Source organism: Engystomops pustulosus, chromosome 1 (assembly GCF_040894005.1).
Source record: "Engystomops pustulosus chromosome 1, aEngPut4.maternal, whole genome shotgun sequence".
In the NCBI taxonomy this organism is placed as follows: Eukaryota; Metazoa; Chordata; class Amphibia; order Anura; family Leptodactylidae; genus Engystomops; species Engystomops pustulosus.
In genome coordinates, this window is record NC_092411.1 from 197,382,492 (window position 1) to 198,535,924 (window position 1,153,433).

Sequence of the window (1,153,433 nt, forward strand, 5' to 3'; positions counted from 1 at the left end):
ATTCTAGTTCCTTACATTGGGAAAGTTTTATCCTGCTCTGTCTTTTGTAGATTGGAATTTATGCAAAGCTATCCTTGTAAAAGCCGAGTGAAGGGAGTTCACGTCTACATGCTTTATCATCAGGGGGATGGTTTGCATAGGATATGCCACACTGTCCCCCACCCCCCTAGCCACACTGTCACCTCCGTAGCCACACTACCCCCCCTTCATAGCCACACTGTTCCCCCTGTAGCCACACTGTCCCCCCCATAAGGCACACTGCCCCCTCCCCCCATAAACCACAGTGTTCCCCAACCCATAAGCCACACTGCCTCCCTCCCATAAGGCACACTGCTCCGCTCCCATAAGGCACACTGCCCCCCCATAAGACAGCACACTGTCCCCCCATAAGACAGCACACTGTCCTCCCTTCCCCCTAAGACACAATTGCCCCCTTCTCCATAAGGCACACTTCCCCCCAACACTGGGGAAAAAAACCCCTCAACTTTCCTTGTTCACCTGAACTACTAGCGCCTGCAGGCAACATCTACTTATGTGCGGTATGCGTCGCATACAGTGCAAAGCGCCACTTCGGGGGAACGAGGAAAGGTGAGTTTTTGGATTCTGCCTCTATGCTGGGCTCCCGACAAGCTCCCGACCGGAAGGTGATGATTTGTACTGGTGTCTTAAAGCGACACTGGTACAATTGATCCAGGGGCCGAATTTTTTTTTTGGCGCCCCAGTGGGCCCCTCCAGAACTCTAGGGCCCCAGCACTTGCCCGGCTAAGCCGGGTGCTGGTGCCGGGCCTGACTACTGCCAATCTATCTGCCAATATTTTTGACAGCTTTTTTAAATCAACATTTATTAAGGATATGCGCCTGTAAGAGGTGGTATATTCATTGAATATTTGCACAAGGGTTGGAGAGATTTGGTCTCGCATAATTTAAAAAAAATCCCTGGTGTAGCCATCAGGACCTAGCATGTTTGATGATATTAAACCCTTTACAGTTGATGTGAGCTCCCCTAATGATATTGATGCATTTAATTTTTGAAGATCTTCCTCAGAAATTTTCCGTATATCTAATCCCTCCAACCCACATTCTGGGGGATATCTGTCCCGCTGGCACCAAGTATAATGTTTCATAGTAGGTTTTAAATATGTTTTCTATATCTAGTGGGTGGTGTCTGAGCACTCCCTCTTTATCCTTCAAGGCCGTAATTGGTGATGAAGCCGGTGGGCCCTTTGCAAATCACGTCAATAATCGTTCAGCCTTATTCAATAAACCAACCTGGTTCAATAAAGTATCTCCTTCTTTTCTAGCCATTGCTCATATTCTTGTTTAGATTTTACCCATTCTGCTTTGCCAGCTGTAGAGGGTGCTGCTTGATAATTAGTGTAAGAAGATCTTAGTTTTTTACTATACTTTTCAATTTTAGCATTTGTGTGATTTTTCATTCCTATAGTATAGGACATAATATGCCCCCTCATAGCTACCTTTGCCCCATCAAAAAACAATTGAAGGTTATCACTATGTACCCCATTGGAGGGAATATATCCTAACCACCAACCTCGCATTGGATTTAAAAATCCTCAATCTGTGCCAAGGTAGACGGGAACCTCCACAGATAGTCTGACCCTATAGGCATAGAGCCTTCAAGGCATATGAAAAGGGGAGAATGATTAGAAATCACCACTTCTAATATTTCCACCTCTAACACCCTATATACCATTTCTCTAGTGCCAGGCCATAGTCCAAACGGGACCAAGAGTTATGTACATGTGAAAAAATGTGTGTACTCCCTGCCTTCAGGATTTCTATTTCGCCATACATCTATTAATTCTATATCTGACATGAAATCAGCAAGAATATCATCATTTCTTGTATTCTGTGGTGGGAAATTGCATGCCACTACAGTTAAATCTCCTCCTATTAGTTTAGGTAGGTTTCGGGATCGCAATACCCTATCACGTAAAGAATCATAGAAGGCCCTTTGGACCATATATATTGTATAATAGGAATTCTTCAGTCATAGATTTAAAGTGAAGTACAATAATCCTACCACATGTGTCGGCCTTCACAACTCCCTGACTGTATATGTAAAGTACTTCCTAATCAAAACTAATACTTCTGCTTTATTGTTACTGACGAGGACCCATATACCGAGTCCACCCACAAACTATGGAAATCTTCTTTTGGCAGGTAAGTCTCCTGTAGTAGGGCGACATCTACCTGGGACCATTTTAGATGTCTCAAAATCATAAGGCATTTGGGAGGGGAGCGGAGGCCCTTGACATTCCGTGAAACAATACGCATTAAACAAAAGCTTACTTGTATGGTAAGTATATGACACATCTGATTATAGGCGACACCTGTGAGATGATCCTTTCCCCAAAAATACCATTTTTAACCGAAACATTGAATACCCTAAACCTAGAAATCAATAAAAGAACTCCGAATGATTTTCCCCTCCTCCCATTCACCCCTAAGTTCTGTCATTTTGGGACTTCCTTCTTCCTTCTTGTGAGAGGAAACAGTGGATAATTCAGAAGACCCTTTCACTCCTGCGGGTGTCTATTTCTAGACCAGGCAGAGTCTCGATCTGTACCTAGAGTCCATTCTATGGTGGCTGAGCTTTCAAACTTATGTTAAGCCATGATAGATTAATGAAATGAAGGAACCAAAAACAGACTATTATGAACTTAATGTCCATCCGGAGTTTCCAAACAAAGGCATTATACTATTGTGAGTAATGCATACTCACGAAATCCGTCTTGGGATCATATTACGCTGCCACCTGCAGGAATTGGAACTGCTCACGGTTCATCTGTTGACTACAAGGCTCTTCGGGGTCTCCTTTCTTTAGGTGACAGTCCTCCTTTGGATCGTCGTGATGTTGAAGCATTCCATTGTGGAGATGGTGATTTGCAGTGTTCTTCTCTTTGTGTTGATGGTTGGTTCAGAAGTTGTTGAAGACCCTCTCTAGCATCTTCTACTGTATTGTAGGTTTAAATTGATCCATCAGGGTGAAAATTGCATAATAATGCTGGGTATATCAGAGCGAAACGTATTTGTTTGTGATAGAGAGTAGTGCACAAAGGGGCAAATGTTTTTCTTCTCCTTGTAATTTTTACTGAGTAATCACCAAAAATCAGCATTTTATGTCCCTTATATTCAAGCTTTTGTTTATGCTTTTTAAATATACGCAATATTTCCAACTTGTCTGAATAATCAAGATACTTGACAATTGTCTGGCGGGGTGAGATTTATGGGCGCAACCCTTCATCTTTGTAGGCCTTAGGTTCAGGACCTATACGACGGTCTCTTTTCACCTTTCACCATTTGTGATGGATGCCAAGTAAATCTGGATTCAGTTCCTTGCGCTCAAGTCCCTCTGGGGTACTGACTCAGGGATGCCCACTATCCTCAGATGGTTCCATCTGGAATGATTCTCAAAGTCTTCAATTTTGTCCCACAGCTTTTTATTCTCACTAGCCTGAGCTTTTGAGAAGTTTGTTAATTGCTCTATGTATGCCACTCTCATCTCCAATTCTTCTAAATGTTTAGTATGTGAAGGAACATCTTGCTGTAAGGCTTTAAGAGCAATATCTAGGGTAGGGGTCAGCATATCATGTATCTGAGGATCTAGGTGTTTTGCCACTTCCAAGGCTAGGGCTTCATAATCCACCTGACTGCAGTTTAGGCTCTCCCCTGTACCTGATTCTTCAGTGCATGTGCCGGGTGGCTCCGTTGATGCTGCCGCAGCCGCCACCTTTGATTCTTCTCTCCCACATGTGCCTCTGCTCAGCGTGTCTGCTCTGTGGAGTTGCGGAGCTCTCTCCGTACTGTCGCTCATGAAGGCACCAGAAGTCAAAATTTGGTGATTGTAAACACAACAGTGCAGATTTCCCTAGCAGACATACAAACATATATACACACACATCCACTAAGCCTTATTCATTAGATGTGAAGTATTTTCACTGGAGGGACATTGTCAGTATTTGGGATCAGTGGATCCTCTAGACCACCGCGGGATGTGGTACTAGATGATACCTGGGACTGGAATCTAAGTGGCACCTGGTCTTCACCAGAGCCTGCCGCAAAGCAAGATGGACTTGCTGCGGTGGGATGCCACCAGGTCGTTCCAAGGGTGCGACTAGCCAAGTGGCAGCCAAGATCGAGGTACCTTTGCAGGAGACAGTCTCATGGTAAGGTTCAGGCACAGGGTTAGGGTAGGCGGCAGAGATGCAAAGTCAAGTCCAATACGGGGTAAGCAACAGGAGATCCAGGCAGAAGGGAACAGGAACAGACTGGAACACACAGGAGCACAGGAACACAGGAAAACAAAGGAGTAGCAGGAACAGGAACGCAGGAACATGGGAATACTGGAACCGGAACATGGAGCACAGGAGAAACGCTGGGAGACTTTTGCAATGGCTAGGTACCGCAAAGATCCAGCTGGGTGTGTAGGAAGAGGCAGGCTTAAATAGTTTTCTAAAAATGGCTAGCACCAATTAGTGGTGCGCTTGCCCTTTAAATTTACTGAAACCGACGTGCGGTCAGAAACGCATGCAGGCGGCCGAGACAGGAACCGGGACAGTTAGGAGTTAGGAAGCACAGGCGACACGGTATGGGTCGGGGGAGCACCCGTGACAAACATATTTTTGTATTTGTGCTATATTTACTGATTGTAGACCTTAGTGTAGATAACTCTGTGGCAGTTGGCCTCTTAGATTTCATTATTATGATTTTTAATTTTTTAATTTTTGGGGCACAATTTTTGGACATGGGGGGCCCAATTTTGTTTGTCCAAAATGTCTCATCCCGGCCCTTCTTTATATATTCATATTTCAGGTTTTTTCAGTAAATGGGAACACTTTTGTTCAAATCTAGAGATAGTCGAGCTTTGCATAGCAAGTCCTGCTTTTAGCAGAAGGGAAGGAACAATTGTATAAATTGAGGCAATGCTCTATGATCCAAATACATCAGCAGCTGCACAAATCCCTCTGAATAGTTCTGAGTGAAAGATTAAGTAGGTCACTCACATGTTCCTATCTTGAAAAAGGTGAGAAATGGAAACAGTCTAAAAGAAGTGCCTTCTCAGTCCATACATATGATTGATTAGGATACCGCAAATGACCTGACAGAAAAAAAACTTAAATACATGTGTGGTATTACAGTATAGTATTTAACTAAAGGCCAATATATTATTAAACTCACAGTAAAAACCTAAAGTGGAAGCAAATCTATTTTACGTGCTAGCTCCCAACGCTCCCCGTATCCAAATTCTCAAAAATATAGCTAATAGTTGATCAACTTTTTTGTAGTAAAACAAACTTAATATTGATGTATATAGTCAGGGACTAGATCTTACCACATCCGAGATAAAGATGAGAAATGGTAACTTTGTGACTGACAATATGTCCCTTCCAAGTTCACTACCTGAACACAATCCACATTGGGGTCCTCCTACGAAACTGGATTGCAGAATGTGTACGTGGACTAAAAAGAAGGATGTATGTATGTCATACAGATAGTCCAATAAAAATAAAATTTTTATTCATATAAACCAAATATAAGCTGACCCTGAGTATAAGCCTAAATTTACCACAAATAACTGGGAAAACGTAGAGACTCAAGTACAAGCCTAGGGTGGGAAATGCATTGGTCATAGCCTCCATGAGTAATGTAATGCACAGCAGCCTCTCTCAGTAATTAAATGCCCAGCAGCCATCCTTCACTAATGAAATTCCCAAGCAGTCTCCCCCAGTAATAATATATCCCATGCAGCCTCCCCCAGTAATGAAAACACCCCATGCCGCCTCCTTGAGCAATTAAGTACCCCATGCAGCCTCCCCCAGTAATGAAATACCCTATGCAGCCCCCAGAAATGAAATACCCCATGCAGCCTCCCCTAGTAATGAAATGCTCCATGCAGGACCCATAGTAATGAATGCCATGCAGCAGACCTCCCTAGCAGTGAAATGCCCTGCAACATCCCCCCCTCAGTAATGTAATGCCTGATGCAGCCCCCCTAGTAATGAAATGCCTTTAAGCAACAGAACTGCCCCTACTCCGTTGTGAAATGCCCTGCAACCCCTCTGTGTATAAAAAATATAAACTTACATATTTACCTTTTAATGCTTTCAGTTGCTCTGCGGGGATCCTCTTCCTTCTCCTCTTCACTCATAACAGAGCGGACAGAGAAGCTTCAATGCGTGTCGCCACTGCTGACACTATAGTGTGCGTCGTGGGCAGAGCGCCTGGAAGCGTCTCTGCCCACTATATTACGAGCGAAGAGGAGAAGTAAGAGGGGCCATGCAGAGCATCAGAAAGCATCGAAAGGTATGTAAGTTTAGTTTTTTATAACCCCGTGTACAGTCATGGCCAAAAGCTTTGAGAATTATTCAAATGTTAATTTTTACAAAGTCTACTGTATAAGGTTTTATAGTGGCAATCTGCATATACTCCAGAATGTTATAGAGTGATCAGCAATTAATTGCAAAGTCAATATTTGCCTACAAAATTAACTTTTTTTTTCCCCAAAACACATTTCAACCTCATTGCAGGCCTGCCTTAAAAGGAGCAGCTAACATCGCTTCAGTGATTGCTCCATTAACACAGGTGTGGGTGTTGATGAGGATAGGGCAGGAGATCAATCTGTCATGATTAAGTAAGAATCACACCACTGGACACTTTAAATAGAGGCTGGTGCTTTGCATCATTGTTTCTCTTCTTTTAACCATGGTTATCTCTAAAGAAACATGTGCAGTCATCATAGCACTGCACAAAACTGGCCTAACAGGGAAGAGTATCACAGCTAGAAAGATTGCACATCAGTCAACAATCTATCGTATCATCAAGGAATTCAAGGAAAGAGGTTCCATTGTTGCCTAAAAGGCTCCAGGGTGCCCAAGAAGGACCAGCAAGCGCCAGGACCGTCTCTTAAAAGTGATTCAGCTTCGGGATCGGGCTACCAGCAGTGCAGAGCTTGCTCAGAAATGGGAGCAGGTAGGTATGAGTGCATCTGCATGCACTGTGAGGCAGAGACTCTTGGAGCAAGGCCTTGTGTCAAGGAGGGCAACAAAGAAGCCACTTCTCTCCAGAAAAAACATCAGGGACAGACTGATATTCTGCAAAAGGTACAAGCAGTGGACTGCTGAGGACTGGGGTAAAGTCATTTTCTCTGATGAATTCCTTTTCCAATTGTTTGGATCATCTGGGAAACCACTTGTTCGGAGAAGACAAGCTGGGCGATACCACCAGTCTTGTCTCATGCCAACTGTAAAGCATCCTGCAACCATTCATGTGTGGGGTTGCTTCTCAGCCAAGGGAATCGGCTCTCTCACAGTCTTGCCTAAAAACACATCAATGAATAAATAATGGTACCAGAATGTCCTCCAAGAGCAACTTCTCCCAACCGTCCAAGAGCAGTTTGGTGATCAACAATGCCTTTTCTAGCATGATGGAGCACCTTGCCATAAAGCAAAGGTGATAACTAAATGGCTCAGGGAACACAACAGAGAGATTTTGGGTCCATGGCCTGGAAACTCCCCAGACCTTAATCCCATTGAGAACTTGTGGTCAATTATCAAGAGACGGGTGGACAAACAAAAACCAACAAATTATGACAAAATGCAAGCATTGATTGTGCAAGAATGGACTGCTATCAGTCAGGATTTGGTCCAGAAGTTGATCGAGAGCTGCCAGAGAGAATTGCAGAGGTCCTGAAGAAGAAGGGTCAACATTGAAAATATTGACTTGCTGCGTTAACTCGTTCTAACTGTCAATAAAAGCTTTTTGTAACTCATAATATGATTGCACTTGTATTTCTGCATGTGATAAAAACATCTGACAAACCCCCATAAAAACCAGAGGGCATCAGATCATGTGAAAATATAATATTTGTGTCATTTGCAAAACTTCTGGCCATGACTGTATAAGCAGAGTTGGGTTTTTCAAGCACATTTTTTGTGCTGAAAAACTGCATATTCACAAGTATATGGTACCCACAAAAAGAGCTTTAAACACTGCATATCAATATCCATAAAAACAAATGCCAGTAACATGTTGCCCAACCCAAGTTTTGCCTATTCAAGCTTCTTCTGTAGCATGGGGCTGGCATCACACATTCAAGTTTAAATACTTTTTAATACTACTATTAAGGTAGATCCGGTGCTAGGTTCAGCAAATAAATGCCATCGTAGCCCTTTTTAGGGCTAATCCTGTAGTGGTCGCTGCGTGATATGCAAATTAGTGAAAGAGGCTACTGGGGTGTGGAGTAGCCAGTGTTAACCCTTTGCCAGCAGCGATCAAAGGGTTAACACCCGCGATCAGCATAAGCACTGATCGCGGGTGTTAGCGACCGGCGTGAGCCCGCTTCATACTCCTCCACGCGCAACAAGACGCAAGGGTACATCTTATTGTGCTAAGGGGTTCAAGGGCCAAAGCCAATTTATTGAGTCTTATGGGAACTGTTCCAAGGAGCTGGTCTAATGATAAATAACCCCCAATTTCTCTAACAGTATTGCTAGTCACAAAGTTACCATTTCTCATCTTCATTTTGGATGTGGTGTGATCCAGTCTCTGACTATACACATAAATATTAGGTTTGTTGTACTAAAAAAGGGTTGAACAACTATTTACTATATTTTTGAGATATTACCTGACTAAAATCCACTTGTCCCTGCAGAAAAGTTGATGCATGTGACAACAGATTGCCTGAAAGATACACATTAGTGATGCCACCGCAGCTGTCAGCAGTTAACCTGTCAATCCCAAGGTCAATCTACCATGCAAATACAGGTTTTATTATTTTTACGGTATATATTTTTACATTTTCTTATTTTTAAGGCATGTTTAAGGAATGTCTTCATAACTAATTTGTATATGCCTTACATTTTTTTTTTTCATGAACTGAGCTAGTGTTTTATGTGGGAAGGACTGAACATTTCTTTGGTAATTGTAATGAATAGAGATGAGCAAGCACTAAAATGCTCGGGAGCTCGTTATTCGAGACAAACTTTTCCCGATGCTCGAGTGCTCACCTCGAATAACGAACCCCATTGAAGTCAATGGGAGACTCGAGCATTTTTCAAGGGGACCAAGGGTCTGCACAGGGAAGCTTGGCCAAACACCTGGAAACCTCAGAAAATGATGGAAACACCACTGAAATGGACAGGAAAAAGCAGGGGCAGCATGCATGGATGCCTCTGAGGCTGCTTAATCGCACCATTATGCCAAAATTATGGGCAACAGCATGGCCATGATAGAGTGACCGAATGAGGCTAGATAGCATCTAAAACATCCAATAATTGAGAGTGGCATGGCGACATACCCCAAATGGACTCAGGTTTCAAACCAATTAAAAAAATTCCTTTTGGCAAGGATAACGTGTAGCACTGTATGTATCAGTATTTTGCCTGGTTAAGGCGGCAGAGAGGAACCAAAGGAGGTGAGCAATAAGCGCTGAAATGATTTCCTATGTGAACAAAAGGTTGACGGTATATTTAGTCGATAACACAGCATGGTGGCGACATAGTGACCAAGTTCCATAACGTATCTGGTGAAACACCCGAAAAATGAGCCTGACACAGCTCGTTTGATAAGGGGACGACATGTGGAGGCAGCCATGGAGACGACTTCCATGATTAAAGGAAACCTACCACTTGAAGTGGCAGGTTTCAGATGGAAATACCGAGCACCAGCTCAGGGTGAGCTGGTGCCGGAGCTTATTTTTGTTAGTATTTTAAACTGCTGTATTGCGGTTTAAAACACTTTTTAAACTTTATAGCCGGCGCAGGGAGGTACGTGCTCGGCGCTTACCATGCGCACGACCGTGCGCGCTGCTACATAGGAAGTGAAGGAGAGCCGCACGCATGGTAAGTACCTCCCTGCGCCGGCTATAAAGTTTAAAAAGTGTTTTAAACCGAAATGCAGCGGTTTAAAACACTAACAAAAATAAGCTCCAGCATCAGCTCACCCTGAGCTGGTGCTCGGTATTTTCTTCTGAAACCTGCCACTTCAAGTGGTAGGTTTCCTTTAAGAGCGACAGTATGGGGCATCCATATTGCGCTGCTATGATTGAAACTTCAGGTCTCTAGCATGGCAGCGACAGATGGGCCAAGTTCCATTATGTATCTGGTGAAACACCCGAAAATTCTGCCTGACACAGCTCGTTTGATAAAGGGACGATGTATGGAGGCAGTAAGGTAGTAGTAGATTAAAGGTGCTGCAGTTAAAACTATGTTAGTTGGATCTTGTGATGGAGCTGGCTGTCCGCTGCCAGGGAGCTTTCTCCTGTCCAAGCCCCTGCCTCTCGACTCCTCCCCACCCAAAATGGGCCTGGGGGCCAGAAGCGTTTACTTTGAAAAAATTATAATTTTCAAAGCAGGCGGGGGCTACAAACAGCACTTCTAAGAACCTTTTGTATAAGATCAAGTGTAGTACTGTTCTTATAAGTAATTGGCTTGGTTATGGCGGGTGAGGGGAATGTAAACAGATGCGCAAGAAGCGCTGAAATAATATCGGTAAATGATAAAAATTTGGCAGTATATTTTGTGGATAACACAGCAGGGTGGCGACAAAGTTAACAAGTTTCATGTGGAAGCCATGAAAACAACCCAAAATTCTGCCTGACACAGCTCGTTTGCTAAGGGGACGATGTATGGAGGCAGTAAGGTTGTAGTAGATTAAAGGTGCTGCAGTTAAAACTATGTTGGTTGGATCTTGGGATGGAGCTGGCTGTCCGCTGCCAGGCGAGCTTTCTCCTGTCCAAGCCCCTGCCTCTCGGCTTCTCCCCACCCAAAATGGGCCTGGGGGCCAGAAGCGTTTACTTTGAAAAAATTATAATTTTCAAAGCAGGCGGGGGCTACAAACAGCACTTCTAAGAACCTTTTGTATACGCAGGGCCACATCTGCCATGAGGCGAGATGAAAATCTCGCTTCAGGCGGCAGAATGCGGGTCCCTGTAAAGGGCGGCAAAATTTGCCGCTCTAAAGTGGGGGCGATTCGGGTGTCCATTAACACCCGAATCGCCCATCAGCTAAATAAGTCTTGCTTGTCTCTTTAAGAAACAGGCGCGATTTAGATGCGGAACGACGCAGTGCCCTTCCGGCTGCTGCGTCGCTCCGTTCTAAGCAGTGACACAGGCGTCATGACGTCGCGCGCCTGTGTCACTGTGCGGAGCCGTGACTCACAGAAGAGCCGTGTGAAGACGGGAACCGCACGCCGAGGTAGCAGCTGCCTGCAGGTGAGTATTATTTTATTATTTTTCATGTATTTTAATTAATTAAATGTGGCTAATAATTAATACTGGGGGGGGGGTGCTATATATATTATATGGGGCCAGAATTATTTTATACTGGGGGTGGGTGGGGGGATGATGGAATGCTATGTATTTTATTTGGGGCTATAATTATTTTATACTGGGGGGGGGATGCTATATATATTTAGATTATTTGGGGCTATACCGTAATTATTTTATACTGGGGGGGATGCTATATATATTATTTGGGGCTATGATTGTTTTATACTGGGGGGGATGCTATATATATTATTTGGGGCTATGATTGTTTTATACTAGGGGGGATGCTATATATATTATTTGGGGCTATGATTGTTTTATACTGGGGGGATGCTATATATATTATTTGGGGCTATGATTGTTTTATACTGGGGGGGATGCTAAATATATTATTTGGGGCTATGATTGTTTTATACTGGGGGATGCTATAGATATTATTTGGGGCTATAATTATTTTATCTTAGGGGGGTTCTGTATATTTTATATGGGGCCATAATTATTTTATACTGGGGGGGGGGGTTCTGTATATTTTATTTGGGGATTTGGGGCTATAATTATTTTATACTGGGGGGGGGGACGCTATATATATTATTTGGGGCTATAATTATTTTATACTGGGGGGATGCTATAGATATTATTTGGGGCTGTAATTATTTTATACTGGGGGGGGATGCTATAGATATTATTTGGGACTATAATTATTTTATACTGGGGGGGATGCTAAATATATTATATGGGGCCAGAATCATTTTATACTGGTGGGTGCTGTATATATTATATATCACTATATCACTAAGCTGGGGGGATGTATATGGGATACAGTATATTACTAAGCTGGGGGGGCTGTATATCGGGTACAGTATATTACTTAGCTGCAGGGGCTGTATAAGGGATACAGTATATTACTAAGCTGGGGGGCTGTATATGGGATACAGTATATTACTAAGCTGGGAGGGGACTGTATATGTGGGGCAAGATTTTATCCCTATATAATGAAGGGATGTTTTGTATGTGGGGAGAGTGTGGTCAGTTGTGTTGTGAGGGGTATATATCATTTAGGAGCACAGTATTGTTTTCAAGGAGACTTTATACTGTAAGTGACTGTGGTATTTTTAGGGACGCCGGGTGGAGATATCCTGCACGGAGCTGAAGATATCTGGCCGTGAATTCAGCCGTGATACGTCATGGATTGGAGAAGTCCTCCTGATGGAAGAGATTGTCATCTATAAGGTAGATGCCACTAATGCCTCTCAGATCCTGTAGTCAGTCACACAGTGTCAGGGAGCTGTCTGTAGGGTTGTTAATTGTTAGTAAAGTCTAAGGATTTACTTAACAGGAAGCGGGGGGGGGAGCATTTTAATATTCGCCTCAGGCAGCAAATATGCTAGAATCAGCCCTGTGTATAAGATCAAGTGTAGTACAAGTAATTGGCTTGGCTATGGCCTGTGAGGGTAATGTAAACAGATGTGCAAGAAGTGCTTAAATAATATCGGTAAATGATAAAAGTTTGGCAGTATATTTTGTGGATAACACAGCAGGGTGGCGACAAAGTTAACAAGTTTGATGTGAAAGCCATGAAAACAACCCAAAATTCTGCCTGACACAGCTCGTTTGCTGAGGGGACGATGTATGGAGGCAGCTATATGGACGACTTTTGGAGGCAGCTATGGAGATGATGTGTGGAAGTAGCAATGGAGACAACGTGTGGAGGCAGCTATCAAGACGACGTGTGGAGGCTGCTATGGAGACAATTAAATTTGGATAGTGCCTGTATGTGGCAGTCCAAAAAAGTTTTCAAACCAGAGGAGCAGATAGGTGGTCCTCCAGAAAAATTAAATAGATTGAGTGCCTGTATGTGGCAGTTCAAAAAAGTTTTCAAACCAGAGGAGCAGGTAGGTGGTCCTCCAGAAAAATTAAATAGATTGAGTGCCTGTATGTGGCAGTTCAAAAAAGTTTTCAAACCAGAGGACCGGGTAGGTGGCCCTCCAGAAATATTAAATACAGTACTATAGCTAGAGCCAGTTGGCCCTGGCAAAAAATAGCCAGTTTCCTCTGCTTTAGTGTACAAAGAAGAGGAGAAGGAGGAAAATGAGGAGGAGGAGTGCATACAATATTCAGGTTGAGCTTCTTTCACCTGGTGGAGATTGGAAATCCTGAGAAATCCAGGCTTTATTCATCTTGATAACCGTCAGCCTGTCAGCGCTGTCAGTCGACAGGCGTGTACGCTTATTGGTGATGATGCCACCAGCTGCACTGAAAACCCGCTCAGACAACACGCTAGCGGCAGGGCAATCAAGAACCTCCAAGGCCTACAGTGCCAGTTCGTGCCACATGTCCAGCTTTGAAACCCAGTAGTTGTAGGGAGTTGTGTGATCATTTAGGACGATGGTATGGTCAGCTACGTACTCTCTCACCATCTTTTTGTAAAGATCAGTCCTACTCTGCCGAGACTGGGGAAAGGAGACAGTGTCTTGCTGGGGTGACATAAAACTGGCAAAGGCCTTGTAAAGTGTACCCCTGCCAGTGCTGGAAAAGCTGCCTGCTCGCCTACTCTCCCTTGCTACTTGTCCCGCAGGAGTACGCCTTCTGCCGCTAGCGCTGTCAGAAGGGAAATACTGTTTCAGCTTGTGCACCAGGGCCTGCTGGTATTCATGCATTTTCACACTCCTTTACTCTCCAGGGATGAGAGTGGAAAGATTTTGCTTGTACCGTGGGTCCAGGAGAGTGAATACCCAGTAATCGGTGCTGGAATAAATTCTTTGAACGCGAGGGTCACCGGATACGCAGCCTAGCATTAAATCTGCCATATGTGCCAGAGTCCCAACGCGCAAGAATTCACTCCCCTCACTGGCCTGACTGTCCATTTCCTCCTCTTCCAACTCCACCAACTCCTCTTTTTCTGCCCATACATGCTGAACAGTGAAGGACTGAGCAATGCTCCCCTCTTCTGTCTCGCCAACATTCTCCTGCTCTTCCTCCTCATCCTCCTCCACCTCCTCCGATATGCGCTGAGAAACAGACCTGAGGGTGCTTTGGCTATCAGCAAGGGAAGCTTCTTCCCCCGTCTCTTGTGACAAGTGCAAAGCTTCCGACTTCATGCTGACCAGAGAGTTTTTCAACAGGCCAAGCAGCGGGATGGTGAGGCTGATGATGGCGGCATCGCCACTGACCATCTGTGTTGACTCCTCAAAGTTACTCAGCACCTGACAGATATCAGGCATCCACGTCCACTCCTCATTGTAGACTTGAGGAAGCTGACTGACCTGACTACCAGTTCTGGTGGAAGTTGACATCTGGCAGTCTACAATCGCTCTGCGCTGCTGGTAAACTCTGGATAACATGGTTAATGTTGAATTCCACCTCGTGAGCACGTCGCACAACAGTCGGTGAGCGGTCAGTTGGAGGCGGCGCTGGGCTGCCCTGAGAGTGGCAGCATCTATGCTGGACTTCCTGAAATGCGCACAGATGCGGCGCACCTTCGTCAGCAAATCAGACAGATTGGGGTATGTCTTGAGGAACTGCTGAACTATGAGATTTAACACATGGGCCAGGCATGGCACATGTGTCAGTCTGCCGAGTTGCAGAGCCGCCACCAGGTTACGGCCGTTGTCACACACAACCATGCCTGGCTTTAGGTTCAGCGGTGCCAGCCACAGATCAGTCTGCACCGTGATGCCCTGTAATAGCTCTTGGGCGGTGTGCCTTTTATCGCCTAGGCTCAGCAGTTTGAGCACCGCCTGCTGTCGCTTAGCGATGGCACTGCTGCTGTCCCTAGAGCTACCGACTGATGGCGCCATGCCCACGGATGGTAATTCGGAAGAGGAGGTGGAGAAGGGATGGGAGGAGGAGGAGGCATAGTAGGCCTGAGAGACCTGGACCGAGGTAGGCGCCGCAATCCTTGGCGTCGGCAGTATATGACCAGGCCCAGGGTCAGACTCGGTCCTAGCCTCCACTAAGTTAACCCAATGTCAGCGATATAGTGGTCCTGCCAGGGAGCACTCGTCCACGTGTCCGACGTTGGTCAGGGCACGGATGATGTTGTCTGACGTGCTGGTTCAAGGCTGGGACGGCACATTGGGAAAAGTAGTGGCGGCTGGGGACCAAATACCGAGGGGCGGCCGCCACAATGAGGTTGCGAAAGGCCTTGGTCTCTACCAGCCTATAGGGCAGCATCTCCAGGCTGAGTAATTTGGAGATGTGGACGTTGAGGGCTTGGGCGTGTGGGTGGGTTGCACTGTATTTCCTCTTTCCAGGGTCTGGGGTATAAAGAGCTGGACGCTGCGCATGGAGACATTGGTGGATGCTGTGGAGGATCGTGGAGGCGAAGGTGTGGTTTTCGCACGGGAGGTGTTTGGGCCGGGGTCCTGGGCAGGGGGCTGACTAGCAGAGGCAGCAGGTGACACAGGGGAAGGAGCAGTGGTGTGCCCGGCCGGAGGTGAACGGCCTTGGTTCCATTGAGTTGGGTGTTTAGCCTTCATATGCCTGCGCATACTGGTGGTGGTTAAGCTAGTAGTGGAGGAATCCCTGCTGATCCTGGTGTGGCACAGGTTGCACACTACAGTCCGTCGGTCATCCAGTGTTTCTTTAATGAACCTCCAGACTTCTGAAAATCTAGCCCTCGCCACAGGAGCTTCACTACGTGAAACATTTGGCGCTGATGCACCAGCTCTGGCCCTGCCTCTCCATCTGGCCCCACCACTGCCTCTTCCAACCTGTTCTCATCGAGGACTCGCCTACGTCTCAGAAGCACTGTGTTCACCCGGCCTATCAACCCAGCTTGGGTCTGTCACCTCATCATCCTCCGATCCCTCAGACTGCACCCCCTCGGACTTCCTGCCCTTACAACAACTTCACCACTGTCTGACAACCGTGTCTCCTCATTGTCCGACACCTTTTTACACACTTCTTCCACTACGTCAACAATGTCATCATCACCCACAGACTGCGACCGGTGGAAAACCTGGGCATCGGAAAAGAGCTCAGCAGCAACCGGACAAGTGGTTTGTGACTGTGGGAAGGGTCCAGAAAACAGTTCCTCAGAGTATGCCGGTTCAAATGCCAAATTTTCCTGGGAGGGGGCAGACTGGGGGGAAGGAGGCTGAGGTGGAGGAGCTGGAGGAGTGCTGATTTCGGTGACATGGGTGGACTGCATGGAAGACTAACTGGTGGACAAATGGCTAGAAGCATTGTCCGAAATCCACGGCATCACCTGTTCGCACTGTTCTGGCCTCAACAGTGCTCTACCACGAGTCCCAGTAACTTGAGTCATGAACCTAGGGAGTGTAGCTCTGCGGCGTTCCCCTGCTCCCTCATCAGCAGGTGGTGTCTCACCCCGCCCAGGACCAAGGCCTCTGACCCCTGCAGTAGTTGGACGCCCACGCCCTCGTCCTATACCCCTAGCCCTCGGGTTCAACATTTTCAAAATCAAAGTGTAAACTGTAAATTTTTGTTTGTGTTTTTTTGTTTGTTTTTTTGTGTTTTTTTTTTTTTTAACAAAACGATCAGAAGAAATCACACAGCAACCACAGAAGATGATGATGATTGCTATGGCTAGTTTCTAACCTACACTGACAGCACACAACAGGATTTTGTGCTGTGCCTGTGATGACTTTCAGTTTTGAAAAAAAAAGTGCCAGACTGTGCCTAATTCAATCAAACCCCTAATAAATTGTCCCACTTAGGTGTTTGAGATAGATATGTGTGTCACTAAGAGCTAAATAGAATGTTCGCAAGTCTCCCTGCAAATTTGTCACAATATGGTACTAGCTGCACTGCTAGTGCCAGCAAGGCCAGCCACAAGCAAATAAAAAAAAATATACATACACTCACCAGCCACTTTATTAGGTACACCTGTCCAACTGCTCATTAACACTTAATTTCTAATCAGCCAATCATATGGCGGCAACTCAGTGCATTTAGGCATGTAGACATGGTCAAGACAATCTCCTGCAGTTGAAACCGAGCATCAGTATGGGGAAGAAAGGTGATTTGAGTGCCTTTGAACATGGTATGGTTGTTGGTGCCAGAAGGGCTGGTCATAGTATTTCAGAAACTGCTGATCTACTGGGATTTTCACGCACAACCATCTCTAGGGTTTACAGAGAATGGTCCGAAAAAGAAAAAACATCCAGTGAGCGGCAGTTCTGTGGGCGGAAATGCCTTGTTGATGCCAGAGGTCAGAGGAGAATGGGCAGACTGGTTTGAGCTGATAGAAAGGCAACAGTGACTCAAATCACCACCCGTTACAACCAAGGTAGGCAGAAGAGCATCTCTGAACGCACAGTATGTCGAACTTTGAGGCAGATGGGCTACAGCAGCAGAAGACCACACCGGGTGCCACTCCTTTCAGCTAAGAACAGGAAACTGAGGCTACAATTTGTACAAGCTCATCGAAATTGAACAGTAGAAGATTGGAAAAACGTTGCCTGGTCTGATGAGTCTCGATTTCTGCTGCGACATTCGGATGGTAGTGTCAGAATTTGGCGTCAACAACATGAAAGCATGGATCCATCCTGCCTTGTATCAACGGTTCAGGCTGGTGGTGGTGGTGTCATGGTGTGGGGAATATTTTCTTGGCACTCTTTGGGCCCCTTGGTACCAATTGAGCATCGTTGCAATGCCACAGCCTACCTGAGTATTGTTGCTGACCATGTCCATCCCTTTATGACCACAATGTACCCAACATCTGATGGCTACTTTCAGCAGGATAATGCACCATGTCATAAGGCTGGAATCATCTCAGACTGGTTTCTTGAACACGACAATGAGTTCACTGTACTCAAATGGCCTCCACAGTCACCAGATCTCAATCCAATAGAGCATCTTTGGGATGTGGTGGAACGGGAGATTCGCATCATGGATGTGCAGCCGACAAATCTGCGGCAACTGTGTGATGCCATCATGTCAATATGGACCAAAAGATGATGATGATTGCTATGGCTAGTTTCTAACCTACATTGACAGCACTCACTGACAGACTCACTCCTGCCTAACAGTAAGCTAATATAACACCCTAACACTATCCCTGCAGAAGCAACAGTTCTCTCCTTAATGGCATCCAGACAGAGAATGATCCGAGCAGCGCGGACAGGGGCTAGTCTATTCTAGGGTCACCTGATCAGGCAAGCCAACCACTGCTATCGACGTGTAAGTGTACCACGTTATGCTGGGTGGAGTGCAGAGTCTCCTGGCTTGTGATTGGCTCTGTTTCTGGCCGCCAAAAATCAAAACGGTGGGAGATGCCATTTTCTCGAGCTGGCGAAATATTCATCTGAGCCACAAGCAGTTTCGAGTACGCTTATGCTCGAACGAGCATCAAGCTCGGACGAGTGTGTTCGCTCATCTCTAGTAATGAACCTTTCCATCAACAGCGCGACCACAACCAGACTTTGTGCTAGCTGCCAGTCTGGGTAAGTGGTGGCAAACTCAACCTATCCCTGCGGCCTATGGCCCTGCTTGCAGGAGTCGTACTGCCCTGACTCTCAGGAACCTAACTAACGGTCCCTGAGTGACCCTACAAGGTGACAGGGAAGAATTACTTTGTCTGGTAGTTGCTGGATGGTGGAGTGGACAGGTAACAGGACTACTTAGATGGACCAATGTTCACACTAGTCCACAGAAAAGTGTATAGCCAGAACAAAACAATCCTGGGACAGGGGAATGATCAGTAAGCGTAGCAGAGATAAAATACACAGGATAGCAAAGACTAAGATAGCAAAAGCACTAGATAGCAAATCGGTATAACCAGCACCCTCTGAAGGAACTGGGCAGAATATAAAGGGAGCAATGGACACTGCCTCCAGCACTGACTGCTTCAGTTACCCATCACTCGAGCCACAACTGCATACAAAACAAGCTCAAACTCACACCCAGTTTTCTCAAATAAAGATCCTGAAAAGGAGCTGTCAATCAAAGGCAGCTTTGGGTGTGGTAAGTAGAGAAGCCTGAAAACTGATCTCATTCAGAGCAATTTACGAGTTCTAACAGAAACTATTCTGGTGTACATGTGATTTTTGATCAATTTTTAATTAATAGTTTTGGAAGCTATCTGACCAATATATGGTAATAGTTTCATTTATATTCAATATTCACTAAGGGGGATGCAGAATTTTCTATACAGATCATACAAAATATCTTAAAATATTAGAAGAACAATGTATGATCACTTTTTTTCAGAAATAATATAATCTCCATTGATCAATATTTGATGTCTTTTTTTTGTAACGGGGTACATCATGCCACAAGTGTACAGGCCTTTGCTCTGGATGTCTTCAAAACATCTGCCACATTGCATATCGTTACATGTCTGTCACAGGACATCACTATGTTCGGAAGCATCCAGTTCGGGTGAGTTTATCCTCTCCTACAATTTTGGGATGTAAAAAAGGTGCTGGCTTGCTCGAGATGTTTTTTTTACTTTTTTTACTTAAGCCAGCGCCTTTTTTACATCCCAAAATTGGAGGAGAGGATAAACCCACCCAAACTGTATGCTTTCGAACATTGCATACTGTCTACAGGAGAGCGAACAGTGGGTCTCTGTCTCTCCTTGTCTCTCCACTCTATCTCTATACACAGAACATCACTAGTCTCTCACACTGCTATTGTGTGATTTTGGTCATTTTTTCTTCCAGTCCTTTCCACAGTTCTGTGATTGTTGTGGGTTTCTTGGCCAAAACTTTTTCACCAAGGATTTTTCAGAGGTTTACTGTTGGTTTTAGATTAGGTCTATGGTCTGGCTAATGTTTTAAAGGGCACCTACCAGCAGGATCAGAGAGGAGGAGCTGCAGCACGGGTGGAAGGGTGTGATTATGCTAATATCCCCGGACACCATCCAATCGGTGGCAGAAGGTGGCAGAGAAGAGATTGCTTTCTTGCTGTGTATGATCATAGGTGTGGCTGCTGCACACTCCTGGCATCATGGCTCTCTCTAGATCACACGGACGGGATTACACTGTGTTCCATATGCTGTGCACATATATATATATTTTTTAAAATGGCAAAAAAGTGGCATTCTCGACTTTGGGTGCTATTTTCCATACTATATACACATACATATTACCATACTACACATTGCACATTGTAATGAAATGGTTAAAATCAGACAGTCTTGGGTCTTCGTATGACCCGAGGCTGTCATGTGACCAGATCGCCACTCCCCGCTGGGGACAAGGGGAGCAACGATCTTCACCAAGATGGCGGTGCCCATCCTCCCCCATCTTTTTGAAGCAATGGACCAGTTAACACCTAGCAGCCCGTGAGCCATCCCCATTCACCTTCACCCGATGCATGACGTACTAGTATGTCTTGTATTGGTAAGGGTTTAAAGAAAGATTCTGAAAGGGAGCTGTCAATCAAGGCAGTCCTGGGTGTGGTTCTGAATCAAGAAGCCTGAAACCTCACCCCATACAGTGCAATTCAGGGAGTTATGACAATGCATTTTTGACTTTTGCTTACAAATACTGTTGCTAAATACTCAGCAGAGTAAAAATGGCCTTAAGGGAAATCAACCACTTAAAAAAACAAAAATAAGGCTAGAAATACTCACTTTCTCTCATTTTCATCTTAATCCTGGTGCTGTCTGGTGCTAGCCTTGACACGCTGAGATGACCTAGAAAAGAAAGTAATAATTAACAGCATGTAGCTTAGGGACAAGATATCCGGCACTCTGGGCTGCTAATTATGCACCTCCCTTTCCTATACTGGCAGCATATGAGAGGGAGGTGATGTCATGCGAGAGGGACATCTTATGACTGCGCTCCAGCCTGCTAATTATGAGTTTCTTTTCTGGGTGATCCCGCCGTTTCAGGGCTAGCGACGGACTGTCTCGGGATCTAGATGAAGAGGAGTGGAGTATTTCTAGCTTTTTTTTTTTAAGTGGTTGATCTCCTTTAATCTTAGTCCATCTCTGCTAGAGGTTACAAATTGAGGTAAAAATAGTCTGAGCATCAGGTACTTTTGAATGAAAATGCATATAAAGTTGAATGCTGCATCATCACCTACATTTCTGGGGATTAATCTATTTTAATTTGTTATGTAAAACAACCTTTGCATCACCCGAACAGTAATACATAATTAAATATAACAATTCATGGTCCTCTTTACTATGTGTATAATTTAAATTCATTATTTATATGTAAAGAAAATATATTGTGCCACGGAGACAGTTCTGCTGGTTTTCCTCATCCACCAGATTGTTTGTGGCTCCAGTTCAGAATGGCTTGTAACTTTTTAATCAGTACTAAGTGCTGCATGCTGTTTAGCTGCAAGATTAAATTGACTCTGAAAATAGGTTTTACAGCTCTTTCCTAATCTGTGGTAGATATATTCATGATAAAAATGAAACACTCAAACATGTTTAAATAGGTTATGTTATATTCACAATGTCACATGCCTGGGAGCCTCATCTGTTAACCTGTGAATGGTCATTTATGAAATGTCATTTTTTATGCTCTAAATAGGACTACTTTTTTTCTACTGGGCTTCAGGCTAATGGTTACTATATTTAGTTTGTGAACTAGAAGCATTGTTGTACATTATTCATTGTAGTATATTTAATTTGATATATGAAACATTGTTTCAAACCCATGGGTTCTTATTTATCAAACTGTCTGAGGCTGTGTCAAATGTGACGTTTGAAACACAATTCAAACACAATGGGGAGGAGTCACTCCTGTTTAGACCTAAACTCATGCGATTAGGAACAAGAATCACATTTTTTTTTAAGGGCGCGGTCCCACGTTGCGTTTGCAAACGCAGACGCAGACCAAACCGCGCCCACCGGGCGTTCCGCGGTCCAATCGCATCGGCGTTTTCAATAGAAACATAGAGAAACGCCGATGCGATTGGACCGCGGACCGCCCGGTGGGCGCGGTTTGGTCTGCGTCTGCGTTTGCAAACGCAACGTGGGACCGCGCCCTCAACCATTTAAAACACATGCTCTTTCCCGATCACATGCGTCTATGTCTAAACACACATGTGATTTGGAGTAACCTCCCTCTGTGAGTTTGAATGGTCCCTGGCTACCTACGCACAAATGTGTACTTTATGAGATACAAGCAACAGATCCATTGTTCATTTTTGCGGACTGATTTTTTGGTGCATCGTAAGAAGAACAAATGAGTGAAATGCCACACCACATTCATGAGGGGGCTCAGAAGTCAATACATCTGCTTTTTGTTATGTACCTTAAAAGTGTCAAGAAAATAAAAGTGCCTTGGAGATAGGCCGTACGTATGTCAGATCTTTTTTCTGGTGGCAACACGGGATGGTGACACACATATGTGATCATAGTCCCGTGTACAATGCACTTGCATCGCGACTCTATGCTTGCTGCAGTTACAATCATGTGAAAGGGGCCTAAGAAACCACCCCACTCATGGACTTAAAATCACAATTGTAAGCAGTATTACTCAGTGGTTCTGCCAGTTGCCATATTTTCACATGAGAATGATTACCACTCATGTGGATTGCAAGATTATGGGGCACATTTACTTACCCGGTCCAGTCGCGATCCAGCGGCGGGTTCTCCGACTGATTCGGGTCTGCCGGGATTCACTAAGGTCCGTGCGCCGATATTCACCAGGTGTCGCTGCTGCGCCGAGGTCCGCTGGAGTTCACCTGCTTTTTTCTGGTGTATGTGAGTGCTTGATCTTGCGACACAAATGGCTTTTTAAATTCTGCGGTTTTTCCGAATCCTTCGGGTTGTCCGGTGGCCACGCCCCCCGATTTCTGTCGCGCGAAAGTCGGCGCGATTGCGCCAAAAATCGATCGCGTGCGCCACAATCCCGTGAACTACAGCGCAAAGAGGAAATATTCGGGAAAAACCCGACGGATTCGCGGCTGCGGACCCTTAGTAAATGTGCCCCTATGAGTTTATATTTCCCATTTTTTGTTTTAAATAATAAAAAAGTACAAAATAAATACAAAGGCATACATTTTACTGAACGCCTCGTTAAACACAAACAATTTGAAGAAAAAAAGTAGTAGTGTGATTAGGAGTATTCATCTGAACATTTTAATTTTTTGTTGTTTCATTTTTTTTTATTCCCTTAACACCATTTGACAGATCTATACATATATGGCATCATTAAAGGGGGGGATTCATTTAATGTGTATAAAGTACAGTTTTTATGACAAGGCCACCATATCCATAATAATGAAGGCATTTCCCTCAAAGAAATATAAATCAAACATAACAGCAATTAAATAACATACAACAACCCAAAAATACAGGGGTATGGCCCACTAAGATAATGGGCTGAGGGGGTCCAAGTTCCCACTCATGGGATTGTCCCCGGCCAGTACTAGTACAGCTTGGGATGGACAAGTTCTTACTCCATTGGATCCACTCCCATGACTTTAACATTTTGATATTTCTCTTGTGATGCTGATAGTTCCAGTGCCTCCTTTTGTTGTGACACTTCCTCTCCCAACTCTGGATTATTCTGTATTCTGCCATTAGCTCTGTAAATTTAAGGGGAAACAATATTAGTGAATAAATAAAATATATTTGTATATATTGGGTTCTGTGCTGCATGTAAGTAGTAATCTTTCTTACTGTGCTGTTTTTATATAGAAGGCTTGGTTATGGTAATCTAATATATAAAGCTGGATGTATGTATGTGTATATGTCTGCTAAAGGTATCTATACCCTCTCCAAATTTTGCACAATTGTTACCTGTGACTTAAGGAACGTCTTAGACCAGGTTTTGAGCCGACATTTTTATCCCGCTCTTTCCAAAACCCAGTTTTTGACCACCATATACAGAAGCCATTGCCTGCTGCCGTGGCAGTTGGAAGCTGAGCTGTGATTGGTTGCTGTTATTCCACAGGTCATTAATATGAGCTCAGAGTTTTTATTGGTTACTACAGACAGAGATGGGGGCAGATTTATCAGAAATATCTGAGGTAAAACTGTTCCAGTTGCCCATGGAAACCAATGAGAGATCAGCTGTATAGCTGTGGGAAAATGAAACTGGAGTTCTGAATGAGAGCATCAGAGACGGACAGTAGCTGAAATGAGAGTGTACGAGACAGACAGTCGCTGGAATAAGAGCATCAGGGATAGACAGTCGCTGGAATGAGAGCATCAGAGACAGACAGTCGCTGGAATGAGAGCGTCAGAGACAGACAGTGGCTGGAATGAGAGCGCCAGAGACAGATATTCACTGGAATGAGAGCATCAGAGACGAACAGTCGCTAGAATGAGAGCATCAGGGACAGACAATTGCTGGAATGAGAGCATCAGGGATGGACAGTAGCTGGAATGAGAGCATCAGGGACAGACAGTCACTGGAATGAGAGCATCAGAGACGAACAGTCGCTAGAATGAGAGCATCAGGGACAGACAATTGCTGGAATGAGAGCATCAGGGATGGACAGTAGCTGGAATGAGAGCATCAGGGACAGACAGTCACTGGAATGAGAGCATCAGAGACGGACAGTCGCTAGAATGAGAGCGTCAGAGACGGACAGTCGCTAGAATGAGAGCATCAGGGACAGACAGTTGCTGGAATAAGAGCGCCAGGGATGGACAGTCGCTGGAATGAGATCATCAGAGACGGACAGTGACTGGAACGAAAGCATCAGAGATGGACAGTCAGTGGAATGAGAGTGTCAAAAAAGTTTATAAAAAGGGATTTATAACCCACAATCTCTTTACAGCCCAAAACCTGTGATATACTTAAACTTCTGAATGTGATGTGGTGAAGTAGTATAAGATGAGAAAATAATTTACAGGGAGGAGGGCTACAGTATGGTGTGGCACAAAATTTGTTATTTGGAGGATCCCGCTTACAGCCACTGTACACTGGTAGAGAGAGAAGGCGAAAGGTATTATGATGACTTGAGTTCTCTCTCAAATTCATTTAGCATTAAACCATTTAGTTTAATCCACTGAACACTGTACAGTGTACATACAGGATGTAATGATGACTATCCTGGCAACTTCTATCACATGGAGGAGCATAGAACATGTAATGAGTGGAGGAAATCATAAGAAAAAAAGTTACATTAAGTGTATAGCCTGTGCTGTGTGAGCACTAAGGATTGATAGCTTTGCCGCACAGTGCACAAGGTGCTGAGTAAAAGGTGGGGGCAGGGTGCAGTATGAGGTGCAGAGAGAGACAAAGAATTTTTTGTACAGTCACAGGAATGGAAGAACTGATAGGGAACAGGGGAGATCTTGTACATCACTTTTCTTTGTAGGAGACATCTGTATCCTCAGTCCTGAACACATCCAACACTGCTGCATACACAGACAGATCTTTGTCACATGACCTCCTCCTCTGTGAGCAGGTAGCAGCAGCCCCTCTACTTTTGTGATATTGTAGATTTGCTAATCAGATCAGACTCCAGGGCATAATAGGCAATAGGATGTTGTTCTACATCCCAAGAGCTTTTGATTTGTGGGGAGAAAAAAACCTTTACAGTTGTTCTTTAAGAAAAAAAGAAAAACGTGCTTGTAGCCAGTTTTAATAATAATATTATTATTAATAATGATAATGTTATGTTTAAACTTTTGTAAATCACAGAAAATAAAATACCCTAAAGTTAGGTTTTACTTAGGCTCCCTGCACCCAAACATTGTTTGTCTATGTGCTATTTCTATTTCCTCATGCACACAAAAAATCTTTTCTGTTGTCATCAGTACATACACCAACCTCACATGCCAATGACACATGTTCCACAAACAACGGACTACAAATACATTGTTTGCATGCCCTGGAAGAAGTCAGAAAGGCGAAAACCTGGGTTGGGTTGGGTACCCCATAGCTTCATGGATTTTATGTAATATGCATAACTAATGAACTAATGTTCATGTTATAAACATGAAAAATATGCACACATTCCTGAATAAAGTTTTTATTTCACACCATGTCCTTTTGAAGGTGGCGCGCGAGCGCCCTAGGAGTCGGGAGCACGCGTGCACGGCCGAGGAAGTCAGAGCAGGAGCCGGGACATGTAAGAAGCGCGGGAGCTGCTGGAAGGAATTCGGGATGTGCATATTGGGAGGAAGACGGAGCTTATATGCCACTGGATTAATGCGCTGTAATACCTCAAAAGGTCCCAGGAAATGTGGACCCAGTTTGTAACTTTATTCCCTGGAGAGAATATGGGAGGAGACCTGCGTTTCTTATCGGTCTGGGTTTGGTGCGGGCAGATGCCTGAAGCAGGGACCAACAAGTCTATTCCTGGATAGTTTTAAGGTTTGCTACCAACTCTTCCACAGCAGGAACATCAGCATACATGGAGAGAGGTAGGGGTGGACGTGGATGTCTTCCATACACATCAAAGAAAGAAGAGGCACCGGCAGACTCCAGGGAATTATATGAGAACTCTGCCCATGGCAGCAAAGTGAACCAGTCGTCCTGACGGGCAGAGACAAAATGACACAGGTAACTGCCCAGAGTTTGGTTAACTCTCATGACTTGTCCATTAGACTGCGGATGGTACACAGAAGAGAAGTCCAATTTCACCTGCAGCTGATTACACAGGGATCGTAAGAGGCAGGAAACAAACTGGAACCCTCAGTCCGAGATGATGTGCAACGGAAGTCCATGTAGGTGAAAGATGTGGGTGAAGAACTGGCTGGCAAGGCTTGGAGCAGACCGCAGACATGGCAGAGGAACAAAATGAGACGGTTACCACCCAGATGATGGTGTTGCCTGACGGAGGCGGCAAGTCCGTGATAAAGCCCATAGCCACATGAGTCCACTTTCAGCTGGGTATCGGCAATGGTAGAAGAAGATCAGCAGGTTTGAGACGTGACGGTTTGTTCCGGGCACAGGAAGCACAGGAACCCACAAAGTCCCGAACATCCTTGGCCACCATTAGAATTGGGAAATGAGGGCGAGAGATCGCTGCACCCCAGGATGCTCAGCTGCACGCAAGCAATGTCCCCAAGTCAGAATTTTCCTCCGGAGAGCAGGTCGTACGTAGGTCTTGCCAGGAGGCAGTTGTCAAAGATCCACAGACGCAGCCAGTACCAGTCATTCAGGTGGGATGACATACCGAGGAACCAATTCTTCCCCAATGACAACCAAGGCACCAGTGAGGACATCAGCCTTGGCCAGGCGGAAATGTATAAGGAAATCAAAACGGGAAAAGAAAAGTGACCATCGAACTTGGCATGGATTGAGTCGCTGTGCAGTCTGGAAGATTTTTATGATCAGTATAGACACTGACTGGATGACGTGCACCATCCAGAAGATGACGCCATTCTTCCAAAGCGAGTTTAATAGCCAGAAGCTCCCGATCACCAATAGAGTAGTTCCGTTCTGTGGCTGAAAAGGTCTCGGAGAAAAAAAACACAGGTGTGAGTAAGACCCTTAGGACCCTTCCGTGTGAAAACATCTCCAGCACGGATGAGGTGTCAACCTCTAGCAGGAATGGTTTCTCAGTGTCAGGCCGGGTGAGAACGGGAGCAGATGAAAAGGCAGATTTTAGCTTTGTGAAAGCGTCTTCATCCGACGGAGGCCAGAGCTTAGGGTTGGCGTTCTTCTTGGTCAGCACCACAATGGGAGATACCAGGAAGGAAAAGTGTGGGATAAACTGCAGGTAGTAATTGGCGAAGCCCAGGATGAAGACTCATGAATAAAGCCCTTATGCCGGCTCTCCTTTATGTAGGCCGACATGGCCGCAGTTTCAGGAACAGATAGGGGGTACACTCGACCCCGTGGAGGGGATACCCCCGGCATCAAGTCTATTGGACAGTCATAGGGTCAGTGTGACTCTGCTTGCTTTTAAGAAACATCTGTATAGTCCGCATATGGAGCAGGGAGTCCCACCAGAGGCTTGGAGGACTCCGGAAGTGAAACGGCGGAGATGGGACAAGGCAGTTCCAGACAACGTGACTGGCATTCCTGTCCTCAGCGGAGAACTTCACCCATCTGCCAGTCGAGCACCGGTGCGTGGCGCTGCAACCATGGAAGGCCCAGAAGAACTGAAGACGTGCACCAATTAGCACATAAAAGGAAAGTCTCTCCTAGTGCAGGACCCCCACTTGTAGGCATAGGGGCTCAGTACCATACCGGATTGGATCCTGGAGAAAATGCCCACTGACTGATGCGAGAACCAGCGGCTTCTCGAGATGGACCACAGGAAGATGGTACTGAGAGACCAAGGCAAGATTCACAAAGTTTCCTGCCGAACCGGAATCCAGGAAGGCAGAGGCTGGAAACGGATACCTGCTTAGTAGGACAGGTATGTTCAGACGTGGAGAAGCTTTGTTCTCTCCTAGAGACCCTTCTCCCAAGAACCCTAGGTGCATGCATTTCCTGGACGCTGAGAACGGAGTCCGAGACAGGTCCAAAGGAAGTGTTCAGGGCTGGCACAGTAGAAACAGAGGATTTACTGAAGTTACCTGGCTCTTTTCTAGGGAAGACAGCCGAGCTCTGTCCGCCGGCATAGGCTCCTCTCTAAACAGCACATCAATCCGAGTGGCCAAGGAAATGAGACCACTCAGGGTAGGCATCAGGTCACGAGCTGCCAATGAGTCCTTGACTTGAGGAGTATGACCTTTCCTGCAGATTCTTCGAACATGGGCCGTAATTCCGGCAGAACTGCCGTGAGAGTAGCCGTGACCAGGTCGTCTCTGTCCCAGAAAGGGGTAGCCCAGGCCAGTGCCTTCCCATAGTGGAGGCTGAGGATAAATGCCAAATTGAGACGGCATGCGTTCTATGTGCAGGGAGCACTTGTTTTGGGATCTCCATCATATTTGTCGGGCATAGACAGCCGTAGCCTGGGTGCAGTGGCTGGAAGACAAGCCCTGGTAGCAGAAGGTGCGGGAGCGGTCTCAGGAACCTGTTGCTGATGCTGAGTGGCTAGCAGCTGTTGAAGCAAGGCGGTGACTTGTCCCAGATGTTCGCGTTGCACTGCAATCTTCTGGGATTGCTGGACCACGATGGAGGCAACATCTGGTCGACCGGGAAACGGAACCTCGGTGGGTTCCATTGCTGGATCTTACTGTCAGGATTTGGGATAACTGGATCCTCTGGACCACTGTGGGAGGTGGTACTAGCCGACACCAGGGACCCAAATCTAAGTGGCACCTGGTCTTCACCAGAGCCTGCCGCAAAACGGGATGGTCTTTCTGCGGTGGGGTACCACCAGGTCTTTCCACGGGTGCGAATAGCCCGCGGTGACAGCCGTGGTCGAGGTACCTTAGCAGAAGACAGTCTCGTGGTCGGGTTCAGGCACAGGGTCAGGGCAGGTGGCAGAGATGCAAGGTCAAGTCCAATCCGGGGTCAGCAACGGGAGGTCCAGGCAGATGGGAACGGGAAAATAGGAGCAGGAACACAGGAACACAGGAGCAGGAACACACAGGAACACAGAAATAAAGGAGCAGAAACACACAGGAATGCAGTAATATCGCTGGGGAACTTTCTCTAAGGCGTAAGCACAAAAACCCCGTTGGGCTTGCCGGAAAAAGTAGGCTTACGTAGAATTTCCGAAAATGGGCAGCACCAATTAGTGGTACGCTGGCCCTTTAAATATTTTGAAGCCGGCGCATGTGTACCCTAGGAGTTGGGAACGCGCGCACAGTCGAGAAAGTCGGAGCAGGAGCCGGGACATGTAAGTGGCACGGCGCCGGCGGAGGTACAGAAGCACGGGTGAGCCCGGGACCCGCGATTTGGGTCGTGGGATCACCCATGACAAGGCAGGGTCCAGATTCTTAAGGCACACTCATGATCAAGGACAGGCAAGAGGTCGAGACAGGCAGCACAGGATCAGAGTTGGGGTTGTAGCAGTAGGTCAGGACAGGCAGCATGGGATCAGAATCAATAATGTAACCAGGGTCACAACGGGAATTCGGAAACACAGCAAAACGCATGGAATAGCTTTCTTAGAGGCACTAGGCACAAAGATTCGGCAGGGGATGCTGGGAGAGGCCAGCTTTTATACGTATCCAGGAAATGGCCAGCGCCAATCAGCGGTGTGCTAGCCCTTTAAATCTACGAGTGATGGTGCATGGTCCCCAATGAGGCGGGGACCCGTGTGTTGGAAATCCGGGACCAGAGCAGAAGCATGGAGTGAACCCGGGGGGAGCAGGCGGCACAGAGAGAGGCTACCCGTGATGTGGATCGCTGGAGCACCCATGACAACATGTTACAGAGTGGATCCTGACACATTTAACAGTAAAGGGTAACATTGCTGAAAAGGAACATTACTAGAGATGAGCGAACACACTCGTCCGAGCTTGATGCTCGTTCGAGCATTAGCGTACTCGTAACTGCTCGTTGCTCGGACGAATACTTTGCCAGTTCGAGAAAATGGCATCTCCCGCCGTTTTGATTTTTAGCGGCCAAAAACAGAGCCAATCACATGACAGGGGACTCTGCACTCCACCCAGCATGACGTGGTACCCTTACACGTCGATAGCAGTGGTTGGCTGGCCTGATCAGGTGACCCTGGAATAGACTAGCCCCTGCCCGCACTGCTCGCATCATTCTCTGTCTGGATGCCGTTAGGGAGAGAGCTGCTGCTGCTTCTGCGGGAATAGTGAGTCTACAAGAACCCAACAGTTCTTGTTAGGGCTAGAATAGCGTTATATTTTATTTTTTTTTTGTTTGCTTGTGGCTGGCCTTGCTGGCACTAGTGCCATATTGTGAGGAATTTGCAGGGAGACTTGGGAACGTTCTATTTAGCTCTTAGTGACACACATATCCATCTCAAACACCTAAGTGGGACAATTTATTAGGGGTTTGATTGAATTAGGCACAGTCTGCTTTTTCTTTTCATTTTTTTTTTTTCAAAACTAAAAGTCATCAGGCACAGCAAAGAATCCTGTTGTGTGCTGTCAGTGTAGGTTAGAAACTAGCCATAGCAATAGGATAGCATCGTTTTGTTAAAAAAACAAAAACACAAAAAAACACAAAAAAAACACAAAAAAAATTTACAGCTTACACTTTAATTTTGAAAATGTTGAACCCGAGGACTAGGGGTAGAGGACGAGGGTGTGGGTGTCCAACTACTGCAGGGGTCAGAGGCCGTGGTCCTGGGCGGGGTGAGACACCACCTGCTGATGAGGGAGCAGGGGGACGCCGCAGAGCTACACTCCCTAGGTTCATGTCTCAAGTTACTGGGACTCGTAGTAGAGCACTGTTGGGGCCAGAACAGTGCGAACAGGTGATGTCGTGGATTGCGGACAATGCTTCTAGCCATTTGTCCACCAGTCAGTCTTCCACGCAGTCCACCCATGTCACCGAAATCAGCACTCCTCCAGCTCCTCCACCTCAGCCTCCTTCCCCCCAGTCTGCCCCCTCCCAGGAAAATTTGGCATTTGAACCAGCATACTCTGAGGAACTGTTTTCTGGACCCTTCCCAGAGTCACAAACCACTTGTCCGGTTGCTGCTGAGCTCTTTTACGATGCCCAGGTTTTCCACCGGTTGCAGTCTGTGGGTGATGATGACATTGTTGACGTAGTGGAAGAAGTGTGTAAAGAGGTGTCGGACGATGAGGAGACACGGTTGTCAGACAGTGGTGAAGTTGTTGTAAGGGCAGGAAGTCCGAGGGGGGAGCAGACTGAGGGATCGGAGGATGATGTGACAGACCCAAGCTCGGTTGTTAGGCCGGGTGAACACAGTGCTTCTGAGATGGAGGCGAGTCCTCAACGAGAATAGGTTGGAAGAGGAAGTGATGGGGCCAGACAGAGAGGCAGGGCCAGAGCTGGTGCATCAGCACCAAATGTTTCACGTAGTGAAGCTCCCGTGACGAGGGCTAGATTTTCGGAAGTCTGGAGGTTCTTTAAAGAAACACCGGATGACCGACGGACTGTGGTGTGAAACCTGTGCCACACCAGGATCAGCAGGGGTTCCACCACTACCAGCTTAACCACCACCAGTATGTGCAGGCGTATGAATGCTACACACCCCACTCAATGGAACCAAGGCCGTTCACCTCCGGCCGGGCACACCACTTCTCCTTCCCCTGTGTCACCTGTTGCCTCTGCTAGTCAGCCCCCTGCCCAGGACCCCGGCCCAAACACCTCCCATGTGAAAACCACACCTTCGCCTCCACGATCCTCCACAGCATCCACCAATGTCTCCATGCGCAGCGTTCAGCTCTCCATACCCCAGATGCTGGAGCGCAAGAGGAAATACAGTGCAACCCACCCACATGCCCAAGCCCTCAACGTCCACATCTACAAACTACTTAGCCTGGAGATGCTGCCCTATAGGCTGGTAGAGACTGAGGCCTTTCACAACCTCATGGCGGCGCCGCCCCTCGGTATTTGGTCCCCAGCCGCCACTACTTTTCCCGATGTGCCGTCCCAGCCCTGCACCAGCACGTGTCAGACAACATCATCCTTGCCCTGACCAACGCAGTTTCTGACAAGGCCACCTGACCACGGACACGTGGACGAGTGCTGCCGGGTAGGGCCACTATATATCGCTGACGGCACATTGGGTTAACTTGGTGGAGGGTGGGACCGAGTCTGACCCTGGGGCTGGTCATATACTGCCGACGCCGAGGATTGCGGGGCCTACCTCGGTCCAGGTCTCTCAGGCCTACTATGCCTCCTCCTCCTCCCACCCCTCCGCCACCTCCTGCTCCGAATTACCATCCGTGGGCATGGCGCCATCAGTTGGTAGCTCTAGGCACAGCAGCAGTGCCATCGCTAAGCGACAGCAGGCGGTGCTCAAACTGCTGAGCCTAGGCGATAAAAGGCACACCGCCCAAGAGATATTACAGGGCATCACGGCGCAGACTGATCTGTGGCTGGCACCGTTGAACCTGAAACAAGGCATGGTTGTGTGTGACAATGGCCGTAACCTGGTGGCGGCTCTGCAACTCGGCAGACTGACACATGTGCCATGCCTGGCCCATGTGTTAAATCTCATAGTTCAGCGGTTCCTCAAGACATACCCCAATCTGTCTGATTTGCTCTCGAAGGCTGCCTCCAACTGCCCGCTCACCTACTGTTGTGCGACGTGCCCACGAGGTGGAATTCAACATTAACCACGTTATCCAGAGTTTACCAGCAGCGCAGAGCGATTGTAGAGTGCCAGATGTGAACTTCCACCAGAACTGGTAGTCAGGTCAGTCAGCTTCCTCAAGTCTACAATGAGGAGTGGACGTGGATGTCTGATATGTGTCAGGTGCTGAGTAACTTTGAGGAGTCAACACAGATGGTCAGCGGCGATGCCGCCATTATCAGCCTCACCATCCCGCTGCTTGGCCTGTTGAAAAACTCTCTGGTCAGCATGAAGTCGGAAGCTTTGCGCTCGTCACAAGAGACGGGGGAAGAAGATTCCCTTGTTGATAGCCAAAGCACCCTCAGGTCTGTTTCTCAGCGCATATCGGAGGAGGTGGAGAAGGATGAGGAGGAAGAGGAGGAGAATGTTGGCGAGACAGAAGAGGGGAGCATTGCTCAGTCCTTCACTGTTCAGCGTGTATGGGCAGAAGAAGAGGAGTTGGAGGAGGAGGAAATGGACAGTCAGTCCAGTGAGGGTAGTGAATTCTTGCGCGTTGGGACTCTGGCACATATGGCAGATTTCATGCTAGGCTGCCTATCCCGTGACCCTCGCGTTCAAAGAATTTATTCCAGCACCGATTACTGGGTATTCACTCTCCTGGACCCAGGGTACAAGCAAAATCTTTCCACTCTCATCCCTGGAGAGGAAAGGAGTATGAGAATGCATGAATACCAGCAGGCCCTGGTGCACAAGCTGAAACAGTATTTCCCTTCTGACAGCGCTAGCGGGGGTGTACTGGTGCTGGCATGTGGCACGAACTGGCGCTATACGCCTTGGAGGTTCTTGCCTGCCCTGCCGCTAGCGTGTTTTCTGAGCGGGTTTTCAGTGCAGCTGGTGGCATCCGATAAGCGTATACGCCTGTCGACTGACAGCGCTGACAGGCTGACGCTTATCCAGATGAATAAAGCCTGGATTTCTCAGGATTTCCATTCTCCACCAGGTGAAAGAAGCTCAACCTGAATAATGTATGCACTCCTCCTCCTCATTTTCCTCCTTCTCCTCCTCTTTGTACACTATAGCAGAGGAAACTGTCTATTTTTTGCCAGGGCCAACTGGCTCTAGGTATATACAAAAAAATAACAAAAGAAGCACAGTGTAACAGTTGTAGAATCTAGTGACAGTGATATCGACCAATGTAGCCAAAGGAAGGCCTCTTACTGATAAACTACAAAATTCCAAATAAATAAAAACAAGAGGAAAGGACAAGGCTTCAATGCAACAACATAAAAGGGAAAATCTTTATTTAGTAAACAACAATGGGAATGTTCTCAGAAAAGACACAAAAAAGCACGCCAGGTAATATGTCCTAAAATACATGAACAAATGTAAAATGTACAATGTAAGGGACCCAAACATGTAATGAACAGTAATGAACGGCAATGGGTGTAAAGTGGTAATGAGGTAGAGCCCTTATATAGCTGGCAGGTATACTGTAATAATAACAGAGGTCACAGACGCCAAATGATAAGCATGGATAAACACATACAAATAGTGCAAAATGAGTGGAAGTTAGTGTGACCAAGAAGAGGACATGATATTACCTGGCGTGCACCCCGACGCGCGTTTCAATCGCAGCAGGTCTTTGTCAAAGGATACAGCCACCCCAGCATGAAAAAAAAAAAAAAATAAACTTATATACTCACCCTCTGGTGGCCCCGATGTGCAGCACTGCTCCCCCGATGTCCCCGCCGCTTGTCTTCAGGCTTCTGCGCCCGTCTTCATTCTTCTGCGGGGCACCGCCATTGCTCTCTCCCGGGCCGGCGCTTAGCATGACGTGCCGGGGGAAAAACAATGGCGGCGCCCTGCAGAAGACAGAAGACGGGCGCGGATGCCTGAAGACTAGCCGCGTGGACATCGGGGGAGCAGCGCTGCGCATCGGGGCCACCGGAGGGAGTATATAAGTTTTTTTTTAAGTAAGTTTTACTGACTGACTGACTCGTGTATAAACCGAGGGGAGGTTTTTCAGCACATTTTTTGTGCTGAAAAACTCGGCTTATACACGGGTATATACGGTACATAATGGAACTCGGCCCATCTGTCGCCGCCATGCTGGAGACCTGAAGTTTCAATCATAGCAGCGCAATATGGATGGCCCATACTGTCGCTCTTAATCATGGAAGTCGTCTCCATGGCTGCCTCCACATGTCGTCCCCTTATCAAACAAGCTGTGTCAGGTTCATTTTTCGGGTGTTTCACCAGATACCTTATGGAACTTGGTCACTATGTCGCCACCATGCTGTGTTATTGACTAAATATACCGTCAACCTTTTGTTTATATAGGAAATCATTTCAGCGCTTCTTGCTCACCTCCTTTGGTTCCTCTCTGCCACCCATTGGTTTGAAGTCTGAGTCCATTTGGGGTCCTCCCTGCCGCCTTAACCAGGCAAAATACTGATACATACAGTGCTACACGTTATCCACGCCAAAAGGAATTTTTTAAATTGGTTTGAAGCCTGAGTCCATTTGGGGTATGTCGCCATGCCACTCTCTAGCCTGCCACTGCTGCCTCTGCATGCCATCTTCTATAGTGTCAGGGTCAATTATTGGATGTTTTAGATGCTATCTAGTCTCATTCGGTCACTCTGTCATGGCCATGCTGTTGCCCATAATTTTGGCATAATGGTGCAATTAAGCAGCCTCAGAGGCATCCGGCATGCTGCCCCTGCTGTTTCCTGTCCATTTCCATGGTGTTTCCATCATTTTCTGAGGTTTCCAGGTGCTTGGCCAAGCTTCCCTGTGGAGACCCCTTAAAAAATGTTTGAGTCTCCCGTTGTCTTCAATGGGGTTCGTTATTCGAGACGAGCACTCGAGCATCGGGAAAAGTTTGTCTCGAATAACGAGCACTCGAGCATTTTAGTGCTCGCTCATCTCTAAACATTACCCTTTTCAAGATCTGGCACTTCTATGCAGTTATATTGATTTCAAAGATGAGAGGAAATAAGACCTTTCTATTGGCTTTATTTTATATCTAATTTTGAGATGCACTTTTTCATATTTCCTTTTATTACCTCTGTGTTGATAAATAACGTAACCATAACTAATGTGGTTGAACATAAATCATTCATAATAATAATGATAAATTCCTACAATATTTCACCACTAATGTTGCACATCTTAAAAGTCTGGGGCAAATTCGCCATCAGGGTCAAACTTATTAATGTCCCCGGTCCTCTGTCTCCGGTCATGGGTCTTCCCGGAATGCCGGAAACCCTATTTTACTAAATGACAATGGTCGTCATAAGACTCTGGGAGAGATTTTATCCACAACAGGGATACGCTCTCTAAACGACATCTTGGGAGATAGGAGACCTTATCCTGGGGTATGGCTACATTATCTTCAATTACGTAGTGCTGTTCAAGCTCTGACTCCCGGGGGAACCTTGACCTCCACACCTACGGCATTTGAGTCCATCTGCAGCTCGGCCAAACTGACGCCTCATGGAGTGTCTCTAGTCTATGGGATGTTGTTGGGTTGCGGGGGGGAGGACTTACCACTGCCATATATGAGGGCATGGGAAACGGAACTGGGTAAAACCTTCACCAAAGAACAATGGGAAAGGTCCCTCCTTCTAACCCATAAGATGTCGGTGTCCAACAAAATCCAGGAGACTAATTTTAAAATCCTTACCAGATGGTATAGAACCCCCACTCGCCTACACAGCATGTTCCCTTCGGTTTCTCCTATTTGCTGGCGATGTCACAAGGAAAGGGGCACCATGCTTCACGTGTGGTGGGACTGTGGAGTGGTGGCATCAGTGTGGAACGCCATTTGGGATCTTTACAAGCAGTTATACGGCTCCACAGGGAGCATTTCTCCTGATATTGCTCTGTTATCAATGCTCCCAGGGCGGCTTAGAGACATCAAAAAAGGCCTCCTGCGACACTGTATAGTGGCAATGAGGCAGGTAATCCCTAGATTGTGGAAATCCACTTCTCCACCTACCAGACTATTGTGGGTGGAGGAGATGGACAGACTGAGACGAATGGAGGAACTGAGAGCATTAGATAACAAGCTATATGATGTTTTTCATAAAACCTGGTATAGATGGGACACTTTCAGGAACTCACCTGCTCTAACCTCCTGGATATAGATGTTGTATTTGTGGGCTCCGCCGTTTCAGCAACTTGGGATACTCCCCAACCTTGATGTGTAGTGATTGATTCCTTGTCTCCCCCTTCCTCTTTTCCCTCCCCCCCCCCCTTTTTTTCTCCCTATCCCCCTTATTTTTTTTTTTTTCCACTTCTAGATGTTTAGTTAATGTTAGATACGTTTATATTTGCTTGGTTGAGCTTGAGTCCTACTTGATTATGATTCCTTGTCATAACTAAATATGGGGCTGCGACCCGAACATGTGCCTGACTTGTAGGCTTCTCGCTCGCTAGCAATAAAGTTTATTGAACCATAATAATAATGATAATAATAAAGCTATTGCTACATGTAATTAAATGAATTTATTATTAAATACAATTGTATGCAAAAAATTTTAATATATTTTTTTACTACATAAATATCACAGCTATCTGTATTATAATGCCTTCATTATTATTTTGTACCTAGAAACATTGTTTGTTTCACATCCTGGAGTGTATTTCATGTTTAAATGTGTCATAGCACTGCCACACAGTGGTGCAGCCAGAGAACAGGCATGAAAATGTCGGTTGCAATTACTTCATTTTCCTGATAATGTAGAATAGTGGTTTTATGTTTTTTGTACCCAACATCATCTGTGTAATTGTATATTGTTAGAAAAGATAAAATGTAAGATAAATAACATTAAATCTTACCTTTCATAGAATAGAATACTATTCAAATTCCAGATGTACATAAAGTTGTATAATTTTATGATAAAAGTCACTTGAAATATGTCATTTTTATAAAAATTGTAAGCTAAAAGGAACCTGTCATTGAGTTTTATTATTTAAACATAATGACAAGTTCCTGTAGCAATAATCACACTTCTACCAAACTGATTTTTATTCAAAGGAAAACCACACCATAGATTAACAGGCTGTTACAGTGTGTAAGGAGCACTCCCCCCTCCCAAGGGAAGGGGAGACATGCTGTAAGAGGCTGTGAAGCTAAAACACAGAGGGGATCTGGTAATTCCCCCAGAGCTGACCATGGATAACAAATATAAAAAGATGATCACAGTTATGGGGCCTGGATCTATGAGTGGACGTCTCTGGTTGATCATGCTTGATTTAGATTTCATTGTAGATGGTAGATTTCCTTTAAAATCAATTTCTTAGATCACCTTGTCAGAACAGAACCCCATGTCTTAATTTTATCCAAGTCATTAAGTAACTGAGAGAACATTTAGCACAGCTCCTACTTCCCTCTCCCTTCTGGTCATGTGATTAAATTTAAATCAACAAACCTCACATATGCACAGTCTGCTCCTGACAAGCGCAGTGGGTAGTAGAAAGGAGTCACGTTTTCACTGTCGCACTGGGGATTGGCTCAATTGTTCATGTCCCGCTCTGGGACAAAATAAGACAGTAAAAAATTTTTTTTAAAAAGGTGCAATAAAAAAAGGTATTAAAAAAGAATAAAAGTCCCCTGAAGTACATTGAACGCCATAAACAAAAATGCAAAAAAACTTTTCTCATCTGACCCCATAAAAAGTACATAAAAAGTGATCAAAAAGTAATATTTACCCCGACAAGATACCAAAAAAAATACAGTTTGTCCTGCAAAGAATAAGCTCTAAAACAGCTCTGTTAACAAAAAATATAAATGGTCTGTCCATTGTTACATGGCGATGGAAAAATAAGCACATTTTGCACATACTGGGGGTCATTTACTAAGGACCCGAATCGCTATTTTTCGTTGGGTTTGCGGCAAATTGGCCCAGGTTTTTGGCGCACTCAATCGGATTGTGGCGCATCGGCGCCGGCATGCACTGTGGAATTTTTTTTAAAAAATGTGTCACTTGACACGCACTTACCTGCACCCAGCAACGGATGGTGAACTCCGGCGAACTTCAGCGCAGCAGCGACACCTGGTGGACATCGGGCGCACAACCTTACTGAATCACTGGAAGACCCGAATCCTCGACTGAGAACGTGCCGCTGGATCGCGACAGGACCGGGTAAGTAAATCTGCCCCAATGAGTTCTATATTCTGCCAAACAAAAATTAACAATAAAAAAGCTATATAAATGGGGTATCGCCGTAATTGTGATGACCCATAGAATAAAGATAACACATTGGGGCTCATTTACTAAGGCACCAGGAAGAAGATGGTGAACTCCGGCGGACCTGAGCGGGAAAGCGGCACATGCAGGAAATTGGTCGCACAATCTTAGTGAATCGTGACAGTTCCAAATCCTTGTTGGACAACGCACTTCGGGGGTTATTATTTTTATGGTACGGTGAACGTCCAGGAAAAAAAAATGCTAAAAACTATAAACAAGAATTAATTAACGTTTTGAATCCTGTAAAATGTGACAATGCAGATCTGGTCTGAATGGCGCCTCTTTCCGTTCTATGCCCCGCCTTGTGCCCGTACAGCAGTCACCACCACATATGGAACATCCTCATACTCGGGAGAAATTGGGTATCAAACTTTGTGGAGTTTTTCGTCATTTAATACTTTGTGATGGTTTATTTTTGGCCAAAATTACTATATTGTCTAAAAAAGCTTGTAAATTACATCTCCATTTTGATTTAACCCATGAGAAGCATCTAAAGGGTTAACACACTTCTAAGGAAGGACAGAGGATGCATAAAAAGCCACGATATAAAACATACATTCAGGAAATGTTAGTTATAAAGTTAGTTGGGTGCTATGACTATCTGCTTGAAAAGCAAAAAATCTTCAACTTTGAAAATGAATCATTTTTGTCACAATCTCAGGGAATAGTCCCTTGGGACTAAAGTCTTGTGGACTCTCTGGACCACCGCAGGAGATAAAGATGCCAGCCGCAACCCAGGAGCAGAGTCTAAGTGGAATCCTGGTCTTCGCCAGAGCCCGCTGCAAAGCGGGATGGACTTGCTGCGGCGGGGAGCCACTAGCTCGCTCCACGGGTGCGACTAGGCCCGCGGTGGCAGCCAACATAGGGACACGGGGCTGGCAGGACCATGGGAAGGCAGGACCTCAGGAAGGCAGGACCTCGGGAAGGCAGTACCTTGGTAAGGCAGGACCTCCGGATGGCAGGACCTCGGGATGACAGGATCTCGGAAGGACGGCTGGCAGGATCTCGGAAGGACTGCTGGCAGGACCTCGGAAGGATGGCTGGCAGGACCTTGGAAGACCACTAGGATACTGGACCGCCACAGAATAATCGGACCGCCACAGGATCACAGGACTGCCACAGGATTGCAGGAACGCCACAGGATTGCATGACCGCCACTGGATTACAGGACCGCCACAGGAATACGGGACCGCCACAGGAATACGGAAACACCACAGGAACACGGGAAAACCACAGGAACACGGGAACACCACAGGAACATGGGAACACCACAGGAACAAGGAGGCGTATGGAAACGCTCAGGAATCACGAAGGCATCTGGAAATGCTCAGGAAGGCTTCAACTCCAGTAGAATGACCTGAAGATCCGGCAGGGGATGCTGGGAGTCGCCAGGGTTTATAGCCTAGCCGGGAATGCCAGAGCCAATAAGGAGGACGCTGGCCCTTTAAGGCTGGGAGAAGTCAGCCTCAAAATCCCCTGGATATGTTAAAGCATTACAGAGGTAAAACCTCTGTAATGTTTCATTGCAGCCAATTGGCAAGATCAAAATAGTTCTTTTTGGCTCATTACTGTACACTCTTGACAAAAACAGAAATGTAGATATTTTTGATAATTTATTAAACAAGAAAAACTGAATATCATATGGTCTTAAGAATTCAGAGCTTTGCTGTGACACTCATACTTAAAAGGGTTTTCCCATTTCAGAAAATGAATGTCAATGATTTTATGATAAAAAGTTATACCATTTTCCAATATACTTTGTATATTAATTCCTCACAGTTTTCTATATCTGCTTTCTGTCATTCTATAGAAAGCTTCTATATTTACTTCCAGTGTACAGAAATGTGTCCATTGTCATGTGATGGTCACACAGGTGCACATGTCATTATCTTCACAAAGAGTAATCAGCACTGTGTGATATATAACGAGCTATACACCTGTGTCACCATGGTCAGAGTTTCTGTCCACTAGCAGTAAACATAGAAGCTTTCAATGGAATGACAGCAAGCAGAGATTGAGAAAACCATGAGGAATTTATACAGAAATTATATTGGAAAATGTAAGAACGTTTTAAAATACAAACAATAATATTAATTTGCTGAAATGTGAATACCCCTTTAACTCACATGCTGTCCATTTCCCTCTGACCATCCTTGAGATGGTTCTACTCTTTCATTTGAGCCCAGCTGTGTTTAATTAAACCTAACACAAGTCCTGATAAATATCACCCCAAATGTCCCCCAATTATTTGGTCTACATTTGCACAGCTTCTTCCACTATCAAAAAATAGGAATGACCAATCTTGTTTTGCAGAATCTCAACCCCTCTGGAGTCTAGAGTATAATGGAAAAAAAGGTTTAGGATTGTACTGATTCCAGTGATTCCTTAGGCTTCTGTTCACTCTTTTCAACCTTGTGAATCTCTATTCAGATCTGTCTAATTAAAATAAGTTGTAAATGATCCATTTTCACTTTTTGATCAAAAAATAAAGATTACCTTAGCTAAATCTAAAAGATAACAGAAAAGCAAATCCAGTACCTACCACAAGATGATAGCAGAGCATCACAAGCGTAGAATGAGACAGGCTTGTTATGAGATACCGCAATAGGTGATGATGTAAAATAGAAAAAATAGAATGACTTACTTTAACAAGCAAAGAACCACGAGGTCAGATAAATTGCTAGAGAAAGGTTTCAGGTTCTGAACAGACATATTATAAATGATTTTATTATTTCTGGTCACAAGGTATAGTTATAATGGCCTGTTTTTGTGCTATATGTAAAATGTCAATCTCAATTATCTAACATGTCTAGTGTTTTTAGGACAGCTTGGTTTAGCATAAGAAATACTTTGCACAACATCATAGATGATTATACGGCCATTGATATAATAAAACATTAAATTATTACAAAGTGCCCACACTCCTCCAGGCTTTCTTATTGCTTTACTTCATTAACATTGATAGTCTGTATGTTATGTGTCAGACAGTTTCAGAATTGTGTAGTGTTGTACCATATTAGTAATAGAGAGCAGAAGAGTGAAGGCCATATCTTTTTAAAGGTATATATGTGAGTATATGTGAGCTTTCAAGAAAACTACCGTATATTCCGGCGTATAAGACGACTTTTGAAGACAGAAAAATCTTCTGTCTGGTCTGGGGTCGTCTTATACGCAGGTAATTGACCGCCCGCCGTGTATTCACGGCGGCGGTCGGGTCGCGCTGCATGGAGAGGGCTCACGGGCTGAGCCCTCTCCATAGCCGGTAAGTCTTTGCTGCATATTGCAGCAAAGGCTTACCGGTAACACCTGCGATCGGTGCTAGCACCGATCGCGGGTGTTTTCACAGCGATGGCTACCGGCAAAGCTGCCAGCAGCCTCAAAAAGATAGCGGCGCACGGGCGCCGCCATCTTACCTGGGATCGCCGCTCCCCGTGACATCATCGGGGGCGGCGATCCGTCTCCATGGTAGCCTCGGGTCTTCTGAAGACCCGAGGCTATTTCGTTTTAACCCCTTCATTACAATGTGCTGCATAAATATAAATAAACAGTACAAATCATAAACACATCATGCCCGATCTATCAAAATATGATAACGGTTTTTCAATGCGTTTAATCCCGTAACAGAAAATAGCGCCCAAAGTCGAAAATAGCACTTTTTTGCCATATTGAAAAATATAAAAAAAATCTATAAAAAGTGATCAAAAGGTCGTACAGTCCTAAAAATGATATCATTGAAAATATTATCAAATTTCACAAGAAATGACACCACCCACAGCTCCGTACACCAAAGTATAAAAAAGTTATTAACGCCAGAAGTTGGCAAAATCAAAAAAATAATTTTTGTACAGGAGGTTTTCATTTTTGTAAATGTATGAAAACATTATAAAACCTATACAAATTTGGTATCCCCTTAATCGTACCGACCCAAAGAATAAAGTAGACATGTCATTTGGTGCGCTCAGTGAAAGACGTAATATCCAAACTCACAAAAAAATGGCGCAAATGCATTTTTTCACCATTTTCATTGCATTTGGAATTTTTTTCCCGCTTCTGAGTACATGACATGGAATATTTAATAAAATAAAAATTTAAGGTACAGTATGGTAACATTTACAGTAAAATGGACGACGGTAATGTTGTTGTTGTATGCCTTATGTTTATGAGCGACAGTTTTCCTGCTATATACCTGCATGTCATAAGAATTTAAATTAAAAAAAGGACCATGTTAAATTCAAATCTGTTTTTTTTTAAATTTTTACCGGTGTTTTGTATGCGTTGGAAAAGGGGTAGTCTTATACGGCGAATATATCTTAAACTCTATATTTTAACAGGAAAGTAGGGGTGTCGTCTTATACACCAGGTCGTCTTATACGCCGGAATATACGGTAGTTCTTTTATTCAAAAATGATGCTATGTATGAAACTGAAAAATCACTGTTTTTTCATACACACAAGGCAGCCAGTATTATATTCAGTGAGCAGTTGGGTTAAAGAAGTAAGGCTCCTTTAACACAAATGGATTCTACGCCTGGCTGTAGAGCTGGAGCGATGGGTGCTCCTCACCCCTCCCTATACGTACGGCAAAAGATAGACGATGCCCTTTTTTTTTTTTGCGATAGCATGCATGGTGACAGTCTATGGCAGTCTTATGCTAGCTACCATTCATACAGCTAGCATACGGCTGCCATATTTTTGTGTGCAAGGGACCTAAGGGTAGATCTTCCTATCCTGTAGACTTGATCAACCTAATCTGTTGTGTCTAGCCCCCTCTTTGAGAGAAAACTTAGAAGGCCTTCAAATTAGATAAATATCATTGAGATGAAAAACAATGTGGAACACATTAAACTGTATCATTATTTATTTAACAAAAATTAAGCCAAAATGTGGAATCAGTCCATGAAAAAGTTTATCATCATTAAGTGTGACCACTTCTATAAAAGAAAAGATTTTGTCAGTTTGTTGGTCTGCACCATTGAGCCATTGAGACCTACGTTCACACAATACAGCAAGCAGAAAAATGCCAGTGTCACAGGTGTCCATGGGTGCAGGAGCAACCGTGTGCCCATTTGCCTGTTCCAATGGCATCTCCCGCAGCTCAGCACGTGTGTCCTCACCTCCTAGGGCACATGCATGTAGGCTCTGTAAAATTTAAAGGGCCAGTGCGCTGCTAATTGGCGCTGGCCAATTCTGTTAAATAGTCAGACCCTTCCTGTGTTCCCTGTCGGATCTTTGTGTTTCTATACCTAAGAGAAAACTATGTTCCATGCCCTGATTTCCCGTTGTGAGCTCGATTCCATTCCTGACTCCGATCCCGTGCTGCCTGTCCTGACCTACCGCTATGTTCCCGACCACGAGTTTGCCTTACGGTTCTGTACTCCGCCTTGGCTTGACACAGCAGACAAAGTCGCCCTGTGAAACGACCTGGTGGTAGCATGCCATAACAAGTCCAACCTGCTTTGTGGCAGGCTCTGGTAAAAACCGGGTACCACTTAGATACCGGTCCCAGGTGTCGGCTTACGCCATCGTCCGCGGTGGTCCAGTGGGTCCACTACCCCTGGTGCCTGACAGCCAGCACACCTAAAAGAAAACAATACAATGAGAAAAGAGGTGTGTCACAGGGGCATCTCCAAAAATACAATTGACTTTATTCACAAAAAAACACAAGTCTATCAATCAAAATGGACATATAAAAACAGTAAAAATAATGTACATCAGTACATCCATACAACAACTGCAGCACTTTACCCCTGGTAAAGTCTCCAGCAGGAGAACTAAGGCGTGGGGAGCCCTCCACCTCCTTGACATGTAAGTTTTCTCATCAATGTTGTTCTATATACAAGTTGCATCATTGAAAAGTATGAAATATCAATGTTTCAAGTTAAAATTAAAAACACGGTGGTCTTTGCACTTTATTGTGTTAATATTAATTCTATTTTATGAACTGTTTGTTCCGTTGGTATATAGTTTTTTAGGGTGCAATATAGTTTTTTAGGATGCAATTCTGTGCAATATTTTAGATTACTGACATCATATGCTAAGGTTGTAATAGTATTGTGATACCTGGTGGATTCATTCGATGCATCATAAACATTTTTGTTGCTTCAATACTCTTTATTTATGTACATGCGTAGTATCTATTTCATCCATAGCTCTCTTTGGATAGAACTCTGTGAAACCTTAGGTTCTCGTGCATGCAATGCTAACAGCTTCTAGCTTTGACTTTTATGGCTTATCGCGTCACTTTGAGATTCCGTGCATGCGCGATTGATCATCCTTCAGCCATAATATATGCAGCGTGATCAAGCTGCGTTGTGTGCATCATCATGTGATCAGGTACAGGTAATTCTTTTTGTTCTGTTATCGGTCAGGAATCAACAGAGGCGTAACTAGAGAGGCATGGCCCCATAGCATATTTCTGAATGGGGCCCCCATCCCATTTACAAATATACATATTACACTCATATATACACAGACATTTCTATACCTAGATACATAAACATACAGTTCTTTACTCATAGACACACATATGCACACATATACAGCATATACATCTTACATACATATGCCATATACAGACGTACAGTATGCATATATACATCACAGATACACACACATATACAGTATATATATATATATATATATATATATATATATATATATATATATATATCACATATATGTGTATAAACATATCGGGGGTCATTTATCTTATATCTTATGGTGGCCCTGTAATCCTGTGGCGGTCCTGTAATCCTGTGGCGGGCCTGTAATCATGTGGCAGTCCGGTTATCCTGTGGCGGTCCGGTATCCTAGTGGTCTTCCGAGGTCCTGCCAGCCATCCTTCCGAAGTCCTGCCAGCCATCCTTCCGAGGTCCTGCCAGCCATCCTTCCGAGGTCCTGCCAACCATCCTTCCGAGGTCCTGCCATCCCAAGGTCCTGCCATCCCGAAGTCCTGCCATCCCGAGGTCTTGCCTTCCCGAGGTCCTGCCTTCCCGTGGTCCTGCTTGCCCCATGTCCCTACCTTGGTTGCCACCGCGGGCCTAGTTGCATCCGTGGAGCGACCTGGTGGCTCCCCACCGCAGCAAGTCCATCTCGCTTTGCGGCAGGCTCTGGCGAAGACCAGGAGTCCACTTAGACTCTGCTCCCGGACTGCGGCTGGCATCGTTATCTCCCGCGGTGGTCCAGGGTGTCCACAGACTTTAGTCCCAAGGGACTATTTCCCATAGACTGTGACAGTAAGATCCGGCCATGGACTCCACCAAGGTCATGATCTCTGCAAAAGCCATGGACAGTGTCAAGGATCTGTACCAGCTTCTGGGTGACCTTCCCAGCACTATTGCCCAACAGTCCCAAGAGATTGCTGCGCAAAAAGAACTCTTGGACAAACTCGCTGCCACCCTGCGGATTGTTTCCTCCCAGCAGCATGCTCCTGCGACTTCTCCTGTTGCTTCTGTCTCCCAGCCATGTTTTTCGGCAGCAGACTCTGGACCAGATTTTTTGATGCCTAACAAATTTGATGGCAACCCAATTTTTGCAGGAGTTTTGTTGTCCAATGCTCGTTGTACATCAAACTGACATCCTCCTAGTCCACCCACGAACACACTAAGTTGGCATGTGTTTTTTCTTTGCTCACTGGAGAGGTGCTGGACTGGGCTACTCCTCTATGGGATAGTGGTGACCCTGACATGGTCCAGGTCCAGGTTTGAACCACCACAAGTTCGGCTACCTCACCTGTCCTGCTTGGTCCCAATGTTCCCAGTGTCTCCTCCGTAGCTTCTCAGAGCTGCTCCAGTGGCACCTAAGCTTCCGTAGCTGCCAAGAGCTGCTCCAGCGGCGCCCAAGCCTCCGCAGCTTCCCAGAGCTGCTTCAGAGTCTCCACCGGCCTCCTCTGAGGCCGCTCCAGAGTCTCCACCGGCCTCCCCTCAGGCCGCTCCAGGGTCTCCACCGGCCTCCCCTGAGGCCGCTCCAGGATCTCCACCAGACCCCCCATATGGTCCCATCCCGAGATATGTATGTCTCTGGACTCTGGGAATTCCGAAATGGATCCTAACTCCATAACCAACAGTGATTCAACAAATGAAGTGTCCCGTAACACATCCTAGGTAAAATTCAAATTCCTTTATTCTTCATTCTTTAAAATGTACAGAGGTGTACATGTAGATACAAACACCTACATATTTCGGCTGTATGGTAATCCTTACTCATGGTATGTTGAAACAAAAGTGGAACAAGCTTAATATACCTACATCCACCTGGCTAATTGGATATGTCGTATGCGGTCTATATGAGACACAAAAACATGGGCTAACGGAGACACGGCTAATGGGAAAGATATTGCACACAAAACAAAATACTAAATAATGAAAAGTACATAATAATAACATGGAATGAGAGAATCATAGACACATATTGCAAATCAGAAGAGCTATTTCAGTAAATACATGACAGGTCGTCCTTGGAGTTCATACCATTAGGATATCTCAATACCAGCGCTAAGATCCAGTATGCCTGTCTTCCTAGGAGCGTTTTTCTCCAAGCCCCTCCACGGGTTGGGTAATTAACCCGCTCCAGACCAATGAAAGGCAAAGGAGAAAGATCTTTATTATAAAGTTCTACAAAATGTTTTGCCGCTTCAGAAGCACTGGAGTTGCCATTTTTTATACTCATTTTTTTTTATACAGGCAGTCCCCTACTTAAGGAAACCCAACTTACAGACAACCCTTAGTTACAGACAGACCCCTGTTCACCCTGTGACCTCTGGTGAAGCTCTCTGGAAGCAATGATCAGCTGTAAGGTGTCTGTAATGAAGGTTTGATAATCCTTGGTACAAATGCAGCAAAAATATTGGAGACTCAAATTGTCACGGGGCAAAAAAAATAATTTGTCTAGATCTACAATTATAAAGTATACTGTTCGATTTTATATAAAAATGTCTTTTAATTAATATTGCAGACTTAATCTAATCCTAAATAGTCAAGACTACATCCAAACCTTTTAATTAAAATTTTTACTAATTGCCATTAATGTTATTATTCTTATAATGTATTTTTACAATATTTAATAACCTGATGAAGAGGAGCGGTTCGCTCCCGAAACACGTACCGTATGTACTCGTGTATAAGCCGCGTTTTTCAGCACAAAAAATGTGCTGAAAAACATCCCCTCAGCTAATACATAATACATGAGTCAATACATACTTAAAAAATTGTTAAAAAATAATAAACTTATATACTCACCCTTCGGTTGCCCCGATGTGCAGCGCTGCTCCCCTGATGTCCGCGCGGGTCCTCTTCTGGCTTCCGCGCCCGTCTTCTGTCTTCTGTAATATCGTGCTGGGCGCCGGCAGGTTTTTCTCCCGGGCGGCGTCTAGTATGACGTCAGCAGCGCGCGTCATAAGCAGCAGCAGCGCGCGTCATGAGCCGGCCGGGAGAGAGCAATGGCGGTGCCCAGCAGATCTTACAGAAGACGGTCGTGGAAGCCAGAAGAGGACCCGCACGGACATCGGGGGAGCAGCGCTGCACATCGGGGCCACCGAAGGGTGAGTATATAATTTTATTTTATTTTTTTTAATGATGGCAGGCTGTATACTACTGGGGGCATGCTGAGGTGGCTGTATACTACTGGGGGCAGGCTGTATACTACTTGAAGCAGGCTGTATACTACCGGGGGCAGGCTGAGGTGGCTGTATACTACTGGGGGGCAGGCTGTATACTACTGGGGTGGCTGTACACTACAGGGGGCAGGCTGGGGTGGCTGTATACTACTTGAGGCAGGCTCTATACTACAGGAGGCAGGCTGTATACTCCTGAGGCAAGCTGGGCTGGCTGTATACTACTGGGGGCAGGCTGGGGTGGCTGTATACTACTGGGGGCAGGCTGTATACTACAGGTGGCAGGCTGTATACTACTTGGGGCAAGCTGGGCAGGCTGTATACTACTGGGGGCAAGCTTTACTGGCTGTATACTACTGGGAGCAGGCTGTATACTACTGGGGGCAGGCTGGGCTGGCTGTATACTACTGGGGGCAGGCTGTATACTACTGGGGGCAGGCTGGCAATATACTGGGGGGGTCTGTGACCAATGCATTTCCCACCCTCGGCTTATACTCGAGTCAATAGGTTTTCCCAGTTTTTGGTGGTAAAATTAAGGGTCTCGGCTTATACTCGGGTCGGCTTATACTCGAGTATATACAGTAGTTCATCTAAAACTTTGTTAATAAAGTGAATTTGTGATCAAACATTGGTCGAGACTGAACTCGATGTAGCAGCACACTGAGGAAGGTCCACTTTTCCCCTTTTGATCTACTGCCATTTGAAATACAGTACTGCAGCACTACATTATCCCTTGAAACATTTTGAGTGGTTATGCACACTGAGCATAACTACCCCAGGTGAGAGCACATATAATCTGACCTAAGTCAATAGAAGTAGGATTTCCTTGAACCAACGGGTGTTTTCCCTATAAGTGCCTTTGTGTCCTTTGATTTTTTGTTCTAGTCTAAAATGATTTTACATGGTCCTATGTTCACTGCACAAAAACAACGGCAGACAAAGACAAAAAGCAAGCAGCCCTATGACTTTTTCAAAAGTTACAAGTCATGAATCTTGCTTTGCATGATTTTTAGCAGTGTTTTTATATTTATGCCAGAATATTGAAGTGTCAGAAAAAGTCATGTGTGACTTTTTAGCAGTGAAAAGAACTTATTTGAGTATTTTTTTTACTCCAAAAAGCCCATCAAAACCAATGATAAATAACCCCCAATATGTTTATCTTTAATTTGTGTGGTCTGCAACAAGTTATACAAAAGCAACTAATGTATATTTTATCAGTATAACTTGCCATTTATTCATTTAAATATGCTCATTCTGGGTTTAGGAAGAGGGTCAGCCATCTCTGTATGAACATTATATGGGAAAGCTGACTGCCCACTAGACTCCTATATCAAAAATGAGCACATAATGAAATCTCCCTACATTCTATTTTGATTATTGCTTAGTTAATGCATGACACTTCAGGTAACTGGCTCAAGTAATAGAAACGTAGAAAACAATAGCATGATAAATTGCCAATTTTAAAATGTTTAGGAAGTAAAGTTTATGTGCCAAAGGTGGGAAGAATGACAGCAGATAGGAAACTTGTATTTATCCAGGATGTCAGATATTTTGTAAGAAAAATAGTATAAAAATGGCATGAAGTAAGCAATGGCCATGTATAGTATTTATTTAAGGTCAGTTAACCTAACCATACTTAATTTCCAGAGCATACAACATGGAACATTTGTATTGTCTAAAGCTGTAGGAGAGGAAACCTTAATATAAACTGTGCCCTTTCATCCTCTCCAATCATCTTTTACTATCCCCCCTGCCAGGACTTACCTCTCTGGGCTCCTGGCTCTGCGTCGGTCCCGAGTAAGCAATGATCCTCCTGTCTGACTGGGCCACGTGTGTTCCCACCCGCTAGGGCACGGGCGCTGGCTCTTTAGGATTTAAAGTGCCAGCATCCTCCTAATTGGCGCTGGCTAATCTGGCGTGCCCCTATAATCCGACACCTCCCTTCACCCTCTGCCGGATGTTCAAGTCATTCAACTGAAGTGAAAGCCTCCTGTGTTCCTCCTGTGCGTTCCCAGACGCCTCCGTGTGTCCTGTGCATTTCCAGATGCCTCCTTGTTTCCCATGTTCCTGTGGTATTCCCGTGTTCCTGTGGCATTCATCCTGATGTCCGGCCATCCTGAGGTCCTGCCTTCCAGAGGTCCTGCCATCCAGAGGTCCTGCCTTCCCGAGGTCCTGCCTTCCCTGTGTCTGGTTTCCTGCTTCCCTACCTTGGCTGCCACCGCGGGCCTAGTCGCACACGTGGAATGACCTGGTGGCACTCTGCTGCAGCAAGACCATCCCACTTTGTGGCGGGCTCCGGCGAAGACCAAGGGCCATCTAGATTCCGGTCCCGGGTTGCGGCTAGTACCATCATCCCCCCCGGTGGTCCAGGGAGTCCACAGACTCTATTCCCCAAGAGACTCTCCCACACCCCCATGTGTGACATAGATCTTGTGAACTGGAAGAGGTTGAGGGCTTGGTTTGTGAGTTGGCTTTCCAGAACCATGCTATCTCATACTATTAGAAACATAAGTAAAAGATGTTACTCTCAGATCATTACTCAGGTAACCAAATTAAATTTGAAACATTCAGGGTGTCATGTTTAGTGTATTTTTGGATAAGCCTGCTCGTATCCGAAACCCAGATGATAGGAATAGTTATCTCAATTTTCCCGGGTCCTTTGACTTATTTCTGAAGCACAGAAATGGTTGTCCCTGGATAGATTTTTTCGGGATCCATTTATGCTGAGCTAGATCACATTGCGCTTGCAGTCTCAAACCCTCTCCCTCCATTAAGGCAAAAGCTCTACTGAGGAGTATTGCATAGACATTGACAAGCACTGTCTGAATCTGGTAAGGATGCCTGGGTTGGTTTTCCTGATGCTAGTTTGTTAGTGCTATCTATGGCCCTGGTAGTCCATATTGACAGCAGACTAAGTGATAGATGCACGGCCACAATAGACACAAATTATCCCTCAATGCTACCTCCTTTGTCTTCAAAGAAATCTGTATCTCCTACTGCTGCCTCAAAGAAAAAATCTATGCTACTGGGTTAAATGGATGTTGTCAGAAGACTTCAGTGCTGGAGATCAATTCAGTAGAGCAGGGAGGGTACTTGTCTCAGTTCGGCGCACACAGATAGGTGACATACACAAGATGAATCCAAAAACGGGGGTATTTTATTTCGTATCTCTGGAACACAACGCGTTTCGGAGTCTACAATGACTCCTTTATCAAGTGGATAGATAATGCAGCGCGGGTGAAGGGCCGATTCAGACAATCCTCTGCATCATTTTCCAAGGTTCTGAAGCCAATTATTTGTGTGTTGTCGATAAGTCTGTCAGTCTGTGGGATTCTGGGACTGTCACTAACTTAATTGATTTTGAATTTGTGTCAGTTCCTGGCCTGGAATTGGTTAAACTTGATTCTCAATTCTTGGTTACCATAGAGAATTCTACTACTTTGAGTTTCATTGAGCTTTTACAGTTTTTTGTCAGTACTGGAGACTTAGATGGGGCCAAAAGTGTTGATCAAATTGCACATCATTACTTGTGTCTGTGGAGTGTCAGATGGAGGAGGTTAACCTGTCTGAGTTAATTTGGGATTTTGCTGAGGTGTTTAATAAAAGATCTGCTGAGTTTCTACTGACAGAAAGGCCTTACGAATGTGGGATTGATCTCCCATCACAGTCTTAGTATCCAATTTCCTGAAAAGGGCAGCACCAAGCAGCGGTGCGCTGGCCCTTTTAAACCTTCTGAAGCATGTGCGTGCGTCCTAGGAGACGGGGATGGGTGTGCATGGCCGCCAGATGGGAATCATGAACAGGGGCAGGTAAGCGACTGCTGCAGGGCACTGGGGCACACAGAGGATCACAGGAGCACCCGTAACAGTACCTTCCCCTTTGGCCTCCCCCTCTTCTTGGGCTGTAGGATTTTCTGTAGGAGACTGTAGTCTAGAATATTATCCGAACCCCTTCCAGTGAACTAAGAAGAACTGCTTACCTCTCACCGTCTTTATATCTAGTGCAACGTCCCTGCCAATGCGCATGGCAGAGGAATTGCGAATAAGCCCTTTTTCTATGCAATACATATAGAGGTAATTGAGCAGCGGTAGATTCTTCCTGGATAGGCAAGGGTTAAAAGCATGTTAATGTCATCATCCAATGATTTTCCACCGTTTGTAACTGGAGTGTGATTGGAAGAGGAGACCACCTGACTAGAGAGTAACTAAACCCTTAGTCAGGGGAGGAGTTAGCTGTCTTCAGGTTGAGCTCTCAACACAGGAGGAGCTCTGAGCACAAGCTCTGACTACAGGCCTGCTAGGCCTCATCTCAATAACAACTTCAGACAGAGTGATACAGGACAAACAGGACAAAGCTGCAGCTTCCAGGATTGGACACAGCTACATCCCAGCCTGCCTCTGCATCCAGGCTGGTGAGACAACTCCTGAGGTTCCTCTCTAAAATCACTCCTGTACTGCATTTGTACAGAATCGTTTGGCGTGTTGTTACCATTGGTTGAATAAAGAACTGTAAGTTACTTTTATGCACAACATTGCCTACGTCTGGTCCCTGCTACAGCTGTATCACCATCAAGGGCACCCCATCTATGTACCAGGGACACACACTACAGACTCTAAGGGCTGCCCCAGGGAGAACCAGCACCACAGCCTCTCCCTCCATATAATTTCTTGCCAACACCACCTGCTGGAGACCTCCCAGGCTGTAAGACAGCCCTCAGGTCCCCATACAAAGCACCGTGACACTAGCGTGCCTAGGCCGCAACCGCCAGCCACGCCGGTATTCCGGGCCCCGGCTGTCTCCAGGCCCCAAGAAAAGGCTAGGCCCCGGTGGGGAATGTTGCACTAGCATCTTCTTCAACTCGGTGGAGTCAGCCTCAGGAGCAGGAGGAGGTACAGGAGAAGCGGTTCAGGATGACAGGATAGAGTAATGAGACATGGAAGGAGTTCGGGATACGCATGGTGGGGAGAGGCATAGCTTGTAGGCCACTGAATTGATGGGCCTCAGTACCTTGCAGGGTCCCAGGAAACGAGGACCAAGTTGATAGCCAGGGATCTTTAACCGGACTTACTTGGCGACAGACAGACTTTGTCACCAGGAGAGAAGATAGGAGGATGAAAGGAGCTGAGCCGGTAGATGCAGAATCCAGAGAGTTATAGGAAAACTCCACCCATGGCAACAGAGTGGACCAGTCATCCTGATGGGCCGACACAAAATGGCAGAGATAGTAGCCCAGAGTCTGTTAACTCTTTCCACCTGACCATTAGACTATGGGTGATAAGTGGAAGAGAAGTCCAACTTTACTTGAAGCTGCTTACACAGGGATCTTTATAATTTAGAGACAACCCCCTGATCCAAAATTATGTGCTTAGGAAGTCCATGGAGCCAGAAGATGTGATGGAAGAACAGACTGGAAAGACGCGGAGCAGACGGAAGACCTGGCAGGGGAGTAAAATGGGACATTTTGTTAAAATGGTCAATTACCACCCAGATGATGGGATTGATGAGGAAGGCGGAAGGTCCATGAGAAAGTCTTAGAGAAAAAGCCTCAAGTGAGAGTTCGGCCTTTGGGCCCTTTTTGGGTCAGCATCGCCCCTGCTCCTACTGAGGAGGTATCAGCGTCTAGATGAAAAGGCAGATTTTAATCTTGAGAAGGCTTCTTCAGCCGCAGACGATGAACACCATGGACGATGACGTAAGCCGACACCCTGGGCCGGCTTTCATTACAGCTCGCCGCAAATTGGGCTGGACTTGCTGCAGTGTGGTACCAACAGGTCATTCCACATGTGCGGCTTTGTCCACGGTAGCAGCCAAGGCAAGGTACAGAATCGTCAGGCAAACTTGTGCTCGGGGACAGACAGGAGGTTGAGACAGGCAGCACAGGATCAATGTCAGGAACAAAGCAGGAGGTCAGGGTAGGCAGAACAGGATCAGAGTCAAATGCAGAACCGGGGTCACAACGATAGTTCGAAAACACAGCAAAACACATAGGACAGCTTTTTCAAAGGCTCTAGGCACTAAGATCCGGCATGGAATTCTGGGAGAGGCCGGCTTTTAACAATTTCCTGAAAAGGGCCAGCACCAATCAGCAGTATGCTGGGCCTTTAAATCTTCTGAAGCCGGCGTGCACGGCCGCCAGACTGGAGTCAGGAACGGGGACATGTAAGCACCTGCAGCGGGTCGCGGGAGCACCCGTTACAACAGTCAATTCATTTGCATAGCACAACCATGTTTAAGCTATGACCTACTTGTCAAGATTGTAGATAAAACTTTAAAATATGCAATAAAAATGCTTGATAGCCAAGTTTTATTTGGATTGTCATAGATCACTTGGCAAACCAAGCATAATAAACTTTTATGATGTGACTAACATTTATTAAGACTATGGGCAGTAAATACAAATTATTCAGTCCATTTTACTTCAAAAATCATCTGAATAAATCAAATCCTTATTGGGCAATCCTATTTATGTCAGTCATGTACTCCAGTAGTCTCATGCAATGTAATTTGACAGTGGCCTTCACAATCAACAAATCTGCTTTAGTAGAGATGATAACCAGGCTTTTGAAATCTTTTGCTTGTCTTCACAGCAGAAAGAAAGTGGAACATAAAAGAAAAGATTACTCACTATGACAGGTAAGTAGTAATAATAAACAAATTACAGGTGATTATGCAGCAGGGGTCTCCCTGAAAATACTTTTCCAGCTTAAAGAAACACTTCAGTAATATCTAATTAATTAAATAATGTATGGTGCAGGGCCTGAAGGGAGGAGCATGGCCTATTTTCATTGTATGCCTAGAACCTTGCTAGAATCTAGAGTCATGTTCCTTTGTTCAGACCCTGCACAATGTATAATTCAATGAATCAGCTGTAACTGGAGTGTTGCTGCTTATGACAACTGATACATATTTTTACTTTGGAGAGGTAATGTACTTAAGTGTAATCTGTTTGATGATGGATATGCCTGCAATCAGTGAGAAACATTTGCGTTACTTTTATGTGCCCTTCCAGAGCATTAACGGCAGAGCCCAATTACAGGTAATATAGTGAAATTTCCTTTAATAATTTTTTTTTTTTTTTTTATACTGCATTGATCGTTGTCCAATGATTGCATTTTTGTGGAAGGCTTTTATCCACAGGGTTTTTATCTTATGTATCTAAATTGCTGCAGAAACATAAAACAAGAATCTGAATTTTTGATCTCGTATCCTTATAGCTTTTGATTTTTATCTATTTTTTTATATTCATATGGGCCAAGTTACAGTTACGTGTTTTATATTACCATACTGGGATTATCATTGTTTTAAGGCACAAAACACAAGCTACATGATGCTTATTAAAACAAGAAAATAACATTAGAGTTGGTGTAGGAAAAGGTCAGAATAACACTAAACAAAAGCATCTGCAAGCAGCACCTCAACAGGTAACTTCAACACACAAAAAAAATAAAGTAATATAATACAAATGTATTGGCGGTGTGAAGTCACCTTTTCAAAGAAGGAGGGCAAATTCAGATTATCATTGTAGCTTCTCTCCAGGGTCTCTCTGTAAAGGAAGAATGGTCGGGTCCAGAATGATGACCTCCAAAGATAATGCAGTTCTGTCAAAACCTTCTCGCTTTTCCCGCAGTTCCAAACAGCCAACAAAGTGTCAAATAGCACTGAGAGCAGCATTTCTTAATTTGCCTGGGACTGCAGGATTCAGTGTTTGGTGAACTCTGTTCCGGGGTGATGGCCTGAGTGCCCACAGAGAGGGCTCTGAGTGGCACGTCTGGCACCCGTGCCATAGGTTCGCACCCACTGTACTATCATATTACTATGATTTAATGGTTAATTTAATAAATTTTGGATTTTCACCAAAATAAGTGAAAATGGAATAAACCTGATGAAAAGGGAAGTGCTTTTGGGTAAGCAAGACAGGAGAATCCACAGTATGGCGCAACTTCACTTTGGAAATGTCTTTATTTCAAATGAACTGCGCGTTTCGGCGCTGGACCAGCGCCTTCTTCAGGTTCAGAAAACAAGATGAAAAGGGAATAAATCGGCTGACTTGCTGGAGGGTAGGGCATACTTTAAACATTTATATATTTACAGAACCAGAGACATCCAATGTTAAAGTTACATTCTGGAGTAGGAGATGTAAATAAAAATTGCATTCCTGAATGCAAAATTTAAGGGGAAATTCTCAGACACCAGAACTGTGGTTGTAGTTGCCAATGACATCTTGTCATGACATCTATACACTGTAGAAGCCATGATAGGGTTAAAGAACAAAAGTTACTGCAATGATACATCCCAAAATGCTGTTTATTATTAATGTTTTTCAGTGTGAACTATGTAAAATGTAAAGAATGGTCTCAAAAGGCATTGGATATAGATGCCTTTAAAAATAATGGCCCACATTTATTAAAGTCCCTGCACCTGTTTTTCTGTCTGACTTTGCATGTTCTTTTCAGTGCAAACTGCTTATACTTGTATTTATAAAGTGCCTGCAACACATTTGTGTCCCAGCTGAAGTATACTCAACGCAACACAAAATTCTGCACTGCAAAGGGCGTTATGGTGATGCAAAAACAAGCAAATTGCTCACAAAATGAGTTATATATTCTGCAAAATAAGTTACCGTATATACTTGAGTATAAGCCAACCCAAGTATAGGCCGAGGCCCCTAATTTTTCCACAAAAACCTGGGAAAACCTATTGACTCGAGTATAAGCCGAGGGTGGGAAATGCATTGGTCACAGCCTCCCCAGTATATAGCCTGCCAGACCCTGCCCCATAGTAAGTAGCCAGCACTGGCCCCCCAGTATATAGCCTGCCAGGACATATCCCCCAGTGTATAGCCAGCCCCCTTCCCCAGTATATAGCCAGCCCCCTGCCCCAGTATATAGCTAGCAGCGGGGGAAGCTGCAAAGGTGAGCTTTGATATATTTTTTTACTCAAGTATAGGCTGAGTTTGGGTTTTTAGCACATTTTTTTGTGCTGAAAAACTAGGCTTTTACTCGAGTATATATGGTAATTATGAAAAAGCTATATAAATGAGGTATCTCTGTAATCGTGATGACCCATAGAATAAAGACAACATATTATTTTTATGGAACGGTGAACTTCTGGGGAAAATAATGCTAAAAACCATAAACAAGAATTAATGAATTTTTTAACCACCATAAAGAAAGAGTTAATAAAATCTGATTATTAGCTATTGAACCCCTCGGTAAATGATGTGCCTGAAAAGTGGATCTCATCCACAAAAAAATAATCCCTCATATGTCCAAATTAAAAAACAATAAACATTTTATAGCCTGTAAAATGTAACAATGCAGATCTTCTCTAAATGGCGCCTCCTTCCCTTCTATGCCCGGCCTGGTGCCGGGCATAGTTACCAACACATGTGGGGCATCCTCATACTCAGGAGAAATTGGTTATCAAACTTTGTGGAGCTTTTTATCATTTACTACTTTATGATGGTTTAATTTTTGGCCAAAATTAATGTTTTGTCTAAAATAAATTACATCTTGTAATTTTGTTTTAACCCCTGTGAAACATCTAAAGGGTTAACACACTTCTTAAAGTTGATTTTTCACATATTGAAGGGTGTAGTTTCTAAAATGGCATGATTTATGGGAGATTTAGATCTCTCAAAGTCACCTGCAACTGAGCAGGTGCCTCTACCTAAGTTTTGGCAATTTTCATAAAAATGAGAAACATTGCATCCAAAATTCTGAACCTCCTAACAACCTAGAAAAGAGAGAGGATGCATAAATCCATGCCAATATAAAGCAGACATTCAGGAAATGTTAGTTATAAACAGTGTCAGGCTCGGTTTCTGTATGCCCACCAGAGAAAATCAATTTGGGGGCCCACTCTTCATTATCCCCCAGGAAATATACTCCTGCAACCTCCAAATTGTGGTGTTTTCTGTTGGACCTCTGGGTTTGAGAATTGGGTTGAGCCGGGGGCCCACCGGTGGATCCTCTGGTACTCTGGTGGGCCAGTCCGACACTGGTTATAAAGTTATTTGGGTGTTACGACTATCTGCATGAAAAGCAGAAAATTTTGAACTTTGAAAATTAATAATTTTTAGAAATTTTTGCCAAATTTCCATTTTTTCATAACTAAACACAAAATATATCATCAAAATATTCCTGGATATGGTAAAGCGTTACAAAGGTGTAACCTCCTATAATGACACAGGGCAAATTTAAAAAAATCAGGCTTGGTTCCAAAGCCCTAAAATATATACATGGTCAGCACGGTGGCTTAGTAGTTAGCATTACAGCCTTGCAGTGCTGGGGACCTGGGTTAGGGTCCCAGGGTCAACGTCTGCAAAGAGTTTTGTATGTTATCTCCATGTTTGTGTGGGTTTCCTCTGGGTCCTCCTGTTTCCTCCAACACTCCAAAGCATACTGGTAGGTTGATTAGATTGTGAGCCCCATTGAGGACTGGGACCTATTTGGCAAACTCTGTGTACCGCTGCGTAATCTGTGTGGTATATAAATATTAATATTAATTATTGATATGTATATATATATATATATATATATATATATATATATATATTTATTTATGTATACTGATTTGTTGTAAATGTAAAAACTAGAGCAAATGTAAACTAGGCGTACAGAATCAAGAAAAGTAAAACCCAATAGCAGATACCGCTGCTTAGATGTATTATATTATTTAATTTATATTTTATATTTTTATTTATTTATATAGCGCACACAGATTACGCAGCGCTGCACAAAGCATGTCAAAATAGAGAATTATTATTATTATTTTATTTATTCATGATATGATATTATGTTATTATGTTAATTATAAGAATTGTTTTCTGACACATATTTTAATAAAGATTTGTCATTAACTTTAATGGAATTGTTGTTTTTCTTCACATGATTTTTGTTTTTTAGTATTCATGCAAGCAACAGGGTTAAGAATTATCTGTTTCCCTACAGAATTTACATACCAATGAGCTGCTTATGATGCTTCCTACACATTAATTAATCTTAGTCACTGCCATCTGATTCGGTGCATTCATAAGCCTTCTGAGCCCAGCATCATTAGCACAGTATATCAAGCTACATATACTGTAATGTAAAAGAAGGAGAATATATACTGTACAGAATATATAGGCTCCACACAGTCCAATTTCTTCTTAAGAATATTAACATTAACCCCTTAAGGACGCAGCCTGTTTGCAGGTTAAGGCTCGCAACTTTTTTTTGAAATTTGACCTGCGTCTCTTTATATGGTTATAACTTTTGAACGCTGTTACTTATCAAAGCGATTCTGAGATTGTTTTTTCCCCACATGTTGTACTTCATTTTAGTGGTAAATTTTGGCTGATAAGTTTTGCGTATATTTACAAAAAAAAGAAAAAAATGATGAATTTTTAGAAAAATTTGCCATTTTCGAAATTCTAAATCACCGCGTTTTCAGGCAGATAGATTTACCACCTAAATAACTTGCAGAATAACATTTCCCATTTGTCTACTTTACATTTTCATAATTTTTGAAATGTTTGGATAATTTATTTTGACGTCACGCGGCCTACAAATCGAATAGCGATTTTCCGTATTTTCGGAATTGACTATTTTGGGGATAAATACTGTTTGAAATCAAATTTTACATATTTAGCAACAAAACCCCCTATATAACCAACCCATTTTCAAATCTGCACCCCTCAAACTATCAGAAACAGCTTTTACAAAGATTGTTAACCCCTTGAGATCTTCATAGTAATTGAATCAAAATGGCGGTGAAATTTAGAAATTTCAAATTTATCAAATTTTGTCGGTTATACGTTCATTTAGCCCTAAAATTTACACATTTCCAAAAGATAAAAAGAGAAAACTCACCATAAAATTTGTTCTACAATTTCTCCTGAATGCAGCGACCCCCCACACGTGGCCGTTACTTGTGTTATGGGGGCACAGCGAGGCGCAGAAGGGAAGGAGCACCCTGCAGCTGCCAGGATTTTAGTTTTCTGGTTGCCCCCTTTTGAAGGCTATAAAATTTTCGCTATTCTGTTATTTGGGCCATGTGACGGCATTTTTTTTGCGGGACGAGATGCTTTTTCCAGTGTTACCATTTTGGGGTTGGTATCACCTATTGTTGAAAATTTTGGAACTTTTTTTGAGGTCATGAGTAGAAAAGCATCAATTCTGTACTGGATTTTTTACTTTTTTTTTTTTCCGTGTTCACCGTATATCCTAATAATCCTGTTATCTTTATTCTATGGGTCGATACGATTACGGGGATACCAGACATTAATATTTTTTCTTATGTTTTACTAAATTTGCCAAATAAAACCCTAATGTGGGGAAAAATCTATCATTTTTGCATCGCCGTCTTCCAAGTGGCATAACATTGTTACGTTTTTGGCTACAGAGCTGGTTGATGGCTTGTTTTTTGCGGGACATGTTGTTCTTTGCAACAATATCATTCTGGAGTACATATGTTTTGTTGATCACTTTTTATTGCATTTTTAGTGGGATATAATAGGTAAAAATCATAATTTTTGGCGGGTTTTTGACGTTTTTTTTTTACGGCGTTCATCATATGGGTTCAATAGTTATTTAGTTTTATTCTATGGATTGTTACGGACGCGGTGATACTATATATGTGGGGTTTGTGTTATGATTTAGACTTTTTTGAGCGTTATATGTCTCTTTATATGTTTTCTGGCTTATGGGCATTTTTAGTGATTTATAAAGTAATTTTTTATTGAAAAACCTTTTTTTTTACATTTTTTTACTTGATCCACCATGGGATATGAACAAGCAATCATCTGATTGCTTGTTCTTGATAATACTCTGCAATACTAATGTATTGCAGGGTATTATCAGTGCCAGCCTTTGCAGATGCATAGGCTGACACTTTGCCTTTAAGATGACGTCACAGACGCCATCTTAAAGGTAAACCCTCCAAGGCTTCTCTGGGGTCCCGATCGGACCCCAGAGGAGCCAAAACAGCGATCGGCCCCCCCGAAAACGGTGCGGGGGGGCCGATCGTGGGGTAAAGACCCCCAGAAGGCATGTTAAATGCCGCGGTCGCGTTGACCGCGGCATTTAACGGGTTAAACACCCGCGATCGGAGCCCACTCCGACCGCGGGTGTTAGCCGGGGATGTCAGCGGTAGATTACCGCTGAAATCCCGCGGCTAACGATGCCGGTTCGGCTGCTATACAGCGCTGAACCGGCATCGTCTCTGCGCCGTAGCTGTACTGCGCTGAGCGCTAATCGCGGGACTCAGCGCAGTACAGCTACGGCGCAGAGCGCTAAGGTGTTAATCTTCTGTTTGCCAATATTACAGATTGAAGGGTTAACAGAGATTCATATGTAGCAAATTTGTTGCTGTCCAGTTCATCTCAAATATAAACATACTATTTTCCTATCTGATCCTTATTGTTCCCTATTGATCCATATCTGTTCCCTCCTGCATCCTGTGCGTTCCCTCTGTGATCACCTTGCATGATCACACTTGTCTTCCATTTTTTTCCCATCTCCTGTCTGTCCCTTCTGAACCCAAATGCACTTTTCAGCGTTGTTCTGCACTGGACGCACTTTTCAGAGCGCCACATGAATAGCGCTGCACAGTATCTTTAGCTGTAGTTAGGTTGTCTTAGAGCAAGCTAGGTGTATTTGTGCAGTGCACATACTGTAGGTTTTTTTTGTGCCTGGTATTATTTTCTTCCAGGATGCTCTAGGTGTACCCGTAGTTGGGTGCACTTATCTATTTTTTGTGTGTGCCATCTGTGTGGCTTGTCCATGTGGTTTGGTGGCGATTATTTTTTTTGTGTGCCAGTAGTGCGGCTTGTCCGTGTAGTTTGGTGCACATTATCTTTTTTTTTGTGTGTGTGCCATCTGTGCGGCTTGTCCGTGTGGTTTAATGCGCATTGCCTTTTTTTTTGTGTGTGTGTGTGCCATCTGTGTGGCTTGTCCGTGGGGTTTAATGCGCATTGTCTTTTTTTTGTGTGTGTGTGCCATCTGTGTGGCTTGTCCGTGTGGTTTGGCGGCGAACTTCTGCTATTGAAGTGTCTGGGCCTTCTGCTATTAAAGTGTCTGGGGCTTCCCCACATGGGTAGCCCCAGATAATTATAAACCTTAGGTCCCCGACTTTGTGGGACAACCTGGAATTAAACCTGACACAGCAGGGCTCAGAGCTGTGGACTTTTTAATTTTTTTTTTTTGATGAGGAGCTGTTGAATTTAACTGTAGTCCAGACCAATCTCTACGGTGCACAGCATATTGCCCAAAACCTTACTTCATTTTATCCACAACCCTACAGGTGGACCCCAGTCACTGCAGCAGACATAGAGAAGTATTGGGGCATAATACTTCTTATGGGGATTGTAAAGAAGACTGCAATCAGGGACTACCATAGCACAGACATTCTGTACCACACCACGATATTCCACATAGTGATGAGCAGGATCCGCTTTGAAGCCATCCATAAGTTTTTGCACTGCACCGACAACACACAGTGCCCACCCAGAGATGACCCCAGTTATGATCGTTTATTTAAGGTCAGGCCCATATTAGATCATTTTATTGTCAAGTTTGCCCAGGCATATACCCCCACCAAACATGTGAGCATAGACGAGTCCCTGGTACAATTTAAAGGGAGACTTCAATTCCTCCAGTACCTGCCCAATAAGAGGGCAAGGTATGGCGTGAAGATGTATAAGCTGTGCGAAAGTTCATCAGGGTATACCTACAAGTTCAGGGTATATGAAGGAAGGGACTCCACTATAGTGCCCCCAGAATGCCCCCCTTCCTGGGTGTTACAGGGAAGATAGTGTGGGATTTGGTGCACCCACTGTTGGATCAGGGCTTCCACCTCTACCTTGAAAATTTCTACACCAGCACTACCCTGTTCAAGTGCCTTGCTTCCAGAAATACTGTGGCATACTGTGACTGTATGCAGAAATCACAGAGGTCTCCCTAAGTTGCTGCTTGGACAAAAACTTAAAAGGCATGATAGCAAAGTACTATGAAATGACTCTGTATTGTGAGTTTAGTACAAGGACAAGAGGGAGGTCCTTGTATTAACCACAATACATGGGCACACCACCACCCCTGTCCCAGTACACCGTACCAGTACAGAAACCCCCAAGTTGGACTGTATTTTATATTATAACAAGTACATAGGTGGGGTGGACTTGTCGGAACAGGTTCTTCAGCCACACAATGTCATGCGGAAGTCGAGGGTGTGGTACAAGAAGCTGTCCGTGCACATCATGCAGATAGCACTATATAATGCCTATGTGCTACATTGATGTGCAGGCCAGAGGGGAACTCTCCTGGAATTTCAAAAGGTGGTAATAAAGAACTTTATTTTTGGAGACCAGGAAGGGGGGAGTGCCAGCACCTCTGGAAGCGAGGTGACATCAGGCATTGTACCAGGGCAGCACTTTCCAGGAGAAGTCCCCCAAACTGCCAAGAAGGAAAGGGCACAGAAGAGTTGCAGGGAGTGCTCCAAAAAGGCATTCGGAAGGACACCATTCATCACTGTGAGACATGCCCAGAAAAACCAGGACTATGTATGAAAGATTGCTTCTGAATTTATCATACATCCCTGGATTTTTAGATTACCATGTTGTTACCCTGATGTACTATGCACAGCTTTTGCATCATGCCACATGCCGCACCTTCCCTGCTGAGCTGTGCCATGTGCCAAACCTGTAGATTATTGCCCCATATGGTGTATTTCTGTACCTGGGAAAACATGCATTATGATTTTTGGGGTTTTGGTTTGTCTCCCTTGGCAGGAGCTGGGCACAACATGACATAATGGATATTTTTTACTATGCACTATCCATTATGCATTTTTAGGGGTCCACCTGTTGGGTTAAAATTCTAACTATACCCCTAGATTAATTTATGGAGGGGAGTAGTTTACAAAATAGGGTCAGTTCTTAGGGGTTTGTATTGTACTGGCCCCTATTGGCATCTACAAATGCTTCATGATGCCAAAAAGAAAAAAAAAGTAAAATTCCTGTGATCCAAATGCAAGTTATTCCCTTTTGAGCCCTTTTGTCTTCACCCTGCAGATGATTGCTGCCTATGGCCTTGAACGGTGTAACCTGCTGAATTATTTTTGATGTGTTTTTCCCCAGTGGCATGAGTTGGGTAAAATGCTTTTGTCACTACATTGGCATATTTGATAAATTGCAATACAATTTTTACTCTGCACTACTCACTTTGCATTATATTTGATTATCTTAGAGGTTAAAATGCTCATACAATCTTATATGCATTCTTTGAGGAATGCCCTTTCCAAAAAAGGGGTCACTTATTGGGGGTTTCTGTTGTACTTGTACCTCAGGGGCACCCCCAACACTAATCTAGTGAAAACGGAGCTCCAAAACCTAAATTTTTCTCCTTTCCTCCTGAGCCCTGCCGTGTCTATACCCTGCAGATTATTGCTGCCTATGGGGTATTGCCCTAAACGAGGTAACCTGCAGAAGTTGCTAATAAAACTTGAAACCTTCTCACATCCTTAAACAAAGAAATGGAATGTAAAATTATGGAAATAAAAAGAAGTTCAATGGAAAAAGGTTTCTACAAAAAATAAAATTGTGATTTGCATTTTGGTCCAAAATGTAAAACATTTGAATCTTTGAAATATGTCATTTTTGAAATTTTTCCTAAATTATTGAAATTTTGCTCCCCAAAAAAGAAACTGATCACCGAAATGAAACTACTAACATAAATTACAGTGTCTCATGAGAAAACACTCTCAAAATCACAGGGATATCTTAAAGCATTGAAAAGTTATTACCAGGGGAAGAGACACTGGTCAAATTTTAAAAAAGGAGCCTTAACTTACAAACAGGCTGGGTCCTTAACCCCTAGGCGCACTAGGACGTTATACAACGTCCCTGTGGCTAGATGCTAAGCGCACCAGGAAGGAGTATAACGTCCAGCTTCTGGGACCAGCTCACAAGAGGAGCCAGCACCAGAAGCTGCGGCTGTCATCTGTGTATCACAGCTGACACTGCGCTGTAACACCCAAGATCGGAGCCGACTCCTTAGCATGACCGCGGCGTGTAAGGGTGTTCCAGCTATGGATCGGATCCCCCGTGCCGCTTACCGAGGGATCCGATCCACTTTGGGCAGCCCCAAAGACTGCCTAGTGCTCCGGGGCTGCCCGATGTCCCTGGCAGTCAGATCCCTTCCGGGTCTGACTGTAAACTGTCTGCGCATGCTCTGCATGCTCAGACAGTTTACACTACTCTACAAATGAAGTCTTTTCGTAATCGTGGAGACCCATAGAATAAAAATAATATACTATTTTTAAGGTATGGTAAAAGGCCAAAAAAAAAACCACAAAAAAAGCTCCTAAAAACTGATGAGTTTCATTTCCTCCACCAACAAAGAGTTAATAAAATCTCACCAATTAGCTATAGATGCCCCAAAATTATGTACCAGAAAAGTGCATCTCATGTGGCAAAAAAATAAGCCCCTATAGGTCCACAATAAAAAAACAAAAAAAATTATAGCCTGAACAATGTGACATAGTAAATCTGATCTGCATGGTGACTCCTTCCCTTCTATGCCCGGCTGTGCACCCATACAGCAGGTTACCACCACATGTAGGCTATCGGTGTACTCGGGAGAAATTGGGTATCAAACTTTGTGGAGCCTTTTTTCATTTAATCCATTACAAATGTTTAATTTTCAACACAAAATGAATGTATTGTCAAAAAATATTACAATTTGTAGACCACACCTCCATTTTGTTTTAACCCCTATAAAACACCTAAAGGGTTAACAAACTTCTTAAAAGTGGTTTTTCATACGTTGAGGTGTGTAGTTTCCATAATGGGGTCATTCACAATTCTAGCTATTATTTAGGCCTCAGTCAATTAAAAGTTGAGCAGGTCCATCTAAATATTAGTTTTGGTGATTTTCCCAAAAATTTTAAAAATGGCACCTAAATTCTGAGCCTCATAGCATTCTAGTAAAATATGTGGAATCTTAAAAAAACATCCAACATAAAGCAGACATTTGGGAAATGTAAGTTATGAATTCACAAAATAGAGAAAAATATTTTCACTTTGACCGGAGCTCCAAGGATTCTAAAACTTCGATGAACAGCACCAATCTTCAATTTCTCCTGCTGAAAGTATGTCACCATTCAGACTAGCACCATCGCACTCTCATTCTCCTCCTTTATTATATTGTAACTGGAAGACAATATGCAGGCAGATGGTGTGGTACGTTCCAACAAGGTTAAAATTTATTCCAATTCATTATACTCACAAAAATCCAATAAAAATGCGCATATCACAAATTCACATAACGGGACGCTAGCTTTCTATCCGCCCGACCCAGGGTTTCGCCGGCAAGGCTTCTTCCGGAATTTTAACCTTGTTGGAACGTACCACACCATCTGCCTGCATATTGTCTTCCAGTTACAATATAATAAAGGAGGAGAATGAGAGTGCGATGGTGCTAGTCTGAATGGTGACATACTTTCAGCAGGAGAAATTGAAGATTGGTGCTGTTCATCGAAGTTTTAGAATCCTTGGAGCTCCGGTCAAAGTGAAAATATTTTTCTCTATTTTGTGGACTTTTTAAAAGACTGTGTGGACCGGTCTTATACCGTGAGTAGCTCCTTAAGGGGCAAACTGTGCACCACAAACAACTGTGTTTTTAAGTTATGAATTCATTTGGGTGCTATGACTGCATCAAAAGTAGAGAATTTAGAACTTTGAAAATAAAGAATTTTTCCAAATTTTTGCCAAATGTAGTTTTTTTTCATAACTAAATACAAAAGATTTCATCCAAATTTTTAAACTAATTTTATGTACAATGTGTCTCGAGAAAACAATCTCAAAATCCCCTGGATATCTTATATCGTTCCAAATCTTTAACCATAGTGACACAGGGCAGATTTGAAAAATGGGACCGCCTCCTAAAAGCCAAAAGAGGCTGAGTCCCGTAGGGGTTAAAGCCCCTGCACCAGTGTTTTGTCTGACTTTGCATGTTCTTTTTAGTGCAAACTGCTTGTACAAAAATGTATAAAGTGCTGCACTACACCTGACGCAACACAAATTTCTTAGACTATTGTTCAGCTTAGTAATAGCTACGGTTCAGCATTCATGGTTGTAAACATTATTCTTATTTCTTCCCATTTCGTAGCTTTATATCTGGGTGATTGAACAGTTGTACTACCCAGGCCAGGCTGCCCTTACTCTATATGGCTGCCGTGACTCCAACCTTCTATAGTACACATAAACCACTGATGTATTTCCGGTGATGCTGTGATACATGCGGTGATATCTTTTGGTATGTGCACCAACACTAGTAAACACAGATGCCAGGTGCCGATTACAAGGCTGTTAAAGACATTTCATGTGATGTACATCTTCTTCCTAGAGAGCACACAATCCTTCTGATTTTATGGTTGATTTAGGGCCATGGATGATAAGTTTCTCATACTTCAGTATTGCTGCATTCACACCTCATTTTTGCCTTACATTGAATGGGCGGATTCTCAATGTGTCCTTACAACAAAGTGCAAAGATATAACCTACTGCATACTCACACAGTGGCATATGTCATCCTTTTCCTACAGTACCTTTTGAAAGTGGGAGGAGGAGGGAACAATATTCAGGGTGTTTCCCAGTGACATAATTATTCTTTTTTTGGACATTACTGGGGACCTCCCTTCTGCTGTGGAATATATATGCTCAGCAGAAGCTGGGGGAGGGATGCAATACATTGCATCAGTCCCCCATTGCCTCCAATAACCTCCACTCACAGTAGGGAGCAGGATGGGAAGATACAGCTTGCTATGTCTTTACATCCTGTGTTTTATACAGTATACAACAAATACTGTTCAGAAGGATGCAAAAAGATGCCTCTGCTTACCAGTATACATCTATGAATACAGTCAGCGTATACGCCGGGAGCATTCCTTGCATATATGCTCAGCATATCACATAAACATGATATGAACCTACCCCAAGCTGTCTGACTCATCAACATTTATGGCAGTCATTGGTTTTCATGACAATCCTTGTTTATATAAGTTGTCTATAACCATTAAGTTCCATGAATACATTAGAGATGCATTTCATATTGTATTATACATGTGTATAGAAGATCTTACATACCTCTACAGTAATTTCAAATTTAATGCAATGAATGTTACAGCTAAAATGGTTTTCAACTAAAGAACAACATTACCATCCTATTTTTTTCTCGACTCTATCAAATATACATAGAATTGTCATACTGTCACTGCTCATGGTAATGATGATATATGCAGTAAGCTGCAGATCTTCAAAGTTTCCACCGAACAAATCTTTTCTATCTTTTGTATAATGTAGTCTGAATTAAAGAAGTTTTTGATATGCAAAATGGATATGAAAATACAAATAGTTGTGCAGAAAACGATCATTTAAAGTAAATTGCTTCAGTTCAATGTCATCATAACCTCATCCGTACGACTGTATTACCAGTCAATTCTCACTAGTGTCATATTGTATAATGTGGAGAAAAGGATGCAGATACATTATAAAAGGTGACAAAGACAGACTTAGCTATAGAAACATATTCAAAAAAGAATGAAGCTGCTGAGTGCAGATAATAAAATTTCTTTGTGAATTAAGATTAAGATGAGACATACGCCTATTAAGTGTCTTGCATAATACAGTTTTAAAGGCACTCGAGACACGTAACATTCTTCTTTCCACAGAAGATACGTGTTGTTAACTTCTCATCTTTAAGCTCCTATCTTGTATTGTCAGTGATTTCTCAAGAGGCTCTCATCAAATGGAATGTTTACAAGGGAAGCAGACAAAGACAGTCACAGAATGAGCCATAAACAACGAAAATTTACTTTACCCTTCATTTATGTGTTCTCAGATTTAAGGAGGCGAAAAGAGAAATTACTTTGGAGGTAAGGGAGTGTCATTAGGAAAGATTCAATTGGACTTATTTTTTATTTCATGCTATTACACTTTTGCAGCACTGGTTTACCTTGTTTACTATTTACTGCAGATTATTTAATAAGCAATTGTATGATGAAGTATTGATTCTTTTTCTAAATGTCGTCTAGAAATGGGTTAAATGTGACTCTCCTTTCACAATAAATTAATAATATTTTTCTTTTTAATCTTTCCACTGAATTTCTTCTAATCTCGTGTCCATTCTACAGCACTATATATTCCATTAGTCTTAGACTGTCACAGAATATGACCTTTATGTGTATGGTCTCATGCTCGAAATTGTAAATTGTGCACAGCTTATTGTTTGACATGTCTAATTCCTGACAGTATTCACACTTGGTCATTTTCAATGGACATTGGCAGGGTGAATGCAAGCAGCAGCACATGGATCATTGCTTGCTGCCCAGAGATTGCACACAGTCGTTCGAATGAAGCATAATGGCGGCTTTAGATGACTAGGCTTGGACTGGCCCCAAGTCAATTCCAGAATGGGCCTCTAAGCTAGGTGGGCTAAAAACTCTACATGATTTTTTCATAGCACAGCATACTCACTGTATTGTGTACAATTATTTAGCTTGCAACATGCATTTGTAAAACAATATTTTTATATTCTGAAGATTGGGATTTTGCATTGGGTGTCCCATCAGAACTATCATGCCTTTGGGCCTCAAATCCCAATTCTTTTCAGAATCTTTCTGCTGCCTATCATCTTCTGCTGTGTGGGCAAGTATTACTGAATCCGTTTTCTAGCTAAAGACTGGTGGAACCTGAGAAACATTGGTAAATCTACCCCTTCGTTTTAATGTCATGAACAATTAGTTTTTTACTAAAAATCTGAGAATCATATGTAAAACGTCAATAATTATGTTACCCAGGATTTGAAAAAATGGTCTGTTAACCAAAAAAGTTAAGTTTGTACTGTAAGTTTGTACTTTTATTGTACTTCACCTCTACATATCTGCTAATACAATAATTTACAACAAAACATTTAGATCGCACTGGTGACATTTATTTGTTGTTAAATTACAATGATTGCACAGTATGATAACATTTTTGATGTGTATTTTTCATAAGGTTCAAAGATCTTCAATTATATTTAATTCTAGTTTAATATGGATTTGCAGCATTATTTCCATTTTTTTAAAGACCAAAAATAAACACTTCCCCCACAAATTTCAAGAAAATTCTAAATGCTTTTTTATGGAAGCTATAAAAAGGGATAGTTAACATCAACAGTAGAATAGCAATTTTGATAAATTCACAAATGAACCTACATTCAGAGTTTTCAGGTGAATACCCTTCATGTGTTTACATTCAGATCTGTGTTCAACATAATGGCCCACATTTATCAAAACGGGTGCAGTCTGTACTAGTGCTCCAGATTCATCATAACTGATACACGGTCTTCATGAATCGGGTGCACCCTGCACTGCACCATATTTTTTTCCCTATATGCTGCAAAATTGTGGTACAGACAGAATTGTGGCACACATCAGTAATAAGTGCGGCGCTAACTTTTACTAGACACTAACACGCCCCTTTAGGTGCACATTGGGGCTCATTTACTAAGGGCTCCGTGGCCGCACTTTCGTCAGGTTTTCCGACTTTTTGCAGCGAATTCTGCCGGATTTTGGCGCATGTGATCGGATTTCGGCACAATTGCGCCAGCTTTCACGCGACAGAGCTCTTGCGACAATCCTCGTCGGAGAACGCGCCGTTGGACCGGGTAACTAAATCTGCCCCATTGTTTCTGTCTTGTCGGACACAGTGCAGCCACAACACAAAATTGGTGAAGACTTTATAAATACATGTGCAAGCAGTTTGCATGTTCTTTTCAAATATGGGCCAATGTGTTATTGTTAACTATGGGATCTATTGCATTATCTAACATTATTGTTATGTTGTCTGATCCATAATTCTAGCTAACAGGAGGGGCATGATTTCCATTTTCAGAATATATATATTTTTTTTTGGAATATCATACCCTGAATAATGCCTACTTACCTATTGGTAGTAAGTTTATATAGGTATTTAGGCAGTGTTTCCCTGAATGCAGTACATCCTCAAAAAGGATTCTATTTAAAAATATTATGCTGTTTTGTATATAAAGCTCATCTTCCTGTGTGTCTCCATGATAAGAGACTACAAAGAAGTAAGTAGTCTTATCTTAGATTCTTTCATCTAACCCTTTATTTTCATAACAGAAATGAAGGGTATAGGAAGTAGAGAGTAATACCTTCTAGGATTACACCACAAACATTATTTCTTTTGTTTTAATTTATAGTCTGTAATATATGAGGTGCATAGATAGACATTGCTTCTGTAGACATAAAAGATTTGTACATTTCCCTTTATATACATTTAAACAATGGTGGCTAAATTATAGATTTACCCTATAATACAGTATCTGTAGATAAATAGAGGTGGGATAAGTAATTTTTGGATATTTTACTACAAGAGGCTGATGTGCTTTATCTATAAAGTGTTAAGAAAGTGTTTAACTGTAAATCCTATTCCCAACAAAACAGCTTGACAACAGCAGGATTCATTCTCGATCTGTTACTTTTCTCTGCATATCAGGGAAATAAGTTTAAGGATCAGTTTACATCTGTGTTGGGGGTTCTGTTACCCTCTATATTTAAAGAGAGTGTAGCGGTAACTGAGAAAGAAAGGTCAACGGAAAGTCTCCATTCACCTTCCATTCTCCATTGACTTCAATATATGAAAGTTTGTCTTCCTTAAAATTGTGTTATAATAGTAGTAAAAAAGACTGTAGCTGCTGCACTAATTTTTCACTCTTTGGACTCAAATAGGTTCATCTGAAAATTATGGAGCATATTTTAGGTATAATTTTATAGAAATATAATGAGTATTGTGCTTTGTCTTTTGAACTATAGAATACGAGTACACTAAACATATTCAACCAAATCCAGTAAGTATACATATCTAAAATGTTAAGCAACATTATTGATGCATAAAAAATATATTATTCACATACTGTAAAATATAGCATTTCCAGTCATGCATGCCCACAAATGGACCATTTTGCTAAGTCCACCAATTTAAGAGGGAATTAAAACAGGTTAATAAAAACCCATTGTTTGTAAATGCCACTAGGCCAGGATTACTAACTTTTGAAGAAACATAAACCAGTAAAATACATGTTGGGTTTGTAAAACAGTTTGGTGCATAGATCATGCTTACAGTCAAAAATACTTAGAAGTACTTGGTAACAGATCCCACAATTGTGTGTTACAGAAGACAATTTTAACATAGAAAACATACAAAAGTTTATAAACACTACAAAACCACTGGAAAACAATCAATATTACAAGTAGAAAGTCAGACATTCATAGACACTTAGGTGTTTTGTTTCATTTGTTTCATTATTTGAAGCCACAACATCCATAGCACAAAATAGCCACTCATTGTTGACCCCTAGAGTGAAATTATTTAACCCTAAAGGAAATCAAGGTTAGTAATACTTTTGCTAATGGAAGACTTCCATATACAGTTAAAAATGAAATAAAAATAAAATCTGAGGACTCGGTACATTGGAATGTATCATGATCTGTTGAATATGTGACACTTGCAATATTCATGCTTCGGGATCGTAGTCTTGATATTCCTCCTACACAAATCAAAATAACAGAGTATTAGTAGAGTGCCAACAATAGACCTCTTGTGCCTGCAAAGAACTGTTCACAGTGTGCAGCAGAAAACAGCATTGTGACTACTTGTCTATTTACTGGCAAACAATGTGTCATTCATGTACCAGACAGTACAGTTGGATAGGAGAAAGCATTTGAGCATTTGTAAAGAGGAGAAGGTCAGAACATACTGTACAATAAATTATACTTAGCCAAACATCAGGTAAACATGAACCACCAACTATGACTGCATTTTTATGGAGAGTGGCTGGAAGACAATTGTGGCAACTCCTTTTTTCTTTTCTTCTCTCTAAATTTAAAGGGAAATGTCAGTAACTGGGTCACATAGCTAAGTACATGGCCTGCTAGGTGGAGAACTAATGCAGAGAAGTTTTTATCCCCATTTACCTGAGCAAGGCTGTAAGGTTGGGTGTATTCTCTTTCCCGGTTTCACCATTCAGTAACCTGTCTAAGCCTTGAAAGACACCTAGCTGTCATGGCAATGGATTGCGCTTTCCCACTTATGCAATTTTTGAAGAGGGCTCAGCCCTTGAGCCCTGTTCATGCTTCCTTAACAATACCATGATGTATAAATCAGTCATGTGTTGTTAAAGTGTTGAGCTTACTGTCCAGTAATTGTTTTGACATATTTGTCAGAATTTAGAATTTACTGATATTTCTGAAACTAAAATAGATACAATACATCATACTAATGAGTGCTTTCTTTTTATTGCACATACAGCAATGACATCTCAGCTATCTTCAGAATGTGTAGATATAGATATGTTATAAAAAAATATGTATATTATATGAATACATAAAGTAAACAGTGACATTAAGTGGCATTACATTTGCACACAGGTTTCTAAACCTTCGTCTAATGAGATATAGTAGAAGACAAACATACAGAACTTTATAAAATCTTAATCAAAGAGAGATTACTTTAACAAAAAAAAATGATAAGACACAATGAATTTTGCAGGAAACCTTTTTATATGGGTTTATTGTGTCAGTATGTTACACAAATTGGCAATAAATTGTTGGAGCTGTGGAAATAATTTAATTTAATGTCTGATTGCTCAATGCTGAAGAATTTATTTTGCTTAAATGATGTTTGTACATTTTCGTGTTTTTATGAGTTTCCTTTTATTAACAAAATAATGGGACTAAAGGGGATGTACTGCCATGAAAATGAATCAAATCCTCATCCTTAGTTTACCTTTCTAGCTATGTTAAAATTTCATCAAGTTTTTAAAAGATCCACCATGTTACTACATTATCATTGTATTAGGACCCGAATAAAAGCCAGTAAAAATCATGTTCTATGAATAACTCAATATTTGTAGCCTTCAAATTATTATTATGACTGGTCAATAAATTTGACCAATCCATTTGAATATTATTTGTTAAACCATGATAAAGTTTTTGTCAAATGTTCCTTTTTCAGGGGGTAAAATATTGCAATAGATGCAATTCTGCTTAATGGAACACACATATGCATATACAGTCTGTTCATTATTTATGATATTTAAAATGTTTACTTTAATACTAGTATAAATGTACTTTTTTCTAAGGCTTGCGTGAGGCTTGCATTATGAGTTGACTTTCATTTGTAATAGCAACAGACACATATCTCTGTATCTGCTAATTAAATTCTTTGCTATCTGATGTCCTTTTCACTATGGACAAGAACACACGATGCAGATGAATATCATTGCTTTATGTACCAAAGCATAAAAAGGCCTTATAACAATACATTTGTAGAGATTAGAGGGCGTAGGTACATTATGTAATTATGTACAGTTGGTAATGTTTTTGGTTTTAAAGATTAAACACATTTAACCCCTTACCGACATGTGACGTAATAGTACATTCGCAGGTGTTTTCCTGCAGTTTTCCTGCACCTTTGCCGGCGGCTTCAAAAAGGTGGCTGAGGATCGTCGCTCCCCGTGACGTAATCGGGGAGCGGCGATCCATCGCCATGGTGGCTTCGGATCTCACGAAGACCTGAAACTACTTCGGGTTAACCTATTCATTACAATGTGCTATCAGCACAATGTGATTTATGAGTAGTAAAATCCCCATATACTGCCATACTGTAGAATGGCAGGATATGATAGGATCGTACAGACACCCTGAGGTTAAAGTACCCTAGAGAGTCTGAAAAATAGTAAAAAAAATAAATTAAAAAAAGTTTTAAAAAAAATTATAATAAAAAAAAAAAAACCTAAAAATTCACCCCCCTTTCCCTAGAACTGATATAAATATAAATAAACAGTAAAAATCATAAACACATTAGCTATTGCCCCGTAAAAGAAAATCGCGCCATTTAAAAAAAAAAATTAAAATTCTATAAAACGTCATCAAAAGGTCGTACAGTCCTAAAAATGATAACATTGTAAACGTCATGAAAATCCGCAAAAAACTGCACCACCCACAGCTCCATACACTAGTATGAAAAAGTTATTAGCAACAGAAGATGGCAAAATCCCCCCCAAAAATTTTGTACAGGAGGTTTTTTTAAATGTATGAAAACATTATTAAAAACCTATACAAATTTGGTATCCCCGTAATCGTACCAACCCAAAGAATAAAGTAGACATGTCATTTGGGGCGCACAGTGAAATCCGTAAAATCCAAGCCCACAAGAATACGGCACAAATGCGTTTTTTTACCGATTTCACGGCATTTGGAATTTTTTTTCCCGCTTCCCAGTACACGGCATGGAATATTAAATACCACCATTTTGAAGTGTAATTTGTTACGCAGAAAATAAGCTGTCACACAGCTCTGTACATGGAAAAATAAAAAAGTTACAGATTTTTGAATGTGGGGAGTGAAAAATTAAAATGCAAAAACGAAAAAGGGCTGTGGCGGGAAGCGGTTAATATTTAGAATGTTTAGAATGTATCTATCTATTTATCTTGACAAACGCTTCGGTTAGAAGCTGAAATAAAGTGGCATGGGAATAAAGCCCATTTGATTTTTCTCACATTTTTGGTCTGCTGCTAATTCTTTTGGGTATATTTATTTATTAAATACAAATGATGTGGACAGAAAAATTTACACAAAAAGGTGCTAATAAAATTCATACAGTGAATTTTTCTCCAGAAAATTATTATTTGCTTTTTCTTCTATCTAATGAACACATTGATAGCTTTAATTGGCCCTGCATACTTTTATCATAAATGTGGATATTATGTGTCAGGATTCCATTCTTTAATTATATTAAAAAGTAGGCATAGCTGAAAAGCTTTTACAAAGGAGATAATAGAGGTGATACACTTTTTTTGCAGAGACCATCATATGAAGATATACACAATACATTGCCATGTTTTTGGTGTTTGCACTTCCAGTAGGTATTGTAAAAATTAAGGTACGCCTTAGATCCTAAAAATTAACATGTAAATGTTGGGCACTTGAGTTAACTAGATCTTCTTTTTTCTTTATCTGCAATTACAACAAATTAAAAAAAATCCTTTAACATTTTTAACTTTTAAGTAGCCCTTATAATGCAAAAAATGCTGCAATAATAAGGTACAGCACCAAAAACAGTATGGCCCTTAAACCACTAGATCCACAAATTTGCTAAAAATGTCTGGTGATTAAAGCATTTTCAGGCCTCGTTATTTAAGAGTTAAGCAAAGTGACTGGTAAACAAACATCTAAAGATCCTTGCAGCTTATTAGATGTTCAAGTTTAGATGATGATTTTGTAGGAAAAATGAGAATCTACTCAAAATAAGTCCATCAGATGTTTCAATCATCTCCTGAATAAATCTCAGTGTCTAAGGTTCTCTGTGCTTGATGTACAGCCAAATCAGAGGACTTCTGAAAAAATGCAACATCAAAAATCCCATATGTCACACCGTTTAGACTTTCTTACTTGTAGTTTGCATAATTTCTCTAATGTCTATATCACTATGGTAACAGACACAGTAAAATATATGGTAATATTTATCTGGATGCATTTGTTACTAGGCATTTAGGTTGATTTGCAAATGAACATATTCAGCAAGCTAAATTTGCAAATTACAAGCTAGGACAACAAATATACAACATCACACATAATCTGAAATACTACCAAACAAGGGGTTAAACACACCATGTATAAAATTTGATTCATAACAGTACTAGTGTGGTATGATGGGAGGTATGCATTGTTGCTTAAAGGAAATCTACCACCAGGATCAAGAATTGTAAACCAATAACACTTATGTGTTGGTATGTGCCCCTTCTGGCAGGATCTTATTTTTTAGCTCCTTATGCCCTTGTTTGTACAAATGATGCAAAGGATCAGAGGATAAGAGAGGATCCTGCCATAAGGGGAACCCACCAGTATGTCAGTGTGCCTGGTAGATCTATCTATCTATCTATCTATCTATCTATCTATCTATCTATCTATCTATCTATCTCACATCTATCTGTGTATATCCTATCTCTCATATCTATCATTTATGTATCTATCTCATATCTATCTATCTATCTATCTAACACTCCAGCACAGCACATGAGGGGACAGCACATGAGGGCGCAGCACATGGAGGGCGCAGCACATGGAGGGCGCAGCACATGGAGGGCGCAGCACATGGAGGGCGCAGCACATGGAGGGCGCAGCACATGGAGGGCGCAGCACATAAGGGCACAGTACATGAGGTGACAGCTTGAAGACTTGGAGATTGTCTTCTGCCACTTCCTTGTGTGAGGTGATGGGTGCGGGGGGGGGGGGGCTGCAGTTTCTGTCTGTGTGGATTATTAGTTTATACAGTATACAGGTGTAGGGAAAGCTGAGGAGAGATAAGTGTAGGTGTTTGGTCACTACATTAGTTTGGGCTTCTCCCTGACTGAGTGCTGGGGCAGTGACACATGAGGTGATCAACTGATTGGAGGGAGAGAAATGGGGGCGTGTCTCTCCCTCTGTAGTCTCAGCTTCTTTCTGAAGACGGGATGAGCTTAGTAACAGACATATGTAAGATTACTGACATCTAGGGGAAGTCTGCAGAATACAAGAGAAAGGAGCAAAATTTCGGTAACTAATCCAATTGCAAAAATGCTTAAAATTACCTGCCCTACAACATATCAAAAGTTTTTTGAAATGACGGTTACACTTTAAGACACAACACTTGTGATTGTACAGACCCAAAGAATAAAGGAGAGGTATAATATGGAGAGCATAGGGAAAGCCATGTAAAAACCATCTTCCTGGTACTTTGCATGGAATATTAAAAATCCATATACACATCAGAGTAGGGACTGACCTACACGTTTTGACTCTCTGGAGTCTTAATCTTGGTCCAAGTAGAGAGGTCCTTCTCAATTGAGTCCAATAAGTATATAAAGTTAATTGAGTATAATGTGTAGAGGTCTAGGGAATTTGTACTTTCAGATATTTAATGGCTTATTCGACCCACCTGAAAGGAAAGTTATCCTTCAGCCTAGTAACTTTGGCCTCAGACTGGTTTACATTTGGCAATTTTGAGTATTACCTTTACAATGTGTTCTCAAAAATTAGCCATCTTATTATGGCGTTCACCCAAAGTAATGACCTTAAAGGGGTTGGCCACTTTTCAAAAAATCAGTTTCATTAGACATGTCTCTGCCTTTATATTTATCTGTGTCTTTGGCTCCTTTGATAGCTTCAGTCTTTCCCTGTTCTCACCATGCTGCTATCTGTATATATACACAACTTCCTCTCTCTCTCTCTGCTCTAGGCTCTTCTTATGGCATCTCCCACTGTATCTTTCTTCTCATTGTTCAATCTCACTAACAGAGACAGAAAGAGTGGAAGGGGGGGGGGGGGAGCAGGCTGAGTCAAACTCTCTTGCTATAGCTCTTCCTTTCAGCACAGCTCAGACATGTAAACATAGAAGCTTAGAGAGTCTGCACACAGTACAAAAGAAAGTAGCAACAATGCTTATCACCTGACCTCCACATTTTACTGAATCATTAGCCCTGATCACATTGGCTAAGAATTCCATAATAAGGACATAAAGGAGGGAAAAAGGGGACATTCTTGACTAGTGCCTTTGCAGATAAGACAGGAAGACGCATAAGACCCTCACCACAGCCGCATGGGTAGAAAATAGGGCCCCAGTTTACCATCCGTGGGCATAACCTTATGTTTTCAAGTGTTGCCTCTGAGAAGCCCAAACTTACTCAAAAGCTTTTTCCGCATCAATGTCAAGGTTCTGATGGCGATGTCATGTGCCTCCCTTCCTGGCACAAATTCAACCTGTACTTGGTGATCTTAAGATCCACAATACTTAAGGAAATGGGCCTAAGGGTGGTTTCACATTGGCATTTTTCCCATCAGTGATTTCTCACTGAAGCCATTTTAGCTTATAGACACATACAGATTGGTTTTCTCTTCCTGGCTTCAGTGATTTTTCACTGATGCCTTACAGAACCATTCTTTTCAGTGGGCTTTTTCACACTTCAGTTTTTTTCACTGATTAAATGCTGTCAGTGAACACAGAAAAAACAGGTTCTAAACTGATGAGTGAAAAAAACCTGAAGTGTGAAAAAGCCCATTGAAAACAATGGTTCAGTAAGGCATCAATGAAAAATCACTGAAGCCAGGTAGAGAAAACCAGTCTGTTGGTTTAGCTAAAATGGGTTCAGTGAAAAATCACTCATGTGAAATAAAACGTCAAAATGAAACCACCATACAGTTAACGCAATGGGTAGAATCTTTCAAGTTTTGGATTTTTAAAGAGGGATCCAAACAAATTAAACACAAAAATAAAATAGGGCTTCAGTGTAAAGGGGTAAAAGCCACATAAAAACAAAAGCTTAAAGTCATACTGTAACTCTTTCTCATTTATGTAGACAAAGCTAATCGACATTTCATACCTGAGGGGGCATTTCATACGTCTCATTTGGGTTCATATTATCTGTATTTTCCAAAATTCCCTCTTGGCCAAATCCTTCTTCATTCTGAAATCCAAACATAAATGATAAAATACAGGACCATATAAAGAAGTGCTAAATAGCATACACAATGGCGATAACATCTGAACCAAAGAGCTAGAATTATTCATTAGGAAATACCATTTCTTTAAAAAAGAGGGTTTTTTTCCAATTGTGAAAGTAACAAAAATAGAACATGGGAAATCTTTGATGTATTTAAGATCCTAACACAGCAGTCAGGCAGATGGGATGGAATGCATTAAGAGCTCAATAGGTGCAGTGTATATTCTTTGGGATGAATTTGATGGTAAAATATACTTTTTTTCTATTAAAAAAAAGGAATATTGTTAATTCTATTACATCATGTAACTTTTCTCCTGAAAATGGTATATAATGGGGAAGACTAAAGAAACAGCCTAAAAATAAAAACTGTTCTTATTTCCTATAGCAACCGATCAAAGTACATATTGAGTTGTTAATAGATCTTATAGACATGAAATATCTTCTGCAATTGGTTGCTATGGAAGTAAAGAAGTTTTTTCAAATCATTTGACATAAAATTCTTATCACAATAAAGAACCAATAAACAACAATATGAGATGCTAAGAAATATTTTCAGCATTAGTGCTAACACTCCCATCATAAATCTCTCTTCTCCATAAACTTTGTTATTCTACTACTTTATCTTATGAGATAATGTCCATGTAAATATGAATACTCAGTTTATTATTCAACTACTGTCACAAAAAATTGAAAGTATGCCCTCTATGAACTTAAAACTGGTTTTATATGAAGTACTTAGTTAGTGTTCCCTTAGGAATTAAGGAAGTAAGTACGAACTTTATTGTGTTAATCAAATGTCCTCCATTAATTCATCATCAGTAAGTCTGTTTGTTGGTCTTGGATGAAATAAATAAGCAATGATCTTAGAAAATTGCTATGGAAAGGGTTATAAGTAGAGATATTTTCCCCTAGCCAATCATAACTACGGCTAGTATCTAGAGACGTCAATTTGACAGATTGGTGATTCAGCCGCCAATTTGGTGGTGTGTCCAGGTTATACAGCCTAACCTAAACCTCAAACCAGAACGCAAAGGTTGTGTCCACACCTTTCTTCTCCCTATGCAGCATGGTCGCTGCACATCGACCACCCTAATGAACTATCCAGTACATAATTTAAAATTACACACAAAAGACAGCCCCTCCCCATGCTACGTAACTGTGAAAAACATAGTGTAAGTACAGTAATAATAAGGGAAAAGAAAAGTACTGAGTAGGACTATTCGATGAGTAAACAAGAGATAGGGAGACAGAGTGTTATAATAACCCCTTATTTAGGGTAATAATTCTCAGGAGTTGTGGTAATTTACCTGGCTGTTATCCCACCCCGGTGTCTTTTTTGATGTTTACAAACCTGCACCCTACGTCTTCTCTGCATCACCCTATAATAAATATAATGATCCTTATTTGGTACTGTCCTGAAAAACTAATAAAAGAAAAACAGAAAAACATATTGGATCACATTTACTAAAAACAGTGCAAACTGCACTTTTTTCACCTGTGTAGTGTGAAGAGGGCGCCAGATTCATGAGCAGTGACGGCCGTTCTTTATGAATCTGCACTGCCCCAACCTTTATGTCTCAACAACTTTTGGGAAAGGCCCTGTTGTTATGTTGGCTACTGTGGGGGAATTTTTGACTGTTGTGGATAGCTATATTGGTTACTGAGGGAGTCATGTTACCATATCCACTAGTGTGGGACACTGTGACTATATTGGCTCCTGTGCCATTACTTAATTGGCTGCTGTGGGGGCCCTGTTACTATGTTGTCCTCTGGATCTATGCAGTTAATTAAAATGTGCATTTATTACATGTGAAAGGGGCTGTATTTGTCTATAAATGTGTGTACAAAAGATAATTTAAATAGTAGTGTAAATATCATTTTAAATATTATAATATATAACTTTGGGGTAAACTAGCTTACATTTGAAAGAAAACAATAGCTGTAATTTTAGGAGCACTGTGGCAGTTAAGTGTTGCCTGTCCAAAAAAAGGATTATCAGAATTAAAAACAGTTCCCAGTCTGGTTGGGTTCTGTCCATAATTAGCAGGTGTCAGCTGTATATCAAAGCTGACACCTGCAACTAACGGCTAATCTAGTGGCACCAATCACAGAAGTTAACCACTGCTGTCAAACCTCAACATGCAACCTAACAGCGCTTGCAATGGCAGCCTACAGTCTCATAGAGAAAGCAAGCAAATTATTAAAAGCAAGCAAAGTATAGAATGATATTACACAATGTAAAAATGTATGTTTAAAAAAATCTATTACATAGTCCTCTTATTAGGCATGTACTTCTGTTCCACTAATTGGGGCCAGACCTATCTAAAACACAGTGCTATCAAAGCTATTTACTAAAGATCACAGTGACAATATGGTCCTCAACTGAGATATAACTACAGATAACTGGGGCTTAAGAGTTACAACATAAAGGACTACTAGTGAGAGTACCCTGCCTATGGCATCCATGTACTGTAGAAACAGGGTCCCCATTTCACATAGGTCAGGTTTGGGTCCTGTCTACTATCAGACAATTCAGGTTGTATCCTGTATATAATCCATAAATGTCTAAATTCTGTTTCAAAGATAATGCATTTTAGTTTTATAAACCTGCCTCACTGTGTCCATTAATACATACCTTGCAACAAGTACCGTGAACTTGAATGATTTTATTAAACTGGGGATTTTAGGTTTAGACAGAACTAAAATAAAACACATGAACCAAAGAGATATTTTAAGTGCATTCTATTCTGCTCTTTATGTCCCTAATCTGTTATTATATTGAAAGCCGTTCAAGTGAATTACATATTACATCTGCTCTCTGGCCAAGATAGTCCCTCGTGGACTACAGAGGGAAATGCTTCTGTGGCTGTATTCCAACTAATTAGAATCCATCAATACCACAACCTTTACTCATGTCCTACATTCAGCATTTACCTTTAACATTTCCCACAGTAAGAAGATAGTGATTTAATTTCGCTCCTGTTAATAAACAAGGTTATTTGCTGCTGTGTACTGTATACTATTTATAGTACTTGTGGCAATGTTCATAAAGTACACTTGGGCAATTAAATATGCCTTGTCTGCTCATTTTCTGAAGGACACTGCAGGTAAAAGTTTACTTCCCTGCATTTTTACCTGTTTCCACCTGCATACCACTTTTTCAAAAAGTGCGAGTGACAGGGAGTGGTGTGAGCAGGACCATAAATGCCTTGGCCTGCCCTATAATAGCATACACCAGAAAACTGGTGGAGAGCATAGCTGAAATTTCTGCCAAGTCTAAAATGGCAGGGATTGCTGGGTACACACGGTGGAGTCTCTTAGAAAATCAGCATTCAGTGTGCCGATGGGGGAGCAAAGCGACAATCTCATTATATTCCCCAACAGTACCCATTCCCCTCTTTTCCATTATATTTTCCCTAAAAATATAATAGGAGAATTGGAACATTGACTTACAATTCATATATTTATTTTGTATTTGACTATTTTCATTTTTATGATCATCATAGAAAATGAAACTGTGAGTGATCATAGACTCATTTGCTGTGACTGCTACATTTTTTGTTTTACTTACTTTAAAGTATACCTACCACCAGATTACTGTGGTGTCCTTACAAGCCTGCTTGTTACCTTTAGGGGATGATGGCACTGTTTTTGACTACTTCCAGGACAGGACATCAGTAATCCAGAGAAAAGAAATGTATAAAATATGTAAATGAGCCTGAGGCTCACGTCACCTGAATGCCTCATGGCTCCATCGTTGACTAATTGTTTATGCCCATGGCCACTCAATATTCACCCCTCCTTCCCATCCCGCTCTTCTCAGACAGCCGGTGACAGCAGTCAGCTGTCTGCATATCTTGAGCATGCTCACTAGTAAACTTTGGGCTACACAAGGAAGGAGTTCTTGCGAATGCGTACTAAGTTAAAAAGTATAAAGTTCTTTTCTCCAGATAACTGATGCCCTGGAAGTAGTCAAAAAAGTGCCATCACCCCCTAGAGGTAATGGGCATGCTTGTAAGGACAGACTACCATCAGCAATCTGATTGTAGATATCCTTTCATGAAAAACAATGTACCATGAAGAAAACACTGTTAAATTGCTAGAATGTCCAATAGACTTCTAAATTTATTCCAATAGGTAACAAGTAGACGGGCTACATTACATCCCGCATGGCTTACAGCTATAATTAAAAGGGCAATTAATGATAAAAAGAGGGCATTCAAAAAATATAAATCTGACGGGTCACCTGCACCTTTCAATAGTTACAAAAAACTTACCAAAATCTGCAAAAAGGAAATCAAATCAGCCAAAATACAAAATGAAAGACAGGTGGCTAAAGATAGCAAAACAAATCCCAAGACATTTTTTGAGTATATCAATGCAAAAAAAATGGGTCAGAGCAGGTTGGACCCCTTTATTCTGAAAATGGGGCAACGGTGACTGGACACCAAGAGAAGGCTAAATGTTTTTTTTAGCTCCGTTTATACGATAGAAGAAAGAACTTCTGACGTGGGTGGTGCCAGTGCGGGCCGTGCATCCTGTAATACTCTAGACTGGCTGAATGTAGACATGATCCAATCTAAGCTCAATAAAATCAATGTGTACAAGTTCTTAAAGAACTCAGTTCTGTTATTGCTGTACCGCTGTCTAAAATCTTCAGGGATTCCGGTGATGTCTGTTGTGGTGCCAAGCGACTGGCACAGGGCAAATGTGGTGTCAATATATAAAAAGGACTCTAGAACTTCACCAGGCAATTACAGGCTTGTGAAAGACTATATACTGGAGTATGTGACATCAAATAGTATAATAAGTGACAGCCAGCATTGGTTTACTAAGAATAGAAGTTGTCAGACTAACCTGATCTGCTTCTATAAAAAGGTGAGCAGATGCCTGGATGGAGGAGCTGCTGTGGAAATTGTGTTCTTGGACTTTGCAAAGGCATTTGACACTGTCCCTCATAGACGCCTGATGGGTAAAAATGTCTATTGGTTTGGCAGGAATAATTTGCAATTGGATTGAAAACTGGCTGAAGAATCGTATCCAGAGAGTTGTGGTCAATGATTCCTACTCGGAATGGTCACCAGTTATGAGTGGTGTACCCCAGGGTTCTGTGCTTGGCCCACTACTATTTAATATATTTATTAATGATATAGAGGTAGGAATTAATAGCACTGTGTCTATTTTTGCAGATGACACCAAGCTGTGTATTGTAATACAGTCTATGAAGGATGTTCATAGGCTGCAGTGTGACTTGGACAAACTGAGGGTTTGGTCATCCACTTGGCAAATGTGGTTCAATGTGGATAAATGTAAGGTTATGCACCTGGGGGCTAATAATCCAAAGGCAAAATATGTCCTTGGGGTAGTAAATCTGGGAGAGTCCCTTGTTGAGAAGCGCATGGGGGTACTAGTAAATCATAAATTCAATATCAGCATCTAATGTCAATCAGCTGCCTCTAAAGCCAGTAGGATCTTGTCATGTATCAAAAGTGGTATGGACTCTTGGGATAGGGATGCAATATTACCACTGTACAAGGCATTGGTTCGGCATCATCTGGAATATGCTTTCCAGTTCCTGGCTCCGATCCATAAAAAGGATGCCCTGGAGCTGGAGAGGGTTCAAAGTAGAGCCACAAAAATGATAAGGGAAGATGAGGGAAGATTAAAACAACTAGATTTAGTCTGGAAAAGAGACTACTTCGAGGGGACAATGTATATAAATATATGAATGGTCCATTCAAAAAATATGGTGGTAAGTTGTTTCAGATTAAATCAAATCAAAAGATGAGAGGGCAGTGTCTCCGTTTGGAGAAATCAAGGTTTAACTACCAGAGGGGACAGGGCTTTTTTACTATGAGAACCGTTAATCTTTGGCATAGCCTGCCTCAAGTGCTGGTCAAAGCAGGGACAGCAGAGAGCTTCAAGAAGGGTCTAGATGCCTTTTTAAACCTAAATAACATTGATGGTTATGTTATATATAATTGTTTCCCCTAGATCCCTTCCTCATCCAAACCCTACCCTTCTCTTCCCGTGTCTTTTTTCAACCGTATAAACCAGTGATCCCCAACCTTTTTCTGCCCAGCTGTAAACATACATTTTCTTCAGGGACCAATTCGGTGGGGGGTTGCGGTCTGGTGTCATAGTTTCATAGCTAAAAATGTATATTTGAATGCTCCACCATAACTCCCTGTGTGCTTAGCTTACATCGTTCCATTTCCTGAAGAAGCATTGTATTGTCTTTTTTCCTGTAGCATGCTCCCCTCCCATGTCCCCTTTACTGCATTATGTCTTCCCTTCATGTTTCCTTTCCTTTGCTTCCCTCACCATATGCTTCCAATGTCCCCTTTCCCAGCCGAACTCTGTCAAAAACAAAAATACTTACCTTCCTCATTCCCCTGCAACAGTCTTCTCTTCCTTCCCTTCACTAATAGCATGATGTTATGACATCATGACGCTTGTCGTCAATAGAGCAGTGCATTATTTGGTAGGCTTTTTTTGTTTTACAGAGGTCAGGCGCGTCCCACTACCAGGTGTTCCAAGGCCCGGTCTTGGGCCGCGGACCGGTGGTTGGGGAACACTAGTATAAACTAAACAATACTATGATACTTACCACTAACCTTCCTACATTTTGACCGACTTGTTCAATATACTGCATTTATAAATGGTATAGGAAGAGAAGCTGTCCTTATAATTATATGTACCTGGATGTAGCCATGGTAACTAAAATCAGAACATTTATCACGTATGTATTGTGTCTGGCTACATTCAGGAGACATGAAAATTAAGCACAATATGATTTGTATTACATTTAGATTTCTTTTTCCAATTTATTATGAAACAGAATTGCTTGTATAGTATAGTAGAGTATAGTATAGTAGAAATCAATTATTAGCAAAAAGTAATTATGTAATTACAGGGGCATTTACATGTTAAAAACTAATGACATACAGGATGGATATTCACTTCATGGGCAGTAGAATATTTGATTGCACTTCTAGATTCTCCTTTATGGCTTTTGACTACACAGGGGTGTCTTGGTCACCATTCAGACCCCACGGTTGACTGACTTCTTTGTGTTACCTGAGGCAAAAATTTAAAAGCTGCTACCCATATCCCGGCTGTATACCCTGATCCCCTCCTATATTCAGTGCACTCACTTTTCAGACATAAATGCAGCTACACCCCGATTAGAAAATCCTGACAATATTTCCACACAGTGCCACAGGCCCTCTAATCCTCATTCTGTGACTGACACTACTGACACCACATACCCCATTTCCCCGAAAATAAGACAGTGTCTTAAATACATTTTTGCTCCTAAAGTTGTGCCAGGTCTTATTTTCAGGTCTTATTTGCATTTACTTTGAACGAAAAAAAAATCAACATTTATTAATATACTGTATTGATGCCATCACATATATCAGCATAACCAGTTCAATTTGGATTTCTATCAAGAATTTATATTTCCATGTACAACAATCTATGGTGCATTTGCCAATCCCAGTATTTTGGCAATGGACTATGGACTATCAGGCATCCTACTTTTTTTCTTTTTTTTTTTAAACTTTCTTTTTTTTTAATCATTTTTAAATATAAATACATCCATTCATGAGAAAAAGCTGAAAAAGAAAATAACTATTCATACACAAAAAAAATACAAATCCGGTATTCCCTTAAGGAAAGGGGCTGCATTTACTGCTGAGATGTTACTAAATCATTTTCCAGGCTTTCCATCCTTCTGGTCAAAGAATTAAAACTTTGTTCGGCATCTAAGGACTGTGAAGTTAAATGGTCAACATCTTGCCTAATCAAGTTTAAGGCTTTTTATTGGGACTGTTCCAGCCATACGATGACTTAATCTAAGTCTTTCTTATTAGAAGGGCCTTGTTAATCTGCAGTAGGATCTATAAGTCCAATGGCTGAGATACCTGACCACCTAGTATGGCAATACTAGAGTAACCTCTAGAGACAGGAACAGGCACTTCATTTAGCTGTGGCCCCATACCTGCCTGGTGGTCCGTGGCACCCCCATTGTGATATAGTGGAGAACTAATACTAGCATCCCAATCTGCCTCATTATTACTCTGTGGTGGCCTCTTCTGGGTGGTCACCCTCTGGTTCTCCCTACTAAATTGTGAATAAAGTCTATTGGGGTTCAACTCTTCTCCCACCCCTCTGGGGCACAGATGCCAAATGCAAGCTTTCCAACCCGGTACCTGCTGTCCTGTTCCAGGACTGTTGTATTTATGGGAGAGCTGCAGCAATTACTGCAGCTAGGTCTGCTGCATCAGAAAGAGGATCCTGATCATGACTTATCACTGTTGAATTTGCCACAAGATGTCATAAGCTCCACACAGCACATCTCCACACTATGCCTGTAAAAATACCACAGTCGCTTACAGTATATTGTGACCTGGATAGCAACGGCCCACACTCTGCTCCTAAATAATATTTACTCACAACACAACTGACCACTTTGTACTCTACATATAAAATATCCTATATATAGCCCCCTGAACAAATAATAGTACATACAGCACTCCTAGTTTTTTATATGTACCGGACCCCCTGAACCAATAGCACCCCCTAATTAAATATTATAGAGTTTCCCTATGGCTGAGTCCACATGATAATTTTATATTGTGTTTTGAAACCCAGTGCAAATACTCCGCAAAACATCACCAAATGCACATGCATAAATTTTATATACAGACCCCCCTCTTATTTATATACACCACCTCTAACCATAATTTAACAGCCTTAATATACCCCCATAAAATCATATTCAATACCCCATATATAACTGCTCCTTACTTTAACTGGTTTGAGATGGCACCTTAAATAAATGTCTGCTCTTTCTGGACTCTATGCAACACTAACTTTTGTATACACTGGCCAAATTTTAGGGGATTGTGACCACTGAGTTGCTAGAAGCTCTAGGATTGTGTTGTTATAAGCACATTCAGGTTCCAACCATGTGTTGGCCATGATAACCAATAATGGTCATCACACAGAAAATTTTACCAGGTAGCACTGTGAATATCATACTTTTTTCCTCCGTCAGTCTGTCAGAGAGCAATGAAAGAGACAGTGTAGATATTGAGGTGCCAATTGCCACTGTGTAAATCAATTCTCCAACATATCAATTTGTTAATGAATCAATGGTTAGAGTAGAGTGCTTGGTATAGAATTAGCACAGTTTCACCTTTCATTCCAAGAAATAATTATTTTTAAAATTATTTTATATACCTAAATTAATTATTATTTAATAATACTATTTTTTTTATACAAAACCAGTTCCTAAAGTGATTAAAAATCTTATTTTTATACATGTTGGCCCATCTCATCCCCTGCAATCAGAATATGTCAGAAGACTTAGAGTGACACTTTACTGCACTATTTCCTCTAACACAGGCAAGAAGGAACCCCTAGAGAAGATGTTGTGTATGTAACAAGAGAGAAAATAGATGTGATAACTTAATACCTTAATATTTTTTTTTTTGGGGGGGGGGGGATTGGGACACATAGAACTTGTTGAAAAGGTAATAAAAGTTTATACATTTAAAAAAAAAAGGCTTTTTTTCATTTATAGTAATTATTTTAAATTATCAAATTAACTCAAAATCTACATTATTAACTCCCTATTTTGTTTCAGTTGTTTTGTTATATAATATCTATAGTCTTGGGCATTTTTATTAATATTTATCAAATTTTTTTTGTGTTTGTGCTTTTACTTCATATGTCCCCCATGAAGTCATAAAAGCCCCTGGAGGACATTTTCACTTTTTTTTTCTAGAAAAAAAAATAAAAATTGAAATCACCCTCCTTTTCCTAGAACTGATATAATTATAAATAAACAGTAAAAATCCTAAAAATTTTAGGTATCCGCATCCTAAAATGTCAAGGATTATTCCTGACGTTTAACTCTGTTATGGAAAATAGCTCTTAAAGTCAAAAATGCCACTTTTTTGCCATTTTGAAAAATATTAAAAATTGTAGACACTAAAGGCGATCAAAAGACTACAGTCCTCTAAAAGATAACAATCAAAACATCATCAAAGGTCAGAAAATGACACCACCCACAGCTCCATACACTAAAGTGTGAAAAAGTTATTAGCACGAGAAGATGAAAAAACTAGGAATTTTATTTTGTACGGGACATTTTAATTTTGTAAATGTATGAAAACATTATAAAACCAATATAAGTTTCGTATCATCGTGATCGCACCAATCCAAAGAATAAAGGAGACATGTCATATGGGGCGCACAGTGAAAACCATAAAATCCAAGCCCAAACATACTTGTAAGATTCATTATATAGTAGGAAGGACAGGTTGCTTCTAACTTCAGGAACTGACAGATGCACCTAAAAAAGATCTTATAAAAATATGCTAATTGGCTGGAGTCATGCCCGCACTCTCTGAAGTAGTGCTTGGGCCAACGAGCTGATCCAGAGACAGCTGGTGACATCACAAACTCAACAAAGAGTGGTTGCATGCATATACAATTAGTCTCCGGAGCCAAGAGGCGCTCCAACGGCATATTTTTCCTTTTAGGCCCATCCTGCAGTTCCTGAAATGATGAAAAACCTGTTCCTCATACTATAAAATGCATCTGCCAAATAAGTTTGGAAAAAAAAAAATCAGGTAAAATATTTTCATTTTTTGGCTAAATGAATGTTTTTGTTTTTTTTTTTAATTAAGACATTATCAGTGGATAAAATACCAAAATGCTCCACAAAGTTTGATACCTAATTTCTCTGGAGAACACCAATGGTGGTGGTGAACTGCTTCATGGGCACACACCAAGGCAATGAAGGGAAGGTGCTCCATTCAGTACAGATTTGCATTGTCACTTTTTAAAGGCTATACAATCTTTATGTTTATTTTTGGAAATTTGGACATATACCAGTAAGTACTGCGAGATTAGATTCACTTTAAACATACTTAATTTTACTGGGTCTTTAGCTTATTGATAAGCTTTTTATTAACTCTTGAGGAAAAGAAAATCACCTATGGATCACTACGATTATAGTGATACTTCATTTATATAGTTTTTTTATATGATGTTTTTACTGAAAAAAACTAATATAGAGAAAATCACATTTGTTTTAGTATCGCTATCTTTGCGAGGCATAACTTTTTCACTTAACCGAGCTTGTTAAGGGCTTATTTTTTGCATGATGAGTTGATCTCTTCAGTGGTACTATTTTGGCACACAACTTTATTGATCGCTTTTTAGTGAGGGAATTGGTTGAGAAATGAACAGTTTTGGCGGTTTTTCATTTTTGAAACGTCAGTAGCCAAGCGGGTGCAAATAATGTTACCAATTTAGTGTTAAGATTAAAAATTTTGTACCGTGTTAGGCAGTTGAAGAAATTCCTGTTGCTTTTGATACGTCAAATATAGTCACCTTCTTGGGATTGTGATACCTTTAATGGCTAACTGAAATATAAGCTGTTACAAGCAAGCTTTAGGGACAGCTACGGTCCCTTCATCAGGCATGGTATAAAAGGCTTTCTGAATCGACACAGATCTTATACACCATGGACAGAGAAGTAATGCAAAAACATTTTTAAAAAAAGACAATAACAATGACAAAGTGGAGAGAAGTCCTTAATTAGATGACTTGGGCAGTGTGATGGTTTATTTGCCTCTTATTTAAAGACTCTGGGGTCTCTGATGACCACTATCTCAAGATAACATCTGTTAGAGGTTGTAGTGGGCCATGAATCCCTTTGATAGATTGAATCCTGTGTGAAGGGTGTCAAAGAGGGTAATAAACTTGTATTCCCAAATTCATCTCTCATTTTCTGACCGGAAAACTGCCCTTTAATATTAAAACTTTCATATCCAGGGTATCATGGCCAGGGCATACAAATATATCAAACAAGCTCAGTTTTTTCAACTTAGTGTGTACACTCGTCTAGTTACACGGGCTCTCACTTCCCATTTTGTCCATAACGATTCTTGAGCAATATTTAGACCCAACATATAACCAAAACTCTTTTATATATTCCAATCACATGACAAAATAGCATAAATGCATCAACAAACTTCGGTAAGATAGGCCATAGTCCATATAAAAGTCCACACTAAACATCCATGGCTTCCACTGAGACGCTGAACGCCCGGTGTGTCCTGTGACATTTTGGAGGAGGTTGCTCCTTCCTGAGACATCATGTTTGGTTTAAATATTGCTCAAGTATCATGGCCTGGACTGCAGAACTCTTTGGTCACAGGTAGATGTTTTTGCTCATCTTTTATTGTGTGGCGTTAAGACCCCATCTGGGCTCTAAGTTTTTGTCCCATTTCTCCAACATAAAGACCCCCCACAGGACATTTTGTGCACACAATAAGGTAGACCAAATTAGAAGTGGAAAATGAAAATTTCCCCGTGATGTTATATTCCTGCTATGTGTTGGGGATCTGTATCTTTCTTTGATCAAAATCAGAAAAGCGGTTTTGCAGCTCTTAACATTACAGGGGAAAGTTCCATGTTGTATGTTAGGTGGTAGGGAGCCCCTCAGGTTGTTTTTAGGCGGTCATCTTTGTGGAGTTTTCTTCTGGTGGCTTTACTGATTTGATTGTCAATCAGCATAGGATGGTATCGCTGATATAGGAATGTCTTCCTAAGATTGTTTAGATGTGTGCCTCTGTCTGTTGTACTGGAGCACATCTGATTATATTGGATGGCCTGGCTGTAGATGATGTTTTTTTTTTAATGTTTAGGATGAAAGCTGTCCCATCTTAGGTATGAAGGCTGATCAATTGGTTTCTGAAATAGAGATGTGTGGATGCGGTTATTTTGGATTTTTATGGTTGTGTCCAAGAAGTTTATTTCACTGTGTAAAAAGTTTAATGTTACGGTTATTGTGGGATGGAATTTGTTGAAATGTTCATGAAATGTAATTAGCTGTTGTTTTGAACCTGTCCAGATGATCAAAATATCAAGTGGTAGTAGGCCAAGGCTTGATGTGGCAGGATTCCAGGAAGTCATTTTCTAGTCAGGCCATGAAGAGGTTGGCGTATTGTGGTGCCATCTTTGTTACCATGACAGTTCCTGTCTTCTGTAGGTAGATTTGCTCCCCTAAGAGAAAATAATTCTGCTTCAGGATAAATTTGGTCAGCTGTATTACTGGGCCTGAGGCAATTCCATGAGCGTTTAGATAAATTTGGCAAGCTTTTAGTCCAGCTTTCTGAGGGATGTTAGAATATAGATTTGTGTGTAACAAATGTCCACATAGTATGCAAAATGTGGACTGTAAAAAACTTTAAAGTTAAAGTTTTTAAGTGTTTTTAACGGTGTTTGTCTCAATAAAATTGACTATTCTTTGCAAAATTTTTCATACTATGTGGACATTTGTTACACACCACTCTGGTCTTTTGTAAATCTATAAGTGTTTATGGTGTGGGTTCCATTTATTTTGGACCTAATTGTAGCTCTTGCCATCACTTGACATATTTGGATGTTAGAATATAGGAATTCCACATCCAGGGTAGCCAGGATATTACCCTTGGGGAGAGGACCTATGGAAGAAATTTGTTTCAGTAGGTCTGTGGTGTCCTGGAGGAAGCTGGTGGTATTTCTCACTAGTGGCTTGAGGATACCCATCCTGAAATTTTTTTAGCGATGGTTGCCATACCTGATTGGTCTCCCTGGGTACCCTGGTTTGTGAATTTTGGTAAACATATAGAATACTCCTGTTTGGGGATTTTCAGAGTTTAAGTCCAAAAGGTTTGCAGAATCTGTAGACAACACTCGAATGACTTTCCACAGTTTTCTTGTGTATTTTTGAGTTGGGTCCTTATTAAATTTGGTTTAAATGGCCAACTTCAAACTCTAACTGATGTTATCTTGAGATATTGGTCATCAGAGACTTCAGAGTATTTAAATTAGAGGCAAATAAACCATCACACTGCCCAAGTTATCCACTTTGTTATTGCTATTGTCCTTTTGTTTACATTTTGTTTGCATGTCTTCTCTGTCCATGGTGTATAAGATTTGTGTCACTTCAAAAAGACTGTCATACCGTGCCTGATGAAGGGACCATAGACACTCCAAAAGCTTGCTTGTAACATCTTATATTTCAGTTAGCCATTAAAGGTATCACAATCTCAAGAAGGTGACTTTATTTGACCTATCAAAAGCAACAGGAATTATTAAGATAGTTATGGATGCAGCCATACCAAATATGTGGGAGGTTTTTTTGACTTTGTGTTTCTTGTACTTTATGTGGGATGTGGGACTTTCACTTTACTTATTTATTTTCATTAAAAAACTTTATTATTTGTTAAAAACATTTTTTACAGGTTGGCTCACACTGATATAACACAGTGCAATAAAATACAATACAACTGTATTGCACTGTGTTATATAACCAACTGAGCATGTTGTGCTTAATCAGTAGATTACAAGCTTCCATTGGGCATTATGCAGCAGTGGGGCACTCGTGGGACCCTGGTGATGCCATCGAAAGATTAGACCCCTCCCCCCCGGTAAGCAGTGCAGGGGGGTGTAATCCTTACACACCGTAGTCACAGGTGAGGAAGTTGCCTCAGCCACTCCATTACGCCCACCATTAGGAAGGGTGATTTTTGAAGGAAGGAGGCCATGGATAAAAAAATAAAGACCAGGGGAGGCTGCTGGACATTTCGTCCGTCAAAGGAGACTACTGGTATTTCATTAGTGAGGGAAAGCTGCTGGACACTTCATTAGTGAGGGGAGGCTGCTCAGTATATCCTCAAAGACATTCAATATTGGCATAATGTTTATCTTGTTAGCTTGGCCAAGAGGCCCTTATTAATATAGTTGAGCTGAGAAAGGTAAAGAGGTCAAAATGCCATTTATTTGCCTTTGCTCTTTTGTTTACCAAGCTTTCCTCAACAGAAAATATAAGTCCCTGCTGATGGTAACTTATACTGTTGCTGAATATCAAAAATAGTTAAAGAAATAGCTTTTTTTTCCACCAAATAGTCAGCTCTACCAAGTAGACCTACCAAAGAGAAATCCTTTTACATGTAGGCGGATTGTTAAAATGCTCACTTCTGGAACTCCCACTAAGGACAAGAATAGGGGATCTGTAGCAACAGTGCAGATTATGTAGTACTTCTACACTTTTTTGGCACTTTATAAAAACCAGCACAGATATAGAATAAAATAGGCAGCTTACATAAAATCTAATTATTATTTTTATAACTGTAAATTTATATATGTATACTGAGTAAAATCACATTCTCTGTGTTCAGTTCTGCAGGATCATGAAATATTGAACAGGTTGGTCTAAAGCTATGCCAATAATAGGTATATTTCCATCCTCTCATCTAAGTATTATAATTAAAGCAGCAATGGGAATTCCAAGCTGATGAATTCAATCCAAAAAGCATCCTCAAATGCCAAGATCCATCATCACTGCCATAGTACAGGTAAAGCAAGAGCCCTTAATGCTCCCTACACTTGTCTGTTGAAATGAGAAGCTTGGGGGATTAGATTTCACCATTCTAATTAGTGTTGCAATAAAGCAAGGTAGGACGGGGAAAGGAGCCAAACATTTGTCAGCTATAATCTAATTACATTTTCCTCTTGAATTGGTCTTCTGCCAAGATTTTCTATCATTTAATTGACCATGTGTGCAAAGTAATTAGGTTCCATTTGTATAATAAAATGTATGTAAAATAAAAATAACATGCTTGGTAGGTTTAATATGTAACCATCATTCTGAGCAAAAAAACACCCCAAAAACCATAATTCAGCTCCAGGTGCCCCTGGGAATCATTCCTCAAAGTATTTTAACAAGTATCTTATTTGTCCCTAGCAACCATCAGCATATGGAGGGACAGAACCTGCCTCCTGTGACATTATCGCAAACACATGCTGGTGACCAATGAAATCATATCTTGTGAATGTATAACATAGCTTAGACACACCCACACAGGCAAGTGTGAAACTTCTAAGTGGCTAAATCATATACAAAAAAATAAGTGAAAATGTGAAGGTTTATTCAATGACAAGCTTTAATATTCTAACTTTTGTGACTAGAGAAGAGTATAGTACTGAAACATTCCACCCCTCCACTTCATCCATCATACATTCTATCTTCCGTATCTATTTCAAGTACCCATCTATTTATCTAATAGCAAAAAAAAAAAAAGGCTTAATTTGTCACTCCAAAATATGTGAAAAATTATGGTGGACTTTATTCTTCTTATTATTTTTCTGTGTACAGAGCTGTATGAGGGCTTGTATTTTTGGGAGTTGATTTGATCACAAGAATGCCAAATTTATGTAGGTTGTATTTTGATTTAGATTGTAGAAATGAAAACCTTTCGTATAGAAAAAAAAATTCTTAATTTTGCCATATTTTGACAATAATGGGCCAGATTTACCAAACAATGGAGAGTTTGCTTTTCGAGCGTGCAGGGTGAGTCAGAATATTAAAAACTAGCACACGGTCTTCAATTCTCTGGAGCACCCTGCACTGCTTGGAAAGTGTGCACTATCTTTTTTAGGTGCACCATTAACATACAGCATGTTGCAAATTCTGGCTAATCACAAACACGTACCATTAAGTGCACATTTTTTTCTGTCTTGACGGCACAGTGAAGTCTTGACACAAAACTGGCACAGACACTTTATAGATATATGTGCAAGCTCCAAAGATGTTCAAAGTACAAAGTCATCCAGTTTAATAGATCTGGGACAATACCTTTTTCATACTTCACTGTAGGAACCTGTCTAATGTGTAATTTTTTTCAGGAAAGAGTTGCCGTTTCATTGCTACCATTTTGGAGATGGTATAACCTTTTGGTAAATTTTTATTCAATTTTTTTGCAAAATCCAGCAAAAATGTGACATTTGGGTGTTTATTTCGTAACAGGGTTCTCTGCTGTGAATAATCATTTTGATAGATTGAAACTTGTGGGATGCTGTGATACCTAATATGCTGATGATATTCTTTATTTTTATTCCTGACCTAGAGAAAGGGGGGATTTGGACTAATTTTGGACTCAAGTAATTCATTGACATATGGCGCTGTATGGCAAAATGGGTAAAAATAAAGTGTTCAAAAATGGGGATATCTAATGAAATGCACATTAGATTGAAAAATAAAAAATATTTGACAAATATTTCTTAAAAATCTATCCAGTGATACTAAAGTTGACCCTGTCTTTCCACCCGAGGTTGAAGTGGGAGAATCTTTTTTTTATGTAGAAACTATATTCAGCATAGCCCAGTAACAAAAATGTCAGCTATTAGTTTTCTGTTCTCTTTGGGGTGCTGGTTTAATGTGAGTCCCCTTGTCTCTCACACATTAGAGAGCTTTATTCATTTACATCTCCTCCACCTCTGAACATGGGTATTTTTTATTCTCTACATTAAGTACTCTAGGTAACATTGGATAACTTTAAACAAATATATATTGATGAAAATATTTAAACATTGAAAATATTTTGAAAAAAATAAAAACAGAGAACATATATTTTCAGATTTTTTATCTTATGTGTATTTATCAAAATTTCCCCTTTTTTGATGTTTATGCACACATTTTTATTTTGGCCTTTAAACGTTACTTTTAAAAAACTGAATAGCTGCTTTATTGCAAAAAATTCAAATGTCCCATTTATCAACATAATTACAATTATTATTTTATTCTATAGTTCTGTGATTGTTTTTGTGGATGTGTTATTTATTTTGCATATGTGCTGATCTCAGATAGTTGTGGCTATGAACAAACTCTCTCTGTTTTCACTCACTCCAATAATTTATAACCATGAATTAGATTTCAATATTTTTCAATGAAATGAACTTTATTCCACTTCTAGAAAAAAAAGCAATTGACACACAAGAGTACAACAAGATACCGACTCCAGCAGAGATTGCTTTGGTCATTTGTACTTTAGTTAATTGTATTGAAATCAGTGGTAAGGTTGAAAGCACAGATGGTAACTTCTAGCTACAATTGTAAAGCACAGATTAAAATACTACTTAAGAACACATCTATTAAATTGCCATCTCATTTGCTTGTACTTAAGCTACAACAAATGCTTTGTTTATCCACCATAATGTTAAAATGTTATAGAATCCTAGCAGCTAATTTTCCGCAGTTCTTTATAATTGCTATACACTGCACAACGGGTCAACATGATAGCAGCAGGTGAACATCAGCAGCTATTGCTACAGCCTTGGTTGCTGAAGGTTATTACATCAGCTCTAGGCTATAACAAATGCATTTGTCAGGGCTGACTCATATCCAGCACACACTTTCTTTGGACTGATGGAAGCAAAACCAAATTCCAGATTGTAGTCTTCAATAAATTAAGAGCCAATAAGGATTTATTAGAACCCTTTCCTTTAACACATTCAAATAATGTGCATAAAATTAATGAATCTGTTCCGTTCAGTCCCACCACAACTGCCATTAGTATAACCCTGTGATATTTTCCAAGGCCAAATGGCAAATTCCTGTTGTCTCTCTGGCTTATGACAGGGTCACCGATGCTTCAGAGCTATTCATCTGCTCCCTACAGTACATCATGGAACATGAAGCTGAATGGCTTGCCATTGTTGTGCCAGCCATTGGAACTTGCCATGTCTCAGACCAGACGCCTCATCTGAATCATAAGCAATTGTGCCAACATTTTCAATGTGCTTTTGTCGTTTGATGCACTGAAAATTCAGCCTTGAAGCCTTTTCAACTATTTCTTATTCATCACTAGGGATATTTTTTTACATTAATGTATGAAGGCATTAATCATATATCTACAGAAAAAAATTACATTTCCCTAAACAAATACTTCTTTTTCTAGCTTCCATGTCAACAAGTCACATGTTGTTTTTTGAAATGCATCCCAACCAAAGTCCAGCCCCTGTGACTACCCCAGGATTTTGTCATGGAGCAAGAGCAAGTTATAACACACAATTATATTGTAATGCAAATGCTTAGAAAAGGCATTTTTGCAGTGCAGGTGTAATGGGCTTCTGCAACTTGTCTTTAGTGAAAATGAGGTCCCTGGTGACAGATTCCCTTTAACCTCCTGAAAGGGGCAATGGTAGAAAATGCCAATGTGCTAGCAGCATGATTCAGGGAGTAATGGGTTTTATATAATTAACACTTGGCACTTATATAAATTGATTTCAATTGATGCAATCTAGTGATCACAAGTATTGTGAATATGTGTGTAAACTCAGATAGCTGAAGACAATATTGGATCACAACACACAAAACGGAATATTTCAGTGGATACACAAAGCATTTTGGCATTCATAGTAGATTACAAAACCACAGAAATTATGATTCCATTTAAAGCTAGCTATTAAGAGAGATATATGCCAAATTTTGTTGGCAGATTTAAAAGGGTTTGTCAGTTCATTAACTTAGGGGTTTTGTGGCAGCTTTTCTCCCATGTTCAGGAACATCCTCTACGCTGAATAAATAACTTTATAAAAATATGTAAATGAGCCAGAGGTGCTCAGGCCAACGTCAACTGAGCGCTTCCTGGCTCCATCCGAAAATATGCATGCCCACGGAGATGTAGTACTCCCACGCATGCGCCAAATTTGTAGACAGCTGGGTGACGTCAGCACTGCTGCTGGCCATAAAAATTAATTGTAATAATGGGGGCATGCATATTTTATTATTGGACGGAGACAGGAGGCGCACAGTGATACGACAGCAGAGCGCCTCCTGGCTGATTTGCATATTTTTATAAAGTTATTTATTCAGTCTAAAGGATGCTCCTTAACATGGGAAAAACACTGCACATAACCCCTAAGGTAAGGAGCATTGCATTGGTGACAATCTACTACTAGTAAATCTGGTAGTAGATGACCTTTATGTATACGGGTTCTTTGTGCGGAAATAAAATAATAAAATGTTATTTATGGTCTGCAGACCCTCCATCTCCATTAGCGCTGCTTCGCTCCCCACTGCACATTATTTCCTACCAACTTTTACAGACACAACACAAACGACTAGGAGAGGTCAATAAGAGCACTTTTTTATTCTTTCAATAAAGGTGCTAAGAGGGATAACCTGGCCTAAACTGTTTCCTGACTAATAAAGGAGGGCTCTATTGTGGGAAAACAGAATTTTTATGCTCATATGTTTTTATGATACATATCTACAAGGGTTTACAACAACCTGTTTAAAAGCTGCAACATATGCCATTGTTTAAATATCCAAAAATATATATAAAGTAAAACATTTTATTGGCAATACTTTATGCAGACAATCCTACATGTGCAAAAGTCCCAATCCAGACTATGCAGATTGCATCTATACTACAAAATCTTCAAAACCTCAAAGACAATACAAAAGTGTAAAGAAATTTTGTAATTTCCAATGGACATAATCACAGAGCCCTGCACCATAGGTGCTGGTAATATATTTGCTTTCTAGTAATCATTTAGTAACATATATTGAGTATGTCACTCAAATATTGCATGGTTAAAAACATGGTCATGCAGCTTATGATTTTTATCCCCTTTAAAGGTAACCTACCACCACAAATCTACCTATAAAGGTAGAACGGGTGGCAGGTGCATGAATTGGAAGTGAGGATAGCCCTTTTTAGAGCTAATCCTCACATCCCCGCTATCTTTTTAAAATCTTTATTGCCCTAATATAAAAATTTTCTAAAGAGGCTACTGGGGCGTGGAGTAGCCGTACATGAGGCTACACGTTGCGGCTACTCCACTCCCCTGTAGCCTCTTTGTTCCTCCTACCATGACATCTTCGGCGTGCAGCTCCTCATAGCTGCGCCATCATCCGAGAAGCCGTCCTCATCCGAGAAGTTCTGCGCATGCGCAGAACGCTGGCTTCTTGGACGAGGGCCGCAGCTACGAGGAACTGCGCCAAAGATGTCAGGGTAGGAGGAACAAAGAGGCTAATGGGGGGTGGAATAGCCACAATGTGTAGCCTCTTTAGAAAATTTACATATTAGGGCAAAAAAGATAGCAGGGACATGAGGATTAGCTCTAAAAAGGGCTATCCTCATGTCCAATACATGCACCAACCACATGTTCTACCTTTATAGGTAGATTCGTGGTGGTAGGTTCCCTTTAATAAAGAATTGAAAAAAATGTATGCCAATGCATATTGCCTCAGCGGTTAAGATATGCACTCTATGGAATCAGTCTGTAAAATCACATCTCATTGATATGCGCTGGAATCCTTCCAGGAGCATATTCTAAATGTACAGTAGTTTGAAAGCCAAAGGTAAACAGAGCCTAAAAATCATCTTCCAAGTGATTCCCCAAGTGTTCTCTTTATAGTACCTCATGCCCAGAGAGGACAATGTTGTATTTCATGTTATTCCTTTTATGTTGGTAGAATATGGTTTTGTAACAGGAGATTTACTTTTAACATGTTTCTTGAACTTTAGATTTTATGTTTGAAACAGAACATATCAAGATTGATGGAAAACAAGTGCACATTCCATGTATTTTTTATAATGATCTGCCTGTTGCCTTTAACTACTGTAAAGAAATTGATTGATGGTATAGAAATGTTCATTCTACTCTCTATATCACATTTGTATCCCATCAGACAGTGTCCTCATTTGCAGTATAACATCTACTAGCTTTGAAAGGTTTGTGAGTAGATAAAAGCAGTTTTGTGCACCATATAGATAATTCAGTGATATAGTTATTTCTTTGTGGATCAGCTAAATGACATTTTTCATATGCTGTGTTCATTTATAAAGATTGTAATAACGAAGAGTACTGCTGAGAATTCATTTCCATGTACAAAAGACGTACAGGCAGTATATTATTATACAGTAGGGGAATAAGGGTTTGATACACTGCTGATTTATCCTACCAATAAAGAATGCCGAGGTCTGTCATTTTTATCGTAGTTACACTTCAACTCCGAGAGACACTCTAAAAAAATCCAAAATGTGACACTGTATGGTTTTGAAATAATTAAAATTCTATTGAAATAAGAATTTGATACAGAATTTCATGTTATCTACAGAAACCTTTTTTTTGCTATTACAGAGGTCAGATATTTCCTGTAGTTCCAAACCAAGTTTGGACACAATGGGGGTCATTAAGTAAGGGCCTGAATCGCTATTTTTCGTTGGGTTTTCCGATTTGCGTCTTTCCCTGAATTGCCCCGGGTTTTTGGTGCACGCGATCGGATTGTGGCGCATCGGCGCCAGCATGCATGCAACGGAAATCGAGGAGCGTGGCCGTCGGAAAACCCGACGGATTCGGAAAAACCACAGATTTTTTTTAAAAAAATGTGTCGCTTGACATGCGCTTACCTGCACCAGGAATAGGATAGTGAACTCCAGCGAACTCCGGGGCGGACTTCAGCGCAGCAGCAACACCTGGTGGACATTGGGCGCACTACCTTAGTGAATCGCCAGAAGACCCGAATCCTCGACTGAGAATGCGCCGTTGGATCTCAACAGCACCGGGTAAGTAAATGTGCCCCACTGCGGTAGAGATTTTGGCCCACTCCTTAATATAGGTCTTCTCCAGATTTTTTCCTTTTTGGGAATGTCACTGGGCAACATTGAGTTTCACCTCTTAAAGCCAGGATAACTAAAGAGTACCGTATATGCCGGCGTATAAGACGACTGGGCGTATAAGACGACCCCCAACTTCTGCCCTAAAAATATAGAATTTGGTATATACTCACTGTATAAGACTACCCCTCTCCCAAATAAAAAAAAGTCTGCTTAAAACTTTGCAAAACAAACAAGAGAGCAAGTGCCTGGTGATCATAACTGTAAGCTGCGATATTAATGAAGATCCGACATGCTTCTGTAAGTGCCGCCTGTGACCCCCAGCTCTGTGACGCCGACCGCTGTGACAGGGCGGCTGCATTAGCATACAGCGCGCCGCCCCGTCAGCGCGTACTAAGCCTCTTCTAATGACTGTGAGAGGCGGACTGCCGCGCATGCGCGGCGGTCCCAGGAAGCGGCTCTCTGCGCGCTGACGGGGAAAAAAAACACCTTACACAGTGCGGCCCCCGTATATCCGGCGTATAAGACGACCCCCCACTGTAGCCATTATTTTAAGGGTTTAAAAAGTAGTCTTATACGCCAGTATATACAGTATGTCTTTGTGTTTTTAATCATTGTCATGCTGGGAGACCCAGCCATGACCCATATTCAGTGTTCTTATTGAAGGAAGGTGGTTGATGGGCAATATATTGCAATACATGGACCCTTCCATCCTCCCTACAATACAGTGCAGTCATATTTTCCCTTTGCAGAGAAGCACCCCCAAAGTATGATGTTTCCACAGTCATGCCTCAAGGTTGGGGCAGTGTTCTTGGGGTTATACTGGAGGAAGAAGAATAATGAGCGAGTAAAGATGATACCAAAAAGTTCTATGTTGGTCTTATTCTTCCTCTGGAATGTCTAGGTCATCATTGGCAAAAGGTAAATGGACTAAATTCACAATGGCATAGTGTGTAGCTAATGGTAATCTTTGAGATTGTGGTCCCTGCTTATATCAGATCAATAAGCAGGTCCTCCTTTGTAGTCCAAAAAAGGAAAAAATCCGGCACTCACCAATAAGGGGAACGAAGAAACCTTTATTGCATGGAGGAACACAGGACAGGGGTGATGCACGCCATGAATAGGCGATGGGCCATTATGCGCTTTCTCAAGCCGAGGTCCGAGGCTTCAGAAAGCACATACTACGTGTAACGACCCGTCATCCAGTTGTGGCGTGCATCACCCCTTTCCTGTGTTCCTATATGCAATAAATATTTCTTCTTTCCCCTTATTGGTGAGTGCCAGATTTTTCCTCTTTTGGACTCCTCGATGCCTGTTGAATTCTATGTAAACCTCCTTGTAGGAACAACTTGAGTTCAGTTCACACGTGCAGTTGCCACTGTTTTTGGACCTGTGTTGTTTCTATTGGTCTTGGAAGAGGGTAGTGCCGGTCACTCTGCTTCTACTTCTACCATAATTTTTACCTCCTTTGTAGTGCTGGGCTTCTTCCTGTCCTTTCTCAGAAATCAAGCTCACCCAACAAGGTGTGAACTTAAATGGAGCCCAAGACCAAGGAAGATTAACAGTCATCTTGTGTTTCTTCCATTTTCTAATTCCCTTAACAGTTGTTGTCTTCTCACCAAGTTGCATGACTATTGTCCTGTAGCCCCTCCCAGCCGTGTGTAGGTTCTTAAAATATAACCAAAAAAAGTGCCACAAGGCCAGTTTAACCCTGGAGGGTAAGGGAGAAAGGATGGAGGGCCAGGATAGCATGGAGAGATGGGGTGGGGACTTCTGGGAATCCAGTATAATATCAATAGGATATTCACTAATCAGAGCACTATCTGTAAGGATATCTTAGTTTTTGCATCCTTATGAGCAGACACCATTTCCTTTCTCCCTTACCCTCCATCTAAGAAGTCATTAGAAGGAAGGGATAACGAATACAATATACCTGTGATAAGCAAAATCACCAACAATCAGCACATATAAAAATATGTAAACAGATTTGCGATCTGAACACAATCTTTAACCCTATGAAGGGCTACACACATGCAAAGGGTAAATATGCAAAAACAAAGAGGCATGTGTCAGGTAGCAAAAAGGCAAAATTTATTAGATTAACAACATGGACATAACAAACATCAATAGGACAAGATAAAAACATTTAAAAAGGATGCAAAGAAATGCATCCATGAGTGAAAAAGTCACCTGGAGCCCGACCCCTGATACTGTCAGGTCATCCAGACCTGAACCACCCACAGACCAGTCCCACAAACCTACTTGCAAATGCAGATATGCGGATATGTGACGGCTGGGTGCATGTATGGGAACTGAAGCATAGGGGGGGGGGACTGGGGCTGGGCATAGGGACCATGTGAAAATCTATGCACAACTTGCCCTCTCCTGAGCCCTCATCCCCATCCCAAATCCTTCCGGTAATCTACAGGCATGGGTGCACTTGGTTGGTATGTTATATAAGGGCTCCATCATCTTGTCCAGGCATAGTAGGATACCCGGCACAAGTTGTGCATAGATTTTCACATGGTCCCTATGGCCAGCCCGCTGATTGTGGATACCCCACTTCAGTTCCCATACATGCACCCAGCCGTCACATATCCGCATATCTGCATTTGCAAGTAGGTTTGTGGGACTGGTCTGTGGGTGGTTCAGGTCTGGATGACCTGACAGTATCAGGGGTCGGGCTCCGGGTGACTTTTTCACTCATGGATGCATTTCTTTGCATCCTTTTTAAATGTTTTTATCTTGTCCTATTGAAGTTTGTTATATGTCCATGATGTTAATCTAATAAATTTTGCCTTTTTGCTACCTGACACATGCCTCTTTGTTTTTGCACATATAAAAATATATCCTCAGGAGCTAATTCTAACCTCCTGATAATTTTAAACTTCCTTATTGAGTGATATACACAAGTGTTCTCTGTGATATGTTCTCTTTTAAACAGTAATTTGAAATAAAAGTTAAATTTTATTAGCAAACAAAAGGGTTAAGCTTGCCTTGTGGCACTTTTTTTTGGTTGTATTTAATGGAATTAACCCAGCTGAAAGAGGTCCTTTAAAATAAAAATTTCTTGGATGTCTAGGTTCTTAGAAAGCTCTTTGGTCTTGGCTATGGGGAAGAGGTTGAAAAGTGATTGATTGAGTGTGTGGACAGGTGTCTTTTATAAGGGTAACAAGTTAAAACACATGCAATTAATACATGTAATGAGTGCAATGTAGGTGGAGAATCTTAAAACAGACAGGTCTGAGAGAGCCAGAATTCTTGCTGACAATTGTAGGTGATCAAATACTTATTTAAAACAATAAAATGCTAATTAATTATGTAAAAATTATATTATATGTTATTTATTTTATTTTTTTTTTATTCTGTCTCTCACAGTTGAAGTGTACCTATAATAAAAATTACAGACCTCTCGATCTTTGGAGGAGGAAAAAAATTGCAATATTAGCAGTGTATCAAATACAGAATGCATATATATGTGCATATATGACCAAAAAGCAGTCACATCCAATATGGTTGTCATTCCTCTATGAACCCAATTATTGCTGTAAAGGTGGATTATAAAAGAAAACTTGAATTAATAAATTAACAGTACAACTTTGCATAAAATACTAACAAAGCTATTTACCCTATTGTTAAGGATTTTAATCTCTTACTTTCTCTATTTAGTCAGTTAAAAAAAACAAAAATTAAAAAATTGGCAAAGGTGTACATATCCTATAGGGCTTAAAATATTATTAAGTTTAAATTCACCAGAAAAGAAAGTCTTCTTAAAGTTTATCTGTGGAAGGGAATATTTCACCAGTTTTGGTTAATTTTTTTTAACTTTCTTTTTGTTAAAAACATACCTGTTTACCCATTTGATCTTTTTTCACCAGACCTGTGGCAGCAGCAATATTACCAGCACCCTCTACAGTCTTATGTGCAACGGCAGTTACTCCTGTTACTACTGCTCCACCCACTTGAGAAACTTGTTCTTTGGTTTTTTCAGCCACTAGTTCGAAAACATAAAATCAGAAAATTTACATATGTGACAGTAGATATACAGTAACACTATTTATACATATGTTTACTTAAAGTGGAAAGAAATCTGTCCATGGTCATGTGATGGACACGCAGGTGCTCAAGTGGTTAAAGCATAACTCTGATGTTATAATCTCACATGTTGTCATATACGATTCCCGCTTTTAAAGCAAACAGAACAATGGCCATATTGTGCACCTTGGCATTTTCTTGCAAGAGTGGTGGCAAGTTATTCAGTAGTAGTGAAGTGGTGGAGATTACCCTCTACTTTTATCTGTCCTGAGTCAAAGGCTAGAGATGTAGCACCCACCCAATGTTAGAACCTAGTTGAAACTCTTAAAGAAGGATCAAAGTTCAAGTGTGGGCGGAGGCTTTCTGTAATGCCTGACAAGGCACATATAAAAACAAACCCACAAAAACTAGACGCTAACTGTAATCAGTTTATAGACAAGAGAAAAATACACTGTGGTTGACTACATCTCCAGGACATGTGCCAGATTTCAGGAGAGTAAGTTTGTGTGGGATGTTTTTAGCCATGATGATGCAGCTATAAAGCAGGTTGTCAACCATTATAGTAGGGCACAGAACAAAGGAGAATTTACATATGCCTGATTCACTATACTGCTACACAGCCCAGACTTTCTGCAGATCATTTCTACTTTTGGCAGAAAAATTGTACTCTATTGCCACATTAACTAGATACAGTTCTTTTAATTATTTAACATGTGAATGGCTTCCTTTCCTTATTATTATATGTTGATGGCAACCATTTACACATGCATATGGGCCTGACATATCTACTTTAAGGAAGTGTATTTAAAAAAAAACCTACTGATAGGAAGTGTCGCTTTGAACCAGAATCCACAGATTTTCGTTCATGAATCCAGCTCATTGTCGGACTCAAGATATGTGAAACCTGTATAGCTCCATAGAACTATGAGTGTGTAAATGTACCCACTGCCCACCAAAGCAGTCTCACATTGTCTATTAGATTTTAAGTTAATGACTTACATTTGAATAATATAGCCTACAATATTAAAAGATGTTAGAGAGACATGTGATTTATTTATTTGTTGGTTTGTGGATTTGGTATGAATCCGGCATTTTTCAGGCAACAAATCAAATCTGAATTTTTGAAAATGGTGGCTAGCTGCCTTTTTCATTACTCCCAGAGTTTAGGTATACAAGAGTGTTAAGAGAAAACTAAAATGTTTGTGAAAAGATGAGCAAAAAGACATAGGAGCTTTACATAAAAAATAGTCCCAGAACACATCTTTTGAAGAAGTCAACAAAGCTTCTATGAATCTATCAAATCTCTGATGATTTGCTCATCTCTAATAGGTGCCCTCATGAGCTGTTATATATCTGGGGTTTTTGCAGTGGTGCCCTTGGCTGTCTGTCCAGTAAAATAGCAAATATTACAATTTTGGACAGTAAAAATTAAAAAACAAAACAAAAAAAAACCTGTGTTTGAACAATGAGGCTTGGAGTTGTAAGTTTTCTTGTTTCTAGCTTTTGCTACAAAACTATAAGAGAAGATAGCAATATGAGCAGTATGAGGAAGAGGATGTTATGAATATATTGTATTGGATTTATGAAGAATTGTTTTTTGTTTTAAATATGTAAGGAGAAATTTTTGTATTTAAACACCTGAACACAAGTCAAACACCAAGTCCCGAAAATATTACAATTTTAGATTAGCTTGTTTTACATAAAAACAACTCCCATACCTGTTGTTACTCCATGCACAACACCTTCTTTTGTTTTGGAGCCTGTAAACCATGAAAGAAAGAAGCTTTTAACTTATTTTTCTTAATAAAGTTGGGCACACAAAATAATTCACAATCTTTCATAAGTGTTTTCATTAATGATAAATGTAATGGAAATAGAGATAAGCAGTTGCTCCTCATAGTAAAGTCCTGTAATCTTTGTGAAAATGATGTCTTTACCATTCTATCACTTCTCAGCTTGATGCCTGGGATTCAGTATTAGCTCTCAGTATCACACTTCACATCTCATTTCATGACTCATTTGTCACTTTTTGTATGGAATCAGATTAACAAGCACAAGCTCTGTCCATCTGTGCTGCTAGTATTGCATGTTTTTGGATCCCTTTTTCTGGCACTCTTACACTGCAAAATAAATCAGCAATCTCAAACTTAAAGAGTATTCCAGGAATCTTTACAATTCATATACAAATGGGTCATTAAAATATAAGCTAATATGTAATTAGTTGTTATTTAAAAGTTTGCTCCCCTTAGGAGAAAAATGCTGTTGACATAGACTGTAATGAAGAATTAAAATGGTACTGGCCCTTCAATCAATCCGTTAATTTCCTCTGCGTGGAGAAGACACAGGACAGAAGATGGCCACTGGTCACATGTCCACATATCATGTCCTGTACATCATGTGATCACTACTAAGTTTGGCTGCAGTCGGTTGGTTGCAGTGCTTCCAGTGTGACTAGTGTTTTGGTGATGTGCAGCGATGGCAGTTGCACATCATTACTATGGTAACAGAGGAGGACAGTCTGTTACATCATCAGTGGGGGCAGAGTATAAGAGAGAGGAGGAGTTACTGATAACTGAAGGATCATGGGACTTGTAGTTTCCAGTGGTGGCCATCTTAGTGATAACTGTGCCTACTTTAGAGAGGCCATAACATTTTGTGAATCATAAAATCAAACTATTTAAGCTCCATTTTGTGAATAATGACATTGAGTTTTGTTATATTCATTTATTTATAGAATTATGGGTTTTTGTATCAGACGTTCATATTACCGTAATACCCCTTTAAATACTGCTAAACAGTGAGTAGTGAATTTTTTTAAAGATTTTATTACAATACTGCTTATGAAGACTAACATCTTAAGCATTTCACTGCATCAGGGCCAACTCCAGGTCACTGGAGGTAAATAGATAAAAAATAAATTGTGGTATCCTACATCTACTCTCCCTAAAGAAGTAAAGATTTACAATATACATGACTACTAAAGCTACTGTAGTTAGCGATGTATCCATGACAATAGAGCTGTAGCCTTTGAAATAATTTATTATATTGTATATGGGAGTATGTAGTGAACATTTTTCTAATACACTTTATTAAAAAAAAAACTACACCCTCCCATAAAGATGCGTATACGTGTATGGTGGCTGCATGAGCTCACATCTACTTTCCCTGTTTCGTTAAACAACTCTGGTAGTGAGGCTGAGCATCGAAAATTATGCTCAACGCATACTGCAGCCAGGGAAAGTGCAGAAAGGGTTAACACTCACAGGTGTGTAGAAAAGAGGAGAGAAGAGGGAAATCTGTCTTCGATCCTGTAGACAGATTTTCCCTAGCAACGTAGAAGTAACATTATAACTAGGGGGCACTTTACAGTCTGCTATTTGACAGTTACAATTTGAAGGAGAAAAGAACTACTTGGAACAGCTTGGGTGCTCCCTATTTGCATAATAGGCCTCTCGCAGCTCCAGTAAACTTTTTCCTTCCTTCTCCCTTCCATTCCCATGTAGGAGGAAGAGCTTGACCTGCGAGAGGTGTGCATAATAATGCATATGGGGAGCACCCAAGATGTTCTCCACCTCCCTCAGGTGGTCCAGGGCTGCCTGGAGTCCAAGGATTCTAAAAGTTTTTTCTCCACAAACAGATCATTGCTGGCCTTCACCCTTGACCCCTTAACCACCAGGCCTTTTATCGTTTTTGCATTTCTATTTTTCACTCCTCACCTTCAAAAATCTGTAACTTTTTGATTTTTCCATGTAAAGAGCTGTGTGAGGGCTTGTTTTCTTCGTAACATATTGCACTTTATTGTGACTGTATTTAAAATTCCATGTTGTGTACTGGGAAGCAGGAAAAAAAATTCCAAATGCAGTATAATTGGTGGGAAAACGCATTTTGCTGCATTTTCTTGTGGGCTTGCATTTTACGGCTATCACTGTGCACCCCAAATGACAAGTCTACTTTATTCTTTGGGTCAGTACAATCATGGAGATACTAAATTTCTATAGGTTTTATTGTGTTTTAATACATTTGGAAAATGAAAACATTTTGTACAAAAAAAGTGTATGGAGCTTTGTGAGGCGTCATTTTTGGCGAGATGACATTTTCATTGCTACCATTTTGAGGACTGTACAACCTTTTAATCACTTTTAATTAATTGTTTACATGTTGCAAAATTGCGAAAAAGTTGCATTTTGGACATTTGGGCGCTATGGGTTAAACGCTTGGAATTACCATTATTATATTTTGATAGATCGGCCATTTTAACTTTTAGGTTTCTTTATTTTTTTACTTTTTAAAAAAAAATTAAAAATTTTTTTTCAGACTTCCAAGGGTACATTCACCCTTGAGTGCCTGATCACTTCTACCATATACTGCAGTATTGCAGTATATGGAAGCTTTGCTAGTGATCTCTAAGCGTCTGCCAGCAGCTGAATGACATGCCTGGGAGTCTACTATAGACTCCTGGCTGTCATAGTAACTGATAGCCACCTCCTGATGACCTCACTGGGGGCGGAGATTGAATCCAATATGGCGACGTGCATGCAGGATTTAAATGCCTCCCGCCACCGGTGTTTGCTGCATTTTGCAGCAAACACGCTCCTGGTACGGAGAGGGCTCAGCCTGTGAGTTTTCTACATCCAGCCACTCCCAACACACCGTAATAGCATGCCATGTGTCAGTAAGGGGTTAAAGTTCCTTCACCTGCAGCACACAGCGGTGTTTAAGTGACCAGTGCTCATAACCACTGTTTCGCAGTGGTCGATTTCCTTTAAAGGGAACCTGTCACCACATTTGCACATATACAGCCAGTGACAGGTTCCTATAGAGCCCTAATAATTGACACCCTTCTTTTAGCTAAAAATTGTTTCTCTTACATCCAGAGAAATCACCTTTTATCTTATATTACCATGCATCAGAGGGGGCAGTGTCCTGCTCGGCCAGCCCCTCCATCTAATCCTCCCCGATGCCTTATGCCTCCTTACTGGTCACAGCTCATGTCATGTGACCTGAGTGACATTATCTCAGGTCCTTTAGTCTCTTAATAATAGTAAACTGTACCCCATGCATATATCAGACCACATGAAGTAACAGCTGCCTCCATTTCCTGTAATCATATACATGGTGTACAGTTTGCTATTCTTAGAAGGCTAAAAGATCTGCAATGATATCACTGGTCACATGTCATGAATGTAACACAAGGCACCGTGTAAAAAGATTGACACAATATTTCCCATCTGTACAAAGAGCTTTATATGTCTGTAGTTGAATAGTACAAGGAGTCAGAGCAGTGATATCAAGAGACACAGAGCTGTCAGTTACAATAATGGGGTGTGGTTCACCGGTATCTCTGACTCTTCTGCTCTCTCAGGCTGCCAGAGATGAGTCAGAAGAGCAAATTAGCATATCAGAAAAATGGCTGAAATTAAGTTACACTGACAGCTTATTTTAGGGATATAGGGAGGACATCTTTAAAGGACATCTACCATTAGTTGGACTGATGGTAGATGTCCAGCATTACATGCTCCTTTATTTATGCACTAATCGAAACAGTTTTTAGTGCATAAAGAAACAGCATATTTGCTGCTAAAAATATGTAAATGACCCTAACGCCATGTGAGCCCCTCTTGGCTTTGCCAGATTTTAAGGTATGGACGCACCCCTTCCTGCCGTGACAGTACCGCATGCTGCCAGGCTGGGAGCTCCATGGCTCTCTTCACAACCAGGCACTCTGACGTCACATGCCTCATACATGCCTTGGGATCATTTACATATTTATAAGAAATTTTAGCAGCAAATATGCTGTTTTTTTAATGCACTGAAAGAGCACCTGTCACCCCACTTTTAACATTGATAAACTGCTAGCTTTATGGGAACCCTCCAATAAAGCTAGCAGACACTGCTGCACTGTACCATAGGAACGCTGATAAAATATATATATATATATATATATATATATATATATATATATACATATATACATGTACACTCACCGGCCAGTTTATTAGGTACACTTGTCCAACTGCTCGTTAACACTTAATTTCTAATCAACCAAACACATGGCGGCAACTCAGTGCATTTAGGCATGTAGACATGGTCAAGACAATCTCCTGCAGTTCAAACCGAGCATCAGTATGGGGAAGAAAGGTGATTTGAGTGCCTTTGAACGTGGCATGGTTGTTGGTGCCAGAAGGGCTGGTCTGAGTATTTCAGAAACTGCTGATCTACTGGGATTTTCACGCACAACCATCTCTAGGGTTTACAGAGAATGGTCCGAAAAAGAAAAAACATCCAGTGAGCGGCAGTTCTGTGGGCGGAAATGCCTTGTTGATGCCAGAGGTCAGAGGAGAATGGGCAAACTGGTTCGAGCTGATAGAAAGGCAACAGTGACTCAAATTGCCACCCGTTACAACCAAGGTAGGCAGAAGAGCATCTCTGAACGCACAGTACGTCGAACTTTGAGGCAGATGGGCTACAGAAGCAGAAGACCACACCGGGTGCCACTCCTTTCAGCTAAGAACAGGAAACTGAGGCTACAATTTGCACAAGCTCATCGAAATTGGACAGTAGAAGATTGGAAAAACGTTGCCTGGTCTGATGAGTCCCGATTTCTGCTGCGACATTTGGATGGCAGGGTCAGAATTTGGCGTCAACAACATGAAAGCATGGATCCATCCTGCCTTGTATCAACGGTTCAGGCTGGTGGTGGTGGTGTCATGGTGTGGGGAATATTTTCTTGGCACTCTTTGGGCCCCTTGGTACCAATTGGGCATCGTTGCAACGCCACAGCCTACCTGAGTATTGTTGCTGACCATGTCCATCCCTTTATGACCACAATGTACCCAACATCTGATGGCTACTTTCAGCAGGATAATGCGCCATGTGATAAAGCTGGAATCATCTCAGACTGGTTTCTTGAACATGACAATTAGTTCACTGTACTCAAATGGCCTCCACAGTCACCAGATCTCAATCCAATAGAGCATCTTTGGGATGTGGTGGAACGGGAGATTCGCATCATGAATGTGCAGCCGACAAATCTGCGGTCCAACCCGTTACTAGCATGGTGTACCTAATAAAGTGGCCGGTGAGTGTATATAACACTTTCAAATGTTCCTAATAAGATATCAAATATCAAACATTTTCACTGGGGATTGGCAAACTTTATAAATTTAAGAAGATAATTTCATACTGATTTTCTCAAGAATACTCCTGACTTAAATTAACAGCTATGGAATGGCAATAAATGTCTACTTAAGAAACAACATGTCCTTATGGACTGGTTGTTTTGTGTCCCAAATAACGATATGTTATTTCACTCTGTGTCTGCAATAAGGTTTTTTTTTTTTATAGTGGCCACATGATAACAATGCTAACATATAGGGAGATTTGGGACATAAACCACAGGTCCATAAGTTTCTTTGGTGTCCCTGACAGGTTTTTTTTAGGCTATGTTCTTTGTAATAGCAAAACTCTCAAATTTTTGCTGACTTATTTATAATATTCAGTCTGGTAAAATATACTCCACAACAGATTTCATGTTTTATAGAAGAAAGGTCTACAAGCTGAGCTTCCCAGGGGACATACTCCAAAAGGCTAATTGATTGTTTTTTGGCTGCACATCGCTTAAGGCAAGTATAACATTTGAATCAATTAAATGTATAAAAAGGAGAAGATGGGCTAAAACTATAATAGGTACATAACTAGTGAGTACATACAGGCCCTGGTGCCTTAAATAGCCCCAAAACCCCATTGGCATATTAGACAACGATACTAAGCAAGGCACATCGTATGTGGGAGTCGTGTTAAAGAGCTTTGGAATTGAGCCCATAAGCTTTAAGAGATTAAAGAGGAGAGATATAAAAAAATTAGAAAAGTTCAGCAAATGAGATGGAGAGCAAGGAAGGAAGGAAAACCAAAAGAGAGTAGAATTGGTAGATGTAGAAAGTTAAGAAGAAAGAGCAGGAGTGGACACAGATAGTGGAAGGGATAGAAAGAAAGATTGGACATAAGTTATTTATTACAGAATCTCATGTATAATACAACCTGCATTTCTTCAAATACTTAGGGCCACATTTATCAGGGCTTCTACGCCTGCCCAAGAAACATCGACAAGTAAATTAAAAGAACTCAATAAGACTGAAACAAACCAAAATCTTCTACGGCAGGGGCGTTGCTATGTCATAACATCTGGGGCCCGGATCTTTTCGTCTGAACCCTGGATGTCCCCAGTTCAGCAGGACTTTAGTCCCGCTGTCCGGGCAGCTCTTGAAAACTCTCACCTCTGTGTCCTCCAGAACTGTGAACATTGTGATCAACTACAGTGAGCTGGAGACACGGTGATGTCATTAGACTGCGCCTCCTGCTCCTAGCAGCTGACTTCAGTGTCGGTAGCAGGAGAGGCGTATGATGAGGTCCCTGCATGCTATCCTATACACTGAGAAAAAGAGATGAGAGAGGAAGAAAGGTGACTATTACTGTTATTATTTTTTAAATTATACATTGTGAGGAAGAAGCACTTTACTGGGTGGGGGGGGCGGTTTGTGGAGCACATTTCTAGGGGGGTTGTGGAAAAGTAGGGGACATTACTGGAGAGTGCTGTGGTGGACATTAGCGGGTGTGCTGTGGCTAAATTAGTGTATAGCTGTGGGTGACATTACTGGGGGTCTGTAGGCAGCGTGGGTGACATTACTGGGGGTAGTGGGGAATATGACTGGGGGGCTGTTGGAGAAATTAGTAGGGAGGCTGTGGGGGACATCACTTACTGGGGATATCACTAATTGGGGATGTGGGGACATTATTTACTGGGGGCTGTGGGCAACATTACTTAGCAGGCTGTTGGGACATCATATTACTTATTTAGTGCAGGAGTGCTATTCAGTATGGGGTTACTTTTTAGTGGGGGGCATTAATTAATGTGGGTATTACTAGGTGGGTTCTTCCTTCTGTGGACATGAATAGAAAGGAGCAATAATAGGGGGAATTAAGTGTAGGGGCATAGGTGGGGCATTATTTAGTGCAGGTCCCATTAAGGAGGAATTAGTAGAGGCCACAGTTATTAAGTGTAGGTTGCATTATTACATGTTAGGCCACATTTGGGGAACATTATTTCTCCTGTTTTCTGTAGCTGAAAATGATAAATATTTGTTGCAAGCACATGTGAGGGGTTACGTACAGGAGATCTTTTACAACCCTAGCAACACCTCTCTGTAACGGTATTTGGTTTTAGTGGGTTTAATGTCAGTGTTTTAACTTCAAGTACTGTATTTAATTTAATAACTGTATTGTATTAAACGTGTATGTAACTAACTTTTCATTATCGATTTACCAACAACTAACATATTTCTGAACTGAAAAACTTCCTGTAGTGCTAAAGTAGGAGGTGTATTAAAGTTCTGTTATTATTTACAAAGAACGTTCAGCCCATTTATGTTGTCCACTAAAATGAATTGTTTTGTAGTCACTACCAATAATATATAAGAATCTGTAATAATCTTATCTGTGCAGACACAAAAAATGGAACCTTACAAAAAGACCAAAGTGCACCCTGTACTCTAAAATCTTTCCCTTTTCAGGAAAATAAGAATTCTAATTTCATGGCTGGTAGTTTATTGATCCATTTTTTACCTACCCACGTAAAGGACGCCCTCTTTTGTCTTTCCTGCTGCTTCCGCCACACCCTGTTTGGTTTTTTCAGCAGCTGCCACGACTCCCTCTTTAGCTTTGGAAAGCCCTTTCATGAATACATCCATAGCTAACAATTGTGGCTGACAAGTGCTGGAAAACATATGCCATTCATTGGAAATAGTTCACAATTTGACCTCTAATAAGCAATAGTGCTTTATTCAACCAGTCAACCAACAAAGTATCAAATGGGCAACTTGTATATAGATTCAGGTCATATCATATAAAGTTTGTGATTACTGTATATGTGATGTGTAAGATATCCATAACTTTCAGCATCATAAATATGATATATAATGTTATGTAATAATGTTACTAATAAAATAAGTTCTTAATTAACTAACATACAGATTGAGATGATGATAGAAAGAAAATACATTTAGAAAGACATTGATTAGATATAGAGATGGACACAGATCAATACATAGATGTGGAATGGATAGATGTGAAATGGGGAGATAATACCTATGAAATAGATAAATAGATAGACAGATAGACAGATAGACAGATAGATAGATAGATAGATAGATAGATAGATAGACAGACAGACAGACAGACAGACGAAAAATAATATGTATCTTAGTTGTAATAGATTTACCTACCTATGGTATTGTTCAATAGGAGGCAGCACATGTACAGAAGGTATCCACTTTAAAATATATAGCAAAATCTTGTGTAGCCATGTATTATTAATCCTAACAGAATCACCTAGAAATGCCTGGATTCCTAATGTGTGATATGTATATATATCTATCTATAAAGGCAGTAATACTTACATAAACCTTTGGTTCTTGAGGGCTGACTGCGAAGGATGATATCTGATCTTCTGTAACAAGTTAAATGAATTTCAGTACATTCTAGTTAAATAAATCCCATATGTAGTCAAATGCCAAGCCCTGGTGGAATGTAAATCATTCAGATGGAGTATCAGGCACTCAGTGAGAAATTAATCTAAAGCACTGTAAATAAAAAGTGGATAAAAAAAGAAAAATGGTAAAGAGATCACTTTTACTCTACAGGAGCAGCTCCTTCGTGTGACTCGTCCTCCCTTCTTCTCCAACACCCTCTTCATCTCCCTCCTCCTCTTTCCTCTCCACATTCGTGATTTGTCAGTGTGAAAACTGAAAAATCGCAGGCAACCTCCCAAGCTGGACCACTTGTAAGCTTGCTGCTTCTCTGGCAAACAATGAAAGCCATTATCAGCAGGATTCCTTCAGATTCAGGTCACATTGGAAAATGATGGCATGCATCATGATAATTAGCCATGCAGATGTGGAATAGCAGCAACCACATCTGTCCAAAAGCAGGAGCTAAGTAAGGTGCATTTGTCATGCACACACATTTCTTATGAACTGCATCTCCGGCAGCTGGGGTAGTCATTGTGCTGAATTATTCATTGCTAAATTAATATGACTGCATTATAAACATCTACCAACCACACTTGGAGAGCCTGCAGCTAAACATCAGGTAACATTGGAAGACAATTCTTCATTATATCTACAACCAAATAGGAATCATTAATAAGGTAGTTATTAGCAGTTGACACCAGGCTATGGAGGACAATTCATGTCACAACCTTGGGAGCATTTATCAAGGCTCCTGTTTAATGGGTATTCTGAAGTGTGCCTAAATTATTAACCATTTGTGCCTTTTAAGAAGGCGTCACTCATCATTTTTTCATTTTGTGAAAAAAATGAGTTTATTTAAATTCACTATACCAGGCACATGTATAATGTGCATCTTATACATCTTATGCAAAAAGTGCAAACATACATCACCAGCAATAAATGTCCCCCGCTAAGTATGTGATATAATGGGTATATATGATGATGGAAAGAATGATGTAAAATATTGTGCATGATAAATCTCCCCCGCTAAGTATGTGACAAAATGGGTATATATATAATGATGGAAAGAATGGTGTAAAATATTGTGCATGATAAATGTCCCCCGCTAAGTATGTGATATAATGGGTATATATGATATATGAATCTGAGAAAACTGTGAGGAAATTTGGCAATTGGAATGTACCTTAAATATAGTCGTGTATCAGTACCATACAGTGCATGTCATATCATACTGTAACTTATTCTTTGTGGCGAATGGCACTGGAATCTGTGAGCTTGCTGACTTTGAGACACATTTTCCTTATATGAGGGGCTTATGTATAGTAAAGGACATACAGATGTGACACAGCAGGTTGGTCAATGCAGCAGGGCTGACCTTGTCAGGATGTAATGTCATAGTTTGTTCAACAGACAGGACCTGCTGAGTTATATAAAAATAGATTATAGGTCCTGGAAAGCCAAATGTTTCCAAAGTTATGTACATGAAATCCCAATATAAACTTGTCAATGGTGTCTCTGTATCCAGAGGATCCTACTCTTTGGATTATTTGAATAAGATTTACAATCTATATATATCTATAACTCATCTGGCAACATAGACTCACCAAGATGCTAAATTGTTTTTTTTTATCTCTGTTTAAACATCAAGAAGAAAGAACATCTGGTGTAGGTGGTGCCAGTGCGGTTCATGCACCCTGTAATATACTACATTGGCTGAATGTAGATATGATCCAATCTAAGCTTAAAGGGGTATTCTCATCTGGGCATTTACATTTAATTAAATTCATTTTCCATATGTAAACATTTCTTCAATTAGATGTTATTAATAAAAAATGTTCCTGTGTGAAGATAATTTCTCGTAAATGTAGTCATTCTGTCCCTTAGAAACGAGATAGCTTCCTTGGATACGACCACGTCACACTCTGGAAGCGGTGGCCAGACATGCGCTATATTGTCCTGCCTGACCACCTGGATTCAGCAATCATTACCACAGGGTGGCTGTGAGACATGTAGTAACTCCCGGACATTTCATATACCAAAGCCTTTTGTTTATTTGTGCAATCCCTCCAGTATAGGTGGCCGTATCTGAGGAATCCATCTCGTTTCTAAGGGACCACATGGCTACATTTATAAGAAATTATCTTCACACAGGAACATTTTTTTAATAACATCTAATTGAAGAAATGTTTACATATGGCAGATTAATGAAACTGAATGTGAGTGCCCAGACAAGAATACCCCTTTAATAATATAAATGTGTACAAGGCACCTGGACCAGATGGGTTCTTAAAGAACTCTGTTATTGCTGTACCACTGTCTAGAATCTTCAATGATTCCCTAATGACCGGTACAATACCAATTGACTTGCCCAATGTAAGCTTAACTTCCATTGTGGGGAAAATATTGGAAGGGCTACATACAGGAGTATGTGACGTGACATCACATAGTATAATAAGTGACAGCCAGCATGGTTTTACTAAGGATAGAAATTGTCAAACTAACCTGATCTGCTTTATGAAGACGTGTGCAGATGCCTGGACAGAGGAGCTGCTGTGGATATTGTGTTCTTAGACTTTGCAAAGGCATCTGACAGTTATGAGGAAAGATTAAAACAACTAGATTTATTTAGTCTTGAAAAGAGACTACTAAGAGGGGACCTGATTAATTTATATAAATATATAAATGGTCCATACAAAAAATACAGTGGAAAGGTGACTGGGTTTTCTTACTATGAAGAACTGTCAATCTGTGGAATAGCCTGCCTCAGCGCTGGTCACAGTGGGGACAGCAGAGAGCTTCAAGAAGGGTCTAGATTAGAGATGAGCGAGCACTAAAATGCTCGGGTACTCGTTATTCGAGACGAACTTTTCCCGATGCTCGAGTGCTCGTCTCGAATAACGAGCCCCATTGAAGTCAATGGGAGACTCGAGCATTTTTCAAGGGGACCAAGGCTCTGCACAGGGAAGCTTGGCCAAACACCTGGGAACCTCAGAAAAGGATGGAAACACCACGGAAATGGACAGGAAACAGCAGGGGCAGCATGCATGGATGCCTCTGAGGCTGCTTAATCGCACCATTATGCCAAAATTATGGGCAACAGCATGGCCATGACAGAGTGACCGAATGAGGCTAGATAGCATCTAAAACATGCAATAATTGACCCTGACACTATAGGGGACGGCATGCAGAGGCAGCGGCAGCAGTGGCAGGCTAGAGAGTCTCATGGCGACATACCCTAAATGGACTCAGGTTTCACCAAAGGAGGTGAAATGATTTCCTATGTGAACAAAAGGTTGACGGTATATTTAGTCGATAACACAGCATGGTGGCGACATAGTGACCAAGTTCCATAACGTATCTGGTGAAACACCCTAAAAATGAGCCTGACACAGCTCTTTTGATAAGGGGACAACATGTGGAGGCAGCCATGGAGACGACTTCCATGATTAAGAGCGACAGTTTGGGGCATTCATATTGCGCTGCTATGATTGCAACTTCAGGTCTCCAGCATGGCGGCGACAGATGGGCCGAGTTCCACTATGTATCTGGTGAAACACCTGAAAATTCTGCCTGACACAGCTCGTTTGATAAGGGGATGATGTGCTGCGTATCCTCTCGTGCTCCAGCGTCTGGGGTATAGAGAGTTGAAATGAGACATTGGTGGACGCTGTGGAGGATCGTGGAGGCAAAATGGACAGAAAACAGCAGGGGCAGCATGCATGGATGCCTCTGAGGCTGCCTAATCTTGGGATGGAGCTGGCGGTCCACTGCCAGGCGAGATTTCGCCTGTCCAAGCCCCTGTCTCTCGGCTCCTCCCCACCCAAAATGGGCCTGGGGGCCAGAAGCGTTTACTTTGAAAAAATTATAATTTTCAAAGCAGGCCGGGTCGTTTGAATATTTCACCTAGGAATAATGGAATAGCATAGTGGTTCTATTTTTAATTGTTTTTACGGAAATGGTTCCATGATTAAGAGCGACAGTATGGGGCATCCATATTGCGCTGCTATGATTGCAACTTCAGGTCTCCAGCATGGCGGCGACAGATGGGCCGCGTTCCACTATGTATCTGGTGAAACACCTGAAAATTCTGCCTGACACAGCTCGTTTGATAAGGGGACGATGTATGGAGGCAGTGAACTAGTAGTAGATTAAAGGTGCTGCAGTTAAAACTATGTTAGTTGGATCTTGAGATGGAGCTGGCGCTCCGCTGCCAGGCGAGCTTTCGCCAATCCAAGCCCCTGTCTCTAGGCTACTCCCCAAACAGCACTTCTAAGAACCTTTTGTATAAGATCAAGTGTAGTAGCGTTCTTATAAGTTTAGGATATGGCGGGTGAGGGGAATGTAAACAGATGCGCAAGAAGCGCTGAAATAATATTGGTAAATGATAAAAGTTTGCCAGTATATTTTGTGGATTACACAGCAGGGTGGCGACAAAGTTAACAAGTTTGATGTGGAATGCCCTGTAATAGCTCTTGGGCGGTGTGCCTTTTATCGCCTAGGCTCAGCAGTTTGAGCACCGCCTGCTGTCGCTTAGCAATGGCACTGCTGCTGTGCCTAGAGCTACCGACTGATGGCGCCATGCCCACGGATGGTAATTCGGAGGAGGAGGAGGTGGAGGAGGGGTGGGAGGAGGAGGAGGTATAGTAGGCCTTTGAGACCTGGACCGAGGTCGGCCCCGCAATCCTCGGCGTCGGCAGTATATGACCAGCCCCAGGGTCAGACTCGGTCCCAGCCTCCACCAAGTTAAGTGTAGTAGCGTTCTTATAAGTTTGGGATATGGCGGGTGAGGGGAATGTAAACAGATGCGCAAGAAGCGCTGAAATAATATCCGTAAATGGTAAAAGTTTGGCAGTATATTTTGTGGATTACACAGCAGTGTAATCAACAGATGCGCAAGAAGCGCTGAAATAATATCGGTTAATCATTAAAGTTTGCCAGTATATTTTGTGGATAACACAGCAGGGTGGCGACAAAGTTAACAACTTTGATGTGGAATCCATGAAAACAACCCAAATTTCTGCCTGACATACCTTGTTTGATAAGGGGACGATGTATGGAGGCAGCTATATGGACGACTTTTGGAGGTAGCAATGGAGACAACGTGTGGAGGCTGCTATGGAGACAATTTAATTTGGATAGTGCCTGTATGTGGCAGTCCAAAAAAGTTTTCAAACCAGAGGAGCAGGTAGGTGGCCCTCCAGAAAAATGAAATAGATTGAGTGCCTGTATGTGGCAGTCCAAAAAAGTTTTCAAACCAGAGGAGCAGGTAGGTGGCCCTCCAGAAAAATTGAATAGATTGAGTGCCTGTATGTGGCAGTCCCAAAAATTGTTTAAAACAGAGGACCGGGTAGGTGGCCCTCCAGAAAAATTAAATGCATAAAGTACTATAGCATAAATTATTCAGGTTGAGCTCTTTGAAACCCAGTAGTTGTAGGGAGCTGTGAGATCATTTAGGACGATGGTATGGTCAGCTACGTACTCCCTCACCATCTTTCTGTAAAGATCAGCCCTACTGTGCCGAGACTGGGGACAGGTGACAGTGTCTTGCTGGGGTGACATAAAGCTGGCAAAAGCCTTGTAAAGCGTACCCTTGCCAGTGCTGGACAAGCTGCCTGCTCGTCTACTCTCCCTCGCTACTTGTCCCGCAGAACTACGCACTCTGCCGCTAGCACTGTCAGAAGGGAAATACTGTTTCAGCTTGTGCACCAGGGCCTGCTGGTATTCATGCATTCTCACACTCCTTTCCTCTCCAGGGATGAGAGTGGAAAGATTTTGCTTGTACCGTGGGTCCAGGAGAGTGAATACCCAGTAATCGGTGCTGGAATAAATTCTTTGAACGCGAGGGTCACGGGATAGGCAGCCTAGCATGAAATCTGCCATATGCGCCAGAGTCCCAACGCGCAAGAATTCACTCCCCTCATTGGCCTGACTGCCCATTTCCTCCTCGTCCAACTCCTCCAACTCCTCTTCTTCTGCCCATACACGCTGAACAGTGAAGGACTGAACAATGGTCCCCTCTTGTGTCTCGCCAACATTCTCCTCCTCTTCCTCCTCATCCTCCTCCGATATGCGCTGAGAAACAGACCTGAGGGTGCTTTGGCTATCAACAAGGGAATCTTCTTCCCCCGTCTCTTGTGACGAGCGCAAATCTTCCGACTTCATGCTGATCAGAGAGTTTTTCAACAGGACAAGCAGCGGGATGGTGAGGCTGATGATGGCGGCATCGCCACTGACCATCTGTGTTGACTCCTCAAAGTTACTCAGCACCTGACAGATATCAGACATCCACGTCCACTCCTCATTGTAGACTTGAGGAAGCTGACTGACCTGACTACCAGTTCTGGTGGAAGTTGACATCTGGCAGTCTACAATCGCTCTGCGCTGCTGGTAAACTCTGGATAACATGGTTAATGTTGAATTCCACCTCGTGGGCATGTCGCACAACAGTCGGTGAGCGGGCAGTTGGAGGCGGCGCTGCGCTACCCTGAGAGTGGCAGCATCTGTGCTGGACTTCCTGAAATGCGCACAGATGCGGCGCACCTTCATGAGCAAATCAGACAGATTGGGGTATGTCTTGAGGAAACGCTGAACTATCAGATTTAACACATGGGCCAGGCATGGCACATGTGTCAGTCTGCCGAGTTGCAGAGCCGCCACCAGGTTACGGCCGTTGTCACACACAACCATGCCTGGCTTCAGGTTCAGCGGTGCCAGCCACAGATCAGTCTGCACCATGCCCACGGATGGTAGTTCGGAGGAGGTGGAGGAGGGGTGGGAGGAGGATGAGGCATAGTAGGCCTGAAACACCTGGACCGAGGTAGGCCCCGCAATCCTCGGCGTCGGCAGTATATGACCAGCCGCAGGGTCAGACTCGGTCCCAGCCTCCACCAAGTTAACCCAATGTGCCGTCAGCGATACATAGTGGCCCTGCCCGGCAGCACTCGTCCACGTGTCCGTGGTCAGGTGGACCTTGTCAGAAACGGCGTTGGTCAGGGCACGGATGATGTTGTCTGACACGTGCTGGTGCAGGGCTGGGACGGCACATCGGGAAAACTAGTGGCGGCTGGGGACCGAATACCGAGGGGCGGCTGCCGCCATGAGGTTGCGAAAGGCCTCGGTCCCTACTAGCCTATAGGGCAGCATCTCCAGGCTAAGCAATCTGGAGATGTGGACATTAAGGGCTTGGGCGTGCGGGTGGGTTGCACTATATTTCCGTTTCCGCTCCAGCGTCTGGGGTATGGAGAGCTGAACGCTGGTGGATGCTGTGGAGGATCGTGGAGGCGACGATGGGGTTTTTGTGCCAGGGTCCTGGGCAGGGGGCTGACTATCAGCTGACACAGGGGAAGGAGCAGTGGTGTGCACGGCCGGACGTGAACGGGCTTGGTGCCACTGAGTGGGGTGTTTAGCATTCATATGCCTGCGCATACTGGTGGTAGTTAAGCTAGTAGTGGTGGAACCCCTGCTGATCCTGGTTTGGCAAAGGTTGCACACCACAGTCCGTAGGTCATCCGGTGTTTCCTTAAAGAACCTCCAGACTTCTGAAAATCTAGCCCTCGCCGCGGGAGCCCTCGCCACGGGAGCTTCACTACGTGACACATTTGGCGCTGATGCACCAGCTCTGGCCCTGCCTCTCCGTCTGGCCCCACCACTGCCTCTTCCAACCTGTTCTGGTCGAGGACTCTCCTCCGTCTCAGAAGCACTGTGTTCACCCGGCCTCTCAACCCAGCTTGGGTCTGTCACCTCATCATCCTTCGATCCCTCAGTCTGCTCCCCCCTCGGACTTCCTGCCCTGACAACAACTTCACCACTGTCTGACAACCGTGTCTCCTCATCGTCCGACACCTCTTTACACACTTCTTCCACTACGTCAAGAAGGTCATCATCACCCACAGACTGCGACTGGTTGAAAACCTGGGCATCGGAAAATTGCTCAGCAGCAACCGGACAAGTGGTTTGTGACTGTGGGAAGGGTCCAGAAAACAGTTCCTCAGAGTATGCCGGTTCAAATGCCAAATTTTCCTGGGAGGGGGCAGACTGGGGGGGAGGAGGCTGAGGTGCAGGAGCTGGAGGAGTGCCGATTTCGGTGACATGCGTGGAAGACTGACTGGTGGACAAATTGCTCGAAGCATTGTCGGCAATCCACGACATCACCTGTTCGCACTGTTCTGGCCTCAACAGTGCTCTACCACGAGTCCCAGTAACTTCAGACATGAACCTAGGGAGTGTAGCTCTGCGGCGTTCCCCTGCTCCCTCATCAGCAGGTGATGTCTCACCCCGCCCAGGACCACGGCCTCTGACCCCTGGAGTAGTTGGACGCCCACATCCCCGCCCTCGTCCTCTACCCCTAGCCCTCGGGTTAAACATTTTGAAAATAAAAGTTATAACTTTAATTTTTTTTTTACTTTTTTTTTGTGTTTTTTTTTTTTGTGTTTTTTAGTTTTTAGAACCAAACGATGCTATCCTATTGCTATGGCTATTTTCTAGCCAAGTATGAAAGCACACTGCTATGCCAGATGAGATGACGCTGAGTTATGAAAAAATAAATGTAAAATAAAAAGTAAATGGCAGACTGTGCCTAATTTCAAGCGCTAAACACAACGGTCGCAAGTCTCCCTGCAAATTCCTCACAATATGGTAGTAGATGCACTACAGCAAGGCCAGCCACCAGCAGCTCAACCAGAAATAAAATATATAACGCTATTGTAGGCCTAAGTAAGCCGTTTGGATTCTCCTATGGCTATTTTCTAGCCAAGTATGAAAGCACACTGCTATGCCAGATGAGATGACGCTGAGTTATGAAAAAATAAACGTAAAATAAAAAGTAAATGGCAGACTGTGCCTAATTGAAATCCAACCCCTAATAAATTGTCCCACTTCGGTCTTTGCGATGGATATGTGCGTCACTAAGCGCTAAACACAACGGTCGCAAGTCTCACTGCAAATTCCTCACAATATGGTACTAGCTGCAAATAAAAAAAAAAAATGTATAACGTTATTGTAGCCCTAAGAAGGGCTGTTGGGTTCTTGTAGAATCACTCCTGCCTAACACTATTCTAATAGAACAGCCTAATGCTTTCCCTGACCAGCAGCAGCTCTCTCCCTAGCGGCATCCAGACACAGAATGATCCGAGCACTGGCCAGCCAACCACTGCTATCGACGTGTAAGGGTACCACGTCATGCTGGGTGGAGTGCAGAGTCTCCTGGCTTGTGATTGGCTCTGTTTCTGGCCGCCAAAAAGCAAAACGGCGGGAGATGCCATTTTCTCGAGCGGGCGAAGTATTCGTCCGAGCAACGAGCAGTTTCGAGTACGCTAATGCTCGAACGTGCATCAAGCTCGGACGAGTATGTTCGCTCATCTCTAGTCTAGATGCCTTTTTACACTTAAATAACATTGACAGTTATGTTATATGGAATTGTTCCTCTAAATCCCTTCTTCATCTAATCCCTTCCCTTCATTGGTTGAACTTGATGGAAATGTGTCTTTTTTCAACCGTATGAACTATGAAAAATCAACGCTATGACTAGTCACATGTCACTGAAGAAGGGGAAAAGGTTTGTATGTGTTGTCCATGCTGGGTTTAGGCATGATCTTTGGGATAAACATTACCTTCAATACAATTACAGATTCTTAATAAATACAGTGTTTTTTTAACGATATGGTAGAGCAGTACTGTGCTCATATCTACAGGATACAGTACTAGGAGTATGCAATGCCCATATGAATAGAGTAGTAATACTATGCTGTGCCTATTTATGCAGGGCAGGGGAAGCAGTTCTCTTCCTTGTCCATACATGCAACATTTGAGTTACAATACTGTATAGCGCTCACATATACATCACTGGAGGTATTGTGCTGTGGCCATACGCAGGATAGGAGAAGAAGAACTATGTTGGGGCCTGAGTATAGAACTAAAGTTGTGACTACAAGGGGGTCCTCTTGTACCATAGGGTCAGAACCAGTTAGACCCTTTGCCCTGTGGTTAACACAGCTCAGAATAAATAGGATGCTAGTATATCACTATATGTTATCAAATAATTATTTATAAGGTCACCAGGAACAGGGGACCATGCTTTATTTATGACCTGGAGGGAATATTCATAGAATGTTCAGAATATTAATCTGCTGTATATTGCCTTTTATACTTGGGTAACAGCAGCAAATTAATTATGGTTCAGGATCTGACTAAATGCTAAAGGAGATATCACTGATAGTTTTAATTATAAGCCAGTAAAACTGCTCCGTTCCACAGACCAAGGGTTATAATTTTAGCTACAGCCATTAAGTGTCTGTGTAGCAACTGTCATAGCAGAAAAACATTGGTTCTGTCATTCCATTGCACATCAAGTATGGCACCTGACAAGGAGACATTATAACACCCTATTAAAGGTAAGCATTTTCTAACCTATCCAACATTAGAAGAAACCATACAGGCTTTTACATCAATGTATGGAATCCAACAAAGATGAATATGTTAACAGCTCCATTGTGCTCAACATTAATCATTCTGTCAGCCATAAATCACATATTGATTTCTTCTTTTATAGTATAGACATTTGTTTCTATTCTTTACACCTCTAGAAATTCAGTGATCCTTTATCATATGACTAATACATGTTTTAATGATTTATAGGATAATACCAATGTGTGGCCACCTATTGTAAAATTTCATTTGCCATAGAAAGGCCTCAAAGTGATAATAATAATAAATCTATTTATACAGCATTGTAAACATCCTGACCAATAGGAATGAGGACCTTTCTTGATAGAATTTACAATCCATAAAAATCATATTTTGTTTTATAAACCAAGATACAAGTTATGAAAATTACATGTGACCCTTTTCATCAGTCATATTAAAGGGTGCCTCTAGTATTTTTTGTGCTTTAACCTCATCAATAATTCATGTAAATGGGAGAAAACACATATTGAGAAATAACAAATATTGTGTCATTGGATCTTCTGCATGGAAGATTAACCTCAGCAACCTTGCTACCACTTTCTTTATTGCTATAATTCTTTTAAAATAAAAATAGCAGCTTTAAATGAAAAAAAAGAGACTGTGCACCAGTATTCAATAATCTGACGCACCCTGCACATTTGAGAGGCAAACTGTCCCACTGAATGTGAATTAGTAGTAGTAGATGCATCCCTCATCAGATCTAGATGTCTCCCGGTCATCATTTTTTGCTGACGAACTTGGTGCCCAGATGTCTTCACCTCCTTCCAATTGAGCATCTATATGACCAGTTGGGATGCTGACTTTGACAACCTATGAGTATGCAGGATCTATAATAATCTAAAGAAGAGATAAAGATGTGGGTACGACCCTCCAGTACCAACGAAGTGCTGCATATATTTTCCGTAAGTAAAGCAATAAGGAAAAAAACAGTGCACAACAGATATTGTCGATATCACTTAATGCTATGACCCACAATTAAAAGTAACAGAAATATAAAAACACTAATCTAGAACACGAATGGCAAAACGAAATGTCCCTAAAGCCTACAATTCCTGCTGTATGAGCCATATGTCTAGATTAATTGTACCTAAAAAGAATAACAATTCATAAAAAAAAAATATCTTAGACAAGAGTGAATAATTATCAATAGTAAAATGATATGTAACACAATTGGCAAGATTAATTAAAACTGGTGCAATCTGACTATGTTCAGTTTGCCTCACTAATGTGCCTCATTATTTAAAAGTGAGACATGCTCTTAGTTAATCTGGTCTATTTTCAGGATGTGCTCACACTTACACCTAATTTTTTGGTGCACCATACTTCAATCTGTTGCTATACACTTGTGTCAAATCACAGTAATAAATGTTGCCTAAACTAGGGACACACCAACATGCCGCTTTAGGTGAACAGTTTTGGTAAGTGGCACAACTACTTAATAAAAACATGTGCAAGCTCCAAAGACACTTTGAATGTACAAACTGACACACACAGGATAATAAATTTGGGCCAATGGTTGTATAAACACACCAGAAAGGTTATCGTTCCCCATACATAGGATATTGAAAGATTGACAAGAATTTTTTTCTTATAAAGGGTATCACAATCTGAAGAAGGTTATTTTATTTGGCCTTTTAAAAGCAATATGAATATTGTCAGGATTCGAGATCAGTGGAGCCTCTGGACCACCGTGGGAGGTGGTACCAGCCGACACCTGGGACCAGAATGTAAGTTGCACCTGGACTTCACCAGAGCCTGCCGCAAAGCGGGAAGGTCGTGCTGCAGCGGGGTGCCAGCAGGTCGTTCCACAGGTGTGACTAGTCCGTGGTGGCAGTCAAGGTCGAGGTACCTTAGCAAGAGACAGTCATGTGGTCAGATCCAGGCTCAGGGTCAGGCCAGGCAGCAGAGATGCAAGGTCAAGTCCAATCCGGGTTCATCAACGGGAGGTCCAGGCAGATGGGAATGGGAACACAGGAACGGGACACAGGAACACAAAACTCACAGGAACTCACAGAAATATCGCAGGGGAACTTTCTCAGAGGCATGCCGCACAAAGATCTGGCGGGGGATGCAGGAAGTGGCCGGCATTTATAAAATTCCTGGAAATTCCCAGCTCCAATTAGCGGGGTGCTGGCCCTTTAAATCTTCAAGCACTGCCCCGCACTGCCGAATCCTGAGAAGGAGCATGAAAAGGTTGGACCGTACGGGGGGATGATGGGGCCGCGGAGGTGCTGGGTACTGGAGCAAGGCACAGGTGTACCTGCGACCCGAGACGTGGGTCGCGGCGACACCTGTGACAAATATATTAAAGTCACTTTGTAATCACTTATAAATTACATTAAAATTTTCATTCAATTTTGACAACTGCTTCTTGGTGCATTATTTTTTTTTTTCAAATTAAGTTCACAATAATGCATTAACTGACATAGGAGCAGAATTTTTTAATAAAATTGAAGCGCAAATGTTTAAAATAATTACAAATATATATCAAATTTTATTTTCTGAAGCAAGTCCACTCTGAGGTAAAAATCCCCAGGAGTAACTCTTCATTAAGTTCAACAGAGAAAAATTCTCTGTCATATAGACTCTCTCAACGCCATATGTTTTCACCTCTCAAAAGCTCTGCTCACAGTAACCTGCTACATAATGTTTGCTCTATAAGGGATATTAAATACACAGTGTATCCTGTAAAATATATTAAAAAGATTTTTCGATTATTTGATCTACTTTGTTAACATGGATAAAGGCAATCAGAATTTCTCATAAAACGTGAGCAGTACCCCAGACCAATTTCACAGACCCAGGATTTTGCCTTCTCACAGCTTCTTCTGGGCACATGCCCATAGAAGGCCAAACCTTGGGTCAGGCTAATTGGTCTGACACACTGCATGCATTTAATGAGAAATTCTGAATGCTTATATGTATGTACAGAAGATCAAATACACAGCTTTTCTAATATATAACAGGCTATGCTATGTGCATTTAATATTCCTTAAAAATCAATCTCAAGGTGGCAAATTACACTGAACGGAGCTTTGGGAAGCAGACAAACGCATGGTCATTATCCATTCTGAGTTGCATCCAGTGTTTCTTTGGTGCCTTTGATGAAGAATTGCTCCCAGAGAATGTGACCTCATAGAAAGAGATTTTAGGATTTTGATAGTTCTGGGTCCAGCAACACAAATTTATATAGTGCCTGTAAATGAAAAAAAAAAGGTTTTACAATAAAAAAATGGTAAACTTCAATAATAGAATTTGGACAAACTCACCAACCAACCACAGTTTAATAATTACTAATAATTCACATGCTACAAATATAGATGCAAACTAGACAAAACATATTCAAAGATATTAATAAAGAATAATTAAATACTTATACTAGTAGTACTATACTATTTACAAAGATTCTTTAAATGATCATCACCTCCGACAGCATGATTAGGGTGCCAGCAGGAAATGCAGGGGTTACAGGGCCACCTTTGGTAAATCAGTGACCTCCAGAACGCTGCAGAGGCCTCTGAAAGACGAAGGCAGATCCTGTGGTCAGGCCAAAAGTGCTGACGACCAGGAGTCTGACATGACACTGGAACCATGAGCCCAAACAGAGTAATATATTTGCTTTTATTTTTTTGTTTCTTCTGCCATGGCTCGCAAAGTTTACGTAAAAAAGTCTCAAATCGACTCTAAACCTATGCCAGTGGAAAACCACATTTTTCAAGCTGTTTATGTCACCATAATAAATCTGAGATACAAAAGGCATCTGAACAGTACCTAATCCACTCAAATAAACTGGACTAAGATGCTTGCCCCATTGTTTCTGTCCAAGTTGTCATGGTGAGTAACACAGAAGAAACAAAGAAGTTTTTGTTTTCATACAATACAGTATTTTGCTAAAATGAATTGTTTGATAAATGACTATTCCCCCAATGTTATTCACATCTCAGCACATTGTTTCATTTACACAGTGTTGAGTTTAAAGAAAACACAGATCAATTAAATGCTAATGAGGATTCATAATCAGCTCCACATACTGGGTTAATTTCTAGCTTTTGCTTCTACTGATAAACCAATTCTGTCTTCAATACAAAAAAGAGAAGACATTGCAGGCAGCTTGGAAACATGTATTTAATCTGGATGAGAGAGAAAAAGAACAACATTCCAGCTCACACAGAATAATGTTATTTGGAAAGGACAAATACAGTTACTTCCCATAAAAAGCCATTGGTGCAGTCTCATTAAGTGCAATCAGCTGCCATGTCATTTTATATTTGATGAGTATAATTCCTAAGGACACGGATGTAGATTGGCTAATTAAAAGGATGGTTTTGCGGTTGCCAAAATGATTATCACAGTATCTGCAAGCCATGACATCTTGTATCTTGAACCATCACTGTGTTCACTATACTATATGAGACTAGCCTGTCATTACTATTCAATTGCAAAAAGTTCCACAAGGAAAATAAAATTCAGTAATAGAACTATTACATACTAAAACACTAACCTGTGGAAAATAATTTGTGATTATTTCCTATATGTTTTACTGAAAAATGAAAATTTAAAAATTAAATTAATGCTTAATTTTAGGTAAAATAGAGAACTATAATGATTTACTACCCCTGACATCACCACCAGAAAAGAATTATTACACTGTTATCGTTAAAAGCACATCTTTTAATTTTGCACATACAGCTGCAGACAGTGCTACATAGCAGCTCGGAGATATCTGTCACCACACATTTGTGCATGTTGTAAGTACACCTGCATTGTGAAGAATGCATTTATTTTTCAGGATTGTAGATGGAGCACTAGGGAGTCTCCTCAAACTGCTGTGTTCTGTGTTCTCTGTATTAAAACTGCCCCCAGCCTTGTTTGCAATTTTATCAGGGATTTGCTGTAAGATCTCACACATCATTGCAACACAGCTACAATCCTAGAATATTAATGTATTTCTTCCAGTCCTGCTGCTTATAAGAATACACACAAATGTATGGTTACACAAATCTGTACACAGAGCTGTATCCTAACAATGTATTTACAAATCAGCTAAAAAAATCAAAGCGTGATCTCCCATGGTCCCTATCAGTTTCTCCATCCCAGTCTGTGATTCTACAGAACTTTTTCTGTCTGTCTCTGCACCTCATGTTGTTCCCCTCCCCCACCTTGTACTGTGCACTGTGCAGATAAGCTATTAACCCTTAGTGTTCACACAGCACAGACTATAGACTGCATGTAACTGCTTGTCTTATGATTTCTTTCACTTATTATATGCTCCCTGCTCTTCCATGTGATGGAAGCTGCCAGGCTGTCACCATATGCATCTTGAATGTGCACTGTGCAGTGTCCAGTGGATTTACTTGTGGGAAACTAAATGGATTGATTGCTAAATTAATTTGAGAAAGAACAGAAGGCATCATGGGATCTGTGGGCAAGCTAAATGGCCGCAGCTTCAGGGCATAGACAGACAGACATTAGTCTCCGCCCACTTCAGCTCTAGTTAGAAAGATTTTTGGCAAACACTTTCAGAACAAGCAAAAAATCCCATAATTTCAATAGAAAAGGAATGACCAGCAAAAAGTGAGCTTTGTTCAGCTTTTAAAGGGGGAATCACATATAATAATTTGGTAAAATCATTATAACTTTACAGTTACGCTTTAAAACTAGGGCATAGGAAGGTTAAAGAAGACCAGATCCTGCCAGAGGGGACACACACCAGTATATCAGTGTGCTTGGTTTACAATCCTTGATCTTGGTGGTAGATGTGGAAGAATGCCAGTTGAAAAAAACACATGTAAAAATTTCTTTAATAAAGAATAATACAAATTTACTATTATCATCTACACTAATGATAAATTTTGTTAAAAGTTTAGTTACGCTTTAACTTTAGAAGTGCAAAAATATAGCATTGCCCTGTGTAGGAAAGTATGAACCGGAAAAATATGGGGGAAATTTATCAGACTAATCTATTAAATTGTTAGATTGAAATAAACGAACCCATCTTGTTAGTGCTAAGGATGTCTAGAGAATTTTTTTTCCCTGCAGAACAATGGATCTTTATTTGCATGTATTACTGAATACTTATTTGGTATCAACTGATTCTGCATCAGTTTAGAAAATTTAAGATAGAACTAAAAGAAAATAGAATTAGGAAGTGTAAAAGAGCACCAGTAAAAAAAGTAAATGCAAGTCCATAACCTTTGAGTGAATATTAAAAATGTTATGGTGCCTTTATTTTAGTTGCGATATCCTGAATCTCTTTCGGATTATGTACTGGACAATTAGTTTTGCCTATTGCTCTGTATAATGCAATTTCTTCTACAGTTTCAAAGGGAAAAGGTAACAGCATCACTTAGCTTGCTGCTCACATACCTGCCTCTTCAGAAGATATCACAAAACACATATTAAAAGCAGCATGACATTGCCATTGCAACAGCACTCAATATAATGGTAAAATAGATTTCCTCCATGAAAAGCATGTTAAAGCTTTATTGAAAAGAATATTATGTTGTGATAGAAATCTTTAGAATTCTGAAATCCTAAAAAAAAAATACAAAATCAGTTACAAGGATCTGATCAAGATTCGCTGTGAGGCCATGGACAAACTTTGAAGAACCAACTACAATTTCTTCAAATCTCATCCCCATGCCACAAAAAAATAACATGCCATATATACTCGAGTATAAGCCGAGACCCCTAATTTTACCACCAAAAACTGGGAAAAACTATTGACTCAAGTATAACCCGAGGGTGGGAAATGCATTGGTCACAGCCCCCCCAGTATATAGCCAGCAAGCCCCAAGTAGTATATATTCAGCCAGCTCCTAGTAGTATGCAGCCTGCCAGCCCCTAGTAGTATACAGCCACCAGCCCCCAGCAGCATACAGCCTACCAGCCCCCAGTAGTATACAACCAGCCTGTCCCCAGTAGTATACAGCCAGCCTGCCCCCAGTAGTATACAGCCAGCCTGCCCCATGTAGCATACAGCCAGACTGCCCCCATGTAGTATACAGCATGCCTGCCCCCAGCAGTATACAGCCAGCCCCCATGTAGTATACAGCAAGCCTGCCCCCATGTAGTATACAGCCAGCCCCCAGTAGTATACAGCCAGCCCCAGTAGTATACAGCCAGCGCCCATGTAGTATACAGCCAGCGCCCATGTAGTATACAGCCAGCGCCCATGTAGTATACAGCCAGCGCCCATGTAGTATACAGCCAGACCCTAGTAGTATACAGCTAGACCCTAGTAGTATACATCCTGCCAGCCCCCAGTAGTATCCAGCCAGCCCCTAGTAGTATACAGCCTGCCCCCCCCATAGAACTGTTGTTAAGAGCCAGTTTAATAATAAATTATCCCTATTGAATTCTGCAATCCACAGTAGTGATGGCAATACTGTGGATTCTTAACTTACTGCTAAAATAATTTTACGCTGTAGTACCGCATATACTTGTGTGTAAGCCGAGTTTTTCAGCACACAAAATCCACTTGAAAAAAAACACTTAAAAAAAAATAAACTTACATACCCACCTTCCGATGTCGGCGCGGCTCTCCGATGTCAGCGCGTGCTGTCTTCTTTCTTCTCCGCGGCTCCTCTTCTTTCTTCTCTCATGGACTCATATGACGCGGCCGCTGCTGACGTCATAGAATGCGCCGGCCAGGAAGTAAACAAGATGAGAAAGAAAGAAGAAGAGCCGCGGAGAGGAAACAAGATGGGACGCGGGGACATCGGGGAGACACGCCGACATCAGAGGGTGAGTATATAAGTTTATTAAATAAGTGGTTATTTTCAAGTGGATTTTGTGTGCTGAAAAACTCGGCTTATACACGAGTATATGCGGTACTACAGCGTAAAATTATTTTAGCAGTAAGTTAGGAATCCACAGTATTTCCATCACTACTGTGGATTCCAGAATTCAATAGGGGTAATTTATTATTAAACTGGCTCTTAACAACAGTTCTATGGGGGGGACATTTATCATAATTTTTTGGGTCATTTTAGGCACTGTTTTTGCATAATTTTTTGGCGCAGTTAATAGATTTGTCTCTAATTTTTACCACTTTTTTTGTGGTACTTATCTAGAGAATGGGTGCACTACTGATGTTTGTATGGCATCTATCTTTATTTTGCGCCTAAAACGACACAAAAAAACCCCCGCAAAAACTGACCTGCTCTGAGCACTTGAAAAAAACCACTCTTTTCATTACCAGATAAAAATGTCTTTACTTCCCAAATTAAAAATTATACATAGCCATCTATGTATATCCTATCTATATCATATCTATCCATCTATGTATATCCTATATCTATCTATCTATCTATCTATCTATCTAATACTCCAGTAGAGCACATGACAGGACAGCTTGGAGACCTGGAGATTGTCTCCTGCCACTTCCTTGTGTGAGGTGATGGGGGAGGGGGTGCTGCAGTTTCTGTCTGTGTGGATTATTTGCTTATACACAAGTGTAGGGAAAGCTGAGGAGAGATAAGAGTGAAGGTGTTTGGTTACTACATTAGTGCTGGGGCAGTGAGAGTAATCAGCTGTGAGCAGGGAGACATGAGGTGATCAGCTGTCTGCAGGGAGTGGGAGGGGGGAGTGTCTCTTCTTCCATAGTCTCAGCTTCTTTATGAAGACGGGATGAGCTTAGCAACAGACATATGAGAGTACACTGACATCTAGAGGAAGTCTGCAGAACACAAAAGAAAGGAGCAAGATTCGGGTAACTAATCCAATTGCAAAAGTGCTTAAAATTGCCTGCCCTACAACATATCAAAAGGTTTTTGAAATGACGGTTACACTTTAAGTCTATGCACTGACAACAGGCGCAAAAAAAGGCGAAACTGAGACACTGTATGATTATTGTCCCCCTATGTCTGACTCTTGAGTTCTGCTCCCCATCAGATTCATTTAAGTGACTTTGGACCTTGATAAATCTACTGGAAGTGTTTTTTGCTCTGTGGGTTCTTTACCTAATAGACCAGGGTAGGGTCTGGCATAAATAAATACCTATTAAATCCTATTAATATAATTTTGTAACCGTTGTGGATGGAGAAGCATGTGTTTGGTTTGTGAGAAAAACCCTTCATACGTTTACTGTTGCAAGCAAGATTGTACAACTAATCATGATTTTTTTCTGTTACTTTTGACTTAATATAATGGAAGCCTGAAGATCTACATGGGCATCGGACTTTAAATCTGAATCGCATCACTATCTGACCACAGTTGCGACTTCCATGGCTCCTCTTCTATGCATAGCGGCATTGGGACAGTGACATACCCATAGGATTGACGTCCATACTTAACACTGTGAGGACCGCAAAGGAGCAGGCAGTCTGCTAAACGATGGTATTTGCAAGTAGAATTATTTCATCAATATCCCTTCTACTATGCCTTCATTACCCTGAGGAATTTTCCAAGGACTGTACTGCACAAATATAAGGTTGGATTAATATCATGGAGTAACAGCAAACTTTTTATATGATAAATTGAGCTCAGAGCGTCTCTATAAAAGGGTTTGCTCATGGAACATATATAACATTTTTACAACGGCCCTTGTTTATTGTAAAAAAAAAGTTATTTTGTATTTGATACATGGATTTATTCAATGGCATTCATTTTTCTATGTTTTATGGTACCTTTACATCTTTTTAATAAATTAGCATGAACTTTGCAGACATAAATGTGGTGCTGTGTGATTTATACATTTAATTGCCTTTTTTTCCTTATTCCCTCGATACTGAAGAAAACACAGTGCACACACGTATAATCTGATAATTATAGTATATGTGCCTCCTTATCATATAAATAAAAAGAATATCTAAAATTCACACTAAATGTGGTGTACAATATATTGGCCACAAATCAAACCAAAATATAGAGAGAGCCAAAGGAGAATAGTGTTTTATTGTTATAGTATTTACATAGTTTTGATCACTTTGTCATTAAATTCTTAGTTTAAATACCCATTGTAACAGAAAAATACTTCATGCTGTGACGAAAAGTGTAGAGGTGCTTGAAATGCACAGCACTCTGCAAACATTTTTAATGATATATTGCAGTGGAATAATAATTTGTATGAATTACTAACTTTTTTTTGCATGTCTGCACATTTTGGATTATATGTGTCAGGATCACTAATTCCACTCTTGCCTCCCTGCCTGTGATGACATGAGGAATGCCAGGTCTATGTTAATGTTCGTTTACAACCAAGTGTTTTACAACACCTTTATGCCTCAAAATCTTTATATGATGATATCTTGCCATTTAAGCGTCCTATGAACTAAGTGTAACGATCTGGGTCTGGTTTTGGAGTCTAAGTGTTGCAACTTACTTGGGTTATTGCAGTCAGGAATTGTAGTCAGCACAGAGGTCAGCACACAGAAGAGGCTTAGCAGTACAGAGGAGCAGGCAGGTAGCGTATTCAGGAGGAAGGTGGGGGTCATAGAACAGAAGATCATCATCAGTTTTGAGGAAGCAGGCAGGTATCATAGTCAGGAGGAAGCCGGTGCTCAATCGCAGGAGAAAAGGAGATAAGCTAGACTACAGGCTGGAAGCACAATAATCTTGCAAGGAAGTATAAGCAAGGCTGGGTTCAAATAGGAAGTCCAATCAAGGAAGGGGTGGAGCAAAGCCAGGGAAACAGGAACTAGGAACTGGAAGATCAAGAACTAGGCCAAGGATCAGCACTGGAACCAGGGTTGGAATGAAGTACCTTGGCCCCACTGGAGGAAATCATATTTAGGGCCCACCCTACCTTTTTGCTAGAAAAAATACCCGACTACTAATGGAAGTGTAAAACATGCAGATAACATTTTACAGTTTTAGGCTCACACAACGATGTGTCCGCCTTATCGTAGCACGCTGGGCACACGGCGACGCTTGGGAGAGGAGGAGGGGGTAAGCGCAGCTCACCCCGCCCCTCTCCATAGCGATATATGGCGCACGGCGCCCATTGCCGTCTATGGGGTACGTATATATGACATATATACGTCGGACGTATATATATCCCCCATACGGCCAAGTGAATGTAGCCTTAAACATGAGGGGGTAGATTTATATGAGAGCAGAACTGTTCTAGTTACTCATGCAACCAATCAGAAATCATCTTCCATTTTCCCACAGCAGTTTATGAAATCTGAGCTCTGATTGGTTGTCATGAGTCATATTGAAAGACAAAGCACATGTTACTACCTGCAGAACACAGATGCGTTTGGAGCATTTTGCCCAAAGCATTTGAATTGCAACGTATCATCAGAATGCGGCCTCTGACTGCGTTCACACTCTGCACTTGAATTACGTTTAGGAATGCAATTCCAGCGCAATGCAGAGGAGATTCTCCCGATCAAATCTGCATTTACAGAGAAATACTTGCAATCAGGAATGTGCATTGTACACATGCGATCAGGAGACTCCTCCCCAAACTTTGTTCCTAAATGTAATTTAAATAAACCTAAATGTGGTCACTAACCCTAAGCCAATTATACCGAGCCCCACTTACCCTAAGCTACTGACCCACTAACACATACTGTGCCTTACATAATTCAAGGGGCTTGGGGGTGAACAAGAAAGCAATTGTACTTACCCTCCAGGTCACCCTGCACCCCACATTACATACACATCACATTGCACCTCCACATTATATTCATGTCATGCTGTACCCCACATTACATCCCTGTCACACTGCACCTCTACATTACGTCCATGTCACCCTACACCCCACATTACATGCAGGTCAACCCTGCACCTCACATTACATCCATGTCACAGTGCACCCCACAAAACATACATGTTACACTGCACCCCCACACATTCCCCCTTGCACTGGCTCAGCATTTCTTCACATACCTCAGCAACACATGACAGCTCTACCAGAGGACATCCTTTGCAGCTCCTTCCCGCACAGGAGTAATGATCAAAGGTCCTTTACCACTGCACAGGGTTGTGCAGGAGCCATCGGGCAAAGGGCAGATGCGCCCCGCACCAGGCCCTGACCCCAGTCCCCAGGTCGTTGGCAAATTTTTATTATTATTTTTTTAAAATAAAAAAAGTTTCTTTCCCCTTACCAGAGGGGCTCCCACCAGTGTCGGGGCCCACTGGAGCATTCTCCCGTCTGCCTCTGGGCCAGTCCAATCCTGACTGGAGCTGTCCAGAGAGTTTCTTAGCTCAGTTGGTAGAGCTGACGCTTGGGACAGCAGAGTCTGCTGATTCAAGTCCTGACACTAAGTCTTATGTCTATGTTTTCCCTCATTATTTTCCACGCACATACATACCAAACATGATGCTAACCATAGTAAGCATGGCATTTTGATGACCTCAGTAATGGGTGTGAGTAGAATACCCCTCTCATTAGCATCCTGGCCTGGGTTAGGGTCAAGTAGAGGAATTTCAAGGGAGGGGGTGGCCTACCTCTATTCATAATTATTATATTTCCCTTTCATTATTATATGTTTCTATTGTGACTAGTGAGTTGGCTCCTGTGCAAGTCATATGGTGGACTATGGAGTAGGTGAAATTCTAGGAGTCTTTGGTAAGAATTCCATGTGCAAAACTTTTCAGAGAAGATCTGCCAATGGAAAAAGAGTTCAGGGCCTACGTCTGGCCAAGAAGAAGAGCTGGAATCAAAAACTACATCTACATTCTGTGAGTTACAGGATATAAATGTTATTTTTTCCTGGAACTGTATTTGATAATGGAACACAATGTAGTAAAAAGTGATCAAAAGGTCATACAGTCAGATAGATTGTAAAACATCATTGTGTCCTGCAAAAAAAATGATGCCTTACATAGCTCCATATACCCAAAGTGTGAAAAAGTTATTAGGCTCAAAATATTGTGAAACAAAGACATTTTTTGTGAGACTATAGAAGAAACATTAATCAGAGAGCACAATGAAAGCCGTAAGAATAGAACACACAAGAAAGTGGCGCAAATGTTTTTTGTCATCTTCGCTGCATTTGGAATTGTTTTCCTTCTTCCCGAAACATGGCATGGAATATTCAATACTGCCAGTAAGAAGTGCAATTTGTTACAAAAACAAGTCCCATACAGCTCAATACACAGACAAAGTAAAAAGTTAAGGCTTTGTAAAGAAGGGGAGCAAAAAAATTAAAATGCAAATCCAATAAAGGGAATCAGCGACAAGAGGTTAAAAACTGTGAAATTTAAGTTGGCAAACTTGCCAAACTTTGCCAAAGTTTTTCTCAGGTTCTTTTACCGTTACTAAAATTGCCATAGTTAAAGAGTTAACAAACATTACTGTATTTTGTAATTTATGGAGTTGCTCCTGAAAATTGAAATTAGGCAAAGTGCTTGGCCCCACCCCACAATATAATTTACTATATAAGTTACTACATCTGGTAAATTGGTTAAGCCAGTCATGTTAACCCGTAATACATATGTACATTACTATAAACTTGACTATAATGGGTTAATCAGCCATTTTATGTTACACTGTTTGTATGTCCACTAAATTTACCAGGCAAATTGAAGGAACTTTTACATTTTTCACAACAACAGCTAGTGACAAGTACCCATAGAGCCCTAAAAGCCACCCTTCTTTTAGCAAAAATTTCCCTCACATTCGCATAAAATCAACTTTGTTCTCTTACCTGGCACACAGCTGCGAGTCATAAGGGGTCATCTAAAGTCCTCTACTCCCAAATATTTGCAAAATCTGGTCACATGAAATCACAACATGTCTCCATTGACTCCTTATTCTCCTCATGCCTCCACATGATCAGATACAGGCGGTCCCCTACTTAAGGACACCCGACTTACAGACAACCCATAGTTACAGACAGACCCCTCTGAATTCTGGGGAAGCTTTCTGAATGCTTTACTATATTTCCAGACTACAATAATCAGCTGTAAGGTGTCTGTAATGAAGCTTTATTGATAATCCTTGGTCCTATTGGAGCAAAAAATGTTTAAACTCCAATTGTCACTGGGTCCAAAAACTTTTTTGTCTGGATCTACAATTATAAAGTATACAGTTTCGACTTACATACAAATTCAACTTAAGAACAAACCTCCAGACCCTATCTTGTACGTAACCCGGGGACTGCCTGTACATATATGGGGTAGATTTTGCAATTCTTAGGGGGTAAAGGACCTTAGATGACATCACTCCGGATCACAAACATGAAGTGCTGAATGATGTATCAGCACTCTCTCTTAATGCTCTAGCAAGGCACTGTTTAAAACATTAGACACATTTGACACTAGACAGTTCTCTGCTGCGCCAGATTTGTCACTGTGTCTGATGCTGGATGATTGATTTAGTGCAGTATAAGACTGGCAAGTTGCACTTTGCACCTCCTATTAGTTGGTCTTGTTTTCTTTCTGGCACACAGACTGAATTTATTGGTGCATGGGGGCTGCAAAAAAAAAATAACCATTGTCCTTAAAAGGTTGTTGGAGACTAGAAAAATAGTGAGGGGGCCTGTTCTGCATAAAAAAATAAACATGTACTTACCTCCTCGGTCCCTCCAGGTGTCCCACGCCATGGTCTCTCCATGCCATGCCCCTGTTTGCTTACAGGGGCACAGAAGCTTTGCTCTTGCAGCTTCCGGCTGGGCACGCCCACCTGACAACATACCCAGAGCTGTATCAAGTGCTGGAACATGGTGACAGATAGGTGTGCTCAGGTGCAAGAGCGGAGCCTCTGTGCCTCTGTAAACAAACAAGGGCATGGAATGGAAATGCCGCAGAACGGGAAACCGGTAAGGACCAAGGAGTTAAGTACATGTTTATTTTTTTATGCAGGCCACCTCACTATTTTTCTCCAACAACCTTTTAAGGACAATGGTACCAAATACTAATTAAATCAATTAAAACTTTTGGTGTGCAGAAAGTAATAAAAATTCTGTCTAATTTTTCTGAAATTTTGCAAATATAAATAATTTTGGTAATCTTACTTGACCTAAAGCAGGAAAGGCTGTATATCAGATGAGAAAAATATGCATAGGTCTCTTTATATAGTATATGTAAACTTCTGGTTTCAACTGTATATATGCATTATCCAATATGTATTGTCAAACATTTACAGAAGTCTTTTATTTAGAGATGAACCCTCAGTATTCCCATTTCATATTTACTATTACAAAATATTTACCTGAGTTGTTTACATGCAATATTCTACTTAAAGGGAACCTGTCACCAGGGACCTCATTTTCACTAAAGACAGGTTGCAGAATTGTGTGTTATAACTTACACTTGCATGCTGACAAAATCCTGGGGTAGTCACAGGGGCTGAACTTTGGTTTTTGGGCTTTTACAATCTGTCTTTAGTGAAAATGAGGTCCCTGGTGACAGATTCCCTTTAACATTGTCCACATGTGTTAAAGTGGACTAATAAGATCAATGTTATCCCCAAGCTCTCCACCATAATATATATGAAATAAACTGTAGATTAATGGAACTTTGGAAAGGAAAGCTTAGTAGATGATAGATTACTTTACTAGACTTTCTGATGGAAGGCCTAGATGACCTTGTATTCCCATGGTGGTATACTGGTTTTACCTGTCTCAGTTGATGTTTCTATTAAGGGTCAAACTTGACTGAATCCTGAACGATATTGAAAGGTTGTGGTTCATCTGTCTTGACACATATGATTCTGTTACATGATTGTGAAGATATCTCAGTAATAAAGGTTGGCTGTTGATATGGTTACTACTTGTTTCATTATAGGTACATAATTCTGTTTGTGAATATGATACAGTCAATAAGTTTGTTAAAATTCGTCACTGCATATTTCTTTAGAACAATTATATTTATACAGTGGATGTGATTATACTGAGCATTTCCCTTCAGGTTACATTTGTCTAATTAATTTCATAATTTAATAAAAAAATACATTTGATACAGCTGGCATTCTGGCACAGCTTTATTTTATACCTTCTGCATTTCTTTTCCCTTTGAAAACTAATATTATCCAAAAAAAAATTCATTTTTCAATATTTCAATTTGTATCAATTTTCAAATAGAAATATATTACCTTTGCAGATGCAAATATTAAAATAGTTTAAAAATGTTCTCAAAACATCTTAGTAGTGACAAGAATCATTTCTGGGTTTCAAGTGTTTTGAAAGTTCCTGCATTGTGGTCATATTCTTTGGTTAATTTGACGCTAATGAAACTAATTTAAATTGGTAATAATAGCTAAGTTTATCCATACTTTGGTTTTAAGTCTAGGAGAGAGAGTCTGACTTGATGTTAACTTTTCTGACAGATATTTTTGGGTCTAGTGATGACATTTTAAACTACAAGTTTTAACATTTCTGCTGAAATAACAGCAGAGCATCACTTCATCTGCCAACAAATCCAGCAATATTGAGCCATCCAATATCTGACACATTTCAAACCGAATGGATCTGTCTTCACATCGCTGCTTCTCATTATTTAAACCTCAAATAGATAAGGCTGTGATAGTAATATCTAATAACAGACAAGAAAATTTAAGAAAGTTATAAAATGTACAAGTGAGAAAATTATGCAATGATCTTGTATATACAGGCGGTCCCCTACTTAAGGACACCCGACTTACAGACAACCCATAGTTACAGACAGACCCCTCTGCCCACTGTGATCTCTGGTGAAGCTCTCTGGATGCTTTAAAATAGTCCCAGACTGCAATAATCAACTTAAAATTGTCTGCAATGAAGCTTTATTGATAATTCTTGGTCCTATTACAGCAAAAAAATTTGAAACTCCAATTGACACTGGGGCAAAAAAAAAAAATTGTCGGGAACTACAATGATAAAATATACAGTTTCGACTTGCATACAAATTCAACTTAAGAACAAACCTACAGTCCCTATCTTGTATGTAACCCGGGGACTGCCTGTAGGCAGATTTTTTTTTTTAATTTAAATGGGCTTTACGGGATGAGCACTGTACTAACTACTGATCATAAAATGAAAAACATGGCACTCTTTAGAGATGCTAATTATTATTCTTGTTATTATAATATAGATGCAGCAATCCAAACAGCATATAACTTGCAATAAAAGAATGATAATTAAGTCATATCAGTAAGTAGTGCTAGGTTCTCTATGATGATTAAACGGGTTGGTTCACTACTATTATGTTGTGCAGCCTATTGATTGAACAGAGTTACATGTATGTTGATCTCAAAATAGGTCCTGACTGAATATCAGATCAGTGTAGGTCTGGCTACCAAAACCCTTACTAAGCTGTTCCAGCAGCCTCTAATATCTATTGTATATTTTTAATGCACAAAAAAATTATGAAAAAAAATAATACATACCTGCAGCTCACTGGCTGCAGTGGTGGCCTCATTAGTTTTGACAGGTGAATGTAAGAGCCAGGGGCATCGCTAGATCAAAAGTCAACAATACAGTTTTACCTCTGCTCAAGTAGATTTCCCTAAACTCAACCCGAACCCCAGACATAGACAGGGTTGAATACAAAGATGGAATAAAGAGCTGTCTGCTCCCTGTTTCACCATTTAGCCTCTGTTGCTATATATAAAAGCCCCAAGGCTTACTTGGTGTAAAAGGAGCAGAGTAGCAACTTCACTATCCTGCACGTCTACAGCAAGACGCTTAGGGCATATGACAGGAAGAAGCCTGATAAATACTCATTTTGTTGTGGTATTTTTATATTATACAAAGTGGGGTTATTATTAAGACTGGGGCAGCATTAAGAGTGGGGGCTTTAGACGGGAGCAGTGTGAGGGGAGTAATAAAAACTAGAGCATAATATAGACTGGGGCAGAGTGAGGACCGTATAAAGACTGGGGCAGAGTGGGGACATAATAAAGACTGGGGCAGAGTGAGGACAGTATAAAGACTGGGGCAGAGTGGGGACATAATAAAGACTGGAGCACAGTGGGGACATTATAAAGACTGGATCAGTGTGGGGGTATTATAAAGACTGTGATACTGTGGGGACATTATAAAGACTGGGGCGGAGTGTAGGCATTACACAGACTGTAGCGGTGTGGCAGCATTATAAAGACTCGGGCAGACTGGGGACATTTTAAAGACTCAAGCAGAGTGGGGACATTATAAAGACTGGGGCAGGGTTGGGACATTATTGAAGGAGTCGTGAAAAAAATTGGCCCCAGGAGAAAGAATCAATAGGAAATTTTTGGAAAAAAAGATGAAGCATACCTTATATTTTGAGAGGAAATTTGCTGAAACCCGAAAACATATTTTGAAGTCAGATTCCATTGTGTGAGCAAAATTATAAAGGTTTTTTATTTCAAGTAAAAAGTCAACTAAAGTGGTTAATTATATTAATTGGTGCTATATAAAACTTGTCAAAGGTCACTATGTCCATTTTGCTACCAGTATTTGTATTTTTTGAATATGAAAATGAGGAAGTCTTCAGGTAGCCCAATGTTATTTAGTTGTTGAATGTCTGATACCCCACCATGATCATCTTCAGGGGAACCTCAAGAGAATACAAAAGTATCTTCAATGCTTTTATCGTTTTGGTATAATAGTTTCATAGTATATAAGGCCAGAAAAAGACGCAAGTCCATCAAGTCCAACCTTTAAGAATTAAATAATGTTTTATCCCCATAACCCGTGATATTATTGCTCTCCGGAAAGGCATCAAGGTCTCTCTTGAACAAGTACATAGAGTCCGCCATAACAACCTCCTGCGGCAGAGTTCAAAAGTGCTGAGTATCAAATAGAAGCAACACAGCATACACCCAAAGAGTTACACCAGATAACTGTTAAACTGTGAGGGTGACCTCTGTAGTTGGGGCTGTGCTATTATTATGTAAACAAAATTAAAAATGAAAGCCCCTCATTGCATTTTTGGGAAATTCTGAGGGACATACAATTAAAATAAAAAATAAACAAAATTTTTTTACAGTAATAAGAAAACAGTAAAAGCCACTGTACAAAATCTGTTGTCCCTGCTAGCCAATGACGTTGTTTTAACTATTTTATCATTGACTGAATTGGCAAGCTTTGTGTAGCGCTGCGTTATCTGTGTGCGCTATATAAATAAAGGAATTATTATTATTATCATTGTTGGACATGTTGCAGGATCAGATTGCATAACTTGTTACCATGGAGACTAAAAGGTCTGACTAAAATAAGAAAAAATCTTTATCTGTACAAAGATAGAATAGCCACAAAGTTGAGAACAGAAAAGTGGTTGAAAAAGGAGGATAAAGCCTATAAGGTTATGTCTGGATAAAAGTTAACTTTATAAATATTTTTTCACAGAAACTGGGTATCTGCATGCTTCCTTTGATGTTAGGAACATAGTGCACGTTTCAACTGCATGGTCTCCAACTCTGTCAGGAAATTGTACGGAACAAAGAATAACATGTAAAATGTATCTAGAAAATAAATAATGTAATAAGTAGCAAGGTCGTCCTTTCAAAGCCCTGATGGGGGGAGAGGAAAGTGCAGAGAGAAATGTAGAACAACTGTCCTGCTGTAAACGGAAAAGTTTATTTTTATCATGTGAAAATATATTTTTTTCTGAATTGTTCTGACAATGGAGCTATAGAAACCATTTGTCACTGAGAAATTCAGATATTACTAGATACAGAAATACTACAACAGTGGCACTTGTTATAAATGAGCATAACCAGAAGTGCGTACATAAACACGAATTAATTTCAGAAAAGAAATTGCTGCTGAACTGAAATTAGTATGTTTACTGCACATAACATGTCCAGAAAACTCTCATTGGGGCACATTTACTAAGGGCCGGGGCGCCAGTTTTCTGTCCTACTTTGCACAAATGAATTTCTGAAAAGAAATTGCTGCTGATCTGAAATTAAGTACTGCACATAACATGTCTAGAACATATTCTTTGTAGTGCACCAATATGGCAAGCTTTGTGCAGTGCTGCATAATCTGTAGGCGCTATATAAACAAAGAATTATTATTATTAGTGCAAACTGCTTGCACAAGTATTTAAGAAGTGTCTGCACTAAATTTGTATCAACCATGACCCTTTTGTGGCACAGCTGCACTAGTCATCATGCAACACAAATTTCTGCACTGTAGGGGGCACATTTAACATGCAAAGTCCGACAGAAATATTTCGCAAGGTCCATTTTAAAGTGCACCAAAAAAAGTGTTTGGGCAGTGCAGAGGGCGCCAGATATCCTGAATCTGGCGCACTCTGCACTATACACAGACACATATACCAACACTTGAGAAAACAGTTTTTTAAATTATATTCTAATTGTCTGCCCCATATATATTTGGTCAAGACAATCTCCTGCAGTTCAAACCGAGCATCAGTATGGGGAAGAAAGGTGATTTGAGTGCCTTTGAACGTGGCATGGTTGTTGGTGCCAGAAGGGCTGGTCTGAGTATTTCAGAAACTGCTGATCTACTGGGATTTTCATGCACGACCATCACTAGGGTTTACAGTGAATGGTCCGAAAAAGAAAAAACATCCAGTGAGCGGCAGTTCTGTGGGCGGAAATGCCTTGTTGATGCCAGAGGTCAGAGGAGAATGGGCAGACTGGTTCGAGCTGATAGAAGGCAACAGTGACTCAAATCGCCACCCGTTACAACCAAGGTAGGCAGAAGAGCATCTCTGAACGCACAGTACGTCGAACTTTGAGGCAGATGGGCTACAGCAGCAGAAGACCACACCGGGTGCCACTCCTTTCAGCTAAGAACAGGAAACTGAGGCTACAATTTGCACAAGCTCATCGAAATTGGACAGTAGAAGATTGGAAAAACGTTGCCTGGTCTGATGAGTCTCGATTTCTGCTGCGACATTCGGATGGTAGGGTCAGAATTTGGCGTCAACAACATGAAAGCATGGATCCATCCTGCCTTATATCAACGGTTCAGGCTGGTGGTGGTGGTGTCATGGTGTGGGGAATATTTTCTTGGCACTCTTTGGGCCCCTTGGTACCAATTGAGCATCGTTGCAACGCCACAGCCTACCTGAGTATTGTTGCTGACCATGTCCATCCCTTTATGACCACAATGTACCCAACATCTGATGGCTACTTTCAGCAGGATAATTCGCCATGTCATAAAGCTGGAATCATCTCAGACTGGTTTCTTGAACATGACAATGAGTTCACTGTACTCAATTGGCCTCCACAGTCACCAGATCTCAATCCAATAGAGCATCTTTGGGATGTGGTGGAACGGAAGATTCGCATCATGGATGTGCAGCCGACAAATCTGCGGCAACTGTGTGATGCCATCATGTCAATATGGACCAAAATCTCTGAGGAATGCTTCCAGCACCTTGTTGAATCTATGCCACGAAGAATTGAGGCAGTTCTGAACGGGTCCAACCCGTTACTAGCATGGTGTACCTAATAAAGTGGCCGGTGAGTGTATATATACATATATATATATATATATATATATATATATATATATATATACTCATTAAAAGCTCACTTAAAATTACAGACATAATTGCTAATCAAATATAGTAAAAACCTAAAAAAAACAAAGCCCTAAAAAACTCCCCTCGACCCATATGGATAGTGCAGGATTTTCATCAAACAAAACTAAAAAACTAAAGCATATGTTTAAATGGAAAGCCATCACAATAAAAGCTTTACCATACAGAGACATTAGAACCTTATGTAAATCAGTTATATGCATCAACCATTTGGAAACATTATGGAAACTCATTTAGTCTTAGTGGTGACATACCAACCTATCAAAGATCTTTAACAACTACGATTCGGAGGCCAATGATTATCATTTCTGGTGGCCTTGTCCCTATTTCAAAGATCTATGAGAACATATCTTATAATTATAATTATTATTAATTATTATAATTATTAATAATTAATAAAATAAGCAGTAGCCAAATAGACACAAACCCAGAAACAGGGCCAGTTTTAGACAAAGTGGGGCCCTGGGCAAAACTAAAACCTGCACAATAATAACACTTTGTAGTTACACCCAGTAGTATGGTAAGGCAATGTGTAATATGGGACTATAGGAGAATTATAGGAGATGATAGATGATCGGTAGATTGATGATAGAAGATAAATATGATAAAGATTTATAGATATATGATAGATTTACAGATGTATAAATATAAAGTAGGTTATATATACATAGCTAGATAGATGATAATAGATGGATATGAGAGATAGATATAATAGAAGTGAGATAGAAGATTGATTGATTGATTAATTGTTTGACAGATAGATAGATAGGAGATAGATACATAGATATATAGAAGATTTAAGAAAAATAGATGTATGTTCACATTAAGTATATGTTCAGCCCTGTCACCTGATAGGGTGGGACGGACAGTACTCCACATGATCTAGTGTGGGCTATTTTAAATTCTGTTAGCTTGGGTTATGTTTTAGACGTTTTGTTTTAGATGTTTTGAATAAGGCTTGAAAGCCAAAACCTGTAGGTCATTTGTTGCACTTTACAGATACATGTACAATTTTATGTGTTCAATAAAGAAGATTTTGCAGCTAAGTCTTTGTCTGCTGGTTTGTGCCGGGATCGTTGGAAACATTGGTTTGACATGCCAACAGCACCTGAGGTTCATTAAGACAGAAATGTTTGGAAGGGTGACCTAGCTTCACACTCGATGTGAAAATCTTTCACCACAGGAAAGAGTTAACTAATATTTAGCATTATGTTTATATCTGCTACATTAAAAAAAGCAGAACAGGTATTGGGAAAAACAGTGTTCTAGTGTAAAAGTTAAGCGTCCTGGGAATTGTGTTGACGCTATTATGATGATGATTCAATAATGTTCCACTTTCTCTTCTGTCATTGTAATAGGGGTGAGAAGTACAGAAGGTTTAAAAGAAACAGGAAGCAGTGTTTCCTCAGCTCATGAGTGACAAGTTACAACCTGTTTCCTCTTTATACAAAATGAAAACTGGCATGCAAACCTTGAGTTTAGTCAGAACAAGAACAGATGTCCTAAGTACAGTGGCAAAAGAGGGCTAAGAATCATATTTCTTGAAGATGTGGTTAATTTGGTTATTGACCTATCTTACTCTGCATATTGATAGTGGAAGTTCGAGAGGGGATTCATTGGATGTTACTGAGGTTACTGAGTACCCATGGGCAGAGTCTGAGGATACAAATGTGAAGAGGCTACTCTCTGAGATTGATGATAGAATGCCTAGGACTACTACCCAAGGCCACAACCTTGAGTATACTACTTTGTCTGGAGATGAATTTACAACTACGCCATATTCAACACCAACTCCTCCCATGCTATCTAATGCAAAGAGAAGAGAGTACAAACTATTTGACACAATTGTTAGGATGCCAATTAAAACTCAAACAACCAAGAAAATTGAACCTAAGAAATTTGATGAGGAACGCATTGGTACCACAGGAAAGACGACTACAAAAATTGAGGAAGTCCAAAAAGGACCAGAACCTTCTTCCAGAATCAATTACATCAATAAGAACAGCCAGAAGCCAGGATTCGAAACAGCTCGAGGAAAGTAAGAAACTTTATGCTAAATTTGATAAACACTTGACCAAATGAGATTTTTTTTTTCTTAAGAATTACGCAGCTATATTTCACAGAGAACTACATATACAATTCAACATATTTTTTCCAAATCCTTAGTAGGATTAAGCAGTAGGGTAGTAACTGTAAAGTGTAAACTACACAGTATTATTACTCTGAATAATAGTAACGTCACTGTTCACACATTAAGTGTTTTTCTCCTTGCATCTGTAAATGGGATATATCAGCCTGTAGTCTATTTCTAAGGAGCAATTGTAAATAACAGAGTAGGTTGTTCATTTGACAGTAATTGTATTTTGTTACGGTTATTAGACTCTTGCTGTTCTAGAAGCCTCTGTAAATATCACAGTGCCTTGTACATGTTACTTGGTAAATGGCAGCTTGTAGAAAGGCAGACATCACCTTTCTAAATACAGCGTTTGTAATGGCTCATCATTGGAATTAACATATTGCATTTCAAATATCATTGAACTGATATATCATTGGATGTTACCTGACAAATTTGAAATTAAGATTGGGGAAGATTTGTTAAGATTGTTGTAAGGTGAATGCATTTATAATGGGGGAGGATTGTTAACATTATTGCATTTACAAAGTGATGTTAAATGTGCTTGATTCATTATTGTTTTTCACACGTGAAATTGTGCATTGTTATAACTCTCAAAGCATGTTAAAATAGTATACTCCACATGTAGTAAGAACAGATTTCTCTTTCTTAGAGTGGTTTCACATTGGTGTTTTTTTCACATCACAGATTTTTCACTGAACCCATTTTGGCTTTTGAACACATACAGATTGGTTTTCTCTTCCTGGCTTCAGTGATTTTTCACTGATGCCTTAATGACCCATTCTTTTCAATGTGCTATTTCACACTTGAGTCTTTTTTCACTGATTTGTCTTCAGCCATTGGCCATATGCTGTGCACCCACTTAAGAGGTCTGTACTATTGAGATTATAATGAAGCCATTAATAATATGGATGCCGTAGCAACTTTTGTTGCAGTAGACATAATTAATTTTCTCCTCTGTCCAGGTCAGTATTTTCATACATGTTCCATGTGAGGTCTATGTTTACGACTGTGCATGCATCATAGGTTCTTTAACCCCTTAAGGACGGAGGGTTTTCCGGCTCATTTCTCGCTCTCCAACTTCAAAAATCCATAACTTTTTCATTTTTCCGTGTACAGACCTGTGTGAGGGCTTATTTTGTGCGTAACAAATTTTACTTTCCCGTAATGTTATTTATTTTAACATGCCGTGTACTGCGAAGCTGAAAAAAAATTCCAAATGTGGAAAAATTGAAAAAAAACCGCACGTGCGTCACGTTCTTGTGGGCTCAGTTTTTACGACTTTCACTCTTCGCTCCAAATAATACGCCTACTTTATTCTTTGGTTCGGTGCGATCGCGGTGATACCAAATTTATATAGGTTTTATTGTGTTTTAATACATTTTAAAAAATTAAACGAATGTGTACAAAAAAGAAAAAACATTTTTTGCCATCTTCTGACGCTAATAACTTTTTCATACTTTGGCGCACGGAGCTGGGGGAGGGGTCATTTTTTGCGAAATGAGGCGACGTTTTCATTGCTACCATTTTGAGGTCTGTGCGACATTTTGATCATTTTTTATTTCATTTTTTATGTTATGTAAAAAGGTGTAAAAGTCGCATTTCGGACATTTGGGCGCCATTTCCCGCCTCGGAGGTCACCGCCGGCCGTAACCGTTTTTATATTTTGATAGATCGGGCATTTTGGGACGCGGTGATACCTAATATGTTTGTGATTTTTACTGTTTATTATGTTTTATATCCGTTCTAGGGAAAGGGGGGTGATTTGAACTTTTAATATTTTATTAATTTTTTTTATTTTTTAAACTTTTTTTTTTATTTTTTTTTTCACTATCTTTTAGACCATCTAGGGTACATTAACCCTAGATAGTCAGATCGCTCCTACCATATACTGCAATACTTCTGTATTGCAATATATGGCATTTTTGCAGCACATTCATTACAATGAGCCACTGGCTCATTGTAACGAATCTGCAGCTGCCAGATAGCCTCGTGTCAAAAGAAGACACGAGGCTACCATAGCAACCGATCGCCGCCCCCCGATGACGTTCGGGGGCGTGGCGATCGAAAAAAAGATGGCGGCGCCCACGCGCCGCCGTCTTTTAAACGCCGCCCGCGACTTTGCGGGCGGCGTTTAGAGGGTTAATAGCCGCGATCGGTGCAAGCACCGACCGCGGTTATTAGCGGTGGGGGTTTTGTGCAATATGCAAAAACCCCCACCTCTGTATGAAGAGGACTCAGCCCGTGAGCCCTCTTCATACAGCCCTTATACCTCTGCGCCGTAGAGCTACGGCGCAGAGCGTTAAGGGGTTAACCTATAGTATAAGGTGGTCAATCCTTTTGTTTGTTTTTAATATCAGGGTGGTACATCATGTCCATATGAACAATTAGGCAAGGTTGATGCTTGCTGGGACCTGTGGTCCTCCCACTTTTGATTTTAATTACTTACCTGTTTGCATGTGATTGTGTTTATCTTTTCTCACTTTGTATCGTCATAGCTTGCATCTATTGTTACGATGCTGATATATTGCAAAACAGAGTATACATTGTATTCAGTCTTGTATTCAGTCACTGGTGGTCACATGAGTATATATATGTTATGTCATCAGTGGGCGACGCCATTGGCTTGAGAAAGCGCCACTGAGCGCGAAATGGTCCCGTTGCCAAGGCTTGCTTCTCCCTGCATGTGATTTTACGCTTCTTCACCTGAATAAAGGACATTACACTTTTCTAACAAGTGGGTGAGTGCCGTTACTTTCTTCTACGTGTTGCTTTTTTCACTGAACAGTGAACTCAAAAAGCACAGGTTCTAAACTAATCACTGAAAAAACTTAAGTGTGAAAAAGCCCATTGAAAAGAATGGTTTTCTCCTCTTGGCATCAGTGATTTTTCACTGATGCCTTACTGAGCCAATCTGTATGTGTCCATAAGCCAGGACCTGAGCAGGGAAGCGACACATGCGGGATATCGGGCGCATGATCTTAGTGAATCATGGCAGAGTGCATTATCGTTGGATAATGCACTTTCAGGGGAACTTTGTCAGACAGGTAAGTAAATGTGTCCCATTAACTTTAAAAAAAGAATATTTTTATCTGCCAAAAGGTTTAGTTTAAAAGTGGAGATGAGCGAGCACTAAAATGCTCGGGTGCTCGTTATTCGAGACAAACTTTTCCCGATGCTCGAGTGCTCGTCTCGAATAACGAACCTCATTGAAGTCAATGGGAGACTCGAGCATTTTGCAAGGGAACCAAGGGTCTGCACAGGGAAGCTTGGCCAAACACCTGGAAACCTCAGAAAATGATGGAAACACCACGGAAATGGACAGGAAACAGCAGGGGCAGCATGCATGGATGCCTCTGAGGCTGCTTAATCGCACCATTACGCCAAAATTATGGGCAACAGCATGGTGATGACCGAGTGACCGAATGAGGCTAGATAGCATCTAAAACATCCAATAATTGACCCTGACACTATAGAAGATGGCATGCAGAGGCAGCAGCAGCAGCGGCAGGCTAGAGAGTGGCATGGCAACATACCCCAAATGGACTCAGGCTTCAAACCAATGGGTGGCAGAGAGGAACCAAAGGAGGTGAGCATGAAGCGCTGAAATGATTTCCTATGTGAACAAAAGGTTGACGGTATATTTAGTCGATAACACAGCATGGTGTGGCGACATAGTGACCAAGTTCCATAACGTATCTGGTGAAACACCCGAAAAATGAGCCTGACACAGCTTGTTTGATAAGGGGACGACATGTGGAGGCAGCAATGGAGACGACTTCCATGATTAAGAGTGACAGTATAGGGCATCCATATTGCGCTGCTATGATTGAAACTTCAGGTCTCCAGCAAGGTGGCGACAGATGCGCCGAGTTCCATTATGTATCTGGTGAAACACCAGAAAATTCTATCTGACACAGCTCGTTTGATAAGGGGATGATGTGCTGTTTATCCTCTCGCGCTCCAGCGTCTGGAGTATAGAGAGTTGAAAGTTGCGCATGGAGACATTGGTGGACACTGTGGAGGATCGTGGAGGCGAAATGGACAGGAAACAGCAGGGGAAGTATGCATGGATGCCTCTGAGGCTACTTAATCTTGGGATGGAGCTGGCGGTCCGCTGCCCGGCGAACTTTCGCCTGTCCAAGCCCCTGTCTCTCGGCTCCTCCCCACCCAAAATGGGCCTGGGGGCCAGAAGCGTTTACTGTGAAAAAATTATAATTTTCAAAGCAGGCGGGGTCGTTTGAATATTTCATCTAGGAATAATGGAATAGCATAGTGGTTCTATTTTTAATTGTTTTTTCGGAAATGGTTCCATGATTAAGAGCGACAGTATGGGGCATCCATATTGCGCTGCTATGATTGCAACTTCAGGTCTCCAGCATGGCGGCGACAGATGGGCCGAGTTCCATTATGTATCTGGTGAAACACCTGAAAATTCTGCCTGACACAGCTCGTTTGATAAGGGGATGATGTGCTGTATATCCTCTCGCACTCCAGAGTCTGGGGTATAGAGAGTTGAAAGTTGCGCATGGAGACATTGGTGGACGCTGTGGAGGATCGTGGAGGTGAAATGGACAGGAAACAGCAGGGGCAGTATGCATGGATGCCTCTGAGGCTGCCTAATCTTGGGATGGAGCTGGCGGTCCGCTGCCAGGCGAGCTTTCGCCTGTCCAAGCCCCTGTCTCTCGACTCCTCCCTACCCAAAATGGGCCTGGGGGCCAGAAGCGTTTACTTTGAAAAAATTATAATTTTCAAAGCAGGCGGGGGATACAACCAGCACTTCTAAGAACCTTTTGTATAAGATCAAGTGTAGTACTGTTCTTATAAGTATTGGCTTGGTTATGGCGGGTGAGGGGGGTGTAAACAGATGCGCAAGAAGCACTGAAATAATATCGTTAAATGATAAAAGTTTGCCAGTATATTTTGTGGATAACACAGCAGGGTGGCGACAAAGTTAACAAGTTTGATGTGGAAGCCATGAAAACAACCCAAAATTCTGCCTGCCACAGCTCGTTTGCTAAAGGGACGATGTATGGAGGCAGCTATATGGACGACGTGTGGAGACTGCTATAAAGACAATTAAATTTGCATAGTGCCTGTATGTGGCAGTCCAAAAAAGTTTTCAAACCAGAGTAGCAGGTAGATGGTCCTCCAGAAAAATTAAATAGATTGAGTTCCTGTATGTGGCACTCCCAAAAATTGTATAAAACAGTGGACTGGGTAGGTGGCCCTCCAGAAAAATTAAATACATAGAGTACTATAGCTAGAGCCAGTTGGCCCTGGCAAAAAATAGCCAGTTTCCTCTGCTATAGTGTACAAAGAGGAGGAAAAGGAGGAAAATGAGGAGGAGGAGTGTATACATTATTCAGGTTGAGCTTCCTTCAACTGGTGGAGAATGGAAATCCTGAGAAATCCAGGCTTTATTCATCTTGATATGCATCAGCCTGTCAGCGCTGTCAGTCGACAGGCGTGTACGCTTATCGGTGATGATGCCACCAGTTGCACTGAAAACCCGCTCAGACAACACGCCAGCGGCAGGGCAGGCAAGAACCTCCAAGGCGTACAGCGCCAGTTCGTGCCACATGCCCAGCTTTGAAACCCAGTAGTTGTAGGGAGCTGTGTGATCATTTAGGACGATGGTATGGTCAGCTACGTACTCCCTCACCATCTTTCTGTAAAGATCAGCCCTACTCTGCCGAGACTGGGGACAGGTGACAGTGTCTTGTTGGAGTGACATAAAACTGGCAAAGGCCTTGTAAAGCGTGCCCCTGCCAGTGCTGGACAGGCTGCCTGCTCGCCTACTCTCCCTCGCTACTTGTCCCGCAGAAGTACGCCCTCTTCCGCTAGCACTGTCAGAAGGGAAATACTGTTTCAGCTTGTGCACCAGGGCCTGCTGGTATTCATGCATTCTCACACTCCTTTCCACTCCAGGGATGAGAGTGGAAAGATTTTGCTTGTACCGTGGGTCCCGGAGAGTGAGTACCCAGTAATCAGTGCTGGAATAAATTCTTTGTACGCGAGGGTCATGGGATAGGCAGTCCCAACTCGCAAGAATTCACTCCCCTCACTGGCCTGACTGTCCATTTCCTCCTCCTCCAACTCCGCTTCTTCTGCCCATACACTCTGAACAGTGAAGGACTGAGCAATGCTCCCTTCTTCTGTCTCACCAACATTCTCCTCCTCTTCCTCCTCATCCTCCTCCACCTCCTCCAATATATGCGCTGAGAAACAGACCTGAGGGTGCTTTGGCTATCAACAAGGGAATCTTCTTCCCCCGTCTCTTGTGACGAGCGCAAAGCTTCTGACTTCATGCTGACTAGAGAGTTTTTCGACAGGCCAAGCAGCGGGGTGGTGAGGCTGATGATGGCGGCATCGCCACTGACCATCTGTGTTGACTCCTCAAAGTTACTAAGCACCTGACAGATATCAGACATCCACGTCCACTCCTCATTGTAGACTTGAGGAAGCTGACTGACCTGACTACCAGTTCTGGTGGAAGTTAACATCTGGCAGTCTACAATCGCTCTGCGCTGCTGGTAAACTCTGGATAACATGGTTAAAGTTGAATTCCACCTCATGGGCACATCTGTGCTGGACTTCCTGAAATGCGCACAGATGCGGCGCACCTTCGTGAGCAAATCAGACAGATTGGGGTATGTCTTGAGGAACCGCTGAACTATGAGATTTAACACATGGGCCAGACATGGCACATGTGTCAGAAAACCAAAGAAAAAGAAGCCCAATTTGGTACAGCAGTATATCACCGCAACTTCCAACCAATACACAAACTACAACCCAAAAGAGAGCCGGAAAAAAGCCATCAAAAATGAATAAAATTCACAATATATTTTATTAGAATGACAATACACAAATTACAAAGAACCACGTAGTAGGGACAGAAATGGGGGAAACAATTAGCCCCTGATGGAAATTGGGGCAACCATCGAAAACATAAGCTCCCTAAAGGAACCCCAGAACCTAGAGGTGAATAAAAAGTACTACAGACTACACAGTCTGATAAATAGTGGTAAATGATGCGAACGGGAGTATAACCAAGAAAATATATCCTCAATACAATCCTATTTGAGGTGGGGACCGGAGGTACCTTCCGGTCCCCACTATGCACATAATCAGTTAGTGCTTACCCGTAAGCATGGTGGTAGGTTCATCCACGGCGTCCAGTTGACGCGCCTGTGCGCGTGCGCCACGCTCTTGTGTGTGGAGGTGCGCGCTTCGGGCGTGTCTCCATGACATCGCCCCTCCGATCATGTGATATGGGTGGGCGTGTCGTGGTGACGTGCGATGCGGTGAACGCGCGACGTGGTGGGCGAGTCTAGAAGCTGGACGGCCGGTGGTGAGTATAAGACAGGGGATACGATACACACACTTCAACTCCTGACGAAGCATTAGCGAAACGCGCGTCGGGGTGTATGTTTATTGGCCTCCTAGGATCCCCCATTGAAACTACCACCATGCTTACGGGTAAGCACTAACTGATTATGTGCATACTGGGAGCCGGAAGTTATGTCCGGTCCCCACCTCACATAGGATTGCATTGAGGATATATTTTCTTGGTTATACTCCCGTTCACATCATTTACCACTATTTATCAGACTGTGTAGTCTGTAGTACTTTTTATTCACCTCTAGGTTCTGGGGTTCCTTTAGGGCGCTTATGTTTTCGATGGTTGCCCCAATTTCCATCAGGGGCTAATTGTCTCCCCCATTTCTGTCCCTACTACGCGGTTATTTGTAATTTTTGTATTGTCATTCTAATAAAATATATTGCGAATTTTATTCATTTTTTGATGGCTTATTTCCGGCTCTCTTTTGGGTTGTAGTTTATGGCACATGTGTCAGTCTGCCAAGAAGCAGAGCCGCCACCAGGTTACGACCGTTGTCACACACAACCATGCCTGGCTTCAGGTTCAGCGGTGCCAGCCACAGATCAGTCTGCGCCGTGATGCCCTGTAATAGCTCTTGGGCGTTGTGCCTTTTATCGCCTAGGCTCAGCAGTTTGAGCACCGCCTGCTGTGCCTAGAGCTACCGACTGATGGTGCCATGCCCACAGATGGTAATTCGGAGGAGGAGGTGGAGGAGGGGTGGGAGGAGGCATAGTAGGCCTGAGAGACCTGGACCAAGGTAGGCCCGGCAATCCTCGGCGTTGGGAGTATATGAGCAGCGCCAGGGTCAGACTCGGTCACAGCCTCCACCAAGTTAACCCAATGTGCCGTCAGCGATATATAGTGGCCCTGCCTGGCAGCACTCGTCCACGTGTCCGTGGTCAGGTGGACCTTGTCAGAAATGGCGTTGGTCAGGGCATGGATGATGTTGTCTGACACGTGCTGGTGCAGGGCTGGGACGGCACATCGGGAAAAGTAGTGGCGGCTGGGGACCGAATACCGAGGGGCGGCCGCTGCCATGAGGTTGCAAAAGGCCTCGGTCTCTACCAGCCTATAGGGCAGCATCTCCAGGCTAAGTAGTTTGGAGATGTGGACGTTGAGGGCTTGGACGTGTGGGTGGGTTGCACTGTACTTCCTCTTGCGCTCCAGTGTCTGGGGTATGGAGAGCTTAACGCTGCGCATGGAGACATTGGTGGATGCTGTGGAGGATCGTGGAGGCGAAGGTGTGGTTTTCGCACGGGAGGTGTTTGGGCTGGGGTCCTGAGCAGGGGGCTGACTAGCAGAGGCAGCAGATGACACAGGGGAAGGAGCAGTGGTATGCCCGGCCGGAGGTGAATGGTCTTGGTTCCATTGAGTGGGGTGTTTAGCATTCATATGCCTGCGCATACTGGTGGTGGTTAAGCTGGTAGTGGTGGAACCCCTGCTGATCCTGGTGTGGCACAGGTTGCACACCACAGTCCATCGGTCATCCGGTGTTTCTTTAAAGAACCTCCAGACTTCTGAAAATCTAGCCCTCGCCATGGGAGCTTCACTACGTGAAACATTTGGCACTGATGCACCAGCTCTGGCCCTGCCTCTCCGTCTGGCCCCACCACTGCCTCTTCCAACCTGTTCTCGTCGAGGACTCGCCTCCGTCTCAGAAGCACTGTGTTCACCCGGCCTATCAACACAGCTTGGGGCTGTCACCTCATCATCCTCCGATCCCTCAGTCTGCTCCCCCCTCGGACTTCCTGCCCTGACAACAACTTCACCACTGTCTGACAACCGTGTCTCCTCATCGTCCGACACCCCTGTACACACTTCTTCCACTACGTCAACAATGTCATCATCACCCACAGACTGCGACCGGTGGAAAACCTGGGCATCGGAAAAGAGCTCAGCAGCAACCGGACAAGTGGTTTGTGACTCTGGGAAGGCTTCAGAAAACAGTTCCTCAGAGTATGCCGGTTCAAATGCCAAATTTTCCTGGGAGGGGGCAGACTGGGGGGAAGGAGGCTGAGGTGGAGGAGCTGGAGGAGTGCCGATTTCGGTGACATGGGTGGACTGCATGGAAGACTGACTGGTGGACAAATGGCTAGAAGCAATGTCCGCAATCCACGACATCACCTGTTCGCACTTTTCTGGCCTCAGCAGTGCTCTACCACGAGTCCCAGTGACTTGAGACATGAACCTAGGGAGTGTAGCTCTGCGGCGTTCCCCTGCTCCCTTATAAGCAGGTGGTGTCTCACCCCGGTCAGGATCATGGCCTCTGACACCTGCAGTAGTTGGACGCCCATTGTCCCACTTAGGTGTTTGAGATGGATATGTGTGTCACTAAGAGCTAAACAGAACGTTCGCAAGTCTCCCTGCAAATTCGTCACAATATGGTACTAGCTGCGCTACTAGTGCCAGCAAGGCCAGCCACAAGCAAATCAACAAAATATATATATAACGCTATTGTAGCCCTAAGAAAGCCGGTTGCGTTCTTGTATGCCTAGTTTCTAACCTACACTGACAGCACACAACTGGATTTTAAGTCACTTTAAGTTTTGAAAATAAAAAAAAAATCGTCAGACTGTGCCTAATTCAATCAAACCCCTAATAAATTGTCCCACTTAGGTGTTTGAGATGGATATGTGTGTCACTAAGAGCTAAATAGAACGTTCCCAAGTCTCCCTGCAAATTCCTCACAATATGGTACTATCTGCACTACTAGTGCCAGCAAGCCCAGCCACAAGCAAACAAAAAAAATATATATAACGCTATTCTAACAGTAAGCTAATATAACACCCTAACGCTATCCCTGCAGCAGTAGCAGCTCTCTCCCTAACGGCATCCAGACAGAGAATAATGCGGAAGCGCAGGCAGGGGCTAGTCTATTCCAGGGTCACCTGATCAGGCCAGCCAACCACTGCTATCGACGTGTAAGGGTACCACGTCATGCTGGGTGGAGTGCAGAGTCTCCTGGCTTGTGATTGGCTCTGTTTCTGGCCGCCAAAAAGCAAAACGGCGGGAGATGCCATTTTCTCGAGCTGGCAAAGTATTCATCCGAGCAACGAGCAGTTACGAGTACGCTAATGCTCGAACGAGCATCAAGCTCGGACGAGTGTGTTCGCTCATCTCTATTTAAAAGCATTAGGTCATTTTGGTGGTCAGAAATATATATAGAACTGTGAGAATGTTTTTGTGTGGAGAATTTTCACTACTCACATCCAAGGAAGCCTTTCTAATTTAAAGTATCATTCCTGTTATAGTCTTGAAAGCTTTCTGTTGGTCTGTTGGTTTTATTTTAGCTAGCCTTTTAAAGTAATCACACAAGTTAGACTGTCGTTGTATCTGTTATAGAGATCTATATGTTCCGAAGTACAAGTGCATCATTTCAGCATGACTTACCTATAACCGCAAAAGCTGCACTTTCGCTTTTTCACCTTGATGAGGCATCTGTGTATGGAATATAAATTGCCATATCAATGGAGTTATCTCTGCAAGTAGCAGCAAAATTGCAATTGTATTGTATTTCTGTATGTGTACCTAGCTTTTAGGCTAATCATCTTTTCATGAAAAATGTCCCTTGTGTGTACAGTGCCTGTAATAAAAAGTGTGCAATTATCTTATGTTGTCATGTTTACAGATCTGATAAGGTTCTTCTTGATTGGCTGTCTGGAAGACATAGTAATGGTACATTAACATTTTCTAAGGGAAAAAGATGCTTTTAAGATTCAGCCCACGGTGTGTACAAAGCAGGTGGAAAGCCCCTTTTTGGGAACAGTTTGCATAAAACTTGCTATGTTTTTAGGTCAGGGGAAGACAAATTATTCTAAATTTGCTGTGAGAGACACTCTCAGCAAATTTGTAACTGTGGCTAAACATGACTGCATTTCTTTAAAGGCGTTTGGGAAAAACTGTCCATAAAAATTAAGGTTTTGCTCTCATCTGCAGACAGATGGTTACATTTGTCCCCTTCTTTAAGGCCCTTCAGTAATTAGGAATCAAAGTTTTGCCATTGGAATGCAGGTAAGCTTATTTTGCTAGTTTTCTTTCTCTTAAAGCAAAAGTTCTGCTTCCTATGCGGTCAGTGTGCCGCAATAAATAAGACGCTTATCTATTTTATTTCCATCTCGACCCACCAGCAATCCTGTCTCCAAAGAAGGTCTAATTTAGACCGAAACGTAAAAAAAAATAGATGTGGATTGACAATTGGTGATGCTATAGTAAAGAATATTCGCAATTGAACTTCTACTAAGTGCTGAGTTAGGCTGTGTAAGGGCTATTTGACCAAGAAGAAGAGTGATGGGGTGCTATGTCAGATGACCTGGCCTCCACAGTCACCGGACCTGAACCCAATCGAGATGGTTTGGGGTGAGTTAAACTGCAGAGCGAAGGAAAAAGGGCCAACAAGTGCTAAGCATCTCTGGGAACTCCTCCAAGACTGTTGGAAGACCATTTCAGGTGACTACCTCTTGAAGCTCATCAAGAGAATGCCAAGAGTGTGCAAAGCAGTAATCAAAGCAAAAGGTGGCTACTTTGAAGAACCTAGAATATAAGACATATTTTCTGTTGTTTCACACAGGTGTGTCTGACAACGCTGATGGGCTTTATTCTTCAGCAGGAACCGCTGTGGGAAGCGAGGTGTAGAAACCTTTGAAGTTCCTTGTAGCATGCTGAAACAAAGCTGCAACAATGCTGAAGATCCGGCGAGAAGTGAAGCGAAGGGAGGTGCCGGATTATAAGGACTGAGATGGATTAGCCAGCATCAATCAGGAGGACGCTGGCCCTTTAAGGCTGGGAGAGAGGGTGCGCGCGGCCTCGGCAGCAGGAGCGGGGATGCGGCCTAGTCGGAAAGCAGGCTCGTGGAGAGGTAAGTCCGGACCAGGGAGCGCAGCGCCATGCTGGGGGGGCACGGGTGTGCCCGCATTCCGCAAAAAGACAAAATTTCTTTTGTCCCTGTGAAAATTGGTTTTCAAAAATTTTTGCTGTCATGGGAACAAGGGTTATCAATAAAGCTTTATTACAGACACCTTAAAGCCGATCATTGCAGCCTGGGGTTAAAGTAAAACATTGAGAGAACTTCACCAGAGGTCACAGTGGGCAGTGAGGTCCATCTTTAGCTAGAGGTCATCCGTAAGTCGGGTGTCGTTAAGTTGGGGACCGCCTGTATTTAAATGTGTAGTATTTAGCTGGGGGACATATTTTTCCATTTATGCTTTATTTGTTGCATCTACTAATTGTAGATGATCCCATAGACATTGGCCTCTTATATTTCTTTCTTATTAATTTCAATGGAATGTCGTTAAAATACATAAAGGGCTCTGGTGTCTAGTGTCTGGAGTCTAGTTGTACTGTGCACTAACTAATTGTTGGCTTAGTTTATACCAGAAAGCTTCACCAAACTTCAGCATAATTGACATGAAGCCATGCAAAGTACCTGAAAACTATCTAAAATTCTTGACAAACATGGCGCAGACAGATAAATCTTTCTCCAACAAATAAGGACTTCTGCTTAAATGCCAAAACTATTTTCTCCATGATGGTCTTCTTTGTAAAGTGGTTTTCCTGGAATTTGGGAAAACCTTTGGATGGTCAGGGCAGTGGTAGCAAAAACAAGAAATGAGCTTAACAATGCTTCAGCTTCTGGTTGTAGGGTTGCAGCTGTGTTCTGTCACTGGTGGTTTGTTGGTGGTCACAACACTAGCTTTAGGCAAACAGTGGCCTTCTTGGTCCAAGGCTGGAATTGGGAGCCAACAAGTAAGTAAATAATAAGTGAGTACAGTACACTTTCTTTTTTGTTAACCCTAACCCAGCACGATTCTTGCAAAACCCCTTTCATTTCTACTCAGGTGGCATTTCAGGGGAATTGTACACTTGCTGCTAGATTCCCACACAAATTAAAGCTGAGTCTTGGGTGGCCCAGTTATAGAATAAAATTTAATTAGCTTTTATTGTCCAAAGCAAATTGTTAAAATATACAAGATTGAAAATTTTGATTACAAAGCAAAGTGTCAGGTTTTTTTCAGAGGTAAATAAAGGAACTAATGAATTTAACATGTTACAAAGTTTTAGGGGAATCTTGCTTAAAGGGGAGTTTCTCAGAAATGGTGCTCACTGTGTCCTATGTGAGCTTTATATGGGTAGTATTTTTCCTGAAATTATTTTGTATTCTGTTGGACTTTCTTATATTTGAAACAGCTCTTTTGAAATGTTCTGTTCTGCTGAGCAATCTTTTATATTTTAGATGTGTATTATTCAAGGTTTTTGTGGAATTGTCAAAAAACTGAATATAGCTAGGAGCTCTCCCCAAAGCGTGTTTCTTCCTGGCTGATCATGTTATCGAAATAATTGTCATGCTACAGTAATTTTGTAAATCACTTATCAGTTCACTCACAGCTGCTTTTAACTACTAATAGAAATGAAAATAAAAATGTAGATAATGCAATTTTTTCAATATATTTTAAAATTCCATTTAATGTATTACATGCGTACAAGGTATTAATGGTATGGAATATCAATAAAGATAGATGGGTTTTTTTTTATAATAATGCTGTATTCCCCAGCATTATCTATACAGAATATAGGTAATATGGGGGGAAGGGAGTGTAGCATGATGTGCCAGCATATGATGACAACCATACCCCCAGGACCCAAAGGATATTTTAGAAGGTTCTGACCTCCTAATATATCTATGACGGTGTGAGCACAATTATGCGTTGAGCTTAGCTCGGGCGTACAAGGCATGATAAGACCCCCACTTATGTCAGCTATAGAAAAAATTGCACAAAATGCAAAAATAAGGATAATTATTCATTGTTCTTTGTGTCAGCTTTCAAATGTATTTCTTAAACATAAACATATATAAAAACATTATGGGGGTCATTTATTAAGGGCCCGATTCGCGTTTTCTCGACGTGTTACCCGAATATTTCCGTTTTGCGCCGCTTGTACTTAAATTGCCCCGGGATTTTGGCGCACGCGATCGGATTGTGGCGCATCGGCGCTGGCATGCGCGCGACGGAAATCGGGGGGCGTGGCCGAACGAAAACCCGACGTATTCGGAAAAACCGCCGCATTTAAAACCCGAAAATGTGTCGCATAAGGACCGCTTACCTTCACCTGGTCCAGCTCGGTGCATTCCGGCGCGATGAGTTTACTTTCAGCGCAGCAGCGCCACCTGGTGGACGGCGGAAGAACTACCTTATTAAATCCCGGCCGGACCCGAATCCAGAGCGGAGAAGCCGCCGCTGGAACGCGAATGGACCGGGTAAGTAAATTTGCCCCTATGTATTGGATTTATTCATATATACTGCGGATTACATACACTGCTGAGTAGTCAATGTGAGTTCCCCTGGTTGGTGAAATTCTATAGGAGATATATGCTACTCTGGTATTTGTTGTGAAAAACTGGGTTCTGCTATTGATTGATTCTAGATAAAGAAAGCCATCCATGAGTTATCCTGATATTAATAGTTGCTGTTTATTCAATCTGAGAAGGCCACATGTTACTCTCTCTGACAACACACTATAATTTGTCTCTATTCACTAGGATAACCAGATGGCATCTCAGATGTCAGCAGCGAAAACCAAAAGTACAGACAGAAACTTATTTATGATAAGCTCCAAAGAGAATGTAATTTCTAAAGTCACTTTAATAGCCCTGGTTATTAACAAACCATGTACATCATCAAAATGGGGAAATGCTCATTGTGGAGGCTTGTTTCTTACTGGATTTCCCCTTATAAATCCAGTAAAGGAAGCTAAGATTTTGAAGACTGTTGCTTATTTCTAAATTTAATGACAGGGAATGGAGTTCCTTCTTCTCTTTCAATAATTTGGAGATTATAGTTTATTTTAGTATTTTTGTATATCTTAGTATATTGTAATCCTGATTTTAGTTTTGTAGTATGAGACATATATGCTCTATTTAAAATTAAAATACAATCAAAATTGTTTGTTACCCAACATGTTAGACTTACAGTAGTGCCTTTTTTCTGTAAGAACATGTTCCTATGTGTGTCACATAAGTATTTTTTATGAAAATTATGATTTTATGATATCTGTTATATGTGTCTATATTTGCACACCAAGTGTTACATTGTGATATTGTAGTCTGTCAGGGGTTTTGCTTGAATTGTACAATATTGTATAGGATTTTCATGAAAAATTCAAGTTAAGAGAACAAGGGTTTAGGACTGAACTATGAAAGATTATAATACTGTCAATAACTGTAAAATGATTAATCTCGGTAAGGTACAGGCATATGTTGGTTTTCTAAATATTATAATTTAACAATATCAGCTGCATTATAATGATCAATATATACATTTTGCTCAATAGGTAAGATGCATGGGTATAAAAATGACTTACAAGCCCTGACAGCGGTAGAAAATCCTCCCCAAAGCATTTAGCCAATCTAGTGAATGATTTTATATTAACATTAACAACAATAAGGCTGACACTGATTATTATTTGCCTTGTGCATTGAGGATGTAAAGGCGTGCAGTGCTGGCATGTGAATTTTTATTGTTACAATACAATGATAGTTAATTCTGTTTCCATGGTAACAAAGCAGTAAGGCGGCTTATGGCTGTGGTCTGCTGCTGACAGTTGTTTAAGATATAGATGTGGCCTACTGGGAATGCATCCTGCTCGGTTCCACCACCTATCTATGAATTAAAGCTCATAGTGTTCTCCAGCATGGATGGCGCTACGCTGCACATGCTCTTATTTAAAACTTGCCATGCTGCAAGCAATTTTCACTGAAATAAAACCAGATGCATACAGTAGACAAATACTGTACTTTGAGGACCACGTCCTGTAAGTACACATTTCACCTATGCTGGCCGTTGCTGGAGCAATTACATAAGAAAAATGAGGGAATTCCAGTGTCCTTAAAAACTTCCATATTCTTTATTGAAAATCCATTAAAAATCCATAAGATGGTGTTGGAGCTATTATTAGTCCAATCCAATAATCTACCATCTAATAATGTGCATCATGCCATGAGGACAAAGGGTTAGTCTCAAGGGACAATTCAGAGGTAAAATAAGGGAGGGGGAGGCACAATCAATAGTATAAAACACACTATACATACAGTAAAAAGACATCATAACTTAAACATACCAGACTATTTATCTTTTCTTTTCTTTTTTTTTTATATTGTACTACATGTCAGTCTGCATAAGAAATATTCAATATTGGTGATTAGATGAAATCTTTAAAAAAAAACTATAGCTGACAAGACCAGATAATGGATGAGGGCATATAATGGAGCACCATTGAACTGAATTGACAACAGCTCCTTGGACCTCACTAGCACCAACCCAACAGTGGCATGACCAGAAAGGCCTGCCTAAATTATGAGACTCCAGACCAGACACAAATTATCAGAAACCAGATTAGTGCAATAATTTTGTAAAAGCCGACATGTTATTGGCTGCTTGCTGTATTTTTTCTACATATGTATAAGAAACATTATTGTGAAATAATCTGCATTCTGACACTTGTTTTGGGGAAGTAGCAGTCAATAAAAGATGATATCACAGTGATTACTTTGATTAGCACGACATTTTTGTCATGGTAACAATGACATTGTAACGGTACACAGACAACAGAACTAGAGTCTCTGTGGGAAGAGTCTGGAAGGAGGAGTTTGTGCACCAGTGGACCCTCCGGACGACCGCGGGAGACGGAGATAGTACTAGCCGACACCCGGGACTAGAGTCTAAGTGGCACCTGGTCTGCACCAGAGCCCGCCGCAAAGCGGGATGGTCTTGATGCGGCAGCTTGCCACCAGGTCGTTCCACGGGTGCGACTGGGCCCGCGGTGGCAGCCAGGGAAGCAGGGGGTGTAGGACACAGTCCAAGCCTGGGATGACAGCAGGCAGCTGGCACATGACCCAGGTGGACAGGAACGGACAGGTCCACGGAGGAGAGCTGGTGGCTTGGAGATGTCTGGGAATGCTGGGAACACAGTAGCCACCAGGAGCGTCTGGGAACACTGGAGACTGGAGCATCTGGAAACACTGGAGACACACAGGTAACATGGAGGCGTCTGGAAACGCTGGAAGATAGGAGCGTCTGGAAACACTGGAGACACTCAGGAAACACGGAGGCGCCTGGAAACACTGGAAATAAGACTGCATCTGGGAACGCTAATGGGCTTTCTCTTCCTAAGAAGCTGCTTTAGGAAGCTAGGTTTGGAAACCCTGGAAGATCCTAGAAGAAGATCGGGCCCGGCAGGAAGGGAGGTGCCGGAATACAATGGCGAGCCGGATTAGCCAGCACCAATCAGAAGGACGTTGACCCTTTAAGCCTAGGAGAGCCAGTGCGTGCACGCCCTAGTGAGCAGGGACGCGCGCAGCCTAGTAAGTAAGGATGCGGCCTAGTCAGGAAGCAGGAGCGTTGGAGAGGTGAGTCCAGGCCTGGGGTTGCCACGCCACATGGAAGGGCATGGATGTACCCACGATCTGTACTGAGGATCGCGGGTGCGGCTATGACAGTACCCCCCCCCCTTTAAGGCCCCTCTTCCTTTCTTCTTCAGCCTCTTCTTCCTCTTCTTCCATCTTCTCCACTTCTTCTTGGTGACAGGACACCTGAGGAGGAGGACACGAACTGGCAGATGTGGAACCTGGAATGGCACTTGGAAGGCCAGAGTCTGGAGTGGCTCTGAAAAGCCGGAGACTGGAGTGGCTCTGGAAAGCCAGAGGCTGGAGTAGCTTCTGGAAAAGCCGGAGGTTGGAGTGGCTCTGGAAAGCCGGAGGTTGGAGTGGCTTCTGAAAAAGCTGGAGGCTGAAGTGGCTCTGGAAAGCTGGAGGCTGGAGTGGCTTCTGGCAAACCGGAGGCTGGAATGGCTTCTGGAAAAGCCGGAGGCTGGAGTGACTTCTGGAAAAGCCTGAGGCTGGAGGGGCTTTGGAAAGCCAGAGGATGGAAAGGCTTATGGAAAGACAGAGACTGGAGTGGCTTCTGGAAAGCTGGAGCCAAGCGAGGCAGACAAGGAAACCGACCTCGTAGTTGCTGGGGTTTTAGCAAACGTTGAAGCACGGCGGCAACTAGTTGTTCTTCCCGATAAGTGAGCAGGCAGAACTGCCGGGTGACCACTCCAGAAAAAACAGCCAGCAACTGATGAGAATCTTTGGCAGAGTCCCTGATCCTGGCAGAGTCCATGGTCGGATTTTGCTGTAACTGTACACAGACAACAGAACTAGAGTTTCTGTGGGAAGAGTCCAGAAGGAGGAGTCTGTGGACCAGTGCACCCTCTGGACCACCACGGGAGATGGAGATGGTGCTAGTCTACACCTGGGACCGGAGTCTAAGTGGTACCTGTCTTCACCAGAGCCTGCCACAAAGAGGGTTGGTTTTGCTGTAATGGGGTGCCACCAGGTCATTCCACGGGTGCCACTAGGCCCATGGTGGCAGCCAGGGAAGCAGGGGGTGTAGGACACAGTCCGAGCCTGGGATGACAGCAGGAGTACGGCTTGGAAGGATGAGCTGGAACTCACGGCAGGCAACTGGCACATGACCCAGGTGGACAAGAACGGACAGGTCCACGGAGGAGAGCTGGTGGCTTGGAGACATCTGGGAATGCTGGGAACACGGTAGCCACCAGGAGCATGTGGGAATGCTGGAGACTCGAGCGCCTGGAAATGCTGGAGACACACAGGAGACATGGAGGCATCTGGAAACGCTGGAGACACACAGGAAACACGCAGGCATCTGGAAATGCTGGAAACAGGAAAGGGTCTGGGAACACTAATAGGCTTTCTCTTCCTTAGGAGCAGCTTTAGCAAGCTAGGTCTGGAAACTCTGGAAGATCCCAAGAAAATATCTGGCCCGGGAGGAAGGGAGGTGCCGGAATATAAGGGCGAGCCGGATTAGCCAGCACCAATCAGGAGGACGTTGGCCCTTTGAGGGTAGGAGAGCTGGCGCATGTGCGCCCTAGTGAGCGGGGACACGTGCAGCCTAGTAAGCAAGGATGTGGCCTAGTCGGGAAGCAGGAGTGTTGGAGAGATGAGTCCGGGCCAGGAGTTGCCACGCTACATGGGGCATGGGTGTACCCGCGATCCGAACCGAGGATTGCGGGTGTAGCCATGACAGACATAAAGGTTAGTTAAGCAAAAAATTATAATCATAATAGTTCACATGACAATGAGAACATTACAATGGGTGACATCATAAAGATTAATTTGTCAACAGTAAAAATGGTGACATCATAACATCCATAAAACAAACAACAGTATGTGGAGTCACTTTTTTGTATAACTTCTAGATTATGTAGAAATGGTCTAGGACAGGAGATTCTCCAGCTCTCCTCAATAAACGCATCCAAAGAATAGTGTCCAAATAATGACCACAAAAATTGCTTTGCAAAACGTACCAATTTTATTTCAAGGCTTTACTTCAATACATTATCCATTAGCAACTTCATTTGCCCAGTAAAAGTATACTACTTTGTAGCTGCACGTTACTGTTATATACAATAAAAACAAAATGTATAGTGTGGCACACTTTCAAACCACAAGAGCTACACCACGGTGGGAGACCGATCCAAACAATCCTGCCGCATGCCCAGAGCTCCAGTGATCTGTCCCACTATAGGCTGCATCTTACCTGCTCGGTTCTTACTAGTTATGCTGTTGTGAAGTAGCAGGTTAGTGCCCACCCTTCTACTCCTTTCCCCTGGTCCTTTGCAAAATGGGGAGAGTGAGGCACAATGGCTGGGAGCTTACTGCAGTGGGGTGCCCAGTGCCGATTTGGAATGCAGTCCCTCATTACGAGGGAGGAGGTCAGATAGGTAATGTGTGTGTTTTTCATAGGCAGCAGTTCAGTGTTAGAGCTGTGAATACTTTAAGAAGACCTATAAGGTGACTTTGGGACACTAAACCATCTACATGTACTTATGGTTTAGTATTCCAAATCAGCCCATATCACTGTATGCTGGAAAAATTATTCACTTTATGGTTGTAATATTCCTCACTGTACGGCAGTAATATTAATCACTGTGGTGGTAATATTTATCACTGTATGATGGTAATGTTTATCACTGTATGAGGGTAATATTAACCACTGTATTTGCTCCTGGTTACTAATATTATTGGTAATATTTTATAATGATATTTATGTTGTTGTAATGGTGGTGGTTGCATTATATGTCCCTTGTATAATGGTATTGTTAGTAATATTGGGTTAAATAGCCATGTTGGCACTTTGCGATAAATACAAGCACTCAGTCTCTGAAAGGTTCACCATCACTGTTCTAGCATCTCGACAGCATCTTTAACCCCATAACGATGCGTGCTGTAATAGTACGGCGCATATCGGGTGTGGGTGTATGGAGTGGGCTCACGGGCTGAGCCCCCTCAATAACAGTTCAGTCTTTGCTTTGCTATATTGTTAGCACTCGGGTGCCATCTTGATGAAGATCGTCGCTCCCTGACACGTCATCGGGGAGTGGCGATCGGTTGCCATGACAGCCTCAGGTCTTCCAGAAAACTGATTCATTACAATATGCGATTTGCACATTTTAATACATAAGGAGGAAAATTCCCATATACTAGCATACTGTAGTACGGCAGTATCAAACAATCTTGGGTTAAAGTAGTCTGATTGTCTGAAAAATAGTAAAAATAAAAAATGTTTGTTAAAATAACCTAAAAATACAAAACACCCCACTTTCCCTAGAAGTCATACAAATAAAAAATAGTAAAACAGAAAAATATAAACAGTAAAAATCATAATGGCAAAATCAAAAAGAAATTTTTGTACAGGAGATTTTAATTTTTGTAAATGACAAAATATACAAAAAAATCTATACAAATTTGTTATCCCCAGGATCTCACTGACCCAAAGAATATAGTAAACAGGTCATTGGGGCGCACAGTGAAAGCCGAAAAAATCCAAGCCCAGAAGTAAACAACGCAAATGCGGTTTTTCACCATTTTCACTGCATTTGGAATTTTTTTTACCACTTCCCAGTACACGCTATGGAATATTAAATACCGTCACTATGAAGTGAAAATTGTTACACAGAAAACAAGCCATCACAAAGCTTTTTACATGTAAAAATAAAAAGTTCTAGATTCTTGATGGTGGGGAGTGAAAAATGGAAAAGATCGTTATTATAGGGTAGATATGGCTGAATTGTCTAAAATATATCATCTTTAATTTGCATGAGTTGTTTAAAACCTTTTAGCATTTTAAATTTCCACGGAACCCACCATGTTCACCATTGCAACTTCTTCTGGTTGCCATAATCAACTTTAGATTTTTTCAGTGTCAAAATAATTTCTTGATGGCTGTTCTCTTTAGGAACAAAGGATATATTTATGCTTCCTCTCTATTGCTCTTGCAATCTTTGAATAGCTTTACATATAAGGGTATAATAAAATTAAGTACATAAATCCATGGCACAGCAATTATTTACTTACCAAAGGCTAGACCAAAATGAATAAGAAGTGTGACAAAAGTGAATCAACTTTTCTTGAAAAACTGGTCATTAGCAGGTGTGACAACCTTTATGAAGGCAGAAGTTTTGGCAGTTTGCTGATATTTAGTATTCATGTTTGAGTTATCACAATGACAAGGAGGGAATGTATCAGCAATGATCTTAGGCCCCTTCCACACTTGCGAGTATGATGTGCTGAACTCGCATCACACTCACAGGGAGTGCTGCCTGGATCTCCCGGCCCAAACGTTGCAAACCAGAACTGAACTGACATGCTGACAGTTCAGGTTTGCCGCGTTCGGGCCAGGAGATCCAGGCAGCACGTATTGGGAGTGTGATGCGAGTTCAGCACATCATACTCGCAAGTGTGGAAGGGGCCTTATAGAAACAGTGGCTGTCACCTTTTAAATGAATGGAAGGCCATTTTCAAAAAAATTGAAGCCCATCATTCAAAACAGAAAAATTGTATTAAATAAAAATAAATATCTCTGCGTGTACCCTTCCATGCAAATTCATCCTCAGATCAGACTGTACAAGCCTCAGAGAAATAGCAAAAAAAAAACCCAAAGACTCCAGAGACCTCAGTTAGCTTATTAAATGTTCAACAGACATATGTGGGTGTAAAACACCATTGGTAGAGGAATCTAGAAAAATCTTTGAGCTCAAATCCAGCAATTCTTCTTCAGTCGTTTTACTTGATGTGAATAAAACAAAAACAAAATTACACATGAAAAAGATGTCATTGTTGTAGGCAGTACAATAAAATCATATGTTTATCTTTTAATAATTTACTTATTAAACTGAAATTTCTTACTGGTGAATTTAGTTGTTTGTGGCCATGTGAAGTCTTCTATGGGCTGCATTTCTGTTCCTGTGATAACACACTGCCATCTAGTGCAAAAAAGTAGAAAATTCATTTTTGTCACACCATATGCACTTTCTTGGTAGTACTTGTGATGTAAAGAAAATAAGCAGAAAGTAAATCAGTGGCAATTTGTTGTATATTTGTTATATTTTTCCTTTTCAATAGGTTTTGTATTTCAGACTATGCTTAATTAGAAAATTGGAAAATAGTGATATTTAAAGGTTTTAGAAAAGCAAAATAATAGACATATTTTCTTCACACGCAAGTGGATAGCAATATGTAGAGATTGTCACAAAATCAACTAGAGAAACTCAGTTTAACCGGTTCCATGGTCAACAACACTTTGTCTTTCTATACAAAATTATGATCATAATATAAGAAATAACGTGTGACTTTAAAAATAATTGTACTGTAAGGCCAGAGATACATGTAATGGACTTACTGTGATTCCACTGCAGAAACCAGCTGTGAGTTTTTAGGTGCAGAGGCCAGCGGGTATGAATTCTTCATATAGAATGCTCAACAATAGTTACTCTGTAGATTTTTTATACAGATCTGTGGCCCGAATGCATGCAAATCTTCAAGTTGCTAGTAATGTAGATTTGTACCATGTTAGCAATGGAGTGCAGAAGAAAAGTGAAGAAATCAGGCAATACCTTTTTGAGGCTAACTGAGTATATTTGATGGTGAGCTTTTGAGAAGACTTCATCGGACATGATGTTATGTATGAAACAGAAAATCCACAGCATTTTATACACACTAGGCAGTGATCATCAAAGGATTAAAAAAACCCTTTAAAACAACAGATTGATAAATACAGAGACATCGTATTTACGACAGGACAGAAATAAACACACTAAAAACCTGTGAGGCATCTGTTTGTGGCCTGCAGGTCAGAGGTAGGAGGTCATGAAGCTGGCATGAATGTTAAGACCACTTTGTAAGGTGTTGAATCTCCTCATTAATTTATACTCCCATTCTTTCCTTTCCCTTTGTGTCTTAATATGTCCCATTAAAATAGCAATCTGCAAATCTTCCATAGTTTAGTCTTCTCTGGAGAAATGTGCAGCTACTCAGAGATCTTTCCTTTCATTTTTAATATCAGATCAGTGCAAGTTCAAGTTGCTGATGGAATCTCTGGTGTGTTTCCCCAACATAAAGGCCTGTGGTTGGACACTGTTGACACATAATAAGCCGGCCACATTAGAAGACCTAACAAACCTAACTGTTAACAGTTAGGTGGCAGAGGGTGCAACATTTTGAAACACCTGCAGCTATTCACACTGCACTTGAGTAGTGAGAGAGTAACAAATGCAGTTATGATGCAAATAGAATCCAAAGCTTCCAAAGGCAACATCTTCATATGATCCATCCCAAATTATTTAAAGGCGTAATCTTACTGTATGTAAACTTTTTACTTTGCAGAAAGCCATAAGAATGCCTTAAAAATTCTATCTCTGGCATTTGGCAAATATAAATAATTTTGGTAATCTTAATTTACCTAAAACAGGAAAAGTTTATATTGATGTTGATTTTATTTCCTCCTTTGTTACAATAGGATTTTGAAAATGTTGGGTTTGAACAAAGGTTTACGATAAAGCTTACTTGCAGACATCTATCAGTCTTGAATTTGATAATGGAAGCCTGAGGCTAAAGTGGAGTAAGATCTGTCTATAACTATGAGTTGTCTGTAACTTGGGCGTGCCAAATTTGAGGACAGCCTGTACTGCTTCTTGAAGAATAATTTTGTAACTGAGTTGGAAGTTCTAGCATCTGAAGGGCCCACTATCCCGTAGTACACACGAAAAATCTTGGAGAAATGAAACTTGCACATAGTGCCTCTATCTGGTCAGTGGGAACTGATAGAAAGTGAAGAAAACCTCATGACTCTTCATTTACACACATTGTACTATGCTGTGAAAAAATGAAACACTAAATCTATGTCAATAAGGACACCTGCGTCCTCCGTTTCGGTGGCATCAAACATGTTCCAGTACTACTGGAACTACTGAGAAAAGAGGCAAGATGGATTTTAAAAACTAATGCCATGGGCCCCCTGGGATTGAATGATAAAAATGACATGGGGGGTTTTTTATAGTTCCATTGTCCCCTTGCTACCTTATTTGTTTGCATTGCTTACCTACAATTTACTCTTCCATTCTACTCCTCATATCTCTCTTTTACTGCTAATAGTCTTTTTACAATGTCTTCTGTATATGTATAATAGTATACCATTCATGAGAAACGGAGCCACGTTTATTGTCCAAATTATCCTGCTACATGTCTTTTATACTGTATGTGTTTTCCTGTCCGCACAGCGCTCTAGTGCATCGTTCGGTCAATTTACTTCCGTTATGCACTACAGCGTCTAGGTTGCTGGGAGTGACGTCTCACCGGCTGCATTAAGAATCAGGTGAGGCGCCACACTCCACAGGCTAGAGAAAGCGCCATATGGCGCGAAACGGCTGTCGCCTTGTTTGACCCCCTGCTCCTACCTCTGCCCTACTTTGGCTGTATCATGTCGGACTGATTTTATGTGAAACCGTAATAAAGAATACTTCCAACGGTTGAGTGCCGCGAATACCTATTTTGTACAATTTTATGATACCTGCACTCTTTATGTTGAGCACCACCCTCACGGACATTCATTCATTTTATACCATCTCTGAATATACACATTAACTGCTGGCCTATAGGAAGTTGCGGTAGTGCCCCCGTTGCTTCTACTTCTTTGTGTACTGCACTAAATCTATGTATATCTTCTTTAAAACAATAAAGATGCTTTATGACAACTTTTGGAAAGCATTGGCCATGACCATAGATGCTTAATACACAAATAATGTTATTAAAATATATGTGAACCCATAGCAGCTGATACGCTATTTTTCATGCTACCATTCATATACAGACAGATGGTACATTGTTATGGCCAATATCTTTAAAACCTGTTTTCCCCTTGCATCTTGTTGTAATGCTGTGCATAACAACACTGCAACATAATGTTAATGAGAAGACGGATGAAGTCCGCTGTTTTTGTAGTGCTTGTTTTATTTTTTTATCTGCAGCACTCACATGCTGAGCTTGGGTGTCATCAATGTTAAAAACATCTGTAAAATAAAGCATTCAGCAGAAACTCAATTTTCCATATGTAATGTTTAATTGGTTTGTATTTTGATTATAGAAAGAACTTGCTGATTCAGCTCATCTATAGACCATGGTTAACACTATAGCTCAGTCTTTCCTTGAGAAATACTTTCAGACACTTATTTGCATATCCATAAAACGTAGCTAATGCTAATTATTTTCAGTACAAGCTTGCTTCCATTAAGTCGGTAACCTGCTTGATAGTTCTGGCATTAAACTTAAGCCCTAGAAGCCATGTGAGCCAATGAAATGTTCATACCTACCAATCGTCTGTGATCTGGTTGGACAGGCCCTGATTTCAGAATTTGCCCCAGGTGGCGGGAGGTATCTCCTGGGTTTGAACGCAGAATGCAGGATTGCTACCAGGGACAAGAAAAGGTGAGTAACCTTTCTTATATAGAATATATAAAATCTAGGAAAGGAGGAGTAGAGTTCCACAACCTGAAAGGCGAGGCCATAATTTGAGAGGGGGGCACAATGTGAGGAGGTACAGAACGTGAGAGCATTTTAAATTAAAGGGAGGAGGATAACTTACAAGACTAGCTTAGTGAGGGCATCAAATTAAGGGTATTATATCTGGGGTTCACATTATACAGTTTTGGGGATTCCCCCAGGACAGTAAGCTTTATATTATGTGGGGGCACTAAGGGGGGTCATCTTACAGTGTGGGGGCCACAGAGGTGGGTATTATGGTGTATGAGAATACTCAAGGTTGGGTTAAACAGCATTGGGCATATGCTGATTATCTGTGTGTTTACCAGAGGATTTTTTATGCCACCTGCTAATTAGTAACAATGCATGAAGTCATTGTGGTGTATTACAGCACTTTCATTTTGCTGAATTGAGTTGCTACTTTGTATAGTCTAGCCCCTGGGCAAGTCACATGTCCAACTGATTCACAATGCAAGTTATGTGTGAACTTTAATTACTCCTATAAGACTGTCTTTCAGATTTGTATATATTTTTATGAGATAACTAGGGGTTACACTTAAACTGCAGTGTGAACTTGTGGCTGGGACTCTATATAGCATAAAGTAAAGATTTTAACACTACACACAGATTATCAATCATATGTTTATTAACATGTTTATTAAACTGTTGGCAGGGAGCCAGGTAATGTTAAAGAAACAATTAAATCAGTGTAATTATTCAGATGCAGGACAAAGGCATTTTTTAAATCAATATGCCAGAGGATATTGGAACCTGTTATCATGTCCAAATTACCTTCCTGATGACATGATAGGTTCCCATTATAGATAATCAATGTTCTTAAAATAGAACAGTTTTTTTTTACAAATGGTTATTTCAGTGCACTATGGGTGTGGTCAAGAGCTCTGTTAAATCCTCATTTGTCCAGTTTCGTAGATTAAACATACCGGAGTCATGATATGTTTCCAGTTGCTGCATCTCCCATTCCTGTGTTTTCACATGCCATTTTTTTTCAACATGCCATTTAAGAGAAGATCACTGCTGCAGCCTATTACTGGCCTCAGTGAGGAAATGTCATAAATGTCATACATTAAAGGACACCTGTCATCAGGTCTGTGTCACTTGTCCTGTCACCTCTACCTGTTGGAGCAGCTCACAAGGATCCCATCCCAGCCTTTATCTAGTTATTTCATACATTAATCATTGTAAAATCATGTATTCTTTATTATGTAAATTAGGCTGGTCACACGGTCAGAGGCAGTGATGTCACCCCTGTTACCCCTCCCTTCTCCTCCCCCTGCTCATGTCTGTGTGTAATGTATAGTAAAGCATGGCTAGTGTGTGTGCTGCATCTGCTGACATGCTGCATCCTCCTAATACACAGGTGAGAGACACAGACATCAGCTACACATGTACCTGACATGTTCTGCTGTAACATGGCTGCCTGGAGCTGTTGTATCTCTCCTAAACACACACATGCACACACAGGCTGCAGGGGCTGTGGCCACCAGCACCAGGAAGCACATCATTATACAGCCTCACATCATTACACAGGCTGTCAGTCATGTGCTGGGGGTGTGGCTGTGCCTCCCACTCATGAATAGAGTGGACAGCTTGAATATGCTAATGCTTCATTGTACATTTCACAGGTCATTTGCATACAACTTTAGGACCTCATTGCTTAGGTTTACAGGCATGTAGAGGGACAATAAAGGGATATGCTCTCTAATGGCAGTTTATGAAAATATATTTAGTTTAGGGGGGTTATTTTGCATGACGGGTTCTCTTTAAGAGGTCACCGGTGAGCCCAGTGGTTGGCTGCATTATTAGTTAAATAACAGCCCCATCAATGATTTCATCCATCCTGCATGTAATCGTTCAGCTAACTACATCAGATAGAGATGGACAATTAATTAAATTAATTGGATTAATTTACTATTTATGATTGCTAAACATAGTGAAAGCAATGTTTTAACTTAGGGCATCGGGGACGTAGCTAACATTAGAACTAACCGTTGAGCCCCATTGGGTGGAGTCAACATTTGAGTGCTGCTAAATTAAAAAGAGAGGCCATATTATGGTTAGTATTGGTATAGTGCTGCATAGAGAGTTGAAGGCACCTAGTGCTACAACAGTCTCAGCAGTGCTACACTGCTAGCATTATCGGAAACCTCTGATAACGCTAGCAGACACCGCTGTGTTGTACACTAGAAACATCAGACTGGGCTGGAAACGGTCTAAGGTATTCATGAAGGGGCGGAGCTAGGAATGGTGACTGTCACATGATGCGCGGCAGTCACCCCTGGCCAATGGAGTGGGCGGGGAAGTCCAGGGAAGAGGCATTTCTAGTGTACAGCATGACAGGGTCTGCTAGCATTATCGAAGGTTTCTGATAACGCTGGCAGTGTAACACTGCCGTGTCTGTTTTAGCACTAGGAGCTGCTTACTTTAGTGAGCAGCTCCCAGTGCCATTTTTATAGGTGACAGGTGTTCTTTAAATATACTTGATACATCTATATCAGCATGAGATTTCTTTGTATTCCGGCCACATATTGGCCCAAATTTACTAAAAACAGTGCAAACTGCACTAGGTGCAGTTTTCAAGTGAAGTGTACAGGGTGCGCCAGGTTCATGATTTGTGGCACCCATTCTGCATGAATCTGGTGTCCTTTGCACAGTTCCGACAGAGAGAACCACTTTTTTTCGTGTGGTGCACGGTCCGACTGAGCACCAGAATACCCAATTCAGTGCAGAAATTTGCGTTGCATGAAGAATAGTGCAGCCGTGACACAAAAGGGTTGCATGCAACACTTCTCAAATACATGAGCAAGCAGTTTGCACTGAACAGAACATGCAAAGTCCATCAGAAAGCTGGCGCAAGGACCTTAGTAAATGTGGACCATATATTTAGTTTATAAAGTCATGTGACCACTACGCTGACAGATTCTCCTTCATGTTTCATAGTTTCATAGTTTATACGGTTGAAAAAAGACACTTGTCCATCAAGTTCAACCACGAAAGGGAAGGGTTCGGTGAGGAGGGGTTTAGGGGAAAAATTTCTATATAACACAGCCATCAATGTTATTTAGGTGTAAAAAGACATCTAGACCCTTCTTGAAGCTCTCTGCTGTCACCAGAGCCTGAGGCAGGCTATTCCACAGATTGACAGTTCTCATAGTAAAAAAGCCCTGTCGTCTCCGGTGATTAAACCTTGATTTCTCCAAACAGGGACAGTGCCTTCTCGTCTTTTGATTTGATTTAAGCTGAAACAACTTACCACCATATTTTTTGTATGGACCATTCATATATTTATATAAATTAATCATGTCCCCTCGTAGTCGTCTCTTTTCCAGACTAAATAAATCTAGTTGTTTTAATCTTTCCTCATAACTAAGACCCTCCATACCCCTTATCATTTTTGTGGCTCTATGTTGAACTCTCTCCATCTCCAGGGCATCCTTTTTATGGACCGGTGCCTAGAACTGGACAGCATATTCAAGGTGAGGCCAAACCAATGCCTTGTACAGTGGTATATTACATCCTTATCCCGAGAGTCCATACCACTTTTGATACATGACAAGATCCTACTGGCTTTAGAGGCAGCTGATTGACATTGCATGCTGTTATTCAATTTATGATCTACTAATACCCCCAGGTCCTTCTCAACAAGGGACTTTCCCAGATTTACTCCAATCCCAGGTGTATGTGACCCATTGTAGCCAAGTATCTAGTCTTCTAGACTATGCTGATTAAGGTGTATTGTATACTTTTTTTCTTACTTATGTTATTACATGACTACCTTCTGCTCTCTAGAGTAGTTAATGGAATGCCAACTCCCTTAGTGAACATATATATAGCTGAACACAATAGACGGTAGCTGAGGAGCTCCATGGCTGACAAGTTCATATGGCACAGTGATGTTAGGAACATGATTCGGTAGCCTCTGAGTCCTATGTACTTTAGACTCACAAATCACTGTCCACAGCAAGGTGTCCCCGGTCTATGGCTCACAAGCTCCCAACATGGCTTGGTAGCCACTTGCTTTTACAGTATTATTAACTCCTTACTTAACTTGTTTATGCAGTTTATCAGCTTAGACGCTCTGCCACAATGGTTACCCCACCCAAGAGGTGGCCAAGCTACAAGATGTGATAAGCAAGGAACATGCGTCATAAGCTGCTTGTTTAAGCCACATGCACTAAGACCAAGTTTCTCTTTTGCGCCATCTTAGTAAATAACATACAATATAATTCCCTGCTCAAAGCAGAATCTCCTGTCACACCCTCTCTTATCAATATCACCCCTTTTAACATGAAGTCTCTTATCAGTATATGCAGTTCTTCATGTGCCAGTACTCTATTTAACCACGGATTAATCAAACCTTAATTAAAGCTAGTTAATTTCAAACAATCATATTAAAGGATCTAGCTTCAATATGGTATTATAGTAATGCATTCCTATCTCTGTGCTACCATGTAGTAATTGGATTGTTGGTCAATTACTGGCCTAAAAAGTTTATTAGAATTTTTGAAACTAAACTTCAGTGTGACACTGGAAGCCTGAAAGATAAAACAATATTGCCTGTTAACTTCTATTTTAAGATAAAGAAAATATCTGAAGGCTTCAACAGGGCTAATAATTTAGTTTTTTATGGTAGGTACATTGAAGACAAAGAACTGCCTGCATTCCCATTGATCTCAAATGTGCCAGAAACATGATTTGTTAATAATGAATGTAATGATACTGTCTACCCAGAGATAAGAAACTACACCAAATTAGAATGAAATCATTATACCAGGAGATCTGATGATGCCCTCCTGAATAATTTAACAGTTTTAATGGAATTAATTTGACAAAGCCTTGGGGTATATTCCTATTAGAAATCACTCACTTGAAGAAAATGACTTTCAAACTTAGATTTCCGTAAGGCTAAATTGTTTTCAATTTCATTTCTCTAGGTGTCAAAGAAAAGAATATATTGCTTTTTCTTTGTTACCAATTCAAAACACATTGTCGCTACATAGCATATAGTGTTTTATAGATGTTGATTTCACAATTTATTTTTTGTTTTTGCTAATAAAGTGTACCATATATCTGTTGAAAATAAAACTTTTAAATGTAGGATGAAATAGATTTCATTTTGGGTTGAATTTGAAGAAGATATTTATAAGTGTTAAACTATTTAACCCCTTAACGCTCTGCGCCGTACCTCTATGGCGCAGAGGTGCGGGGGATGTATGAAGAGGGCTCATGGGCTGAGCACTGTCCACACACAGGTGGGGTTTGTTGCATATTGCAGCAAAGACCCATCGCTAATAATAGCGGTCGGTGCTTGCCGCCATCTTTCTCGAGATCGTCGCTCACCTGAACGTCATCGGGGGGCGGCGATTAGTTGCCATAATAGTCTCGGTCTTCGTCAGACCCCCCAAAATTCAAATCACTCCCCTTTCCCTGGAACTGATATAAAACATAATGAACACTAAAAATCACAAACACATCAGGTATCGCCGCGTCCCAAAATGCCCGATCTATCAAAATATAAAAATCGTTACTGCCGACGGTGACCTCCATAATGGGAAATGGTGCCCAAAAGTCCAAAACGTGACTTTTACACCATTTTACATCACATAAAAAATGGAATAAACAGTGATAAAAATTTCACACAGACCTTAAAATGGTAGAAATGAAAACGTTGGCTCGTTTAGCAAAAAATGACACCTAACACTGCTCTGTACACCAAAGTATGATAACGTTATTAGCGTCAGAAGACGGCAAAAAAAAATTTTTTGTAGATATTCGTTTAATTTTTGAAAATGTCTTAAAACGCAATTAAATCTGTATAAATTTGAGATCATTTGATCATTGAGATCAAAGAATAAAGTAGAGGTGTTATGGATTTTTGAAGGTGGAGAGCGAGAAATTAGCAAAAAAAAACCTGCGTCCTTAAGGGGTTAAATTGTTTTCTTGATTGTTTTTGTTTTTCAGCAATTTAAAGTTTGTAAATTAGGTTTGTTTGCAAAATTACTAACATTTCAATTAACACAGTGGTGGATATTTATCATACGCTGGAGCTCGTGCGCCAGCGTATGATAGCCCCGCCGCTGCAAATTCGCAGCCCGGTACATCAAGAGGCTTCTGTATGGGGGCGGAGGCTGCGAAGCGTTTATCCTACGCCAGGCACTGCGCAGACAAAAACGCAGCCAGCGTATGAAAAGTCGCCGTCAACAGTAATGCCCACGCTGGCCCACTCCCGTTCGGCCACTCGCTCCGCTAGGCCGGCCGCGCCCCCCCCCCCCCTTCACGCCACTTCACGCCCCTTCACGCCCCACTGGCGTGAAGGTGGCGGATCGGGGCAAATAAGCAATAAGCTAGCATTTGCGATTATTTCAGGGCCTCTGCGCCACTGGCGGTGCGCAGAGGTCCTGATAAATATCCCCAGTATGATTTTATAAACAATAGTTGACTTGCTGGTCCCCAGCGGGTTGGTCAGTGTGTTCAATGGTTAGTGGAGGATCGCTGTGGGGCGCTCATTTGCAGTAAATTAAAATAAATTAGACAAGTAAAGCAAAATGCATGCATATAAATGATGGACATTTCATACCATTTTTTCTGTTTTTTGTGCAACAGAAACTGGTGCGCCTATGTTCATACACGACTGTCGCCCACTGTTGTCATGGAAAACACAGAAACATATCTGTCTAGGGGAACAAATCCTTGTGCCTGGAATATGGGGGCCTGTTCTGCAAGGTATGTGCTCACTATTTAGAAGGATACAAGAATATTGTGTGGATTTCCTTTGTCTAGATTGACTTTGTATTATACTGTAAGATAAATGTAGTTAAATCAAAAAGATGCTTAAATCCCTGCTCTAAGGAGGAAATGATTATGTTATATGAATAATTACTCATGACAGGTAAAGTAAGCGCCGGTTATGGATACAGAACTTTTGCAGATATTTATTCAAAGACTTTGGGGACAGTTTTCCCACAAGCACATTGGCAGAGATTCAGAGTAATGAACACATCAGATCCCCAATAGCCATGTCTCTGCCTGTGCAGCATATATTGAAGCACTGAACAAATAACTCAACTTCACATTTTAGCCATTAATGAAAATGCAATAATAAAATTCGCCCAGGGTAATTTGATATAAGCTTAATAGGAATTAACTCTTTCCTTCGTGAAGTTACTGTACAACTGTACAGTTTTTTTAATCATTTTTATTTATTTTTTAATTGTACATATACACAGAAGCATATGATATTATTTACATACACATCATATCATATATCTGAGGGAAATGTGGGTCTCTACACATTAGCACTGAAAGTTTAAGATTTTTTTAATTACTACAACGGCAATAGATGAGCTGTAGCAATTAGTGACAATCAGGAGGAAGAAATTCCATCCAGCACTATTTTTAGTTTATGGCTACCAGCATACGTCTATGTGCTCACTGGGGCCGTAATCCAGACGTAGTAGAAACGCCCGAGTGGAGAATAGAGGGTGAGTAAGCACTCATAACCCCTTTCCATTGAAAGATGAGCGCAAAATTACTGTTCTGTTGGAAAAAAAGGTGAAATGGGCAACCATATTTACCATTAAAAACAATGGAGCCATGTGCTAGCCATGAAAAAATGTTGTGGTATGGATAGCACCTGGCCAGAAAAATTGGTCATGTGCATGTGCATAAAATAGTACTTTTTAAATCCAATATTAGAATAGATATTTTATTCATATTGGAAAGCTAGTTTTCAATAACTTGAGTGCTAGATGGATATCCTTGTGCCTTTACACAAAGTTTGCCAATTATTATTAAAAAAAAGATTCTAAACCCACAATGGTACCACACTATCAAATACTTCAATGACATCCTTGTCATGTAGCACAAAAACAAATGCTTAAATTATATACTGTGATATATTTTGTCCATGTAAGAGTAATGGGTGCTTCCTAAACATTATATAGGGGAAGGTGGTGTGAAATGGGCCTCAGCTGCTTCTTTGCACAATGTTAGGTAATAATGTATTATTGATAGCAATTTCACCTGAGTTCAATATCTTACAGGGTGATCTTACAGCCCGTCTATAGACTGAAACATAAAATAGTGACATCATTGGAATGGAAATGCTGCCCTGGTTACAGTGGAGAACAATGCAAAGTAACAGGTTTGGTTTTACTATATTTCATCATTTTTTTTCCTACTTATACTTACATAGTTGCATGGTCAACATCTGCAAAGAGTTTGTATGTTCTCTCTGTGTTTATGTGGGTTTCCTCCGGGTCCTCCAGTTTCCTCCCACACTCCCAAACATACTGGTAGGTTGATTAGATTATGAGCCCGAGACTGATTAGGCAAGCTCTAGGCAGCGCTACGTAATCTGTAGACGCTATATAAATAAAGAATTATTAGTATTATTATGCTTAGCATGGCTGAAAAAAAGACGTTGTGATTTTTGGCGGGCAGAAACAGAGCCAATCACAAGCCAGGAGACTCTGCACTCCACCCAGCATGACGTGGTACCCTTACACATCGATAGCAGTGGTTGGCTAGCCTGATCAGGTGACCCTGGAATAGACTAGCCCCTGCCCGCGCTGCTCGGATCATTCTCTGTCTGGATGCCGTTAGGGAGAGAGCTGCTGCTGGTCAGGGAAAGCGTTAGGGTGTTCTATTAGAATAGTGTTAGGCAGGAGTGATTCTACAAGAACCCAACAGCCCTTCTTAGGGCTACAATAACGTTATATATTTACTTTTTTTTGGTTTGCTTGTGGCTGGGCTTGCTGCCACTAGTAGTGCAGCTAGTACCATATTGTGAGGAATTTGCAGGGAGACTTGCGACCGTTGTGTTTAGCTCTTAGTGACACACATATCCACCTTAAACACCAAAGTGGGACAATTTATTAAGGGTTTGATTTGAATTATGCACAGTCTGCTGATTTATTTTTTTTTACGTTTATTTCTTTTTATAACTCAAGGTAATCTGGCAAAGCAGTGTGCTTTCAGTGTAGGCTAGAAAATAGCCATAGGAGAACCCCAACGGCTTATTTAGGCCTACAATAGCGTTATATTTTACTTTTTTTTGGTTTGCTTGTGGCTGGGCTTGCTGGCACTAGTAGCGCAGCTAGTACCATATTGTGAGGAATTTGCAGGGAGACTTGCTACCATTGTGTTTAGCTCTTAGTGACACACATATCCACCTCAAACACCGAAGTGGGACAATTTATTAGGGGGTTTGATTTGAATTAGGCACAGTCTGCTGATTTATTTTTTTTACCTTTATTTCTTTTTATAACTCAAAGTAATCTGGCAAAGCAGTGTGCTTTCAGTGTAGGCTAGAAAATAGCCATAGGAGAACCCCAACGGCTTACTTAGGCCTACAATAGCGTTATATTTTACTTTTATTTGGTTTGATTGTGGCTGGGCTTGCTGCCACTAGTAGTGCAGCTAGTACCATATTGTGAGGAATTTGCAGGGAGACTTGCGACCGTTGTGTTTAGCTCTTAGTGACACACATATCCACCTCAAACACACCGAATTGGGACAATTTATTAGGGGTTTGATTTGAATTAGGCACAGTCTGCTGATTTATTTTTTTTTAAGTTTATTTATTTTTATAACTCAAAGTCATCAGGCACAGCACAAAATCCAGTTGTGTGCTGTCAGTGTAGGTTAGAAACTAGCCATAGCAATAGGATAGCATCGTTTTGTTTAAAAAAAAAAAAAAACACAAAAAAACAAACAAACAAAAAATTTACAGCTTACACTTTAATTTTGAAAAAGTTTAACCCGAGGGCTAGGGGTAGAGGACGAGGGCGTGGACGAGGGCGTCCAACTACTGCAGGGGTCAGAGGCCGTGGTCCTGGGCGGGGTGAGACACCACCTGCTGATGAGGGAGCAGGGGAACGCCGCAGAGCTAACCTCCCTAGGTTTATCATGTCTCAAGTTACTGGGACTCGTGGTAGAGCACTGTTGAGGCCAGAACAGTGCGAAGGGGTGATGTCGTGGATTGCAGACAATGCTTCTAGCCATTTGTCCACCAGTCAGTCTTCAACGCAGTCCACCCATGTCACCGAAATCAGCACTCCTCCAGCTCCTCCACCTCAGCCTCCTTCCCCCAGTGTGCCCCTCCCAGCATTTGAACCGGCATACTCTGAGGAACTCTTTTCTGGACCCTTCCCACAGTCACAAACCACTTGCTGCTGAGCTCTTTTCCGATGCCGAGGTTTTCCACCGGTTGCAGTCTGTGGGTGATGATGACATTATTGACGTAGTGGAAGAAGTGTGTAAAGAGGTGTCGGACGATGAGGAGACACGGTTGTCAGACAGTGGCGAAGTTGTTGTCAGAGCAGGAAGTCCGAGGGGGGAGCAGACTGAGGGATCGGAGGATGATGAGGTGACAGACCCAAGCTGGGTTGATAGGCCGGGTGACAGTGCTTCTGAGATGGAGGCAAGTCCTATACCAGAACAGGTTGGAAGAGGCAGTGGTGGGGCCAGACGGAGAGGCAGGGCCAGAGCTGGTGCATCAGCGCCAAATGTTTCACGTAGTCATGCTCCCATGGCGAGGGCTAGATTTTCAGAAGTCTGGAGGTTCTTTAAAGAAACACCAGATGACCGACAGACTGTGTTGTGCAACCTGTGCCAAACCAGGATCAGCAGGGGTTCCACCACTACTAGCTTTACTACCACCAGTATGCGCAGGCATATGAATGCTAAACACCCCACTCAATGGCACCAAGCCCGTTGCTGAGCCTAGGCGATAAAAGGCACACCGCCCAAGAGCTATTACAGGGCATCACAGAGCAGACTGATCTGTGGCTCACACCGCTGAACCTGAAGCCAGGCATGCTTGTGTGTGACAACGGCCGTAACCTGGTGGCGGCTCTGCAACTCGTCAGACTGACACATGTGCCATGTGTTAAATCTGATAGTTCAGCGTTTCCTCAAGACATACCCCAATCTGTCTGATTTTCAGACGAAGGTGCGCATTTCAGGAAGTCCAGCACAGATGCTGCCACTCTCAGGGCAGCGCAGCTCTGCCTCCAACTTCCCGCTCACCGACTGTTGTGCGACGTGCCCACGAGGTGGAATTCAACATTAACCATGTTATCCAGAGTTTACCAGCAGCGCAGAGCAATTTTAGACTGCCAGATGTCAACTTCCACCAGAACTGGTAGTCAGGTCAGTCAGCTTCCTCAAGTCTACAATGAGGAGTGGACGTGGATGTCTGATATCTGTCAGGTGCTGAGTAACTTTGAGGAGTCAACACAGATGGTCAGTGGCGATGCCGCCATCATCAGCCTCACCTTCCCGATGCTTTGTCTGTTGAAAAACTCTCTGGTCAGCATGAAGTCGGAAGCTTTGCGCTCGTCACAAGAGACGGGGGAAGAAGATTCCCTTGTTGATAGCCAAAGCACCCTCAGGTCTGTTTCTCAGCGCATATCGGAGGAGGTGGAGGAGGATGAGGAGGAAGAGGAGGAGAATGTTGGCGAGACAGAAGAGAGGACCATTGTTCAGTCCTTCACTGTTCAGCGTGTATGGGCAGAAGAAGAGGAGTTGGAGGAGTTGGAGGAGGAGGAAATGGACATCAGGCCAGTGAGGGGAGTGAATTCTGGCGCATGTGGCAGATTTCATGCTAGGCTGCCTATCCTGTGACCCTCGCGTTCAAAGAATTTATTCCAGCACCGATTACTGGGTATTCACTCTCCTGGACCCACGGTACAAGCAAAATCTTTCCACTCTCATCCCTGGAGAGGAAAGGAGTGTGAGAATGCATGAATACCAGCAGGCCCTGGTGCACAAGCTGAAACAGTATTTCCCTTCTGACAGCGCTAGCGGCAGAGGGTGTACTTCTGCGGGACAAGTAGCGAGGGAGAGTAGGCGAGCAGGCAGCTTGTCCAGCACTGGCAGGGGTACGCTTTACAAGGCCTTTGCCAGTTTTATGTCACCCCAGCAAGCAGGGGTGAACCTAGCCTTTCTGCTGCCTGAGGCGAGCTATAAAAAGACGCCCCCCCCCCATATATGTAATATATCAAGGAGTTTCAAGACCAGACACAATCACATTGGTTTAATTTGAAAATAAAGCAATGCAAAATACATAGAGCATCCCACCGTGTACTATATAATAATCACAGCGAGCTACCACAAAGAACAAAATACATACAACAATCCGCCATATAATATCAAATTCAATCCATCATGCCACCATATATTATAAAATACATCCGGCGCTCCCCATGTAATATATAATAGGTCCAGTGTGCCGCCATATACCATATAATACATACAGCCTGACGCTATATGCCATATATCATATAATACATACAGCGTGCCGCCATATACCATATAATACATACAGCGTGCCGCCATATACCATATAATACATACAGCGTGCCGCCAAATACCATATAATACATACAGCGTGCCGCCATATACCATATAATACATACAGTGTGCCGCCATATACCATATAATACATACAGTGTGCCGCCATATACCATATATTACATACAGTGTGCCGCCATATACCATATAATACATACAGCGTGCCGCCATATACCATATAATACATACAGCGTGCCGCCATATACCATATAATACATACAGTGTGTCGCCATATACCATATAATACATACAGTGTGCTGCCATATACCATGTAATATTACAGCGTGACGCTATATACCAGTGATGGCTAACCTATGGCACTGGTGCCAGAGGTGGCACTCAGAGCCCTTTCTGTGGGCACTCAGGCCATCACCAGAGATGACTCCAGGTATCTTCCTGCAGTCCCAGACAGCCCAGGACTTGCTGTGCCCAGAGCTATTTTAAAGTGACAGCTCTACCTGGGACTATTTTCTGCTTTATTGGTGTCCTCAGGTGCTGATATGAATGAAAACTGTGACAGAGAAGGGAGTATAAATCACAAATTAAATTTCTGTGTTGGCACTTTGCGATAAATAAGTGGGTCTTTGTTATAGTTTGGGCACTCGGCCTCTAAAAGGTTTGCCATCACTGCTATATACCATATAATACATACAGTGTGCCGCCATATACCATATAATACATACAGTGTGCCGCCATATACCATATAATACATACAGTGTGCCGCCATATACCATATATTACATACAGCGTGCCGCCATATACCATATAATACATACAGCGTGGCGCCATATACCATATATTACATACAGCCTGCCGCCATATACCCATATAATACATACAGCCTGCCGCCATATACCATATAATACATACAGCGTGGCGCCATATACCATATAATACATACAGCGTGCTGCCATATACCATATAATATATACAGCGTGCCGCCATATACCATATAATACATACAGTGTGCCGCCATATACCATATAATACATACAGTGTGCCGCCATATACCATATATTACATACAGCCTGCCGCCATATACCATATAATACATACAGCGTGGCGCCATATACCATATAATACATACAGCGTGCTGCCATATACCATATAATACATACAGCGTGCCGCCATATACCATATAATACATACAGTGTGCCGCCATATACCATATAATACATACAGTGTGCCGCCATATACCATATATTACATACAGCCTGCCGCCATATACCATATAATACATACAGCGTGGCGCCTTATACCATATAATACATACAGCATGCCACCATATACCATATATTACATACAGTGTGCCGCCATATACCATATAATACATACAGCGTGCCGCCATATACCATATAATACATACAGCGTGCCGCCATATACCATATAATACATACAGTGTGCCGCCATATACCATATAATACATACAGTGTGCCGCCATATACCATATATTACATACAGTGTGCCGCCATATACCATATAATACATACAGCGTGCCGCCATATACCATATAATACATACAGCGTGCCGCCATATACCATATAATACATACAGTGTGCCGCCATATACCATATAATACATACAGTGTGCCGCCATATACCATGTAATATTACAGCGTGCCGCCATATACCATATAATACATACAGTGTGCCGCCATATACCATATAATACATACAATGTGCCGCCATATACCATATATTACATACAGTGTGCCGCCATATACCGTATAATACATACAGCGTGGCGCCATATACCATATATTACATACAGCCTGCCGCCATATACCCATATAATACATACAGCCTGCCGCCATATACCATATAATACATACAGCGTGGCGCCATATACCATATAATACATACAGCGTGCTGCCATATACCATATAATATATACAGCGTGCCGCCATATACCATATAATACATACAGTGTGCTCCCATATACCATATAATACATACAGCGTGCTGCCATATACCATATAATATATACAGCGTGCCGCCATATACCATATAATACATACAGTGTGCCGCCATATACCATATAATACATACAGCGTGCCGCCATATACCATATATTACATACAGCCTGCCGCCAAATACCATATAATACATACAGCATGCCACCATATACCATTTATTACATACAGTGTGCCGCCATATACCATATAATACATACAGCGTGCCGCCATATACCATATAATACATACAGCGTGCCGCCATATACCATATAATACATACAGTGTCCCGCCATGTAAAATATCCTATATGGAGGCCGTGTGTATTATATACTAAATGGAGGCATGCTGTATGTATAATATGGTATATGGCGACACGCTGTGTGTATTGTATATTAAATATATATATATATATATATATATACAGTATACACACTCATACAGCAGATACACATATATACAGCATATACACTCATATAGCATGCATATACCCACACTCACACAGTGTACACACACTTATATACAGTCATACAGTATACATACACACACATTCACTGTACAGAATATACATAAATACATAGATGCATCTAAATATATAGTAGCTTCACACTTACCATAATCGTTGAGGCAGGCCGCGGACGGGTTTGTCGGGCGGCCTGGAGGAAGGGGGGGGGTCAGAGCCGGGAGCCGAGGGCCGGGGTCGGAGCCGAGCGCCGGGGTCGGAGTTGGGGGGTGGGGGTGGGAGGATGTCGGCGTTTCAGTGTTCGGAGTTGGGAGCGAGGGTTGAGGGGGGAGAGCTGGGAACGCGGGGGCAGGAGGGGGAGGGGGAGGCGCCGACAACTTTTGGAGCGGAGAGCGGCGGGGTGGGGGGAGCGGAAGTGAGCTGAGGCATGCGGAGGGCGGGAGTGTCGGCCGGTGGCCGGAACCAGGTGCTGGACAGAGCTCTGGAGTGCTGGTGGACCGGAAGCACGGTGCCGGCGGGGAGCATGGTGCCACACGGAGGGCTGTAACAGTCCCGTTCGGCGGGTGGGAGTTCGATGCAGGCGGGGGTTGGATGCACGGTGCCTGCGCCGGCGGGGAACTCGATGCCAGCCGGCAGGGAGTGGGGGCACGGTGCCGCCCCCTCGTCGCGCAGGAGGTTTGCCGCCTGAGGCGAGATGCTCAACTCGCCTCATGGCAGGTGCGCCCCTGCCAGCAAGACACTGTCACCTGTCCCCAGTCTCGGCAGAGTAGGGCTGATCTTTACAGAAAAATGGTGAGGGAGTACGTAGCTGACCATACCATCGTCCTAAATGATCACACAGCTCCCTACAACTACTGGGTTTCAAAGCTGGACATGTGGCACGAACTGGCGCTGTACGCCTTGGAGGTTCTTGCCTGCCCTGCTGCTAGCGTGTTGTCCGAGCGGGTTTTCAGTGCAGCTGGTGGCATCATCACCAATAAGCGTACACGCCTGTCGACTGACAGCGCTGACAGGCTTCCACCAGGTGAAAGAAGCTCAACCTGAATAATGTATGCACTCCTCCTCCTCATTGTCCTCCTTCTCCTCCTCTTTGTACACTAAAGCAGAAGAAACTGGCTATTTTTTGCCAGGGCCAACTGGCTCTAGCTATAGTACTCTATGTATTTAATTTTTCTGGAGGGCCACCTACCTGGTCCTCTGTTTTAAACAATTTTTGGGAGTGCAACATACAGGCACTCAATCTATTTAATTTTTCTGGAGGACCACCTACCTGCTCCTCTGGTTTGAAAACTTTTTTGGACTGCCACATACAGGCACTCAATCTATTACATTTTTCTGGAGGACCACCTACCTGCTCCTCTGGTTTGAAAACTTTTTTGGACTGCCACATACAGGCACTCAATCTATTTAATTTTTCTGGAGGACCACCTACCTGCTCCTCTGGTTTGAAAACTTTTTTGGACTGCTACATACAGGCACTATCCAAATTAAATTGTCTTAAAGCCGCCTCCACACGTCGTCTTTTTAGCTGCCTCCACACGTTGTCTCCATTGCTACCTCCACACGTCATCGCCATAGCTGCCTCCAAAAGTCGTCCATATAGCTTCCTCCATACATGGTCCCCTTATCAAACAAGCTGTGTCAGGCAGAATTTTGGGTTGTTTTCATGGCTTCCACATCAAACTTGTTAACTTTGTCGCCACCCTGCTGTGTAATCCACAAAATATACTGGCAAACTTTTATCATTTACTGATATTATTTCAGCGCTTCTTGCGCATCTGTTTACATTCCCCTCACACGCCATAACCCAAACTTATAAGAACACTACTACACTTGATCTTATACAAAAGGTTCTTAGAAGTGCTGTTTGGGGAGTAGCTGAGAGACAGGGGCTTGGATTGGCGAAAGCTCGCCTGGCAGCGGAGCGCCAGCTCCATCCCAAGATCCAACTAACATAGTTTTAACTGCAGCACCTTTAATCTACTACTAGTTCATTGCCTCCATACATGGTCCCCTTATCAAACGAGCTGTGTCAGGCAGAATTTTGGGTTGTTTTCATGGCTTCCACATCAAACTTGTTAACTTTGTTGCCACCCTGCTGTGTAATCCACAAAATATACTGGCAAACTTTTATCTTCTTTCTGTGCATATTTCTATTGTAATCCCCATTAGAATAATGGACTCCATAAGTGGCATTGCTACACGGTGTACATCCTGTGCCATATATGCTTTCCTTGAACAGCCGTTCGAGGGGGAATACTGCTGTGTGGGGTGTGTGAAAATTGCTCATCTGGAAGCCCAGATTCTGGATCTAAATGAGCAAGTTTCAAGGCTGCGGGCAATTGATAATATGGAACGAAGTTTGCTGCTCCTGGAGCACAAACTCTCTGGGGAAGATGGTTGTGGGGAGGGAAGTATGGAGGTGCAGAATGAGGGGGCAGCTAGTTGGGTAACATGTAGAAGGCAGGGTAGAGGGAAGAGTTGTAGAGAGTCTAGTCCTGATCTGGTGCACTCCAATAAGTTTGCCAGGCTGGCGGATGAGGGGGATATCAGCTCTGGGGTAGCAATGCTGCAGAAAGACGTGGCCGCTAGTAACCAGGGGACTGTCTGCTCCAGTAAGAAGGGTAATGGGAGCACAGGCAAGGTCAGACAGGTGCTGGTAGTGGGAGATTCCATTATTAGGGGAACACACAGGGCAATCTGTCACAAAGACCGTGCATACCGAACAGTGTGTTGTTTGCCGGGTGCTCGGGTTCGGCATGTTGCGGATCGGGTAGACGGATTACTGGGAGGGGCTGGTGAGGAACCAGCGGTCATGGTCCACGTTGGCACTAATGACAAAGTAACAGGTAGGTGGAAGGTCCTTAAAAATGATTTCAGAGATTTAGGCCATAAGCTCAGGGCAAGGACCTTAAAGGTAATTTTCTCCGAAATACTGCCTGTACCACGTGCCACACCAGAAAGGCAGCGGGATATCAAGGAGGTAAATAAGTGGCTCAAAAGTTGGTGTAGGAAGGAGGGGTTTGGGTTCATGGAGAACTGGGCTGACTTTTCTGTCGGCTACAGGCTCTACAGTAGGGATGGGCTGCACCTCAATGGGGAGGGGGCCCCTGTTTTAGGGGAAAAAATGGCTAGAAGGTTGGAGGAGTGTTTAAACTAGAGACCTGGGGGGAGGGCAACTACACTTGTGCAGGGCAAATAGACGGTGTACATAGAGAGCTGGGAAGAGTCATAGTCCATGGGGGAGGAAGGGGGGCTGGAATGAGATTGGGGAATAAGGACAAAAGGAATACGGACAGGGAAAACCATATAAAGTGTATGTACACAAATGCCAGAAGCCTCACAAACAAAATGGAGGAACTGGAACTCTTGATGTTGGAACAGAAATATGATATAGTGGGTATCAGCGAGACATAGCTGGACAGTAGCTATGACTGGGCTGTTACTATAGATGGTTATAGTCTTTTTAGAAAGGATCGTATAAATAAAAAAGGGGGAGGGGTTTGTTTATATGTGAATTCTTGCCTCAAGCCCGTCTTGCGAGATGACATTAACGCAAATGTGGAGTCCCTATGGGTGGAGATAAGAGGAGGGAAAAAGAATAATAAAATATTACTAGGGGTTTGTTATAAGGCTCCAAATATAATGGAGGCAGCAGAGGAAATGCTGATAAGTGAAATGGATGCGGCTTCAAAGCATGGTGAAGTACTTATCATGGGGGACTTCAATTACCCAGATATTGACTGGGGGGCAGAAACCTGCAGGTCCTTCAAAGGTAGCAGGTTCTTGTCAACAACAAAAGACAATTACCTGTCGCAAATAGTCCTGGAGCCAACAAGAGGGGGGGCACTGCTGGACCTTATCCTTACCAACAGACCTGATAGGGTATCAAAACTACAGGTTGGGGGGAACCTGGGGAATAGTGATCATAATATCATTGATTTTGTATTACGCTTTACTAAGCACGTTAGTGAAGGGGCAACCAATACTCTAAACTTCAGGAGGGCAAATTTTCATCAACTAAGGGAAGACCTTAAAGGCATAGACTGGGATAATGCTCTCAAAGACAAAAGCCCTCCCCAAAAATGGGACTTTTTCTCATATATTCTGAAAAAGTCCTGTGAGAAACACATACCTTATGGGAAAAAGCATAAAAGGAACAAGAAAAACCCTATGTGGCTAACTAGTTTTGTAAGGAAAGCAATAAGCGAGAAAGATAAAGCGTTTAAGGTGCTAAAACGTGAAGGTAGCGATGAGGCATTACAGGATTATAGAGAGAAAAATAAATCCTGTAAAAAGCAGATAAAGGCCGCAAAAATAGAGACTGAGAGAAATATTGCCAGGGAGAGCAAAAATAATCCCAAATTATTTTTCAAGTATATAAATGATAAGAAACTAAAAAGAGAGAGTGTGGGTCCCCTTAGAAATAACATGGGGGTCATGGTGGAAGGAGATGAGGAAAGGGCCAATCTACTGAATGTCGCCTTCTCAACTGTCTTTACCCAGGAAAATCCCCTGGTGGAAGACACAATGAGGAATAATGTTAATTCTTTTTATAATGTCAATAGTTTATACCAGGAAGAGGTACGGCGCCGCCTCGCAACCACTAAGATAGATAAATCACCTGGGCCAGATGGCATACACCCCCGGGTTCTGCATGAATTATGTACAGTGATAGATAGACCGTTATTTTTAATATTTGAAGATTCACTGAGGACTGGTTATGTTCCACAGGAATGGCGCATAGCAAATGTGGTACCAATATACAAAAAAGGATCAAATAGCGATTCTGGAAACTACAGACCCGTAAGTCTAACTGCTGTGGTGGGGAAAATATTTGAGGGGTTTATTAGAGATGCTATCCTGGAGTATCTCACTGTGCACAACCTTATAACCCAGCGTCAGCATGGGTTTATGAGAGATCGGTCCTGTCAGACTAATCTGATTGGTTTCTACGAAGAGGTAAGTTCAAGACTGGATCTGGGGGACGCTGTGGATGTTGTATATCTGGACTTTTCAAAGGCATTTGACACCGTGCCACATAAAAGGTTGGTATATAAAATGAGACTGCTGGGAATAGGAGAAAATCTGTGTATCTGGGTAATTAATTGGCTTAGTGATAGAAAACAGAGGCTGGTCATTAATGGCACATTCTCAGATTGGGTTGATGTTACCAGTGGAGTGCCACAGGGGTCAGTATTGGGGCCACTTCTTTTTAATATTTTTATTAATGACCTTGTAGTGGGTTTACACAGTCAAGTTTCAATATTTGCAGATGATACTAAGCTGTGTAAAGTAATAAATACTGAGGTCGATAGTTTAGCATTTCAGAGGGATTTGTGGAAGCTTGAGGGATGGGCAGAGAAATGGTTGATGAGGTTTAATGTAGATAAATGTAAAATTATGCACTTGGGCCATGGAAACAAAAAGTATAATTATGTTCTAAACGGTCAATTACTTAGTAAAACTGAAGCTGAAAAGGACTTGGGGGTATTGGTGGATGGTAAACTTAATTTTAGTGACCAGAGCCAGGCGGCTGCTGCTAAAGCAAATAAAATAATGGGATGTATCAAGAGAGGAATAGATTCTCATGATAAAGACATTATACAAATCCCTGGTCAGACCACACATGGAATATTGTGTACAGTTTTGGGCACCAGTCTATAAAAAGGATATAGTAGAGCTGGAATGGGTGCAGAGGAGAGCAACCAGGATTATTAGGGGAATGGGGGGACTAGAATACAATGATAGATTACAAAATTTGGGATTATTCAGTTTAGAAAAAAGACGACTGAGGGGAGACCTCATTACAATGTACAAATACCTGAACGGACAGTACAAGGATCTCTCCAAAGATCTTTTTATACCTAGGCCTGTGACCAGGACAAGGGGGCATCCTCTATGCCTAGAGGAGAGGCGATTCTACCATCACCATAGACAAAGGTTCTTTACTGTAAGAGCAGTGAGACTATGGAACTCTCTGCCGCAGGAGGTTGTTATGGCGGACTCTATGTACATGTTCAAGAGAGGCCTGGATGCCTTTCTGGAGAGAAAAAATATCACGGGTTATGGGGATAAAACATTTATTTAATTCTTGAAGGTTGGACTTGATGGACTTGCGTCTCCTTCCAGCCTTATATACTATGATACTATGATACTATGATCATTTACTGATATTATTTCAACTCTTCTTGTGCATCTGTTTACATTCCCCTCACCCGCCATAACCCAAACTTATAAGAACACTACTACACTTGATCTTATACAAAAGGTTCTTAGAAGTGCTGTTTGGGGAGTAGCCGAGAGACAGGGGCTTGCATAGGCGAAAGCTCGCCTGGCAGCGGAGCGCCAGCTCCATCCCAAGATCCAACTAACATAGTTTTAACTGCAGCACCTTTAATCTACTACTACTTCACTGCCTCCATACATCGTCCCCTTATCAAACGAGCTGTGTCAGGCAGAATTTTCAGGTGTTTCACCAGATACATGGTGGAACTCGGCCCATCTGTCGCCGCCATGCTGGAGACCTGAAGTTGCAATCATAGCAGCGCAATATGGATGCCCCATACTGTCGCTCTTAATCATGGAACCATTTCCGAAAAAACAATTAAAAATAGAACCACTATGCTATTCCATTATTCCTAGGTGAAATATTCAAACGACCCGGCCTGCTTTGAAAATTATAATTTTTTCAAAGTAAACGCTTCTGGCCCCCAGGCCCATTTTGGGTGGGGAGGAGCCGAGGGACAGGGGCTTGGACAGGCGAAAGCTTGCCGTGCAGCGGACCGCCAGCTCCATCCCAAGATTGGGCAGCCATGCATGCTGCCCCTGCTGTTTCCTGTCCATTTTGCCTCCACGATCCTCCACAGCATCCAGCAATGTCTCCATGCGCAACTTTCAACTCTCTATATCCCAGACACTGGAGCACGAGAGGATATGCAGCACATCATCCCCTTATCAAACGAGCTGTGTCAGGCAGAATTTTCAGGTGTTTCACCAGATACATAGTGGAACTCGGCCCATCTGTTGCCGCCATGCTGGAGAACTGAAGTTGCAATCATAGCAGTACAATATGGATGCCCCATACTGTTGCTCTTAATCATGGAAGTCGTCTCCATGGCTGCCTCCACATGTCGTCCCCTTATCAAAAGAGCTGTGTCAGGCTCATTTTTCGGGTGTTTCACCAAATACGTTATGGAACTTGGTCACTATGTCACCACCATGCTGTGTTATCGACTAAATATACCGTCAACCTTTTGTTCACATAGGAAATCATTTCAGCGCTTCTTGCTCACCTCCTTTGGTTCCTCTCTGCCACCCATTGGTTTGAAGCCTGAGTCCATTTAGGGTATGTCGCCATGACACTCTCTAGCCTGCCGCTTCTGCCGCTGCCTCTGCATGCTGTCCCCTATAGTGTCAGGGTCAATTATTGCATGTTTTAGATGCTATCTAGCCTCATTCGGTCACTCTGTCATGGCCATGCTGTTGCCCATAATTTTGGCATAATGGTACGATTAAGCAGCCTTAGAGGCATCCATGCATGCTGCCCCTGCTGTTTCCTGTCTATTTTTGTGGTGTTTCCATCCTTTCCTGAGGTTCCCAGGTGTTTGGCCAAGCTTCCCTGTGCAGAGCCTTGGTCCCCTTGAAAAATGCTCGAGTCTCCCATTAAATTCAATGGGGCTCGTTATTCGAGACGAGCACTCGAGCATCGGGAAAAGTTCGTCTCGAATAACGAGCACCCGAGCATTTTAGTGCTCGCTCATCTCTAATCTAGACCCTTTCTGAAGCCGCCTGCTGTAACTGCTGTGACCAGCTCCTGAGGAAGGCTGTTCCACAAATTCACAGTTCTAGACATTAAACCTTGTTTTCTCCATGTGGAGACAGTGCCCCTTGTCTCTTGCTTTTAAAAACACAACAAAAACGGCATGTGGGAAATCCAGTCCAGAGGAAATCCTTCCTTTGCACCTGCCCTGGACAAAATTTGCACCACAAAGGAAGCAAAAAGTAATACATAAGTGAAAAGTTGCATGGAACATCTGAAAAAAAGTCACAAAAACACAAAAAGGTGCAAAAAAGAAAAAAACTGGCAAAAATAAAGATACATGTCTCCCATAGACTTATATTGCCTTCCCTGATCCGCATCAGTGAAAAACAACAGGTTTAAATTTTGTTTTCCATGGACAACAGATCCTTAAAAATTAAGCCAATAAAGACAAAAGCTCAGTACGACATCCATGGAAATCATTGAACCGTGGATGTGTAAAAGAACATAAGTAAGAAAGCCAGTTGTGAAACTGTGTGGAAGTAAACAATAAACTTTATATATAATGACAACAAGCTGAGATTTTAGCCCCTTAAAGGCAACCTGATCCCTCTTTCTGGCTCTCCCATATCCCCATAGAGAAAAAAACCTCCCAACCCCCCCCCCCCCCCATCGCTTCCCCCCTCAGGATGTCATATATGTCTGCCCCACTCCTCACTGGCCACTTCCATGGGACAAGGGACACAGCTCTGCACACAGAAGAGTAAACTTTGATCTAACTTATCTTTTTTGGAAAAGGTTTTACTATAAAAAAAATTTCAAAAGTTATGGTGCTTGGAAAACAATGATGGAAAAGGTTTTCTTTTCCCAAAAGAATTTCATTATGCAAATTTTATTGAAGGAAAACAGAAAGATGCCATATTGCTCTAAGGCCATAAATCCTTTTTTTGTGTGCCGCGTTAAATATTTTTGAAGCTCAAATAGAAGAAGAAATACAGAAAGGGCTCTACATGTGTGAAATCCTTTATAGATTTGTTAGATAATAATGAAAGTTGTTGTGCTTACCTTCTCCTGTTGTACAGCCGGTACAACACGTTTAGCGAGTTTTAGTGGTTTTGACGGATCCGGCAGCCTCCCTGGTCTCCGTGGTGAAGAATCATTTATGGAGTATGTATCATGGATAGAAAAGGTCTCAGTTGCATGAGCAACTGAGGAAAAGCCCGGTTCGGGCTCGAAACGCATCTTGCTCAAGCTAATAAAGAAACCTTAACAGTAGACAAAAGGTTGGATCATTTGGCGCCGGATCTAGCCTGAAGACATTTTCTATCCACCTTAAATATTTTTGATATGTTTATTTGTGACACATGTTAATAGAGGTTAAAACTACAAACAGTAGAAAATATATTTTTTAGGTTTCAGATTAACTGAAAATGACCATTATAAATTAAATGCCTGGTGTGTGCCTTTTTTTGTATATGTGTATAGTCTTGGTCCTACTTTGCGACTATGACAATGCTTTTTATAGTGCACAGGGAAGATTTTTTATCCTATTGGAAAATTTACGTTTATTCATAAAAGACATCTGGGAGACATTTTCAATGTTTTTTTTACAATTTTTCTTAAGTTCTTTACTGGAATTGGGGCATCCATAATAGCGCCATTTACATGGGAAAATAACCCACTGTGGGCGAAAAGGTCAGAGGCAGAGCTAGTATTGAGCTAAAACCGTGAGAAACTGATACATAAAGTATATTAAAAATTAAGTACCTCTTTGCTATGAAACCACAGCGATCACGATCACAGGCAGTCATGTGCAGGATGTTGATGGGAGGACAGAAACTTTTTACTTCCTCAAACTAAGTAAAAAATACTCTCACAGCACCTTATTTCTATTTATATATCTACTATATATATTGCTTGAAGATAAGAAAAAACTGCTTAAAAAAATAAGCAATAAATAAAATCGATTATATTCTGCAAGCACTTGAATTACCACCAGATGTCTCCATTCTACCAAATCTGAGATGTCAGTCTATGGCAGCTTCTTTTAAAATTACATTCATTTGCCATACAAATAAACGGTACATACTGTATGCACAAATATAGATATGTATCCTATATAAACATATATGTATATGCATGTATAAAACATATAGGGCCACATGCACCACTTGTTTTTTGCTGTTTTAGCAAACAGGAGAAATTCTGAATTACAGGAGCGCAGCAAAATATCAGCACAGGAGGATCCCCTTCAGGAGATGATAGAGGCCACTGCTGAGGGCGATCACTGGGTGCAGCTTTTCACACAACTGGACAAGTGATTAATAAGAGGCGTGAACTCAACGAATCAACAATGCAGCTCATTTAGGAGTTAAAAACGGAACTAGTGCGCCACAACTGGGATACATCTGGCCCACAGTATGTACACATAGGGGGACATTTCTTTCCCTTCCGGAGGAGTTCACAGAGAGTGCATTGTCCGATGATAATGCACTCTGCCGCGATTCACTACGATTGTGCGTGCGATATCCTGTATGTGTGGCTTCCCCGCTCAGGTCCAACAGAGTTCACCTTCTTCTTTCTGGCGCATGTAAGTGCTTGATCTTGCGACACAATTTAAAAATTAAAACCCGCGCTCAGTCCGAATTAGTTGGATCGTCCGATGGCCCGCCACCCCAATTTCTGTCACATGAAAGCCAGCGCAGCTGTGCCAAAATTCTATTGCGTGTGATACAATCCCCTGTTAAATACCTGTCATAGCCATGCAAAACCCAAAAATGTCGGAAAGTCCGATGAGAGGGCATCCGTGGACCCCTGTCTGTTTTAAAATGCATACAAGATACATGAACCAGAGGTTGAAATTTACCAAGTAACTCACTGTGATGGACAGTTTTGGTCTTCTTTTGGTATTGTTTTGGAGCAGCAGGGACACATCTCCTTTTTGCGCCTTTTAGTGCATAAAGTCACTTTCACTAAGACCCATGCTGCTACAAATTCACCATCTCCCTTCCGCTTATTCTAATGCTTTGTACTGGATTCATGATTCACAACTTTCCTTTTGAGTGTACAATATGTCTTAGAAATACTCCAATGCCCTGCTATAACTTTTTATTTTTTACTGTTTTGCACTTTTTTCTTGCAACTTAATAGAAAGAAGTTGCAGGAAGCATAGCATAGTAGAAAAACACTATTGACAGATTCATGAAAGAGCCAAAACCACTTTGATAAATCTGATGGGCAGCAGTGTCAGAAGACAGTCTATGAACTGTAGTAAGGAACCTACATAATAAAAGGCAAAATAAAATAAAAAGCAGAGTGGCAACTTCTCAGCAATTTACACAGATCTGACCTGGCTGAAAGTCTCTGATATGCATGGGGAGTGGTATGGATGGATCCTAGACCTTGGTGGTGCATTGTTCTTTATGGACTTATGGGTATAACGAAAAACTTGTCTACTTGTCACCAATAATATTGAAGCCGCATATATGCTTCTTACCTAAAAAAATGCCATCTAAAGGAGTGGTGCTGCATACCGGAAATGGGGCTGCATAGTACTGCATAGTAAATGCAGCTTGCAGATTGAAGCTCTCATTCGCTATCCTATCCATAACATCTACAATGTCTCTTATTCCAATCTCATCTTGTCTCTATGTAGTTTGCTACAAAGACATCTTATGTTCTTCACTTTTAAAACTTTTAGTTCAGCAGTTTCAAAAACAGATGCACAGGAACCAGGCAGAAAGCAGTCTTTCTGTAAATACGGTAGACCCTGGAGATAAGACATCATCAACATTTGATCCTGGTAAGTATATTAAACATATTATAATGCTTTATATAGCTTAAAATGTAATAATATTGTTTTGTTTTCTAAAATCCTGAAATATGCTGCTGTATTGTAGACCATTTTGTAGTAACATACTATATACATATTGTTAATCTTCAGATATACAGCAAGGAATACTGAAATGACCAGTAATTTCTATTATGTTCTCGTTGATATGAATACATCATTTTAGTATTATAAGTAAAGACTGTAACTGTGGCAGCTTTTTCCCAGTGCTATACCTACAGTAGTAGTCACTAAGCCAACATCTTGCTGTCCCTTCTGACCTGTCTCTCCTTAAGTCGTTACTCCTGTTCCCCAGTATTCAGCTTTGTCTGGTCCTGACTGACTCTTGCCGTAGGCTCCTGGGTCAAGCTGTACCCAGAGATTTAAAAGGTCTGTGTATCTCATCACAGCATACCACAAGTGATGAAAACCACCATCTCGCAATAGAAGGTGTCTAAAACATAAGGTTTTTCATGGTTGTCCCCATCTGACAGGCAAGATCTTAATGCAATTGCATTGATTTTCTTGGTTGCTGGACAAAGGTGTGCGTCACTGCGATTTTTTGATTGCCTGTGTTTGTTCTATGAATCTAATTCTGACCTTAAACCATAGCTCTTTACGCTAACCTCTGGCCTATACATTGGTTTGCTGCCTCCCTTTAGCTATGATTTGTGCCATGATTTATTCTTGTTTGCTGCCTGTGCTGACTCTAAACTGCCTTAGACTATTCTCTGCCTTACAGTAAAAATCACAAATATGTTAGGTATCGCTGCGTCCCAAAATGCCCGATCTATCAAAATATAAAAACGCTCATTGCTGCGGTGAACCACATAACAGCTTTTACACCATTTTACATCACATAAAAAAAATAGGAAAAAGTTATTAAAAGGTCGTACTCAAAATGGTAGCAATGGAAACGTCAACTCGCCTTGCAAAAAATGATGTCTTACACGGCTTGTAAACTGAAGAATGAAAAAGTTATTAGGATCAGAAGATGGCGATTTTCATACACATTGATTTAATTTTTTAAAAATGTAATAAAACACAATAAAACCTATATAAATTTGGTATCACCGTGATTGTACCAAACCAAAAAGTAGATTTATCATTTGTAGCTCACAGTGAAAGGTGTAAAAACTGCATTTTTTGTTAATTTCACCACATTAGGAATTTTTTGGGATAATAAATAATGTCACTGAGTAGTAAAATTTGTTAAGCAGAAAATAAGCCTGCACACAGCTCTCTTCACAAAAAATTGAAAAAGACCTTTTTCACACCTTCCATATTTAGTATCTATTATTCTATAATGGAAGAGCACAATAGTAATAATAACAGAAGTGTGAACTGGGCCTATCATGTACATTGCAATCATCAATTTAATCACTAGGAATTGGGCTCCACTTCCTTCTTTTGTTAGAAGACTGCTAAACATTTTTCAACTCTTTTGCAAAGTTGGCAACGTCCATTAAAATAAAAATGCCATTTTTCAGAGACCCTAATGCACATTTTTTTCAGTGAGTTCCAATGATGTTTTTGTTAGTAGTTTGTTAGTAACCCAAGTAAAAGTGTGTTCAGATTTCTTGCCTGTCAGAGCCAATAATCAGTCACTTACCCCAATAATCAGTCACTTACTTCCCGACAAACACTTCAGTAGACCCTGATAACTGATAGAGAAATATAGATGAAGCTAGAAATTTGCTGTCATTGATGCTGTGAGAACTTCTCGATCCATCATAATCAACTACTAAGCTTTATTTTATTGTTATGTGACATGATATGAAGCACTGCATCAAAAGCTGACTGATCAGATTCACAGCCAAGAAATGAAGATAATTCTTCTACAACGAAATGCTGAAAATATCTCATCAAATCTGAACAATGTACACACAACTCTGAATTCTCTGGAAGAAAAAATCAATGACGCTGATAAGGAGAAAAATTTGCCATCATTCCTGAAAGGTATGCATCAAAATCAGTTTAGATAACTGGATGTCTCTCTAGAGTGAATTGTTTATGTGATGCAAAGATTTGGAGGCGTTTTATCTCAACATGCATTTTGTATCAAACTTTTTTCAAAAATAAGATTAAACAATTTCTCCAGTACATTAGTCAAAACACAGTCATATTAGGGTAGGCAGGCTAGGTAAGTCGCTGCTAAGATGCTGTAGTCTGGCAGTCATAGTCTTATCTTGTATTACATGGTCTGTGAATTGCTCATTGGTGTGGGAATACCACCTGTGATAAAGGACAGACTGTTGCTTTATTGTTACTTGTCATATTACAAGTAGTTTAGAAATCAGCAGAGATAAATGGGGGTGTAATCTGAAACCTCTGAGCGGAGCATTAAAAAAAAGGATGCCCTTGTGTTGCACCTACAGAAAATCCATTAACAATATGTTAAAGGGGTATTCCCATCTGGGCATTTAGATTTAATTGAATTTATTTGCCATATGTAAACATTTCTTCAATTGGATGTTATTAAAAAAATGTTCCTGTGTGAAGATAATTTCTCATAAATGTAGTCATATGGTCCCTTAGAAATGAGATAGCTTCCATGGATATGGCCACCTCTGCTGGAGAGATTGCACAAAGAAACAAAACGTTTTTGTATATAAAAATGTCCAGGAGTTACTGCATGTCGCACAGTCGTCCTGTGGTAATAATCGCTGAATCGAGGTGGTCAGGCAGAGCTCAATAGCACATGTCTGGCCACTGTTGCCTAAATGTGAGGTGGTCGTATCCGAGGAAGCCATCTGGTTTCTAAGGGACCATAAGACTACATTTATGAGAAATTATCTTCACACAGGAACATTTTTTTATAACATTAATTATGATTAATTATTGATTGTGTCAACACTTTCTTAAAACGTTACTTTGGGTCAGACATTTCTATTAGTAATTAGCTCCATAGTAATTAGCTCCATTGAAGTGTCTTGTAAGACCAGGTTCAGTATACGCTGAGCATATATAACAGGAAAGCTCCCGACATACATGCTCAGTGTATACATAGATGTTTACTGGCAGATGGATGCATGGTTTTTTGGTTTTTGCCTCTGTCTGCCCAGTAAATGTCATAGATTGTGAAAAATGCAGAATGCCAGCTACATCCTTCCATCCTGCTGAGCGTTGTGTACACTCAGTGGAGGCCATTGTAGTCTGTAAGGGGCAGATGCAGCCATACTGACTCCCCCCAGCCTCCATTGAGCATATATGTTCCTCAGTGACTTCCCTAGGGAAGCACTCTAACATTGGCAGCAGCCAATCACTCCTCCCCCTCCATTCAGAAGGGAGGAGGAGGCAGTGAGTATCCTAATGTATAGTATACAATGTCATACGTCTGTGCACACTATGTAAATACATGTTAGGAATATTCACAACATATCCTAACATTGTATGGCAAAAATCGAATAAAAACCCAGCCTAACTGTCACATTGCTCCTGAACTCTGACAGTAAAAGTACTGCAAGATTTCTGTACACAGAAGATGGTAATATTCCTGTAGAAACATGTAAAATTAGCTCAATTATTTTGCTTCATTTTTGTTTATTTTAGATTTAAAATCAAAAAGTATCACAGAACTAATCAAAGAAATTGTGAAAGATCAGCTGACAGTGCTGCAGGGAGACATGAAGGAAACAGTGGCACAGCTTTATAAAAGTATGTCTGAAGTATCTCTTGAAGTTGAAAAAACCAAGGAATTAGTGAAAACATTAAATCACACTATAATTTCTAACCATGAAAAGTGCATCGTAGAAAAAGAGAACGCGGCGACCATGGATGATGTGTTAGAACTTAAGAGTCGAGTGGAAAGTTTAAAAAATACAGCATTTGTTTGCACAACGTCTTTTAAAGAAATGGAGGAAAAGCATTCAGCACTGGAAAAGGAGTTAGAACAAGAGAAATCAAGAAACAGGGATTATTTTGAGTCATTAAATATCACACTAAGCAAAATAAGAGAGATTCATAGCCAGATGTTATCAGAGGAGCATACAAAGGAACCAACAGTCTCAGGGGAAAATAGTTCCATTGGTGATAACATAACTGAATATCTTATTCCTCTGCAAGAAAGATTAAAGAAACAGAATGTAATGATGCTTCAACTGTATGATGATATCAATTCGCAAGATGGCAAAATCAATAATCTTACAATAATGTTGGATCTTCAGAAGCAATCGATTGAGAAAGCCTGCGAAGACAAATTTTCATCTTGCAAAAATGATTTTCAGAAGCAGTTAAAGGGAGCTGAAGAGAACATGCATGTCCTAAACAAAACTGTATCTGATGTGGTTCTTCCTCTGGATGATAAGATTGATAAAATGAATGAGCAGATAAGTGATCTGTGCTACGACATGGAAATACTGCAACCTTTAATAGAAAGGGGGGCACCATTTAGCATGACAACTGAATATGAACATAAGACAGATATAGGTGAAGTTAACAACCAGATAGAGAATATTACAAAATTCCTCAATGCTTTAGGGTCTAAAATTCAAGAACTTACTAAAGGTCAGGAGGAACTTCGTAGCAAAGCAGAAGCTCGGGAACAGATGTTTGAAAGTCGCCTGAGTGAATGCCTCATAGAAGTTGAAGATGGTCTCAATAGTACTATGGATATAATAAATAATGCAGTTGATTCCATCCATGATAACTTTGTAATGAGGTCAACCATAACTGACATGGAAAATGTCGCTGAGCTCCACTATAATGCAACAAATGAGAAACTAGAAAAGATTATGTTGTCTATTCCACAGCTGAATGATACTTTGCAGAACCTGATAAGAGAATCAGGAACAAATAAACAAGCTGGTGAACCGAGTGTACATTATACCAAGGTGTCAAATGAAAATAGCATCAACTTGAATTATATTGAGCTTTCCCAAAAGATAAATACCATGGGAATTTGGATAAAGCAAAATCAACTAAACCTGACGAACATGGTGGAAAAACTGCAGCTCTCAGAAATGAAGGCAAACAGCTGCCAATCACACCTACAAAATATAGAATCCCAAGTAAATCTGATATTGGCTAATCCTACCAATTCTCCAAAGAATAAAAAGAATGAGGTTATCTTGACAGGTAACATCCAACAGGAAGTAAACTCCAGACTTAAGGCCCTTGAGTTTAAATCTGTACGAATGTCCTCAAGTATACCACAACTAAATAAAACCGCCAATGAGGCAAAAGGCTTGTGTCAAAGCATCTTTATCACCATCAAGAAAGTTAATGACAGTGTACCCCAGTTAATTAAAGCTGCCCAGCCTAATATTACACAGTTGCAGAAAGGTTATGAGGAGCTGATTCAGTCCTTAGTGGATATGAAAATGGAAACAATCCGGTCAAATCTGAGTTCCTACATTGATAGTTCACTATCAGATGTAAGAAATAACATTTCTAAACTTCAAAAACAAATAAAATCTCCTCTAAAGAAGACTATTCCATCTAAAAAGCTCATGGTCACTCCAACTGCACCTACCATTGGACGGAGTCAGCGAAACACTGATATAGCAGATCAAGGTGAGTGGTGTTAGTACTAAAGAATGTGTTTGAGTAGTTTTTTGTTACCCACAGAATATACAATACCATAAATGTACAACTGCTCCATTAAGCGGTAGTTTTTATGGATGTCCAGCAGTCCTATAAATATTTAGGTACAGAAGAATCCCAATCTTGTGATTGGTGTTGGTCACTGTATTGGAACTCTAACAATCAGCAGTTTAATCCCTGACCTGCAGATAGGGTATAACCTGCTGTGACCAGAATGCCCCATGGGCTTGTTTCATTTATCTTAGCGGGTAACATATTTGAGTTTATCCGTTTTATGTGACTTTTTAGAAACAAAGTCTGCCAAAAGTCTTGCACTACCCACACCATTGGAGTTAATTTGCACCAAAAATTAGCGACTTTTGTCCACATCTGGATTTAAAAGAATTAGGCATAACACTGAAAAGAAAGGTCACGTCACAGAAAGCTTTACTGGGTGGGTCAAAAGTTGCAAATTTTTGCCCAAATATTCATCTGCAACAAGAGAAAAAAATTGGAAAAACTAAGATAAATGACCCCCCCCCCTCCCCCAATTAATTGACACTTCCTGTATAGGAAAAGAAAACAGAAAGGTAGTTTGCATAAATGTAATAAGACAATTTTCTGAGAAGCTTGAAAGGTATGTGTGGAAAGTTCATGATGTGCCCGATACATTTCTATTTTTACTTGTTTAGCAATTTGAGAACTGATAGACTCTATTAAGGCAATGGGGCCATGATTTGATAAATGACTAGCATTAACATTTAGTTTGTGTATTCTCCTTGTGTCTGTGTAAAATATTAGTAAGTTAAGTTATGACTATTATGACTTGGCAAACATCTCTACCAAAAAATCAAACATGATAGAACAGGGACACTAACTTAAATCCAGGCAATGTGACTGCGGTAACCTTCTTATATTTGTTATCCATGGTCTCCTTACTTCTAAAATAAACTTTTACTATTATGCTTATGATCCTGGGGGCTCTTGGGGTGTTTCCAGAGCCTCTCAGTGATGTCTTTTCACTCGTTGTTACAATAAGCAGAATATGTCACCCCCCCCCCCCCCCCCCGTTTTTCCGTCCGGTTGTGTAATCAAGCAGCTGAGGGAAATTCAGAGTGGGAGACTTGCTCTGCTCATTGTAACAACCAGTGAAAAGACATCACCGAGGGGCTCTGAACCCCCCTCCCCCCCCCCCCCCCCCCGAGTCCCTCAGAGTTACCAGCAATATTGTAAATGTTTATTTTAGAAGGAAGGACACATGAATTACACATATAAGAAAATTACCACGTGATCTATGAGTAAGTGTCCCTTGTTTATCATGCTTGCATTTGATGGTAGATTTTCTTTGAATTATTGAACATTTTAAATATAGGCAGTTTTTGTAATGTCCAAAATATCTTGTCAATTTTTATGAAATAACATTGCTAATGCTGATTAGAAGTTAAAGTATGTATTAGGCTACCTGCACAAGACTGAGAATATTGGATGTGTGCTATGGATCTTGGAAGTTTGCCCTATTTTATAGAGATAGCACAAGGCCAAATTTACTTCCGCGGGCTCATCTACAAGGCCCTGGATTCCACTGCTCTGTTCAAGACCTGGCTGGGGCTAAAAAAGATAGGGCAGTTCCTATTATAAATATAATTCTAATACAGTAATTATCTTCTTATCATCCACAGATGGATATTTCAGTTGCAACAGTGGACCATGTTTAAATGGTGGAACTTGTATTAATGAACTAAAAGGCTACATATGCGCCTGTCGTCATCCCTTTGGAGGAGTAAATTGCAGTCTAAAAATTTCGGATGATAATACTCAATCATTAGGCAAGTATTGTATTGTTATGTCTTTGTGGATACCTACAAATGTATATATAAAAGTGGATAAAAAAGATGATAATAAAGAGTATGAATCATTTAAAGGTAGGCATCCATAAGATACAGTTCATGGTTACATTTACTATGAGTCAGAATAAGCTTTGGCATGATGTGACCAGGTTTACTCTAACATAGGAGTACCAGCAGGACTGAATGAGTAGAAACTGGCAGTGAGATGGATTTATTCACTCTCGCTATGATCAAGAGCCACAAACAGTTTACACTCCTTGCCAGTGCAGACATTAGAACTAATTAATCTATTCACCTCTGCCATCCTGAATGTTAGGGGTGTGTAGCAGTACAGTCTGACACTGTCAGCTCTGATCAGACAATTTTAGATTATGTAGGGACAACCGCCCAATTATTTCACTACATCCACTAGGTTAATGGCACATACATAAGGAATAACTAAATGTCAGGGAAGTTGAAACATCCTTATTCAGTAAACAAGTTAAGTATCAATCACACCTTTATAATGTGATTATAGCAAATGTTTATTATAAGTCATGTTTCACAACTTAGTATAAAGCTTTGTCAAACGGAAACAGGCAGAGGATGGTGGAAGTACCGTAAGTATGAAGGCACAAGAGAAAGGTAATTCTCCATAATTACTAGTTGTAGAAATATACTGGTTCAGTGTATGGATACTGGTCAAAACTGCACATTTGAATTTTTTTCAGTTAAATTCTAGAATGTGGATTTATCTAAGCACAAGTTTCATTGTTATATGGCGAAATTTTAGTAGTCAAATATTCGAACAATTTTTTCAGACTTTAAATATAGTTGTCTGGCACATCCTCACTACAATATTGGCAGAAATAAATCCAATTACGATTACCTTCATTCTTTCTTACTGCTGACATTTGTTCTCAGCACTTTTTGGAGCAGATTTTTTTAAGGTATAATCCAATTTATAATGTCTGGAAAAGCAAAGAGGTTAAATAACATTCCAAGGTGACATACTGATTCATTAACATGAAGTCCTAGGAGACAGAATATCTTGTTCTATACAGTACATCACAAGGATAGCAATACTATTTATTTTAATATCTTAACATATTATTTTGTCTAATTTTACAAGACACAGATAGCTGCTGTTCCATAGATTCAGGCACCTATGATATGTAAATTTTACATACCAGATGTATTAAAGAAAGTTTAATGTATTTTTCATATGTTATAATGAGTCAGCTTTTATTAGATTTACTACATTCTAATGTAAAAAAAGAAACAAAACAAAATACATTGATTCTCTCATTATTTTTGCTTTTGTATGTTTTCCTGAACTGTTCTTTTACCAAAATAACTTTTTTGTATGATAGACGTTCTTGTAATCCTGAATGTAATACTCACTAACAAGCAATTTGACCATCCGTTACCGATCAAGCTCCAAGGCACAATGACAAAAAAACAAGAATTTTGCGTTGTCACATGTCTGTTTTTTGAGCGTATTTGGTAACTTTCACCGAAAGTTGACAAACTACTGTACACGATGTATAATTATTTAACCCCTTTAACCCCATAGAGGCCGCAAATAAGACCACAGATTCTATAGGGCTCTGTCATTCCCCCCCCCATGATGCCCCCTGTGCTGGATAAAGGGGTGCCAATTGTTTCCATTGTTAACCTTGGGGCTAATGAAGAACCTTAGAGCTGCCAGCTGTAATTTCCTGCTAGATCCTGTTAGGGACAGGACCTAGCAGTGCAGTGTCAGGCTATGCATCTGCCATGCATGTATCTGATTACTTGTTCAGACTAATATACTGCCGTAATAAAATATATATATTTGTTAAAATCCTCATAAAAATAAAATGACCTCTAAAATAATTAAATCAGAAATTTCCTGATTTGGAAAATCTCTTTTGTAAAACGTCTAAAATAGTATTAGAATAACTGTTTTTGTCATTTAGAAATGAGAAAATGCTAAACATTTCAACCAGATTGGAAATATAAGGCTGTGTCTCAGAGGTGAAAATGAGCTGTGTCCTTAAAGGGGTTTTCCCATCTGGGCATTTACATTTAATTTAATTCATTTGCCTTATGTAAACATTTCTTCAATTGGATATTAATTTAAAAAAAATGTTCTTGTGTGAAGATAATTTCTCATAAATGTCGCCATGTTGTCCCTTAAAAACGAGATGGCTTCCTCGGATACGACCACGTCACACTCTGGCAGCGGTGGCCAGACTTACGCTATAGAGTCCTGTCTGACCGCCTGGATTCAGCAATCATTACCACAGGACGGATGTGTGACATGCAGTAACTCCCGGACATTTTATATACAATAAACTTTTGTTTCTTTGTGCACTCAATCCATCTGAGGTGGCCGTATCCGAGGAAGCTATCTCGTTTCTAAGGGATAACATGACTACATTTATGAGAAATTATCTTCAAACAGGCACATTTTTTTTAATAACATCTAATTGAAGAAATGTTTACATATGGCAGATTAATGAAACTGAATGTGAGTACCCAGATGAGAATACCCCTTTAAGGGTTTAAATGAAAAAGCAGGCCTTCTATATCAAAAAATGTCTGTATGTTTTCACAGATTTCTCAAAAGGATCATACCGTTACGCACCGATGGTGGCTTTTTCAGCCTCTCATACATACGGGATGACATCTCCAGGACCAATTCGATTCAACAACTTATATGTAAATTATGGCTCCTCTTATGCACCCAGTAGTGGAAAGTTCCTTGTGCCATATCTTGGAGTATACGTCTTTAAGTTTACCATTGAATCATACAGTCATCGTGTTTCTGGCTATTTAGTGGTTGATGGAGTTGACAAAATTGCATTTCAGTCGGAAAATATTAACAGTAGCATGTATAGTGATAGGATGGTGACAGGAGATGCTTTGTTAGAATTAAACTATGGACAAGAAGTGTGGCTCAGATTGACATCAGGCTCCATACCAGCCCAGTACCCACCAGTTACTACATTCAGTGGATACCTCTTGTACCGTACATAATCAGGGCTGGATTAAGACTGCAACACACCTTGGCTAGATGAATATTGTGGGGCCCCCACAAATTAACTTTTAAGGCTCCTGTGTCTCTTCCCCTATTTTTTATTTACAGGTAATTTCCTGGAAGAGTTCTTACATACATGTTTGTTTTAGAACTTGCACATATGTATGAGCAGTACATGGCTGGAGTCAGTTTTCCTTTTTAACCCTACAGTGCAATACCAAACTTGATAGGCAGATTGAGTGACCATAGTTCCTCATGGTTCCTCAAGCTCCTACTGGCCTAAAATGATATTTTTAGTGATGAGTTGCATTAGGAAAATGCATTTTAAATTGCAACATTCTACAACAAAAACTTAGAAAGACCTTGTGAAAGTCAATGAAGTCTGGCTCCACTAGATGATTGATCTTTCACTGTGTAAACAAAGTTGTGAGTTGATTTTCAAAGCTCTCATTTTCCTTTTTGACTTTGTTTGATTCTTTACAGATTGCAATTAAATGGGTATTCCAAAAAAAAAAAAATATCCCATTTTTTATGATGAGTGATAAATATCAGCACCATACCCTAGCACCAGACAATCAGATCCTAGAAGAGGCTGCACTATTGTAACTTCTTCACAACCCACTAAGCAAGTTGCAAACCTGGGCAATTATGTAGGAGACCTCGGATATAATATGAGAAGTGAAAACTGAGAAGGGTACTATAGGCACAATATAGCAAAAAATCTCTAAAAATATATGAAGCAAAATAGTGGACAGATGTGTGGTCTGGACCTAGAGTACAAATATATATCGATATCTGTGACAGTATGCATAAATATATACAAAAATGGATGCATGTAATTAATGTTAAAAATGCAATAAGTTAGTTATAAATATACACCAACTTTTTTAGCAGAAAAATTGCAATATATGAATTATTCAACATCAGTTTGCATGTGCAGATATTATTGAAACTATTTTACTAATATTAATATTGTTTAATAAAAATATTCTACAACATCAGTTTTTGTGTGAAGATTTTTGAAATATTAATATTGTATAGGTCCTGTCTACTGTCCCATAGACAATGAGCCAGGCCTAAGATTACTCCAATTGTATGTCCACCCCTGCTATGATTGGTCAATTTAATCGATATTCACAAATTCTCATTTTTTGTTGGCTTTGTTTTGAAGTTATCTAAATTTTTAGACTGGGGGATTTTATATAGAATTTGTACATCTTCGGGTAATTGGCTAAAGCATTAGAAAAAAATTTCAGGAAATCTAGGTGAACTGAATACCCATGCAATACATAATAATATGGGGGGAAATAATCTATCTTTATATTATTAAGTGCAATGCTAGGTGAATACTATTTTCTGTCTACAAAAAATATGATCGCTGTTACATGTATTAATTTTGTAATCTTCCCTATCTAATTTCCATAGATTTACATTTACTACAATACTTTTATACTTTAGAGCGGTCATTCATTTTACTGCCAGAAGGTGGTGCTATTAACAATTCTAATAAGGAGGATAGAGAAAATCTCGTCAAACAAAGACTAGGTAATGTATAGTAAATACTCCACAAATAAATGGGAAGGGGTTGAGGTGAGGAATACTGTACAGATTTTTTTTTAAATTACTACTTAAATGTATATCAGAGCCCAAATAAATTTTATCAAGTCTCCGCTGCACAAAGGTAACATTAAATCAATACCAAAATCTTCCCCTTAAATATGAATTTTCATATGTATCTCCTCATTGTTGTCTAGTTTTTCTGAAGATCCGTAAAATCTTTACTACAATCAAAATACCAGGAATCATATCATATCAATGTATCAGTGCCAGTTTATTTGCCATGTGACTCACACTTCCATTTTATAGTTTGGTCAAAATTTTACTTTAATCTTTATGTAAATCAGTAATGTAGACGATCCGGGTGTATCACAAGGTGATGTCCCCTTCCTTTCCTCCCCGAGCGCTTAGTTTAAATTTCACCAAACTACGGGAGCAATAATAAATTTATAGCATCCTGGGATCTCCGTAGTAACATTATGGGTAAATACAGCTTACACGGCTAGATGAAAGTGCAGGAGTGCATGAAATGGTCCATTAGTCCCTTGCTGTACCTTTCTGTCCTATGGCTGATGCACAATAAAGAAGACTTTTTTGGGTGTGTGCTGCTTTTTGGTCTTTTTGGTCCTCTATTTCATGTTCTTGTTTTGCTGGCTGAGCACCACCCGTAGTCTCTATAAGCACCCGATGTATACAAGTGCCCTTGCCATCAAATATTATTCATAAGTCCGGCAGTGACGACTTTCTCTCGAGATTGGTGCATGCATCATCTCTGAATACTGTTAGCTTCTATGAACCTGTTATAGATTTCCTTTAAAGGGACCCTGTCTGCAGATCACTCCGATTTGCATGTAAGGATTAACTGACAGAGCAACTAAGACTATTCTGACTTTTAGACAGCTTGATAAATCTGCCCCCATGTGGCTGGCTGTTCATATACTGTGTTTTCTCAGAAGCCCAGCAACATTTGGGAGTTATAAATTGTATAAATTGTCCATATTTCATTCTTCTTATGGTAAAAACACCATGAATTTGCTGATAAGTTTCATTTAACCATTTCTCTACCAACTGTGCTATCATTATGAATTGATTGTATGGCTTTTGTGGAGGGGACAATTTACTTTATCTGCCTAGTGCACCAAAATGCCTTGTCTTGTCCCCGTGGTTGGTATCATAGTGTACCTTTGTACAGGACAAAGTGACCGAGAGAAATAAGTAAGGTCTCATGGGACCATATTGTATTGTATTGTATAGAGCCATCATTCTTTCCTAATGCTGCAATATTATTTTTTTGTGGCACTACTACTTGTGTTTATATTGATCAATTTTATTGATCTAGACTATTTTTGGAGCGCTTTCATTGGCTTTGTCATTTTAAATTATATCAAGAAAAGTTGGTATGGCTTTTTTCTGTGTAAAGCCACACAAATTCCACATTCCAGAAGACAACAAAAATATCTGAAACATGATTCTGTAACTTTTCATTTGAATTGAGTGCAAACAATGTATCAAATCTTCATATAATATATCCACATAATAGGTCATTTTTTTCCAACAACAGTTTTTCCTATTGTGAAGTACAACATTGTTGCGGTACATACATCCCCCCGACGGTCGTGTGCATGGGGTCTAACACTACAGATAGGTACTGCTTGGAATCACAAGTCCACCTAGTCTATGACAATCCCTGAGCCACAGGGAGTGGCTGTGCAAAATTTGGTGTTTGTAAACATGACAGTGCAGTTCCTTTAGCGGACACACACATACATATATGCATACATACATATGCATACATATGCATACACTCAGCTTTATGTATTAGAAAAGGCTAAGAAAGAAGAAGAGATTAAGCAATGAATTCCCTGTTTATGTGTTTGGTTGTGTACAGTATATCTGTTTAATTTGCTATATGTTGTACATCTAATTACAATGTAATTACTGCTCAGCAGTTTCTGTAGCAATAAAGCCCTTAAAATGCAATCTCTTCTTTTTACCTGATTTGATCTAGACTCTCCCGCTGTGTATAAATTCGGCAGCTTCCTTCTACTTAATTAGGCAATCATTGGAGTCAATGGCTTCTAATGCACAAACATTTTGAATGCATTTTTACAAATAGTGATGCATTTAATAACTAAAGACACAATAATTAAAAAAACACTCAGTCCACAGCTTGGGCAAGGCAAGGTCAAGGTCACTGGAGCTTATACACATTTCTTTAAAACAAAGCCATTCAGATGCAATGTAGATTTCTAAGGTATGCTATTTGATAGAGAAATCCATGCTATAAAAAGGCTTAACACTAGAGATGAGCGAACACTAAAATGCTCGGGTACTCGTTATTCGAGACGAACTTTTCCCGATGCTCGAGTGCTCGTCTCGAATAACGAACCCCATTGAAGTCAATGGGAGACTCGAGCATTTTTCAAGGGGACCAAGGCTCTGCACAGGGAAGCTTGGCCAAACACCTGGGAACCTCAGAAAAGGATGGAAACACCACGGAAATGGACAGGAAACAGCAGGGGCAGCATGCATGGATGCCTCTGAGGCTGCATAATCGCACCATTATGCCAAAATTATGGGCAACAGCATGGCCATGACAGAGTGACAGAATGAAGCTAGATAGCATCTAAAACATCCAATAATTGACCCTGACACTATAGGGGACGGCATGCAGAGGCAGCGGCAGCAGGCTAGAGAGTGTCATGGCGACATACCCTAAATGGACTCAGGCTTCAAACCAATGGGTGGCAGAGAGGAACCAAAGGAGGTGAGCAAGAAGCGCTCAAATAATATCGGTACATGATAAAAGTTTGCCAGTATATTTTGTGGATTACACAGCAGGGTGGCGACAAAGTTAACATGGAAGCCATGAAAACAACCCAAAATTCTGCCTGACACAGCTCGTTTGATAAGGGGACCATGTATGGAGGCAGTGAACTAGTAGTAGATTAAAGGTGCTGCAGTTAAAACTATGTTAGTTGGATCTTGGCATGGAGCTGGCGCTCCGCTGCCAGGCGAGCTTTCGCCAATCCAAGCCCCTGTCTATAGGCTACTCCCCAAACAGCACTTCTAAGAACCTTTTGTATAAGATCAAGTGTAGTAGCGTTCTTATAAGTTTAGGATATGGCGGGTGAGGGGAATGTAAACAGATGCGCAAGAAGCGCTGAAATAATATCCCTAAATGGTAAAAGTTTGCAAGTATATTTTGGGGATTACACAGCAGGGTGGCGACAAAGTTAACAACTTTGATGTGGAATGCCCTGTAATAGCTCTTGGGCGGTGTGCCTTTTATCGCCTAGGCTCAGCAGTTTCAGCACCGCCTGCTGTCGCTTAGCGACGGCACTGCTGCTGTGCCTAGAGCTACCGACTGATGGCGCCATGCCCACGGATGGTAATTCGGAGGAGGAGGAGGTGGAGGAGGGGTGGGAGGAGGTATAGTAGGCCTTTGAGACCTGGACCGAGGTAGGCCCCGCAATTCTCTGCGTCGGCAGTATATGACCAGCCCCAGGGTCAGACTCGGTCCCAGCCTGCACCAAGTTAAGTGTAGTAGCGTTCTTATAAGTTTGGGATATGGCGGGTGAGGGGAATGTAAACAGATGCGCAAGAAGCGCATGATGCGCATGGAGCTGGCGTTCCGCTGCCAGGCGAGCTTTCGCCAATCCAAGCCCCTGTCTCTAGGCTACTCCCCAAACAGCACTTCTAAGAACCTTTTGTATAAGATCAAGTGTAGTAGCGTTCTTATAAGTTTAGGATATGCCGGGTGAGGGGAATGTAAACAGATGCGCAAGAAGCGCTGAAATAATATCCCTAAATGGTAAAAGTTTGCCAGTATATTTTGTGGATAACACAGCAGGGTGGCGACAAAGTTAACAACTTTGATGTGGAATCCATGAAAACAACCCAAATTTCTGCCTGACACACCTCGTTTGATAAAGGGACGATGTATGGAGGCAGCTATATGGACGACTTTTGGAGGTAGCAATGGAGACAACGTGTGGAGGCTGCTATGGAGACAATTTAATTTGGATAGTGCCTGTATGTGGCAGTCCCAAACATTTTTCAAACCAGAGGAGCAGGTAGGTGGCCCTCCAGTAAAATGGGATAGATTGAGTGCCTGTATGTGGCAGTCCCAAAAATGTTTCAAACCAGAGGAGCAGGTAGGTGGCCCTCCAGTAAAATGGAATAGATTGAGTGCCTGTATGTGGCAGTCCCAAAAATTGTTCAAACCAGAGGAGCAGGTAGGTGGCCCTGCAGTAAAATGGAATAGATTGAGTGCCTGTATGTGGCAGTCCCAAAAATTGTTCAAACCAGAGGAGCAGGTAGGTGGCCCTGCAGTAAAATGGAATAGATTGAGTGTCTGTATGTGGCAGTCCCAAAAATGTTTCAAACCAGAGGAGCAGGTAGGTGGCCCTCCAGTAAAATGGAATAGATTGAGTGCCTGTATGTGGCAGTCCCAAAAATTGTTCAAACCAGAGGAGCAGGTAGGTGGCCCTGCAGTAAAATGGAATAGATTGAGTGCCTGTATGTGGCAGTCCCAAAAATTTTTTAAAACAGAGGACCGGGTAGGTGGCCCTCCAGAAAAATGGAATAGATTGAGTGCCTGTATGTGGCACTCACAAAAATTGTTTCAAACAGAGGACCGGGTAGGTGGCCCTCCAGAAAAATTAAATGCATGAAGTACTATAGCAAGAGCCAGTGGGCCCTGTCAAAAAATAGCCATTTTCCTCTGCTTTACTGTACAAAGAGGAGGAGAAGGAGGAAAATGAGGAGGAGGAGGAGGAGTGGATCAATTATTCAGGTTGAGCTTCCTTCACCTGGTGGAGATTGGAAATTCTGAGAAATCCAGCCTTTATTCATTTTAATAAGCGTCAGCCTGTCAGCGCTGTCAGTCGACAGGCGTGTACGCTTATCGGTGATGATGCCACCAGCTGCACTGAAAACCCGCTCGGACAAGACGCTAGCGGCAGGGCAGGCAAGAACCTCCAAGGCGTACAGCGCCAGTTCGTGCCACATGTCCAGCTTTGAAACCCAGTAGTTGTAGGGAGCTGTGTGATCATTTAGGACGATGGTATGGTCAGCTACGTACTCCCTCACCATCTTTCTGTAAAGATCAGCCCTACTCTGCCGAGACTGGGGACAGGTGACAGTGTCTTGCTGGGGTGACATAAAGCTGGCAAAAGCCTTGTAAAGCGTACCCTTGCCAGTGCTGGACAAGCTGCCTGCTCGCCTACTCTCCCTCGCTACTTGTCCCGCAGAACTACGCACTCTGCCGCTAGCGCTGTCAGAAGGGAAATACTGTTTCAGCTTGTGCACCAGGGCCTGCTGGTATTCATGCATTCTCACACTCCTTTCCTCTCCAGGGATGAGAGTGGGAAGATTTTGCTTGTACCGTGGGTCCAGGAGAGTGAACACCCAGTAATCGGTGCTGGAATAAATTCTTTGAACGCGAGGGTCACGGGATAGGCAGCCTAGCATGAAATCTGCCATATGCGCCAGAGTACCAACGCGTAAGAATTCACTCCCCTCACTGGCCTGACTGTCCATTTCCTCCTCCTCCAACTCCTCTTCTTCTGCCCATACACGCTGAACAGTGAAGGACTCAACAATGGTCCCCTCTTGTGTCTCGCCAACATTCTCCTCCTCTTCCTCCTCATCCTCCTCCACCTCCACCTCCTCCGATATGCGCTGAGAAACAGACCTCAGGGTGCTTTGGCTATCAACAAGGGAATATTCTTCCCCCGTCTCTTGTGACGAGCGCAAAGCTTCCGACTTCATGCTGACCAGAGAGTTTTTCAACAGGCCAAGCAGCGGGATGGTGAGGCTGATGATGGCGGCATCGCCACTGACCATCTGTGTTGACTCCTCAAAGTTACTCAGCACCTGACAGATATCAGACATCCACGTCCACTCCTCATTGTAGACTTGAGGAAGCTGACTGACCTGACTACCAGTTCTGGTGGAAGTTGACATCTGGCAGTCTACAATCGCTCGGCGCTGCTGGTAAACTCTGGATAACATGGTCAGTGTTGAATTCCACCTCGTGGGCACGTCGCACAACAGTCGGTGAGCGGGCAGTTGGAGGCGGCGCTGCGCTGCCCTGAGAGTGGCAGCATCTGGGCTGGACTTCCTGAAATGCGCACAGATGCGGCGCACCTTCGTGAGCAAATCAGACAGATTGGGGTATGTCTTGAGGAAACGCTGCACTATCAGATTTAACACATGGGCCAGGCATGGCACATGTGTCAGTCTGCCGAGTTGCAGAGCCGCCACCAGGTTACGGCCGTTGTCACACACAACCATTCCCGGCTTGAGGTTCAGCGGTGCCAGCCACAGATCAGTCTGCGCCGTGATGCCCTGTAATAGCTCTTGGGCGGTGTGCCTTTTGTCGCCTAGGCTCAGCAGTTTGAGCACCGCCTGCTGTCGCTTAGCGACGGCACTGCTGCTGTGCCTAGAGCTACCGACTGATGGCGCCGTGCCCACGGATGGTAGTTCGGAGGAGGAGGTGGAGGAGGGGTGGGAGGAGGAGGAGGCATAGTAGGCCTGAAACACCTGGACCGAGGTAGGCCCCGCAATCCTCGGCGTCGGCAGTATATGAGCAGCCCCAGGGTCAGACTCGGTCCCAGCCTCCACCAAGTTAACCCAATGTGCCGTCAGCGATATATAGTGGCCCTGCCCGGCAGCACTCGTCCACGTGTCCGTGGTCAGGTGGACCTTGTCAGAAACGGCGTTGGTCAGGGCACGGATGATGTTGTCTGACACGTGCTGGTGCAGGGCTGGGACGGCACATCGGGAAAAGTAGTGGCGGCTGGGGACCGAATACCGAGGGGCGGCCGCCGCCATGAGGTTGCGAAAGGCCTCGGTCTCTACTAGCCTATAGGGCAGCATCTCCAGGCTAAGCAATCTGGAGATGTGCACATTAAGGGCTTGGGCGTGCGGGTGGGTTGCACTATATTTGCGTTTCCGCTCCAGCGTCTGGGGTATGGAGAGCTGAACGCTGGTGGATGCTGTGGAGGATCGTGGAGGCGACGATGGGGTTTTTGTGCCAGGGTCCTGGGCAGGGGGCTGACTAGCAGCTGACACAGGGGAAGGAGCAGTGGTGTGCACGGCCGGAGGTGAACGGGCTTGTTGCCACTGAGTGGGGTGCTTAGCATTCATATGCCTGCGCATACTGGTGGTAGTTAAGCTAGTAGTGGTGGAACCCCTGCTGAGCCTGGTTTGGCAAATGTTGCACACCACAGTCCGTCGGTCATCCGGTGTTTCCTTAAAGAACCTCCACACTTCTGAAGATCTAGCCCTCGCCGCAAGAGCCCTCACCACGGGAGCTTCACTAGTTGACAGTGGCGCTGATGCACCAGCTCTGGCCCTGCCTCTCCGTCTGGCCCCACCACTGCCTCTTCCAACCTGTTCAGGTCGAGGACTCTCCTCCGTCTCAGAAGCACTGTGTTCACCCGGCCTCTCAACCCAGCTTGGGTCTGTCACCTCATCATCCTCCGATCCCTCAGTCTGCTCCCCCCTCGGACTTCCTGCCCTGACAACAACTTCCCCACTGTCTGACAACCGTGTCTCCTCATCGTCGGACACCTCTTTACACACTTCCACTACGTCAAGAAGGTCATCATCACCCACAGACTGTGACTGGTGGAAAACCTGGGCATCGGAAAATTGCTCAGCAGCAACCGGACAAGTGGTTTGTGACTGTGGGAAGGGTCCAGAAAACAGTTCCTCAGAGTATGCCGGTTCAAATGCCAAATTTTCCTGGGAGGGGGCAGACTGGGGGGGAGGAGGCTGAGGTGCAGGAGCTGGAGGAGTGGGGATTTCGGTGACATGGGTGGACTGCGTGGAAGACTGACTGGTGGTGGACAAATTGCTCGAAGCATTGTCAGCAATCCACGACATCACCTGTTCGCACTGTTCTGGCCTCAACAGTGCTCTACCACGAGTCCCAGTAACTTCAGACATGAACCTAGGGAGTGTAGCTCTGCGGCGTTCCCCTGCTCCCTCATCAGCAGGTGGTGTCTCACCCCGCCCAGGACCACGGCCTCTGACCCCTGCAGTAGTTGGACGCCCACGTCCCCGCCCTCGTCCTCTACCCCTAGCCCTCAGGTTAAACATTTTTAAAATGAGAGTTATAACTTTTTTTTTTTTTTTACTTCTTTTTGTTTTTTTTGGTGTTTTTTTGTGTTTTTTTTTTTTTTTTGTGTTTTTTGTTTTTTTTTGAGTTTTTAAAACCAAACAATCCTATCCTATTGCTATGGCTATTTTCTAGCCAAGTATCAAAGGAAGCACACTACTATGCCAGATGAGATGACACTGAGTTATTGCCTAATAGAAATCCAACCCCTACTGAATTTTGCCACTTCGGCCTTTGCTATGGATATGTGCGCCACTAAGCGCAGAACACAGCGGTCGCAAGTCTCACTACAAATTGCTCAGAATTGGCAAGTACATGCACTGCAGAAACTACAGCCACCAGCAGATCAACCAGAAATCAAATATATAGAACGCTACTGTAGGCTTCAAGAAGCTGTTTGTATTCTCCTCTGGCTATTTTCTAGCCAAGTATCAAAGGAAGCACACTACTATGCCAGATGAGATGACACAGAGTTATTGCCTAATAGAAATCCAACCCCTACTGAATTTTGCCACTTCGGCCTTTGCTATGGATATGTGCGCCACTAAGCGCAGAACACAGCGGTCGCAAGTCTCACTACAAATTGCTCAGAATTGGCAAGTACATGCACTGCAGAAACTACAGCCACCAGCAGATCAACCAGAAATCAAATATATAGAACGCTACTGTAGGCTTCAAGAAGCTGTTTGTATTCTCCTATGGCTATTTTCTAGCCAAGTATCAAAGGAAGCACACTACTATGCCAGATGAGATGACACTGAGTTATTGCCTAATAGAAATCCAACCCCTACTGAATTTTGCCACTTCGGCCTTTGCTATGGATATGTGCGCCACTAAGCGCAGAACACAGCGGTCGCAAGTCTCACTACAAATTGCTCAGAATTGGCAAGTACATGCACTGCAGAAACTACAGCCACCAGCAGATCAACCAGAAATCAAATATATAGAACGCTACTGTAGGCTTCAAGAAGCTGTTTGTATTCTCCTCTGGCTATTTTCTAGCCAAGTATCAAAGGAAGCACACTACTATGCCAGATGAGATGACACTGAGTTATTGCCTAATAGAAATCCAACCCCTACTGAATTTTGCCACTTCGGCCTTTGCTATGGATATGTGCGCCACTAAGCGCAGAACACAGCGGTCGCAAGTCTCACTACAAATTGCTCAGAATTGGCAAGTACATGCACTGCAGAAACTACAGCCACCAGCAGATCAACCAGAAATCAAATATATAGAACGCTACTGTAGGCTTCAAGAAGCTGTTTGTATTCTCCTCTGGCTATTTTCTAGCCAAGTATCAAAGGAAGCACACTACTATGCCAGATGAGATGACACTGAGTTATTGCCTAATAGAAATCCAACACCTACTGAATTTTGCCACTTCGGCCTTTGCTATGGATATGTGCGCCACTAAGCGCAGAACACAGCGGTCGCAAGTCTCACTACAAATTGCTCAGAATTGGCAAGTACATGCACTGCAGAAACTACAGCCACCAGCAGATCAACCAGAAATCAAATATATAGAACGCTACTGTAGGCTTCAAGAAGCTGTTTGTATTCTCCTATGGCTATTTTCTAGCCAAGTATCAAAGGAAGCACACTACTATGCCAGATGAGATGACACTGAGTTATTGCCTAATAGAAATCCAACCCCTACTGAATTTTGCCACTTCGGCCTTTGCTATGGATATGTGCGCCACTAAGCGCAGAACACAGCGGTCGCAAGTCTCACTACAAATTGCTCAGAATTGGCAAGTACATGCACTGCAGAAACTACAGCCACCAGCAGATCAACCAGAAATCAAATATATAGAACGCTACTGTAGGCTTCAAGAAGCTGTTTGTATTCTCCTATGGCTATTTTCTAGCCAAGTATCAAAGGAAGCACACTACTATGCCAGATGAGATGACACTGAGTTATTGCCTAATAGAAATCCAACCCCTACTGAATTTTCCCACTTCGGTCTTTGCTATGGATATGTGTGCCACTAAGAGCTAAACACAACGGTAGCAAGTCCCCCTGCTAATTCCTCACAAAATGGTAAAAGATGCAAATTAAAATAAAAAAAGTAGAACGTTATTTTAGCCCTAAGAAGGGCTGTTGGGTTCTTTGAGAATCACTCCTGCCTAACAGTAAGCTAATAGAACACCCTAACGCTTTCCCTGACCAGCAGCAGCTCTCTCCCTAGCGGCATCCAGAGACAGAATGATCCGAGCAGCGCGGCCAGCGGCTAGTCTATCCCAGGGTCACCTGATCTGGCCAGCCAACCACTGCTATCGACGTGTAAGGGTACCACGTCATGCTGGGTGGAGTGCAGAGTCTCCTGGCTTGTGATTGGCTCTGTTTCTGGCCGCCAAAAAGCAAAACGGCGGGAGCTGCCATTTTCTCGAGCGGGCGAAGTATTCGTCCGAGTAACGAGCAGTTTCGAGTACCCTAATGCTCGACCGAGCATCAAGCTCGGACGAGCATGTTCGCTCATCTCTACTTAACACCAATGCCCTTTTTCGTTTTGTGTTTCCATTGTTTTCTCCTCTTCTTTAAAAACCTGTAGCTTTTTTATTTTTCTGTGTAGAGAGCTTTTGTGTAACAAATTTTACTTCCTATTGGTTGCATCTAATTTTCCATGCTGTGTATTGGGAAGCAGGAAAAAAAAATCTCTAATGTAGTGAACTTGATTAAAAACCGGTTTTGGCAGCATATTCTTGTGGGCTCTGTGTTTATAGCTTTCACTGTGCGTTTCAAATGACTCCTCTCTAGAGATGAGCGAGTATACTCGTTCGAGTATACTGCTCAGTCGAGTATTAATGTCACAGGTGGTCCCGCGACCCACATCGCGGGTCGCGGGCTCACCCGTGCCGCCCTGCCCCCGCCAGCGCGCCGCCAGCGCATCTCACCCGTCCCGGCTCCTGGCTCGCTCCCCTCCGCTGTGCGTGCGCGGCCCCTACCGCTAGGGCGCGCGCGCGGCACCTTCTCCAAATTTAAAGGGCCAGCGCGCCATTAATTGGCGCTGGCCATATTGCCTAATTCTTCATAAGCCTGCCTCTTCCTGTTACCCTTGCCGGATCTTTGTGCCTCATAGCCTTAGAGAAAGCTTACTAGCGATTATTCCTGCGTTCCTGTGTATTCCTGCGTTCCTGTGTATTCCTGCGTTCCCGTGTATTCCTGTGTTCCCGTGTATTCCTGTGTGTTCCCGCTCCTGTGTTACCCGAGTTCCTCCGTGTTGCTGTGTTCCGTGTGCCTGTGTTCCCGTTCCCACCTGCCTGGACCTGTTGCTGACCCCGGACTTGGACCTGACGTTGCATCTCTGCCGCCTGCCCTGACCCTGTGCCTGGACCTGTCTACGAGATTGTCATCCGCTAAGTTACCTCGACCTCGGCTGCCACCGTGGGCTAGTCACACCTGGGAACGACCTAGTGGTATCCTGCCGCAGCAAGTCCAACCCGCTTTGCGGCGGGCTCTGGTGAATACCAGGTGCCGCTAGGCTCCGGTTCCGGGTGTTGGCTAGTTACATCTCCCGCGGTGGTCCAGAGGATCCACTGATCCTAACAGTAAGATCCGGCCATGGATCCCGCCGAGGCTCCTTCTCCCAGTCAGCCTGATCTCGCCACCATCGTGATCCACCAGTCCCGGCAGATTGCTGCACAACGGAATCAACTGGAGCAAGTCACCGCCATGCTGCAACAGCTGCTAGCTACCCAGCATCAGCAACAGTCTCCTGAGGTGGCCGCTGCGACTCCTGCTACCCCGGCTTATCTCCCTGCTGCTGAACCCAGGCTACGTCTCTCTTTGCCCGGCAAGTATGACCCATGCCGTCCCTGCACATAGAACTCATGCCGTCGCAATTTTCCACAGAGCGGTCCAAGGTGGCATTTGTCCTCAGCCTCCTTTCCGGGAAGGCCCTGGCCTGGGCTACTCCTCTTTGGGACAGGGATGACCCGGTTGTCGCTACCCTCTCGGAATTTCTGGCAGAGTTCCGGTCAGTCTTCGAGGAACCGGCCCGAGCTTCCTCTGCGGAGTCTGCATTATTGAACCTGCGCCAGGGTAACTCATCTGTGGGAGTGTACGCAGTTCAGTTCCGCACCCTGGCTTCTGAACTTGCCTGGAACGATGCGGCCCTCATTGCTACCTTCAAGAAAGGACTTTCTGCGCAGGTCAAGGACACGCTGGCAGCACGGGACCTGCCGTCAACTCTGAGTGGTCTGATCACCCTGGCCACTCGAATTGTTGTGCGGTTTAAGGAGCGCGCTGAGGAACTACGCTCCGAGTACCCCCAAGGCCGTGTTAGACGTCTTCCTCGCCTGGCACCTGTATTCCAAAAGCCGCTTCAGCCCCCGGCTGAATCTTCTGCTGATGAACCTATGCAGGTGGACCGAGTCCGGCTTTCTCTACAAGAGCGTTCCAGGCGACGTCAGGAGAACCTGTGCATGTATTGTGCCAGCCCAGGGCACTTCGTCGGGGCTTGTCCTGTCCGCCCCCAACGTCTGGGAAAAGCCAGCAACTAGGCTTCTCAGGAGAAGCGTCCCTAGGTGAGAATAAAGCTTCTCCACGCTTGACTCTCCCCGTACTCCTCAGCGTTGGCACTGGCACCCAGATCCAAGTTTCCGCCTTCCTGGATTCGGGCTCTACAGCGAACTTTATGGATGCTGCCCTGGTCTCCCAGCATCACTTCCCGGTGGTTCGTCTCAGGAAGCCATTGTCCATTGCCTCGGTCAGTGGCCAAATTCTCTCCGTGCCCATCCGGTTTCGCACAGAACCCCTGCTCCTGCAAGTTGGAGCATTACATAGAGAAAGACTGTCCTTTTTTGTGCTGCCCCAGTGCACTTCCACTCTCCTGCTGGGCCTCCCCTGGTTGCAACATCATGCCCCTGTTCTGGACTGGTCTTCTGGGGAGATTCTCCGCTGGGGTCCGGATTGTTCATCACACTGTATGAAGGTTCTACATCCGCTCCCTGTCGGGACTTCTACCTTGTCTCCTAAGCCTTTGGGGGGGCTTCCCGCTCCATACCAGGACTTCGTGGATGTGTTCTCCAAGAAACAAGCTGAGACCCTTCCTCCACATCGTCCCTATGATTGCCCCATCGACCTGCTGCCTGGATCTTTTCCTCCTCGGGGTCGGGTGTACCCGCTCTCGGTACCTGAAACAGCCGCCATGTCCGAGTATGTCCAGGAGAATCTACAAAGAGGCTTCATTCGTAAATCCTCCTCTCCGGCAGGCGCCGGCTTCTTTTTTGTCACCAAGAAAGATGGCTCTCTCCGCCCCTGTATTGACTATCGCGGTCTTAACAAAGTCACCGTTAAGAATCGCTATCCTCTGCCGCTGATCACGGAGCTGTTTGATCGCCTACGGGGTGCGAGAGTCTTTACCAAGCTGGATCTTCGTGGGGCCTACAATCTTATCCGCATCAGGAGGGGCGACGAGTGGAAGACCGCCTTTAACACCCGTGATGGGCATTTTGAATATTTAGTTATGCCTTTCGGACTCTGTAACGCGCCAGCTGTTTTCCAAGAGTTTGTCAACGATATCTTCAGGGACTTATTATACCGCTGTGTTGTGGTTTACCTGGATGACATCCTTGTGTATTCTGCTGACCTCGAGTCCCACCATTCCCATGTACGGCAAGTGCTCAGCCGCCTCAGGGCCAACCATCTCTACGCCAAACTGGAGAAGTGCCTGTTTCATCAAAAAAGCCTTCCATTCCTCGGCTACATTATTTCCGATAAAGGCTTGCAAATGGATCCTGATAAGTTATCTGCGGTTCTTCAGTGGCCACGCCCAGTGGGACTACGGGCTATTCAAAGATTCCTGGGCTTCGCAAATTATTATAGACAATTCATTCCTCACTTCTCGACTCTGGTAGCTCCTATGGTGGCGCTAACGAAGAAAGGTGTTAATTCTCGTGCCTGGCCCCCAGCGGCTGACCAGGCCTTCACGAGACTAAAGTCTGCTTTTTCTTCTGCATCTGTCCTTACCAGACCAGATACCGAGAAGCCATTTTTTGTGGAGGTTGATGCCTCCTCCGTAGGAGCTGGAGCGGTCCTTACTCAGAAGGGGCCTAGGGGCCGTACTCTATCTTGCGGCTTCTTCTCCAAAATTTTCTCCCCTGCAGAGAGGAATTATTCTATTGGAGATCGTGAGCTTCTGGCCATCAAGCTTGCCTTGGAGGAGTGGCGTCATCTGTTGGAGGGAGCCAGATTTCCAGTCAGCATCTACACTGACCACAAGAACCTCCAATACCTACAGTCGGCTCAGCGGTTGAACCCGCGTCAAGCCCGGTGGTCTCTCTTCTTTTCCCGTTTTGACTTCCAAATCCATTTTCGCCCTGCCGAGAAAAACATCAAGGCTGACGCCTTGTCCCGTGCTTCGGATGTTATGGGGGAGGACTGTGCCCCGAGATACATCGTTCCTCCTGAGAGACTTGTGCTGGCAGTGCCGGTGGACCTCCGGCAATTACCTCCCGGCAAGACTTATGTGCGACCTGGTCTTCGAAAGAGGATTCTGACCTGGGGACATTCCTCTCGTGTGGCTGGGCACCCTGGGGTGCAGCGCTCTGTGGCCCTAATTTCCCGATTCTATTGGTGGCCTGATTTGGTCAAGGACGTTCGGGATTTTGTGCGGTCCTGTACCTCTTGTGCTCGTAATAAGCCCTCACGACAAAAACCAGCTGGTCTTCTGTTGCCGTTACCCGTGCCTACCTGCCCGTGGTCTCACGTGGCTATGGACTTTATTACAGATCTGCCACCATCATCTGGCAATACCGTTATCTGGGTGGTAACCGACCGCTTTTCCAAAATGTCTCATTTTGTTCCTCTGCCAGGCCTGCCGTCTGCTCCACACCTTGCCAGCCAGTTCTTCACCCACATCTTTCGCCTACATGGACTTCCGTTGCACATCGTCTCGGACCGAGGGGTCCAGTTTGTCTCCCGCTTCTGGCGAGCCCTGTGTAATCAACTGCAGATAAAACTGGACTTCTCTTCTGCGTACCATCCTCAATCTAATGGACAGGTTGAAAGAGTTAACCAGACTTTGGGCTGTTACCTGCGTCACTTTGTCTCTGCCCGTCAGGATAACTGGTCCACTTTGCTACCTTGGGCAGAGTTCTCTTATAACTCCCTGGTTTCGGAGTCTGCTGGTGCATCACCCTTCTTTGTTCTATATGGAAGACATCCACGTCCACCCCTACCTCTCTCCGTGTCTGCTGATGTTCCTGCTGTGGAAGAGTTGGTAACGGACCTTAAAGCTATTTGGGAACAGACTCGTCAGTCCCTGCTTCAGGCCTCTGCCCGCACCAAGACTCAGGCCGATAAAAAACGCAGGTCTCCTCCCATCTTCTCTCCAGGGGATAAAGTGTGGCTGTCTTCAAAATATGTCCGGTTGAAGATTCCCAGCTACAAGCTTGGCCCTCGTTATCTGGGTCCATTTGAGGTGCTGAAGCGTATTAACCCTGTGGCCTATAAGCTGCGCCTTCCTCCCACCATGCGCATCCCGAACTCCTTTCATGTCTCCCTGCTCAAGCCTGTCATCTTGAATCGCTTCTCCCAGCAAGATCCTCCTCCTACTCCAGTGGCGGACTCTACCAACACCTATGAGGTAAAAGAGATCTTGGACATGAAGACGGTGAGGGGGAAGCGGTTCTTCTTGGTTGACTGGAGGGGGTTCGGGCCTGAAGAAAGGTCGTGGGAGCCAGAGGACAACATATTGGAATCGTAGTCTTCTGCAGAGGTTCCTCCAGCCTAGGAGGAGGGGGAGGCCGAAGGGGGGGGTACTGTCACGGGTGGTCCCGCGACCCACATCGCGGGTCGCGGGCTCACCCGTGCCGCCCTGCCCCCGCCAGCGCGCCGCCAGCGCATCTCACCCGTCCCGGCTCCTGGCTCGCTCCCCTCCGCTGTGCGCGCGCGTCCCCGACTGCTAGGGCACGCGCGCGGCACCTTCTCCAAATTTAAAGGGCCAGCGCGCCATTAATTGGCGCTGGCCATATTGCCTAATTCTTCATAAGCCTGCCTCTTCCTGTTACCCTTGCCGGATCTTTGTGCCTCATAGCCTTAGAGAAAGCTTATTAGCGATTATTCCTGCGTTCCTGTGTATTCCTGCGTTCCTGTGTATTCCTGCGTTCCCGTGTATTCCTGTGTTCCCGTGTATTCCTGTGTGTTCCCGCTCCTGTGTTACCCGAGTTCCTCCGTGTTGCTGTGTTCCGTGTGCCTGTGTTCCCGTTCCCACCTGCCTGGACCTCCTGTTGCTGACCCCGGACTTGGACCTGACGTTGCATCTCTGCCGCCTGCCCTGACCCTGTGCCTGGACCTGTCTACGAGATTGTCATCCGCTAAGGTACCTCGACCTCGGCTGCCACCGTGGGCTAGTCACACCTGGGAACGACCTAGTGGTATCCTGCCGCAGCAAGTCCAACCCGCTTTGCGGCGGGCTCTGGTGAATACCAGGTGCCGCTAGGCTCCGGTTCCGGGTGTTGGCTAGTTACATCTCCCGCGGTGGTCCAGAGGATCCACTGATCATAACAATTAACATACTCGGACCGGCTCATTGCTCGGACGAGTATCTCGCCGGCTCGAGATCGAGCATTAAATTAATAAAAGACAGTGAAGAACAGTGTTTACAGTGAAGAATACACATTACACATGTTTACAGATGTTTTTCTTGTAAGAACACATTGACAGAACACTATTCTTCACTTTGCAGGTGTTCGTGTGTGTCTTCTGCTAAGTTAGGAGATGTGTGCAAACATCTGGAATGTGAAGAATAGTGTTCTCTCAATGTGTACTTCACTTAAATAGTCCTGTGTTCACTGTTTTTATTCTATTCTTCACTTTGCAGATGTGGGCGCACATCTCCGAACTTATCGGAAGACACGCGTGAACACCTGCAATGTGAAGAATAGAATAAAAACAGTGAAAACAAATGAACACAGGATCATTTAAATGCAGAACACATTGAAAGAACATTATTCTTCACATTCCAGATGTTCGCGCACATCTCCTAACTTAGTGGAAGACGCGCACGAAGACACCTGCAAAGTGAAGAATGTGTTCAATGTGTTCTTACAAGGAAAACATCTGTAAACATCTGTAATGTGTTATTCTGCACTGTTCTTTTAATGTGTTCTTTAAGTGAAAAATGCTCGGGTCTCCCATTGACTTTAATGTTCGTTATTCAATACGAGCACTCGAGCATCGGGAAAAGTTTGTATCGAATAATGAGCACCCAAGCATTTTAGTGCTCGCTCATCTCTACTCCTCTCCTTTATTCTTTGGTTCAGTGCGATTACACGGATACCAAAATGATATAGGTTTTACAAGGCTTTAATAGGTTTTAAAAATTAAAACCTTTTGTACAAAACAAGGCTTCTTCATTTTGTCATGTTCAGACTTTTTCATACGTTGGCATATGGAACTGTGTAAGATGTCATTTTTAGCAGGTCTTGATTATGTTTACATTAAAAACAGGAGACAGAGCTAGGGAGAGGTTGCTGCTATTTATAGGTTCAGTCAGACAGGAAGGAACTTCTCTAATACCAACAATCAACCATTTCGGGCACTTTGATAGGAACAGGAGGCTTCTTTGATTAGGGACAGCTTTCTACCTGTCATTTTCTAGGGCACAGTGAAGAATTACATTAACCCCTTAGGGACGTGAGCCTTTTTTGTTTTTGCATTTTAATTTTTCACTCCCCACCTTCAAAATTCTGTAACTTTTTTACTATTCCATGTTAAGAGCTCTGTTTCAGCTTGTTTTCTGTGTAACAAATTGAACTTCATAGTTATGGTATTTATTATTCCATGCCGTGTACTGGGAATCGGGAAAAAAATTCAGAATGCAGTGAAAATGATGAAAAAACGCATTTGCGCCGTTTTCTTGTGGGCTTGGATTTTACAGCTTTCACTGAGTGCCCCAAATCACATGTCTATTTTATTCTTTGGTTCGGTACGATCACGAGGATACCAAATTTGTATAGATTTTATAATGTTTTCATACATTTAAAAAAATTAAAACCTTCTGTAAAAAAAAAAATTCTTCATTTTTCCATGTTCTGGCACTAATAACTTTTTCATACTTCAGTGCACGGAGCTGTGGGTGGTGTAATTTTTTGCGACTTTTGATGACGTTTTTAATCTTTCATTTTGAGGACTCTATGAGCTTTTGATCAATTTTATAGAATTTTTATCATTTCCAAAATGGCAAAAAAGTGGCATTTTCGACTTTGGGCGCCAATTTCCGTTACTGGGTTTAACGCTGGGAAAAATCGCTAATATATTTTGATAAATCGGACATTTTGGGACACGATGATACCTAATGTGTTTATGATTTTTACTGTTTATTTATATTTATATCAGTTCTAGGGAAGGGGGGTGATTTAAACTTTTACTTTTTTACTATTTTTTTATTTATTTATTTATTTTTTTATTTTTACCATAATTTTAGATCCTCCAGGGTAATTTAACCCTGCAGGGTCCGATTGGTAATTCTATATACTGCAATACTACTGTATTGCAGTATATACCTATTTTACAATGATTTTATGCTGGCTATTAGAAATCATTGCACCATCCAATGATCGGCCATCCAAGATTGCGGCGGGCACTTAACGGTAAGTTAGGTGCCACGGTCGGGTTCCACCGCGGTACTTAACAGGTTAACTGCCGTGATCGGTATCAGCACCGACTGTGGCAGTGATAGGCGGGTGTTGGCTGTTTTATAATGTCAGTATAGTTTACTGTTCCATCACAATCTTAAATCTTGCATTATAGTTTGCAGTTTCATCAAAATATTAAAAAGATAGTTTCAGTATATTTTGAATTTCCATCAAAATCTTAAAGGGGCAGTCACAATATAGTTTGATGTTCCATCAAAATCTTAAAGGGGCTGTTGCAATATAGTTTGCAGTTCCATCAAAATTTTAAAGGGGCTGTTGCAATATAGTTTGCAGTTCTATCAAAACGTTAAAGGTGACGGTTCAGTATAGTTTGCTGTTCTGGCATTATCAATGTTCTGTCTCCTTCTGTTCCAAGTTCCTCTGGTCCAAGCAGGCCCCAGGGTGTACAGTGTATACTGGTAGTCCCCCAAAATGGCCAATTTCATTGCAGATAGAGCCCCATATTACATGGGACTTTCTTCATCAAGCTCAACCAGTGCAGAGCCCTTAACCTTACCCCTCTTCAAAACAGCAAGGCAGTCTCAAACAAAAGTCATGGAGCAGTCACTCATTCTGTATGCTAAATCTCCTAGCTGGGAATCTGTGGCCCATCCACCTGCCGCTGCCCCAGACATAGAGAGTACATCAAGATTCCCAAGACCTTGTGTTAGAGGATGAGGATGGTGGACCATCATAAGAGATCTACGATAATGAAGAAACCTGACTGCCAACTGGTGTGGATGTCTGTGTTGTGCAGACCAAGAAGGAGAGCAATGGGGAGGGCTTGGTAGAAAAAATGAGGGGTGATGATGAGTTCCTATCCCTCCTGAGTGACAAGGCCACCTGTCTATCCGCTAAGGGAGGATGTGACACCACTACCACCACCATCACTAAGCCATTCCACACCATCCATTCAGTTTTCAAGCTCGCAAATAATGGAGAGAAAGGATGTTTTGGCCATCTCACTCAAGAGCTCTAGTCTTGAATAAGATCATTTACAAATTGCTGCCTTTTGAAATGTTTAAAAAAGAGAAAAATGGTCATGCATTGCTTCCAATAATTGAAGACCCAAGTACTAAAAATGCATACAACAGAACAAGACCACAAAGTCGACTAAAATTGTGTAACAAACCGTATATACTCAAGTATAAGCCGAGATTTTCAGCACAAAAATTGTGCTGAAAAAACCTAACTTGGCCTATACTCGAGTCTTTAAAAAAAATTAACACTGTACTAACCTTTTTGACCCCCTCCACAGTTCCTCTTCTTGCTTCTGATGCTCCGGTGCCTCTTCAGGTCCTTCGGGTCCCCATGCGATGGCGGCGCCGCATAAACAATGACTTCGGCAAGCGGCTGACGTAATTGTGTGTGCGGGGACTAGAAGAAGAGCCGAACGACCCGTAGAGGCATCGCAGCAGCCGAACCAAAAAAAGGAACTGTATGTGAACTTTAATGTGCTGTTTGATGTGTAGATGAGAGCAGGAAAAATCAGATATCTCCAGACAAACAGGAAGAATTAGGGGGCAGGTGACTTTCAACTTTTTCAACTTTCAGGTTTGTCTACATAGAGACATCTATCGATCCTGTCACAAAACTCTCCTCCTTCATTTCAAAAAGAAGAAGTTTGTTTAGTTGTCACCATAATAGCAGTGGCCACTAATAAGCCAACTGCCGCTATGGGAATTGGAGTTTGAAAATTTGTTCAGCCAATAAGATATCTTTCACATGCTAGTCAATGGGAAATAATCTGTATAAAGTTGGTTAGAGTTAGAAGAAAAAGAAGAGGAAAGGAAAGAAAGGATTGCAATGTGGGGCTAATTGGACTATGTATATATATTAACAGCATTGTAAAACTCTAGGGTCTCTGGGCCTGAAATCCAATAAAGTAATCTTGAGGTTGCATATCCTGGATCAATACCTGGTTAAGTGGTGTAAAGTGGAGTACTTATGAATCATCATCATATTTCATCATAATCATCTTATCACAACATTTTGGTTCTGTGACCCAGTGTTGACATGACAAGATCCGGCTATATACTGGGGGGAATGGGCTGGCTATATACTGCAAGGGCTGGCAAGGTATATATTGGGGAGATGGGCGGGCTATATACTGCAGGGGGTGGCAGGCTATATACTGGGGCAGGGGCTGGCAGGCTATATACTGCGGGGGCTGGCTAGCTATATACTGCAGTTGGCAGGCTATATACTTGGAGGGCAGTAGATGGAGTGTTATGTACTGGGGGCAGGGGCTAGCAAGCAATATACTGGGGGGGCTGGCTATATACTGCAGGGGCTGGCAGCCTATATACTGGAGGGCACTGGCTGGCTATATACTGCAGGGGCTGTCAGGTTATATCCTGGGGGGCAGGGATGGAAAGCTATATATTGAGGGGGCAGTGGTTGGCAGGCTATATACTTGGAGGGCAGTGGCTGGAATGATACATACTGGGGGCCAGGAGCTGGTAGGCTATATACTTGGGGATATGGGCTGGTCAGCTGTATACTGGCTGGAGGCTGGGACCAATACATTTCCCACCCTAGGCTTATAGTATCATAGTATCATATTATATAAGGCTGGAAAAAGACGCAAGCCCATCAAGTCCAACCTTTAAGAATTAAATAAATGTTTTATCCCCATAACCTGTGATATTTTTTCTCTCCAGAAAGGCATCCAGGCCTCTCTTGAACATGTACATAGAGTCCGCCATAACAACCTCCTGCGGCAGAGAGTTCCACAGTCTCACTGCTCTTACAGTAAAGAACCTTTGTCTATGGTGATGGTAGAATCGCCTCTCCTCAAGGCGTAGAGGATGCCCCCTTGTCCTGGTCACAGGCCTAGGTATAAAAAGATCTTTGGAGAGATCCTTGTACTGTCCGTTCAGGTTTTTTACATTGTAATGAGGTCTCCCCTCAGTCGTCTTTTTTTTAAACTGAATAATACCAAATTTTGTAATCTGTCATTGTATTCTAATCCCCCCATTCCCCTAATAATCCTGGTTGCTCTCCTCTGCACCCGTCCCGTTCCAGCTCTACTATATCCTTTTTATACACTGGTGCCCAAAACTGTACACAATATTCCATGTGTGGTCTGACCAGGGATTTGTATAAAGGCAAAACTATGTCTTTATCATGAGAATCTATTCCTCTCTTGATACATCCCATAATTTTATTTGCTTTAGCAGCAGCCGCATGGCTCTGGACACTAAAATTAAGTTTACCATCCTCCAATACCCCCAAGTCCTTTTCAGCTCCAGTTTTACCAAATAATTGACCGTTTAGAACATAATTGTACTTTTTGTTTCCATGGCCCAAGTGCATAATTTTACATTTATCTACATTAAACCTCATCAACCATTTCTCTGCCCACTCCTCAAGCTTCCACAAATCCCTCTGTAATGCTAAACTATTGACCTCAGTATTTATTACTTTACACAGCTTAGTATCATCTGCAAATATTGAAACTTGACTGTGTAAACACACTACAAGGTTTTTAATAAAAATATTAAAAAGAAAAGAAGTGGCCCCAATACTGACCCCTGTGGCACTCCACTTGTAACGTCAACCCAATCTGAGAATGTGCCATTAATGACGACCCTCTGTTTTCGATCACTAAGCCAATTACTTACCCAAATACACAGATTTTCTCCTATTCCCAGCAGTCTTATTTTATATATTAAACTTTTTATGTGGCACGGTGTCAAATGCCTTTGAAAAGTCCAGATATACAACATCCACAGCGTCCCCTAGATCCAGTCTTAAACTTACCTCCTCGTAGAAACCAATCAGATTAGTCTGACAGGACCGATCTCTCATAAACCCACGCTGACGCTGGGTTATAAGGTTGTGCACAGTGATAGTCGAGTCAATAGGTTTTCCCAGTTTTTTGTGTTAAAAGTAGGTACCTCGGCTTATACTCTAGTCGACTTATGCTCAAATATATACGGTATATCTTTATTTCATACAACAAAACAAACAGAGAGGGTTTGTTGTTTTCCCATTTCTGCTATCACTGTTATGAGAAAAACTGTGTCTGAAAAGCCATAGTGCCTCTTTACTGCACTTAAGAGGAAGAGCTTGTCACTTCCATTTCTTCTCTAACATCTTCCCGACAAAGGATGTAATAGTACAGCACAAGTTGAGGTAACTATTACATCCTTATTCTGGCACCGAGCAGAGCCAGTGGCAGAGCTGCAGGTGTCAGAAGTGTATTAAGAATGGCCATGACCTCAAGCATAAATGCGGGATGTAAAAAGGGTTCTGATGTAGATCAACCCCCCCCCCCCCCCCCCTCATACCACTTACCAGGGGACCCGATCTTCTGATGGCAGCCCAAGGGTTCGATAAGTTCCCAAAGTCTGGGCAATGTTCATGAGAGCAGGGCCTTTGTGGTTTACATAACACAGTGCAATACTGATTGCACTGTGTTGGCTCAATAGGAGCGTGAATAAGCAATCAGGGGATTACAATTGATAATGTTTTTTTTTAATAAAAATAAATAATGAAATAAAGTTAAAGTCCCCCTAAACGCCAACATTTCCCATGGAAATATAATAAAATGCAATCCACCTGTTCTATGTTAGGTCGTTGAATTATTGACCTGTAATTAGGGCTGCGGAATTGTTCCTTTTATGATTTATTGTGCACAGTGCCACATATTTGCGGTGGCTGTGCCTGGTACTGCAGGAACGGTCACTATAAAGTGGATGGAGCTGTTACTAATGTGTGATAATGGGGACAGTATATTGCACCCTCTTAATGTAAGTGATTAATGGCAGGTATTCTAAAACAAGCATAGATTTCCTCTGTATTGTTTACTATAGACGGCAATGGCTTTTGATGCTGTTGGTGACCGTGGCGGTGATGCAGGTGTATGACTCTCATCATCTCAACTTACAGATGCTGTTAACCGCTGATGTGATGAGGATATATAAGGGATGGGAGTGTGTAGAAAGGCTGTCAGTCACTGGCCGGGGGCAGGATTCAGTGGGAAGGTATAAGCAGCGATAATTTGTAAAAGCTCTAGGCTGGGGTCCAATGGGATGTTCTTGCAGGGGATTAGCTGCAGCGGATCCCTGAAGTGCAAAGTATATGAGATTTTAAAGAAACTGTGAAAAAATATAAAAATTTTAAGCCGTTGAACTATTTAAAATATACACATATATATTTCATTTTGGGGATTTTTTTCATTATTCAGCGTGGCACGGTGGCTCAACCTTGCAGCGCTGGGGTTCTGGGTTCAAATCCCAACCAGGTCAACATCTGCAAAGAGTTTGTATGTTCTCTCCATGTTTGCGTGTTTTCCTCCAGGTCCTCCGGTTTCCTCCCACACTCTAAAACATACTGTTAGGTTGTTTAGATTGTGAGCCCCATTGGGGACAGGGACCAATTTGACAAGCTCTGTGAAGCGCTGCGTAATCTGTGTGCGCTATATAAATAAAGAATTATTATTATTAAACCACATTGTGGTGGATAAAATCTCTTAAAATATGACAAACATGTTTGGCAACAAAGATGATTCCTTGCTGCAAAAGGCCAACTCCACTCATTGCAATACAGGCAGTCCCCTATTTAAGAACACCTGACTTACAGACGACCCCTAGTTACAAACAGACCTCTGGATGTTGGTAATTTACTGTTCTTTAGCCCTATGCTACAATAAACAGCTTTAACAGTTATCAAAGGTGTCTGTAATTAAACTTTTATTGTTAATCCTGGTTCTTATGACAATCCAACATTTTTAAAATCCTATTGTCATTGAGACCAAAAACATTTTGGGATTGGGATTACAATTATAAAGTATACAGTTCCGACTTGCATACAAATTCAACATGGGAACAAACCTACACAACCTATCTTTTACGTAACCCGGGGACTGCCTTTAATTAAAATCCTACACTGGACAAGGGAATCTAAATACTGCTATACTGCATTCACTGAAATCACTCAAAGTTGTTCATGGGATAGTTGATAAAACCAGTGGTGATGACATGAAGAAAAGTTTCTGTTCTTGCCCTGGGGTTACTGGATGGGGAATACAGTAGTTCTGCAGAGATAACATTGTGACCGATAACAACGAGGAGTAAATTTTCAGAATTTACAATATGGCTGATAACAGAGAACAACAGAAAGTTGCTCCCACTTTTCAGAAGATGTATTAGAGATCTTTCATTGAATATAAATCTTTCTTCTTCATATAAACTGACCTGTGAATGTTTTACATGTTTACAGCATGTGGAAAAATAACTTTCCATACAGACAGGTGACCAGCCATGATTGTACACAAGCCTTTATTTTAATGAGAGAAAAAAGTTTACCATCAAAATCAAGCAAGATAAATCAGGGGCACTTTCTCATAGACCTAGACACTGTGACTGTGGTAGTCTTTTTCGATTTGTTACCCATGACCTTCCTCCTTCTTAGATCAGAGTTCTTCTGTGCAGTAGCTTCACATACTGTTACATTGTTCAGAGAACTTTTCCCTCCCACTGTAAGATTATGTCAGAGATAAGGAAAGGGGAAGTGTCAAGGAGCAGGGGGAGAAACAGTATAACAGCCTGTGAAGTCAGAGCATGAAAGGGCGCTGGTTATGACCCCCAGAGCACTTCTGGCTCCTAAGCATAATTTTAAAAGTTGATTTTAAAATGAAGGAGGTCATGGATAACAAATATAACAATATTACCAAGTCACAATGCTTGGATGAGTCTTTGGTTTATCATGCTTGATTTTGATGGTACCCTTTATGCAAGATAAGTTGCACTATCCTTACAGTTTAATATGAATTAGCATTTGTCTATCTATTGTTTCTTATTCAGTTCCTGCAATGTAAAACTTCTAACATTACAAAACAAGCCTTAATATTCAGAAGTAGAATAAGAAGACAGTTGTAAATAATCGTTGCACAGGATTACAGACTGTTAATCCATTCGACTTAATGTACCGTGGTGGAACTTAGGGTCATTCAGAGGACATGACTGCATGAGATGTAACGTATGTCTAATATAACACATGAAGAAATATTAAATATTTAAAGCTTTAGTCATTCGCACAACATCTGCTAAAGAAACTAACAAGTTGTAAGTGATAAGAGCTCTGGACAGCTGAATTATTTATAGAATTCTTGTATCAAGATGGTTATTACCCTACAGTATGAAATGTTTGATGCAAAACAATTCTTAAATTATTCATTCCATTATCATAATAAAAGCCTACGTCACAGTGTACATCTAGATACATCAGTGAAAAACTTAATCAATAGTTTCTTTAAAAATATTCTGCTACTTTCTTAAAAGTTGGAATGAACCATAATGCAATGTTATGCAAATAGCATTTGAAGATATTGTGGATTATTGAACAGTTGTATAAATGCAAGCAATATAATAAGAAAGTTAATGGGATAATAGGAGTACTTCTGGAACATGAACATCTAAAACAAAATCCTAGTAATGTTATAAATAAATGTAAACAAAACTCTATGGGGGTCATTTACTAAGGGCCCAATTCACGTTTTCCCGACGTGTTACCCGAATATTTCCGATTTGCGCCGATTGCCCCGGGATTTTGGCACACGCGATCGGATTATGGCGCATCGGCGCTGGCATGCAAGCGACGGAAATCGGGAGCGTGGCCGCACGAAAACCCGACGGATTCGGAAAAACCGCCGCATTTAAAAAAAAAATCTGTCGTGGAGCTTGCACATACCTTCACTCAGCCCGGCTCGGTGAACTCCAGCGCATTCCTATGCTCTTCAGCGCAGCAGCGCCACCTGGTGGACGGCGGAGGAACTACCTTAATAAATCCCGGCCGGACCCGAATCCAGCGCCGCTGGATCGTGAATGGACCGGTTAAGTAAATCTGCCCCAATGTCTTTAGTCACAAAATGCAGCTTGATTTGATTAGTTTGATTTTATGATTCACAAAATTGTATTGCCTCTGTAAAATATGATGGCCAATATGATGGCCACTATGATGGCCACCACTAGAAACTACAAGTCCCATGATCCTTTAGTTCTCAGTAACTTCTCCTCCCTATTTTGCTCTGCTTCCAATGATGATGTAACATACTTTCTTTCTCTGTTACCATAGTAATGATGTGTAACTGCCATTGCTACACATTACCCCACTGAGATGACTTCTTACCATATCACTGGCTGCACTGGATGCAGTGCAACCAACCACCTACAGCCAAACGTAGTGATGATCACATGACCTGCCCAGACATGTGATGTGGACATGAGACCAGCGGCCATCTTCTGTCCTGTGTCTGCTCCATGCAGAGAAAATTAGCGGACTGATTAAAGGGACAGTAGCATTTTAATTCTTCATAACAGTGTATGTCAACAGCATTTTTCTGCTACGGGAAGCAAAAATTTAAATAACAACTAATTACATATTAGCTTATATTTTAAGGACCCATTTGTATATAAATTTTGCTGATTCTTGGAATACCCCTTTAAATAAACTTATCTGCAGCATGCATTTCCAACTATGTCTACATGTTTTTACAACAGTAGCTCTGAAAGATCAGATTTATATAGTTAACTTTAACTTGAAGAATGGAAATTTTTATATGCAAATGGGTGGAATTTCATATAAAAGAGGGAATTCCATTGCACCCCTGTCGAACCCCAATGGGTGGGGAATGGGCAATGGACATAGTATGGACGGGTGGGGGCCTGGGGCGACGCAATAGCCTGAACAGGTGGGGTATGGGGCAACGTCCATAGTCTCAACAAGTGGAGTATGGAGCGCCGGCCATAGTCTGGAATGATGGGGGACTGGTGTGAAAGCCATAGTTTGGAAAGGTAGGGTATGGGGTGACAGGCAGGTGGTATATACGACGACGGCCATAGTCTGGAAAGGTCGGGAACGGGGCGATGGCCATTGGTGACGTGTGGGGTATGGGGAAATGTCCATAGTCTGGACGGGTGGGGGACTAGGGCGACGGCCATAGTCTGGACAGGTGGGGTATGGGGCGATGGCCATAGTCTCGATGGATGGGGGACTGGGGCAACGTCCACAGTCTGGGACAGGGACTGTGGAGTTAGGACAAACTGGATTTTCTTGCATAAACACAAGCGATTGGTGAATGACCCATTGGGGGGAGTAATCAGGAATAGCTTATAATCCGCCACTTAATGAGGACATTTATCCCTACTCCACCAGATAGGGATCAGTATCTGGGGCTCCGTACCGGTTACCCAGGGGATGACCCTACACTTGGGTTCATCCGAGTATTTTTACATCCCGAGGGATACTCTTATATTTTGGAGATCCCATCTGTTTTTGATCATTTCTACCGCAGTCCCTCTGAAGAACCCACAGTTGGAAGAAACGCATCAGGGAAGGGGAATGCAGGTCTTGAAACTTTGTCCTACCACATGCAGGTATGTCTACTGTCACCTTTAATGCTCCTGTCCATGCACGTACCTGACATGAAGACAGTCCACTTGACGTTCGGACACCACTGATCATTGTCTAATCGACATCACACTTCAGACGTGGTAAAAGCTATCTATCTGTCTTTATCTCAAGGTATATCTCATATGGTATGGTGCTTGGCACCTTGTGACCATAAGGTACATATCCCCATTGGATTGTTGGTTTTAACACTTTGTCTCTTTTTAAGGCATACCTAATAAAAATTATACTTTTTAGTTCACAGCCATGCTGGTAGTTACATTTGGATATTTAGAGAACCAGAGGAGGGACATCCTTTGATTGGGCTGAATCATTATACAGGCAGTCCCCGGGTTACATACAAGATAGGGTCTGTAGGTTTGTTCTTAAGTTGAGTTTGTATGTAAGTCGAAACCGTATACTTTATCATTGTAACCCCAGTCAAAATTTTTGGGGTCTCTGTGACAATTGGTTTTTAAAAATGTTGGGTTGTCATAAGAACCAGGATAAACAATAAATCTTCATTACAGACACCAGTGATAACTGTTACAGCTGTTTATTGTAGCCTAGGACTAAAGTACAGTAAATTACCAAAATCCAGAGGTCCGTTTGTAACTAGGGGTCGTATGTAAGTCAGGTGTTCTTAAGTAGGGGACCGCCTGTATGTTTTTTTGTTGTCCCTATTCTGATTTACTCTCCAGAATGACTTTGTGGACGAGCTGAAGCCTCTTCTAAAAAGAGAGAAAGTTTTTTCATTAAACTTTTGCATAGTTACCAGCTTGTTAGCTTTCTACTGTTGACAAATGTATAATCAGCTGTCATGTAATCGTTACAAACCCCTGTTTAAGCCGATTAGCTGCTGTTGCTTGTGTAAAGATGTGTCGGACATCAAGGTCTCTGAGCAGTCTCATATATAATTTAGAGTAATAATGATAATAGTAATAATTTAGAGAGTAATTAATTAGAGAGGCAACAAGCTGACCTTTTTATACTCTCATGTTGCACATTTTTAACATTACTTTTGTATACAGTCAATTACTTTATAGGATACATGTATTTAAAATCATCCTTTGTGATGAAATGATGCAAGATGATATCAGTGAGAATCTGTAAGCCTAAATGTTCCCAACTTCCAATATACAGTGGACAAATGGGACTCTAGAAATCTGAAATTATTTTTGTATAGCGCTATGTGTAAGACATTCATAAATGTGTTCAAATTGAAGTTTGTTGTTCAGCGCTATTGCCCTATTTAAAAGTTGCCATTTATGACAGGTCCATTGGAGTTTCTCTTTTTTTAACTGATCTGCCAAATGTGATGTTGTGTATGATGTTCCCTCAGTGATTCTGGGTTCAGAAGGTCAGGTGAGCATTCACTCACTGCTCAGTGAAACACGATTTGTGAGAAAGGTGAATTATAAATGTTTGTTGTTACATTTTAAATATTATAAATGATATGGACATAGACAATTTCTCTGTGAAGTGTGTAATATTAGTAAACATACGAATATAAATTGCAACTCCATAAATACTGGAATGTGTATATGGAATTTGCTCTGACAGTCCACTTGAAAAAATGTAGACTTTTGTCAAGGACAAACAAAAAGAATAGTGTTGACTTGTACAATTAACATCTGCAGGGCCTGATTTGCATTTGGCCATATGTGACAAGCAGAAAAGCTCATAAAAACCTTGGGGGTGTAATTACAGATCATGCAGAATTTGGGCTGAATGTCTTTCAAGGTTGCAGGAGTTAAGTAGTCATAATCACATGCCATGGTGCGCAGTATTATGTGCCACTTGTTTACCAGCTGAACATAATTACAACTCAGAATATACAGTACAGTAGCTTCAAGAATACAACAAATTCCAAATCTGATTGTGAAAGTAAAGTAATTATCCAATTCAAGTCAAATATTCAAAATTATTCAGCCACAAAATGCATATTTTATACTAAGAAAAGTAAAAACAAAATGTGCTAAGAGTCTTTATAAACATTGTTCTGAATAACTGCAAAAATAATATGTGCATTCTACATAGGGAATATAGCATCTTGAAAACTGATAGTAATAACAACTGCAGTCATCATTGATCTAAAATATCTAAAAAAATGTAAAGACACTTCAGTCCTTTCATCATTATTCTATACTATTCTATAAAATACATTGCAGTTACATAAAATAGTTACAGTTTAATAATTAAAAACCTGAAACCACTATTGTTTTCTAATGTATTGTGCTGAATTTATTGGTGTTTTATTCTTCCAAAGTTTCTATACGGAACAAAAATATAATAACCAAAAATATATAATATATAACAGCGGGTGAATCACACTTACACTGCAAGTTGGAGTTGATTTTAAGGAATGTATTTATTGTATGTATGCAGTACATGCATTAAAACATAATGGGGAACATTTACCTACCCAGTCCAGTTGCGATCCCGTGGCACGTTGTCCGACGCTGATTCGGGTCTGCCGGGATTCACTAAGGTTGTGCGCCCAATATCCAGCAAGTGAATCTACGACCACCACTGGTAGGAGACCGTGTCCCCTGCGAATACCGTCTCCACTGACACCAAACCTGGGTTTAATTCCTGCCTTACAACTCTTTTACAACCGGGTGACCCAAGAAATTGAGAAATTGCCCCTCAATAGGCACTCACAAGAGAATTTTACCAGGGAGGAAAAAAACAGCCATACAAACCCTTAGGTCTAATCCCGAATTTATAATCAAGGAGGCGGATAAAGGGGGGAATGTGGTTCTCTGGCCTCAGGAGATGTATCTGAATGAAGCCAGATGGCAATTAAGTAATCTAAAATACTACTCCCTCCCTTCCCTCTGACCCTACTAGAAATTGGATTATCTTTTGAACTCAGCACAAAATTATGGTATCATCTCAAACAAGGAGTTTAAATTCTTATCAGTGGAGCACCCAGTGGTGCCCACATTTTACATGCTTCCCAAAGTCCACAAATCCCTGACCTGCCCCCCTGGGAGGCCTATTGTGCCGTGGATTGGTGGGCTTTGTGAGAAAGCGTTTATGTACATTGACTACTTTCTACAACCACTTGTGCTAAATTTGAGATCTTACATTCGGGATTCCATGGATTTGATACAGAAAATTCGAGATATCACTGTACCTGAGAATGCTTGGCTTGTGACATTAGATGTCGAATCACTGTATACTAATATTGCACACAGTGACGGCATCTCTGCTATTTCTACCTTTTTGGACCAATGCTCAACTGGTGACTCTTTTTTAATTGATCTCTTGGGGTTTGTTTTGAGACAAAGTTATTTTGTGTTTGATGGAAAATACTATAGACAATCCTCAGGAACGGCGATGGGTGCGCGGTGTGCGCCCTCCTACGCCAACCTATTTTTGGGTTGGTGGGAGGGTGCACACGTGTACCCATCTCCCCACTTTCGCCAACATGTGCTTGGATGGTTTCGTTTTATAGACCACATCCTGCTACTCTGGGACGGACCATTGGAGACTTGTGAGGAATTTATTGCACATTTGAATCAAAATTCGTTTAACATCACTCTTACTTGCAATGCTTCACAGGTCTCGGTGGAATTTTTGGACCTGAGGGTCAGCGTTCTGGGAAACAGTTTACAGACGGATCTATATCGAAAAAGTACTGCAACAAACAGTTTACTTCATTTCTCCAGTTTCCATCCATATCACCTTAAAAACGGAGTTCCTACTGGACAATTCATTAGGTCTAGGAGAAATTGCTCTACATTCAGTGACTTCCGGAGAAATGCTGAGGATCTAACACAGCGCTTTAGAGATTGGGGATACCCCAAAAAATCGGTCTCAAGGGCCTTTCTAAGGGCACGCGATTCACAAAGAGATGACCTTCTGAAACCCAGAAAATATACAAATGAACCTATAAAGGGCATCATCACTGCTTACAATAACCAATGGCAGGACATTCGCTGTATATTGAATCGAAACTGGAACATACTCCTGGCGGAACCGAAACTGTGTCACTTAGTGTCGGAAAAACTATGCCTGATAGCGAAGAACCTCAAAGATCGCCACTATCAGAGGCCTAAGAAATCTCTGATGAGAGGGATGAGAATCACAGGCTCCCATGCTTGTGGTGAATGCTCAATTTGCCCATTAATGCAGACAAGAAGGCAGATTTCTGATTTGGCCAAACAAAAAACCTTCAAATTACATGAATATATAAACTGTAAATCAAAGAATGTGGTCTATGTCCTGATCTGTCCATGTCAAAAACTCTATGTTGGACAGACCACACAGGAGCTCAGGAAAAGAGTGCAACAGCACCTCTCCAGCATTACAAATGCCGATTCTGATTTCAACCAGGGCAAAATTCTCTCAACTGTGGCCACCCACTTTCGACACAAACATGCAGGTAAGACCCAGGGAATTAAGGTTGTGGGCCTTGACATTGTGAGGCCGAACATAAGGGGTGGCAGTGTAACCTCCAAACTCTTAAGGAGGGAGGCTCGCTGGATTTACAATCTTGGAAGCCTTGCTCCCCGGGGAATTAACGAGGACCTCTTGTTTTCAGGCAGCGATGATCAAATTTTGAAACAAACAACATGGGATTTTCAGAAATAGGTGAGTGCCTTTAGATATTTTCTTTTCTTTTTGTTTATTATGATCCTTTGGTTTGTAAAACATATAATGACTAGAGATGAGCGAACATACTCGTCCGAGCTTGATGCTCGATCGAGCATTAGCGTACTCGTAACTGCTCGTTGCTCGGACGAGTATTTCGCCCGCTCGAGAAAATGGCAGCTCCCGCCGTTTTGCTTTTTGGCGGCCAGAAACAGAGCCAATCACAAGCCAGGAGACTCTGCACTCCACCCAGCATGACGTGGTACCCTTACACGTAGATAGCAGTGGTTGGCTGGCCAGATCAGGTGACCCTGGGATAGACTAGCCGCTGCCCGCGCTGCTCGGATCATTCTCTGTCTGGATGCCGCTAGGGAGAGAGCTGCTGCTGGTCAGGGAAAGCGTTAGGGTGTTCTATTAGCTTACTGTTAGGCAGGAGTGATTCTACAACAACCCAACAGCCCTTCTTAGGGCTACAATAACGTTATCCTTTTTTTTTTTATTTGCTTGTGGCTGGGCTTGCTGGCACTAGTAGTGCAGCTAGTACCATATTGTGAGGAATTAGCAGGGGGACTTGCTACCGTTGTGTTTAGCTTTTAGTGACACACATATCCACCTCAAACACCAAAGTGGGACAATTTATTAGGGGTTTGATTTCAATTAGGCACAGTCTGCCAGTTTCTTTTTATTTTACGTTTATTTTTTTAATAACTCAGTGTCATCTCATCTTGCAAAGTAGTGTGCTTTCATACTTGGCTAGAAAATAGCCATAGGAGAATCCAAACGTCTTACTTCCGCCTACAGTAGCGTTATATATATTTGATTTCTGGTTGATCTGCTGGTGGCTGTAGTTGCTGCAGTGCATCTACTAGGAAATTGTGAGCAATTTGTAGTGAGACTTGCGACCACTGTGTTTTGCGCTTAGTGACGCACATATCCATCGCAAAGACCGAAGTGGGAAAATTTATTAGGGCCCGGGGTTGTATTTCAATTAGGCACAGTCTGCCATTTCCTTTTTTATTTTATGTTTATTTTTTTCATAACTCAGCGTCATCTCATCTTGCATAGTAGTGTGCTTTCATACTTGGCTAGAAAATAGCCATAGGAGAATCCAAACGTCTTACTTCCGCCTACAGTAGCGTTATATATATTTGATTTCTGGTTGATCTGCTGGTGGCTGTAGTTGCTGCAGTGCATCTACTAGGAAATTGAGAGCAATTTGTAGTGAGACTTGCGACCACTGTGTTTTGCGCTTAGTGACGCACATATCCATCGCAAAGACCGAAGTGGGAAAATTTATTAGGGCCCGGGGTTGTATTTCAATTAGGCACAGTCTGCCATTTCCTTTTTTATTTTACGTTTATTTTTTTCATAACTCAGCGTCATCTCATCTTGCATAGTAGTGTGCTTTCATACTTGGCTAGAAAATAGCCATAGGAGAATCCAAACGTCTTACTTCCGCCTACAGTAGCGTTATATATATTTGATTTCTGGTTGATCTGCTGGTGGCTGTAGTTGCTGCAGTGCATCTACTAGGAAATTGAGAGCAATTTGTAGTGAGACTTGCGACCACTGTGTTTTGCGCTTAGTGACGCACATATCCATCGCAAAGACCGAAGTGGGAAAATTTATTAGGGCCCGGGGTTGTATTTCAATTAGGCACAGTCTGCCATTTCCTTTTTTATTTTACGATTATTTTTTTCATAACTCAGTGTCATCTCATCTTGCATAGTAGTGTGCTTTCATACTTGGCTAGAAAATAGCCATAGGAGAATCCAAACGTCTTACTTCCGCCTACAGTAGCGTTATATATATTTGATTTCTGGTTGATCTGCTGGTGGCTGTAGTTGCTGCAGTGCATCTACTAGGAAATTGTGAGCAATTTGTAGTGAGACTTGCGACCACTGTGTTTTGCGCTTAGTGATGCACATATCCATCGCAAAGACCGAAGTGGGAAAATTTATTAGGGCCCGGGGTTGTATTTCAATTAGGCACAGTCTGCCATTTCCTTTTTTATTTTACGTTTATTTTTTTCATAACTCAGCGTCATCTCATCTTGCATAGTAGTGTGCTTTCATACTTGGCTAGAAAATAGCCATAGGAGAATCCAAACGTCTTACTTCCGCCTACAGTAGCGTTATATATATTTGATTTCTGGTTGATCTGCTGGTGGCTGTAGTTGCTGCAGTGCATCTACTAGGAAATTGTGAGCAATTTGTAGTGAGACTTGCGACCACTGTGTTTTGCGCTTAGTGACGCACATATCCATCGCAAAGACCGAAGTGGGAAAATTTATTAGGGCCCGGGGTTGTATTTCAATTAGGCACAGTCTGACATTTCCTTTTTTATTTTACGTTTATTTTTTTCATAACTCAGCGTCATCTCATCTGGCATAGTAGTGTGCTTTAATACTTGGCTAGAAAATAGCCATAGGAGAATCCAAACGTCTTACTTACGCCTACAGTAGCGTTATATATATTTGATTTCTGGTTGATCTGCTGGTGGCTGTAGTTGCTGCAGTGCATCTACTAGGAAATTGTGAGCAATTTGTAGTGAGACTTGCGACCACTGTGTTTTGCACTTAGTGACGCACATATCCATCGCAAAGACCGAAGTGGGAAAATTTATTAGGGCCCGGGGTTGTATTTCAATTAGGCACAGTCTGCCATTTCCTTTTTTATTTTACGTTTATTTTTTTCATAACTCAGCGTCATCTCATCTTGCATAGTAGTGTGCTTTCATACTTGGCTAGAAAATAGCCATAGCAATAGGATAGCATCGTTTGGTTTTAAAAACTAAAAAACACACACAAAAAAAAAAACACAAAAAAAAGTTAAAAAAAAAATTAAAGTTATAACTCTCATTTTCAAAATGTTTAACCCGAGGGCTAGGGGTAGAGGACGAGGGCGGGGACGTGGGCGTCCAACTACTGCAGGGGTCAGAGGCCGTGGTCCTGGGTGGGGTGAGACACCACCTGCTGATGAGGGAGCAGGGGAACGACGCAGAGCTACACTCCCTAGGTTCATGTCTGAAGTTACTGGGACTCGTGGTAGAGCACTGTTGAGGCAAGAACTGTGCGAACAGGTGATGTCGTGGATTGCCGACAATGCTTCGAGCAATTTGTCCACCAGTCAGTCTTCCACGCAGTCCACCCATGTCACCGAAATCGGCACTCCTCCAGCTCCTGCACCTCAGCCTCCTCCCCCCCAGTCTGCCCCCTCCCAGCAAAATTTGCCATTTGAACCGGCATACTCTGATGAACTGTTTTCTGGACCCTTCCCACAGTCACAAACCACTTGTCCGGTTGCTGATGAGCAATTTTCCGATGCCCAGGTTTTCCACCAGTCGCAGTCTGTGGGTGATGATGAGCTTGTTGACGTACTGGAAGAAGTGTGTAAAGAGGTGTCCGACGATGAGGAGACACGGTTGTCAGACAGTGGGGAAGTTGTTGTCAGGGCAGGAAGTCCGAGGGGGGAGCAGACTGAGGGATCGGAGGATGATGAGGTGACAGACCCAAGCTGGGTTGAGAGGCCGGGTGAACACAGTGCTTCTGAGACGGAGGAGAGTCCTCGACCAGAACAGGTTGGAAGAGGCAGTGGTGGGGCCAGACGGAGAGGCAGGGCCAGAGCTGGTGCATCAGCGCCAAATGTGTCAACTAGTGAAGCTCCCGTGGCGAGGGCTCCTGCGGCGAGGGCTAGATTTTCAGAAGTCTGGAGGTTCTTTAAGGAAACACCGGATGACCGACGGACTGTGGTGTGCCACATTTGCCAAACCAGGATCAGCAGGGGTTCCACCACTACTAGCTTAACTACCACCAGTATGCGCAGGCATATGAATGCTAAACACCCCACTCAGTGGCAACAAGCGCGTTCACCTCCGGCCATGCACACCACTGCTCCTTCCCCTGTGTCAGCTGATAGTCAGCCCCCTGCCCAGGACCCTGCCACAAAAACCCCATCGTCGCCTCTACGATCCTCCACAGCATCCACCAGCGTTCAGCTCTCCATACCCCAGACGCTGGAGCGGAAACGCAAATATAGTGCAACCCACCCGCACGCCCAAGCCCTTAATGTGCACATCTCCAGATTGCTAAGCCTGGAGATGCTGCCCTATAGGCTAGTAGAGACCGAGGCCTTTCGCAGCCTCATGGCGGCGGCCGCCCCTCGGTATTCGGTCCCCAGCCGCCACTACTTTTCCCGATGTGCCGTCCCAGCCCTGCACCAGCACGTGTCAGACAACATAATCCGTGCCCTGACCAACGCCGTTTCTGACAAGGTCCACCTGACCACGGACACGTGGACGAGTGCTGCCGGGCAGGGCCACTATATATCGCTGACGGCACATTGGGTTAACTTGGTGGAGGCTGGGACCGAGTCTGACCCTGTGGCTGGTCATATACTGCCGACGCAGAGGATTGCGGGGCCTACCTCGGTCCAGGTGTTTCAGGCCTACTATGCCTCCTCCTCCTCCCACCCCTCCTCCACCTCCTCCTCCTCCGAATTACCATCCGTGGGCATGGCGCCATCAGTCGGTAGCTCTAGGCACAGCAGCAATGCCGTCGCTAAGCGGCAGCAGGCGGTGCTCAAACTGCTGAGCCTAGGTGATAAAAGGCACACCGCCCAAGAGCTATTACAGGGCATTCCACATCAAACTTGTTAACTTTGTCGCCACCGTGCTGTGTAAGCCACAAAATATACTGGCAAACTTTTTTCATTTACGGATATTATTTCAGCGCTTCTTGCGCATCTGTTTACATTCCCCTCACCCGCCATATCCCAAACTTATAAGAACGCTACTACACTTGATCTTATACAAAAGGTTCTTAGAAGTGCTGTTTGGGGAGTAGCCTAGAGACAGGGGCTTGGATTGGCGAAAGCTCGCCTGGCAGCGGAGCGCCAGCTCCATGCCAAGATCCAACTAACATAGTTTTAACTGCAGCACCTTTAATCTACTACTAGTTCACTGCCTCCATACATGGTCCCCTTATCAAACGAGCTGTGTCAGGCAGAATTTTGGGTTGTTTTCATGGCTTCCACATCAAACTTGTTAACTTTGTCGCCACCCTGCTGTGTAATCCACAAAATATACTGGCAAACTTTTATCATGTACCGATATTATTTGAGCGCTTCTTGCTCACCTCCTTTGGTTCCTCTCTGCCACCCATTGGTTGGAAGCCTGAGTCCATTTAGGGTATGTCGCCATGCCACACTCTAGCCTGCCGCTGCTGCCGCTGCCTCTGCATGCCGTCCCCTATAGTGTCAGGGTCAATTATTGGATGTTTTAGATGCTATCTAGCTTCATTCTGTCACTCTGTCATGGCCATGCTGTTGCCCATAATTTTGGCATAATGGTGCGATTAAGCAGCCTCAGAGGCATCCATGCATGCTGCCCCTGCTGTTTCCTGTCCATTTCCGTGGTGTTTCCATCCTTTTCTGAGGTTCCCAGGTGTTTGGCCAAGCTTCCCTGTGCAGAGCCTTGGTCCCCTTGAAAAATGCTCGAGTCTCCCATTGACTTCAATGGGGCTCGTTACTCGAAACGAGCACTCGAGCATCGGGAAAAGTTCGTCTCGAATAACGAGTACCCGAGCATTTTAGTGCTCGCTCATCTCTAATAATGACATTATCAGGAACTCTATTTTTTCCCTGCTGGTTGCCTTTTTTTTCTGCTTTGTCACATTCACGTTTTTCTTATAATCCTTTCACATCTGGGATATAGTTATCCCCTGGTAGCTCTGGGACCCTTATGGCCCCCTTATATTTATTTACACACATCTCACTCCTTTTTTCACATACACATCAGCGGTGTTACCTAGACCTTTTTCTCTTCTTCACACTTAACCTTGGTCTCTTATCACACATATAGATTTTTATATAATTTCTTTGTCCTTCCTATCCCTTTATGTTATCGGACATGTAAACTGATTGTTGATTATTCTGGATGTCTTCTATAGTTTCCTTTGCCCTTTTGATATCTACTTCATACAACTATGATGCTGTGCAGGTTGCTCCATGACCTGGAGGGCTTGTGTTCCTCTCGACTCTGGAACTTGACCGACTGTTGATGCACATTCGCCTTCACCTGACCCCTGGGATTCCCCATGGATGAGCGTTGATTTAACGAAAAAAGAATAACTACCTGTTTGCCACTGAACTTATCATCAGACTCTATTCGAATCCTTTGACTAGCCTCTAAGTCTTCTGGACTTTATTGACTTACTTACCTTTTCTGTTTTATATATTTTTTGGTACCTTCACCTATTAATGCATTTAAGATTATGAACTGATTATATATACTATGTACTTATTTTTAGATTTTGTGAACTATTTTCAATGCTTTAAGTATTTGGGCAACTGTTTAATCGGGAGGTGACCACCTCCCCTTCTTGCATTTCAAGTGTTTATTTTCATTACTATCACCAACGTCCATTTATAATATGTATACATATATATTTTTAAAAATATTTTTTTTGGATAATGAATGCGTGACACTATACTACACTTTAGATATTCTCTTTTGATTTAATTGGCTTTTTTCGATAGTATTATTAATGATGCACGACAATGCACCTTTTTTATGCACTTTTGTGCATAACCATCCTGCGTAAAATTAATAACGGTTATCACTCAGCTTTAACTGTTTTTGTCCCTTTTTTTAGTTCGATTTGGGAGATCTTATAGATACTCTGGACTTACCTCTTTATCTGAATTGAGTATCCCAGCGCAATATGGGACCTCTATGCACATGCGCATAGTCTCACACTTACCTTGTTACATGTGTGGGCACGGCGCAGGCGCATATACATAGAGCTGGTGCGTGTGTGCAGATCTTAAATTGTGTGATCAAATCACCGTGTATACTGCGCATGCGCATAATATCGCAATACTTTAGACTTGAATGCTATGGCGCATGCGCATAAGTCCTTAGCGCGATTATCTGATCGGCACGCATGAAGACTACTTACAGCTGCTGTGTATTAGGAGCACACAACTTGATTGGAGGTAGGTGGTCACCCCGGGATACTTAAGGCAGGGCCCCCCAACATGCAGGCACTTACCCCTGAGGAAGTCGCAGGACTGCGACGGAACGCATGGGGTGCCTCCAGCCACAAGTAACACTGTGACCGTTTCTTCCCACTTTTTGATTCTGTGACCTCTTTCTGACTTGCATATCCAGGATGTTGTCTATATTCATGGGTTAACCCTACTACTTGTTAGTTTTCCATTCTTAGGGATCTTTTGGTGACTGATATAGGGACTACTGCAGGAGTCCTTTTTCATCCAGGACATTTATGCATTGGTTGCTGATTGCTGAATGTGGATCGACTTATCCTGTCTTGGTCCACTTGTTGTTTCCTTATGTGTGTTCTCACACTTTTTAATTGTTTTTAAAGTCAATAAAAAGTGATCAGAAGGTCGTACTGCACCAAAAATGGTAGCATTGAAAATGTAATAAAAAGGTGCAAAAAATGACACCACCCACAGCTCCTACAACAAAGTAGATGGTAAAATCTTAAAAAAAAAAATTTGTACAGGAGGTTTTAATTTTTGTAAAAGTATGAAAACATTATAAAACCTTTACCAATTTGTTATCCCTGTGATTGCACCGACCCAAAGAATAAAGAAGGCATGTCATTTGGGGTGCACATTACCTTTTATGTAGCCGTCACTGCGCATGCGCATGATATCGCGGGATTTCCTCCAGATAGAATTGGGCGCATGCGCATAACCATATGACGTGCGTTCACTGCTGTCACATGGCGCTGACTCGCCGTCTTGATTGGAGGAGGTAACCACCACGGGACCTTTAAAGGCAATACCCGTCAACAACTTGGCACTTACCCCTGAGGAAGTCGCAGGAGTGTGACGGAATGCGTGGGGTACCTCCAGCCTCTTTCTCCACTGGTAACCGTACTCTCCCGTTTTCCCTAGGCTTTTGTCACCTCCCCTTCGGTTGCCTTTGTACCTACCTAAGTTGTTATCTCTATGCATGACTTTGACCTTATTATTGTTGTTGTGGCATTCCATTTTGGGGTTACGGTTGGTGACTCTTACAGGGACTTACTAGGGCATGTAGACACTAGATATCCATATTTGTTTGTAGGGATTGATTAGAGACATTTTTGGCTGTATGTGGATTGACCTACCGTGTCTGGATCCACTTGTTGTCTGTGTATGTGTATTCTTACACCTTTTAATTGTTTTTAAGGCTCACCTTATTGCATGTTATGTGATTAATGATACCTCAATAAAATTTGTACCATTTTATGCCAATGCATACTAGCTTTCTTCTCTTGTTATACATTGCCTTTCTGTATGCGGGCAACTTTGTGACTATTTTGAATACTTGCACACCTCCCCCACCCATTTAGTATCAATTTGGGGTGCACACTGAAAGCCGTAATATCCAAGCCCACAAGAAAATGAAAGAAATGTGTTTTTTCACCAATTTCACTGAATTTGGAATTTTTTTCCTGCTTCCCAGTACATGGCACTATAAAGTGCAATTTTTTACGCAGAAAGCAAGCCATCACAGAGCACTTTAGGTGTAAAAAAAAGGTTTTAGATATTTGATTGTGGGGAGTGAAAAATGGAAATGAAAAAAAAAAAAAGGTCCAGGTCCTTACAGGGTTAAAAACGTGTGTTGAATAAAATAATATGCATCCATGCAAAACTTAAAGCACCTCACCTGATCGGATTATTTGCTGATTTCTCCTGCACTGGTATAAATAGGATCAGATTTCAGGATTCTTTGCTTGTAGCCACATCCAGGGCTACTTGGCTGGGAGCGTTGATCGACCACAGCTACCTTTCAGAGTCAGTTCCCTTGACGGAGCTGGGTGTTTGTTCCTCTGCAAAGCTCGGTGGTGTCATCAGCCTCTGTGTGCTAGAATCAGCTGTGACCTAAGTGATGTATGGCTGAACCAGTTGCTGCTGGGGGTGACGTCCAGATACTCCTCATACATCAGTTCTGACTGTAGGTTGATGGTTATTGCAGTTCTTTTTCTTCTGTCTATCACTTTACTTTCCTATTCTGTGTATCTGCCATTGTGGATTTCACCCCGATCTTTCAAACTTTCTTTGCCTGTCTGTTATATGTTGTTTATCCCTCTGTGTTTTGTCTATCCTGGTGTGAACACTGGTCTTTCTCTGGCTTTGGTAACCTGTCCGCTCCACCATCCAGCAGCTTCCGGACTAAGTAGGTTCCTGATAGTGGGTTTCCCCTTATCATTGCGGTTAATCGCCTTTAACTTTATTCTAGTACAGCTTGTTATCATTTAGTTTTTTTATATGCAGCACAAATCTTGAAAAAGGTTAACCCAATGATCTAAACATTTCATAAATAAATTTGACTTAGCTTATTGGCTACAGGATGATGAATGGGTGCTACTGGAAATGTGTTTGCACTATTGTGAATGAACACAACTGTAAGCAAAGTAACATACTGTATGTGTCATTGAAAATATGTTGCCATTATAGAAAAAGTTATCTTGGGACTTAGGCCACATTCACAAGAATGTGTATAGCTTGAAGGACGCAAACAATGGGCTATGTGCTGCTGTTTCTGGTCACAAAGAGTAGGATGTGCTTTATAATTTGTGCACAGGCAGTTGACTCTCTCACGTAATCAAGAATTTGTGACCCAGCTTATTCAGGTCCAGGCATTTTTAGTAATAAAATTTCAGTTTATTTCATAAGTTTAAAAAGGATACATCATACATCTCCCCTCCTCCAACGCTTTTGGATGTGAATACGTCCTTAGTCATGGATAAATCACCCAGAAAAACATATACTGTTTAAATGCATTGGTAAATGTGACATGTGTGTGACATCATCACAAAGGGGTGTGACCAGCAATGTATCAGCTGTTGACCGGGATCCCTGATCAAGCAACAAGGAAAACCCATGTTACCCGACCTTGGACACCATACACACAACAAGTATGTACGTTTTTGTAAATCAATGAAAATATTTAATCAAAAATGCAACATACCTCAATAATTCATTTGTAAACATCCAACAGCAAAATAGTTATATAGAATTCATGAGTGATAACATGTGTTTAAACATTAAAACAAAGAAAATATTAAAAACATGCCACTGTGAAAGAGTAAGAATGGAAAAATGGAAATAAATATCACAATGTTAAATTAATTAATTTGAACTTTGTCAGTTGGCTCTCTCACACATGCACCAGCCATGAGCATGAGACCATACTAAAAAAAAATTGCTAGCTCACGGCCAAGTAACAGTAGTTTTTTGATATCCCCCTTAGATCATCTCAGTGCTGTAATGGCCTCCTCTCCATGTGCGGATAAGCCCTGTGAGTCTGTACTTTGTTTATACTTTGTTTCTTAGTCGGTTTAATGGGAGGGGAGGTGCTTTCTCTGTCTCTCCTCTCCTCATGCTGCTCATTTCCACACCTTCCCACCTTGTAATCGGCAGTATCAGCTCTGTGAAGATAAGCTATTAAGCCTCACACAGCACAGATTATAGAATATATTTAACTGGTTTACATATAAATTCTACTACTTATTACATGTTTCCTGCTCCTACTTGTGATGGAACCTGCTAGGCTGTCACCATATACTTCCTGTATGTGCATAAATTTGTGCATAAATTTGGAGGGACAATCTCATTGAGAAATTCATCAAGGACTTTTTGGCCCAGAGGAGATTGGCTAAAATATTACATTTATAATTGGCCAACAGTCTGTATGTTTTAATGTTTGCACACTAAAAAACAGGGGTATTTCAAGTACTTTAAAAATGTAGAGAAAAAGAAAGAACTTCTAGATAAAATATTCCAGTGATTTACCCATTATACAAGCTGACTGGGAAGCTGCTATGGGCTTAATTCCGATTGTCCCATTGACTCTGTGAATGTAATGTCCATCTCTCCCCTGTCTGGAATTCACTAGTTGTGGTTAAAAGGAAATTTAGTATCAAAACCAAAAAAAACCCAGGGGATCTTACACATAGATTAGGGAACAGTCACTGAGCTGATATTGTTATAATTATTATTCATAGCCTCCTATCTTCTAAAACTTCTAAACTCAACTTTTAGCCTGAAGGGCTTTTGTGTGTGTGTGTGGGGGGGGGGGGGGTACCCCTTCGTGCTCTGGTTTCACAGGCTGAATCAGCCTGCTCTGCTCCCTCAACACTTTCCACTCCCTCTGTCTGATATAATCTCACAGCAACAGAGGAAGTTTCTGCACACAGCGGGAGGGTCAAGTGTTCATGCACACGGTAACAGTCTGTGAATCTGCCGCATGCAGGGTCTCTGGTCTCTGGTAACACCCCCTTCAGTATCATTAGCATAATTTTAAATGTTGATTATAGTATGGTGGAGGCCATGGATAACAAATATAAGAAGATTACCACATCTGTGATCTGTGAATAAATGCCCCTGGTTTATCATGCTTAATTTATAGATTTGATAGATTTGGTAGATTTTCTTTAACTTATAAGGTGAACTAGAGTCAGTGGCGTAGCTTGAAGTTGATGGGCCCTAGTGCAAAGTCATGTATGGTATATAGTACTAGTCTTCTCGTATGGGAAATTGACACCTTATAGGCCCCCTAAACCTCTAGGGCCCAGTTGCAACTGCAACCCCTGCATCCCCTCAAGTTAAGCCCCTGACTAGAGTCTATTTTGATCTCCTTCTCGTGGGTCTTTCTTTAAACCATTGTTATTGAAGTTTCTCAAGTATGCCTCCAGTCCATCCTCCACTGAAAGAAAAAAAGAATTGTAAGTTTACAAGATTCTCTTCAGACCACTGTGACCGCCAGTGTTTTTAACATTTTCAAAAGATTGTGGATCTTGCATGATTTACTCGAGATAAGTACTAGTTGTAAACACAAAATCAAAATGATGTACTAACATATAGACCATGAAAAAGAAGCTTGAAGGGCTCGAAGTTGAGGATGTTGATAGCACAATATGTTATTTTTGTACTTTGTTGAGTTGTTTGTTTTTCCTCTCTATCTTACAATAGAATGGCCAGATGGCAATGCACATTTGGCAAGCAATAGCATCAGGAGCAGAATGGACCTATCACTAGGGGACACAAAAATTGCCAATTAACTTTCTCAAACCCTGAGAGCAGTGAAAGCCATTAAAAAAATAATAATCATAAAATACTCCTTCAGAAGTTTAGTATCAGTAGAAAGAATGTGACATCTTTTATTTTATTCACCAAGCCACTTCTTTATTCTCTTCTACCAAAGCACTACACAGTAAGTCTTAAAATTTGGTCCCATTTGTTATTTATTTGCTGTAATTTTACATTAAAAGGGTTTCTTTTTTTAATGTAGTGCCTAAGAATATGCAAAAAAAGAAAAAAATGTATCTTGTTCGCTCACCCAATCACCAGTCGTAGCCTCCAAACAGAAAGTCCATGTGGCAGTGCCCGCTTCCAGGTCCTCGACTCCACGACCACAATAGTGTAAACTAATGGAAAAAAGCGGCACTCCAAAAGACCACACTGGTGCTGTCCAATAAAGGGCTAGTCTTTATTACCGATCAGTGGGGTACAACATATGGATATGGTATTATAATAAAGAGTATTTAAATACATTTCAAAAATGACATTGTCCTGTGGTATCTAGCAGCAAGATGTTAGAAGCAGATTCTTTAAGTCTAAGTTGCAAGTTAGGACCTCCACAATTCAGACCTACAAGAATCACCAATTGTACACTGCTTACTGGAAAAACCACACAAGACCTGATGTTTTAGACATGCTGTGACATATCAACTGCAAGCACTGATATTTCACTTGCTTCATGTGTTCCGATGATATAAGATCATTTTATTCATGCCATGGATGACCAGTATATAATGCTATGATGCTGTGTTCCCATATTAAGCTTGTACTTAAAATGTTGAATAGTTTTAAAGGGGCCTATCACCTCTGAATGGCCCTATAAACGGCAGATATTACATTAATCATACGTGTACATAAATGCAATTGGTTTTAGTTTCACTTCTCTACGGTCCTCCTTTGCTGAAATAACAATTTTTCCTCAATTGCCATTGCTGAAATAAAATCAGGGAGGTTGGGGAACTGAATCATGACCACCTGAATCGCCCAGAGTGTATTTTGGTCCGTTCTCCCGGGACATACATAATAGACCTGCCCGAATACAGTATATGGCAGAGCAAGGGAATATAGTATAAATATTGGATAGTATATAGTGATTGCTGGGGGCTGTATATAGTGATTTCGAGGGGAGCTGTATACAGTGGTTGCTGGGGGAGCTGTAAATAGTGGTTGCTAAGGGAGCTGTATATAGTGGTTGCTGGGGGAGCTCTATATAGTAGTTGGAGGGGGGTGCGAAAATATAGTAGCTGCTGGGGGAGCTGTATTTAGTGATTACTGGGAGCTGTATATAGTGGTTGCTGGGGGAGCTGTATTTAGTGGTTTCTGGGGGAGCGGTATATAGTGATTGCATGGGCTGTATATAGTGGTTGCTGGGGTAGCTGTATATAGTGGTTGCTGGGGTAGCTGTATATAGTGGTCCTGGGGGAGCTGTATATAGTGACTGCTGAGGGAGCTGTATATAGTGATTACAGGGGGGCCGTATATAGTGATTTCTGGAGAGCTGTACATAGTGATTGCTGGGGAGCTGTATATAGTGATTACTGGGAGCTGTATATAGAGGTTGCTGGGGGAGCTGTAAATAATGATTGCTTGGGGAGCTGTATTTAGTGATTGCTGGGGGAGCTGTATATAGTGATTACTTTGGGCTGTATATAGTGATTACTGGGGGGCTGTATATAGTGAATACTGGACGCTGTATATAGTGATTAATGGGGAGGCTGTATATAATTATTTCTGGGGAGAAGTATAAAGCGATTGCTGTTCCCTGTCTGGACTACATTCAAAGGGCCCCCACCAGATTTTACGCCCACAGGCCCCCACCACCCTTAAACCGGCCCTGAACTTCTGCCTCGGGAAACTTTGCAAAATATGTGCTTATATCAGTGGAATAGTGGAATAATACTGTTAAATAACCAGACAAACATGAAGTCTATTTATGGGTGGATTTGCTGCCAAGAGTCTCATCTACTGTATATTTCATTGTAGCGCCAGCAACAGCAGGAATATAGATTCATCCTGCTGACTCTTTAGAGGTAATTGAAAGGTGTTAGGGATGATCCATTACACTGGTAAATTACCATTTTATGCTACATTTTTATAGTAAAGCTGTCCAAACATTTCCTATCATAGTTAAAGATTATCTTGTTTTATTATTAGTAAAGATTGAATTTTATCCTTTGAATTTTATATCTCCATGTGTATATCTGAGCTTCACATGAGTTACTGTCTCTGAGTTAAGAAGGAATGAATCTTCCAGCACCATGCTCTTCAGTAAATCTCATGTAAAATCTCATGTTTTATTGGAGTATATTTAAAAATGCAACATGGAAAAAGACAGATATATAATTATTATAGGGGCATTGTATATAGTTATTATAGGGATGCTGTATATAGTTATTATAGGAAGGCTGTGTATAGGTATTATAGGGAGGCTGTAGATAGTTGTTATAGGGGGACTGTATATAGTTATTATAGGGGGACTGGATAAAGTTATTAAAGGGGTTCTATAAATAGTTATAGGGGAACTGTATATAGTTGCTATAGGGGGCTGTGTATAGTTATTGCTGGGGGATGTACATAGTGATTACTTGGGGATTGTATACAGTGAGTGATGGGGGAGCTGTATATAGTGATTACTGGGGGGCTGTATATAGTAATTGCTGGAGACTGTATATAGTAATTACTGGGGGAGCTGTATACAGTGGTTGCTGGGGGAGCTATATATAGTGGTTGCTGGGGGAGCTGTATATAGTGGTTGCTGAGGGAGCTGTATATAGTGGTTGCTGGGGGAGCTGTATTTAGGGATTACTGGGAGCAGTATATAGTGGTTGCTGGGGGAGCTGTATTTAGTGGTTGCTGGGGGAGCTGTATATAGTGGTTGCTGGGGGAGCTGTATTTAGTGGTTGCTGGGGGAGCTGTATTTAGTGGTTGCTGGGGGAGCTGTATATAGTGGTTGCTGAGGGAGCTGTATATAGTGGTTGCTGAGGGAGCTGTATTTAGTGGTTGCTGGGGGAGATGTATATAGTGATTGCTGGGGGAGCTGTATATAGTGGTTGCTGGGGGAGCTGTATATAGTTATTGCTGGGGAGCTGTATATAGTGATTGCTGGGGGAGCTGTATATAGTGATTGCTGGGGGAGCTGTATATAGTGATTGCTGAGGGAGCTGTATATAGTGATTGCTGAGGGAGCTGTATATAGTGATTGCTGGGGAGCTGTATATAGTGATTGCTGAGGGAGCTGTATATAGAGGTTGCTGGGGGAGCTGTATATAATGATTGCATGGGGAGCTGTATATAGTGATTTCTGGGGGAGCTGTATATAGTGACTACTTTGGGCTGTATATAGTGATTGCTGGGGGGCTGTATATAGTGAACACTGGACGCTGTATATAGTGATTATTGGGTAGGCTGTATATAGTTATTTCTGGGGAGCAGTATAAATCAATTGCTGTTCCCTGCCTGGACTACATTCATTGGGCCCCCACCATATTTTACACTCACAGGCCCCCACCAACCTTAATCTGGCCCTGAACTTCTGCCTCGGAAAACTTTGCAAAATATGTGCTTATATCAATGGGATAGTATACTGCTAAATAACCAGACAAACATGAAGTCTATTTATGGGTTACTTTGCTGCCAAGAGTTTCATCTACTGTATATTTCATTGTAGCGCCAGCAACAGCAGGAATATAGATTCATCCTGCCGACTCTTTGAGGTAATTGATAGGTGTTAGGGATGATCCATTACACTGGTAAATTACCATTTTATGCTACATTTTTATAGTAAAGCTGTCTAAAAATTTCTTATCATAGTTAAAGATTATCTTGTTTTATTATTAATAAAGAATGAATTTTATCCTTTGAATTTTTTCAAGAGTTACAAATATATCTCCATGTGTATATCTGAGCTTCACATGAGTTACTGTCTCTGAGTTAAGAAGGAAAGAATTCACCAGCACCATGCTCTTCAGTAAATCTCATGTAAAATCTCATGTTTTATTGGAGTATCTTTAAAAATTCAACATGGAAAGTCATGGTCTTGAAAAGCACATAGAATCAGTGGTCTTACAACAGGGGTAGCAGCGATAGCAACTGCTACGGGGCCGGCCACCTTTATATACACACAAGGCTACATGAACACAAACATGCGACCACCAGAGCGGGCACACGTCCAGCACCATGGAGAGGAAGAGGGGTCACCCCTCCCCTCTCCAAACAGAAACACGGCGCCAAGATAGGACATATATGTAGTGGTATGTATTGCTCCTTGCAGCGATTGCAATCTATGGGGGGGGGGGGGGGTGTATGTACCCCACCCCGACGGTCGTGTACATGGGGAGGGGACAGTAGGATTAAGAAACTCTCTACTACCTGCCATCTACTTCTCCAGTGTGGTCAGCTGCTACTGTGCTACATTAAGTCATATCTGTAGCTCCTGACACCCCCTGGGACAAGAAGATTGTATTATAGTGAATATATACATATGTGCATGAGTGTATAAATGTATGTACAGGCAGTCCCCGGGTTACGTAGGTTTGTCCTTAAGTTGAATTTGCACTTAAGTCGGAACTGTATATTTTACAATTGTAGCTCCAGAAAAAAAATTTTTGGTCTCTGTGACAATTGGATTTTAAAAATGCTGGATTGTCATAAGAACCAGGATTAAGAATAAAGCTTCATTACAGACACCATTGATAACTGTTAGAGCTGTTTATTATAGCCCAGGACTAAAGTACAGTAAATTACCAATTACCAGAGGTCCGTTTGTAACTAGGGGTCGTCTGCTAGTTGGGTGTTCTTAAATAGGGGACCACCTGTATGTGTATTTGTTAACAGTAACTCTTTTGTAGCAATGTATCCGCTCACTCAGTTTGTGTCTCAGCATGCGTTGAAACGATATTCTGTGCAGGCCCTGGTGCAAGGAATCAAGCAGTCCTGTCAGAAGACTGTGACATGAACAAGCAGAACGGAAGGATTTGATTCCACCACACATTCTATCTTCTTAACAACAGGTAAGTTTATTCCATTATTTTATTATCATTATCAAAAAAAGGAAGGTCACATCTTACATAATAGTCAATTTCCTATCTACGTGTTTCGAACTGTTAATATCTAGTCCTTAGTCATGATCTACATGGCAATGACTGCTTACGGTTAAAAAAGGAAATGAGATAGATTATTTTTAACATGTTTATTGGCGATATTCAGATCATTCAGATCCCTCTCTAACATTGGTGTTCTGGATTTAATAGGATAAAATCCAGGATTCTTGGGTTTTAACATTGGGATCTCTTGTAATTGGATCTTGTCCATCTCTGATAGTTCATGTAAGTCCAACAGGACACATTGATCCATGATGTTAAGGTCTTCATATTAATTTCTTTTGACATTAGTGTCAGGTATATTTTATGTGTGTATGCATGGGAACATGATGTACATGTTAGGTGTATTTACTCTAAACGTGTGTTTATGTGATATGTGTATGTTCTATATGTATATGTGATGTGTATATGCTGTAGGTGTATGTATGTGCTGAATGTATATGGTACTGTATGTATGTCTATATGCGGTATGTTTATGTTACGGTATTTATGTGGTTGTATGCTGTATGTATGTGTATTAACCCCTTTAAGGGGTAAACCCATGAAGACAAAGTTTCTTAAATGTATTCTGTGTTATTTTTTTATCCTTTTTCTAATTTACCGTTATTGACAAAAATACAGCATTTCACAAATATAAATCCAACCTGTCTCCATCAGTCCTGGTGTACACAATTTCAGTTGCCTGGTTCCCAACTGTGTATCTTCTGAATTTATGGTTGGCAGCCATCTTGGTTTTCTGTCTGATGGCTGTGGAGCTGAGATTTCTCTCTCTCTCTCTCTCTGCTCTCTGCCTCTAGCGCCTCCCCTTGCATCCCAGGATGGAGCTCACAATGATAAAGACACTGAGTTCTTGCCGGCAGCAGTGTGTGTAAAGCTACAGACAGATAAGCTCTTTATCTGGGAACTGAGAGGAAGGCACAGCAGATCTTGCAGTGTCTTGTGGAATTGCAAAGATGTAGGAGAGCTAACTGTGTCATTGTGTGTAATCTCATCTCATGGATGTGAGATCTGTCTCATCTAACTATCTATGTGTCAAATATTACAATGTTCAGAAGTTAAATGAAAGTGTATATAAACCTTGTACCTTGATAATCTAACCACATTTTCAGCTCACAGAACTAGATGGAGCATAATGTGTCTGCTTAGAGAGTCCCCGCCCACACTCTGGGATTCCGCACTGACCAGCCTATGGAGTGGTAGGAGTTAAAACACCAATAAAACTGGAAACATTGCAAAGGGTTAAAAAAATATCTTTATTGTGTTAACTTCACTAGCGGATTAAAATTTGAGAATTTTCTTTCAGGTGCGAACCCCTTTAATAACTTAAGGATACAGCCAAAATGGCCTTCAGGATCCCTACACTACTAAACTGATACTAAAACTATAAAACTAGAAACCATATTTTTTGTATTTTTTAGTTTTTTAGAATTTTATATTTTTTAAAATTTTATGATAAAACAAAAAACGGTAACTGAAACGCCAGCGCCGGAAGGGATACAAATGCTGAAGATCTCTGTAGGTGTAAGTATATGTAATAACAAGATCTGCTTTTGTACATACAGTATACAACCACTAGCCCTGATCACTAACCCTAATTGCTGACCCATATCAATATATATATTCAGCAGCCCTAACCACTATCCCTAATCACTAATCCTAATTACTACATATATTTAGAAGCCCTAATTACTAGCCCTAATCACAAGCCCTAATTGCTAATCCTAATCGCTAATCCTAATGACAAAATCAGACCCGGGAACCAGCTCTCCTCTACCTCTTGAACAGGGATTGGTCAGTCTTGATTCAAAGACTTTGGGAGGCCTAAATAATGCTAAAACCCCATAAATTACCCCATTTTAGAAACTACACCCCTCAATGTATGAAAAACTAACCCTTTGTTAACCCTTTAGGTGTTTCACATGGGTTAAAACAAAATGAAGGTGGAAAAGCACAATCTAACAGGCATTAACTGACAGAATCCCTGGTGTCCTTCACAAGTATCCAAGACTGCCATGGAAGTGGTCGGCACCTGGCACAGAGGGTGCCAATCGGTCAGATAAGTGCCCAATACTGTCCCATAGGCACTGCAGTATATAGGGTTAAACAGCTGGGATCGCAAGTATTGGGAGATATTATTAAAAAGATCATCATTCTTTTTATGCTAAAACCTCAATTTGTGTGGCTGGCTGTAGTACTTCCTTCACTATATACAGGACTCTGTGAAATTATCCATGGTAGACAGGGTCGGACTGGCCCACTCCACCGGTGTGCTGATGAAAGCACTAGTGGGCTCCAACACCTGCTGACTAAGCCCCCTAGCTGCACAGACTCTGCCCTCCGCTGACTCCGCCACTTTTTCAAGGCTTTAACTCTGTGCCATTCTGGCACAGATAAAGTTGAAAGCAATGATGATGCGGAGAGCTGTGGATAGGGCCTAACATGTGTTCATGGGAAATCAAGATTTTATTATTTTATTCTACCTGTACTTTTTAATCTCAACATTAAATGGATTAACCATTAGAGCTATTTTAACTTTTTGGTTTTGGCGCCTTGGTAAGTTCCTTTTTTCATCCTGGGATCTACTGAGAAGCCTTTCTCTGAATACCCTGTATATTCTTCACATGCAAATATACACATGAAAATACATAATCCTATTTCAAGCACAAACCAGTGTATTGATTTTTGGGGAAGGCTGTAGCCTGAATGTAGAATATTTTAGATAAAATGACATTACTTATTTCAGCTTCAAACTGGGATGAATGGTACTCCCTTCCTGAGCTTTGCTATTTAAACTTGGTTAGCAATACCCCCTCCTGAGAGGTTTCAGCAGCTGTACTATGCCTGCTGTTTCCCTATGGTATTCCTTTCAATGTATCATGCATACATGGCAATGGCTCACTAGTCAGCTCTGTGGACAGAGCCTGACATTATTGTGTCTCAACATTGTCTTTTAGAATTGTGTACATTGTAACATCTGGAATACTTATCCTAGGTTTTTGTCATTAATAAATGGTATGCTAATCAGTTTTTTTATTATGTTGTTTTTAACACTTTTCAAGAGTTATTGGACTTTTAATGGATTTGCTGAAAGAAATGAGGCAATTCTGAAGCTCCCTGGAGACACCACATGGTTGTGGATACCAGGTACCAAGAATCTTTTAACTTTTCAGCATAGAAGATACTGAAGATACTCCTGAAGAAACAAGTACAACTGGACAGCGACATCTTCTTTTTATCCAAATGCAAAACAGAAAATTTGATTTTCTAGCTAAAAACCCCAATTTTCTGTACCTACAATACCGCTATACAAAAAACCTATGTTAAAAGGACTAAGGAGCTACCTCTTACATGTCTTGTACACCATCAAAAGTAAAATCGGGGCTGAGATTGAACCGAGGAACAACACACTTGCAGAGAGCATAAATTTAAAAACTACAGCAATATTACAACAAGCCTTGAATATGCCTGATCTACAACAAGTAAAAGAAATTCTAGAGCATGTGAATCAATGTAGGACTTGCCAGCTACAATACATAACAAAGCACGGATAAGATGCACCATTCCTCCCACTGAAATAAGGAAACTCTAATTGTGTCATCAATTTTTCTACTTATATACCGAGGAAAGTGGAGCTTTACTAACAGACTCTCATTTTATCCATCCAAAACTCTTGATAAAACAAAACTTTGCAGCAATACAGAGAAGTATTTCAGGAGGCTATGCCTAAGGGAAAATGTTCATGACAAACAGAAAACAGATCCCACCACATTAGAGGAATACAGAAATTGGCAAATAATAATAAACAAAATCAGACTGGACACCTTCAACTGGACTAACTATCATCTAGATCAGTGATTTTCAACCTGTGTGCCGTGGCACACTAGTGTGCCGCGACACATGGTTGAGTGTGCCGCGGGGAAAGTTCCCTGAACTATGGTGCCCCTGTGTAGCGCTCCCGCCGCGCCCCCGTGTTTCTGCCCCCATACTTAACTACAAGCCCCGCGTCGGCGATCCGCCTATCTTCTGTAGCTCCTGCACCGCGCGGCCCATGTCACGTGACTCACGCGACCTGACACGTGACCAGAGGCACGCGGTGCAGGAGCTACAGAAGGTGGGCGGATCGCCATCAGGAGTGAAGGTACGCGGTTGAAGACATCAAGGGTAAGTATATAAGGTTATTATTTGTATAGGGAAGGCAGCTAGGGTCTTTTTTTATTAGTAAAGGGAGGCTGGGGCTTTTTATTAGTTAAGGGAGGCCTCTAGGGTCTTTTAATTAGTAAAGGGAGGACGCTAGGGTCTTTTAATTAGTAAAGGGAGGCCGCTAGGGTCTTTTAATTAGTAAAGGGAGGCCGCTAGGGGCTCTTAATTAATAAAGGGAGGCCACTAGGGGCTCTTAATTAGTAAAGGGAGGCCGCTAGGGGTTTTTTATTAGTAAAGGGAGGCCGCTAGGGGTTTTTTATTAGTAAAGGGAGGCCTATTATGACTGTTTTAGTGTCATTTTGTGCTATTTTGGTTGGTGGTGTGCCCCAGGATTTTCTAAGTATAAAAAGTGTGCCGCGGCTCAAAAAAGGTTGAAAATCACTGATCTAGATAAATACATCAACCATACTAGACACAAAAAAAAAGACTAATCAGTCTCTTAAAAATAACAAGGAAATCATCATTATACCAGCAGATAAAGGAGTTGCAATAATGAACACCTCTTACTACATAAAAGAAGCAGAAAGTCAACTCACTGACACCTGCTATTCGACGCAACTGGTGGCTGATATACCTAGGAGCTGAAAGAGATAATAGCGGGTCTGTCTTATTATCATATTAAACATTTTCAATTGGTACCAGAAAATCCAAGGCCGGGAACATTCTGCATGCTGCCTAGAATTCATAAGCCTGCTAACCCAGGGAGACTCATCATCTAACTCCACTGGTGTTGGAGCCCTGGTGGGTCAGAATTCACAACATAACTTCACCCCTGTGTTTTGAGTCACTGCTAAGAATTTAGATGTTTGAGGAGACGTCCCCAGTGGTCCAAGTCCAGGAACAATTTTGAAATATAATTCATTTTTTACAGTCTTGCTGCTACAAATAACACACTCAAAATTATGACTTCAGCTTTATAGGGTCAAGAACCTTGGGTAGTCTCCCTTTAACATAATTACTTTTATAATAAACAGCAAGAAATAGAATTGTCTTACATTTTATAATTGTGACAGGGCCCTGGCAGCAATGGAGGACATTATCAGGCCCCCAGGAGCAATAGTAACCCATAAAGGACACTGCTATTTGAATGCATAGGACCTGATTAGGAAGTCGGAGCTAAACCATCTTATACCATGGTTGCTATTGACTTTGAAACCTGTATATTCCTGGTTGATACCTGGAAATATGTGGTAAAAAATCCAGGAAGACCAAACTTTTGTGACTTGAAGACTAAATCTTGTCTGTGTTCAATAGATTTACAAATGTTTTATGTAATTAAATATATCTATGATATGTTAGTGGTTTTAGCTTTGACTAAATGCACTTTGTTCAACAAAATCCGAAAAATAGTCAATTCAAGACTACACAAGGAACAAAACCATTCACAACCATTCAGTGTGATGGTCCATTTTGCAATGAATGACTCGGTCATCAACAGCATTCAGCATATACAGCATAGTTTCAACAGTGATATGACTTAAAAAGAAGACATGTTCCCCTAAAATTATTCTGTGCACATCATATCCTTTCATCCCTATAAAATTATTATTAAAGTGAGTTTCATTAAAGTGTAATGTATTCTTGGACACAATAAATGAGGCTTCCTCTCAGCACTTACAAGGATGCAGATAGCAGTGTGTACTCTGAAACCAAATGAAAGCCACAAGTCTAACAATAGAAACTGCAGGCTGAATATGCAAATGATGCTTTGTAGATGAATTCATGATGTGCTATCATATCTGCTGTGCACCATGAGTGCGCACACTTATTTTGAATTTGCAGTATGAAATCACTGAGCTGTATAGCAAATAATTGTTGGCATTGAGTCTGTAATAAAAATGCAAAAGGAGTCAGCTTTTTATTGGAAATAAGTACTTGCAAACATCTCTAAGCTAACACAGAGCCGAGATTGCCCTTTCTGTGTATTTATTACAAGGAGTCACTGCAAGTATTACCGAAATTGTAGAGGTTATTTTTAACATTGTCATATTATTCTGAGGTCAGCGCTTATTAAACTGTAATACAATAAACAGGAAAATACCAGTAGGCAAAGAAGTCATAACATGAATGGAGGCAAAAACTACAGCACCTTAGGACTTGTCCTTCTGTGGTTACCATACTTGCCTTTAATGGAACTATTTAGGTATTCTTTTTTTATTTTGCAAAGAAAAGAATAACAAAAAAATAAAAGACATGAGATCTAATTTGCACAACATATAGTACACATTATATGATTCACCCTATGGGAAAATTTACATATTGTTTCAATAGTATTGGGCATCAGTTTTTGAGTACCTGTTGAAAAGTAAGTATATTCATAAATGTTAGTTTATATCGAAAAAACATTAGTTGTCTTTCATTTTGTTGCCCAACTTGTGCCCATACAATTTCTTACTAGTACCCTTTCCAGCAAATATAGGATTTTCTTACCATAATGTAGATTTTTCTACATGTTTTTCAATTCAAAATGATGGTCAGTCATGTGTAGGAATTGCACGAAGCACCATACTTTACCGGTTGACACTGTAGAATAAAAACTAGCAAAAATAACAGTCACCAAGAAGACATTTAAAAGAAATTTGATGGAAATGTATGTAACAAATGTTATAGTTAGAGATGAGAGAATTTCTCAAAACTTGACTTGGTCCAGGTAAGGTGCTCCCAGTGCTGCATGGCCTATTGCTTGATACAATTTCTCTAAAGACCAGCAGTCTCTAAAAATGTATCTCATGTATCATCGGATACAGGTGTCCAGGAGGTAGGATAAGGAGTTCATGACCTTCAGGTCTCGCCACGGAGCCCTTGAACTATTCATATACTTTTGTTACCTACTAGATCCACAAAGATCAGACTTGTCCAAATAACATCTCAAGTTCTCTATATTCTATCTATTTATAGATCTAGAATAAAAAGTTGGATCAAATGGCTGTTTCTTCTGAATCTCTTATGTCCCAGTTCACATGTATCTTTTTTTCCACCCAAGAATTATGGGGCACATTTACTAACAACAGGGAAAACAGCACTAAATGCAGTTTGCCTGTGTATAGTGCAGGGAGCGCCAGATTAATGATTTCTGGTGCCCGTTCTTCATGAATCTGGTGCTACCTGCATTTCCCCGACCGAGCTTGACAACTTCTTTTTGGTGCACCTTTAACAAAGGGTGTGCGAAACATTTGACTGTTGGACTTTGCATGATAAATCTGGAGTGCGGTCCGACTGAGCACCGGAATGTGCAACACAGTTATGGTGCAGGCACTTCTTAAATATCTGTGCAAGCAGTTTGCACCTAAAAGAATGTGCAAAGTCTGGCAGAAAATTAGAGCATGGCCCTAAGTAAATGTGCCCCTATATTCTTAAAGTTATGACACAATTGACCTCATGTCCCATTTTGTTTAGTTTTCACAAGGTTTTATTGTTTACAAAACATAGGAAAATGCCTTATAATAGGTCAAGGAGCAAGGTGTACCCCACGCAGGGGGATAAGTAACAAAAACAGGACTTTTTGATACATAGCCAGCTTCTGTATCATTCAAAGCAATAAAACATCGGGGAACTATGGTGGGGAAGGGGACACAAGGGAAAGGAGAAAAGCATACAGGTATCAAGATCACAGGAACTGTATAGCATAGAAAAGATAGTGGATAGACCAAGACTATGTGTGGAGAAGTGCTAGAGCCATGTTGATGCATAATGGGCCATTAAGGGGACAGGGATAGAGCTCTCTCAAGGGTGGGGGAGCCTTGTAAAGCAATCCAGGGGTTCCAGACCATGTCCCATTTTGTTTAAACCATTATCAATATAAGATAGTTTTCTTCTCTGTTATATTTTTAATGAAGCAATCTAGCAGTAAAGCCAAGCTGCGATTTAGAAGTAAACATCTGTTCAATTTTGTTTTCTTACTTAATATTTTATTCTATATAAATGCTCTATGACAAAAATCTTAATTCATTTCATGAGGCATATGAAAAAAGCAACATATGTTTTGCTTAAATGCACAATAAATTAATGCATGTTAAACAATTACTAATTTCAGTGCGTATTAGCTATGTAGTGATTATTCTCTGAGCCATATGCTGAAAATATTATCGCCATAAAGTTAAAACTATGCTGTCTGTTATTTTTGGAATTTCTCTCTGGTTAAAGTGGTTATTAGTACATACTACAATATTTAGCAAGAAGTTTAAGATGAAAGCAAATCATATTCCAAATCATGAGTTGTGGGTCAAGAGATTTAGCAACAAACAGCTCATATTGTCCTTGGCTCAACAAAACTATATTTATATTATGTTATTAATGTTTCTCAAGTTTGGAATGATGGCAAATTCTTTAAAGGGGTTGTCCTAGATGTATTGCGCCGCAGTCCACCTAATCAATACCCCTGTTTGTCTACAGGGGCACGGAAGCTGTGCTTGGGGAGCTGTAAACAAACAGGGGCACAGATCAGATGGACCGTGGCAAGGAACATCAGGAGACATTGGGACAACAGAAGTAAAGTAAATTTTTTTTTTAAAGCCTGCCCCAGTCCGGCTCTTAATTTTTGGGAACCCTTGGATAACCCCTTTAACACCTTCAGGACTCAGCCTATTTTGACCTCTAGGACATGCCCCCATTTTTCTAATCTGCCCTGTTTTACAAGTGGTTATAGCTTTGGAATGCTTCAATATATCCAGGGGATTTTAACATTTTTTTCTCGTGACATATTTTACTTCAAATTAGTTTAAAAATGTGGATGTTCACACATGCTCAGACAGTTTACAGTATACAGCAGTGATGGCGAACCTTTTAGAGACCGAGTGCCCAAACTGCAACCCAAAACCTAATTACTTATCGCAAAGTGCCAGTACGGCAATTTAACCTGAAAACTGACGGTTTAGTTTAGAATCAATGATACATTCCCAATCAGAGGAAGCTTCCCTCCCATTGCGTTTTATTTGCATTTCAAAACTCCTATACTTGTTTCATACATTGAGGAAGAGACAGCAGTCCTATACACACTGAAACGCCACTTTTACACCATTTTACAAGAGTAATAAAAAGTTATCAAAAGGTCGCACAGTCCTCAAAATGGTAGAAAACAACGGCTCATTAAGCAAAAAATCACACCTCCCCAGCTCCGTGCACTAAAGTTATTAGCGTCACAAGATGGCGAAACCATTTTCTTTTTCGTACACTGTTTTAATTATTGATAAAGTTTTAAAACACAATAAAACCTACAAAACTGGTATCACTGTGATTGCATCGAACCAAAGAATAAAGGAGACAAATGATTTGGAGCGCACAGCGAAAGTATTAGAATCTAATCCCACAAGACAGCGTTCCAATTTTTTTTACGCAAAAAATAAGCCCTTACACCGCTATATATAAATGCACATATAAATATATAATATAATATGTATATACATACATATAAACATAGAAATACATATGTTACTTGCTATTTGGTTGTCCAAGGTGGCGGCCGTGCTGGCGGGCAAAAGTTCAGGTGTCTGGTGTTCCAGAGGGGGGGGGGGGGTCAGTTGGGTAGATGGGCAGAGTTAGGGCTGCGGGGGGGGGAGGAATGCGGCATCTGGAGATCTGGGCAGTGGGTTTATGAGGCATGAGTTCCAGGGGAGGGGGTGATAGGGGGGTGCAGTGACCGGAGTTGGGGGGGGGGTAGTGATAGCGGCCGGAGTTCGGGTGGGCGAATTGCAGTAGTGGGTGGAGTCCGGCCGGGGGGGGTCTAGCAGGCGGAGTCCGGGCGGGGGGGCGTTTGGTAGCGTTCGGAGTCGGTTGCGGTAGCGGTCGAGGTTTGGGCCGTGGTGGGGTCTGTGGTAGCGGGCATGGTGGTTCGCAATAGTGGGTTTGCGATAGCGGGCTGGGCACCGGACGGGGGGAGGGCTTGTGGTTGCAGGTGCAGTTTGTGCTGGTAGTTTCGGCGGCTTGCGGGCGGAGATAGGGGAGGGGCGGGAGCGAGCAGGAAATCATCCCTCCTGCTGGTATATTATGCCCTGAATAAAAAAAATAAACTCACCTCAGACTCCGCGTTCCTCCGGCTTCTTCTGTTCTGCACACAGAATAAGGTGCCCAGCGCTGGCAGCGTAATGACATCATTACGCTGCCAGCACTGGGACGCTTACCGTCCTGTGCGCTGTAATGATCAGACAGAGCAGGCAGTGTCAGCGCCCTGCTCTGTCATGGCTTTTAGCAGTATCGGAGCGCCGTCCCCGCCCCTAGAAGAAGCCAGGGTGACCTGGCGAAACACGTGTCAAAAAGCCCCTAGAAGAAGCCAGGGTGACCTGGCGAAACACGTGTTGGGACACTCTTCACTAATCAATGCTCACAGAATAGGGACAATTAACTGAGGGACAGTGCTAGCATACATACCAATAGTGAGCCAGTGCAGCGCTGGGTTCCCGCGGCTGATAGCTACAGAAAGCTGCTGGCGCACTATGTCTAGACACATGCGGTGCAGCGCATCGATACCAGCAAGGAATCTGACACAGCGCGGCACTGTGTCTGTATTCACACATAGATGCATTGTGCTCTCAGGCGGCCTGCAGATTATTAGCACCTGCTGCTGGATGATGCAAACAATATACCACTATTTCCTCTTGTCCTCTTATAAAAATTATTAAGAGGACGTGACATTGGACTACAGGAGGACAGTTCAAACTAAGGGGACCTTCTCCTGTATTACTGTCCCAGGCTTACAGTATATAGCCACTGTGACATTGATTAAGTGTGGTTTGTATTGCCACACAGAACCTCATGGTGTATGTAGACGCACACGAGTCTTGGTTATTTTAATATAAGAACAAATAAAAGTTACATTTTCAAGTGATACACTCACAACTTTTCCCTCTACCCCCAACCCTCCCCTTCATATACACTGCTATGGTTGCCCTCCACGCCCTCTGGGAAGAGAGGCACCTAAAGCTATCTCATTTAAATCCTTTGTCCACTGTGGTTCAAGTGGGCCATCAGGTGCAGGGGCCTTACCCGATTGCGTTTCTTTAATGGCCAGTTGATATTCTAAATCAGTAATGGGGGCTTCCAAAGTTTCTACTTCTAACGCAGAAAGGAATGGAAGAGATGAGTCAGAGAGGTAGGTTTGAATTCTGCTTTGTAATGCATTTCGAGAAGATGTTGTAGGAGGCTGGTGAAGGTTATAAAGGGACTGTTAATAGTAATTTTGGTTTCCTTTTTTGTATTTTTTGAGGGCTAGATATATAGAAAAAAATCTAATTTATTTTTGTATCGCCATCTTTTCATAGACATAACTTTAATATTTCTTGGTTGATGGAACTGGTTTAAGGCTTATTTTTTACATGTTGAGTTGTCCTTTTCCTTTGGCGCACATAACTTTCTTATCCTTTTTTGGAACATATTTGTAAAGGGAGTTTATGAATTTGATTTTATTTTTACGGAATTCGCCAAGCAGGTCCAATAATGTAACTGGTTTATTGTACAGATTGTTACCGATGCGGCAATACCAAATATGTGTTGTTTTCTCACTATTTTGTGTTTTTTGTACTTTATTAAATGTGTATAGGGAATGTATGTATTTAGGGGACTTTCACTTTATTTAACTAATTAATTTTATTATAAAAATTTTATTAAGCGCCACTGGGGGGTGGTCCGGTCAAGAGCAGAAGCCCCTTATATGCAGTGGTCATGCGTGACCGCGGCGTATAAGGGGTTAACACTCACGATCGGAGGAATCACCAATAGCGGCTGTTAGAGGCGGCTGTTGGCTGTAATATATTGGCAGCCAGTGCCAGAAGCAGGACGTAGTAGTACGTCACAATGTGGTAAGTGTCGGTAAGGGGTTAAAGTCAGATAGGTAGCTGGATGAATACTATTTTTGATTGATTATTTTTTATGCTTCATGCAACATTTATTTCATCCTGCGAAACCATGTTTACTAATTCTTACCTACTGCTTTTGTTGTTTTGCCATGTATTGTCATATTTTATTAATGTTTATACAAAAATGCTAAATAAAAATAGATTGAACATAAAAAAACACAAACATTTCTGTTCATGAAGCGAACTGCTCTGTGCTCGATCCATGGGATGTGACCAGCACACAAGTCCTTTTCCCGAGGCCAACATGTTTATCTTTGGCCAGTCTTAAAAAGTAAATTTTTTTCTTAACCCCTTCCCAACTTGTGCCGTACTAGTATGGCGCAAGCCGGGTCCTGGTACATGGAGAGGGGTCGAGGGCAACAAAGGCTTACCGGTAACACCCGCGATCAGTGCTAGCAAAAAGATGGTGGCACTGCCATCTTGCCGCGGATCATCGCTCCCCGTGACGTCATCTTCCGAAGACCCGAGGCTACTTCGTTTAAACCCATTTATTACAATGTGCTTTCAGCACATTGTAATGAATGAGGAGGAAAATCCCCATATACTGCCATACTGTAGTGCAGACCCTAGGGACCCTAGTAAAAGTAAAAATAAAAGTTTAAAAAAAAAACATTTTTTTTTTTTTTTTTTTGAAAAGTATAAAAAAATCTATAAAAATTGATCAAAAGATCGCACAGTCCTAAAAATTATAGCAATTAAAATGCCATCAAAAGTCACAAAAAATGACACCACCCACAGCTCCCTACACCAAAGTTTGAAAAAGTTATTGGCGCCAGAAGAAAAATGTGTTATCCCCATGATCGAACCGACCCAAAGAATAAAGTAAACATGTCATTTGTGGCGCACAGTGAAAGCTGTAAAATTCAATCCCACAAGAAAACGTTGCAAATGCATTTTTTCACTACTTTCACTGCATTTGTAATTTTTTTTTCCCCACTTCCCAGTACAGGCATGGAATATTAAATTCTGTCACTATGAAGTGCAATTTGTTACGCAAAAAATAAGCCATCACTACAGATTTTTGAAGGTGGGGAGTGAAAAATGGAAGTGAAAAAACTAAAAGTCGTTAAACGGTACAGTGTCATTTCAGTACACTCTTTGTCTGGTTCTTCAGTATACTTCAGTAAATATAGAAAAAGAGAAAAACCACTTATTTGGGGGAAAAGCGATAAAATATTTTTATAACGCACTTATAAAATTAAAATATATATTGTATGATTTTTGTTTATTAAGTGTCATCCCTAGAAAGCAAAAGCATTGTTGGAAAGTCGGCAGATCTTTTCCTCAGGCTATTTATTATTTTCAAATTCGCTATAGACATATTTTCTTCAACTATAAATGTATATGTTCTTATCAGTCAGCACAGATTCCAAAATAAAATTGAGGAATTATTGTTGCCTACAAGTTGCAGAGATTTACAGAGGTTAATCTCTGCAGTGTCAGTAGGTAATGAAATATTTCAAGGCAAGATTTGTCATAAACGCACATTTTTTTATAATACCGTCATACATATTATTTTTCATCCTGACTTTTCATCTTTCACAGTGTAAAAATATGCATTGCTACAGAAAGTGCCCTCAAAATACTGTAAGTGACTAATATTTAATGGCATAGCCTTTCAAAAATTGTATCAAAATCATTCATCAACTGTTTCTTAGCATAAAACCACTTCCCACTGTGCAATTCTTTTCCTTCAAATGCAGTTTTTTGAGACTTGAACCATAAGGAAAACATGAAAATGATGTAATATAATCTGTATGCTTCAATGAATAGATACAGACTTTAGGTTAATACATACATGGAAGGGAAGGGAGAAGTTGACATTTGAACACAATGGCATTCAGAATATAATCAGAAAGAGAGGGTAAACTCTGTAAAGACACTAATCTTGTAATCAAACCTGTCCTTGTCCTGATTAATGAAGTGGCAAGTGTATGTGCCAAGCATTCAACCATTCAAGCAGTCCATACTCACTTTTTTTTAACCATTGTGCTTATTGAGCTGGACACGTAACATTGCTATGAAAGAAAGGACAGTAAAAAAAACTATAGAGCAACAGACATATCTTATATCTCAGGTTGAACTGCTACATAAACATTGGAGTAGTTGTAGTAGGGATTCCCGACAAAATCAGAGCAACCTCATTAAAACAGCTCCATATTCAACCACAAAATTGTATCATAGTTTTTGCCTCTGATCTCTGTTAGGTTTGTTTGATTATGCTGAAATCTGTCCAATATTGCCTTCTCTCAGGTACGCCTAACCCCTCTTACCAACCTCTTGCCTGATACTTGGATTTTTTTTTAATTTGAATGTTTGTATTGACTTTCTAGATGAATACCTTATTCCTAACAACACTTTTTAGAAAGGTGTGTCATGTAGTGCCTACGGATCTCTCTATGAATAATACAAAAAACCTGAATAAAACAATACTATACCAAGGAGTCATGTTTGTATAGTACCCATAAGTTCAGTTAATGGCAGATATTACAAAACAGATCCAAAGCCCTAACTACTATAGTTGTCTACTTATTTATTTAATGTCACACTTGAAAATAAAGAATTCACCATGAGGAATTTATTACAAAAAGGACTGGCAAGTTTATCTAGAGTGTACTAGATGTACACTCACCGGCCACTTTATTAGGTACACCTGTCGAACTGCTCGTTGACACTTAATTTCTAATCGGCCAATCACATGGCGGCAACTCAGTGCATTTAGGCATGTAGACATGGTCAAGACAATCTCCTGCAGTTCAAAGCGAGCATCAGTATGGGGAAGAAAGGTGATTTGAGTGCCTTTGAACGTGGCATTGTTGTTGGTGCCAGAAGGGCTGGTCTGAGTATTTCAGAAACTGCTGATCTACTGGGATTTTCACGCACAACCATCTCTAGGGTTTACAGAGAACGGTCCGAAAAAGAAAAAACATCCAGTGAGCGGCAGTTCTGTGGGCGGAAATGCCTTGTTGATGCCAGAGGTCAGAGGAGAATGGGCAGTCTGGTTTGAGCTGATAGAAAGGCAACAGTGACTCAAATCGCCACTTGTTACAACCAAGGTAGGCAGAAGAGCATCTCTGAACGCACAGTATGTCAAACTTTGAGGCAGATGGGCTACAGCAGCAGAAGACCACACCGGGTGCCACTCCTTTCAGCTAAGAACAGGAAACTGAGGCTACAATTTACACAAGCTCATCGAAGTTGGACAGTAGAAGATTGGAAAAACGTTGCCTGGTCTGATGAGTCTCGATTTCTGCTGCGACATTCGGAAGGTAGGGTCAGAATTTGGCGTCAACAACATGAAAGCATGGATCCATCCTGCCTTGTATCAACGGTTCAGGCTGGTGGTGGTGGTGTCATGGTGTGGGGAATATTGTCTTGCCACTCTTTGGGCCCCTTGGTACCAATTGAGCATCGTTGCAACGCCACAGCCTACCTGAGTATTGCTGCTGACCATGTCCATCCCTTTATGACCACAATGTACCCAACATCTGATGGCTACTTTCAGCAGGATAATGCGCCATGTCATAAAGCTGGAATCATCTCAGACTGGTTTCTTGAACATGACAATGAGTTCACTGTACTCAAATGGCCTCCACAGTCACCAGATCTCAATCCAATAGAGCATCTTTGGGATGTGGTGGACCGGGAGATTCGCATCATGGATGTGCAGCCGACAAATCTGCGGCAACTGTGTGATGCCATCATGTCAATATGGACCAAAATCTCTGAGGAATGCTTCCAGCACCCTGTTGAATCTATGCCACGAAGAATTGAGGCAGTTCTGAAGGCAAAAGGGGGTCCAACCCGTTGCTAGCATGGTGTACCTAATAAAGCGGTGAGTGTATATATGTACAAGAGTTCTGTAGCACTTATTTACCACCTTTTGAGCTACTGTAGCTCTGCACTTTATTTATGCTCCTTGTGTCTCCTGTGTCTCTAGCGTTCCCATACACTCCTGGTGTTCCTGTCTCCAGTGTTCCTCCGTGTTCCTGTCTTCAGCATTACCAGTGTTCCTCCGTGTTCCTGTGTCTCCAGCGTCACCTGTGTTCCTCCGTATCTCCTGTGTGCCAGTGTTCCTACGCTATAGTCAGCTCCGTGTCCCTGCTGAAAGGTTCCAGGGTTCCTTCCAGCATTGTACCCCTGCTGTCATTCCGGGCACGGACTATTTCTGGCATCCCACCTTGGACTGTCTCCTGAATCCCACCTTGACTGCCACCGCAGGACTAGTCGTACCTGCGGAACGACCTGGTAGCACCCTGCTGCAGCAGTCCCAGGTTGCAGCTAGCATCAACTCCCGTTGTGGTCCAGAGGGTCCACAAGCTTCTGGCTACTCTCCCAACAGTAGCCTTCAAACCTGCATACCTGACATATATCATAAGCTACTGTTCTCTGCAGGCTGATATGCATCATTATGCATTAAAAGTAAATATAAATATATTAAATATCTGTATTGCTTCAAATGTTTGCGATGATTAAGATATGGTCCTCCTCCTATTAAAGGAGGCAGCACAAATACCAATTTAATTGGCTCTGAAGCCTGATGAGATCCATTAAAAGCAGTAGTGAAGAAAAGGACATGTGGCAAGGAATCATTTGGTATATACAGTATGCTACTTATATTGAATTTTACAGCAAGAATTCCAGCATTCCTATATCAAAATATGTTATTCTTCACGTCTTACGGTATTATAAAAATACAAAGGTACAAAATTCAATTTATTATTGTAAAGTCCTATATTCTATTTGAAGACACTTGTTCCAAAATTGGCTTCAGTTTTACAAATGCGTGCAATATGCAAATTATCAAATGCAAATGAATAAGGTTTTTTCCTCACATGAATACAGCTGACTACTCTTATTTCAAAATGCAATTCTGAATAACAAGATAGGAGTATCAATCCAAACTTCAATTCCATTAGTGTTAATTCAAATTTCCTCATGCATCATACAGTGATATTTATGCATTTCTATTTATTTTTTGAGAACAAGTGTCTTAAAATATTTAAACTGAAATTGTTTATTTATTTCCCTTTCGAAATTTTTGAATCTGTAATTTTTTTGTGATTTTATAGTAATATCATATACTATAATTTTTAGTCACTTCTATTGTAATCAGCATTTTGCCATGTACAAGTGACCTAATTTGACAATCCTAGTCATTTAGCCTAATAATTGTACACAAACATGAAAGCTAGTTACCCAGTGTCACAAATGTACCGACTTTTCTATTTGCATTAAAGTAATTCTCCCTTGACTGCTCAATTGAGTCATTGCAGGGATTAATCACACTTTGGCGCATAATGCACCAGCGCATGATATAAACCCCATCATCTGCACCTACATGATATATTAAGAGGCACTGGCTCCTGTTATATCTGGTAGTCGGCAGTAATGTTGGACAATTGGACGCCTGTCTCCGCCCAAGGCCACCTAAATGGGAAGAGGCTATAACTACTGCGCAGGAATGCCCTGCTGAACACATCCCCCTTCTCATCCCTCCATGGCCACTTTTTGTGGAAGTGTTGCAAATGTAAAAACAATCGCAGTTCACAAGTAATGCTTGTTTAGAATTCAAGAGAGTATTTTTCCCTAGTAAAAGCATTGGTGCATACAGAATAACATTTAATCCCACATTTTAAACTTATCCACATACATTAAACAAGATATTTAGGCCTGGATTATACTGTAATTTTTATAGCACTTATTTACCACCTTTTAAGCTACTATGGCTTGTAAGCTTCAATAAATCTCTCCCGGTACATTTATGGTAATTAGCATATAGCATTTTTACATAATGGGGCAGATTTATCTGAAAGTCTGAAAGTCAGAATATTTCCAGTTGCCCATGGCAACCATTCACAGCTGAGCTTTCATTTTACCAGTGCTCATGAATATTTTAAAGGGGAGCTGTGATTGGTTGCCATAGGTAACTGGAAATATTCTGACTTTCAGACACTTGATAAATCTGCCCCAATGTATCAGAACTTCTTATGACTTTTATGTAAAAAAAGAGGCAAATATTGGCACATTATTGATCCATAGAACTTCAAGAATGATTTATTATAGGTTCGTATTCTATATAGATAATACCTGCATTCTTAGCTAAATCCTCCATGTATATGTACATGGAAAAACAGTTTATACCATGTGACTGACAACTCTCCCCACTCTCATTGCTTGCCTGTCTGATGTAAGAGAACTGATCCAATCACCTTGGCTTTAACATCTCATAAAAAGTTTTGTGGACTGCTGCTGCTGCTCTATGCTCATTATAATATTATACTTAGTAAGCTAGCTGATTCTATTCTGCCTTTTGTTCTGGCATCTTGCCCTTTGAATAGTGATTCGGTTTGAATAGTGATTTTGTCCTCTTGGTTCTGACATGTATTTGGAAGCTATCCCTTTCTATTTGTATTATCTTTTCTTTGTCTCTGTGTTTGTACTTTGACACAGGAAGGGAACCTCGACTAGTTTTCTCCACTTAGTGTAGGTAAGGCAATTTAAAAAGTTAAGCTCAAGCACAGAAGTCTGGGAGTGTGCCTGGTCCAGATAACTACAGTTTAGCTCACATTCAAGTGAATTTAGAGCTGAATCTGTAGTAAGAAAGCTCAGCCACTACACAGAGAATGGATTGGTTCTTCTGGACCCTACTCTGTGTTGATTCTGGCAATAGAGACAATTACAATCAACTGATTTTAAAGAACTTGAATAAAAATTCACAGAGCCTGACATTCAACCCGTCAGCAGGGAAAAATAGGGATGTTTCCAAAAAATAGAAAAAAGTCACAGAAAAAAAGTCACAGGCGTCTTTTGAGTATTTATATATGCATTTACCATATGTGACCATTTGGACGTTTAATTTACCATAATTATCTTTTCTGTGTACACTATCATTTTTTGTAAGGACCGTTGTTTGGTTCTACCTCCCCACATTAAGACCCTTGAGGAGCCGTTTTATGAGAACGGCGAAACGCGTAGGGTTAAGTGGGTCCAGGAGTTTGTGTATCCTATTGTGGTGACAAGACCATAGGATACTGAAAATAGTGTATTTGAGCATTGAATGTCCTGGTATGGAGACCTTTTCATTAAAGAAAACAGGTACCAGGACCTAACTAGTGTTGTTATATATATATGATGGTTGTCTATTTGGAGACAGTTTGTCTCCTCTTTTTAAAGGGATTTATTAAAAGCTATTTTTTAGATGTTTCTATTTTTCTGTGACTTTTTTTTTTAAAGATCTTGAATAGCAAACCCCAGCTGATATTGAAAACCTTATGTATTGTCATAGCTGGTAAACCAATTTAAAACTAAATAAATATATTTTCCTACATCAGTCCCTAATGTGTATTTAACCATGGCAGATGTGATAGACCTTGATAAGAGCCTGATCCCTGGTTGCCAAAAACAGTATTCTTTTAACCATAGACCACTACCAACATCAGTGCAAGAGGAAGTCAATTACACTAGACATCAATATTAACCCCTTCAGCCATTCTAAGCCTTAGGACCAGGCCTGATTTTTCCTGTGTCATTATAGAAAGTTATAACTTTGTAATGCTTTGTAATGCGGATTTTGGGATTGTTTTCTCGTCATACATTGTACTTCAAAGTAATGAAAATATTTTGATGATATCTTTTGTGTTTAGCTATGAAAAAAATGGAAATTTGGTTAACATTTCTAAAAATTATTCATTTTCAAAATTTTCTGGTTTTCATGCAGATAGTCATAGCACCCAAGTAACTTTATAACTAACATTTCCCAAATAAAAAACACATAAAAAAACAATGTTAGTGGTCTAACTCCACAATAAAATGTTAAAATTGAGAGTTCCACAGAACGGTCTCACCCAGTTCATTATAGATCGGAGATTGAAGAAATTTCCTCAGTAATTCCTCCTGTCACGATGTTCACTTCTCTACACTGGATCCTGTGGGAGACCACGCTACACTGTTGTGCACGCGATCACAGCACCGGTCCTGTATCAGGAAGAATGTGGACAGATGGTGCAGATCACCAAGGATAAGAGTAAAAACAATTTTATTCCAGCATACTCACAAACAATATTAAAAGCGCGCATGTCACAATGGTTAAAAAACGCCAGAGGACCTCATGCCCATGCTTTTAACAATGGGCATAACATTTATATTTTTTTGCTTACAGAGCTGTTTTAGAGCTTAATTTTTTGCGAGACAAGCTGTACTTTATCTTGGTATCACATTTTATGCGCTTTTTTGAGGTCAGATATGATAATTTCATTATTTTTGTGAGTTTTTTTGCTTTTTTTATGGCATTCACAGTACGTGTTCAGTGACAATTTTATTTCATTGTACGGGTTGTTACGGACATTGTGATACCCAATATGTTGTGTTTTTGGGGGGATTTTCACTTTGATATTTGATGAATTCATGGGATGGGACTTCTTTTTTAATAATTTTTTTTTAATTGCTTTTTTTTTTTAACTTTCTTTCACTGTTTTATTTTGTTCCATGGTGGGACATGAACAAGTGATCATTTGATCACTTGTTCATTGCAATATACTCCAATACTAATGTATTGCAGCATATTACATAGGCAGCCTATGCATTCTGCAGATAAGAGTTAAATTATAGAGTTAAACAGGCAAGATCGTGATAGTCGCGATCTCAGCTGTTACTGCGGGATCCCAGCTACTGCAGCTTCCGAGCCCGGGTGATCGCTATAACGTAATTCTACGTCAAGGTGTGGGAACTACCCGCATCCCATGACATAGAATCATGTCAGGGTGAGGGAAGGGGTTAATAATAATAATAAAGAAATCCTGTGCCAAAGCCACCCAGAAATAACCACCATTCGTAGAAATAAAATGTAATAATATTTTTAGTTAATCAGTTAGATCTTTAATTAGTTAATTTGGCTCTATGAGAACCTGTAGCAGTATTTGTGAAAATGCAGTGATAGGTCCTGTCATGCCCTGGATGCCAAAACATAGCCAAGCATAGTAGGAGCAAAAAGTGTGCTGGTTGATGAACAGTATGTTAAATGCTCTAAATTAAATAAATACTATAAAATAAATAATGCTATTGTGCAAAAAAGCATTAAAAAAGCAAAGAAAAGGCTGTCCAACAGAAAGCAAAACTATCTAACGTACCATTGTCACATAATCATTTAGCATTCTGAAAAAGACAAATGAATTATTTATTGTCAGTCGTGAAACATTGAGATGTTGCATAATTTATCATCAGATAAGGCACAACAGATGTAGGAAGAGAAAATATATACAACTGCATATAAAGAAGGTATATCTGCTCAAGATGCACGGTATCAAATAATATAACTGACATTGGCATATTGAATAGGTTTTCTTTGTCAGTCCTCTTCATAGAGACTATTTATGGCTAAATTGAAGTGTGGGATATATTTGCAATTATCAATTTACACAAACCTGACTGGCATAAGTCTTCGTGCTGGGAATCTTTATGTCGTGGTCCTCTCTAAGTCTCTAAAAGAAACAGCTGAAGTCTCCCTCAGATTATTTTTGAACCATCAGATTTGTACTTAAAGGACATCTATCACCAGATCAAGGGTTGTAAACCAAACATACAGACATACTGGTGTGTGCCCCCTCTGGCAGGATCTGCTGTTCTTTTAGCTTCCTATGCCCTTGTTTTTAAGAAAACAGGACTTTAAAAATAATGCAAATGAGCCTGAGGGGCTCGAGGCTCCATTAACTCCTTTAGAGCCCCTCAGGCTCATTTGCATAATTATAAAAGCCTTTTTTTTTTCCCTTACAAACTAGGGCATAAGAAGAGTAAATCCTGCCAGAGGGGGCGCACACCAGTATGTCTGTATGTTTGGTTTACAATCCTTCATCTGGTGAAAAAGGTCCTTTAAAGGGAACTTGTAACCAGATTTTACCCCATTAAGCTACTAGCTCCTCAGGTATGGTATGAAATAGGTAAGAAATAGGTGAAATCTCACCTATTTCACTATAAAAAATCTTTTTCACATCCAAAATCATGTGAAAATGATTAGAAAAGAGTCAAGTTACGAGGCAGTAGAAGATTGTTACTTTTAATGCTATCTCCCCTTTGTTCTGTTGAAAAATACATAGAAACAAGCTTTTAGTGTCAAGACAGGAATTTCATCTTTCAGGCTTGTGGTTTTGTGATCTACAGAACCGGAGACATAGACAGTTAAAAAAAGTGGGAATTGGATTTGTTTCTGCAGCTCACATTTCCAACTGTGGCCCAAATATATGAAAACTGGTGTAAATGGCCTTAGTGCAGTTTGTCTCACTAAAGTGCAGTTTGCCAGATAATACGCACGTTTTTAGTTTATCTGGTCTGTTTTCAGGATGTGCACACAGTTACACCTTTTTTTGGTTCGCTTTGCTTCATTCTATTGCAACAATTGTGTCAATAAATGTGGCACAAACTCCAACTAGGCACCACAACGCCCCTTTAGCTGAACAGTTTTCTAAAGTGTTAGACAAAGTGAAACACACAAAAGTGGTGTACACAGTTAAATACATGTGCAAGCTCCAAATACCTTCTTTTTGGTGCAATTATAGATAAAGCTGGTACATACACAATGCTATATCAGGACCTATGTCTTTATCTCCTGTTCTGCAGATCACAGAACTACAAGCCTGCTACCATCTAAAAGATGAGATTCTTATCTTTAATATGACACCAAAAGTATGTTTTTAGGCACTGTGCAACAGAGGCTTATCTTAAATGACAATCCCTCTGCAGCTCTTCTCTGGTCATTTTCACATGATTTTGGAGAAGTTTTTTTTATAGGTAAACAGGTGAGATTTCACATAAATGAGGGAATTCTCGAAATGACATTTCATATCCTACCAAAGAGGACAAGTAGTTTAATAGGGTAAAATCTGACATCTATTAAAGTTTGCACAACATAATATGAGATATACCATAAAAATTATCTAAAAAAGAAGAAAAAGTGGGCTTGCGTTACTAAAAAAATATATAAAGTTTATTGGTATTCATTAACCCCTTAACACTCTGCGCCGTAGCTCTACGGCGCAGAGGTATAAGGGATGTATGAAGAGGGCTCACGGGCTGAGTCCTCTTCATACAAAGGTGGGGGTTTTTGCAAAATGCATAAAACCCCCACCGCTAATAACCGCGGTCGGTGCTAGCACCGATCGCGGCTATTAACCCCCCCGTTGCCGCCGGCAAAGTCGCCGGCGGCATTTAAAAGACGGCGGCGCGCGGGCGCCGCCATCTTTTTTTCGATCGCCACGCCCCCGAACGTCATCGGGGGGCGGCGATTGGTTGCCATGGTAGCCTCGTGTCTTCTTTTGACACGAGGCTATCTGGCAGCTGCAGATTCGTTACAATGAGCCAGTGGCTCATTGTAATGAATGTGCTGCAAAAATGCCATATATTGCAATACAGAAGTATTGCAGTATATGGTAGCAGCGATCTGACCATCTAGGGTTAATGTACCCTAGATGGTCTAAAAGATAGTGAAAAAAAAAAGAAAAAAAAAAAGTTTAAAAAATAAAAAAAATTAATAAAATATTAAAAGTTCAAATCACCCCCCTTTCCCTAGAACGGATATAAAATATAATAAACAGTAAAAATCACAAACATATTAGGGATCGCCGCGTCCCAAAATGCCCGATCTATCAAAATATAAAAACGGTTACGGCCGGCGGTGACCTCCGAGGCGGGAAATGGCGTCCAAATGTCCGAAATGCGACTTTTACACCTTTTTACATAACATAAAAAATGAAATAAAAAATGATCAAAATATTGCGCAGACCTCAAAATGGTAGCAATGAAAACGTCGCCTCATTTCGCAAAAAATGACACCTCACACATCTCCGTGTGCCAAAGTATGAAAAAGTTATTAGCGTCAGAAGATGGCAAAAATTTTTTTTTATTTTTTGTACACATTCGTTTAATTTTTGAAAATGTATTAAAACACAATAAAACCTATATAAATTTGGTATCACCGCGATCGCACCGAACCAAAGAATAAAGTAGGCATGTTATTTGGAGCGAAGAGTGAAAGTCGTAAAAACTGAGCCCACAAGAACGTGACGCAGGTGACGTTTTTTTTCAATTTTTCCACATTTGGAATTTTTTTCAGCTACGCAGTACACGGCATGTTAAAGTAAATAACATCACGGGAAAGTAAAATTTGTTACGCACAAAATAAGCCCTCACACAGGTCTGTACACATAAAAATGAAAAAGTTATGGATTTTTGAAGTTGGAGAGCGAGAAATCGGCCGAAAAACCCTGCGTCCTTAAGGGGTTAAAAGTAGAACATCACAAAAATCTGGGTAGTTGCATGGCAAAAGCCAACAAGGTGCTGGTCAGCAACAGTATACAATGGACATTAGGCATAGTGTTATATAACATCATAAAGTGCATAGTGCATGGCCCAAAATACAATCCATCCTAAATACATAAGGGAAAATAGTTACAGCGCTGAGAGACAAATCACAGAATATACCTGAAGGTTACAACATGGTGAGGCACATAGAGGGAGAGCTGCCCAGCACTATGCACTTTATGATGTTATATAACACTATGCCTAATGTCCATTGTATACTGTTGCTGACCAGCACCTTGTTGGCTTTTGCCATGCAACTACCCAGATTTTTGTGATGTTCTACTTTTAATGAATACCAATAAACATTATATATTTTTTTAGTAACGCAAGCCCACTTTTTCTTCTTTTTTGGTAATTATTTGCTTCTTGAGCACAGCATTTTTTACATTTTTGGTGCCCTATTTTACTATAGCAACATTGCCGGTACTTATATTATGCTATATGGTTCATGTTTTGCTCTAATAGGATTTTCATAAAAATTATCTATCTGATATAAAAAAATAAATGTCTGTTAGATAGACAGGAGTCACTTGCCCCTCTTCCAAGTATCTGTAATGGAATATAATTAGATGCATTAGACAAAGTGGCTATTTATCATGCTATGGTATCAGCCATATATAAAAATAATAGAAATTATTACATTAACCTTGAATAGCTTACATTTCTCATTTCTAGGACTAGTTGAGTACGTAATAGTTTTTCTGCATAGAACATTGACTATTTAGAGGCTATCTATTGTCTGTGACCTTTTAGCAACATAACCAAAGCATGTTGTTCACTCCTGAGTAAAAAATACATCTGCGATCCAAGAAACTGTTCCCTTCTTCATAGAGCGCCTGCACAAGCATGTACAGGCAGTCCCCGGGTTACGTACAAGATAGGTTCCAGTGGAATTTGTATGTAAGTCGAAACTGTATATTTTATAATTGTAGATCCAGACAAAATTTTTTTGCCCCAGTGATAATTGTAATTTCAAAATTTTTGCCATAATTGGACCAAGGATTATCCATAAAGCTTCATTACAGACACCTTCCAGCTGATCATTGCAGTCTGGGACTATAATAAAGCCTCCAGAGAGCTTCACCAGAGGTCACAGTGGGCAGAGGGCTCTGTCTTTAACTAGGGGTTGTCTGTAAGTCAGTTGTCCTTAAGTAGGGGACTGTCTGTATATGTATAGATACACTGTGGACAAACATGTAGCGCATAGTGAGGGTACATTTGCACAAGTCATAAACACAATGCAAACGTGCACAGTGGGCTTGGCCCAATTGCCTCTGCATTTCAAGTTAAACACATGTGATAACATGTGGTAACCAGGAGCTCGTGCTTTGCATGTACGCAAATCATACCCCTATAAACTTGTTGCCAATCATATGCATTTTGCAGGAAACACAGATTTTATCAGTCTTAGCCCCGCCCCCAGGCGTTTGAAAATGTCACGTGTGAATGAACCCTGAGAGACATAAAATAACAACTTTATCAGAATAGTGCTAGAGAGGGAGGGGAGACAGGATCTCTATTAGAGAGCCTGTAGCAAAGCGGGACAGCCAGAGCTCTGGCTGTATTTAAGTGCAACCAGCAGCCTTTCGCAGAAGCTCCAAGCTGGTGGACAGGGCTTACTCTTCTCTCTGTTGGTAAGTGCAGACAGCTGGGCAGACCAGAGGTTATCCAGTTTTCTGTTGGGCCATTCTAACACTACAAATGACTCATTAGTAGAAATCTTCAGCACTGAATGTGTGGTGCTGCAAGTTTAATATCAGACATGCTTAATTGTGCTAAATATTTGCATTGAAAATCAAAGATTGCAAAAACTTTTAATGTTTTCTCTGTATATTTTGCTATTTGTATGTTTACTATTTCTAAATTACCTAAAGAATGAAAATCTTTCTTTGATGTAAATGTTATCATCATAAATACTTAGCTTGATATAAAACATAAAGCTGGTGTTTTTATTGGACATGTTACTGAATAACCTTGAGAAGTAAAGTCAAGACATTCTTTTCCTTCATTGGATTGGAGTTTAATATGGCTATCAATTGTTATTAGTGAACACAGAGTTTATAGGTCAATCATTCTTTAATACCTAGCGGTCATGGTCCACTGTCAGTCCTTGGGCACTGAGTCTATCCACTGGCTATATGAGAAATGCAGTCTAATTAATTGATAAATCTGAACTGACCATGCTTATTAAGGCTGATCTGTCCCCTTTCTTTGCATAAAAAATAATTAAATATATTTTAAAATAAAAAGTACAGATGAAGCTAATTTATCATTTGGTAAAGGACTGGCACGACAGGCAGACATATAAGTGAAGTCAGAATATTTTTCTTGTAGTAACTATATTATAAGCAATCCCTGGAACAGCTTTCTAAAATAGTTTTTTTTTATGTACTGTACATCATTCTAGGACCATAAGCATATTAAAGTACATTCTACAGTAGTTTCTTTTTTTTAACTTTGTTGAGTATGTAAATGAAAATAATTGGAATGGAATAACCCTTTAAACAGACCACTACAATTGACGATTTTTTGGAAAAAACTTAACAGTCATCTCTAAAAGGTTCATTTTAAATGTGTTTCAAGAAAACCCCTTAACGACTTGGCCTTTTTTTTTGTTTTTCATTTCTATTTTTTACTCCCCACCTTCAAAACGCTATAACTTTTTTATTTTTACATGTAAAGATCTCTGTGACGGCTTATTTTCTGCTTAACAAATTGCACTTCGTAGTGACGGTATTTAATATTCCATGCTGTGTACTTGGGAAATGGGAAAAAAATCCAAATGCAGTGAAAATGGTGAAAAAACGCATTTGCGACGTTTTCTTGTGGGCTTGGATTTCACAGCTTTCACTGTGTGCCACAAATGACATGTTTACTTTATTCTTTGGGTCGGTATGATTACAGGGATACCAAATTTGTATAGGTTTTATGTTTTCATACATTTACAAAAATTAAAACCTCATGTACAAATTTTTTTTTTGATTTTGCCATCTTCTGGCGCCAATAACTTTTTCATACTTCGGTTTACTGAGCTGTGGGTGGTTACATTTTTTGCGACTTTTGATGATGTTTTCATTGCTATCATTTTTAAGACTGTGAAACATTTTGATCACTTTTTATTTATTTTTTTTATATTTTTCAAAATGGCAAGAAAGTGCCATTTCCACTTTGGGTGCTACTTTCTGTTAAAGGGTTAAATGCAGTGAAAAAACATTATTATATTTTGATAGATCTGGCATTTTTGAATGCAGAGATACCTAATGTGTTTATGATTTTTACAGTTTATTAATATGTATATCAGTTCTAGGGAAAGGGGGGTGATTTGAATTAGCAAGAGCCATAAGTAAGACTAATGTTCCTTCCCTCTGTTAAAAAAGTGAAGAATGGAAGTTAAATGGAGGTTGCAGGTATCAGTTAAAAATACCATTGACATGAATGTAAATTTTATGTCATCAGTTATGTCAGTTTGGCATTAATCTGTTATCCATGTGGTTTTTTTTCTCAAACTGAAGAAAAGTATTGCAGCCTCTGTCATTTTTTCTGTCAAAAAAAAGCATGGATAACGTATCCCTGCCTAAACAGAATATAACAGATGACATAAAATTTACATTCAGGTCAATGTGATTTTTAAATGATACATTAAAACTCATTAAACCTTTATTCTTCAATTTTTTGACAGAGAGAAGGAAAAGAAAGAAGGAACGGTAGTGTGAAATGAGTCAACCTGCCTCTGTCATTTTTTTATTATCAATTTACCTGGTGACTTAAAAGGGTAGTCAAGTTGGGTATGTTATTCACACACATTAAATCTTAGTTATTTAAATTAGATGTTTTTAAAACAGCAAAGAATGCTGATAGAACAGCTACCATCCATCCCTAAATAATAAACAAATCCGAATGTGAATTATGATAATGATATGATATGCTTACTTGGTAGGGATGTGTTCCGCGAATGTGAAAACTGAAGCTGTGAAGCTCTGATATTTGTAATTGCTTATTTAATTCATGCTGACTAGTTCCTTTATGAAATCAAAATTATTAAAGATAATTCAGATTTAATGCTAATTGATTTGCCATTATATTTCATCAGTACTGTAATTTAGTTAGATACCTTTAAATTTAGTAGCCTCAGGAAGTTCCCTGGGGGCTGTGTTTGTGAGCTCTCTGAACACAAAAGGTATACCTACCAAGTCTCTCAAACATTTTACCATAAAGTGGATTGGGTCTTCTTCTTCAGGACCCTCAGCCAGATCAATAATAACAATCTTCTTTCATTTTTTCTGCAATCTTGTTCCTGTCTTTTCCAAATATAAATAACATCTGAGCATGCATTATCCAGGTTTGTAGGCTCTTTAGTGTCTAATAATCACTGGTAGTGTCTCATTTCTGAGAGTGTATATATATATATCAGAAAAATGTTAATTCACAAGTCACATACTTACATGTTTTTATTTGGCATAAAATTAATATTAACCCCTTAACGACCCTGCCTTTTTTCTCTAATTTTTTGCTCCCCACCTTCAAAAATCTATAACTTTTTCATTTTTCGTTTATTTTTTGGTTCGGTACGATCACTGGGATACAGATTTTATACAGGTTTTATTGTGTTTTAATACAATTAGACAAATTAAAACAATGGGGCAGATTTATCAAGCTGTCTGAAAGTCAGAATATTTCTAGTTGCCCATGGCAACCAATCACAGCTCCCCTTTAAAATATTCATGAGCACTGGTAAAATGAAAGCTGAGCAGTGATTGGTTGCCATGGGCAACTAGAAATATTCTAACTTTCAGTTTGATAAATCTGCCCCAGTGTGTCCAAAAAAATGTGATGGCCATCTTCTGACCGGAGCTGTGTGAGGTGTCATTTTTTGCAAAATGATCTGATATTTTCATTGCTACCATTTTGAGGACGATGCAACCTTTTGATCACTTTTTCAGAAATTTTTTATATTTTATAAAATGGTGCAAAAGGCACGATTCAGACATTTGGGTGCTATTTTCCATTATGTGGTTTACCGCGAGCAATAACTGTTTTTATATTTTGACAGATTGGGCATTTTGGAACACGGTGATATCTAACATGTTTGTGATTGTTACTGTTTATTTAGTTTTACATCAGTTCTAGGAAAAGTGATTTGAATGTTTAATATTTTATTACTATTTTTTAAACTTTTTTATTTATTTATTTTACAATTTTTTAGACCCTCTAGGGTACTTTAACTCTAGATAGTCTGTTTCTATGTTATACTGCAATAGTACTGTATTTTACTGATTCGTATAGTGCTACGGAATTTGATGGCCCATATAAATAAAAATTATTATATCAGTACAGCGTTTTTACATAGGATTCATTACAATGAGCCACTGGTTCATTGTAACAAATCTTCAGAAACCATGCACCCTCGGGTCTGACGAAAACCTGTCATGGCAACTGATCGCCACTCCCTGTTGACATCACGTGTAGTGATAACAACCAGTGCGCCGGTGTCTTTCAAATGCCGCCAGCAATCAATGGGTTGACACCTGTAGGTGGTGCTAGCAGCAACCGAGGGGGCTAGCAATGGGTGTTTGCTATAAAATGCAGCAAACCGCATGTCTGTATGCAGAGGGCTCACTTTCTTCATACATCCTTAATAGTTCATTGACAGTGAGAATTAAGGGGTAAAAGGCATTTATGGTCTATACAGGTCATATGATAAATTATATAAAAATGGATTTTGCAGTCTGTTATGGATACAAGGTTCTAAAGTTTCAAAACACATATTTGATAAAGGTATTCACAAATTTGTGACAGCTTAATTGGGCCCTTAATTGGTCCGTTTTCTTATAATTATTTTTCAACACCATATAGGTGTATCTTTGACACCCTATATTCTTTCGGGTAGGTACTATGTTATGTGTAGTATTGAGCTCTCAATCATATTCATATCCCAGTACCCGCAATACCTAAAAGAATATAGGGTGTACAAAACATCTTATACATTGAATGTATGTATCTGCTTTCTGAATTTTATGGTTTTAGTTAAAGCTAGGTGCAAAGCTATTAGGTTGGAAACACACCTAAAACCAGCAACATATTTTATTATTGCTGCAGGTCTCATTTTTGATATTTTGATGTTTCATTTTACATTGAACTATTCTTGTAGATGAGCAACCACAAAACCAACCTGAATTTTATATAAAAACAAGTAGCATTGTATAATTTAAATTTATAAGCAATATGGTCAATTTTGCAAAATACACATAATATGAAACGTTTATGTAGTGTTATATAAATGAATATAACGCCAGGTTGTTCACTGTATTTGTTTTCTAAATACATTGTTTAGCAGATTCAGCTTCTAAAAAGCAACACAAGCTGCTGTGATTCTTCCTGCAGGCTGCTTATATCATCTTCTTATGAAAGTGCTGGCTCCTGTACTAGATTCAAGGCTGTGGGGACAATGCAGGACATTCTGTCTCCTAATGTCCTATGGACATCCCACAGCATGGAGCACAATGGATCTATGCTGCTATTTAGACAACTTTACTATTTTTTTTTATAATATTGTGCACATTTCTATGGTATAATTGTTTTTCCATTCCGGACTAAGTGCAAAACATGTTCTTTTATTGGGCTTTAAATGTGCAGCACATTTAAAGCCCAATAAAAGAACATGTTTTGCACTTAGTCCGGAGTGGGTTACCTGAGTGCCGCCTACAACTATTTTTCTGCCAAACTTGTGGATTTCTACAGTCAAGGATCTGACGGCGTGCACCACCACAGGACCTAGGTGCAGGAGATCTATCGGGTGACTGGGTGAGCGATCCGTTATTCTCTTTTTACTTTTTATATCTTATGACTTGACGTGTGTCGGTATTTGCTCCCCGTTACACCCTCTCCAGTATTCTTGGGCTATACATTAACGTGCGCAAACATGGACGAAACAGGATCCTCTGATCAGACACAAGATTTAATAGAATCAGACCCGAATAGGGACAGACGAGACTGTGCTAAAAAGATTTTCAACATTGATTCTTCTGATCTGGATCCAGGAACGAGTTATTTTGTACAATGGAACCAGTTACACAAACTGATGGAAAAAGAAGCTCGCATGTGGTGGGATGCAGAGACACTTGAATCTTATATAGAGAAAAAAATGATACCACGAGGACTTCGTTTACTTAAAACACCTACTACTGTTTATTCCCAAACCTTTCTAGACAACTGGAACACAACTTTAAGTGAATGTTCACTAAAGTTGATGAATCTCATAATAGCAGAGGAAAAATGTGCATTGGAGGAAACACAACTCGCCATTAATACAATTAAAGATGAACTGATGGGAAATCTGCCAAACCATCTGTATAAAGAAAAATTGTCCTTGTGTCAAGAAAAGGTTAAAAAATTGGAGGAAACAATTATGGGGATAAAACGTAATAAATTTCAGAGAGATGTGATCGATTATAAAGAGAATATGGTATATACTTGGAGAAAAATGAAATATGACGATATGTCGGAAGGCGGTGCAATTCCCAAGCCTATACTAAAACATGGCAAACCTGGCTCTAATTCAAGGAGAAAGAACCGCAATAAAAAATATAGAAGAAAAGTTAGCTTCTCGGACACAGATGATTCCATCAATGGCCACTCATCTTCTGCACAATCACATAGTGACACCTCACTAATGGATCTGACATCCAGTAAAAATTACGAAACTACTACGAATAAGTCAAAAAACGGGGAAGGCGCGCTGGCCGCAAACACAAAAGAAGCAGGTATAAAAACCAGGCAACAACATCAGAAGACCAAACACAAATAACTAAAGATGTTGTTCTTAACCTCTCCAGCTATATCTTAACACAAGATCAAATCAATTTACTGGAGAAAGGGTTAAGTTTTGCGCCCAGCTGCGATTTTAACCTGTATAATACTTTGCTTGATGTTAACAGACTGGCCAGAAATATTACTGTACGTAGACATTTCTCCAATGAGGACAATGTTTCAACACAGGAACATATACCAGTTACTAATGATTCCAATAATATCTATATTGATGATCTCAATTCATTAGAGGTTCCATGTCATTTTGAGGACCAAGTTAGCACTCTTTGCTACAGGTCTCTCATGTGCAGTTTAACAGAAGATAATGATTGTATCAATAAATGTTTTGTAACCAGTAACCCTGACTTTTATCCAGTAGGATCTAGACCAATTGTGTTAGATAAGTTCCAGGAACTGGTAGAAAAAGAATTGGTAGCCCTAAAAAATAGCCTCTCAACACATGTAGGTAATAACCATAATCTATCGGTTGGAGAAAGAAAAGCCCTAAGAGAACTTAGACAAAATTCAGATTTAGTGGTGAGGACCGCCGACAAAGGCGGCAATGTGGTGGTATTAGACGCATTGTTATATAAAAAAATTAATGAAAACCTACTTAACGATGCAGCAACATATAGACAACTACCGGGAGATCCCACCAACATATTTCAACAAAAAATGAATAGAGTTTTAGAAGAGGGGGTTACAAGAGGTCTTCTAACTGAGAAGGTTAAAGAATATTTATATGTTCGATCACCCACCACGCCAGTCTTTCACTCTCTGCCTAAAGTGCATAAGGGTGTATTTCCCCCGCCCCCTAGACCCATTGTAGCGGGCATCGGCAGTTTAGGTGAAAGAGTGGGTAGATCATTACCTACAACCACTTACCAAAGTCACTCCTACCTTTCTTCAAGATACAGGACACCTTATTCAAACTATGCACAAATTTAAATGGGAGAGAAAATATGAATGGGCAACAGTGGATGTAGTCTCACTTTATTCCTCTATACCACATGATAAAGGCATATCTTTTCTTCGCAGACATCTTGATAGGTTTAGCACATACAGTGACAATTTAAAGGAATATATCATAATCGTGTTGGAATTTCTCCTTAAACATAATTTTTTCCTATTTGATGGTTCCTACTATTTACAAATAGAGGGTGCCCCCATGGGGTCTAAATTTTTGCCCTCCTTAGCGAACATTTACATGTCACAGTGGGAGGATATCTTTCTCTTCTCCCCCCAGAATCCGTACCGGGAATCAATTATATGGCTAGGCCGTTATATTGATGACCTGGTCTGGATCTGGGGAGGGGGAGAGGTTCTGTTTGAACAATTTGTGACTACTTACCTTAATCTAAATGATATGAACCTACAGTTTACCCACTCATTTGGAGGTTCATCAGTCACATTTCTGGACGTCATCTTAGAAGGAAGTGAAGAAAAAGTTATAGTCAGCCCCTACAGGAAAAACACTGTGGGCAACTCCATTTTACTGGCGTCGTCCTGTCACCCCCACCATGTGATTCAAAATATCCCCTATGGGGAAATGGTGCGTTTACGTAGGAATTGCTCAGACGAAAACACTTTTCAAAAAGAAAAAGAACTTTTAAAAAAAAGGCTTACTATGAGAAAATATAAAAAATCTAGTCTAGACAGTGCAGACAGTAGAATTTCTAAAATGACACAATCAAACCTTCTTACCAACAGAAAACATAAAAAGAGAGAGATGCAAAATCACAACACTGCACAAAAACCTGTAGTATTTTCCACTTGCTACAGTAAGCAATTTTGTCAGATTAAACACATAATCAACAAATATTTGCCTATACTTTCACAAGATGAGGAAATGTCGCAGATTGTCTCTACAGGTGTCCGATGTGTAGCCAAGAAAACTAAGACGTTGGGTTCTTTATTGTCTCCTAGTTTATTTGAGAGTACAACAGGAAATGCTCAGACTCCTAGTTGGCTTAAATTTCCTGGGTCCTATAAATGTGGACACAGCAGATGCAAAGCGTGCACGTACATCAGTATACAAAAAACATTTGCTTCGTACTCTACAGGGAAAGAATACGACATTTACAGTTACATCAATTGTAATTCTTCCAATATTATATATCTGGCAGGATGTACAATTTGTCAAAAACAATACGTGGGGCACACTACAGGTCCACTTAAAACTCGTATTCGACGACACTTATCGGACGTTGGGAACAATGCAGTAAATGTGTCGACATTATCAAAACACTTTAGAGACATACACAACAAGGATGTATCAGGTTTTGTATGGTGCGGCATAGAAAGAATTTTCTTGAAACAAAGAGGAGGGGACTTGAAGCGTAAGTTACTGAACAGGGAGACCTTCTGGATGTTTGTACTTGGTACTCGACATCCAGAGGGTCTCAACAGAAGATTGGATTTAATTCTTACGTATTGATTTCTTTTTGATTATATTCTCTTGAGTAGTAATCCTCCTCTTTTACACATTTCTTACCATCAAATAGTTTATTCTTCGTAATGACTCGTCATGATGGTAACTTACCTAGCTACACTTCCTTTAGATACAGTTCTTAGATAGAGGGTGATTGAAGTTACCACAGTTACACGACTATGTCGATTGAGTTCACATTTTATGTATATACTCCAATAGGAAGACACCGACATTGTCGATTTGGTCCTTATTCTATGTGTATGCTCCCCAATGTGCTTCAATTCCATGCATATGTGTTTTCCAATTCGTTTTATCTGGCTTTGTTCATGGGATTAAGTTATATACATGCACACTCTTCCCCCTTTTTTCATATGTCCCCAAAATTTATTATACAAATATAACAAATATATATATACTTTATTGGACATATTTAGGGATAACATAAGTTTTAATATGTGTGATAATACATTATTTTCTTATATGTGTATTTATATAGCATCCACGGCATGAACTTTGACCAGTAACTATTATTAGGATTTATAATACAGGTTCCAGTAACATTGTTTTTATATATGTATTGTATTGTCATATATCACCCATTGCCTTATATTGCCGGGTTTACGAAACAGGTGTTATCACGGAGTTTGTTTCACATGACCATGAGGTCATGTGTCTTGGAGACACGTGATTGTTTGAGAACCACGTGTTCCTCACATGATTCCCGGAAGTGACGCCATCGGGGAGGACGCGCCAGTAGCGGATGGAGCGTGGCCGCTCAGGTGCGTTCCTCCGGTGATTTCGCCGCTTCCGGTTCTGCCCTCATTTTCCCCGGTCGGCAATTGGGTGAGTGTTTTTATTTAAATGGTTATTCTGTACAATTGTTTATGTGGATCATGATTAAGACGTTCTAACGTCGAAACGCGTCGATCTCACGCGTTCCCCCTTTTTTTATCCATGTATTGCTGCAGATTTAAAGCCCAATAAAAGAACATGTTTTGCACTTAGTCCGGAGTGGGTTACCTGAGTGCCGCCTACAACTATTTTTCTGCCAAACTTGTGGATTTCTACAGTCAAGGATCTGACGGCGTGCACCACCACAGGACCTAGGTGCAGGAGATCTATCGGGTGACTGGGTGAGCGATCCGTTATTCTCTTTTTACTTTTTATATCTTATGAATTGTTTTTCCATGGGATAGAAAGTAAACTTTAAGGTCTTTCTTTAATAGTATGTATATCAATCATTGTAAGTATTCCATTTTCTGACCCAGTTGCAGTGTAGTAGAATCTGCCAGTTATTGAGATTATGTTCATCACATATTGTCTGGGTGCTCCTTCTGTTGCCTAGGATGGGGAAGGATACAGAAGTTTTTGAAGCACCATGCATGAGGCAATATCATAATTTATATTTATATTTCAGCCTATTTTTTTACTGCCTGACCTTCAAATGTATTCAATGATCAAGCATGATCCTCCCTCCTCCTTACTTTTATGTTATACAAAATAATTACTGGTAACAACCACTATTGAGCCAATAACACTGCGTTCGACAATGTATAGTAGTAAGCTTTTGAAAACCCAAAGGAAGACTACTGTAACATACATTTCAGGTTTTGGATGATTTTAGAACAAAGACAGAAGAAAACTGCAAGAAATTTTACAGTTTTAGATACATCAAAGCTTTGTCCACAATAAGAAATAATGTGATGGTCATGTATCTACTACAATTAGCTCCAGCTATCAGTAATCTGTCATGAACAGCATTTGTATGCACCACAGGTAGAGTCTAGACAGGGTATAATAAGGACAAATAGTAAAGTAAGTTTATGCTCCCAGAACAATACATTTAATGACCATATTCCAATTATATTTGTTTATATGTGAAAGGGACATTGTTTCTTTATAATGAAGGACTTTATGTCATTATGAGCAGAAGAGCATTTTCATGGAGCGGTAACTAATGAAACTGCTAATTAAGACTATTTCCATATAGCAAGAGGTCAGTTTTTAGTGCTTTACAGCACAGCAATAAAGTCCAGTCATCATACTCAAAAATTCCCAGTAGTGCATTACAAGAAAGCAATATCATGAATAATAATGGCACTAAAATATGCACATTGTTTATTGAAGAATAGAAGAAATGTGCAAAAGATACACACAGTAGACCTACAAGAGATAACATGCTTAAACTGAAGCCATTGTTCTCTTAGCAATCTGTAGATATCAAGTAATTATATAATTGCCTTCACTACGCAGTATTTTGTTACTTTCCCAGCAAAATTCCCCAGAATATGCTTCCAATTCTGCAGGTAGACAATATAATAACAGCAATGAGAGCTCAGTATCCAGAGCCATTTAAACAAAGCATTCTAAACAGAAGGAAGGACATAAATCTAAGTGTGGTTTGGCAAAGTGCTGCTCTCCAATGTTTCCCATTAATCATACGGGGCTTGTGGAACCAGAGTTTAGTTTTTATAGTGAGAAAATCTGAGTGCAAAAGGGCTATAAAGCTGTGGAATAACTCAGATTTAATTGCCTTCTGAAAATAATAATCCCTTCTGCTGCCAAGTTGCTGTGGGTGGCAAGAGCACATGTGGCACTCTCTAGTTATTTAACCTATTCTCAACCATAAATATCTTTGAACGCTCAACTGTAGTAGTGACAATCATCTGTGTATTCCATTTATTGGGTGTTTAAATATTAACTATACGTGTGAACAATCACTAGTATTGTTTAGCTCCTTAACAAAGCCATAATATGAAACCAGCTTAATATGCCCCACTGTACACCTGTATGTCTCCAATTTTATGCAGTGCAGTCCATCTGGCTCCACAATGTGATATTATTCTCCAATAAGAACATTAACTTTAAAGGACACCTGTCATCAGGTCTGTGTCACTTGTCCTGTCACCACTACCTGTTGGAGCAGCTCACGAGGATCCCATCCCAGCCTTTTTCTAGTCAGTTCATACAGTAATGATTGTAAAATCATCTTTTCTTTATTATGTAAATGAGGCTGGGCACATGGTCTGAGGCAGTGATGTCACTCCTGTTACCCCTCCCCTCTCCTCCCCCTGCTCATGTCTGTGTGTAATGTAAAGTATTTCTAGTGTATGTGCTGCATCTGCTGACATGCTGCATCCTCCTAATACACAGAGATATGTTCTTCTATAACATGGCTGCCTGGAGCTGTTGTATCTCTCCTACACACACACATGCACACACAGGCTGCAGGGGGCGCCAGCACCAGGAAGCACATCATTATACAGGCTGTCAGTCAAGCACTGGGGGTGTGGCTGTGCAGCCCACTCATGAATAAGCTGGACATCATGAATCTGCTAATGACTCATTGGACATTTCACAGGTCATTTGCATACAGCTTTAGGACCTCATTGGTTAGGTTTACAGGCACGTAGAGGGACAATGAAGGGACAAAGGCAATGCTCTCTAATGGCAGTTTATGAAAATATATTTAGTTTAGGGGGGTTATTTTGCCTAAAGGGTTCTCTTTAAGTTATAGAGAACCTGCCGTTTAAATAAACACACCCAAAATAAATCATTTATTAAAAACTATGATTAAAAAGGATTGTTATTATGACTAAATAGTTTATTTCCACGACTGAAATGTTAAAAAAAGTTTATAAACTTGTCCAATGACAGTAAGTGAGTCAAATGAGGCCCTGCATTACCCCAACTCCTTGTTCCTGGTTGGCCGGTCTCAGTGCTATGTTATGCTGTTGTATCTAACATTTAAAGTCATGTGGCCAGGGTGATGTCATTTAAGGTCCTGTTATATCTGCAAAGTCTACCCCATGTATGTATCTGATCATATTAAATAACAGCATACCTCCCTGGATTTCTACTCCTGCCCATGCTTCCATGGACTTCTACACCTCCCCATGCCTCCATTTCCAGTGATCAGATACATACATGGTGCAGTTGTTGCAGATTTAACAGGACCTAAGATGACATTACCCTGGTCACATGACATAAAATGCTCTATACTTAGAAGAGGCATGGGACAAGGGAAGAAGAAGTCAAGCAGGACACAGCCCCCTCTGATGCCAGGAAATTGATTTATGGGGATGTAAGGAATACTATTTTTAGCTAAAAGAAGGGTGTTGTTAGTTAGTTAAAAGGGCTCTTTGGGAAGAATCAAATAAAAGACTTGTCTCCAGAATGTTACCCATTACACCAGTAATACCTGCAGATAAAGGAGTAAAATTCCCTTTCATATCACCTATTGTCTCTTCCACTGAGGCAATGTATCTTAATTACTTACGCAAATAAGTAGATATTTTATATTTGATAGTCATATTTTCACCAAGCTGCCAGTGAAACACACCTCCTTATTTTGATTGACAGCTCTGTGTCTCTTCAGATATCAGTAAGTTATCTCCCTGTTCACTTCCTGTGCTTACTATTACTGGTGAGAGGAAACAGATTTAGGCTTGGATGCCTGCACTGCACTTTGCAACTAAGGTACAGTGAGGGGAGTAAGTAAGGTATATTATATCTGTTATTGTTGACAGGTTCCCTTTCATATTTTTCATTAACACTTTCCTTAATGGATCCTTATCCATTTTTTAGTTTCGTGTTATCAATTTTACTCCCCTCTTTCCACAATATTTCCACCGATATCTTTGTTATTTTTCCATTTACAGAGACCTATGAAAGCTTGTTATCTGCAGGACAAATTGTGGCATTATGTTATAATTTGTTCATTGTACAGGAAGCTGTAAAGAGATTCCAAAATTGACAAAAAGACCCACAGTTGCACTCTTAGAGGGTGGCACTGGAAAACAGACAAAAGAGTGAGCCCTAAACTGACCCTCCTAAAATTGTCACCTGCCTACTTGCCTGCAGTATCCTAAGTCGATATAGGTAAACCACGGAGACGGTACCTCCCTAAGCCACAGTGCAGACATAAAACATGACTTACAAATGAATAACACAGAAAGCAAGGTCAGAAGTCTGAGTGACAATGGAAATAGTGTATACAATTCAGAATCAGAGTCCAAGAGAAATAGTCGAAGGTACAATTGCCAAGATCAATATACCAGAATAAAGAATTAAATAGCAATAGCACGGGCTAGATACGAAATTGAGAAAAAGTAATATAACCAGCAGCTGGAACTGGACAGGTATGTAATGCAGTTCCTGGACACGCCTCCAGCAGCAGACTATAGAGCATTGAGGAGTAGCACATACTACTGGGCCCTGAAAGCTAAGGGCGCCAAAATAGAAGCAATAGATACTATTATGGGGCTGAGGGTTTCAGAGCAAAGGATTCAGAACATCCAAAATAATGTTCTTCTGGAAGAGGGGTCAAGAGGGTAACATTTTAGGTAAATGAAATTTACCAGAAGTATGGAGTGCTTTCAATCTAATTACACTTACATGCTGAAATGTGGCCACTCAGAAAGCATCTTTTGTTCCTTGCTCAATTGATGCCTTCATTTCAGAGAAATTTTTTTTTTTAAATATGCAAATGCACCTCAGGGGCTCCTGTGTACATTACAGAAGGCCATTATGGCTATGTCGCCTGTTAATTATTCATGCCTTCCTTTGCTACTTATGCCCACCTCTTCCCTCCCTTCCACTGCTAGAAAGCCATTTATGTCAGTGGCCAGGAACTGGAAGGCATGAATAATTAGCAGCCAGCAGAGCAAGAAGGACCTCCTGTGATGTATACGGGAGCCCCTGAGGTTCATTTGCAAATTTTTAAAACTAATTATTTTTTTATTAAATGAAGGCATTAAATGAGAAATGAAGAATGGGTACTTCTCAGTGACCATACTACAGCATGTAAGTGGGATTAGGTTAAAATCACTAACTAAAAATCATTAACTAAAATGTTGCCTTCTTAATACATGTTTATGCCAGAAGAAAATTATTTTGGAAGAGGTCCGAAATCATTTGCTCTGAAACCTTGGGCCCCATAACAGTTTCTATAACTTGTATTGTGCTAGTTATACAAACTACTGGTATTTTTCCTTGGTAGTAGAGCAGCTTTTGGGCCCCCCAAGATGTCAGTGCCCGGTAGGGCCCAGATCATTTTTCATTGGCGACACTGCAGCATTTAAGTGTGAGTTACAGTGTTGAGTTAAAAGCACTGCATACTTTTGGTGTATTCCCTTTAACACTTTTTAATATTAACAGTGCCCATCTAAGATGCATTCCTGTTGAGGTAAATAAGCAACATTTATTTGTTGTTGTTAAAATAGAAGACAAAGCCAATTCTTTGTCTGCTGGGGAGGAATTATTGATCTGTTAATGATAGAATTCTGTCATAATTTGCCTCCAAAAATCTGTCTGTGCTACATTTACCCAGGGTTTCCAGGTATCTTCACTAGTACAACAAAGAGGCATAGTATACAAAAAGGGTTGTGAATTTCTGCCAAAAAGTCTATAATAAATAATAATGCTAATGCTCCAGAATTTTCGTACAGATTTCTGGTATAGACTATGCCAACTAATGGGAGGTGTAGGGTACTAAGTCTTCAATTACACTAGATTTATCATCCCTCATGAGGCACAGTGATAAACCGTACAGTAAAGACTGTCTATTCTAACTGCACTGTCTTACCATAAAACATTTTTGAGAAATCTGCCCTCATTTGTATAGGTATCCTTAATTGCAACAGTATGCATTTCATCCTGTTATAGAAGAGCATTAGGATGGCGCCGAACCAGAATTTTTGTTATGCTGCCAATCCTCTCCAAGTAGTGTCTCCGATGCAGCATTAAAAATGTGGTGTCATAAGAGGGAGGCCCCTTTACAGCTTTTGTATTTGAGAATAAGAATTTGAAGTTATGCCACTACTTATCTGTAAGCATATCTGAGTGGTAAAATTCATTGTAAGCTGTGTGTAATAACACAAGTAGATTACAACTTTTTGCCCCAATAAGCTATACATTTATATAATCAAGTTTAATAGTAGTTATTAGCAACAATTTGTAATTTAGGTTATTTATTTGATTTATTTTATTATTATTTGACAAAATGTAGTACTAACAATATACAGTAGGCTTCCCTTCCGTGGTACATCAGGTAATTACAGAGCAATGTAAAATACATGTCAGAGACATGTCGGAAGATGTTTCTATTGAGGATTCATGAGCTGACAACAATCTCTAATAAGAATAGGATGCAGAGTTCTGAGAAGCGACGTGCCCCTTCAGATTCTATTCCCTTCACCAGGCTGCTTTAAGGAGTGAAGCTAATGGGGCATTACAGCTCCATTGATTTTATGTCTTGATGACATCTAAGAAGCCATTTGTAGGTGTATATGTGCTTTATCATTTCCAAAATTCAGTGGCATAGAATAAGAAATGCCATATAAAGTACTGGAAACATGGTGCAGGGTATAGTTAAAGGATCATGGGTAGCAAGCAATCAACTGTAAGGCTACATTCACACGGATGTATGAAAACGGCCGTATCCGTACCGTACTGTACCGTTTTTTTACGGATTACATACGGCCACATTCATTTCAATGGACAATACGTCTGACCATTTATATTGTCGTTGTTAACTCCGTTCCGTACTGTACCGTATACTAGCCGTATAAAAATATAGAGAATGTCCTATTTTCTCCCGTATTTCAGTTCCATATGCCATAGAAGTCTATGGGGACCTATAAAATACGGGTCACATACATGCTGCATACGGATGAAAAACGTCACGTATATACGGCCCATAAATACGGGACTGGAGAAATCATACGTCCGTGTGAATGTAGCCTAACACTTCAGTATATTATAATACATTCTATTCCACCAGAAGGTAATTGTTATAGTTCCCACTATATATTCTGCCTCAAATTAATTTTATAATTTTATAATATATTGTGCTCTCTATAATGAGAGAAAACAGCAGCTTTCCGAGAAATGAAAATGTATCTTTATTTCTACATGTCAGCCTGTGTGTACCTGTTTCTTCTCATTCATTCTACCTCTCCTAGTAGTTGTTAATTGTATCTGCATGAGTATATTACTTTAACTGTCCAGGCTCCCTTGTGAATAAGAAGGCCCTAGCCAGAAATCAAGTAGTGTTGGTGGCCCATGTATTACCCTTGTTTAAGGGGCCTACCCTCAACTACGACCAATGTGACCCATATAAATACACCACTGACTGGGATCAATACACTGCATTTACATCCTATTAAATGTTCTCTTTCAAATCAACAGATTTTACAATTAGAAAATATACTTGTGATGATTATGTCATGGTGGGGAACTAATCGATCATAAATTATAATGAGATGCAAATTCTATGCAGATTAACATTAAAGTCTCACATTATCTAATGGACTCCTTTAGCCCAGCTTCAAAACCTCTTTGTGTAGTTTTGAAAGCTTGATAAAAAAAAATAATACATTTAAAAAATGTATTTCTGTCTTTGTTTGACAAGAGGTATTACTGTACCCTGAAATAAGGAGGTTGTTGCCATGTTTAAAAGGTGTAAACTTAAAAACAGAAATAATCATCATTCATAATAATCTTGCTTTGGGGATAAAAATTCTTAAATGACATGATGCATAAATTTGCATGCAATCGGATCATGTAATATATATTAACCTCCATGAGAATAACTTATTTTAATGAGATCTGTTACAGTCGATCAGTTGCTTATAATTACTTTTGCGAAAGATGGTAAAGTTATTTAAATTTTTAGATTTAGTTTTTAATGTATCTGGGTACTAGGATTTCAAAATACGATTTCTTTCTATCATTGCATCGGATTCTATCTACTTCTGTTATATAGCTTAATAAATCTGCCCTTTTCATCCCATAATTATCTTTTGTAATTATACTGCATTATTTCCAAGTAATATCATTGCAGGTCAGTATCTACATAAATAATCTTTTGCTCTACTTTTTAATTGCTCTCATGTTTTATTTTACAGCAGTAAAAATGATAGAGCTGCTGCTAAACTCACTGGCATGTTTAAAAACCTTATAAATTATATTAACATTTACCCACTTTTAGCTATAGCATTTTTAAACTGGTTAAAGATCATCTTGGATAAATGATAAAAACACTTTCATTAATTATTGTATTTGCTTTTGTGCATTTGTTTAAAATGTTTGCTCTGTTTATAGGAGTCAAAAAGGACAAAGAAAAAATAAGAAAAAATGTCTTTAAAGTTGTGTTTAAAGTTATAAATGGTTTTGTGCCTCTTTTTTGTTGGGCAATCCCAGGGTTTTGCTCAGGTTTGAAGTCACTTTGGGAGGCCTAAAAAAAACCCATAAATTACCCCATTATAGAAACTACACCCCTCAAGGTACGTAAAACAACTTTTATGAAGTTTGTTAACCCTTTAATTGTTTTACAGGGGGTAAAACAAAATCGGATGCAATTTAGAACATTTTTTTTGGCTAAATTAATGTGTTTTTTCATAAAATGTACAAATTCTTAGTGGATAAAATACCAAAACGCTCCACAAAGTTTGATACCTAATCCCTCCCGCGTATAACAATAACCCATATGTGATGGTAACCTGCTGTATGGGCACACGCCAGGACATCGAAGGGAAGCTGCGCCATTCAGAGCAGATTATTTATTGTCACTTTATAATGGCTATACAATCTTTATTTTTTTGCCAATTTGGACATATAAGGGCTTATTTTTTGCGACATGAGATGCACTTTACAAATATTTCATTTTAGTGGGTCTGTAGCTTTTTGATGAGATTTTGGGTTTTGGGTTGTCAATTTTGGGTTTCTTTTTTCTGTATCTTTTTGGGGTCGAACACCGTACACTAAAAATACTATAATATCTTTATTCTATAGATCACTACGATTACGGTGAAACCTCATTTACATCTTTTTAAAATATATTTTTACAATTTTACTGGAAAAAACGTATATAAAGAAAATCTCATTTGTTCTTGCATCGCCATCTTTTCGGAAATATAACCTTAATATTTTTTGGTTGACAGAGCTTGTTTAGGGCTTATTTTTTACATGTTGAGTTGTCCTTTTCAGTGGTGCCATTGTGGTGCACATAACTTTTTTTGATCACTTTTTGGAACATTTTTATGAAGGGATTTTATGAAAAATTTCGGGTTTTGCTTTTGCGGCGTTCACCATACGGGTCCAATAATGTTTCTGACTTATTGTACAGATTCTTACGGATGCAGCGATACCAAATATGTGGGGAGTTTTGTTTATTTTCAGGTTTTTTTTACTTTATTAGATGTGTATAGGGAATGTTTGTGTTTAGGGGGCTTTAAATTTATTTAATTAATTCTTTTTATTAAAAAGTGTGTTTGATTAGTATTTTTTACTTTTTTCTCTTTACTTTTAAAGGTTAGCTTGAACAAGCGATCCTCTGATTGCTTGTTCAAACTATTCTTCACCTAATACAGTGTAATACGGATGTATTACACTGTATTATGTGAAACACTGTTACAGCCGGGTCCTGCCAGAAGGCACTGACCCGGCTCCCGGAAGAGGATCGCGCAACCCCGGGCACTGGTAGTCCCAGGGCTGCAATCAGAGCCACGAACCCCCCCGGTAAGCGTCGCGCGGGGGGGGTCAGATTCCAGTTAAATGCCCCTGACATGCCGCGGTCAGTAGGACTGCGGTGTTTTAGGGGTTAACACCCACGATTGAAGAAATCTCCGATCGCGGGTGTTAGAGGCGGGTGTCGGCTATAATATATGACGTAGCATGACGTAGTATTACTGCATATTGCAGGAACGCACGTCCCGCCATTCAGCAATACTACGTCAAATGTCAGGAAAGGGTTAAGGACTTGGTCTGAGATCGGAAGTCCATCTGGGAGCAGACTCATCTTTCCTCATTACAGGCTTGTGCCCAAACAAAGTTCCAGGCTGACAAGAGATGCAAGTTCTGTCTTCTCTCATGGTGACAGGTCCTGGTTGTCCTCCAGGTACGTCTGGTTGAAGATTCCTGGATACAAACTTGGTCCATGATTCCTGGGTCCTTTCGAGGTACTGACACGCATCAATCCGGTGTCCTACAAGCTGCGCCTTTCACCCACCATGCACATCCCGAACTCATTCCATGTCTCCCTGCTCAAGCCTGTCATCCTGAACCGCTTCTCTCAGCAAGTACCCCCTCCTGCTCCTGTGGCTGACTACTCCGACATCTATGAGGTAAAGGAGGTCCTTGATATGTGGACGGTAAGCAGTTCTTCTTGGTTGACTGGAAGGGGTTCTGGCATATAAGCCTGCCTTTTACTGTACACCCTACTGGATCTTCATGCCTTATGCCCTAGAGAAAGCAGTGTCTGATGCTCTGCACTATTATTGTGATTTCCTGCTGTGACCCTGGTTCTGTTCCTGACTATGCTCCTCTGCTGCCTGCCTTGACCTGTTGCTACATTCCCAACTCTGATACCGTGCTGCCCGTCCTGCCTGTCCCAGACTACGAGATTGCCTGCTGTTGCTGTACTTTGACCTTAGCTGCCACTGTGGACAAGTCACGCCTGTTGAAGGACCTGGTGGTACCATGCCGCAGCAAGACCATCCTCTGGTGAAGACCACTTAGACTCTGGTCCCAGGTGTTGGCTTGTGTCATCATCCACGGGGTTCAGAGGTTCCACTACCTCCAATACTGACATTAACTATTTACAGTTAATACAGATCAATGGTCAGGATGACAGAAACGTCCTGCTATTTTAGTCTGTCATAAATCATTTTGTACTACCTATTTTTTTCTGTGAAGGCCAATTGTTACATCGAGTATGAATAAAACAAAAAGAAAAAAATTGAAGCAACTACTTAGGTGGGGGAGGCCCTGTGACTGTACTGGAGGGGAGGCCTTGTGACTATACTAGGAGGGAGGCCCTGTGACCTATAGTGGGGGAAGGCCCTGTGACTATACTGGGAGGGAGGCCCTGTGACTGTATTGGGGTGGGGGACTGTACTGGCTACAGGAGAGACTGTGACTATAATGTGACTATAAAATTGCCTAATTTGACATACTGATATAATAATTATATATTTATATAGCGCACACAGATTATGCAACGCTACACAGAGTTTGCCAAATCGTTCCCTGTCCCCAATTGGGCTCACAATCGAATCAACCTACCAGTATCATAGTATCATAGTATATAAGGCTGGAAGGAGACGCAAATCCATCAAGTCCAACCTTTAAGAATTAAATAAATGTTTTATCCCCATAACCCGTGATATTTTTTCTCTCCAGAAAGTCATCCAGGCCTCTCTTGTTTTGGAGTATGTTTTGGAGTGTGGAAGGAAACCGGAGAACCTGGAGGAAACCCACGCAAACACAGAGCGAACATACAAGCTCTTTGCAGATGTTGACCCTGGACCATGCTGCCCTGCTGTTATGCTGTTTATGAAATTAGGAGCCTAAAATTTACAGAAAAAAAGGCGTGGCTGAAGAAGTTGAAAGTAAGATTAAGATCAAGTGCTGGTATTACCCATAAACTCACAATGCTCCCTTTTACTTAACCCCTTAACGACTAGGCTCTATTTGGTTTTGTGTTTCCGTTTTTTGCTCTCCACCTTCAAAAATTCTTTATTTTTCCATGTAGAGAGCTGTGTGAGGGCTTCATAGTGACGGCATTTAATATTCCATGCTGCATACTGGAAAGCAGGAAAAAATTCCAAATGCAGAGAAATTGGTGAAAAAATGCATTTGCACCTTTCTATTGTTGGCTTGGATTTTACGGCTTTCATTGTGGGCCCCAAATGACATGTCTCCTATATTCTTTGGGTCGGAATGATGATGGGAATACCAAATTTACAGTGGTTTTATAATGTTTTCATACATTTACATAAATTAAAACATCCTGTACAAAATAAATATTCTTTACTTTACCATCTTCTGGCGCTAATACATTTTTCTTACTTCAGTGTACGAAGCTGTGGGTGGTGTCATTTTTCCAACTTTTGATTATGTTTTCAATGCTACCATTTTGAGGACTTATGCAGGGCCCCAACAGCCCTCTTGACTTTTGTAAGGTGAGTCCTAATTAACCCTTTCATGATTGAACATAAAAACTAAGACACACGTCAGTCTCTTAGTGTATGTCAAGATCTTCTCTCGTTTAATATCTCAAAATGCATAATATCACAGACAGAAGAGTAGGCGTGAATAGTATACTGTAAAACTATTGGTCATCAGCACATTCTGGGAAAAACAATGAATTAATTGTGCTCAGTTCTCAGAGACCTTGTTCACAGATATTGTTTATACTAATGCTCAGGGCCGATTCTAGCATATTTGCTGCCTGAGGCGAATATTAAAATGCTGCCCCCCCCCCCCCCGCTCCCTGTTAAGTAAATCCTTAAACTTTACTAACAACCCTACAGGCAGCTCCCTGACACTGTGTGACTGACTACAGGATCTGAGAGGCATTAGTGGCATCTAGTACCTTATAGATGACAATCTCTTCCATCAGGAGGACTTTATTCCGGGTTCTCCAATCCATAAAGTATCAAAGGTGAATTCACGGCCAGATATCTTCAGCTCCGTGCAGCATCTCCACCCGGCGTCCCTAAAAATACCACAGTCACTTACAGTATGAAGTCTCCTGGATAACAACACTGCGCTCCTAAATAATATATACCCCTCACAACACAACTGACCGCACTCTCCCCACATATAACACATCCCTTCAATATCCCTGCTCTCATATATTTAAAGGCCTCGTTATTCACCACCCAATTAAATTATATACAGATCCCCTACAGCTTAAATAAAATCTTGCCCCACATATACAGCCCCCCAGCTTAGTAATATACTGTATCCCATATACATCCCCCCAGCTTAGTAATATACTGTATCCCATATACATCCCCCCAGCTTAGTAATATACTGTATCCCATATACATCCCCAGCTTAGTAATATACTGCATCCCATATACAGCCCCCCAGCTTAGTAATATACTGTATCCCATATACAGCCCCCCAGATTAGTGATATATAATATATAGCATCCCCCCAGTATAAAATAATTATAGCCCCAAATCCCCAAATAAAATATAGCATCCCCTTCCCCTAGTATAAAATAATTATGGCCCCAAATAATACATATAGCATCGCCCCCCTAGTATAAAATAATTATGGCCCCAAATAATACATATAGCATCCCCACCCCAAGTATAAAATAATTATGGCCCCAAATAATATATATAGCACCCCCCCCCAGTATAAAATAATTATGGCCCCAAATAATACATATAGCACCCCCCCCCCCTAGTATAAGATAATTATGGCCCCAAATAATACATATAGCATCCCCCCCCCCAGTATAAGATAAGTATGGCCCCAAATAATACATATAGCATCCCCCCCCCTAGTATAAGATAAGTATGGCCCCAAATAATACATATAGCACCCCCCCCCAGTATAAGATAAGTATGGCTCCAAATAATACATATAGCACCCCCCCCCCTTAGTATAAAATAATTATGGCCCCATATGATATCTATAGCGTCCCCCCCTCCCCCAGTATTAAACGTTTTCTAGCCCTGTATAGTACCCCCCCTCCCAGTATAACATAAAACCTCCCCACATTTAATTAAAGTACATGAAAAATAATAAAATCATACTCACCTGCAGGCAGCTGCTCCCTCGGCGCGGCTCCGGTCTTCACGCGGCCTTCACTCCGGTCTTCCTGTGAGCCGCGGCTCCGCACAGTGACACAGGCGCATGACGTCATGACGCCTGTGTCACTGCTTAGGACGGAGCGCGCAGCTGCCGGAAAGGCGCTGCGCGCTCCGCATATAAATCGCGCCTGTGTCTTAAAGAGACAGGCGCAATTTATTTAGCTGGTGGGCGATTCGGGCGTTAATGGACGCCCGAATCGCCCACTTTAGAGCGGCAAATTTCGCCGCCCTTTACAGGGACCCGCATTCTGCCGCCTGAGGCGAGATTTTCATCTCGACTCATGGCAGATGCGGCCCTGCTAATGCTGAGAAAAAGAAGATAAGTGGACTCCAGAATCATAATGTCATGCAGCATCGAAGACAGACTGGCTTCTCATTAAATGTCAAAGGGTATTAGCTGACAGGCCAGCAAACAGGTTACATTAATGAATTTTGAATCATGACATTAACTTGACAATGGTCAGGGAACATGGCCGCTGTATCTAAGATGGCGGACAGTAGTCAAGATGGCGTCCGAAACCAGTGTGACCTCCTTAACAGGACTGAGGGCTTTTGATCACTTTTTATAGAATTTTGTATATTTTGCAAAATGGCAAAAAAGTGCCATTTTCCACTTTGGACGCTATTTTCCGTTACGGGTTTAAACGCTGGGAATACCAGTTATTTTGATAGATCGTACATTTTGAGACAAGGCAATACCTAACATGTCTCTGATTTTTACTGTTTATTTATATTTAGATCAGTTCTAGGGAAATTAGTGATTAGTGATTCGAATTTTTAAGGTTTTATCTATTTTATATACACCCTAGGGTACTTTAACCCTAGGTTGTCTGATGGATCCTACCATATACTGCCTTACTACAGTATGGCAGTATATGGGGATTTTCCACATCATTCATTACAATGTGCAAATTGCACATTGTAATGAATTGGTTGAAAGGAGACAGCCTCAGGTCTTCATATGACCCAATGCTGTCATGGCAACGGATCGCCATTCCCTGATGAGCGATCAAATCCAAAATGGTGGCAATCAGAATTTAAATGCCTCCAGCAGCTTTGCCGGAGGCACTTAACTTGTTAACATGTGCGATCGGTGTCAGCAATATGCAGCAAACACCCACTATTATGGCGTGCATTGGGAAGGGGTTTAAGAGCTACAGCCACAGTACACAACAATACATGGACTGACATAATCAGACAGACATGTCAGGAGCAATGTGACTATTGCTGTATTCACCAATGAAGCCTTTATTGTGGTTATACTCTGCAGAGCCCCTTTGCATACACAATATTTGACAGCTATATAGTCACAGTTTGCTGCTACGGACATTTTTTTCAGCACCCTTTAGATTTTATTCTTAAAGGTATATGTCTCATAGAAACAAGTTACTGGATTTACACCTACCGGTTGCCTACTTAGGGATTCCAGTGCTGGTATGTCATCTGTGTTGTTCCAACTAAGCTTTTTTTCTGTTTGTGTTTTGGTGCTGTATTTTTGTAATTCTGATGTATATAGTGAGCTTGGCTGAATGCTGCAGTTATGTACGGAGCTTAGTTCTGGCTCTGTATCTAATGTTGATTCTAATAAATCTGCCAGAACCTGTTTAACACCTCATTTAGGAGTAGTCTGTGAGTCTTTCTCGTTACTTAAAGGGTGCCCTCCCCCCAAAAAAAATTTTCTCCGATGTGCCCAAGGTACTCCCTTCCCACACTGGGCACACCCCTTCCTCATAAAAGTCAGCAAAGTGCCTAAAGCTAATGTAGCGCAAGGCATTTCAGACAGTAGCCTACTCGCAGAAAGCTTCATAAATCTTCCCCACAGTTTGAAATTGTTTTATCTGCAGCTTGAATTCCCATACTATGTCTTAAAGGGAGTCCTTTTTCTGGCTCCCCATGTCCACATAGAGAATAGCAAGTACATTGCTAAAGTGGTTTTTTAATAAAACTGTCTTTTTCCGATAAAAAGAAAAGTTAGATGAATGTTTACCTTTCTCTCTGCAGAGCAGTGTCACATGGGAGTTGCCAGTGAGAAGCGGTTCCCCCCTCCTCAAAGAAATGGATCCGTCATGCCTCTATTTGAAATGTTAAAACCACCAATATCACTCCTATTTAAAATAGATGCATGACAGAGCGCTTTCCCAAGGGAGGGGGGGGGAACCTCTTCTCACTGACCACTCCCATAGGACACGGGACACTTCTCTGCAGAGAGAAAGGTGAACTTTCATATAACTTTTCTTTTTATAGAAAAAGCCAGTTTTATTATAAAAAGCCAGTTTTGCAATGTGCATATTATTCTCTATGGAGACATGGGGAGCCAGAAAAAGTGCTCCTGATTGGAGATTCTCTTTAAATGTTTCTATCTCTGGTTCTGTAGCTCACAGAACATCAGGCCTAATGCGATTTAATAGATAATATTGTCAAACATAAAGGTAAACAGGCAGGTTTTGACATAAAAGCAGAAAGACTGGTAATGTTCCCGATTCTGGCACAGTTGGAATTTTTAAATAATTATATTTAAATCTCTCCAGATGGGTGGAGACAGGCTTTCAGCTTCATGAATGAGGCTGAATTCTAATGGAAGGGGCACTGGAGGAAGTCCCTCAACGATGTCTTTCACAGGCTGTTACAATGAGCATAGTGGGTCTTCCCACCCCAGCATTTCCTGCTGCTTCTAGATTGCACAGGCAGAGGGTGGAGGGAGAGTGCAGGGAGAGGGGTTAAATTTGCTCTGCTCATTTTAGCAAGTAAAAAGACATCATGAAGAGTTCTGGAAACACCCCCAGAGCCCCTCAGGCTCAATAGCATAATTTTCAAATGTTTATTTTAGAAGGGAGGAGGCCAGGATATAACAAATATAAGAAGATTACCACAGTCACCGTACCTGGATCTATTAGTAAGTCCCCCTGGTTTATTATGATGGATTTTGATGGCCGATTTTAATTAAGGCAATACACAAAGGGTAGTATTTCACCAGTATATCTGGATGAAAAGCAATTTCATGTATTCTTTTTTTTATCTATGTGGCATCCATTTCTATTTTTGATACTGGAGGAAAATACTGGAATACTGGCATCTAAATTGGGGCTAAGGGCTTAGGCTCTACTCTTTCAAGCAAGCAATAACCATGTTCTAATAAATCTAGCTTAATGATTACAGGCAGTTCTTAAGTTGAATTTGTAGGTAAGTCAAAACTGTATATATTATAATTGTAGTTCTAGACAATTTTTTTTTTGACCCAATGACCACCACAGTTTTAAAATTATTTGCTGTAATGGGACCAAGGACTATCAATAAAGCTTCATTACATAGTGGCTCCAGTGGCGCAATCGGTTAGCGTGCGGTACTTATAAGACAATAAAGCTTCATTACAGACACCTTACAGCTGATTATTGCAGCCTAGGACTATAGTAAAGCATCCAGAGAGCTTCACCGAAGGTCACAGTGGGCAGAAGGGCACGTCTGTAACTGTGGGTTGTCTGTAAGTCTGGTGTCCTTAAGTAAGGGACCGCCTGCATATCATATATTGTCTATGAGTCATTTTATGAATATCATAGTATACAATATAGATATCGAAATACAATGCTAGACACCAAAAATATGAAGAGACACCAAAGCCATATTAATAATACAATTAACATATAAAAAAGGGGGGAAATATGAAAATGCAGCTATGTACTACTTGCAAAAGTATGTATTTTATGTACAGTTCATGGATGGCAATAACTGCTGATACATGTCTCTGCATTGAAAGTAAAAGAAATTGGATGTATGCTTGCGGTATGTCCCTGCTGTTTCCACACTTTGTCAAGGTTCATTTGCTGTAGCCATGGGTGATGTGTGTTGTGTCAGTTGATAGGACCCTCATTGACCTTGTTTGTAAATTAAATGTATTACTGTCAGTGACTAGACTTCTTTATATCACACTAGCAAGCATTTTCAAGGTAAATATAAGAATATTGGAGGAGAAGGGCATTGCAGAGCATTCAGGAGAGTGGATTATTACATTCAGCAGACAGCTTTTCTGGAAATTAGACTACCATCTGTTTTGAGGGTCGGGCCCCTATTTTAAACAGATACAAAGATACACTACAAAAAGTGTAGAATATTCACAAGATCCTCCCCAGACATTTAAGTCAGGTGTGGAAAAATGTCTGCTAAGTAAAAATGCTTTCATAAATTGTTAGAAATATTCAGAAGCAAAACAATAACTCCAAAGTTTTGCACAGCATACAGCATACAGCTGATCCAACCACAATATACAGTATAACCGTATATTGTGGTTGGATCAGCTGTATCACAATGGGAGGCCTTTATCATAATTTGTATTGTAGTCTTTTGGCAAACATGACATGAAAAAGATACAATTCATGGCACTCTGCATATAGTAAACCAGTCCTTGAGTAGGTTTTATCTAGACATGCAGCCTCTTGGTATATGAGGTGTGTCATGCAATGGAGGTGGGGAAATAGCAAGATTGATGCACGATGTGCCTTGTCTTCATAATCCCCCCCTCCTTTGAGATCTAAGGCAGTCAAAAACCACTTGAAAATCAAACTAATGGGGCTCATTTACTAAGGGTTCGAACGCCGCACTTTTGTCGGGTAACCCGAATATTTCTGATTTGCGGCGAATTGCCCCAGGATTTTGGCGCACTTAATCGGATTGTGTCGCATCGGCACCGGCTTTCACGCGACAGAAACCAGGGGGGTGGCCGTCGGATAACCCGATGGATTCAGAAAAAAAAGAATTTAAAAAAAGAATTGTGTTGCAAGATTAGCACTCACATGCTCCAGGACGAAGAAGGTGAACTCCGGTGGACCTCGGCGCAGCAGCGGCACCTTCTGGATATTGGGTGCACAACCTTAGTGAATCCCGGCAGATCCGAATTAGCGTCAGACAAGGCGCTGCGGGTTCACAACTGGACTGGGTGCGTAAATGTGCCCCAATGTATGTGTTACCTCACACAAGTAGCAAGTGTCCGAAAACAAGAAAGCAGGCCTGTGAACTTCAGACAGGAATACAAGATCTGTCTCCTGACAATGGGGGACATTTACTATAGTGTTTCTGCCAGTTTTGTGGAGCTCTCACCGCATGTTCTGCTTAGCAACGTATTTATTAGCTGGTGTAGCAAGAAAAATGAAATTTTTTCCGCCTGCTCCACCTCTCCAAAAAGGGCTGTGGCTTTTGCCGACACAATTAGTATATGTTGTAGCCATTTTTGGGCGCTGTAAACTGACGGAATGTAGACCAAAAGAAATTTGGTTTAGCAGGGACACAAAACTGTGCTCAGCTTACACTAGCGTACCCAGAAAAATACTCATCACATTAGGATGTCTGCTGCCTGTCCTTCTGGCATCCAAATCATACTAGACGAGCTGTCAGATGAGGTCAGCCACTGATGCATTACCACAGCGGCCATTGCTCCACTCCAGGGCAGGGTTCTCAGCTTGTTCTCCAACTGCTAGACACATTTCTGGAGCTTGGGACAGATTTTGGTCCCAGGGACAGAAAATGGTCTCGGTGCTAGAAATATATCTGCACAGCACCACAATATTAAAGATATATCACCTTTCCGAGAGCAAGTTGGTAACCAAGCCAGCAGAGACACTAACACTTTGGTGCACATTTACTTACTCCATCTCCATTGTCCAACTCCAATGCACTGTGCCCCAACTCACTAAGATCGTGCGCCCAATATCATGCATGTGTCGCTTCCCTGCTCAGGTCCGACAGAGTTCACCTTCTATTTTGTGGTGCACGTAAGTAGTAAAGCTTCCAACACAATTTGAAAGTTAAATCTTGCGCTCAGTCTGAATTCGTCGGATCGTGCGACGGGAAGCCCCCAAATTTGTGTTGCATGAAAGCCAGAGCAGCTGCGCCAAAAAGCGATCACGTGCAACACAATCCCAGTGCAGACAAAGTGAAGTAAGTGAGCCCCTTTATGTAAATATCTCCCACTGACCCCCAATAGCGCACGCTGTGCAGACCTTCATTGCATGTTGAAACCAACCATCTATTGTTTATTTGATGAAAATAATTTAGATATTGCTCAAAAAAAACATTAGCAATCATCGTTCTGAAATAAAAACGTACCAATGCAAACTAACGTTCATTAAACTGGAACACTAGAGATAAGAATAAAAATGATGGTATTTCCCTCATATCGGGATATTCATACTAGCAGTGCAACATAATATTCAATGTCAGAGAAGTTAATGAGCTGTAACCTGTTCTGAGTTTATAGAGGAACCAAATGACAAGATTGAACCAGTGGGACATTAATTAGACTGTTCATTTGTATATGAGAAGCCATTCTTTTGTTGGAAGATTCTGAGTTAAATAACCTCTACAATGCCAAAACCATTCCATTTCTAATGACTGAACAATATACGTACACAAATTACGGTATGTGAAACTTGCAATGATATCTCAAGAAATTGTTAGCGCCTGTGTTAGCTTCTGCAATACAATTACATTTTATAATTCAGTGAATTTCAGAGAACTAGAGATTTTATTATGCTGATTTTGACAAACCTCCAACGCAAATATTTTATATGGTTTGTATAAGGAAAAGTTATACAAGTTTTCAATATACTTTCTGAATCAATTCATCACAGTTTTCTTCATCTGTGCTTTCTGTCCTCCTATAGGATGTTCTTTGTTTACTTCCATTGGATAGAAATCTGTGATGTGATGGAAAGGTAGGTGCCCCAACCCCACAAATTAACGGTGCCACTCATCAAAACAATAATGGGCAATTCCCCCTAAAAAATGAAGCAGAAATTCAAGCATATGCACTGTCTGCTAAGTTCAGCTGTCCCATAGACCAGTGGTGGGGAACCTATGGCATGGGTGCCAGAGGTGGTACTCATAGCCCTTTCTGTGGGCACTCAGACCATCACTCCAGGACAGAGTTCACCAAATAAGGCAACACTTCATTGACTTTTTGGAACTGGTGGAAAAGTGAAAAGGTATTGACAGAACTGCAATATCTTTAGCGGTTTTCATTCTGGACCCACCATTCTTCCTCTACAGAGAGACCCTGGAGAGAAACTACAACGAGAGTCTAAATTTGCCCTCCTTCTTTCAACTGTATCGGTTGCTTCAGGGGGCCAATACGATTGAAAGATGTGGAAGAACAGGTAGCAATAAGTTACTGCTTAAAAGTGCCATGTTGGCACTTCATGGTAAATAAGTGGATTTTGGTTGTAGTTTGGGCACTCTGTCTCCAAAAGGTTCGCCATCACTGCCATAGACCATAAATAGAACAGCAGAGCACCTGCTGCTACATTCATTCAAAGACCTCCACCAAATAGCATATTCCCCTTTTCTATAAATTCATATTCAGGTCAAAGAAATTTTGCACAGTATTTGTCGCATTGTATTTGATAGGTGTCACGGGTGGTCCCGCGACCCACATCGCGGGTCGCGGTCTCACCTGTGCTGCCCTGCCCCTGCCAGCACGCCGCCAGCGCATCTCACCCGTCCCGGCTCCTGGCTCGCTCCCCTCCGCTGTGCACGCGCACCCCCGACTGCTAGGGCGCGCGCACAGCACCTTCTCCAAATTTAAAGGGCCAGCGCGCCATTAATTGGGGCTGGCCATATTGCCCAATTCTACATAAGCCTGCCTCTTCCTGTAACCCTTGCCGGATCTTTGTGCCTCATAGCCTAAGAGAAAGCTTCCAAGCGATTATTCCTGCGTTCCTGTGTATTCCTGAGTTCCTGTGTGTTCCCGCTCCTGAGTCCTGTGTTACCCGAGTTCCTCTGTGTTGCTGTGTTCCGTGTGAATGTGTTCCCGCTCCCACCTGCCTGGACCTCCCGTTGCTGACCTCGGACTTGGACTTGACGTTGCATCTCTGCCGCCTGCCTTGACCCTGTGCCTGGACCTGACTACGAGACTGTCATCGGCTGGTCGCACCTGTGGAACGACCTGGTGGTATCCTGCCATAGCAAGTCCAACCCGCTTTGCGGCGGGCTCTTGTGAAAACCAGGTGCCGCTTGGGCTCCGGTCCCAGGTGTCGGCTACTTCCATCTCCCGCGGTGGTCCAGAGCATCCACTGATCCTGACAATAGGCAGCCAATATAAATAAATAGGGACTGATAAAATATGTTACAAGCTCTGAATGTCATCGAAAAATAAGCAAGGAGGCATTCAGACCCTCTTGTGTTGATATATTAATTAACAGATCATACGAGAGACTTCACATTGACAACGTCTTTTAAATAACGATGACCCTCCAGAAGTCCCACAGAGCTTGATTCTACAATAAGAAAATATTTTGACCAAAAATTGTAATATTTCTTAAATGACTCCTTTGCATGAAATTCTCCAGACAAAGGCTAAGGCATTTCCAGATTATAACATGTACAATGCATTCCCAAATGTCCTTTGCACTCCTGTGCCTAATTGGAGTCTGCTGAGAGCTGAGCCCCAGGGTTTTACAGGCTTGTGTTCTGCATGAGATGCCTGTCACCGTGCTTCATGCAAAAAGTAAGCAATGCTCACCACGGATCTTCCTGGCATGCGTGACCTTACATTTTGCCCCATCTCTAAAGCCTAGACACATGAAAGGCAATTTAGCGAAGATTCACATTTCTATAAAATCCCCTTTGCCCCCTTAAAGAATATATTAACAGTTAAATGGTTGTAATTGTCTTAGTTTTTTTTTATTCCAGTCACCATAAGTCTCCTCATCCAATGCAATGTATTGTCTTACAATGTTGTAACAAAAAATTATTTTGTTTATGTACAGAATATGTAGAAACTAGAATAAGTCAATATGCAAAATCATTGTTTACGTAAAGTAATACTTTGTCATTTACAAAAATATAATTTAGTGCCTTGGAATTTTTAGGTATGAGGTATTTTCACAAAACTGCTAATCAAACCTTAAAGGTGCTGTCCAATGAAGCCTTGGCTAATGACATTGTTCTTACTAACTCAGTAGTCAGTTAACCACCTCTCAATTCAAGCCTAAAGTTATATGGAAGCCCAGGTGGAACCTATCCTGTGGCTATCACAGATACCTTAGATGAGAAAACCCAAAGCTTTTAATATAAACTTTGTCACATATTTCCAAAAAGGTAAAATACAGCACCAAGCTGTTTATGACCTTATTCAACTGTAAGCATGAACTCTAAATCCACACATTGGGGCACATTTACTTACCCGGTCCAGAGAGTTTATCGAAAGTGCATTGTCTGACAATAATGCACTCTGCAGCGATTCACTAAGATCGTGTATGCGTTATCCTGCATGCATCGCTTCCCCGCTCAAGCGTTCACCTTCTTCTTGAGGAATGGGGCGTGACCCCCGAAACGTCACAGCACAGTGCTCACAGCACTTTCGGGAGGCATCTGCTTGAGTTAGGGTCTCCGTCCATGCACCAGGATATGTGAGTTGTTTTAAAGGACATTCAAAGGAGGGACTGTGATTATGCTTATGCAAGTTTACAAATAAGTTTGCAAACATGTTAACATGCTCACGTTACCTCGTGGTCTGAGAATGCAAGCTCTTTGAACTTTATCATAGTGAATATATGGTCAATTTATCAAAATATGTGAATGTTTTACGAGAAATTATGAAGTAAACAGAAGATTTTATTCAGAAAACTTGTGTGGTCAGTTTTGCTTTTGGACACTATTCATTTGATTCACTTACTTCACCACCATCTCTAACCGGAACAATAATAGATGACTCCTTTAGTGAATGCATTCACCTACCTTGTCATATTGTTTGCATAGGTAACTTTTCTTGGGTAAAGAGACCCTTGATGCTCTGGGACACTGCCCAAGCTTGTATTTGTATCTTCTGAGTTGCTTGTTACAGACTAAATAAACCTACATACAGTAGGTATGTAACTTTTTGTATGGCACTTATCGAATAACTGGGAAGCGGACGAAGAACAGAGGCTTCAACAATGATGAATCCTCATATTTTGTTTTTTCACCAAAACCACTCAGCTCAGGCAGATGCATAACTAAGAAATGATGGGTCCTATAGCAGAATTCTGAATAACTTTCACCTTAAAAATTATACATTATTATACACTCAAATACACATTAATATACTTCTATATACAGTATATACACGCACCGGCCACTTTATTAGGTACACCATGCTAGTAACGGGTTGGACCCCCTTTTGCCTTCAGAACTGCCTCAATTCTTCGTGGCATTGATTCAACAAGGTGCTGGAAGCATTCCTCAAAGATTTTGGTCCATATTGACATGATGGCATCACACAGTTGCCGCAGATTTGTCGGCTGCACATCCATGATGCGAATCTCCCGTTCCACCACATCCCAAAGATGCTCTATTGGATTGAGATCTGGTAACTGTGGAGGCCATTTGAGTACAGTGAACTCATTGTCATGTTCAAGAAACCAGTCTGAGATGATTTTAGCTTTATGACATGGCGCATTATCCTGCTGAAAGTAGGTACATTGGTTGTTGGTGCCAGAAGGGCTGGTCTGAGTATTTCAGAAACTGCTGATCTACTGGGATTTTCACGCACAACCATCTCTAGGGTTTACAGAGAATGGTCCGAAAAAGAAAAAACATCCAGTGAGTGGCAGTTCTGTGGGCGGAAATGCCTTGTTGATGCCAGAGGTCAGAGGAGAATGGACAGACTGGTTCAGGCTGATAGAAAGGCAACAGTGACTTAAATCGCCACCCGTTACAACCAAGGTAGGCAGAAGAGCATCTCTGAATGCACAGTACGTCGAACTTTGAGGCAGATGGGCTACAGCAGCAGAAGACCACACCGGGTGCCACTCCTTTCAGCTAATAACAGGAAACTGAGGCTACAATTTGCACAAGCTCATCGAAATTGGACAGTAGAAGATTGGAAAAATGTTGCCTGGTCTGATGAGTCTCGATTTCTGCTGTGACATTCGGATGGTAGGGTCAGAATTTGGCGTCAACAACATGAAAGCATGGATCCATTCTGCCCTGTATCAACGGTTCAGGCTGGTGGTGGTGTCATGGTGTGGGGAATATTTTCTTGGCACTCTTTGGGCCCCTTGGTACCAATTGAGCATCGTTGCAACGCCACTGCCTACCTGAGTATTGTTGCTGACCATGTCCATCCCTTTATGACCACAATGTACCCAACATCTGATGGCTACTTTCAGCAGGATAATGCGCCATGTCATAAAGTTGGAATCATCTCAGACTGGTTTCTTGAACATGACAATGAGTTCACTGTACTCAAATGGCCTCCACAGTTACCAGATCTCAATCCAATAGAGCATCTTTGGGATGTGGTGGAACGGGAGATTTGCAACATGGATGTGCAGCCGACAAATCTGCGGCAACTGTGTGATGCCATCATGTCAATATGGACCAAAATCTCTGAGGAATGCTTCCAGCACCTTGTTGAATCTATGCCACGAAGAATTGAGGCAGTGTAGGAAATCTAACATCAAAATCAAGAAAGCACACTGTATGATTGTAGTTTATATAAATATACTGCTTGCATTGTGGCTGCTATAATGCATGGGCTCAGAAATGTAGTTTAAAAATTAATGCAAAAAAGATAAAGATACCATATTTTAAGTTATAATCACAATGTCACAAGATATCATTGTCTACACCTGTACTGTTCTAGTCCATATTTCTTTAATAGCAGTCATGTTAAAGGGGATGTCCACTTTCAGAGAATAATTGATATTTTTTTGTAATGAAGTCTTCTCAATTTCTCATGGTGACATCACATGACCACGGTCTGTTTTTTATCCACAGGAAGAAAACAATAAAACTCCCTAAAAAATAACCGCTAGCAGATCTAGAAAACAGTGAGGAATTGATACAGAACATATATTGGAAAATTGTATTACTTTTCATTACACCAACAATATCAAGTATTTGTTCAATCAATTGTTAAAGCAACTCTTGTGTTTTTTTATACTGAAATAGTTTACCAGGATTTTTTTTTTAGCAGATCGATGGGAGTCTTAGATCAGACACCACCCATGATTAGCCCCATTAACTTGACTGGGATTGAACAACAAACAGGCCATTTCAGAAATATAATTGATAATGATTATATATTCTAATGATAAAAAAAAGTCATGGAATACCGACTCATAAGCATTTATAATGATAATTTACATACTGCGGATTCAAAACCCACACTCACTTATTGGTCTCAACAGTTAGGTGTACATAAACAGCACATGACTACTTGGAAGCACTCTATTTCAGCAGTGTTGAAGTGGGTACTACAGTAGGAGGCACATTAACAAGGTTTTTTGCTTCTGCAGAAAAAAGAAAATTACTCCTACTGTAAGTTCTCAGTCAGTATCAGGATCTGCTTCTCCCTGAACTACTGTACTTAAAACCTTACATCATTCCTTTGATAGAGGGGGACCTCCCCCCTTCTTTCTATGAGGCCACCATTGTTCTCATTTTAAAGCCAAGTAAAAACCCATTTGAGTGTGGATCATATAGAACCATATCTTTACTCAATTCTGATTATACATTACTTTCTAAAGTTGTTTTCAGCACACTCTAACAGTCTGTACACTCTGGCCTTGGTCGAAGTCCTTAGCAAATTTTGTCAGCAATCGCCTACATTTGAGCTGGACAGACTTTTGCTTCCTCCTTCTCCTATTCTCTTTGCCCTGGCCATTGAGCCCCTTGCTATGAAGCTTTGTTCGAACATAACCTACAGAGGTGGGAAGGATCAGTTAGCACTTGACGGTGATAGCTTCCTCTTGTTTATGGCAAACCCTGATGTATCCTGATATATGCATGTCTACCCAGGTCTAAACTTCATTTGGATAAACTTCAGCGCTTCAAGGACCAGTCTGGAATGGCATTACCAGATTTGTTTGTCCACTACTTCACTGGCTAGTTGAAGTACTTTAGTTCCTGGTTTAATCATTCTACCCCTCAATACCAAGATCATCACCTTGCCTCATATTTAGGTGTATCCAGTATGCATCCAGTACTTGAGAGCTCCAACCTATTTGAAGAGGCGACTACTTTATGTACACTACACTGCCTGTAAGGCCTGGATCAAGGCCAAAACAGCTACTTTTGCACATAATTCATCAGTTATTTGACCCTGGTCAGACTGCACAAAATGCATCGTATGCCAACACCACAATGACATCGTTGTTATAACACATCTGATGATTTCCACTACATGATATGGAATTGTCCTGTGCTCTATGTGAATTCTGTTTTGAGGTCATATTACTTTTGACATCTGTGATAGAGAGACCAGTCCAGCACTCTCCAGAGGTATGCTTATGGTTTACTGGATCAGGAACACTGGTCTCACTATTTTTTTAGGGTACATTCAGACCCCTCCCCCTCCATAGTGAAAAGCGATGCGCGGCATGCTCTATCTTTTCCCCGTGTACGGCCTGGAAGGGTGCCACACACGTACCCCCGCCGGGCCGTAATTGCTGTCTATGGGGATGTATTTGCAAATTTGTGGTCGCATATACATCCCCCCAGACGGCCATGTGAATGTACCTGTAGCTAGGAAAACCATCGCTCTATGGGGGATAGACCACTGACCTGCAGCCTGTGGAAGAAACTAGTAAACACAGTGATACCCTATAGAAAGTGATATACAAAAACAGGAAATTTCTTGCCAAATTTAACAAAGTCTGGTATATGTACTGTGACTCTCCCCTGCTACAGCTCATAGACCCAACCTCTGGGCTGCCATTTCTAGACCTCCCTTGATAGCTGCTACCTTCTCCTGGCTCCTCTGCCCTTTGACAACTTTGCCAATAATAGATATATTTCCATTGATCACACTTCACTTGTTCCTGACTATAAGTATTCTTATCTCTGACGTTTGCTTGTACAAATGTCTCCTGCAGGTGGTGTGTGCAAGAAATATGGAGGGAGAGGCTGATGTACAGGTTCTCCCTGGGGCAACCCCTAAGTGTCTGTAAGACACCACCCATGGTGATAGACAGTCGTATCCCAGGATGAGACGGAGGCAACGTTGTGCAAATTAATTCACAGTTCTTTATTGAACAGGTAGCAGGCAACGGGCCTAAATGGTTAACACCAGATTCTGGTAGTGGAGTGGTCGTGGAGAGGGTCCTCATGAATAGTGCACCAGCCTGGTAGTAGATGCAGGCTGGGATGGAGCTGTGCTCAAGCTGTGGAATCTGCAGCTCAGAGTCTCCTGACTCTGGTCCTGGGATTGGGTTAAGTGTAAGTACTGAAGGTGTACTGAACACCGTCTCTCTCTGTTCACTCTGTCTCTGTAGAAAGACCATGAGGTCTGGACCTTGTGGTACAGAGCATGTGCTCAAAGACCATGTGCGCCTCCCTGCTCAGGGTTTTTTTTCTCCTGGTCAGGTGGTAGCACCTCTCCAATCACACTTCAGTGAACAATAACTTACACCAACTTAACCATTGCCTGTTCAGGCAGAATCTACAACTGATATTACATAATGATCAGGTTCTAGAACCTTCATAGAGGGTTCATGACTCCCTCCGTCAGCTACTAACCTGGAGAGGGCACTATTCACAACTACTTACACCATGTGTCCTTGTCGATATGTGATATTTTACTTGTCTCCTAATATCATTACTGTCTTACTTGTAATTAGTACTTCTATTTTTTGGAAGCCGTAATAAAATTCTTGCCCATGGATCATGTGGCACGTGTTAACTCCACATCGCTTCCAATTCCTAGCATTTTCTTTCATTCCCAATCCCATTCAAGCATTCCTGTAAAAGATAAACCCCTTTATGTTTATTTGCTATGTGCTCCCAGCAGTGGGTGTGGGCAGACAAATGCAAATTGACCTCACAATCATGGCTAATTCTGGGCTGAGCTGACAGGAAATAGTTATAACAGAGAGTATTAACAAACCGAGACCTCATGCACACCACCCAGCCCTTGTCAATCTAAAGAGACAGAAACATTCACCGTGCTGTGAGACTCTGTGCATGGACTGAACCGTGAGCATGCACAATAGAAGGCACAATGTTGTGCATACCTCCCAACATTTGTGAAAGGGAAAGAGGGACAAAATGGCGGCACGCGTAGCGTTCCCCTAAGCCACACCCCCAATCACTCCCTGGCCACACCCCAAATTTTAGCCATATTATAATAATAAAAATCATCTCAATAAAAAAAAAAAGTTATCCTCACTGGGATTTGAACCCAGAACCTGCAGTGTCAATGTACAATAATGACACAGTGCCCCAACCAACTGAGCTACTGTAGAATTTTGGTAACTAAGAACTATGACTACTGTTACACTGTGACACAGATTTACTGCCTTGGTATATAGAGAGGGATCTTCTCAGAAATTATTGTAATTATTGAGACTATTATTATTATTATGGAGATGATTATTATTATTATTATTGAGATGATTATTATTATTTTTACTATTATTAATAATCATCTCCATAATAATAAAAATAATAAAATTTATAATAATAATAATAGTCTCAATAATTACAATAATAATCTCTGAGAAGATCCCTCTCTATATATCAGTGCATTAGTCTGTGTCACAGTGTAAATGGCAGATAACACTTCTTAGTTACCAGAAATCCTCAGCTCTGTTAGTTAAGCTCCTGTCTGCAGTGCAGAGGGTCCCAGGTTCGAATCTCTGCCTGGCCAAAGCTTTATTTAATTTAATTAAATAAAGAGCTTGTGTCTGGGGAAGCCCTGGAGACCATATATGGACAGATGGAGATCTGAACCTGATGACGTGGTCCCTGCTCTCTCTGCTAAACCGACACTTCTCTGAAAAGGATTCCCTGCCCGATGTCTGCTCTGGGGAACCCTAGGAGATGCAGTGACCATATATGGACAGATGGTGATCTGAAGCTGATGACGTGGTCCCTGCTCTCCGCTAAGCCCGACACTTCTCTGAAAAGGATTCCCTCCCGATGTCTGTAGAAGCCATTCTGTACTGTGAGTTCAGACTTTCAAAGTATTTACTATGGGGACACAGCGCCACCTGGGGGGAAAATCCGTGACAATCTCATAGCTGCCCGTGACGCGGGGCAGAGGTAAGAAAAACGGGAAAGTCCCGTCAAAATCGGGACGGTTGGGAGCTATGATGTTGTGTGCATGAGGCCTGAATAACAGCTCTATGTGTATGAAAGTGTATAGTTTTAGGAACACAGAGCTTAGAGTGATCAATGCCTAAAGTATTGACATTGCTGTTTGCATGAAAGTTCATGGCTTATATGGTCCATAATATGTGAATGATAGTATGGAAACATTAATTCTGAGTGTAAAAATATAGATATTCATTCAAAACAACATGTGTTACTGATACTATTGTAGAAAAAAAATATTCTCATGTAGAAACCAATCTGAAATACAGATTCAATGCAAATACAGTTCATCCTCTGAGAATCTATACATTTACAAATAATCTTGTGTGATTTCTGAATTGTCTTTACATGTTTCTTTTGTTTTTGCTCATTGAAACCCTAGCACTAAAAACCAACAACAGATCATTAAATGTATCAAATTTGTATCGATAAATTAAATTGGCCCAGTGTGCAATATATACAATTGTATTGATTCATTTTAGGTTTATGCAAAATTGGTTAGAATTCAGTGTCAGCAGTATTGGCTAAATGAATTTTCTTTAAGTTTACTAAAACTCATAGTTGCTCATAGTTGAAGTAGCGTCAAAAGTGAGCACCTGAAACAGTTTAATGCCCGTCTCAGTCACAGGCTATAGTGGTTGTGAGCTGTCAAGGAGACATTACCACTGAACCTCTGTATGCCAACAGTGACCAGAAGTGACGGGAGGCGAATAGCTGATAGCGCCCTCTCCATATTAGGAGCTATTAGGGAGACTGACCACCCCTTTAGGAGGTTTTTAAATACTGGAGAAGTTTGTAATTGCAGCTGTAGCCACTGCCTGGTAAGGCAAGAGTTAACAATGTAAAATGATGTTGTCCAATAAGAATCTCAGTTTAAAGCAAGCTGGAAGCTGATTGGGGAGTCCTACAAATTGACCAAGGGATTCTAAAAATCCCTGGAGGCCTGCAGAATCAGTCAGAGACTCCATCTTGGAGCACATGTCAGCTCCAGCAAGCAGAGGAGAGTGCAGCTCCTACAGAGCTGCACCAGCCAGTGTCATAATACCAGGAAGCAGAAGTGTCAAGGCAAGCTGCCCTACACATTAGGGCAACTCAAGAGACTTCGGCTCCAGAGCAGAGATCCACCATCTGGAATCTGTTCCATCTTTACCAGTCCAGCCTGAAGCTACTACCAGGCTGTGAGTAAACCTTCCTGTGGACCAGCTATTTCAAACAACCTTCCAGCTTGCTGAATCTGCTACTACCGTTTGGTTGCTGCCTGCTGTTTGAAGTTGAATAAAGAACTGTAAGTTGATTTGCACAACATGCATTAGTGTAATCCCCGGATCAGGCTGTATCACCACCAGGGGCGCACCTACCATGAGGCGAGTTGAGAAACTCGCCTCAGGCGGCAGCGCCTCCTGGTGGACGGAGGGGCGGCATCAGGTAGGTCACTCACCGCAGCTCGGCTGTGAACGTCCTGGCCGCCCCTCCTGCAGCCGCCTCCAGAAACGCCTCTCCAGGACCCCGCCTCTCCTGTCCGCGGCCCACCTCTCCTGTCCGCGCCCTGCCTCTCGCAGCCAGTCGGCCCACCCTTTGCAGCTACCCGGCCCGCCTCTCCCGTTCGCGGCCCGCCACTCCCAGCCACCCGGCCCGCCTCTCCCGTCCGCGGCCCGCCACTCCCAGCCACCTGACCCACCTCTCCCGTCCGCGGTCCGCCTCACCTATCTGCGGCCCACCTTTCCCACTCGCCCGCCGTCCACGTAAGTATGTATCTATTTTATAGTAAGATGTGTGGGTATATATATATGTTTATATTCATCTGTATATACTGTATGGTGAGTGTGTGTGTATGTATACTGTATGACTGTATAGAAGTGTGTGTATACTGTATATGTGTAGCGAGTGTGTGTGTTTATGCATGCTATATGAGTGTATATGCTGCATATTTGCTGTATATATGTGTACATGACTGTGTGTGTATATCTACATATACTGCCATATAGTATATTTTACATGGTGGTACACTGAATGTATCTATATTGCATGGCGGAACGCTGTATGTATTATATGGTATATGGCGGCACGCTGTATGTATTATATGGTATATGGTGGCACGCTGCATGTATTATATGGTATATGGCGGCACAGTGCATGTATTATATGGTATATGGCGGCACAGTGTATGTATTATATGGTATATGACGACACAGTGTATGTATTATATGGTATATGGCGGCACGCTGTATGTATTATATGGTATATGGCGGCACGCTGTATGTATTATATGGTATATAGCGGCACAGTGTATGTATTATATGGTATATGGCGGCACAGTGTATGTATTATATGGTATATGACGACACAGTGCATGTATTATATGGTATATGACGACACAGTGCATGTATTATATGGCGGCACGCTGTATGTATTATATGGTATATGGCGGCACAGTGTATGTATTATATGGTATATGGCGGCACAGTGTATGTATTATATGGTATATGGCGGCACGCTGTATGTATTATATGGTATATGGCGGCACAGTGTATGTATTATATGGTATATGGCGGCACAGTGTATGTATTATATGGTATATGGCGGCACGCTGTATGTATTATGTGGTATATGGGGCACACTGTATGTAGTATATGGCGGCACGCTGTATGTATTATATATTACATGAAGGACGCCGGATGTATTTTATGATATATGGTGGCACGCTGTATTGATTTTATATTATATGGCGGATCGTTTTATGTATTTTGTTCTTTGTGGTAACTTGCTGTGTGTATTATATAGTGAACGGTGGCCCACTTTATGTATTTTGCATTGCTTTATTTTCATATTAACCCAATATGATTGGGTCTGGTCCTGACGCTCCTTGATATATTACATATATGGATTGTGGGGGGGGGGCGTCTTTCTATAGCTCGCCTCAGGCAGCAGAAAGGCTAGGTGCACCCCTGATCACCACCATGGGCTCCCCAACCTCCATCATCCAGGTACTCCAATATACACCTCAGGGGTTGCCCCAGGCAGGAAGCTCTTTCATCGGCCTCTCCCTCCATATTTCTTGCACACACCACCTGCTGTAGACTTGCCAGGTCTCCGGTCCCAGTACCAAGCACCATGACCATAGTGTGCCTAAGGCCGCATAAGCGAGCCACCCCGGTATTCTGTAAGGGATCAAAAAAATTCTGACAACACTCTACCGAAGAAAGTGTCAGTTACAAAATGGCTGTTTGACTTCACCCATTAAAAATATATTTACTGTGTGCTATCCATTAAAAAATGGTGCAAGGATGTCATTTTCATCTGTTATCTTACAGACTGTTTTATTAGGGACCAATAAGCTATTCAGATTTGTTTTAGTACATGGTGTCCCCTCTTTCCTTAGCCAGGGACACACGAATTGGAATTGTGTGAAAAGCAGTGAACATTCTGCAGCAATGTCCACTGTTGCAGAAAACAAAACAGAAATAGCTAGTTTCTCTCACAACTTTTAGCCAGTTGCAGTTCACTATCAATTCTTGCATGTTAAATACCAGTGATTTAGCTGCTGTTCCCATGTTTCGAACTTAAAAAAGTGCTAGGTTTTTAGCAAAAATCCGGGCTGGGTACTTACTGAAAGCAAAATATTATGGTGCCCCTTTCTAGCTCCATTTCTGACATCAAAAATCAAAGCCAAAGGGACACAATGACAAAATGTAAATGATGAAATTGAAGACCAGTAGTGGGTTAGCAGTTGTTCAGGATGCACATAGTTTACATTTTTCTATGGGTGTGAGTAGGTCATAGCTCATCATGGACAGTTAAAGGAAATCTACCATTTGTTGCATTATGAACCAAACATGCTGTAGTGACACTGATACGAAAACATATCTTATTTAGTACACATACACAGGAGCTGCCTGAACTGTCCAGACAGGACTAATCAACCTGAGCTGGATTGATTACTTCTGCCTGTCAGGGACAACACAGTGATGACATATTCTCGGCTTATGCTGGGCAGGACAAGGCTGGAGCAGTGCATAATTAGGGTAAGAGGAGAAGCACCGAGTGAGCCACAGGAAAGACAGAGCCTCATTATCATACAAAACTACAATGTGCAAAATTTTTAAATCCCATAGTTTGTATTTTTTTTGTACAGCTATGCAAAGTCATTGTAATGGTTATAATGTTAATAGTTAAAAGTGGTCCCCTGTACTTAAAGGGGTATTCTCATCTGGGCACTCACATTCAGTTTCATTAATCTGCCACATGTAAACATTTCTTCAATTAGATGTTGTAAAGGGAAGTGTCTATTCATGTACATAGGTATTTGTGTATATATATGTATAAAATGTCCCTCTGTCATATTCCATTCCCCTGGGAAAGAACACAGCTGCTTTCTTACTCAGGATGTGGTGAGGGCAATCTCACATATCTGTATCCTTGGACAGCAGGATGTCAACCCCCTTTTATTATGGGAATGTCACTCAAACTCTCCAGGGACGGTAATCTAGAGATGCTTCACACCTCTATGCCAGTATGGGAATCCAGGACCTCTGTTATTCCTACCTGAGGGGGGGCTGGATGGGTGACTAAATACACATCCTGTATTGGAAATACAGGATAGGAAGGGTTATACATCTGTTGTCCACCATCTTGGGGGAAGGGACAGAGGAGAGACTTATAAGGGGATGATAGTGGAGGACAGGGGAGGAAATCTTCCATGGAGACCAGCTAGGGAAGGAGGGAGAAAAATCTTCCCTACAGACCAACTAGGAAAGGAGAAGGAATCTGCCATCACCACGAGCTAAGAGGATCACCATAGAGAAGACACTATAGCACCTTCCCGGATTGGGCTGAGTACCTGTATCTCTGTACCCCTGCTTCCCCGCTTCCATCTATTAACCTATCTCTGTACCCCTGCTTCCCTGTTTCCATCTATTAACCTACCTCTATACCCCTGCTTCCCTGTTTCTCTATACCCCTGCTTTCCTGTCAATCTCCCTGTCCCCCTCCGTTCTCTGTAATAATAGGGATAGTTAGGTGTGAGGATTATTATATTGTGTGTGTGTGTTTATATGCATTGTGGTGGGTTGGATTCTGTGGGTTTGTGGGTATTGTGATTAACATTGTATACTTCTAGTGTGTTAATAAATATTATTGGTATTAACCCTGAGTGTGGTAAATTATAGTGTACAATACAGAGACTAGAAACAGAAGATATAGAATATAGTAAACAGTACAAGGAAGGTAGTGATATTAATCGTTATATTGCATAACAATTTATAGAACTACCAGCGTCTTATAACATTGGCGAGCCAGGCCCGACTGTTAATTAATTTGTTCTTATGTGTTCATTAAGTTAAGCTGTTTTATACTGTGAACTAAGATAGGTAGAAGCACGGACAGGTGACATTGGTACACGGTGTAGTGTCGTGTTATACTGTGTGCAAGGCCTTGAAGTTCGGACAGGTATCACAGCTGTGCTTGAGAGGACAAGGAAGAATTAATAACAGAGAACCTATTTTAATTTTTTTTGTGTACTGTTTTATGATTAATTTTCGGTTTTCTTTGCAAATCTGTGTGAGGCTCTTTGACAAGGAGTAGTTGGAAGAGAAATCCATCAGGGTGACGTTCCACTGCATCAATGTTGGTGTTCATCTTGTACGGTTGAAGTCCAGCTGGTCGGGAAAAGGCGTTCCGGAAGATAAAGGACCTTTTTCAAGCAGCACAGACAAAGAGGACAGCACCAACAGCGGAGATGGCCATGGAACAAGTAAGTATGGATCTTTCCACACTGTCGAAGTTAGCTAAGAATAGTAAATTTAACCCAGAGCCACCCACATCATACAAGTCAGCTGAAACGCTGTGGTCTGATTTGTTAGAACAAATGCAGAATTATGACAGGGAACATATGAAGAAGCAGTCAATATTAAATAAGGCTACTAAACGGCTCCACATGCTGGCGAAACTTATTTATGTTTATAATGAGACGCTGTGGAGGCCAGAACATGGGGTTCTGGTGTCAAGTAATAAATGCCCAGACTCTCACTGCAAATGTTGTGTCTATAACGCTGAGCAGGTTTGTGCTTTACAGACACAACTGGCAGAGAGTGTGAATCTGGAGTCAAAACTGATAGAAATTGGAAAGCACAATGCTGATATTGAGGCACAGTTGACTCAGTCCTATACTGAGGTCAAAAGATTTAAGGATCAGGCAGCATCTACTGATGTAGTGATTGCTAAGCTCAATGATGAACTTGCAGCCAGGTCTCAACTGATATCTAGCTTGCAAGACATCATTAGTAAATTTTCCAAAATTGTGCCAGCCTTGTCTTATACCTTAAAGTCAAGGCTAGAGTCCTCAGAAGTTTTGCCCTCTGCAGGGCAAAAAGGGGGGAGTAGAGCTGGCAACAGATTAAACATCCCCAACAGTGATCCTAGCGAGAAAGGTAAAGGTAAAACATTGCTTTCTGGTATAGTAAGGACCTGCAAAAGTAGGATTGTCAGAAGTGCATCCCTAGCTATGGAGAAGTTTAGAAGATGTAGAGACAATCTAAACTGTCCTAAGCCAAGCATAAAATGTATTACATGTTTTTCTTGTGGTGGCTTAGGTCATATAGCTAAGGATTGTAAATTGATAAATAGTGAAAGGCAGAAGAAACACTGCTGTGTAAAATGTTTTAAATGTGGCAGCTTTGGTCATATTGCTAGACATTGCTCGTGTGCAAGTAGCTGTAAGGTGTCTAGCAACATCACCATAGAAAATTCATCTGTGTGGCACAAAGAAAATGGTTATAAAAGGGTTTCTTCCCAGCCACGTGTGCCCCACCATGTGCTAATGATTCAAAATGACCAGTTAAAACTGGGGAGGATAATCACAAGTAGTCCCTAAATTACATTCTGTGGTCCTGTCTATGTGGTGTCTGTTTGTGATTACCTGTTGTCTTTGGTTTTATGTGTAACCTGTATGTGTAATGTTTGTTTTCTTGTGATAGATCCTTATATGTAAACTGCACCCTGTAGGCACATTGTATGCTGTGGGATTCAGGGGGATGTAGGCCTCACACAATTTAAAGACCAATTGAAATGTTAGAGTTAAACTGCAACAACTCTGCTAGAATACTATGAAATGATGTGCAGCCTAGTAAAACTGGATAGCTTATATAAATCAGCAGCTTGAAGATACATACTGATGGACTAGATCAGATGTATTAAATAGAGGGATCTTCTTCCATACAATTATTTATGGTAATCATTATGGGGGCAGTTGTGTACAGGAGGTGGCATAACAGTATTTTGTCATCTATGCACAATGGGTATTAGATACTGTAATGGTAATGGCAGATACTAATATGTAATGGAGTGGATTCTCCAATAGTTGTTGTATGGTAGGGACCCCTATGACTGAGGTATACTGTGGGAGATATAAATTTCCTGGTGGGAAGTGTCCCAGAGGCAGATACATTAACTTTAGCATCAATATAGATGGTTGGTTTAAATTGCTGTTACGTACATTGAGGAGGGTGCTGGACGTTTACACAGTGGATTTATCTTGTCAAATGTAAACTAATTTGGAACCTAGTAACACAGGATGAAACTAACTGCTCAAAAGGAGGAGAACTCTTCCCAGGAGGCCATTGTTCCTTTTATTTATTTTAGGTATTTATGTAGCAGATCTGAAGGAAAGAACATCGATTAACCCTGAAAAGTGTGTGGATATCTGTCCAAATGAAAATCAAGGACTTTGACCAGATAAAGATTGCAGGGATTGTCCATGCCATGGAAAAAAGGCTCTGCGGTGTCCTGCTCGGAGAGACTGTTTGGATACAGCTCCAAAGCAACTTCATTCTTTGATATACTAATTTGCCCAATGACAGTGATTCTTCTATTCCTGGTCTCTGTTATGTATAATGGACTATTTTCAAGTTAAAATTAGAGAGGACTGATCAACCCTCACAACAGAGATAGAAAGAGCATCATGGACTCATAAGAGGGCAGACGTTAAGATAACTTAATGACTACAAACTACAGTCCTTACCCTAATCGGGTAAATTTTTATATTTTAATGATGGGAATTTGTGTGTTTTGTGGATAAGGGTGACACAATATGTAGAGTGTGCCTGTGTTATTTATATGTGTAGGGACCTTAGGGACAGGTAAGGTATCCCTACACAACGGTGAGTAATTGCCTTTTAACCTTATATATGGTATGATTAATAACAGGATGGATTGAATGTCAGGTATTGGGGACACGGGAGGCAATGCCCCTCCCCACAATTTGACCTTAGGTTCTGAGACATCGCCTCCCATTCTAGTCTGCTGTTTTGCCTTGGTAAAGATCCAGGTTTTCTGTCCATGGATACCACTTCAATCAAGGTTCTTCATTGTTCTTCGTTTAACACCTCTGATGAAAAGTTGCTGCCTGTGTGACAGATTGGATGATGACTCTACATGACCATAACACCAGATCAAGGGTGGTGCTGCATGTGCTAAATGGCCTTTCTATCAAACCTGCCTGTGGGAAGTATTAAAGAAGTCCTATATTGCTCAGGATAACAATTGAGATTGGCTACAGCAGGAGACTGGCAACACAGACAAGGTCAACCAAAGAGACTCATACCATAGTAAAGGACTGTGATTCAGAGAGGAAGAGACAAGAAGCAGATGACGTTCTCTGTGGGCAGAGGATACTGGGTTACGGTGACGGGCAGGAAGGTGGCTCTGTGGGAAAGTGATGTCTTGGTACCTAAATGCAAAATTATACTTCATTCCATCCTGAATCATTACCAGGGATAAATATGGTTGAATAGGCAAATACGGTTCAACACAACACTTCCCTCAAATTTTAATTGTCGAGTCCCCGACAACAGGGCGATTGTAAAGGGAAGTGTCTATTCATGTACATAGGTATTTGTGTATATATATGTATAAAATGTCCCTCTGTCATATTCCATTCCCCTGGGAAAGAACACAGCTGCTTTCTTACTCAGGATGTGGTGAGGGCAATCTCACATATCTGTATCCTTGGACAGCAGGATGTCAACCCCCTTTTATTATGGGAATGTCACTCAAACTCTCCAGGGACGGTAATCTAGAGATGCTTCACACCTCTATGCCAGTATGGGAATCCAGGACCTCTGTTATTCCTACCTGAGGGGGGGCTGGATGGGTGACTAAATACACATCCTGTATTGGAAATACAGGATAGGAAGGGTTATACATCTGTTGTCCACCATCTTGGGGGAAGGGACAGAGGAGAGACTTATAAGGGGATGATAGTGGAGGACAGGGGAGGAAATCTTCCATGGAGACCAGCTAGGGAAGGAGGGAGAAAAATCTTCCCTACAGACCAACTAGGAAAGGAGAAGGAATCTGCCATCACCACGAGCTAAGAGGATCACCATAGAGAAGACACTATAGCACCTTCCCGGATTGGGCTGAGTACCTGTATCTCTGTACCCCTGCTTCCCCGCTTCCATCTATTAACCTATCTCTGTACCCCTGCTTCCCTGTTTCCATCTATTAACCTACCTCTATACCCCTGCTTCCCTGTTTCTCTATACCCCTGCTTTCCTGTCAATCTCCCTGTCCCCCTCCGTTCTCTGTAATAATAGGGATAGTTAGGTGTGAGGATTATTATATTGTGTGTGTGTGTTTATATGCATTGTGGTGGGTTGGATTCTGTGGGTTTGTGGGTATTGTGATTAACATTGTATACTTCTAGTGTGTTAATAAATATTATTGGTATTAACCCTGAGTGTGGTAAATTATAGTGTACAATACAGAGACTAGAAACAGAAGATATAGAATATAGTAAACAGTACAAGGAAGGTAGTGATATTAATCGTTATATTGCATAACAATTTATAGAACTACCAGCGTCCTATAACAGATGTTATTAAAAAAAAATGTTCCTGTGTGAAGATAATTTCTCATAAATGTAGCCATGTTGTCCCTTAGAAACAAGATAGCTTCCCCGGATACGACCACCTCTGATGGATTGAGTGCAGAAAGAAACAAAAGGTTTTTGTATATGAAATGTCCGGGAGTTACTACATGTAGCACAGCCACCCTGTGGTAATGATTGCTGAATCCTGGTGGTCCGGCAGTACTTTATAGTGCAAGTCTGGCCACCGCTGCCAGAGTGTGACGCGGTCGTATCCGAGGAAGCTATGTGGTTTCTAAGGGACGACATGACTACATTTATGAGAAATTATCTTAACACAGGAACATTTTTTTTTAATTAACATCCAATTGAAGAAATGTTTACATATGACAAATGAATTTAATTAAATGTAAATGTCCAGATGGGAATACCCAACAGTGGACAACTCATAGTTCATCTTTCTGAAAACACCTTTGGGGAGGTTTACATTGCTGTCTAAAATAAACATTTTGTTTTTACCCTGAATTTTTTTTCAAGGTAGTGCAGTTAGATAGGTGAGTGCTGTCTAGCTTTTGCCACTTTTTTGCAACTTTTTCAGTTGGCGACTACATCTACCTTTAGTCTAAACAGCTGGATTTGTAAGATAAATGCAACGAAACCATTGAAAAACAGTGCACCATAAGTTGTAGTAAAATGTGGAAAAAAAAGAGTGCGTCTCTGAGCAAAATAAGTCTCTGAGCAAAAATGTGTGTCTTTTTGTTCTAACAATTAGAATTTTCAGCTTTCGAATCAATACTTTACCTCAAGGCCCTTCTCTGGTAGACATTTGTAATGCTGCTGGTTTTTATAAATTGATCAGCTATTCTATCTGGAAACACTTTACGCTTGGTTGAAGTGGTAGACTCCCTTTCAAATCATCTGTGAATCAGTATCCGAGCCAATCAGCTGTACACTAGAGCAGTGATTTTCAACCTGTGTGCCGCAGCACACTAGTGTGCCACGACACATGGTTGAGTGTGCCGCGGGGAAAGTTCCCCGAACTATGGTGCCCCTGTGTAGTGCTGCCACCACGCCCCCGTGTTTCTGCCCCATACTTACCTACAAGCCCCGCATCGGCGATCCGCCCATCTTCTGTAGCTCCTGCACCACGCAGCCCATGTCACGTGACTGACGCGGCCTGACGTCAGGTCGCGTAAGTCACGTGACCAGAGGCGCGCGGTGCAGGAGCTACAGAAGATGGGCGGATCACCGACGCGGGGTGGGCGGATCGCCATTAGGAGTCAAGGTACGTGGAAGAAGACATCAAGGGTAAGTATATAAGGTTATTATTTGTATAGGGAAGGCAGCTAGGGTCTTTTTTTATTAGTAAAGGGAGTCTGGGGCTTTTTATTAGTTAAGGGAGGCCTCTAGGGCCTTTTAATTAGTAAAGGGGGGTCTCTAAGGCCTTTTAATTAGTAAAGGGGGGCCTCTAGGGCCTTTTAATTAGTAAAGGGGGGCCTCTAGGGCCTTTTAATTAGTAAAGGGACACATGTCAGTGCTTTGGACAAGCTTTTCAAGCCTCATATGTTTCTCCTGACCATCATCATAACCCAGGACACACTTTTTCTTATACTATACCCATTAAGATTACTCTTCTCGTGCAAAAAAGGATACAATGCTGCACTTACTAAGGGCCCGAATCGCATTTTACCGGTGGGTTACGCAAATTTTTCCGTTTTGCGCCGATTTTCCCTGTATTGCCCCAGGATTTTGGCGCACGCAATCGGATTGTGGCGCATCGGCGCCGGAAATCGGGGGGGGATGCGTGGCCGAACGAAAACCCGACGGATTCGGAAATACCGCACTTACCTTCACCAAGTATAGGATCGTGCACTCCAGCGAGCCTCGGCGGACTTCAGCGCAGCAGCGACACCCGTTGGACGTCGGAGGAACTGCCTTAGTGAATCGCCGGAAGACCCGAATCCACAGCAGACAACACGCCGCTGGATCGCGAATGGACCGGGTAAGTAAATCTGCCCCTATGTTCAAGATCTGGGCAACTCATACTGATATTCTTCAATTTTATATCAACTTATAAAATGCTTCTCACACAAACACAAGACAGAATTTTTTATGCAGTACCTTTAATACAAGCTCATGCACACCATCTATGCCATTGTAGAGATCATGGCTTTACCACTTGGAAATTCTATAAATCAAAAAGTGTACATCTACTACCAGGATAATGGATTATATGCCCCCTTTGGCAGCATCCACTTTTATTTAAGCTTATTGTGCCCTTGTTTTTAAGAATAAAATGCTTTAAAATTATGCAAATGAGCCTGTGGGGCTCCAAGCTCCATTAAAACCTATAGAACCCAGATCCCCTCAGGCTCTTTTGCATAATTTTAAATTCCTTTTTTTTTTTAAAAAAACAGGACCTAAGAAGCCAGAAGTGGCACACACCAGTATGTCAGTGTGCTTGGTTTACAATCCTTCATCGTGGTGGTAGATGTCCTTTAAAGGAAATCTACCATCAAAATCCAGCAAGATAAACCATGGACACTTATAGATCAAGGCACTGTGGTACTGTTGCATCAAGGTATCTTCTTATGTTCGTTATACATTGCCTAGTTCTTCTAAAATCAACTTTTAAAATTGTGCTCTAATTAGACTTAGATGCTATTCTTTTCCTGTTTGATCTGGTTTTACAGACTGCTACACTGTCTCACTGTACCCCCTGCTTCATCAGGACTTGTAATCTCTGATTTTTATGGTAGATTTCCTCTGAATTTACTTAATGTACTGAATGACCAAATTGTCTACAAACTCTGTGTAGATCCATGAACTATTCTGTTACAGAAAGAATGCAGGTCACATTAAATAAAAATGATGGTGTTCATTTTTCTCATACCACTAAAGAAACACAAAAGTCAGCATAAAATCACTCAGTTGTAAAAATCCTTCTATTGTAGTTTTGCAATGAATTATATGCTGAGTTTTACAGAAGTAATGCCAACCTGCTAGTTTATGTCATTATGTAGATTACAGTCCCCAGAACAGCTGTTTTTCTGCATCTTGAAATATCAGAATTTTTTATTACACACTACCATAAACAAAAAAGAGCTGTCGTATGGTCTGCAGAGAATTCTACAAAGGTTTTGTTCTGCTGTCTTCACTGGTACAGAAGGAAATAAAATTTCCCATAGGCAACTCTAATCATGTGAAACATTTCCATAGGAAGAAGAACTTGATTTTTAAGCCCAGGCAAAAGTGGTATGTAGTAACTTACAGGAGACAATCTGCTCCTTCGACTACAGTAATGATGGTGACTTCTGTGACTTGCTTCTGTACTTGCCCCCAGATGGACGCACCCTGCACTGAGACGCCGCTGTGACTTCCGGTCACGTGATTCGGTTCATGTGATCCCCCAGGAGGACTGGTAGCGAGTCGTCGTGGATATATGACGCTAACCAGGCTGATTGCGTGGCTCACAGCAACTGGTTGATATAGGCTTATAGCGGCTGGTGTCCTAAAGCAACAGACATATGCACAGGCAAAATTATGGCACAAAACCAATGTATTTGCAAGCAAGATTATAGCGCACAGTAAAGGAGCGACCAGTGGACTCGCTGTGAATCAATATTGGCTATAACCGGGAGTAAATACACAAATGGACAACATTAAATGAACTGCCTTGAGGCAAGAGGATGGCACACTTCTTATGCCATATAGCCCATCCTCTGCAAACAGCAGGCATATTAGCATCTTGTGAGGACAATGTCCGTCAGGAGGTATGGGGGTAGAGTCGGTGTTTTTTAGGCTTATTTCAAGATCTACGGGCACATACAGGAGCAACTTCTAAACAGGTGGGTAGAAGGGGAATATTAAGCAACCACGGGGGTGTAATAAGAATTTTTACAGAAAACACATATATTGCAACCGTTCATCAACCCTCCAGGTGTCACAGTTTCCAATCTGTAGGCCCATTTAGCCTCAATCTGCTGTTTAAGTCCCCCCTATCCCTTTCAGGATATGGTAATAGGTCAATCCAAACAAACCGTAGTTGTTTGTGGTCACTTCCAGGTCCTTGATGTATATGCTTTGCCACCGGTGTATCTCTTGCATGCCATATGTCGCCTAGATGGTCCCCAACTCTCCTCCAAAACTCTCTGTAGGTTTTCCCGATATACTCGAATCCACAACTATACGTCGCCTTGTGGATAACCCCTACTGAAAGGCAATTAATAAAGTTATGAATCTTTTGTCACTCCACTGTAAAAGGATTTTGTGGTCTGAATATAGGGACACGCTACACAGTCCTTCCCACACAGCCCTGAGATATACAGTCTTCACGACGGGCCGGAACAAAGTGACTGTGCACTACTCTGTCCCTCTTGAACGTGATCAATGGTCTGGGACTAACCATTTCTCTGATATCATCGTCCATCATTAAGATGGGCCAGTGGTGTTGCAAAATTTCTCTTGCTTCTTCAGCCCCATTACCATATGTGATGATGAGTCTAGACAATTGTTTATCGCCATTCTTAGTCTTGGTGGTGCTTTCAAACAACTCAGTTTGATTAAAGCCTGAGGCATGATGGAAAGCTGTCTGACGAACCCCGGTACCAGAACGGTTTCCACAGGTTATCAGCTTGATTTCTGAACTTTCTGCTGTTACTACAATTTATCCTTATGCATAAATACTATCCCTTAGGGATACCCCTGCGAAGGGGGAGTGGATGGTGGCTCTACTACCTGAGGAGGGAGTTCGTAGCTCTGGGTTTACAGAAAATAGTAGTCTCTAAAGCTACTTGTGAGCGTTTCAAAAGGGCATCCAGGAAGGGCAGCTTGTCTGGGTCAATCTCATAGGTTAACCAGAGCCCAATTTGATTATCATTGAGGCTCTCAACAAAATTTATAAAGCTCTCCCTATACATCTCCAAAGTACGAAGACATCATCTATATACCGAAGTAACACAGAACCGTGTTCTCCCACCGGCCCAGGAGAAAGTTGGCATATGTGGGAGCACTCGGGCACCCCACCGCCATGACTCTGAGCTGGTGGTTATGTTTATGCAACTGTGTACCCCTGCTTTACAGGAAAAATGATACCGCTTCTATTCCTCTATCATGGGGTATAGAGGAACAGAGCGCCTCCACATCAATACTGGCTAACAGATGGTGCTTATCAATACTTACGTCACCTATGTGTTTGAAGAAATCAGTAGTAGGGAAAGTACAAATGGTCCGAGGACCTTATCAACATAGATACCAACATTTTGGCAAAAAGACTCCACCCCTGACACTATCGGTCGACCCTTTAGTGGGCTCAGCCCTTTGTGCACTTTAGGCAAAGCGTAGAAAGTACTGGATACTAACTTAGGTAGCATAAACTCAAATTCAGTCTCAGTAATAAGTTCATCTTTTTTGCTGTCAAGAGAATTTGTTTTAATTCAGATAGGAGCTGTTTGATAGGAACTGTCTGTCATTTACAAAGTATAAACACATCTTTTATATTGGGGAGCATAAAGCAGTACAACATTACCCCATTTAGCCGATGGTTTAATAACCAAGCTCTTATCCCTCTCAAGGTTGTGTAAGGCTTGTATCTCGGCCCCGGTCATGCTTGTTGGTGTGTTTCCTTGATAAACCCCCTGTAACGACCAATGTTTTCTACTACATTTTGTAATATCACTTCAGTGGTATTATTGGTACACTTGCATTAATACTTTGTACACATACATCTGTCTGCACTTTGTTCCGGGTGTGTTACTATTTTTAATGCATATATATTAAAATTTGCTATCCAAAGAATGCAACCTTACCAAGATCCCACTAGGATCACGGGTTCTTAGCTTAGTATTTCCCTTTTACCGTTGAACTCCAAGGTTCTTAACCTAAGATCTTTTATAAAACCCTGTAAAGAGTAAGTCCTCATTAATTACTACAGGTGATAGACTGATCGGCGTGTAGATCCACCGGGCTTCACAGACCAGTAGATAAGGAGCCTCTCCTGGTATTACCTCTAACAACTTCTAGACCCACTACTTGAGTGCCCCGGGTCTTGCCGTTGTGATATTTTCTGAAATGTGCTGCTATCGTTGAAAGTGTTTTTTCCTGCCAAAAATGTGATTCTGCATTAAAGGATACCTACCATGAGGAATCTACTATCCAAAGTAGATCTGATGGTAGATTCCTCCTGCCTGCCTCTGGCCTAATCTGTAATTTAATAATCCTGAAATATAACCTAACTTGTTAAAAACTTTATTTAGTAATTTGTTAATTAACTGCAGAGGCTACTGGGGTGTGGAGTAGCCTTAGCTCCCAGTGGCTTAGTGGAGATGAATGGACATAATCGGATGTCATCCAATGTTCCAGTTCTTCCCTAGGAGATTTCTGATGTCTTACCATTGATTCTTACAGGTGGTTACTAGTCTAGGTTGGTTGTCACTGGTTCTTGTCTTTGGTTTTAGAAGTTCAGTTCGACTGGTACCTTGTGCCTGTCTGTTTGCTCGGGAAACAGTTTTTGTGTAACCACATTTTCTAAATTTTTATGTGAGGTCCTTGATGTGTACCCGGAATTCATTCTCATTTGTACAATTACATCTCACACAAGAAAATTGGCCAGTTTGTATCCCTTTCCGCAAGTGAAAAGGGTGAAAGCTGGTAAAGTGTATGAGGCTGTTGGTGGTCGTTTGTTCTCTAAATAGAGTGGTGACCACATTCCTATTGTGGATGCTGATCTTGAGGTCCAAAAATTCCACGGAAATCAGTGAGGTATGAGAAGTGAGGACGATGTTCAAGGCATTGTCATTGAGTTGTGATATGAATTTGTGACAAGCGGTGATTGGTCCTGTCCAGAAAAACAAAAATGTTGTCTGTAAATCTAAGCCATCCAGCCACATATTTCTGAAACAATGCAGAGGGATAAATATGTGTATTCTCCCACCACCCAAGAAAGATATTAGCTTGTTAGGCCACAGAGTGGTACAATGACAGAGTGTGGAGGTGGCAGCAACCTGGTAGGCTACATTAGTGGCACAATGACAGAGTATGGAGGTGACAGCAACAAGGTAGGCCACAGAGTGGCACAATGACAGAGTGCGGAGGTGGCATCAGCAGCAGGAGGCCACAGAGTGGCACAATGAGAGAGTGTGGAAGTGGCAGCAACCTGGTAGGCCACAGAGTGGCGCAATGACAGAGTATAGAGGTGGCGGCAGCAGCATCAGCATGAAGCCACATAGTGGCACAATGAAAAAGTGTGGAGGTGGCTAACGCAGCAGCATGAGGTCAGAGAGTGGCACAATGAGTGGAGGTGGGTGACAATTCCAGTCCCTGGTAAAGATGATGGGAGGCAGATGGAGCAACTGGCAGCAGATGTGTGGCATCAGGCGGGTGGCAGCATCAGAATAGTGGCTGAGGCAGGTAGTTAGAATCCATACACATTTCTCAATGTTTGGGAGAGGCGTCATGGCTGAGCTAATCTGATGCATAAGGAATTGGTGTGTTAAAATCCTGGCCAATCTACGCCTGATTCATCTTGACAAAGGTCAGTCTCTCCACATTACATGTGGCCAAGCGGGTTCTCCTTGGGGTAATGATGGCCCCTGCTGCACTGAACACCCGCTCTGATGCCACACACTGGCCAAGCAGGACAGCTTCTCTACTGCAAAATCTGCAAGTTACAGCCACGCTTCAAGTTTGGCTGCCCAGTAGTCCAGGGGATCTTCTACCTGGGCTGGTAGAGTGCTGTCCAAGTAGGTAACCAGGGTCTGCTTCATGTCCTGCTGCTGCTGGTAATGGCTACCTCACTAGGCAGTTCAAGGAAGCTGATCATTAAGGACTCCAGACTTAAGCTTCTGCTGATGGAGCTCCTACTGCTCCTTAGGATGGCTGGACTCATCCAGTTGTCTCTTTACAATTGCCTCTTTCAACGACTGCTGGCACCATGCGTAGCAAGGAGCAGGAGCATCTGGACCGGGAGATGATGTTAAAGACAAACATCTCCCTTTGGCAGAGGTGCTGGAGCCTTGACTGGCTAAAATGGCATGTGTACCACTAGGTGCTGCTGCTGTTGCTGCGGCGGCAGGATGGACCTTCACAGCTGAGACACATTTCTCCCAGGTCATTGGATAGTGACGCTGCATGTGTTGACCGTGGTGCCAACATTAGCTCCCTGGCCATGCTTCACTTTCTGCCCGCAGATTCTACATGTACAAACACTCGGCTCCTCTGGTGTCTTAACAAAAAACTGCCACACCGCCGTAGTGGTGATTTTACTGCAAACACTCTGCACTGAGTGACTACTAATGCCGATGCCTTACTGAGCCCCTGTGCCACTGCTTACCTGGACCTGCGAAGCGGGATTTTTACCGCGCGGCCTTTTGGCTCCCATCCTCGCACTGCTGCCACCCTGCTGACTCACGGCCACAGAAGCGACTTGCTGCCTGCTTTGCTGCCTGACGCGCAAGCTGACACCCTCTTCTCCCAACGATGATGATGGCTTCTCCCGGCCCCCAAGTGTGATCGGCTACATCATCATCGATTTGTGTTTCCCTGTCACCGCTATTCTCCTCTACGGTCTCAATATGCACAGCCTGACTGCCTGCAAGTGCAACATAACCTCCCGTGACACTCTCCACATCTCTACTTTACCGCCTACTGCACAAAGCAGCGGATGTCTGCCCCACCTCTTCACTGCCAACCAACTTCTGACTGCCTTCAAAGAATTCATCCTCGCTGTATAGTGGCGCTGAGCCCAGACCACCTAGTAGATCTCTGGCTGAGGGAAATGAACAGGACAGAGGCAGGTTGAGGACAGGTAACCGCCGCTGACCTGCTCCTGGGCAATGCCAACTAAGAGTTGTATCTGACGAACCCACGGGGTTGTCAGATGTCATTTGGGAGGAAATGGATGACCTAGTCAACCAATCGACAACCTGTGGGTTGTTTATCAACACACTGGTGCTAGATGACACCGGCAGTTCTGGCCTCACAGAGTCAACCCTGCTGCGACGTCCCCTTACTGTGCTGCGACCTGTGCCTACTCCACCTGCCACCTCTCTTACTTTATCTACCAAAAAAACTTGAAATTTGGGGTATACAGAAGCACAAGAACTGACACCCTGGAATAGGAGCAGAAATCACCCCAGAAACTATGTGGATTTTACACAGATTCCTTCCTATTCACTTCAACAACAACAAAACAACTGCTATTTGGGGTGTACAGATCCCCCAAAACAGACACCCTGGAATTGGAGCAGAAAACGCTACAGTACAGTACAGTGCAAACAGCTAGACGCTGGAGACAGCACATGCAGTGTGAAATGCCCCAATTGGAAATGGCTGCCTGTTTTTAAAGGGCTGTGTGACATCACATAAGCCTGCTGATCGCTGATTGGCTTAAAGGTCTGAACATGTGATCGAGGGTGTGCCTTTCATCTTCCCAAAGTTCTCTGCCCCACGTAACACTTTATGCTCGCACCTATTTTGGTAATAAAGGAGAGAGAAAAAAACTTTGTTCCCACGAATCACTGTAAACTTCGAATTCGTGCCGAATCTAATTTTCCCAGAAATTCTGACCGAATTCCACTTTGTTCGAAGCGATTTGCCCATCTCTAATAGTGGTTCATTTAATCAATGCTTAAATTCTCTTCGCCTAGGTAGTGGAACACTTACTGCCATGTTCATTCATAGACATGATAACTTGAGTATTCAGCTAAAGCTTTTAGCACACCTTGTGACAAAGTAGTTATCATGTTTCTGCTGGTCTGGTGAAGCGCTTTTTTTAAAGCCTTTTTGGCTTTGGTTTGTTAATCCAGGATATTTTATAATATGGCACCTGCCCATAGCTTTAGCTTCTTGTTCTCCTTATCAGTCTCTTAATAAAAACATTAGCAAAATGTGATTTCACAGGATCCTGTTTACCATTCCCCCTTCCTGGACTACTAGACAGTGTCAATTTATTATTCATTATTAATCAATATTAATCATTAACTTCATCATTGCTCTAGCCCATCAGAGATGTTTCTATTGACCCCTTCACTACTGAAGACAGTGATAGATGTCACCATTAATCAATCCACCTAAAACAGGAGGTATTCTCAATCATTTTACCAGCTTAAACTGTATTATTTAGTTTAATGTTTTAAATATAGTTAGATTATGGCCAATATGAGTGATTTATGAGTTTTCAATATACAAATGAAAACAAAGCTATAAGAAAAAGAAAATAAACCACACCAGGGGATCACAAAGGACCCTAAAATAGCAACAACCTTAAAACAGGTACACCCTGTGAAAGGGAGACAACATAAGAGTCATGCAGGACCTATGTGAGATTCCACAGAGACCCCAACTTCCAGCAGCAAGTGGAGGGGATTTTAATAGCCCCCTATAAGTGAAGGCATTAAACTGCAAGCAGAGTTTCCAAATCGAGGGAAAGGGATCATTATGATGTATGGTTTTCCTCCTCACCCCATTCAAGGACTGTAGTAGTGCAAGAAGGGTGTGTCAATGGCCAGGGATAACTGAGCTTGCTAAAAAGTTTTTCTTCTTTGTGCCAATGGGACGAAGAGGGCAGTATTATATTATTTGGAGACTGTTAGTTTTTTTTCTATTATATAGTCCATGGTCAAAAAAGGGTATTCCCGGTATTCACATTCAATGTTCATAAAACAAAAACACTGATTAGGCTTCGTTTTTGCACTACAACCACCAAGAACTATCTATCATTTTAGAGATGAGAATTTGAAATAGGACCAAGAGAGTTCTTTGTACTGTAGGAGCAGCATCTGAAGACAAGCTCCTCTACAGACTTTCAATGTGAATTATAAAAGTGACACTTTTTTTTTACCTCATTTGTCTTTTGAGGTATTTTTTTGTAGCTAAATAGGCGTTTTCTAACATGAAAAAGGGAATGCAAGGATAGGATAAACTCTACTGTGGGTGCTGTTAGTCTAGCTGTTGATAGGTTCCCTCTAGCCAGTGTGCTTACATTTCTCACTAGGGATATGTCCATATGGCTAAAACAAGGACTATACAAACTATTTTCATCATTAAAATAATTGTAATTAATTTCTCAAAGCTAATTAACTCCCTCAGGTGATAGCAGTATTATTTGCAATCTCAGTGCAGCTTATAGAAGTTTGTGCTTTATTCTTCTGAGACACCAGCTGCTGCTCTACAGTATTCTGCTTCTACTTTTACAATTAGGGCCCTGTCTCTCCTTCCGTAAAGTGATGTAAACGTGGCGGCTGTCTCAAGAGATAAAGGGCTCTTCAGGCCATGGATCATTTTCGGTATCCACAAGGATAACCATAAAGTATAGAACCTGAGTTTGGCAGAGTGTGTAGAATGTATAGTGGTATATAGTTTAAAAATAGGTGGTAAAGTATGGATTTTATTGTTGGAGCTAGAAGCTAGAAAAGAAGCTAAATCTACAAGTCTACAAATCTAAGTCTATTTCATACGTCTTAGGCTGGATTCACACGACCGGTGCCCGCCGTACCATAGCCTCTCTCCATAGGGATACATGGCGCACGGCGCCGTATGCCCTGAAAAAATAGGACATGTCCTATTTTTTCACGGGGTACGGGGCAGTACCGCTCCCGTAGGGCACTGCGCCCATTGCCGTCTATAGGGGACGTATATCGGCCGTATATACGTCGGCCGTATATACGTCCCCCTTGCGGTCGTGTGAATCCAGCCTTTGAGTAACTTTACTGATTAAGTTTACATTGCAGCCTGGCCTTGTAATAGATTTAACTGGTCTCCTTTTCCTAAAATGTATGCTTTAAAAATATGTTAATGAGTTGCAAGTGCTTTGGGGGTGTCACCAGACGCCCTCAGGTTTTGGCTGCACAGGCTAAAACAAACCCAGTGGAGGTAAAACAATGGGTTGGGTGGTAGCCTTTGGTAAAAGAATGGACTCTTGCATTTAGTATTATTGTGCAAAAAACATTCCGCCTCCTGTTTTTTGAGTCTTTTGATTGGTTCAAGTGAGAGTGTGTGATTTAAATAATGAACTTGAAGTAGGGAAACTTAAGATACATGAATGGTTTTATGTTAGGATGTTACAAATTTGAATATAGATTTGTACTTCTCACATAAATGTTCACAAACTGAGCACGGGCCAACCGGCCTTATGGACCCGTGGTTTAGGGTCCCAAATTGACCTGTTTGATGTCTGTATGTGAAGAAAAATAAACTTTTATACTTATAAATGATCGGCCGAAGAAAACGCAGAACAAGGTGTGCATAAAGTTTGGGTTTTTTTTTAAATACAATTGCTTAAAAATACTACAGGGCGATTTGGGACACTAAAGCACTGGCCCGTAAGTACCTGTGGGTGGTTTAGTGTCCCAAATCGCCAGGACAGGTTCCCTTTATGCATAACTAAATCTAACCAAATGTATTTAAATTTCAAAAATTAATAGAGCAGGTGGTAATAGAAAACTTTATAACATACTTTATAACGTAAAGCAGCTTCTCTCTTTTTCATGTAGTGCATAGTGTATCTGAAGTCCTGTATACATGGATATAAGGAAAACAGGCTAAGGCTTAAAGGGGTTTGCCCATGAAAGAAAGTTCTCAAATTATATCCCTCTTGTGATGTCTACACAATTAAGATAGACACATAGAAAAAGAGAATTGAGACAGATCAGAGATGAGGAGATCCATGAGATGGATAAAACACATAATGACACTCTGCTATAGCACACACAGTCAGCCCTGCTACATGCCTCCTTCACCTGCTATAAAGATCTTAGCTTATCTCTAGCTTGTAGAGTACATTTTTGCATGCTTCTGCTTGTCAGCAGGAAGTGTCTGTGTGTGAGCTCGTCTTGTAATGAAGGGGATAAAGGCAGAGATCACTGCATGGAGAAGACCGCAGAAGCAATTCATGAGAAGAATTTGTCAATAAAAATCTGAAGATTTACGGTTGGATCTCGGGTAACGGTTGGATCTCTGGTATACACCAGGCCTGATAGAGACAGGTTGGAATTATATTTGTGAAATGCTGTATTTTTGTTAGTAACAGTAAATTATTGAATCTGTTGGTTTTTTTTTATCCTGAGTATATTTAATAATCTTTTCTTAGTGGGAATACCCATCTAAAGTGAAATTGTCACCAGGGACCTCATATTCACTAAAGACAGGTTACAGAATCCCATCACACCTGCAATGCAAATATGCCTTTCTGCTTTCTCTGAGCATTTGCATTATAATATAATTTTGTGTTATAACTTACCTGGCATCCTGACAAAATCCTCTGTGTAGTCCCAGGGGCTGGGCTTTGGATGCATTTCAAAAAACAACACATGACTTGTCTGTGCTGAAGACTGCTCAGCTCTTGGCCCCCCACCTGTGTGCTCCTGTACAGCTTCTCCCTTCTGCTCCTTCACAGCGGTCACAGCCTGGTGTGCTGACATCAGTGGGAGGAGCTGTACAGGAGCACAAAGGTGGGGCCAAGAGCTGAGCAGTCTTCAGCTCAGACATGTCATGTGTTGTTTTGTGAAATGCATCCAAACCAAAGCCCAACCTCTAGGACAACACATTAGATTTCGTCAGGGTGCAAGTTAAGTTATAATACAAAATTATAATGTAATGGAAATTCTAAGAGAAAGCAAAAAGGCATATGTGCAATGCAGGTGTGATGGGCTTCTTCAACCTGTCTTTAGTGAAAATTAGGTCGCTGGTGACAGGTTCCTTTTAACTCTTTGCATACCTAGGGCTCCTCTGTGCTGCAGATTCACAGAAAATCAATCTCATCCTGCCCGCTGCTCAGCAACCCCCTTCCTCTTCCTGTAGTAATCTCACTGCAGCACAGGAAGTTCCCGCACACAGTGGAAGAGGGAAGTGCTCCTTGCCAGGGGCATAGCTAGGAGACTTCTGAATGAGGCCATTCTTCCCTTTATATAAAAAATAAATGACACATATTTAAATACGCATTTATACACTCATTTTACTTCCATATATTTATACATGTAGACTTGTTTCACACACATAATGTATATAGAATAATGTATACTGTACCCAATAAATTAAAATATACAGTGCAACCCTAATTTCAGACCCCCATAAATGTATTATTTACTGTGCCCCTTAATGATATTGCATTCTATTACTTACTGCTGTCACGGATGCTCCTGCGACCCATGTCCCGGGTTGCAGGTGCACCCATGCGCCTCTCTGTTCTCCTGAACCCTTGCTGGCTCTCTCACTTCGCCTTGATCCAGCACTGGCTCCAGCGATCCGGAAGGCTCATATATATAATAAGGGGGGGGGGGGTTATTTAGCCTATATATAATAACAGCTTGGGGGAATAATGGCTCCTATATATAATTAGGGGATGGGGGGATAATGGCTCCTATATATAATAAGGGAATGGGAGGGATAATGGCTCCTTTATATATAATAAGGGGATGGGGGGGATAATGGCTCTATATATAATAAGGGGATGGGATGAAGGAGGGAATAATGGCTCCTATATATTATAAGGGAATGGGGTGGGGTAATGTCTCCTATATATAATAAGCGGATGGGGGGGGGGGTGGCAATGATGTTTCCAGCATATATTAACGGGATGGGGGAGAATAATGTCTTCTGCATATAATAAGGGTGTGTGTGGGGGAATAAAGGCTCCTTTATATAATGGGTTGTGGGGGTAATAATCGCTCCTATATATCTATATATAATAAGGGGATGAGGGGGGGGGGGTATTGGCTCTACATATAATAAGCGGATGGGGAGGGAATAATGGCTCCTAAATATTATAAGGGAATGGGGGGATAATGTCTCCTATATAATTAGGGGATGGGGTGGGGTAATGTCTCCTCTATATAATAAGCGGATAGGGGGGGTGGCAATGATGTTTCCAGCATATATTAAGGGGATGGGGGGGATAATGGCATTATATATAATAAGGGGATGGGGGGAGGGAGGGAATAATGCACCGTTCCGCACCGTACTTGGGGCATGGAGGGGGGAGGGGGTCACGGCCCCTGCTGAACAGTGTATTAACTAGCAGGATTTATTAACAGATGCATAAATCTTACAAACCAAAAAGTTATGTTGCTCAGTTAAATTTTAATAAATTTTAAACATAAAAGTATGGGTCAGTCAATACCATAAGTAACGTACTCCACCGCAATGGTCTCGTTCCAGACGAGCACGTAAGGTACCTTTACTTTCAAAAAAAGAAAACCAAGGCCTGTTTCAAGAGCGAAAAAATCAAGGTGTTGCAGTGGCCTAGTCAGTCTCCTGACCTTAACCCAATTGAAAACTTGTGGAAGGAGCTCAAGATTAAAGTCCGCATGAGACACCCAAAGAACCTAGATAACTTGGAGAAGATCTGCATGGAGGAGTGGGCCAAGATAACTCCTGAGACCTGTGCCGGCCTGATCAGGTCTTATAAAAGACGATTATTAGCTGTAATTGCAAACAAGGGTTATTCCACAAAATATTAAACCTAGGGGTTGAATAATATTTGACCCACACTTTTATGTTTAAAATGTATTAAAATTTAACTGAGCAACATAACTTTTTGGTTGGTAAGATTTATGCATCTGTTAATAAATCCTGCTCTTGTTTGAAGGTTCTAACTTATTTGCTTCTTATCAAACCTGCTAAATCTGCAGGGGGTTGAATACTACTTGTAGGCACTGTATTAATTACTGTGGCATTGCTGACTACATATAGATTGGTGGGGGGCTACTCTGCTACTAATATCTAGCAAAGCAATACCCCATTAATTTAAATGTAACCCTGCCACCATTAGTAATTAATAGAGATGAGCGAGCACTAAAATGCTCGGGTACTCGTTATTCGAGACGAATTTTTCCCGATGTTCGAGTGCTCGTTTCGAGTAACGAGCCCTATTGAAGTCAATGGGAGACTCGAGCATTTTTCAAGGGGACCAAGGCTCTGCACAGGGAAGCTTGGCCAAACACCTGGGAACCTCAGAAAAGGATGGAAACACCACGGAAATGGACAGGAAACAGCAGGGGCAGCATGCATGGATGCCTCTGAGGCTGCTTAAATGCACCATTATGCCAAAATTATGGGCAACAGCATGGCCATGACAGAGTGACAGAATGAAGCTAGATAGCATCTAAAACATCCAATAATTGACCCTGACTATAGGGGACTATAGGGGACGGCATGCAGAGGCAGCGGCAGCAGCGGAAGGCTAGAGAGTGGCATGGCGACATACCCTAAATGGACTCAGGCTTCAAACCAATGGGTAGCAGAGAGGAACCAAAGGAGGTGAGCAAGAAGCGCTCAAATAATATCGGTACATGATAAAAGTTTGCCAGTATATTTTGTGGATTACACAGCAGGGTGGCGACAAAGTTAACATGGAAGCCATGAAAACAATCCATGGAGCTGGCGCTCCGCTGCCAGACGAGCTTTCGCCAATCCAAGCCCCTGTCTCTAAGCTACTCCCCAAACAGCACTTCTAAGAACCTTTCGGATAAGATCAAGTGTAGTAGCGTTCTTATAAGTTTGGGATATGGCGGGTGAGGGGAATGTAAACATCTGCGCAAGAAGCGCTGAAATAATATCCGTAAATGGTAAAAGTTTGCCAGTGTATTTTGTGGATAACACAGCAGGGTGGCAACAAAGTTAACAAGTTTGTTGTGGAAGCCATGAAAACAACCCAAAATTCTGCCTGACACATCACGTTTGATAAGGCGGGCATGTATGGAGGCAGTGAACTAGTAGTAGATTAAAGGTGCTGCAGTTAAAACTATGTTAGTTGGTTCTTGGCATGGAGCTGGCGCTCCGCTGCCAGGCGAGCTTTCGCCAATCCAAGCCCCTGTCTCTAGGCTACTCCCCAAACAGCACTTCTAAGAACCTTTTGTATAAGATCAAGTGTAGTAGCGTTCTTATAAGTTTTGGATATGGCGGGTGAGGGGAATGTAAACAGATGCGCAAGAAGCGCTGAAATAATATCCGTAAATGGTAAAAGTTTGCCAGTGTATTTTGTGGATAACACAGCAGGGTGGCGACAAAGTTAACAAGTTTGTTGTGGAAGCCATGAAAACAACCCAAAATTCTGCCTGACACAGCACGTTTGATAAGGCGGGCATGTATGGAGGCAGTGAACTAGTAGTAGATTAAAGGTGCTGCAGTTAAAACTATGTTACTTGGTTTCTTGGCATGGAGCTGGCGCTCCGCTGCCAGGCGAGCTTTCGCCAATCCAAGCCCCTGTCTCTAGGCTACTCCCCAAACAGCACTTCTAAGAACCTTTTGTATAAGATCAAGTGTAGTAGCGTTCTTATAAGTTTGGGATATGGCGGGTGAGGGGAATGTAAACAGATGCGCAAGAAGCGCTGAAATAATATCCGTAAATGGTAAAAGTTTGCCAGTGTATTTTGTGGATAACACAGCAGGGTGGCAACAAAGTTAACAACTTTGATGTGGAATCCATGAAAACAACCCAAATTTCGGCCTGACAAACCTCGTTTGATAAAGGGACGATGTATGGAGGCAGCTATATGGACGACTTTTGGAGGTAGCAATGGAGACAACGTGTGGAGGCTGCTATGGAGACAATTCAATTTGGATAGTGCCTGTATGTGGCAGTCCAAAAAATTTTTCAAACCAGAGGAGCAGGTAGGTGGCCCTCCAGAAAAATGGAATAGATTGAGTGCCTGTATGTGGCAGTCCAAAAAAGTTTTTAAACCAGAGGAGCAGGTAGGTGGCCCTCCAGAAAAATGGAATAGATTGAGTGCCTGTATGTGGCAGTCCAAAAAAGTTTTTAAACCAGAGGAGCAGGTAGGTGGCCCTCCAGAAAAATGGAATAGATTGAGTGCCTGTATGTGGCAGTCCAAAAAAGTTTTTAAACCAGAGGAGCAGGTAGGTGGCCCTCCAGAAAAATGGAATAGATTGAGTGCCTGTATGTGGCAGTCCAAAAAAGTTTTCAAACCAGAGGAGCAGGTAGGTGGCCCTCCAGAAAAATGGAATAGATTGAGTGCCTGTATGTGGCAGTCCAAAAAATTTTTCAAACCAGAGGAGCAGGTAGGTGGAGCTCCAGAAAAATTGAATAGATTGAGTGCCTGTATGTGGCACTCCCAAAAATTGTTTAAAACAGAGGACCGGGTCGGTGGCCCTCCAGAAAAATTAAATGCATAAAGTACTATAGCTAGAGCCAGTGGGCCCTGTCAAAAAATAGCCAGTTTCCTTTGCTTTACTGTACAAAGAGCAGGAGAAGGAGGAAAATGAGGAGGAGGAGGAGTGGATAAATTATTCAGGTTGAGCTTCCTTCACCTGCTGGAGATTGGAAATTAGGAGAAATCCATGCTTTATTCATCTTGATAAGCGTCAGCCTGTCAGCGCTGTCAGTCGACAGGCGTGTACGCTTATCGGTGATGATGCCACCAGCTGCACTGAAAACCCGCTCGGACAAGACGCTAGCGGCAGGGCAGGCAAGAACCTCCAAGGCGTACAGCGCCAGTTCGTGCCACATGTCCAGCTTTGAAACCCAGTAGTTGTAGGGAGCTGTGTGATCATTTAGGACGATGGTATGGTCAGCTACGTACTCCCTCACCATCTTTCTGTAAAGATCAGCCCTACTCTGCCGAGACTGGGGACAGGTGACAGTGTCTTGCTGGGGTGACATAAAGCTGGCAAAAGCCTTGTAAAGCGTACCCTTGCCAGTGCTGAACAAGCTGCCTGCTCGCCTACTCTCCCTCGCTACTTGTCCCGCAGAACTACGCACTCTGCCGCTAGCGCTGTCAGAAGGGAAATACTGTTTCAGCTTGTGCACCAGGGCCTGCTGGTATTCATGCATTCTCACACTCCTTTCCTCTCCAGGGATGAGAGTGGAAAGATTTTGCTTGTACCGTGGGTCCAGGAGAGTGAACACCCAGTAATCGGTGCTGGAATAAATTCTTTGAATGCGAGGGTCACGGGATAGGCAGCCTAGCATGAAATCTGCCATATGCGCCAGAGTACCAACGCGTAAGAATTCGCTCCCCTCACTGGCCTGACTGTCCATTTCCTCCTCCTCCAACTCCTCCAATTCCTCTTCTTCTGCCCATACACGCTCAACAGTGAAGGACTCAACAATGGTCCCCTCTTGTGTCTCGCCAACATTCTCCTCCTCTTCCTCCTCCACCTCCACCTCCTCCGATATGCGCTGAGAAACAGACCTAAGGGTGCTTTGGCTATCAACAAGGGAATCTTCTTCCCCCGTCTCTTGTGAGGAGCGCAAAGCTTCCGACTTCATGCTGACCAGAGAGTTTTTCAACAGGCCAAGCAGCGGGATGGTGAGGCTGATGATGGCGGCATCGCCACTGACCATCTGTGTTGACTCCTCAAAGTTACTCAGCACCTGACAGATATCAGACATCCACGTCCACTCCTCATTGTAGACTTGAGGAAGCTGACTGACCTGACTACCAGTTCTGGTGGAAGTTGACATCTGGCAGTGTACAATCGCTCGGCGCTGCTGGTAAACTCTGGATAACATGGTCAGTGTTGAATTCCACCTCGTGGGCACGTCGCACAACAGTCGGTGAGCGGGCAGTTGGAGGCGGCGCTGCGCTGCCCTGAGAGTGGCAGCATCTGTGCTGGACTTCCTGAAATGCGCACAGATGCGGCGCACCTCCGTGAGCAAATCAGACAGATTGGGGTATGTCTTGAGGAAACGCTGAACTATCAGATTTAACACATGGGCCAGGCATGGCACATGTGTCAGTCTGCCGAGTTGCAGAGCCGCCACCAGGTTACGGCCATTGTCACACAAAACCATGCCTGGCTTCAGGTTCAGCGGTGCCAGCCACAGATCAGTCTGTGCCGTGATGCCCTGTAATAGTTCTTGGGCGGTGTGCCTTTTATCGCCTAGGATCAGCAGTTTGAGCACCGCCTGCTGTCGCTTAGCGACGGCACTGCTGCTGTGCCTAGAGCTACCGACTGATGGCGCCATGCCCACGGATGGTCGTTCGGAGGAGGAGGTGGAGGAGGGGTGGGAGGAGGAGGAGGCATAGTAGGCCTCAAACACCTGGACCGAGGTAGGCCCCGCAATCCTCGGCGTCGGCAGTATATGACCAGCCGCAGGGTCACACTCGGTCCCAGCCTCCACCAAGTTAACCCAATGTGCCGTCAGCGAAATATAGTGGCCCTGCCCGGCAGCACTCGTCCACGTGTCCGTGGTCAGGTGGACCTTGTCAGAAACGGCGTTGGTCAGGGCACGGATTATGTTGTCTGACACGTGCTGGTGCAGGGCTGGGACGGCACATCGGGAAAAGTAGTGGCGGCTGGGGACCGAATACCGAGAGGCGGCCGCCGCCATGAGGCTGCGAAAGGCCTCGGTCTCTACTAGCCTATAGGGCAGCATCTCCAGGCTTAGCAATCTGGAGATGTGCACATTAAGGGCTTGGGCGTGCGGGTGGGTTGCACTATATTTGCGTTTCCGCTCCAGCGTCTGGGGTATGGAGAGCTGAACGCTGGTGGATGCTGTGGAGGATCGTGGAGGCGACGATGGGGTTTTTGTGGCAGGGTCCTGGGCAGGGGGCTGACTATCAGCTGACACAGGGGAAGGAGCAGTGGTGTGCATGGCCGGAGGTGAACGCGCTTGTTGCCACTGAGTGGGGTGTTTAGCATTCATATGCCTGCGCATACTGGTGGTAGTTAAGCTATTAGTGGTGGAACCCCTGCTGATCCTGGTTTGGCAAATGTGGCACACCACAGTCCGTCGGTCATCCGGTGTTTCCTTAAAGAACCTCCAGACTTCTGAAAATCTAGCCCTCGCCGCAGGAGCCCTCGCCACGGGAGCTTCACTAGTTGACACATTTGGCGCTGATGCACCAGCTCTGGCCCTGCCTCTCCGTCTGGCCCCACCACTGCCTCTTCCAACCTGTTCTGGTCGAGGACTCTCCTCCGTCTCAGAAGCACTGTGTTCACCCGGCCTCTCAACCCAGCTTGGGTCTGTCACCTCATCATCCTCCGATCCCTCAGTCTGCTCCCCCCTCGGACTTCCTGCCCTGACAACAACTTCCCCACTGTCTGACAACCGTGTCTCCTCATCGTCGGACACCTCTTTACACACTTCTTCCAGTACGTCAACAAGGTCATCATCACCCACAGACTGCGACTGGTGGAAAACCTGGGCATCGGAAAATTGCTCATCAGCAACCGGACAAGTGGTTTGTGACTGTGGGAATGGTCCAGAAAACAGTTCCTCAGAGTATGCCGGTTCAAATGGCAAATTTTGCTTGGAGGGGGCAGACTGGGGGGGAGGAGGCTGAGGTGCAGGAGCTGGAGGAGTGCCGATTTCGGTGACATGGGTGGACTGCGTGGAAGACTGACTGGTGGACAAATTGCTCGAAGCATTGTCGGCAATCCACGACATCACCTGTTCGCACTGTTCTGGCCTCAACAGTGCTCTACCACGATTCCCAGTAACTTCAGACATGAACCTAGGGAGTGTAGCTCTGCGGCGTTCCCCTGCTCCCTCATAAGCAGGTGGTGTCTCACCCCGCCCAGGACCACGGCCTCTGACCCCTGCAGTAGTTGGACGCCCACGTCCCCGCCCTCGTCCTCTACCCCTAGCCCTCGGGTTAAACATTTTGAAAATGAGAGTTATAACTTGAATTTTTTTTTTTAACTTTTTTTTTTTTTTTGTTTTTTTTTGTGTTTTTTAGTTTTTAAAACCAAACGATGCTATCCTATTGCTATGGCTATTTTATAGCCAAGTATGAAAGCACACTGCTATGCCAGATGAGATGACGCTGAGTTATGAAAAAAATAAACGTAAAATAAAAAAGGAAATGGCAGACTGTGCCTAATTGAAATACAACCCCGGGCCCTAATAAATTTTCCCACTTCGGTCTTTGCGATGGATATGTGCGTCACTAAAACACAGTGGTCGCAAGTCTGACTCCAAATTGCTCACAATTTACTAGTAGATGCACTGCAACAACTACAGCCACCAGCAGATCAACCAGAAATCAAATATATATAACGCTACTGTAGGCGTAATTAAGCCGTTTGTATTCTCCTATGGCTATTTTCTAGCCAAGTATTACAGCACACTACTATGCCAGATGAGATGACGCTGAGTTATGAAAAAAATAAACGTAAAATAAAAAAGGAAATGGCAGACTGTGCCTAATTGAAATACAACCCCGGGCCCTAATAAATTTTCCCACTTCGGTCTTTGCGATGGATATGTGCGTCACTAAAACACAGTGGTCGCAAGTCTGACTCCAAATTGCTCACAATTTACTAGTAGATGCACTGCAACAACTACAGCCACCAGCAGATCAACCAGAAATCAAATATATATAACGCTACTGTAGGCGTAATTAAGCCGTTTGTATTCTCCTATGGCTATTTTCTAGCCAAGTATTACAGCACACTACTATGCCAGATGAGATGACGCTGAGTTATGAAAAAAATAAACGTAAAATAAAAAAGGAAATGGCAGACTGTGCCTAATTGAAATACAACCCCGGGCCCTAATAAATTTTCCCACTTTGGTCTTTGCGATGGATATGTGCGTCACTAAAACACAGTGGTCGCAAGTCTGACTCCAAATTGCTCACAATTTACTAGTAGATGCACTGCAACAACTACAGCCACCAGCAGATCAACCAGAAATCAAATATATATAACGCTACTGTAGGCGTAATTAAGCCGTTTGTATTCTCCTATGGCTATTTTCTAGCCAAGTATTACAGCACACTACTATGCCAGATGAGATGACGCTGCGTTATGAAAAAAATAAACGTAAAATAAAAAAGGAAATGGCAGACTGTGCCTAATTGAAATACAACCCCGGGCCCTAATAAATTTTCCCACTTCGGTCTTTGCGATGGATATGTGCGTCACTAAAACACAGTGGTCGCAAGTCTGACTCCAAATTGCTCACAATTTACTAGTAGATGCACTGCAACAACTACAGCCACCAGCAGATCAACCAGAAATCAAATATATATAACGCTACTGTAGGCGTAATTAAGCCGTTTGTATTCTCCTATGGCTATTTTCTAGCCAAGTATTACAGCACACTACTATGCCAGATGAGATGACGCTGAGTTATGAAAAAAATAAACGTAAAATAAAAAAGGAAATGGCAGACTGTGCCTAATTGAAATACAACCTCGGGCCCTAATAAATTTTCCCACTTCGGTCTTTGCGATGGATATGTGCGTCACTAAAACACAGTGGTCGCAAGTCTGACTCCAAATTGCTCACAATTTACTAGTAGATGCACTGCAACAACTACAGCCACCAGCAGATCAACCAGAAATCAAATATATATAACGCTACTGTAGGCGTAAGTAAGCCGTTTGTATTCTCCTATGGCTATTTTCTAGCCAAGTATTACAGCACACTACTATGCAAGATGAGATGACACTGAGTTATTAAAACAATAAACGTAAAATAAAAAGAAACTGGCAGACTGTGCCTAATTCTACTCAAACCCCTAATAAATTTTCCCACTTTGGTGTTTGAGGTGGATATGTGTGTCACTAAGAGCTAAACACAACGGTAGCAAGTCCCCCTGCTAATTCCTCACAATATGGTACTAGCTGCAAATAAAAAAAAAAAAAAATTATAACGTTATTGTAGCCATAAGAAGGGCTGTTGGGTTCTTTTAGAATCACTCCTGCCTAACAGTAAGCTAATAGAACACCCTAACGCTTTCCCTGACCAGCAGCAGCTCTCTCCCTAGCGGCATCCAGACAGAGAATGATCCGAGCAGCGCGGGCAGCGGCTAGTCTATCCCAGGGTCACCTGATCTGGCCAGCCAACCACTGCTATCTACGTGTAAGGGTACCACGTCATGCTGGGTGGAGTGCAGAGTCTCCTGGCTTGTGATTGGCTCTGTTTCTGGCCGCCAAAAAGCAAAACGGCGGGAGCTGCCATTTTCTCGAGCGGGCGAAATACTCGTCCGAGCAACGAGCAGTTACGAGTACGCTAATGCTCGATCGAGCATCAAGCTCGGACGAGTATGTTCGCTCATCTCTAGTAATTAATGAATTGGAGAAAACCACATCATGGGTCTCTAGGTGACTTTAACACCCAGAGACCGGGTCCTGATCCGGCAGCTTGGGTGGGAGCATTAGAAAACTGCTGGGACATCTAAAGACCTCACTGCAGACTGCGTCTGCTGATGTCTAAAGTCAGTGGGCGGTCCCAGAGAAGTTACTAAGAGCTGTTATGATGTATGTCAATTAGTGGGTGCGTATATAAATTAGGAGATTTTATCTATGTGGCATTATACTCTAAGTGACTGTGGTGGTTTTAGGGACACCATTTTTTGGGATGTGCTGCCTGGAGCTGAAGAAGTCTTGTGGTGAATTCTGTAGCAATAAGTAAAGGGTGGAAAAGTTATTAAAGTTGTGTAACTGATAGAAAAGAATTTGGCATCTATGAGGAGCCACCAAGATGAAGACCAGGACCAGAGGTCGCACTAAGATTTTTACAGAAGGGTAATAATACTCCTCCTCCTATTTTTGGGGAGTATTTTTAGCCGAGGAGGAGTATTAAATTTTTTGTAATAAAAATATAAAACTTCTAGCTGTATATAATGTTAACAGACGCTATTCATACATGAAAATCATCTTCACCGCGCGCTCACTACACACACACACAGAGCAGCACGCTCACTACACACACACAGAGCAGCACGCTCACACACACACATACACACACAGAGCAGCACACTCACACACACACATACACACACAGAGCAGCACACTCACACACTCACACACACACATACACACACAGAGCAGCACGCTCACACACACAGATACACACACAGAGCAGCACGCTCACACACACAGATACACACACAGAGCAGCACGCTCACACACACCGATACACACACAGAGCAGCACGCTCACACACACCGATACACACACAGAGCAGCACACTCACACACATACACACACAGAGCAGCACACTCACACACACACATACACACACAGAGCAGCACACTCACACACACACATACACACACAGAGCAGCACGCTCACACACACAGATACACACACAGAGCAGCACGCTCACACACACAGATACACACACAGAGCAGCACGCTCACACACACAGATACACACACACATACACACACAGAGCAGCACGCTCACACACACACACAGAGCAGCACGCTCACACACACACATACACACACAGAGCAGCACGCTCACACACACACATACACACACAGAGCAGCACGCTCACACACACACAGAGCAGCACGCTCACACACACACAGAGCAGCACGCTCACACACACACAGAGCAGCACGCTCACACACACACAGAGCAGCACACTCACACACACACAGAGCAGCACACTCACACACACACAGAGCAGCACACTCACACACACACAGAGCAGCACACTCACACACAGAGCAGCACGCTCACACACACAGCTGCACGCTCACTACACACACACACAGCAGCACGCTCACTACACACACACACACAGCAGCACGCTCACTACACACACACACAGCAGCACGCTCAGTACACACACACAGCAGCACGCTCACTACACACACACAGCAGCACGCTCACTACACACACACAGCAGCACGCTCACTACACACACACAGCAGCACGCTCACTACACACACACAGCAGCACGCTCACTACACACACACAGCAGCACGCTCACTACACACACACAGCAGCACGCTCACACACACACAGAGCAGCACACTCACACACAGAGCAGCACGCTCACACACACACACACACACATACATACATACACACACAGAGCAGCACGCTCACACACACAGCTGCACGCTCACTACACACACACACAGCAGCACGCTCACTACACACACACACACAGCAGCACGCTCACTACACACACACACACAGCAGCACGCTCAGTACACACACACAGCAGCACGCTCACTACACACACACAGCAGCACGCTCACTACACACACACAGCAGCACGCTCACTACACACACACAGCAGCACGCTCACTACACACACACAGCAGCACGCTCACTACACACACACAGCAGCACGCTCACTACACACACGCACACACACAGCAGCACGCTCACTACACACACGCACACACACAGCAGCACGCTCACTACACACACGCACACACACAGCAGCACGCTCACTACACACACACACAGCAGCACGCTCACTACACACACACAGCAGCACGCTCACTACACACACGCACACACACAGCAGCACGCTCACTACACACATGCACACACACAGCAGCACGCTCACTACACACACGCACACACACAGCAGCACGCTCACTACACACACACACAGAGCACACTCACTACACACACACACAGAGCGCACTCACTACACACACACACAGAGCGCACTCACTACACACACACACACAGAGCGCACTCACTACACACACACACAGAGCGCACACACACACACACACAGCACACTCACACACACAGAGCACACTCACACACACAGAGCACACTCACACACACAGAGCACACTCACTACACAGAGTGCAGTGAGCGCGGTGCACTCCACAGGTGGGCCTCGCACTCACCTGGCACTGGTCTCCGGTCCTGCCGGGATCCTACAGCCGAGGAGCGCAGCCCCGCTGTCCACGTGTCTCCCGGGCCTGCGCTCCCGCTCCGGGTCTCTCCGGAGCGCTGCTGACACAGAACACTGTGTCACGTGTCCCGCTGAGCGGCCCGGCGCGCGCTGTGATCGCGCTACTAACATTTCCCTCTATTGCAGCGCGCGCCGGGCCGCTCAGCCTGCGCGCTACAGGAAATAATTGCCATGCGTTCTTTTACGCTTGGCAATTATTTTGGGGGGTAATTGCGCCTCATCACGCGTCTATGACGCGTGGTGAGGCATTAATGCGACCTCTGACCAGGACAGTCAGATAGATGACCAGAGGTAGAAGGTCAGAGCTACAACTGATTAATACAGTAAGTTATGAATATATCTACCTAATGGCAGCCGTGGATTGCAGTAATTTTTTTCCACTGTATAGTAATGTCCAGTATATTCCCTGCTAGTATATATTTGTGTGTGGGGATATATATTTATGTGCATCTGTATTTTAGTGTTTGTTATACATGCTGTAAGTGTATCTATATTTGTGTAGAGAATACACCATGCTGTTTATATATGTGTACTTTGCATATTTAGTGTATGTGTGCATATGTCTGTAGACAAATATATATATATATATATATATATATATATATGTGTGTGTGTGTGTTCTGAGGTATTAAGCGCGGGATGGGGCCGGCAGTGAGGGTGTAGGTATTTGGGGGCCCCGAAGTTTGCATTGGGGGTCCACTGGAGTCTTGTTACGCCACTGGCCAGTTTAGTAGCATAAATGCCCTGATAAATGCCCCCCTAGGTGATATTATATAAATATTATCCAATGTATTTCTATCTTTGTAAACCACAGCAGGCTATCATCTTCCCCACAATTGTTTTCTTTTCTGAAATGATGTGGATATTACAATTTATCTAGGACTATACCAGGGGCGTTGCTAGGGTGGTAAAAGATTCGGGGCACGGGCCCCAATGCATGTGTATTGTACTTTCAGTAATGCCCCCTTCTGTACATAACCCCCTCACATGTGGTTGTGCCAATAACAAGGTTACTTCTGGTATATACAGCTACAGAGAACACAGGAGAAATCCCCATCACCACATCTTATGTTCCTCATTGTTCCCTGGCAGTGTTATCCTGCTGCCGCCCCTAACAATCTCCCCAAATACTGTAAGGCAGCATCACACGTTTGTCTTGCATTTAAACAAAACCAGGTGCGTGTTACCCATCACATGTGTATTACTGGAAAATATATGTGATCAAACCAAGGCCTGTCCTAGTGCCATGTGTGAACACGCTCCAAGAAATGTCCCCCACACAGCCCCCCCATAAGTAATGTGCCTCACACAGCCCCCCAGTAAGTAATGTGCCTCACACAGCCCCCCAGTAAGTAATGTGCCTCACACAGCCCCCCAGTAAGTAATGTGCCCACACAGCCCCCCAGTAATGTGCCTCACACAGCCCCCCAGTAAGTAATGTCCTCACACAGCCCCCCAGTAAGTAATGTGCCCCACACAGCCCCCCAGTAAGTAATGTGCCTCACACAGCCCCCCCAGTAAGTAATGTCCTCACACAGCCCCCCAGTAAGTAATGTGCCTCACACACAGCCCCCCAGTAAGTAATGTGCCTCACACAGTCCCCCCAGTAAGTAATGTGCCTCACACAGTCCCCCCAGTAAGTAATGTGCCTCACACAGCCCCCCAGTAAGTAATGTGCCTCACACAGTCCCCCCAGTAAGTAATGTGCCTCACACAGCCCCCCAGTAAGTAATGTGCCCACACAGCCCCCCAGTAAGTAATGTGCCTCACACAGTCCCCCCAGTAAGTAATGTGCCCCACACAGCCCCCCAGTAAGTAATGTGCCCCACACAGCCCCCCAGTAAGTAATGTGCCCACACAGCCCCCCAGTAAGTAATGTGCCCCACACAGCCCCCCAGTAAGTAATGTGCCCCACACAGCCCCCCAGTAAGTAATGTGCCCCACACAGCCCCCCAGTAAGTAATGTGCCCCACACAGCCCCCCAGTAAGTAATGTGCCCACACAGCCCCCCAGTAAGTAATGTGCCCCACACAGCCCCCCAGTAAGTAATGTGCCTCACACAGTCCCCCCAGTAAGTAATGTGCCCACACAGCCCCCCAGTAAGTAATGTGCCCCACACAGCCCCCCAGTAAGTAATGTGCCCACACAGCCCCCCAGTAAGTAATGTGCCCCACACAGCCCCCCAGTAAGTAATGTGCCTCACACAGCCCCCCAGTAAATAATGCGCCTCACACAGCCCCCCAGTAAATAATGCGCCTCACACAGTCCCCCCAGTAAGTAATGTGCCTCACACAGCCCCCCAGTAAGTAATGTGCCTCACACAGCCCCCCAGTAAGTAATGTGCCCACACAGCCCCCCAGTAAGTAATGTGCCTCACACAGTCCCCCCAGTAAGTAATGTGCCCCACACAGCCCCCCAGTAAGTAATGTGCCCCACACAGCCCCCCAGTAAGTAATGTGCCCACACAGCCCCCCAGTAAGTAATGTGCCCCACACAGCCCCCCAGTAAGTAATGTGCCCCACACAGCCCCCCAGTAAGTAATGTGCCCACACAGCCCCCCAGTAAGTAATGTGCCCCACACAGCCCCCCAGTAAGTAATGTGCCCCACACAGCCCCCCAGTAAGTAATGTGCCTCACACAGTCCCCCCAGTAAGTAATGTGCCTCACACAGTCCCCCAGTAAGTAATGTGCCCCACACAGCCCCCCAGTAAGTAATGTGCCTCACACAGCCCCCCAGTAAATAATGCGCCTCACACAGCCCCCCAGTAAATAATGCGCCTCACACAGCCCCCCAGTAAATAATTCGCCTCACACAGCCCCCCAGTAAATAATTCGCCTCACACAGCCCCCCAGTAAATAATGCGCCTCACACAGCTCCCCAGTAAATAATGCGCCTCACACAGCCCCCCAGGAAATAATGTGCCTCACACAGCTCCCCAGTAAATAATGCGCCTCACACAGCCCCCCAGTAAATAATGCGCCTCACACAGCCCCCCAGGAAATAATGTGCCTCACACAGCCCCCAGTAAATAATGTGCCTCACACAGCCCCCCAGGAAATAATGTGTCTCACACAGTCCCCCCAGTAAATAATGTGCCTCACACACAGCCCCCCAGTAAATAATGTGCCTCACACACAGCCCCCCAGTAAATAATGTGCCTCACACAGCCCCCCAGGAAATAATGTGCCTCACACACAGCCCCCCAGTAAATAATGTGCCTCACACAGCCCCCCAGGAAATAATGTGCCTCACAATGTTCTCCCCCTTCCCTAGTCCCTATCATGTTTCTCACCTCACAGATGCAGCTCTCTCTCTCTTTCTGTGCGCTGCTTTCCCCTGCAGGTCATGTGATCATGACATCATCACAGGTCCTTGAGCCTCTGGAACTCCCGGAGGTAAGGTCCTTGCAGGGGAAAGCAGCGCCTGCACTCGTTCTCATCACGATCTGAGGACACAGATCGTGATGAGAACGAGAGGGAAGGAATCTCCCGGGCAGCGGGGCAGATGATCTGCTGACCCGAGGAGATTCGGGGCACTGGCCAAAAGATCCGGGGCACGAGCCCCGGATCTTTTGACCTAGCGACGCCCCTGGACTATACAGTCTCGTATAGCTGTGTGCAGGTGTCACATTGAATGGTTGAGATGCCCCCAGCTACATCTCCCTCGTCTCTGTGTGTGGGCTTTAAGCATGGAGTCAGTGCTGGGTAGTGCTGCATAGTGTGACAGCCATGTAGAGGGCCCGTGTGACTGGCCTCGGCTATGCTCTGAGGCGTTGTGAGGACGCTGCTCCATTCCTCTCAGTGTCCGCTCAATAAAGCTGTGAGGGAAGAAGGCCGGACACGAAGTCAACGTAAGAGGTAAGGGAGGAGAGGAGAAGCTGCTGCAGTGCTAGTGAGGTGGCAGCCTGCACACACTGTGCACACAGTCATCCCCTCTCCTCAGCTCAGGACTGAGCCCGCCCTTGTGCTCCTCCTCCTGCTCTCTTCTTCCCCTTCACAATCAGCTGCCTGACAGCCTACCAATCCGTCCCCTTCACAACTCCTCAGCCGGCTGGCAGCACTTGGCATGGAGACCCCTGGCATGAGGATTCTTACTATGATCAACTAGAGCTGGCACGGAGCTGGGGAGCGCTGTACTGCACACCAGGAGCCTTTACCGGAGCGAGCCGAGAGGGAGCTGCCATCACAGCCAGGTAGCCTGTCACTGCCAATGCAGGTGTTGCCCCCTGTCCTCAGACTTCTTGTAGCAGATGCAGATGGATGACCTCTGTGCAGGTGGTAGGTGGGCAGGTGATGCGGGGTCAGGGTGCAGTGGTCCTGCTGTGTACTGCAGCATGTGAGCAGGGGAAGGCTGCAGAGATCCCAGAAAACGCCGCAGTCCTTCTAAAGAAAGCATTGGCCAGGAGAGGTGCCCATGGCATGGCTCTGCCAGGCTGTGCCAAGCAGGGGATTAGACATATTGCTTTGTTCTGCCTCTTTAAGCCATGTGTGGGATGTGACAGAAAGTATGTGACACCCCATAGCTATAGGTTCCTCTATATGTGATACTGACTATACGAGTATTACTAGTTATACCCAGTGCATATGATGCATAGCAATAACTTCTATATTTAACGCTTATTAGTCACTGATCATTACAGCTAATGGACAAACATCATTACAGCTCATCCATGGTCAGAGGATGTAATTCTACACCAGAGCTGTCATCGATCAGAACATTCACCCCATAAATAGTTAAAGACCCTGGGCAAACTTTTACACGTGCCCCAGTCCAGCTACACCCCAGGCTCTGCAGCTCTATGGAAACTTTCCATTCATAACATTTATTAATTATTCTGCAGATTTGTTTGGATCCAATTTGACTTTGTTTGAATCCCTTTTATAGAAAGTAATATTTGTTTTACGCCTCCTTGCTTCACAAAAAGGGCGGACATGATCATACTGTCATTTTCTAAAAATCGGGTATTGTTTTGACTTAGAACAAATTGCCTTTCTCGTCATAGTGGATGGAGGTACGGGAAGCATTGTTAAATGTTATATTGAGCAAATGTTTTCTCGATTACTCACCATACTTGGAATTAGGAAGAAGGATTGACATTTTGGGACTAATGAACTAGAGAAAGAAGTTTGCTATTGACTTGAGCGGTCCTATGTGTGGTCCTCTCAAAGGAGCTGTCGGGTATGCATAATATGTGATGGGACAGAAAATCTATCTTGTCTGGGTAAGGGAATGTCTTCTCAAAGAGGTGGCCTTTGTTGAAGTTTCCCCAGTGTGAATTATAATATTAGGAGCACAAGGTCACAGGTCAGTGAACTATTGTATCATCTACTAAGTTTTATAATGGGGCATTTAATACCTTTATTATAGTAACTTTAGCTGCTGCTGAACATCTTCTTAGAAAAAGGTGAGCTACCTGATTATGGATATGGAGCATTTTCACAATTGCTGGGGTACAGTACAGTTGTGTAAAGAACACAACTTCTGAAGAACCTCTTCTTGATGAGAAGCAGCCAATCAGAGGTCCAGCATAGTGATCTGTGACGACTTCTATATGATCCCAGTTTTCATGTTTCTATGTTATAACTTTGTACTATGCACGTGATGCTTTCCATGTCTGTCTACATCTTATTCCGCAGAGGACACTGGAATGTGATTGTTATACCCTGTTATAGTCCGGAGAGGGAATGTAGTAGAATGTCTGCACAGATTCTCTTCCATATATGAGCTCAGTTTTTAATATGAGTTCATTTTTTTTTTAGCTTTTTTTAACAATTGCATGCAGTATAGTTCTTGCTGATACAAGTCCTTTGTCCTGCTAAGTATCCTGCTTTTCCGTCTTCTTAGCCTTTTCTTTGGGCGTAGGATTATACCAGACACTCTCACAACATTCACCTTGTCCATGGCAATACTGGCGAGTGTTCCTTGTGTCCCAATAGTGTATTTATCTGTGGTATCACCATCTATTCCTTGACAAAACCAGTCAGATAACCTACTATAATAAAATCTGAGCTGTGCTCACATACCTGTATGTAAGTTGGTTAGGTTTCTCACCTAGTTGCTGCCATCCCAAAACTCACCCAAAATGGAATGGTTTATGTGGTAGCATTCCAGCTAGAATCGCAGAATTATGCAAGAATTAGTCTGTGATGTGGCTACAATTGATAAGGAGAATACTTTATAAGCACTTCAGTGATCAGCTCCTTTGCCCCCCCCCAACCCCCCTCCAGCAGGAGGCAGGTGGGAAGAGGCCAAAAGGAGGAGAAGACATGTCCTGATCCTGTATTTTTGTATAGAGCTGGGTTATGATGCTGTGTCGCTACATGGAGTTGGGTTCGGTATTGATATACAGCGCTTGCTTTTGGTTCTGTATTTATGTAGTTCTGGTGCTGTGTTTATGTAATGAGCTCGGTTTGGGTTCTTTATTTATGTACCAAGCCTGGTTCTGGTGCTATTTATGTCCATAAGGACTTGTGGGTGATTAAGGGTCCCAAAGTGACCTGCCAGATTATCTGTAAATTGCCTTGGACCAAAAATATACAGGAAGGAACTGTATACAGAGGGTTGCAGGCATCATTTGTATTCTGGTACAATATCTATTTGGCTATTAAGAAGATGCCATGTTTGACTTGTGTTGCATGCAGTATAGTGCTTGCTGATACAAGTCCTTTGTGCTACTGAGTATCCTGCTTTTCCCTCTTCTATACATTGCTGCTTATTATAATTAACTGTAAGAACATACCTCAGCCACTTACATATTCAAGTAAAATATCAAGGGCTTCTTGGTTCCTTGGTTGGCAATCCTGGCAATATAGTAAATCTTTGTGCTATCACCATTTAGTCCTCATCACATCCAGTCATGTGACCTACCTCAAAGAAAAAAAGCAGATTTTTCCCAAAACCTTTAAGTCCTCTTTATTGTTCTGGAGATTGGATTGATGGTGGGCAGTTGCTCACGAACCTGGCTATTTATCTGGATATTAAGAAGGTGCCAGGTTTGTTGTATAATTGACTCCCTTAAAGGGGTATTGTCATCTAGGCATTCACATTAAGTTTCATTAATCTGCCATATATAAACATTTTTTTCAATTAGATGTTATTAAAAAAATGTTCCTGTGTGAAGATAATTTCTCATAAATGTAGTCATATGGTCCCTTAGAAACAAGACTGACTCCTTGGATACAGCCACCTCTGCTGGAGGGATTTCACAAAGAAGCAAAAGGTTTTTGTATATGAAAAGTCTGGGAGTTACGGCATGACCCACAGCCGTCCTGTGGTAATGACCGCTGAAGCCAGGAGGTCAGGCAGGGCTCCATAGCGCATGTCTGGCCACTGTTGCCAAAATGTGAGGTGGTCATATTCGAGGAAGCTATCTCGTTTCTAAGGGACAACATGACTACATTTATGAGAAATTATCTTCACACAGGAACATTTTTTTTTATTAACATCCAATTGAAGAAATTTTTACATATGTAAAATAAATTTAATTAATTGTGAATGCCCAGATGGGAATACCCCTTTAAACATTAGTTGCAGTATTGGCTCCATTTTTTGTTGGGGGTTATACACTCACCGGCCACTTTATTAGGTACACCATGTTAGTAACGGTTTGGACCCCCTTTTGCCTTCAGAACTGCCTCAATTCTTCGTGGCATAGATTCAACAAGGTGCTGGAAGCATTCCTCAGAGATTTTGGTCCATATTGACATGATAGCATCACACAGTTGCCGCAGATTTGTCGGCTGCACATCCATGATGCGAATCTCCCGTTCCACCACATCCCAAAGATGCTCTATTGGATTGAGATCTGGTGACTGTGGAGGCCATTTGTGTACAGTGAACTCATTGTCATGTTCAAGAAACCAGTCTGAGATGATTTCAGCTTTATGACATGGCGCATTATCCAGCTGAAAGTAGCCATCAGATGTTGGGTACATTGTGGTCATAAAGGGATGGACATGGTCAGCAACAATACTCAGGTAGGCTGTGGCGTTGCAAGGATGCTCAATTGGTACCAAGGGGCTCAAAGATTGCCAAGAAAATATTCCCCACACCATGACACCACCACCACCAGCCTGAACCGTTGATACAAGGCAGGATGGATCCATGCTTTCATGTTGTTGACGCCAAATTCTGACCCTACCATCCGAATGTCGCAGCAGAAATCGAGACTCATCAGACCAGGCAACGTTTTCCAATCTTCTACTGTCCAATTTCGATGAGCTTGTGCAAATTGTAGCCTCAGTTTCCTGTTCTTAGCTGAAAGGGGTGGCACCCTGTGTGGTCTTCTGCTGCTGTAGCCCATCTGCCTCAAAGTTCGACGTACTGTGCGTTCAGAGATGCTCTTCTCCCTACCTTGGTTGTAACGGGTGGTGATTTGAGTCACTGTTGCCTTTCTATCAGCTAGAACCAGTCTGCCCATTCTCCTCTGACCTCTGGCATCAACAAGGCATTTCCACCCACAGAACTGCTGCTCACTGGATGTTTTTTCTTTTTCGGACCATTCTCTGTAAACCCTAGAGAAGGTTGTGCGTGAAAATCCCAGTAGATCAGCAGTTTCTGAAATACTCAGACCAGCCCTTCTGGCACCAACAACCATGCCACGTTCAAAGGCACTCAAATCACCTTTCTTCCCCATACTGATGCTCGGTTTGAACTGCAGGAGATTGTCTTGACCATGTCTACATGCCTAAATGCACTGAGTTGCCGCCATGTGATTGGCTGATTAGAAATTAAGTGTTAACGAGCAGTTGGACAGGTGTACCTAATAAAGTGGCCGGGAGTTGTTTTGTGGCACAATAAGATGGGGGTCTGTAAGTGGGACCCAGCCCAGACGTCACAAACATTTCAGATCACTATTATTATTTATTATTATATTGACATTATCTCAAGGTGAGTTGCAGCCGGCACTAGGGATTGTAAACCTCTCTGTCAGGTATTTGGCCTAAGTATTTGCATATGTCACTGCATGTTTTCTACAGGTGGAGATGTAGTGAAGAGCCACAGGCAGTGATTCACATGATTGTAATGAAGGGGACTGCTTGTACAGCTTTCTTCACTCAGTCCTGTCAGCCCCTTATGTAACTTTATACTCGCATAACACTGAGGCTGTGATTCTTTAACCAGAAGTGCTCCAGAGAGGAATGAGGAAGGTGCGACAAGACATGTGACTTCAGGAAACGCCTTGTGTTTACATGGGACTTAAGCCACTTAAGTGTATATCAGCCAGATTATCCATCCTTGTATTGTCAGCCTCATGTCTGCTAGGAGAAGATGCTTTCAGTGATGAGGAGTTGTAAGATCTAGACACAGGATTACTGTGACCACTAAAATGTATTTTTTCTTTACAATACACTTCTGACTAGTTGTCAGCCCAAATAGGTTCAGAGGGCACTATACATTTATTAGAATTGCACTAGGTCTGTAATCCGTCTACCCGATGCCAATTGTAGACACTTTTGTAATTTTCTTTGGCTTTGCGGAGTGTGGCTTAATTTGTAACACAAAAAAAACAATAGGAATCAACATAAAAATAAAACATCTCATTTCATTCATTAATTTCACGCAATAAATTACATTCAACAAAAAAACGAATAACTATAGCTAATAGTACATTTCATTCCCCCCCCCCTTTCCGGTGTCTGACTGTCCACCAATACAGTCCCTTAGTTGAATTAATGTTACTGAACTCTGTCTCTGTGTTTACAAGGGTTTAACGCAAGGGTTAGCATTTAGGACATATATGTGTTGGATCATTTGTTTACTATGTTATAATGGCTTATGGTGGTGCAAATAGACACCAGTGTTTATATTTATTTACACTAGGGTTTATACAGAATCCCCTTAAAGGGGTTTTCCAACTACACTAATTGGTGAGGGTCTCAGTGATGGGACCCCCAGATATCCAGGAATGGGGGTCCAATGGGGTCCATTGTACCCCAGTTGGACCCCTTGTCGCTCCCAAGATGACTGGAGCAGCTAGTTGCGCATGGTTGTCCCGTTCATCTGTATGGAGCGGACACAGATTGCCAAACCAAAATTTTTACGCTTGTCACTTGTCCTGATCATAATCTCAGGGATGTAGTTTCAGATAAGGGCATTTATCTGCCACTTCATGGCACCAGGATTGTGGTGGCATTGCGTAGCACCTTCAGTGACCGACTGCTTCACCCCAAGTGTCATTCCTCCCCGCTGCGATCAGGCTGTCAAACCACAAGCACACAGCAATGTGCTTGAGAGGAGGGAGGGGGAGCCTGCTCTAGCCCCCCCACCTTCCTTGCGGTACGGTGGCCATGAAGTTCATCAAAATTGATGGACCTGTTGCCCATTGAAAGGCATTGGAACGTATACAACCCACACCACAACGGTAAGATACGGGTTGCATACAGCAGTTTTTACACGTTTGTGTGAAAGCAGGCTAAGAAGAAGAATTTCCAGGCACTGTGGTTAAAATTCCTTGGTTTATTAGTAGTTTTTTGAAAAGGCATATCCAACTGCAAAAGGCAAGTTATAGGTGTTAAAGGGAAACTGTCAGTGTTTTCCACCCCCCCCCCCCCTGTAAATAAACATATTTCTTAAAACTGCAATTATTAGGCAGTGAAACCATCCTTAAATTGTTCCTCCTTATGCATATATACTTTCACGTTCAGTTGCTAAAGTTATTTCGGCATGTATGCAAATCACCTTATGTGAGTCTCCTCCATACCCGCTCCTATAGCATAAGGGAGGGGGAAATGAGGGAGCTAATTTCTCTTCAGCAAATCACACATAGTCACGTAGACCCAATGTCTTTCTCATTCTTGAGGAAGGGAGGAATGAGGGAGCTGAGCCGAGTGAAGAGAAAACATGCCCCTTGTGACTTGGTAAGTCCCTTTGCAAGGATCAAGCAACTTTTTTAAAAGTGATTTTAGATAGATCCAAATGATGGATTTTTATACAAAAAAACCTGGGTTACAGTAAGAATTGTGGGTACCTATCATTGGGTTTGATGGTGAAATCTTGCCAACAGGTTCCCTTTAACTATCCATCAGCATACCTCCCAACATTTCTGGAAGGGAGATTCCCCTAAACCACACCCCCAATAGCCCGCTGGCCGGCCACACCCAAAATTTTTACCATAATATCATAATAATAATCAATGTCTCAGTAATAAAAATAATATTAAAAATATGTTTCTGCCCAGCCTGGGATTCAAACCTAGACCTCACAGCTCAACCTGCCATAGAGAGACAGAGCCTCTAACCACTAAGCTATGGGCTTAGGGAATGCATGATGGTGGATTTTTGGTTACTAAGAGCTGTTACCTGTTACTGTGGCACAGTGCCCTGGTATATAGAGAGGGATCTCTATCAGAGATTATTATTGTAATTAATGAGACAATTCTTATTATTTTTATTATCTCCTGTGGGGAATTGCTCTGGTAGATGCTTTGTAGCAGTGCAGGAAATGGGGACACATGCAGAATTAAAGTCCAAAAATCAATTGTTTATTCACACTTCCTTGTCAAAACACAAATTCAGCCTTGGCTTAGGCACATACAAAATGCAAAAAAACCCTGCCCAGTTGGGCACTGCCTAATGCAATAACAGCAACTAACTATACATGTACCAGGCTGCCTGGTACATGCTCTTGGCCAGCAGAATATCAGGAGGCACTCAGTTACCTTCAGCTCCCCAGGTGGTGCCTCACCTACTACTTCTGGCCTGCAGATTATATCAGGCTCTAACGAGGTCTGTGATCCGCACCTGTGGGTTATACAGAAACCCAGAACTGAAGCTCGGATGGGTAGGAGTTCCACTACCAGCCTACCCCTACTCCATAATAAGCAGGCCCAGTACGGACATTACTAAGGTGACTATTATAGCTAGGCCAACACAGACCAAACAGACTTCCCCTGCTTACCACATGTCTGCATTAACCCCTGGGTTAATGCAGACAGCATACCTCCCAAGCTGATAGCGGTTATCCCACACGACACCTCTTACTTTATCACACTCCATAGTAATAAAAATAATAATAATTGTCTCATTGATTACAATAATAATCTCTGAGAAGATCCCTCTCTATATGCTATGGCATTAACTCCCTGTGTCACCGTGTAACAGCAACAGGTAAGAACTCTTAGTTACCAAAACTCCACTGACACACATTCCCTAAGCCCATAGCTTAGTGGTTTAAGGGTCTGTCTCTTTATGGCAGGGGGAGCTGTGAGGCCTAGGTTTGAATCCCCGGCTGGGCAGAAACGTGACGGGGGCCAGAGACAAAAAAATCAGGACTGTCCTGGCAAATCCGGGATGGTTGGGAGCTATGCGTCAGCCTTAGCAGAAACCTAATGGTGGCAGAGTGGAGCACGATGAGCTGTGTGGAATGGTCTCCTTTGTATGTAGTGTTCATTTGTATTCATTGTGATCACCGACAGAAACAGGTGAGAATTTCTACGCAATGAGAAATAAGTTCGCTCTGGATGCACATACCCGGAACTATTACTTATGTATTTATCTACTATTGTCATTTGTAATATCACAAGTAAAGTAATCATTTTCAGCCTTTGTATTAACCTCTTTTTTTTTTGTCACACAAAAAATGAGCCCCCATTCAAGGAAGAAAATAAGAACATATTGGCTTTGAGGAAAAAACTGAGATTTAAAAACATAAAAAAGGCTAGACTAAGTTACAACTATGCTCTGTGGTTACACTCTAGTCATCCACTATTCTTAAAGTTGTTCATTTTATACATGTTCTTGTGTCAGTATTTATATGAATATTTAGCTCCTTCTTCCCCCGCAGCCCCTCGTCGCACAGTTCATACATTCAGTGCAGTAATATATGTCAGGTTAGTGTCGATATAAGCCATTCTTGTTGTCTGTTGCTATGGTAATGTTTCTTACAGTGACAGAATAACACATATACTGTACATATATAGCCTCCTGGTGATTTCTCTATGAATGTGTTTCTTTGAGATGTTGTACTATTTGACAAACTCTGCAGAAAGTAAATAAAGGTTTGGCTCACGGGTCATTGTTGATAGCCAATACATGATGAGAACAACATAGCTTCATCCTCCCATGTCTCTTATTTGCAGGGACATTCAGGATTCTGGTGTTTATATTTCATAGCTGAAACCTTTTCATGGGTTCTTATGTTTCTTCAAGTAAGATGGGATTGTGAGTCTATGTAAATACATCAGAAAAGGAATTTATATTTAGAAAATGACCTATTTTTAAAATCAGTTCTGTTTTTAAAGTAAAATGTATATGGTCTATTTTTTTGAATTGTTACTGTTTTTTCCTGTCATAAATATCCCACAATTTTTACTCCAGCCTTACTGTCACCCTGTATAAGCCCTCTAAGAGCTGCTAACTAAAGTAACCAGCTCCCTAGCCCTACCCTAGTAATATCAGTGTTTAAATGTTCTTTATAGGAACCTTCCGATAAAGCTTGCAAACACTGCAGTACATAGCGCTGTGAACAAGCTTACAACGGTCCGGTGTATTCATGAGGGGGCGATCCGGGGCGCTCCACTCTCCTCTGCTTCTTCCCTGGACCACCCCTCCCATGCCATAGGCCAGTGGTGACTGCCAAGCTTCAAGCGGCAGTCACTGCCTCGTCGCACCGTCCCCTCATGAATATGCCGGACCACTGTAAGCTCGGTCCGGCGTTCACATGTACTGCAGTGTACCTATTTTTAAAAAGGTTCTGATAAAGCTAGCAGTTCAACGCTGCTACATCTGGGGTAGGGCTAGGAGCTGCTTACTTTAGTAAGAAGCTCCTAGCGGTCTTATACAGGATGACAGGTCCTCTTTAAGCGAAATTGCCCACAAGCAAGTTTGTCCATAGCAACATGCATCACAGACTTATAATAATCTGCTGACAATTTATTTCATACAGGACAGTATGTCAGTCTAGACTTGCGCCCATTGTCCACAAGCGAGTTTCTTCTGGAAAACTTGCTCCATGTATGTGATAATTGTAGGACATGTCCTATATTTTGTCATATTATGGATCCAGAGTCTCTCTCCTGTACCCCGCTGGCCCAGCGAGTATCCGTTCATATGCATGAGGCCTACATGAGGTTTATTATACAGTGTATTATTGTTATTACCTGCTCTATTAATTTCTAAAATAAAAAGAAGTTGCCTCAAAGGTTTAGTTAATCTTTAATGTACCATAAAAACTATATTTAGCTCCAGCAGCCTCAGTCTGCGTCTTTGCCTCTCCTCTCACCTCTTGCTTGTACCGTCATCTAAAACTTTGCCTCTCCTCTCACCTCTTGCTTGTACCGTCATCTAAAACTTTTTCAAGTCTAGTTTGTTTTAGCCTAGCAGGTTTTTGTAGGGATTTCAGAGTGAAAGTCAGGTTAGAAGTTGGGAGGGGGGAACGGGATAAAGAGTCGCATAGATGCAGGAAGAATTTTTTGAACTTATTTATATCACAACACGTTGTTGTCTTTTGCAAACCAAAAAAACTGTCCAGTCTTAGGCCCCTTCCACACTAGCGAGTGTGATGCGATGAACTCGCATCACACTCGCAACGCAAGCTGCCGGGAACGCACGGCCCGAACGCTGCACCGCGGGAGTGAACTCAGCATGTCAGTTCACTCCCGCGGTGCAGCGTTCGAGCCGTGCGTTCCCGGCAGCTTGCGTTGCGAGTGTGATGCGAGTTCATCGCATCACACTCGCTAGTGTGGAAGGGGCCTTACAGTAAAACTACTTTTGGTTGGAATAAATTGTGCTGAGCACACCACTATTTCTGTAGGCCGTGCCCCCTTTACAGAGGCCACACCCCCTTAGTTGAACCGGTTGGAAAAGTGTCAGGTTGATAAATACAAAGATCACAGGTGTCACCATAAAAGTTATACTATTGGGGCAGAGAAAAATTGCTGAAGCAAGCATTTAGAATTTTTTTCTCCAAGAGATTTTTTTGTTTTTATTTAAAGCAGAAATGCTCATTATGTTAATGCTTTGTATGTAATTGTAAAACCCTTAATAAAAAAACAACTGTAGTTTAAAGAAATGAATGAATGCTATGTGTAAATCTGACCCCATTATTCGCTTTGTATCCAGGAGAAGAATGGAGTTCCACACTCTTTCCATCAGACTGAGTGCATTAATGTTTAGGAAAAATAAATGTATTAACTCTTATCAATGCGGAATATTAATTGGGCGACTGAGATGAAAGGACGTCTCTGCTGTAGACTCTGGGAAGGGAAACAACACAGAGCTGTAAATTGATATCATTTGAACTGCTTTTGGCATGTAATCAGGCTTAGATCTTTCTATACAGTAGGATCCATGACCATGTCTTATCCTCCCATACAAGAGCAACCTCATTGATTTTCCTTAATTTAATAGATTTTATTTCACAGTGCCACACATGTTTCACAGGATAAACGAACAAGTCATTTCCCTGTGTAATGGGAATCATAAAAGATTTGATTAAAGAAATGTACAGTGGCTCTTTAAACGGCCCATGCTGTCTCAGACAGCACAATGAAATATTACAATACAGGAGCTGGTGCCACTGGGCCTATTTTAACATATGGGAAAATTGCCAAAGGAAAAATGTTCACTTAGCATATTTTAAAGGACAGATTCTACAGGAGGTTGGTGTCCTGCGGTCTAATCCTGGTTTATTGGATTTCTTTAGTAATTTTCTGCTGCTATGGTAAAATCTGCTTGATTATAAAGGTTATTAATCCTCCTTTTAGGAATATGGTAACCTCAGCTGTTTTCTTAGAAGCTACTAAATGCTCTAAACCTTTCCAAAATGTTTTTTTAAGAACCTTTGTAATACAAACGATAAAAATACAGAACAGCTGGGGAACCAAAATCTGGTGGTTGCTCATAATCATTACTGTATGTCATCAGTGGCGATAGAGGAGGCATGCTGGGAGTTTTATGGCTTTTTAAGTGGTATACATTGTCATTTGTTTTTAATTTTACATTTTTTCTACTAAAAGTAAAATTAAATGTAATTAATAATAATCTTGCATGAAAAGGTGTTGTTACTATAGGGCAAGCCCGCATTAGAAAAGAATATTCAACTTTAGGTATAGATGGAAGAGGCGACAACTTTTTGTTATATTGAAGACGTCTGCAGAGTGTAACTTCAGAGACTGCAGAAGGAATGTAGTTGTTACATGAAAGCTGAGGTCTGCTGTCATTTAGTAATTATCTACTGTGTTTAATGTAAGGGATATAGAGCTGGAGACCCCCTTCTTTTTCATTAAACATGTACATGTGACTTGTCATAGTCATATGAAGTCCAAGATTTTTTGTTTTGTTTTGGTGTACCTTTGCTGTTTTTCTTTGAAGCACCTTTTTTATTCTTCATGCCAAAAGATCAATAATCATAATAAGATGCTTTTAAATGTTGCTTTAATTTACCCACACCACTCACAATACACTAGTCTCTGTTAAAAAAAACAAAAAAAAGTGACAAGCACTGTAAAAATCACAAAAAGTCACAAATTATAGGTACTAAATGGTTTGCACAAAAAATAGTGCCTGTTTTATGGCATAAAACTGGGATCCACTAGTTCATCAATATCTTATTGGATGGATCTTACATCCCGTACCACCGCAGATCAGCTTCACAGCTCATTGACGTCACATACATTAGTCACATGGCCCTTGTCCATGACCCATAACAACAATCACTTGGTAGTAAGGGAAAACAAATGATTGTTCTTATGTGTGCATGTGTACGTATTGTACTAATCTTGGAATACTCTTTATGTTCTCAGGTAGGTCTTACAAAACTATAATTCCTGAATGATGCCAGATAGTCCATCACACTAAGGCCGCATCCACACGACTGTATTTGGGGGCCATGAGCTAGCAGCACAAATTCCGGCTACCTCACAGTCCCCATAGAATTCTCACCACATTTTGAGTGAGCTGAGTGGTTGTGTTGCAAATTATAGGAGGTCCTATTCCTGCCCATAAGGCACACAGCCTCTCAGCTCCTATGGACATGGGCGGGGTGAGTGTCCACCTGCGCAAACTTTCCTCTGTATTCAACCAGTACTGCGAAAATGTGCATGAGGCCTTACATGAATCCCCTCAAGGCCCATTTAGTGAGCAGACAATCGGCACTGGAAATAGGGATACACCTCTGGAATCCGGACCCAAACAAAAATGTGCCACCATGTCCACATTGGATATAATGAGACTACGACTTAAAATATTATATATTTCTGCATAAAACATTAGAGCTACTTTTCATGCATTTTGTGACCTTGTAGTTGTGGGCTGATTCTATTGACAACTTCAACTGACAGTGGCCCTTTTTCTATTATTCTATTATACCACATAGGTTATTATAACTCTTTTTGTCTTCCACACATGCGTTTTGGATTCAGCCTCCCTGCTGTTTATTTTGATCAAGGACATAAAATGTAGTAGTAAACTGCATTTCTTTCATTAAAAGTGAGCAGCATTTTAGCAGAAAGCTATTTTTTCATAGTAAGCGAAACAGGATTCATTGAAAGTAGCGATATATAACAAGCAGAATAAGTTATCAGAGAATGCCTCCACTGCACTTGTGTCTCCTGATGTTCTGACACAGAAGAGTAGACCGTGCTTTGCTCAATGGGTGGTTAGAATGTATTATCATAACTAGACTGTAGCTGGGATCCTAGAATGCATTGCCAGTACTATACACTTCTCTATTCTTTTTCATATAAATTTGTTAGATGGTACAGTAATTATTATTTTTTAGAGTTGTGGTTCATATGTGGGAAAATAGTTTTTTATTAAGTGTACAGTCTAAGTTTACTACATTTTTCTATAGTCTAGTGGTACGGCTAGTTCTTTTACAAATCCTGGGTCGTCGTTCAAGGTTAGTTTAAGGCTGTACGACCCTGGTACTAAGTGATTCCTGGACTAGATAGATGGTGATGCTGTGTATGATGGTGTCATTATGTTCATGATCTAAGATAGAAAGCCAAGGCTAGGCATCTGGTATCTACTATGACAGCACCCTGATGAGTTTCATTTAGTGGGAATAGTCAGTTCATAGCCAGTCACTGCTGTGAATGTGAAAACTGTGATGGTTGAACCGTTAACAACTATGTCTATGCAGATTTCGGGGTGCTTACATGCTTCCCAAAGTCTGTGTGAAAAGAAACTTACCTTTAAGCTTCCTCTTTGTCAGGCCATGAAGTAATAACACTTGTAATAAACATGGCAGACTGCATTTATACCAGTTGTTTTGCACAAATGAAGCCATAAATGTAGTGAATCTGCCCCAGTGTTCACTGCCTTACCTTGAATCTCCTCCTTTAGGATTTTCTTCCAGAGATCATTCATTTCATCAGAATAATACAACCCAGAGAGAGAGATTGAAGACTTCTCATAAAATGTAAAACATTTTACATACATCCCCAATAAACAGTGCTTGACATAATATCCCCAGATATGGCACCACACTGCTGTGTAAGATTTGTCATAATAACCCAGAGCCCCGTTAAACAATACACTGGCGTGTGCTGCCCTGTGGTGCATTATGCCTCTGTCATCCCCAGAAGCTGGGTTAATCTCTTCTAAATCCTGAAATAATTTAGGCTCTTACTGATCTTGAGACATTTCCTTGGAAAGCTTGACAAATGATAAGGATTTAGATTAAAAAGTGTCATTTTTAACATATGGAAAATGTTTCATCTAATCTTGACTATAGAAATATTATTAACGCCTCATTTTCCTCCCAAATGACTTACCCAATGGAGAAGAATCCAAGACAATAGATTCTATTTAAATTTGTAGTTTATTTGTTATTTCGTATGTTACTGTGTATTCAGTGCTCTTTATGTGTGGATAGAGGAGAGAGACCCTCACAGGCTGCTTTTGAAAAGGAAGGGAGATCTTCATAATTATTTCTGGGAAAACATGCATTATCACTTTGCTTTTCCACCATCCATGGTGGCAAATTCATTTTATTTTATTAGACTTTCATTGGTTTATCAATACAATAATAGTAAAAAATGTTGAAAAAATGCTCAAAATAGAGTGCTTGGACCAGATCTAATGATTCACTCTCTATGTACTGTATATTTATGGACATAGAGGCAGAAGTTTTAGTATTGTCAGCAGCCGTGAAACCGGTATAACCATCAAATAAAAAATACATTTTATTTTTTCATACTTAAAGGAAGCTATTTTCACACTTAAACCTAATGACATGTTTTTGTAAGTTCTTAATTGCTAAACCCTCAAACAGGTTTTTTTTTTAAAAAAACATCCCTAGCTCTGTTTACATAAAACTAGTGCTGAACGAGTATACTCGTCCGAGCTTGATGCTCGGTCGAATATTAGCATACTCGGACCGGCTCGTTGCTCGGACGAGTATTTGCCCTGCTCAATAACGATCATTTAATTAAAAAAAAAAAAAAAAAGTGAAGCACAGTAAAAAAATACAATTAAAACATTTAATTTAATCATTTTAATTGAAGAACACAGTGAAAGAACACAGTGCAGAATAGATTGCTGATGTTCGCGAACATCTGCGATCTGTTCCGGAGACACGCGTGCAGAACGGTGTTCTCCGCAATAGTATTTGAAGAACAATATGTGTGAAGAACACATTGCAAATGTTTGGCAACATCTGCAAGTCGTTCTCTACACATATTGTTCTTCCATTACTATTGCGGAGAACACCGTTATGCACGCGTGTCTCCGCAGCAGATCGGAGATGTTTGCGAACATCTGCAATCTGTTATGCAGTGTTCTTTCACTGTGTTCTTTCAGTGGAAACATCTGCACTGAACAGTGCTCGTTCAGTTTGTAATTTTACTGAAAAATACTCGGGTCTCCCATTGATTTCAATGGGGCTCCTTACTCGAAACGAGCACTCGAGCATCGGGAAATGTTCGGCTCGAGTAACGAGCACCCGAGCATTTTAGTGCTCGCTCATCTTTACATAAAAAGCTTTGGGCATCTTGCCAGAGAAGCCCCTGGGTCGCTTAAGCCCATGACAGTCATGGTGTCATGCTGCTGAATCCTCCTTGCACCTTCCCTTCTTGACATGTAGTCTTAGGCAAAATCTTGTGTAGTCTTCACTTTACTTTGGCCTTCCACAGTGAAGACTACACAGCTCATAGCACTTATCCAGGATTTTGTTGCAAAGGATGACTACATGTCATAAACATAGGGGGGCGAAGTGTAATATTCAGCATATATAATATACATCATAACTTGGAGACCTGCATGATACCCCGACTTGTGGTGGTGGTATGGGGTAGGGGTTCTCTGGCAATGTGCCAGGTAGAGTTTAAATCTTCATTTAGGGACATCTTTTAAAAATGTTCAGTAATTGATTAGATTCAGGAGGAATCTGTCATTAGGTATAAATTTGAAAACGGGTTCCCTTCAGAAAAATTATATTGTGACCTGTTATTCTATATAATCTTACATTACTGTGAGGAAGTCTAGGAGTTCTGCTAAGTGTAACCCACCTTTACAGGAATTAGGAGTGTGATAGGGGGGATTTGCTATGCTTTGACTGCCAGTTTTCTGCCCCTTTTTTAGACAATCTTGTTGTAATTTTGCCTCTTATGCCACTATGGGCAAATCTCATCTATGATGTTTCTTTGAGTATTCAGTTGCAGCTGCTGATAGGAGATTTTTCTTCCATGACTGACTATGCAATGAGCCTCTATGTAATCTGACATCTCAGTGAGCTTCTGTCTTATTGTAAGCAAGATGTAATTCAGTTGAGGTTTTAGAATAAAAAGATAAGGAAAGAGGGAAGACGATTAGAGCCAAAGTAAGTAGAAATTGACGCAATTTACTCTTATAAGATATTACAAGGTTTCTTGTATTGGCATTTACTACTAATTTATGAGGCGTTTGTTGGAAAGTTAGTTAAGGTTAATTGCTGAAAGTTCCCCAGTAATTCCTGAATTGTGTGGCAGGTTATCCATTAATTGTGAATAGGACTAACTGGACACTCTCGGCTAACAGGAGAATTATTGAAGAGGTCTATCACACCATTCAGACAGGAGAAGCAATGAGACCTGCACAAGTTAGATTATTTAGAATGGAGATAGAAACCCCTGTAACCATTGTTGTAAATAACAAAATATTCAATAGGTATTTTGGTTATTCTGTATCTGAATGGGACTTTTTCTGTAGCATGTGTGTGCGTTGTTACATATCGATATGCACACTACTATTAGGCCTATCTCCAGGCAAGTACACATGCATATAACATACATATGGCACAATGTGTTGGTAGATTTGTGGCAATTTTTGATTACTTTTATGCATGTTTACATTTTTGTTCCTCCTTTGTGCTTTACTTACCGTACTATAGATGGAAGAGACCTAATAAAAGGTGGACTTCTGATAATGTTGGTTTCTGATAATCTGCCTTCCTGCTATAGATTACTATAGCTTATCTCCCATGGGTGCTGCTTCTTTTCTTAAGAACCTTCCCAAGTCTGTGTTTTTATTTTTTTTTTGAATATCCTTTTCTGAAATGTATCTCCACAAGTGACATCCTAATAGTTAGTGTAAAGCTTTTACTTGTATTGTGTGTTGCTCATGCCCATGATATAAATTATTAGAGGATTGTGATGGTCATGATTTGCTTATGGACATAATGTTGTGTTAAAAGGGACCTGTCACCAGGAATGTGATTTTTAGCTGGTGACATGTTGAAAATGTCTGTGTCATCATTCTGAATCATTTCAGTAGTTTATATAAGTTTAATACACATAATCTGGTTCGCTTTATATGCCATTGTGGCATACAGTAGATTTGACACTTTTTTTCTTTGTTTGCTGGACCCTGACTGATCTCCAATTGAGAAGCTCTATATCTTATCGATCCCTTTTATCTACTCAGGGTAGGGAAGTAAGAGTTCTCCTCATGGTCACTGCCAATTAAGGCCACCATGTAGGTGTGTGGAGTCGTATAGCCATGGTTGCTCCACTAGGGGGATTCTGGGAAATATGCAAAGTTTTCCAGGATAGGATAAGGACATTTGTCTACTCAAATCAGTCCTTCGTTGAGCTGATTCCTGCTCTCCTCCCACGCCTCCCTGTCCTCTGCCTTCTCATTTGAAATCTCAGACATGCCCAGTGCGTTTATTATCTCCTTACTCCTTACTATCTTTATTACAGAGATTTTCTAGATGTAAGACGGATACCATTAACTTCTTATGATTTGGGTACAGGAGGCTATAATGCAGATGTGGATGTGACATTTGGATTTTCATGTATAGTTACCCGTGTAATGTACATTCATGTCATAAACTTAACAACAAGGCTTTAGAGGGGCTACATCCCCGTACAAGACATTACTGCATGTGAACCCTCTCCTACTGTATTCTGTTCCTATTCCGGTTTTCACATTGTGCTGTGATACATACAGTGCTCCTCTCTGTAAATGAATGAATGTTATAAGTTGCTACACTGCCTAGTGCTGTAATGCTGATCTCAATCTGTAAATGTTCATTTATAAAAACAAGAGGCAATTTCCTTTTCTGTCCAGAAACAAAGGGCATCAATTGACTTTATACAAGTGCGGACAAGACTGCCTTCCTCTGGCTGGTGATTCACATGCACATAATGATTTCCTGCTCCTCTATATTGAGCCCCATTCATAAATATTGTGATCCTTTCCTCCTATTCTGTTTTTTGTACTGTGTCATATGACTATTGATTGAGAAGTCAGTGACTCATGCTGCAGCAAGGATGTCCTGAAATAATACTGTATGCCTCCTACATTACAGGTGTGACACCCAGATACAACCTGTTGTTGGCATAACATGGTGTGGCTGGTATTTGGTTTGGTGGGGTATGTTAGAAACAGTATAACATCTGTATGAATTGATGCCAATGGTAGATACACAAATGCTACATGAATAACAATAAATGTCACCATCAATTTCCTAATGCATACTTAATAGGATACAATAATACTAATCACTGTTCAGACCTATAAAAACAAAATCTAACTAGTTTATATACAGTGCTCCCTCTATTTCATCCATCCATGTCACTGGCTGCTGGTTAGTTTGCCTCACAATAATAACAATAGTTGTGATCTTTTTGTTCTTAGCTTTAGGCAAGATTCTAAGTGGTTCTCATGTGAACAGTACTTTTGACATATTCCACACCCACCTTGAGAGTTGGGGTCTGCTGACTTCTATTTCACTGCCCAGTTACTCAGGTCTATGGGATTTTTGAAAAAAAGAGTCTACAACTTGCATGGCTTTATTCCTGTAAAGTTTGCTTATTTGGTCATTGAAAAGAAAAAAATAAATCGGTCATTTGTGGTGCAGTAGGTTGTCTGTGTAATGAAGAACACCGAAGTTTATCCTGGGCAGGAAGACACCCTTTGAAAACTCTCATGCTGTACGGCCTGGTTGTATGCCTCCCAATGTAATGCTCACCCCTCCACCTCTACAGCCAAATTTAGCTACACCCAGGTCCTGGCCCAAGCGTACCATACGTTCATGTGGAAGGAGCCTAAAGGGGTTTTCTTATCTGAGCATTGACATTTTAATTAACTTGTCTGCCATATATAAGCATTTCTTCAATTTAATGTTATTAAAAAAAATGTTCCTGTGTGATGAAAATTTTCCATAAATTACCCAAAGACGGCTGTGGGACATGCAGTAACTACCGACCATTTCTTATACAAAAACTATTTGTTTTTTTTGTCTAGTTTAGAAGGTTTAACATGGCTAGAATTATGAAAAACTATCTTAACACAGGTACATTTTTTAAATCACATCCAATTGAAGAAATGAGTATACGTATACATATATGGTAGATGAATTGAATTAAATGTGAATGCTGAGTTGAGAATACCCCTTTAAAGTTGCATTATAATGTGTGTTTTAAAGATGAGGACGATATATCAAGCCCTCCTGCCACAATTCTAGGTTCAATCAGTTGTAGAATGGGATTCTGTTATTTTCTGGAGTCACTTGTGGAAAAAATTTATGTGACTTTTTGAAACTAACTTTTTTTTTTTAAACTAACTCAACTTTTGAAAAGTTGATGGGAAAGTTAGCATAGTTAGCCTTTATACCAGATTTTCCAAAGTGACTAATTTAAAGAGTTGCAAAAGTCTCTCCAATAATAAGAAAGAAAGTGGAGTCACATTTCAGGACAGGCTAATAGTAGCTACAAATCATTTTCTATTTAATAGAAATAAAAATATATAGATTTCTTATCTGACCGGAGCTCCAGACTTTCACAATAATTGTTCTCGTTTGTCCTCCGTTCTGCTCACTACGCCCCGGAAGAAACCGTGTCGGCGAAACCCAGGGTCGGGCGGTCGTGTGAGGCTGGTGTCCTTTCTATAGATATGCACATTTTTACTAAACGTTTGTGAGTAGTGTTTGATTTTATTAAAACATTTTATGAAGATATTCTACACGATTGGAGTGCGTGTTTCTTCTAGTGGTCCGCTGTGGTGAACGGTGGTAACAATAGGAGGAACGAAAACTGCATCCACGTGGGTCTGAACAGTGGGCTATTCTTATCTGGAGAATCTGTGGATTTGTGCTGTGAGCAGAACGGAGGACAAACGAGAACAATTATTGTGAACGTTTGGAGTGAAAACCTCTGTGAACATCTGGTGCTCCGTTCAGATAAGAAATCTATATATTTTTATTTCTATCTCTTTATATTTTAACATTGGGACTTCTGGATTAAAGTTAAGAGTGCAGCACTACACCCAAAGAGTCCCTTATACAATGCTAGTTGTACTTCAGTGGTTTTGGAGCTGATAGACCCTCTTTAATAATGTAATAGAAGCTGTGCAGCGGATTCCAATGCTGTAGGCTGCGTGTTCTTCTAGCTGCCCATGATGGAACTTGTAAATTTTGTCATTGGCGTGAGAACAATATTCCAACTGAGTCTAAGGTCAAAGGTCATCTTTTTGTTATTCTCCAATGAAGATTTGGTTTTCTGTCTGATTCTGATATCTCTCTATTTGTTTGCTAACATTGTAAAAGCACCAAATCAGCCAAACATTAAGGTTCAGAATGGTAAATGATTTTATTGATTAATGGGTTACAAAAGTAGCTCTTCAACTTCTCCTTGTCTGGATGATGTAGTGGCCACCTTGACCTAACAAGGACATATCTGTGTTCACTTAGCCTAGATGACAAAAAATATATAACGTACTCACCTAAAATACCTCTTCCTACTCAGCTTGCAAATTGGAAACATTCAGAATAGAAAACTCATTTTGTGTGAATTTCTTCAAACCCTGTGCTTTGCATGTTAAAAAAATGTTGAGTCACACAGATAAGAGACTTTCTTCAGTATGGAAATGGGAAAAATATGCCAAGCTGCAGAATTTAATATAGGCTTATATAAAGTCCTTTTTAGAATGCGGCTTTCAGCTTGTTTGCAAAGACAGGATTTCTAAATCCATCTGGGCATAATGATATATGAAGAGCTAGGAAATTTTAATGAGGAGTGTTATGTTTATTACTGCTTCTCATTAGCGACAGTAATAAAATATATACTTGTTACTCCTGAATCAACATCATGACTGTGGCTTCAGAACGATGATTTCCAGTGTTCATATTTCACCTCGTGTTACTATTACACCATAAAGGTCACCTTTATAGAGCATCTTGTATAGAGTCATAGAAGGCCACTGGATTATTTGAACACTTGTCTTATTAAAGAGAACCAGTCAGGCAAAATAACCCCCTAAACTAAATATATTTTCATAAACTGCTATTAGAAAGCATTGCCTCTATCCCTTCATTGTCCCTCTACATGCCTGTAAACTTAAGCAATGAGGTCCTAAAGCTGTATGCAAATGACCTGTGAGATGTTCAATGAGTCATTATCATATTCAAGCTGTCCAGCTTATTCATGAGTGGGAGGCACAGCCACACCCCCAGTGCATGACTGACAGCCTGTATAATGGTGTGAGAGATAATGGTGTAATGGCTCCTCCATGTGCTTCCTGTTGCTGGTGGCTACGCCTCCAGCAGCCTGTGTGTGTATAGGAGAGATACAACAGCTCCAGGCAGCCATGTTATAGCAGAACATGTCAGGTACATGTGTAGCTGATGTTGGTGTCTCTCACATGTGTATTAGGAGAATGCAGCATGTCAGCAGATAAAGCACAGACACTAGCAATGCTTTACTATACATCACACACAGACATGTGCAGAGGGAGGAGAGGGGAGGGGTAACAGGGGTGACATCACTGCCTCTGACCATGTGACCAACCTCATTTACATAATAAAGAAAATATGATTTTACAATGATTAATGTATGAATTGACTAGATAAAGGTTGGGATGGAATCCTTGTGAGCTGCTCCAACAGGTAGAGGTGACAAAAAAAGTGACAGAGACCTGGTGACAGGTGTCCTTTAAGTATGTAGTCTTAACTTATGGCATAAACGCATGCACCATGAAGATTTCATTTTAAATGATTTCAAGTCAGGTGTTAAGAGGGAAATTGGAGAAACATAACCTAATGCATTACACCATTTGGTGAAAAAATGCAAAACCAGATACCGTCCAAATGGAGTCTTATTTGAGTAATAGCACTCTGGTTTTGAAGTGTAACTTCTCAACTTTTAACCCCTTAGTAACCAAGCTCATTTGCACTTTGATGGCCAGGACATATTTTTAAAAACTGTGTTACTTTATCCAGTAATAGCATTAGGAAGCTTTAATTTACCCAGATAGTTTGGAGAGAGTTTTTTAGTAATATGTTGTACTTCAAGTTAGTGGGAAATTGATATATTTAGCATTTATTTATGAAAGAAAAGATGAAATTGGTAAAAAGTTAGCTATTTTCAAATTGTTCTGCTTTTCAAACTAATGGGGGCACATGTCCTAAATACAGTGGAAAGGACACTATGTGAAGTTTGCTTGTGTAGTGTGCAGAGGGCGGCAGATTCAATACTTATGGCCCATGTTCATCATGAATCAGGTGCCCTCTGCACTGTTCAACAGAGGGCAAAATTTTTTTTTTTTTTAGTGCACCTTTATCATAGGGTTTGGAACACATTTCTGTTGGACTTTGCATCATAAATAAATTGCACGATCTGACTGGAACGCCCCCTTCAGTGCAGAATATGTGTTGTATGTGCCAAAAATGTGTCTCAGACACTTTAAAGATAGATATATAAAATACGATCGGATTGGCGCAAATTCAAAAATGAGGATAACTAAAAATGGTGACCTACACCCAAACTATAGTGTGGATTACTGTCAGTAAACCAGTAGGGAAACAAAAACCATATATATTCAAAAAGAGTTTCCTATGCATATGTTCCAAATCTGACTTCCAACGCGTTTTGAAGACTGCTGCCTTCTTTGTCAGGGAAACTGACGAAGAAGACAGCCGTCTTCGAAAAGCGTTGGAAGTGTTTTTTCTTCTGGACTTACCATAGTTTGGTGACGTCACCACAGCAGGATTTTGAACAGTGTTAGCCGCCGGCTGGTGCTTCACTCCGAGCATGTTAAACGCGATATAGCCTGTGAACACTTTTTTGGATACAATATCTCTCCCGTGGATCTACTAAAGATACCTATTTCTGGACTATGGACTCAGATTTCTCCTCTAGGTTTGTTTTCTATCACAACTCCACATACAGGTACCCATACATGATTATTGGATTAATACATGTAGTCTAACATATACAATCTTATGTCTACAAGCTAGTCCATGGTTGTCGAGATTTTAGCTACATTTTACATTCGGATTTGGAACGTATGTATAGGAACCTCTCTTTTGTCTAAATATAGTGTTTGTGTTGGCTATATACTACAAGGTAGGTTCAGGTATATTGAATATATTTTACTTTATAGATGTGCAAGCAGTTTGCACTAAAGAGAATATGCAAAGTCAGATAGAAAACTAGCACAGGGGCCTTAATTATTCTGGGCCATAGTCTTAATATACAAATTAGTTACTAACATTTGCAAAATCTTGGATTTGTGTTGACCTACATTTTCAATTGTCTTTTCATTATATTTCCTATGCTAAAAAGATTACAAATCAAACAGCATTTTTTCAAGAAAATTTTAGAAACAATTATTTGAGGGGCAATTTTATTGCTGTAGGGGTTTTGGGAGTCCTGTTAATAGAAACCCCCAACATATCACCCCATTCTATAAACACCACCCCTCAAACTATTCAAAACAGCAGGTAGAAAGCTTGTTAACCCTTTAAGTATTTTACAGAACTTAAAAAAAAAATGGATGTTTGATTTGGAATGTAATAATCTTGTAATTGATAGGTTGAATAAAAGTAGAAAATGCATCTATAAATATAATGTGCAGTTTATTTAGTAAACTCTTTGTGAAGTGGTATTGGGGCATTTTAACCTGTTGTCTCTGATGGGCTTTTTTTCATTTTACCGTATATACTCGAGTATAAGCCGAGTTTTTTTTAGCACAACTTTTGTGCTAAAAATTCAACACTCGGCTTATACTCAGGTATACAAAATAATAAACTTACTACTCACCATTCCGACGGCCCGGACAGCTCCTCTTCATCTTCATGCCACAGGTCCGCGGGAGCTCTGTCTTCACGCCAGCTCGGGTCCGTGACGGCTCCGTGCGCACGGCCCGTCCGGCACTCAACTGTGATGTCAGCCGCTGTTGACGTCACAGAGTGCACAGGGCGGGCCGTGCGCACGGAGCTGTCGCGGCCCCGAGCCGACATGAAGACTGAAGAGGCACAGTCACGGAGCTGCCGCTGAGCTGCGGCAGGAAGATTAAGATGGAGAGGAGCTGTCCAGGCCGTCGGAATGGTGAGTAGTAAGTTTATTATTTTTTTTACCGGCAACAGGGGGCTGGCGGGCTATCATAGACAAAGGGGCTGGCGGGCTATCATAGACAAAGGGGCTGGCAGGCTATCATAGACAAAGGGGCTGGCAGGCTATCATAGACAAAGGGGCTGGCAGGCTATCATAGACAAAGGGGCTGGCAGGCTATCATAGACAAAGGGGCTGGCAGGCTATCATAGACAAAGGGGCTGGCAGGCTATATACTGAAGGGGGCTGGCAGCTATATACTGGGAGACTGTGACCAATGCATTTCCCACCCTCGGCTTATACTCGAGTCAATAGGTTTTTCCAGTTTTTGGTGGTAAAACTAGGTACCTCGGCTTATACTCAGGTCGGCTTATACTCGAGTATATACGGTATTTTCGGTTTATCACTCTCCAACTTTTTTTTTATTTTTCTGTGTACAGAGCCAAATCCGGGCTTGTGATTTATATTTTATATTGCATGCCATGTATTGGGAAAAAAATTAGAAAATGCTTTAAAATTAACAAGTCACCACATTTGTAGCATTTTCTTGTGATTTTTGTTTTTACCTGTTGTAACTGTGTGCTTAAAATGACATCTCTAATTTATTGTTTGGGTAAGTACGATCAAATGGATACTAAGTTCTATAAGGTGTTCATGGATTTTAAAAATATAAAATAATACATTTCTTCTTTCTGTGCCATGTCCTGATAGTAATAACTTTTTCATACTTAGAAGTACATAACTGGGTAGGAGTCATTTTTTTCAAGACAAGTTGAAGTTTTCATTGCTTCCATTCTGAGGACTTTGCAACCTTTTGATCACTTTCTATTCAAATTTTTTTATATTGTAAAATTTCCAAAAAAGCGATGATTCTGAAATTTGGGTGCATTTTTCCATTACGGATTCACCACTGGGCATAACATTTTTTTTTTATTTTTAGAAGTGATTATATCAAATGTTTTTTTTTTTTTTACTCTTTTTCTCTACCTTTTTTAAATGATATATTGTTTTATATGTGTTGGGGACTTATTTGGAAATGTTAATGCATTTTATTTTTATTTATTTTTTTACCTTTTTATTTATACTGTAATGGTGCAGAAACAAGTGATCATCTGATCACTTGTTCATAGTAATGCAATGCAATAGTCATGTTTTGCAGTGCATTAGTGATGTCAGCCTAAGTACTTGTAGACAGCTCAGTCCTGCAAGAGGCTGGATCAAGCAGGCAATGCCGAGGACAGACTTGGGGACCTAATAGAAGTCTAGAGGAGTAGAGAGTACCCTGTTATCGCATTAGATGGAGAAACCCCTCAGCCTTGCCTAAGACCCCTTAGTGACCGACGTAGACACCCATATGGGTGGTCACTAATGTGTTAAGCTAATTGCTTAAATCAGTAGCACATATGATACTTGTGAACCTTTTAATATACTTTAATAAAGAAAGATGTTTATTTGTCCTGTTTCTTTACTCCCTTTCTTAGCCTGCTCTCCTTATCTATCTGCTGTGTTAGGACTTGGAAAGGCTTTCAGATACACCAAACTGCAGGAGAAGAAAAGTGCTGGAACATCGAATTGAGAAGTTTTTAAATTAATAAAGTATATTGCAAAGTTAACAGATTTAGGCCTTATGCATGCCACCATATGCTTTTCTTTTGTTTAAGCAATAATACTTCTTTTTTGTAAATTTTTTTTGTTTTTGTTATCTATAAAAATCTATTTTTTTTGCCGGACACAAAAGTTTGTTAAGTTCAGAGATTTACTGTAAGCACCCTATATACTCGAGTATAAGCCGACCCAAGTATAAGCTAATTTTACCACAAAACCCTGTTAAAACCAATATTTTTTTTATGCGGGTATAAGCCGAGTTTGGGGTTTCAGCACATTTTTTGTGCTGAAAAACTAGGCTTATACTCGAGTATATATGGTAAATATTTTCCAAAGCTAAATGGAAGTTTAACTACACTTCTGCTCTTTGCAGAGCAACCTTCAATTTGATATCAAGTTTTAGAGTACATAATTCTTCTGGAAGCTTATTTCAGGAGCTCCACTTAATTTGACACCTTGCACACAGGATTTGTGAAATTGCTTCAAGTTTATCCTCTTATGGAGGTGTGTGATAGTCATTCATCACTCACTTCCCTACAGATATTGATTTGTTTCTTCTGATTATTGTGCTTGATTGTGGGTCTAAATTTTGTATCATGCCTCTGAGTTATTGTTTGGTCTGACCATGTATGTCAAGGGAGCAGAGAAAAGCTATTGATCACTCAGGAATAATGGAAGTGAAATATAATAATACAGACCTCTTTCTGGTGATTCCTGGAATCTCCCCCAATCACAGATATTCATGGATTCTACCATTTGGAATATCCTCTTTCCCCTGATTAAAACACGTTTAAAAACTACAGCCTGTAGAAATTTTTATGCCCTTTGTTCTCATGAGGCCTGACCATTATAATATAGACACAGCAATGTGTAACTTGTCATATAAAACATAAAAAAGCCATAAAGTATGGGTGCAAAGTTCATTGCGGTGCTATGTGGTTACATAATAAAATTAGATTTATTCTTGGACAAAACAAATGCAATCAATGGTAAGCAATACATCTGTGTACTGTAATTCTAGCCGCAGAACTAAGTCATTACATCAGACAAAACAAAACTCAATGGGGGGGGGGGGGAGGGGGGATTTGTGCTTAATGTTCATCCCACCCGACAGGTTGCACTGGATATACAAAGAGGCATAAGAGACTTTCTATAGCAGGCCCTGTCTGGCATAGAATTTTGCTACAACCTGCATAAAGAACTGGCAAAGGCTAAAGCTGTGGTTCACTCCACTGCCAGTAGAATCTATTCCCACCCCACACGATAGGGGACATAAGAGGGGAAAATGTACCAGTACCTTTTCAAGGCTTATACGCTGTTGCATTATAGAAATTATGATTTTATCAGATCTATTTTTTTAATCTCTCTTATGAACATCAGTGTCCTGCATAAAAAAAAGGTTTACTCTTAACCGGTTTAGGAACCTTGTGACAAAGTGTTTAAAGGGGTTAATGCTTTTTAAAAATTTGTCTTCCTGACCTCTGCTCTCTATCAGCCCCTCAGCAGTGATGTGCCATATACAGCAACTCGCTACTAAGCAGCTTCTTGGCTGCAGCACAACAGAGACCTAACGTGTGCTGACTATTCTGGACTGCTGGGCACCCCTGACACCCTGTAGCACCGACTGTGGCAGCAATACTGGTGGTAAAGATTTGTAAAGCATTGTAATGATTGTACTTGACAAGAATAATTAGGTTTAATGTGAAAGAAACCATTTCCAGAAATACAGGTTGATTATTTCCCTGTTATTGATCCCAACGCAGCCTATACTGTGCAGAGAAATACTTAACAGAACAATGGCTGGTATTGAGTGAGCAGAAGCGTAGTTTTTATTACCCATCTATTGTACATCTCTGCACTTGGATTCCCGGTCCTTTGGGCGCAATAATAATGCAACTTTGCATAAGATAGTGGAATTCACATTGGTTACTGCAATGAATAAGCTACATAATTCTCACACTGTCCACTGGCATGAAAGGGAACTATAAGTTATTCTTGTTCTCTGAACTTCCTCTTCTACATGAATGCATTGTAACTAACTCAATACCACATTACTCCCGCAGCACACATCACACCTTTAATACTTTCAGTGCTTTGCTGTCCTTCAGTAACCACTTCTAACAGATTGTGTGCAAGCTAAGCTTATTCCATCTGCTGCCATACATTGTTCAGATATAACAAGCAGCCCATGACGCACAATGAGTACTATTGTCTATTTAGTGACATCTTCAATCCACTCCTGGCCTATGGTCATGGTTATAATTACTTTTAGTATGTACAAACATGTAGCCATGAGCCTCTAAACATTTAGAAACTATATCAAGCAGAATCTCAAACAAGTTTATAATGCAGTAGCACATGTGTGACCATGCACTTTAATCAATTAGGGGGTACAAAGGAATCCCTTTCCTAATATGTGGATGTGGGAAATGGGATTCGGAGCACTAGCTATTACTGGCTATTTTTCTGTAAACATGCGTGCTTGGACAAATGTGCAAATGTCTCATTTGCCAACTTCTGTAGCAGATAATTCTGCACCAACCAATGATCAAGTTCGTCATAACTGGTTCATCATAACTGGTATGTAACTTGCGTCTTTGGACAGGGGAAAGCCTGGAGACCATAATACCTGTTAGGTGGTCATCTGATTCTGTAAGTTTAGTGTCACAGCAACATGAACCATCTTTTTAGGAATTTTCTTGAAATGTTCATGCAAAGTTGTTTCTCTGACAAAAATTTCACAATTGGTGGACTTCTTCCCATACATTGAAAACAAAAAAGTGTTGTTTATTAATTGAAACTGTTTATTGATATTGGTTGGAATAATCAATTTTCATCAACTTTAGTGTTTTTTGTATGGGCATCTTAAAGGGAATCTCAAGGCATTTAAAGCAATCTTTGAGCACCTCGGCCAAACCTATACAACTTATACTTCTCTGAAAGGGAACCTGTTACCAGATATTCACTGATAGCCTAATGACTAGTTCCCATAGCACCATACTAAATTGTGCCCACACTGTTTTAAATAAAAAATGCATACTTCCTATCCCCAGAATATGAACTTTGTAAAACTACCTGGTATCCTGCCTGAAAGTGCAGTGAGTCCCCAGTGTATGTGCTGTTCATGTGAGGCAATATGTCTCACCTCATGTATGCTCTCCCCCCTCCATGCAGCAGTGTAAAGCAGAGGATGACTTTTCAGCTGAAAGGAAGGGGAAAGAGGGACTTGCCGGCAGACATGAGGTGAGTCAATGGCATAAATTAAACATGCCCTCGGGACTTGCTGCTCCTTCTGGCAGCATTTCAGGTAGGCTTAAAAAGTTTATAGGAAGTATGCAATTTTTTTTTTTAGCTAAAACAGTGTGGGCACAAGTTAGTATAGTGCTATGGGAACTTAAGTCTATTAGTGAAATCTGGTGATCAGTTCCCTTTAAGACAGTGGTTCTTAACCTGTGGGTCGTGACCTTGTGGTGGTTGAACGACCAAAACACAGGGGTCGCCTAAAGCCATCGGAGTCAAACAAGTGTGCATGGTGTTGTAATCATTACATGCTCCTGGCTTCTCAATCACATACATCACGACTGCTGACAGTAAAGAGGGGGACAAGGATGGAGGCCTACACCTGTGGGGATCCTGGGTAGGACTTCTTTGTTGTGGTGGGGGGTGGGGGCAGATTTTGGAGGGGTTTGTTCTGTGAAGGGGGGCGCAGATCTGGGAGGGAATTTTGTGTTGTGGAGGGGGGGGGGACTAAACCAGAAGGTGAGATTCTGTTTAAGGAGGGGGGCAATACCTGATGGGAGTTCTGTGTGAGGAGGGGGTAGAAGACATGTGGGCTACCTGAGTGAGGTGAGGAGGAAAATAGGATCTGGGGGGGAGCAGTGTTATAGTAATTATATTGTTTTACATAGGGTGCAATATTATAGTAGTTATATTCTTGCACATAGGGGCAGTATTATAGTAGTTATATTCTTGCACATAGGAGGCAGTATTATAGTAGTTATATTCTTGCACATCGGGGACAGTATTATAGTAGTTATATTCTTGCACATCGGGGACAGTATTATAGTAGTTATATTCTTGTACATAGGAGGCAGTATTATAGTAGTTATATTCTTGCACATAAGGGCAATATTATAGTAGTTAAATTCTTGTACATAGGGGGCGGTATTATAGTATTTATATTCTTGTACAAAGGGGGCAGTATTATAGTAGTTATATTCTTGCACATAGGAGGCAGTATGTTAAGGAGGTCGCACTTGTTTCGGACGCCATCTTGACTACTGTCCGCCATCTTAGATACAGCGGCCATGTTCCCTAACCATTGTCAAGTTAATGTCATCATTCAAACTTCATTTTATGTAACCTGTTTGCTGGCCTGTCAGCTAATACCCTTTGACATTTAATGAGAAGCCAGTCTGTCCTTGATGCTGCATTATATTGTGATTCTGGAGCCACTTATCTTATTCTTCTCAGCATTAGTATAAACAATATCTGTGTACAAGATCTCTGAGAACTAAGCACAATTAATTAATTGTTTTTCCCAGAATGTGCTGTTGACCAATAGGTTTGAATCCCTAACACAGTTTTATAGTAGTTATATTCTTGTACATAGGGGGCAGTATTATAGTAGTTATATTCTTGTACATAGGAGGCAGTATTATAGTACTTATATTCTTGCACATAGGAGGCAGTATTATAGTAGTTATATTCTTGTACATAGCGGGCAGTATTATAGTAGTTATATTCTTGTACATAGGGGGCAGTATTATAGTAGTTATATTCTTGTACATAGGAGGCAGTATTATAGTAGTTATATTCTAGTACATAGGGGGCAGTATTATAGTAGTTATATTCTTGTACATATGGAGCAGTATTATAGTAGTTATATTCTTGCACATAACGGCAATATTATAGTAGTTATATTCTTGTACACAGGGGGCAGTATTATAGTCGTTATATTCTTGTACATGGTTTGGGGTCACCGCAACATTAGGAACTGTGTTGCGGGGGTCACAGCATTAGAAAGGTTAAGAAGCACTGCTTTAAGAGAAGAGGAGTATACGTTTGCACAGAGCATGCTTTAAATGCCTGAGGGGGGTCTTTGTACTATTTTGCTGTATTATATTTATGTAATCTGAGTAAATAAAACCAGTAATTTCCAACTTGCTGGCTACTGAATTCTCTCTCATTTCTGAAATAAGATAATTGGTTGGTGACCACTTAGCATCCATCATTGAGCACTTCTGCCCGGAAAGAACAGGAAATCTTTCCAATTGCAATGAACCTAATTAAAGAAAGCATTTAACAGTAGTAGGCAAATTAGTTAAAGAAAAAAGTTATATCAATCTCTAGAGTTTTTGGTCTGATGTCAGTTTATCCCATCCACATTTCTTACAAGACTATTAAAATTAGTTGTATCCCTGGGCTGTTTAATATTGTAAAAGTAAAGTAAGTTTTATGTTAATAGGGTATTATGCCAGCAATATTTGTAAAGTCGTCTGAAGGAGAGTTATGCAAGATACAATTAAAGTGGTATTCTCGTCTGGGCATTCACATTCAGTTTAATTAATCTACCATATATAAACATTTCTTAAATTAGATGTTATTAAAAAAAATGTACCTGTGGGAAGATAGTGTCTCATAAATGTAGTCATATGGTCCCTTAGAAACGAGACTGACTCCTTGGATACGGCCACCTCTGCTGTGATTGCACAAAGACACAAAGGGTGTTTGTATATGAAATGTCCGGTAGTTGCTGGAGGTCCTACTGCCGTCCTGTAGTAATGACCGCTGAAGCCAGGTGGTCAGGCAGGACTCAATAGCGCATGTGTGGCCATCTCTGCCGAAGTGTGAGGTGGTCGTATCCGAGGAATCTATCTTGTTTCTAAGGGACAATATGACTACATTTATGAGAAATTATCTTCGCACAGGAACTTTTTTTTTTAAAAGAAATGTTTACATGTGGCAAATGAATTAAATTTAAATGTAAATGCCCAGATGGGAAAACCCCTTTAAATCGCATAATAGAAAATGTATAAGCCATCCTTAAAAATAAATATTCCTTTAAAAAATACACAAGCTGCTCCTGACTACTGCTGAAGGGAGAGGTGAGCATAAGGAGTGGTCCATGCAGCGCTGGGAAAGGGTGGCCAGGTAGTTAAAGGTCGTAAGATCACGGCCAGAATCAAGTTTTTTTTAATACAAGATAATTAATACCTGTATATATGGGTTCCTTACCTGAAGCAGAGATGACCCAGGATGCACTGTAATAACATATTTTCTTTTAGGCCCCCTAAGATGTTTGAACCCTAGGGAATATGAGCAGTCCTACTACCGTATTTTTCAGCCCATAAGGCGCACCAAAAATCCTTTAATTTTCTCGGAAATCAAAGGTGCGCCTTATAGGCCAGTGCGCCTTATATATGAACTTATACAGAAATGTGCTAAAGACAAGATGTACTGTACATTTACCAGTGTTTAATAGCTCCATCCCCAGAAATTTTCTGCACCTTCCCTCACACAGTATACAGGGTCCCTAGCTCCTGAAGTGCCCTGGCACCACAACCAACATGCCCATCCTGCCCTCCCCTAGCAGGGAGAGACCGGAGCTGCCATAGTGCCGACCACGAGGCAATCATCATCATCAGTAAACAATCCCCCATACCTGACAGCCCTGTAACAGGGGAAAGAGAAGGAGCCACAGGGAACCCCACAGGAATAACACCCTGCCTGAGGAGGGAAGAAGAAGGGGCAGAGGGAGACCGCTTAACCCCTGATGCATCACCCTGCATTAACCCCCAGCAGCCCATACCTCTGAGATCGGAGCTCTCTGACACGCTGAAGACAAGTTTCCCGGGAAGTGTAGCTGGCTTGAACTGTGCACAGGTCTGCCACCTGCTGGTCATATTTAGGTACTGCATTTGATTCTGCGCCTTATACTCCAGTGCACCTTATATATGAACCTAGATGTCTTAGCAGGCATTTATTATAGGTGCGCCTTATAGTCCGGCACGCCTTATAGGCCGAAAATACGGTACAATACTTCTTAAAGCAATCCTCTCAACAGTGTTGTCATTTTAGCTGGTATCAAGTTCCAATAGTCTATGTTATGTGGATTTGAAAATATAAGTTGAATTCACATTACCTGGCATTACCAGAAGTGTGGAAGAGAGGAGACCAAGGCAGGCACACACAGGCTGCAGCTGAGACTTCCCGGTGCTCACCACACGCTGCTGATTCAGAATGTTGACAAATGCATTTTTAATATCATCATAGCATAGTTTATTGGAACCTGTCACCAGCTAAAAATAACATTCCTGTTGACAGGTTTTCTTTAAACAACCTTAATCCATGACGGCATTGATAGCAATCTGCTTTATCCTGAGACCTCTTTTTATATCCTGATTAACAACATAATATAATGGTACATGTCTGGAAGGTGTTAAAGGAGTATTCTCTGGTCACAATAATGATTACAGGTGGTCCCCTACTTAAGGACAACCGACTTACAGACGACACTTAGTTAAAGACGGACCCCTCTGCCCACTGTGACCTCTGGTGAAGCTCTCTGGATGCTTTACTATAGTCCCAGACTGCAATGATCAGCTGTAATGTGTCTGTAATGAAGCTTTATTGATAATCCTAGGTCCAATTACAGAAAAAAAATTTGAAACTCCAATTGTCACTGGGGCAAAAAATTTTTTTGTCTGGATCTACCATTATAAAATATACAGTTTCGACTTACATACAAATTCAACTTAAGAACATACCTCCGGACCCTATCTTGTATGTAACCCGGGGACTGCCTGTATATTTTTAGGATGTGCTGTGAATAAAAGATTGGGAGGTCTGACACCCGATGCCGACATGCCTTTTCCCTACCTGCATGGCTTCTACTTAGGAGTGTCTGAAAATACAAATGCTACATCATGCTGAAAGACATGTACCATACAAATATGATATTAATGACCCGTCCTAAGGCCTTATTAACATGTTAGTTTTTTGGTCAGTCATATACAACAGAAATTGTTTATTGAAACCAGGAGTGGGTCATAAACACATAACAAGTGCAAAACAACAGATTTTGAAAAAAAAAAGTTGGCAACCAAAAATGTGTTTTTCTCATTGAATTGTAGTTGATTGTGGTCAGTCTGGATTTTTGCAAACACCATTTAAATGAATGGGACTGATTTTAAATTGCAGAAATTTTCACAGCAAATCTGCCATGTGACTTCCCCTAATGATATAGGCATCTTGTATTTATCAGGAAATCCCCCTTCCCCCCACTACCCAACCGCATGTGTTGGCTTCCCCTTTTTACAACACTTTACAATATAATAGTGTCCTCCTAATTATAGAAATGGTTTTGTCAATGAAACATGCAGACTTTTCCCCACTTACGCCACCTCCACACAAAGTGGGCAGGTTGGGGGCGTGGAGTGAGTGAGGGTGAGAAGGCCTGTGCCAGTTCTTGATGCAGGTTACAGCGCAACTCTACACTGGTCTGGCGAGACCTAAGGGAAACACAATGTGCCAGGGCTTGGTGATATACCCCCAGAGAGTAAATATTTACAGCTCAGTAATTCAAAACTAAATCATAAAAACCACTGCAAACATGTAGTCAGAACTTAGCTCTAGGCTGGTTTCATATGGACATGTTTAGTCTACAAAACCCTATGTTTTCCATATTTCCCAGCTCACAGCATTTTCAGCTATGGTGTAGAAATTCTGCAGGATATAGTGACTCACACCAATATAGCTGACTATGAGAGTTGTCACGGGTGGTCCCGCGACCCACATCGCGGGTCGCGGGCTCACCCGTCCCGGCTCACCCGTCCCGGCTCCTGGCTCGCTCCCCTCCACTGTGCGTGCGCGCCCCCGACTGCTAGGGCGCGCGCGCGGCACCTTCTCCAAATTTAAAGGGTCAGCGCGCCATTAATTGGCGCTGGCCATATTGCCCAATTCTTCATAAGCCTGCCTCTTCCTGTTACTCATGCCGGATCTTTGTGCCTCATAGCCTTAGAGAAAGCTTACTAGCGATTATTCCTGCGTTCCCGTGTATTCCTGCGTTCCCGTGTATTCCTGTGTTCCCGTGTATTCCTGTGTGTTCCCGCTCCTGTGTTACCCGAGTTCCTCCGTGTTGCTGTGTTCCGTGTGCCTGTGTTCCCGTTCCCACCTGCCTGGACCTCCTGTTGCTGACCCCGGACTTGGACCTGATGTTGCATCTCTGCCGCCTGCCCTGACCCTGTGCCTGGACCTGTCTACGAGATTGTCATCCGCTAAGGTACCTCGACCTCGGCTGCCACCGTGGGCTAGTCACGCCTGGGAACGACCTAGTGGTATCCTGCCGCAGCAAGTCCAACCCGCTTTGCGGCGGGCTCTGGTGAATACCAGGTGCCGCTAGGCTCCGGTTCCGGGTGTTGGCTAGTTACATCTCCCGCGGTGGTCCAGAGGATCCACTGATCCTGACAGTAAGATCCGGCCATGGATCCCGCCGAGGCTCCTTCTCCCAGTCAGCCTGATCTCGCCAACATCGTGATCCACCAGTCCCGGCAGATTGCTGCACAACGGAATCAACTGGAGCAAGTCACCGCCATGCTGCAACAGCTGCTAGCTACCCAGCATCAGCAACAGTCTCCTGAGGTGGCCGCTGCGACTCCTGCTACCCCGGCTTATCTCCCTGCTGCTGAACCCAGGCTACGTCTCTCTTTGCCCGGCAAGTATGACGGGGATCCCAAGATGTGCAGGGGCTTCATCACCCAGTGCTCCCTGCACATAGAACTTATGCCGTCGCAATTTTCCACAGAGCGGTCCAAGGTGGCATTTGTCCTCAGCCTCCTTTCCGGGAAGGCCCTGGCCTGGGCTACTCCTCTTTGGGACAGGGATGACCCGGTTGTCACTACCCTCTCGGAATTTCTGGCAGAGTTCCGGTCAGTCTTCGAGGAACCGGCCCGAGCTTCCTCTGCGGAGTCTGCATTATTGAACCTGCGCCAGGGTAACTCATCTGTGGGAGAGTACGCGGTTCAGTTCCGCACCCTGGCTTCTGAACTTGCCTGGAACGATGCGGCCCTCATTGCTACCTTCAAGAAAGGACTTTCTGCGCAGGTCAAGGACGCGCTGGCAGCACGGGACCTGCCGTCAACTCTGAGTGGTCTGATCACCTTGGCCACTCGAATTGATGTGCGGTTTAAGGAGCGCGCTGAGGAACTACGCTCCGGGTACCCTCAAGGCCGTGTTAGACGTCTTCCTCGCCTGGCACCTGTATTCCAAAAGCCGCTTCAGCCCCCGGCTGAATCTTCTGCTGATCTTCTGCTCGGTCCACCTATGCAGGTGGACCGAGTCCGGCTTTCTCTACAAGAGCGTTCCAGGCGACGTCAGTAGAACCTGTGCATGTATTGTGCCAGCCCAGGGCACTTCGTCGGGGCTTGTCCTGTCCGCCCCCAACGTCCGGGAAACGCCAGCACCTAGGCTTCTCAGGAGAAGCGTCCCTAGGTGAGAATAAAGCTTCTCCACGCTTGACTCTCCCCGTACTCCTCAGCGTTGGCACTGGCACCCAGATCCAAGTTTCCGCCTTCCTGGATTCGGGCTCTACAGCGAACTTTATGGATGCTGCCCTGGTCTCCCAGCATCACTTCCCGGTGGTTCATCTCAGGAAGCCATTGTCCATTGCCTCGGTCAGTGGCCAAATTCTCTCCGTGCCCATCCGGTTTCGCACAGAACCCCTGCTCCTGCAAGTTGGAGCATTACATAGAGAAAGACTGTCCTTTTTTGTGCTGCCCCAGTGCACTTCCACTCTCCTGCTGGTTCTTCCCTGGTTGCAACATCATGCCCCTGTTCTGGACTGGTCTTCTGGGGAGATTCTCCGCTGGGGTCCGGTTTGTTCATCACACTGTATGAAGGTTCTACATCCGCTCCCTGTCGGGACTTCTACCTTGTCTCCTAAGCCTTTGGGGGGGCTTCCCGCTCCATACCAGGACTTCGCGGATGTGTTCTCCAAGAAACAAGCTGAGACCCTTCCTCCACATCGTCCCTACGATTGCCCCATCGACCTGCTGCCTGGATCTTCTCCTCCTCGGGGTCGGGTGTACCCGCTCTCGGTACCTGAAACAGCCGCCATGTCCGAGTATGTCCAGGAGAATCTACAAAGAGGCTTCATTCGTAAATCCTCCTCTCCGGCAGGCGCCGGCTTCTTTTTTGTCACCAAGAAAGATGGCTCTCTCCGCCCCTGTATTGACTATCGCGGTCTTAACAAGGTCACCGTTAAGAATCGCTATCCTCTGCCGCTGATCACGGAGCTGTTTGATCGCCTACGGGGTGCGAGAGTCTTTACCAAGCTGGATCTTCGTGGGGCCTACAATCTTATCCGCATCAGGAGGGGCGACGAGTGGAAGACCGCCTTTAACACCCGTGATGGGCATTTTGAATATTTAGTTATGCCTTTCGGACTCTGTAATGCGCCAGCCGTTTTCCAAGAGTTTGTCAACGATATCTTCAGGGACTTATTGTACCGCTGTGTTGTGGTTTACCTGGATGACATCCTTGTGTATTCTGCTGACCTCGAGTCCCACCATTCCCATGTACGGCAAGTGCTCAGCCGCCTCAGGGCCAACCATCTCTACGCCAAACTGGAGAAGTGCCTGTTTCATCAAAAAAGCCTTCCATTCCTCGGCTACATTATTTCCGATAAAGGCTTGCAAATGGATCCTGATAAGTTATCTGCGGTTCTTCAGTGGCCACGCCCAGTGGGACTACGGGCTATTCAAAGATTCCTGGGCTTCGCAAATTATTATAGACAATTCATTCCCCACTTCTCGACTCTGGTAGCTCCTATGGTGGCGCTAACGAAGAAAGGTGTCAATTCTCGTGCCTGGCCCCCAGTGGCTGACCAGGCCTTCACGAGACTAAAGTCTGCTTTTTCTTCTGCATCTGTCCTTACCAGACCAGATACCGAGAAGCCATTTTTTGTGGAGGTTGATGCCTCCTCCGTAGGAGCTGGAGCGGTCCTTACTCAGAAGGGGCCTAGGGGCCGTACTCTATCTTGCGGCTTCTTCTCCAAAATTTTCTCCCCTGCAGAGAGGAATTATTCTATTGGAGATCGTGAGCTTCTGGCCATCAAGCTTGCCTTGGAGGAGTGGCGTCATCTGTTGGAGGGAGCCAGATTTCCAGTCAGCATCTACACTGACCACAAGAACCTCCAATACCTACAGTCGGCTCAGCGGTTGAACCCGCGTCAAGCCCGGTGGTCTCTCTTCTTTTCCCGTTTTGACTTCCAAATCCATTTTCGCCCTGCCGAGAAAAACATCAAGGCTGACGCCTTGTCCCGTGCTTCGGATGTTATGGGGGAGGACTGTGCCCCGAGATACATAGTTCCTCCTGAGAGACTTGTGCTGGCAGCGCCGGTGGACCTCCGGCAATTACCTCCCGGCAAGACTTATGTGCGACCTGGTCTTCGAAAGAGGATTCTGACCTGGGGACATTCCTCTCGTGTGGCTGGGCACCCTGGGGTGCAGCGCTCTGTGGCCCTAATTTCCCGATTCTATTGGTGGCCTGATTTGGTCAAGGACGTTCGGGATTTTGTGCGGTCCTGTACCTCTTGTGCTCGTAATAAGCCCTCACGACAAAAACCAGCTGGTCTTCTGTTGCCGTTACCCGTGCCTACTTGCCCGTGGTCTCACGTGGCTATGGATTTTATTACAGATCTGCCACCATCATCTGGCAATACCGTTATCTGGGTGGTAACCGACCGCTTTTCCAAAATGTCTCATTTTGTTCCTCTGCCAGGCCTGCCGTCTGCTCCACACCTTGCCAGCCAGTTCTTTACCCACATCTTTCGCCTACATGGACTTCCGTTGCACATCGTCTCGGACCGAGGGGTCCAGTTTGTCTCCCGCTTCTGACGAGCCCTGTGTAATCAACTGCAGATAAAACTGGACTTCTCTTCTGCGTACCATCCTCAATCTAATGGACAGGTTGAAAGAGTTAACCAGACTTTGGGCTGTTATCTGCGTCACTTTGTCTCTGCCCGTCAGGATAACTGGTCCACTTTGCTACCTTGGGCAGAGTTCTCTTATAACTCCCTGGATTCGGAGTCTGCTGGTGCATCACCCTTCTTTGTTCTATATGGAAGACATCCACGTCCACCCCTACCTCTCTCCGTGTCTGCTGATGTTCCTGCTGTGGAAGAGTTGGTAACGGACCTTAAAGCTATTTGGGAACAGACTCGTCAGTCCCTGCTTCAGGCCTCTGCCCGCACCAAGACTCAGGCCGATAAAAAACGCAGGTCTCCTCCCATCTTCTCTCCAGGGGATAAAGTGTGGCTGTCTTCAAAATATGTCCGGTTGAAGATTCCCAGCTACAAGCTTGGCCCTCGCTATCTGGGTCCATTTGAGGGGCTGAAGCGTATTAGCCCTGTGGCCTATAAGCTGCGCCTTCCTCCCACCATGCGCATCCCGAACTCCTTTCATGTCTCCCTGCTCAAGCCTGTCATCTTGAATCGCTTCTCCCAGCAAGATCCTCCTCCTACTCCAGTGGCGGACTCTACCAACACCTATGAGGTAAAAGAGATCTTGGACATGAAGACGGTGAGGGGGAAGCGGTTCTTCTTGGTTGACTGGAGGGGGTTTGGTCCTGAAGAAAGGTCGTGGGAGCCAGAGGACAACATATTGGATCGTAGTCTTCTGCAGAGGTTCCTCCAGCCTAGGAGGAGGGGGAGGCCGAAGGGGGGGGTACTGTCACGGGTGGTCCCGCGACCCACATCGCGGGTCGCGGGCTCACCCGTGCCGCCCTGCCCCCGCCAGCGCGCCGCCAGCGCATCTCACCCGTCCCGGCTCCTGGCTCGCTCCCCTCCGCTGTGCGCGCGCGTCCCCGACTGCTAGGGCGCGCGCGCGCGGCACCTTCTCCAAATTTAAAGGGCCAGCGCGCCATTAATTGGCGCTGGCCATATTGCCCAATTCTTCATAAGCCTGCCTCTTCCTGTTACCCTTGCCGGATATTTGTGCCTCATAGCCTTAGAGAAAGCTTACTTGCGATTATTCCTGCGTTCCTGTGTATTCCTGCGTTCCCGTGTATTCCTGTGTTCCCGTGTATTCCTGTGTGTTCCCGCTCCTGTGTTACCCGAGTTCCTCCGTGTTGCTGTGTTCCGTGTGCCTGTGTTCCCGTTCCCACCTGCCTGGACCTCCTGTTGCTGACCCCGGACTTGGACCTGACGTTGCATCTCTGCCGCCTGCCCTGACCCTGTGCCTGGACCTGTCTACAAGATTGTCATCCGCTAAGGTACCTCGACCTCGGCTGCCACCGTGGGCTAGTCACACCTGGGAACGACCTAGTGGTATCCTGCCGCAGCAAGTCCAACCCGCTTTGCGGCGGGCTCTGGCGAATACCAGGTGCCGCTAGGCTCCGGTTCCGGGTGTTGGCTAGTTACATCTCCCGCGGTGGTCCAGAGGATCCACTGATCCTGACAAGAGTGTTCAATCCAGGAAGTATTTGCAACATACAATCCATATAGACTGAACACAACTGTCTGAAACTTTAAAGGAGATATATTTTATTTTACTTTACCTCTAAGGTCCACAAATAATATTAAGAGCTTTCCTTATTTACAGGTCCTCCTGTGATGTTCCCTATATCTCTGAGTAGTCAGGCGGCACAGCCATAGATAATCAATGGCTAGGGCAGTGATGGCGAACCTTTTAGAGACCGAGTGCCCAAACTACGACCAAAATCCACTTATTTACTGTGAAGTGCCAACGTGGCATTTTAAGCAGTAACTTATTACTACGTGTTCTTACACATCTTTCAATCGTATCAGCCCCTGAGGCCACCAATACAGTTGAAAGAAAGAGGGTCTCTCTGTAGAGGAAGATTGGTGGGTCCAGCAGGATGACCTCCAAAGATGACGCAGTTCTGTCAACACCACCTCACTCTTCCTGCCGTTCCAAACAGCCAATGAAGTGTCGCTTTAAAATAGCTCTTCATAGAATAAGTTACCTGGGACCGCAGGAAGATTTGCTCCTGTTTGGTGAACTCTGTCCTGTGGTGATGGCCTGAGTGCCCACAGAAAGGGCTCTGAGTGCCACCTCTGGCACCCGTGCCATAGGTTCGCCACCACTGGGCTAGGGGGTCAAAACTCAGCCACTGAGAGGCAGTAGAAGCTAGACGCACAGAGAGTTAGACTAGAAGTTTTATAATATTGTTTGTGACTCATGGAGGCGCCAAAAAGTAAAATAAAATAAAAAGGATTCATTTATCCAGCCGTATGCTAGATCAGCACAGGGCCAGGAGTAGGAGTGGGAGGGGTGAACGCTCGCTCCTCCCTTCATAGATAGACAAGGGCCATGATCTGGGGGTAAATCATGTGACCAGATCACTGCCCCCATAACAGCCGTCTGGATGCAGCATAAGGTGTATTCTAGTAGTGTTGTTTTGGACACATTCTCAATAGTATTTATCATGCCAGAGGCTGCAGAACTCATGTAATTCACAAGGGTTCTTGCTTTCAAACTCCCTTCAGTCTGATTACTTATGATATGGATAGGTCATCAAAATCACACACTGGAAAACCCCTTTTTGGAAATAAGCTAAGCTGTGTTACAGTGTAAATTGTCTTGGGATTTGCAGTGGGAACTGTATCTTTGTGAACTTTATCAGATTTCTGTTTATTATTTCCATTGAATATGCTTTTATACATTTTATACACGATACCAGATGGATGGTTTTCTATAAAGCACTGATGTGTCATTCCCTTCCTTTGTTTCCCAGTATCTCTCAGTACACCAGATAGGTTGTGGTTCTTCATTTGTACAAATTTTGACATAGCTGTTCCTCCGGGTACAATCTCTCATATGATGTGTCTGCATTTCCCCCCTCTTGGTTATGTGATGGTGGTGCAGTTTCTGCTTATTGTTGGTGCATCAATATGAATGGCTCTGCAGGATTACAATGCATGAAATCAGCTTGTGTTGATAATGCAGTTTCAGAGTTGAAGGATATTCAGGCAGGGCTCATTGCCTCCACCTGTCAGCTGCCTCTGGCTACAGACTTATCCACTGAATCTAGTTAAAAAAAAGACTTTCTATTTAAAAGCCGACCTCTTATGTTTTCCTCTAAAGTGAAATTTGACGTATTGTCTGCACAAATGATAAAATTGTAACGGTTACATTGGCACCTCATTGTGAAAGTAGTGCTCAGGGCAACTGGCGTAACAACATGGCAGATAGAATTTTCATTCACTTTGTATATCTTCGTTCATTTTCTTTGGAGCTTTGGTATCTAAATAGCTTGAAGGAAAAAAGGGTTATTTTAATCAGAGTTTGCTGACATACAGATTATATTGGCTTTGTATATGCAGGGATACATTTAGTGTTGTAAGAATAAATGAGAGAAACTAAACAAAATTGTAGAACGGCAAACAATGGTGCCATGCATGTTTGATGAGAACCATTTCCTTTTCTTGCATCACTATGTAGCTGGCGTACCAATAACTTACAAATGTTGGTACAAATGATGTTACAAAGTTACAAATGATGGAGTGTCATAAATAAGGTAAAGGGCTATTCGCATCTGAGGTAAGTATTTATTCTAGATCCAGAGGATATAGCAGCATAGTGTCACAATACCAGAAATTAACTTTACTCATCCCTTCATTAATGGTCTGGTTAAGGCTCCTGCAGCTCTCATTAAGTTGTTTTACTGTTACACATTTTAGAAGTCAAGTCATTCAGTAACTTCTGTGCTGACCTGTACACAGGTGTGGATGATAATGAGTGAGAACATATCATAGAGAAGTGCTACTCAATGGGGCTCATTTACTAAGAACAGGGCAATGTCAGGCTCTAGGGGTAGTTGACCCCCTGGACCAACACAAGGAAGAACCTTAGTAAAGATGCCCCAGTATCTTCTTTTTACTCCACTTCTGGTTTGGACATAGAAAACTGAAGAGAATCTGAAATCAACTGAAAATGAACTGCAGGATTGGCTCTGGATTACTGGTGCTTCAGCATAGGGGACATTAAGATGAGGGGATGTCCAGGAATTTCTACAGATTCTATATGCAGGAACCTCCATCAGTACCTTCAGTTGTTTGGGGTGTCACACACAGAAAGCACCAACTACATCAATTACTTTCGGCTCCATGCTTACTGTTTGTCAGCAGATCCTTTCATGGTAAAAAAGGAAGAGGGATTGTTGGAGGAAAACAGGTAAAAAATACTTGATACTAGTTTAAAATAGAGACAAATAGCTTGCCCCCTGCTGCAGCAAAGTTGTGGCATCTAATGCACCAGAAACCCAAATGGTAAAATGCATTATTCTTTTAAAGAACTCTACCATCAAAATCAAGCATGGTAATCCAGGGATATTACTCGTTGGTAATGTTTTTCACGATGCTAATGAGTCTGAGAGGCACCTAGAAAGTCCCTAGCACCTCTTTGATCTGGCTCTACAAACACTGTCTCGCCCTCCCTGCTGCTCCCTCAGTTTTTGTGCAGTGTACACTTTCTGCCCCTCCGACTCATTAGCATAATTATAAAAGTTGATTTTAGAAGGAAGGAGGCCATGGGTAACAAATACAAGAAGATTACCACAGTCACATTGCCTGGATCTATAAATTTGTGTCCCTGGTTTATCATGATTGATTTTGATGGTAGATGTCCTTTAAGGGGATTTTTTTTTACGGTGAATTGCTATGCCATAGAGTACATACACAAAAGAGAGTAAAGAACTAAAAATACTATGATAATAATCTGTTTAGTAGCCAATTAGCAAAGCTTTCTTGACTCTTTACGCTGCAAAGCGCTTGGAATAGATTTTGAGAGAATGTGATAAAATATTTTAGGCGTATAGGGTACTCGAGATGATGAATGTTTCTAATCCAGGCTTTTGTTCATTTTGTGTTTTTCGGTATTGTTGGTTGAATGTTTTGAGCAGGGATGCACAGCCCTGTGTATTATTGCCAGTGCTTATCGACAACACAGTCTTGTGTCTGGGAATTCCCTCTGGTATTCTAGCACATTTCATTGTACTCTTAAACATGACAGCATCATCCCTCACGCTGCTCTACAGCGGTGCAATGTGTTCTGAGGAAGCATGGCTTCTTTCTCTTTCAGTCTTGCTTTATTGCATCTATATGGAATGAATACCAGAAAAAAAACTGATCACCAGATGTAGGAATTATTACATCTAGGAATGTGTAGGAACACAAAGTTATTGTACAATATTGTCTGGTATATTTAATACAAAACAAAGGATGTCATAGTTTCTATACATGTTACATATTATGGCAATGGTTCACAACCTTTTTATACAGTTCCTCATATTGTGGTGAGCCCTAATCCTAAAATTATTTTTTGTCTCTACTTTCTAACTGTTTCTACTTCCTCACAGTAATCTGACTCAGTAGTTAATAGTCACAGTGATCCCCACAGTATACAGCAATTGCAGTGATGCCCCCAGTAGTCACAGCGCCTTCCCTAAGTAGCCAGTAATTACAGTGACACCCCAAGAAGTCACATAAATGCCCCAGTAAGCGCAGTAATTCTCCTAGTTGCGAATAATCATAGTGATGCCCCCAGCAGGCGGTTGACACAGTGATGCCCACAGCAGGCGGTAGACACAGTGATGCCCCCAGCAGGCGGTAGACACAATGATGCCCCCAGCAGGCGGTAGACACAGTGATGCCCCACAGTAGTCACAATGAACCCCACAGTAGACAGTAGTCACAGTGATGCCCCCAGTAGTCACAATGAACCCCACAGTAGACAGTAGTCACAGTGTTTCCCCAAGTAGTCACAGGAATGCCCCAGTAAGATGAATCCCCACTACTTTGTTTTAATATACAATAAGAATACACATGCAAAGCACTTTAAAGGAGTAGTACACAATTAGATTATCTGCATAATGTAGCAGCTATAAGACAACACCTTACACAATGTAATGGGCAGGTCAGGCTATTGCAGCCCAGCTCTTTCACACTGGTGTTGTTTTTCATATCCATTATTCAGTCATTTTTATGGCTGCCTTACTGAGTCATTGTTTTCTATGGTTGTTTTCAGATTTCAGTCTTTTTCCACTGAATTGTTGTCTGTGAAAAAAAAATTACAGAACCTTTTCAATTTATTTCTCCCATGCGAATCGCGGAAGGCAATAGAAGTATACGGGTCCACAAGAAAAAACTGATGATGGGTCCGTTATTTTCACTGATTTTTACTGACGGAACCAGGTTATGTGTTTTGTAACCTTCAGTTACAGAACAGAAGCAAGACAGAGGTGAAAAAAAAGAAATGCAGAGACAAAAGGAAACAATAAGCAACACTTGCTCAATTCTGATGCTTAACACAAACGCCAATGTGAATTCACATTAAGGTAGCTAATATAAGCTGATTGTGGCCATGCTAACTATGGAGCTTCCAATGATCTGATATTGATAACCTAACCTATGGTAATGGATATAAATACCTGGGTTAGCTGTTTAACCTACCCCAGCTTCTTCCTAATGCAGATGACCCCCTGCAGAATAAGTAAACAAAATGACCCCCGTCCTTTTAAATACTGCAGGTATTGGAAATTGTGAAATAAGGCTTGATAAATGTGTTCAAAATAGAAACTGACATGACTGTGTGAATGAAATCCCACTATGGAATATACATGTCTAGAGTACATTGCACAGAGCATCGAGCAGTGAGAATTCCCACAATCAATATCTATTACTGTCACAGTTTTATTTTAATTAGAGGAAATTCTTAATTGCTTATGTGTGCCTCCCCTTCTGGCTCTATGAAAACCCACATCATATTGCAGTTCTCTACTTTATTAGAAGACGATCTGGATGCTAGACAAAAATAATTTGTTATACAGTGTATACAATCTATGGGGCACATTACTTGTATTTCAAAATATGTTTCTTTTCCGCATGAATTGTATGGTTTCATAGAGTGTGATGGATTGTGTCAAAAGGATTACAAAAAGTGCCTGAAATGACTCTCCAGTATAGAACTTGGTAGACTTGCTTTCCCTAGGTGTAAGTGTGTGCGACACAACTTGCATCAGAAAAAGGACTTGGTAAATTAGAAGTGCAGGAAAAGTGTCGGGTAGAAAAAGCTGACCCCAAATTGAGAGACTACCCTAATAAATTATTATAGATTGCCTAAACATACAATCAATTCATTCAATGTTTCCTTTACAACTTTTTTTTTAGTTTTGGCATAAGAGTAAGTATATACATTTATAAATCTTTAGACTTTTTAGGCATGCATAACCCTGGTATTGGGTAAAGCTTTTAGCCAGAAATAAGTGCATGTGCAGACACAATGGGGCACATTTACTAAGGGTCTGCAGCCGCGAATCCGTCGGGTTTTTACCGGATATTTCTGCTTTGCGCTGTATTTCACGGGATTGTGGCGCACGCGATCGATTTTTGGCGCAATCGCAACGATTTTCATGCGACAGAAATCGGGGGGCGTGGCCACCGGACAACCCAAAGGATTCGGAAAAATTGCGGAATTTAAAAAGCCATTTGTGTCGCAAGATCAAGCACTCACATACACCAGAAAAAAGCAGGTGAACTCCGGCGGACCTCGGCGCAGCAGCGACACCTGGTGAATATCGGCGCACGGACCTTAGTGAATCCCGGCAGAACCCGAATCAGCGACGGAGAACCCGCTGCTGGATCGCGACTGGACCGGGTAAGTAAATGTGCCCCATTGATCTTGAAGACTCTCTCTAGGCTGTAATCCTAAAATGAGAACCTGTCTATTCCAGGACAGAATCTAGAACAGGCTTTTGAGGTAAGAGGAGGGGGCTGCTGGGCAGTTTTAAGAAGGTGTCAACATGTAAGGCAGCTACATAAGTTTTATAAACTAATTACAGAAGATCTAAATTAGCAGGACTTGCTTCTCCTCTGATTTATTCTCCAGCCCAATTAGCCTCACATTTGTTGCAGTATTGCAAGGTGGCACTCGGAATGCCTATTACTTGTAATTCAGAGGCACAATTACATAATATTTATTCTTCGAGCTCTGTGATGTACTAAAAGAATATGGTGAGAAAAACTTTTTAAAATGCAATCGTGCAATTTCTTCTGATCCGTAGGGGTGGTAGTTGTGAGACACCCACTGATATTTTTGATCACTTATACTTTGGACAGCAGCCTGACCGTTGTACTGCCTAGTGTCAGTATTTTATATTCCATACCGTGTACTGGGAATACGGAAAAAATCCCAAATGTGGTGAAATTGAAAAAAAAAAGTCATTGCGCAATTTTCTTGTGGTCTTTGTTTTTACGGCTTTCATTTTACACACCAAAAAACATACCTACTTTGTTATGTGATTCAGTACGATCACAGGTATATTAAATGTATAAAGGTTTTATTAGTTTTTAGTTTGGATTTAAAAAAATTAAAACCTTGTGTTCAAAAAATTAGCATTTTTCTGACACTAATAACTTTTCCATACTACGGTGTACAGACCTATGTAATGTATTATTTTGTGTGTGGCGTGATGACATTCTGATAGGTACCATTTTAGGGACTGTACAATCTTTTGAATATTATTTTCATTTTTTTGAGATGCAAAATTGCGAAAAAGTGGGGATTTAGTGGTTTTGGTGTGTTTTTTTTTTTATCACCGCTGCCTGTGCGGTCACGCGGGGGCGATGAGGTAATCCAAGATGGTGGCGCTCTGTATGCTGAATTTATTGGGATACTCCTGCCTCTCACTCCAAAAGTGAGCTACGCTGATGAAATGAAATTACAGCTGTAAATGGGGAAATGGGGCCCGTTATATGCTGTATAAGGAATGTTAAATTCCCCCAACTGAAGTGAAGAAATGGTAGAAATAATGACCATGGCATTTTGTAAAATTGTTAATGCAGCTCTATGCTGCATTATGAGACAAAATGTGAGAACAAATCCAGTAAATCACCTTGTTTGATTTTTGATGCATGTTGTATATTACTTATTGTAACCACAGAGATGTAATTTAGGAAGTCTAAAATAATTACCAGCGCATAGTGATAGAGTCAGAGTAATGTTCACCGCTCCCATTAACTCTGGCTATTGTTAATTCTGACTGCTTTACAGCTTTCATCACAGCTTATATTACAGCTGGGATTTATCATGCGGGATTTATCATGTCGGAGATTAGCTACTTCCATGTCATATATTCAAATTCAGAGTTTTTTTTCTTTTCGTATATTATTATTAATATTGTAGCACTTTATTTAGAAAAAAAATCTATAACCATTTAATGACATTCATTTTTATAATATTGGTAAGTGTTTTCTAAAGCAGTTTGGAGTTCATGGACTAAATCTCCTGCATCCATGTGCTGACAACAATGGTAGCTGTTAACCATTTATGTGCCACAGTTTTTCAATTGTGGTTAAAAGTGATAAAACATATACCAGGATTATAGACCAGGATCAGCATCCGCAGTTCTGCTAACAATTCTGGAAAATTGTCCAGGGCATGGAAAGGTTTTTTCTAAGGCTGAGGAGTCTGTAATAAGAGCTGGTTTATACAGTAGAGTTTCCCCAGCTGATAGGATCTCCTTTACAGAAAATGTCTTTGTAGTTTGTGATCAGCTGCGTAATCTCTTATGTGACAGCAGGATGACAAATAACACAGGCGTCTATGGTACACCGTTCTGTCTGAACAGATTTCATCTACACTACAACACTGTCGACATTGATGTCTTCATTACTAATCTCTGAGCATGAAAGAAGTGATAGAGCCAGTACATGTACAACAAGTAAAGAAATGTAGGACATATACCAGTGATGGCGATGTCACAAAGTGCCAACATGACAATTTAAGCAGTAACTTATTGATCCCTGCTGTATCATAGGTTTCAATCATATTGGTGTCCTGAGTTCACCAATACAATAGAAAGATAATGAAGAAATTTGGATTGTAGCTTCCCTCCAGGATCCACTGAAGGGAAAGACTCTGGGGACCCAGAGCAGGAGCTCCAAAGATAATCCATCTCTATCCACACCTTTTTGCTCCTCCTGTAGTCCTGGCAGCCAAGCATATTGCTTTAAAATGGTGCCGAGCATGGCACATTCTGGGATGTCTGGGACCACAGGAGGAAGCTTTGAGTCTTGTCTGGCAAACTCTCTGTTGGCATGAAGCCCTGGGTGCCCACAGAAAGGGCTCTGAGTGCCATCTCTGGCACCAGTGCCATAGGTTCGCCACCACTGACATATACTATATCTAAAGTAAGTCCTGAACACATTTCTTCTACGTAAATGTACGTTAGTTTTGTTATGCTGTATTAGAATGAAGGATACCCTGGGTAGTGTATGAGGTTTATAATTGTCACTTCAGTTGTCCTGATGAGATTTGCTGCCAAATTCTCTAACTTTAAACAAAAGGGCATAAGGAAATTTATTAGATGTTTGAAAGAATATGCGTCATGACTGTTCTCTCCAAACAGAAGCAAATTGCACCACCCCAAAAAGCAATGTCAACACCTTGCTGATCAGTAGTGGTACAATGATTTGGACCTTTAACATTATGTGGATGGGGTCCCTTCTTCCCAATAAAAATGGATCGCAATTGAATCTACATTACCTACCTCTGTTTATGGCCACAACTTTTCCAAGAAAGAAATTTGGTGTCACTGTGCCGTTCAAGTGTCCCATCATTGTCATCTTCTCCTCATTACATATGAATGCAGACAAGACTTGAATGAGAAACCTGCATTTATGCAGACTGGAAAACAGGGTTGGATTAAGACTGCCGTGGGCTGTGGGCTGTATGAATATTATAGCCCCTTCTACATATGGTACTGGAATCAAACTTCTTGGGGAATGGACTCCCATGCTTCCTTTCTGCCTGCTTTCGATCTGTGGTCTCAAAATGAGTCTATTGAGAGCAGGAACATATCTACAATAGTTCATAGGTGAAGGATTTCTTAGCATAAAATTTGGTGTGTAGTTTGGCCATGGGTCTCCTAGAGGGCTTGGGCATCTGACTACCGGCCAAATTGCTTGTATTATAATCCACTATTGCTGGAAATGTATTGTTTTCAGAAATAAATCCAGAATGTGCATGATGTGCATTGTAATTCAGGTTCTGGTATTCAGGTTCTAGTGACGAGTATGCCAACCCGGCCTTAGCTGCGGAACAACACCTGCCCTTAGCTGCTGGTTCGATGAACTGGTGAGCATACAACAGTCTGGCACCTCTTATAGTGATACAACAGTCACTTATAGCTAAGTGAAATGTGCAGGACATTATGCAGTCGCATGTGTTGCTTCTTATGGCAGATTCAGCAAGCTACTAATCTACAGGTCTAGCTGCAACATCTGTGGGAGGGTATATCATATGGAACCTACATGGCTCAATGCCCAACCTTCTCTTATATCTAAGTTAGAGGTGGTCAAACGGGTCCTAAAGGTCATCACCTTTCAATCACACAGTTTTCCCAATGATCATATCCTTACTCTCTTATGTTGTGATACCTCACAAGTATCTGAGGTAAAACTTACCCTTTAAACACAGCCTCCCCCAGTAGTACACAGCCTCCCCCAGTAGTACACAGCCTCCCCCAGAATTACACAGCCTCCCCCAGCAGTACACAACCTCCTCCAGTAGTACACAGCCTCCCCCAGTGGTACACGGGCTCCCCAGTGGTACACAGCCTCCCTCTGTATACGCAGCACACAGCCTCCATCCAGAATCACAACCTTCCCAGTATACACAGCCCTCCCCCTGTATACACTTCCTCCCCCCTGTATACACACCTCCCCCCTCTTCTCCCACCGGCAGCCTACTGTATAGTCCTGCAGAGGGGTTGTGCTGCACCGCTCTGCCTATCATTTAAAGGCACGTGTAATTGATTTCTCAGGTAGTACTTGCCAGTCATTGTACTAGAAGGGGTCCGCAATCTGCTGCCTGAGGCAGGGACTTCATCCCGCTTCATGGCAGATGCGGCCCTTTTCTCCTCCTATATAAAGTTTTATTTGATTTCAACAGCTCCTTGTCATCTTGTCATTGTTTGCGCATGGCTTAACGGTTTCTTATGTAGCAGAGTGTTTGTCACACAAAGGTTAAGATGTGAATGCATTGCAGTCTGCATTACATATAGTAGTTGCTGTCATTATTGTGTATTACATTGTAGTGTTCACCCTGTAACATGCCTGTTGCAGAATGCTTGAGGATTAGATGCAGAAGTGTGCTCATTTAATTGTAGACAGATGTGTCATTGGTATTGTACTAAAAGACGGGGAATGACTAGGCATTTATTCACTGTTAACTAGATTTTCATGCCAGGAACACCACTGCTTTGCAATAACAGATGCCATTATACAGTATAATATAGTCCAAAATCCTCACTCAGGCTTTTCTCACACATCAGGGTGTTACATTTGGGAAAATTCCTCATGATTTTTCATTTGTAAGTATTTTTGTGTGCTTATAGTGCTGTATAAATCTATTCAGCAGTTTAAGAGTGAAAAAAATGATGCAGATTTGTGAACATTTGAACTTATTTATTACTGGATTCTATTATAACTAGCTTAAAAAAATTCATCTTATCATAAAGACTTGAATCTCAATGCATATAATCCTGATTGACTTACAATGTGGTCCGTCTGGTTCCAGTGTTAATTCATCATGTTCTATTAAAACTCATTTAGGATCACCATGATGTAACACATCTTCTTATAGTATATATCTCCTGACATGCCACTTTAAGTAAATAATTTACAATTGGGTGAGCTATGGGTGTGTACACAATGACACCCATCAATCCGTGCTGACAGATTCAGAATGTGTATGAACAACCCTTTGGCCAAGGAATTGGTAACATCCAGTTATCAATTTAATCATACATACTTAGGAAGAACTTCATATTGAACAACATAGAGCAACATCAAAGAAAATTACTAAAACAGATGAACTAGCATCATTGTTTAATATGGAAATCAAGACCCATGACATACTATTACGTCCAGCTTCTGGCACTGGCTCACTCTCAAACGGGGACGGTGCCAGTAGCTGCGGATGTCAGCTGTATATTACAGCTGACATCCGCCTGTAGCATCCACGATCGGAGATTCCGAGTGTTAACCCCCTACACGCTGCGGTCACTCTGTGCCGCTTACTGAGGAAAGTGTGATCCTCTGATCCAGAAAGTGCCCTGGGGCTGCGTGATATCGTCACCAGGATGGGCCCTGCCTCCAGGCAGGACCCATATGTTACATAGATGAAAAAGAACTTGAACAACCGATCAGAGGATAGCTTGTCAAAGCTAACCTGTAAGTAAAAAAAAAGTTTATACCAATTATAAAGTTTTTAAAAAAAAAAATATAAATAATTAAAGTGAAAGTCCCCTAAACAGCACCGTTCCCTATGTACAAAATGGTACCACTGAAAAGAACAACTCAACACGTAAAAAAATTAGCACTCATCTAGCTCTGTCAACTGAAAAATACTAAAGCCATGTCTTCAAAAAGAAGGTGACACTAAAACAAATGAGATTTTCTCTATATTAGTTTTTCTTCAGTAAAATCACAAAAATATATACAAAAAAAAACCTGTATAAATGAGGTATCACCAATAGAAGTGATCCATAGAATAAAGATAACATATTATTTTTATGGTACAGTCAACGGCCCATGAAAGAATGCAAAAAAAATCAGAAACCAGAATTGATCATTTTCATTTGCTCCATACATTAAATAGTTAATAAAATCCCATCAATCAGCTAAGGACCCACTAAATTAAGTATTTGTAAAGTACATCTTATCTCGCAGAAAATAAGCCCTTTTATGTTTAAACTGTAAAAAAATAAAATAAAGATTGTATAGCCTTTAAAAATGCCAATGCAAATCTGTGTTTGTGTGCTCATGTGCTCATACAGTAGTTTACCACAACATATCGGGTAATGGAATACTCTGGAGAAATTGGGTGTCAAAGTTTGTGGAGAGGTTTGGTATGTTATCTATTTTATTTATTTTTTTTATTTCCCTTCATTCAGCTAAAAAATAAAAATTTCAAAATTGCAACTGATTTAATTTTAACCCCTGTAAAAGAATTAAAGGGTTAACAAACTTCATAAAAGTTTCTTAACATACATTGAGGGGTGTAGTTTCTAAAATGGTGTAATTTATGTGGTTTTGCTGTTATTTAGGCCTCTCAAAGTGACTTGAAAGCTTGGCCATCAAAAGCAAAATAACTTTGAAAATGTGAAAAATTGCACCTAAAGTTCTAAGCCTCATGAGCCTCAAGTACACATGAAAATCCATGTCAACATAAAGCAGACATTCAGTAGATGTTAGTTATCTAGTCATTTTGGTGTCATTACTATGTGTTGGGAATGTAGAAATTTTTTTTAATTTGGGAACTCAATAATTTTTCTAAGTGTTCAACAAACATCCATTTTTCATAAATAAACGCAAAACATATCACAAACATTTTTCAACTAACATGATATACAAGTGTACATATGAAAGCAATCATAAAATCACCTGGATATGTTAAAGCGTTCCAAGTTATAACCACTTATAGTGACACAGGGCAGATTTGAAAAAATGGGCTGTGTCCAGAAGTGGAAAAGTGGTTTTGGCAGCAAGGGGTTAAAAGCCATTCTTGGTCCTTCCTGCTTTTTTAGCCTTAACCCCATGTATCATGGCTTGTCAATTAGCCTCTATGTTTCTTATATTTTTATGTAATGGTGTAAAATATTAAATACTTTGTTAAGATTTATATGTAATTGTGCTATAGAGAGATTACTAAGTTTATTGTTAGAATTGCCAGTCTGTTATAGGCATGAGGCATATATGCCCAATAGAGTAAGCCAAATAAATCTTATTTGCTAGAATGTTCCCTAATATGCGGAAAGTTATTTATTTCATCCTTGGGAAAGTGAACATTTTCATCTCTGGAAGGGATCCAGTTTTCTTCAATTGAAGTGGAATTTATTTGCATATTAAATGTTTGTTTCTTTAATCAGCTCTCATGCTGGCGACTATTGAAATATGATTAGACAGTGAGTGAAGAGCTCTAATGCAGCCTATTCTCATGTCTCCATCTGTACACATTAATGTTTGGGGGCTTCCCTAATCTGAGTCTTTGTAGAAATGGGAATGCAGCTACTATTAAATGTAGGTGTAGGTGCTCTACAAAACTATTAATTCCACTAAGGTAATGTATCACCTACTTGGAAACAAGATTGTAAAAAAACATGTATTTTCTCATCTTTTAGATGATATTATTTTATTCAATTTTCTGTTAAGGTTGGCAGACCCAGCTTGAGCTGTTGTATTTAGAATTTTAAAATTTTTGTGTTTTTTCTTATTTCAATTATTTCCAGTTCTGTTTGGAGATTGCTGCTTAAGTTTGAGTCATTTTGGCATTGAACAATGATGTGAATGATAGGTCTGTCTGCACAAAGCACCCGCTTTTTACATCATTCTACCTCTGGAACATGTCTGCTTGGAGGACTGAGAATGGAAGTGTTATATGATCTCCTCCTACAGATATAGTAGGAGATAAGGAAATGCATGGCTGCAAATGAGATGCATTGATTTATGTGACCCCCTAAATACTAGTGACTGCATCAAGGAAGTATGACAAGTCTTATAATATTCTGTTTCCTAGGACCAATTACTATAAACCACAAACCACAGAGTAAAGCATCTGAATAAAACAGCTGGATAGTAAGTAATGCAGAAATCTATAATATGAGTAAATTATTACTTCAAAATGAGTAATTTATTAAAAATTCCTATTGGCTTTAATAGTGACTGGGCCAGATTTACTCATAATATAATTCATTGTTTAGGGACCTGGAAATCAGGGAGCGCTAAAATTCAGGATATTCCCAAGATGGTTTTGTTAACAGCTATGACTGCTTGTTAGAAAACAGACATTTTGCAGCATTAGGGAGAAGTGGGAAACTAAACCCCATCCTTCACATATGCATTAAAGTCTACCGCTACATCTTTGCTTATGACCTGTCTTAAATATTTTTGCAAACTTTGTTGGTGGCATCATCGGAAAACAAGTAGATTTTATCCAGCACCATGGTTTAAAATTTAAACCTTTATTTTTTGTTCATTAAAACTTCATAGGCAATGTACAATACATGACTGTATGGGGTTTTCCAGGCCAAAACAACACAGCCCTTAGTAATACAGCTGACCAGCTGACCAGATGACCATAAATGCTAGATGTCTTGCCTATAGTCTCTGTATTCCAGCCAGGCCCGGCATTAGCACCCGGCTTACCCGAGCAAGGGTCAGGGCCCCGGAATGTTGGAGGGGCCTAATCGGAAGCTGAAAAAAAAAAATTCGCCCCTGGATCAATTGTACCAGTGTCACTTGTTTTTTTCTTTCCCAGAGTGGGGTGGGGGGGGGAGCAGTGTGCCTCATGGGTTGGGGGTGGGGGCGGCAGTGTGGCTTATGGGTGGGGGCGGAACAGTGTGGCTGGGGGGAGGCAGTGTGGCTTATGTGTGGGGGGAACAATGTGGCTATGGGGGGAGGGGACAGTGTGGCTGTGTAGGGGAGGACAGTATGACTACCTGGGGGGCACTGTAGCTTATGGAATGTGGGTTATGGGGGGACAGTGTGGCTATGTAGGGGGAGGCAGTATGGCTATTGGGTGGTTGGACAGTGTTACTATGTATGCAGGACAGTGTGGTGATGTAGGAGGGGCAGTGTGGCTATGTAGGAGGGACAGTGTGGCTACGGGGGACTGGACAATGTGGTTACTGCAGCGGGGTGGGCACTAACGGGGCCACTAAGGCTCTGACTCAGGGGCCTGCTTAAACCTGGAGCCAGTCTAATTTTACCACAAAAAATGCATTGGTCAAAGCTTCCTCTTCCTAATGAAATGTCCAGTGGCCTCTACTCACAAATAAAATTCCAGGCAGCCTCCCCTGACTAATGAAATTCATAGCAACCTCCTCTCACTAATGAAATGTCCAGCGGCCTCTCCTTACTATTGAAATGCTCAGCAGCCTTCAATTCATTAAAAGTGAATATGCCACCTCCCCTCCCTGCAGCTCCTCTTCTCTCATAGGGTTCCTGCCTGAGTACACACTATGATGTCTTCAGGTGGCAATACCACTGCGTCATAATGTGTTTGCGGGCAGAGCGAATGGACCCGTCTCTATCCGTGCTGCTACACAGGAACCCAGAGAGAGAAGAGAAGCTGCAGGGCATGCCGGAGGTAAGTACTAAGTTTATTTTTTTATATACTTGAATATAAGCCAAGGCCACTTTTTCAGGATAAAAGCTGTGCTGAAAAGCTCGGCTTGCACTGCAGTATATACGGTATCTAAAATGTTCAGCTGAGCCCAGTTTTTGGCCCCCAAATGCTCAGAAATGCTGGGATCATCTGCAATACCAATGCCAAGCAAAGTCAATATGTAAAAATATTTGGTGAACAAGTAGAAAAAAAAAAGCGCCATCCTAACATATTAATGTCAAGGATGTGGCATCTTTTGAATCCTGTTAGTGTGTAGATTTTATATCTGAATTGAAGTAGCACTTTCTTATACAAAGCTGCAGTTATTAAATAATGTACCCTACCGTACAGTACATGACAGTGTCACTGGTCAGAGTTCATGATAAGATAGAGTTTCATACCTTATGGAATACTTGAGCTCCTGAAACCATATAATGATATTACTAGTGTAATTGGAATCTCTTGCCACCATAAGAAATGAAATATGTATTGCTTGCTCTGCAGTTTACTAGATCTCTAGAGAATGTGCAAAGATGATATTATATCATGTCACTACATGTTGGCCCCTTTTCCTGAGTAACCATTGTAGGATTTCAGAAATGTTAGATTGGAGCAGAGCTGTCAACACCAGGCTTTCAGTAATATTGCCCTTTGTGAAACTGCATGGTGTTCAGTACACATCCCTCTCTGGACTCTAACATACTTGAAAAGCATGCTTAAAGAAAATCCAGCATTAAGAATGATAAACCAGGGGCACTTACTCATAGATCCAGGCATAGTGACTGTGGTAATCATCTTATATTTCGTATCCATGGTTTCCTTCCTTCTAAAATCAACTTCAAAAATTGTGCTAATGAATCAAAAACACTATGGTCACGTTATCAGAGACCCTCTGTGCTGTAGATTCACAGGCTGTTACATTATGAAGGAGCATTTCTCTCTCCCACTCTGTGCTCACTGTAGCTGAGATTACAGGAAGTGCTTAGGGAGGGTGAGACTGAGGCATTCTGCTGCAGTGTAACGGCTTGTGAAGCTAGAGCACAGTGGGCTTCTGTAACATGCCCATAGCCCTTCAGACTCACTAGCATAGTTTTTAAAGTTTATTTTAGAAAGAAAGAGGCCATGGATAACAAATATAAGATGATTAGCACAGTCACAGTCCTTTATCTATGAGTAAGTGCTTTTGGTTTATCCATGCTTGACTTTGATTGTAGATTTTTTTCAGTTGAGTTCAGAGATATTTCAGTGCGTACTGTAGCACTGAATCATGTTTATACAAGCCAAGTCACCAATACAAGCTTCTTTTCTGTGAACCCTCATGCTTTACCATGGTAGTGATGTGACTCTAAAAAGCATGTTTTTTTTTAAATATAAAAGTAATTCTAGATTCTGTACATATCTGACTTGGTCTGTGGAGCATTGATGTTGTTACTTTAAGGTCCCTTGGATATCTGAACTATTTTGATAAATAAGGAAACTTTTAAGATATAAAACATTTACTCCTCTGTAACGGTAGCTAAGAACTGTGAAATGAAATGCATATACCATAATCAGAGAAACAGGTTAATATCTGAAAACAAGAAGAGTCTGAAAGCAGTACTATTTTAAGGAAATGAATGCACCCCTGACAATGCTTCCTCCTGTCTTGGATACATTCCAGAAATGAATATAAGCAATTACATATTTTATGTAGGCAAAATAATGTCCGCATGCTATGATTATAGTCAGAGTCTTAAAAGACTGTTATTTATTTTAAGCAAGCAGTCCTCTTGTTGACCCCAATTCAGTATGCTGTTAACATTCTCGCCGTGCAGAAGAATAATTCAGAGCCGCACAAATGAAAAAAGACACTGACAAATTCTCCCGCTGTGCAGTATGGTTTACTAATTTACTGAATGCCATTATTTCAAGGTGCAGGCTTTATATCAAGTTCTATCACAAGCAACAAATCAGTTAAGATGGCTCTGTATATGGAATATGATTTAATATGGAGTCTTTGATGTGATGAGGTTAATTTATTAGCAGGCAGGAATTGCATCCACTATTGCTTGTTGCCTTCATGTTAATAATAATAATAGATCTACGTTGCCCATTACATCTTTGTTTCACCCATTGGTTCATGAAAAATCTTATAACCAATATTTCATTATGGAATATTAAAATTCTACGCAGATTTCATAATCCCTTCTAAGCTACTTGTCAGAAATCTTCCTTAGCAGCAGTCTAAACTCTAAACTCTTTCTGTCTTTGCCCTAAAGACTCCCTCACATCTCATGATGTCTGACAATTAAGGCTGAGCACAAAATATATGCTTGTGTAAGAAAAAGTTATATATTTTTCCAATATACTTTCGGTAGCAATTCCTCACAGTTTTCTAGAGCTCTGCTTGATGTCTTGCTAAAGAAAGCTTCTATGTTTACCCTCAGTGAATATAAATCTGTCTATGGTCATGTGATGTCACACAGGTGCACAGGTCACAGCTCTGATTAATCTCTGTGATAATAACAGCATGTGCACCTGTGTGATATCACATGACCATGGACAGATTTCTATTCACTGGCAGGAAACATAGAAGCACAGAAAGCATGGATCTAGAAGATCATTTGGAATTGATATACAAAGTTTGATATACAAACTTTTCCTTTCAGCAAATAATTGATATTGTTTGTGTAAGTGGACAACCCCTTTAACAATTTAACTATAACCACTTTTACAAATGTTTGGCGCTATCCTGGGGGTATATATGCAGTTTAGTATGCTATCTGCTGTATTTGAAGAAGGACTTGTTAGCCTGTAAGGTATCTACACAGAATCCTGATAAACTTGCACCAATGACCACTTCTATGTGATATCGCCGTTCCAACCGTTTTTCTCTTCTGTTCCTAAACACCAGATTATCCAGCCTTATGCATTCGCTCTGAGGATTTAAGACACTGAGGGCTGATCAGAACGCTCTGTGCAGCTCTGTGTTTAAGCTTAGCTAAGGTGAGCACCTATCTATTGGAGAGGCTATCCATCATATATACACTCTTGTATTTTTCCATTTTCTCTTAGTGTTTCTGCAGACCTAGTTACTGATGCTCCTGGATGCAGGACTGCCAATTACAGACAGGGTGAGATTGACCCCTTGGAGAGCTCCGCCTCAAATATGTCATTCAGCCAATTAACATTTCAAGTAGCTTTTCTACGTGACCTGAAAGGTTTGAAGCTTCTTGACACCATACTGGTCATGGGAAGCCAATTTCTGCTGACAGATTCCCTTTAAGTGAGTTGACGTTCCTTGAGAAGATGTTTTTCCTTCAGTTGCAGAAAATCACAATTTAAAGAGGTATCATAAATGTCTGATGGCTAAGCTGATTTTCTCAAAACAAGTAGAGCTCATTTTCTCTGATTGAAGGAAGGTAACATGTAAAATATTCTTGGCTATTTTCTCAGTTACACAGCGGTATGAAATGTGTTATGTCTGCCAGCCAGCATGTTGTGAGACAAAACTCCCCATTGCTGCAGAATGTTATTGACAGTCAGATTTATGTGATGATTATAAATTCTCCCTCCTCTCTTTGCCGGCTAAACCTGCTAGTATTTTATTGCATCTGTCATCAAAGTTTTTTATCTTTTTTTTTCCTCCAGGAGTCCCTCTAGGCATTGCTGCATCAGTCAAGGGCATACACAGGTCCAGCTTGTTTCTGACATGTCTGTGTTATCCTAACAAACCACTACAGATGTTTGTGAATTGTGAACCTATTTGATAATCTGGCATTAGGATCTGAACCAATTTGTCATTGAAGTGCCACACAGCATTATTGTTTGTAATTACTGTAATTGTTGATGGATTTTCACAGCTAATGTTCTGTGCCAAGGCAGGAGTGTGACATATTGGCACTAAAAACTGAAAAGGTCTGGAGAGGCAGGGAAAGTGCCTCGCAAGCAATTATCTGCAGGATGCAGCCATTGTGTGGTCCCTGAACCACAATGTGTGGATGCTGTTAAATGATCTCAATAAGAAATACAATTTATCCATAGACAAATAAGAACCAAATCATCCGCTGTCCAGAGCAGCCTGAGCAGCATTTGAGTCTCAAAGAAAATGTCTAAGATGGATTATCATAAGCTCTTATTCAACTTACTGTATGTTCAATACCAACATAGCAAAGCAGCGATTGAAAGTATTGTCACATACTTAAATATATTAAGAATATTATCACAACATGATTTGGGTGCCCTGCAGACACTTTACAGTACTATAAAATCTTAGCTATTCAGAGACAAAGTTAAAGGGAACTTGTCATCAGAAATTGGCCTCATAAACCACTACCAATATTTTGTCCAGCAGTTGAACAGCTTCTAGATCAGTGATGGGCAACCTTTTGAACTTGGTGTGTCAAAATTCGCCAAAAAAACATCCATAACTCGGGTGGTGTGTCACCTTTAGAAAAAAAACCTTATTTTGTGATATTTAGAGTTTAAATAACAAATATGTATAGTTCTCTAACTTACCTGCTTAGTGACTTCTGTGTTAATTGGTCAGTTGGTTTCTTTTGTTGGTCTTGCTGTTATTTAACTTGTGTGGGGTGCCATGAACTAAGATAAGTGAGGGTGAGGGGGAATTATTCAAGTGATGGTGAACCTGTGGCAGTCCAGCAACAGCTAGTTTTAAGGACATTTGTGTCCTTGGCACAGGCTCCAACGACACCACGGACCTCCGTTACTCCTCTTCAGGCCGCTTCAGCTGCTGTGTAGATGTTCCCGCGGAGGCACAGCATAGGTTTCGTCTTTGCAAGCTGGGACTGCTCCACTCTGGAGTCATTGCGCGGCCTCCGCAGAGCAGGTCTGGAGGACAGGAGCAGCAGCTGCGATCTCTCTGACTGAGATGCAGCCGCTCGCTGCAGACCACATCACCGACCGACGGCCTGACCGGCCCCAGGAAACTGCACTACAGCAATTTTCTCCAGCAGCCGTGTGTCACTGAAAATGGCTACGTGTGTCAGTGCTGACACGCGTGTCATAGGTTGGCCATCACTGTTCTAGATCATGTTTCTTTTTATGGCCCAGCTTGGTGGCATCATCCAGAAAATCGAAAACTTTGAAGTAGGATGTAAGTTAGATGTATAAAGTCAGGGAGTCAAATTCTCTCTTTCTCTGAACACCTTCTCCCATGTGATTTACATCAGGAGATGTGATCAGTGATGTCCCTGGATGCATATCACACCAAAAGAACCCCAACCGGGAGCTGATGTTATGGAGCCTAAATAACAATACTTTCTGAATATAAAAAAATATAAATGTCCCTGGATGTATAAAAAATATATAAATATATAAATGTCCCTGGATGCAGGACTATCAGTTGAAGGTGGCATTCTGAGACAGGGAAAGCGTGACTTCAGTGCTAAAATTCCCCCCTTGTTGACCTCATAAAACCAATTTACATCTCGCTTCAAATTTGATTTTCTGGATGATGCCACCAGACCATTAAAGAAACATTAACTAGAAGCTGCTCGGCTGCTTGACAACATACAGCTAGTGGTTTATTAGGCTAATTTCTGATGACAGGTTCTTTTTAAGGTGGTGTTATCAGCTGGACATTATGGGGCATATTTATCAGAGCCTCTGCGCTACGCCTATTGCTAGCACTTGCGACTATTTAGCCCTCTCTGCCACCTTCACACCAGTGGGGCACAGCCAGCTGAGCGGAGGGCGTGGCCAGCCGGTAGTAGGCCGGCACGGGGCGTTACTGTCTGCCTCTTGATGTATCTTAGGTTCTGCCGGATATACTAAGAGGCTCCATCCGGCAAGGCATCTGTGGGTAGAATTGCTCTATAACCTACGCTCAGTACTCCGCAGCCCCCACGCCCATCTGGAGTGGGAAAATAGTGCCAGCCTTGATCATTTTCCCCCACTATGATTTCTATACCTGTTGAATAGGGCAAAAAGTATTTGCTGGTTCAGCCAGTGGAAAACTTGGAGTACCCACAGTAATATATAAATCTAGCAATGTAATGATTTCTATAGATTTGGGGGGAAAGACAAAACCAGTATAATAATCCAAAGTTTTTTGCCTGAAAATTACAACACCTAGGTATTGTGCAGGTCATGCAGGTTACCCCTTTACTGCTTTTATGTAGAAAAAACATCAAACAGAAACAAACTTCAATTCAAAGCAAATTTTTGTTCATCAGGAGATTCAATTATAAAAAAAAAAATATATATTTTGTTTTTATTTTTTTAATCAAAAGAAATGGATTGTTCATGGGAGAACGGGACACAGGGGAATCTCATCAACATTACAAATTATAATATCAAAGCTGGAGGTGTTTGATGTAAGACTGTTGAGGTATTTGTGACAGGCTCATACTCCCTATACCAATATAACAAGACTCCTAAATATCAAAATTCATGTTTTTTTTAAATACTATGCAGTTATGAACTAATCCTCACACATGTTACAGGATGCAGTCACATTCACATTCATTTTCTATGCCACAAAAGTAAAAAAATCTAAAATACTACTGCCACTACACTTCTGAAACTCACCAGACTGGTATCTATGCAGATCCTCCACACCTAGCTTCATTTAGGATTTTAACCTCTACAAAGCACTGGTGGCATAGAACTCCGCTATAGTCTGTCACTATCCACCTCCTCACCCAACCTGGGTAAAGGTGTGAATAGTCACAATACCCGGCTCTGCACCAGTGATTGCAACTAGCACAGCTTGTACATTGGTATTCAGGCATACAAGGTTTGATAATTCCCCTTATATCTGGGAACTAGGCAGACATGGGTAAGATCATAAAATGTCTAGTAATCCATTGTCCAGAACTTGAGACGCTCTATACAGGCGGTCCCCGGGTTACGTACAAGATAGATTCTGCAAGTTTGTTCTTAAGTTGAATTTGTAGGGAAGTCGGAACTGTATACTTTATAATTTTAGCTCCAGGCAAATTTTTTTTCGGTCTGTATAATTATTGGATTTTAAAAATGTTGGGTTATCTTAGGAACCAGGATTAACAATACATCTTAATTACAGACACATTTAATAACTGTTACAGCTGTCTGTTGTAGCCTAAAGGCTAAAGTAAAGTAAATTACCAATTACCAGAGGTCTGTTTGTAACTAGGGGTCGTCTGTAAGTTGTGTGTTTTTAAGTAGGGTTCTCTGTATTTCTTAAAGTAAATCTACCACATGAAATGGTAGGTGTAAGCTTCAAAAATCGAGCACCAGCTCAGTGTGAGCTGGTGCAGGAGCATATTTTCGTTATCCTCCTAAACTGCGGTATTGCGGTTTAAACACTTTAGTATCTTTATATGTTAAGCCGGTTCGCCACACCCTGGTTCGCGCTCGGCGCACCAATGCGCGCTGCTCTTCGGCATTTCCTATATAGGTGCTCGGCGCACGGTCGCGCGCATGGTGTGCCGAGCGCATACCATGGTGCGGCGAACTGGCTTACCATATAAAGATAATAAAGTGTTTAACCCCTTAAGGACGCAGGGTTTTTCGGCTCATTTCTCAACTTCAAAAATCCATAACTTTTAAATTTTTACGTGTACAGACCTGTGTGAGGGCTTATTTTGTGCGTAACAAATTTTACTTTCCCGTGATGTTATTTATTTTAACATGCCGTGTACTGCGAAGCTGAAAAAAAATTCCAAGTGTGGGCTCAGTTTTTACGACTTTCACTCTTCGCTCCAAATAACACGCCTACTTTATTCTTTGGTTCGGTGCGATCGCGGTGATACCAAATTTTTATATAGGTTTTATTGTGTTTTAATACATTTTCAAAAATTAAACGAATGTGTACAAAAAAGAAAATTTTTTTTTGCCATCTTCTGACGCTAATAACTTTTTCATACTTTGGCGCACGAGATGAGTGAGGGGTCATTTTTTTGCGAAATGAGGCGACGTTTTCATTGCTACCATTTTGAGGTCTGTGCGACATTTTGATCATTTTTTATGTTATGTAAAAAGGTTTGAAAGTCGCATTTCGGACATTTGGGCGCCATTTCCCGCCTCGGAGGTCACCACCACCCGTAACCGTTTTTATATTTTGATAGATCGGGCATTTTGGGACGCGGCGATACCTAATATGTTTGTGATTTTTACTGTTTATTATGTTTTATATCCGTTCTAGGGAAAGAGGGGTGATTTGAACTTTTAATATTTTATTAATTTTTTTTATTTTTTAAACTTTTTTTTTTCTTTTTTCTTTCACTATTTTTTAGACCATCTAGGGTACATTAATCCTAGATGGTCAGATCGCTCCTACCATATACTGCAATACTACAGTATTGCAATATATGGCATTTTTGCAGGTCATACATTACAATGAGCCACTGGCTCATTGTAACGAACCTGCATAAGCCATGTAGCCTCGTGTCAAAAGAAGACCCGAGGCTACCATGGTAACCGATCGCCGCCCCCCGATGACGTTCGGGGGCGCGGCGATCGGAAAAAAGATGGCGGCGCCCGCGCGCCACCGTCTTTTAAACGCCGCCGGCAACTTTGCCGGTGGCGTTGAGAGGGTTAATAGCCGCGATCGGTGCAAGCACTGACCGCGGTTATTAGCGGTGAAGGTTTTGTGCAAAATGCAAAAACCCCCACCTCTGTATGAAGAGGACTCAGCCCGTGAGCCCTCTTCATACATCCCTTATACCTCTGCGCCGTAGAGCTACGGCGCAGAGCGTTAAGGGGTTAAACCGCGATACAGCGGTTTAGGAGGATAACGAAAATATGCTCCGGCATTAGCTCACCCTGAGCTGGTGCTCGGTTTTTGAAGCTTACACCTACCATTTCATGTGGTAGGTTTCCTTTAAATTGAATTTAAGAGAGAATTCTCTCTATCATAAATATATTTTCTATGCTTCTGCTGGTATGTACTATGTACAACAATATATATTCAGCATGTAAGATGTATGCAAATAAGACAATGGGTTACTTCTATAATATTCTCAAGGGTCATTTATGTTTCCAAATTTGCCCTTATTTAATTGTTGTTGTGGTTTAACAATTATGTCCATAAATGTACTTTTCTCCAAACACAAAATTTTATGGCTACTGCTTGCAAATCATGACTACAGACTGGATATTCTTCGCTGCAAACCTCATGGGACTTACCTGTAAATGTTAGCCTATTATTATAGTTCTTATATCATGAAAGGGGTTGTCTACCGTTCAGTCCATGCTTTCACCTTCTAACTCACTGCATGTGTCTCCCTGTTTAACCTGCCCTGACAATGAACAGTGAAATTGAACTCAGCTCAGTTCGGCATTCGGCAGGCAAATAAATTGAGTTTAATGGAACAAACTTGCCGGGCAACTGGAAAATCTAAAATGGACTGCTATTTCCATTATTTTTAATTCATTTGCATTGTCTCTATTATTGGCTCAATAAGGCTCAATTAGGGGTGTTCATTTATCTTGAAGTAATAGTTTTCCTACTTTGGACACTTCTGTTCCATGACCTCGTTCTTAGATGGCAAGTAAATTTATTGATAATATACATATAAATATATACAAACCTACAAACACACACATAGCAAGACACCCTTACCCTACCAGTCAACAGTGTATTATGTGTGCTTTGAGGCCTATAGTATGTTATTACTTGACTAAGGGCCATGTATAAAAGGCAGGCAGCAGGCCTGGTGGCGCTGGCACTCTGCCATACTAAGTGCTTTGTGATGTAGGTCACGTGTCTCTATTTACCTGCTGCTTCGTTCATTCTTTTTCTGCTCTTCTAGTGCAGCACTTGGGCTGTCTGACCTCTCCAGATGTAACTCATGTATGACATACAAAGCATATTATTAATGAGGTCTACGGGACTATTGCTGACACTGCTTTCTTGCAGAGCTTGTTATTTAAGTTGACAAAAATGTCTGATGAAAATTATCCATCAGAATTACAGGTTTTCTTAGTAAATGTAATTTCCAAACCCGGCAGTGTGGAAACGTTAGTATATTGAGGGTCATAAAAGCGACTCCTCATTAGATCATTTGTGTGTAACCTTCACAGTACAGGATGCTTAAATTGGTGCTGGAGGTGGAAATTGTTCTGTCTCATTTATAGCGTGCATGAAACACTCCGAGAAGAGGTGTTATGAAAAGTGTAATCTACTATCATCAATGTACACAATAATAAGAAACATAATTCACTTTATTTAATTTATGACATACATGCGTTGTCTGCATGAATACATAGCTTACTAGTCATGCTAAATATACAGTTTATCATCAATGCGAGATGTATTCTACTACATAGAATACTGTGACAAACCAATGATTGAGAAGTTGTACAATTTTCTGATATAATTTCTGTATCCGTGTCTAGATCGCTACTTGTTGTCATTCAACTGGTATCTTTATTGTTTATTTCCTGTGGATAATAACTGGTCCCTGGTCATGTGATGTCACACAGGTGCACAGCTCATTAGTATCCATCATCAGAGCTGTGTGATATAATGATCCCTGCACCTGTGTGATATCACGTAAATGTGGACAGATTTCTATCCATTTGGAAGTAAACACTAATGCTTCCTGTTAAATGACAGCAAGCAGAGATCTAAAAAATAGTGAGGAATTAATACATAAATTATATTCTTGTATACGGTAACTTCTTACAACACAATCTATATCAATTACTTACTTTTAGTGGACCACCCCTTTAATGTAGTTTAAAAATTAATAAGTACTTACAGGTCGGTCTGTCTGGGCATCATGAACACAAACATAGGGGAAAATTTATCAGAAGTGTTTAAAGGGAACCTGTCACCATATTTTCACATATACAGCCAGTTCTATTGACTGAACTCCTTCTTTTAGCTGAAAATCACCTTTTATCTCATATTACCTGGGATCAGAGGGGGTGTGTCCTGCTCCGCTAGGATCTCCCATCTACTCCTCCCCTTGCCTTATGCCTCCTTACTGGTCACAATTCATCTGACCACAGTCACAGCAGCCTCCATGGACTTCTACTCCTTTCCATCCTCCATGGAGGCTGCTGTGATTTCATATAAACACATACATAGTGTACAGTTTGCTATTATTAGAAGGCTAAAGGACCTGCAATGATGTCACTCTGGTCACATTTTATGAACATAAAACAAAGTACTGTGTAAAAAAAATTGACACAATATTTCCTATCTGTACATAGAGCTTTATATATCTGTAGTTGAATATTAGCAGACAGTCCCTAAGTACAAGAAGGCAGAGAAGGGATTTGAAGAGACACAGAGCTATCAGTCAGAATTATGTGGCGTGGTTCACTGCCAGCCTGAGAGCGAGAAGAATCACAGATACCAGACATGAGTCAGAAAAGCTAATTTTCATATCAGAAAAATGGCTGTAATTAAGGTACAGTGCTTCACTGGCTGCTAATTTTAGGTGATATGGGGAAGACTTGTAGCCCTTTATCAGCAGGCATTGTTAGTCGGGGGGGGGGGGTCAAAATCAGCAGTTTATAAATGAAAACTGAGATCTGATTGGTTGCCATGAGAAACTAGAACAGTTCTACTCTAAGACACCTCTGATAAACCTCCCCCATAGTTTGTGTTTCTTTGTCTAGCAGATGCCCCTATATGTATCTATGGACTCATACACCTGGGTATGGGTTCCATAGTCCTGTGTATGAGCGGACTGCCCTATTCCTACCCTAGTTTGCGGCTCTGGCAATCTCTTCTTCTGTCATCAGCGTGTGAAGTCCACACAGGTATCTGGGAAACAACCACAAAGGTAGTTATGGGGTGTGTGTTTGAAGTACAATTCACAATGTATCCAGCCCAGCTTTTAACCTTTGCACTGCACCAGTACAGTATTTGTATTTGACACCATGGTTTTTCTGAATCAGTCGGGTTTTCCGACGGCCACGCCCCCTGATTTCCGTCGTGTGCATGCCGATGCGCCAAAAACCTGGGGAAATTCAAGGAAAAACGGTAATATTCAGGAAACACATTGGAAAAACGCGATTCGGACCCAAAGTAAATGACCCCCCCATGTCTCGGTGTTGAAATTTTTGTAAATTGTAAAAATAGCAATAAAAAAATCATATTAAAAAAACCTAAAAATTCAAACCACCCCCTTTCCCTAGAAGTCATATAAATATAAGTAAACAATAAAAGTCTTAACCTCTTCCCGCTCAGCGTCCGATATATCGGACGCTGAGCTCAGTGACTTAGCGCTCAGCGTCCGATATATCGGACGCTGAGCTGATGCCGGTTTGGCTCAAGATCTGAGCCGAACCGGCATCGGGAAAGACGGGGTGCCGGCTGTGACTGATAGCCGGCACCCCAGTGTAACACCCGCGATCGGAGTTGTCTCCGATCGCGGGTGCTTAACCCGTTAAATGCCGCGGTCAGCGCGACCGCGGCATCTAACATGTATCTGGGGGGTCTTTCCCCCACGATCGCCCCCCCCAAACCGTTTTCGGGGTGCGCCGATCATTGCTATAGTAACTCTGGGGTCCGATCTGGACCCCAGAGTTACCTGCAAGAATTGCCAGTAAGATGGCGTCTGTGACGTCATCTTACTGGCACAGTGCCAGCCTATGCAAGTGTATAGGCTGACACTGATAATACTCTGCAATACATGAGTATTGCAGAATATTATCATGAAGAAGCAATCAGAAGATTGCTTCTTCATGTCCCATGGTATAAAAGTGAAAAAGTAAAAAAAAAAATGTTATTCAATAAAAAAATAAAGTAATAAATCACTAAAAATGCCCAAAACCCCCAAAACATATAAAGAGACATATAACTAAAAAAAAAGTCTAAATCATAACACAAACCCCACATATATAGTATCACCGCGTCCGTAACAACCCGTAGAATAAAAGTAAATCATTATTGAACCCCCACGATAAACGCCGTAAAAAAAAACTGCTATAAACCTTCCAAAAATTATGATTTTTAGCTATTCAATCCCACAAAAAATGCTATAAAATGCGATCAAAAAACCATGTGTACTCCGACATGATACTGGTGCAAAGTGCAACATGTCCCGCAAAAAACAAGCCATCAACCAGCTCCGTAGCCAAAAAAGTAACAATGTTATGCCACTTGGAAGACGGCAATACATAAATGATAGATTTTTCCCCACATTAGGGTTTTGTTTGACAAATTTAGTAAAACGTAAGAAAATATATTCATGTCTGGTATCCCCGTAATCGTATCAAACCATAGAATAAAGATAACATGATTATTAGTCTATACGGTGAACACCAAAAAAAAAAAAGAGTAAAAAATCTAGTACAGAATTGATGCTTTTCTACTCCTGCCCTCAAAAAAAGTTCCTAAATTTTCAACAATAGGTGATACCAACCCCAAAATGGTAACAATGGAAAAAGCATCTCATCCCGCAAAAAAAATGGCATCACATGGCCCCAATAACGCAAAAGCGAAAATTTTATAGCCTTCAAAAGGGGCCAATGAGGAAACTAAAATCCTGGCAGCTGCAGGGCGCTCCTTCCCTTCTGCGTCTCGCTGTGCGCCCATAAAACAAGTAACGGCCACATGTGGGGGGTCTTTGTACTCAGGAGAAATTGCAGAACAAATTGTATGGTGGGTTTTCTCTTTTTATATTTTGGAAATGTGTAAATTTTAGGGCTAAATGAACGTATAAGGGAACAATTTGACCATTCTAAATTCCACCTCCATTTTGATTCAATTACTATGAAGATCTCAAGGGGTTAACAATCTTCGTAAAATCGGTTTCTGATAGCTTGAGGGGTGCATATTTGAAAATGGGTTGGTTATATACGGGGGTTTTGATGCTAAATATGTAAAATTTCATTCCAAACTGTATTTATCCCCAAAATAGTCAATTCTGAAAATCCGGAAAAGCGATATTCTTTTTGTAAGCCGCGTAACATCAAAATAAATTATCCAGACATATCAAAAATTATGAAAATGTAAAGTAGACAAATGGGAAATGTTATTCAGCAACTTATTTAGGTGGTAAATCTATCTGCCTGGAAACGCAATGATTTTGAATTTCGAAAATGGCAAATTTTTCAAAAAATTTATCATATTTTCTTTTTTTTTGTAAATAAACGCAAAACTTATCAGCCAAAATTTACCACTAAAATGAAGTACAACATGTGGGGAAAAAACAATCTCAGAATCGTTTAGATAAGTAACAGTGTTCAAAAGTTATAACCATATAAAGCGACGCAAGTCCGAATCCAAAAAATCGGGCTGAGCCTTAAGCTACAAAATGGCTGCGTCCTTAAGGGGTTAAACCACATTGCAGTGTCCAAAAATGCCAAAATATAATAACCAATTTTTCACTAATAGCCGAAAATCGCACTTTTTTGCCATTTTGAAAAATATAAAAAGTGTTATAGAAAGTGATCAAAAGGTCATACAGATGCTGGCATTGAAAACGTCATCAAAATTCGCAAAAAATGACACCCACAGCTCCGTACATCGAAGTATGAAAAAGTTATTAGCGCCAGAAGATGACAAAGTTAAACAGGAGGTTTTCATTTTTGTAAATGTATAAAAACTTTATAAAAGCCATACAAATTTATTAAACCCTGTGATTACACCGACCCAAAGAATAAAGTAGACATGTCATTTGGGGTGCACAGTAAAAGACATTAAAACCAATTTGTCATGCTTTTTGCAGCGCTGTGTAATCTGTGTGCGCTATATAAATTATTATTGTTATTATTATTAAATCCAAGCCCACAAGAAAACGTTGCAAATGCGTTTTTTCACCATATTCGCTGCATTTGGAATTTTTTTCCCGCTTCCCAGTAAACGGCAAGGAATATTCAATACCATCACTATGAAGTGCAATTTATTACATAGAAAACAAGCTCTTTACGTGTAAAAATAAAAAAGTTATAGATTTTTGGGTGATGGGGAGTGAAAAATGGAATGGAAAAAAACAGGTTGTTTAGGCCCCTTTCACAATTGCGTTTTTCACGTGCGTTTTCTGCGCATGCTTTTGACGTGCAGAACTTGCATTGCACTCTGACCCATTGTAATCAATGGGCTTTTTCAGACTTGCATTTTTGTGAAAACGCACCATACAAGTCTATGGAGATGCATCAATAACGCATTGCACTCTGAGATACATGCAAGTCCAATGCAAGTGCAATGCGTTTTTCACGCATCAATTGCCATTGAAAAGATAAACCTCAGTCCTGAGTCCTATACACATTGAAATTGCATTGAAAACGCGAGTGAAAAACTGAGACACTGAGCAAACTCTGACTGAAAACTGATTGATCTCTGATGCAAAATGTCAGTTTTCCACTGACCAAACCCTGATCGCACCCTGACCAAACTCTGACGTGATCAGCAACTCGAGTGTGGAAGGGGCCTATGGGGTTAAGGTCTCATCTCTCAAATCAGATTTTATCAAAAAGTTAGCAATAGCTTTATCTTTGTTTATACAAAAGAAAGTTTCTCTTTTCTTTGGTCTCGGTGAAAAGGCGCTTGTGTCTACATGCCATGGAGTGTTACAGTTAAAACGCTTTGTTTTAAATAAAGAGAAAAGATGAAGATTTTTTAAGTCCCTGTCAAAGAGTCATGTCATGATCCAAAAGTGGAAGTGTTTTATGAAAATGGACAAGGGGTATCCCCAAAGCATTCATGCATGCCAAACTACTTTGTAGACAATGTGATGGTAGGTAAACCAATGTAGACACATTTGGTATTTATAGGCCATAAATAGTTTTTTCCTAGAAAACTACTGTTAACATAATGCATATGTATTATAAATTTATAGTCACAGAAGTTGAATAAAGCTTTGCCTATTCTGTGCCATGCCAACGGATTGCATTTTGAAACCATTTCTTATATGTAAGAAGCAAACTGACATATTTTCAGCAATATTTGGACAGCTTGTGTGATAAGCCTGTTTTCATTGTGATATTCAGCTAAATAAAACGTGTAGCACAATAAATTAGAGATCTAGAATTACCGCCAGCCAAGCCGCCTGTGCCGCAGCAGTCAGAAGGTATGGGGAGCCTCGAACATATGGTGCACATATAAAAATACTATTCAGTTCACAGTGACAGATATCATGTGCTACCACAAGGCAAACCTCCAATAAAAACACCATCTTTTAAAGTGAATATTACATTTTTAAATGTAAAGTTGAAATAAAACTATAAAACCTTCTCTATGTACACAGGGAGGATTTACACAAGTCTGGCATCCGTTTTTCATGGATCTCATACTATAGTCTACGAGTTATCCGTGCAAAACGTCTTGTAAATACATATATATGTTTATTAGTTTTGCTGGATTGCTGAATGAGCAGGTGCAGTCCTAGGGGGCCCATATGGTTTACCTTTCATATATGAGAAGACTAGTACTATGAACAATACATTATTATTAGGGGCTTGGCACACATTTTGCACTGGGGCCCCCACTTTTACTTCTGGAGCAACAAAGGTCTGCTTTATTTAAGATACCTGCAAAACCGCTGCAAACATATCACTCAGACTTACAATGCAGATCTGTGCCCACTTTACGATATTAAAAACAGTAGAGCATTCTCCCAAGAAGCAAAAGGCATTCTTCATTCTGTCTACCAGAAAAAAATCAAACCACATGACAAGTACAATATATATTGAATCAAATATTCATCCCTAATCCATCGAGGAAATAACATGCTGCTGAATTGCTGAGACAGGGAATCATGCTGAGGTGGTGGGTTATTGATGAAACCTCTATTGTCAGCCTGTTAGTGTCTTCCTATGCCCAATATAGGGAGTACATATATTATCTATTACTGTGTCTCAGCTGTCAGCTCTGAAATACCATCAAGTCCATTATGCACGTGTAGACAGAATAAATGCCAGTCATATGGAATCTGCTAAATGTGATGGAATAATTAAATAAAATAATCGCTTGCTGATGACTATGCAATTTATCACAGTCACAGTCTTTTACAATAGTAAATGAGATTGCTGCTTCTAATTAGGAAAATATATGATAAGCATCATTTCCCTTTCTAATGGGCTGGTGCTGAGCTGTTTCTTGTAGTGTAGAATCAGGAACAATAACTTGGTCATTCTCTTTCTGCCTTTACAGTACTTCCTTTCTGACTTGTTGAATTCAAAATTATTCCGTGTACATATAATAACATTGCAAGACATTAGATTGAAAATAATATAATAATATATCAGGTCATCTACCATATGTATATTTTTTTTATTACATATATACAAAAAGATGATCCAAGCAGGACAGAAATAGAAAAAGAAAATCTGGGTGCACGCTAAGCAGGGCTGTGCTTCAGGTCCTCAAAAAATAGTATATAGAAAGGTAATAACAGCACTCCAGACGTAGAATTGTGCAAAAAGATAAGTGGATTTATTACATGTTCAAAGCGACGTTTCGGCTCAAGGTGTTGAGGAAGGCTTGAGGAAGGCTCACACTTTGAGTTGAAACGTCCCTTTGAACATGGAATAAATCCACTTATCTTTTTGCACAATTCTACGTCTGGAGTGCTGTTATTACCTTTCTATACACTATAAATGTATGTTGTAATAAAAAATTGATATAGAACAAATTTACCATCAGATAAGGACATAGTAAACCAGTATCACTTACACATAGATAAGTTTACCCTCATTCCAGGAATGTCATTATTTTCTTTTTTTTTATGCGCTCCAAACTTTTAGAAATATGTAAGTGTGACACAGGTGCTTTTGGGGGCACAATAGAGCCCCTTCCAGCTCTGGCTTCATAGGCTAATACACTCTCCTCAAAGTACTTATTTCATGCCTGCTTTCTACCCCTGGGCTTCCCCCAGCTTGTGATGTCATCCTCTTCTTGTCAAATAATGCACATGATTTTACTAGGAGAGGATGACATCGCTGGCTAGCAGAAGCACAAGAAAAGAAAATATAGACATTCCCAGTATCAGGGTGCCATGAACACTAACTAATTTATTCTGGTGTATTATGTCCTTTTCTGATGGTAGATTTACTTTACTAAAGAAATGTCACAATCTGCCAAATGGGATTTATTAGTACTTTTATTTTTTAGTGAATTTTAGTTTATATTATTCCCATTTTCCTTCTCATAGACTGAAAACAACCGTGCAACTACATTTTAGCTTTAGCAAGAAAATGCTAATTGTTCCAATAAATAACAACCATGATTAGTCTGTTGTTTTGTTCAACTAGTTTTTTTTTATGCATAATTCAACTTCACTTTTCCAAAGTAAGAATACATTAATGCATTATTCATCCCATTTATGAAGAAATCTAATTGCTATGCAGATGCAATTACGTTGGTTTAAAAAAGCAAAAGAAAAATAGCAGACCATATGGTCCTTAGCTCACAAATTGAGGGTCTAAACATAATTTACACATGAGGGCACGCCAGCACCGGCCCCACTACTAGCACATTACAGTTCTACAATAAACTTCTCATCATTCTTATAAATGATGCTGTTATTCACTTACATACCAATCCATATGAACTCTACAGAATGTTATTTAGCTAAAAGCTAGCCCTATCAACAGTAGTGGCCTGGGGCCCTAGCCGTCTAGGAGGCCCTGGTTCAGATAGACAATCATTGGCGTATTGTTCCTGTCCTCGCAACAGCACATTTGCTGCAGGCGGGGTCCTGACAGCTATACGCTGCACAGGACCCCACCGGCCGGAGCCTCTTGATGCATCCGGCTACGGCAGAGGCACGACGGTGCTATCATATGACAGCGCACAAGCGCCCGCGTATGATAAATAACCACCATTGTGTCAAACTACTATGTGTGCTTCTGTGATAAAAATTTTGTTCCGTAGCCGCAAAGTGTCTCTACCTTTCCTACAGGCAGCAATAAACCACAGAGCTGTGACATAAGAGGAGATACATGCCACATAGTGTTACAGTTGTGAGTTTTAGGGCTTAACCACCTATTAGAAGGTATTCCTAGCTAAGAATAACCTCCTATTAGCTGAAGGTAAGAGAACTTGGGCATACAACTTTGCAGGATAAATGTGGCCACTTATATTTGGAGGGTTCTTGGGAAGATAATCTGCTGCATTCTGAATGAATAGTCAATTATAGGCTACAATGATGGTATTCTTTTCAGTACGTTGCCGGTCTCCTGGGTCCTGATTCAGATCAATAGCTGTTAAGATTTAGTTGAAAAGAAACTGTTACCAAATGAGTTCTCTGCATCTAGAGTATTTGCTGAGAGCTAGAATAAATGGGTTAATATGAGGTTACGCTATGTAGATAATAGGTATCCTGGTTCCACCAGGAGTGTGACACAGGACTACAAGCTAATAAAATCGTGTGTCCTTCTTTACCTTTCCTCTTTGTCCAGAGTCTAGGTTGGTGCAGGATGTTTTTTTTACAAAAACAACACTATGTGATACTGTCACAAGATGATGTGTTATAGTTTATAGTTGATATAGATGTATATGATATAGTTAACATAGTTTATAGCCGAGTTTAGTTATACAGGCAGTCCCTGGGTTACATACAAGATGGGTTCTGTAGGTTTGTTCTTAAGCTGAATTTGTATGTAAGTCGGAACTGTATATTTTATAATTGTAACTCCAGCCAAAATTTTCTTTGGTCTCTGTGACAATTAGATTTTAAAAATGTTGGGTTGTCATAAGAACCAGGATTAACAATAAACCTTAATTACAGACACCTTTGATAACTGTAACAGCTGATCATTGTAACCTACGGCTAAAGTACAGTAATTTACCAACATCCAGTGGTCCGTTTGTAACTAAGGGTTGTCTGTAAGTCAAGTGTTCTTAAGTAGGGGACCGCCTGTAGTTGATTTATATATCTTAGATTAGCTTTTTTTGTGTATCATTGATAGTAATGCCTGATGTCCATTTTGGTCTATATCAGCAGCAGTCTGTAAGTATATCCCAGCATGTTAGATCACAGCTTGGGCACACTGTAGGTCTCACTTTGAGTAATCTGATACCACCCTCTCATTTTGTGGCATCCAGTGTTTTTTAGGCTGACTGCTTACAATAGACTTTATTACTATAGGTCACGCATACAAATCACTCAAATTACAGGACACAATGGGAGAGATTCATTATGGAGAATCATTAAGTCAATTGAGACAATTTTACTCTTTTCCTGACCCGCATGCCACTTTTGGCGCATTGGGGCTTAGAGCTGGGAGGTTGGAAGGCGGTTAGGGGCGTGAACATCCGTCCTGCAACATTTGGAATAGTCTCCACTGCAAAACCTGGGGACACTATAATATAAAAAGTCAGTTCACATCTGGTCTGCAGGTCCAAACTGGCAGTATCTATTTGCTCATTAAATTACACTCTGCACCGCATCTTGACAGAAATAAACAGAAGTGTAGACATTTTTGCTAATTTATTAAACAAGTAGAAGCACCTTTGTAGCTAAGAGAGACTAAGGTCTCATGCACATAACGCTTTGGGGGAAGGCACGACAGTCTTACCGCACCATGACCATGCATAATAAAAGCCAATGACTGGTGTGAACAAGCTGCAATTTGTATGGCTAGTTCAAGGCCGCCAAACGTGTGAATGAGACTTAATTGTTTTCCTTTCAAATATTTTTATTGAGTCACTCATGAAAATTTACAAATGTTTTAACCCCATGTCACATACTGCATGATGCATGGAACTCTATTGTTTATACTGTACTTTTGTTTGCACTTCATGATATCCAAGTAGCTTCAGCATTTGCCTGGAAATGCACTAGATGTAGTGATATAATAAAATAAATCTTTAAGGATTCGGAGGAAGTGAGTGTTTCATGTTATTTTTAGATAAATGTATTCAGTTATAGAGATTTCTGACAGTCAGGCTTCTTGCCCACAGTCTGAATGCAGAATTTCTTTGAGCTATTACTTCTTGCGGCTGTGGCAATACTAATTGGTGTAAAAATAGCACAGTTGTAGATATTGTAGATATTCTTAGTTATCTGGGATGACTACTCAGGAAGGAATAAGCAGAGATATAGCAGCTAGTTTTACTTTCCGTTGTTCAGGAATCTTTTGATTTTTCAATTTTTCCATTTTAGTTTTTAAATTGTTTTTGTTTATACCTGGTGACTACCTCCCAGCAACTTTTTACTTGGTTATTACTGCTACTGTGTGATCAGCACTATATAGTGAGAAGAGAAGGGAGAAGTGATAGTAAACCAACCTGCTCCTGTGATCTGTGCAGCGATGTCAGAAGACAAACAAAGACATTTGAAAACAAATGTTAGTTATCAAATATCACTATGTGTCACAAAAAAATGAAGAAACAAAGATTTCTTTTTCATTCTTTAACATCCTGGCCTATTTTTTCTTAACTCATCACCTTCCAAAAGCCATAACCCTTATAGTTTTCCTTGTGCATAGCATTGCGAGGGATTGTTATTTGTGGGACAAATCGTACTTCCTAGTGTTGGTATTTAATATTCCATGCAATGTACTGGGAAGGAAGAAAACAACAATTCCAAATGCAGTACAATTGTGCAAACAGTTGTGCTATTTTCTTATTTGGTTCATTTTCATGTATTTTACTGTGTGCTCCTTAAATGACCTTCCCTTTGGGTCAGTATGATCATGTAGGTATCAAATTTACACTCACCGGCCACTTTATTAGGTACACCATGCTAGTAACGGGTTGGACCCCCTTTTGCCTTCAGAACTGCCTCAATTCTTCATGGCATAGATTCAACAAGGTGTTGGAAGTATTCCTCGGAGATTTTGGTCCATATTGACATGATGGCATCACACAGTTGCCGCAGATTTGTCGGCTGCACATCCATGATGCAAATCTCCCGTTCCACCACATCCCAAAGATGCTCTATTGGATTGAGATCTGGTGACTGTGGAGGCCATTTGAGTACAGTGAACTCATTGTCATGTTCAAGAAACCAGTCTGAGATGATTCCAGCTTTATGACTTGGCGCATTATCCTGCTGAAAGTAGCCATCAGATGTTGGGTACATTGTGGTCATAAAGGGATGGACATGGTCAGCAACAATACTCAGGTAGGCTGTGGCGTTGCAATGATGCTCAATTGGTACCAAGGGGCCCAAAGAGTGCCAAGAAAATATTCCCCACACCATGACACCACCACCACCAGCCTGAACCGTTGATACAAGGCAGGATGGATCCATGCTTTCATGTTATTGACGCCAAATTCTGACCCTACCATCCGAATGTCGCAGCAGAAATCGAGACTCATCAGACTAGGCAACGTTTTTCCAATCTTCTACTGTCCAATTTCGATGAGCTTGTGCAAATTGTAGCCTCAGTTTCCTGTTCTTAGCTGAAAGGAGTGGCACCCGGTGTGGTCTTCTGCTGCTGTAGCCCATCTGCCTCAAAGTTCGACGTACTGTGCGTTCAGAGATGCTCTTCTCCCTACCTTGGTTGTAATGGGTGGTGATTTGAGTCACTGTTGCCTTTTTGTCAGCTCGAACCAGTCTGCCCATTCTCCTCTGACCTCTGGCATCAACAAGGCATTTCCGCCCACAGAACTGCCGCTCACTGGATGTTTTTTCTTTTTCGGACCATTCTCTGTAAACCCAAGAGATGGTTGTGCGTGAAAATCCCAATAGATCAGCAGTTTCTGAAATACTCAGACCAGCCCTTCTGGCACCAACAACCATGCCACGTTCAAAGGCACTCAAATCACCTTTCTTCCCCATACTGATGCTCGGTTTGAACTGCAGGAGATTGTCTTGACCATGTCTACATGCCTAAATGCACTGAGTTGCCGCCATGTGATTGGCTGATTAGAAATTAAGTGTTAACGAGCAGTTGGACAGGTGTACCTAATAAAGTGGCCAGTGAGTGTATATAGTTTTGTTATGTTTTAATACCCTTCAAAAATCTATATCTTTAATGAAAGAAAAAAATTCCAGAATCTCTACATGCCTATAACTTTTTCAAACTTTGGTGTATGGACCTGTGTAAGGTGCAATTTTTTTTTTGGGATGAGCTGACTTTTTTTTTTCTAGCATTACATGCACTTTATGACCTCTTGTTGTGGAGAAAATAGTTTTGGACATTTGTTTTTTTTCCCTATTTACAGAGTTCACCAATCGTTTTTTATTTCGGGAGATAAAGCATTTTTTTGCTTGTTTTGGACTTTAAGGTTTCCATATAATTTCATTTTTTTTTTTTTTTACTATTACACCCAAGGTCTGTTACAGATCCTTCTATTACAGCCATGAATCCTCTAAGTGTTCTGGCTGTCATAGCAACTGACACCACTGATGACATCACAAGTTGAAGCATTCAACTGCAACATTTAAAGGGGTATTCCATAAATGAGTATACTTAATATTTAAATAAGTCATTAAAATATAAGCTAATATGTAATTAGTTGGTCTTTTAAAATTTTGCTCCCCCTAACAGAAAAATGTTGTGGACATACACTGTAATGAAGAATTAAGATGCTACTGGTCCTTTAATCAGTCTGTTTATTTTGTCCCAGTGGAGAAGACACAGGTTATAGGTCACTGGTCACATGTCCACATCACATGTGCCTGGGCAGGTCATGTGATCATCACTATGTTTTGTTGCAGTTGGCTGCTCGATCTTGGCAATCTCCGTCAGCTCCATAGAGATGAATGGAGCAGAATGGTTATGCGCGGTCGTCTGCTCCATTACTTTCCCAGAGTGATGAGGGGTCCGACTGAAGTAACTGGGACCCCATCAGACTCCGCGTTTTCATCACTGAGACCCCCACCGATCAGCAAGTTAGGCCCTTTCCTATGGATTTGTGGGAAACTTTGTTTAGTTGGAAACCCCTTTAAGGCTCAATGCCTTTGGTAAAGCATTGAACAAAACAAAAAATAATTCTAAAACAAGCATTCATTAAGTAAACCTAAGTAGTTATATGCCTAGATCATTTCATTTCTATTTGCATAATTCACAGAATGAATGCCTTATACTCAATACATATTGATCAGTTAATGAAAACTAAATGACAGAGAACTAATCATCATGATAAATTGACCAGTTGTTTGAAGGGAATTTGTCATGAGGGAAATTCTGTATAGAGTAGGTGGAGCTTAGTATATTGATATACATTTGCGTGGACAAAAATTGTGTATTCAATATATTACTCGGCAAACCCCCTGCATGGAAGCAGCAGCCAATCACTGGCTTTGGCCAATATTCAATCCTTTCAGGAGGAAGAAGTGGGATATGTCCTAGCTCTACATTGTTAGAATATGTCTGGAATCCGCCTGATGTAGCCTTACAACCAAGGGCTTAAAGCAGTGATTTTCAACATTTTTTGAGCTGCGGCACACTTTTTAAACTTACAATGAGAATTACTATAGCCATGAGGCCAGAGTACAAGTGCCAGCTCATATACTCAGCATATGAGCTGGTACTTGTAGTACTCCAGCCTCATGACTATAGTATTTCTCATTTTACATTTCTCATTGTTATATGCAGTATACTGCTGGAGTACTAAAAGTACTAGCTCATATGCTGAGTATTCTGCCAACAGTTCATATACTCAGGCAAAAGCTCATATAGTCAGCATTATTGGTGGGCATTACCTTGGCGGTGGGCAAATGTGAGAGTCTCTCCGACTGCGCATCGCTGCTCATTGGCGGGAAACAAAACACAGGGGGCACCATAGTTTGGGGAACTTTCCCCGCGGCACACCCGACCATGTGTCGTGGCACACTGGTTGAAAATCACTGGCTTAAAGCATAGCTATCACCAGGAATGGGATATTTAGCTACTGAATCATTTCAGTAGTTTATAATAGTTTGATTTACATTACCTGGCTCGCTGCCAGCAGGGTGTGGTTAGAGGCTGCAGCCAGTGTATGCCTATGTCTCGTCATGCATTCTCTCTACTCCACCCCACCTCCTCCCCTGCCATCTCAATGGACATGGCAGGATGTTCGGGAGGGAAGGGCACATGGATGTGGAGGAAAGCAGGCTGACACAGGAACACACTAGCTGCGTTTGTCAGCTTTCTGAATCCTTTCAGTTGTATGTATGCAAAGGAATTTTTTTAAACCGGCCTAGCATAGGCTATTGGAACCTGTCACCAGCTATACATTACATTCGTGGTGATGGGTTCGCTTTAAAAACGCAATAAATGCAGCCTGAATGAGACTTCAGTAGTTGGTTCAATTTACACTTATCAAATTTCTTATGTATGGGCCATTAGTGTCTAAGATAAGAATACCCTTTTATTAGATGTAAAGAATGTGTGATTTTTCCCTTTTCTGATTAATTTAGTTAATATATCAGGCAAAGGCAATTAGCATCTAAAGACTGTAAATATCTCTTCATTTTAATTAAAATGTAACTAGTAGACAATTGGTGAAATCTTTCCACACAGCATGGTGCAGGCTTCCAATGCAATTAAAAAGCTTTAAGTGTTGTGTTGGCTCAGCCGACGCATTAAACCATGGACATGGGTCCCACCAGAGTATAAGCATGGGCGGGTTTCCAGTCTGATGACATTAGCACTATCATTATTGTAATAGGAATATTTTTTAAAATCCCATTGTGTTATAAAGGAACAAATATTTATATACTTTTTAGTAAAAATGTTCTCTCTGTTTTCAGAGATGATAAATCGTTTAGTATTTTATGATTTCAGAAATAGGGGCACATTTACTATGGACCTTGTGTCAGTTTTTTGTTGGATTTTGCACATACTTTTCTGTGCAAACTGTTTGCACAGGTATCCAAGAAGTGCCTGCGGCACATTTGTATGGCATGCTACTGCTTTGTGTCGCGGTGGCAGTATTCTTCATGCGACACAAATTTATGCACTGAAGGGCGTGTTACGGTGCACAGTCAGACACCAGATTTAACTTGCAAAGTCCAACAGAATGGTGTCACAGGCCCTATGTTACAGATGCACCAAAAAAAAGTTGTGCACTCGGTCAGGCAGTGCAGGGAGCGCTAGAGTCATACAGAATGTGCGCCAGAAATCCTGAATCTGCCACTCTGCACAATACACAGGCAAACTGTACATAGTGCATAGTTTACACTGTTCTAAGTAAATGTGCCCCATAGAATTTTTCTTTAGGTCAAAATACATGGAGTCAGGAATAGTGCGCCCGATATGAGCTCTTGATCTGCAGTGATCTTGCTTCTTTTTAGTCACAGAAAATTCACAAATTTGTGCGCAACCTGTACTAATCTATTTTAAGAGGGGACTGGTGTTTTCTTTCCCATATCTTTGTGACTTTTTTGTCGCAATCAATTTGTAAACCAAGAAACATCTGGAGGCAGGTGAAATACAATAATAAATACGGCGTAAACCGGATTTAACATGCGCGTGTGAAAGAGTAGAGAAAAATGTAGTAAATGTGCCAAAACCCCCCCAAAATACTGCATCAAATCTTTCCACACAGCCCACCCATGATTCTTAAATCCCACCCATGATTCTTGACTCAGTGCGGAATATTGAAGAACATGGTGTACCCCATTAAAATCCATGTTAGCTTTAGAAGATTCTTCAAGCACCCACTATTGCACCCCTAGTACAGATCAAAAATTGCGGTGTGTTAGGCCCGTCTGAATTGTGCTAATCCTTATTTTTATTTTATTTGCCATTGATATAGTTTATATATTATGATATTTTATAGATATTTTATGAGACATGTATAACCCTCTAAATCTCTAGGTACTCAGCATAAAGCAGCCAGTCTTTTTTTGGCATGGATTGCCCTCTACTGGTAATAAGGTACCATTACATTTACAGGGAATACAGTGTTACAGTTATACTGTTTTGATACATTTCTTTACATCAATGATTATATCCATGTCATTGTTATTGCTTGTACATTTGAGAATATGGGATCAGGCTATGCCATTTAGTATAATAAGAATATGTTTTGTAAGAAAGGGTTATTACAGCTGTCTTTCCACACTCCTCCTACCAATATTCTTTTCAGTGCTCTTACTGGTTCTGGAATAAAAACCTATAGCTGTCACTTACAGCTCACCGCTACCCATCATTTATCTGGTTACCCATCAAATCTCTTGTTAATTCAAGATTAACAAGTTCAATTCAAGTTCATGATTCCTGTGACATAGTTAAGCCCTTCAGTACCAGATGCAGCAAAGCATTGTGGCACATCATTATGGATCCTTCCCCATGCTCACCTGTTGGTAGTGTTCTTTTTTGTATAAGAATCATTGCGTCGTCTGTAAACAAGATGTTGCTTTGAATTGTTTTATCTGTCTACAGAAGATTTTTACTTAAAGGGGTTGTCCGACTTTTTTAAAAACTCTGGAGGTGGGCTGTACTTACCTGTACTTACCGGCTGCCTGGCACACTCACCTGTCCACTCTCTCGGTGGTTTATATAGTACTAGTGGATATTTGAGGTGGCGTTTTTCACCATTCGCACCAACCTTTGAGGGCATCTTTTGATAATTTTAATCTTTCCCCCACGGTCAGGGAGGTTTTTGAAGGACATACTTCTTAATAAAATTGTGCAGTGTTGAAATTTTGATACCAAGGTCTTTGGGGATGGTCTTATACCCTTTGAAAGTATTAAGAGTGCTAATAATAGCAGTCTTCACACAGCTTCTTTGTCTTCATTGTAGTGAAAGAGGAACAAGGTAAGCACATGGTTAGCACATGGATGTGGCAGAGCTGCTCTGAATGTGTTATCAGGTCTACATTTTGCCCAAGATAAATGTGAATGATGATTCTCTTGATGCCATGCAATAACAACTGATAGCCATTGACTAAGAAGTTCTGCCCTCTGGGGTCTTTACACCTCTGCAGATACCTATTGACACCTACACTAATGTATTTTTGTCCTACAAACACAGATGATCCTTCTCTGCTGTTCAGATAACCAGTTTTTGCTGCCACCTAGTGGTCTTTTAAATTTTATACATTCTTTTGTTATACCTTCCCAAAGGTTTAGCTTGATTTAATACTCAGAACATAAATCTTCATTCTGTAGACTACAGTGAAATCTTCTTTTATCCATTGCTGTTTTATGCACTCATATAAAGTTTAGTTTTCATTTTTGGGACTGTCCAGTAATCTTATGTGAGAAAGAATTATTGGTCAGTAAAGTTTCTGACCAGAAACTTATCAGCTGTACATAATGATGGCTAGCAGGACTGAGATGGCAGACCAGGCGTATAATACAACTCTGGATAAGTATCCTAAATTAAAGATTATGCTTTGAATGTCTACAACGTATAAATAATGTTTAAACTAGAAGTTCAATTATTTTCATGCATTAAAAGAGCACTGAGATGTAAAGTTCTCCTTCACACATACATGGTCTTGTCCAATGCCTTAGACTACCTGATCATGAACCTATATATTCACAGACCGCAAACAATGGGGCAGATTTATCGAGCTGTCTGAAAGTCAGAATATTTCTAGTTGCCCATGGCAACCAATCACAGCTTAGCTTTCATTTTACCAGTGCTCATGAATATTTTAAAGGGGAGCTGTGATTGGTTGCCATGGGGAACTAGAAATATTCTGACTTTCAGACAGCTTGATAAATCTGCTCCAATGTGTTTGTGTGCCATGGCTGCGTAAGGTCCACTCAGATGCCGATGACACAAGAAAATATTGCCCGACCCACCAACACAGGCAGAAACATGGGAATGTGTGCTATCCTTTAATGTAATGGCTTGCACTTGTCCAAAAACAATATAGATTTCTCAATACTCCATCATAAGGCAAAGCCACTCCTAGAAAGACTTATCTTCTTCATTTGGGGTTGGTTTCCAAAATGATTTCAAGTGGCAAATTTATAATATTTTCCAGGATCATATATTTTAATTTTCATCTTATTTTTCAAATGTTTATTTTCTTATGTGCAATTAATGCTGAGGTTTAGAACTAGCTGCTTAACTAAGGGGGTCAGAATAGAATAAATACAATAATCTTCAAAGTAGGAAAAATATCTTCAAAATGGGGAAAATATTTTAATCTTACCACATCATTTTGTTCCTCATCTAGTGTTAGGATATCATTAAACTCTTATTGTTTAAAGGGGCTCTCCCAGAGTGTGGGCAGGGACTTTCTAACCAGACACATTATGATCCATCTAGTTCTGAGAGCTGACAATGTGGTACATTATTAGGGTACAAGATTATATATCTGACACATAGACAGATCAGGGATGAGATTTTATTGCACCCACAACTTTTCCTTCCCAATCTCCCCCCTTTCCTTTTTTGATCAAAGTTTTCTAAGGTGGTGCACACCATTGGTGTTCTGCAATCTTGAACACACATCGTTCGCTAACACTGTCAGCTCTGCTACATACCAGCTATTCCACAACACACTAGATCTCCTGTGCCTCTCTTCTCCCCATAAGTAACTTATCTGTATGTTGCTTCTAATACTTCTCTTGCTGCTGCCGGCAGGAGTATTAATGTTTATCAGTGAGTGGGCTCTGTCCTCGACTTCAGGAGGTTGAGGCTAGAGTGCAGGGAGCAGAGACGAGCTCTGTGAAGCCTCAGACATGTCAGAAGTTGTTTAGGGCCGTGTCTATGGGCAACTGAAATTGTGTACACCAAACGCTGTAATTTTGGTAATAACATTGAATTAGGTAATGTGTTATTTTGTTATCCGGAGTACATTTAAGAAATTTGTCTTTGTGGGAATATCCCTTTAAGAAGCTATAGGTCAAAGGGTTAGCTGCAAGGGTTAGTACTATCTGTATCTGTAAGAAACTATAAACAGAGGAGACATCACTGAATGCACTGTAGTGGCCCATAATCACTTCTCACTGTACACAACTTATATCTACAACAACATATAAAGTTGTCTACTATACATGAGTTGCTGTTTCTATGATGTCATATTAGAAATGTTCTGTTATAGAAACTGTATGATGTCCAGAAAATATATACTTTGGGTATACAGAGGGCAAGATATATATATTAAAGCTTTTACCCCTAATTTCTTACAAACCAATCCTAGCTTCTAATGTTGCACTAGTAGGTCTTAACAGTGATATTAAGTGGGTTTCCCAGCTGTACTTTTGCACTGGGGAATGTGACTTTTCAGCTATGTTACCAACAATACAACCTTACTCTTTGTTTTAGAGGGTTCAAAAAAAAGTTGTGAACAGGGGCCACATCTATGAAATGAATGAATTTATATATAACTCGGTGAGCTTCTGTCTTGTTGCTTGTAAGACGTAACTCACATACATTTCACAGTAGAAAGCACATTCTTAGGCTACATTCACACGAAAGTATGGGGGGGTATATACGGCCGACGTATAAACGCCGTATATACGCCCCCATAGACGGCAATGGATGGCGTTGTACCAAAGTGGTACGTTCAGTAGCCGGGAGAAAGATAGGACATATCATTCCCCGGAATACGGTTCCCTTCTGCCTCCTCTCCCCGGAGCCAACTTTTGCCCACTGTGCTATGGTACGGCACATCGTGTGAATGTAGCCTAAGTATAAGAGTAAAAGTAAGTAATTTGCTATTATAACATATGTTAACAAAAAATTTATTTTCTTTAATCTTACTGTTGATTTAAGAAAGTATGTGGAAAGTTTAGTGTCCAGTTCAGGCTACTTAATAAACCTTTACGTAATTGATAGATTTAAATTGGCATCATTGATTTACCTAGGATCCTAGGTGTATCATAGTGTATGAACTGACATAGTGTATGAACTGTATTCCATTAGCAGAGCTTACTTTCTATTTATTTTGTTTGATACTAAGTTTCAAAGAAGGTTTTTTCCAAATTATATTGTCTTCAAAGACAAATTTCTCTAAGAGAACTTGATTTGCTTTTCTCTTTCTTCTTTCAATAATTTGTTGACATTAAAGAAAAGAGGAAACATGCCTGGTAAACAGTTAGGACTTTCCATTTTAATATGTTTACTACCAAACACTAAAATTGATCATATTTTTATGTTTGTATAATGCATCTTCAAAGGGCTTTTCAAAGCAAAAATCTAATTGGGGGTTTTTCATAAGACACCTTACCTTGGTAATGTGCCTTTTGTGTCAATTATGTAAGTATTCCTGCTTGAAAGTATAAATTCAAAGGAGAGGAGGAGTGCAAGCACCAGGCAAATAATAGTTAAAATTCCACCTTTACCATGCACTTGCTTTTAGGCCTGTAGACAGTCTAAAAAGAACATGTACAAAACTACATCCTTTGCAATGCTAGATAATTCATTCAGCCTCTTGCACTCTCTTAATGGTTACAGACATGGGAGAAAGCTCTTGTTGTTGCAGAGAAACACTAAAAATGAAGAGGAACTATGTAGTGGATACAAGGCAGTGGAGTGCTGTAGTCATATTGTGCTGATGGAAAGGGAGGGTAAACTGTCTGGAAGACTTGTCTGGTGATGGGTGTGATTTGTAAAAATAGTGGGGAGAGGGTCTCACACACACAGCCTGCTGTGCAAGTTTTCAAGGGAATTGTAGTCTAAGCATGTAAAAAAGTACAAAAACTCCTTACATGAGGTAAAAAGCTGAAAAAATAAAAGCATAAAAATAAAGATATTTAATTTTTTTTACTTTTTGTGCTTTATTTTTTTAGCTTTTCATCTAAAGTAAGGAGTTTTGTCCACCATTTTGTTGCTTTTATTTTAAGCACAATATTGTTTATGGTTTATTCATTACCATTTGCTGTTTATTTTATAGTAGTGCAAGGGCCATGCTATACATACTATCAATCGTACAGTTTTAAGTATCATAAACAAGATTTTCTTATTATTGTAGTAGAATATGTAGATCATAATGTATTGGCACTGGCATGGTGTCTGTGGTTTTCCTTAGAACTGCTCAATGAAGAGTTATCTCTGTTATAATTATACATGGAGTTGTTTCTGTTTTAATGATGATTTACATTTCTATACTTATTGTGTTTTCACAGGCAAAACCCCTAGTTCTAATGGGGGACGTAGGCACAAAACGGTCAGCACTTGTCTCCAAGCTGCCAATATTTAGACGCACTTTAAGCCGTAGACAAGACTCCTTGCCTTCCTCACCTTCTTCCAACAATACCAGTGGACTGCACAGTTCTTCTCCTTCTAGTACCAATTCTAGCTCAGGTAGCACCGGAAAACGAAGAAGTATATTTCGCACACCATCTTTAAGTTTTCAACATAAAAAAGAAAACAATCAAAGATATGAATGTAACCAAGGTACAAATAATCATGAAGCCACCCAAAATACACTGAAGAATCTTGATTTGGAAGAGCAGTCAAAAGTTAAAATAAAGGGCTCTACAAGTATTCCTGGATCATGCAGAAAGAAAATCACCAGATCTTTAACTGAAAACTTTGAAGGGAAAAAGGAACATTCAACTCATAAAAGTGTGTTCACAAACTGCTTGGGTAAAGGTGAAGGAGATGACTCAGGATATATAGAGGATCAAACCAGGCGTTCTAGTAAACATTCCTCAAGGAGACTTCTTCCTAGGTCATTTTCATCCCATTACAGGTTTTCCAGACATGGATCTCAGTGTACCACATCTTCACCATCACAAGTATCTGGGTGTAAAGAAGAAGTTCACACTCACATTGAAACACATCCTATTCTTACTAAGATGGTACAACACAGCACCAATGACGTTACAGAATATTTAGATCACTCATTACAGTCACCACTTGTATCAACTGATCATACCACTGCTCCACAGACCCCATCTGACTTCACTTTTATGGACGATTCGGCTTCTGAGGCTGATTCTCTGCCAAACAGTACAAATCAGCATTCCAGTAAACAGCACTTTTGCCATCTGGATCCTACCTCACAAAATTGTGCCAGCGCTCTGTCCATTAAAACACTAGAAAAAGATGAAAAGATCACAGCTAAAAACACTGACCAATGTGAGGTTGAGTCCCTTATAAAGCCCAAAATTGAGGCACATGTGGAAAAATCGGAGTCAAATTCATCTCTTGTATGCTCTAAACCATTATTACCTATATGTGAACTTTCTTCAAGCAATGCCGATAATGTAAATAATGGTATCGGAGAACAACATATAGACAAGCCAGTATTTCAAAATGGAAATCACTCCTATTCCACACAAACTTTTCCAAAGAGATCTGAGCCAGCAGTATATAATCAAGGCCATGCAATTTATACTATGCCAAACCATCATTCATTGCAAGAAACAAACAGGATTGCTTTTGGGACACAGTCTTCATTAATCCAGCATGCTCACCCTAGAGGTAATTTTCACAGTCTTAAACACTTCCTTACCTGTTTTCCAGTTTTGTATTTCTGTTTGTTACTTCCCTGTTTCCACAAACCATATCTTTTTTATTTTTCCATTTACAAGGATAAAGGAAGGTTTATTATCTGCGAGACAGTATTTTCTAGCGGCACCATTGTATGTTTTATTCATTGTACATGGGTGTCCAACAATTAGAAAAATCTAGCAGGTAGGCTGCGGAGAGCTTTTAAAACAAAAACAACCTATATTCAACCTGACACGGTCCATCAGAGCCATGACCCTGTTTACAGAGGCACAGCACTTCTCCTCTGGCAACTTCCCCTCTCAAGTACCAGCCCCTGATACAGCACAAGCTGCCAGAAGAGAGGTGCCGTACCCCTGTAAACAAACGGGGGCACGGTTCCGATGGACCGCAGTTAACAAGTTTGATTTGTGCTCAGGTCTAGTTCATTCCAATCACTGCTGACTGTGAGCAAAATATTTAGTTGTCAATTTATTCATAAGTAAGGTATAAGAAAGGTTAAGGCTATAAGAAAAGATTATTTAATGGGGAATAAATGGATTTAATAAACCAGAGATGTCAGTAGAGAGAAACAATCTTCTTCTTACAGCTCTATTATAAAATTGTCTGAATGCTCATACATTGATTCTGACAAATCTTTATTAAGAGGCTAAGGACATTTTAATTATGACTGTTTCATTTCTATACTTTTATCTAGTTAATTTAAATAGAATCAAAAAACGGAGGAAATGACTTGTCTTCTTACAAGTAATGCATCCTTTATGTAAATAAGAAATACACCAAGCTAATAAAATATACATAGAACACATGGTTCAAAGTTCTTCCCTTCCCAAACTATTATGTCTGAGCAGCATCACGGTTCTTTCAACTGGAGCACAAGCCTCTATTTTAATTAGCTTTTCCCATTCATATTACCCACTAATGATTTTTACCCTGTGGCAATGTAAAGTTGTCATAAAATACTAGTATTGTCTGTAATTAGGATACCAAATGCATTTTCAGCCCTAATTACATATAAACCAGGTGAATTATTTGACGTTTTTGTTCCCCAGACAATTTTCCAAGATGGTTTAGTGACCTGTCAAATGCCGCTCAGTTAATGTTTAGCTAGTCAATACACAAAAGACCAATTCAATAAAAATGAACATTGTTTTTTAGATTCTGTTGTTTCAGTGTGTTACTGTACATACATTTTTCTTCTCTGTCTTTTTGGGAAAAAAGCCACATTCTTCTTTTTTACGATTTTGTAAGAATCTATTAAATGTGAAGAATAGTTACAATATTTAAAGGGCTATACCCATCTGGGCATACACATAATGTTATAAAAAATGTACCCGTGTGAAGATAATTTACCTTAAATGTAGTCATATGGTTTCTTACAAATGAAGGCTTCAAACACTGTTACACTCTGGCGGTGGTGGCCACACATTTGAATTGAGCGTTCATTACAACAGGCCCTTTTGAAATTTTTCACAATTTCTTTCATTGAAACCAATTGGTAAGTTAAAAAAAGGAAAAAAAAACAGGAACAGGAAAACAACAGAAATGTAGATATTTTTGCTAATTTATTAAACAAGAAAAACTGAAATATCACATGGTTGTAAGTATTCAGACCCTTTGCTCAATATTGAGTAGAAACCTCTTTTGAGCTAGTACAGCCATGAGTCTTCTTGGGAATGATGCAACAAGTTTTTTACACCTGGGTTTGGGGTACCTCTGCCATTCTTCCTTGCAGGTCCTCTCCAGTTCCCTCAGGTTGGGTGGTGAATGTTGGTTCACAGCCATGTTCAAGGCTCTTAAAGAGATGCTAAATCAGGTTTAGGTCAGGGCTCTGACTGGGCTCTGGAAGAGATTTTCATCCAGGGTATATCTGTACTGGCTGCATTCATCTTTCCATTAATTGCAACCAGTTGTCCTGTCCCTGCAGTTAAAAAAAAAAAAAAAAAAAACCCCGGTAGCATGATAGCATTTCTGTTGTTTTCCTGTTCCTGTTTTTTTTTCCTTTTTTTAACTTACCAATTGGTTTCAATTAAAAAAATTGTGAAAAATTTCAAAAGGGCCTGTTGTAATGAACGCTCAATTCAAATGTGTGGCCACCACCGCCAGAGTGTAACAGTGTTTGAAGCCTTCATTTGTAAGAAACCATATGACTACATTTAAGGTAAATTATCTTCACACAGGTAAATTTTTTTTATCATTATGTGTATGCCCAGATGGGTATAGCCCTTTAAATATTGTAACTATTCTTCACATTTAATAGATTCTTACAGAATCGTGAAAAAGAAGAATGTGGCTATTTTTCCCCAAAAGACAGAGAAGAAAAATGTATGTACAGTAACACCACCATGTTTTAACATTGGGATTGTATTTGGAAGGTGATGAGCAGTGCCTGTTTTTCTCCACACATCCCGCTTAGAATTAACACCAAAAAGTTCAATCTTTGTCTCATCAGACCAGAGAATCTTATTTCTCATAGTCTGGGAGTCCTTTATGTTTTATTGCAAACTGTATGCAGCTTTTTATGTGTCTTGTACTGAGTTGAAGCTTTCCATAAAGCCCCAACTGGTGGAGGGCTGCAGTGATAATGGACTTTGTGGAACTTTCTCCTATCTCCCTACTGCATCTCTGTAGCTCTTATGGCCATTGGGCTCTTATGAGCCTTGAGTGCTCCCATAAGCAGTTTCCTTAGACCTCATGATTCTCATGTGCTCTGACATGGAATGTGAGCTGTGAGATCTTATATAGACAGGTGTGTTCCTTTCCTAATCAAGTCCAATCAGTTTAATTAAACACAGCTGGACTCCAATGAAGGAGTAGAACCAACTCAAGGAGGATCAGATGGAAATAGACAGCATGTGAGTTAAATATGAGTGTCACACCAAAGTGCCTGAAAACTTACGACCATGTGATATTTCAGTTTTTCTTGTTTAAAAAAATAGCAAAAATATCTACATTTCTGTTTATTACTGTCAATGCAGGATGCAGGGTGTGACTTATTGAGCAAAAAAAAAGTTTTTGATCTTACCAATGGGCTGCAATGAAACAGAGAGTGAAACATTTAAAGGGATCTGAATATGTTCTGTACCCACTGTACATATAGGGGAAATTATCTTTAAAAAGATACATTTTTTTAAAAAACATCCTATTGGAGAAAAGTCATATTTACCGTACTACATTTGACAGACACAACAAATTAAATGTGAATGTCCAGTTGGGAATAGCATTTTAAGGAACCTCTTACTGTGGTCAAGTCCCAAAGACCAATTCTTGAACCTTATTTAGCTAAAGAGCCACACTGAAACATACTGTTGAGCATCATAAATGTAAAATTTAAATGAATGCTAACTTTATTTTACAGATCACAAGCATATATGCAATAGTACATAGTACAAGGAAGCACAAAAACGTAATTAACATAACTTATCAGAGGAAAGTGCTTTTTTTCTCTACTTAACTGGACGATTGACTTATACCTGCTAATATTAGAATAGGTGACTGCCGCTAACATTGGCAATTTGCACTGAAATGGTTCAGTTTGCTTGTCCAGGTACTGTGGGGGGAATTTTTCATGTTGTCTCCTCTAGAATTCTAAGCCAAAAAATAGACTCAAATGCTTTGAGTCACATTTATTTAGAGTTTTAGACAATATTTTGGTACTTTTACGACTTGCATGAAAAAGGGCCATGACTTTGTGGCAAAATGTCTGTATGCCAAAACATGTCTCATTGCCACATTGAGCTAGACCAAGCTTGACAGTCTTATAGGCTAGATTTAGGCTATATTCTTATCTAATTTTTAGTTTACAGTAGACAGATACTGTGACTTATTCACCAAAAACTCACCATTTTTTGATAAAGTTTTTTTTATTAAAGGAAATATGGGAAATACGATGGTATAATTTATACATTATGTATAAACTGTCTTGCTATGTTTGTGAAAAAGTATGCTGATCTTTTACTATGTATTAAGTACAGGAAAAACATAGCAGGCTACATATTTTGGACCATAAAAAAGAAAAAGGATCCAGAAGCACAGGACAAGAAAGTACAGGCGGTCCCCTACTTAAGGACACCCGACTTACAGACAACCCATAGTTACAGACAGACCCCTCTGCCCACTGTGACCTCTAGTGATGCTCTCTGGATGCTTTAAAATAGTCCCAGATTGCAATAATCAGCTTAAAATTGTCTGCAATGAAGCTTTATTGATAATTCTTGGTCCTATTACAGCAACAAAAATTTGAAACTCCAATTGTCACTGGGGCAAAAAAAAAAAATTGTCGGGAACTACAATGATAAAATATACAGTTTCGACTTACATACAAATTCAACTTAAGAACAAACCTACAGTCCCTATCTTGTATGTAACCCGGGGACTGCCTGTATGCACAAAGTACGCTGTATGTGTATCCATCTTGTTCATAGACATGAATGAACACACTGGAGCTAACATTTGGATCCTTTCATATCTTCTACATTTATTTCTTAAAACACATCGCACAGTAGATCAAAATCTATTATGCGATGTGTTCACACTTCTGGATATGAAGTGTTTTAAGAAACAAACGTGGAAGGTTTGTATCACATCTGGAGTGCTGTATCCATCCTTTTTTTGTTATCCTAGTCCAGCATCATTTACTAATAAGGCGGTTATATTGCTACTTGTTTTACAACTACAGAAATATGTGATTCTATCACATCTTCCATGTACATTGTACAACTGCAGTTGCCAATAGCTTGAGGACCATAGGAAGGGGGGTCGATCCAGGGGCCACTTACTAGAATGCTACTGTAATGATCAGGAATGTTTTACTATCCGACTCTACAACATTTGTCTTTACAGTTAATTACGCCAATAGTTTCAGTCCACATCGAGAAGGACGCTACTCAGAGAGACGTATACGTTCATCCTCCGAGGGAACAGCAGGGGGAAGCAGGATGGCTTACAATTACAAACCAAAGGAGGGAAACACAGATGAAGGGTCTCATTTCCGAAAACAGAGAACAATCTCAACATCTTCTAAAATGAATAGCATGGTAAGTAAGAAATGCAATTTTTTGATTTTATATAATATCATTTTGTGTACATCTATTAAATGTAAATATATGTATATATAGATATCTATATATATCTATATATATATATATATACTTTTGAGACTGTCAATATTATTTTGTACACTACCGCTCAAAAGTTTGGGGTCACTATGAAATGTTTCTATTTTTAAAAGAAAAACTAATTTCTTTTCATTGAAGCTCACATTAAAGGGAACCTGTCACCAGGGACCTCATTTTAACTAAAGACAGGTTGCAGAAGCTCATAACAGATGCATTGCAAATCTGCCTCTCTGCCTTTTATAAGCATTTGCATTACAATATAATTGTTTGTTATAACTTACCTCTGTTTTACACTTATCCTCTGTGTAGTCACAGGGGTTGGGGTTTGGTCTGGAAACATTTCAAAAAACAACATGTGACTTGTCTGTGCTGTGCAGCTGTACAGCTCCCCCTTTCTGCTCCTTCACAGAGGTCACAACTTGGTCAGCTGACATCAGTGGGAGTGGGAGGAGCTGCACAAGAGCACAAAGATGGAGACAGCCTGCAGTACAGACAAGTCACATGTTGTTTTTTGAAATGCATCCAAACCAAAGTCCAACCCTTTGCTACACAGAGGATTCTGCCAGGGTGCATGGTAAGTTATAACATACAATTTTATATTGTAATGCAAATGCTTAGAAAAAGCAGAAAGACATATTTGTACTGCAGGTGTGATGGGCTTCTACAACCTGTCTTTAGTGAAAATGAGGTTCCTGGTGACAGGTTCCCTTTAAATGAATCATAAATACACTCTATACATTGTTAATGTGGTAAATGACTATTCTATTCCAGAAGGTTAATTGATGTTAAGAAAACCATTGTTCAACTATGCTAGCATATCTGAAAACAGTTTGGCTGATTAGAGAAGCTATACAACTGACCTGGAGCTGCTTGAGAATCTGAATCATCAACTTTGTTTGTTTTATGAAACTCTAACAATGGCCAGAAAAAAAGAACTTTCATGTGAAACACAACAGTCTATTCTATTTGTGTGTAATATTTACCTTCAGAGAGCACAAACAGACTGTAACCAGAGTAGAAAGAGAAGTGGTTGGCCCCGCTAAACAAGACAAGTACATTAGAGTCTCTAGTTTAAGAAACCGCCTCACAGGTCCTCAACTGATAGCTTCATTAAATAGTATCCGCCAAATGCCAGTGTCTACCTCACCGGTGAAGAGCTGACTCCAGCATATCGGCCTTTAAGGCAGAGTGGCAAAGAAAAAGCCATATCTGAGATTGGGCAAGTAAAAGGAAAGGATTAACATGGACAAAAGAACACAGACATTGGACAGAGGAAGACTGGAAAAATTGTCAGACAATGGTCAGACAAATCTAAGTTTGAGGTGTTTTGATCACATATAAGAACATCTGTGAGACACAGAATGACTAAAAAAGATGCTGGAAGGTGCCTGATGCCATCTGTCAAGCATGGTGGAGGTAATGTTGTTTTGGTGCTGGTAAAGTGGGTGATTTGTACAAGGTCAAAGGTATTTTGAATAATGAAGGCTATTGGTGCATTTTGCAACACCATGCCATACCCTGTGGACAGCGCTTGATTAGAGCCAATGTCATCCTACAACAGGACAATGACCCAAAGCCACCTTCAAATTATGCATGAACTAATGGAGTGGCCAGTCCAGTCAAAAGATCTCAACCCTATTGAGCTGTTGTGGGAGCAACTTGACTGTATGGTACCCAAAAAGTGCCCATCAAGCCAATCCAACTTGGAGGAGGGCCTTCTGGAAGCGTGGGGTGACATTTCTCTAGATAACTTCACCAAATTTACAGCTAGAATGCCAAGGGTCTGTAATGCTGGAATAGCAGCAAAGAGAGAATTATTTTATGAAAGTAAAGTTTGAAGGAGAAAATTATTATTTCAAATGAAAAAAAAAAATATTTCAAGCCTTGTCAATGTCTGGACTATATTTTCTATTCATTTTGCAACTCATTTGAAAAATAAATGTATGAGTTTCACGGAAAACCCAAAAAGTGTCTGGGTGATCCCAAAGTTTTGAGCGGTCGAGTAAACGTAAATATATACACCTATAAATAATATTGAAATATTTAAAAATGTTAACTTTCTTAGGGCAGACATGGGAATATGTGATTTTTTAAATTCTTTTACTAAATGTGTAATTGAAAAAAGCTAATGTATTTCTTTACTTTACTTACTTTTCCAAAATATAGTTTCTTATTTCCCTTCAAAGTTATTTTCAAGCACTATGTATATACAGTATAACCGAAAATGGCAAAAAAGTTTTCTCTTTGTTTGGAACATATGTCAAATTGGCTTACTTGTTAATAACCGTATTATTATCGCTGATTTCCCTTTAGTGCATGCAAACAGGAACTTAATACTTTTGGCAACTCCTTCACTTTTGTATTTGCGCCAGTTATGATAAATCTCCCGAAATGTGATTGCTTAGCAGTTGTTCAATGAGGTGTAGCGTGAAGCTCTACTTCTTTTGCCAAAATGTCTTAGACTTCCTATGAATATAACATGAGACACGTATGTCACATCTAGATTGTATAAATCATCTACTTGCAACAATTTTTTTTTTTTTAGAGAAAGTACACGTGATGAAATACAGAAAAATATTTTCTCTTTTCCCTGTGTATGGTGCCGTATGTGCGGTGGTATATATGTCTCCACCACAGCTGTGTCACTGTAGCCTTAGCATATGGCTGTGCACCTGAGAGGAGGAGTGGTGAACGCTGTTCATCCCTCCCCTCTCCATTGGAAATAGCGCATGCTCTATCTTTTCCTGGTGTACGGAATGGTAAGGTGCCACACATGCAAATTTGCATCCGCATAAATGTCCCCACAACGGGCGTATGAATGAGGCCTTATAGGAACTGTGGGGGGGGGGTATCAAGACTGGGCGCAATAAGCACAATTGTTGATCTTCCCCCTCCTGAGCACAATATACCATATGTGTACAAATATTAATTTGTGTCTCTGGTGCCCTACAGGCCAATGTTCACCAGGGTGAGTTCAAGACCAATAATTGGGTCACTCTTGTGTGGTGACTTAACCTGGTGGATTTTCTGTAAAGCCGCCACAATGCAGCAGGACTCAGGACTTCCTGTGACTCCTATGGGAGTTGTTATAATGGAGGGGTTCTTCAGACAATAAGACCTGCACAATCCCTCCTTCCGCTGGAAGGCAGCCAGACATGGGATGTCACAGGAAGTCCTGCTGTCGGTTGGTCACTTGACCCACAGCTCTTGGTCGACTACACAGAAACGTTATCAGGGTAAATATAATATCGGTGACCCTGTTGGGGTCTAGTACTCACTCTGGTAGAGTTTTGTGATAAAGTTTAGTTATGGCCACACCCTTTAAGGAGAAACTGTTTTTAAAAGAATATTTTATTTATAAAACATGGCAAATGCATGGATTTGGTTCGATGTTGGCATACATAAATTAATAGATGCATAAAACGTAATATGGACAGTTCCATCCCACTGTTGTATTCTTCAGCCAGGAGTGGGGAGAATTCTTCTGCTTGCATGCACCCTTATTGTAATAACTACTGGTGAGTTATGCCAATGGTTTTGGGAAGAGAACCTTGGGATAAGTGGTGTAAGCATTAATAATAATAATAATAATAATAATATTTATTTATATAGCATATATATCAAATTTAGTAGCGCTTTACAAATCAGCATTGAGTGCCCATTCTTTTTGATGCTGAAGGAAGCAGTTTTATGAATGCCACTGCTATACAAAGATATCTCTATTGTAGATTTGAGCTATTCATTAAAGCGTAGAAACAGCTTCACATATTAATTACGAGATTTGCCTGGGAAATGACCAGTGAGACTTTGTTCCTGTCTAGCTGATATATGAGCTGCACCCAGATGTCTACATGATTAACCTCGGCCTTAATATGAGCTTTGTTTAAATCATTTCCAGTACGCGGTGAATTGGATAAACTTCAGTTCCATTTCACTGGAATGGGCACCAAGGGTTTCAATAGCATATGAGAAAACTAGCAGTGTGAATTGAATTGTGGCCTGCAATGTTAAATGGCCTCTGGGAGCATATTTCATTTGTCTTCATTTAGTAGCTTATCAGAGGACGCTCCATGGCGCTCCCTTTTAATAGATAAATAATGTACTACAGGTAAATGACTGCTTTTCTTTCCTCTATCGTTGTATTCTAGACTCTGGTCAGCTTTACATTTCTGTATAATTATTTGGCAGACTTGTGTAAAAACATTTCAAGTCGCAGCTGTGTCTTTTTCCCCAATTGCCTTGCATATTAACCTACAGTCCGCAGCCAGAGATTTTCGCAATTCTATCTCTAAATACATAGCCTATTAGTATTTTCTAAATCTAGTAATATGTACTAGTATTAACTAAATAACATCATTTGGCAGCATCATTTGGCAGAATACCTTAACAAACGTACATAAGCAGTAGAAAACCTGGCCAGAGCCTATGGTAAACTGGATGTTCAGCCATTTGTGTAAATAATTAGCCGTGTTTACCAGTCGCTCGCGGTGCAGATGCCTGCTGTCACATTAAACCGCAGGTCACCGTATTGATTAACAAACTGGATCCCACATAGGAAAAACTTTTTACTGCTAGAAAATGCTTCAATTAAACTTTATTTTGTAGTTTTTGCACATTAGTTCCACTTCCAGTCAGTCTTGAATGACAGTGCTGTGCTCCACCCATAAAACTAAGAAAGGGAGGGTGCACTGAACCTCATGGCCATGCTCATAGTCTACAAAATTTTTCAGGCCATGCATTTTCTCAAGAAACGCTTGGTTATGATATAGGGCTCTTCATATTTAGGTCTCATTTTAGCCCCTTCTTTCATAGATTAATATTGAGGCAAAATCCATTACATGTAGTATGATAGAGGCAAGCCATGTGGGCAAGAATATTTTTAATACCAGATAAACCATTAACATGGCAAGTAAATATTTTCTTTAACCAGATGCAAATGCCTCACTGTGTAACGTCATATGCAGGGCACCACTATGGAGAGTCTGGTGTTGGTGAGAGAAGTAAGAAGGATACTAGGTGTATAAGTAGGGTAAGGACCAGCTTCCTTTTATATATAGCAATATAGTGCCAAACATTGGAAGAATGAAACTATCTAACCATTCAGCTCTGAGAAGGAAAGAGTGGTAAGAACCACATATACTGTCATCTTAACCCTTCAGTACAGATGGTCATTGGTGCCAGAAAGACCAGGTCAATTTTTGGTGTTCTGCTATTTGCTTCTTTAAATGATGATATCTCTGGAAAAGCTTTGCATATCATAACAAATTTAACTTTGTTTTTTTCAAGACATGTGAGACTTTATACTATAGTTTTAATAATGACATATTTAAAAGTTGGCAATAATTGAATACAAATGTAAAAAAATAAGCTTTTTTGTGATTTTTGCAATTCCATAAGGAAAACGCCTATCTGCTGACCCTAGTCAATAGCCTCTCACACAGCCAATCCTACGCTGTACTGAGGAGACCCAACCAGGTCGAAACAGTGGTGTCTACAGTTGAGAGTCTGTTCCTTCTGGAATAGATATACAGGTTTATTCATACTTTGTGTTAAGGGGGCTGCCTTTCAAGGTAGCAAAAGGAGGCATTGTTTTCCATTTAACACCTTGGAAAATGTATTTGCATACTTCCCAGAATTCCCTAGTGGAGCTAATATGGCTTTAAGTGTCCACACACCTTTAAGGTGGCTTTAATTGGCAATCTCTCCATAAGGAGAACATCTACATTCTTGGATCCAAAAAGACTCTGACAACTCCATCCAGCCATTACTGTGCAAATGCCACAAAGTATCACACCTACAATACACCAAACAGCACAGAGACGAGCCTCAAAACTGCTTGAACAAGGTCATTTGGAGCAATGTGACCTTTTTGGCCACAACTATAAACATTACATTTGAAGAGGTATCAACAAGGCTTATAATGAACCCCATTCCTACTGTTAAGCACGGAGGTGAATCAATGATGTGTTGATCTTATGGAGGGGGTAAAGAGGAAACAGGGATGGTAGCGCTACCTAGTGCAAGATTATCCTTTTTTGAGGGACTTCAAAAAGTTTTTTTTGCTCATTATAAATTTTTCGCTGCAGCCTCGTCCTGCCCCTGGAGTAGCCTTTGGTCTCTGGGTTGTGCTGCACCAATAAACAGTATATAGTGGCACGCCAGATGAGGTACCACTATTAAAAAATGGACATTTATAGATGGTGCTGGCACGGTTTGTTCAATTAAAGTGGGATCCGTTTATTTCAAAAACATAGACAGGTAAAAAAATAAGACAATGCGTTTCGCACCTCCTTTTGGTGCTCCCTCAGGTCTGTATATAAAGATGGCTTGCTTGTAGCATGGCTCCCTATTCCATACCGAATAGCTCGCTATTCCATACCGAATAGCCATCTTTATATAGAGACCTGAGGAAGCACCAAAAGGTGGTGCATAACGTTTTCTTATTTTTACCTGTCTATGTTTTTGAAATAAACGGACAGCACTTTAAACATATATAAGGATGGGTTGGCTAGATTCTACGGGCGCTGACCACCGACTGAGAGTATCAGCTAATATATAAGGATGGGTTGGCTAGATTCTACGGGCGCTGACCACCGACTGAGAGTATCAGCTAATATATAAGGATGGGTTGGCTAGATTCTACGGGCGCTGACCACCGACTGAGAGTATCAGCTATATATAAGGATGGGTTGGCTAGATTCTACGGGCGCTGACCACCGACTGAGAGTATCAGCTAATATATAAGGATGGGTTGGCTAGATTCTACGGGCGCTGACCACCGACTGAGAGTATCAGCTATATATAAGGATGGGTTGGCTAGATTCTACGGGCGCTGACCACCGACTGAGAGTATCAGATCCGTTGTCTCTGTTTTTTCAGCACTTTAAACAAACTGTGCCAGTGCCATCTATAAATGTCCACACATACATCTATAAACTAATTTCATACAATGTGGCCACATGCTAATAATGAAGGCCCAGATTTATTAAAGCCCCTGCGCTAGTTTTCTGTCTGACTTTGAATGTTCTTTTTAGTGCAAACTGCTTGCACGTGTATTTATGAAGTGCTCGAGACACAAATGTGTTGCGCAACACACATTTGTGTCGTGGCAGCACTATACCAGATGCAACACAAAATTCTGCAAATAAAGGGGCGTTCCTGTGCACAGTCGGACCGTGCGCCAAATCATGCAGGGTCCCACCGAATTTTGTTGCACTCCCTATGTTAAAGGTGCACCTAAAAAAAGTGGTGCACTCTGTCGGAGCAGTGCAGGGAGCCCCAGATTCATGAAAACCGTGCTCCACAATTCATGAATCTGGCGCCCTCTGAGCACTGCACAGGCAAACTGCACATAGAACAAACTGCACTGTTTTTGATAAATGTGCCCATAATGTTGTGCGCCCATAACGATATAGTATTGTCCTGTAAATCTTACTAAACACATATGTGAAAATTCCCAGGTTATGGGCAGATAGATGGAGGTGAGAAAAACATTAATATTAACTGCATCTAAGCACAAAAATGTTGTTTTTGTTTCGTCGATAAGTAGAGGGAAAAAAAGCCAAATAATTTGGTTCTATTTTCCAGGAAAAACAGCCTCCTACATGCTGGCAGGGCTAGCAGTGGAGCAATTATTCCTTACTTGTTGATAAACTGAGGTCCTCTCTAGCAGCTTGTTATTTATAGCTGCCATTCATATTCATTAATGTTTGACTAGCGCTTACAGACTTTTCATTCAGTAATAGCGGCCACTTTGTGACCTCTTGTGAAATTTACATAGGAGGCTTGCCAGCAGCAGAAGACAGCCTGATATCCCCCTCAAGCTGTAATAAATATTTCAGGGTGTGAGTACACTTCCTGCATTGGCATGTACAGTAACTCATGCTGCCTGCATCTCTAATGGTCTCAGATGTTTAGAGATGCTAATCAATATACGATTAGGTCTTTATTATTGATTTATGACTTGGAAGACCAAATGTCTTTGTTATTGCTCGAAGGCTGTTGTAGGACTTACAGCCCATGTTGTCAGCTTCAATCTGGATGGCATCTGATTCTTCACTAAGATTGTACAATGGGCATATCAGCTGTCTGGTGGAAGATTTATGTAGCTAAGTATTCATCATTTTCCTGTAATGCAGATTTAACTTTTATTATATAGGTAATTTACTATACAGTAACCATGGAGAGGTTCTTTTAACAAAAGCAGCACCTCCCAGATCCCTTCAGGCTAATTATCATAATGTTAAAAGTTGAACGAGGCCATTGATAACAAATATAAGAAGATTACTACAGTCACAGTGCCTGGATCTATGAGTAAGTGTCCCTGGTTTGTCATGCTGGATTTTGATTTCCTTTAAAGGGATCAGACAAAATTTGTCCAAAATTGAGGAATGTGGATAGTAAAAGACTGAGTTTTCACCTCTTGAATCCCTCTGGTTCACAAGTTTCTTTAATTAGCTCGATTAAGGACTTATGTTTCATGTGACTCTTGTGAATTTTGCTGCCTGTTACTGGCCCTTATTGGTACAGTATAGAGATGTAATACATGAGTGCATCCCAGGAAACCTCTATATAATTAGTAAACACTTTGAGATGGCAAAAGAAAAGTTAACTCAGTTCTAATAATACACCTAGCTCTACTACATATGTTCTGCCCTAAATAATCTAAAGCAACATACATTTTTCAACATGAACCTTTTACTGCCACATGTCGTAGCCAAAATACAGACTTTTGCATATGGGTGACTTTGTGGTAGATAGGTTGTCTTTCACTCCTTGCAAGTTTTTGGTTTGTTGCACATACCACACCACCAGTTGCCCACTGCTATTTAATATGCCCCTGCTTTGTTGGTATTGTTGCTTTCATTTTGTCTAATGAAATACCGAAGGCTCAACCTACTGTCTATATTGTTTTAATAAATGGGAGACCATCACCAATGATGAGAATGGGAGTACCACATCAGTCTCTTATATGGAGCAGAAGTTGTGCCTGCCTGCTGCAGCCCTATGGACTGATAGTCTCAGAAGGAGACTAAGAAGTCCCAGTGATGTGATTTCTTATAGTCTATGGTGCTACAATGACAAGAGGATAAAATTACAGAGGTTGACATGTATCTGCATATAATGTATCTTATGGAGGTCCAAACACAGTCCAGTTGTTGACCAAGAAAATTTTCCTATATACTTCCCTTTATACTTTGAACTGAGAATGAAGACCTCAATACAATTCATAGCTATGCAAAGCAAATGAGTCCCTACTCTGAAAATCAGAGTGATGTTGTACATTAAAGGGGTTATCCGGGTTTAAAAATCTTTTTATGGCCGGGCTGGGGAGGGATAGTTAAACATAATAAACATGGACTTACCTCCTCTGGCGCCGCCGATGTCCCGCGCCGCGGTCACTTCGATCCGTGCCCCTGAAAACAAACAGGGGCACGAAAGCCGCGCACAGGGAGCTTCCGGTCCGCGTTGTGGACGGCTCCTCCCATCCGTCCCTATCTCTCAGCGTTGTAAGCGCTGGGAGATGGTGCGCATGGGAGCATCCGGCCGGCCGGAAGCTCTCTGTGCGCACTTGTAATGAAACCGGCGCACGGAGAAGACGGGCCGCGGCGTGGGACATCGGCAGCACCGGAGGAGGTAAGTACATGTTTATTATGTTTAAATAGCCCTCCCCAGCCCGGCCATAAAAAAATTTTTAAACCCGGATAACCCCTTTAAGAGGACGCTAAGAATTGTGTCTGGAGCCCCTGGAATTTCAAAAGATCTGCTACACATAAAAATCCCCTAAAGAGCTGATAACCAGCCTCCCACATTACGTTTTAGTTGTAAAGTTAAGCCAATTTTTGCAATTATTGTTATATTATATGTGGAATGCAGATTGATATATAATACAATTAATAAAAGCATAATTATTAATATTATTACTGATGAAAGAATGTGGTCTCAGAGTATATTTTCATATACAGTAGTAGCCAAAGTTTGGATTGCATGTAGTACACATATAAGACCACTGGGTGTCACCATACGCTTGCAGTTTTACATAATACTTGGTCCTTTTGTTTTTCAGCTGTCAAAGCAAATACCTTGTGCAAATAAATGATAGCAGATTCTGTTTTGTTCAGGAACAGTTTGTTTGGATGGGAGTCTGATGTTTATATTGATTTTTATACCAGTATTTCTTTCCTATGCAGCTGTCAGATACTCATCTTTCATCAAATATTGCAGCATATTTGCTTATTTACCAACACTCGCGGTGCACACTCACTTTCCCTCGTCTTGAGATTTCTTACTGTACGTCTGTTTAATGCTTAGATGTAAAACTTGCCCGCTTGCCGTAGATGTTGGCAGGCTACATCTAAAAACATTTTAGCTCTGCTGGCATGATTTCCACTGCACTAACAATGCTCTGCTCTCTTAGCAAATGTCCCCTGGCACCTCTTTTTAAAAAGTTCAGTTTCACAGTTCGTGTTTCACATGAAATAAACCTGACAGCATCAATTTCAAGGCAGCCTTGCTAAGAGCCCATTTCCTTCTGCTTTGTGACTGTGTGTGTGGGCATAGAGTTAATGTAAAACAAATAGTCTGATACTCCACCACTTCATGGTGTGGAGGTAGATATCAGAAACAAGCTCCGAGCAGGAAGAATTATGGATGTCTCACCAGCTCTGTAATCTCTACTGATGGGATTGCACAATGAACAGGTCTCCAGATAATAAAGAGTGTCAGGATAATAAATGGAATACTGTACATTTACCAAATGAACCCTTTAAAGGCATTTGATAGTTGCCCTTGTTTAAAGGACCTTTGATGTCTTTACAACTCTAAAGCTAGCTCTATTGTATCAGTACTTATGCCAGCACAGTAACATTTATTGATATTTGTCATTATTTTATTCTGAAGGGTATGGAATTATCTGAAAAGCACAAAATGTTATATTGTGGTGATATTAATCGGTTTTGATTGTGGTAACCAGAAGGACATCCTACCACATAGAATAGAAATCAGACACGTTGTTTTTTTTTTCACCATTTAACTCCTATAAAGTGTTCAATTCCTTTAATGAAGTCAATTGAGACAGCTGATCCTAGCCAATCAGATGCAGCAAGAGGGCTCACATGGCATTGCCATTTGTTTTCAAATACTCATTCACACATGGCTTTTACATTGCGTTTGACAGCTGAGGAGATGGGATTTGCCTAATAACCAGTCTTAATAAATCCCCCCCCCCCCAGTGTTAACACAATGTTAATGCATGTCTTAACATCATATTAACATTTGTGTATTGTAAACACAATTTTCAACACAATTTAATTTGGCAATTCTCCTCTCCTCAGCTAAATGTAAACGCCACGTGTGAACAAAGGCTGAGAAACTGAAAATTCTTAGGGTCTGTTCAATTTTATAATTTGCAATCCATTTTTAATCCTCAAATGAGAAACTTTACTTCAGTTTCATTTTGACAGATCTGTGTATTGCACAGTAGGTCCATATTTTCCATTTATATTATAGAACATTATATTATAATTCATGTTCCCTCACATACAACCCCCAGCAATAGGACATATCTTTCAGTAAATTATCAAATTTGACATGAGACAAGTGAGCCTAATCTTGGCTGTAATGTAAAATGTGTATTACAGTCTAGTGATTTTGTGACTGCAGTCTCTATGGCATCTAGCTCCTGCTGGATACACACAAGCAGCTAATTGCCAACATTGTTATTTTGGGAAGGATTTGCATTTCAGTAAGTGAACTTTGGCAACCAAGAATTCACAAAAGATCACTGACTCATCCCACTGGTCTCATGGCACTTCTCACTCAATTCTTGCTATCTTTTAATTATTTAGTATACACTATCTTATCGTGTTTATTTTCTCTAACCCAGTATCCATTCCCATTGAAAATAACCAAGATAAACAGTGGGGAAACAACAGTGTTGATTTGCTTACTGCATTATATATGTATGTATATAAGATATATATATACACACACATGATCAAAATTAACACACAATTTCCTAAAAGCCAAGGTCATTGTATAGTCCTATGTGAACATTTCCTAACATGAGTAAAATAGGATTATGCTATTTCATATATTATATAGATTTTAAAGCACAGAATAAAAATGTAAATGAAAAAGAATGCTCAAAATTAAAGAACGTGTTCAGATACTTGCAAGTTATTGGTGTTCATCTGGCACCTGGGGATAATTTCCTTACATATTTGGCAAACCCTGTTTTACTGGCGACATCACAAAAATGGTGTGCCGTTCCAAAGTGATTGAAACCATGCAGCAGCAGCTTGTCCAGATGAAGGTTAAACGAGATCAGCCATAGCAAGAGAAGTTGGTTGTTGCAAGTAGTCCTTAGCTCATTTTAGGGAGGAAAGGAAGTTGAATTTATTTAGGTCTGACGGGAAACAGTGGGGGAAATATATTAAGACTGATGTTTTGAATATAAAATACCCCCTACATCGCCCGTATCTACTATGAGGTTCCGGCCTCTTGGTGAATATGGGAACAAACTCCGTCACTACTGACCTGTAGACCAGGTCAGAACTGGTAGAGTTTCGAGCTCTATTCTCCGCTTGGGTTGCACTGATATCAGAATTCTGATTGTGATACAATACTCAGAGGAGTATCACAATACTCAATACCGATAAGTATTATCTGAATTCAGTGTTAAGGGTGCAGTCACATGCATTAGGTGTGACCTACAATTGATTTGTAGTTAACACATTTAATAATAATAATCATAAAGCATTATTTAGCTAGCGCCATAATATTCTGTGGCGCTGTAGAGATTAATTTAGGAATTAAATGTAAAATATTTGGAAGTAAATATATGCTGCTGATGTTTGGTGTCCGATACCATTGTACACCTGTAGTGATAAATAAAACTATTTAAAACTTTTTTTATTAATATGTTTTACTTAAAAACGTAGGTCTTGGGTCCAAATAGGTTGTGCACAGTCAACATGGTGCTTGGAAATCTTTGTGAGCCCCTCTGTGAATTGTTGAAACTCTATCATCATCATTGTTACTGTAGATTGCCAATACATGTTTATTTTATTCTACTCCATCATTCAAAAAAGCAGAAAAAAAAAATAAGACAAAAGTTAGTCATTCAATCCTTAGAGCAAAGCAGTCAGTACTAGGCAAACATCCACATATGGTATCAGTAACATTCTGCCATTCCTTCTGCTTTCACCTGACAGAATATAAGATAAGCAAGTTTCAGCGTGATAGATGATACAAAGCCCTCTTTGAGAGATGGTACCACTGTCGCATTTGATATTTAGCGGAACATACAGCTACTTTTAGCAGAGTCCTTTTTCATGATGCCAGTTTATAAATTATGCATTTGTTGCCTTAGAATAGAGCAGGAGCCCTGTATGAGTATTAGGAGTAGATCGTGAAGGCCTGATAACAAGTGCAGCTGTATTGTGCTGTGAATAGACCCTATCCGAGCTGTGACATTTTATCATCCACCGTAACCTGCTGACATTTCAAAGCGTGTGCTATCAGATATCACATGAAAGAAAACATTTTTTTTCAGTGGGCATCTTTAGAATAAGATATGAATACTGCCAATGTACAGGATAACAGTTTCACCCCCTGGAAAGACGAGAATTTTTCTAATAGCAATATGTGAATGGCTATCCTGCTGGCACATGGAGCAAAACTATTGGCCCTGCCACCCCTTACATTCTCCTGTCTTTTATATGTGAAGATTCCTATTAAATTATTCATATAAAAAAGGAGAAAACATGGTAATCCCATAAGAAATAAGTATAATTTTTTAATTTTAAAGTGGTTTTGGACCCCAAAAAAGCATTTATTTACAGGCCCTGTGTTCTGTTAACATTGAACAGGCAGTACATCTCTAATAATGTCTCAGGGCATCTTTCCCCATAGGAAGATTCCTGACCAATGTAATTCCTGTGAGGGCATTTCCATTGAGTGTACTGACTTTTATTTTTTTTTAATAAATGAATGAAACCAGCCTGATGACCTAAACCTGCCCCATTGTGCAGAAGCCCCTTGTCCATTTGCACCAACCAAACCACTGTTCAAGAAGTAGTCCCCAGTGGTCTCCCTGCAATGAAAGTAAGCACCCTGTATAGGAGTTAAAGGAGACATTTATCAGGTTTTGCAAGCCAGTTTTCTGGCGTAAAAGCCATGAAATAATGACTAGCTTACCTCCAGGCAGTGCAATTCTTTTCCTCTTTAAGCCACTAACACGACAAGGCCTGTCCCTGACCACCGGATGTATCATAATATTCATGATGATAATAATAATAATTATCATCATGAATATTATGATACATATGACACTGTATTTTCTAGCCCATATTTACTTTACATAAACTGATCTAAAAGTTTGTAAAGGATATACACTATGTGTACGCTGTATGAAGGGCAAGGTGACATGTCTCGGCACCATTACAGAAAGGAGACAGAGAGGGAAAAGATGCTGCTGCTGCTGGAGACAGGAAGAGTCTTAGAAATATTTACTAAAAGCCTTTTTCAGGAGGACAACTAGATAGGAAAAGAAGGCTGTTATATATGTGGGGATGACTAGAAATTTTAAATAATTGCCCTTTTCAAGGCAGTCTGAAGAACTTCATCTGTATATTGACACTGAAAAATATTGTCTGTCTAGTCTCAAACAGCCTAATATGCAGTCACAGAATGTCTTATTCAAATTGTCTCATACCACAGTCACTGTCTTGCCTAATCTCACATGGTCTCATACTGTAGTCACTGCATGTCTTATGTCAAACTGTCTCAAACGCAGTTACTGCCTCTCTAATATCAAATGGTCTAATCCTGCAGTTACTGCATTTTTAATTTCAAACCGTCTCATACCGCTGTCCATACAGCCTTTATTGCATAATGACATGTATGCATAACTTTATTTGAAGAGGTTTAAAAAACCAGTAACTTAAATTTATGGACAGTAAACAAACCTGGCAAAGCATCAACTGTTAAGAGCATATTTCATCACCTCCATCATTAGTATTCCATTTCAGCTTTAGTAAAGTTGCTTTAACAACTGAACCATACAATGTACAGGCAGTCCCTTAGTTACAAACAGCCCTTTGGATGTTGGTAATTTACTGTACTTTAGCTCTAGGCTACAATGAACAGCTATAACAGTTATGAAAGGTGTCTGCAATGAAACTTTATTGTTAATCGTCATTCTTATGACAATCCAACATTTCTAATTCAATTGCCATAGAGACAAAAAAAAAAATTGTCTGGGCTTATAAATATAAAATATACAGTTCCGACTTACAAATTCAACTTCAGAACAAACCTACAGAACCTATCTTGTACGTAACCCGGGGACTGCCTGTACTATAAATTTGGTATAAACCAAAATTGGGTATCTTGCACAGTACTCAAGCATGTTAAAGAGGACCTGTCACCCCAAAATAGCCCCCCCACCAAATGGGCCCCCCATAACCCTCTCCCTAGCCCCTTTCTCCCCAGCAATTTTTTTTTAAATCTATGGTCAGAAATGCTGTTTAAACAGAACCGACCTCTTACAAAATAAGAGGTCGGATCCTCATATCTGGGGACCCGTCAACATGTATTGCGTAATCGCTGCCAGCTCTCAGCTCTCCGCGATGCAGCAGCGCCGCCGCTGTTCCGCTGAAACAGCAGCACGGGGCTTATTCACATGGCCGGCCGCTCTGCATTGACAGTGCCAGCCGAATATATATATAACATTCGGCTGGCACTGTCAATAAGCCCGGCACGGCTGGCCATGTGAATAACCCCCCGCGCCGCTGTTCCACTAACAGCATCGCGGAGAGCCGGCAGCGATTACGCAATACATGCTGCCGGCTTCTCTTATTGGTCCTAAGTGACAGGGGGCGTGCTGGGGGAGTGTCGGCTGGCCCCCTTATGAATATAGCCGACTGCAGCTCCCCAGATATGAGGATCCGACCTCTTATTTTGTAAGAGGTCGGATCTGTTTAAACAGCGTTTCTAACCATAGATTTTAAAAAAAAAATGCTGGGGAGAAAGGGGCTAGGGAGAGGGTTATGGGGGGCCCATTTGGTGGGCGGCTATTTTGGGGTGCCAGGTCCTCTTTAAGTCTGATTTGTGAACTCACAGATTTTGCATGGCACTTAGCTACAGATCGAAGTCTCTAGATCTCACTATATCAGCAGAGTCAAGAAATGAGACTACCGTAGCCCTATTAAAGGCCTGATCAAAGAAATGAGTAAAGAATATAATGGGGTACATTTACTTACCCGGTCCATTCGCGATCCAGCGGCGCATTATCTGCGGTGGATTCGGGTCTTCCAGCGATTCACTAAGGTAGTTCCTCCGACGTCCACCAGGTGTCGCTGCTGCACTGATGTCCGCCGAGGCCCGCAGGAGTTCACGATCTATGCTTGGTGAAGGTAAGCGCTTGTCCCGCGACACTTTTTTTTTTTTTTTTTTTTTTTTAAATGCGGCGGTTTCTCGGAATCCGTCAGGTTTCCTTCGTTCGGCCACGTCCCCGATTTCCGTCACATGCATGCCGATGCGCCACAATCCGATCATGTGTGCCAAAAACCTGGGGCAATACAGGGAAAATCGGCGCAAATTGGAAATATTCGGGTTATAAGTCAGGAAAGCCCCCCGACCCCCAATGTCTGTGTTTGCATCATACATACCCTTGACAAAGCGTCCTACGCAAAGAACGTGTTGGGGATTGTCTCCTTTGGTCTGTATACATATACTTTCATACTGCCCTCTTGCTCAGCCCTGTTTGTTTACCCAGCAGGATTTCTGCTGATATATACTTGGGGATTTGGCTATTGGATTCAGTGTAGTAGGAGCGTAGCAGTGTAGTAGAAGCATATATTTATTTTTTTATACATTGTGACCTTATGTGAGCCCTGTATTTTCTGTGCGTTGTTCCTCATTTTTTTATGTTTTTTAGATTTGCTATCTAACAAACTTATGCTTTTACTAACAATGTAATTTGTGTGTTGTCTTGGATGTTTTTTGGCTGGGTACATTCATACATATGTATAACAATTTGTTGAACAATTATGTCACCTTATCAGTTTGACTTTGGGCTAGTTCCAAGGGTGTTATCCAACTGCCCCACTTGTTTTCACCCTGACTTTGCAGCGACATAAGACAAGTCTGTGACCTCTTAAAATAGTTTCAGCTGGTAAATAAATCTTGGTTCTTTATTGAATCTTTGTATTAAACGTTCAAGCAAAACTTCAACTGTACAAGGCAAAACTGCTCAAGCATTTCTGACCTAAACATTGCCCTTTAGTCATTGATGGCCATAGATGTATTACTCAAGCTCATAAACACCAAGAATGATATCATTACCAGTTTTGAAGCATAGGTTTTCTCCATGATCCAATTCTAAGTTTTGACATATTTCAGCTGCTAATATACAAAGGTGATGCTTTCCAGCTTGTGGGTTCTTCCTAAACTTATCACGTCCAAGACTTCTATGAAGGCTCCACTTTAGCCCTGGACCTTTGAGCACAGCTGCTAAGTGAAGCTGTCAACCTGTGAAGTGTTCTTGTAACATTTGCAGAAGGGTTGCAACAAGAGGTGACATCAGCTAATGGAAGAACTTCATAGAGGGAGAATCTCATTTGTGCATAGTTGAAGCTTTAAGACCAGCATGGACACTTTGATTGTATTTTAATTAGCAGTGTTTTGTATCTCTTAGGTTGATCACTGTATAAGCAACTGCGTGATATGCAATTTCTCATAGATCACGTCTTATAGGTCAATTTCTGCTAAGAAAGGTGGACAGCTAAGAACAAAGGAGCAGCGAGGCAATCTATCTGGCTTGATTGCAGGATTCTTGGCTAATCACAACTATATCAGTCATGATTAGGGAGAGAGAGCAAGTCTTTATCTGGAATTCCTGATTGCCTTAGCGTCAAAACAGGAACATTTTATTTTCCAAATGAAGCGCCCACATCTTGAAATTAGCAATGTCAGAAACTGATGCTAGGAATATTACTAGCAGACTCTTTCTACAAGATTCTTAGCCAAATAATCTTTTTCGAGAAGCATCTCCTTTTACAATGAGACCTGAAGCCACACATATTCTCCGTGGGTGTGATTTATTGTGAGGCATAAAAGGATTTTTATGTAATGCAAAATGTGTTCTGCTATCTTAATAGTGGATCTAATGAAAGCAAACTGTGCATTTGACAAGCCAATGAGTTAAATGAGTTGCTGCAGTAGTATTTTTCTGTGCTTTTGACCCATAGATGTAAGTGACAATTTCTTTATTTAAAACTCTATACACATTGTTTGGTGATTGCTGACTGCAGGCATATACTGTAAAGAACACATTCCTAATGCTATCATGGAGGATTCAGATAATAGGGGTGAATAGTTGGAGCAGCAGCAGGAAGGATTATTTCCTTTCCATCCTTTACCATTATAAACATTCAAAGAAGAGGAAAGCTGTCATGGCGTTCTATAGGACATATGGAACCTGCTCTATCTTGCTTACAGACTGCAGCTGCCTAATGCTGATAGCAAATGGCAAAATAAAAGGGAAGGCCTGAATCACGCCTGCTTACTGTACATCCACTTTCTACAATATATAAGTGAATTACTATGCATACCATTCCTGAACATAATGTCAAACTAGAGTTTTACTTTATCCCTAAAAATTAAAAATGGGTAAGTTTTGTGAGATTTTCTCTGAGACATATACAGAATAGATTGTATACTGCACATAAACAATTCATATGGATCTACTGTAGCTATTTGTGAAAGAACAGAACTCAGCTAGAAGGCAGGCAGGAGAGGGGAATGGTGTAAAGGAAAGGAAGAATGCATGAAGGAACATGGGCACACACAGGATGCAGCTGCCCCTCCCATGAGACTCACCACACACTGCTGCCAGGAAGCCAGGCAATGTAAAATAAACTACTGAAATGATTCAGAATGCTGACAAAGGCATTTTTAAAATTTTCATAGCATAGGCTTTTGAAACCTGTCACCAGCTAAAATTGACATTCCTGGTGACATGTGAAACCCATCACTGCGATTTGGGACACTAAGCCATCCACAGGTCCGTATAATTTTTTCCCTCCAGACCCTTGGCACATTCACACTAAAGCTAGGGTGCAGTGGTTGGCATCATTAAATCATTGCAAAGGTGCAGTCCAATGTGCCTTTTTCTTTGTTATACTGGCCGCAGAGACCGCTCTTACGAGGAGGATTTGGGACACTAAACCTGTTAAGACACGGCTGGAATATAGTAGCCAGATGAAGAGAAATAGGCACAAGGATGCACTGAAGTGTTGGAACAGTAATGCAGGTAGTAGAGTAGATAACACTAGGTATAATATACATAGGTACAAACAGTCTGGGTAAAACAGTTCAGTCAGCAGTAGAATGGAACAAGTCACAATACTCAGCAGTGTTAGGATTGCCACATGGTTTTCTTATAGGCCCAAACAGGAAACAAAATGGCCCCAAACAGGAAACAAGATGGCACCCATATTGCATTCAATCCACCATCGTAAGTAAGGGCAAATTCAAAGACAATTACAGCTGTCTCCAGTGGTGAGGATGAGAAGTGCAGCACAAGGAGACAGAGAAACAGCAGCCACTACTGGTCCATAACAAAAGTACATCAGATCCACTGGTCCGTATGGATCTGTAGTTGGTTTAGTTCCCCAAATCGACTTGACATGTTCTCTTTAAAGAATACAATCAGTTGTACTATACACATACATAGTAGTATCATATATATGTATATTTATACATACAATTGCATACATACAGCACACATACACTCACACACATCTATACTTCACACTGTAGATAAACACAGAGGGGCAGATTTATCAAACTTTCTGAAAGTCAGAATATTTCTAGTAGCCCATGGCAACCAATCACAGCTCCCCTTTAAAATATTCATGTGCACTGGTAAAATGAAAGCTGAGCTGTGATTGGTTGCCATGGGCAACTAGAAATATTCTGACTTTCAGACGGCTTGATAAATCTGCCCCACAGAGCCCACACACATGTATTGGTGCTCCTTGGTCTACTTTTACAGCACAGAGTCTGGTAGATCACTCTCCATGCATAATAGAAAGTCTCAGACTCTATGTAAAACCTGAGGTCAGAACGAGCTCTGATCATTGGTGTTATACCTTTAAATGCTGCAGTCAACCACAGCATTTATATGCACATAGGGAGATGCCCTGCTTAATCAGCGCCCCCGAAAATGTTTGATGGTGCCGATTGTCGATATGGCAACCGTGGGGTCTGATCTAAGACCCCACGGATGTTCATAGTAAATGACTGTAAGGAACTGACGCAGACTATTAGGTCGCAGACATTACAGGCAGTGTTACATTATGCCTCAGCATAGGTTGACAGTGATAATACCCTGCAATACATAATTTCAGGTCTCATTATAATGAACAAGAAATCGAATGTTTGCTTGATCATGTCATATGGTGGGACAAGTAAAGTTAAAAAAAATGGAAAAACAATGTTTTTAAATAAACTAATAAATTAACCAATTAAAGCTCTGTAACATATAACACTGACACATAAAATAAAAAAGGTAAAAATCACCATACATACCCCACTTAAAAGGTATCCCTGTGTCCTCAAAGAACCGTACAATAAAACAAAATTGTTATTAAATCTGCACAATGAACGGCCTAAAATTATTTTTAAAAGCCCCCCAAAACTGAGGATTTTTGCCCCAGATAAAATGCAATAAAAAGGTATCTTTATGAAAATTGTCCGAGACAATGTACAACATGTCTTTCAAGAAACAAGCACTCAACCAATTATATAGACAAAAAATTAAGAGTTATGCCACTTAGAAAAGCCAAGAACATAGGCAAAAAAGTAAATTCTGAAACCTCTGTTAAAATAATAATAATAATTTACCAAAGAGGCTACTGGGGTGTGGATTAGCTGGAGCTGAGGCTACACAGTGTGGCTACTCCACACCCCAGGAGCCTCCTTGATCCTTCCACCCAGATCTTCAACACACAGTTATGAGGAGCCAGCGTTCTGCGCATGTGCGTAATGCAGACCGCCGGCTGCGTGGTCTCGTGTCCAGAGCTACTGCGAATGCGCAGAACTCCAGCTTCGCGGATGAGTATGCGCAACTCCTTGTATACATGGTGCATATGAATTCAATGAAATATGAATGTCCAGATGGGAATATGCTTTCTAGTTATAAACTGCCTGCATCCTAAAGGGGTAAATAATCACTGTACTAAGGTACAAGGTGTAGCCACTACTGTGTTTTGTCTATTGTACACAACTTTCTTATACAGGCGGTCCCCTACTTAAGAACACTCGACTTACATACGACCCCTAGTTACAAACGGACCTCTGGATATTGGTAATTTATTGTACTTTAGTCCTAGGCTACAATAATCAGATGTAACAGTTATCACAGGTGTCTGTAATGAAGCTTTAGTGTTAATCCTGATTCTTATGACAACCCAACATTTTTGTCACAGAGACCAAAAAAGTTCTGGCTGGGATTACAATGATAAAATATACAGTTCCGACTTACATACAAATTCAACTTAAGAACAAACCTACAGACCCTATCTTGTATGTAACCCGGGGACTGCCTGTATACTGACAGGATGGACTCCTGACTGGTGCCATACTTGTGACATCATCAAGGGTTCTTCAGCTTTGGACTTTTCATCTTGTAATGACAGATATGATTGGACTTGTGCTGTACAGTGTCCATTTTAGGACATGGTCAGAGTCATAGGATCTTCAGAGTGGAGAGGGTAGTGTTTCCTCATGGATGGCAAAATGACATTTTCCTGTCAAGCATGCCATTTCATGCAACCATGTAAAACCTTGTTGTATTTTATAAGTAGTATCTATGTATCTGGTTGAACAGTCCTTGACTAAGTTATGCATTCTTGGGGACCAGGGGCACTTAGAGGAGTGTTTGCTACATAAGTGGCTGCCACTAAAGTGCCTCAGATTGCAAAGTTTTTGCATCTGAAATCCTCTGCTTTGAGTCTCAATCTCTTGAATAATTAAGTTCCTTAAATTTTCTTAAAGTCCATAGTTTAGTGTTAGAACTGCATACGCATTAGTAACTGTATAAAGCCATAAGCAGATTAGCGGCACATGATCTAATTTAGCATATTGAAATAACCCAATTCTTTTGTTCTTTGATTATTGCTTTGACATGACTCATTACTATGTACAATATATCATGCCTGATGACTACTTATTTGACTGGGTTAATCTCTATGTGCTAAATCAGTCGGAATAGTATAATATATATATTCTTTCTACAGCTAAACAGTAATTAAATTTGGATAAACATTAATGAAAATGATAATAGAATATTTTGTACTAAATGAAATGGGATAAACATGAGTCAGATATTATTATTTAGAGCTAGGAGGCCGCCTACTCACTTACAGTGAAATTAGTGAGTAGAAAGACAAGTGCAAAAGCCACATTCTGAATCCTCTAATTACCTTGTAGGTGATATAGTAATTGCTTACACCAGTCCCCTGTATGTATATTCATATCACTCACCTTACGGTCATCTTTCCAATTATAATTGAAATGACTTCAACATGGGAAAAATCTGTGTCATCGAATAAGCCCTTGTGCAATGATCTGTGCATATAAACAGGTGTAATTTTCAGTTGTCAGTATACAAATGACTGACCTCTCAGTCCACAACTTGATTTAAGATTATAACCTTTATTACACAATCATGTGCAAACATGTGAAGAAGTTTCTAATTTTGTTTAATAAATATTGCCTAACCCTTTGCATTTTGTGCTCCACCTTCAAAAAGCTATACCTTTTTAATTATTTTGTATACAGAGCTGTGTGAGGGCTTATTTTCTGTGAAACAAACTCTACTTTTCAGTGGCATTATTTATTATTCCATGCCGTGTACCGGGCAGCTGGAAAAAAATTCCAAGTGTGGTGACATTGGCGAAAAAACGCATTTGCGTGTCATTCTTGTGGGCTCAGTTTTCACGATTTTCACTGTGCACTCCCAAATTATATTTCTAGATTATTTTTTGGTTTGGTACCATCATGGTGATACCAATTTTATATTGGTTTTATTGTGTTTTAAAACATTTTCAAAAATTAAAACAATATGTACAAAAAAAAAATTGTTTTGCCATCTTCTGACCATAATAACTTTTTCATACTCTGGTAAACGGAGCTGTGTAAGGCGTGATTTTTTGCAAGATGAGCTGAAGTTTTCATTGCTTCCATTTTGACGACTGTGCAACCCTTTGATCACTTTTTATTTACCTATTCAGGACTGCTCCAAGTAAATATACGACAGCTTTTACTGTGACAGATTACAGAAAGGACATTTATTTACGTCATGAAAGTAGCCAACTTCAAACGTCTGTATCTCCTGAACCCTGGCATCTAGAAACACAATTTTGTTATCATATTAAACAGGAAAATTCCCCCTTTTATAAATATACAGCTTTATTCCATCAGCCTTCCCCAGGTTCAGCTACGGATGCAGAGGGTGCAGGCACATCTGTAAAGTGAAAGTCTTTCCTGCAGCTCCTTCTACATTCTGCCTTCAGATGACTGGCCAGGGATGGGGGGAGGGGAGCACACTTCAAACGGTGCAATACATTGCCATATGGTTGTTCTAGTTGCCCAACGCAACCAATCAGAACTAAGCTTTCATTTTCCCACAGCTGTGTATAAATTTAAAGCTGAGCTCTGATTGGTTTCTATGGGCAACTGGAACAGTTTTACCTTGGACACGTCTGCTAAATGTCAAAGTCTCAGAAAACTGCTAAACAATTTAAATATATTGCTCAAAAAAGGAGAGAATCCTTTATTTGTGTTTATCACATATGATACTGAAATATTAGTAGTGCACAATAAGATTATTATCCTGTTAAGCAAATTCAGTGGTTGATTGACAAGCATATTGCATGTACTGCTCAGCTATTGTTTGTTATGACAGGAACCTGAAAAGCATAACATTCATATACAAAAGGTATATAAATACAATTTCATACCATACAGCAGTGATTTCCAACCTTTTTTGAGCCGCGGCACACTTTTTATACTTAGAAAATCCTGTGGCACACCACCAACCAAATTAGCGCAAAATGACACTAAACAGTCATATTATACATATAGTTAATAATATAGATTCTAAATTTATTTTACTGGAACCTGGGCCTGTTTCGATAAACACAAAAGGGATATCCTGGCAGGAATGGAGGAAAGACACACACGAAGCTCTTCCTCAACAGTTCTCAGTTTCTCCCTGTTTTTAGTATATGGTGCTGATTATTATGTGGCTCATATACTGCAATATAAAGGAGTACAATGAGAAGAACTATGGCCATGAGGCCAGAATACAAGTGCCAGCTCATATACTCAGCATATGAGCTGGTACTTGTAGTACTACAGCCTCATGACTATAGTATTTCTCATTTCTCTGGGAAACAAAACACAGGGGGCTCCATAGTTTGGGGAACTTTCCCCGCGGCACACCCGACCATGTGTCGCGGCACACTAGTGTGCCACGGCACACAGGTTGAAAATCACTGCCATACAGGACAGGATACTTGTTCTACCTTTTTAAAGGGAATGTTCTTTCTTTCTTTTGTATATGTGCAAATTGTTGTAAGACAAGTTTGTTTTGATCTGTTATGTTTACATATAATTTTTTTTACTTTTAATTTTTAGCACTTGCAAAAAACTTTTCAGGTATAAAATTACATCTACCGTATATACTCGAGTATAAGCCGAGTTTTTCAGCACAAAAATTGTGCTGAAAAACACAAACTCGGCTTATACCCGAGTCAAACAAAATCCGACACCAAAAAAAAGAAAAAAACAATCAAAACTCACCTTTCCAGCGGTCCGCTTCGGGTCTTCTGTGCGATCCGTCGGTCAGCGGCAGCTCCGTGCGATGTCACAGGCACTGACATCAGCCGCCGCTGCGATAGTATTGTGTGTGCCGACAGCCGGCACACACTGTGATGTCAGCGGCTGCGGCTGTTGTCAGTGCTGTGCGGACCTGCCGCTGAAAAAAAAAAAGAAAAACAATCAAAACTCACCTTTCCGGCGGCCCCCTCGGGTCTTCTGTGTGATCCGGCAGTCAGCGGCAGGTCCGTGTGATGTCACAGGTACTGACATCAGCCGCCGCCGCTGCAATAGTGTTGTGTGAGCCGGCAGCCGGCACACACTGTGATGTCAGCGGCTGCGGCTGACGTCAGCGCTGTGCGCGGCACGTACCTGCCGCTGACTGCTGGATCACACAGAAGACCCGAGGGGGCCGCCGGAAAGGTGAGTTTTGATTATTTATTTTTTTACATCAATGGGGCAGGGGTCCGGCTCCATAACGGGGCACAGGGGCAGGCTATTGACCGGGGCACAGGGGCTGGCGGGCTATTGACCGGGGCACATGGGCTGGAAGGTTATATTTCCCGGGGCCCAGGGGCTGGCAGGTGGTATACTGGGGCACAGGGGCTGGCAGGTGGTATACTGGGGCACAGGGGCTGGCAGGCTGTATACTGGGGCACAGGGGCTGGCAGGCTGTATACTGGGGCACAGGGGCTGGCAGGCTATATACTGGGGCACAGGGGCTGGCAGGCTATATACTGGGGCACAGGGGCTGGCAGGCTGTATACTGGGGCAAGGGCTGGCAGGGTATATACTACTGGGGGCTACTGGCTATATAATGGGGGGCTGCTGGCTATATACGTCTGGGGGCTTGCTCGCTATATACTTTGGGGAAGGGGCTGTGACCAATGCTGGCTATATACTGGGGGACTGCTGGTTATATACTTCTGGGGGCTTGCTCGCTATATACTTGGGGGAAGGGGCTGTGACCAATGCTGGCTATATACTGGGGGATTGCTGGTTATATACTTCTGGGGGCTTGCTCGCTATATACCTGGGGGAAGGGGCTGTGAACAATGCATTTCCCACCCTCGGCTTATACTCGAGTCAATAGGTTTTACCAGGTTTTTGTGGTAAAATTAGGGGTCTCGGCTTATACTCGGGTCGGCTTATACTCGAGTATATACGGTACTTATAAAATGGCATTGAAATGTAAATGAAAGACATACATGAACATTTTAAAGATAATATTAAACTAAATTATGCTTAAAGGAAATAGATAATCAAATTTTAACTTGATAAAACAGCATCACTGAAATCAGCGCATGATTCAAATAATGTCTTTCTCTCCAAGTTTATTGCATTCTTTCCATTCAAAAAAGACATTTTAAAATGGTATACAAGAGACAGAAACCCTTCGAGGGGCTTTACCAGAATCCTCCACGGGTTTACCAGTACACACCACGGCCGTACTTATAACACCTTGAGGCGTCATTGGGGTGGCAGGCAGTATGTGGTTACACGTTGCTCTGGTACTGATGTTAGTAGCAGTAAGACTATTAAAAATGAACGCGCAGCCCCATGCACAGAAAGGGTTTGATGTCTAGAATATATAAATTTATGATCAAAAGTGAGATCGATCTCCCGGCAAAGGAATGTTATGTAAGATGGCAGAAAGACATACCGGACCTGACAGAGGAGGAGTGGGTGGATTCATTGTATATGACCAGTAAGAATGTTAAGAACATGTCCCATATCGTATCCCAGACCTTTATTGTACATAGGGCGCATTTGTCACCAAAGCGGTTAAATTATTTTTGGGGAAAAAAATGAAGAGAAGTGTCCTAGATGCAACTTGTTAGATGCAGATCTTGTGCATATGCTACGGAGGTGTCCAAAGTTATATCGGTACTGGATTAATGTTGTGGATAAATTGCAGAGAGTATTTAGCTGTGTTATTCCTTTCAGTGCTCAGATTTTTATTCTGGGCTCCAAAATTGGCATTGTTGGCTCAATGAGTGGTATCCCGAGTGTACTGAAAGGACTTCTTATGGCTAGATTAGCAATTTTAAGACACTGGAAGGACAAGGATGCGCCTAGGGTAAAGGACTACGTAAATTCAAAACAGAAGGGTGGTGTGTAAAGAAAGGTCCATGCCGTAAATGCATTCCAAAATAATCTGAAGTTTATTGAATTAACACCGATAAAAACACTTAAAAATGCACGTGTAAGAATACGTGCCACAACAGGGAAATTGGTTATGATGCAACCAGTGATTTTCCCCTCCACACTATCCCCTATATGAACATGTGCAAGTACACCATAAGTACATACAATCTTAAAGGTACGAACTGGCTCACAAAAACAAAATGTCACAATCAACAATGCATGAAAGCTAAAATAGCTTCTACATATCCATATACAAATGCCAGTAGGGTCCAATATTACCTAATTCAGACTTGCATAGGGGAGTAGTGTGGGCTAGTGCCAACAATCTGTCAACAATCTCCACGGCAAGACGAGATTTTAACAGGGATAAAAGCCTTACGTCCGTGGCCTCACACTTTCATCACTACCATGGAGGTAAGTGCCGGGAGATCCAGATAGTGGGACTGGAGAAAGTTTCTTACACGTGCATTTTTAAATGTTTTTATCGGTGTTAATTCAATAAACTTCAGATTATTTTGGAATGCATTTACGGCATGGACCTTTCTTTACACACCACCCTGCTGTTTTGAATTTACGTAGATTGTTCATGGTGTGGGTCCTATTGGTAATAGACCAAATTTGTTGAGCCTATTTTGGCATAGGGTAAAGGACTGGGAGGGAAGACTTGACACCTTATTCTATGCAGAAAGATATAGAGAATATGAACGGGGTGTAAAAAGAGTTAGAATAAGGGATAACTGGCTTAATAGAACGAATGAATAACAACACGAGAAGATCTAAGTGAAGGGGATGGAATGTCTTCTACAACACAGTCTCTTGCCATCATGTTTGCTCTTACAATGGCATTTATAGGTATGGATTCGATGGTGGTTGCCAGTCGCCAGAAGGGTGGGGGAGGGGATAAAAATATATATTTTCTTTTTTCCTTCTTTCTTTGTATAGATTATCTAGTTGGTTATTGTGTGCAAAGTTATTGTATGGATTGTGTTATTGGATGTACACATGTTAACTATTTTATACTGTTCAGTGTTTGAATAATAAATAAACAAAAAAATTTGAAAAAAAAAATGAACACGCAGATAACGCACAGGAAAAGGACTCAGGACTGAGCTCTATCTTTTCTAAGGCAATTGATGCGTCAAAAAGGCATTGCACTTGCATTGGACTTGCATGTATCTCAGAGTGCAATGCGTTTTTGATGCATCTCCATAGACTTATATGGTTTTTCATGCACGTGACTTGCCAAAGTAGAGCATGCTGAGATTTAAACGTGCATTTAAAAAAACGCATGTATGTGCATGAAAAAAAATGCAAGTCTGAAAAATCCTGTTGATTACAATGGGGCAGATTTATCAAGCAGTCTGAAAGTCAGAATATTTCCAGTTGCCCATGGCAACCAATCACAGCTCAGCTTTCATTTCACCAGTGCTCATGAATATTTTAAAGGGGAGCTGTGATTGGTTGCCATGGGCAATTGGAAATATTCTGACTTTCAGACTGCTTGATAAATCTGCCCCAATGAGTCAGAGTGCAATGCAAGTTCTGCACATCAAAAGCATGCGCAGAACACATGCAAGAAAAACGCAAGTGTGAAAGGGGACTTACTAATGGGTGGGTGCTGCAATATGCACAAGCTGAGCCCACTCTATACAGCGGGAGGCGACGTAACATGTCGGTAAGGGGTTAAGGATTGAAATAAAGGACTTGTGAAAGGAGTGCAACAGATCATTTCGGCTGTGGCTTCTTAGTGGATACTACGCAAACTCTGTCCGACGGAGACTATAAATGTGGCTGGTCGTTCATGCCCCTGTCCGTCCCAAATTGCCATGCGGGTCTGAAAATTGGCAGGGACGGGGAGATTCATGTGCCTTTTCTGCCACAAAAGAGGAGGAGAAGGTATGTTGAATCTTCACCCATGCTCCTTAACTACGGTACTTATAATCAGCATAAATTTTAAGAAATTGGACAAATCAGAGTACTGTTAAAAAGGACAACTCCACTGTGAATACTTAACCTTGCCAGATCCTTCTACCATCAACCAAAACAGACTTACACTAGTCATCTAAAAATAGTTTTTACATTATTCTTTGACAAAAGTGCAAAATATTTTGAAAACAGATTGCTGAAGTGATTGCTAAAAGGTGATTTTTTTGGTCATTTTAAAAACTTCAGAAATGAAAATCGCCTGTACCATAACTAATAGAAATGTTTTATAGGAATATGATGATCAAGAAGTAAAATGTCTCTTGTGTAACAACATTTATTTTCTATTCATAACCTTAAAAATCTTTCTGTGACTTATTCCTTTTAGATTTAGTATTTACTGCGGAGAAGGTATGTAACAAAGGAGGACTATGAGTTCATCATTTTACTGTGAAATATTTTATTGATTGACGCATTCTATTGAATTGTGTTTTGTTTAGGTGCAGCAAGTAGGTAACCTCACAACTCTTATATTCCATTCATTGCTGAAAAGATAAAACCATTTCTATTGGAAACATTGTAATTTTGTAAAAAATATACTAACCATAAACACTGTTAAGGCTACAGGAAGGAGTGTGAGTGCTCTAGGGAAAAGTATTATTACATGTGAGGATAGAAGGTCAAATCCATGTCATTGTTAAATTGTAGCTGCAGATGTTACAATATGGTATAAGAAGAGTTTATGAATTCAGTGAAAGTAAAAAGCAAAGCTTCTTCATTCCCCTAGTTATCTATAATATAATATCTTAAGCTGTAGCTGTAACTATAGTATTGGGCTACTGGCAGCTTAATGTGTGCTTTTTGCAACCTGTCGGACTGCCTGGGCTGCATAATTTGTGGCCTGGGCTGTTAACTCACATACGGGGGTATAGAAACTAGGCAATCTATGTGAGAACATAGAATGACATGTGACAGCAGTTTAAACAAAGGCATGCACAAGCTAAAAAAGTGGTGCCATGTAAGTTTGGGTTCGGATTACTGAACCCAGACCCAAACCACACCCCCAGTAACACCCACGATCAGAGATGGCACCGATTACTGGTGTTAAATTCCCATGCGCTTCCCATGACCAGATCAATTTAAATTACGTTGACAACTTTGCTGGAGGCAATGAGCTCAGTCAGACCCGGACTCGAACACGACTGCCAAACTTCAGATCCCCTCAACACTATACATGTAAATTTGCTGTTTTTATGGACTGCATCCTGATATATTAATAAATCACAACGTTGTAAGTTGACTGGAGGTGCAGTCTGTTAAACTTTCAAACATATACCTTATGCTCCTCTCATGCAACATTCTTTCGCATTGCTGTAGTGCCACCCATCAAGTTGTCTACCTCGATATCCCTCTTATAACCTACTGGTTAATCTGCCAATCATATGAGGCGTTGAGGCGGAGCTTCAATGGACTGCCTCCACCTTACCACTTATATCTCTCCATTGTGTGTGCTTGACGCACACTCTCCAGCTGATGCAGCTGTAGAGGATATGGTCTCCATTGCTCAAAAATTCATGCCTAATGTGGAGGGCTAGAGATTTGCTTGATTTCTAAAGAGAGTATCACTGTATATGAATTGTGAATTTCACACTGGCAAAACTTTTTACATAACCCAACTCCTGACCAGGATTAAAACGCGATCAGCTGTACTTTAGCTTATCGTGGCTTGTTTAGTTCATCTATGACAATAAACATGCCTCTTTGATGTTGAGTGTCAAGTTAGCAGCTCAGGCAGTAGAAGAATTTTTAAATGAAATTTAGTAGTTAGTACTAGAGATCCTAGACTGATAGTAAACACACCCTTAAGGTGGTGTAGGTCCCTGGTCATTTGCCTTCTTTGTTCTCTCAGTAATAATCATGGTGGGGGACATTTTTGGTGCCTTGCACACCACTATTCTTTTTAACCCCCTAAACCACCTCCACACCACGTGCACAAATGGCTAGCACCAAGCTCTAGAACACATTTGTCAGCATTGTAGGCCTTATTTGCATGGATGTTTAGAGGCTAAGGGCAGAAATACCAAGAACGGAGCAGAAATTGTGATACTCATGATAACTATTTAGAGAATTTGCTGCTTATAATAGTCATTGAGTGTAGTTTCCTTACAAGTGATTTTATAGATCTTTATTTTCTGCACCATTTATTAAAATGTATCAAAGACCATGCTAAACATTAACTTTTTCCTGACCGTTTTGCTGTGCATTTGCAAAAAGCTAACTTGTGACAAGTTATAGCTGCATAAGGAATGTAAACATATCTGGACATATCTATGTATGTGTATCATGAGATGATAAGATTTTCAATAAAAACATGTAGGCTTATTGTGTATAAAGTGAGATGCTACCCTATCTATGGATATCTGGTATTGCACTGTGATTTGCAATGTTTTGGGTAATAATATTAAAGGGGTTATCCAGCTGTTAAAAATTTCTGAAGGACGGGCTGGGGAGGGCTAGTTAAACATAATAAACATGTACTTACCTCCTCCGGCGCTGCCGATGTCCTGTGCCGCGGTCCCTTCGATCCGTGCCCCTGTTTGTTTAGTGGACCCTAACTGCATAGTTGGGGTTATTACCGAACTATACCACTATATGTCCCCTGGGGGCGGGTTCGCCTCCTTTTTGTTGGGTACACCTGTGATTTATTGCGACTTAAATCTTTAAACGTCCCTGGCGGCATTAAAAACAATGGAGCGGGTGTGTACTGGCACTAATATGCCAGCAGCACAGGGCAATGCCATTTTGAGGACGAGCGACGGCTGTCCCCAAAATGGCAATGTGCGGCCACCGTGATTTAAATGGCATCTGCAACTTTGCTGACAGCATTTAAACAGTTAACACTCCCCAGCAGTGCCAGCACCGATTGTGGGTATATTATTGGTGAGGGTACGGGTCTGTATTTTTTTTATTCACAGGTGTGTCCTATTAATGAAAAATATGTACTTCAGACTTGACATGAGTTATTGTAGAAGGCAAAAAGATGTCATTCAAGTTTGCATAGTGTCTGTAAATATGTGTCTTTGAACACATTAGTAGCATGTATATGAATGGCCAAGGCAACATTTTATGAAACTTTGAAATGATACTTTTTTTTACTTATTTACTAGAATATCAGTATAATGCCTTTACTGTCCCCTGGGTTACGTACAAGATAGGTTCTTTAAGTATATCTGAATATGAATTTGCATTTAAGTCAGAACTTTATATTTTAACTTTTGTAATTGTAACTTCAGACAATTTTTTTTGTCCCTGTGACAATTGGATTTTCAAAATTTTGTGCTGTCATGGAAAAAAGGATTACCAATACAAATTCTAAAATACAAATACAAAATATGCAAATGAGGCTTTGGTGCTCCACTGACATCACACTGGTGATTCCGCGCACCTCCAATAGTTAATTATGCACACCTTCATCTTCATTCCTCCTCCTTGGACTGAGAGCCGGTGATGTCGCTCGGCTCTTGGCACTTCTCGGACACGTGCAGTCAGCGAATCTCATGCAGCTGCAATGTGTCACAGGTAAGCACAGCCATGGCAATACGGGTATCTGCGCATGTGCAGTCATTGACTCTTGAGCAGCCGGCCGCTACACATTGCAGCTGCGCGAGACTTACTGCACATATGCGAGAAGTGCCGAGAGCCAAGTGACGTCACCATCTCTCGGTCCAAGGAGGAGGAACTCGATGAAGTTGGAGGCGTGCATAATTGATATTGGAGGTGTGCGGAATCGCCAGGGTGATGCAAGTTGAGTGCTGAAGCCTCATTCGCATAGAATAAAAAAATTCTTTTTTTTTGCCTAAACTATCGATGTTTGTCCTTAAACAAAATATGTCTTGGGATCAGTGGTACATAGCCCAGAGGGTGGTGTGAGGAGGTCATTTCGGCCGTTAACCCAAGGTAGATTTCCTTTAAGCTGGGGCCAACAATACAGATTAAATACCACAAAGAAATCGATAAAAAAGACCATCTAGTATTAAGATTCATACTTGACATTTCAGAACATTTATTCAGGAGACTGCTATTGCATTCTCAACAAACTATTTTACAAACTTTTGTCTCGATTTGCATATTTTCATGGTGTGAGCACAGGAAATCTTTCTATAATATACAATTGTCTAGTCTGTAATATCAATGGTACATTTGCATGTTTTTTTTTCTCAGCGATCTTATAAAGAAGAGAGAATACATGCGTAAGTTTATCTTTAGATAACAGCCTGAAAGAATTCTTTTCCTTTTTTGTAAGATTCACACAATCTGATGAAACTGGCTTATAGTCAGTGTGTGGCAATTAAATCCTCAACTCCCTACAGTTCTCGGTTCGGCAGGAGACACTTTTCTTCAGCTTTATATTTGGATTCTAATAAAGATGAGAACATAAAATACAATTGCCTTCTCACATCACCCCTGGAATTTTCAATAAAATGTTTGATGCGGATGTTTAGTCTTTTTAACGTGGGAGATTTTTTAAGCGTTCTGCTCCTTACATCAATTCTCATCTCCTTACCTTGTTTATTTATGTCAGGGTGGTAGTAACACTATAGAGCTTTAGGGGGGCCACTTTTTCTGCCAAATCGGGACAATACAACTGGTGAGGTTGGGGATGGCTGCTACAGATTTTGCATTAGGTCCAGGAGCTTAGGATAATTGTTTTCTTTCTTTTTCTCCAGTGCACTTTTTCTATTTTGTGTTTCAGTTTTTGATCCCGTCATTTCAAAATCCATAATATTTTTTATTTATCCATTTACAGAGCTGTCTTGTTCGCTGTGAAATAAATTATTCTTCGAAGTGGCTCCATTTAATATCTCATGCCATTCATTGGGGATCGGGAAAAAAAATAATTTTAAAAGAAAAAAAACTAATATACATAATTATTCTTTGGATCAGTTGGTTTTGTTATGGTTTAAAGGACATCTACCATCTTATTACTTACCTTACCGATTCCGATAGAGACCTGGTCTTTTTATATCAAAGAATGGCTATATATTGTAAAAATAGAAGTTTAAAAAATCTGTAAATGAGCCAGAGGCGTTCCAGGCTACTGCACCGAAGTGCATCTTGGCTCTGCCGGCTATTAATTTATTCACGCCAACTTGTTCATTGCGGCCTGGCCTCGCCTTGCAACTTGAGCTCCGCTGCCATAACCTGGAGCGTCTCCGGCTAATTTACATATTTTTAAAACTTCTATTTCTACAATGTACGGCGGTTCCTTGATTTAAATTGACCAGGTCGCAGAATAGATTATGAAAATAAGCAGGTCAGTAATATGGAACGATCTTCCATCAGTACATAGATGTCCTTTAATATATTTACAAAAAATAAATAAATAATTTATATATTTTCTTTTCATTTCACCAAAATCAGCCACCAATAACTTTTTCAGTGTACTGACTTTTGAAAGGTGTCATTTTTTGACGAATTGATGTTCTCTTTGTCACCATTTTAGGACTGATTGTCCTTTCGATCACTTTTCATTCAACTCAGGAGAAACCTTACATGTTTATGCTTATTATATATTTATTATATTTATCTGCAGAGGCTTTTCTGAACTTTTATGTAGTTTTTGGATTTTTACATTTTTTTTCTAGCTTTTTTAAAAATTGTGCTACTATATTTTATATCCCCTAGGGTACTTGAACAATAGTATTCCAGTATATGATGATTATACTGCAGCTCTGTTTTGGTCTGTCAGTGGCTTACAGCTGTCATGGGAAAGGATCGCTGCTGCCTGCCGTGGTACCTTAATTGCACAGGATAGATCTATATTTCATGGTGCCAATAAGGATGAATATACTGTATAAATCTAACATGATTATATTTATTAATGCATACCATATATACTCAAAAGCTGACCCAAATATAAGCCGAGGTACCTAATTTTATCACAAAAAACTGGGAAAATCTATTGACTCAACTATAAGCTTAGGGTGAGAAATGCCCCAGTATATAGTTAGCAAGCCCCTTGCCCCCAGTATATAGCCAGCCAGCCCCTGCCCCAGTATATAGCTAGCCAGCCCCCTGACCCCGATATATAGTCAGCCAGCCGGCCCCAATGTATAGCCATCCCCTTCTCCAGTATATAGCTAGTAAGCTAACCCATAGTATATAGCCAGCCCCAGTATATAGCCAGCCAACCTACCCCCGGTAAATAGTTAGTCAGCCAGCCCCTAGCATATAGTCAGCCAGACCCGAGAATATAACCAGACAGCTGCCCCCAATATATGGCCATTCAGCTTGCCCCCAGTATATGGCAAGCCAGCCCTCCATATGTGGCCATCCAGCTTGCCCCTAGTATAAATACGTCCAGCCAACCCCCAGTATATAGCCATCCAGCCTGCCCCCCAGTACCCCAGTATATAGCCATCCATACTTCCCCCAGTATATAGCCATCCAGCTTGCTCCCGGTATATAGCTTGTCAGCCAGCCCCTAATATATAGCCATCTAGCCTGCCCCCAGTATATAGCCATCCAGCTTGCTCCCGGTAAATAGCTAGACAGCCAGCCGCTAATATATATTTAGCCAGCCTGCCCCAGTATATAGGCATCCAGCTTGCCCCCAGAATATAGGCATCCAGCTTGCCCCCAGTATATAGCCATCCAGCTTGCCTCCAGTATATAGCAAGCCAGCCTCCATTATATGGCCCTCCAGCTTTCGCCCAGTATATAGCCATCCAGCCAGACCCCCGTAAGTACCCATCCAGTCTGTCCACCCAGTCTATAGCCATCCAGCCTACCCCCAGTATATATACTGCCAGGCCATGACCCAGTATGGCCTGGTAGAGAGCCCACTGGAGAGCCTATGTCCTCTATATATAGCCAGCAAGCCCAAAATATATTGACAGCCGGCCCTCCCCCAGTGTAAAAAACAAGTAAACTCAATATTCAACTTTCAGACGCCCTCAACCCCCCCCCCCCCCCCAGTCCTCTTCTTTCTCCTCTTCTTTCCCTTTGCTCCAGCAGTGGCAGGTTTGTGCATGCTAGCAGCACACACACTATGTGGTGGCTGACATCATAGAGTGTGCGCGGCTAGCATGCACGGAGCTGTTGCTGCCAGAAGAAAGAAGAGGACCTGCGGCGGGTGTCGGAAAGGTGATTACTCATTTTTTTGTCTTTCAACTCAAATTTAAGCTCGGCTTATATCCCAGTATATACAGTAGTACCCTCTCTAAACTATTCATATTATGTACAGTCTCCCTGAATAAATTATATTAAGATTGTGTATAAAATTTTATTGGAGAGGGACTTTTATCTATCTATATTTATTTGTAGCATCCACCCTTGCACAGTTTCCCTGCCCCCAATCTTCCTAATGTGCTGCAATACAAAACAGGATTTTAGTGTAGTGCTTCTTAAAGCCTCTGAAGATACCAGTTTTACCTTTGAGGGGATATTTTGTTGTTTGGGATATGTGTTGTCACATGTGCTGTGAAGGTAGAACTGCATGAGCATTCACAGTGGATAGAGTCACGCACATGATTGATGGTATTGCTACTCTACAGTGCAAACACTGGTCAGCTTAACAAGATACTTCTTCTGTTCTACAGAGGAACAATCTTTCCTGACATTGTTCTTGTCTAATCTTGAAGATCAACCATGCTGACAACACCTTGATAGTACAAAATCAAAGGTTGAAACCAAAGCAGTCAAACAACGCTCTACTGCTTGAGTCTTTATGTAGAAGATACAATTCTCCTTGGTACCTTCCCTTTTAACAATAACTGTTTACATTCCTTCAGTGATCAATACCAAATGTGCATTATTTGTCCTCACAATGGAAATTAATTATAAAAAATCTGAAAATCTTTGAGGTTTTTTTTTTTGCTCCCTTAACTTCATTTTAATTATACAATTTCAATGGAAATCACATTGCATTGTTCAATAAAGGAAGTCTTGTTTCTTTGATCTGGCAACGTGAGAGACAAATAATAGATGAAAAACAACTGAGAATGCATTACATGAGGAAGTCATTTGCTGCGTTACCTAAAGTGACCCTTTTTTTCCACCCCTGCACCCCTTACCTGATTACCAAGTAATTTTATTTTCCTGAAGTACAGTCTTTTTTCTGCTCTGATCACACACCATCATAACTGTTAGATTTTTCCATTTCTTTGTCATCTTCTGTGATATCCGTGAAGTATCAGGGTCAGCCATCAACTATAAGAAAAGTGTGGGGTCACTTACATCCTAGAATTTTAATATTGTATTCTACAGTGAGTATATAATCACTGTACAGGTGGTCCCCTTCTTAAGAACACCCGACTTAGATGACCCCTAGTTACAAACGGACCTCTGGATGTTGGAAATTTACTGTACTTTAGCTTTAGGCTACAATAAACAGCAGTAACAGTTATCAAATATGTCTGCAATTAAGGTTTATTGTTAATCGTGGCTTTTATGACAACCCAACATTTGTCACAGTCACAGAAACCAAAAAAATGTAGCTGGGCTATAATTATAAAATATACAGTTCTGACTTACATACAAATTCAACTTAAGAACCTATCCTGTATGTAACCCAGGGACTGCCTGTACATCCTTTATAACACTCTGAATGTTTTTATAGACATACACTGGCAGGTGGAGGCTCCTGTCTGGACAAATCAGCAGGACTTAAAGTGTGATTAAACCTCTCAAGCTATTTTTATTAATGCAAAAAGTAATAAATCAGGTAATAAAAGTTAAATCTGTAATATAGTTCATTAGGGAAACCTCTGTGGTGGAATGTTAATGGTTGAGAAAGTACTCTAATGGCAACTAAGTACTTTGATAGGAAGACTACTGAGGCTACAAAATAGAATTCATTTATTTTATACTAAACAAGATAGACATCTTCTGCAATGGAAAGGTCCATGTGACAGCACTGGATGTGTATACTATGTGTAATTCCATATAACAGTAGGATTTGCTTAAAGGCCACCTCTTTGATAAGCATGGCTCCTTATCCACATCGGTTTCCTTACAACACAGTTTAACACACACACATATATATATATATATAATACTGGTTATGTGTCTTGAGTAGACCATCCTCATAGAAGACAACCATTTCATACAAATTTTTATGGTCTTAAAGAGTTTTTGATGTACAGGCGGTTGCCTACTTAAGGACACCCGACTTACAGTTGACCCCTAGTTACAGACGAACCCCTCTGCCCCCTATGACCTCTGGTGAAGCTCTCTGAATGCTTTACTATAGTCCCAGACTACAATGATCAGCTGTAAGGTGTTTGTTATGAGGTCTTATTAATAATCCTTGGCCCCCTTACAGCAAAAAAATGTAAACTCCAATTGTCACTGGGGCAAACATTGTTTTTTTGTCTGGAACTAGAATCATAAAATATACAGTTTCGACTTATACAAAAAAATTCAACTTAAGAACAAACCTTTGGAACCTTTCTTGTACGTAATCGGGGGACTGCCTGTATATCATTCTCTAGAACAGTTATGTTGAATCTAATAAACTGAGCTGTCCTTTAGACTATCATTTTATTCCGCCATTTTTTTTTCTATTTATAGAATAATTGCTGCTTTCTTTTTATCTTGCGGTTGTATTCCACAGAGGATCTTTCCAGTGTTTTTCAATTTAATGGGAAAATTGCAACAAAGTAATATTACCAGAAGCCCTAGTGAATGATTTTCTTTGTGTTGCCATGTGAAACAAATGTCATGTTGTGCCCAAATAAAGGGATATTTTAGTTGATAAATTGAATCTGCATTTGAAGTTATTTGTAGATGAAAAGTTATGTATATAAGACTCAATAGCCAAGTGAGTTCAGGGATCTATAAACTCCTGCTGTATGGACCGCGATAGAGATGGGTCAGTTGCAAATGGGGTCACCTCTCTATCAAAGCCTTTGTCGCCTTGCATCTACAAATGGGAGTCAGAGGACCTCTCTTTTTCCCTCCCAACTGGTGACTACCACATCTATAATGAATATTCTGTAGATTTAGACCTGTTTTTCTGTGGTCATGTTCTAAAGATAGAAAAGTATACTCCACTGAAAATGATCACAAATAATCATTTTATTATTTTAATAATACATTGCAGCATCAGGAACGAGATCGGCCTTATGTTTGTTATTCCATGACTTTTCTTTGAAACAACTTTCCAGAATAATTGTTCATTCTTTGCCAAGTGTCAATGTGCATGTATGTGTGGCTACTATTGATGGCTGTGAAAGACATAGCGGGGTAAAGGAAATACTGTCTCAGTACTAGATAACTAGCACATTCTATTTGTTTATACTGCAAGGTCAATATCTTGGAGTCTTGCCATGTCTTTTTTGCTTTAATTTTTAAATAATGTTGATATAGGCTACTTTTATCCGAATCAAAACGTTATATTTTAGACAATCTGCCTCACTGATATTGTTAATATTTAGATGCAAATTCAGTGATCTCTTTAATAAAGCAGAATATTGAGAAACATTTGTGGTTCATGGTGCATTAAAAAGTAATGATCACTGGGCTTACATTGTCTTTGGAGTCGTCTTACAAAGGATGTGATCCAAAAAACTAAAAAACTAAATAGTTTTGCTACTTTTAAAGCATAACTGTAAAGTTAATGACTTTTTTTTCCGTAGATGCAATACCTTAAAACTAAATTTTTCCAATACACGGTCATTACCATATTGCAGCTGCCTACTCCCCTTTCCCTTCAGCCCTGCATTCTGGTTGCCAGGAAGAAACTGTACTGTGCAACAGGAGATGCAGGTTATGGACTCCAGGTCAGCAAAGGGTGAGGGTGAGGCAGGGCCAGCTACAGGTTTCCGCAGGCTCCTAGGCAGCAGAGTATCTTTCTAGTGAACTCATGTGATGGCATTAAAAATTCAGAAACTAACTAAAATATTCCCCAGTTTATCATTTCCAAACAGCCCTGTCATGGTTTTATTATATACAACCCCCAATGGATTCCATATGTACAGCCGAACTCACCTCTCACCAGGTGCTGCTAGTCTGCTGGGGACTGAGATTCAGTCCTCGCAGGTCTGGGCCCCAGCACTTGCACAAGTAAGCCTGGTGTTGGCCCCAGCCCTGGGTTGAGGGGCTATGCAATGTGCTAATTCCCGTCTCATGTCCGCTCTGTCCACTCTACAATCTCCTCTCATGTTCTCACCAACAGTCCACCTGCTCCCCCTGCAGCTGCTAGTTAAATAAATAACCTAGTGTGCACAGAATATCATCCACAAACCTGCTCTGCAAACTACATCCATTTCTCTACAAGGGTATAGTCTGGTCAGTGAAGAAAAGGGAATAGGATCAGCACAGCTGTCCATTCTCTGAACTCTCAAACCCCCACTGCAATGGGAAGTGAGGAGAGTGATGGCATCAGCTGAACGGCCTGGCTGACACATCCATTGTAGCAAGTAGTGTGTGCGTATAGTAGTCATAAGGCTGTATTAGATTACAGGTCTGTCTGTTTAACAGTGCAAAGGTGTATATATATGTGTGTGTAATATTCTGCGGCCCACATTTATCAAAAGTAGTGAAAACTGCACTAGGTGAAGTTTGTCTTTGGAATGTGCAGAGGGCGCCAGATTCATGAATTGTGGTGCATGTTCTTCACGAATCTGACCCCCACAATTTTGTCGGACTCTGCATGATAAATGTGACGCACAGTCTAACTGTGCATCGGAATGCCCCTTTCAGTGCATAATTTTGTGTTGCGTCGGTCATAGTTCAGCTGTGCTTGCAACACTTATACATGTGCAGGCAGTTTGCATTAAAAAGAAGTCAGAAATTTGGTGCAGGGGCTTTAAAAAATCTGGGCCTGTTTGTACTGTAATAGATCCCTGTAACTGTAATGGATGTAAGGATGTACTAAAAATACATCATAGAACTGAAGCTGGTGCAGAGAAGAGCAATCAAGGTTATTAGGGTAATGGAGGGACTAGAATGCAATGACAGTATACAAAACTTTTCGGTTTAGACAAATACCTGAATGGACAGTACAAGGATCTCTCCAAAGATCTTTTTATACCTAGGCCTGTGACCAGGACAAGGGGGCATCCTCTACGCCTAGAGGAGAGGCGATTTTACCATCACCATAGACAAAGGTTCTTTACTGTAAGAGCAGTGAGACTGTGGAACTCTCTGCCGCAGGAGGTTGTTATGGCGGACTCTATGTACATGTTCAAGAGGAGCCTGGATGACTTTCTGGAGAGAAAAAATATCACAGGTTATGGGGAAAAAACATTTATTTATTTCGTATAGGTTGGACATCATGGACCTGTGTATTTTTCCAAACTTATATACTATGATACTATGAAAGGCTCTCTCTGGCTGTGCTGAACAATTTTTGGCCAGGAAATTTTGGAGTTAAATAAAATAAGAAATAATAAGCATCATGGTCATTATCACTAAGTGATTTGCAAATATATGTATAGACAAACCGGGACAGAATTGGACCAGATTTATCTACTAAGTGATTCTATGATAAACTATTCTATAGAACAGTGATGGCGAACCTTTTAGAGACGGAGTGCCCAAACTACAACCGAAACCCACTTATTTAACCTGAAGTGCCAACGTGCCATTTTAAGTAGTAACTTATTGCTACCTGTTCTTTCACTTCTTTAATTGTATCGGCCACTTGAGGCCACCAATACAGTTGAAACAAGGTGGGCAAATTCAGACTATCATTCCAGATTCCCTCCAGGGTCTCTCTGTTTAGAAAGAATGGTGGGTCCAGCAGGATGACCTCCAAAGATAATGCACTTCTTTCAACACCTTCTCACTTTTCAAGCAGTTCCAAACAGTCAATGAAGTGTCGCTGTAAAATAGTGCTGAGCGCAGCATCTCATAAGTTGCCTAGGACTGCAGGAAGATTTGTTCCTGTTTGGTGAACTCTGTCCTGGGCTGATGGCCTGAGTGCCCACAGAAAGGGCTCTGAGTGCCACCTCTGGCACCAGTGCCATAGGTTCGCCATCACTGCTATAGAACATTCATGTTGTATTAACTCTAAATATTCAATTGTTATTCAGAATAGCTTTACAGTTGGACATGTGATGAATACATTTATAAGCTTTTTAAATCCAGGTACCGATTTACTTTCCATTCTGACCTTACTTAAGTTAAGTTATGTTAACTTATTTACCCTTCATGAACAACAAGGTGAGCAAGTATTGGGTCAGCAGTCCAGGAAATACATTTTCACATAAAATTTCATCCCAAGATGCCGCTGGCAAGAATGACAATGAAAACTTTATTGTTTTAAACAGGACAACCCATAAAAATACTGCTGTGTAAGGTAGCTATGCTTTTATAGAAGTGTTTGAAAGTCCTGCAGCAGTGAATTTGTCAAGCTGTTTGCAGTTCGGCTAGTTTAAGGAACATATTATTCTCCACTGAGTGCATTCGCTCACGGCTGCAAGAAAGGTCTTCACAATTCTTCAGAACGAAGATGGCTTAGTTAAGGAACCTTTATTATTTCTTCATTTTCTGCTTCATTTTATATTCTCTTTATCTCTCCTCACATGATTAAATAGCATGTCGTAGAGCTCCCGAGAATAATTGGGATGAGCAAAAGCATTACTAATAGGAAAAATGTGCTGCCTACAGCAAATACCTTTGCTTATTAGTCAAACCGCCACCTTATGAGAATGTGATTAATATCATCGGAAAATAGACACATGTTGTTGTGATGTACTGGAATACTTTTCTAATTTGTTCAGGGTCCAAGACATTTATGGTCGAACACCTCAAGTTTTGTTTTATGGCAAATATGTCTAAATTTCAATATCTAGATATGGTTGTATGATCCGAAAATGGAAACTTTTAGAAGCCTTGTTGTGGTTTGAGATGAGGAGCATTGATTGATGATGATGATGGTGATGCTCAATGACTTCACATTGAATTAGAGTTTAAAGGAAATTTACCATTTTCTTTTATGCATTATGAACAAAACATACCTTGCGACTCCTGTAGCTACACTGATGCAGAAACACATCTTGCTTATTCCCTGAACAGAGTGGTTTTGCTGAAAAAAACAATTATAAAATTATGATAATGAGCCTCTGTCTTTCCTGTGGCTGCCTTGGTGCTTCCCCTCTTACCCTACTTATGCACTGCTTCAGCCTTGTCCTGCCCAGGATAAGCCGAGAATATGTCACTGTGTTGTCATTTGGCAGGCAGAAGTAATCGATCACTGCACCATCCCCCAGCTGCTTTGTATGAGCCATCCAGCCCCGATTGATTAGTCCGGTCTGGAAGCTCCTTCGGTAATGTGTTTATGTAGGCACCCAGCTTTCCCAAGGTCCTGAATTTTATAATTGGTTTTTGGGCAGAAGCACTCGGTGTGTCTAGGGGGTTAAACAAGATATGTTTCTGCATCAGTGTCGCTACAGCCTTCTCAGGGTATTTTTGGTTCATAATGCATGAATCACAATTTTGGCAGAGTTTCATAGTTACATAATTGATATAAAATTGCAGGAACTTTTACTTAACCACCTTCATTGAATTGCCATCTTACCACCTACCATGAAGGATTTCAAAAGAACTATTATTTGATCTCAGTATCTGTCATCTATGCCTTGAACTTCATGACTTAACTTTCAGTGTACGTGAACTTGTTTCCTTTTGGTTGTATTTACAATATTTTTACCTTCATCCTTTCAACACAACTGCTATTTATTCAAGGTGTAACTGTGCTGCCATTGCCATCCAAGTCGTGTCGACAAATGCATTGTATCGTGATGTTTTCTCCTACAAGGTTATATTTTATTGACAATACATTATACATGAAACAATGTCCTCCAACTTGATAGTCTTAACGGAATTCTAATGGATTATTTAAATTCTAAACATTCCATTATAATTTGTCATAGAGACTTTGTCATGAGACTTTGTCATTGGTAACTTCACACTTGTTGGCCTGTTTTACAATTGTTTCTCTAGCTCTAGCTGTATTCCTTAAATCATGAATAACTAAGAAGGTGATAGAGCTGTATCTTCAACATCAGTACTGACCACTGCATCTGAGAAGTTCTAAGGGCCATTCCAACCCCAACCTCTTTGACACAACCATACCACTATGGGTGTGTCGATACATTGCCATGGCAGCTTTGTGCCTAGTGAAAGTCACCAGTCATGACAAAGTTACCATTACAATAGGAGAGCCATAATACACTGCAGCACCTTGGTATTGAAGGGTATTATAGATGCAATCAAGATATTCCACCTTCTGGTACCCTCTAGGAACTAAATAATAAAAGGAAAAAAAAGTCAACAAAAATGCCCAATCCCCCTTATTTCATTAAAATTGTATTATGACAACAAATAAACATTTACTAAAATCCTCACATATTTGCTATTGCTTCATTCATAACACACCATTACATAATATATTATTTCATCCTCTTAGTGAGCATCGGTTGTCCCCTCATTTAAAAAAAATAATCAAAAAGTAAAAGTAATCAAAAAGTTATATATACTTTTAAATACTACCAATGAAATGTACAGTTCATCACAAAAAAGCCCTTAACAAGCTCCTTTGGAGGACTAATAAAAAGGTTATGACTTTCATAAGATGGCAGTATAAAAACTAATAGTATTTTTTTTAGAATAGTGTTTCCATTGAATATTTAAATAAGGTATCATTTGAAACGTTCCCAGTTGGGAGTTGTACATACTGTAAAATAACCCAATCAGTTAATGCTACATTGGAGTTGTCTGCCTGCCCACCAGATTTATCATTTCCTGTAGGAGAAATACACAGACTGAGGCAGAATTGTACGGAACAAAAAGAAAAATTAAAACTAGATTTACTAGTCGAAGCTACTAGAATTGGATAAATATGTACTGATGTTAAATTCTAACCCAATTTTAAGAAACATCTTAAAAATGGCATAAAATATGTTTCTCGGAGGGGCAATTTTTTTGTCCCCTGGAGTTTAGAAAAGAAATCTACTAAAATTTGGTTGGCACAAAAAAACGCTTCTTTCCCTGTTTTAGAAGTAGATGCAACATGTGCAAATACACAAAAATAATTTGCACATTGTATCAGATGATCATAAAATACTCTATATAAGTTTAAGCCCTTTATGAATTGTGATACTGACCATGCGGTTTATCATATTAAGTGCACAGATTGTAACATGCGATTCATAGGAAGCACCAAATGCAACATTTACAGATCACATTAGCCAACACTTCGCTTTCTGAGGGTTAGAACAGGATGACAGACCCGACGGGTGGAGACTGGATAGATAAGCTTCGTAAGTGTGAAGTTTTTTGGATTCTTACATTGAATACCAGGACTCCTAAAGGCATGAATTTTCGTGACGATCTTATTACTATATATTGATTTTGGTAATATGCATCTATTTTGTTGTTAGAAAATATGCTAAAACTCAAGGTGAAAATGTTCAATTTTTTTAGTTAGCCATGACTAAGAGAGTGTTCTCTCGAAACACATCAGCTGTCTGTTTAGCCATGAAGTTTTAAGGAAGGAGCTCTGATGCGATTGCGGGGTGCCACCTTCTCTGCTGGACAGCTGGGGACCTAATGAAGGTCTGTTGGCAACTTGTGCTTGCTAGTTCCAGCCCATGGCTGGACCAAGCAGCCTGCCTGTCGACCTTTGCAAGTGCATAAGCAAACATTACCAAATGCACTGCAATGTGTGGTGAAGTGCATTAGTATGACCAAGTGATCTCATGATCACTAGTTCATGTTCCATTATAGCAAATTTATGTCACCTTTACACAATTCTGTACTCCAAAGTATAAAACCGTTATTAACTTCAGAATAAAGTAAAGTTTTTTTTGTTCAAAAGGTTTACATTTTTTAAAATCTATTAAAATATAATAAAGCCTATATAACTTTTGTATCCTGTGATCGTACTGAACCAAAGAAAAAGTTAGATGTATCATTTGGAGCACACAGTGAAAGCTGAAAAGACAACTTTCCAGTACATTGCATGGAAAATTAAATGGCATCACTGAAAAGTACAGTTTGTCCTGCAGATAACAAGCCCTAACACATCTCTGTAAACATAAAAATAAAAAATGTTGCTTTTGTAATGAATTGAGTAAGAAATAGAAACGCAAAAACAAAAAAGGGCCGAGTCCTGTGAGGGCTAAAGCACAACTGTAAATGTATAGCATCAATAAACAATTAAATAATAAAAATATTACATACCAGAAACCCCCCCTCATTATAGCACAACATTCCACCCTTAATAAGCATAGAACACACACACACCCTTAATGTAGCACAGCCATCCCCATCTAGCAACGGGGCCATTAAACATTAAAGAGTAGAAAAAAATTCTCACAGACACCTCCTTGCACTCTGGCTGCTTTCTTCCCTGCCTGGAGCCCCACACGTTCTCATGTGTCTCTCATATTTCTTTCCATATTTTTGCTGTTAAAAAATAATTTTAATGCATTATATATACCTTTACTTTGTAATGTAGCATGGCTTTGTCATCTTCCCACTCCTTCATGCACAGTACAAAATAATAAATTTACCCCTTAGTAGACAAGGCTAATGGTAAGGACTTAATAGCGCAGGAATTGAGACATTGTAATGGTTTCTTCTTTGCATTCAAATGTTAAACATTTCTTATACCTCACCTCTGTGTAGCACCATTAGGTCTGGAGTTATAGAAGTCTGTATGTAGATAGCAGTTAAGCTGCTATTGGATTTTGTTAGGCCTAGGGCAGGCAGATGTTTTGTAGCTCAATTCTGCAGTAGTTTTGTGATAAAATATACATGTAGTCAGATTACATTGAAGTTTTCGTTATAAGGCACAGCATGGTTCTCTTTTTAATACAACACATTTTTGAGTGTTTGCATTTCTGTTAGTGTTTATGAAAGCCAAAAACAACTTGAAAAAATTAGCACCTGTTCCCAATGTAAAAACATATATTTGACTGGAACATTTTCAAAGAAAACATTTCTAAGCCCTTTCTGAAAAACGTACAACAAACAAACCCATCGTTTTTGCAAGCCGGTTGTATTCAAATATAATTTAGCAGGTCCAAGGCCATATGTAAAACACACACTTCCCTGGGCACTAAACCTGAACATGTCCCCATTAAAGGTTAATTTCTTGACAATTCTAACTGAATAATATTTGGAATATTTGAAAAGAGATCAAGTATAAAGCACCTTGCACATGTAATCAGTCGAGCACACATCTGGGATAAGGAAGCAGGAGGGGTGAGTGCTCCACACCCTCCTCTCTTCATAGAAAGCTGAGTGTCTGCTGTCGTAATACAGGAAAATACAAGTCATCTGCCATATTTTGCACAATAGCTTCCCGGTTTAGTGCTTAGCGCTCCACAACCGAGTACCATGGACTTCGATGTGGGCCAAAATACTTCCTTTTATTCGTATCACAGGCCCACATACGGTCATGTACATGAGGCCTAACACTATGGCACAGTTATGTTATTGTGTCTGCGCCAGTTTTTTGTCTAAATTTGTTTTGCACTAAAAAAAGTGTCTTTGGTGCTTGCTTATGTATTTATTATATGTTTGTTCCACAATTGCCTCGTGGTTGCCTTTTGTCTGAAACCTTAGAAAAGTGTACAACTAAAGGGGTGTTGTGGTGCTTGGTCGTAGTTTTTGACACATTTATGTTTTGAATCCAACATATTTTTGTTACACAGTGTAGAATGAAGGTGCACAAAGAAAAAAAAGATGCAACTGTGTGCATATCCTGAAAAAAACAGACTACTGTACATACTTGTGTATAATCCGAGTTTTTCAGCACAAAAAATGTGCTTAAAAACCTCACCTCAGCTTACACTTGAGTCTGTAACAAAATAAACTTACATATTCACCTTCCGGAACCCCTTATGCTCGACGTGGCTCCTCTTCTTTCTTCTCTCTGCTGCATAAGCTGGCAGAGGCGCAACTTTACGCTCTGCTGGCTCGCGGAGACTATGATCGGCTGTGTCGCCACCAATGACTTCATAGTGTGCGCGCTTCTAGCAGAGCCAATGGACGCGTCTCTGCCGGCAGTTACAGCATAGAAGAGGAGCTGCGAGAAGCAGCACAGAGCATCGAGGAGCTACGCCGGGCATCAGGGACTGCCGGAAGGTGAGTATGTAAGTTCATATTTTTATGTGCTTGGGCAAACTGGCGGCCGGCTGGCGGCTGTATACTAAAGGGCACTGGCTGGCTGTATACTACTGGGGGCTGGTTGGATGTATACTACTGGGGGCTGGCTGGCTGTATACTACTGGGGGCTGGCGGGCTATAAACTACTGGGGACTGGCTTTCTATACACTACTGGGGACTGGCTGTCTATACACTACTGCGGTCTGGCTGGCTACATAATAAGAGGCTGTGATCAATGCATTTACCACTCTCAGCTTATACTCGAGTCAATAGGTTTTCCCAGCTTTTGGTGGTAAAATTAGGGCCTCAGCTTATACTTAGGTCAGCTTATACTTGAGTATATATGGTAATTCAGTATTAAAGAATGTGCACATTAGTGAGGCAAACTGCACTTAGGCAGATTGCACCAGTTTGAGGAGATTCCAGATTTTTAAACTAGATAATTCTTCACAGTCATTAAAAGTATCCAACTTTATTTTTTACCTTTGTCGTTGACATCTTGTCATTAAAATACCACTGTGGCAAATGCAGGATGTTTCTCTGCCTACATATAAACTTGTATATGCCTAATTTATTCGGCCACATTTTAGTCTGTAGAGTCCACTAAGCAATTTTTCCTTTGATATATTTTTTTACTACACATTACCGATTTATACATACTAATTACTCATGTATTTCTTGCCAATCTGACTGCTTTAAGGGTAAAGCGGTTCTGGAGGCACAGTTTTTTTAAAAATCCTTACATGAGAACACCTGTCATCAGGTCTCTGTAACTACTTCTGTCACCACTACCTGTTTTAGCAGCTCACAAGGATTACATACCAGTCTTTATCTAGTTAATTCATACATAAATCCTTCTAAAATCAATGAAAATGAGCCTAGTCACATGGAGAGAAAAAGTTATGTCACCCCTGTTACCGCTCTCCTCCCCCTGTTCATGTCTGTGTGTAAAGTATAGTAAAGCATTGCTGGTGCTTGTGCTTTATCTGCTGCCGGTAAGAGTTATCAGACATCATCTACACAAGTACCTGAGATGTTCTCTCCTCCCATACGCATGTGAGAAACTCAGACATCAGCTACACAAGTATCTGACATGCTCTGTTCTTCTATACACATGTGGGAAACGCAGACATCAGCTGCATAAGTACCTGACATGCTGTGTTCTGCTTTTCACATGAGTGAGACACAAATATCAGCCACACAAGTACCTCACTTGCTCTGTTCTCCTATACACACGTTAGAAACACAGGCATCAGCCACACAAGTACCTGACATGCTGTGTTCTGCTATACACATGTGAGAGACACAGGCATCAGCCACACAAGTACCTGACATGCTGGGTCTTGCTATACAGATGTGAGAGACACAGACATCAGCTACACAAGTACCTGACATGCTGTGTTCTCCTACACACACATGTGAGAGACACAGACATCAGTTACACTAGTACCTCACATGCTCTCTTCTCCTATACACACGTGAGAGAAACAGACATCAGCAACAAGTACCTGACATGCTCTGTTCTCCTATACACATTAGAGACACAGACATCAGCCACACGAGTAACTGACATGCTGTGTTCCCCTATACACATGTAAGAGACACAGACATCAGCCACACAGGTACCTGCCATGCTCTGTTCTCCTATACACATGTGAGAAACACAGGCATCGGCCACACAAGTACCTGACATGCTGGGTTGTGCTATACACATGTGAGAGACACAGGCATCAGCCACACAAGTACCTGACATGCTGGGTCCTGCTATACACATGTGAGAGACACAGACATCAGCCACACAAGTTCCTGACATTCTGTGTTCTCCTGTACACATGTTAGAGACACAGACATCAGCCACACAAGTACCTGACATGCTGTGTTCTGCTATACAGATGTGGGAAACACAGACATCAGCTACACAAGTTCCTGACATGTTCTCCTATACACATGTGAGAGACACAGACATAAGGCCACACAAGTACCTGACATGCTGTGTTCTGCTATACACATGTGAGAGATACAGGCATCAGTTACTGAAGTACCTGACATGCACTATTCTCTCATAAACATGTGAGAAACACAGACATCAGTTACACAAGTACCTGACATGCTGTGTTCTGCTATACACATGTAAGAGACACAGACATCAGTTACACAAGTACATGACATGCTCTCTTCTCTTATACACATGTGAGAGACACAGACATCTGCAACAAGTTCCTGACATAGAGAAAAGGGAACCGGCACAACAAAAGAAGGTCCACGGCTGTGTTGTGCCAAACTATGCCTGCTTTATTGAGTGACAAAATGCTAAAAACAAACACGAGGAACAATCGGTTAACGCGTTTCGACGAAAAGCGTCTTAGTCATAACCTGTATGCATTCACTACATGCTAACCTTTTAAAAAACCTGAACAGCTGAGCGGTATCTAGCTCCCCACCCTCCGGTCATGTGAGTGGGAGGGCCATGGGAGAAACTTCAGTCCCAACAATGAATCACCTGATCTCAAGGATCCGGGGAGAAATGGAACACGCCCCCTCCAAGTCACATGATCGGGAGATGTGTCATGCTGTAGCTGGTGAGTATAACCATTACAAGAAACAGTATAAAATTGAAAATAAATATAAAAATGTTCCTTACTGCCACCTGTGGTATATACCAGTAGTCGCATATACATATAAACATGTGTAACAATGGGACAAAATTGAAAGATTGTAAACCTAAAACGTTACAGCAACACTTAGATCTCAAGACTACATACTTCGTTAGTTTGTTGTTGTATAGATCTATACAGGAATCCATGCAATGTAAACATGACATCCAACCTCATCCATCTATGCATATACTTCTCAGATCATTATATACTGATGGATTATGTAAAACAAAGTCTGCAAGTTAATATTGTTATATTCATATCTGTATGAGGGCATGGATGCAACGCATTGGGGCAGACTCATCAAGCGTCTGAAAGTCAGAACATCTCCAGCCGCCCATGGCAACCAATCACAGCCCAGCCCCCACCTCACCAGCGCTCATGAACATTTTAAAGGGGAGCTGTGACTGGTCTCCACGGGCAACCAGAAACACTCCGACCCCCAGACACTAGACAAATCCGCCCCATTATGTTATGTATCTATACAATTCTATGTACATACTGTTATAATTACATCACTTATCTACTCAGTATGTAAGTATGAGGTCAAGTCTCTTGTTCAGACCCTGTGGCGCTCTACTTTCCATGACAAAAATTGTAGTTGAAGTGGAATTTTTGCAAGTTACTGACATGCTTTGTTCTTTATACACATGTTAGAGACACAGACATAAGGCCACACAAGTACATGGCATGCTGTGTTCTGCTATACACATGTGAGAGATACAGGCATCAGCTACACAAGTATTTTCCATGCTCCGTTTCCCTATATACATGTGAGAGATACAGGCATCAGCTACACAAGTACCTGAGATGTTCTCTCCTCCCATACACATGTGAGAGACACAGACATCAGCAACACAAGTACCTGACATGCTGTGTTCTCCTATACACATGAGAGACACAGACATCAGCTGCATAAGTACCTAGCATGTGCTTTTCTCTTGTTCACATGGTTGCATCATGTGGCAGCTATATATCCCATACACACACAGGCTGCAGGGGGTGTGGCAGTAAGAACCAGGAAGTGGATAGAGACAGCCAGCACCAGGAGTATCACATCATTATACAGGCTGTCAGATATATGTATAGGAGTAAAGCATACACACACAGGCTGCAGGGGCTGTGACAGCCAGAACCAGGAAGTGGATAGAGACAGTCTCCACCAGGAGTATCACATCATTATACAGGATGTCAGTCATGTGTATAGGAGTATATCATACACAGGCAGCAGGAGGCGTGGCCTCCAGCACCAGGAGTGTCACGTCATTATACAGGCTGTCAGTCATGTGTATAGGAGTATCTCATCCAGGAAGCAGATAGAGAAAGCCAGCACCTGGAGTGTCCCATTATTATACAGGCTGTCAGTCAAGCACTGGGGATGTGACTGTGCCTCACAATCATGAAAAAGCTGGGCTGCTGAATAAGATAATGATACATTGAACCCATCTTAGGTCATTTGCCTACATAGAGAGACAGTGTTGAAATAGGAGCAATGCTTTCTAATGGCAGTTTATGAAATTATATTTAGTTTTGGGGGGTTAATTAAGTTACAGGTTTAAAAGAGAAACTGTAATTTAATCTAACCCATTCTAAATAAACATGTCTCTGAAAACTGCCATTACACAACAGCTATCATACCTCATGCCTGAAAAGTTCCACAGTACATTTGTAAAGTAGACCTGCCATGCTCTTCTAGCTTAGCCATGCCTCCAGATAACAAAGGGCCTACTTTCTCTTCAGCCAAGTGAACTCTGTTCTAGGAGACGGTTGCTACAGTAAAATATGTTTCACCCTAAAACTAACCCTGGTCTTAAGTCAGGATTTCTGGATTCTAAGTGAGTTATATTGGAATGCTTATTGGATAATTCCTTCCCTGAGGTTACTTGTAGTAGAAGAAGTTGCACATATTTCTCTTTCAGAATCCAATGATACAGTAACTGGGATAAGACAAGTACTTGTGTAGTTAATTTTTATGTGATATGCCATGATATGCACAATATAAAAAATAATTTTTTTGTGTGTGATCTCCCTGCAATTCTGTGTTCTCTGTTGTGACAATACCAGCTACTCATACTGCAGTGATTACTTTCCTTATATGTACTAACTACTGATGAACACTAGATGGCAGTCTGTCCCTATGTTGTTAAACTGATTTTTTATTTCCGATTACAATGCATATGCATTCCCATGATGTAATGGCAGAACATTATTTCTGTAGTCTGCATTTATAAACCTTTTGTTTTATTATAGGTGTCCTAAATTTCATGGCTACAAATAAATAGAAATATCCATCAGCTCCTTTTTTCATGTTTTATCCCATCCTTTAAACCGCTAGTATCATGCTTGGACGTAAATCTTTTTTTTTTTTTTTTACAATCGTTGCTAAAGCTTTGCAGATTTTAATAATCAATGGCATTTGCAATGCTGAATGCACTGTGGCTCCAGTATAGCCTTTGGTACAGGTCACACTGTTATAACAAGTAATCTTTATGACCAAGGTTAAAGCTTGGGAAAACCTTAGATTAATCCTCCCCCTGGCAGTCTGCAAATCTCCTTGTGTCTGGCTCTGTATATTTGGTTTTAGTGTCAGGGCTAACAGTACACCTACGGTGATAATGAAGGAGCCGTGTCTTAGTGGAGCTTTTGACACTGTACTGTTCTGCTTTCCTTGACAAGTAAATTATCCTGACATGTACAATTCCTCCCTAAACACTTTGGAGTTAGAAGAGGTGACTCAGTGACCCAATGGAACTCACTGCTGGATGTATGTATTTATAAGGCAGAAGTAAGAAAGAAGTATGCTATTTTATTAATGTCTAAAATAGTGTAGCTCCGTGGAACACTTACTAATATAAGTTTATCTGCGTCAAAAATTGACATACATATAACAACATCTTAAATATGTTGTCACCGACTACATTTATATATAAATGTGGTAGAAAACTAACAAGCTAGCTGTACGCCCCTCCCGCTGACTTCCTGGTCCAGCATGGCATCTCCTGAAGGCAGACATTGATAGCAAGTAACTGCTATACCCTCTGGTTCCGGCCTGTGTTTGGCTGTAGCGGCCATCTGTCGTTGTGAATGAACGTTATATGACTGATGAAACGAGTCACGTACTTGACAAAATCATTTTTATTCCAATGAGACCCACAGGAGACCAAGAGCTACTGAAGGAGCCATGTGGGGCCTCCTGAAACCCAGGAAGGCTTCTTTTAATTGTTTTCAGAAGGTTTACCATTCTTAAATCCTCTTAAGTTTTTACTTCCAGAGATTGATTAAAAGAAAAATTAAAGTGCTGAAAGGGGTATTCTTGTCTGGGCATTCACATCCAGATTCAATAATCTGCCATATATAAACATGTCTTCAATTAGATGTCTTAATTTTTTTTTACCTGGGTAAAGATAATTTCTCATAAATGTAGTCTTATGGTCCCTTAGAAACAAGACTGTGTCCCTGGATACGGCCACCTCTGCTGAAGTGATTGCACAAAGAAACAAAAGGTGTTTGTATATGAAATGTCCGGGTATTACTGCATGTCCCACAGCCGTCCTGTAGTAATCACCGCTGAATTCAGGAGGTCAAGTAGGACACAATAGTGCATGTCTGGCCACTGCTGCCAAAATGTGAGGTGGTCGTATCCGAGGAAGCTCGTTTCTAAGGGACAACATGACTGCATTTATGAGAAATTATCTTCACACAGGAACATTTTTTTAATAACATCCAATTGAAGAAGTGTTTACATATGGCAAATGAATGTAATTAAATGTAAATGCCCAGATGGGATCACCCCTTTATAGTGCTCAGCCTGTTGTATGAAAATAAAGAAATCCATACCTCCTCAATTCCCAATGCTACATGTTCCCCTGCTACTCCACTCTGGTGCAATGATGATTTCCGGAAAAAAAGGGTTTGCCATTGCTAAAGACAATCACTATAATGGGTCTTTGTGAGTAACAAAAAACAAAACAATAAAAGTGCCTGTGTTGGTACATTGTTACTTTGCCATGCAGTTTGGAGTAAATGGGGGCCCAGGCATCATCAGGAATGGAGTGGCAGGGGATTATTATGCATTTAGAGCTTTCCCAGGGTTATGTACAGAATAGGTTCTGGAGGTTTGTTCCTAAAATGAATTTATATGTAAGTCAGACCAGGTATATTTATTAAGTGTAACAACAGAAAATCATTTTTGGTCCCTGTGACAATTAGATTTAAAAACATTTTTGGTTGACAAGGATTAACAATAAAGCTTCATTTCACCTTGTAGTTAATCAATGCCACCTATGCTAAGTAAAGTAAATTACCAGAGAGCTTCACCAGAGGCCACAGTGGGCAGAGAGGTTCATCTGTAACCAGGGGTCATCTTTAAAGGGGTTTTCCCCATGAAGACAAGTTAGGCCCTATCCATGATATAGGGCCTAACTTACTGATCAGTGGGGGTCTCAGTGCTGAGACCCCTGCAGATCGTGAAAACAAGGGGTCCGACGAACCCCTCACCGCTCCTCAGACTAATAAAGCAGACGGCCGCTCATGACCGTTCTGCTCCATTAACCTCTATGGAGCTGACGGAAATTGCTCAGCGCCGCGCCAGGCGATCTCCGTCAGCTCCAGAGATTAATGGAGCAGATTGGTCATGCACGGCCGTCTGCTCCATTACTCTCGGTCAACCCCTCGTTTTTGTAATCTGTGGGGGTCTTAGCATTGAGACCCCCACTGATCAGCAAGTTAGGCCTGTGGATAGGGCCCAGCTTGTCTTTGTTGGAAAACCCCTTTAAGCTGGCTAAAGATGTAAAAGACAGGAAGCTTCACTTTACATATCGAGAAAGCAAAGCAAACTTTTAATATCTATGTATTGGTAAATTACCTATTATTGTGCCCACCAAACTTTACAAAAGACACAAGGAAAGTGGGCAGCCCATTTAAGTCAGGGACTCCCTGTATTTTTACACAAGGGTCTAAACACATTTTTTTAATTCTTCTACTGTTTTTTGCCATTTAATTGAATTCACCTGCAATATACATACATTTCTTCAATTGGACTTTTTTTTGTAAAATCAAGTTCCTGTGTACCCATAAATGTAGCCATGTTGTCATATTGTAGAAATTAGATTGTTGACTTTGGATACAGCCACCCCTGCTGGAGTGAGTGCACAAACAAACAAACAAACAAATCGTTTTTGTAAATGAAGTCATCCTGTGGTAATGATCGCTGAATGTGATCAAGTAGGCATCATTAGCACATGTTCAGGGGTGTTGATATCCAAGGACAGATATCTTGTTTGTACAGCTACATGTCTGTATTTATGGGAAATTATCTTCACGCAGGTAGATTTTTTTTTTTTTTTTATAACTTGCAATTAAAAATGCATCTGTATGGCAGATTAATTAATTTGAGTGCCCAATTGGGAATACCCCTTTAATGTCCTATTGTAAATGTAATGAAGCTAGGGATCTAGAACAGCCCTCTGTAAGATAAGTGTGTGTGCAGGACCCAATGCAAGGATAACAGTAACAATGCAGAAATTATTTATATAACAGTCACACAGCTAGACAAAGGCAAAACAAGGAATGTAACATCAATAGCTACACAATATACATAACTCTCAAGTATACAACACAATAACAGCTGCCCACATGTAAGCACTGTAATAAGAAGTAGTCTGCGGTTTTAAATAAATATGTCTATAAAAATAAAAAAATGTATACAATAATACATTACCTGTCGACTGTGGCAAACTGAACTGAATACAGACAGACATATTGTTCATAAACTGTCAGGTTTTATAGTAATTCATTGCACTCAAAAAGGTCAGTCTGAACATCTATTCACACTGGGAGTTTGAATGCGCTCATATCAGATGAATGATGGGAAGTATTCTGCGCTGCTTAATGGGACACAAAAATAGAATTTGGAACAATTTAAGGGAAAAGCCTTTATTCCTTGTCTTAGTTTATTTCCCCGGTTTATTAGACTAATAAGCTATCCTAGACACAAATTGTAGACATTAAGGTAACCAGCACCAGGTGGGTGTTGTAGTGAGTACAGTACATGTTGAAGTTAACCACATCACCAAACTGGTGCAAATATTTTATATAGTAAAACGGAATTGAACATACAAAGGATTTTCAAATATCAGAAACACTTTGTCTTAAAGCACGTACTTCACATCTGTTGTAAAGTATTACCTACTGCTTCAAGGTGCCCTTAGAGAAACACATACAGTAAGCAGATGCTGGTGCACTGGTATATCAGATTCTGGGACTCCTCTGATAGAGGGCATATATAGTAGCTTTTTTCCCCCTGTTTTTCTAGCTGGAAGCAGGCAATAATGTATAATTAGCAATTTTTTTTTTTGGAAGGAACCATGATGTTAAATTTTGTGCATTCTATGTACGCCAAGCCCCAGTGGGATTTTAGAACAAAGATCAACAGGTCCAAACGCGCCTTGTCTCATATTACACTGATCACCTAAATTCACAAACTTGAAGGACATTGTTTATGTTTTCTACAAATTTCTTGTGAAAATTGTGCTATTCATTATGTAAGGCTGTATGTGTGCCACGTAATGGACATTAAAGGAAATCTGCCATCAAAATCCGTCATGATAAGCCAGGCACACTTTTTCATAGATCCAGGCATCATGACTGTGGTAAACTTCCTATATTTGTTATTCCTTCTAAAATTGATCCTAATAAGTCACAAGTGCTCTAGGGGCATTACCAAGTCTACTCCTTCACAGGCTGTAGCTTCACAGGCTGTTACACTGTGCAGGAGCACTTGGCTCCTTCAACTGTGTAAATTACATCAGGCGGAGTGTGGGGTTAGAGCCAAGGAGGTAGGGGAGACAGTGTAAGAGCCCATGAAGTTGCAGCATGGAGGGGCTCCTGTAACAACCCCTAGAGTCCTGCAGGCTCATTAGCATATTTAGAAGATTACCACAATTACACTACCCTAGTACATCATGATGGGTTTTGATGGTAGATTTCCTTAGTCTCCTGTAGCAACCTGAAATGAATGGAGCTACATTCACACAATGTATGGCATACATCGATGACAGGGAGAGGAGGAGGGGATGAGCGCCGCTCACCCCCGCCCCTCTCTACAGCGATATATGGCTGGGAAAGATTGGACATGTCCTATCTTTATCCCGGCTATGGAACGGTACGGTGTCGCACGTGTGCGACACCATACCGCTCCCGTACAGGGCCGTGAACCCATACCCATGTATGGGGGACGTTCGCGTGAATGTAGCCTAACTCTGTTTCCTATCACTTATCACATTGACTACAATATAATTATGCCCTTTACTGTATAAATTTGTGTTTCTTCAGATGTCTTATACCATGACTGACGAAGTTTGCAATTGTTATCTACTTTTTTAGCTGGCCAATAAAGTTATCAACAACTGAGGACTCTTAATTTTTACCTAATTTACCACTGATATAGTAAAAAGTACAGTTTTCCTGTGGGTGATATGATCTATTTCCTATTAGTGCTCCAAACCTCTATTTTTAATCATGGATGGGTAAACATTTTTGCCACTACCAATGCCTGCTGCTCTGAACTGAGACTTTTAGCCAAATTTTTAACATATTGCATATTTATTGCAAATGAAAACATATAAATAAGCAGGCCTGGCATTTATGGGTGCTCGTAGTCACTTAATAGGTAGTAGAGTAACAATACATCTTGTTATATTACAGCCATATAGTTGAAACGCTACTATAATTACAAATAATTTTCAAATGTATTCATAAGTAGGAATCTGTTATTCTTCAAGCACATTGATAAAAAGTGACACTGGTAAACTAGGCAGTTAGTGTCTACAAGGTAGGGGAAAAGTTCAGGAGGGGGGTTGGGAAGTCAGAGGGTAGATAGGGAAGATGGGGGGGGTGCAGGATCACCCATACAGTGGCAGAAAATGCAGGTGTTGACCTAAAGACTATCCAAGGTGCCCTGGTCATGGTGCACTTCCCACTAGAGACAGCCCCATCCACCAAGAGAAAATCTCATTAAAGATCAGCAACAAAAGGGATTCTGTATTATGTAGACTCCCTTTAATACATATTTGCAGGGCATGATCCACCAAGTGTAATACACCAACATGTCCTCCCATTGGTTTTCTACAGGACAAAGTTCAACTGTTTATTTTTTTTTTTCATTTTTATCGCCTTTTTATTACCTTTTTCACTATTTAAAATCAGTTTCAGCAAAACTACAGCAACATTTTAGAAAATTCTATTTGTGATGGAAGCATTCATCTGGGGTGTTTTGAAGGGCGTCACATAACGCACAACAATCTACTTGGCGTTTCGAATTGCACAGCTGTATATAGTTATTTATTCCGAGATACCTCGGGGCATTGTCTGCATGATATTAAGATGGGAGCCGCTGCAAGGCATGTCTCAATCATTTGATATGCTAGAAAACTTTGCAAGTCGAGGATCCAATTCTGAAACGCCATTATTTAACAAGATCATTCTCCTTTATTCTTGTGACTGAAGCAACATTATAGTTAGCCAACTGATATTGTGGTGAAAACGGGAAAATATATTAAAATCCAATTTTCTTTATCAAAGAGTAATTCACTGCGGTGCAAAAGCAAACAGCTATGCACGGGTCGTCATAGCAACAGAATGTATTCAAATAATATATGAACAGTGACACTCCTGCTTAATAGGTATTCTCCATTGTTCCAATCAGAGGTCTTGCCATCACATGCAAAGCTTCATGGTATGCCCGTCTCACAGTAAATAGCACATATGTACTCACAGTGTGACATCTGTAGTTATCATTAGATACTATGTATGTTTTATCACCTACAGATGCTGGGGCAGGGATATGCACATTCTGATACATGCCGGCACAAACCATGGATATTTCATTTGTCCTATAGAATATCAGCATAAATGCAGATTTTACAGAGACTCAGATCTTTTGGGAAAAAAGGAAAAAAAATTCATATATACATATATATATATGTATTGTTGTGTTGTTTTTTAAATGGTTTTTAAAATGTTATTTGTAGGTTGCATAATATCGGTGGATTATTCACTGCACCGCTGCACTAGCCACCATGCAACACAAATTAAGGGGCTTTACGGCGCTCAGTCGGAACCATGCGCCTCATTTAAAATGCGACGTCTGTCTGACACCCTATGTAAAGGTGCGCCACAAAATAGTTGGTGAACTGTGTCGGGACAGTGCAGATTCATGATTTCTGGTGCAAGTTCTTAATGAATCTGTTGCATTATACATGGGCAGAACAAACCACTACCAGTATGTTGTGAAGCAGCTGACCACCTTCTAGATGTTTATTTCATGGCCCAGGGTGGTGGCATCATCCAGAAAATCTACTTTGAAGTGAGATATAAATTGGTTGTAAAAAGTCAAGGAGGTGGAGAGGAGAACACTGAAGCTCAGTCAAGCTCTCCTCGCTTCAGAATAGCCCCTTCACTGTAAATAAAGCTCCTGCTTCCAGGGATATCACTAACCAGATCTCCGGAAGTCTGACAAATTATGTCAATCACAGGGAAAGAGGCGGGAAAGGTGAGGAAAGCATGATTTTAGTGGTGAAGTCTCCGCCTCCTTGTCTGTATACAAGTTGATTTTTTTTGATGATCACCACACTTGACCATTAAGGTAACATGATCTGGAAGCTTTTCAAGTGCTTGACAACATAATGGGGGTCATTTACTAAGGGCCCGATTCGCGTTTTCCCGACGTGTTACCCGAATATTTCCGATTTGCACCGATTGTACCTGAATTGCCCCAGGATTTAGGCGCACGCGATCGGATTGTGGCGCATCGGCGCTGGCATGCACGCGACGGAAATCGGGGGTGTGGCCGAACGAAAACCCGACGTATTCGGAAAAACCGCCGCATTTAATAACCGAAAATGTGTCGCTTGGGAAGCGCTTACCTTAACCTAGTCCGGCTCGGTGTATTGCGGCGCGATCAGATGCATTTCAGCGCAGCAGCGCCACCTGGTGGACGGCGGTGGAACTGCCATCATAAATCCCGTCCGGACCCGAATCCTGTTCAGAGAACGCGCCGCTGGATCGCGAATGGGCCAGGTAAGTAAATCTGCCCCATTGTGTCATCTGTTATGTGCCGTTTAGGCAGGGATACATTATCCATGAGTTTTTTTGGACGGGAACATTTACGGAGACTGCAGTACTTTTTCTCCATTTAAAATAACGCATGGAGAACATATCCATGCCAAACTGACCATATCGAATTACATAAAATTTACATTGATGTCAATTAGATTTTGTAACTCATACGTTAAACCTCAATTCTTCACTTTTTTTTAATGAATAGAATGAACAGTCTGGTGAATTTAGCCTAAGACAACATGTTCAGCAGCCTGTAGATCGGAATTTATTCTTTGGTGATAGCTTGTATTGCAGACTGATACAGTATTTGTTTTGCTGATGAATTATTTAGATCACATAGCATTATCTAGACTATGTACAATTTTCCAATTTTCTCAACTTTTAGTGGAGAGCAGGACTAGATTTTATTGCTGTGTACTTTTGTATAGTATGTTAATAGAACAAACACCAGTTGCATGAAACGGACCCCAATGCCTTTCAGATTAACATGACTTATTCCACTGAGGCCGCTCTCATGATTGACTAGTGCCTTTTTGCAATGGATGAGATGCCTGTCCCAATGGTTTAGCAAACACACAAATTGTTCAGCTTTGCAGACCTATTGGATATCCTTCTCCATTAAATGCATTTTACAATATTATAAATACTCTCCTGGTGTCATTGTGTAAGCTTGACATTTTGTGATAACTGATGCTTTGTGTAAGAGTTTTTTGTTTGCCTGTATTCGGATGCCATGCCTTACTGTCCTTTAAAGTTATTGGCTCTTTGCCATGTGGCTTTGTCTCCTGGCACTTGCTCAGGATATCTGCTTATTGCCAGGTGTTTCACTTCCAGTATCTTACATTTTAAGCTGTGTGAACTTATTTTTCATTAGTAAAGCCTGAGGATGATTATGAATGTCCATCTGTAGGTACCAAAATGTGCTCAGGTGATGCTTTACATTTGGATAACGTATTTCCTCTGGCATTGTAAGTTGGCAAATTTTTGTAACTGTGGGAAATGTCTAACTAGGAAAATATGATGGGACTTGGCCAAGCCAAGTGCACTTCATGGATAAAAATGTAAGATTTTCTGAAGTGCTCTTATGTCTAATTACATGTGGGAGATTCTGTAGGAAGTGGAACTTTGGTATCATTAGGAACAATGGCGGATCCTCATGTAGGCGGTATGGGCGACTGCCTGGGGCCGCTTGCTCCCCTGGGGCCCTCGGCCCCCGATACCACCATAAAAATCTGCCGGCCTCTGTATTTAAGTCACTGGCGCTGCTGATACTAAGCATTCCTGCAGCAGCTCCACTGACTGTGTGAGTGCTTCAGCGTTCCTGGTGGGCTGAGGTATATAGTTATAGCTGTCCTGGAAGGAGGTGGGGGCAGGCTGTTTATAATTAAATAAGGGTGGCTGAAATGTATGCACACTCTGTACTGTTTATTTCCACCATAATAACTTTTTAGAACATATATTTATGGGTAATAATGAAAAACCATCTTTTTGTGAACATTTTTCAGGGTTTTTTTTATACGGCGGTCACCATGCGGGTCGACTAATGATTCTGCTTGATTATGCAGATTGTTACAGATGCAGCAATACTAAATATGTAGTGCACTGCAGTTTAAACTGTCTGAAAGATTACAGTTAGACCCACAAGGGGCCTGACTGCAGGAGACATTGGGCAGCCACAGGGCACTCGTCAGACCTCGGGCCTGCCCTGAAGAGCATTGGATCACCCTGGTAAGTAGCACGGGGTGCTAATCCCTAGGGGAAGCCCTTTACATCCACAATTGGAGACGTTTTTATCATGCGTGTTAGGGTGCAGTCAGATGTGGCATTTGCGCATGCATTTTCAAATGCATCACAACAGATTTGCCAAATTACATTGCTGTCAACATTGTGTTTATTTCCTCTTCTCAGCTGTTGTGATGCGTTTAAAAACGCATTAGTAAACGCCATGTGTGAACGCTCCCTCAGAGCAGAGCATCAGCTGCTATATAATGGCTGCTTCTGGTACCAGCTCTGCATCTCAGTGCCAGAAGCCCAACGTAATTGTGCATCTGGTTGCGGAAAGTACCTTCTCGCATGTACGTGCTATCACGTCAGGGTGTAGGGAGGGATTAACTAATTAGTTGGGTCCTACAATTTTTTAAAGCCCAGGGCCCATGGTTGTCTTAATCCGCAACCGATTAGGAATGTCTGTAAAGCAAAACATTTCACAATACTGTAATTGATCATTTCAGATTCTCCAGAGACTATCCTTAACTGACAAACACACATTTTCATATACAGGTTTGAATGGTAATTTCAATCTTTGTACCCATAATATCCTAAGTTTCTATTTGCCCTACAACCTACATTTAAATAGCATAGTTAAGCACATTCAAGCAAATAATTAATTTAGTTTGTGTAATGAAAAGTTATACAATTTTCCAATATATATTTTCAGTGTCAATTCCTCACTGTTTTCTAGATTTCTGTTTGCTGTCCTTCTAGAGGAAGCTTCTATGTTAACTTCTTGTAGATAAACACCGATCCATGGTCAAGCCATGTCACACATATGCTTTACTCGTTATAACACAAAATGTAATCAAAGCTGAGTGATATAACAAGCTGTGTACCAGTGTGACATCACATGACCATTGACATATTTCTATAGAAGGACAGCAAGCAGAGATCTAGAAAACCATGAGGATTTGATGCAGAAAGTATATTGGAAAATTGTATAACTATTTATTGTTCAAACAATAACTTTTATTTGCTGAAATGGGAATACACCTTAAAGTGGATGACCCTTTTAAGCTATTTATCATATTAGATATTAAAAAATGTTATATTACTGCACTATTAATGCTGCCATTAGGCAGTTTGCGATCTAGTGCATATGATCCCACATTCTAGTATATAAAAATGTCAACAGGAATATTGCTACCACCACTCAGCCCACAGTCTAGTTTAAATGCTGCCACCAGTCAGTTTACAATCTAGTAAAAACATTGTCCCCAGTCAGCCCACAGTCTAGTATAATTGCTGCCACCAGTCAGTCCATAATCTAATGTAATTGCTGCTCAGAATTTTTTGTCAGTCTAATCGTATCACTGTCGACAGCCTAGTGTAGGCAATATCCACAATCAGTCCTAATTTTAGTGTCATTGCTGCACCATTCAGTTCTCAGTCTAGCGTATAAGCTGCCACCAGTCATTCCACAGTCTTGTATAATCACTGCCATCAGTCAGGCATCAGGCTAGTATAATTGTTGTCACCAGTCTTTTCTCAGTTTACTGTAATCACTGTCTCTAGGCAATTATCTGTCTAGTGTAATTGCTGCCCCTAGTCGGTCTCAGTCTGGTAAAGTGACCGTTACCAGAAAGTCGTATAAATGCTGCTACCAGTCATTTCTAAGTTTAGTGTAATCACTGCCAATGGTAAGTTTACTAACTATTGTTAGCCCGCCTCTGGTCCACAGTCTTTTTTTTTGGTATAATTACTACCACCAGTCAGTCCCCAATCATAATTGTTGCCACAGGTAGTCTGCAGTTTAGTATAATCACTGCCAAATGTAAGTCCACAGTTGAGTGTAAATACTGTCACTAGTTAGTCCTCTAGTTAGTCTACTGTCAACACTGTCACCAGTCACCACACAGTCTAGTGTGGTGGTGCTGCAAATCAGTGTACAATCTATTGCAAACTCTGCCTCTAGTCAGTCTAGATTAATCACTAGCCACAAAGAAAACCCATTAAAAGTGCCCTCAACTGTAATGGGCCATTTGTGGTGTCTTATTGTGTTATGGCCCTTGTGCCTCCTGAGGCTCCAGATTCTGATATCAACTGTTAGGTCTGCATCCCATGTAATTAGTCCCTTTTTTGTGGCTGTGAACAACTAAAACAATGTAGACATCAATAATAAACATGTTCATGTATTCTTGGATTTGTAAATAAATTACTGTTATTGTATGTAAGACATCAAAGCTCTAGAGTCAATGTTATTTTTATAAGTGGAAACTGTAGTGCAGCAGTTGAGCACCTGGAGGGGAGATAGTTTTTTTTTATGGTGCCTAATGGTAAATGCATTTAGTGTACTTACTTATAAGGTTATCTCTTTTCCTCTTTTTGTGGTTTGCTACATTTTTCCCTTTATAATGACATTTTGTATTAAGACATTTTCTTTTTTTTTCTGTAGTCTAACATTCAGATTTGAACTGATGAGAAAAAAGATGATGACCTGGTTGCAACATTTAGCAGTGAGTCAGAATATGAAGCTAAATATATTGTACACTCTCTTGCAGGGTTCAGTCTTTTGTAGCATTGCCAGAGATGTTAAGATAACAAATAAGCATTCAGAGTTAAGAAAATAAGAAAATCATTGTTTTTTTTTTACCCTGTAAAGAACATAAAGCTAAGTTGAAATTACAAAACGCGGGCATAATACTTTTTTGCAGGTTGGTAGTTTCAAGATAATTGCCAATTGCTGAGGGAGTTGAGCTGTTCTCAGGTAAATGATTGCAGTAAAATATCAGCTCAATGTTTTATTTCATAAGGAAAAATTAAAATACGGAGAGTGTTCTGCATTCCATATGGAAGAAGACACTTTTTGATTATAGTAAAAATTCTTCTTTCCTTGACAACACTTAGAAACGTGATCTTGATGACCTCGCTGGCAATTATTCAATTACAGAAACCTAGACACTATCTAACAATAACTAAATCTAATCTGCCCTGTTACTAAACACAACTTCACCCTGATAAATGGTATATCTGTTCCTTGTGTGCTCTTTCAATCTAAGAAGCTGATCAACCAGAACGTTGAAAAGAAAGTCATCAGTGAAACAAGCTCCTTCCAGAGGATATAGCAAGTATTTTTGTCTCCATGGCTTGGGCGGATATCAGATAGTGCCACAAATTCTTGAATCCTTTGAATTTCTCTACCCTCTAACGATTTAACTGATGCTCACTATTGAGCAAGACTCTTTATCGTATAAGTGGTTCGCATTACAGCCTTGCAGCGCTGGGGACCTGGGTTCACGTCCCAGTGTCAACATCTGCAAAGAGTTTGTATGTTCTCTCTGTGTTTGCGTGGGTTTCTTCCGGGTCCTCCGGTTTCCTCCCACACTCCAAAACATTCTGGTAGGTTGATTAGATGGTGAGCCCCATTGGGGACAGAGACCTTTTTGGCAAGCTGTGTGTAGTGCTGCATAATCTGTGTGCACTATATAAATAAAGGAATTATTATCATTAATTAGTATTATTGTCATAGTCACTGTGTGCAGAAGTGATATCATATGCTTGATTTATACAGATGAATAGACACTATTTGGAGAATAGTGTTGCCTTGAAGGGATATTGCACAGGACATGCTAGAGACTTTATGAGCTGTACCTATTTTTAAAACAGGATACCCCTAATTCCCATTTTTTTAGAAACATAGAAGGGCTTTGCATGCATGTCTCTCTCCATTTATGTAGATGGGTGATAAAGGGAGTTGGGGATTGGGTTTTTATTCAGTTCCTGTAGGTTTCAGTGGTTCTGTGAAGCCCCTAAGTCTGTGCTATTTACCATAAGCACCCACTCCAGTCCTTCATATATCACAGGAATAACATACAACCCTCGCAGATACTTATATACAAAAAGACTTTACTAACAACATACATGTGACAAAGTAACTACATAAAATACAATCCAAAATACATAGAGAACACAACTACACACAAACCTCTTTTCCTGGCCCAGTAATGTGTATGTATATACAATATAATCTAACACTACAGCGGCTCCTGGATATACCCTGAAGCAGGAGTCACATCCAGTACCTGACCATATACATGTACATATAGAGACTCATGCACAATAGCATCTATATATCTATTCCTCCAATACACGTGCAGGGCAGAGATCCTCGTGTGAATGGGATACGGCTACAGGTTGTACATGTAGTTACACTAATATATACACACTCACTGTAAACACTTAGCTATGTATATATATGGTAAAACACATAATACCTGGGATATCTATAGGTACACGTATAAAGTCTACTATATTATAATAAGTACTATGTTATAATTACTCTTATAAAGTTATATACATACACAGAAAGCACACACTATGTATGACCTGGTTCCTTAGTTAAGTGCTGCTCGTCAGGGGGGGGGGGGTCAGGAAGCAAGAGACAGAAGAGAGCGATTTCTGGGTTTTACCATGCTTAAATATCCCTGTGTGTAGTCCCTCCCCATCCCCTTTTAGCTCCACCCTAAGACCCTCTTAGGATAGACCCCAGTGTCCAGGGAATGTCACACCTGGTTCATGGTGGCTTCTTACTGTTCAAAGCCTTTTGATATGTTAATGACCCAATGGCTTCAGTGCACACTGACATCTCACCACAGAATATCAGTGACTGTATCCATTTACACTATATGTAATATATATAATAATATAGCAGAGGGTCCAGTTATGAAGAATGTTCCCCTGTAACAATGGGAATTCCAGCTAATTGCCATAATGTGATAGAGGGTTATCTCTCTAAATGTGTGTACATGGGTTTCTAAATATGTGACACTCATCTTAATAATAAAAGGAAAATTCAACCTACAAATTGATAAAAAAAAACCTAAACATGAATCCTGTTTTATGGTTGAGAACCTCTGTATTTGAGGTGCCCACACCTCTCTATCTGTAACAAAAATCTAGGTAATGACAGTGAGTTTTAAAGGAAATCTACCATAAGGAATCTACTCTCCGAAGTGCATCTGATGGTAGATTCCTCCTGCCTGTCTCTGTCCTAATCTGTAATTTAATAATCCTGGAACTGAACCCAATTTGTTAAAAACTTTATTTTAGTAATATGTAAATTACCTGCAAGGGGCGTGTACTATACTTAGCTCCCAGTGCACGGCCAAGATAGTACACCCCCCAGTAGCCTCTGCAGTTAATTTACATATTACTAAAATAAAGTTTTTAACAAATTTGGTTAGGATCCAGGATGATTTAATTACAGATTAGGGCAGAGGCAGGAGGAATCTACCAACAGATCTACTTCTGATCTCTTGTAATGTCTGGGTTTATTTGATAAAAGTTGAGTTTTAAATCACTTTTAAATAAAGAAGAAAAGAGTTTTGAGCTAAAATGTTTCCCTACCATGTTATGCACCAAAAGAGCCCTCTATCTGCACTGCTTTCTCCCTCCTTCCTGCCCTTATGCACTCTTTACTTTACCATCTTTTGTCTCTTCGACCCTGGTCCACTTTCGACTTAAGCCAACTACTCCTACTAAGCTTATTCATATTTAATGTATCCATTTTTCTCCTCACCCTTTAACCCCTTGGTGTGAAATATACTATAATCTATTCATGACCTATATATTACTTATGACCATCTGCCATTCCAACATGGATTTATCAGGATGATACCACTTCCTCTGCTGCTCCATTCTGTGAGGAGCTCCGGTTTTCCATCCCCATGGCTCAATCTTTCCTATACCACTTTGCTTCTTGGCTTCTAATTTTCTATCCTGTTTGATCCTTGCTACTCTAACACCTACATATACGCCCCTTTCTTCCCTTCCTCTAACTTTCTATTACGAATTTTCTCTTTAGGACTCTAAAAGTGCTTACCCTCCCAATTTTAGCTGTCTTTATTCAAATAAAATATAAAGGATTGCTATATATTCATTTTGAATGTGCCAAATTGTGATAATTGTAAAAAAGTCTAATAATATAAATATATATACATATATACAAATCAGCGTTAATTGCAGTTTCTCAATAGTTTGGGTCATGATTATGTTCCCCTACATACAGGTTGCATTACAGCATGTAATTGCCCTGCCAATTTTATTTCATTTGGCATTAGTTTGACTCTTTGAGATTCTAATTTGCTAACTCTTCTCTGCCACCCCATACTTACTACTCATACCTACTCTTTTTCACTAACAAGTTTTTTTCTTCATCCTGGATAAAACACATACATCACACACCAAGGAACCCAGGTTTCATTGATGCTCACCCTCTCACCACAACAGTCGTGACTGTCCTCCATTTCCTTTTTCACATGTCATAACCTGGCTACTAATTATTCAATTAACACTCTTAAAAATTCCCAAGATTAAGTTCCTCCATCCTCCAGAAGCATCTACTTCAGTTCAAACTTTTCAACATAAATGTTTGCAACTGTTGCACTCACCTCAAGCCTGTTTCCATTTGGGTAACAAAAATTGCATCAGTATTTCTTAATTTCAAATGCATGCTCAGAACCTATAACTCTGCCTTTCAGAATGGAGGTTAAAATAATATGTCCCTAAAACAGTTGACTAGTACATATAAATTAGTATTTTACTACCTTCTCTTTTGGCTTCACAGATCCCAAGATGTTTAGTGCAAAGTGACCGGCTTTGACGTAAATCCGATTTTATCATGGTTAGTCAGAATTGTCATTAAAATAGGTTGTTCATACAAAACTTTGACGGCGTTGATATTATTATTAAAGGGGTATTCCCACGAAGACAAGATTCTTGATTATGTTCAGGATAACAAAATAACATATTCTCTAATTCAAAGTTATTAACGAAAAGAGCCTTTCACATATATAATTCCAAACTGTCTCTATCAGTCCTGGTGTTTACAATTTTGGTTATCCCTGGATCTGAACATTAATCTTCTGACTATGGTCGGACAATTCCCTTTAGCTTATCTTGCATTAAAGGCATAGAAGGCAGACAGCACACTAAAGACAGACGCACTTTCTGGTTCAGCCATGCTTCTACATTGCGTGGAGAGGAGACAGCAGCTGCTGCTCTCCAAACAAAAAAAGCTCTGTATCTGAGGGAGGGGATGAAACGGCAATGCTGGCTTTGTTTTATTGATTAGGTGACACAACAGAGCTGTGTTATTGTCTCTTATATCCATCTCTCATCTCTTATCTGTCTGATCTCTCTTTTGCTATGTGTCAGATACTAGTAGAATGTTCTGAAGCTAAATGAAAGTGTATATAAACCAGTACCTTGATAATCTAAGCACATTGTCAGAACACAGAATATCATAGTACAAAGGAATAATGAAGTCTCTGCTTAGAGAGTCCCCGTCCATAGTCTGGAATTTTACAATGATCATCTGAGTTAAAATGACTGGTCAAAATGATCTTTATTGTGTAAACTTGACTAGGGGGATTAAAAATTTAGAACTTTCTTTCATATGCATCATCACTGAGCCCCCTTTCCAATCAGCAAGTTAAGCCCTAGCCTTGATTGGTGAAAAACCTCTTTAAGGGTCAAACATTGCAGTTTTGTTTTTTATAGATCTAATGCAGAATTCTGAGAATGGATCTGATTGATTTCTTTAAGATTATTTTCATCCACTGCTGTTCTCAATTAACTTTTATTAAACCATACAAGAAACTGTCATATGAAATGAACAGATCAATATCTTTTGAACAGAAGCCCAAGTTCTAACAGGAGGATATAAATGCAATAATAGATATTATTATCAGCACATAGAACCTGGCATATATGCTAGTGCATTTTATATCTGTTCTGCTAAAACTAGCCTGGTAGAAGATTTAGCTGGTATTTTCCCTTGGCATTATTTATGTTCATGTTCTCTACAAATGGAGGGATTTGCTAAACTGTTAACAACTTGGGTCAATGCCCATCATCAATGTCCTCCAAAAGGAAATGGAGACTTAAGCAAACAGCAATTAATCTGTGTGCACTTAAAACATAATTGGTATAATACCTGCCAGACAACAAGCTAGTACCATTAACTCCAGAGCTCCATTTTCCGGAAGGATTTGGCTCACAGATTTAATATAATAGAAGAGCTGACCTTACACATTGGATTACGGTACAGTGGTCCGACACAATGAGAAGTATTAGTGTATGCTTTCTAGCCAAGTGAAAAACCCTTTGAGCCTATGATGTTTTCTTTATATCCAATATATGAAATCAGCAATCCATTCCTAATGACCAGAGGAGATTTTAAGATGTGGAGTTACTTTACGGGATGGTTTGTTTTAGAAGCTACTAATACTTAATTTCAGGTCATCATGATATAGTCAGTGGTGATTAATGATGAGCAGGAAAGTGCACTGTACGTAGCCGTTATTAATCATACTGTACTGTAGGCTTTAGCAGTTCACTGAAAAGGGCTTATTGAACAGCAGGGTTGCTTCCTTAGAAATAGACTGAAATCCATACTGCAGTTTAGGTTTATTAGTCTTGGCTGTAACACGCGATAAAGTTTTACTATGATCAGGACCTCTAAAGTTGTCTGTTGGGTGTTCAATAAGGAATTAGGCAACTGGATGTTTTATTAGTTTCACTCGGCAGCTGGAAAGGAAATAATGGAACTCTATTCGAAATAACAAGGTCCTAGGTTTTGGTGTTGATGCATTCAATGTATTTGTTTAACACCGCATCTGTAAGAAGCTCCTCGGAAATATATTTGCTTCTTATAGATTGCTGTACTTTTATGCTCAAGTGGCATATCTGAATCATTTTTGTTTTGCAAAATCCATAATGTGTCCTCTAGAGTGAATAACAGTTCTATCTCTCTATTTACATACATTTGTATTCTGAGTGTTTGCAAAGCAAATCCTGGTGGAATATGAAGGTGCAGTGTTTTGACTGTGCAGATAAAACTGGAAACACCAGAAGCAATGGAGAGCAGAATGAACTAAAGGCAGCAAGAGCGAAGCCAGAACATTAAAGTCATTGAAGCTACTGCTGAGATTCTCCGAGCTGTCGTGGTGCCTGGTTGCAGTCATTAAAATACATTTGACTGTGCTTGTTTGTCCCCAGCACAAATGTTCAAAACCATCCTCCCAAGGCTTTTTAACTCATTGTAACTAATAAGCAAATACCATGTACTTAGGCAAGGGAGGATGGCTCTGCTTATAAGCCATATCTATCACACTGATGCTGTATAATTGTATAATCAAAAGAAGACTCTAAACACTAAATAGCATACAAAACATTAAAAGTAAAGAATTTAAATGGATATTGACCATAATATTTTCAATAACCACTAGAAAACATAAGTATTGATATTTACACAAGGCTCTTGACATATAGGTTTGCTCTCCATAGTGTTACAGCTGTACTAAAAGTAGGTGGAATTGCTAGCCTAACTAAATATTAAACCTCATACTGGTTCTGGTTTACGCTCTATTACTCTATAATATGCAGGCAAAAGCCATGTTGTCACATTCTCCTTTATAAATTAAGCACATTTGAGACTTCTGCTAAAATTTTTAGCACAGGCTGCGACTACATCCTTGTATATATTTAATGCATCAATAAAAATGGAGTGAAAGTGAAAGGAAATCTACCATTGTGAATATAGTTACACACAGATGTAGATACTATGGTAGATTCCTTCAGTCTTCCAATTTTAATAATAATGTGATGTTAGATGTATGCAAATTAACTTGAAAGGCTACTGGGGCGTGTGCTAAGGATATTCCACGCCCCAGTAGCCTCCGGAGTGCCACCTTCTTGCAAATTCCTGTTACACTCCTGATTCGGCTCTCACACGTGAGAGGGGAATCAGGCCTGCAATGCTTCACACTGAAGCTGGGACTAGAGCGACCGCTATTGCGCATGCACACAGCTCCAAAGAAGCAACCGGCTCAGCTGGAGCGTATGCAAGATGAATCAGGAGCACAACAGGGACACACAAGAAGGCAACACTAATGGGGCATGGAGTAGCTTCAGAACCCGGCGCCCTGCAGGGCTAATCCACACCCCAGTAGCCTTTCAGGTTAATTTGCATACATCTAAGATTATGTTTTAAAAAAAAATGGGTAGTTTCATAGACTTGCCAAAAACAGTGTAGGGAAGGAGGAAACTATCAAATCAACATCTATATAAATATCCACAAATTAGATTTCCTTTAAAAGGAAACTTGTCTCCAAATGTTACCCCATTAAACTACTAGCCCCCTCAGGTAGGGTTTGAAATGTCCTTTCTAGAATTCCCATTTTTATGTGAAATCTCATCCTTCTACCTATGGAATTCACCTACTCCAAAGTGATGTAAAAATTAGCAGAGAATAGTCATTCCACTTTTTGTGTCTTTTTGAAAATAAGAATCTCATCTTTTAGATTGCATCATGATTGTAGCTCTGTGATGTGCAGAACTGGAGATAAACGTATTTAAAGTCATAGTTGAAAATGCAGCTGAAAATAATTCCCACCTTTCTTAACTGCCTGAATCTCCATTCCAGCACATGTGATATGAAAGATGAGATTATTATCTTTAATATGACACCAAAAACATCAATCTTCGTCAGCGCCATAGAGATGAATAGAGCAGCTGATTGGGCATCTCGAGCGGAAGAGAGGTTCAATGTACCCCATTCTCGAGATCCAGCTATGACCGGAAAAAGCCTTTAACAGACTTCTGATGTGCTAACACATCAAGATGTTTATGTGCATTTTTAAATAACCTTAAAGTAAAAAATCCCCAAATCTAATGTTAGGTTTGATTATACCTTTCCCTTTGTAGTTCATTGAATGGCTTTATACTAAATAGTTGAAACCATAATTAGAGGTTTGCTTTCTGGAGATAAAATTAAATTGTGCCTACTTAAATATTCATTTCTGAAATGGAATTAAAAACTTGCCCGCGTTAATAAGAGAACTTCAACCTCTGCAGCAAAGTACTCTATCTTCAAGAATATTATGAAAATCTGTTAAGCAGAAAACAAATTTCTGGAATGTATAGAAAATATATGAGTTAATAAGGAAATATCTTTTTAGCTGGCAAAGAGATTGCCTTTGCTTTATTAATAACATATATTCATATTAATTAAAAAGAAAGACTCCGCTTCTATATAAGCTGCAAGGCGACTGTAAAATTGCCAGAGCAATGCCGCTGGGTTCATTAACTTTTTTTTTTTGTTGCAGAGTTATTTTGCGTAATCAACTGTTACTAGATGTTGGAGCTCAGCATGGGGTTTTATTAGGAGATCTTCAGAAATTCTTCTTTCTTTTTTTTTTTTGTTCTTTCTTGATTTCATGAGTCAGCCTGGTGTCCTTTGGTGTGCAGTAAATAGCTAAATCAATAAGTCCACTGCTGCAGATGAGTAAGAGATATTGATAGTGTTATTTTTATATACTGTGATTACTATCTGTTACTGGCTTCTCATATGGGAATCACTAGAAGAATTTGTTAGTTGTAAAGTTGCTTTGCTTACTATATATATATATATATTTGTAGGTTGAATAAAACCACAATGTTTTCTTTATTTCTTACAGAGAAACAAATCAGTAAGGCGGACAGCAAACAAGGGGTTGTGATCCCTTGTTTGTGGCCCATCTGTCATCAGTGAATGAACATCGCTAACTTTCTATAAAAAATCTGTGGTGGTAAAAAGCTCAATATAAACCTTGATAAATTCTCTTTGTGGTTTAGTTTCTATCATAGGAGTCGCACCTTAAAACAACGTCATCAAAATCTGCCCTCAATGGCTCCATCCATTCTGTGCCGTGCTGTGGGCCCCTAAAGTTGTTTACATTGATATGTGGGATATTGCCCTACTTTTAGGAAACTGCACAATAAAATCTGAGATGTGTTTTCTCATTTTATCCTGCATGAATGTCTAAATTTTAGGATTAAACAATAATTTTTTTGTCAAAATTAAAAAATTCCAAATAGAACCTCCATTTTGTTTTAACCCCTTAACGCCAAAGCCACTTTTCACCTTCCTGACATGGCCCATTTTTTCAAATCTGCCCCCTGACACTATAAATGGTTATAACTTCGGAACGCTTTAACATATCCAAGTGATTTTGAAATTGTTTTCTCGTGACACATTGTACTTCATGTTGGTAAAAATTTTTTGGTGGTATGTTATTTATGAGAAAATCAGATATTTGGTGAAAATTTTGAAAAATTCACAATTTTCGAAATTCTAAATGTTCTACTTTTTCCACACATGAGTCATAACACCAAAAAACGTAATAACTAACATTCACCGAATGTCTACTTTATGTGGATATGGTTTTTTTTTATACATACTCTCATTTTTGTAGGATGTTATGGGGCTTTGAACTTCGGGGGCAATTTTTCACATTTTCATAAAAAACGCAAAATCCTGCAATTTAGGGACCTGCTCAGGTTTCAAGTCGCTTTGAAAGGCCTAAATAAAGTAAAACCCCATAAATTACTCCATTATAGAAACTACACCCCTCAACGTACGTAAAACAACTTTTATGAAGTTTGTTAACCCTTTAATTGGTTTACAGGGGTTAAAACAAAATCGGATGCAATTTCGAAATTAATGTGTTTTTCATAAAATGTACAAATTCTCAGTGGATAAATACCAAAACACTCCACAAAATTTGATACCCAATCTCTCCTGTGAATAATAATACCCCATATGTGGTGGTAAACCGCTGTATGAGCACATTCCAGGGCATTGAGGGGGGAGCTGCGCCATTCAGAGCAGATTAAGCATTGTCATTTTTTATTGGCTATACAATCTTTATTTTTTTGGCAATTTGGACACATAAGGGCTTATTTTTTGCGACATGAGATGCACTTTACAAATACTTCATTTAAGTGGGTCATTAGCTTATTGATGCGATTTTATTAACTCTTCAATGTATGGGTGAAAAGAAAATTGTCAATTTGGGGTTTCTTTTTTTTTGTATATTTTGGGGGTCGTACACCATACACTAAAAAAACTATAATATTTTTATTCTATAGAACACTACGATTACGGTGATATCTCATTTATATAGTTTTCCATTTATTTTTACAATTTTACTGGAAAAAAACTGATATAGAGGAAATCCATTTGTTTTTGCATCGCCATCTTTTCGGAGACGTAACTTTAATATTTTTTGGTTGACAAAGCTAGTTTAGGGCTTATTTTTTACATGTTGAGTCGTCCTTTCAATTGGTACCATTTTGGGGCACATAACTTTTTTTTGATCTCTTTTTTAGAACATTTTTGTGAAGGGATTTTATGAAAATTTATATTTTTGGCAAGTTTTTCGGGTTGGCCCATTTCTCTAGAGCAGTGATATTTTGGGTCTGTCGCTGGGCAAAACAGACTTTCGACTCCATCCACAGGTCTTCTATGGGGGTTGAGATCTGTAGACTGGCTAGGCCACTCCAGGACCTTGAAATGCTTCTTATGTAGCCACTCCTTCATTGCCCTGGCAGTGTACTGGGGATCATTGTCATGCTGAAAGACTTGGCCACGTTTCATTTTCAATGCCCTCACTGATGGAAGGAGGTTTGCACTCAAAATCTCATAATACATGGCCCCATCCATTCTTTCATGTACACAGATCAGTCATCCTGGTCTCTTTGCAGGAAAAAAAGTCCCAAAGCATGATGTTGCAACCCCTGTGCTTCAAAGTAGGTATATTGTTCTTTGCATGCAACTCAGTGTCCACCAAACATGACAAGTTGTGTTCTGTTTCTACCAAACAATTCTGCTTTGGTTTCATCTAACATTCCTCTAATACTCTTCTGGAATATCCAAATGCTCTTCAGAAAACTTCAGACGGCACGTATATGTACTGGCTTAAGCAGAGGGACATGTCTGGCAGTGTAGGATCTGAGTCTCTGGCGGCATAGTGTGTTACTGATGGTGTTATGGTGTTGATGGTGCCAGCTTTCTGCAGGTCATTCATTAGCCCCCCACCCCCATCTGATTTTGGGATTTTTAACTCTCTGTTCTTGTGATCATTATGACCCCATGGGTGAGATATTGCGTGGAGCTACTGAACGAGGGAGATTATCAGTGGTCTTGTACATCTTTCATTTTCTAATTATTGCTCCCACAGTTGATTTTGTTACACCAAGGTGCTTGCCTACTGCAGATTCAATCTCCCCAACCTGGTGCAGGTCTACAATTTTGTTTCTGGTGACCACCGAAAGCTCTTCACCATAGTGGAGTTTGGAGTGTGATTGTCTTAGGTTGTGGGCATGTGTCTTTCATACCAATAACAAGTTCAAACAGGAGCCATTACTACAGGTAAAGAGGGAAGGACTTAAAAAAGAGGATAAAGGACTGTGAGAACCAGTCTTTATTTGTGCAATAAGTTTGGAGACATTTCCATGGCTATAAATACATATATTATGGTTGGTTTATATATCTGCTTGATTTTACTTTCTGCTATGAGTAAGTAAAGCAGAACTGCTTAACTTTGTGTGTCAGATTTATCAAGAAGAATTTTGTCATATTTTGTATCACAAAGCTGTCTTAAATGTCTTGCGTCACATTTATTAAGGGTTTTAGACAATTTTTACAAACTTTTCTGACTTTTTATGTCAAAAGAGCATAGCCTACAGAAAGGGGTGGGACTTTGTAGGAAAAGGGCAGTGCCCCAAAAATTATGCAAATTCAACTTTCTCGTGTTAACTACACCAACTAATTGGATGTCCAAAGTACGACTAGACAGTGTTTACTACTCCAGTTTAGCAGCAAGCACTAGGCAATGTGATAAACAAGGTGCAGCATAACACTGTCTATTTTAGACACTTTCAATAAAACTTACCCCACTGTCTGAAGACAGACTTGCTTACATTTCTAATATAGTAAATTAGAAAACAATCTTTTAGAAATAAACATTAGTTCCTTATGGATTACATGTATGGGTAATTGAGCTCAGTAGAAAAAGCAGTGTGATTATACACTATGTAAATAAGACATGTTGCTAAGTATTTGGCATTCAACTATAATATGTAGGGGGATCTGAAATGTATCTGATAAGGTTTGGCTCAGCAATTTTGAGCAAGTAAGACCTGTGTTATTTCCAAGTTGCATTCTTCAACTCAAATGCATACAGACAGATAGTAAATACACTAAAACCAGTGTCTTAGTGCCATGGAGCGAGAAGGGGTCTTAAGGAATTCAGCTGTCCGATAAAGCTTTATTTTCTTTCACCTTTTTCCAGTTACCTAGTTTCACTTTTTAATAAGATTGCAGCCCAGTGCTAGCATTGCCTTTTACTTGTAAGATTGTTTTTGCTATAGTATAATACAAGGTATAATAAAACAGTACCTATAGCTAACGATCATTAGTGCAATACTCAGTCAGCAACTGTAGAAGTCATGTACATCCCGTAATTATTTCATATTATGTTTTCTACTACTTTACCTGACAGGTAGAAAACGTTTACCCAGCACTTTATGTGCAGTCTGGGATGAAGTTCAAATCTGACATTCTTAGCAATAACACTTCTAAGGCATATTTTTCAAGAAAGTTGTGTAGAACTATTAATTGTACATTGGTAAGTTACCTAAATGCTGCACTTCTACATACATGACAAAAAAACATGAGGCAAAGTGATAAACCCTATTAAGTCTTGGTTTAAACTAAAATGTTCATGTTGAAGGGGAGAACTTTAAGATACTATGTAAACTCAAAAAATGGCTTCGGCAACTGGCATCAACAATCTAACATTAACCACTACTAAACAGTCCATTTACTTTATGGGACACATTTACTTACCCGGTCCTGTTGCGATCCCCACTGCGCGTTGTCCGAAGATCATGGACTCCGGTGTGATTCACTAAGATTGTGCGCCACTTTCCTGCATGTGTCGCTTCTCCGCTCAGTTCCAGTTCACCTTCTTCCAGGTGCATGTAAGTGCATGTCTTGCGACACAATTTAAATGTAAAATCCTGCGCTCAGTCCGAATCTGTCGGATCGTCCGATAGCATGCCCCTCGATTTCTGTTGCATGAAAGCTGGCGCCGATGCGCCAAAATCTGATTGTGTGCAACACAATCCCCTTCCAAATGCCTGTCCCAGCAGCGTGATCCCCGAAATGTCGGAAAACCCTATGCGGCTGCGGGAATAAGCCCTATATGTTTTATAAGTCAAGACCCTATACTACATTTACACTTCCGTATAGGGGACGTATATATGGCCAACATATATACAGCATATATACGTCCCCCATAGATAGCAATGGGCGCACAGTGACGTACGGGTGCGGAATGGTGCAGCACACACGTGCGACACCGTACTGTTCCATAGCCGAGCGAGGGTGGGGATGAGCGGAGATCATCCCTTCCTCCTCCCCCCGGTGCTGACGTGTGCCCGCCGTGCTACAGCATGATGGGCACACGTTAGTGTAGATATAGTCTTACTTTGTAAGAACCCACCACTACCTCCTGCAAAGATGGTTCTTAGTGCTGTGCACAGTGCCTTGGTTGGTTCAACCGGAGAACCAGTTCAACTGTTATAACTGGTGACAAAAACATGCAGCTCGTTTGTTACTCATGAGGAACATGTAAGCACATTCGCTTATAAAAAATGTTGAGGAAAGGTACATTGTTCTATTAAATATTACTACACTGCACTTAATACAATGGCCGCTATTATTAACAATTGTTTGGAGTCCTATTCCTCTGTTTGGCTTTGTTTTCATAGTAATATTTCACTCATTGTTAAAGAGAACCCGTCATGCAAAATAACCCGCCTAATCTAAATATATTTTCATAAACTGCCATTAGAGAGCATTGCCTCTATCCCTTCATTGTCCCTCTATAGACCTGTAAACCTAAGCAATGAGGTCCGAAAGCTGTATGCAAATGACCTGTGAAATGTCCAATGAGTCATTATCATATTCAAGCTGTCCAGCTTATTCATGAGTGGGAGGCACAGCCACACCCCAGTGCTTGACTGACAGCAGCTCCATGTAATGGCTGCTCCATGTGCTTGCTGGTGGCCACGCCTCCTGCAGCCTGTGTGTGTGTGTATGTGAAAGATACAACAGCTCCAGGCAGCCATGTTATAGCAGGACATGTCAGGTACTTGTGTAGCTGATGTCTGGGTCTCTCACATGTTATAGCAGGACATGTCAGGTACTTGTGTAGCTGATGTTTATGTCTCTGTGTATTAGGAGGATGCAGCATGCCAGCAGATACAGCACAGGCACTAGCAATGCTTTACTATACATTACACACAGACATGAGCAGGAAGAGAGGGGAGGGATAACAGGGGTGACAGCACTGCCTCTGACCATGTGACCAGCCTCATTTACATAATAAAGAAACAATGATTTTACAATGATTAATGTATGAATTGATTAGATAAAGGCTGTGATGGGATCCTTGTGTAACAGGACAAGTGACACAGACCTGATGACAGGTGGCCTTTAAATATATTTCTAATTTCACATGACGTATAGGCAGTACCTATGTAGTTTTCAGAGTTTAGACATTTGTCAACAACTGGGACTTGAATTTTTACCTGGTTTCCTTGCTACAATGACAGCTGCATAGTAAATAAGACCTATTACAGCATGTGGTCCCCAAATACATGCTGTGTCATTTTATGTTATGTTGCTCCCATTCCTGCACAAATAATACAATGTGGAACTTCTGCATCTAGGAAGAGCTTTCCGTTATCACTTCATGGAGCCCTAGTGACAGTGATAATGCAAAAATCTGACTATGCCTAAAACGTGTGAGGTTAGCTTGTGCTTTAACATCTTTTTGTCTCCCTTACCAGGATGTGTTAAACAATTTGGGCTCCTGCGAATTGGATGAAGATGATCTCATGCTTGACCTGGAATTTACAGAAGAGCAGCAGCTCCGCCGAGGTAGGTAGAAGAGCAAAGTGGATTTAACTTTATAAAACTGGGATGTATACACAGGACAAGCTATTTATGAAAAAAAGCTTAAAAGTAAAACTTAATATACTGTATGTTATGGATCTAAACTCTTTTGGCCGAGGGTATGTGAACACCACACCATCTTATCATAAGTGTTGATTTGGATTATGTCCCTTTTATCAACCATAGTAACCTTTTACAGAAGCCTCAAACATTTTAGAGTACTAGTTGGAATTGGTGACCATTCAATAACTATAGAATATATGTAGTCAGGTAATGATATGGGATGGGATATAATGCACACTAGAAATATAAACGTTAAAGGGGTTTGCCCATGTAATAAAATTCTCAATTTTCAATCCCCTAGTGATGTTTACTCAATAAAGATAATTTTTAACACTTTACTTTACCATTTTACTCAGTTTTATTTCTGTTTTAGCTCCTATCACTCACTGAAAAAACTCAGTGTAAAATTCCAGAGGGACTCTCTAAGCAGACACTTCATGATTTATCTAGTTCTTTGAGCTGACAATGTGGTTAGATTATCAGTGTACAGGTTTATACACACTTTCATTTACTTTCTGAACATTCTACTAGTATCTGACACATAGAAAGAGAGATTAAACAGATTGGAGATGAAATTTATGAGATGCAAATTATACACAATGATAGTCTACAGCTCTTGCTACATGTCAGCTACATACATTATTAGGTCCAAAGTGCCTGCTTTCCCCTCCCTGTTTAAAGAACTTATCTGCCTGTAGCTTGTAAATTCTCCTCTGGATGCTGCTGCCGGCAGGAAGTGAGTGTCTGTGTATCAGTATGAGAGATCCCTCCTGAGATGCAGGGGCTAGAGAACAGTGAGCAGCTCAGCTCATGCAGTATCAGACAGAAAAACAAGATGGCTTTCCCTGACCCTAAGTCAAAAGTTACAGGGTTGTGTCTAGGGGCAACTGAAATTGTGTACATTAGGAATGATAGAGACAGGTTGGACTTGTAAAATGCTGTATTTATGTTAATAAAAGTGAATTAGAGAATGTGCTATTTTACTAGAAAAACTGTCTTAGTTGGAATACCCAAGTAATATGTGGTTTGTCCCCTTTTTCTTTGATAAACTTTTTTTCTGCCAAGGTTGACCCACATGCAGTACAACAAACACCCAACTTCAATAAAACCTGAAAATTCTGCTAAATTAGTGATTAGTGTTTAAGGTATAGTCACAGTAGGTGAAAGCTTCTCAGAAATATACATGCACACTTACCTTGGAGACAATTCATAGCATATTTGCATAGCTTTACCAACAGTAGTTTTACTGCAAGGCCACATGTCACAGCTCAGCGTCTTTGACATCTGGGTAACAAAGAACCATTTCTTGGAATGTGCATGTTATGTTACAATGCAATAAGAGGAGTCACAGCTAGCAAACAATCAAGACTAAAAACTAAAGTTGAAAGTACAAATCATGAATGCAGGTATCACACAGAGTTTGATCTTTACAAGAAATGGGCAATGCCAGAACATGCCTGCTGTCTGAATAATCATGATCAATATGTGGAAATGTTAAAGCTTAAGGATACTTTTCACTTCATTAATCAGCAGCTGCAAAGCGGAATAATGTTCTATTATTATATTACCAAATGTTACCAGTTTGGCCAGTAACTTTTTTTTCTTCTGCTAGTTGCTCTTGCAAATAGTGTGAATTGAAATTTTTTTGACCAACATCAACCTTCCCGATTGTTCTTGATTTTTTTTTAATGCAATAAATTTAATAGTTCAATATCGATAGCCATTTTTCCTTAAATCAAATGATTTTTGCATACGGTTCTGCTTATCATAAGATGTTCCTGTTATGCAGTGTTACTGGATGGTTCCCCCTTATCTTATCTGCAAGTTCAGGGCTTTGTATGAAAGCTATAAAAGCCCATCCCTCTGACAGCTGTTTCTCAATAGGATGTTTTCCTGCACAGACAGCACATAGATGCACAAAAAATGTGAGAAAGGACAGTTCTTGATCTGTATCAGACATAAACTTAGGTATGAGAGTATTTTTTGTTCATCTGTAAACATGGAGAGGGTACATTTACTAGGCTCACATAGGTCAGCAAAGTGGCTGTATACACAAAATGTCAATGCTATTTTTTATCAAGGCTGTTTCCAAAGTTGCCTTAGTTTTTATATTTTCAATTCAGTTATACAAAAATAAAAGCTGGCTGCATAAGGACACATGGCCTTTAAGTGTTATTGCTTTTTGTGTTATTGCTTTTTTGGTGTATATAGAACAGCTGCTTAATTCTCACTTGCCTTCAAGTCAACTGGAATTCATGCAAAAGCACTCAATGGACATACTTTCTATAGGAAACATATCAGCATGCTTTTATAATAATCTCCCTTCATCTCTCACAATCCCATATTCTGTAAATGTTTTGGCAAAGCTAACTTGTATTTGGTTCTGCCATAAAACTTTTTTTAATTTGAATTTGAATAATAATGTTCAAATATGTACTGTTTTGCATAGCATGGGCTGTTAGATATCCACATATGCACAGATTATGGAATGGTTGTACAGGTTGATCAAAGAAAGAGTATACATTGTTTTATCACACTTTTTCAACTCTTCTATGGCAAGTAAACATCTAAAATAAAATAGAAGGCAATGTTAATATCTGCCTTCCCACATTATAAAACAAACAGCAGCTAAGCAGTTCACCACATTTTATTATCGACAGACCCAGGGTGCAGAGGGAAGCTTTTTCTGGAGCTTTGACACATTTAGCAAAACAGATTAGCTCCAGCCACAGTAAATCCATCCACAGAGCCTCAATAGTGGTAGTTACTCAGCACAACAACAAGTAGTCAGGGTACAACAACACTCATGACATGCATGAATCTTGTGCTTGGCTATCTCTGACACTCCTATATAAGTAATCAAGAAACCGTATAAAGAGAGCAGCAAGAATTAGGGAAACACTTGGTGAACAAGCAATCCATGCATGGACACACAAACACATAACCGAGACTGAATGCAGGAATAAGAGTAAAAGTGCGTAATAACTAGAGCAGGTCCAAAAACACTCACTAGAAAATAAACAGAGACTAAGGGGAACATACAGGAAAGTGGTGAGTGAATACAAGAGAGAAGACAAACTTTCACGACAGTCAAAGAAACAAGCTACTTAGCAAGTACAAAACAAAGCCAGGGATAAGCTGCAAATATAGCAATACCTAGCAAATAGTGAATGACAAAACCAGCATTAAATGGAGCCTGACTACTCCTCACAGGATAATACAAATTAACACAGCAGGTATTGCAGAAACACCTGTAACAAAAAGAAAGTAAAAATAGACTACTTAGCACAGTGGTAGAGAAACCTCTAGAAGGGCAGAGGACACCAGTTAGAGTCCTGACATGAGCCTCTTTCCGTTCCAGTCATCAGTGATTACATGATTCCTGTTCTCTGGGTCCTGGCAGCCAGACCCTCAGTAATAACCTTATTGTACCATGCCCTGTTGATAGAGGATAACTTATAAACTTGGGCAAAACCCTCTAACATGGACGTGATGAAATATATAGGAATATACATGCACGGGAAGGGAGGTCACGTGCTAGGTTTTGCCTGGTACATCAGTCCATCAGTGTCGCTCACTTCCTAGCCTTCTCTTGAACAACTAATGAAATCTCTGGAAGGCCCCACTTCAAAGACTGAATAGGGTCTCTGGCTCTGTAGGGGGTAGCGATCAACTAAAACTCCCGTAGTTCTGCCAACTCCAAACATTCCTTAGAGTTCCCTCCACTTTTTAGACAAAGGATCATAAAAATATGTGCTTTTATGACCAATATTTCAGTCATAGAATTATAATCCATCCCATCCCAAGGCCAAATACATACAGGCAGTCCCCGAGCTACATACAAGATAGGGTCTATAGGTTTGTTCTTAAGTTGAATTTGTGTGTAAGTCGGAACTGTATATTTTATCATTGTAATTACAGCCAGATCTTTTTTGGTCTCTGTGACAATTGGATTTTAAAAATGTTGGGTTGTCATAAGAACCAGGATTACCAATAAAGCTTCATTACAGACACATTTGATAACTGTTATAGCTGATTATTGTAGCCTAGGACTAAAGTACAGTAAATTACCAATATCCAGGGGTCTATTTGTAACTAGGGGTCGTATGTAAGTCGAGTGTTCTTAAGTAGGGGACCGCCTGTATTTGGAACTGGGATAGCCAGGTGAATACATACCTGTGTCTTAGTTGTTCCCAGCATTCTTGGACACAGAGCTATAAATAACTCTCAAAGGGAACATAATAAGTCGGTCATGTCTGGTCTCAATGTATTCCAGGGATTCATCTGGATCCAATGAGACCAGAACTCTTACCCTATGGCTTCCCATTTAGGAGCTAAAATTCCTCCAAGGCCTTGGATCTGATCCAAGGTAGGAGAGCTCCGGGAGCACTCCCATAGGTGTGAAGGGGGTGCGTCTGCACCTAATATAATTAGGGCATTGGGATATATTTTACCATCTAAGGCAGGAGGGACATATATATATATATATGTGTGTGTGTGTGTCTACTGTTTGTCTGGTGTGCCCTTAAGGTAATTAAATATAATATTTAACCTGAGTTGTTCTTTTATCTTTATCTACGAATCCCCATGTCTGTACTGGGTTGGCTTCTGACCTGTTATAATCCTGGGTTTATATTAAATGAAAAGCTGATCAGACTCTGTTTCACTGAGGCTAGTGAAAGGGCTCTTTCAGCCGTTCTGGGTGAGTGTTGTGCCATATGGAAGTTATGTGGCAACTCTAACTCACTTCCAATACATCATTGACCTAGCGTACCCTTCCAGGATCTGGGAGACATCCCAATAGACTTCACTGTTGTCTTAGCAAAATATATGTGGGCTTATTTGGGGATGCAATGCTGACATTATTTTGCATAATACAGAGTTTGGTATAAAGTATAAGGTTCATCTAGTTATTACATTTAATTTCATTATTATTATTTATAACTCTTGAAAACACTACCAAATTAAGATTTTTTACAAATTTAAATTGAGGCACTGTTTTAATTTCCATGCTGTAATTTGATAAATCATTATGAGGGCATTTAAAGTTATGCATGGAGATCTGCTTTGTGCTTTCCTAATGTGATAAGTCTTCAGAGCACCAAGGCCACAAGCTACTAGGAGGCCGCCAAATGAAATAAAGTCTTTTGCACTAGGACAGTGTTGTCAATTACAAATTAATTAGCTAGTTACTAAATTATTTTGCATTTGATGAGCATGCAGTGCATGGAACTCATTCTGTGAATTAGGAACTCCTTCTGAGCCCTTTAATTACGCAAAGTAATTCATTCTTATTAATTTTAAGGTGAGACACACTGCTGAGCCAAGATCTGTAATGTGCAGCCGGTAAATTCTTCCTGCGTGTATAGTTTACATTATACAGGGATCAGATTGAACTTTTCTGTGTTAGGTCTATGTGTTCTTATACTGCCTTCATCAGTCACATTACATGTAAGTAGAAAACAGCTGCTTTTAGAAATAATTTAATTTTGTTAAACTTTTCTTAACAAAACTAAAATTGGTAATACAGGGTACATTATGGTGACTCTATTCTGAACCTTGCTTATGTCGATCACTGGAAATGGTAAATAGCATACTTATTTTAATACACTATCTTCAGTAATTTAACATACAGAATATAACTTTTTTGGCTTGTTAATGCATGATTTATGTTTTGCTCTTCAAAAGTTGACAGGAGAAGAATAAAGAATTATTTCACTAGAAAGAATAAGGATGGATTTCACAAAGAACACTAACGACACTATTAAAAAAATACTGGCATTTCAATAATTTTGCTGCAAATATGTCGCATTTGGGGTGCATTTTTGTAGCAAACTGTACTTAGGAATTTGCCTGCGCATAGCTAAGAATAGTCCCTCTTCAGTTCATATAACTTGTGCACTACACAGGAAGAGGTCCCAGCAGAAATAGAAGCTAGCCCAGTGCTCCAGGAGAGGACCAGGTGTAAGGCACCATACGAGTCAGTCCAAGGTCAGAGCAGGCAATGTCCTAGTAAGGTCAGCAGGGGTATAACGTTAGCGGTTGCAGGGGATGCGACCTGGCCGGGGGGTGGAGGATGCCCGCATTGGCCAGCCAGCAGGTTGCAGGTACATAAGGGAGAATGGAATCAATTGTATGCATGTTAAGACACACATTCAATTGATTAGCACTGTAATCAGCTGTGGGATCCAACTGCTCTGCCCTGTTGTTGAAATCACAGCAGGTCCTTGGATTCGGGGATAGACAGTCTGGGATCCGAATCAACTTCCTCTAGCAGTCCGGTGTCCTCACCATAAGTAAGATCCACACTCATGATCTATATCACTTCCTCAGGGCTTGTACTCAGGGGTTGTAGTCAATAACTTTTTCCAGATAGGGGGGGGGGGATTAGGAGACTGGTTAAATGTGAATATTTAGAGTATGAGGGGGTGTTCACCTGCATAGCACAGAGGCAGGTCCAGCAAGAGGCAGCATCCACATCTCCTACACTGTCTTGGAGATCTGGTTTGGACGGCAGTCGGGGTGGAGGGTTTCATGCAGTTAGGGAGTGTGATTGGCTTTCCTAAATAGATGGGTTGTAACAGCACAATTGTAGTTGTGTGAACTGCCCGGGGCCCTTGGGACACTTAATCTGCCACTGGGTGCTGGCACTGCCACTGGGTGCTGGGACGTACTATAACTTCCTAGTGTACATATGGGTTAATATATGAAGCATATAAATGTGGTCTGTGTGTGTAGAATATGTACAATGCTATAATTATTTTATTTATTTATGGAATGCATATATAGTGTGTGTGCGCATATATGTATATGCTCAATTATAATGTGTAGGGTGGGGGCAGCAGTGAGGATTTAAGTAAATTGGACCCCAAACCAAAGTTTGCATCATTGCGACCATTGGAGTCTTGTTATGCCACTGAAGGTCAGATAATAGGCAGTGGGTCAGGGAAGAGTAGAACAGATAAATCCAGCAGACAGAAGCAAAACTAGATAACAAGCCATGTTCATAGAAATTCCAAATATGTTGCAAACCACAGGAGTTAGGAACAACAGATCCTGCAGCATTAACCCTCACAGTGTAAAAACAAAAAGTGAATTAAATGCTGCATGCAGAGATAGGATTGGAAACGGAAAAGGAGAGAGCCCTTAGTTTGGCATGGAGACCTCAAAGAGACAGAGCTTGAGAGGTATGCAGCTTGTATTTTAGAAATGGATCAAAAGAATGGATCAGTTACCAGCAGCTTCACGAGGATTTTTAGGAAATGCAGACACAGACATATTTGCTAGATAAACTTTATCAAGCCAGTATCAATCATAGTTGCAGTTTCACGTGAAACAGATACATTTTCTTAGAAAATTAGTTCCCAGAGGGAAATATCAGCCTATGAATTTAAAACTAGGACCTTTGATAGTGTATCATTAGCACGATGGTGGCATAGATAGCAGACAGCCATTTGTATTCATAATCACAATGTGGTCTTATATTTATCCAAGAAGGTCAAGCAGAAATATACCTGAGTTTTTCTTGCAAGTTACAAAAGATGTTGCATGCAGTAGGAAATAAGTCAAACCAACCACAATGGCTGAAATCTAGCTAGGTGAAATGTGAGGTTGAAGAAGCCATTCTCTAGGGATGGGTTGCATAGTCTAGCATAATATTACCAGCCTCAGTAATGAAACGTCACCTTTAAGACTATATTCTCCAGTCTTTTTAGCACTCTGTGCTTTGAGCAGATTTATGAGAATTAAAATGAAGTGATTATCCTTAACAAGCTGTTCCTATGCAAAGTCATCATTTATACATTTCCAGTATATGCATAACTAGAAGGCAGAATTTATGTACTGTACTTGCACAGAAGAATAAAGAAATTCTGTTTTATGTGCACAGCAAAGAATGGAATAAAGTAGCTGAAACCCACAGTGGTCATTACTTCCTTCAATAGTTCAGCTGATGCGACAACTTCACAAAACTAATGTGCTTAGAAATAACTTGTTATTTGTTTAAAAAATATGCAATATTAATTTTGTACAATATTTGCACTCACTGTCTCAACATAGCTGCCACGTGCACTTCAGGCATCTGCTTAATCTCTAAAACAAATACCATTTTAAATTGAATGAATTGCTTAACTAGATTCTATTTTATTTTCTTATCATAAGAATCTTTCTAAAAAGCACTCATGTAAATGCATTTGAATTCAATTAAAATATTAACGAAATATATAACAACTTATAAGGTCTTATGGCACTCAGAACTCTTGAATGGATTTTGGTCCTCCCGTTCATGCAGAATTCATTTAAATGCCTTTGAAAAAATTTTTGTGAATTAATAAATGGTGCAGCTATTAATAATTATTATTTATTTGTAAGGCACCATTAATTCCATGGTGCTGAACATTGAATAACATTAAGACAAGAAAAAATCCAAGTACAAAAGTACTCGCAGTGATCTGTAAGTGGAGGAAGAACCCTGCCAGTGAGGCAATCTATGCAAGGGTAGATTGAGACACTAAGTGAAGAAGCAGAGCACTGGGGTTGTAGCATGTTGTAGTTGTTCTTAAACAGATGTCTTTAACCCCTTAAGGACGGAGGGTTTTCCGGCTCATTTCTCGCTCTCCAACTTCAAAAATCCATAACTTTTTCATTTTTCCGTGTACAGACGTGAGTGAGGGCTTATTTTGTGCGTAACAAATTTTACTTTCCCGAAATGTTATTTATTTTAACATGCCATGTACTGCGAAGCTGAAAAAAAATTCCAAATGTGGAAAAATTGAAAAAAAACCGCACGTGCGTCACGTTCTTGTGGGCTCAGTTTTTACGACTTTCACTCTTCGCTCCAAATAATACACCTACTTTATTCTTTGGTTCGGTGCGATCGCGGTGATACCAAATTTATATAGGTTTTATTGTGTTTTAATACATTTTCAAAAATTAAACGAATGTGTACAAAAAAGAAAAAAAATTTTTTGCCATCTTCTGACGCTAATAACTTTTTCATACTTTGGCGCACGGAAATGTGTGAGGGGTCATTTTTTGCGAAATGAGGCGACGTTTTCATTGCTACCATTTTGAGGTCTGTGCGACATTTTGATCATTTTTTATTTCATTTTTTATGTTATGTAAAAAGGTGTAAAAGTCGCATTTCGGACATTTGGGCGCCATTTCCCGCCTCGGAGGTCACCGCCGCCTGTAACCGTTTTTATATTTTGATAGATCGGGCATTTTGGGACGCGGTGATACCTAATATGTTTGTGATTTTTACTGTTTATTATGTTTTATATCCGTTCTAGGGAAAGGGGGGTGATTTGAACTTTTAATATTTTATTAATTTTTTTTATTTTTTAAACTTTTTTTTAAATTTTTTTTTTCACTATCTTTTAGACCATCTAGGGTACATTAACCCTAGATGGTCTGATCGCTCCTACCATATACTGCAATACTTCTGTATTGCAATATATGGCATTTTTGCAGCACATTCATTACAATGAGCCACTGGCTCATTGTAACGAATCTGCAGCTGCCAGATAGCCTCGTGTCAAAAGAAGACACGAGGCTACCATGGCAACCGATCGCCGCCCCCCGATGACGTTCGGGGGCGTGGCGATCAGAAAAAAGATGGCGGCGCCCGCGCGCCGCCGTCTTTTAAACGCCGCCGGCGACTTTGCCGGCGGCGTTGAAGGGGTTAATAGCCGCGATCGGTGCAAGCACCGACCGCGGTTATTAGCGGTGGGGGTTTTGTGCAATATGCAAAAACCCCCACCTCTGTATGAAGAGGACTCAGCCCGTGAGCCCTCTTCATACATCCCTTACACCTCTGCGCCGTAGAGCTACGGCGCAGAGCGTTAAGGGGTTAAGGGGCGGGAGACTCATTTTGGCAAAGAGTTCCCGAGTATTGGAGATGCACAGGAGAAGTCCTGGAGAAGGTTGTGAGAAGAGCGGTTAGTAAGAACGTGAAGCAGAAAGTCTTCTGAGGATCAGAAATTACATGTGGAATGGCATTGGCTGATTATGACATAGATATTTGGAAAGAACAGGTTGTTGAGACCATGGTGAATATTTTAAACTGAAGTTATTGTGCAATGGGTAACCAGTAGATGAGCCGGTCTATATGGATTACCGTTTGATGGTCGAGTTAACAAATCTGTTAAAGATCCCCAAATTGTCTTTATGGTCTAGGATGGTATTGGGGTCAATATTTACAACAGTGATTGTCTAAGGTTAAGAAAATATTACTTTTAAAAACCCAGTTGTCTTAGGTTACTATTACCTGTTTTTAACTCACATGGAGGAGACCTAGGGATACATTCTACTACCCTCATAGACTATTTAATCCCTTTACTAAAGATGGAATTCAATCCTTACTGTAAAACTAACAAGTGTATAGTTTTGTACAGGCTGCATGCTACCTGCAACATTCTGTGTGGTAAACTACAAATTTAAAGATAGAGATATAGATGCTTCTGGAACCAGACTTGAGCAATTGTATCAAGATTAAAGAGAACCCGTCATGCAAAATAACCCCCCTAAACTAAATATATTTTCATAAACTGCCATTAGAGAGCATTGCCTCTATCCCTTCATTGTCCCTCTATATGCCTGTAAACCTAAGCAATGAGGTCCTAAAGCTGCATGCAAATGACCTGTGAAATGTCCAATGAAGCATTAGCATATTCAAGCTGTCCACTCTATTCATGAGTGGGAGGCACAGCCACACCATCAGTGCATGACTGACAGCCTGTATACAGATGTGAGGCTGTATAATGATGTGCTTCCTGGTGCTGGTGGCCACGCCCCCTGCAGCCTGTGTGTGCATGTGTGTGTGTTTAGGAGAGATACAGCAGCTCCATGCAGCCATGTTACAGCAGAACATGTCAGATTCATGTGTAGCTGATGTCTGTGTCTCTCACCTGTATATTAGGAGGAGGCATCATGTCAGCAGATGACATACACAGACTAGCTATACATTACTATACATTACACACAGACATGAGCAGGGGGAGGAGAGGGGAGGGGTAACAGGGGTGACATCACTGCCTCTGACCATGTGACCAGCCTCATTTACATGATAAAAAATAGATGATTTTACAATGAATAATGTATGAAATAACTAGATAAAGGCTGGGATGGGATCCTTGTGAGCTGCTCCAACAGGTAGAGGTGACAGGACTAGTGGCAGAGACCTGATGACAGGTGTCCTTTAACCCCTTAACGCTCTGCGCCGTAGCTCTACGGCGCAGAGGTATAAGGGATGTATGAAGAGGGCTCACGGGCTGAGTCCTCTTCATACAGAGGTGGGGGTTTTTGCATTTTGCACAAAACCCCCACCGCTAATAACCGCGGTCGGTGCTTGCACCGATCGCGGCTATTAACCCTCTAAACGCCGCCCGCAAAGTCGCGGGCGGCGTTTAAAAGACGGCGGCGCGCGGGCGCCGCCATCTTTTTTTCGATCGCCACGCCCCCGAACGTCATCGGGGGGCGGCGATCGGTTACCATGGTAGCCTCGGGTCTTCTCTTGACACGAGGCTACATGGTTTATGCAGGTTCGTTACAATGAGCCAGTGGCTCATTGTAATGTAAGACCTGCAAAAACGCCATATATTGCAATACTGTAGTATTGCAGTATATGGTAGGAGCGATCTGATCATCTAGGGTTATTGTACCCTAGATGGTCTAAAAAATAGTGGAAAAAAAAAGAAAAAAAAAAGTTTAAAAAATAAAAATAATTAATAAAATATTAAAAGTTCAAATCACCCCCCTTTCCCTAGAACGGATATAAAACATAACAAACAGTAAAAATCACAGACATATTAGGTATCGCCGCGTCCCAAAATGCCCGATCTATCAAAATATAAAAACGGTTACGGCCGGCGGTGACCTCCGAGGCGGGAAATGGCGCCCAAATGTCCGAAATGCGACTTTTACACCTTTTTACATAACATAAAAAATGAAATAAAAAATGATCAAAATGTCGCACATACCTCAAAATGGTAGCAATGAAAACGTCGCCTCATTTCGCAAAAAATGACCCCTCACACATTTCCGTGCGCCAAAGTATGAAAAAGTTATTAGCGTCAGAAGATGGCAAAATTTTTTTTTTCTTTTTTGTACACATTCGTTTAATTTTTGAAAATGTATTAAAACACAATAAAACCTATATAAATCACCGCGATCGCACCGAACCAAAGAATAAAGTAGGCGTGTTATTTGGAGCGAAGAGTGAAAGTCGTAAAAACTGAGCCCACAAGAACGTGACGCACGTGCGGTTTTTTTTCAATTTTTCCACATTTGGAATTTTTTTTCAGCTTCGCAGTACACGGCATGTTAAAATAAATAACATTACGGGAAAGTAAAATTTGTTACGCACAAAATAAGCCCTCACACAGGTCTGTACACGTAAAAATGAAAAAGTTATGGATTTTTGAAGTTGGAGAGCGAGAAATGAGCCGGAAAACCCTCCGTCCTTAAGGGGTTAAAACTGATGACTCACCCACTACTTTTATGCAATCACATACATACTTTGGATAGCAAAGGCAATCACATAGACTTTGGATAGCAAAGGCAGTGCTGCACCACTCATAGTGGGTTTAGTACTTGTGGTCTTGTAATCAGTGGAGGAATAAGCCAGGGGAAGTTATTACATAATCTTGGCAGTGCTGCTCCACTCATGCAGTGTGCTTGGTACTTGTGGTCTTGTAATCAGTGGGGATACACGCCAGGGAAAGTTATTCTCAATCTTGGCAGTGCTGCTCCATTCATACAGTGGGTCTAGTAATTCTAGTTTTGTAATCCATGGAGGAAAAGGCCAGGGAAAGTTGAAGTATATACTTGAGTATAAGCCGACCAGAGTATATGATGAGGACCCTATATTCCATATTCCTTTATGCATCTACATACATTCCATTTATGCATCTACATTTATTCCTTTTTCCTGAATGACGTAGATGCAGAGGAAAATCTTATAGACTGTCTTTACCTGATCATAAGGAATATTGGACCTCTATTCCAATTATATTTATCCTCTTTGCACCATCATAATTAGTGGTAACTGGTTAATTTTTTTCCAACAATTTTTTATCTTTTACCTAGCTGGGAAAAACTGTTAACTCGAGTATAAGCCCAGGGTGGGAAATGCATTGGTCATAGCCCCCCCCCCCCGTGTATAGTCAGCAAGCCCCCAGTAGTATGCGCCCAGCCTGAACACCCATGTAGCAAACAGCCAGCCTGCCCCCTGTAGTATACAGCCAGCTTGCCCCCTGTAGTATACAACCAGCTTGCCCCCTGTAGTATACAGCCAGCTTGCCCCCTGTAGTATACAGCCAGCTCGCCCCCTGTAGTATACAGCCAGCTCCTTCTAGTATACAGCCTGCCTGCCCCCAGTAGTATAGGGCTAGCCAGTAGTATACAGCCAGCCCCCAGTAGTATATAAGTCAGCCTGCCCCCTGTAGTATACAGCCAGCTTGCCCCCTGTAGTATACAGCCAGCTCCCTATAGTATACAGCATGCCAGCCCCCAGTAGTATACAGTCAGCCTACCCAGCACTTAAAAAATGCCCCGATGCTCAGCGCAGCTCCCCAATGCGGCTCCTCTTCTGTCTTCGGTCTTCTGTAACAGCCGGCCAGAGACTCTGCCGGTAGGCACATACTGAGACCCGGCCACTGCTGACGTCATAGTATGCGTCGGCCTGAAGATAACATGGCTGCTGATGGCTGTTACCAAAGACAGAAGAGGGGCCGTGGGGAAGACAGAAGAGGACCTGTGCTGATATCGGGGAGCAGGGCTGAGCATCGGGGCAGCACATTTTTTGTGCTGAAAAACTAGGCAATACGAGTTATGTATATACGGTATTACATAATCTTGGCAGTGCTTCTCCACTCATGCTGTGGGTTTGGTACTTCTGGTCTTATAATATGAGAGTTCCAACCTCAAGTTAGGACAACTGATTCGAACTTTCCAATTTTCGAAGCTTGTCAACATTTATCTGATGCTTCGCATATATTTGTATTTTTATTGTCCTGTTATTTAAACAATGCACTCAAGTATTATCCTATATTTTATTCCCATTTATGGGAATAAACAGTTACCTTTGACCATAATAAGTATAACATGTACTCTTTTAGGAACTGACTTTTTGTTGCTCTTTTCTCTTTTGTATTACTTTATTTCTTCTAAAGGACACATGGCTTGAAATGCCTGTGGCAACTTAGCAAATAAGACAGTCACAGATATTTCTGCTTCAGAATTCCAATAAACACTTCTGCAACAAATCCTTTTACCATATTCCTTTCCTATGACACACATTAAAGTACAGCTGACAGTTATTTCAACCTGTTCGGAGCGAGACTGATTGGAGTCTATTGAACATCACAGATGAAGAGGAAAATTGGAAAACACTAGTGTGCATTCTCTCTTTTATACTCATGATTTCATTTACTAAATATTTAAAGGGGTTGTCCACTTCCAGCAAATAATTGTTATTGTTTGTGTAAGGAAAAGTTATACAATTTGCAAATATAATTATTGTATCAATTCATCATGGTTTTTGTAGGTCTCTGCTTGCACTTCTGCTTCTGCTCTTCTGCAAAGTTTCTATGTTTACTTCTAGTCGATAAAAATGTGTCCACGGTGGAAGGTGCATGAGCCATTATTATTAGTGGCTTGTCACGCGTGTGTCCATCACAAGACCTTGGAATTCTATCCAATTATAGTAAACATAGAAGCTTTCTATAGCAGGACAGCAAGCATAGATATAGAAAACCATGAGGAATTGATACAGAATGTATATAGTAAATTGTATGACTTTTTTCTTTCATTGAATAATTAATATTGTTTGTGTAAGTTGACATCCCCTTTAAGTAACCTTACTATATGGTATATAGAAATCAGGCAAATTTCATGATGGAATCTATAAAGCCACGATTATACAAGTTTTTAGGACTTAAATTGTACCTTAAATAGCACTTTTGTTTAATTTTGTTTTTTAAAGGAAATCTACCACCAGGAAGAAGGATTGTAAACCAAGCACACTGACATACTGTACTCATGTGTGCCTCCTCTGCAAGATCTTTATTTTCTTTTAGCTCCCTATGTCCTTGTTTTTTTGTTTTTTTTTTAAAAAGGCTTTAAAAATGTTGCAAATGAGCCTGAGGGGCTCCTGGTTCCATAGCTGTTAATTGAGCCTAGAGGCCCGCAGGCTCATTTGCATACTTTTTAAAGCCTTTTTTTATTGTAAAAACAAGGACATAGGCAGTTAAAAGAAGAGCAGTTCCTGACAGAGGGGGCACACACCAGAATGTCAGTGTGCTTGGTTTCTAATCCTTCAACCTGGTGGTAGATATCCTTTAATGGCAGAATGAACCAAACTACAGTAGAAGACCTTCAGCCACATCAATATTTGAGATAAAAGATATTGGGGTGGAATATATAAAGACCAGCATTTTTTTCATGACTGTCTTGATACACACTTACCCCAAAGCAGTGCACAGCTAAATAATGAAGAGGTGTATGACTTGTATTAAATTAGGAACCCAACTTCGCTAAAATTGCCTGCCTTGTCTCCGCCCTAGCTTAATGTAGTTTAGGTGCAGGCCTGGTGCACATGATGGCTACTATTTTGTAGGTAGCTAAAATCAATTGTAGCATACTTTCATTCCAGAAAATTGTCACATGGGTTCTGTCTTTTTGAGTATGAAATGTTCTTTCTAGGGTTCCCTCTTTTATGTGACATCTCACCAGAAAATATTCTCTAAAGTCATGTGAAAATGAAGATGAGATGAGTAAAGTTTAGAGGCTGCTGGTGGAGAGTAACTTCAGATGCCACTATCTTTTGATGTTTTATAGTTTCTATAAACATTCTTTTGTGTCATATATAAAGATACTTGCTCATAGATCCACTTACCGTGACTGTGATGTTCCTATAATTTGTATTCATGTCCTCCTTCCTTCTAAAATCTGCTAATGAGTGTGTACTCTGGGGATGTTAGCAGAGCTCCTCTGTGCTGTAGCTTCAAAGGATGTTACACATTCTTTCACTCCTCACTCTGCCTGATCTAATTTCAGCACAGGAAGCACACGGTGGGAGGGGGAATTGCTCCCTGCACACTGCAACAGCTTGTAATTCTGCAGCATGGAGAGGCTCTGGTAACACCCCCAGAGTATTAAGGCTAATGAGCATAATTATTAAAAGTTAACTAAAATAAGAAGATTACCATAATAATTCTGCCCGGACCTATGAGAAAGTGCCCTTTGTTTATCATGTTTGAACGTAAATTTCCTTCAACCTGCGGCAGTTAACCTGTCAGGTGCCGTGTTCAAAACCAACTGCGGCAGCTAATGGGCATGCTGCAGGGCTGGAGGGACAACTGGGAACCGGGTAAAGTCTCCCATAAATGTCATTAGTAATTTTACATTACAGTCAGACTGTAATATAGAGGCACTATATCTACAATACAGTTGTATTACATTATATTGTATAATCAATTGGATCTTCCAGGGGTTAAGTACCCTAGAGGGGCTGAACATTTCCTAAACAAACAAGCAAGATCTTAAACATATCAGGTATCAATGCATCCCAAAATAACAAACAATTATTTGTGTTGATGAAACCCGTAATGGAAAATAACGTCTAAATGTCTGAATCACTACTTTTTTGCCATATTAGGCCCCTTCCACACTTGCTTTTTTCACGTGCGTGTTCTGCGCGTGCTTTTGACGCGCAGAACTTGCATTGCACTCTGACCCATTGTAATCATTGTAGTCCTGAGTCCTTTTCACACATGTTATCTGCGCGTTAAAAAACGCATTGAAATTGCATTGAAAATGTGCGTGAAAAACTGAGACACTAACTGAAAACTGACCAAACCTGATCGCACCCTGATCAGACTCCGACATGATCTGCAATGCATGTGTGGAAGGGGCTTTACCTGCAATAAAAATTTTACTAAAAAGTGATCGAAAGGTCGTACAGTTTTCAAAATGGTATCAATATAAATGTCATCCCATCCTACTAACTGTGAGACCTTACCCAGCTCCATATACTGAAGTGTGGAAAAGTTTCAGATTATACAGGTGACAGATTATGGCAATATAAGGCATAACCAACCAACATATAGCTATGTAAGTATAAAAATCAAAAAGCTATGTCTTGTGGAAAGAGCAGTGAAAAACGGAAAAGGAAAATGAAAAAACTTGGTCTTGAAGCAGTTATGAAAATAATTTTATCATTAAAATTGCAGCGTAGGTGTAATCATAAAATGTGAATTTTTTGCCTGAAAACTTTAGACAATTTGGATGTAATTATACAATGTCTAAAAATAGACAAATATACCATTGTACCTGAGGAATTCATGAATCATCTAATATCCAGTCTGCCACTAGCAAGGATTTTGCAAGAGATTATTCTTTCTCAGATCAACACTTTCCTACACAAGACGCTTCCTTACCTGGTAGCCAATTCAGTATTCTGTACTTGTGTAGCTAGTAGCAATATGAGTAACGTACTTGTCTGTAAACAAACGTCAAGAAACGCTCTTCACGCGAGGCAATTAATTCCAAACACATGGACACACAGCTACTATTGCCTCCAGAATCTTTAATAGAAACTTTAAAGGAAGCCTGGCAGGGACTGATTCTAACACTTATCAGCATAAGCACATAAATAAATTATCCTGCTCAAAGCCTTCTTGTGATTGCTTGTAACCAAACGGCTGATATCTGCTGCAGGAGCAGTAAAATAAACTGAAAATAAAAGTAGCAATTGTCTCATGTTCACATCTAAGAAAAATCATTTTAATTAAAAAATAAAACTTCACTATAATCTGAAGACAAAGCATACTAAAGTAATGTGCAATTGTTTTTAGAATGGATATGCGAATGTAACCTGCATAGGATGTGTGATATAAAAAAGTAGCATTATATTATGGCAAAATATATTTATTTTAACTAAGCTTGAAAAAAGCAAAAAACATTTGTCATTAAATCAATTCAACGTCACTAACAAAACCATTGACAGGTTGCCACACCTAGTCGCATGTAGGACAACACTTTCTGATTCAATATTGTAAAGTCATGTGCTTTCAAAATGTGCAAAGATGAGAATCTGTACTCAAAAAATAGCAAAGACCACAATGTCAGAGAGACGGGTAGTTAAAGACCTAGAGGCAGATTTAAATTCTTTTAAAATGTTCACAATTCCTTACGCCCGTTACAGTTTTTAGAAGGATGAGTCTTTTCTTTCTCATGCAGGGTTAGACAGACAAATTGTAGATCTCTCATATAACAGGCAAATGGTCTCACTGGGTGTAGAAGTAGGAAGTAGGTAGCACCCCAGCTGGGTGACAATATCCTGAAGTGCATATTATTATCGCAGTGTATATGACAGTGTAAATCTCACCAAAATGTGTAATATTTGAGCTCATGAAATGTGTCAGCACTGAAAATGTTCACTAAGGCTATGTTTATACTGCACAGGGAACTTAGCTAGGGGTTCTTTAGATACACAGTTACACAGTCAGTCAAATGTTACAGCTTTGTCCTGCGATAAGGATGGAACAACCATGGAAATTCAGTATAACCTGTTTAATACAATTGGGTCCATCAGGATCCATTCATTTTGGTCGCAATATCTGTCTTATCTTACACTTTTTTCTGTTTTTATAGTAGTAAACCTAACAGAGATGCAAACTCGGTTTTACGCTGTTGTGCTCATAACATAATTTCTTTAGTTTGATCACTGTACAACAGATGCAGGAAATGATCTATTTATTTTAGGATGTATTGCAGAGATGCAGCCAATGAGGGGGGAGCAGGGGTTGATGACGCTGGGACCATAGTGTTTGGGTGGCTGAGGGTGAGGGGGCACTGATAGAGTTGAATGCAATGGAAATAACTCAGCCCTGCACTACTCATTTTACAGTCTTTCAAAGGCTCTTAAGTTGCAGTGAAGACAGGGGAGAAGTTGTTCCCCTGGTAGTTGTACACTTTAATTTTTGTAATCTTTCATAAAGTTTCTGTTCAGCTTCCATTCCCCATTGATTAAAATGGAATAAGTTGTGAACTAAGCCATATGATATTTTTAATGTTTCAGTGCTAATCCAACTAACTTACATCTAAAACACTGGTTGCTAGATATTCTTTGCCTAACATCCAGTGTGTTTTTTACAATGGGGATGAAATACTGGAAGCAATCATTTTGCTTATGACTATGTTATAGTGTCAATATAAATTCTCTGATGCCTGGTAGTTATTTAGAACATTTTTTGTCCTTGAGAGAAGTCAGACAACATTTTTTGTCTAATGCAAAAATAAGGATAAAATACAAATATTTCATTCAGACAGCAAAGTTAAAATCTTTAACTGGAAATGCAGTGCATTGATAAATGACATGGTCAAAAGATCCATCTGTTGTATTATTAATGAGAGGAGTGATTGCAGGGATTAAAAGCTGTATATAAATATAGAAAATGTGATCACTGACAATGAATTATGTTGCTGAAACATGACATTTCGATGCTGTTCCTGAAAACATACAAGGGTGAGATTGTCCATATACTTAAGTGTGTATAGCAACATTTTCCTTAGTGACCTAAAGGCTATGAGAGCAAAACGAGAACCAAATCAAAATTCTAAACACTGGATCACAAAGCAAAACTGCATCATGTTATTTGCAATTTCTTATCATTCTGCCACTGAAATGGACTGCACTGATATTGAACCAAAGTTGAGTTCATTTCATTTTTTTTCAGCCAAACCTTAGCTTTTTTTCCTATGAGTATTGTATCATACTGCAGTCAGGTCCTTTGCTTTTTCAAGTTAAAAACCTGCGCGAGAGAGGAAAACTCTCAGAATCAGAATGATGAAAGGGGTTGTCTGAGACCATAGGTTCCTAAATACAGGGAATTGAGGGCATTAAAATAACAAACCCTCATCTCTCTCCATGTTTAAGTGTGATGCTGCCATTCCCTACCGCCCTCTATTTGTGTACATCAGCAGTTGCTGGCTCTAGCCGGTGCATGTCTGTCGAGATGATGGGCGACACCATTATAAACCAGAAAATCAGAGTATAAGGTGTTATTTCTATAGCCCCCATGACACTATATTTAATAAAACACTGATCCCAGTAACATCCTTAAAAGCTTAGTCAGTTAGGCACAAAATATCCCAGAAACTCCGTCTGTTTCACAGTTGCTTTGTTTGGCATGCATCTTTTTTTTTTTTTTAAACTTTTCTAATGCTATTTTTAGTTTACATCTTTTTGCACCTCATTGCTATAGTTTGAGCAATGTGTGGCATGTTTACCGCTGTAAAATTTTCTCTGATTTTATTTAATTTATGGTATAATAAAGTCTAGCCACCAAACACCATCATTAATGCAATTGTATTACAGTATATTGTGAATGCAACGTACAGGCAATCCCCTACTTAAGGACACCCGACTTCCAGACGACCCCTAGTTAAAGACGGACCTCTCTGCCCATTGTGACCTCTGTTGAAGCTCTCTGGAGGCTTTACTATAGTCCCAGACTGCAATGATCAGCTGTAAGGTGTTTGTAATGAAGTTTTATTGATAATTCTTGGTTCCATTACAGCAAAAAAATTTTAAACTCCAATTGTCACTGGGACCAAAAAAAAAAAATTGCCTCAAACTACAATTATAAAATATACAGTTTCAACTAAATTCAAACAAATTCAACTTAAGATCAAACCTTCGGAACCTATCTTGTATCATTGAACAAAAAAAATAAAAGAGGAAAAATATCTTGTACATAACCCGGGGACTGCCTGTAATTGATATTGCTTTATGCTTTTACACAGCAGACATCTTCCCTGTATGGATAAGACTCAATGGCTGACATGGACCAGCCCTTTAATTTATGTGTGTTGTTGGTCAAATGGTTAAAAATAAGATTCTCTAAAGATGCAACAAATTTATCATTCACTGTGATAAATCTGGCATAGTCTTAATATGTACTCCCTAAATCTAATACAGGATAAGTAAATATTAGTCTAGAGTGTGGGATATATATATATGTCTTTATCCACTTATGTGATTCTTTTCTCCTCTTCATTCCTTTATCTTCAGTTGAGTTGCTGGCCATGGACCATGTCACATTTTCAACACATATTCTAGTGTACAATAGATTTGCACCATAATATTTTATCAAGTTCATTCTATGTGATCATAAAGGGAGGAATTATATGCAGTTTATGCTGAATTTCTTATTCACAGTTTGTCATTGCACCCTGGAGTGGAACAAAACCATAGCAGTTTACAAGGTTTTGATGACAGTCTGACTGTGGGCTGCAGGTATTTTGGTTCACAGGAGCAGAACCGAGGACAGTTATCTTATTAAATAGCATTAGGATGTCTTGGGATTTGTATGCGAGCATTTCATTTACTGTGACTTTAGTTGCAGTAAGTTTCTCTGAGTATCTTTATACAAGTTCTACAAATAGATAAATATATAATGAATATAGATAAATTATACTCAAATTTGTAGTAATAAATAAAAATAATAATTTTAATTTACATTTAATAAAATAAGAAATATATTATTTTATTATTTTTAATTGACAAGTTTTCCCTTTTGTGCATATCTTTTTCTTGTAATCTGGTGGTAGTTGTCCTTTAAAGCATTACCGTATATACTCGAGTATAAGCCGACCCGAGTATAAGCCGAGGCCCCTAATTTTACCACAAAAAAACCTGGGAAAACCTATTGACTCGAGTATAAGCCGAGGGTGGGAAATGCATTGGTCACAGCCTCTCCACTATGTAGCCAGCCAGCCCCTGCCCCAGTGTATATAGCCAGCCAGCCCCTGCCCCAGTGTATATAGCCAGCTAGCCCCTGCCCCAGTGTATATAGCCAGCCAGCCCCTGCCCCAGTGTATATAGCCAGCCAGCCCCTGCCCCAGTGTATATAGCCAGCCAGCCCCTGCCCCAGTGTATATAGCCTGCCAGCCCCTGCCCCAGTGTATATAGCCTGCCAGCCCCTGCCCCAGTGTATATAGCCTGCCAGCCCCTGCCCCAGTGTATATAGCCTGCCAGCCCCTGCCCCAGTGTATATAGCCTGCCAGCCCCTGCCCCAGTGTATATAGCCCCCCCCTTCCCCATCATGCAGCACAACAATACCGGATGGATCGCACAGAAGATCTACGGGTGCCGCCAGAGAGGCGAGTTTTGATTTATTTATTTTTTTGACTCGAGTATAAGCCGAGTTTGGGTTTTTCAGCACATTTTTTGTGCTGAAAAACTAGGCTTATACTGGAGTATATAAGGTATATCTTCCAATGCATATAGCCTCAATTATAAGTATACAAAACACTGGGTAGGTGTACCAATGATACAGGAAACTGTGGTAGACGACAACTGAACTCCTGATAATGGACATGCTGTAGACAACTATGCTTAGATATCATGGTGTATTGTTATTTCATGCATATTGGAGGTGGGTTTTAGTAGGGTAAGCACTAGGCACTTTGCTGTATACTCAACACTGGGTTGTAGTTGAATCAGCACTAAAACACTTTCCTGTATCATTGGTACAACAACCCAGTGTTTTGTACACTTGTAAATGAGGCTTTATATATAATCCGCCATGTATAATTATCGCCCTGTACCATCGTTATACATCTTTGTGTCCCTTTGTGATGTCCTTACTGCTCTGAAATGATCAACCTGCAATATTTATATTTGCAATACTTGTGCACTATTTATTTAATATTGGTATTATTTTTTTTACACTTTCTTGTATTAAAGAGAACCCGTCATGCAAAATAACCCCCTAATCTAAATATATTTTCATAAACTGCTATTAGAGAGCATTGCCCCTATCCCTTCACATGCCTCTAAGCAATGAGCTCCTAAAGCTGTATGCAAATAACCTGTGAAATGTCCAATGATCCATTAGCATATTCAAGCTGTTCGGCTTATTCATGAGTTGGAGGCACAGCCACACCCCCAGTGCTTGACTGACAGCCTGTACAATGATGTGCTTCCTGGTGCTGGTGCCCCCTGCAACCTGTGTGTGTATAGGAGAGTTACAACAGCTCCAGGCAGCCATGTTATAGCAGAACATGTCAGGTACTTGTGTAGATGATGTCTGTGTCTCACACATGTGCATTAGGAGGATGCAGCATGTCAGCAGATGCAGCACACACACCAGCAATGCTTTACTATACATTACGCACAGACATGAGCAGGGGGAGGAGAGGGGGACATGGGTGACATCACTTTCTCTCCCCATGTACCCAACCTCATTTACATAAGAAAAGATGATTTTATAATGATTAATGTATGAACAGACTAGATAAAGGCTGGGATGGGATCCTTGTGAGCTGCTCCAACAGGTAGTAGTGACAGGACAAGTGCCACAGACCTGACCTGTGAGGGGTACTACTGTACGGAGCTGCACCCCCTAGTATGGGCTGGGAAGCAACAAAAGGGAAAAAGCTGCAACAGAGCTAAATAGCTGAACATAATGCTGGAGTGAATACTCACACAGTGGTGGGATTGCAAAACTGCATGGGCAACATTGCCTGGTCCCCCAATGCCCATTTCAGCTGTTCAGATCTTTTTCAAGGGGGGCAGGTCCAAGATGAAACCACCCAGCTATCTATACAACCTACATCCATCTCGGCCAGGCAACAGAAGTCTGCAAGAACCCATTTTTCAGGATATGTTTTACATTGCTCACTTAGCAGTTGATATAATAAACTCTGTTGATTGGGGTTTTATGCAATAAGTGGTATCAATGGGAAGTATTTATTTAATTTTATTGTTTTCACAAAATGGGTTTGATGGGATAAGGGGAATTTTTAAACATATTTTATATTATAGAAGATGTAATGGTATGATTGCAACTATAATACACTGCACTACAATTGTACTGCAGTGTATTATGGCTGTCAGCATTAAGCAAGCAGCACAGCGTAGCTGTACATCATGATGCGCCTAAAGATTAATTAGCTAAAATATTAAAATAATCATTAATTAACAAAAATCAAAATGTAACAATGATGTCATAGCACCTTAATATCAACACAATCAAAGTAGTAAAAATGTTATTAGGAATAATATAACTAATGCACTGTAACTGTTCATGAGATATCAGAGCATGTACTGTCTCTAGGTCATTTATCTGTATTTGAGAATGCACAGTGAAAATCCTTAGACCTAATAAGATGAGCCAAAGGCTAGATAAAAAAATGTGACAGTGTTGAAATATGTTCACACCTTCCAAGACTGCGAAAACACACTGATGTTATCATTAAATCATTAAAGAGCAGTAAACATTGTCTCATGACCTTTAGTAGAAACCTATTTAAGATGATACATCGCTGAAGTTAAGTGAAGAAATGTAGCAAAAGTAGGTAAAGTAAACTAAAATTAAATTGTGATAAACAAGAGGTTTATCTTACTTTTGATGGATAAAGGGTCTGCAGGCAATACATTCCTGTGTCAGGACTCTAAAAATTACTCATCCTTTATATTTTTTGTTTTATTATAAAGGATAAAGGATACCTGTTCATGGACACCTTGTCTAAACTAGAAGGATTATAAAAATAATAGGCCACTATTAAAAGTCTGTGCCCACATGGTTGCCTAGTTAACCTCATTTAAATACTAAACATAAGGTCATCCAAACAATGACAGTTTGCCCAGTATATTAAATCAGAACATGGAACTCTGAGGAAACATTTCATTCTTGGCCACAATCACAGATATCATAAGTCACTGAAAAAGTATCAAAAATATAAAAGAATTAATCGGCTGGGTGGATGTCAGTGGATAAGCACTCTATGCATCTATACACGGTGATGAGACACACAATAGGCTTAATTGTGGCAGTGAATCAGCTGCCTGTTCTGTGGCCAAGTGCCACAAAAAATGGAAGTGTGAATGAGGCTTAAGGCAAGTATAATGATCCTCTGTACAATATACAACTAGCACAGATTTAACCCCTTAAGGACCAGGCCTCTTTCGTTTTTGCGTCTTTATTTTTCACACACCACCTTCAAAAATCTATAACTTTTTTATTTTTCCATGTAGAAAGCTGTGTGATGGCTTGTTTTCTGCGTAACAAATTGCACTTCATAGTGATGGCATTTAATTGTCTATGCCATATACTGGGAAGCGGGTAAAAAAATCCTGAATGCAGTGAAAATGGTGAAAAACCGCATTTGCGCCGTTTTCTTGTGGGTGTGGATTTTACGTATTTCACTGTGCGCTCCAAATGACATGTCTAATTTCTTCATTGGGTCAATACGATCACATGGATACCAAATTTGTATAGGTTTTATAATGTTTTCATACATTTACAAAAATTAAAACCTCCTGTACAAAAAAAAAATTCTTCATTTTGCCGTCTTCTTGCGCTAATAACTTTTTCATACTTTGGTGTATGGAGCTGTGGGTGGTGTCATTTTTTGCGACTCTTGATGACGTTTTCAATGCTTTTATTTTTAGAATAGTATGACCTTTTGATCACTTTTTATTGAATTTTTTATATTTTTCAAAATGGCAAGAAAATGCCATTTGCGACTTTGGGCACTATTTTCCGTTACAGGGTTAAACGCAGTAAAAAAAATTCTTATATTTTGATAGATCGGGCATTTTCGGACGCGGCGATACCTAATGTGTTTATGATTTTTACTGTTTATTCATATTTATATCAGTTCTAGGGGAAGGGGGGTGATTTGAATTTTTTTTGTTTATTTAATATAATTTTTTATTTTTTTTTTAAAATGTTTTACTATTTTTCAGACTCCCTAGGGTACTTTAACCCTAGGTTGTCTGATTGATCCTACCATATACTGCCATACTACAGTATGGAAGTATATGGGGATTTTGCACACCATCTATTACAATGTGCAGATCGCACATTGTAATAGATGGCCTAAAACATGATAGCCTCGGATCATTGTGTGATCCGAGGCTGTCATGGCAATGGATCACCACTCCCCGATGACGTCACGGGGAGCGGCGATAGGAGCCAAGATGCATCTTTGCCGGCGGCGATGAAAGGGTTAACACCCGCAATCGGTACAAGCACCGTTTGCGGGTGTTAGCGACGGGTGCTTGCTTCATTGTGAAGCAAGCACCCGGCGTGTATGAAGAGGGCTCAGCCCGTGAACCCTCTTCATACTACCCCATGCGCAATAAAATGCACAGGTACGTCTTATTGCGCTATGGGGTTAAAGTACAGATGCAAGTACAGGGCATAAAAGATGTTCAGGCAAGCTATTATAGTTAATATAAAAAAGTGTCAAGTATCACTTATTGCCGTTGTATATAGCTTATTTTGTCTTTCAAATGCGAAACAATAAGAAATGGTGGGGGGGGCATGATGTTGAATGTATTCAATTTGGAAAGAGGTAGGAAGGTTGGGGGAGGGACAGATATATCAAAAAGTTGTCGCCTTTTATCACTAACTTCCTATTCAGGACTCTCACAACTCTCTAATTCTTCTACTCACCAGGAGGGAAACATCCTAGACCTGGTCTTTGCTCAACCCTCTTGAATCTCTGACTTCACTAATTCTCCCTTTCCACTCTCAGACCACTCTATTTTACTGTTAATAGTTGCTTTCCTCTACATAACCTGCCCACTTATCGCACTTACCTAAACCCACATGCCATTGATACTCAACGTCTCACAGAAACTTTGCATTCATCTCTGTCCCCCATCTCCTCTCTATCCTGTCCTAACCTGGAGGTGGCACCTCCTTGAGTCAACACATCTTCTGTCTGTGCAGGGGCTCTGCTTAACTAGAAGGGGCCTAGGGGCCGAACGCTCGTATGGCTTCTTTTCCAAAACTTTTTCTCCTGCGTAGAAGAACTACTCTTTTGGAGATAAAGAACTTTTGGCTATCAAACTTGCCCTGGAAGAATGGCGATATCTTTTGGAGGGGACTCGCCATCCAGTCTGTGTTTACATAGATCATAAGAACCTCTCGTACCTCCAGACAGCTCAACGTCTTAATACCAGGCAAGCCCGTTGGTCACTATTCTTCTCCCGCTTCAACCTGATGATCCACTTCCGACCTGCAGAGAAGAATATCAAGGCTGATGCCCTTTCCCGTGCCTCAGATGTTGTTGGAGAAGAGCCGGTTCCTCAGCATATCATCTATCCGGAACAGTTGGTTTCAGCCACTCCTGTGGATCGGCAGCTTCCCCCTGGCAAGACGTATTTCCGACCTGCCCTGCGGAAGAGGATTTTGTTTTGGGGACATTCTTCACGCCTGGCTGGGCACCCTGGGGTGCAATGCTCCATGGCCCTCATTTCCTGCTACTACTGGTGGCCTGACTTGGTCAAAGACGGGTGGTCCAGCAACCCAAATTGCGGGTCACGGGCTCACCCATGCTCCTTGCTCCCCGCAGGCGCAGCGCCGCATACCCGTCCCCACTCCTGAGTCCTGGCCCCTCTCCGTGTGCGTGCGTCCCCGCGTGTTAGGGCGCGTGCGCGGCAGCCTCAGAGAATCTCCCTTATTTCTTATAAGGCTATTTAAACCTGCCTCTCCCATCACACCCTGCCGGGTCTTTGTGACTCACAACTTGAGAGAAAGCTCTATTGCGATTTTCCTGCATTCCAGTGTCTTCTGAGTCCCTCAGTGTTCTTGTGTGCCATTTTCCCATACCCATCTGCTTGGACCTCCCATTGCTGACCCCGGATTGGACTCTGACATTGCATCTCTGCTGCCTGCCCTTACCTTGTGCCTGGACCTGACCACGAGATTGTCTGCCGTTCCTGTACCTCAACCTTGGCCGCCACCGCAGATAAATCACGCCTGTGGAACGACCTGGTGGTAACACGCCGCAGCTAGTCCAACCCGCTTTGCTACGGGCTCTGGTGAAAACTAGGTACCACTTAAGACTCTGGTCCCAGGTAGTGGCTTGTGTCATCAACTGCAGTGGTCCAGGGATCCACAACCCTTGAGCCCAGATATTACACCATGTTAGTTAAAGGGGTATCCATTTTAGCAAATAAATTTTATTGTTTGTATGATGAAAACTTTTTCAAATATTCTTTTTGTATCAATTTCTCACGTTTTTAGATCACTGCCAATGTAAATGAATCTTGAGTACTTTCTGCGCGCACTATATATATCTTTTAATTAATTTCACGTTGAAATCTAGTAATAGACATCCCCGAGCTAAAATAATATTGACCTGATAACTGCACATATCCACAGGTACCATATACAGTTGCTATATTTCTCTGGAGATGTTAAAATCCAGTGCTTCAGGTCAAAAAAGAATCAAATGATTGATATCAATTATTATCATTGCCAGTAAATAACTGGTAAAAAGAACACTGTGTTATAAGAACCTAAATAAGAGTACAATTTACTTTAAGAGTCACTTACTCTTGGACTAGGACTGAAGTGACTGATTGCAGGTGCACCAAATGGCATTGGTCTGTACAGTATCTTTTTTATAGCTCACGATAAATGTTGGTGAGATCATATGATTACACTGAGCTATAGACAGATATTACCTATAATTCTTTTTTCCACATCACATTAGCACCCCTATATCTTGATTCAATTCTGATTTACTGAGAGAGTTTTATTACTATTTTTAACTTTATTACCATTACTGTAAACTTGTTTTCAATCTTTGCCTCATGTATTACGTAACTCATCTAGCATGCATATGCAGACACTGAACAAGCAGCAGGTGCTGTCTTAAGGGATAAAAAGCCCTCCCACTCAACATAGCTGGAAGGGCCTAGCTGATTAAAATGATCAGTTTTGCAACCCCTCAACAAGTTCTTTTTCACATTCATATGGCAAAGTAAAAGGAATATCCCTCCAATTAACCTCTTCCCGCTCAGCGTCCGATATATCGGACGCTGAGCTCAGGGACTTAGCGCTCAGCGTCCGATATATCGGACGCTGAGCTGATGCCGGTTTGGCTCAAGATCTGAGCCGAACCGGCATCGGGAAAGACGGGGTGCCGGCTGTGACTGATAGCCGGCACCCCAGTGTAAAACCCGCGATCGGAGTTGTCTCCGATCGCGGGTGCTTAACCTGTTAAATGCCGCGGTCAGCGCGACCGCGGCATCTAACATGTATCTGGGGGGTCTTTCCCCCACGATCGCCCCCCCCGAACCGTTTTCGGGGTGCGCCGATCGTTGCTATAGTAACTCTGGGGTCCGATCTGGACCCCAGAGTTACCTGCAAGAGTTGCCAGTAAGATGGCGTCTGTGACGTCATCTTACTGGCACAGTGCCAGCCTATGCAAGTGTATAGGCTGACACTGATAATACTCTGCAATACATGAGTATTGCAGAATATTATCATGAAGAAGCAATCAGAAGATTGCTTCTTCATGTCCCATGGTATAAAAGTGAAAAAGTAAAAAAAAAAATGTTATTCAATAAAAAAATAAAGTAATAAATCACTAAAAATGCCCAAAACATATAAAGAGACATATAACTAAAAAAAAAGTCTAAATCATAACACAAACCCCACATATATAGTATCACCGCGTCCGTAACAACCCGTAGAATAAAAGTAAATCATTATTGAACCCCCACGATAAACACCGTAAAAAAAAACTGCTATAAACCTTCCAAAAATTATGATTTTTAGCTATTCAATCCCACAAAAAATGCTATAAAATGCGATCAAAAAACCATGTGTACTCCGACATGATACTGGTGCACAGTACAACATGTCCCGCAAAAAACAAGCCATCAACCAGCTCCGTAGCCAAAAAAGTAACAATGTTATGCCACTTGGAAGACGGCAATACATAAATGATAGATTTTTCCCCACATTAGGGTTTTGTTTGACAAATTTAGTAAAACGTAAGAAAATATATTCAAGTCTGGTATCCCCGTAATCGTATCAACCCATAGAATAAAGATAACAGGATTATTAGTCTATACGGTGAACACCAAAAAAAAAAGAGTAAAAAATCCAGTACAGAATTGATGCTTTTCTACTCCTGCCCACAATAGGTGATACCAACCCCAAAATGGTAACAATGGAAAAAGCATCTCATCCCGCAAAAAAAATGGCATCACATGGCCCCAATAACGCAAAAGCGAAAATTTTATAGCCTTCAAAAGGGGCCAATGAGGAAACTAAAATCCTGGCAGCTGCAGGGCGCTCCTTCCCTTCTGCGTCTCGCTGTGCGCCCATAAAACAAGTAACGGCCACATGTGGGGGGTCTTTGTACTCAGGAGAAATTGCAGAACAAATTGTATGGTGGGTTTTCTCTTTTTATATTTTGGAAATGTGTAAATTTTAGTGCTAAATGAACGTATAAGGGAACAATTTGACCATTCTAAATTTCACCTCCATTTTGATTCAATTACTATGAAGATCTCAAGGGGTTAACAATCTTCGTAAAAGCGGTTTCTGATAGCTTGAGGGGTGCAGATTTGAAAATGGGTTGGTTATATAGGGGGTTTTGATGCTAAATATGTAAAATTTCATTCCAAACTGTATTTATCCCCAAAATAGTCAATTCTGAAAATCCGGAAAAGCGATATTCTTTTTGTAAGCCGCGTGACATCAAAATAAATTATCCAGACATATCAAAAATTATGAAAATGTAAAGTAGACAAATGGGAAATGTTATTCAGCAACTTATTTAGGTGGTAAATCTATCTGCCTGGAAACGCAATGATTTTGAATTTCGAAAATGGCAAATTTTTCAAAAAATTTATCATATTTTCTTTTTTTTTGTAAATAAACGCAAAACTTATCAGCCAAAATTTACCACTAAAATGAAGTACAACATGTGGGGAAAAAACAATCTCAGAATCGTTTTGATAAGTAACAGTGTTCAAAAGTTATAACCATATAAAGCGACGCAGGTCAGAATCCAAAAAATCGGGCTGAGCCTTAACCTGCAAAATGGCTGCGTCCTTAAGGGGCTAATATCACCAAAACTGCCAGTAGGACTTAATCTCCTAGTAATGAAAATGTATAATTTGGCATGTCCATTTAGACATTTAATTTATTGTCTCCACACCATGTCCTATTTCTCCAATATGAGATTGGAACAATCCACATTCTCCCCTTATAGCCTAACACACACCAATCAAAGCGATCTTACACACACCATATGCCAAACTTCCTCGATTTTGCAAGAAATCCACTACATGGAAAATACTGCATAAACAATTCGTGCTCCCATTGTGGGAACTCCCAGATTTTCAGGAACATCGATTAAAATCTCTCCCTGGAACTAGTCTAGTAATTTAATCTCCCTTCGGCTCAAGAATTGTCCTGCAACCAAGTTAAAGCCTTTTGCGATGCTAGACAGCCCAACTTGACTGGGGATCTCACAACAAACACTTTAAACAAGCTCCTGGGGAGTCCTTCTTCAAGGAGATCAATATCTTACTTGTATGAAGATATTGAATGAAAAGGGGAGTCATCAATCCTTACTGTGAAAGATGTTTAGCAACATATGCGGTCTCTAGGAGGCTCTTACCAGGTCTTCTTAAGGCCCACAAACATGTCATTAGTGAAAAATGGTGTGAAACACTCTTTAAACATATGCACGCAGCCATTTAAGCCTTTAACATCCTGGCATCAATTTCTTAACCAGACAGGATAACAACATGCCCTAAATGTTCTGTACCCTAAGCAGACATTTATCATGTAATCTGGCCTTGTCCATCAGAGACTACTGACGGAATATTGAAACAATGTTAATGTAATCTTTTTCGTCCCCATTACAACCTCTGACTAGACTATTTCACTGCTTCTATCGGAAGGAGACGCAGTTCCTACAATACCACCCATATCCCACTATTCAAGAAATTCTGGCCAAAGCCAAGCGATCGACAGGCTTGAACCAGAATGCAGGGTAAACATTGCTCCAAAAAAATTTCAGCAATAATCAGTTTTTGGAGACCGAAATTTGGACTTTTCTCTCACGGTTCCAGAACAAGGTCTGGTGTCATACAGAGAATCTTAGAGGCACATTTGGGAGACTATGGGACTCATTTACTAAGGGTCACAGATTGCATTTTCGTCAGACTATTCACCGTTTTTGGGGATTGCGCCACTCGGACACATATTTATCAAATGTCTGTGCTCGGATTGTGTTGCATGCAATTGTTTTTTGGCGCAGCTGCGCTGGCTTTCATGCGACATAAATCGTGCTGTCGGACGATCCGACTGATTCGGACTCAGTGCACCATTGAATTTTCAAATTGTATTGCAAGACACTGCACTTACATGCACCACAAAGAAAAAGGTGAATTCTGTCAGACCTGAGCGGGAAAGCCACACATGCACGATATCGGGTGGACGATCTTAGTGAATCGCGGCATAGTGCATTATCGTTGGACAATGCACTTTCAGTGAACTCCGGCGGCCGCGTAAGTAAATATGCCCCTATTTGTAGAATCCTTGTACATACAACTTTTAGATATTGTTTTACTAAACGTTATTAACCCCATCAACCTCAATGACATTTCTCAACATCATTGTGCAGCAAGGGATGTGTGAAAAGGGCTCACGGTCATAATGCAGCAAACACCCAGCGCTAACACCCACGATTACTGCCAGCACTGATCGCAGGTGTTAGCGCTGGGTGTTTGCTGCATTATGACCGTGAGCCCTTTTCACACATCCCTTGCTGCACAATGATGTTGAGAAATGTCATTGAGGTTGACGGCTTACACAGCTTTGTACACCGAAGTATAAATACTTATTGGTCTTAGAATATCGTAAAATGAAGATTTTCACAAAAGATTCAAATTTTTTAACTTAAAATAGGTTTTGCATTTCCATTTTCACTCCCTATCTTCAAAAAATCTATAACTTTTTTTTCCATGTAAAGAGCTGTGTTAGGGTATGTTTCCTGCGTAACATATCAAAAAAAACAGAGCCCAAAAGAAAATAGTGCAAATGTGTTTTTTTGTAATTATTACCTAATTTGTTGTAATTAGATACTTATACGTTAAAACACGTACAAGTTTCTTTTGAAGGGGCATTCCGGGAATATGAACGTTTGAAAAACCCATGATGTTTTAAATAAATGAATTTAACAAGACTCAATGTCATTAGTCACAAACATGAGCGAGTATTACAAAGCAATAAAAATGTATAAATAAAAAAATATATCATTAGTCACAAAATGGAGCTTAAATAGTTTGATTTTATGATGCACAAAATTTTTTGACCTCTATAAAGTATGTGGAGTTACCACCAAGATGGCCCTCTTATGCTCTGCTCTTAGTGATGATTTAACAGACTGTCCTGCTCTGTTACCATGTGTAACTGCCATCACCAAAACACTGGCCATGCTGGATGCACTGCAACCAACCAACTACAGCCAAAAGTAGTGGTGATCAAATGACCTGCCCAGGCAGGTGCAGGACATGTGATGTGGACATGTGACCAGCGGCCATCTTCTCTCCTGTGTGTTCTCTGTGCGGATTAAATTAACGGACTGATTAAAGGGCCAGTTACATTTTAATTGTTCATTACAGTGAATTTTTCTGCTAAGGGGAACAAAATTTTAAACTGATTCCTGGAATACCCCTTTAAGGTAAAAGTTGTAGTTATGGCGGGCGTATTAAATGCCTATAATTAGTTATTGGAGGAAAATAATAGAATATGTGGTGGGCCATACTAACTTGTTATTTATTTTCATTTATCATGCCTCAAACTGTAAAAAAGTGTAATGTATTTGTATGTACCTCTTTTGGAAACAAAAAATTATATTAAAACAAAAGGCCAGCAGGACACATACTTTTCCATGGAAATCGGCCCTTTTTTGTACTAAGTAGGAAAAGGAGAAATATTGTCTAAACCCTTTATAAATGTGTCATAAGACATTAATTGGTGCAAATTTCACTAGAAGTCATGCCAAAGTTCCCACTAGTGTATTTACAATCATTTTTGTGGAAGGGAGGATTGATATCAACTGTGAACTCAGATGTAGAACTGGTAAACATGATTGGCTGCAGGACTTACACAGTCGTGATTCTGCAGATGTTCCACTAGCTAAAGTAGCTAAAACTGGTTTATTTTGTGGTTTTTATGCGACATTACTTGCACCAAAATCTGTTGCAAAAATGGAATTCTGCAGGTCTTAAATTTTATTAGCAGCATGTAGATGATATTTGGATTAATCACATTACTACACGGCTGCTGTATTACGCATGTAAATCACATAACGTGCAGATAAACTTAATAAACAATCCATAGACACAACTCATGGACAGATGTGCTGCTGCTTTTGGGAGAAACCAGACATGATTCTTTTATCCAGGTCACACATGTGCATGACTTGTTAGTAATCGAAGCTGTGTGATATAACAGCTCGTGCACCTGTGTGACATCACATGACCATGAACAGATTTCTATCCACTGGAAGTAAATGTCGAAGCTTCCTTTGGAATCACAGCCAGCTGAGATCTAGAAAACTGAGTAATTGATACAGAAATTATATTGGAAAATTGTAGAACTTTTAATTAAACAGCCAATAATATTTACTTATTGAAATGAGACCATGCAATGCATTTTAATAAAAAGAATAAGCTTCTTAAATCGTAAATTTATTTTTGCCTTTTTTTACTTTGTACATATTCACTATGTCAAATCCAGAAAGTACAACAATAGACCATTTATGAATAAAATATGGTACTAAACTTTTGTTACCAATGAAATAATAATAATTCTCCTTTCAAGTGACACAATTATCTAGAAAGTTATTTTTCCTATTTTCAATGCTTGTTCGTGCACTTCAGACTCTTCTGTCCTGGAGGAGCCCTTAATATTGCACACTGTCTTTGACAGATTGGATTACCAACGATATAACTTGAGCACTGCCTGTAATAACAGCTTTCTCACCTCTTCAGTGTCTAGAGAAGAGCTGTTACTGATTGCTGACAACACTACATTTCTGATGGATAGGGAAAATGGAATCTGACATTAAAAATAGTTCAGAACCATGTCCTGTATGCAATAAATAGCAAAAGGTAACATTTCAAGACTTGGTTATTTTGTACAATGGGAAATTACAAATAAAGCCATGACACTTGGACACATTTAGATGACATATTTGAAAGAAGGAAGGTTACACCAAACATGAAAATAAAGTGTTTGTTATTATTTTTTTTAATTTTGTCATTAACACATTTTCTTTTTTAAGCATTAAGGTTTATTTTAAGTTTAATAAAAAATGAACAAATATCCAAACATTCTGAAGGCAAAGTTCAAATATACATCATAGCATTAGTTGGAGGCTGTCTCTCTTTATAAAATCCAGTGAAGAATGTGTTTTCTTTAAAGTGGACCTTTCCCCACCTCACACATGTTAAGATTAGCATACCTTTCTGTAGGGGCTGCTTCACAGATGTAGGGGCACTTTGAATTTTGCTGAGATTTCAGTCCCAATATCTGAACATTATAATTCTGTGTAATGTCAGATAGGAGATAAAGGCTAAAGAATGGGCGTGTGTTATGAAAATGGGTTTTTAGTGACTGGAGTCCTAGATAAGGCAGAGATACTAAATGGATTTTTTAGCTCTGTTTATACAATAGAAGAATGAACACGTGGAATGGGTGGTGCCAGTGCGGGTCATGTATCCTGTAATATACTAGACTGGCTGAATGTAGACATGATCCAATCTAAGCTCAATAAAATAAATGTGAACAAGGCTCCTGGACCACATGGGGTTACACCCCAGGGTTATTAAAGATCTCAGTTTCCTAATGCATGGTGCGTTGCCAAGTGCCAATATTTTAAAAAGCCTCTAGAACTTTGCACTTTACAGGCCTGTAAGCTTAACTTCAATTGTGGGGAAATAGTATAATAAGTATAATAAGTGAAAGCACGCTGGGTTAGGCTTGAGAAAGCCCCTATTTGGCGCGAAACGGCCCGGCGCTTGCCACGGCTGCACACCCATCCATATGCCACTCTGCTGATTAAAGTTTGAACATGTCTCCGGTAAGTGCCGCTTCAAGGCACCACTGCCGTTTGCCTGAAATCCCTGTGACAAACATACGGTAAACGGAGTGGAAGAAAAGGAACCTATGAAGGTAGCCCCGGTGTCACTCTTTTTGTGTTGACTTATTGAAACAACTAGATTTATTTAGTCTGGAAAGAGCCGACTAAGAGGGAACACGATTGATTAATTTATATAAATATATGAATGGTCCATACCAAAAATATGTTTAAAAGTTGGTCCAAATTAAATCAAATCAAAAGACTAGGGGGCACTGTCTCCGTCTGGAGAAAACAAGGTTTAATCATCAGAAGTTGAGAGGGTTTTTTTATTATGAGAACTATCAATCTGTGGAATAGCCTGCCACAGGGGCTGGTCACAGCAGGGACAACAGAGAGCTTCAAGAAGGGTCTAGATGCCTTTTTGCATCTAAATAATGGTTACGGTTATATAGAATTGTTTCCCCTAAATACCTTCTTCATTCAATCCCTTCCCTTTTTTGGTTGAACTTGATGGACATGTGCCTTTTTCCAACCGTATAAACTATGTAACTATGATTTTCTCTGACACTGTCCAATCAGCAGCAGGCAATGTCAGAAGCAACGGGGAGTACACATTGTGATCTCTCTATGTCCATATAGATGCTATGTTCACACATTGCATTTTTTTTTTATATGCCATTAACATTATTTGCAAACACAATATTAGGCAATTGCATTGCAAACAGGAGGTACACTTGATGTTATGGAAAAAACACAATACAAATGTATTGTTATTACAAAAACAATGTTATTGCAAATGTGATGTAAACGCAAATGTGTTGTTAACCCCAGGGGTGGCATTCTAAATTTTAACAGCAGGCTCTTTTGTTTGTAAGCTAAAAGTTCTTCTTGTTGCATGGCACAGAAAAAAATATATACCTACTCAAATCAACACTTAAAATATTTAAAATACACTTCATATTGATGTAATTAACATATTTACTCAAATATACACATACAAATCCCCTTTATCCCCCATTAATACAAAAATGTTGAGTTAACTGCATAGATTCAGAAGGCAGAACACATACAACACCAGAACCATTTTAAATAATGCACCAGAACCAACATCATAACATAAATACAGTACATACCGTAAATACAACCCCATAACTAATTTCTGTAAATATATAGTACCAGAACCAAGCTCAATACTTACAGTAAATACAGCACCAAAACCAAGTTTGTACACATTTAGAACGCCAGAACTAAGTTGCGTACATAAAAACAGCAGTAGAACAAACCATGCAGCATCAGAACTGAGTAAATAAATAATGCACCAGAACCCAGATGAGTTCATGAAAACACTACTGGATCCCAGCTGAATAAATAAAAATAGAAGCTCAGTGTAAAAATATTGAGTATCAATATTGAGTGCAGAATTTTGAGCTAATGCGGAATGCCAGCACTTACTGTAATTCCAATGACATCTGATCGGAGGAGACATCTTCTTGCATTCACAACTCATTTCTGCAGATTTATAAACACAAAACTGTTAGGTTCCTCACTTCATCATCGTCTCCTCAATTTTATTATCACAAACTTAATACTGTTCTGTTATTTCTACCGTTATTAGGCCCCCACTGTAACCTATATAGCAACATAGTAGCAACACAGTAGCCAATATAGTAACAGTACCCCCACTCAGTAGCCAATATAGTCAAAATGCCCACCCACAGTAGCTAATCTAGTCACAGTGTCTCCAAATGGTTCACAAGGCGCCCACAAAGAAACCAAAAGTCATATTGCCCCCACTCAGTAGCCAATACTAGTATTACCTCCACAAAAAGCTAATAGTCACATTGCCTCCAAACAGTAGCCAATGCTGTGTAGTCAGAGCACTGGTTATTAGTCACAGTGACTAATGTAAACAAAGAGCAGTAAAAGCATAAATCTAGTAATTCTGTCTAATCAAAATAGAAGCAGCATTTGAGTAAACAGTTAAAAATTAATAACCTTTATTATAGTCTATTATAATGGAATCAATGTTAATGCAGATGCTCACATATAGAATGACAGGCCAAAGGCCTAGACGCCCCAAAAACCACACCCTAGTGAATATATATACAAAATTTAGTCAGGCGCATTAAAGAGTTTAAATATACACAATTGAGTGGTGATATGGGTACATGCAGGAGTGTACCTACCCTGGGGTCGCCTCAGTATCAGACCCACCAGTGATCTTGCTTACCCATACACTTGTAAATGTCAGTCTCAGTAGTAGGGCTGGGAAGGAGCCACCTCTTCCTCTTCTGGAGGTAAATGGGGGAGGGATATGATGCCTTAAACTAGACTTCCAGTTTGCGCCTAATGTCCACACCGGGTACAATGGCCAACTACCGGGTGTGGACATTAGGCGCAAACTGATGGGTGAAGGCACTTCTCCCCCACCAGACCATTGTATATGGAACTACTCCGCTAACTTAAGGGCAATTTATGTAAGGATTCTCTCCCTCTGATGAAACTTCTTGTGGAAACGCGTCAGGGAGGTGTGACGTGATATTTAGTACAAGGGACAGTATTTGGGACTGCTCTTGTAAGGACGGGAGCTTTTGGGGATTAGGGGAAGTCTAGTTTAAGGCATCATATCCCTCCCCCATTTACCTCCAGAAGAGGAAGAGGTGGCTCCTTCCCAGCCCTACTACTGAGACTGACATTTACAAGTGTATGGGTAAGCAAGAGCACTGGTGGGTCTGATACTGAGGCGACCCCAGGGTAGGTACACTCCTGCATGTACCCATATCACCACGTTGTCAGTCCCAATTGTGTATATTTAAACTCTTTAATGCGCCTGACTAAATTTTGTATATATATTCACTAGGGTGTGGTTATTGGGGCGTCTAGGCCTTTGGCCTTTCATTCTATATGTGAGCATCTGCATAAACATTGATTCCATTTTAATAGACTATAATGAAAGTTATTAATTTTTAACTGTTTACTCAAATGCTGCTTCTACAGTGACTAATGTGGCCCACATTTCTCAAAAACCGTGAAAAACTGCACTGTGTGCAGTTTGCCTGTGAAGTTTGCAGGGTGTGCCAGATTCAGGAATTGTGGTGCATTTTCATGAATTTGGCATTTTTGTAAGATTCCATGTATTTTACTCGAATGTTATGAGGCTCAGAACTTGGGTGCCATGTTTCAATTTTTTGTAAAATCGCCAAAACCTATATTTACAGGGACCTGCTCAGCTTTCAATTGACTGTAAGAGGCCTTAATAATAGCAAGAAACAACAGCTCTCAACAAATGAAAACGCACTTTTAAGAAGTTTTTTACAAAATGGAAATGCGGTCTACCAATACCCCATGTGGTGGTAAGCTGCTGTATGGGAACACATTGCAGAGAATGGAAGGACCGCCATCCAGAGCAGAATTGCATTGTCAAATTGCACAGGCTATATTTTTGTCTCTTTTTTTATCCCACGGTAAGCGGTACGGAAGGTCCGATCCTTAGGGGGAACACCCTTGCACGCCATGGTCATGCTTGACCGCGCTGTGTAAGGGGTTAACACTCAAGGCTGACAGCCGCTGCTACTGTTGCCGTCTTCATTCATGAGCTGGTGCCAGAAGCTCCTGTTGTGGGAAGTATCTTCCCGAAAGGACGTACTATTACTTCCTTGTGCGCGTAGGGGTTAAAGGCATGTGAATACCATAAACATTTATATTGTGTTTATTTTTACAGCCTTTTTGTAATAGCATTGCATTTGTGTTTACATGATTTTAGCATTCACATTGCATTTAGAGTGCAATAACTTCGCATTTTCTTTCACATTGCTTTTATTTTGCATTTTCTCTAACATTTACATTTGCATTTACATTCATATTTTGTATACATCACATTTACATCACAATTTATATAATCGTGGCATAAACGCAATGTATAAAAACATCTTCTTAACCCTTTACCGCATTTGGACGATCCTGAACATCCTTTAGTGAAAGGGGGGATAATGAAAAGGGCTCATGGGCTGAGCTCTCTTCATGCTCGCCGGGTGTTTCCTGCACAATGCTTCAAACACCCAAGCAGTGTTAGCTGCCGGCAGCATGAAACAGCTGGCGGCGCCTGGATTGTTGCTCCCCCTGACGTCAGCGGCAATTGGTTGCCACTACAGCCTCGTGTCAAACAAAACCCGAAGCTGCCATGTTTTAGGCTAGATATCTAATGTGTAATTTATTTTTTGGGTTTTAAAAAGGCCCTTTTGAGCCGAAAAGTCGCTGTTATTACTCACTATGGAATAAAAGGATTACAATTTTTTCACAACTTGGAGTGCAGCACATTTCTTGAAAATTTTCATTGGAGGACCTGAAGCTCAGTCCTAGGAAGCCTGCACCCACCTGCATCTCATGAATTATTAAATACCATCACTATAAATTGCTATTTGTTATGCAGAAAACAAGCCCTCACTCCTTACATGGAAAAATAAAAAAAATATAGATTTTTAAAGGTGGGGAGGGAAAATTGAAAACGCAAAACCAAAAATGGAATAATAAATATAGAGAGATTACCATGTGTACTCTGCTGACTGCTGCTGATTGGACAGTACCAGAGAAGATTATCACACACACCCTATTCTGACCCAGCACCTCCTCTCTGAAAGGGGAGAGGATTATAATGGTCAACTTCAAGGATTGATATCTGCTTTTCTAGAAAGAAAATTCAAAGTGCCCAGGATCTGTTCAATACATTCTGGTATGTATCTCCACATGTATGAGATGTCACAAACTCTGCTTTCTGCTCCTTCCTCCCCCTTCCTACATGCAGATGTGAGCGAGCTGGCAGAGATTTGCTTTCAGCACAGGGTCAGCTAACAGATGCATGAGGGAGGGGGGGTAGCAAACAAACTGATGTAGGTAATCAAGACATTAGGCAAAGTTGTTCTACATCTGAAGAGTTATTGATTTGTGAAAAAAATGGTGTGCTTTGCAACGCTGTAAAGTTTTGGAGCAAAATGCAGGTGACTATGGGTACAAGGTTCACATAATTAATTAGAGGAAAGTGTATTTATCCAGTTTGCCAAGGGCACCCAAAGCCCATTTACCCCTGGAATATGCCCTGTGAGAAGCAAAATTATAAAACTATATGGGGAGCCTTTACCATTTCTTGTTTACCCAGTTTTCGCACAGGGGTGGACCTGGGCAAAGTTCCTGGTGCAGATTTTAGTGTAATTATATTCCAGGCAGAACCTGGAATAGAATTTATCTGGGTACACAAAGCCTCTTAGTATATCCATTGCGACAGTGGGTAAGGGGACAATGGGGCTCATTTACTTACCCGGTCCAGTCACAATCCCGCTGATTCGGATCTGCCAGGATTCACTAAGGTCGTGCACCTGATATCCAGCAGGTGTCGCTGCTCAGCCAAGGTCCGCCAGAGTTCACCTTCTTCGTCCCGTTGCATGTAATTGCTGATCTTGTGACACACATTCTTTATTAAATTGCACGTTTTTACCGAATCCATTTGGGTGCGTGTTTTGGACCCTTAGTACAGTATTTTTCGGACTATAAGGTGCACCGGAGTATAAGGCGCACCATCAATAAATGCCTGCTAAAACATCTAGGTTCATATATAAGGCGCACCGGAGTATAAGGCGCACCTGATTATAAGGATGAATGACCAGCAGGTGGCAGACCTGTGCACAGTTCAAGGCAGCTGTTGTCTGTATGTATGGTTCATATATAAGGTGCACCTTTGATTTTTGAGAAAATCAAAGGATTTTTAGTGCGCCTTATAGTCCGAAAAATACAGTAAATGAGCCTCAATGTGTCTGCTATTGATAAATCCCCCCCCCCATATGTATCTATTAAATCATTGTTGACACTCTTTTGCCTATGAACCTGATTTTCAGTGCCGTTGTGAAGATTTGTTTCTTATGTAACATTGCAAATGTTGAGAGAATAAAATTCAGTTATCAAATGAAAAATATGTATGTAAGAAATCTATTTAAATAATAGAAACTTTTTATATATACATATAAACATTTTCAACATTTTAAATAAAATGTTTGTCTCAGTTTTTTTTTTTTACTGTGCTGAAAATGTAAATAAGTAAAATAAATGCATGTATTTCTTCTGTTATCTTACAACAAACATAATATCATAACATTAAAGTGGGATGCCTCCCTTGTGGATTAGATTTATTCCCCTTTAATGTCTGTAGGAGGGAAACAGCATATACAATTAATTATACACAGAAGAAAATTACACACATTTAATTTGGGCACACATAAACCGAACATGCAGTATTGATGTTGATATTAAATGGTCCGCAAACCTTCTTCCTTTCAAAATATTAGTTTACTACTTATGTAATGTCTGGACGGATTTAGTCACATTTATTGATTTCTTTTTCAGAACCTGTTTGAAAGTACTTATTAAAATAATAATAATCATAAATAATAATAATAATAATCAAATAATAGAAAAACCTTATAGAATAATGTATTATCACATTGTCGATTTTTATCCTTAAATACTCTATAGGGCACATTTAATTACCCAGTCACCGGAGTTCACAGAGAGTGCATTGTCTGACAATAATGCACTGTGTCGCAATTCACTAAGATCGTGCGCCCGATATCCTGCATGTGTCACTTCACCACTCAGGGCCGACAGAGTTCACTTTTTTTGTGGTGCATCTTAGGGCTAAGGATTTCAACACAATTTAAAAGTTAAATCCCGCGCTCAGTCCGAATCAGTCGGACTGACCGACGACACACCCCCTAATTTGTGTCACATGGAAGCCCGCGCAGCTGAGCAAAGAAAAGTGTCGCCTGGGCCACAATCTCAACACAGATACCTGTGTAAGCTGTTTAAGCCCTGAAAACGGGGCACTGTCTGACAAAAGTGCGCACACGACCCTTTGTAAATGAGCCCCAATATGTGTCCTGTACAATAGAAAATATCATATATTAGGACAATATGCATACAGTAGGGAAATAATATATAATTATGCACTCTAGTCGTGTGTTACTTATAGAAAAATCCATAATTTTTTGATATGTGCAGCTCCAATAACAAAAGTAAATTTTTATTACGAATATATTAATATTGCTTAGCAGTAACTGTGATGGAGCACATTAACTTTGTTGGGGTACAGGGACAGTACAGTGAGGTCATGGAAGGGTTAACTGTCTCTGATGGGGAAGAGAACACCCCAGTATTGCTGAGTGGTAACTTTGGTGAGTACACTGGCAGCAGGGTAAGATTTTGGTAGCTGCTCTAAGATAGGAAGCTTGGTGGAATGGAACTTGGTGGAGCTGTCTTCCACTGACAGGGCAACTGTGGGACACAATTTTCATTCTCCCAGTTGTCTTGGTTCAAGTCCACCATAAATTTAGCGTGGGTGGCTTCACTGCATAACTTACGGAGGTAAGATGGCCGCCATTTACACTGTGCTCTTCGCAGGAAAGGTGCCGCCCACCCGACGGATGTTGTCAGCTTGCTGTGAGTCAGAAAATTGTTTCAGTGTATCACTATGCTTGTCATAGGTTAGCCGTCACTGTTCTAGTTTGCTGCAGGAATTACTCCTTCAGATCCCAGTCTGGGCAAAACCGAAATTGGAATATCTTGTAAAAGCAGCACTTCCAGTGTAAGACTGATATAAGTATTCTTGGATGTAGATTAGTTAATTTTATTTCTGTGGAGAACTTACCCCCTACATCAGGTTAACACAATAGCAGAAAAGGCATTAAAATCTCCTTGCCAGTTCTGGGGATTTTCTAGGTGAGGAGCAGGGCAGGCTGGCAGGGGAGTCAACACTACGGTCTATGAACGAAAACTTGGTCTAGACAGGAGTGACCTGGGGAGATTGTGCCAGTTACCTTACAGGTATATCCAGTACCCACTTTTGCAATCCTTTAACACAAACTTGTATTTTCCTATACTTTATGGGTGGTTTAATTCCAATGATGGATAATTATACATCTCTCCAGTCAGCGCAGGTGTTTACAAAAATCATTTGATTTCTGTATAGAAATTTCTGTACTGGTACTGGGGAAGGGATACCTAGTTTCTTCACCTGCGGCAGACATATCATTAAATACAAATCTACTGTATTCACTCACATTGGGGAGCGCCTGTGATCAGTATTTTTCTGAATTTATAGACTGGCCCCCAATGTATGTTGACCTGATGAAGTTGTAAGACCTACACCATTTTCTTATCTATTGAAATACTAAAACAAGCATAAATTAAGTAAAGTTATTCTAATTTGCCATCTAAAATTATGAAATAGGGCAATATCATGTTAGTGTTGACATTTCCTTTAATATAATCCTAAATGTTACATGAAGAAAGCCATATGATAGAGCTGAAATTTTACTTGACTTGATGCTGTAGGTAGGCAACATAACTTACCAGAATGACTAGTGCATTGAAGCTTTGAACCTGATGTATTCCATGTGTGAGAACATCTATGTAATATCTTTTTACAAACTGTAAATGTTTTCTTTAAATTCATTATATTCTGAAATCATATATTTGATGCAGATTATTTTCTTGCATTGCAGTTTGTCGAGAAGATTCCTTCCAGTCCATAGTGTCATGCTCAGCAGTGGTGCTTTCTCATATGGAACAAGCCAGTGAATCAAATAAACCTAAAGAAGAAGAACCAAAAATGGTTGAAACTACAAAAAGGTAGATTTTTCATAAAATATGTGTGTAATAATTACAAAAAGGAGAGGAAATGATGAGTTGGAATTTTTATATGAAATCTTCTACCCCCTAAATGTCCTCAAATATGTTACTTTCCAGGGGGTTTACTATAGATAAATATAGTAGCCTTCTACAAGCCCTCCCCCCCAAAAGATATTCATATTCTGCATTACAAGCCCCTAATATATAAATATACCTAAATCATCCACTAGAGATTTTACTTTGACAGACTAAGTAGCAGTCTCTGTCAGGTTGCCTTATTTACAAAGTGCTGTCAATAAAAATAGACCTTACTGCACTTGACAATAACTTGAAAAAAAGGATGATGAAGCGGGCATTCAATATGAAACCATTATGTCGTCTGGAATCATATTTCAGATGAATTGATTTTTATTACAATGAAAACACATTGTTTTACCAAAGAAATTACTAGGTACAAGTCAGCAAATATCATTATTCTGAAGGAAATAACTTTACGGATGTTGCTTTTTATTGTCTAGTGAACATAACAGGACATAGTTGTAAATGCGATATGTTTAAGTGTAAATTATTAGATACCGTAGGCACTTGCCATTATGTTTTTCTACTGTTTTAAAATAGAGGGTTATTCATCAGGGCTTCTACGCCAAGCCAGTAGCTAGCACTTACAATTATTTCCCCCTTTCCGCCACTTTCACGGCAGGGGAATCGTGGCCGGCCGGTGGTAGGCATGGACGTTGGGAGGGGTGTAGAAATAAACGGCCAGAGAATCTTGATGTATGTGGCTGTGCATGAGCAGTGGCGTATGATAAATGACCCCCGGAATTTTAAAACTTATACTAATTTATGTCTCTGAAAAAAAGCAAATTACTTTCATTTAGTCTAATTCTTCTAAGATTCTCTAACTATTGCAAATGGCAGTGTGCCATTGTTTGCGTCTGGCTCCACTCAAAGTGACCGGCTATGCCATAATGAGGGCAGGAATAGAACCTGCTCTATTTTTTGCTTACGTGGTGGTCTCACTGCACTGTGACTGTGCACAATACTAGTCAATGGGAGCCATGAGCTAGCTACACAAATTGCAAACAAACAAACTCTATTAAGATTCAAAGTCGGGATATCTTTTAGGACAGTGGTGGAAAACCTATGGCACGGGTGCCAGAGGTGGCATTCAGAGCCCTTTCTGTGGGCACTCAGGCCATCACCAGAAAGGACTCCAGGTATCTTCCTGCAGTCCCAGACAGCCCAGGACAGCTGTGCACAGAGCTATTTTAAAGTGACAGGACTACCTGGGAGTACTGGAGGGGTGGGAAGGTGTGGACAGATCTGAATTATCATTATGTAGCTCCTGCTCCGGCCCTGACAATTCTTCCTGTGTATGGGACCCTGGACAGAAGCTACAATGAGAAGGGAGTATAAGGCACAAATTAGATTTCTGTGTCGGCACTTTGCAATAAATATGTGGGTCTTGGTTGTAGTTTGGGCACTTCGTCTCTAAAAGGTTCACCATAACTGTTTTAGGAAATTATTTTTGGCATAATCAATAGACCCCCCAATATCACAGAGGAAATAGAGGGTCACCTATATAAACAGATGGAGCGGGCTGCACAGGAGAGGGCAGTAGTGATAATGGGAGACTTTAAATTTCCAAGTATAATTTGGGGTCAGGGCTCTTCTTCATCTGTGAAAGGGAGTAATTTTATGGTACAGCTTGTAGAAGATCCCATAAAAGGTGATGCTTTGTTGGACCTTGTAATTTCTAACAATACGGATTGTCCAAAATGTCAGTGTCCAGGAAACCCTTGGGAACGGCAATCATAACATTATTATTTTTCTCCTAAAAGCCTTTCTCCTAAAAGCAAAAACATGCGGGGAAATCAAAAACATTGAATTTTAAGAACTACACAATATTTCCAAGTATAATTTGGGGTCAGGGCTCTTCTTCATCTGTGAAAGGGAGTAATTTTATGGTACAGCTTGTAGAAGATCCCATAAAAGGTGATGCTTTGTTGGACCTTGTAATTTATAACAATACGGATTGTCCAAAATGTCAGTGTCCAGGAAACCCTTGGGAACGGCAATCATAACATTATTATTTTTCTCCTAAAAGCCTTTCTCCTAAAAGCAAAAACATGCAGGGAAATCAAAAACATTGAATTTTAAGAACTACACAATATAGACTGGGATAAGATACTGTCACATGATGATACTAATTTTAAATGGGATACATTCAAATCTATACTTTATACTTCTATATAAGTATAGACGGGCTAGATTACACCCCGCATTGCTTACAGCATACATAAACAATGCATTTTAAGCAGTTCACTCTTTGTCAAGCATGTTATAAAAGTTTCTCTAAAAAATGGACATCTAAAAGTCTTAAAGGGGTATGACAAAAACCCTGTATTCTCTAGGCACAGAATAGAGAATTAGGGGGATATTTATCATGTGCCGGGGCTCCCTCACCAACGTATAATAGGCCCTCCGCTGCTTCAGCCTCTTGATGTATCAAGCAGGTTGCTTCGCAGGGCCTGGCGTATAAATAAACGCAGCAGCAGCGATTGCATCGGTGCGGGGACAGTAACACCCCACACCGGCCCACCGTGCCCTCCGCTCGCCCCCCCCCTTGATAAATATACCCCTAAGTGTTTATTTACTGAGACCATCTGACCACTGAAACCCTGCAGAAAATTTAGGGCAGGAGCGGAAGCTCAATCTGTGCTCCATTACCTTCTTTGAGTCTTCCAAGATATAGTCATCCAAAAACTTCAGTGAGTGGAATGCATATCACACATATGCAACTGTGGTTGTTGGACACTCCAGGAAAATCTCTCCCTGGGATCTGGATGGTGTATTAGTGTCCACCTTCAATGTATTGCAACTGTTAGACCAGACAGAACTGTCTCTTTACTGAAAATGGTGGTATCAATTTTTCAAAAATATTGCTTTGAAAAAAAAAATTCTCTGCACATTTACCAAAGTACCAAATACCATGTATACATATTATTAACTCTTTTATTAGGGTTTGTTGTCATGAGTTTAAGTTAAGTGAACAACAAGAGTACATTATTTTGGAAATATATACAAATCATATTTTAGATTAAACCCAGTGCTATTAAAATGTAAATAATTCAGAATATTGAAGAAAGCATAAATGTTAACAAAATTCTTTTCCTATAATGATGAAAATGAAAAATGAATTTTTAAAGGATTCTGTCCTCCGTTCAGAGCATTGAATATTTTGATCAATCCAAACTGTGCGCAGGCACACAACCTGAGAATGTCAACAGAGAAAAAGCTGAAATGACTGTCCATGGCTAAAGATCACATCATATATTCTAGTTATATGCAAGAATAATGTGAAAGTGATTAGGACAAAAAAGCAAAGTAAAATTGATGACGTTCTCCTTTTATCTGGCCTGTATGATCATAAATGCATGTGGAAGTTTACGGTGTGTCAGTTGGAAAGTTACTTTTGCAGAAGTGTTCATTCATGTTTTATTAGTTGTCTTAGTTACTTATGTGACTATTATTTAGGAAGGTGGAATCCCTAGGACAGTGATGGCGAACCTATGGCACAGTTGCCAGAGGTGGCACTCATAGTCCTTTCTGTGGGCACCCAGGCTGCCACCCCAGGACAGAGTTCATTAGACAGGACTCAAATCTTCCTGCAGTCCCAGACAACTTGAGATGCTGCTATCAACACTTTTTTAAGGTGACACATCCTTGACTGATTGGAACTGCAGTAAGAGTGAGAAGGTATAAACAGGGCCAGATTATCTTTTGAGGTCCCCTTGCTGGCCAAATGATTCTTCCTGTACAGAGAGACACAGAAGAGAAGCTACAATGATAGTCTGAATTCGCTCTCCTGCTTTCAACTGTATTGGTGTGATACGATTGAATGTTGTGGAAGAACAGGTAGCAATAAGTTACTGTTTAAATTGTCATGTTGGCGCTTGATGGTAAATAAGTGGGTTTTGGTTGTAGCTTGGGCACCCGGCCTCTAAAAGGTTCACCATCACTGCCCTGGGATATACTGTACTTATAATATTGAATAGATGTCTTGTACTGTACAGAGTATGTCTTGTATTTAAATCTATTACTGTAACTACAAGGCCACTTCATACCTCAGTTATTTCATCACTTACTGCAAGTTAAGGAAGAAGTTTAGTTGGATATTACCTACTTGAGAAAAATACTTGTTGCTTTTTGACAAAATAAAATAACCTTCTCGAGATTGTGATAGCTTTTAATTAAAAAAAGAGGTTACTAGCGTCCCTTCATTAGGCATGGTGTAAACATGTAACATGAAGTATATACACAAAACAACAGAGAATATGAAAGTTTTATGTCTGATGACTCCACTATCTGCAACCAAAACCAGTTGTGACAAGTTTGCAGATAGAGGCTATAATGGAAAGAATTGCGCCTGTTCTGTGTGTTCAACCATTCCTGTTTTTGTTTAAAAAATATATAAAAATAAAGAAAATCATGAAATAAATGGGATGGGAACTGCAATGTGACTGAATAAAAAAGCTTAGACTGCATGTTTGCCTTGTTTTTGCCTTCAGGTTACGGCAACTTAATGGACCACTTTATGCCAACATATCCAACTGAAAGTGTTAGGCGAAGGATTGACTGAAGGCAGTGATTTGCTGCTGTTGATGATCCTTTTGTGTCCCCAGGTGCATAACTTTCCATATATGGACAGTTACAACATTGTGAAACACCTACAGTGTAAGTTCAGTAGAGACCGGGGAAAGATGCCATAGAATTGCATCCATCCCTCATAGCCTCTAATGGCTTCAGCTGAACATATATTCTCTTGAAGGATGAAAAAACACAAACTACTGTGCTTTTTATTCCTGTCTTTCCTGCTGAATGCAATGTAGAGGCGGTCCCCTACTTAAGAACACTCGACTTGCATACGACCCCTAGTTACAAAAAGACCACTGGATATTGGTAATTTATTTTATTTTAGTCCTAGGCTACAATAAAGAGCTATAACAGTTATCAAATGTGTCTGTAATGAAGCTTTATTGTTAATATTGATTCTTATAACAACCCAACATTTTTAAAATCCAATTGTCACAGAGACCAAAAAAGTTCTGGCTGGGATTACAATGATAAAATATACAGTTTAGACTTGCATACAAATTCAACTTAAGAACAAACATACAGACCCTATCTTGTATGTAACCCGGGGACTGCCTTTATACTGAGTTCATAGAGACAAAACAGATGCCTGCATCTACCAGTATATGTCTATGGACATATTCTATGTGTACGTTGCAAACTTTTCTTGCATACACACGAAATATGTGCACATATCATGATATGAATGTAGCCTTACTGCAGCATCTGTGAACCATTGACATTCATCGCCTTGGGACTTTTTGGGTTATGGTCCAATCCCTACCTTAAAATCTAAACAGTCTTTTATATTGTCTTAAAGATTTCAAATAAGACCCATGGGTCACCAAAGGATTGTAGATAAAGGAGGTCTTCAGTGGCCATGCCCTTAGATGCATCATACCTTAGCATTACCCAGTACCTACAGGGTCTCTTTTAAAGTTAAACTATTAGAAGTGAGCTAAAGTATTTACCTTAAAAGATCTGGGAATGTAAGTGTCAGATTTTAACTTACACATTTTTTTATGGAGCAATAACACTAAAACTGTAAAGTAGAGATATAACTTGACACATGTTGTTCTTTCTTACCTTATCTGCCCTCTTTCTTATAATTGTAGACTTGATATTGTACTGTAATTTATAAAGCACAGAGTGTTCTATCTGGTCAAGTGTTGAGACTATACAGTCATTCAATTCATCAACATCTGTTCTACAGATTCCGGTTGAGGAAATAAAATGAAATCGGAAAGATCTATAGAAAAGGAGACTAATGCCTGTACTACTATTTTACTGACCTGTTCATATAACCTTTTAAAATGTGTATGTATAATATATATTAGCTGTAGCCCCCAGCTTTGCATGGGATAATAAATAACGGCTCTTAGATATAACTGCAGTCATTTGACTGGTATATAATAGCAAGAATAAGAATTCAGCTCTTCATGTGACTGAATCTCTATCTATCTCTATCTACCTCTATCCATTTATTTCTATCTCTATATATATACATGTATTTATTTATTTCTATCTATCACTCTCACTGTCTATCTATCATCTATCTCTGTCTATCAATATATATATATATATATATAATCTTTTAATCAATATCTTTCAATATCTCTATCTCTCTATTTATCAGGCTCTGTCTATCTAAATCTATACAAAATCCAATATGTAGTAAAAAATGTTCTAATAGAGAAAGTGTTGAAAAAAAACTGTTTGAAAGGGGTCAGTGCAACAGTTAAAAAAATGAATATTATAGACAACAATAATACATATCCACAAAGAGTTAAGTACAAATACTAGACCATAGCCTACATTAAAAATGTTGTTTGCTGAAAAGTCATAGAAATAGAGGGATAAGGTTTCCAGCATCATTGAATATGGCTCATGTCAATATATTGGCTTTTGGCATAGGTCTAATGCAATGTGAGGTGTGGTATATAGGTTTCATATATCAAGGTGGGTGTGATAACCCTGGGACCAAGGTTTTCTGTCCCTGGTAGTACCCGTCACTTGTGCGCCTAGAAAACCCTAATAGCCTCAACTCTGGACTATTCCACCATCTATTTGGCTGTTTTATGTAGCTGTTTCAATTGAATCCCTGCTCTATCTGGTTTGTCCATTGAACAAACCCCTTGAGTGTCTTTAAATGGAATTATCATTAGCAGTCGTGGTGGATATTATGGAACTTCTTGTGTGGGTGACAGACATTTTTTATGTGGCTCTGTGGCATTTGCTCTCTATGATGGGGCATCTATTTGAAAGATTCCATTGGTTTTCTGTAGGTAATCATTATTGTGTGGATAGGGAACAACAATATGAATGGTGGGGGCCCAACAACTGATCATATGAAATGAAATCCTGTTTCCCTTCATTGATGGAGTGGCAGACCGTGTTTGCTTTAATCGCTGTTTATAGGACTTCTACTAATATCTTTCACAGCATGTGGCCACTTCCGCCTATAAAGTAGGGGTGTCAAACTAATTTTCACTGGGGGCTACATCAGCCTCATGTTTGTCTTAAATTTCTGAATATCATTCTATTACTATACTATATATACTATATAAATGTATCTAATAAAGCTGTAGTTACAGTTATTCAGCTTAATCAATACAACCAGTCATTTTAGGAAAACCACAAAATATATGAACATATTTTTGCATACAGCTGCCACACAGAGAAGACTGCTGTTGCTTAAGGCAAGTTGGGAATGGTGAGTGAGTATACTTGAACCTATGCTGCTCTCCTGACTAGTTCAGCATACGGGCAGGGAAAAGGAACCAATAACCCAAGGCATGAGGTTTTATGAAAAAAAAATATACCCTGTAATTGTTGAGGCTCTGTTTTTTACTTAAACCCTGCAGCTACTGGTTTGGTTATATTAGTGAGATGCATCTGAATCTACTATGATTTGCATTGACATCACAAGTGCATGAATTGACATTTATTCTCTATCGCAATTTAACGCCGAAAACCACGAAAACAGAAAAGCAAACAAATACACTTCCACTTTACAAATATACTAAAGAATAAGGTTAAACATAAAATGAAAAAGTTGTGAGCAGGGAGTACATATAAAAGGAGATGCTGTGTTTGAGATGATAAAATTCTTAAAGATTTGACCTGTTGAATTCTCCAGCAACACCACAATAATGCGCACAAATGTTCGAGGCCTGTAGTAAAGGTTGCTATGGTGACATTCCTGCAGAGCTTCTCACAGGGAGAACACAGATAACCATATTGTCAGATTGACATCTCTTGATGGAAAATGAAAATGTGAAGGTAAGTTGTTTACATGGCTAATAAAATAAAGAATGAAGTGTATATTGAGGCTAATATGAAGGCATATCAGTTCTACTATACAAAGGCATCATTGCTTAATATTCTTGTCTGGTCTATTGTATTTACCCTTCATTCACCTATCAATCATTATGTTATTTAAACATCAAACATTGTAGAAAATTATTTTATAGAATTATTATGCAGTATAAGGAATAGGTGCTCTAGTATCCTTCAGATTGATAACCATTATGAGTGGCATGCATAGGAAAATATAAATACTGAGATTCCTTAATCTTTAACCCCTTTTAATGGGCATCAGAAAAGATAATCAAAAACTGCAAGCCATCAAGACTGCTTAGGTATCAACATCAAGGTTGGTTCAAGGTGTTGGACCAAGTTTGCTCAATAAGCCTAAAAAAAGATCAGTTGCAAAGAGCATTTTCTCAGAGCCAAAATATTTGGTTTGAGACATCATTTCTTGGTTATTAAAGGTTGTATCACGCTTTCATGTTATTCCCTATCCACTAGGCTGTCTCTGCCACTCTCTTTTACTCTCTTTATGAAAGCAAGAGATAGCTGAGTGCTGGACTCAGCGATTTCCTGAAATTCACATCGGTTTGAATTGATCGGCTTGACACATCCTGAACCTGCCGATCCATCCATTAGCGAGAAAGGGATTTTCTAGTGGTCTGTTCTTGTAAACGATGGCGGTTTTAGCACTAGTCAACATGTTATCTCCTATCCTGCGGATAGGGAATAATCTGCTGGATTTAGGCAAAGCAAAGTTACTCTGGGATACTAGATAAATAACTCAAAGGCTTGTTCTATCAATACAACCTTTGTGATCATACCTTTGTAAGACGTACCTTTGTAAGCAACTAAATGTTTTGGATACCTCTGCCCCTCTGAATACCATAATTCTGCTATGAAATGAATTAAAAGAAACACAGAAGCAGTTTTACAACTTTGTATTTGTTTCTTTCCCTCAGAAATGTAACATTTAAAATTGCAGCCTGATACTATAGCAGGTCAGTGTCCGAAAATCAAATTCTTTACTATTGCTTTTTTTTGTAGCTTCTTAAGAATAATGAGAGAAGTGAGGCAGTGTATGAAGCAGATGCTGTATCTGCATCTAGTATGTAAAGAGAAAAGATGTTTTGACTAGGTAAGAGGCCAAGGATGCAACCAAGAGCGGAAATATGTCTCTTGAGAACCACATTTGTTAGTGTGTGGAGCCTTATAGACCTCTTTGCTTCACTAAGCATTCTGGGAAAATAAATTACCTAGATGGAAAAAGAGCAATGCCTGACAAATCTACCCTCAAAAAAGTGGCTTACTTACTGATTTGCCATTTAGAAAAGCCTCCGCAAGGAAACATATACCCTTTTCTGGTTTCGAAAGCATATATGGTTTGGGGGTAACCAAACCAAATTAGTGTTAGAACTTTCCACAATCCCATAAATGGAGATTCAAATTTGGGGAGTTTAATGACGATTCTATCAGTAGCCCTAACTGCTTGGGAACCTGCTTTTCTTCTGCCAATAGCCATCCCATTTACCAACCCCCATAAACATGTATACTTAGTTCAGACAAGTGCATATGTGCTTTTATTGGGGTAAGGTGCAAAGCTGACATAACATTCCTCTTCCATAAAAAGAAATGGCCTGTTGAACTTTACTATGCATTATCATTTTTTTCCCTCATACTAGGTAACACAAACATCATCCAAGCATTTCATACACATTAGAAAGTCATCTAGTCCTCATAGCCTCACATGAATATGTATGGCTGCTTTTGATCTGTGTTAGACAATATATTAGATGCAAAATATAGAAGTGAAGTGCAGAGCCACCTGTACTTTACCGGTTCCCATTTACCTTCTTCATACATTTTAAGTTTTATAAATATATTTTATTGTAGACTTGAATGAAAGTTGTTTATTTTGCAGAATATTATTAGTTGGTGATTACTGAATGACAGCTGTATTCGTGATATAATAAATGCTCCTAAAATGTCATTCTAGAATAACATCACCTTAAGAACAAAGTAAAAGTATCTTATAGAAAACAACAATAATCTTTGAAAGGTGTTTATTTTAATGTCTGCTGACCTTCAATATGACAAACTACTAATCTGTTGGCGATTTAATCTTTCTAAGTTCTGAGTATTTGTATGAGTTCTGTACTTGAAAGCAGCAGATTCCACAATGTGTCCTCTTTCGATTATTGAAGTTTTAAATAAAGGAGTGAGAACAAACTAGATAATCTCATAACCATGTGACCAGACAACACATTCTTAAAGAGGAAATTCATTCAAGATCGAGTAGAGAACACAAGGGCATCTGAGTGCTGCTTATGAATGGTCCTGTGGTGCCTTTGCCTATATAGCACATTCTTAAAGAGGAAATTCATTCAAGATCGGGTAGAGAACACAAGGGCATCTGAGTGCTTCTTATGAATGGTCCTGTGGTGCCTTTGCCTATATAGCACATTCTTAAAGAGGAAATTCATTCAAGATCGAGTAGAGATCACAAGGGCATCTGAGTGCTGCTTATGAATGGTCCTGTGGTGCCTTTGCCTATATAGCACTTTTTCATTTTTATTATACTTCTGTGACAGCTATTTCTTACAGCTCCGTAAAATTGAGGGGATTGCTGGTTGGTCATGCCCACCAGTGTCACATCGATACGAGTTGCCCTTTTAAGTATCTGTCAATTGCTTATTTTTTTTCCAAAAACTGTTTCTCCAGAATTTTCATCACCAAAATGGTATATTCTAAATCTTACATCTGCTATTGAGGGAAAGTTGGAACACCTCGATACACAATTAATTATCAGACAGTCCTACTTATATCCTGAGTTTTGTCTGACATTAATTGAATATGCATGGGAACCTTTACAGAAGGAAGAAGCACTATATAAAATCAAATTATTCTAATCAAAGGTCCATTCATATCGTTACTATCCACTATATAACATACTATGCCATGAATATTGGGGAAAAAGCAGTTTCTTTGGTCTTATTTGTAAACATCCCTTAAAGTGCAACCAAACTTTATACAAATTGTTATAAATCAATTGTGCAGATGATATTAGTAAATTTTGTAATATACTTTATTAAAGAAATATGTCCATGTGTCATTTTCCCCCAAACTTTCTTCCTTATTTAAGCAGCTTCTATAAATCAGCTTTCTATTCTGTACTCCACGGACAGATTTTTAAAACTTTGCACAGATAGTTCCTGAATAGTTTAATCTTAGAGAGCTAAATAATCAAGAGAAATATTCTCTAGATATGGAAAGAGTTAATCTATAGCCTCTTTATCTGCAGGATAATAAAGCAGAAACAAGTCACAGAGAAGTCCTACTTTCAGCAAATAATTGATATGGTTTATGTAATGAAAAACTATACAATTTTCAATATACTTTCTGTATCAATTCTTCACAGTTTTCTAGATCTTTGCTTGCTGTCCTGCTCTAGAAGGCTTCTATAATTACTTCCGGTGGAGATAAACCTGCCCCTGGTCTTGTGATGGACATGCAGGTGCATGAGCCATTAGTATCACACAGTATAATCAAAGCTGTGTAATACTAATGGCTCATGCACATGTCTGCCCATTACGTGACCATGGGCAAGTCTCTATCGACAGGAAGTAAACATAAATGCTTTCTAAAGCAGGACAGCAGTAGAAATCCAGAAAACATTGAGTAATTGATGCTGCAAGTATATTGGAAAATTGTGTAACTCTTCCTTACACAGACTATTATTATCATTAATTATTTGCTGAAAGTGGACAACCCCTTTAACTCCTTCAAGACCAAGTTCCATTTTTCACTCTGCTCCTTCCACGAGCCACAAATTTTAGATTTTTTCATTTACACAGCTATTGGAGGGCTTGTTATCTCTGAGACAAATTGTATTTTGCAGTATATATAAGGATTTTTTTTCCAGACTCGTTATAGATGGCACAAACTACCATATATACTTGAGTATAAGCCGACCCGAGTATAAGCCGAGACCCCTAATTTTACCACCAAAACTGGGAAAAACTATTGACTTGAGTATAAGCCGAGGGTGGGAAATGCATTGGTCACATACCCACCCCAGTATATAGCCAACCAGCCCCCTATAGTATACAGCCAGCCCAGCTTGCCCCCAGTAGTATACAGCCTGCCCCCAGTAGTATACAGCCTGCCCCCAGTAGTAAACAGCTGGCCCCCAGTAGTATACAGCTTGCCCCCAGTAGTATACAGCCTGCTCCCAGTAGTATACAGCCTGCCCCCAGTAATATACAGCCTGTCCCCAGTAGTATACAGCCTGCACCAGTAATATACAGCCTGCCCCCAGTAGTATACAGTTTGCCCCCAGTAGTATACAGCCTGCCCCCAGTGGTATACAGCCTGCCCCCAGTGGTATACAGCCTGCCCCCAGTGGTATACAGCTTGCCCCCAGTGGTATACAGCTTGCCCCCAGCATTAAAAAAAAATAAACTTATATACTCACCCTCCACTGGCCCCGATGTGCAATGCTGCTCCCCCGATGTCCGCGCCGCTTGTCTTCAGGCTTCCGCACCGCTTGTCTTCAGGCTTCCGCGCCATCTTCTTTCTTCTGCTGGGCGCCACCATTGGTCTCTCCCAGCCTGCCCCTTGTATGACGCGCCGCTGCTGACGTCAGCCATTTTTTGTGCTGAAAAACTCGGCTTATACACGAGTATATACGGTATTTAATATTCTGTGCCATCTATAAGGAATCTGGGAAAAACTCCAAATGTGGTGAAATTGGCAAAAATGTGCCATATTCGGATGAGCTTTATTTTTACGGCCTTCAATGTGCAGTCAAGATTATACCTCTTCTATATTTTTTGGATCAGTATGATTGTAGTGATACCAAATTTATATAGTTTAGATATATTTTATTTAAAAATTTCGAAAACCTTGCATAAAATTAAAAACACCTAGCTTTACCATATTCTGACTCTTTTATACTTCAGTGTACAGAGCCGTGTAAGGTGTCATTGTTTGTTGGAAGGGATGATGTTTTTATAGCTACCATTTGAAAACTATAAGACCTTTTGAGGAATTTTTATTCAAATTTTTATTTAAGGCAAAATGGCGAAAAAGTGGTGATTTGGACATTTAGGCTCCAATTTAGGTTACAAGGTTTACTGCTTGGAATAATTATATTTATATAATTTAATATTTTATATAATATTTAATATTTTAATAGATCAGGCATTTTGGGACACAGTGATACCTAATGGGGCACATTTACTAAGAATTTGGGAAACTGCACTAAAAGTGCTCTGCCTGTACATAAGGCTAAGTGTGACAGATTCATTAAGGACGTGCACCAAAAGTCATGAAGCTGTCACTTCCCTGCACTGGCCCAACAGAGTTCACCAACTTTTTTGCGGTGCACCTTTAACATAGGGCATGCGACAGACTTTGCATGTTAAATCAGGCGCATGGTCCGACTGAGCGCTGGAACGCCTCCTAAATTTTGTCGCATGGTGGCGAGTGCAGCTGTGTCACAAAACGGTCACGTGCGTCCTCAAAACACTTCTTAAATACCTGTGCAAGCAGTTTATTTTTATGTATGTTTTTTTATGTTTGTTTTATGAATGTTTAAGTGAAAGGGGGGTACTTTGTATTTTTTAAAACTTAAAAAAAAATGTTTTTACTATTATTTGAGCCTCCCTAGAATACTTGAGACCTAGGGGTTCTTATCACTTATACAATATACTGAAAAACAACTGTATTGCAGTATGTAGCAGATACACTGTCTCTATACTGCAGTCTGTCTCAGACAGACTGTCATATAGATAGTGTAATGTCAGCTACCAATCGGCACCCTCAGATGATGTCATGGAGGGCACCGACTTGCATTTGAAGATGGCGGCTGCCAGAAATGCATCCAAACCAAAGCCCTAAGCCCTGTGACTACACAGATGATTTTGCCAGGGTGCAAGGTAAGTTATAACACACAACTATATTGTAATGCAAATGCTTGTAAAAGGCAGAGATGCATTTTTGCACTGCAGGAGTGATGGGCTTCTGTAACCTGTCTTTAGTAAAAATGAGGTCCCTGGTAACAGGTTCCCTTTAATGACTGGCAGACATATATTTACGTTGGCCTGTAGTGATTTCTATTAATTTCTGCAGGAAAAAAAGCTTTAAAAGGTTTAGTTATGTCTTAAGGCTCTATCTATTTCCTACTGAGTTCCAAATCTCTGCCCAACCCTTCACAACTACGTACTATAATCAGAAATGCTATGTCTGTACTATATATACCATTGGGAAAAATAATAAATATGTAAGACATTACGGATTTCTAGTCTAATAAGCTTCCTTGGCAATACCATTTATGGTTATTCAACCTCTGCCAAATAAAAGGCGTAGTGCCTATACTGTATCTTTTATCTCTCGAGGTAGCATATGAAGTAAGAAATAACCATCTGTCTATCACAATGATCTATTGCTCCTTATGAGGTTTACTAATGAGCAGTTTCTATCACTAAGAAATTCATTTTTAGCATGGAGTTTTTCCTGGACAAGGGATATTGGAACATGAATGTATTTTATCACAGTCATTACTTTATGTTAATCTACTTACATAAAGCTGGAAGGTGACCTGGTCAGCAATGGAAATTAAGTAGTTCAGCGTAAGTTAAGACGTGGCTGTACATTCTACAAAAATCCCTGAGTGTCACTGCTACAACTTGGCAGAGACAGGAGCAATTTGTATTTGTTAGAAGATCAGAGTGATATGTTATGGGCATTTCATGTGTCTGAATGTAGTTTCATATCCCACGTTGTGCAGTATAGATGAAAAGTAAAGTAAGATATCGAGGGGATTGATTACAGGCTACAAACTCTGTCTTCATGGCAGCCACGTTGCTGTTTTATTTTTGTATTTAAGATCAATTGTGTCATAATTTAGAATTCTGTTTGGTAACTGCTGTACCTTAGTATATCTGCTTACGAGGTATCTAGGCTCATGCATGATGAGATAATTTAATATTACAGCTAAAGGGGTTGTGGCAGAAATAAACTTGTATTCATAGGTTAGGGAGTAAGTCATTTCTCTTGGCTGACTACTGAGACTTCCAACATTCATTCCTCCATTTACATTGCAAAATGGCTTCACATGTGGGCTGCCACACCATTCAGTGGAGATGGAGGACATTTCTCGGCTATCTTTCTTAGTCCAAACTTTGGGAGGGTTTTGTCATACGTTGGCCCATTGCACACCAGTGTATGATGTTAACTATGCCCCCCACGCACACACCTTCACACGCCTCCATGCCCACTTGGGGTGGAGGTGGTATAAAGTCGTATTTTCTGCTATTTACTATTTCAGGTCTTGTACGCCAGAAAACTTGCATACAAGATCCGATAAATACCCCCCTTTGCATAGAGGAGTAGTATAAGGATATGCTCTAGTCAAATGGATGATCAATAGAAGTTTTGGAGGTAAAAGCTTATTGGCCTTGCCATAAACACGTATTTATTTTTATGGGGTGACCTAATTAAAAATATGGAAATTTGATTTATTTGACATTGCTGGTAGTACAGCTACCGGTTAATACAACATTAAAAACATGGTATTCCACAACCTTGTGCTCCACCAGTCCATAGGTAATATTTCTTATAACCTTTAAGGTCCAATGAAGTGAAAAAGGCATAACCATTGGCATAAATATGTAAATATGACTATTAAATTTACATTTTAGTTCTAGAATATCAAAGCTAAGTAAAACTCAAACTACAACACGGTTTTCTATGGTAGCATCATTGTCATCATAGTAAAGCAATTGCTAATACAATTTCTGCAAAAAAATAATAAAAAAAACATATGTATGGCAGAATATGGCAGCAATAATTTATTACACAGAGAATCTCTGCTGCAAATGTATAGCTAGTCATGATGAATGCATCAGGAGACATGGTCATAGTACCTTGACTTCCATTAAACATGATGACTGAAAAAGGGCAAGTTTATAATTTATATCCTGCCAGCACTTGAGTTCCATACAATGTAGAACAGCTTGGAGGCCAAAGATGGAAAACATTGCACATTATCTATGACGTGAACACTAATACTATGCATGTCTCCTGAAAACAACTTATCAAACAGACAACAGGTTGAATAATCTCAAAATGGTGCCTATTTGTCACTGAGACAAAATGGAGGAGCATGAGGGATTGCACAATGCTTTAGACATGTTTCACTTTTAAACAGCATGGAATAGCACATTCACATGTACATATTTCACTGTAAGTTTATATATTAGGGACAATGCATTTATTTAGAGTAGATCGCTCACCTCAGGACCCAAAGGAAAGGAATTGTATGAGAGTAGAAATATCATAAAATGTAAAAAAAACCACATATTTTTTACTGGTTTAATACCTGCCGGTTCACAGCAGATAGTCTAAGGATCCTTGGTATCAGTGGTAAGGGCAGTGGTCACAATGTTTCTAAAAATGCTGTCAATTTCTATGAATTTGCCCCTTTTGATAATAGTCCTTCATAGGTCAATTAGATCAAAAATGTTCTTCATTCTGGATTTGGTCTTATGTAGATAACTTTACCCTGCAGCATTTGTATACAGAGTTACTACCATTACTGGATTAGAGTTGTATTAATGATGAGAATCCCTGATAAAGTGGCCACTGTGTGAATTTAAAAGTATTACTTTTCTTTCATTGATGTCTAAATTTTGATCAAACTAGCAACATATCTGGCATTTTAATAAGGTGAACTGAATACACTTTTGAACTACATATTCCATCCTCATTAAATGCTGAATCTAACTGCAGAAACTTTATTTTTTTTTAATGATTCATTGAAAGTGTTATCTGAGGATCTGATTATTGTTTTTTTAAGAAATTATACACAATTCTGGAAATATATAATATAGACATGTAATAATACATGTATAATATAATATTCGAGGAGATTTATCATTGCTTCTACACCAGTTTGCTGACGTAGAGGCCATGAAAGAATTTGTGATTCTTACTGCGACTACGCCACCTCCACACCGTGTGGACAGAGAAGGTGTATAGAGGGGCGCTGGTGCTGTTCTTTGTGTTTTTTTTTTTAGAGCAGTGGCATACTCTAAATCCACAGTACTGCTGCAGCCAATAGAGAAATAAAGAAAAGTAGGATAAAAAAAAAGGAATTGGTTAAGTGAGAAAGGACGGTGGGGAAAAGGGTAGGAGGGATAGAAGAAGAAGAATGGAATGAAGAAAGGAGGGAATTAATGTAGGATGGATGGAAGTAAGGAATAAGTGGTCCAGAAAAGAAATATGGGAAAAAGAGAGGGAAGGCAGAAAAAAGAAGGGAGAGGGGAAAGGAAGGGATAAAGGAAGGGGAATGGAAGGAATGAAAATTAGATGGATGTAAGAAAGAAGAGTGGAAAGGGTAAAGTGGCAAGGGATGTTGTGAAAAGGTTAAGTGGAAGGGACAGAATGAAAAAAAAAGAAAAGTAAGAAATGAAGGAGGTAAGGAAGAGAGGGGGGAGGGTTAGGCTGATGGAAGGAGGGAGTGAAGAAAGGGAAGATGGACAAAAGAAGGGAAGGAAGGAAAGCAGAAAGGAATGAGAGACGTGCCTTTTAATGTCATTATTTTAGTGGAATGGAATTAGAACAAAAGAGTAGCACATGTTGTTATTGCACACTGCTCACACACACTAATGTGTGTATATATATATATATATATATATATATATATATATATATATATGCATAACACCTATGTATATATTTGTATATCTTCCAGATGACATCTAATTGTCATAGTGAGGCTGCTTCTGAAGTGGTGCAGGGATTATGTACATACAAGTGGTGTTGATTTGTCCTGATTGCTTGCTCATTCTCACGCTGATTGCAGAGTGATTTGATTAGAGTTAGATGACAGATTATGTGCCATACCATAAGGTATCTTCATCAAAAATCTATATTTGTATTCAATAAATGCCTGAAAAGAAAATAACTTTTATCTATAACACAAGAGATAACATTTTCCAGGGAAAACATATTTCGGCTTTGTGTCTGTAATTGTTGTACTTATTGTATTTCCATGAAACATATAAAGATGTGAGTCACCTACTATGTATTCACAAGCTTCAGGAAATGACAACATACATTTATTTACTGTGTGATCAAGCTGAGCATTAATAAATGCAAAATAAAACTGTCCTTCAGTTTGTATTGTTGCAACATGATTATAGGCATGCAGTACTATTCTTGCTATAAAATGAAAGAAACCTCAGCAGAACACAGCTCTGTTGTAAGTAAAAGGGGTCCATGGATGCCTCTGGCAGTTCTGTGCCAGGCCCTAGCTGGCGTAGAATTGCCCTATAGTTCCTGGTAGGAGTGTTTCACACAAACCCACTCCACCGCCTGGCCCATCCTCCTTTGAGTTGGTGTAAGGAGGGTAAATAGTTGCAATTCCTGGCAATGCATTAGGAATGATGACTATTTCATGGTTTGTAATCCTGAAATACGCCATACAAACCCTCATATATCTGCCCCGACGAGGTTCCGTAGACCTTTACGTTATGCTTTTTAGACTATAGTGATAGATTTTTATTATAATTTTCCCTTTTCATTTACGTCTGCACTTTTTAAACTATCTTGAGCAGTACAACGCTGCCTGTCTCGATTTCCTGCCTGTCCCTGACCATGAGTTTGCCTTACGATTCTGTATTTTGCCTTGGCGGCCACCGTGGACGAAGTTGCGCCTGTGGAATGACCTGGGGGTACCACGCCGCAACAAGTCCAACCGGCTTTGCGGCAGGCTCTGGTGAAAACTGGGTACCAATTAAACTCCAGTCCCAGGTGTTGGCTTACATCATACAGAGGATCCACTACCCCTGATCCTGACTTATGTTCAGTGACCGGCAAGTTGTCACTGGGACAGCTCTGACAAGTATTGGCCTTACGCGACTGTTGCAGTGAAGTCAAGATCCTGTTGAGGTGTGAATACCAACAAGGACATTCTGATGATATGTCTGAGATTTTCTCAAATTGGTTAGGTGACACAGTAACTGCACACCTGTTGTGTGTTGAGGGGGGATTTATCATTAATGTGACTTATTGTACCATGATCTGTATTTTGCTGCAGTGCTATTCTTGCTATAAAATGAAGGAAACCTCAGCAGAACTCTGTTGTAAGTAAAAGACGTCCATGGATGCCTCTGGCGGTTCTGTGCCACATCCTAGCTGGTATAGAATTGCCCTATAATTCCTGGTAGGAGTGTTTCACGCAAGCCCACTCCACCACTGTTTTAGGTTTTTGTATGTCAGTTTTTTCATAGTGGTGAAATGTCAGAAGTATTTGCACAACTAATTCCAAAGTTATTCCTATGCCCAGAGGGGACTGGAACAAATTTGAGCCTAAATTTGCAACTTTTTTCATAGGTAACATCTGTCTTTCATATCTGGATTCACTAGATCTAGTGTAAGTAGGCTAAAGTGAAAAGTGAAGTAGGTTGGCAAATGACGTAAAAACATAATAAAACATTTTCAGAAATCACCAGTTGAGAAAATTTTGAGACAATTGTAGACAGTAGAATTATTATTTACCAGCAGGACATAATCACAGATGCATCACAGATGGTTCGACTGTGACCAGGCCCGCATGGAGAGCAGGGCCTGCAGCTATCACAGTTCACCATAATTGCATATGTCCCAATACATGAAGAAGAGAGAGCTTAGGCCACATGGTTTTTATATTGAACTGTGAGAGCCACGGGCCACTGTCAGCCTGACACTGCTTCTGGTTGAAGCATCGATGTAAAGAGGATGGGGGCATATAACTTGGAAATTAGCCAGAGGCTGATGCACTAACCATCACTGTGGCTCTAACCACTAAGCACAAGACAGGTGGTGAAGTACAGAGAAGAGACACGCAGCTATAGATGTGCCTCTCCCTCTACAGTTTAGGCAGTGCGAATGTGGGAGGGGCTCCCAGCTTACAGTCTGCCAGGATCACTCCTCAAAATATGCAGAAACTTGTGCTTCCTGTGCCGGGACCTCCAGCTGTGTGTCTCGCCCTTCCTGGATATCATCATGTCCAGACCCTTTCACTGTGCTGAGAGAGTTTGAAACTATTATGAACACTTTTGCATCCACCACAAGATGTGAGTTTAATGAAGCAACTGAGTGCAGTGTGAGTGTGTCCTATGTATTGTATGTGTGTGCACAGTATAAGTGTGTCACATGTATTCATGTGTGTGCATATGTATTGCATGTGTCTACTGTCTGTACATACATGCAGTACATACAATGCATTCCTGTCACCAGGAATGTGATTTTAGCTGTAGACAGGCTGTGATAATCTCTACCTACTGTAATATTACACTGACCATTACTGAGCGATACAAGCTAAAGCTGCAATAAAACTGAGTAAAATTGTAAAGGATTAAATATTATTTTGTATAAACATCACTAAGGGATTGAGATTTGAGAATTTTCTTTTGTGGGAAAACCCATTTAAGCTAAAAATGTCTATACTATGATGATGCAGAAGTCATTCACTCTCATATAATATTGATCACTCAACTCAACTCAATTCTTTTCATTGTGATTTTTTTTATTTTGGTCCATGTATTTTTTTGTGCCCAGTAAAAGAGCCATACTTATTTATGATGGAAGATGACTGTCTTAACATTACAGAGAAAGACCCTATAAATGTATATTCAATAATCTAAGGGATTTACATAGCAGGCTACTAAATAAACATGTCTACTAAATTAACATGAGCTAAGAATCTATAGTAACCGATTCAAGAGTTTTGTGTGAAATGCTTGCCATAAAGTCTATTATCATATTTTACTTTTATTTTTTGTAATTACGTAGAGTATATTATTTATGGTGAAAGTTTCTTTGATATGTAAAAATGATTGTTTTGGGCCCATGTGATTTACTCAGCTAATTTGCTAAAGTAAATGTTCCTTTGGTGCCGTCATTGCTGCAGTAAGTTTTTCTAACACTTCTGCATCCGCTGGTCCTGGCTCTCCTCCATGTCTCCTCACGTCTCCACATACTCATTCATTTTGCTACTTGCTTTGTGAAACTTGCTACTATTGTCTTCTAGCCAGCTACTTAAATATCATTCTTTGCAACAAATTATCATGTTTTAATATATTTTGTCATGAACAGATTTTCTTTTGAAAAAGTTTTAATGTTTCTGCATTGTTCTTAATGTCAGCTATTCAAATATAGAATGGAATGCAAAATAGTTAATACATTATAAAAAGTCATGTAAAAACTGCAATGCAATATAAAAGCAAATCCTTGAAGAAGTTTTGGCATTTTTATAGGCAGAGACGCATTTTGTTTCTTATCCTTAGAAAGGAAATTAAATGGGGAAATTCAACCTATTCATTTCTTGGTACTGTACATACTTGATAGAAGTGGTTGTTGAGGTCGTTCTAGCGTGCTAGATAGTTGATGCAAGCCTGTCGTGGGGCACCTTTTCAAGGGGAACCTGTCAGCAGATTTGAGGACACTAAATCATCCACATTTCCTTATATATTGGTTTAGAATCCTCACCTGTCTATGCCATGTCTGTCTACTCTGATGGTACTTATCGAGTGGGTGCTTTGGGTGTATTTATATTACACCAATAACACCAAAGTTATTACTCATTGGCTTTAATTTACATACAATCAATGTGTATACATCAGGAACACCTGAGATTAGTCAGACATGCAGACATTTTTCAAACCCCTTGTTAAAGATGCACCAAAAAACAGTGGTTCACTCTGTCGGAGCAGTGCAGGGAGCACCAAATTCATGAAGAGCATGCACCAGAAATCCTGAATCTGGTGCACTGCACATTACACAGGCAAACTGCATGTAGTTCAATTTGCAATTTTTTTTTGGAAATATGGGCCACAAAGTCATCAGGCTGGTCTAAAGTCCTCAAACCAGATAACAGGTTCCCAGGAAGAACTATTCTGGTATCTTAACCTAATAGAAGCATGCACCATCTTTACTTTTGTCACCCATCTTTATCAGATTTGTTACACCAAATAAAGAACTGCTGAACTGAACTCAGCAAATCGTTTCAGTTCAGATTTCAGACGATAATTCCTGCCAGAGTGAGTTTATCAGAACAATCTCACTTGTGTACTACCAGCCTTGGCAGTAGAAATCACTTCTATCATAACATGTTTTCCTCATTTTTAATGATTTCATCAATTTTGAAGCCCATTTGAAATTTCTATTAAATGTTCCATTGGTGCCGTCATCGCTGTAGTAAGTTGGGTAATACATGATACATGAGGGTAATTCCATCAAGCATAGAAGTAACACATGAAGGCAATTCCATCATGCATAGAACAATATGATAATAGAAGTAAAAAGTGAATATATCTTCACATGCCTGATCTCAAACTATTAACAAGTATAATTATTTTACCTCTACAACCTCATTAAATGAATGAATTAAGATGTTTGGAGAAAATTCATTTTCCGGTGAGACTTTTTTTATTCTTCAGCCAGATTGTACAAAGCCTGCAAAAAAATTAGTCTAACCTTTGTGAAGGTGACCTGATTATGCCATGCATGCCAATCTGTTAAGTGTTATATATCAAAACATGCATTACATGGCCAGATGGCAGGGAGAAAGGTAATTTCAATATATCAAAGTAGAAAAAAAAATCTGAAATGTGAAAATCGTATTTAAGCCAACAACAGAAGACCTTTGATCATTTGAGTTGTAGCTGCATTGATTTATGCAATGGTTTCTTTAGAAGGCAATAGGAGAAACCCATTTGTATCTTTGAACTTCATCTTTTAGTGTCATATAATACTCTCTGCAGTTTTCACAAGTTTATAGGTATGCGTTTTGATAAAGTCAAGAACTTATGTTAGAAATCAAATTCTGATAACTATTTATTCAAATACCTTGACTAAATATACATATGTATATGTCTTCAGGCCATTCCCTGTGAAATGTATCATATATTAGCCTGCATTTAGGCAAACAACTCAACAAGAATTTATCATGTTTTTATTTCAACAGAACTTTAACCCTTTCTATGAATAAAACCAGGAATGGAATTTGCAATCTAGCAAGACCTCCACTATTTGACATAGTACTGTATCTGTGTGTATGTACATGTGTACATAGATCAGATTATTTATGCTGGTCACCCAAAAACTACCCAAGAACTGTATAAATATTATTTGGAAAGGATCATGTTAGAGGTAGTAGTTAGCATGTATCAGTCATTTGTTATTCACAGAACTATTAGGGGAACTGCAAGGTTTTTTCAAGGCAGCAAAATGACAGGTAAACATATCAGTAGCAAGTTGGGAGCATGAAAAATGTATGGCTATTTTCAGCCCACTAACGCATAGATAAACCGTATATCAAAATTACAAAAAAAGATGTAGTGAGATGTCATAGTAGAAGGGAAATGTACACAAAGAGGTCACAGTATATTGATAATGTTAGCAGTTATGTACTGGACAGTACAGATATTGAGAATGCAGTGATGCCACAGTACAATAATATTACATGCAGTGATGCCACACTAATGGCATTATGTACACAGCGATGTCACAGTAAAGGGAAATATGCCCACATAGTATACAATGTTACAGAACATAATGATGTCACAGTACAGGGTTACTGAGAGCTCTGGTGTTAAAGAACACTCGAGCCCTCAGTCTCTTTTCACTTGAAAAAGGAATACTTTGAGATTCCAAAACACGTTGTGTAACGGAGACAACAATAAAAAGGGTTTTGTGGAGATTACTCTGAATTCCATTGACTACCAATGTGTGCTGCAGTGACAACCATCCTATTACCCAATGATAACAATGAGGACATAGTAGAAAGATCACAGTTATGTCACAGTACAGTAAGAGTGCCCAGTGATGTCACAATGCAGATATTATATACAAAGTGATGTCACAGTACAGGAAACTGTACACAATGAAGACACATTAGAGGTTTACTGCTCACAATGATGCCACATTATAAGGATAATCTACACAGTGATGTCACAGTACAGAAATACCGTAGAGAAAATTGTGATGTCACAGTACAATTGTACATAGTGACTGTAATGTAAAAGTAAAGAAATAGTAAGTGGTAAGTAATAGTAATAATAATGTCAAAGTACAGATAATGCATACTGTGATTAATTTGATAGCTAATGTTATATAAAGGCTATTTTTATATAATTTATATAAAAATGAATATATATGATGTTACATATATTGTATCATCATCTATTAATTTGTTGGATCCCATAGGATCCAGATGCTTCAAGAAATAATGTCATAGTATTAAAGTCTCTGTTGAAGTTCTCAGTATGTAAATGAATTTACACAGTCACCATACAAAATACAAGTCAAAAGCCCTCAGAAAGTTATGAGAAGAGTCAGTGTGTGGTAAACGTTAAAAGTGTACTAATCTCTGCAGTTAACTGCGCTTTGTTTTATGGTGTGTGATGATTTCATTTATCATGCAGAACATATGTTAACTACTTGACATCATGTACTGTGGTGTGTGTGCCACAGTTTCAGCTTCCCTTTGAAATGTCAAGTCTAATGTCCAGAAATGGCTTGCTCAAGAAAATGTACAATGGCTTTCTTATCTTAAGGCTGCATTTATCCAACCCTCATAAATCAGTAATGACTAAATTCTTTTTATTGCCACAGGCTGATTAAATTAGCTGCCGTAACGTGAATAAAGTACTTAGAATGATATATTTTGCTGTAAATTTTGCAGTATATTCCTAAACCCTCTGTGGTTTTGACACACAGATGTTAAAAAGTGAATGTACTCCCAAAGTGTAAAAATGGCCTAATTAAAACATTGATGAATATCTGTTAAGAATTGGGGCAATGACAATGTCATGTCATGGTTCAACATCTTCTGAATGGAACTTTAGGGTTGAACTAATCTATGCTAACTTACTATGCTTGCTCTTTATAATAGCTTCATATTCCATAGCACGTTATAGAGATTGTCACCCCTCACATCAGCCCCCACTTACAGTCTTAATTTTTTACAGATGTAGCCAAATTGTACTTGCCAGATAAGAAATAAAACTGTAACTCTGATTTCATAATAATTTTTACCAAATTTTGATTCCCTGTTTAAAGTCAAACAGCTATAGCCCCATATTTTGAAACTTATTACAACAGCTGAAGAGAGGTGATTTACCTTATTTCATTACTTGTAACATTTGAATTTACAAAACGCATAGTAAACACAATGTTAACATGTGTGTTAACATGGCGTTTATATTGCGTTTTGTATACACAAATGTTAACAGTAATGAAATAAGGCAAATCACCTCTCCTCAGCTGTTGTAATTAGTTTCAAAATGCATTAAAAATGCAATTAAGCCTCTACGTGTGACCTCACCCTTAGAAGTAACCAATAAAAAAAATATATGCAAAAATTTAAGAATTTTTTAAAAATTGGCTACTGTGCAAAATGTTAAACAGTTAAAGCATGTGAAATAATTCCAATTTACATGTTAAAATTGGGTCGCAAAAAAAAGTCACAAAAACGAGAAAAGTCCCAAAACTGAAACTATGATACATGTGCCCCATTGAACTGAAACTATGATACATGTGCCCCATTGAGCTGAAACTATGATACATGTGCCCCATTGAGTTGTTAAGTAGACCTTACAGTACGGAATCTAAACAAGAGATCCGTCCTATTTATTCCCATCTCTTAGCTATTGGATGGTGAGAACCTTTACAAGAACTGTGGACAGTGGGCTCCAGGTTAGAAATTGCATCTTTAATTAGGGCCATTTATGTTTTCCACTTTATATTCATTGTAATTCCAGTGCTGATTCCGCTATAATTGGAATTGGGAAGTCAGTCCATCTACAGTATCTGAGAGATAACTAGTTATTATGTCACATGTGTATGGTCACTTTTATATTGGGAATTGGGACCCCCAGCTCCAAACAGTAAAGTAGTCCTCTCTTGGATTTAGGGTGCTTTAGTACTTGTAGTTTGGTAATACCAATTAAAGTATCAAATAATACAGTTAAAAATAAAAAGCAATTCTTGAATTCGAAACTCGATCCAAACATAGAAACATATTATTTCTGTTGTACTGTGCAATTTTGGTTTTGTCCATTATATACTATTGTATGTATGACACTGCTCAGTGTGAATATGTCACTTATCACAGTATATTTGTCATTAGACAATCATTTTCTGTACATTTAACCTTGTCTCAGAGCCTAGTTGACACATAATATGCTTTGTGCACTCTGCACAACCATTTGCAGTGTCAGCGCACAATGAAACAACATTATAATTTTAGTCTTTGGCAGGAAATAATATTCAAGGTAAACTAAAAGCCATAATGGCATTGTACAGCAGTAAAAGCCCTATCCTGCTTATAGCATTTGAAGAACTTTGGACAAAGGAGAAAAGCATAGGGTACAGCTTATTGTTTAGAAAATTGCTCGTTGCTAAACCGTTAGTTCCTTCATTAGTCTTATTCTTTACTATCACCAGTACATATAACTGAATATAGCTCCTATAAAGTGGTTTGCTTACATTTTATACAGAAGTGTTTATTAATAATTTATTTATTTAATTTTTTTTTGCTCTTATGACCTTCTGGGGCTCTGCTGATGAATCGTAAAAAGTCACCTTGAAAAGACAGTACACGTACATGGCTTTACACGTATCTGTATTTTTCTGTATGATGCAATGACTCCCGTCTCGTGTAATGTGTGCAGTCCGTGGGATCGAACCAACATACAGGTCCATTTCCATGGGCTGCAGACATTTGTCTGCAACCAGCCTAATTTGGAGACAATAGAGGAGATTCTTTATGCCCTCCCTGCCAATTTTCTGGTAGAGTAATCTCCTCTCCCTGCCAGTTTTGTTTCTACCCTGACACACACACACCACTTTGAATGTGTCAGGGAGCAAAGGGGCGTGAAAACCGGCAGAAACTATAGAAAAAAATTACACTAGTTCAGATCTGGTCTACAGGTCCCAACTGTCAGATTTTGCAACCATATTTAGTAAGAGGCGAGAGCCTCTTAATGGAAACAGGTGCAGGACTGTCAGCAGGGGGAATTTCAAGACTGTTCAAAATGTCAGTCTTAAAGGGGTATTCCCATGAAGACAAGTTTTTTAAATGAACTCAGGAGAACAAAAAAACATATTCTCTAATTCACTGTTATTAATAAAAATACAACATTTTACAAATATAAGTCCAACCTGTCTCTATCAGTCCTAGTGTACACACTTTCAATTGCCCCTAGACACGACCATCTTGTATTTCTGTATGACTGATTTGCAGCTGAGTTTCTCTCTCTCTGCCCCCTGCAGTCTAGGACGGAGCTCACATTGACACATAATCTGGGGCACATTTACTTACAGGGTCACCGGAGTTCACTGAAAGTGCATTGTCAGTATATAATGCAGCATGCGGCTATTCACAAAGATTGTGAGCCTGGAATCATGAATGTATCGCTTCCTCACTCAGGTCCGATAGAGTTCACCATCTTTTTGTGGTCCATTTTAAACACAGGGCTTGCGACACAATTTAAAAGTTAAATATTACACTCAGTCCAAATCAGTCAGACTGTCCAACGGCATGCCCCCCTTTAATTTGTTTAGCATGGAAGCCAGCACAGCCCCACCACAAAAAGGATCACATGGCCACAATCCCAGCTCACACACTTATTAAATACCTGTGCAAGCAGTATTAGCCCACAAAAGTGTGCACCGCACCCCTTAGTAAATAAACCCCATTGATTTCTTGCTGTGATACACAGCCACTGAGTTCCTGCCGGCAGCAGCGTGAGGAGGACTATGAGCTACACACAGATAAGTTGAGGAATAGCAGAGATGTAGGAGAGCTGACTGTGTCATTGTGTGCAATAGGCATCTCATGGATCTTATCATTTCTGATCTGTATCATCTCTTTCTATGTGTCAGATACTAATGCTATGTTCAGAAGTTAGGTGAAAGTGTATATAAATCTGTACCCTGATAATCTAACCACATTTTCAGATCACAGTATTGGATGTATCATAATGGGTCTCATTTACTAAGGGTGAAATTTGAATGTATCCTAACTATTATATTATTTAGTTTTCATCAAAATTTAAGGTTTTTTATTTCAGTTTTATTTATTACAGTGCAGTTTATATTGTTCAGTGATTTCAATACTTCTATTATGTTACCAGAATCATCAATGTCTATGAATATTTCTGCAAAACTGGAACTATTAAGAATCTTAAGAGGGGTAAGAATTCTATAAGCAAATTGAATGGGTAGTATTCTTCAGACATATGAAGATAAGAAGGGCTCTCAGTTCCTAAGTGAACTGAATAACATAAAACTGATAACGTTATCTTGAGACTTTATGAACTTATTAAACTGATTCATATTGACGAAGGCAAATAATAGAATTACATTTTTTTTATATTTCTATGAAAGTACTCATTGCATGGTATAGTTTATCATGCATAAGTTTTATATTACGCTGAATACTACTTTAACTTAGGAACAGTTAATACCTTATGACTGTAAAGTGAACCTGTCACCATACTAACTCCCCCAAGCCATCAAACAGTGCCTTCTTCTATAATGTATGTCCCCTGGAGATGTTTTTAGCATATTTCTAAGGTGCAGCATGAACAAAAAAAATCATATTTTATTCTTTACTAGGATGCAGTCTTACAGTCAAGCAACCCTGCCTCCTGCAGTCACTTTGCTCTGCCCACTCCATGCATTTGAATTCCCAGCCCTGCCTAATTGTGATATAATTCTCTGGATCTAGGAGGCAGGGCAGGGCCAGATACATGGAGTTGGCAGAGAAGACTGACTGCAGGAGGCAGGGTTGCCTGACTGTATGACTGCTTCCTACAAATGAATGCAAGATTATTTTTCATTCACAGGCTTGGGGTTGTTTGTGTGGAGACAGGTTCGCTTTAAGGGGTTTGCCCATCAAAGAAAATTCTCAAATTTGAATTCTCTAGTGAGGTTTACACAATAAAGAGTATTTTTAACTAACTTTACAATTTTACCCAGTTTTATTGCTATTTTTACCTACTATCACACCCTAGGGTGCTCAGTGTTAAATTCCAGAGTGTGGGCAGGGACTCTCTAAGCAGACACTTTATGATTTCTCTGTGCTATGAGGTGCTGTGTGCTAACATTGTGATTAAATTATCAGGGCCCAGGTTTATATACACTTTCATTTAGATTCTTAACATTGTACTAGTATCTGACAGATCAGAGATGCGACGATGAGATCCATGAGATGCATATAACATACAATTGCATTCTCAGCCACAACATACAGATCTGCTGTGCCTTCCTCCCCTTCCTCTGGATAAAGACCTTATCTGCCTGTCGCTTGTAGCTCGTCTTGGAATGAAAGGATGGGGGCTGTAGTGCAGAGAGCAGCTCAGTTCAGCGTCAGACAGAGAAATATCTCTTTCTGACCCTAAAGTTAAAAGATTCACAGTTGCAGACTGGGCCAATCGACATTGTGCACAAAAGGACTGATAGAGACAGGTTGGAATTATATCTGTGAAAGGCTTTATTTTTGTTCGTAACCGTGAATTAGAAAAAGTGTTATTTTGTTATCCTGAGTATATTTAAGAATATTGCCTTGGTGGGAATACCACTTTCAGTAGTCACATGTTACAACCTCACTCTGTGTTATGCCACAGCTTTCAACAACAATGGCATCTGAGGACAACAGTACCATTGAAAGTAGAAGGGGAAACACGTATTTGACTGGTAATTCTCTATAGGGCCCCCAAGCATCTAGAATCCCAGACTAAGAACTCCAGTGATAATATGGCCCTCTCACACTCTTACTGCTGAACCAGGCTGCCCAACATGCTTTAAAATTATGAAGCGCATGTTGAGTCCTGTCCAGGAAACTCTTTACTACAGTGAAGGATGCTATACATGTACAAAACAATTAAACCAGACTTCTGTGACTTTTTGTATATTAATTGATCAAGTTCCTCCAGACTGACTGGAGGAATATATACATATATTTATATTTATAGGCAAAAACTAAAAAACTCCATATACTCCATAAACATTCTGACACAGAAATATCCTTACACTTCAAGAATCAGTACACTGTCTTGTTAGATACCGGATGCTTTGCATAATATGTATTAGCTAAATCACAATAGTTTTTGTGGCTTGGCTTTACAAAATGAAAATAACTTGGAAGATACAGTAAATAAAATCTACCAACACCCTATTTGCAATGTGGCATTTTATGTACCTATTAGTACATTGCGGTTGTCTTAATGGTTTTGGATTTACAGAATACACTTTAAAAGGCCATTAAAACCTTAGCAGCGTTCTCCTAAAACAGTTTTAGTAGCTGCTTTAATGTCAAAATGAAGCATCACAAGATAATGCTCTTATAAGCTAATTGTTGCAATATCTCATTTTTCAGTGTTCTTTTGCTTGCTGACGTTTATCGTTTCAATGGCACAGGATGTAATGCATTCCAGACAAATGGTATAGAGACTATATAAGTGGAAAAAAGTGCCAATGTTTATATAAAGTGCATTGTTAAAACCTTATTGTTATCCACAAACCATTGGAAATCAGTTTACATTATGTAGATGACAGGTTGTGACAGTCATCAGCCGCTTCATTTAGAAGCTGCCATCTTTTTTGGTTTGTAAAAAAAAGCCATTGCTAAAATAGCCAGAAATTGGATTGCAGATTTTAATATTTTATTTGTAATATTATTGGACTGGAACGAAAACAACCAGCTACTTATAAAAATAAAATACCCTATAATATTATATGTAATCAAATGTAAATTTTAATGAAATGTCATATACACTTCCCATTATTAATTGTGGAATTTGCAATCAATTTTCTAGAAGTTCTACTAAAATGGAGCTAATCTCTTCAAAAATATCAGTTTTTTAATCTAATTTGCTCAAATATTGGTGCTTTAGGGTAAACCTGGCCTGGCCTCTGAGACCATGATATACATTGGTTGTCACAAAAGCTGGGAGGGCACCCCCATTTTATAACTTTTCTACAAAAGGATTCATAAATAGTTTTTTTTTTTAAATGTTATTATGGTACTTAAATGGTCACTAAGTTTTTAGCAAACTTTGCATAAGTTAATAATTCTAGTGAATAGAACAGACTTCCTTCTCTACTTCCTTTAGCATATATAATATATATTCTTCTTTCCCTTTGTTGTACTGTATAACAGGGTTATCAAACAAATTTTCACTGAGGGCCACATAACCCTTAGCATTTAGAGTTTGTAAAGGACATCTACCACCAAAAACAAGATTCATAAACCAAGCACACTCACATACTGGTGTGTCTCCCCTCTGGCAGGATATGCTCATCTCTTAGCTTATTATGTCCTGGTTTTTTTTAGATATTCTGCAAATGAGCCTGAGGGGCTCCAGACTTCATAGGTGGTAATGGAACTTTGGTCAATTATCTTAAAAGCCTAAAAAAAAAACAAAAAAAACCCCAGGGCATAAGAAGCTTAAGGAAGATCATATACTGCCAGAGGGGGCACTCAACAGTATGTCAGTGTACCTTCATTACAATACTTGATCCTGGTGGTAGATTTCCTTTAAGGAGTAGTATCATCTATCTAGTGTTACTATTAATTCCAGGCCCGGATAATAGGGGGGGCTCCTGGGGTGCATGCCCTTGGGCCCCCACCATAACAGCAGGTTTGGAATAATCCTTCCAAACCTGCAGCAGCCAGGGACTTGCAGCATATATTGTCCCTAAAACAGCAGAACAGAGCAGGTTATTATAGCCCACTCTGTTCTGCTGTATGTACGTACTGAGGAAGAAGCTGCTGCAAACGGAATGTACCAATAATTCTTATTATGCCATCTGCCATCTGGCAGCCAAGTAGGGAACTGTATCATAGCCCAGTTCAACTGAACCAACTGCAGTGTGCTACAAAGCTATAGATAAGCTCATGTAAAGGGCCACAGAGACCCACACAGTCCTCAGTACAAAAAATACAGCTAATGGGAAACATTTGACACATCTTCTTCAGCACTATGGTTATAATAATTCTCCTTTATTTCACTACCTTAACGATTGGTATGCATCATGAAGTACAATAACTTTCCATGCATTTTGGGCAAGTAGAATGGAGCCCTTCGTCTTAGCATACAGCTGACATATAGTGCATATTTTACAGCTAGTCTACAGACAGCTGTTCTAGCAGTTCTTTCGATAAAGGGCTCTACACATATACTGATAATTGATATTGGCTGTAAATAAAAAGTGAAAAAAACCCCCACTTTGTAATCATGTAGTTCTGTGCAGAGAACTTCCAGATAATCATATGTGTACAACATTTTTATGTACTATATAGTGTAGTCCCTCATCACATATGAGATAACACCAGAAATATGCATTAGTAAAAAAGTAAATGAAGCCTTTTAAGCTCAGTTTATCAGTTGTAAATGGTAATATACATCTGCAAGCAATTATCCGGGTTATTCTAAGATAATTTGTTTTCTATATGTGTCACACCTGCATCCAAGCTACTGTAGGTTTTTATATTTCTGTGGTTTGCTGGCCTCATAGTCAAAGCACAAATGACAAAAAAATTATGTATTTACTTATAATGCCTCTTTTCTATGGCAATTTACTTTAAATGAGAGCTCTCATGCTGGAATAATTTGAGAGAAATAAGAAACCCTATTGTACATAATGTTTTAAGGATAGTAATCTACTCACACCTGAAGAAAACATCCGCAAATCAAATAACAACAAAAAGGAAAAAACATATTTTCATAGAACTCAACTATTCTTTTGTGATTTATCCAGTGCTGCTGGTCACAGTCCATCCATGTTTAAAAGAAACAATGTGACTGCAATATTCAATTAGTGGTTAAAGTGGTCACATGTCATTTCCTGGGCATTGTGGCTTACATCACTAAGTATGATTCCAGTGATTGGTTGTAGCAGTCGCATGATGCTTGCATGTTTACACGGATCAATAGGACAATAGAATGACAGGTTTAAGGTACTTGTAGTTTTTATAAAGAAGAATAACCCATTAAAGATTTTCCCACTTTTTAATAAATCCATTCCTTTAGACATCTTTCTGCATATACTGTATATGTACCTTTGTATGTACCTATGTCTTTGTCTTCTTTTATAGCTTCAGTCTTTCCCTGTTCTCACAGTGCTGCCCTTTGCATATATAAACATATATGCACTTCTGGTTTCTTACTGTTCCACCCCATCCTCATGGCGTTCTCATTCTTTCACAGTCTCACTGACAGAAACAGGAAAATGGGAGGGAGTTTGGCGAGTCACAACTCTCCTGCTACAGTTCCTCCTATTCATGAGTGCTCAGAAAGCACTAAAATAAAGATCAAGAATACTGAATCACTTGATGAGCATTCATATGTTAGGGCAGTAATAGTACATAGGCAAAATATAAAAAAAAAAAACAGCGGCCAACCCCTGTAATTAATTTCATGCAAATTATTAAATTCTACGTCTCATTGATAAATAGTTGCAGTCCCATAAAGCAGCAGTCAGAAGACTATCACACTTTGACTATTAGAGAGGTCATAACTAGAGATGAGCAGACCCGAACTTCAAGTTCTGGTCCGGGGTTCGGGTGCGTACTTCATGACCTGGAGATATTGCCGGATTGGCAGCCAGGCAACTAATCTGGAAAATGTATGCTCCTAGCTACTAGCCAAATCCGTGATTGGTCAGTGGGACACCCCTGGCCAATCATTAATTACAGCCATGGCTAGTATCTAGGGGCATAAATTTACCAGATTGGCTGCTCATCCACCAATTTGGCAATATCTCCAGTTCACTCAGGAAGCAACTGAACTTTGGATCCGTTCAGCTCTAGTTGTAACAGGATCCATTCAACAGGATTGACAGAAAAGATATTCTTATGCATTTTTAAGAAAGTGGTGTTGTTTTATATCGGATTCCCACCTTTAATTAGATAATAACAATAAAAAGTCATAAAATGTAGTAGAAGAAACCACAGTGGTGATAACTTCCCCCTCTTATTGCTTACATTTTTCTTTCCAGAGTTATAGCATTATTTCTGTTTCTGAGGCTACTTGTTCAAAATCTTCCTTGATGGCACAAAAACGGGAGAAAAAGTGCTCATAGAGTCAATAAGTGAGATGAAAGCACACTCAGTGTAAAGGCTGCTCACCAGATGTGGTTGTGCTTGTCAGAAGGCACAGCTCTAGTATAGGCACGTCCGTAATTCCTTACAGGTGCAGCCATGTCTTAGTCCTCAAGTCTGGATTTCTGGAGTATTGATAGTGGAAGTGCAAGTGATGGGTGCACACCAAAGAATGTTTAACTCCCAATGAGCAGAATATTAAGATATTAAAAAAAAAAAAAACATTTTGGGGTCAACGAAGGTTTCCTCTTTCATATGGAAATTTCTGTGACTCCTTAGCTTGTGTTAAATTATGAAAGAAATTAGTAGTGAATCTAATGAGATTTCAAGTAAATCCACTGAGATCTGCCAAGCCTGCACATATAGGATAAACATAGAGGAAAGTGCTTCTTTCTCCACTCACTTGGCTATTTTTATGCTGCCTCCTTTCCCATAATCTACTTTTTGGTTACCCCAAATTTAAAGGTTATCCAGCCATTTACTTTTCATGTCCTCTTTTGGATCAGTACTGCACATTGTAAGCTATAGTTTAACAAGAAGTTTTTAAAAGAAAACAGGGCATAGCATAAACCATTACAATACATGCATTAAAAATATTTCCGTACATGTGAAAATGACAAAAATCACAGCTGTATGGAAATAAGCCTCATCATGTTGTTACATAATAATTAATTTCCTATGCTGAATACTTATGAATCTGTCCTCTTCTCCAGTCTCTATATGAATTTGATTAATTTGAACCTTAATATGGCAGTACTAGATACTATTCTTGTGTGAAAAGAAAAAAGTGGCATGCATGTCGTCAATAGTTTCACAGAATTAATTATCTGGCAAGAAATCACAGCTATATACTGACCTCATTGCAGTATAAAAACATAGAAATAATGTTATCTGCATGAAACATGATGTAGAAGATTGTAATATGTAGACTAATGAGTGCAAAATCTATTGTATAGTTCAACAGCTTGTAATAAATCGCACCCCTCTTTCTGATGATAGTTTCTATGTGAACAAAGAGGCAAGTTATTTTTTTGTATAGTGTATGATCTTTTTCTCTAAAAATGAGGTACACACGGCTGAGAAGACCTAGACACTTATAATTTGCAATGCAAGTTACTATTACATCAAACCACTGTATGCATTAAAATGGTAACTATTCAGGCTAGGCTAAGTTCACACCATTACTAGTAGTTTCTGTTATTCTCTTCTGTGATGGAATAGCGTGACAGACAACTAATACTCACATGGTAAATGGAAACCATTCTGTCTTTCACAAATTTATTGCATGCTACTCACAATGGAAAAAATATTGCTATAGCCTGCATTATTTTTGACATTTTAAACAATGAAAAATAAACACTTGTGGTGGTGTGAACTGGCTGCGGACTTATTATTTAATCATTATATATAAAAGAAAAACTATACTTAAATAGCTAGCATAGAAAACTATGCAAAAAATATGCTAAATGATGTTACTCCTGCCCTACATGTGCCCGAAACACCAAACTACACTAGCAGTAATTGATAATTTCAGAAAGGTGGTGAGAAAGGTGTGCAACAATAGAATAAAAAAAAATGGTGCAAAAATGCCCGTATACTAAAATATACATATATAATACATTAATAGCAACTATGCATCTCCCAACAACATAATAGAGGCATATTAAAAAGGGGAAATACTACCCCTTAAAGAAAGACGGGTCTGTATATAATGGTGATTGTTAATAAAAAGCAATAAACCATTCCTGGTCAGGATATAGGAATAAACCATGTTTTAGATATGTTGATTGAGCTCTAATTAACATTCCTATGATTAACAGGGTGGTATTCCCTGAGCATAGGGGATAACACGCTGAAGCTATTGCTGTTGGAACCCCTCAGTCTCAAGAATGTTACCCTTAGCAATGTACAGAAAGGGACCCATTCTAAGTAATGGGTGGGGTAGCAGGATAAGTATGGGCCTTGCTGCTCCATTCAATAATATAGGAGTGTTGAAAATTGCCAAGCACAAGAACAAGTCTCGACAACTCACCTAGACTGTGAATGGGAGTGTCAGGGATAGTCAAGCATTTTGCTCAGTGGTTTTTCTAAAATACTGTACAATTGAATGGAGTGTTAGAACACTTGCAGGACCTACCACTTCCTGAATTATAACAATGACCCTCATTCTCTGATCAGTGGTATTCAGACCTTTAATGATCAGTTTCTTTGGATATAAAGTTGGTACGACCCATTAAGAACTGGGTCCATTATTTTAATTCTAGAAATTGGAATAATTTTATAAAGTTACATAATATAGCAACACTATTCCTTATTCAGTGTTTCTTTATATTTAAAGGTTTATTATGCATTTTGGACAACTTCCAACCAGGAGATCTTAGAGTACACCTTGACATTTGTTCTAGCACTATAGAAAGAAATTCATGATATGTATTTCCTAGAAGTGTGGTGATGACTTTGCTCGCTGTACTAGAACCAGATTAAAGCCATTGCTGGAGGTGCTGACAGTTGTAGTTTTGTCACCAGTGCAGCATCTGCTACGCACTTACTGCTCTTTAGCTAATGCACTGAGACCAGCATATTATTTAGATTTCATTAACTTTTAATTAGCCCACAGCACCTATGTCTAACTGATGCCAGATGGATGCCATGAACAGCAGGGATAAATCTTCAATGATTATTATTTATAAGTCATTGTGCTACAGTAGTGCTGAAAAATTATACTATTCAATAATTGCTATTTTTTAGTATTAATTTGGTAGCAAAAACACCAGATAAAGGAGCAAAAAATTAGCTGACAAAATGTAATTTTGCTTTAAACTCATGCAGACAGTATGCAGATGTGGCAGACATGGAATTGTCCTTAATTGTCACTTTACATGATTCAATAGGTTACCTGTAGCTAACACATTGGGTCACATTTACTTACCCGGTCCGAGGAGTTCACAGAAAGTGCATTGTCCGCTGATAATGCACTCTGCCTCGATTCACTAAGATTGTGCGCCCAATATCCTGCATGTGTCGCTTCCCTGCTCAGGTCCGCCGGAGTTCACCTTCTTCTTCCTGGTGCATGTAAGTGTATTATCTTGCAACACAATCCTGCGCTCAGTCCAAATCTGTCAGATTGCCGACGGCACGCTCCCGATTTCTGTTGCACGGAAGCCAGCGCAACTATGCCAAAAAAACGATCTTGTGCGACACAATTCCAGCTCAGACACCTGTTAAATGCCTGTCAAAGCTGCGCAAATCCCAAAAATGGGAAAGTGTGATCCGCAACCCTTAGTAAATAAGCCCCAATCGGTAACTGTAATGAGCCCTGTGTGAGCACAGTCCTTATATCTGTATAGATATGGTAAACCTCTACAATCTTTTTAAATGTGTCTCGATCTTTGTTTGTGGGCCTACAGTAGCTGAAAAAGAAATCTAAATGAAAGAAATATTACTAAACTGACTTTTGGGCCCTTTTCACACGAATGTATGAATTTTCTAGTCCTGTATCTCTGTGCTGTATGAATCTGTGTATACGTGATGTTTTTCATCTAAGTATGTGACTGTATCTGTACTGTATCAGTGTATATATATATATATATATTATACTGTGGGCTGGTTAATGGCTGGCTGACTATTGGCTGGATGTCAGAATGCACCTCCCACTGGTTCTGGTCTCCTTGGATATTGCACATATATACAGCAGCATACGGTTCACAACCATACGCAACACGTTTGCAACACATATTTTAAACATTCCCATAGACCACTATGGAACATACAGAATGGAAATGCTGACAAAAATGCTCTATATTTTTTATGTCTCACTTAAGGTACAGTGGATAATATGGCCATTTAAATGGATGGCTATATTGTCCATTGAATGTAATGGTGTGTATGCTATCCATATAAATATGGGACAGTATGGGTAGCATACAACATTTTCATTTGTTCATGTGAAATAGTGCTAACGTGGGGAAATCATGAATAAAGTGCATGTGCTTATGGGGGAAATTAGGAAGAAAATGCTGTGTTTATAATGACCCATTGTTGCTAATATATTCATAAAGTTTAAAAAAAAAGACTGGTAATGCTAAAGGTGTGGCAAAATGTCACAAATCAATTTTTCTTAAAATCAGAAAAATTACTAATACAAAAATGTTATGAAAATAAAGCTGCATGCATCATAAAGGTCCACAAACATTTTATGTATAACCAAAAGAGAATATATATATATGAGAGTTATAGCCCTCAAACCCTCATTCCCTGAAAAAACAAACCTGTGTCTTGATGGAAAAATGTTCTAGACTTCAAATGGTTAATTTTATTTGCATGACTCAGAGTTGCCATAGAAATATTATTTTTAATATAACATACAGAAGCCGTAGTACTCGGACCTTCAAAACTTAAAATAGGAAAAACTGATTTTTTTCATCTGTTTTTTATCATCATATTAAATCTTTCTTATGACAGCAAAGAGGAAATTACAGTGATTTTAGGACTGAATCTTTATCAGTGGTTGACAGGCAGAAAATAAATGATAGAAACATACAAACAGTTATTTATAATAGCATTTAGCTGTAAAGTGGCAGTTGTTCGCTATTTGATTTATGTAATTTTTTTCCCTCGGCAGAGAGAGGGAGAAAAAAACCCTTCTGCAGCCCATCAGACTTTTTATGTGTTTATTATTGAAATATGAAAGTGTATGAACTCAGTGGAAAGGAAAAAGATAAATGTAAACTGGTGGTGTTGGAGATAATGCCATTTGTGTTCTTCTGTTTAGAGGAAATTTGTTTCCAATGCTTAAGCATGCTTAAAAGTTGCTTCTAATAAGGTATTGAAATTGGCTCTGTAAACTGCAGAATTATTCTCTTACTTCTTTTATTTTTTATATGAAAATATTATACTAAAAGAAAAAGTCTTGATGTAAAACTCGGACCTCTAATAGTATGGCACACGTCGGCTGCAGGTGCTTGGAAAGGGCTCATGGGGTGAGCCCTCTCCATAGCCGGTGTGTCTTTTCTGCATATTGCAGCAAACACTTACAGGTAACACCCAAGATTGATGTTAGCACTGATTACGGGTATTAACCCATCCATCGCCTCTGGCAAAGCTGCCGGCGGCTTCAAAAACATGGCGGCGCCGATCTTGGTGAAGATTGTCGCTCTCTGTGACGTGATCAGGGGGCAGAGATCGGTTGCCATTAGAGCCTCAGTTCTTTCGAAGACCAGCGGCTTTCTGGATTTAACCTATTCATTGCAATGTGGGAGGAAAATCCCCATATACAACCATACTGTAGTATGGCAGTATATGGTAGGATCAATCAGACAATTTTTTGTTAAAGTACCCTAGGGGGTCTTAAAAATAATAAAAATTAAAATTAAAAAAAGTTTTAAAAAATTATAATAAAAAATCCTGAAAATTTAAATCATGCCCCTTTTTTTAGAAGTCATATGAATACAAATAAACAATAAAAATAACATAAACACATTAGGTATCGCCATGCCCCAAAATTCCCGATCTATTAAAATAAAAGAATGGTTTTCCAAGGTGTTTAACCCTGTAATGGAAAGTAGTGCCTGTAGTCGAAAATGCCACTTTTTTGCCATTTTGAGAAATATAAAAAAATTCTATCTAAAGTGATCAAAAGGCCAAACATTCCTAAAAATAGAAGCATTGGAAACATCATCAAAAGTTGCAAAAACTGACGCGCCCCACCGCTTCGTACCCCAAAGTATTAAAAAGTTATTAGCGCCAGAAGATGGAAAATTTACTCTATGACATTCCCTGAGTCACAGAGAGCGGCTGTGCAAAATTTGGTGTTTGTAAACACTACGGTGCAGATTCCTTTTAGTAGACATACATACACACACACACACATACATACACTTTATACAGCTTCATATATTAGATTAAAAACTTGAACTGCTATGATATTTTACCACTTTGTCTAAAGACGCAGTATGTCTAGTTTAATGATGGGCTGGCTTGAACAACTCACATGAAATCCGTTATAAAGTTAACAAAGTACTCTTCAGAGAGCTGAAATGAGAACAAATGGCAGAATAACAGCACTTAATATAAGGCCGGTATAGGAGAGTAAATAGACACTTAGAGGAGTTTTGTCAGATTGCATAATTAAAAAGCCCAATAGCAGGTGGTCCGCTAGGAAATGTCCATTACAATTCATGGTCAAATGGAAAAAAATTACTGTCCTTTTGCTATATGTGTAAGCAAAAAGCAGGCAAGTGGTCAGCAGGTCACTGCTATTTCTGTTAAAAATTGGTGTGAAAGCGGAATGATTTAAAAAGATGAGAGAAAAAATGCCATGTCTGCTGTCTGCCATGTATGTGGAAAATAGGTTGGTTTCAAAAGTGCTTATTAAGAGCCATCTGAGGGAAATAATGAATTGTGTCTGTGCCACCCCGTAACAAGCACCAGGAAATAATGTTGTATTTACCAGTGTATGAAATAGATAACATAATTTAAAAAAATATATAGCAAAAGCAATAACGCAGTAATGACCTAGAAGAGTCAGATGTGCACAAAGCCTTACAGAAAAAAAATCTAGAGATGAGTCCCTACTTACCTTTTTTTGTTTTGACTGGCCTTGTTCCAAAATGTATATAGAAAAACAACTACTTTATCAAAGTAAAGTGATACTGTGATATGCCATTGGTGCTCTTTATGTGACCACCTAGTTATTGTGTTATAAGCTTCAGCCTGTCAAGTGTTTGTTTGTTTTTTTAGTTTTCAAAAGAGCTTTATTTAAAGAAAAAAAAAGAATAATGTACATTTTGTTGACAACAGTATTGTCTTCTTCTTAAGACATATCATATAGTGTACTGCCTCTCAAGGTTGTTAATGGCATGTTTCAATATTGTTGGGACTTGATTTCTGGAGGAAATGGAGTAATTACCCAAATTCTTGGAGGCATTGTTTTCCATGTAACACCTTGGAAAACGTTTTTGCATACTTCCCACTATTTTATGTCATGTCAGTTTTCGTATTGAAGAAGAGTACAGTCAGTCTTCCACTAATCTGACACTATATATAATGCATTCAATTACATTCCTAAAAGAGAAACAATAAGACTTTAACATTAGTGTCCCTTTAATTGCTGCTTGGATTAACCATTAAAGACATTTGTATGCAAAACCTGAAATCTTCCCTGTGGCTTCAGGTCAATGATTAGTTCCATCCATTGCAGCATTAAACAATCTTAGCAGCACTTTCTGCGATTCAGCAGGGGTCCTCCAGGTAACTGTTCAATAGCAAATGATTCTTTGATCCAGAAAATGCACTTTGACTGTTTTTTTAGCTTCTTTCCAGTTTTTTCTAAATTATCACTGCTTGCCTATGGTAACACAATGACATAAATTATTCCAGATCATCTATATTGGGAATCCAGATGGTGGATCTTAAAAAAAAATCTTTCCAAGAGGACGCACAGGAGAGGGGAGGAACAGTGGCAGGCGTCCTGAAGCACTCCCAAACTGAGCCCTGTCAACTGTGGGCAATTGGAAACATTTAGATGAGGAAATCCACAAACGTATTAAAGGGAACCTACCACCACAAATCTACCATCGGGTGGTAGGAGGATCAATGGGATGTGAGGATAGCCCTTTGAAAGGGGTATTCCGGGAATATGAACGTCTGACACAAAAACCCATGATGATATAAATAAATGAATACAACAATACTCAATGTCATTAGTCACAAAACGGAGCTTAAATAATTAGATTTTATGATTTACAAAATTTATGACCTCTCTAAAGTAGGTGGAGTTATCACTAAGATGGCCGCCACTGGAAACTACAAGTTCCATGATCCTTTAGTTCTCAGTAACTCCTCCTACCACTTATGCTCTGCTCCCAGTGATGATCTAACAGGTTTTCTTGCTCTGTTACCATAGTAATGATGTGTAACTGCCATCACAACAACACTGGCCATACTGGATGCACTGCAACCAATCGACAACAGCCAAACGTAGTGGTGATCACATGACCCTGCCCAGGCAGGTACAGGACATGTGATGTGGACATGTGACCAGCGGCCATCTTCTTTTCTGCGACGGACCGCGCGGAGGAAATTAACGGACTGATTAAAGGGCCAGTAGCATTTTAATTCTTCATTACAGTGCATGTCATCAACATTTTCTGCTAAGGGGAGCAAAATTTTAAATAACAACTAATTACACATTAGCTTATATTTTGAGTGCCCACTTGTATATGAATTATGCTGATTCCTGGAATACCCCTTTAAGGGCTAATCCTCAGGTCCCCGCAATTTTTTGGTAACTTTTATCTAACGTTTATGCTAATTTTATTATGCGGCTACTGGGGCGTGGAGTAGCCGCATCTGAGGTTACACGAGGCGGCTACTCCACGCCCCGGTAGCCTCTTTTCTCCTCCTACTTACCATCTTCGGCGTGCAGCTGCTCGTAGCTGCGCGCCCTCATCCGACGATCCTGCAGTCTGCGCATGCGCAGAACAGCAGGCCCGCGCCTGCGCGGTCACTGCTCTGAAGCCGGGGCTGCACAGGCTCGTAGCTGCGCGCCGAAGATGGTAAGTAGGAGGAGAAAAGAGGCTACCGGGGCGTGGAGTAGCCGCCTCGTGTAACCTCAGATGCGGCTACTCCACGCCCCAGTAGCCGCATAATAAAATTAGCATAAACGTTAGATAAAAGTTACCAAAAAATTGCGGGGACGTGAGGATTAGCCCTTAAAAGGGCTATCCTCACGTCCCATTGATCCACCTGCCACCCGATCTACCTTTATAGGTAGATTTGTGGTGGAAGAATCCCTTTAAAACTTGCTTCTTTTTATTTGAACCATTAAAAGAGTTACAAAAGTACACACCATGCAGGCAAGATCTACACATTTAGAATTCTCAGGACCATGATTAAAAACTCATAATTCTCTAGAATCTGAAATGCATAGATTTTGCCTACATGGTGGGTACTTCTGTATATCTTTTAGAGTGCTTGGATCTACATTCTTCTTTATGGTAACAAGATAATGCTTTGGCATTTGTATATTGGTCTCAAGTTTTACATACTGGGACAGATTTACTTATCTGAGACACTGGGGATAAATCAGCTGAACAGAGGCTCAGAAGACCCTCTAAATCCATCAATTAAATGAAGTATCATTCATGGTGTTCCATTTACTTCTGTTGGTTTGCTGAGATGAAGGTCCCAGGAGGATTTGGTGTTCCCTTTTTCTCCTGATTGCTTTGGGTCTTCCCTTGACAACCATGCCTTATCCTGGAAAAACAGTGCATTTTGCATAGGACCCTGATAAATACTGTATGGTGGGCAAGGCTGGAGATTATAGTTTTTTCAGTATTGTTTTCCAAATGGACGAGAAATGTAATACACATATAGTGTTATTAGGGTCTCCACATATCCCATTCCAGAAGTTCCGACTTGTGGCAAAGTTTATGTGGGCCAGACAACAAGATAGATTAAAGCCGCCTTGCTGAACAAAAATCGTCTATAAGAAATTACAGTAAAAAATGCCCTTAAAAAACTGCAGGAGTGAACAAGTATGATAGAGGAAGGGCGAAAAAAGATTAGACAGATCGGAAGTTTGTTGAAACTACTGTTGCTTGTAACTTTACGCAATGTAGACATCAAGTAGCAGATGAATATTCCTAGAGGATGGTAAGACTAGCAAAAAAAAGAAAAAAAAACTATTACAAAGGGAGGTCTTCTGGATATTTAAGTATCATTTATACATATTGTTCTAAAGTAAGGGTGCATTCAGATGGCCGGATCCCAGGTAAGCACAGGGCTGGGAGAAGGAAGTAGGAGGGGTAGCAGACGAACGGCCATGTTGAAAATCTACCGAAATATAGTAGGTGTCCTATATTTTGTGGTTCCGCAACCTGACTCGTTGAAAGTGCAGTGACTCACCGGGTGCTTACCGCACCATCATCTGGAACAATAGAAGTCTATGGAGTCATCATCAGGTCACAAATCATGCGACCAAATCCACGCCCCCATAACAGCCGTCTGAATATACTCTAAGTGTAATTTATCCATCTATATCTAGATAGCTAATTGCGGTTAGGTGTGGAATACAATTCAGATGTTTACCTTTTTTTAAGCTGAAGTTTGGGTGCAATGTGCTGGCACATATGTTTGAGGATTTCAGGGCTGGAAGTTATTCTCTTTATTTTACCTGCAGTTCTGTATCAAAGTCATTGAGGGGTGTAGGTGGTCAATGGGCCTTAGGGCCGCAGGCGGCTACCCAGATTGCCTAGATTATAATCTACTATTGGTCTACAATTATGGACTTTGAAAGGTTTAATGTCATATGGACTTGAAAACCTTGAGAAACAGTTTTAATTACCCAATCTTAAGGCGAAGCTATTGATTGATTAAAATGTATGTATTACTTTTTAGACTACTGTAAATATGTTACTGATTGAAGATTCTTCAATCAGTAACATTGTGCATTGTTTTCTTGTGAATATAGATTATATATTTTTGTATTTGTTTCTTCTTTCATACATTTCAATGTTACATTGCAATCTGCATTCATTCGGGCATACAAAAGATTACAGATTTCTTAGGTGCAGTTATAGTAGAAAGAGAAGGATCTATAAAGACATAATTATTCAAATTTGCCTTGGAATACATTGTATAGTATACAGACGTTCCCCTACTTAAGGACACCCGACTTAGAGACAACCCCTAGTTAAAGGAAACCTACCACTTAAAAGTGGTAGGTTTATACACATATACATGGCACCAGCTCAGGGTGAGCTGGTGCCAGAGCATATTTTTGTTAAGGGAACAAAGCCCCTATCTTAGAATTATAAGTTATATTAACTTATAACTCGGCGCACCGCACTTGGGCTCGGCGCACCATGCGCGCGCCCGTGCGTGCGCCGGATTCTGAAGTGGTAGGTTTCCTTTAAAGACGGACATCTCTACCCACTGTGACCATTAGGGAAGCTTTCTAAATGCTTTACTTTAGTCCCAGACTGCAATGATCAGCTGTGCGGTGTCTGTATTAAAGCTTTATTGATAATCCTTGGTCCCATTACAGGAAAAAAAAATTGGAAACTCCAATTGTCACTAGGGCAAATATTTTTTTCTCTGGAACTACAATTATAAGATATACAGTTCCGACATACAAATTCAACTTAAGAACAAACCTATGGAACCTATCTTGTACGTAACCTGGGAACTGCCTGTATGTATTTTATATGTATTTTCTAGCTGCACTATACATTATATAATATATAATTATTTACAATTTACAACAAAGCCTATCACAATACATTGTTTTGAAAAAATATCAATATTTCGTTGGTAAACAATATAAAGAGGAAATAAGCCTTGTTTTCTTTTTTGGGTGTGTTATTTTTATATAAATGTTCTGCAAAACATATGGGAACAAGTTGTTTTACACAGAACACCTTATGTCTGATGTTATCTGCATTTACAAAACATGAGTGGGTGCTGCAAATGGAACTATACTTAGTAAAAGTAAATTATCATTCATAGACATTTATAAAACAGTGCCACATATTGTTGACTGTTGCCCATAACAATGATTGAAATGCTGAAATGGCTTGTGTGTATGTTCATTGTGAGCAGGAACAGATGAACGAGGATATCGTGGGTGAAAATTTGGTGGGTGGTTTGGGTGGCCTGGGTCCCCTAAAAGGCTTGGGCCCCCGGGCTACCTCCCAAACCGCCTATATTTTAATCCACTACTGTGTCCACTTATAGGTCTCTAAGGTCCAAATGTAACATCTACACATCAATGAAGGAACGAAGGAACAATGTTGAACAAGAAATTGTGAAACACATATATAAATTAGATTTGTGACCCCATACTAACCTTTATGTGCCCTTAATAGCATGGCTGTTCCCTTGTCAAACACTGATGTCTTTATGTGTTGACAACCTTTGCACTAGTGATGAATGGATCGGAACCCCAAAGTCACCAGTGGCTTAACCTGCCATGGACAACATTGAATGGGGTGACCCTCCTCAAAATGGCAGCACACAGCTAGCACCAATCACGGGTGTCACTGGTGGGGGGTCCGAGTTCAGATACCGAACAGGGTTTTAAAGTTCTAACCCGAATTGTGACAGGTCCGCTCATCACTATTCATCACCTAATTAGAGCTATTACATGGTAAAACTTTCCTGTGCCAGTGACAACATGGTCCTTTTATTTGCAAAGCCAACATTTTTCTGGTTTCCATCAACATGTAAGAATAGTACATAATGGGGCACATTTACTTACCTATACGAGGAGTTCACCCGAAGTGCATTGTTCTGATGATAATGCACTCTGGCGTAATTCACTAAAATCATGCGTCCAATGTCCTGCATCTGTTGCTTCCCCGCTCAGGTCCGCGGAGTTCACCTTCTTCTTCCTGGTGTATGTAAGTGTATGTCTTGCAACACAATTTTAAAGTTAAATCCCACGCTCAGTCCGAATCAGTTGGATCGTCCGACGTCCCACCCCACGATTTCTGACGCACGTATCCGATCGTGTCCTAGCTGTGCAATTCCCAAAAACGTTGGGAAGTCTGACGGAAATGCGATACGCAGACCCTTAGTAAATAAGCCCCAACGTGTTTAATACCTTTGCCCTAAGGAATCACTGTTGCTGCTTTCGTTTTAAGTGTAGGAGCTCCTCTGTGCTGAATGCAGTAAGTAAGGAGTCTTAATAGCTAGTTCCTGGGAAACCAGGAAAGATAACATACAATTTCAGCCGGCGCAACTGCTATTTCTTGTAAATTTGAGTGGAAATATGCATGGCACAACATCTAATACAATTTACTCCGTGTTCACGTGGGTATGGAAGTTGCAAGAAAATGTTACAAGGGCGATTACCTTATACAACTTTTATCCATTTCCGAGTCAAGCTGCCAGATATTTGCTTGAGATAAAAACTGCACATTAAGGATGAAGCCACTGGGGTCCTAGATAAAAAAAAGATAATCAGGTTGCTTGCAGCAATTTTAACAGGAGGTGACAAACAGTGAACTGCGTTTTGAGTTCATGTGGCTTTACCCTTATAAAACATATGCAAATATCACGCAGTGGTCTTTCTACTTTCAGGGATTCTGTCTCATCACACATAGAAGTGATCCCTTGCCATCTGTTTCATTGAAAACATTGGCTGCACAGCTGTTTATTGTATTCTAACATACAGTCCCAGATTTATAGAAAAAAAAGTGGTGCACACCCTGCACTGCTCTGCATTATCTCTTTTTAGGTGCACCTACAACATACAGAGTGTGAGACAATTCTGTTGAGTTGTGTATTAAATGAGCAAACTCTTACTAAACACTGTACACTTTTTTGTTATGTCAGACACAGAGCAGCCGCAACACAAAACTGGTGCAAACTCTTCTTACACACACGTGGATCTGGCATACAATACATAAAATACAACTAGCACACTAGATCATATTGCACTTCTTTCATGTGAGCTATGTTGTGTTCATGCGCTTATAAACCCTTTCACAAGAACACAATTAGCAGAAATGGGAAATCTAGGCACAAAAGAAATAGTAGGGATCTATGTCACTCACGCAGCATGCAGGACATTATACAGCAGAACTATGCAGTGTAGACACTGATGTGACAAGACTTTAATGGGCCCTGGTGCAAAATTTGTGTTGGGGCCACATGTACCAAAACCGTCACCGAAGTCCACATCCCACACATTTGAGAATACACATATACTATATATCTCAAACATACACAATATTTACTTTACACACACATATAAATATGTAACTGTAGTAATATTATGCAAATATATTGTGCCACCACCTTGTTAATCAACTGGTACGCTGTGTCAGCAACCACTCATCAAGTTGTATGCTTTGCTAACACCTTGGCTCATTAACTCGTATGCTGTGTCAGTACCCAGGCTCATCAATTCATACACTGTGCCAGCACTCTGCTCAGCTACCCGTCTTCTACACCAGCACGCCGATCATTAACTTGTACAATGCGCCAGAGCCCCGCTCATAAAATCATATGCTGCTCCAGTGCCCTTCTCATCAATTCATGTACTGCGTCAGCGCCCCGCTCATTAATTCATATACTGTGTCAGCACCCAGCTCAAGAATTCATCTCCTGGGCCAGTGACCCACTCATCTATTCATACTCTGCAGCAGAACCCATTCATTAATTTAAATGCTGCACTAGCACCCACTGATTAATTCATACACTGCACCAGAGAGCCACCCATTAATTCATACACTGCACCAGCTCGTACTCTTTAATTCACACCCTGCGCCAGTACTCGCTCATTAATTCATACACTGTGCAAGCATCCTGCTCATTAATTGATATACTGCGCCAGAGACCCACTCATTCGTTCATATGATGTGCCAGTACCCCTCATTAATTTATACACTGTCCCAGCACCCCACTCATTAATTCATATGCTGCACCAGCGCCCCCCCTCATTAATTCATATGCTGCCCCAGCACCCTGTACATTCATTCATATGCTGCCCAAGCACCCCGCACATTAATTCATATATTGCACCAGCACCCCACTCAGCAATTCTTGTGCTGTGCCAGCACCCCTCATCAAAAAGTACACAGCCGAACCCCTCATGAATAGAAATCGCAGCAGCAACTACTTCATTAATGTAACTCATGTAGCCCTAAAATGATATAGGGGGATTTTTGTTGTGGTTTAGCTGCAAGTTTTATTGCAGACCCCTGTAGCTATCATTTAATGTTTAGATCAGAAAGTAATAGAGGTAAAGTGTATTGTGTGGTGCTGAACTTGCATGATCTCCCCTAAACAAAAACAAAAAATTGTTCTCCATTTTTTCCCTTCATTTCCAAGCCTACTTGAAATGTTTTTCTGCTGTAAAGGACCAATTCCGCAATCAATGCTTTGCACTGTGACAACGTAGCACATATTTTTGAAGGATATATTCATGGAAAGGCTCTACAATTGTGCACAGTTGGATGAAGATTTGCATAGAGGAAAGTTATCATGCAGCAATTTTCACAGTATTGAGCTGAGCAGTGAGCTGTGTCTGGCCATGAATTAGGTCTATCTTACTTTTTAAGCATGCTGTTAGGAAAGACGATAAAACCAAAGTTACGGGTGTAAAAATGAATCTGCTGTCTAGAGTCTGGTCTTCTAAAATTGTTAGATCTTAAATGTCTTTATCACTGTTTACCATATATTCTTAGTTTTTTTTATTCTAGTTTTGTATCTGGCATAACCCCAAACCACCAATCATAGTAAAAAAAGGGTTAATGAATATACTGGTATACATTTACTTACTTACCGGCCACTGGAGTTCACTGAGAGTGCATTGTCTGACGATAACACAGTCTGCCGCAATTCACTAAGATCGTGCGCCCGATATCCTGCATGATTTGCTTCCCCGCTCAGGTCCGCCGGAGTTCACCTTCTTCTTCCCGATGCATGTAAGCGCTTGGTCTTGTGACACAGTTTGAAAGTTAAATCCTGCGCTCAGTCTGAATAAGTCAAAACATTTAAAAACCCCAATGAAGGGGATGAGAACAAATCGGTCTCTCCTCAATGAGATAGTCCCCAAATGTACAACAACAATAAATAAATAACAAGGCTGCAAGCTATGCATATATGCACAAAGCCACAAGGTAAACAATTGTATACATCGTGTCCAAGTTTTAATCTAAGAATAATAAAGTGCAATGTGCCATAACATCGTAAATCAATAAGACAATTAGACTCTGTAGTGTATAATAAATAAATCAATAGACAGTGCCTCTACAGAAACAATTAATACATTGTAAATGTTCAAAAAAGATAGAATTTTGCGAACACAACAACAATAAATTAATTTAATTTATTGTTGTCGTGTTCCCAAATTCTATCTTTTTTGAAAATTTACAATGTATTAATTGTTTCTGTAGAGTCACTGTCTATTGATTTATTTATTATACACTACAGAGTCTAATTGTCTTATTGATTTACGATGTTATGGCACATCTATTATTCTTAGATTAAAACTTGGACACGATGTATACAATTGTTTACCTTGTGGCTTTGTGCATATATGCAAAGCTTGCAGCCTTGTTATTTATTTATTGTTGTTGTACATTTGGGGACTATCTCATTGAGGAGAGACCGATTTGTTCTCATCCCCTTCATTGGGGTTTTTAAATGTTTCTATTTTTCCTTGATGAAATAATAAACTGATTTGTTTTGTTTACACATCCGCTTACTTTCTTCTTCTTAATATGATTATTGTATTTGGGATGTGATACTTACTTATAACTTCCTCCCCCCTTTTTTCTTCTTCAGTCCGAACGCCCCCCCCCCCATTTCTGTTGCATGGAAGCCAGTGCAGCTGCGCCAAAATCCACATAATGCCAGCCCAGACCCCTGTTGAATACTTGTCAAAGCTGTGCAATCCCCGTAAATGTTGTTAAGTCCAACGAAAGTGTGTATGCGGACCCTTAGTAATTAAGCCCCATTCTGTCTGCTCCATTTAACTCTGTACCATATATGAGAAACTGTGTATAACAGAATTATTTCCCTACTTGCACCATGAAATATTTAAAGCCTTGCATCTCTGTCTAAGACAGTTTTAAGACTATGACAAAAAGGGACGGGACTTCAAAGATAAAAGGAATGCACCAAAAATCATACAAATGCACCAGAATTTTAATATACTTTCCTGGTGTAAAATAAGCCAACTAATAGGTGGCGCAAAGTAGGACTAGACAGTCTTAAGTGGGTATTTATCAGTATGAAAAGCCACTGGCTGTAGGACCTGCCGTAACAGAAACGCTGCACAGGAACATGCCCCATAAATATATGATAAATACCCCCCAAAGTGTCTAAAAGTTAGACCACACAGCCTTACGTTGCATCAGATTTGTTAAAGTGTCTGATGCTGGATGACAAATCTAACAAACCTTAATAAATCTGCCCCATTTTTTTAACATACTCACTGTGGCCATGAGATTTCAGAAAACAGCAGGAGAGGGAAGTGACACTTACAGGTACTTTGAATAAAACAAAGCAATTTATAAACATATGACTGTATTCACACTGCTGTGATATACCCAGCAGCATTAATGTTAATAACGATGTAACTAAATGGAAGATTATCTTTCATCACTTTAACTATAATGGTGTATTTTCAAAAGTGATGTTTTATATTTTTGAATATGTCCAATTAATCACCTAGGGCAGGGATCTGTACATGTGCCCTCCTCCAGTTGCCAGAAGATTGAGTGTTCTCCAGGCAGGCTCACTGTTGTCCCTATTCACATGTGTCCCTCTTCACTACACAGTGAGCAAAGCTCCCTCAACCCCAGTAGTGGTAGTGTCTACCCAAATAGCTATTTGGTTCATGAGGGATATGTTATCAGAAAAAAGGCACCCAGTTGCGCAATATTTTTGGCCTTTCCACCTGGTCAGCAAAGCTTTCTGTAAGAGAGTTTGTCAGTGTTGCATCTAATTATCTTTAGAATCCATATGTTGCCCTTTCAAGAAAATTTTATGCAATGGTGTTTGAAAAAACTTCACTTACCTGCCAGTTTAGTAACAACATCAGAAATGAATGCTCAAGAATTTGCTAATTTTTCACAACTTTTTATTTAAGTTGCAAAAATCAGTGTACTAGCTTCATCACCCTCTAAGATAAATCAAAGAAGCCTAAAACCCAAAAGAAAAAAGACAGGCACAAATTTCTAGACTAAAGATAAATAAGCCCCTATATGTGCGTTCAGTATTGTACATAACTTGAAGCATTTTTTAAATTTACCTTCCTACCTCTTCCATTCTGATCCTTTTATGTTTTTTAGTCTCTTTTATATCTTTTCAGACTCAGATCTTCTGGCTTCCAGTTAGAATTCCTAGATTCTAGTAAAGCCTTTCAAATTCGTTTCATGCAGATTTTCTTTTAGATCTATTCTAAAGGATAGGGAAGCAGATCAAATTGTGAATAACTCTTAGTGGCTTGGTTACTTTCAGATTGGAAAACATTATCCTGTGTTCATGGGTTCATGACAGTGGGCACAATTAGTTACATCAATTAGTTACATTAATTACATCCCGTTTTCTTAAAAATGTGGTCATTCCAAGAAATAAACAAAAATTCCATCACAGGTGGTGGGAAGGGGAGCTCAGTACTTATCATCTACCATAAGGGATTTGCTACAGTTAGGAAGTTTTACCTCAAGGTAGATGGTATGTTTTAAAGAGTGACAAACAAGTCTATTAAAGCCAAATATATTCTTTCGCAGAGGAACATCAGATCGATAAAACATTTAGAACTCAATAAATCAGATTGTTAAACGTAGCAAAGCATCAGCTATAACTACTATAAATAAAAGGATTGGTCTACAAATTCCATCTTAGGACCCAGAGTATTCAGGTTGATGTAAGGAACATTTGTTAGCTTGTTTCAAAGCCTACATTGTTGTATGACATTGATGATATTATTTCAGTTTATGTTTGTATTATGTTACATATTTATGCTATGTTACAGCTTGTTGTTAATTATTTTATTTTTTTTATCAAAACTGGAAATGACCTTTATCTTCCTTTATCTTCCCCCAGGATGGGGGGATGGAGGGTTGACTGGGCACAAAACAGCCCTGACAAGCAAACCTTAGCAGCCTACATACAATTAGGCCATCCACACAAAGCACTTCACTCAGTTCCCCCCACTAACTACTGTATATTTTTCTGTATACTATATAAATGGGAATTTAGGGCTTATTTAAAGGAAGATATTCATTCATCAATCATCAATCAGTAGTAAAAAATGTAGAGGTGAATATGTAGCCACTTATTATGGCTGGTGTGATTATGTTCATATTTGTTGCACATTCTTATTCATATGTGCCTGTCCTGAATTTTCATTATATTTAGATAATTTGATTGTTTTAAGTGGACTGTCGTGCTTAATGCTGTTTTTTTCTTTGTAATTTCGATTGTACTTTTTAATGGATACAGACCATTTTAACATCGCATTGGATCGATTGTAAATGTAACAATAGTGGGCCCCTCATTACCCCTGGAAATCTTGAGTTAAACTACCCTACCTATAACTTTGTACTCAGTACCTATGTACCTTACACAGTAATAGTGCCTGCCTTTGTTTAATACACACTGTCCAAGGTAATTCCCATGACACACTATAATACCTCTTCAGTGGACTCCACAATTTTAGTGGCCTCTTTAGTGGCTCCCAGAAAATTAAAAAAAAGCAAAAGTTCGAGCAGTAGCAGGTGCAATTGCATCATTGCATTGCTTCTGTTGGCTCCAGCATGGGACAGCATAGGACTGTGGATGGTAGGGTCGAGATCTGTAGGCTCTCTAATACATCCAAAATTATGGCCCACCTTTATTAAAATGTTTGTGCCAGTTTTTTTGCACTAAAAAGAACATGAAAACTGTTTGTACTTGTATTTATAAAGGGTCTGTTCCAGTTTTGTTTCGCGGCTGCACTGTGTCTGAGGATGTGCACCTAAAGGGGCATGGTAGTTCTTAGTTGGAGTTTGAGCCACATTTATTACTGATGTGCGCCACAATTCTGCAGCATGAACAAAGTGCACCCCCGAAAAAAAATGTTGCACCAGATTAATGAATACTGTGTATCAGCTTTGATGAACCTGCAGACTCCACAGGCAAACTGCACATAGAAAAGAATGGACTAGTTTTGACAAATGTGCATGTGTCTCCAGGAGGCTTATATTGTTACAGATCAACAGCTGCTTTTACAGCATAGTGTAGTTTGAAAAGTAAAAAGGAAACCCCAAACTCTAAAATGTTTTTATCATGAATATTATGTTTTAAAAAAACTTCTTTATGACAGATGTGCTCCATTAAGTCCAATCTGTCTTGTCAATGTCTCCAGAAATAAAATAAAACAGAACTAGAATATGGCTTTCTATTTCTCTTTTATGTGAAATCTGTGAAAAGAGTATGGTATTTTTTAATATTTTTATCAAAGGTATGCTTTACTCAGGAGTGTGTGATATCGTACTTGGTAAAATAATCACATAACATTTGGCAAGATAGATGTGAAGTTGAAATAATGAAATGTAAATCACAATCTAACTCCATAATATGAGAGAATTGTCATCTTATGTTATAAATCTTGGACTGAAGGAGTAATCGAATAAGAATGATTGTGTAAATTGTATTGTCCTGCAGCCTGGATTGTTTTTATGTTGTTTTTATCTACCCTTAAAAACACTCCATAGACCATACACCCTTCAGTGATAATATAGCTCTGTAGAAAAAAATGACATTTACTGCCTGAAAGACATTGTTTGTTTAGGCATTTAAAATAAGAATTAGACCCAGACTTACTAAGTAGCACAGAAAACACATTACTACTCATTCAAATGCATTACTTTCTATTTTGTCAAGTCAAAAGGAGAGCTGGCATTGTGTCTTACATGTAAATAGGCAATAACTAGCACTTTTCTGATAGAGAAAACAAAGACCGGCTCATTGGAATATATAGAATTTATTAAAGAAAACATTTTTGGGATATCTATCAGGGGCTGACGCATCATGCCATTGCATGTGTTCATCCCCCCGCCCCTCCTGCAAGAGGCCCCTTCAGACCCCTTCACACCAATTTAGCCTGGAGTTGGCCTAAGTAAATAGTCACAATTTATGAGAATGCACCCAGCATTGCAACTATTTCAGGTCTTGTACGCCAGAAAACTGGTGTACAAAGCTCTGACCATATCTGCCCCACGGACTTGTTTTGGACGGCTGATTCTGTTGAAATGATGACCTTATGATACAAGCTCTATTGAAAATCTTAAAAGCATGTTAAGAATGTAATGTGACCGGTGACCATGGAGAATAGCTGTCTTCTGAACCTAGTAATGGAATGGAAGCAGAAATCGACCTAAGAAAGCACTACCAGTATGTTGTCTTACCAGCTCCAGGTTTCTATCACAATCCACATCACTTCATCCAGTAAATCAACTTTGAAGTCTCCTCACCTCAGAATGCCCCCTTTTCTGTGATTAACATCATTCACCAGAATTCAGGGGAGTCAGTTACTAATAACCCCGGATGCAAGGTCATCAATCAAAGCAGAAGGGGTGTTCCAAGGCCATGGGAGCTTAACTTCAGCTCTAAACTCCCAGCTACATTCCCTGTATACAAGCATTTTGTATTGCATTGCATTTGCATTGACAACTCATTTTTGACAACGCAATTAGATTTTGATGACCTATTCTAAAGCTACATTCACACGACTGTTGGGGGACGTGTATACAGCCGCAAACTCCACATACCCCCGCCGTGCGCCACGTATCTCACGTTAGTGTGAATGTAGCCTAAGGGTGAGTTATCCAACTCAAAGGGAATATGACATACAATGGTTCTTGTTAGAAAATCACAACATGGACTTATTGAGCTATAAAGCTATGAACCATAAAATTCATAGGTGAATTTACCCTCTAAAATATGTCTCTGAAAGCTCTCCATACTGAGGCACATAAGATTCTGTGAGAAGATTTATCAATTGGTGGCCCATTATGCACCAGTGCTTAAAGGTATCCCTGCCCCTTTGTTCCCAGCGGATACATCAAGAGACTCTGGCCTTGCCCTGCATAGACTTATACTATTACCAGCACAGGCTTTAGCTAGTGTGGAATCCTGGGTGTTCTGTATGACCCACTCAACACATACTTTGTGTTAAAGGGGCTAATGGGGAGGAAATTGTCACAATTCCTGGCCCTCATCTGGAATTGTGACTTTATCAAGATACTGGATAACTCCTCCATAATGTATGTATGACAATTAAATAATAAGTATTTTTAACAGCCAACACTTACATACCGTAATTCTCATACCACCAATCTGCTGATCTACATGACCTATCTACTGTATTGACTTATTACAAACCACATTATGAATAAACCTTGTTTTCGTAGAGTAAGTACTAGCTACTGATATTTGGAATCTAGCTACCAGATGATTTCAGCTCTAGGAGAATGAGAAATGCAACCCCTAGGAAATACCATTTGCAATAGTTCTGCTTGGTATACGGCTCTGTGAGAATAAACAGCAGCCATGAAGTCTTTGTAATGATGCAGATAGTCAGAATAAAAATGCCATTCCTTATTCATTTGTAAGGTGGGCTATTTCTCTTGAGCTTTGCCAGCTTTATTACATACCTTATTGCTTGCTTATAACAGAGTATACATTTACCTGTCATGTCCATTGCCAGCATAACAGCTCCTTGTCTGATTTCTGACTATTGCCATATTTTCTATGCAGAATTCATTAATTCCAGAACTTTAGTGTCACAAACACACACACGCTGTATTTTTGACTTTTAGTCTACATGATGGAACAGCATGCATCACCCATATTCTCAGCAAGGCTTGGACATATTCCTGTGAATATGTCTCACGTTGTGCAGTTTTCTTAGTAGCTAGCTAGAGAGGCACAAGCACAATACACTAATTGGAAGTGAGCAACGTGATCTCTATGTGTTAGGTCAGCCTCATTAATTGCATTTGTTTAATTACAGTACTGATATGTAGTCTGCCATATATATTAATGAAGTAAACAGAGTGAGATTGCGTTTTATGTATGCAGTTGTGGCCGGCATATGTCACCTAATTGGGAAGGAAGGAAACCCCTAATACAGCTTCTCTGAGTTACAAAGAAACCATGGATACTCCCAAAAATGCTCACAGCAATTAAATTATCTTTTCATTTAATACAGGAAGAATGAAAGTGAAAGTGTACACACTTTATGCCAAAAAAGAACAAAGGGGGATATTTATCAATCTGTATCAGACAAAAATGTGTCATCATTTCTGCCAAAACGCTTACACCACATTCATCTAGATTTTTAGACACTTTTAGCCTGGCTTTATGAAAAGGTTCAGTAAAATGGGGATGTGGTATTATAACGGTCTAGTTTAAATTTCGATTTGACATGTGTTGCTGTGCCGCTTATTACAAAGTCACATAGATTCTTCCCTTTTCTCCCACCTAGAGCAAGAGGGAAGTTATTGGCCCTGATGCATCACGCCTTGTTTGCCAGTTATCTGGCATAAAAAATCCTCAATTCCACACGCACTACGAATTGTTTCCCCATCTGTAGCACACACGCTACTTCTTATAGCTGAGTTTATGGCTGAAATCTATGCATTAATTTCAGTTCTGGCCCAAGGGTTGAGATCAGAACCTCTTACTAATTCTGGCATTTTGTGTTCTGAGTGCGCTGATGATTAATGCTAGCACATAACAATCCAGTCTTAATACATTAGCCCCAATGTTTTCAGATAATAGCATCTTAATTCCATCCAATTAGTAAAGCGTAAAAAGTTTCACATTTTTGGTAACATTAATGAAATGATAACATATCGGACCTGCTTGGTGAATGCTATACAAAAAGGAAAAACTAAAAACTTGCAAAAAATTTACAATTTTCATATAATCCCTTCACAAAAATGTTCCAAGGAGTGATCAAAAAAAGTTATGTGTGCCAAAATAATACCACTAAAAAGAACAACTCAACAGATAAAAAAAACCACTAAACCAGCTCTATCAACCAAAAAATATTAACGTTTTGTATCCCAAACAATAGCATTAGTTTCTCTTCAGTAAAATTGTAAAAATATACAAAACTCATATAAATGGGGTATCACTATAATCATAGTGATATATAGAATAAAGATGCATATACATGCAAAAACTATGCAAAGGAAGGAAACCAAAACTGATAAATTTCTTTTCTTCCTTACATTCAAGAGTTAAAAAAATCTCATCAATAAGATCCACTAAAATGAAGTATTTTTAAAGTGCATTTCATCTCACAAAAAGATAAGACCCTATGTGTGTCTAAATGTCCACCAAAAAATAAAGATTGTATATCCTGTAAAAAGTAACAATGCAAATCTGCTCCAAATGATGCACCTTCCCTTTAATGCCATGGATTGTGCACATGCAGCAGTTTACCACCACATATGGGATATTGTTTTGCTTGAAAAATGCTTTAACCCCTACGGGACACAGCATCTTTTGGCCTAAAGGACGCAGCCCCATTTTTCAAATCTGGCCTGTGTCACTATAAGTGGTTATAGCGTGGGAACGCTGTGAGATATCCAGGGGATTTTGAGATTGTTTTCTCGTGACACATTGTACTTCAAATTAGTTTAAAAATTTGGATGAAATCTTTTGCGTTTAGTTATGAAAAAAAACAAAATTTGGCAAAAATTTTGAAAAATTCTTTATTTTCAACGTTCTAAATTCTCTACTTTTGATTCAGAAAGTCATAGCACCCAAATAAATTCATAACTTACATTTCCCAAATGTCTGCTTTATGTTGGCATGGTTTTTTAAGATTCCACATATTTTACTAGAATGTTATGAGGCTCAGAATTTGGGTGCCATTTTTCACATTTTTTGTAAAATCGCCAAAACCTGTATTTAGATGGACCTGCTCAACTTCTAATTGACACTGAGAGGCCTAAATAATAGCGAGACTCGTAAATTACCCCATTGTGGAAACTACACCCCTCAACATATGAAAAACCACTTTTAAGAAGTTTGTTAACCCTTTACGTGTTTTATAGGGGTTAAAACAAAATGGAGGTGGAGTCTGCAAATTGTAATATTTTTTCACAATACACTCATTTTGGGTGGAAAATTTTACATTTCTAATGGATAAAATGAAAAAAGGCTCCACAAAGTTTGATACGCAATTTCTCCCGAGTACACAGATACCCTACATGTGGTGGTAACCTGCTGTATGGGCGCACGGCCGGGCATAGAAGGGAAGGAGGCGCCATCCAGATCCGATTTGCTATGTCACATTGTACAGGCTATAATTTTTTTCTTTTTTTTATTGTGCACCTATAGGGGCTTATTTCTTTTGCCACATGAGATGCACTTTTCTAATACATAATTTTGGGGCATCTATAGCTAATTGGTGAGATTTAATTAACTCTTTGTTGGTGGAGGAAATGAAAATCATCAATTTTTAGGAAAATTTTTATGTGTTTTTTTTTTTTTGGCCGTTAACCATACCATGAAAATAGTATATTATTTTTATTCTTTGGGTCGCCACGTTTATGAAAATACTTCATTTATATATATTTTTTTATTTTTTCCCATTTTTACTGTATAAAAAGTAATTTGGCAAAATTGTTGTTAATTTTAGCATCACCGTCTTTCATATGCATAACTTTTTTATTTTTCACCTCAAAAATCTGTTTAAGGGCTTATTTTTTGCAAGAATGATAGCTCTTTTTAGTGGTCTTATTTTAGATTGCGTAACTTTTTAAAATCACTTTTTTAGAGCATTTTTAAAGGGCATTAATAAAAAATCATCTTTAGCAGAGAGAGTTTTTTTAGGTTGTTTTTTACGGGGTTCACTTTGCGGATCTAATAACGATTCTGTTTTATTATACAGATTGTTACGGACGCAGGGATACCAAATATGTGGGGGTTTTGTGTATTTTATTCAATTGTACTGAATAAAAACTAATTTGGAGAAAATCTTATTCATTTTAGCATCACCATCTTTTTATATGCATAACTTTTTTATTTTTTGGCAGATAAATCTTGTTAGGGGCTTATTTTTTGCGAGAACAGTTGTTCTTTTTAGTGGGCTTATTTTGGAGTGCATAACATTTTTTAAATCACTTTTTAGAGCATTTTTTATAGGGTATTAATTAAAAATTATCTTTTTTCGGAATGTTTTTTGCGTTTTTTTCCTCCGGCGTTTACCGTGCGGGTCCAGTAACGATTCTGTTTTATTATGCAGATTGTTACGGACGCGGCAATACCAAATATGCGGGTTTTTTTTGTGTTTTTATGTTTTTTATACTTTATTAAGTTTTTTTATGGGAAAGTGACATTTTAGGGGCTTATATTTTTATGTATTAATTTTTTATTTATTATAATGTGTAGTGTTAACTGTTTTTGCATATTTTTACTTATACATACTTGAACTTAAACCAGTGATGCTCTGATCACTGGTTTAAGTTCAATACACTGCTCTACAATACTATTTTATTGTAGAGCAGTGTAAACTGTCTGAGCAAGCTTGCGCATGCTCAGACAGTTTACAGCCAGACCCGGAAGGGGTCTGGCTGCCATGGAGACCGGGCAGCTCCGGGGCACATGCCAGTCCTCGGAGCTGCCCGGAAGAGGATCGGATCCCCCGGTAAGCGGCACGGGGGATCCGATCCACAGCGCTAACACCGTTACACGCCGCGGTCATGTTTGACCGCGGCGTGTAAGGGGTTAACACCCGCGATCGGAGCCGGCTCCAATCGCGGGTGTTAGCGCAGGCTGTCAGCTGTACTAGACAGCTGACAGCCGCTGCTTCTGGTACCGGCTCCGTTCGTGAGCCGGTGCCAGAAGCAGGACGTTATAGAACGTCCCCGTGCGCTAAGCATCTAGCCCCGGGGACGTACTATAACGTCCAGGTGCGCCTAGGGGTTAAGTGACCTGACAGCTGAGCAGGTCCCTCAAAAGTATGATTTTGCGTTTTTATGAAAATGTGAAAAATCGCACTTAAACTTCTAAGCATCCTAATGAAAGAGGACGCATTAAAAAAACATGTCAACATAAAGCAGATATTTGGTCAATGTTAGTTATCAAGTAATTTTGCTATTACTGTATGACTGTGTTGAAAAAGTAGAACATTTTGAAAATCAAGATTTTTTTTTCCAAATTTTGAAAAATATCTGTTTTTTCATAAATAATTGCAAAACATATACCAAAGTACAATGTGTAACGAGAAAACAATTTCAAAATCATTTCAGATAGGTGAAAAGTTGTGTTGGGGGTTAAAGACCAGGTTGTAGGGTTTTTTTTTTCCATTTTTTCCGTTTGTATTTTCGAGTATCACCATTTAATATATATGTATTGGAAAACAGGAAAAAAATAGATTTTTAAAAAAAAACTTTTTAAAAACTTTTTTATTTTTTGATTATTATTTTAACCCTTCTAGGGTACTTGAACCATAGAGGGTCTGATCACTTATACAATAAACTGCAATGCAACTGTAAGACAAGCTGTATTATACACATGCTATTGACAGCTCTTATTGCACCAACTGTCGCCCTCCGATGACATCAAGGGGGAAGGTGCCCAGGAGTAAAACAGTTAGATGATGACTTTATTATTCCATGACTGGTAGCCATGTATACTTTTATGAACTTTTAAAGGGCACCTACCACCCAGATTCTACCTATAAAGGTAGAAGGGGTGGTAGGTGGATAAATGGGACCTGAGTATAGCCCTTTTTGGGCTAATCCTCACATCCTGGCTATCTTTTAGAAAACTTTATTGCAGGCATATGCAAATTTATTTAGGTGGCTACTGGGGTGTGGAGTAGCCGGACATGAGGCTACTAGTCATGGCATGCGCAGAACGCAGGGGACTAGGATGAGGGAGCGCAGTTACGAGGAGCTGCGCGCCGAAGATTAAATGGTAGACGGAGTAACGTGGCTACTGGGGCGTGGAGTAGCCGCGACTAGTAGCCTCATGTCCGGCTACTCCACGCCCCAGTAGCCGCATAAATAAATTTGCATATGCCTGCAATAAAGTTTTCTAAAAGATTGCCGGGACGTGAGGATTAGCCCAAAAAGGGCTATACTCACGTCCCATTCATCCACCTACCACCCCTTCTACCTTTATAGGTAGAATTGGGGTGGTAGGTTCCCTTTAAAAGAGAGTGGAAGCAGTAATGTTAATTATAAAAGCTGGTTGCAAATTAGTATAAGAACCTGTCATTAGGTGAAAATTAGGGAGCTTGATGATAGGTTCCCTTTACCTACCAGTTGTGCTGAGCATAATTTACTGCCTATGGGTTAAATTTTTTTTAGATACTAATTACTTTTTCTTATGCTCAAATTCTACACAAGGATTAGCATAGTTTCTATTGACATGTTAAAATGAAGACAAATATCTCATTTGAATTAATCATTTATAAGATCTCTAATTCCCCAGAGAAACATGCAGTATAATAAAAATCAACCTGCATTTACTGCTTTGTTGAATTGGTTATTCTTGCAAGGTGTAGGCTTAACCTATAAGTGAAAAACATACAGCCTCAAACTTTTACAAGATCTTTCCATTAGTAGTTTCTGACCAGCAACATATCATTCCAAGTTCTCTCTTCCAAGATAAACTAAAGTGATTCTTCATGCCTGTTTTATTTCCCATGCCTCATGTGCACAGAAAGTTAAATGAAGACGGCTTGAAATCCTTCACTGGTATCAGTGGAGCTATGTCTTTTCAACTAGAATATAAATCAAGGGTGTACCTGGCAGTCTAAACCGATGCTCATGGAATTAGTCAAGCTAAAAGAGTTGTCTCCAAAAAGATCTTTAAATACCATTTATATATGATAGAAGAAAAACATGATGAGAGATTTATCATAATAATCAATCTCTAACGTATTCTTTTTTAGTTTGCTGCGTTTTAGCGCGGTGCTAAATTCATTTGACATGTTTAAGAAATGACTCAATTTTACTCCCCCTTCCCACTACATTAAAGTGAGATTGTAATTGTAATTTTTTACACTTAAATAACTTTTACACATAAGTGTTTATTGATTCCACCTGCTTACCTTACCCACTTTCAATAAAGGATACATTTTGCCCCAGTTTTTAACACTGGCAATGAAGAAACATATTTACCGGTTCTACTTAATAATTTGGTCATTCTTATGTTTTTCATCTAATGTGTATGGGTTGAGAAGGAAGCGATAGAGGTTTCATAAACTTTAGGAGATAAATGCTACAGAATCTTCTGTCATCTTAAAAACACTTACTAGAGAAGACAAAATCAAGAACTTTTCAATAAATTATTAAAAAATAAGTTATTTGTATTGACCTATGTCCCTGCCTACTTGCCAAACCCTGTGCTAACCTACAAGTCGCAACTCGTCAACATTCCCTACTCTTAGCATCTACTCAGAACAGATGACCAACAATCAGTGAAACAAATAGACAGACACAAGTGAAATTAGGATAACCGGGTCAAAACGAAGATAGCAACAAAGTACAGAATCATTTGGCTAAGACTAAACAAAATCTTATCAGGGGTTAAAATTCAAAGAAAAAGAACAATGGATCAAGTAGTACAACAAGCATCAGGAGACCAGTATAACAGAAGCTCATTGAAGTAGTTATATGTGGAGTTCCTGGACGCCATCTTGGCCGACCATCACTCAAACTACTCCTGACACACACTCAGCTCCAAGATAAGCAACACGAATGCTTTGTTCACAGCAGAGCAAAAGACCCGTGGAGATAGCCAACTGTGGTTTAAACAGTACGAGTTCTGACAGTATTAGTCTTAAAAAAATGAAATTAAGGCTAATATATTTTTAAAATGCATCTGGAAAGTATACAGATGTGTGAAAACGTTACCAATCTCCAGTTTGGTTAATGCAATTCCTCTTAAAATTTAATGAAAAACAAAGCAAAAAATAATATCACACCAGTCAAAAGTCAAGCAACACTGCAATTTGCATATCCCTTTTCCCTCATTGTAGCAGTCACACCTAGACACAAGTAGAATAACTAGTCTATAAATATGTGTTTACTTATCAGAAGATCCTGATGCATTTCCTTAAATACAGTTAGTGGGTAATTCCTGCCCATGGACGTGCATTTTCATCCTGCACTGCTGTCACAGTGACAACTGTCAATGGAGGCAACTGTCAACCCTTTAGGTACTGTGGTCAAACATCTATATGGCTTCCTCATCTTCCCCCTCAGTTTAGGGTGTGCTGATCATCAACATGGTAGCCCTGGGGTCCGATAAGGAACCCTAAGACTGCCTTCCGTTGCTGAGTGACAGATCATCTTCATAGGCTGACTGAAATAGTCAAGAAAGTCTTTTTGCGCATTTTCCAAACAAAAAGGCAATAAAAAGTGATCAAAAAATAACATTTACCCCACAATGATTCAATTAAATAGTACAACTCCTCCCGCAAATAATAAGCCCTAATATAGCTCAATCAGCGAAAAATAAAAATGTTACACTTCTTAGAAGATAGCGATGCAAAAACAATTGATCTTTCTTTCCAATTGGGTTTTTATTTTGCACAATTACTCAAAAATAAAAAAGCTACATAAATGGGATATCGCAGTAAATGTACTGACCCACAGAACATAAATAGCATGTTATTTATGCTATAAGGCAGTGATGGCGAACCTATGGCACGGGTGCCAGAGGTGGCACGCGGAGCCCTTTCTCACTAGAGAGGACTCCAGGTATCTTCCTGCAGTCCCATACAGCCTAGGACTTGCTGTGCACAGAGCTATTTTAAAGTGACAGCTCAACCTGGGACTACTGGAGGAGTGGGAAAGTGTGGACAGATCTGGATTATCATTGTAGCTCTTGCTCCAGCCCTGATAATTCTTCCTGTTTATGGGACCTTGAAGGGAAACTACAATGATTATCCAAATTTCTCCTATTTTCTGCTTTATTGGTGTCCTCAGGATGCTGGTATGAATGAAAGCTGTGACAGAGCAGGGAGTATAAATAACAAATTAAATTTCTATGTTGACACTTTGCGATAAATAAGTGGGTCGTGATTGTAGTTTGGGCACTCGGTCTTTAAAAGGTTCGCCATCACTGCTATAAGGTGTATAGAAGAAAAAGTAAAAGTTAACCCCTTGCTGACCATGGACAAGAATGCACATCCAAGTGGGTGGGTAGTTCCCAAAAGTAGACGTGCATTTCTGTCTTGCACAAAACTGTAATCCTGTTTATATAATTCCAATTTAGGCATGATCGCCCCAACAGCTCCTTCCCCCTTGCACCAGGTTTGGGTGGTGCTGATCATCTCCATGGCTGCCTTTAGTTTCTGAGTGACAGATCCTGTCTCCAATAGGATCTGTCACTGTACATGTAAAAAAAAATTGTGAAAAAAATATTTACAGAATAAAAGTCCCCTAAATATGCCATATATTATAGAACTCCCACATATTATTAAAAAAAAAGTGATAATCGTCACAAACAACATACATATACGGTGTACCACATCCAGAACAACCCATACAATAAAATAAAATCATGACTAAACCTAATAAAATTATGACTAAATACCATGAATAAATAATTAAAAAACACCCCAAAAATTATCATTTTTGCACATCTAACCAAACAAAAATGCAGCCCACAATGATTCCAATAAAAAGAACAACTCATTTCACATAAGCCCTAACACAGCTCAATCAACCTCTTAAAAGATGAAGGGCCACATTTATCACTTTTGTGCGCCTAAGTGTAGTAGTTGCACCTAAATTCTGGCGCACTGTTTTGCCAGAATTATCACAAGCTACAACCATCTGTGATAAGGTAATTTTCTGCCTCTTATTAATCACTTTACTTTAAAACAGTTTAGGCGCAATTTTGGCGCAGTTTCGGCGCAATGTTAGATTTAGGCACTTAGATGTGATCCTGCTACAAGCTCCTCTCTGCTTCTCCCACAGCCCAGAATGAAGATAACGCTCACAGCAGCACCCAGGTGTGTGACACCCAGCACCCAGTGATCTCCTCAGCAGAGGCTTCTCCTGGAGGGGATCCCCCAGTGCTGGTTTCCTGCTGCACCCCTGTAATTCTGCACAGTATCCCCCTCAGACACTGGTGATACTGTGCAGAATTACATGGGGGACACTTGTATGTAGTATCTGCAAACTTCTGCAACATTCTGCAAACTTCTGAGCTCTCTTGCTCTGAGCTCAGGAGTTTGCAGAATGTTTTGTAAATAGAAGGTGATGAACTGTAAATAGAGTCTGCAGCTCCTGTCTGCAGTGTATCTAATGTATCTATTATCTGTTCAAGTGTCTGGCTGAGCTTTGCTGCTAGAAATGAGCTGTTCTGCAAAGGGGCTCAGTGCTTTCTTCTCAGTAAACGCCACCTTTGGGCTGGAGTGTTTTTGCGCCCGTTTTTGTGCCTAAATGAAAACATTGCAAGTGAGGAATATCATTAGGCGCAGCAAAACATCTGGATTGTTAAGATAGATGAGGGAAAGCTGCTTATTTTTGCTGCGCGGCTAGTTTGGCGTTTAGTCGCAAAAATGGCGCAAAAACATTGCGCAAAAACAACAGAAAAAACGAGTGATACATGTGGCCCGAAATTTATGAGCCCATAAAGTGGTTTACATCCACATATGGGTTATTGCCATACTCAAGAGAAACAGCAAAACAAAATCTGAGATATGTTTTCTCATTTTATCCTGTATGAACATGTACATTTTAGGGCTAAATAAACACTTTTGAAAATGTTTTGACCATTTTTCTAATGTTCAATGCTTATTCGGCTAACATGCTTAACAAGGACTGTTTTTGTTTAGTTTAAGGGGGCAATTTAAAATTGTGGTACTTTTTGGGGAGAACATTTAAACCCTGTAAAATTATGCCTCTAAAATAATAGAATTTAAAATTTTCTTTAAAATCTGGAAAATTCGAACATCCTAACAAAATAACATAAAAAATACCTCAACATAAGTAGACACATGGTTAATGTTAGTTAGTAACCTATTTGGGTGGTTAGACTAACTGTATGATAAGCATAACATTTAGAAATCAATAAAATCACACAAAATTGTCTCCAGATTTTACATTTTTTTTTTTTTATAAATAAATGCAAAATATTTCAACCAAAATATACAACTAAAGTGCAGTACAACAAAAAAATTCTGAAAATAACCTTGTTAAGTTAGTGTTCTAAAGTTATAATTGCATATAGAGACATGTGGGGTTTTCCCACAAAACAAGGCTTTATTCACAGGATTTGGCCTAACTTGCTGATCGGTGAGGGTCTCAGTGATGGGGTCACTTGGGGGTCCAATGTACCAAGTCAGACCCCCCCACTCCTGAGATAAGCAGAGCAGCAGGATGAATATATGTCCGAGCTGCCGTGTTCATCTCTATGAAGCTGATGGAGATGGTCCAGTGTGTGCTTGGCAAACTCCTTCAGCTCTAAGAGATGAATGGGGGAGCCTTGCCATGCGTGGCCGGCTACTCCGCTTATCTCTGAGAGCAACAAGAGGTTTGACTGGGGTACATCGGACCCCCCCCAATTCGGTGATCTGTGGAGGTCTCATTATTGATGTGGATAGGGCCTAACTTGTTTCGTGGGAAAACCCCTTTAAGGTGAAAATGAGCTGGATCCTTTAAGGGGTATTCCCCAAGAAGACATAGTCTAACTCACGGTTATTAATAAAAACACAGTATTTCACAGATGTAGTCCAAGTCCAACCTGTCTCTATCAGTCCTGCAGTGCACAATTTCATTTGGCTCTGGACCCCACCCTGTAACTTCTGACTTTAGAGTTGGGGAAGCCATCTTGGATTTACATGTGAAAGCCGTGCTTGCTGAGTTTCTGTTGCTCTCTGCTGTGAGCCTGTAGCCCTGCCACTGCAGTGCCTGCACAGAGCTCACAGACACTCACTTATCACTTCCTGCCAGCAGCACATCATGAGGAAAGAGAAGCTGCTAGCTACAAACTACAGGCAGATAAGTCATCCGGGGGAAGGGGTGGCAGGCACATATCTGTTAGAACAGATATGTAGCAGAGCTGACAGTGTAAAAGTCTGTCAGCCTCTATTTGTCATTGCTCTGTGTAATAGGCATCTTATGCATCTTATCATCTTTGATCTGTCTCAGCTCTCTTTCTATGTGTCAATGTGTTAGTACAGTGTCAGAAGTCAGATGAAAGTGTATATACACCTGCACCCTGATAATCTAACCACATTGTCACCCCACAGAACTAGATGTATAATAATGTGTCTGCTTATAGACTCCCTGGCCACACTCTTGGACTTTGCACTGGGCAGCCTAGGGAGTGATATGAGCTAAAACAGCAATAAAACTGAGTAACATTGTAAAGTAAGGGGTTAAAATGATCTTTATTGTGTTTACATTACTAGGGGATTGAGATGTGAGAATTTTCTTATGTGGGAAAACCCCTTTTAACTGTTCAACATGTCATACAAATGTCCGGTAATTTCCAGCCAAGGGGATTGTTAAGGAACAGAATAAATCTTTTTTTTATTTTTTTTTATACAGTACTATCATATTATGCCACACTGTATTAATCATTGGGTACATATACAAGTATAAATAAGGTTTTACAGAGTAATAACATGGTCAGATGATACAATAGAAATGAGTTACCCTGCTCACAAGAGCTTACAGTCTAAAGGAAAGACATATCTGAGGAAAGACATATCAATAAAGACATATCTTATTTATTAGTCAAAGGGATTGTGTACCCTTAAAGGCAGCACAGCAATTCAGTGCTCTGTGTTATCTTCTTGTAGTCATTATGGAACATATTAAATATTCAGTGTAGATCTTTATTTACAATCCCTTTGCAAAATAAGATACAGCATGCAGCAAATCTTGACACCACAGGAAATGGTTACTAATGCGATGCCAGTTTATAGGTTTCAAGTGATTTTGAAACCTGATTCCTACATTATGTTCGACGTTCACCCACAGCTTTATAAATGATAAACTGTCAAGTTTCATTAGAGAAATTGAAAAATATTACTTAGTAGGGAGTGGATCATCTGTCATAATAAAACATGTGGTATATATGTTCAAAACATACAAAGGATTCTATTTATCATTATCTATCTGTCTAATAAACAAAGTAGGTTAGACATGGCAGATATCCATTCCATTATGCTGTGCCTACAAACAGAACACAAAGTCCTTTATGTAATAAAATCTTTGGGAGTGTTTACGATACACCAGCTTTCCTGTGGTGGCGTGTTACAAAGTCCGTGTCCGTGTACCTCATTAGGCTCCAGTCTCTTGATGTATCTGGCGGCCAGCTGTGCAGTGTATATTCCTACCTAGGACCTCCCTGCTATAATATTCAGAATTCAGCTTAAATGGCCGGTAATTGCAGCAAGGGCGCAGGTGTGTGGTTAGAACACCCCGCGCTGACCCACTTTCCCGGCGACCGTGCCTCCCTAGGTCGTGAAGATGGTGTGAAGGGGGAAATAATCGTTGGCGGTTCACTAGTAATTGCAATTATTTCAAGACTTGAACAAGATATTGGGGCCCACAAGGAGATTAACCCTTTAAGCAGGGAGGGTTTTTTCGCTAATTTTTCACTCTCTACCTTCAAAAATCCATAACTTTTTTCTTTTTTCATGTACAGAGCTGTGTGAGGGCTTATTTTCTGTGTAACAAGTTTTACTTCTCAGTGATGTTGTTTATTGTTCCTTTGTACCTTTGCTTTATTCTTTGGTTTGGTATGACCATGGTGGTTCCAAATTTATATATGTTTTATTATGTTTTAATACATTTTCAAAAATTTTTTTCATCTTCTGACACTAATAACTTTTTCATACTTTGGTGCAGCTGTGTAAGATGTAATTTTTTTACGAAATGAGCTGACATTTTCATTGCTATCATTTCGAGGACTTTTGATCACTTTTTATTACATTTCTTATGTGATGTAAAATGGTGTAAAAAATAGTTTTTCAGATATTTGGGCACTATTTTCAGTTATGGGGTTCAATACCCGTTTTTATATTTTGATAGATATGACATTTTTAGATGCGGCCATACCTAATGTGTGTTGTGGTTTTTACTGTTTGCTACATTTTATATCAGTTCTAGGGAAAGGGGTTTGATTTGATTTTTTAAATTTTTTAGTATTTTTACATATTTCTTTTTTTTACTAATTCTTATACCCTCTAGAGTACTTTAACCCTAGATGGTCTGATTGTTCCTACCATATACTGCAATACTACTGTATTGGAGTATACATAATTTTTGCATAGTATTCATTGTAACGAAACTGCAGAAACCAGACAGCCTCGCTGTCACCATCACCCCCCCCCCCCCCCAAACCCACAATGCCATTCGGGGAGTGGCGATTGCAACAAAGATGCCTGCTTTCATGCACTACCGTCTTCTGAATGCCGACAATATGCAATAAACCCCACCTCTATATGAAGGGGCTCTGTATGTGAGGCATCCTCATATGGCCTCCACACCTTTGCACCGTACATATATGCCGCAGAGCGTGAAGGGGGTAATTAGGTGTGGAAAGAAACAGGAAAGAGAAGTTTCACTATTATCCTTACAATTTATTATCATTGCTATCCAGATATATATGGCATAAGTGACAATAGAAAAATGTTATTCAACTACTCCATCTCTCCTATGAAGGTAACTGCTTCTGCTGTTTTTGTCGACTGGGAAAACCACAAAGCCCTGGCTGTCACCTGTACCTTTTCCCTTTAAATGTTGTAGACAAGCTGCACCTACAGAGTTTGAAAATTTCAGTCTTTTTTAACTTCTCTAATATCAGTTGATCTGTATATATAACAGAAGCAATATCATCTCCAGATGTACGCTTGTATGCTCTCAGATTCCTAATTACGGATTGCAGAAAGCCTATACAGAAACGCCATGCCTGCGTGCTGTCACTTTAAATCATCACTAGCGCCATGAGAGGAGTGGTGCCAATGTCTTTCTGGGTCTTCACACTACTAAATGAGTTTGCTTATCGAGCATGGAATGGAATGTTGCTTTGCCTTTCTAACAGTGTTTACAATTTGCCTCTTCTCATCTGCAAGAAGCCGCAGTGCAGCTGGACGATGTTCACAGGAGATAGTGTCGGAATGAAGAGATATTGTAGCTGGCCACTCACTACTCAAATGGGTTTTATGTGATGTGAAGGCTTTGCAAGATTAGCTTAGAAATCTGTTATGTGCCTTAGCTGAATGCTAAGGAGAAGTCAGCAGATTATTTCCTATCTGACAGATGTGCCATTAATCGGCTGCAAAGAATGTTTCTGTAAAAGATTTTAGAAAATCAAACAATTCAGAGAGTCATGTGACGCTAAGGTTGGTGACCTTGTCATCCCTAGTAAACTGGTTTGCTTTTTCTCAGTTTATATGTTATATGGTTGCTAGTTTATCATTGTGTTCTAGTTGAGTGGTTCATCTTATTACATTATGTCACTCAAAGTATTATTCAAGGCTATACCAGGAATCAGAAAGGTCAGTTATCAATCACAACCTTAACATGACCCATATATAAAATCACCTGTTACCAGTCCAGCTTATGTATGAGCCTGAAGGTTGATCATTCGCCTATTCTACCATTCCTATCCCCCCAAGTCTCGTGCATTTCTATCCAGCTATGTTGAAATTTTTGAGTCTCCTTACCCTGCTGTAGTTCAAAAAGTACACGCGGTGAGTGGGAGATGGCAGCGGTGGTGTAACGACGAGTGAAAATTTAAATAAATAGTTGAAAACAGTTGCCAAAAGATTCTGGCAGCTGGAGGATGTGGAGGATAACTTGAGAGCACTGGCACAGTGAGTAGGTGAGTAGTATTTATTATTCCTGTTCCTGATGACAGGTGACCTTTAAAGGAAATCTACCATCTTAATCAAGCATGATTAACCAGGGACACTCATAAATCCAGGGACCATGACCCATTTCCTTGTAAAATTAACTTTAAAATTATGCTAATGTATCAGGGGTTCTGGAGGGGGGGCTTAACCACAACCCCTTTGTCCTTTAGCTTCACAAGATGTTACACTGTGCACCTCCCCCCTCCCACTGTGTGCTTAAACTTCCACTGCTGCCCTCAGATTACAGAAAGCAGAAGGGGAGCAATGAGGGAGCAGGCAGGAGGGAGAGACAATGCAACTGCCTGTGAAGCTGCAGCCCGGAGGTGCTCTGTAAACTCCCTCCAGAGCCATTCAGGCTCCTCAGCATAATTTTAAAGTGGTAAGGAAAGAAGCCATGAATAAAAAATATTATATAAGATTACCACAGTCACATTCCGTTGATCTATGAGTGTGTGTTCCTGGTTGATTATGCTTGAATTTAATAGCAGATTTCCTTTAGTAAAGGTAGAGTTGAAGTTCTGACTGTTATAGGATGTGCTGCAATGTTACTGTTTGCCTATGGTTAAAATAACCATGATTGGAAGGAAAAGCTGAAAAGTTACAGCTATTTCAATCTTTATATGTGCCCAGGGATAAAAATTAAGAATGTCTGAATCATCAATGATTTAGTGGTAATTTATTACACTGTTATATATGTTTATAACTTTATCTCTCATTTGAGAAATCCATCAATGCTTTTTCTTATAATTGAAATTATATTTTCATTACTTTTGCTAATTCTGTTCTCTCTGAGTTATTAATTTCCCTCCACTCTCATATTTATGACCTGCTGTAGTGTTTTAAAGATAGTAACACAAGGTAGCAGGTCCCCAGTTTTGGTTAGGAAGTGTAACAATTAATAATTAATTTGTAATAAATGCATGGTAAACAACTATGGGGTCCATGGGGTCTCTTAGACACCAGAGTGCTAACTCTCAATTGGCAGTACTGGGTTGAGAGGTAGGCAAGGGTAAAAACCTTAGATTTTTTTCAGCTGCTTCTCAGCTTATTAACTATAACTCATCAACTATATGAGTTATTTGGTTAAGCTTTTGTGTGTGGTTTCCCCCAGACCTGACAGCTGCTTGTTTTCTGGCAATCCCTTGCATTGTGTACTGCGCTGCCATTCTTGTTGTGACTTTGCTTTGCACTTTAATCATTCTTTGATTTGTTATATACAGTGTAGGGATCATTGCCCAGTTTGGGGGCTTTCATTTAGAAAAGTCATCAAGTAGGCTGGGACAGTTAGGTAAGATTAATATCAGGGCTCACATACCCTTACCCTCCACTTGACCTGAGAGTGGACTTGTGTAATACTGCTGCTGTATTTCTGTACCTCTCATACCTTTTGCCCTGACATTACATTAATATATGTAGTATTATAAAATAGATTTTCCGATAAGTGTTTGATGCTTTCAGTTGACTTTATATTGTATGTCCAGTGGAAGTGCAATGCTGTCAAAACCCCCACTGTGCTTGAATCATCACAAGCATATCAGAAGTGAGTAATCGTCAGAGAGTGATTGCCTTCTAAAACTAGCACTCAGTAATCAGGTTAACCTCTACATGACATTGCTTGATGACAGCCTAATTTACAAGTGACAGTTATGTCATGAGTGATGTTGGCGAACCTTAATATTCTGCTCACACCCTTACTGTGGGTTATAATAAGATAGAGAGACAAAAATATAATATAATTATAAAATATGCTATTTGCAGCTATAGCATGCTTCAAAGTAGCTTAGGCTTAGGCCTAGGAGATCAGTTGCAAAGTTGTTGTAACCCAAGTGACCAGTCTACCGGTCCAATTTGTGTTCACAATTGTATTGAGTTTGAACGTTTTATACTTAAAGGGGTATTCTCGTCTGGGCATTCACATTCAGTTTGATAAATCTGCCATATATAAACATTTCTTCAATTAGATGTTATTAAAAAAAATGTTCCTGTGTGAAGATAATTTCTCATAAATGTAGTCATTCTGTCCCTTAGAAACGAGATGGCTTCCTCGGATACGGCCACCTCTGCCGGAGTGATTGCACAAAGAAACAAAAAGGTTTTGTATATAAAATGTCCGGGAGTTACTGCAGGTCCCACAGCCGTCCTGTGGTAATGATCGCTGAATCCTGGTGGCCCGGCAGGACTCTATAGCCCAAGTCTGGCCACTGCTGCCAGAGTATGACGTGGTCGTAACCGAGGAAGCCATCTCGTTTCTAAGGGACAGAATGACTACATTTATGAGAAGTTATCTCCACACAGAAACATTTTTTTTAATAACATCCAATTGAAGAAATGTTTATATATGGCAGATTAGTGAAACTGAATGTAAATGCCCAGACGAGAATACCCCTTTAATATCTAAATGTTTCTTGTATATTATTTAAGCATAAATAACTTGGTGGGGGGTAAATAAGGATGCAACTGTAGGGTATTTTCACAATATGAGCTATGATAGAGAGTACTTAGCAGCATGAGAGCTATATCTCTACTGCGTGCATCACATCTCTTGACATCATTCCTGTCTTATAAAAAATATTGTTTTCTGTTATACATTAAGGACACCTCTTGGAGTGTATAAAGCATAGTAAAGTATATACTATACACATGCATTCATAAAACATTTCCATATGTCAGTTTTTTTTGTGGAAAGATTATTGATCATTTTTAAAATTGTTTGTTTGTTTTGTATGAAATTGTCATTGTTAGGCCAGTAATTTCAAGGTATAGATGCATGTAACATGAAATGCAGTACTCTGTACATGAATAAACATTTTCAAATGACAAATTAAAAGTATGCCTCACAATACAAAAGACCCTTCCAAGAATATCCATAGATGGAGGGGAATGTGTAATTGTGCTTGCTGGCTTAATATGTGTGTAGCAGCTTCCGACCTTTTGTTCTTTTACATTATAGTATTTTCTAGTATTTCCAGTGTGAAGTGTGAATACTCAGAAACCAGACAGATTCTCTCTTTTTAATAACAGATAATTCATACGGGAGTAAAGGTATGAGTCAGGAGGCGTAAATAGGATTAGTCCATCATTTCCTTAGAATGTGTCATTCGAAGGTGTCATGGCAGGATATTGAGCCACAAACCTGATTATATTCATTTATCTTTCTTTCCTGCAATTGGTAGAAATGGCTTAATGTACATGGATATTAAGAAAATAAAGACTTTACGGGACTTAAGATGTAGAATATAAATAGATATGTTAAAGTTAAATTCAATTTACTAAGGGCTTTGCGCCAATTTTCTGATGGACTTTGCATGTACTTCTAGGTGTAAACTGCTTGCACTGGTTATTTATGAAATGTATCCGCACAACTATTGTGTAGTACGCAACATTTTGTGGCGCAGCTGTGCTATCCGCCATGTGACCCTAATTAGGGGGTGTTCCGGCATTCAATCGGACAGTGCGCCTGATTTAACATGTTGCACATCCTATGTTAAAGGTCCACCACAAAAAAGTTGGTGAACTCTGTCGGCCAGTGCAGGGCAGCGACAGATTCATGAATTCTGGCGCATTCTTAATGAATCTGGCACACCAAGCAATACACACAGGCAGAGCACTTTTAGTTCAGTTTCCCATATTCTTAGTAAATGTGCCCCAATATCTGTGAAAAAGGACCCCCCATCCCAAAATATAACCCAAACAAGAATAATATGATGTAGTAAAAAGAGATAAGTCTGCAGTAGCAGAGTGTGGAGGAAAAGAGGACAAGCAAAGGATTCAAATGTTTTTCATTTACACATTGTAAATGAATGACAAGGAAGAAGTTGTGACTAGAAAACACTAGATAAGATATAAAACTCCTTGAGAAAGCTGACAGTGAAATGTGCTGTGGGAATGCTCTATGCAGCAATCTGGTCAGTATGTACAAATACAGTGGGGAAAATTATTTATTCAGCAACCAAATGTGCAAGTTCTCCTACTTAACCCCTTAATGACCAGGCCCTTTTATGTTTTTGCATTTCCATTTTTCACTCCCTACCTTACAAAATCTAACTTTGTTATTTTTTAAAGTAGAGACGTGTGAGGGCTTGTTTTCAGCCTAACAAATTACACTTCATAGTTACGGTATTTAAAATTCCATGCCCTGAACTGGAAAGCAGGAACAAAATTTTGTGGAGCCCCTGCTTGAGGGAGATTATTAATGGTCTTGTATGTCTTAATTTCTAAGACACCAAGCTGGCCTATTGCAGATTCAGTCTTCCCAGTCTGGTGTGGGTCTACTGGTGTCCTTTGAAAGATCTTTGGTGTTCACAATGGTACAGTGTGGAATGTGACTGTTTGAGGTTGTGGACCGGTGTCTTTTATACTGATAACAAATTCAAACAGGAGCCATTACTACAGGTAATGAGTGGAGGACAGAGGACCCTATTAAAAAAGTAACAGGTCTTTGAGAACCAGAAATTATGCTTGTTTGTAGGTGATCAAATACTTATTTTCCACCATAATTTGCAAATAAATTCTTTAAAAATCAGATAATGTGATTTTCTGGATATGTTTTCACATTTTGTCTCTTGTGGTTGAGGTCTACCTATTATGTCAATTACAGGCTCTACTCATCTTTTTAAGAGGGAGAACTTGCACAAGTGGTAGCTGACTAAATTCTTTTTTTCCCCACTGTATCAAAATAATGTTGGTATCCTGATAGGTCTCTCTGTATACAGCTGGAGACTAGTAGTAATCTTGTATATTCCAAAAGTCTTATAGCATGGATATATGTACTGTTGTAAAGTATATTATAATATGTGTCTGATGTACCTCTAATGGGATCGATGGATGTTTTTGATCATTACCACATGGTTTTATGTATGCTTTAGGTCAGCCTGAGGTCCCAACTGTATACCATAATGATCTTACATTACCCTTTTATAGAAACTAAGGGGAGTGGTCGACCTTTAATAATATTATACAGGTATATACACTCACCGGCCACTTTATTAGGTACACCTGTCCAACTGCTCGTTAACACTTAATTTCTAATCAGCCAATCACATGGCGGCAACTCAGTGCATTTAGGCATGTAGACATGGTCAAGACAATCTCCTGCAGTTCAAACCGAGCATCAGTATGGGGAAGAAAGGTGATTTGAGTGCCTTTTGAACGTGGCATGGTTGTTGGTGCCAGAAGGGCTGGTCTCAGTATTTCAGAAACTGCAGATCTACTGGGATTTTCACGCACAACCATATCTAGGGTTTACAGAGAATGGTCCGAAAAAGGAAAAACATCTAGTGAGCGGCAGTTCTGTGGGCGGAAATGCCTTGTTGATGCCACAGGTCAGAGGAGAATGGGCAGACTGGTTCGAGCTGATAGAAAGGCATCAGTGACTCAAATTGCCACGCGTTACATCCAAGGTAGGCAGAAGAGCAGCTCTGAACGCACAGTACGTTGAACTTTGAGGCATATGGGCTACAGCAGCAGAAGACCACACCGGGTGCCACTCCTTTCAGCTAAGAACAGGAAACTGAGGCTACAATTTGCACAAGCTCAGCAAAATTGGACAGTAGAAGATTGGAAAAATGTTGCCTGGTCTGATGAGTCTCGATTTCTGCTGCCACATTCGGAAGGTAGGGTCAGAATTTGGCGTCAACAACATGAAAGCATGGATCCATCCTGCCTTGTATCAACGGTTCAGGCTGGTGGTGGTGGTGTCATGGTGTGGGGAATATTTTCTTGGCACTCTTTGGGCCCCTTTGTACCAATTGAGTATCGTTGCAATGCCACAGCCTACCTGAGTATTGTTGCTGACCATGTCCATCCCTTTATGACCCAATGTACCCAACATCTGATGGCTACTTTTAGCAGGATAATGTGCCATGTCATAAAGCTGGAATCATCTCAGACTGGTTTCTTGAACATGACAATGAGTTCACTGTACTCAAATGGCCTCCACAGTCACCAGATCTCAATCCAATAGAGCATCTTTGGGATGTGGCGGAACGGGAGATTCACATCATGGATGTGCAGCCAACAAATCTGCGGCAACTGTGTGATGCCATCATGTCAATATGGACCAAAATCTCTGAGGAATGCTTCCAGCACCTTGTTGAATCTATGCCACGAAGAATTGAGGCAGTTCTGAAGGCAAAAGGGGGTCCTAGCATGGTGTACCTAATAAAGAGGCCGGTAAGTGTATATTCATGTTTCAAGTTTGTAGCAATTGACTAGATATTTGTCTGGGGTCTAAATTGGTGATCGGTATTCACTATAGCAAACAGTTCCATTGACTGATAATTAAATAGTTATGGAGAGATGAAATGGTGTGGGTTTATCCCATAATGTGTGCATGTAAAATCTATTAAAACAGCCAATTGTATATCATAGTCTACATCCACCTCCTTTAATTCGTAATTAATTCCTTAATTAAATCAGATATTTTAAGAAACTCTATTCTCCACCAGAAATTCTCTTTTTTTTATTCCGATCTCATTTCTATAAAGTTCCTTTTTTGCTTCTGTCACTTCAGGTGACAAGTCAGAGTCTGAATTTTAGCTGTCAGTGCTACAAGAATCATTCACATCCCCTGTCAGAATGGAGGCCCATATTCAGGATTGTTAAATTTTCATGGCTCTGATGAAGTTCTTTGACGTTCAGAGCGGCAGATTCCAATCAGCGGCTATGCCCTGAGCATTATGATACAAAGCACTCCCAGGCCGATGGCTTGCTCCATGCATAGTGTCTTCATGCTGCTTAATTATAATAATAAAATACAATATCTTGGAAGATTTCCATACATTCTCATGGATTCTTTCTGACAGTTGCTATGGGGAGCCAAACATCTCATTTAGGAAATTGGAAAAATATATTGAGAGGGAAAGAGTTTGTGCCCATATATAACGTTGAACATCATGTATGCATATTAATCTGTCTTAGGCTATTTTAAAGCCAGATGCACATAAAATGGTCTTGATGTGCAGTGTAAAAGCACGTTGGGCTCTATTGTGCAGCAGATGTGCGCTTCAGCAGATGGTTGAGAAGCGTCAGCAATTGCAGCTGCAGATATCCAGAGTAGATGCCTGAGGAGTGTGCAGTAAGGATCATTCCAGATCTGAGGGGCAGGCAATATGTGTTTGTGTACATTACCTTCTTCTGAGAAACTTTTCTATTATGAGTTTTTTTTTTCATCCTTTGATTTGTGTACATTCTGTGACCACATACTTGAAATGTTCTTCCTTACAGTTATAAGAAACAGTGGGTTATTATCACTTCAGTGGTCTTTTTATTTTATTTTCTCGATTTATCACATCTCATCATCTTATGTGGTAAATTTGATACATTAGAGTTTAGTAAATCGATTAGTTTAATGTTAATGGATGGTTGGCCAAGTTTTCTTTTGACCATTTTTTTGTTTTGTTTTTGTAGATTTTTCTTTTCTTTTGCTCCCATGATTATGGGACTGTAATCTTACCTGGGCTCTTAGAACTACAGTAGGTGATAAGCTTTACAGCAGCCTCATGGCCTTAGACATTAAAGGTCTAGAGCGGAGTCATTTGATTCTATACATCTATTGTCAGCAGTGGAAGTAAATGTTTTGTATAGTATCATCTGTTGTATTCTTATTTGTCTTGTATGTACTATAAATCAAGTGCCCCTAAAAAATTTTTAAATGTTAAAGAAAACCTAGTGACTGGAGTAGGAGCTTATCAAGTAACTATGTGATTGCCAGATAACATGACACGTTCAGAAGTACATTTGAAAAATGTAATATAGAAACATTGAACATAATGGTTTTATAGTTTAGGAATTTTGCAATAAAATGAATTTTGCAGTGAAGGAATTGTTGGTGTTTAATGCCTGTTACTCTGGTGGTTATGTCATGTTATCATTTTGGTGCACAATGTGTATAGCTGTGAGGTCCAGTGCGTTCTCTGTTGGCCTGATTCATACCCTGGTGTTTCTGAAATCTTCTTCATGAACAGTTCTTTACTTTCTTTCATATGCCCCTTAATTTACAACATTTTACCAATGCAAAGATGGCGCTATGGTTTAATTACCCCTTCTAGTTGTTACCTTTCAGCTGCAAGTAGGATAAATTGCTTGTAAATGGCTAGAGTGAATTTTAACTTTTCAAAACTTATTTTTATCTTTTGGCTCCTAAATTAGTAGTAAGATTTTCTTATAATGTTTGCAGCTTTAAATTACAGAATTAATTCTGCCCACTTTTATTAAGGGTTTTTTTTTTTTAAAGTTGCAGTGTTGAATACTGACCCACATTTACTAAAGGCTGGGCACCAGTTTTCTGTCAGACTTTGCACATTCTTTTATGTGCAAACTGCTTGCACATGTATTTAAGAAGTGTTTGCTCCACATATGTGTTGTGTTGTGGCTGCACAAATTTCTGCACTGAAATGGATGTACTGGTGCACCATGCAATACATTTATCATGCAAAGTCTGACTGAAGAGTGTTGAACACTCTGGGGCAGATTTATCAAGCTGTCTGAAAGTCAGAATATTTCCAGTTGCCCATGGCAACCAATCACAGCTCCCCTTTAAAATATTCATGAGCACTGGTAAAATGAAAGCTGAGCTGTGATTGGTTGCCATGGGCAACTGGAAATATTCTGACTTTCAGACACTTGATAAATCTGCCCCTCTATGTTAAAGATGCACTAAACAAAGTTGGTGCACTCTCTCAGAGCAGTGCAAGGGGCACTAGATTCATGAAGAACAGGCTCCACGAATCTTCTGCCCTCTACACATAGTGCAGTTTGCACTGTTCTTAGTATATGTGTGCCACTGACACTAAAATCACTACTTACAAAAAAATGACCATTTCTAGAAAAAAAAATTAACAGTTGTAAGAGTTGTGATACATTTTGAAGACCAGAAACTATAGTGCAACATCATCCTACATTATTGAAGCCCCTTCCTTCTCTTTGTGTGAGAAGACGGCGATTTCTTTGCCCTCCTCCACCTATAACAGCTTCAGACCTCCAGACCTCATTATCTGTACCTAACACATCTGTTTATTGAAAATATGTTATCAATGACACTTATGCAAATTGCAATATTCTCAACCAGTGGGAGAACACATTTGCGCATCTATAAATCAACCATATTTTTCATGAAAAAAACAATATTTAATAAAAACATTTAATACTATGAACAATATTCATAGTATTTTGGTAACCAAAGAAGTGATGCTAGACTCTTCTCATTTAAGACACATTTAGATGCCAGTATTACATAGCTAGTGAAAGCGCTGATGTGGCACGAAACAGCTGTTCTCGCAGATACCTCCCTACTGACTGTAACCTGTTTTAATGGAAAATAATTTGTATTGGTGAATTCTGCTACTTTTTAAAAAATTATTTGTGATTATGAATAATATGTTTATTTAATTTTAAAACTACCCCCTAGAATTGTATTATTACATTAACCCCTATCTATGAAAGATATGAGGAGGGAATTCTAGGAAACTGAACGGTTCTATTCATGGTCTTTACCCGGTACTATAAGTTGGCACTACCAAGTAATGTACATGAGAAGCTACAGCCAACCTCAATCCTCTTGCCCCTCATAGTGTAATAGTATGCAAAATGGGACATGATATGTGGGACACGCGCCCTAGAATGAATGGCAAACTCCCAACCACCTGTTCTAGCTAGCGCTGCAGCCATGACTGGTTATGCCTCAGTTGATCTCTCCATTCACTAGATATTCAGAGAACAGCTAATGAAGTGGGAAGAGTTGGAACTGTCTTTGGCAAATGCAACATCCCTGCCAATGCAAGACAGAGGAGTTGTTGCGAATAAGCCCCTTATATGTGTGTCCCCCTGGTAGTGAGTCTGATCAGCTCCCCTGCAGTACACTACACATATACTCAGGTAATGGTGCAGCAGTAGATTCTGCCTGGATAGCCAAGGGTTAAAGGAATGTTAATGTTATCCAATGATGTTCCACTATTGTAACTGGAGTGTGATTGGAAGAGGAGATCATCTGACTAGGGAGCAACTAAACCTTTAGTCAGGGGAGGAGTTAGCTCTCTTGGAATCCAGCTTCTGACCGAGGAGCATTATATCTGGGAGCACCTGCTCTTACTACAGGCCTCCTAGGCCTCAGCTCTCACTACAGAGCTACAGGGTGTCAGTCCACCTTCAGGACTGATACTGAATATACCCACAATTAAAAGATGCAGCTTCCAACATTGGACACAGCTACATCCCAGCCTGCCCCTGCATCCAGGCTGGTGACACAACTCCTGAGGTTCGACTCCAAGATCACTTCAGTACTGCACTTTGTACAGAATCGTTTGGCTTGTTGTTACCATTGGTTTGAATAAAGAACTGTAAGTTACTTTTATGCACAACATTGCCTCCGTCTGGTCCCTGCTACGGCTGTATCACCATCAAGGGCGCCCCATCCATCTACCAGGGACACATACTACAGAATCTAAGGGCTGCCCCAGAGAGAACCAGTACATCAGCCTCTCCCTCTATATCAATTTCTTGCCAACACCACCTGCTGGAGACCTGCCAGGCTGTAGGACAGCCCTCCGGTCCCCATAACAAGCACCGTGACACTAGCGTGCCTAGGCCGCAACCACCAGTCACTCCGGTAGTCCGGGCCCTGGCTGTCTCCAGGCCGAAAGAAAAGGCTAGGCCCCGGTGGGGGATGTTGCACGGACATTTATGGTAAATCCATATCTCAAAAGTAAATTCAACCCCCCCACAAAAAAAAAGCACATTCATAAGAAAGATAACAATTAAAAGACATTAGCCATGCCTTCCTTACTTTATTGACCTCCCTTGTCAAGTGTATCCTAAAATGGCAACTGAGGCTATTTTTGAAGGGTATATTTAAGCATTAGACATGCCCCCTACACGGCCCTATTCTGGGACAATAGGAGAGGCATGTCATGTGACTTTGGCTCCCTGCACACACATGTTTTTTTTCTCCACCTTCTACCTAATAATTAACCTTTAAATCCCCCAGACAATTGCATTTCTATGAGTTCTCACATAGAGCTGTGGTTTCTTTGGTACTTGAGCCTACCTGAGCCTCAACACAAACAGGTCTTATTCCTGACCCATGTTTGTGGCTCGGGCAGTTGTGCAGATTTCACATACTGATGACACACAAGCTGCAAACAATGTAATTTTTACCTTAAATGTAGTAAAATCACATTATTCTGGGTGAATAGCTGCTCTAAACCAATTTTGTAGCTAATTAACATTTCATGAAAAAAGGACCGTCAGGGCGCTAAAGTAAGAGAGGCCATTTAATTGAATCTCCCAAGAGTTTACATTATAAAATAACATTGACTGTAACCTATAAACCAGTGACAGATGCTCTATAAATTGCTTCATCTTTCCTACTCTACACTTTTCTAACATTTCAATTTTAATGCAGCAATTGGAGGGATTTCTGCTAATCAAAACCTAACATGCAGTACGTGAATGCTGAGGGCAATGTTATTCTTAAAATATGATTTTAATAATATATATGGAAGATGCAGATAGAAAATGTAATAAACCTGTTAGATTATTCATGATATGCAATTTTACAGCAAAATTACAAGTGGTATAACAAATGGAGGCATTTGACACATCTATGCAAACATGATTGTGGACCGATTTGTCAGATATAATATAGGAAGCCGGATCAAACCATCCCATACCTCTAGGGATTGTAATTACCACAATTATTTCTAAGGGTTCTGCTTAGAAAGTTTATTTACAGCCATTTTGACACGTATTATAATAACACTATTCACTATTCAGCATTACTGCACCTTAATGGATGAATATATCAACGTGTTTGTAAGTGTCATTAGAAACCATTTAATTATGCTAATAGGCACAATACATGACTTTTATTGAAAATCTACTGCAAATGTACACTCACAATTGAACACAGGAATATTAGATAGTATTGCCTACTTTACATTTTTATTGTTTAGAAGAAGAATTGTCACCTAGACTCTATACTACTGCAGTAACAATGGCATACCTATCAGAGACAGGGCACTGGACTTATTAGTTATACATCTTAGCAGCTTGGTGCTGATCATATTTGTCTTAAGAGTAATCTACCATGAGAATCAAGCATGATAAATCAAGCACTTCCAGCTCACTGCACAAGAGCTAAGGGAGAAGGGTGGAGGGTGTAACATGCTGTAAATCCAGATGACAGAGGGTTAGTGTAGACCCTCAGGCTCATTAGCAAAATTTTAACAGTTGATTTTAGAAGGAAGGAGGCCATCAAGGCCATGGGTACCAGTACCTGGATGTAGGAGAAAGTGTCCCTGGTTTATCATGATTTGTTTTCTTTATGCAATGCTAGTTCTGCATTAGTAGGTCACTTAATGGGAGTCTATAAGCAGTTTGGGCTATACAATGCTGTGTTAGGTATTTCCCTGGAGAGCCGTGTAATCATACCTTTTGTGTGTGTTGTTTGCAGAAACAGGATTTTGAAAAATTCATTTATATTCCAGGATTGTAGCTGGACTTGGAACACTAAGGGGGTCTACTCTAGCTGCAGTGTTCTTTGATCTCTGCATAGGAACTTCTCCTCAGTCCTTTCCCTCTGTTGTAATTTGTTGTGAGGAGTCTGCTACAACACAAGGAGGGGCTGTTCAGAAGTTCAAAGAAGAGATCTCAAGCGGGGCTAAACTCCAGTGCACCAAATCCAGCAACAATCCTGCTATTAACAAAGTCTGCAAATATTTATGGTCAAATCTGCTTGAGTTTGTATGTTCTCTTCGTGTTTGGGTGGGTTTCCTCCAGGTCCTCCAGTTTCCTCCCACACTCCAAAAACATACTGGTTGATTAGATTGTGAACCCCATTGGGGCCAGGGACTGATTTGGCAAGCTTTGTGCAGCGCTGCATAATCTGTGTGCGCTATATAAACAAAGGAATTATTATTATTATAACTTCCCTTTAAGAGAAATAGTGATACAGCTGTAAGCTTCAAATTGGCTCCTGCCAGGCACCATAAAGAAAGGTGTTACAAGAGGAAACAATATCCTCTGTAAAGGTAGAGGTCTTGAGAAGAGTTGTACGGGGTCTTATTACACCCAACAGTTCCAGCAGGAGGCCAGGGTAGTGCACTTAATCTGGTCCTACTTCCTGTTCAAGGTGGTGGTGGTGAGGGTGGTCTCCTAGTCTTTGATGCTAACACCCTGACTGGTAGTGTCACAGGACCCAAATGGACACATAAGTCAGCAGTACCACCAAACAGCAAATACGAAGTGCCTTTACTTTCAGTATAGAGTGGAGAAAGGAGAAGACAGAAGTGGTAATATGTTGCTCTTCTTCTAGTACAGGCGGTCACCCGCCTTACAGACAACCCCTAGTTACAAACGGACCTCTGGATGTTGGTAATTTACTGTACTTTAGTCCTAGGTTACAATGATCAGCTGTAACAGTTATCAGAGGTGTCTGTAATTAAGCTTTATTCTTAATCCTGGTTCTTATGACAACTCAAAGGTCTTAAAATGCAATTGTCACAGAGATCAAAAATATTTTGTCTGTTTATACAATTATAAAATATACAGTTCTGACTTACATACACATTCAACTTAAGAACAAACCTACAGAACCCATTTTGTACATAACTTGGGGACTGCCCGTATATAAGGGAATTGGGAAGGTTGAACTGATCTGTTGGGAATATATTTTCATGGACACAGGATAACATTCAACTACCACAACTTTTCGCCATAACCATGCAGTTTGATCTGCTGTGTGTTATACATAGGTTGATACAGATTGCCATATAGGTTTGTGTGAAAGGATTCATTGTAACTTGTAATGTTAAAAAATGTATAGTCCCTGGGTTACATACAAGATAGGGTCTGTAGGTTTGTTCTTAAGTTGAGTTTGTATGTAAGTCGGAACTGTATATTTAATCATTGTAATCCCAAGCCAGAACTTTTTGGTCTCTGTGACAATTGGATTTTAAAAATGTTGGGTTGTCATAAGAATCAATATTAACAATACAGCTTCATTACAGACACATTTGATAACTGTTATAGCTGTTTATTGTAGCCTAGGACTAAAGTACAATAAATTACCAATATCCAGAGGTCCGTTTGTAACTATGAGTTGTATGTAAGTCGAGTGTTCTTAAGTAGGGGACCGCCTGTATTTGCTTTCTATGTTTCGAAAACAATCATACTTGTATAGTCATGGGGGTGGTCCTTTCCATAGTGATCTGCTAATTTTTCTTCATTTAACCAATCACCCATTAGTTTAACTAATGCACATTCATATGAACCCTATTCAATGCAATATCATAATAGCACAAAAAAGCAACTCCCAAAGTGTGACTACAAAAATAGGAAAAGCAGTAATTTTGTTTGTGTCACCAAAAGACTGTGTTGTAAAAAGCATTATAAATAGTGAAAGATATCTAATCATGTCCAGCCAGGAAAACTGTCAAGGAAGGGCACATCAATGTCTATACTGTGTATGTATAATCATACTGTACCTAGAGGGTTTACAGTCATAGATAGGGCCACCCCTCTGACTAGCCGACTGTTTTTTTAGCATAGAAAGAAAAATCAAATAACTGAATAAATGAAAATTTATAATAAATCATTTCCTAAAACTAAATGAATTTTCTTTGCAGAGATAGTCCTCTTAGATTTCCCTTCTCTATAACATTCTGTCTGTGATTTCATTTTGACAGGTTTTTTTAACTAAATAAATTAAAGTATTGGCTTGTGCATCATATATAGAGTAACCTTATAACTTTATGCCTGCAATAATCTTTTTGACCTTTATTTAGCAGCCAGAAAATGAGTATATTATCATAGAATTCTATCTGGTCTTGAGTAAAGGGATATATTCATACTATACGCTTTACAGATGCTTTGGATGTGAATCTTTCCACTACCTCTTAGATCAGTCATGTTGCAGTTTTACAGTGGACAGGGCCATTTCAATCCAGAAATTAATAAAAAATAGCCAGCCGTATATCATTTCCAGACTATAAATTATAATAAGACAACCCAGGCCGGCGCTACTGCGCATGTGCAGAACGCCGGGTACTCGGACGAGGGCGCGCAGCTACGAGGAGCTGCGCGCCGAAGATTACTTGCTAGGCGGTGGAACGAGGCTACTGGGGCGTGGAGTAGCCGCGACGGTAGCCTCATGTCCGGCTACTCCACGCCCCAGTAGCCGCTTAAAAAAATTTGCATATACCAGCATTAAAGTTTACTAAAGGATAGCCGGGACGTGAGGATTAGCCCAAAAAAGGGCTATCCTTACGTCCCATTCATTCACCTACCACCCCTTCTACCTTTATAGGTAGAATCGTGGTGGTAGAAGAACAGTAAGAAGAACAGTAAAAGTATGCATAATGTACAGTAGGAAAGATTTTCTGACTACTCTGCCATAAGGCTTCGTCAGATGCTACTTTGTAGCTAAACAGTGGTATACCATAGATAACATTTTTATGAAATGTCTCTGCCTAGAAAAGCTTATAAACTGTTCTTTTATATACATGTAATATAGACATTTCCCTCCTGCTGGAGGCCGATTAGACAGTCTTGGGTTTTGTTAGATGAACAACAGCTTATGGATATGTGATTTTGTGCATGCACTAAAATATGGGATATTAATTGTGTGGGTGCGATAACATTACTACATTATTAGATGGAGATAACAATATTTACCCTTCCTTACTTGCGAGAAGAATTTGCATAGAAACGCTATGCATTCCAATATTTGATAAGATATTTGAGGAGAAAATGTGTCCCTGCCTTTGCTGCTGGCAAGAAGATAAACGATGATAAACCTTCGTAAACTACCAACTAGAAATGGTCATTGGATTTAAACACTTTCATGGAGCTAATTATCTAGGATGTAAAACATATAGTTTAATGTTGTCTCCTCTCAAAACAGAAAGTACATTTATAGCTTTTGCTTGAGATGAAGTGAAACTTAAAGGCATAACAAAATTGCAATCTGTTTCTTTATGTGAGCTTTACTAGCGCACACAATGTATGTATATAAATGTCACAACTGAGGATATTTGTGTTTATAATCTCAATGCCACATTCCTTGATAGGTCTTTACAACCATTGCCAATAGGCATACAGGAAAGCAGTGGAACATGTGTACGCACTTGGAAGTATCCACAAATGCTAATAAGATAGTTTTCCATGCTATTTCCCAACAAATTAATAAGTAGATTCTAACAGCAGCTCTGGCTTTGTAGACAAGTGCACGCAGCTATAGCGAGCTGCTCGCTAAAGAGAAGTCAAAGGAGGAATCGAAAGAGGCCACTAGGACATGAAGTAGCCGTAGCCCTCATGCCACAGTGTGGCTAATCCACACCCCAGCAGTCTCTCTAGAAAATTTGAATATATGTAAGATAGCATTTTTAATAAGTTCTGGCGCACTGAAAATTTTATTATAAAAAGGACATGGCTGCCGTGATTTACAGGGACCTGCAACCGGATCTTACTTATTAGGTAGATGATAGAGTTCCTTTAAGTTGATATTTTTTTGCTGCCTTAGGTTTGCTCTAGCAGGACATATGTCAAATGTGCTTTTTTTTTAAATTTGAGCCTTTATTTGGTGTAAATCGACGGAATTGCACCAAAAATGTGCAAAATTATTCCAGCAAAACCTTGGCGTTAGCAAGCTTCTTTTATAGAACAAGAAAAATTAGCAATAAAGGAGCTAATTGTATTTAAGAAGACAATATACCAAATTCAGTCATGGTATAGTTAAATAAGGTATCTCTTTACAAGAGATATGCCAATCATCTAAGATTTGATTTGTACAAGCTTGGTTAAATATGTCAACAATTTTGCTCAGGTCTGAATTAAATTGGCCCAAACTATTCTTGCTTCAATTGCCCTGAATATTTGCATATAACCCCTGTAGTCCTCTTAATTTTTTTTTTTTTAATAAAAGCTCCTACCCCATTAAAATTGATTTCTTTTTTTCCTTGTTCATCCTCCCTCTGGTACTCATGACTGAATTAGCTAGCCACCATTTTGATATATAAATAAATCATGTGAACTGGTTACTTTCATTTTATTTTACAGAAGGAACATTCTTGTTTCAGCTCACTCAGGGGTGGGCCTACAAGGCCCATTAGATCATGAAAATGTATCAGCAATCTTCATCATAATTTATTAAAATCAGATCATCTGTTTTAATTTCCTTATTAGAGGTTTGTTTTATATTGTTCCATGATATGAACTATCTTCCATTAACAGCATTTAGCAATATACTTCACATCAGCCTCATGGTCATAGGCAGGGATATATAGTTCAGTATGATGGGGCATATCAATGTCATAGGAGGGGTCAGAGGAAATTGATTAATGCAGAAATGGTGGATTTACCCATGTTGGTCATGTTATATATGAAATGGTTGATGGTAGCTTCCTCTTGTCTAACAGCAATTGTCTATGGTTGGATAAACCTTTATTAAAATAGGTAAATGGATGTTTAAAATGGTATATTTTTCAGAATGTGCACAACTCAAACCAGAAAAAGATATTTTATTTCTGAAACCTAGGCTGACTTTCAAAGTATACCCCAATGTTATTACCTCTCAACCCTTGTGTGTATTTCTCGTAGTTGCTGCAGTGAAGCTCAAGTTGAAAAAGTCTTTGCTGTAAAGCAAAATTTCATTAAATGTTTTCAGGCTTTTTTTTTTTTTCCAGCAATTTCTTTTCTGCCAATTTTCATAAAAGAGACTCATCTCCTCAAGGTTACTGTAAATTCTGCAGTATTCACACACTAATTCCCTTGACTTTTTTGCGACTAAACTACACTTTCTATTTTTCAAGTGATTCATTTTCCAAGTGTCATCACACAAAGGTTAATCTGGAATCAGTTTAACTGATCCCAGAAGGGTAAGGGAGAACGGCTTGTTTTAGTATGAAATGTTATGCTTCATTGCATTGCACTACTTGATTTAAAGGTTTCTGAACATGAACTGTTTCATATATTATCTTCTAATATACAATGTACAATATCATGTCAATCTACACCATCAGGGTCCTGTACTTTACAGTGTGTTTCATATATTATTTATAAGCAAGCATATTTCTTGGTCCATTGGCTCTTGTGTGCTTATTGACCATGCAGACTGAAAAAATGATGTACCATTATAATATACTGTAAGGCAGTGGGAAGAAACTAAAGGATTATAATCTCGGTGGTATGTCCACATTGCAAATGGTGAACATCAGGATGGAAACCAGCAGGATGAGACATGCTGCAGATGGAAAACCACAGGTCAATCTATGCTGTTTTTTTTTCTTCCTTTTTTTGCCGTACGGATAAAATTTATTGCAAACTCATACACATTGATAATACTGTACAATGAATTAGCCAATGGCAAAGGTTAAACATTAAAAATGTTCTTATTTTCATTATTGCATTTTTTCTCTTATTAGGGAACGTAGTTGTGTCTGTCTGTTATTGCATCCAATATTATACATGGCCTGTTGGTAGATGGGGCACTGTATGTAGTTCAACTCTGATTTTCACATGGCAGACAAAACCTTTATGAGTGGGGAAAAGGCCTGAAATTTCAGTATGAAAGAACAGATGTGTTAATCTGCAGCTTATGCTTGATCTCAATTTGATGAATGTATATTTCAAAGCTAAAATCAAAATGGATATTAAAGAACCCAAAAAGCAATAATGTTTTCAGTAATTGCATTATTACATTCGGGTTATGATGCTTGACCTGCCCTTAGAAGTAAATCATTTAATTAATCTCTTCTGTGTTCATACCTGAGAATCATAATGACATCTCCATGCATGACGTACAATTAACTCTCTACAAGCACTCATTGACCTTCCCTCTACAAAGGATGCCAGGAACGGCATTTCTCCAAAGCCATTATCTCCCAATAAAGAAAAGAAAATGAAGTTTGTTAGCAAAGAGCAACAGTCAGGAAGAACTTTTGAAATCCATTGACTATTTTAATTCACAATTATGTTGCTTTAATATCTTATATCTTATATCTTATCTAATTTTATATCTCAGTAATCAGATTGTAATGTTATTGTTCTCAGATTTTTAAAGTTGATCACTTAACCTTAGGATCGGTAGTCCTTTTCAGATCAGTAGGGCTCCTAAATACAGCATCTCTGATGATCAGTTTTAACTGATTGTGGTGCACCTATATCACAGATGGGAGTCGTCATGTCCATTCCTCATGTGGTCTTATTCAAGTTGTATTTGGTAGCAAGTAAAAAGACTTAAGTGCTTGCCTGAGCCCTGCAGTCTCCAAGTAAAACCTGTAATGCAATTTAACTATTTTTATTATCTTATTTCCAGAAAAAAAAGTTAAGATGCCCATCACATCTAACCTATAAATCCTGCAATCTATAAAACCCTAGTAGGCGTATGCTAATTGGCCTAAAGAAGAGAAAAGTTCTCTCCTGATCCCAGAATAACTCCTGATCCAGAATTAACAAAATATTCTTTTCCGATAACCTATGATATTTTTATGTCAAGATTATCATCCAGGTCCCACTTGAGTTTAATATCCAAATTCTACTGTGTAAACCCTCTATGAATTCATTGTTAAACATAAAAAGGGCACAATACTGACCCCTTTGGCACTCCACTGGTAACTGCAGACTTATCTGATGTGAAATTAATTTTTCTACCACCAAGCTAAATGTACTTACCTTTTATGTGGTAAATGTTCCAAATGCCTTGGAAAAGTCTAGATACACAACATCCACAGCTACCCCCAGGTCTAGGCTAGGACTCTTTGTAGAAGCAGGACCAATCACTAAAAAATCCATGCTAAAACAAAATCCATGATCTTATAATGCTGTTATAATTATTGAGTTACAACAGGCACAAGTTTATGGAACCTAGAATATTATTAAGCATTTATAATAGTTTTTATAATATTCATATTAAAGATAAAGGTCTGACAATCACGCCACCACGGTTTTGGGGGAGGGTGGGGGTGTAATTTTATCTATTGCACATTTCTGTTTTGCATATTTTTTTCCATGAAAACTTAATGTGTCCTTTCACAATGCTGATTCTATATGCTTTCATAGTGACTGATTCCAGGGCAGACTGACCTAAATGGATACTCATAGACAGAAAAAAGCACATTCAAATGCTGCTGCTATCTAATTATCATTGTGCTTATCTGTACAAGTGGACATTTCAACAAAGTCAATTTTGAGGAAGAGGAAAAAATAAATGACTAGATTTATTTAGTCTGGAAAGATGACTAAGAGAGGACATAATTAATTTATTTAAATGCATGAATGGTCCATACAAAAAATATGGTTAAAAGTTGTTTCAGGTTAAATCAAATCAAAAAACAAGAGGGCACTGTCTCAGTCTGGGGAAGACGGGGTTTAATCAATAGATGTGATGGGACTTTTTTTACTATGAGAATTGTCAATCTGTGTAATAGCCGGCCTGGTTACAGCAAGGACAGCAGAGAGCTTCAAGAAGGGTCTAGATGCCTTTTTTACATCTAAATAACATTAATGGTTATGTTATATAGTATTGTTTCCTCTAAATCCCTTCCTCATCCAACCATTTCTGTTTCTTGGTTGAGCTTGAAGAACATGTGTCTTTTTTCAACTGTACTATGTAATTTCCATGCCCTCAAAAAGTCTCTATGTGATACCCAATGATACACTGATCACAAAGTTATGAGCTATGAATTATTAGTTTCATGTTGTAGCCCTCTACAATGAATGCTTTCTCATTGTACAGTACCAGTCTATGTTCTTTGTTTTATGTCCTGTTAATAATAGGCACATCCGTGCTGCACTGTTACTGGGAATTTTTTGAACTGTGGATTTATTAGGGACTTTTGTTTTTGAGGCGTGATAGGGCATATTTCTTGACTTTTATAAACTTCTCAAATTTGTCTTGGACTGGTCATATCATGTAATGTCAGACTGGTGTTTTGGACTATGCATTTAAAACTTTGTGCCACTCTGAATGTATTCAGTAATGGTTCTAAATCAGATAAAGATATATATGCATGCATGGAAATAATTACACAAATTCACTTGGCTCTATACATTAGCCAATCCCAAACCCCTCTTCCCCTGGTAAGAAACTTGGATTTTATTGGCTTATCTTAATTTGGTCTCATTTCATCAATTGCACAGTGAAAGCAAGGGGCATAAACAAGAAAGTAGATAACATAGCACATTAAATATGTATGTAGATGCTACATAATGGGCGTGATCAGGACATGCGTAAAATGTACTTCTTAAGGGTCATGTTGATGTATCTGATTGAAAATCAATTCATATCCATAATGCAGCACTTTTAAACTAGGGCTCTTTGGGAGCCATATCATCACTCCCAGGACGCATTGGGATATCTCTTTACAAAGCACTGTATGAAGTTCTTCCCTTCAGAATTCCAGTCTCAAAATTGGGTTCTGCAGCCTTATGAGTACAAAGTAGATGTAAATTGATATATATGTTTTGCCCTTGTTTTTTTTTTTTTTTTTTTTATCTCTCAAACATCACTGTAATATCCAGCTGTTTTATGATACTGCCAGAATGACATAAGTTTTGGCTTTTGAATTTTATGAGTGAGGCTGCAGCATCAAAGCGTGAAGCCTTTCTGCGGGGCTTATTTGAATCAATATATATATTGTGCCTTCAGGGGGTTCTAGTGATTTTTAGCAGATGTTACTGCTTGCTGGTCTTTGCTGTTACTAATATGGTAAACTTTAGCTATTTCAAGCCATGCTTCTGCTTCACACTGCATGGAGGAAATGGAGTTTTCCTATGCACTGATGCCTTTTTCTAAAATTGAAGTAAGCTTGTTTCTGTGCCAAGGTCAGCTTTTTGTGTGGGAGTACATGAAATTGTATAGCAAAGCGTTTAAAAAATCACTGACAACAGGGATATGGTGATAAAGCTGTGTAAACAATACGTGTTTCACCTATTTAGTAGCGGAAAGAGGTTAAAACCTTGGCCTATTGGATGTGGTAAGACTTCATATCTTTGTTCTATAGATTTGAAAATTGCTTCTCATCCAGTATTTGACTCCTGAAATCCATATTATTCTAAATAACCGACAATTACCAAACATGCAGGAATTTTTAGCTTTGTATAAAGTTGGTCCTTACAAAATTTGTAAGTAAGCTTTGTTAAATTATACCGTTAAAGGGAACCTGTCATAAGGAATTAAGCATGCAAACTGCTACTAATCTTTTATCCAGCATGGTAACAGGATCCCAGTGATTTCACTGAGTTTCAGGAATACGCTAAAAGAGAACTTTAAATGTTGCCAGTATACAATGTGACTTTTAAAGGATTGGAGGATTGTGCAACTTTTACACCTGGAATTGGGTGATAACTAAGGAAATATTACAGAAAACTTGACCATTGCAAACTTTGAATGGACATTGTACAAGAAAGACAACAACAAAGCACATACTTGGTATAGTGTTGTATGATAACATACTCTGTGAGCATAGTGATCAGTAACTTCTCCCCTCCTACTTCTATCAGAGTTCCATTTAAAAGGTCCCCTAAGTACCTGGGCACTTCAAGGCTGGATGTTCATCAAGAGCTTTTAACTATGTAAATGTGAATATGAGCAATTTCCCACAGAAACCAATCCAGTTCTTACTCATTTTTCAATTATCCTTTGGAATTTGAAAGTTGCAATATTTTTTTATTCACATATTTTGATAAATTTTACCATATTATAGGTTATTTAGGAAAAACTTATAAATCCTTTTATTATAACTCTATTGTGAAGGTATCATCAGACATATTGTAGGAGGAAACTGTGAATATTTTTATTTGGGAGCATCAGAAGTGTCATCTTGTTACACCGTCACATTAAATTCCCATTCCCTATTTCAAATATACATCTGTCTTAAAAAGTTGGCCGATTTTTTTGCATTACCTATATATTGTTCCATTTTTATGTTTCCTAAGTTCTTAACTTAGAATGCTTTAAGGCATACTTGCTTTAACTGCCTTTTAAATTGCTTATCGTGCACTATAAAATACACATTGTATAGGATAATTGTTCAGCTTTAGCTTAGTAAATAATATTCTACAATCTTTCTACTTAGGAATGCAGGCACAGTTAACAATTTTTACTGCCACCAAGCTTTTAATGCAGTCATATAGGAAAGAAAACCTTCTTTGGAACATAATGGAAATGAGAAAGGCGACCGTTGTAGAATTTGCTAATGGCACAATTATTTTTTCTTCCTGTAAAATGTTACCAAAGGAAAAACACACCGTTGTAGTCGCATATAATTTTTGATTAATAATAACATTTTACTTGTGTATAGAAAACGGTAATCTATGGAAAAGGTGAAAAGACTACTCGGCATTGTATGTAGAATGATGGCTTTTGTATATATCGATGCAGATAAAATGAGTTACTGAGTTATTCAAATATGTCTAAGACTTACGAAAGTGCTTTATAAAGTGGGTTGTTTTTTTTTTTTTACATTCCTTTCATGACATTTTTTAAACTACAAAAGTTCCCTGCATTTCCTTTGTGACTTGTAAAGGTGTTGTTTCAGGTCATATGAAGCTAATGTTCTGATCAGAGTGTCCAATACTTTTATAAAGAAAAACATCCCATTATTTTTAATTGGATCTAACTGAAAATTTTAAAAAAGGTCTGGGATTCTAGTTTTGTACCCTTTCTGAAAGTAGAGCTCAGTAACTAGAATCTACACCACTAGTCTCCTGCTAAATCGCTATGTAATATATCTGTTACATCTATGCCTGTCATCCTCTGTTTGTAAGGCACATATGAGAAAGTGCTGATATCTGTTAATTTTTTTCTGTTTTCTTAGTATGAACACTAAGCCTTGATTGAATTATACCACACCTGTCTTTTGCAAACCCTGCTCATGTTGTCTATGAGTTAAAGGGTATCTACCATCAGGATGAAAGATTGTATGCAAATGAGCCTGAATGGCTCCAGGCTCCATAGGTGTTAATGAGCCCCTCAGACTCATTAGAATATAGTCTTCCATCTTGATGGTAGATGTCCTTTAAATCACTGTGATTAACTGGATTTATTTCCTTATGACCTTCCAGACCAGGACTATGGATTTGTATATAAGCCCTTCCTTACCTGTATACTCTGGGGGACATGTCGTTTTTTTTATTTTTCGCCTTATGTATGACCATGTCTTGTTTTTGTGATACATGTTTAGTTTTTCTTTTTCTGGCAGGTGCAAATTTTGGCTTCTTTTTGAGACTGAGGGGGTTATATGCAGGAGTGCACACTATTGTAAATTTTGAATTTGAGGCCATGTCCTGCAGTTTTAAGCACTCTAGTCACATCCCAGGGAAATGACGACATACGAGGCAGTGGTGACAGGTGGTGTTAAGGGTGCAGTTACACGTTGGGGAGAGGTGATTTGTCTCATTACATTACTGTTAATTAACATCTGTGTTTACATTTTGGTTAACATAAGTGTTAGCGTGGTGTTAACATATGTGTTAAGATGCATTTACATTGTGTTTTGTAAACCCAAATGTTAACAGTAATATCATTAGGAAAATCACCTCCCCTCTGCTGTTGTATTGTGTTTTAATAGTCAACCAAAGCACCACATTTGACCTCACCCCTAGGATACATTCGGATGGCCGTCAACGGGGATGTACATGTGTCCGCAAACTGCCGGCAATGGCAGTCCGGCGTTCCGTGCCACACACACAACACAAATCTTTTCCCGTGTGTGCGCCATGCGCTTTTCTCTATTGAGGGGGGTTGGGGTCACCTACTCCACCTCTCCAGTGCACATCTGTATGGAACAGGTGCAGATTTGTGCCTAAAAAGTTACAAAAATAAGCAAAAAAAGTGATACATAAGTGAAAAGTAGCACAGAACATGTAGAAAATAAAGACACATTGGGCACTGCACAAGGTGCAAACCAAGGAGTACTTGAAAAACGACAGCAGAAGTGTCCGTGAAAAGGCACAAAAAAAGTCGCAAACATGGGACAATTTAAGTAGCAGAAATAAAGAAGCATGTCCACCTTTGTCTGCTATAATCTATACTTAGATGGCTTGAGGTATTGTCATTCTATATATTTCTGACTCTAGTCTGTATTCTTGACCATCCATTTTCCCTGGTGATTTTGTACTGTGTTTGTCCTCTTGGCTTTGACTCGTCATTGTGAATTCATTTTGGCTCAGGTAGGGGATGTTAATTAGTTGTCCTTTACTGCTCAGGGTAGGCTAAGCACTTTGGTGCAGGTAGGGAATGTTTATTGGCTGTCGTTTACTGCTTAGGGTAGACTAGGCAGTTAGGCAAGGATAGCTTTAGTGTTGGGGCCCACTGTCTCTGTCCTTTTCACCTGTCTTTTTCCAGAAAGCCTTGATTGAATTATACCACGCCCGTCTGTCTCTTGAAAACCCTACTCTGGTTGTCTAAGAGTTAAACCACTGTGATTGACAGGATTCCTTTCCAATCAACTTCCAGACTAAGACTATGGATTTTCATATATGCTTTTCCTGACTTGTACTCTTTGCCTGCTATAGTCTATACTTAGTTGGCTTGTGGTATTGTCATTCTTTCTTTCACTCATGTTCCAACAGGTGTATATACCTTTTCAAGTAGAATTTAGCTTGAAGTAATGAGAAGAGACTAGTTGGAATCTACCTTCCATGGCTCATGTTTACAAAACATATTATTTTCAGGTGTACTGAGTTAACTTGCTGGTACTACTTATCACCATATGTAGCCTGTCAGGGGAAAACATCTATGCTTAACCTTTATTATATTTATTAAATCTTTAAGCACCACAAACAAGAAGGATTTTGTACTGAAGACAGTTTTGTACATTTAAGTGAGTATGAATCCTCTGAAAGTGTAGCATGTTGTACATTTAGAAATCTCTTTTGTATCCTTTTGTGAGAATTGTTGCACCTGCAATCATCTATGTGTTCTAGAATAAATTGCTTGTTTGTAGCAGGGTTCTGTTTAATTTTATTATTTAGAATTTAATTAACCCCCCATTGTGTTTTATCATTATTGGTTTTGGTCATGATTTTCATTGCATTATTCTGCATCAGATCGAATATACTGGTATAAGTGTACAAATCAATTGTCTTCGGGGTGCCCTTTTTTTTCTTTATATCTGCGCAAATTGTAGTTTGCAGAAAGTAATAGCTTTCTAAAATAAATTCACTGTTCGCAGTTTTTTTGTGATGTATCTATAGATTTATTCAATACAGTCTTCCATAAAATATTTTATGAATGTGGAAGTGTCCTTCATTACCACAAAATAAATCTACTTTGAACAAAAAATGTATATAGTTTGTGTAAAGAAAAGTTCGACAAATTTCATACATAATTTCTGTATCAATTCCTCACAGTTTTCTAGATCTCTGCTGTCATTCAACAGAACTTCATTGTTTACTTCCAGTGAATAGAGACCTGTCTATGGTCATGTGATGTCACACAGGTGCACAGCTTGTTATATTACACAGCTCTGATTACTGTATAGTGATTCTAATGAGTTGTGCACCTGTGTGTCATCACATGACCATGGATTGGTTTTTATCCACAGGAAGCAAACAATGAAACTTCCAGTTGAATGACCACAATAAGAGATCTAGAAAACATTTAGGAATTGAAATAGAAAGTATATTGGAAAATTGTAAAACTATTCATTACAAAGACAATATCAATTATTTGCTGAAAGTGGGCAACCCCTTTATTCATAAATGTTATTGCTTGTGGTTAGAGCGATTTATGTAAATCTCAGAAATATTTTTGAGCCATTCTACCCAGCTATCAAATCATGGTAAAATAATTACACTTAGGCTATATTCACACTAACGTATGGGGGACGTATATACGGCCGACGTATATACGGCCGATATACGTCCCCCATACACTCCTATGGGCGCACGGCACCCTACGGGAGCGGTACCCGGGAAAAAGATAGGACCTGTCCTATCTTTTCCCGTAATACGGCGCCGTGCGCCATAGGTTGCTATGGAGAGGGGCGGGGGTGAGCTGCGCTCACCTCCTCCTCCTCTCCCCATACACTGCCGTTGCCCGCTACGGTACGGGCGGGCAACGGCAGTGTGAATATAGCCTTAGGACTTTGATGCCTCTTACAATTCTAGCTCCTTTGTGAAGGTATTTCCTCAGTTTGACCCATAATGAATTTTGCCATATGATATCCATAATCTTTTCTCCATAAGCATCCAAGACAATATCCTACAATATAAAACACTTCATAGGATCCAATCATCTCTAAATCCATTTAATGATACATTATGGTCTGAAACAATATCAGACTCAGATTTATTAAAATGAAAAAGGATTCATGTATTCCATTGTAAAGATCATAAAGTCACAGCTCCAATATCTGAACTTGATTTGCATACTAAATGCAGATTTACCAGTAAAGCCTTCCATTCTTGTTAATTTTATGAAGGATTGTGACATTAGGCATTGGCAATCATTGTGAAATGTGAACATGAAAATATCCAGGACAAAACAACTAAAAACAAATGCATACCATAGTCAGTAAATTTTTTGCCATTACAACTGCCATTTTATGATATGGCCATGTATATTATGGGGGAGTTAAGCTGCAGCTCTTCACTTATTAAAATTGCAGAAGTATGTGTGGACATATACTAGAATTTGTTGGGTTCTGTATTTAATTTGAGTGGGACCACCTTGGATATCAGTGACCTTACATATAGTATTACTTGTAATTAACAGTAAACCACCAACTAGTCATTATGTACAATGTTTTGCACCCGCGTGACCACCTTTAATGTCTGTGCCACATAGCAGCTGCTTTGCCTGAAACGGCTATAGCTTCCAAAGTGGGTTTAGTCAAGGACTCAACTGCTAGGGTGACAGTCATAGATTTACTCCACCTCTTGTCAAGTTGCTGGTTATACCAGTCTATTGATCTTTATGATAATACCTTCTCTATTCTGCTATTGCTGTATGTTGACCCTTTGCTTCATATTTGGACTTTTCTTCTGGACTTTGCCTCATAAGTCTGTTATACACCACCATCATGGTTTATGAATTGGTTATCCTGACTCCACTTGTGTCTGTCTTTCTCTGTTCACTTGTATTCAAATCAGAGACTGTTGTCCATTGTCCGCTGCACATTAGCACAGTATATTCAAGTAGGCATGGGCAAAGTTTGTAGGTAGCTCAGGGTCTGCAACACTTTCTATGCTTCGACACGTCAGATTAACTTCCAGATAATTTTGATGTTGGTAACAAATGTATGGGTATAAAAGTGCAGAATAATATTACTTGGCACATCAGCCATTGATACTTTTTTTTTTTATTATTATTATTATTATACAAAAATACAAATACATTAACAATAGAGATGAGCGAACATACTCGTCCGAGCTTGATGCTCGATCGAGCATTAGCGTACTCGTAACTGCTCGTTGCTCGGACGAGTATTTCGCCCGCTCGAGAAAATGGCAGCTCCCGCCGTTTTGCTTTTTGGCGGCCAGAAACAGAGCCAATCACAAGCCAGGAGACTCTGCACTCCACCCAGCATGACGTGGTACCCTTACACGTAGATAGCAGTGGTTGGCTGGCCAGATCAGGTGACCCTGGGATAGACTAGCCGCTGCCCGCGCTGCTCGGATCATTCTCTGTCTGGATGCCGCTAGGGAGAGAGCTGCTGCTGGTCAGGGAAAGCGTTAGGGTGTTCTATTAGCTTACTGTTAGGCAGGAGTGATTCTACAACAACCCAACAGCCCTTCTTAGGGCTACAATAACGTTATACTTTTTTTTTTTTATTTGCTTGTGGCTGGGCTTGCTGGCACTAGTAGTGCAGCTAGTACCATATTGTGAGGAATTAGCAGGGGGACTTGCTACCGTTGTGTTTAGCTCTTAGTGACACACATATCCACCTCAAACAGCAAAGTGGGAAAATTTATTAGGGGTTTGATTTCAATTAGGCACAGTCTGCCAGTTTCTTTTTATTTTACGTTTATTTTTTTAATAACTCAGTGTCATCTCATCTTGCATAGCAGTGTGCTTTCATACTTGGCTAGAAAATAGCCATAGGAGAATCCAAACGTCTTACTTACGCCTACAGTAGCGTTATATATATATTTGATTTCTGGTTGATCTGCTGGTGGCTGTAGTTGCTGCAGTGCATCTACTAGCAAATTGTGAGCAATTTGTAGTGAGACTTGCGACCACTGTGTTTTGCGCTTAGTGACGCACATATCCATCGCAAAGACCGAAGTGGGAAAATTTATTAGGGCCCAGGGTTGTATTTCAATTAGGCACAGTCTGCCATTTCCTTTTTTATTTTACGTTTATTTTTTTCATAACTCAGCGTCATCTCATCTGGCATAGTACTGTGCTTTCATACTTGGCTAGAAAATAGCCATAGGAGAATCCAAACGTCTTACTTACGCCTACAGTAGCGTTATATATATTTGATTTCTGGTTGATCTGCTGGTGGCTGTAGTTGCTGCAGTGCATCTACTAGCAAATTGTGAGCAATTTGTAGTGAGACTTGCGACCACTGTGTTTTGCGCTTAGTGACGCACATATCCATCGCAAAGACCGAAGTGGGAAAATTTATTAGGGCCCAGGGTTGTATTTCAATTAGGCACAGTCTGCCATTTCCTTTTTTATTTTACGTTTATTTTTTTCATAACTCAGCGTCATCTCATCGGGCATAGCAGTGTGCTTTCATACTTGGCTAGAAAATAGCCATAGCAATAGGATAGCATCGTTTGGTTTTAAAAACTAAAAAACACAAAAAAAAAAAAAAAACACAAAAAAAAGTTAAAAAAAAAAAATAAAGTTATAACTCTCATTTTCAAAATGTTTAACCCGAGGGCTAGGGGTAGAGGACGAGGGCGGGGACGTGGGCGTCCAACTACTGCAGGGGTCAGAGGCCGTGGTCCTGGGCGGGGTGAGACACCACCTGCTTATGAGGGAGCAGGGGAACGCCGCAGAGCTACGCTCCCTAGGTTCATGTCTGAAGTTACTAGGACTTGTGGTAGAGCACTGTTGAGGCCAGAACAGTGCGAACAGGTGATGTCGTGGATTGCCGACAATGCTTCGAGCAATTTGTCCACCACCAGTCAGTCTTCCACGCAGTCCACCCATGTCACCGAAATTGGCACTCCTCCAGCTCCTGCACCTCAGCCTCCTCCCCCCCAGTCTGCCCCCTCCCAGCAAAATTTGCCATTTGAACCGGCATACTCTGAGGAACTGTTTTCTGGACCCTTCCCACAGTCACAAACCACTTGTCCGGTTGCTGATGAGCAATTTTCCGATGCCCAGGTTTTCCACCAGTCGCAGTCTGTGGGTGATGATGACCTCGTTGACGTACTGGAAGAAGTGTGTAAAGAGGTGTCCGACGATGAGGAGACACGGTTGTCAGACAGTGGGGAAGTTGTTGTCAGGGCAGGAAGTCCGAGGGGGGAGCAGACTGAGGGATCGGAGGATGATGAGGTGACAGACCCAAGTTGGGTTGAGAGGCCGGGTGAACACAGTGCTTCTGAGACGGAGGAGAGTCCTCGACCAGAACAGGTTGGAAGAGGCAGTGGTGGGGCCAGACGGAGAGGCAGGGCCAGAGCTGGTGCATCAGCGCCAAATGTGTCAACTAGTGAAGCTCCCGTGGCGAGGGCTCCTGCGGTGAGGGCTAGATTTTCAGAAGTCTGGAGGTTCTTTAAGGAAACACCGGATGACCGACGGACTGTGGTGTGCCACATTTGCCAAACCAGGATCAGCAGGGGTTCCACCACTAATAGCTTAACTACCACCAGTATGCGCAGGCATATGAATGCTAAATACCCCACTCAGTGGCAACAAGCGCGTTCACCTCCGGCCGTGCACACCACTGCTCCTTCCCCTGTGTCAGCTGATAGTCAGCCCCCTGCCCAGGACTCTGCCACAAAAACCCCATCGTCGCCTCCACGATCCTCCACAGCATCCACCAGCGTTCAGCTCTCCATACCCCAGACGCTGGTGCGGAAACGCAAATATAGTGCAACCCACCCGCACGCCCAAGCCCTTAATGTGCACATCTCCAGATTGCTAAGCCTGGAGATGCTGCCCTATAGGCTAGTAGAGACCGAGGCCTTTCGCAGCCTCATGGCGGCGGCCGCCCCTCGGTATTCGGTCCCCAGCCGCCACTACTTTTCCCGATGTGCCGTCCCAGCCCTGCACCAGCACGTGTCAGACAACATAATCCGTGCCCTGACCAACGCCGTTTCTGACAAGGTCCACCTGACCACGGACACGTGGACGAGTGCTGCCGGGCAGGGCCACTATATATCGCTGACGGCACATTGGGTTAACTTGGTGGAGGCTGGGACCGAGTCTGACCCTGCGGCTGGTCATATACTGCCGACGCCGAGGATTGCGGGGCCTACCTCGGTCCAGGTGTTTCAGGCCTACTATGCCTCCTCCTCCTCCCACCCCTCCTCCACCTCCTCCTCCGAACGATCATCCGTGGGCATGGCGCCATCAGTCGGTAGCTCTAGGCACAGCAGCAGTGCCGTCGCTAAGCGACAGCAGGCGGTGCTGAAACTGCTGAGCCTAGGCGATAAAAGGCACACCGCCCAAGAACTATTACAGGGCATCACGGCGCAGACTGATCTGTGGCTGGCACCGCTGAACCTGAAGCCAGGCATGGTTGTGTGTGACAACGGGCGTAACCTGGTGGCGGCTCTGCAACTCGGCAGACTGACACATGTGCCATGCCTGGCCCATGGTTAAATCTGATAGTTCAGCGTTTCCTCAAGACATACCCCAATCTGTCTGATTTGCTCACGAAGGTGCGCCGCATCTGTGCGCATTTCAGGAAGTCCAGCACAGATGCTGCCACTCTCAGGGCAGCGCAGCGCCGCCTCCAACTGCCCGCTCACCGACTGTTGTGCGACGTGCCCACGAGGTGGAATTCAACACTGACCATGTTATCCAGAGTTTACCAGCAGCGCCGAGCGATTGTAGACTGCCAGATGTCAACTTCCACCAGAACTGGTAGTCAGGTCAGTCAGCTTCCTCAAGTCTACAATGAGGAGTGGACGTGGATGTCTGATATCTGTCAGGTGCTGAGTAACTTTGAGGAGTCAACACAGATGGTCAGTGGCAATGCCACCATCATCAGCCTCACCATCCCGCTGCTTGGCCTGTTGAAAAACTCTCTGGTCAGCATGAAGTCGGAAGCTTTGCGCTCCTCACAAGAGACGGGGGAAGAAGATTCCCTTGTTGATAGCCAAAGCACCCTTAGGTCTGTTTCTCAGCGCATATCGGAGGAGGTGGAGGTGGAGGAGGATGAGGAGGAAGAGGAGGAGAATGTTGGCGAGACACAAGAGGGGACCATTGTTGAGTCCTTCACTGTTGAGCGTGTATGGGCAGAAGAAGAGGAGTTGGAGGAGTTGGAGGAGGAGGAAATGGACAGTCAGGCCAGTGAGGGGAGTGAATTCTTACGCGTTGGTACTCTGGCGCATATGGCAGATTTCATGCTAGGCTGCCTATCCCGTGACCCTCGCGTTCAAAGAATTTATTCCAGCACCGATTACTGGGTGTTCACTCTCCTGGACCCACGGTACAAGCAAAATCTTTCCACTCTCATCCCTGGAGAGGAAAGGAGTGTGAGAATACATGAATACCAGCAGGCCCTGGTGCACAAGCTGAAACAGTATTTCCCTTCTGACAGCGCTAGCGGCAGAGTGCGTAGTTCTGCGGGACAAGTAGCGAGGGAGAGTAGGCGAGCAGGCAGCTTGTCCAGCACTGGCAAGGGTACGCTTTACAAGGCTTTTGCCAGCTTTATGTCACCCCAGCAAGACACTGTCACCTGTCCCCAGTCTCGGCAGAGTAGGGCTGATCTTTACAGAAAGATGGTGAGGGAGTACGTAGCTGACCATACCATCGTCCTAAATGATCACACAGCTCCCTACAACTACTGGGTTTCAAAGCTGGACATGTGGCACGAACTGGCGATGTACGCCTTGGAGGTTCTTGCCTGCCCTGCCGCTAGCATCTTGTCCGAGCGGGTTTTCAGTGCAGCTGGTGGCATCATCACCGATAAGCGTACACGCCTGTCGACTGACAGCGCTGACAGGCTGACGCTTATCAAGATGAATAAAGCCTGGATTTCTCCTAATTTCCTATCTCCAGCAGGTGAAGGAAGCTCAACCTGAATAATTTATCCACTCCTCTTCCTCCTCATTTTCCTCCTTCTCCTGCTCTTTGTACAGTAAAGCAGAGGAAACTGGCTATTTTTTGACAGGGCCCACTGGCTCTAGCTATAGTACTTTATGCATTTAATTTTTCTGGAGGGCCACCGACCCGGTCCTCTGTTTTAAACAATTTTTGGGAGTGCCACATACAGGCACTCAATCTATTCAATTTTTCTGGAGCTCCACCTACCTGCTCCTCTGGTTTGAAAACTTTTTTGGACTGCCACATACAGGCACTCAATCTATTCCATTTTTCTGGAGGGCCACCTACCTGCTCCTCTGGTTTGAAAACTTTTTTGGACTGCCACATACAGGCACTATCCAAATTGAATTGTCTCCATAGCAGCCTCCACACGTTGTCTCCATTGCTACCTCCAAAAGTCGTCCATATAGCTGCCTCCATACATCGTCCCTTTATCAAACGAGGTTTGTCAGGCCGAAATTTGGGTTGTTTTCATGGATTCCACATCAAAGTTGTTAACTTTGTCGCCACCCTGCTGTGTTATCCACAAAATACACTGGCAAACTTTTACCATTTACGGATATTATTTCAGCGCTTCTTGCGCATCTGTTTACATTCCCCTCACCCGCCATATCCCAAACTTATAAGAACGCTACTACACTTGATCTTATACAAAAGGTTCTTAGAAGTGCTGTTTGGGGAGTAGCCTAGAGACAGGGGCTTGGATTGGCGAAAGCTCGCCTGGCAGCGGAGCGCCAGCTCCATGCCAAGAACCAACTAACATAGTTTTAACTGCAGCACCTTTAATCTACTACTAGTTCACTGCCTCCATACATGCCCGCCTTATCAAACGTGCTGTGTCAGGCAGAATTTTGGGTTGTTTTCATGGCTTCCACAACAAACTTGTTAACTTTGTCGCCACCCTGCTGTGTAATCCACAAAATATCCTGGCAAACTTTTATCATGTACCGATATTATTTGAGCCCTTCTTGCTCACCTCCTTTGGTTCCTCTCTGCTACCCATTGGTTTGAAGCATGAGTCCATTTAGGGTATGTCGCCATGCCACTCTCTAGCCTTCCGCTGCTGCCGCTGCCTCTGTATGCCGTCCCCTATAGTGTCAGGGTCAATTATTGGATGTTTTAGATGCTATCTAGCTTCATTCTGTCACTCTGTCATGGCCATGCTGTTGCCCATAATTTTGGCATAATGGTGCATTTAAGCAGCCTCAGAGGCATCCATGCATGCTGCCCCTGCTGTTTCCTGTCCATTTCCGTGGTGTTTCCATCCTTTTCTGAGGTTTCCAGGTGTTTGGCCAAGCTTCCCTGTGCAGAGCCTTGGTCCCCTTGAAAAACGCTCGAGTCTCCCATTGACTTCAATGGGGCTCGTTATTCGAGACGAGCACTCGAGCATCGGGAAAAGTTCGTCTCGAATAACGAGTAACGTTTTAGTCTCATATCTGAAGTGACAGATATATAATATTTCAATTTTCAGATTTTCAAATCGGGCTGAATATAACCCTTCTATTAAATGTAGTGGGCTAAGCACTTTATGGTATCTTTCAGGGATCAAAATCAATTCACTGAGAAAGGGGACTTTTCCCATATGTCCCATTTTTCTTTTGTTCTGGAAAAATGCATATAATTTGTGGCCATCATAATTTCATAATGCCTATACATCTTTACTTTATTGCAGACTTCTGTTAAGTTTAATTTTTGTGCTGTCTTCCAATTTGCTGCTATACATTGCCTTTCTACAATCAGGATGTACGTAATGATCCATCTCTGGGTCATTGGGAATTTTTCAGTCCCTATATGTAATAGAGCTAGCTGTGGGGAGATAGCATTCTGAGGTTGTGTAACTATATTGATCAAATCCCCTATCTGCGACCAAAATGGGGTTAATTTAGGGCAGGACCACCACATATGGACTTGGTCTCCTTTAATACGGCATCCCCGCCAACATAGAGGAGAAGACGTTCCTCCTTTGGAAAGTCTGTCCGGTGTAAGGTACCATCTTAAATGCATCTTTTTTATTTGTTCTAAATGGTTTATACAAGGCGAACACTGAGCTGTCCATCTTGTTTTTGCCCACTGCTCATCATCCCATTACATGTTCAAGTCCGACTCCCATTTTTTCATGTAACCCCCGCTTGTCTGTTCCCCCCTGTAGGATAAGGGTGTTGTATGCTATTGATATGCCCCTTACTTTTCTCTCAGGGGGCTCAAAAAGTTTTTTAAGGGGGTACAGATGGGGATTACTTTCCTTTTTCCCCTCTACTAAAATGCTTCTTTTTTGAAGGTATTAGAAAAAAACCTTATTGGGGGAGATCAAATTGGTCCTTAAGGGTTTCAAAAGACTTTTTCACTTTACCCTCATAGAGGTCTGAGATTATATGTATACCTTTGTCAACCCACAGCTCTAGTGTCATGTTAGGGATAAGTAATTCCAAGGCTCGAATAGACATTTGTCCTCTTTTTAAACCTATACAGGCTGCCTCCATTACTGTTCTAAAAGATCTCCCACCTATGATACTCTCTTCTAAGCTCATCCATTTATGGTTTTCTTCCGGGTTCCAACATTCTCTCAGTGAGTCAATTGAAACAGCCTTGTAATAAGTTGTGATGTCTGGCATTGCCATGCCTCCCTCATTGAGTGGAAGATACAGATTTGCCTTTGCTACTCGTGGATATTTATTATTCCACACAAATTTACCAAGCATTGTCTGGATCTCTTTTAAAACTTTATTAGAAATTAATGCGTGAAGGCATCAGAAAACAGATTTTAAAGGCATCGGAAAAAGATTTTAGGTAGGATTGTCTTCTTACAAAACTGGATTCTTGCCACCCAAGATAAATAAATCTTGCCTAATTGATCAAAATCTGATTTCAGATTTGTTTTTAATTTAATTAAGTTCTTCCTTATTGTCTCATTTGTTGTTGGGCACATTATGATTCCTAGATACTTTATGCCTTCTGCTTTCCAAATTATACCGCAAACCTTGGACAAGTCCCTGCTTACTGTAAGTGGAATATTTATTGGGAGGGCAACGGATTTTTTAATATTCAATTTATAATATGAAATATGTGAGAATAGCTTTAGGGTCTGTAGCAAATTAGGAAGCAATTTTTCAGGGTCTTGACATGTGATGATCACATCATCAGCGTACAAGGTGATTATGTGTCTTTCCTTACTCACTGGGATACCCATGATTTCTGAGTTAGACCTCACCATTTCTGCCAGGGGTTCCATTTCTAACGCAAATATCAAAGGTGATAGAGGGCACCCCTGGTGAGTGCCATTGGAGATGTTAAATGATGAGGATAGGAAACCTGAAGCCAAAACCCGCGCTGAAGGGGGCGAATAAAGAGCTGAGATTGCCTTTTGAATTTGGTCAACAATACCAAATTTGGACAAAACCTCCTTTAAGTAGCCCCAGTGCACCCTGTCAAATGCCTTTTTGGCATCTAATGACAGGAATGCAACCGGGGCTCCTGTTGAGTTTACTAAATGAATAAGGTCAATCATCCTCCTTTTCGCATCTTTGGTTTGTCTCCCATAAACAAACCCTGTTTGATCTGCAGATACCAGACTAGGAATTATTCTTTCCAGTCTTTTTTCCAGCATCTTAGCATAAATTTTTAGGTTGCAATTAATCAATGCTATTGGTCTATAATTTTCTGGAAGAGGGCTAAGATTGTCTTGCTTTGGTATTGCTCTAATTATTGCTTCTGCGTTCATCTTTGATATCCTGCCCTGATTCTGCCAAAAATTAAAAGTTCTTATCAGCCATTGATAATTGATGCATATGTCACAATATTGGTCTGATTCTTGTATACACTGAACACTTGTATGCGTTCATTAATATGTTACTATTTCTGCTAGTCATAAACAGCTTAATTAATGAACTATGTTTGTTACTGTTCATAAAATTAGGAATGAGCTGCGATTCTAGACACAGCCCTTGAACAGCCATTGTGTTACCATTTCTGTGAATTAGAGCTACTGGCACATGAATGTCCATTGTTTGTGGTCCATGTGTCATCGGCATGTGAGGTCTGCTCACATGTCTATGCCTACAGAAAATAACATAAAGCTCATATACAGGATGGTGGAAACCCAAGCCCTATGTATAGGCCCATTGAAGTATACCTTCATGCATTTTTTCATGAATTCTGTCCAATAATCAAATGTAAAACCTTAAAACAAAATGAATACCTGCAGTATTAGCTCTATAACTGATGCAACACGTGGAGTTTTATGACAGTGGAAATTTGATCTGGAGGTAAAAAATAATGTGCATTCAAAGGTAAATTAATGTTTATTTGGGAATATTTAAATCACACAGTGAGACTGAGATGCTGACTTAATTAACAGGACACACACAACTGAGATTTTATATAAAGCCTTTGTGTATTATCAAGCGGGGAGTAAGATGTGTTTATGGTGCCCAGAGCCTCATATTCTTCTAGCCAAGATTTTTATTTTTTTATTTCTAAGGGAATTATCCAGGGCAACTATGCACATACATTGGTGTAAATTGTCATGTGCTGTATTGATGAAATGGTAGCAGGGCACAAATTGACCCATGCTTGACTTTAATTTCATTGTTTTAAAACAAAAGCATACAAAGATGGTGACAAAACCAACACATTTCAATTAGCCTGGTCTTATTCATGGTAAGCCACGAGAAAGACTGCATTGGTTGAAATAAGTTGGTTTTCTCATCATCTCTATATGCTTCAGTTTTAAATATTGAAATTAAAGGCAAGATTGTTTTTTTTATTACATTCACTCCCTGAATGCTGTTTTTTACCCTTGATGGATACCATCAGTGACCTTGGATGGATGCTGTCAGTGAGCTGACTTACCTTTTCCATTCCAATTTGCATTGATGAACTATCGCGGACAGCCCAGTTCAATGTCTTGTTACAATAAATCTGTTGTGTGATAAAATAGCTCCACTTGAATCTTATTCATGTGAACATGCATAAGCACATGTAAGCATAGCCTAAGTGCATTTTCACAGCATCAGAAACTTTTTGCAAAACATCTGTTGGCTGATAACAGCCAAATGCAAAATAGCACTGGTTATTTGTACTGAAATTCAGAATGTATGAAGTTATTTTCTACATTATAGAAGAAAACATGGAAATTTTACTCAGTGGGAAAATGTTAAAATACTTTGTAAATGTACAGTGATTATAGGTCATGGTCTGCATTCTGGTTGTAGTAAATCTGAGCTCCATAATAAGTGGCACAGGGTAATACACAGTAAGCTATGCACACAATGGTAACATGGAAAATCAGAATTTTAGAAAAGAATCAAAACTAGTGTACACTTAAGGTTTGTTTAATTGTCCATATAGCACACAATAGATTTGTAATATTTAGGTTTTCTCTTTAGATCTTGGACTGGAATTAAAGGGCTATTCCCATCTGGACACACACATTTAATTAAAATAATCTACCATATATACATGTGGTTATAAAGGTATGAAAACATCAAAATTCTGAGTACAAGTAGGTTTCCCCTTCCTTTCTTTCCTCTACTTGTCTCTAAACAAGGCCAGGATGCACTTACAAGAACCTGGCACAATGATAAAACCAAATGATTCAGTGGGGGATTCAACCAACACCCGTTACAAAGGTCAGCAAAAGGTTAAGTCCTATATAGTTGAAGTCTCCCCCATCTTGCTATAAACAGCAAAGTAATTCATATTTCAGTCATGTGCTTCCCTAATAAATCAAGGTCTTAGCTGTTACTATATCAACAGGGAGCATTTCAAAAATTCCTATATTATTGCTACTGTTAGTACCAATTTAGTATACAGTATATGTGTGCAGGACATTATGAGGGAAAAGATGCAGGTAAGACCAAGTTCCAAGATCTCTGCATGGCAAGATATCATCATAGAACGATTTTGGAGCAAAAAGGAGTTGTAAAACACTTGGTCATAAAAGACCATTAATGTACACCAAGCCTTCTTCATGTCATCACAGGCAGGTCATTGTTTGGGGATTCCTAGCAGATAGGCTGAGCGCATATTGCGTTCTGTTTTCATTGGTTTTATGTTACCTGGTTTTATGTTATTTTAGTATTGTATTGATATGTCTGTTTATTTTATGTTACCTTTTTTTATGACAACTGCTCTGTTTGTAAGCACTGTTCTTTTTATATTAAAACTTATAAATGTCTTTGGATATGATCAACCCTTAACACTGGCAGTAGTGGCCGTACATGTACTATTGAAGCGCCTGACCACCTGCATTCAGGAATCATCAACACAGGACGGTTGTGGGACATGTAGTTAGTACTGGCCATTTCATATGAGAAAACAAAGGCCTAAATATAAAAAAATGTTGCAATCTGCCCTAGTAAAGTTTACCTCACTAATGTGTAGTTTGCACCAGGTAATCCAATAGTGTTGTACAATCTGGTTTATCTGGTCTATTTTCAGGATATACACACAATTGTACCTTCTTTTTTTTTGCGACACAATTGTGTCAAATCGCAGTAATACATGTTCTACATGTTCTGACTAAGCACTACCACATCTCTTTGGCTGCACAATTTTGTTTGGTAGTATTAACACTGGTGCCTAGTGGAGCTCTGGTAGTGTGCCCTGAAGCACTACAGGAAACATGTACAACAGGCAACATGTACAACATTACACATGTAACTGAGCTTTAAGAGAAAAGTATGGCTAGCATAAGGAGTTTAAGAGTATTAACCCCTTACCGACATGTGACGTATTAGTACGTCATATGCCGGGTCCCGGTGCATGGAGAGGGCTTGTGGGCCCTAGCCAATATTTTGAAATATAATGAAAACAAGCAATATTTATTCGTGAATGAATATTACAATGTTTTTTTAATTTATTTGGTATGTCTTTTGTGTTGTTGTGGTCATGAGGCAATATACAATATAGTAGAAGCCATAGAAATGGATCTATATTAGGTGTTTCCACTCTCATAGCTGACCAGTTTTAAAGTACTGTACTCTATATGGACTATGTGTAAAAGCCAACACAAGTGTTGTCATTAAATCTACTTGGTAAACTTTGCTAAAACAATTGATCTAATATCATTTACTTTATATAAAGGACCAACATTTATTACCTCAGTTTGAGAACCTTAATGGAAATCCCCACGCTTGGACGGCAGAGCTATTATTTTTTTCTGTCTTCCAACAATTGACATCTCCTTTTTCGTTCAACCTTTCATGAGCGCTGCAGTAAAAAAAAAAGCACCGTATGTTTTTTTTTTGTAAGAGATGAATGTGACAGAGAGAAGGAAGAATTGGACATCAATGAAATATTCCTCTGAAATTCACATTAAAGTGAAATACATCTAAAACAGTGCCAGGAAAATGTTTGTTCTCATGAAGGAGCAATGTTTCATGCAATGGCTGGATAGTAACTGGTTTATACTTTATCAAATAATGTGTACTATGTGTGGAAACCTCCCAACTTCTTTCTCTGCTCACTGCACAATACACCTAATGTACTTGTTGGGTACTCCATCAATATGTCCACCAATCATCCTAGTGGGATTACAGCAAGTTAAACATGTCCTTTTAAGTTTTGGGAGAGAACAAGCTACCAATCATGAAGAATTGACTTTATAAATCTGTCTGCAGGTTAGGAGACCTAATGTGTTTTTTCCACATTTTGAGATGTACTTCATTATTCTTGGCAAAATAAAGAATAACACAATTTATCATTTTAAGCAGAACTGACTATATAAGCCCAAATCATTGTACTTTACATTTAGATGCTTATGATTTGGGGCTTGTAAGAAAGTATTTAGCAGAGATAAAGTACCATATATACTTTACCGTATAAGCCAAGTTTTTTAGTACCAAAAATGTGCTGTGAAAAAAATAAACTCAGCGTATATTTGTGTATAAAAAAATAAAAATCAATACTTACCTTTCTGATCCCCGCCACAGTTCCTGTTTCTCATTGCCGTTGGCAGCTGATGGCAGGTCCTTCCGCGCTAATTGAATACACACCATGATGTCAGCCACTTGCTCACATCATGGTGTGTCAGCAAGCAGCTGCAGTCAGTGTATGTGTGCTTGGCCAGTATGCAAGGACCTGCCGCCAACCGCCTACAGGTTGTAAGAAGAGGACCTTGAGGGGGCGTTGGGAAGGTGAGTATAGAATTCTTTTATGTGTTGGGCATACTGGAGGCTGGCTGTATAGTGGGGAAGGAGGAAGGATGTATGCTGGATGGCAAACAACTGAGGCAGCATGGGCTTACTATACATTGGGGGCTGGTTGGTTACATTCTGGGGGTGCTGGCAGCTATATAGTGGGGGCAGGAGGCTGGCAGGCTATATACGGGTGCGCAGTGGGCTGGTGAGCTATATACTGGTTGAACGCTGTAACTAATGCATTTGGCACCCTAGGTTTATATTCGAGTCAATAGGTTTTCCCAGTTTTACATATATTTTTCCAGGTATGGTCATGGTATAGTGAGATGCGTGCTCACCGCAAACTGTGTGGCCAGATATCAGCCCTTCATACGTTCATGTGTATGAGGATGATGTAAAGATGTATTTTACATTTTATTTACAGATGTATTTTACATTTTATTATTTTCTAACTTCTCAGAGAGATAGTCAGTGAATAACTGCTATGGTGTTAAGTAAACCCTAAACCCTTAGTACCCATTATTCTGCATAGCATGGTGTGGAATTAATGGTGCTGTAAAAAATAATTTCCTGGTATGGAAATTTCCAAAGAGCATAGTGTAGGTTCATGCACTGTTTTGCTATTTTAATTTTTAGCTAAATGACTGCTGAATTTTACTGTGTTTAATTTAGGTTTAATTGAAATATGTATTATTCTTATTCTTAAAATGGGGATGGAATATATGTAATGGTGGAATAGACCTTGCTGAATATTGATACTATGGTAATTCAACTTGAATTCATTAACAGTAATTTCGTAATGACATAAACATTGAACACAGGGCAACCTTCACCTATCTATTTCAATAATGTAAAGTTCAAAGCTGGCTCAATGCGATACAGCTCCAGATAGGATGACCAACTATGATAAACAGATCAAGATTTATAATAGATCAATGTTCTCTATGAAACTGTAATGATGACTATAAAGATTTGATCTAGTTTGAACAAAACCCTTGTTCTTTTGGTGCTGTATTGGTGGTATATACATCTACTAATTTTAGATTAGTTTAGATACATCCTAACCACTCTTTAGGATGGGTCTCAATCCATAACCCCTGGAACACTGCACTTGTATTTAGGGAGAACAAATAAGATGAAAAGAAATCTACTGGAAGTCGTACTTCTATTATAACCTATATTCACAAATTCTTCTATAGGGTAGAAAGGCTCATGCCATTGGACAGGGGCAATCTGTCCTTATTCCTAAAAATAAGAGGTCCTTTAAAGTATAACTTTTATTTTTAATTAAAGGCAGTAGCTCAAAGCATTTTTGGAGTGTTGGTTATATGCCTCTTCTCAGGAGTGTGGTCATATACAATTGTGTTTTATTGAAAGCCACCAATTTTGGTTGGAAAAAACAAAAATAAAATCCAGTGTTATCCATTTCCTGTAATATTAAAGCCTATGTATGCTAGTAGTATTTTGTTATTCATCAGTGATATACAATGCTATAATGGATAAAAGAAGTAAATCTTTCATCCAACAACCTCAATCTTTCTCATACCATGTATTACTTCATGCATTTACATGCAGCTTATATAACACTGCTGGTATGAATCCATAGCTTCTCCACATACTTTGCATAATACATACTATGTAATATATTTTGCTCACTGAATGTATTTAAATATTAAATGTATTTGGAATTTACAGTTTGGATAAATGTTATGGCTGTTGCTATATTCCAAAAATGCCTTGGGATAGATGTTTTTATAAAAAAAAAAAGGCTGATCTATTTACAATGTTTAATCAGGAACGGGCACTTGTATTATACTTTCAGGAAGGAAAAAATCCTTATTTTCATAGGCTAGAGCTTTAAGGAGTCTTTGTGCTACATGTTATATATTTTGAGATATTCCGTCTAATACCCTTATTAATCTTCTTGCTATGCTCACCCTCTGACCGGACCATGCAGGCCTGAGGACAGAATGGATGACATGTCTGTAAATCCTTGTTTGCCTCTTCAGCTGTCTTGCTCACAGGATTCTGAAAATGGAAATTATTCTTATCAAAGAAAGAAACATATTTTAAACTCTTCGTTCTTTCTTGTGCCAGACACCTTTCAAAGTTGAATTTGATAAAAGCCTACATTTGTAATTTGAAAGTGACTTTTCTTGCTTCTGCCTTCAGCGAAAATCATTGCAAAAATAATAAAACCTGAAAGCAAATAGTTTTACAATCAATATTCATTTTCCATATATCTGTCAAAGGAGATACATGATTATTCTGTAATTTTACAATGAAACTGTAAATTTCTTTCTTTTATATTGATACACACTAGTCAAAGTAAACCCAAAAATCTATTTAAGTAAAAAAAAAAATAACAAAAAAACAAAACGATGAAACATTGAAGAATATTTAGGTTCAGTACAAGTGTTTTTGAGGGTGGTAAAAACTGTAACATGATGATGTACAATGGAAGATTTGCCCCTTCTGCCTCAAACTATTATTATTTATAATATAGTTTTTGTTATGTGCTGGAGGGGTCCAAGTGCAATTGCTGCCTCTACAGACCCAGTATAAGTGATTAATAACATGGAAACATCATACAAAACCAGAAATCACTTGATTCTGTTATTATCTTATGCAACATATTCCGTTTTTTGAATGGGCTATCTCATGAAAATAACCCTTTTTGTATGCCCTTTTAGCACATGTGGACTGTAAATTATATATTGTACCTTGTGCAGTGCCTTATGTATCATTTCACTTTTCACTTATGTAACACTTTTTTGGCACAAATCTGCACCTGGTCCAGGACAGGTGCAAAGATTGTTTTTTTTCATGGACCCTATTTTGACATGTAAATTGGAATCATTTCACACACTTTAAATGTTTAAAATTTTGCACAGCTACCTGTTTTTTTTTTTTATTCAGAAATTTTAGCATTTACATTTTTTTTTTACATTTATTGGTCACACGTAGCGTTTATAATTGCGCTTTAAGTGCATTTTGAAACCAATTACAGCAGCTGAGGAGAGGCAATTTGTCTTTTACATTACTGTTAACATTTGCATTTACAAAACGCAATATAAACGTGACATTAACGCATGTGTTTACATTATGTTTACTGCAAATGTTAACAGTAATGTTAACAGTAATGTAATTTGGCAAATCACATCTCCTTAGCTGTTGTAATAGGTTTCAAAATGCAATCAAAACCCAACGTGTGACCGCAGCCTCATATGTCATCATCTCCCTGAGGTGTGACTAGAGTGCTTATAGATGCAGCCTCAAATCCCAAATTAACAATAGTGTCCACTCCTGCATCTAAACCCCTCTCATGGCTTGTGTCCATGTGGATTTGAGACATTTGCAACAAAAAGTCTCAAAAAGAAGCCAAATTTGCGCCTGTCAGGATAGGAAAAACTGAACAGGTATCACAAGTAAAAAGACATGATCATACATAAGGTGCAGAAAAGAGCTGCCAAATGTCTCAAAAATTTACCACAAAGAGACAAAACTATGATACATGTCCCCCAGCTGAACCCCAGCTCAGAAATCAGTAGTTCCCCATTCCCTTCCAGTTCTTAATGCTTGTACCAAAACAGAGTATTCTGTCAATTATATGTTTGTGTTATCTCTCTCTGTCCATTCCACGAGGGATAGAAGTAACCAATAGAAATGCAACTGTCATTGGTGAATGAAATCTGTTGCTGCTCTCAGCTTCTTTTATCTTCTTATAAATGAGTGCATGGGGGGAGGGGGGAATTTGTCATTGCCTTTAGCTGTTTTTTTGTGACTGTTTTGTTACTTTCTGTTTTTGTTGGTTTATATGTGACATTTGAACAAAGTGCACTCAAACTCAAAAATAATTACTGCCTGTGAAAGAATACATAAAGGGAACCTGTCTCCAGGGACCTCCCTTTCGCTAATGACAGGTTGCAGAAGTCCAACAAACCTTCATTGCAAATATGCCTTTCTGCCTTCTCTAACCATTTTCATTGCAATATAAATGTTTATTTTGATTTATCTGACAACATCCTCTGTGTAGTCCTAGGGGTTGACTTTGGTTTGGATGCATTTCAAAAACAACATATGACTTGTCTGTGCTGCTCATTCCTCAGCTCACAGACCCACCTTTGTGTTCCTTCACAGGAACAGAGCTCACAGCCTGGTGTGCTGACATCAGTGGGGGATGGAGGAGCTGTACAGGAGCACAAAGATGGGGGCTGAGAACTAAGGACTGAGCAGCAAAGACAAGTCACATGTTGCTTTTTAAAATGTATCCAAACCAAAATCAACCCCTGGGACTAAATAGAAGGTTTTGTCAAGAAGCCGGGTAAGTTAAAATATACAATTAATGCAAATGTTTAGAGAAGGTAAAAAGGCATATTTGCAATACATGTGTGATGGGGGTCTTCAACCTGTCTTTAGTGAAAATGAGGTCCCCAGAGACATGTTTCCTTTAAAATGTTACCTTTACTGTTACTTTTAAAAATGTGGGCTTAAATTCAATCTCAACAGGGCTAATATGTCAAATGTCTCAATCAAAACTGCAATTTCCTCAAATGTTGCAATAAAAACCACAATTCCTCATTGACAGGTAGTTTAGTGTCTGAGTTGCTACATTCTCAGAAATATGGAAATGTTTTTTCTCAGGATGGGATAAGCAAAATATTGCTTCTTAGCTACCTTGTAAGCAGCCCACTTAACATCATCCATCCATGACTTTTTCAAAAAAGCCAAATGACATGATACTGGGTAAAAGCCAAACCAGTATATCTGTTCTATAACTAATAAACTGTAGACTCCACTGTTTCCATGTGTTTGCATCTCATCAGTGCAGTGTAGTAAACTTGTGAGTGAGAGGCTCTTGACTAGGTCATGCTTGACATTAAGGAGGCTGCCTTACAGGGTAGGTAAGATGCAATGCATTCCTTATTGTATGTTTTCCTTTCCTTGTATTTTCACAGCATGCAGACAAAATGTACACTATGGTATACAGTATAAATAATCTACTTTGTAAAGGTCGTCTGAAATGGGCAGTGTCTACCCTTATAATGACTATATGATCATATTGAGATAAGGGCAAACAGACAGCAGTAATGCAGTTATAACTTACACACTACATCCAGTATATGCTCCAGCTTACTCTTGTTTGTGAATTCTGTGCTCCTGGACACATCATTGAGCATCCTGACACACTACAGCTGATGAACATAAGGATGCACTTAGCCAAACCAGTTCCCTACATTGTACTGAAGAGACCCAGCCAGGTTGAAACAGTGCTGTCTACAGTTGGGAATCTGTTCCTTCTGGAATAGATATACTGGTTTGGCTTAATCCCACATCAGGTTTCTTGTATGCTATGCTTGGTGTTAAGAGCAATGCCTTTCTATGTAGCAAAAGGAGGCATTGTTTTCCATTTCCCACCTTGGAAAATGTATTTGCATCTTTCCCAGAACATAATGATGTGAATAGCAGAGGCAACATTACGTAAGAGTACTGTTAAAGCAAGGACAGATGGGTTTTTCTTAAATGAATTAAAAAAAATGTTTCTTGTATAATCATTATGTGAAACGTGATTATTCTTACCAAGTCCTTGCGGTAGTTACAATACGTATCCCACACTGACATGTTTCAATTATTTCTAGCCAATATTTGTTTCCTTAAGGGTCAAGGACTACAATTTAAAAAACAATTTCAATGACTCTAAATCCTTTAACAGTAGTAGGAAGCCATATAAATGAAGCAAAGCGAGTTGTGGTGATTACCACTAAATCAGTAGGGACATAAGACATTTCAGCAACTAAAATAAATGAAGCTTAGTGACCAAATAACAATTAGAAAGTCACAAAATGCCTTAATGAACCTTCTATGTGTAAGACTTTGCTTCAAATCCTTCTTCACAAAAACAAAGATAAAGTGGAATTCTTCTTACTAAGCAGGAAAGAACACATGCTGAGGCTGATAGGAGAACTTGACACTGTCACTGTAACCTACAGTGAATAAAAGATAGGGCAAAGACATATACAAAAGAAAAAGGCAAAGATTGGGATAAGATCCAACAGACAAACACCAGTATAAAGGAAAAGACAGAGATAAGAAAAAGAATTGTACAAAAGAACTTAAGTATTTGTAAAAAGACACCACAACTGAAGGGAGTGAGAGACCACATCCGAGACAAAGAAGAACAATCATAAGGGGACATTAGAACCTTATGAGGAGAAAGACAGAGATTACAGTCCGATTGATGGAAAGTTTACAGTGACACATCTAAAGGAAAGAAGTCCCTGCGCAGAACACATCACTAATCTCCAGAGCATTGGTTCAAACAGGGATGGCTCCTCTGTGCCTCATCAAAATGATAAATCCCGCACACAGAATCCTAATGCTGAGCTGTACGCCTTAGTCTGTAATTATGCATCAGAGAAATTAAAATTCCCACCGTTCTAAAAAGTGTCCCTATGTTAAACTCTACACTAGCTATAATTCTGTCATTTAAAATACGCCGAATATAATGGCTTTGATATTTATGGCTGTAATGCATGGATGAGTTTGAGTACTTTTTCACTTTGCTGATATTTAGCTGGCCTGTTCGCTAAAGCTTGGAGAAAAAAATTGGGATTCATCTGTGCCTGACGGCGATCGCATGTGGCTGCAGACATTTGTTATCATTCTAATGTGCAAACGCCAATGCTGTGGAGAAAAATAAAAAATGTAAAAATAGTTTATTATTGGAAGCATAGCCAACTTTTAGGGCATGCTAGATTTTGTAGCAAAATTGAATGCAGTGCTATTTATGGAACTCAATGAAATTTTAATGTTCATATTTAGCTAGTTACTAAAGTAGCAGCAGAGCTTTGTATTGTGTATGTTACTGAAAGATAACATCCCCAGAATACAGAATTTGAGGGGCCAAGTCACTATTTTCTTATCTTGCACGTTCTATAGCAGGAACCTGTGCAACCTGGAAGTATGGATATATATTCTATAGTTATGGAATAAAACCTAAGTAACCTTTACATAAGAAAATAATCTTTAAAGTGCCTTCTTTACGGTATTACCCTATTAGCCATTGAATTTTGTCTTGTTTTTTTAATGATGTGGTCCACCTATGACCAGGATATCTGGCCTAATGCTTGAAAGCACAATGTATTCTGTGATGTGAGATGTTTTGGGTTTTTTTGTGTTCCTTTATTCTGAGGATAGATCCAAATCAAAGACCTGAAAATCTGTAGGGAAGTATCTGCGTGGTGCTAAGTGATGTTTGTTTCGACGACCATAATTGGCAGTTAATTATACTCAATCAGGTTTGTTTGCATCTGATCTCCTGCATATGAATGAAGAGGAGGAGATGAGTTATAGTATGAGCAAGTTAATGATTGCTCAAGACCAAGATCACTGAACTACAGAGAGACCCCTACAGTACATTAGCATTGGTTAGTACTCTTACAAGATATTTCATTTCTTTTTACTTACAGGAACCCTACGGCAAGCGCTATACTTCACATTAGCACATCAATCCCTCTTTTAAATGCCCTGATACATTACAAGCTCTTAGAAATGAATATATAATCATACATTTTCAAGATATACTAAATTATGTCTCCAAATCCATTACATTTTTACTTTAACATAAAAGCTCGTTTAACAATAACATTAGATTCTAACTATTTTATGTGCTAATGAAATAGGATAGCTTTTTATAGTTTCTGTTTCTTCTTGACAGATTTGAGCAGTTTCTACCTAATATGAATGTGAAGGATTATCAGACCAGGGACTTCATCTCTGGAATATCATATCTGGTATTCACAGAGAAAGATTACAGTGGTCTGTGAAAGCATTAGCATGCTTAGGTCGTAACACTGGTCACTCTCACTGAAAATGTGAACTGCATATTCTGTGTTGAGAGTGTTTTTTATTTTTTACACTGCCATTACATTTACACATAGCAGTAAAATCTTTGATATATGTTCATTATTATAAAAAGCACTTATTAAAGTTGTTTAGACCTTTAAGAAAAGATACTACAAAAGACAAATTAGTTTTTCTGTGTTATGGCTTGTTATGTCTTTTAGAGGCACAAAGGTGCAGTAGAAGAATTGTAATTTCATTGTGTCACCTATCTACACACGCTATGTAATTTTAGTGGTATACATCCAAATGCATTGCACACTGTTTGAATAAAACAGCCAAGATCTTAATATCCAATAAGTTTAAAATGCTACAATTAGAGATGAGCGAACATACTCGTCCGAGCTTGATGCTCGATCGAGCATTAGCGTACTCGTAACTGCTCGTTGCTCGGACGAGTATTTCGCCCGCTCGAGAAAATGGCAGCTCCCGCCGTTTTGCTTTTTGGCGGCCAGAAACAGAGCCAATCACAAGCCAGGAGACTCTGCACTCCACCCAGCATGACGTGGTACCCTTACACGTAGATAGCAGTGGTTGGCTGGCCAGATCAGGTGACCCTGGGATAGACTAGCCGCTGCCCGCGCTGCTCGGATCATTCTCTGTCTGGATGCCGCTAGGGAGAGAGCTGCTGCTGCTCAGGGAAAGCGTTAGGGTGTTCTATTAGCTTACTGTTAGGCAGGAGTGATTCTTAAAGAACCCAACAGCCCTTCTTAGGGCTACAATAACGTTATAATTTTTTTTTTTTTTTATTTGCAGCTAGTACCATATTGTGAGGAATTAGCAGGGGGACTTGCTACCGTTGTGTTTAGCTCTTAGTGACACACATATCCACCTCAAACACCAAAGTGGGAAAATTTATTAGGGGTTTGAGTAGAATTAGGCACAGTCTGCCAGTTTCTTTTTATTTTACGTTTATTTTTTTCATAACTCAGCGTCATCTCATCTGGCATAGTAGTGTGCTGTAATACTTGGCTAGAAAATAGCCATAGGAGAATACAAACGTCTTAATTACGCCTACAGTAGCGTTATATATATTTGATTTCTGGTTGATCTGCTGGTGGCTGTACTTGCTGCAGTGCATCTACTATCAAATTGGGAGCAATTTGGAGTCAGACTTGCGACCACTGTGTTTTAGTGACGCACATATCCATCGCAAAGACCGAAGTGGGAAAATTTATTAGGGCCCGGGGTTGTATTTCAATTAGGCACAGTCTGCCAGTTTCTTTTTATTTTACGTTTATTTTTTTCATAACTCAGCGTCATCTCATCTGGCATAGTAGTGTGCTGTAATACTTGGCTAGAAAATAGCCATAGGAGAATACAAACGTCTTAATTACGCCTACAGTAGCGTTATATATATTTGATTTCTGGTTGATCTGCTGGTGGCTGTACTTGCTGCAGTGCATCTACTATCAAATTGGGAGCAATTTGGAGTCAGACTTGCGACCACTGTGTTTTAGTGACGCACATATCCATCGCAAAGACGGAAGTGGGAAAATTTATTAGGGCCCGGGGTTGTATTTCAATTAGGCACAGTCTGCCAGTTTCTTTTTATTTTACGTTTATTTTTTTCATAACTCAGCGTCATCTCATCTGGCATAGTAGTGTGCTGTAATACTTGGCTAGAAAATAGCCATAGGAGAATACAAACGTCTTAATTACGCCTACATTAGCGTTATATATATTTGATTTCTGGTTGATCTGCTGGTGGCTGTACTTGCTGCAGTGCATCTACTATCAAATTGGGAGCAATTTGGAGTCAGACTTGCGACCACTGTGTTTTAGTGACGCACATATCCATCGCAAAGACCGAAGTGGGAAAATTTATTAGGGCCTGGGGTTGTATTTCAATTAGGCACAGTCTGCCAGTTTCTTTTTATTTTACGTTTATTTTTTTCATAACTCAGCGTCATCTCATCTGGCATAGTAGTGTGCTGTAATACTTGGCTAGAAAATAGCCATAGGAGAATACAAACGTCTTAATTACGCCTACAGTAGCGTTATATATATTTGATTTCTGGTTGATCTGCTGGTGGCTGTACTTGCTGCAGTGCATCTACTATCAAATTGGGAGCAATTTGGAGTCAGACTTGCGACCACTGTGTTTTAGTGACGCACATATCCATCGCAAAGACCGAAGTGGGAAAATTTATTAGGGCCTGGGGTTGTATTTCAATTAGGCACAGTCTGCCAGTTTCTTTTTATTTTACGTTTATTTTTTTCATAACTCAGCGTCATCTCATCTGGCATAGTAGTGTGCTGTAATACTTGGCTAGAAAATAGCCATAGGAGAATACAAACGTCTTAATTACGCCTACAGTAGCGTTATATATATTTGATTTCTGGTTGATCTGCTGGTGGCTGTACTTGCTGCAGTGCATCTACTATCAAATTGAGAGCAATTTGGAGTCAGACTTGCGACCACTGTGTTTTAGTGACGCACAAATCCATCGCAAAGACCGAAGTGGGAAAATTTATTAGGGCCCGGGGTTGTATTTCAACTAGGCACAGTCTGCCATTTCCTTTTTTATTTTACGTTTATTTTTTTCATAACTCAGCGTCATCTCATCTGGCATAGTAGTGTGCTGTAATACTTGGCTAGAAAATAGCCATAGGAGAATACAAACGTCTTAATTACGCCTACAGTAGCGTTATATATATTTGATTTCTGGTTGATCTGCTGGTGGCTGTACTTGCTGCAGTGCATCTACTATCAAATTGGGAGCAATTTGGAGTCAGACTTGCGACCACTGTGTTTTAGTGACGCACATATCCATCGCAAAGACCGAAGTGGGAAAATTTATTAGGGCCCGGGGTTGTATTTCAACTAGGCACAGTCTGCCATTTCCTTTTTTATTTTACGTTTATTTTTTTCATAACTCAGCGTCATCTCATCTGGCATAGTAGTGTGCTGTAATACTTGGCTAGAAAATAGCCATAGCAATAGGATAGCATCGTTTGGTTTTAAAAACTAAAAAACACAAAAAAAAAAAAAAAAAAAAAAAAAAAAAAGTTAAAAAAAAAATACAAGTTATAACTCTCATTTTCAAAATGTTTAACCCGAGGGCTAGGGGTAGAGGACGAGGGCGGGGACGTGGGCGTCCAACTACTGCAGGGATCAGAGGCCGTGGTCCTGGGTGGGGTGAGACACCACCTGCTTATGAGGGAGCAGAGCTACACTCCCTAGGTTCATGTCTGAAGTTACTGGGACTCGTGGTAGAGCACTGTTGAGGCCAGAACAGTGCGAACAGGTGATGTCGTGGATTGCCGACAATGCTTCGAGCAATTTGTCCACCAGTCAGTCTTCCACGCAGTCCACCCATGTCACCGAAATCGGCACTCCTCCAGCTCCTGCACCTCAGCCTCTTCCCCCCCAGTCTGCCCCCTCCCAGCAAAATTTGCCATTTGAACCGGCATACTCTGAGGAACTGTTTTCTGGACCCTTCCCACAGTCACAAACCACTTGTCCGGTTGCTGATGAGCAATTTTCCGATGCCCAGGTTTTCCACCAGTCGCAGTCTGTGGGTGATGATGACCTTGTTGACGTAGTGGAAGAAGTGTGTAAAGAGGTGTCTGACGATGAGGAGACACGGTTGTCAGACAGTGGGGAAGTTGTTGTCAGGGCAGGAAGTCCGAGGGGGGAGCAGACTGAGGGATCGGAGGATGATGAGGTGACAGACCCAAGCTGGGTTGAGAGGCCGGGTGAACACAGTGCTTCTGAGACGGAGGAGAGTCCTCGACCAGAACAGGTTGGAAGAGGCAGTGGTGGGGCCAGACGGAGAGGCAGGGCCAGAGCTGGTGCATCAGCGCCAAATGTGTCAACTAGTGAAGCTCTCGTGGCGAGGGCTCCTGCGGCGAGGGCTAGATTTTCAGAAGTCTGGAGGTTCTTTAAGGAAACACCGGATGACCGACGGACTGTGGTGTGCCACATTTGCCAAACCAGGATCAGCAGGGGTTCCACCACTACTAGCTTAACTACCACCAGTATGCGCAGGCATATGAATGCTAAACACCCCACTCAGTGGCAACAAGCGCGTTCACCTCCGGCCGTGCACACCACTGCTCCTTCCCCTGTGTCAGCTGATAGTCAGCCCCCTGCCCAGGACCCTGCCACAAAAACCCCATCGTCACCTCCACGATCCTCCACAGCATCCACCAGCGTTCAGCTCTCCATACCCCAGACGCTGGAGCGGAAACGCAAATATAGTGCAACCCACCCGCACGCCCAAGCCCTTAATGTGCACATTTCCAGATTGCTAAGCCTGGAGATGCTGCCCTATAGGCTAGTAGAGACCGAGGCCTTTCGCAGCCTCATGGCGGCGGCCGCCCCTCGGTATTCGGTCCCCAGCCGCCACTACTTTTCCCGATGTGCCGTCCCAGCCCTGCACCAGCACGTGTCAGACAACATAATCCGTGCCCTGACCAACGCCGTTTCTGACAAGGTCCACCTGACCACGGACACGTGGACGAGTGCTGCCGGGCAGGGCCACTATATATCTCTGACGGCACATTGGGTTAACTTGGTGGAGGCTGGGACCGAGTGTGACCCTGCGGCTGGTCATATACTGCCGACGCCGAGGATTGCGGGGCCTACCTCGGTCCAGGTGTTTGAGGCCTACTATGCCTCCTCCTCCTCCCACCCCTCCTCCACCTCCTCCTCCGAACGACCATCCGTGGGCATGGCGCCATCAGTCGGTAGCTCTAGGCACAGCAGCAGTGCCGTCGCTAAGCGACAGCAGGCGGTGCTCAAACTGCTGAGCCTAGGCGATAAAAGGCACACCGCCCAAGAGCTATTACAGGGCATCACGGCGCAGACTGATCTGTGGCTGGCACCGCTGAACCTGAAGCCAGGCATGGTTGTGTGTGACAACGGCCGTAACCTGGTGGCGGCTCTGCAACTCGGCAGACTGACACATGTGCCATGCCTGGCCCATGTGTTAAATCTGATAGTTCAGCGTTTCCTCAAGACATACCCCAATCTGTCTGATTTGCTCACGAAGGTGCGCCGCATCTGTGCGCATTTCAGGAAGTCCAGCACAGATGCTGCCACTCTCAGGGCAGCGCAGCGCCGCCTCCAACTGCCCGCTCACCGACTGTTGTGCGACGTGCCCACGAGGTGGAATTCAACACTGACCATGTTATCCAGAGTTTACCAGCAGCGCCGAGCGATTGTAGACTGCCAGATGTCAACTTCCACCAGAACTGGTAGTCAGGTCAGTCAGCTTCCTCAAGGCTACAATGAGGAGTGGACGTGGATGTCTGATATCTGTCAGGTGCTGAGTAACTTTGAGGAGTCAACACAGATGGTCAGTGGCGATGCCGCCATCATCAGCCTCACCATCCCGCTGCTTGGCCTGTTGAAAAACTCTCTGGTCAGCATGAAGTCGGAAGCTTTGCGCTCCTCACAAGAGACAGGGGAAGAAGATTCCCTTGTTGATAGCCAAAGCACCCTTAGGTCTGTTTCTCAGCGCATATCGGAGGAGGTGGAGGAGGATGAGGAGGAAGAGGAGGAGAATGTTGGCGAGACACAAGAGGGGACCATTGTTGAGTCCTACACTGTTGAGCGTGTATGGGCAGAAGAAGAGGAGTTGGAGGAGTTGGAGGAGGAGGAAATGGACAGTCAGGCCAGTGAGGGGAGTGAATTCTTGCGCGTTGGTACTCTGGCGCATATGGCAGATTTCATGCTAGGCTGCCTATCCCGTGACCCTCGCGTTCAAAGAATTTATTCCAGCACCGATTACTGGGTGTTCACTCTCCTGGACCCACGGTACAAGCAAAATCTTTCCACTCTCATCCCTGGAGAGGAAAGGAGTGTGAGAATGCATGAATACCAGCAGGCCCTGGTGCACAAGCTGAAACAGTATTTCCCTTCTGACAGCGCTAGCGGCAGAGTGCGTAGTTCTGCGGGACAAGTAGCGAGGGAGAGTAGGCGAGCAGGCAGCTTGTCCAGCACTGGCAAGGGTACGCTTTACAAGGCTTTTGCCAGCTTTATGTCACCCCAGCAAGACACTGTCACCTGTCCCCAGTCTCGGCAGAGTAGGGCTGATCTTTACAGAAAGATGGTGAGGGAGTACGTAGCTGACCATACCATCGTCCTAAATGATCACACAGCTCCCTACAACTACTGGGTTTCAAAGCTGGACATGTGGCACGAACTGGCGCTCTACGCCTTGGAGGTTCTTGCCTGCCCTGCCGCTAGCGTCTTGTCAGAGCGGGTTTTCAGTGCAGCTGGTGGCATCATCACCGATAAGCGTACACGCCTGTCGACTGACAGCGCTGACAGGCTGACGCTTATCAAGATGAATAAAGCATGGATTTCTCCTAATTTCAAATCTCCAGCAGGTGAAGGAAGCTCAACCTGAATAATTTATCCACTCCTCCTCCTCCTCATTTTCCTCCTTCTCCTCCTCTTTCTACAGTAAAGCAGAGGAAACTGGCTGTTTTTTGACAGGGCCCACTGGCTCTAGGTATAGTACTTTATGCATTTAATTTTTCTGGAGGGCCACCGACACGGTCCTCTGTTTTAAACAATTTTTGGGAGTGCCACATACAGGCACTCAATCTATTCAATTTTTCTGGAGGGCCACCTTTCCGGTCCTCTGTTTTAAACAATTTTTTGGGACTGCCACATACAGGCACTTAATCTATTCCATTTTTCTGGAGGGCCACCTACCTGCTCCTCTGGTTTAAAAACTTTTTTGGACTGCCACATACAGGCACTCAATCTATTCCATTTTTCTGGAGGGCCACCTACCTGCTCCTCTGGTTTAAAAACTTTTTTGGACTGCCACATACAGGCACTCAATCTATTCCATTTTTCTGGAGGGCCACCTACCTGCTCCTCTGGTTTGAAAAATTTTTTGGACTGCCACATACAGGCACTCAATCTATTCCATTTTTCTGGAGGGCCACCTACCTGCTCCTCTGGTTTGAAAAATTTTTTGGACTGCCACATACAGGCACTCAATCTATTCCATTTTACTGGAGGGCCACCTACCTGCTCCTCTGGTTTGAAAAATGTTTTGGACTGCCACATACAGGCACTATCCAAATTGAATTGTCTCCATAGCAGCCTCCACACGTTGTCTCCATTGCTACCTCCAAAAGTCGTCCATATAGCTGCCTCCATACATCGTCCCTTTATCAAACAAGGTTTGTCAGGCCGAAATTTGGGTTGTTTTCATGGATTCCACATCAAAGTTGTTAACTTTGTCGCCACCCTGCTGTGTTATCCACAAAATACACTGGCAAACTTTTACCATTTACGGATATTATTTCAGCGCTTCTTGCGCATCTGTTTACATTCCCCTCACCCGCCATATCCTAAACTTATAAGAACGCTACTACACTTGATCTTATACAAAAGGTTCTTAGAAGTGCTGTTTGGGGAGTAGCCTAGAGACAGGGGCTTGGATTGGCGAAAGCTCGCCTAGCAGCGGAGCGCCAGCTCCATGCACATCATGCGCTTCTTGCGCATCTGTTTACATTCCCCTCACCCGCCATATCCCAAACTTATAAGAACGCTACTACACTTAACTTGGTGCAGGCTGGGACTGAGTCTGACCCTGGGGCTGGTCATATACTGCCGACGCAGAGGATTGCGGGGCCTACCTCGGTCCAGGTCTCAAAGGCCTACTATACCTCCAAATCCTCCCACCCCTCCTCCACCTCCTCCTCCTCCGAATTACCATCCGTGGGCATGGCGCCATCAGTCGGTAGCTCTAGGCACAGCAGCAGTGCCGTTGCTAAGCGACAGCAGGCGGTGCTCAAACTGCTGAGCCTAGGTGATAAAAGGCACACCGCCCAAGAGCTATTGCAGGGCATTCCACATCAAACTTGTTAACTTTGTCGCCACCCTGCTGTGTAAGCCACAAAATATACTGGAAAACTTTTTTCATTTACGGATATTATTTCAGCGCTTCTTGCGCAGATGTTTACATTCCCCTCACCCGCCATATCCCAAACTTATAAGAACGCTACTACACTTGATCTTATCCGAAAGGTTCTTAGAAGTGCTGTTTGGGGAGTAGCCTAGAGACAGGGGCTTGGATTGGCGAAAGCTCGCCTGGCAGCGGAGCGCCAGCTCCATGCCAAGAACCAACTAACATAGTTTTAACTGCAGCACCTTTAATCTACTACTAGTTCACTGCCTCCATACATCGTCCCCTTATCAAACGAGCTGTGTCAGGCAGAATTTTGGATTGTTTTCATGGCTTCCATGTTAACTTTGTCGCCACCCTGCTGTGTAATCCACAAAATATACTGGCAAACTTTTATCATGTACCAATATTATTTGAGCGCTTCTTGCTCACCTCCTTTGGTTCCTCTCTGCTACCCATTGGTTTGAAGCCTGAGTCCATTTAGGGTATGTCGCCATGCCACTCTCTAGCCTTCCGCTGCTGCCGCTGCCTCTGCATGCCGTCCCCTATAGTGTCAGGGTCAATTATTGGATGTTTTAGATGCTATCTAGCTTCATTCTGTCACTCTGTCATGGCCATGCTGTTGCCCATAATTTTGGCATAATGGTGCATTTATGCAGCCTCAGAGGCATCCATGCATGCTGCCCCTGCTGTTTCCTGTCCATTTCCGTGGTGTTTCCATCCTTTTCTGAGGTTCCCAGGTGTTTGGCCAAGCTTCCCTGTGCAGAGCCTTGGTCCCCTTGAAAAATGCTCGAGTCTCCCATTGACTTCAATGGGGCTCGTTACTCGAAACGAGCACTCGAGCATCGGGAAAAGTTCGTCTCGAATAACGAGTACCCGAGCATTTTAGTGCTCGCTCATCTCTAGCTACAATATATTTGTAAAAAAACAGACTAAACTAGGACATACTCTTGTTTTTAAAAGTCATGTATCATGGATTCTTCGATTTTCTGGTGTTCAAGCCTTCAAATAGTTGCAATTCCTGACATATGGCCAGGATTTGCGACTACTTTCCCCTATGGCATTGCCATGCCAAGTGGGCAAGGGACATCGTCATGCCAAATTGCTTTAATAGGGCATAAAATCTCATGAAACTGGCTAGAGTTTCCAAAAAATTTACATTTTAATCATTATTGGAAAACACATAATGATTAGTAGATTAGTCAAATTTATTAATGAAAAAAATCCAACTGATACTTGTTTATTACCACTGTTGTTATAATTGGCTTCTGTTTTCTACTTTTCACTAAAATGTTGTTATTAGTTATAACAATAACATTATACATATAACACATATTTTATAATATACAACACTAATACAATACAATAACCAATGAAAAAGTGAAATTTGTGACTTTAGTTTTAAAGATGCAGTAGATTTGGGTTAATATTTAATACATTTTTCATTGCTTATACAGCAGCAACATATTGTGAAGTACTGTACAGACGGTGATTATTCATACTGGTACTACTCTTTACACAGGCTTACAATCTATTCTTATAAACACCCTAGAGCAAATTTCATAAAAAGGCAATTGAATATGTGAGATTGAAAAACCTAGAGAGATCTCTCACAAGACCCGGGTGAACTAACAAACAATTGTAAAAGAGGATTCATAAGACTTTGTTGTTGAAGCTGAAAAGTGTACATTTTATAACGTGTTTTTAAATAAGCAGGAACAAAAAAATTATATTGCGAAAGAAATAGGTATAAGACATGAGCAATAGGCCACATGCAAGCAAAACTCAAGTAATAGTTTTAAGGTCAGGTTATCCCTTGCAATATAACCTTAAACCATGTGAACTTACACTGTCCAGCAATGACAGATCCCCGTTAGGGATACCGTATATACTTGTGTATAAGCCAAGTTTTTCAGCACAAAAAATGTGCTGAAAAGTCCTTTTGGCTTATACACAAGTCAATACACGAGTAAAAAATGCTTAAAAATAATAAACTTATATACTCACCCGCCAGTGGCCCCGATGTGCAGTGCTCCTCCCCCAATGTCTAACGGGACTTCTGGCTTCTGACTTCCTCTGTCTTCTGTAACTTCATGCTGGGCGGCGCCATTTTTTTCTCCCGGGCGGCGCCTAGTATGAGGTCAGCAGCGGCCGTGTCATACTATGCGCAGGGAGAGCGATGGCGGTGCCCTGCAGAAGAAATAAGATGGGTGCGGAAGCCAGAAAATGAACTGTGTGGACATCGGGGGAGCAGCACTTCACATCGAGGCCACCGGAGGGTGAGTATATAAGTTGTTATTTTTTTAAGGCTGGGCTGGGCTGTATACTACTGGGGGCAGGCTGTATACTACTAGGGGCAGGCTGTAAACTACTGGGGGCAGGCTGGGGTGGCTGTATACTACTGGGGACAGGCTGTATACTACTGGGGGCAGGCTGGACTGGCTGTATACTACTGGGGGTAAGCTGGGCAGGCTGTATACTACTGGGGGCAAGCTGGGCAGGCTGTATACTACTGGGGGCAAGCTGGGCTGGCTGTATACTACCGCGGGCAAGCTGGGCTGGCTGTATACTACTGGGGGCAAGCTGGGCTGGCTGTATACTACTGGGGGCAAGCTGGGCTGGCTGTATACTACTGGAGGCAGGCTGGGCTGGCTGTATACTACTGGGGGCAAGCTGGGCAGGCTGTATACTACTGGGGGCAAACTGGACTGGCTGTATACTACTGGTAGCAGGCTGTATACTACAGGGGGCTGGCTTGCTATATACTGGGGGGATCTGTGACCAATGCATTTCCCACCCTCGGCTTATACTCGAGTCAATAGGTTTTCCCAGTTTGTGGTAGTAAAATTAGGGGTCTCGGCTTATACTCGGGTCGGCTTATACTCGAGTATATAGGGTCATTTATTTTTAGAGAAATTCTCCTTATATTTCTTCCTCATGTGGCTCCTACTTCCATAATGACTTCTTCCATAGCTTGTTTCTTTTGTATTGTGCTTCTTAACATAAGAGTCATTATTTAATTGAAGTAGCCATACTCCCTATAATGGAGTTTTTATGCCCTTTCATGTTGAGCTATTTTACAAATGAGGACTAACAAGTATGTAACAAAATGTCCAAGTGACCTCCTTAGGGATAGAAATGATGGAAAGAAAAGAGCTACGTTTGAGCTATTTCAATCTCTATTCTTTGTCTTCAGTCTTAAAAGCTTAAACAATAACTCCCAAAATCATTACTTCACCGTACAATTTGCAGGAAAATGTCCAACCTTGGCAGTAGAACATAAAAAGAGAAAGCAGAGCAATCGATATAACATGTCTACCTGCTGAATTTGAAATATATTTGCACAACATCAGAAAACAATTTGAAAGACTGTAAACACGCCACCTGTGATTTCTAGCTGGAGGGGACCATCACAGTCTTTTTTTTTTTAATAGATCACTGTTGCTTTTTGTTGAGCGACTTTTCTTTGACACCTTCACATAGAACACTGACACTGACTCTGACCTCCAGTTTTTTACATTTACTTTGTCAGTGATACTTAGAAAATGCAACTGCAAATGACAATTGTATTTGTAAAGAGGTTTTTCATTACTTTATATTTATTAAAGTTTTCAGTAATAAGCAAAAATGTGTTGGGAGAAATGGAAAGAGGCAGCTGGTGCCCTTTGCAACACCAAGAAAAAACACCTGCGACAATGTTGACAAATATCCTTAGAGAACTGCATTGGGACCTAAAATAGGGAAGTGAAGCAAAGGTGGAGAGGTGGTCCACATGAAGGAATTAGGTGGCACTAGGGAAAACCAAAATTTCTCAATCTCTGTACTGTATCCTATTTGGGAAATCTTCTGCTGGGATTCGACTGAAATGGATTCTCAGATGCTTCATATAAGTTCATCTACATAAGAATTTTGTCTAAAGTGTAGCCTAGTTTATTTTAGGTAGGCAAGATCCTTGGGAAGTGGTTTACAACAACAGTCCTCATAACGGGAGGATGCAGCATAGCGAATGAAAACCGTAGCAATTACAAAATACATACTGTATAAGGTACAAAACATATTCAGCTATTTGCTCCCCTTACCTTGGCTGTACCTGAATAATGCAGTAAAATGGTAAAATGTAAGTTTTCTCTACAAGATGAAGCATCTTAACAATCAGAAGCCAAATGAAGAGATACAAACGGAACACAAATACTCATGAATACTACCATACCACTAATTAGACATGTAGGAAGGATCACTTTTGTACCAGACAGATTGAGTAAGTGAATAACTATTGAAAAATCTAAGAAAAATTTAAAAGGATTTTCTGAGCTGTAAATAAATACTCACCTTGGCCTAGTACATTTTCAGCCTTTTTTTCTCAAGGATACAAAGTTTCTTTTTCCTATTATCCCAGTACACATTGGGCCACATTTATTAAAAACAGTGCAGACTGCATTATGTTCAGTTTTCCTGTGGAGTGTGTGCCAGATTCATGAATTGTGGCGCACGTTCTTCATGAATCTGGTGCTCCTTGCACTGCTTTGACAGAGTGCACAGGGTTTTTTTGGTGCACCTTTAACCTAGGGCATGCAACATAATTTTATCTGATATTGCATGATGAACGAGTTACACAATCCGGCCGTGCACCAGAATGCCACTTCCAGTTCAAAAGCTTAGTAGGTTTGCTTCTTAGTAGGCTACTTCCCATTTAAGTAGGGATATTTTGATATATACTGTAAGTTGCTACATGTGTTTCTCACACTTTGTTTCTATGCCGTAGGGGTGAGAACTGGAGGTATAAAATAACTGATTTCATCATAGAATAGTAATTGTATACAGTATAGACCTTCCTTAAAAAAAAAAAGTAATGCTGCATCTTTTTTTCTGCCTGTCCTGTATTGCCAGCAGCTATTTAGATGTGTAAGCTAAAGCTTTCCTAGAAAATCACAGTGATATATTGCTGGTGAATTAGTAATAGGACAAGCTTCTAAAAACAAGCAGATCCTGCTTTATTTACTTTTCTCAGAACCTATTCGAGATTTCTTGTCCTTGACCTTAAGACAAATGTAGTTTAAACAGTGGGCATTATTGCTAAGAGGGAATGAAGTGGATGAAATGGCAAACTAACAGTCAAACACAATTTAGCTTGAGAAGTGTTAACAATCCCGTACAATACTAAAGTAGATTTCAGATCAGACTGGAGAATAAGATGTTAGAAAAGATTTTTATACCCAAGTTGTGTCTTTTTCTGTCTTATCCGCCTTGAATTGAGGTTCCAGAAGTAAATGTGTTCATAAATGTGATTTGTTCTAACCATTACTTACAGGGGGCATTTAACAGTACACAGTTGGGGGTTACATAGAGCACATGAAATAGTGCCAAATAGTGCAACACAATGGAGGGGGGGGGCATTTATCATGGCTTTTAGTTCTCATATGAACTATGAAAGAGTCGACCCCCCCCCAATGCTACTTACATTCCAGGTGGGTGCAGAGGACCATGGAGGGGGTCATGCCCCGTACCAGCCATTAACTATAGCCTCTGACAGATGTTCCTGTTGTAGCACTTAATCTCGGTGCATATTGAAGGCCAGTAGACCTAAATTTGGTTTCAATTAATCTTTCCACCTGAAAAGCAGGTGTTACATTTAAGACTTATAGCGTTGTTCCTGAACATTTATTGGATCTTTTTCTAGTGACTTTGTGGAGTGGTCAGAAATTAGACAAGTAGGAAATAAAGGAGTAATATCTGTTCCAATTATTAATATTTATGTGGTCCCAGGTTGCTTTTCTGCTACCAAGAGAAAAGGTGTGCTTTTTGATGTGTTGGCTTTCAAAAAGGGTGGGATTCCATCAAGATAAAGGGGCAACATGCCAGGTTTTATTTTTTATTAGAGAATAATTTAAAGGACATCTACCACCAGGATGATGGACTATATGTAAATCCATAGGTGTTAATGGAGCCTGGAGCACCGCAGTCTCATTTGCATATAGTATTTTATCCTGGTGGTGCTCTTTTAATTGAGAGAAAAAATCAGGAGTGCCCCTCCAATATTGTGGTATCTAGTAGCGCCATTCATTTATTCAATGTAACATGAAATAGTATTTTTAGACTTTTCACAATATCTAGTTTCCTTGTAGAGCTCAATATCTTCAAAAGCTATGCATGAATGTAATGGCTGATGTCTTCCAAATACCGGGTTATTATTGTTGGCATCTGTTATTTCCTTGTGTGCGAACACTTGATGCAGTAAAATCATTGCTTGTCTATCCTAACCTGTCATTTATATGCTTATACATTGTAATCATGTGAACACGTACAAACACTAGATCTACCTCTGTCATAATAAGATTAGTCTCCAGACTTGTCATATTGAAAATGACAGCTAAAAAAATACTAAAAATGATTGAAAACAACCACAAGCAGCACTTTAAAAAGTTAAACTCTGTGTTTAATGTGTTTGGTAAGTGATGCAAATAGATCATGTAATGTGTAAAAGTAAGTATGAATACAGAATAATAAGGTATAACATTAATGTGAATTCTCTTATGTTGTGTTATTAACAATGACAATTACAGGAGGAGGACAATTTCTTTTAGTTCTGTTCTCAGTTCATGTTGTGAGGCCATAGAACATTAAACTGACTGGCCTGATAGGGAAAACAGTCCATAGCTACTAGGGATAAATCTGAGGGTTTAGGTAAAACAGTAAATGGTATGGAGCAGCCTGACCAAGCAAAATCAATATCTACTGTAGAGGAAAATACAATGGGTCACATTTATCAAAACTACTGAAAACTGCACTATGTGCGGTCTACCTGTGAACTGTGTAGGGTGTGCCAGATTTATGAATTGTGGCACACTTTCTTCATGAATCTGGCAACCCCTGCACTGCCCCAACAGAGTACACCAACTTTTCTTTGATGCACCTTTAACATAGAGCACGCAACACAATTCTTTCAGACTCTGCATGATAAATGTGACGCAGAGACCAACTGTGCAGTGGAACCCCCCTTTCAGTGCAGATTTTTGTGTTGCGCCAGGTATAGTATACTTTATAAATATATGTGTAAGCATGCAAAGAACATGCAAAGTCAGACAAAAACGGGTGCAGGGGCTTTAATTAACGTGGAACAATAAATCAGTACTCTAGGAAAAGTGTCTTTTATTCCATAAAAACTTGCTCACAAGTTAAGCTTCTCAATAAAGGCATTTTTAGGTCCAATTCACATCTAATTTTTTCTGATCTGTTTTTTCCTAAAAATAACTGATGAAAAAAATGATGAAATAATTGACATGTGAATGAACCCAACCTAGTTGACCTCCTTTGCTTTCATAACTCCTCTAACAATGTGGAATGAAAGTATTTAATCTAACAGTGGCAGTCAAGAAAAAAAATGAATAATAATCTTAAACACTTGAGGTAAAACAATGCCTTATATCCAGTACGTGACTTGATGGTGAGGCTAATAACACATAAATTCTTTAGTGTCCTTACATCAAGTATCACTATCTAGTGTGTAGCAAAGTGCTTTAGGGTAGCCTCAAGTGTTCCTTTATTGTATGTGCACTCAGAGCATACATTCAACAGATTAGCCAACAGCTAATTTCTTGAGTTGCACAGTAGGAACAGAATAGCTAAGTGTCTCCGAACACTCTGAACCTGAACTTTGCAAAGGGTTTTTCAAGTTACATATGTCAATGTTAGGATCTTCCCATCAGTCTCAGTCAAGGATGGCCCTTTGGCAAAATCAGAACATGCACCATTTGTCCGTCAATAGTTTATAAGACACACATGTAATGTAGTATCTGCAGTATATAAACAGTTGAAAGTTTCATTCATTAGACAGTTGCCTCCTTACCTACCTTGGCCAATCTTACCATTGTATTTATTTACTGAGCATTGTTCTGGTGGTTTATTAATATAGGGAATGCATGAAGTGTGGTTATTGGAGCTGTATTTAGGTATTGAGCTGTGTTCTGGTGCTTTGTTTTTGTACAGAATACTGTGCTGGTGCTGTATGTATGTTCAAAGTTTTGTTGTGGTGCATACCTATTGAACTTGGTTCTAAAGCAGAGTAGGAGACATTATTGCAGTGGAGCCAGAGCCCTAAAGTCCTCTGCTAAGGCTCCCACCCCACCCCCGCCCCACCCCGACAGCAATCCAGACTTATTTGCATATTTCTAAAGTTTACTTTAAACATGAAGAAGCTTGAAATAAAAAAAGGTATGGATGGCTTGCTTGGGCAGAGCTAAACGTTAATTGGCAAATTCAGATTTGCCTGTAAGTAAAGGTTAAACTGGTTTCCTTATATCACCATAATAATTGATGTAATGCTGCTGCAAATCCTCTACTGAACTCTTATTTGCAAAATACATTTTTAAATTGTAAAATTCATGGAGTTTATATTATGCAAAGTTACAGATTCACACAGTCAGTAAAAATAATAAGACATGTATAACTTGTTGGGTGTTTTTTACTGCAATCCTACCCTTGTATTTACCTTGACCTGACTGTAATTTACCCTGTTATTGATTTGGACCAGAATGAAAAAGTTTAATATTGTTACTAGAGAAGTCACTGGTTCTAAACATTAGGAGTTATCTTTCTTACTGAGGTTGTGTTAAAGTATGTAAATTAGCTGATTAGTATTCACCACTTCCTTATTCATCTGTAATTAACATTTTCCAAAGTAGAATTCATACTCGGAGAGTTGTTACAGTGTACTCCAATGACAACCATATTCCCAGAGGAGATCTGTGATTTTTATAACATTTATATATGGAATGGTGACCTGTTCTGGATTTATCATTAAAAATGGAATCTAACGGTTCATGGAAGACAAGATCTAGAAAACAGCACTAAGAGTTAATAAAATTATAAAATTTTTGTCTCTTATTGCATACAGAGCTATATGATAAGTGATCTGCTCCACGCAACCAGACACAGGATTGTGAGAAGGAGAAAGAAAATAACTGATCTTAAAGGAAACATAAAAATTAGTTTGCATTAATTCATTGTTAAGTTTAACGTATGTATTGATGTAGCTTTGTGTTAAAGAAAACCTCAAAATCAAACATGATAAACCAGATCATGGATCCAGGCATGTTATCCATATTGTGTTATCCATATCCTCCTTCCTTCTAAAATCAAAACATTGAAATTATGCTGAGCCCGTGGACTACCCTAGGCCCTCTGTGATCCAGCTTTACAGTCTGTTCCACTCTGTCTCATGCTCTCCCCTGCTCTCTCAACACTTGTACAGTGCACATTTCCCATTCAGTGCTGAGAGGCAGGGGGGAGGGGAAGAGAGAGTAACAGTCTGTGAAGCCAGATCACAGAGGGGCTAGGGAAACCTCTCAGACTCATTGACATCATAAGTTTGCATTTTAATTTCATTTTAGAAGGAAGAAGGCTATGAATAACATATATAAGGAGATTACCACAGGCACAGTCCCTGATTTTGATGGTATATTTCCTTTAAGAAATTAAAGTAAACCCACCATCTCCATTTTCTGTACTAGTGGTCTGATAGCAGGTCCTAACGTTTTAAATGTTGTCAGATGATATGTTGCAAACTCCAACTAAGCACTATCACACTCCTTTAGGGGTACATTCTTTCTAGTCGGACACAGTGAAGCTGCAACACAAAAACAGCGCTGACATTTTACTAATATCTTTGCAAGCATTTGCTCATTCTTTTCAGTGCAGAAAAGTCATAAAACTGGTGCAAAAACTTTAATAAATGTCGGCCATTGGGGTACATTTACTAACAACAATGCAAGCTGTGGTAAATGCAGTTTGCTTGTGTAGTGTTCAGAAGGTGCCATATTCAGGATTTGTGGCACACATTCTTAATGAATCTGGAGCCCCCTGCACAGCTCTGACAGAGTGCACCACTTTTTTTGGTGCATCTGTAACATGAGCGTACAACACAATTCTTTCTGACTTTGCATGTTTAATCTGGTGCACGGTCTGGCTGAGCACCGGAACACCCCCTAATTTGTGTTGCAAGATGCCTAGTGCAGTTGTGCCACAAAAGGGTCATGACACCATTCTTAAATACTTGTGCAAGCAGTTTTCACTAAAAAGAACGTGCAGAGTCTGACAGAAAATTGGCACACAGCCCTTAGTAAATGTGTCCCATTATGTTTAGAATACGATTTATTGGGCTGGAAGGCTAAATATAAAGATATAACCATAATGATGTTCCTTCAATAATTATGCAGTTCATCTTTTGTACAGAGATGATATTGCAGATACAGTGACTGTCTTTGATCGTCTCTTTCAGTGACTGTCTGTCTGTGACTGTCACTTTGTCTGGGGAGAATTATCAGAAGCGTCTAAGAGAAGAACTGAACTAATTTTTGCACAGCTATTTATAAAATTACGGCTGATCTCTGATTGATTTCCATGGGCAACTGGACTAGTTTTACCCCAGACCTTGCTGATAAATCTCCCCCTATCTCTGTATCCCTATCCATCTTACCTCACACATAAGTGTCTTATAATCAATGCCTATAGTAACCAATCAAAACTCAGAGCTCATATTGATGACCTATGTCAGAACAGCAACCAATCACAACTCAGCTTCCAGCTGCCACAACAGCGGCAGGCAATGGCTCCTGTATGTGGTGGTTAATTAGTGGATTTTGGAAAGTGGGGTCTGGAAATGTCAGGCCCAAACTGAGTCTAAAACATTCTAAGAGCGCGGCTGTGCAAAATTTGGGGATTGTAAATGCCACGGATAAGATTCCTTTAGCGGACAAACATACATACACACAGATACACTCAGCTTTATATGCTAGATGTAGTAAGTAATGGTTAGTAATATAAGATATACAATATGGAACAACCTCGCTGCTGAGTTCCTTCAGAAACTGTGTGCACGTCTACCTAGCCGCATTAATGATGTTTTTAATGCAGAGGGTGGGATCTCAAGGTATTGGGATGATCCAGATTCTTTGTTCATTACTTTACATTTTGTTTACTGATAAAAATAAACTATTAACTCTTGAAATCATTTGTTTTTTCACCTCTACGCAAATCTTTGGCACATTGCTGTGTGTGTATACGCTATTAGCGGTTCTTAATTTTATAAGCAAATGATCCTAGGTTTAAAGTATAAACTACATAGATAATAAGGTTCATACTCATTAAAGCAATTTTAGATAAAATATGATTTGTAAGGATGAATACATTGTCATCTAAAGTGATCTGAGTGGCATATCATTTTATATAATGAAGTAATCAAGCTGTGATTTTGCCATGAATGTATTTAGCATATCATACGCCTAAACTTTGTAGCTTTTACTATTTCCAGCATTGTGGATTGGTTTATAGATGTGAATATTGTCATAATCAGTAGAAATAAAACAATATGACAACAAAGGACGCATCTGTTGTTCATTGTCAGTCATTGCCTTGTCCTCTTTAATCACAGTTATGTTGGGGCTTTTGTTAAATAAAACCAGTGCCTTGCAAATATGTACTTCAGGAACAGCAGGCAGCTCATTGTCTTCATCTTTGGGTCCTTTGTGGTATAAGCAAATGTTCTCTTTTCCATATGCATTAGCTGCTTTTCATATTGGATTGCTGCCTAATATGGATTCTTCATGGTCCCACTTAAACCCTCTTGTGTTCCATTTATGTCCCGATCCCACATCTTCTATTGGCTTTTTATATTGTGAAATAGTATCCATCCAACTCAGCCGTTGAGAAGACAATCTGTCTCACCATAGTAGCAATTATGTAAATCACCTTCGGGGGAGAGTATAGTGTGAATTGCAAGGAAAAAAGACTTTTATTGGGCATTAGCAAATAAAGATGTTTTCATTTTAAAAGACAAATAATATTGCAGATTCTAAATGAATGGTTTTAAGATTAACACTGCCTATCAATAATTGTCATTGGTATATGGGCTTAACAGCACTATAAAACCAGTTTGGGGACCATTAATCTGCAGCAGCTAAAAAATAATCTTTAAAAATAAATTAGCACTTTTTATAAACTGCATTATTTGTATGTTTTTTTTTAAACCAATATGAAATACTTGATATATTCCATAATTTATTAATTTTAGCAGCCCCAGGTTATGTTCTAGATAGGTCCTTTAGGTTTGTAATAAAAGGGAACCTGTCGCCAAGAACAGGCACAATAAACCCCCCTCCTCCTTCACAGTGTTAGCTACACTAAATATATAGTCTCTCATGAGTAATGAATGCCATTTTTACCAGGTGTAGAATGAATGTACTTTATGGCACTACTGAAAAATCTCATCTAGTTTGTATAGGCTGATATTTCTTATTGCCAAATATTAAAGTTTGGATGGTTTTTGTAATAATTTCTCCATTTATTTTCAGAAACCTCTTTCTACATTTGCCAAAAGACAGCGATCCAGACGATACTAAGTGCCCTCGTGTCTGCCAAGTGCCCAGCAGCCCATCTGTAGAATGGCCCTTTGCACAGGAAGATTGTACTGGCTTAGAATCATTGCCTTTTAGATTGATGATGCAAGACTGTACATCTGTAAAGGCATTACTGCTCAAAATGAAGAGGATCCTGCAAGAGGTAATGACTTCATTATCTATGAGATTCATAACTCTCAGTGTCAGTGGGTTGGCTTATGGAATTATAGAAAAAAATGGGAAAGTGGTGAGAAGGAAGAGAATTTAATATCCTGTCTGTGATGTTGGGAATTTAATATAACTGGTGAGAATAAACACGGCGTATTGCTAAGGCACAGGCAGGCTGTCCAGGATCATATGAGTAAGACTTATCCAAACTTTCTAATAGGAAGAAAAACTTTCAGATGGATGTTAAATAAATATTCTGTAAGCATTACTTAAACGCATATGTTCTAAGAGTATGACTCCCTCCAATGTGCATTACTAATTCATAGGTTTTCCAGAGAAATTAGAGGAAACTTCACAACAATATTCTTTGTAAAGAACTAATAGGGGACTGTACAAAGATAAAACTTATAAAGAGGAAATGAGACTATAAAATGACTTGGTTCACATATAACATATAACTCTAAACCAGAATGTTTTTTTTAGCTCCATTCATTGCCATTTATGCTGTGCTGTAGGATGGAGGACGTGTTAAGTTTGTAAACAGTAACAAAGTCGAATTTAATTTGTATAAATAATTTTTGTTTGGTGACGCTGATGACACTGCTGATTAATGTGGGCAACACATGGGAAGCAATTTGGATTTTAGATGTCACTTTTTGAAAGGTGTAATGTGATACATCAGGTAATGTAATTATAGCTGAAGACTTCTCTCTATACATTATCTTTGCTTACTATTGCAGTCCATCACTCACATTATTACTAGCGTGTTTATTAATATGAATTTCCCGGTTGGAGTAGCACAACTTTCTTCCCTGCATATGTACCTCAAAACTACTGTAAGCGTTGTCTGTAATACATTGCAAGCACAATAGCTTGTAACAATTAAACAGAGGTGTTCAATCATATATGACAACTTATGTTCAGCTCACTGATATTTTTGTTTTACTTAACCTATCAGTGCATATCAGCAGATGAGGGCACATAGAAAACATATGCCAAAGTACAGCTCTGTGTAGCGAATGGTTCCAGGAGTTACAGATTAGCTTCATTTAGAGTGTCAGGTTCCCATCTATCCACAAATAGAATTGTTCAGTTAGATGTTGTTATGATGGTAAAACCATTTCATCTAGCGGTCTCAATAATGTCCAGCACTTTTTTTTAATATCCTCCTTAGTTTAGCCTGTCCCTGCAGTAACTGTATCCCCTGATTGCGCTGCTTTTTCTCAGAGAGTATATCTTGTTTGCATAAGAAACAAATAGATCCTAACTGCTAAAGGGGATGGTCTGCTGCTCCCTGCTCACTCTGGATGTAGGAGTTGGTCATGTGATCATCTCTGCATCCTCGTAGCTGCAGATAAAAGTATTTCCTGCTAGCTACATGCAGTCTCCTGCATATTAGTCTCATCATTTCATGTGTGATTCTGCAGAACTTTTTATGTCTCTCTCTGCACCACAAGCTTTATCTTAGACTCACCTCCCTCCAGCCTCTGCTCCCAAATACTATTTTCACATTTCGGCATGTAAGCTGTTAACCCTTAGTGTTTATATCACAGCACAGCCTATATACTTTATTTTACTTTTTCACTGCTGGTTTCTACTACTTACTAAATGCACCATGCTCTTCCTTGTGTTGAAAGCTGCCACGCTGGTCCCTATATAGTTCTGCATGTACACAGTATGAAAAACACAGTAGGCATGCTTGTAGGAATTTCACTGAATTTGCTGCTTTTTTACTTCATGCGATGTGTGGGCAGCTTATAACTGATTCAGGATTAAGGTAAGGACAGGAAAAGGTTAGTCTTTGCCCACTTCACTACTACTTCACAAGTAGTTTCAGAAAATGAAAAATGCTATTACTCTGGAAAGAAAATGGTAAGCAACACAATATGGGTATTGTTCTGTGTTTTGTTTTGTTTTTTCTAGAGGAGATTACATAGGACAATTTGGTTAAAAAATATTTTACCTTAAAAAGATATATCAAAAGAACGCCAGAATTAAGGTTTGTAAACCAAGCACACTAACTTACTGATGTATTATCCCTCTGGCAGGATTTGCTTTTCTTTTAGCATCTTATTCCCTGGTTTTTACAAAAAAAATGGCTTTTAAAACTATGCAAATGAGCCTGAGGGGCTCCAAGCTTTATAGGTGTTAGTGGGACCTAGGGAGGGAATAGGGAACTCACAGAACAGTGGAGGCACAGAGGGGCACACACCAGTATGTCAGTGTGTTTGGTTTACAATCCTTCATCCTGGTGGTAGATGGCCTTTAAAAAAAAATAACCATCATAAATTCCAACTTTCTATATACCAGAATTTCCCACTGATGCAAGCACCTTTGGATCTTGCAGTATAGAAGCAGTTCTTGAGCCCATATTACATAATACTGTGGAGGAATGGGTTGCTGTAATAATTTCGCTTTCAGAACAATTCTGCATTATGTTTATGTCAGTGACAGTCAAAAAAGTGAAACACTACTTTTAATAAAGTAAGTCTTGAAAAACTGAAGATGGTATGTATTTCATGCTAAATAGTGTTAAATTCACAAAACAGATTGAAATTGGAAATTCTTTTACCCTGTCAGACAAATATACTTATTTATTTATAAAATATAAATATTTAAATCCCAAAGCTATAATAAAAATGCAGTCATGTTAAGAGATAAATGCATACAGTTTATATGACAGCCGTCACTAGTTTGTCTCCCGGCTAAGGATTACAAATGTTAAATTTGATTCTCATGTCTGTCAAGCTGTGAACGTATAAATCTTAATAAACAGCACATATTTGATCGCCATGACCTGTGGATAGGAAATGTTACTTTTTTTTGCTAGAAAAAGAATCTATTAAATATAATGCTGTAATATGAGAAGCACGTAGTATAGCAGAGGTCAATAATACTGTAATAGGACTGAAGACTGCTGCCTCAAAAGAATAATCCATTCTAACTTATAGATAGTCATAAAATAAGGGTAAAAAGCAGTAAAATACAAAGTAAATCAGTCACAGTGTGAGTTATTGAGATATGCTTGTGAAAAAGTGCAAGACATACATTTTTGGATGAGATTTTTTCCCATTATTTCCAATTATTTCTGTATTTCACAACTTAATGGGGCTCATTTACTAGTGGTCTGAACGCCGCACTTTCGTTGGGTTTCCCGAATATTTTCAATTTGCGCCGAATTGCCCCAGGATTTTGGTGCACGCGATTGGATTGTGGTGCATCAGCGCTGGCTTTCACGTGACAGAAATCGGGGGGCGTGGCCGTTGGACAACCCGACAGATTCGGAAAAACCGCAGAATTTAAAAAACCTTTGTGTCGCAAGATCATGCACTTACATGCACCAGGAAGAAGAAGGTGAACTCCGGGGGACCTTGGCGCAGCAGCGACACCTACTGGATATCGGGCGCACAACCTTAGTGAATCCCGGCAGGCCCGAATCCACGTCGGACAACGCGCCACAGGATCGTGACTGCACCGGGTAAGTAAATGAGCCCCAATTTATGTAATTAATGTCAGTAAACTATGTTTTCCACCTCTGAGACATGCACCACCTTCTAGCTCCTATTTCATATAATGATTGTGAGATGGTAACATACAAGTATATATATTCCAATGTTAACTCATGGCCCTTCCCATGAATGGAAAGGATATGTGGAACAAATTGGTGTTTCCTAATTACCTTGGTTGCTCTTCTCTGTCTTTGCTCTAGTTTAGCTATGTCCTCTTTTGACAGAGAAGCTCAAAGTAGTATGCAATTTCCCATAAGGGTTATTTGGATAGAATCTCCTTGTTAAGACCTTCTATGCTTCTCCTGATACATTACATGCCTTGGTAGAAACTGTCACCACGTACCACAAAGGTATGGTATTAAATAATACCCTCAAAATTTTTTGTGCAGTTTTACCCAGTGTCATACTATTTAATTTTTAATTTCCCTAGCCTAAGTGCAATACCCTACTATGGTGAAAAAATAAGAATTTCTCAAAATAAGGACTGTCAGGATTTTGGGTTAACAAAAGCAGTCTCTCCAGAAAACAGAGATCCTACCATAAAATTAATGATGTATGGATGAAAATCTCTCTCCATCCATTAACGAGGTCCCTCTTCCTATACACATCAAAGGAATATGTGGCATAATTCAGAGTGGCATATTGACATATTTTGTAGGTGGCAGCAACATGGTAGGCCACAGAGTGGCAGAATGACAGTCTGGAGGTGGCAGCAGCAGCAGGAATTCAGAGAGTGACACAATGACGAATTCTGGAGCTGGCAGCAACATGGTAGGCCACAGAGTGGCAGAATGACAGTGTGTAGGTGGCAGCAGCAGCAGGAGGTCAGAAAGTGGCACAATGACAGAGTGTGGAGGTGGGGGACAATGGTCCATGGTCTAGATGGTGGGAGGGATATTGAGCAACTGGCAGCAGATGTGTGACATCAGGCGGGTGTCAGCATCAGAATAGTGGCTGAGGCAGGTAGTTAGAATCCAGACTCATTTCTCAATGTTTGGAGGAGGCGTCATGGCTGATCTAATCTGATGCATAAGGCATTGGTGTGTTGAAATCTTGACATCCACGCCTGATTCTTCTTGACAAAGCTCAGTCTCTCCACATTACGGGTGGACAAGTGGGTTCTCCTTGGGGTAACGATGGCCCCCGTCCGCACTGAACATCCACTCTGATGCCACACTACTGGCCGGGCAGGGCAGCTTCTCTACTGCAAACTCCGCAAGTTGCGGCCACACATCAAGTTTGGCAGCCCAGTAGTCTAGGGGATCCTCTGGGGTGGAAGAGTGCTGTCCAAGTAGGCCACCACCTTCTGGTGCAGGGTCTGCTCCATGTCCTGCTGCTGGTGGCAGCTTCCCTCCTTACTAGACGGGTGAAAGAAGCTGCTCAGACTGGAATGTAATCAGTTAATCATGTTGATTCCATGGAATAAAAAAAACTATGGGAAAACAAAAGCCCCTTCCTCTCACTGTAAAGCAAAGATACGAAAAACCATGTGCTATGCCAAAGTATACAATCTTTATTAATTTAGACAAAAAAAATCAATTATATACACCAAACAAAAGCCAATAAAATCATTTAAAAAGGAATAAAATCCTCTACACAAAACCCAAGGGAGGGTAGGTTATATGATAAGGCCCACCAAAACAACACCTCCCTACTCAGCCCCAATTCTATGCCTGTCCAGCTACATAAGTATGAAAAAATACAGGAGTGACAAAAAGATATACAACATCATAACACAAAAATATAAAGAGAATAATGCCAGTCACTATAATAACCAGACGGGTCTGACAGACGGGGAAGGGGCTGGGAGAGCCCCACGCGTATCGCCACTCACAGTGTCCACTACTGAAGGTACAAATCTTTTTTTCTAATGATGGATAAACATGAAAGCTGTGCCATTGCTTTCATGAAAAGTTATAGCCCTGAACTCATTACTCTATCTCAGGGGATGTTGCAGGCCTGCAAAAACAAGAAGCAGGATCAGGAGAATTGCCCATATTTTCAAATATGACACGCAATCTGACACCCTCTTCTCCCAACGATGATGATGTAGCCCTTGCTTCACCCGGTTCCCAAGTGCAATTGGCTACATAATCATCTATTTGTGTTTCCCTGTCACTGCTATTCTCCTCAACGGTCTCAGTATGCACAGCCTGACTACATGCAAGTGCAACATAACCTCCCGTGCCACTCTCCACATCTCTACTTTCCCGCCTACTGCACGAAGCAGCGCATGTCTGTTCCACCTCTTCACTGCCAAGCAGCTGCTGACTGTCCTCAAAGACTTCGTCCTCGCTGTATAGTGGTGCTGAGCTCAGACCATCTAGTAGATCTCTGCCTGAGAGAAAAGAACAGGACAGAGGCTGGACAGGTAAGGGCCACTGACCTGCTCCTGGGCCATGTCAAATAAAGGTTGTATCTGATAATCCCACAGACTCTAGGCTGGGGTTGTCAGATGTCATTTGGAAGGAAGCGAATGACCTGGTAATCAAATTGAGAACCTTTGGGTTGTTGATCAACACGCTGCCGCTAGATGACACCTGCAGTTCTGGCCTCACAGAGTCACCCCTGCTGCGACGTCCCCAAACTGTGCTGCAACCTCTGCCTGCTCCACCTGCCATCTTTCTGTGTGACATATTGGTTAATCAACTATGTGGATTTGACACGGATTTCTTGCTATCAACTTTAGCAACAAAAAACTATGGAAATTTACTGTATACAGATCCCCCAAAACGGACAACCTGGATTTTGAGCAAAAATCACTCCAACAACTACCTGGATTTGACACGGATTTCTTGCTATCAACTTTAGCAACAAAAACTATTAAAATTTGTGGTATACAGATCGCCCAAAATGGACACCCTGGACTTTGAGCAAAAATCACTACAGCAACTATGTGGATTTGATACGGATTTATTGCTATTAACTTCAGCAACAAAACAGAACTGAAATTTGGGATATACAGATCCCCCCAAAATGGACACTCTGGAATTGGAGCAAAAATTCTTCCAGCAACGATGTGGATTTTACACAGATTTCTTGCTATTAACTTCAGCAACAAAAAAGAACTGAAATTTGGGTCATACAGATACCCCAAAACGTACACCCTGGAATTGGAACAAAAATCACTCCAGCAACTAATGTGTACAAGCAGTTAGACGCTAGAGACAGCACATGCAGTGAAATGACAAGATTGGAAAGGGCCATCTGTTTTTATAGGGCTGTGATATCACATATGCTTTCCGGTTGCTGATTGGCTTTCATGTCTGCACATGTGATTGAGGGTGTTCCTTTCTTCTTCCCAGCGTTCTCTGCCCCATGTTACATGTTGTGCTCGACGCCATTTGCTAATAAAGAGGGGAAAAAACTTCCCTTAACCTTTTTTAATAATAAAACTTCAATTTAGAGCCTACTAAAACCATCTGGTGTTTTAACGATTCTATAAACTCAGAAGACGTTAATGGAATTGATTGATTTAGCTAGCGAGTATTATACTGTATTTGGGCATGGTCTATGGAAGGTGTCTCGTCAGCCTGATATATGACAATTGGTGGCAGCTTAAAATCACTCAGGTTCTAGAGGGCAGTTGAGTGTTAAATTTCACATTTGTTCACCTGAAACCCTTCCTCCAGAAATCCCTCTGTAGAGAGAGAGAGAATGGAAAAGAGTGTTTTAATCCTTGTATTTTGATATAAAATATGTATAATAATGGTGATAATGAGCATACACCAAATAATGATGTGGGCACTTTTACAATAGATGCAGAAATTAGGATGTCTGCTTCAGGCTAGGGAAAACAATAATGACCCGCTGACCCATCTGGATTGTTGCCTCCTATATGCCAGTGGACCCACTCATTTGTGGAACGGAAGTCCAGAGCATAGCTCCTAGGTACAAGGAGCAAAATTGAAAACCTGTAGTCTGTACAATCTATTATTTGCCCACCACGAATCTGGGACAGCTTGGGGCAGAGCAATTCTGACAATTACAACGTATATACTGAGGGTAATAAACACTTGGGTGAATCTTAGGAAAACTGACTTGCAGTTTTTCTACCTCATTTACTATCCTTCTTTGTGGTGTTTGCTTTTCAAAACTAAGTATTATTTGCAAATATCAGATCTGTACTCTTTAAAGCAAACCTGTCACCAGGAATATATTTTTTTTAGCTGGTGACAGGTTACAATAGCCTTTTCAGCATTCTGAATACTGTCACAGCTTAATAAACCGATATTTCACATTTACCTGGCTCTCTGCTAGCAGCCCTGAGTGAGCCCCGGGATGGCAGTTGTGTGCCTGTGTCTCAGTCTTCTCCATGCATTCTTCTCCATTCCTTGCCCTACCCTGTCTGCTCAATGCACATGATTGGCTGACTGAGGGGGACATCAACACTTAATAATTTGACCATAACCCAACAACAGGTGACACACTTAACATTAATGCATTAAACCAATACATTCTAAAAAAAAAAAAGCCAAAACTATTTCCCATCTAAACAATATTTTTTTTCTTTTCTGTTTATAATGCTGTGTGACAGTTAATTATCTGAACAATGTTTTATGATCCAACAAACTGCCAGAACAGAGATCTGATCTTGATAAAAAAAAAGTGTAAATGGGTCTGTTAAAAGCGGTGTATGAAATGGTTGTACAAGATTTACAATGCTAAGATTGGCTGAATTTGATTATAAAGAAATATTTTTATACAGAAAAGTATCAATATTTTCTCACATAATTTACTGTTGTATTCAAATGAATTTAGCAGCAGTAGAAATAGAAACATTTGTACAATAAACTCTTGACAAACTTTAGGATTATTAACTAGAAATAGAAAGTCCTCAAATCTTATTCTGCCAGTGATGTTTACACGATAAAGATGACTAGAAATAAAATGTCCTCCAATTCCAATCCCCTGCTGATGCTTTCACGATAAAGATAACGTTTAACCATTTACTTTGCAATTTTGCTCACCTTTTGCTCACCTTTTTTGCTCTTATCACTGATCCTCAGGCAGGGACTGAGCAGACACTTCCTGATGCTATGCTTGTGCATGAACGATTCCTGACTCCAGCTGCTTCTGTAGAGAGAATGGCCCACATTTATTAAAGTGTTTGTGACTTAACACTAAAAAGAATGTGCTAACTACTTGCACATGTATTTATAAAATGTCCACCGTTGCTCTATGCGCAACACAACACATATTTCTGCACTGAAAGGGGTGTTCGGGTTCACAGTCGGAAGGTGCGTATGACAGAATTGTGTTGCACGCTCTATGTTAAATCTGTACCAAAAAAAGTTAGTCTGCCAGTACAGTGCAGGGGGCACCAGATTCATGAAGAACGTGCACCACATTTCACACTCCACAGGCAACACATAGGGGCACATTTACTAAGGGCTTTGCACAACGCTTTTGCCAGGCGGTGCACATTCTTCTAGGCTAAATCGGTTTGCACAGGTATTTAAGAAGTGTCTGCGCCGCTATTGTGTCACATGTAACCTTTTTGTGGTGCAGCTACGCTTGCCTCCCTGTGACACAAATTGAAAGGATGGGGGGGGGGGTGCCGTCGGTCCGAGCACCATATTTAACTTGCAAATTGTGTCTCACGCATTATACATGGATATAGCACTTTAAGTGCAGTTTCCAACTGTTTCCAAGTAAATGTGACCTATAGTGCAGTTTACACTTCTTCTTATAAATGTGGGCCTGTATGCTTCAATTATCAGGGTACAGGGTTTATATCTACACTTTTATTTAGCTTTTATAGATTCTACTAATATTTCACACATAGAAAACGAGAGATGAGACGGATCAGAGTCATGAAATGGATATAAGATTGCTAATAACACACTTGCCTCTTCTATTTAAGCTAACCAAACACACACAGACGCTCAGCTCTGCACCCCCCTCCCCCCGAGGCACTTACCATGTTTATAGAGTCAGTCTCTTTTTCAATATCTGTATATATGGGTTAGAAATTGGCTTACAGCTGAGGGTTGTCATTAATGGCACATTCTCAGATTGGGTTGCAGTTACCAGTGTGTGGGCCACAGGGGTCAGTATCAAAGTTTTCACATTCCATATTTCATTGTTTTATTTACAATTAGAGAAAATTGTCACCTGTATTGTTCCTGCTCTAACTACTATAAATATGTTACATAAATTAGTCCTGACACAATCTGTAACACCATGCTTTACTAGGCATGGCTTCCATAGCAGATTTATTGTCTCATTTACTAGAGAATTTCAATTTTATGTAAATAATAAAGCATCATCATGGTATGATGTTAAGTTCTGTAATCATATAACTGACTTTTTATTTCAGTTCCTCACAGATCCCTTTTACTGTCTTGGAATTAAAGATTTTTTGTACCCTAAACTGGCTCCATTATGGGCGACGTCAAATAGAACCTTTTCTTAGATTATCATATGCAAATTTACCTTAACTAGTCATGGGGCAGGGAACAGCTACATGGAGTCATGAAGACTTCCCACTAAGTCATGCTTAATTTGCACTTGAGGTTGCAGTCTGGGGTCAGTATAGGGTGGAAAACACATCAAAGAATTAAACATTAAAAGAATTAGTACTTGGCAGCATCACATACTCAGGACTATGGTCCAAACTCATTATGGAAATGATGGCATACATTTACCATATTGTTAAGGACCTTTATGTACGTTCTCAAAAGATTGACTTGGCTTATCAGTAAAGTCCATTGATAGAACGACATACTCATGAGTATGGCCCCGCATCAAGGCAGATCTTCAAAGCTGTAGTAAATGTGACTGAATTCTCTTTTAACTAATAACACACATTACTGTGGTATAAATTCTATATGCAACTTTTATTGTGTGGCTTCAACTAGGATGCAAACTTTTGAATGAAGGCTGCAATGCCATTATATTAGACTTCAATCGGTCTCACTTGTAACCAGCACTAAACAATAAATAAAGCTTCCAGATTAGACATGAAATAATAATGGAGACCCCAGACCAGACAATAATAATGCAATCCCTATGCCAGACATTTAATTATATCTCAGATCACAGAAAAGACATTTAATAATAATGCAGACCCCCAGACCATACACTCAGTAATAAAGCAGACCCCAGAAAATCTAATAAAAACATAGATCCCATGTTTTCAATATTAATAATAAAGCAGACCCCAGATCCGACAATAAAGTTTAGAGTCCCCGTAACAGAACTTCTATAGAAAAGATTACAAGAAGGATTATATAGAAACGCTTTTAACATATTCTATTAGGTCTTTTATTTGAGATTTTGTTAAAATGGTTATTTTCCTAAAAAGTAGAAGCAACAAAATAGACCGTATGTCTAAATCACTTTGTAAATCTTTATTAAATTGGTAGTGAAAAAACAGTCATTACTAAACTGCTCTTCTAGACTTGTTATTACTCATGGAAAGGCTTTAGCTTTTACTTTTATTCAAGGTGAAGCACAGTGTTGTTTTTATTTGTGCTGTCTTGTTTTATGTATTACAGTTCTGACAGTTTTCTGGTTGCTAACGTGTTTACTAAATCCGCTGCTATGTGCTCAGAATGAACACACACAAAATGTCAGTTTCTTCTTAAGAATTTTATTCTATTTTCAAGATCACACAAAATGATATATTTTGTGATTGTCAGCCATTTCCAAAGTCAGTGTTATTATAGAACTGTCAAATATAATATTTAGGTGACCAAAAATCCTGCACAAAGGTCCATGATCCTCTGTCATAGCTTTTGCTACTAGACACATTTTTGGAGTTTCTGCTTAAACTGGAAGTCCCTGGAATAGTAAGTCAGAACAAAGGGAACTGTGTATAGTTTTATGTATATGTGTGCTAAGCATGGGATACGATTTTATTTTTAAGTGAAAACTCCTGTCATCTTTTTCTAATGGGTACTTACCGACCAGAACAAAATGGTGCTTTTGTCTTACCATTGGTCACAGTATAGCCAAGATATTTGAGATTACTGTTTCTTATCTCTCAAAAAAATGTTGTTGTATTGCTTATCTAAAGATTGTTACTGCTAGATAAAAAGTTGTACAGTATATATATTCCTGTCTTGCAAAAATGCATTCTTAAAGCGTTACTCAAGCTTTGAAGCTATTTTATTATTTTATTGCAGATGGGGAGGTGATAACAGTAAACTTTCAATGTACATAGCTAAGAAAAACAGCTTATCTGTGTACAGAGCATCCTATCTGAAAGCCTTCTGAGGTCTGCCCACTTCAGACAGATTAGAAGGCCAATTATTAACTCTGTCTTTGCCTAGAACAGATTTCCCTTGAAGATTTAAAGAGGACCTGTCACCAAGAAATTCGGCTCTAGGAGCCGCTTACTAAAGTAAGCAGCTCCTAGTGCTAAAACAAATGCCGCAATGTTAGAATGACAGAATGATAATGCTATCTAACACTGCAGTGGAGTACATTGTAAACGCCGGACCGCTCTCAAAGCAGTATTCATGAGGTGGCGATCCAAGGCTCTACCTCTTACCCAGACTGCCATGATCTCTCTGCTGCCCACAATCCTGTCTTTCTTAATTAACTTTACAAGAAAGAGGGATGTCCAAATGACAGATGATAAAGTATAATCTTTATTTCATACACAAAAAAGTTTGTTTAAAAAAATTAAAAAGCCCACACATGTGCAAATACAAGTACATATCCCTCCTATACACAGTTACATGATAAGATGGTACAAAAGATATACATCGAAACACTGTGAATGTACAAGTAGCACATAGAGTCTGGTATCAATAAATAGCAAAATGTGCTAGCTGTAAGACTAGGTAAATGGTGGCGAACTCACCCTGTGACGTCCCTGTGGGCTAAGGCCCTGCCTAAAGCAGATAAACCGCCCTAATAAGGGCGAACCCACTATCAGGAACCTAACTGACGGTCCCTGAGTGACCCTACAAGATGACAAGGAAGACTTACTTCGTCTGGCAGGTCAGTGTTCACACTGGCGCACAGAATACTAACACAGGACTGAACAGGTAACTGGAATAGAGGAATAGACCAGTGATCACACTAGTGCATAAAATACAAACACAGGACTGATACAGGGACAAAACAACAGATATATACAGGTCTTCAGGCAGATAATCGCAGGTCAGATCCAGATACAGGTACAGGCGGGATACACATGTCAGGTCAAGATCAAAGTCAAACAGATTATATACAGGTCAGGTACAGATACAGGGAGACAAAAGGAGACAGGTAAAACTGAACTAGATACACAGGTAAGACAATACTAAAATAACCAGCAAGGTCTGATGGGAGTAGGCAGGTATATAAGGCCGATCCCGGACACGCCCCAGTACACTGGGGAACTATGCATCTGGCTAGTAACACTTGCTGGGCAGGACTAAAATGCAAGGAGCAGGGTGTGGCTCAGTTAATGCAAACACAAGAATTAAGCCACAGTTCACACACGGCACGGACATTACAACACTATTGTATTCCTTAGAAGTGACAGATATGATAAACAGTGTACATAGTTACCTAACGCTGTTGAGTGGTCACATTAGTAGGAAGAAGGGGAGGAAGATCCCCACGCGTATCACATTGTTTGCACAGGCTTGCTCCCTCCTTTGGACATCCCTCTTTCTTGTAAAGTTGATACAATTGGTACTGGGATGTATATTTATACTACTGACCACAATATTTCTATTGTGTCTTTTTTATCATTGCTATGTCACTGTGCATATGTTATAATTTACAGCAGGGGTCAGGAACCTTTTTTGGCTGAGAGAGCCATGAACACCACATATTTTAAAATGTTATTCCGTAAGAGCCGTACAATATGCACATGCCCCCAAGTAAGTAGGTAGTCCCAGTGTCACGGGTGCCCCTGCGATCTACGTCTCGTTTCGCAGGCACACCCGTGTCCCCCTCCATGGCGGCATCCCTTTCCGAGTTCACTCACCTCTCCATGTTCCTGCTCCCGTCCCGGCTGGCCTGCACATACCCCCAGTAGATAAGCAGCCCTAGCACATACCCCTGGTAGATTGGTAGCTACAGCATATACTCCCAGTAGATAGGTAGCCACAGCATATACTCCCAGTAGATAGGTAGCCACAGCACATGCCCCCAAGTAGATGGGTAGCCACAGCACATACTCCCAGGAGTTAGGTAGCCACAGCACATGCTCCCAGGAGTTAGGTAGTCACAGCACATGCTCCCAGTATATAGGTAGCCACAGCACATACCCCCAGTAGATAGGTAGCGGTAACATCGCTTCTGTGTTCAGTGATCAGTCTAAGAGACACACAGCAGCCATCACTATTTATTAAAGATCTGTCTGAGAGCCAGATGCAACCATCAAAAGAGCCATATCTGGCTCCCGAGCCATAGGTTCCCTACCCCTGATTTACAGGGTCTCAATACAGTGTAAACTATCTTTAGATTGTAGCAGCTTACTTGGCAGCCAGGCTAAATGGTATAATTATATAAAGTTAGAAAGCATGGCACTGAAACTAACTTTTGGATGGGGAGTGTAATCCTGTGAGAGTTCAATTGTGACCTTTACTGTACTACTTTTTTTTATAGTTGTATTGTTTGTTGTGTGTATGGTTTCTATATAGCAGTATACATCTGCATGTCAGCAGATAATGTCATTTCAAATAGGTTACATTTGAATGTTGCTTCTGTCTAGGATGCAATGATTTCTAAAGTGCAAACAACTGTAGCTACAATTGATTTTAAGATTTTCCATTTGGGTCGCTACCATCCTGCATATCCCTTTGAGATTGGTGTCTGCAAATGAAAAAAATACATCCAAATGATCTTTATAGCCATCGGCAGTGCAGCATCATATACTGCAATGCAGATTCATTTAGTTCGTGATAGTAAAGGTTGCACTGAAAATACACATTTGTGAAGATGAGACAAATTTTCATTTATCTAAGAACTTGCTGTAGCAGTTGTTATCCATTCTATGTTTTTCTGCCTTAAAATGATGTTACCATATACATAATACCATATACCATAATATTGAAAATGATACACAATAAAGCTAATGAAGGCTTTGTATTGGATTTATTTATCATATATAAAACCATAAAATTTTATTTTTGTGGCTAAAAATGATGATGATTTTTTATTGGGTATTGGCTATTTTTTATTTGGCGTGGAAAGACACCCTTCCACCTTGGAGTATTACAGGGTCTCAAGGTCTATCCTGGGCTGTCTCTAACCCCATATCAGCTCTCCAAATAGTTCATTGATTTTGTGAAACATAGAGAGCAGAAGCCATACAGGTATTAAGTATCATGTAAAGTAACTGGGGTTTTACCACCATTTAAATTAAGTAAAGGTGCCTGATGACATATAGCGGTAGTTTACACCAAGCAGTTACTTTAGTTTTAATCTTTATTAACAGAGGGGAAAATTAAGATCCTCAAAATCAATCAAATGTGACAACAGGGATAGGGGGGAGTCTGTCACCAATGGCCCATGCAACTTACCCAGAACTATGATAGCAGATTTATGCCAATTAATTGTGAGACCGGATAGGTTCTCCAAATTCCAAAGAGGCGGATAGCTGAAACTAATATTATAGTGCATTGATTCATACTGGAGTCCTACAATGGGAATGACCATTGAGCCTAGTAAGTGCTTTGGGGTTGAAATTTAGGACTTGAACCCAGAACATGAAATTGCGCAGTCGATGCACACTATATTTGTGAATGCATCTAGTGTTAAAATAGCTCTTTGTCCAACATTATCTGATGGAATCTGAAATCTGAGAAACAGACTCCTAATATTTATAGTTGTAGACTTCTGAGGCATAGAACTGATCTCATGTGCATGAATTATAGGGCCTTATACCCCTTTGGTAAGACTACTATAACTGCCTTCTGCATAGAGGAGAAACTCTATCAAGGGCATCTTTAAAGACTTCTAATAACTGAGGTAAGACAATCCCCCCCTAAACTGTTTAACCCCTTAAGGACGCAGGGTATTTTCGCTAATTTCTCGCTCTCCATCTTCAAAAATCCATAACTTTTTCATTTTTCCGTGTACAGAGCTGTCTGAGGGCTTATTTTGTGCGTAACAAATTTTACTTTCCCATGATGTTATTTATTATTCCATGCCATGTAGTGGGAAGCCGCAAAAAAATTCCAAATGTGGAAAAATTGAAAAAAACTGCATGTGCGTCATGTTCTTGTGGGCTCAGTTTTTACGACTTTCACTCTGCGCTCCAAATAACACCTCTACTTTATTCTTTGGTTCGGTGCGATCGCGGTGATACCAAATTTATATAGGTTTTATTGCGTTTTAATACATTTTCAAAAAATAAACGAATGTGTACAAAAAAGAAAAAAAAAATTTGCCATCTTCTGACGCGAATAACTTTTTCATACTTTGGCACATGGAGCTGTGTGAGGTGTCATTTTTTGCGAAATGAGCCAACGTTCTCATTGCTACCGTTTTGAGGACTGTGCAACATTTTGATCATTTTTAATTACATTTTTTATGTCATCTAAAAAGGTGTAAAAGTCGCGTTTTGGACATTTGGGCGCCATTTGCCGTTCCGGAGGTCACCGCCGTCAATAACCGTTTTTATATTTTGATAGATCGGGCATTTTGGGACGCGGCGATACCTAATGTGTCTGTGATTTTTACTATTTATTATATTTTATATCAGTTCTAGGGAAAGGGGGGTGATTTGAACTTTTAATATTTTATTATTTTTTTACATTTTTTAAACTTTTTTTTTTCTTTTTTTTCCCACTATTTCTTAGACCCTCTAGGGTACATTAACCCTAGATGGTCTGATCGCTCCTGCCATATACTGCAATACTGCTGTATCGCAGTATATGGCATTTCTGCTCACTATACATTACAATGAGCCACAGGCTCATTGTAATGCATATGCAGAAGCCATGTATCCTCGGGTCAAACGAAGACCCGAGGCTACCATGGCAACCGATCGCGCGCCGCCAAATTTAAAGTGCCGCCGGCGACTTTGCCGGCGGCAAAGAAAAGGTTAACACCCGCGGCCGGTGATAGCGATGGGTCTTTGCTGCGTGAGCCTTCTTCATACAACCTTCACAGCTCCGTGGCGGATATATCCGTCACGGAGCGTGAAGGGGTTAATCACCTCAGCTGGGAAGCTGTCTACCCCTGGAGCCTTATGGTAACCATACTGTCTGCAGAGTAAGAGGGGCTTCTATCATATGATTAAGAATTTTTTTTACTCGAAACGCGTAGCTGTTTGTGGATACCACTATGTGCTGATCGATTATATATATGGATTTAATAAAGAAGCAAGAATTTTTCATATAAAAAATGCTGGATCGTTTAAATCTTTTTCATTGGCTTCTATCTTATCCCTTTCTTCAGCAGACAATTTAGGCGCATGACGATAGGACAGAAATTGCCGGATGGTATCGTCTGAGGGGTTGCCTTGAGATTGGTAGAGAGAATTGTAGGAGCATGGGGTGGTTAAAATGAGCCCTCTGAAAGAAATGAGGACATGTGCTAGCCGCTAAGAAAAATAACACATGGCCCTAAAACATGTTCAGGCTCATGAGGCCTTATTCTGATGGAAGTAGTTGAGCCAGTCTCATAGAGTTTGAATTGGGTGGGATTGTGTATGTACAACAATCACTTTAACCATATGAGGTAATGGAACTCCTGTTCTCATGATCAGTTCTCATGATAATGGCTATCCAGTGAATAAGAAGTATATTAATATAAGAGAGGCAAGTCAATTCCAAAGCCCACTAAAAATGCCTCGTTTTAGTGTAAATGTATTCTGTTTACCATGTAAAATAATTAACATTGACATGAACATTAGTAAACATTCTAAAGTTCTTAAACATGACAATTATTACCAACAAATGGTTAAAGGTTGTCTAAATATGCATATACGATATAAGAGTTTTTTCAGTACTGAAGTCCAGCTGAGGCTTGAGTGACAGAGATTCAAGGCTCTTTGACACTCATTCTTCTGACATTTGATGAATTCTTGACCTCGTGTCAAAAAGCAGCTTCTTAATGTTAATTAGCTCATTTGTTTTGACAGGACAGAATTGCAAGGGATTGATTTGTTGAAATGATAATGTCCGATGTTACTTTTCGTAGAAATATCACATCATATAAGCTTATTTAATTTTATGCTACACTCTCACATTAGTGCATAGTTCATAGTACTTCACAAAGTATTTAAGAAAGTATTTAAGAAAGAGTGCATTTAGTTTATGGTATATTCATATATTCTCCCTTATAAAAAAGTGTATTCACCCTGCTCCAGCTCCCAATTCACATGGGCAAAGGACTTCCAGTCTTTGGAAGCTCACAGGCCCCCTTTAGAGCAAACCATAGTTTCCCTTGTAACTTAGAAGGACATGATGCCCCCTTACCTGAGAGGCTGATATTTGACCAAAATTAGTCAGATGACCACCAGCACTTCCCACTTAGCCATCAGTGGTGAAGAAACGCATCAAATAGAAAGTGTGGCGAGAGACATATCAGGGTAAATTTCTTTGGCATCCATTCTCATTCCCCATGGGTTTCCCAAGATTTCTGGCATAATATTGAACAAAGAACAACATAGACATTGCTAATGTGCAAAATACTGCTGTGCCTCTCTACTACATAGTGGAGTACTACATGTTCTTTACTGTGCTTAACCACTACCAGGGTGAACTACTCCTTCGTACACCAGGTAAAGGTGGTTCCATATTATTTTCCTGGTACTGTAACTTTATTGTACCCTTAATAACCAACCTTCTGTCCTCTTTTTGCCAAAATGTTTATTAACAGCTCTCAATATTTGGTGTGACCACTCTTTGCCTTTAAAGAAGCATCAATTCTACTAGGTACACTAGGTATTTACTCATCTCCAGTAAGGTCTTTTATTTGCTTTCTCTTAGTGTAGTTATTGCTCTCTTACTGTAACCACTGCCCACAAGGCACTGCTGATACCCTGAAGAAATGCTGCAGTGCAGAACTGATATGATATACGTTAATTACAGAATTGGCTCTGCTTGGTGAACAATATTTAAACATAAATTAACATACCACTGGGAAAAGGTGTAAACAACAATTATACTACCTTTCTGGAAAAAAAGAAAATACCATGTAGCGTGTGTAAAATATACTAATTATGCATTTAAATCATGAAAGGTTTCTGTCCTTTTTATACATAATTTCATGACTAGTGTGAAGGATCTATTTCAAAATTCTAAACTAAATGGTTATTGTGAGTCTTGTTTTTGTTTGAAGGTCAGGAGATGTCCTTTGTAGACTTGTTTATACTTCACATGAGAGAAGAATGCAAACAATCATGTCCTGGTCTGCATCTACCTTGATCCAATAGAATAGTGAAGGTGGAGTTTTCCTAAGAAATGTAGACACTGACCTATGATCTAGATATCTTGTTTTACATATGTACTTTTTATTTTAAAAAAATGAAATCATGCCCCTGGTCTCAGTATGTCTAAATATACTGATACTCGTAATTCACAGCCATATAGAAAACAAGACATAGTGGATTTCCAGGAAATTAGAAAAATCTACCTTTTAGTGCTCCTGGTGACAACCCATAAAAGAGCAATATTAATAAACAAATTGGCAGTAAGCCAACCTCATCCGATACAAATACAATACAATACAACAAGAACAAACATTTATTGTGTTTCAAGTTATTCTTTAGCTGTTTTATGCCCCACAGTATGAGCGCTTATTCAGGGGACAAAGCGAGTGACAGAAGGCTCCATCGATTGTAAACCAGCAGCAACGAGAAACTGTAGCATATCACATAATCAAGTAATAGTGGATAAGGGACCAGAGATCCCATTTATAGGAGAAGTGTAGCATTAGAAAGCCGATTTTTCTTACAAAACTTACAGAATTGTTGTAGAGTATTGCTTCCCTGCCACATTCACTTTAATAGAAATGAGACAGTATCTAGAACGACATGTTAGGCCGCATTCACATGACCGTAGGGGGCTTATGTATGGACGCAATCTTGCAACCGTACATACGTTCCACATAGACTGGCATGTCCTATCTTTCCCCGTGTTATAGGCCGTACACAGTGGATCGCTATGGAGAGGGGTCACCCCTCCTCCTCTCCATTGCATCTGTAGTATGCCCGCCTGCCTATAGCCGTGTGGGCATACATCACTGTCCATGTGCCTTTTGTAGTAGTATTAAGTAGAATCTTGCAAAGTTTTTTGGTCCCAAAGTTCTTGTAGAGAATACAGATTATGTTATCTGGGCTCGATCCACCTTGTGCTATTTACAATAGTAACGTCTATTTATTGTGGCCAAAACATCTTTAGGATAATTATACCTATGCCCATGGCTACCTAGCCGTGCATGCCATTGATTTTACAGATTACAGCCCATTGACACTTTCTCAGTACTACCCGCTTAGCAATGTAACAATGGACTAATTTATACATTGTAGGCTTTATAATGTAACTGCGTCATAGAGGTTATGCCAGATTGAAAAGATATACACAGTCTTAAAAAAAAACCCTGAAACATACCTAAACCTATTACTACACATTTCCAGTTGTTACATACAGTTGCATTATTTGTTCACCAGCAGATGGCATTGTACATTTTCTGACTTATAAGTATCCTCGCTTTACTATGTGAATATTTTCTAATAACATACAAAAATGATGATCCATACTTTGTGAATTGGAGCTACAATAGCCAGCAATTTGAGTTCTATGGCTCAGACATTTCTCCTGACAAAATATTTTATTACCGGGTAAATCAAACGCCCATTTAACAGTAATGAAATCTCTAACTGTTCTATCTGAAGGAGAGAATGAGGGTGAAACAATGTGAGACATTTTCTCTCAACAGAAGCAAAATGATGTTTGGTAGAAAGTAAAGAGGAGAAAGTCAATTTTCTAAGATAGTTTATAGGAAGTTCAGTGCTTTGTTTTCTGTGAAGGAGGAGGAAGCCTTATAAACACTGCCTAAAACAAAAAAATTTGCTACGTACATTATTCCTAATTTTTTGTTTTGTTTTTGTATCTTCTCTATGTGTATCTTGTTTAAATAAAACAGATATTGTATCTTATTTAAGAACCATATATTTTTTATTTTTCTATTGGCAAAACCTTTTTATGGCTTGATTTTTCGAGAGAAGAGTATTACTTTTAACGGCACCATTTCACTTATTGTTTAACATGTATTAAGTCATTTGGGAAGGTGTTGTGGTGAAAAATGGCAAAGTTAGAGATTTTTTTTCTGATTGAGGTCCTGTTGATCTCTTGTGACCTTGTGAGATATCTTTAACACCTTGCTAGGTCAAGAAACCTGCAATAGCAGGAAAAGGATGAACATTATTATATTCAACATTAAAACATCTTTTCTAGTTATCTCCAGATGCTCGGTCATCAATATTTATGGGTTCCAGTATCTCACAATACAAATTATTTTTCTATGGTCTCCCAGCTAATTCTCTAACGCTCCATCAAAAAAAGCAGTTGCCAGCTCACCATTTCTTTGCATTTCTTTGCATATTCAGCACACTGCTGATGGTGCTCGCATTACTGCCCGGTGTCCACCGAGCAAAATTTGCAAGAAACGAAAAGTTTATGGCACTCTATGATCAGGGATTGAACAAATACTTCTTCTTGATTGTACAGTAGAAAAAAAGACATGCTCAAAGCGTCTCAACGTAGTGTCTTACTCATGATCTATAGTATATCTTGTAACACAACAAGTTAAAATACCTGCCCATGACATCACAAAATGAGGGGCGGCACCGTAGTAAGTAATGGTTTTAAATTACCCAAGTCCAGCAATGAGAATGGGTCGCTCTATGGAAGTCTTATGACTATGAGGGGATGGTGCTCTTGAGTCATGTGACCCTTTTTTGTGATGTCATGGGCGGGTATTTTAAATCATATTGTTACAAGCTATAGTATTGATCATGAGTAGGACGCTATGCATCGAAATGCATTGATCTTATATAATCTGTTTGTTTGTGTAGCATGTATTTTTATCTACAATAAATAAGTTTCTTGCAAATTATAATAGACTATCACTTATTAAATACAATTTCTAATCTCCTTGCTAACATTCATGTCAGGCTAGTTCTGTTATGGTCACAAGAGTGGAATTCAGGCAGAGATACTGTTCCCATTTAGGAATGAACAGGAAAAACCAAATGAATTATCGGGAAAGCAAAATTCAAGTTTGTCTAACACAAGATCTGTGAACTAGAACAGAGTATCTAGCTTTAACCATTATATAAAAAGTTATTTATTCCATTGATATTTAATAATGCACATTGACCTATTGTTTATCTTTGTGTGTGCAACCTATAAATCATCCTGACATTACAGAAAGCAATCTAGAAGCACGCTTCTCATACTCATCATCATAGGGACAGTAATGATATTCCCCATACTGTTATGGCAGCTGCTTGATGCTAGAAACTGGACAGGGTGTTGTATTACTCTGCATACAATAAAAGACTCATCTGACAGTGAACTTTAATAATCACATTAGAATCTTTCTAAGGAGCAGATCTTAAAGTCTGCTTAAGGAGAACAAATGTTACCATGTGTTTGATTGTGTTGAAAAAAGTCAAAGCAATGTTTCTTCTGTCTGTTATGCAGGATAAAGGAAAGGACTGGAAGGACAAAGGATTACATTGTATTTTTATGATGATGGGTTCTGTTTAATTTAGACTTTGTCTAGAATTTATCATTTCTTTAAAAGGCCCTGTTAAACTGCATCCCTCTCAGAATTTCCACCTGATTTCTATGCAGTTTCGAACTGGACTGCCTGATGTCAGTTTAAAAATGGACCCATAGCTGATCCATAGCTTGCCTTTAAGCCCTTGCCTTGGGATATTATGGTCCTAGAAGAAATGTCAGTTACCTGCCGTCCTCTCTTTGCCTCTTAGCTTTGTGAGGCAGGAATATATGCTATATTATTTCCCACTCTTGTGCAGTGGAATCCAACAGTTGGGACCGCCACTGACTATGACTGCCGGGATCTCAAGTGATCAAAAGAAAAAGGGTCCCATTTTGCCTATTTTGCCTATTTAGAAAAGGAGTAATGGTTGAGCATGCACACTTCTTCTTGTTTCATTCTCCATGGACTGTCCTCAAAAGAGATGTCCCATAGACTTTGAAAGGCACCTCTGTATGTACACTAATACTCATTTCAAAGTATTGGATATGGGAATACTTTTCTTTTTATCTGGGATTTTCAGTGAATAAACTTCTCCAATGTAGACAGACTACCATATCTTAGAATATAAGTTTTGGATATGGAAGATCTTCATAAGGACACAATTCTGGCATCTTACAGGGTCTTAGTACATACTTGATTATAATTTAATTCATTTGGTAACAATATGTGGTAAGCTCATGTACTCATCCTGTGGGTGACTGGTAGAATGTTATTATAAAATTCTATGTATGTACACAAAACTATTATTCTTACTTTTCTAAGGACATAATGATTACTATCATGATAACTTTGGTGATAACCGATCCCAATTCCTTGTACCTGATATCCACTCTCATTCTTCATTCAGCTGCCTTATATTCCATGAGGTTCCCTCTTGTTATACCTTCTAACAAATCAAGTATTACTACTGCTCCATTTGGGGTCTGACTACCCTTATTTTTTATACTGTCTCTTTAATTTTCTTATTGAGTCAATCGCAATAGCACACTATGGAGTATCATTTGTTTTTCCTTTTTAATGTGGGCTGAAGTCAGCATACATTAGTAGTGCTAGGTATCTTTCTAAATTTGCTGTTGCAATACATGTCTGTTTGTCCGTTGTCTCTGATTTGCGGGTTTTTTGATTGTTTGCAGCTTTTTAGGTGCCTGTAGGGAACTAAGCATGGGGTCAGTTGCACCTAAAAAGTATCAAAACAAAGAAAACCTCTGTCTCGGAAAGATACATTTAAGAACATTTAAGAACACTACAGACACAACCACCACCAAACCTCTTAAGACCCCGGCATAGTCTTGAAAATGCACCTAAAAAGTTGTAAAAAGAAGAGATAAATAAGATAAATAAATAAATAAAGATACATGTCCCCCTATAATTATTTATTCATGTCTTGTTGTGAAGCAAACTACAACATGCACTGTGTTTAGTAATTTAATCTATTAGTTTATTTGACTGCTAGAACAATATCATTTACATAGACTTAACCTTTTACTCCTAAAAAAAGACTATCACTGTAGCTATCATGTAGCCACCAAAAAGCATATCTTCATGGATTCTGACCTCTTGGATATAGATCTAGGCTCTGTTGAAATATCTATTTGACCCCACAATCCTATTAATGCAACTTATATTTCTGCTTCCTGTAAACATTAAGAATTTTTTTCTTTCCACATTCTTCACATTTCTCACAGCATCTAAATGAGAAACCCTACAATAATATGTTGTTCAAAACTGTAATTACAATTTTTTTAATAAAAATTATTTCAAGACTTAATATATTTATCACTAGTTGTGTGGTGAAGTTGACCGCCCTTCAGTCATTTCCAAGAGCAACACATTTTACCTCTGTCATTTAATAATTGACAAGCAAACATTTTTTGGGACTTGCTTAGTGCTTCAAAAAAACTAAATTTTAAGACTGTCCTTACTAAAAATGAAGGGGACAATGGACACTCAGTAATATGTATGTAATATATATCCTTAATGTATAAGAATATGTGATTTACAGCTAGGTAGATTGCATTTCTAAAAGACCATATAGTGGAATATTCGTATTCTGCACCAGACAGAAATAGACAGGTAGATTTGCAGAACTTGTTGCATCTCTTGATCTCATATTTAATAGTGTCACAAGAATTCTTCACACTTCACTATTCTGAATACTGATTTGATATTTTTCCTTCCAAATAAACGTGCCTATTAATCTGTAATGATAGGAGGAAGCTTGTAAGTATTCATAACTGTTGGGAACTTGGTATAATGTGGCAGTGAACCTTTATTACAGATTTATAGTGAAGCATATAATAATAATGAGGACAAGTATTGAAGCGTACATGCTAATTGCCATGTTTTCAAAGGATATTCCAAACCCTCTGAAATAGCTCATTGCATTCAGTCTGCCTCCTTTTTCATAGTTCTGTCTCCGTAAAGGAGCACGTGTATCCACCTTTAATAATGCATACACAACTGAACATGAAAGACTCAATTTGTAAACATTCAGCCTCTGGCGTAAATTTCACAAAGACAGGTCTCGTCAGAAATCTAGCGGTGACAGGGTATAAAAACGTTCTTTTAGAATAAGGCAGTAATATCTGAGAGGTAGCTAATGCAAATGATAGCACTGATTAAGATTATGGAGTTATTAAATTCATTGATCAATGTGGGAAAGACTATTGAAGACAATTCTAAGTGTAACCTAGGATCGATGAAAGCATTCGCTGATATTATATCAATATATTCTATCAACCTTTATATTATTATCCACCTGTCACTGATATTCCATGAATATATACATAACTGTACAGCAAATAAATTTGTGGTGCTTCATAACAGGTTTTGAGCACAATTCTAAATACCGTATGTAGAATATCTTGCCTGTATAATAAAATCACAAGCAGCATTCACAAATAATTATACAGAATTAGAAGAACATGGCTGCCTTTACACCTGTCAGTTTGTTTCTGCAGATAAGAGTGCACAGGTTGCAAACGTATGGTGAGGGGGGGGGGGGATTTATCATATGCCAGCTCTCCATATGCTGGTTTATGATAAATCCCCGCCTTCTGACCCATATTGAATACCTCAAGAAGTTTAGACCTCATGCTGGTGGACAAAATTTTTTGCTTTAAACCCAGCGAACATTGAAGAGGGTTGGATGTTTGCAGGCTATCTGAAGTGCGCATGCACAAAGCAGGTATGCCCCACCCTGGCTCACTCTGCCGGCAGCCACACCCCTTCGCGCCTTTTTGATACCCACATGGAGTGGAGGACATGTAGTCCCACGATTAATCGCAATGTGATGCCAGAATGTATAGAAAAAAAACTGTTATCTATGTTGTTGTGTATTGTTCGATTGCACAACTCTACAATATTCAGTGGGCTTAGAAAAGGGATCCTACTCTCATATGACCATCAAATAAAATTCCCAGGAACGCTTGATATATTGTCTATATACGTGAAGATTCTTTATTTATCAGACGTTGTTAATAAGTTGACATTTTGGCCTGGCACAGCCTCAATCAAAATACTAATGCTGCTGTGAAGTAGACAAGTGAAGCAAAATGGTGGGTGTAGTAGTAGTTTATTTATTTATTCTGAGCTGATTCAAAACATGTACAGATTTTTGTATGCTTTTCTACTTTAACAATAAAACACCTTTTTGAGGAAAACTCATTTGTCTATGTGACGCTGTATTCTAAGAGCTATTATTAGGGCTTGTTTATTGCGGGAAAAGATAACAGTTTGGTTGGTATGATTTTGATTTGCAGTACATCTTCACAATACGAGTATAATAACATAATATAATGTTAAAGTGTCTATGGACACTGAAATAGCCATTTTGTGGGTTTTTTATATTTTTAATGTTTTTCCAAAAAAAAAAAAAATTATGTATAGGGAAACAGGTAATTTATCACTATGCTGCATGGGGCTGGAGGGCGATCATTGTTGCCTGCATTTTGGGGAGGATCATCAGTCCCCATGACTTCATCCTGGCCAAAATATGGAAGTATTTAACGGCCATATTGATGTAAATGGTACTGGTGGCATTAAAGAACATAATAAGCAGCTGTTATTGGCAAGGCAATTGAGTCAAAACCGGACCCAAACTTCTGACATCTGAATTTTGGAATGAAGCAGTTTCGGTCCACTCAAAACAAAATGTGACCCATTTAAATTGATGCACTTATATTACTTTACTGCTTCACTATTATGGAAGTTGAGCACTACCAAGCAATAGCATGAAACAGGCAACAAAAAATGATGCAGAAAGTTTTCCAAAAATTTAAGCAAGTATTCCAACATTAAGTTCACGGTTAAATAGAAGTGGTTGAAGCTAAATAGTATAATTTGCCTTGCAAATCACTTTCATAAAAGTAGTTTTGAAGTATTAGCTAAGTTCATCATCTCAGAAAAGAACTGGTGTCCAAATATAGAGCAATGGTTATGCATCGTCTATTAGAAATTTTAAATACAGTGAAATATGTAAAAAGTGAGTAGAAATTTACATGACATGGATTAGTAGCAACCATGTTTTCTATTTAATAGAACTAATGAAAATAAAAAGTTGTAACTGTCATAACAGCAATTTCTTAATTTCTCTTTTATTTTATAGTTTTGACATTTATTATTATTAGGGTCACACTCGATTAACATTAGGCAGTGGAGCATAACAAAACAGTTTTTCTGTATTTGATTTCTAACAATAATATGGATTATTTTGTGCTTCGTTTCCTTCAGCCATGTTGAGTAAACCATTTTCCTTTCTGTTTTTACTTATATTAAGAAACATACTTAAAAGAAATCTACCATCAAAATCATTCATGATAAACTAGGGACAATTACTTATAGATCCAGGCATTTTGGTAATCTTCCTATATGTGTTATACTTGGCCTCCTTCCTTCTAAAATAAACTTTTAAAATTATGGTCATGAGTCAGAAGGGCATTGGTGGGAGGGGAAGTGATACCTGAGCAGTGTGCAGGAAGAAGGCTATGGATAACAAATATAAGAAGATTGCCACAGTCATGGCACCTGGATCTATGAGAAAGGGTCCCTGTTATATAATTTTTGATTTTGGTGGTAGATTGTCTTTCACAATTAACTATGGGATTTTGGAAATGTTCTAAATAAATACAAACACTCCCAAAACTAACAAAGTTCTAATCAAAGAGGAAAAATAGCAATGAAATGTGTTTTTGTGAATTACATTAATATTTTGTCAATCATTTTCTAATGCACAAGTGTTCAAAGCTAAGCTATGAATGCTGTTAGTTATACCATTCATCCATTTTCACATGTCTATGTAATTATTTAAAGAAAATTGCGGCAGGATTTTGTTTGATGGTTGTGGACTTCAGACTAAATGTACTGTTATACTCTGCTTGATATCTTCACTGTATCCAAAGATTTACTGACAGAGTGAACATCTAATTTGGCATTATTTTTCAATGGTAAACACTGAATAGACCTGCCAACTGAGCTCCTTGATTTTATTTTAAAGGAAACTGACATCAAAATAAGGTGCAAGATACACAAGGGATACTTACTGATATATACAGGAACTGTGACTGTGGTAATCTTATATTTGTTATCCATGGCCTACTTACTTCTAACAGCAACTTTTAAAATTATGCTGTTATTACTGTTAAAATGAAGGTACAGTTGCAACGATTAAAAAGTGTAACATGAAAGAGAAACCAGAAACTTTTTTGACTTTGGAACAAACTTTGCCAGTTGTATAGCATGTATAGTATGTATAATTCATGACAGAGATGACACTCACACAAGATGCCAATATGCCTGACAACCTACTGGGATATCCTCAGCATTGCATAGAGACAATACAGAGTGCTGTGAACTTTCCATAAACTAGAATACTTAAAGGATCAAACAAAGAAGACCAAAATGTATAAAGAATGTGACCATTGGAAGAATAAAAAGAATATTAATTGAAAGGGCTTTGTACTTTTGTGCTGCCTTGCAAAATCTGCATCACATACATTGTCTTTCATAGAACTGCATCATAGAGAAGCAAATTCATTTATGCCCATTGTTTCCAGATGATTAGCCCAGTCTGTACTTCAGCAAGAACACAGATGTTTTTTTTCCTCAAATGCTTAGAAAAATAATAACATGGCACAAGCAAGTAATATTATTGATGGATTGCAATTAATATGGACAAAGGAGTTTGACGTATGATAGTTCAGAAAAGCTCGGCTGCAGTTGAGAATTACAAGATTAGAGGCACATTTGCATTTTTCTATAGGATGGGCTACTTATAGGTCTTGGACACAATTATGGATGCATATGTGTAAATGGATCACTGTTAACACAGCTTTGGTATTATTGTGTATATTTCTGAAATATGACTTATACAAGTTCAGATATTACAGGCAATGTTATGCTAATAAATACAAGGTTAAAAATTGCTTAAATAATTTAGGAGTTAAAATATTCTAATTTACTAATTTATCATATAGAGTTCACAGGTTAATAGAAAGTTGTGCTATGCCAACAATACGCTAAAAATGTTTCCATTTCCATAGTAGTATTCAAGTATCAACTTGAAGCGAATCCCGAGTACACTGATAAATTAACTTTAGGATGTACATATTTTGTAAAGTATCTAAACCACTTTAATGGCTTACATTATTATTGCTTAAGGAGTAGAAAGGCATCCACTGTAAATGTGGATTCAATAAAATTCGCAAATAAAAAATCCTTTTTTTCCTTAATGTAAATTAGAGAGTCGGGACTCTCCATATATATTAGATGGTCCACTAGTCTTGCTAAAATAAATTTTTCTGATTAGCATTCATTTATTTTTCTGTATTCATACCGTTGCATAGTCTTCTGGCAATCTACCATTCTCATACTGGCAACTAGTGCTGTAATACATTACTATAGCATACTAATCAGTATTAGAATTAATTTTAATACAATCAGGTGATGCTGGTACAACAACAGAGAAGGGCCCGTTTACAGTAAGTAGTTGCAAATTACAGTATTAATGTGTAAATAAGTAATGAGACTCCCTGAAGATTTCTCCCACTCTCTGAATCATCTTTCTTACCTCCCTTGGGCAGATTAGACACAGTAAATAATTTAGCTCTTTACAATGGCCAAAATAAAGTAATTTGTCTACATACATGCATTATACACTATGTAATCCAAATCTTCTTTTTATTCTAGACCTCATTTACAGTTTTGTCTGTAGATGTTTTTTATACAGCTAGTAAGCTCATGTAAACTACTAAACACAAGTCCATTAACTCAACAACTCATAATATTATAATTGATCTAAATATATCTAATATTAAAAGAATGATTGACAAAATAAAATGTCAGCCAATAATATAAAATAAACTTGTGAATAGAAGTACAATACCCAACTATACTATAGACATACATGGTTAAAGATCAAGAAACATGTAATGCTACAGATTTAAAGTTTTTGTTGTCCTAGGTTCACTATATTATTGAGGCATTTAATAAAAAAATAATGCATTGCTTTTATTTCTTATAGTAAAAAAGATCAGGACAGGACTGTATATGAATGTCGGATATAAAATCTCTGTGTGCACACAGGGTGTCTCTGACTAAGGTGAGTACCGTATTTGGATATTTTACTAATATAATTACATCACCTAGGTCAGTGTTACTTCACATTTAAACATTTACCTTGTTGGCTATAAAACGCGACACACATACACCAGGGGAGTGTAATCATGTTCTCAGCACTGTCCCAATGTAATTAAGGCAGCTATGTTACCTGGCTCTCTGCTCACTCAGTTGTGGACCCTGATATCCTCTGTTTTGCTTCTTTCTCAGGGTTGCTATCTGTTGCACCTCTTCTACCACAAACATGCAGTGTGCTTGGTAACAAGTAATGCTGCCATAATCCCTGTGATAAGAGCACTGGAAGCATTACTGTTCCTAACAGTAACCTTTTTCCAACATTAACACAAAGCCCTAGTCTATTGAGGCTATTGCAGATATGGGGTTAAGTACCTATCCTATTCTTCCATTGGGTGCAAATGTGCAAGCCCCGGAGGGCGTGCTCCTTTCTCCCTCTCTATGTGGGTATGATCAGTGATGGGTGGAGAAGCAAAACAGAAGACATCAGGGTCCACAATTGAGTGAGCTCAGAGAGCCAGGTAACATAGTGGCCTCAATTACACTGGGGCAGTGGTGAGAACATGACTACATTCCCTTGGTGTATATGTGTCACTCAGAGTGTTATAGCCAACAGGTTAAATGTTTTAATGTGAAGCAACACTGACCTAGGTGATGTAATAGTATTAGTAAAATATCCAAATGCTCACATTAGCGAGAGACACTTGGAGTGCACACAGAGATTTTATGTCTGATTTTAATATAGTCCGGATCTTTTTTTGACTAAAAGAAATTAAAGCTATGTTTTATTATTTTGTTATAAAATGCCTCCATAATACAGTGAACATTGGACAATCCAAGGAGACCTAATACAAAAAGATAAATTTATAGATGTTGTCCTACCTCTGGAACTCCGACCAACTGTATCTCAGGAACAGAGGTTTACTGGTCCCCTTTCCACTGACGCGGTGAATGGAGAGTGTGCAGCATATTCAAGGCCACTCACCATTTAACTCTATGGGAGTGAAGTATATCAACAAGACTATATGCTCTGTGCTCTCATAGATTGGAATCGAGACTGGATGCATGCATTCCACAATCTCTGTTCTACCTGGCTGCAGGAAAGGGGTTAACAGATCCTCGACCCCAGAGGTAGGACGCACATCTATCATCTATTTATGATATATATTGTAGATAATTTCTAAATAATGTAGATGGGAAAACCCCACACCGCCATCTAACTTATTTATAACAGTCTGCTTGTAAGTAGCAGGTCTGGAGTGTGGTAGTAAAAAAAAAGTATGCCAATACATTCCAGCACAAGCATGCTATAAAAGCAAAAACTCTAATAATAGCATGTTAAAAATGTGACCGGATTACATTCATATAGAGCAGAAATCATTAATGCATTTTGTTTATTTTCTTTACATATTGGAGAGTCCATTAGCTGTTATGATCCAAATTGTCATATGATCCATCAGAAATCACACTCTTAAACATCACAAAACATTAAACCAGAATGGACAATCTGTTAGTATGGTAAAAAAAACTTCTACTTACCGTAATTAAAAATACATTCAACCATGTTTGTAATTCAAACCCTGTGACGACTGGTATCAAGTGTGAATATCTAAATGACTCCTGGGTGAGAGCCCTCCTGTTTCTGGAAAAGTATTTATCGCCTTCCTGATTTCTTAATCTTGTAACTCATCTCGGGGAGCAACGATGTGTTAGACGGAGGTACCTGAGACCTCATCAGACCCCTGGTTCTAGTGATCTGTGGGTGTCTCATCACTGAGACACCACCGATCAGCAAGTTAAGCTCTATCCTGGGGATAGTGCCTAACTTGTTTGGTGGGAAAAACACTTTTCTGATCACCAAACAAATGTAAATATTAGACAAACATAACACAAGTAAACAGAAAAAGGGATTTTTTTAAATGAAGGCCTTTATTTTTAATAAAAAAGTTATCAAAACCTACAGGCCCCTTTTTGAAAAAGTGATTTCCCTCCCAAACATAAATACATTGTGTTTTCACTTTCCCTAGCCTCACCCAGGCTTGATTACTTCCATAACTGTTTTTAAGCAAGGAAGCACTTGAATAGGCCAAAAGCTCCTCAGAAGCTAGGCATCATGGGAAAGGTTATAAAGCTTTGGGACTCAACTAAACAAAAGTGATATCCATTTTCAACAAATAGAGAAAACATTGAACTGTGGTGAACCTTCTTAGAATTGGACAGTCATCCAAAATTACCCCAAGAACAAAGCATCGACTCATCCAAGCACCACCTCCCCCACCATAATGTTCCCCAATGTGCTCTCTATTATCGTTAAAAATGGCAGTTTCCTTCCATCTAGTTTACAAACATCTTTAAGAAAAAGATTTTGGAAATTATTACACTGCTAAACCTAACTGATCTTTTATAAACCCAGGGATTGGGTAGAACTGCTGTCAATATAACCAGTATTATTAAGATTGTTTGTAAGTTCTCTGAACCAGAATTTGAATATTCAAGAGGTATTGTGGCTTAATGTATAGCAGTCAATCTAAATGACTGAAAGTCTGATTAACCACTGATTGACTCACCGCTGTGAGCAATTAAATCGATCAGGTTAGCAAGGCAGACCAGATTTGCAGCACTGCGATGAGCATCTGTGTATTACTTTCAGAGTGGAATGAATCTAATTTAACAGATGCTTTGTCTCTTTGAACTCCAGAATAGTTTAACAGTTGTAACAGTCTGACATCTTTTCTTAATATGTAAAGCAACAGTTAAGTAGCAATACTACATATTGAGGAAAAAGAAAGTAGAATATCACACCTACATCATTATTAAATAAGGCTCCTTTGTAATATCATTGCTGCAACTAATTTACAATTTACCTACTAAATTATGCTCTTCCTAGCATAAAACTAGCATATGTATGTATATATAGATATACATCTATCTATCTATATATATATATATATATATATATATATATATATATATTTATATATATAGAGAGAGAGAGAGCAAAAAAGGAAGCATACTTAGTCCATCCAATGCATAACAAAGAGAAAAATGGCAGCACCACACGATTCCATCCATAATTGTGTACTTTTAGTCAAGTGACCACTGCAACATTTCGATTCCTGAGGTCTGGGGCCTTTGTCAAGCGAAAGACTTGAGAAAGACTCCAGACCCCAGCAGTCGAAATGTTGCAGTGGTCACTTGAATAATAGTACACAATTTTGGATGGAATCTTGAAGTGCTGCAATTTTTGTCTTTGATTGAGTGAAGTCACTATTATACATAATATGTACCACATGCTCTGCACTGTGTGTAAAAATGCTTAATTTTAACCCCTTCTCGCCTATGCCCGTTTTGTGTTTTTTTTTATTTTTCACTCCCCACCTTCAAAAATCTATACCTTTTTTATTTTTCCATGTGCAGAGCTGTGTTATGGCTTCTGCGTAAGAAATGACACTTTAAAATGGTGGTATTTAATGTTCCACGCCATGTACTGGGAAGTGGGAAAAAAATTCCAAATGCAGTGAAATTGTTGAAAAAACGCATTCATGCCGCATTCTTGTGGGCTTGGATTTTACAGATTTCGCTGTACGCCCCAAATGACATGTCTACTCTATTCTTTAGGTGGGTACGATTACGGGGATAACAAATTTGTATAGGTTTTATAATGTTTTCATACATTTACAAAAATTAAAACCTCTTGTACAAAAAAATATTTTTGATTTTGCCATCTTCTGGTGAAATAACTTTTTTATACTTTGGTGTACAGAGCTCTGGGTGGTGTCATTTTTTTGAGATTTTTGATGATGTTTTCAATGTTATCATTTTTTGAGCTCTACAACCCTTTGTTCGATTTTTATAGAATTTTTAAATATTTTTTAAAATGACAAAAAAGTGACATTTTGGACTTTGGGTGCTATTTTCTGTTACAGGGTTAAAGGCAATGAAAAGCCTTTATTATAATTTTGATAGATCGGGCATTTTCGGAAGCGGCGATACCTAATGGGGCTTATTTACTAAGGGTCCTGCTGCCGCATTTTCTTCGAGTTTCCCGACCTTTTGGGGATTGCGCCAGGGATTGTGTTGCATGTGATCGGATTGTGTCACAATTGTGCTGGCTTTCAGGGGACACTAATTGGGGGGAGGGGCGTCGGACAATCCAACGGATTCGGACTTAGCGCAGGATTTAACATTCAAATTTGTGTCGCAAGCCAAGCACTTACATGCACTGGGAAGAAGGTGAACTCCGGTGGACCTAAGCGGGAATGGACGCATGCAGGATATCGGGCGCAGGATCTACGTGGTTCCCGGCACAGTGAATCATTGTCGGGGGAATGCACTTCAATGTGCCTCAATGGGGCAGATTTATCAAGTGTCTGAAAGTCAGAATATTTCCAATTGCCCATGGCAACCAATCACAGCTCCCCTTTAAAATATTCATGAGCACTGGTGAAATGAAAGCTGAGCTGTGATTGGTTGCCATGGGCAACTGGAAATATTCTGACTTTCAGACTGCTTGATAAATCTGCCCCAATGTGTTTATGTTACTGCTTATTTATATTTATATAGGGAAAGGGGAGTGATTTGAATTTTTTTGTTTTATTATTATAATTTTTTTTTTTACAATATGGCAGTGTATGGGGTTAAAATGAGACAGCTTTGGGTCTTCGGAAGACCCGAGGCTGTCATGGCGACGGATCGTCGCACCCTGATGACATCACAGGAATCGACAATCCTTGGCAAGATGGTGGCGCCCATGTGCCACCATCTTTTTGAAGCCGCCAAGCACCAATCGCGGGTGTTACCCGGAAGTATTTGCTGCATTATGCAGCAAAGACTTACTGGCTATGGAGAGGGCTCAGTCCGTGAGCCCTCTCCATGCACCCGCACCGGCATGTGACGTTATACTACGTCACATGTCTCTAAGGGGTTGAACATTACTTTGGCCTTTTGAGAAACAATTTTAAAATCACCATTAAATCCTGTATTTCTTCAATTATAACTTGTGAATTTCCTAGGTATCTGAATATTGTACTGGTTATCAAAAACAGATATCAGAGTTTGGCAGGTATTTTTCCAATGTCAGAGCATTCAATTTCTATTTTTCATGCAATCTTGCTATGTTCTTGTAGCTTTGATCTGAGATTTGAACTCTGCTAGTGGAACGAGAGTTAATAGAATCAGGCAGTTATCATTAAAGGCAGTATTTTTCCAGCACAAATTTCAAAAGGTCCAAATGGAAAGCATTTTTTTTTTTTTACAGTCTTAAGCCTGTGATGATGTAATATTACAAGACCTCATCCTTAGTAAAATTTGCATTGCTCCCTTTAATAATGTATTTTTACATTTTTGCCATATGTTAAATGTATTGACCATTAGTTACACTTTGCTTTATAATTCTGTTTCTGCAGATATCAAAGATGCTTTCCTGGTGTCCGCAATAAATGTTATTCTTTGTGCAATTTAAGGTTTTAAAATTTCATACTATACACCTTCTTTATAGGAAGCTGCCAGTAATCCTGTGATTGACATTTTAGAAGACACAGCAGGAAAGATTTGTATACATCTGCAGCAAACTATGAAGCAAAGATTTAAAGAAATATTGTAGAATTTTCCCCATATAAAACAGTATTTTTACTGTTAATTTTCCATGCCATGTACGAGAAAGCTGAAACAATGGGGGAGATTTATCAAACTGTCTGAAAGTCAGAATATTTCTAGTTGCCCATGATAACCAATAACAGCTCCCCTTTAAAATATTCATGAGCAAAGGTAAAATGAAAGCTGAGCTTTGATTGGTTGCCATGGGCAACTAGAAATATTCTGACTTTCAGACAGCTTGATAAATCTGCCCCAATGTTCCAAATTATATAGGCTTCATATATTTCAATTCATTTAAAAAAAATCTAAAGTTTCACATGTAAAAATGTCTATTTAGCCATATTCTGTCACCCGTAACTTTTTTTTTATTTATCCTATGATGTGAATGCAGAAATATAAAAAAAAACATCCAAATAAAGTATTTACGCAAATTATTCTTTGGAAATGGGGATACCCCAGATCTTTTTTTATTAGTTTTGTATATTTGTTTATATTTCCATACTAAAACACTGTATTGTGAATATACTGCATTTGAATAAGACCTTGCTTCGTTCTGACATGTGTCAACAGGTAGATTAGATTATGTAGTGGCCAATAACAAAGACACAGACCTTGTTTGCTGTATCTAAGGAATTTTGGAAGACCCCACCCAAATATCTTTATTAATTTACTTTCCAATGATGGGTGTTAGTAAGATAATAAGGTGTAAGTGGATAAATAGGTGTTACTGGGAGGTACAAGGAGGGTTTATTGGTTTCAATGGGTGGCAGATTACACAATTACATGTGATAATTTATTGGAAATATATTGTGGTTTGGAAACCTGCAAAAGTTCAGTTCTCAAAAGTTTAGCAGACAATATGGAAGCTTAGTTGTGTTCATGTATATGTATCTTAATACTCTAAATGTTAGTTCTGAGCATTACTCGCACACATCAGTGCCTCAACTGTCATGGGAATGAATCACCGCCTCTGATCGCAAAGGATCACTGCCCCTACCTCCCCCCCCCCCCCCCGATTTGGTCAAGCAGATGAATGATAGTCCACAGATATTTAGGTGCCATGAGTAGTTTTGCTCACAGCACATAAAAGTGCAATGCCACTTTTAAGCGGCCATGTTTGTGGTTGAAGTCTGCTGTATGATACAGTAGTCACCACCATGTATGGGGAGGGGTCAGCCCATAAGTCCTTTCCCTACATCCTTAATAACCCTTGGACATACTATTATGGCAATCATCCTTAGAAATGCTTTGTGCTGTGAATGATATTGTTTTTCTTTTGCCATTTCTTCCCTTTTGCCTCCCCAGTTATTCTAATAGTGGCCAGTTTTTGCACCTTATACAGGCAGTCCCTGGGTTACATACACAATAGGGTCTGTAGGTTTGTTCTTAAGTCGAGTTTGTATGTAAGTCGGAACTGTATATTTTATCATTGCAATCCCAGCCAGAATTTTTTTGGTCTCTGTGACAATTGGATTTTAAAAATGTTTGGTTGTCATAAGAATCAATATTAACACTAGAGCTTCATTACAGACACCTGTGATAACTGTTATAGCTGATCATTGTAGCCTAGGACTAAAGCACAATAAATTACCAATATCCAGAGGTCCGTTTGTAACTATGGGTCGCATGTAAGTCGAGTGTTCTTAAGTAGGGGACCGCCTGTACAGTGTTTGGATTCAATTTTCTGTTCTGTGCATATATTCTCTTTTTTTCTTTGAATTCAAATGTATTGTTTGTTCATTGACTTAATTAGGTTTTGTGTTTAATACTGATTTATGCAGTCACTAGTTAACCAGCCATAGACACATTTACTGAAAACAGTGCAAACTACACAAAGTGCAGTTTTCCTATGTGGTGGGCAGAGGGCGCCATGCACCATTTTTTTAGTGCTCCTTCGACTCACTCCTGTTGGACTATGCATGTTAAATGTGGCGCATGGTCCAACTGTGCACCAGAGTGCCCATTTCAGAGATGAAATCTGTGCCGCATGAAGAAAAGTGCATCAGCGACACAAAACGCCACACTAAATACATGTATATTCTTTTGTGACACCAAATCATCAAACTTCAAAATCATTATCTTGAAAAGTAAATATCTCATTATTCACGCATGTGCAACCAGGAAGAAATATATTTTTTCAATTAAGTTATCAATACAGATACAGTATGCACTAGCAGTTAATTTAGCTATAGATCAATAATCAATATGCAAATTATAACATAACAGAGAACATTTCTATTCTATGAGGTCTCACCCACTCATAATTTTTACAGTTTATGAAGAAACAAAATAAGTAATTTATTTTCCAATAAATCAGTGCAATTAAAACTATGTAGATTAGTATCAGTTATAGTACAAAACAGTTGCTGTTTGTAGAAACAGTAAAAGCATGTCTCCTATAATAAAACAACTTTATTAATTGAATTGTACAGTTGAATCTAATAAAGTTCATAATGGAGAAAACTTTTCTTTCTTTATTAATCAGGCTGCTTTTAGGGTTATTGCTAACAATAGACTTCTCCATAGACACACAGAAAGGGTGTTCAGAGGAAGCTTATTGTATTCATTTTTAGAATATTTCAAACAAACTTTTACTATTGATTATCTATGTACAGGGTAACCTGTTTAGTCACTAGGCTTTAATCTATATTACACAGTGTTGTATTGGTAATGAATTAGTATTCATATAGATTTGATATAATTCAACTGTCCTGTTTAATTTTTTTCATTGTAAATTCAATTAACATTTCATTGATTCCATGTTACGATCATTCATGCTATGATCAGGTTTATAGTTTGAGCGTGTTACATTTCCCTGAGGTCTTCTGCACATAATATTCACCATGTATAGATATTACATGAAAAAAGGGATGAACATATGTAGATATTAACCCAACCTTATTAAAATGTAAATGGGATTGTATTATTTTTGCAATTTGATAAAATGTGCATAGTATATTGCTTGATAATAAATCACCCGCAGTAAAATGTGATGAAAAATGTAATTATCCCGGCAAAGAAGAATAATGTTGTTATACGGTTCTAAAGATACATAATTCAGATATGTGATCTTGTAAAAATAAATGTAGAGGCAATTGTATGCTACACTGCTCATCAAATGCATCTCAGAGATATCTGAAGAAGCCAAGGGTCATTGAAATACATCATCACCTGGACACCTGACTTTATGTGGAAAATGGGGCTACCATCTGTTTCTCAGTTGTACTTACATTTCTATATTTTATCTCCTATTAATTGATTTTATAATTTATATATAAATTATTTTATAATATACCTGGCTGTCACCCTTTAGACAAGAGCGAGCATGGCCTGGGGGTCTACTGAAACTTTGCTAGCCGTGGGAGTAGGACCCTAGGGTGAAGGGAGATGCTCCTGTATGCATCACGCTGAATTAGTGCGATGCATACAGTAGCAAAGCCAGCGCTGCCATCGGCTCTGTAGACTAGGTCACGTGACCACTGGGTCTAAAGGGGTTAATAAGAGCTGCTGGGTCTAATCAGATCCAGTCCATATCAGCATCACCGGTCACAGGTGTGTGTTTTCACCTATAACTGGGACTCTTATAAATGTCCAAGTTACAGGGGAAAACTTGTAAAAATAACTGTGAAAATGTCCCCAGGGAGACATATAAGGTAAAAACATACATAAATGAAAAACTTTAATAAATATTCATAAAAATATATTCACATTTCCCCATATAATTAAAAAATCCAAAAAAAATCAACCCACTTGCCCAAGACTATATATATTATAAATGAAAACGACCAAAACAAAATAGTGAATTGATTAATAACGTTCATTTTGAGTTCATTTGAAACCTAAGGCCAAATAAAACTAAACATGGAATACAGTATGTTTACGTTTTATTACTTTTTAACTAGCATTAATCTTATTCAGTTAAAATGCTCGGTCACTATAACCTTTTTAGGGCACTTCAGGGGTTAAGAATAAGAAAGTGAAAGCCATGTAGGTTACTTATATTACTGAATGTAAAATCTAAACCAATTCACCAGTGAAATGCAGTCTGTCAATGGAGACTGAGTGGTGTGGTAAGCTTACCAGTGCTACTAGTGGCGTTCCGAGGAGGTAAAGGAGTGGACCATACTCCAGACTATATGGATTCACCAACAAGATGGCATGAAAAAGACAAAACCAAAAGCAATACAAACTTAACAACTTTAGCATGATATAGTTTGACTCACTCCTTGAAAGCCAGGCTTGAAGACACTTCCTTCTCCTGTTTTCCCCTAGATCTTCATTAGCACCAGCCATGTTTCCTGGGGCTTAACAGGTTTTCTCCTAGTTCTGGCATTTGGAGCAGAAACAAATCTGCTGAGATTCTATGATGATAATTTGTACTTGCTTCCACAAAATCTTTTGAGGAAAACATTGTTAACAAGTGTAAGAAATATCTCTTTATGCCTCCTTCACCCTTCAAGTACATCTAGCAGATTAAAGTTCCCCATCAGGATTAAGAAATACTTTACCGCTTCTCCTAATCTTTCTAGCTATATCAGCTTTAGCCATGTCCATAGTATTGGTGGTTATAAGACATATGAATATCAACATTACAGCTTGCCTTTGGCATGCATTTTGACGTACTAGGTTTAAGCATTTCTTCTTTTCAATCTTAAGACTTTCATTTTGAGAAGCAATATCTGTTTTTAGTAGTTTTTTTCAAATCTTAGTAGGACTACATAAGGTATGAAACATTGCATCGGGTAGATAAAGTACTCCCCCCCCTTCCTTTACCTTTAAATTTATTTTGGAATGCTGTTTACATATAACTGAATTTGATTATATCCTGTAACTTCTGTAGACCAATCATTAGACAGGGATACAGTATATTCCATGTAGTCATAACTAGTTCAAACAAGTTACTCCGAAGAATACCTACTAAAAGGCAATCTGTTACCATGTACTAAACTCACTACATTGCCTTCTATTTTTGAGCAAAATACTAGCCTGTGAGTCTTCTCAGCCAGACATCTCTATACTGCTGACAGAAAGACATATATTTTGGGAGTCAGTGTGATTTATCTCTGTTTTTATGGCCTAGAGATTGACATTTTGATTGCTAGTTAGTGGTTACAATTAAATCTATAAGGTTTGCTTTATAATAGAATGATAAAGATACCATTATTTGAGACATCACTGTCAAGAGAGGCCCGGAGAGTCAATCTGCTGCTATTCTAGGGCTAGTTTTGTACTGAATATGTGAAAACTCTCATTTATAGAAAAACCTTATATCTAACAATTTTCTTAACTTCATTTATCCTTTCTAATGAAAATGTACTTTATGTCTGTTTTTATAAAACATATAGTATAAGTACATTCCATGAGTGACACAAAATGGAAAAGGCTTTACTTCTTTTTTACAGTATTTTGCATACCAAGCTGTAATTTATAAAGACAGGTAATGCATTAAGTATTACGAGTCTCAAGAGCTTTGCATCTCCTCATATCTCTTGTTTTCATTGGCATTTTATTGAGTCATTATCCGGTGTCGAGAGCTGCATTCGTTTTTTATGCATTTGTTGTAAATTTGTACAATGCTGGTTTGATGAGAATATTACAAGGGTCAGATCTGTGACCTTTAATTTCAGCATCTTCTGCGTTCTGTGTGTACACTGGCTCTGATCTTAACTACAGCGGCTCTGTGCTCCTTTCATCTCAGTATTGATTTGCACCCTCTTCTAGTGAGTTTATAAACTACAAATTTGTCAGCACTATACATATTAGACTCTATTACTTGATTCTGTCTTACTACCTCTTAATATGTGGCTGTGTTCTTCTTGTGCTAACAAAATTAAGCTGAATGAATTCATTTAAAGAGTTATGTATTCCCTTAAGATGTGTTTAGTATTGCCATTAGGAAAATAACCATTCAGTTCTGTAGGCTGTGCTTCTCTGTGCTGTCCCATTAATAAACTTGAGCTCGAAAAGTTTTATAAGTTATTGTGTTACTGTCATCCTTCAGTGACAGCTTGGAATTGCACATGCTCATTTTGTTGTTGTGGTGGTTCCAGTGAGTAGATAACAAGAAGCATTCTCTTTAATTGTGCATGAAATGATTTTTATTTATGCTTTATACATATTTAGTTAAATGTAGTTTTTCCATGTTTAAGGAAACTTCTACAGTAAAATATCAAGATGTTTCTATTCATGACTGGTCAGGATAGAAACAGATGATCAGCAAGTGCAGAAGGTGCAGATGCAACCATGTCCTAAATCTTATGGGGGGTCTGTAAGGCATTTCTTTCCAATACAAAGAGTAGATCAGTACTGTACACTTTATAAAACAGTTAAGCGCCTGGCACTGACTTTACTTTAGTGACTTCAAGTTATGTCTCCGGGTGATCTCCATTAACGGACATCTACCATCAGATTACCAGGTAGTAGATGACTATTAGGTACATCCCCTTCCCGTCCCCGAGTGCCACAAGCTTCATTTCTCATATCTTTGCATGGCCACATTTCTGTAAAAAATAAGTTAGAGGATATGCAAATTAGCTTGTGGTGCTCGGCAGAGTACCATCAGGCTCCACTGTAATATAATGCCAGCCTCGTTTTTCATATCTCACAAGCTCTTAGAATGAGGCTGGCACGGACCTGGGGCATGGATTAATTATATAACAGTGGACCCTGATGGTGCTCTGTAGAACACCACAGGTTAATTTGCATATCTTATAAACTTATTTTTAACAGAAGGCGGCCATGCAAAGATTTAAAAAATGTAACTTGGGACACACAGGGATGGGACTGGGTGGTACGTAGTAGTTAGACTAATATGCTAACTAATAAAGCTAACTAGTATGCAATTCTCATATCTTAGTTACCTCCTTATTTTTTGTCATTCAGTATTCTCTACTCATAAGTCACTAAAGATACAATAATTTCTTTTAACTGATCCTTGATGCCCTCAATGAAGGTTTGTGAACATCTACCCTCCTTCATATTCCCCTTGTTAATATGGCCATAGAATATTCAAGCATGCAAATGCTTATTTGTCAGTGAAAATTATCAGTTTATACTGAAGATAGAACAAACTTTTTTTGGGGGGAGAGGCCTTCTTCTAATTATACAACATTTATCAAAGCGGAACTGTAAAGTTACTTTACAAAAAATAGTTTAGCACAGCTGGAGAGAGTCTTTGACAACAATTGAAATGATATGTATATGATGTTGCTGGCTTCTTCCTGTCTTGGGATATATTCTGAAATATCTATCAGCCCTATCTATAAAATTGTCTCAGCTTCTCCTGAAGTGGATGGGACTTATTGGTTGGGACATCAGCTAAGAGCAGTAAGGCCAGAGCACTGAGGACATTCACATGAATGTGCAGAAACCAGGACACAGAATTAGTGTTACTGCTTCTACAGAGATCTAGTGGCAGGGAGACACAGAGCTGGCAGCACAGAGCACTGGAGCTCTGCATCATAGTAAGAAATGATAATACAGTAAACTACTACAACAGAAAGAAAAATATATATTAAAACATTTCCACCTTCACCATTAAACACCCACATTGGAATAAAAAGATGAACACATGTCAACATCACAGTATGTGTACATATATCCCTTTCATGTGCAAAGAGGTTTAACTGTGTATAGATACTGTGCTGGCTATGCAGGATCCAATTTGTGCATGCATTCAATCTTCCACACATACGCACCTCTGCTGCATTCAGATTTTCAAACACAACCAGCTACATATCATTAGGCAGTATGTTATGCAGAGACTTCCATATAGACTGCAGCATGTTTGTAATTGGATTATACCAAGCCTGTGATCAGTCACATGTTTGTAACATCACTAAAGGGCCTGGAGTTTTTTTTTAGATGCTGCCAGAAATAATGAGAAATGATATTCTCCTGCACCCAACTGCTAAATTTTTTGTCGTCTTTTTGTCCCCTTCCCAACAAGATCCATCTCTCTCCTTTCCAGAGTACAGATACTGATTCCAATGGCAACCAATATAAAAAAATGTGAGAAAGAGCAGCCAGGAGAACAAGGTAAAACCCCTGCTAGCAGGAAGACTTCTGCAGATAGCTTATGAGAGTATATTAGACATTTGCTTATATTAGCTTAGTGCAGAGTTAGGAAAAAGTTTTTTATGCTTGGTGGTTGTTCTTTTATATTAAGGACATCATGAAAGTCAAAAGGTTATTTGGGATTTTTATTTTGCTCCATTAAATAAAGTACAATACCATATAATAGAATCAACAATTTGTAACATATTAAAACAAATAAATCTTTATTCATTATAATCTGTTACCAAAACAAAGGAGGGGAGTCCAGCATCCAGGCAAGAAGTCCAATAGGTAAAAATCCACTTTTTGGCAGTGAGCTGAACTAATCTCTTCTACTAATCAAACAATTCTTCACTAGAGATATAACAAAATGACTCTATGTGCTGCTCCTCTTGAGTCGTGAAGTCGCTATCTACTGCAGCCACTCTCCAATCTTTTAATTCTCTTAATAATTCAAACAAAAGAGCCCAGGATTTATCGACCTAACTGTATTCCTATAATGTGGTAGGAAATCCTTGCTCAAGGCAATAGAGATCATTTTCTGTTCACATTTTCTCATAGCAGCGTATTGAGAAAACATCATTTTAGCTGGGCTTTCATAGTAAAATGGGAGCTGAAGAAGTTATTGGCATCTTCAATTCTTACTTGGATTGTTTTTTGCTTCTTGGTTTTCATTTTTGTTTTTTTAACATTATAGATAGGAGAAACGTTTCCAATAGGAAGAAGGTGAGGTGTAAAATAATCTATGTACAATTACATACCTAATTAAATGTACTGAAAGCAGAGCATACAGTGTTTCTAGAAATGCCAATAAAATTCTGCCACCAAGAACACACACCTACTTTTTCAAAGACAAAACATTTGTTTCACTTAGCTCAACAGAAGTGTGCAATGAAGCAGTGCAGGAGCTTATTGAAAAGCTTCAGGATACTTTTTAATACCAGACAAGTTGATGCTGAAGGTAACAGAAATGTGTTCCTATCATTTGTACTCTTCATACAGTATCGAATAAGTGATATTGTTTATCATAGTGGAAATTAAAAAAACAATCAAAAAACTAATATATACAGAGAGAAGCTTATATTATGCTTTAGGGGTATGTTTTATAATGACAATTATAACCAGAACAACATTGTTATTTACAAATCTGTCACAGGGTGAGTCAAAAGTCCTAGGACACCCTTTAATTTCAAAAACAAAAGGGGACATATCTGAATATCCCATCAAGTTATTTGTGAAGGAGCCATCCTTTAGGTTACAGTGGGTACGGAAAGTATTCAGATGCCTTCAAATTTTTAACTCTTTCTTTCATTGCAGCCAATTGCTAAGATCTAAAAAGTATTTTTTTGCCATTTATGTACATGCTACACCCCATTTAGACATAAAAAAGTAAACATAGATATTTTTACTAATTTATTGAATAAGAAAAACTGAAATATCATATGGTTATAAGTATTCAAATCCTTTGCAGTGACCCTCATATTTAACTCACATGCTGTCTATTTTCTTCTGATCCTCCTTGAGATGGTTCTATTCCATCATTGGAGTCCAAATGTGTTTAGTTAAACTTATTAGACTTTATTAGGAAAGACACACAACTATATAAGACCTCATAGCTCACTGTGCATGTCAAAGCACATGAGAATCATGAGGTCTAAGGAACTGCCCCAGGAGCTCAGAGAGAGAATTTTGGCACAAATCTGGCCAAGGTTACAAAAGCACATTTGCAGCACTCAATGTTGCTAAGAGCACAGTGGCCTCCATAATCCTTAAATGGAAGTTTCTTGGGTCAACCACAACTCTTTCTTGACGTTACCATCTAGCCAAGCTAAGCATTTGCGGGAGAGAGCCTTATTGAAAGAAGTAAAAAATAATTCCAAGACCACTGTGGCTGATCCCCAGAGATGCAATAGGAAGATTAGAGAAAGTTACACAAAGTAATCTATCACTTTAGCCTCCCACCGGTCAAGGCTTTATGGCTGATGAAAGCCTGCCGATGGAAGCCTCTCCTCAGTGCAAAGCATATAAAAGGCCACATACAGTTTGCAAAAAAACATGAGACTAAATAAAATTATCTGATCTGATGAGACAAAGATTGAACTTTTTGGTATTAATTCTAAGTGGTATCTGTGGAGAAAGCCAGGCACTGCTCATAACCTACCAAATACAATCCCAACAGGGAAACATTGTGGTGGCATCATCATGCTATAGGGGTGTTTTTAAACTGCAGTTACTGTAGTTGACTGGTTGCAATTGAAGGAAAGATTAATGCGGCCAAGTACAGAGATATCCTCAATGAAAACCTCTTCCAGAGTCCTCTGGACCTCAGACTAGGCGAGGGTTCATCTTCCAACAAGACAATGACTCTAAGCACACAGCTAAAATAACAAAACAGTGGCTTCAGAACAACTATGTGACCATTCTTGACTGAACCATCCAGAACCCTGACCTAAACCCAATTGAGCATTCCTAGAGAGAATCAAAAATGGCTATCCACAACCATACATCCACAACCAATGGGAGAGGATCTGCAAGGAAGAATGGCAAAGGATCCCCAAATCCAGTTGTGGAAAACTTTTTGCATCATTCCCAAGAAGATTCATGGTTGTACTAGCTCAAAAGGTGCTTCTACTAAATAATAGGATCTGAATACTTATGACCATGTGATATTTCAGTTTTTCTTGTTTAATAAATTTGCAAAAATATCAACATTTCTGGGGGTTTTTTTTCTGTCAAGATGTGGTACGGAGGGTACATTAAAGAGCAGGAAAAAAACTTTCTTGATTTTTCTAATTGGCTGCGATGAGTGAAGGGGTCTGAAAGCTTTCCGTTCCTACTGTATGTTCAGAACAAGGCTGACATCCTGAAACCTGGATGTGTAATGAAGGGATTTGCATTAACTTCACCTGGAGTAGTAGATCCTTTTTTAGTAGATTAAATTTTCATTGACAATGAATGGCTTAAAGTACAACTGTAAAGCATTAAAACTTGTATAACTCTGCACTAAGCAAAAATAATCAATCCTCTAATTTACTCTAATTAGCTATCTACAGGCTACTCTCCTTTTGTTATGCTTTCTTGCGAAACCGTACAGGACAGCTGGAGAAGAGAAGAGGCTTGTTGGGAGGGACATTAGTAGAGAAGTGCAAGAATACAAGACCTGGAGTGATGTCAAAAGCATGTGACTCATCACATACTTCAAGTTGTCCAATTACAAACACGCTGTCCTGATTCATATGAAAGGCCTTAGGACCTGGAGTGATGTCACAGGCATGTGACTAATCACATGCTTCAGGTTGTCCAATTACAAACATGCTGTCCAGATTCATGTGAAAGCTCTGGCCTCAGTGCATTGTGCCTCCCAATTTAGGAATAGCTAAAAATGATTTTATAAGAACGGATGATAGATATACCAGGTTTTATCTAAGGCTAGGAAAAAGCCAGTGTAATATTGGTATAGTCGGAATTGTTGTAAAAGACTTTCTTCAGCTGTGCTAAAACTATTTTGTCAGTAAGTTTACAGTTAAAGGGGTATACCCATCTGGGCATTTACATTTAATTTAATTCATTTGCCATATTTGAACATTTCTTCAATTGAATGTTATTAAAAAAAATGTTCCTGTGTGAAGATAATTTCTCATAAATGTAGCCATGTTGTCCCTTAGAAACGAGATACCTGTCTCGGATACAATCACCTCACATTTGGGCAGCAGTTGCCAGACATGCTGTATTGAGTCCTGCCTGACCTCCTGGCTTCAGCGATCATTACCACAGGACGTCTGTAGAACATGCAGTAACTCCCAAACATTTTATATACAAAAAACTTTTGTTTCCTTGTGCAATCACTGCAGTAGAGGTGGCTGCTAAGAGACCATATCACTACGTTTATGAGATACTATCTTTACACAGGTAAAACATTTTTAATGACATCTAATTGAAGAAATGTTTATATAAGGCAAATTAAGGAATCTGAATGTGAATGCCCAGATGAGAATACCCCTTTAAGCTTTATAGGAAATTTGCCACCAAGATCAAGAATTTTAAACCAAGCGCACTTACATGTTACAAGTTGTAAAATTATGCAAATCGGCCTGATGGGCTACAGGCTCCATTGACATCTATATACTCCAGAGCACCTTGGGCTTATTTGCATATTCTTCTAAACTTTTTTTAAGTAAAAACAAGGTCCTAAGAAGCTAAAAGAAATGCAGATCCTGACAGAGGGGGCACACACCAGTATGTCAGTGTGCTTGGTTTACATTTCTAAATTCCGGTGGTATATGTCCTTAAATAACGTGGCCACTGGTCCAAACTTGTGGTAGCTAACCTCTAAATCCCCAATTGTTGAAAAAAATCCAACTTCCAGCAATGCCAGCTACAATTTGCCCCTTGTGTTTTAAAGATGAAAGCCAAAATTCACTACCCATTATATAAACCTCATATCCTTAATATATGTTTCACACTCCCATTTCGGACCCAAATTCATTACATGTGGATTACTTCACATGTTATTGATGGTATCCAAATATCGGCCATAATGACTGAATATTGGCAGATACATTCTTCCTTATGTCCTTTATGGTCTTACAGCAGCATATTCTTTGTAATTGTATTTGTAGTAATATTATTATTTTACTGTATTATAATTAGACTACAGAAAATTATTTTTTAGTCATAGTTAATTTCTATTATATGATTAAGTTATCCTGCAAGTCATCCCTAAATATCTACAAAACATTTCCAGAAACTACATTTATGACTCATTTAATTTTCTTTTTTAAGCTCCATATAGTTAATATTGTATATAATTCAGTAGCTATCAAATGGTTTCATTTACTTTACAATATTATTAACACAATAAATGTGAAGTAAATATTCATATATTCTGATGAATTCACTTTGCCCAGTATAGTTATAATTGTATGACTGTAGCCTTCATTTTATTATGCCTCCCATGCTGTGAGTCTCGCAATGATTAACTGCTCTCAGCCGAAATGTTACATGTTCAGTGTCTGTTTCCATATTATTGTATTTAGCAATTTTACTTTAATATGAAAAAAATGCATGTACATGGGATAAAAAGTATTCCAGCACACACCAGCAATGGGATAGTCATTTGAGCTCAGTTATAATAATACAGTACTTTTTTACACTGTAAGGCTATATGCACACAATGTATGCCCACCGTACTGTAGTACGGCGGGCATACATCGGCGCTGCGGAGAGGAGCAGGGGATGAGTGCAGCTCTCCATAGGCATATACAGCGCATGGCGCCGTATCACGTAGAAAGATAGGACGTGTCCTACGTGTGCAGCACCGTACCGCTCCCGTACGGTGCCGTGAGCCAATAGAATTGTATGGGGCATGTATATTGGCCGTATATACGTCCCCCATATATGTGTGTGAATGTAGCCTTAGACAGGGTTATTGGACGCATGTATTTAACAATTGATGCAACGTAGCTGTCTGTGCAAAGGCAATCTATCTGTCACACCATATGCAATGCCAGATGTCTATCACATCTAAACAATGTAAAGCCCTATATAATGTGAATGTCAAAGCCTGTGCCATCAGCTACCAACCCACACAAATTATGCACCTCCTATGGCTTCTGTTTCTGCAAGTAGGGATTTCATGTCCTCTGTGACTACTGGGTTTTTTGCAGGAGACTATATCTTTTCTAGTGGTCTAGCCTTCTTGCAATGAGCATCATGGTATATCTTGTGGAACCAAAGGGGCAGACGAAAACATTTCCCCCATCAAATGTAATATAAAAACTATAAACTATGGTTCCAAAAGCATAGTCCAGCAGGAGATTTTCTACCTGCAGCAGTTCTACTTCCTGGGTAATAAAACGGTCCACCCTCCTTAATTACATTTATATGCCACAGCATGCAGATGCAGCACTGGTGACCATGACCTGTTAACCAGACATGAAAACATAGTCCGTAGTGATAAGTGAATACAGTGAACCACCCATTTTCTGCACTTTTTATTTCCTAATTTCTGATGGAAGATTCAGATAATAAGCTGTCATTCTTAAAAGGAACTTGTCAGCAGAAATTACATAATTTTTTATAAAATTTTGACTTTTTAGAAGTCCTAGTCCATTTTATGTCAACTGCACTTTAATAATCAGTTCAATCAGGATCTGTTGAAAAAAATATCATATGAATAGAGCCAGATAACCTCTTAATGACGTGTGACGTATCTTTAGCCCTCTCCATACACGGTGAGTGTTTGCGGCATATGGCAGAAAACACCCACCAGTAGCATGTGTTAACCCTGCAGCGCTTGGGCGCCGCCATCTTGGTGTGATCGTCGCTACTTGTGACGTCATTGGTGAGCGGCGATTTGTTGACACTCATAGTGTATAGTATAGCATCAATCAGACTAGGGGGGGGGCTGAAAAATAGTAAAAGAATAAATAAAGAAAAAGTTTAAAAGAAAATAATAAAAAACCTTAAAAATTTAAATCACCCCCTTTCCTTAGAACTGATATAAATATATATAAAAAGTAAAAACATAGACATGTAAGGTATTGTAGCGTCTCGAAATATAATAACGGTTATTATTATAACCCTCTAACAGAAAATATGACCCAAAGTCGAAAATGTGATCAATGGGCCTTAATGTCCTCAAAATGGTAGCAGTGAAAACACCATCTCATCTTACCAGTTTTACTGGATTTGGAACTTAACCTGCTTAAAAACAATTCATATCAATTCATTTATAACCTAAGAGTTTAGTACCTTTAGATTGTCAAAATTCATACATCTTTAGGGTACAGTAAAATTTTTTACAATAGCCTATATAGATTATAGTTGTAAAAACCCATCTAATTCCTGAAAGTCAATGGTCCAGAGGTCAAACATCATATGTAAGGAAGTTAGTGCTATTAACATGTTCTGTTATGTGAAACTTAATAACATGTAGCAGCTTTACTAAAAATGGTAAAACAAAACACCGCAATGCAAAGAAGAATATGTTCAGTATACTTTGTAACTTCTTTCCAAAGTTTTGCAAAGAATAATGTCCTACATAATCTCTAGTGTGATCTTGTTAAACTTTACACTGCAAGAGAAGGTTCTAGTTATTTTCAGTGATTGTGTATTTTCTGCTAGAATCCAATTTCCGAGAAATTGGAACTTCAGTTGAAAGTTCTAAGCAAACAACTCTAATAGCTGTCAGCTTTCTTACTGTAAGTCACTCAGATATGAATGTAAGACATCACAAGCCCTAAGGAAGGCAATATGTTTTCACACTGGATTGCATTTCTGCTGCATTGCTGCAGTTGTTACAGTCCAGCTAACTTTCTGCAAGTAAAATGATACTAAGAGAAATATCTCAATACTTTCCCAAGCTGGTGTGCCGTGATAATCAGATGCTCAGGTCTATACTTTATTTATGGTTACAGTGGCAACAAAGCGACAAGCAAGATATGTTCTCTTTATTATACTTATGGCCATAGGGTATCAAGCTCACAGCAATTTTAAAAAGATACAGTAGATACTGAAATGTATATGGAATATATGTTTATATTGAATGTGCATATTTTTAGCAGGCAGCACAGTAAGGTTTAGAAAGTTTGCCAAGTATATCCATCATTGTTCATTTTTCAGAAAATATAAAAATAAATATAATTTAATGTATCAATTTTTATGACTGTTCTTCCCTTTACAGCTTAATTTTTCAACAGGAAAGTTAATAGGCCAAATGGATTTATACGAGGTCTGGTTGTGTTTCTTGGAAGACAAAATATTACAAATATGTCATTCAGTCCACAAAAATGAATAGGCCAGGCATTGTGAAAGGAGTATGGAGAGGGCTCATAGGCTTAGACCTGCTAGCAACTGTCGCAATTGGTGGCAGAAATTGGTCATACCCGATAGCGGTAAATAACAGTGAGAGACTGTTAGAAGCTCCCATAGCTGTCACCTGACATGCATAATGCAGACTGTAATATAGAAGCAGTCTCTATTGACAATATAATACAAATAAATATATATATATATATATATATATATATATATATATATATATATATATATATATAATATAATGTAATTTATTGTATAAGTGATCAGATCCTCCAGGGTTCATGTATCCTAGAAACCCTGGAATAATAGTGAAAAAATATAAGAAGTTTTTTTTTTTTTTTTTAACACATTTGGAATTTTTTTCCATCTTTCCAGTACATGGCACAGAATTTTAAGTGGTGACTATGATTAAATATAGTACATGTAATAGAGGGTATCACATGCCAGGTTTTGTCTTGTTCATCTGTGCATCCCACAAGTCCCTCATTTCCCCCTAGCCTTATCTTAAATAACTAATTAAATCTCTGTTAGGAGAGGGACTATGGCTCTGTAGGGGGTTATCCGCAACTTACAACTCTGTAGTCTTAGCGACTCCAGGCTGTCCTTAGAGTTCCCTCCACTTTTAGTATAGTAAAAACCCATGTGCCTATATGACCAATATGTCAGTTAAGGACAGTTATAATCCCTCCCAACCCAAGGAAAAATGCATATTTGGAATCTAGACAGCAAGTGAAACACATTGCTGTCTCTCAATTTTGTCTAGCATTCTTGGACAAAGAGATATTAATAGCTCTCAATGGGAACATAGTAAATCTGTCATATCTGGTCTTACTTTAGTTCAGGGATTCATCTAAATGAAATGAAACCCGAACCCTGACTTTATAACTTCCCATTGATAAGCTAGAACTCCTCCAAGGTCCTGTATCTGATCTAATGTAGGCGGGTTCCTAGAGCACTCTCATTGGTGTGAAGGGGTGTGTCTGCACCTAATATAATCAGGGCACCCCTTGAGCCCATAGTTCTTCCCTGGGAGATATCTTACCATCTAAGGTAGGAGAAATCATTACGTGGGGGGAATCCATTTCCATTGACCAGCACAGAGTAACTAAGTCACTAATTGCTGATACTTGTAGTCCTACTTCTGGTATATATACATACAGTACAGACCAAATGTTTGGACACACCTTCTCATTCAAAGAGTTTTTTGTATGTTCTTGACTATAAAAATTGTAGATTAACACTGATGTGATCAAAACTATGAAATAATACATGCGGAATTATATACTTAACAAAAAAGTGTGAAACTGAAAATATGTCTTATACTCTAGGTTCTTCAAAGTAGCCACATTTTGCCTTCTTTACTGCTTTGCACATTCTTGCCATTCTCTTGAGGAGCTTCAAGAGGTCGTCACCTGAAATGGTTTTCCAACAGTCTTGAAGGGGTTTCCAGAGATGCTTAGCACTTGTTTGCCCTTTTGCCTTCACTCAACAGTCCAGCTCACCCCAAACCATCTAAAATGGGTTCAGGTCTGGTGAATGTGTAGGCCAGGCCATTTGGCATAGCACCCCATCACAGTTCTTCTTAATATCCCTTATATAGCCTGGATGCAAACTGGATGGAATAGCATGCCCCTGAGAGATGCTGTGGTAACCATGCTGGCTCAGTATTCCTTCAATTTTGAATAAATCCCCAACAGTGTCACCAGCAAAGCACCCCTACACCATCAGACCTCCTCCTCCATGCTTCATGGTGGGAACCAAGCAAGTAGAGTCCATATGTTCACCTTTTTTGTGTCCCACAAAGACACGGTGGTTGGAACCAAAGATTTCAAATTTGGACTCTTTAGACCAAAGCATAAATTTCCTCTAGTCTCTTCTGTTTGTTGCCTCTCCTTAGCAGTGGTTTCCTAGCAGCTGTTTTACATTGAAGGCCTGCTGCACACAGACTCTTCTTAACAGTTGTTGTAGAGATGTGTCTGCTTCTAGAATTCTGTGCGTCATTGACCTGGTCTCTGATCTAAACTGCTGTTAACCTGCAATTTCTGAGGCTGGTGACTCGGATGAACTTATTCTCCACAGCAGAGGGGACTCTTGGTCTTCATTTCCTCGGGCAGTCCTCATGTGAGTCAGTTTCTTTGTAGCGCTTGATGGTTTTAGCAACTGCACTTGGGGACACTTTCAAAGTTTTCCCAATTTTTCTGACTGACCTTCATTTCTTTAATGTTGGCCACTCATTTTTCTTTACTTGGCTGCTTTTTTTCTAGCCATAATACAAATTGTAACAGTCTATTCAGTAGGACTATCAGCTGTGCATCCACCTGACTTCTGCACAACACAACTGATGGTCTCAACCCCATTTAGAAGGCAAGAAATCCCACTTACTAAACAGGGCTACTAAAAGGGGTCTTTATGGGCGAGTGCTTTGCCATACCACAGTTTGTGTGGACAGCTCTAACAGAACCCATGCATTCAGGGAGTTTCTATAAAAACACTACAAAGTTTGTTCTCAGCTAATTTGCTAATGTTTTGGGGGCATTTTTCTATATGTAAAGTGGAGATATTTCATATAAAAGATTGAATTCTAGAAGGGATGTTTTAAACCCTACCTGATAGTGCTGGTAGTTTGACAATATGTTTAGTCTTCAGTTCTCACATAGCCATTGTAAAATGTAGCCATTGTTACTTTTTGAGACTGTAAACCTCAAAACAGTGGCCTGTGGGAATGTGCAATGCACACGTTGGGAACTGTCATGTTTCATACTAAATTCAATACACAGTACTACAGTGTATTCAATATAAACTATCACTCCATGAAGAGCTAATGTCATTGTGAAATATCTTGGTGTTATTCAATACAAAACAATTCAGTCAAGACATAAGTCATCAATATGACAAGGATTGTTGAATACTAAAATACACAGCAGTTTATCACAGACGTGACACCTCCTAGGCACAAAACCCACATTAGTTTAAATGAGGCAGTGCTGAGTAACTGTATAAACAGTGTACAGTCACGGGAACATCAGGATTAGGGAAGCTTGTCTTTTCATCTCTTGGGAGCTGTTTCGTATTCTAGTAAACACATTCATCAAAAGGCATCATCTATATCCATAAGATTTCTAGGTAAGATGATATTTTCGCAGAAAATTCTGCATCACATCATATAGAAAAAATACACTGTATACTGCATAAGTAATCACATGATAAATTCATGAATGAGGGTAATTGTAGCCACTTTGTGTGTCTAGAGAGTTATGGAAAGGAAGGCTGTGCAATATGGTTTACATGACTGATTTATGCTAACATTTTACACAGCCTATAGAGAATATTGTTAGCAAGTTTACATATGCATGAAACAATTCAGAGAAAGAAATCTACAAACAGGAGATAGTAATAGTTATTCACACCAGCTTTTCCCATTTGGCTAGGGTTAACTCCTTCTAGCTACATTTTGCCCTCATTTGAGCATTACAATAATGTCCTTACAGCTTTCAAACTATTTTGAAGTTCCGAAGGCAAATGCTAAATAACCCTATGATTTATTCTCCTCTTGCTTAGAGAAAATTACATTATGAGGTCATTTATCACTGCTAGTATTTAGTACTGAGGCAATGCTTCTAAAAAGAAACTATAACAGCTTTTTCGTTATTGAAGAAGTACCTTCATTCCAAATCTCAGCATGTAACATCTATCTTTACATAGATATCAACATCCTAAAATTTGTAGAAGTGAGCTTGTGTGATGATCTACCAAGACAGGGAGATGGAAAGTTTTGTCCAAATTAGACAATGCGTGGATGGGGTTATTAATAACAAAATGTAAATGTATTATTAACATAACATTGTCTGTGAAACAAGACCTAGCAGGGAGAACTTAAGTGGATGAACTAGCCCTAGTCGATACGTTATGTTGATACCGGGTGACTTCTTTAACCCCATAGTGACGTGGCCTATAAGGTCATTTTAGGGAATTTTCGTATGTGGTGGTTTAAGGGCGATCAATTTTTTTTTTTGCAGTTTTTTTTTCAGCAGCCATAGAGCTAGTTAAAACATAATAAAAAATGAAAGATTTTTTTTTCATTTTTACTTTAATTTGGGGTTAAAATTGGAATTTATAGTACCTATTTTTTAAAATTTTCAAATTTACTCAAAATAAACATAATTAATGAATTCCTTATTTTGGTCGTTTTGATATATAATATGTGTAGTCTCGAGCAAAATCGGGTGACTATAGTGGTGTTTTTTGTAGTGTAGCAAGGACTTTCTTTCTATATTGGGCAATGCAAATGTAATTTTTATGAATATTTATGAATATTTTTTGTGTATGTGTGTTTTTAGTTAATATGTCCCCTATGTGGTCACAAAAGACCCCTTGAGGACATTTTCACAGTTTTTTTTATTTTCTTTTTCTTTTTTCTTTTACAAGTATTCCCCTGTAAGGCATATAAGGCATATCATAAAATTATGATAATGAGGCTTTGTTGCTTCTATGCCTGGTCAGCAGTTCTCCTCTTACATTAAGTATGCACTGCTTCAGAGAATGATGTAATCACTGTGTTGTGCCTGACAGGCAGAAGTAATCAATCGCTGCACCATCCCCCAACTGCTATGTATGAGTGATCCAGCTATGGTTGATTGTTTGGACAGTTCAGGATGCTACGTGGAATGTGGCAGCCCTAATCCAATCCAACTATATATTTTAATAATGCATCCAGTATCACAAATATCAAATAACAATAGTCTATTTATATTAGGGGCAGCCTGATTTTGTTCCACCCCTGCTACTCAGCAGTATCAGTGATGGCATGGTACAACCTTTTCTTTTTTTTACCACTGCACTCCACCTGTTCAGAAGCAGCAGTGCAATGATCTGAACCTCTGGGCTCAGGCTTTTTAGTATAAAGACAGGGGCACTAGATGGGTGAAAGAAATTGGGATCGGGCCTTAAATATTGGTCATTTTAGATAGGAATACTAATTCTTTCATGTGTCACAATTGAAATTTATTAACTTTTTAATGTATTTTGATCTCAATGTTTTATTATCTCCAAAAGCAAGTAACATTGCAGAATATTTTCTGCCACTTCAAGTTTACTGCCCTGATAACTTACGCATTAGAGAGCTATTCTTTATAGACCTTATTACTGTAAGAGGGTGAGAACAAATTACATACAATAAATATTCAACTGCACTTACTACATTAACTTTATATAAGGTTCCCGTCACAGACTCAGTAGTTTCTTTCCATTTTCACTTGAATGTATCCTATGTTAACCTTTGAATAAGCATTTCCACACATTATAAAATATATATTATTACTATAAAATTCATATGTCTTACATTGCTGTTATTTTAACAGATGTTGCCAAAAAATAACTATAAAAATGATGCATTTTGTAAGGACACTTCTTCAAAAGGCATAATATGAAAATTAGGTGCAGATTAGAAAGAGTGGACTGGCAGTAAATACCTAGTGTGGATTAGTACTAATACAAGCAGACTGTAACATGGCAGCAAGGGTCACAGTAGAAGACTCATGGGTGGGCTCTTTAATAAAGTAAAGTCCAGTTTGCATAGTAAATGTAGAAAGGGTAACGGCACTCACCCAATAGAGTCAACAATGCCTAAAAGTTTATTCAACAGCGATTAATAACGGCGGTGGGAGGGAAGAGGGCTGAGAATCCAAATGGCATGTGATGGCCATTTCACGCAACTTCGCCTCTTCCGGCTACCATGGTGCATAACTAGTTCTAAATATGTATTTGGTTCCGGATTCTGAATCATGCATTCTAGCATCTGACTGTCATCAAGGAAAATACACAGCTTCTTCTGGCTTGTATGAATATAGTTATTGAATAGAAAATATACATTGGAGTTTTCTCATGTGACTAGTAATTATGCAGAGATGAGTGGGTGCATTTCAACACAACTGCCTTGAGTGCCAAAACATCTTGTCTCGCCAAAATAAAGTAGATTAGACTATTTAACGGAAGCGGCTGGAAGACACTTTGTAAGTATGTATAAAACAAATTCTTCACCACAGAATTAAAGTCTATTTTTCAATAGTATATTATGCAATTTGCAAAATGAAAGAGAGCCCTGTCTGCTGTGAGAATGAATCTCCAAGATTTAATATTTGGCATCAACATATCTTCTACGACAAAGTGAGAGGTAAAATAAATTATCTGAAAGAATACCTGTCACCTTTTCAGACATGTATATTGAAGGGATTTTGAAGTTCTTTTAAAATTATTTTAACTGTCTATTCCTAAATATCTATGTTGACTGCTTTTTATAAATATTTTTGTGTCATGTCGCAATTGACATCTAGCCAAATGCAGTAGATTTGTTTAAAGAGAACCCGTCAGTCAAATTAACCCCCTAAACTAAATATATTAAGACTAAACTGCCATTATAAAGCATTCCTGTTAACTTAAGCAATGAGGTCCTAAAGCTGTATGCAAATTACCTGTGAGATGTCCAATAAGTCATTATCATATTCAAGCTGTCCAGCTTATTCATGAGTGGGAGGCACAGCCACACCCCCAAGGCTTAACTGACATCCTATATAATGGTGTAATGGCTCCTCCATATGCTTCCTGGTGCTGGTGGCCACGCCCCCAGCAGCCTGTGTGTGTATAGGAGAGATACAACAGCTCCAGGCAGCCATGTTATAGCAGTACATGTCAGGTACTTGTGTAGCTGATGTCTGTGTCTCACACATTTGTATTAGGAGATAGAGCATGTCACCAGATAAAGCACAGACACTACCAATGCTTTACTATAGATTACACACAGACATCAGCAAGGGGAGGAGCAAAGAGGGGTAACAGGGATGACATCACTGCCTCTGACCATGTGACCAGCCTCATTTACATAATATATTAAAGATGATTTTAGAATGATTAATGTATGACTGATTAGATAAAGGCTGGGATGGAATCCTTGTAAGCTGCTTCAACAGGTAGTGGTGACAGGACTAGTGACGGAGACCTCATGACAGGTGTCCTTTAAGACATTCTTATATTATGTCTATTCTTATAATCTATGCTTACAGTGAAAGAGCATAAAAAGACACCATGTGCTATCAAAGGAAATGAAGATACCCATGGATTATATCATCGGAAAACTTATATTAAGTGTGTAGATTTGATGAACTATATGACAATTGGTATCTTTTGAAGTGTCCAGGCAGCTTTTTATGACATCCTGGAGTTTTTACAGCCCGATAAACTCTGACCTGAAGACTGGTCAGTTTCAGTGGGTTAAATTAATCCGTACAGTCGCACCCCAAGTCACGTGACGAGGCATCACGTCGTCTCCATAAGAGGTTCATTTATCCATTCACTTAACAGTGGACAGAAAGTTCAGAGAAAAGTAATATTTAATGAGTAATGCAAGGATCATTTACAGCTGACACTTAGCTCATTTATTACATGTTTAAAAAAGTAATAACAGCCGTTCAACCAGGTTAATTGGTTTTTCAGGCTATATATACATACATACAAGCCCTCTATTCCAATCCTAATGCATGTGTATTTACTAATGCTGCCCTCTCCCATTCCTTCTCCTTGTGTATTAGAACGAGACATACCTTTCTCATAACTGGCCAAGGCTGTTAGAACCAACCCTGACATCAAAGGAATTGAATTTGGATTGGTCTCTCACACTCTTTGCAGTTTACATTATTTTAATAAATGCCCACAGCATGTCATCTTTTAAGCTCCTGGATGGCATTGGCAAAGTAGTTTACTACAAAAACTTAAAAATCAGAAATACTCCCTTGCACAGTTAAAGGACACCTGTCATCAGGTCTGTGTCACTTGTCCTGTCACTACTACCTGTTAGAGCAGCTCACAAGGATCCCATCCCAGCCTTTATCTAGTTATTTCATACATTATTCATTGTAAAATCATCTATTTTTTATCATGTAAATGAGGCCGGTCACATGGTTAGAGGCAGTGATGCCACCCCTGTTACCCCTCCCCTCTCCTCCCCCTGCTCATGTCTGTGTGTAATGTATAGTAAGGCATGGCTAGTGTGTGCTGCATCTGCTGACATGCTGCATCCTCCTAATATACAGGTGAGAGACACAGACATCAGCTACACATGAATCTGACATGTTCTGCTGTAACATGGCTGCCTGGAGCTGCTGTATCTCTCCGAAACACACACACATGCACACACAGGCTGCAGGGGGGGTGGCCACCAGCACCAGGAAGCACATCATTATACAGCCTCACACCATTATACAGGCTGTCAGTCATGCACTGGGGGTGTGGCTGTGCCTCCCACTCATGAATAAGGTGGAGAGCTTGAATATGCTAATGCTTCATTGGACATTTCACAGGTCATTTGCATACAGCTTTAGGACCTCATTGCTTAGGTTTACAGGCATGTAGAGGGACAATGAAGGGATAGAGGCAATGCTCTCTAATGGCAGTTTATGAAAATATATTTAGTTTAGGGGGGTTAATTAGCATGATGGGTTCTCTTTAAGGGAGTTAAGCCACATTGTCTAACTTCTGTCTTACTGTTATGTGTTAGAATATGTGAAAAGCAATAAAATAACTTGAATTTAAAAAAAAAAAAAAAAACAGACCAACAGGGGTCAGACACTCAACATCCCTGGCAATCAGAACAACAAGATTTTTTTCCAGCCTAGCATTCATTTGCTTTCTATTGATATTAATGTATGAATAAATAAGATTCAGGGATGTATAGCTGGTCTGGGTATCCAATAATTGAAGAAATTGTCAACACTCCAAAATGTGATTCAGGTTGTCTTTTATCCCATATGTTTCAGTGATTCGTTGCTTGATAAAAGTGACTCCATCTCCTAAATGTCACACTATGATAGCATACTATTATAGTATGTATATATTTGTTTTAGTAAGACGGATAGGGAAAAGAAAGAAAATTAAGCATATGGCGGTATCCCAAATATCTAGTATAGGTGTAAAATCATGTGTAAAGAATAATTAACACATCGATTATTCTCTACATATTGTAGGTTGTTATCAGCTTGTCAGTTATCAACCTGATGATAGGTTCCTATAGCGTACATAGGGTAAAATCTTACTGCTCTGTTTCTCAGAAAATAAAGTTGAAAAGTCTCCCTGGCTGTCAAGGGGTGGTGCACGGGCATGCAAGTCAACATGTCATCCTCATGAATCCTTGTAGCAGTTCCCTCCTGAAAACATTTCTTGTTTAAATTTGTGATTTAACAGGGTATTAGTGACCTCCACCCACTTTTTAATAAATTGTCTTCAGCTCGTAGAGTAACGCCCTCAATTTTCCAAATTTCTATCTCTAGCAATCATCTGCATCACAGGTGTTACCTGGGGCTTCATTCTCTTTAATTTACTGATTCCAGACAATTCTTACATTTATGTAGGCTATTCAAAGAGTAAAATGCCCTTTAATAAGAATCAAAGCATGAGCTACAAAACTGATTCAAATCGGTGCTGCTACTTCTTTCAGATCAAGCTTTGGGTGTAAAAGATGGTATTGTATGTGGCTTCACATATCAATCTAATAATTTTGCTGCTCCTACTCTGCTTTCTCTACCTTTTCTGTATACTATGCTGTTGTATATTTGTCATTTTAAATTGACATGTACTGTTGACGTTATTCTTTTTCCCATATGTAAGAAAGTACATTTTTTCTCTTGTAAGTGATACTGTGGTGTGACACACATTGGTCATTTAGGTCATTTGAAGCAGTATGAGGTTGTAGGAGTTCAAACTATTTTAGCACTTATAACAATAGTTGCCTTGAGGGATCTTTAAAAACAAAGTGGGAACTAGAAACTCAAGATTTATGATCTTCTCACTGAAGGACACACAGTTCTTGCTTTTGGCTGTCCATGGGTGGCAAATTGACAGACTTTATTATTTCATGCTTTTGTGAAAAACCAAGACAGTTGAATGACAGATTACAGATAAGAAATGTAAAAAGATAATCCAGTAGAGACTCGCTCAAAGGTCATTTTTCTAAAGAAAAGTATTTTATTTTCTTTTTTTTGCTGATAGAGTTTGTGTTTATGATTTGTTGCACTGAAACAAGGTTATTCAATTTTAAGCTGCAGTTTTATGAGATAATTTTGTCATCCACTATTGATATTGCACATACAACATGCTTATGGCGCAGTCCTCAAAACAGGTAAACTCCTTTCCCTAAATACTCTACAGCAATGATGGCGAACCTTTTAGAGACCGATTGCCCAAACTACAACCAAAATCCACTTATTTACCATGAAGTGCCAGACGGTATTCTATACAGTAACTTATTGCTACCTGTTCTTCCACATCTTTCAATTGTATCAGCCCCCTGAGGCCACCAATACAGTTGACAGAAGGAGAGCAAATTTAAACTATCATTGTAGCTACTCTCCAGGGGCTCTCTGTACAGGAAGAATGGTGGGTCCAGCAGGATGACCTCCAAAGACAATGCACCTTCTCACTTTTCCCGCAGTTCCAAACAGTCAATGAAGTGTCGCTTTAAGATAACGCTGAGAGCAGCTTAAATTACCTGGACTGCAGGAAGATTCAGTGTTTGGTGAACTCCTTGGACAATGGCCTGAGTGCCGTCAGAAAGGGCTCTGAGAGCCACCTCTGAGAGCCACCTCTGGCACCAATGCCATAGGTTTGCCACCACTAGAATTTGTTAATGTTATGGCATGCAATGTTTACAGACAGCTAAAACTTTTGTCTCTAGAGATTTCTAAAATCATACCTTCTACAAATTATTTTCAGAATCAAAGAGATCATTTATTTTCCACTGTTTCTACCACTATGCTTACTGTATTTCAAGGGTTCACAATAATAAGGCATTACAAACAGTATTTATCCCATTTACATGGATGAGTAAATGAAGCATTGCCATACAATGAATATGAAGACTCAATTATATTGTTATATTTTCAATATTAAATACACTTCAATAATTGTAAAACTGTATTTATTATAGTAGATTTTATTTCCTAAATTCATATTTGTGTAAATTCTAGTGAAAAAGTTCCCCAGCGCTATTGAGATTAAGGCTGATATTTCAAACATCACTTTTTAACAAGTTCCTTTCTTGAAAACCAAATATGATATAGATAAAGGGTCAGTACAATTGCTTTAACTCAGGCCAGTGATGGTCGCAATTTCTGCATGCCTTACCCTGTTGATGTGTTGCATTTCTGTTTACATCTCGCTTTGTGGTACATCCCTCCTATTGGAGGCTTAACATAAGATTTCCTTACAATTTCCTTTTTTCTTTTCTTGTTTCAGCTCTTCCCTCTTGATTGTTTTCATGAATCTATTGTCCTTGATATTAGGGTGCATAGAGGGTCCATGGATACACAATGGGTAGAATTTAGAGTAGAAAAAATGCTGGGGATTTATCAAGGCGTGTACTAGCGCAATGCCAGTAATTGCGACTATTTAAGTGGGCGTGGAGGGACATGTACTGGGCAGTGTAATTCTACGCCAGACAGAACCTGGAACATGGAATTATCCATCCATGCAGCTATCTGCTAGATATACTAAGGGGCTGAAGTTTCTTTATATATCTGTGTAAGCAAAGGGGAAGACTAACATCAAGACCTGCCGCAACAAAAAACCCAGCTGATTCCTCAGCAGAGCTGAGTAGAGGAATCGGCAGGCACTATTGTGCAATGTTTGGTTAGAGTTTACACAATAGGGCTTATATACTAAGGGTCCCGCGGCCGCATTTTCGTCGGGTTACTCGACTTTTCGGGGATCGTGCCGGGATTGTGTTGCACGCGATCGCAGCATCTGTGCATTCTCATTGGGGAACGCACCTCAGTGATCACGCAGGGACTGGTAAGTAAATCTGCCCCCTTGTTTTATGGAGAAGCAAACAGTTCAATACTCACACTGGACAAACACACCCTGTTTGGGAGAATCAACAATATTTCTTGGTAAAAAAATTTCATATTTGTTTGTATACTGGGTAGTAGTCCCAGGGTCCAAGGATTTTTGGGGAATAAAATAGCCTATTGCAGTATTTTTATTTTTTTTTTACAGATAGGCGCATGCATCATACATGTAAACATTAAAGGTCAACATTAAAGAACAGAAGTAACCCAAGAAACTCTAGAGATAAGTTATCTCACCTAGTAGTGGGGAGTAAAGAATTAGTTTTAAACCAAATTCATTGGATTATGTTTTCTACCCACCTTTAAATCAAAATAATATAGCACCAAAAACTAACCAACCCCTGAGTTATTGCAGCCATTTTATGTATATGAGCATCGGGCATAGGTTCTAGCGTGTTGGTGGCAAGCCATCATGTTCCTGCTATCTACTAGAGTTGTATGTATGTGACCTTTGTGTATAACACACCTCTTTATCAGAGGAAAGTGTTAGAACAGAAAATAGTATTTTACTAGTAATGAATTATAAATGACATGTGGTCTAATTAAAGTTAACCAGTCTCCCTGCAGTGACATATATTCTGCTCTCTGGCTCACTCCTTTTGCAGCTTCCTGATAATGGATTATTGAGTATAAAGCTCCTGCTGCAGGAAATAAAAAGTAGAGAAATTGACAGATAGCAATATTTCTGACCACCTAGTAGCCTCATTTACAAGTACATACTTTGTAGAGATTAGATGTAATTTCCACATTTTTCTGTATTCCTTTTACTTGCCCAAGGTAACTTGTCAGCTTCTCAGTATTAATTTTAGCTGCATGCTCGCCTCTTTTCAAACTACAGAAAGAAGCGTTTTCCTCAAGGTCTTCTTAAAGTTTGCAACTCCTTCAAGCAATACAAAGCTTAGCAGCAATTTATGCGTCTTATACAAATGTTTTATTTATGCAAATATATTGTGAGAACTATCATGGGCCGCCCCAGCTGCCATTCACGGCTCTATGTTGTATAGTTATTGAGACAATCTAAAGAGATTCAGTTTTTATAACTGGTTGTGGAAATTATGTTAGGTTAGGCTGGTATACTATAAAAATATCTTATTTGTAATAGTAGGAATTTCATTTACTGATCAGTTATATATAATACTGAAACCACCATGACAGCTAAATGTCATTCAGTAAATAGTCTGAAGATTTTTCTCCTCCCTTATCTTTAGCCCCCCATTATGTACAAGTCTGTATATGTTACCTTATTTAGTTATTGCTTTCAAACTGAACATTAAATTAGCGATTTTATTGCAATGGATATGTGAATGTGAACAGAGGTCTATATGCATGGTCATACAGGCTCATTACAGGGGAGGAGCACAGACCCCTATCACAACTACTGATAATGTCAATAAAGTTTATTCTTCTGGAGTCTTCATTGTTGGACTAGGTTTACATCTCATTTTCTTCATATGCTGAGCACATACGTCATGAAAGCTCCCAGTGCATATGCCAGTGTAACCATAGACTTATACTGGCAGATGAAGGCATAATTTATGCCTCCATCTGTCCAGTATACAAAATATATGTAGTAAGACATAGTAAGCTAAGTCTGTCCATCCTGTTGCCTACTGATGAGTGACGTGTGCACTCAGCGTAAGACATTGAACTCTATGGGGGTAGATGCAGTGGTACTACCTATCCCCAACCTCTGTTGAGTGCATATGTTGCTCAGCAGGATTGAGTATACCCAGAAAACTGCCTTCTGCTGATGTTCACTCCTCCCCCCACAATCAGGTGGCTACAAGCATTGTAGTGCAGAGTAGAACTAAACAGTTCTCTGATGCACCAGATGAAACATTGGGGGTCATTTATTAAGGGCCCGATTCGCGTTTTCCCGACGTGTTACCCGAATATTTCCGTTTTGCGCCACTTGTACTTAAATTGCCCCGGGATTTTGGCGCACGCGATCGGATTGTGGCGCATCGGCGCTGGCATGCGCGCGACGGAAATCGGGGGGCGTGGCCGAACGAAAACCCGACGTATTCGGAAAAACCGCCGCATTTAAAAACCGAAAATGTGTCGCATAAGGACCGCTTACCTTCACCTGGTCCAGCTCGGTGCATTCCGGCGCGATGAGTTTACTTTCAGCGCAGCAGCGCCACCTGGTGGACGGCGGAAGAACTACCTTATTAAATCCCGGCCGGACCCGAATCCAGAGCGGAGAAGCCGCCGCTGGAACGCGAATGGACCGGGTAAGTAAATTTGCCCCATTGTGTCTGATGCTGGATGACTAATCTGGTGCAATATAATACTGGGGAATCGTAAATTTCCTAGCGCACAGGCTATTTTCTTTACTGTCATGCCCTCTAATTACCAAGGACATATACAAATGACTCCATGTTTCTGGAATAGACAGTTTGAAACATCTCCCACATTGTCTACCGATGTTTCCACACAACATACATAAAAAAAAGATATGAACCTAACCTTTGGGGGATGGAAAATACGTCAGTATGATAATCTGGAAGACTCTTACAAGAACCAACTTGAGTTGGCCAAGCCTCTATGGCAAACATTTCCTAACCTACAGGTTCTATAGTATATATCCAGCATATTATGGTAAGTACCTACCAATATTTTGCAAGTAGGAATAACTGGTAAAGCTAATCAGGATTATAGGAACCTGATACTTGTGGAGTGATGGTAGTGTGATGGGATCCTGTAGCACAAATTACTTAAAAAGATTATTTTTAAGGGGGATTGTGGTCTAAAAACCTTTTTAACATATTCGTGTAATGTCCTCAATAACAGAATAGTGGGCTCCCTTACTTAACATCACACATCAGTTGTTTTCAGGAGCTGCCTTGTGGTGGTCAGTCTAGGGTACGCCAGATAAGCTTCCACTCATTTTATTATGAGCTGACTCCATTTATCCATTATAGAATGGATCTGTTATCTTCTTGTTCAAATTCTGTGTTTATCAACAGTTTGAAAATGTAATTTTGAAGCCCTATCCCAGAGAGACAGAAAAATGTTGCAAAACAATAATAAATCAGACAAAACAGAAAAAGAAAAATCTGGCAAAATATGCCAGAAAAATGTATCATACTCAAAGATTGATATATCAGCACAAAACGAAAACTGTTTGCGGATCTCTTAATCATGGTAAGATGATTAACATGAGTAGGAGCTTTGACTATGGAAACGCGAAGACACTGTTTTACACCACCATTGTATAATGTTTTTATGAAAAAAAGACTAAAATATTGTGATAGCCTTTTTGTACTCATTACTTACATGCTGCTTAAATTGTATTCCCCCAGGAAAAGTACTTTGGTTAGTGATTTTCTCTTTAATTTATTATACATCAGGCCCTCTGTTTCTGCACTTTCTTTTTTAAGTATTTCATGCCCAAAACTATTTTTGGGCAAGTCCCTTGGAAAGTGGAAAATCTTCTACTTAATTAGTAAATTGTCATATCTTTAGAGGAAAACCCCTATTTATTGTTGAGACTGTTGGCGTATGCTACATTACATTATGTTCTCAGTCATAGCATAATAGTCTACTAGCTAAAAAGGATCCAGAAACCAGCAGTATCTAAGAGGCAGCAAAAAAGATCTCGGTTTCTCTACATCAGTAGATGGAACTTTTAGTAATTGAGAACTGTAGTTGTTATGTTTTCACAGTTTCTGCTTGGAAAAAATGTCTGGTTACAAAAATCTAAATAACTCTTTTTCTATCAACAGACTACTGAAAGTTATTTTATAGTTGTGAGAATCAGACTGTATCATTTTACCCTTTACTAAAATTACAACATTTCTAACCTTAAAGGGATATTTCCATTACAGCAAATTAACCCCTTAGCGCTCTGCGCCGTAGCTGTACTGCGCTGAGTCCCGCGAATAGCGCTCAGCGCAGTACAGCTACTGCGCAGAGACAATGCCGGTTCAGCGCTGCATAGCAGCCGAACCGGCATCGTTAGCCGCGGGATTTCAACGGTAATCTACCGTTGACATCCCCGGCTAACACCCGCGGTCGGAGTGGGCTCCGATCGCGGGTGTTTAACCCGTTAAATGCCGCGGTCAACGCGACCGCGGCATTTAACCTGCCTTCTGGGGGTCTTTACCCCACGATCGGCCCCCCCGCACCGTTTTCGGGGGGCCGATCGCTGTTTTGGCACCTCTGGGGTCCGATCGGGACCCCAGAGAAGCCTGGAGGGTTTACCTTTAAGATGGCGTCTGTGACGTCATCTTAAAGGCAAAGTGTCAGCCTATGCATCTGCATAGGCTGGCACTGATAATACCCTGCAATACATTAGTATTGCAGAGTATTATCAAGAACAAGCAATCAGATGATTGCTTGTTCATATCCCATGGTGGATCATGTAAAAAAATGTAAAAAAAAATGTTTTTCAATAAAAAATTACTTTAGAAATCACTAAAAATGCCCCTAAGCCCCAAAACATATAAAGAGACATATAACACTCAAAAAAGTCTAAATCATAACACAAACCCCACATATATAGTATCACCGCGTCCGTAACAATCCATAGAATAAAACTAAATAACTATTGAACCCATATGATGAACGCCGTAAAAAAAAAACGTTAAAAAACCGCCAAAAATTATGATTTTTACCTATTATATCCCACTAAAAATGCAATAAAAAGTGATCAACAAAACATATGTACTCCAGAATGATATTGTTGCAAAGAACAACATGTCCCGCAAAAAACAAGCCATCAACCAGCTCTGTAGCCAAAAACGTAACAATGTTATGCCACTTGGAAGACGGCGATGCAAAAATGATAGATTTTTCCCCACATTAGGGTTTTATTTGGCAAATTTAGTAAAACATAAGAAAAAATATTCATGTCTGGTATCCCCGTAATCGTATCGACCCATAGAATAAAGATAACAGGATTATTAGGCTATACGGTGAACACAAAAAAAAAAAAAAGTAAAAAATCCAGTACAGAATTGATGCTTTTCTACTCATGACCTCAAAAAAAGTTCCAAAATTTTCAACAATAGGTGATACCAACCCCAAAATGGTAACACTGGAAAAAGCATCTCGTCCCGCAAAAAAAATGCCGTCACATGACCCAATAACGAAAAAGCAAAGATTTTATAGCCTTCGAAATGGGGCAACGAGAAAACTAAAATCCTGGCAGCTGCAGGGCGCTCCTTCCCTTCTGCGCCTTGCTGTGCCCCCATAACACAAGTAATGTCCACATGTGGGGGGTCGCTGCACTCAGGAGAAATTGTAGAACAAATTTTATGGTGAGTTTTCTCTTTTTATCTTTTGGAAATGTGTAAATTTTAGGGCTAGATGAACGTATAACCGACAAAATTTGACCATTCTAAATTTCACCGCCATTTTGATTCAATTACTATGAAGATCTCAAAGGGTTAACAATCTTTGTAAATGCTGTTTCTGATAGCTTGAGGGGTGCAGATTTGAAAATGGGTTGGTTATATAGGGGGGTTTGTTGCTAAATATGTAAAATTTGATTTCAAACAGTATTTATCCCCAAAATAGTCAATTCCGAAAATACGGAAAATCGCTATTCGATTTGTAGGCCACGTGACGTCAAAATAAATTATCCAAACATTTCAAAAATTATGAAAATGTAAAGTAGACAAATGGGAAATGTTATTCTGCAAGTTATTTAGGTGGTAAATTTATCTGCCTGAAAACGCGGTGATTTTGAATTTCGAAAATGGCAAATTTTTCTAAAAATTCATCATTTTTTTCTTTTTTTTGTAAATAAACGCAAAACGTATCAGCCAAAATTTACCACTAAAATGAAGTACAACATGTGGGGAAAAAACAATCTCAGAATCGCTTTGATAAGTAACAGTGTTCAAAAGTTATAACCATATAAAGAGACGCAGGTCAAATTTCAAAAAAAAGTTGCGAGCCTTAACCTGCAAACAGGCTGCGTCCTTAAGGGGTTAATGTTATTGTTTGTATGATAAAAAGTTATACCATTTTCCAATATTCTTTCTGTATCAATTCCTCACTGTTTTCTGGATCTCTGCTTGTTGTCATTACATAGAAATCTTCTATGTTTACTTCCAGTGGACAAAAATCTGACCGTGGTCACACAGGTGCACGGCTCGTTATTACACACACCTCTTATTACACTCTGTGATACTAACGAGCTGTACACCTGTATGACCATGGTTAGATTTCTGTCCACTGGTAGGAAACATAGCTTTCTTTAGAAAAGCAAGCAGAGATCTAGAAAACTGTGATGAATTGCTACAGAAAGTATATTGAAAAATTGTATAACTTTTTATCATACAAACAATAACATTAATTTGCTGTAATGGGAACAACCCTTTAAGACAGTGATGGCAAACCTTTTAGAGGCCGAGTGCCCAAACTACAACAAAGACCCGCTTATTTATCGCAAAGTGCCAACACAGAAATTTAATTTGTGATTTATACTCCCTTCTCTGTCACAGTTTTCATTGATACCAGCACCCTGAGGACACCAATAAAGCAGAAAATAGTCCCAGGTAGAGCTGTCACTTTAAAATACCGCTGTGCACAGCAAGTCCTGGGCTGTCTGGGACTGCAGGAAGATACCTGGAGTCATCTCTGGTGATGGCCTGAGTGCCCACAGAGAGGGCTCCGAGTGCCACCTCTGGCACCAGTGCCATAGGTTAGCCATCACTGCTTTAAGGTAAATGAAGGATTCTTTTTATAGTGCAGTGTAAGGTTCTGGCATCAGCCAAGCCAATTCCTCATTGAAATCCAATGCAAAGAAAGCATTTATTGGACAAGAAATAACACAGTATAAAGCACAGCATGAAGTGAAATTATTTTTTACTGCTACTCATTAAAGTAACACAAGTTTCTAAATGGGATCCAATAGGTAGTCTGGCCAGCTGTAATAAGGATGCTGTTTTGATAAACTGTTTTGAATATTTAAAAAGTGGATAAATATTAATAGCGCTGTATGTGCTGTCCTGTCACAATAACGTCTTTCAGTCCACTGTCTCTTTACACCCCAGAAACTAAAGTAAATACACAGCATTTGTTTGAAAGGCATAAGAGTGGATTATTTTTTGAACTTGATGTGTATCTGTCATCGGAGGAAATGCTCAGCTGTAACTAACTTGCAAATTTTCAGGGAAATGGATCAAATTGCTGACAGCTGTCAACAGTCATTTGTCAAACATACTTAGGTGATTTTTGTTAAAGCAATTGACAGTGTTACGAAATCTGCATGCCTGAGAGGAGCAATCAGTTTTAGATTGTATATCAGAGATTTACATTTACTGTAGGTAATGTAGTTGACTTTCTTTTCTTCTTTTTTAATATTGCAGTCAAACACAAATCTTAGCATTGTCCACCATTATTTCTAGCTTGGCAAACATGGAATTATTCTACCATGAGGACCTGTAAGAAGTCATGGGAATTTATTAGACTCTCCAGAGAACAGGTCTCCAAACTTTTTAATCTTGTATGCCCAATTCAGATTTGGGTGCTGATCGGTAACCACACCTTAGATCACAGTGAAACATTTCCTCAAGATTTCATGTTTCTTTTGGGACATCAATTCTTCTTTACTAGTTGTTGAAGTTCTACTTTTTTATATCAGGAAGCAGTGAGTAAATGAAAATTTCTCTCCCGTCGTATAGACTATATTGAATGGGCCAATGAGTCAAATTTCTTGTCAGCTTAATATTAAGGATCACAGGGATGTAAAGGTTTGAAAAAACCGGGTTGGTATAAGACGCGCTGCCCCAATTGAGTTGTATCCGACACGGTAGTGGAGTGTAAGATATTATTTATTTAGAGGATAAAAAGGACTACGCGTTTCGGGGGTGGTCTACCCCCTTCCTCAGGTCCGTGATAATTGCTAGGCAAAACAACATGATAAAAACTAGTTTAGAGTATATATACATATAAAAGATGATGTTTGTTTTTTTGAAAAGATTATATAAAGAATAAAAACGTGTCTATAAAGTACAGGTCATTTCGTCGTTTCTTGGTGGAATAAATTCATATCATACAAGTACTGACAAAAATAATTCATAATTGATAGTATCAAAGGAAATACATAAACAGAAAATTCATAGTAATGCGTAAAAGAAAATTCATAAAAAGAAAATACATGTGGTTCATGTAGGGACGTCTGAATATAAATAATATAAAATATGGTAATAGGGTAAACTGTATAGAATATATAAAATATAATATATAAAAATGTAATATATAAAATATCATGCAGGTATGGGGTGGTGGAGAAAAAGATAGTGTAGAGCAGGCGGGATTCCATACTATAGTGGATGCGTGGAACAGATGGGTTTGTGATGCAGATGAATTGGGTAATAGGGAGATGGGTTAATGATATAATGTGGTGTACAAATCAATTATGTAGTTACCTTGAGCGCCAGGGTTCAGGGTAAACACAGGACGGCTGTTGAAGAGTGAGAGGGGGATTAAGTGCCTTGAATGAGAGCATCTGTATGATAGCGGGGGTATGAGGGGGGAGATAACTTACTGTTCCCGGTGTTCAGGGTGAACACAGGATCGCTGGGGTTCAGGGTAAACACAGGACGGCTGTTGGAGAGTGAAAGTGGGATTAAGTTCCTTGGATGTGAGCATCTGTGGGATAGCGGGGGTGTGGAGGGGAAGGTGACTTACTGTTCCCGGTGTTGAAGGCTGTGTGGCTGGTTTCGGCGCGAAGTGTGCGGTCAATGGGAGCAGGAGCCTTTTATGTGTGCGGAGATAATAGGTGTAAGGGGTGTATGGATAAAGTTAAAAAAATATTCCACCCACCCGAAATTCCCAGAACTAAACAGCTCCATCTCCAATAGGTTAAGATCACTAGAATATGCCATCATCTCCAAAAAATCAAAAAAACTCAAACGCGATAGAGACGAATACTCAAATAATGCACATAGATTCTGGGAACCCGAACAAGATCAGATAAACCCACCAGTGACCACCCACCACAGCACACTCGCAACCCAAGACACACACAAGAAACAATTACAACAACCCATGAGACACATCCCCCCTCTCCTCTCCCAAAGGGAACTACAGTCCCTAAAAAACCCTCCACTTCCCTCTACTAAGGAAAGGGTTTATATTAATAAGAACTATAGAAAAAACTCCGAAATAAAAAACAGTCAGAAACACAAACAACACAACAACCCAAACTCAGACAGCCCTCGGGCAACTGCCAATATATGTCCCACCAACAACAAGGGGAACACAGAGATATCCCCCACACCAAAAACGTTACCTAACAAAACCCACAACATCATAAACCACACACCAATTAACCCATCACAACTTTCAGTATACGACGAAGCAGACACACCACCCACTGAACATCCCATCCCCACAACACCCAATGAAGAGATCACAATATCATCCGATGACACACAGACCACAGTTATTTCACCCGACAACCGATACATCGGGAGAAGAAGCGACAGCAACGACTTAACATCGGCCGACTCCACAAGCTCTCTTTCTTTTTTAGAGCTACCCCCCACCCTGAGAGATTCACCGCGAATCACAACAGGGGGGGACACATTAGTCATACCAATACAGAGCCCAAAAGCGACCTATGCGTTGTTCACCCCAATGACAACCCGAACCAAAAGAAAAGAAAGACCAGAGGAAAGAGAGGAGGAAAACACAACCAAAAAAAACAAAAACAAAAAGAGACCCTAGCAGCTAAATCCAAAGAACAACAAAAAATCGAAATTTTTAACCTCTCCTCCCACATACTCACAACACAAGAAACAGAACTACTCCATAAAGGCCTCTCCTTCTGCCCATCCTCCAAGTCGGACGAATTTAACCTTTTTTTAGACCTTAACCATTTCACCAGAAAACTCACCCTAATGCGTCACTTTGCTATCAACAAGAATAAAATTCTTCTAGATAATAATACCACCGAGACCACGGACAATACCACCACCGACCCATACATTCATACCGACCTCAAACCACAATCAGACTTCAACCCCATACACAACCGAGGCCCTCACATAGAAACCTTCTACACATCAGTCTCCACCACCCTCAGAACAATAGACCGGTCAAAACAAACCACCACTCGCCACAACCTCAAACCTGGAGAAAGAAAAGCATTAAAAACACTCACACAAAACACCACAATAGTAATCAAGCCAGCAGATAAAGGGGGCGGCACAGCGATCCTGGATAAAACAGACTATATCGCAGAGAGCCAAAAAATACTATCAGACACCAAATACTATAAAAAACTCACCCATGATCCAAAACAGGAACACCTTAATCTTCTATCCATTCTAATCAACCAAGCTTCCACACAGGGCATCCAAACAAAAAAAGAAAAAAAGTACATCATCCCAAAAAACCCACATACAGCCCTGTTTTACTATCTGCCCAAAATCCACAAAAACCCGAAGAAACCACCAGGCCGTCCGATTATATCAGGAATTAACTCCGTTACATCAAACCTCTCTGAATACATCGACATCCTGTTACAAAAATTCGTCACAACCCTCCCCACCTATCTCAGAGACTCGGCACAGCTTATTGTTGAACTAGACAAAATACAGTGGCAGTCTGATTTCATCCTGATCACTATGGACGTTTCCTCACTTTACACTAACATCTCACACACTCTGGGCATAGAAGCAATAAAACATACTCTCTATACAGATCCATCAATTCCTCCGACACAGATCACATTCATTCTCGACAGCATTCTTTTCATTCTGGAACACAACACTTTCACATTCCAACAGGACATCTACTCACAGGTCAGGGGGACAGCCATGGGGACAAGATTTGCACCAAGTTATGCAAACATATTTATGGGCCGTTTCGAACATACCCACATTGTAGGCAACACCAACTACAGTCACTTGATCCATTTTTTTAGAAGGTACATAGACAACCTCTTCATTATCTGGAAAGGAACAGAAGCCCAAGCCTTAAGCTTTGTCAAAGAAATCAACCAGAACTCATGGGGCATCGAGCTAACAGTAAACACATCTCAGACTCAAATCGAATTCCTGGACCTCCTCATCCAAGTTGACGAACATAACTCTCATCTGATCACCAGCACCTTTTTTAAAACCGTAGACGTGAACAGCTATCTGGATTATTCAAGCTCCCACTACAAAAAGTGGTTACAAAACGTACCGTACGGCCAATACAAAAGGATACGCCGAAATTGCACTGACCATAAAACTTTTCAGACACAATCAAAAATCCTCAGGGAGAGATTTACCGAAAAAGGCTATCCACCAGGCATACTAAAAAACGCCTACCAGAAAGTTAACTGCCTCACACAAAAGGACTGCCTTATCCCCCCCACAAAAAAAGCACATGCCCCATCGCACAAATCCAACTTCATCACCACCTACACCACAGACCATAACCTGATCAGACATACCCTAGAACAAAACTGGAACATCCTCAAAAAAGACCCATACATTTCAGAACTACTCCCATCCAAACCACATCTCACATTCAGAAGGGCCCCCACCCTCAAGAATATTCTAGCCCCCACAAAACTCCGTAAAACAAAAGAGAAAACTACTTTATCCTTTTTTCCAGAATTAAAGGGCTGCTACAGGTGCAATAAAGAAAGATGCAAAACTTGCGACATTCTTAATAACAAAACCAAAGACTTCAAAGCTCTATCCACAGGAGAATCATTCAGTATCAACTCATTTATCAATTGTGGCTCAGATTACGTAATTTATGTCCTAGAATGCCCTTGCTCCTTACAATATGTGGGATGTACGACCCAGAATCTCAGAGAACGCATCAATACCCATCGGAGCAAAATTAACTGTGGTTACCCCCTACACAGTGTATCCCGTCACTTTGCATCCCTTCACAACAAAGACCCACTCCTATTGAAACTCACCCCGATCGAGCAAATCCCGACCTCACATCCAGATAGGTTTAACCAACTGGTCCGTAGGGAGAACTTTTGGATCTTTAAATTAAACACCCTGACCCCCAATGGACTAAATGAACTAATCGAACGTACCTGATTCCACAATACTCACATACGCAGATTCATCTACTTATGATCTATTTAATGATCTAATTATTCATTTAACTAATATTCATTTAATTATTAATCATCCTTTTTTTTTTTTTTTTTCCAACTTTTTTTTTTTTTCCCAACTTTATTCATACACCTCTTACAACTATATATTTTTTTTTTTTTTTTTTTAACTTTATCCATACACCCCTTACACCTATTATCTCCGCACACATAAAAGGCTCCTGCTCCCATTGGGCGCACACTTCGCGCCGAAACCAGCCACACAGCCTTCAACACCGGGAACAGTAAGTCACCTTCCCCTCCACACCCCCGCTATCCCACAGATGCTCACATCCAAGGAACTTAATCCCACTTTCACTCTCCAACAGCCGTCCTGTGTTTACCCTGAACCCCAGCGATCCTGTGTTCACCCTGAACACCGGGAACAGTAAGTTATCTCCCCCCTCATACCCCCGCTATCATACAGATGCTCTCATTCAAGGCACTTAATCCCCCTCTCACTCTTCAACAGCCGTCCTGTGTTTACCCTGAACCCTGGCGCTCAAGGTAACTACATAATTGATTTGTACACCACATTATATCATTAACCCATCTCCCTATTACCCAATTCATCTGCATCACAAACCCATCTGTTCCACGCATCCACTATAGTATGGAATCCCGCCTGCTCTACACTATCTTTTTCTCCACCACCCCATACCTGCATGATATTTTATATATTACATTTTTATATATTATATTTTATATATTCTATACAGTTTACCCTATTACCATATTTTATATTATTTATATTCAGACGTCCCTACATGAACCACATGTATTTTCTTTTTATGAATTTTCTTTTACGCATTACTATGAATTTCCTGTTTATGTATTTCCTTTGATACTATCAATTATGAATTATTTTTGTCAGTACTTGTATGATATGAATTTATTCCACCAAGAAACGACGAAATGACCTGTACTTTATAGACACGTTTTTATTCTTTATATAATCTTTTCAAAAAAACAAACATCATCTTTTATATGTATATATACTCTAAACTAGTTTTTATCATGTTGTTTTGCCTAGCAATTATCACGGACCTGAGGAAGGGGGTAGACCACCCCCGAAACGCGTAGTCCTTTTTATCCTCTAAATAAATAATATCTTACACTCCACTACCGTGTCGGATACAACTCAATTGGGGCAGCGCGTCTTATACCAACCCGGTTTTTTCAAACCTTTACATCCCTGTGATTCCCTATCCGGCACTACCACTGTACCGGACCCCGGGAAGACGCAGCACACCCTAGCCACAGCTACCGGAGAACAAAAAGTATCTACTCTAGACGCATAAGACACAAGGTGTCTTCAGGTGAGCAGATACTCTCTAATACCTCATCTCACTTATAAGTGACCTATTGCACTAGGGGCGCCGCCCGTGTCTCGTTCTAATATTAAGGATAGCAGCCTACCTTCTAGCCATACTCACTTAAAAACATGCCTCAAATTGTGCAACCTTTTTCATACATTTTGTGGTATAAAATGTATGATGAATTCCCACAATATACTGGGGCACATTTACTTATATACTGGGTTGCACTGCTCACTTTTGTTGGACTGTGCACCATATTCGGGGCTAAAACGGCTTGCACAGGTATTTAAGATGTGTCTGCACTGGGATTTTGTCGAAAGAAATACTTTTTTTGGGCAGCTGTGCTGGCTTCCAAACGACACCATTTAGGGGCATGCCTTTGGATGATCATACTGATTCGGATTGAGCACGGGATTTAACCTTTAAATTGTATCGCAAGCCCTAGATCTAACATGCACCACTAAAAAGATGGTGAACTCTGTTGGACATGAGAAGGGAAACGACACATTCATCATATTGGTTGCACGATCTTAGTGAATCGCGGCATAGTGCATTGTAGACGGACAATGCACTTTCGGTGAACTCCAGTGGCCAGGTATGTAAATGTGCCACAGTGTATGTATACAGTGATTAGACCAGTCAATTTTATGCCTGAAAAACAATGAATATACCGAATTCATTATATTTGGGCTCAACCATTAGTATACTGTGTGATTATAGTAGTGAAGCAAAAAAGGGATCATAGATTTGGTTGTGCTTCCTGACCGTAATGCATATGGTACAAAAAAGGGATGTGTGAGTAAATAGTTTTAAATACATTTTCAGGCAATGCCTATCAATACCATATTGTTGTCCTCATCAGCCCAAAGTCTAATGCAAAACCAGTCCAGGGGAAGCAGGGTACTCCTATCACATTACAACTAAGAGCATTCTGCAAATTTTAGCCTGATGAAGATGCCAATATGGCATTGAAATGCTTTTGCCTAAAAACTTTAACCTGTTTACTCGCACATTGTCTTTTGTGTACAATCTGCATAAGGAAGTGCAACCAAATCCCTGATCTGTCACTACTCTACAACCCTTTTGGAACACTATTGGTTAGTAAACCCATGGAAACTGCAACAATCTATAGGTCTATAAATTGCTCATCACATGAGGTGAACATGATTACTATGGCTCACCACCTCTGACTGGGGATTGTGATCAGAGCTGTACTGGGTCTAATTAGAGCCAGCAGCTCTGATTAAGCGCTTTAGACGCGGCGATCATGTGACCGCTGAGTCTATGGAGATGGTTTTGAAAATTTTTTTTTATAATTGCTGAATAGTTCACATTATAAAATATTTTCTAAATTTTAAACAATATAGAGTATGTGATATGTATATGATGAACATTTAATAATCTCATATATACTTGATGAGCCAGATCAAACACTTGATATATTTTATTAGGTTTTGTTTTGAATATTCAAGAATAATATGAGGTTATTATGTACGGTAATAATATTTGAACAAACTTAAAACCCGAGCAGCTGGATGTTGCAATTCACTGCTGTTATTGGATTTTACAACAAACAGTACCTTTTCTCTCGTCACATTATCCTTGTCCCTTTGCTGTCACATTAACACATTTGAGCGCTATGGACAACTTTATCTGTTGCTTTGCTGTTATCACAATTCACCAAGGAACAAGCAGACAACCTGTCAAAGGACCTTAGCATTTGTTTCACTGCGTAGCACTTTAACTTGTAAACCAATGAAAGAGCTAAAAGCATAAATGCAAACACTAACAGATTTTATTTGGTAGAAAATTGCAAACCTACCTCTTGTTTTATTTTGATTTTATCTTTAACTAATCAATCAACTATATGTTCCGTTATTTTTATTATTATTTTATTTCTCTGTAATGTCTTATTTTGTTTGGATAATTAGGCAATGACCTGTAAAGAGCTGCAGAATGATGGAACTATATGAATAACAATTTATTATTATAATAGTTTTTATTAATAACCATTCTTTTTCATTCTCATGGCAGAGCACAGATTTAAGTCCAGCCAGCAGTACAACATCCCTCCCTATGAGCCCTATTGCTGAAAGAAGTCTTCCTTTTAAGGTATGAGATTTACTCCACGTTAAGATCATAATGAATGTTGGCTGATCCTGTTGATTTAAAATTAATCTTTGAGGTTTCTATCAGGAATGATATAGTTTACAATAGCACTGCAGATGCTAAAGGAAATCTACCATTAGTATTAAGGAAAATTAAACATTCTTACCTATAGTCCTCTTCAATCTTTATCCCAGTGCTGGTCTTCTTTGATGTTGACTTGCCTGTTACAAAAGGCAGTGGGGGCGCAGTGTCCCGTGCTCCTGTGATAAATAATTGGCATCCCAGAGCACTAGACACCACATCCCCCTGCGTTTTTTTAAGGAGATCCCAACGTGTCAACATTAAAGAAGACTGATGCCGGGGTCAAAATAAAGAGGACCATAGGCAAGTATGTACAGTTTAATTTTGCTCATTTCTAATGGTAGATTTCTTTTTAGGACCCCTATTTTTCTTAAGGATATGGAACATGGAAAATAGTCAGAAATGTTTTACTTTTTGGGGGGAAATTTAATGGCTAACCATGTTAAAATCACAAAAAAACAAAGTACAGGCAGTCCCCGGGTTACGTACAAGATAGGTACTGTAGGATTGTTCTTAAGTTGAATTTGTATGTAAGTCGGAACTGTATACTTTATAATTGTAACCCCAGTCAAAATTATTTTGCTCTCAGTTACAATTGGATTTTAAAAATTTTGAGTTGTCATAAGAACCAGGATTAACAATAAAGCTTAATTGGAGACACCTTTGATAACTGTTACAGGGGATCACTGTGGCCTAAGACTAAAGTACAGTAAATTACCAATATCCAGAGGGCCGTTTGTAACTTGGAGTCGTCTGTAAGTTGTCTTACGTAGGGGACCGCTTGTAGAACTTTGACTCATTAACTCCCACAAAGTCTACAACACATCTAAAACAACAATTGAATAACATTTTCATGACGACCTTGATGAAATTAAACTGTTCTAGGTTTGCTACATGGGTTTGGCAGTTTTAAATGAGAAAGTAGCATTTCATTTTACTTAAAAGTTCTAGACTTCACAAACTCTATACATCAATTCTAGAAGAATTTAGATTTCTCTATAATTCTTGCTAATCCTATTTCACATGTATCTGCAACCATAAATATCTCAAAAAACTACTTTTATAGATTTGCCCAGAACAGTATTGAAATTTAAGATTGCAGTGTCATCAGTATGTGGCACTGCTTTTCCAAAATTGCTTTTTCTCCATTTAAAAATTGAGGTATGGATTTTGGTCAACATTTTGATCTACATATATTTAGAGTATCATCTGGATTCTGCACAGAATATAGTAAATGTCACTTCTTCCTTCAAGGAACACTGTTGTTGGTTGCTCATTAAAGTTAGTTGTATCGGGAATTGTTGGTCTGGAAAGTTTTCAAGCAATTTTAGTTTGTGTAATATTAAGTTTACTTTAAAGCATTATTGTATTATAGTGTTTAATTATAGAATATTTAAAGTTCATAATAACAAAGCTATGTAATAATTTTAACCTGACTTCCATAATTCTGAACATAACATATAGTTGTTCTCTGGACAATCATTACAACATCTTCATGCAAAAAGACAAGTAAAGTATGTGGTCTAATGATGGAAACTTCAACATAGATAATACTCAAAAAGTTTTGTTGCTTCTCCTTCCAGAGAAGGGTCATATAAATTCTTCTTTTTTTTTTTTTTTTCAACTGTCATGAATTTATTTCTCCAAAAACCTCATGTACCACTAACTGTAGTGTGTATCTTCAACATCTAAATTCACTTGATAAATCTGGTTTAAGAAGGCTAAAGTGAAAGGTGGAGTAGGTTGACAGATGTAGCAAAAAGTTATGTCCAAATTTATATCCAAATAAACTCTAGTAATTTGCCTCTATCATAGAAAAAAAATTAAAATACAAGAATAGTAAATACTCTCGTTCTCTACGGTTCCCGGCAGCTTATAGTGAGAGACCCAATATTTGATAAGTATATTTCTTTAGGTGTATATTTTTATTGATATTTTAATTGATTTTCATGTATTACTGAATAAGATGCTTTTCTAAGACTGACCCAAGGTGTTCTCAAGGGAATACACCAAAAGTTCCTTACTCTACTTTTAGTAAATGTGAAGCTACTGAATCTTCAGACGGTCACAGTAGACCTGACATTCTGAGTTCTGTCAAGGTATTTTGAAGATGAAAAAGTGAAACATGGAGTTATTTACTGAGCATTTCTGCTGTACAGTAGCTCTTAGATGTAAACAGTCAGTCAATTGAAATAAAGTATTTTTCACCTTTCTTACAGTTCAAAAACTTTCTCCAGTGTTTAACCCCTTTAGGACGCAGCCAGTTTATATAATAGGGCTTTTTTAAAAATTGGAGCAGTTTTTATTCCTGTGATAATAACTATTCAACCCTGCGATTTTGAGATTGTTTTCTCATGAGACATTGTTGTTTATCTTAGTAGTATAATTTTGCTGATTAGTTAGTTTTTTGGTTGGTATAAATTTAATAATTTTGGAAAATTTGAAAAAATGTACAATTTTCAACTCAACATTTGGGAAGCCTGTTAACACTTTAATTCTTTCTCGGGAATCACACAAAAATAAATGAAAAATTTTTACATTTCAGTGTACACATTTAGAAGGTACTAGAGGTAAATATGCCTCCCAAGTTTTTTGGCTTGTTTCTTCCGGTTGATACCTGACATGTGGATGTTAACTGCTGCTTCGGCGCACAGCGAGGTCCATAACAGAGTTAGTTATATTGGATTTTTTTGGCAGGCTGATTTGGCTACAAATATTTTGTGCAAAAATTCTACGGGTTGTCTAAGGTATGGCAATATCCTATATGGCAAATGTATTTTACATACATTTTGTTTTTGGCATCATACAAAATTGTAGATGCCTTTAGGGACCAGTACAGTAGAAACCCCTGAGAACTGATCCTATTTGAAAACTACACCCCTCCATGAATTCATCTAGGGGCATAGTGAGCATTTTAACCCCACAAGTGGACCCCAAGGATAATGCATAATTGATAGTGCATAGTAAAAAATATCCATTATGTCATCTTGTGCCCAGCTCATGCCACTGGAGACAACACCCCAAAAATCATGAAGCATGTTCTCCCGGGTATGACAATACCCCATATGTGGCAATAATCTACAGGCTGGACACACCACAGGGCTCAGAAGGGAAGGTGCGGCATGTAGCATGATGTATACCCCTTTTGGAGAATACTCTGCACCTTTTTTTGTGTTGTTCCCTTGCTGGCAGTTTGGAAAGTTTCTCCTGACAAGTGCTGTCTTGCTTCCAGAAGTAACGGCACTCCCCCCTTCATTGGCTCCAAAAATCAAATGCTTGACTACCACCTCTTGAAACTCAAGGAAAGTTCCCCTCGGGCCTGAATATCAATGTAGCACATATGCAGTATAGAGGGCCATATATATGATGTGCACAGTCAGCTTCTTGTACCACACCCTCATTTTCCGCTTGGCTCTATATGGCTGAAGCACCTGTGGTCCGACAAGTCAACTCCTCCCATGTACCCATTGTAGTCCAAAATGCAGTCAGGTTTGGGGGTTTCTGTACTGGTACCTCATACAGGGGTAGGGGCGATGGTGTGCCCATGTATTGCTGTTAATACATGAACCTCTCTCTTGTCCTTGTACTTAACACACAATATGGGCCTGACATTATATAAGCAATAATAACTGGGGTCACCTCGGGGTGGGCACTTTGCATTGTCGGCATAATGCAAAAACTTATGGATGGCTTCAAAGTGCATCCTGCTCATCGCCATGTGGAACATCGGGGTGTAGTGCAATGGGGCAGATTTATCAAGCTGTCTGAAAGTCAGAATATTATAAGTTGCCCATGGCAACCAATCACAGCTCAGCGTTCATTTTACCAGTGCTCATGAATATTTTAAAGGGGAGCTGTGATTGGTTGCCATGGGCAGCTAGAAATATTCTGACTTTCAGACAGCTTGATAAATCTGCCCCATTATTATGTCTGTGCTTCAATAATCCGTGATTTTAGCCTTTTTTTTAACCAATCCCATAAGAATTACTATTCCTCAATATTTCTCAATCTCTCAGTGACAAGGGTCCACTTGTGGGGATATACATAAAAATCTATGGGGTGTGGGGCAAAATCTTGTGCAGCATAGAGATTGGTCTGGGATATAAACATACCAATTGTTCCAATCATACTTGAAAAAAAGTTGGGTTGACAAGTAAAATGGACACTAGAAGGCTTGGTATATAATGGCAATATAACTGTATGCCTCCAATACTGTCTATGTTTTATGGGACATGATTTTCCCTAACACAAATTAGGGAAAAGGGGCATACTACAACCTTCTCCACACTCCTCCTCCGCATGACTACTACTCCTCCGCATAACTACTGCTCCTCCACACGACTACTACTCCTCCACACGACTACTACTCCTCCACTAGACTACCACTCCTCCACCACACGACTACTACTCCTTCACACAGCTACTACTCCTCCACATGACTACTACTCCTCCACCTGACTTCTACTCCCTCTCATAACTACTACTCTTCCTCCAAACAACTGCTAATTCTACACTACTACTACTACTCCACACTACTACTACCAGATCGCACTAAAAAGTGTGTTTGTTGGGGAAGGGAAAATGGACAATGGGGGGATTACAACGGATCACAAAAACTCTTCTCTTCAACACCACCAAAAGCAAAATGGTGATGTTGGGGAGCGTGGAGCTACTTTGATCTGCCCCCCTGGGTCACAGATTACTGTCATTGGCCTGTCTGTATTGACTGGCCAATGGCAGCGATCAACATCGCAGGACCAATCACATTGGTCCTGTGATGTCAGAGGAGGGGTGTCCCCTAGCAATCTCGGCCCATCCTACCGAGCTGTGACCCTGTCTCAAGAAAGCAGAAAGAACCTGCGTCCGATATAGCACTCAGTGTCCAATATATATCAGAAGCAGTTAACTAGAGACAAATACCTGCAGCAGTTCAAACAAAAGAACTGTAGTGTACAGGCGGTCCCCTACTTAAGGACACCCGACTTACAGACAACCCATAGTTACAGACGGACCCCTCTGCCCCCTGTGACCTCTGGTGAAGCTCTCTGGATGCTTTACTATAGTCCCAGACTGCAATGATCAGTTGTAAAGTGTCTGTAATGAAGCTTTATTGATAATTCTTGGTCCAATTACAGCAAAAATTTAGAAACTCCAATTGTCACTGGGGCAAAAGAAAACATTCTGTCTAGAACTTCAATTATAAAATATACAGTTTCGACTTACATACAAATTCAACTTAAGAACAAACCTCCGGACCCTATATTGTATGTAACCCGGGGACTGCCTGTATATAACTAGTATCCCAAAGAAAGTCTTGACTTAATATGGATTATGTTTGTTCACAATGTATTCTGTTTGTTTGTCTTAAAGCTACAATATTCTTTTAAAATAAATGTAAATGTACAGGATAGTGGTCGTTCAATCCATCAAGAAAACTGTCAGCTCGCTCTATTGTTTTTTGATGAAAATAAATGCATTTTGTAGAGTAGAATAATAATTTGTCTGCATTTTGTGTCAAATAGTGAGCATTTCTTTCTTGCTAGATCTGAACTATTGACTTCTATAAATGCATTTCAGGAAAGTAAACAAAGCAAAGCATGAACTTGTGTAGAATTTATTTTAAATGGTTCTTCAGGCTTAAAAAGTGGATTTATTTAGATTACTTTAATGCTACTTGGCTTTTGTATGTGATAGCAATAAATGTTTTATAAATATTAGCATGCATATTAAATGAAATCGCTTCCACTGAACGTGTTGAATTGGCTTTGGTTAAACATCAAGACTGTTATTTGTTTTCGCTAGTTTACATAGATGACTGTACACTTAGCGTTTTTGTGACTGTAAATATACTTTGTACTTATAAGGATGTATATATTCACACAAGGAAGGTATTCTTTCTGAAGAGGTTTTATTAGATGGTAAATGCTCATATGTTATTGTAATTTGCTTAATCTACCATAAAACTTTTAAAGGCTCCATACATACAATCCCTGCCTTTTTTGTGATTTCTCAATTAATAATTTTAGTTCAAGCACATGACATTGCAGAAAAGCAGTAGTGCTGAAGATTTGGGGTGTAAATCACAAAGCAGGAATGTTGTCTGCATGGGGTTAGTAGGCCGACCAACAGAGCAAAGGCAGAGAGGAAGAGAGGGTAAGAAAGTGGAGTGAGTAATTGTGGACATATTACCCAAAAGATACTAGAAGAAAAATTCACCTTGGGAACAATGAGCATAGTCCCACCATGCAAGAAACTTTACAGAGATTAGTATCAGTGTTGTACTGTTTAAACCTTAGGTGCTGGGACTTTTGCATAGTGTTTGAGTTGTTGGCAGTGGTGAAAGGTCTTATTTTACAGTCCAATAATAATACCCAGGATAAGAACCCAGACCATGACTCAAATTGGGGGACTTTAGATGTACTTGGTGCACTGGGATGGTTATTCAATACTTACACAATACTTGATTATAAATGCATTTTTTACATTCTATCTTCTTGCTACACACATATAATCAAAAAAGGTGTGTGTGTGTGTGGGGGGGGATGTTACCCTTAAAACATTGATCTAAGGGACTATTATACTTATTCACTAAAGAATTCCTGATGAACTACTCTAAGTCATGGTTTTAACCTATTACATTGTCCTCATATTCTAATTGCTGTGGAGGTCATATTAAAATATATCCTAATTTCATTTCACATGTTTTACATTACATTTGAATACTATTGATGTGCCTAACTATGCACAACTAAATTTTATTAGTATTTTTGAACATTGTGGTAAAACAAAAAAAAAATCTCAAAATTAGAGGAGATAGGGACCTCTTCACTCTTTAATTCCACTAGTCCAGGACAGGATGCTTAGGCAATAAAACCAGCATTTCCAAGAACCAGAGATCCCATCTTAAAATTAATGGCGTGTCGATGAGATTCTCTCTACATCCCTTACAAGGTCAGCAGAAGGTGATGGCCTACAGCTATCTGAGGTCACCTTTTTAAACCCCCAACTGACTATACACATCAAAGAAATATGTGGCATAATTAATATTTCAGCCAATTATTCTTCCCTAATAACTCCATGCAGGTCTCTGCGATGACTGTATCAAATGCCAAGAGATGATACCACAGTGACAGGGAACAATTGAATTCCTAAAATATTAATCATGATAAGTATGTATGCAGGGCCTCCGATAGGGCAGTACAACTGGTACTGCCCTATGGGGCCCGGACTCTAAGACACTAGGGGGGGGGGGGCCCGGCCGGTGGGGTAATATGCGGTAATAGTACGTCAAACTTCTGGCCCCGGCTCCTGAATGGAGCCGGGGCCAGAAGCTGCGGGTGTCGGCTATATATTATAGCTGACACCCTCCTCTAACACCCGCGATCGGAGATTTCTCCGATCGCGGGTGTTAACCCCTAACACGCCGCGGTCGCGCTGACCGCGGCGTGCTAGGGGCATTTAACAGGATTCGGACCCCCCCGCGGCGCTTACCGGGGGGGTCCCGCTGCTCTGATCGCAGCCCCGGGACTGCCGGTGCCCGGGGCTGCGCGATCTTCTTCCGGGTGCCGGGTCCGTGCCTCCTTGCAGGACCCGGCTGTGACACACTGAGCATGCGCAGCATGCTCAGTGTTTCACATAATACAGTGTAATACATCTGTATTACACTGTATTAGGTGAAGAATAGCTTGAACAAGTGATCAGTGGATCACTTGTTCAAGCTAACCTGTAAAAGTAAAGAAAAAAAAGTTAAAAACACTGAATAAACACAATTTTTAATAAAAATAATTAATTAAATAGAGTTAAAGTCCCCTAAACACAAACATTCCCTATACACATCTAATAAAGTAAAAATACCTGAAAATCACCAAAACCCCCCACATATTTGGTATCACCGCGTCCGTAACAATCTGTACAATAAGTCAGAAACATTATTGGACCCGTACGGTGAACGCCGTAAAAACAAAACCCGAAAAACTCGCCAAAAATATAAATTTTCATAAAATCCCTTTACAAAAATGTTCTAAAAAGTGATCAAAAAAAGTTATGTGCCCCAAAATGGTACCAATTGAAAGAACAACTCAACACGTAAAAAATAAGCCCTAAACTAGCTCTGTCAACCAAAAAATATTAAGGTTAAGTTCCCGAAAAGATGGCGATGCAGAAACAAATAAGATTTCCTCTGTATTAGTTCTTCTCCAGTAAAATTGTAAAAATAAATGAAAAACTATATAAATGAGGTATCACCGTAATCGTAGTGATCTATAGAATGAAAATATTATAGTATTTTTAGTGTATGGTGTACGACCCCCAAAATATACAAAAAAAAGAAACCCCAAATTGACAATTTTCTTTTCCTCCATACATTAAAGAGTTAATAAAATCTCATCGAAAAGCTATAGACCCACTTAAATGAAGTATTTGTAAAGTGCATCTCATGTCGCAAAAAATAAGCCCTTAAATGTCCAAATTGCCAAAAAAATAAAGATTGTATAGCCAATAAAAAGTGACAATGCATAATCTGCTCTGAATGGCGCAGCTCCCCCTCAATGCCCTGGCGTGTGCCCATACAGCAGGTTACCACCACATATGGGGTATTGTTATACGCGGGAGAGATGGGGGATCAAATTTTGAGGAGCGTTTTGGAATTTTATCCACTGAGAATTTGTACATTTTATGAAAAACACATTAATTTAGCCAAATAAAATGTAATTTCGAAATTGCATCCGATTTTGTTTTAACCCCTGTAAACCAATTAAAGGGTTAACAAACTTCATAAAAGTTGTTTTACGTACGTTGAGGGGTGTAGTTTCTATAATGGAGTAATTTATGGGGTTTTACTTTATTTAGGCCTCTCAAAGTGACTTGAAACCTGAGCAGGTCCCTCAATAGCAGGATTTAGCTTTTTTTATGAAAATGTGAAAAATTGCACGTGACGTTCAATAGTATGACTCCTATTGGCAATCTACCAGAAGAGTGTGCCTTGTCGTAGCAACAGGCCTCAAACCCTGTTTGTGAAAGGTCACTGCGGGGGGCAGGAGGCTTGTTCGGTTTTGGGGTGTGTTGGGGCCCAGACACTTTTGCTGTATGGGGCCCCGAATTTCCTGATGGCTGCCCTGTATGTATGCATGTGGGACATCTTGAGAAAAAGAGATGGAAGACCAAGTTTGTAGGATGCCTGCCTGGCAAGGTTAGCATATAAAGATTCTGGGGTATACAGCCATAAAAGTAATAAAAAGAAATTAACATATTCCAAGCCACTTTAGTGTCATCACAGACATAGGGGGCTAGGGGGATTATCGAATTCTACTTAGATGGAACTTTTCAGGTAGAAAACTATTTGGGGATTTCTAGTAGATAATTTGATTGTGTATTTCTGCTTCCCCAGGCACCAGACTTCTAACATAATGTAATGTATTAATATATATATATATTTTTTTTTTAATCCCTTTGATCAATTTGATGAAACAGTTTATTTTTGCATTGTATGTATATGTCTGTTTATTTTATTTAAATTTTTTTATAACCCTTTTGTTTTTAAGCGCTGTGCTTTTTAAAACTTCAATTTAAATAAGAGCCTTCCTGTGATCTAGCAGTACCATAGCCTGTACAAGGTGTCTCATCAGCCTTAGGGTTCATTCACATGACTGTTGGAGGGGACGTCTATGCATCTGAAAATTTGCGGCTGCATATACGTCCCCATAGACAACAATGGACGCCAAGCGGTGGTACCGATCCATGACGTACACTGGGAAAAGATAGAACATGCACTATCATTTCCCTACCGTGCAGCCGTGCGTCGCTGTTTCCTATGTATTGAGAAGGGGTCACCTCCTCCTCCTCTTCTCCAGCACACGGCGGGCATACCGCGTGTGAATGAACCCTTAAAACATGACCCAACAGTCTACCCTCCTAAACCAAGTCTGTGATCCTGACAATCATAAATCACCAATGTTTCTTCTGCTTTTCTGATATTTGACTTAAAACTGTTCTAATTCTTTAGTTTTACCAAGGAGGATTCTGCCACAAGCATACATTTTTATCATCACAGTTTTTTTCTACTCAAAAACAAAAAAACACACAAGTGAGTTTTTTTTATATACTTGAGTTGCATGAGATCATAGAAAATAACTAAATCAAAGTAAAACATGCCAGAGTGTTGCTGGATCCTCCCACATAGTAAATTATGCATGTAGCATCACTTTCCTTGTCAGGATTAACATTGGAGCACATGACTGATTATTGTGTTATGCTCCAGTGAATTGGAGCTGAACAAATAGAGAGGAGTGAACATGGCTCTGACAGCATTTTTAAATAAGAGAGATTAAATGCACTTTAGTTTTTCTCCGTCATCTTTCATGTTTTAGTCTGCAATTTTCTGAAGGTGGCAGTGACATGGACAGAAGCTATATTTTTCATTCTTCCAGAAGTTAATTGTTTTACTTCACACACTTAGTGTCACCTTGTGGGTCATATATTAAGATAAACGAGCTATAAAATATCCCATATATTAGCATGGTAATGACATTGTGTTTCCACTTTCGTGATTCCAGTATGGATATGTTCAAGTAACAGAGAGCTCATGTAAATAGCTCTTTATTGTTGAACATGAGAAATGTATTAGGCAAACAAGCAAGAAATTTGTCATATACTAAGGTGGCCCAAACTGCAATATTTTATTTTGCATTGTTTTGAATGTCATTGTATGTTATACCTTTGATCTTTGCAAGGAATGCAATAAGTCTCAACCAGAATATTTGTCATTCACCATTAAGGGACTGTAGTAGATTTGCACCTACATTTGCAACTTTTTGAACAATCACACATCATAAATGTTCACCACATATGGATTTAGATGATAAATCTGAAGTAAGTTGTCCAAAGTAGAAAATCAAGTAGGTGACCTCATGAATATTTACTCTATGCTATTTTATAAGCATTATATGCAATACTTTACCCTTTGTTCTATATTCCACTATACTTTATACTGCACTCTTCTACACATTTTAATCCCAAAACCTCAGACAGCAGATGTATTCCTGTGTGAGTGCTGTCAGGTCCAGAAGTGTGGGCTCCTGCTTCAATAAGGATTGAAGGTGCCCATAGTGAAGAAGTTTAAATAGAACAGCTGTGGCAATACCAAAAAATAATTATAATAAAAGTACAGAAGAATTATACTAATACATTTTTCTGACCCACGAAGTTACCCCTCCAGAAATCTCGTCTTTACAATGTAGAATGAGAAAATACTGGCTTAGGAAACAAATTTGATATTTTTGTAAACAAAAGAGAAGATTATATTGACAAGAAAAAAAAAATAAGTATGCATGAAGCAAATTTTATAAAGGTTACATTTGATAAAAGTAATGAAATTGCTTTAATCCAAGAATACACTGTGTATATTGAGTGGAATGGCTCTAAAGTGCTGAAGAGCTGCCAAAGTGCAAATTGATCTATTCCGGAAAATAAGGGTGATAGTCACAGGACCTCGTTTTAGCAGCATCCCAGTATGGGTACTGGGGGGCTGCTGGGTTCTGCTGGAGCGGCGTCGGTGGATGACATGTGATGCCACAAACACTAGTGTAGTATAGTTCATTTTATGAATGTAGCCTAGCGACAATAGATTTGTATGTAAGTTGGAACTGTATATTTTATAATTGTAACTCCAGACAAATTTTTTTGGGCCTCTGTGACAATTGGACTTTAAAAATGTTGGGTTGTCATAAGAACCAGGATTAACCATAAAGCTTAATTGCAGACACCTTTAATAACTGTTATAGATGTTTATTGTAGCCTAGAGCTAAAGTACAGTAAATTAACAATTACCAGTGGTTTGTAACTAGGGGTCGTCTGTAAGTTGGGTGTTTTTAAATAGGGGAATGCCTGTATAATAATTCAATCACAAAATACATAGAAATATATGGGATGCACCATTCATAAATACAGATAATTTAGCTCAGATTAGGTTTTAAACTGTTGAGAGGGTTAAAACTTGGCAGACACAACTGCACATATAAACTAAGGATTAAAAGTTGTTTTACATACACTTTGGGATTGTCCAACATTTACTTTTTTCTTAATGGCTCACAGAGATATATAAAATATAACAACTTATAGACATAGAGTCAAGTTTGATATTGGAGAAAGCTAATTACATACTCAGCATTTGAAATGAGCAAGTCCTTAAGATTCTCTTCTATGCTGATTCAAATGCAAATCTTTCCTATGAATTTGCTATGAATTCTAAACTTGGAATGACTATTATAATACTGTACTTTAAAAGAGCATCGGCAGAGAACACTTGAATACAACATTTATATATGGTTTAATCTGTACAGTTATTTGATACAGTAACCTGAGTCATTAAATAGTCCTTTACTTTCACAGCGCTAGTATTTTTTCAGTAGCAGTTAATTTTTTGGTTGAAGAGGAACCTCTTAATTTGAAGTGTGCTGGAGTGGGAAGCGCCTAGTTAAGTAGGAGTAGCATAGGAAACAGCTACCATAAATAATTCCCCCTGGGCGATTTTAGAGGCTTATATAATCATTGACATTTTGACTGGTAGATCTCACTAAGCACCATCTGTATCCTCCCCAAATGTTATTCCCTTGCTTGTATACCAGAAAACTGGTGTATAAGGCATTACATATTAGGACCAATGATATCAGTAATTGAAATAAGCATGAAAGAGTGTGGTAGAACAAAGTGCAGGGCAGCACTGATTTTTGTTCATTTCAGACCACTAATTTTCAAAAATGTTTTCTTCAGTGAACTGGTGTAAGCCAAATTTACATAGTTCAACTTTTGTCACAAATATTAGGAGAGATCTATTGAGCGCTGGGGCATCATGCATCACTTCTTAATATTAACCCTCTTAAACCTCTTATCTGGCACCTGACCTTGTGGCCGCAATAGAATTGCGCTGCAACCTGCACCAACAATTGTGACTACATAAAAGCTTAATAAATCCACCTGTTCTCTCATTTCGCTCCAGGAAGAGTTTGGTGTAGAGAGTATCACATCAAGAAGAAAGTGCTATAGCTAAAGAAGTGATTCATTTATGCAACAAATAATCAATTTGGAACAAATCATGGTCCAGCAAAACCGACTATTAAAGGGAACCTGTCTTCAGAAATTGGCCTTATAAATTACTGCCAGTATGTTGTCAAGCAGCTTCCAGATCATGTTTCCTTCATGACCCAACTTGGTGACATCATCCAGAATATCAACTTTGAAGTCAGAGAGGCAGAGAGTTTAACATTGAAGTCAAGCCCTCTCTGCCTCTGAAAATTCCTACCATGTGATTGACATCATGCGCCCCACAGGAGATCTGATCAATGATGTTCCTGAATGCAGGACCATCAATTACAGTGAAGGGGGTGTTCTAATTCAGGAAAAGCTTGACTTCAATGTTAAACTCTTGACCTTGAAAGAAATATCATATAGAAACTTCTCAGCTGCTTGACAAGTGGTAGTGGTTTATTAGAGCAATTTTTGATGACAGGTTCCCTTTAAAGCTTGTATCATGTTCACATGCTTACATATTTTCTGACAACTTAACACTTCTGCAGTTTCTCCTCTAACTTCTAGTTATTGATCCACTATAGATTTAGCCATTTGAGTTAGATGTGTTACAACATTATTGTCTACTGTTTCAAGGTTTTCAGTGAAAACTACTTAGGAGAAGAGGAGACAGATGCTCCAAGTAACTATTACTTTCACTGCTCTCACTTTACAGTCAGAGCTTCATCGGGGGTTAGAGCTTAAGCCTGGTCTGGCGAAACATGTTGGGGGCTCAGTGTGTTTAGTTTATAAAGGCAAGAATCCTGATAGTACTTATCCATTAGCTATTAGTACAAATGACTTATTGGAGATACAGTTACATAGTTGAGCAATTTGTAGCTTATAGTTATACTTGCCTTCATGTATAAATAAAGCTAAACAGCAGGTGAGCATCTGAGTGGGACAGTGGATCTACACTAGCTAGTTGTTTTGGACTTTGTGATTGTAGACAGCCTCTGTAAGATAGAGACATGTAGTGCTTACCTATTGTAGACGGCTGGTATAGCCAGCATTCATTTAGGAAAGGGCTGTGTATTTAGACAGCCTTACTAATAGACTGCTAGTGATATCTTTTATTTTTTATCTATCTAATAACTGGCTGTGAATGCAGACAGCCCTAGTCCTTATGCTTACCTAGTCTAGGAATTGCCTGCGATCAGAGAAAGTACTTTGATCTAGGCAATAGGGTTGTCAGCCACTTTAGTATTAGAAGGTATACATCTATATACTGGTTGTGATTGTAGACATCCTGATCATTTATGTAATGGTTGTGTCTGTAGACAGCCTAACAGTTAGTTAGTTACTAATTTCTTGCTCTGTGTCTGTCTTGCTCCACCTACTGTTAACAGATTGCTAACTCTAACTGCTGCACCTGCTGGTTTTAACAGCTGGTCCACATCCCCTTACCTCTCTAGTCAATTGTAGACTTTAGATATACATTTATTGTCTGTGGGGCTACCCGAGTTATCCCCAAATATTATTTATGAATTTGGCTATGCCCATCTACTTGAAGGTTTTCTTGTGTTTTTAAATAACAGTTACCTTTTTGTACAGTATAGTACTTTTTACTAGTCTATGAATAAAAGTTCTGTTTTAGTATTGTGAAATGGGTGGTATATGACTGGATAAACAGTCTTTTTGGTGAAGTTGATTGGTTTGAGAATCCTACCCAATACTGGTCCAAACTTTTGTTAAGTAGTTGCAATACCAGCACAAATCATGTTTTTTTGGAAGAAAGCAGTCATGTTTTACAACTTCCGGTCAACCCATTTAACTAAAATGCATTATCATATAACTTGGTATACATTTTTTATTTTACCTTTACTTTTGTTTATATTTATGAACTGTAAACAAAGATGTTACAAATAATTCTCTACTGAAAATATGGAACACATTTTTAGACATATTTGCCAAGTTTTTTTTTCCATTTCCATTTTGAAAATACACATTCTGTGTATTTTACACTGCAAAATGAACCACTTGGCTGGAAAAAAAAAACAATTATAGCACTTGGGAAGCATTTTACATAAGTTGTGATAAGAAAGTTTCCCTGTTCCCTAAAGGACTTTGACAAAATGCTCCTGAGGATGTGCTGTCACTTTGAAGAAACACATTTCTGAAAACTGTGATTTACTTAGATGACATTGCAGTAATTGTCCTAAACTTTAAAAGAGTTTCTACCACAAGTTATTAATACACTTCCCATTTATTATCAGCTCTGGGATTAATCAGAAGGCTGAGAAATGGGATGAAAACTGTTTCCCACAAGGTGATTTTCTTTTGTAGAAACTAGTGTCATTTCTGTAAAATATGATATTAAAATAGGTAAACTGAAAAATGACAGCTGCATTGACTATAATATGGTGTCAATATGTGTATGTGGTTGAGGGAAGGACTAAAGTTCTGAGTCAGCAACTAAAAGCAGCAGTCTCATAGTTGTCTGTATAGATTATTATTACTGCATTGTTTTATTACAACAATTTATTTAACCTGCAGAAGCGCTGGCCCATTATAAATCAGATGACAGCAATAGCGCTAGATATTTTGCATAAAATACAGCCTTGACATTTTCTAATATTTCCATGTTCAATGGCATTAAATAGAACTCAAACACAGTATCATGGTAAGGCTGGGTTCATATCTCATTTTCTGTAAAGCTCCCTACATATACACTGAGAGTACAAAGTTACTGGCAAACGGAGGCTTAGTTGTTGCCTTCTTCTGACCAGTATACATAACATCCGCTGAAAAGGGAAGGATTAAAAGACGTAGCAAACTTTCAATCGTGCTGAGCAATGTATACACTCATCAGAAGCAATAGTAGCCAATGGGGAGCGGATACAAATTATTGCATCCCTCCTCCAGCCTCACTGAACAGATATGTCACTCAGGAGGAGGTAGGATGCTAGTGATGTCACTGTCCAATGTACTCCCCCCCCCCCCCCACATTCAAGGCGGAGGAGGGTCCCTGGGTGACCAATTCCACTGTAGAACTCAGACCAGCCTTCAGCTCTTCAGGTAGTGCCTCTCCTACTGCTTCTGGCCTACAGACTAAATCAGGCTCTAGAGAGGTCTGTGACCCGCATCTTTGGTTTATACAGAAACCCAGGACCGAAGCCTGCATGGAGTAGGAATCCCACTACCAGCCTACTCCTACTCCATAATAAGCAGGCCCAGTACGGACATTACCAATGTGTCCATGTTAGCTAGGCCAACATAGACCAAACTGACTTCTCCTGCTCACCAGATGTCTGCATTAACCCTTGGATTACTGCAGACAAATCCAGGGCTTTTACCATGTACCTTTTATCTGCCTGTAGGAGAGATAGCGGTTCTCCCAAACGACACCTCTCACTTTCTCACAATATTGCAATTGCTAAAATTTGGACTGGAGTTTAATCAGAAAAGTATTTATTCCTTATATCTATTTTTTAAATAGATCTTTCTGAAAAAAAAACATTTAAAATATTTCCATTACACTATTTATAATTTTCAAAATCCTAACATCTAATCCTAGCAGTTTTCACTCTGGCCATAATAACATGTTCTCATTTTATAGAAAAAAAAAAACTGCAGATTACAGTGAAAGTTAACAACTATATAGAGATAACACAGGATCCAACACTCACAATAAAAACTGTCAGATCTCATCTCTGCTATCCTTCCCCAGCACAATGAGGTCTTCACAGGTCAAAGAGCATGACTTGATAACACTCCCATAGACTGACTAAGTATCTCCAGACTTTTGATTTTTGTGGTATGTTTAAGTAGCTTAGAAAAGATAATATAGAAATATAGATATAATCACAATAATCTATTGTGCACGGCCTGATGGGAGGAGAATGACTTTTGGTTCTTGCAAGGTTCTAGTAATGCAATTAAAATGAGTCACGCTCCTCACTCCAGGCTTTGCATTTCCATTTTTATCTCCTTTACAATTCCAGAACTTTTCTGTGTACAGAGCTATATGAGGACTTGTTTTCTGCATAACAAATTGTACTTACTAGTGTAAATATTTTATATTCCATGCCATGTACTGGGAAGCAGGAATAAATTACAAAAGTAGTGAAATTGACAAACAAAAGCATTTATGCCATTTTCTTGTGGGCTCCCTTTTTAATGGCTTTCACTGTACAATCACAAGGATACCAAATTTATATGCTTTTTATTTAGTTATAAAATATTTTTCAAAAAGTAAAACCTTTGGTACAAATCTTTTTTGTTAATGATTTAATTGTTTATTTTTATATCCTTTCTAAAAACGGCTGGGGTGATTTGAACTTTTAGGTTTTATTATAACTTTTTTTTTTTTTTACTATAGAATCCACTTCTGGTTTTGGCAATACAATAAAGATCCAAAGTATTGATCATATACTGATGGTGTAAAATTGGCCTAAATCTGTTGCATAACAAATTTTAATTTGTATATATATTAAAATGTATTCACTGGTTCTAAAATTAAACAATCCTTTAGAGTTATAAAGGGGCTTAGTAAGATGGGTTTTAAGCCATATATTCACAGTAATTGTGTGAAAACCAAACTGTGACTTTAAATCCTACTATTGAACTAACACTGCACTGAAAAATGACTTCTCCCTAGATGGCTTTATTGCCATTTCAACAAGGGAATCTTATGTCTTGGTGCTGCTTCATTTAAGAACTATTCGAGTCGATGCCAAGTAAACATTTATTTCATCATTATTTGGCCAGTGGGTTGGTCTGTTCTATGTATTATATGGATGATGGAACAATCAATAAGAAAGCTTTCTCTGTGGGTAAGAGAAACAAAAGTTCTCAGTGCAGTGAAATGTATGGCTATGAATTTAATAATAATAATAATCTTTCTTTATATAGCGCCATCAAATTCCATAGCGCTTTACAAATCATAGGGGACATATACAACTATATTACATTACAAAGAACAAACAGTCATATGGAACAATAGTAGTGAGGGCCCTGCTCACAAGAGCTTACAGTCTATGAGGATGAGGGGGTGACACAAGAGGTTGTATAATGGTCCAGCCATTCTTTATAAGGGAACAATATAAAATAATTTAATAAATAATTTACTAAACAACGATGTTGTTGCTTGAACCAGCCATCAGCCGCCATCTTATTTACAGGGTCCTAGGTGAAAAAGACTGCAGAGAAGCCTGGAGCTTGGTATATATCTGCTGTTTGCCAGATAACAGATGGGAGATAGGATATAGGATGGATTAGTAAAGGGAGAATTGACATTTCATGCAGTTAGCGAGTGTGATAGGCTTGCCTAAAGAGATGCATTTTAAGAGCATGTTTGAAGCTTTGGAGGGTGGGTATTAGTCTGAGAGTCCGGGGAAGGGCATTCCAGAGAATTGGAGCAACTCGGGAGAAGTCCTGGATACATGCATGGGAGGTTCGAATTAAGGGAGAGATTAATCTAATGTCACTGGCAGATCGAAGATCACGGGAAGGGCGATAGACTGAGATGAGAGAACAGAGATAGGGAGGTGCATCATTATTCAGAGCTTTGTGGAAGAGGGTTATTATTTTAAAGTGAATACGGAAGGAGACGGGCAGCCAGTGCAGTGATTGGCACAAACTGGAGGCATCCGTGTAGCGTTTGGCCTGAAAGACCAGCCTGGCTGCTGCATTAAGAATAGATTGAAGAGGAGAGAGTTTAGTCAGTGGAAGGCCGATTAGTAGGGAGTTACAGTAGTCTAGTCGAGAGTGAATTTCTGAATATCAGAAAAGTTACCTTTATTTTTAATGAACTATTTAAGAAGCCTCAAAAAGTAGAAACTATTTTTAACTTTTAAGGGTATTTGTACATCTGTAATTATATTTTTGTTTATCTTAAATGAAGAGTGAGATTAAGGGTCCTTTTTCATTTTTAGATTTTTGTGGGGTTAAAGTTACAAAAACTGGAAAGATATACACATATAATTTTGTAATGTATGGTATATATTTTTTTAGTTTTCATATTAACTTAAAATGACCATTATAAATTAATTCCTTAATATGCGATGGACGTTTTGATATGTAATATGTGTCTGGGGCAAACGGGGGCGACTGTGACAGTATTTTTTATATTGTCGTGGGGGATTTTTTTTATTTTATTGGGAAATATTAATGTTAAATTTTAAAATATTTATTTATATGTAACATTTATATGTGTGTTTTAACTTTATATGTCACCCATGAGGTCATAAAAGACCCCTGGGGGACATTTTCACATTTTTCTTTACTTTTTTTTTATTTTTATAAATTTTTTACTTCTGGTTTTCATCTGTAACTGGGGCATCTGTAAGAGTGGCAGTTACAGGGGGAAATGACCACTATGGGGGAAGATGTTGAATCAGAGCTGGACTGGGTCTGATCAGACCCAGCAGCTCTTGTTAATACCTACAGACCCGGCGGTCATCTGTGTTGCCAGCGGCAGTGCCGGCACTCCTCACTGTGCAGTGCGATACTTCAGCTCGATACTGTGAGGAGTGTAGAAGGGAGAAGTGCAAATAAACTGAATCTCCCTTCTCCCTCGAGTCTCCAACTGTCATGGACAGCCGGAGACCTGGTCCCACCATTGCGATTAGCGCTGGAGTAGGAGAAAACCGCGAACAAAGTCAAAAGACATCACTGCAGACTCAGGGCTGGCGGCAGCTGACGGGTTAATAAAGCCCAATCCATGCATATATGATGTCATACAGGTGCAAGGCTCTTTAATATAATGGAGAATAATCAGAGCTGTGTTTTATAATGAGCTGTGCACTCGTGTGACATCACATGATTGTAGACAGAATTCTATATAAAGGAAGTAAACTATGCAGCTTTCTATGGAATAACAGCAAGCAGAGATCTAGAAAACAGTGAGGAATGGATACATAGTATATTGGTAAATTGTATAACTTATACAAACAATAACATCTATTCACTGAATACAGCCCATTTAAATAAATAAAATAATGTTTTGGAATGTTTTATATTAGCAATTTATTAATTAATGTATATTTCTATTTCAAAGCTATGCCTTCGACAGCCATATTGGATTTGTATGCTTCCATTATTATTTGTATAGACAGCATAAAGAGAAATACAGCATTTGTTTTATCCCAGGTGCTAGCCCTTTTCCAGCACTTATCCTATTTACACTGCCTAGAGGACTCACGTGTGTAGAGACAGCTATGTAGCAAATGTACTATGCATGAATCTTTGTATGAATTTTCGATTTGTATAATTCTAAGCTAACAGATATCAAAGTGCAGAGATTTAGTGGACATTATGTAGACCTGTATTCATGAGGAATTATGAAATAACATGTTTTTAGCAAAGTCCTTGCAACATGAAGTCCTTGACTTCTCACTTATATTTCTTCTGCATCCAGTGCACTTGTTAAGAGCAATTTATTGTGTTGTAAATCAGCATTTGTATGGGAAACTTTGAAAGATGAACATATTAAATAGATCATTTTGATCAGATTGGCCTTCAGTACTGCAAAAAGCTCTGTCTCATTTTACCTTTTATTGGATTGCTATTGATTTTCTCTCCTTAATAAGCTATAAACCCTATGTATAAACACAACCAAATCCACTGAACTTTATTACTAACCTTCATGCCAAAAACAATTTTTAGAATTCTTCAGCACAATCCATGATTGTACACTGATTATTTTTCAGCACTATACTGCAAATTACTACTAGCATTTCTGGATCCTGGTGATCCTTATTTCAATTTGCTATCTTTGTCTTGTGATATAGTGTGGATTATACAAAGTTTCTTTCATACATTTGCAGTGTATTTATTACTATTATGCACGCCCCCACACCTCTTGTGTGACATCACCCCCGTCTCCCAGCATGGGGAAGGGATGTGGCGGGGCCATGCATAATTAGCAGCCCGGAGCACCGGACATCTTGTCCATGCGCTCCGTGCTGCTAATTATAACTTTCTTTTCTTTTTAAGAGGAGCGGGGTAAATATTAATAGGGTTTATAATGTTTTTAGGTGGTTGATTTCCTTCAACCATAAAAGGCTGTGCTTTGGATTTGATGGAAATGCTCATCACTTTCTATATAGCAGTCACTGCACCATGCATGAACTTTTGTCACTAAAATTATAGTTCTGGCACAATAAGTAATTTATAGTTAATTGACATGAAATGCCAGTGGAAAAAAATCATTTTGACATTTCCAACTAGTTTGTTCAGTGTATTTGTAAATTTTTTCAAACAAAATCTTTTATGGAAAGACAGTTATTCTGTCATGGCACAACTACCAAGTTTTTGCATGCACACATTGGTTATATTAGGGACTTTGTCAGGCTTTTGGGGTAGTGAAACCCCTGGACCACCGCGGATGATGTCACAAGCCGACACCTGGGACCAGAATCTAAGCAACAACTGGTCTTTACCAGAGCCTACCGCAAAGCAGGTTGGTCTTGCTGTTTGAAGTACAGGTCAGGGCTGGCAGCGGAGGAGGAGCAAAGTCAAGAACGGGTCCGGGGTCACAACAGACAATCAAAGCACAAGCGTGAGGCACAGGTAGCAGAGGCGGAGAATGCTGGGAGAAGGATGGGAGCAGGAACGGGGAGAGTAAAGTGAGGTCTGGGGGAGCAGGAAGGGCCAGCGCCACAGAGAGGGGCACAGGTCCAAGATGGGGATCGCAGGGGCACCTGTGACAGACTTATTTTGCATGAATCCAAGTAGTGTGGCCACTGGCTCATTGTAAAAAATCTTCAGAAACCATGCAGCCTCGGATCTGACAAACCGATCACCGCCCCTGATGACGTTTGGGGAAGCGACAATCTGAAGAAAGATGGCGGCGCCGGCGACTTTGCCGCGTCGGCCGCGGGTCATAGCGATAAGTCTTTGCTGCAATATGCAGCAAAGCCCTATCTGTGTGAAGACGGCTCAGCTTGTGAGCCCTATTCATACACCCTTAATAGCTCTTCGACGGATATATCCGTTGGCGAGCGTGAAGTAGTTAAATATCACTAATGTCATCCCAGCAATCAATACTAACCTCAACATCCTATCTAATTTTTAAGTAAATTTATGTTCAATTCCAATCAAAATCTTTACTGTACCAACAAGTAGCTGTAGCTCACATGGACACATAGAAGAACAGGCCATCCTGTATGTTGACCTTTCTAAAATAATGTAAGTAAATGATCCTTTCCTCTATCATCCTAGCTTCCTTGTAAGATATGGAAAAGAAGTCAGGGCATTGGCACCCCAGGATGTGAGTTCTCTTAACAATAAGAAAAGACCCTAGTTTTTCCAAAGATTCCTTGAATACCTCTCAGAAAACCTAAGAAATACTTTTATTCCTTGAGTAAACTTCAAGATTTCAACCAGAATTCTACACTTTTCACAAATCCACAGCAAACTTCAGATTTTATTCAGGTTTATTTTAGGATATATGTAAATACACTGACAAATATAGTACAAGAGGGATAAACTCAATATAGTGAAACCAAAGAACAACAGAATAGAAAAGTTAAGCTAATTAAAGTTAGTTACACAAGCCAGCATGTAGAGGCATACAAATTGGTAATGTATATCAAACTTGTTTTACATAATTACATTGACATTTCTTATGAATTCAGCTGCACTGCTTTGCATCTTACTATCCTATTAATGTTCTCTTAGGTAGTTAAAACAATAGTGAAATGATGGGGAAAGCTATGCTTTCAAAACAAGTCAGATTTCTACTACATTGTTGACCATTTTGATCAATTTAACATGAGATTAGCGGACAGTATATAAATAATGGGTCTGTTTGTTTTTGTTACATGCAAATACCTGGATCAGTTTAGATGAAATAAGAACGAAGTATGTCTTGTCATGTACAAATGTGTCTTAATTAGGGAGTAAGACTTATAAAGATGTTTGTCCTTTAGCAGCATTGACATGTTGTATTACTGGGGACATGCTGCATCTAATTTCTTTTAGCTATGGTTTATCTAATAGATGTGATGATATATGATTGGCTGACAGATTCAATGAGACTTTGAAGCAATGCCATAAGTGACATCTTGTCTTAAGTAACTGCTCTGGGGTATTGCAGCTTTATTATTGCTCTGTTCTGGCATCTTAGAAATAATTTGTAAAATGATAATTTTATTATAATTTGGAAATTAAATTTAGTTGTTATGATAATAATAATTTGTGATTTATTACATATACATTAGAGGTTAAAAGACAGCATTGTTTTATTATGTTTAGTAAAAATAGAACATTTTGATGTTTAGGTTAATAATGTGTTTAAGAAAAATATGCAGCAGGTACTGAAAATATTCAGACCCCTTTCAATTTTGTACTCTTTGCTTCATTGTTGGCAAGAGCAAAAAAAAGTGCTGTATACCCTACACCCCATCACAGTTCGGTCCAAGGTTACAAAAGAATTTCTGTAGCACTCAAGAGCACCTAAAAGCACAATTGCCTAAATAATCTTTAAATGGAAGAAGTTTGGGACAACCACAATTCTTCCTCAACTTGGCTGTGCAGCCAAACTAAGCAATATTGGATGAAGAGCTTTGGTGAGAGAAGTAAAGAAGAAAACCAAGATCACTGTTGCAGAGGTCCAGATATACAGTATGGAAATAGGAGAAAAATCCACAAAGTCAACAGTAAATCACTGCAAATCAAGTAATGCAGTAAAATTATTACAATCCTACACCAGTTGGGTATGCAGCCAAGTACAGAGAGATCCTGGATAAAAACCTCTTCCAGAGTGCCCTCGACCTCAAACTGGGTCAAAGGTTCACCTTCCAACAAGACAATGACCCTAAGCATGCCATTAAATTTGCAAAGCAGTGGCTACAGACCAACTCTGTGACCATTCTTGACCGAGTAAGGGACCTGACCTAAACCTAATTGAGCATCTCCAGAGAGAGACTTAAAAATGGTCTCCACCAATGTCATCCTTCAACATGAGGGAACTGGAGAGGACCTGCAAGGAAGAATGGCAAATGATCCCCCAATCCAGTTGCATCATTCCCAAGAAGGCTTGTAGCTGTACTAGCTCAAAAGGTGTTTCTAGTCAATACTGAGCAAAGTGTCTGAATACTTCTTATAGAATCTTCTCTGAGAACAAAATGATCAGACTTTAAAATGTAAGATAAATTATCCTTTTTTCCCCAATTTCATCTGTCAAGGTTGAATATGCAGGTCCCTGTATATTTAATTCTAGTCCAGTTGCTTTAACTTTAATGTGCATAGGGTCTTTTAGGTGGAGCTTAATAGTTCCCAAATAACCTAACATAATGATAATGATGATCATTGACAGTGTTTTATAAGCATTTCTTTTTTCTCAGAAGTCTTGTCACTTTAGAGAAAATTCATCAATATAAATAAGGTTCTTAGTACCCTAGGGACAAGGAGGGGGGGATGACCAATTCTCTTCCTTTTACACCTTATAATGTTCATAACTGTCTAAAGTGGTGGTGCTGTCTAGTGATGGTGGTGGAGCTTTGTCAAAGAAAGCAGATGCACCTGTAGGCATAGACCTACACCATGTCCACTGAGAAGTTCACTTTCATTTACGTCACTTGCAACCTTGCCAGCAGCATTTAAACTGTTAACACTCACGTATCTGGTGGGAGTTTGGTGGAAATATTCAAATTATAATTTTAAAGGATTCGCTCATCACTATCATTGAGGCGTTGCCTTAAATATTATCTCAGTTGGTTAATGATTTGACGCCCTGGGAACATCCTTGTTTGTGGCTTACAAATGTATCAGCTGGTTGTAATATAAGCAGACTCTTCAGTGATATGAAAAACTGTTCATATTCCTTAATTTATCTATGCCAATTAACTCTCATGGGGGACATATATCATAGTTTGGTCTCTCTGAGGTGAATTTTAGAGACATTTGCGGCTCTTTTTTGCTCCTTATGTATTATCCTGTATTTTTACTTGTGATACATGTGCAGTTTTTCCTATCCTGCCAGGTGCAAATTTTGGCTTCTTTTTGAGACTTTTGTTGCAAAATTCTCAAATCCACATGGACACAAGCCACGTGAGGGGGTTATATACAGGAGTGGACACAAGCCACATAAGGGGGTTATTTACAGGAGTGGGCACTACTGTTAATTTGGGATTTGACATGTTGCATTTTTAACAGCCTATTACAACAGCTGAGGAGAGGTGATTTGCCTTATTTCATTACTTTTAACATTTGAATTTCCAGAACGCATAGTAAATGCAATGTTAACACATGCTTTAACGCAGCGTTTATATTGTGTTTTGTAAACACAAATGTTAACAGTAATGAAATAAGACAAATTACCTCTCCTCAGCTGTTGTAATTACTTTCAAAATGCATTAAAAACGCAATTAAACCGCTAAGTGTGACCTCACCCTTAGAAGTAACCAATTAAAAAAAATGCAAACATTTAAGAATTTTGATGAAAGAGGTTACTGTGCAAAATGTTAAACAGTTAAAGCATGTGAAATAATTCCAATTTACATGTTAAAAACGGGTCCATGAAAAAGAAAACTTCCTTTGCACCTGCCCTTGACCAGGTACAGATTTGAACCTAAAAAGTCGCAAAACAGTTGCACGGAACATCTGGAAAGTTAAGATACATGAGACACACTGCAAAAGGTGCAGACCGAGGTGCACCGTAATTCTGTCCTAATATAAAACTGTCTATTCGTACTCTGCACCTACTATTAGTTGGCTTACTTTACCCAAGAAAATTAGGACATAATTCTGTCGGGTTGGCAGACAGAAAACTGTCTAAAAACCTTTATAAATGAGGTACAAACAGTTTTTATGACAGAATTTTGTCGTGGACAGATTAATAATTCTCGCCCATTGTGTAAATGTGCATAAGTCGTGAGTGTAGAACTTTATATGTGTGCATATAAGTATGTAAATGTGTATGTAAAATATGTATACATTTTTTGTAGGGGGAAAGGGGGCCCTTGCTGAAGTCTGCTGTGTGGTCCAACCTGTTCTTGTTACACCTTGTTAATTTCCATGATTGTTAGAGAATGAAATCTTAAAAGTTCTCAGCTTGTCAGGTTGAACACTCTGTATTATATATTTCCATAATGTTAAGCAGAATTTCTTGTTTCTGTCAGAATATGTATATTATTACATTTACTGTGTCTGTATTTACTCCTATTGACATAGGAAATTAGGTTATTCAGTTCCTTGCACATAATCAGATATCAGATACATTGAGATTTCAGTTGTCATTTTGTCATAAAAATGACAATATTCTTTTGTAAATTCTCTACAGTTGTCCTAAGCGCTTATTTAATTCTACCAACAAATTTACAACGTACTCTCAACTCACTAAAACAGTACCAAAGCAACCCTTCTTTACCAGCCGGAATAATGACCTTGGGATGATAAAACCACAATCCAGAAAATATTTTATAAAATTGATCCTAATATTTGTTCATGCATTTTTATTATTGTGGCTCACATGTTCAACTAACTTATACAGAAGAAAACAAAAACTTTAGATTTTCTGTTCATATTGCTATTAGAGAACAACATATTAAAAACGTAGCTTAACCCCTTAACACTGCAGCCCTTTTTCACTATTATGTCACATTTTTGCTCTACTCTTTCAACTGACATGGGATTAGTTTACAGAAACATGAGGGCTTGTTACCCTCATTGTACCTCCTCTACGTTGAAATTTACAAAACCTGCAATTGGTCAATTGCCTTTCTCCTCCCCTTCAACACAAAGACAGGTGAAGCTTTAACTCATATGCATATGGCCTAGCGGCAATTTGAAAGGGATCAATGCTCACATTACATATGTTTGCAAATTGCTGTATATAAAAAGTCCATATCAATAACATTTGTGTGAAAATTAATAACATATATATATATATATATATATATATATATATATATATATATAGGATATTTCAAAATTCACATGCGTTTTTGATGATTTAGAGTTTGTTTTTTACCACATTGTACCTAACGTAAGTATCAAATTTTGACTTATAAGTTTTGCCTTTACTCATAATTTTTTAAAGTGCCAAATTATTTTAAAAACTCAGAACTTTAAAAAACAGACATATAGTTTTACCGTCCAAATTAGTTACTAAATAACATTTCCCATAAGTATTCTTTATTTTTTATTATTTTTAGTTTATTTTGATGTGATGCGACTTATAAATCGAACATCGGTCTTCTGTATTTTCAAGGAGATTTGAGAATTGACTTTTTTGGGGATCATATATCACTCCTTTTTCAAATCTGCACCCCACAAACAAAAACAGCTATTGGGAAATATTGTTAACCCCTTAAGGACGCAGGGTTTTTCGGCTGATTTCTCGCTCTCCAACTTCAAAAATCCATAACTTTTTCATTTTTACGTGTACGGAGCTGTGTGAGGGCTTATTTTGTGTGTAACAAATTTTACTTTCCCGTGATGTTATTTATTTTAACATGCCTTGTACTTCGAAGCTGAAAAAAAATTCCAAATGTGGAAAAATTGAAAAAAACGTCACGTTCTTGTGGGCTCAGTTTTTACGACTTTCACTCTTCGCTCCAAATAACATGCCTACTTTATTCTTTGGTTTGGTGCGATCGCGGTGATACCAAATTTATATAGGTTTTATTGTGTTTTAATAAATTTTCAAAAATTAAACGAATGTGTACAAAAAAGAAAAAAATTTTTTGCCATCTTCTGATGCTAATAACTTTTTCATACTTTGGCGCACGGAGATGTGTGGGAGGTCATTTTTTGCGAAATGAGGCGACGTTTTCATTGCTACCATTTTGAGGTCTGTGCGACATTTTGATCATTTTTTATTTCATTTTTTATGTTATGTAAAAAAGGTGTAAAAGTCGCATTTCGGACATTTGGGCGCCATTTCCCGCCTCGGAGGTCACCGCCGGCCGTAACCGTTTTTATATTTTGATAGATCGGGAATTTTGGGACGCGGCGATACCTAATATGTCTGTGATTTTTACTGTTTGTTATGTTTTATATCCGTTCTAGGGAAAGGGGGGTGATTTGAACTTTTAATATTTTATTAATTTTTTTTATTTTTTAAACTTTTTTTTTTTTTTTTTCACTATTTTTTAGACCATCTAGGGTACATTGACCCTAGATGGTCAGATCGCTCCTACCATATACTGCAATACTACAGTATTGCAATATATGGCATTTTTGCAGGTCATACATTACAATGAGCCACTGGCTCATTGTAACGAACCTGCATATGCCATGTAGCCTCGTGTCAAAAGAAGACCTCGAGGCTACCATGGTAACCGACCGCCGCCCCCCGATGACGTTCGGGGGCGTGGCGATCGGAAAAAAGATGGCGGCACCCGCGCGCCGCCGTCTTTTAAACGCCGCTGGCGACTTTGCCGGCAGCGTTTAGAGGGTTAATAGCCGCAATCGGTGCAAGCACCGACTGCGGTTATTAGCGGTGGGGGTTTTGTGCAAAATGCAAAAACCCCCACCTCTGTATGAAGAGGACTCAGCCCATGAGCCCTCTTCATACATCCCTTATACCTCTGCGCCGTAGAGCTATGGCGCAGAGCGTTAAGGGGTTAATAGTAATTAAAGCAAAATGGAGGTGAAATTTAGAAAGGTCCGATTTTGTCGTTAGTACGTTCCTTTAGTTCTAAAATTAACACATTCACAAAGGATAAAAAGAGAAAACCAGCAATTTCTCTAGAGTACGGATATTACTTGTTGTATGGGCGCACAGGAAGGAGCAGAAGGGAAGGAGGGCCATGCATTAGCCAGTTTGGCACTATACAATTTAGTAGTTTTTAGTTTGAGTGTACTTTTGTGAGATATAAAATATTTGTTTTTCTGTCAATGTTGCCATATAAAGGCTTATTTTTTGTGGTATGAGATGCATTTTTCAGTGGTACTATTTTGGGGTGGCTATGTCCTATTGCTGAAAATGTATAAACTTTTTTGTGTGGGGGTTGTCCACCTTATACCCTAAGTAACATACTATATTTATTCTATGTGTCAGTTCAAGTGCGACAATAACACATTTCTTTATTTTTGCTTACATTTTACTAATTATGTAGAATCAAACCTAATATGGGGAAAAAATCTATTATTTTTTCATTACCATTTTCCAAGTGTCATAACTCTTTTACTTAATGGTCTATATAGCTGTTTGAGAGCTTGCTTTTTGTGGGACATGTACTTTACAACAGTGCCATTTTTGGATTGATCTGGGACAAGTTAGGTAAAAATCATAATTTTTGGTGGGTTTTAAAACATTTTTTACGCCATTAATCATGCAGGTTCAATAATGATTTTGTTTTATTGTATGGGTCATTACAGACATGCCAATACTTTATATGTAGGGTTTGGTTCACTTTCTTATGTTATTATTTGTAACAGGGCTTTGAAAGTTTTTTTTATCAATTAATTTATTTTTTAAAAATTTTTGTTGTATTTCTTTACTTGTAGATTACCACTGACACCTTGGGGAAGATTTATCAAGTGTCTGAAAGTCAGAATATTTCTAGTTGCCCATGGCAACCAATCACAGCTCAGCTTTCATTTTATCAGTGCTCATGAATATTTTAAAGGGGAGCTGTGATTGGTTGCCATGGGCAACTAGAAATATTCAGACTTTCAGACAGCTTGATAAATCTGCCCCCTTGTGTTTCCCAATGCTGGTTTAGCCCTGATGAAGAGCTGGACTGGCATCAGCTCCACAACGTACTATTACAGTGTGGAACGCTATTAATGGACTCAATGCCATTATAGTATGGCAAGGAGCGCCAAAAGGTTAAGTAGAGTTTTATTCTGACAGAATATATGTGTCGAGTTACCTAAGATGACACTACATATATTACTGCATTTACTGTGTCTGTATTTATTCTCATTGACATAGGAAATAAGGTTAAAGTCAAGCTGCAAAACCCCCTTCCTCCTCTATTCTCTTGTAAAAACACCTCCTACACATATCATTTATTCCCTTTTATATGCTGCAGATTACCAGGAAGCGAGTGCAGGAGGCGTGCAGGGGGGCATGTTTACAAGAGGACAGAGGAGGAAGAGGGGGTTTATAGCCTGAAACAGTTTAGCTCAAGAGCACACGACTGACTCAATTCACAATATTACAATGCAGAGTGGGGGTTCATTTTATAATTCATTTTATAATTCCACCCACCACCCATTACCACCCTGGTGTCCTTATATACAATTGTTGTTGACACTAAATAGGTCACTGCTATCAGAAATCTGTACAGCCAGACATTTTAATCCTTACTTTATCAGATCAAAAAATCCGTCTGGCAGTCCGATCCTGCCAATAGCAATAATAGAAATACCGGTAATAAAGTTACATATCAGACAACATGAACTTTTGACAAGTCCTGTAAGGCTCAACATATCCCAAAAGGATAATTTACCTTTATGCCACCTTTACTATTTACTACATACCAACTAAGATTTAGCAATTTTAGTCTGTCTGAACACTAGTGGAATGAAAAACACTTTGCTTGAAGAGTGCTGCTTTATCATATTTTATGACATTGTTTATGGCAGAATTGTGTTGTAATTTGCACCAAATTCTGTTCACCATATTTACCACAGGTTTTACAACTAGTTGAACAAAACACTTTTGGTCTACAAACAGGCATTTCAATGGCAAAAGTCTGGGTGATAAAAATTATGGTAAAGGGCCATTATGTTGTTACAGCTTTCTGGAATACACTAGGCCAACAAATAGCATCAGAAACTTTAACAAACTCGGCACACAGTTTTTTTGGCAAATCTGCCCACTGTCCTCTACCTTGTTAAATCTTATGACTATACAAAACAGAACTTTGTTGGGAGGGATGGGCAGATATAGCTCTTATGTAGGCTGGTAGGTGGCACTTGCCAGTGAGGCTCAGCTATAACTTTGATGGCCAGGACAGGCTTCAGTTTAGGCCAAGTAAAACCTAGTATAGTGCCTCTAACATTTAGATTTCTGCAACTTTAAGTCTTTTCATATAATTTTTTTTTAATTTGGTAAATTAAAGCGGAATAATTATAATATGAAATTTATTATTAATCATACATTCTGGGAACAAAACAAAGAGTAAATTAGCATTTTATCCATTTTCACTTTTAAGACTGAAACTGGGTTTATTTCTACCAATGTCCTTCAGAAAGCTGGCAACTTTTAAGGCTGCCATATTCTAATGTCATTTTAGACATAGTTTTTCTTTGCACTCTGACATAAACAGAGTGAAGTCATTGTGGTCTGGTTTTAGGAAATAAAGAGATTATATGTACAAGTAAGTCTACGTGTAAGTAAGTGTCAATCTATACAAATGTAGTTTTATTCAGCAACAGCTGGAGAACATCATGTTTATTACCTCTACAAGAATGTGTAATTATATTTTACAAGAGTGGCATGTAGCACAATGATTCAAGTGATTACAACAAATGCTGTAAATTAACATTTGACACATTTGTATTTAATCTTAGTAAAACATGGTCACACATATCAGAGCCAGAACATGTATTCATAGAACATAATGGCACTGTACAACCTAATTTTCACAAAAAATAACTTTCATTTTTTGCAATTAGATTACAATGCAGCACGTTAAGCTGTTGTATCTCCCTTTATTCCTCCAACTCTTCTCTTCCAGTCCTCTCTCTGGCTAGAAATTGTCTAGCAAAATCATTATAAAGCAGTGACATTGACATATAAGGCTGTCTACAACCTGTCTCCTCCATACATTTCTCTCTCAATCTCTTCATACCTCTACGTGTAATTTCCAGTCCACTCAAAGCTTTCCACTTTTCTCAAATCTGGTCTGTTCCTCATATTATTGTATTCAAGATTTCTCATATTCCTCCTTATTTACACACGAAACATCAAGCCAACAGTATCTCTGCCGCCCCTACATTTTTCTCTTTAACTTCAGATGGGTCAGTGATATATATAAGTATATACGTAGGTAGATAGACCGTATCACCATATACTAGTATTTCCTGCTTACAATGAAAATAGAATGCTATTGAGGTTATTAGGCTGAGAAAAACCTTGTTGCTTACCACATTATGCTGCTACCTTTGACGCCTGAGGTCCTTAAGGTGACAGTAACTCTCAATTTAAATATTCCAGTGGCTATCTGTTGTCCACTCGTCAGCGGCAGGCATCCTATCGTTGAAGGAATGTGTTTGATTACCTTACTGTTCTTATACTCCACCCAACAGTCAGGTGACTGCCAGCCAAGTGTCCAATGCATTGCTTAGGCGACCACATCAGGAAAAGGAACATATTGCTGTGTGGGAACCAGGTGATAGTGGGTCACATATACCACATGCAGATATCCACATGATCAGGTCACATCCACCCACTTCAGAGATATAAATAATATTGCCATATGGCTGTCCGCCAATATAAATGGTTATCCAGAAACAAGGTGAGAGCAGTTAAAGGGGTTGGCCACTTTACCTCATTGTATTTGTAATGTGTGTTTGTGAGAGTGGGCAGGATAGTAGGTAATTTACCAATATACATCTATTAAAAGTTCTTCTCTGCTCACTTGATATGTAAATAGAAGCCTCCTGTCTTTTACCTCATCAGCCAGACATTCCTGACCATAAAATGGCTGCACATGGAGGGTCAGGTGATCTCTGTCTGTTCATGAACAATCGACCTTGATCTTATATTCACGAATACTTTCATAAGATCCTGGCAGGGAAATTGTTCATTGACAGATGCGATCACATGACCCTCTACCTGCAGCCATTTTATGAACAGGAATGTCTGGCTGATAAGGTAAAAGACAGAGGCTTCCAGTCACTTAGTGAGAAAGCAGAGCAGAACATTTAATAGATGTATATTGGAGAATTCCCTAATATTCTGCCCCCCACTCTTATACACACTTTACAAAGGCTAAACGAGGTTAAGTGGCCAATCCCTTTAATATAGACAACTTGATCCCTGCTCACACCCTTCAAATGTATAGATTTGCCTACAAACATACAGTATCCATGATTATATGAGCAAAACAAATGTGGCTCACCTTAACTACATTCTCCAGGCTGAACTAAATTCTCCAGTATGTCATGCCCATCATATTGTGGAGATGGAGTGCCAAGCCTGCGGTCTCCAGAAATCCGATCAACAAAATATTGTTCTAGTTAAAAACTTCTTTCTTTTATTCCTGCATTTTTAAAAGGCATTTACAAGTTGGTCCCGGTCATGGAGTCTATGCGTTTCGAGTATGGCATGATTAAGAGCTCCCGCTCGAAATGCGTAGGCTTCATGACCTGCACCTACCTGTAAAAATGCCTTTTAAAGATGCTTGAATGACTGGAGCTGCTGCGATCCCTTTTTCTTAGCCTTGATTATCCTTAGGGTAGTACATTTAATAAGTAAAACATATTTTGCTCATCAGAATGAGCTCTGCTTCCAGTGTATTCCCGCTATAACTTTGATAAGTTTTATGGTAAAATATAACTTTCTTAATTTTGGCCATATTTTTGCATTATTCGATCAGAGCCATGGTCATAAAACAATAATTTGCACACAAGTGCACACATATTAACAACTTGACATGCTTTGTGCAGTGCTGCGTAATTTGTGTGCGCTATATAAAGAATTATTATTATTAACAGTGCTGATGTTAAATTTAATATCATAATATCTTATAATTTACATATGTTTAACATACCTTTCTGGCGATGAACTCCCTTTAATGTTATGATTTTTAGGGTAAAAACTTGAGCATTAATAAAAAAGACTTTGAAAGACTTGTAACACAGAGAAGAATCCCAACAATGTTGCATAACTCCCCTGGTACTGTAACATGTAAATATAAGTCAAAATTAAGTCACTTTTTTCAAAGCAATTGTGCAATAAATACTTTGCTGCTCATATATAGTATCCCTCATCAACAAGCCAAAGAGCCTGTCTCTCTGACACCCTATAGTTATCTCTCCAGGTGGTTTAGGATAACAATTCAGTTTTCTAACAGGTTACTCTATAGGCCAAAATGTTTTGCTCGATCAGTGAGAGGATCTGTCCTCCCCTGAGATGATTAAAGTTCAGAGCAGCATTGTAAGATTGTAAGAATTTATAGTGAAAGGGTTTTTTTATACCTACAATGTTTAAAATCAATACATCTCTGAGGCATAGATGAAGTGGTAAGAAGGCAGAATGGTACAAGCCTGGTTTAGGCGGTACAGAAGGAGTGTGACATGGATTATGGTTTTCCTATCCTTGTATTTATTTTAATTATGGACATCTAAAATCTGTAAATCATCCTGCTGCTCTTTAAAGATGGACATAACCTGCAGGAAAACCTGCTTAGGCAGAAGTACAGGATCCCACTTCCAGAACCTTTGGAGACATCTGCATTATTCAACATCTAAATGTAGTGTTGAGCAGAGGAGTTCTGAAGGGGAATCTTTGGAATGTTGCTAATAGACTGTATAAATAGGAAAGTGTACAATGACAAAAATATGAAGATTTGACCACCTTTATCTAATATCAAATTTGGTTAAGGACTCAAATTTCTCATGAAAACAATGGAGTTTTGTAACAGCCAAGAGAGTGGGCACAAAGAAATACATAGAAACCTATGTTGTGCCGCAATTGTGGTTACCTCCTGATAATAGGATCATTTGCAAAAATGATAATGTCTAAATCTGATCATTTTTTTAATCTTGTTTTTATTAGTAAGCATTGCATTCTCTAAATACATGATCTAGAATTCATATGTCCATTTATTCCGAGACCTGTACTATTTGCTTTGAACTCCTCTAGAGGTCAGTGTTGAAATGCCAGCTCTTCTGGTGACAAGTCTACACACTGTGCTGCTTATTGCTTTTCATTGTTTAACCTTGTTTTTTTCTTATTTATTTCTTTTAATTTAAGCAGAAATTCAGAAATGAGCCATAACCTGTTTTCTTCTTTTCTGACAGCATCTTCACAATGCTTATGTTTCCAAATAAAGTAACATTTACAAGAGCACTATATGCAAATCAACCTCTTTATTGTAAAAGGACTTTTTCCAAAGTAAATGTGAATTTTAATAAGAAATGTGGGCCAAAATACAAAGTTTAATGGTTCGCCTCCCTGCCCCACATTCATATTTATTGTTAGAAATGGATCTATGTTCTATTGTTTGCATTTTTAGTGCTTATTTTACATTAAATCTACATTTTTAATGAGAAGTGATGTTAGAGCTTAATGAAAAGAACAGCAATTATGACACTTGCCCCAGACATCGTGGTCAGGGGTGTTGAGCTCTGTTTACAGTTAAATTACTGGGGTTAAAGGAGGTATATTGATTTGACCCACAATGTTATTTTGATAAATAAATATTTCATATAAGGCTAGATTACTAAAAATGATTAAATTTCCCTTAGAGGATGTTCACATTTATATAGAAAAATTATATTTATGTACTATGGCTTTCTCCTTCAATAACTATAAAGTTTGGCTGACAAGAATTGACCTACAGTGTGTGTAGCTTTAGCAAATAAGTATGTAAGGAGCAGCAGTGGATTGGCCTATGGCCACTTAAACTACACCATGGACCTATACCCATGAAATCCTCATACATCTGATCCTGCTCTCAAAACACATGAATGTCCTCCAAAGGTCCTGATACCCCAGATTGAAAGTAGGCAGATGGGACGCATCCTTCATTCCCCAAGAAGCTTGATTCTAGTACCATATGTAAGAAGTGAATTCCAGACTTGTAGGGGCTATAATATCCATACAGCTCAGTCTCAAAATGCCCAATTAGAGTAAATATCTTCTTTCTGAAATAATAACTATCATTTGTTTTGTTTTATCGTAAACTCATAGGAATTTACCAGCTGTTTTCACCTTACAAGGCTACATATAGTGTTATGTAACAGCCTTCAAGTGTGTATTGTTAATAGCAGCAGAACTGTGAAAAATGGATCTATATTCTAGACTTGGAGCATTGGGAAATCATCCTCACACTGCTTTGTTCTTTGATATTTGCATTCAACCTGCACCACTGCCCCTCCCTTCTGCCGTTATATCTAACCAGATGTCTGCTATGTTGTGACTCTGAGCAGAAGCTAGGGGCAGTGCTGTAGGATTTGTTGTGCGGCACAATACACCAAATTCATCAACCATCTTCTAATATAAATGTATATTTGACATTGTTTCTCCTGCTAATAAACAGCCTGCTGCTTTGTGTGGTAAAAACTGCTGGTAAGCTTCATTTAAGGAAATTGTAATTGTGTTGTTCACTTCATTCATGCCAATCACCATAAAGCTGAATATACGACTATTTTAAGGGGCATAAAATATAATACTATAGTGGCTAGCATTGACCTTATTTCAATATCCAAAAATGAGCTAGAAAGAATTACATTGTTTCCATGTAGTTTTCACCAATACTTGAGAATGACATTCTTTTCAGTAGCAATATTGTGTTGTAATAATATTTAGTAATATTAGTGTCGGATGGTTTAATATTAGTGTCTTTAACATGCTACAATTTTAATAAACAGTACAATAAACAGCGAAATAAAAAATAAAAAAATAAAATATAATATGTCTTAAATCGGTTGTCCAATTATTAAAGTCAAAGGATTTCCTGAAATCACTTGACAACATCCATCTTTGGCTGACAGCCTTGTTCCCACCACAACCTTCTTTCTAGGTTTTTTTCAGGTCCCAACTGTACACAAACAGTACTTCCTCGACTGGCCTTGGCAGGACCAAAAGCGGGACCAAAAGCTTACTTTAAAGTAGTAGACAATCTTTTTTGCGAAGATTTATGACAATAATAGAACCCAATAGTGTGTGGTATCAATCAAAACCCCTCTAATAACACAACTCATTTTGGTCTGTTAGTCTTTGTGCAAAATGTAAATTGCATATATTATATGTTACTTCTTATTAGTAAACTGAAGCTGTGTTGTGGTAAGTGTACTTCTCTGTTATTGCAGAGATTGCACAGTTTGTGCTCTGTCAGCGCTTCTGCTGAACTAGCCACTGTAACCATCGCATCCATTTTTCATAATAAAATTACAGCACTTGAAATGACAATTTAGTGTGTGATGCAATGACATGTCCATCTTTTCAATATCCCCTTGTCCATGATTGTTGCCCTTAGCCAGGCGTTCTAATGAAAGCCTCCTCATCAAGTTTGATTACTGCTCTTGTGTTTTCCATGCATGCATAGCGATGAGCCTGCTTTATGAAACATTTTCCTGCAGTAATAAAAATAATTAGAGCAGGCATCCATCCTCTCACTACTCTTTAATGAATTATAATGAGATCATTAATCTAGTCACTTTCCTGCACTGAGTCTATTGGCTGGATGTCTGCTCAGACTTGTCAGCGCTCCACTTCTGGCCTTTAGAAATGGGCAATTATTAAAATCTGTAGTGCTTGTTTTTTTGTTAGTTAATATTCTTCCTATTGTTGAACATAAAAAGCCAGAATCACATAAGCAAAGAAACTGATAAATTTACCCGGCTGTGATGCCATATCACTTGTCATTGTTGTGTCATCAACCACACCCGTTACTGTACTTATTGTTACACTTTCTCATTAGAGGAAGCAATAATGGAGACATTACAAGGCCATTACAGAAACTTATTACATTTGTTCTAATTTTACATCTATTATCTTTTTGTTTAATCTCTTTTATTAAGGCTTTTTTATGCTTAACAAGAATACATTCTCATAGAATATGCATCCAATATTCCCTCCACTTGGATTTCTCACAGATAAAAGGTATTTAATAGACTGAAACATTGGGATGAGTTGCACATCTAACAGCTGGATTTACAAATGAGCAAACATGTTTAAATGTTAGGTTTTTGTTCTCATGCACAGCAGGGTCAAATGTCAAAACAAGTAGTTTGGTAACATAGTATTCATAGTAGGAATAACAGAGGAACTTCATAATAGTATTGTAAAAAACATTTCAGTCATCTACAAAAAAAATCTTTCCAACTTTCTTTATAGTTTGAATCACATTCACTTATGGCAGTTGGCAAACTGGAAATAAAATACTAACCCTCAAAGAAAAACATGTGGCACATTTACCAATACATAAAACAAAAACAGTACCACATATACAATGTCCAACTCTTTTTTAACATTTATTAAGTATTTGACTCTTTATCCTCCCTATCTGATAAGTGGGCTAGGATTGGAAGAAAAGGGATTGCACCAATATGTGCCAAAATCCTATGAAAAGGAAGTATAAACATAAACAAGATACACTTGATTTATCATATATCATCAGCTACTATGATACAGCTGTTGAATTTCAAAACTATTAAGTATAAGTTTGCACTTAAACTTAGCCACCGTGGCAGAACCCTATTAATGGCATCAGTTTTCAGGCTTCTTTGCTTTAAAAACACTACCCGGGCTGCTTTTGATTGGCAGCTGTCATGATCTGTTCCTTTGGAAAGCTGGGTGTGTCATTTTGATTTTAGTTTGTGCTCAGCTGTGGATTGTGTGATGTACAGCCGAGCTAGTCTGCTGCTGGGAGCGGTATCCAGGCACTACTTTATATAAATGTCCAGTAGATTGTTGGTTAACTCAGTCTGATGAGATTTATCTGTTTCTATTACCTTTTGCTTTTGCTTATCTTTACTGTTGACCCTTGCTATGTTATTTGACTATTCCCTTGCTATTTGCTTCTGTGCCTTGACACCATCTTAGATGTGTCCCACCTTTGGTTGTCTTTCTTTTATTTGTTGTTTTGTCCCTCTGTGTCATCCTTTCCTATACACTCTTTCAGAGTAGGGATTATCAACAACAAGTCCCTGTCCCTGGTTTCCAAGGCTTGTTAGGAAGATCACAGGGGATAGTGGCTGAGTTTAGGATCTGCAACTCTCTCTACCATAACAGAGTAACCAGTCCTTAAAAACTAATGCCATTAGGTCTTCCTGATCCAGTTTGGTATGGATTCTATTCCAGTTTTTTGAAAAGAGCTCCTAGCAGGCTTAGTATCTGATTTAGCTAACCAAGTTTATGCTCTCTCTCAACGTCAAATTGAAGCTTCTGCAGTACCTCTTACTGTGCAGCAGCAAAAGGTGAAGATGATGCTCCCGGTGATCATGAGAAATTTAAAACCTTCCAGAAATCACATCTTCTATTGCAAGGAGATCCACAATCTTGGGCCCTGAAACTTCCTCCTAGAGTAGAGGAATGGACATCAATTTTTTGATCCTCTGGATTCTTTATGCTTAGGCTTATCATGTCATGCTTGCGGAATCTCAACTCCTCTTCTTGAAACAAGGCAAACACTCCATTGAGGAGTATTTTATGTAGTTCTGTGAGCACTGTGAAGTTATGAACTAGTGTGAGCGCATTTTTATCTTTAAACAGGGACTTTATGAGCCTATTAGAGAGGCCTGTGCTGGTCACCCTGATCCCAGTCATTATAGCTAACTATGACACTAACAGTCCATATTGACTGAGATAGACTCAGAGATAGAAGCAAGGATAGAACAGACATTGATCCCTCTTCTGTGTCACCCTCTTTATCTTCTAAAGAATCACTCCTTTAGCTGTAACTTCATGAGAGAAAAGAAAAAGTTGGCACTCACCGCCTATTGTAAAACTTCTGTTTCTTTATTTATCCATATTAAAACATGGCGTACACATCAGGGGAGGGTTGTGCATAGGGATGCGTTATTTCGTTCAGGGACGAATCGTTTCGCGCATAAGTTAGCGCTTCATCTTGCCTGACTCTCCAAGCGTCCTCATCTGGCTTTTAAATGAGGGCGCCGGGAGACTCTGCTGCATGTGCAGCCACACCTACAAAACAAAGACATTACACTGGATAAAAACAATTTGGGGCGGCGGAATACAATCCTGGCCACGCCCTAATCAAGTGGCAAATTCAAGCGCAGGGAGGTAACAAAGGACTAAGAACGGACCTGAAGGAGAACTATATGCCACCGGTTTAGCCAATGGGGAGGAAGTGGCCGTGGGGGCGGATTATATAGAAAGGGAGGAGGTACTTATAAATCATGCTGCATTTTATTTGCATATGTGTCGGCGGACCAGAATGGAAACCGCTTGCTAGTGTGTATAGCCAATCGGATTATAGTAAAGGGGCAGGAGTAATGGGTAGGGGGGAGAGAGGGGAGGAGACAAGTTTTTCTCCGCTTGTATGATGCATTAAAGCTTAAGAAGGATTGTCAAGCTACAATGTTGAATAAAGATCATGGAAGTTCATGGAATTTTATCTTACACCTTCTTTTGTTTCTCCTCTTTACTTTTGATAGTTATATAGAGCAGGCATATCTCCAAGATAAACGGAGAACGGGGGTAGAACGGAGCAGGCATAGTTGATGACCTGCTAACGGAGGCCGTATTTCGGTACAACTGTAAGACAGTGGATATTAATATAGCGATGAACATGCTTATCATAGAAACACCCCCATGTCATTTCTATCATTGAGGCCCAAAGCACCCAAAGCTTCAGTGCGTATAATCCATTGGGCTTCCTTTTTAAGTAATAGTTTATGTCTATCGCCCCCGTGCATCGGTACTGGGATTTGTTCAATACCTGCAAAGGTGAGTCTGCTCGTATCCCCTCCGTGTACCGCATTAACATGTTCTATTAAACGTGGGGCGCCTTTGCCAGTTGTTATTGAATGTTTGTGTTCTCTAAAGCGTGTGAACATAGTCCTAATCGTGTTTCCGATGTAAAATCGCCTGCAAGGGCAGAATATAACATAAACAACAAAATTTGAACGGCATGTAATGAATTGTTTAATCCTATGCTCCCAACCGCCAATCTTTAAGAATTTTCCCACTACCATTTGGTTACAATGATTACAGTTCCCGCATCTATGGTTACCCAGAGGGGCGGCCTTTTTTAGCCATTCATCTTTTCTGGGTGCACTAGGAAGCCTACTTCGGACCAATTGGTCCTTGAGAGTTCTACTTTTACGAAAAGTAATTAGGGGTCCATTCTCAGCCATATCTTTTAATAGCGGGTCGGATTTAACCATAAACCAATTCTTGTTAATTGCACTTCTGATTTCTGATGCTAGGGGGTTGTAATCGAATGAGAAGGTAAATTTTTCTCTTTTACCTTTGTCTGTGGATGTTTTTAGGAGTTGTGCTGGGGTCTTTTTAAAGGCTCTTTCTTTAGCTTTTCTGAGGAGGGATAGTGGATAGCCTCTTTTGTGGAGGCGGTCCACTAGTTCCTCTGCTTGAAGTAAGAAAAGGTCGTCTTGGTTATTGATTCGTCTAAGACGTATAAATTGCCCATAAGGGATGGCCTTTTTAACACTGTCTGGGTGATAACTGGAATAGTGTAAATATGAATTTGTAGATGTAGGTTTCCTATAAACCGTGGTAATAATAGACCCTCTTACATTATTAACTTCCACATCAAGGAATTCTATATTTCTTTCATCTATTTTGTAAGTGAAGAACATATTAAGGGTATTATGGTTTAAGTATGTCATGAACTCTGAAAAGGCTATTCTTGTGCCGGACCACACCAAAAAAATGTCATCCACATAGCGATGGTAAGTTACTATATATTTGAGAAAAGGGTTGGTGGGGGTATAAATATATTTGTCCTCAAAAAAGCCTAGAAAAATATTCGCATAGGTACATGCCGCTGGGGTCCCCATCGCGGTACCGATGAGTTGTTTAAACCATGTATCCATGAACTTAAAAGTATTATTTGCCAGTATAAAGAACATAGCCTCACATATAAAGGAGATGACATTTGGGTCTTCGTTTATTTTTTCTAAAACTTTTCTTATAGCCTCTATTCCTATTTCGTGGGGGATCCTGATATATAGACTCTCTACATCTATTGTGGCGAGCAGTCCTCTTGCCATGTGCAGTCTTTAATAGAAAGTAGAAAGTTGTTCGTGTCTTTAAGATAGGCGGGAATTTTTAACAGGAGTGGACGTAACATCCAGTCAACGTATTGCGACAGAGGCTCCGTGACCGAGCCCACTCCGGCGACAATGGGTCGACCGGGGGGGTTCGTCAGGGATTTATGTATTTTTGGGAGGAAGTACCATCCTGGTTTTTGTGGGTATTTAGGATATAGTTTCTCTGCTGCTGTGGGAGATGGTGCCTTTTAAAGTGTGGTTTCTTAAGAAGGTGATGAGTTTAGTTTTAATTTTTTCTGTGGGATCTGATAATAGTTGTTCATAATTCTGGGTGTTTTTAAGTTGCCGTTCGGCCTCTTTTATGTATTGGTCTCGTGTCATTAACACTATGTTCCCCCCCTTGTCCGCCCTTTTTATGACCAGCTCTTTATTCTCCTTTAGTATTTCAAGTGCAACCCTTTCTTCTTTGGTGATGTTATCTTTATCGGTCTTATAAATCAGCGCTCTGATATCTTGCAACACTCGTTGCTGAAAAATATCAAGAGAGCTACCAGGCGCTACGGGAGGATTGAAAGTGGAGGGATTCCCACCTTTAAAGGGGTCAACTCTGGGCGTCTGTGGCTCTTCATAATCTGTAAGCGCTAATAGACATTCTGCTTCCCTAATATCGGGGGGATTATGAACGAAGAAGCCTAGGGGTCCTATACTAACTGGTTTCTCTCCCTTTTCTTTATTTTCCTCCTTTTGTGGCCCCTGATTTGCGAACCATTTTTTTAGATTCATTTTCCTGATACGTTTGAATAAGTCGACCTCAAAGTTGACTTGGTCAAAATTTTGGACCAGGCCAAAGTTGAGGCCTTTAGATAATATAGACACACATTCTCTACTTAGATCAAAGTCAGTAAGGTTAACGACTAAAGTCTCGTTTTCTTTGGTTTCTTCTGTTATCGTCTCCAAGACACTTGCTTTCTCTTTCGAACCGTTTCTCCTCTTCCGGCCTCTCCTGGTTGACTTCCTAAAGGGATTTCCTCTCGTCGATTGAAGTCGCTCCGTTCCGTTTGATTGATAGCATTACTGGGTTCTTCCGATGCACTGGATTCAGAATCCGTGGTCCAGTATTCTTTTTGTTTCTTTTTTTCGAAGCGTTTTCTAAATTTCCTTTGACGACGGGGATTCCAATCAAAAATTCTTCCGGTGTCATAGTCTTGTTTATCTCTGATGTATTTATCCCGCTTGCGGTCTTTTATATCTGCTTGCACTGGGAGTAATCTTTTTTCTAGCCTTTTAAAAAATGCTTGCAGTTGTGCTTCTGACACTCTTTTTTTCAGGACCATCTTGGCTCTTGGCTTTGGGCCTCAATGATAGAAATGACATGGGGGTGTTTCTATGATAAGCATGTTCATCGCTATATTAATATCCACTGTCTTACAGTTGTACCGAAATACGGCCTCCGTTAGCAGGTCATCAACTATGCCTGCTCCGTTCTACCCCCGTTCTCCGTTTATCTTGGAGATATGCCTGCTCTATATAACTATCAAAAGTAAAGAGGAGAAACAAAAGAAGGTGTAAGATAAAATTCCATGAACTTCCATGATCTTTATTCAACATTGTAGCTTGACAATCCTTCTTAAGCTTTAATGCATCATACAAGCGGAGAAAAACTTGTCTCCTCCCCTCTCTCCCCCCTACCCATTACTCCTGCCCCTTTACTATAATCCGATTGGCTATACACACTAGCAAGCGGTTTCCATTCTGGTCCGCCGACACATATGCAAATAAAATGCAGCATGATTTATAAGTACCTCCTCCCTTTCTATATAATCCGCCCCCACGGCCGCTTCCTCCCCATTGGCTAAACCGGTGGCATATAGTTCTCCTTCAGGTCCGTTCTTAGTCCTTTGTTACCTCCCTGCGCTTGAATTTGCCACTTGATTAGGGCGTGGCCAGGATTGTATTCCGCCGCCCCAAATTGTTTTTATCCAATGTAATGTCTTTGTTTTGTAGGTGTGGCTGCACATGCAGCAGAGTCTCCCGGCGCCCTCATTTAAAAGCCAGATGAGGACGCTTGGAGAGTCAGGCAAGATGAAGCGCTAACTTATGCGCGAAACGATTCGTCCCTGAACGAAATAACGCATCCCTATGCACAACCCTCCCCTGATGTGTACGCCATGTTTTAATATGGATAAATAAAGAAACAGAAGTTTTACAATAGGCGGTGAGTGCCAACTTTTTCTTTTCTCTCATGAAGTTCCTGTATATGACTACCTATTATTGTTAGAGCACCACGCCAAAAACCTCAAGTCTCACGGTTTGAACTCCTCATTGACTCTGGATCAGAGCCCCTACTGCCATGAAGACATAGGAATCCTCTCAATAGTGCCCCCGATCTCTCTTCTTTTTTCTTACTCCTTTAGCTGTCTCTGAGCCTATGCAACTGTGGCCGATGGTCACTTAAGCGAGCAGAGAATGCTCTCTTCCTACTCCTCCTCAGTCTGCTCTGTAGTCTACTTCTTTTTCTGCACCTCCCACTCCTGTTTTGACATCCTGTACTCCTACTATTGTAACTCTGGTCTTTTTATCTAGGCCTGTCCTACCAAACCTATGTTGATGAAGCATCAATACCTAAGTGATAATTAAGGATCTCAATTTGGTGCCCAGGTATTTCTGGACCATTTGATTGGGTCACTTGTTTGTTTCTTGGCTTAGAATAAGGTGTCTGCCAAGGCTTTTGTTGATTCAGTGGTCATAAACATCCAATCCAAGTGTTGGTGTCTGTAGTTTGTCTGAACCGGTGACCAGTGTGCCTCCTAAAGTTTATGTGTGTCTACTAGTAATCCACATTTGTTTAGGGTATCTGTAAGTCTCTGGAGTGAGTTTTGTAAGCAGTTGGGGATACAATTATTAGTTTCATCATCCTGTCACCCAGAGACTACTGGGCATTCTGAGCAAGACAATTTGACTATTGAACAGTATATCTAGAGCTTTGTATCTGACTGCCAGAAAGAATAGCTATCACAGAGTTTGTACATAACCATCACATTTTGCCTTGGGCCATGTCCCCATTTTTATGCAGTTATGGTTTGCATCCCTGCCTTTCTTGTGTGTCCTTTATCCTGTTACCTGCAGTTAGATGCCGTTGCGATGAACCTGTGTTCAATTTGTGCACAAGCCCACAATAGCCTGTTTAAGGCCCAATATACCATTTGTAAAGAATGGTTTACATCTTTAATTGAGAATCCAGTGGTAATAATTATTATATTTATTATTTATTATAATTTATTAATTAATTATTATATAATAATTTATACACTACCCTCCACTGTCAAAGTATTTAACTGGTGTGAACCCTCTTTGAATACAACTCATTTCATTATCAGGAGTCCGTACTAACAAGCAGGTATTTAAAAAAAAAAATGGTTGGCCATTTTACATCTTGTTTTTTATGTGTAGTGGGACAGGATATTATGTAATTGACCAATATACATTGTATACAATATATAGACAGTCCCCGGGTTACATACAAGATAGGGTCTGTAGGTTTGTTCTTAAGTTGAATTTGTATGTAAGTCGGAACTGTATATTTTATCATTGTAATCCCAGCCAGAACTTTTTTGGTCTCTGTGACAATTGGATTCTAAAAATGTTGGGTTGTCATAAGAATCAAGATTAACAATAAAGCTTCATTACAGACGCCTGTGATAACTGTTATAGCTGTTTATTGTAGCCTAGGACTAAAGTACAATAAATTACCAACATCCAGAGGTCCGTTTGTAACTAGGGGTCGTATGTAAGTCGAGTGTTCTTAAGTAGGGCACCGCCTGTACACTTCTTGAAGTGTTAAGTAAAGACCCCCTGGTTCAGAAATAGCTTTTACCTCATTGGCTGTAATTCTTATCAATAAATTGGCTGGAGATGGAGAGATCATGCGATTCTAATTGTCCAATCAGCTTTCCAGGACCTTAAAGGGAACCTACCACCACGAATCTACCTATAAAGGTAGATCGGGTGGTAGGTGGATGTATGGGACGTGAGGATAGCCCTTTTTAGAGCTAATCCTCACGTCCCCGCTAGCCTAGCATAAACTTTATTGCCCTAATATGTTAATTTAATTAAGCGGCTACCGGGGCGTGGAGTAGCCGGACACGAGGCTACACGGCGCGGCTACTCCACACCCCAGTAGCTGCTTTCCCCCGCCTACCCTGTGATCTTCGGCGCGCAGCTCCTGGCAGCTGCGCGCCCCCGTCCAAAAAGCCGGAGTTCTGCGCATGCGCAGTAACTCCGGCCTCGTTCCCGAGATCGCGCATCTTGGCCGGAGTTACTGCGCATGCGCAGAACTCCGGCTTCTCGGACGAGGGCGCGCAGCTGCCAGGAGCTGCGCGCCGAAGATCACAGGGTAGGCGGGGGAAAGCAGCTACTGGGGCGTGGAGTAGCCGCGCCGTGTAGCCTCGTGTCCGGCTACTCCACGCCCCGGTAGCCGCTTAATTAAATTAACATATTAGGGCAATAAAGTTTATGCTAGGCTAGCGGGGACGTGAGGATTAGCTCTAAAAAGGGCTATCCTCACGTCCCATACATCCACCTACCACCCGATCTACCTTTATAGGTAGATTCGTGGTGGTAGGTGCCCTTTAAGCTTGTATTCACGAATACTATCATAAGGTCCTTGAAGGTAGAGAATGCAGGGACGCATTGGGGCAGATTTACTTACCCGGCCCATTCGCGATCCAGCGGCGCTTTCTCTGCGGTGGATTCAGGTCCGGCCGGGATTTATTAAGGCAGTTCCTCTGACGTCCACCAGGTGGCTGCTTTGTTGAAGTTCCCTGGAACGCACTGGAATACACCGAGCCAGGCTGAGTGAAGGTAAGTGCAATTTTCGCAACACATTTTTTTTTTTTAAATGCAGCGTTTTTTTCCGTTTTCGTTCGGCCACACCCCCAATTTGTCGCGTGCATGCTGGCGCCAATGCGCCAAAATCCTATCGCGTGCGCCAAAATTCCGGGGCAATTCAAGGAAAATCGGCGCAAATCGGAAATATTCGGGTAAAACGTGGGAAAACGTGAATCGGGCCCTTAGTAAATGACCCCCATTATGTACAGTTAGAGATCACATGACCCTTCATCTTCTGCCACTTTATGGAAAGGAAAAGCAACTGATAAATAAAATATATTTTTGAACCAGAGGCTTTAATTTACATTTCAAGAAAGCTGTTAAGAAATAAGATGTATATTGGCCAGTTGCCTAATATATATGTATAATATATACTGCTCCAACAGTTGTAAATACATTACAAAAAAGTGGCCAACCACTTAAAAGAAAACTGATAAAAGGATTAATACTAAAATAGCTGTGCGACGTTATCTGCTTTTTGTATATAGATACAAATACTATGGCTTTATATTACATGAGGTAACGTGAAAATTGAAAGTCATGTTTATTACAATTTTTCTAAATAGTCATTTTTTTGTGTGATTCCATTTGTTTATGTACATTCCGTACTCTACATACTGTTTTCTTTCACAGTTCCAGGTAGGGAACACAAGTAAAATATAATGTCAAACATTAATTTGCCATGTTTTTCTTTCACAGCTCGATGACAGTGTAATCAGTTTGATGAAGTAAATCCTCATGTTTTTAGTTCCCAAATTATAATTTTTACTTGGTTATAATAAGGAACAGCCCCACATTTTAGCTGATCCACTGAGAGTTGCTGTAAATGCAGAAGTATTAAGATTTTTGCTTTGTTTTGGATTAAATCATTTCAAAATAATTTAAGAGAACATTTGAGAACTTTTTGTTCCATTATTCTACCAGCTAAATATAGACATGTGCTACAAGTTTACTGTACCATGAAGGAATTTAGGAAAGATGTCCCCCAAAATTGTGGAGTTATTCTTGTGAAGGTGCTTTGTTATTTTTATGTACTTTTGGGGTTATTTTGTGACTTTCCGATTGAAAGTAAATTTGTCTTATGATGTGGTCAACTTTTTTTTTGTTGTTAGCTATACAGGCAGTCCCCGGGTTACATACAAGATAGGTTCTGTAGGTTTGTTCTTAAGTTGAATTTGTATGCCAGTCGGAACTGTATATTTTATCATTGTAATTCCAGCCAGAACGTTTTTGGTCTCTGTGACAATTGGATTTTTTTGTTGTCATAAGAATCAGGATTAACAATAAAGCTTCATTACAGACACCTGTGATAACTGTTACAGCTGATCATTGTAGCCTAGGACTGAAGTACAGTAAATTACCAAAATCCAGAGGTCTGTTTGTAACTAGGGGTTGTATGTAAGTCGAGTGTTCTTAGGTAGGGGACTGTCTGTATTTACACAAAACAAATAGAGGGGAATGTATCAATGTTTCTATGCCAGTGAAATAATTACAAATTCTTGCAACTACATCACCTTCATGCCATGTGGGCGTTGTGTAGAGGGGTGCGGCGGCCGGATTAGTGCCTGCATACTTTTTAAAAACCTGCAAACATTCATTTGCAGGTTTTTGCACAATGCTGCGCCAGGTCTGGTCTAGCGTACTTTTGCCGGCTGCTGCGTCTTTCGCCTGTTGCATCAAGAGACTTTATTGAGACTTACAGCTTAATGTATCCGCCGGGACATGGAGGCGTGGCTGTTATCATACTCTGCCATAATTGCAAGTAACCTTCACACTTGAAGAGGAGCTCCTCCACTGCAAACCCCCTCACCTGTATTAACCCTTAGGCGCACCAGGACGTTATAGTACGTCCCAGTGGCTATATATTTAGCGCACCAGGACGCACTATAACGTCCTGCTTCTGGCACCGGCTCACAAACGGAGCCGGTACCAGAAGCAGCGGCTGTCAGCTGTCTAGTACAGCTGACAGCCTGCGCTAACACCCGCGATCGGAGCCGACTCCGATCGCGGGTGTTAACCCCTTACACGCCGCGGTCAAGCATGACTGCTTGACTAAGGGTCTTCCTCCTATGGATCGGATCCCCCGTGCCGCTTACCGGGGGATCCGATCCTCTTCTGGGCAGCTCCGAGGACTGGCATGTGCCCCGGAGCTGCCCGGTCTCCATGGCAGCCAGACCCCTTCCGGGTCTGACTGCAAACTGTCTGAGCATGCGCAAGCTTGCTCAGACAGTTTACACTGCTCTACAATAAAATAGTATTGTAGAGCAGCGTATTGAACTTAAACCAGCGATCAGAGCATCGCTGTTTTAAGTTCAAGTATGTATAAGTAAAAATATGCAAAACACTTAACACTACACATTATAATAAATAAAAAATAAATACATAAAAATATAAGCCACTAAAATGTCACTTTCCCATAAAAACACTTAATAAAGTATAAAAAACATAAAAACACAAAAAACCCCCCGCATATTTGGTATTGCCGCGTCCGTAACAATCTGCTTAATAAAACAGAATCATTACTGCACCCGCACGGTAAACGGCGGAGGAAAAAAACGCAAAAAAACGTTCCGAAAAAAGATCATTTTTAATTAATACCCTATAAAAAATGCTCTAAAAGGTGATTTAAAAAATGTTATGCACTCTAAAATAAGCCCACTAAAAAGAACAACTGTTCTCGCAAAAAATAAGCCCCTAACCAGATTTGTCAGTCAAAAAATTAAAAAGTTATGCGTATAAAAAGATGGTGATGCTAAAATGAATAAGATTTTCTCCAAATTAGTTTTTATTCAGTACAATTGAATAAAATACACAAAACCCCCACATATTTGGTATCCCTGCGTCCGTAACAATCTGCATAATAAAACAGAATCATTATTAGATCCGCAAAGTGAACCCCATAAAAAACAACCTAAAAAAACTCTCTGAAAAAAAGATGATTTTTTTATTAATGCCCTTTAAAAATGCTCTAAAAAGTTATTTTAAAAAGTTACGCAATCTAAAATAAGACCACTAAAAAGAGCTATCATTCTTGCAAAAAATAAGCCCTTAAACAGATTTGTGAGGTGAAAAATAAAAAAGTTATACATATGAAAGACGGTGATGCTAAAATTAACAACAATTTTGCCAAATTACTTTTTATTCAGTAAAAATGGTAAAAAATAAAAAATATATATAAATGAAGTATTTTTGTAATCGTGGCGACCCATAGAATAAAAATAATATACTATTTTTATGGTATGGTTAACGGCCAAAAAAAAAACACATAAAAATTTTCCTAAAAATTGATGATTTTCATTTCCTCCACCAACAAAGAGTTAATTAAATCTCACCAATTAGCTATAGATGCCCCAAAATTACGTACCAGAAAAGTGCATCTCAAGTGGCAAAAGAAATAAGCCCCTATAGGTCCTCAATAAAAAAAGAAAAAATTATAGCCTGTACAATGTGACATAGCAAATCTGATCTGGATGGCGCCTCCTTCCCTTCTATGCCCATCCGTGCGCCCATTCAGCAGGGAGAAATTGGGTATCAAACTTTGTGGAGTCTTTTTTCATTTAATCCATTGTAAATGTTTAATTTTCCACCCAAAATGAGTGTATTGTGAAAAAAAATATTACAATTTGCAGACTGCACCTCCATTTTGTTTTAACCCCTATAAAACACGTTAAGGGTTAACAAACTTCTTAAAAGTGGTTTTTCATACGTTGAGGGGTGTAGTTTCCACAATGGGGTAATTTATGAGTCTAGCTATTATTTAGGCCTCTCAGTGTCAATTAGAAGTTGAGCAGGTCCATCTAAATACGGGTTTTGGTGATTTTACAAAAAATGTGAAAAATGGCACCCAAATTCTGAGCCTCATAACATTTTAGTAAAATATGTGGAATCTTAAAAAACCATGGCAACATAAAGCAGACATTTGGGAAATGTAAGTTATGAATTTATTTGGGTGCTTTGACTATTTGCATCAAAAGTAGAGAATTTAGAACGTTGAAAATAAAGAATTTTTCCAAATTTTTGCCAAATTTAGTTTTTTTTCATAACTAAACGCAAAATATTTCATCCAAATTTTTAAACTAATTTGAAGTACTATGTGTCACGAGAAAACAATCTCAAAATCCCCTGGATATCTCATAGCGTTCCCACGCTATAACCACTTATAGTGACACAGGCCAGATTTGAAAAATGGGGCCGCGTCCTTTAGACCAAAAGATGCTGAGTCCCGTAGGGGTTAAGAAATCAACCACATTTTGCACAGTTACCTTGATAACCTCAAAAAGGCTTAAATGTTATCTATGTTGTGAGTTTGTTTTGTCAACACATTCTTCAATTGAAATGAAACTTTTTCTTAACCTATGTGCAGATTCCACATCAAAGCCTAAATTTTGTGCATTATATGCTTTATGATATAGATAACAGAGGTCTTAAATGTCACGTGAACAGAGTCTTAGTTGTTGGAAACACCACCTGCATTGTTGGGTACCTTAAATAAAAATGATTTCCTACAATAATCAAACAGTGTAATCTTGTTATGAAGGAATAATACTAACTTTATTATCACCTTGATAAATTATTCAAATATTCCTGCAGAGATAAAAAGTTGTAAAGTACATTATGAGAACACATCTCTCCATAAATTAGACACAAGACATATGTCTTCATGTTAAGTGAAGATGTGACTAACAATGCAATGTATCCAGTGACGTAGCTACCCGGGGGTAGAGGCTCCGGGCACAGGGACTTGGTGGGCCCACTTTTGGTGTCAGTACCTATCATCATGCATGGTCTTTCTGGTCCTTCAGGCTCCCAACAGAAACTTCACTTATTATTTATCCTCACCTACAGGGGAGAGATAATAATTGTGGTTAGTAGTTAGCAGCATGGCTTAGTAATGCAGCCTCCTATAGCCACAGCACTAATCCCAACTGCAAGAGAAGGAAGGGGAATGGGAGGAGGGAAAAACACTTCTATCATTTTTCCTTCCCTCCTGAGATGCAGAAGAGGCTTCAAGGCTCCTGGGGTTTACAACAAGGTCTGTTTATGTGATTGGTTTTAGAGAAGCTACTGCCTGTCAGTGTCCCATAACAGCAGCTGCTTCAGGGCAATGAGTATTTGATGCAACCCCTCCATTTATCCCACCCATAGCACCCCCATTTGCTTCCCTTTATGACCTCAGAGCACCCCTCTTCCAGTACCTTACCTATGTGTGCTCAGAGTTTCTGTAACCCCATATAACATGACAGATGTGAGAGCAATGGGACACCTGCTCTATCATTCTCTGATATGTAGGCTACTCTGATATGTAGGTTTTAGACCCTCTGTCTAAAGGATGCCAGAACCACAGATTGGAAATATGCTTCCCAGTGTAGGTGGTGCATCATATCACTGCATCACACTTCAGACACAAAGATTCATTAGAGAGTTTCTGAAATATTTTAAGCCGCAGGACTAAAGAGCATCAAGGAATAGAAAAATTAGCTACAACCTGGCCAACTTGAATGTGCTTCACCTCCTTCTGTGCTGGACCCCTAGCTACGCTATGAATGTATACCTTCAACTATACATCTGTCTATTTATTCATCAATCTACCTAGGTAAATACCTTTGTCACGCTATATGTTAGAGTGAACACTCTACAGTATGATAAAATTGACACTATAGATCAGTGATGGCAAACCTTTTAGAGACCGAGTTCCCAAACTACAACAAAGACCCGATTATTTATTACAAAGTGCCAACACAGAAATTTAATTTGTGATTTATACTCCCTTCTCTGTCACAGTTTTAATTGATATCAGCACTCTGAGGACACCAATAAAGCAGAAAATAGTCCCAGGTAGCGCTGTCACTTTAATATACCTCTGTGCACAGCAAGTCCTGGGCTGTCTGGGACTGCAGGAATATACCTGGAGTCATCTCTGGTGATGGCCTGAGTGCCCACAGAAAGGGCTCTGAGTGCCACCTCTGGCACCAGTGCCATAGGTTAGCCATCACTGCTATAGATTGTACTAGAATACAAAACGGAATCACTTTTGCAAAGGACAAGGTCACTTTCTTATGTCTCTGTGTCTGAGGAACATATGATAAATCCAAATGTAAAGAATATTTTCTACCTTTATTACCCATATAACTATGGTCCTTTTATAATACATATTACGATTTATCAAGATGTATCTGTTTACTGAAGAAATCTGTCTTAATTTGAGTCGAAAATTGAGTCTAAGATGTCTTTCACCACAATTTTTAAGTGTTTAGACAGTTTTCACTTATACAAATAAAAGGATAACAGGACTGCACCTTAAAAGGACTGTGAGGGGGAAAAGGGGCATGTGGCACAGATTATGTAAAAGTTTCTGAATTTGGATGCATTTCTCTGGTGTAAGCTAAGCCAGTCAATAAAAGTGGCAAGGTTTTAATTTGTGCAAGGTACAGATGTGTATAATAGTGTAGAAGTGAGCAAAAAATAACTTGATGACCCTTTGCTCCAATGACTGTTTCTGAAACAATGACCCCTACCAAATATTGTAATACTGGTGTCTTATGTATCTGATGGCTAGCTAACATAGTATCCTTAATTGTTGTGCTTCTGAGAGACTGTGCAGGCATAATTTTGATAAAACTGAGCTCTGGGGAAATGCCAAGGCAATATACATTAATATTGTAATACTTCCGATATACTGGACAGGTCGTGAAAGTACCTTGCTATTAGTGACAACTGGCAAAAAAAAAACACATATGTGTATGTTTTCACTTATCTTGCAAGGAATGGACAATGTAATAGGTAACATTAAGATTGGATGGCTGAATGATGAGCAAGAAATAAAAGCTACCTACAGAAACATTATTGTAATTTTCATACAGTGACTTCTTAATTGCTTAAAAATGAAACCTACTATATAACCTATACGTGAACCTAATTCAAAATACTAATAGAAGTTAAATAACACATAGGAACAAAATTAACAGTAAATGTACATTTTGCACCTTTGAGTTCAGTGACCATCTGCTCTCAAAATGGATTTCAGTAGGAGATCTTGGTGTAAAGCGAGGCAGTATCAAACACTTACAAAGTCATCTCGTAAACTGATAGATGTTTATATTTTTCATCATAGACACATTAACTTGTTTATACTGCACTTCAGAAGATGTTATCAAAAATATCACACATGACAGAAGAAAATTGAGGTTTATTACTTCTATGCAATTATACCCTACTGTGTGAAACAGCTTTTCCTTGTTAAGAACAAAGAGAAAATGCTAGGCCTATTATAACATCTGATTTCATGTTGTCATAGGATATAATGAAAGATGACTGCTCCATGCTGAAGCTGCAGCTTAAAGAACGAGATGAACTTATCCACCAACTGCAAGAAGAGCTGGTAAGTTCTACAAGAGGCTTTGAAAAATAGTTATTGAAAAAAAATGTCATTTTGCGCAGCTTTCAAGTACTTATCTGACCTATGGTTCTAAGGCATTGTACACAAAAGTACTTTGTGTTATACAAAGTGTTTTGTATATTTCTTCTTCATAGCAGCAGCAATAAAAGAGAAAAGAATATGACTTCCTTAGCCAGGTGTTATAAAATACAATACAAAAGGTTCAGAAAGGGCAAAGTTCTAGATGTACAGCATTGCAGTGTTTCACACAACAAAGCATTTTAACTAAAACTGGGGCACTGAAGTGCACTTCAATATAAATTTGGATGGTATATGGCAACAGATGCTTCTAATCTTTTGAATAATTGAATAGCAGCAAGTGTGACCACCGCTTTAACAGCAGAAGATTTAAGAGTTTGCTGGTCTGCATTCTGTTATTTATTAACACAATGTTAGGTACAAACAAGCAATTAGAAATAATCTTTGAAAAACAATTGTTAAAGCCTTTCAATTTAATCTCACTCTACAGTAAGAAAGTGTACTAATAAGAAAGAGTACTAGCAAGAAGAAATTAGCAAGAAGTTGAAAATCTTCCCAGAACTGGGTGCCATAGACAGGGCTGGTGTTGGGGTGGAAAACTAGGTATTTGCCAGGGCCCCTTGTCCTAAATCTGCTCCCTGCAAGTGGTCTTTTGTGGGCAGAGGATGTATTGCTCCTCTAATACCCATTAGATGAATGCCCGGATGAAGATCTATCTATCGATCTTATATCCCTCTTCTACTGTATCTATCTATTTTTATATCTATTTATCTTCTATCATCTATCTATAAATCTATATCATCTGTCATATTTATCTTCTATCATCAATCTAGCTATCATCTGTCTATCTACTATAAAATTTCCCTACAGTCCCATATTACACATTGCCTTACCATACTACTGTTTGTAAACTACATAATTATTATTGTGCAAGTATAAAGGGAGCCTCCTACTGAATGTGTGTGTTCATAAAATAATTTCATTTTGGGGTCCCATTTTAAGTTTTTTCCCAGGGCCCCACAAAATGGGCCCTGGCGATAGATAAAGATGGGTTTAGAAGGGAAAAGCCTCTACTTTTTAAAATGAACAATGGTGTTTGTGCTATGTTTGCAAAGTTGCATGCACAGAAACAAATCCCAAGAACAGATCCATTTCACATGATAAAAAACAAAACCCACAGCAATTTACACTCAGAATTTAGAATCCCTAGCAGGTCAATTATTTCTGTACATTTTACTTGTGGAATTCAGCTTTTACAGAAGTCTTTTTTCTTTTCACATATGGCAAAGATGCTTGTTCTCAGGTAGCACACCTTATTCAAAACACAATAGGTACATATCAAAAAGGTTAAAGCTAATCTGTTCTAAGCAAATTCCACTTCCCTTTTTTCAGAATTAATGTAACTGGTTGATATGGGCTGGCGCTACTTTACTTTTAAACAATCCAGTTTTACATCACACTGCAGTACATCAGTATTGCAGTGAATAAGCAGTCAGAAGAGCTCTTGTTCAAGTCCAAGGCAAAATAAAAAATAAATCTATTCTATTATTCTTTCTGACGGAAAGTTCCTATGACCTTACTAACCCCTTATCTATTTTTACCTAATACTATAATGGTTTCACAACTTTATGAAACTTTATCTACCTTTTTATTTTTCTGGAGAGGCTACTGGGCTGTGCAGTAGCCTCTCTGGGGAGTGGGAGCAAAGGCTACTCCACGCCTCAATTGCCTCAGTTAGATAATTAGATAATTTTATTTAGCATTTCCTAAATTTATTTAACCATTGTTCTATTGTTATTCAGTTAGCGTAAGTAGAACAAATAATAGATGTGTCATAACCTTCCTCTGATTACACACATTACTGTGTTATTTATTTTATACTCATTTGCAACGGCCGCTGCTATTTTATCGAGCCACATCAAACTTTCTTTGTACCATCTTTTATTGCCATAGAAACTGCTGTGGTGGTCATAAAATAAATACATGAGACAATTTATTTTGCCTTTCTTCCTCTCTTACCTTATTTCTTTGTTGTCTTGAAACATAAAGTAATACTCTCTGGGAAAAAAAATGAATCTCAGGTTAAATAAGATCATTTAGGCCAAAACAGACAAGAGATAAGATCATAAGGTCAGCGCACAACAAATTTATCAAGATGGAATAATGTCTGACATGTGTCTACAAATGAAATGGTTACATGGTAATGGATCAGTATGTACAAATGTTTGCTTGTCTTTGTGGAACAAATAGAGATATTTTATTGTTTGCATCTCTCTTGTGTCCCAGTTCTTATATCTTTCCATTAAGCAGATGCCAGAAGCAAGAGCTGCGGAAGAATAATCAAAAATGCTGTGCTTGTAGGGTCATCACCAGCAATGCAGAGAGTGTCATGTTGTAATGAGGTCAGCCTCTTGGAAAGCTGACTGTGAGAAATGGGAAGCAGTGATAAAAGCAGAGATAATATAAAATAAATCATGTGTGCATATATTATGCAGACGATACTGGGCATATCAAAATAAGTTAAGTTATACATTTCCAAAACAAAATACTATTTTATTTCAACAACACAAATGCTTTTTAAATCCAATCATTTATAATAAATAATAGTTCAAGGAATATGAAATATAGAAAGACACTCAAAGACCACTTTTAAGAGAAAAGACTATGAGAAACAATCTTTTGGAGAGTTCAATGAGATAACTAAAAACTGCATGTCTCCGGTTCATTAAAAATAACTATATACAGACAGTCCCCTACTTATAGACGAACCCTAGTTACAAATGGACCTCTGTACGAACCAAGCCCTTTCCTGTTTTTTCATTTCCATTTTTCACTTGCCACCTTCAAAAATCTAGAACTTTTGTATTTTTATACGTAACAAGCTGTGTGATGGCTTATTTTCTGCATAACAAATTGCACTTCATAGTGATGGTATTGAATATTCCATGCCATGTACTGGGAACAGGAAAAAAATCCAAATGCAGGGAAAATGGTGAAAAAATGCATTTGCACCATTTTCTTGTGGGCTTGGATTTTATGGCTTTCATTGTGCTCCCCAAATGACTTGTCAACTTCATTCTTTGGGTCGGTGCGATCATGTAGATACCAAATTTGTATAGGTTTTATAATGTTTTCATACATTTACAAAAATTAAAACCTCCTATACAATTTTCCAATATACTTTCTGAATCAATTCCTCAGAATTTTCCTCTTGCTGTCCTATAGAAAGCTTCTATCCAGTGGATAGAAATCTGTCCCTGGTCATGTGATGTCACACAGGCTGTTATATCACCAAGAGTAATCAGAGCTGTGTGATAATGAGCCATGCACCCATGTGTGATATCACATGACCATGGATAGATTTCTGTCCACTGGAAGTAACTAGAAGCTTTCTATAGAAGGACAGCAAGCAGAGAGAGATGAGGAATTGATAAAGAGAGTATATGGGAGCATTGTATAACTTTTCATTACAGAATATTAATTATTTGCTGAATAATCTCAATCATCTTGAATTGATATATTTTCAAACACTGATAGTCTCTTTGGCAAAGTTTTAAGCTGGTTTTAATGCTACTCATAATGCAGCAGCATTTAGTTTTAACCAGCCTGACAACATGCCTTAAAACATTTAACAGAAAATGAAATTCTGCTCAGCACTTAGAACCTGCTGATCCTTGCAGCTTTTTGTTGACATGTACCATAATGGATGAATACTAGTGATGATGGCAGCTCCACGGGTCTGCAGTAAAGATATTACATAATGCATCTGGTTTCTTTGCATATAATATTATGTTTTCATTGGCTTGAGCTCAAATAGTAACGTTTGCAGCAGTTTTGCAGTTTCACAGCAATGCTTTTAAATCATGTGATATCAGTAAGGAAATACTATTAATATAATGTGTTGCATAATTAGTATAATCTGTTATTATAATTATCAGAAATAAACAATATTTTAAGCAATGGGAAAAGTATAATTATATTTTGTGCCCATCATGTTATATCAGTTGCTCACAAATGCATCACTTTCATCACAAATGCATGGACATTCTTATGTGTTTAAAAGTACCGTAAATTATATTTGAAACTTGTTAAAAACTGATTTTAGGAGCAAATTTGGTAAATGGAATAAAAACCTTAAACCATAATTCTTAAAGTCCCCCTTGTGCAGCTTCAATGGTCTGATCCTTAGGTCTTCTGTTGCTGCTGAACTGAATCAGTTTTATGCCTCTTACAACCACTCAGCCAATCATCACCATCAGCGGTCATGTGTCCTTCAATCAAGGACTGGTTGAGTTATCTCATGAGCCATGAATGTAATATAGTTACTCCTTGAATAATGGGACTATAAAACCTAAAGGACTGGACTGTTGAGGCTTCAATGGAGAAACATTTAGACAGGTGAGTTAGCTTAATTCATTTTCCCCTATTATTTGTTCCACGACAATACAAACAGTGGTAAAAAATCTTTTAACTACTCCACCAAGCTCACATCTCACACTATAGGTTCCGTAGAGTTGACGTTCTCTAGACATACAGTATAAGCAAGAAATTGCACAAATGGATACCAAATTGTGTATAAAATGTGTATGTGCTTTTAATGGCTGTTCTCTAGTTCTTTGGTTCTCTCGTAAATAGGAAAACCAAACCATATTATGAGAAAGCAGCAAATTAACTAAAAAGAATGAACACTTCATTTTTACTTTACTTGTGGGTGCACATCATAGAAACAGAACAGAACACTGAAAAAAATTTTCCTGCTGCCTTCCAGACATTCAAGTGTTCTGAGCCATAGCATTTTAGGAAGAAAAATGATGACAATATATATGTCATAAAAGTAAAAATCTAATCAAAACATTTTGGCATAAGAGGCTTAGAATTATTTGCCTTCGGATTTTGACCCTCAAGACCCGTGAGGGAGCATGTATACCTTAAAACCTCACCTAGAATAAGCATTTTAATATTTGTATCTACCTGAAATTCTATGTTTTTGGACATTTTGATATCTGAAATGTTGAAGCAGGTTTGAATCTGTTCCATTTTGGTTACCTGAAATGTATTGTTTACTCCTGGGCAGAATTGAACAAAAACATCAAAACTGTTATTTGCCTTTTGCATGATAAATTTGTTACTGAAGGTCAATCCTTTTTTGTCTGGTGAGTGAACCCCTATTACTCAATAAATGGCATTGATTGTTATTGTTATCAGCAACCTTTATTTTGGCTCTCCCATGTCTTTATAGGGAATAGTGTGCACATTGCCAAAGTTTTTTTCATAACAAAGCTGGCTTTATCTGATAAAAAGAAAAGTTCAATGAATGTTTATCTTTCTCTCTGCAGAGCAGTGTCCCATGGAAGTGGCCAGTTAGGTGTAGTTTCCCACCCAACCACCGGAAACAGCTCCTACATGCATCTATTTCAAAAGGGAAGGTTATGGGTGTTTTTTAAAATTTTAAATAGACGCATTTTCCTGAGGGTGAGGCGTGGGGGTGCTTCTGAGTGGCCACTCCCATGGAACATTGCTCTGCTGAGAGAAGTTTTAACGTTCCTTTAACTTTTCTTTTTGTCGGAAAAAGCCAGTTTTATTAAAAAAACACTTTGCCAATGTGCACACTATTCTCTATGGGGATATGAGGGAGCCCGAAAAAGCTTTTACAGCTAACTGTTTATGACTGTATAGGCTATAAGTAGGTTAGGAAATGGGTTGTTCCAAATGGCATTGTGAAGTACAATGAGAATTGTACCTAACGTCTAATGCCACATTATGTTATTTACACAATAAAGTCTGAATAATTACTATTATTGTTACTAGAAACATCTAATAAATGATAGGTAAGGCATAATTTACATCTTTGTACAGTTTACTAAATGTTATCTGTGGTATGAATGACACCAGCCTTACATGAATCTACATAATAGTCACATATACGCACATTTAAATCTTCCCTTTGTTATTCACTAAAAAACCATTAGCTAAAAAATACAGATTATATATACTTAACATTATTAAAGTGTCACACTCTTTACCCTTTTATAGATAGAATTAATTATATGGATTTAAAATCTGCCTTTATTTTAGCAGTAATTGCTCTCAGCCCGCTCAGCTCAGGGAGACAGATGTTCAGCATGGGAATGACAACATCCCATGATACACCATAGGGATTAGCGTCCTATTCTTACTATGCTCCGGAACTGTGATGAAAAGCTGGTAGCCTGATACAATCTTTAATATTCCCCAGTACTCGTGGAGGTGATTCTGCATATTAGTTTAAGCTTCTATCACAAAACGTTGTCATATTGCAGTGTTTGGAGTGGATATAGATAAATGATAGTTATGTCACTGATGTAAAAGTGCATGCTGTTCTCTCTCCAATGCTGTACAGCGCATTTACATAGAAATAATATTACAGAAATGAACAAATCTCCAATAATAATTCAGGTTTGAAGTGTCCCTTGACATTTAGGAAGCTTACTTTCAGATAAGAGTTTCTTATATAAATTCATCACATGTGCTTCAGAAAGAATTTCGGCTGGTTCTCTCTTTTCAGGTAAGAAATGTTTTACTGTCAGGCCAGAATTCAATTATACGTGGAATTAAATCCCCCTATACAAAGCACAGCCGGTTTACTCTTGTGTTTTTGCGAAGAATAATGATCTCTGAAAAGAATTATATTTTAAAGCGGCTGCTGAAATATTTTGCTAGAACAAATAACGGTATGTCTTATCAGCAAATATTACAGAAACATATTTATTGCCTATGAAGAATATTTCACATAAAAACTAAATAAATAGAAGGTAAGATGTAAAAGCTATGATTATGACAGTTATGGCTTTTTTAGATTTTCCATCCACATTTCGCAGAAAACAGCTAAAAGACAGTCTTTTCTATGGAAATAACAGAACGCCGTATGGCTAAGCATTTATGATTCATATATATATATATATATATATATATATATATACTTTTTTAACCCCTTGGTGACCAAGATAATTTCTGCCTTGATGACCAAGGCCTATTTTTCAAAACCAGCATGTGTCACTCTAATTTGCTATTTTCAAACTTCAAAATGTTCTGTTAATATTACTGATAATATTACTACCCAAATTAGTTACTAACTAACATTTACCATATCTCAGCTTTGTGTTGGCATCATTTTATAAATGTCCTTTTGTTCAGAAAGGTAAGTATCGGAGTAGCCTGCTAGTGAGAAGCACAGAGGGGCAGGGAGCCAGAGCCGGGACAGATAACATAGGGCCTACATGCTTTTTGTCTTAGCGCAACACCCTCCTCCTAGACATCATCTAGTCTACTTTTTCTGTCAAACCCGCTATTTTCACTTTTCCCACTTTAACCCGTATCTTATTGTTGTTTATTTTTTAAAGCACCATTAATTCCAAATTGCTGTACAATCAGTTAGGGATTAACATACATTACATAAAGTTAAAAACAAATGCAAGTACAAATACAAAACTACAGAGATGTGGAACAAGTGGACCTGCCTGTGAGGGCTCACAATCTATATGGGAGTGTGGATGTAGAAATGAGTTGAGCAGAGAAGTTAATGTGTGTTGTAGGCAATCTTGAAAATGTGGGTTTGCAGGTTATGTTTGAAGGTTTGATGGGGGTGTAGTCTTACACATTTTGGTAGAGAGTTCCAGAGTATGGGGGATGCATGGCATACCCCGGTTGTGAGAAGAGCGGGTAGTGACGCAGAAGGTTCTATGTTTAACATGGATTATATGTGGGCTGGTGCCCAAAAAACCCCAGGAAGAAAAAACAAACAACATGCTGATGTTGTCCATTGGTCAAGTTTAGCTCTCGACCCCTGTGCTACAACCCAACTCTGTAAACCGTCAAGTCATGGTGCTACCTAATTTAAGATTGCACAAGGATTGGTTATGATTTTCATCTCTTGTTTTATCAAATGATCTATTTCAGCCAGTGGTCAGCCTTAGAAAGGGCCAGTTATTTCATATGTATGTAAGGCTTTGTGACACCTGTGGGATGTAGGTTCCTTCAGGTGCCTACATCATAGATTGTATCATATCTGAAGGAAGAAAAATTTTGACCAATTTCCGTCACCTAAACAGTCATATCCGTTATGCCATGTGGGTCCATCATGCACCATGGGTGTCCCCCAAGTGGTAGGCCATCACAGCTTGAATTCCATTTTTCTGCTTCTATGATAAGAGAAAAGGGACGTTTTGAAGTTCACTCAACTTTTAGTTCTAACTTCAAAACTTACATTCTATAAAATTTCTTCTAATTACAGAAAATTAATTCACCATATAAAATAAGAAATGCTGTGTCCTTTGTACAGCTTCTTCTGTAATAGTTAAAAGAAGATTTTTAGAAAGTGCATCTTGTATGCCCAACTGTAATATAAATATATTGTTAGTGGATTACCAAGTACAATATATTCTTTTTTTTCATCAGTGATTTGATCCTTGCAGTAGTTAGATTTTTTCTTCACCAAGTAGGTGAAGTTGGGATTCTTAAAAAGGCGATTACTCATACAGGAAGAAAAGAGGTTGGGCTGTTTTCCAAATCATTTTTCAGTGATATAGTTTCCATCATCCTAGCATTTCAAGCGTAGTGAACCATTCTTATAGCAGCATTTCATAGAGCAGTAGCCACATTTAAATTAAAAATTGTCTTACAGTGCACAATAAATGTGATGTAAGTAGCAACGAAACAATGTTTTGGAAGAACATGTCAACTGGATATAGATATTGCTCAAACTGTGAACTAAAACAATAATGTCATCTTAATGATGACACAGATTATATACAGTCAAGTATCATATTCATAGAAGCTTATTGGCAGGACCAATACAAATTAGCACTTTCAAAGCAATTTAAAGAAAAGGGGTTGGATGAGGAGTTGGGTACATGGGGTACAGGTGGAAAGGGTTTTGTCCATGTTATATTTTCATATTACATGTCTCAGTCTTGCAGTTTCTTACATATTGTACTGCTATGGCTGCTGTGGTCTCTTCATACCCCAAGCAGGTTGGGTACTTTCTTTTCCTTCTCCATGGAGTTGAAGTCCAAAAGGAGAACTGAGAGTCCCCTGAAATCAGTGTCCTTCACTACTGATATTCGGAGCAGTGTAGCAGAAAGTGGGCCTCAGCTCCAATGACCTCCTGCTTGTGGCACTGTTGGCACAGTCTACCCTCCCTGGGCATGTATGTTTTTGTCTGTGCAGTGCAAATTCGATGGCCAGGCTGTAGTGGCTCAGGATCTGTCAGTGGTCTGTCACCAGGTATGAGATCTGTAGTCTCTCGGTAGACTCTGGTAGATGGTGAGCTTCTGTGATGTTTCTATGTTGGTTCTGCAGTCACTGATGCATTTCTTCTGGGCCCTGCTTATCGTTGCTCTGATTTTGACCTTTGTTAGCCATTAAATTTATCCTTATTTTGGTTTGGCTGGGTTTAGGTTCACAGGGTGCCAGGGGCCCCATTGTTTTGCAAGGCATTCTGGTGACCTCTTCTTTACAGTAATATAGTGATATCTTCCCAGTTCTCCTATACAGGCACCATTTACAGTGCCCCAATGGACTTAGAGAAGGTATTTGCAGAACTACAGGTACAATATTTCTGTCGAGCAGGAGTCTCACCTTGGAAGGGTATTTGTAGAGACCCCAGACCTCCATATAGAAGGATGTGGGATATGAGGCAGTCTAACTTTGAAAAATAGAGGCAACCTTTTTTATTATGTTGTATATAAATAGCGTTATAGACTGCAATCCTGCTATACATGTAACCCACTAGACAGCCTAAATGCATTGCAAACATAGAATCTATTAACTTTCATAATTATATCTTATAATTGCTTTGTTACTTCATACAATAAATATCAGTATTCTTAGTAACCTCTAGCTATTGTATACAGTATTGTCCAGTTAAATTTCTTATGTGATAATGCTGCAACAACCATCTCCATTCACACCACAATAGGATTAGGATTGACAAATACTGAATGTCCAAAGGGAATTTAATCAACCAGTTCTCTAGGACATTACTTAGTAGCAACACTAATGTTCCATTGCAATCCATAGCCCAAATACGCTTCTGGCAACCATTCTAAATTGCACATTTACCAAGAATCTTGAATGACCTATAGTACAAGTTGCAATTGAACTTGAAAATTGAAAGCGTGAGGGAAAAGTCCACCTTCAACTACCTCTTTCATATGGATAGGGAAATGGTTATAACAAGGGAATTTATTCATCCTGTCTCCCCTGGGGATTTAAAAAAAGTCAATGCATCATGTTCCAGTATCTATTGTATCTCTTAGAGCTGTGGTGTCATTTTCCCTACAAGATTTAGAAATTATGCAAATTAATCTGTGGGACTATGGGCTCCATAGCTGTTAATGGAGCCTGGATCGCCTTAGACTCAATCTGCTAGCGGAATCTTCCACAGGAGACACACACCACTATGTAAGTGTGCTTGGTTTACAATCCTTGATGGTGGTATATTTCCTTTAAGCTGTTTAGTAGTGACATTTATACAGCATTACAATTACAATCAGCCATTTGAGGGCAACCACAAAGCTGAACATATTGTTAAATGACCCAAAACACCACAATGGCAAGTATGTTCCCCCCACACAGTTACCAATAATCAGAGTGCCCCCCACACAGAAGCCAGAGTGTCCACACACACTAGCCAGCAGCCCTTGTCCCTACTCTTTTGTGTTTACGATTGTGGAAGAAAAAAATTTACTTTCCTTTCCTGATAAGTTTTCTTTTTCCTGTGATCGATGGCTGTATGCACCGGCTCTTAAGCCGGCAGATATGATGTGATTACATCATCAGCTCAGCTGGCAGCATAACTGGTTTGTACAGCTGACGCACACAGGAGAAAGAAGAAGACCACTAAAGCTGCATGGGAGTGGAGAAAGGTGAGTATCGGAGTACCCTGCTAGAAAGGAGTACCCACATAGATTCAGGGAGCAGGGGCCAAGACTATTGTACAAAGGGTAACCAGTGGAGAGACTGGCAGAGGGGAGAGGCAGATGAGACATGAAGATAGATTGCTGGGGCATCATTGAGTCAGCTGGGAGACCACAGAAAAGGATATTGCATTAGTTCAAGTGAGAGATGCTGAGGACATGAACTAGCAATTTTGTAGACCCCAGGTTGAGGAAAGATTGCATGCAATAGCTGTTCTTGAGATGGAGACAGCAGGTTGGAGTAAGAGATGTAAAGCTTAAAGCATAAGGCAAAGTCAAAGATGAGGCAGTGGACTTTGTGAAATAGTGAGAATATGGAGCCATGGATTGTGACTGTGAAGTCTGGTGAGAGGTAGGAATTAGATGGAAGAAAGATTGTAAATTTTGTTTTGTCCATGTTGAGTTTTAGAAAACAGGAAGAGAAGAAGGATATGGCTAGACCAGAAATATAGATCTTTGTGTCATTTGCACAGGATTGGTATTGAAAGCCGTGGGATTTAATGAGCTGTCCTAGGCCATAGGTGTAAATGGTAAAGAGGAGGGGTCCCAGGACAGGGACTTGTGGGACTCAAACAGAGAGGGGAAGAGATAATGTTAAAGTGATAGAAACTGAAAGCCCAGTTGAAGAGATCCATACAAGGGCAAGATCAGTGATACCAAGGGAAAAAAGTATCTGCAGCAGAAGAGAATGGTCTACAGTATCAAAGGCAGAGGATAGATCAATAAGGTGGAGAGTAGTGTAGTGGTGGTGTGGTGGAGTCTTTGGTCAGGGCAGTGGAGTGATTGGGTCAGAAGTAGTTTGTAGTTGGTAGTTTGTTGAAGAGCGAGGAAAGATAAGAAGATAGTTCCAGATGGACATGTTGTTCCAGTTGTTTTGATACAAATGTGAGATAGCGAGATAGGCTTGATGGGTCAATGGGTCCAGAGAAGGCTTCTTTAGAATGGATGTGACAGTTGCATGTTGAAAGTGAGATGATACTGTACCAGTGGATAATGAAAGGCTAAGGAGATGAGTTCTTACTTTATGTTGCACAAAATACATTAAGATAATTGTATATTTTCACAAAAAAGTCAAATTGGATTGCATTGTTCTTCATCATGTTATTAACGATTAATAACTGCATCTTAATTTCAATTTACATATAGCAGCCATCAAACAACTTCCTTAAAAAGGCTTACTCTCTTGAGTCAAATGTTAGTTAAAGAATTATTTTACTGAAATTAAACACTGCCATTTTTCACATTCATAATCTAGGCAATTTGTCATTTTCATTATTAAATAAATAAATATGTGCTCAGTTTGAATTAACTAAAATCCATCAAGCAAATAAACTATATTTCTCATACACAAGAGTAAATGACTTGAAATATATCAATATAATTTATAACGTACTCTGAAAACATTAGTTTAATGGTATAGCTTCAAAATGTTTTCCAGTGGTGAAAAGTAGACAAGAAAACTTCTTTGAGTATTCTCTATACTGGTTGAATCTCAACACTGTATGACATTATTTTGCTAAAGACAAGAGATTTGCTTATAATGAACTGAAATGAAAGTAAACATTGGGGTGGGGGTGAGGGGATATTATCAAGAGCTGGTGCATTGTGTGCCAGCTCTTGATGTCCTCCTTCCCATATTTTTAAGGGGCTTGTGGGCACCAATCAGTTCTGTGCTACAACCTGTGTCAGCAACTGTTGCATGCTATAGAAAATTGCATCCCTAATACATGATGGTTGATTCTGCAGCCTTCCCTGGCCCCAGTCACACTATAGAATTACAACTTTTTTAAGGCTTGTGCACCAGTATTGAATTTTGTAGCATTTAGTTTGGTTGAATATAAGCTCTGGATTGGAATGCCACACCAAAATATATTTATTACTAAAATTATTTTGGAGAAGCATTAAAGGGGTGTTCCCTTTGCAACAAATTAATGTTATTGCTTGTATTATAAAAAGTTATACAATTTTCTAATATACTTTCTGTATCAATTCCCCACTGTTTCTTAGATCTCTGCTTGCTATACTTCTATAAAAAGCTTCTATGTTACTCCCAGCGGACTGAAATAATTTGTTTCAGCTTTTCATTTATTAAGCTGCCTAAATAAAGGGTTACTGCCACTTGTGCATTTCCGAGGACTATCCAATGAAGTAAAAAAAAGTGCAAAAAAATATGCAAAATGGGGTATAACATGGGATATTGTGAACTAGCACAAGTCTGGCTGCATTGCTGTGTATAAAATGAAGTGGACGAGTATGTAAAGATGTGCATTATAATTAGGCTTTAGTGGCTTGGTGATGGGCACTAAGTGTTCTAAAAGGACTTGCTAATATTTTCTTTTTCCAAATTTAGTATGCTTGAGTTCCCATGGCGTAAGGTTGCTTATAATAGCTGTTTCAAAGATTTATGTGACCTTAGAATAGAGAAAATCTGGCTCCTTACACCTCATACTGTGCTGTGGATTCCCAGTCAATTAATATTTACTAAATATGATATATGAGGTTTCAAAGTAAATCCATAACAGGACCTAGAGATGCACTTTGTTCCCTAATAGCCATCTTTATAATTGATTGCAAATTAATATTGGAGGTAAAATGCATTAAATCATCAGTGGCTTCTTACATGGTATATTTATTGTTTTGTGTTTTTATGGAAACCTGACTCAATTTTCAATGGCGCTGTTGTTAATTCCTATTTTACCACTGAAGGGTGTACTTTACGGTAACATTTTTATAGAATTTCACTCCAGATAAAGCGTCATTTAAAATGGTGACAAGCAATTATCTCAGTAGCTGTATGTGGGTTAACATTAAGCTCAGCATGATCTAATGGATTATTTTCATACCCTTACAAATAAATGGGTTTGTCATTTGCTTGTTTTCCATTCTTACAGTAAATAACAAATTAAGGCTACGTGCCTCACAGTTGTTGGTTAAAAATAGTACTTGCTTGGAAAGTAATAATTAATGTCACTTATTTACATAAGCTTAGAACATTCCTTTAAGGGTGTCTGTCACAGTGATCAATCAAAATTGTACTCTTGAATGTTAAATTTAGGTTAGGAAATAAAAGAAAATAGAAAAAAAAAAATCATAAATAATGTCTGGAAGTAAATTGAGAATACAAACACTACCTATCAAAAATGTTGAGTAATACCGGTAAGGTTAATTATTAGGTATAATTAAAATTACATCTTAAGAAACATAGGTGATTTCATAGCAAGAACATAATTGGCTGGCAGCAATCAACATACTATGACATAAGATACATACGTTTATCAAAGTGCTTAGTGCAAGGCCTAAAATGCCAAAAAGTAAGTCCAAAATATCTAATGCGTAGATACAGTAACAAGTAGTAGTATATACCTTAGATCAAGTTATATCAATATGCATGGAAGGAACGCTGCCCAGCACCTCCATGACACGTGTTTCAATCTCTTGACAAAGTCTTATATATTTATTTATTTAGTGCAAACATATTACTCAGCAATTGTGATGAGCGGACCCATCAAAATTCAGTTTTGCTCAGGTTCAAACCCCTCACCAGTGACACCTGCGATCAGTGGCAGCACTGATTATGGGTGTTAACTGTTTAAATAACACTGGCAAAGTCACCAGCTCCATTTAAATCACTCTGGGTTCCCATGCGTACCCACTGACCTGTCGGCAGCACTTCGCGCTGACAATTTTGGAGAGGATCGACGCTCCAGATGATGTTATGCTAGTGCTGGTGCTTGGGGTCTAGCCATTTAAAATTCTACTGGTGACTTTGTGTCATTTAAATGACCAGCACCGATTGTGGTAGTTAACAGAGGCAGTGGGAGGGGTTTGAGCGAATCTTGGGGAACTCAGCCTTTTACAGATCATTGACTTCATATAAAATAAAACATTACAGAGTAATAACATCGCCAGAGAAGACTATAGCATTGACAATTTATGATACTGGAGCTGACAGCACTTGTATAAAGGTCCAGCCATTCTTATAAATAATAATAAATTAAAAATACATAAATAAGTGTCATGGTCTCTAAACTGACAGCTGGATAATATATGCAAACTGGAATGCAGAAAAATATAGTATATTGTATTATTTTTTGATGTATACTAAATCATATATATATATATATATATATCAGTATCAGTGGATCCTCTGGACCACCGCGGGAGATGGAACTAGCCGACACCTGGGACTGGTTTTCACCAGAGCCCACCACAAAGCGGGTTGGACTTGCTGCGGCAGGATACCACCAGGTCGTTCCACAGGTGCGACTAGCCCGCGGTGGCAGCCGAGGTCGAGGTACCTTAGCAGAAAACAGTCTCGTAGTGAGATCCAGGCTCAGGGTCAGGGCAGGCAGCAGAGATGCAAGGTCAAGTCCAAATCCGGGGTCAGCAATGGGAGGTCCAGGCAGGTGGGAACGGGAACACAGGCACACGGAACACAGCAACACGGAGGAACTGGGGTAAAACGGCTACACAGGAATCAGGAGCGGAGACACACAGGAACGCAGGAATACACAGGAACGCAGGAATACACAGGAATGCAGGAATAATCATGAGGAAGCTTTCTCTTAGAGAGGGTGAGAGGTGAGTGAAGAGACCGGGCTGCAATCCACATCTCGGATCGCGGGAGCACCCGTGACAATATATATATAATATTCAGTTTTTATACATCCACAATATTACAGGAGCAAATGGAAATACCGGCATTGGTTTAGAAATTATTTAGAAAACATCTTCATCTACAGTCAAATTCTCTTCTACTTATGAAGTACACTTTCTATTTCCATAAAGTGTACTTAGTTTTCTATATAATCTAGATGTCAGTGAATCAGTATGTAGACCAATTGTTGGGTGGGAATCAAGCTGCATTTCCTGATATTTATAGTTGAGCTAAATTAGTATTTGAGTTTTCAGTGTATTTCTTTTTCTGGATTTCAATATTAGCTTTCAACTGTTGACTTGAAGTAGTAAAAGCAATTTCCTCTTTTTAAGGTGAGCAACAGAATTGAAATGACTGTCAGCTGAAAAGGCCAATTTCAACTAGTTTTGCTCATACTTTTCTGTTAATTGGTTGTTATTTTTTGGACAGCAGTAATCTAAAGTTTATGATTAGAGATTTTAAAAGGGATGTACAGTACATACCAAAAGTTTGGGACACACCTTCTCATTCAAAGTGTCTTCTGTATTGTTCTGACTATAAAAATTGTAGATTTACACTGAAGGCATCAAAACTATAAATTAACACATGTGGAATTATATATGGTTATCTATATTTGTATAGCTCAGGGTAATTTTCTATGTTGGCCCATACTACCCGGTTACATAACATTTCGATGCATGTGGAATTATATACTTAATAAAAAGTGTGAAACAACTGAAAATATCTCTTATATTCTAGGTTCTTCAAAATAGCCAACTTTTGCTTTGATTACCGCTTTGCACACTATCTGCATTTTATTGATGAACTTCAAGAGGTAGTCACCTGAAATGGTCTTCATAACAGTCGTAAAGGAGTCTCCAGAGATGCTTAGCACCTATTGGCCCTTTGTCCTTCTCTATGTGGTCCAGCTCACCGCAAACCATCTTGATTGGGTTCACTTCTGGTGACTGTGTAGGCCAGGTCATCTGGTGTTGCACCTCATCACTCTCCTTCTTTGTCAAGTAGTCCTTACACAGCCTGGTGGTGTGTTTGGGGTCATTGTCCTTAAAGAAATGATGGTCAAACTTGATGCAAACTGAATGGGATAGCCAGGGCAATGTGGGCAAGGAGGGAATCTCTTCTTTCAAATGAATCTTGAATTTTGTTTCTAGGTGCCATGGTTCCAGAGATATTCAAGTTTAAATTAAAAATATCAGGTGCCATTTTTATATATAAAAATCACTCCTGACGCCAGTCTAACAGTCCTTTTTCCTGACACTTAAAAACACAAATTAAAAAAAAAAAGAAGTGAGGTTCTATGTGTCACAGAGCCAGAGATATAGTCCTCTGAAGTGCCCCCCCCCCTCAAGATTCTTAGCCATCGGGCTACAGGAAGAATTTGCTGCGCACAGGAGCTGCTCCACCTCTCAGATAATGGAAATATTCACTTTATATGTTACTACATTGAGAAGGGATAAAATCAACTAATGTTCATGTTTTTAACCCTTCTCTATGCAGAACTATCTAAGAACACACTTGATCTCTTATTGCCTTTTATTTAGTGATAGTTTTTTATTTTTAGAAGATTGACTGATACGATGAACATCGATCCTCTTTGCCTAAAGTCGCTATTATATATTAACACCGCGACCCAGAACATGTCCGTAAAGTTATATGTAACACCAAAATCACACACATGTTCTAGAATAAAATTTTTATTTGACACCATCCTCCATTATTTACACCTGTGTTATGACGTTCTCACTCTCATTTTTATGAAGCGCAGAGGGTTCTGTTATTGTTTGGATAATACATTGGCGCACATCTAAAAGTGACTTTTGTTATCTCATTCGCTCGGTTTATAGATATATAGTTATTTATTTGGGTTACCATTGTGTATGGGAGCATACAATGATAGATCTTTGTGTAGCGTAGTACAATTTTCAGCAAAAATAGTCTGGTGTCCCCTGTGGATTTAATGTTCCCTTTGCTGCATAGTTTGGTGAATATACACATGTGGGGTATGTATGATCTCCTCACATCTTACTGTTTTAGGAAAGTATATTTTCTTTATATAAGTATTCTGGATTTGTACATATTTTAGAGGAAATTTTTAATGTTAATTGCCAAATGCATTGCATAGTTGTCTGCTTTCAAAATTATATAGGTTTTAGGGCACCTTTACTTTTTAATCTGTTTTATTGCTATATTTTGCAGGTCTCGACTGTCTTAAAATTTGTAGCTGAAAAGCAGATATCTAGCTATTACAGTTTTAGTGATATTATGTGGATTTATTTATGAGGCATTTGTAAACTCTACACATGTCAACAATCTATTACATTTAGGAGATGTGAAGGTAAATATTTCCTGTTTGGAGCACATTTTTTGCCATCAAAGTAAAATTTTGTCTATAAACTCTTTAATGCAATTATGAAAATGTGGCAAGTGTCTTCTTTCAGAAAATATGTGGTTTGTTGGGTTTACTTTAATTCTTTTTCCTGTTATTTCGATTTTATTTTTAAACCTCAAAATTGTAAAAATTGCTCTGGTCAATAACGCGGCAAAATATACAGAAAAGCCTTGCAGTGAAAGGGTTAATACCCCTTGGTTTAATTCCCGGGTGAAGATTCTTATCATCTATCTCCTGTTTATATATCTATCTGTCTAGTTATCTATCTCTTATAATCTGACCATTTATATATCTTGCTTTTCCTCTGTCTATTTATTAATCAATCTTCTATTTCTCTTCTACTGTATTAATCGCTCATATCCATAATAATTATAATGAATAATTCCTTTATTTATATAGCGCACACTGATTAAGCAGATCAGTACTTGTCCCCATGGGGCTCACAATCTATTCAACCTACCAGTCATTTTTTGGAGTGTGGGAGGAAACCGGAGGACCTGGAGGAAACTCATACAAACTCTTTGCAGATGTTAACCAGTGCTGCAAGGCTGTAGTGTTAACCACTGAGCCACAGTGCTGCCCATCTATTTCTCATCTTTCTATCTCCTATAGAATTCTCCCATATTACAGTTTGTTTTACCATACTATAGGGAGCCTCTTGCTGACTGTGACTGGTCATAAAATAGTTTTATTTTGGGGCCCCACTTTTAGTTTTGCCCAGGACCCCACTTTGTCTAGAACCGCCCCTGGGGATAGCATGCCGCTGCAAGATGCTGTCGTAACCATGCTGGTTCAGTATACCTTCAATTTTTAATAAATCCCCAACAGTGTCACCAGCAAAGCACTCCCACATCATCACACCTCCTCCCCTCTGCTTCACGGTGGGAACCATGTCCATTTGTTCACCTTTTCTGCGTTGCACAAAGACACAATGGTTGGAACCAAAGATCTCAAATTTGGACTCATCAGACCAAAGCACAGATTTCCACTGATCTAATATCCATTCCTTGTGTTCTTTAGCCCAAACAAGTCTCTTCTGCTTGTTGCCTTTCCTTAGCAGTTGTTTCCTTGCAGCTCTTTTACCATGAAGGGTGCTGCACACAGTTTCCTCTTAACAGTTGTTGTAGAGATGTGTCTGCTGTTAGAACTCTTTGTGGCATTGAGTTGGTCTCGAATCTGAGCTGCTGTTAACCTGTAATTTCTGAGGCTGGTGACTGGGATTAATTTATCCTCTGCAGCAGAGGTGATTCATGGTCTTCCTTTCCTGAAACAGTCCTCCCGTGAGTCAGTTTCTTTGTAGTGCTTGAAGGGTTTTGCGGCTGCATTTGGAGAAACTTTCAACGTTTTCCCAATTTTTCGGACGACTGACCTTCCTTACTTAATGATGGCCACTCATTATTTTTTGTTTAGCTACTTTTTTTAGCCATAATACAAATTCTAATCAGTAGGACTATCAACTATGTATTAGCCTGACTTCTGCACAACACAATTGAAGGTCCCAACCCCATTTATAATGCAGGAAATCCTGCTTATTAAACCTGACAGGGCACACCTGTGATGTGACAACCTTTTGTGGTGACTACCTCTTGAAGCGAAAGAATTCAGAGAGTGTGCAAAGCAGTAATCAAAGCAAAAGGTAGCAACTTTGAGTAACCTAGAAAATAAGACATATTTTCCGTTTTTTTTTTTTGTTAAGTATATTAATTCATAGTTTTGATGCCTTCAATGTGAATCTAAACATTGTATAGTCATTAAAATAAACAAAACTCTTTGAATGAGAAGGTGTTCCCAAACTTTTGGTCTGTTCTGTATATTTTTCTTTACTGCATTTACACAGTGGTTCATATCTTATGTAAATAGGTAGATTACTTATTTTGAGTGAGGGCTATTTCTCCTTCATTGTTTAAATCAGTGTGGGTCCCAAAGATCAGGTGCCCACCAACATAAAATTATAGTGTATCCTACAATATGACCCCAATTTATGGAATGGAGATAATGCTTAAAAGAGAACCATTCACCACTTCACGCAGGTGGAGCATACCAGTCTGTAGGGGTTGCTACACACATTCAGGGGCACTTTTCTTTCTAGCTCAAACGGTTGCGGTGATATCAGTCGGAGAGGAGGAGCTTGGGCTGGAACTGGAGGATTGTGTTCTAATCTTCTCTCAAACTGTCCAATCAGCTGCAGGCAATGTGAGAGACGCTTCTTTGCATTGTAGTGAGCTGTGATCTCTCTATGCTCATCTGGAGGCGGTGTTCAAACACATTCTGCTGAACACTCTTTATCAACTTACACTATATTTACAGAAATGCTAAGTTACTAATAGTGATGCAAATGGAAAGAAAATGCAATGTAAACATGAAAGTAGTGTAAACCCAATATAAACACCATGTAAATGTTAATGAATTGTAAAAGTGACACAAACACAATGTAAATGCAAACATAACCAAGTGCAATATAAATGCAAACCCAATGTAAACGCCATGTAAACATACACACATATGACATGTAAATGCCACACAAACGCAACTCAAACAATTCATAAATGAAAACACCGCACAAGTACCACATAAATGCATATGCAACCTAAATGCCACATAAACATGAATGCAACGCTAGACAAATGCAAAGTCATCATGAATGCTACATAAACTCAAATACAACGTAAAAGTGATGCAAAGCTTGGTAAAACACAAACATGATGGAAATGCAATTGCAATGTAAATTTGACACAAACACCACATAAATGTTAATGTGATGCAAACACAGCATAGCATATGCTATGTAAACATACATAAACATAGAAAGAGATGACGGCACTCACCGGTTCCAAAAGCATGAAAAGCGTCCTTTATTGGTGGGGAAGCATGCAGGGGGGGTAAACAGACAGGTTCCGGCAACGGGGTCGTTTCACGCACTGTGGCGCTTTCTCATAGCATATGCTATGTAACGCAACACAAATGCCACATAAAACATATAATACAATGGTTAAATATTTTACAGAGTTTATATGGTTGAAAAAGGACTCATGCCCATCAAGTTCAGATCAATCTACAAATGTAGGGGCTAGAAAGAAAATTCAAGGTGTTCCTGAATCTGTGCAGAAGCCCCTACATAATGGTATACTAATCTTCACATGTGGTGAAAGGTCCTCTTTGAAGGATAAATAAATTTGTAACAATATTGCATAAACGAATAGTTCAGATTATACCAGTAAGCATATACTGTAATATAAAAGAAAAAAATGTTTCAATCCCCTTCCCCTGCTATGCTTTCTGATTTAAGTAATTTGTGTAGATTAGCTTTCAGCCCTTTATTCACTGATATCTCAATATAAATCAACCTGATAGTGTCTAATGAATATGCTAAAGAAATATGCTAATTACTCTTGGGCACTTTGGATAGGGCTGGGGTGATACTAGAGCCCTTGCAGGCTTTGGCACAAACACTTTCTCTGCACCCCTCTCCACATTTCAGATACAGGCAGTCCCCTACTTAAGGACACCCGGCTTACAGACAACCCATAGTTACAGACAGACCTCTCTGACCTCTGGTGAAGCTTTCTGAATACTTTACTATAGTCCCAGACTGCAATGATCAGCAGTAAGGTGTCTTTAATGAAGCTTTATTGATAATTCTTGGTCCCATTACAGCAAAAAATTATTAAACTCCAATTGTCACTGGGGCCAAAATTCTTTTTCTCTGGATCTACAATTATAAAATATACAGTCACAACTTACATACAAATTCAACTTAAGAACAAACCTCCGGACCCTATCTTGTACGTAACCCGGGGACTGCCTGTATACTCACCTCCTTTTCTGAACCTTTCCCCCTTCCTCTACTTCACTGTGCTCTTGTGAGATCCTGCACATGCATGGTAGATCTTGCTGTGTGATGGCTTATTCTTCATTACGCATGTTAACATCAAGAACAGGTTCAGAAGAGGAGGTGGGTGTTTCAGAAGCGTGACTGTGGCTGGAGAGAAAGAGCTTGTGCAGGAGCCTTGAGGGGCTCTGGTATTGTCATTAGCATATTCTTTTAATTATTAAAACTGATTTTCAAGGGGATACTGACCTGGAATATTGGAGCAAAAAGTATTCCTGAGTTATGTGTAAAATAAGATACAAGAATGTTATATTGCTTTGGGGGGGGGGGATAAAAGAAACTGTGGTTGATTTTCCTTATCAGATAGTCACTGAATAGTCTAATCTCCTGAATCATCAAGTGAAATTTTCTGTAGGTATGGTAAGAGTTAATCTTCAAGGACCTTTCCCTTTCTCTGTGCTATGAACAAGACTTCATACTGCTCACTGCAGGAGTAAGAAGAAGCAGAAAAAAAGCACAGAAAAGCTTCTTTACTTAATACTGTTTTATCACTTGCACTTAGTTTCTTTCAAATTGAAATAACTTCAAAGGTTGTTACCCTTTAAAGAATGACATATTGCAGGGGTACATAATGTCTAAGAATTATAGTACAAATTATTGCTGCTGCAGAATTTCTTTATGAAGGGTTGCTTTTTGTCCTTTATTGATGAACCAGGCTGAGACATCTAAATGTGACATTTTTCTGTACTTTTTATACAATGCATATTTATTTCTAATATTGTATTTGAATGTAGAAATGGTAAAAAATTTTGCAAATCCACCTAATGAGGGTTTGTAGCAAGAGGAAGTACTTTTCCACAGGAGGCATACCAAGACTAGTTTATTCCTATAAATGAAAGAGTAACAGAAAATTAAAATATGGATAATCATATCTTTAAAAAATATGGCAAAAAAATGAATCGCTCCTCTAGGGAAATTAAATAAATTTAGTAGCCCTTGGGTTTTGTTTTTTGAGTATTTCTAAAAAACACTTTATTTCATTAATCTGCACATAAACAACTTTGTAGTAAGCCATTAAATATATTCAAAGTTATATTTTTAAAAAGTAACTAGTTGTAGTGAAGCAAAGTGACTATGTTCACTATACATATCTGTTATGCTTTTTGCTAAATATTTGCCTGTTTTAGATCAGACCTGTAGTGAATCTGATATTACCCAGCCGCTTTGTTAAACTCTTTTACAACTGGCAATCATGTGAATGGCGGCACTGACACCTTCTGCATTCAATATATACATATACTTTATTGCTATGTAGTAATGAAAGGGGAAGGCAGAAGCAGTAATAAACCACTTCTACCTTCTTTTCAGGTTCTCTGCAGACTAGGGACATAACCTATCTGATGTCAAAAGTCTTTGGGTGGTTGGAAAAAGGTTAATTTTGGACTTTTATTTTTATATCTACCATTTGACCAAAGCTTTTATCAGTGACTGCCATTTATCAGGAGGTTTTCTTCTCTTTAATTGCCCTGTATCTGCTATTAGGTGCAGCAAATGCATCTGAACAGGTAGCTGACCAGATTTGAAAGTGAACATGTTGCTTGTTTTTCCCAAATTGGTTCTCCATAAAGTACAATGGAAAATGTGCCTTCTATGTTTTTGCCATACATTTTCCATAATCGAGCTACAGATATGTATGTAAATGAACTCATCAATGCATTTCTGGGAATAACAAACCAGGAAAAGCCAAATCTATCGAAAATTTTATTTATACATTAAGCAGTACTCTCTCCCTTTATTTTACAGCCTGCTACAGTAAAGGTTACAAGTATGGTAACTTTTAATATATGTTATGCATGCCCTCCCTCCTTCTAAAATCGACATTTTAAATTATGCTAATGAGCCTGAGGGGCAACCCTAACCCCTCTGTGATCTGGATTTACAGACTGTTACACTCTCAGTTGTCCGTCCTGCTGCCTTAGCACTGAAAATACAGCAGGAAGGGCTCTCAACACAATTTCTGAGGGAAGCAGGGGATGGGTGAAACAGTTTACCAGTCTTTAAGGCCAGGTCAGAGTGGGTCTAAGGTAGCCCCTCAGGCTCATTATCACAATTTTAAAAGTTGATTTTAGAAGGAAGGAGGCCATGGATTACAAATGTAAAAAGATTACCACAGTGACAATGCATGGATCTATGAGTAGGTGTCCCTGGTTTATCATGCTTGATTTTGATGGTAGATTTCCTTCATTGTTCAACTCATAAAGTTCTTTATAAAAGGTTAACCTTTGTATTTTGCTACATACACACAAAGAGGAAGAAGAACACTACACTAAGATATGAAAGGATTTACCTTATTGGTTTTGAGTCTCCTTATGCTGCTCTATAATACATAGGAAACCAAACTATGTACATTACTATTTATAAAATAATACCCCAAGTAAAGTAGGCAGCAGAAATCTCCTCCTTGTTTATAGTAAATGCTGCATTTACCGTCCTCTAGTACTTACGATTTATCAACTAATAAACACCAAAATGATGAGTAGGGGGTTACCGTATATACTCGTGTATAAGCCGAGTTTTTCAGCACAAAAAATGTGCTGAAAAACGTCCCCTCGGCTTATACATGAGTCATACAGTCATAAAAAATCTTTAAAAAATAATAAACTTATATACTCACCCTCCGGTGGCCCCAACCTGCAGCGCTGCTCCCCCGATGTCCGCGCGGGTCCTCTTCTGGCTTCGGCGCCCGTCTTCTGTCTTCAATAACTTCGTGCCGGACGCCGCCATGTTTCTCCCCCAGGCGGCGCCTAGTATGACGTCAGCAGCGGCGTGTCATACTAGGCGCCGTCCAGGGGAGAACAATGGCGGCGCCCGGCATGAAGTTAGTGAAGACAGAAGACGGGCGCCAAAGCCAGAAGAGGACCCGCGCGGACATGGGGGGAACAGTGCTGCAGGTCGGGGCCACCGGAGGGTGAGTATATAAGTTTATTATTTTCTTTTAATACTGGGCTGGCTGTATATTACTGGGGGCAGTGCTGTATACTACTGGGGGCAGTGCTGTATACTACTGGGGGCAGGCTGTATACTACTGGGGGCAGTTCTGTATGCTACTGGGGGCAGTGATGTATGCTACTGGGGGCAGTGCTGTGTACTACTGGGGGCAGTGCTGTATACTACTGGGGGCAGTGCTGTATACTACTGGGGGCAGGCTGTATACTACTGGGGGCGGCTGTATACTACTGGGGGAAGTGCTGTATACTACTGGGGGCGGCTGTATACTACTGGGGGCGGCTGTATACTACTGGGGGCAGGCTGTATACATACTGCGGGGGGTCTGTGACTAATGCATTTCCCACCCTCGGCTTATACTCGAGTCAATAGGTTTTCCCAGTTTTTGATGGTAAAATTAGGGGTCTTGGCTTATACTCGGGTCTGCTTATACTCGAGTATATACGGTAATTTATGCCTTTAAATTAATAAGATCAGTAATCCATGATGATAAAGTAGAGATAATGGTAGGCAGACCTAGTTGTAAGACCATACAGGGAGGCAAAAAGCGTGGTGGTTACCATATTTCTCAACTAAAGCAAGTTATGCTGCAACAACTTTTTTGAGGAGATAATGACTTTGATAACTCAGAAATCATCTGTGGACTGTGGTGGCTTATCTCCATGCTGAAAAAACCAGATTAGGTATTAATCCTCTTTTTTACTTAACAAGTACATCTATCTAGTGAGATTCAAGAGGCCCCCTTACATCTTAGATTGTAGGCTAAACTTACTGATTTTGATAGGACTATCCAACATTTCTCTAGTGGGAGTTGTTTTCGGTTCTAAATTATATAATCTGCATATTGATCATTCAGACTTGTATGTAAAAATGCTAACCACCATCAATGTTAAATACACTTACTTCATCTATTGTAACACCTATAAAATGTTGCTCTTTTTAACCTTCCATACCAACAAGGATTTAAATATTCATTTCTTAGAACACTTTCTCTAACCTTCAAATCCCTTGCCTGGAAAGTGCTAAAGCAAAATGAATAGCGATATACAATGCACAGTGAAAGAAAAAGACATAAACTTAAATATCATCTGCCTTTTAAAATGCTGTGCTTGGTATAGTTTCTCTTAAAAGGTATAGATGACTTGAATAGTGAACAGGATGTGAATTGTGAAGAGCTTGTAAATGTCTCTGACCTAAAAAAAAGAGTGACAGACGTGGTATTTAATGCAACCTATGCATGGAGATTCCGCTAAACAGATCCTTGATATTAGATGCATGGACCTGTCAGGCGTAATACAAAGAAGCAGTGTGGCAAGTAGACGTGTAAGAAGCACCTACAGCTTTGTCTCTTAGAATAAATATATTTCCATGTTTAAGTCACTGCTGCTTGTTCATACGACAGCACAGAATTACCATATTCCAAATAATCATTTCTACCTTATTTATTACGCATATTTCTTTTGATATAAATCAAAATCGTAAATCGTAATTAACATAATTATTTGTTAATGATTTATGACGTGTTCAGCATGCTCTAAATAAAGACACATTATATATATATCATGACAGTGTAATACTCTGTGGACAGCTATTGAACCATAATACAGAACTACATTAATGGCATATAGAACTTTGGAACAATGCACTAATAGGGTAATGCACCATTTGTCAAGATAATGGCTGTTATATCTCTATAAAAGTAAACCCCACAAAAAACAGTATTGTTCAGGACACTTTATATAAGCTTTCTGTAAATTACTGTGTCTCATCTGTCATTTTGGTGAAGAATAGGTAAACTATCGGAGCACATATAAACTATAGATAATATGAGGCAGTTTAAATTTGTAGGGGACAATATTAACATAGGCAATATGGACTATTGTCGAGACCGAATAAAAAGAAACAAGCGCATTACTTAACCTTACAGGTGCAAAGGGCTACAAAGGTCCTGTCCAATCCCTACATTATTGTAAAATTGACTGTGACTTCACAGAGGCCTACAGGAAACAACTCATTGACATGAACAAGAAGATTTCAACTGATATCCAGAACAAGATGAAACTTCTCATCCCAGACTGCTCCTATATGCTCCCCAAGATCACGAAGATGGCAATCCATGAAAGCCTATTATTTCTGCCATTGGCACTCTGAAGGAAAACATCTCAAGTTCTGTGGAAAACCTCCTGGTCAGTAATACTCCCAGCTAGATCCAGGACACTTCTGACCTTTTAAATAAACTCAAGGCCCGCTACCTTAAAGGTAGAATTCTGTCCACTATGGATGTGAAATCTTTGCACACTAACAATCCCCACAAAGATAAAATAGTGCCATGTCGGGCACACATAGTGCAACCTAACCTTCAAACAGAACTGGTCACAGAACTTGGACAATTTGTGCTTGCCCATGACTATTTCTCATTTGGAGATGATCTACAGTTTATGGGAACATCAATGGATTTAATGTGGGCACCACAGTATGTGAATCTTTTTATGACTGACTGGAAGGTGCATACCTTTTTACATTTACCACAAAACCTGTGATTTACCTCCATTACATTAATGATAGTTTGATTATCTGGACTGCAGGTAAGGAGGCCCTGCTTCAATTCTATGACGGTTACAACAACTTTCACCCTGCCTTTATTTTTAATATTAAGCTATTCAGGAAATACAATTTCAGGATACACATACAAATTAAAGACAGCCGTTTAACCACAACAATATACCACAAACCAAGAAACAGAAGAACCTACCTGAGAAATGACAGTTTTTCCCCCAAAACACAAGATAATCCATTATATACATTATTCAAGTAACAGGGGTACCTCACTCCAGACTTGTAGAATGGGGCTTTTGTTGGGTTCTCAGCCCAAATAACATGAATAAAGGTACATAGCACACGTCTGTAGTATTTTTGCTTTTCTTTTAATTTGAGTGATTATATACAAGTTCTTTATATACATCTCCATCATTAAGTGAATATACCTGGATATGAGGAAAACAGATCACATTAGCAATTTGTTGCGACGTTTTGGTCTATCTGACCACTGTCAAGCTTGATCTGAAACACATCAGAGCCCTGTTGTAGTTTGTGTGGAGGAGAGAGAGAGCTACAACAGAAAATAGCACCTCACCCTGCCTGCAAAACAGCTGAAAAATGTGTTGGCACATTCACACGGGTGACCATGTACCTGTACCACAATCACAGTAGGTACATAAGAGGGGACATTTTCACCCAGGTTTTCTAATGTGGTGTATATCTTATTATGTGTTAACAGTATCCCACCATGGGTCTTTGCGTTGGGAAAACAGGCCTTAATCATTGCATTATCTAGCACAAAATCTCCCAGTGGCTGCATATTTCTCCAGAGAGGACCACACTATGGAAGGATTGTGGATTACTATTTAAATGGGACATTTCAAGGCACAGAGGGATAGGAAAGAATAGGAGTCTAAATTAATACAGAGATTCAACACCTTACGAAGTGGTCTTACTATCCATGCTGGTTTCATGAGCCCCTATCTTGTTGCATGTCTATTTTATTAAGAGATTGAAAGTTACAATGTAATTTTACAACATCTTTTGCTGACGTGATCCCCCAATACACATATGGGGCCACATTTATCACAGCTTGAACCCAGAAAACGGGCGTACAAGCCTTGATTTAGTCACAATTCCTGGCACTGTGCTGGGAATTGTGGCTTCTCAGACCAATTTGCTGTTTGAACAGGGAGGGGGCAATGCCTATAACCTGACTATATCATGGTATCCTGACATCCATTCGGAAGGAAAGATGAAGGAGTACACATTTGATCTAAACGATGTTGTAGCTTCTTCTTCTCCTGCCTGAGGGGAGTCCAATTACTGATAATCTAACTCTTATACATTACTAATAAATATATTTGTGGTAGATATTGTTAAAACAGACATTTGAAATTGCACATTGAAATATAATTTCCTGCAATGAAGTGTTTGCCATTTGACTGTCTAACAGTTTCATTCCATTGAATCCCATATCCTCTAAATGATAAAAAGTTGTTACCTAATTACTCAGATACTTTAAAACTGTTATTAAACTATAACTAATAGTTATGTTTTGTCTTGTACTTGGCAGGTATATCTAAGTCCATTATATTTAATTGCAACATATAAATTTATAAGCTAAAATATAATTAAACACTGTTTCTATACTGAAACAACTTCTAACATAATTGAAACTTTAAGTGTAGATAGAGGAATAATTGAGGAAAGAGGTTAGATTTGCACAGCGTGAACACGTTCAATTTAAAATATGTCAGCAATCATATACCATGGTCTCTTTTCAGTAAGGTAAGTAACAAATTAATTTCAATTTCACACGGTTTATAAGATTTAGAATGAGCAGACAGCAGATGCTGCAGATCAGACTCCTTACTCTAAGTCATATCGTTACTTTTTCATTTGTCTTCTGCCTGAGGCTATTTAAGGTCTTCTGTGTATATATTATTAATGAAACATCCATTTTTTTTCAATCTGTGCTCTAGTTTTGTATTATCAGTGTTCCTGAATATTCATAACTACCAACTTAATATAGTAGTACATGGAAATTATCATGGGAGCTCATGTCACAATGTTCTAGAAATATCACGAATGCCAGACAATGCCACGTGGAGAAATGGCACTTGCTATTATCAAATTTCTTTAATCAGTTATCAGTCTTTTTAATGCAGTCAATTGGAACTTATGAGGCTATCATCCCTCTTTCTTCTTGTTAAATTTCTTGCCATAGAGTGTGTTAGAAAGACTTTTACCATTAATATATTTCTCCAATTTGTTAAGGTTAGTTTTCTCATCCATATGGTCCAGTATTGTACTAGTATGTAGGTAAAGTAAAGTTATTTAAAACTATAAAATTTATAACTTTAAAATTATAATTGTAAATTCACTCTGAATAACAGTTCCCCAGAATCATGCAATTAAATAATATATAATATATATAGTGTGCTGCACCGTACACTCCCGTACAATGCCGCGAGCCCATAGACTTGTATGGGGGACGTATATCGGCCGTGCATACGTCCTATCTTTTCCCGTATTATGGCGCCGTGGCCTATATGTTCCTATGGAGAGGGGCGGGGGTGAGCGCCGTGCTATGGTGCGGCGGGCAACGGTAGTGTGCATGTAGCCTTAGTCTGTAACAAACTCCTATTTTAAAGAATATTTCATTTATATTGGAAGTAAGTTTTTATTTTGTTGTTATCTTTGAAGTAGATAGAAGCCGCACAAATCTTATTTGCTGTGAAATTTAATGTAACAGGTTGGTCCACTGAGTGTTATACATTTAATGTCATTTCAGTGTACATGCTGAGCACCATATGCTAGGAGTTGAAAAAATATAATACATGCAGTGCTCTTAAGAAACCAAATGTGATTTCTTTTAAAGCATTTTAGAAAGTAATTCAATTTCAAGCTTCTTATCTGTTATCGTATTTGGATTATGGTAACTATCTATTTAATGTTCTAGAAATTTTTACTGCTTAAAAGGAACCTGTCACCACATTTTTCACTAATACAGCTGGTGGCAGGTTCCCATAGAGCCCTATTAGCTAACAGACACCCTTCTTTGAGCTAAAAAGTGTTTCCCTCAAATCCCCATATAATCATCCTTATAATTTTGGCTGGTAAACTGGGATATCTATAGCGAGTAGAGGGGGTGTGGCCTCCTCAGGCTGAATACAGCAACTCATCCCCATGCTTTCTCAGCATGCAACAGTAATGTCATGTGACCATCATCTCAGGTCCTTTAGCTTCCTAATATTAGCAAACAAGTACACTGCATGTAATTCTACTCCTCTCTATTCCTCCTATGTTAGTGAGCCAGAAGAGCTATAGGAACCTTACCAGAACCACTCTTTGCCGCAGCTTCATGGACAATTACACTGTCTACCCCTGCTCCCCTCCTATGCCTGCTGTAATCTCATATAGTGGGAGGGGGAGGTGCTCCTTCACAGTGTAACAGCCTGTGAAGGTACAGAACAAAGGGGCTCTGGCTCATTAGCATAATTATAAAAGTTGATGGAAGCTATGGATAACAAATATAAGATGATTACCACAGTCACACTGCCTGGATCTATAAGTTAGTGCCCGTTGGTTTTCTTCCTTGATTTTGATGGTAGATCACCTGCACATGCTGTGCCAGTTAAGTACTATAGTGGGTGGACTGTGAAGGTTAAATCAAGCAAATTCTCCAGAGAAGAAACTGTGTTTAAAAGTAACTTGTTTTGTATTGCAAATAGAAGTGGAGGGTACTATGTAGGGGGCTTTCTCTCCATGAGGTTCATGGAATCTAATGAAACATATAGACAAATGTGGTACAGCTATTTAAGAATGATCCTAGGATACGCATATCTAAACAGGTTTTAATCTAGTCTATATCATGATTTTTGACAGCTACTTTGACAAGTGTTTGTACACTGCTTCAGTGGAAAAAACACTTATGTTATATAATAGTTATAGTTTCGTATAGCCAAAATTAAACTGTGTAATATTTTCTTCTACATTTTGGGTATAAAATGCAACATATTGTCTAAAGTAATTATCTGCTCTATTTTCATGACAATAACATATAAGCTAGTCAACATTGGCAACTTTCTCATATGGTAGTTCCGAAACCAAGGTTATACTTTACATAATGTGGAAAGACAGCAGCTTATCGAGTATGCTTGGAAAGGTAAAACTATAGAGCAATTGGTTTCCTTACCTTGCTGTGCTTTAATAATACCTCTTAGTTGAACTGCTAGGTAACCTCAGTATAGAGCGTGGAAAATAAATTTGTTTGGCATTAGCTCAGGTGCTTTATGTTCTTAATATGCTCAGTGTAGTGGATGGTATTTCTTATAGATCTTTGTATCTCTGTCAGCAATAAGTAATTTTGTACATTTAGAGAAGGCAGCTGGGTGTAATAATTGCTTTATATTTGATACTGTGCACCACAACATAGAAATAAAGCTAACTTTTCTTTCTCACTTCCTTTAACTCTGCAATAATAGTGCAAAATAGTATTTTAAGCCAAATTATGCTATAATATTAGTATCTGTGATTTATTCATAAGTGTCCACAGAGATAGAATTTCTGACAATGAGGCAAAGTAAATAGAAAGATTCCATTTAAATGGTACACAGTTTATTACTGCATTGTTGCATTAATTAAAGTTAGTTCTGGCATTATTCATTGTCTCATCTTTTTTTAGATGAAGCAGTAGTGAAATAGTGTTTACTTTGGTATAGTTAGTTAATTAGACACTGTCATCCTATTAATTAAATATGTACAATAAAGAGCATATAATTTAACAATACAACATGGTTTGTTTAGTCTTTGGGTCAATACGATCACAAAGATACCAGAGGTTGTATTATTGTTACTGTTATGTTTTATCAGTTGTATAGAAACACATCACAGAATAAAGTGCTAGTGCAATATTAAAAAGATGTATAAGGGATGAACAAAGGAGCACCGTTTACAATGCACATGGAGGTATAACGTGAACTGTTCCTAGTAGTTGACCACACTATAAAATTGGAGAGTCACAAAACCCCATCTAACAACCTTTATTTGTTAGATGTTTGCTTGACTTAGGTTGCCACATCCTGTGATTCTAGTGTTAATCTTGATTTTTTTTGGCATGTGTCCTATTATATTAACCCCTTAACGCCGCAGCCCTTTTGCATTTTCATTTTTTACTCCCCACCTTCAAAAATCTGTAACTTTTTTATTTTTCCATGTACAGAGCTGTGTGAGGGCTTATTTTCTGCGTAACAAATTACACTTCAAAATGTTGGTATTTAATATTCCATGCCGTGTACTGGGAAGCTGGAAAAAAACTCCAAATGTAGTGAAATTGGTAAATAAAACGCATTTGTGTTGTATTCTTGTGGGCTTGGATTTTACGGATTTCACTGTACGCCCCAAATGACACATCTACTTTATTCTTTGGGTCAGTACGATTACGGGGATAACAAATTTATAAAGGTTTTCATACATTTAAAAAATTTAAAACCTCCTGTACAAAAAAAGCCCTCTCCATGCACCAGGACCCAACATGTGACGTAATACTACGTCACATGTCGGTAAGGGGTTAAAGTGTATTGCACAGATACTACTTATATGACACTATGGCAGTCATTGTAGCCTTTAAAAGGGTTCCGACTGGCATGTGAACTGGTCGCTGTCTCTCTATAAAATTCATAGGAGATCTCATCACCTAGAACCTATGTGCTTCTGATGTATTTCACTGTGGTATCTATCGTAATCAGTTCCGACATTGATCGTGACTGTTGGTGGTAAGTAGAGATGGGCAAATCGATTATAACAAAGTGGAATTCTTTTAGAATGTCAGGAAAACTTTGGTTCTGCAGGAATCCGAAGTTTACGGTGATTTGTGGGAACAATTTTTTTTCCTCTTTGTTAGCAAAATGGCCACGAGCACAACGTGTTACATGGGGCAGAGGACTGTCTCTAGCGTCTAGCTGCTTGTACTAGCTGATGGAGTGATTTTTGCTCAGAGCCCAGGGTGTCAGTTTTTGGGGTTCTGTATTCCCCAAATTTAATTTTTTCTTTTGTTGCTAAAGTAGATATCAAGAAATCTGTGCCAAATCCACATAGTTGATGAAGTTATTTTTGCTCAAAGTCCAGGGTGTCAGTTTTTGGGGTTCTGTATTCCCCAAATTTCAATTTCATATCCTCTGGACTACTGGGCAGCCAAACTTGATGTGTGGCCGCAACTTGCAGAGTTTGCAGTAGAGATACTGTTCTGCCCACCATTGGTGTGCATCAGAGCGGGTGTTCAGTGCGAAGGGGGCCATCGTTACCCTAAGGAGAACCCGCTTGTCCACCCATAATGTGGAGAGACTGACCTTTGTCAAATGAATCAGGTGTGGATCGGCCAGGATTTCAACACACCAATGACTTAGGCCTCATATTAGATCAACCATGACGCCTCCCCCAAACATTGAGAAATGAGTCTGGATTCTGACATAGAATAGAATAGAATAGAATGCTTTATTGTCCCCATAGGGGAAATTGACTTTGTCACAACGACAGCAGCAACACCTCCATTCATGATCACAGATATACATATACAAACAGAGTAAGATACAAGATACTTTACATATAGATAATAACAGTTATTTAAAAAGAATCAATAAAAAATATAAAAAGAAGAATAACCCGTGGTTACATATTAATTACTTGCCCATGTTAACTAATGCAATAGCCCTCGGTATAAAAGAATTTTTAAAACGATTCGTTCTACATTTCATGTGCAAAAACCGATCACTAAATGTGCTACGTTGACCCATTAGTGTGTTATGTAATGGGTTTTTCTCATTACATACAATGGATTTAAATTTGGAGAGCATACGTGCACACAAGACTGACTCCCAATCCTCTGTCTTAGTACCAACAATTGAGTTCACCTTCCTTACCAATTTCTTAAATTTGTTCAGGTCAGTCGTGCGAGCATTATTTCCCCAACATACCACCGCATAAAATAGAACACTTCCAATTACAGACTGGTAAAAGGACAGCAACATCCTACGGTCCACATCAAAGGACATCCTGCCTCAGCCACTATTATGCTGCTCCATCTGCCTCCCACCATCTTTACCAGGGACTGGAATAGTCACCCACCTTCACACTTTGTCATTGTGCCACTCTCTGACCTCATGCTGCTGCCACCTCCACACTCTGTCATTGTGCCACACTGTGGCCGACGATGTTGCTGCCACCTCCATAATTTGTCATTATGCCACTCTGCGGCCTACACATGCTGCTGCCAACTGACCACTGTCTCCCCAGAATACCCTGTGATTTCCATAATGCTGTTTTCCGCCTCCACTATGCCACTGTTTGGTTTTCCCCTTCATTTCATCTGTCAATAGGAATGAAAAGCTTCGGGATCAACAGCCAAAAGCAGGAGTGGATACAGAACACAGAGGACATGCAAATATTCCATTAACTGCTCATCTCTGTTTTGGATCAGCTCCTGTTTGTTTTTGGCTTAAGCAATACTGATGGATTATTGACTGATTGAAAGCGGACAATGACGGATGAAAAGAAGGTCAAAATTATCAGTGACGTCACTGAAAATTACTGCCGACACCCTCTCTACTCTTTTGGGGGGTTTCTACATGTATCAGCATTTAACAGAACAGGTTCTGTCGTAATCTATGGAATCATCTGATGTCAGTGTAAAATGAGTGCACTCTTTGATGTTATAGTGGGATCTTGGCCTTCTGCTCAGTCCTTTGGCACAGACATTATCTTATCAGGCTGTGTTCCCGCTTCACTTATTTGGTCAAGTTGGCCCCTGAAAGTGCACATGGAATTGAAGAGTGAAGCGATTCTAAGGCCCGTTCCACACATGCGAGTGTGATGCGATGAACTCGCATCACAATCGCAACGCATGCTCCCGGGAACGCACAGCCCGAACGCTGCACCGCAGGAGTGAACTCAGCATGTCAATTCACTTCCAGTGTGCAGGGTTCGGGACGTGCGTTCCCGGCAGCATGCATTGCGAATGTGATGCGAGTTCATCACATCACACTCGCAAGGCCTAAGAGTGGCGGCTGTCATGTGCGTGTCATACTAAAACACAGCATTGTTTGAAGACCAATCCACGCTCCCTATGCATAATATTTGAGCATGGCACAACGTTCTACAATACCCTACTGGCTCTATGCAGCTAGGAAATACATGTTTTTAATGTGATTCGCCATGATTCGATTTGAGTCAAATCGAATTTTGACTGAAAATTCAGCAAACTCGGTGAATTGAATTTTGGAAAAATTCGCCCATCTCTAGTGACAAGCATCCACTATATAATAAAGTAGATACCCGCTGCATATAGAGAAGGTTCATTCCGCAAGGCTCTCCATACATTGCACTATTTTAGCTTTGTGTGTGTCATTGAGGGGGTTATAATTAATGAGCCTTTTAATAATTTTACCACATAAAACTACAGAATACTTCGGTGTAAGACTGGTTTGTGAAACCCTAATTTTATTCTCTGCTTTATCACCAATCTTGAATGCATTAAGAAGTCACTGTCACGGAAGTTCAGATTGTGAGCAAAATTTATTTTCACAATGTGAGTGATAATATATAGTACTTCCAGCAAAACAATGACACCAAGGATTCTAATAAATTTCAGATGATATCTTGCTTACTAAATACACTGGCATCATAAACAGAATTGCTTGTATTATCAAAGTTCTTTTTGAATTATTTATGTTGCCTTTAACTCCTTGAACTTCTGATGTAGCTGAAGGGTGTATAACTTTACTACCTACGAATTTTTCAATATCCTTTAAAGGTTAATTGGTTTTCTTTTACATGTCAAGGTTTTATATCAATCATTCTTTAAGGGGTGTTAAAGCAAATTAATTTTACAATGCAAAGTTATAACATTTTCCAATATATTTTCTGTATCAAAAACCTTTCTTGGTCCTTTTATGTAATTTTATTTTTAATGAACCATAAACTTTAAAACTTTCCTATTCAATGACAAAAAGAAGGGATGTTGAAGCCATAAATTAAAAACAAATAAAAAAAACTTCTGAAAAAAATTAGTGCTGTCTGGAAAGGGACTTAAAGAACCAACAGTGCTATACTTACCTGCCATTTCATTGCTTGGTGTCCACTTATTTTTCCGCTGTTGGTTTACATGGTGTCAGCACTTATGACACATAACTGTTATAGCCAATCACTTGTTGCTCCAATATTGGCATTTCATCAAAAGAAAGTAATTGGCTGCAGTCACATTTTATTATTGCAGAGACCAAGTTGACAGAAGAAGGAATATATGTTCTTGCAGTGTGAGGCTCTTAAGTGTCATTGAAAGTTTGGACAAGTCAAGACATGACTGCTCCGATTTTCTTTTCTAAGTTTTATCTTGCATATCTGATTTGGCATTACGTATATTTCTAGTTGTGACTTCGGTTTTTACTCAGGTAATTCTTTGGTGTATGATTTTGTCTTGTCCAGTTAGCTTCATTCTCTTCACATTACTTAGTATTTTGCAGACAGTCACTAAGTACATTCATCAGTAGTCAGGGACAGTTAGTGGAGTTAGTATTAGGGCTCACTACACTTTCCTGTTTGCTCATTCCTTTCTGTTTCAAAGTTAAGAGATTGAAAATTCAACTTCTATTCAGTTGTATGATAGTATGTCATTTTTAAGTAGGTATATAATTTAAAATTGATATGCTGTCATGTTCAACATAGACATTTTTGAATATGACATTTTGACACTGTTTTCCACACTCAACATGATTTCTTATAATAGTTTCTTCTTTGCTTACTTACAAGGTTTGACATTATAATTATTATTATATAAAAATGCATAATTATTATAATTGGTATCTATAATATTGGCATGATACCAATAGGTTATCCATTATGGTGGAGCTTTTATTAATTACTGGGGTATTACTTTTGGGCTGCTGGGTTTGAATATACGTAGTTAAAACTAAATCCTCATCAAACCTTTTAACAGGTTATGACCTAGGGGGAAAATACCAAAAAACAATGATTTCATTCGCATCAATAATTCTGTATCTGCTTACATATTCATAATAACAGAACTCAAGAGATAAAGAACATTTAAGACAAAGAAAATTTCCTTCTTAGAATGATTATCATTATTATTATTTATTTATAGAGCACCATTAAACAATAAGGGGTTCACATTACAATAAGAAAAGAACAAATACAAGTAAATAACACAAAAACTACAGTAGTCAGGAGCAAGTGGAAGAAGGACCCTACCCATGAGGGCTCATAATCTATATGGGAGGGTTGATAGAGACACAAGGTGAGGTAGCAAAGCAGTGCAGTAATTGCATGTTGCAGGTGATCCTGAATAGGTGGGTTTCAGATCATGTTTGAAGGTGTGGAATTTCTAATTTCTTCTCTTTTTTAAATCTTGCCATACCCAATGAGGCAAGTCTTTTTTCATTACTGCCTAAACAGAATATTGCCATAATAATGCCAGATTATTTACTCTATTTAGGAAATATTAATGTAGAACTTGGAGAAACTGTAGTATGAAAATGTTTGTATAGTACTATAAAGCAAGTAGGAAATGTTAGCATGTATGGTTATCTTTCTTATCCTATTGTATAGGGCCTGTGAGACGCTCTTATCAAATTTATTTAGTTCAGTTGGAAATTACTTTGTGCAATTACAGATTTTTGTCCAACAAATAACAAACATATTTTGTTTCTCTGGAATTTCAAGGCAATACCACATATAGTGGGATGTGTTGTACTCCCTTCTCACTCCATCAAAAAGCACATTCATGTGAGGAAGCATTATCTGATATTTGTTATCTTTAGAGTGTTGACTGTTCACATTCAATATATTTTTTTCCTTTAGTAATATAAGGTTAAATAGATGTAACAAAATGTGCAATGTTCCATATCAAATACTGTAATATGATAAGATTAACCATATCTATAATATCATAGGAATTGGATTTGTAAATATTTGAGATACTATTATTTCCCTTGAGGTCAAGGAAAAATGCATTTACCACGGTTGGTCTGTTATGAATTTCTGTAACGTCGTGTAGTTAGCAAAAAATGTATGTGAGGCAATAGATAGATCATTTGTATTCGAAAGCAGTATATAAAAAATAGAAGAAAGGCATCTTGTGTTTTGACATTAATGTGCATTGTTTGTTTTATAGGAATGGGTCATTAGAAAATGTCAGTTTTTAAAAATCCTAAAAAAAAGAAATGCATAAAATTTTTCACGTATTTAGTAATGTTGAGAGATGATATCATCGGGAGCAGCGACCCTCTACAAAATGGAGGCACGTGCGAGGCTGCAGCAATTTAAATGTCACTGGCGACTTTATCAGCGCATTTTAACAGTTAATACCCAATCACAGTTATTACAGGTAGTGGTTCTGGTCTAGGTTTAGTACTCAAACACATTTTTAAACGTTGGGCCGAATTCTGCCCATCCAAAATTTTTACGGGTCCTCTCATTACTAATCACTAGCTATATTCCTCATAAGACCTAATTAAAGCTTAATAATAGACAGTCACCTAATTTGCATCACAATCAAAACAGGACCAGACAGTCAAAGACAGGACTGCTACAGGAGATAAAACTTCTAGAATACACCATCAGTGTACCCACTAACGATTTTATGTGATGTCACATCATATGTTCATTATGCATGTCTAGAAAACTGTCTTCTATACCTCAATTTAAAAGCTTCAGTCTATTGGCCATGAGACAGCCGTTAAGCAAATCACTAACTTGGTATTATTAGAGTAGAGGAAAGGTTTAGAGAAAGTGGTGGCATAGTACAAAAAAAAAAAATAAAAAAAGCTGCAACCAATAAATGAAAAATTTAATTTAAAAAGTGTTAAGTTTTTTAGTTGGATTATAAATAAAAAGTGCTTCCTCTGTATCAGAAAATCGTACACAGGAAGAGGTGCTGGTACTAATAAATAAATTATGTTCTTTAGGTAAACCTATGTGGTTTCCCAGATGAATAAGTTATTTACTGCAGATTTTCCTATTTTAGCTAGTAGACAGACCCAACATTGCGACCCATTTTAGCCTTTGGGTCACAAGAGTGGGTGTGCTGGGTGTAATGCATAAATCTATTGCAATCCAAATTCAAATTTAGAAAGGCATTACCACATATCATGAAACATTTGTGAATAAAACTCATGACCTATTTTTAGTATATTTAATTTTTATCACTAGAATACATAATATTTAATAATAATGTAAATATGCTCAACATTATATGTGCTTATGTAGATCGTAAAGTATTTTTTAATTGAAATGCAGGCTATAGTTATTTCCGAATATAATATTTACAATACAATATTTATTGTGTTTTAATAAGTTATCATGTTTAGATATTCACATAATACTGAAAATAGTGATTTAGTTTCTCAATATGCTAAGAAAGTAAAGACTTACCAAAAAGATATTGCTTGTGGACGTTGCTCTTTGGTATGTTTACTACAGGATTAAAATTCTCATGCATCATTTATTTAGTAATTTTCACCAGATTGGGCGTCTTCGTGCAGATTAAATGCATTGGAACATTGAATGCCTGATGTTTACATTTAATGGATTGTATATTTTTTCAGATTTGAAATTATTGTGTGAAACATTCAATTTAGATATGATGGAATAGCAAATCAGTGAACCCGATACATGTGTGGATTTAAAAAAACATATACAATACTTTATGTAGATAAATGCTTGTGGCATAGAAATACCTCATTGTATCCATATATAATTTTGAGGTTCTTATTAATCAGTAACAGGTGTTAAAATGCCTATTCTAAACTACTTGCATCATGTAATTGCTAGTGAGAGATCTAGCATCAGGCAAGATGACAGCTTTTTTGACACCTAGAGCTTTGTTATATAGGGTGATTACATATTATGTACAGGAAGTCCCCAACTTAAGGACGCCTGACTTATAGACAACCTCTAGTTACAAACGGACCTCTATGCCCACTGTGACCTCTGGTGAAGCTCTCTAGATGCTTTACTTTAGTCCCAGGCTGTAAGGTATCTGTAATGAAGTTTTGTTCATGACAGCACAAAATTTTGAAAATCCAATTCTTACAGGGACAAAAAAAATATACCAGTTCCAACTTGAAACAAACTTGATACAAATTCAACTTAATTGAATTGTTGTCTTTGGAATATTCCTTTGATCCTTTGTAAAATCCACAACTATGACCTTCCGATTGTTACACTTAGTCTCATTTCACATTCCCTTGATTCTGTATACAGTACAATACATACACAGCTCTGGTTTTGTATATGTGTTATGCCAAAATATATGTTTCCTTTAATTTGACCCTGTGTGAGGTTCATCCTTACTATTTCCCATTCTATTGTCTGCAGATTTGTTTGCATCCTTTGTGAGCCATACTTCAAATACTGACTCACATTGTCCTATTCATTGAACTACTGAATTAGTTTTAAGTTTTCAATTTCAAGAATGAATAACCCCTGTCTTTGAGAAACCTTCAATAACTTGTTGGTGTTTGTGAAGTAGAATCTATGAAATTACTTGGATCAGTGTTTTGACACACTGTAACAGGGATTCCTTGCTTTATTAATTCTTTTCAATATCTTCTATTTTTAAAGGCTATAAAGGGAAAACTATGAAATACAAAATTTTAAATAATTTCACATTTTGCTAAGATTTTGATTGTAGTATTCCAGGAACTGATAGTTACCGTTAATTGTAACTTATCCTAAAATATATGCTGATGTTGGAGTTCTTGATGTTTTTATTTTATTGTGGGACAGCTATGGATAAAAACAATTGTTTGTTTCCCAATATCTACAGTGTAGACACACAGGTTTTGGAATCAATAGGAGCTACAGAAAATATAAATTGTAATCAAAATTTAAAAATTTAGTTATATTTCAATTTCAATTCAGATCTAGTATAATTGCTTCACAGATCATATATGCCTCTCCAACTATATACTCGGAAAACCAAAAAGAACCAGAGCGGCAAAAAACAATTAATTATTTGCATAAAATAATACTCTTTATTGAAAGCAAATACACAAATTCAACATGTATATCCCTCAAATGGGACTTTTTCGCATATATTCTGAAAAAGTCCTATGAGAAGCACATACCTTATGGGAAAAAGCATAAAAGGAACATGAAAAAGCCTATGTGGCTAAATAGTCTTGTAAGGAAAGCAATAAGCGAGAAAGATAAGGCGTTTAAGGTGCTAAAACGTGAAGGTAGCGATGAGGCATTACAGGATTATAGAGAGAAAAATAAATCCTGTAAAAATAGAGACCGAGAGAAATATTGCCAGGGAGAGCAAAAATAATCCCAAATTATTTTTCAAGTATATAAATGATAAGAAATTAAAAACAGAGAGTGTGGGTCCCCTTAGAAATAACATGGGGGTCATGATGGAAGGAGATGAGGAAAGGGCCGATCTACTGAATGTCACCTTCTCAACTGTCTTTACCCAGGAAAATCCCCTGGTGGAAGACACAATGAGGAATAATGTAAATTCTTTTTGGAATGTCAACAGTTTAACCCAGGAAGAGGTACGGCGCCGCCTCGCAACCACTAAGATAGATAAATCACCGGGGCCAGATGGCATACACCCCCGGGTTCTGCATGAATTATGTACGGTGATAGGCAGACCGTTATTTTTAATATTCGAAGATTCACTGAGGACTGGTTATGTTCCACAGGACTGGTGCATAGCAAATGTGGTACCAATATACAAAAAGGATCAAATAGCGATCCTGGAAACTACAGACCCGTGAGTCTAACTGCTGTGGTGGGGAAAATATTTGAGGATGCTATCCTGGAGTATCTCACTGTGCACAACCTTATAACCCAGCGTCAGCATGAGTTTTTGAGAGATCGGTCCTGTCAGACTAATCGGATTGGTTTCTACGAGGAGGTAAGTTCAAGACTGGATCTGGGGATCGCTGTGGATGTTGTATATCTGGACTGACACCGTGCCACATAAAAGGTTGGTATATAAAATGAGACTGCTGGGAATAGGAGAAAATCTGTGTATTTGGGTAAGTAATTGGCTTAGTGATAGAAAACAGAGGGTGGTCATTAATAGCACATTCTCAGATTGGGTTGATGTTACCAGTGGAGTGCCACAGGGGTCAGTATTGGGGCCACTTCTTTTTAATATTTTTATTAATGACCTTGTAGTGGGTTTACACAGTCAAGTTTCAATATTTGCAGATAATACTAAGCTGTGTAAAGTAATAAATACTGAGGTCGATAGTATAGCATTAAAAAAGGATTTGTGGAAGCTTGAGGAGTGGGCAGAGAAATGGTTGAGGTTTAATGTAGATAAATGTAAAGTTATGCACTTGGGCCATGGAAACAAAAAGTATAATTATGTTCTAAACGGTCAATTACTTAGTAAAACTGGAGCTGAAAAGGACTTGGGGGTATTGGTGGTGGTAAACTTAATTTTAGTGACCAGAGCAAGGCGGCTGCTGCTAAAGCAAATAAAATTATGGGATGTATCAAGAGAGGAATAGATTCTCATGATAAAGACATAGTTTTGCCCTTATACAAATCCCTGGTCAGACCACACATGGAATATTGTGTACAGTTTTGGGCACCAGTGTATAAAAAGGATATAGTAGAGCTGGAACGGTTGCAGAGGAGAGCAACCAGGATTATTCGGGGGTTAGAAGGATTAGAATACACTCACATATTACAAAATTTGGGATTATTCAGTTTAGAAAAAAGACGACTGAGGGGAGACCTCATTACAATGTACAAATACCTGAACGGACAGTACAGGATCTCTGCAAAGATCTTTTTATACCTAGGCCTGTGACCAGGACAAGGGGGCATCCTCTGTGCCTAGAGGAGAGGCGATTCTACCATCACCATAGACAAAGGTTCTTTACTGTAAGAGCAGTGAGACTATGGAACTCTCTGCCACAGGAGGTTGTTATGGCAGACTCTATGTACATGTTCAAGAGAGGCCTGGATACCTTTCTGGAGAGAAAAAATATCACGGGTTATGGGGATAAAACATTTATTTAATTGTTAAAGGTTGGACTTGATGGACTTGCATCTTTTTCCAGCCTTATATATTATGATACTATGATACAAATGGGAAAATATAAATACAGTATATGGGGGACACAAGTAGCCCTAGATGGAAATTAGGGCAGCACAGAAGACCAGTGGCCACCTCTATTAGCCCAGGGTTCTAATAGTATGTTTAGCAGTATTAACAATTCAGTCAAATGTGAGACCAAAGAAAGAAGCGGATAAAGTGGCAATAGTGTAGTGAACAGTAAACTGTACACAAACTGGAGGTACCATCCAGTATTCAGAAATTCATATTGCTATTGCACACTTACCCGCAACAGAGGCTTTTGCCTCTTGAGTGTGTCTGAAACACTAATGATGTTTGTATTATATGTACATTGGTAAAGAAATTTATACATTTGACACTTTATTTAACATATGTTGTTAAATTAGCACATTTGCCCAATTGCATAGTAGGTCAGGAAGGAGAATATAGCTCTTAAAAGAGACAGCATTTTCTGGCCATCTCTGAATGTGTATGGATTGTTAAAAAACATGCGTGCTGAGAAGATTGGAAAAAGAAAGCCATGCCTCTATAGGTCACAATAACGCCTGTATATGCATCATAGACTTGAATACAGGCAATTTTATTCCCTCAATAAATCCGCACAGGACTTTTCTCCCCCTGTAGGCTTGCAAGCTGTCCATTCACTTCTGCAGCTCATGGCCAATGTAAATGTCTAGTCTGGTCAGGGGGAAGTGCGCCATAAGCCATAGTCTGGTCTGAATAGTGGTACCGTCAGCCAAAGTCTGTTATAGGGGAGGGGTGCCATCAGCCATAATCAGTTCTGGGAAGTGGCACCTACAGCCATAGTTTGGTCTGGGTCGCACTGGTTGTAATCATATTCTTGTATAAATAGATGTCTACTAAAACTATATACGCCTAGGTGTTATTCATTTGTATTAAGAAAAATGTCATACTCCTCCTTGGTAAAAAGTACTTTTGGAAAAATTTAGTGGAACCTCTGCATGCCTCTATAGCTTTCAAGTGCTATAGTATTGTTGCATGACTTGGGATAATAGACAAACCATTATGTCTCCTACAGAAGTATAGAAAGGAGCAGCACTCCAGGTTAAAATCAGCATTTCTAGGGTGATGTAGCACTGGTAAACATTGCTGAAAGTCTGTTAACTCATTTAGTTATTACACAAAAAGGTGGGTCACTGTGTTAGCTAATACTAAAGACTTAAAGAGTAACTGTAAAGGTTTTTTTTATTTTTCATAAATCCATAGCTCTTGGGATGTAAAATAACTTTGTATGTTATCTTTATTACCTATATGCAGTAGTTTCCTTGCTATCCACCTCCGATTACCTGAGTGCTGCAATGCCTGCCTCCTCTCCAAGTGCTGATAAGTCCTGGAATCCGCCAGAGAAATAAAGTGTAAACAAACTATGGATTCCTGGGAGGGGAGGGTCTGCTGCTCCCTGCTCACAGGGGAAGAGATCATGTTTCAGTGAATGTAGCAGTGCTGGAATTGTGCTGAATGCAGATGTCTCCCTCACAGAATAGTGGGGTACAAGATCTCCCTTTTCCATATCAGTCCCTCCATCCCAGTCTGTGATTCTACAGAAGTTTCTATTATCTGTCTATGCTCTTCATGCTGCTCACTTCCCCTACCTTATCATCGGCACTATCAGCTATTTCAAGATAAGCTATTAACCCTTAGTGCTCACACAGCACAGGCCACAGACTACATGTAACTTCCACTTATTACATGTCTCCTGCTCCTCCATGTGATGGAAGCTGCCAGGCTGTCACCATATACTTCCTGTATGTGCACTGTGTAGTGTTCACTGGATTAAATTGTGGGAAACTAAGTGGATTTAATGCTAAATTACTTTGAGAGAGAATACAAGGCATCATGGGATCTGTGGGCAAGATAGATGGCCTCAGCCTGAGGGCATAGACTGACAGATATTAGTCTCCGCCCACTTCACCTCTGGTGAGAAAGATTTTTGGCAAACACTTTCAAAACAGAAAATGCCACAACTTTGGAAAGAAAATTACGAGCAACACAAAGTAGGCATCATTCTGTTTGTTTTCAAATGGGGAATGACATATAATAATTTGCTAAAATCACTATTGCTTTACAGTTACGCTTTAAGATTAAGCCAGTCATGTTAACCATTACTACATCTGTAGGGTGCTGGAAATACAGGGAACTTATACAAAGGCCACCAAGGACCATCCAATAAAAGAAAAAGATAGTTAAAGAACTGACTTAGGTCCCAAAGGTATACAGGAAAATGGATATTTTTGTCTGTTTCAGGTTGAATTCTGATAGTCTTGTAACTTCCTTTCTGTGTTTCATATTTTCAAGTTCAGTGAAAGTTATAAAATATAAAACAAAAATTAGATCATCCAAAGAAAGCAGTGATTTAATATGTCCTCTTCTCACAAACCTTCATTGAGATGCTAATGTATAGTACTAATACTGCTGAGCTTTTTCACCTTGTGTTTCAATGATTATGACTATCTACAGGTTTCAGAAGAAAGGAGCAGTAAGGATACCTTAGGGGAAAAGTGCTATAACAAAGGTACTTTGCAGTTTAAAAATGGCAATATCATTTGAAAAAGTACCACTTATACTCCAAGGTCACCTATAAAGTGCTGGCCAATATTAGCGTGGATTAAATGGCGCTCTCAGTTAGAAAGATTAAAATATATGACCTTAATCAGAATCTTTCGAGGGAGCCTGCTCTTTGTATTCAATAACCATTGTGTCGAATATAAACTGCTGCTTTCAGTATTTTGAATAAACAGATTTATAATATCATTTTCAATTAGCAGATTTTAATCCCACTCAAAGTAATTTATTTGCTATAAGAAATTGTTCTGCTTGTGTGCACTCTATTTTTAATTATCTGGGACAAAATCTGATAAAATTCACTAGGATTTAATCAATGACCACATCCATGTGCCAATCCCCAGCAACAAGTATTAATTAAATTATCTATAAATCTTTGGAAACTACTTTGTTTGGTCCAAATCTGTTTAGTTATACTGAAGTGTGATAAATTAAGTCCCTCTCATTTACCTCAAACACATTAAACTGAAGGATAGAAGAATAGTATTTTACAGTAAAGCTGACTTTTAAATAATTTAGTCCGGATATAAGAAAATTAAATCAAAGATTCAGTTTTTCAACTTCCTAAAGATTGCCTTAAGCATCTAATGAAAACATTTCAATGAATGTCAAGGACACACCTGAAAAAAATTTGGAGGGCAGGGACTGGGAGCAAGGTGAAAAAATAGACTATACTTTCCATCCTCTTGCTCCTTCTTGTTCCTTGCTCACACATCTGTTGCTGGCAGTTGCCTTAGAGGTCACAAAAGCAGGCATGGCGGCTGCAATGGTCATGTGACCATCAAAGATGTAATTTATCACCCTGGGAATGGGCAGCCAAGAAAATGTAGGTGGAGTGTACATCGTTTGATCTAGAGTGAGGTGTTTTTTCCAGAAAAAAATACTTTAGTATTAATACTTTAGTTTATATTGTATGTGGTTACGGACTAATTTTTAATTAAAATAATTTAAAACAATATTGTCACATCTTAACCTAGTCCTCAAAAAGCTGTGGTTTAGAAAACAGCCCCTCTCTCCATCTTGGTAGAATCCTGTTATAATAATAATAATTCCTTTATTTATACAGTATAGCGCACACAGATTATACAGCGCTTCACAAAGTTTGCCAAATCAGCCCCTGTCCCCAATAGGGCTCACAATCTAATCAACCTACCAGTATGTTTTGGTGTGTGGGAGAAAACCGGAGGACCTGGAGGAAACCCACACAAGCATGTAGAGAACATACAAACTCTTTGCAGATGACTCTGGGACCCAGGTGCCCAGCGCTAGATGACATCTTATCTTTGTAGTTTGAGTTACCAATATGATGCCCAAGAAGGCAAGCTAAACGTGGCCATGGCCAACAGAGTTCAAGTAAGGTCAGTAACCGGGCTATAGGTCAGCACAGCACAGAACTACAGTAAAGGTAAGACAGGTCAACACAGGATATTTGTTATTCAGGGATGAAATAAAGAATGAGAGGAATATGTCAAAGGATGGAAAGAATTGAAACAGCTAGCAGTGTGGGAAGGTGCAATGATTGATTGCGGTTGAAAGGTAATGATTAGCAGAAATGATTAGCAGAGGTAAATTTTGGTCATAAATGTCAAATTCCCCCATGGTCTCCTTAAGAGAGCATATCAAGAGTTGGTGCATTGGCCTCATTTTATATCCAGTTTTATATCGGTGTTCTAAATGAATTCCACACTAGGTCCTGTCTGACATAGGATTGTGCTAAGAGATGCACAATGCACAAATATGATGCAGGCTATAGTTAATGTGCCGTAATCCCACCCAGGCTCACTAAGCATCTTCCCCCGGCCACGTGGCCAAGAGGTGGCAAAAGGGGTGGCCATTTCCTGGCCATGTGCCGATAAATGCCACCGCCATAAGTTAAAGCAGATGTGAAAACGTAATTGATCATATTAAACAACTTATGTTGGAAAGTAAAACAACACTGGGAAAGTTATCATTCTTAAAGCTACTTATTTAAACAGATGGCACTTCATCTAACCAGAGCCATTAATCAATACACTTGTCCTCACTAAGTTGCTTAAATTGGATAAGTACAGTTCTTAGCCATTAAAAGTGTCAAATCAATTAGAACCATCTTTAAGGTTAACACTAAATTGGCTATATTGACCAGGCTGCTAGTTTTCATACCTTGCTGCACTGAATTTACATTTGTTGACCTATGGTGTTTAAGCAAGTTGAAATAGTTCTTATATTAAAACTTTTCTTACTGGAAAGGATTCCTTAATTCTCTCTTTCAGCAGAATATGCACTTCAGTACTTGATTATTGTTTTGCAAGTTAATACTCCTTGCATTAAAGAGGTATGTATCTAAATAGTGATTAAACCTATTAAACTTACAACCAACTACAGTAGAAACACAGCATTATTGAGTATTCATATTTATTATTGTATTCTTATACTTCTTGTTTCTAAGAAAACTTTAATCTTTTTGGCTGAGTCTCTGGGTGGCACCCCAGTAGTCTCTCATGCTGAATAGCATAGATAGATGGTCATGCTAGATTTTGATGGAATATTTCAGATTTTGAGACTGTGGATAATCCACTGATTATTTTCTATAAGCTGCTACATGCACTTTATTAATTATTCCATTTTTATTATTAGTTGCCACATCTGATGACTGAATTGTCAATAATAAATGGGTATGATTAGTAAAGTAATATAGATTCAAAAGAATCAAGGTCTACAGTGATTCACAGAACTTTGAACACAAAGGAAAATAAATGTGGATGCAAATATTTTAATATTTTAAAATGTCTCTAATCACAAGGTAATAAAGTACAATGAACATAAATAATATGTAATCTTTCTGCTTGACCTGTAAATCATGGATAAGATAACATTTTGGAAACTATGAGCATAGTTGTTGTCCCACCGGTACCGTAAATCAAAGAATAGGTCTGTGCTGTTATTACTGCAGCTTATTTGTTACTTGTCTACACAAGTGAAGTATACAATGAATCCCTTGCTCTCTCTGAGACGGAGTGGTGCATTAAATATATGTTTGTTGTCAGTGCTCAGAGTCTAATAATGCCGAGGGGTAACAAAAAAGATAAAATACTGTGTTAGTTAGCATTTCTTCTCTAGTAGATGCTATAATAGAACTTTCACTTTTTGATCTTTTACCAAAAACAAGAATATACAGTATATATCTTCTGCAAAGAAAAGAAGAAAGGTCACTAGACATAGAAAAGAAATTTACTAAGTAAATATAATTCTTATACAGTAATTCCAGTTGTCTGTCAGATTAGTATTACAGCAGGAGCCTAATTTCATCAGAAGCAAAAATAGAGTTAGAGTATATACAGTACATACATAAACGGGTGCAGATCTTGGTGGTAGTAGAAAACATTCAAACGAGAACCTCAATTCTTGCGTTTCAAGGACATATCAAATTTTGTTTGCACAATGTCCACTGAGCCGCACAATAGTCTCTATAGAACCCTTGGAGACCAGATAGGCTGCCTGACTTATTTTATTTAATGGGTGTTGAAAAACTGCATAGGGATCTTGGGTCTACAAACCAGATGATGTTAAACAAACAAGGACAAGGAGAATTTATGCAGGACCAAGGAAAGAATATGGATAGGGCAAGCAAAAAATCTTTATTTACCATATTGTGTCGAGATTTGTTGAATTAACAAATACCAAAAGGCAGATTTATTTCTTTGCTTTTTGGTAATACTGTATAAAGACTGCTGGCTATGTTAATAAATATTGTACTGTAAAGCTGAAAATCAAAAATGTACTACACATTGAGTTTGATGTGTTATCTAACCCTTTTACAACTATTATAGAACACTGTAATGTCACATTGATTCAATGTGCACAGCCATCTCCAGGTGATGGAAAGTAGACACAGTCTGTGTCTTCTCTGATAGGGTATAAAGATAGTTCTCAAATGCAATGTTAATGTTAGATTACTTTTATGAGAGTTATTTCAAAGCACATATTTCTTATTAACTTCTAGTAGAAAATAAATTAAAAAAAACATGATCTCAATATAAAGTATAAAGAATAATTTTTTTTTTTTTTTTTATGCTCACCCCTTGAAAGTTTTATAAACCCAATTAAACATTCAGAGGTTCAATTGTTGAACATAACTGATAGATTTTTTAATTTGCAGTGTCATTGAGTAGGACCTTTCTTTTTATATTTTAAAACAGTAGTTTTAGTAGTATTTAACGTGACAGACTATTGAATATATTTCCAAATATTTAGATACATCCTGTTGTTGCAATCTAATTGAAAATCCACAATTCTATCAATTTAACCCAACCAGTTCAACAACAATTAACTTGTGTTTCTGTATTTACTATTCTGTTTTTATGAGTTCCTCTCTGTTTTCAGACTGCCATTCTGGTTTGCAGTTCTGTACTGTGTTTGCCTTCTTTATTGTGACTTGATTCTCGAGATTACTGTTCTGAGCTTGTTGTGTTTTGTCTTCATCACTGTGTTTTGCACTTTGGTGCAGGATGGGAATGTCAAGCAGTCATCAATCAGGCTGGGCCAGCTAGGAAGGTGATTTAGTCTTTAGGCACATTGTCTCTGTCTATATCACCTGTCTGTTCCCAGAACCTGCATTAGAAATAAAAAATACCTTGATAAAAGAAAGGCATAGTTAGCCCTGCATGTAGGGCATATGGCTTAAACCTTTTAATAATATGTTGGCAATTGATAGTGGAGGCTCACGAATAAGCATTCTTTTTTGTTTGAAGCCAACAATAGTTACAGCCTGTGGGTGCTATTTGATTGACATCCCCAGTCCTGTCAAATACTGTCACTTGAAACCAAGGCCTTTAATGGCCTCTTACCAAATCCAATTTCTGCCTCACAAAACACTTACTCATATTTGAAAACCTGACACCAAGCAAGGCCTACTGTCAAAAATAGCTGACACAACAAAAATATATTCCTATGCCTTATTATGAAGAAAATATAAGAATAGAGAATTGAATACAGTACAAATGATCTAGGAGGCAGATAATAGTGATTATGACTGCAGGATCAGACCTCCAACGAGCATTATTATCTGTTTCCATGCAGACTCATAATTATACAGTATATATTAGCAAAATACCCTTAAAGGGGTTATGCCACGAAACTATGTACTTCAAAAAGCTCCCATAGAGGTTAAAATATTTCAAAATCCGGTTCATAATGGTTACCTGGAGTTATAAATACTTTTTTATTTGTTATTTTGATGCTTGTGCGGCATCTATTCTGTGTCACAGAAAAGCAGATGTGGGAGGGGCCTAGCGGGCTCATGCAGAGCACTGGCAGCAGCAGTTTAACCACAAGTCTTATAATGCTTTGCAGGTGCCTCTCTCATGCACCTTCCACCATTGTTACATCACTGCTTTTAGAGTATGCTTCCACCTGCTGTGTTCAAGTAGTCTCTACCCCTACTGATCCCCAGCACAGCAAATTCTGCTATAGAAATGCCTTTCAGTCCTTATCACCGTATATATGAAATACATATAACAGCTAATAACAGCTAAGCTATACTTTTTTTGGCTGCTAGTGGCAATATAGACAGCTTTACCGTAACAGTTTTTATAAATATTTTTTCTCATAAAATATAACATATATACTATACTGAGGACTAACTGGTGAGATATATATACTATACTGGACAGGAACCCTGGAAGGCACAGCAGGAGACAGGAATGGCAGCAACACGGAGGAACACTGGTAATGCTGGAGACAGGAACACATGCAGGAACACTGGAGACACAGCGTTTGGGAATGCTGGGTGTCAATCACTTCTGCAGGAACGGCTTAGGGAAGCCTGGTATGGAAACCATAGAGATCCTAGGAGAAGAACCAGTGGCGAGTGAAGGGAGGTATTATAAGGGCGAGCCGGATTAGCCAGCCAGCGCCAGCGAGAGATAGATAGAATATGGATAGATAGATACAGTAAGAAAAGATCCAAGCAGCACTATCAAAACAGAAAATGGGTAAACAAAAATAAAAAGCGGGTGCACGCCTAAGAGGGCCGGGCATCAGGTCCTTCAATTATAAAGACAAAGGAAAAAAAGCAGCACACCAGATTGTAGTGAATAAATAACTTAGTGGATTTATTCCATGTGAAAGAGCAACGTTTCGGCTCTAAACAGTGAGCCTTTCTCAGGCTGAGCTTGGGAAAGGCTCACTGTTTGGAGCCGAAACGTTGCTCTTTCACATGGAATAAATCCACTAAGGTATTTATTCACTACAATCTGGTGTGCTGCTTTTTTTCCTTTGTCTGGATAGATAGATAGATAGATAGATAGGAGATAAATAGGAGATAAATAGGAGATAGATAGATAGATAGATAGATAGATAGATAGATAGATAGATAGATAGGAGATAGAATATAGATAGATAGAATTTGGATGGATGGATAGATAGATAGATAGATAGATAGAATTTGGATGGATAGATAGATAGATGGATAGATAGAATTTGGATAGATAGATAGATAGAATTTGGATAGATTGATAGATAGATAGAATTTGGATGGATAGATAGATGGATAGAATTTGGATGGATAGATAGATGGATAGATAGATAGATAGATAGATAGATAGATAGATAGATAGATAGAAGTTATATAGAATATGGATGGATACATTGATGGATAGATAGATACATAGATGGATAGATAGGAGATAGAATATAGATAGAATTTGGATAGATAGATAGATAGAATTTGGATAGATAGATTGATATGAGATAGATAGAAGTTATATAGAATATGGATAGATACATTGATGAATAGATAGATACATTGATGGATAGATAGGAGATAGATGGATAGATAGATTAGATATGACTAGATAATAGATGAACACTCACATGTTGCTGACTTACAGGGGGGAAGGCTGCAGGACATGTGTGAGATGAGGAGAGGTCAGGGCTCAGATCCTTTACTTGTTTTATTAATGGTGGCTACATGGGGGGGAGGGCTGCTACACTGTAATATGACAGAGCTACAAACATGTTAGAGGCAGACTGTGCTATGGATGGACCTCTTCATTCTTGGACGTAGTTACCTTTATTGTGCCCCTGTTTGCTCTGGAGGAGCCTGGTGTTAGACTTGTAGTGCAGATCACACTGCACTCGGCTACACAGCTCATTCGGCCCCTCCCCCTCTCTCCTATTGGCTGCTGCCTGTCAGCTGGTCTCCTTCAGTGTGAGGCAGCGGAGGAATCTGCAGTCAGAGATGTAAACAGACGAGCAGAAGGTGATTCCTTCTGCGCAGACTCGGCCAGGGGAGAAGGCAGGCAGGACGGGACACAGCTACCAGCAGGGGGAGCCAGCAGTCACCTCGAATCAGGATAATTCAGTAAGGCTGCATAATTTTTAATAAATGTTAATGGTGAAATTATAGTTTACAATGCACTGAGCTGAACTCTGTCCAGGTGCTTTAAAGGAAATGTGCCATAAAAGTCAAGAATGATAAAGCAGAGACACATACTCATAGATGCCAGGTACTGTGACTGAGGTAATCATCTTATATTTGTTATCCATGGCCTTCTTCCTTTTAAAATCAAGGAGGGTGAGACAGTCTAACAGCCTGTGACTCAGCAGGGCTGAAGGGCTATGGTATCTGCCCTACTAGCCTTTCAGGGTAATGAGCATCATTATAAAAGTTGAGTTTAGAAGGAAGAAGGCCATAGATAACAAATTTCAGATTGACGTATTACGGCACTCATAGGGCTTCATGGCATCTGTTTACATTGTGGTGAGCACCCACATTGTTGTTTGTTATGGCTTGGGTGAGCAAACGTTTGTCTGCAAGGGGCCTTAGTGTAACAAAAAGAAGATAAAATAGATAAAATGCATGTCAACAACATACATGGAACAAGAGAAAAAGCAGATTATGGTAGGCAATCAGGTTGAGATTAGAAATATAAGACTTTTTGCTAAATTTGCCTATGCTCAGGAGAAAGCTGTTGACCATATCTGGTCTATACCTATACCTTTGGTATATACCATGGTATATGTAAAGGATATACAGTAAGTCCTTTGGTGGATGAACCCTTGGCACAGATCAACTCAAAATGAATGGGCTGAGGAGATGGATTACCAACACATAAGGACATCACATAGTGCTCAATTTGTTGGAAACAATAGTGTTTTTCTGCAATGCATAGTTGTTTACCAACTAGCGTCGTAAAGGTAAGGATTTTCCTTATACATGGGTCAAGGATGTTTTACCTACGGAAAGTCTTCATCCATCTATGATACATATATATGATACATATTTTAAAAGTATGGTGATTTACAAGCAAAAACATGTGTTTCTGTGGGGTTGATAAAACAATATAGTGTAACCATATTAGCCCACATTAGCCTTCAAACAATATATTCTGCAATGTTACTGAATACTTTTCTGTAAAAAATACAAAAGGGTAAGTGCCACTTTACATAAAAAAGACGACCCCTTATTGTCACACAGGGAGGAATTTGCACAATTAATCTTTTTGTGAAACTCCCAAATTTCCTACCTGTTTGGCCCCATGGCAACATCCACTCTGAGCTCCTCAGTAAAATCTCCATTTTCAAAAAACAGTGGTGGGGAAAGTAATATTGACATCTGGCAGGATGCATAGCATCACAGAGACGTTCCCATGATGCATTTGGCAGTGTACGCTTTTTAAACCCCCGGCCAATCAAAGACATTGCTAGTTGTTAGGGGCGTTTAAATGCTCTATTAGCTGTTCAGCGGCCAGTCCGGCAATATGTATGGGTCGTGCGGGGCGCAACCGAACCTCACACTTGAACAAGAAATCTCTAATTGTAGTGCATCAACTAAACATCACAGTGCCATGACAAGTGTTGTAGGCGCTGTATCTCAAAAATTCTTTTGTTATAGCTCTTTTTTTCCCCTATAAACCCATAGAAATCCACCAATGATCAATAATGTTCGCTTGACAATTTTTAGGAACAGGTAAAATTTTTTTGTAAACTGTAAATGTTATAGAGAAATTCCAATATCCCTGATGTGCTCTGCTATCTGAATATATGCTTTAATTGAACGATTGAAAGTAATAGCCACAACCAATACTGTTTCTACAAATGCACAATAAATATAAGTAGTTAATTAAACAGTTTATCACTGCCTATTAATTGACACAAACACATTCTAGTTTCTAATCCAAAAAAAGGCTATAGAGACCTGTCTGTGTCATTAGAATTCTAATTATTGAAATATCAAATTAATTAATTATCCAGTACAATATTTATGATGTGAGCTAGAATACAATTATATCCTAATTAGTAAGATTGAATTCATAAAATCTGTCTCATAGTATACAAATATTATCCAAATGTGAAATGGCAGCTTGTCATGCAGTAATAGAGTAAGTGGCTGCAGAGCTGGAATGGAGCTGCCAGATATTTTGGTGAAGACTTACAACAGAATATGTAAAGCTTGGGCCATTATTAAACTAACTACATAGTATGTTGTTAATATTTTTTAGAACATTATAATTCATATAATCCTGGTTATATCAGTTTTAGTAAATGACCGTCACAGTTTAAAGGGTTGCATATAAAGTAAATATCTCCTTGTGAGGGAACTTTCATGCATCTTAAGCATGTCTTTCTTAAGAAAAACTGTGGCCTAAATGCAAAAAAAATTTTAGTTCACCATGGATGTGTTGCATATGAATGTTTTCATGAATATAAAACTTATTTTCAATTTAGAGGAATAACTTCTGTGAAGTAAGTCAGCTACAATGTTTCTTCTGCTAGAGAAGAATGTCCTTCAAACTCCTGCTATAGCAAAATGTACCATGGACAACTCTAGGAAAGGTTCAGAGACATGGGTATTCTAGTATCGAAACAAACACAAAAAAACTAGCAACCAGTTAATTGTAAAAGTGTGCAACTTGGGAATTCAGATGGACATTTCCTCTCCATCTTCTATATGTGATATCCATAGGATCATGAAAAGTTAACACAGTAACCTCCATTACCAATATCATGTTTTATTATATTATCAGTAGAAAAGCATCTCATTTCCTTTAAGCTGGGAATTAAGAGGCCATTTTACAACAATGCAGATTGTATTAGGAGGTAGCACACAGTGTTATCATAGTAAATCTAGCAGGTTTTGTACCAGAGATGAGTCAGTCTCTCATTAGATATCATTGCATCCAGGTTCCACAACAAAGTGAAGAGGTGGTCCTCACTGAGCTAAGCCAATCATCCTACATTCTTGGACAGTCTTTCAATTCCTTGGAACACCTTCCCCCTGATACCCTGGATCCTCAGGAAGGTCAAGGTAGAAAAAGCCTGAGGTATCCATATAGTCCCATTCTTGCTGAGAAGGGCATGGGTTCTTCTACTCCAGTTATTAGAATTTAAACAACCTCAAACTTCACTTTATTGACATCAATGACTCATCACAGGAGGAATTCTACAGTCAAAGCCAGGTAATAAGATGTCAACAGAAGTGGAGAATGGAAGACCTCCTGTCTGCCATCTTTTTTCTTCTAAGGACACATTTGAAGTTCACAATTTTTAAAATCTTTATAAGATATCTAAATTAAAAGATTCTTTCCCTGGTGAAATTGTCCCAGTGTATACAATTTTCAAGGACAATGGATGGGCTTATTGTACGTGCTTCTTCACTTTCTCCTTACCTACTTTGCCGCTCATCCCTTTACACCACTTTTTTATTGTGAGAGGTGGAAAAATTCCAGTTCTTTTCCCTGTGCCAGGAATTGAGAGTTTTTTGTTCACTAAAAAGGCAAAAGGAATAGTAAATCTCCTCCCAATGTGCTAGTCATCCTCTTTATAATTCTCGAAGATCTTACTGCTTTTGAATTACTATTATTTACAGGCACTGTTATTGTGAGAATGTTTGCTAGTTTTATTAGCATTATAGAAAACCATGTAGATTTTCAAGGTGTCACTGTCATTTTCCAGGACATTAGACTGAGACTGAGGTGAAGCGCTGCTTTAATCATCTGCTTTTTTCAGTATTTACATTGCTAGATGTTCTTCAAAGGTGTTTTTCTGCATAAAAATAACAGTTCTGACACTTCTTTCTCGCTAAAGACCACTGACTGTTACAAACTGAGAATTGAAGCAGGTGTAGAGAAAACTGGGCATGTGAATATGCAATTGAAATAGTCACCTTTAGCTTTTGTAATTCCATGACAGCTTCTCTAAAGAGTAACAGCTGGTGATGCATAGTCAAACAGGGATAGATAGTGTAAATCTGAAAGGGATATCCATTGTTTTTGTTTTTGTATTGTGAAAACAAGAGTCAATATTTTCCAGCATGTGGTTTAAACAAAACAATAGAATACTGAACCAGTTGTATGCTGATGTATACAGCATCCTTTTTGACCTTTTGTTGATGCTTTTTTTTTACAGAAAACTGCTAGAACTTTACAGCCATCAAGTTTCTTGAAGCAAGACAAATATACCCAGACAGAGTCTTCAAACCATGAAGTAGTTCACAGTGTAAGTATCTATTTTAGACGTAGCAATATAATAACAGATTATGAAAGCACAGACTTTACTGAGCCTTACATTATTTAACTATGACCCTTTAAACAATCCATTACCCTATTAGTCTTATTATACTATAGGGGACATGATACATGTAGCATGTATTTATGCAGTTTTTTTTCTTTAGTTTTCGAGACCACGGGCTGCACTTTGTGCAGTGTACCTTGTGTATCTTTATTTTCCAGATGTTCCGCGTGAGATTTGCCTTGTGAATAATTTTTTTTCTCTGTCTTTGTGACTTTTCAGGCAGATTGTGTGCACTACTGAAGTACAGCTTCACAGTTAATTGCCACGCAAGGGCATTATGCTGCGTATGGCAGGATCTGGCATGTTTCTTTTTTTTTATCTTGGATCTTGTTTTAACATGTAAATTGTAATTAGTTTACACATTTTATATGTGTACAATTTTGCACATAAACCTGCTGGGCACTGAAAGTTTGTCCTGATTCTTTTTTTTTTATCTAGAATTTTTTGGATTCACAGTTACATCTAAATTCAAATTGCTTTCAATCATTTGTTTTGTTGCATAATCCCATGTTTTTGTAGGTTGTAATTTCCAGGTTTAGTAAATTTATGGGTGCCGTTCCAAGTAATGCATTTTTACAGTTTGTAATGCAGAAACAAATATGTTTTACATATTAATATGTGTTGGCTGGTTAGAAAGCATTTTTCTTCATTGCTGGAAATATAAACACATTCTGCTCATACTTCTAGCAATGGAGAAATATGTTTTCAAACCAGCCAAATGCATGGTAACATATAAAACACATTTGATTCTGCAACACAAAACTAATGTGTCGCCATCTCCCTAAGGCAGTGATGGCTAACCTATGGCACTGGTGCCAGAGGTGGCACTCGGAGCCCTTTCTGTGGGCACTCAGGCCATCACCAGAGATGACTCCAGGTATCTTCCTGCAGTCCCAGACAGCCCAGGACTTGCTGTGCACAGAGCTATTTTAAAGTGACAGCGCTACCTGGGACTATTTTCTGCTTTATTGGTGTCCTCAGGGGCTGGTATCAATGAAAACAGAGCAGGGAGTATAAATCACAAATTACATTTCTATGTTGGCACTTTGCGATAAATAAGCGGGTCTTTGTTGTAGTTTGGGCACTCGGCCTCTAAAAGGTTCGCCATCACTGCCCTAAGGGCTCAGTCAGAAGGCAGTCTGTGGGGATGTATATGCATAGATTCATATGTATAGATGGCAATGGCGACCCGGCGGCGGTACGGCGATTGGGCGGCGGTACACCAATCCGCACCATACATGGGGAAAAGATAGAGCATGCTCTATCTTTCCACATATCTGCGGCCGTGCACCGCTGTTTCCTATGGAGGGGGGAGGGATCACCTGCCGGGCATAACACTGTGTGAATGTTCCCGTAAGGCAGTGGCTGAGTACTTAAAAATCTAGGCCAAAATGTCCAGTAATGTCCACTCCTGTATAAAACGCCCTCACCTATTCACATGGCTTGTGTCAATGTGCATCTGAGATATTTGCAACAAAATGTCTAAGAAAACTAAAAAAAAACCCATGAACATAAAAAAGACCTACAAAAAGTCTCAATTATACAAAAAGAAACAAAGATACACATCTCCCTATGAGTTTTATTTTATTTCTTATCTTACAGAGCACTATGACAGAGTTTGACATGTATGCACCACTATTTTGACTTCATTTGATTAATTGTTAATTTCACAAGTCTAGAATTCCATTGTCCTTCTCCTAGGCCAAAACAGAAAAACAAAATTCACTTGTGAACCCAGCCTGATTTTTTTTCCTTGGCACCTATTGAAATGTCACCTTATTCTCCATAGATTATCTACAGTCCATTTATGGAATTAAAGAGAAAGAGGTTTGCCATTTTTTGCCAAGATTTGTGACTGGCACTATAGCTCATTCATGTTTTCTAATATTATGTTGTAATGCCATGTTAGAGTGGTAATATTTTAAAATTATATTGTAACTTTTTGCAGAAGTAACCAAACTAGAACTGTAATGTATTGATGAAATGCAGCCTCCTCCATCTCCTCTCCATCACTAATTGTCAGCTTTCTTTAGTATGGATGAAGGCTTTCATTAAGTGTCTTAAAAGTGCATTTATACAGATAACAGACACTGCCAATATCAGAGTCTCTGTCACTAGATGACACTCTGTTACCTAAGCCTAGATGTCCCTGATATTCATCATTATACACTTTACTATACACTTTACACCATTACTAGGATCTGTACTTCACTGGAACTTAATCAGTTAATTGCCTCATAGTCTCAGTTCAGTGATGACTAACCCAGATGGCAGTATCAGACCTGTGGTGATGTAAGAAGCATGTGATCAGTCACATGATTCTGACATCACCGCAGGTCCTGTAGTACATCTGGGAGAGGGGAGAGCAGTACGGAGGCTCCTCTCTGGGAGATTGGGTGCAGCTCTGTATCAGTGCATCACCCGATCTCCATTACAGCAGTCAGGAGGGTCTGGCAGTGCTGTATCCTCCTGACATTCGTGCTATAAGACGGAGGTAATTTTTAGCAAGATTTTTTCTTGCTGAAAAGTGAGTCTTATAGTCCAAAAGATACGGTAATCACTCAAATTAGTAGTCCTAGGTTAACTTTTCTAAAAGATACGGAATAATGGACAGCTACTATAGCTGCATTTGTGTTGGATTTCTCAGTCGGGACCAGCAGAGGTGACTGGCATACTACACCAAATAAGAATCTACTGCTTGTTTTACAGTGGTCTATATTTTTATTTATTTCACAATTCAGCATTTAGAAGGACTGTATGTTTCCATTGCCATTTACTTTGAAACACAAGGAAATATACTGAAATTTGATTTATATCTGTACAAAGTTAATTGCTTGTTTTACAAACCATTCCTTTGTAATTTTGGATTAGTTAAAGTTCAAATACATGGAGGTTGTCTTATTAAAATGTAAGCCATTTTATAATCAAATATCATTTGCACTCTCATTAACAATTTAATGATGGTATTAAGCTTGCAATCACTATAGTCCAAGTACTTTATACCCATATCATGTATTCTGAAATTTGTAACTTGGAAAGAAACCTTGTATTGATATTTAATTGAATGCATCAATGGGGAACTCTTCAAATGACTGTGCTAATGGAATAGGAACATTTCTGTGTCATTTACTTTCACTTCACCAGATCATATTTTGTGTCTAAAATAAAAAATTACAATGGAAATTACATGGACCTTTATGTGCTACAGAAGCAAAGCTCTAGCCAGCCATCTTTAAGAGTATTTTGATTGTACTAGTGTAACACACATAATTAAGAATGATTAGAAATTCTAAAATTCACAAATTGTAAACTTATAAACTGAGTATTTTATATAAATATGACATAGAGTATTTTGGTTTTATATTTGGAAGTAAGCACTTCAGGTCCAATATAAAATGAAGATGAGACTTTATTCCATGAGTGGCAACATTTCAGTGTCTGTACACTTTTATCGAACCTCAACACAAGGGTGTGAAAATGGATAGATAGATAGATAGATAGATAGATATGTTGAACTACACTAATACATATAAAGCAGCCAGTAAAACGATATGATGTTATAAGCACTATATTTTAAGGGAATACTCCGTTAAATGCAAATTAATACCAGCAGTTGAGGTCCTAATGTTTTAATAACCATTAATAATCAATGGGTAAATCAATTCTGCAGAAGGTGGATCAAACCAAATAATGAGATACGATGCAATAGGTTTATTGCAATAGTAAATTCAAAACGTTTCACTGTCCATACAGATTCACTTCTTCATAGAATGACACTACAACATTCAATCTAATGGCCATCAATTTTCCAGAAAAACTCGGATACAGTGAGTAATCGATCGCGAGGAAGCCATCTGACATACCTAATACGAACCAGTCCTCATTCCAAAACAAATCCCCATTTATACACCAGTTGTCCCACTGTTCTACACATATTTTATTCTGGTCTCCAGTGCTTTTTGGAGTAGTTCATGAAATGAGGTTCCACGTTATTCACAGAAAGATCATAAGATTTCTGTGAATCTAAAAAGATTCACATGAATGAAAACTGTTTTGGTTTATCGAAAAAGAACCCTTGGGTACTAGCCTATTTGACCTTTGAACCGAGTTCCTAAATATTATTCCTTTCTTGATATCAGAGAGAAAAAAAACATTTTAGAGAGTTGTCCAGAAATACGTGTCAAGAAAACTTGTGTTTTTCTGCCTAAAATGTGTTTTTTTTTCCTTAAAGGGGTATTCCGGGAAAATGAACGTCTGATACAAAAACCCATGATGCTATAAATAAATAATTGTAACAAAACTCAATGTCATTAGTCACAAAATGGAGCTTAAATAAATTTTATGATTCACAAAATTTTATGGCCTCTCTAAAGTTATCACCAAGATGGCTTCCTCTGGAAACTACAAGTCCCAAGATCCTTTAGTTCTCACTAACTCTTCCTCCCTCTTATGCTCTTCTCCTAGTGATGATATAACAGGTTTTCTTGCACTGTTACCATAGTAATGATATGTAACTGCCATCACCACTAAACTGGCCATACTGAATGCACTGCAACCAACCGACTACAGCCAAACGTAGTGGTGATCACATGACCCTGCCCAGACAGGTGCAGGACATGTGATGTGAAGATGTGACTAGCGGCCATCTTCTGTCCTATGTATGCTTTGCAACGGACGGTGAGGAAGAAATTAACGGACTGATTAATGGGCCAATAGCATTTTAATTCTTCATTACAGTCTATGTCCACAGCATTTTTCTGCTAAGGGGAGCAACATTTTAAATAACAACTAATTACACATTAGCTTATATTTTAAGGACCCATTTGTATATGAATTATGCTGATTCCTGGAATACCCCTTTAAATGTAACCTGTACATCTACCTTCCTACAGTATCACTTTGTACGCTTTGCTTTTTACCAGGATTGCTGTGCTGCACTGAACTTTCTGTTTCCACTTAACATAAAAGTTATTTAGTCCTGGAGAACTTGATATTGGACAATATGTTGTGAAAAAATAATATATTGGCAGCTTTGAAGACAATGTTTAATTTGCAAACCTAATTAGACAAAGCAAATCAGCATTTTCTTCCCACAAGATTAATTTTCACAATGATGTTAAAGGCTGCTAAATGTTTAATTGTTAAACTTTTTGCATTGAGGAATCATTTGACAGTTTTTTGTCAGTTTTCCAATGGGATATGCTATTGTGTAAAAAAGTTTCCCGGCAGAATACATCTACTCTCATTATCTTTTAGCAGAGTTTGATAGATCTCTGTGTGTTTTCTTATAATCACGCAGCCTATAAAATAAAAGCATTGTCCCATTCCTTGCCATTGATGCTGTGTCACATACATCAGTCTTTGTTTGGAGCATGTTGTTTGAAAGAAATTCTGGAATTCCCAGGGGTGAATGTTCCTTACATCTGTTAATATCCAGCAGAGCTTTATGTGGCCAGAAATGATAAAATGTCTTGACATACTCAAGAGCATATCTGTGGGATGTTATTTTAACTTGATTGCTCTCTAGTCAGTCTTATTGAATCTATTCTGTTCATTTATTTCTGTATGTGTGATAAATTTCACAGCAACGGCCTGTCAAAATGTATACTGGAGAGAAGTTAGTCCTGATACAATGTCACTTGGATTTGCTGTAGCATTTATTTGACGCTACCAATATAGAGAAACATGCATTCAGGCAGAATTCCATCAACATTTCATCTTGAATAGGGGGGCATATAATGTGTACTATGATAAAAGATGAAAAATGAATACTGAAAGCAGTCATATAACCAGAACGTAAATCTATAGGGCATTGCCAGCCTTGTCCCTGTATTAGTACTGTACATAAGAACATAAGAAGTGATAGCCTGGGTTGAAATCCCACCCAGGTTAACATCTGCAAAGAGTTTGTATGTTCTCTCCGTGTTTGTGTGGATTACCTCCGGGTCCTCAGGTTTCCTCCCACACTCCAAAACATACTGTTAGGTTGTTTAGATTGTGAGCCCCATGGGGTCAGGGACAATTTGGCATGCATTGTGCAGTACTGCGAAATCTGTGGGCGCTATATAAATAAAGAATTATTATTATTGACATTTTTATATTTTATTGTTCAAAAGTTTCAATAATAATAATAATGATACATGTAAATAAATAGGAAGATAAATAAGAAATTAAATAGAAAAATAAACTGTTGCCTACAGTAGCACTCAACACCGAGATTATTAGATGCTTCAAAAGAGGTATACATGGGCAATAAGAACTGATCTATACCACTTTACTAACTTCTGGTCAGACACCCAAATCACATAATTTATACAATATTAGCATTGGTACAGGGAAAAGAAAGAGGAAAACTTGAGAGGGCTCAAAGGCAAACATCTAATATAATTAACGAAATGGGTTGACCAGCGTACCCAGAAATATTTACGGAAAATGTTTAATCTACTTTATAGGATAGAAGTATGTGTGGGATGTGCTTTTCCTAGAAGAAATCCTCTTCTCAACTTAGAAGAGGAATCTTTACTGTTTACTGTAAAGATGAAACATTCCACCAGAAGCTGCAGCAGACTTTTCACAAAACAAGTTCAAAAGCAGTTGGGATCCTCATCATAAGTATAATAATGTTAACACCTTGTCACAATAGTGTAATAATATGTCGGCAGGCGGCAAGGGCAGTATAGGGAGTGCTCTCGGGATGAGTGTTTACTCTATATTGCAACTGTGGCGAACACCCTGATCGATTAAGGGTGTTAACTAGTGATGAGCGAGTATACTCGTCCGAGCTTGATGCTCGGTCGAGTATTAGCATACTCGGACCGGCTCGTTGCTCGGACGAGTATTTGCCCTGCTCGATAACGAGCATTTAATTTAAAAAAAAAAAGTAAAGAACAGTAAAAAAAATACAATTAAAACATTTAATTTAATCATTTAATTGAAGAACACTGTGCAGAATAGATTGCAGATGTTCGCGAACATCTGCGATCTGCTCCGGAGACACGCGTGCAGAGCGGTGTTCTCCGCAATAGTATTCGAAGAACAATATTTGTAGAGAACAACTTGCAGATGTTGTCAAACATCTGCAAGTTGTTCTTCACACATATTGTTCTTCAAATACTATTGCGGAGAACACCGTTCTGCACGCGTGTCTCCGGAGCAGATCGCAGATGTTCCGGAGACACGCTTGCACGGTGCAATAGTATTTGAAGAACAATATGTGTGAAGAACAACTTGCAGATGTTTCCAAACATCTGCAAGTTGTTCTTCACACATATTGTTCTTCAAATACTATTGCAGAGAACATCGTTCTGCACGCGTGTCTCCGGAACAGATCGCAGATGTTTGCGAACATCTGCAATCTGTTCTGCAGTGTTCTTTCACTCTGTTCTTTTAGTGAAAACATCTGCACTGAACAGTGCTCGTTCAGTTTTTAATTTTACTAAAAAATGCTCGGGTCTCCCATTGATTTCAATGGGGCTCGTTACTCGAAACGAGCACTCGAGCATCAGGAAATGTTCGGCTCGAGTAACGAGTACCCGAGCATTTTAATGCTCGCTCATCTCTAGTGTTAACCTGTTATTTTTCAACACATCTAAAATGTAATAGAAAAGTGATCAATAGGTCATACAGTTCCCAAAATGGTAGCAATGAAAATCATTGCAAAAATTACTTATTTCATAGCTCCATACACTGAAGTTTGAAAAATGTATTAGCATCAAAAGCTTTTACTTTCTTTAAAATCTATTATAATATAATAAATAAAGGAGAGGTGTCATTAAGTTGAACAGTGGATGCCCTAAAAGCAGAGTCAACAAAAAAAAGGCCCCACATCATTTTTTTGTCTATTTTAAAGCTATTGGATTTTTTTTCAGCTCCACTAGTAAGTACCATTTGTTTCACTGAAAACAAGCCCTCATACAGCTCAGTACAAAGAAAAATATAAAAGTGAAGGAGGGGAGCATAAAATGGAAACGCAAAAATTTAAAAAAGGCATAGGCAGGAAGGAGTTAAAAAAAAATTTTACTAAATTTTAGAAATTATTTGTAAAAATGGAACAAATTTGGTCATGTGAGATATCCGGACTGAACAGTTTCATTCTGGTCCCCAAGATGCCAAATCTTTTCCAGGGTTCACTGAACACTTAAATATAGCTATGTAATTATTTTTCCATTGTAGTGGATGTTTAGTTTACAGTGGACTTGTAAAATGTAAAAATAACTATTAATTTACTACCCCACCCATTTTGTGTTATCCTGACTCCCTTATTCTTAAGCTACAACTAGAAAAGTATAAAGATCTCTTACAGGTTAACATAAATTACAATGAATAGGTTAACTATTAACAATAAAATGTCTTGCTCCCCTTGGGCTCCTTTTTGTGCGGAGCTAGCTCTTTTTCACTCCATGAGACACCTTCGCGTTACATCTTCTTATACTACAACTAGAAAAGTATGAAGATCCCAGATGCATTTCCATTATTTACGGAGGTCTGTCAATGCATTGTATTCGACCAAGACTTTGGAGACAGCACTGCCGAAAAATTTTCAGAATTAATTTGACCTTAGAATATCTTCCAGCCTAAGAAGCCCCTCTGGGCTGATATGTCACATTGAAAGGATATGCTGAATATTTTATTACAGAAATTTCTGTTCACAAACACCTGCATACCAGGTATTACTTTATATGATGTTTTGATTACTGGAATCTTTACAAGTTGTATTAGACAAAACAACAGAAACCTTGTAAAAATATTAATGTGAATAATTCCTACTTTCTGGTTGTTTCTGTTAATTTTTTCTTTCTTCTTGTTGAGAGGAATAGTATGCTTAGAGTGATACTGTTTATGTATTACGATGTATGCCTTTTGCCAAACAGAAGTTTCCAGTCACACTCGTGAATAATGCTTTGTATCTTCTCAACTGTCAGACCTTTATATATGCACCCTTCCTCCATCCCCCTCTCTCGCTTTTATATTTTTTGTACTTCTTACAGTAACCAAAATGTTATCATGTGGAGTGAGTTTTAAGTGAGTTAATGGTTAGTATTATACTATATCCTTATAATTTTTTTGCTAGTATTTTTGCTTACTCTACGAATGTTAAAGAGAACTTGTCAGGCAAATTAACCCCCAAAGCTAAATATATTTTCATAAACTGCCATTATAAAGCATCTCTCCTATCCCTACATTGTCCACCTACATGCCTGTTAACTCAAACTCTCAGTTGCGAAGATGGGTTCAATGAGTCATTATCATATTCAGCAGTCCAGCTTATTCATGAGTGTGAGGCACAGCCACAACCCCCAGTGCTTGACTGACTGCCTGTATAATGATGTGACACTTCTGGTGCTGGCTTCTCTATGTGCTTCCCGGTGCTGGTGGCCATGCCCCCTGCAGCCTGTGTGTGGGAGATACTTCTATACACATGGCTGACATCCTGTGTAATGATGTGACACTCCTGGTGCTGGCTCCTCAATGTGCTTCCTGGTTCTGGCGGCCATGCCCCCTGCAGCCTTTGTGTGTATGAGATGCTCCTATACAGATGACTGGCGGCCTGTATAATGATGTGAAACTCCAGGTGCTGGCTCCTCTACGTGCTTCAAGGTGCTGGTGCCCCCTGCAGCCTGTGTGTGTATGGGATATACATCTGCTACAGGATGCAGCCATGTGTATAGGAGAAGAGAGATCTCAGGGGCTTCCCAAGCTAACATCTAGTTGATGTCTGTGTCTCTCACAAGCAGCAGATAAAGCACAAACACAAGCAATGCTTTACTGTACATGACACACAGACATGAGCAGACGGAGGAGACGGGTGGGGTAACAGGGTTGACATCACTTTCTCTCTCCATGTGCCCTGGCTCATTCACATAATAAAGAAAAGATGATTTTAGAATGTAATATAATAATAATGTATGAATTAAATAGGCTGGAATGGGATCCTTGTGAGCTTCTCCAACAGGTAGAGGTGACAGAATTGGTTACAGAGACCTGATGACAGGTGTCCTTTAAGTAAAATTAGTTATTGAATTAACTGGAATGTTTTATACATGGTCACATTCTACTGTATAAGAAAGTATTTTATTGTGGGAGTGCAGTATTTATTTCAAAATCTTGTTTTCATATTGAGGTGATATAAAATAAAATAACCATCTTCAGATATAAACCTACAAGCTACTGTTAAGTATGAAAAGAATTCAAGTATGAAATGAATTTCAAGATCATGACCATTGAATAACAGCAATGATATTGAGTATTAAGGAAGGTCCTTAAGGGTATTTTTAGACTGATAAACTAACTTTACTACCTTTTTTTAATTAACACCTCACATATAAACCCATAGAGGAAACAATGTAAAATTGCAAAACGTTATTGAGTCTGTCTTTCCATTACTAATAGTGTATGTAGGACAACCTATTTGCTTTGAGGTTAGTATTATTCCCTTTGCACTCTATTTAATCTAAAAATACTTAATTTAGCACCCCATTCCCCCAACATCCCCCAACACTACTCTAAATTAGGATGTAGTTTTCTTCAACTGAAATTTTCAATAATTGCATTTTAATCAATGTATTTGAATATGTTTACATTCCAAGTTGATTACATCCAGAAATATTAAATAAATCAGTTATGATAAACAATTACTCATTAACATAAAGTAGCATTTTGCTTATTATACTGCACATTGGATGGACTACCCTGATCGATATGTACCGTATCGAATGTTGTGGGCGTCTCTTCTGTGAATGTGGGTTTCATTGCATCTCTATCTAATATTTTCTTAGTACACTACTATTTTTACTTGTTCTCTCTAATTTCCAGTTCTGTATACAGTATATTATAGTTTTATTCAGGATATAAAGACCAAATTTACTGTCTTGTATTTTTTAAATGAATTTTTTTTAGTGAACTGACCTTTATTTTTCTGATTAAGAAATCTACATGAAAAAAGTGACTAGATTTTCATGGCTCTACTTTTTGTTCTATACCATGCATAAAGTAACAAAAAAGTATACACCCAGAAAATAAAAAATGTATATAAAGTATACAAAAATACATTTGTGCACTCAACATAGACTGTATTCCATACAATGGGAATTCTTGTGATTATTTATTACATATTATTATTTAAACATAGACTTTATTACATACAATAGCAATTCTTGCTCACAATGATCTGGTACAATTGAGTCCGTGATTGTATCTACATATTATGCACATAGGGATGTAAAATATGGCCTAGTACAATTCTAGAGGTTCTTTTTGTTCATATCTTAAGTTAGATTATTGCCAGGGGCAATAAAAGTTTAGGTAGCTGTAGGTTATTACTCACTTTTACATTTTTCATTGGGTAGTTAAGAAACTAAACTTTATTGGAAACAAATTTTATTTAAATTGCTTCCTTATATGGCTCAAAGTACCTTTTAGTGCATAGTAATATCTCCCCGCAGCTTATATTTGGGAGTAGGGTTTTAATTAAAATGAAAACTGCTGTAACATTTGCCTTGCAGCTAAAGCATTGATTGGTTTACCTTTTGACAAAAGCTATCAGCATTTTGAGTGCAAACCAATTACTTAAATGGCGATTAGATATAGAGTTATATTAATGTCTATGCAATGTAGAACCCAGTTTGGTATGTAGTCCTAGAATGGCTAGAGGCAATCCTTGTTCTATTGGTTATTACTTCATATCAAACAATTAAGTGTTGGAAAAGACTTATTTTCTGAGAAATGCTAATAGCACCAGAAATAATTTCTAGCCAAGCATGGCAATTTTGTAATATGACAATTGCACTTCACTTTCATACACTTGTTTATACAAAATTATACAAAACTATATTTTCTATAGTCTAAAAAAAGAGACACGTGAGATCAAGTAAATGTCACCCCCTACCCTTCTTGTCGGGCCAAAACAAATACTTACCAAAAAATGGCATGAGTTGTTCCCCGAGATCTGTGTGAATTTGTTATTCCAATTGAGTCAGATCAAGCACACAGTAGAATTCCTATGCCATAAGCATGATGGCAAAATTATCAATAAAATTCCTTTACATATTTAGTGGTGCATGTTTATTACAGTTTGTTACAAAATATTTTAATTAATTATTTAAAGTCTATGTACTATTTATTTATTTTACAACATGACCCTTTAAATCACATATTTATTGATCATTATGTGGGGCTGCACACAATCCTGATAGCAAAGTTAAAGGTTTGGTTTTGAGAGGGGCAGGTGTTAAGTCTGACTCCAATTACTGTAGCGCAGGTTAGAAGGAAATTGGTTGACCAAAGAGCAAAGAAAATAGCAAAAGGGCACATATATCTATTTTGCCAGTTTCAGGCGCTATTCCTCTTGCGAGTAAATTGAAAATCTATTGTATTTCAATAACCCCTTTAAAAACTCAGACAGAGAAGTTTTGGGTTTTAGCTCCTTTTGGAATGTAATTTCTATAGATAAAATATCCAATACATTTCTGTTTCCGCAATGTGTGGTATAATTCTAATTGTCCCTTTACTTTAATATTTATTTTAGTAAAACAAATTTTAACTTGTTTAGTTTATGTTTTAGTTATCTTGCATCCAAGAAAAATATTTTAAATTCTTGTACAAGAAAACAGAAAATCACTGGATAGAGCAGGAATAATAAAAGTCTAGTGGACCAGTAAGTCAATAAGATCCGTTTCCAAAATTGAACATCAATTTCAATGCAGCAAGCTAAGCACCTAATTTGTATTTGATATTCAACTGAGTTCCATTCAGCAGATGTTGGGCAGAAAATGGATTGGTATGTTGAATTTAGACATGCCTGATCCTTAAAGGGGTATTCTCGTCTGGACATTCACATTCAGTTTGATAAATCTGCTATATATAAACATTTCTTCAATTGGATGTTATTAAAAAAAATGTTTCTGTGTGGAGATAATTTCTCATAAATGTAGTCATTCTGTCCCTTAGAAACCAGATAGCTTCCTCGGATACGACCACGTCACACTCTGGCAGTGGTGGCCAGACTTGCGCTATTGAGCCCTGCCTGACCTACTGGATTCAGCGATCATTACCACAGGACGGCTGTGGGACATGCAGTAACTCCCGGACATTTCTTATACAATAACCTTTTTGTTTATTTGTGCAATCCCTCCAGCAGAGGTGGCCGTATCCGAGGAAGCCATCTCGTTTCTAAGGGACATCATGACTACATTTATGAGAAATTATCATCCCACGGGAAAATTTTTTTAATAACATCTAATTGAAGAAATGTTTATGTATGGCAGATTAATGAAACTGAATGTAAGTGCCCAGACGAGAATACCCCTTTAATTTTGAACTCAGAACAGAACAGATGGATGCTCGATTGCATCAAATTTGAGCAGAATAAAATAGTATTTACCTTTGACTGAATAATCTGCTGCAATTTTTTCAATGTTTACCGTATTTTTTGGATTAATAGACGCACTTTTTACCAAGAAAAAAATCTTGCTTAAAAGTGCCTGCTTCTTATAGACCGGAGGTCAGGAGGATTCAGCACTGCCAGACCCTCCTGACTGCTGTAATGGAGATTGGGTGATGCCCTGATATAGAGCAGCACCCAGTCTCCCAGAGAGGAGAGCCTCCACACTGCTCTCCCCTCTCCAGGGTGTCCTACAGGATCTGTGGTGATGTCAGAATTATGTGACTGATCACATGCTTCATAAATCACCACATACTGCTGAGAATGGGGTCATACTGTCCTGGGACAGGGTAAGATGAAGGGGAAGAGGGAAATAGAAGAAGAGGGGAGGGTGTGTTTGTGTGTGCGGTGGGGGTGACTGTACGAATGATGGGGGGATGAAGCAGTGTTGTGTGTGTAAATGTATGGATGAAGCAGAGTTGTGTGTGTAACTGTATGGATGATTCAGAGTTATGTGTGTAACTGTATGAAGCAGAGCTGTGTGTGTAAATGTATGGATGAAGCAGAGCTGTGTGTGTAAATCTATGGATGATGCAGAGCTATGTGTGTAACTGTATGGATAAAGCAGAGCTGTGTGTGTAATTGTATGGATGATGCAGAGCTGTGTGTATAAATGTATGGATGATGCAGAGCTGTGTGTTTAAATATATGGATGTAGCAGAGCTGTGTGTGTAACGGTATGGATGTAGCAGAGCTCTGTGTGTAAATGTATGGATGATGTAGAGCTGTGTGTGTAACTTTATGGATGATGCAGAGCTGTGTGTTTACTTGTATGGATGATGCATAGCTGTGTGTATAAATGTATGGATGTAGCAGCACTGTGTGTATAACTGTATGGATGATGCAGAGCTGTGTGTGTAACTATGGATGATGCAGGGCTGTGTGTAACTGTAAGGATGATGCAGAGCTGTGTGTGTAAATGTATGGATGTAGCAGAGCTGTGTGTGTAAATGTATGGATGTAGCAGTGCTGTGTGTGTAAATGTATGGATGATGCAGAGCTGTTTGTGTAACTTTATGGATGATGCAGAGCTTTGTGTATACTTGTATGGATAATGCAGTGCTGTGTGTGTAAATGTATGGATGGAGGAGATCCGTGTGTGCTGTGTTTTAATTTGACCAACATGGATATTTTAATTGGTGTAAAATATATTTTTCCTTTTTTGGAAGCCTAAATCTGGGGTGTGTCCTATAGTAAGAAGCGTCTTATAGTCCGAAAAATACAGTGTACCCTTTTTCTATTTTATCTTTATGTGACTTGATGTGACCCTATTATTATTATGTGACCCAATGCATGAACAATACAGAATGGGGAAGATTTATCAAGCTGTCTGAAAGTCAGAATATTTCTAGTTGCCCATGGCAACCAATCACAGCTCCCCTTTAAAATATTCATGAGCAGTGGTAAAATGAAAGCTGAACTGTGATTGGTTGCCATGGGCAACTAGAAATATCCTGACTTTCAGACAGCTTGATAAATCTGCCCCAATATGTCCTATGTAAGTATGAAAAAAGTAGCTGCTTCTACATAGGCACGGTGACCCTTACCTTCAGAGACCACGACAATTACATAGGTTCTACTTCTAATTAATACTCTCAGTCTAGCCCATTAAAACAGTAATACCAAAAGAAAGTTGACAGACCATAGTAAGTCAGATCCACTTTGTATGTGAACTAAAAACAAGAAAAAAACTAAACTTAGTAGCGGCAAAAATGTTAGCATAATATATCTTGATCCAAATATCCTATTAAAGGGGTATTTCCACGAAGACAAAATTCTTAAATACATTCAGGATAACAAAATAGCACATTCTCTAATTCACTAAAAATACAGCATTTCAGAGATATAATTCCAACCTGTCTCTAACAGGCTGTTCGCAATTTTCATTGTCCCTGGATCTGACCGTATATCTTCTGACTATGTTCGGACAATTCCCTCTAGCTTATTTTGCACTGCTGCAGAAGTGGTAGGAGGCAGAAAGCATGTTACAGACAGAGGCACTTCCTGGTTCATCAGCCACATGCCTACTCTGTTTGCAGCTACAGCCTGGAGAGGAGAGAGAGATTAGAAGCTCTACAAACAAGATAAGCTCTGTATCCAAGGCAGTATCCAGTTAGATGAGGCAGCAGAGCTTAGTGTTGTATTGTGTTTTATATCCATCTCTGACTCCATGACTCTTATCTGTCTGATTTTCTTTTTCTATGTGTCATATAATAGTTGAATGTTCAGAAGTTAAATAAAAGTGTAGATAAACTATGTACCCGGATGACCTAAGCACATTGCCAGTACAAAGCATCTCATAGCACTTTCATGAAGTGTCTGCTTAGAGAGTCCCCGCCCACACTTTTAGAACAACCATCACTTAAAATGCTTAAAATGTGAGAACTTTACTTTCATTGGCATTAAAAAAAAAAGATTTTTTTTGTGCAACTTTCATTAAGTTAAAAAAAAAAAGATTTTTTTAGTGCAACCAACTCAAAAAATGTCCTGCCCTTGCATTTTTTATATCATGTGTCCAGGATTATTGCTTTGCTTCTAGGCTTTATCTGGCTTAAATGCCTTTGATATATTGGGATAAACAGCTTGGATAAGTTAAAGGGGTGTTCCCATTTCAGCAAATCAATGTCATTGTTTGTATTATTAACATTTATACAATTTTCCAATATGCTTTCTGTATCTATTGCTCACAGTTTTCTAGATCTCTGCTTGCTGCTTGCTGTCCTTCTATAGAAAGCTTCTATGTTACCTCCAGTGGACAGAAATCTGACCATGGTCACACAGGTGCACGACTCGTTATATTATAGAAAGTAATCAGAGATGTGTGATATAATGAGCCGTGCATCTGTGTGACCATGGTCAGATTTCTGTCCACTGGAAGAAAACATAGAAGCTTTCGTTAAAGTGACAGCAAGCAGAGATCTAGAAAACCGTGAGGAAGTGATACAGAAAGTATATTAGAAAATGTTATAACTTTTTTATAAAACAAACAATAAGTTAATTTGCTGAAATGGGAATACCCCTTTAAGTAAAAGAAAAGGACAATAATCTTTGCATTTTGACGACGTTTGAAAAATCAATTCTATTAACTATATTGTATTATATGCTAACAAGAAGTTATAAAATAAGCACCGACTTATGGAGAATTTCTTACAAACAATTAATTTGGTAACTCAAACTCTTTAATTCTTTAATGTCTTGCCTCAACGTGGAACATTATTCCAATTATGCAGATGCTGAATTTCCTGATGTAAAGTAATCCAAAAAACACAAAATCCTCTTTAACGAATATTAAGCCGTGTCTGGTGTTTTACATTTAACATTTCAATCAAGTTGCAGCAGAAATATTGCCCTGTATTAAATCACAATTGATGATGGGGTTACATCAGTTGAGCAAAATGATAGACACTAAACAGTTCAGTGATTTTTTGGAATGGAGAAATCAAGGTAAAAATAAAAATATTAATATAAACATGTAAAGTCTTTCCAGAATAAAGGTTACCAAACTTGCCCACCTCCGCGCTTCACACGTGATTATAGTGTGTAATCGCTGCATCCAATCATCAAGTGCAAAAGAAATTCCAAGCCCCCTAGCTGCAGGTACAACCAAATCTTCAATTTACAATAAAGGAAAACAGCACTTCTTTAAAATCTTTTTTGTTCCATTTAATTAGTTACAAAGTGCATACATATAAAAAGCAGCATCGCGTTTGCTGCTAATCATATCTATGCACCTTGTAACAAATTTAACGGAACAGTAAAGATGACAACATTTTATAGAAGCTTACAGTCTATGAGGATTAGCAGGTGGCACCAGAGGTATAAGAGATTTTATAATGGTCCAGCCATTCTTCATAAGGGAACAAATTAGAAAAAATTTAATACATAAAATTTCTGCTGCTTGAACCAGCCATCTTATATCCAAATCAAAGGTGAATGGGACTGCAGGGAAGCCTGGAGCTTAGTATCTATCTTGTGTTTGGTGGGTAACAGATGGACATATGATGGGTTAGTAATCTTAGTAACATAGTAAAGATAGTTGACATTTCATGCAGTTAGCTTGTGTGATAGGCTTACATAGAGAGATGGGTTTTAAGTGCACATTTGAAACTTGAGAGGTTGGGTACTGGTCTCATAGTCCAGAAAACGTCATTCCAGAGAATTGGTGCAGCTCGGGAGAAGTCCTGTAGATGTGTGTACCTGTCATTAACGGGATATTCCCATTTCAGCAAGTAAATGCTTTTGTTTGTTCAATGAAAAGGTATATGCATTTTCAATATACCTTCTGTAAAAAATTCTCATATTTTCCCAAATCTAATGCTTGCTATCATCCTATAGAATTAATTGTTTAATTCTTGTGGACAGAAAGAAATCTGTCCATGGTCATACAGGTGCACTGCTCATTATTAGGGATGAGCAGACCATTTTAAATTGAAAAATCCAGTTGTGACTGGAACTTCATAATTTTGGGTCATCATGGAAACAAGAATTAACAATATAGCCCCCTTGTGTAGACACCATTGATAACTCTAACAGTTGGTCTTTGCAGCCTGGGGTCAAGGTTCAGCATACAGAGAGCTTCACCAGAGGTCACAGTAGGCATACAGGTCTGTCTAACTTGGGGTGATTTGTATTCTGCGGGCTGCTAGTACTCTGGTATTCTTACATTTTGCCTGCATGCAGACTATTCTTCTGCCTTGTTGCTGTGTGCTGTTTTTGGCCTTTGTTGTGTGTCAGTTCTGGTAACTGTTTTTGTATGTTTGTATTGTCTTGCCTTTGTCTCCATGGTGTGCACTTTCCCACATGAAGGGACTAGTTGTCCCTTACCGCCTAGGGTAAATGAGGCAAGTACGTTGGGACACCAAGGAAGGGGGTTTAGTCTTAGGGCTCACTGTATCAGTCTGTGTCATCAGTTGGTTCCAGATCCTGCGTTATAACAAAGCTAAAATACAAGTGACATATGAAACACTTTACACTCATTGATTTGTTTTAACCTAAAGGAATTTAGTTCTTGGCCACATTTAATAATTTAATCATTTAATAATATATTATTTATTTCATAGAGACTCTTATATTATGTATAGATTTGTTAATTACCTCTACTTTTTGCCCAACAGTGTCATATCAAAAAGAAGCCCTAAATTCCTAAAGCTGAAAACACTAAATGGTCAAATTCCCATATAATTTACACATTTGCAGGAGTATTTTACTTAATGTCAAGTATCAATAGCTTTGTTAATTAATACCCTATTGCTCATGTAGTAGTTTTCTCAAGAAACCTACTTAGTTCTATATCCCAAACAGTGTACATTTAACAAAAGTAGCTGGGTAGTCACACAGACTCACATAGGCTGAATATACTTTTGTGAAAGAGGCAGGCCCATCAAGTCATTGAGGTTTATTCTGCGAATTGTATTCATTCGGTATTGATTTAGAGGAAGGCATGGAGTTATACCAAACCTCTAGATACAACAAACAGAACATATTCTTGGATCAGCATTCAAACTTTGGAACATGCAATGTCTGATTTTGCTGATCACAGTCTACAGCAACAGTAAAACCTTTTCTTTAGGTGTAGAAGATGTTCTGTTATAACCGTCAGAGGCTTTAGTTCAAAAAGACCTTTTTAAAAAAGACTTGTAACATGCCTGTTCAAATGTTTGAACATTAAATCGCCTTGCAGACATTTTCTTACCAAATGAACTTTTTAGTCTATTATACCCATTTCCTTTACTCTCTCATTGTCATCCTCTGTAATTAACACAACAGCCGTATCACCTTCCAGAATCTGGTTATTTAAGCCTCTGGCTGTAGTACAGAATACATGTGCTTTATGTACAAGTCCTTATTGCTAAACCTTTTTTCCCTGCATATTTTTTGTAAAATAAAAGCCAAAAACACCCATAAAAATGGTATGCAGATTCTGTCTAGACTCTAATTCTGCTTCGTCGCTGTGTTGCATTATAGTTCCTGGTCCATCGTTATGATTATTATCCAGTGCATTGTAATTGCTAACGTGTGAACTGTTTTATGGATCACAAGGGCACAGTGGAAAGTTGTCATAAACCATGAAGTTTTCTTCAACTTATATTTCCAGCTCTTTGCTGCAGAATTTTACTATAGAATAATAAAATATTAGTGCTTCAGAAGAATGAAGAAAACAGGTAACAGATCAGCATCTGACTCCAGATACAGAGTCTTCCATTCCCCAGAGCAGTTACAAACAAATGCATTTCCTTTTGCCCTGGGGAACCTGACAGCTACTCTTATTCTCTGCTGTTAGACTTTTTTGCTACGGCTTTTCTTTTAGTGTTAGTGACTGCCGGCATCAGTTTGCTTTGGTATGTCTCAATGAGCTGCCTGAATCCACAAGTACTTTAGTACAATGCCTGCATATTAATGCTCTACAATGAAGTCTATAAATATGGAATGATAGCCCAAAAAGTCTTGGTGGCATTCTTTTTTAGTCTTAAAGGGGACAGAGATGTATGATTATTGTTTATATTGTGTTGACACCTGACTATATCACTTATTTAGAAATAGACTAAATGATTTTCATTTTAGAACAACAGAAATTGTTAAATGTAATAGAATTGTAATACAGTTAACCACCAGGACATCTTCACATTGCATGGCAAATCCAATCAGTGTGCCTTACGTGTCCAGTACATACAGGACCCCTTCAAGAATGCGCTACCTCTGAGCCCTGTGCAATGGCCACTTTAAATGAAGAGGTAGCTGGACATGTACGACTCTCTCTATTCATTCCTATGGGAGTTACAAAAACTCCCACACTACCTATTGTTATTTTTTCCATTAATGTCCTGAATATCCTGTTAAAGCACATTTACCACCAGGATGAAGGATTGTAAACCAAGCTCACTTACATACTGGTGTGTGTCCCCTCTGGCAGGTTCTGCTTTTCTTGTAGTTTCTTGCCCTTGTTTTTAAGAAATAAATGTTTTAAAAAGTATGCAAATGAGCCTGAGTGGCTCCAGGCATCTATGGAGCCCAGAGCCCCTCTGGCTCATTTGCATCATTTTTATATTTTTTTGGGAAAAACAAGGTCCTAAGAAACTATAAGAAGAGCAGAACCTGCCAATGGGGACACACACCAGTATGCAGTAAGCAGTACAACATCTTCAGTAGAAAGTGTGACACAAGGTTTATTACCGCAAGGATATATCATGGTATGATGGAATACCATTTAATGAGTGAACTGGTGAGGACAGATAATCCTATATATTCGTCCCTGGATAGGTGCTCAAAATATGATATTTGCTCACATTTCATGTGATGGCCAGCAGCTATCTCTCTATAATCAGTTGCTATATAGTAAGATATCATGAACTGTGCTTGAGTAAAAGTGATCTATTAGATACTTTTGGAGGCTGTCATGCATATAACACCTTAAGATTTGGGTGTAATCAATCTCCAGGATTTAATGATTAGTGGGAATCAGACTTCTGGGACAACTGCCAATTCAATTGACCGATTCCTGATTGAAAGACATTAGATATAACTATAGGGCTCTACGTTTATAAGCAGCATTAATGCAGCACTGCTACCCTTCATTCTTAGGATTATGGGATTTTGGCAGTGTGACCCCTACTGATAAGAAAGTGATTTTGTGTTTAATGTTTTCCTTCTCTTTTTTTTCTATTAAGGTCCAGAGGAATACTGCAAGTACAGAAGGCTCCCTCTACAAAGCTATCAGACCTGTTCATTGTTTCCAGCATTATCAGTTCAAAACCAACATCTGGACACAAGACGCTTTACACTAATGTATTCAATTAAGTATCATTAAAATGTAATAAGCTCCGGTTACAAGACAATAATGTAGTCACAAATGATGCTGCTAAACTGCAGTTTTGCATTATCTTGAATGAATATACTCCTTTTTGACATTGGTGTACAGATATATTTTCAATGCAAGGACTTTAATAACAAAATTAGTGGGTATTACCCCCTGGGAGTTACATTTTTATATAATAATTTAAAATACACAAGGACCATGCACTTGGACCAGTAGGCGGCACATTGTTTTGAAAGGCTTTTTTCACCTTTCAAGTGCACCAAATATTTTCTGTTAATCATTGACAATTTGTCAGCAAAATGATGTGCTGTCTAATCTGATTTTGTTAAATTATTTTCTAAAATGTTTTATGTTTATTCCTATAATCTGTCCAAAAAATAACTGTACAATTCAATTGCTAAATTATACCATTAAACGTTTAACTTGGTAAAACTTAACCAATGTTTCAATTATTATTTAAATCTATAAGGTATGACGTACAAGGTAAACACATTCGGTCATTCGGCCTTTATTTTAATTTTATTTTAAACTTGTCTTTTTTTCTAAAAGAATATCAAATCACCCGTTTAGCATAAGGAAATTAAATGCATGGTTTTTCGTTAAAGGGGTTGTCTAATTTTAATGTCTAACTTCAATTCATTTAATTCATGAAGAAGCTGCACTCCTTCTAGTGGATAAAAATCAAGTGATGGACACTGGTCCAAGGTTCATTGTTAATAAATAGTAATCAGTTCCTTGCACCAGATCTGTGTAACTTTACATTACCATAGAGAGATTTTCATCCATTGGAAGTAAACTCAAAAAAATCCTACTTAATGAAAGTAAACAGAATTCTAGATGACAGTGAAGAATTGAAACAGAAAGTATATTTGAAAATGTTCACAGCAGGATAATAGAAACAAAACAAGGCCTAGGAATGGGGATCTAGGATCCTGGACCACAATCTTTTTACCTTATGTTCACAAGGAAGGAGGTGGTGGTGGTGTTTTACTGCTAATGTTGAAGTTGTAGTTGTGTCAGAGCATGGAGCTTGTTTGCTAGCCCAGAAACCAGGATAGCCAAACCCTCCACCCAGTTCAGAAGATCATTAAGGAAATCCTCACTGAACCAGACCAGAGGATAGTTTAATTGGGTTTGTTATAATGTAAGGGCAGACTGGGAACAGAAAGATGGAGACAGACTGTGAGCCTTAAAGCTGAACCCACCATACCTTCCCTACATAATTACTCAAAACCACCTGTCACTAGGTGACAATTCCTGCTTAACTTCAAATAATAACAAAAGACAATGTCAAGACAAACACACAAATAAGTAGTCACAGCTGATTTAAAAACCTAAGGACAACAAAAACAAAGGGATAACCAGGGATATATATACTGTATATATGCAGTCTTGTTGTATAACTGAGGATTAATTCCTGGACCTTTGACCTATGTGATGTCAGAAACCTGATTAAGGTTTAACCCTTTGTGTACCAGAAAGAGACGAGTGGGTGTGATTTATGATTAATTCATCAATTAGGAAGTAATAGACAAGTATTCACACTAGTAAAGAAGGAACAATGTTTATCGGTACCTTCTCAGCTACACTGCGTTGACCAAGGATGATGTCTACACAGATATTACAATAGGTCTTGGAAAAATATAGCTAACGTTTTTGTATCAACTGTATTCTGGCATCTGATGTGTCTGTTTTATATTGAAATTATTAATTTTCAATTACATAAAAACGCTGCAGTTCATAGAAATTTTGAGTGGTTAGCCAAGTTGGTATGTGTAATTGGAGTACACTTGGATACACTTCTATCTGGAAATAATCTTGATAACTACTCATTTGTAGTAAATTAAAAACAAATGAACAGAACCAGAGTTATGAAGAAATAAAATCCAGATTTGTTACTTCGACAAGTACTTATTAAAGTAGATATGTCCACAGAGGTAACAGGCAATTTTTAAAGCAGCTTGGGTATTGGGACTTGGGAGTCCTATTGTTGGAACCCACACTAATCACAAACTTGGGGGTGCTTTTCCTAATATATTAATTTGGTCTGATTGACTCTACAGTGTTTCAGATGCTCTATAACAGTGTGCCTGTTATATTGGTAAAAGTCCAAATTGTGTAAGGTAAATGTATTCCCCTACTTATCAATAACCCTGCAGAGACCATCTATATAATTGAAATGGGTTTTAGTGATATGTTGATGATATGTTCATTCAAATTCCTTGCATCTTAAACAAAAATATAATTTACATTATGAATATCTGGTCAATTTCTCTTGGTTTAACTTCTTTATCACTAACTTCCAGGTTGGGTAAGAATGACCCCCCTCTCATAAGAAAAATTTAACTCTTTTCCATAATGCTACTTAACTGTATTACACATTTTGATAATTTTATTGTAAATCAGTGTAGCGTATTTTTTGTTACATACAGTTGAACTCCAACTGCTTTTTTGGCACAAATTCTGTTCCTTGCAGCTTAACCACTTAAATGATGTGGTTAGCCGTAAGTGCAAAATCTAGCAAAGTTATTACATTTCTATGCATACAGGCCTAAGTAGAGTGAAGAAATCAGGTGATACCTTTTTGAGGCTAACTGAGTATATTTGATGGTAACCTTTTCAGAATACTAGTTCACACAGCCGTTGCCCGCCGTACCGTAGTATAGAACGCACAGTATGCCAGTCTTTTTGTGGGCTACTAAACAAAAGTGACTGACAACCAAATAAGCAAAGCAGCAGCCATCAACAGAGACCATTTACTCACATATAAGGAGACCCAACAGAGTACACCTAGTAGTCACTTACAGCCCACAACTGGAGAACCTACCTCATATTGCTAAGAAAATCAAACTGATTCTGCATAAATATACAAAAATAAAAGAAATATTCCCAGTCTCTCCTCTCCTGTCCTTCCGGCAACCATCAAACCTGAAACAACTTGTTGTCTGAAATGCCCTGAGACGCCCATCAAATAATGGTACCTGACCCTACCTAAAAAACAAGTGTAAAACGTGCCAGCACATTCGGAGAGGTGTGCATGTAGCTGTACCGCAATCACAGCAGGTACATACGATCAAGGGTACCTTTTCCTGCAGGCCATTTAATGCGGTACACCTGATTATGTGAGAACAGTGTCCAACAACAGGACTTTATGTTGGGGAAACAGGCCATAGACTCCATCAGCACATGAACTCGCACCGATCTGATATTAAAAATGAAAGGAAGGGTCTCCCAGTAGCTGTACATTTCTACAGAGAGGACCATACAATGGAAGATTTGCAGATTACTATTTTAATTGGACGTTTCAAGACACAGAGGGAAAGGAAAGAATCAGAGTATAAATTAATGCAGAGATTCAGCACCTTACAAAGTGGTCTTAACATTCATGTCAGCTTCATGACCTCCTATCGCTGACCTGGAGGCCACAAGCAGATAAGAGCCAGGGCTCTCTTGTCACGCCTCACAGGTTTTTAGTGAGGTTTATTGTCGTCCTGTTGTAAATAAGATGTCTCTTTATTTATCAATCTGTTGCTTTAAAGATTTTTTTTATTATCCTTTGATGACCACTGCTACATAATAACATCATTTCTGACGAAGAGAACTAGTATTCTCGAAAGCTCACCATCAAATATACTCAGTTAGCCTTAAAAAGGTTTCACCTGATTTCGTCACTCTTCTTCTGCTCTCCATGGCTAACACGGTACAAATCTACACTCCAGGCCTAAGTATAAATTAAACCTATAGTAGCAAAAGAAGCTCATAAACTCACACTGTACTAGCTTCAAAAGTAATGCAGAAAGTTGGTCAGTAAGTGTATATTAACAATCTGTGAGTAAAATAGTAAAACTATTTTATGTTTGAATGTATTTTACATTTAAACATTTACATTTAAAACAAATCCGTATTCTTGGTTGAATATTATGGGGTTACTAGCTCTTTCAAAGTGTTACTAGAATACTCAATTATCACTATTATTCTTGCTGTGAGACTATGTGCTACATGTGACTCTGAGACTAAGTGAACACTGTTTCATTTTCTCACTGCTGGGCATGGTAACCAGTAGCATTAAGTGTAAAGTAATCAATGATCATATGTGTCTTCTTGCTAACAAGCTGTGTTACTGATATTGATTCCGTGGCCATGCTCTGTTTTATGACTACCCTATTAAATACAGAAGAGCACAACCAGCTGGTGAAATAATCAGAAGATGCATTAGATCTCATAATCTAAAAATAACCTATTGAATTTAGTGCAATGTATCCCCCTACTCTTTCATTCTGTGTTCAATAATAGAGGCAATTGGAGATGCTCCATAAAACACAGAAATTAGATTTGAAGCATCTAGAGTGGACTCATACAGGTCCTTATAAATTCTTTATTTTTTACATTTGTATAGGTTTTATAAACGTTTTGTTGAACATGGAAACTTTCTGCTGCTAATAAACCACCTACTACTTTAAACTGCATTTAAGAACCTTCAGAAAACTAACTAGAAAATCACATTGAAATTACACTGGCTATGTTGGTTGTTACCCATCATTCCAATTTAATAATAATTATAATAATAATAATAATAATAATTCCTTTATTTATTGATTACACAAAGCTACCCAGAGCTTGCCAGATCAGTCAATTTCCCTGCAATCAATTTCACAAATTTCTATGGTCTTCATTATGGATTTTCCTTTCAAAAAATCCTAGGCAAGCCACAGGTATGATAAATTAAAAAAAATTGTAGAAACCTTGTGTAAACTTGCATTGAAATGTATTTTTTCTGCAGATTTGGATGCAGAGCACAAATTTCTAAGTACAAATTTGTAGCAATGTGTTGTCACTTGAGAGGAAGCAGTATTATTATTGGTAAATTAAAATTATGTACCCCCCACCTCTCCTTTATCCATGAAACAGTTTCCACTTTCATAGAGAGGCCTTCTACAATTTTTTTAGATTTTGTGGATATGTTTGTTTGTGCATTAGAGATGGGCGAATTTGTTAAAATTTCGTCCCAATTCGCCAAATTTTTCGAAAAAATTTGATTTGACTCGAATTGAATCATGATGAATCACGTTAAAAAACAGGTATTTCCTGGCTGCAGAGAGCCTGTAGGGTGTTGTAGAATGTTGTGCCATGCTTAAATATGCATAGGGGCATGGTTTGGTCTAAACAATGTTGTGTTTTTGTATGACACGCACATGACAGTTTTTGTATGACACGCACATCTTAGAATCGCTTCACTATTCACTTTCATGTGCACTTAGAGGCCAACTTCACCAAATAAGCAAAGTGGGAACGCAACCTGACAAGGCAACGTCTGTGCCATCTCGAAAGGACTGAGCTAAGGGCCAAGATCCCACTATAACATCAAATAGTGCACTCTTTTTACACTGACATCAGATGATTCCATGGATTATGACAGAACCTGTTCAGTTAAAAGACAAAAACAAACAGGAGTTGATCCAGAATATGATACAGAGATGAGCAGCAAATGGGATACTTGCATGTCCTGTGTGTTCTGTATCCACTCCTGCTTATGGCTATCAATCCTGAAGCTTTTCATCCTTCTGGCAGGTGAAATGAAGGGGGAAACCAAACAGTAGCAACGTCATAGAGTGGTGGAGGGAGAAAACAGCATTATGGAAATCACAGGGTGTTCCAGGGAGACATCGGTCAGTTGGCAGCATGAGTAGGCTGCAGCGTGGCACAATGACAAATTATGGAGGTGGCAGAAACATGGTAGGCCACAAAGTGGCATAATGATAAGAGTGTGGAGGTGGGGGGCAGCAGCATCAGCAACAGGAGCCCACAGGTGGCAGCAACATGGTGGAAGCAACATGGAAAGCCACAGAATGGTGGCGGTGGAGGCAGCATCAGCAGCAGCCACAGGAGGCCACAAAGTGGCACAATGATAAGAGTGTGGAGGTGGCGGCAGCAGCAGGATCCCACAGGTGGCAGCAACATGGTGGCAGCAACAGGGAAAGCCACAGAGTGGAACAATGATATAGTGTGGAGGTGGCATCATCAGCAGCAGAAGCTCACAAAACTCACAGCAGAGGAGGCCAAATTGTGGCACATTGATCAAGTTTGAAATGAATTAGAAGTTGAAATTTTCCATTTAAATTTGAAGATTAGAGACGCCATATCCATTATACATTACAGTTTTCCTGAAAATATCAGGTCTTTGACAAAAAATAACTCCAAGGCTAGTACCAGCAGCATGAGGTGTGGAGGTGGCAGCAACATGGTAGGCCACAGAGTGGCACAATGATATAGTGTGAAGGAGGCATCAGTAGCAGCAGCAGCAGCCCACAGAGTGGCACAATGATATCTTGTTTTGGTGGCATCGGTAACAGCAGCAGGAGCCCTCAGGGTGGCACAATGGTATAGTGTGAGGGTGGCAACAGAAGCAGCAGCAGGAGCTCGCAGGGTGGCACAATGATATAGTGTGAAGGTGGCATCAGTAGCAGCAGCAGCAGCAGGAGCCCGCAGAGTGGCACAATGATATCGTGTGAAGGTGGCATCAGAAGCAGCAGCAGGAGCCAACAGAGTGGCACAATGATATAGTGTGAAGGTGGCATCAGTAGCAGCAGGAGCCCGTAGAGTAGCACAATGATATAGTGTGAAGGTGAAATCAGTAGCAACAGGAACCCACAGAGTGGCACAATGATATCGTGTGTTGGTGGCATTAGTAGCAGCAGCAGCAGGAGCCCGCAGGGTGGCACAGTGATATAGTGTGGAGCTGGCATCAGCAGCAGCAGGAGCATGAAGGGTGGCACAATGAGATAGTATGAAGGTGTCATCAGTAGCAGCAGCAGCAGGAGCCCGCAAAGCGGCACAATGATATCGTGTGTTGGTGGCATCAGTAGCAGGAGCCCGCAGGGTCACACAATGATATAGTGTGGAGGTGGAGTCAGCAGCAGCAGGAGCAAGCAGGCTGGCACAATGATATAGAATGAAGGTGACATCAGTAGCAGCAGCAGCAGGAGCCCGCAGAGTGGCACAATGATATTGTATGTTGTTGGCATCAGTAGCAGCAGGACCCGCAGCGTGGCACAATGATATAGTGTGGAGGTGGCATCAGCAGCATGAGCACGCAGGATGGCACAATAATATAGTGTGGAGGTGGCATCTGCAGCAGCAGGAGCCTGCAAAGTTGCACAATGATATAGTGTAGAGGTGGCGGACAATTCCAGTCCCTGGCAAAGATGGTAGGAGGCAGATGGTGCAACTGGCCGCAGATGTGTGGCATCAGGCGGGTGGCAGAATCAGAATAGTGGCTGAGGCAGGTAGTTAGAACCCCGACCCATTTCTCAGCATTTGGAGGAGGCGTCATGGCTGATCTAATCTAATGCATTAGGCACTGGTGGGTTGAAATCCTGGCCGATCCAAGCCTGATTCATCTTAACAAAGTTCAGTCTCTCCACATTACGGTCAGAGAAGTGGATTCTCCTTAGGGTAACGATGGCCCCGCTGCACTGAACACATGCTCTGATGCCACACTACTGGCCGGGCAGGACAGCTTCTCTACTGCAAACTCTGCAAGTTGCGGCCATGCATCAAGTTTGGTTGCCCAGTAGTCCATGGGATCCTCTACCTGAGGTGGTAAAGTGCTGTCCAAGTAGGCCACCACCTGCTGGTGCAGGATCTGCTCCATGTCCTGCTGCTGCTGCTGCTGGTGGCGGCTACCCTCCTCACTAGGTGGGTGAAGGAAGTTGCTCAATAAGGAATCCAGACTTAAGCTGCTGCTGATGGAGCTGCTACTGCTCCTACCCACCAGCTCCCCACAGCAGCCGTGGTAGTAGTACACGAGCGATGACAGGAATCCCCTGGTCAGACCTGACAGAAGATGAACAATGTCGCACAAAAGCAGCGGTCAACTGTGTGCACAGTATTTCTCTATAGTATGCCAGTTGTTTCTCCCTCTCAGCAGCTGGAAAAAAGGCACCCTTTTTCGACCGGTAACAATGGTCCAAGAGGGTGGAGAGCCAAAAGTCATCCCTATGGCGGATGTTGACTATTCGGCTGTCACTAGTTAGGCAAAGCAGCATGCTGCAGGCCATCTGCGCTAATGACTCTGTGGGACTCCCGGCCTCCATCATCACAGTATAGTACCACGGTGCTTCTGGGTCATCTGCCTCCTCCTACCTCCTCTGAATGCTTCTGCTCCTCCTGTCTTTCACTTACACTCACCTGAGTGAAAAAAACACTGATTTCACCAGACTCTGCTTGTGCTCCAATGTTCTCCTCCTCAACCTCCTCCAGTTCAGCCCCCACCGGACTCATGTGGCCATGAGATGAAGTTTCCACTTCTCCATTGCCCTGACCAGACAGATTTTGCAGCATGAGTTCCAGGACATGATGCAGTGGAATGACGTTATCCAACCCGCAGTCCGGCAACTGACAAATAACGTGCCCTCTTCAAAGGGCCTGAGCAAACGGCAGGTGTCACGCATGAGCTGCCAGTGGCTGACATCAAAGTTACACAGGGGAGTACTACGGTCCCCTTGCATCATCAAAAAATCATTAATGGCTTTTCTCTGTTCATACAGGTGGTCTAACATATGGAGGCTGGAATTCCAATGGGTGGAAACATCGCATAACAGACAATGTTGGGGTAGGCCGTTCTGACGCTGCAACTTGAGGAGGGTGTGCTTGGCTTTGTAAAAATGGCTGAAGTGCGTGCACAGTGTTCTGGCCATTTTTAGAATGTCTTGCAGATGGGTGGAAGACTTCAGGAACTTGTTGACTACCAGATTGAACATGTGTGCCATGCAGGGCGCATGGACCATTCCTCTTCGGTGCAGCACGGACACCATGTTTCTACCATTGTCTGTCACCATGGTTCCAATTTTTAGCTGTCGTGGAGAAAGCCACACTTTGATTTCTTGTTGCATGACACGGAGCAGTTCCTCCCCTGTGTGACTTTGTTCGCCCAGGCAAACCAAGTGTAGAACTGCGTGACACCACTGTGCCCTGCATATGTGGTATGATGGAACAGCGCTTGTGGTGGCTGAGCTGGTGGTGGAGAAGGAGGAGGCGTCACTGGCGCAGGAGCAGTAGTTTGGCAACGTGGAGGAGAAAATGCCGTATCTTGTGGAAGTTGTTTGTGTGGCTGGGCGAGATGCACATTCACCCAGTGGACTGTAAAGGACATGTACTGGCCCTGACCTTAGTTACAGCTCCACATGTCAGCGCTACCGTGCACCTTGGAAGAAACTGATAAGCTCAAGTACTGGCCCACCTTATGTTGTACATAATGGTGAAGGACTGGCAGTGCCTTTTTGGAAAAAAAATTGTGGCTTGGAACGCTCCACCTTGGTTCGGCACAAGCCATTAGTTCTCTGAAGGGTGCAGAGTCCACGACTTGGAAAGGGAGAGACTGCAGTACCAACAACTTCGACAAGAGCATGGTCAGCTTCTGCACCTTAGGATGGCTGGACGCACAGAGTTGTCTCTTTGTAATTGCCTCACTCAACGACTGCTGGCACCATGCTTAGCGAGGAACAGGAGCATCTGGACCGGGAAATTATGTCAAAGACAAAAAGCTCCCTTCGGCAGAGGTGCTGGAGCCTTGGCTTGCTGAAACAGCATGTGTGCCACTAGGTGGTGCTGCTGCTGCTGTTGCTGTGCCTGCAGGATGGAACACATCTGACACCCGTTTCTCCCAGGCCATTGGATGGTGATGCTGCATGTGTTGGCACAGGGCCACGGTGCCAAGGTTACCTCCCTTGCCACGCTTCACTTTCTGCCCACAGATACAACGTATACCCACACTCGGCTCCTCTGGTGTCTTTACAAAAAACTGCCACACCGCCAAGGTGGTAACTTTACCACGAAAACTCTGCACTGAGCTACTACTACCGCCGCTACCTCACTGAGCCCCTGTGCCACTGCTTACTTAGACCTGAGAGTCAGGATTTGTACCCCGCGGACGTTTGGCTCTAGTCCTTACACTGCGATCAGCTACCTCATCGTCAATTTGCGTTTCCTGATCACTGCTACCCTCCTCACTGGTGTCCATATGCACAGCCTGCCTACTGCAGGAAGCAGCGGAAGTCTGCCCCACAACTTCACTGCCAAGCAGCTGCTGACTGTCCTCAAACACTTCTTGCTGAATAGGGGCGCTGAGCCCAGACCACCTAGTAGCTGTCTGGCTGCGGGAAAGGAACAGGACAGAGGTTGATTGAGGACAGGTGAGGCCCGCTGACCTGCTCCTGGGCCATGCCAACTAATTGTTGTATCTGAGGAACCCACGGACTCTTGGCTGAGGTTGTCGGATGTTAAATGCATGAAAGTCAAACAGATTTTTTCCTTTTCGATTTTGTCACTAAATAGAACTGCTATTTGGGGTATACAGATCCCCCTTAAAGAACATACAGGGATTGCAGCAAGAATAGTTACTGTTCTTGTGCCCATTTAGCTGAAAAAAGAGGGAGAAAAAAGCAACTTTGTTCCCGCGAATCAGCATAAACTTCGGCTTTTTGACGAATCGAATTTTTCCTGAGATTCTATCTGAAGTTAGAATCTTTAGAATCGATTTGCCCATCTCTATTGTGCATTTATTCAAAATAGCCCGTTTGTCATGTTAAAGAGAGTTAAAAGAGTCTTATCCATTCATGTCCTTATCATGTCCTCACTAGGGACTAGGTGGAAAGAAGAAGGTTGCACCAATTTCTGAAAACAAACCCAGCATCAAGCAGGTAATGCTCACTCAACCAAGACTTGTCTATCAGACTACCTAATAGTAGTATGATTCATCACAGCACAGATCATGTTTCTACTGCTCAGAGTTGCTTCAGATACCTGCACATTTTTGACATCTGGCACCTGATGCTAATTTCCTTAATTATCTGACAACCTCTATATAACTGGTAGCCTAACTTTCCAGTTTTCATTACTTTGCAAAAATGATGTGCTGATCCACAGTTACTGTAGCAGCAGTTGGTTCACACTATCAACCATAGCAAGAGAAGTTCCAGATCTGTGATTTCTAGAATATTGCATCTTTCCAGCAGCACAAACACATTCAAGTATGCCAAGAAGGCTAGTCGCCCTTGAAAGACAAATGCAAGAGAGGACAGGATGATCTGGGTAATTGTTTCTACACCGGAGCTGGAATTCTCACCAGCTCAGCACTGCACAGCATAAGGATCTGTCTTGACATCCAATATCTCGACTTTTAAGAGCATTTAGACTGAATGCCACCTCTGCAGTGACCACAACTCTCATTAGCAGAAAAAAATCAAAAAGCTAGACTCACCTTTGCTGAGGAGCATGTTTTGTGGACATATGAGAAGTGGTCCACATTCCGTTTTAGTGATGAAGACAAGTTTAGTTTATTTGGATGTGATGGGAAACATTATGTTTGTCGACAGATGGTGGTGGAGGAAGTTTCATGGTTTGGGGAATGTTTTCTGCAATGGGTGATCCCATACAGCTACATGGCAGTGTAAATGCAAGTAAGTGTCCGAACCTTTTTAAACAACATGTGGTCCGTTCCTTTTGTTCCTCACTCAATCATCTAGCACTTTTCACTCCAACACCTTTCCAAGCTCTGCAACCTTGCTTCCATTATTCAATAGGACCACTCATATTTGAATATGGAATATTTTCAGGATGGAAGAAATTTCATTAATTAATTGCTTAAATGGTAGAATCCTGTTGCACCACCACATTGGATTTCAGTAAGCTCTCTAGATCGATTAATTAACTTATGTGTCTAAAGGCAAACTGCATGGTGAGAACTTGCATTCATACACGTAGGAAAATGGGACATAAATTCCAAAGTTAAAAAATGTACCCGAAAACATTTCTTCATATATTGTTTCAATCAGATTAGATTTGAATCAGATAGTAGATAGATATACAATTATGTATTGGGTAATATGTACATAAAATGTACATTAGATGATGAAAGAAGCCCCTTTATGGAGTATATACAAGCTTATACCACAGAGTCAGATTAGCAGACACAATAAGGTTAAGTGCATGGTGTATTTAATGTATAGCTGAAGCCTTGCATTCCAGCAGAGAAATTAAAGATTGGGTATAAAAGCACATACGTCAAGCTGTTATCTTGCCTTCTTTATAGGTTTTCATTAAATGGACAAAGGAAAACATCCAATTAAATATTATGGAGTGAGGGCCTCAGTTGTGTTTTGAATTCATCCTTTCAAAGAATCTTTTGTAACATTACAGTCATTTTCTATTCACTTAAAGTTGACAGAATATGTTGAACAATGAAAGCAGGGTATATTTTTCTTATTTTAATGAATATAAGCAAAAAGTAAAAGTTCTGTCGAAAACATGAATTTGAAAGAACATCGTTCATATAGTCACCTTGACATATTCAGATATTTCTTTTAAAATCTGCTACCTAGCACCTGCCTGCCACATTGTTAAAACATTTACCAAAAGCTAACAGTTTTTTTTTAAAAGGCTTTCATAAAACTCTTCATTGATTTCTCATTTTGCTCTAATACAAAATCATATGCAGAATGCACACTGCACAACATTCTAACTAAAATACCCATTAAACTACAATATACAGAAAACAGTGACTTAGGATGAAGCAGAATGAGGTCCTCCTTCCTCTTAGTAGCGCCTGTAACACTAGTGGGATTACACAGCACGAATGGGCACACATTTTCATGAAAAGGAATGAAGTTCTATACTAATGGGAATATAAGTCTACTGATTTCTTCTTTGACTCCTCAACTTTGGTGCAAACACACCTCCACCCTCCATGCTCCTCTATTAGACATGTCTTCCTTCTCTTGTGCCCGATAGAATAGTGAGGACATGCTCTCTCTGCCTCTTTTTGCCTCTGTCAGAGGCTGAAGATACATCAGAGAGCAGCTGAGGACAGTTAACCAAGCAGTTGGTAATGTCTTCAATATAAATCCTACATAGATGGCTTGCCAAATCATGAACTGATTTACCGGTGTTACATCTGAACAGACATTTATTTGAAAACGACCAAATATGTTATTACAGAAAAGGAGTAAAAATGTGTGCAATGGATAACGGAGATAGTCACCAGACCTTTCAGGTAAAGTAGTTTTTATATCTATATTAAAGTAAATGTATAGGGGAACTATAAATAAAACTTTGGTAGGTCATCGTGACTTATGGCCTAAGGTTTCCATATGTTATGTGTTCAGCAATAACTTACTCTGTAATAGTTGCTAAAAAAGTTTTTTTCCATAGCAACAACTCATTTCAAACTTTGTTTCAACACAAATAAAAGTTTAGGTGTAGGGTACAGTAATGCAACTAGTTATCAAGATCAACATTGTCATCCATATTCTGACAGTATATTAAAGAGTGTGTCTTGTAATAGTTTTAAAAGTTATAACCTTAATATTTCTGATGATTCTCCCATAGTCTCCTGTAAAACGAAAAACCAGATTATTTCAACATAGATTGATGATCGTGTCCACTAATGCTAATGTCCAGGTCCTGCCAAGGAAATCTATTACGAGAGATGACAGAGAAGATTTAGTCTGCAGACAGTCATTTCTCTAATGAAGGAAATGAGTAAAGAGACAAGAGGCATTAGGCTGCAATTCTTGGTACCAAAGTCAGTGTCTAACTAAGCAGAAAGACGATTAAACTCACAAGTTAATTTTAATTCTGATACAAATAAAAATGTGGTCAGAAAATGGAATGATTTCTTCATTTAACTTCAAATGATATATGATCTTAGAACTCAACAGAATATACAGTATGTTTTTAGCTAATATTATTTTTCATCACTATCTTATGCTGATATGTATCAATAGCATAGATCAGTGTCCTAAATTAGTCACCTGCTAATGAATTTGCATCATTTTATAGTCACTTTTTGCATAGGAGGAATTGAGGAAGAATCTCTAATTACTAAACATTTATAGTATATATAAAAGACATTCGATAATGCTGAAGACACAACTGGTGTGATAACACATGACACAATTTCAAGTCATAAAGATAAAATGACAAAATCATTTCACCCTCATGCTGCAATGATTTTGTGCTTCTGGGTTTTAGACCTGCAGCATGTCAGTTTGTGAATGTCAGTGCAGAGGAGATTTTACATGCAAACATGTGTTGTAGTCAAGTGAAGGAGATAAGAGTAAAGTTGGCAAATGATTTCTACAGAAAAAAAAACACGTTGGCACTTTTTGTGGCAAGCTACTGCAAACTTGACCTTTCCATTCCTGACCTAAAGGAATCTTTGTTTATTCTTTGCCACTTAGAAAGAAATGCAGTCAAGCCGATTACGGCAGCTAAGGAGAGAAACAGAGAGAACAGGGTTAACTCTGCCTCCCGCTCCCCTGCAGTGTGATAGCAGTGTGTCAGGTTGTTGCCATGGAAGCTGGAGGCCTGATGATAGTCTGCCATGAACGGTGGCCTATTAGGCCTAGTCCACGACTCTCAGTAAACCACTAACGGGTACAATACATTGCAATACTGAAATACTATAATGTATTGTATGTGGGACAGCAATGTAAGTCTCCTAGTGGTATACACTTTTAAAAAGTTTTTAAAAGTCATATGTACCCTATAATAGTACCAGTCTAACCATTGCCTTTTCGCACAGTTAACAAGACCTAAGAATTCTCTTTAGATTGAATAAAAAGGTTATAGCTTTCATAATATGGCAACACATGGCAAATGCGGTTTCATTAAAAAGTCCTTTTTATTTACTGCAGTAATAAAACATTAGAAATTGTTTTGTGTCTCCTTAAACAAACACCTACAGAATAGTTTTATCATGCTTTTTCTACTATAAAAATTAACCCATTGGAAAATACAAATCTTACTGCAAAAAACAAGCCCTCATTTGCCCGTGTCAGACAAAAATTACAAAAAAAGATATGCCTTTTGGAATTAGGAAGGAAAAAATGTCCTGGAGGCCATTGTAGACTGTGTTCATAAAGTGTAAACAGGTTTGGGCAGTAATAAGAAATTGTACAAGAGTACGTTAAGTGCTCTAAAACAGTTGACATACATATTGTTTTTACCCTTGTAAACATTTGCTTTAGTTTGTATTGCAGGACACATGAGCTGCTGGCAGAAAGACTCAAAACAGTGTCCAACTTACTATTGGTGGATCAAAGGGCACATAGACTAATTATTGTATGCATGCTCCCTTATGTGAACACTACTCCAATGTCAGTAGTAGAAGGGGCATACAGCTGTCCCTGACTTGCTCTACTTGCTCTATACAGACTCCAAAAAGTTTCATGGATGAAAAATAAAATCAGAATATTTAATATCAATTATCAATTATACTCAACTATAATTAATAAGAATAATAACAAATAATAATTAACGGAATAACACATTTATAGGCCATAAATAATAAGAAAATAGATGATAAATATATAGAAAAATATAACATTCTTGCATCCTGGAAGTGAAAGTTTAGACAAATTCTGTGTTTCATTTGCTCCCCCGGGATACTTATCAATTATTTAACGCTTAGATGAAGCAAAAGCCTCACTACTTCTCTCCGTGTCAGCGTTCACAATGGCATTTCTTATTGCTACCCAATATTGCAACATTATAACAGTTATAAAATGGCAAAGGAAGAACGGAAGGCTAATCGAAAACTAAGAAATGGTGAAAGACATTGTGATGATCATAGGCTTAGCAAAAGGATCTTCCCATTTCCTGCTGATATTTTGCAGTTCTTGATGACGCCTCTCTTGCTGTCACCTTCATGGATGATTTTAGAACTTGCACCTGCCATCAATGAGGTTTGTGGGTTCAGCAGGATTTTCATCTGCTTTGTGTAGTATATATGTATAGAGATTCCTGCACAAAATAAAGCAAAAACCTTTTTTTTGACACATCTTTTTTTGTAATACCATGCTGTTGGTGAAATGCTAACACAAAAGTAGATTATCTTCACTACCAGAATTTACAGAAGGTTAAATAAGGCACCAAAGCACCCTCCAACATCACATATGGAGAAATAAACTTATGGATTTTTTTAACTTATGATCTGTCAATGACAACATTTATTTTAGTCAGTGGTCCGACTGACTAATAGAACACAAACACAAAGATCCAAAGTGCAATTCCCCTCTATGGGCTTTCCAGAAGACACTGGGGAGATTTATCTGAAAGTAAACTGTTTTAAAGTAAGTCAGACTAGATTTATGTTGCACCAGATTTTTCAAAGTGTATGTTGCTGGTTAATAAATCTATAGAATTTTTCAGACTGTCTAGTCTTATTTTGAACCTCCTATTAGTTTGCTTACTTTATGGCAAAAAAGTATGCAAGATTATGGTGTATTTTTGTGCGCTTTTGGTGCAACTCAGATCATGGACCTTTTATCGAGGCTGCCTCTCCTTTGATGTAACCATTGCAAAAGTGTTTAAAAACTTTCCACTAATACAGGCGGTCCCCTACTTAGGGACATCTGACTTACAGACAACCCCTAGTTACAGACAAGCCTGTCTGCCCAATGTGACCTCCGATGAAGCTCTCTGGATGCTTTACTTGAGTCCCAGGCTGCAATATTCAGCTGTAGGTTGTCTGTAATGAAGTTTAATTGATAATCCATGTTCACATTACAGCAAATAATTTTGACAATCCAATTGTCACTGGGACAAAAAAAAAAGTCTGGAGCTACAAAAATATGGTAGCAATATGGTTCCAACTTATATACAAATTCAACTTAAGAACAAAGCTAAAGAACCTATCTTGTACATAACCCGGGGACTAATAAAGACATAGAAACAAACAATCCTTGAAGTTTAAAAGCAGCAAGCGGTTCTGTCTGATGTCTTATCTCACCACTCCGGTAAACGTTAGGGATAGATAATCTCCAAAAATGTTCTCCAGCACTGCATGTACTTTTAATCCCTCCCCCTCCCCCCGTGGACTCTTCGTTGTTCATCGTAAGACACTTACGTGCACAACAGCCCGTTCCTGCAGACGTAGACAAGCATATAGTGCAGATCACACTGGTTTTGCCCCTTCAGGCTTCTTCCAAGGCATGGGGCTGATGTGAAAGTTAGCATTTAAATACCAATAAAATTAATTTTTTTCTAAAAAAGATGTTTTTTTAAAAATAAAATTAGATCATTACACCTTAATGATACAATTCATATCCTCATCCCTATGATAATTATGTAATCCATTATCCCCATAGTTCTGTTTTTATTTATTTATCTGTTAACTAATTTACATCCTCAAACATAAAACTATTAGACTATTTTTATATTTTTCACAGTAGGGTTCTATATTTTCACTATGGGTCCTCTTGCTGGTGTTTAACTTTATGCAAGGACTCCATTTATTTACCTTTTTGGATATTTTCTTTGTTGTTTTGTTTCGCAGTGTCCACCTATCAGGGTTTAGGAGAGTTACACCCCCCTCCTTATTAACCAATCCACATAGCTAGTGAAAACACTCCCTCTTTTCAATGTTTCATTTGAAGTTCTCCTTCCAGTCCTCTCACCTCTATGCAAACCAATTGTCTATACACTATTCACCCATCAGTTCTCCTTCTAGTCCGCCTCTATATCCACCAATAAAGACTAGTCTGGGAAATTCAAAAATAAAAAGTAAAATTATACACACATGGTGCATAATGTATACATATCCTCTATTAGCGAATTGTTACACTAGGAAGCTTTTTATTTTAATCACTCTGTGATCTCCACTATATGCTTGCCCCTGTGTGCACGGCCTGGAACGGGCTGTTGGGAATGTAATTGTCTTACTACAAACCACAGAGAGTCCACACAGGGACTACAAGTACATGCAGTGCTGGAGAACATTTTTAGAGAGTATCTATCCCTAACGTTTCTGTGAGTGGTGAGATAAGAATTAATTCTTATCCTTACATACTTAAGTTTACAGTAATTTAAATTTACATTGAACTAAGTAAGGCATAACTGATTAACTGGTCAAGAGTGTAAGTTTTTCAAGATTAGCGAATTTCTGTTTTTCCAAGTGCTGCTGCCAAATTGCAAAACAATGCGTATGCCTCTGTTTCCACCTATTGCTTGACATATTTGTGTTTCAGCCTAATAATAAAATCAATGCGCTGTGTAATTAAATAAAAATGTTTGTTTGTAAAATTTTCAAATAAATCAGTCAAAAATAAATTTTGTTTAGATAATGTCTGTTTTTTTTAAAACAAGATTTATTAAAGGTTTATGTCATGATCCTTTCCTTTTTTAATTACCAGACAATTTGAACTTTTGCCATCTGTTGTAAAATAAATACAATTTAGCATTTGCTACTTGTGGTAGTAATAGATGTGTCCTATCTTTTATTTTATTTTGACTTGAGATATCATTTTACAACACTAATCTTGGAATATGTTGAGCAATAATGAAGTTAATGAAGGACAAAAAGGTTAAGTATAAGAAAAAGGTTAAGAAATACACAAGTTATAGTAAACTGTAGAACAATATACAGCGATAGTATATGACTAGACAACATGTAATAGCCTAATGCCTGCTTTACTATCCTGTAGCCCCCACCCTGAGCCCCACATTTTCCATTTTCTCTGGAGATAAAATAGAAGCAAGTAGTTTAGAGGGAGAAGAAGGGAGAGAAGGGAGCAGTGGGTACAGGGTAAAGGGGAAAGAGGAGGGTAAGGATTTCCCATGGGGTAGCATGAGAATGTCAAAGTTCAGATGTTTCAGATTAGGGGTATTGATGAGACCACTGCTGCATTTTACATGGTATTGTGGTAGCCGGCTGTATGTTGGAACGCCTTCCAATAGTGCCAGGTTTTATAAAATTTCTCAAATGATATATAGAGAGAGGAAGTCATATCTTCCATAAGATTGTTAACTTTATTGGTCTAGAGAGACACTTTGGATTGTTTATCCATAGCAGAGGAAAACACACTCAAGCTGCCAAAGGAAAGATTAGGTGCACAGATCATTTACTGTGATATAAGAGGAGCAGTGGAGGATCTAAATCTAGAGTTTCTTCAGGAATCAGTGAGAGTAATCTTTGTAGCTCTTGTCAAAAATGTTGTAAGGTATGGAAAGACCAAAATATGTGTAGGAAATTCCCCTCTTCCGCTCCCCATCTCCAGAAAATCTCTATGACTTAGGGAAATAGGGCATGAAATTTGATACAATTCAAATACTGTAGTTTCCTGCTCAGGGGAGAGGACAGGGGAATGCCCAGGTCAGTTTACCAGCATGTTAGGTATTCAGAGCCATTTTTTTGTAATTTTTAGTACAATATTTTCAAATTAAATTAACATTATTAATGAATATTGATTATTAATGAATTATTTTGTTTTGGTTGTTTTGTAAAATGTAAAATATGTCTCGGGCATATGGGGCAATCTTGGCAATGATTTTTGTAGTGTTGCAGCGGGAGCAGTAGAAAACTGCAGCAAAGTCTAAAGACTCCAGACCTGCGCCCGCTGACGTCTAAAGCCAGTGGGTGGTCCGAGAGGAGTTAATGACCTTTGTTGTTTTATCTTGTGGTTCTCTGACTAATATAAATACTTTATGGTCCTAGTGAATAATACTAGTCAAACAAGGAGCCAAACACATTGGCAATATTTTGGTAAACATATTTAAGTACTGAAGCTTTTCATGCTCAATTAAGAGTGTTCCTGGACCTTGCTGTACTTCACCCCCCATCTGTTGGGCATGTTCAGGGAAGTAGGAGGTAAACAGGAGAGCTATTATTGGCACCTGTGGATCTGGAGCTTAGTGCAGGCACGTTCTTACACTGCCATGATCAAGCCACGTCCCCACCATTCTGTTTTTATGCAGTAATCTGTGGAACAGTTTACCACACTCTTGGTGCAGGTGTCACATGGCTGTACCCGATCTCAATCAGAGGACAAAAACTTTCATCAACCCGTCTTGAGAGTTATGGATAGAAGTATGGATACTATCCATGTGCCTGTCTTCCACCTGCAGGAACTATTCCCAGAGAGAGGCTGAGGACTGTTTCTATTTACCTGTATCCAGGCTCTGGCAACATTGACATGACCAGACCTTTAATAGGTTTTCAAAGGCATGGAAGGCAGATTAATAAGGAAGAAGATAGGGGAAAACAGGAGAGTAAAGTCAGTGAAGGAAGACAAAATCTTCCAGACAGCTATCTGGAAGGATTGTACACCTAGGCATTCCAAAAGACATAAATGAGGGAGCCACAGCTGGTTAACCCTCTGCTCACACACAAAAACACACTTGTTAACTTGCTTATACCCCTCAGGCTTTATTTTTGTCTTTACTTTGATGATGGATTTTATGTTTTATACTTGGTATCACAAGAATTGTTATAAACAAAATTCAGCATCTAAACCTGCTTCGTTATGTAGTTATATAATTGTCTTTTTTTCACATTGATGTTTCTGTTTCACACAAATGGTCACATGGTTTTTCATGGCTTGGTCAAGTTAATATAGTCTAGGCATAATATGTATATAACAATGCACATCATTTACAGTACACAGGCTGAACACAGATAAATGTCAATGGAGGGGAAGTGGACATCAGGATGACAGGTTGAGGAATCTCTTGTCTTTGCTTCCTGCTGTCTGGGAGTGAGAATATACGCATGTGTGTATGAGCATATAAAAGTATGGATGTGTGTATGCTGTATATGTGTGTATATATGATATATATGTTTGTGTATGATTTGTATATGCAGTATGTATGTGTATATATGTGATGTATATATACTGAGTGTATGTGTATATATGCTGTATATGGTGTATGATATGTATATGCGGTATATGTGTTTATATATTGTATGTCTGAATATAATATATAATGTATGTATGTGTGTATATGGTGTGTTAATAATGTATACATGTGTATATATGGTGTATATATGCTGTATGTGTAATAATATGAAGTAAATTTACTATATGTGTGTATTTGTTGTGTTTATACTGTATGTGTGTAAAATGTCTATATACTGTATGTATACGTGTATAACCATAAATGAGTGCAAAAATCTGTGCACATGAATGTATAAATGTGTATATCTGTGTAATAATATAAAAATGTGTGTGTAATAGTGTATAAATGTATGTGTGTGTGTATAAATATGTAATAGTGTGTAAATGTGTATGATTGTATAAACATGTGTGACGGTACAGCCTCCCCTAGTTACATCCCTGGATGATTGCATGAAGTCTTCCAATGCTCAATTAAAATACTCCCTCTTGGGTAGATATAATATTTCACTGTAAAGATCTGCAAAAACTCAGGTCTGCATAAAATTGAGGAAAGAATTGGTATTCACAAAATTTGGACATTTCATATCTAAAGTGTTCTGTATGAAATATAATATATATATATATATATATATATATATATATTCAGGCAGTCACCGGGTTACGTACAAGGTAGGTTCTGTAGGTTTGTTTTTAAGTTGAATTTGTATGCAAGTCAGAACTGTATATTTTATAATTGTAACCCCAGCCAAATATGTTTTCGGTCTCTGTGACAATTGGCTTTTAAAAATGTTGGATTGTCATAAGAATCAGGTATAACACTAAAGCTTAATTGCAGACACCTGCAACTGTTATATTTTATAACTGTTATATTTTATTGTAGCCTGGGACTAAAGTACAGTAAATAACCAATTACCAGAGGTCCGTTTGTAACTAGGAGTCGTCTATAAGTAAAGTGTTCTTAAGTAGGGGACCGCCTGTATATATTTATATATATGTAAGTATATGTTTATTTATATATATAGGCGAGCCCCTACTTAAGAACACTTGACTTATAGACGACTCCTAGTTACAAACGGACCTCTGGTAATTGGTCATTTACTGTACTTTATTCCCAGGCTACAATAAAATATAACAGTTATCAACAGTCATCAGGGTAAGGCAATTGTAAAAACCGCATAATTGTGTGAATAGTGGGAAACATATAAATGATTCAAACCTCAGGAACCAGGTATATGGATTAAGTGTCCTATCACAATCTACAAATCTTTACCACCATCATCATCTATCTATTAAGCTGTAAAATTGCACACATAATCATTGAAGTCTGTGGCCGGAAAAGCAGTGAATGACCCCAACGTGCGTGTCACACTCCCAAACGCTTCCTCAGTGGGCTCCTACTGTACAGTTAGTAGGTTTGAAGAAACAGGCTACAGCATTGTCTTCTTTTAAGATTCTCTCTAAATCCACATGCATACAATGCAGAGACAGGTACTGAACCCAGTCTGTTGTATGTAGCTGTAGAGACTTCATGTTCCTTCATACCGGCTGCACTATGTGCCAGATGCTACCCACTCAAAGCAGAACCAAACAAAATTGAAAAGAGATAAACATGAGGGAATTTAGCTGAAAATTATTATTATGGCAATATGTTTATGCAAATTGTTGAAAAATCATGCTGTTTCCCAAACACTGTGGTAAATGTTATGGAAGTCAAGTTGAATACAAAATGTATTTTTTCCCTACTTTTGTCATTGTAAACTTGTCCGCAAAAGCATTGTTTTCGTACAAAGACTTTCTAGTTACTATGAATTTTTAAATAGAGAAAATGAGAGCGAGTAAATTGTCCCTCTTCCTGATGATAATATCATGGTTAGTCTGCAGACTATAGCAGACAGAATGAGTAGTTTATAATGGCATTGTCTAGCTCAAAAATGATCATCCATCTCATTCACAAAGCGGTATGTGTGCAGCATCTGTGTCACAGTTGAATACATTTCAGCTCCTCATCTGGAAATGACTCGCTAGGTCTCAAATTTTTTATAGGCAGCCTAGAAATATGAAATCCTTCTCTGATCTCATTACCGGATTTTTTTTTTTTGGCATCGGAGACAGCACTACAAATGCTCCCTTATGGGATCAGAGACTTGTAAAATATGTCTTGCTAAAAAGTGCGCTTGTAGTCTTGACAAGCATCTTATGATTCAAAGTAGGAAACATACTTTAACAAAACAGGGAAAAATAATCCACTATCTGCATTCATATTATGATTTCCTAACATCTTTACTAACTGTTACATTTGCATCACATTGAAACATTTGCAAAGAATAATTATAAGCACTCAATAAAAGATGCTGGTTTTTATGGACCAAACCTAATAGTAAGAAACTTCAATTAGAAAAAGCAAAGTTTTTCAGCTTCTGATAATAATGTAATGCAAATATTTTGCTTTCAATATAATGAGATAACTAGGAAAAATGTTCTATACATTGTGGTTCTATAACCACAATACAAAAACTGCAAAAATTAAGTGGTTCTAGCTATAAAATAGGTTAGAAATTTCTTTAAATTGTCATTTCAATAAAATCTTACAAGGATGTTGAAATGAAGTGAAGCTTCACATTTCACATTTCACATTACCACATTACAACATTAAGTAGATAATATTCTGTAAAATTAAACATGTTTGTAATTGATCACCACTGGCTTTACATCCATTATTGTTTAACTTTAGTACAGAAAAAAAATTCCTTCAATATTCCCAAACAGGTCCAGGACAAGGGCTGGGTAGAGGTAGGCATTGGCATTGGGCACCACCTATGCACTGGCAGGATTGTGAGCATCATTGATATGCAGATTAGAAAAAACTCTAGCCCCAAATGCAAGACCTGCCCCTCTCATCATGTTGCTGCATCAGTCTCCAGATCTGGTGAGGAAGCTTAACCTCCTCTAGCTACATTAAACCCCACTGGGCTTCTTACCACAGAATGTCTGCATAAGGAGGAACAAGAAATATGAGATAAGTCACTTGAGTGGAGTTAGGGGTTAAGGGGGGAGTTTTTGTTGTCAGTGAGGTGGAGCTTGTCATTGGGGGAGGGCTGTATGTTGTCAGTGAAGGTAAACTGGTGCATTGTCACAAGGGAACTGTGTGTTTTGACAGTGAGGGAGTGCTTGGATGTTGTCATTGGGAGAAGGGTGTGTGTTGTCAGTGAAGGGGAGCTTGTGTGTCATCAGAGGGGAAGGGCTGTGTTGTCAGTGAGGGGAAGCTTGTGTGTCGTCAGAGGGGAAGGGCTGTGTTGTCAGTGAGAGGGAGCTTGTGTGTTGTCACTGGGAGAAAGGTGTGTGATGGGGAGCTTGTCTGTTGTCAGTGAGGGAGAGCTTGTGTGTTGTCAGTGAGTGGAGCTTGTGAGTTGTCACTGGGAGAAGGGTGTGTGCTGTCAGTGTGGGAGAGCTTGTGTGTTGTTAGTGAGGGGAAGCTTGGGTGTTATCAGTGAGGGTGAGCTTGTGTGTTGTCAGTTGGGAAGGGCTGTGTTTTCAGTGTTGGAAAGCATGTGTGTTGTCAGTGAGGGGGAGCTTGTGTGTTGTCTAAGGTTTCTCCTAGTGTTCAGAAATATGCAATCTTGAGCATGGCTGGCTAGGCGATTTTCCCTCCTGCACTAATGTGTTACCTGTGTAGCCTGCCATGGATGCACAGGGGCTTGCAGGGGCATTGAGCAAGTGCAAAGAGGCTAGTGACTTTGTAGCTAGGGAACCAAGCTTCCTTTAAAGTAACACTCCAGGATAAACACTTATTTATATCACTGCTTCCCTTAATGTATTGCAGAATACATATAAGAAGTGCAGATTTCTGATGGACAGTTAGAAATCACATGACTCTCCATCTGCAGCCATTTTATGGACATTCGTTTTTTGCAGCCAGATCTTGTTGCAGTGAGCTCTGCAGATTTTTGTGGCACATAACCTTTAAAAAAAGCATCAGAAAAGCGAGTGTGGGAGCTTGGTGGCGAGTGTGCATTGATCCGAAGTGTGTGCAGTGTCTTAAGTGTGACTTACGTTTAAGGGAAGGAGTGGAACTTTTTGGATCCAGTAACAAATAGATAAGTGCATCCACATTTTTATTTCCTGATATTCATTGTGTGAGTTTTATTGCAACCAAGTAGATCTGAAGGTATTTTTACTTGCATAATCTGTATATTGTGTGGGGGGTATAGGGAGGCATTCACCTTGCTTATTTAAAAAGTATAGTCACAGGTCCGGCCTAATTAATAGTGGGGTGTGGCTATCTAATTAGCAGCCTTTATATACATCTGTGGTCAGTTTGTTTGGTGGTTTGCAGCCAGATCTTGTTGCAGTGAGCTCAGCAGATTTTTGTGTCAAATAACCGTTAAAAAAAGCATCAGAAAAGCGAGTGTGGGAGCTTGGTGGCGAGTGTGCATTGATCCTAAGTGTGTGCAGTGTCTTAAGTGTGACTTACGTTTAAGGGAAGGAGTGGAACTTTTTGGATCCAGTAACAGATAGATAAGTGCATCTACATTTTTATTTCCTGATATTCATTGTGTGAGTTTTATTGCAACCAAGTAGATCTGAAGGTATTTTTACTTGCATAATCTGTATATTGTGTGGGGGCTATAGGGAGGCATTAACCTTGCTTATCTAGACAGTATAGTCACAGGTGCTGCCTAATTAATAGCGGGGTGTGGCTATCTAATTAGCAGCCTTTATATACTTCTGTGGTCAGTTTGTTTGGTGGTTGCAGCCAGATCTTGTTGCAGTGAGCTCAGCAGATTTTTGTGGCAGATAACAGTTAAAAAATGCATCAGAAAAGCGAGTGTGGGAGCTTGGTGGCGAGTGTGCATTCATCCGAAGTGTGTGCAGTGTCTTAAGTGTGACTTACGTTTAAGAGAAGGAGTGGACCTTTTTGGATCCAGTAACAGATAGATAAGTGCATCTACATTTTTATTTCCTGATATTCATTGTGTGAGTTTTATTGCAACCAAATAGATCTGAAGATATTTTTACTTGCATAATCTGTATATTGTGTGGGGGGTATAGGGAGGCATTCACCTTGCTTATCTAGACAGTATAGTCAGAGGTGCTGCCTAATTAATAGCGGGGTGTGGCTATCTAATTAGCAGCCTTTATATACTTCTGTGGTCAGTTTGTTTGGTGATTTGCAGCCAGATCTTGTTGCAGTGAGCTCAGCAGATTTTTGTGGCACATAACCTTTAAAAAAGCATCAGAAAAGCGAGTGTGGGAGCTTGGTGGCGAGTGTGCATTGATCCGAAGTGTGTGCAGTGTCTTGAATGTGACTTGCGTTTAACCCCTAGGCGCACCAGGACGTTATAGTACGTCCCCGGGGCTAGATGCTTAGCGCACGGGGACGTTCTATAACGTCCTGCTTCTGGCACCGGCTCACGAACGGAGCCGGTACCAGAAGCAGCGGCTGTCAGCTGTCTAGTACAGCCTGCGCTAACACCCGCGATCGGAGCCGGCTCCGATCGCGGGTGTTAACCCCTTACACGCCGCGGTCAAACATGACCGCGGCGTGTAAGGGTGTTTGCGTTGTGGATCGGATCCCCCGTGCCGCTTACCGGGGGATCCGATCCACTTCTGGGCAGCTCCAAGGACTGGCATGTGCCCCGGAGCTGCCCGGTCTCCATGGCAGCCAGACCCCTTCCGGGTCTGGCTGTAAACTGTCTGAGCATGCGCAAGCTTGCTCAGACAGTTTACACTGCTCTACAATAAAATAGTATTGTAGAGCAGTGTATTGAACTTAAACCAGTGATCAGAGCATCACTGGTTTAAGTTCAAGTATGTATAAGTAAAAATATGCAAAAACACTTAACACTACACATTATAATAAATAAAAAATAAATACATAAAAATATAAGCCCCTAAAATGTCACTTTCCCATAAAAACACTTAATAAAGTATAAAAAACACAAAAACACAAAAAACCCCGCATATTTGGTATTGCCGCGTCCGTAACAATCTGTATAATAAAACAGAATCGTTACTGGACCCGCACGGTACACGCCGTAGAAAAAAAAACGCAAAAACTTTCCGAAAAAAAGATAATTTTTAATTATACCCTATCAAAAAATGCTCTAAAAAGTAATTTAAAAAATGTTATGCACTCCAAAATAAGCCCACTAAAAAGAACAACTCTTTTCGCAAAAAATAAGCCCCTAATCACATTTGTCAGCCGAAAAATAAAAAAGTTATGCATATGAAAAGATGGTGATGCTAAAATGAACAAGATTTTCTCCAAATTGGTTTTTATTCAGTACAATTGAATAAAATACACAAAACCCCACATATTTGGTATCCCTGCGTCCGTAACAATCTGCATAATAAAACAGAATTGTTATTAGATCCGCAAAGTGAACCCCGTAAAAAACAAAACAAAAAAAGCTCCAGAAAAAAGATCATTTTCAATTAATACCCTATAAAAATGCTCTAAAAAGGGATTTAAAAAATGTTATGCACTCTAAAATAAGACCACTAAAAAGAACAATCCTTCTCGCAAAAAATAAGCCCTTAAACAGATTTGTGAGGCAAAAAATAAAAAAGTTATGCATATGAAAGACGGTGATGCTAAAATTAACAACATTTTTGCCAAATTACTTTTTATGCAGTAAAAATGGGGAAAAAATAAAAAATCTATATAAATGAGGTCTTTTTGTAATCGTGGCGACCCATAGAATAAAAATAATATACTATTTTTATGGTATGGTAAACGGGCAAAAAAAAAAACCCATAAAAATCTTCCTGAAAAGTGATGATTTTCATTTCCTCCACCAACAAAGAGTTAATAAAATCTCACCAATTAGCCTATAGATTCCCCCAAATTACGTACCAGAAAAGTGCATCTCATGTGGCAAAATAAATAAGCCCCTATAGGTCCACATTAAAAAAAAGAAAAAAATTATAGCCTGTACAATGTGACATAGAAAATCTGCTCTGGATGGCGCCTCCTTCCCTTCTATGCCCGGCCGTGCGCCCATACAGCAGGTTACCACCACATATAGAGTATCCGTGTACTCGGGAGAAATTGGGTAACAAACTTTGTGGAGCCTTTATTCATTTAATCCATTGTAAATGTTTAATTTTCACCCCAAAATGGGTGTATTGTGAAAAAATATTACAATTTGCAGACTGCACCTCCATTTTGTTTTAACCCCTATAAAACACGTAAAGCGTTAACAAACTTCTTAAAAGTGGTTTTTCATACGTTGAGGTGTGTAGTTTCCACAATGGGGTAATTTACGAGTCTCACTATTATTTAGGCCTCTCAGTGTCAATTAGAAGTTGAGCAGGTCCATCTAAATGCGGGTTTTGGTGATTTTACAAAAAATGTGAAAAATGATACCTAAATTCTGAGCCTTATAACATTCTAGTAAAATATGTGGAATCTTAAAAAACCATGCCAACATAAAGCAGACATTTGGGAAATGTAAGTTATGAATTTATTTGGGAGCTATGACTATCTGCATCAAAAGTAGAGAATTTAGAACGTTGAAAATAATCAATTTTTCCAATTTTTTTCCAAATTTTGTTTTTTTTCATAACTAAACACAAAAGATATCATCCAAATTTTTAAACTAATTTGAAGTACAATGTGTCACGAGAAAACAATCTAAAAATCCCCTGGATATCTCATAGCGTTCCAAAGCTATAACCACTTATAGTGACACAGGTCAGATTTGAAGAATGGGGCCGCGTCCTTAAGGCCAAAATAGGCTGTATCCCCTAGGGGTTAAGGGACTTAAGTTTGAGGGGCTTTAGCAGGTAACTGCTGTATTTTGTGTTACTTTGACTGTTACTTCTTCTTTCTGTGCATATTTCTATTGTAATCCCCATTAGAACAATGGACTCCATAAGTGGCATTGCTACACAGTGTACATCCTGTGCCATTTATGCTTTCCTTGAACAGCTGTTTGAGGGGGAATACTGCTGTGTGGGATGTGTGAAAATTGCTCATCTGGAAGCCCAGATTCTGGATCTAAATGAGCAGGTTTCAAGGCTGCAGGCGATTGACAAAATGGAGCAAAGTTTGCTGCTTCTGGAGCACAAACACTCATGGGGAAGATGGGTGTGGGGAGGGAAGTATGGAGGTGAGGGGGCAGCTAGTTGGGTAACATGTAGAAGGCGGGGTAGAGGGAAGAGTTGTAGAGAGTCTAGTCCTGATCTGGTGCACCCCAATAAGTTTGCGGGCTGGCGGATGAGGGGGATATCAGCTCTGGGGTAGCAATGCTGCAGCAAGACATGGCCTCTAGCATCCAGGGGACTGTCTGCTCCAGTAAGAAGGGTAATGGGAGCACAGGCAAGGTCAGACAGGTGCTGGTAGTGGGAGATTCGATTATTAGGGGAACACACAGGGCAATCTGTCACAAAGACCGTTCATACCGAACAGTGTGTTGTTTGCCGGGTGCTCGGGTTCGGCATGTTGCGGATCGGGTTAACAGATTACTGGGAGGGGCTGGTGAGGAACCAGCGGTCACGGTCCACATTGGCATTAATGACAAAGTAAGAGGTAGGTGGAAGGTCCTTAAAAATGATTTCAGGGATTTAGGCCATAAGCTCAGGGCAAGGACCTCAAAGGTAGTTTTCTCCGAAATACTGCCTGTACCATGTGCCACACCAGAAAGGCAGCAGGAGATCAGGGAGGTAAATAAGTGGCTCAAAAGTTGGTGTAGGAAGGAGGGTTTTGGGTTCATGGAGAACTGGGCTGACTTTTCTGTCGGCTACAGGCTCTACAGTAGGGATGGGCTGCACCTCAATGGGGAGGGTGCAGCTGTTTTGGGGGAAAAATGGCTAGAAGGTTGAAGGAGTGTTTAAACTAGAGACCTGGGGGAAGGGCAACTACACTTGTGCAGGGCAAATAGACAGTGTACATAGAGAGCTGGGAAGAGTCATAGTCCATGGGGGAGGAAGGGGGGCTGGAATGAGATTGGGGAATAAATAAGAACAAAAGGAATACGGACAGGGAAAACTATATAAAGTGTATGTACACAAATGCCAGAAGCCTCACAAACAAAATGGAGGAACTGGAACTCTTGATGTTGGAGCGGAAATATGATATAGTGGGTATCAGCGAGACATGGCTGGACAGTAGCTATGACTGGGCTGTTACTATAGATGGTTATAGTCTTTTTAGAAAGGATCGTATAAATAAAAAAGGGGGAGGGGTTTGTTTATATGTGAATTCTTGCCTCAAGCCTGTCTTACGAGATGAAATCGGTGACGCAAATGCAAATGTGGAGTCCCTATGGGTGGAGATAAGGGGAGGGAAAAAGAATAATAAAATATTACTAGGGGTTTGTTATAAGGCTCCAAATATAATGGAGGCAGCAGAGGAAATGCTGATAAGTGAAATGGATGCGGCTTCAAAGCACGGTGAAGTACTTATCATGGTGGACTTCAATTACCCAGATATTGACTGGGGGGGGCAGAAACCTGCAGGTCCTTCAAAGGTAGAAGGTTCTTGTCAACAACAAAAGACAATTACCTGTCACAGCTAGTCCTGGAGCCAACAAGAGGGGGGCACTGCTGGACCTTAACATAACCAAGGGTATCAAAACTACAGGTTGGGGAGAACCTGGGGAAAAGTGATCATAATATAATTGATTTTGTATTACGCTTTACTAAGAGCGTTAGGGAAGATGCAACCAACACTCTAAACTTCAGGAGGGCAAATTTTCAGCAACTAAGGGGAGACCTTAAAGGCATAGACTGGGATAAGGTTCTCAAAGACAAAAGCCTCCCCCCAAAAAATGGGACTTTTTCTCATATAATCTGAAAACGTCCTGTGAGAAACACATACCTTATGGGAAAAAAGCATAAGAGGAACAAGAAAAACCCTATGTGGCTAACTAGTCTTGTAAGGAAAGCAATAAGCGAGAAAGATAAGGCGTTTAAGGTGCTAAAATGTGAAGGTAGCGATGAGGCATTACAGGATTATAGAGAGAAAAATAAATCCTGTAAAAAGCAGATAAAGGCCGCAAAAATAGAGACTGAGAGAAATATTGCCAGGGAGAGCAAAAATAATCCCAAATTATTTTTCAAGTATATAAATGATAAGAAACTAAAAACAGAGAGTGTGGGTCCCCCCTTAGAAATAACATGGGGGTCATGGTGGAAGGAGATGAGGAAAGGGCCAATCTACTGAATGTCGCCTTCTCAACTGTCTTTACCCAGGAAAATCCCCTGGTGGAAGACACAATGAGGAATAATGTAAATTCTTTTTGGAATGTCAACAGTTTAACCCAGGAAGAGGTACGGCGCCGCCTCGCAACCACTAAGATAAATAAATCACCGGGGCCAGATGGCATACACCCCTGGGTTCTGCATGAATTATGTACGGTGATAGACAGACCGTTATTTTTAATATTTGAAGATTCACTGAGGACTGGTTATGTTCCACAGGACAGGCGCATAGCAAATGTGGTACCAATATACAAAAAAGGATCAAATAGCGATCCTGGAAACTACAGACCCATGAGTCTAACTGCTGTGGTGGGGAAAATATTTGAGGATGCTATCCTGGAGTATCTCACTGTGCACAACCTTATAACCCAGCGTCAGCATCGGTTTATCAGAGATCGGTCCTGTCAGACTAATCTGATTGGTTTCTACGAGGAAGTAAGTTCAAGATTGGATCTGGGGGTCGCTGTGGATGTTGTATATCTGGACTGACACCATGCCACATAAAAGGTTGGTATATAAAATGAGACTGCTGGGAATAGGAGAAAATCTGTGTATTTGGGTAAGTAATTGGCTTAGTGATAGAAAACAGAGGGTGGTCATTAATGGCACATTCTCAGATTGGGTTGATGTTACCAGTGGAGTGTCACAGGGGTCAGTATTGGGGCCACTTCTTTTTAATATTTTTATTAATGACCTTATAGTGGGTTTACACAGTCAAGTTTCAATATTTGCAGATGATACTAAGCTGTGTAAAGTAATAAGTACTGAGGTCAATAGTTTAGCATTACAGAGGGATTTGTGGAAGCTGGTGGAGTGGGCAGAGAAATGGTTGATGAGGTTTAATGTAGATAAATGTAAAGTTATGCACTTGGGCCATGGAAACAAAAAGTATAATTATGTTCTAAACGGTCAATTACTTAGTAAAACTGGAGCTGAAAAGGACTTGGGGGTATTGGTGGATGGTAAACTTAATTTTAGTGACCAGAGCCAGGCGGCTGCTGCTAAAGCAAATAAAATTATGGGATGTATCAAGAGAGGAATAGATTCTCATGATAAAGACATAGTTTTGCCCTTATACAAATCCCTGGTCAGACCACACATGGAATATTGTGTACAGTTTTGGGCACCAGTGTATAAAAAGGATATAGTAGAGCTGGAACGGGTGCAGAGGAGAGCAACCAGGCTTATTAGGGGAATGGGGGGGTTAGAATACACTGACAGATTACAAAATTTGGGATTATTCAGTTTAGAAAAAGGACGACTGAGGGGAGACCTCATTACAATGTACAAATACCTGAACGGACAGTACAAGGATCTCTCCAAGGATCTTTTTATACCTAGGTCTGTGACCAGGACAAGGGGGCATCCTCTATGCCTACAGGATGGGCGATTCTACCATAGCCATAGACAAAGGTTCTTTGCTAGAGATGAGCGAGCACTAAAATGCTCGGGTACTCGTTATTCGAGACGAACTTTTCCCGATGCTCGAGTGCTCGTCTCGAATAACGAGCCCCATTGAAGTCAATGGGAGACTCGAGCATTTTTCAAGGGGACCAAGGCTCTGCACAGGGAAGCTTGGCCAAACACCTGGGAACCTCAGAAAAGGATGGAAACACCACGGAAATGGACAGGAAACAGCAGGGGCAGCATGCATGGATGCCTCTGAGGCTGCTTAATCGCACCATTATGCCAAAATTATGGGCAACAGCATGGCCATGACAGAGTGACCGAATGGGGCTAGATAGCATCTAAAACATCCAATAATTGACCCTGACACTATAGGGGACGGCATGCAGAGGCAGCGGCAGCAGTGGCAGGCTAGAGAGTCTCATGGCGACATACCCTAAATGGACTCAGGTTTCACCAAAGGAGGTGAAATGATTTCTTATGTGAACAAAAGGTTGATGGTATATTTAGTCGATAACACAGCATGGTGGCGACATAGTGACCAAGTTCCATAACGTATCTGGTGAAACACCCGAAAAATGAGCCTGACACAGCTCTTTTGATAAGGGGACGACATGTGGAGGCAGCCATGGAGACGACTTCCATGATTAAGAGCGACAGTATGGGGCATTCATATTGCGCTGCTATGATTGCAACTTCAGGTCTCCGACAGATGGGCCGAGTTCCACTATGTATCTGGTGAAACACCTGAAAATTCTGCCTGACACAGCTCGTTTAATAAGGGGATGATGTGCTGCATATCCTCTCGTGCTCCAGCGTCTGGGGTATAGAAAGTTGAAATGAGACATTGGTGGACGCTGTGGAGGATCGTGGAGGCAAAATGGACAGGAAACAGCAGGGGCAGCATGCATGGATGCCTCTGAGGCTGCCTAATCTTGGGATGGAGCTGGCGGTCCACTGCCAGGCGAGCTTTCGCCTGTCCAAGCCCCTGTCTCTCGGCTCCTCCCCACCCAAAATGGGCCTGGGGGCCAGAAGCGTTTACTTTGAAAAAATTATAATTTTCAAATCAGGCCGGGTCGTTTGAATATTTCACCTAGGAATAATGGAATAGCATAGTGGTTCTATTTTTAATTGTTTTTACGGAAATGGTTCCATGATTAAGAGCGACAGTATGGGGCATCCATATTGCGCTGCTATGATTGCAACTTCAGGTCTCCAGCATGGCGGCGACAGATGGGCCGAGTTCCACTATGTATCTGGTGAAACACCTGAAAATTCTACCTGACACAGCTCGTTTAATAAGGGGATGATGTGCTGCATATCCTCTCGTGCTCCAGCGTCTGGGGTATAGAGAGTTGAAATGAGACATTGGTGGACGCTGTGGAGGATCGTGGAGGCAAAATGGACAGGAAACAGCAGGGGCAACATGCATGGATGCCTCTGAGGCTGCCTAATCTTGGGATGGAGCTGGCGGTCCACTGCCAGGCGAGCTTTCGCCTGTCCAAGCCCCTGTCTCTCGGCTCCTCCCCACCCAAAATGGGCCTGGGGGCCAGAAGCGTTTACTTTGAAAAAATTATAATTTTCAAATCAGGCCGGGTCGTTTGAATATTTCCCCTAGGAATAATGGAATAGCATAGTGGTTCTATTTTTAATTGTTTTTACGGAAATGGTTCCATGATTAAGAGCGACAGTATGGGGCATCCATATTGCGCTGCTATGATTGCAACTTCAGGTCTCCAGCATGGCGGCGACAGATGGGCCGAGTTCCACTATGTATCTGGTGAAACACCTGAAAATCCTGCCTGACACAGCTCGTTTGATAAGGGGACGATATATGGAGGCAGTGAACTAGTAGTAGATTAAAGGTGCTGCAGTTAAAACTATGTTAGTTGGATCTTGAGATGGAGCTGGCGCTCCGCTGCCAGGCGAGCTTTCGCCAATCCAAGCCCCTGTCTCTAGGCTACTCCCCAAACAGCACCTCTAAGAACCTTTTGTATAAGATCAAGTGTAGTAGCGTTCTTATAAGTTTGGGATATGGCGGGTGAGGGGAATGTAAACAGATGCGCAAGAAGCGCTGAAATAATATCGGTAAATGATAAAAGTTTGCCAGTATATTTTGTGGATTACACAGCAGGGTGGTGACAAAGTTAACAAGTTTGATGTGGAATCCATGAAAACAACCCAAAATTCTGCCTGACACAGTTCGTTTGATAAGGAGACAATGTATGGAGGCAGCTATATGGACGACTTTTGGAGGCAGCTATGGCGATGACGTGTGGAGGTAGCAATGGAGACAACGTGTGGAGCCAGCTAAAAAGACGACATGTGGAGGCTGCTATGGAGACAATTTAATTTGGATAGTGCCTGTATGTGGCAGTCCAAAAAAGTTTTCAAACCAGAGGAGCAGGTAGGTGGTCCTCCAGAAAAATTAAATAAATTGAGTGCCTGTATGTGGCAGTCCAAAAAATTTTTCAAACCAGAGGAGCAGGTAGGTGGTCCTCCAGAAAAATTAAATAAATTGAGTGCCTGTATGTGGCACTCACAAAAATTGCTTAAAACAGAGGACTGGGTAGGTGGCCCTCCAGAAAAATTAAATACATAGAGTACTATAGCTAGAGCCAGTTGGCCCTGGCAAAAAAAAGCCAGTTTCCTATGCTTTAGTGTACAAAGAGGAGGAGAAGGAGGACAATGAGGAGGAGGAGTGCATACATTATTCAGGTTGAGCTTCTTTCACCTGGTGGAGAATGAAAATCCGGAGAAATCCAGGCTTTATTCATCTTGATAAGCGTCAGCCTGTCAGCGCTGTCAGTCGACAGGCGTGTACGCTTATCGGTGATGATGCCACCAGCTGCACTGAAAACCCGCTTGGACAACACGCTAGTGGCAGGGCAGGCAAGAACCTCCAAGGCGTACAGCGCCAGTTCGTGCCACATGTCCAGCTTTGAAACCCAGTAGTTGTAGCTGTGTGATCATTTAGGACGATGGTATGGTCAGCTACGTACGCCCTCACCATCTTTCAGTAAAGATCAGCCCTACTCTGCCGAGACTGGGGACAGGTGACAGTGTCTTGCTGGGGTGACATAAAACTGGCAAAGGCCTTGTAAAGCGTACTGCCTGCTCGCCTACTCTCCCTCGCTACTTGTCCCGCAGAAGTATGCCCTCTGCCGCTAGCGCTGTCAGAAGGGAAATACTGTTTCAGCTTGTGCACCAGGGCCTGCTGGTATTCATGCATTCTCACACTCCTTTCCTCTCCAGGGATGAGAGTGGAAAGATTTTGCTTGTACCGTGGGTCCAGGAGAGTGAATACCCAGTAATCGGTGCTGGAATAAATTCTTTGAACGCGAGGGTCACGGGATAGGCAGCCTAGCATGAAATCTGCCATATGTGCCAAACTCCCAACGCGCAAGAATTCACTCCCCTCACTGGCCTGACTGCCCATTTCCTCCTCCTCCAACTCCTCCAACTCCTCTTCTTCTGTCCATACACGCTGAACAGTGAAGGACTGAACAATGGTCCCCTCTTCTGTCTCGCCAACTTTCTCCTCCTCTTCCTCCTTATCCTCCTCCACCTCCTCCGATATGCGCTGAGAAACAGACCTGAGGGTGCTTTGGCTATCAACAAGGGAATCTTCTTCCCCCGTCTCTTGTGACGAGCGCAAAGCTTCCGACTTCATGCTGACCAGAGAGTTTTTCAACAGGCCAAGCAGCGGGATGGTGAGGCTGATGATGGCGGCATCGCCACTGACCATCTGTGTTGACTCTTCAAAGTTACTCAGCACCCGACAGATATCAGACATCCACTCCTCATTGTAGACTTGAGGAAGCTGACTGACCTGACTACCAGTTCTGGTGGAAGTTGACATCTGGCAGTCTACAATCGCTCTGCGCTGCTGGTAAACTCTGGATAACATGGTTAATGTTGAATTCCACCTCGTGGGCACGTCGCACAACAGTCGGTGAGCGGGCAGTTGGAGGCGGCGCTGCGCTGCCCTGAGAGTGGCAGCATCTGTGCTGGACTTCCTGAAATGCGCACAGATGCGGCGCACCTTCGTGAGCAAATCAGACAGATTGGGGTATGTCTTGAGGAAACGCTGAAGTATGAGATTTAACACATGGGCCAGGCATGGCACATGTGTCAGTCTGCCGAGTTGCAGAGCCGCCACCAGGTTACGGCCGTTGTCACACACAACCATGCCTGGCTTCAGGTTCAGCGGTGCCAGCCACAGATCAGTCTGCGCCGTGATGCCCTGTAATAGCTCTTGGGCGGTGTGCCTTTTATCGCCTAGGCTCAGCAGTTTGAGCACCGCCTGCTGTCACTTAGCGATGGCACTGCTGCTGTGCCTAGAGCTACAGACTGATGGCGCCATGCCCACGGATGGTAATTCGGAGGAGGAGGAGGTGGAGGAGGGGTGGGAGGAGGAGGAGGCATAGTAGGCCTTTGAGATTGAGGTAGGCCCTGCAATCCTCGGCGTCGGCAGTATATGAGCAGCCCCAGGGTCAGACTCGGTCCCAGCCTCCCCTAAGTTAACCCAATGTGCCGTCAGCGATATATAGTGGCCCTGCCCGGCAGCACTCGTCCACGTGTCCGTGGTCAGGTGGACCTTGTCAGAAACGGCGTTGGTCAGGGCACGGATGATGTTCTTTGACACGTGCTTGTGCAGGGCTGGGACGGCACATCGGGAAAAGTAGTGGCGGCTGGGGACCGAATACCGAGGGGCGGCCGCCGCCATGAGGTTTCGAAAGGCCTCGGTCTCTACCAGCCTATAGGGCAGCATCTCCAGGTTAAGCAACTTGGAGATGTAGACGTTGAGGGCTTGGGCGTGTGGGTTGCGCTATACTTCCTTTTGCGCTCCAGCGTCTGGGGTATGGAGAGCTGAACGCTGGTGGATGCTGTGGAGGATCGTGGAGGCGAAGATGGGGTTTTCGTACGGGAGGTGTTTGGGCCGTGGTCCTGGGCAGGGGGCTGACTAGCAGATGACACAGGGGAAGGAGCAGTGGTGTGCCCGGCCGGAGTTGAACGGGCTTGGTGCCATTGAGTGGGGTGTTTGGCATTCATATGCCTGCGCATACTGGTGGTAGTTAAGCTAGTAGTGGTGGAACCCCTGCTGATCCTGGTTTGGCAAAGGTTGCACACCACAGTCCGTCGGTCATCCGGTGTTTCTTTAAAGAACCTCCAGACTTCTGAAAATCTAGCCCTCGCCACGGGAGCTTCACTACGGGCAACATTTGGCGCTGATGCACCAGCTCTGGCCCTGCCTCTCCGTCTGGCCCCACCACTGCCTCTTCCAACCTGTTCTGCTATAGGACTCACCTCCGTCTCAGAAGCACTGTGTTCACCCGGCCTATCAACCCAGCTTGGGTCTGTCACCTCATCATCCTCCGATCCCTCAGTCTGCTCCCCCCTCGGACTTCCTGCCCTAACAACAACTTCACCACTGTCTGACAACTGTGTCTCCTCATCGTCCAACACCTCTTTACACACTTCTTCCACTACGTGAATAATGTCATCATCACCCACAGACTGCGACTGGTGGAAAACCTGGGCATCGGAAAATTGCTCAGCAGCAACCGGACAAGTGGTTTGTGACTGTGGGATGGGTCCAGAAAACAGTTCCTCAGAGTATGCCGGTTCAAATGCCAAATTTTGCTGGGAGGGGGCAGACTGGGGGGAAGGAGGCTGAGGTGGAGGAGCTGGAGGAGTGCTGATTTCGGTGACATGGGTGGACTGCGTGGAAGACTGACTGGTGGACAAATGGCTAGAAGCATTGTCCGCAATCCACAACATCACCTCTTCGCACTGTTCTGGCCTCAACAGTGCTCTACCACGAGTCCCAGTAACTTGAGACATGATGAACCTAGGGAGTGCAGCTCTGCGGCGTTCCCCTGCTCCCTCATCAGCAGGTGGTGTCTCACCCCGCCCAGGACCACGGCCTCTGACCCCTGCAGTAGTTGGACGCCCACGTCCACGCCCTCATCCTCTACCCCTAGCCCTCGGGTTAAACAGTTTCAAAATTGAAGTGTAAACTTTTAAATTTTTTTTTGTGTTTATTTTTTTTTATTTTTATTTTTTTTTTTAACAAAACGATGCTATCCTATTGCTATGGCTAGTTTCTAACCTACACTGACAGCACACAACTGGATTTTGTGCTGTGCCTGATGGCTTTGAGCTATAAAATGAAATAAAGGTAAAAAAAAAAAAAAAAATCAGCAGAGTCTGCCTAATTCTAATCAAACCCCTAATAAATTGTCCCACTTCGGTGTTTGAGGTGGATATGCATGTCACTAAGAGCTAAACACAACGGTAGCAAGTCCCCCTGCAAATTCCTCACAATATGGTACTAGCTGCACTACTAGTGCCAGCAAGCCCAGCCACAAGCAAATAAAAAAAAAATGTATAACGTTATTGTAGCCCTAAGAAGGGCTGTTGGGTTCTTATAGAATCACTCCTGCCTAACACTATTCTAATAGAACACCCTAACGCTTTTCCTGACCAGCAGCAGCTCTCTCCCTAGCGGCATCCAGACACAGAATGATCCGTGCAGCGCGGGCAGGGGCTAGTCTATTCCAGGGTCACCTGATCTGGCCAGCCAACCACTGTTATCGACGTGTAAGGGTACCACGTCATGCTGGGTGGAGTGTAGAGTCTCCTGGCTTGTGATTGGCTCTGTTTCTGGCTGCCAAAATGCAAAACGGCGGGAGATGCCATTTTCTCGAGCGGGCGAAGTATTCGTCCGAGCAACGAGCAGTTTCGAGTACGCTAATGCTCGAACGAGCATCAAGCTCGGACGAGTATGTTCGCTCATCTCTATTCTTTACTGTAAGAACAGTGAGACTATGGAACCTCTGCCGCAGGAGGTTGTTATGGCGGACTCTATGTACATGTTCAAGAGAGGCCTGGATGCCTTTCTGCAGAGAAAAAATATCACGGGTTATGGGGATAAAACATTTATTTAATTCTTAAAGGTTGGACTTGATGGACTTGCGTCTTTTTCCAGCCTTATATACTATGATACTATGACATGAATGTCAGGCCGATAAGGTAAAAGATAGGAGACTGCACTTTACATATCAAGAAAGCGGTGAAGATCTTTTAATACATGTATATTAGTAAATACCTAATACAAACATGAGGTTAAGTAGCCAACCCCTTTAATAAAGGATGGTCTAGTACAGTAGATCAATTGTTTAAAATATGCTTTATGATATATCTGATTTTGCGTGACTTTTGCTGTCCAAAAAGTTAAGATTAAATCTGAACAAGGCAGTGACCTATTTTTTTTTTGTAGAGCTTCCTTCTTCCACTTTTAGGTTGGTTCTGCTTCACATAAAGAGTGTACAAATTAACATTTAAATTATTTGATCTTGTAATTTTAAATACAAGTTGAATACAGTTACAAACAAATTGCGGTAAAATAAACTGAAAGTCATAGTTACCTTTTAAGAGTGAACTTCAAATAGCATTAAATATCAAAATTCCCATAGGCAATCTCTGAAGGATATGTGAGAACTGTAAAGAAGAAAGTGATTTAGAGCTCAGGACTTACTCTCACCAGTATTTACTATTCCTTTATCTACCTTTAGGGTTTAATGTTTTGATTCTTTATTTTTGTCTTAAATTTATGAAAAAAACATTCCATTTCATTGGTGTTATGCATAAAGTTAAGGAATTTAATTGCTATGCTGTATAAATTATGCTTTTACTCGGGGCCGGATTAAGGTAGGTGAAGGCCCATGGGCACAAAATCTGGTAGGGACTGTTGAGGGGTGAATAGAGAGTAGGTTTGTCTGTTTGTACCTTTTCTTCTTTTTCTCCTTCTGCTGGCCAGAAAACCTTTGTCTATGCCCACTATTGTTTCAACAGACAAACCAGTTCAACAGTCACCACTCAGCATTACCTGATCTTACCTGTGTGTGCAAAACCTGAGCAGAGGGTGAGCTGGGGTTATATAGCCTGTTCCTGATTACTGCCAGATGATGCAGAGCTGAAGCTATGCAGTTTATGTTTGTATTTCTTACTTTGTGTATATTGTAAAGTCACCTTTATTTTTATATTGTGTATTATACTGTATTGTGGTGTTATATATATTACCCTATATACTCAAGTACAAGCCGACCCGAGTATAAGCCGAGACCCCTAATTTTACCACCAAATACTGGGAAAACCTATTGACTCGAGTATAAGCCGAGGGTGGGAAATGCATTGGTCACAGACCCCCCCCCCCAGTATATAGCCGGCCAGCCGCCAATAGTATACAGCCTGCCCCCAGTAGTATACAGCCTGCCCCCAATAGTTTACAGCCTTCCCCCAGTATTATACAGCCAGCCCAGCCTACCCCCAGGAGTATACAGCTGACCCAGCCTGTCCCCATTAGTATACAGCGTGCCCCTAGTAGTATATAGCCACCCCAGCCTTCCACCAGTAGTATACAGCCTGCCCCCAGTAGTACAGAGCCACCCCAGCCTGCCCCCAGTAGTATACAGCGTGCCCCCAGTAGTATACAATCAGCCCAGAATAAAAAAAAAACTTATATACTCACCCTCCGGTGGCCCCGATGCGCAGCGCTGCTCCCCCGATGTCATCGCGGCTACTCTTCTTGCTTCAGCGCCCGTCTTCTGTCTTCTTTAACATTGTGCTGGGCGCCGCCAATGTTCTCTCCCGGGCGGCAGGCGCATAGTATGACGCGCCGCTGCTGACGTCATACCTGTGAGAGAATAATGGCGGCGCCCAGCACGATGTTAAAGAAGACGGGCGCTGAAGCAAGAAGAGGAGCCGGGAAGCCAGAAGAGGAGCGCTGCGCATCGGGGCCACCGGAGGTTGAGTATATAAGTTAATTATTTTTAAGTCCATTTTTTATTATTTTTTACTCGTATTAACTCGTGTATAAGCCAAGGGGACGTTTTTGAGCACATTTTTTGTAAGTAAGAAATATATCTTTTGGTGATGTTTGTTGTTAAAGGTGCTACCCAGTGGTGTATCCCTTTAAGACTTTAAGGGAAATAGTTTGATATTTAATGACACCTGTGCGTACATGGATTGTCTCTAGATCAGAGTGTCTGATCTGACCACATGGGAGCTGCTTGTTCAAGGTAGCTGCAACCTGACTCCTGAATTATCTTCATTTTTGTTCTTGTTATGTTCTGTTCATTTTATTTCTGTGCAAATAAATGCAAGCCTTTTCTTTGGACCTAAAGCCTGAGTAAAGATTTTTTTTTAATGGCCAGAAGACCCCACATCTCAACAGGGTCCTCCACTGAATGCAGATCAGAAACTGGTACACAGGACTATTCTAAATTATCATTAATATTTTGAACTTTCTAAGCCAGCTAAAATATTTTAAATGTTTCTCCTACATACACATATTAGCCTAGCTGGTGGCTTAGCTGTCATAATGGCAAAGGCAGTGGCAGTAGCACTGACTACTGGTCCTAGTGACCATCACAGTCCTATCTGCCACTGAGAGTTCTCTTCCCTCGTTTCATAGATTAGGCTGAGTGATCTGTGAGAAAGTAAACATATCACTGATTGGCTTAGATTTGGCTGGCAACCAGTCCAGCCAACCAGACTTCGGTACTAGGTACTAGTCCATGTTTGACCATTAAACTTTCTGATATAAATTATTAAAATGAATGTGAAATATCTAATGCATGTTTGGAATTACAGAACTTCATGTAAAAAAATATTCTGCACTTACATACTACGATAGAAGATACCAACGATAATATATACATTGCCCACAAGGTCAAATGATCTATGCAGTTAAAAAATTTGATATAGATAATGTGGTGTCTTAACAATGTATCAAGGAACAAGTGAAAAAAACAGATACTGTAGTATCAGTACTGGGATACTATTGTATTATGCTCAATTAACCTGGAAGATGATGCACTTTAACACAACCATGGCACCTTTACGAGTGTATAGTATGAACACTACCTGTGACATCATCAGATGGCCATGATGCATTGCAATGTCTGCCTGTCACGCAAAGATCAAACAACAAAACTATATAAATTGGGTATCTATGTAAAGGAAGGAGAGAGTAAAAGGGAACTGTCTTTGGAACGCAAAGTAAAAGCCGTAAAAATGGAGACCATAATGAAATTGTACAACTGTGTTTTATGTCAATTACTGCACATTTTAAATTTATGTACATTTACTGACTAAGCCCTCTCCATATGTGGCAGGTGTCAGCTGACATAGTTGACAGCTGCTGGTAACTACTTAGGTCGGTGCTGGCACTGTTCAAGGCAGTTAACCTGTTAGGTGCCATGGTCAAGACCGACAGCGGCACCTAACAGTGCTTCCAATGGGTATGCGGCTTGGATGGCCAATGATTGCCCTTCATGACATCATCAAAGGGAACCGATCAGTTGCCATTACAGCTGGGAGACTCCTTAAGGCTCCCATAGATGTCATTCACCGGGCTGAATTACAGTCTGTCAGAGACAGATTGTAATACAGAACCATTATATTCACAATATACAACTGTAGTACAACTGTGTTGCAGTATATTATATGAGTAATCAGACACTCTGTCAGGGTTCGGGATCCGTGGATCCTCTGGACCACTGTGGGAGGTGGTACTAACCGACACTTGGGACCAGAATCTAAATGGCATCTGGTCTTCACCAAAGCCCGCCACAAAGTGGGATGGTCTTGCTGTGGAGGGATGCCACCTGGTCGTTTCACAGGTGTCACTATCCCGCGGTGGCAGATACCTTTGCAGGAGACAGTCTTGTGGTAAAGTTCAGGCACGGGAGGTCCAGGCAGATGGGAACGGGAACACAGGAACAGACTGGAAAATACAACAGCGTAGGAACAGGAATGCAGGAACACACAAGAGCACAGGAAAAGGAATGCAGGAACACACAGGATCTTATCGAACAAATCCTTTCTCCAGAACCCATGGCACCCAGGTCTAAACAATTCTAAAAATACAACAACAAAAAAAATCAGCTGGAGATCTACTGTGTATTCCCATAACCTCAATGTAACTATGGGGATTCTCCACCCACTCTCCCATGTTTGTGCAGGAACCATCTGCGTCAAAGTTCTTCAGTTACTGTTAACGGACATTCAATCCATTTAGCCCATTGTTTGTCAAACTTTTTTTACGCACCCTTCTTCATATATACTTTCATATCCATCCATATTGTATGATTCAGCATCCAGTACACCTCATTCGTCTTTCAAAAATTTGCATCCAACCAATATTTTTGCAAAACATTTCTATACCTGATGAAAGATTTTGTTTACGGCTAATATTTTGTTTGTTAGTCCTTCCAACTCATCCACACAGCCTAACATGCACACCTTTGGTTCCTTAGCCCCTCTAATATCATACATCCTATATGTTCATTATGCCTCTTGCCATAAACCTCTAAAATTCAAACAACCCCAAAATGTAGATTGTCTGCTCTCTCTTTCCCACATCTTGCACATTTCCCATATACTCTATGCCATCTACCAAAGCACAAGAGGTTTACGATATGCCGTATATGAGTTCTGCTCCACACCTTGATTGGACAAGATCCCTGACAATATGTGCTTTCATTTATACATAAATATATGTGCACAAACAATGGGTAAGACTGGAAGCTTGTAGATGAAACCCCAACTTGATAAACAAAAAATTCACACCCTAGCAAGCTGAGAGAAAAGTAAAGAATCAATATGATAGAACATCTAAATCATTGTAGGACATGCAATTTCACAGACCAAATACAGTGCTGTGGATAGGTAGCACTTCTGTTCTGCAGGTAAGAAGGGATTCCTTATATCATACATAACTATAAGGCTCATAGTCGCATCCTTGGTACTCAAATTGGTCTGTAAAATCTGGCTAACACATGCTCCAGGATTCATTAACTAACACTAATATTATCTCTTAATGTTAACTTATCAGGGACGTTCCCCAATGTCATGGTGTGGCAGTGAATGTATGAAGAGGACTCACTGGCTGATGCAGCAAACACCCACCACTAACACAATAGATCAGTGGTGGCACCGATTGCAGTTATTATCTATTTAAATGCCCCTAGCATTCCGGCCACGCATGGGCACCACCATATCGGGCCAGGTCACCATCATCTTGGGCCAGTTCACCGTCCCTGTCCCCCATCATTGTGGGGTGTCGATCCATTGCTGTGACAGCCAAGAGTCTATGTGAGACTTCCTGGCATGTCATTCAGCACAATCTATAACAGTGTGCCCATTAAAATTCCCAGTAGTATTGCAGTATATGTAAGGATCAGTTAGACCACCTAGGTTACAAGTACCCTGGGGAGTCTAAAAATACAGTAGAAAAATGTAAGTAAAAAATAAGTAAAAGTAAATAATGATTACCTAAAAGTTTAAATCACCCCTTTTCCTTAGAACTGATAAAAAAAAATAAACAAACGAAATCACTATTTTTGATAGTGAATCCCATAATGGAAAATAGCCGCCAAATGCCATTTTTTGTAATTTTGCAGTCAGTATGTCAGTATGTTTAGTTTACAATCCTTCATCCTGGTGGTAGATGTCCTTTAAGTTTTTTACATTTATTGAAACATAATACCCAAAAAGTGCAATGAGACAGCACTCCGGTAAGTATAAAGATGAACTTTATTCACCCATGGCAATATAAAGTGCAATGTTTCAGCTCCCCATAGAGCCATTATCAAGCATACAAACATGTGTTACAAGGTGGATATTTATGTCCACAGGAAATTACATCATAAGTGACATCATTACATTGGATATACATCAAATCTTATAATTATCTATAAAAAAAAATTCAATAAAAACGTTCCAATAAAGTATTTCAATAAAGTGAACAAGTAAACAACCAGACAGAAGAAGTAATCACATCTAATACTGGACTGGTGGTAAATATTTCCTCTAAAATTCTGTCTGATACACAGTTTAACTCCTTAATGACGCAGCCGGTTTTTAAGTTAATGCTCAGACCTTTTTCTTAAAATTTGACCAGTTTCTCTTCCTGTGGTAATAACTTCTCAACACTTAAAGATATCCTTGGGATTTTGAGAATGTTTTCTCATGAGATATTGTAGTATATGTTAGTATTATCATTTCGGTGATCAGTTTCTTTTTTGGGGGGTAAAAATTCAATAATTTAGGAAAAATTTGAAAAAAATTACAATTTTCAAATTTCAAATGTTATACTTTATAGACAAAAAGTCATACCACAAATTTTTTTTTGTAGAAACCTTTTGCCATTGGTCTTATTTTTATTTCCATAATTTTTTTGGACATTTACATTTTTTTTACGGATCTGAGAAGGTTTCAAGTTTTAGTAGCAGATTTGAAAAATGCTAAATTTTTTGTGACCAATTCAGTTTGGAAGTGCTCTATAAAGGCTTATGTATTATATACCCCCACAAGTGACACCATCTTATAAACCAAACATCTCAAACTATTCAAATCAGCATTTGAGAAGTCTGTTAACCCTTTAAGTCTTTCTCTTGAAGCAAACAAAAATGGGTTGAAAATTTTGAAATTTCAATTTTTGAATAAGATTATTTTCATTTAGCCCTAAAATGGACAAATTCAGAAGGAATTTGAGGTAAATATACATCCCAAAATGTTTGCCCTGCTTCTTCTGAGTACAGTAATACCAGACATGTGGTTGTCAACTGCTCTTTAGTCGTACAGTGATGTCCAGAACAGAGTTTTTACCATTGGGTTTTTGGAAGGCCAATTTGACTGCAAATGTTTTGTGGTGCCACAGTGTACTTGAAGAGCCCCCGAAGTAACAGTATAATAGAAAACTCCCAAAGATATCACCATTTAGGAAACTAGAACCCTTATAGAATTTATCTGGGGTTGGGGGGGGGGGGAGCATTTTAACCCCTAACATGCTGGCCAAAATCTAATGCAAAGTAAATGGTGCAGAGTAAAAGATGCATTTTTATCTCAAAAATGTCATTTTAGTACCTAATATATTGTGCCCAACCCATGCCACTTTAGACAAACACCTCAAAAATCATTCTGCAAGTTGTCCTGAGTACGGCAATACCACATATGTGCCAATAATTGACAGGCTGTGCACAAAGCAGGGCTGAGAAGGGAAGGAGCTAAATTTTGCTTTTGAAGCTCCATTTTCACGTGTCTGGATTTGGAGTGCCATGTCATGTTCGCAGGGCCCGTGAGTTACTAGTGCAATAGAAGCCCCCGAGAAGTTATACCATTTTGGAAACTACACCCCTCAAAGACTTATCTGGGGTTGGAGGTGAGCATTTTAACCCCCAACATGCTGGCCAAAATGTAATGCAAAGTAAATGGTGCAGAGTAAAAAATGTGTTTTTATCTCAAAAATGTAATTTTACTGCCTAATATATTGTATCCCACCCATACCACTTTAGACAAACACCCCAAAAATCATTCTGCGGGTCGTCCCGAATAGGGAAATATCACACATGTGCCAAAAATTGACAGGCTGGGTACACAGCAGGGATGAGAAGGGAAGGAGCAAAATTTTGCTTTTGAAGCTCCATTTTCACCTGCCTGGAGTGCCATGTCATGTTCGCAGGGCCCGTGAGGTACCAGTGCAATAGAAACCCCTGAGAAATTATACCATTTTGGAAACTAGACCCCTCAAAGAATTTATCTGGGGTTATGTCGAGCATTTTAACCCCCAACATGATAGTCAAAATTCAATGCAAAGTAAATGGTGCATATTAAAAATTGGGGTTTTATCTCAAAAATGTCATTTTAGCACCTAATATACTGTGCCCAACCCATGCCACTTTAGAAAAAAACAACAAAAATAATTCTTTGGGTTGTTCCGAGTACGGCAATACCACACAGGTGCCAAAAATTGACAAGCTGGGCACACGGCAGGGCTGAGAAGGGAAGGAGTGAAATTTTGCTTTTGGAGCACCCTTGTCACTGGACTGGTGTTGGGGTGTACCAGTACAATAGAAACCCCCAAGTAGTGACCCCATTTTAGGAAAGGGCACCCTTCAAAGAATTTATCTAGGGTTGTATGAACATTTCAACCCCTGAGATGCTGGGTCAAATGTTATACAAAATAATGGGGGCAGTGTAAAAATTGCATTGTTTTCTCAAATGTGCCAAAGTAGGAAGAAATGGATTCAGCCCAACTCATCCCACTGTGGATAAACACCCCAAAAATCCTTCAGTGGGTTACTTCGGGTATGGCAATGCCCCATGTGTAGCAATTGTCTACAGGCTGGGGACACAGCAGGCCGGAGAAGGGACAAGCAAAATCTAGCTTTTGGAGCACCCATTTCACTAGACTGGTGTTGGGGTGCCCCCGAGGTACCAGTACAATAGAAACCCTGTGTAGTGACCCCATTTTAGATAAGAGCAACCCTCAAAGAATTTATTTAGGTTTGTATGAGCATTTTAACCAATAAGATCCTGTCTCAAATGTAACACAAATTGAACGGTGTCGAGTAAAATTTGCTTTGCAATTTCTCTAAATTTGTAATTGTAGTGTCAAAAGTATTTGACCCAATTCATGCAACTGGAGGCAAACACCCCAAAAATCATCATGCAGGTTCTCCCGGGTACATGCCAATAATCTAAAAAATGGAGACAGGACAGGGCTCGGAAGAGAATTGCATTTGGAGCACCAACATTTGTACATGCCCTCAGGGATCAGTACAGTAGGAACCCCTGAGAACTGACCCTATTTGAAAACGACATCCCTCCATGAATTAATCTAGGGGTGTAGTGAGCATTTTAACCCCACAGGTGGACCCCAAGTATGATGCATAATGGACAGTACAAAATATCTATTATGTCATCTTGTGCCCAGCTCCTGCCACAGGAGACAAACCCCCTAAGAATCATGATGCAACCTCTCTCTTGTCCTTGTACCTAGGCACTTCAACACTACTACGAAAGCGCCTTCTCGGGGGTTCCTCAGAGTCGCTTTATGAGGAAGAGGTACACAAACAAAACATCCCCACACTCGTCCCCACTAGCAGACTCCACATCGGAGGCCATATAATTATATACCTCCAAGTCAGTGTATGACTTCTGGGACATGGTGGGGGTAGTACACAACCTACGCAGAACAACACAGAACAACGCCTGCCCCTCCACACAACGTCTACTCCCCCACGCTATTACTCCTCCTCCACAGAACGCCTACTCCTCCACGCTAATTAGACCCAGCAGCTCTGATTAACCCCTTTAGACCCGGCGGTCACGTGACCGCCGAGTCTATGGAGCCGGCAGCCGCGCCGCTCAGCTCCTCTATGCATCGGAGAAGGGAGAAGCGGCAGCGAACCCCATCTCCCTTCTCCCTAGGGTCTCCGGGTGCCTCTATCACCCGGAGACCGGGTGCAGCTCCCGCGATTAGCGCGGGAGCAGCAGAAACTGCAGCGACGTCACTGCAGACTCCGGACCTGCACCCGCTGACGTCTAAAGTCAGTGGGCGTGCAGAAAGGAGTTAAGTTGCTTGAGATGGGACTTGAAGTGAATTGGTTACAGTTTATATTGGAATTGTATAATTTCTTTAGAAATATTAAACTAAAAGCTTGGTTTTCACAACAGCATCTTGCTGATAGTGGGCATATACCCACTACTGAAATGTGTTTAAAAGATTGGGAGTCACACAATAAGAGTAACTTTTTACCCTTTCTTAATTCTTGTGCTATTGAAACTTTTACGTCACTAATCAGACAACGTGAGCTATCTAATCTGCCGCAAGCTGCTAGGTCAGCTCTGTCTGAATTGGTCCATGACGACAGCATAATTGTTAAGCCTACGGACAAAGGTGGTGCTGTTGTTGTCATGGACCATTCAGAATATAAGTTTGAGCTGGAGAGTCAACTTGCTGACAGTGAGGTGTATAGGAAGTTACCATATAATCCTCTTCCTTGGATCACAAAGAGTCTAAAAATTCTTATTGACAATGCATATGCTAATAATGTTATAGACAGATCTACACAAGTTTTTTTTATTTCGGAGAACCCGGTGACTCCAGTCATCTACTGTCTGCCTAAGATAGATAAGAGACTGGAGTCACCCCCAGGTTGACTAATTGTTTCTGGGACGAATTCCATCTTGTAACCATCGGCAAAATTAATAGATAAAATCTTATGTCACTTTGCAACCTCTGCTAAATCCTTTATTAATGACACGTCCAATTTTTTATTGAAACTAGGTAAGGTGACCATTCCTGAAAATGTGATCTTAGCCTCGTTTGATGTCTCTAGTCTATATACAAGCTGAGAGAGGTCTAGCTTGTATTGAACATGTTTCACATGCAACTGCATATTCAGATGAATGACAAAGTTTCATCTTAGGTCTATTAGAGATAATACTAACATGCAATTATTTTCTCTATGGTGATGACTATTTCTTACAGTTGAGGGGGACAGCGATGGGGGCCAATATGGCCCCCTCGTATGCTAACATTTTATCATCAGACTTGAAGAGCTATCAATATATGCGTATACAATTTCTTGATACTACAGTATGTGAGGAGGGGTCTAGTCTTAAAATAGACCTTTTTGTGAAACAAACAGACCGCAATCATTTATTGCATTTTACCAGTGCACATCCAAAGAAGACAGTGGAATCCTTGCCTTACAGCCAGATGATTAGGATAATAAGAATTGTGGATGATCCGGATTTGGTTGAACGTAGATTAGATGAGATGTCCTATAAGTTTATTAAGAGAGGTTATCAAAAAAAACTTGTTGAGAGTAGAGATGGGCGAATCGATTCTAATGATTCTAACTTTGGTTAGAATTTCAGGAAAAATTCGATTCGCCACGAATCCGAAGTTTATGCTGATTCGCGGGAACGAAGTTGTTTTTTTTCCCCCTCATGTTTCTGCTAAATGGGCGCAAGAACAATGTGTTACATGGGGCAAAGAACTCTGGGAAGGAGAAAGGAACAGTGAACAGGAACCTCAGCGGTGTGGCAGTTTTTTGTAAAGACACCAGAGGAGCCGAGCGTGAGTATATGTCGTATCTGCGGGCTGAAAGTGAAGTGTGGCCAGGGAGCTAACCTTGGCACCACGGCCCTGCGCCAACACATTCAGTGTCACCATCCAATGGCCTGGGAGAAACGGGTGTCAGATGCGGTCCAACAGCAGCAGCACCTAGTGGTACACATGTTTCAGCAAGTCAAGGCTCCAGCACTTCTGCTGAAGGGAGCTGTTTGTCTTTGACATCATCTCCCGGTCCAAAAAGGCTGTGCCAGCCCTTCACCAATATGTACAACAGAAGGTGGTCCAGTTCTTGAGCTTATCAGTTTCTTCCAAAGTGCACAGCAGTGCGGACGTGTGGAGCTGTAATTATGGTCAGGGCCAGTATACGTCCTTTATGTCCCACTAGGTGAATGTGCTTCCCGCCCAGCCACACCAACAACTTCCACAAGAGACGGCACTTTCTCCTCCACGTTGTCAAACTGCTGCTCCTGCACCAGTGTCTGCCTCCTCCTCCTTCTCCACCACCACCTCAGCCTCCAAAAGTGCTGCTCCATCATACCACATGTGCAGGGCACAGCGGTGTCACGCAGTTCTACACTTGGTTTGCCTGGGCGAACGAAGTCACACAGTGGAGGAACTGCTCCGCGTCATGCAAGAAGAAATCAATGTGTGGCTTTCTCCGCGACAACTAAAAATCGGAACCATGGTGACAGACAATGTGAGGAACATGGTGTCCGCGCTGTACAGAGGAGGGATGGTCCATGCGCCCTGCATGGTGCACGTGTTCAATGTGGTAGTCAACAAGTTCCTGAAGTCTTACACTCATCTGCAAGACATTCTAAAAATGGCCAGGACACTATGCACGCACTTCAGCCATTCTTACAAAGCCAAGCACACCCTCCTCGAGTTGCAGTGCCAGAACAGCCTACCCCAACAGTCTGATATGCGATGTTTCCACCCATTGGAATTCCAGCCTCCATATGTTAGACCGCCTGTATTAACAGAGAAAAGCCATTAATGATTTTTTGACGATGCAAGCGGACCGTAGTACTCCCCTGTGTAACTTTGATGTCAGCCACTGGCAGCTCATGCTTGACACCTGCCGTTTGCTCAGGCCCTTTGAAGAGGCCATGTTATTTGTCAGTCGCCAGGACTGCGGGATGAATAAAGTCATTCCACTGCATCATGTCCTGGAACTCATGCTGCAAAATCTGTCTGGTCAGGGCACTTGAGAAGTGGAGACTACATCTCATGGCCACATGAGTCTGGTGGGGGCTGAACTGGAGGAGGAGGAGAAGGACATTGGAGCACAAGCAGAGTCTGGTACAATTTGTGGTTTTTCTACTCAGGTGACAAGAGAGGAGAAGCAGGAGCTTCCGGAGGAGGTGGAAGATGAGGCAGATGACCCAGAAGCACCGTGGCAGTAAACTGTGGATATGGAGACCAGGAGTCCCTCAGAGTCACTTGCGCAGATGGCCCGCAGAATGCTGCTTTGCCTAACTAGTGACAGCCGAATAGTCAACATCCAGCATAGGGATGACTTTTGGCTTTCCACCCTCTTGGACCCTCGCTACCGGTCCAAAATGGGTGACTTTTTTCCTGCTGCTGAGAGGAAGGAACAACTGGCATACTATAGAGAAATACTGTGCACACAGTTGGCCGCTGCCTATGTGCGCCATTGTGCATCCTCTGTCAGGTCTGACCGGGGGATTCCTGGTAGTCAATGCTCACGTACTATGTACACCGGCAGCAGCAGCAGGACATGAATCAGACCCTGCACCAGCAGGTGGTGGCCTACTTGGACAGCACTTTACCGCCTGAGGTAGAGGATCCCATGGACTACTGGGCAGCCAAACTTGATGCGTTGGCTACAACTTGCGGAGTTTGCAGTAGAGAAGCTGTCCTGCCGAGCCAGTAGTGTGGCATCAGAGCGGGTGTTCAGTGCGGCGATGGCCATCGTTACCCATAGGAGAGCCTGCTTGTCCACCGGTAATGTGGAGAGACTGACCTTTGTCAAGATAAATCAGGCTTGGATCGGCCAGGATTTCAACTCACCAATGCCTAATGCATCAGATTAGATCAGCCATGACGCCTCCTCCAAACGTTTAGAAATGAGTCGGGGTTCTAACTACCTGCCTCAGCTACTATTCTGATGCCTGATGCCTCACATCTGCTGCTAGTTGCACCATCTGCCTCCTACCATCTTTACCAGGGACTGGAATTGTCTGCCACCTCCACACTATATCATGGTGCCACTCTGCAGGCTCCTGCTGCTTCTGATGCCGCCTTCACATTATATCATTGTGCCACTCTGCGGGCTCCTGCTGCTGCTGCTTCTGGTGCCGCCTTCACACTATATCATTGTGCCACTCTGCGGGCTCCTCCTGCTGCTGCTGCTACTGATGCCACATTAACACTATATCATTGTGCCACTCTGCGGGCTCCTGCTGCTACTGCTTCTGATGCCGCCTTCACACTATATCATTGTGCCACTCTGCGGGCTCCTGCTGCCGCTTCTGATGCCACCTTCACACTATATCATTGTGCCACTCTGTGGGCTCCTGCTGCTTCTGATGCCACCTCCACACTATATCATTGTGCCACTCTGTGGGCTCCTGCTGCTCCTGCTTCTGATGCCACCTTCACACTATATTGTTGTGCCACTCTGTGGGCTCCTGCTGCTGCTTCTGATGCCACCTTCACACTATATCATTGTGCCACTCTGCGTGATCCTGCTGCTTCTGATGCCACCAACACACTATATCATTGTGCCACTCTATGGGCTCCTCCTGCTGCTGCTGCTACTGATGCCACCTTCACACTATATCTTTGCGCCACTCTGCGGGCTCCTGCTGCTGCTGATTTTGATGCCCCCAACACGCTATATCATTGTGCCACTCTTCCGCTCTTGCTGCTTCTGATGCCACCTTCACACTATATCATTGGGCCACTATGCGTGCTCCTGCTGCTTCTGATGCCACCAACACACTATATCATTGTGCCACCGTGTGGGCTCCTGCTGCTGCTGCTTCTGATGCCACCTTCACACTATATCATTGTGCCACTCTGCGGCTCCTGCTGCTTCTGATGCCACCTTCACGCTATATCATTGTTCCACTCTGTGGCTTTCCCTGTTGCTGCCACCATGTTGCTGACACCTGTGGACTCCTGCTGCTGCTTCTTCTGTCACCACTTCCACACTCTTATCATTGTGCCACTTTGTGGCCTCCTGTTGCTGCTGCTGCTGATGCCACCTCCACACTATATAATTGTGCCACTCTGTGGCTTTCCCTGTTACTGCCACCATGTTGCTGCCACCTGTGGGATCCTGCTGCTGATGCCACCTCCACACCAAATCATTGTGCCACTCTGTGGCTATGCCTGTTGCTGCCACCATGTTGCTGCCACCTGTGGGCTCCTGCTTCTGCTGCCGCCACCTCCACGCTCTTATCATTGTGCCACTTTGTGGCCTACCATGTTTCCGCCACCTCCATAATTTGTCATTGTGCCACTCTGCAGCCTACTCATGCTGCTGCCAACTGACCACTGTCTCCCTGGAACACCCTGTGATTTCCATAATGCTGTTTTCACCCTCCATCACTCTATGACGTTGCCACTACGTTTGGTTTTCCCCTTCATTTCATCTGTCAGAAGGATGAAAAGCTTCAGAATTGATAGCCAAAAGCAGGAGTGGATACAGAACACAGAGGACATGCAAGTATCCCATTTGCTGCTCATCTCTATTCTGGATCAACTCCTGTTTATTTTTGGCTTTAGCAATACTGATGGATTATTGACCGATTGAAAGAGGACACTGACGCGTGAAAAGAAGGGCAAAATGATCAGTGACGTCAATGCAAAATTACTGCCGACATCCTCTGCACTCTTTTGGGGGGCTTTTCACATGTATCCGCGTTTAACAGAACAGGTTCTGTCGTAATCTATGGAATCATCTGATGTCAGTGTAAAAAGAGTGCACTCTTTGATGTTATAGTGGGATCTTGGCCCTCAGCTCGGTCCTTTCGAGCTGGCACAGACGTTACCTTGTCAGGCTGCGTTCCCGCTTCACTTATTTGGGGAAGTTGGCCTATGTAAGTGCACATGGAAGTGAAGAGTGAAGCGATTCTAAGAGCCGCAGCTGTCATGTCATGTCATACTAAAACACAGCATTTTTGAAGACCAAACCACGCTCCCTATGCATATTTAAGCTTTCCACAACATTCTACAACACCCTACTGGCTCTCTGCAGCCAGAAAATGCCTGTTTTTTAACGCGATTGGTTTTGATTCAGGTCGAATCGAATCCAATTTTTTTGAAAAATTTGGCGAACCGAGACAAAACGAATTTTAACAAATTCACCCATCTCTAGTTGAGAGACATAAACTACAAGCAAAAAATCAGAACAGAGGTAATTTATTATCTGGTACAATTCCTTGATGGTACGTAAACACTGGCATGTATTAAAGGAATTCTATAAGGAAGTTGAAGAATTCCAAACTCCTCCTCTTCTTTCATATTGGAGAACTGATAATATTTGTGATAAATTGGTTAAAAGTGACATAGGTCCCATAAGAAAAAGTCTAGCTTTTTCTATTAATCCTGGTAGTTACCCATGTCTGAATTGTGACAACTGTAGTCATATGATTAAAGGGAGCAAATTCACACACCACATTACTGGGAGGACCTTTAACATTAGACATTATGTTACATGTAGGACTGATTTTGTGATATATATATATATATATATATATATATGTATATATGTGCCCATGCCATATTAACGAACTGGAATTCTGCATCATTTCTGCATCATTGATCATGTCCCACCGCTCCGTTGTGGAGGTGACAGACAAAAAAATCAAGTAGGAAATTGAATGGATCGATCAATTAAAAACATTACAGCCAGACTAACTTAATGTTGACTTTAATGTGAACATCTTATTATGATGCATATTAAACATGGAGATAAGCGCTTGGGCTGTGGCCTCTTTGGTTCCTCAGTATCTGGATGTCTGTTACAAATACCTTTTGGAACTAATTATTTTTTTCTTTTCTTTTTATTTAGGTATATGCTCTTAAGACATTAATGCATTACCCTGGGATGTCTACAGTAAATTAATGACTTTGGATACCACATCATTTATACTTTTCAGGCCTTTCAAATGGACCTGTTCAATATATATATATATATATATATATATATATATATATATATATATATATATATATATATATACACATAAGGATGATATGTACTGCAGTCCATTTTTGTCTGTATTGTTCTTTTGGATTTAGTTTGACATATGGGAGGATTTATATCAGTACATACCTCCGATTTGTTGCCATTTGTATAATATGCGCATGGATTCAAATCAAATGACTTACAGAGTCACATGACTGGTCAAATAGTGACATCACCTACATGTGCATCATCCGTGATTAATACTGCAGTAGCAGTGAATCTAAGGTAGTGATTTTCAACCAGTGTTCCGCGGCACACATGAAAATCTCGCTTCAGGCTGCAGATGCCCGAGTCCTGATTAGAGCGACACCCTGGGCGTCTGTAATGTGGGTGCTTTGGGCGCCCAGTGCCGCCCGAATCACCCACTATTAAATTAATCGCGTGTGTTTCTTTAAGAACACAGATGCGATTAATATACAGAGTGGAGATGGGATTGGGGGTGTGGTGCGTATACACGCTGTGACCTGACAGCATGCACTGCAAGTATCTCCCGCTTCCTGAAATGTTCTCCTGTCCTACCGGCCTCCACGTGCAGCTAACAGGAGTGAGGAGCCATGAGTGAAGCTCCCTCTCTCTACAGACCTTGTGCAGGGAGACAGGAGGAGCAGCAGGAGACTGCAGGTGGAGGAGCCCAGGAGTGTGCGAGTCTCAGGACCTGAAGAGTCACTGGATCCAAGTATACATGAAGGCCTGGTGTCACAGGTTTGCAGGCAGGAACCTCTGAAATGCAGGCTGTAACCCCTGCTGTGCCAGAGAGCAGTAAAGAACAGAGCTCAGGTACTGAGGGGCTGGAACTGTGCTCCAATATCAGGTTGTTAACCCCTTGGTGTGTGTATAGAGGCCAAACTTCCCCAAAGATTTTAACAACTCTTTGCTCACCTATTGATTTTTGTTCAGCTTTGTATAGATAGGCTGAGGATATTAGTAATTACTGTATACTTTACTTGCATCAACTAGTCCTCCATCTGCTACTGCTTATTTCACCTGCACAGACTGAACTAATTCAGCTGCAAATGGTATTCTTCATATACTAAACTAATCTGGTATCCGCTATTGTATATTCCAGCTGTATAGCAACTATGTAGCCCCATGTGCATCAAGTGATCTAATTCTCTACCAAATACTGTATATTCCACCTGCATAGACTAAACTAATCCTTTATCAGCTACGAATAGTATTTTCCATTTGCAGCGATTGAACTAATCTGGTGTCTACTGTATATTCGGTATAGCAGTACACTTCATCTGCATAAGATCTTTTTATCGACTACAGGCGGTTCCCTACTTAACACTCCCGACTCACAGACGACCCCTAGTTACAAACGGACCCCCTTTTGCCTTCAGAACTGCCTCAATTCTTCGTGGCATAGATTCAACAAGGTGCTGGAAGCATTCCTCAGAGATTTTGGTCCATATTGACATGATGGCATCACACAGTTGCCGCAGATTTGTCGGCTGCACATCCATGATGCAAATCTCCCGTTCCACCACATCCCAAAGATGCTCTATTGGATTGAGATCTGGTGACTGTGGAGGCCATTTGAGTACAGTGAACTCATTGTCATGTTCAAGAAACCAGTCTGAGATGATTCCAGCTTTATGACATGGCGCATTATCCTGATGAAAGTAGCCATCAGATGTTGGGTACATTGTGGTCATAAAGGGATGGGCATGGTCAGCAACAATACTCAGGTAGGCTGTGGCGTTGCAACGATGCTCAATTGGTACCAAGGGGCCCAAAGAGTGCCAAGAAAATATTCCCCACACCATGACACCACCACCACCAGCCTGAACCGTTGATACAAGGCAGGATGGATCCATGCTTTCATGTTATTTGACGCCAAATTCTGACCCTACCATCCGAATGTCGCAGCAGAAATCGAGACTCATCAGACCAGGCAACGTTTTTCCAATCTTCTACTGTCCAATTTCGATGAGCTTGTGCAAATTGTAGCCTCAGTTTCCTGTTCTTAGCTGAAAGGAGTGGCACCCGGTGTGGTCTTCTGCTGCTGTAGCCCATCTGCCTCAAAGTTCGACGTACTGTGCGTTCAGAGATGCTCTTCTGCCCACCTTGGTTGTAACAGGTGGCGATTTGAGTCACTGTTGCCTTTCTATGAGCTCTGCCACTGCCGCTCACTGGATGTTTTTTCTTTTTCGGACCATTCTCTGTAAACCCTAGAGATGGTTGTACGTGAAAATCCCAGTAGATCAGCAGTTTCTGAAATACTCAGACCAGCCCTTCTGGAACCAACAACCATGCCACGTTCAAAGGCACTCAAATCACCTTTCTTCCCCATACTGATGCTCGGTTTGAACTGCAGGAGATTGTCTTGACCATGTCTACATGCCTAAATGCACTGAGTTGCCGCCATGTGATTGGCTGATTAGAATTTAAGTGTTAACGAGCAGTTGGACAGGTTTACCTAATAAAGTGGCCGGTGAGTGTAATATGACTGTTTTAGTGTAATTTTGTGCTATTGTGGTTGGTGGTGTGCCCCAGGATTTTCTAAGTATAAAAAGTGTGCCATGGCTCAAAAAAGGTTGAAAATCACTGATCTAAGGGGTATATCCCCCAGTGAAGTGTTCAAGGGACAGATCTGGTGATGCAAAGTAAATAATATAATGCTCGATGCTCGTTCGAGCATTAGCGTACTCGAAACTGCTCGTTGCTCGGACGAATACTTCGCCCGCTCGAGAAAATGGCAGCTCCCGCCGTTTTGCTTTTTGGCGGCCAGAAACAGAGCCAATCACAAGCCAGGAGACTCTGCACTCCACCCAGCATGACGTGGTACCCTTACACGTCGATAGCAGTGGTTGGCTGGCCAGATCAGGTGACCCTGGAATAGACTAGCCCCTGCCTGCGCTGCTCGGATCATTCTGTGTCTGGATGCCGCTAGGGAGAGAGCTGCTGCTGGTCAGGGAAAGCGTTAGGCTGTTCAATTAGAATAGTGTTAGGCAGGAGTGATTCTACAAGAACCCAACAGTCCTTCTTAGGGCTACAATAACGTTATACTTTTTTTTTTTTTTTTTATTTGCAGCTAGTACCATATTGTGAGGAATTTGCAGGGGGACTTGCTACCGTTGTGTTTAGCTCCTAGTGACACACATATCCACCTCAAACACCAAAGTGGGAAAATTTATTAGGGGTTTGATTTCAATTAGGCACAGTCTGCCATTTACTTTTTATTTTACGTTTATTTTTTCATATCTCAGTGTCATCTCATCTGGCATAGCAGTGTGCTTTCATACTTGGCTAGAAAATAGCCATAGGAGAATCCAAACGGCTTACTTAGGCCTACAATAGCGTTATATATATTTTATTTCTGGTTGATCTGCTGGTGGCTGTCCTTGCTGCAGTGCATCTACTACCATATTGTGAGGAATTTGTAGTGAGACTTGCGACCGTTGTGTTTAGCGCTTAGTGACGCACATATCCATCGCAAAGACCGAAGTGGGAAAATTTATTAGGGGTTTGATTTCAATTAGGCACAGTCTGCCATTTACTTTTTATTTTACGTTTATTTTTTTAATAACTCAGCGTCATCTCAGCGGCATAGCAGTGTGCTTTCATACTTGGCTAGAAAATAGCCATAGCAATAGGATAGCACCGTTTGGTTTTAAAAACTAAAAAACACAAAAAAACACAAAAAAAAGTTATAACTTTCATTTTCAAAATGTTTAACCCGAGGGCTAGGGGTAGAGGACGAGGGCGGGGACGTGGGCGTCCAACTACTGCAGGGGTCAGAGGCCGTGGTCCTGGGCGGGGTGAGACACCACCTGCTGATGAGGGAGCAGGGGAACGCCGCAGAGCTACACTCCGTAGGTTCATGTCTGAAGTTACTGGGAATCGTGGTAGAGCACTGTTGAGGCCAGAACAGTGCGAACAGGTGATGTCGTGGATTGCCGACAATGCTTCGAGCAATTTGTCCACCAGTCAGTCTTCCACGCAGTCCACCCATGTCACCGAAATCGGCACTCCTCCAGCTCCTGCACCTCAGCCTCCTCCCCCCCAGTCTGCCCCCTCCTAGGAAAATTTGGCATTTGAACCGGCATACTCTGAGGAACTGTTTTCTGGAACCTTCCCACAGTCACAAACCACTTGTCCGGTTGCTGCTGAGCAATTTTCCGATGCCCAGGTTTTCCACCAGTCGCAGTCTGTGGGTGATGATGACCTTCTTGACGTAGTGGAAGAAGTGTGTAAAGAGGTGTCCGACGATGAGGAGACACGGTTGTCAGACAGTGGGGAAGTTGTTGTCAGGGCAGGAAGTCCGAGGGGGGAGCAGACTGAGGGATCGGAGGATGATGAGGTGACAGAGGCCGGGTGAACACAGTGCTTCTGAGACGGAGGAGAGTCCTCGACCAGAACAGGTTGGAAGAGGCAGTGGTGGGGCCAGACGGAGAGGCAGGGCCAGAGCAGGTGCATCAGCGCCAAATGTGTCACGTAGTGAAGCTCCCGTGGCGAGGGCTCCCGCGGCGAGGGCTAGATTTTCAGAAGTCTGGAGGTTCTTTAAGGAAACACCGGATGACCGACGGACTGTGGTGTGCAACCTTTGCCAAACCAGGATCAGCAGGGGTTCCACCACTACTAGCTTAACTACCACCAGTATGCGCAGGCATATGAATGCTAAACACCCCACTCAGTGGCACCAAGCCCGTTCACCTCAGGCCGTGCACACCACTGCTCCTTCCCCTGTGTCAGCTGATAGTCAGCCCCCTGCCCAGGACCCTGGCACAAAAACCCCATCGTCGCCTCCACGATCCTCCACAGCATCCACCAGCGTTCAGCTCTCCATACCCAGACGCTGGAGCGGAAACGGAAATATAGTGCAACCCACCCGCACGCCCAAGCCCTTAATGTCCACATCTCCAGATTGCTTAGCCTGGAGATGCTGCCCTATAGGCTAGTAGAGACCGAGGCCTTTCGCAACCACATGGCGGCGGCCGCCCCTCTGTATTCGGTCCCCAGCCGCCACTACTTTTCCCGATGTGCCGTCCCAGCCCTGCACCAGCACGTGTCAGACAACATCATCCGTGCCCTGACCAACGCCGTTTCTGACAAGGTCCACCTGACCACGGACACGTGGATGAGTGCTGCCGGGCAGGGCCACTATATATCGCTGACGGCACATTGGGTTAACTTGGTGGAGGCTGGGACCGAGTCTGACCCTGCGGCTGGTCATATACTGCCGACGCCGAGGATTGCGGGGCCTACCTCGGTCCAGGTCTTTCAGGCCTACTATGCCTCCTCCTCCTCCCACCCCTCCTCCACCTCCTCCTCCGAACTACCATCAGTGGGCATGGCGCCATCAGCTCAACTGAGGCTAGCTCTAGGCACAGCAGCAGTGCCGTCGCTAAGCGACAGCAGGCGGTGCTCAAACTGCTGAGCCTAGGCGATAAAAGGCACACCGCCCAAGAACTATTACAGGGCATCACGGCGCAGACTGATCTGTGGCTGGCACCGCTGAACCTGAAGCCAGGCATGGTTGTGTGTGACAATGGCCGTAACCTGGTGGCGGCTCTGCAACTCGGCAGACTGACACATGTGCCATGCCTGGCCCATGTGTTAAATCTGATAGTTCAGCGTTTCCTCAAGACATACCCCAATCTGTCTGATTTGCTCACGAAGGTGCGCCGCATCTGTGCGCATTTCAGGAAGTCCAGCACAGATGCTGCCACTCTCAGGGCAGCGCAGCGCCGCCTCCAACTGCCCGCTCACCGACTGTTGTGCGACGTGCCCACGAGATGGAATTCAACAATAACCATGTTATCCAGAGTTTACCAGCAGCGCAGAGCGATTGTAGACTGCCAGATGTCAACTTCCACCAGAACTGGTAGTCAGGTCAGTCAGCTTCCTCAAGTCTACAATGAGGAGTGGACGTGGATGTCTGATATCTGTCAGGTGCTGAGTAACTTCGAGGAATCAACACAGATGGTCAGTGGCGATGCCGCCATCATCAGCCTCACCATCCCGCTGCTTGGCCTGTTGAAAAACTCTCTGATCAGCATGAAGTTGGAAGTTTGCGCTCGTCACAAGAGACGGGGGAAGAAGATTCCCTTGTTGATAGCCAAAGCACCCTTAGGTCTTTTTCTCAGCGCATATCGGAGGAGGTGGAGGTGGAGGAGGATGAGGAGGAAGAGGAGGAGAATGTTGGCGAGACACAAGAGGGGACCATTGTTCAGTCCTTCACTGTTGAGCGTGTATGGGCAGAAGAAGACGAGTTGGAGGAGTTGGAGGAGGAGGAAATAGACAGTCAGGCCAGTGAGGGGAGTGAATTCTTGCGCGTTGGTACTCTGGCGCATATGGCAGATTTCATGCTAGGCTGCCTATCCCGTGACCCTCGCGTTCAAAGAATTTATTCCAGCACCGATTACTGGGTATTCACTCTCCTGGACCCACGGTACAAGCAAAATCTTTCCACTCTCATCCCTGGAGAGGAAAGGAGTGTGAGAATGCATGAATACCAGCAGGCCCTGGTGCACAAGCTGAAACACTATTTCCCTTCTGACAGCGCTAGCGGCAGAGTGCGTAGTTCTGCGGGACAAGTAGCGAGGGAGAGTAGGCGAGCAGGCAGCTTGTCCAGCACTGGCAAGGGTACGCTTTACAAGGCTTTTGCCAGCTTTATGTCACCCCAGCAAGACACTGTCACCTGTCCCCAGTCTCGGCAGAGTAGGGCTGATCTTTACAGAAAGATGGTGAGGGAGTACGTAGCTGACCATACCATCGTCCTAAATGATCACACAGCTCCCTACAACTACTGGGTTTCAAAGCTGGACATGTGGCACGAACTGGCGCTGTACGCCTTGGAGGTTCTTGCCTGCCCTGCCGCTAGCGTGTTGTCCGAGCGGGTTTTCAGTGCAGCTGGTGGCATCATCACCGATAAGCGTACACGCCTGTCGACTGACAGCGCTGACTGGCTGACGCTTATTAAGATGAATAAAGACTGGATTTCTCATAATTTCCAATCTCCACCAGGTGAAGGAAGCTCAACCTGAATAATTTATGCACTCCTCCTCCTCATTTTCCTCCTTCTCCTCCTCTTTGTACACTAAAGCAGAGGAAACTGGCTATTTTTTGACAGCGCCCACTGGCTCTAGCTATAGTACTTTATGCATTTAATTTTTCTGGAGGGCCACCTACCCGGTCCTCTGTTTTAAACAATTTTTGGGAGTGCCACATACAGGCACTCAATCTATTCAATTTTTCTGGAGGGCCACCTACCTGCTCCTCTGGTTTGAAAACTTTTTTGGACTGCCACATACAGGCACTCAATCTATTTCATTTTTCTGGAGGGCCACCTACCTGCTCCTTTGGTTTGAAAACTTTTTTGGACTGCCACATACAGGCACTATCCAAATTAAATTGTCTCCATAGCAGCCTCCACACGTTGTCTCCATTGCTACCTCCAAAAGTCGTCCATATAGCTGCCTCCATACATCGTCCCCTTATCAAACGAGGTGTGTCAGGCAGAAATTTGGGTTGTTTTCATGGATTCCACATCAAAGTTGTTAACTTTGTCGCCACCCTGCTGTGTAATCCGCAAAATATACTGGCAAACTTTTACCATTTACGGATATTATTTCAGCGCTTCTTGCGCATCTGTTTACATTCCCCTCACCCGCCATATCCCAAACTTATAAGAACGCTACTACACTTAACTTGGTGGAGGCTGGGACCGAGTCTGACCATGGGGCTGGTCATATACTGCCGACGCAGAGGATTGCGGGGCCTACCTCGGTCCAGGTCTCAAAGGCCTACTATACCTCCTCCTCCTCCCACCCCTCCTCCACCCCCTCCTCCTCCGAATTACCATCCGTGGGCATGGCGGCATCAGTCGGTAGCTCTAGGCACAGCAGCAGTGCCGTCACTAAGCGACAGCAGGCGGTGCTCAAACTGCTGAGCCTAGGCGATAGAAGGCACACCGCCCAAGAGCTATTACAGGGCATTCCACATCAAACTTGTTAACTTTGTCGCCACCCTGCTGTGTAATCCACAAAATATACTGGCAAACTTTTATCATTTACCAATATTATTTCAGCGCTTCTTGCGCATCTGTTTAAATTCCCCTCACCCGCCATATCCCAAACTTATAAGAACGCTACTACACTTGATCTTATACAAAAGGTTCTTAGAAGTGCTGTTTAGGGAGTAGCCTAGAGACAGGGGTTTGGATTGGCGAAAGCTCGCCTGGCAGCGGAGCGCCAGTTCCATCTCAAGATCCGACTAACATAGTTTTAACTGCAGCACCTTTAATCTACTACTAGTTCACTGCCTCCATACATCGTCCCCTTATCAAACGAGCTGTGTCAGGCAGAATTTTGGGTTGTTTTCATGGCTTCCACATCAAACTTGTTAACTTTGTCGCCACCCTGCTGTGTAATCCACAAAATATACTGGCAAACTTTTATCATTTACCGATATTATTTGAGCGCTTCTTGCGCATCTGTTTACATTCCCCTCACTTGCCATATCCCAAACTTATAAGAACGCTACTACACTTGATCTTATACAAAAGGTTCTTAGAAGTGCTGTTTGGGGAGTAGCCTAGAGACAGGGGCTTGGATTGGCGAAAGCTCGCCTGGCAGCGGAGCGCCAGTTCCATCTCAAGATCCGACTAACATAGTTTTAACTGCAGCACCTTTAATCTACTACTAGTTCACTGCCTCCATACATCGTCCCCTTATCAAACGAGCTGTGTCAGGCAGAATTTTGGGTTGTTTTCATGGCTTCCACATCAAACTTGTTAACTTTGTCGCCACCCTGCTGTGTAATCCACAAAATATACTGGCAAACTTTTATCATTTACCGATATTATTTGAGCGCTTCTTGAGCATCTGTTTACATTCCCCTCACCCGCCATATCCCAAACTTATAAGAACGCTACTACACTTGATCTTATACAAAAGGTTCTTAGAAGTGCTGTTTGGGGAGTGCCTGGCAGCGGAGCGCCAGCTCCATCTCAAGATCCAACTAACATAGTTTTAACTGCAGCACCTTTAATCTACTACTAGTTCACTGCCTCCATACATCGTCCCCTTATCAAACGACCTGTGTCAGGCAGAATTTTCAGGTGTTTCACCAGATACATAGTGGAACTCGGCCCATCTGTCGCCGCCATGCTGGAGACCTGAAGTTGCAATCATAGCAGCGCAATATGAATGCCCCATACTGTCGCTCTTAATCATGGAAGTCGTCTCCATGGCTGCCTCCACATGTTGTCCCCTTATCAAAAGAGCTGTGTCAGGCTCATTTTTAGGGTGTTTCACCAGATACGTTATGGAACTTGGTCACTATGTCGCCACCATGCTGTGTTATCGACTAAATATACCTTCAACCTTTTGTTCACATAGGAAATCATTTCACCTCCTTTGGTGAAACCTGAGTCCATTTAGGGTATGTCGCCATGAGACTCTCTAGCCTGCCACTGCTGCCGCTGCCTCTGCATGCCGTCCCCTATAGTGTCAGGGATGTTTTAGATGCTATCTAGCCTCATTCGGTCACTCTGTCATGGCCATGCTGTTGCCCATAATTTTGGCATAATGGTGCGATTAAGCAGCCTCTGAGGCATCCATGCATGCTGCCCCTGCTGTTTCCTGTCCATTTCCGTGGTGTTTCCATCCTTTTCTGAGGTTCTCAGGTGTTTTGCCAAGCTTCCCTGTGCAGAGCCTTGGTCCCCTTGAAAAATGCTCGAGTCTCCCATTGACTTCAATGGGGCTCGTTATTCGAGACGAGCACTCGAGCATCGGGAAAAGTTTGTCTCGAATAACGAGTACCCGAGCATTTTAGTGCTCGCTCATCTCTAACTGCATCCTATCTTGTTTGGTATCCGTTCTTGTTTGTTGTTTGGTATCCTAGCAAGCCATTCACACAGCTGCTTCTGATTTGGACTCCCAGGGGCTGATAATGATTATGGAAATATATAAACTTTGTTCAAAACTGCCACAGGGGATATGGTTAGTTAGCACATGCACTTGTTCACTTTATTGCAATGTTTTATATAGATAATTATAAAATTTGATGTATATCCAATGTAATGATGTCACTTATGATGTAATTTCCTGTGGACATAAATATCCACATTGGGGCACATGTATCATTTACATGTTATGCAAATTGTCTAATTTTAGCGACTTTTGCCGTTTTTGCGACTTTAACTTTGTCTTTTTTTCAAGTATGCTTTGGCTGCACCTTTGTGCGGTGTGCCTTATGTATCATTTTTTCCCAGATGTTCCGAGCAACATTCCACTTTAGGTTTCACTTTTTTGCACAATTTTTCCGACAATTTTGCCGCAAATCTGCACCTGGTCCAGGGCAGGTGCAAAGGAAGATTTTTTTCAAGGACCCTATTTTAACATGTAAATTGGAATTACTTTACATGCTTCAACTGTTTTACATTTACATTTTTAATTTAACCAAAAGTATTGGTTATTTTTAAGGGTGAGGTCACACGTAGCAGTTTAATTGCGTCTTTAATGCAGTTCGAAACCAATCACAACAGCTGAGGATAGGTGATTTGCCTTATTTCATTACTGGTAACATTTGCGTTTACAAAACGCAATATAAATGCCACGTTAAAGCATGTGTTAACGTTGCATTTTCTATGCATTTTGTACTATCAAATGTTAACAGTAATGTAATTGGGAAAATCGCCTCTCCTCAGCTGTTGTAATAGGTTTCAAAATGCATTAAAAATGCAAAATGTTAAATCCAAAGTGAACAGTAGTGTACACTCCTGTGTATAACCCCCTCACATGGCTTGTGTCCATGTGGATTTGAGACATTTGCAACAAAATTTGCACCTGTCAGGATAGGAAAAACTGAACATGTATCACAAGTAAAAAGACAGGATCATACATAAGGTGCAAAAAAGAGCCACCAAATGTCTATAAAATTCACCTCAGAGAGTGGCCCATTGTAACACATGTTTGTATGCTTGATAATGAGTCTATGGATGAGCTGAAAGGTTGCACTTTATATTGCTATGGGTGAATAAAGATCACCTTTATACTTACTGGAGTGCTGCCTCATTGCATTTTTTGGATATTTGATCTTACAAACCGGTGGATCAGGTTTGTTGGAGCCATGCACCCACCATTGGACTTGATCCATTATACTCGCTGTGCTGCTCCACATTTGGACTGTTTGCTATTAAAACATAAGAATTAGAGATGGGCGAATTTGTTAAAATTCGTTCAATCCCAATTCGCCAAATTTTTCGAAAAATTTGATTCGACCCGAATCGAATCATGACGAATCACGTTAAAAACAGGTATTTCCTAGCTGCAGAGAGCCTGTATGGTATTGAATAAGGTTGTGCTATGCTTAAATATGCATAGAGAGCGTGGTTTGGTTTTAAAACAATGCTGTGTTTTAGTATGACACGCACATGACAGCCTTTGCTCTTAGAATCGCTTCACTCTTCACTTCCATGTGCACCTACAGAGGCCAACTTCACCAAATAAGCAAAGCGGGAACCCAGCCTGACAAGGTAACGTCTGTGCCAGCTCGAAAGGACTGAGCTGAGGGCCAAGATCCCACTATAACATCAAAGAGTGCACTCATTTTACACTGACATCAGATTATTCAAAAATAATGACAGAACCTGTTCTGTTAATCCATGATACATGTAGAAACCCCCCAAAAAGAGTGGAGAGGGTGTCGGCAGTAATTCTGCATTGATGTCACTGATCATTTTCCCTTCATTTCGTTCATCAGTGTCAGCTTTCAATCGGTCGATAATCCATCATAAGTATTACTAAAGCAAAAAACAAAAAGGAGTGGATCCAGAACAGAGATGACCAGTAAATGGGATATTTGCATGTCCTCTGTGTTCTGTATCCACTCCTGCTTTTGGCGATCAATCCTCAGGCTTTTCTTTCCTATTGACAGATGAAATGAAGGGGAAAACAAAAAAAAAGTTATACAGATCCCCAAAAACGGACACCCTGGGATTGGAGCGAAAATCAGTCTATAATGTTCCAGTATTTGACACGTAAATCTTGCTCTGAACTTTAGCAACAAAAAGTATTGGAATTTGTGTTATACAGATCCCCCAAAACGGACACCCTGGGATTGAAGCAGAACTCAGTACAGAAAGTATGTGGTTTTCACAATGATTTCTTCCTATTCACTTCAGCAACAAAAAGAACTGCTATTTGGGTTATACAGATCTTCCAAAACAGACACCCTTGGAGCAAAAATCATGACAGCACAGTACAGTAGAAGCAGCTGGATGCTACAGGCAGCACATGGAGTGTGAAGTGCCGAGATTAGAAAATGGCTGCCTCTTTAATAGTCTGTGTGACATCACATAAGCCTGCCGGTCGCTGATAGGCTCACAGGTCTGCACATGTGATCGAGGGTGTTCATTTATCCTTTCCAGAGTTCTCTGCCCCATGTAACACGTTGTACTCGGGCCCATTATGGTAATAAAGGAGGGAAAAAAAACCTTTGTTTCCACAAATCACCATAAACTTTGGCTTCGTGACAAATCAAATTTTTCCTGAAATTGTACCCAAAGTTAGTATCATTAGAATCGGTTTGCCCCTCTCTAATAATAATACTTATATAAATTTGGTATCTCCAAGATTGGACAGACCTAAAGAATAAATGGGAGATGAAATTTTGAGCGAACAGTGAAAGCCTTAAAAATAGGAGGACCCAACACAATATGGCACAAATGTGTTTTTTTTGTCAATTTTACCGCATTTGGAATCTGTACACGGAATGGAATATTAAATACCATTACCAGCAACTATAATTTGTTGCTTAAAAGCCCTTATGAAGCTCTGTACATAAATATATATTTAAAAAGTTATGTGATTCTAAAAGTGGCCAATAAATAATGGACACACAAAAACGAAAAAGTGCTGTGTCCTTAAGGGATTAAAATAATTGTTAATTTGGCCCCGGATCAGTGTCTGTGCTGTTCTGAAGCTATCTAGGGGTACCATGTGCCATATCTGCTATGCCTTAGCTTTACTATCCCTGTTTTCAGTCCCAATCAGGCGTTCCTCACATTCTCTGATCAGCCACCTTCTTGGGGTGGCTAGAATGGTCATCTTGAGACTGTAGAAATCTACCATTCCTCCGTTTATTTCAAATTGGTTAATGGAAATAGAACATATTGGGAGAATGAAGGAACTAACTGCTAAACTTGGGCATCTCTTCCTCCCCAAACTGCACTATCTATATGGTAATGTAGACTTGCACCTTATTCATTTGCACTTTATATACATTGGACCTCATGTTTATAATATGCACCTCTTGTGTAACAAATTTATTTTTTGATCCCTGGTCCTAGGTATTTTTGAGTACTTTTTAAGATCACTACTAACCTTGGTATTATTTATTGTGGCAATTTTTTGTCATTTATTTTGTCTATGTTTTTCTTTTGTTTGGAGAGTTTTTGTGATATGCACCCATTTTTGGGTTTTTAAGTGTGTTTTAAATGCTTTACTAATAAAGTTTATTATGTGTCATCCATACACATCTCTTTCCTTGTTTTCAATTTATTAGTATTCTTGAGATGTGTGACAAATTGTCATTTCATACTGTTACCCCACCTCTCTAAAAGTAGTAACTGCTAAACTTCACTCCACTGGTCATTCTTACTTTAAATGCTTGGCCCCTTGGCTTGACTACCAGCGCTCTCCCGAATACAGAATGGTCTCACTAACACATGCCATGTACTGTGTTTTTTTTTTTTGTTGTTGTTTTTCATACTTTGTCAAATATTTCAGTTTATGTGTCTTCTCATCTTCTTGTACAAAGACAACCATATTGGTCCACTGTTCTCGCATTACTGGGTTTCCTCCAGGTCCTGCGGTCTCCTCCCACACTCTAAAACATACTGGTAGTTTGTTTAGATGGTGAGCCCCATGGAGACAGGGACCAATTTGACATGCTTTGTGCAGAGCTGCGTAATCTGTAGGCGCTATAGAAATAAAGAATTATTATTATTATTATGACTGTACTGGCATTCTATGTCGTTTTTCCCTAATCATTGCACTTTTTTTTCCTTCCATTTCTATATATTCTTACTATGTACTTCATGCTTGTTGCTCAAAAGCTGTTGTTTGACATATAATACTTTAATAAAGCATGTTAAAAAAAAGAATAGCTAATTGATGCAGTGAAAACACTTAATCAGTCCACATCACAGGAAAAAGATATTGATGACCTGCTCTGGTCCTGGCATATTGAGATGAATATGGTAAAACTTAAGAAGTGAATATAGTGAGCTCATTAAAATGTGGGACAGTTCTGATAGCGGATTTACTGCCTTATCACCCGACCGGTGCTATTCACCTCTGCTTATTTGTTTGTTTTTTACTTCCAAATTTAGTTAAGGGATCTGAAAATGACTTGAATCATTAACTAGAATTCTGTAAATTCAGTTACAATACTAATTAGAAATATAATGATCATCTTGTCAAAAGGCCTCCTGACATGGTTATTAAATTAATAGTGCACTAGGATTGCAGGACAAAATCTAGGGCAAATGTCTGAAAAACTATACTGAAATTGCCAGTAATTTACTATGTGGGTCATTCAGTGTACTGTATAATAATTTTGTGCCTGAAATGTAACTATTCAGTAAGAAAAGTCTACAAATGTAAATTTGACTTCCTCGCGAGTACTGTACTATGACAATCCAAATCTAGCATGAAGTTTAAACATGATGACTGCTACAAACCTTTTTTTAATTTTCATTTCTTTTAATTAAATTCTGAAATATTATAGATGACTGGTGTTGTCCATAACATGGTTTCCAAGAGCAAAGTTCCTATTCAAATGCAGAACATCCCTAAAGGGTTGTTGTTTTACATGAAAGAAACTTATGCTGTGAATAAAGAATACATTTCTAATCACTGTTCATGCATGACCTCGGCTCTATTCTCTTCCACTGGACTCCCCGAAGATGATCTAAAGGAGCCCCATGTGCACTGGTGTTCCATTCACAGGTGGAAGCTGAGACTTTCAGGCACATATTGTCAGTACCTGTCCAGCAACCGCGCAACCACAACCAAGCTTGGCGCTAGACTAGGTAAGTGGTGGCGAACTCACCCTGTGGAGTCCCTGCAGGCTAAGGCCCTGCCTAAAGCAGATAAACAGCCCTGATAAGGGCTAACCCACTACCAGGAACCTAATTGACGGTCCCTGAGTGACCCTACAAGATGAGAGGAAAACCTACTTCGTCTGGCAGCTGCTGGATGGTGGAGCGGACAGGTAACCGGAATACAGATATAGGTCAGTGCTCACACTGATAACAGAAACCGACACTAGACAGACAGGAAAGTGGGGTCACACTAGGAGATAAACGGTACTGAGGGACAAACAACAGATACAGACAGACAAGCGGAGTCAAACAAACCAGGTCAAAACCAAGATGGCGGCAAAGGTACAGATTAATGTAGCAAGTAGAATGGTCAGGAGGCAAAACAGAAGTCAATACACAGAATAGCAAGAAACGCAATGGCAAGAGCACTAAATACACAGATAGACTGTAATAACCAGCACCAAATGCAGGGCTGGGCAGAATATAAGGCAGAAATGGACACTACCTCCAGCACTGACTGGCTCAGCCATCCATCACTCAAACCGCAGCTGCAGGCAAAACGAGTTCAGAGGCACACCAAGCTTTCCCAGGGTCAGAAATGGAGCTGTCAATCACAGGCAGCACTGGGTGAGGTTTTCCAGCCAGAAGCCTGAAACCTGATCCATCAGAACAATTTGCGAGTTCTGACACATATTCTGCTTATTGCTGAGGGTCCTAGTTAGAACCCCCAGTCCAAATACAGGCAGTTTTAGATGTTTTGCTTTACACATGAGATACCATTAAAAAAAAGTTACATGTCTGCTGACATCAAGATCAAAGGAGCATTATTCAGAGCAGCATTATTCAGAGGAGCATTACTCAGAGCAACGTTACTCAGAGGAGCATTATTCAGAGCACCGTTACTCAGAGGAGCATTACTCAGAGCACCGTTGCTCAGAGTAGCATTACTCAGAGGAGCATTACTCAGTGGAGCATTACTTAGAGGAGTATTACTCAGTGGAGTATTACTCAGAGGAGCATTATTTAGTAGAGCATTATTCAGAGGAGCATATCTCTGAGCAGCATTACTCATAGTAGCATTACTCAGAGTAGCATTACTCAGAGCAACATTACTCAGAGGAGCATTTCTCTGAGGAGTATTACTCAGAGCAGCATTATTCAGAGGAGCATTATTTAGTGGAGCATTATTCAGGGGAGCAATACTCAGGGGAGTGTTACTCAGAGCAGCATTATTAAGAGGAGCATTATTCAGAGCAGCATTATTTGCTGATCATTTCAAACTTCAAGCATGCAATTATTGCTGCTTTGATGAATCCTTCATTTTCCATATTTTGAAAAAAAGAAGCTATCATTCAACAAACAGACACTTGCTCTTTTGTTGTTTAACCCCTTAAAGCTCTGCGCCGTAGCTCTACGGTGCAGAGGTATTAGGAGTGTATGAAGAGGGCTCACGGGCTGAGTCCTCTTCATACAAAGGTGGGGGTTTTTGCATATTGCAGAAAACCCCCACCGCTAATAACCGCGGTCGGTGCTTGCACCGATCGCGGCTATTAACCCCTACATTGCCGCCTACAAAGTCGCCGGTGGCATTTAAAAGACGGCGGCGCTTGGGCGCCGCCATCTTTGTTACGATCGCCGCGCCCCCGAACGTCATCGGGGGGCGGCGATCGGTTGCCATGGTAGCCTTGGGTCTTCGTTTGACCCGAGGATACATGGCTTCTGCATATCCATTACAATGAGCCTGTGGCTCATTGTAATGTATAATGTGCAGAAATGCCATATACTGCGATACAGAAGTATTGCAGTATATGGTAGTAACGATCTGACCATCTAGGGTTAATGTACCCTAGATGGTCTAAAAAATAGTGAAAAAAAAAAGAAAAAAAAAGTTTAAAAAAGAAAAAAAATTAATAAAATATTAAAAATTCAAATCACCCCCCTTTCCCTAGAACTGATATAAAACATAATAAACAGTAAAAATCACAGACACATTAGGTATTGCCGCGTCCCAAAACGCCCGATCTATCAAAATATAAAAACGGTTACGGCCGGTGGTGACCTCCGAGACGGGAAATGGAGCCCAAATGTCCGAAATGCGACTTTTACACCTTTTTACATCACATAAAAAATTGAATAAAAAATGATCAATATGTCACATAGACCTCAAAATGGTAGCAATGCAAACGTCGGTTCATTTCTCAAAAAATGAAACCTTACACAGCTCCGTGCGCCAAAGTATGAAAAAGTTATTAGCTTCAGAATATGGCAAAAAATTATTTTTCTTTTTTGTACACATTCGTTTAATTTTTGAAAATGTATTAAAACACAATAAAACCTATATAAATTTGGTATCACCGCGATCGCACCGAACCAAAGAATAAAGCTGAGGTGCTATTTGGAGCGCACATTCAAAGTCATACAAGAACGTGACGCACGTGCGTTTTTTTTCAATTTTTCCACATTTGGAATTTTTTTTTAGCTTCGCAGTACACGGCATGTTAAAATAAATAACATTACGGGAAAGTTAAATTTGTTTCGCACAAAATAAACCCTCACACAGGTCTGTACACATAAAAATGAAAAAGTTATGGATTTTTGAAGGTGGAGAGCGAGAAATGAGCGAAAAAACCCTGCGTCCTTAAGGGGTTAATCATTTGGATATTAAATAGGTCAGCTATTTAATGGTGGTTAGCCCTATACTAGAGCTGTTAATGTAACTATTTAGTACAATTCTCCTTCCCAGCATAATAAGGTCCACAAACTGTATTTGTACACATGACAACTCTCCTTCCGCTAAATCTGCTTTTGCTCTTCTTTTGCAAAATCAGGGACACCTAGCTCAGCACTGTATTTATAGACATAGTAAGATTTTAATCATGAATATTAGCATAATTAGAATATTTTATACTGTAAAGAAATGCATAGGAGAAATGACAATAGTTTTTTATCAATACCAAGAGAGGCGTAGGTGCAAAGTAAAAAGAGATAGTTTTGACAAATATTGGTCAAAAAATTTGTTTCACAGAAGAGATCAGCACTGCTTTGGCTTGAACGAATCAGCAACAGCTTTATAATGATAAATGGGCAAGGCTGACACATTTCTGACCTTTCCTACTGATCTTGGGTAGTAATCAGTAATCAGAGAACACTACTTAGAGTTGGAGCCCTGTGGTTTGAATATACGGTGCAGCCTCTCATCCTGGGATAGCATGGTTTTGACAAGTCACTGGTCTGACCACACATGGAATATTGGGGCTTATTTACTAAGGGTCCCGCAGCCGCATTTTCATCGGGTTTCCTGACTTTTCAGGTATCGTGTCAGGGATGGTGTCGCACGCGATCGGATTTTGGGCATCGGCACCAGCTTTTATGAGACATCAGGGGGTGGGCCGTCGGACGTTCCGACGTATTCGGAGTAAGCACAGGATTTAACATTTAAATTTGTGTCGCATCCAACATACACCGGGAGGAAGATGGTGATCTCCGGCGGACCTGATTGAGGAAGCGACACAAGCAGGAAATCGGGCGCACAATCTTCTTGAATCGCCGCAGATGTGCATTCCGGTGGACATTCCGGATTGGGGAACGCACAGGACAGGGTAAGTAAATGTGCCTCGTTGTGTACAGTTTTGGGCAACATTGTGTGAAAAGGACATAATAGAACTGGAACAGCTGCAAATGAGAGCATCCAAATTTATTAGGGGAATGGGGGGACTAGAATACGATGGATTACAAAACTTATTAAGCTTAAAAAAATGCTGCTACAATAGGGTACTAAAGCCAGAAATGGGTTTGCAGGAAAACTTAATTTCCCTTTACATGTAGAAAATGAATTGCATAATTCCCAAAATTTTATTTGGATAATGCCTTTCAAGAGTATACCACTTTCTTTGTTAATTCCCAAAAAATATTTATCCTAAAACTGTTAAGTATTATAATTAAAAAAACATCTATAAGTGCTTAAATACAAGTAAATACACAGTTAAGCTAAATAAAGTAGTATCCAAATAATCAGTTAGCAGTCTAATAAAATAGACATAGATATAATTGAATCCACCTATAATCCAAGAACATCTACACATTGGTTTGTACCAGATATGATTTTGAATCGATAAGTGACTCTAAACATGTACTTTCCTGTTCAACGATAAAACCAAGAAGCTAAACACACAGTAAGATGATAAATCTTGCTAATATTCTGCACAGACTGTCCATGCAGAAAATCTGCAGCATAATACATTAGTAATGTATTGATTTATATAAACCATATCCCCATGCTGCATAAATAATCAGTAGTGTAATCACAAGTTTTTATGTTTGCTGTGGATTCTGGTGGGGAATTCAACCTTTCCAATTCCAATTACTGTAATGCTTGGAGTCTGTTTTCTGTGTTTGCTGCACACAGCCTGTGATTTAAAGACCAATTAAGCTATAGTCATATGGTGCTGGCGAATGCCATGTATAGCCCTACATGATCATTCTTTTGGTCATTGCTTTTTTTTTTTTTTTTTTTAAATATCGTCATATTAGGGCTTTGGTCATTGGGAATTCTCAGCTTTCATCATGGTATGCTGTAAACCAAGCGGAGAGATATCCCATTATCTAAAATAGTCTGATTGCACCTTGCTCTTCAGTGTCTGCACACACTGGCCCAGCAGAGTCTTATCTGACAGTTTTCTGATGGAGAAACCATATGAATCTCCTCCCAGTCACTTTTTGGGTTTCTATTATCTGCACACCATCTGGGGAGCAGGCCCAGCGGAGGTTGAGCTGGAGTGTGAAGGCTCTGTCCATCACCTTTACTATAGTTTCCGCTGGAGTTCCATCGGAGACTAGAGCAAAACCCTCTGTCGATTCTGATCTAGTCTGCAGGTTGGAACTGGTGGAGTTTGCACACACATTTACAAGAGGCCAAAACCTCTTAGAAGGTACGGGCACTGTAGCTCTGGCGGGGTGAATTTAAGACTGGTGTTTTAAATGTTAGTCTTAATATATTCCCCCCATTGTGTCTGGCCACACTTTATTCTAACTTCAGTGACCTGGTTTTAGAACACCTTTCCACCTCTCCCACGATTCCTAGCTGTTTGGGTTCCTTCTGATCTCCAGAATACAGCCCTACATACTCTATGGACTAGATGTATCATGTACATTACGTCTTGTGACATAACGATCTCCAGTCCTGTCCTGTGCAGATGAGACATCATGAGACATGATTCCGCTCTTGTTTCTCTGGCTGTGGTACTTACACTGCAACATATCAGGCAGCAGCTTCTGTTTCTACCAGCATGTGCAACACAGCAGAGACCAAATGTGTGCTTATACTTACAGAAGCAGGTCAGGGGACCCCATAAGGGTTGAAACCCTGGGCATTTGCCCATTTTGCCCATAATAAAAGCATTTTGTCAATACATTCATCTTCTTAATTCATTGTATCCAAGAGACTATGTTTCTCTTTAACCTTCCTCAGTGGCCCCTTCATGTTGTCTAAATGGACAGCGTTCTTCAAATTTGTGTAATTTATACGATCATTTAAAGGGGTACTCCCTTCTCGGTATTCACATTTAACTTACACAAGATGCTTTATGAAATATCCCCCATCCATCTTGCTGAAGATGGTTGCTCCCCAATTTCACTGCATTTTGATTTTTTTTCCCACATCCCAGTACAGGGCATGAAATATTAAATAGCGTCACTATGAAGTGCAATTTGTTAGGCAGAAAACAAGCACTCACAAAGCTCTCTACATGGAAAAATAGAAAATAGATTATAAAGTAATAGATAGTTATAGATAGACTTTTAGACTCTTCCAATGTATTGGGATTACCATAAGAGCTGCGGACAAAAAGTAAAGAAGAAGGCCTTTCTTAATAGAAGAGATAGAACCAGGTATGATCCACAAAAGAGCTATGTGGGGAGATGGAGTGATCCTATTGCCAGTAACCTGATGGTAGGTGTTAAAAAATCTTACTACAGAAAGGTTGCAGCACTAAACAGCTCCACCAAATATGAATTAGGGTACCCACCTCCACACCACATCGCTAACACATGTCTGAAACTTCAGGGAAAATTATGTGGAGTTGAGAGGGTCATCTGTACCACCTAGACAATATTTTATAGTTCTTTTCCGGTAAAAATAGAAAAGCATTAAGTACTGCATCAATTAATTCAACAGAAAGAGCTTCCTCCCATGAAGCAATAAAGCCCGCCTACCTGGTGTAGCATCCTCTAGCAATATACCATATATGACTGGGAGCGGTTACGTAGGATGTCAGTTGTCTGTGCTCCACCCAAGACATAGGGATGACAGGATGGGAGGCCTTCAAGGACTCCAGCATTGGAATGGACTCGCCATCAACAATCTGGCCTAAGCCGATGTCAGAAGAGACCTCCCAACAAAGAGATCTCTGTCTATGGATTAAAGTTGACTCTCTGTCCTGTGTCCTTGTGTGTACCACATTGAGCACGGGGAAAAGAAAGAATACCAAAGAACTGTCTGAGGACTTGATAATCAAAATTGTGTGGAAGCATGAGCAATCTCAAGGCTACAAAGACCAGAATGTTTCTGTGTCTACCGTGTGCAGTGTCATCAAGGAGTTTAAAGCCTATGGCATTGTGGCTAACCTCCCTAGATGTGGATGAAAAAGAAAAATTGATGAGAGATTTCAAGGCAAGATTGTGTGGATGGTGGATAAAGAACCTCGACTGATATCCAAACAAGTTCAAGCTGCCCTGCAGTCCGACGGTATGACAGTGTTGACCCGTACTATCCGTCAGCGTCTGAATGAAAAGGGACTGTATAGTAGGATACCCAGGAAGACCCCACTTCTTACACAGAAACATAAAAAAGCCAGGCTGAGTTTGCCAAATCTTCCCCGAGAAAGCCTAAAATGTTTTGGGAGAATGTTCTGGTCAGATGAGACAAAAGTAGAGCTTTTTGAGAAAAGGCATCAACATAGAGTTTACAGGAAAAAAAAGAGGCCTTCAAGAAAAGAACACAGTCCCTACAGTCAAACATGGCGGAAGTTCCATGATGTTTTGGGGTTGCTTTGCTTCCTCTGACACTGGACTGCTTGACCGTGTGCATGGCATTATGAAGTCTGAAGACTACCAACAAATTTTGCAGCATAATGTAGGGCCCAGAAAGCTGGGTCTTCCTCAGAGGTCATGGGTCTTCCAATGACCCAAAACACACTTCATAAGGCACTAGAAAATGGTTTGAGAGAAAGGACCGGAGACTTCTAAAGTGGCCAGCAATGAGTCCAGACCTGAATCCCATAGAACACCAGTGTAGAGATCTCAAAATGGCAGTTTGTAGAAGGCGCCCTGCAAATCTTAGGGACCTGGAGCAGTTTGCCAAAGAAGAATGGTCTAAAACTCCAGCAGAGCATTATACGAAACTCAATAATGGTTACCGGAAGGGGTTGTTCGTAGTTATGTTGAATAAAGGTTTTACTACCAAGTATTAGGGTGATGGTGCAAATACTTTTGTATTAATATAAAAGAATATGTGATTGCAATCATTTTCTGGAAGAAAATGAGTATTATGTGACAGAATTGCTGGTGTCCTAATACTTTTGACCACCACTGTAAGTTCTGCACGAGCCCTCAGTGCAGGGAGGAGCAGTGCCCCGGCTGTCTTATGACCGTGGGATCGATGTACTTTCAGAGGGAGGAGGCTCCCTCCCTCCCCATTCTGGCAGCTAGAGACCTGATGAAGGTTCCTGGGCCTTCAGTATCTGCCTGCTCGCTCCAGCCCCTGGCAGATGCATAGGCTAACACTTCTAATGCACTGCAATACATGGTTATTGCAGTGCATAAGTATGAACTAGTGATCACATGATAGTAATGTGAAAGTAAAAAAGTAAAACAAAATTAAAAAATAAACATTAATAAAAATGAAAAATAAAATAGCTAAAAATGCACCAAAAGCCCCCAACACATATAAAACAATAAATAATAAAAAGTAGAAAAAAGTAAAAAAAAAACACAAAAAACACTTTTTTTGCCGTATTGCAATACATAAAAACATTATAAAAGTCATCTAAAGTTCGCACAGTCCCCAAAATTAGTAAACTCCGTAATACTAAGTATGAAATAGTTATTTGAGTCAGAATATGGTAAAGGAAATAATTTTTTGGGGGTACATAAGGTTTTAATTTTTGGTAAAATCTATTAACACTTAATAAAACCTATATAAACTTGGTACTTGGTGATCGTACTGAACCAAAGAATGGAATATAAAATACAGTCACTAGGAAGTACAATTTGTCATGCAGAAAATAAGGCTTGGGAATGCATTGTACACTTGCGAGTGCCACACTGCTTTCTAATTATTCTGCATGCAGAAAATAAGCTCTCAAATCGCTCTGTAGATGGAAAAATAAAAAAGTTGTTGATTTTTGAAAGTAAGGAGGGATAAACAGAAAGTAAAATGGAAAAAGCCCATGAGTGGTTAAGGGTTAATATGCCCCCTATCCGAAATGATGAAAAGTTTACAAATTCTCAGGGATAAGGGTTTATGGTACCTGAGGCCACTTTCATAACATTTTGGTTACGTTTGGAAACGCAATCCAAAGGCTCCACTCGTGAAAACATATTTTGGTAACATTGTGTTTCCAACACATTAAATGTAAAGTAAATGTAATCTTACCTCAACGTGCGATCGCAGTTGGAGCCTTTGGATTGTGTTTCAAAATGCAACCAAAAAGACACATGTGAACGTGGGCCCAGGGGCTCTACAAACACATTATCTGAACCTATCACCTGAAAACTATTCTGCCCTATTCTGCCCTGCAAAACCTCCTACCGTTTCGCGCTTTGCCATGTGCCCGGACAGTTGGTTACATCCACATGCAGGGTGTCCTGTTACTGGGAAAAAAACTGCACAATATATTCTTCGATGCATTTTCTACTTTTATTCAGTTAATGTGGCTAAATTTAGCAGCTAAATGAATGTAGAGATGATAAATATATGTGATATGTGGGAGGTTTCTATTAACAGAACTTCCAAAACCCATATAAAAATTAAATGATACCTAAAATAATTGATTCTAACATTTTCTTAAAAATTTGAGAGAATGCTGTTTGATTTGTGATCTTTTTAGCATTGTAATAAAACAAAGGGACACTTCTAAAATGACGCCTTCTAAAGTTATAACCGGATAAAGGGACACATCCTGGTTTAAAAAAATAGGCCTTGGTCACCAAGGCGCAAATGAGCTTGGTCACTAAGGGGTTAACACTTCAAACTCGACAATTTAAAACTAAAAGATCTATTATTCTCGAGTTTATCTAAGGACAGTTGCTTTAAAACTTTGGATTAGCTAGTATCTTTGTCTGAATATATAAAATGATTCATTTCTTAAAGAATGTTTTATATTACAAATGTATGAAAATTATTCCAGGAATATGTTAAAAAAATACAGTATTGAATTAGCATTTTCTTGAACATAAGCTGCAGTATGATCCTCAGACCAGCACAAAAATGTATCTAACATTGACAACCCCTGTGAAAATGAGATTTCTGTAAATGATCACCAGGAAAGATATATCTTAAAACCTATATAATGTCCTACACCATGTTTTTACTTGTGTGGGAATTTAGAAGCTGGTAGACTGCCTTTAATGCAACCCAATATGAAATCATCATCTTTCATTTCCTATAAAGCAATCTTACTGAGAGAAATGTATTATTAGGCCAGCTTCACGTGACAGTTCTATGTCTGTTTTTGGAGTTCTGCTGCAGTTAGGTTCATTAAAGTGACTTTTGGCCCTCACTAAATCTGTCTGCAGAGTTCTTATGCTATGGGGGTTGTTTGTGACTGGAGTCAAATTGTGCCAAGACTTGTGCCTTAGCAGAAAGTCGCAATAAATGAATTTAGTCCTATTGGGAAAGCTAAAAGACATAAAAGTCTGTGGCTAAATCCCGCCCCTGGACGTAAATTTTTGTCCTGAACTGTTGTCATCATTACAACTTCAACAGTCACATCAGTGCAGTAGCCCGGCTATATCAGCCGTGCCTTTGCTGTAACAGCTGGGATCGTGATCGTTGCAATCTCAGATATTTATCCCTTTAGGCGATGCTCTCAAATAGATGATGGATGATAGATGTTAGATATGTGGCTGCCTGCTCCCCCTTCCCCTTATAACTTATCTACCTGGAGTTTGCACATTCTCTCTCCTCACAATGTGTTAACTGGTAGGAAGTGAGTCAGTGAGTGTCTGTGCTAGACTGCAGGGGACGTGGCTACAGGCATTCAGCAGAGAGAGATACAGAAATCTCAACAGCACGGAGTCACACAGGAATCCAAGATGGGGTGCCCCAGCTATAATTCAGAAGTTACAGGGTCGTATTTAGGGGCAACTGAAATTGTGTACACCAGGACTGATAGAGACAGGTTGGACTTATATCTGTGAAATGCTGTATTTTTGTTAATAACAGTGAATTAGAGAATGTGTTATTTTGTTGTCCTGAGTACATATAACAAACGTGTCTTTGTGGCAATGCCCCTTTAAGGCCCAATAAATGATTAAACTACTACATATAATAAAAAAAAGGGAAGATCACCACATAACCACTCATATAAGGTATTGATGCTTCCATAATAACTTGTACAATAAAATAAAATCATTAATAAACCTGTACGGTAAAACTGAAAAAAAAAATAAATATATATATATATATAAAAAAGAAAGATCCAAAAGTCACATTTACCCCACAGAGATTCCAATAAAAAGTACAACTCATACCACAAAAAATACAGCTCAATCGACAAAAAAATATATAAATGTTATGCCTCTTAGAAGATGGTAAAGTAAAACCAAGTGATTTTCCTGTGCAAATGCTCAATGCCAATGGTCAAACATGAGCATCTATAGGGTTAATCACCTCCCTGGACTGGGTTTGAGGGTGCCAATTATTTCCATGGCAGCCCAGGGATTCGATAAAAGACCCCAGGGCTGTCTCAGACAGGATCTGTCACTGTACATGTCAGCTTATGCATCTGCATAGGCTGACTACTCTAATAAACTGCCATACATCAGTATGGTTGTTTATTTAGTTTTAACAAGCGATCAGATGATGCTTCTTCAAGTCCCGAAGTGGGACAATAAAAGAATGTACAAAAAAAGTGAAAACTTTTTTACAAATAAAAAAATAATTACTTAACCTATGCAATGAACACTGTAAAAAAAAACAAAGAACTGAAAAAAATTAGGATTTTTGAGCATCCAGCCAAATTTACCCCCAATGATATCCTCTCTGCCTCCAGGCCCCACCCTTGCATTCCAAGACAAGCTCACACATAGAGACTTCCTGCCAGCAAGCAACACATCATGAGGAGATCAAAGCTAAAGCTACAGGTCTTTATAAAGGGGAGGGGAGGGAGGCACAGCAGATCTGAATGTATATTTTATGGCTGTGATAGCAGAGCTGATAATGTAATTGTGTGTTATATGCATCTCATGGAATTTATCATCTTACATCTCTGATCTGTCTCATCTCTCTTTCTATGTGTCAGTTACTAGTGAATGTTCAGAAGGTAAATGAAAGTGTGTATAACCCTGTACCCTGATAATGTAACCACATTGTCAGCACAAAGCATCATACAAAGCACTAGAGGGATCATGATGTGTCTGCTTAGAGAGTCCCCGTCCACATTACCAATCGTTTAGGACCCATTGCCTGTCATAGAAATATTAAAGAAAATCATGAAAGATTTAGTTCGAAGAGGTTTTGCTACCAAGAGGGCAAAACCATGCCCAAGTTATCTTACAGTGCTTTTCATAGGGGTATTTGGTAAAAGTGTATAAAGACTAATTTAAAATTTTTAAAGTTAAAGACTGTCAATCTAAATTTGCACATTTGAGTAGTCACACAAGAAAAAAGCACCTACATTTTGCAATATTAAAGTAACTTTTGCACATACTACTTTTTTCACAAATTCATACACCTTAGTATTATGCCACACTCTATTTGTTGTACTATTATAAGTAAGCACTGCATTTAAGACATAAATAATTGATAAAACTGTATGTGCATGGCTAACTTAACATAATACTATACTATCCAAAAAACGGTCCATAACAAATACTACTCTTCTACATTAACCTTGCAAGTGTTCACCTGCTCGGTTCTTTATACTTTTTCTTTGCTGTCAATTAGTATTCTTCAGTTTTCTATGTGTTTATTGTAAAATTGTGCAAAATATTTTTATTACTGGACTCCCCATAGCAATAACTGAACTGCTGTATTTTGTACAAAGTATTCTGGCCCATCTAGTTTTCAAGAACTGGAACTCATCTATGTGATTTGTCTGATGAAATGGCTGAATTTGAAATTTGACAGAATTAAACTTTTATTTATATCATGTAATCCTCTCCCACCATCCTTTTTTTAGATTAATCCTTATAATCATATACTTATATATTGTATCTTTCTACAAATGTGTGTTTTTTCAAGGCTATAACTCAATGACAAACAAGCTCCTATAAAGCTATACATTTGCAAAGTGATAATATGCAGGACTCGAGCGGCTGCTGCAGCCTCAGGCAGCCGAAGCATATCCATGTTTTCACACCCAAGGCTCACAGTAGAAATGTCCTTTTTTGAGAAACCCATTAGCTGCAGGGAAGATAAGATAAGAATTGCTCATTTTCAATGTGTTTACTGTTTTATTAAATATCAGCACATAAGTTCTCAATTTGTTTCCGATTTGTGTCTATATTAAATATTCTATCTATGTTTTTAAATAAAGTAATTAAAACATTCTAGACATAAATACAGACAGTCCCCGGGTTACATACAAGATAGGGTCTGTAGGTTTGTTCTTAAGTTGAATTTGTATGTAAGTCGGAACTGGATATTTTATCATTGTAATCCCAGCCAGAACTTTTTTTGTCTCTGTGACAATTGGATTTTAAAAATGTTGGGTTGTCATAAGAATCAGGATTAACAATAAATCTTCATTGCAGACACCTTTGATAACTGTTACAGCTGATTATTGTAGCCTAGGACTAAAGTACAATAAATTAGCAATATCCAGAGGTCCGTTTGTAACTAGGGGTCGTATGTAAGTCGAGTGTTCTTAAGTAGGGGACCGCCTGTAATAATATTAAGTATGCCATTAATGTCTAACATGAGCACAGCTTTATAAGACGCACCAAATATACATGTAAGTCGAGTGTTCTTAAGTAGGGGACCGCCTGTATGTGTAATCTACTGCAGCATCAAGATTTTTAGTAATTTTTAGTAATATGTAAAATCCATACAACTTTCACCTTTATACATACTGAATTATTAAGCCTGTGTTTTGGTAGCTTATAGCACAAAAATTTACACTAGAATAAACTACACCTATAAGCTATTTCAGAAGGCATAGATATTAAGACATAATTAGTAAAATTATTTTTAAGAGGCTTAATAACATACCAATGCTTTTGGTTAAGGGTTTCAATTTCCTGTCGCATGGTCGGACCAAGCACCAGAATGCCCATTTCAGTGCAGAAATTTGTGTTGGCTTGAAGAATAGTGCGACAGCTTCACAAAGATCATTAGGTCAGATACATAGGAAAAGGTTTTGGCATTCCGCACCAGATGGGAGTTAAAAAACAATGTCTTTGTTAGTAATCCACAATAAAAATATGACAACACCAGTTGGCCAAAAGGCTAGGAAAAGACAAAATGGCTTACATGTTTCAGGCAAACATCACATGCTTAGTCATGGCTCACGCCCTCAAGCTTCTAAATCCAGGCTTCATAGATGTTAATAGAGCCTGAAGCCCATAAGGCTCATTTGCATAATTTTTAAAAGGTTTTTTTTGTAAAATCCAGGACATTAGAAGTGAAAAGAAGAGTGGTTTCTGCTAGAGGGGCCATACACCAGTATGTATGTATTTATTTTTGCTTTACAATCCTTCATCCTGGTGGTAGATGTCCTTTAAGCCAGTCCTGTTGTATAGTGCTAAATCTGTTTTGCCCCTGGTTTATCTGACTGCCACGCAGTCACAAGAGATTTATTGACAATAACCAGGGTCTGGAGGGGCAGTTCTTTATGAAGTTTCCTGGTTTACTGCAACACAGACACAGGTATTTCTTTGTAATTTATCCGAGCTTTTGCATCTGTAACTGCCTTTTTACATAGGTTCTGATTTTTCAGAAGAGAGAAGGGGTGGCAGAAAATCATGAAGATCTGCTCTCACTTTGCGTATGTCTCTAAGTCTCAATTCAGACTGCCAGAGCCATTGTCTGTTTGAAAGAGCTGGGGTCAGGAAAGTCAACCCATCTATCTTTTACTGGTTCTGAAAGTCCCTGTTTAAACAGGGACTTCTAAGTGCTACATTGTCATGTTCAGAATAAATAGCCCCTAATGATTTAAAAAAGGGATTTTCAGGGCCCCGGTTTGGAGATCTCTAACCAAAATCTATGCTTGGAAGGATTCACACAAAAATACAACAGACTCCTGTAATTGTTCAAATTTCTCACGGTCACCTGAGAAATGATCTGGGAGTAGCATTTTCACCTGGGGTAACCTGGGGACGTGCTTCAACATCTTCAGCCTAATGTTTAGAGCGTAGATAGACCTGGTTGGCGAGATCTGAAATCAAGCCATTATTTATAGATGTTACAGAAATAAGTTGTAGTAAGTTGTAAATTTAATACCATGTGTCCCTTCATATTTATTTTCCCAAAAATCTGTTTTAAAGATATGGAAACTTTCCTAACTTTCAAGTATTAAGAGCTCCTGTTCAGAGTGTTACTTCTCCTTGTCTGCCAAGTACAGCTTAGCAAGAAATAGAGATAAAGGGAAGTGTAATTGCAAGATGAGTCTACAGTGTTTTTTTTAGTCTATAACAAATTGATCTGCCTAGGAACGGTATGATCATAAGACAAGCATATGCTGGTAAATGGATGTGAGGACAATACAGCTGAAAGCTTTATCATATCAGATATTCCACTACTGCTTCGTTTGTTATGCTCTTCTAGTAAAATGCTAGGAAATTGTTCATTATTGAAAAACACACCCATTGTTCTTTTCAAGCAGGCCATGTCCGTACCTACTAAATCTAAAATGGGGGAGAATTACAATATTTAACTTTACCAGCTTCCCATATTAAAAGGGAAAAACGATCCTACTGTCTTTCATCGTCAGAATTGAATGGGCATTCTAAGTAGAATGTGGCATAAATGCAGTTTAGTATTTTCATATACTGACAGTAGGTATAAGGATGTATAGAAAAACATTAACAAATGAAATATAGAACCCCACTAGTGTGTGGATGACCAATAAAATAGGTGTTTTAATAGAAGTACTAATTTCCTTAAACAAAAGAAGCAAGAATTTCCTTTGCTCACACCTTATAACTGCAGTTTTAAGTTTTCCCTAAATATATATGAATTTTACTGTACTAGCAAATAAATGGGAATTCTTCTACGAGCCCTTGGTTCATGTGAATGCATACAATCCTATAGGAATATGAATTTGCAAACTAAATGTATTGACCTTTGATCTGCATCTTAGCAGTCCTGTATTCTGGTAGATAGTGCCTGTATTATTAAATACCAGATCCTGAAACTTTCACCTGACATTGAATTATATGGTATTCATCTATTTGTGACAAACCATTTGTGACATGATTTATAATTGGGCACAAGAGAGCAAAATTCGGAGTCAAAGGCCTTTTAGCTCTGCACTATGTCTTTTAAAGCTGAAATTCCCCTGATGCAGATTTTTGTAATGAATGTTCTGTGTTACTTGTAGTTTAATTTTTCTATCTGAAATTGATAAAATTTATGTTTTATATTTTATGATACTGTAACTGAATTTCCCAGACCTGTTATGTAATATACAATATTAAATATAAATAAGGGAAAACTGTATTTCATTCTTATGACACAAAAATAAGAAAAATACAAAAAGGTAGTAAGAAGCAAAAAGTCAAGCTTAATGGAGGCCCAACTAACCCTTGCTTGGTCAACAGGGTCTTTTGGGCACTGTCAGTGTCTGTCATTACTCAGTGAGGGCTTCCGTATTTATTGGTAATATTCCTATTATGAAGGAATGGAATGTCTTTTAAAACCACCAAAAGTAAAAAAAAACAATATGGGGGGGATATGGCTCTCTACTTTGTCTTGCACTTGGTTACAAGAACAGGAGTTTCATTGATCCAGTTTATTTATGGGACGTTATTTCAGGACATCAAATGAACTAGCTAAAGTAGGCCTCTTTTTGTCACAGGAATTGTGTAGGTCAGGGAATAAGAGATTTACTTTTGGAGACTTTGCCAATTAAGGTTGCCTTGTAGGCATGTGGAGACTTACTGCCATTGGTGTTCCAGTGGGGAATTGTGAGAAAATATACAAATATGTTTCCTTGGTGTGAAGAGGATGGCCTTACAGGATAGCTTAAATTCCCATCCTGAAAAACATATTTGCATATCTTCCTAGGACTGGCTGAGACAATTAGCAAAACCTCTGCAAACACAGCCCAGGTGGAGATTGAGTGGAGGAAGCTCTGAGACAAGTGATCCAGTGTAACAGTCAGGAAAGGGACAGTTGATTTCTAGTATTTATCATGATGTTTCCTATAAAAAAAAAGAAAAGGCTGATTTCTAGAATTATTATAACTTGCATTTTTTTTAAATGCATTAATTTAATTTTAAAGAGGACCTATCACCGTAATAATCTATTTAGGAGTTGCTTACTGAAGTGTAGCAGTGTTAAATTTCTGGCTTTATCAGAACCTTACGATAAAGCTAGCAAACACTGCACTATGTAGCGATGTGAATGCCGACCAAGCTTACAGCTTATACACCTTATATGCTGCCAGGTTCCATGCTGCAGTCAACGCCTCTTCACACTTCCCCCTCATGAATATGCCGTACCACTGTAAGCTTTGTTCAGCGTTCTGAGGGCTACATAGTGCAGTGTTTGCTAGCTTTATCATAAGGTTCTGATAAAGTTAGTAACTTAAAACTGTTACATCTGGTGTAGGGCTAGGAAGATTAGATTATTATAGATAGATTATTGGGGTGAAAGGTCCTCTTTAAAGAAAAACAATATTCAAGCAATTGCTATAATTTATTTACATTAACGTGTTTATCTCTATTACTAGATCATAGCCGTGTGTTAACATGTAAAAAACAAAATACAGCCTAGAATATTTTACATATGAGCATGCTGCTAAGGTGAATGTTTCCCCTTCAATTACTGCGCTAAAACATAATTACATCAAAATCTGCTCACCAAGGAAGTCCTTTTGTATCCCCACTTATGTAGAAAATGAAATGATCTTTATTTGCATTTATGGCTTGTAATCTTACCAACTTGCTGAAATTACTCCATAATCATAAAACCGATAAACAAACTTTCTTGGAAAAGATCCAAGCATTTCTGCTGCTGCGACAGGTGTTCTAAGCTTTTGGCAAGATTAATGATGGTGAAACAAGAAGAGACATGTGTGCATTATATTGTGAAAGGGAGTGACTAGTTATAGTTCCAAGTAATATGAAACCAAATTTTATAATGTTACAATTATGTCTGAAATAACTATTGTGAATGATATTGCCTAAAACGTTTAGAATTATGTGCCATATGTAATGCCTGTAAGGTGTCTTCATAGCAAAGAATCATATTTGAAACAAGCTTTCAGATAACTTGCAGAAAAACAGCCTATCCCTCTTAAAAACCTGTCATGGTAGGGATGAAATGGAAAACATATAGGGGAGATTTATCAAAAATGTCTAAGAGGAAAACTGTTCCAGTTGCTTATGGCAAGCAGAGCAGTTTAGAAAATGAAAGGTGTGCTCTGATTGGTTGCCATGAGCAACTAGAACAATTTTGCTTGAAGCCTATAATATCTATATTGAATCCTTAATTAGAGACAAAAAATGGTGCTCAATATTAACATTTTAGATACCATGGAGTGATAAAGCTACTACACTATGTGGCACATGTCAGAAACTGCACTTAAACTGCTCTGCCCATGTGTATTGCTCAGTTCACCAGATTCATTAAGAATGTGCACCAGAAATCATGAATCTGGCGCTTCCCTGCACTGGCCCAACAGAGTTCACCAACTTTTTTATGGCGCACCTTTAACATAAAGCTTGCAACAGACTTTGCATGTTAAAGTCTGCATGTTAAAGTTTGCATGTGCACGGTCCGACTGAGCATCGAAACACCCCCTAATTTGTGTTGCATGGTGGCTAGTGCGGCTGCTCCACAAAATGGTCGCACGTGACATATTTGTGGTGCAGATACTTCTTAAATACCTGTGCAAGCAGTTTACACCTAAAAGAATGTGCAAAGTCTGTCATAAAATTGGTGCAAAGCCCTTAGTAAATGTGCCCCTATATCTGCACTTCGTTCCTTTTCTTTTGGTTTTTTACATATTTACAGTGTATATACACTAATACGAAAAGAAGTGTGCTATTCCGGACCCAAAACTGATTTTCAATACAATTCAATCTTTATTAAATACATTCAAGAAATACACAACTGGTTGTTTAAAATCAATTAAAAATATCAATAAGGACACAGGACAGAGTGGGTGCATCACCCTACTCCATCCACCACCCCTTACCACAAGTGTATGGACGATAGGATAAGATGAAAAAGTGCCAAAGTATACAATATCTAAATAGCAATACGTTTCTGTGGCTAGGATAGGCAAGAAGGTGCAAACAATGCAAAAAATATGTACATCCAGATAGCATATATATAAAGGTACGAACCATATAATGTCACCTGCCAAAAAACGATCAAATACTTACAAACCTATAAAGCATAACACATGAATACACATGTAGAAAGTGCAAGTGCCATATAATAATGGAGTATAGAGAAAACCGGGTAGACCTGGGCCTGGCCAAACGCCCAGGTGTTCCCATCCACAAACCTAAGCCACAATGCACAGCATACACAGAACAATGGTAGGGGTGGGAGGCTCCCCACGCGTATCGTCGCTGTTTAGCGACTTCCTCAGGGGTATGAAGCCTCTAGAGTAGATAGCTCACCTTTTATGCGCTGAACTCTGGCCTAGAATGATGAGATACCGGTGCGTTTGTGCGTTTTTTCCTCGCGCATCCTCGCCCGAGGAAAAAAGATTTTTTGGCGCAGCTCGTAATGCAGTAACTAGGCAGAGAGAAGAAGTGCAATATAGTACATAAGCGCTGCACACGTGAATTCCATAGAGTGGAGCAATCTGTCAGCGAAGGAACAATGACCTATGGGACATATAGTGAATGCACAAAATATATATATGTGTCTCCTAATTTAAAGTGCTACAAGATCACCCATAGGGGACGTGCCTATGAATAAAGAAGCTATCAAAAAATCACATCTAATGGACTAAAACAATGAATACAGTTGTAAATACAACATTGTACATATAATGTAGTTACATATAATATATGCAGTGTGGCATATTTACAGTGTAGCATTGCAGGTACTTTCCTTCTGCCCACTCTGTCTCTGTCCTAACCAGAGTGAGATGAATCACATTGCATTGCAGAATGAAATTCACAACTTGGTGTGATTCTTTTGAGGAAACACAAAAATTTAAAGGGGTTATCCGGGCTTAAAAAATTTCTTATGGCCGGGCTGGGGCGGGCTATTTAACCACAATAAACATGTACTTACCTCCTCCGGTGCTGCCGATGTCCCGCGCCGCTGCCGGTCTTCTCTGTGCGCCGGTTTCATTACAAGTGCGCACAGAGAGCTTCCGGCCGTCCGGATGCTCCCATGCAACACCATCTCCCAGCGCTTACAACGCTGAGAGATAGGGATGGATGGGAGGAGCCGTCCACATCGCGGACCGGAAGCTCCCTGTGCGCGGCTTCCGTGCCCCTGTAAACAAACAGGGGCACGGATAGAAGGGTCCGCGGCGCGGGACATCAGCGGCGCCGGAGTTAAGTCCATGTATATTATGTTTAACTAGCCCTCCCCAGCCCGGCCCTAGGTAATTTTTAAAACCCGGATAACCCCTTTAAGGCATCAGGAGCTAAAAAATACAGTAGACCTTAATTAGCAGAATTTAACTCTTACCAACCACCTGTGCTTTATTGCATACTGCCATCCTGGGGCCAATGACTCAGCTTGCCTTATGATAGATTTGGTGCTGCTTTGACTATAAACAAACCCAACATGTAAATGTACAGTGAACAACAAACAAAAAACTTAAATGTAATTCTTTGCCACCATTTGTTAAAACATATTAATTACAGTTAGTCAATAGTCTCAGTGCTTTGTTGCTAGTTTTGTCCTGTCTTTTTCACCTCTGAGCACCTTCTCTTTTATTATTTTGTCTTGCATTCAATTTTTTAGTTTAGTTTTAGTTTATGTTTTTTTTTTATTCAAAAGCTTTATTGAAATTACACAAAGGGTAAAGACAAAGAATATAACATCACTTTCCTGCAGAAGCATAATATAAACTTGAACATTTACAGAGGATGAATCCGCTAATTACAGGTAATCATTACAATTGTGCAATGTGGAGAGCATAGTTAGCGTATACAACTAACAAAAGTATCTATCTTTCCAAATTGTTTAGAAAAGAGAGGAACAAATGTAAACCATAGGAATAAAGGATGGGAAGATGAGGGAAGGATTATGGGATTTTGGGGTGGAGTGGGAATCTCAATCCTGCAGCGTGGTGTAAATGGGAGAGCGCATAAAGTCCATCCAGGGGCCCCAGGTCAGGATGTGGCTTTCTCCTGAGCGGTGGGATTCCGCAGAAATCTCTTCCATCCTTTTCAAGAAAAATATCTCTGCAAACCAGTCCAACATGGTTGGCAACCGGGTGGACTTTCAGCGTCTCGGGATCAACACACGGGCTGCATTCAGTAAAAAACCTGTGAGTGACCTTTTTGCCTTTGAGACTGACAGTGGGAGCATAGACACCAGTAGATGTGTGGGTGTGGGTCATTTCTCAATGTGTGGCCAGTTAGATCGTTTACCAGGTCCACAACGCGAACCCAAAAAGGCTGTAGAACCGAGCATTCCCACCAGATATGCAGCATACTGCCTACATCCTGTCGGCATCTCCAGCACTCGACTGGACAGGAGGTGTAAATGGAGTGTAATTTAGCTGGCGTCCAGTACCATCTGGACATGATTTTAAAATTAGTCTCCTGAGCCCTACCTGAGACATAGATTTTATGACAGAGTTCATAAGCTTTTGACCACTCGTCTGATGTAAAAGTTCTACCCAGTTCCTTCTCCCAAGCGTTTATGTAATGGGGGGCTACTTTTGCCCACTCATCTTGAATAAGGCCATAGATCATTGAGATCAGGTGAAGAGTAGCTGTAGGTGATGTGCACATATGCTCAAAGGGTCGTAGCTGGCGGTGAAGGTTGAGGCGCCTTTTGTGTGTGGTGTAGAAGTGGAGCAACTGTTTGTAATCCCACGCAGTACGTGGTGAGCACGTGGGTAAGGAGATAAGATTGTCAGGGGGTATGAGAGAGGAATCCGGTATCAGGTCCTTAAACAGCAGAGTGGTGCCGGATCTGATTGGGGCAAGGAACTTGGGGTGGTTCCCTGGAGGAAAGTCTGGGTTGTCAGTAATGGGAACCATTGGCCCATCAGGGTCGAATAAGCGGGTAGTGGGATCCAGCCGCTTTAGTGTTTTTAGCATTTGGACGGCTACATAGGGGAGTATGTTTAGGAGGTGGTCCAGAGATGCATATGAATGGGACCAGGGCAGAGTAGTTAAATGGACAGGAGAGAGATTATCTTCTATCTGGACCCATAGCTTGTGTGTACTATTGTGGAACCAGTCAAGTATCCTCGTGTATGTGGCCGTGAGAAAGTAGAACCTGCATTTCGGTAGTCCCAGTCCCCCCTGCAGTTTTCTCAATACCAATGTAGTTTTTGCTAATCTTGGGGGTGAAGAAGACCAGATGAATTTATTAAGAAGACTTTATTAAAAAGGAGCCTTGGAAGTAGAGTCTTTTTAACACAGTTTACTTTACTCACCCATGAGATTTGTTTTGATGCCCAGATCGCCAAAGCCCATTTAGCCAAGTGTAGAAATGTCTCGTAGTTCAGAGCGTATGTGGATTTAAGATCTGAAGGGATTTGGATCCCTAGGTAGGTAATAGCTTTCTGTTGCCAGGAGAAGGGGTATCTCTGGCGCAGGTCACGTATCTCGGAGTCCCGTATGCCTAGACCCATCGCTACGCTTTTGGTAACATTTATTTTGTGGTTGTTGAAGTTGCCAAATGTTTCTAGGACTGCCATAAGTGGGGGCAGGGAGGTACTTGGGTTTCTTAGGTACAGGAGGACGTCATCAGCGAAGGCATAACATTTGTATTCTCGTTTTCCTACTCTGATTCCATTGATGTCTGGGTGTGATCTGATAGCAATGAGAAGGTGTTCCATCACTAGAGCGTATAAAAGTGGAGACAGGGGGCATCTCTGCCTAGTGCCGTTTTTGATGGAAAAGGGAGGTGATAGTGAACCATTGATTCTATTTTGTGCTTGGGGGGGTGCAATCAAGGGCTTTGATTTTTGCCCTAATCGCAGGGCCAAGCCCAATTTGGGATGGGGTTTCCTCTAGGAATGCCCAGTCCACCCGATCAAATGCCTTTTCAGCATCTAGAGAAGGAATTTAAGGTATTATTCTTCGTCTATCTATTTGGGATGAATCCCACTTGATCGGGGTGGACTAGGCCTCCCAGTAGTCTTGCCAATCTGCAGGCAAGCATTTTAGCATAGAGTTTGGTGTCACTGATAATGAGGGATATTGGCCTGTAACTCGGGCATAGCTGGGGATCTTTTCCTGCCTTAGGTATGACAGTGATGTGTGCATGGAGAAATGAAGGGGGGAGAGGGTTAGTAAGGGTAACTGCATTGAATGTAACTAACAAGTTTGGTATGATTTTGTGGATCATGGCTTTATAAAAGGCAGCAGTGTATCCATCAGGGCCCGGGCCCTTACCTGTTGGCAGGGATTTTATCACTGTTTGTAACTCTTCAAGTGTGAAGGGTTGTTCAAGCGATTCTATATCCTGATGAGAGAAAGTTGGTAGAGCCATGTCTTGAATGTATTGTTGCGGTGGGGTAAATGTTTGGAGCAGGTGTTGGGAGATTATATAGAGAGTGATAATAAGAGGAAAAGGCCTCAGCTATCTCTTCCGTGGTATGGACAGGTGTATTTTATTCTTTTACCTCGAAGTGCCCTAGACAGTAGTCGCCCCGGCTTGTTCCCTCACTCATAAAATTAGTGGGAGCACACATTTTTGAAGCGTTTTTGTTTGGCCTTAAGAATAGTCTTAACTTCATGTCTGACTGCAGTGAGCTCACGGAGGGTGCCAAGCAGGAGAGTCTGTTTATGTTTAGCCTTCAGGTAGTGGAAAGTGGTTAAAAGGGATTTGAGTTTAGCCCCCGTGGCCTTTTTCAGGCGGGATTCGTGCTTTATGAGGATACCCCTTAGGTTACGCTTGAGAATTTCCCACTTAAAGGCAGGAGGTGTGGTGTCATGTTGGTGGTCAAGGTGGAATATATTGGTGGCCTCATTTAGTTCAGATAGGCAGAGCTGATCTTGCAGTAGAGACTCGTTCTTTCTCCTGTTGAAGGGAGAGCGTCTACCATAGTTTATGTTTTTTTGATGAAATGTCTCAAAAATGTCACCCAAATATCTAAATTAAGTTCTTTCCATTTTCCAAGTCTTCCACAAGTATGTTTTCGGCTGGAGCTTTCTGCTTCAAAAAAGGTTGTAAATTTTAGACAATTTGAAAAGATAAATGTCATTAGCACATCTGGAATAGAAGATAAATGCATCTTACCGACTATAAACTAATGTGTGGCAGTTTTCGGTGCACATTTTGAAAAGGCGCAAAACTTGCATTGCGCAAAAAGAGGCGCATAAGAACAGAAAAATACAGAAAGAATATTAATGACCCCCATTGACTCAAAAATCTGTTCAAAGTTGTAAAACATTAAGAAAATTATGCATATTTGCTGTCATCTTAAGGATATTGAATTGTAGAGAAAAATATAATCTATAATCATGGGATCCCTACGGACCCCTTAACTCACTTTATTTCATGATACACAATACATGTTTATTTTGAGACCATTATGGCCCCCTTAATTCACTACATTTTTCATATCTTTAAAAATAAATATTTTTTTTCTCTCCCTTTACTATACATTGGTTTAACCTGTGATCATATGCTCATGTAGTTTCTTTTTTCTATCCAACTGAATCGTGAATACTATAACTCATGCAGGGTGTCTGATCTCTGGAATAAAGATGGGTACAATCTGGATCTTGTAGAAGATTGCGAAGGTCTTTGGGTTGAATAATCTTTACATACCCTTGCTGTAATGTTCATATTGATTAACATTGCAAAAAGAAAAAAAAATTAGGAACATTGATTTTCTGACCATGTACAACCTAATTTAGAATCTGCAGGACTATGGAGATGAATATTGGTGTCGATATTAAGTGGTGTTTGACCACAAACCAATCTGGAACATTCTAACCTAGGACTGATATTTTTGTTCCCTACTGACTTTTCTGGATATACTTTCTTCATTTGTGGAATACAATTGTACCAACATGCATACATCGCTACACTTCTGACATTTGTCATTTGATAATGTTGTCTTCTGTATTGGTCTTTGATACTTACATCTTAGGCTACATGCGCACTGCCGTGAGCCCGCCGCACCGTAGCACGGCGGGCACACGGCAGCGCGGGGAGAGGAGGAGGAGGTGAGCACAGCTCACCCCCGCCCCTCTCCATAGGAAGTTATGGCGCACGGCGCCGTAATACGGGAAAAGATAGGACATGTCCTATATTTTCCTGGGCTACGGAGCGGTACGGTGCCGCATGTGTGCTGCACCGTACCGCTCCTGTAGGGCGCCGTGAGCCCATAGAAGTGTATGGGGGACGTATATCAGCCGTATATACGTCGGCCGTATATACGTCCCCCATACATGTGTGTGAATGCAGCCTTACTTTGAGGAGTCACCTGCTGCATAAACAGAGCGTTTTATAATGGTTCTATAGATATTTATAGTAAACACTTAGTTGGAACGAAATATTGATATGACCATATGTGGGAATTTCTTTGCAATCGCTGTTAACATTATCCAAATAAAGAGGAGGAAACGGGTCACTCACCGAAACGTGAAGATTTATTGAAGCCGGTTGGAACAGGTAGAGAGATGCCGGACACGCCACAAACGATGGACCGTTTCGCGCTAGAAGCGCTTTTTCAGGTCTGTGACATCATATGGTGGGCCGGACCTCTGCTTATAAGCAGGTTCCGGCTCAGTAACCATGGATACTGTGAACACAACTACCACCACATGTTTAAAAAACAAGTAACTGCATGCACATTAATACAAATAGTATTAAATGACTTAATACATAAAAAAGTTTTAGCTTAAGTTCAGTATAGGTTCTAAGAATACATTTAACTCGTTACGGTCATTTAACCCTATCGGTCCCATTGCCCGCAGGTACTCCACTCGCGGTTTTCTATAATCAAGTACTTAGAGATGTACGCGCACAAATTTATCCTCGCATGAAAGATAACATCTCGGCACAGGAGAAGGCAGCACTTTTGACTCTCCTTTCCAACAAAAACATAATAGTGAAACCTGCGGACAAGGGGTGAAATATAGTAATTATGGATAAAAACTACTATATCCAAGAAGCCCATCGACAGTTGTCTGATCCAACCACATACATGACCCTAGACAAAAATCCCATACAAAAATTTAAGGATAGGCCCCAGACCCACCTTAGGAGATATGTAGAGAGGGGAGTTCTGTCTGAACAACGTGCTACTAAACTTCTACCCCAATTTCCTCGTAAACCGAGTTGGTATTTTATCCCCAAGATACACAAATCTTTAACGAATCCTCCCGGTTGCCCGATCGTTGCCGGTATTGGATCTCTCACAGAACCTCTGTCCAAGTACATTGATTGGCTTCTCCGCCCACTACTGCAAGACATCACATCATATCTGAAAGACAAATTTTTTAAAGAGTTTTGAGACGATTGAATGGTTGGAGAATTACAGTATTGCATCTATAGATGTTGAAAGCCTATATACTCGCATTCCTCAAAACACTGCAGTATCGGCAGTTCGAGATGTATTAATTAATACGGAAAAAAGCAAGTTGTTTGTAGACTTTGTCTGTGATTCTTTAACATTCATTCTGTCACATAACGCCTTTGAATTTAATGGCAAGTGGTTCCTACAGTTGGTCGGAACCGCCATGGGGACACCAGTTGCCTGCACTTTGGCAAATATTTTTTTAGTGGTTTTCGAAGAAAGATATGTTTTCACAATCAATAACCCATATGTCAGTTCCATCAAATCTTTTTTCAGGTATGTGGACGATGTCTTCCTAATTTGGGAAGGTTCCGAGGTAGAATTTGATAATTTCGTCACATACCTGAATAAGAATCGTTAGAATTTCTAGATGTCAAAGTAGTGATTGGAGAAAAAGGGCTATCCACAGAGGGGTATAGAAAAGAGACAGCTACTAACTCAATCTTACATTATAATAGCTTTCACCCCCTCCATACAAAAGATGGCATCCCCTACAGTCAAATGCTTCGTTTACGAAGAATTAATAGCGAGGAAAATACCTTTAACTCCCAGGCAGATGAACTTGAAAATCGCCTGAGAATGCGAGGTTATCCCCAACATGTATTAAAAAAGGCTCGTTCAAAAGTCATGAAAGTAAAAAGATCAGATCTTCTTTTCAAACGTAAAATTCCAATTTTGCAAGATAGAAAAGACATACAAAAACAGAGATTTACATTTACCTTTACTTACAATTCACAGGAAAACATCATTAGATCTGCAATTTTAAAAAATTGGCATCTATTAGCGACAGATCCACAACTACAGAATACGATGGAAACTAGACCATTAGTCTCCTTTAGACGTAGTAAAACGCTGAGGAGTGAATTGGTACATAGCAGATTCCACGATAGAGAGAACACTTGGCTTGATCGACATATCCCACATGGTAACTTTAAATGTGGGCAATGCAATTATTGCAACTTCAATCTCGGCACAAAAAGGGTTATCATGGAAGATATAAACCATACATTAAAACATTTTATAAATTGTAAATCACAATATGTTGTATATGTAATTACCTGTTCGTGCCGTAGATTCTATATAGGAAAAACAATTCGGCACTTACACATTTGCTTCCGTGAACACCTTAGCTCCATAAAAACGGGACATGGCTCACCGAGATTAATTGAACACGTGAGAAGTGTTCACTCAGGTAGTTCTGAGACACTGAGATTCGCAGGCATTGAAAAGGTTAACATTAACCCAGCAGGAGGAGACGAAGCAAAATGGATTATGCGCACAAAAGCCATGGGACCGATAGGGTTAAATGACATTAACGAGTTAAATGTATTCTTATAACCTATACTGAACTTAAGCTAAAACTTTTTTATGTATTGCATGCAGTTACTTGTTTTTTTAAACATGTGGTGGTAGTTGTGTTCACAGTATCCATGGTTACTGAGCTGGAACCTGCTTATAAGCAGAGGTCCAGCCCACCATATGATGTCACAGACCTGAAAAAGCGCTTCTAGCGCGAAACGGTCCGTCGTTTGTGGCGTTTCGGTGAGTGACCCATTTCCTCCTCTTTATTTGGATTGTTCTTCGTATTGTTGACTGTCATGTTGCACCTGGAGCACACCACCGAGTGAATTTGCAGACCCAGCATTTGTCAAGGTGTATTGTATATGTGGAAGAGACGTAGTTGCCTGCTACCTTTTTCTTTTTGTGTCGCTGTTAACATTATATTGTTTGTTGAGAATTCATCCTCTGACTGGGTATTATCTCTTAGATCGCTGGTCTGGATATACTTACACTTTCTCTTGGGTGAACAGATTGTTTGCTCTAACCCATTTACTCTAACGTCATCAAGCTGAGTTTTCATAATCTGCATAATCTGTGGTAATCTTGTAAAATCATTGGTGACTTTATTGCAGCATTTAAATTGTCTGGTAATATATATTCCATGTAGATGGGTCGGTGCCTAGGACTTGGATTCATGAGTAGTCTATTGTAAAGGTATATTAAGCATGCACATCCATCTTTTACATAGGATTTTCTAATGTGTAATGTGGTATGTGCATCATAATTTGTTGCAAAATTTAAATGTGAGTCTGCTGCTCCCTCCTCCTTACAACATGTGTGGACCCTTAGCAGGTGTTCAGCGATTGCTGGTAGGTGACTGCAATGGAGTTTATAAGATGCAACTACACAACATGGCATTTACTCCTGAGGAAGTTGCCGCACATACAACACATATTTGAACATTACCTCTCCTCGTTCAACATATTACCTTGCTTGATTGATTGGTAGATCTAGCATCTTTGGGTGTAGATAGATAGCATATTTTGCTCTTAATTGTATGTTTTTTTAATTTGATACCATAGTCTTGCACATTGCTACTATTATTGGCCATTATGGTGCTTTGTACTTTTTGATCTATCAATCTAACTCATTTTTTATCAGGGGGAGGTCTAGTTCATTTACCATTGCATTTGTGACTTTTTATGGACTCACAGTGGTTCTAGGGAAAGAATAAAAACTAACAGGGAGATGCAGCAGCCTTTGGAGTGCCGTTGGTGATGTCATAAAAATCGGACAAGGTACCATTGACAAATACACTGGTAGAAGGGCTAGAATGAATCACTTTAATAGCTCCCAAAATAGTCCCCTGGATACCCAAAGCCTATTATGCCGAAAAGGCATAACATTGTATTCGGTGAAACGCATGCTTGGCATCTAGCTCTAACAAGATGGAGGGCAGCTTTTGGGACTCTATTTAGAGCATCAAGTTGGGAATTCTCCTTCTGTTGTCTGCTCTCTGTTTACCGTTGAAAAAGCCTATTTGGTCAGCTGTAATTAGATAGGGGAGAAAATTCATTAGCCTAGCAGCCAAAATATTCGCATATATTTTACTATCTACGTTAAGTAAAGTTGGTCAGGTGTTTTGCCCGGTTTGGGTAAGGTTACTTTTACCGTCTAAAGGTTTTCTTCCACTTAAGATGGTGAGCTTTCAGCTGAGAGGTTAGGAGCATGTCTGCTTTGTTTCTTATGAATAGTACAAAGTTTTGGTTCTTTGTAATTGTTTCTCATAAGAGTAGAGCAAAAGCTTGTCCCTAAGTGAGAGTCTTATGCAGCTCATTAAGTGTCACAAAAGTTTTGGATAGCCTTTGGTTTTTCATTATGTGTCCTAGCTCGATGCCTGTACCCCTGATGTACATTTTATGCGCATTCCATAAATTGCATGGAGATTGGGAGGGAGGACCTTTATTCTGAAAAAAATCTTGAGTCTTGAGTTACAGTAGAAGTTATTCAGTTAGTAAGAAAAAAAAGTTTTTTTTTTGTGTTCATTAATGTATACTGTACACCCCATCCTGACAGAAAAAACAGAAATGTAGGCATTTTTGCTAATTTATTAAACAAGAAAAACTAATATCACATGTCATAAGTATTTAGACCCTTTGCTCGGTATTGAGCAATTAAGGTTTTCACACCTGGATCCTCTGCCATTCTTCTTTAAGATCTCCAGTTCCCTCAGGTTTTAATGGTGAATGTTGGTAAAAAGCCATTTTCTAGTCTCTCCAGAGATACTAAATTGGGTTAAAGTTAGGTTTCTGTCTGGGCCAGTCAAGAATGGTCACAGAGTTGTTTTGAAGTCACTGCTATGTTATTTTAGCCATTGTCTTGTTGAAATGTGGACCTCTGGCCCAGTTTGAGGCTCAGAGCACTCTGGAAGAGGTTTTCATACAGGGAAATCTCTGTTAAGGGTTCTGATTACTTTCATTATGCACTGTGTATTATCTGATAATACAGACACCCAAGAGTACCCCCCAAAAGTGAGGTGCTTACCTGGGGCCACATGGTAATTGTACATTAACTTATGGTCGCACTAAATAGCATAGAAAACAATCTAGGGTGAGTGGTACAAAGGGCTAAATACTGCTGAGTCTGGCTCCCAGAAAGCCAACAACTTACTGCTCCAATCCTAGGGTGTCCGTTTTGGGGGATCTGTATACCCCAAATTTCAGTTATTTTTTCTTGCTAAAGTGAATAGCAAGAAATCTGTGTAAAATCCACATATTTTCTGTAGTGATTTCTGCTCCAATCCCAGAGTGTCCGTTTTGGGGGATCTGTCTACTTCAAATTTTAATATTTTTTTGTTGCTACAGTTGATAGCAAGAAATACTTGTCACATCCACGTAGTTCTTGGAGTGTTTTCTGCTCCTATCTCAGGGTGTCCATTTTGGGGATGTGTATACCCCAAATAGCAGTTGTTTTATGTTGATAAAATGAATAGGAAGAAATCTGTGTAAAATCCACATATTTTCTGTAGTGTTTTCTGCTCCAATCCCAGAGTGTCCATTTTGGGGGATGTGTATACCCCAAATTGCAAGGGGTTTTTTGTTGCTGAAGTGAATAGGAAGAAATCTGTGTAAAATTCAAATAGTTTCAGGAGTGATTTCTGCTCCTATCCCAGGGTGTCTGTTTTGTGGGATCTGTATACCCCAAATAGCAGGTTTTTTTGTTGCTGAAGTGAATAGGAAGAAATCTGTGTAAAATCCACATAGGTTCACAAGGATAGTCTGAATAAAACAAAGGTTCAAAATACCAGAATACAAAAATAACAGGACACCAAGAGCTTACCAAGAACTAAGTCTTTAGCAGACAAAGCGCTTAGTACAGGCAGACCTGTCCCAGGGAGTGATTGGACCAGAAAACTGAAACCCAGACTAGACAAAACAGCAAGGGAGCAATGTGAGTGGAGGGAGAGTCGGTAACAGCGGGTTAACTATTGATGAACAAAAATATAACTGCAGGCGACTGACGGGTGTGATGTAAATCAATCAAAGTAGCAGGCAAGCATAAGCTAGTGTTCATTTCAGCAATGTAAAACACACTGACACAAGAAGTGCATCCTCAGACAAATTTTATGAACAGAGGATGATACCGACAGAGATGATATACACTAGTATAACAAAATATATTTGCAATCTTGTTTTTGAGTCCAAGACTTGTTCCTTTTGTTATAATTTTGCCTGTTTGTCATTTTTATTTGTGTCAGGGTAGGCCCACAAACTCTATTCATTTTAGATATATTGTGCACTTGTTGAGCTCATAGTTTGTAACTGTTATTATATTATGTAAATTAGTTCTGATGATGTGGGTGTCAAATATGTAAATACTTATTATGATGACATTCACAGGTCTGTTTCTCATCCTAAAGAGCATTAGAACATTGACATGGTTTAATGTAATAAATAACTTAATCTTATTTATTGCATACCTCTTGTGGTCTCTGACAGCAATGCTTGAATTTTCTTAAAATCTTAAATCCTATTCTACTAAACTATTGTAAGATTTGTTTGCATTTTAAAGACCATTGAAACCTGAATACATTTTTATTGTAGATCTCATCAGGAAATATAAGAAATTTTGAAGCTCTTTGTTGTGTGATGTTGGGGTGTCATTCAACTCACACTATAAGGTATTAATTGAACGTCTAATTGAAGTCTTTGATCTTTACTCATGTTTTTTGAAAAAAGCTTACTTTAAGACTCAGCGTGAATGGATATCACAACAGCCTACTGGGCACCCTGAAACTGATTTATACAGTGATATTTTACATTCGTATTCATTGTATTCCATTTTTACAATATTTTACAATATATTTTCCAATTTTTTATTGTGTAGGTTAATTTTTTTTATACTTTACTAAAAGAAGTTATACAAATATATTTGAAATTTTATTTCCTTTTACATTTAAATTTTGTCTACCATATAGGTTATATAGTTTAGTGAACAAAATGCAACAAAATCAAATGTGTGATTTTTCATTTTTTTGAATGCAAAAATGTTTTCAGAGGAAAAATGTTTTGTGTTTTTTTTACCTTTACTAAACCCCTCCAGGACCGCTCCACGTAAACATACGTCAGCTTTTTTGTGACAGATTGCAGAAATGTCCCTTAACCTTAAAGTTGCACTAAAATAGTTGATTTTTATGTTCAGCTTTCTATTGTCGATTGTAATTTTAAGGCTGCATTCACACAGCCATATGAAGGACCTACATACGGCCAACATATATACATTGGATAAATGTCCCCCATAGACAGCAATAGGTGCATGGCGCCCTACGGGAGCGGTACGATGTAGCGCAAGTGTGGCACTGTACCGATCCATACCCTGTGCAAAGATAGGAAATGTCCTATCTTTTCCCGGAATACGACACCGTGCCCCATGTTTCTCTGTGGAGAGGGTTGGGGGTGAGCGGCACTGACCCCCTCCTCCTCTCCCAGGCGCCGACATGTGCCCGCCATACTATGATACGGGGGGCACAAGTCAGTGTGAATGTAGCCTAAAGGTGGATATCTCCGGTTGTGTTGAGCATCCAAAGACAATTCATATATCATATGAAAGGGGAAAGTATCCTGTTTAATAGTGCAAGGGTTCAGGAGATATAGGCATTTAAAATGTCCCCCCTCCAGACAGTTAGTAGAAGGCAGAATGTAGAAGGAGCTGCAAGAAACCTTTTCACTTTTCATTATTGCAGAAGTACATGCACCCCCTGCATCTGTAGCTGAACCTGGGAAAGGGTGATGGGATAATGCTATACATATTTATAACATAAACAACATTAAAGAAATAGGAAAACACGGCCACTCACCATAAAAAACTTCTTCTTTATTTCATCTTCAGATAAAAAGTACAGTGGCACAAGCCGGTCAGGATAGAGGTGGGAGCAGGGGGTAACATAAGGCGACAGCCGTTTAGCGCCATCCGGCGCTTTCTCTAGCCTCCTAGCCTCCTAGCTAGGAGGCTAGAGAAAGCGCCGGACGGCGCTAAACGGCTGTCGCCTTATGTTACCCCCTGCTCCCACCTCTATCCTGACCGGCTTGTGCCACTGTACTTTTTATCTGAAGATGAAATAAAGAAGAAGTTTTTTATGGTGAGTGGCCGCGTTTTCCTATTTCTTTAATGTTGTTTATCGGACTGTCTTAAGCTATACGCTGAGCACCACCTACACACTTCTATTACAGTGGACGTCATCTCAGGACGATATACTATTGCATCCATACACCTACACGAAGTGTCCCGGATAGTGCCCCTCTTTACCTGCTCTTTTTCTTGGTATATTTATAACATAGTTTGGTAAAAGTTACTACTTTTGAAAAAAAATACACTTGAATTGGAAAAATGACAAAAAATCTTAAATCTTAAAAACAAAGCTAAATTTGTTATGATATGTAAAGCCTTTCCAGAGATGTCATCATTTAAAGAAGTACATAGCAGAACATCAAAAATTGACCTGTTCTTTCTGGCACCAATGACCAACGCTACTGAAAGGGTCATAAGCAATCTTTGCTGAATTTTTTAAAAAAAAGTTGTCTTCCATAAATAACTAATGTTTCCTAAAAGTGCTTCAAACTAGGGCATGTGAATCAGAAAAAAGAATCGAATGTTTCTTGATAACATCGTAACAATGGAATAAGGATGAGTTTACTTGCATAACCCCTTTCGCACTCTGTGGCGTACAAATATGGCGCAGGCTCCCGTGTACTATGCTGATTTGGCTCTGCACTGGAGATGAGCCGGCATGGGGGGTTGCGGGGTATTAACGGTAATCTATCGCTGACATCCCCGGGTAACACCCGAGGTGGAATTGGGCTCCGGTCGCAGGTGTTTAACACGTTAAATGCTGCGGTCAGCACGACCGCAGCATTCAACTTGCCTTTGGGGGAATCTTTCCAAAACGATGCCCCCCCCCCATGCCATTTTCAGGGGCCACCGATCGTTGCTATGGAAGCGCTGGGGTCCGATCAGTCTATAACCTCATATCAAAGGCACAGTGTCAGCCTATGCATGTTATTCAATAAAAAATACATTAATAAATCAATAAAAATGCCCATACACCCCAAAACATTAAAAGAGACATATAATGCACAAAAAAGTCTAAATGATAACACAAACCCCACATATATAGTATTCCCACGTTCATAAAAACCTGTAGAATAAAAGTAAATAATTATTCAACCCCTACAATTAACGCCGTAAAAAAAACATTAAAAAACAGCCAAAAATTATGATTTTTACCTATTTAAAATAAAAGTGATCAAAAAAACATATGTACTCCAGGAATATACGTTTGCAAAGTACAACATGTCCTGCAAAAAACAAGATATCAACCGGCTCTGTAGGCAAAAAGGTAAAAATGTTATGCCACTGTTAAGATTGGTACACAAAAGACAGGGGATAGTGTGCCCTGAGCTTGCCCCAACCTCTGTCCCTTCCTATAGCCCCCCCACGCTAAACCGTGGGGCGACTACTTGAAGACTCGAGATACGCTGGATAAGTGAGGGAAGGGAAACACAAACAGACTGACAAACATAAAACACAAAAGAATCGTAAACAAGCCGGAGTCACAACGAGAGGGTACGTCAATAGCAAAATCAGTAAGCAAAGAGTCAAAGTCAAAAACTAGCCGAGGTAACAACAATACAGATACAGATACTGAGCAATACAACCTAGTAGCAGCGAGTGGAGAAAGGGATTTTCAAACACTGGCACAGGTGACTAGTGAAGCTGCAATTTATGCAGCCAGAACTCCACCTCCAGAACCTGATAGGAGCTGGACAGCATCTGGGAATTAACCCCTCATGGTGCAGAACAACCAGGCACCAAGCAGAGGTTCAAAGTACCAGCCACTCCTAGACAGCGCGAGATCTTAGCAGCCGCTGCCCAGGACGAGAGGTGGAGTTTGCGCGGATATGCGCCGGGGTTCGGAGAACGCTGCTGGTACCACCAGAAGAACCAGAAGTCCCAGAAATCTCCCTAGCGAACCTGACAGCCACTTGGAAGACAGCAATGTAAAAATGATATATTTTTCCCCCCATAAGATCCTGGCAGCTGCAGGGCGCTTCTTCCCTCCTGCACCTTGCTGTGCCCCCATAAAATAAGTAATGGCCATGTGGGGGGGGGGGGGTCTACTCGGGAGAAATTGCATAACACATTTTAAGATGGGTTTTCTCTTTTCATCTTTTGGAAATGTGTAAATTTAGGGCAAAATGAACGTATAACCGACGAAATTTGACCATTCTAAATTTCACCTCCATTTTGATTCAATTACTCTGAAGATCTCAAGAGGTTAACAATCTTCCTAAAAGCTGTTTCTGATAGTTTGAGGGGTGCAGATTTGAAAATAGATTGAATCTGTAGGGTGGTTTTAATGCTTAATATTTAAAATTTCATTCAAAATACAGGCGGTCCCCTACTTAAGGACACCCGACTTACAGACAACCCATAGTTACAGACAGACCCCTCTGCCCACTGTGACCTCTGGTGAAGCTCTCTGGATGCTTTAAAATAGTCCCAGATTGCAATAATCAGCTTAAAATTGTCTGCAATGAAGCTTTATTGATAATTCTTGGTCCTATTACAGCAAAAAAATTTGAAACTCCAATTGTCACTGGGGCAAAAAAAAAAAATTGTCGGGAACTACAATGATAAAATATACAGTTTCGACTTACATACAAATTCAACTTAAGAACAAACCTACAGTCCCTATCTTGTATGTAACCCGGGGACTGCCTGTAGTCAATTCTGAATATACGGAAAAACAATATTCAATTTATTGAAATAAAATATAAAATAATCCGCACAGTATCAAAATAAATTATCCAGACATTTCAAAAATGATGAAACTGCAAAGAAGACATATGGGGATTTTTTTCTTTTTTTTAAATAAATGCAAAACTTATCAGCAAACATTTAACACTGAAATTAAGTACAATATGTGGGGAAAAAACTATCTCATAATCGCTTTGATAAATAACAGTGTTCAAAAGTTATAACCATATAAAGCGACGCAAGTCAGAATACAAAAAAATGGGCTGAACCTTAAAGGGGTATTCTCACCTGGGCATTCACATTCAGTTTCACTAATCTTCCATATGTAAACATTTCTTCAATTGGATGTTATTAAAAAAAAATGTTCCTGTGTGAAGATAATTTCTCATAAATGTAGTTATTCTGTCCCTTAGAAACGAGATACTTTCCTCGGATACGACCACGTCATACTCTGGCAGCGGTGGCCAGACTTGCGCTATAGAGTCCTGCCGGACCACCAGGATTCAGCGATCATTACCACAGGACGCCTGTGCGACATGTAGTAACTCCCGGACATTTCATATACAAAAACCTTTTGTTTCTTTGTGCACTCAATCTATCAGACGTGGCCGTATCCGAGGAAGCTATCTCGTTTCTAAGGGACAACATGGTTACATTTATGAGAAATTATCTTCACACAGGAACATTTTTTTTAATAACATCCAATTCAAGAAATGTTTATATATGGCAGATTTATCAAACTGAATGTAAGTGCCCAGATGAGAATACCCCTTTAAGCTATAAAATGGCTGTGTCCTTAATACTTTAATGGATGGATCTTGGTATTCATTTGGATAATAGATTGATACAAACTATTAAGTAGTAGTATACTATTTAGGTTTATGTATAAACATTGAGTATACTTTCTTTGGGAATGATGAATTAGATATACAGGCGGTCCCCTACTTAAGAACACTCGACTTACATACAACCCCTAGTTACAAACGGACCTCTGGATATTGGTAATTTATTGTACTTTAGTCCTAGGCTACACTAAACAGCTGTAACAGTTATCAAATGTGTCTGTAATGGCTGGGCTTACAATGATAAAATATACAGTTCCGACTTACATATAAACTCAACTTAAGAACAAACCTACAGACCCTATCTTGTATGTAACCTGCCTGTATTAGGTTTATGAGGTATATTAGGTATAGGTCCATTGTATTTTAGAAGCAGATAGTATATGAAAACTGCAAAATTGATCAGAAACAATGTAAAGAATATTACAAAGTGTTGACTTAATCTTCATATTCCCTTGACTTGATCTGTCAATAAGGTGGGACACAATTGTAATGTTCATGTCTATGGCTAATCAGTGTATAACACTCAATAGAAATTGCTTTAAAGTTTAGCGAAAAGAAAACTGAAGCAAATAATATTTTCAAACTACATAGGTAGAAATATAAATTAAATGCTAAAATACCCTGTTACAAAAATAGATGGGTAAATTAACAAAAGTAATTTAAACTGTTACATATTTGAATATCAGCTCATACGACTGTTAATTGCTGAGACTGACCTGATTCTGCAAAGTTTAAGTTTTTGACTGTCTTTCTCTGATTCACCTTCACGTTTTATATTTATAATTGTTTAATGAAACTGTATGAGCACACTTGATTGTTAAAGGAGGACAAGAGAATCCCTAAGGTTCTGTAATGTGTACTTTATTTTTGGTCTGTTGCTAACTGTGAGACCATTTGGCAGTTACAGCCTTAAAGCTTTCAGATAATTAGATTTACAAAGGAGGGTAGAGACTTTATAAAAGAAGATTGGATATTTTTTTCAAATCTCAGTCGCTGCTTTGGCTTGACCTACATGTTATTTGTGTATTACACTAGGTGACTTGACCTTTGTGAAGGTGGCTTGTCGTAAAAAGGAAACTTCACCTTAAAATTAGATTTGTTCTGTATACAAAATATTGTACACTGTGGCAACTCTACATTATATAGTATTGCCCAAAGTTTCTATGTACTGAGTCTTTGTATACCCAATAATCTTAAATTAAGTAAACTATGTAAAAATATCTTTATGGCTTACAGGTTTCTTTTGGTTTCATGAAAGATCAAAAAAGACCATGTACAGTATACAGATGTAGTCATAATTAAAATGTCAGGAACATGGCAATGGATGTGGTACATCTCACTTAGCAGATATGGGGTTTAGTTTCTTAACAGTCCTCAAAAGTATTTTTTTACCTTAAATTTTAGTTCCAAAAAGGGAACATTGAAATAAGGGCAATCACATACTACATTGTAATGCTTCTGTACTGAAGTCTGTTATGGTGCTTCTGTACTGAAGTGTCTGGTGCTGGATGATAAATCTGTCATAGTTTAATACTGTCTAGTCATGCTTTGACCTCCTATTAATTGGCTTACTTAATGGAAGAAAACTGGGGCAAAAATTCTGTCGGGTCAGCATTATTTTTGGTGCACAGACGCTTTTGGTATGAGGCCATGCCCTCTTTTCACAGTTCAAGCCCTTTTGTCGAACTAGTTGACCTTTATAAATGTGGTGCAGGTACTTTTTAGTGCTAATTATGGCAGAATTATGTTCTGTCATGGATATTTGTTTCAGCTTTGAAAACCTCTGAATAGTAGGCTACCCCCCCCCCCCCCCCCCAGTACCTAATGATAATTGGTGGCCAGATTTGTACTGGATTCTTTTTTTTTTTTTTTTTTTTTTTTTTTTTTTTAATTGATTAGATTTGTACTGGATTCTAACCTGGTCAGTATTAGCATTGAGTAACTGATGTAATGGGAAAAGGTTGGTGTTAGCCTTTTCATAGGCTTATACCAAATTCTAGCCTTTGTAATGAATACCATAAAGCCTCAATACTAACAAAAAAACACCCAAAACTTGTATTGAAATAATTTATATTTTTCTGAAATAAATATTCCCCCAAACAATCTAATTGACCATTGAAATGTGATTGTACTAAGTCCTCTATATAAATAAAAATGAAATATAGTATATAAAAAGCTGACATCAATAATTCCACCAGGATACTTTTTATACACAGCTGTTATAGGAGTATATCTCATGAAAAATATATACAAACCATTATCAAACAATAATCAAGCAGTATTAACATTATTCTAATCCAATGTATCTGATTAATGTGGCATTTTTCAGGCTCAATGTAACTAAAGCAGTAATCAAAGTATAAAGTGGCTACTTTGATGAACCTAAAATGTAAGACATAAGAGCCACTCCAGTCTCCAGATTTCCCAGAGCCACTCCAGCCTCCAGCTTTCCCAGAGCCACTCCAGCCTCCGGCTTTTCAAGAGCCACTCCAGCCACTGGCTTTCCAAGAGCCACTCCAGCCTCTGGCCGCACTACTTGCAAAGGAGTCAATACAAGTTTACAGAGTCCAACTCACTGCCAAAGAACGTTCCAGATGTCCCCAGCATAACCTTGCCTGTTCCATGCCAGTTCCAAGCACCACATCAGGGTTTCTCCTGTTCATTCTTCCTCGTCCAGGAGACGCCAATACCTTGGGGTCCTGGGAGTGACCTCCCTTGGTGTCATTACAGTGTCTCCACGTAGGACGAATGCTGCTCCCCTCCTTCTCCCATCACCAAGAAGAAGTGAAGGAGGCGGAGAAAGAGGAAGAAGAGGCTGTCACGGCCGCACCCAAGATCCTTGTTTTGGATCGTGGGCACATCCGTGCCCCGTCATGTGGAGCAGCACCCCCCCCCCCCAGCCCGGACTTACCCGTTTACAAGCCTGCTTAACGATCGTCTAGGCCGGGTACGTGCCAGCTCTCCAAGACTTAAAGGGCCAGCGTCTTCCTGATTGGCTCTGGTTAATCCGACTCTGCTTTATAATCCAGCTCGTTCCTTCCTGCCTTGCCGGTTCTTCTTCTAAGATCTTCCAGGATTTCCAAACCTAGCTTCCTAAAGCTGCTCCTAAAGAAGTGAAAGCCATCCAGTGTTCCTGTGCTACTGTGTCTCCAGCGTTCCTACGCTCCTGTTTCTCCAGCGTTCCTCTGTGTCTCAATATTCCTGTGTCTTCAGCCTGCCTCCGTGTTTCTGCTGTGCCTCCCAGGGTTCCAGTCCAGCGTTGTCTCCAGTCCGTGCCAGTGTAACCTGTGTTCTTACGTGTTCCTGAGTTCCAGAGTTCCTCTCCAGTGTTGTACTCTCCAGCTGTGATCCCAGGCTTGGACTGTTTCCTGCATTGTTACCTTGGCTACCACCGCGGGTATAGTACCAACCCCCACGGTGGTCCAGAGGGTCCACAGACTCTGTCCAAAGAGATTCCTCAGACTCTTCCCAAAGAGACTCGCTACTCTCCTAATTGTAGTACATAAAGATCTTGTGAGCATGCACAGATTGTATGATATACGGCGATATGTACATGGATTAGATAGAGATTTTACTTCTTTTTTCAAATCCTCATAAAAACTATACACTAAATAGTTTCGTTAGTAAGGAAGTTCTATCCTTGATAGACAGTGACAGGGACATATCATAATCTGATTGCTCTAAATCTGACTACCATGTGTAAAATGAATGCCCTTTAATCGGGACAATTAGATGTGTACACAATTAGATGCATAGACAATTACAGATCACTTATGGGGAAATTCATGGGAAACAATATGCAATGGGTCAAAAAGCCATTCAAATAGCAGCTAATAAATGTAGAAAAGCTCTATCAAATAATTACATTGAGAAAGTAATTACAAAAGAGGGCCAAACAATTTTTGACCCACAAAAAAATTGTCAATGCGTTTAGTGAATATTATGCTGATGTATACAATCTTGTGAACCAACCAGGTTTTATAAAACCAAGCATTCGGGATATGGATGAATGTTTGAGCAAATCACATCTACCTAAAATAGAATCAAGTGAAATAGAAATGAGGAGGATGTTAGGAAAGCTATAATTATTCTTAAAAAATACAAAGCACCAGGTCCAGATGGCTTTTTAAATGAATATTATTTATTGTTTACAGATATATTATCTAGACCATTAACTTCTCCTTTTAATAGCTTTCTATCAGGCTCTCCGATACCACCAGAATTGGTGGAAGCTTGTAGTGTTTCCAAAAGTCAGATAAAAATTTAACACATCTTGGGAATGGCCGTCCCATATATCATTACTGAATGGAGTCAGTGGGGGGAATTTATCAATGTGTCCCAGGTTCCGTCAGTTTAGTGGAGGAAAACCCTAGTCATTTTCATGCGCCAGATTTATCACTGTCTTAATGAATCTGGTGCAGGATAAGATTGTCGGTTTCCAGTTTAGACCTACTTTAAAGAGGTCTAAACTCTGCGTCACAATTTTTGGTGCACGGAACATTCAAACAGGCATTGCCCCCTTTTTAACAAAACCACGCCCTTTTCCAAAAGTCACACCCCCTCAGTCGGTAAATCAAAAAATGTCTAAAAAGCCTTGATAATTGTGGTATTAGGCTTTTCACACAGTTTTTTGGCGGATTCTGCCAGAATTGTGGCGCAAGACAGTTAATAAATCCCCCCCACTGAGTTATATGCATCGATACTTGCAGCAAGATTGGCCAAGCTCATAGACTTGGTGGTTAATCTAGATCAATCAGGTTTTATGCCCCAAAAACAGACCAGAGATATGATGCATCGAATAATAAATTTTATCCATTTAACAAATGGGGCACAAGGCTCCAATGCCCTCCTTTTGGTAGACGCTAAAAATCCATTTGACAGATTGCACTGGGACTTTGTACATCTGGCAATCACCCATTTCGGTTTCATAAGTAAATTTATTGGCATGATAATGTCTTTGTATCATAGACATCTGCCTTTAATATGAGTACGTAATTTATTATTGCAAATGGTACCAGGAAAGGGTGTCCTCTATCTCCTATGACCCTAAGTCCAATCTATAACATTTAATATTGAGGTTAGGGGCATTAGATGTGGGAAACAGGACCCTTGTTATTACTGTTTGGTAATATTGCAGTCTTTCAAAATATAAATGAAATGAAAAGAAAACCCAGATTATGCTTATAATTGGTAATGGTTATACTTATTTCAAACCCTACCGATACGCCCTCCAGGCTCGTCCAGGCGCATAGTAGATTGGCATTACCATAGAACAACCAAGCAATGGGTGGCTCTGGAAACAGACCTCACTCACCCCCACTTGCGCACAATTCCATGGATACAGCCAGCCCAGCGGCCAGAGAGCTTCACACACTCACTCTTTTCCCCATACTTCCTCCGAGAATGGGACAGACTAGCTTCTCAAGACACCCTAGTTAGACTACAGGGCCCCCTCAAGCCCCTATTTAACAACCCAGCATTCCCCCCAGGGATGGGGAGAGGGAGATTCCTGTGTTGGGATGCGGGAGCGGATACACGTATGGGTCAGGTAGTGTCTGGAGACGTCATGCCCTCCTGGGACTCTTTGAGAGCCTCCAACCCAGATGTTCTGCTATCCTGGCTGGAGTACCAACAGTTAGCCTCATACGTAAGCTCGGACACTGACTCTAGTTTTGGGGCATCCCTAACCGGGTTTGAAGCGCTACTTAGACCTGCATCACCCCCAGTCCACGTCTTGTCTCAGCTATATGCTATACTGCTCGCTGAGTCCTCCCGGGGGAACCCAGGGTATGTGTCAGCGTGGGAGATGGACCTATCAACCACACTCACGGAAGCAGAATGGGACAAAGCCTTTTTATTCTCCCATAAACTCCCTCTGCCCTGCAGCGCTCAGGAGAAGAACTATAAGATCTTATCACGCTGGTACAGGTGCCCCCTCATGCTCCATAGGATTTACCCTGGAGTCTCGGAGCTCTGCTGGAGGTGCTGTGCGGAGGTGGGATCCATTCTTCACATTTGGTGGAGCTGCTCGATAATACAGGACTTCTGGCGGATGGTGTTTGACACCTATAGCAGAGTGTCTGGTAAGACTACACAATTTAGCCCACAGGTTGCCCTCCTTTCCATACTACCGGGCACCATCTCCTCCATCAAAAAAGGACTCCTTCGCTACTTTCTCACGGCGGCAAGGACAGTGATCCCTCGACACTGGAAGAGCCCTCATCCACCCACGGCTGTGGAGTGGATACAGGAGCTTCGCTACATACGGAGGATGGAGGAGTTGGTGGCTGAGGACATGCCCGACCCGAGTAAGACAGCCACTGTGTGGACCCCCTGGGAGGAATTCCAGCTAACCCCAGCCTTTCAGGATCTTTTTGCTTAAAGAATTAGGCCCCTACTTGAATTTGTAACCTTTCAGAACCCTTGCATTGCAAACAGGCGATATGCCTGTAGTGTACAACCATAACATGACACAGAAGCCATCCCCAACCCCAGTCCCCTCCCCTTTTCCCGCCCAGTTATTCCCTGCTCGTCTATGTCTTGTCTACCCCCTGTTGGTTCTTTTGTCTTGTTCTATAATTGGAAAGGATGGGCGGACCCCCCGCAGCAGGTACTTTACGATCTCTACATAACTTCACAGCCTGCTGCCACGTTACTGTGTAACATGATGTAATATGTATCTTAATGCCGGGGTCCTGCGAGACCACCCTTCTCGCCTTGGAAATACTGTTCGCAATTGTTATTCTGTTTCATCAATAAATGTTGATGGAATATAATTGGTAATGGTATTCTCAAGCCAGAATTAAATAAATCTTGTAAATTGGGTCGGGAAATTGTAAGTTGGGTAGAAAAAAGCTTTATATACTTGGGTATACATCTGCTGCCTACGATTAATTCCATCATCAAAATTAACAGCTTAAATATGCTGACTGAAGGGTAAGAATTTATGCCATAAGATGAAAGATCTGAAATGCTCCCAGCTAGACAGGATTTTTTATATTAAGCAGGATGTGCTCCCAATAATCCTATTCTTTTTCAGAAGCATACCTTCACTATTTTTGAAAAGTATTTTGAATACCCTCCAGTTCTACCTTTTGAATTATATATGGAATGCCAAGAAACCAAGCATCCATTTATCAGTGCCACTCTGTCCTAAACAGCTTGGAGGGTTGGGAGTATCAAAAATCTATTATTAGCTCCTCTTTTACAACCAATAAAAAACTGGTGGTCTGTTGAAGATATATATGAAGGTAGATTTGATGGAGCTAGAAGCGGTAAAAGGACCCTCCTTGAAATTGTTTCTTTTGAATAAAGGCCTTAAGTTAAAAAATAATCTGGGAATATATGAAAGTAAAGAGAAGAATATGTTTCTGACTACCAAGACCTCCTTGGTTGCTTGGACGAAATATTGCACTTTTTACAATAAACATACTGGGCCATACTATGTATCATAGTTTTGTCTTTCTGCGGTGAATTTTAGAGACTTTTAGTGGCTCTTTTTTGCACTTTATGTATGATCCTGTCTTTTTACTTGTGATACATTTTCAGTTTTTCCTATCCTGGCAGGCGCACATTTTGGCTTCTTTTTGAGACTTTTTGTTGCAAATGTCTTAAATCCACATGGACACAGGAGTGGACACTCCTGTTAATTTGGGATTTAACATGTTGCATTTTTAATGCATTTTGAAACTTGTGCCGACAAGGCGTAATTAAAACAGAACAAAGTTAAGTCGCAAAAATGGTGCAAAAAACGTCAAAAGTCACTAAAATTTGACATTCTGCCTAGCAGAAACTATGATACATTTGCCCCAATGTTTCCTGCCTGGGTGATGTGGAGACTGTTAATTTTCGGCTTTGTTTCCAGAAGGGTGTTAAACGGGAATTAAATACTTGGAACTATATTATAGTGATATTTTCATATACATATTTTGAGACTCCAAGTAATATATCTATATATACAACCTCCTCCCAGAAATATATCTATATACAGCCTCCATGACACCCCAGTAATACATCTATGTACAGCTTCTATCTCCCAATAATACATCTATAAATACAGCCTTCACTCCCCCCAAGTAATATATCTATATTTACAGCCTCCACCACTCCAAGAAATACAGCTATAAATATAAAGCCTCCATCGTCCCCAGTAATACATCTATATATAAAGCCTCCAAACCCCCCAGTAATACATCTCTATTTACAGCCTCCGGACCCCCAGTAATACATATATGTATATTTTCAGCCTGCACCCCCAGAAATACACACACATATATATATATATATATATATATATATATATATATATATATAGTAATACAATAAATACATTTTACTCATCTTTCCCTGCTACCTCTTTCAGGATGTAAGCATACTGGCGCAGTCTGTTATGTCACTGCGCTGCCAGAATGCCAATGTCCTGTGCGCTCCACGGTCTCAGTCCAGTGTGTATAGTTGACCCACACATTTGGTGCCCCTTTAAGGACAAATTGGAGGGTGCCCCAGGACATGTGCCCCAGAAGCCCATACCATAACCTGGCCCTGATTGACACATAAAAAAATCATTAAGCAGACATGTGGTAATTGTTTGTCATTAAGTTATTTTTGGTGGTTTGACTGAATAATTTTTCAGAATTTTTGACTAATTTCCATTTTAATTCTAATTTTTTTTTTAAAATAATTGTAAGACATACCGTCCAAAGTACAAAGGGGGTTATTTCAATACCAGTCTTAAAATTTCTCCCACTTGTACTCATATCTAATAAGAGGCTCTTGGGTGCAATCTCTGAAAACTTGCAGAGAAAGCAAGTGTCACTAGAAAACAATCTTAGAATCACCTGGCTATGGTAAACCACATAAAGTCTCACTAATTCAGATTTCAAAAATGAAGAAGGTACAAAATCGCCAAGTAGTTAAGGGGTTACAAAAATTCTAAAAACTGTTATATTGCCCTATAATGGTATCAATTTAAACAAATTTATAAGAGATAAAAGAAAGATAGCAGTGAACCTGTAGGCAGCTTCAACACACATCAGGAGGCCACTCATGAGCTCAGTGGGCAGCTGAATACAAATGCTATTCAGTGTATAAAACATTGTTTGCATAAGCATTAAGACAACCAGTTCTCTGCAGTCTTAATTGAAACACTCTAAGTTTCAATTAACAAAAATTAGATGGAAAAGTAATCTTTCAAATATGTTTTCTTGTCTTTTATGATTAGTAGTGCATTATTACTTTTCTATTGTGTCACGAGGAACATACATACTGCAGCCATAAGCTGGTGTGTGTAATCCTTTCTTCCCAAGGTTTTGTGTTCGTACATTACATTATTATAGAATCCAACTTTTATAATAACTTTATGATTGTATCATGACTTCATCTACACACAACTATTGATTTTATTTTTTCACTGTCTCACAAAGTATAAAACAAAAAAGAACCATGGCTTACCATCTTGTTTAAGCATTTTTTTGTATTGTACTTAATCGTTCCATGACCTTATTTACAACATGGAAAGCTGACATACTGGGGCAGATTTACTTACCCGGTCCATTCGCGATCCAGTGGCGCGTTCTCTGCGGTGGATTCGGTTCTGGCTGGGATTCATCAAGGTAGTTCCCCCGACGTCCACCAGGTGGCGCTGCTGCACTGAAAAGCATCTGAACGCACTCGAGTTCTCCGGGCCGGACCAAGTGAAGGTAAGCGCTTCCCAAGCGTCAGTTTTATTGTTTTAAATGTGGCGGTTTTTCCGAATCCGTCGGGTTTTCGCTCGGCCACGCCCCTGATTTCCGTCGCATGCATGCCGGCACCGATGCGCCACAATCCGATCACGTGCACCAAAATCCTGGGGCAATACAGGGAAAATCGGCGCAAATCGGAAATATTTGGGTAACATGTCGGGAAACTGCGAATCGGGCCCTTAGTAAATGACCCCCATTGTGTATACTTGTTTTTCCAAAGACGTATATGTTATCATATACAGAAGTACGAATGCACGTGTCTTTGATCTTCCTACATTCATCTCTTTTTAGAAATGTGTAGACTTTTGATTACAGTAGAACAGTCCAATACCTTAAAAGGTTTGTGCACTTTATTTTGTGTACTGTGGGGTCAGGGGGGGCAGGATATTATGTAACTTACAAATATTGATTTAGTTAAATATGTAGAGTTCAGAAATGTCTTTTACCTCATCAACTGCCATTCCTGTCCATAAAATGGCAGGAGTGGGAGGGTCATGTGATCCTAAATATTCATCACCATCTGCACATGGACCTTATGGTTGTATTCATGAATCCTATTTTAAGGTCCTGGAAAGTAGATAGGTCATTAGACAGTTATGATCCCATGATCCTCCATCTGATGCCAATTTATGGATAGCTTATTTAAAGGATTGACCATATGTATCAGTAAGGATTTCATATTCATGGCACACAAACCTACGAGTGGAAGTCAAATGAGCCCATATCTGAATATCAGTAATATTCAAAATGTAACTTTTATTAATGCATGCTAAAACAATCATTAAAGGGATTGTCTCGTTTCAGCAAATAAATGTTATTGTTTAAATAATGAAAGGTTATACAATTTTCCAATATACTTTCTATATCAATTCATAATGGTTTTCTAGATCCCTGCTTAGTGTTATTTTATAAAAAGCTTCATTGTTTATTTCCAGTGGACAGAAATCTGACCATGGTCACACAGGTGCAAAGCTCGTTATATCACACAGCTCTGATTACTTTCTATAATACTAACGAGCTGCGCACCTGTGTGACCATGGTCAGATTTCTATCCACTGGAAGAAACATAGAAGCTTTCTATAGAAGGACAGTGAGCAGAGATTAGAAAATTGTATAACTTTTCATTACACAAACAATAACAATAATTGCCTGAAATGGGAATACCCCTTTAATGTGTAATCTGTTCTAATCAAAAGTGTACAGTGGTGGCCAAAAGCATTGGCACCCCTAATAGAAGTTTCAATTAGAAATTTTTTGGTCTTATTGTCTTCATTTAATTTGTGGAAAACTACAAAAAGTATTGTCAAAAAGCAAAATTGGATATAATTCCACACCAAACATAAAAAGGGGGTGGACAAAAGTTTTGTTTGAAAAATAATGATGCTTCTCTTATCTGTGTAATTAACAGCACATGAAACTTACCTGTGGCATCTAACAGGTGGTGGCAATAACTAAATCACACTTTCGGCCAGTTGAAATGGATTAAAGTTGACTCTCTGTCCTGTGTCCTTGTGTGCACCACATTGAGCATATAGAAAAGAAAGAAGACCAAAGAACTGTCTGAGGACTTGAGAATCAAAATTTTGAGGAAGCATGAGCAATCTCAAGGCTACATCTCCAAAGACCTGAATGTTCCTGTTTCTACTGTGCACAGTGTCATCAAGAAGTTTAAAGCCCATGGCACTGTGGCTAACCTCCCAAGATGTGGATGGAAAAGAAAAATTGATGAGAGATTTCAAGGCAAGATTGTGTGGATGGTGGATAAAGAACCTCAACTGATATCCAAACAAGTTCAAGCTGCCCTGCAGTCCGACGGTATGACAGTGTTAACCCGTACTATCCGTCAGTGTCTGAATGAAAAGGGACTGTATAGTAGGATACCCAGGAAGACCCCACTTCTTACACAGAAACATAAAATAGCCAGGCTTGAGTTTGCCAAATCTTCCCCGAGAAAGCCTAAAATGTTTTGGGAGAATGTTCTGGTAAGATGAGACAAAAGTAGAGCTTTTTGAGAAAAGGCATCAACATAGAGTTTACAGGAAAAAAAGAGGCCTTCAAAGAAAAGAACACAGTCCCTACAGTCAAACATGGCGGAGGTTCCCACATGTTTTGGGGTTGCTTTTCTGCCTCTGGCACTGGACTGCTTGACTTCGAAAGTGGCAAACAATGACTCAAGACCTTAATCCCATAGAACATCTGTGGTGAGATCTCAAAATGGCAGTTAAGAGAAGGCAACCCTTCAAATCTCCGAGACCTGGAGCTGTTGGCCAAAGAATTATGGTCTAAAATTTCAGCAGAGCATTGTAAGAAACTCATTGATGGTTACCAGAAGCCGTTGTTCCAGTTCACAATTTTGTCTGAAGGTTGTGCTACCAAATATTAGGTTGAGGGTGCCAATTCTTTTGTCCGGCCCATTTTTGCAGTTTTGTGTAAAATGATCAATGATTTGACTTTTTTTCATTCTCTTTTGTGATTTTTCATTGCAAGCAAAATAAATGAAGGTAATAATACCAAAGAATTTGTGATTGCAATAATTTTCTGGAAGAAAACAAGTATTTTCTGACAGAATTGCAGGGTGCAAATACTTTTGGCCACTACTGTAGAACACTCACCTCAGAGAGAATCTGTACTAGCCAATAAATTCAAGATTTGATCCTAGGCTTACAGTGAAATATTGCTTTACATACCTGTGATTACATTTGGAATATTCTCACTTTAATGGACACATATTAAACCCTGTCACATTATTTATAGGATTGATGGATGCAGTGGTGCTCTCTTGGTTGCTAATCTGGACTTTCTTCCAGTACCAGTGGTCACAGGGTGAGGTTTACTAAGCACAGTGTGAGATATATGCTTAGAATTGGTAGTATGATATTGGTATCTTATTCTTGAGTTGGTGATGCCTCACTAGTGCTCAAATCCCTTAATCAGTGGAGAGAAGAAATCAATGGTTGAACAATATCGGATGAATTGATCCTGAATCTCAGGTCATTACTAATCTAGAGTAGATCAAAGACTCAGCTTTATATATTGAAATACACCATGGCCAGATAAAAAGTAAATAAAATGGTCAAAATATACTGGTGGTACAGTGAAATAGCAGACAATGAGTCCTTAAATAACAATGACTTTCGGCCATTATATCTACTTTTAAGCTGGCCATGATGTATGTTGATATGATGTATGTCTATCGAAGTATACATTCTATGATATATGTTAGTATAAAGCTTCTATCTTTAACTAATTCAAAAGACTGATTAGAAAGAATAAAGAAACAATAATTTGCATGTGTGAACAGTTGTAGTATATACTACATAATAGATAACATAATACTGAATAGACCAAATGCGTAGGTCTGTCTACTATTGTCCATTTGCTGCATGTTTGTGACTAAGATTTTAACTATGGAATAAAGAATTTGGATTTTACAAGCGCCCTCCGTGATCGTACTGGAACTTTTCTACATGTTGATTTAAGCTGCATCTCAGGGATATCTGCTGTCCATCATGCAGCTGAACAGCATGGGTCCCATCAGTTGGATCTTAAGAGGTCTTCCTGTTAGTAAGGTATAAATATTCCATTCATTTATAAACTTTAAATAAATTCCAAATGCAGGGAAAATGTTGAAAAAACACATTTGCGATGTTTTCTTGTGGGCTTGGATTTTACAGCTTTCACTATGTGCCCCAAATTACATGTCTACTTTATTCTTTGGGTTGCTATGATTACGTGGATACCAAATTTGTATAGGTTTTATAATGTTTTCATACATTTAAAAAAATTAAAACCTGTACAAAAATTTTTTTTGGGATTTTGCCATCTTCTGGTGGCAATAACTTTTTCATACTTTGGTGTACGGAGCTGCTGGTGGTGTCATTTTTTGCGAATTTTGATGGCGTTTTCATTGCTATCATTTTTAGGACTGTGCAACGTTTAGATCACTTTTTATTAATTTTTTTTTATATTTTCCAAAATGGCAAAAAAATTTCATTTTTGACTTTGGACACTATTTTCCGTTATGGGGTTAAACGCAGTGAAAAACGTATTATATTTTGATAGATCGGACATTTTCGGACGTGGCGATACCTAATGTGTTTATGATTTTTACTGTTTATTAATATTAATATCAGTTCTAGGGAAAGGGGGGTGATTTGAATTTTTAGGTTTTTTTATTATAATTTTTTTTTGTAACTTTTTTTTACTTTTACTTTTACTATTTTTTAGACTCCCTAGGGTACTTTAACCCTAGGTTGTCTGATCGATCCTACCATATACTGCCATACTGCAATATGGCAGTATATGGGGATTTTACTGATAGCACATTGTAATGAATGGGTTAAAAAGAGACAGCTTCGGGCCTTCGGGAGACCCGAAGCTGTCATGGCAACGGATCACTGCTCCCCGTGACGTCATCTGGGAGCGAAGATCCGCGGCATCTTTTTGAAGCCTCCGGCAGCATTGATCAGTGCTAGCACCGATCGCGGGTGTTACTGGTAAGCCTTTGCTGCAATATGCAGCAAAGACTTACCGGCTATGAAGAGGGCTCAGCCCGCGAGCCCTCTCCATGCACCGGGACCCGGCGCACGCCGTACTAGAACGGCGCGCGTCGGGAAGGGGTTGAAAATACAATAATGTTTTAACACATTATAAAAAAAAGAGTTATGTAATGTCCATAATTAATCATTGCTAACGATTTGCTAAAGTTATTTTGTTGAAACGGTGCAACCTAAAAACCTGATAGAAAAAATTATATTTGTTACTACTAAGCTAAAAATGATCACAAACTGATTCTATTAAACTGCTAGAAAATTTTGCATAGTTAAAGGTGTGTATCCATACATCACTATGCCCCATTCTTATAGAATAGTGATTGATTTGATCAGATAAACTCAATTATGCGTGAACGACTCTACCTGGTTTCTCAAGGAGAACAAATGGATCTTACTGTGGCACTGTACTTTTTAATGATTCTTCTTGCCAAGTTGACATATATTGTAATCAAAATCTTTAATGCTACTAATACAATGTAATAAGTATTTTTGCAGACAGGAATCAATTTCTTACTAACCATTCACCCTGTGAGAGCAAGTCAATTTAACTCAACATACATAAGTTTTATATTAAAATATACTATTACGACAGGATATAAAATAGCATTTCTCAAAATTATTATTGCTTTGATTATTACTAATAAAGTAATGATTTTTAATTAAAGAAGGCATATTATATTTATTACATGTGCTACTCCTTATACACAATTTTTTTGTAGCTTTTTTTCCACTTGGCTTCTTCATGATTTACCTGAAAAATAGACCTCCCAGGAGATCACACAGTAAAAAAGTTCAGTGTACTGCGTAAGAAACGTTCCACTATGCAGACCAATACTGACTATTTCTATAGTAGCATACTGTATGAGTGATCCCTAGTATGTGCATTCATAAGGATTCTTAAAGGGATTGCCTCATTGGAGACATTTAAATAAAGAGCCATTATTATTTGTCTGGATTCAGGGACAGTGGATCCTCTGGACCACCACAGAAGGTGGTACTAGCCGACACCTGGGACCGGAGTCTAAGTGGCACCTGGTCTTCACCAGAGCCCGCCGCAAAGCGGGATGGACCTAATGCGGCAGGGTACCACCAGGTTGTTCCACAGGTGCGACGAGCCCGCAGTGGCAGCCAAGGTCGAAGTACCTTAGCAGGAGACGGTCGGTCTCATAGTCAGGTCCAGGCACAGGGTCAGGGCTGGCGGCAGAGATGCAAGGTCAAGTCCAATCCGGGGTCAGCAATGGGAGATCTAGGCAGATGGGAACACAGGCACACAGGAACACAGGACACGGAACCCAGGAGCAGGAACAGACGTGAGCAGGAATGCAGGGTACATGGGAACACAGAGGAACACAGGGACACACAGGAATATTGCAGGGGAGCTTTCGCAATGGCGTAGGCACACAAAGATCCAGCAGGGGACACAGGAATGAGCTCCGCGGCATCTTTTTGAAGCCTCCGGCAGCATTGATCAGTGCTAGCACCGATCGCGGGTGTTACTGGTAAGCCTTTGCTGCAATATGCAGCAAAGACTTACCGGCTATGAAGAGGGCTCAGCCCGCGAGCCCTCTCCATGCACCGGGACCCGGCGCACGCCGTACTAGAACGGCGCGCGTCGGGAAGGGGTTGAAAATACAATAATGTTTTAACACATTATAAAAAAAAAGAGTTATGTAATGTCCATAATTAATCATTGCTAACGATTTGCTAAAGTTATTTTGTTGAAACGGTGCAACCTAAAAACCTGATAGAAAAAATTATATTTGTTACTACTAAGCTAAAAATGATCACAAACTGATTCTATTAAACTGGCGGCAGAGATGCAAGGTCAAGTCCAATCCGGGGTCAGCAATGGGAGATCTAGGCAGATGGGAACACAGGCACACAGGAACGCAGGACACGGAACCCAGGAGCAGGAACAGACGTGAGCAGGAATGCAGGGTACATGGGAACACAGAGGAACACAGGGACACACAGGAATATTGCAGGGGAGCTTTCGCAATGGCGTAGGCACACAAAGATCCAGCAGGGGACACAGGAATGAGCTGAAAAATATATTGGAGGTGTTTAGCCAGTGCACCAATCAGTGGTGCGCTGGCCCTTTAAATTTCCTACTGCCGGCATGCGTGCGCTCTAGGAGGCGGGGACGCGTGAGTCCGCAGCTTGGCCCGGAGCGAGGGCACAAGGAGGAACACGGCTGCTCCTGTGATTCGAGACAGGGATCGCGTGAACACCTTTGACATTATTATTATTTATTTATAGAGCACCATTAATTCCATGGTGCTGTACAATCAATTAGGGGTTCACATACTTTACATTAAGGCAACAACAAATATAAAAACTATAGTGATCAGTGGAAGGAGGACCATGTCTGTAAGGGATCACACTCTATATGGGAGGGTAGATGGAGACATCGGATCAGGGAGCAGAGCAGTGCAGTTATTGTGTATTGTAGGTAATTCTGAACTCCCTGTGGGTCTCCCACCCACACTCCTTCTCCCTCCCCCGCCTGACCTACCTTTTCTACCTGCTTTTGTTGTGTCCTGGTATCATACCAATTTCTCATTCGGCGCCACTGTGAGGTATTGTTTAGTACTACGACATCTCTGTTTCCAGGACCTTTCATGCATTCAGTACAGTAGTAGGGGGTTACCAGAGGGATTTGGAGCCAGTGGTGGGGGCTGTTCCTGGGTTTGGGATCAGGTGCCCTCTCCCAGTGTGAGTCATTGTGCCATTGTGTCACATTTTTAATTGTTTTTATCATTGTGGTGTGGTATCATTGTGGTGTCTTCATTGTCATTTTTGATATGAATTACTTTAATAAAGCATTTTTTGTATGGGCCAGTGTTTGTGCATCCCCTTTTGTTTCTTTGTCTATATATAGTACAATAGGTTAATATTATTCATTCATGTAAGGATATCTACATGAAATTATTATATGAATACAGTGTCTTCATCTGCCTATGTGTAGATCCCCTCTTGTCTCTTCAGAATGCAAGTCATCCTATCATCCTATATGCATACATACCTGTGTTTTCGCCTGGATTTCCGGGGCAGGATATGCACTATATGGCATTCTATACAACATGCGTTCTTGTAATAGAACGATAATGTGTACAGTGGTTAGCTTGGTTGGCGCCACTGTTTTGTGACAAAACGTGTACTGTGTAGAATTTTAAGTTTGTAGGCACATTCCCTTGCTATTGCTGTATGTTTTGGAACGTGTCTATACGAAAGCTTTAGAATCACAACCGTGGCACCAACCACCCTCCCTGAAACACCCACCTGGTCGCGGACAACGTCCTGTGATAGGGTAAGTAAAGGGGTGTGGGGGCGTGGGAACTGCTTTGTAATGCAGCACCATGGTGTTGAATAGAGATAGCCACCATACTATGTATGGAAATACGTGCAGCATGGTGGAGGAGGGGTGACCACCTTGCACACTGGGAAAGATCGGACTTGTTCTATCTTTTATCTCTGTACAGAGCAGTACGGTGCCATATGTGTGATGCGCTGTATACCTCCATGCGCCTATTGCCATCTATGAGGGTCGTATGTACGGCCCAAGCTTGTGGTTGTATAAACGTCCCCCACATGCTATATGGGAATTTGGCCTTAATATGTATTTCTAGTACACAGCTTAATGGGGTAAAATCGGGTAAAAGAGTTCTTTTAATAACTAAACACTCAGTGTCCTATGTATCGGACACTGAGCTGATGCTGGATCAGCTCGAAATTGAAGCTGAGACACCATTAACATACACCGGGTGTCATGAACAGCTGCACCCTAGTGTAACTCCTGCAATTGGAGTGAGCTCCAGTCAGGGATGTTTAACCTGTTAAATGCAGGAAATGGAGGAACTAATATACTAACTTAAATAAAAAGTGTCATTACCATATAAAGAGACATACAATTTTAAAATCAAATTACCCACCTCACTTATATAGCATCATTGCATTCGTAACAACCAGTAGAATAAACACTGATGATTTTTACCTATTTCATCCCACAAAAAATGCTATAAAAAGTGATAAAAAAACATATCTACTCCAGAATGTCCTGCAAACAAAAAGCCATCAACCAGCTCTGTAGTCAAAAAAATTTAAATGTTATGCCACTTGGAAGACGGCAATGCAACAATGCTAGGTTTTTCCCCACATAAGGTTTTATTTTGCAAATTTAGTAAACCGTACGAAAAATTAAGTATAAGTATCCATGTAATTGTATTGACCCATAGTATAAATATAACATGTTTAGTAGGCTATACAGTGAACACCAAAAAAAAGTAAAAAATACATTACAGAATTTATGTTTTTCTACTCCTTTGCCCCCTCCCCATAAGTTAATGAATCTTCAACAATAGAAAATAGCAACTCGAAAATGGTATCACCGCAAAAAAATTCCATTACATGACCCCACTAGCGTCTTGCAGAATAGTAAGTAATGTTGTAAATGAATGTATTACCAACATAATTATACCATTTTAGATTTCAACTTTATTTTGTTTTAATTACTATGTTTCTGAAAAGCAGTTTCTAGTAGTTTGAGGGGTTTACTTTTTAAAATGGGAGGAAAATTTCAGTTTAAAATTTGTTCGATTTGTAAGCTGTCTATCGTCATATACAAATAAAAGGACTTAAAAAATGATGAAAACAGAAAAATACGGAAAATGGTAGCAAAACTATCAGTCTCAAAAGTAGATAATTTCTTAAAACAATAGGCATATTTTAGTTATTTTTATAAACATATACAAAATATAACAACAAAAATGTAACAAAAGTTATAACCATATTAAACAACACATGCCAGATTACAAAAAAATAGGCAGAGGGATTCATATAATTGTTTATCATATTGAATAAAATCTTTCTGGGATTCTAAAAATTAAATTCTTATTTAAAAATAACTCTTCATCATTCAAAAATTGTTTAAAACATATCAGTTGCACAAAGAAGGTTCATATTTTTCTCTTTTTTTGTCATATCACTGGCACTCACAGAGTTAATCTACTGAAAAGATAAATAAACCATAAAAAGACTTATAAAATGAATGAAATACTGTCTTCTGTTGTCCTATTTATTTTAAGTTCTGAGAGTAAGACATAAGAGATGCCTTTATTTCATGTGCCACTTTTATTTATGTAAAAATGCAAAACTGCATTTCAAGGTCCATTGCACTTGGAATTGTAATATAAAAATAATGCTTTTCAATAGGTTATAGTCTAGATTTCTCTAAAAATACACTTAATACTGTATGTATACATCTAATATATAGGGAGAGAGAGAGCATCTGCAAAAATAGCCAAAATAAAAATTTTAAAAAAATAAAATAAAAAAACATAAAAATTCAAATCGCCCCCTTTTCCCTAGAACTGACATAAATATAAATAAACAGTAAAAATCATAAACACATTAGGTATCACCGCATCAGAAAATGCCCGATCTATCAAAATATAATAACAGTTTTCACTTCGTTTAACCTCGTAATGAAAAAAAATGAAAATGGCACTTTTTTGCCATTTTAAAAAATATTAAAAATTCTTTAAAAAGTTATCAAAAGGTTGCACAGTCCTACAAATGGCAGCATTAAAAACGTTATCAAAAGTCACAAAAAATGACACCAAACACAGCTCTGTAAACCAAAGTATGAAAAAGTTATTAGCGCTAGAAGATAGCAAAATAAAAAAAAGATTTTTGTACAAGAGGTTTTAATTTTTGTATATGTATGAAAACATTATAAAACCTGTACAAATTTGGTACCCTTGTGATTGCACCTACACAAATAAAGAATAAAGTAGACATGTCATTTGGGTCGTACATTGAAAGCAGTAATATCCAAGCCCACAAGGATACGGCGCAAATACGTTTTTTCACCATTTTCACTGTATTTGAATTTTTTTTCCTGCTTCCCAGTACACGACATGGAAAATTAAATACCATCACTATAAAGTGCACATTTGCTACGCAGAAGTTCTTTACGTGGAAAAATAAAAAAGTTATTCATTTTTGAAGGTGAGGAGTGAAAAAACTAAAAATGGCCAGGTCGTTAAGGAGTTAAAACATTGCACAAAAGTGTCATTTTTTCAATTCATACAGTTAGGGCCAGAAATATTTGGACAGTGACACAATTTTCGCGAGTTGGGCTCTGCATGCCACCACATTGGATTTAAAATGAAACCTCTACAACAGAATTCAAGTGCAGATTGTAACGTTTAATTTGAAGGGTTGAACAAAAATATCTGATAGAAAATGTAGGAATTGTACACATTTCTTTACAAACACTCCACATTGTAGGAGCTCAAAAGTAATTGGACAAATAAACATAACCCAAACAAAATATTTTTATTTTCAATACTTTGTTGCGAATCCTTTGGAGGCAATCACTGCCTTAAGTCTGGAACCCATGGACATCACCAAACGCTGGGTTTCCTCCTTCTTAATGCTTTGCCAGGCCTTTACAGCCGCAGCCTTCAGTTCTTGCTTGTTTGTGGGTCTTTCTGTCTTAAGTCTGGATTTGAGCAAGTGAAATGCATGCTCAATTGGGTTAAGATCTGGTGATTGACTTGGCCATTGCAGAATGTTCCACTTTTTTGCACTCATGAACTCCTGGGTAGCTTTGGCTGTATGCTTGGGGTCATTGTCCATCTGTACTATGAAGCTGTCAGAGACAGTCACTGGAATGAGAATGTCAGAGACAGTCACAGGAATGAGAGTGTCAGAGACAGTTACTGAATGAGAGAGTTTGAGACAGTCACTGAAAGAGACTGCCAGAGACAGACGATCACTGATAGGGACTGTCAGAGACAGAACGTCACTGAAAGAGACTGCCAGATAGGGATACAGAGAGGGATACAGAGAGAGGGAAATTTATAAGAAATGTCTGATGTAAAGCTGTTCCAGTTGTCCATGGAAACCAATCAGACATCGGCTGTTTTTATAATTTTATAAACAGCAGTGGGAAAATGAAACTTGAGCACTGAGACAGACACTCTAATGAGAGTGTCGGAGACAGACACTCGAATGAATGTCAGAGACAGTCACTGGAATGAGAGTGTCAGAGACACTCAAATGAGAATGTCAGAGACAGCCACTGAATTAGAGTGTCATAGATGGTCACTGAATGAGACTGCCAGAGACAGACAGTCACTGAAAGAGACTACCAGAGACAGACAGATAGATATTATGCTGTATGTCGCTTTTATGTCCTCTCAGTTTACAAATGTATATGCACCAGCATTTTGTTAAACAGCAAATTCGGGAAATATGTTTGGAGGGTTTTTGGATTAAAAATATTAATTGTATTGTGGGTGGCCAACATCTGTTCTCAGTGTAGTTACCAGACCAAGATATTGGTTAATGAAAGTGAAGCTGCAGTGTCATAGTTTGGCATCTAAACCAAGAACTGTATACTGTTTCATTTTCTCTTATCAGTTGCTTAAAAAAACCCATATGTGGAAGAGCTAGGTGATGGACCTCCACCAATCTGATATTGGATAGGTCATAAAAATTGTTAACCTAGAAAACCCCTTTAAATAATTTAAAACCATTTTAATAACATTCTTGTTATTTTAAAATGTACAATCTTGATTTATTTTATTTCAAATCCAGTATTTAAAGGCTATTTCAACATTTCTGCATAAATAATGCATTTTTTAATTTTGTATGTTATAATACTTGATGAGCATTGGTAATCCTAAAGCACATTTAATTATAGATTATTTTGAAACGATTTTAAAAAGTTAAAGATTAAATAAACAGGGTTAATAGGAATCATTGACATTTGACTTGTGATTTTTATGATTGCACTTTCAAGCTTTACAGTAACTTCTTGGAACTCAGTATCACTGTACAAATAAAAAGCTATAAAGAACCACAACTTACATATCTCATTAACAGAAATTGAGATCTGTTAATCTGCAATGGAAGTGTTATGAATTTCACTATAAAAATATTAATAAATATGTATGTTTCCTGGACAGATCTTTTATTTGTGTCAAGAAATTATAATCACTAAAAGAGCAGATACTGCAACTGTATAGAAATGGGGACATGACTATGCTGAGCAGTAAAATGCAAAAGATGTACAGATCATTAATTATATCCTCTAGTTCATGGCACATAATATTAGACTAATTACCTTCTTCAAAGGAAAATACTATAACATTCATCAAACCAATATAATAGATGGGAACTTCTAAAAGTTTAAAAATTCACACATTTTGGGTCTAAAAGTGTTTAATCGATAAACTTTAACTGAATTTTATTCCCTCGGGGCTTGTATTGCCAGGTCTACATGTGCCTGCCTTCTAGCATTTGGGCAATTGGTTTGTGGGTGGGAGGTTGCTTGTGTTTTTTTGTATTGAGGTATGGGTGCTTCATTCTACTTCTTTACGTAATGATGCATTTTAATTGTACAAAGTTTCCCTGCTAATTTTATTAAATAAACTAATATTGATTTTTAGTTTTGATGGGTCTACCTTCTTTATAGGTTATATTACTTGCAGCATCTTGTTTGAGGTATGCTGCTGTTTTTAAATGTATTCTAACTAACAGAGCATCTATGTACAGACCATATGGTCTCCTCTGGCAAATATTAAGCATTTCATGTAATGATTTACCATGAGATAAATGCCTAAAGATAAACAACATTATGGGTACAATGTACCAGATGTATTATGTGGGGAGACTTTACCTTATCAATATCATACGGTGGCACCAATGTGCATCTTCAGCACAGCTGGCTTAGGCCTTTTGATGTATCTGGTGGGTGGCTATGTAGCCTTTTTTTTCTACACCAGGTCCTATCTGGCGTACCAATTGGCCTAGCATTGGAAAAGTGTGAAAAGTAGCTTGCTGCAGTGAGGGCACCAGCACAGGGACTGCTATGCCTCTTACCGGACCACCCCCCTGCCAGCTGCACTCCCGTTCATGCCACTCTATGCCCCCACCCCCTGGGTGGAGGTGGCTGAAAGGGGAAATCACAAGCGATACACTAGCATTTGCGATTATTTCAGGGCCTTTATGCCATTATTCTGGTGCAAAAGCCCTGATAAATGAGCTCCAATTTGACAATTTAATAAACACAATGGGGGTAATTTATCATTATTCAGGCTCCTTGTGTCGCAAAATATTATCAAAAGTTGCAGCACACAGAACAGGGTGGGGACTGGCATCAATTTGCGTCAAAATGTGCACCTAAATGGAGAGTTGCAATTCATTAATTTTCCTATTGTGAAAACTAGTCTATGTTAATAATGAATTTGGTGCAAACAGGGTCTATGTCAAAGTGACTTTGCACTCTCCTATGTTCATTTGGTGCAATGAAAAGTCACAAAGCAGTATTTGTACCACAAGTGCACTAAAACAACGGGAAATATATACATACTGTATATACATAGTAACCCTCTGCTTTTAAACATGTACACTTATTCCAAGTATGATTCTTTCCCTTACTTAACATGTTGATGTGCTTGTCCAAATAGTCTTGCTAGGGGTGACCCCACCAAGTGAACATAGGCCCTGAACCTATCACACAGTTATGTTATGTCTCAACTACATACCCAGACTAGCAGTAAACCTCATTCACATCTGCTAGCATTACGAGGTTAAAAGACTTACTTGATTGGCTGATACATATGAATGAAAGGAACACATTCAGGTGTCACAGAAACATTTGTACACATGTGTTATAGGTTTGTTGATCAGCTGCTAGCAGCTCCCAGGGAAGATTGCATGTCCATGTTTTAGACACGTCATTTGAATATAGTGACACTACCAGCACCATATAATTTAAATAGCATTTTATCTGTATGTGTTTGATATCCGTTTTCTATGTATAACTGATATGAATTGTATATAATGTCTCTGGTGATCTCATATAATGGGGGGGGGGGGCATAAATACCTGTCTTCTAACACTGCTTAATTGCTCCATTGAGGAGCTGAAACATTGTACTCTGTGCTAGAGTTCAATAAACTTTCCTATTCTTCAGGACTGCTGCTTCTATGGATTTTTCTATACTTGTTCAAGCAAATGAGTAGGGTTGTGTAATTTAAGTGGTTTTACTATTATTTAGGCCTTCCTGATATTGTTTTTTTATGAAAATGTGAAAAATTGCACCTAAAGTTCTAAGCCTCATAACGTGCTACAAAAATGAGAGGACACATAAAAAACCATGTCAACATAAAGCAGACATTTGGTAAATATTAGTTATCAAGTTATTTTGGTGTTATGACTTAGTATCAGAAAAATAGAACATTTAGCTAAATATCTTTTTTTTCCATAAATAAAAGCAAAACATATCACCAAAGTACAATGTGTCATGAGAAAACAATCTCAAAATCACCTGGATGTGTTAAAGCATTCCGAAATTATAATCACTTGGCAGAGTTTAAAAAAATTGGGCTGTGTCAGGAAGGTGAAAAGTGGGGCGTCATGGTGGCTTAGTGGTTAGCATTACAGCCTTGCAGCGCTGGGTACCTGGGTTATTATTATTATTAATAAGTAGCTTTGGCGGCAAGGGGATGAGGAATCTGAAAAGACAAGGCAAGGCAAGATAGCACCAGCTGATGAATCCTTCAACAAGCAAATACAGTTTTACAAATCGTTACAAATATTTGTTTTGAAGATGCAATATATTGACAATATTTAATTCTTGTTTCATCTTTTGATATGCTACAAACAATCAAATTCTGTATTTATTGCACATAGAGTTGGATAAAGTCACACATGTAACAAGAGACCTTAGATTAATTTCTAATGTATCTCCCTGTAATTTTCAGTACTTATTTTCATGCTAAGTTTCTTTCTTCCATGTTCCAATTTGCAATTAACGCAAATAAATTATTCATGTTAATATGGCTTTAGAAAAACAAGAGATTTCCTCTGGAAAGTGAATATTTTAATTACATTTCATGAATTGTAGCTTTAGATTGCTGCATTTATTAAAACTTGGGCCTTGTAATTGTTAGCAATATAATTTTCGATGTAAGAACTCCGTCACAGTGGGAAACCACATGAACTTATTCAAAGAAATGAGACTAATAGAACTTAATTTAAACCAAAGCATTTGTCTAAATCATTGCATGGAAACTTAAAGTTGTACTCTTCGTGGTGAGATACCAGGCTGCAACAAATTAATTTTCTCCATGCAGACATGGGGAATACAAAGGTAAAGAAACAAATAAGCAATCGTTGCTGACCATAGCACAGCTATTGCTGCAATAAGTAATAACGGACCTATTACTTTACAAAGTCACAAATAGGGCATTCATCTATAGTGAATTTGTCATTGTACTAACATAGTGTAACGTTCGTGCCTGAACATCGCTCTATCCGCAGTTGGTGGAATACATTGCGTTTATTTGTGTGTGAACTGTGGCTTAATTCTTGTGTTTGAAGGAGCACACACCCTGCTCCTTGCATTTCTGTCTTGTCCAGCAAGGGTTACTAGAGTGATGGAGAGTTCCCCCAGTGTACTGGGGGCATGTCCGGGATCGGCCTTATATGTCTGCCCATTTCCATGTTACCTTGCTGGTTATTTTGAGTCTTGTCTTCTCTGTGTTTCTAGTTCAGTTTTACCTGTCTCTGTTTGTGTATCTGTACCTGATCTGTATATAACCCGTTTGATCCTGACCTGTATATAACTGTTTGATCTTGACCTGACCTGTGTATATCCCGCCTGTACCTGTATCTGGATCTGAACTGTGATTATCTGCCTGAAGACCTGTATATATCTGTTGTTTGTCCCTGTCTCAGTCCTGTGTTTGTATTCTGTGCACCAGTGTGAACACTGGTCTATACCTGTATTCCGGTTACCTGTTCAGTCTTGTGTTGGTTTCTGTGCACCAGTGTGAACACTGGTCTATACCTGTATTCCGGTTACCTATCCACTCCACCATCCAGCAGCTGCCAGATGAAGTACGTTTTCCCTGTCATGTTGTAGGGTCACTCAGGGACCGTCAGTTATGTACCTGATAGTGGGTTCGCCCTTATCTGCTTTAAGCAGGGCCTTAGCCCGAAGCCTGGTTGTGGTTGCGCGTTTGCTGTACAGGTGCTGACACATAGCGAAACTGAGTCTTATTTTACTGATTATTATTAAAAAAAAATATTTATGTTATACTTTTAATTCATGTTAGCCTATTTAAAACCAGGAAATAGTGGTATATTCTTTCAAATAACTTTATTTGTTTTTCTATTCATTATTTTCCATTTTATTTCCTGTTGCTTACAAACTAGTGAAAAATGTATTTTTACTGAAACAGCAATTTTATCCCCAGTGTTCGACTGATTCCAAAGCAGTCAACAATTTTTACTCTATGCCCCATCTTTTACTGAGGGCTATCTACTGTCAGGTAGGCAGGGCCATTCTTTATGCTCCGGTAATGAACCTCGTAGATGTCAGTAAATAGCCTCCTTAGTATATTGAGTGCATGGTCAGGATAGAAGGCATTGTGGCCCATCAAATAATAAGGTGCAGTTAACGCCTTAGTGACCAAGCTTATTTGTGCCTTAATGACCAATGCCTTTTTTTGAAAACTGCCATGTCACTTTATTCAGTAATAACTTTTAGAAAGCTTTAACTTACCTAATTGAATGACATGTTGCGACATGGATTGTGACATGTTGTACTTCAAGTCAGTGGGAAATTTTGTGTCCTTTTGTTTTATTACGATTTTAGAAAAATCACAAATCAGCATTTTCAAAAAAAACTTTCGAATAATTTACCGTATATACTCAAGTATAAGCTGACCCGAGTATAAGCTGAGGCCCCTAAGTTTAACACAAATAACTGGGAAAACTATTGACTTGAGTATAAGCTGAAGGTGGGAAATACATTGGTCACAGATCCCCCAGTATGTATCCTGCAAGCTCATGCCCCCAGTAAATAGCAAGAAGCCCCTTGCCCCAGTATAAATCCAGCCCTTTGCACCAGTATATGTCCAGTATATGTCCCCATCCCTAGTATATAGCCATCAGCCCCTGCCCCCCCAGTATATAGCATGCTTTCCCTGCCCCCCCAGTAAATAGCGTGCAGCCCCTGCCCCTAGTATACAGACATCAGACCCTGCCCCCCAGTATATAGCCTGCTTCTACTGCCCCTAGTATATAGCCATCAGCCCCTGCCCCTAGCATATAGCCATCAGCCCCTCCCCCCAGTATATAGCCTGCAGCCCCTGCCCCCCAGTATATAACCTGCAGCCCTGCACTCCCCACAGTATATAGCCTGCTTCCCCTGTCCCTAGTATATAGCCATCAGCCCCTGACCCTAGTATATATAGCCATCAGCCCCTCCCCCCAGTATATAGCCAGTAGGCCCCACCCTTGGTATATATCCTTTAGCCCCCTCCTTGAGATATAACCAGCCTATAAAGAATAAAAAAATGTGTACTCGCCTCCCGATGCCCCTCCGACAGGTCCTTTCCTATACATCGATGCTCTGGCATTGGTTCCGTGTCCCCACACGGTCCGTCGCACGCACCATGACTTTGACATCATAGTGTGCACCAATGGCGGCACACAAATTAGAATGTCAGCAAGCGGCTGATGTCATGATGCGTGCGACGGACAACATGCCGTCATGGAGCCGATGCCAGAGCATTGATCTATAGAAGAGGACCTGACGGAGAGGTGTCAGAGGCATTGGATGGTGAGTACACTTTTTTTTTTTTTAATAGACTCAAGTACAAGCCAAGTTAGGGGTTTTCAGCACATTTTTTACTCGAGTATATACCGGTATATTAGGGATTATTTTATTTCTACTGGGGTTTTTAAAGTTGTATTAATAGTACCACCCCTCCCAAATCAACCCATTCTAATAATGTTACCCCTAAAACTATTCAAAAGTCAATAGCAATCTTGTTAGCCCTTTAAAGGAAATCTACCATTTGTTTTTATGCATTGTGAGCAAAACATACCTTGAGAATGCTGTAGCTACTTTGATGCAGAAACATATCTTGTTTAACCCCGAATCCAAGTGGTTTTGGTCAAAAAACAATTATAAAATTTAGGACCTTGGGAAAGCTGGCTGCCCTGGCTGCTGTACATAAACACATTACATAGAGTTTCCTGAACTGTCCAGACAGGGCTAATCAACCAGAGCTTGATTACTCATACACAGCAGCTGGGGAATGGCGCAACGATTGATTACTTCTGCCTATCAGGCACAACACAGTAAATACAGCTATCTCTGAAGCATTGCATAATTAGGGTAAGAGGAGAAGAATCACAGGAGCAACAGAGCCTCATTATCATAATTTTATCATAGTTTTTTCAGCAAAACCACTCAGTTCAGGGATTAAATAAGATATGTTTTTTTTAATCAGTGTAGTTACAGCATTCTCAAGGCATGTTTGCTTCCTTACATAGAAGGCCTGATGGAGTTAAGGCGTGATGCTCAAAAGAAGGCCTTCTTTTGAGCATCACGCCTTCACTCCCTCCCTACTTTGTCCCACCTGTGAGTATTGGTGTCAGGTTCGCTGGGGAGAATGCTGGGACTTCTAGTTCTTCTGGTGGTGCTAGCAGCGTTCTCCGGCGCATAGCCACGCAAACTCCACCTCTCGCCCGCTACCAGCGGTTTCTGGCTTGGGCCACGGGCATCGGCTGCTAAGACCTCGCGCTGTCTAGGAGTTGTGTTCTGAACTGCTGGTGGTACCTCTGCATGGTGCCTGCTATTGCTTGGTTATTCTGCACCATGAGGGGTCAATTCCCAGAAGTTGTCCAGCTCCTATCAGGTACTGGAGGTGGGGTTCCAGCTGCATAAATTGCAGCTTCACTAGTCACCTGTGCCAGTGTTTGAAATCCCTTTCATCACTTGCTCTCTGCATTAAGTTTGACTTGCTCTATGTTTGAATTGTTGTGATCTCGGCTTGACTCTTTGCTTACTGATTTTGCTCTTGACGTACCCTCTTGTTGTGACTCTGGCTAGTTAACTATTATTTGTGTTTTATGTTTGTCAGTCTGTTCGTGTTTTCCCTTCCCACACTTATCCAGTGTATTTCGAGTCTTCAAGTAGTTGCCCCACGGTTTAGCGTGGGGGGGGTATAGGAAGGGACAGAGGTTGGGGCAAGCTCAGAGCACACTATCCCCTGTCTTCTGTGTTACCCAACCCTAAAAATTGGTGTTTTTACCAAATTAAAGAATATTTGGATTTTCAACAGGACATGGGCGAGTGCCCAAATTGTGCTCATATTTATGGTCTAATCTATTTGGGGGCATGAGTACCACAAAAATCCTGATTGACACAACACCTGCTAGGAACCTTTCATTGGACATAACGTACATTTATGTGTATATACATGGTGGCTAATGGTGGTAGCGTTATCATCTGTCTTGCTTTGAATGGAATTTTACAGAAATGTACACAAAATTAAGGTTTTATGTGGAATTTTCTAATTTGTAGTTTTGAGGACACCCCATATGTGGGTGTAACCTGCTATTTGGGTACATGGTAGGGCGCAGAAGGGAAGGACTACTATTGAGCTTTTGTAGGGCAGATTTTCACTTTAGCTTTTAGGTGCCATGGCATGTTTGTAGAGCTCCTGACATATCATTCCCCCCAGATATTGACTCTATTTTGTCAACAATTTTGCCTCAATGGATATAGGGGGTATTTAAACCCCTTTGCGCTGATGGCCTTTTTACTTTTTTTTATTTTTGGTCCTCTGCTTCAAAAACCCATAACTTTTCTATTTTTTTTATGTACAGAGATGAATAAGGGCTTGTTTTCTGCGTAAAAGACTGTACTTTCTAGTGACAGTATTTTATATTTCATGTTGTATACTGATTAATGGGAGAAAGTTCCAAATGCAGGAAATTTGAAAGCTTAGTTTTTAATGCTTTCACTATGCACTCCAAATGACACATTTAACTTATTCTTTGGTTTGGTACATTTAAGGGGATACCAAATTTGTATAGGTTTTATTATGTTTTGATGGATTTAAAAAAATGATTACCTTTTGAATAATAAATTATTTTCACCATATTCTGATGCTAATAACTTTTTCATACATTGGAGTATAGAGCTGTGTAAGGTTTAATTATCTGTAGGATGCAGAATGACAAAATGACAAAAATGTGGTGATATTTTTATTATGCGTTTCACTGCTGCTAATAACTGTATTTATATTTTTATAAACTGGCTATTTTGGGATGCGGTGATACCTAATGTGTTACGATTTTTTTACTTTTTTTTGGGGGGGTCACTTTTTTATAATGACATGAACTAGTGATTATGTGATCACTTGTTCATATTAATAACTGCAATAACTATGTGTTAAAGTGCATTAGCAATGTCACCCTGTGCAATTGTATAGGTTGACAGGTAGAGTGTTTGGTATTGCTTTATTGCTGTATTTGTATGGACCCAAAGAAAGAAGTTCTTACAACTACAGCAAATTTACATTAAAAAAATAGAAACATCAGATTTGCAATCTATTTTAAATATATAAGGCAGTCCCCTACTTAAGAACACCCAACTTACAGATGACCCCTATTTACAAACGGTCCATTGGATGTTACTAATTTACTGTACTTTAACCTTGGGCTACAATAAAGAGCTATAACAGTTATTCAAGGCATCAGCTTTATTGTTAATCTTGGTTCTTATGAGAATCCAACATTTTTAAAATCCAATTGTAACAGAGACCAAAAAAATTTGGGTGGGGTTACAAATATAAAATATACAGACTTGCATACAAATTCAACTTAAGTTCAAATTCAACTGCCTGTACTGTAAAGAAAAGGTTAATAAAAGTTCACTAGTACGATATATATAAGCCAAAATTGTGCTATAAAACTCTACGATTTGTCCACCAAAAAACAAGACCCCATACATCTATAGTGACTTTAAAAAGTTATGGCTTATAGAAGGTCATTAATGTGGAAAACAGGTGGCAATAGTAAATGCCATGTGTTATCTCTTACGTCCATGCCAAAAAGTCCCTCTATCCCCAGTTGGCATAATATGTGATATTAATTTGGTTGGGGTTCTTGTGTGTTAACTGTGGCTCAGGTTTCTGTGTTAGGATTGATTTGATGCACACCCCGCTCTCTGAAGTTTAGCCCTGTTCAGCAAGGGTTACTAGCTTGATGGACAGCTGCTCCAGCCTGCTGAGTGGGGCATTACAGGAACTGCCTTATATACCTACCTAATCTCATCAAATGTTGCTAGTTATTCAGTCTTTTTTGCTATTCTATGCACAGGCAGTCCCCAGGTTACATACAAGATGGGTTCTGTAGGTTTGTTCTTAAGTTGAATTTGTATCTAAGTCAGAACTGTATATTTTACAATTGTAGCCCCAGCCAAATTTTTTTTGGTCTCTGTGACAATTGGATTTTAAAAATGTTGGATTATTATAAGAACCAGGATTGACAATGTAGTTTCATTGCAGACAACTTTGGTAACTTTTAAAGCTGTTTATTGTAGCCTAAGGCAAAAGTACATTAAATTATCAACATCCAGAGGTTCGTTTGTAACTAGGGGTCATCTGTAAGTTGGGGGTTCTTAAGTAGGGGACCGCCTGTATTTGGCTTCTGCTTCGCTTACCAACCATTCTATTGCTTTAAGATTCTGTTCCTTTCCCAATATCTTGGTTTTGACCCAGTTTTATCTGACTCTGGTTGTCTGTCTGTATCTGTTGTTTGTCCATCAGTGTCATGTACCGTATATACCGGCGTATAAGACGACTTTTGAAGACTGAAAAATCTTCAGTCTGGTCTGGGGTCGTCTTATACGCCGGTAATGTTTCTTCTCACCTTTTTCCGCGATCTACCGAAGCTCCGCTCCGGCCGCCGGTGACAGCTACGTGGGTGTCGGCGTCGCAGAGAATATGACGTCGGCACGCGGCTGACGTCATATTCTGTGAGCCGCCAGCACTCAATGAGCTGTCACCGCCGGCCGGAGTGTAGCAGCGGAGCTTCGGTGGATCGCGGGAAAGGTGAGAAGCTGTTTTATTATTAGTGTGCCAAGCAGGCTGGCTATATAGAGAGGGAGGCGGCAGGATGCAAACTGGGGGGCCAGCATTCCGCACAATTGGGGGCCGCCAGGCTGTATAATAGCTGGCTGTATACTGGGGGTACAGGCTGGCAGTATACTAGGGGGGGGGCAGTTTGGCTATATACAGGGGGGCTGGCTGTATACTGAGGGTACAGGCTGGCAATATACAGGGGGAGCTGGCTGTTGGAAAAGGGGTAGTCTTATACGGCGAATATATCTTAAACTCTATATTTTTAACAGGAAAGTAGGGGGGTCGTCTTATACACCAGGTCGTCTTATACGCCGGAATATACGGTATCTCTCAGTTTGACCCTGCTTTTCATGTCTCAGACTTATGTTGATTTCCTGTGTACCAGTGTGAACACTTGTAAATATCCAAATTCTTTTACCTGTCTGCTTCACCTTTCAGCAGCTGCCAGGTGAATTAAGTCCTCCTGGTCACCTTGTAGGGTTGTTTAGAGAACATTAGTTAGGTTCCTTATAGCGGGTTTGTCCTCGTCAGTACGATTTTATATTCTGTAGGCAGGGCCATAGCCCACAGGGATGTGGCAGGATGAGTTTGCCACCACTGACACAGTCTGACAGCTAGCACCTAGCCTGTTTGTGGTTGCTCTGTTGCTGGATAGGTCAAATATATTATGTTTTACCTCCTGTTTTTTTCTGATGTAATGATAATCCCTAACAATCGCATGATTAAAACTGTTTTTAATTAAAAAGAAAATACTGAATTTAATAAAAAAATATTTTTTTATTATTTTGGAGATGAAACAATATCTGTGTTAATCTTGAAAAGTTAGCTCAGTGCTAGAAGACTGATTTACAATATGATGATTATATTGCCAGTACTTGTGTAATGCAAATAGACACTAATCCATCATCTTCGCTGAAGGAGCCTGTTGTGGACATTCCATACCATCTGCAATTCTCTCCTAGTGGAAATTAATTATTCTGTTGGATTGTCACCAATCGTGACAACAAAAGGTTGATGCTGTTGACTGTATTCGTGTTTTGATAGATTTTGAAGGCATATAGTCTTTTGAGTAAATATAATTTCCCATGATATTTGTATGTAAACTGTTATTGATAAGGCAATCCTAATTAAATCCTGTTTTAATCTATCATATATGTAGCACGGAGAATCAGAAAGGCATATCATTCAATAGTTAAATATATTCATTGTAGAAAGAGTAGCATCTGTTAGAGAGACACAATGGTACCCTTCACAGTTTTAGAATTATAGTTCCAGATACTTTTAAATACCTAACAGCTGCAGTAAGTTACTGAGCAGAGTAGTTTGCATAATGTAAACTATGTATATATGGAAACTTATTGCAGCAATATTGCAGGACAGAAATTTCAAGAATACAAATGCTCAAATTTCCTACTGTACATTATACATTTCCTACTATACATTAATACATTCTCAGTGGATATTTAAAATATTCCCCTGCTAAATAAAGCTACATTTCCTTCTAAAACATGACTTATATGGTTCCAAGGGCTTGGCCTAGTAATGTGTTAATCCAAAATCCCTGCTCAAGAGGGAGCCTGTCATGCACTGGGTTGTGACTCTTTGGGACAAGAGTCTGTGGACTACCAGGACCACCGCGGGGGATAACAATATTAGCCGCAACCCGGGAGCGGAGTCTAAGTGTACTCCTGGTCTTCGCCAGAGACCGCCGCAAAGCAGGATGGTCTTGCTGGGGCGGGGAGCCACCAGGTCGCTCCACGGGTGCGACTAGGCCCGTGGTGGCAGCCAAGGCAGGGCCATGGGTAGGCAGGGCCACCGGTAGGCAGGGCCATGGGTAGGCAGGGCCACGGGAAGGCAGGGCCACGGAAAGGCAGGACCGAGGGATGGCAGGACCTCAGGATGACCACCTGGATACAGGACCCCCACAGGAGTACAGAACCACCACAGGAGTACAGGACCGCCACAGGAGTACAGGACTGCCACAGGGACACAGGAACGTTTCACGGACCCAGGAACACAGGAATACCACAGGAACATGGGAAACGTGGAGGCGTCTGGAAACACTCAGGAAACACGGAGCAGAATGACTTGAAGATCCGGCAGGGGATGCTGGGAGACGCTGGGCTATATAGCAGAGCCGGGAATGCCAGAGCCAATTAGGAGGACGCGGGCCCTTTAAATTCTTGGACAGTCGGCGCACACGCCCTAGCTGCGGGAGCGGGCGGCCTAGTCAGGAAGCAGACCCGCTGCCTGGACGGGACCACAACTGAGCCATCAGGAGCTGGGAAGGGTAAGTATCGACCTGGGGGAGCAGGGACAGCGGCAGCAGGCACAGGTGCACCCGCAATCCGTAGCAAGGATCATGGGTGTAACCATGACAGAGCCATTCAGGCTCCAGCGCTAACGGTTTTGGATAACCATATACCTTTATATTCATTAAATAGTAGTGTTGTTTAGACAATATATACCACAGATAATTACAAATTTAGACATTTATTTTGTGTTATATAGTGACATTTCATTAGATATTCTGTGGCAACTGTATTTATAGCTATAAAAGAGCAATCACTATCTCATCTAATGGACACAAACACATGCACACTTGGGCTTGGGAAAGCATCAATGTTCCCTAAATGGGTAGAGGAGACAGGGCAGAAATCAACTACCAAATCTCTCTGCAGCTGTCTTACAGAACATGGAAAACCCAGTGCCCCTGACTTGTTTTATTTTGCGTAATCTTAAGACTGTATTGTTTGGACTGAGGTCTGTATTTTTATTGATTGAAGAAAAATTGTCTCCAATAACCACTACAAAAACAGAAAATATATTAGAAATCCAATAAACATATGTGCAAAAATAGGTTTATTCTGGATTTATTTGTACGACTTTCATTGTGCCGTCCAGATGACACCTCCCCATTATTCTTTGGATCGGTATGATTGCAGAGATACCACTTTTTTTAGTACAGTTTAGTAATGTCTCAATACTTAAAAAAAAAATTTAAAACTTTGTATTAGAAAGAAAAATGCCTTGCATCCCCATATTCTTTTTCTTACTTATTCACACTTCAGTGTACAGAGCAGTGTAAGTTGTCATTGTTTACATGATGGAATGACGTTTTCATTGATGCCTTTTTGAAAATTGTACAACCCTTAGATCACTTTTTATTAAAGGCAAAACAAAGTGGCGATTCAGACATTTCATTGCTCATTTAATCGCAGGAAATAATTGTTTTTATATTTCAATAGATGTGATATTTTTGGATGCAGCAATACCTAATATGTTTATTATTTTACTTGTTTATTTATTTTTATATGTTTTATAGGGAAAGGGGAGGTGAATGTTTAGTTTTGAACATTTTTAAAACATTTTTAAATACGTTTTTAAAACTTTTTTTTAAATATAATTTTAGCCCCACTAGGAAACTTGAACCCTAGGGACTACCTATAGAACTGCTAATGACACCTATGGAAGCCTTTAACAGAATCCCAACTGTCACTGTGCCGATTAAAGATGGTGGTGCACTGCAATATATCTGTTAGTCGAACTTGATCGCGGCACTGAACTGCTGCGATCAGTGCTAAATGTTTGCAATCGGGCGGTGGTGAAGGGGTTAATGTCTTATTTTGTTTGGATATGTACCCTCTGGTAAAGCTAAGCATAATAGTGTTGAGAAATAGTGTTTGATTATTATTATTATTATAACATTAATTCCGCATAAAAGTTAACATAAACCTTTCATGAATAAAGAAATTGCAGATAAATCCTCTTTAGCAATGCTAAACTGGATTTTTTAAAAATGTAATTACAGGTTGGTTGAAATTTGGTTTGTCCAAAACTCACAACAAAATTGCTTCAGGACCTAGACTCCGGGCTGAACTTTGACCTGACATAAACCCCATTAAAGACAATGGGGACCAGATTTTAACACCAGAAATCTCTGGAAAATGGGGCTAATAAGGACTAGAGGGCCAATAAATAGCGAAAATAAAAAGGAGAGTGCATTGCCCCCAAATTAACCAAAGAAATAATAAAAAATATAATAAAAATGATGTCACATTTGTTACGACTCTCTGGGTGTCCAGACCCACTTATTCACATAGAAGTAGCATTGGAAAAACAAGACACCCTTCCTCTCACTCTGTTTAAAATTCTGGTAATGTGGAAAGTCAAAATTCTAAGTTACAGGAATACAGAATTGAAAAATTTGAAGTTGAGGACAATGAGGGTTCAGTGTGGGTTACATATGACTATGCCCCCCCCCCCCCTGGAGATTTCTAATGCCACATGCATCATTTATTACAGATTCCCTGCAAATGTTACTGTCTTAAGTTTTTGACTTTATATTCTGTATAGAATTGATAAGATCTTAATGCACGATAACCACTATTCAAGGGTCAAATCTGTTTTACTAATGACAGAGAAACGTGCAAGCTGTGCCATTGATTTACTGAAAAGCTCTAGAGCTGAACTTATCAGTCATAAGAAAACATGTCTCACCATCTTTTTTTTCCCTCAGGAAATTCATGAAAGCAACGTGAATACAGTGGAAATGCAACATTGCTATAGTTGAAATGTTGCACACATCAAATTGATTTTGATTTCAAAATATATTCCATAGTACCAAATTTCTATCTATATGGTAATGATAAATAGGACTTATGGCAAACGATTTATTCTCCTGAATTATCTTGGAACACATTAATAAACACAAAGGGTATCAAATGTCAAGCCAGAAATGGAATTTATGTCAGTCATATTTGTACTTAGTCAGTCATTCATATTTGTAAATCTAGGTTAATTATTATACATCTAATACCCTTCTTCACCAATCATCTGCAGAGATGATTATATGCGATTTTTGTACTTGGAAATTGTATATTTATTTTCATCAAGTATAGTGTAGATGTCTAAGCTTGACATTCCTCTATTATAGCTGACATCACCAAACTTTGTGCATGATTGTTTAACTATGGTCATACTCTGTGGATGTTATGTATTGTTCTGCTGAAAATTTAATAAAAATACAATAAAAAAAAAATAAAGACTCTAAATACATTTACTGTATATTCTAGGTAACTTACTCGACAGGATGAATCCCAAAAAAGCTACCCCTCAGACATTAAAATATACACAATATCTGCCAAATTAATTAAACAATCCTTCCAAAATTAAAAATATTGCAGACAGTGGTACCTGATGTATAGATGATAATGTATGCAGTACCATTACACTTGGTCTAGACAATGCCTCCGTAGTATTGATTTCAGGTTATACAGTGCCCCTCCTCCTTTAATTAAAACATGTACAGTGTCTTTCCAATTACAATGTAGTGCCTGACATGAATTATTAAAAGAATTATATATCTATATATATCTTTATATATCTGTACTAACCAAGCTCAATACATAATTACAGCACCAGGTCCAGGGTCCCTATGTACACTTACACAGTCTCCCAAATGATTTTACATATCTTCAGAGTACTCATATTTACATATATATAATAACATGTATAGTGAACAAAGATGGGTGATAAATATAGATTCATATATACTATGCCCCTTGCAGAGAGATCTATATATACTGTGCTCCTTACAAAGAGAGATAGATACATACTGGGGCTTATTTACTAAGGCTCGCAGATCGCAATTTCATTGGTTTTCCCAATGTTTTTGGGATTTGTGCCCCTGGAACAGGTATTTAACTAGGGATTGTGTCGCACGCGATCGGATTGTGGCACGGCTGCGCTGGATTTCATGCGACAGAAATCGGGGGCAGGCCCTCTGACGATTCGACTGATTTGGACTGAGCACGGGATTTAACTTTAAAATTATGTTGCAAGATCCTGCACTTACATGCACCAGGAAAAAGAGTGGAGAAGCGACACATGCACGATATCGGGCGCATGATCGTGGTGAATCACGGCAGAGTGCATTGCGGTTGCACAATGTATTTTCGGGAAACTCCGCAGACCGTGGAAAGTAAATGTGCCCAACTGTGTTGATTAGATTCTGAACCCCATTGAGGACATCGACCGATTTGGCAAGATCTGTGTAGTGGTGATAATGTGTTTGCTCTATATAAATAAAAAGAATTATTATTATTAATTAATCATTACTGTATCCCATTACATATATATATTCATACCATTACAGAGAGATCTATACACTCCATGCCCCTTCCAGAAAGATATAGGTATACACTGTTCCTCATTGCAGAGAGATACATACTGTATATACTCTTCCCCACGACAGGGAGATAAATATATACTGTGCCCCATTACACATATCTGTATAGAACATGCCCCTTCTAGAGAGATAGAGATCTCTCATTAAAAAGTGATAGATATACACTGTGCCCCATTACAGAGAGTCCTTTACACACTATGTTGCAACAAAGAGAGAGAGATTTATTCTGTGCCCCATTAGAGAGAAATATAGACATGTTCTGTGCCGCATTATAGATAGGTAGGTATCCCTACCAGGATTCCTGGGGGGTTAGCTCTGCTGCATTCAAATTTTCTGAATTCCTGGTTGTCTTCAGACAGTACATTAGGGAACTTGAAAAGCAATACTAATAAAAGGGGTGGGGTTATGGTAAGGCAATTGTACTAAAAACTCCTTTACCGAAGGCTGAGCCTATGCCAGAGCCATCTTCTAGTTGATAATGCTTGATATAAGCAGAAGCCTAGACAATAATGCAGCTTTTATCTTATCTAATGTAACTTCTGCCCATGCAGAAGAAGTGTCCCATGCTGTTTAGAGGGGATGACAGACCCTCAATTTGTCAGCACAGTGAAATAGCACTCTTGATTCTTCTTGCTAGGGTGTTAGCCTTCTTGCCCTTGTTTGGGACCCTGTATTGGATGAAGAGGGCTTCAGATTGCCCAAAGGAATTACATCAAGCATTTGGAGTTCCTCTTCTTCATCTGTAGAAGGTATTGCTCCTACTACTACTTGGAAAATCTCCTGATTCATTGCTACGGTAGTTGAGATGGGACTTTAAGGAGAAAACCTAACATAATTCTCAATACCAGTCAATCCTCCAGAATTCTTATGTAGGGATCCCTGCAAGGCAAGGCTTGGATTTCACTAACACGTTTAGCTGTAGATATGGCGACCAAGAAGACTGTCTTCCAGGATGTATGATGGGTGGAGCTTTCCTGGATGGATTCAAATGGTTTCTAAGATGAATTTTAGGAGGATGGATAAATCACATGATCACAAGACGTGTCCTGACTGGAGGGGTGATTTTCTTCACTCCTCTAAAGAAAAGCTTGATGAGCAGATTACCTAAGAAGATGCCACCCAAAGTGGAATTGATACGAGTGAGGTGGACCTTTAAGATGTTAGACTTTAGGTCTTTTCCCAAGCCTTCTTGAAGAAATTGCAACAAAACTGAATGAATTTCTTTATGATGCAGTTTTAACTGCACAGTGTGAACATACGCTATGAACCTTTCTTGAGAGGCTTTTCTAACAAGTGCCTCAAACAGAAGGCTCTAACAAATACCACTTAATATTTTGTACACTAATATGAATTATGTTCAATATTCTATGCCTACGAGATTTTCTATTCAAGAAAACTGCAATCTTTGAAAAAAAGGAAACTAATCATGTTTCAATTTTGATTCTGATTGAAAGTGTTATACTTAGATTGCAAGACCTGTTATGCCTAGCATCATGACTTCTTTAAAATTAAAGCCATGACAGATACCGTATGAAGGATCCATTTTACAAGGATCACAACAAATGTTGAAAGACTCCATTAACAAGGTCCATCAGGAATAATACTGCAGACTGTGCTATTCTCTCCATCATATTTTTCTTTATTTTTTAAGTTTTTACTTGCATGTTGTCAGCATTAACTGCTTCCATGAGGATAGTTCTTTCTGAAAAGGTTTATAGACTGAGTCAATTTTCTCTCATAGTTGATACATCACACGTTACTGTAGATATATTTTGATTGTGAAGAAATGTTTCTTTTTTGCTCAGCTTGAGTTCATTCCTATTTGGAAGAACAATTACAATACACACACACTCCACTGCTCTTATAACATTGGCGGAGTTATTTGATTAAATTGTTTCTTTACCTGAGTTGTTATGACAATCTGTTAGTTCTGAGAAATCCTAGAAATGTTATAAATCTAACATATTAAAACTGCATCTGCATTTTTTTTTCAGAAAGAATAAAAAAAATCAGAAAACAACAGCCCTTAGACCCCTAAAAAGCATAAAATGTTATGTCTTTTCAATGATGTATTTGATGAGAGAATTCTTTTACGAAATATATTGTGCCCATTAAAAATGATATCAATGAATATGAATACTGATGAAATACTAGTGTTAAGATGATACATTCCGGTTTAAGCTCTCTATAATAACAGTCTTTGCTTGCAATATATACTGTATTTTTTGGACTATAAGCACACCGGATTATAAGGCGCACCTTCAATAAATGCCTGCTAAAACATCTAGGTTAATATATAAGGCGCACCTGATTATAAGGCGCACCTGATGATAAGGATGAATGACCCGCAGGTGGCAAACCTGTGCACAGCTCAAGGCAGCCTTTGTCTATGGTGATGGTAAAATCGCCTCTCCTCTAGGTGTAGAGGATGCCCCCTTGTCCTGGTCACAGGCCGAGGTATAAAAAGATCTTTGGAGAGATCCTTGTACTGTCCGTTCAGGTATTTTGTACATTATAATGAGGTCTCCCCTCAGTCGCCTTTTTTCTAAACTGAATAATCCCAAATTTTTTAATCTGTCAGTGTATTCTAGTTCCCCCATTCCCCTAATAATCCTGGTTGCTCTCTTCTGCACCCGTTCCAGCTCTATTATATCCTTTTTATACACTGATGCCCAAAACTGTACACAATATTCCATGTGTGGTCTGACCAGGGATTTGTATAAGGGCAAAACTATGTCTTTATCATGAGAATCTATTCCTCTCTTGATACATCCCATAATTTTATTTGCTTTAGCAGCAGCCGCCTGGCTCTGGTCACTAAAATTAAGTTTACCATCCACCAATACCCCCAAGTCCTTTTCAGCTCCAGTTTTACTAAGTAATTGACCGTTTAAAACATAATTGTACTTTTTGCTTCCATGGCCCAAGTGCATAACTTTACATTTATCTACATTAAACCTCAACCATTTCTCTGCCCACTCCTCAAGCTTCCACAAATCCCTCTGTAATGCTAAACTATCGACCTCAGTATTTATTACTTTACACAGCTTAGTATCATCTGCAAATATCATCAGCTGTTGTCTGTAAGTGCGGTTCATATATAAGACGCACTGGACTATAAGGAGCACCTTTTGATTTCTGAAAGAATCAAAGGATTTTTTGTGCGCCTTATAGCCCAAAAAATATGGTGTGTATATATATATATGCTTTTTTAAATATGGAAGAGAAAGATTGCATAAAAGATGATCATTAGCACTATTTTACAGACCCCTGAAACAAAGACACATGAATTGCAGTACTCTGGTTAGCATTTTAGCCTGCAGGGCACTTCAGCTCTTGAGTTCTTATTTTTGGGATCTTTCACTGCAGAGAAGTGACAACATCACAACATCTTTTCTAGGTTACTAGTAATTACTCCCTAGTTGCATGTGACATATTAAAACTAACTCTGCCAGGGGCCTTGGAGGTGTAAAGGCCTGTGCTGGACCACAATGAGAAGCTGTGCTACTGATATTACTGATTATCAAAATTTTCATTCAGATTACCCTGCAGATACACTGCCTTGGCCTTTACGAATACAGCTTCATTTTCATACAGAAAATGACATTTCACCACTTTAATATTGTTGTGGTATCATCCCCATCCCTTCACATAGTTGGTTGTATTATACCTTCAAATATAGAAGAAACAGTTACGACCACTTGATGGAGGTTCTTAGTGAAATGTGAGAAAAAGATTACTATTATTCCTAAACCTGTTAAACAAATAATACACTTTTTTTCTGGAGACTATTTTCGACCAGATTTATTTATGGATCAGACTTCTTGATTATATTGTGGCACATGCGGCTGGATTATATTTGGGAACAACCCATATCTGGATTCACATGATAAATCAGGATTACTGTGAGATGACTGAGGAGAAATGTAGTTTTTAGTTCTTTATGAACTGTTGGATAGAGACCTAGGGGCAGATTTATCAAGTGTCTGAAAGTCAGAATATTTCTAGTTGCCCATGGCAACCAATCACAGCTCAGCTTTCATTTTACCAGTGCTCATGAATATTATAATGGGGAGCTATGATTGGTTGCCATGGGCAACTGGAAATATTCTGACTTTCAGACACTTGATAAATCTAATCTATGCCTCACTTACTTTTCAGCTCCCTGCATTCAGCTTATATGTAACATGATACCTCAATGACTTTCTGTCCATCTTGAAAGCAAGAAAAAATTCTGCAAAATGCAAACAACAGATTAGGAATGAAATGGTGAGGATATGATCCACAGTACATGAAGACAGAAGTACTTTTTAAGATTTATTACACATTTTCTTGTATTAACTTTTAATTTTGATGTTTGCAATGTTTGTTGAAAAGTTGTTGACAATTTAAATATTCTTTTTAATATGTTCTCCGCTTCAAGTCTGCACTTTTACATGTATTTCATCTATAGTGAATTTCCATTATTAAGTGCCTATATGCTTAAATCGACTCAATGAATTCCATGTATTCATGTTTAATGGTTATTTACATTACTTAGATAATTAACTGTATAATGTTTTTACGCTTACATAAATATACACTACACAAGTCTTGAGGAACTCTTGAAAATTAATTGTACCATTATTCATGACATTGGCAATCATCATGTAAAATCAATATCACAGTAAATCCCCTACATTGCCCTTTTAACTGAGGTAAGATCTGTGCAGTCATTACTTGTTCCTATACAATTACTTACACTTTACCTTGATGTTAAAGTAATAATTAGAGCTGTAGATCATTAAACCTATGAGATTATTACAAGATAGGACATTACTTTGGATAATTGATTTTTCCATGGTACTATATTCTATATCACTCTGGTAATTAAGAGCATTAGTTGCTTATAGGCATTTTGTCATGTGCAAAAATACATCAATATCTACTTGTGGATGTGTGTAATGTAACAATAATCCCCTATACATTCTACTTATTGATAAAAGGGGGGCAATGTAAATTTTTTTCTTGTTTATATACGCAAAGAAAAATCTTAGCTGAAGTATATAGTAATTAGGTACTACATAGAAACATCAAATAAACAACAAAAACAAAAAAGTGGGGTACATTGCTGTTAAATTAATTATCTTTTACTTTAAATATTGTCACTGTGGGTTAATGTAGCAGAAGAATCAGACTTAAATAATTGCAATGATTATTATGTGTAGTAGTAACATTAGCAGTATTAGTACCCTGCACACAACACAGATTATACTACGTGGGGTGGCCAGTTTGAACACATCCTCATTAACTTATAAGGGCTTTCATGGCTGTGGATCCCGCAGCACAGTACATTCAATGACTGTCCGAGATGCAAAGGATATAGAAGGTCCTATTCATGCCCTTGTTTTTGGGTCCTGGGTAGTTACTTTCAATTGTCATTGGCACATGAGCAGAGTTTACCAGCCAATGGCACACAAAATGTAAACAACTTTCCACGGGACCATTATTTGGGTCCTGTATACCTGCGTATGTTGTAAGGAGGTAGCCTGAGTAATATATCACCATTTATATAATAATGACATGCTAGGGTGACATTAATAAAAAAAAAAATACACCTCAACTACAGCAACTTGTAGCAAACGTAGAACATGCTTTGTACAACATGTAAGTGTTTTAGTTAATATTTAGAGGCCTTCACTAGTTCAAAAAGTGGATTTGCTTAGCTGGTTAGTTACCAAGCTCATTTGTACCATTGAGACCATGCCTTATTTTTCAAAACTATTTATATATTGAATTTTCTAATTTTGTCATTAATATGTTCTTTTAGCTCTAACATTTGGCCACTTAAGATGAATAAAAGTGTAAAATGCATCTACATATATAATGTGCAGTTTCATCCAAGTACGAGGACACCCCACTGACCCACTGTCTGCGCACATGGGGTACAGAAGGGAAGGAGAGTAGAGATGAGCGAGCACTAAAATGCTCGGGTACTCGTTATTCGAGACGAACTTTTCCCGATGCTCGAGTGCTCGTCTCGAATAACGAGCCCCATTGAAGTCAATGGGAGACTCGAGCATTTTTCAAGGGGACCAAGGCTCTGCACAGGGAAGCTTGGCCAAACACCTGGGAACCTCAGAAAAGGATGGAAACACCACGGAAATGGACAGGAAACAGCAGGGGCAGCATGCATGGATGCCTCTGAGGCTGCTTAATCGCACCATTATGCCAAAATTATGGGCAACAGCATGGCCATGACAGAGTGACAGAATGAAGCTAGATAGCATCTAAAACATCCAATAATTGACCCTGACACTATAGGGGACTGCATGCAGAGGCAGCGGCAGCAGCGGCAGGCTAGAGAGTGGCATGGCGACATACCCTAAATGGACTCAGGCTTCAAACCAATGGGTGGCAGAGAGGAACCAAAGGAGGTGAGCAAGAAGCGCTCAAATAATATCGGTACATAATAAAAGTTTGCCAGTATATTTTGTGGATTACACAGCAGGGTGGCGACAAAGTTAACATGGAAGCCATGAAAACAACCCAAAATTCTGCCTGACACAGCTCGTTTGATAAGGGGACCATGTATGGAGGCAGTGAACTAGTAGTAGATTAAAGGTGCTGCAGTTAAAACTATGTTAGTTGGATCTTGGCATGGAGCTGGCGCTCCGCTGCCAGGCGAGCTTTCGCCAATCCAAGCCCCTGTCTCTAGGCTACTCCCCAAACAGCACTTCTAAGAACCTTTTGTATAAGATCAAGTGTAGTAGCGTTCTTATAAGTTTAGGATATGGCGGGTGAGGGGAATGTAAACAGATGCGCAAGAAGCGCTGAAATAATATTGGTAAATGATAAAAGTTTGCCAGTATATTTTGTGGATTACACAGCAGGGTGGCGACAAAGTTAACAAGTTTGTTGTGGAAGCCATGAAAACAACCCAAAATTCTGCCTGACACAGCTCGTTTGATAAGGGGACCATGTATGCCTACAGTTCATGCCAGTCGCTGCACTGGCTGCCAGTCTCCTTTCGAATACAGTTTAAAATAATAACCCTCATCCATAAAGCTCTGTATAATGCTGCACCCCCCTACCTCTACTCTCTTATCTCAGTCTATCGCCCAACCCGTGCTCTTAGATCCGCCAGTGATCTTAGATCAACCTCTACCCTAGTGCGGACCTCCCACTCGCGTCTCCAAGACTTCTCTAGAGCTGCACCAATTCTATGGAATGCTCTGCCCCGGACTATCAGACTAATACCTAACCTCCAAAGTTTCAAACGTGCTTATAAAACCCATTTCTTTAGGCAAGCCTATAACACTCATTAACTGCATGAAGTTTTAACTCTTCTACTAACCCGTCCTGTGTCGTCCTCCCATCTGTTATCCAGCAACCAACAGGCACCAGACTTCTCTGCAGTCCCATTCACCCTGGACCTGGTGACGGCTGAGTGGTTCAAGCGACAGCAATTCCATTTATTATATTTTGTTCTATTCCCTAAGGAGAATGGCTTGACCATTAAAAATTCTTTTATCTCGTGTTACCCCATCATCTTCATAAACCGTAAGCTCTGGCGAGCAGGGACCTCACTCCTGTTGTTCCATACAAATGTTGTGCTCTGTTACATTACATTTGTATTTGTTTCCTATGATTTGTAAAGCGCTACGGAATATGATGGCGCAATATAAATAAAGATTATTATTATTATTATTATGGAGGCAGTGAACTAGTAGTAGATTAAAGGTGCTGCACTTAAAACTATGTTAGTTGGATCTTGGGATGGAGCTGGCGCTCCGCTTCCAGGCGAGCTTTCGCCAATCCAAGCCCCTGTCTCTAGGCTACTCCCCAAACAGCACTTCTAAGAACCTTTTGTATAAGATCAAGTGTAGTAGCGTTCTTATAAGTTTGGAATATGGCGAGTAAGGGGAATGTAAACAGATGCGCAAGAAGCGCTGAAATAATATCAGTAAATGATAAAAGTTTGCCAGTATATTTTGTGGATTACACAGCAGGGTGGCGACAAAGTTAACAAGTTTGATGTGGAATGCCCTGTAATAGCTCTTGGGCGGTGTGCCTTTTATCGCCTAGGCTCAGCAGTTTGAGCACCGCCTGCTGTCGCTTAGCGACGGCACTGCTGCTGTGCCTAGAGCTACCGACTGATGGCGCCATGCCCACGGATGGTAATTCGGAGGAGGTGGAGGAGGGGTGGGAGGAGGAGGAGGTATAGTAGGCCTTTGAGACCTGCACCGAGGTAGGCCTCGCAATCCTCTGCGTCGGCAGTAAATGACCAGCCCCAGGGTCAGACTCGGTCCCAGCGTGCACCAAGTTAAGTGTAGTAGCGTTCTTATAAGTTTGGGATATGGCGGGTGAGGGGAATGTAAACAGATGCGCAAGAAGCGCTGAAATAATATCCCTAAATGGTAAAAGTTTGCCAGTATATTTTGTGGATAACACAGCAGGGTGGCGACAAAGTTAACAACTTTGATGTGGAATCCATGAAAACAACCCAAATTTCTGCCTGACACACCTCGTTTGATAAGGGGACGATGTATGGAGGCAGCTATATGGACGACTTTTGGAGGTAGCAATGGAGACAACGTGTGGAGGCTGCTATGGAGACAATTTAATTTGGATAGTGCATGTATGTGGCAGTCCAAAAAAGTTTTCAAACCAGAGGAGCAGGTAGGTGGCCCTCCAGAAAAATGAAATAGATTGAGTGCCTGTATGTGGCAGTCCAAAAAAGTTTTCAAACCAGAGGAGCAGGTAGGTGGCCCTCCAGAAAAATTGAATAGATTGAGTGCCTGTATGTGGCACTCCCAAAAATTGTTTAAAACAGAGGACCGGGTAGGTGGCCCTCCAGAAAAATTAAATGCATAAAGTACTATAGCTAGAGCCAGTGGGCCCTGTCAAAAAATAGCCAGTTTCCTCTGCTTTAGTGTACAAAGAGGAGGAGAAGGAGGAAAATGAGGAGGAGGAGGAGTGGATAAATTATTCAGGTTGAGCTTCCTTCACCTGGTGGAGATTGGAAATTATGAGAAATCCAGGCTTTATTCATCTTAATAAGCGTCAGCCTGTCAGCGCTGTCAGTCGACAGGCGTGTACGCTTATCGGTGATGATGCCACCAGCTGCACTGAAAACCCGCTCGGACAACACGCTAGCGGCAGGGCAGGCAAGAACCTCCAAGGCGTACAGCGCCAGTTCGTGCCACATGTCCAGCTTTGAAACCCAGTAGTTGTAGGGAGCTGTGTGATCATTTAGGACGATGGTATGTTCAGCTACGTACTCCCTCACCATCTTTCTATAAAGATCAGCCCTACTCTGCCGAGATTGGGGACAGGTGACAGTGTCTTGCTGGGGTGACATAAAGCTGGCAAAAGCCTTGTAAAGCGTACCCTTGCCAGTGCTGGACAAGCTGCCTGCTCGCCTACTCTCCCTCGCTACTTGTCTCGCAGAACTACGCACTCTGCTGCTAGCGCTGTCAGAAGGGAAATAGTGTTTCAGCTTGTGCACCAGGGCCTGCTGGTATTCATGCATTCTCACACTCCTTTCCTCTCCAGGGATGAGAGTGGAAAGATTTTGCTTGTACCGTGGGTCCAGGAGAGTGAATACCCAGTAATCGGTGCTGGAATAAATTCTTTGAACGCGAGGGTCACGGGATAGGCAGCCTAGCATGAAATCTGCCATATGCGCCAGAGTACCAACGCGTAAGAATTCACTCCCCTCACTCGCCTGACTATCCATTTCCTCCTCCTCCAACTCCTCCAACTCCTCTTCTTCTGCCCATACACGCTGAACGATGAAGGACTGAACAATGGTCCCCTCTTGTGTCTCGCCAACATTCTCCTCCTCTTCCTCCTCATCCTCCTCCACCTCCTCTGATATGCGCTGAGAAACAGACCTAAGGGTGCTTTGGCTATCAACAAGGGTATCTTCTTCCCCCGTCTCTTGTGACGAGCGCAAAGCTTCCGACTTCATGCTGATCAGAGAGTTTTTCAACAGGCCAAGCAGCGGGATGGTGAGGCTGATGATGGCGGCATCGCCACTGACCATCTGTGTTGACTCCTCGAAGTTACTCAGCACCTGACAGATATCAGACATCCACGTCCACTCCTCATTGTAGACTTGAGGAAGCTGACTGACCTGACTACCAGTTCTGGTGGAAGTTGACATCTGGCAGTCTACAATCGCTCTGCGCTGCTGGTAAACTCTGGATAACATGGTTAATGTTGAATTCCACCTTGTGGGCACGTCGCACAACAGTCGGTGAGCGGGCAGTTGGAGGCGGCGCTGCGCTGCCCTGAGAGTGGCTGCATCTGTGCTGGACTTCCTGAAATGCGCACAGATGCGGCGCACCTTCGTGAGCAAATCAGACAGATTGGGGTATGTCTTGAGGAAACGCTGAACTATCAGATTTAACACATGTGTCAGTCTGCCGAGTTGCAGAGCCGCCACCAGGTTACGGCCGTTGTCACACACAACCATGCCTGGCTTCAGGTTCAGCGGTGCCAGCCACAGATCAGTCTGCGCCGTGATGCCCTGTAATAGCTCTTGGGCGGTGTGCCTTTTATCGCCTAGGCTCAGCAGTTTGAGCACCGCCTGCTGTCGCTTAGCGACGGCACTGCTGCTGTGCCTAGAGCTAGCGACTGATGGCGCCATGCCCACGGATGGTAGTTCGGAGGAGGAGGTGGAGGAGGGGTGGGAGGAGGAGGAGGCATAGTAGGCCTGAAAGACCTGGACCGAGGTAAGCCCCGCAATCCTCGGCGTCGGCAGTATATGACCAGCCGCAGGGTCAGACTCGGTCCCAGCCTCCACCAAGTTAACCCAATGTGCCGTCAGCGATATATAGTGGCCCTGCCCGGCAGCACTCGTCCACGTGTCCGTGGTCAGGTGGACCTTGTCAGAAACGGCGTTGGTCAGGGCACGGATGATGTTGTCTGACACGTGCTGGTGCAGGGCTGGGACGGCACATCGGGAAAAGTAGTGGCGGCTGGGGACCGAATACCGAGGGGCGGCCGCCGCCATGAGGTTGCGAAAGGCCTCGGTCTCTACTAGCCTATAGGGCAGCATCTCCAGGCTAAGCAATCTGGAGATGTGGACATTAAGGGCTTGGGCGTGTGGGTGGGTTGCACTATATTTCCGTTTCCGCTCCAGCGTCTGGGGTATGGAGAGCTGAACGCTGGTGGATGCTGTGGAGGATCGTGGAGGCGACGATGGGGTTTTTGTGCCAGGGTCCTGGGCAGGGGGCTGACTATCAGCTGACACAGGGGAAGGAGCAGTGGTGTGCACGGCCGGAGGTGAATGGGCTTGGTGCCACTGAGTGGGGTGTTTAGCATTCATATGCCTGCGCATACTGGTGGTAGTTAAGCTAGTAGTGGTGGAACCCCTGCTGATCCTGGTTTGGCAAAGGTTGCACACCACAGTCCGTCGGTCATCCGGTGTTTCCTTAAAGAACCTCCAGACTTCTGAAAATCTAGCCCTCGCCGCGGGAGCCCTCGCCACGGGAGCTTCACTACGTGACACATTTGGCGCTGATGCACCTGCTCTGGCCCTGCCTCTCCGTCTGGCCCCACCACTGCCTCTTCCAACCTGTTCTGGTCGAGGACTCTCCTCCGTCTCAGAAGCGCTGTGTTCACCCGGCCTCTCAACCCAGCTTGGGTCTGTCACCTCATCATCATCCGATCCCTCAGTCTGCTCCCCCCTCGGACTTCCTGCCCTGACAACAACTTCACCACTGTCTGACAACCGTGTCTCCTCATCGTCGGACACCTCTTTACACACTTCTTCCATTACGTCAAGAAGGTCATCATCACCCACAGACTGCGACTGGTGGAAAACCTGGGCATCGGAAAATTGCTCAGCAGCAACCGGACAAGTGGTTTGTGACTGTGGGAAGGGTCCAGAAAAAAGTTCCTCAGAGTATGCCGGTTCAAATGCCAAATTTTCATGGGAGGGGGCAGACTGGGGGGGAGGAGGCTGTGGTGCAGGAGCTGGAGGAGTGCCGATTTCGGTGACATGGGTGGACTGCGTGGAAGACTGACTGGTGGACAAATTGCTCGAAGCATTGTCGGCAATCCACAACATCACCTGTTCGCACTGTTCTGGCCTCAACAGTGCTCTACCATCAGTCCCAGTAACTTCAGACATGAACCTAGGGAGTGTAGCTCTGCGGCGTTCCCGTGCTCCCTCATAAGCAGGTGGTGTCTCACCCCGCCCAGGACCACGGCCTCTGACCCCTGCAGTAGTTGGACGCCCACGTCTCCGCCCTCGTCCTCTACCCCTAGCCCTCGGGTTAAACATTTTGAAAATGAAAGTTATAACTTTAATTTTTTTTTAACTTTTTTTTGTGTTTTTTTGTGATTTTTAGTTTTTTTTTGTGTTTTTTAGTTTTTAAAACCAAACGATGCTATCCTATTGCTATGGCTATTTTCTAGCCAAGTATGAAAGCACACTGCTATGCCAGATGAGATGACGCTGAGTTATGAAAAAATAAACGTAAAATAAAAAGGAAATGGCAGACTGTGCCTAATTGAAATCCAACCCCTAATAAATTTTCCCACTTCGGTCTTTGCGATGGATATGTGCGTCACTAAGCGCTAAACACAGCGGTCGCAAGTCTCACTCCAAATTCCTCACAATTGGCTAGTAGATGCACTGCAGCAAGGACAGCCACCAGCAGATCAACCAGAAATAAAATATATATAACGCTATTGTAGGCGTAAGTAAGCCGTTTGGATTCTCCTTTGGCTATTTTCTAGCCAAGTATGAAAGCACACTGATGAAATGGCGCTGAGTTATGAAAAAATAAACGTAAAATAAAAAGAAACTGCCAGACTGTGCCTAATTGAAATCCAACCCCTAACAAATTTTCCCACTTCGGTCTTTGCGATGGATATGTGCGTCACTAAGCGCTAAATACAGCGGTCGCAAGTCTCACTACAAATTCCTCACAATTGGCTAGTAGATGCACTGCAGCAAGGACAGCCACCAGCAGATCAACCAGAAATAAAATATATATAACGCTATTGTAGGCGTAAGTAAGCCGTTTGGATTCTCCTTTGGCTATTTTCTAGCCAAGTATGAAAGCACACTGATGAGATGACGCTGAGTTATGAAAAAATAAACGTAAAATAAAAAGAAACTGCCAGACTGTGCCTAATTGAAATCCAACCCCTAATAAATTTTCCCACTTCGGTCTTTGCGATGGATATGTGCGTCACTCAGCGCTAAACACAGCGGTCGCAAGTCTCACTCCAAATTCCTCACAATTGGCTAGTAGATGCACTGCAGCAAGGACAGCCACCAGCAGATCAACCAGAAATAAAATATATATAACGCTATTGTAGGCGTAAGTAAGCCGTTTGGATTCTCCTTTGGCTATTTTCTAGCCAAGTATGAAAGCACACTGATGAGATGACGCTGAGTTATGAAAAAATAAACGTAAAATAAAAAGAAACTGCCAGACTGTGCCTAATTGAAATCCAACCCCTAATAAATTTTCCCACTTCGTTCTTTGCGATGGATATGTGCGTCACTAAGTGCTAAACACAGCGGTCGCAAGTCTCACTCCAAATTCCTGACAATTGGCTAGTAGATGCACTGCAGCAAGGACAGCCACCAGCAGATCAACCAGAAATAAAATATATATAACGCTATTGTAGGCGTAAGTAAGCCGTTTGGATTCTCCTATGGCTATTTTCTAGCCAAGTATGAAAGCACACTGCTATGCCAGATGAGATGACGTTGAGTTATGAAAAAATAAACGTAAAATAAAAAGTAAATGGCAGACTGTGCCTAATTGAAATCAAACCCCTAATAAATTTTCCCACTTTGGTGTTTGAGGTGGATATGTGTGTCACTAAGAGCTAAACACAACGGTAGCAAGTCCCCCTGCAAATTCCTCACAATATGGTACTAGCTGCACTACTAGTGCCAGCAAGCCCAGCCACAAGCAAACAAAAAAAAAAAAAGTATAACGTTATTGTAGCCCTAAGAAGGGCTGTTGGGTTCTTGTTGAATCACTCCTGCCTAACACTATTCTAATAGAACAGCCTAACGCTTTCCCTGACCAGCAGCAGCTCTCTCCCTAGCGGCATCCAGACACAGAATGATCCGAGCAGCGCGGGCAGCGGCTAGTCTATCCCAGGGTCACCTGATCTGGCCAGCCAACCACTGCTATCGACGTGTAAGGGTACCACGTCATGCTGGGTGGAGTGCAGAGTCTCCTGGCTTGTGATTGGCTCTGTTTCTGGCCGCCAAAAAGCAAAACGGCGGGAGCTGCCATTTTCTCGAGCGGGCGAAGTATTCGTCCGAGCAACGAGCAGTTTCGAGTACGCTAATGCTCGAACGAGCATCAAGCTCGGACGAGTATGTTCGCTCATCTCTAAAGGAGAGCTATTAAGCTTTTGTAGGACAGATTTTGATTTCAGCTTTCAGATGCCATCACATGTTTGCAGAGCCACTGAGGTACCCAAAACCCATTCTCAATATATAACCAATCAATTTTGTAAATTTTTCATCAAGTGGTATAGGGGGCATTTTAACCTCTTGCTGTCAGTGGTCATTTTACATTTTATGTTTCCATTTTTTTTGGTATCCACCTGCAAAAACCTATAACTTGTTTATTTTTTCATGTACAGAGCTGAATATAATTTTCTGCGTAACAAATTGTACTAAATTATTCTCTTGTTAGGTACGATCACAGGGATGTCAAATTTATATAAGTTTTAAAATGTTTTGATACTACTGATATTGATAATACTTCAGAGTATGGAGCTGCATAAGGTGTCATATTTTATGCTACCAATTTGGGGACTATGCAGCCTTTTGATCACTTTTTATTAAAAGATTTAGGTGTTGCAAAATGGTGATTCTGGCATTTGGGCCTTTTTTTTCCCATAATGGGATTAACAGCCCCTGTTTAACTATATTAAAATTTTATGTACTGGGTATTTTATGATGAGGTGATACCGAATGTGTTGTGATTTATTTTACTTTTTACACTTTTTTATTATATATTGTTTTATCTGTACTGGGGGCTTTTGGGGAATTTTAATAAATTTTATCATATATTTATTTTTTGTGTACTTTTTTTTTTTTACTACTGTAATGCGACATGAACACATGATCATCTGATCACTTGTTCATACTAATGGACTGCAATAACTATGTATTGCAACGCATTAGAAGTGTCAATCAGTGCACTTGCATAGGCTTACATGCAGACTGCTCGTTTAGTAGGGAATGCACAGGACAGACTCGGGAACCTTCATTAGGTCCCAAGTTGAACCAGAAATAAGACAGCACCCCCGCAATCTCATCTCACAAGCGGAGGGTGTCGTCTGTATAATACACCCACTGGTGATAACTAAAATTGTGGGTCCTAACCACTTACAAATCATGCAAGGGATTTCTGCATGTTCCCCCAGAGATCCCTTCTTGTGGCAGCACTGAGTCTAGCGTGTGTTATTTGAGACTGAGCTTGAAAAAACAATCAGAGGGTTGCTTATTAAAGGCAGCCTGTAAAAAATGAATTTAAAAAGTTTTTAAAATAAAGAAAAAGTCCCCAAAACACCACCATTTACATATAAACATCTTACAAAGTACAAAAAACACAAAATCAACATCCCCGCATATATTTGCTATTACTGCACCCGTAACAATCTGTACAATAAAGATGAAACATTATTGGACCCACTTGGTGAACAACATAACACAACTTGCCATAATGTTTATTTTTATCAAATCCCTTCATGTTTAGTTTTATCAAATCCATTCACAAAAAAGTTCTAAAACTTATCATGTGTTCATGTTTTCTCTGCACATGTCAGGATTACAAAGCCTATGTTGTTAATTTGAGCCTACAGTATTTTTCGGAATATTAGGCGCACCGGAGTATAAGGCGCACCATCAATAAATGCCTGCTAAAACGTCTAGGTTCATATATAAAAATTGAAAAAAGAAAGAGGGATGCATATATGCAAAATCAACAAAATAAGTTTTTATTATTAAGCATACTTTATCGTATGAGTATTTGAAAGGTAGATTTTACCTCTGTTAGTGCTTCATTGTATATTATATGCACAGTTTTTGCATCATATCATATCTTATTATATCTATATTTTATTATTTTATTCGTTCAATAGACTCTTGACCTTATACCGAGTATTCATACTCTACTTACCCCATCCCCTTGATACCGTTTGTATGAGAAGTTATATAAGTTGTCTATGGAATATTACAAATAATTCCCTTTGTCTAAAATTGCTTTTTTGATCGTACTGCAGTATTTCGGCGATCTGATATATTATCATATTGGGACCCAGGGTTCTTTCTTTGCAGGTTACGATATTTTCATCATTCCGCAGTACTGTTTTCTATCTATATTCGGCACCATGGGATATCTATTTATCCCGTGATACGTAGCGCCGCCTTCTGTTTATAATTGTGATCATGTGCGTTTCACTTACCAAGTAACCAATGACTTATAACGTATTTCTGGTGAGTGTGAAATGTACTGCCATGCGCTACAACCCTGACCGGAACTGCACGCCAAGCAGTCGCAGGCATAAAAGGCAGTCCTCCCCTGCTATATATTCACTCCTGATGAAGCCTACTTGATAGGCGACACGCATCGGGTCATCTACTCCAGACGCAGGTAGGGATTGGTAACTTATCTTTTACTTACTTATCATGTGCACACATTGGGGCACATTTACTTACCCGGTCCAGTCGCGATCCAGCGGCGCGTTCTCTGCTCTGCATTCGGGTCCGGCCGGGATTTATGAATGTAGTTCTTCCGCCGTCCACCAGGTGGCGCTGCTGCGCTGAAAGTCATCTCATCGCGCCGGAATTCACCACCTCGGACCAAGTGAAGGTAAGCGCTCCCCAAGCGACACTTTTTCGGTTTTTAAATGCGGCGGTTTTTCCGAATACGTCGGGTTTTCGTTCGGCCACGCCCCCCGATTTCCGTCGCGCGCATGCCGGCGCCGATGCGCCACAATCCGATCGTGTGCGCCACAATCCCGGGGCAATTCAGGTACAATCGGCGCAAATCGGAAATATTCGCGTAACACGTCGGTAAAACGCGAATCGGGCCTTTAGTAAATGACCCCCATTGTGTTTATTTATTTGTCGGCTAGCATTATTCTTGCCTTGTAGACCTTATGGAGACCATTGTACTGGACTTATATACACAAGGATTACCCGTCACCTTTATTGGCGTATTATTCTACTTATTTTTCTCTGGCCTCCCTATATATACAACAACTTATTATAACACATACTGAGTGCACATATATGTTATTATTATTTTCATGTATAAGTCCCACACCACTGTCTGATTTGTTTATCTTGTATGTCCGATTTAGGACTTTTTAATGGTTTTTAACTGTATCTATGTGTATGCTTAATAATAAAAACTTATTTTGTTGATTTTGCATATATGCATCCCTCTTTTGTTTTTCAATTTATGTCCTATTGGATGCAGATGAATCACCATATCTTGGCCCTACCACGATATGATACATAGGTTCATATATAAGGCGCACCGGAGTATAAGGCGCACCTGATTATAAGGGTGAATGACCAGCAGGTGGCAGACCTGTGCACAGTTCAAGGCAGCTGTTGTCTATAAGTACGGTTCATATATAAGGTGCACTTGACTATAAGGCGCACCTTTGATTTCTGATTTTTTAGTCCGAAAAATACGGTATGTCATTAGCACGAGGGTGAATAGAAGAAGAATATGGGAGGGGGTTTGGGCTGAAATCTAATGAGTGGGTTGACGAGCAGAAGACCATTACCATTTTGAAAGGGCAACCTCTGGGACTTTTGAGCGCTAGCTGCCAGGGAGCCAGGTAAAGTTTAAAAGAGCATAATTCTAAAACTTAGTACTGTACAGAAATGATAAAAGCATGTTTACTATGCACTATTCAGTCTCTGTTAGAACCTGTCACAAGTAAAAAGGGCACTCCAGTGTGTGTCTTTTAAGCCCTTAATGACTGCTGAATTGTGTTTTTATGGCAGTCATTAAGGGTACTTCAGGACTTACTCTCCTGCTTGTGCTGTGGCTAGGCTGTGTTATCAGGAGCTTACCGGTGGGATCCAATACTTCCTGTGGCAGCACTGGTGTCCAGTGTGTGCCCCTAGGCTGCAGAGTCCCCTCCACTCCGGGCTCTGCCTCCTGACACAGCCCCTCTGTACCTAACTGAGCATGCAATTGTATTGCAGTTTGAGTAGGGTCGAAGAATGCTTGTTCAAGACCAAGTCTGAAACAAAATGAAAAAAGCAAAAATCATTTATATAATAGAAAATAAAGAAAAAGTCCCCTAATATACCATTAAAAAGAACAACAATAAACCATCAACCAGCTCTGTCAACAGAAAAATACAGAAGTCATACCTCTGAAAAAAATGTTGATATTAACACAAAAGCGATTTTCTTCAATATTGGTTTTTGCTCAGTAAAATTGGCCAAAGATAAGAAAAACTATATAACTGAGGTATCACCTTAATCATAGTGAACCGGAGATTGAATATGACATATTATATTCAAAACAAAATGAATCCAAAACTAAAATGTATGATTTTCTTTGTGTCCACCTTGAAATATTTGAAATAAAATCTCAGGAATAAGCTGAAGACCCCCCCCCCAAAATTAAGTACAGTGTATCTCATCCTGCAAAAATAATGCAAATGGAGATTATCAGAGTCTTGAGTGAAGGCCCTGCATACACTTCAGGTAGGTCTTAAAACCTTGTATTTTTATTTATTTACTGCTATGCGTTTCGATCTTGTACTGAGATCTTCATCAGGCTTAAAAACATACATGTTGTATGTGTATGTTTTTAAGCCTGATGAAGATCTCAGTACGAGATTGAAACGCATACCAGTAAATAAATAAAAATACATCATTTTACTGCTATGATATGTAGGGCTAAGTCCACACAAACCACCCATACCTTTCTTTTTATTTTCCAGCTGATCCTTTATTTCTATATTCAGGAGCAATTATTTAGCAAACGCTGGGGTGAATTTTCCTCTTAAAACCCTTAAGAAAATTAAAATTATAGTCCTAAAGCATTTGTCATTTTGACAAGCCGATGGTTAATCAATTCTGTTAAAAACTAGTGAGGATACAATTCTAGCTATACCGTCTCGAGCTCCACTCAGGGTATATGACCTGAGGTTTCTCCCAGGTCAGGGGAGACAGGGATTGTATAAGTAGCGGGAAGAAAAAAGGTGGAGGTATTATTATTTATGTAAATCAGGGATGGTGTCTAGCCGAACATATTACAGTGAGAATTAAACACTGCTGTGGTGACGTGGAGATCTTAGCACTGGTGATGAGGCCCTTTTATCTGCCGAGGGAGTTCTCGGCCGTAATCTTGGTTGGTATATATATTCCACCATCGGCCAATTACGATACGGCGTTGGCAGTAATTCAGGATGTGGTTGGGGAACTACAAGGTAGATACAGTGATACTTTATTAATCATAACTGGGGACTTCAACCATGTCAGGAAAGCGGGTATATGGTCAAATTTAACACAGTATGTGACTAGGCCGACTAGAGGAGAACATATACTTGATTTATTCTATGCTAACATTACTGATGCTTATAAATCTGTAACACTGTCACCCTTGGGAAATTCTGACCATAATTTGATTTTTCTTAAACCACGATATCGCCCGGTCCTAAAAAGACTTCCTCCCAAGGAGATAGTGGTACGTAAATGGTCAGGGTCGGTGGAGGATGAATTGCAATGTTGTTTTGCAAGTACGGACTGGGAGCTGTTATGTGGTGAAGCTCAGGGTGATGTAAACCTGGGTGTTAATTTGGTCACTGACTATATCAGGTTCTGTGTAGACAGTATAGTGCCAGAAAAAAGGGTCAAAATATTTGCAAATAACAAACCGTGGATGACCGGAGAACTTAAGAAATTGTTGGGGTTGAAGAGGCGGGCATTCTTGGCTGGGGATGAGGACTCCTATAGAAGCCTATTGAAGGATGTTAAACATAAAATCCGAGAGTGTAAAGCCGCTTATAAAAAGAGATTAGAAAACAAGCTGTCTGAACAGAAAACGAAGGAGGTTTGGAAGGGTCTAAAACTAATCACCGGCATACCAACACGAACTGAAGGGGCTGAAGGGGATAAAGAGAAGGCCAACGAATTGAATAATTTCTTTAATCGTTTTGATGATATGAGTAATTCCATAGTGCCAGGAAGTACTGTACGGGATGGTGTAAATGAAAATGTGGTGGGGGAATACTACGATGGAGGAAAACAGGAGATGATGTCACCAATTAAAGTTGAGGACGTGGTACTAGAATTGGGACGGATAAAATCTAGTAAAGCTGGAGGCCCAGACATGTTGGATAATAGGGTTCTGAAATCGTGCTGTAGGGAGCTGGGGGAGGTTTTTACACATTTATTTAATATGAGCTTAAAATGCGGAATAGTGCCAACACTATGGAAAACTTCGGTTATAGTTCCTGTGAATAAAGTTCCTCGACCGAAAACGTTAAACGATTACAGACCAATAGCGCTGACCCCGGTGGTCATGAAAATCTTAGAAAGACTGGTTATGCGCCATTTGTCTAGTGTAGTGAAGGATTTTGTAGACCCACTACAATTTGCATATCGGCGTGGGCTGGGAGTTGATGATGCATTAATTAACCTGTTACACAGAGCATGTGCTCATCTTGAATCCCCTAAAACAGAAGTACGCTTGACTTTTTTCGATTTTAGCAGCGCATTTAATACGATCATCCCAGCATTGTTAGAATCTAAGCTTCAGGTTATGCAGATAGAACCGACCATGATCAAATGGCTGATGACTTATCTGCGCTGCAGACCACAGAGGGTTAGGTTGGGTGACATATGGTCTGATGAGGTGGTGTGCAGTACGGGGGCCCCTCAGGGTACTGTGTTAGCTCCCTTCTTGTTTATTCTGTACACTTCAGATTTTAGGAAAAATGATCCGGCCTGTTTTCTACAGAAATACTCGGATGATTCAGTAATGGTGGGCTGTATCACAGAGGGGGACGACAGTGAATATCGAGAGTCAGTGAATACTTTTACTGAATGGTGCAGCTCAAATGGTCTCGTATTAAATGTAAATAAGACGAAAGAATTGGTTATAGATTTTTCAAGGAAAAGGGGCGTTATGCCCAAACCGCTCATTATAGCAGGGATGGAAGTGGAGCAGGTTGGTAGCTATAAATATTTGGGCGTAATCATTGACAATAAATTAAGCTGGCATGAGCATATTGAAAAGGTCTCTAGACGTGCTAATAGTAATCTATTCTTTTTACGTAGACTAAGAGCATTTGACATCCAGAGGACTATGTTGGTCGGTTTCTATAATACAGTTATGGTGAGCGCATTTGCATTTGCCCTAGTGGCTTGGGGCAACTGCATTTCTAGTAGGGACTGTCAAAAGATGAATAAAATAATTAAGAAAGCCTCCTCGATAGTAGGTTTGCAATTTGATCGATGGGAAAAACTTGTACAGTGCGGGATACTAAGGAAATTGGAAAGAATTAGAAATAATAGAGACCATCCAATGCACGGCGTGCTGCAGGCACAGGTCAGTGGTTTCAGTTCCCGTTTTATTCTCTTGCGCTGCAGGTCGGAGAGATTTAAAAAAACGTTTATACCGGCCGCTCTCGAGCTATCAAATATCGCAATTAGGGGTAACATAGGAATGTTTTAGAAATTAAGATTATTGGAAATGTGGGTTCCATTTTATTACTTTTATAATCTATTTTAACTAATTATTCACTTATGTGTATTGGTGCTTTTATTTTGTCTTATTGTATATGTGTTCCCTTTTTATGTGAGTTTTTATATATGTGCTGTCTTGTCAATTTTATGTATTGCTGAGGTGACACCATAAATGCCCTTATGGGATAATAAAGTATTATTATTATTATTATATGGAAATGCATCATAGATCTGAAATCCAGCCCAGCATAATCTGTCATCCAAAAGTTCAATGGCACCCTGTTCCTTCAGAATTTAGCATCTCTACAGCAATTTACGATCACATGTGAGATATTTCTAAATTCAGAAAAAAATGCTTAACTGAATAGAGGTGCATTTATTCCTTTACTACCTTGCACAAATTAATAATTGGGGGCCTAAGCAACATTCTTTTGCCACATATAAAGTACACCCAAATGGACAAACGTTTGTCCAATGTAACATGCTACATTCCCCAAATGTTAAGATTTAGAAATACAATCCTGGTGTGATATTAGTTTCAGCTAAATTTTATTAAAAGAAAAGTGATTACATTTCTTACAATAGGTCAAGGCAAAACATAAACCCCTTGTTGGGGGATCTTGCATAGATTATCTGATACATAGCCAGCTACTTTATAATATAAACAGGAAAACATGGGGGGAGAGGGGAAAGACACAGGGGGAAGGAAAGAATACACTTAGACTTTTCACAAGAAAATTGTAAATGTTTATGAAGGGCGATATCAGCATTAGGCAAGGAGATAGAGGAGCCATGTTAGTTCAAAGAGCCCATCATGGGGATAATGTTAAAGCTCTCTCCAGGGTGGGGGAGCCTTGTGAGGAAATCCATTGGTTCCAATTACCTTCAAAAAATGAAAAGGTGTCTGTCCTGGTTGCCTCAATACCCCTGAACAATATCATTAAGTTAATTCTATTCTTAACTTTTGTGAATGATATGTCCTGCTTTTTCCATTTCACCACTACATGTATTCTGGTCACAAGGGCTATAAATTGAATCAAATGTTGAGCTTTATTTATGACCTTTGATGGCTTATCTTGTAGGAGGAGTACTGCTGGAGGCACTGGTATCGCATCACCCTATAGGAAGTGGGTAAGGGTTTTAACACTGTTTCAGAGTGATGCAACCATGGGGCAATGCCACCAGATATGGGCCAAATAGCCCAGGGCATTACAGCTCTGGAAGCAGCTATTGGGTAGATGAGGGTAGATAGTAGACGGGAAGGAACATAATAAATCCTGTATAATAGCCTCAGTGAGTTTTCTGTCAATGAAACCTGTTGTCTACCTTTCTCTAAGGTAGTACAACAATGTTTCCACCTTCAGTTATAGAGTGTGAAAAATGCAGTAATTGGTTTAGTCTAAAGAGTTCAGAAGAGAGAACTTCATATTTAGCAATGATTTCATTACCAGAAAGAAGCTTACCCCCGGATATCAAGTGTCGTATGTGAACAATGCCCATCGGCACCCAACACATAAAGTCACCCCTCAAGGACTGGAGAAAAGGCAGAATTATGGAACAAAGGTAGTAAGAGGGAGTGAATACTTATGTAAATTAAAGAAGACCTTTCACAAGAATGTTACTCTCCCAAACCAACAATGCTTCTGGTAAAGGGTTACAAGTGTTTTACAGGCTGCCACTGAACCATGCCCTCTTACTTTGACCGACACCTCCATATAAATTTCTCATGTTAAGGATGACATTTTTTCATATGTGCTAATTTATTTTATTTGAATGAACATCTTTTATAAAATGACTGGGATATGTTTTTTATTTACACAGGCCACCAACAAATATTGCTGAAGACTAAAAACATGTCTGAATGATGATGGTAACCCCTAATTATAGAGGTCTCTTTCATCTGGATAAGGTAATATGCCACACTGCAAAAGTTGTTAATGAATAGTACAGTATTTTTCTGACTATAAGGCACACCATCAATAAATGCCTGCTAAAATGTCTGGGTTCATATATAAGGCGCACCGGAGTATAAGGCGCACCTGATTATAAGAATGAATGACCAGCAGGTGGCAGACCTGTGCACAGTTCAAGGCAGCTGTTGTCTGTAAGTATGGTTCATATATAAGGCGCACTGGACTATAAGGCACACCTTTGATTTCTGAGAAAATCAAAGGATTTTTTGTCCGCCTTATAGTCCGAAAAATACGGTAGCTTGAACAGTTCCATGCATTGCTAGCTCCAATTGAGCGTTGATGCGGTCAGTGGCATTGTGATGTAATTTTACCACCTATTCTGGACTTTAGTAAGCAGCTCCTGGTGCAGTTTTCATTAATTTATTTTGTAATGAAGTTGGTAAGTAAATGGGTCATCCCTTAGATTATATAAATTCTTATTCCTTTAACCAATTGGCTTTGTATTTTGGGATCAAGAGTTTTCTGTCAATTATCAGCTGTATATAAGAAGGTAAATTTTGCTTTGAGCCGTTTTACTTTAACCCCTTAACGCCAAAGCCACTTTTCACCTTCCTGACACGGCCAATTTTTTCAAATCTGCCCTGTGTCACTATAAATGGTTATAACTTCTTTAACACTTTAACATATCCAAGTGATTTTAAAATTGTTTTCTCGTGACACATTGGAGGTATGTTTTTATTTATGAGAAAATCAGATATTTGGTGAAAATTTGGAAAAATTCTCGATTTTCAAACTTCAAAATGTTCTACTTTTTCCACACAAAGTCATAACAGCAAAAAAACTTAAAAACTAACATTAACCGAATGTCTACTTTATGTGGACATGGATTTATTTTTTTTTAGAGGTAAAAGTAAAACCCCATAAATTACCCCATTATAGAAACTACACCCCTCAACGTACGTAAAACAACTTTTATGAAGTTTGTTAACCCTTTAATTGTTTTACAGGGGTTAAAACAAAATCGGATACAATTTTGAAAGTAATTTTTTTTGGGCTAAATTAATGTGTATTTCAAAAAATGTACAAATTCTCAGTGGATAAAATACCAAAACGCTCCACAAAATTTGATTCCCAATCTCTCCCGCGTATAACAATACTCCATATGTGGTGGTAACCTGTTTTATGGGCACATGTCAGGGCATCGAAGGAAAGCTGCTCCATTCAGAGCAGATTATGCATTGTCACTTTTTATTGGCTATACAATCTTTATTTTTTTGGTAATTTGGACATATAAGGGCTTATTTTTTGCGACATGAGATGCACTTTACAAATATTTCATTTTAGTTCATTAGCTTATTGATGAGATTTTATTAACTCTTGAATGGATGGGTGAAAAGAATTTTTTTTTTGGCGATTTTTTTTTTTACTTTATTACATGTGTATAGGGAATGTTTGTGTTTAGGGGACTTTAACTTTATTTAATTAATTCTTTTCATTAAAAAATGTTTTTATTTAATGTTTTTAACAGTTTCTATTGACTTTTACAGGTTAGCTCCACTGATCGCTTGTTCAAGCTATTCTTCACCTTACACAGTGTAATACAGATGTATTACACTGTGTAATGTAACACACTGAGCGTGCTGCGCATTCAGAAGGCAGGACCCGGCACATGGAAGGCAGAAGGCAGGACCGGCACACGGAAGAGGATTGCGTAGCCCCGGGCACTGGCAGTCCCGGGGCTGCGATCGGAGCCCCGATCGCGGTAAGCACCACGGGGGTCCCGATTCTTGTCAAATGCCCCTAACAAGCCGCGGTCAGCGCAACCGCGGTGTGTTAGGGGTTAACACCAGCAATCGGAGAAATCTCTGATCGCGGGTGCTAGAGGAGCCGGCGCCAGAAGTTTGACGCAATAGTCGTGCAAATTGCGGGAACGCACCACCCGCGATGCAGGACTATTACGTCAAATGTCAGGAAGGGGTTAAATCTGTTAGCCAATAGCTTACTGGCCCTGTCTCCTTGGACATAGTATACGGCTCCTGCCTTCTCGAGTCTTTTCTCATAAACATGTATTAACAACAACCGCAGTTGTTCCTGTTTTTGAATTAGTGCTTTGGCGATATCTGGAGTTGGGCATTTTTATTGGTTCCTTCCAGACTATATATCTCACACATAATGACCCCTATAGCATCATTATGAATGTACTCCTTATGAAAATCTTTTGTGCATTACATAATGGGATCAGGGACAGGGGATGGGTAATACTTGAAATACTCTTTTTGTTCTCTCTCAAATGTAACCCTGTAGTTAGGTTGTTTCAATAAATATTTGTTGCATCTGCATATGTAAAGATACAATCAAAATGATGCAAATAGAAATCCTAAATGCTAATCTTAAATTATAAATGCTTATTTTTTCCCCTTATGAAGATGTCCAAAACAGTCCATTAAATAGTACTGTAGGGTTCATATTCATCCCCATCATTAAAGATATGATACAACTTTAATTGTCACCTTGTTTGCTGAAATTGTTTTCAGTGGACTAGGGATAGTAAACATATCTGCCCTGCTAAGATAAATAGGACAAATCTGAGTAAGCAAAAAATTCTCTAGTTCTAACCAGTGGAATAGTTGCAAAAATAGTCACATATAAGTCGCAATACACCCATAAAGGCACAACAAAAAAATAAATAGTCCACTTCGAATGATAAATGTATATATTTATTAGAAAACTGTCCATCCTTTTGCTTATAAGCTTAAAACCAAATTAGAACAAAAACTCTAATAAATAGAAAAGAAAATACAGTAAACCTTGACCCTGGATAGTTTAATTTAAACCTTTCAACAATTAAAAAGTCCAAATAGAACATAACTGAATGTTAATAAATACAAAGAAGACAAAGATTTAACAGTTAGCAGTGACCTTACTTTGGCAAGTGCAGGATCTTGCCACATGTCAGAAAAATGTTTCTTTGTATGTACTGTAACAGTAACCAAACAACATTTTATTAAGAAATTATATTTTTCATTCTGTGTGTGACTAGAGGAAATGAATGTAATGACTCAGACTGTGTTTCATATCAGTTAAAGAACAGGGTGCCAGAATCATTGTAACGCCCTTCTAATCCCCTTCCCAGCTGTCTCTTCCTATAGCCAGGCCCTAATTAAGGCAGACAACTAGAGGATGCTGTTCCAAAGTGCAAAACACAAAGACAAAAACAACACAGAACCAACAGATCAAAAAGATCACCAGGTCACAACAAAGAGGGCAAATACAGTACAAAATCACAAGACTCAAACATAGTCTGAACACAAGCCTAATGTCAGGATTCTAGGAAAACAAAATCCCAGGAATGGTATGGAGCAGTCTTTGGCATCAGAGGGTGTGGCCTGTATATGGCAGAGGCAGCCGGGTCTATAAAGAATCTCTTTGCTGCCTGTGTACCTTGTCCATGAGCCACCCAAGAAGACAACAGGGGGCCCAGCGTAACTATTTATACAGGAGAGGATGTTGCTGAGGACCTGTTTGGGTGGCTTTGCATGTGGTTCAGTGACAGAGATTATTTTTTGTCTTGTTTGACCTTACCCATGTGTGTCATCTGGTTCTCTTCCATTTGGTCCAACCCCATGAAAGGCACCTTCAGTTGTAGTTCAGCTAGTTTCGAATCTCCCAGATGTCTTTAGGTGACTCCCTTCGGCAGACCAGGTGATAGCGGGGTTACTGGGATATTTGATGCTGCTCTGATGTCACTGCTGCCTGGAGCTGTGACGGGGCTGTCACCTAGTGCTTTTGGTCTCTGGGACTCTCTTCTGCTGTTACGAAGGTGAGGTGCTGTAACCTGTAATTGTGCCTGCACTGTGGTCTCTGGACTAGTGTCTAAGCAGGCAGTACCTTCTTGGGGTTTAACTACTGAAGCATACTGCTTGGAATGGGCCTGCCCCTGAGTGAGTCTAACCATTTCTGTTTTGTCTGGCTTTTTGTTCCACCTGTGCTCTGGATGTAGCTCCTTGGATATATCCTGTCATAGACCCTGACCTTAATATGATTCTATTAAGGAAAATAAATCTGATGGACTTGACTTTGGAACCCCCTTGGAATCTCCTTGGGAGTTTAGCCTAAATTGTTAGGAGTTCCGGCTATTCTGTGGTGACCTAGATATAACTGGACAGACCACTAAGGGTATTATTCAGAGCTACCAAAAGTGGAAATACCCCCTCTAGGGTACCAGATCTGGACTAGCACTAAAACACCACTATTTCATTTGTTACTTTTGCAAACATTGACATATTATTCAATGATAAACTGCTTTTGGGTATTAATCTCACCATATAATGTGTTTAAATGGAGTAACACAGAGAGGTAATGCACCTGGGACTTCCAGCTGCGTTTACCAATGCAGACAGCAGCTTAAGAATTATCCAAGATACATCCTCAACTTCAGCAGTTCTGAGTTTCTCCCCAGAGCAGAAATAAGATAACACACATCTTTAATATAAAAGCAGTATATGTTAGATATGTTTGAGATGTATTCAATATTTTTATATATATAAATATATATTTAATCTCTTGCTCGCTCTTGCCGCATGCATCTCAGAAACATCTCCAGAATCCGACCATATTAATTGTTTCGCTGATTCACTCTCGACTAGACTACTGTAACTCCCCACTAGAGATGAGCAAGCACTAAAATGCTTGAGTGCTCATTACTCGAGTCAAACTTTTTCCGATGCTCGAGTGCTCATTAGGAATAATGAACCCCATTGAAGACAATGGGAGACTCGAGCATTTTTCAAGGGGACCAAGGCTTTGCACAGGGAAGCTTGGCCAAAAACCTGGAAACCTCAGAAAATGATGGAAACACTTCGGAAATGGACAGAAAACAGCAGGGGCAGCATGCATGGATGCCTCTGAGGCTGCCTAATCACACCATTATGCCAAAATTAAGGGCAACAGCATGGCGATTACAGAGTGACCGAGATAGCATCTAAAACACCCAATAATTGACCCTGACACTATAGGGGACGGCATGGTGAGGCAGCGGCAGGCTAGAGAGTGTCATGGCGACATACCTCAAATGAACTCAGGCTTCAAACCAATTAAAAAATTCCTTTTGGAGAGTATAACGTGTAGCACTCTAGGTATCAGTACAGGCCTGGTTATGGCGGCAGAGAGGAACCAAAGAAGGTGAGCAAGAAGCGCTGAAATGATTTCCTATGTGAACAAAAGGTTGACGCTATATTTAGTCGATAACACAGCACGGCAGTGACAGTGACCAAGTTTCATAACGTATCTGGTGAAACACCCAAAAAAGGAGCTTGACACAGCTCGTTTGCCAAGGGGACGATGTATGGAGGCAGTAAGGTTATAGGTTGTAGGTCAAAGGTTGCTGCAGTTCAAACCATGCTAGTTGGATCTTTGGATGGAGCTGGCGGTCCGCTGCCAGACAAGCTTTCGCCTGTCCAAGCCCCTGCCTCTCGGCTCCTCCCCACCCAAAATGGACCTGGGGGCCAGAAGTGTTTACTTTGAAAAAATTATCATTTTCAAAGCAGGCGGGGTTGTTTGAATGCTTCATCTACGAATAATGGAATAGCCTTGCGGTTCTATTTTTTTTTTTTCGGAAATGGTTCCATGATTAAGAGGGACGGTATGGGGCATCCATATTGCGCCGCTATGATTGAAACTTCAGGTCTCGAGCATGTATCTGGTGTATCACCCGAAAATTCTGCCTGACACAGCTCGCTTGCTAAGGGGACAATGTATGGAGGCAGTAAGGTTATAGGTTGTAGGTTAAAGGTTGCTGCAGTTAAAACGACATTAGTTGGATCTTGGAAAGGAGCTGGTGGTCTGCTGCCAGGTGAGCTTTCACCTGTCCAAGCCCATGCCTCTCGGCTCCTCCCCACCCAAAATGGACCTGGGGGCCCCCAAGCGTTACTTTTAAAAAATTATCATTTTCAAAGCAGGCGGGGCTACAAACAGCATTTCTAAAAACTTGTTGTGTAAGATCAAGTGTAGTACTGTTCTTATAAGTAATTGGCCTGGTTATGGCGGGGGAACGTAAACAGATGCGCAAGTAGTGCTGAAATAATAACGGTCAATGATAAAAGTTTGGCAGTATATTTTGTGAATAACACAGCAGAGTGGTTAAGTTAACAAGTTTGATGTGGAAGCAGTTAAAACAACCCAAAATTTTGGAGGCAGCATTGAAGACAATGTGTGGAGGCAGCAATGGAGACGACGTGTGGAGGCAGCTATAAAGACGACGTGTGGAGGCTGCTATGGAGACAATTAAATTTGGATAGTGCCTGTATGTGGCAGTCCAAAAAGTTTTCAAAACAGAGGAGCGGGTAGGTGGCCCTCCAGAAAAATAAAATTCATAGAGTACCTGTATGTGGCACTCCCAAAAATTGTTTAAAACAGAGGACCGGGTAGGTGGCCCTCCAGAAAAATTAAATAGATAGAGTACTATAGCTAGAGACAGTTGGCCCTGGCAAAAAATAGCCAGTTGCCTCTGCTTTAGTGTACAAAGAGGAGGAGAAGAAGGAGAATGAGGAGTACATACAAGAAAATTATTCAGGTTGAGCTGTTTTCACCTGGGGGAGAATGGAAATCATGAGAAATCCTTACTTGATTCATCTTGATAAGAGTCAGCCTGTCAGCGCTGTCAGTCGACAGGCGTGTCCGCTTATCGGTGATGGTTCCACCAGCTGCATTAAAAAACCTGCTCTGACAACGCGCTAGCGGCAGGGCAAGCAAGAACCTCCAAGGCGTACAGCCCCAGTTCAGGCCAGATGTACAGCTTTGAAACCCAGTAGTTGTAGGGAGCTGTGTGATCATTTAGAACGATGGTATGGTCAGCTACGTACTCCCTCACCATCTTTCTGTAAAGATCAGCCCTACTCTGCCAAGACTGGGGACAGGTGACAGTGTCTTAATGGGGTGACATAAAACTGACAAAAACTTTGTAAAGCATACCCCTGCCAGTGCTGGACAAGCTGCCTGCTCACCTACTCTCCATCCCTACTTGTCCAGCAGAAGTACGTCCTAGCAGTGTCAGATGGGAAAGACTGTTTCAGCTCGTGCACAAGGGCCTGCTGGTATTCATGCACTCTCACACTCCTTTCCTCCACAGGGATGAGAGTGGAAAGATTTTGCTTGTACCGTGGGTCCAGGAGAGTGAATACCCAGTAATCGGTGCTGGAAAAAAATTCTTTGAACGTGAGGGTCACGGGATAGGCAGCCTAGCATGAAATCTGCCATATGCGCCCAACGCGTAAGAATTCACTCCCCTCACTGGCCTCACTCTCCATTTCCTCCTCCTCCTCTTCTTCTGTTCATACATGCTGAACAGTTAAGGACTGAGCAATGGTCCCCTCCTCTGTATCACCAACATTCTCCTCCTCTTCCTCCTCATCCTCCTCCACATCCTCCGATACGTGCTGATAAACAGACCGGAGGGTGCTCTGGCTATCAACAAGGGAATCTTCTTCCCCCATCTCTTGTGACGAGCGCATAGCTTCCGACTTCATGCTGACCAGAGAGTTTTTCAACAGGCCAAGCAGCGGGATGGTGAGGCTGATGATGGTGGCATCGCCACTGACCATCTGTGTTGACTCCTCAAAGTTACTCAGCACCTGACAGATATCAGACATCCACGTCCACTCCTCACTGTAGACTTGAGGAAGCTGACTGACCTGACTACCAATTCTGGTGGAAGTTGACATCTGGCAGTCTACAATCACTCTGCGCTGCTGGTAAACTCTGGATAACATGGTTGAATTCCACCTCGTGGGCACGTCACACAACAGTCGGTGAGCGGACAGTTGGAGGCGGCGCTGCGCTGCCCTGAGAGTGGCAGCATCTGTGGTCGACTTTCTGAAATGCGCAGAGATGCGGCGCACCTTCGTGAGCAAATCAGACAGATTGGGGTATGTCTTGAGGAAACGCTGAACTATGAGATTTAACACATGGGCCAAGCATGGCACAAGTGTCAGTCTGTCGAGTTGCAGAGCCGCCACCAGGTTACGGCCGTTGTCACACACAACCATGCCTGGCTTCAGGTTCAGCGGTGCCAGCCACAGATCGGTCTGCGCCGTGATGCCCTGTAATAGCTCTTGGGCGGTGTGCCTTTTATCGCCTAGGCTCAGCAGTTATAGCACCGCCTGCTGTCGCTTAGGCTGCTGCTGTGCCTAGAGCTACCGACTGATGGCGCCATGCCCACGGATGGTAATTCGGAGGAAGAGGTGGAGGAGGGGTGGGAGGAGGAGGAGGCATAATAGGCCTGAGAGACTGTGACCGAGGTAGGCCCCGCAATCCTCGACATTGGCAGTATATGAGCAGCCCCAGGGTCAGACTCGGTCCCAGCCTCCACCAAGTTAACCCAATGTGCCGTCAGCGATATATAGTGGCCCTGCCCAGCAGCACTCATCCACGTGTCCGTGGTTAGGTGGATCTTTTCAGAAATGACGTTTATCAGGGCATGGATGATGTTGTCTGACACGTGCTGGTGCAGGGCTGAGACGACACATCTGGAAAAGTAGTGGCGGCTGGGGTCCGAATACCGAGGGGCTGCCGCCGCCATGAGGTTGCGGAAGGCCTCAATCTCTACCAGCCTATATGGTAACATCTCTAGTCTCAGTAATTTGGAGATGTGGACGTTGAAGGCTTGGGTGTGTGGGTGGAACTGTGTTTCCTCTCGCACTCCAGCGCCTGGGGTATAGACAGCTGAACGCTGCGCATGGAGATATTGGTGGACGCTGTAGAGGATAGTGGAGGCAAAGGTGTGGTTTTCGAGCGGGAGGTGTTTGTGCCAGGGTCCTGGGCAAGGACTGACTAGCAGAGACAGCAAATGACACAGGGAAAGGAGCAGTGATGGGCTCAGCCGGAGGTGAATGGCCTTGGTTCCATTGAGTGGGATGTTTAGCATTCATATGCCTGCGCATACTGGTGGTGGTTAAGCTAGAAGTGGTGGAAGCCCTGCTGATCCTGGTGTGGCACAGGTTGCACACTACAGTCCGTCGGTCATCCGCTGTTTCTTTAAAGAACCTCCAGACTTCAGAAAATCTAGCCATCACCACGGGAGCCTCACTACGTGGAACATTTGGTGCTGATGCACCAGCTCTGGCCCTGCCTCTCCGTCTGGCCCCACCACTGCATCTTCCAACCTGTTCTCGTATAGGACTCGCCTCTGTCTCACAAGCACTGTGTTCACCCGACCTATCAACCCAAGCTTGGGTCTGTCACCTCATCATCCTCCGATCCCTCAGTCTGCTCCCCCCTCGGACTTCCTGCCCTGACAATAACTTCACCACTAAACTGGATTTTTTATGACTTTTTTATTTTAGTGAATATTTCACACTGTGGAACCTTCACCATAGTAAATGAACACAAATTATATATTCTTGTACAGATCAGAAATAGTTTATGACATTTCGTTCATCACCTTTGACCTTGTCAAGTATGATCTGGCCTGAAATAAAAGGATATGGGAATAGATTGAGGCTAAAACACCAACAAAAGGGAACAACTATTATATTAAAAATATATGCAAAATGTTGCAAATTGCTCATGTATGTAAAGGATGATGTATCATAAGAAGATCAGATTATTGTGTAAGGTGGGTACTGACAATATGATGTTCGGTATATGTCAGAGAACCTTATGGTCATATCATAGGAAAATCCCATCGTAGCATATAGTTTACTCCAAAGATGATGTAACAAGAATAAAGTACTGGAGAATAGAGGTCTCGAGATACAGAAGAAGTTATTATTATTATACCATTTATTCATCATTACCACCCTATGTCCCCTCTCTTGACTACGAACATCAAAAAGCACTGGCCACTACTCAAACAGGCTTACCCTAATATCCAGGAGTCCCAACTTCCTCCCCTCATCTGCCACAAAAGCACAAGAAATTTGAGGGACACATTAGTACGTGCTGACATTGGTAGTTTCTCTAAAAAAAAACTAACAGACATTCCTTGCCACTCCGAAAAAGGGTACATTCCCCTGTGTGGACTGCAGTCAATGCTCTGCCGTCATTCGCGGTGAACACTTTTGCCATCCTAGGACTGGTCAACGTTATCCAATCCAGGGATACTTTATCTGCAATTATCGTTTCGTGGTATATCTTCTGAAATGCCCATGTGGACTTTTATATGTGGGAGAAACCACGACTCCAGTGAAAGATAGAATAAGCAAACACAAGTCCACCATACGGACAAATCAGACATTCATCAATCACCATCATCATCCCTCGCAACTCTTGCTATCAAATTATTGAACAGGTGGAAACCCCTCGGAGAGGTGGCAACAGGAAAGCGTTATTACGCAACCGTGAAGCATATTGAATCCATACCCTACAGACCATTGAACCCCTTGGACTCAATAGAGCTTATGATCGAACCTTTAATGATTGATATAACAAGTATTCTGATGTTGTATTGTGTGGTTTATTATGCAGTCTATTATGCCTCCACTAAACTTATATTGTTTCCTTCTTTTTCAGAAAAAATAACCCCATAGAACCAGTATCTTGTTTGTTCCACATACTTCCAGTGATGGTAAAACTACACATAGTGATAACCACTACATACAGTAGATTGTTATATAGTATTGCAATATTTATGGCATATCACATCCATTATCGAAACTGTATTTTTCATTTTAATTTTTCAAATTTCATTTTTATCCCTCTCAATATTCTTTGCTTCTCTAGGCTCCTTTGTCCTATACTTTCTAATTCTTCACCCTTGATTTCGACCTTTTGGTTCCATACATGACACCTCCATCATTCATTACAAAAGATTCTTCCATTTGCACTACCATATTCATCCCGTATACTTATTCCTCTAGATGCCTATTTCATACTACTCATTCTACATGTCGATATTCCAGTCACTCTACAGGACTATTCAATATCCCATCTCACATTCAATCTAATACCGCATCGTTCCTTTCACACTCATACACATCGTGCCTCTGTCCCTTACATGATGCCGCCTCCACCCCAGGCCTTCTCCTGACTGGGCAGTACGCGGTTGGCCGTGGCACATCGCGACACACACCACTTCCGGTGCCGCGATGTGCCCCACCTTTCTATGGCTCCATAGCATCATGTTGTCATGACTACTCCCTACCCAGCTTCCAGTCATGCACAAACCTACTCTCTAGATGCACCGACACCATTTAAAGCCGGGACCTGGCTCAGCACACACGCTGCCTCACCATCACCTACCTACTACTGCAGACAGGTAATAGTTGTTCACTTTTGTTGGTGTTTTAGCCTCAACCTAATCCCATATCCTTTTATTTCAGGCCATATCATACTTGACAAAGGTTGTGATGACCGAAACGTCATAAGCTATTTCTGATCTGTACAAAAATATATCATTTGTGTTCATTTACTACGGTGAAGGCTCCACTGTGTGAAATATTCACTAAAATAAAAAAAGTCATAAAAAATCCAGTTTGGTGTGTGCCATGTTCTCTATTTGGATTACGGATGGATTTAGAATCCTACATTGAGCACCACCCACATATGGTTTGCGGTTACTACTGTTTCTACGTGTCAATATCTTCACCACTGTCTGACAATCGTGTCTCCTCATCGTCCAACACCTCTTTACACACTTCTTCCACTACGTCAACAATGTCATCCTGACCCACAGACTTTGACTGGTGGAAAACCTGGGCATCGGGAAAGAGCTCAGCAGCAACCTGACAAGTGGTTTGTGACTCTGGGAAGAGTTCCTCAGAGCATGCCAGTTCAAATGCCAAATTTTCCTGGAAGGGGGCAAACTGGGGGGAAGGAGGTTGAGGTGGAGGAGCTGGAGGAGTGCTCACTTGGGTAACATGGGTGGACTGCGTGGAAGACTGACTGGTGGACAAATTAGTTGAAGCATTGTCCGCAATCCACGACATCACCTGTTCGCACTGTTCTGGCCTTAACAGTGCTCTACCACGAGTCCCAGTAACTTGAGACATGAAGCTAGTGAGTGTAGCTCTGCGACATTCCCCTGCTCCCTCATCAGCAGGGGGTGTCTCACCCCAACTCTCCCTTTACTAATCCATCCTATGTCATATCTCCCTTTTGTTATCTGGCAACACCAGATATATACCAAGATCCAGGCTTCTTTGCTGCCACTTTCACCTTGGACCTTGTGAATAAGTTGGCGGCTGATGACTGGTTAAAGAAGCAGAATTTCTATTTATAAAATTATTTTGTATTGTTCCCTTATAAAGAATGGCTGGATTATTATTATCTCTATTACCTCTTGTGTCAACCCCTTCATCCTCATAGAATATAAGCTCTTACAAGCAGGGCCCTCACTCTTATTGTTACATTTGAATGTTTGTACTCTTAAATGTAATATTATATTTGTATATGTCCCCTATGATTTGTAAAGCACTACAGAATTTGATCGTGCTATATAAAAAAAGATTATTGTTGTTATTATTATTATTATTATTATTTGAGAAGAGTGTCTCTAACCAGACACTTCATGATTCTTCTAGTTCTGAAAATGTGATTAGATTATCAGGGTACAGGTTTATATAAACTTTCATTTAGTTTCTGAAGACTGTACTAGTATCTGACATATAGAAAGCGAGAGAGATTAGACACATTGGAGATGAGAGATGATGAGATCCATCAGATGGATCTAACACACATTGACACTTTCAGTTCTGCTAACTCACCTATAATAGACACAATTCTGCTATATACCTACCCCCTTCCCTGGGTAAAGATCTTATCTGCCTGTAGCTTGAAGCTTTACTCTCCTCATATGTCGGCATGAAGTCAGTGTGTGTCTTTGTGAGGTTGTCCTGGAATGCAATGGTGGGGGCTAGAGGCAGAGAACAGCTCAGAAGCAACGTCACACATTAAAACAAGATGTATGCCGATGCTAAACTAAGAAGATCCAGAGTCTAGGGGCAACTAAAATTGTGCACACCAGGACTGATAGAGACAGGTTGAAATTAGATTTGTAAAATGCTGTATTTTTGTTAACAACAGTGAATTAGGGAATGTGTTATTTTGTTATCATTTAAGAAACTTGTCTTCATGGGAATACCCCTATAAGGAAAGTTCAGGGTTTTTTTATACAAAAAAAAACCTGGAGACCAAATAATTCTCTTTTAACCCCTTAACGACATGCGCCTTAATAGTATGGAGTGACTCGTCTGCGGGTGCCTGGAGAGAGCTCACAGCATATCGCAGCAAACACTTAACTGTATCACCTGTGATCAACAGGCAACTAATATTCATGTGCCTGCTCAAACTCTCAGAAACAGACTCCATGAGGGTGGTTTGAGGGCACAAGTTGGTGTTCTGATTACAGCCTAACACCATGCAAGTTAATTGGCATTTGCCACCAAACACCAAGATTGGCAGGTTCAACATTGGCTCCCTGTGCTCTTTTTGGATGACAGCAGGTTCACACTGAGCACATGTGACAGATGTGAGTCTGCAGATGCCAAGGTGAATGTTCTTCTGCCTGAAACATCCTCAAGCATGACAAGTTTGGCAGTGGGTCAGTAATGGTTTGGGAAGGCATTTATTAAAGTATAACAAAGACCTCCATGTGGTACCCAGGGGTACCCTGACTGCCATTATCAGTTGTGTTGTGCAGAAGTCAGTTGGATACCCAGAATTTGTATTATGGCTAAAAAAAGAAAAGAAAAACAAATGCCCATTGCTTTATGAAATGTAGGTCAGTTAGTCCAAAAAAATGGGAAAACTTTGTGTCCCCAAGTGCAGTTGCAAAAACCATCAAGTGCTACAAAGAAACTGCCTCACATGAGGACCGCCCCCGGAAAGGAAGAAAAAGAGTCACCTCGACTGTGAGGATAAATTTATCCAAGTCACAAGCCTCAGAAATCGCAGGTTAACAGCAGCTCAGATTATAGACCAGGTCAATGCCACACAAAGTTCTAGCAGCAGGCACATCTCTACAACAACTGTTAAGAGGCGACAGTGTGCAGCAGCCTTCATGGTAAAATAGCTGCTAGGAAACCACTGCTAAAGACAGGCAACAAGCACAAGAGACTTGTTTTGGCTAAAGAAAACAAGGAGTAGACATTAGACCAGTGGAAATCTGTGCTTTGGTCTGATGAGTCCAAATTTGAGATCTTGATGGGGCGCTACCCCCGATGACCTGGCCTCCACAGTCACTTGACCTTAAACCAATCAAGATGGTCTGGGGTAATCTGGATCACAGAGGCAAAAGGGTCAACAAGTGCTAAGCATCCCTGGGAACTCATTTAAGATTGTTGGAAGACCATTTCAGGTGACTACCTCTTGAAGGTCATCAAGAGAATGCCAAGAGTGTGCAAAGCAGTGATCAAAGCAAAAGGTGGCTACTTTGAAGAACCTAGGATATAAGCCATTTTTATGGTTGTTTCCATTTTATTCTGTTCCCTAGCAGAAAAAAGTTTCAAAATTTTTACCATTATGCTATCATTATTCTAAAAATTAAGCCACAGGAAAAATAATAATAATAAAAAAAAAAAAAAAGTTGTGCATGGAAAAACATGACAGGCTTTTTAAATTATGCAAATGCGCATGAAGGGCCTGAGGCTCCGGTCTCCATAGATGTTAATTAAGCCTGGAGCCCCTCAGGACAATTTGCAAATCTTTAAAGTCTATTTTTTTTTTTAAATACTGGGGCATAAGAAGCTTAAAGAAAAGCAGATCCTGAGGGGGCACACACCAGTATGTCAGTGTGCTTGGCTTACAATCCTTTATCTTGATGGTAGATGCCCTTCAAAGTGTTAAGAAGTAAATTGTGATTGTAAAGAACAGTTGTATGTAGATAAAATGTATCACACTCAATGAACTTGACATCTAGTGTATTAGAAATATACATACGGTATTCTTATATTATTTGTATAGATAGCATAGTAGCTTTGTTCCATCACCTGAGTTACACTGAAAAGTCTAGACTAAAGCTATGAAACACTATGTGACTTGTATATTCAGCAATTTTTCATTCTGTAATGTCACAGCCACCGGGCCGACTGCATTAATGCTTCAATCAGCTATGATTATGGCTATGGCAGAGAAGTTCACTTCTTTGTGAAATTTTCACTTAAATGATGACAATAAATGGACTGTTCCCAGAGACACAAAGTATTGAATTTGAAGATTGGCACATATGCTATCCAGTTTGTTCTTAAAGTAGCTATTTCTGCAAACATTTCTCCCAGTCCATCGGTGATATAAACCAATTTTCTGTATGAGGATCGAATATAACCTTAGATGTAATTTATACTGGATTGGTTTTAGGAAGGAGTGAAATACCATTCACTCATACTATAAAGCATTTTGAGAGAATTGCACACTTTGAGAGTATCTTGAGCCAAACACAGTGATTTTAGTTTTATTCTTAAGAAGGAGCTAACCTGAAAAAAACTAAGCTGAGTGTTAATGAATATACAACAACAAACATGTATTATTCTCTTTTCTAACAGTAAAGTCAGAGCAACTGAATCAGATCTCAGGATGAAAACCGCATGTTACTTAAATTTTTGCTATATTTCACTTTCAGACTGCCATACAGTAGGCAAATCATTTTATTCAGAAGGAATACTGGAGGAAACAGAGGAAAATAAGTAAATAAATAAGAATTTAAGTAACATGCGGTTTTCATCCTGAGATATGATTAGGGATGAGGAAAATGAATAGACCCAGTGTGGAGTATTTATCTAGTAAAGGTTCATAGAAGCCAAAGCTAAAGATTCATAATCGCAAATGCTAGAGTATTGCTAGAACTGGCTATTATTTCCCTCCTTTCCACCACCTACACGCGAGGAAGCCACTGAGGGGCGTGAAGGGGGGCCTGGCATAAAAATTCTGCTCTGTGCAGCCACCTGCTGGATACATCAAGAGACCGAAGCTTCTTGATGTATCCGGCTGTGCAGAAGGGTCTGCTGGGCTAAAATGCACTGGTGCATGAGTGCCAGCATATGAAAAATTCCCCCCCAGTGTGTTATTTTGTGATAGATGTAGCAATAAAGAGAACAAAATAGCATCATGGGGAGTTTATTGATGGAAAAGGATTAAATATTGTGCTATACCAGCTATCATTCCTAACTGGGATCCATTTATTCAGTTATTATGTTTCAATGAGATTGTTCATTACCGCCACACTGTGGCCATTGTTTGATATTGTTTTAAGGTGTTTATGATGTAATTTTCCCATTTCTTTTGGCTCTTATGTTACTCCTCCCATGCTGTGATGTCATATCCTTCTTTTTCTGCTGTATCTCTCCTTTCACAGACATGTTCCTCAGAGCTGGAGAAAAGATTTTGTTTTGACCTCTATAAGGTCCCCAAAGGTAAAGTGAATAAACCCACCTAAAGCTCTACCATTGTATCTTCCTCACTGGATCTCCACATACAACTGGTGAAGCTAGAGGAAAGAATATAGCGAGTTCACTACTACCGTGTTGTAGAGATGCTGCTCACAATCTTCAGGGACTTCTCTAAACGTATATCGGTGGCAGAATAAATATGTTGGTCAAGTTTTCGGTTACTTTGGTTTAATAATAATCATATCAATGTTTTTTTTTTTAACTCATTTTTATTAATGAACGCATGAATCAGGTTACATACATATAATATCCATAAAATACAGAGCATGACAGTATTCCAGTGTACAAGTACCCTGATATGCGAAAATGTTTTGCAATATCATTCAATTCGAACAGTCAAAAACAAACTAACACTATTTAGAGAGAGAGAGTTTAAGAGCTCCTAGTTTTTAAATTGGGACTTTATGCCATATTTCTGATCAGGGGCCGCGAGTCAGGGGCCGTGCCAGCAGAATCACACCATCTGTCCCATATTTTATGAAATTTTACAGGACATTTCCTGTGTTTGAAAACTACCTTTTCATATGGGATGATGGTATTAATTAAGTTTTTCCACATATAACATTTATATGATGCACCGGGTTCATCACAATGTCTGATGGTAGATAATAAATTTGTCATAATTTTATACTGTGCAGTCATTCTTTAAATCCTCTTTTAATCACTAAACAAAAGTCAGGCAGTTTTTTTTCTTATTTTCTAACGCAACTTAGCCCACACTCTTTTTACTGATGATGCATGCCTTTATGAAGGCCACATCCCTTTTGACTTAACGAGTTGTTAAAAACTGTCTGAATGCTTTAAACCCTTTAGCGCTCTGCGTCTGATATATATATGGAAAGCTGAGCTGATGCCAGCCCAACTCGAGATCTAAGCCGGGCCGATTATGATAAAAAATTATAAAAAATGTTATTCAATAAAAAAGAAATTAATAAATCAATCAAAATGCCCATAAACCCCATAACTAGAGATGGGCAAATCGATTCTGACAAAGTGGAATTCATTTAGAATTTCAGGAAAACTTCACTTCGGCACAAATCCGAAGTTTACAGTGATTTTTGGGAACAATTTTTCCTCCTTCATTAGCAAAATGACTGCCCGCACAACGTGGTACATGGGGCAGAGAACAGCGGCTTTAGTACTCAGTGCAGAGTGTTGGTGGTAAAATCATCAACTCGGTGGTGTTTCAGTTTTTTGTTAAGGCACTAGAGGAGCCGAACATGTGTATATGTAGAAACTGTGGGTAGAAAGTGAAGCGTGGCCAGGGAGCTAACGTTGGCACCACATCCATGCATCAACACATGCAGCGTCACCATCCAATGGCCTGGGAGAAACGTGTCTCAGATGTGGTGGTCCATCCTGCTGCCACAGCAACAGCAGCAGCACCTAGTGGCACACATGCCATTTCAGCCAGTCAAGGCTGAAAGGGAGCTGTTTGTCTTTGACATCATCTCCCAGTCCAGATGCTCCTGCTCCTCGCTACACATGAGGCCATCAGTCGTTGAACAAGGCGATTACAAAGAGACAACTGTATGCGTCCAGCCATCTTAAGGTGCTGAAGCTGACCATGTTGGTACTGCAGTCCCTCCCTTTCCAAGTCGTGAACTCTGCACCCTTCAGAGAACTAATGGCTTGTGGCAAACCAATGTGGAGAGTTCCAAGCTGAAATTTCTTTTCCAAAAAGGCAGTACCAGCCCTTCACAAATATGTAGAACAGAAGGTGGGCCAGTCCTTGAGCTTATGGGTTTCTTCCAAGGTGCACGGATGTGTGAAGCTGTAACTTTACGGTCCACTGGGTGAATGTGCTTCCCTTCCAGCCACACCAACAACTTGAAAAGGAGAAGCCACTTTCTCCTCCAAATTGTCAAACTGCTGCTCCTGCACCAATGCCCACCTTCTCCTCCTACACCAAAACTACCTTAGCCTCCAAAAGTCTAAGTGCTGCTCTATCATACCACATGGTGGTATGTGGTGTCATGGTGTCATGCAGTGCTACACCTGTTTTGCCTGGGTGAAGTCACACAGGGGAAGAACTGCTCCACGTCATGCAAATAGAAATCAATATGTGGCTTTTTCTGCATCAATTGCAAATCAGAATCATGGTGACAGACAATGGGAGGGACATGGTGTCCACTCTGGGATGGTCCATGTGCCCTGCATGGCGTACGTGTTCAATCTGGTTGTCAACAGGCTCATGAAGTTTTCCACCCATCTGCAAGACATTCTAAAAATTGCCAGGAAACTGTGCAGGCACTTTATCCATTCTTAGAAAAGCCAGGCCAACGACGAGGCAGATGACCCAGAAGCACAGTGGTAGTATACAGTGGAGATGGAGGCCGGAAGTCCCCCCATCCCTACGCATAACATATAAAGAGACATATAATACACAAAAAAGTCTAAATAATAACACAAACTCTACATATGCAATATATATATATATATATATATATATATATAATCCATAGAATAAAAGTAAATAATTATTGCACCTGCACGATAAGCGCTGTAAAAAAACTGTTATTGCACCTGCACGATAAGCGCTGTAAAAAAACTGTTAAAAACCTGCAAAAATTTAGATTTTTACCTATTTAATCCCACAAAAAATGCTATCTAAAGTGATCAAAAAAGCATATGTACTCCATAATAATACTTTTGCAAAGTATAACATGTCATGCAAAAAACAAGCCCTTAATCAGCTCTGTAGCCTAATAAGTAATGATGTTATGCCACTTGGAAGACGGCAATGAACAATTATTAGATTTATTCCCATTTTAGGGTTTTATTCAAGTGTGGTATCACCGTAATCGTATTGACCCATAGAATAAAGATAACATGATTATTGGGCTATATGGTGAACACCAAAACCCAGTACAGAATTGATGCTTTTCTACTCCTGCCCTCAAAAAAAAGTTCCTAAACTTTAAACAAAAGGGGGTACCAACCCCAAAATAGTAACACTGGAAAAAGCATCTCCTACCGCAAAAAACGTGCTGTTATTTGGCCCCCATCTCGAAAAAGCTAAAATTTTATAGCCACAAAATGGGCCAATGAGAAAACTAAAATCCTGGCAGCTGCGGCAGCTGTAATGGGAGAAATTGCATAACAAATTGTAAGATAGGTTTGTTCTTTTTATCTTTTGGAAATGTGTAAATTTTAGAGCTAAATGAATTTATATCTGACAAAATTCTAAATTTCACCTGCATTTTGATTTAATTATTATAAAGATGTCAAGGGGTTAACAATCTTCCTAAAAGCTGTTTCTGATAGTTTGAGGGGTGCAGACTGGCAAATGGGTCGATTATATAGGGTTTTTTTTTTAATTCTAGATATTAAAAATTTCATTTAAAACTGTGTTTATCCCCAAAATAATCAATTCTGAAAATACGGAAAAGTGATATTGGATTTGTTAGCCACGTGACATCAAAATAAATTTTTCAGATATTTCCAAAGTTCTGAAAATGTAAAGTATGTGTCAGATCTGCTGGAAGGGACACCGTGTCTGCTGGTCCTTCCACCCTCCATGCTGACAATGCTAGCAGTCTTCCTCAAGTTTCTGCAAGTCTTCGCACTAACTCTGCCCCCTGTTCTCAGCGAGTTACCCCTGTTGCACGCTCGGGACAGCGGGCATCAAGGACGCGTGCGCTTTAGGGAAGTTCATGCTATCTGTCTTCTGAATCAGCCTGGGTTCCTGCTCCGATGGGATCCTGGGGTGGATCTCAGGCGGCATATATTGGATCTGGACCTTCCACCTGTGCCAGTGTTTGTCCTTCTGGAATCTGGAACTCACAACCTAGCTGGATTTCTGGTCTCCTGTGCTCCCTTTGCGTTGTTGCTTTCTCCCTGGTATTGTGTTTACTTTTCCTTGACTAGTGGTTTTGACCTTGATGTAATCTCTGGTGTGACCCGGCGGTTCAGCTCAAACTTCTATGTTCTGTGTTTGTACATCTTTTGTTCTCTTTTCTTGTATCTGCTTTAGTTTCCTATGCTGTCTTAAATCATGTTTGTTTCATCATTGTTCATCCTGTTTTTTTCCTGTCTGAATACTATCCTAACTCCCACTCTGCAGTTTTCTGTCTGTACCTCCTCACAGCGGGCCTATTTGGGTTCCTCTCATCTCCCAGGGCCTTGCAGGGTAGATCGGAGGTTCCTGTGGCAGAGGCTCCCTACCTTTGAGGGGGTTTCTGCCTTGGTAGGGTCTAGTCTTTAGATCAGCACAGGGTTAGTTCGCGCATTCTTCATTCTGTCAGTATGCACCTAGACTTGTGTGGTTGTTCTCTTTGTTTGAACAGTATTTCAGTCGTGAGTTTTTCTAACAGTATGCATGGGAAATGTTATTCAGCAACTTATTTAGATGGTAAATCTATCTGCTTGAAAGCGCGATGATTTAGAATTTAAAAAATGGCAAATTTTTCAACAAATTTATCATTTTTTTTCTATTTTTTTGTATATAAAATCAAAACTTATTAGCCAAAATGTACTACTAAAAAGCAGTACAACATGTTGGGTAAAAACCATCTCAGAATCCCAGAGATAGGTAACAGTGTTGTAAAAGTTATTACAATATTAAGGGACGCATGTCAGAATACAAAAAATTGGGCTGAGCCTTAAGCTACAAAATTGCTACATCCTTAACCCCTTACCGACATTTGACGTAATAGTACGTCAATAGTACGTCGGGTGTGGGTGTATGGAGAGGGCTCACAGGCTGAACCCTCTCCATAGCCGGTAAGGCTTTGCTGCATATTGCAGCAAAGGCTTACCAGTAACACCTGTAATTGGTGCATCAGGGGCAGTGATCGATGACATGACAGCCTCGGGTCTTCCGAAGACCGAGGCTGTATTGTTTTAACCCTTTCATTACAATGTGCAATTAGTACATTTTAATGAATGATGAGGAAAATCAGATTGATCATACAACCTAGGGTTAAAGTACCCTAGGGAGTCTGAAAAATAGTAAAAATAAAAATAAAAAAAGCTTTAAAAAAATTATAATAAAAAATATAAAAATTCTAATCACCTCCCTTCACCTAGAAGTCATATACCATATATACTCGACTATAAGCCGACCTGAGTATAAGCTGAGGCCCATAATTTTACCACCAAAAACTGGGAAAACCTATTGACTCGAGTATAAGCTGGGCCTCCAGTAGTATACAGCCAGCCCCCTCTAGTATTTAGCCATCCCCTAGTAGTATATAGCAAGCCAGCTCCCAATAGTATACAACCAGCCACTGTAGTATAAAGCCAGCCTGCCTCCTGTAATGTACAGCCAGCCTGCCTCCTGTAATATACAGCCAGCCTGCATCCTGTAGTATACAGCCAGCCTGCCTCCTGTAGTATACAGCCAGCCTGCCCCGTGTAGTATACAGCCAGCCTGTCCTGTGTAGTATACAGCCATCCTGCCCCCTTTAGTATACAGCCAGCCTATCCCCTGTAGTATACAACCAGCCAGGTTTAAAAAAAAAAAAACGTACATACTTACCTTCGGGTGGTTCGGATGTTTGGTGCAGCTCCTCATTTGTCTTTCCCGCGGCTCCTCTTCTTTCTTCTGTCTTCTGTAACAACCGGAAGAGACGTGACCATGCGCTCTGCCTGCCGGTGCATAGTGTGTCGTCATCAGCAGCCGCATCATAGTGTGCACTGGCCGGCAGAGCGCTTGGCTGCACCTCTGCCGGCTATTACAGAAAATCAAATAAAGAAGAGGAGCCGTGGGGACGGGAGCTCCATGGAGAAGACAGAGGAGGAGCTGCACCAACATCGAGGAGCCGTGCTGAGCATCAGGGCACCAGAGGGTGAGTGAGTTTTTATTGACTCGTGTATAATTCGAGGTGAGGTTTCTCAGCACATTATTTGTGCTGAAAAACTCGGCTTATATGGTAAGTGTATATGGTAAATATAAACAGTAAAAATCCTAAACACATTTGGTATTGTTGCGTCCGAAAATGCCCGATCTATCAAAATATAGCACTTTTAGAGTCGAAAATGGCACTTTTTTGACATTTTGAAAAATATTAAAAATTATATTAAAAGTGATCAAAAGGTTGTACAGTCCTATAAATGGTAGCATTAAAAATGTAATCAAAAGTCGAAAGAAATAACACCACCTTTAGCTCCATACACTGAAATATGAAAAAGTTATTAGCGCCAGAAGATGGCAAAATAAAAAAAAAAATTTGTACAGGTTTTAATTTGAGTAAATGTATGAAACTATTATAAAACCTATACAAATTTGGTCTCCCCATTATCGTACCGACCCAAAGAATAAAGTAGACATGTCATTTGGGGGCGTACAGTGAAATCCGTAAAATCCAAGCCCTTGAATTTTTTTCCTGCTTCCCAGTAGATGACATGGAATATTTAATACCCTCACTATGAAGTGCAATTTGTTACACAAAAAACAAGCCATCACAAAGCTTTGTACATGGAAAAATTAAAAAGGCGCAAAAACGAAAAAGGGCTGTGGTGGGAATGGGTTAAGGGGTGAACAAATGTGGATGCAATTTTTGCCTCAATATGGGGATTTTTATAATGATCCAGGTTTGGCACAGTTCATTGTTTTTTTAATTCTTTTGTAACATGTTTCACAGTTTTGATAAAATGGGACAACCAGGTCAGTCCTTTAGGAATTGTCAGGATTCCTTCCTATTTTAATGTTGTTTATTTGAAGTCTTATTATTTCCCATGCTTTGAGTTACAGTAAATTTACTCTGTAAAAATACTGTAAAAAAATTACTGTAAAATATACTTTAGAGTTCATCATTCTGTTGGAAGACAAAGATTTTGTTGAAAGAGTGCCAATGATATGACATTTATAAGCTATAAAAGACATGTTACTTAATACTTAAATTGCTATTATTTGTTTCCTGACAGAAGTCTTTCACAGAAAAAATTGCAATGATACAAATTAACTCTCAAAAATAACTTAGATTCAGGTCTATTCTGCATTTATCTGAATTATTGTACAATCATAGTTCACTATGATAAACTCACCATTAGAGATGAGCGAGCACTAAAATGCTCGGGTACTCGTTATTCGAGACGAACTTTTCCCGATGCTCGAGTGCTCGTCTCGAATAACGAGCCCCATTGAAGTCAATGGGAGACTCGAGCATTTTTCAAGGGGACCAAGGATCTGCACAGGGAAGCTTGGCCAAGCACCTGGGAACCTCAGAAAAGGATGGAAACACCACGGAAATGGACAGGAAACAGCAGGGGCAGCATGCATGGATGCCTCTGAGGCTGCTTAATCGCACCATTATGCCAAAACTATGGGCAACAGCATGGCAATGACAGAGTGACCGAATGAGGCTAGATAGCATCTAAAACATCCAATAATTGACCCTGACACTATAGGGGACGGCATGCAGAGGCAGCGGCAGCAGCGGCAGGATAGAGAGTGTCTTGGCAACATACCCCAAATGGACTCAGGCTTAAAACCAATGGGTGGCAGAGAGGAACCAAAGGAGGTGAGCAAGAAGCGCTCAAATAATATCGGTAAATGATAAAAGTTTGCCAGTATATTTTGTGGATTACACAGCAGGGTGGCGACAAAGTTAACAAGTTTGATGAGGAAGCCATGAAAACAACCCAAAATTCTGCCTGACACAGCTCATTTGATAAGGGGACCATGTATGGAGGCAGTGAACTAGTAGTAGATTAAAGGTGCTGCAGTTAAAACTATGTTAGTTGGATTTTGGGATGGAGCTGGCGCTCCGCTGCCAGGCGAGCTTTCGCCAATCAAAGCCCCTGTCTCCAGGCTACTCCCCAAACAGCACTTTTAAGAACCTGTTGTATAAGATCAAGTGTAGTAGCGTTCTTATAAGTTTAGGATACGGCGGGTGAGGGGAATGTAAACAGATGCGCAAGAAGCGCTGAAATAATATTGGTAAATGATAAAAGTTTGCCAGTATATTTTGTGGATTACACAGCAGGGTGGCGACAAAGTTAACAAGTTTGATGTGGAAGCCATGAAAACAACCCAAAATTCTGCCTGACACAGCTCGTTTGATAAGGGGACCATGTATGGAGGCAGCTATATAGACTACTTTTGGAGGCAGCTATGGCGATGACGTGTGGAGGTAGCAATGGAGACAACGTGTGAAGGCAGCTAAAAAGACGACGTGTGGAGGCTGCTAAGGAGACAATGTAATTTGGATAGTGCCTGTATGTGGCAGTCCAAAAAAGTTTTCAAACCAGAGGAGCAGGTAGCTGGTCCTCCAGAAAAATGACATAGATTGAGTGCCTGTATGTGGCAGTCCAAAAAAGTTTTCAAACCAGAGGAGCAGGTAGCTGGTCCTCCAGAAAAATTACATAGATTGAGTACCTGTATGTGGCAGTCCAAAAAAGTTTTCAAACCAGAGGAGCAGGTAGCTGGTCCTCCAGAAAAATTACATAGATTGAGTGTCTGTATGTGGCACTCCCAAAAATTGTTTAAAACAGAGGACAGGGTAGTTGGCCCTCCAGAAAAATTAAATACATAGAGTACTATAGCCAGAGCCAGTTGGCCCTGGCAAAAAAATTGCCAGTTTCCTCTGCTTTAGTGTACAAAGAGGAGGAGAAGGAGGACAATGAGGAGGAGGAGTGCATACATTATTCAGGTTCAGCTTCTTTCACCTGGTGGAGAATGGAAATGCGGAGAAATCCAGGCTTTATTCATCTTGATAAGCGTCAGCCTGTCAGCGCTGTCAGTCGACAGGCGTGTACGCTTATCGGTGATAATGCCACCAGCTGCACTGAAAACCTGCTCGGACAACACGCTAGCAGCAGGGCAGGCAAGAACCTCCAAGGCGTACAGCGCCAGTTCGTGCCACATGTCCAGCTTTGAAACCCAGTAGTTGTAGGGAGCTGTGTGATCATTTAGGACGATGGTATGGTCAGCTACGTACTCCCTCACCATCTTTCTGTAAAGATCAGCCCTACTCTGCCGAGACTGGGGACAGGTGATAGTGTCTTGCTGGGGTGACATAAAACTGGCAAAGGCCTTGTAAAGCGTACCCCTCCCAGTGCTGGACAAGCTGCCTGGTCGCCTACTCTCCCTCGCTACTTGTCCCGCAGAAGTATGCCCTCTGCCGCTAGCGCTGTCAGAAGGGAAATACTGTTTCAGCTTGTGCACCAGGGCCTGCTGGTATTCATGCATTCTCACACTCCTTTCCTCTCCAGGGATGAGAGTGGAAAGATTTTGCTTGTACCGTGGGTCCAGGAGAGTGAATACCCAGTAATCGGTGCTGGAATAAATTCTTTGAACGCGAGGGTCACGGGATAGGCAGCTTAGCATGAAATCTGCCATATGCGCCAGAGTCCCAACGCGCAAGAATTCACTCCCCTCACTGGCCTGACAGTCCATTTCCTCGTCCTCCAACTCCTCCAACTCCTCTTCTTTTGCCCATACACGCTGAACAGTGAAGGACTGAACAATGGTCCCCTCTTCTGTCTCGCCAACATTCTCCTCCTCTTTCTCCTCATCCTCCTCCACCTCCTCCGATATGCGTTGAGAAACAGACCTAAGGGTGCTTTGGCTATCAACAAGGGAATCTTCTTCCCCCGTCTCTTGTGACGAGTGCAAAGCTTCCGACTTCATGCTGACCAGAGAGTTTTTCAACAGGCCAAGCAGCGGGATGGTGAGGCTGATGATGGCGGCATCACCACTGACCATCTGTGTTGACTCCTCAAAGTTACTCAGCACCTGACAGATATCAGACATCCACGTCCACTCCTCATTGTAGACTTAAGGTAGCTGACTGACCTGACTACCAGTTCTGGTGGAAGTTGACATCTGGCAGTCTACAATCACTCTGCGCTGCTGGTAAACTCTGGATAACATGGTCAGTGTTGAATTCCACCTCGTGGGCACGTCGCACAACAGTCGGTGAGCGGGCAGTTGGAGGCGGCGCTGCACTGCCCTGAGAGTGGCAGCATCTGTGCTGGACTTCCTGAAATGCGCACAGATGCGGCGCACCTTCGTGAGCAAATCAGACAGATTGGGGTATGTCTTGAGGAAACGCTGAACTATGAGATTTAACAAATGGGCCAGGCATGGCACATATGTTAGTCTGCCGAGTTGCAGAGCTGCCACCAGGTCACGGCCGTTGTCACACACAACCATGCCTGGCTTCAGGTTCAGCGGTGCCAGCCACAGATCAGTCTGCGCCGTGATGCCCTGTAATAACTCTTGGGCGGTGTGCCTTTTATCGCCTAGGCTCAGCAGTTTGAGCACCGCCTGCTGTCGCTTAGCGATGGCACTGCTGCTGTGCCTAGAGCTACCGACTGATGGCGCCATGCCCACGGATGGTAATTAAGAGGAGGAGGTGGAGGAGGGGTGGAAGGAGGAGGAGGCATAGAAGGCCTTTGAGACCTGGACCGAGGTAGGCCCCGCAATCCTCGGCGTCGGCAGTATATGACTAGCCCCAGGGTCAGACTCGGTCCCAGCCTCCACCAAGTTAACCCAATGTGCCGTCAGCGATATATAGTGGCCCTGCCCAGCAGCACTCGTCCACGTGTCCGTGGTCAGGTGGACCTTGTCAGAAACGGCGTTGGTCAGGGCACGGAGGATGTTCTCTGACACGTGCTTGTGCAGGGCTGGGACGGCACATCGGGAAAAGTAGTGGCGGCTGGGGACCGAATACCGAGGTGCGGCCGCAGCCATGAGGTTTCGAAAGGCCTCGGTCTCTACCAGCCTATAGGGCAGCATCTCCAGGCTAAGCAACTTGGAGATGTGGACGTTGAGGGCTTGGGCGTGTGGGTGGGTTGCGCTATACCTCCTTTTGCGCTCCAGCGTCTGGGGTATGGAGAGCTGAACGCTGGTGGATGCTGTGGAGGATCGTGGAGGCGAAGATGGGGTTTTCGCGCGGGAGGTGTTTGGGCTGGGGTCCTGGGCAGGGGGCTGACTAGCAGATGACACAGGGGAAGGAGCAGTGGTGTGCCCGGCCGGAGGTGAACGGGCTTGGTGCCATTGAGTGGGGTGTTTAGCATTCAGATGCCTGCGTATACTGGTGGTAGTTAAGCTAGTAGTGGTGGAACCCATGCTGATCCTGGTTTGGCAAAGGTTGCACACCACAGTCCGTCGGTCATCCGGTGTTTCTTTAAAGAACCTCCAGACTTCTGAAAATCTAGCCCTCGCCACGGGAGCTTGACTACGGGCAACATTTGGCGCTGATGCACCAGCTCTGGCCCTGCCTCTCCGTCTGGCCCCATCACTGCCTCTTCCAACCTGTTCTGCTATAGGACTCGCCTCCGTCTCAGAAGCACTGTGTTCACCCGACCTATCAATCCAGCTTGGGTCTGTCACCTCATCATCCTCCGATCCCTCAGTCTGCTCCCCCCTCGGACTTCCTGCCCTGACAACAACTTCACCACTGTCTGACAACCGTGTCTCCTCATCGTCCGACACCTCTTTACACACTTCTTCCACTACGTGAATAATGTCATCATCACCCACAGACTGCGACTGGTGGAAAACCTGGGCATCGGAAAATAGCTCAGCAGCAGCAGGACAAGTGGTTTGTGACTGTGGGAAGGGTCCAGAAAACAGTTCCTCAGAGTATGCCGGTTCAAATGCCAAATTTTGCTGGGAGGGGGCAGACAGGGGGGAAGGAGGCTGAGGTGGAGGAGCCGGAGGAGTGCCGATTTCGGTGACATGGGTGGACTGCGTGGAAGACTGACTGGTGGACAAATGGCTAGAAGCATTGTCCGCAATCCACGACATCACCTCTTCGCACTGTACTGGCCTCAACAGTGCTCTGCCACGAGTCCCAGTAACTTGAGACATGATGAACCTAGGGAGTGTACCTCTGTGGCGTTCTCCTGCTCCCCCATCAGCAGGTGGTGTCTCACCCTGCCCAGGAACACGGCCTCTGACGCCTGCAGTAGTTGGACGCCCACGTCCACGCCCTCGTCCTCTACCCCTAGCCCTCGGGTTAAACATTTTCCAAATTAAAGTGTAAACTTGAAAAAAAAAATTTTTTGTGTTTATTTTTTTTTATTTTTTTAACAAAACGATGCTATCCTATTTCTATGGCTAGTTTCTAACCTACACGGACAGCACACAACTGGATTTTGTGCTTTGCAAGAGGAGTTTGAGCTATAAAATGAAATACAGCTAAAAAAAAAAAAATCAGCAGACTCTGCCTAATTCTACTCAAACCCCTAATAAATTGTCCCACTTCGGTGTTGGAGGTGGATATGCGTGTCACTAAGAGCTAAACACAACGGTCGCAGGTCTCCCAGCAAATTCCTCACAGTATGGTACTAGCTGCACTACTAGTGCCAGCAAGCCCAGCCACAAGCAAACAAAAAAAAGGAAAATACAACACTATTGGAGGCCTAAGTAAGCCGTTGGGGGTTCTCCTATGGCTATTTTGTAGCCTACAATGAGAGCACACTGCTTTGCAAGAGGAGTTTGAGCTATAAAATGAAATACAGCTAAAAAAAAAAAAATCAGCAGACTCTGCCTAATTCTACTCAAACCCCTAATAAATTGTCCCACTTCGGTGTTGGAGGTGGATATGCGTGTCACTAAGAGCTAAACACAACGGTCGCAGGTCTCCCAGCAAATTCCTCACAGTACGGTACTAGCTGCACTACTAGTGCCAGCAAGGCCAGCCACAAGCAAACAAAAAAAAGGAAAATATAACGCTATTGGAGGCCTAAGTAAGCCGTTGGGGTTCTCCTATGGCTATTTTGTAGCCTACAATGAGAGCACACTGCTTTGCAAGAGGAGTTTGAGCTATAAAATGAAATACAGCTAAAAAAAAAAAAAAATCAGCAGACTCTGCCTAATTCTACTCAAACCCCTAATAAATTGTCCCACTTCGGTGTTGGAGGTGGATATGCGTGTCACTAAGAGCTAAACACAACGGTCGCAGGTCTCCCAGCAAATTCCTCACAGTATGGTACTAGCTGCACTACTAGTGCCAGCAAGGACAGCCACAAGCAAACAAAAAAAAGGGAAATATAACGCTATTGTAGGCCTAAGTAAGCCGTTGGGGTTCTCCTATGGCTATTTTGTAGCCTACAATGAGAGCACACTGCTTTGCAAGAGGAGTTTGAGCTATAAAATGAAATACAGCTAAAAAAAAAAAAAATCAGCAGACTCTGCCTAATTCTACTCAAACCCCTAATAAATTGTCCCACTTTGGTGTTTGAGGTGGATATGTGTGTCACTAAGAGCTAAACACAACGGTAGCAAGTCCCCCTGCAAATTCCTCACAATATGGTACTAGCTGCACTACTAGTGCCAACAAGCCCAGCCACAAGCAAATAAAAAAAAAAAAGTATAACGTTATTGTAGCCCTAAGAAGGGCTGTTGGGTTCTTGGAGAATCACTCCTGCCTAACACTATTCTAATAGAACACCCTAACGCTTTCCCTGACCAGCAGCAGCTCTCTCCCTAGCGGCATCCAGACACAGAATGATCCGAGCAGCGCAGGCAGGGGCTAGTCTATTCCAGGGTCACCTGATCTGGCCAGCCAACCACTGCAATCGACGTGTAAGGGTACCACGTCATGCTGGGTGGAGTGCAGAGTCTCTTGGCTTGTGATTGGCTCTGTTTCTGGCCGCCAAAAAGCAAAACGGCGGGAGATGCCATTTTCTCGAGCGGGCGAAGTATTCGTCCGAGCAACGAGCAGTTTCGAGTACGCTAATGCTCGAACGAGCATCAAGCTCGGACGAGTATGTTCGCTCATCTCTACTCACCATCCATATTGACAGGGCAAAAACGAACCAATATCAACTAATTGAGAGCTAGTAGAAGTCAATAGAAGTTACTATATTTTATTGCAAACCTAATTCCTTTTCCTACCAGTACTAAATGCAAAGACATGTCATTACTCTGCAGAGTAACTATACTCAATCTTATGGTGAGACAAGTTTCAGAAACTTTGCAGATTTGTAAGGGGATTATCATGCCACTAGAAACTGTTTTAAAAAATTACCAACATAAAGCCTTTATTTCGCAAATAATGTGTTGATCACAATAAGAGAAAAGCAATTCATACATTTTCCTTAACCAAGAGGTAGCATCATTTGGTTTTAATATGCACAGCACTTTATATATCACACATGCAAACTTTTGGATTTATATATTACCAACGATTGTGTAGCAAAAGTTTTTATTGCATTATACTGTATATTCATGTTTATTGCACTACTCTGTAACTGACCAATCAGATTGTGGGTTGGTCCTTATGTACGCATTGGCTGGTGACTTTCTTTACGCTTGAAAAAGAGAGTTACCCACCAGCATGTCACATCTTTGCTTTGCTTTTTCACACTATTTTGGAAAGGCTGCTGCCTTCCTTGGAATACTATAGAGTCCCTTGCCACGGGTCTACAGATCTTGCACCTAGTTGAATAGGTTGTGCTGCCCTGGACTTTCTTGTTTTTTACATTTTCTGAAGGTTACAGCAGTCAGCAATAAGTAGGAAGTGCACAGGGCTTTGCTTTGAATTACTTCAGCACATCTGCGGCCACAGGACATCACTAGTCTCCTAGTCCTACATGAAAACTGCTGGCTGATTGCAGGAAGAATGCAAGGAAGACAGGGCCGGCTCCAGGTTTTAGTGGGCCCCTGGGCGACAGAGCCCTAGTGGACCCCTTTATGGGCCTCCCCCCATTAATCACACTGCCCCCCCATCCCCGTGTACACATTCCTCCCCTCCCCCTGTATACACACTGCCCCCCCCTGTATACACACTGCCCCCCTCCCCCTGTATACACACTGCCCCCTCCCCTGTATACACACTGCCCCCTGTATACACACTGCCCCCCCTCTTGTATACACACTGCCCCCTCCTGTATACACACTGCCCCCTGTATACACACTTCCCCCCCTCCTGTATACACCTTGCCCCCCTCCTGTATACACACTGAACCCCCCTCCTGTATACACACTGCGCCCCCTCCTGTATACACACTGCCTCCTGTATACACACTACCTCCTGTATACACACTGCCCCCTGTATACACACTGCCTCCTGTATACACACTGCCCCCTGTATACACACTGCCCCTGTATACACACTGCCCCCACCCCTGTATACACACTGCCCCCATGTTATACCCCTTCTCTGGCCCCTGTCATGTCTCCCCCCTCACCTCACAGATGCAGTTCTCTGCTTTCCCTGGCAGGTCATGTGACCATGACATCATCAAAGGTCCTTCAACCTTCAGCCTCCGGGGAAAGCAGTGACTGCAAATGCTCTCATCGCGATCTGCCATGTCGCAGAGTGAATGCAGAGAGATCCAACTCCAACTGAAGAAAACCTTCCCCAAACCTAGAGACTTTCTCTATTACCTATGACTCTTTGACTTCTTCACACACTTTGGGTTTGGTCTTTTCCCATATCCTGATTTTATTTTTTTATAAATAAAAGGTTGTTCTGCTGCTGCTGGTGAAGACGTAGCTGGTGCTTCAGGTAGAAGATGTGTTGTGTCTCAGCATGCTCAAGTTCCTCTGGTGCAAGTAGGTGCCAGGGTGTGCAGCATGTATTGGTAGGCACCAATAGGCCACACAAAATTGAGACATTAGCCAATTACATGGCAGACAGTGCCCAAACTTCTATAGGATCATCTTTGCCATTCTCATCCTCAGGTGGGAGTGCAGAGCCCTCTATCCTACCCCTCTTCAATTAGTTTAGCCGTTTCAGCCACAAGTATTGATACAGTCATTCATGCTTTATAATGACTCTCCTAGCTGAGATTCTGTGTTCCATCCAGCTGCCTCTGTCCCAGTAAAAGAAGTTCTAAGATTCCCTTGAACTGTTATTGGAGGATTAGCGTTTGGATAGTAGATTATCAGAAGAGATCAATGATGACAGAATTGCCAACAACTGTAGCTTTCAGCAATGTGTAGATGGATAAGGCTGGCAATAGTGAGTACTGGGTGGTAGAAGAAGTGAGGGATGATGATGAGGTCCTAGACCCGACTTGGGTTCAAGGCAGTGATACTTCAGATGGTAGTGTTCACAGTGCCCCATGTAGCTGGCAGCAAGCAAAAGGGGGCTAAGGTTCAGCGGTCAGCCAGTAGCCACATCCTCGCCAGCCACTGCTCACACTCAGAACTCGTGTCATTTGCACTCTGTGCCACCAGCCCATAAAGCATGGCCAAAGCCTTAACATTCTGAGCACTTCATGTATGAAGTAAATATGAGCTGAGATACCAAAAAAACCTGGAAAGCACTAAGGCTCCTCCTACTGCTTCAGTTTGCCCAGTCTGTTCCACTATCTCCCAAGTCAGAAGACCACCTTTCTACATGGAAAGAGAGGATGTCATGACACCACCACCACCAGCACCCCCTTCACTATCTCCAAGATGTCCATAACATCCATTCAGCTCTCCATCCCAGAATTTATGAAGAGAAAACAAAAGTCTGTCCCTTAACATGCACACACTCTGATCTTAAACAGGAGCATTTCCAAATAGCTGGCCTTAGAAATGCTCCCATCCAGGCTGGAGGAGATGGGCAGCTTTAAAAATCTGATGGTGGTAGCTGTCCCACAGTGGCAGTTCACAGCTGTCAGGGTAACATTTATTGCAGTGAGAGGAAGTGTTTGTAGTTTTCCCACTCCATCTTTTACTGCAGAGAGAATAACTGGGTGTGAGTAAAAACATTTGCATGAACTTTCGCTCATCTTTATAGTTAACTCCCTATAAGTCAAATCCAACTTAAAAAAAGCCTTTTAATATGACTTTGGATGTACAAGTACATTTTTTAGAGAAGGAAGAGCCTCCCATCTGCAGAGACTTTTCTCCTTGTCAGTGCAGAGCAGAAATGATTTAAAAATCCCATACAGTGAATCCGACATTTTGGGGATTTGTTTCTGGCAAATCTCTAAAAAGTGCAAAAGGTTATTTTAACCAGTAAAAATCCGGCTGCCATTTAGCATTTAGTGCTTGATCATGTAATGATTTAGGGAAACATTTTAAGGGGTTTGCCCATGAAAGAAAATTCTCAAATTTCAATCGCCCAGTGATGTTTACACAATAAAGATAATTTTTTTTTTTTTTTTTTAAATTCAATTTTTATTAAATTTTCCAAACAAATTGACAGGATAATATCATGGTAAGTCGTCTGATGTATACAGAACATTATAGCGTATCAATAGTTACATTTCCAATACATTAAAGTATATTTCCAAGAGTCAGCAGTAAAGATTTCAAAATTAGCATGGCAAGATAAGTCTCTACATCATAACTTTACGACTAAGGGATTGTTGGGCTTGAGTCGGTATTGTATAGTCCATCTGGTGCTTTGTGCTTTCTTCTTGTATGTTCTCGATGTTTCTTTGAGTATCTCTAGTTGGGTTGCTCTCTCAATGGCCCAATTTGACCCTCTGTGTCTATCAATTTTACAGTATAGTATGCTAAACCATGATACTTAAACAAACTTAACAAATAAAACAACTTTAATGAACCATGACCTGGGATCGGTAAAAACGAGTTTTCCTGTTAGTAGTATGATGTTATTCTTGAAAGTGCGGACCATCTATCCACAGACCCCATTCCTTTTTGTATTTTTGATATTTTTGTTCTTGGTAAGATATATATTTCTCGTATAGGCAACATGTATTTATTAATTCTATGATTTCCTTTATCGTAGGACTGTCTTTCTTTTTCCAATGCCTCGTAATAATTAATTTTGTGGCCATTAATATATGTACTATGATTGTTCTAGTGGAGGGGGAAATTTCTCTATTCCTATGAGCAAGATAGCCAGGGGTGCAGAAAGCTCCACTGTTGAACCTGTTATAGCGGATATTAACCTAAATGAATCAATCCAAAGGTTTTTTATAGTGGAGCAAGTCCATAGTATATGGAGTAAAGAGCCCCTACTTCCACATTGGCGCCAACAGAATGGTTCAACAGAAGGGAATATGGTATTAAGTCGGGTAGGTGTAAAGTACCACCTCATGTGGGTTTTCACAATTGCTTCTTGATGGGATATGGATCTAAGCTTTGTCTTGGTTATATTAATTGCTTTAAACCACTGTTTGTCTGAGAATGTTGTGTGCAGTTCTTGTTCCCATTTTAACATGTAAGGGAGTTTTTGAAAGACCGCTTTGTCTCCTAACATGTTGTAAAAAAAAGATATGCCTTTAGTGGTATTTTTTATACTCTGTAATGTTTCCAGGAGTCTTTTGTTGACTGCTGGGAGAGCAATAGGCACCTTTTGTATAAAATTTCTTATTCTTAGATAGGAATAATAATCTGATTCTGGTAATAAAAACTTTTTTGTGAGATAGCGGAAGGTGGCTATTTTCTCTTTCTCCATAAGATCTGCCATAGAGTGAATACCGTTGAAAAACCAAGAATTTGTGTTCAAATGGTCGAGGTGTAGGTTTAGAAGCTGTAAAGGGATTTGTTGTAAGGGGATTGTTATTGTTTCTTTTTGATGAGAAATAAGGAATTTCCACGCTTCATCTAGTGCCTTAATTGTGTATAGTTCTGATTTAGGGGGATTCAGTTTCCATAGCAAAGAAAGTATTCTATTTTTAAGATTGCAGTTCATTTGATAGGTTTGTTCTATTTTACACCAAATTTTGTCCCCTGATTCATCCCACCAGTGTAATGACTGATCTAGGACTGTAGCATAATGATAGTCCTTTAAATCTGGGAGGCCTAACCCCCCATGAAGTCTTGATCTGGTTAGAGTTTTCCATGCTACTCTTGGTTTCATCCCTTTCCATATGAATTTACTCAATTGTGACCTCGCTTTAGTGAAGAAAGAGGCTGGGATAGGAATTGGAAGAGTACGCAGTAAGTATAGGTATTTTGGTAAGACCATCATCTTATATGTGGCTATACGGCCACACCATGTTAGTATGTGTTTGGAGTACCCCTCCAGCTCCCTCTCCACTTTAGATATAAGTGAGGGGAAGTTTTCTTGGTATAATTTGCTCGCAGGATAGGTTAAATTTATGCCCAAATATTTTACACTGTGTTCTCTCCAGTCTAAACTATATTTCTGTTGGAGCGAGGCCAGTGTTGTATGTGGAATATTGATAGGAAGGACCTGTGATTTTGAGTTGTTGATCTTATAAAAGGAAATCTTGCTGTATTGGGATATAACTTCAAATATGTGAGGTAAGGAACGTTCAGGGTCAGCAGCCAACAATATAATGTCGTCAGCAAATAGTGTAATGGTGTGGGTCAGGTCTCCCACTTTTATTCCTTGAATTAGTGGGTGGGAGCGTATTGCTTCAGCTAAAGGTTCTATGGATAAAATAAAAACCAGTGGGGATAAAGGGCATCCCTGCCTGGTACCGTTTGTAAGCGAAAATTCTTTGGACCTGACACCATTTACAAACACCGTGGCAGAAGGGTTAGAATACAATGCCTTTATTGCCATAAAAATGTGACCTTCCAGGCCCATGCTTCGCATGGCAGCAAATGCATAGTCCCAATTGACTCTGTCGAACGCCTTCTCGGCGTCGACAGTAATAAAGGCTGCAGTTATTTTTTTATGCTCACAATATTGTAAAAGGTTAATAATTCTTCTAGTATTATCAGTTGTCTGTCTTGTGGGGGTAAATCCTGCTTGATCTGAGGAAACTAGGGAAGGTAGGACCTTTTTCAGTCTAATGGCAAGCAATTTAGCGTAAAGTTTTACGTCATCATTGAGGAGTGAAATGGGTCTAAAATTGGCCGGCCTATCCGGTGTCTTTCCTGGTTTAGGGAGTGTTATAATAATAGCTTCCAACATTGTTTTAGGAAACTCTCCTCTCTGTGCTGCTAAAGAGAAAATTTGTTGCAAGTACGGGGACAGGGTAGTTGCAAATTTTTTGTAGTAAGCGCCCGGGAGCCCGTCTGGGCCCGGGGATTTGTTAAGAGGTAAAGTTTTGATTGTGGCCATTATTTCTTTTTCCGTAATTGGAGAGTTAAGCTCCAACAATTGTTGCTCAGTTACCTTGGGTAGCTTTAGCTTGTCCAGAAATTTTGTAATTGATTCTAGCGGGGGGGTTGCTAGGGACTCTCCTCTCTCCAGATTATATAAATTGGCGTAATAATCCATAAATGCGTTGGCAATGTCTCTAGGAGACATAACTTTAATACCTGTTGCGGGGTGATATATGTACGGGATTCTAGCTTTTTGATCTCGTTGTTTAATGCGTCTTGCTAGTAATTTACCTGCCCTTTGATCATGGGAATAATATTTAATTTTAAGTTTTTGTAGTGATTTTGCATACTTTTCTAGTAGTAAATTGCGAAGGTGTGTACGGGCTTCATTAAGGGCCGTGATTATTGAGCTAGACGTGTCAGATTTATTCTGACGTTCCAAAAATTGAATGTGAAGTAGTGTGGACATTACCTCTCTATTCCTTTCTCTATTTATTTTATTACTTAGTCTTTTCATTTCCTCTTTAGCGAATAGCTTGTGGATTATCCATGATGAGAAAGGGCTAACCAGCCCGTTATCGTTAAATTTTAGGAATTCTTTCAATTTCTGTTCTAGGATGTGGTGGTTTTGGGTGGATGCAAGGTGGGACATATTGGCCCTCCAGATAAAGTCCGAGTTGCATGAGAAGGTGTCTGAGAAGACTACCTCTACAGGTGCATGGTCCGACCAGTGGATAGTTCCTATTGAGGATGATATCATTTTATCTAATAAAAATTTGTCCGTTAGTACTAGATCTATACGAGAGTAGGTTTTATGTCTTGGCGAGAAGTATGTGAAGTCTTTTTCTGTTGTGTGGTGAATGCGCCAAACATCATATAAATTTTGGTCCCATAGGAACGGATTGAGAGTAAAATGTCTTTCGGCCGCCTTAGATGTGGTGTCTATATCTGTATTACCTATGGAATTAAAATCCCCACTGATAAGTAGAGCCCCTTTTTTAACTTCCTCAATTGTTTTCATTAGTTTTGTAAGGAAAAGTTTTTGTTTTCGGTTTGGAGCATAAACACTGGCTATTGTATATTCTAAGTTGTTTATAGTGCATACTACTATTATAAAACGGCTATGTGGGTCGATGATCTTTGTGTGTATAGAAACAGCCAGAGAATCTTTAAAGGCTATCATTACTCCCCTTTTCTTTTTGTGGTAAGAGGTGGTAATTATGTGTGGAAAGCGAGGGTGGGTTATTTTGGGTGGGTTTTTGTTTTGTCTCTTGGATGCATGCTACGTCAGCCTTGCTGGTTGCTACCTCCTTCCACATCATTGACCTTTTAAAAGGACTATTTAGTCCCTTTACATTTAAAGACATCAACTTAATACTCATGACTAATTTTCCAACGAGGTGCTTGTGCATACTAGTTTAGTTATTTGTACTTTTAAGCTGATATCAAAAATCATCCTTCCCCAGGTCATGTGTTCAGCATTGTGTTGATTACACAGTAAAAACAAAACATTGGTACTATTTTAGTTATGTAGTACTCAGGTGGGAGAAAACAAGATTACAGTTAACTGTAAATCAATTAAGGTGGATACGTGAATTACCAGTCCATCCGCCTCTGACCTTCCTTTCATTCCGGTATGGAGTGGTGCACTCAGCCTTTGCTTTTCCTGTGCCATTCCGGGTCCACTCTGACCGTAGCTTGGGATTTCTTCCTGGCTTTTTCGATTTCTTCCTGAGGGATTCCCCATGTTTCCATAAGGTTAAATCCTTCGTTAAGTGAATGGATCGGTGTGATAGAGTTTTGCCTTTTCACCAGAATCTTAGTGGGGAAGCCCCATCTGTATGAAATCTCGTGATCCCTCAGCAGAGCAGTAATCGGATTAAAATCTCTTCTGGCTTGTAACGTCGCCGCTGATAGGTCTGCGTATAGTTTAATGGCATCGTAAGGGCTCGGTAGGTTAGTAACCTTCCGTGACTGGAATAACAGTTGTTCTTTTGTGTGGTAGAAGGAGAACCTGGTAAGAACATCTCTGGGTACTGTTTCTGGCAAGTTTTTTGGTTTCGGAACCCTGTGGGCTCTATCGATACTGTATTCGTATTCCGCTAAGTTGGGCAGGAGGGCTTTGGCAAGTTGTTGAACATAGGTTCGTAGTTGCGAGTTTGGGACTGATTCCGATATTCCCCTTATTTTTATGTTATTCCGTCTATCCCGGTCTTCGGAATCTATTAGTTTAGCTTGTATTCCTGCAACCGTATCGTCTAGGCTGTTATGTGAATCTGCCAGATCGTTGTAGCTGTCTGAAAAGTCCGCCATTTTGTTTTCCACATGGGAGACCCGGTCTCCCAAGTCATCTATAGAGGTTTGCAGGGGTTTGGCAAGTGCAGCAATGTCCTTTTGGAGTGAGGATCTAAATGCAACCAGCATTGCTTTCAGCATGTTTCCGGATATATAATCATCTGAAGCATTAAAGGTGTTCAGCATATCAATGTCCTCCCCATGTTTGTTGCTTTGAGTGGAAGGTAAATTCGGTTCTTGTGATGAAAGGACGTCCTGTTTTTTAGATTTTTGTTTGGCTGGGCTGTCTGAAGGAGATCTTAATGGATCTGATGTGCTGGAGGTCGGGGATATATTATGTGCAGGGCTGCTGCGTCTGGGGGGAGACTCACTGCTGTGCAGCTCTTCTGATCCTGCTGGGGACCTTGCCTCCGATCCTGCCTGATTAGTGGAGCCCAGGCTCCATCTCTCTGGGACTTCAAACGAGCTGTGTAGGTTTGGGGAGCCCCTGTGCTTACCGGCTGTCTGAGCATAGCTGGATCTCGGGGATGCTCCGCTGGATGCCGCGCGCGGGAACTCCTCGGCGCCATCTTTCTTCCGAGCCCCGCCGCTGTGGAAAAACTGCCCGATATGCTTGGGCGCTTGCTCCTTCGCCCCTCTTTTCCTGCTCTGCGTGGCCCCGGTGGTCTGCGGCATGTTGTCGTCCCGATCGGGTGAGTGCTGCTTGTTCTGATCGCTTTTTAGGGAGGCCGTTTAGCGGAGCACTGAATTCACGCGGCCATGTCTCTCGGCAGCCAAGCCACGCCCCCAATAAAGATAATTTTTAACCCCTTACTTTACAATTTATGTTTTAGCTCTTATCACTCAGTGATGGTCATTCCATGAATCCTCTAATGCTGTGAGATGCACTTTCTACACTTTCACTTAGCTTCTGAACATTCACAAGTATCTGATGCATAGAAAAAAATAGATGAGACAGTACAGATATGAGAGATGATAAGATTCATGAGATGGATATAAAACACAATGACGCTCTTTGCCCTACTACATCTCAGCTATAACATTTACAGTCGGCTCTACTATACATCCTTCTCCTGATCTTATCTGTAGTTTGTAGAGTAAGGCTGCTTGGCGGCAAGAAGTTCCTGTGTCTGAGGTTGTC

The 1,153,433-nt window shown here is 40.3% G+C and overlaps 3 protein-coding genes across 5 annotated transcripts; 2 read left to right on the plus strand and 1 right to left on the minus strand.

Moving 5' to 3' along the window:
• Nucleotides 1–71,479: 71,479 nt before the first annotated feature.
• SNCA (synuclein alpha) lies at nucleotides 71,480–118,111 on the minus strand. Of its 3 annotated transcripts, none has more exons than XM_072117732.1 (7): nucleotides 117,849–118,111; nucleotides 117,613–117,662; nucleotides 116,784–116,929; nucleotides 108,880–108,921; nucleotides 106,975–107,120; nucleotides 80,532–80,615; nucleotides 71,480–73,661 (listed from the first exon to the last, which is right to left on the minus strand). In XM_072117732.1, the coding sequence occupies exons 1-7, from the start codon at nucleotides 117,933–117,935 to the stop codon at nucleotides 73,629–73,631; spliced, it is 588 nt and encodes a 195-aa protein (XP_071973833.1). In that variant the 5' UTR covers nucleotides 117,936–118,111; the 3' UTR covers nucleotides 71,480–73,628. The 3 variants fall into 3 exon arrangements, with proteins under 3 accessions (XP_071973833.1, XP_071973824.1, XP_071973842.1); XM_072117723.1 differs by having other exon boundaries at nucleotides 117,843–118,110; XM_072117741.1 differs by having other exon boundaries at nucleotides 117,854–117,872.
• Nucleotides 118,112–150,990: 32,879 nt separating this feature from the next.
• Nucleotides 150,991–215,215, plus strand: MMRN1 (multimerin 1). Its single transcript, XM_072117753.1, has 8 exons — nucleotides 150,991–151,558; nucleotides 184,534–184,653; nucleotides 185,973–186,073; nucleotides 204,164–204,265; nucleotides 206,075–206,251; nucleotides 207,845–209,806; nucleotides 211,495–211,641; nucleotides 214,244–215,215. The coding sequence occupies exons 1-8, from the start codon at nucleotides 151,068–151,070 to the stop codon at nucleotides 214,663–214,665; spliced, it is 3,522 nt and encodes a 1,173-aa protein (XP_071973854.1). The 5' UTR covers nucleotides 150,991–151,067; the 3' UTR covers nucleotides 214,666–215,215.
• A 156,583-nt stretch (nucleotides 215,216–371,798) lies between these two features.
• Nucleotides 371,799–945,143, plus strand: CCSER1 (coiled-coil serine rich protein 1). Its single transcript, XM_072117766.1, has 10 exons — nucleotides 371,799–372,141; nucleotides 460,293–461,595; nucleotides 466,465–466,658; nucleotides 547,055–547,145; nucleotides 591,695–591,821; nucleotides 732,714–732,921; nucleotides 811,540–811,617; nucleotides 865,709–865,792; nucleotides 923,291–923,380; nucleotides 944,558–945,143. Exons 2-10 carry the CDS (start codon nucleotides 460,311–460,313, stop codon nucleotides 944,672–944,674), a joined length of 2,274 nt encoding a protein of 757 aa, XP_071973867.1. The 5' UTR covers nucleotides 371,799–372,141; nucleotides 460,293–460,310; the 3' UTR covers nucleotides 944,675–945,143.
• Nucleotides 945,144–1,153,433: the final 208,290 nt, after the last annotated feature.

Excerpts from the sequence above, each read along its gene's own strand:
- SNCA (XM_072117723.1), bottom strand. The coding sequence starts at position 117,935 with ATGTGGAGAGGAAAGAGGAGGAGGGAGATGAAGAGGGTGTTGGAGAAG. Across the intron at positions 108,922-116,783 it reads AGAGGGCGTCCTTTACGTGG|GCTCCAAAACAAAAGAAGGT; the intron begins GTAGGTAAAAAA and ends CATGGTTTACAG. Across the intron at positions 107,121-108,879 it reads TGTGCATGGAGTAACAACAG|TGGCTGAAAAAACCAAAGAA; the intron begins GTATGGGAGTTG and ends TTTTCGAACTAG.
- MMRN1 (XM_072117753.1), top strand. The coding sequence starts at position 151,068 with ATGTGGTTAATTTGGTTATTGACCTATCTTACTCTGCATATTGATAGT. Across the intron at positions 204,266-206,074 it reads ATCATCAACATTTGATCCTG|CACTGCATCAAAAGCTGACT; the intron begins GTAAGTATATTA and ends CATGATATGAAG. Across the intron at positions 211,642-214,243 it reads TGATAATACTCAATCATTAG|ATTTCTCAAAAGGATCATAC; the intron begins GCAAGTATTGTA and ends ATGTTTTCACAG.
- CCSER1 (XM_072117766.1), top strand. The coding sequence starts at position 460,311 with ATGGGGGACGTAGGCACAAAACGGTCAGCACTTGTCTCCAAGCTGCCA. Across the intron at positions 466,659-547,054 it reads CTTCTAAAATGAATAGCATG|GATGTGTTAAACAATTTGGG; the intron begins GTAAGTAAGAAA and ends CTCCCTTACCAG. Across the intron at positions 865,793-923,290 it reads ACCAACTGCAAGAAGAGCTG|AAAACTGCTAGAACTTTACA; the intron begins GTAAGTTCTACA and ends TTTTTTTTACAG.